Source organism: Bufo bufo, chromosome 4, assembly GCF_905171765.1.
Source record: "Bufo bufo chromosome 4, aBufBuf1.1, whole genome shotgun sequence".
NCBI lineage: Eukaryota > Metazoa > Chordata > Amphibia > Anura > Bufonidae > Bufo > Bufo bufo.
The window spans coordinates 420,424,104-421,383,767 of NC_053392.1; the positions used below are offsets into that span (position 1 = coordinate 420,424,104).

General features: G+C 44.5%; 2 protein-coding genes across 4 annotated transcripts; one reads left to right on the forward strand and one right to left on the reverse strand.

The window, feature by feature from the left end:
• Positions 1-224,810: 224,810 nt before the first annotated feature.
• Positions 224,811-782,467, reverse strand: ARID4B (AT-rich interaction domain 4B). The gene is made up of 24 exons (XM_040429305.1): positions 781,673-782,467; positions 647,859-647,919; positions 597,258-597,368; positions 586,052-586,117; positions 564,457-564,547; positions 553,011-553,090; positions 549,617-549,708; positions 520,666-520,804; positions 506,102-506,181; positions 505,954-506,027; positions 493,442-493,584; positions 487,860-487,932; positions 465,097-465,191; positions 463,924-464,021; positions 445,544-445,763; positions 442,228-442,370; positions 441,877-441,996; positions 433,051-433,135; positions 398,542-398,743; positions 373,232-374,341; positions 313,077-313,178; positions 275,867-276,079; positions 259,653-259,799; positions 224,811-225,606 (listed from the first exon to the last, which is right to left on the reverse strand). The coding sequence occupies exons 2-24, from the start codon at positions 647,862-647,864 to the stop codon at positions 225,479-225,481; spliced, it is 3,618 nt and encodes a 1,205-aa protein (XP_040285239.1). The 5' UTR covers positions 647,865-647,919; positions 781,673-782,467; the 3' UTR covers positions 224,811-225,478.
• A 210-nt stretch (positions 782,468-782,677) lies between these two features.
• Positions 782,678-914,414, forward strand: GGPS1 (geranylgeranyl diphosphate synthase 1). 3 transcript variants are annotated; one of them, XM_040429308.1, is made up of 4 exons: positions 782,678-782,768; positions 884,911-885,055; positions 893,594-893,664; positions 913,617-914,414. In XM_040429308.1, the coding sequence occupies exons 2-4, from the start codon at positions 884,992-884,994 to the stop codon at positions 914,373-914,375; spliced, it is 894 nt and encodes a 297-aa protein (XP_040285242.1). In that variant the 5' UTR covers positions 782,678-782,768; positions 884,911-884,991; the 3' UTR covers positions 914,376-914,414. The 3 variants fall into 3 exon arrangements, with proteins under 3 accessions (XP_040285242.1, XP_040285244.1, XP_040285243.1); XM_040429309.1 differs by lacking the exon at positions 782,678-782,768 and adding an exon at positions 882,603-882,758; XM_040429310.1 differs by lacking the exon at positions 884,911-885,055 and having other exon boundaries at positions 782,710-782,768.
• The last annotated feature ends 45,250 nt before the right edge of the window (positions 914,415-959,664 follow it).

Genomic DNA, 959,664 nt, shown 5'->3' on the forward strand with positions numbered 1-959,664 from the left:
CTTACTCATCCAGACACCTCCAGACCTTTTGTTCTCGAGGTCGATGCCTCAGAGGTCGGTGTAGGGGCAGTTCTCTCACAGTATTCTGGGGACCCTGAGAGGTTACATCCCTGTGCCTTCTTCTCTCGGAAGCTCTCTCCAGCCGAGTGTAATTATGATATCGGCAATAGAGAGCTTCTGGGAGTAAGATTGGCTTTTCAAGAGTGGAGACATTGGCTAGAGGGTGCAGAACATCCCATCACGGTTTACACTGACCACAAAAATTTGGAGTATCTAGAGAGTGCCAAAAGACTCAACTCCCGACAAGCCCGGTGGGCATTGTTTTTCACCCGCTTCAATTTCCGCCTCACTTATAAACCGGGTTCCAAAAACGTGAAGGCAGATGCCCTGTCCCGCTGCTTCCCCGAGGCTGCTTCCGCCCTGGACTCTGAGCCAGAAACCATTCTCCCAACTAAATGTTTTCTTGCTGCCCTGGGGGCCGCAGAAGTAATGGAGGACTTGTCCTCTCTTCTTGAGCCTTCACAGGCAGAGAGTCCACCTGACAAACCCGAGGGTCGATGGTTTGTACCCATTAACCTTCGATTGAAGGTCATCCAACAGCTTCATGACTCAAAGTCTGCTGGGCATTTGGGTGTTAAGAAAACACTTGCCCTTGTTAAACGTCACGTGTGGTGGCCCAACATGTCCGTGGATGTTAAGGCCTATATCCAGGCATGTACTGTTTGTGCCAGATGTAAACCGTCCCGGTCTGCCCCTTCTGGGACTTTACTCCCACTGCCAATTCCCCAGGCTCCATGGACTCACATTTCCATGGATTTCATCACAGATTTGCCAAGTGTCATGGTCTTACCTTCTTGCTGTTCTCCTTCGTTTGACATGTGCTGGCGGCCATCTTGGTTTCTGGGTTTCTTGTAGCCTTCCACCCTGCGGCTCCTCCTTCCCACTGGGAGGAGCTGGATGCCTAGCTCATATATATAGGAGGTCTGTGGCTTCAGTTCCTTGCTTGGTCCCCCTGTGTTCACATGCTTCTTAGACTGCTGCTGCTTCTGGTTCCTGATCCTGGTTTCGTCTGACTACCCTGCTGGTTTCTGATCCTGGCTTCGTCTGACTACCCTGCTGGTTCCTGATCCTGGCTTCGTCTGACTACCCTTCTGGTTCCTGATCTCTGGCCTCTCAAAGACTCTGCTTCGGTTTCACCATTCGTTTGGACTTTTGCTTTACAGCTTTATTTTCAATAAAGCCTTCTTATTTTCACTTATCTCTTGTTGTACGTCTGGTTCATGGTTCCGTGACATTAGGACCAAGCCATGAGTTCTGACGGTACAGGGCCATCCTCGCTACCCATGCTGGTTGCCAGACTTGATCAGCAGGATCACCTGTTGGGTCGGTTCGCTGTGGCGTTGCAAACCCTGCTTGAACGCACGGCTCATTTCGCTCCCGTTGCCGATGGGTCGGTTGTCGCTCCTACTGCCGCTCCGGTTGTTGCGCCAGAGTCTACCCCGACACCTGTTGTTGCGCCTGCGGTGCTTCGGGGTATGACCGGTTCTGCCCCTCTTCCACAGCGCTTTGGGGGAGAGCCAACTCAGTGCCGAGGTTTCCTTAACCAGGTGGGCATTTATTTCGAGTTGCTGCCACATGCCTTTCCTACTGAGAGGTCAAAGGTGGGCTTCTTGATCTCGCTGCTCTCGGACAAGGCCTTGGCCTGGGCCAGCCCTTTATGGGAGAACAACAATCCGGTGGTTGCCGAGTTTTCCGGTTTTGTTGCTTCTCTTCGGAAGGTATTCGATGTGCCGGCTCGTGCTGCCTCTGCTGCGAAGCTCCTTATGTCCATCAGACAGGGTCCACGATCCGTAGCTGAATACGCCATTGAGTTTCGTACCCTGGCAGCAGAGGTGGGCTGGAATAATGAGGCTCTGGTCGCTGCTTTCTCTCATGGTCTCTCGGATGCCTTGAAGGATGAGGTTGCAGCTAAGGACCTACCAGTGGAGCTCGAGTCTCTTATTTCTTTCCTGATTTTGATTGACACCAGACTCAGGGAGAGACCTTCCTTTAAGGAGAGCCTGCGGAGGTCTTCTAACAGATTGGCGCCTACGTTTGCTGTCCCACCCGTGCCTCCCTCTCCTCCCACGCCTCCTGGGGATGACTTGTCTGGGGGTGAACCCATGCAGCTGGGGTTTGCTCGCCTGTCCGAGGGGGAGAGGGTACTCCGGAGACGCGAGGGTCGATGCATGTACTGTGGTCTCGGTGGGCATTTTCGGTTGACATGTCCGAACCGTCCGGGAAACGCTCGTACCTGAGATCCTGTCGGGGGCAGATCTTGGGTGGAGTCTCCTCGTCCCCGGTTTCCCGTGTTGACAAACCACTGATCACTGTTGTCCTTTCCTGGGTCGGGGGCTCGGTGACGACCCAGGCGTTGGTGGACTCTGGTGCTGGTGGTTTGTTCATTGATAGTGTGTTCGCTGCCGCCAATTCCATTCCTCTGCAGGCTCGAGGTTCCCCACTGGCTCTCGAGGCGATAGACGGCAGACCCCTTCTGTCGTCACACATGACTCATGAGACCCTTCCAGTGGGGATAGCCATTGGTGCCGTTCACAGAGAGTCGGTCTGTCTCCAGGTTATTTCGTCTCCACACTACTCGGTGGTCTTGGGGTACCCCTGGCTCCAGAAGCATAATCCGACTTTCGATTGGAGATCGGCCGAGATCCTCTCGTGGTCACCGCAGTGTGGGGCTAGTTGCATCCATGGGTCTGTCAAGTTGCTGTGTACTTCCTCGGACTCTCTGTTGCCTCCTGAATACGAGGAGTACCGGGATGTATTCGATAAGGTGCGCGCGGTTGCCCTACCTCCGCACCGCCCATACGATTGTGCCATAGAGTTACAACCTGGTGCCGTTCCTCCTCGTGGCAAAGTCTATCCACTGTCGGTAGCGGAGAATGAGGCCATGGAGGAGTACGTGAGGGAGGCGCTTTCACGCGGACACATTCGCAAATCCTCGTCCCCGGCAGGGGCTGGATTTTTCTTTGTGAAAAAGAAGGGCGGTGAGTTGAGGCCTTGCATCGATTACAGGGGTCTCAATCGCATCACGATCAAGAACGCTTACCCGATACCCTTGATTTCCGAGCTGTTCGATCGCCTTAAAGGGGCCACGGTCTTTACCAAACTCGACCTGAGGGCGGCATATAACCTGGTAAGGATCAAGGCGGGCGATGAGTGGAAGACCGCGTTTAACACCAGGACCGGTCATTATGAATCCCTGGTTATGCCCTTTGGGTTGTGCAATGCGCCCGCAGTCTTTCAGGAATTCATCAACGATGTTTTCCGTGACCTGTTGCAGCAGTGTGTGGTGGTCTATTTGGATGACATCTTGGTATATTCTGAATCCATGGAGGCCCACATTCTGGATGTCAGATGAGTGTTGCAACGGTTACGAGAGAACAAGCTGTTCGGTAAGCTTGAGAAATGCGAATTTCACCGATCCCAGGTAACCTTCTTAGGTTCCATCATTTCCGCTGAGGGGTTCTCCATGGATCCTGAGAAGGTTTCGGCTGTCTTACAGTGGCCCCAGCCCAGTGGTCTTCGTTCCCTGCAGCGCTTTTTGGGCTTCGCCAATTATTATCGGAAGTTCATCAGGGACTTTTCCATGCTGGCCAAGCCTCTCACGGATCTGAACAGGAAGGGCAGTAATTCCCAGGTCTGGCCGCTCGAGGCCATCCGAGCTTTTGAGGCCCTAAAGTCCGCTTTTGTGTCGGCTCAGATTCTGTCGCATCCCAACACTGGGTTGCCCTTTGTCCTCGAGGTGGACGCGTCTGAGACGGGAGTAGGCGCCCTTCTGTCTCAGCGTAGAACACCAGAGGGTCCTCTGCTTCCTTGTGGGTTTTACTCCCGGAAACTTCTGCGGAGTGCAACTATCAGATTGGTGACAGGGAGTTATTGGCCATCGTGCAGGCCCTTAAAGAATGGAGGCACTTGCTCGAGGGTTCGGTGGTTCCGGTTCTCATCCTGACGGACCATAAGAATCTGACCTACCTTTCGGAGGCCAAGAGATTGACACCACGTCAGGCCAGATGGGCTCTGTTCTTGTCACGTTTTAATTACGTGGTCTCCTACCTACCCGGTTCCAAGAACATCAGGGCGGATGCCCTATCACGGCAGTACTCCGAGCTGTCCAGGGAGGAGTCGATTCCGACTTCGGTCATACCTCCGAATCAGATCCTGGCCGCCATTCGCACCAGCCTGACCTCTCCTCTGGGTGAGCAGATTTTGGCGGCTCAATCTGGTGCTCCCTCTGGGAGACCCAACGGCAGATGTTTTGTGCCTGAGGAGTTGCGCACTCGGTTGTTGCGAACCTACCATAACTCCAAGACCGCGGGGCATCCTGGAAAGAATCAGCTGTCCTGGGCTGTTTCACGTCTGTTCTGGTGGCCTTCCCTACGTTCCGACATCGCCGCATATGTAGCGGCATGCTCCGTTTGTGCCCAGAGTAAATCCCCTCGGCACCTTCCGTTGGGCCTTCTGCAACCCATAGCCACCGGGGAGCGCCCATGGTCACACCTGGGGATGGATTTCATTGTGGACCTCCCTGCATCCCGAGGCCATACGGTCATTCTCATGATTGTGGATCGGTTTTCCAAAATGTGCCACTGTGTTCCTCTCAAGAAGTTACCCTCTGCACAAGAGTTGGCCACGATTTTTGCCAGGGAGGTTTTCCGGTTGCACGGTTTGCCCAAGGAGATTGTGTCGGATCGGGGGAGTCAGTTTGTGTCCAGGTTCTGGCGCGCCTTTTGCTCCCAGTTGGGGATTCATCTCTCCTTCTCCTCGGCCTACCACCCTCAGTCCAATGGGGCCGCAGAACGATCCAATCAGGCCTTGGAGCAATTTCTTCGTTGCTATGTCTCCGATCACCAAGACAATTGGGTTGACCTTCTGCCTTGGGCTGAGTTTGCCAGGAACACGGCGGTGAACTCTTCCTCTGGGACGTCTCCCTTCATGGCCAATTATGGGTTCCAACCTGCCGTGTTACCGGAGGTATTCTCTCCCCAGGATATTCCGGCGGTGGAGGATCACCTTTCCGTCCTACGTGCTTCTTGGGTACAGATCCAGAAGTCCCTTGAGGCCTCTGCGCAGCGCCAGAGACTCCAGGCTGATCGCAGACGAGCGCCTGCTCCTTCCTACCAGGTCGGAGACCGTGTATGGTTGTCCACCCGCAACCTCAACCTTCAAGTGCCCACTCCCAAGCTGGCGCCTCGCTTTGTTGGTCCCTTCCGAGTGCTTCGCAGGGTAAACCCGGTAGCCTATGCCCTTGCGCTTCCTCCTGGCATGCGGATCTCTAACGTGTTTCATGTCTCCCTGTTGAAGCCACTGGTGTGTAATCGTTTCACTTCCTCGGTTCCTCGGCCTCGTCCGGTCCGAGTGGGCAATCATGAGGAGTATGAGGTGAGCAATATCCTGGACTCACGCCTGGTCCGCGGTCGGGTGCAGTTTTTGGTCCATTGGCGTGGTTATGGTCCAGAGGAGCGTTCCTGGGTTTCCTCCGCAGATGTCCATGCTCCTGCCTTGCTCCGAGCCTTCCACGCACGCTTCCCTCAGAAACCGTTTTTTGCTCCGCGGAGGAGGGGCCCTTGAGGGGGAGGTACTGTCATGGTCTTACCTTCTTGCTGTTCTCCTTCGTTTGACATGTGCTGGCGGCCATCTTGGTTTCTGGGTTTCTTGTAGCCTTCCACCCTGCGGCTCCTCCTTCCCACTGGGAGGAGCTGGATGCCTAGCTCATATATATAGGAGGTCTGTGGCTTCAGTTCCTTGCTTGGTCCCCCTGTGTTCACATGCTTCTTAGACTGCTGCTGCTTCTGGTTCCTGATCCTGGTTTCGTCTGACTACCCTGCTGGTTTCTGATCCTGGCTTCGTCTGACTACCCTGCTGGTTCCTGATCCTGGCTTCGTCTGACTACCCTTCTGGTTCCTGATCTCTGGCCTCTCAAAGACTCTGCTTCGGTTTCACCATTCGTTTGGACTTTTGCTTTACAGCTTTATTTTCAATAAAGCCTTCTTATTTTCACTTATCTCTTGTTGTACGTCTGGTTCATGGTTCCGTGACACCAAGGTCCTCTGGAAGTACGGTAATCTGGGTAGTGGTGGACCGTTTTAGTAAGATGGCCCATTTTATCCCACTCCCTGGATTGCCCTCGGCCAGAGAATTGGCAGATCTGTTCTTGAATCATGTCTTTCGATTACACGGAGCGCCGGATGACATTGTTTCAGACAGAGGAGTGCAATTCATCTCTCGCTTCTGGCGTTCTTTCTGCTCCCGATTGGGTATTAATTTGTCTTTTTCTTCTGGTTTTCACCCAGAGACCAACGGTCAGACGGAAAGGACTAACCAGACCCTGGAGCAATATCTCCGGTGCTTCGTGTCAGACTGCCAGGAGGAATGGGCAGCGTATCTACCCTTTGCGGAGGTGGCTTATAACAACTCTGAGCATGCTTCCACTAAGATGTCTCCGTTCAGGTGCGTGGGGGGCAGGGATCCAAGACTCTCTTCTTTGGCCGGACCCTCCACTGACTCACCGGTGGTGGATCAATGGTTCGAGGATAGACATCCCATTTGGTCGTCGGCCCAGCGGAATCTCCGCAGTGCGGTGGCGCAACAGAAGAAGTTTGCTGATCGTCATCGCACCGTAGAGCAAAAATTTAAGGTGGGAGATCAGGTGTGGGTCTCCACCCGGAACATTCCGCTGCGTCAGCCATCTTCCAAGTTGGGTCCTCGATTCATTGGCCCATACCCAGTGACACAAAAGATCAACCGAGTTACGTACAAGGTTGCTCTTCCACCGTCGATCCGAGGAGTGAACACCTTTCATGTTTCACTTCTCAAATCGGCAGCCGACTCCGCTCCCTTCATTCAGACCCCATCCCCGCTGGAGGTCCAAGGGGTACCGGAGTTCGAGGTGAACAGAATTTTGGACTCTCGTTTTGTCCAAAGGTCTCTTCAATACTTGGTGGACTGGAAGGGTTTTGGTCCAGAGGAGAGATGTTGGATACCTGCTCGCCAGGTGCATGCGGATGAGTTGGTGGCAGCCTTTCACCGGGATAATCTGGGGAAAGCTTGCTTGGAGTCTTCAGAGCCGCCTCCTCGAGGGGGGGGTAATGTAAGATCCTCACCTGCTTTGCTCTCCAGGGGAACCAAGAGGGGTCCTCGTGGAGTTGCGGGACAGGTTATGCGTGTCTCTGATGCACCAGCGCTGACCCCTTTGCGAGCCAGTGCGGGGATGCGTTCGCATGGACATCGGAGGGGAGGACCGCCGGAGTCCCAGGGACAGAGTGGCCAGGCGAGTGACAAGACGCCGCGGCCAGGGTTGTCTCCGGTGTCTCCTGCGACTTCCGTTTCCGCATCTGGGTCCACGCGCTCGCATACTCGCGCTGAGTCAATCATGCGTCCGTGCGTACGCACGAGGGCAGGTTCGCAAAGGGATACACGGTCGCGAGTACGCGCTTCTTATGCGCTTCGTCGACCAGTGGCGCATAATATACTGACTCACAAGAGCAAAGTGGATTAGGGAGCCAGCCATGGGTTAATCAACTTGTGATTGCCTTAGGCCATGTACTCAGGTGCAGGGCAATTTGTTCACCTATGGTAGTGGACACTTGGCACCCTGGGATTGGTCAGCAGGCATTTAAAAGGAGGTCTCTCAGGGTGATCAGTGCCCACTGTTATTTTCCCTCAACCAGGTATAGGTCACAACTGCTAGTGACTGAAGACTGCCAGGAACTTTGTCCTTTGCAGCGGACCCAAGATCTGGAGTGACTCGACTGCCAAGTGCACAGCATCATTCAGCACTGGTTGGGACTATTCCTGGAATCTCCTTGCCTGGTTTTTGTTATTATTCCTTGTTACCAGCAAGTGTCCTGGACGTTTATGTTTCTGGTGAATAAACACCTTTTTGCTTTCATCACTGGTCTGTTTGTTGGTGCCTTGCATTACAGAACAGTGGGCCCAACTAACAGTTGCCATGGACAAGATCCAGCAGCAGCTGAGTGAATTAACGGGAGCCGTTAACCTGCTGTTCCAACGACGCCCAAATATACCAGCAGCCGCTGCAGCGCAAATCCAAGAGCAACTGACAACTGTGATGGAGGAGGTTCAACAGCTGATCCAGGGAGCCTCAGCACTACCCGTCACTATCGCAAGGCATCAAACAGAACCTAAGATCCCTCTGCCTGACCCCTTCACAGGAGAGCGACAGGAGTTCTTAAACTTCAGGGACTCCTGTTTCCTTTATTTCCAGTTGCGTCCGATGGCTTCTGGCACTCTCAGGCAGAGAATTGGGATTGTAATGTCACTGCTACAGGGAGACCCCCAACGTTGGGCATTTAATTTGCCTCAAGACCATACAGCTTTTTCGTCAGTGGACGCCTTCTTCGCACCGCAGCGCAGAGACCAATCTTGAGCATATTCAACAAGGCCGCCGCCCAGCTGAAGAATACGCTGCAGAATTCAGGCGATGGGCAGCTTTCACCACCTGGGGAGACGCAGCCCTACGCCATCGCTTCCGTTTGGGACTTTCGGATGCGGTCCGGGATCTTCTTTTGGCCTTGCCTACCCCCTTCTCGTTGGAAATGGCTATCTCTCAGGCAATCGATGCCGACAGGCGAATCCGTGAGAGGCGAGTGGAACGGTCGTCTCGGTTTTCATCCTCTCGACCACATCCAGGGCCTCTTAAATTGGCCGAAGAGCCAATGGAGGTTGGATCCTCCCATATCACACAGGCAGAACGAGCTCGTCGCCAACAGAAAGGCCTGTGCCTATTTTGCGGAAAGTCTGGACACCTCGTTAAAACCTGTCCCCTCCTGCCGGGGGGAAACGAATGAACCTAGGGGGCATAGAGGAGAACCCCCTAGGTGCTATTATCCCTCCTCCAAGCTGGGTGATGGTATCCATATCCTTACGGTGGCAAGACAAGGTCCATGAGTTTTCAGCACTAATCGATTCTGGGGCCGCTGGGAATTTTGTGGACTCAACCTTGGTTCGTCGACTTGGCATCCCGTTGATCCAGCCGAAAACCACCATGTCAGTGACCGCGATTGATGGTTCCCCTCTTCAAGATGGTCGTGCAGTGTGGATGACTCCGGGAATACAGGTAACGGTGGGGGCTGATCATCGGGAGACCTTAAGCCTTTTTGTCCTTGACATGCCATCCACTCCCGTGATTTTGGGTCTCCCTTGGTTAAGGCTCCATAATCCAGTAGTGGACTGGCGCTCGGGTCTTATTTGTCAGTGGAGTACGGAATGCCTTACTAAGTGCATTCGTCCCGACCTGTCACTAGCCTCCATGGAAGTATTAAGTACTTTACCACAGCAGTATCATAATTTCCGAGATGTGTTCAGTCCTCAGGGGGCTGATGTGTTACCTCCCCACAGGTCATATGATTGTCCTATAGACCTGTTGCCAGGTACCATGCCACCACGAGGGCATCTTTATAATCTCACTGGGCCTGAGGTTCAGGCTCAGCGGGAGTATATTAAAGAGAACCTTGAGAAGAATTTCATTCGTCCATCCACTTCCCCTGCTGGAGCTGGATTCTTCTTTGTGGAGAAGAAGGATGGAGGCTTGAGACCTTGCATCGATTATCGTGCCCTTAATCGGATTACGGTGAAGAATCGGTATCCACTGCCTCTGATTGATGATCTGTTTTCTCAGGTGGCAGGGGCCCGAGTCTTCACCAAACTCGATTTAAGGGGTGCTTATAATTTAGTTCGCATTAGAGAGGGTGACGAAGGGAAGACCGCATTTAATACCAGAGACGGGCATTACGAGTATCTCGTGATGCCTTTCGGTCTCTGTAATGCTCCCGCGGTCTTCCAGGAGCTCATCAACGATGTTCTCAGAGATTTCTTGGATAGATGTGTTGTTGTCTATCTAGATGACATACTAATCTACTCTTCGGATCTGGTCTCTCATCGGAGACACGTGTGTCAGGTTTTCCAGAAGCTGAGGGAGAACCGCCTCTATGCCAAACTTGAGAAGTGTCTGTTTGAGGTGAAGGAGTTGCCTTTCCTGGGGTACATTATCTCAGAAAAGGGATTGGCTATGGACCCATCCAAACTTTCTGCTGTCTTGGATTGGCCTCAGCCTAAGGATCTTAAGGGGTTGCAGCGTTTCTTAGGCTTTGCCAACTTCTACCGCAAGTTTATTAAGAATTTTTCTGCGATAGTAGTACCTCTCCCCAACCTCACTAAGAAGGGAGCTAATCCTTCTAAGTGGACGAGAGAGGCAGTCAGAGCCTTTGAGACGCTGAAACAGGCCTTTTGCACGGCACCAATTCTTACTCATCCAGACACCTCCAGACCTTTTGTTCTCGAGGTCGATGCCTCAGAGGTCGGTGTAGGGGCAGTTCTCTCACAGTATTCTGGGGACCCTGAGAGGTTACATCCCTGTGCCTTCTTCTCTCGGAAGCTCTCTCCAGCCGAGTGTAATTATGATATCGGCAATAGAGAGCTTCTGGGAGTAAGATTGGCTTTTCAAGAGTGGAGACATTGGCTAGAGGGTGCAGAACATCCCATCACGGTTTACACTGACCACAAAAATTTGGAGTATCTAGAGAGTGCCAAAAGACTCAACTCCCGACAAGCCCGGTGGGCATTGTTTTTCACCCGCTTCAATTTCCGCCTCACTTATAAACCGGGTTCCAAAAACGTGAAGGCAGATGCCCTGTCCCGCTGCTTCCCCGAGGCTGCTTCCGCCCTGGACTCTGAGCCAGAAACCATTCTCCCAACTAAATGTTTTCTTGCTGCCCTGGGGGCCGCAGAAGTAATGGAGGACTTGTCCTCTCTTCTTGAGCCTTCACAGGCAGAGAGTCCACCTGACAAACCCGAGGGTCGATGGTTTGTACCCATTAACCTTCGATTGAAGGTCATCCAACAGCTTCATGACTCAAAGTCTGCTGGGCATTTGGGTGTTAAGAAAACACTTGCCCTTGTTAAACGTCACGTGTGGTGGCCCAACATGTCCGTGGATGTTAAGGCCTATATCCAGGCATGTACTGTTTGTGCCAGATGTAAACCGTCCCGGTCTGCCCCTTCTGGGACTTTACTCCCACTGCCAATTCCCCAGGCTCCATGGACTCACATTTCCATGGATTTCATCACAGATTTGCCAAGTGTCATGGTCTTACCTTCTTGCTGTTCTCCTTCGTTTGACATGTGCTGGCGGCCATCTTGGTTTCTGGGTTTCTTGTAGCCTTCCACCCTGCGGCTCCTCCTTCCCACTGGGAGGAGCTGGATGCCTAGCTCATATATATAGGAGGTCTGTGGCTTCAGTTCCTTGCTTGGTCCCCCTGTGTTCACATGCTTCTTAGACTGCTGCTGCTTCTGGTTCCTGATCCTGGTTTCGTCTGACTACCCTGCTGGTTTCTGATCCTGGCTTCGTCTGACTACCCTGCTGGTTCCTGATCCTGGCTTCGTCTGACTACCCTTCTGGTTCCTGATCTCTGGCCTCTCAAAGACTCTGCTTCGGTTTCACCATTCGTTTGGACTTTTGCTTTACAGCTTTATTTTCAATAAAGCCTTCTTATTTTCACTTATCTCTTGTTGTACGTCTGGTTCATGGTTCCGTGACATTAGGACCAAGCCATGAGTTCTGACGGTACAGGGCCATCCTCGCTACCCATGCTGGTTGCCAGACTTGATCAGCAGGATCACCTGTTGGGTCGGTTCGCTGTGGCGTTGCAAACCCTGCTTGAACGCACGGCTCATTTCGCTCCCGTTGCCGATGGGTCGGTTGTCGCTCCTACTGCCGCTCCGGTTGTTGCGCCAGAGTCTACCCCGACACCTGTTGTTGCGCCTGCGGTGCTTCGGGGTATGACCGGTTCTGCCCCTCTTCCACAGCGCTTTGGGGGAGAGCCAACTCAGTGCCGAGGTTTCCTTAACCAGGTGGGCATTTATTTCGAGTTGCTGCCACATGCCTTTCCTACTGAGAGGTCAAAGGTGGGCTTCTTGATCTCGCTGCTCTCGGACAAGGCCTTGGCCTGGGCCAGCCCTTTATGGGAGAACAACAATCCGGTGGTTGCCGAGTTTTCCGGTTTTGTTGCTTCTCTTCGGAAGGTATTCGATGTGCCGGCTCGTGCTGCCTCTGCTGCGAAGCTCCTTATGTCCATCAGACAGGGTCCACGATCCGTAGCTGAATACGCCATTGAGTTTCGTACCCTGGCAGCAGAGGTGGGCTGGAATAATGAGGCTCTGGTCGCTGCTTTCTCTCATGGTCTCTCGGATGCCTTGAAGGATGAGGTTGCAGCTAAGGACCTACCAGTGGAGCTCGAGTCTCTTATTTCTTTCCTGATTTTGATTGACACCAGACTCAGGGAGAGACCTTCCTTTAAGGAGAGCCTGCGGAGGTCTTCTAACAGATTGGCGCCTACGTTTGCTGTCCCACCCGTGCCTCCCTCTCCTCCCACGCCTCCTGGGGATGACTTGTCTGGGGGTGAACCCATGCAGCTGGGGTTTGCTCGCCTGTCCGAGGGGGAGAGGGTACTCCGGAGACGCGAGGGTCGATGCATGTACTGTGGTCTCGGTGGGCATTTTCGGTTGACATGTCCGAACCGTCCGGGAAACGCTCGTACCTGAGATCCTGTCGGGGGCAGATCTTGGGTGGAGTCTCCTCGTCCCCGGTTTCCCGTGTTGACAAACCACTGATCACTGTTGTCCTTTCCTGGGTCGGGGGCTCGGTGACGACCCAGGCGTTGGTGGACTCTGGTGCTGGTGGTTTGTTCATTGATAGTGTGTTCGCTGCCGCCAATTCCATTCCTCTGCAGGCTCGAGGTTCCCCACTGGCTCTCGAGGCGATAGACGGCAGACCCCTTCTGTCGTCACACATGACTCATGAGACCCTTCCAGTGGGGATAGCCATTGGTGCCGTTCACAGAGAGTCGGTCTGTCTCCAGGTTATTTCGTCTCCACACTACTCGGTGGTCTTGGGGTACCCCTGGCTCCAGAAGCATAATCCGACTTTCGATTGGAGATCGGCCGAGATCCTCTCGTGGTCACCGCAGTGTGGGGCTAGTTGCATCCATGGGTCTGTCAAGTTGCTGTGTACTTCCTCGGACTCTCTGTTGCCTCCTGAATACGAGGAGTACCGGGATGTATTCGATAAGGTGCGCGCGGTTGCCCTACCTCCGCACCGCCCATACGATTGTGCCATAGAGTTACAACCTGGTGCCGTTCCTCCTCGTGGCAAAGTCTATCCACTGTCGGTAGCGGAGAATGAGGCCATGGAGGAGTACGTGAGGGAGGCGCTTTCACGCGGACACATTCGCAAATCCTCGTCCCCGGCAGGGGCTGGATTTTTCTTTGTGAAAAAGAAGGGCGGTGAGTTGAGGCCTTGCATCGATTACAGGGGTCTCAATCGCATCACGATCAAGAACGCTTACCCGATACCCTTGATTTCCGAGCTGTTCGATCGCCTTAAAGGGGCCACGGTCTTTACCAAACTCGACCTGAGGGCGGCATATAACCTGGTAAGGATCAAGGCGGGCGATGAGTGGAAGACCGCGTTTAACACCAGGACCGGTCATTATGAATCCCTGGTTATGCCCTTTGGGTTGTGCAATGCGCCCGCAGTCTTTCAGGAATTCATCAACGATGTTTTCCGTGACCTGTTGCAGCAGTGTGTGGTGGTCTATTTGGATGACATCTTGGCATATTCTGAATCCATGGAGGCCCACATTCTGGATGTCAGATGAGTGTTGCAACGGTTACGAGAGAACAAGCTGTTCGGTAAGCTTGAGAAATGCGAATTTCACCGATCCCAGGTAACCTTCTTAGGTTCCATCATTTCCGCTGAGGGGTTCTCCATGGATCCTGAGAAGGTTTCGGCTGTCTTACAGTGGCCCCAGCCCAGTGGTCTTCGTTCCCTGCAGCGCTTTTTGGGCTTCGCCAATTATTATCGGAAGTTCATCAGGGACTTTTCCATGCTGGCCAAGCCTCTCACGGATCTGAACAGGAAGGGCAGTAATTCCCAGGTCTGGCCGCTCGAGGCCATCCGAGCTTTTGAGGCCCTAAAGTCCGCTTTTGTGTCGGCTCCGATTCTGTCGCATCCCAACACTGGGTTGCCCTTTGTCCTCGAGGTGGACGCGTCTGAGACGGGAGTAGGCGCCCTTCTGTCTCAGCGTAGAACACCAGAGGGTCCTCTGCTTCCTTGTGGGTTTTACTCCCGGAAACTTCTGCGGAGTGCAACTATCAGATTGGTGACAGGGAGTTATTGGCCATCGTGCAGGCCCTTAAAGAATGGAGGCACTTGCTCGAGGGTTCGGTGGTTCCGGTTCTCATCCTGACGGACCATAAGAATCTGACCTACCTTTCTGAGGCCAAGAGATTGACACCACGTCAGGCCAGATGGGCTCTGTTCTTGTCACGTTTTAATTACGTGGTCTCCTACCTACCCGGTTCCAAGAACATCAGGGCGGATGCCCTATCACGGCAGTACTCCGAGCTGTCCAGGGAGGAGTCGATTCCGACTTCGGTCATACCTACGAATCAGATCCTGGCCGCCATTCGCACCAGCCTGACCTCTCCTCTGGGTGAGCAGATTTTGGCGGCTCAATCTGGTGCTCCCTCTGGGAGACCCAACGGCAGATGTTTTGTGCCTGAGGAGTTGCGCACTCGGTTGTTGCGAACCTACCATAACTCCAAGACCGCGGGGCATCCTGGAAAGAATCAGCTGTCCTGGGCTGTTTCACGTCTGTTCTGGTGGCCTTCCCTACGTTCCGACATCGCCGCATATGTAGCGGCATGCTCCGTTTGTGCCCAGAGTAAATCCCCTCGGCACCTTCCGTTGGGCCTTCTGCAACCCATAGCCACCGGGGAGCGCCCATGGTCACACCTGGGGATGGATTTCATTGTGGACCTCCCTGCATCCCGAGGCCATACGGTCATTCTCATGATTGTGGATCGGTTTTCCAAAATGTGCCACTGTGTTCCTCTCAAGAAGTTACCCTCTGCACAAGAGTTGGCCACGATTTTTGCCAGGGAGGTTTTCCGGTTGCACGGTTTGCCCAAGGAGATTGTGTCGGATCGGGGGAGTCAGTTTGTGTCCAGGTTCTGGCGCGCCTTTTGCTCCCAGTTGGGGATTCATCTCTCCTTCTCCTCGGCCTACCACCCTCAGTCCAATGGGGCCGCAGAACGATCCAATCAGGCCTTGGAGCAATTTCTTCGTTGCTATGTCTCCGATCACCAAGACAATTGGGTTGACCTTCTGCCTTGGGCTGAGTTTGCCAGGAACACGGCGGTGAACTCTTCCTCTGGGACGTCTCCCTTCATGGCCAATTATGGGTTCCAACCTGCCGTGTTACCGGAGGTATTCTCTCCCCAGGATATTCCGGCGGTGGAGGATCACCTTTCCGTCCTACGTGCTTCTTGGGTACAGATCCAGAAGTCCCTTGAGGCCTCTGCGCAGCGCCAGAGACTCCAGGCTGATCGCAGACGAGCGCCTGCTCCTTCCTACCAGGTCGGAGACCGTGTATGGTTGTCCACCCGCAACCTCAACCTTCAAGTGCCCACTCCCAAGCTGGCGCCTCGCTTTGTTGGTCCCTTCCGAGTGCTTCGCAGGGTAAACCCGGTAGCCTATGCCCTTGCGCTTCCTCCTGGCATGCGGATCTCTAACGTGTTTCATGTCTCCCTGTTGAAGCCACTGGTGTGTAATCGTTTCACTTCCTCGGTTCCTCGGCCTCGTCCGGTCCGAGTGGGCAATCATGAGGAGTATGAGGTGAGCAATATCCTGGACTCACGCCTGGTCCGCGGTCGGGTGCAGTTTTTGGTCCATTGGCGTGGTTATGGTCCAGAGGAGCGTTCCTGGGTTTCCTCCGCAGATGTCCATGCTCCTGCCTTGCTCCGAGCCTTCCACGCACGCTTCCCTCAGAAACCGTTTTTTGCTCCGCGGAGGAGGGGCCCTTGAGGGGGAGGTACTGTCATGGTCTTACCTTCTTGCTGTTCTCCTTCGTTTGACATGTGCTGGCGGCCATCTTGGTTTCTGGGTTTCTTGTAGCCTTCCACCCTGCGGCTCCTCCTTCCCACTGGGAGGAGCTGGATGCCTAGCTCATATATATAGGAGGTCTGTGGCTTCAGTTCCTTGCTTGGTCCCCCTGTGTTCACATGCTTCTTAGACTGCTGCTGCTTCTGGTTCCTGATCCTGGTTTCGTCTGACTACCCTGCTGGTTTCTGATCCTGGCTTCGTCTGACTACCCTGCTGGTTCCTGATCCTGGCTTCGTCTGACTACCCTTCTGGTTCCTGATCTCTGGCCTCTCAAAGACTCTGCTTCGGTTTCACCATTCGTTTGGACTTTTGCTTTACAGCTTTATTTTCAATAAAGCCTTCTTATTTTCACTTATCTCTTGTTGTACGTCTGGTTCATGGTTCCGTGACACCAAGGTCCTCTGGAAGTACGGTAATCTGGGTAGTGGTGGACCGTTTTAGTAAGATGGCCCATTTTATCCCACTCCCTGGATTGCCCTCGGCCAGAGAATTGGCAGATCTGTTCTTGAATCATGTCTTTCGATTACACGGAGCGCCGGATGACATTGTTTCAGACAGAGGAGTGCAATTCATCTCTCGCTTCTGGCGTTCTTTCTGCTCCCGATTGGGTATTAATTTGTCTTTTTCTTCTGGTTTTCACCCAGAGACCAACGGTCAGACGGAAAGGACTAACCAGACCCTGGAGCAATATCTCCGGTGCTTCGTGTCAGACTGCCAGGAGGAATGGGCAGCGTATCTACCCTTTGCGGAGGTGGCTTATAACAACTCTGAGCATGCTTCCACTAAGATGTCTCCGTTCAGGTGCGTGGGGGGCAGGGATCCAAGACTCTCTTCTTTGGCCGGACCCTCCACTGACTCACCGGTGGTGGATCAATGGTTCGAGGATAGACATCCCATTTGGTCGTCGGCCCAGCGGAATCTCCGCAGTGCGGTGGCGCAACAGAAGAAGTTTGCTGATCGTCATCGCACCGTAGAGCAAAAATTTAAGGTGGGAGATCAGGTGTGGGTCTCCACCCGGAACATTCCGCTGCGTCAGCCATCTTCCAAGTTGGGTCCTCGATTCATTGGCCCATACCCAGTGACACAAAAGATCAACCGAGTTACGTACAAGGTTGCTCTTCCACCGTCGATCCGAGGAGTGAACACCTTTCATGTTTCACTTCTCAAATCGGCAGCCGACTCCGCTCCCTTCATTCAGACCCCATCCCCGCTGGAGGTCCAAGGGGTACCGGAGTTCGAGGTGAACAGAATTTTGGACTCTCGTTTTGTCCAAAGGTCTCTTCAATACTTGGTGGACTGGAAGGGTTTTGGTCCAGAGGAGAGATGTTGGATACCTGCTCGCCAGGTGCATGCGGATGAGTTGGTGGCAGCCTTTCACCGGGATAATCTGGGGAAAGCTTGCTTGGAGTCTTCAGAGCCGCCTCCTCGAGGGGGGGGTAATGTAAGATCCTCACCTGCTTTGCACTCCAGGGGAACCAAGAGGGGTCCTCGTGGAGTTGCGGGACAGGTTATGCGTGTCTCTGATGCACCAGCGCTGACCCCTTTGCGAGCCAGTGCGGGGATGCGTTCGCGTGGACATCGGAGGGGAGGACCGCCGGAGTCCCAGGGACAGAGTGGCCAGGCGAGTGACAAGACGCCGCGGCCAGGGTTGTCTCCGGTGTCTCCTGCGACTTCCGTTTCCGCATCTGGGTCCACGCGCTCGCATACTCGCGCTGAGTCAATCATGCGTCCGTGCGTACGCACGAGGGCAGGTTCGCAAAGGGATACACGGTCGCGAGTACGCGCTTCTTATGCGCTTCGTCGACCAGTGGCGCATAATATACTGACTCACAAGAGCAAAGTGGATTAGGGAGCCAGCCATGGGTTAATCAACTTGTGATTGCCTTAGGCCATGTACTCAGGTGCAGGGCAATTTGTTCACCTATGGTAGTGGACACTTGGCACCCTGGGATTGGTCAGCAGGCATTTAAAAGGAGGTCTCTCAGGGTGATCAGTGCCCACTGTTATTTTCCCTCAACCAGGTATAGGTCACAACTGCTAGTGACTGAAGACTGCCAGGAACTTTGTTCTTTGCAGCGGACCCAAGATCTGGAGTGACTCGACTGCCAAGTGCACAGCATCATTCAGCACTGGTTGGGACTATTCCTGGAATCTCCTTGCCTGGTTTTTGTTATTATTCCTTGTTACCAGCAAGTGTCCTGGACGTTTATGTTTCTGGTGAATAAACACCTTTTTGCTTTCATCACTGGTCTGTTTGTTGGTGCCTTGCATTACAGATATGTCTCAAGGTTTTGGTTGGTACGCTCAGTCTGTCCATTCGACTGAGGATGGAAAGCTGAGGAAAAGGACAAGTGTACCCCCAAACGGGAACAAAAAGCTTTCCAAAATTTAGAAATAAACTGGTTTCCCCGATCCGAAACAACATCGGAAGGGACCCCGTGAAGCTTCACGATTTCACTGATGAATACCTGAGCAAGAGTCTTAGCATTAGGTAGTGCGGGTAACGCAATGAAGTGTACCATTTTGCTAAACCTGTCCACTACTACCAAGATAACTGTTTTACCCGCAGACAAAGGTAAGTCAGTGATAAAATCCATTGACAGATGTGTCCATGGCCTATTGGGAATGACAAGTGGCAATAAAGACCCTGCAGGACGTGTATGAAAGACTTTCGCGCGCGCACAAGTAGAACAGGAAGACACAAAATCCATTACATCCTGACGCAACCTTGGCCACCAAAAACGACAAGACAATAGCTCCAAGGTTGCTTTACTACCCGGGTGCCCAGCAAGTGCCGAATTAGGATGTTCCTTTAATAATTCGAGACGCAGGTTTAATGGTACAAACAATTTCTCTGGGGGGAAGAGACCGGGGCGTCCCCCTGGGCCTCTAACACCTTCCCCTCCAGAACAGAGTGTACCGCACCGCAGAGACAACCACTCCTCTTTGTAGAATGGGTACTGGATCACTCACATTACCCCCTCCAGGGAAACAACGAGATAGTGCATCTGCCTTGGTATTTTTTGCCCCAGGACGATAGGTAATAACAAAGTTAAACCTGGTAAAAAATAGCGACCACCTAGCTTGTGACGGGGTGGATTGCCCCCTCTAAAAAGTGACGCCATTCTTCAAATGCTAGTTTAATAGCTAATAGTTCCCTATTGCCAATATCATAGTTCTTCTCTGCTGCAGATAGTTTTTTAGAAAAGAACGCACAAGGACGCCATTTGCCAGGAGTCGGACCCTGAGACAGCACAGCCCCCACTCCCACCTCTGACACATCAACTTCAACAATAAAAGGCTGGGAGACATCAGGTTGGATTAGTACAGGTGCCGAGGTAAACCTCTCTTTTAGAGAGGAAAAAGCCATTTTAGCGGCGTCAGACCATTTCGAAAAATCTTTCCCCTTCCTAGTCATGTCAGTAAGGGGTTTTACAATCACCGAATAATTTTTAATGAACTTTCTATAGAAATTTGCGAAGCCCAAGAGCCGTTGCAGTGCTTTGAGGTTCTCAGGAAGATCCCAATCTAAAATTGCCTGGACCTTCCTAGGATCCATATGGAAACCTGAAGCAGATAAATAACCTAGGAACTGTATTTCCTGAACGGCGAAGACACACTTTTCAATTTTCGCATATAATTTATTCGTCCGTAGGACCTGCAATACCTGTCTGACATGCACATAATGTGTTTTCAGATCAGACGAATACATTAATATATCATCTAGGTATATCACCACAAACCTGCCGATAAGATGACTAAAAATGTCATTAACGAAATGTTGGAAGACAGCAGGAGCATTGGTCAGACCGAAAGGCATGACTAGATTTTCATAATGCCCCTTAGGGGTGTTAAAAGCTGTATTCCACTCATCCCCTTCCTTGATACGAATCAGATAGTAGGCCCCCCTAAGATCAAGTTTGGAGAACCACCTAGCACCCGCAATCTGATTAAACAGGTCAGGAATGAGAGGAAGAGGGTATGGGTCTCGGATGGTTATCCGGTTTAATTCGCAAAAATCTAGGCAAGGACGCAGGCCCCCATCTTTCTTTTTAACGAAGAAAAACCCTGCAGCCACGGGTGAAGAAGAGGGTCTGATGTGTCCCTTAGCCAAGCTCTCGGAGATATAATCTTTCATGGCTTGTCTCTCCGTACCCGAAAGATTATATAACCTGGTCTTGGGTAATTTTGCACCGGGAATCAGGTTAACCGGGCAATCATAAGGACGGTGAGGTGGTAACTTCTGGCAACCCTTTTTTTTAGAAAAAACATCCTCAAAGTCTGAAACAAATGTAGGTAGGGTAGCTATGGAGGCGACTAAGCAATTGCTATTTAAGCAATTTTCTCTGCAATGCTCACTCCACTCCAATATCTCCCTGGCCTGCCAATCCACCACTGGATTGTGCGCTACCAACCAGGGAAGACCCAACACCACAGGAGTGGGAAGCCCCTCCAGAACATAACATGAAAGCCACTCGTTATGGTGGTCCCCTACCCGAAGGTGTAAGTTATGGACAATGTGAGTGAGGTTTCTCTGAGACAGAGGAGCAGAATCAATAGCGAATATGGGAATAGGTCTCTGTAGCGTACAGAGAGACAAACCCATAGTGTGGGCAAAATGGGCATCTATCAAATTTACTCCTGCTCCGCTGTCTAGAAAAAAAGAAATAGTCTCCGTCTTAACACCAAAAACAACAACCGCTGGCAACACAAATTGCGATGTTCGTATGGAGGAAACGTATACCCCCCGGCTGACATCCTCCACACAGCCTGGGGTTAGTAGTTTTCCGACGGTCTTTTGTTTTTGAGATGACCCCTCTCCCCACTGAAAAAACAAACCCCACGCCTACGCCGAGCCTCAGGAGGACGGACCTGACGAGTAGTTCCTCCTAGCTGCATAGGCTCGTCTAAGTCCGTACAGACTAACTGCTGCTTGGGAGGGGTTACCAGTTGCTCCGGATTTTTCAATCTGTCCCTAAGACGTCTATCTATTCTGACAGAAAGGGACATAACCGCATCAAGGGGAAAGGGAGTCTCATACAGCGCAAGCGCATCCTTAATCCTTTCGGATAACCCAGAGCAGAACTGACTCCTGGGAGCCGGGTCGTTCCACTGGGTATCCGTAGCCCACCTACGGAACTATGAGCAATACTCCTCTACTGGCCGCTCTCCCTGTAGGAGTCTCCGTAACTTTGATTCAGCTAGTGCGATTCGGTCAGGGTCATCATATATGAGACCCAAGGCCCCAAAAAATTCATCCACTGACCGGAGAGCCTGGGAATCAGTGGGTAAAGAGAACACCCAGGATTGCGGGTCCCCCTGAAGCAGGGAAATAACAGGGAAATAACAACCCCCACCCACTGTTCTTCATTACCAGAGGAGTAAGGGCGCAGTTTAAAATATAATTTACAGGCCTCACAGAACGTCACAAATTTGTCCCTTCCCCCAGAAAATCTGTCAGGAAGAGCAACCTTGGGTTCCGCAACAACCTGGTTACCTGTAGCAACCGCTGGGCTTGTGGTCTGTAGCAATTGCTGCTGTTGCTGGAGGACCGACGCCTTCAATCCTGCCACCTTCAAAGACAGGCCTTGAAGTTGCTTTGACAAAGCAGCAATTGGATCCATACTGGATTCTAAGTAGGTAGAAAGAAAAAGTTTTTTTTTTTTTTACCTACACAAAATAAGGGCCAGATATAATGTAATGACTGGCGTTACACAAAGGGAGGGAAATGGGAAGGCCCTGTCCAAGGGAGAGGCAAAGATGGTGACCCCTGACTCACCTTGCGGCTGGCACCTGACTGCCCTGACGTCCCTAGACAGGTTCCTCACCTCCTCACCCGTACAGGGATCCGGAGGGTAACGTTCTGGAACAACAACCAGGGAACACAGCTACACAGCTCCAGTGGGTCAGTATAGAAGTCCAGGCAGGAAGCTCTATATCTGGCAACCAGAGAAGTGAGAGATGGGAATATAAGGAGGTTGGGATTGCTGGACAAGAAACAGCTGAGGAGGAGAAGCTACGGATCCCTGAGTGAGCCAAAAAGGATTGCAAGGCAAACCCAGAAAGCTACCATTAATAAACAGCACTGTCTTTAGACATAGAGTGCTCAGCCATCCGCTGCGACTTCCTGACCCTGGGTATAACGGAGTCAGGCGTGGCTCTTGACACCCTCGTGACAGTATTTCACATGGTCTGAACCAGTGTAGGTCTGAATTAAAGATTTCTTTGCCCAAAATGGATGTATTTTAAATGCCTGAATCAAACACCTGTATGTAGAGGGTGTATCTCACACGGCCTGAACCAGTGTAGGCCTAAATGACAGATTTATTTACACAAAATGGCTTTATTTCAAATGCCTGAATCAAACCCCTGTATGTAGAGGGTGTATCTCAAACGGCCTGAATCAGTGTAGGCCTAAATTCAAAATTGGTGCACCAAATGGCTGTATTTCAAATGCCTGAATCAAACCCCTGTATGTAGAGGTTGTATCTCACACGGACTGAATCAGTGTAGGCCTGAATTAAAGATTTATTTTCACAAAATGGCTGTATTTCAAATGCCTGAATCAAACCCCTGTATGTAGAGGGTGTATCTTACACGGCCTGAACCAGTGTAGGCCTGAACTAAAGATTTCTTTGCCCAAAATGGCTATATTTAAAATGGCTGTATTTCAAATGCCTGAATCAATCCCCTGTATGTAGAGGGTTTATCTCACACGGCCTGAACCAGTGTAGGCCTGAATTAAAGATTTTTTTGCACAAAATGGCTGTATTTCAATTACCTGAATCAAACCCCTGTATGTAGAGGGTGTATCTCATACGGCCTGAACCAGTGTAGGCCTGAATTAAAGATTTCTTTGCACAAAATGGCTGTATTTCAAATGCCTGAATCAAACCCCTGTATGTAGAAGGTGTATCTCATACGGCCTGAACCAGTATAGGCCTGAATTAAATATTTCTTTGCCCAAAATGGCTGTATTTCAAATGGCTGTATTTCTAATGCCTGAATCAAACCCCTGTATGTAGAGGGTGTATCTCACAGGGCCTGAACCAGTGTAGGCCTGAATTAAAGATTTATTTGCACAAAATGGCTGTATTTCAAATGCCTGAATCAAACCTTTGTATATAAAGGGTGTATCTCACACTGCCTGACCCACTGTAGGCCTGAATTAAAGATTTCTTTCCCCAAAATGGCTGTATTTTAAATGCCTGAATCAAACCCCTTTATGTAGAAGGTGTATCTCACACGGCCTGAACCAGTGTAGGCCTGAATTAAAGATTTCTTTGCGCAAAATAGCTGTATTTCAAATGGCTGTATTTCAGATTCCTGAATCAAACCCCTGTATGTAGAGGATGTATTTCACACGGTCTGAACCAGTGTAGGCCTAAATTAAAGATTTCTATGCCCAAAATGCCTGTATTTCAAATGCCTGAATCAAACACCTGTATGTAGAGGGTGTATCTCACACGGCCTGAACCAGTGTAGGCCTTAATGAAAGATTTATTTTCACAAAATGGCTGTATTTTAAATGCCTGAATCAAACCCCTGTATGTAGAGGGTGTATCTCACACGGCCTGAACCAGTGTAGGCCTAAATTCAATATTGGTGCACCAAATGGCGGTATTTCAAATGCCTGAATCAAACCCCTGTATGTAGAGGGTGTATCTCACATGGCCTGAATCAGTGTAGGCCTGAATTAAAGATTTATTTTCACAAAATGGCTGTATTTCAAATGCCTGAATCAAACCCCTGTATGTAGAGAGTGTATCTCACAGGGCCTGAACCAGTGTAGGCCTGAATTAAAGATTTCTTTGCCCAAAATTGCTATATTTAAAATGGCTGTATTTCAAATGCCTGAATCAATCCCCTGTATGTAGAGGGTGTATCTCACAGGGCCTGAACCAGTGTAGGCCTGAATTAAAGATTTCTTTACACAAAATAGCTGTATTTCAAATGCCTAAATCAAACCCCTGTATGTAGAACGTGTATCTCACACGGCCTGAACCAGTGTAGGCCTGAATTCAAGATTTCTTTGCACAAAATAGCTGTATTTCAAATGCCTAAATCAAACCCCTGTATGTAGAGGGTGTATCTCACACGGCCTGAACAAGTATAGGTGTAACGGGGTGCCGAAGGCGCACTTGGTCTCCCATCAGCCGCAGACCTGCTGCTTAGTTTCGGGAGCGAGGATCTGCGTTTGACCTCGTTCCCAGGGCGGCTTTGCTAGTTGTGAGGCTCCCTGCTCCTAGGTCTGCCTTGAGCACCGGGCTGCTCGACTGGTCGGTCTGTCAGTCATGTGACGCTGGCCACGTCACACGACCCTCACTATCCACTATAAATACAGGCAGCCTGCTGGCCACAGTTTGCCTGTTAATTTAGGTTCCTGGCAGTTGTTGGATACCTGTGTACTTACCTGATCCTGTTCCCTGACGATCCTTTGCCTGCTCCTCCTGTACTGCGCATCCTTCCTGGTATATTGACCTCGGCTTCCACCTGACTATTCTTTGCGGACTCTTTTGGTACTTCTCGACTCTCCTGGTATTTATGACCCCGGCTTCTCCTGACCTTTCTTTGCTTATCCCTCTGTACTGCGTTGTCCTCTTGGTTTTGACCCGGTCCGTTCACTATCCGTTATTTGTCTTGTCTGTCCTTCCCGCTCGTATCCTAAGTTAGGGACTGCCGTCCAGTTGTCCCCTGTCATCAGGACTCGTGAGGCAAGTAGGCAGGGCCAGGGTTGAGGGTGGAGCGCAGTGGTCACTATCCTCCCCCCCTGTGTGTGTGTGTGTACGTGACCGTTACAGATTAACAGGCCCAATAACTACTGTATAATGAATCCTCTGGTGACCCTGACTGACCATGTCTCTCTCTTAAGGTAGATTCTAAAAAGTTTGCTCCTCGTTTTATTGGACCATATAAGATCACGGAGGTGATTAACCCGGTATCATTTAGGTTGGAGCTGCCCGAGTCATTCCACATTCATAATGTGTTCCATAAATCTCTACTTAATTTATTTTTTTAACCGGTAGTACCATCGAAAGCCTTGCCTCTGCCGGTTCTTGTTAATGATGCTGTCGAGTATGTGGTGTCTAAAATAGTGGATGTCAGGAAGGTGCGTAATTCCTTGCAGTACTTGATTCACTGGAAGGGATATGGACCTGAAGAGAGATCTTAGGTACCTGCCAGGGAGGTTCATGCTCCTAGACTTGTTTGAAATTTTTTATTTAGAACACCCTGAAAGGCCATCGCCTGAAGTTTTGGGTCCGGTGGCCCCTCGTAAAAGGGGGGTACTGTAATGGGGTGCCGAAGGCGCACTCCGTCTCCCATCAGCCGCAAACCTGCTGCTTAGCTTCGGGAGCGAGGATCTGCGTTTGACCTCGTTCCCAGGGCGGCTTTGTTAGCTGGGAGGCTCCCTGCTCCTAGGTCTGCCTTGAGCGCCGAGTTGATCACTCGGTGCTCGACTGGTCGGTCTGTCGGTCATGTGACGCTGGACACGTCACATGACCCTCACTCCCTACTATAAATACAGACAGCCTGCTGGCCACAGGTTGCCTGTTAATTTAGGTTCCTGGCAGTTGTTGGATACCTGTGTACTTACCTGATCCTGTTCCCTGACGATCCTTTGCCTGCTCATCCTGTACTGCGCATCCTTCCTGGTATATTGACCTCGGCTTCCAACTGACTATTCTTTGCGGACTCTTTTGATACTTCTCTACTCTCCTGGTATTTATGACCCCGGCTACTCCTGACCTTTCTTTACTTATCCCTCTGTACTGCGTTGTCCTCTTGGTTTTGACCCGGTCCGTTCACTTACGGTTATTTGTCTTGTCTGTCCTTCTCGCACGTATCCTAAGTTAGGGACTGCCGTCCAGTTGTCCCCTGTCATCAGGACAGTGAGGCAAGTAGGCAGGGCCAGGGGTGAGGGTGGAGCACAGTGGTCGCTATCCTTCCCCCTGTGTGTGTGTGTGTGTGTGTACGTGACCATTACAATAGGCCTGAATTAAAGATTTCTTTGCCCAAAATGGCTGTATTTCAAATAGGTATATTTCAAATGCTTGAATCAAACCCCTGTATGTAGAGGATGTATTTCACACGGACTGAATCAGTGTAGGCCTGAATTAAAGATTTCTTTGCCCAAAATGGCTATATTTCAAATGCCTGTCACGACTGTGACTGATCCAGACCTCTTTAATCAGGTTGCTGGTGCTAAATGGTTCTCCAAAATGGATCTCAGAGGAGCCTATAACCTGGTTCGCATCAAAGAGGGGGATGAGTGGAAGACGGCTTTTAATACTCCGGAAGGGCATTATGAAAATCTGGTCATGCCATTTGGTCTTACTAATGCGCCTGCGGTATTCCAACATTTTGTCAACGATATTTTTAGTCACCTTATCGGGAGATTTGTTGTGATATATCTTGATGACATCCTGGTCTATTCCCCGGATCTGGATACACATAAGATCCATGTGAGACAAGTGCTGCAGATATTAAGGGCCAACAAATTGTTTGCTAAGTTAGAAAAATGTGTGTTCGCCGTAAAAGAACTGCCATTTCTGGGGTATGTGTTGTCAGATTCAGGTTTCCGCATGGATCCAGAGAAAGTCCGGGCGATTATAGACTGGGATCTGCCTGAGAACCTGAAGGCATTGCAACGCTTCCTGGGGTTTGCCAATTTTTATAGAAAGTTTATAAAGAACTATTCCTTGGTGGTCAAACCACTGACGGACATGACCCGAAAGGGATCCGATTTTTCCAAATGGTCACATGCAGCCAAAACTGCCTATTCTCGTACAGCCAGATGTCTCGCTTCCTTTTATTGTAGAGGTTGACGCATCAGAGGTGGGGGTGGGAGCGGTACTATCTCAGGGCGCGTCCCCTGGTGAATGGCGTCCGTGTGCTTTCTTTTCGAAGAAATTGTCTACTGCAGAAAGGAACTATGATATTGGCAACAGGGAACTTTTGGCTATTAAGTTGGCTTTTGAGGAGTGGCGTCATTTTTTGGAGGGGGCGGTTCATCCCGTCACGGTGATTACTGATCACAATAACTTATTATATCTGGAGTCTGCTAAACGTCTCACCCCTAGACAGGCTCGGTGGTCGTTATTTTTTACTAGGTTTAATTTTGTAATAACCTATCGCCCGGGGGCAAAAAATACTAAGGCGGATGCATTGTCTCAAAGTTTTCCTGGAGGGGGTGATTTTGAGGTACCAGAGCCCATTTTGCAAAAAGGGGTGGTGGTCTCTGCATTACACTCAGGTTTGGAGGGGAGGGTGTTGGAAGCTCAGGGGGACGCCCCGGCCTCCTGCCCCTCGGGTAAACTGTTTGTGCCAGAAAATTTACGACTGGAGATACTAAAAGAACACCATAACTCCACACTGGCAGGACACCCAGGTAGTAGGGCAACCTCTGAGTTAGTGTCTCGTCGGTTCTGGTGGCCTAAATGGCGCCAGGAGGTGTTGAATTTTGTGTCTGCATGTGCTACCTGTGCTCGTTCTAAGGTAGATCATACTCGTCCGGCAGGGCGTCTTTTACATCTGGCCATCCCCAACAGGCCTTGGACGCACTTGTCAATGGATTTCATTACGGATCTACCAGTATCAGCGGGGAAGACTGTTATTCTTGTAGTTGTTGACAGATTCAGTAAAATGGTGCACTTTATTGCTCTTGCCGCATTGCCTAATGCTAACACACTGGCTCAGGTTTTTATTGACCACATCGTGAAGCTTCACGGGGTCCCTTCCGATATTGCTTCGGATCGTGGTACCCAATTCGTTTCTAAATTTTGGAAAGCTTTTTGTTCTCGTTTAGGGGTTCATCTGTCGTTTTCTTCATCTTTCCATCCACAGTCCAACGGTCAGACTGAACGTACCAATCAAAACCTAGAGACATATTTGAGATGCTTTGTTTCCGAAAATCAGGAGGAATGGTCATCTTATTTACCGTTAGCCGAGTTTGCCATTAATAATGGTCGTCAAGAAGTCACCTTTTTTTGGTGCGTATGGTTTCCATCCTCAGTTTTGTACGTTTAGTGAGGGGGGGCCGTCTGGGATTCCCGAGGAGGAACGATTTGCGTCTTCACTTTCTTCAGTGTGGCAGAGTGTGCAAGAAAGTTTGAAGAGAATTGGTGGTAGATACAAACGTGCGGCTGATAGGAAGCGCTCTGAAGGTCCGGACCTTGGGGTGAATGACTTGGTGTGGTTGTCTACCAGAAATATCAAATTGAAGGTTCCCTCGTGGAAATTAGGTCCGAGATTTATTGGTCCTTATAGGGTAATTAAGATCATTAACCCGGTGGCTTTTCGTCTGGAGCTACCTCAGACTCTAAGGATCCATAATGTCTTCCACAGATCTCTGCTTAAGAGATATGTAGAACCTCCTGTACCATTGCCACTACCGCCTCCACCGGTGGTTGTTGATGGCAGTCTTGAGTTTCAGGTAGAAAAGATTGTTGATTCACGATATGTTCGCCGCTCTCTTCAGTACCTGGTGCACTGGAAAGGTTATGGTTCCAAAGAGAGAATGTGGGTTCTAGCTTCAGAGATAAAAGCAGGCAGACTCATTCGGGCTTTTCATAGCTCCCATCCGGAGAGGCCTGGTCTTGAGAGTCCAGGGGCCCCTCGTAGAAAGGGGGGTACTGTCACGACTGTGACTGATCCAGACAGGTCTGGGAGGAGAAGGTCGCAGCGACTTGCTACTCGCGATAGCTTGTGAGTTTGCTCCGTGGTTCAGGGTATGTCATCTGGGTTTTGCCTTGTGAACCTTTTTGTCCTGACTGGGAGTTTGTAGGCATCCTTCTCAGGTGAGTCCTGTCTGCCACTCCCAGCTACTATATTAGTTTCACTTTCACTTGCAGTCATTGCCAGATATAGTCCTTACTTCCAGTGCTACTCTGACCTTGGAAGGAGATCGTTTGATGGTGTTGCTGTGGAGCTCTTGTCCGGCGTGGACTGTCGTGTTTGGGATCGCCTTCTCTGCTCGTGACTGGATAAGTCTATCTCTGCTGTTGTTTGTTTGTTGCTGTCTTCCCCTGTTGTTTTCCTAGACGTGAGTGATGGTGACTAGCGCTCCCATCGGCCTTTCCCCAGTCCAGTCTTGTTAGGGCGACTAAGGGTTTAGGCATCCTGCTCGCCGCACGGGTTCACACCCCGTCTAGGGTATCAGGGCAGACAGGTGCCAGCTTAGGGTTAGTCAGGGGTGGCCATTCTATTTTCCATCCGTAGATAAGGGTCCCCCTTCCCCTCCGTCTGGTGCGACACGACTGCTGCTGGGTTAGCGGTCGTGACAATGCCTGAATCAAACACCTGTATGTAGAGGGTGTATCTCACACGGCCTGAACCAGTGTAGGCCTGAATGAAAGATTTATTTTCACAAAATGGCTGTATTTCAAATGCCTGAATCAAACCCCTGTATGTAGAGGGTGTATCTCACACGGCCTGAACCAGTGTAGGCCTAAATTCAATATTGGTGTACCAAATGGCAGTATTTCAAATGCCTGAATCAAACCCCTGTATGTAGAGGGTGTATCTCACACGGCCTGAACCAGTGTAGGCCTGAATTAAAGATTTCTTTGCACAAAATGGCTGTATTTCAAATGTCTGAATCAAACCCCTGTTTGGAAAGGGTTTATCTCACACGGCCTGAACCAGTGTAGGCCTGAATTAAAGATTTTTTTGCACAAAATGGCTGTATTTCAAATTGCTATATTTCAAATGCCTGAATCAAAACTCTGTATGTAGACGGTGTATCTCACACGGCCTGAACCAGTGTAGGCCTGAATTAACCACCTCAGCCCCCCTAGCTTAAACACCCTTAATGACCAGGTCACTTTTTACACTTCTGACCTACACTACTTTCATCATTTATTGCTCGGTCATGCAACTTACCACCCACTAATAGAGCTTTTATTTGGTGGTATTTCATTGCTGCTGACATTTTTACTTTTTTTGTTATTAATCGAAATTTAACGATTTTTTTGCAAAAAAATGAAATTTTTCACTTTCAGTTGTAAAATTTTGCAAAAAAAACGACATCCATATATAAATTTTTCTCTAAATTTATTGTTCTACATGTCTTTGATAAAAAAAAAATGTTTGGGTAAAAAAAAATGGTTTGGGTAAAAGTTATAGCGTTTACAAACTATGGTACAAAAATGGGAATTTCCGCTTTTTGAAGCAGCTCTGACTTTCTGAGCACCTGTCATGTTTCCTGAGGTTCTACAATGGCCAGACAGTACAAACACCCCACAAATGACCCCATTTTGGAAAGTAGACACCCTAAGGTATTCGCTGATGGGCATAGTGAGTTCATAGAACTTTTTATTTTTTGTCACAAGTTAGCGGAAAATGATGATTTTTTATTTTTTAATTTTTTTTCTTACAAAGTCTCATATTCCACTAACTTGTGACAAAAAATAAAAACTTCTATGAACTCACTATGCCCATCAGCGAATACCTTGGGGTGTCTTCTTTCCAAAATGGGGTCACTTGTGGGGTAGTTATACTGCCCTGGCATTCTAGGGGCCCAAATGTGTGGTAAGTAGTTTGAAATCAAAATCTGTAAAAAATGGCTGGTGAAATCAGAAAGGTGCTCTTTGGAATGTGGGCCCTTTTGCCCACCTAGGCTGCAAAAAAGTGTCACACATGTGGTATCTCCATACTCAGGAGAAGTTGGGCAATGTGTTTTGGGGTGTCATTTTACATATACCCATGCTGGGTGAGATAAATATCTTGGTCAAATGCCAACTTTGTATAAAAAAAATGGGAAAAGTTGTCTTTTGCCAAGATATTTCTCTCACCCAGCATGGGTATATGTAAAATGACACACCAAAACACATTGCCCAACTTCTCCTGAGTACGGCGATACCACATGTGTGACACTTTTTTGCAGCCTAGGTGGGCAAAGGGGCCCACATTCCAAAGAGCACCTTTCGGATTTCACCGGCCATTTTTTACAGATTTTGATTTCAAACTACTTACCACACATTTGGGCCCCTAGAATGCCAGGGCAGTATAACTACCCCACAAGTGACCCCATTTTGGAAAGAAGACACCCCAAGGTATTCCGTGAGGGGCATGGCGAGTTCCTAGAATTTTTATTTTTTGTCACAAGTTAGCGGAAAATGATGATTTTTTATTTTTTTTTCTTACAAAGTCTCATATTCCACTAACTTGTGACAAAAAATAAAAACTTCCATGAACTCACTATGCCCATCACGAAATACCTGGGGGTGTCTTCTTTCCAAAATGGGGTCACTTGTGGGGTAGTTATACTGCCCTGGCATTCTAGGGGCCCAAATGTGTGGTAAGTAGTTTGAAATCAAAATCTGTAAAAAATGGCCGGTGAAATCCGAAAGGTGCTCTTTGGAATGTGGGCTCCTTTGCCCACCTAGGCTGCAAAAAAGTGTCACACATGTGGTATCGCCGTACTCAGGAGAAGTTGGGCAATGTGTTTTGGGGTGTCATTTTACATATACCCATGCTGGGTGAGAGAAATATCTTGGCAAAAGACAACTTTTCCCATTTTTTTATACAAAGTTGGAATTTGACCAAGATATTTCTCTCACCCAGCATGGGTATATGTAAAATGACACCCCAAAACACATTCCCCAACTTCTCCTGAGTACGGCGATACCACATGTGTGACACTTTTTTGCAGCCTAGATGCGCAAAGGTGCCCAAATTCCTTTTAGGAGGGCATTTTTAGACATTTGGATCCCAGACTTCTTCTCACGCTTTAGGGCCCCTAAAAAGCCAGGGCAGTATAAATACCCCACATGTGACCCCATTTTGGAAAGAAGACACCCCAAGGTATTCAATGAGGGGCATGGCGAGTTCATATAAAAAAAAAATTTTGGGCACAAGTTAGCGGAAATTTCCACTAACTTGAGACAAAAATTTCAATCTTTCATGGACTCAATATGCCCCTCAGCGAATACCTTGGGGTGTCCTCTTTCCAAAATGGTGTTATTTGTGGGGTGTTTGTACTGCCCTGGCATTTGAGGGTCTCCGCAATCATTACATGTATGGCCAGCATTAGGAGTTTCTGCTATTCTCCTTATATTGAGCATACGGGTAATGAGATTTTATTTTTTTTCGTTCAGCCTCAGGGCTGAAAGAAAAAATGAACGGCACAGATTTCTTCATTCGCATCGATCAATGTGGATGAAAAAATCTCTGCCAAAAAAAAAAAAGGAGGGGAAAGGCGTCTGCCAGGACATAGGAGCTCCGCCCAACATCCATACCCACTTGGCCCGTATGCCCTGGCAAACCAGATTTATCCATTCCCATCAATCGATGTGGATGAATAAATCATTGCCGGGATTTTTTTATTTATTTTTATATATACAAAGTGTTTGCCAAAGCATATGAACACCGCCACCTCCTCAGCTCATATGCCTCGGCAAACGTATCTTTTGCTGCAGAGGAGAAATCTCGTCTTGCAGCGCCGCATACACCGACTTGTGTGTAATCTGACAGCAGCGCAATGCTTCTGTCAGAATGCACATCAGTGCTGCAGCTAGTCGATCGGTTGGTCCACCTGGAAGGTAAAAAAAACAAAACAAAAAAGAAAAAACCAGGCCGCAACGCAATAAATTTTATTAACTTTATAATAACTTTTGAACAGAACATATAAACTTTTTTTAACTTTTTTAACTGAGAGTTAACTTTTTTGCTTACTGGTGTTTTTTTTTTTTTACCTTTTATAGGACAAACCTCTCCTTCCCCATGGGACAATGTGCAAAGCGCAAATCGCCCAAAGATGTGGCGAAGTACATTATGCACTTTATCCCAGGTGAAAGGAGAGGTTTGCAGCAGCTGTGAGTAAAAGGGCCCTAATAGCCCTGTGTGCCTGTCCTGTGAGATGCAATCCCTATGCTAAGTGTACCTGTGTGTGGTACTTCCGGAAACACTCTCCAAAGCATAGGGCAGGGTGGTCAGGACAGTCAGGACAGAAATAGCAGGTGTCACGCCTTATTCCACTCCTGCTACAGACACGACATCTTTTTCGGGGTGACGGTTGGGTTGAGGTACCACGACACTGGGGAAATGTCGCTCGTGTAGACGGCTAACTACACTGGTGGTTGGGGCCACGGAACCTCCTGGATACAGGAGGTTCTCGATGATCTCTCCCTGAAATTTGAGGAAGGATCGTGTTCTCCCAGCCTTACTGTAGAGAACAAAACTATTATATGCAGCCAATTGAATAAAATATACAGACACCTTCTTATACCAGCGTCTGGTGCGTCGGGAAACTAAATACGGAGACAACATCTGGTCATTGAAGTCCACCCCTCCCATGAGCAAATTATAGTCGTGGACACAGAGGGGCTTTTCAATGACACGGGTTGCACGCTCAATTTGTATTGTCGTGTCTGCGTGAATGGAGGAGAGCATGTAAACGTCACGCTTGTCTCTCCATTTCACCGCGAGCAGTTCTTCGTTACACAAGGCAGCCCTCTCCCCCCTTGCAAGACGGGTGGTAACGAGCCGTTGAGGGAAGCCCACGCGACTAGTTCGCGCGGTGCCACAGCAGCCAATCTGTTCTAGGAACAAATGCCTGAAGAGGGGCACACTTGTGTAGAAATTGTCCACATAAAGATGGTACCCCTTGCCAAATAAGGGTGACACCAAGTCCCAGACTGTCTTCCCACTGCTCCCCAGGTAGTCAGGGCAACCGACCGGCTCCAGGGTCTGATCTTTTCCCTCATAGATCCGAAATTTGTTGGTATAGCCTGTGGCCCTTTCACAGAGCTTATACAATTTGACCCCATACCGGGCGCGCTTGCTTGGGATGTATTGTTTGAAGCCAAGGCGCCCGGTAAAATGTATTAGGGACTCGTCTACGCAGATGTTTTGCTCTGGGGTATACAAATCTGCAAATTTCTGGTTGAAGTGGTCTATGAGGGGCCGAATTTTGTGGAGCCGGTCAAAAGCTGGGTGGCCTCTGGGACGGGAGGTGGTGTTGTCGCTAAAGTGCAGGAAACGCATGATGGCCTCAAATCGTGCCCTGGACATAGCAGCAGAGAACATGGGCATGTGATGAATCGGGTTCGTGGACCAATATGACCGCAATTCATGCTTTTTGGTTAGACCCATGTTGAGGAGAAGGCCCAGAAAAATTTTAATTTCGGAAACTTGGACTGGTTTCCACCGGAAAGGCTGGGCATAAAAACTTCCCGGGTTGGCGGATATAAATTGAGTGGCATACCGATTTGTTTCTGCCACGACTAAGTCCAAGAGCTCCGCAGTCAAGAACAGCTCAAAAAATCCCAGGGCCAAACCGATCTGAGCTGTCTCAACCCGAACTCCAGACTTGGCGGTGAAAGGGGGAACTACAGGTGCGGCTGAAGTTGGTGACTGCCAATCAGGATTTGCCAGCACCTCAGGGACTCTAGGGGGTCTACGGGCCTGTCTGTGCGGTGGCTGCGACGGGGTAACTACTGCACGTGCCACCGTACCAGCTTTAACTGCCCTTCTGGTGCTCGCCACGTCACCATGTTGTACGGCAGTGCTGGTACTAGGTCCAGGGAGGTGTGTATGCCTCACCACGTGATCCGACAGCGCCAGCCCCACTCTGCTGCTCTTGAAGCGGATCCTGCGCAACCTGTGGTCTAGCGACACGGGCCGGGTATGCCTGGTTCTATCAGGGACCTCAACCTCCTCGTCCGAACTTTGGGTCAGAGTGCCACTGCTTTCTACAGGTTCATATTCTGACCCGCTAGATTCGTCAGATGAGGGTTCCCATTCCTCATCCGACTGGGTCAGAATCCTGTAGGCCTCTTCAGAAGAATACCCCCTGTTTGACATTTGGACTACTAAATTTAGAGGTATTCCCTGAGACTACCCAAGAAAAAAAGCAAGCCTGTCTTACAAAGGGGAGGCTAGCGAAGTACCGGAGACCGCTGCGGTTGATAGAAAATATCAAAACAGATTTTTTTTTTATCGCCGCAGCGCTTGGAAAGTGATTGTGCAGTGATCAAAAAAATATATATTTTTTGTCACTGCGGCGGGGCGGGCGTGGGTGAACGCACCTGTGGGCGACCGATCAGGCCTGATCGGGAAAACACTGCGTTTTGGGTGGAGGGCGAACTAAGGTGACACTAATACTATTATAGATCTGAATATGATCAGTTTTGATCACTTACAGATACTATAAAAGTACAAATGCTGATTAGCGATACGCTAATCAGCGAATCAGTGACTGCAGTGCGGTGGGCTGGGCTCTAACTCAAGCTAAACTACCTAACCAAGGGGCCTAAACTATCCTAAAACCTATCAGTCAATACCAGTGAAAAAAAAAAGTGACAGTTTACACTGATCACTTTTTTCCTTTCACTAGGTGATTGACAGGGGTGATCAAGGGGTTAATTCGGGTGATGGGGGGTGATCTGGGGCTAAGTGTAGTGTTGGTGGGTACTCACAGTGATCTCTGCTCCTCTGCTGGAACCAACCGACGAAAAGGACCAGCAGAGGAGTAGACAAGCCATTTAACACATCATATTTACTAAAATAATGTGTTATCTGGCTTGTGATTTGATTTTTTAAAAATCGCCAGCCTGCCAGCCACGATCATTGGCTGGCAGGCTGGTGACGAAATACTCTTCTAACTTTTGCCGGCCCGCGATGCGCAAGCGCGGGCCGGCTTTGAGCAAAATCTCGCGTCTCGCGAGATGACGCATATATGCGTGACTGTGCGCAGGGCTGCCGCCTCCGGAACGCGATCCTGCGTTAGGCGGTCCGGAGGCGGTCAAAGATTTCTTTGCACAAAATGGCTGTATTTCAATTGCCTGAATCAAACCCCTGTATGTAGAGGATGTATCTCACACGGCCTGAACCAGTGTAGGCCTGAATTCAATATTGCAGCACCAAATGGCGGTATTTCAAATGCCTGAATCAAACCCCTGTATGTAGAGGGTGTATCTCACACGGCCTGAACCAGTGTAGGCCTAAATTCAATATTGGTGCACCAAATAGCGGTATTTCAAAAGCCTGAAACAAACCCCTGTATGTAGAGGGTGTATCTTACACGGCCTGAATCAGTGTAGGCCTGAATTAGACATTTATTTTCACAAAATGGCTGTATTTCAAATCCCTGAATCAAACCCCTGTATGTAGAGGGTGTATCTCATGCGGCCTGAAACAGTGTAGGCCTAAATTAGAGATTTTTTTGCACAAAAAGGCTGTATTTCAAATTGCTGTATTTCAAATGCCTGTATCAAACGCCTGTATGTAGAGGGTGTATCTCACACGGCCTGAACCAGTGTAGGCCTGAATTAAAGATTTCATTGCACAAAATGGCTGTATTTCAAATGCCCGAATCAAACCCCTGTATGTAGAGGGTGTATATTACATGGCCTTAACCAGTGTAGGCCTAAATTCAATATTGGTGCACCAAATGGCTGTATTTCAAATGCCTGAATAAAACCCCTGTATGTAGAGGGTGTATCTCACACGGCCTGAATCAGTGTAGGCCTGAATTAAAGATTTATTTTCACAAAATGGCTGTATTTCAAATCCCTGAATCAAACCCCTGTATGTAGAGGGTGTATCTCACACGGCCTGAACCAGTGTAGGCCTGAATTAAAGATTTCATTGCACAAAATGGCTGTATTTCAAATGCCCGAATCAAACCCCTGTATGTAGTGGGTGTATATTACATGGCCTTAACCAGTGTAGGCCTAAATTCAATATTGGTGCACCAAATGGCGGTACTTCAAATGCCTGAATAAAACCCCTGTATGTAGAGGGTGTATCTCACACTGCCTGAATCAGTGTAGGCCTGAATTAAAAATTTATTTTCACAAAATGGCTGTATTTCAAATCCCTGAATCAAACCCCTGTATGTAGAGGGTGTATCTCACACGGCCTGAACCAGTGTAGGCCTGAATTAAAGATTTCATTGCACAAAATGGCTGTATTTCAAATGCCTGAATCAAACCCCTGTATGTAGAGGGTGTATATTACATGGCCTTAACCAGTGTAGGCCTAAATTCAATATTGGTGCACCAAATGGCTGTATTTCAAATGCCTGAATAAAACCCCTGTATGTAGAGGGTGTATCTCACACGGCCTGAACCAGTGTAGGCCTAAATTCAATATTGGTGCACCAAATAGCGGTATTTCAAAAGCCTGAAACAAACCCCTGTATGTAGAGGGTGTATCTTACACGGCCTGAATCAGTGTAGGCCTGAATTAGACATTTATTTTCACAAAATGGCTGTATTTCAAATCCCTGAATCAAACCCCTGTATGTAGAGGGTGTATCTCATGCGGCCTGAAACAGTGTAGGCCTGAATTAGAGATTTTTTTGCACAAAAAGGCTGTATTTCAAATTGCTGTATTTCAAATGCCTGTATCAAACGCCTGTATGTAGAGGGTGTATCTCACACGGCCTGAACCAGTGTAGGCCTGAATTAAAGATTTCATTGCACAAAATGGCTGTATTTCAAATGCCCGAATCAAACCCCTGTATGTAGAGGGTGTATATTACATGGCCTTAACCAGTGTAGGCCTAAATTCAATATTGGTGCACCAAATGGCTGTATTTCAAATGCCTGAATAAAACCCCTGTATGTAGAGGGTGTATCTCACACGGCCTGAATCAGTGTAGGCCTGAATTAAAGATTTATTTTCACAAAATGGCTGTATTTCAAATCCCTGAATCAAACCCCTGTATGTAGAGGGTGTATCTCACACGGCCTGAACCAGTGTAGGCCTGAATTAAAGATTTCATTGCACAAAATGGCTGTATTTCAAATGCCCGAATCAAACCCCTGTATGTAGAGGGTGTATATTACATGGCCTTAACCAGTGTAGGCCTAAATTCAATATTGGTGCACCAAATGGCTGTATTTCAAATGCCTGAATAAAACCCCTGTATGTAGAGGGTGTATCTCACACGGCCTGAATCAGTGTAGGCCTGAATTAAAGATTTATTTTCACAAAATGGCTGTATTTCAAATCCCTGAATCAAACCCCTGTATGTAGAGGGTGTATCTCATGCGGCCTGAAACAGTGTAGGCCTGAATTAAAGATTTTTTTGCCCAAAATGGCTATATTTAAAATGGCTGTATTTCAAATGCCTGAATCAATCCCCTGTATGTAGAGGGTGTATCTCACAGGGCCTGAACCAGTGTAGGCCTCAATTAAAGATTTCTTTGCCCAAAATGGCTGTATTTCAAATGGCTGTATTTCAAATGCCTGAATCAAACCCCTGTATGTAGAGGGTGTATCTCAAACGGCCAGAACCAGTGAAGGCCTGAATTCAATATTGGTGCACCAAATGGCGGTATTTCAAATGCCTGAATAAAACCCCTGTATGTAGAGGGTGTATCTCACACTGCTTGAATCAGTGTAGGCCTGAATTAAAGATTTATTTTCACAAAATGGCTGTATTTCAAATACCTGAATCAAACCCCTGTATGTAGAGGGTGTATCTCACGCGGCCTGAACGAGTGTAGGCCTGAATTAAAGATTTTTTTGCACAAAATGGCTGTATTTCAAATTGCCGTATTTCAAATGCCTGTATCAAACCCCTGTATGTAGACAGTGTATCTCACACGGCCTGAACCAGTATAGGCCTGAATTAAAGATTTCTTTGAACAAAATGGCTGTATTTCAAATGCCTGAATCAAACCCCTGTATGTAGAGGGTGTATCTCACAGGGCCTGAACCAGTATAGGCCTGGATTAAAGATTTCTTTGCCTAAAATGGCTGTATTTCAAATGGCTGTATTTCAAATCCCTGAATCAAACCCCTGTATGTAGAGGGTGTATCTCATGCGGCCTGAAACAGTGTAGGCCTGAATTAGAGATTTTTTTGCACAAAAAGGCTGTATTTCAAATTGCTGTATTTCAAATGCCTGTTTTAAACGCCTGTATGTAGAGGGTGTATCTCACACGGCCTGAACCAGTGTAGGCCTGAATTAAAGATTTCATTGCACAAAATGGCTGTATTTCAAATGCCCGAATCAAACCCCTGTATGTAGAGGGTGTATATTACATGGCCTTAAACAGTGTAGGCCTAAATTCAATATTGGTGCACCAAATGGCTGTATTTCAAATGCCTGAATAAAACCCCTGTATGTAGAGGGTGTATCTCACACGGCCTGAATCAGTGTAGGCCTGAATTAAAGATTTATTTTCACAAAATGGCTGTATTTCAAATCCCTGAATCAAACCCCTGTATGTAGAGGGTGTATCTCACACGGCCTGAACCAGTGTAGGCCTGAATTAAAGATTTCATTGCACAAAATGGCTGTATTTCAAATGCCCGAATCAAACCCCTGTATGTAGAGGGTGTATATTACATGGCCTTAACCAGTGTAGGCCTAAATTCAATATTGGTGCACCAAATGGCTGTATTTCAAATGCCTGAATAAAACCCCTGTATGTAGAGGGTGTATCTCACACGGCCTGAATCAGTGTAGGCCTGAATTAAAGATTTATTTTCACAAAATGGCTGTATTTCAAATCCCTGAATCAAACCCCTGTATGTAGAGGGTGTATCTCATGCGGCCTGAAACAGTGTAGGCCTGAATTAAAGATTTTTTTGCCCAAAATGGCTATATTTAAAATGGCTGTATTTCAAATGCCTGAATCAATCCCCTGTATGTAGAGGGTGTATCTCACAGGGCCTGAACCAGTGTAGGCCTGAATTAAAGATTTCTTTGCCCGAAATGGCTATATTTAAAATGGCTGTATTTCAAATGCCTGAATCAATCCCCTGTATGTAGAGGGTGTATCTCACAGGGCCTGAACCAGTGTAGGCCTCAATTAAAGATTTCTTTGCCCAAAATGGCTGTATTTCAAATGGCTGTATTTCAAATGCCTGAATCAAACCCCTGTATGTAGAGGGTGTATCTCAAACGGCCATAACCAGTGAAGGCCTGAATTCAATATTGGTGCACCAAATGGCGGTATTTCAAATGCCTGAATAAAACCCCTGTATGTAGAGGGTGTATCTCACACTGCTTGAATCAGTGTAGGCCTGAATTAAAGATTTATTTTCACAAAATGGCTGTATTTCAAATACCTGAATCAAACCTCTGTATGTAGAGGGTGTATCTCACGCGGCCTGAACGAGTGTAGGCCTGAATTAAAGATTTTTTTGCACAAAATGGCTGTATTTCAAATTGCCGTATTTCAAATGCCTGTATCAAACCCCTGTATGTAGACAGTGTATCTCACACGGCCTGAACCAGTATAGGCCTGAATTAAAGATTTCTTTGAACAAAATGGCTGTATTTCAAATGCCTGAATCAAACCCCTGTATGTAGATGGTGTATCTCACAGGGCCTGAACCAGTATAGGCCTGGATTAAAGATTTATTTGCCTAAAATGGCTGTATTTCAAATGGCTGTATTTCAAATGCCTGAATCAAACCCCTGTATGTAGAGGGTGTATCTCAAACGGCCAGAACCAGTGAAGGCCTGAATTCAATATTGGTGCACCAAATGGCGGTATTTCAAATGCCTGAATAAAACCCCTGTATGTAGAGGGTGTATCTCACACTGCTTGAATCAGTGTAGGCCTGAATTAAAGATTTATTTTCACAAAATGGCTGTATTTCAAATACCTGAATCAAACCCCTGTATGTAGAGGGTGTATCTCACGCGGCCTGAACGAGTGTAGGCCTGAATTAAAGATTTTTTTGCACAAAATGGCTGTATTTCAAATTGCCGTATTTCAAATGCCTGTATCAAACCCCTGTATGTAGACAGTGTATCTCACACGGCCTGAACCAGTATAGGCCTGAATTAAAGATTTCTTTGAACAAAATGGCTGTATTTCAAATGCCTGAATCAAACCCCTGTATGTAGATGGTGTATCTCACAGGGCCTGAACCAGTATAGGCCTGGATTAAAGATTTCTTTTCCTAAAATGGCTGTATTTCAAATGGCTGTATTTCAAATACCTGAATCAAACCCCTGTATGTAGAGGGTGTATCTTACACGCCCTGAACCAGTGTAGGCCTGAATTCAATATTGGTGCACCAAATGGCGGTATTTCAAATGCCTGAATCAAACCCCTGTATGTAGAGAGTGTATCTCGAACGGCCTGAATCAGTTTAGGCCCAAATTAAAGATTTCTTTCCACAAAATGGCTATATTTCAAATGGCTGTATTTCAAATGCCTGAATCAAACCCCTGTATGTAGAGGGTCTATCTCACACGGCTTGAATCAGTGTAGGCCTAAATTAGAGATTTATTTTCACAAAATGGCTGAATTTTAAATGCCTGAATCAAACCCCTGTATGTAGAGGGTGTATCTCACGCGGCCTGAACCAGTGTAGGCCTGAATTAAAGATTTCTTTGCCTAAAATGGCTGTATTTCAAATGGCTGTATTTCAAATGCCTGAATCAAACCCCTGTATGTAGAGGGTGTATCTCACACGGCCTGAATCAGTGTAGGCCTGAATTAGAGATTTATTTTCACAAAATGGCTGTATTTTAAATAGCTGTATTTCAAATGCTTGAATCAAACCCCTGTATGTAGAGGGTGTATCTCACACGGCCTGATCCAGTATAGGCCTGAATTAAAGATTCCATTGCAAAAAATTGCTATATTTCAAATGGCTGTATTTCAAATGCCTGAATCAAACCCCTGTATGTAGAGGGTGTATCTCACACGGCCTGAACCAGTGTAGGCCTGAATTAAAAATGTATTTGCCCAAAATGGCTGTATTTCAAATATCTGAATATAACCCAAATATATAAAGGGTGTATCTCACAATGACATCTGCAGCAAAGGCTGCCAACAAACCGTTTTTTGCACAAACGGGTGTTTGTTAAATAGCTGAATATGACAGCAGTATATAACCCTGGAATTTCAAACGTCTTGATGCTTCAAGGGCACAACAATTGTGTATTTTGCCCAAAAAAGGGTGTTTTATTAATAGAAGAAAATAAGCCCTGTGTATACAGGGTGTATCTCACACGCCCTGACCCACACTAGGCTGCAATTAAAGAATTGTTCACTAAATGGCTGTATTTCAAATACCTGAATAGAACCCCTGTATTTACAGGGTGTATCTCACACGCCCTGACCTACACTAGGCCGCAATTAAAGATTTGTGCCCAAAATAGCTGTATTTCTAATATCTGAATATAACCCAAATATATAAAGGGTGTATCTTACAATGACATCTGCAGCAAAGGCTGCCAAATTTTTTTTCTTCCCCCAAACAGATGTTTGTTTAATAACTGAAAATGACAGCAGTATATAACCCTGGAATTTCAAACGTCTTGATGCTGCAAGGTTTCAACAATTGTGTATTTTGCCCAAAAAATTGTGTTTTATTAATGGAATAATATAAGCCCTGTATATACAGGGTGTATATCACACGCCCTGAACCAAACTAGGCCGCAATTAATGATTTGTGCCCAAAATGGTTGTATTTAAAATATCTGAATATAACCCAAATATATAAATTGTGTATCTCACAATGACATCTGCAGCAAAGGCTGCCCAAATTTTTTTTTTTTCCCCAAACGGGTGTTAGTTTAATAACTGAATATGACAATAGTATATAACCCTGGAATTTAAAAACGTCTTGATGCTGCAAGGGTGCAACAATTGTGTATTTTGCCCAAAAAAAGGGTCTTTTATTAATAGAAGCTTTATTTACAAATGCCTCAGTAGGCAATAAACCTATCTTGGCCCAAGTCCAATTAATATGTCACTTTTATTCGATATGCATTAAAAACAAGATAATATGCATAGAACACCAAAGTTCTTGGTTGTACAGACCATTGAAAACAGAAAAGTAGCTAGGACTTAAAAACACAGTCACCCTGCCACTGTTAATAATGGCTCATGGTATAATAGGAGGTGGGGAGGGGAGGAAAAGGAGGGAGAGGAACCTGCACAATCCCTAACCCCCAGAGGGGAACAGGCAATTGTTTGCCGTATCACGTCAGCAAGTGTTGTCTGAAACTGACTCTAGTAGCCTTGCTGATAAGCCTATGAAATGTATTGTGGTGTACGAAACACCAGGCGACTAGAGGTACTAGCTGTCTGCTGACAGATAGTGCCGACGTGAACTAGCCTACACTATCTCCTAAAGATACCAACTATTAACAATATGGAACCTATAGTCCATCCGGACTGATATTCAGGAACTCATAGACAGTGACAGAGTGACCGCTAGTTAAAACCTAACACTGCCCCCCGACATGTTTCGCCAGTAACACTGGCTTCCTCAGGGGTAATGGGCAGCAATGATTGACCTCAAGGAACCGGAAACTGAAATAGTGTATTTACCGATTGACAGGTCTGGCAGCCTATCAATCGGTGGGCTAGTAGTGGTTACAGCCAATACCTATCGTTGGACAGGTAAACATCACGCATCATAGAACTACCGCCGTCGCCATTTACATGCGTCATCTTAGGCGCGCCGTTTCCAAGCATCATCATAGGCGCGCTGTGCCAGCCGCGCATGCGCACATGCCCCGGCTATCTCAAGAGGCCGCACATTCACTGCGCATGATCTGCGCGGCACAAGGCTGCGCACCGACTCCAAATCCTCTTGTGCACTGAGGAGGGATACAAAGGACACTCATCCCATCAGCATCCAGGAGTAAATTGATGACTTAATGTATATTGAGAATATAATTGCAGCATAAAAACAGGTGAACATACTCTAGGCTCCCAAAATATAGTTGCAGTAAGGGAGCACATAAAAATATAAAGATACCTTAAGCTCCAGAGCCCAACACTATGCCACACCTGTATGCTAATTTATTTCTAGGGTGGTGGGAGGACACTATAGTTTTCAATTCAGAATTTTCTGATTTCACTCAACACATATTATTTTGGGGTAGGTACATCGATGATGTACTGATCCTCTGGGAAGGCACTATTGAGGAATTTCACTGTTTTGTTACAGCCCTTAATTCTAATGCCATAGGCATGGCATTCACGTCAGAAATACATCAGAGCACTATTAATTTTTTGGATCTTAAATTGGTCCTGGATCCTGATGGTCACATACGGACAGAAGTGTATCGCAAGCCGACAGCGACAAATAGTCTGCTAGAATGGAGTAGTTTTCATCCTAGGCCCCTTAGGAAGGGTATACCTGTTGGCCAGTACCTTAGGGCCCGCAGGAACTGTTCAGATGAAGCAGCCTTCCATAGAGAAAGTAAAATTCTGTATGACCGATTTCGGGCTAGGGGCTACCCTAAAAAGGTACTACATCAAGCATATGCTAGGGCGAGCAACACCAATAGGATCGAACTTCTGACCACCTTACCCAAAGACCCCAGTAAACAGACAGTCAGGTGCATTGGCACCTATGATGCTCAGAACAACAGAGTATTTGGTATCCTTAAGAAGCACTGGCATGTGCTGTGGGCAGACAACGATCTGAGGTCTGTGATCACACAGAACCCCAGTGTCACTTACCGTCGTGGTAGAAACTTAAAAGACGCACTAGTTCACAGTTTTTTTCGCCCGGTACTATCTAAAACTACCTGGCTGAAATCAAATCTAGTAGGTACTTACCCATGTGGAGACTGTATCTTCTGTCCTCTTGTAAAGAGGTGTCGGTCCTTTGTAAATCCTGTGGATAAAAGAGAATACCAGATTAGGCAATACATAAATTGCAAGACCACAGGTATTGTATATGCCATTCAATGTCCTTGCAGTAAGATCTATGTTGGTAAGACCTCCCAACAGTTCAGGAGAAGGATCTGCCAACATATTAGCAGCATTAACACCTCGGCAGACACCTCTATTTCCAGACATGTGAGAACCCATCATGGAGGTAACTATAGGACGCTCAAATTTTGGGGGATCTGTAAAAAAACCTTGGGTGCAAGAAAGGGAGACCTGGATGTGGTTCTTCTGCAAGAAGAAACCAGGTGGATTTATCGCCTGGACAGTCTTAGTCCGAAGGGACTAAATGAAGGCTTTGCATTTACTGCCTTCCTATAAGTAGGAGGGGGAAAAGGGAATATTAAGTTGTATATCACATACCTATCCACTCTTTCTGAATGGGTGGAATCTAAGGTCATATAGAGGTTGACGTTGAGACAGATCAGTTTTGACCTCACTATCAGATTTAGTTCTTAAGTAAAATTATCATATCTAAGTTCAAATACTGTTATATTAGTAACTGGAATTATGTCATTAGGGTAGGTGGCACAGTTAGCGCCAGTGCATTAATGGCACTCTGTAGCATACAGGTGTGGCATAGTGTTGGGCTCTGGAGCTTAAGGTATCTTTATATTTTTATGTGCTCCCTTACTGCAACTATATTTTGGGAGCCTAGAGTATGTTCACCTGTTTTTATGCTGCAATTATATTCTCAATATACATTAAGTCATCAATTTACTCCTGGATGCTGATGGGATGAGTGTCCTTTGTATCCCTCCTCAGTGCACAAGAGGATTTGGAGTCGGTGCGCAGCCTTGTGCCGCGCAGATCATGCGCAGTGAATGTGCGGCCTCTTGAGATAGCCGGGGCATGTGCGCATGCGCGGCTGGCACAGCGCGCCTATGATGATGCTTGGAAACGGCGCGCCTAAGATGACGCATGTAAATGGCGACGGCGGTAGTTCTATGATGCGTGATGTTTACCTGTCCAACGATAGGTATTGGCTGTAACCACTACTAGCCCACCGATTGATAGGCTGCCAGACCTGTCAATCGGTAAATACACTATTTCAGTTTCCGGTTCCTTGAGGTCAATCATTGCTGCCCATTACCCCTGAGGAAGCCAGTGTTACTGGCGAAACATGTCGGGGGGCAGTGTTAGGTTTTAACTAGCGGTCACTCTGTCACTGTCTATGAGTTCCTGAATATCAGTCCGGATGGACTATAGGTTCCATATTGTTAATAGTTGGTATCTTTAGGAGATAGTGTAGGCTAGTTCACGTCGGCACTATCTGTCAGCAGACAGCTAGTACCTCTAGTCGCCTGGTGTTTCGTACACCACAATACATTTCATAGGCTTATCAGCAAGGCTACTAGAGTCAGTTTCAGACAACACTTGCTGACGTGATACGGCAAACAATTGCCTGTTCCCCTCTGGGGGTTAGGGATTGTGCAGGTTCCTCTCCCTCCTTTTCCTCCCCTCCCCACCTCCTATTATACCATGAGCCATTATTAACAGTGGCAGGGTGACTGTGTTTTTAAGTCCTAGCTACTTTTCTGTTTTCAATGGTCTGTACAACCAAGAACTTTGGTGTTCTATGCATATTATCTTGTTTTTAATGCATATCGAATAAAAGTGACATATTAATTGGACTTGGGCCAAGATAGGTTTATTGCCTACTGAGGCATTTGTAAATAAAGTTAATATTAACCTTGCCCTAGTCTGGTCCTGTAGTTATAGATTATTAATAGAAGAATATAAGCCCTGTATATACAGGGAGTATCTCACACACCCTGAACCAAACTAGGCCGCAATTAAAGATTTGTCCCCAAAATGCTGTATTTCAAATATCTGACTAGAACCCCTGTATTTAAATGGTGTATCTCACACGCCCTGACCCACACTAGGCCGCAATTAAAGATTTGTGCCCAAAATGGCTGAATTTCAAATATCTGAATATAACCCAAATAAATAAAGGGTGTATCTCACGATGACATATGCAGTAAAGGCTGCCTAATATTATTTTTATTGCCCAAATGGGTGTTTGATTAATAACTGAATATGACTGCAGTATATAACGCTGGAATTTCAAATGGCTGATGCTGCAAGGGCGCAACAATTGTGTATTTTGCACAAAAAAGGGTGTTTTATTAATAGAAGATCATAAGCCCTGTATATACAGGGTGTATCTCAAATGCCCTGAACCAAACTAGGCTGCAATAAAGGATTTGTGGTCAAGGCTCCGGGGGGAGTGTTGGGAAGAGGGTGTGCACTGGACACGGTAGGACCTAACTTGGCTAGTGGTGTGGCCTTTAGCCACGTGACGCGGGTAGCCAAAAAAGGGGGCTAACCCAGGGAGTCTGAGCTGAGTGAAGCTGGAAAAGAGGGAGGGTCGGGTGGGGCACTGTGCGATGCCGACACCAGAGGGAGGGCGTGTGCCGGCTAAATACCCTATGCCCCTCCCACAAATGCAGGCTGGGAATCCAGCCTGCTATACTTGTGGTCAAGGCTCCGGGGGGAGTGTTAGGAAGAGGGTGTGCACTGGACACGGTAGGACCTAACTTGGCTAGTGGTGTGCCTTTAGCCACGTGACGCGGGTAGCCAAAAAAGGGGGCAAAACATGAATTTAGGCAGTTTATTATTTGGAGATTACAAAACCAGACTGGAAAACGCTTTGGCAATCTCGACCCGTGGATGAGGGATGTAACGGGAAAAACAGGAAGATTGCCATCGTCCCATCTTCCGTATGATGTGAGCGGGGACGCCATGTTTGGAGGCTGCCGATGCGGCCCCGATTCGGAAGGAGTGTCCGGAAATGGAAGCAGCGTGGAACCCCAGACCCGAAGCTATGGAACGAATGTGCCTGATGAACTGCGCGGATGTCAGTGACAGCACGGGAAATGGCAGTAGGGGGCTATCGGGAGTTCTGTCCTGGAGAGTGGAGAGCAGCTGATTGAACACGGACACTGGGCACCAAGGATTGACTGACTTAAAGTATTCGATCTGTACCGGTGGACCGACTTGGGAGGTTTTGGAGGAAGGAAGAGAGAAGGTTAAGTGGTCTAAACTATGGAGGAGCTGGCTGATAACTGGCCCTGGATTCCGGGCTGAGGTGCAGCAGAATTCCCCCGGCCTGAGAAACCCATAGAAGCTGAGGTAGAGAGCGGCTTTGAGGATCAAACTTCTGAAAGGGCCAAAGGGATTACCATCTAGGGCGGCAGAAATTTTTTGGAATAATTCCCCTGTGACTGGTTGTCTGGTGGGAATGGCAGGGGAAGAGAGCTTCTGAATGCCCCTCAAAACCGCCTTGACCGCCTGGGAGGAAAAGAAGGAGGTATGACTGGGATGACTGATCATGTAGTGGTGCTGGATGCCCGCTAAATAAAGTCTGATGGTGTTGTGGGACAGGTGGAGCTCCTTGTGGCAGTACGCCAGGAAGGCCAGGACGAAGGAGACTCTGTCCCTGTCCCCCCTGGGGTGAAGGTGGGCGAACCGCCTGAAGGTGTTCCACCCTGTTAAATAGTTCCGGGCAGAATTAGCCGAGAGAGACTCGCGGATGAGACCGTGGGCTGCGGAAACGTACTCCTCTAGTCCATGATCAGGGCTTCGAACCCCGGAGGGTTGATCCCAACTCTCCGAGCTCCCGGCATGACCTGGAAAAACAAATTAAAGTTTAAACGGGACAGAGCATCAGCTGCGGTATTTTTCCTGCCCTCTATGTGCCTGCAAATGATGCGGAAGTTGCTTTGAAGGGACAGCCAGGTGAGCCTGCGAACCAGACGCATGACCTTGGGGGAGCTGGACCTACCCCTGGCGAGGATGTCAACAACCGCCTGGTTGTCAGTCATGAAGCACACTGGCCTGTTACTCCATGACTGTCCCCAGACAAGAGCGGCTGCGACGATGGGGTATACCTCGAGCAGGGGGGAGGACCTGGCAGCCTCCTGGTCTGAGGAGACCTGCGCGGGCCAAGGACCCGCAAACCATTGATCCCCGCAGATGGCCCCGAAACCGAGGGAAGCAGCAGCATCGGAGAATACCAAGGGAGAGGCCATTCCAGCTGGACAAAAACAAAGACCACATGGCCAGATCCGCCAGCGCGTCGCGCCCGAGGTGGATGAGGGCATGCTGATCTGAGGCTGCTGGAAGGAGTCTGAGTAGGCCGGCGGTGAAAGACCTGCCCTGGGGCATGATCCTGGCGGCAAAGTTGAAAGACCCCAATAAAGACTGGAGTTCCAACTTTGACACCGTGCGGGTGCCCACGAGCCTGGCCACGGAGTCCTTTAACCTGTTTAATTTGTCCAGGGGGAGGCTGGCCTCCATTCTGATTGTGTCCAGGGTGATGCCCAGAAAGGTGATTACCCTGGAGGGGCCCTCGACCTTGGCTGAAGCCACCGGGACATTCAGGCGGCTGAACAGGCTGAGGAGGCTGTCCAACCTGTCCGGGGCGCGTTCGGCCTGCTCGATGAGCAAGAAGTCATCCAGGTAATGGATGACCCTCGGACAGTGGGCATGATTGACCAAGAGCCAATGCAGTGCTTGGGCGAACTGGTCAAAGAGCCAGGGACTGCTCTTTGACCCGAACGTCAAGCGGGTGGCAAAGTAATATTTTGCCCTCCATTTGATGCCGTAGAACTTCCACAGGTGAGGCAGGATGGGCAGCAACTTGAAGGCATCAGCAATGTCCGCTTTTGACAACCAAGCTCCTGCCCCGACCTGTAAGATGAGCTCCACGGCCTCGTCCAGGGACGAGTACTGCATGGAGAACTCTTCCGACGGGACCAGGGAATTTAGGCTGGGGGTGGTGGATGCATGAGGAGCAGACAAGTCATAGATTAATCTTTTTTTATTGGAAGATTTTTTGGACACCAGACCTATGGGGCTGACCCGGTACAGAGGGAAAGGGGATTCCGCAAAAGGACCGATCATGAAGCCCTTCTGCAACTCCGCCTCCAGCAGAGCGTCCACCGCCCCGGGATCCGCCAGAGAAGAGAGGAGGTTGGGGCACTCATGAGTGACCTGCGGAAGGGTGACTAGCCCGGTATGGAAACCCTCCGAGAAACCCTGTGTGAGAAACTGGACAAAACTGGGGTCGTGATGTTGTTGGAGGAGGGAGAGTAACAGGTCAACGTTGACCCCGCCTAGTCATGAGCGTTTTGCCGTGCGTTGGGAACAGGAGGACTGAGGATGGGCCCTGAAACAGATGGCGCAGATGTGCAAAGCCTTGCATTTATCATAACTGCAAAAACCCAGGTTGAAGTTGTTACAGAGCTGATTCTTCCCTAAGAAGGTGATGGGACGGCCGAGTTTGTCCGTGGCGGGGTTGGGTTTCTGCGCCCCTGAGCTGGACGTTGGCCTGGCAGGAGATGGGTTGGTGACATGGGGGCACCAATCAGAAGAATGGAGGACTGATTGGCAATCGGCACAGGCTGGGGATTTTTGCCCGGCGAAGTGCCTGCAAAAAATCTCCATGTCCAACACTGCCCAGTTGGTGACATGCTGGTGCTGGAGGAAAGCCGCTGCAGCTTTGGCAGAGAAAGACCGGTGGTACTCATAGAAGGCGGTACCGCCATATCTGTAACCCAGCTCGGTGACCTTGTACATGTATGTGTCCAATTCTACCCTGCGGTGGGGATGAATGGAGCACACTATGTCCCGGTACAGGCTGAAGGTCAGCATGAATTCGGGGATGGACAGCTTCTTGTTGAGGCGGACGTCTTTAGACCTCAGCACGACCGACACATCACCGCAGGCGATTGTCCGGTTTTCGACCGTATCATGGGTGGAGATTAGGATGGCGGCCAAAATGATATCCTTTCCCGCCAGGATATCCCGCCTGATGTTCTCTGGTACGAAGAACGCTGGGGCGATGTCGGGAGAGGCCAGACCTGTACCTGGGACGTTGGCCTGGGAAGTAGAAGGCACGGCTTCGGCCTCTGGCGGAGGAGGAGGCGTAGCAATCTTGCTCTCGACGGCCTGGAGCCTGGAGTCGATGTGTGACATCGAAGACGCCATGTTGTTGATGGTCGCATGGAGTTGGGTCAGGGAGAGCTGAATGGTCGACATGGAGACCAGATCTTCGGAGGCTCCGGGTGGTTCGGGAGTCCTGGGAGATTCAGGGAAGAGCAGATGATATAGTTCTGCCTTTCGTGCGGATGCCGAATGGCGGATCCCTTTCTTCTTCAGTTCAGCGAGCATCCTGGGGATGGTCCAATGCCTGTAAGATGCGCGGCTGGCTGCCTCCGAGACCGCTGACTCAGGGATGGACAGTGAGTCCTCAATATCCGAGACGTGAGACATGTTGCACGAAGAAGACCGGACCCTGTGGGAGGATCTGACGTGAATTGACAACCCCAAAAATAATTTTTTTTTTTTATTTTTTTTTTTACTTACCTGGAGCCTCAGAAAGTTTAGGATGGAAAAAGTTAGGAAACCTGGAAACGAACAAAACTCGGAAATGTCCGCGGAGAGAGTGAACTTCACCCTGCGAATCTGGGATTGGTAAGTGAGGAGGAAATTTTTACTGGTACCTGCGGGGAGATGTACCCCAACATATGCTGACAAGACGAAACTTACGTGATGATGAAACAGGACGAAAACGAACCCTGAAGGTGGCAGGCCGAAAACGCAAGAAATCCTGAACGATATCAGGCGATGGGAGGACAACCTGAAAGAAAACACGAAAACCGAGCGGCCTGAGCATGTCAGGTAGTGAGGAAAAGGACCTGACGTGAACAAGTGAATGAAAACGCCGGGCCCTGAACAAACCGAGAGCCGAGACGCGTCTGGAAACGAGGCCCCAACTGGCTGCCAGCATGGAGTTGACCAGTGTGGCAGGCAGTGAGGAGACATGACCCGTGCGTGATGGCAATGGCGAGCAACAGGCCCCAAGCGTGACAGATAAAGAAGCCTGAACTGACCGTGACAGGTACACTGGGGAAGGAGAAAGATGCAACAGGACAGTAAGAGAGAAAAATGACGGAGTGAGAAGGCGAGCCCAAGAAATGACCCTGAAAAAGATGAAAAGTCACAAACAGGACTGACCAGACGGGACATGATCCAAACGTAACAGGAGGGAGGACATGATGAAGGCTTGACCAGCAAGAGGACATGACGAGGGCCTGAACGTATCAGGCAGAAAAACCAGAAGCAGAAAACCCGAACGTATCAGGCAGATGGACACGAAAATGGAAAACCTGAACGTATCAGGCAGACAGTGACGAAGATGGAAACCTGAACGTATCAGGCAGACGGACATGAAAACGGAAAACCTGAACGTATCAGGCAGACAGTGACGAAGATGGAAACCTGAACGTATCAGGTAGACGGACATGAAACGGAAACCTGGACGTAACAGGCAAACAGACATGAAAAATAGAAACCTGAACGTATCAGGCCGAAGGCACAAAGAACATCCTGAACGTATCAGGCAGGGGAACGTGGAGCCAATCCTGGACACATCGGAAAAGACACTAGAACGGATCAGGTGGGAGGACATGATGAAAGCAAAACCCTGGACGTATCAGGCAACCGGACCTGAACGTATCAGGTGATTGGACAGGCAGTGAGCCTGGACGAATCGGGCGAGACCCCGAAAAGGAACCTGAACGTATCAGGCTACAGGACACGGAGAGAACCATAGTAATGCAAGACAGGAAAAGAAGACCACCTGGACATCCTTGGAAGAAAAAACATGGCGGCCAGGTAAAATATAAAACAGGTGAAAGAAAACGGAACATATCTGAGCAGACCTTTTTTTTTTTTTTTTTTTTTTTTTTTCAGGGCGGAACCGCTGCGTGCCTGGCAACCGGCACACGCAGCTGCTCCCGGGACGCCCGGCCGCACCGCAAGACCGAGCCGCCCGGCCACGGCATCCCTGCAACGTGCCTGCCCAAGCTTATTCTGGGCTTTTCATGTGACACTTCCTTGAACACATGTGAGAAATGGAAATGTGGTCAAGGAACCAGGAGTAGGCGTGGTAGCCTTCATATTGGAGCCCAGGATATGGCGGACGGGGTTCCCCCTGGGTGCCCCCACGGTGGAGCGCAGGGAAGGTTGGGAATATGGGAGGCTTTCTCATGACTAAGTGATGCATGAACGCCGATGCGTTCCACCGTGGAACGCACCGGGGTAGTGGTGGAGCTCCGGGAGATGGGCGGAAGTGTGCATGCCGATGCGTTCCACCGTGGAACGCATCGGGGAAGTCGTGGAGTAGCGTCCCCGCCTGCTGCCCCCCCAAGGCCTGAACAAGGAGAAGTAATCAGCCCGGGGGGGGGGGGGGAGACGCGCGGGACCCCCCGCGAGGCGACGCTGGGAGAAATGGCGTGCTGTGGAGACCTGACGCGGGGAACGTGATGCAGCCAGTTTCGGTGTGCCCAGCGAAATCTGCCCCAGCGCTGCCTGAGCGAACCACCAGGCGTCCCGTCTCCTGCTGCACCGCTCCCCCGCCGGCCACGCCAGGAATGCGCGCTCCCCCAGACCGGGCGCGATGGCCGCGGCCGAGCGGAGTTAGATGGCGCGGCCAGAGGAGCGCAGCAGAGGAGACGCGTCGGTGGGGGAAGCGGAGCCGGAGGTGGGCGGCCGGAGATGGAGTGCGGCGGTGAAGCAGCCCGGAGTAACTTACCACGAAGGACCGCCGCCCGGGAGAAGCGTACCGCCGCAGCTTCTGCCTCGTCAGTCTAGCCGGAACCGGAAGTCGCACTCGAATGACGTCACCGAAATACGAGAGGCACTGTGCGATGCCGACACCAGAGGGAGGGCGTGTGCCGGCTAAATACCCTATGCCCCTCCCACAAATGCAGGCTGGGAATCCAGCCTGCTATACTTGTGCCCAAAATGGCTGTATTTAAAATATCTGAATATAACCCAAATATATAAAATGACATCTGCAGCAAATGCTGCCAAATATATATTTTTTGCCCAAACAGGTGTTTGTTTAATAACTGAATATGACAGCAGTATATAACCAGTGTCGGACTGGGGTGCCTAGCGCCCACCAGTGGGAGTCATTCTAGGGGCCCACCCTACAGCTGCCATAAACGGAAATATTACTTGTTAATTTTTTGCGCTTACATACATGAATCTTTGCAGTTTAGTACACAATACAGTTTGCAAAACAGAATGGTATTGTGCACTGCACGATATCAAAGTGTTTATCATTAAGCAACTTATTGTAGTTGATAATTTATCTGTTATTTACAGTCAGTAGTAGTTTGGATAACACTCACACATGGAAATTCCTTATCATGGATGAACCACCCTTTCCCTCATCCTAAACAATATCCAAAGTAAAGTAAATGTTTGTCGGCATCTTCAGATAGAAAAGTGTACTGGAGTGAATAGGCCACCATGTAACCATCCCTATAGGGCCTTTCTCAAGTGTCTTGACCACTTGAGTAAGACCCTATAGGAGTCGATACGTGGTGGCGAACGCCGTATTCACTCCAGTAAACTTTTTCATTTGAAGATGCCGACAAACATTTACTTTACTTTAGGCTGACAGTTATTTTTTTTCTGTCTATGCTATCATGGTGGTATCCATGTATGATACAGATCCAAAATAGGGTCATGTGCATGAACATCCGTACACAAACCATATAATATTCTACAAATATAGCAAAAGAAAAATGTGAGAAACTATTTTATTGCACAAACAAATGCACTGAATAAATAATATTAAATATTAAACTCAAATATTAAATAATATTAAACCACTCAAACCACTTGCTGAACATAGTAATTGCACAGTACCGTACAAATACAGTAACATTAAAATGGTATTAATGCTATAACTTACAAACAGTTAAAGAATACCATATTACACAACCAGTTTACAGCAGCATTTTTTGGAGAACAGAAGACGAGTTTGCAAATCTGTCAACAATGTCATAATCTAAAGTCATGGAAATATCCCTCTCGATGTTCATTATAATGAGGGATTCCAACAGTTCCTGTCCAATCAACGATCTCAGTCTATTCTTTACAATTTTTAGTTTTGAAAACACACGCTCACAAGAAACCTGAGTGCACGCAAGTGTAAGGAGTGCTTTATAAACGGCAAAAAGATTCGTATATGCAGCTGAATGTAAGTTATGATCGTATAAAAGTCTATAACAGCAAGTCAGGCAGTTTTCACAAGCTGCATGTGTCCCCTCACTGATGTCATCCTCACCATCATTATCATCATCCCCATCAAATACATCCCTGGCAGCAGGGAACGTTTTTTTCAAAGCAGCATAGTTCTCTTGGAAACTTAGTAGCTCAAGTTTAAGTTGTACAATATCTACATTGGCCAACTGAGCTACTGTTTTCAAAGACTCAGATGTAATGTCTTTTTGTGTTAATTGGCCAAATCTTCTTGGGTCTAATTGTGATATATCTCGGATAAGGGTTTCATTTTTGGAAAATTTTGCCTCAATACTGCTTATTGCCTGGTCTATGACCACATTAAATATTTGATACTGAAAACCTTTAATGGGGTCAGGAGGAGGCTCATGTTTGGCTAATTCACCAGGCATAGTTTTTTTCTTTGGTTGTCTCTTTTGTGGTAAATTGTGCTCAATCACAGCCTTTACAGATTGCTCATCAAGAACTGTTTCAATCTGTTCAATTAATTGATTTACCAACATAGTTAGATCTGAAAATGAATCCCTAAGGGAAACAATCTGTCTTTTGGCATTCTCGATCATTCGCCATGCCTGTAGAATGTCCAGGCCACGGGTTTGTAGATAGTCAGAAACTGGACTTGCAATTTCAAAAATCTGCATGAATAGAAACAATATCAGCAAGGTTTCATACCTTGTCTAGCCATGAAGTAAACCGTTTGTCTCATTTACAGCCTTACTGTCGAATCTAGGAGAATCTGCAATGTGTTCCAAGCAGTACAACAGAGTGCTATAGAGCTGTTTTGAATAATCATGAGATGAGCCAAAAATTGTGCTCAGTGCCCTTGGCTTACTCCACCAGCGAGTGTCTCCTATTTTTTTTAGCCCAGTTAGTTTTGCTGGGCCCTCAGCATGAGATGATACCTGTTCTGTCCAAACAGATGATCTCTTGTAGGATTCAGAGAAATAAACAGCAGCTTTTTCTAACAGGCTAAAAAATGATTTGACTGAAGTGGCACATTGAGTCACATCAATGATCACTAAATTGAGAACATGTGCGTAACACCAAGTGTATATGGAATTGCACGCTATGGCTTTTATGTGGGCCTGAACTCCATTGTAGCATCCACTCATATTTGCAGCACCATCAAATGAACAGCCAATGATGTTATTGACTCTTAGGGAAAACTTTTCTAACTCCTCTTTCAGCTTTGTAAAAAGCTCTTCTCCTGTTGTGCTGCTGACATTAATTAGAGAAAACAAACGCTCATACACGTTTCTATCCTTGACGTAGCGCAAAATTATGCTACACTGCTCTTTAACTGCAACATCTTGAGTACTATCCATTTCTACACTAAATTGTACAGCTTTTTTCACGTCTTCGGTTATTTTTTGTTTCACCATACTGCCCATTATTAGAATTAGTCGGTTTATAGATGTTTTGCTTAATAAAGTAACAAGACTACCTCTCCCTTTACTTTCTGGATTTTTGCTTTTTCGTTTTTTGCTAATGGCTATTACCTCGTCAACATGTTTTTTGAATGTGGGATCACATTTGCTGCAAAGTATTGCCAACTCCAGAAAATTGCCATGATTTAATTCAGCATTCAGTAAAGTGTGAGCTGCCTCATCCTTCCCTCTGTAGGCAAGAGCCAGTTTTGAAATACAAAGAATAATATCAATTATTCTTTTAAGAACAGTACGATTTTGCTGAACCTTTTCTTTCCGTCTATTAACTAAGTTGACATTGATCAATGTTTCAATATCTCCTTTCTTTTCTGCAGCTAAATAAGCAGATACAGAGGCTTGATGCAAGTTTGACTCCTCATGTTCTTTAATGCGTGCATAAACATGCGCCTTGATAGCCTTCCACCCAGCAATGAAAAAACTTCACCTGTTAGGGCAAAAATCCATACATGTTGAGCAAAAAAGTTCCTGTGTTTCTATACGATAGGACAACCATTTCCTCTGAATTGCACTGCCCCCAGGCACAGACCTTAGATAAGCCTTGTGTGCTTTAAAAGGCAGTGTATAATTAGCGTCTGACAATGGCTGGATTGGGTGCAGTTTCATAAACTTTAGTTTAGTAGTCAAATTACACATAGGGTCTTACTTACTGCAGATGTAGATGGTATTTCTGACATTATGTCAGAGTCTGAACTTTCTGAATCTCCCTCTTTCTCAAGTTCATTTAAATTACCAGTCAAGTCTTCCGTGTAAATGTCTTTTATCGCTTCAGGTAAAGATGATTCACCAGCCTCATCTTCATCAAGTATAGTTGCTTCTACATCTGCCACTGTCTCAGACTGTGCAGGAGCTGTAGAGCAAGATGCCGTTGGTTCCACAGAGTTTTGGCTGGTAGCACCTATTGAGTGCCATAATTTATGCTGCCTGGAGCTGATCCAGCTTTTGCAAGATCTTTTCGGGTAGCCGTTAGTCTCTTTTGTGCACCAGTTTTATATTTTTTTTTGGGTGCTTCTTCAGATTTTTCTTCAGAAGCAGAGGGTCGTTTACAAGACATTGCCCTACAAAATATTATTATTGAAATTAGGACTGCGTGGTTATTCACTTTTTCCTGATTCTGCGTGACCTTTCCTTTACAGAATCATACTAACATAAAGCTGTCACTATGATTCTCTAACGATAAGGTCATACAGAGGCACAAAGCATTATCAGTCATAAGTCCAGAACGCACCATCCCTCTCTAACATGGAGCGTGCAAGTAACACGCTTGTGTGAAAGAGCCCTAATGCTTAGTTTTTATTATCAACGTTGTCTGTCACCAGTTTTATGCTGCTAGGTTATAACCGCTTCAGCACATGCCAAGTCCCCATATTCATGAACTCAAGGCTATTCCACCGATCTGCCTTTAATTGACAGTTCTTTTCCAACTGAATCAGCAGCAGGGGTTGAAAAAAGCCAGGAGCTCATGAATATTCATGACTCATCATAATGCACTGGAGCTGGTCAATTAAACAAAGTGATTATTATGAGCAAAGTTATGGAAAATTTGATTCGGCTGCTTTGCCGAATTTCACAAAGAAACTTGCTTCATGACGAATTACTTTGTCACAAATCGCATTTCTTTGTATGTAGTGGGTGCAATGATGTGGAACCGCGATTGCACTACCCCCTGTCATTGAACCTTTCAGATGCTGCATTCATCGCTGATCGCGGCATCTGAGAATAATAGTGAGGGCTTTCAGGAGTTAATTAGTTAAACCAAAAATACTCACTTTATTCATTTGATCGGCCATCTTGATTGAAGACACCACGCAAAATATTGCACAGTGAAGTGATGATGTGATCACATGGCAGGCGTGGTGACGTCATACGTCACTGTGCATGAGATTTCATGCGGTATCTTCAATCAAGATGGTCGCAGCGGTCTCTTCGGGTGCAAATGGATGAGGCAAGTATGTTGTTTTTTTTTAACTGCCATTTCAGGGAAAATCGATTCAGCTTTGCGGCAAATCAAATTTTTCCTGAATTTCAAATCGAAGTCCACTTCGGATACTTAGGTTCCTTCAGCACTAAAAGTGACCTAGCATTTTGCTAAGGGGTCTGCCACTAGTTTATGTTGCTCTTAGACACCATAAAACTGGTGATAGATGCCCTTTTAAAAAAAACTGAAATACACCTATTTCATTTTCTATTTATGTGTCACGTTTCTATCATAAAAACCAAAAGCTAACTGTCAATACTAGATTACACCTACCCTGTATCACTGTATAACTGGCTATCAACTGATCCGGCTGTCTATGCAGTATTCTCAGGTCTGCGCAGGAAGAACACATGCTCTGGTGAAGTCACTTTGCTGTTCACATTGCACAGCATTCCCGTTAGTCCTAGATATAAGAATGCTTAATACTATCATTTCATTCATTGTAAAGAAGAAACTGTTCTGCATTACTTTATTTTACAACTGTTAAAGATGTGGCCTATATAGGGATTCTCTGGGAAAAAAGATTTTTGGCAAGTGCCCGCAGCCTGCCTCTCTAAACAGATGATTCATGCTTACCTGCTCCCCACCACTTTGGTTCTCCACACTGCCGTCTGCATATCCATGTTCTGTTCTGCGCTATGTTTACATCTGGCACAGTGTGGCCATAGTAGTATGCTCTGCTGCAGCCAATGACTGGCTTCAGCAGTGACATGGCCACAAGCAGCATGTCATTGGCAGAAGCAGAGCACTTGACTATGCCCATGCTGTGGTGCATATAAACATTGCGGGGAACGGAAAATGGACATTTTTTCCAGTAACAAAGCAAGGGTTAACAGCGAAAAAAATGCTATATTTATTGCCCAGATTCTGTAGTTTGCAGAAACACCCCATATGTGGCCGTAAACTACTGTATGGGCACACAGTAGGACGTAGAGGGAAAGGTGCGCCATATGGTTTTTGGAAGGCAGGTATTGCTGGACTGGTTTATTTACACCATGTCCCATTTGAAGCCCCCCTGATGCACCCCTAGAGTAGAAACTCCATAAAAGTGACCCCATCTAAGAAACTACACCCCTCAATGTATTCAAAACTGATTTTACAAACTTTGTTAACCCTTTAGGTGTTCCACAAGAATTTATGGAAAATAAAGATTTCACTTTTTTGGCAGATTTTCCATTTTAATAATTTTTATTTGTGTCCCTGATTCCGTAGTTTACAGAAACACCCCATATGTAGTCGTAAACCCCTGTACGGGCACACGGCAGGGCACAGAAGGAAAGGAATGCCATATGGCTTTTGGAAGGCAGATTTTGCTGGACTGGTTTATTTACACCATGTCCCATTTGAAGTCCCCCTGATGCACCCGTAGAGTAGAAACTCCAAAAAAGTGACCCCATTTTAGAAACTACGGGATAGGGTGGCAGTTTTGTTGGTACTAGTTTAGGGTACATATGATTTTTGGTTGCTCTATATTACACTTTTTGTGAAGCAAGGTAACAAGAAATAGCTGTTTTGGCTTTGTTTTTTGTTGTTGTTATTTACAACATTCATCTGACAGGTTAGATCATGTGGTATTTGTATAGAGCAGGTTGCCACGGACGCGGCGATACCTAATATGTATAATATTTTTTTATTTATGTAAGTTTTAAACAATGATTTCATTTTTGAAACAAAAAAAATCATGTTTTAGTGTCTCCATAGTCTGAGAGCCATAGTTTTTTCAGTTTTTGGGCGATTGTCTTAGGTAAGGTATCATTTTTGTGGAATAAGATGACAGTTAGATTGGCACTTTTTTGGGGGGCATACGACTTTTTGATCGCTTGCTATTACACTTTTTGTGATGTAAGGTGACAAAAAATGGCTTTTTTGACACCGTTTTTTTTCTTCTTTTTTCACGGTCTTCAAATCAGGGTTTAGGTCATGTGGTATTTTTATAGAGCAGCTTCTTACGGACGCGGCGATACCTAATATTTCTACTTTTTTTTTTTTTACGTTTAACATAAAGCATTTTTGAAACAAAAAACATATTTTAGTCTGAGAGTGATAGTTTTTTTATTTTTTGGGCCATTGTCTCATGTAGGGGCTCATTTTTTGTGGGATGAGGTACTATTTTGGCGAACATACGACTTTTTTGATCACTTTTATTACCTTTTTTGGCAAGTAAGGTAGGCAAAATTTCAATTTCATCATAGTTTTTATTTTTTTATGGCATTTACCGTGCGGGGAAAGTAACATGACAGTTTTATAGATCAGGTCATTACGGATGCGGTGATATCAAATATGTGTAAGGAATTTTATTTTTTAATCAGTGATAAATGTGTTTTTTTATATTTACTTTTTTCACATTTTTTTTACCCAGACCCACTTGGTTCCTGAAGATCCAGTGGGTCTGATGTCTGTATAATACAGTACAGTACACTATATAGTGTAATGTACTGTATTTTCACTTTACAAAGTCTGATTAGACGGCCGAGTGTTTTGCAGAGTGTCAGCACCATGGTGCTGATCAGAGGCTGTCCAATCAGCACCATGGACAGCCTCTGATCAGCACCATGGTGCTGACACTCTGCAAAACACTCGGCCGTCCTGAGAGAGGGGGCGGGCGGATGATTACGCACCTGCACGCCCCCAGCACCGCCCCGATGATTGCGCAGCCCCAACCCCGCTGCGCCCGCCGGCACATAACACAGAGGGCTGCAGGGGGGAAGGTTATACATAAAATAAAGGCATTTTGAAGTTTCTGATCCCCGTGGTCACAGGGATCAGAAACCTCCTGAAAGCGCTGCAAACCGCATGTCTGAATTGACCTGCGGTTTGCAGCGATCGCCGATATGGGGGGGTCACAGGACCTCCTGGTCATTGACCCTGGGTGCCTGCTGATTGATTTCAGCAGGCACCGGGTTCCGATCACCGTCCGCCGAGCGGCGGTGATCGGAGATACATAGGACGTACCGGTACGTCCTGTGTCCTTAAGGACCGGGACATCAGGACGTACCGGTACGCCCTATGTCCTAAACAGGTTAAGGGTGGGTTCACACATGCGTTCTGGCATTCTGCTATAGGTTCTGATTATAATGGAACGCACAGACGGAATGCAAAACGGAAACCTTTAAGAGGCATTCTGTTTTGATCCGTCATAGTAGAAGTCTATGGGCAATCATAACGGATCCTGGCGACAGTACTTTGTTTTCCGTCTTGCATAACGGAAACCAGACCAAATGGATCCGTTACACTTGCCCATAGACTTCTATTGTGACGTATCAAAATGGAATGCCTCTTAAATGTTTCCGTTTTTCATTCTGTCTGGGTATTCAGTTATAAATGGAGCCTATAATGGAAAGCGTGCAGCGGGTGAGAAAGCAAGACCTGTGCCAATTTGCAACATAAAATGACAGCAAATTGCAGAAAGGAAAACTACAACTCCCAGCAGGTCCTGAAGGTTTGCATCTGACAAGGCATGCTGGGAGTTGTACTTTCCAAGGGGGGAAGGCAATAAAATGTGAATAATATTTTTTTTATAGTATATTCAGTTATTACTGGAATATGGTATTACCTATCTAGCCTGAGACAGAGAGCGTGATGTGATGTCCACTGCCTCGGCTCTATCTGTCTTGCTCACAGGCAGTCTGGCAGGAGGCAGCTAACTGGGCACCCCGCCACACACTATAAACCCGCCGCTGCGCTCTGCCTTCAGACTCCAGGGCGCGGCGGGAAACCTTACTGGCTTCGTGCCTGCGCTGTGTAGGGATGCTCTGTACGGAGAGTGCAGCGCAGGCACGACACGTATGAGGAGGCGGGGCCCACCGCGAGCAGCGCTGCGGGGAGCGGTCTGGACTCTGGACTCCGGAGAGGAGGCGCTGGGCACTGGCGGGCGACGGCTATGGCAAGTGAAGTGGCGAGGTGAACGATCATAGCCTGGATCAGTCATCTCGCCACTTATGTGAAGTCTGTCTGAGTCTGGAGACGTGACGTCAGCCGTCAGTGCTCATTGAAGTGGCAGGCAGTGGTGCTGGCCAGCGGGAAGCTGGAGAGCTGCCTGCCGCACTCACTAATCATTATGAATAAAAATGCCAGGGGCCCACCGAGGGTTTACCCGGTTCCCTGGTGGGTCAGTCCGAGCCTGTATATAACCCAGGAATTTCAAATGGCTGATGCTGCAAGGGCGCAACAATTGTGTATTTTGCCCAAAAAAGGGTTTTTTTATTAATAGAAGAATATAAGCCCTGTATATACAGGGTGTATCTCACACGCCCTGACCCACATTAGGCCGCAATTAAAGATTTGTGCACAAAATGGCTGTATTTCAAATATCTGAATACAACCCAAATATATAAAAGGTGTATCTCACAATGACATCTGCAGCAAAGGCTGCCAAATATATATTTTTTGCCCAAATGGGTGTTTGTTTAATAACTGAATATGACAGCAGTATATAACCCTGGAATTTCAAACGTCTTGATGCTGCAAGGGCGCAACAATTGTGTATTTTGAACAAAAAAGGGTGTTTTATTAATAGAAGAATATAAGCCCTGTATATACAGGGTGTATCTCACATGCCCTGAACCAAACAAGGCCGCAATTGAATATTTGTGCCCAAAATGGCTGTATTTCAAATATCTGAATATAACCCAAAAATATAAAGGGTGTATCTCACAACGACATCTGCAGCAAAGGCTGCCAAATTTTTATTTTTTTGCCCAAAAGGGTATTTGTTTAATAACTGAATATGACAGCAGTATATAACCCTGGAATTTCTAACGTCTTGATGCTGCAAGGGTGCAACAATTGTGTATTTTGCCAAAAAAAGAATGCTTTATTAATAGAAGAATATAAGCCCTGTATATACAGGGTGTATCTCACATGCCCTGAACCAAACAAGGCCGCAATTAAAGATTTGTGCCCAAAATGGCTGTATTTCAAATATCTGAATATAACCCAAATATATAAAAGGTGTATCTCACAATGACATCAGCAGCAAAGGCTGCCAAATATTCTTTTTTTTGCCCAAACGGGTGTTTGTTTAATAACTGAATATGACAGCAGTATATAACCCTGGAATTTCAAATGGCTGATGCTGCAAGGGTGCAACAATTGTGTATTTTGCACAAAAAAGGGTGTTTGTCACGGCTGAGGATGGGGAAAACCCTCAGCCGTACGATGCCAGAAGATGGATGGTCGATGCAAGGCCAGGACAGGAATCAGGTCACCTCCTATCAATCCCTAATTCTGACCCTGTCTCCAGCCGTATGAGCCGACCCTGATGGTGGGAGGGCTCATACTCCGGAACCTAATATTCCTACTCGCCCTCAGGGTGGCCCTGGACTAGGAGAAGGGTAAGACTACCTGTTCCTCCAGGATACGGACGAACAGGAGTCTCACTGGCCAAGCTATAAAGAAAGGGGAAACATAAACAGACATATGGCAATGGCAGGTAAGTGAAACAAGAACCACACCTACCTGCCACAGACACACAGCCTGGAACCCATGTGCAAGTGCTGCTGTCCACAACAACACAAGGGACACAGCACACACCACACAGGAACCCAGGAAACCATAAGCTGCAATAAATAAAGAGACCAAACACACACCTTCATAACACCATGTAACATAGGCTATGACCACAAGGGTGGCCCCCACTGGCAGATGGTATATCACAGGAGGATGACTCCAGCTAGCCATGGCTGAAGTACCCCTCAGACTACTGATCTAAACTGAGGCTTTATAGCCCATGTAGCCACACCCACACACAGACACACCCAGTGCACACATACTAGTAAGGAAGTTAACCCTTCCAACACAAGGCAAGGGAAGACGGCCACTTAAAGGGGAAGTAGACACATAAACACAGACTTCACCTGTTGCCGCGGGCAACGGCATGCGTGGCAACCAAGTCCTGGGGATCAGCCAGAAGGCCGAGACACTGCCACCACATGCATACAACACCAAACGTAGTCACGGGCAGCCAAGTGAAGGAAAATGTCACTAAGCACACCATAGACCGTGACAGTGTTTTATAAATAGAAGAATATAAGCATTGTATATACAGGGTGTGGCGGAACCCGCCTCGCCACTGGGCATTGGAGAGGCCTGGCTACCCGCCTCCTACCTGCTGACTTTGGCCCCTGGTAAATTTGTACGTTTGAATGCAATATTTGGGCATAGTTATATAAGTTCATGTATTTTTCTGTCTTTGGAATTTTGTTGTATGTTATGTGAGGGTACCCAGATAGCTAATTTTATTGTATTTGTGTATTCTGAGTGCCATTCACCTAATGATATGCACTCAGACTTGAGCTATCTGGGGATATGTTAAATGTCTGTGGTTACTGTAAGGGTTGTGACATTGTATGTTTAAATGGTGATTTCTGTCCTGTTGTCCCCACATGTGTATTGGCGATTTCCCTTTGTCCTGAGAGATAATTGAATTGCTCCTCGGGTGTCTCCAGGGCAGAGAGGAGGAAACCATGATGCATTGTGGGGATGTGTTGTGTCTGTGTATCCTGAGTTGCTACGTATCTGTCCTGTGTCACAGTCTTCCTTCTGGTCCCCTAGGGCCGTGTACACCAGATGGGGACCTGCATAAATACGGGCGGGTAGCCCTCAATAAAGTGTTCCTGTTTTAACCCTCAAAGTGAAGTGTCGTCTCATTCTTGGGAGAGGATTTATGGTATGCTGTTCCAGTTTGACTGCTAGGAGCGTAAACCTATTCGTATGGTTTCCTATTCAACTGTCTACAGCATTCATATGCTTGAGAGGATTTATATGCTTCTTCGGTTCGGTGATTGTGGTGTCTGCCAGAGTGCTTGGAAACCTCAGGAAACGCTAGGAGCACCCATCAACGGAGGCACTCAGTCGGGGTGCCAGGTGATCCGTTACACAGGGTGTATCTCACATGCCCTGAACCAAACTAGGCTGCAATAAAGGGTTTGTGCCCAAAATAGCTGTATTTCTAATATCTAAATATAACCCAAATATATAAAGGGTGTATCTCACAATGACATCTGCAGCAAAGGCTGTAAAGTTATTTTTTTTCGCCCAAACGGGTGGTTGTTTAATAACTGAATATGACATCAGTATATAACCCTGGAATTTGAAAAGTCTTGAAGCTGCAAGGGCGCAACAATTGTGTATTTTGCCCAAAAAAGGGTGTTTTATTAATAGAAGAATATAAGCCCTGTATATACAGGGTGTAACTCACATGCCCTGAACCAAACTAGGCCGCAATTAAAGATTTCTGCCCAAAATGGCTATATTTCATATATCTGAATATAACCCAAATATATAAAGGGTGTATCTCACAATGACATCTGCAGCAAAGTCTGTAAAAAAAAACGTTTTTTGCACAAATGGGTGTTTGTTTAATAACTGAATATGTGTCACGACTGTTACTGATCCAGACAGGTCTGGGAGGAGAAGGTCGCAGCGACTTGCGGTTTTGCCTTGTGAACCTTTTTGTCCTGTAGGCATCCTTCTCAGGTGAGTCCTGTCTGCCACTCCCAGCTACTATATTAGTTTCAGTTTCACTTACAGTCATTGCCAGATATAGTCCTTACTTCCAGTTCTATTCTGACCTTTGAAGGAGATCGTTTGATGGTTTTGCTGTGGAGCTCTTGTCCGGCGTGGACTGTCGTGATTGGGATCGCCTTCTCTGATCGTGACTGGATAAGTCTATCTCTGCTATAGTTTGTTTGTTGCTGTCTTCCCCTGCTGTTCTCCTAGACATGAGTGATGGTGACTAGTGCTCCCATCGGCCTTTCCCCACTCTAGGCTTGTTAGGGTGACTGAGGGTTTAGGCATCCTGCTCGCCGCACGGGTTCACACCCCGTCTAGGGTATCAGGGCAGACAGGTGCCAGCTTAGGGTTAGTCAGGGGTGGCCATACTATTCCCATCCGTAGATAAGGGTCCCCCTTCCCCTCCGTCTGGTGCGACACGACTGCTGCTGGGATAGCGGTCGTGACAGTATATCTGGCCTTTTAAAAAAAATTAAAAAAAAGTGACATTTCTTTTTTTTTTTTGCTTGCTGTTTTGCTTTGTATTTTTCTGTTCCACTATGGATCCGGTTACGGTTTTGGCGAAACAATTACAGGGATTATCCCTTGAAGTGGCAGGATTAAAAGCAACAGTGCTGCAGCAGCAGCAGCAATCCTTGGATTCCACCGTTGCTACGGGAAACCAAGGTACTCCTGAGTAGAGATGGCCCGAACTATCCGACGGCGAACAGTTCCCGGCGAACATAGCTTGTTCGCATTCGCCTCTGCCGGGCGAACACATGCGATGTTCGGTCCGCCCCCTATACATCATCATTGAGCAAACTTTGACCCTGTACCTCACAGTCAGCAGACACATTCCAGCCAATCAGCAGCATACCCTCCCTCCCAGACCCTCCCACCTCCTGCACAGCATCCATTTTAGATTCATTCTGAAGCTGCAGTCTTAGTGAGAGGAGGGAGACTGTAACTGCTGCTGATTTAATTGGGAAATCGATAGCTAGGCTAGTGAATTCAGTGTCCACTCCAGTCCTGAAAGACTCATCTGATCTCTGCTGTAAGGACAGCGTCCTGACAGCACCCCAAAAAGCCCTTTTTAGGGCTGCAACATTAGTCTGCTTTTTTTTTTTCCTTTATATACATATTGCAGTTGCCTGGCCTGCCTGTGTGTGAGGAGCTGCAGGCCCACAGACTGTAGTGTGCCCACTGCCAGTGCTCACCCCTGTCATTCCGTGTGGCACAGGACTTTGCTTAAAAAAAGGCACTTAATTTTTACACTTTAATCTAAGGTTAGTTGCCTGCCAGTGTGTGTCAGGCTGACTTCCACTGACTGTAGTGTGCCCACTGCCAGTGCCCACCACTCATACCGGCTGGCACAGGACTTTGCATAAAAAAGGCATTTAATTTTTACACTTTAGTGTAATTTCAGCTGCTTGCCTGCTGCTAGTGTGTGTCAGGCCGACTTCAACTGACTGTAGTGTGCCCACTGCCAGTGCCCACCCCTGTCATCCCGTGTGGCACAGGACTTTGCTTAAAAAAAAGGCACTTCATTTTTACACTTTAATCTAAGGTTAGTTGCCTGCCAGTGTGTGTCAGGCCGACTTCAACTGACTGTAGTGTGCCCACTGCCAGTGCCCACCCCTGTCATCCCGAGTGGCACAGGACTTTGCTTAAAAAATAGGCACTTAATTTTTACACTTTAATCTAAGGTTAGTTGCCTGCCAGTGTGTGTCAGGCTGACTTCCACTGACTGTAGTGTGCCCACTGCCAGTGCCCACCACTCATACCGGCTGGCACAGGACTTTGCTTAAAAAAGGCATTCAATTTTTACACTTTAATGTAATTTCAGCTGCTTGCCTGCTGCTAGTGTGTGTCAGGCCGACTTCAACTGACTGTAGTGTGCCCACTGCCAGTGCCCACCCCTGTCATCCCGTGTGGCACAGGACTTTGCTTAAAAAAAAGGCACTTCATTTTTACACTTTAATCTAAGGTTAGTTGCCTGCCAGTGTGTGTCAGGCCGACTTCAACTGACTGTAGTGTGCCCACTGCCAGTGCCCACCCCTGTCATACCGAGTGGCACAGGACTTTGCTTAAAAAATAGGCACTTAATTTTTACACTTTAATCTAAGGTTAGTTGCCTGCCAGTGTGTGTCAGGCTGACTTCCACTGACTGTAGTGTGCCCACTGCCAGTGCCCACCACTCATACCGGCTGGCACAGGACTTTGCTTAAAAAAGGCATTTAATTTTTACACTTTAATGTAATTTCAGCTGCTTGCCTGCTGCTAGTGTGTGTCAGGCCGACTTCAACTGACTGTAGTGTGCCCACTGCCAGTGCCCACCCCTGTCATACCGAGTGGCACAGGACTTTGCTTAAAAAATAGGCACTTAATTTTTACACTTTAATCTAAGGTTAGTTGCCTGCCAGTGTGTGTCAGGCTGACTTCCACTGACTGTAGTGTGCCCACTGCCAGTGCCCACCACTCATACCGGCTGGCACAGGACTTTGCATAAAAAAGGCATTTAATTTTTACACTTTAGTGTAATTTCAGCTGCTTGCCTGCTGCTAGTGTGTGTCAGGCCGACTTCAACTGACTGTAGTGTGCCCACTGCCAGTGCCAACCACTGATACCGGGTGGCACAGTAGCTTGCCGATAAATAAGGCATTTAATTTTTAGACAGTAGTCTAAATTCAGTTGCTTGCCTGCTGCCAGTGTGTGTCAGGCCCGCTTCCACTGACTGTAGTGTGCCCACTGCCAGTGCCAACCACTGATACCGGGTGGCACAGTAGCTTGCCGATAAATAAGGCATTTAATTTTTAGACAGTAGTCTAAATTCAGTTGCTTGCCTGCTGCCAGTGTGTGTCAGGCCCTCTTCCACTGACTGTAGTGTGCCCACTGCCAGTGCCAACCACTCATACCGGGTGGCACAGTAGCTTGCCGATAAATAAGGCATTTAATTTTTACACTTTAGTGTAATTTCAGTTGCTTGCCTGCTGCCAGTGTGTGTCAGGCCCGCTTCCACTGACTGTAGTGTGCCCACTGCCAGTGCCAACCACTGATACCGGGTGGCACAGTAGCTTGCCGATAAATAAGGCATTTAATTTTTAGACAGTAGTCTAAATTCAGTTGCTTGCCTGCTGCCAGTCAGTGTGTCAGGCCCTCTTCCACTGACTGTAGTGTGCCCACTGCCAGTGCCAACATCATACCTGATCGTATACACACACTGGATGTTTTAAAGCACGTTATTCCAAACAATTTAGGAATGTTAGTTGATTTATGCCCTTTATGGATTAAAACCCGACTCTGCGTCCACTACGTAATTTTCCATGGGAGTTTTGCCATAGATCCCCCTCCGGCATGCCACAGTCCAGGTGTTAGACCCCTTGAAACAACTTTCTCATCACTATTGTGGCCAGAAAGAGTCCCTGTGGGTTTTAAAATTCGCCTGTCTATTGAAGTCTATGGCGGTTCGCCCGGTTCGCCAGTTCGCGAACATTTGCGGAAGCTCGCGTTCGCTGTTCGCGAACTGAAAATTTTATGTTCGCGACATCACTACTCCTGAGCCAAAAGTGGCTTTACCTGATAGGTTCTCAGGAGGGAGAGACCAATTTGTAACCTTCAGAGAAGCTTGCAAATTGTTCTTCAGGTTACGCCCTAGATCCTCCGGCGGTGAGGAACAACGGGTGGGCATTGTAATTTCTCTCCTGCAAGGAGATCCGCAGGCTTGGGCTTTCTCCCTACCATCAGACTCTCTGGCCTTACGATCAGTGGAGGAGTTTTTTTGAAGCCCTGGGTCTCGTATATGATGACCCGGACAGGGTCTCACTGGCTGAGTCTAAGCTACGTAGACTTCGGCAAGAGAACCGGTCTGCTGAACTATATTGTTCCGAATTCCGTAGGTGGGCTACTGATACGTTATGGAACGACTCGGCCCTTAGGAGTCAGTTCTGCCAGGGGTTGTCTGAAAAATTAAAAGACGCGCTGGCGGTATACGAGGTCCCTGGGTCTCTGGAGGCTGCTATGTCTCTGTCCATAAGAATCGACAGACGACTCAGGGAGAGACTATTAAATTTTACGGAGGCCTCTATAGGGCAGGGATTGGTTTGTTATGATCCAGTCGAACCAATGCAAATAGGGGGTGCCACTAGACGGGTGAATCCTCCTAAGTTCCACCGTAGGTCAGAGGTTTGTTTTTGTTGTGGGGGGAGGGGTCATTTTGTAAAGGTTTGTCCCTCAGAACCCAAGAGACCACAAACAAAGGAGCCGCCGGAAAACTAGAGTCCCCAGATTGTGCGGAGGATAACAGTCTGGGCGTATTCGTTTCCTCCATACGCATGTCTCAGTTTTTGTTGTCCGCTACCGTTGAGGCGGGCAATAAGACTGAGATCTGTTCCGTCTTTTTGGACAGTGGGGCGGGGGTCAACTTGGTGGATTCACGGTTTGCTCAGGCTCTGGGTTTTACTCCGGAACCGATACGCAGAACTATTCCTGTTTTTGCCATCGACTCCTCCCCTCTTACTCAGAGAGAGTTAACTCAGATCATCCATAATATCCATCTGCAGGTAGGGGACCTCCATAAAGAGCATATCTCTTGTTATGTCCTGGACGGTCTTCCGGCTCCTATGGTATTGGGGCTTCCCTGGCTGGTGACTCACAATCCAGTGGTGGATTGGCAGGCCGGGGAGATTGTGGAGTGGAGTGAACATTGTAAGGACAACTGCTTGAGTAGTAGGTGCTCTACACTCTCTGTAACATCTTTACCTGCCTTTCTGTCAGATTTTATGGATGTGTTCTCTGAGAAGGGTTGTCAGGGGTTACCACCTCATCGTCCATATGATTGCCCGATTAATCTATTACCTGGGGCAAAACTACCTAAAACCCGGTTATACAATCTTTCCGGCCCGGAGAGGAAGGCTATGAAAGATTATATTTCGGAGAGTTTGGCTAAGGGACACATCAGACCCTCTTCTTCACCTGTGGCTGCAGGGTTCTTTTTCGTTAAAAAGAAAGATGGGGGTCTACGTCCTTGCCTGGATTTCCGGGAATTAAACCGGATAACTATCCGAGATCCCTATCTTCTTCCTCTCATTCCCGACCTCTTTAATCAGGTTGCTGGTGCTAAATGGTTCTCCAAAATGGATCTCAGAGGAGCCTATAACCTGGTTCGCATCAAAGAGGGGGATGAGTGGAAGACGGCTTTTAATACTCCGGAAGGGCATTATGAAAATCTGGTCATGCCATTTGGTCTTACTAATGCGCCTGCAGTATTCCAACATTTTGTCAACAATATTTTTAGTCACCTTATCGGGAGATTTGTTGTGATATATCTTGATGACATCCTGGTCTATTCCCCGGATCTGGATACACATAAGATCCATGTGAGACAAGTGCTGCAGATATTAAGGGCCAACAAATTGTTTGCTAAGTTAGAAAAATGTGTGTTCGCCGTAAAAGAACTGCCATTTCTGGGGTATGTGTTGTCAGATTCAGGTTTCCGCATGGATCCAGAGAAAGTCCGGGCGATTATAGACTGGGATCTGCCTGAGAACCTGAAGGCATTGCAACGCTTCCTGGGGTTTGCCAATTTTTATAGAAAGTTTATAAAGAACTATTCCTCGGTGGTCAAACCACTGACGGACATGACCCGAAAGGGATCCGATTTTTCCAAATGGTCACATGCAGCCAAAACTGCCTTTGCATCTCTGAAGGAGAGATTCACCTCGGCCCCTATTCTCGTACAGCCAGATGTCTCGCTTCCTTTTATTGTAGAGGTTGACGCATCAGAGGTGGGGGTGGGAGCGGTACTATCTCAGGGCCCGTCCCCTGGTGAATGGCGTCCGTGTGCTTTCTTTTCGAAGAAGTTGTCTACTGCAGAAAGGAACTATGATATTGGCAACAGGGAACTTTTGGCTATTAAGTTGGCTTTTGAGGAGTGGAGTCATTTTTTGGAGGGGGCGGTTCATCCCGTCACGGTGATTACTGATCACAAAAACGTATTATATCTGGAGTCTGCTAAACGTCTCACCCCTAGACAGGCTCGGTGGTCGTTATTTTTTACTAGGATTAATTTTGTAATAACCTATTGCCCGGGGGCAAAAAATACTAAGGCGGATGCATTGTCTCAAAGTTTTCCTGGAGGGGGTGATGTTGAGGTATCAGAGCCCATTTTGCAAAAGGGGGTGGTGGTCTCTGCATTACACTCAGGTTTAGAGGGGAGGGTGTTGGAAGCTCAGGGGGACGCCCCGGCCTCCTGCCCCTCGGGTAAACTGTTTGTGCCAGAAAATTTACGACTGGAGATACTAAAAGAACACCATAACTCCACACTGGCAGGACACCCAAGTAGTAGGGCAACCTCTGAATTAGTGTCTCGTCGGTTCTGGTGGCCTAAGTGGCGCCAGGAGGTGTTTAATTTTGTGTCTGCATGTGCTACCTGTGCTCGTTCTAAGGTAGATCATACTCGTCCGGCAGGGCGTCTTTTACCTCTAGCCATCCCCAACAGGCCTTAGACGCACCTATCAATGGATTTCATTACGGATCTACCAGTATCAGCGGGGAAGACTGTTATTCTTGTAGTTGTTGACAGATTCAGTAAAATGGTGCACTTTATTGCTCTTGCCGCATTGCCTAATGCTAACACACTGGCTCAGGTTTTTATTGACCACATCGTGAAGCTTCACGGGGTCCCTTCCAATATTGTTTCGGATCGTGGTACCCAATTCGTTTCTAAATTTTGGAAAGCTTTTTGTTCTCGTTTAGGGGTTCATCTGTCGTTTTCTTCATCTTTCCATCCACAGTCCAACGGTCAGACTGAACGTACCAATCAAAACCTAGAGACATATTTGAGATGCTTTGTTTCCGAAAATCAGGAGGAATGGTCATCTTATTTACCGTTAGCCGAGTTTGCCATTAATAATCGTCGTCAGGAATCCACCGATAAGTCACCATTTTTTGGTGCGTATAGTTTCCATCCTCAGTTTTGTACGTTTAGTGAGGGGGGGCCGTCTGGGATTCCCGAGGAGGAACGATTTGCGTCTTCACTTTCTTCAGTGTGGCAGAGTGTGCAAGAAAGTTTGAAGAGAATTGGTGGTTGTTGATGGCAGTCTAGAGTTTCAGGTAGAAAAGATTGTTGACTCACGATATGTTCGCCGCTCTCTTCAGTACCTGGTGCACTGGAGAGGTTATGGTTCCGAAGAGAGAATGTGGGTTCCAGCTTCAGAGATAAAAGCGGACAAACTCATTCGGGCTTTTCATAGCTCCCATCCGGAGAGGCCTGGTCTTGAGGGTCCGGGGGCCCCTCGTAGAAGGGGGGGTGCTGTCACGACTGTGACTGATCCAGACAGGTCTGGGAGGAGAAGGTCGCAGCGACTTGCTACTCGCGATTGCTTGTGAGTTTGCTCCATGGTTCAGGGTATGTCATCCGGGTTTTGCCTTGTGAACCTTTTTGTCCTGACTGGGAGTTTGTAGGCATCCTTCTCAGGTGAGTCCTGTCTGCCACTCCCAGCTACTATATTAGTTTCAGTTTCACTTGCAGTCATTGCCAGATATAGTCCTTACTTCCAGTTCTATTCTGACCTTTGAAGGAGATCGTTTGATGGTGTTGCTGTGGAGCTCTTGTCCGGCGTGGACTGTCGTGATCGGGATCGCCTTCTCTGCTCGTGACTGGATAAGTCTATCTCTGCTATAGTTTGTTTGTTGCTGTCTTCCCCTGCTGTTCTCCTAGACATGAGTGATGGTGACTAGTGCTCCCATCGGCCTTTCCCCACTCTAGGCTTGTTAGGGTGACTGAGGGTTTAGGCATCCTGCTCTCCGCACGGGTTCACATCCCGTCTAGGGTATCAGGGCAGACAGGTGCCAGCTTAGGGTTAGTCAGGGGTGACCATACTATTCCCATCCGTAGATAAGGGTCCCCCTTCCCCTCCGTCTGGTGCGACACGATTGCTGCTGGGATAGCGGTCGTGACAATATGACAGCAGTATATAACCCTGGAATTTGAAAAGTCTTAAAGCTGCAAGGGCGCAACAATTGTGTATTTTGCCCAAAAAAGGGTGTTTTATTAATAGAAGAATATAAGCCCTGTATATACAGGGTGTATCTCACCCGCTCTGATCCACACTAGGACGCAATTAAAGATTTGTGCACAAAATGGCTGTATTTCAAATACTTGAATAGAACCCCTGTATTTAAAGGATGTATCTCACATGCCCTGACCCACACTAGGCCGCAATTAAAAATTTGTGCCCAAAATGGCTATATTTCAAATGTCTGAATATAACCCAAATATATAAAGGGTGTATCTCGCAACGACATCTGCAGCAAAGGCTGCCCAATTTTTTTTTTTTTTTGCCCAAACGGGTATTTGTTTAATAACTGAATATGACAGCACTATATAACCCTGGAATTTGTAACGTCTTGATGCTGCAATGGCGCAGCAATTGTGTATTTTGCCAAAAAAAGGATGCTTTATTAATAGAAGAATATAATATACAGGGTGTATCTCACATGTCCTGAACCAATCTAGGCGGCAATTAAAGATTTGTGCCCAAAATGGCTGTATTTCAAATATCTGAATATAACCCAAATATATAAAGGGTGTATATTACAATGACATCTGCAGCAAAGGCTGCCAAATAAACATTTTTTTGCCCAAACGGGTGTTTGTTTAATAACTGAATATGACAGCAGTATATAACCCAGGATTTTCAAATGTCTTGATGCTGCAAGGGCGCAACAATTGTAAATTTTGCACAAAAAAGGGTGTTTTACTAATAGAAGAATATAAGCCCTGTATATACAGGGTGTAACTCACATGCCCTGAACCAAACTAGGCCGCAATTAAAGATTTCTGCCCAAAATGGCTGTATTTCATATATCTGAATATAACCCAAATATATAAAGGGTGTATCTAACAATGACATCTGCAGCAAAGTCTGTAAAAAAAAAAACGTTTTTTGCACAAATGGGTGTTTGTTTAATAACTGAATATGACAGCAGTATATAACCCTGGAATTTCAAACGTCTTGATGCTGCAAGGGCGCAACAATTGTGTATTTTACCAAAAAAAGGGTGTTTTATTAATAGAAGAATATAAGCCCTGTATATACAGGGCGTATCTCACACGCCCTGACCCACACTAGGCCGCAATTAAAGATTTGTGCACAAAATGGCTGATTTTCAAATATCTGAATACAACTCAAATATATAAAAGGTGTATCTCACAATGACATCTGCAGCAAAGGCTGCCAAATATTATTTTTTTGCCCAAACGGGTGTTTGTTTTATAACTGAATATGACAGCAGTATATAACCCTGGAATTTGAAATGTCTTGATGCTGCAAGGGCGCAACAATTGTGTATTTTGCCCAGAAAAGGGTGTTTTATTAATAGAAGAATATAAGCCCTGTATATACAGGGCGTATCTCACACGCCCTGACCCACACTAGGCCGCAATTAAAGATTTGTGCACAAAATGGCTGATTTTCAAATATCTGAATACAACCCAAATATATTAAAGGTGTATCTCACAATGACATCTGCAGCAAAGGCTGCCAAATATTATTTTTTTGCCCAAACGGGTGTTTGTTTAATAACTGAATATGACAGCAGTATATAACCCTGGAATTTGAAATGTCTTGATGCTGCAAGGGCGCAACAATTGTGTATTTTGCCCAAAAAAGCGTGTTTTATTAATAGAAGAATATAAGCATTGTATATACAGGGTGTATCTCACACACCCTGACCCACACTAGGCCGCAATTAAAGATTTTTGCACAAAATGGCTGTATTTCAAATATCTGAATACAACCCAAATATATAAAAGGTGTATCTCACAATGAGATCAGCAGCAAAGGCTGCCAAATATTTTTTTTTTCCCCAAACGGGTGTTTGTTTAATAACTGAATATGACAGCAGTATATAACCCTGGAATTTCAAATGGCTGATGCTGCAAGGGCGCAACAATTGTGTATTTTGCACAAAAAAGGGTGTTTTATTAATAGAAGAATATAAGCCCTGTATATACAGGGTGTAACTCACATGCCCTGAACCAAACTAGGCTGCAATAAAGGATTTGTGCCCAAAATAGCTGTATTTCTAATATCTAAATATAACCCAAATATATAAAGGGTGTATCTCACAATGACATCAGCAGCAAAGGCTGCCAAATGTTTGTTTTTTTGCCCAAACGGGTGTTTGTTTAATAACTGAATATGACAGCAGTATATAACCCTGGAATTTCAAATGTCTTGATGCTGCAAGGGCTCAACAATTGTGTATTTTGCCCAAAAAAGGGTGTTTTATTAATAGAAGAATATAAGCCCTGTATACACAGGGTGTATCTCACATGCCCTGAACCAAACTAGGCTGCAATAAAGGGTTTGTGCCCAAAATAGCTGTATTTCTAATATCTAAATATAACCCAAATATACAAAGGGTGTATCTCACATAGACATCTGCAGCAAAGACTGCCCAAAAAAAAAGTTTTTTGCACAAATGGGTGTTTCTTTAACCACCTCCGGACCGCCTAACGCAGATTCGCGTTCCGGAGGTGGCAGCGCTGCGCACAGTCACGCATATACGCGTCATCTCGCGAGACGCGAGATATCGCTCAAAGCCGGCCCGCGCATGCGCATCGCGGGCCGGCAAAAGTTAAAGAACAAGTTCGTCACCAGCCTGCCAGCAACGATCATTGGCTGGCAGGCTGGCGATTTTCAAAAAATCCAATCACAAGCCATATAACAGATCATATTAGTAAATATGATCTGTTATATGGCTTCTCTGCTCCTCTGCTGGTCCTTTTCGTCGGTTGGATCCAGCAGAGGAGCAGACTGAACTGTGAGTAGCACCAAACACTTCACTGTAGCCCCAGATCACCCCCCTGCACCCCAATTAACCCTTTGATCGCCCCTGTCAATCACTAGTGAAAGGAAAAAAAGTGATCAGTGTAAACTGTCACTTTTTTTTCCCACTGGTATTGACTGTTAGGTTTTAGGGATAGTTTAGGCCCCTTGGTTAGGTAGTTTAGCGTGAGTTAGCACCCAGCCCACCGCACCGCAGTCACTTATTCGCTGTTTAGCGTATCGCTAATCAGCATTTGTACTTTTATAGTATCTGTAAGTGATCAAAACTGATCACGGTCAGATCTATAATTGTATTAGTGTCACCTTCGCTCGCCCTCCACCCAAAACGCAGTGTTTGCCCGATCAGGCCTGATCGGTCGCCCACACGTGCGTTCACCCACGCCCGCCCCACCGCAGTGACAAAAAATATATTTTTTTTTGATCACTGCACATTCATTTTACACGCACTGCGGCGATAAAAAAATCGGTTTTGATATTTTTTATCAACCGCAGCGGCCTCCGGTACTTCGCTAGCCTCCCCTTTGTAAGACAGGCTTGCTTTTTTTCTTGGGTAGTCTCAGGGAATGCCCCTAAATTTAGTAGTCCAAAATGTCAAACAGTGGGTATTCTTCTGAAGAGGCCTACAGGATTCTGACCCAGTCGGATGAGGAGTGGGAACCCTCATCTGACGAATCTAGCGGGTCAGAATATGAACCTGTGGAAAGCAGTGGCTCTCTGACCCAAAGTTCGGACGAGGAGGTGAAAGTCCCTGATAGAACCAGGCGTACCCGGCCCCGTGTCGCTAGACCACAGGTTGCGCAGGATCCTCTTCAAGAGCAGCAGAGTGGGGCTGTCGCTGCCGGATCACGTGGCGAGGCATACACCAGCAGCGCAGCCCTCCCTGGACCTAGTACCAGCACTGCCGTACAACATGGTGACGTGGCGAGCACCAGAAGGGCAGTTGAAGCTGGTACGGTGGCACGTGCAGTAGTTACCCCGTCGCAGCCACCGCACAGACAGGCCCATAGAGCCCCTAGAATCCCTGAGGTGCTGGCAAACCCTGATTGGCAGTCACCAACTTCAGCCGCACCATTAGTTCCCCCTTTCACCGCCCAGTCTGGAGTTCGGGTTGAGACGGCTCAAATCGGTTCGGCCCTGGGATTTTTTGAGCTGTTCTTGACTGCGGAGCTCTTGGACTTAGTCGTGGCAGAGACAAACCGGTATGCCACACAATTTATATCCGCCAACCCGGGAAGCTATTATGCCCAGCCTTTCCGGTGGAAACCAGTCCAAGTTTCCGAACTTAAAATTTTTTTGGGCCTTCTCTTCAACATGGGTCTAACTAAAAAGCATGAATTGCGGTCATATTGGTCCACGAACCCGATTCATCACATGCCCATGTTCTCTGCTGCTATGTCCAGGGCACGATTTGAGGCCATCCTCCGTTTCCAGCATTTTAGCGACAACACCACCTCCCGTCCCAGAGGCCACCCAGCTTTTGACCGGCTCCACAAAATTCGGCCCCTCATAGACTACTTCAACCAGAAATTTGCAGATTTGTATACCCCAGAGCAAAACATCTGCGTAGACGAGTCCCTAATACATTTTACCGGGCGCCTTGGCTTCAAACAATACATCCCAAGCAAGCGTGCCCGGTATAGGGTCAAATTGTATAAGCTCTGTGAAAGGGCCACAGGCTATACCCACAAATTTCAGATCTATGAGGGAAAAGATCAGACCCTGGAGCCGGTCGGTTGCCCTGACTACCTGGGGAGCAGTGGGAAGACAGTCTGGGACTTGGTGTCACCCTTATTCGGCAAGGGGTACCATCTTTATGTGGACAATTTCTACACAAGTGTGGCCCTCTTTAGGCATTTGTTTCTAGAACGGATTTGCGGCTGTGGCACCGCGCGAACTAGTCGCGTAGGCTTCCCCCAACGGCTCGTTACCACCCGTCTTGCAAGGGGGGAGAGGGCTGCCTTGTGTAACGAAGAACTGCTCACGGTGAAATGGAGAGACAAGCGTGACGTTTACATGCTCTCCTCCATTCACGCAGACACGACAATACAAATTGAGCGAGCAACCCGTGTCATTGAAAAGCCCCTCTGTGTCCACGACTATAATCCGCTCATGGGAGGGGTGGACTTCAATGACCAGATGTTGTCTCCGTATTTAGTTTCCCGCAGAACCAGACGCTGGTATAAGAAGGTGTCTGTATATTTAATTCAATTGGCGCTGTATAATAGTTTTGTTCTCTACAGTAAGGCTGGGAGAACAGGATCCTTCCTAAAATTCCAGGAAGAGATCATTGAGAACCTCCTGTATCCAGGAGGTTCCGTGGCCCCATCCACCAGTGTAGTTAGCCGTCTACACGAGCGACATTTCCCCAGTGTCGTTCCTGGTACCTCAACCCAACCGTCACCCCGAAAAAGATGTCGTGTCTGTAGCAGGAGTGGAATAAGGCGTGACACCTGCTATTTCTGTCCTGACTGTCCTGACCACCCTGCCCTATGCTTTGGTGAGTGTTTCCGGAAGTACCACACACAGGTATAGGCGCGGCAGACGCCGCATTTGTGTGAGGGGAGGCGCCAGCAGAACTACAAAAGGTGGGAGCAGCGAGCTCCCGAGTGACGCGGTCTTCAGCACAGCTCGGCTGACGTCACTTCCGGGATTCTCCTGCTCCCATTCTTGCTCCGGCGTCGGCGTGGAACGCGATCCCCCGATAATTCCTCCGGGGGTAAGTATAGGGCCTGCAACCGTAGCGAGGGACCGTACATCGGTACACGCGGAGGGTAAGTGGGGCGGGGGGGCGGCACGGCACAGGCACCGGCAGACATGTGTTCATACTTACCAGCAGCAGCCGGATCACTGGCACGCACGCCCGGTCCTCGCGGCGCATCGGCCCGCCTCCTCACATGTATTCTTCCAACAGGTTGTTGCAAGTGGCAGTTCGGCTTCCCTATCAAAGCAGCGCTTATTGTGGGTGTGTGAAAGGTATGGTCTGGGGATGATAGGGCCGTGGCACCACAGATATGAGACATCATGCACATTTTTCCTTACAGGGCGCCTGCTCAGTGATAATTGAAGGTAAAAGGAAAAAAAAAAAAAAGGTGGTGATTTATCTATGGGAGAGGGGGGGGGGGGGGAGAAATGTTGGCGACAGTGACTTTCCTGCTGCATGATAGTTGGGTAAAGGACAAATTCATGAGGGGCAGCACGGCCTGGGCATAATACACCAATCACCTGCGCCCCCTCATTGCTGGGGCACTAATCTCACTAATCATCAGGCACGTCTGGGTCCTCTCTGAGTACCCGTATACGCCTCACGCACGCGCGCAGATCCGTCACGCCTTCGGATCCGAAGGTCAAGCCCTGTCGCGTCTTCAGGCACCAGTAGTCCTGCACGCACTCAGGACACGATTTAAGTCCTGTCACGGCCGCAGGCAAGCATCAGTTCCACACGGTCTTGGACACTAATTAAGTCCTGTCACGTCTACAGGGAGACTCGGTCCTTCACGTCTAAGGACTCCGCAAAAGTCCTGTCACGAATACAGGCGCGTATGTGCATGTGTGTATATATATATATATGTATATATGGGTGTATGTGTGTATATATATATATATATGTGCGTGTATATATAAAAAATAAAAAAATAAAAAAATAAAACTTTTCGTTCATGCATCTATTTCATGTCACGTCGCATCCATTTCAGCCATACAAGGGTCACTACAGTCACTATGTTCCAGGGCACACATTGCATTCATTTTCACCACCTAGTCTGGGTGCACGTGGTTAGAATCCCACAGGTGAATAGTTCCGGGTACACTAGTGCATGCAGGAGGACATTTCGGGCAACAGGGCCTTCATGTCTTCACAATATCTTAGATGGAACCAGCACAGGACCAGAGGAGCCAAGGCACGGTTGATTCCCAGAGAAGTCTCGACCTGATGTCTGACAGGGAGCACTCCCAGTCCCTCAGATCCTGGACCATTCCAAAACTATCTGCCGAACTCCTGCGTAGAGGCATCCCCTTTCCCGCATCAGCCAGGAAGGCAGAACTGTATCGTCTCCTCCAGGCGGATTCGGGCCCCAGCCAAGATGTGGTTACAATGAATACCATACAAACTTCTATCAGTCAGCTGCACGCTGTCATCAATAACATGGCCTCATCCATGTCCAGCTTTCAGACCAGACTTGAAGTCGTTGAAAGCAGGGCTTCCAATCCCACGGACGACAGCCAGGGTCCGGTGGTCCCATCTACTTCTGCCGGCTTGGGCGTCCACACCCCACCCGTTTTCCCCAGCATATCCCCATCTCACTTTATTCCTGCCACTCTGAGGAAGGACATTCTCGAGGGTAAGGACATTAACTTAGCCTCTTTACTTATAGCCACCCACGAAGTCCCTGACAACAAAACGATCGCATGCGGCGAAGTGTCAGTTATACTGAAATCCAGAGACAACCGTTTGAACAGGAAGCTCAGTGTCATCGAATTCGTGCTGGCATTCAGCTTATACAGAGACGTCATTTGCACAGTATCCCCAACACGCAGAGGAGTTGGATCTGTACCTCTACAAGGTGGCGGAACTAGGTCACAAGTACGGGGGCACTGCCTTCTATGAATATCACCGTTCGTTCTCCGCCAAAGCGGCCGCATTGCTTACCCAGTTCCGGCATACTGTAGATTGGGCTGTCGTGGACACTGAGCTGTTCTGTCGGCACTTCGCCGGGCAGAAGTCACCAGCATGCGTCAATTGCGGGTCTTATTCCCATTCCGAAGAATGGTGCACCAATGCCAGCGCGCGACTCGACGTTCCCATCCCACAAAACGCCCCGGAGGCATTGCCGTCCAAAACAGGCATGGGGGTGGACAAGTTAGGTCGGCCCATCAGATACTTGGGGAAGTCACAGATATGTAACAATTTTAATGCTGGCAGTTGTTTCTACAATCAGTGCCGCCTTTTGCATCTATGCGCAAATTGCTACAGGGCACATCCCCGCATTGCTTGCCCACAGAAAGGTCACAACCCCGCGTGACTAAGCAGGGTAAACATTGATATGCTTGCGTGTCACCTGGCAGGTCATCCTGACCTAGCTTGGGTCAGTTTCGTAATCAATGGTTGTTCATCAGGCTTTCATACAGGGCAGGTCGCCATGCCCCAGACTTCGTTTGAATGTAGGAACCTCCAATCGGCTTTAAACAACCCTGAGGTAGTGTCGCAGCTGATCCAGGCCGAACTAGCCAAGGGATACCTCATCGGTCCATTCACCAAACCCCCGTTTGAAACCTTCAGGATCAACCCCATTGGGGTAGTCACCGGGAAATGTAATAATAAACAAAGATTGATCTATGACTTGTCAGCGCCCCATTCTTTATCCACACCCAGTCTTAACTCACTCATTCCAGCAGAAGAGTTTACCATGAAATATTCTTCCATAGACGAAGCCATTCAGGTTATTCTGTCCTTAGGTGAACAAGCATGGCTATCCAAAGCTGACATCATGGATGCATTCAAACTCCTTCCCATTTCACCGCAGTTATGGCAATGGCACAGAGTCAAATGGGAGGGCTGTTATTATTTCGCCAACAAATTAACATTCGGGTCTAGATCCAGTCCATGGCTTTTTGATCAATTTGCCAGGGGCCTACACTGGATCTTGCAGCACAAATTCCACGCTTTCCACGTCATACATTACTTAGACGATTTCCTGTTGATTGAACCCCCTTCACGACAACCGGTAGACCTCGATACCCTGATGCAAGTTTTCAGGGAACTCCACGTACCAGTGGCTGATAATAAAACAGATGGGCCCAGCACTAGGATCACCTTTTTAGGAATCCAGCTAGACACTGCATCTGGTCAGGCCAGTCTACCAGCAGATAAGCTGTCTAGAATAAAAGCGGCGGTGCGCGACTTGCTTCAAAGGGGGGTCACGTCCAGGGTCAACCTGCAAAGCGTTTTGGGGATGCTCAATTTCGCCATGAGGATCATTCCCCAGGGCAGATCGTTCATCTCCAGACTCCTGCGCTTGTTGCCCGAGGCAGCGGATCAGAATTCGATCATTCATCTCGACCACCAGGCCAAAGCTGATCTGGTCATGTGGGATCGGTTTTTGACACACTGGAACGGAGTCTCTTTGTTCATACCCAAGGTCTCCAACAATTCCCCTGTCGTACACACAGACGCTTCATCGTCAGTTGGGTTTGCGGCTATTTATGGGGAGCACTGGATAGCTAGCGCTTGGCCGGCAGAGGTATCCTGCATACCGGGGTTTTCAGGGTCATCACCTCTATTCGAGATTTACCCCATAGTCGCTGCAGCGCAGACCTGGGGTAGTCAGTGGTCCAATAAGACGGTACTGATTATATCTGATAACATGGTAGTGGTCGATCTGGTTAACAAAGGGAGATCGGCATCCGCGCAGGTCATGGCATTCCTAAGGCGCTTTGTGTGGTTGGCGTTACAACATCATTTTAACTATGAAGTCGCGCACATTGCTGGGAAGGCCAATCTGGCCGCCGACGCACTGTCAAGACTTAACATGCAATCTTTCTTCCAGGTTTCTCCAGACGCAGACCAATGCCCGACTCCAACACCAGCTTACAACCTCCTCCACATGGATTGAGGCAGCACTTGGAAGTGGCTAGGTCGCTCATCAATCAGTCCCTCTCCATAAACACGCAGAGGAATTACAACACGGCCTGGGGACATTTCATCACGTTCAATCGCCTATTTCCACAGGCTCACCTAGATCATGTGTCTTACATCTTAGCATTTATAGCATACTGCCATAAGACCCTTAAATTATCCCACAGCACTATCAAATTATACTTAACTGGCGTCCAGCATTTTTGGTACAGCATGTACCCTGACAGGCCATCGTTATTTTTGGCACACCCCATTAAAGCCATCCTCAAGGGTATTCAATACACTACGGCCAGACCCAAGGCATCACGGGAACCCATCACTGGGGAAATGTTCAAATCCCTGTCGCACATGCTAGATAACGAGCCTTTCGGACACTATACTAGTCTACTCATCAAAACGGCAATGTATCTCAGCTTCTACGGTTTCCTACGCCCAGGCGAGTTCACATGCCCAGGCTCCTCCCCCGGGTACCTCCAGAAGGGACATCTCGTCCAGGTGGGTCCCACCTTCTCACTCACCCTGGCACATTCTAAGACGGCTCGGCCGGGGGAAACCGTAGAGGTGAGATATTTCCCCACTGGCAATGCCTGGTGCCCGGTAGCGGTCCTACGGGAATGGGCTGACACCATCATTCAGGCCCCAGCCCAATCTCCCCTACTAGCGCTTGGCTCTGTGCCACTCAGCATTCAAGTCTTCCTAAAGCACGTCCGGATCCTCCTCTCCAAGGTAAAGGTAAACCCGCGATCCATCACAGGGCATTCCTTTAGGATAGGCGCAGCATCCGCAGCTTCAAAAAACGGCACCCCGGAGCACATCATAAAGAAACTAGGTCGGTGGCAGTCTTCATGCTATACCAGGTACATTCCCAATCCACGCTCCGAAATGTGTTGTGCTTTTCAGAAGATATTATTGTAAATCTGTAACACGAATCCTTTGTACCATCCATGTCTCACGCGTCATTTTTGGCCCCCTTTAGGCTTACCTTACACAAGCAGTTTCGCCACACCCCACTGCAAGGTTAGGTCTCATCATCTGCTAGCCGATCCGATCACAAGTATAGGCGCGGCAGACGCCGCATTTGTGTGAGGGGAGGCGCCAGCAGAACTACAAAAGGTGGGAGCAGCGAGCTCCCGAGTGACGCGGTCTTCAGCACAGCTCACCCTCCCACCCACAGCCCTCAACTCACACATCCTCCTTTCAAGGTGGCCCCCTTTAGGCTTACCTTACACAAGCAGTTCCGCCACACCCCACTGCAAGGTTAGGTCTCATCATCTGCTAGCCGATCCGATCACAAGTACACTTAGCATAGGGATTGCATCTCACAGGACAGGCACACAGGGCTATTAGGGCCCTTTTACTCACAGCTGCTGCAAACCTCTCCTTTCACCTGGGATAAAGTGCATATCGTACTTCGCCACATCTTTGGGCGATTTGCGCTTTGCACATTGTCCCATGGGGAAGGAGAGGTTTGTTCTATAAAGGTAAAAAAAAACTAAACAAAAAAAAAAATACCGGTAAGTAAAAAAGTTAACGTTCAGTTAAAAAAGTTAAAAAAAGTTTATATGTTCTGTTCAAAAGTTAATAAATTTATTGCTTTGCGGCCTGGTTTTTTATTTTTTGTTTTGTTTTTTTTACCTTCCAGGTGGACCAACCGATCGACTAGCTGCAGCACTGATGTGCATTCGGACAGAAGCATTGCGCTGCTGTCAGATTACACGCAAGTCGGTGTATGCGGCGCTGCAAGACGAGATTTCTCCTCTGCAGTAAAAGATACGTTTGCCGAGGCATATGAGCTGAGGAGGTGGCGGTGTTCATATACTTTGGCAAACACTTTGTATATATAAAAAAAAAAATCCCGGCAATGATTTATTCATCCACATCGATTGATGTGAATGGAGAAATCTGGTTTGCCAGGGCATACGAGCTAAGTGGGTATGGATGTTGCTCGGAGCTCCTATGTCCTGGCAGACGCCTTTCCCCTCCTTTTTCTTTTTTTGGCAGAGATTTTATCATCCACATTGATTGATGCGAATGAAGAAATCTGTGCCGTTCATTTTTTTCTTTCAGCCCAGAGGCTGAACGGAAAAAAAAAATCTCATTACCCGTATGCTCAATATAAGGAGAATAGCAGAAACTCCTAATGCTGGCCATACATGTAATGATTGCGGAGACCCTCAAATGCCAGGGCAGTACAAACACCCCACAAATAACACCATTTTGGAAAGAAGACACCCCAAGGTATTCGCTGAGGGGCATATTGAGTCCATGAAAGATTGAAATTTTTGTCCCAAGTTAGTGGAAAGGGAGACTTTGTGAGAAAAAAATCAAAACAATCAATTTCCGCTAACTTGTGCCAAATTTTTTTTTTTTCTATGAACTCGCCATGCCCCTCATTGAATACCTTGGGGTGTCTTCTTTACAAAATGGGGTCACATGTGGGGTATTTATACTGTCCTGGCATTTTAGGGGCCCCAAAGCGTGAGAAAAAGTCTGGTATCCAAATTTCTAAAAATGCCCTCCTAAAAGGAATTTGGGCTACCACATGTGTGACACTTTTTTGCAGCCTAGGTGGGCAAAGGGGCCCACATTCCAAAGAGCACCTTTCGGATTTCACAGGTCATTTACCTACTTACCACACATTAGGGCCCCTGGAAAATGCCAGGGCAGTATAACTACCCCACAAGTGACCACATTTTGGAAAGAAGACACCCCAAGGTATTCAGTGAGGGGCATGGCAAGTTCCTAGAATTTTTTATTTTTTGTCACAAGTTAGTGGAAAATGATGATTTAAAAAAAAAAAAAAATTTTCATACAAAGTCTCATATTCCACTAACTTGTGACAAAAAATAAAAACTTCCATGAACTCACTATGCCCATCAGCGAATACCTTGGGGTGTCTTCTTTCCAAAATGGGGTCACTTGTGGGGTAGTTAGACTGCCCTGGCATTCTAGGGGCCCAAATGTGTGGTAAAGAGTTTGAAATCAAATTCTGTAGAAAATGACCAGTGAAATCCGAAAGGTGCTCTTTGGAATGTGGGCCCCTTTGCCCACCTAGGCTGCAAAAAAGTGTCACACATCTGGTATCTCCGTATTCAGGAGAAGTTGGGCAATGTGTTTTGGGGTGTCATTTTACATATACCCATGCTGGGTGAGAGAAATATCTTGGCAAAAGACAACTTTTCCCATTTTTTCTTACAAAGTTGGCATTTGACCAAGATATTTATCTCACCCAGCATGGGTATATGTAAAATGACACCCCAAAACACATTCCCCAACTTCTCCTAAATACAGAGATACCACATGTGTGACACTTTTTTGCAGCCTAGGTGGGCAAAGGGGCCCACATTCCAACGAGCACCTTTCGGATTTCACTGGCCATTTATTACAGAATTTGATTTCAAACTCCTTACCACACATTTGGGCCCCTAGAATGCCAGGGCAGTATAACTACCCCACAAGTGACCCCATTTTGGAAAGAAGACACCCCAAGGTATTCCGTGAGGGGCATGGCGAGTTCCTAGAATTTTTAATTTTTTGTCACAAGTTAGTGGAAAATGATGATTTATTTTTTTTCTTACAAAGTCTCATATTCCACTAACTTGTGACAAAAAATAAAAACTTCCATGAACTCACTATGCCCATCAGCGAATACCTTGGGGTGTCTTCTTTCCAAAATGGGGTCACTTGTGGGGTAGTTATACTGCCCTGGCATTCTAGGGGCCCAAATGTGTGGTAAGGAGTTTGAAATCAAATTCTGTAAAAAATGACCAGTGAAATCCGAAAGGTGCTCTTTGGAATATGGGCCCCTTTGCCCACCTAGGCTGTAAAAAAGTGTCACACATGTGGTATCTCCGTATTCAGGAGAAGTTGGGGAATGTGTTTTGGGGTGTCATTTTACATATACCCATGCTGGGTGAGAGAAATATCTTGGCAAAAGACAACTTTTCCCATTTTTTTTATACAAAGTTGGCATTTGACCAAGATATTTCTCTCACCCAGCATGGGTATATGTAAAAAGACACGCCAAAACACATTCCCCAACTTCTCCTGAATACGGAGATACCACATGTGTGGCACTTTTTTGCAGCCTAGGTGGGCAAAGGGGCCCACATTCCAAAGAGCACCTTTCGGATTTCACTGGTCATTTTTTACAGAATTTGATTTCAAACTCCTTACCACACATTTGGGCCCCTAGAATGCCAGGGCAGTATAACTACCCCACAAGTGACCCCATTTGGAAAGAAGACACCCCAAGGTATTCCGTGAGGGGCATGGCAAGTTCCTAGAATTTTTTATTTTTTGTCACAAGTTAGTGGAAAATGATGATTTTTTATTTTTTTTATACAAAGTCTCATATTCCACTAACTTGTGACAAAAAATAAAAACTTCCATGAACTCACTATGCCCATCAGTGAATACCTTGGGGTGTCTTCTTTCCAAAATGGGGTCACTTGTGGGGTAGTTAGACTGCCCTGGCATTCAAGGGGCCCAAATGTGTGGTAAGGAGTTTGAAATCAAATTCTGTAAAAAATGACCAGTGAAATCCGAAAGGTGCTCTTTGGAATATGGGCCCCTTTGCCCACCTAGGCTGCAAAAAAGTGTCACACATCTGGTATCTCCGTATTCAGGAGAAGTTGGGCAATGTGTTTTGGGGTGTCATTTTACATATACCCATGCTGGGTGAGAGAAATATCTTGGCAAAAGACAACTTTTCCCATTTTTTTATACAAAGTTGGCATTTGACCAAGATATTTATCTCACCCAACATGGGTATATGTAAAATGACACCCCAAAACACATTCCCCAACTTCTCCTGAATACGGAGATACCAGATGTGTGACACTTTTTTGCAGCCTAGGTGGGCAAAGGGGCCCACATTCCAAAGAGCACCTTTCGGATTTCACCGGCCATTTATTACAGAATTTGATTTCAAACTCCTTACCACACATTTGGGCCCCTAGAATGCCAGGGCAGTCTAACTACCCCACAAGTGACCCCATTTTGGAAAGAAGAGACCCCAAGGTATTCACTGATGGGCATAGTGAGTTCATAGAAGTTTTTATTTTTTGTCACGAGTTAGTGGAATATGAGACTTTGTAAGAAAAAATAAATAAAAAATCATCATTTTCCGCTAACTTGTGACAAAAAATAAAAAGTTCTATGAACTCACTATGCCCATCAGCGAATACCTTAGGGTGTCTACTTTCCAAAATGGGGTCATTTGTGGGGTGTTTGTACTGTCTGGGCATTGTAGAACCTCAGGAAACATGACAGGTGCTCAGAAACTTATAGTAAGAAGACCAGCACTCCGTAATTCCAATAATGAAAAGGATTTTCTTTATTCGTCACCCATATGTGACTCGCGTTTCGACACTACTCTGTGTCTTTGTCAAAGTACAGGTGATAACAGCTCAATTCCACACATTTCAGTGCATCTGAACGATATATTACGAAAAATGTTTAGTCTAATATATAATCTATTATGGATTGCTCAGATGTCCAATGGTTTATGGATTCAGATGCATGATCTACCGCGTTCCAATTCTAGAAGATTCAACTTGATTTGGACAGGTTGTGTAGCAATGTGATGTTATGGTCGCGTGACTTGTCACATGGCTGGGCGCCGTTTAGTCCGGTCCCGGTCATGTGATGACTTACGTGACTGGGAGGCGGGCTATTTGAATTGTTTTTAAGTGGTGTTTTACATATGTGGAATTGAGCTGTTATCACCTGTACTTTGACAAAGACACAGAGTAGTGTCGAAACGCGCGTCACATATGGGTGACGAATAAAGAAAATCCTTTTCATTATTGTAATTACGGAGTGCTGGTCTTCTTACTATAAGTATCTGGAGAATCAACCTACTGACCGTGCACCTGGACCCCTACCGAAGCACAGTGCCGCCCATTTGCCTTTGATCCAGGTGCTCAGAAAGTCAGAGCTGCTTCAAAAAGCGGAAATTCACATTTTTGTACCATAGTTTGTAAACGCTATAACTTTTACCCAAACCATTTTTTTTACCCAAACATTTTTTTTTTTATCAAAGACATGTAGAACAATAAATTTAGAGCAAAATTTATATATGGATCTAGTTTTTTTTGCAAAATTTTACAACTGAAAGTGAAAAATGTCATTTTTTTGCAAAAAAATCGTTAAATTTCGATTAATAACAAAAAAAGTAAAAATGTCAGCAGCAATGAAATACCACCAAATGAAAGCTCTATTAGTGAGAAGAAAAGGAGGTAAAATTCATTTGGGTGGTAAGTTGCATGACCGAGCAATAAACGGTGAAAGTAGTGTAGGTCAGAAGTGTAAAAAGTGGCCTGGTCTTTCAGGGTGTTTAAGCCATGGGGGCTGAGGTGGTTAATAACTAAATATGACAGCAGTATATAACCCTGGAATTTCAAACATCTTGATGCTGCAAGGGCGCAACAATTGTGTATTTTGCCAAAAAAAGGGTGTTTTATTAATAGAAGAATATAAGCCCTGTATATACAGGGTGTATCTCACCCGCCCTGACCCACACTAGGCCGCAATTAAAGATTTGTGCCCAAAATGGCTGTATTCCAAATATCTGAATATAACCCAAATATATAAAGGGTGTATCTCACAACGACATCTGCAGCAAATGCTGCCAAATATATTTTTTTTTTGCCCAAACGGGTATTTGTTTAATAACTGAATATGACAGCAGTATATAACCCTGGAATTTCTAACGTCTTGATGCTGCAAGGGGCGCAACAATTGTGTATTTTGCCAAAAAAAGGGTGTTTTATTAATAGAAGAATATAAGCCCTGTATATACAGGGTGTATCTCACCCGCCCTGACCCACACTAGGCCGCAATTAAAGATTTGTGCCCAAAATGGCTGTATTCCAAATATCTGAATATAACCCAAATATATAAAGGGTGTATCTCACAACGACATCTGCAGCAAATGCTGCCAAATAAACTTTTTTTTGCCCAAACGGGTGTTTGTTTAATTACTGAATATGACAACAGTATATAACCCGGGAATTTCAAATGTCTTGATGCTGCAAGGGCGCAACAATTGTGTATTTTGCACAAAAAAGGGTTTTTATTAATAGAAGAATATAAGCATTGTATATACAGGTATATACAGGGTGTATCTCACATGCCCTGAACCAAACTAGGCTACAATAAATAAAATAGCTGTATTTCTAATATCTGAATACAACTGTCACGGCCTATGGTGTGCTTAGTGACATTTTCCTTCACTTGGTTGCCCGTGACTACGTTTGGTGTTGTATGCATGTGGTGGCAGTGTCTTGGCCTTCTGGCTGAACCCCAGGACATGGTTGCCACGCATGCCGTTGCCCGCGGCAACAGGTGAAGTGTGTGTTTATGTGTGTACTTCCCCTTTAAGTGTCCGTCTTCCCTTGCCTTGTGTTGGAAGGGTTAACTTCCTTCCTAGTGTGTGTGCACTGGGTGTGTCTGTGTGTGGGTGTGACTACATGGACTATAAAGCCTCAGTTAAGATCAGTAGTCTGAGGGGTACTTCAGCCATGGCTAGCTGGAGGCATCCTCCCGTGATATACCATCTGCCTGTGGGGGCCACCCTTGTGGTCATAGCTTTATGTTACAAGATGTTATGAAGATGGTTGTTTGGTCTTTATTCTTTGCAGCTTATGGTCCTGGGTTCCTGTGTGATGTGTGGTGTGTGCTGTGTCCGTTTGTGTTGTTGTGGACAGCAGCACTTGCACATGGGTTCCAGGCTTTGTGTCTGTGGCAGGTGAATGTTGTGTTTGTGGCATGTACCTGCCATTGCCATAAGTTGTATATGTTCCCCCTTCCATGCAGCTTGGCCAGTGAGACTCCTGTTCCTCCATATCCAGAAGGAACAGGTCGTCTTACCCTGCTCTTAGTTTAGGGCCACCCTGAGGGATAGCAGGGACTTCAAGGTTCCGGAGCATGAGCCCTCCTACCATCAAGGTCGGCTCATGCAGCTAGGAGTCAGGGTCAGATTAGGGATGCGATAGGAGGTGACCTGCTCCCTAATTCTGTGGTCCTGGCCAAGTAGTGACCTACCATCTCCTGGCATCGCACGGCTGATGGTTTTCCCCATCCTCAGCCGTGACAGTATGACCACAACGGCTCCTCACGTGTCATCACCTTCGGAAGAGGGTGCAGCATGCATCGGCATCTTGTTATAGGGTGCATGCGCGTTCTCCGGAGGGAGAGCGTTAGGGGGTTGCACCGTTTACGGCGCGGTGTGTGGCTTTTCTCGGCCATTCCTTTCTCACCGTTCTCCGTGTTGGTGTCCCCTTGTTTGTCATTCCCCTCCCCCCTTCCATTGTTTTTTGTGCCTCACCAACTTTCCCCTTTTGTTGTTGGGAGGGGCTTTGAGGGGTGGGAGTATTTGGCCTTCGGAAGAGGGCGCAGCATGTGGCGCCTGCCGCTTTCTGGCACACATGCTTATCCTCCGGAGGGAGGGTGAAAGGGAAACCCTGATACTGTGCAGTTCTCTGTGGCTGTTGCTGCAGTGTCTGTGAACTGACACTAGTGGTTGGGTTTCTCCTCGTCCACGTCTCAGTGGTTCTCTACTCTTTGTCGGTGTGGCTGGCTGCAGTCCTCGTAGGACTGGCTTTAGTGTGTGCTGGGAGAGGATGCATGCTGGCAGCGACTTTGTGGGAACCGTCTGCTGAGAGTGGACGCAGTGTTCAGGTGCGGTCTCTTCGGGCTGTTTCTTTGCTGGTCTCCGGTTCCTGTGTGTTGCTCCGGAGCCTGGCAGTCGGCTCCTGGATCCTGTGTGTTGTTCCAGGGGTCGGCAGCGGTCCTGGGGAGACACGCATGCTGACACTGATTCTGCTATTTTTTCCCTTCTCCATTCCTTGTTTGGGGTCCCACACTTGTTTTCCCTTTTGTGTTGGTGAGGGGGCTTTGAGGGGTGAGAGTGTCACGGCCTATGGTGTGCTTAGTGACATTTTCTTTCACTTCTTTGCCCGTGACTACGTTTGGTGTTGTATGCATGTGGTGGCAGTGTCTCGGCCTTCTGGCTGATCCCCGGGACATGGTTGCCACGCATGCCGTTGCCCGCGGCAACAGGTGAAGTGTGTGTTTATGTGTGTACTTCCCCTTTAAGTGGCCGTCTTCCCTTGCCTTGTGTTGGAAGGGTTAACTTCCTTCCTAGTGTGTGTGCACTGGGTGTGTCTGTGTGTGGGTGTGGCTACATGGACTATAAAGCCTCAGTTAAGATCAGTAGTCTGAGGGGTACTTCAGCCATGGCTAGCTGGAGGCATCCTCCTGTGATATACCATCTGCCTGTGGGGGCCACCCTTGTGGTCATAGCATTATGTTACAAGATGTTATGAAGATGTTTGTTTGGTCTTTATTCTTTGCAGCTTATGGTCCTGGGTTCCTGTGTGATGTGTGGTGTGTGCTGTGTCCATTTGTGTTGTTGTGGACAGCAGCACTTGCACATGGGTTCCAGGCTTTGTGTCTGTGGCAGGTGAATGTTGTGTTTGTGGCATGTACCTGCCATTGCCATAAGTTGTATATGTTCCCCCTTCCATGCAGCTTGGCCAGTGAGACTCCTGTTCCTCCATATCCAGAAGGAACAGATCGTCTTACCCTGCTCTTAGTTTAGGGCCACCCTGAGGGCTAGCAGGGACTTCAAGGTTCCGGAGCATGAGCCCTCCTACCATCAAGGTCGGCTCATGCAGCTAGGAGTCAGGATCAGATTAGGGATGCAATAGGAGGTGACCTGCTCCCTAATTCTGTGGTCCTGGCCAAGTAGCGACCTACCATCTCCTGGCATCGCACGGCTGAGGGTTTTCCCCATCCTCAGCCGTGACAACAACCCAAATATATAAAGGGTGTATCTCACAATAACATCTGCAGCAAAGGGTGCCAATTTTTATTTTTTAACCCAAAAAATAACTGAATTTGACAGCAGTATATAACCCTGGAATTTCAAATGTCTTGATGCTGAAAGGGCGCAACAATTGTGTATTTTGCCCAAAAAAGGGTGTTTTATTAATAGAAAAATATAAGCCCTGTATATACAGGGTGTAACTCACATGCCCTGAACCAAACTAGGCCGCAATTAAAGATTTCTGCCAAAAATGGCTGTATTTCATATATCTGAATATAACCCAAATATATAAAGGGTGTATCTCACAACGACATCTAAAGAAAAGGCTGTCAAATATAATTTTTTTGCCCAAACGGGTGTTTGTTTAATAACTGAATATGACAGCAGTATATAACCCTGGAATTTGAAATGTCTTGATACTGCAAGGGTGCAACAATTGTGTATTTTTCCCAAAAAAGGGTGTTTTATTAATAGAAGAATATAAGCCCTGTATATACAGGGTGTATCTCACCCGCCCTGATCCACACTAGGCCGCAATTAAAGATTTGTGCACAGAATGGCTGTATTTCAAATACTTGAAGAGAACCCCTGTATTTAAAGAATGTATCTCACATGCCCTGACCCACACTAGGCCGCAATTAAAGATTTGTGCCCAAAATGGCTATATTTCAAATATCTGAATATAACCCAAATATATAAAGGGTGTATCTCACAACGACATCTGCAGCAAAGGCTGCCAAATTTTTTATTTTTTTTGCCCAAACGGGTATTTGTTTTATAACTGAATATGACAGCATTATATAACCCTGGAATTTCTAACGTCTTGATGCTGTAAGTGCGCAACAATTGTGTATTTAGCCCAAAAAAGGGTGTTTTATTAATAGAAGAATATAAGCCCTGTATATACAGGATATATCTCACACGCCCTCACCCACACTAGGCCGCAATTAAAGATTTGTGCCCAAAATGGCTGTATTTCAAATATCTGAATATAACCCAAATATATAAAGGGTGTATCTCACATAGACATCTGCAGCAAAGGCTGCCAAATATATTTTTTTTCCAAACGGGTGTTTGTTTAATAACTGAATATGACAGCAGTATATAACCCTGGAATTTCAAATGTCTTGATGCTGCAAGGGCACAACAATTGTGTATTTTGCCCAAAAAAGGGTGTTTTATTAATAGAAGAATATAAGCTCTGTATATACAGGGTGTAACTCACATGCCCTGAACCAAACTAGGCCGCAATTAAAGATTTCTGCCCAAAATTGCTGTATTTCATATATCTTAATACAACCCAAATATATAAAAGGTGTATCTCACAATGATATCTGCAGCAAAGGCTGCCAAATAAGTTTTTTTTTGCCCAAACGGTTGTTTGTTTAATAACTGAATATGACAGCAGTATTTAACCCTGGAATTTCAAACTTCTTGATGCTGCAAGGGCGCGACAATTGTGAATTTTGCCCAAAAAAGGTTGTTTTATTAATAGAAGAAAATAAGCCCTGTATATACAGAGTGTATCTCACACGCCCTGAACCAAACTAGGCCACAATTAAAGATTTGTGCACTAAATGGCTGTATTTCAAATACCTGAATAGAACCCCTGTACTTAAAGGGTGTATCTCACACACCCTGATCCACGCTAGTCCGCAATTAAAGATTTCTGCCCAAAATGGCGCTATTTCAAATATCTGAATATAACCCAAATATATAAAGGGTGTATCTCACAATGACATCTGCAGCAAAGGCTGCCAAATAAACTTTTTTTGCCCAAACGGGTGTTTGTTTAATAACATAATATGACAGCAGTATATAACCCTGGAACTTCAAACGTCTTGATGCTGCAAGGGCGCGACAATTGTGTATTTAGCCCAAAAAAGGGTGTTTTATTAATAGAAGAAGATAAGCCTTGTATATACAGGGTGTATCTCACACGCCCTGATCAACATTAGGCTGCAATTAAAGATTTGTGCCCATAATGGCTGTATTTCAATTATCTGAATATAACCTTAATATATAAAGGGTGTATCTCACAATGACATCTGCAGCAAAGGCTGCCAAATAAACTTTGGTGTATCTCACACGCCCTGAACCAAACTAGGCCGCAATTAAAGATTTGTGCACTAAATGGCTGTATTTCAAATACCTGAATTGAACCCCTGTATTTGAAGGGTGTATCTCACACACCCTGACCCACGCTAGTCCGCAATTAAAGATTTGTGCACAAAATGGCGGTATTTCAAATATCTGAATATAACCCAAATTTGGATTAAATATAGGCCTTACACACTGTTTAGAAATAAGTGTAGATTTGCTTCTCACTGGTCACAGCAAGCAGCGTTTGAACAATACAGAAACTGACTGTAACTGCTATTTGGATTAAATATAAGCCTCACACATTGTCTAGAAATAAGTGTATATTTGCTTCTCACTGTTTACAGCAAGCAGAGTTTGAACAATACAGAAACTGACTGTAACTGCTATTTGGATTAAATATAGGCCTCACACACTGTCTAGAAATAAGTGTAGATTTGCTTCTCACTGGTCACAGCAAGCAGAGTTTGAACAATACAGAAACTGACTGTAACTGCAATTTGGATTCAATATAGGCGTCACTAGAGATGGCCCGAAAAGTTCGCCGGCGAATAGTTCCCGGCGAACATAGCTTGTTCGCGTTCGCCGCGGCGGGTGAACATATGCGATGTTCGGTCCGCCCCCTATACATCATCATTGAGTAAACTTTGACCCTGTACCTCACAGTCAGCAGACACATTCCAGCCAATCAGCAGCAGACCCTCCCTCCCAGACCCTCCCACCTCCTGGACAGCATCCATTTTAGATTCATTCGGAATCTGCTTTCTCGGTGAGAGGAGAGAGAGCTGCTGCTGCTGATTCAATAGGGAAAGCGTTAGCTAGGGCATTGTTCTGTGTCCACAGACTCATCTGCTGTAAGGACAGCGTCCTGACAGCACCCCAAAAAGCCCTTTTCAGGGCTGGTACATCAGTCTGCTTTTTTATTTTATTTTTATATATACATATATTGCAGTTGCCTGCCCGTGTGTGAGAGGAGGGACAGTGCTGCTGCTGATTCAATAGGCAAAGCGTTAGCTAGGGCAGTGTTCTGTATCCACAGACTCATCTGCTGTAAGGACAGCATCCTGACAGCACCCCAAAAAGCACTTTTCAGGGCTGGTACATCAGTCTGCTTTTTATATTTTATTTTATATATACATATATTGCAGTTGCCTGCCCGTGTGTGAGAGGCTGCAGGCTCAGTCACAGACAGTACTGTGTGCACAACATTCATACAGGGTGTGACAGAAAATACCTTGCAGATAAAAAAAATTCTATTTAATATTTTTCTGTGATCTAATCCCATTTGCAAGCCCGTGTGTGTCAGGCCCACACAGACTGTATTGTGGCCACTGGCTAGTGGCTAGACCTCCACTTATACCGTTACAGGGTGTCACTCACTCACAAATACCTTGCAGATAAATAAAAATTCTATTTAATATTTTTCTGTGATCTAATCCCATTTGCAAGCCCATGTGTGTCAGGCCCACACAGACTGTATTGTGGCCACTGGCTAGTGGCTAGACCTCCACTTATACCGTTACAGGGTGTCACTCACTCACAACTACCTTGCAGATAAATAAAAATTCTATTTAATATTTTTCTGTGATATAATCACAGTTGCAAGCCCGTGTGTGTCAGGCCCACACAGACTGTATTGTGGCCACTGGCTAGTGGCTAGACCTCCACTTATACCGTTACAGGGTGTCACTCACTCACAACTACCTTGCAGATAAATAAAAATTCTATTTAATATTTTTCTGTGATATAATCACAGTTGCAAGCCCGTGTGTGTCAGGCCCACACAGACTGTATTGTGTCCACTGGCTAGTGGCTAGACTTCCACTTATACTGTTACAGGGTGTCATTCACTCACAAATACCTCGCAGATTAATAAAAATTCTATTTAATATTTTTCTGTGATCTAATCCCATTTGCAAGCCCGTGTGTGTCAGGCCCACACAGACTGTATTGTGGCCACTGGCTAGACCTCCACTTATACCGTTACAGGGTGTCACTCACTCACAAATACCTCGCAGATAAATAAAAATTAGATTTAATATTTTTCTGTGATATAATCACAGTTGCAAGCCCGTGTGTGTCAGGCCCACACAGACTGTATTGTGGCCACTGGCTAGTGGCTAGACCTCCACTTATACCGTTACAGGGTGTCACTCACTCACAAATACCTTGCAGATAAATAAAAATTCTATTTAATATTTTTCTGTGATATAATCACAGTTGCAAGCCCGTGTGAGTCAGGCCCACACAGACTGTATTGTGTCCACTGACTGGCTAGTGGCTACACTTCCACTTATACTGTTACAGGGTGTCATTCACTCACAAATACCTCGCAGATAAAAAAAAATTCTATTTAATATTTTTCTGTGATATAATCACAGTTGCAAGCCCGTGTGTGTCAGGCCCACACAGACTGTATTGTGTCCACTGGCTAGTGGCTAGACTTCCACTTATACTGTTACAGGGTGTCATTCACTCACAAATACCTCGCAGATAAATACAAATTCTATTTAATATTTTTCTGTGATCTAATCCCATTTGCAAGCCCGTGTGTGTCAGGCCCACACAGACTGTATTGTGCCCACTGCCCACCACTTATATAGGGTGGCACAGTACCTTGCACGCATAGTGCAACACTTATCTAATAAAAAATGACAGGCAGAGGCAGGCCACGCCACAGGGGCCGTCGTGTTCGTGGTGCTTTGATTTCCACTGGCCCTGGAATAATACCCAGTGTTCAGAGGCCATGTACCCTGAACCCAAAAAATTCTGAGAAAATAGTTGACTGGCTTACACAGGACACCCAATCTTCAACAGCTTCCGCTAAGAACCTTGACGCACCATCCTCCTCCAGCTCAGCTTTGGTCACCTGCTCTCAAGTTACCACTCTCCCGCCCGCCGCCACCACCACCACCACTACCGCCACAGCCACCACAGCCGCTTCACTTGATCCCTCAGAGGAGTTATTTACACATCATTTGGATGAAATTAGTGATGCGCAAGCATTATTGCCACAGGATGGAGATAACAGGGATATGTCTCAGTCAGGCAGCATTACACACATGGACGTACAGTGTGATGATGATGATGAAGTTCTACCCGCTGCTGCTTCCTTTGCTGAGGTGTCAGATACAAGTGAAGTGGTTGATGATGACGATGTGTCCGTGGATGCCACGTGGGTGCCTGCTCGAAGAGAAGAAGAAGAAGAGGGGGAAAGTTCAGAAGGGGAGACAGAGAGAAGGAGGAGACGAGTTGGAAGCAGGGAGAGGTCGTCGCAAGAAGCTAGTGGCACAGTCAGATAGCATGTATCGGCACCCGGGGTCAGCTAGACAGCACTCCAATCAACACACGCTGCTGCCACCACCAGAATGCCGTCATTGCAAAGCTCAGCAGTGTGACATTTTTTTTGTGTGTCTGCCTCTGACAACAGCGATGCCATTTGCAACCTGTGCCAAAAGAAACTGAGTCGTGGGAAATCCAACACCCACCTAGGTACAACTGCTTTGCGAAGGCACATGATCGCACATCACAAACGCCTATGGGATCAACACATGATGACGAGTAGAAGCAGCATACAAGCTCAAAGCCACCATCCTCCTCCTGGTCCAGCATCTTCAGCCACGTCAACCACTGCTCTCCTCCTTGCCCCCTCTCAACCACCCGCCACTCCGCCTCTCACCTTCAGCAGTTCCATCTCATCTGCCCACAGTCAGGTGTCTGTAAAGGAAATGTTTGAGCGTAGGAAGCCAATGTCACAGAGTCACCCCCTTGCCCGGCGTCTGACAGCTGGCTTGACGGAATTCTTAGCCCGCCAGCTTTTACCATACCAGCTGGTGGAGTCTAAGGCCTTCAAAAAATTTGTCGCTATTGGGACACCACAGTGGAAGGTACCCGGACGAATTTTTTTTTCACAAAAGGCAATCCCAAACCTCTACTCAGTGATTGAAAAGGAAGTCATGGCATCTCTGGCATACAGTGTTGGGGCAAGGGTCCATCTGACCACTGATACCTGGTCTGCAAAGCACGGTCAGGGCAGGTATATCACCTACACTGTGCATTGGGTCAACCTGCTGACGGCTGACAAGCATGGAATGCGTGGCTCTGCAGCGGAGTTGGTGACACCGCCACGACTTGCAGGCAGGCCTACTGCCACCTCCTCTACTCCTCCTACTTCATCCTCTTCCATAACCTCCTCGGCTGAGTCTTCTTCTGCTGCGGTGTCTGGCTGCACATCAACTGAATCCCCCCAGCTCCCCAGGGGCTATTCTACATCCCGGATACGACAGTGTCACGCTGTTTTGGGGTTGACTTGCCTGAAAGCAGAGAGCCACACCGGACCAGCACTCCTGTCCGCCCTGAACGCACAGGTGGATCAGTGGCTGACCCCGCACCAACTGGAGATCGGCAAAGTGGTGTGTGACAATGGAAGCAATTTGTTGGCGGCATTGAATTTGGGCAAGTTGTCACATGTGCCATGCATGGCACATGTATTGTATCTCATCGTACAACGCTTTGTGTCAAAGTACCCAGGCTTACAGGACGTCCTCAAGCAGGCCAGGAAGGTGTGTGGCCATTTCAGGCGTTCCTACAACATGCCAGTGAGGCGCTTGATTTGCGACAGGCCGACACGTTGGAATTCAACACTCCTAATGTTCGACCGCCTGCTCCAACAAGAAAAAGCCATCAACGAGTATTTGTATGACCGGGGTGCTAGGACAGCCTCTGCGGAGCTGGGAATTTTTTTGCCACGTTACTGGACGCTCATGCGCAATGCCTGTAGGCACCGAAGGCACCATCAGCGACCTCATCCCATTTGTTTTCTTCCTGGAGCGTGCCCTGCGAAGAGTGCTGGATCAGGCTGTAGATGAGCGTGAAGAGGAAGAGTTGTGGTCACCATCACCACCAGAAATAGCCTTGTCATCATCGCTTGCTGCGGCAACGCTGGAAGAGGAGTATGAGGAAGAGGAATCAGAGGAGGAATGTGGCTTTGAGGAGGAGGAAGACCAACCACAGCAGGCATCCCAGGGTGCTCGTTGTTATCACCCGTGGTGTTGTACGTGGCTGGGGTGAAGAACAGACCGTCAATGACATCAGTGAGGACGAGGAACGGGAAATGAGTAGCTCGGCATCCAACCTTGTGCAAATGGGGTCTTTCATGCTGTCATGTCTGTTGAGGGACCCTCGTATAAAAAGGATGAAGGAGAACGACCTGTACTGGGTGGCCACGCTACTGGACCCCCGGTATAAGCAGAAAGTGGCGGAAATGTTACCAACTTACCGAAAGTCAGAAAGGATGCAGCAGTTCAAAACAAAACTAAATAATATGCTTTACACAGCTTATAAGGGGGATGTCACAGCACAACGGGAATCTAACAGGGGAAGAGGTGAAAGTAATCCTCCTCCTACCACGACCACGGCGGCAAGGACAGGACGCTTTACAGATGTGTTGTTGATGGAGGACATGCAGAGCTTTTTCAGTCCTACACATCGCCACAGCCCTTCGAGATCCAGCCGTAGAGAACGACTCGACCGACAGGTAGCAGACTACCTCGCCTTAACTGCAGATATCGACACTCTGAGGAGCGATGAACCCCTTGACTACTAGGTGTGCAGGCTTGACCTGTGGCCTGAGCTATCCCAGTTTGCGATAGAACTTCTGGCCTGCCCTGCTTCAAGTGTCCTGTCAGAAAGGACCTTCAGTGCAGCAGGAGGCATTGTCACTGACATAAGAAGTTGCCTCGGTCAAAAAAGTGTTGATTACCTCACCTTCATTAAGATTAATGAGGCATGGATCCCGAAGGGACTGACAGTGGGGGATACGTTTGACTAACAAAGGGCCTGATGACATGCCTTGGCCTCAAAATGGTCCCCACGCTGCTGTATTTAATGTCTGCATACCGGATGACTTTCGTGAATTCTACGCCACCAACTAGGGTTCAAGCCGCAATGTTTTAGTCACCTTTCTGCCTTGAAAACATCAATTTTTCCGGCCGCTGCTACAACAGCGGCTGCAACAATAACATTATTTTTCAAGCATGTGTACATGCCTAATTTTTCTGGCCTCTGGTGCTGCACTGTGGCTGCAAAAACAAAAAAAAAAAAAGGCACATACAAGTGTCAATTCCCCTTCGTGATCGTTACCTTGTTGTGGTGAAGGGGCTTGCGTATCACAATGAAGCGATCATCACCTCTATGAGTGTGTTGGCAATGTTGCCACACCCCAGATGATAAGGCCGTTGCTTCATTATGATCAGACCAAAAGCGATCTGCTGGATAATTTTTTAAGTTGTATCGGTGGGTTTTTAATACATAAAATAAAAAAATCATAATAAAGTCTCTTAATAGTTTATTAGAAATAATGCAGACAATTTTAAAAATCCCCATCAATTCCAATACAAAGCAAGTACAAAGCTCAGAACTAAATTATTCCAGGATGTCGTAATGGTTCGTTAATTCGACAATGGTTAATCAATTCGACACACGTACCCGGATAGGGGATGTAACAGGGATTAAACTGATAGGAATAGTACTGGTTAAAACATCACTCATATAGCGTGTCACAGCACATTGCTCCGTGCATGCGCAGTGCCCCAACTTGGGAGTAAGAGGACCGACCAAGCTGCTTTTTCCATATCCCGGTTCCTAAAATCAATTCAGTTTGGTGTATCAGAGTTTGGTCTGTCACTGTGAAGGCAGTCGAAGGTACCCGGCCTAAATTTTTTTTCACAAAAGGCAATCCCACCCTGATATGGGACGTAACAGGGATTAAACTGATGAGAATAGTACTACAGAAAATAGCACTCATATCGGGTGTGACAGTAAATTGCACGGCGCAGACGCTGTGACCGTGGCATGGATTCAAACAAAGGGGAGGGAGCCAGCATTTTTATAACCATCTCCCCGTTCGAAAAATCTATTTAATAAATGGACCCCAGATTGGGGACATAACAGGGATTAAACTGATGAGAAGAGAGAACTACAGAAAATACCACTCATATCGGGTGGGGCAGTAAATTGCACGGCACAGACGCAGTGACCGTGGATTCAAACAAAGGGGAGGGAGCCAGCGTTTTTTTAACCATCTCCCCGTTCGAAAAATCAATTCAATTCACCTTTCCGGGACCCTTGGTGTTGTACGTGGCTGGGTGGAGGAAGAAACCTTCAATGACATCAACGGGACATGGCTAGCTTGGTATCCAACCTTGAACAAATGGGGAGTTTGCGGTTGGGCAAATGGACTGTTTGCGGTTGTTTGCGGTCCATTAAAAGGGGAGTTTGGTCTGTCAATGTCTGTGAAGCGGGCGTAACCCTTACACTACCTGATCGATACAACATCATACCTGATCGTATTCACACACTGGATGTTTTAAACCACGTTGTTCAAAAGAATTCAGGATTGTTAGGTGATTTATTCCCTTTATGGATTAAAATCCAACTCTGCGTCAACTATATAATTTTCCATGGGAGTTTTGCCATGGATCCCCCTCCGGCATGCCACAGTCCAGGTGTTAGTCCCCTTGAAACAACTTTTCCATCACTACTGTGGCTAGAAAGAGTCCCTGTGGGTTTTAAAATTCGCCTGCCTATTGAAGTCTATGGCGGATCGCCCGTTCGCGAACATTTGCAGAAATTCGCGTTCGGCGTTCGCGAACTGAGAATTTTATGTTCGCGACATCACTAGGCGTCACACACGGCCTAGATATCAGGGCTGATTTGCTTCTCACTGGTCACAGCAAGCAGCGTTTGTTTAATACAGAAACTGACTGTAACTGCAATTTGGATTAAATATAGGCGTCACACACTGCTTAGATATAAGTGCTGATTTGCTTCTCACTGGTCACAGCAAGCAGAGTTTGAACAATACAGAAACTGACTGTAACTGCTATTTGGATTAAATATAGGCCTCACACACTGTTTAGAAATAAGTGTATATTTGCTTCTCAGTGTTCACAGCAAGCAGAGTTTGAACAATACAGAAACTGACTAACTGCTATTTGGATTAAATATAGGCCTCACACACTGTTTAGAAATACGTGTAGATTTGCTTCTCACTGGTCACAGCAAGCAGCGTTTGTTTAATACAGAAACTGACTGTAACTGCAATTTGGATTAAATATAGGCGTCACACACGGCCTAGATATCAGTGCTGATTTGCTTCTCACTCGTCACAGCAAGCAGAGTTTGTTTAATACAGAAACTGACTGTAATTGCAATTTGGATTAAATATAGGCGTCACACACGGCCTAGATATCAGTGCCGATTTGCTTCTCACTGGTCACAGCAAGCAGCGTTTGTTTAATACAGAAACTGACTGTAACTGCAATTTGGATTAAATATAGGCGTCACACACGGCCTAGATATCAGTGCTGATTTGCTTCTCACTGGTCACAGCAAGCAGCGTTTGTAGAATACAGAAAATTAATGTCACTAACGGTCGCCCTGACACAAAAAAATAATTCCCCCAAAATAAATTTTGCTACCACCGCTAACAATAGTCCTTAAAAGGACTTTTGGGTCTCTGAAAGGTTTGAGATCAAATTCGCTCTACACTCGCTCTGTCCCTTCCTAACAGCAGCTCTCCCTGACTCGCAATGAGCCGAACCCGCGTGAACGGGTGTATATAGCACCCGATGACGTGTTCCGGCAAGCCAATCACTGTAATGCCAGTAGAAAACATGTCTAATGGCATTACAGTGATGGCAATACTTACCAGCATGTTTATTGGCTGCTTAGAAGGCGCCAAATGTCCGGGGAGGAGACATGAGCATGGCGCTCGAGCACATGTGGTACACGGCCAAGCGCTTGGATCTGCCGAGCATAGCAATGCTCGAGCAGAACTGGTACTCGGCTGAGCATGCTCAATCATCACTATTTATGAGTCTATCATTGCTTTCAAGGGGAGACTCATTTTCCGCCAGTATGTTCTCTCTAAGCGGGCGAGGTATGGAGTAAAGCTGTACAAACTTTGTGAGAGTACCTCAGGGTACACTTTTAATTTTCGTGTGTACGAAGGGCAAGATTCCCGTATTTAACACCCAGAATGTCCCCCCACTCTGGGTGTTAGCGGTAAACGTGTGTGGGACCTTATGCACCCACTGCTAGATAAAGGTTACCACCTGTACGTGGATAACTTTTATACTAGGCTCCCCTTGTTCCAGTCCCTCTCCGCCAGATCCACATCCACTTCTGGGACCATGCGCAAAAATCAATGCAGCCTCCCTACCCACCCCCTCCAGGTACCTATCCCCAGGGGTGAGACCCGTTCCATTACCTGTGGAAACCTGTTGCTGGTCAGATATAAGGACAAGAGGGATGTCGTACTGTCCACAATTCACTGTAACGGCATCACCCCTGTGCGAGGTACCGTGTCAACGGTCCTCGAGCCCGATTGTATCGTTGACTACAATCGGTATATGGGAGGAGTTGATCTCTCTGATAAAGTCCTCAAGCCATATAATGCCTTGCGCAAAACCCGGGCATGGTACAAAAAGTTGCGGTCTACTTGGTACAGTTTGCCTTGTGCAACAAATTTTTCTTGCTGTCCAAGAGCGCTGGCAACACAGGGAAATTCCTTCAGTTCTATTAAGCAGTCCTCAAGGCCCTGATCTTTTCTGACCAGGAAAGAGCAGGCCGGAGTACCTCGGGAACTGGAGGCGCCCTGATCGTCCCTGTCCAACACTTTCAAGGTGTAGTCCTCCCCCAAGAGCCCTCCCCCAATGTGCCTGTAACAAGAGGCCCCCCTAATGTGCCAGTAACAAGAGGCCCCATAATGTGTCATTAACAAGAGGTCCCATAATGTGCCAGTAACAAGAGACCCCCTAATGTGCCAGTAACAAGAGGCCCCACTAATGTGCCATTAACAAGAGCCCCCCCAATCATGTGCCACTAAAAAGAGCCCCCCCAATCATGTGCCACTAACAAGAGCCCCCCCAATCATGTGCCACTAACAAGAGCCCCCACAATCATGTGCCACTAACAAGAGCCCCCCTAATGTGCCACTAACAAGAGCCCCCCCAATCATGTGCCACTAACAAGAGCCCCCCTAATGTGCCAGTAACAAGAGCCCCCCCTAATGTGCCAGTAACAAGAGCCCCCCTAATGTGCCATTAACAAGAGCCCACCCAATCATGTGCCAGTAACAAGAAACCCCCTAATGTGCCATTAACAAGAGCCCACCCAATCATGTGCCAGTAACAAGAGACCCCCTAATGTGCCAGTAACAAGAGACCCCCCTAATCATGTACCAATTACAAGAGCCCCACTAATGTGCCAGTAACAAGAGCCCCCCCTAATGTGTCATTAACAAGAGGCCCACAATTTTTGGGATGTAAGGTGACCAAAAAATACCTTTTTGTGCACCATTTTTTTATACATTTTTTTGAACGTGTTCATCTGAGGGGTTAGGTCATGTTTTTTTTTTTAGAAAGCAGGATCTTACATACGTGTCGATACCTAATATGTATACTTTTTTTAATATAGTTTTACAAAATAATATTTTTAAAAACAACATTTTTTTGTTTTAGTGTCTCAAATGTGAGCAATGGCGGATCCAGGGGGGGGGGGGTCAACGGGGCAATTGAACCCTACCGAGATGCTCAGAAGTGGGGGCAGAGGACGCAGGGTACAGGTAGATTGAGCGCTTCCATTGTGGAAGCACTTATCTCCAAAGTCATCTGTATCGCCGTCCTCCGGACAGAGATACAGGTGGCAGTGCGGCGATAGCGAACGGGCAGGTGAGGTAGAGGAGTGTCCCTTCCCCTTCCTCTGATAGGCTGCAGGCACTAGGCCGGCAGCCTATCAGAGGCTGGCGCAGGCTGCGCGTTAACGTCATCGCGCCGTCTGAGCCGTACAGCGCGGCAAAAAAGGCCGGAAGAGGCTGCCATCGCATCACTGACATGGAGGTAAGTATAAGTGTTTTTTATTTTATATTTACAATAGTTTTACAGGCACATTAGTGGGGGGGCCTCTTGTTACAGGCACATTGTAATAGCAAGCAATCAAAAAGTCAGATGCCCCCAAAAATAGTGGCAATAAAACCGTCCTCTCATCCTGCCAAAAATGAACCCCTACCTAAGATAATTAGCTAAAAACCTAAAAAAAAATGAATCTAAGACTATGGAGATACTAAATTTTGTTTTATTTGTTTATAAAAGGTTAATATAGTGTAAAACTAAAAAATATTATAGACATAATAGGTATCGCCGCATACGTAAGAATCTGCTCTATAAAAATACACCATGACCTAACCTCTCAGATGAACATGGTCAAAAGAATTAAATAAAAACGGTGTAAAAAAAAGGTATTTCTTTGTCACATTACATCACAAAAAGTGTAATAGCAAGCGATCATAAAGTCATATGCCCCCCATAATATATGTTATTAACATAATATAAAACAGACTTTAAATATTTAAAATTGAAACTTTATTGTCAACGTTTTGCATATCATTCCTGTTTTTTTTAAAGTTCAACATAATTTATAATAAAAAATAATTTTATTTATAAATAAATATATATATATATATATATATATATATACAGTACAGACCAAAAGTTTGGACACACCTTCTCATTCAAAGAGTTTTCTTTATTTTCAGGACTATGAAAATTGTAAATTCACACTGAAGGCATCAAAACTATGAATTAACACATGTGGAATTATATACATAACAAACAAGTGTGAAACAACTGAAAATATGTCATGTTCTAGGTTCTTCAAAGTAGCCACCTTTTGCTTTGATTACTGCTTTGCACACTCTTGGCATTCTCTTGATGAGCTTCAAGAGGTAGTCCCCTGAAATGGTTTTCACTTCACAGGTGTGCCCTGACAGGTTTGATAAGTGGGATTTATTTTCTTATAAATGGGGTTGGGACCATCAGTTGCGTTGAGGAGAAGTCAGGTGGATACACAGCTGATAGTCCTACTGAATAGACTGTTAGAATTGGTATTATGGCAAGAAAAAAGCAGTAAAGTAAAGTAAGGAAAAACGAGTGGCCATCATTACTTTAAGAAATGAAGAAATGAAGGTCAGTCAGCCAGAAAATTGGGAAAACTTTGAAAGTAAGGGCTATTTGACCATGAAGGAGAGTGATGGGGTGCTGCGCCAGATGACCTGGCCTCCACAGTCACCGGACCTGAACCCAATCGAGATGGTTTGGAGTGAGCTGGACCGCAGAGTGAAGGCAAAAGGGCCAACAAGTGCTAAGCATCTCTGGGAACTCCTTCAAGACTGTTGGAAGACCATTTCAGGGGACTACCTCTTGAAGCTCATCAAGAGAATGCCAAGAGTGTGCAAAGCAGTAATCAAAGCAAAAGGTGGCTACTTTGAAGAACCTAGAATATGACATATTTTCAGTTGTTTCACACTTGTTTGTTATGTATATAATTCCACATGTGTTAATTCATAGTTTTGATGCCTTCAAAGTCATGAAAATAAAGAAAACTCTTTGAATGAGAAGGTGTGTCCAAACTTTTAGTCTGTACTGTATATATATATATATATATATATACAGGGTGGGCCATTTATATGGATACACCTTAATAAAATGAGAATGGTTGATGATATTAACTTCCTGTTTGTGGCACATTAGTATATGTGAGGGGGGAAACTTTTCAAGATGGGTGGTGACCATGGCGGCCATTTTGAAGTCAGACATTTTGAATCCAACTTTTGTTTTTTCAATAGGTAGAGGGTCATGTGACACATCAAACCTATTGGGAATTTAACAAGAAAAACAATGGTGTGCTTGGTTTTAACGTAACTTTATTCTTTCATGAGTTATTTACAAGTTTCTGACCACTTATAAAATGTGTTCAATGTGCTGCCCATTGTGTTGGATTGTCAATGCAAACCTCTTCTCCCACTCTTCACACACTGATAGCAACACCGCAGGGGAAATGCTAGCACAGGCTTCCAGTATCCGTAGTTTCAGGTGCTGCACATCTCGTATCTTCACAGCATAGACAATTGCCTTCAGATGACCCCAAAGATAAAAGTCTAAGGGGGTCAGATTGGGAGACCTTGGGGACCATTCAACTGGCCCACAATGACCAATCCACTTTCCAGGAAACTGTTCATCTAGGAATGCTCGGACCTGACACCCATAATGTGGTGGTGCACCATCTTGCTGGAAAAACTCAGGGAACGTGCCAGCTTCAGTGCATAAAGAGGGAAACACATCATCATGTAGCAATTTCACATATCCAGTGGCCTTGAGGTTTCCATTGATGAAGAATGGCCCCACTATCTTTGTACCCCATATACCACACCATACCATCAATTTTTTTGTTCCAACAGTCTTGGAGGTATCTATCCAATGTGGGTTAGTGTCAGAGCAATAGCGGTGGTTTTGTATGTTAACTTCACCATTTACATAAAAGTTTGCCTCATCACTGAACAAAATCTTCTGCGTAAACTGAGAAAATCTTCTGCGTAAACTGAGGGTCCTGTTCCAATTTTTGTTTTGCCCATTCTGCAAATTCAGTGCGCCGATCTGGGTCATCCTCGTTGAGATGCTGCAGTACAGGGAGTGCAGAATTATTAGGCAAATGAGTATTTTGACCACATCATCCTCTTTATGCATGTTGTCTTACTCCAAGCTGTATAGGCTCGAAAACCTACTACCAATTAAGCATATTAGGTGATGTGCATCTCTGTAATGAGAAGGGGTGTGGTCTAATGACATCAACACCCTATATTAGGTGTGCATAATTATTAGGCAACTTCCTTTCCTTTGGCAAAATGGGTCAAAAGAAGGACTTGACAGGCTCAGAAAAGTCTAAAATAGTGAGATATCTTGCAGAGGGATGCAGCACTCTTAAAATTGCAAAGCTTCTGAAGCGTGATCATCGAACAATCAAGCGTTTCATTCAAAATAGTCAACAGGGTCGCAAGAAGCGTGTGGAAAAACCAAGGCGCAAAATAACTGCCCATGAACTGAGAAAAGTCAAGCGTGCAGCTGCCAAGATGCCACTTGCCAACAGTTTGGCCATATTTCAGAGCTGCAACATCACTGGAGTGCCCAAAAGCACAAGATGTGCAATACTCAGAGACATGGCCAAGGTAAGAAAGGCTGAAAGACGACCACCACTGAACAAGACACACAAGCTGAAACGTCAAGACTGGGCCAAGAAATATCTCAAGACTGATTTTTCTAAGGTTTTATGGACTGATGAAATGAGAGTGAGTCTTGATGGGCCAGATGGATGGGCCCGTGGCTGGATTGGTAAAGGGCAGAGAGCTCCAGTCCGACTCAGACGCCAGCAAGGTGGAGGTGGAGTACTGGTTTGGGCTGGTATCATTAAAGATGAGCTTGTGGGGCCTTTTCGGGTTGAGGATGGAGTCAAGCTCAACTCCCAGTCCTACTGCCAGTTTCTGGAAGACACCTTCTTTAAGCAGTGGTACAGGAAGAAGTCTGCATCCTTCAAGAAAAACATGATTTTCATGCAGGACAATGCTCCATCACACGCGTCCAAGTACTCCACAGTGTGGCTGGCAAGAAAGGGTATAAAAGAAGAAAATCTAATGACATGGCCTCCTTGTTCACCTGATCTGAACCCCATTGAGAACCTGTGGTCCATCATCAAATGTGAGATTTACAAGGAGGGAAAACAGTACACCTCTCTGAACAGTGTCTGGGAGGCTGTGGTTGCTGCTGCACGCAATGTTGATGGTGAACAGATCAAAACACTGACAGAATCCATGGATGGCAGGCTTTTGAGTGTCCTTGCAAAGAAAGGTGGCTATATTGGTCACTGATTTGTTTTTGTTTTGTTTTTGAATGTCAGAAATGTATATTTGTGAATGTTGAGATGTTATATTGGTTTCACTGGTAAAACTAAAAATTCTTTAGGTGAGTGTATATATAACTTATTAACTTAACAACTTTTTAAATGAAATCTAGAAAAAAATATTTTTATTTACTCAAAAGTAGAGTTGAGCGAACACCTGAATGTTCGGGTTCAAGAAGTTTGGCCGAACTTCCCGGAAATGTTCGGGTTCGGGAACTTCGTCCCGAACCTGAACCCCATTGAAGTCAATGGGGACCCAAACTTTTCGGCACTAAAAAGGCTGTAAAACAGCCCAGGAAAGAGCTAGAGGGCTGAAAAAGGCAGCAACATGTAGGTAAATCCCCTGCAAACAAATGTGGATAGGGAAATGAATTTAAAAAAAAAAAAAAAAAAAAAAAATTAACCAATATCAATTGGACAGAGGTCCCATAGCAGAGATTCTGGCTTCACATCAGCAGAGAATCAGTCTCTTCATGCCATAGCAGAGAATCTGGCTTCATGTCAACAAAGAATCAGTCTCTTCATGCCATAGCAGAGAATCTGGCTTCATGTCAGCAGAGAATCAGTCTTCATGTCATAGCAGAGAATCAGGCTTCACGTCACCCACCACTGGAACAGGCCACTGTCACATATTTAGGCCCCGGCACCCAGACAGAGGAGAGAGGTCCCGTAACAGAGAATCTGGCTTCATGTCAGCACAGAATCAGTCTTCATGTCATAGCAGAGAATCAGGTTTCACGTCACCCACCACTGGAAGAGGCCACTGTCACACATTTAGGCCCTGGCACCCAGACAGAGGAGAGAGGTCCCGTAACAGAGAATCTGGCTTCATGTCAGCACAGAATCAGTCTTCATGTCATAGCAGAGAATCAGGCTTCACGTCACCCACCACTGGAAGAGGCCACTGTCACACATTTAGGCCCTGGCACCCAAACAGAGGAGAGAGGTCCCATAACAGAGAATCTGGCTTCATGTCAGCACAGAATCAGTCTGCATGTCATAGCAGAGAATCAGGCTTCACGTCACCCACCACTGGAACAGGCCACTGTCACATATTTAGGCCCCGGACCCAGACAGAGGAGGGAGGTCCCGTAACAGAGAATCTGGCTTCATGTCAGCACAGAATCAGTCTTCATGTCATAGCAGAGAATCAGGTTTCACGTCACCCACCACTGGAAGAGGCCACTGTCACACATTTAGGCCCTGGCACCCAGACAGAGGAGAGAGGTCCCGTAACAGAGAATCTGGCTTCATGTCAGCACAGAATCAGTCTTCATGTCATAGCAGAGAATCAGGCTTCACGTCACCCACCACTGGAAGAGGCCACTGTCACACATTTGGCCCTGGCACCCAGACAGAGGAGAGAGGTCCCGTAACAGAGAATCTGGCTTCATGTCAGCACAGAATCAGTCTTCATGTCATAGCAGAGAATCAGGCTTCACGTCACCCACCACTGGAAGAGGCCACTGTCACACATTTAGGCCCTGGCACCCAGACAGAGGAGAGAGGTCCCGTAACAGAGAATCTGGCTTCATGTCAGCACAGAATCAGTCTTCATGTCATAGCAGAGAATCAGGCTTCACGTCACCCACCACTGGAAGAGGCCACTGTCACACATTTAGGCCCTGGCACCCAGACAGAGGAGAGAGGTCCCGTAACAGAGAATCTGGCTTCATGTCAGCACAGAATCAGTCTTCATGTCATAGCAGAGAATCAGGCTTCACGTCACCCACCACTGGAACAGGCCACTGTCACATATTTAGGCCCCGCCACCCAGACAGAGGAGAGAGGTCCCGTAACAGAGAATCTGGCTTCATGTCAGCACAGAATCAGTCTTCATGTCATAGCAGAGAATCAGGCTTCACGTCGCCCACCACTGGAAGAGGCCACTGTCACACATTTAGGCCCTGGCACCCAGACAGAGGAGAGCGGTCCCGTAACAAAGAATCTGGCTTCATGTCAGCACAGAATCAGTCTTCATGTCATAGCAGAGAATCAGGCTTCACGTCACCCACCACTGGAAGAGGCCACTGTCACACATTTAGGCCCTGGCACCCAGACAGAGGAGAGAGGTCCCGTAACAGAGAATCTGGCTTCATGTCAGCACAGAATCAGTATTCATGTCATAGCAGAGAATCAGGCTTCACGTCACCCACCACTGGAACAGGCCACTGTCACATATATAGGCCCCGGCACCCAGACAGAGGAGAGAGGTCCCGTAACAGAGAATCTGGCTTCATGTCAGCACAGAATCAGTCTTCATGTCATAGCAGAGAATCAGGCTTCACGTCACCCACCACTGGAAGAGGCCACTGTCACACATTTAGGCCCTGGCACCCAGACAGAGGAGAGAGGTCCCGTAACAGAGAATCTGGCTTCATGTCAGCACAGAATCAGTCTTTATGTCATAGCAGAGAATCAGGCTTCACGTCACCCACCACTGGAAGAGGCCACTGTCACACATTTAGGCCCTGGCACCCAGACAGAGGAGAGAGGTCCCGTAACAGAGAATCTGGCTTCATGTTAGCACAGAATCAGTCTTCATGTCATAGCAGAGAATCAGGCTTCTCGTCACCCACCACTGGAAGAGGCCACTGTCACACATTTAGGCCCTGGCACCCAGACAGAGGAGAGAGGTCCCGTAACAGAGAATCTGGCTTCATGTCAGCACAGAATCAGTCTTCATGTCATAGCAGAGAATCAGGCTTCACGTCACCCACCACTGGAAGAGGCCACTGTCACACATTTAGGCCCTGGCACCCAGACAGAGGAGAGAGGTCCCGTAACAGAGAATCTGGCTTCATGTCAGCACAGAATCAGTCTTCATGTCATAGCAGAGAATCAGGCTTCACGTCACACACCACTGGAAGAGGCCACTGTCACACATTTAGGCCCTGGCACCCAGACAGAGGAGAGAGGTCCCGTAACAGAGAATCTGGCTTCATGTCAGCACAGAATCAGTCTTCATGTCATAGCAGAGAATGAGGCTTCACGTCACCCACCACTGGAAGAGGCCACTGTCACATATTTAGGCCCCGGCATCCAGACAGAGGAGAGAGGTCCCGTAACAGAGAATCTGGCTTCATGTCAGCACAGAATCAGTCTTCACGTCACCCACCACTGGAACAGGCCACTGTCACATATTTAGGCCCCGGCACCCAGACAGAGGAGAGAGGTCCCGTAACAGAGAATCTGGCTTCATGTCAGCACAGAATCAGTCTTCATGTCATAGCAGAGAATCAGGCTTCACGTCACCCACCACTGGAACAGGCCACTGTCACACATTTAGGCCCTGGCACCCAGACAGAGGAGAGAGGTCCTGTAACAGAGAATCTGGCTTCATGTCAGCACAGAATCAGTCTTCATGTCATAGCAGAGAATCAGGCTTCACGTCACCCACCACTGGAACAGGCCAGTGTCACATATTTAGGCCCAGGCACCCAGACAGAGGAGAGAGGTCCCGTAACAGAGAATCTGGCTTCATGTCAGCACAGAATCAGTCTTCATGTCATAGCAGAGAATCAGGCTTCACGTCACCCACCACTGGAAGAGGCCACTGTCACACATTTAGGCCCTGGCACCCAGACAGAGGAGAGAGGTCCCGTAACAGAGAATCTGGCTTCATGTCAGCACAGAATCAGTCTTCATGTCATAGCAGAGAATCAGGCTTCACGTCACCCACCACTGGAAGAGGCCACTGTCACACATTTAGGCCCTGGCACCCAGACAGAGGAGAGAGGTCCCGTAACAGAGAATCTGGCTTCATGTCAGCACAGAATCAGTCTTCATGTCATAGCAGAGAATCAGGCTTCACGTCACCCACCACTGGAAGAGGCCACTGTCACACATTTAGGCCCTGGCACCCAGACAGAGGAGAGGGGTCCCGTAACAGAGAATCTAGCTTCATGTCAGCACAGAATCAGTCTTCATGTCATAGCAGAGAATCAGGCTTCACGTCACCCACCACTGGAAGAGGCCACTGTCACACATTTAGGCCCTGGCACCCAGACAGAGGAGAGAGGTCCCGTAACAGAGAATCTGGCTTCATGTCAGCACAGAATCTGGCTTCATGTCATAGCAGAGAATAAGGCTTCACGTCACCCACCACTGGAAGAGGCCACTGTCACACATTTAGGCCCTGGCACCCAGACAGAGGAGAGAGGTCCCGTAACAGAGAATCTGGCTTCATGTCAGCACAGAATCAGTCTTCACGTCACCCACCACTGGAACAGGCCACTGTCACATATTTAGGCCCCGGCACCCAGACAGAGGAGAGAGGTCCCGTAACAGAGAATCTGGCTTCATGTCAGCACAGAATCAGTCTTCATGTCATAGCAGAGAATCAGGCTTCACGTCACCCACCACTGGAAGAGGCCACTGTCACACATTTAGGCCCTGGCACCCAGACAGAGGAGAGAGGTCCCGTAACAGAGAATCTGGCTTCATGTCAGCACAGAATCAGTCTTTATGTCATAGCAGAGAATCAGGCTTCACGTCACCCACCACTGGAAGAGGCCACTGTCACACATTTAGGCCCTGGCACCCAGACAGAGGAGAGAGGTCCCGTAACAGAGAATCTGGCTTCATGTCAGCACAGAATCAGTCTTCATGTCATAGCAGAGAATCAGGCTTCACGTCACCCACCACTGGAAGAGGCCACTGTCACACATTTAGGCCCTGGCACCCAGACAGAGGAGAGAGGTCCCGTAACAGAGAATCTGGCTTCATGTCAGCACAGAATCAGTCTTCATGTCATAGCAGAAAATCAGGCTTCACGTCACCCACCACTGGAAGAGGCCACTGTCACACATTTAGGCCCTGGCACCCAGACAGAGGAGAGAGGTCCCGTAACAGAGAATCTGGCTTCATGTCAGCACAGAATCAGTCTTCATGTCATAGCAGAGAATCAGGCTTCACGTCACCCACCACTGGAACAGGCCACTGTCACATATTTAGGCCCCGGCACCCAGACAGAGGAGAGAGGTCCCGTAACAGAGAATCTGGCTTCATGTCAGCACAGAATCAGTTTTCATGTCATAGCAGCTTTATTTAGAAATGCCTAAGTAGGCAATAAACCTATCTTGGCCCAAGTCAAATTAATATATCACTTTTATTCGATATGCATTAAAAACAGAATAGTGTGCATAGAACACCAAAGTTCTTGGTTGTACAGACCATTGAAAACAAAAAAGTAGCTAGGACATTAAAAACACAGTCACCCTGCCACTGTTAATAATGCTGGCTCGTGGTACTATAGGAGGTAGGGAGGGGAGAGAAGAGAGGGAGAGGAACATGCACAATCCCTAGCCCCAAGAGGGGAATGGGCAATTGTTTGCCCTATCACGTCAGCAAGTATTAACTGAATCTAACTCTAGTAACCTTGCTAATAAGCCTGTAAAATGTATTGTGGTGTACGAGACACCAGGCGACTAGAGGTACTAGCTGTCTTCTGACAGATAGTGCCGACGTGAACTAAACAACACTATCTCCTAAGGATGCCAACTATTAGCAATGTGGAACCTATAGTCCATCCGGACTGATATTCAAGGACTAATACACAGTGGCGGAGTGACCGCTAATTAAAACCTAACACTGCCCCCCGACATGTTTCGCCAGTTACACTGGCTTCCTCAGGGGTAATGGGCAGCAATGATTGACCTCAAAGAACCGGAGCCTGAAATAGTATAGTTTCCGATTGACAGGTCTGGCAGCCTATCAATCGGAGGGCTGGTAGTGGCTACAGCCAATGGCCATCGTGGGTCAGGTAAACATCACGTATCGTGGAGCTGCCGCCGTCGCCGTTTACAAGCGTCATCATAGGCGTCCCAGCCGCGCATGCGCACATGCCCCGGCTGTCGCAAGAGGCCGCACATTCACTGCGCATGAACTGCGCGGCACAGGGCTGCGCACCAACTCCAAATCCTCTAGTGCAAGGAAGAGGGATACAGGGGACACACATCCCATCAGCACCCAGGAGTAAGTTATTGACTTAATGTATATACAGGAGCCTGTTGATTGGCTACCTGGAGCCTAATAATACTATCCAACATCAGCAGGACGGACCTGCTAAATAATGGCATAAATAGATGTAAAAAGAAGTGACTATAGAAAGTAATGGTTATAGAAAATGAGACCAGTTATTATTAATAAATAACAGAAACAAAAAATGTATATATACATAAGCAATTATTGATATTTTGTTGGTGATGCAGTGGTGGTTTTTAAGACGGCTGGCAAAGATATAATTGCATAAGAGCAAGTAAACATACTATAGGCTCTCAAGATATAATTGCAGTAAGGGAGCATAAAAACATACTGTAGGCTCCAGAACCCAACACAGTGCCTCACCTGTATACTACAGAGTGCCATTTATGCACTGACGCTAACTGTACCACCTGCCCTAATGACATAATTCCAGTTACTAGTGTTACAGTATTTGAACTTGGATATGATAATTTTTGCTTAAGGACTAAATCTGATAATGAGGTCAAAACTAATCTGTCTCAACGTCAGCCTCTATATGACCTTAGATTCCACCCACTCAGAAGGGGTGGATAAGTATATGATATACAACTTGATATTACCTTTTTCCTTTTTTCCTCCTACTTATAGGAAGGCAGTAAATGCAAAGCCTTCATTTAGTCCCTTCGGACTAAGACTGTCCAGGCGATAAATCCACCTGGTTTCTTCTTGCAGAAGAACCGCATCCAGGTCTCCTTTTCTTGCACCCAAGGTTTTTTTACAGATCCCCCAAAATTTAAGTGTCCTATAGTTACCTCCATGATGGGTTCTCACATGTCTGGAGATAGAGGTGTCTGCCGAGGTGTTAATGCTGCTAATATGTTGGCAGATCCTTCTCCTGAACTGTTGGGAGGTCTTACCAACATAGATCTTACTGCAAGGACATTGAATGGCATATACAATACCTGTGGTCTTGCAATTTATGTATTGCCTAATCTGGTATTCTCTTTTATCCACAGGATTAACAAAGGACCGACACCTCTTAACAAGAGGACAGAAGATACAGTCTCCACATGGGTAAGTGCCTACTAGATTTGATTTCAGCCAGGTAGTTTTAGGTGGTACCGGGCGAAAAAAACTGTGAACTAGTGCGTCTTTTAAGTTTCTGCCACGGCGGTAAGTGACACTGGGATTCTGTGTGACCACAGCCCTCAAATCGTTGTCTGCCCACAGCACATGCCAGTGCTTCCTAAGGATACCAAATACCCTGTTGTTCTGAGCATCATAGGTGCCAATGCACCTAACTGTCTGTTTACTGGAGTCCTTGGGTGAAGTGGTCAGAAGTTCAGTCCTATTGGTGTTGCTCGCCCTAGCATAAGCTTGATGTAGTACCTTTTTAGGATAGCCCCTAGCCCGAAAACGGTCGTACAGAATTTTACTTTCTCTATGGAAGGCTGCTTCGTCTGAACAGTTCCTGCGGGCCCTAAGGTACTGGCCAACAGGTATACCCTTCCTAAGGGGCCTAGGATGAAAACTACTCCATTCTAGTAGACTATTTGTCGCTGTCGGCTTGCGATACACTTCTGACCGTATGTGGCCATCAGGATCCAGGACCAATTTCAGATCCAAAAAATTATTAGTGCTCTCATGTATTTCTGACGTGAATGCCATACCTATGGCATTAGAATTCAGTGCTGTAACAAAACAGTGAAATTCCTCTATAGTGCCTTCCCAGAGGATCAGTACATCATCGATGTACCTACCCCAAAATAATATGTGTTGAGTGAAATCAGAAAAATCAGAATTGAAAACTATAGTGTCCTCCCACCACCCTAGAAATAAATTAGCATAATTAGGTGCACATTTACTTCCCATTGCGGTCCCAACAGATTGTAAATAATAGTGACCGTTAAACAGAAAGTAATTGTGTGTGAGTAAGAATCGTAAGAGAGTTAAAATAAACTCATTATGTGCACAGAACTGAATACTTTTGGTTGAAAGGAAAGTGGACACTGCCTTTATCCCCAGATCATGCCTAATGTTAGAATATAAGGCCTCCACATCGAGGCTGGCCAATTTCGTTTCTGGGGTGACCTGAATGTCCTGGATCCTGGTGGCCACATCCTTCGTATCCCTAATATATGAGGGCAGACTAGACACAAACGGAGCAATGAATGCATCCACATATTGGCTGATGTTCTCTGTTAGACTGTTATTGCCGGACACTATTGGTCTGCCCGGCACTGGTCGCCTCTGTTTGTGCACCTTTGGGGTCGCATAGATGGTGGCAGTCGTTGGATGTTTTTTAAAGAGGTATTGGTATTCCTCTTTCGAAATCAGTTTGTCTGCCTTTGCTGTAGTAAGAATGGCCTTCAATTCTCCCAAGAATCTATCTGTGGGGTTACAGTCCAATTTCTCATACGTGTCATTTTGCTCAACTAGATCTTCCACCATCTTTTGGTAGTACTGTTTGTCCATAAGGACAATATTTCCCCCCTTATCTGAGGGTTTAATTACCAATTCTTCGTTATTGGCTCAGTTCTTCAAGAGCACGTTGTTCCTCCACCCCAAGATTGACATGTGTGGAGGGAATTTTAATACTCAGAGTTTTTAGGTCCCTTGTTACTAGCTGCACAAAGGTATCGATGTTACCATATTGGCTAAACAGGGGGGTGTACTTAGATTGCGGTTTTAAAGTTGACAGAGGTGCTTCAACCAAGTCCTGGACACTTTCATCAAAGGTATCCAGTGACTCTAAAATAGCCAGGGCCTGTCTTTCATTATCCTGCATCCGCTGGCACTCCCTAGACTGCTGGTTAAACATTTTGTGGAGGGCAAGCTTTCTTGCAAAGAGGTTAATATCTTTAACCCAGTTAAAGCAGTGAAAGGAAGGTGTAGGTGTAAAGGACAGTCCCTTATTCAGTACCCTCAAATGCTCGGGTTTTAGGGGGAAACTTGACAGGTTTATCACCCTCAACGGGTCATCTATGTTCTGGCATTGTATGCCCACTTCTCCCTGTCCCTCAGGGCTGGGCCTTGGCCTAAAAAAGATGGTAAATTCATTGGCCCTGCTGTGGATGGCAAGGGCATAGATGGAGGACAATAACCCCCAGAAGATACATGAGACAACAATTGACCCTGTTGTTGGGAACTGGCTACTGTACCCGAGGTGGCTGTCACCATAGGCACATTTAAAGTAGCGGCAGCTTCTGGTACTTCTTGCCATATTTGACCTGATGAAGTCCCCGTACCTATCTGGGGAGTAGGCCCCCTCCTCTGGTACGATTGTCCACGACCACAATATTTACGCCTAGGTTCGGCAGTGTATCTTACTGGACGACCTTCCGATCCTGACCAGTCAGACTCTGAAAGATCTGACTGAGATGTACCTTGTCTATTTGTGTTGTATCTTCTTGATTGGTTGGCAGTATTAGGCCTAATGGGGTATATCTGACCAGTATCAAAATCTCTTTTGTCCCTAATATATTTGTTATGCTTCCTTTCTTTTATCTCAACTTGCCCTAGTCTGGTCCTTTAGTTATAGACATGTCATAGCAGAGAATCCGGCTTCACGTCACCCACCACTGGAAGAGGCCACTGTCACACATTTAGGCCCTGGCACCCAGACAGAGGAGAGAGGTCCCGTAACAGAGAATCTGGCTTCATGTCAGCACAGAATCAGTCTTCATGTCATAGCAGAGAATCAGGCTTCACGTCACCCACCACTGGAAGAGGCAACTGTCACACATTTAGGCCCTGGCATCCAGACAGAGGAAAGAGGTCCCGTAACAGAGAATCTGGCTTCATGTCAGCACAGAATCAGTCTTCATGTCATAGCAGAGAATCAGGCTTCACATCACCCACCACTGGAAGAGGCCACTGTCACACATTTAGGCCCTGGCACCCAGACAGAGGAGAGAGGTCCCGTAACAGAGAATCTGGCTTCATGTCAGCACAGAATCAGTCTTCATGTCATAGCAGAGAATAAGGCTTCACGTCACCCACCACTGGAAGAGGCCACTGTCACACATTTAGGCCCTGGCACCCAGACAGAGGAGAGAGGTCCCGTAACAGAGAATCTGGCTTCATGTCAGCACAGAATCAGTCTTCACGTCACCCACCACTGGAACAGGCCACTGTCACATATTTAGGCCCCGGCACCCAGACAGAGGAGAGAGGTCCCGTAACAGAGAATCTGGCTTCATGTCAGCACAGAATCAGTCTGCATGTCATAGCAGAGAATCAGGCTTCACGTCACCCACCACTGGAAGAGGCCACTGTCACACATTTAGGCCCTGGCACCCAGACAGAGGAGAGAGGTCCCGTAACAGAGAATCTGGCTTCATGTCAGCACAGAATCAGTCTTCATGTCATAGCAGAGAATCAGGCTTCACGTCACCCACCACTGGAAGATGCCACTGTCACACATTTAGGCCCTGGCACCCAGACAGAGGAGAGAGGTCCCGTAACAGAGAATCTGGCTTCATGTCAGCACAGAATCAGTCTTCATGTCATAGCAGAGAATCAGGCTTCACGTCACCCACCACTGGAAGAGGCCACTGTCACACATTTAGGCCCTGGTACCCAGACAGAGGAGAGAGGTCCCGTAACAGAGAATCTGGCTTCATGTCAGCACAGAATCAGTCTTCATGTCATAGCAGAGAATCAGGCTTCACGTCACCCACCACTGGAAGAGGCCACTGTCACACATTTAGGCCCTGGCACCCAGACAGAGGAGAGAGGTCCCGTAACAGAGAATCTGGCTTCATGTCAGCACAGAATCAGTCTTCATGTCATAGCAGAGAATCAGGCTTCACGTCACCCACCACTGGAAGAGGCCACTGTCACACATTTAGGCCCTGGCACCCAGACAGAGGAGAGAGGTCCCGTAACAGAGAATCTGGCTTCATGTCAGCACAGAATCAGTCTTCATGTCATAGCAGAGAATCAGGCTTCACGTCACCCACCACTGGAACAGGCCACTGTCACATATTTAGGCCCCGGCACCCAGACAGAGGAGAGAGGTCCTGTAACAGAGAATCTGGCTTCATGTCAGCACAGAATCAGTCTTCATGTCATAGCAGAGAATCAGGCTTCACGTCACCCACCACTGGAACAGGCCACTGTCACATATTTAGGCCCCGGCACCCAGACAGAGGAGAGAGGTCCCGTAACAGAGAATCTGGCTTCATGTCAGCACAGAATCAGTCTTCATGTCATAGCAGAGAATCAGGCTTCACGTCACCCACCACTGGAAGATGCCACTGTCACACATTTAGGCCCTGGCACCCAGACAGAGGAGAGAGGTTTCGTAACAGAGAATCTGGCTTCATGTCAGCACAGAATCAGTCTTCATGTCATAGCAGAGAATCAGGCTTCACGTCACCCACCACTGGAAGAGGCCACTGTCACACATTTAGGCCCTGGTACCCAGACAGAGGAGAGAGGTCCCGTAATAGAGAATCTGGCTTCATGTCAGCACAGAATCAGTCTTCATGTCATAGCAGAGAATCAGGCTTCACGTCACCCACCACTGGAAGAGGCCACTGTCACACATTTAGGCCCTGGCACCCAGACAGAGGAGAGAGGTCCCGTAACAGAGAATCTGGCTTCATGTCAGCACATAATCAGTCTTCATGTCATAGCAGAGAATCAGGCTTCACGTCACCCACCACTGGAACAGGCCACTGTCACATATTTAGGCCCCGGCACCCAGACAGAGGAGAGAGGTCCTGTAACAGAGAATCTTGCTTCATGTCAGCACAGAATCAGTCTTCATGTCATAGCAGAGAATCAGGCTTCACGTCATCCACCACTGGAACAGGCCACTGTCACATATTTAGGCCCCGGCACCCAGACAGAGGAGAGAGGTCCCGTAACAGAAAATCTGGCTTCATGCCAGCACAGAATCAGTCTTCATGTCATAGCAGAGAATCAGGCTTCACATCACCCACCACTGGAACAGGCCACTGTCACACATTTAGGCCCTGGCACCCAGACAGAGGAGAGAGGTCCTGTAACAGTGAATATGGCTTCATGTTAGCACAGAATCAGTCTTCATGTCATAGCAGAGAATCAGGCTTCACGTCACCCACCACTGGAAGAGGCCACTGTCACACATTTAGGCCCTGGTACCCAGACAGAGGAGAGAGGTCCCGTAACAGAGAATCTGGCTTCATGTCAGCACAGAATCAGTCTTCATGTCATAGCAGAGAATCAGGCTTCACGTCACCCACCACTGGAAGAGGCCACTGTCACACATTTAGGCCCTGGTACCCAGACAGAGGAGAGAGGTCCCGTAACAGAGAATCTGGCTTCATGTCAGCACAGAATCAGTCTTCATGTCATAGCAGAGAATCAGGCTTCACGTCACCCACCACTGGAAGAGGCCACTGTCACACATTTAGGCCCTGGCACCCAGACAGAGGAGAGAGGTCCCGTAACAGAGAATCTGGCTTCATGTCAGCACAGAATCAGTCTGCATGTCATAGCAGAGAATCAGGCTTCCCGTCACCCACCACTGGAACAGGCCACTGTCACATATTTAGGCCCCGGCACCCAGACAGAGGAGAGAGGTCCCGTAACAGAGAATCTGGCTTCATGTCAGCACAGAATCAGTCTTCATGTCATAGCAGAGAATCAGGCTTCACGTCACCCACCACTGGAACAGGCCACTGTCACACATTTAGGCCCTGGCACCCAGACAGAGGAGAGGTTCATTCAACTTTGGGTTGCCCCGCAATATAATGGTAAAATGAAAATAAAAATAGGATTGAATGAGGAAGTGCCCTGGAGTACAATAATATATGGTTAAGGGGAGGTTGTTAATGTCTAATCTGCACAAGGGATGGACAGGTCCTGTGGGATCCATGCCTGGTTCATTTTTATGAACGTCAGCTTGTCCACATTGGCTGTAGACAGGCGGCTGCGTTTGTCTGTAATGACGCCCCCTGCCGTGCTGAATACACGTTCAGACAAAACGCTGGCCGCCGGGCATGCCAGCACCTCCAAGGCATAAAAGGCTGGCTCTGGCCACGTGGACAATTTGGAGACCCAGAAGTTGAATGGGGCCGAACCATCAGTCAGTACGTGGAGGGGTGTGCACAGGTACTGTTCCACCAGGTTAGTGAAATGTTGCCTCCTGCTAACACGTTCCGTATCAGGTGGTGGTGCAGTTAGCTGTGGTGTGGTGGCAAAACTTTTCCACATCTCTGCCATGCTAACCCTGCCCTCAGAGGAGCTGGCCGTGACACAGCTGCGTTGGCGACCTCTTGTTCCTCCTCTGCCTTCGCCTTGGGCTTCCACTGGTTCCCCTGTGACATTTGGGAATGCTCTCAGTAGCGCGTCTACCAACGTGCGCTTGTACTCGCGCATCTTCCTATCACGCTCCAGTGTAGGAAGTAAGGTGGGCACATTGTCTTTGTACCGGGGATCCAGCAGTGTGGCAACCCAGTAGTCCGCACACGTTAAAATGTGGGCAACTCTGCTGTCGTTGCGCAGGCACTGCAGCATGTAGTCGCTCATGTGTGCCAGGCTGCCCAGAGGTAAGGACAAGCTGTCCTCTGTGGGAGGCGTATCGTCATCGTCCTGTGTTTCCCCCCAGCCACGCACCAGTGATGGGCCCGAGCTGCTTTGGGTGCCACCCCGCTGTGAACATGCTTCATCTTCATCCTCCTCCACATCCTCCTCATCCTCGTCCTCCTCGTCCTCCAGTAGTGGGCCCTGTCTGGCCACATTTGTACCTGGCCTCTGCTGTTGCAAAAAACCTCCCTCTGAGTCACTTCGAAGAGACTGGCCTGAAAGTGCTAAAAATGACCCCTCTTCCTCCTGGGCCACCTCCTCTTCCATCATCGCCCTAAGTGTTTTCTCAAGGAGACATAGAAGTGGTATTGTAACGCTGATAACGGCGTCATCGCCACTGGCCATGTTGGTGGAGTACTCGAAACAGCGCAACAGGGCACACAGGTCTCGCATGGAGGCTCAGTCATTGGTGGTGAAGTGGTGCTGTTCCGCAGTGCGACTGACCCGTGCGTGCTGCAGCTGAAACTCCACTATGGCCTGCTGCTGCTCGCACAGTCTGTCCAGCATGTGCAAGGTGGAGTTCCACCTGGTGGGCACGTCGCATATGAGGCGGTGACCGGGAAGGCCGAAGTTACGCTGTAGCGCAGACAGGCGAGCAGCGGCAGGGTGTGAACGCCGGAAGCGCGAACAGATGGCCCGCACTTTATGCAGCAGCTCTGACATGTCGGGTTAGTTGCGAATGAACTTCTGCACCACCAAATTCAGCACATGCGCCAGGCAAGGGATGTGCGTCAAACCGGCTAGTCCCAGAGCTGCAACGAGATTTCGCCCATTATCGAATACCACCAGGCCGGGCTTGAGGCTCACCGGCAGCAACCACTCGTTGGTCTGTTGTTCTATACCCCGCCACAACTCCTGTGCGGTGTGGGGCCTGTCCCCCAAACATATGAGTTTCAGAACGGCCTGCTGACGTTTACCCCGGGCTGTGCTGAAGTTGGTGGTGAAGGTGTGTGGCTGACTGGATGAGCAGGTGGAAGAAGAGGAGGAGGAAGCTGAGTAGGAGGAGGAGGAGACAGGAGGCAAAGAATGTTGCCCTGCGATCCTTGGTGGCGGAAGGACGTGCGCCAAACAGCTCTCCGCCTGGGGCCCAGCCGCCACTACATTTACCCAGTGTGCAGTTAGGGAGATATAGCGTCCCTGGCCGTGCTTACTGGTCCATGTATCTGTTGTTAGGTGGACCTTGCCACAGATGGCGTTGCGCAGTGCACACTTGATTTTATCGGACACTTGGTTGTGCAGGGAAGGCACGGCTCTCTTGGAGAAGTAGTGGCGGCTGGGAACAACATACTGTGGGAAAGCAAGCGACATGAGCTGTTTGAAGCTGTCTGTGTCCACCAGCCTAAATAACAGCATTTCATAGGCCAGTAGTTTAGAAATGCTGGCATTCAGGGCCAGGGATCGAGGGTGGCTAGGTGGGAATTTACGCTTTCTCTCAAATGTTTGTGAGATGGAGAGCTGAACGCTGCCGTGTGACATGGTTGAGATGCTTGGTGACGCAGGTGGTGGTGTTGGTGGTACATCCCATGTTTGCTGGGTGGCAGGTGCCCACGTTCCTCCAGAGGCGGAGGAAGAGGCCGAGGCTGCAGCAGCAGAAGAGGCCGATGCGGCAGCAGCAGAAGAGGTAGCAGGGGGAGCCTGAGTGACTTCCTTGTTTTTAAGGTGTTTACTCCACTGCAGTTCATGCTTTGCATGCAGGTGCTTGGTCATGCAGGTTGTGCTAAGGTTCAGAACGTTAATGCCTCGCTTCAGGCTCTGATGGCACAGCGTGCAAACCACTCGGGTCTTGTCGTCAGCACATTGTTTGAAGAAGTGCCATGCCAGGGAACTCCTTGAAGCTGCCTTTGGGGTGCTCGGTCCCAGATGGCGGCGGTCAGTAGCAGGCGGAGTCTCTTGGCGGCGGGTGTTCTGATTTTGCCCACTGCTCCCTCTTTTGCTACGCTGTTGGCTAGGTCTCACCACTGCCTCTTCCTCCGAACTCTGAAAGTCAGTGGCACGACCTTCATTCCATGTGGGGTCTAGGACCTCATCGTCCCCTGCATCGTCTTCCACCCAGTCTTGATCCCTGACCTCCTGTTCAGTCTGCACACTGCAGAAAGACGCAGCAGTTGACACCTGTGTTTCGTCATCATCAGAGACATGCTGAGGTGGTATTCCCATGTCCTCATCATCAGGAAACATAAGTGGTTGTGCGTTAGTGCATTCTATCTCTTCCACCCCTGGGGAAGGGCTAGGTGGATGCCCTTGGGAAACCGTGGCAGCAGAGTCTTCAAACAGCATAAGAGACTGCTGCATAACTTGAGGCTCACACAGTTTCACTGATATGCATGGGGGTGATGTGACAGACTGATGGGCTTGGTTTTCATGCGCCATCTGTGCGCTTTCTGCAGAAGACTGGGTGGGAGATAATGTGAACGTGCTGGATGCACTGTCGGCCACCCAATTGACTAATGCCTGTACCTGCTCAGGCCTTACCATCCTTAGAACGGCATGGGCCCCACCAAATATCCCTGTAAATTCTGGCGGCTACTGGGACCTGAGGTAGTTGGTACACTAGGACGTGTGGCTGTGGCAGAACGGCCACGTCCTCTCCTAGCACCAGAGGGTCCACTAACACCACCACGACCATGTCCACGTCCGCGTCCCTTACTAGATGTTTTCCTCATTGTTCCCGTTCACCACAATTTTGAAAATGGCAAATTTGGGAATAGTTTTTCAACCCAGAACAAAAACTGTGCTTTTACGGTCACTACAAATAATTTGACCAGCTAAAACAGTACTGATTTAGAGGAATATAAATGTCAGGCCTATTTTTTAGGCGCTGTGTGACAGGTATACCTTTAATCACAGAATTAGACTTGTATCTGCACTGTAGCGTGTGTGTTAAGTTTTTCAGAATGACACTATCAGCACCTTGAATATAATATACCCTTTTTGGGATAGATTTAAAGTAGGCCTGATATAGCAGAAACTACTAATTTTGAAAATGGCAAATTTGGGAATACTTTTTCAACCCAGAACAAAAACTGTGCTTTTACTGTCACTACAAATAATTTGACCAGCTAAAACAGTACTGATTTGGAGGAATATAAATGTCAGGGCTATTTTTTAGGTGCTGTGTGACAGGTATACCTTTAATCACAGAATTAGACTTGTATCTGCACTGTAGCGTGTGTGTTAAGTTTTTCAGAATGACACTATCAGCACCTTGAATCTAATATACCCTTTTTGGGATAGATTTAAAGTAGGCCTGATATAGCAGAAACTACTAATTTTGAGAATGGCAAATTTGGGAATAGTTTTTCAACCCAGAACAAAAACTGTGCTTTTACGGTCACTGTAAAGGGGGAATATTAATCACCAATATTTATGCAAATATCGATAATTAATATTCATAAATGGGAGGAGCCGTCTATTGATAACTCCGCCTATTTATGCCTTTATATAACAACAACAATACCTTCGCTATGCTTTACACTAGTCACTTATGCTAACTGCATGCGCCTTACTAACTAACTATCGCCAATAACTACACGTTACACAGATACAAATATAACGGTATTTATTAACAATACACTACGCAATACACTAACAATACAGCACTAAATATACAGTACTCAACTACACTACACGTTCCCAATTCCACCCATAAACTAACTATACGATACACACATTCAATATTAACAGCCCACCCACCTAGTACTATATACTATCCCTATGGGGTAGACGAAGGTTGACGGTGGTCTTACAAGGGTGTAAGCCAACCACAAAGCATAAATATACCGCGGGAGGTGATTAGAGTAAATCAGGGATCAGGGCAACAAGGGGCGTAAAGGGTTACCAGGGGTGTAGGATTATCAGGGGTAATAGGTAGGGACCAGGGGTATGTAGGGTAGGGTTACCAGGGGTATATAGGGTAGGGTTACCAGGGGTATATAGGGTAGGGTTACCAGGGGTGTGTATATATAGGATCAGGGGGGTATATAGAGGCTCAGGGAGGTATATAAAAGATACTTAGGGTATAATGCTATGCAGCTCGCAGTCCCTCCATTGCCGCCGTGCCTATGCGCACCACCGGCCTGAACTCGTTGGTCGGCGCGGTGATATGACGTCACCGCGCCGGCCCGAGGATCTTAGAGCGCAAGTCTAATTCTGTGATTAAAGGTATACCTGTCACACAGCGCCTAAAAAATAGCCCTGACATTTATATTCCTCCAAATCAGTACTGTTTTAGCTGGTCAAATTATTTGTAGTGACCGTAAAAGCACAGTTTTTGTTCTGGGTTGAAAAAGTATTCCCAAATTTGCCATTTTCAAAATTAGTCGTTTCTGCTATATCAGGCCTACTTTAAATCTATCCCAAAAAGGGTATATTAGATTCAAGGTGCTGATAAAGGGTGTCAGGTATACATAGTGTGGTTATTTGGGAATAGTTTTTCAACCCAGAACAAAAACTGTGCTTTTACGGTCACTACAAATAACTTGACCAGCTAAAACAGTATTGATTTGGAGGAATATAAATGCCAGGGCTATTTTTTAGGCGCTGGGTGACAGGCTCAACTTGCCCCTGATGTAGTATATGGCCAAAAAATAACCACACTATGTATACCTGCCACCCTTTATCAGCACCTTGAATCTAATATATCCTTTTTGGGATAGATTTAAAGTAGGCCTGATATAGCAGAAACGACTAATTTTGAAAATGGCAAATTTGGGAATACTTTTTCAACCCAGAACAAAAACTGTGCTTTTACGGTCACTACAAATAATTTGACCAGCTAAAACAGTACTGATTTGAAGGAATATAAATGTCAGGGCTATTTTTTAGGCGCTGTGTGACAGGTATACCTTTAATCACAGAATTAGACTTGTATCTGCACTGTAGCGTGTGTGTTAAGTTTTTCAGAATGACACTATCAGCACCTTGAATCTAATATACCCTTTTTGGGATAGATTTAAAGTAGGCCTGATATAGCAGAAACTACTAATTTCCAGAATGGCAAATTTGGGAATAGTTTTTCAACCCAGAACAAAAACTGTGCTTTTACGGTCACTACAAATAATTTGACCAGCTAAAACAGTACTGATTTGGAGGAATATAAATGTCAGGGCTATTTTTTAGGCGCTGTGTGACAGGTATACCTTTAATCACAGAATTAGACTTGTATCTGCACTGTAGCGTGTGTGTTGTTTTTCAGAATGACACTATCAGCACCTTGAATCTAATATACCCTTTTTGGGATAGATTTAAAGTAGGCCTGATATAGCAGAAACTACTAATTTTGAGAATGGCAAATTTGGGAATAGTTTTTCAACCCAGAACAAAAACTGTGCTTTTACGGTCACTACAAATAACTTGACCAGCTAAAACAGTACTGATTTGGAGGAATATAAATGCCAGGGCTATTTTTTAGGCGCTGGGTGACAGGCTCAACTTGCCCCTGATGTAGTATATGGCCAAAAAATAACCACACTATTGATGGTTAAATGCACTTGGGTGACACAGGCTCAGCCTGCACCTGATGTAGTATATGGCCAAAAAATAACCACACTATTGATGGTTAAATGCACTTGGGTGACAAAGGCTCAGCCTGCACCTGATGTAGGATATAGCAAAAAATAACCACACTATTGATGGTTAAATGCACTTGGTGGTAGCTTGTGCTGGCGCACCACAAGCCACAAAATGGCCGCCGATCACCCCAGAAAAAAGTGATATAAAAACGCTCTGGGCAGCCTAAAAAAAGTGAGCAATTCAATATCAGCACTTCAATGATCCATAGCTGGAGATCGATCACTGAATTAAGTCTTTTGGAGGAGTTAATCTGCATAATCTCGCCCTAACGTCGCAGCAGCAACCTCTCCCTATGCTTGAATCAGCAGAGTGACGTGCAGCGCTACGTTACCCAAGCTTATATAGAGGCTGGGTCACATGCTGCACTGGCCAATCACAGCCATGCCAATAGTAGGCAAGGCTGTGATGGCCTCTTGGGGCAAGTAGTATGAAGCTTGTTGATTGGCTGCTTTGCAGCCTTTCAAAAAGCGCCAAGAAAGCGCCGAACACCGAACCCGAACCCAGACTTTTACGAAAATGTACTATACAGTTCGGGTTCGCTCATCCCTACTCAAAAGCTATAAATTCAGCAGCATGTTCTCTCCGAATTTTATATCCAAGATAGATTAAGTCAGGATCTGTAAATGAATTTCGAACGTTGACTGCACATGAAGGAATAGGTCGTCGATTTGATGCACCAAGGTATTCATGAATCCAGCCTGTAAAGGATCTATAGGCAGTTTTTCGACGCAATCTAAAAGGTATAGAAAAAATTTATATCCTAATAATAAAATCATAGACAAACTATAATTATCACTTTGATAACCAAACATTTACCTGTTCAAATCCTTTACAGATGGTTCATCTAGTACGATTCCCTCAAGATCTTAAATTTATAGTAACTGTCTCAACTCTTTTACAATATATAAAAAACAATTCATGCTCAGTTATGCAATTAAGGCCTTCCAAGAACGGATCGTCATTTGCAATTTCTTTGCAACACACTGACTCAATATTGGTTGTCATTGGAATGCAGTTCTTACACTCACACCAATACGCATTACCTATTCTGTTTTCCTCTTCAGTTTCGTGAAAAAATATGTAATTAAAATTCTCAGATCTTAATGGATTATCCTGAAAAGATACTTGAATTGGTGTTACAGAACTGTATAGTTGGTTCATTTCAGCTAATAAAGCTTGCAACTGTAAAATAAAAAAAAGAAAGAATAAAAAATATAAGTTATGATGTTGTCATTATCAATAAAAAAACAAATGCGATGTAATATTAAATCAATATTTTTTATGATTAATGTATTTTTTTTACTTTTAATTAATTTTTGACATCATTCAATAAATTTTTTTATTTTTTTTGTATATGTTTTCAATTTTCATAAAAAAAAAAAAAAACAACACATCTTGTTTTTGAAAAAAGACTTTGGACAATTTAAAATATTGGTCTTTTAAATTGGAGCTTTGAAAAACACAGTCGTTGACAATAACCTTATTAATGTAAAGTTTTTCAACATATGATAATGACTGCTGAAGCTTCAACGTTATTTACATTATTTTAATTTTGTAATATTATGTTAAATACAATACTTAAAATTTTATTTGAAAAACCATGTTATCCCAGAATGGGTTTTGTTCCATAGTGATCTAAGCTATGTTGTCTCTCGATTTGATCATACTTTTTTATGTTCTAACAACATTAATTAACTTTTATAAATTGGTATATAGAGTTAAACGTGAGCTTATATTATTTTTAATTATCTTTTTTTGAATGCCTGCTATCTCCATCAAAAAAAATATTTTATAAACTAGAAAATTTTAAATCATAATTATTTTAACCCCTTTAGGACACAGCCTTATTTCACCTTAACCACTTGCCATCTGGGCCATTTGCCCCCTTCCTGACCAGGCCTAATTTTGCAAAACTGACATATCTCACTTTATGTGGTAATAACTTTGGAACGCCTTTACTTATCCAAGTCATTCAGAGATTGTGATCGTGATACATTGTACTTCATGATAGCCATAAATTTGAGTCAATATATTTCACCTTTATTTATGAAAAAATCCCAAATTTACCAAAAATTTAGAAAAATTTACAATTTTCTAAATTTCAATTTCTCTGCTTTTAAAACAGAAAGTGATACCTCATAAAATATTTATTACCTAACATTCCCCATATGTCTACTTCATGTTTGGATCATTTTGGAAATATAATTTTTTTTTTTTTAGGACGTTAGAAGGCTTAGAAGTTTAGAAGCAATTCTTCAAATTTTTAAGAAAATTGCCAAAACCCACTTTTTAAGGACCAGTTCAGGTCTGAAGTCACTTTGTGGGGCCTACATAATGGATACCCCCATAAATGACCCCATTGTAGAAACTACACCCCTCAAGTTACTTAAAACCGATTTACTAACTTTGTTAACCCTTTAGGCGTTCCACAAGAATTAAAGGAAAATGGAGATCAAATTTTTAAATTTAACTTTTTTGGCAAATTTTCCATTTTAATCCAATTTCTTCTTTAACACATCGATGGTTAACCGCCAAACAAAACTCAATATTTATTACCCAGATTCTGCGGTTTACAGAAACACCCCATATGTGGTCATAAACTGCTGTATGGGCACACGGCAGGGCGCAGAAGAAAAGGAACTCCACATGGTTTTTAGATGCCATGTCCCATTTGAAGCCCCCTGATGCACCCTTACAGTAGAAACTCCCAATAAGTGATCCCATTTTGGAAACTAGGGGATAAGGTGCCAGTTTAATTGCTACTATTTTTGGGTACATATGATTTTTTGATAATTTATTATAACACTTTATGGGGCAAGGTGACCGAAAAATGTGTTGTTTTAGCACAGTTTCTATTTATTTATTTTTACAGCGTTCACCTGAGGGGTTCAGTCAAGTGGCATTTTTATAAAGCAGATTGTTACGGACGTGGCGATACCTAATATGTATACTTTTTCTTATTTATTAAATTTTTACACAATAATAGCATTTTTGAAACAAAAAAATTATGTTTTAATGTGTCCATGTTCTGAGAGCTATAGTTTTTTTTTAATTTTTGAGAGATTTTCTTATGTAGGGGCTCATTTTTTGCGGGATGAGGTGACGGTTTTATTGGTACCATTTTGTGGGACATACGCGTTTTTGATCACTTGGTGTTGCACTTTTTGTGTTGTAAGGTGACAAGAATTGCTTGTTTTGACACTTTTATTTTTTTACGGTGTTCACCCGAGGGGTTAGGTCATGTGATATTTTTATAGAGCTGGTTTTTATGGACGCGGTAATACCTAATATGCATACTTTTTTTTATTTGTTTCACTTTAACACAATAATAGCATTTTTGAAAAAAAAAAAATTATGTTTTAGTGTCTCCATGTTCTAAGAGCTATAGTTTCTTTTATTTTTTGAGAGATTTTCTTATGTAGGGGCTAATTTTTTGCGGGATGAGGTGACGGTTTTATTGGTACCTTTTTGTGGGACATACGTGTTTTTGATCACTTGGTGTTGCACTTTTTGTGATGTAAGGTAACAAAAATTGCTAGTTTTGATACAGTTTTTTAGTTTTTTACGGTGTTCACCCGAGGGGTTAGGTCATGTGATATTTTTATAGAGCTGGTTTTTACGGACGCGGCAATACCAAATATGTCTATTTTATTTTATTATTTTTTTAAAAAAAATTTATTCCTTACTTGGGGAATTATTATTTTTTACATGTGAAACCTTTTCTTTATTTTATTTTTTCAACACTTTATTTTTTTTATTTTACACTTTTCGTCCCCAATAAGGTCATACAAGACCTCTGGGGGACATTAACTTCACTTTTTCTTTTTTTTTTCACTGTTGATTTCTCCTGTAACTGGGGCTGACATAGTAGCCCCAGTTACAGGAGAAATACACCCCCCAGAGAGGCTGTACAGCATAATACTGCGCTGTACAGCCTCAGTGCAGGGCTGATCGAGGTCTCTGAAAGACCTCACACAGCTCCTGCACTCTCCGGTCCCGGCGGTCACATGACCGCCGGGCCAGAACAGGAAGCGCATAGCGCTTCCTGCTCTGCATACACAGCGCTCACCGAGCGCTGTGTATGCAGCGATCTAGAAGGCAGGGACACCTGGGCACTGTCCCTGCCTTCTCTCTGGGTTGCCCTGCTGTCACTGACAGCGGGCAACCCGATCAGCAGCTGCATGATTAGCGTGCAGCGGCAGTTTCTGAACGGACGTTCTGGAACGTCCATTCAGAAACAGAGATCCACCTCCCGGACATTTATATCCTATGGGCGGACGGGAGATGGTTAAGGACCAGGCCATTTTTTGCAAATCTGACCAGTGTCACTTTAAGTGGTGATAACTTTAAAACGCTTTGACTTATCCAGGCTATTCTGATATTGTTTTTTCGTCACATATTGTACTTCATGACACTGGTAAAATAAAGTAAAAAAAAAATAAAAATTATTTATAAAAACATACCAAATTACCAAAAACTTAAACAAATTGCAAATTTCCAAGTTTCAATTTCTCTACTCCTATAATACATAGTAATACCTCCAAAAATAGTTATTACTTTACATTCCCCATATGTCTACTTCATGTTTGGATCATTTTGGGAATGATATTTTATTTTTTGGGGATGTTACAAGGCTTAGAAGTTTAGAAGCAAATCTTGACATTTTTCAGAAATTTTCAAAAACCCAATTTTTAGGGACCAGTTCAGGTCTGAAGTCACTTTGCGAGGCTTACATAATAGAAACCACCCATTCTAGAAACTACACCCCTCAAGGTATTTAAAACTGATTTTACAAACTTTGTTAACCCTTTAGGTGTTCTACAAGAATTAATGGAAAATAGAGATACAATTTCAAAATTAAATTTTTTGGGCAGATTTTCCATTTTAATATTTTTTTTACTTTTACAAAGCAAGGGTTAACAGCCAAACAAAACTCAATATTTATGGCCCTGATTCTGTAGTTTACAGAAACTACTGTACGGGCACACGGCAGGGTGCAGAAGGAAAGGAATGCCATATGGTTTTTGGAAGGCAGATTTTGCTGGACTGGTTTTTTTGACACCATGTCCCATTTGAAGCCCCCCTGATGCAACCCTAGAGTAGAAACTCCATAAAAGTGACCACATCTAAGAAACTACACCCCTCAAGGTATTCAAAACTGATTTTACAAACGTCGTTAACCCTTTAGGTGTTCCACAAGTGTTATTGGCAAATGGAGATGAAATTTCAGAATTTAAATTTTTGGGTAAATTTTCAATTTTAATCCATTTTTTCCAGTAACAAAGCAATGGTTAACAGCCCAAAAAAAATCTATATTTATTGCCCGGATTCTGTAGTTTACAGAAACACCTCATATGTGGTCGTGAACTGATGTACGGGCACACGGTAGGGTGCAGAAGGAAAGGAATGCCATATGGTTTTTGGAAGGCAGATTTTGCTGGACTGTTTTTTTTGACACCATGTCCCATTTGAAGCCCCCCTGATGCACCCCTAGGGTAGAAACTCCTTAAAAGTGACCCCATCTAAGAAACTACACCCCTCAAGGTATTTTAAAACTGATTTTACAAACGTTGTTAACCCTTTAGGTGTTCCACAAGAGTTATTGGCAAATGGAGATGAAATCTGAGAATTTAAATTTTTGGGCAAATTTTCAATTTTAATCAATTTTTTCCAGTAACAAAGCAAGGGTTAACAGCCAAACAAACCTCAATATTTATGGCCCTGATTCTGTAGTTTACAGAAACACCCCATATGTGGTCGTAAACTGCTGTATGGGCACACGGCAGGGCGCAGAAGGAAAGGAATGCCATATGGTTTTTGGAAGGCAGATTTTGCTGGACTGGTTTTTTTGACACCATGTCCCATTTGAAGCCCCCCTGATGCACCCCTATAGTAGAAACTCCAAAAAAGTGACCCCATTTTAGAAACTACGGGATAGGGTGGAAGTTTTGTTGGTACTAGTTTAGGATACATATGATTTTTGGTTGCTCTATATTACACTTTTTATGAGGAAAGGTAACAAGAAATAGCTGTTTTGGCACCGTTTTTATTTTTAGTTATTTACAACATTCATCTGACAGGTTAGATCATGTGGTATTTTTATAGACCCGGTTGTCACGGACGCGGCGAAACCTAATATGTATACTTTTTATTTTATTTATGTAAGTTTTACACAATGATTTCATTTTTGAAGCAAATAAAATTATGTTTTAGTGTTTCCATAGTCTGAGAGCCCTAATTTTTTCAGTTTTTGGGCGATTACCTTTTTTCCCCCCTATTTTTTACCAATTTTTTTTTACTTTATTTGGGGAAAATAACGTTTTTGTTTATTTTTACTTGAAACTTTTAATTTTTGGGGGGAAAAACTTTTTCAACTTTATTTTTCACTTAATTTTTTGTCCCACTTTGGGACTTGAACTTTTGGGGGTCTGATCCTTTACAATGCATTCCAATACTTCTGTATTTGAATGCATTGGCTGTATGAGTAATACTGTGTGTATTACTCATACAGCTTCCGGCCTATGAGATCCAGGGGGCTGGATCTCACAGGCTCGTCACCGGAAGTCAGCGCGATGCCTTCCTTAGGCATTGCGCTGCCTTCCATGCCATCAGGTCCCCCCTACAGCCCCATGGCGACCAGATGGCACCGCCGCCACCGCAATAGGTAGAAGCCGCAAACCGCAGGTCTGAATTGACGCGGGATCCCCCCGCGCATTTAGCCGAGGGGCCTGCTCAATGATTTGAGCAGGCACCGGCTTCCCGATCACCACCCGCCGTGCGGCGGTGATCATAAATACACAGGGCGTACAGGTACGCACTGTGTCCTTAAGTACCAGGACATAAGGGCGTACCTGTATGCCCTGTGTCCTGAAGAGGTTAAATCATAATTATTTATTTTATATAATCTGGTTAGAATTTAAAAATAATTTTCAAATAGAATAAAGAGAACACCTTTAATTGTATTGTATATGGTGAAGCTATATAATAGACTAATAATTTTTCATGATATAATAAAAGTGATCACAAATTTAATAAATGCAATAAAATACACAATAAAAATTGAAAGCGTATGTAACGCTATGAACAATATAGCAGCACTGGTAAGTAGTAATTCGATTGTTAGTTCATAATAATAGCAACAAAACTTGATGGGATAGGGTAGTAGTCCTTTCCAATTACGGCGTTATATATAAAGTGCAAAGAGACATATGCAAACGTGAAGTCTGATGGTTATACACCTTGTCCAAACGAATCAGCACACGCATGCCATCTCCCAAGCAGCGGTGAATAGCGGTCAATGTAGTATAATGTTCCAAAATAAGGATAGTATCAAATATTACCTTATGCCGGCTGGATTATAGCAGAGTCACTCACATGTGTAGTGCAAGTAGTCCCGCACTTGGGGTGAACGCCGGGACCGTGCGGTCAGAGTAAGCTGCAGATTCGGCCGTCTGTGTCGCAGTGTGTACTGCGTACCCACGTGATCCGTGACGTATCTCCGATCTGTGGCTTTGACCAAGTGCCGCGAGATCTGGTATGCGGCGGTCAAATTCGCAGAAGCAATGTTCGGCAGATCCTGGATGAAGTTTTTCACTGGAGCGCTCCAGTCATTGATGAGATTATGCACAGATTATTTCCTCATCTGTGTATAGGAAGAAGGCCTTAGTTGTAATGGGAGTGTATCAGCTGGTTACGATGGCCCCTACATTACGATGGCGTAACCAGCTGATACACTCCCATTACAACTAAGGCCTTCTTCCTATACACAGATGAGGAAATAATCTGTGCATAATCTCATCAATGACTGGAGCGCTCCAGTGAAAAACTTCATCCAGGATCTGCTGAACATTGCTTCTGCGAATTTGACCGCCGCATACCAGATCTCGCGGCACTTGGTCAAAGCCACAGATCGGAGATACGTCACGGATCACGTGAGTTTTGTTGCTATTATTATGAACTAACAATCGAATTACTACTTACCAGTGCTGCTATATTGTTCATAGCGTTACATATGCTTTCAATTTTTATTGTGTATTTTATTGCATTTATTAAATTTGTGATCACTTTTATTATATAATTTATTGTATTTATTCCGTATCTACCACACATACAGAGTGCCAGTCCAATACACTTATTTATTTACTTTTGAACTGTCTGTAAGGGTGATACAGTTTCCCTGGCCTAGAGCACCTGGTCCTTATCTGCATAAGAGTGAGCTATTCCTTTAATTATTTTTTCCTCTAATAATTTTTCATATTTGAACATATTTAAATCACTAAAAAATATATGAAATGATGTAGTACACGGGTTATATACATTAACTGTCCTGGTGTTCCCATTGTCAGTTTCTTCAAGAACATTTGAAATTTCTTGACCTGAAATAGCCTAAAAAACTAATTAAAAAAAATATAATTGGAGGAAATCTTATCAAAGTAAGCCAGCAGACAACGAGCATTCCTCCATGTAGGCCAGACAATTTATAATAACCAGGACAATGTCAATCATCTTTAACCCAACTAGTACATTGGTTGGCTAACACTGTTTTAAGTTGCATTAACAACGCCACAACACCTGCATCTATAATGTTAATTACATTTTATAAAATTAATTGTTTAAAATTTTATGCAACACACGGTTTGGTGGCCCTTAGATATTTTTTATTTTTTTTAAGATTACTTTAGCAATTTTAATAGTGTTACCAACGTAAATAATACATTTGATGTTTATCGCAACACAATAAAAAAAAAATTCAATTCATTTTAAATAAATGTCAAAAAAGTTTTCAAAAAAGTCAAATACATTGATTAGATAGTGGCACATCATACCAAAATACTAATCCCAATTCAAGTTTAATTGAAAAAAAAAAAAGACCAGCATGAAAAAAGTAATGAACAAAAAAATGTATAGGAAGGCCTTGAAAAGTACTAAAGCAAAAATAAAGTCAATGAAATAGCATTTCATTTCAAAGTATGGTGTATTACCAATCCAACAATGTTTAGCCGCAATGCACACATGTAACGGATCAGGCTTTGTTATTGCTATATTAACTATGAAATATACCCTTTTTGTTTAGTATAATATCTGATTTTAAATTTGAGATTAAAAGTGTTTAAAAAACAATTATATTGTTCTTACCAATATACTGGTTTCCTTCTTCTTCTACAATGCATTGTATTATTTCATAGTTGCTTGAAATTATAATTTCAGAATTTTGACCACTGCTGATGGAGAGAAACACTTCTTCAGTACTATCGTAAACAGGAGATTCCCTTTGGAAAAAAATAAAACAAATATTCCGCACTGTAATGTTAATTGTATTAAACATATAATCTATTCAGAGATTTTTAACACTCATATGCTCTAACAGATTCATATCATGGATTATGTACTCAGTTGTCAATATTTTATGTGTTAGAGACTCAAATACGAGCACAGCATTTTCCATAAAGATAAAGTTAGATTAATAAGGGATAACGCCTGTAATTTTAAGTTTTTTATAAATAAATAAAAATTTGATTACTAAATATAATGTTACATTTTTGTGTAAAACATCACTGTGAAACAACTAGCGTTCGCAATAATGATAAGGGCATCATTGTACTTCTTCAATTGAAAAAAAAGTTATGAAACTACAAATACAGCTTTATTAAAACAATAGTCGGAATTATTAAAAATGATGCCTTTTTTTGATACTTGCACTATTATGACTATAAAGTATACTACAATATATTTACTTTAGTTTTTAGACAATAAGACACATGTTGACATAAAAAAGAAATAATGTATTATTGTTAAATTACGAAAATTATAAAATTGGAGACTAAATGTTTACACTGAAATTTTTAAAATGAAAGGTGTTGTATGGATGACAATATAATAGGGTATTTTTTGATGATAATATTAGGGTCGTTATGTTTAGATTACACTCTATTAGGACATAGCTAAGACTGACACTATAATGTGGTTCTGAGGTTGAAACTTTTATGGAGAATTGTGGTATTTAATGTTTTAGTGTTGGTCTATGGATGGAATTGTTATTGGTGATATATGTGGAAGCCACTGTACGGGTGATGTGTGGATGGCAATGTTATTGATGGCATCTGTTGAAGGCACTGTAATGGTTGGGATCTGTGGTTTAAAGAATTCAGTACGTGATCTATAGATGAGACATATATCATCTTATGCTATAGTGGCATCCACCGATTGCCCACAAAATAGTGTTACTGTTTAAATAGTGACAACAATAAAGTAGGGGGAGGCTGTCAACTGTTGCTGAAATCACAATGAGGCACAGTGCATTCACTGTACTCTATTACACCGTGACACGCTCAGTATAGTATTATTTAGTAAATTTTTTAATAATCTATTTATTCATTTTTTGTAAACAATATTCAAATTACAGTTAAAGTTACGAAATCAACTCATTAAATAGTAAAATGCTGTATTAGAAGGCATTTCAAGCTGGACGGTCATTCTCTTTATCAAGTGCATGCTCCTACCATATCTGAATGAAGCAAAAGGAGCATGCGCCTTAACAAATTGAGTGATCAGCCATGCTGCATTTGCTGCAAGTAACCGATTTTCATATTGATTATTTGATTTCGCTACTTTGATTACAATTTACATATTGATTCAACATAATTTACGTATTGTTTTTACACAATTTACATATGATTACTGATGAATTAAACCTATTACAATGTTATCATAAAGTGTAAACTCACCAGTGTACTATTTGATATTTTTACCGCAATCTCACCAACCATTTCTTCATTGTTATTATCATCGATGCCTTTGTTTTCCTTGCAAAAAAAAAAATAATTAAAATTATACAGTTGCAAGAAAAAGTATGTGAACCCTTTGGAATGATATGGATTTCTGCATAAAATGTGATCTGATCTTCATCTAAGTCGCAACAATAGACAATCACAGTCTGCTTAAACTAATAACACAATTAAATATTACCATGTTTTTATTGAACACACTATGTAAACATTCACAGTGCAGATGGAAAAAGTATGTGAACCCCTAGACTAATGACATCTCCAAGAGCTAATGTCACGACTGTGACTGATCCAGACAGGTCTGGGAGGAGAAGGTCGCAGCGACTTGCTACTCGCAATAGCTTGTGAGTTTGCTCCGTGGTTCAGGGTATGTCATCTGGGTTTTGCCTTGTGAACCTTTTTGTCCTGACTGGGAGTTTGTAGGCATCCTTCTCAGGTAAGTCCTGTCTGCCACTCCCAACTACTATATTAGTTTCACTTTCACTTGCAGTCATTGCCAGATATAGTCCTTACTTCCAGTTCTATTCTGACCTTTGAAGGAGATCGTTTGATGGTGTTGCTGTGGAGCTCTTGTCCGGCGTGTTTGGGATCGCCTTCTCTGCTCGTGACTGGATAAGTCTATCTCTGATATAGTTTGTTTGTTGCTGTCTTCCCCTGCTGTTCTCCTAGACATGAGTGATGGTGACTAGTGCTCCCATCGGCCTTTCCCCACTCTAGGCTTGTTAGGGTGACTGAGGGTTTAGGCATCCTGCTCGCCGCACGGGTTCACTCCCCGTCTAGGGTATCAGGGCAGACAGGTGCCAGCTTAGGGTTAGTCAGGGGTGGCAATACTATTCCCATCCGTAGATAAGGGTCCCCCTTCCCCTCCGTCTGGTGCGACACGACTGCTGCTGGGGTAGCGGTCGTGACAGTATATCTGGCCTTTTAAAAAAAAAAGTGACATTTATTTTATTTTTTTTGCTTGCTGTTTTGCTTTGTATTTTTCTGTTCCACTATGGATCCGGTTACGGTTTTGGCGAAACAATTACAGGGATTATCCCTTGAAGTGGCAGGATTAAAAGCAACAGTGCTGCAGCAGCCATCCTTGGGTTCCACCGTTGCTACGGGAAACCAAGGTACTCCTGAGCCAAAAGTGGCTTTACCTGATAGGTTCTCAGGAGGGAGAGACCAATTTGTAACCTTCAGAGAAGCTTGCAAATTGTTCTTCAGGTTATGCCCTAGATCCTCCGGCGGTGAGGAACAACGGGTGGGTATTGTAATTTCTCTACTGCAAGGAGATCCGCAGGCTTGGGCTTTCTCCCTACCATCAGACTCTCTGGCCTTACGATCAGTGGAGGAGTTTTTTGAAGCCCTGGGTCTCGTATATGATGACCCAGACAGGGTCTCACTGGCTGAGTCTAAGCTACGTAGACTTCGGCAAGCGAACCGGTCTGCTGAACTATATTGTTCCGAATTCCGTAGGTGGGCTACTGATACGTTATGGAACGACTCGGCCCTTAGGAGTCAGTTCTGCCAGGGGTTGTCTGAAAAATTAAAAGACGCGCTGGCGGTATACGAGGTCCCTGGGTCTCTGGAGGCTGCTATGTCTCTGTCCATAAGAATCGACAGATGACTCAGGGAGAGACTATTAAATTTTACGGAGGCCTCTATAGGGCAGGGATCGGTCTGTTATGGTCCAGTCGAACCAATGCAAATAGGGGGCGCCACTAGACGGGTGAATCCTCCTAAGTTCCGCTGTAGGTCAGAGGTTTGTTTTCGTTGTGGGGGGAGGGGTCATTTTGTAAAGGTTTGTCCCTCGGAACCCAAGAGACCACAAACAAAGGAGCCGCCGGGAAAACTAGAGTCCCCAGATTGTGCGGAGGATAACAGTCTGGGCGTATTCGTTTCCTCCATACGCATGTCTCAGTTTTTGTTGTCCGCTACCGTTGAGGCGGGCAATAAGACTGAGATCTGTTCCGTCTTTTTGGACAGTGGGGCGGGGGTCAACTTGGTGGATTCACGGTTTGCTCAGGCTCTGGGTTTTACTCCAGAACCGATACGCAGAACTATTCCTGTTTTTGCCATCGACTCCTCCCCTCTTACTCAGAAAGAGTTAACTCAGATCATTCATAATATCTATCTGCAGGTTGGGGACCTCCATAAAGAGCATATCTCGTGTTATGTCCTGGACGGTCTTCCGGCTCCTATGGTATTGGGGCTTCCCTGGCTGGTGACTCACAATCCAGTGGTGGATTGGCAGGCCGAGGAGATTGTGGAGTGGAGTGAACATTGTAAGGACACCTGCTTGAGTAGTAGGTGCTCTACACTCTCTGTAACATCTTTACCTGCCTTTCTGTCAGATTTTATGGATGTGTTCTCTGAGAAGGGTTGTCAGGGGTTACCACCTCATCGTCCATATGATTGCCCGATTAATCTATTACCTGGGGCAAAACTACCTAAAACCCGGTTATACAATCTTTCCGGCCCGGAGAGGAAGGCTATGAAAGATTATATTTCGGAGAGTTTGGCTAAGGGACACATCAGACCCTCTTCTTCACCTGTGGCTGCAGGGTTCTTTTTCGTTAAAAAGAAAGATGGGGGTCTACGTCCTTGCCTGGATTTCCGGGAATTAAACCGGATAACTATCCGAGATCCCTATCTTCTTCCTCTCATTCCCGACCTCTTTAATCAGGTTGCTGGTGCTAAATGGTTCTCCAAAATGGATCTCAGAGGAGCCTATAACCGGGTTCGCATCAAAGAGGGGGATGAGTGGAAGACGGCTTTTAATACTCCGGAAGGGCATTATGAAAATCTGGTCATGCCATTTGGTCTTACTAATGCGCCTGCAGTATTCCAACATTTTGTCAACGATATTTTTAGTCACCTTATCGGGAGATTTGTTGTGATATATCTTGATGACATCCTGGTCTATTCCCCGGATCTGGATACACATAAGATCCATGTGAGACAAGTGCTGCAGATATTAAGGGCCAACAAATTGTTTGCTAAGTTAGAAAAATGTGTGTTCGCCGTAAAAGAACTGCCATTTCTGGGGTATGTGTTGTCAGATTCAGGTTTCCGCATGGATCCAGAGAAAGTCCGGGCGATTATAGACTGGGATCTGCCTGAGAACCTGAAGGCATTGCAACGCTTCCTGGGGTTTGCCAATTTTTATAGAAAGTTTATAAAGAACTATTCCTCGGTGGTCAAACCACTGACGGACATGACCCGAAAGGGATCCGATTTTTCCAAATGGTCACATGCAGCCAAAACTGCCTTTGCATCTCTGAAGGAGAGATTCACCTCGGCCCCTATTCTCGTACAGCCAGATGTCTCGCTTCCTTTTATTGTAGAGGTTGACGCATCAGAGGTGGGGGTGGGAGCGGTACTATCTCAGGGCCCGTCCCCTGGTGAATGGCGTCCGTGTGCTTTCTTTTCGAAGAAGTTGTCTACTGCAGAAAGGAACTATGATATTGGCAACAGGGAACTTTTGGCTATTAAGTTGGCTTTTGAGGAGTGGAGTCATTTTTTGGAGGGGGCGGTTCATCCCGTCACGGTGATTACTGATCACAAAAACGTATTATATCTGGAGTCTGCTAAACGTCTCACCCCTAGACAGGCTCGGTGGTCGTTATTTTTTACTAGGTTTAATTTTGTAATAACCTATTGCCCGGGGGCAAAAAATACTAAGGCGGATGCATTGTCTCAAAGTTTTCCTGGAGGGGGTGATGTTGAGGTACCAGAGCCCATTTTGCAAAAGGGGGTGGTGGTCTCTGCATTACACTCAGGTTTAGAGGGGAGGGTGTTGGAAGCTCAGGGGGACGCCCCGGCCTCCTGCCCCTCGGGTAAACTGTTTGTGCCAGAAAATTTACGACTGGAGATACTAAAAGAACACCATAACTCCACACTGGCAGGACACCCAAGTAGTAGGGCAACCTCTGAATTAGTGTCTCGTCGGTTCTGGTGGCCTAAGTGGCGCCAGGAGGTGTTTAATTTTGTGTCTGCATGTGCTACCTGTGCTCGTTCTAAGGTAGATCATACTCGTCCGGCAGGGCGTCTTTTACCTCTAGCCATCCCCAACAGGCCTTAGACGCACCTATCAATGGATTTCATTACGGATCTACCAGTATCAGCGGGGAAGACTGTTATTCTTGTAGTTGTTGACAGATTCAGTAAAATGGTGCACTTTATTGCTCTTGCCGCATTGCCTAATGCTAACACACTGGCTCAGGTTTTTATTGACCACATCGTGAAGCTTCACGGGGTCCCTTCCAATATTGTTTCGGATCGTGGTACCCAATTCGTTTCTAAATTTTGGAAAGCTTTTTGTTCTCGTTTAGGGGTTCATCTGTCGTTTTCTTCATCTTTCCATCCACAGTCCAACGGTCAGACTGAACGTACCAATCAAAACCTAGAGACATATTTGAGATGCTTTGTTTCCGAAAATCAGGAGGAATGGTCATCTTATTTACCATTAGCCGAGTTTGCCATTAATAATCGTCGTCAGGAATCCACCGATAAGTCACCATTTTTTGGTGCGTATAGTTTCCATCCTCAGTTTTGTACGTTTAGTGAGGGGGGGGCCGTCTGGGATTCCCGAGGAGGAACGATTTGCGTCTTCACTTTCTTCAGTGTGGCAGAGTGTGCAAGAAAGTTTGAAGAGAATTTGGTGGTTGTTGATGGGCAGTCTAGAGTTTCAGGTAGAAAAGATTGTTGACTCACGATATGTTCGCCGCTCTCTTCAGTACCTGGTGCACTGGAGAGGTTATGGTTCCGAAGAGAGACTGTGGGTTCCAGCTTCAGAGATAAAAGCGGACAAACTCATTCGGGCTTTTCATAGCTCCCATCCGGAGAGGCCTGGTCTTGAGGGTCCGGGGGCCCCTCGTAGAAGGGGGGGTACTGTCACGACTGTGACTGATCCAGACAGGTCTGGGAGGAGAAGGTCGCAGCGACTTGCTACTCGCGATAGCTTGTGAGTTTGCTCCGTGGTTCAGGGTATGTCATCTGGGTTTTGCCTTGTGAACCTTTTTGTCCTGACTGGGAGTTTGTAGGCATCCTTCTCAGGTGAGTCCTGTCTGCCACTCCCAGCTACTATATTAGTTTCACTTCACTTGCAGTCATTGCCAGATATAGTCCTTACTTCCAGTTCTATTCTGACCTTTGAAGGAGATCGTTTGATGGTGTTGCTGTGGAGCTCTTGTCCGGCGTGGACTGTCGTGATTGGGATCGCCTTCTCTGCTTCGTGACTGGATAAGTCTATCCTGATATAGTTTGTTTGTTGCTGTCTTCCCCTGCTGTTCTCCTAGACATGAGTGATGGTGACTAGTGCTCCCATCGGCCTTTCCCCACTCTAGGCTTGTTAGGGTGACTGAGGTTTAGGCATCCTGCTCACCGCACGGGTTCACACCCTGTCTAGGGTATCAGGGGCAGACAGGTGCCAGCTTAGGGTTAGTCCAGGGGTGGGCCATACTATTCCCATCCGTAGATAAGGGTCCCCCTTCCCCTCCGTCTGGTGCGACACGTCTGCTGCTGGGGTAGCGGTCGTGACAGCTAATTAGAGTGAGGTGTCAGCCAACTGGAGTCCAATCAATGAGATGAGATTGGAGGTGTTGGTTACAGCTGCCCTGCCCTATAAAAAAACACACACCAGTTCTGGGTTTGCTTTTCACAAGAAGCATTGCCTGATGTGAATGATGCCTTGCACAAAAGAGCTCTCAGAAGACCTACGATTAAAAATTGTTGACTTGCATAAAGCTGGAAAGGGTTATAAAAGAATCTCCAAAAGCCTTGCTGTTCATCAGGTCCACGGTAAGACAAATTGTCTATAAATGGAGAAAGTTCAGCACTGCTGCTACTCTCCCTAGGAGTGGCCGTCCTGTAAAGATGACTGCAAGAGCACAGGCAGACTGCTCAATGAAGTGAAGAAGAATCCTAGAGTGTCAGCTAAAGACTTACAAAAGTCTCTGGCATATGCTAACATCCCTGTTAGCGAATCTACGATACGTAAAACACTAAACAAGAATGGATTTCATGGGAGGATACCACAGAGGAAGCCACTGCTGTCCAAAAAAAAACATTGCTGCACGTTTACAGTTTGCACAAGAGCACCTGGATGTTCCACAACAGTACTGGCAAAATATTCTGTGGACAGATGAAACCAAAGCTGAGTTGTTTGGTAGAAACACACAATACTATGTGTGGAGAAAAAGAGGCACAGCACACCAACATCAAAACCTCATCCCAACTGTGAAGTATGGTGGTGGGGGCATCATGGTTTTGGGCTAATTTGCTGCGTCAGGGCCTGGATGGATTGCCATCATCGAAGGAAAAATGAATTCCCAAGTTATCAAGACATTTTGTAGGGGGAACTTAAGGCCATCTGTCCACCAGCTGAAGCTCAACAGAAGATGGGTGTTGCAACAGGACAACGACTCAAAGCATAGAAGTAATCAACAACAGAATGGCTAAAACAGAAGAAAATACGCCTTTCTGGAGTGGCCCAGTCAGAGTCTTGACCTCAAGCCCGATTGAGATGCTGTGGCATGACCTCAAGAAAACGATTCACACCAGACATCCCAAGAATATTGCTGAACTGAAACAGTTCTGTAAGAGGAATGGTGAAGAATTACTCCTGACCGTTGTGCACGTATGATCTGCAACTACAGGAAACGTTTGGTTGAAGTTATTGCTGCCAAAAGAGGTTCAACCAGTTATTAAATCCAAGGGTTCACATACTTTTTCCACCTGCTTGTGAATATTCACATGGTGTGTTCAATAAAAACTTGGTAACATTTAATTCTTTGTGTGTTATTAGTTTAAGCAGACTGTGATTGTCTATGGTGTGACTTAAATGAAGATCAGATCACATTTTATGACCAATTTGTGCAGAAATCCCATATCATTCCAAAGGGTTCACATACTTTTTCTTGCAACTGTATATCAACAATAGTATTAGGGCTACCTGTAATATTCCTTGGACAATTCCCATGAGCCAACCCCCAATACCTTTAAACCAGTTGGTGGGTTAAGAAAGGAGAAGGTATCAGACCACCAGGTATCTTTAGTAGCTTTATGTGCATCCAGCCATTTATCCCTTAGATCCACCATTTTCTCTAGACCCACCTTAACTTGCAAATTACCCTGCGGGTGTGTGTTGGTTGGTAACAATGATCAACTGGTTCTGCACGATGTTCGAGGTATTCATAAGTCCCATCACTTCCCATAGTTGATCATCTAGATAATCAGTTGCTACCACCAAATGATCCTACATCTGCACTATCATGGGATATATGAAAAGGGTACTGAGCACTTTATTGGAATGCTCATTTCTACAACATGTGGCTTGCCATTTGGTCTGGGTGTGTTATCTTTGGCCCTACTGTTCAAGGTGTGTTTATTAAGAAAGACATTTATGTCAATTTAGAGTGTGGTACTATAAATGTGGCAGGAGTAAGCCTGGCAATTGTGCACAGTCCTGTGACATTCTGGATAACCATCTGTACGCTTTGTGTCCACAAACTAAGTATATGTCCTCTGGAACTGCCACTGCTGCACTATTGAATAATGGGTAATTACTTTTGGCAAATTTTATCCCTTTTGCCAGCTCATATCCTTTTAACTGACCTTCGGTGTTGTTAGCTAATATGCCTATCAGATATTCTGTACATTACGGTAGGTTACAGGGTAGGTCTTTTCCGTTCACGACATCTACACCAATACACTGCACATGGCTGTCTGTTTTGAGTCATTGCAATCTGAGTATGTGAGGACTAAATGTCATGCCTTTGGTTTGTACTTTGAGACAATAACAGTGTGTCCAGCTAGGAAAACATGTGGACATAGCCCAGTAACCCTCTTGCCAGGGGTAAGCTATGATCTATCGAGGGTCCTGATCTGTTTACCATGAGCCATGGCCACCTGTCCACCTGTGACCGGCAAAGGGCACTTCCCTGTCCTTGTCTTTACTGGATTTAACTTGATATATGGGTCAAAGTCATGATAAGTAGGTGGATCCTCATGGCTTATTGTTCCGGGTCGTCAGGACGGCCTTTACTCTTTTACAATGTGAGGCGTGGATCAAGGTGGGTCTCACTTTGAGTTTCACGGAAGTTGAGGTAGTCAACAGAACTTTGTAGGGTTCCTCGTATCATGGCTCGAGGGTGCTTCCGGTGTGTTTCTTGACTACCACCCACTCTCCAGGTTTCAGAGTGTGGCTTCCTTCTAGGGAGTCTGGATCTGGAATGGAAGAGAGAACTTGTGCATGTATGTTAGACAGATGTTTGCTCAATGCTATCACATATTTTGCAACAGATTAATAATGCATTTGTAGCTGCTGCGGAAAATACTGTCCCATTCTTGGCCCTGTCCCAAATGGGATCTCGTATGGGGTCAGTTTGTGTAGGGATCTTGGTGTGTGCCAAAGAGTGTTATAGGTGTAAGGGATCACTTATTCGGGGGTCATTCTCACAATGATCTTCATCGACCACAGGGTTAGGGGCCAAACATTGCTTTTATTTGTCACCTCAGCAAAACCAAAACAAACAATACAAATAAAACACCTGCCGCGGCTGGGGCTCTAACTAAAACATGAGGACTCCCTACCTCACTGAAAGCCCCATTCACACACGGAAAGAACATGCGCTTTTCCCAGCCTAACAATCCAGCACTTCCAGGCTGTAACAAAGTCCAGTACCTTTTGGGGGATTGTGGCCCAGAAGTCCTCCTGACTCTGGCCTAGCGACCGTCGATTCCAAGACCTCACGATGTCCCCTCAGCCAGCTCAGCTGAGCCCACTTGTACAGAGCCTTCCCAGGCCTCTGCTGCACACAGACTTTTTCCCCCTCCTAACAGTCTGGACTTTGGCTCTTATCACAGAACTGATTGTTCCATCTGGTGCGACCTTTGACCTGCTGATTGACAGCGAAGAAATGGAAACTCCTGCCATATCTCTCCCCTAGCAGGCCGTGAGGCCTGTCACTCTGCCTCATATAGGGAAGCACTGAACCCAATTAAGCCCTGTCTCCCTGGTCAACTTCAGCATTTTTTATTTCAACACCCCGTTCAGTCTTTCAACTTTGCCCACTGCTTTGGGGTCGGTAAGGGGGTGTGAAACGCTAGGTGTGACCCTACCATCTTCCAGACCTCTTTGGTTAGACTAGCAGGTACCCCCAAACCTACAAACAGTTTCCTGCATTAACTTTCTTAGCAGTGGTGGTTGCTGTCTGGTTTCAAACAGGGTAGGCTTCTGGCCACCCAGAGAACAAGGTCTATCACTACTACACATAATGAAACCATTGGCACATTGGCATCTGGTGTGGTCGATTTGGATCTTTAGAATGGGTACAGAGCTCTGTAATTCACTTGGTGGGGCGTGGGTTAGTCCTGCCTGGGTTGCACTCTGGCACAAATGAGGCAAGACTGGGTATGTCTTTCCAGGACCAGGGTGATTCCTGGGGCCACCCAAATTTTGTCAATTATTCTTTGATGATGGTTTTGGATTGGTGGGTGGGCCCATGGCCACTGAGGCTATTAAGGGATAGAGGGTTCTGGGCAGCCCGTCAATAACAGACAGCAAAAACAAGCAATTGATTGGGGCCCCGAGCTAGGCCCGGGGCCAACTTCCAGCCAGGCCACTGAGTAACTCAGAAGATCCGATGGTATATTCTAACCCCCAGGCATTCCCATGGTGACGGGGATGCTTGCCTGGGGTTAGAATATATCATCGGATCTGAGTTTTACGAGCTCAGTGAGATCGTAAAAACTCAAATCCAATGGTATATTCTAACCCCCCAGGCGTTCCATGGTGACAGGGACGCTTGCCTGGGGGTTAGAATATACAGGGCCCACGCCGCTCACATCAGTATATTTATAAACTAATCAGTAACTACTTTAACTTTAATCATTGCTCATTGCTGAGCTCTTTACTTGGATTATTTGGATATCTTACTTTGTCTTAGCTCCGGTAATAGCAGGCAGTGCGGGGGGGGGGGCGCTCACTCACTGACGTCACGCGCCTGCTCCTCCCACTAGGCGGTGCAGGCGCGTGACGTCAGTGAGTGAGCGCCGCCCCCCGCACTGCATGCTATTACCGGAGCTAAGACAAAAGTAAGATATCCAAATAATCCAAGTAAAGAGCTCAGCAATGAGTAATGATTAAAGTAAAAGTAGTTACTGATTAGTTTATAAATATACTGCTGTGAGCGTCGGGGAGGGGGATCTGTGGAAGGCACTGTAGGGGGATCTGTGGATGGCAGTGCCATCCACCAGATCCCCCTACAGTGCCATCCACAGATCCCCCCTCCCCTAAACAGTGCCATCCACAGATCTCTCCCCTAAACAGTGCCATTTACAGATCCCTCCTAAACAGTGCCATCCACAAGATCCCCCCTCCCCTAAACAGTGCCATCATGGCACTGTTTAGGGGAGGGGGGATCTGTGGATGCACTGTTTAGGGGGGATCTGTGGATGGCACTGTTTAGGGGGGATCTGTGGATGGCACTGTTTAGGGGGGATCTGTGGATGGCACTGTTTAGGGGGGATCTGTGGATGGCACTGTGTAGGGGGGGGATCTGTGGATGGCACTGTTTAGGGGGGATCTGTGGATGGCACTGTTTAGGGGGGGATCTGTGGATGGCACTGTTTAGGGGGGAGATCTGTGGATGGCACTGTTTAGGGGAGGGATATCTGTGGATGGCACTGTTTAGGGGAGGGGGGATCTGTGGATGGCACTGTTTAGGGGGGGATCTGTGGATGGCACTGTTTAGGGGGGATCTGTGGATGGCACTGTTTAGGGGGGGATCTGTGGATGGCACTGTTTAGGGTGATCTGTTGATGGCACTGTTTAGGGGGGGATCTGTGGAAGGCACTGTTTAGGGGGGGAGATCTGTGGAGGGCACTGTTTAGGGGAGGGGGATCTGTGGATGGCTCCGGGGGGGGGGCCATAAATTTTTTTGCTATGGGACCCATGCATTTCTAGCTACGCCCCTGCTCAGGCGGCTGCAGCACTCCTGGTTACCTCCCGAGTTCCTCCTCTGCTGACTGCTGCTCTGTAGCGTGGCCAAGCTCTCCTCCTCTACCTCCTGGCTGTCACTCAGTCCGGCCGGGTACCGCGCGGTACAGGAACAGGGGATTCAGTTTCCTGTTCCCGGCCGGACTGACAGGAAGTGGTACACTGAGTGCTCACTCCTTTTAGTCCGGCCGGGAACAGGAAACTGAATCTCCTGACCTGTACCACGCGGTTCCCGGCCGCACTGAGTGACAGCCAGGACTGGAGGTAGAGAGCAAGGAGCTCGGCCACGCTACAGGGTCCAGGGAAGGAGCCGGAGGACTGAATTAACTTAGGAACTTATCTAAGGTAGGGTAGGGAGTAAAAAAAAAAAAAAAAACAGGGAGGGGAGAGTAAGTAGGACATTTGTTGTAAAATGTTCAAATTTCATGCACATTAAATGCAACAGCAGTATTTGCCAACTGTAAACCTCCTTTTTTATTTATATAAAGTGTGGGTGAACTTAAACTGTATAGCTATACTGTGGTTCCTGTAGGCTTTGCGTGCGTATAGGTGGGGAGGACGTGGAGGGGGGGGCCTCCATGTCTATTTTGCTTGGGGCCCCCCAAATTCCTTCAAACGGCCCTGGTTCTGGGTAGGCACACTCTCTTTCCTTGTGTCCAGAGTCCAGATTCTTCTTCGAGGGCTGACTCTTTCGGCCAGGTTTCCTTTTCCATGGGAGGTTGTCCTGTTTCTGCATTTGTTTCAGTAGGTCCCATGTGATTTTGTTTTGTTCCAGGGTCTTCCTGTGCTACCATAATCTGGTCTGACTGGACTCTTTCCTCTTCCACTGCTGCTTTCTTGGCTGCTTGGTCAGCTAGGGCTTTTCCTCTGGCCTAAGAGGTGTCAGCTGGAGTATGGGCCTTTACTTGATCACTGCCACTTGGGTGGGCAGGCGTACTGCTGCCATTAGAGCCGCTACTGCTAAAAGCATTCTTGATTAGGATTCCTGTGGCTATGATGTAATCCCGGGCTTTCCATATTACTCTAAAGTCATGAACCACTCCAAAGTCATATAGAGTCCTGTGTACAGTATTTGCCATGAGGCAGGCTTCAATAAGGGCAATGAGTTCAGCCTCCTGTACTGACTGGTCTGGCGCAATTGTCTTGCACACAGCACCTCATGCTCACTAGTGACCACCATGCCTGTATGGAACTTCCTTTGTCATCGGCAATACCTTGAGCTGGTCCACAAAGATAGTCCAATGTGGGTTTGTCAGAGGAGTGTCGGACTGATGGTGGTGTCCCTACTTCAGCTTCCATCATTGTGATGCAATCATGATCTTGTTCTTTGTAAAGAGAGTCGGTTAAGGCCCATAGTTCATCTTCCTGAAGATCCTCTTCAGCATGTAGATCAATAAAATCTTCAGAATCTCCAGTAAACTCCCCCTTGGAAGAGGAAGGAGTGCAGCAAGGTTGAGTATGTGCATCTCTGAATGGTGACATTATCTGGGAGTAAACTGGGATAATGTTTAATAAAATATTTTTGTATGAACATCACCGCTGGCGTGCTGTGCATTTATAGGAGTTTGTGATTTTGTGGCCGTGCGGTGCACAATTTGGCGGCCACTTTTTTGAGGTCTATTATCTGGCAAGAGTAGACTACACTGGAGCCGGAGGGTGGCGCTCTGCAGTGAGGTGTTTAGGTTGAGTCTGCTGGAGTATGGCAGAAATGTTATGGGGAGCCAGAACAGTGAGGGGGTGACCAAGCACAACGTCAGATGTGACGTCCAGAAGAGAGCTGGCAGCATGACGGCTCTGACACAGAAAGGGCGGCTCTGGCTACGGGGTCAAGGTGTTTACAATAGTAACCCAGGGGTCTATTGCAGCCACCATGAGTTTGAGTAAGGACTCCAGTCATGTGGCCCTGACTTTCCATGATATACAGTCGGAAAGGAAGATTGTAGTTGGGGATCCCAAGAGAAGGGTCAGATGCAATGGCAGCCTTCAATGACAGAACGGCTTCTCCGGCCTCCATTGTCAACTGGAAAGGAGTAGTAGCATTGCGGGGTATACAGTCATATAGGGGCTGCATTAGGACTGAAGCATCAGGGATCCAGGGTCTGCAGTAGGAGATGAGTCCCAGAAAGGTTTGCAGATGATGAGGGGTGTCGGGGAGTTGGATGTCAGAGATGGCCTTTTTCCTGGCATCAGTGAGGTGCTTGCTACCTGAGAGATCTATGACCTAGGAAGACAACTTTGGGGGACACAGCTGCAATTTAGCTTGTGAGACTCGACAGCCAGCAGAAGCCAGGAACTGGAGAAGGGAAATAGACATGGATAGGCAGACTTGCGGAGAAACGGCACAGAGGAGTAGGTCATCCATATATTGCAGGAGTTCCACTTCCGGGTGGTCGTGTTTGCCAGCATGAGTGAAAGCAAAAAATGAATGACAGTCCTCATGTAAGGGAACAGAAAAGAATGCATTGGCCAGATCAATGACGTGAAAGTAGTGGCGGTGGGTGGGATGCCAGCGAGGAGTGTGTGCGGGTTGGGGACAATAGGTGTCTCGAGGACAGTGGCCTCGTTGACAGTTCGGAGATCCTGAACCATGCGATAAATAGGAGGTTGTCCCTTTTCTCTCTTCTTCTGGACTGGGTAAAGGGTAGAGATGTCCCGAACTATTCGCCGGCGAATAATTCCCGCGAACATAGCTTGTTCGCGTTCGCCTTAGGCGGGTGAACATATGCGATGTTTGGTCCGCCCCCTATTCATCATCATTGTGTAACTTTGACCCTCTACCTCACAGTCAGCAGACACATTCCAGCCAATCAGCAGCAGACCCTCCCACCTCCTGGACAGCATCCATTTTAGATTCATTCGGAAGCTGCATCTTAGTGAGAGGAGGGACAGTGTAGCTGCTGCTGATTTAATAGGGAAATCGATAGCTAGGCTAGTCTATTCAGTGTCCACTACAGTCCTGAAAGACTCATCTGATCTCTGCTGTAGGACAGCACCCCAAAAAGCCCTTTTTAGGGATAGAACATCAGTCTGCTTTTTTTTCCCTGTGTAATCTAATTGCAATTGCCTGCCAGTGTGTGTGTCAGGCTCACAGCGTATACTGTGCCCACTTTCCCAGTGCCACCACTCATATCTGGTGTCACAGTAGCTTGCATTTAAAAAATATATATATTTTTTTGATTGTAATATAATAGCAGTCAGTTGCTGGCACGCGCGTGTGTTTCATGCCCTGCAAGTGCATAGCGGCACCAGCGCAACTCATATCTGTTGTCACATTCGATTAGATTTAAAGAAAAAAAACACAATTTTGACTGTGAATAAATAGCAGTCAGTTGCACACACGTGTTTGTGTGTTTAAGGCCCAGCTGCAGAGTCCATAGTGTCACTTCAGCGTTATTCATATCTGGTGTCACATGTGATTACATTTAAAGAAAAACAACAATTTTGACTGTGAATAAATAGCAGTCAGTTGCACACACGTGTTTGTGTGTTTAATGCCCAGCTGCAAGTCCATAGTGTCACTTCAGCGCCATTCATATCTGGTGTCACATTTGATTACATTTAAAGAAAAACAACAATTTTGACTGTGAATAAATAGCAGTCAGTTGCACACACGTGTTTGTGTGTTTAAGGCCCAGCTGCAAGTCCATAGTGTCACTTCAGCGCAACTAATATCTGGTGTCACATTCGATTACATTTAAAGAAAAACAACAATTTTGACAGTGAATAAATAGCAGTCAGTTGCACACACGTGTTTGTGTGTTTAAGGCCCAGCTGCAAGTCCATAGTGTCACTTCAGCGCCATTCATATCTGGTGTCACATTCGATTATATTTAAAGAAAAACAACAATTTTGACTGTGAATAAATAGCAGTCAGTTGCACACACATGTTTGTGTGTTTAAGGCCCAGCTGCAAGTGCATAGTGTCACTTCAGCGCCATTCATATCTGGTGTCACATGTGATTACATTTAAAGAAAAACAAAAATTTGACTGTGAATAAATAGCAAGTCAGTTGCACACAACTGTTTGTGTGTTTAAGCCCAGCTGCAAGTCCATAGGTGTCACTTCAGCGCCATTCATATCTGGTGTCACATTCGATTATATTTAAATAAAAAACAACAATTTTGACTGTGAATAAATAGCAGTCAGTTGCACACACATGTATGTGTGTTTAAGGTCCGCTGCAAGTGCATAGTGTCACTTCAGCGCCATTCAATCTGGTGTCACATGTGATTACATTTAAAGAAAAACAAAAAATTTGACTGTGAATAAATAGCAGTCAGTTGCACACACGTGTTTGTGTGTTTAACGCCCAGCTGCAAGCCCATAGTGTCACTTCAGCGCCATTCATATCTGGTGTCACATTCGATATATTTAAAGAAAAACAACAATTTTTGACTGTGAATAAATAGCAGTCAGTTGCACACACGTGTTTGTGTGTTTAAGGCCCAGCTGCAAGTCCCATAGTGTCACTTCAGCGCAACTCATATCTGGTGTCACAGTAGCTTGCACGCATAGTACAACTTAACTAATCTAAAAAAAATGACAGGCAGAGGCAGTCCACCCCGCAGGGGCCGTCATGGTCGTGGTGCTGTGATTCCCTTTGGCCCTAGAATAATGCCCAGGTTCAGAGGCCACGTACCCTGAACTCGAAAAGTTCTGAGGACATAGTTGACTGGCTAACACAGGACACCCAATCTTCTACAGCTTCCGCTCGGAACCTTGACGCACCATCCTCCTCCAGCTCAGCTTCGGGCACCTCTCAAGTTACCACTCGCCCGCCGTGCCGCCACCACACCAACACTAGCACCACAGCCGCTTCACTTGATCTGTCAGAGGAGTTATTTACACATCAGTTGGAAGAAATGAGTGATGCGCAACCATTATTGCCAGAGGATGTAGATAACAGGGATATGTCTCAGGCAGGTAGCATTACACACATGGACGTACGGTGTGATGATGTTGTACCGCTGCTGCTACCTTTGCCGAGTTGTCAGATACAAGTGAAGCGGTTGATGAAGACGATGTGTCCGTGGATGTCACGTGGGTGCCCGCTCGAAGAGAAGAAGTACAGGTGGAAAGTTCTGATGGGGAGACAGAGAAGAGAAGGAGACGAGTTGTAAGCAGGGAAAGGTCGTCGCAAGGAGCTAGTGGCACAGTCAGACAGCATGCATCGGCACCCGGGGTCAGCCAGACAGCACGCCAATCAACGCATGCTGTTGTCACCACCAGAATGCCATCATTGCAGTGTGGCTCAGCAGTGTGGCATTTTTTTGTGCGTCTGGCTCTGACAACAGCGATGCCATTTGCAACCTGTGCCAAAAGAAACTGAGTCGTGGGAAGTCCAACACCCACCCTAGGTACAACTGCTTTGCGAAGGCACATGATCGAACATCACAAACGCCTATGGTAACACCACATGAGTCAAAGCAGCACACAAACTCAAAGCCGCCATCCTCCTCCTGGTCCAGCATCTTCAGCCACGTCAACCACTGCTGCCCTCCTTGCCCCCTCTCAACCATCCGCCACTCCGTCTCTCGCCTTGTGCAGTTCCTGCTCATCTGCCCACAGTCAGGTGTCTGTCAAGGACATGTTTGAGCGTAAGAAGCCAATGTCACAAAGTCACCCCCTTGCCTGGTGTCTGACAGCTGGCTTGTCTGAACTCTTAGCCCGCCAGCTTTTACCATACAAGCTGGTGGAGTCTGAGGCCTTAAAACATTTTTTAGCTATTGGGACACCGCAGTGGAAGGTACCCGGCCGAAATTTCTTTGCACAAAAGGCAATCCCAAACCTGTACTTGATTGTACAAAATGAAGTCATGGCATGTCTGGCACACAGTGTTGGGGCAAGGGTCCATCTGACCACTGATACCTGGTCTGCAAAGCAGGGTCAGGGCAGGTATATCACCTAGACTGCGCATTGGGTCAACCTGCTGACGGCTGCCAAGCATGGAATGCGTGGCTCTGCAGAAGAGTTGGTGACACCGCCACGACTTGCAGGCAGGCCTGCTGCTACCTCCTCTACTCCTCCTACTCCATCCTCTTCCATAACCTCCTCGGCTGAGTCCTCTTCTGCTGCTGCGTCTTGCTCCACATCAACGGCACCCCCCCAGCTCCCCAGGGGCTATTCCACATCCTGGATACGACAGTGTCATGTCGTCTTGGGGTTGACTTGCCTGAAAGCAGAGAGTCACACCGGACCAGCACTCCTGTCCGCCCTGAACGCACAGGTGATCAGTGGCTGACTCCGCACCAACTGGAGATCGGCAAAGTGGTGTGTGGACAACGGAAGCAATTTGTTGGCGGCATTGAATTTGGGCAAGTTGACACATGTGCCGTGCATGGCACAAGTGTGTAATCTGATCGTACACGCTTTGTGCATAAGTAGCCCAGGCTTACAGGACGTCCTCAAGCAGGCCAGGAAGGTGTGTGGGCCATTTCAGGCATTCTACACGGCCATGGCGCACTTTTCAGATATCCAGCGGCGAAACAACATGCAGTGAGGCGCTTGATTTGCGACAGCCGACAGGTTGGAATTCAACACTCCTAATGTTTGACCGCCTGCTCCAACAAGAAAAAGACGTCAACGAGTATTTGTATGACCGGGGTGCTAGGACAGCCTCTGCGGAGCTAGGAATATTTTTGCCACGTTACTGGACGCTCATGCGCAATGCCTGTAGGCTCATGCGTCCTTTTGAGGAGGTGACAAACCTAGTCAGTCGCACCAAAGGCACCATCAGCAAACATAATCCCATTTGTTTTCTTCCTGGAGCGTGCCCTGCGAACAGTGCTGGATCAGGGCCGTAGATGAGCGTGAAGAGGAAGAGTTAGAGTTGTGGTCACCATCACCACCAGAAATAGCCTTATCAGCATCGCTTGCTGGACCTGCGGCAACGCTGGAAGAGGAGTGTGAGGAAGAGGAGTCAGAGGAGGAAGGTGGCTTTGAGGAGGAGGAGGAGGAGGAAGACCACCACAACAGGCATCCCAGGGTGCTCGTTGTCACCTATCTGGTACCCGTGGTGTTGTACATGGCTGGGGGGAAGAACATACCTTCAGTGAGATCACTGAGGATGAGGAACGGGACATGAGTAGCTCGGCATCCAACCTTGTGCAAATGGGGTCTTTCATGCTGTCGTGCCTGTTAAGGGACCCTCGTATAAAAAGGCTGAAGGAGAACGACCAGTACTGGGTGGCCAGCGCTACTTAGACCCCCGTATAAGCAGAAAGTGCCTGAAATGTTACCGAATTACCGGAAGTCGGAAAGGATGCAGCAGTTCCGAATAAATTAAAAAAGTATGCTTTACACAGCGTATAAGGGTGATGTCACAGCACAATGGAATCTAACAGGGAAGAGGTGAAAGTAATCCTCCTCCTCCCACGACCACGCCGGCAAGGACAGGACGCTTTACAGACGTGTTGTTGATGTGAGGACATGCAGAGATTTTAAGTCCTACGCATCGACACAGCCCTTCGGGGTCCACCTTCAGAGAACGATTTGACCAACAGGTAGCAGACTACCCGCCCTTAAGTGCAGATATTGACACTCTGAGGAGCGATGAACCCTTGACTACTGGGTGTGCAGGTCTTGACCTGTGGCCTGAGCTATCCCAATTTGCGATAGAACATCTGGCCTTCCTCGCTTCAAGTGTCCTGTCAGAAAGGACCTTCAGTGCAGCAGGAGGTATTGTCACTGAGAAGAGAAGTCGCAGAGGTCAAAAAAGTCTAGATACCCTCACTTTATTAGATAAATGATGGATGGGACTGACAGTGGGCGATACATTCGACTAAAAAAGGCCAGATGAGAGGAGCTGCCTTGGGCTAAAAATGGTCCACACGCTGCTGTATTTTATCTCTGAATGCCGGAGTACTTGCGTGACTTATCCGCCACCAACCTAGGGTTCAAGCCGCAATGTTTTAGGGCACTTTCTGCCTGGGAAACAATCAATTTTCTGGCGGCTGCAACAATACCTAATTTTTCAAGCATGTGTACATGCCTAATTTTTCTGGCCTCTGGTGCTGCACTGTGGCTTCAAAAACCAAACAAAAAAAAGGCACATACATGTGTCAATTCCCCTTCGTGATCGTTACCTTGTTGTGGTGAAGGGGCTTGCGTATCACAATGAAGCGACCACCTCTATGAGTGTGTTGGCAATGGCAATGTTGGCACACCCCAGATGATAAGGCCGTTGCTTCATTGTAAACAGACCAAAAGCGATCGGCTGGATAATTTTGCATAGAAAAAATATACATTTTCTTTGTGATCATCTAAGGTGATCATTAAAGCCACTAGGCCAACAATGGGACCACACTGCAGAATCATTGTTTTCTGGGTCACTTAACTGTCACTGAACTACCTCAGCACGACCATAGGCTTTTAAAAAAAAACATCGCCTGCAATCTCCCAAACGTGCGCACGAGCACAGTCATCACTACACCAAGATTGACGCATAGAGGTATAAAATTTATGTCATGAGTGTGTCAACTATTGACAACTCTTTGCGGTTGTCTAAAATCTAATCCTGATAGGGGACATAACAGGATTAAACTGATAGGAATAGTACTACTTAACACACCTTATAATAATAATAATAATGATAGGGGGAAGTAACAGGGATTAACTGATAGGAATAGTACTACTTAACACACCACTCCTATCTGGTGGCACAGTAGATTGCACGCGCCTGCCCCAAATTGGAATAGGGAGGACCGACCAAGCATCTTTTCCATCTTCCGGTTCCTAAAATCGATTCCATATACACGTCCCCTGATAGGGGACGTAACAGGGATTAAACTGATAGGAATAGTACTACCTAACACACCTTATAATAATAATAATAAATAATAAATAATAATAATAAACTAGTGGACGTAACAGGGATTAAACTGATAGGAATAGTACTACTTAACACACCACTCATATCTGGTGCACAAACAGTACATTGCACGTGCAGTCCCCAAATTGGAATTAAGAGGACCGACCATGCATCTTTTTCCATCTCCCAGTTCCTAAAATCTATTCCATACACGTCCCCTGATAGGGGACGTAACAGGGATTAAACTGATAGGAATAGTACTACTTAACACACTTTATAATAATAATAATACTAGTGAACGTAACAGGGATTAAACTGATAGGAATAGTACTTCTTAACACACCACACATATGGATTGCACAGTACATTACACGCGCACGCGCAGTTCCCCATACTTGAGAGTTAAGAGGACCGCCAAGCATCTTTCCATCTCCCGTTCCTAAAATCGATTCCATATACACGTCCCCTGTATAGGGTACGTAACAGGGATTAAACTGATAGGAATAGTACTACTTAACACACCACTCCAATCTGGTGGCACAGTAGATTGCACGCGCAGTGCCCCAAATTGGAAGTAGGAGGACCGACCAAGCATCTTTTCCATCTCCCGGTTGATCTGTCAGAGGAGTTATTTACACATCAGTTGGAAGAATGAGTGATGCGCAACCATTATTGCCAGAGGATGTAGATAACAGGGATATGTCTCAGTCAGGTAGCATTACACACATGGACGTACGGTGTGATGATGTTGTACCGCTGCTGCTACCTTTGCCGAGTTGTCAGATACAAGTGAAGCGGGTTGATGATGACGATGTGTCCGTGGATGTCACGTGGGTGCCCGCTCGAAGAGAAGAAGTACAGGTGGAAAGTTCTGATGGGGAGACAGAGAAGAGAAGGAGACGAGTTGTAAGCAGGGAAAGGTCGTCGCAAGGAGCTAGTGGCACAGTCAGACAGCATGCATCGCACCCGGGGTCAGCCAGACAGCACGCCAATCAACGCATGCTGTTGTCACCACCAAATGCCATCATTGCAGTGTGGCTCAGCAGTGTGGCATTTTTTTTGTGCGTCTGGCTCTGACAACACGATGCCATTTGCAACCTGTGCCAAAAGAAACTGAGTCGTGGGAAGTCCAACACCCACCTAGGTACAACTGCTGTTGCGAAGGCACATGATTCGAACATCACAAACGCCTATGGTATCAACACATGAGTACAAGCAGCACACAAACTCAAAGCCGCCTGCAATCTGGTGGCACAGTAGATTGCACGCGCAGTGCCCCAAATTGGAAGTAGGAGGACCGACCAAGCATCTTTTTCCATCTCCCGGTTCCCAAAATCTATTCCAATACACTTCCCCTGATAGGGGACGTAACAGGGAATTAAACTGATAGGAATAGTACTACTTAACACACCTTATAATAACGCAGAGAGAGAGCATCTGAAGAAGAGGAGTCAGAGGAGGATGGTGGCTTGTTGAGGAGGTGGAAGACCAAACACAGCAGCTCCCAGGGGGCTTGTTGTTACCTTCTTTCGGGGGACCCTTGGTGTTGTACGTGGCTGGGTGGAGGAAGAGACCTTCAATGACATCAGTGAGGACAAGGAACGGGACATGGCTAGCTTTGTATCCAACCTTGTGCAAATGGGGAGTTTGCGGTTGTTTGCGGTGCGTTAAACAGGGAGTTTGGTCTGTCATAGTTTGGTCTGTCACTGTGAAGCGGGCGTAACCCTTACACTACTTGATCGATACAACATCATACTTGATGTTTTAAAGCACGTTATTCCAAACAATTTAGGAATGTTAGGTGATTTATGCCCTTTATGGGATTAAAAAACCCGACTCTGCGTCAACTACTAATTTTTCATGCGGAGTTTGCCATGATCCCCCTCCGGCATGCCACAGTCCAGGTGTTAGTCCCCCTTGAAACAACCTTTCCATCACTATTGTGGCCAGAAAGAGTCCCTGTGGGTTTTAAATTCGCCTGCCTATTGAAGTCTATGGCGGTTCGGCCCGTTCGGGAACATTTGCGGAAATTCCATTCGCCGTTCGCGAACGGAAAATTTTATGTTTGCGACATCTCTAGTAGGGTCACAGTGACAGGTGTCTGATACCCTGTGGTCCTTTGGCCAGAAGGTATCGGGATGAGGTGCAAAATGGTTTGCAGTGAATCCCCTTGCTCATATGAATCAGTGACCTGAAGAGTTGTTAATGCCTTGAGGAGGCAAGTTTCTTTCAGGTATAGGGCTGTACCGAGGGTGACCATCCCATCCTCTCTGAACTGTTTGTTAGCTTGGATTTTCTGAAGATGATCCGAGCCTAACAGATTAAAGGGGAAGGAAGGTGGAACCGAGGGGATTGGTCCGGGAGAATCCAGGGGAAGTGACTGAGAGTGGCTTGTTAATGGGGTTATGCTGCACGACCCCTTCTAGTCCAGAACAGGGTAATTGAATGTCAGTGAGCCAGGAAGGAGGTACGGCAGTCTCACATAAAACACTGTGGGCTGCACCAGTGTCTTCAAGGAATGAGTGTTCCTTCCCTGCTACCTCGAGGATTGAAGGTCAGAACCATTAGGATAGGGATGGGGATATGATCCATTATTAGTGAAGAATACTCCCCTGTTTTGTTTTCCACAATACTCTGTAGGTTTGACCCTGTTCATCCATACATTTGATGTACCTGTGACAGTTTCCTGAAAAAGGGCATGGGGTGGGTTTCAGGATCTGGCAGCAGGGTTCCCTATGGTGAATTAACTGATGTGGGGTAAATGACACATATTTTGGAGTCCTTGTGTGGGGTAAGAGCTAGGGCTTCCTTTACAGCTTCAAAATTGCCCCTTTCTAAAGCTTGCATATTCCTTTGTAATTCATGAATCTGTTCTGGAGCAAAGTTGGTCTGGCAGGCTCAAGGGTTTGGGTGTTGGAGCCACTATAGTTTTTATTGGGGGTGGTCCCTTAGGAGAATCTGTGTCCTGAGTCTACAGGACCAACAACACTGTCCAGATTCTCTTGTTCAGGTGCTTTCTGACTGTCTCCCTATCATGATTGCGGCAGGAGGTGGATTACTAGGGGCCATAAACGTGCCGTCTGGATTTATCATGGGATATAACGGAGCCACTGGTGAGACCTACAGGGGCGATGGGAGGATCAGGTCCTAAAAAAGTACCTGCATTAGCCAATATAAGCCCCAACTGCATGCACAACGGTCACATGTCCCTTATCAGAAAAAAAAAAAAGCTTGCAGATCTTAGTCTCCACATACACACAGTTTTACTCCAGGTTTTCATAACAACCCAGCCATTTTTCCTCCCTTGTTATAAGTCAGCTTTAGGCTAGGGCTACACAACAACATGCACAGCTCAGTCAGATCAGTATCACACAATAGACTTAGATACACAGCAGACAGTATTACACATGATAGGATTAGATACACAGCTCAAAAGACAGCATCACACATGACAGGATTAGATACACAGCTCAGCAGACCATATTACACAGGATAGGAATATAGATGCACATCTTAGCAGTCAGTATCACACAAGATAGGATTAGATACACAGCTCAGCAGACAGTATCACACAGGATAGGATTAGATACACAGATCAGCAGACAGTGGGGTCAGGGTGCTGTAGAGGTCACTGTTATGGGGGATACTGTCAATATCTTTTAACGACACACAGAAACATTAAATGAAATAGATGAAATATACCCGTGAGTTTCTGTCTGTCTGTCTAAACGTCTGTCTATCTGTCTGGACGTCTGTCTGTTCTTTATGCGCGACCAAACGACTGGACCAACTTCACCAAATTTGGCACACAGGTACATCAGTGTCCGGGGAATGTTTTAGAGCGGTATCAGCTCTCTAGGACGTTACGTTTTAAAATATTCCCAAAGAAGTACCTGCATTAGCCAATACAAGACTGCAAGTGTTTCTCTTCATATGCCAACTGCCATACACAAGGTCACATGTCCCTTATCAGCCAATAGAAGCTCGCAGGTCCTACTCCAGGTTTCCATAACAACTGACCACAGGTTTTAGCAGTTCACAGGTCCGTAAATATTCAGTCATATGATGTGTATCAGCCAATATAAGTTCACATTTAATTTACCAGGTTTTCATATCAACGCAGCCATAAATAGACTGTACCTATACTGGACTGCCATACTGGATGTCAGCATACTTATAAATTGAAACATTTTTAAACTACTCATGCGTCCAGAAAAAGGAAAACTGCAGTTGGACGCAAGACTCCTGCATCAAAACGCATGGCTGCTGCTCACCTGCTAATGAAAACTCTCAGCAGACCTAAGCCCATCTCCAATCTGACAAGGTATGTCACAGAAAACAGCGAGCTGCTGAAACTCCCCAGAAGACCAAGGCCGTCTCCAGGATGACAAGCTACATCATAGTCTACAGCGCGCTGCTGAAACTCCCCAGCAGACCCAAATCCGTCTCCAGGATGACAGGCTACGGTACGTCATAATCTGCAATGAGCTGATGAGACTCCCCAGCAGACTCATGCCTGTCTTCAGGATGACCATGTGAGATATTCTAATCGACAAGCTGCTGCCTGGGCTGATATGCATTATGCTGCTCTCCAATATAATTCCTAATCCCAACATGATCATGCTGGTTGCTTCAGATTGGCCAAAATGAATTAACAATGCAAACAATTACTTCTATTTGTAGTAAAAGGTTTACTTTAAAGAAATGATGTCCTCAAACCAGTAGCAAATTTTTTAACCTCACACACACACAAACGACATACAAAATAAACCATTGCTAAACTGGCAATGAAATATACCTGTAGCAAAGCCGGGTCCTTCTGCTAGTCTCTTATATACAGTTGCAAAAAAAAGTATGTGAACCCTTTGGAATGATATGGATTTCTGCACAAATTGGTCATAAAATGTGATCTGATCTTCATCTAAGTCACAACAATAGAGAATCACAGTCTGCTAAACTAATAACACACAAAGAATTAAATGTTTTATTGGGAACACACCATATAAACATTCACAGTGCAGGTGGATTTAATAACGGGGTTGAACCTCCATTGGCAGCAATAACTTCAACCAAACTTTCCTGTAGTTGCAGATCAGACGTGCATAACGGTCAGGGAGTAATTCTTGACCATTCCTCTTTACAGAACTGTTTCAGTTCAACAATATTCTAGGGGATGTCTGGTGTGAATCGCTTCTTTAGGTCATGCCACAGCATCTCAATCGGTTGAGGTCAGGACTCTGACTGGGACACTCCAGAAGGCGTATATAAAAATGAGTTTCTGTCTGTCTGTCTTTTATGCGCGACCAAACGACTGACCGATCTTCACCAAAATTGGCACACAGGGGGTTACATCAGGTGTCCAGAAGGTTTAAGATAGGATAGGATACTCAACAGACAGTATCACACAGGATAGGATTGGATACACAGCTCAGCAGACAGTATCACACAACATAAGATTAGATACACAACTTAGCAGTGTCACGCCTTGCCCTGTGAATAGTTGCAGAGATCTGTCAGACTAGCTGCACGTGTCTGACTTCTTTGTTTTGATTTGGGTCTGAGCTGGATCCACCTTCCCTCAGGTGTACTGGGTTTCATTGTTAGTGTGGCTATTTATCCCTCCTTCCCCCAGTGGCCTGTGCGGGTTTATAGTTCTTTCCTGGGAGCTCTTGTTTTGTGGTAGATCGTCTGCTCCTGTTCCGCTCAAGATAAGGGTCCATTCATACGTCCGCATTTCCGTTCCTCATTTTGCGAACGGAATTGCGGGATCCATTCATTTCTATGGGGCAGCACGATGTTCTGCCCGATCCGGAATGCGGATCCGCACTTATGGGTCCGCAATTCGATCCCGAAAAAAAATAGAACATGTCCTATTCTTGTCCGCAAAAGTGCCGGCGATGTGCGGTCCGCAAAATGCGAAACGCACATCGCCGATGTCCGTGTTTTACGGATCCACGGATCCATGATCCACAAAACAATCACGGACGTGTGAATGGACCCTAAGTTCTCTCCTTCACTTCCCTTTGTGTTTTTTATCTAGGCCTCTAGGGAGATGCTTGCTTCCTCCTGGTTTGAAGAAGCGAGGTTGCCTCTTTCCTTTTCGCTGCTGCTTAGGGTTTCCCAGGGTTTATAGGTTTAGGCACGAGGGCATGTGCATATCCACCATAAGGGTATGCACATGGGCACAGGCTGTTAAGGGAAAGCTTTTAGGGGATCGCTAGGAGGTGACGCCTTTTCTCCCTAGCTTTTAGGCCTAGTCTTTAGTTCTGTTTGTTTTCCCGTGTTTGGTTATTCCCCCCATACCTACCTATTGTGAAAAGGCAAGACAGTATCACACAGGATAGGATTAGATACACAGCTCATCTGACAAGTATCACACAGGATTGGATTAGATACACAGCTCAGCAGACAGTATGACACAGGATAGGATTAGATACACAGCTCAGCAGACAGTATTCACACATGAAATGATTAGATACACAGATCAGCAGACAGTATCACACAGGATTGGATTAGATACACAGCCCAGCAGACAGTATGACACAGGATAGGATTAGATACACAGCTCAGCAGACAGTATCACACAGAATAGGATATGTGATACACAGCTCAGTATACAGTATCACAAAGGATATGATTAGATACACAGCTCAGCAGACAGTATCACACAACATAAGATTAGAAACACCGCTCAGCAGACAGCATCACACAGGATAGGATTAGATACACAGCTCAGCAGACAGTATCGCACAGGATTGGATTAGATACACAGCTCAGCAGACCAGTATCACACAGGATAGGATTAGATACAAAGCTCAGCAGACAGTATCACACAGGATAGGATTAGATACACAGCTCAGCAGACAGTGGGGCGAGGTGCTGTAGAGGTCACTGTTATGGGGGATACTGTCGATATCTTTTATAACGACACACATAAGCATTAAAATGAAATTGACTAAATATATCCGAGCAAAGCCGGGTCCTTCTGCTAGTCTCTTACAATATAAAAATTTGTTTCTGTCTGGATGTCAGTCGTTCTTTATGCGCGACCAAACGACTGGACCGATCTTCACCAAATTGGCACACAGGTACCCATCAGTGTCCGGGGAAAGTTTTAGACCGGGTCTCGCTCTCTAGGACATACCGTTCCTGAGATATTCCCAAAAAATGACCTGCAATTAGCCAAGAGAAAGGCTGCAAGTCTTTCACTCATATCCCAACTGCCCTACACACGGTCACATGTCCCTTATCAGCCAATAGAAGCTTACAGGTCCTTCGAAGCTCGCAGGGTTCTTTGTCTCCTCATAGACACAGTTTTACACCAGGTTTCCATAACAACCCAATCATTTTTCTGTACTGCTGCAGATCAGCTTTAAAGGGGTAGGGCGCTGTGGATGACACAGTTAAGGGACCAGAGTGCAGTGGAGGTCATAGTTCAGGGGGCAGGTAGGGTGGCCATTTCAGGCCATCCTCAAAAGATCACTTAAGGGGGGGCGAGCCTAGCAGCAGAGGCCCGGATGCACGCACCCATGTGAGCTCTGCAGAGGATCGCCGGTGAGCAGGCAATTTAAGCGACTTTCTAAAGCCCCAACATGGTAAAATTACTAAAGATAAGGGCGAAAGAGACCCCTGGGACCGGTAAATCGCTGCCAGGGCAAGGAGATTTAGACCGCTTTGTGAGAAAAAGCCTGGCCCTCAGAGCGTGAGGCGAAAATGACAAAATGGCGCCGAGAGCTGAGACGCCGGAGGCTTCCGACTCTGACGATGGGGAAGGCAGTGAAGCGGCAGCACCTGTTCTAAAGGAGGAGCTGCCTGTCTCTAGAGCCTTCATGAGACAACTGTTAGCGGAGGCACTGGATCCCTGTTCCTGGAGTTAAAGGAGCTGAAACAGGATCTTAAGCAACAAAGCGACCAGGTGGAAGTGCTGGAAACCGCACAAGTGGCCATAGTTGATTTTAACACTGCGATCTCACACAATATGATAACGCTCGAGGCCACCTGAACTCTCTATTCAGCCAGATTGAGGATCAAGACAATTGGGGCAGGCGAAACAACTTGAGGCTCAGAGGATTCCCGGAGTCCATACAAAGCTGACAACATTATGCCACACGGATTGTATTCTTCAATAGCTTAGTACAAGAGGGAGAAAGCATGAACTTCACCCCTGGAGAGAGCTCACAGAGCCCTGCGGCCCCCGCCAGGCCGACTGGACCCACAGAGGGACATAGTGTAAAATGTACTGCTTCCAAGCGAAAGAGAGTATACTTAAAGCTGCCAGATCACAGCAGCATGTTTCTTTTGCAGGCTCATAATATCCTGATATATCAGGATCTTTCACCGCTGACCCTGAGAAAGAGGAAAGAGCTCAAACCCTTATTGGACATTCTGAGAGAACGCAAAATAATCTACCCGCTGGCTATATCCCTTCGGATTAACTAATAAACTTTCCAGAGGGGAAGATTACGATTAGATCACCTGCAGACCTCAGAAGGGTCTACGAAAAGCTGGACATTGCGGAATCTGCAAATCGAGGACTGAACCCGGTCCAAGAGCTTACTCAACTTCCAGCTTTACCACTGATTACCCCCATGGACACCGGTGGGTCCGGGGCGACCCCAGCGTCAGAGAAGAAGATTAGAGAAACACCGTTCCCGTAGTCCCGCACACGATAAGGACTGAGTATACATTGCATATGCCAAAGGTTTAATAGATATGTTACAAAGAAAAAATGTGGGGGATCGAGTCAGCACATACCTGTATGTAGGTGCACATCACTATGGCGTAAATACATATACAAACGAAAATAAAAATGTGATAGCACTCTGCAACCAGCATTCTGCCCTCCTCCATGCTGGATGAGGCATTGTGTACATTTTGGCCAAAGTGTAATAAGCCACTCACCACGTCAAGGTCGCCTCTATTTGAGTGGTCCCTAACACTAGTTTCCTACCTGGTTTATGGGCCATGACAGCCACACAAAGTCCAGGGAATGCAGGTCAGGCATGCCACGCCAAGCACACTCTGCTTTTAAACCCCGTCCTGTGCCATTACAGGCTTTCATCGGATCCAGGGATGCAAGTACCAACATGCTCGCTGAGCCCACCATATACTTCTCCTGGAGCCAAATGGCTACTGGTAGGTTCTATATAAGCAGACTCAGTTTTATACTGACTTAAAAAACCCAGCCTCCAGGACAGATTGACTGGTCAGGTGTGCATGACTCCAAGGAGATCGCCACGCCTCCATATATACTACAAAGAAAAAAATGTGGGGGATCAGAGTCAGCACAACCTGTATGTAGGTGCACATCACTATGGCGAAATACATATTCAAACGGAAAATACAATTGTGATAGCACTCTGCATCCAGCATTCTGCCCTGCATGCCTCCATGCTGGATGAGGGCATTGGTGTACATTTTGGCCAAAGTGTAATAAAGCCACTCACCACGTCAAGGTCCCTCTATTGAGTGGTCCCTAACACTAGTTCCTACCTGTTTATAGGCCATGACAGCCACACAAAAGTCCAGGGAATGCAGGTCAGCATGCCACACTCTGCTTTTAACCCGTCCGGTGCCATTTCAGCTTTCATCGGATCCAGGGATGCAAGTACCAACATGCACGCTGAGCCTACCATATACTTCTCCTGGAGCCAAATGGCTACTGGTAGGTTCTATATAAGCAGACTCAGTTTTATACTGACTTTAAAACCAGCCTCCAGGACAGAAGTGACTGGTCAAGTGTGCATGACTCCAAGGAGATCGCCACGCCTCCAAAATACAGTCATGTGAAAAAATTAGGACACCCTTTGAAAAGCATGTGGTTTTTTTGTAACATTTTTAATAAAGGTTATTTCATCTCCGTTTCAACAATACAGAGAGATTAAAGTAATCCAACTAAACAAAGAAAACTGAAGAAAAGTCTTTTCAAGATCTTCTGTAAATGTCATTCTACAAAAATGCCTATTCTAACTGAGGAAAAAGATAGGACACCCTTGCCCCTAATAGCGAGTGTTACCTCCTTGGCTGAAATAACTGCAGTTGAGACGGTTCTTGTAGCCATCTACCAGTCTTCGACATCGGTCTGAGGAAATTTTACCCCACTCCTCAATGCAGAACTTTTTCAGCTGTGAGATGTTTGAGGGTTTCTTGCACGTACAGCCCTTTTCAAGTCACCCCCACAGCATCTCAATGGGATTCAAATCTGGACTTTGACTTGGCCATTCCAGGACTCTCCATTTCTTCTTTTCAGCCAATCTTTGGTTGATTTACTAGTATGTTTTGGGTCATTGTCATGTTGCATGGTCCAGTTCCGCTTCAGCTTTAATTTTCTAACTGATGGTCTCACATGTTCTTCAAGCACCTTCTGATACACAGTAGAATTCATCGTGGATTCTATGATGGTGAGCTGACCAGGTCCTGCTGCAGCAAAGCAGCCCCAAACCATGACACTTCCACCTCCATGCTTCACAGTTGGTATGAGGTTCTTTTCTTGGAATGCTGTGTTTGGTTTACGCCAAACATGTCTCTGCTGTTGTGTCCAAATAATTCAATTTTGGACTCATCTGTCCAAAGAACATTATTCCAGAAGTCCTGGTCTTTGTCAACTTATCGCTGGCAAATGTCAGTCTGGCCTCGATGTTTTCTCTTGGAAAGCATAGGTTCCTCCTTGCACACCTCCCATGCAAGTTAAACTTGTACAGTCTCTTTCTGATTGTAGAGGCATGTACTTCTACATCAACAGTAGCCAGAGCCTGCTGTAGTTCTCGAGATGACACTTTAGGGTTTTTGGATACCTCTTTAGCATCTTGCGGTCTGCTCTTGGGTGAACTTGCTGGGGCGACCAGTCCTGGGCATGTTGGCAGTTGTTTTGAAAGCCCTCCACTTGTAGACTATCTTCCGGACAGTGGAATGGCTGATTTCAAAATCTTTTGAGATCTTTTTAAATCCCTTCCAGACTCATAGGCTGCTACAATCTTTTTTCTGAAGTCCTCTGACAGCTCTTTTGCTCTCACCATGGTGCTCACTCTCACTTCAACAGTCAGGAGCACACCAAACTAAATGTCTGAGGTTTAAATAGGGCAAGCCTCATTCAACATGCAGAGTAACGATCTACTAATTATGTGCACCTGGTGTGATATACCTGTGTGAGATCTGAGCCAATTTAAGAGGGAATACATGTGAGGGTGTCCTATCTTTTTCCTCAGTGAGAATAGGCATTTTTGTAGAATGACATTTACAGAAGATCTTGAAAAGGACTTTTCTTCAGTTTTCTTTGTTTAGTTGGATTACTTTAATCTCTCTGTATTGTTGAAACGGAGATGAAATAACCATTTATTAAAAATGTTACAAAAAACCACATGCTTTCAAGGGTGTCCCTAATTTTTTCACATGACTGGTATACTACAAAGAAAAAATGTGGGGGGATCGAGTCAGCACAACCTGTATGTAGGTGCACATCACTATGGCGAAATACATATACAAACGGAAAATACAAATGTGATAGCACTCTGCATCCAGCATTCTGCCCTGCCTCCATGCTGGATGAGGCATTGGTGTACATTTTGGCCAAGCAGAGTGTGCTTGGCGTGCATGCTGACCTGCATTCCCTGGACTTTGTGTGGCTGTCATGGCCCATAAACAGGTAGGAACTAGTGTTTGGGGACCACTCAATAGAGGCGACCTTGACGTGGTGAGTGCTTATTACGCTTTGGCCAAAATGTACACCAATGCCTCATCCAGCATGGAGGCAGGGCAGAATGCTGGATGCAGAGTGCTATCACATTTGTATTTTCCGTTTTTAATTAGATATGTACCTTATGTTATTTCTACCCTCAACACTGGTTAGATATTTGTCATTTAACCCTTCGTAGGCCCTGTGTTGCACTAGCTGCCTGCCCACCCCTCTAGATCCTCTAGGTGGCAGCCTACGCCCATGATTCTCACAACAATTTGTGAGTTCCACCAGTTACTCTTACAGGAGATATGTTAATGCTTGTGTTAGCTCTAGTTTACGTTGAGATAATATCAATCGCACTGATGAAGATTTTGCAGGATATCGAGATTGTTGCAATAGATGGGAGACGTGCGATTTTTCAGATGCCAGCACTGTTTAGTTTTGTTATTTTCGACAGAGATATTTCTGTATTATACTTGCTAGAATTTACCTTCTTACATAGTCAGCAATATCATGTGTGCCCTATACTGTGAATGGCTGTAACCAATGTATGCTCCTTAATGTGCGGGGGATGAATGCACCTTCCAGATCTGTGTCTTAATGAAAAAACAAAAAGTGGATATTTTACTTTTACAAGAGACCCCACTTCAGGGAGAATCATGTGCCCAGCTCAGTCACATGACTTATAACCAATGGTTCCACAGTACTTCATCACCGAAATCTGCTTCTAAAGGGGTCAGCATAGCAGTTTCACAGGAATGTCCCCCTTGAGGTGCGTTCATCCCTTGTAGATACGGATGGAAGGTATATTTTCGTTAAGGGGGTGATAGGACAGCAAATGTATACGTTTGGTAAGTATATATGTACCGAACACAGCACAGGCGGCTTGGTTAGGGGATACTCTGACACTACTCCAGGGGTTCGCTGAGAGCCCCAACAATCTTGGGAGGAGACCTGAACGTGGCTATATTCCCTGACATTGACACTTCCCTCGGGAGGTCGTCAATCTCACATGTAGCACTGAGGTCTATTAGGAGAAACATCATCAATAGTGGACTAGTTGATAGTTGGAGAGCCCTTTTATCCGGACAAAAAGATTATACTTATTATTCGCTGCCACACTGCTGCCTTATTGTACTAAGACGTCAATCGGATCCATACTGCTGTCAGATCTTGCTCCGGTTTTCATGAGTTTTCAAATGCCCAATATTCCAAAAAAAGAAATGATTTGGAGACTCAATGAAACCCTTCTGCAAACTCTGCATCATCTAGAATGTACCTTTTCTCTCAATGAATCACCAGAGATATCCCCCGGGGACGGTATGGGAAGCACATAAGGCAGTGGTGAGGGGACACTTTATATCTCTAGGTTCTTACCTCAAAAAGCGTAGGGAGGCAGACATAATCAAACTACAAAACCAAATACACAAGGCGAATCTCTGCATAAAAATAGGTTGGCACCTGAAGTCCTGACCCAGCTTGATCTTTTTAGATCACAAATGAAAAACTTGATGAATACTAATTCGGCAAAACAATTTTTGTCCGCCAAGTTTAAAATATTATGCCACGGCGACAAGGGCCTCTAAATTAATGTTGTCCCAACTGAAAAAACGGAAAGCCCACTCCTATATTCAGAAAATACAGCCCTCACCGGCGAAAAACGGTTTACCAAACTAAGCAAATTGCGACTTGTTTCACATAATATTACACCCAGCTATATAACTTAAACCAAGAGATATCCCCCCCAGACCACAAAGTTAAACTATCAGACATGACAAGTGTCTCTCAATGCTTGAGCTCCCCAAGCTATCGGGTGACCAGTCACAAGCACTGTCCCGCCCTTTTAAAATGGCAGAACTGAGGAAAGCCCTTAAAAGACTCCCCCCTCCATAAAAGCCCAGGCCCAGACGGGTTGCCGATGAAATACTATGACTCCTTCCAAGAAACCCTCCTGCCTAGATTTCTACTTGTCTGTAATTCATTATGGGAAGGAAAACCCCTGCATCCACATATGCTTGCGGCCCAAATAACAATTATCCCCAAGGAAGGGAAGGACCCCTCATTGTGTGCCAGTTACAGACCAATATCCTTGCTTAATACAGACCTGAAATTGCTGGCTAAAATGTTGGCCTCTCGCCTCCAGTTTCTCCTACCCCAATTGATTCATTTGGAACAAGTGGGCTTTGTGAGTGGACGTGAGGGACATTAAACATAAGTCGCTTGATCAATATTATACACCATGCCCACGCTACTACCACCCCATTACTTCTTCTCGGCACAGATGCCGAGAAGGCTTTTGATAGAGTGGATTGGACTTTTATGTGTGAAGCGCTGAAAACCTTTGGCATACCCGAAGGCTTTATTGAAATGGTAATGGCTATGTACAATAACCTAAGCGCCAAGAGTTCTAGTAAACAATACACTCTCCCCCCCTTTCACAATTAGCAATGGCACCATGCAGGGCTGCCCTCTTTCCCCTGCTCCTCTTCATCCTGTCAGTGGAGCCACTCTTACAAGCTGTACAGCGAGATCAAAAGATCCAGGGGATGACCATAAAAGGGAAGACCCATTCGCTTGCAGCATTCGCAGACGACCTCCTCCTTATCATTACAAGACCCCACTGAAGCCTTCCCAGCAATTCATGTTTTATTGGAGTTTTTTTGGGGTCCCTCTCTAACTTTAAGGTTAATCTCACCAAGTCACAAGTCTTGAACATAACACTTGACTTACAAACGCAAGCCCTTTTAGAACTGAATACCCCATTCAAATGGTCGAATAATAGCATTCCCTTCCTGGGTGTGAATATTACTTCACATTACTCACAGCTGTATACGGAAAATTTTAAAAACATACCACGGGATATTAAAGATCTCATGGCATCATGGGACTTACCATTTGCCTCTTTGGTTCGGCCGCAGAACCTGAATTAAAACAATAGTCCTCCCAAAGGTACTTTACTATCTGCAAGCGCTGCCAATCTGCATACCTAAAGTCTTTTTTATGCAACTAAAGGGGATATTTGACGCGTTTCCTCTGGAGTAGTGCCAGGCCTAGATTGCTGTATAGCCAAGTGATCAAACCCCAGAAATTGGGTGGTTTAGGTGTGCCAGACTTTTTTCTGTACTATAAATCAATTCAGGGCCTAAGAGTCTTAGAGTGGCTACGTAGCCCACCAGAGAGGTTAGATGTAGAGTTGGAACAAGATCTTGTGGGATTACCTCTGCGCTCCTTAGCACAACTCACGAATCATAGACGGGAGATTATGAAACAAATAACCAACGTAACACTCTCAGGGTATGGTTCGCGGGAGTTTCAGAGAAACTGATACCAGGGCAAATCTCACCACTTTTGCAGGTCAGAGATATCTTATGGGACTCCTCCCCACGTTAGGCGATGGACCTAAAGCGATTTCTATTCCAATACTCTATATATTTTGTAACCCTCAAGAGGGTGATGATGTAGCTCTTGGGTACCCCCAAATAGGGAATCTTTTCCACTTCCAATATGCCCATATTTTAAAGGCCACCGCAGGGAGACTGTCACAGACCCAGAAAACTCCCACTCAATTCGAACAAATGTCCTTGGGAAGAGTGAGCCAAGTAAAAAAATCTCCAAAATATATGCCTCCCTCATTGAAGCTTCCCAATCAATAGTACCCCCTTTCATCAAGAGTTGGGAGAAAGACCTAGATATCTCGTTCTCTTCCTGACGAGATAAGAATAATCTTATCACAAACTAACAAAATATCTAGGTGTGTACGCCTGCAAGAGAACTACTTTAAGATGATTACTAGATGGTACTATACTCCGGCAAAGCTGCATAAGATCTTTCCCTCCTCCTCGTCAATGTGCTGGAGATGCCTTAGACACTGAGGGCTCGTTCATGCACATATGGTGGGATTGTCATCTAGTACGACCCTTCTGGAAAGGAGTATGTGATATTATTTCCAAATTGCAGGGTAGTGCTTTCCCGCTTATGCCACAATATTGGCTGATAGGTTTAAAATCACCGAGCTGGCCGATCTCCTCATGCCAACCGCCTGCACCAGCACCTCCTGGCAGTAGCCAGACTCCTCATAGCCTCAAATTGGAAGTCGAGAAATTTGCCTAATATTCCTCAATGGATTGCTCGCTGCGACCAGGTGTACCGGCTGGAACAAATAGCGCATTGGGAGATTAACAATGCCCCTTTGTTTGATAGGGTCTGGGGACCTGGAAAAAACTACGGGAGTTTACTTAAAGAGATTAGCCAAAATGTTTCACTTGAAAGTATCATTAGCTTGCCCGCACTGAATAATGTCTATGATGTATAACAAAGAAGGTGTATAATGCAATGGATAAGTGATGATTCTCTATCAATTGTTAACGTTGATGTTATTTATTGCTTACAAAATCACCAAAATATGTCTGTCTATGTAGATGTCTTAAAATATGTCGCCTTGTGCGTGAGCACAATTTGATGTAATTCATATTTTGAACAGATGACATTCTCAATAATATTTTCAATAAAATATTTTACAAACGAAACTAAAAGATGCACTTAAAACCCCACCTCAGGTCCCGCTAAGCCATGCCTCTGATTCAATTAGGCCACGCCCCCTCCAACTCAGCCGACAGGGATTGAAAAAATGAAGTTAAAAATCCACTTCTAGGTCCCACTAAGCCACGCCCCAGATCCGGTTATGCCACGCCCCCTCCCACTCCTCAGCCAACACGTATTGAAAAAATGAAGTTAATTATCAACTTCTGTCAGCTGCAGAGGTGGGAGGGACGGTGACTTTCTCCCTGCAGCTCACACTCAGACAGCACAGTACTGCTGTCTTAGAATGAACTGTTCAAAAGGACATGCCCCAATCCGGTTAAACCATGCCCCCTCCCATTTCTCAGCTGACAGGTATTGAAAAAATGAAGTTAAAAATCAACCTCTAGTTCCCACTAAGCAACGCTCTAGATATGGTTAGGCCATGCCCCCTCCCACTCCTCAGCCAACAGGGATTGAAAAAATGAAGTTAAAAATCAACTTCTGTCTGTCAGCTGCAGGGGTGGGAGTGAGGATGACTTTCTCCCTGCAGCTCACGTTCAGACAGCACAGTGCCAGACGGAAGACAGGGAGTCTGAAATCCGGACTATCCAGCCTAAAACTGGACCTCTGGCCACCATAGGGGCAGGCTGCTGTGGAAGTCACATTTAAGGGGATGGACCGCTATGGAGGTCAGTGTTAAGGGGCAGATTGCTATTAAGGCCACTGTTAAGGGGGCGGGTCCCTCTGGAGGTCACTGTCAAGAGGGTGTTGTGCTGTGAAACTCACTGTTAAAGGAGAAGGCTGCTCTAAGGGCCAAAGTTAAGAGGATGGGCTGCTGTAGAGGTCCCATTTTAAGAAAGGGGGGCACTTTGGGGTGGGGGGGGTCAGTGTTAAGGGGTGAGGGGCTATGGAGTTCACTGTACTGTACTGTATTGTAGCGGTCACAGTTATGGGGGATACTGTGACCGCAGAAACATTCAATTAAATAGATGAAATATACCCGTACGAAGCCGGTCCTTCTACTAGTCTCATATATATAAAAATGAGTTTCTGTCTGTCTGTCTGTTCTTTATGCGCGACCAAACGACTGGACCGATTTTTACCAAATTTGGCACACAGATACATCAGGTGTCCGGGAAGGTTTTAGATCAGCTCTCTAGGACGTACCGTTTCTGAGATATTCCCAAAAAATGACCTGCATTAGCCAATACAAGCCTGCAAGTCTTTCTCTTCATATCCCAACTGCCATACACACGGTTACATTTCCCTTATCAGCCAATAGAAGCTTGCAGGCGTTTAGTCTCCACATACACACAGTTTTACTCCAGGTTTCCATAACAACCCAGACATTTTTCTTCACTGCTTAGGTCAGCTTTAGGCTAGGGCTACACTGCTACATGCATCCATCTTGGATGGATTTGTTGCGAATGTCGTGTCACAGCATGTCGCAGTGCGACACCATAGGCTGTCATTATAAAAATTGTTGCTTGACATTGGTACGACAAAATGTCTCACGATACATGTCGTCTTGTAGCCTTAGTCTTAAAGGGGCAGGGCGCTGTAGAGGTCACTGTTAAAGGGCACAGGGGCCACTTTCAAAGGGGCAGCTGCTGTGAAGGTCACTGTTAAGGGAACAGGGGGCCCTATTAAAGGGGTAGCTTCTGTGGAGGTCACTGTTAAAGAGGCGGGCACTATGGAGGTCACGGTTAAAGGGGCGTTATTTGTGGATGTTACTGTTAAGGGGGCGGCCCGCTGTAACGGTCACTGTTAAAGGGGTGAGCACTGTGGAGATCACTGTTAAGGGGGCAGGGGCCACTATTAAAGGGGGAAGCTGCTGTGGAGGTCACTGTTAAGTCAGCAGGGTACTGTGAGGTCACTGTTAAGGGAGCGGGGTATTGTGGAGGTCACTGTTATGGGAACGGGGTACTGTGGCAGTCACTGTTAAAGGGACGGGTGCTGTGGAGGTTTCTGTTAAAGGTCAGGGAACAGTGGAGGTCACAGATAAGGGGACGGTCCCCTATGGTGCTCAGTGTTAAGGGGCAGGGTGCTGTATAGGTCACTGTTAAGGGGCGGGCCCCTGGGGAGGTCAATTTCAAAAGAGTGGGGTGCTGTAAAACTCACTGTTAAAGGGGCGGGCTACTGTGAGGGTCAAAGTTAAGGGGATGGGCTGCTGTGGAGGTCCCATTTTAAGGAGGCGGGGCACTGTAGGTGGGGTCAGTGTTAAGGGGGTGAGGGGCTGTGGAGTTCACTGTTAAGGGGGCAGGATACTGTAGAGTTCACTGTTATAGGGGATACTGTCGATATCTTTTAACAACACACACAAACATTAAATGAAATAGATGAAATATACCTATGTGAAGCTGGGTCCTTCTGCTAGTCTCTTATATATATAAAAATGAGTTTCTGTCTGTCTAGACAGTCTTGATGGGCGACCAAACAACTGGACCAATCTTCACCAAAATCAGGTGCCCGTGAAGGTTTTAGACCGGGTCTCATCTCTCTAGGACGTACTGTTCCTGAGATATTCTCAAAAAATGACCTACATTAGCCAATAAAAGCCTGCAAGTCTTTCTCTTCAAATCCCAACTGCCATACACACAGTTTTACTCCAGGTTTCCATAACAACCCAGCTATTTTTCTTCACTGCTGTAGGTCAACTTTAGGCTAGAGCTACAGGATGACAATAAGTTGCACGACACATAGGGCACAACTACGCTGATACATGCATCCATCTTGGATGGATTTTTTGCAACTGTCATTAGAAAAGTTGTTGAGACAAAATGTCGCACGAAACATGTCGTCATGTAGCCCTAGCATTTAACAGGGGGGCGCTGTAGAGGTCACTGATAAAGAGGTGGGAACTCTGGAGGTCACTGTTAAAGGGGTGGGCACTGTGGAGGTCACTGATAAAGAGGCGGGAACTGTGGGTCACTGTTAAAGGGGCGGGTACTGTGCAGGTCACTGTTAAAGGGGCGGACACATCGGCGCAGGCGCACTGAGGGAGTGCTGAGGAGGCGAGCCTCCTTATCTCAGAGCGCATGCGCCGAATCAACACAGGCGCGCGATTTTTGAAATGCTGACAGGGCCAGTCGGAGGAGGAGATCGCGGCTGGCCCTGTCAATCAACAGGAGGAGGGGGCGGTTTTTTGCGGCTGCTACCAGCAAGTAGACGCCCTACCTGCTGGTAGACAGGTAATTAGCATATTATAAAAGTACGTTTTTTGACATATCTACTGAACGAAAATGATTAATAACATAATGTATAGATATATTGCAGGATAGGGATTATAAGTACACAAAAAAATATATAATGAGTTTAGTGGGGTGACAGAAGCCCTTTAACCGCCTCCGGACCGCCTAACGCAGGATCGCGTTCCGGAGGCGGCAGCCCTGCGCAGAGTCACGCATCTACGCGTCATCTCGCGAGACGTGAGATTTCCTGTGAACGCGCGCACATGGGCGCGCGCGTTCACAGGATCGGAAGGTAAGCGAGTGGATCTCCAGCCTGCCAGCGGCGATCGTTCGCTGGCAGGCTGGAGATGCGATTTTTTTAACCCCTAACAGGTATATTAGACGCTGTTTTGATAACAGCTTCTAATATACCTGCTACCTGGTCCTCTGGTGGTCCCTTTTGTTTGGATCGACCACCAGAGGACACAGGTAGCTCAGTAAAGTAGCACCAAACACCACTACACTACACTACACCCCCCACCCGTCACTTATTAACCCCTTATGAACCCCTGATCACCCCATATAGACTCCCTGATCACCCCCCTGTCATTGATCACCCCCCTGTCATTGATCACCCCCCTGTAAGGCTGCATTCAGATGTCCGTATGATTTTTACGGATCCACTGATACATGGGGTGTCATTTTACATATACCCATGCTGGGTGAGATAAATATCTTGGTCAAATGCCAACTTTGTATAAAAAATGGGAAAAGTTGTCTTTTGCCGAGATATTTCTCTCACCCAGCATGAGTATATGTAAAAAGACACCCCAAAACACATTGCCCAACTTCTCCTGAATATGGTGATACCACATGTGTGACACTTATTTGCAGCCTAGGTGGGCAAAGGGGCCCACATTCCAAAGAGCACCTTTAGGATTTCACAGGTCATTTACCTACTTACCACACATTAGGGCCCCTAGAATGCCAGGGCAGTATAACTACCCCACAAGTGACCCCATTTTGGAAAGAAGACACCCCAAGGTATTCCGTGAGGAGCATAGCGAGTTCCTAGAATTTTATATTTTTTGTCACAAGTTAGCGGAAAATTATGATTTTTTTTTTATTTATTTTTTTCCTTACAAAGTCTCATATTCCACTAACTTGTGACAAAAAATAAAAACTTCCATGAACTCACTATGCCCATCACGAAATACCTTGGGGTGTCTTCTTTCCAAAATGGGGTCACTTGTGGGGTAGTTATACTGCCCTGGCATTTTAGGGGCCGAATGCGTGAGAAGTGGTTTGAAATCAAAATCTGTAAAAAATGGCCGGTGAAATCCGAAAGGTACTCTTTGGAATGTGGGCCCCTTTGCCCACCTAGGCTGCAAAAAAGTGTCACACATCTGGTATCCCCGTACTAAGGAGAAGTTAGGCAATGTGTTTTGGGGTGTCTTTTTACATATACCCATGCTGGGTGAGAGAAATATCTTGGCAAAAGACAACTTTTCCCATTTTTTTATACAAAGTTGGCATTTGACCGAGATATTTATCTCACCCAGCATGGGTATATGTAAAATGACACCCCAAAACACATTTCCCAACTTCTCCTGAGTACGGAAATACCAGATGTGTGACACTTTTTTGCAGCCTAGGTGGGAAAAGGGGCCCACATTCCAAAGAGCACCTTTCGGATTTCACCGGCCATTTTTTACAGATTTTGATTTCAAACTACTTACCACACATTTGGGCCCCTAGAATGCCAGGGCAGTATAACTACCCGACAAGTGACCCCATATTTTTTATACAAAGTTGGCATTTGACCAAGATATTTATCTCACCCAGCATGGGTATATGTAAAATGACACCCCAAAACACATTGCCCAACTTCTCCTGAGTACGGAGATACCACATGTGTGACACTTTTTTGCAGCCTAGGTGGGCAAAGGGGCCCACATTCCAAAGAGCACCTTTCAGATTTCACCGGCCATTTTTTACAGATTTTGATTTCAAACTACTTACCACACATTTGGGCCCCTAGAATGCCAGGGCAGTATAATTACCCCACAAGTGACCCCATTTTGGAAAGAAGACACCCCAAGGTATTCGCTGATGGGCATAGTGAGTTCATAGAAGTTTTTATTTTTTGTCACAAGTTAGTGGAATATGAGACTTTGTAAGAAAAAAAAAAAAATCATCATTTTCCGCTAACTTGTGACAAAAAATAAAAAGTTCTATGAACTCACTATGCCCATCAGCGAATACCTTAGGGTATCTACTTTCCAAAATGGGGTCATTTGTGGGGTGTTTGTACTGTCTGGCCATTGTAGAACCTCAGGAAACATGACAGGTGCTCAGAAAGTCAGAGCTGCTTCAAAAAGCGGAAATTCACATTTTTGTACCATAGTTTGTAAACGCTATAACTTTTACCCAAACCATTTTTTTTTTTTACCCAAACATATTTTTTTTATCAAAGACATGTAGAACAATAAATTTAGAGAAAAATTTATATATGGATGTGTCACGAGGGTATCTAGAGCCACGTCTGACTCCGTTATACCCGGGGTCAGGAGGTCGCAGCGGGTGGCTGCGCGCTCTATATCTAAAGATCACGTTTCTTAGTGATTGTTTTCTGTGTTTGCCTTACTATCCTTTTTGTCTCCATCAGGGATCCGTAGCTTCTCCTCCTCAGCTGTTTCTTGTCTGCCACTCCCAACCTCCTTATATTCTCCCCTCACACTTCTCTAGTTGCCAGTTATAGAGCTTCCTGCCTGGACATCTATACTGACCCACTGGAGTTGTGAATCCTGGTTGTCGTTCCAGAGTGCTACCCTCCGGATCCCTGTTGGGCTTCTTGTTGTCTCCTGTTGTCGCCCACCTGGGATTATATGTTGAGTTTGTATTGTCTGTCCTTCCCTTGGTGTTTTCCTTTAGAGCTAGTGGTGCGGACTAGTGTTCCCACCGCCCTGTTCACTATCTAGGGCTCAGCTTAGGGAAAGCCAGGGCTTTAGGCACGTGATCGGCGTACGGGTGAGGAACCCGTCTAGGGACGTCAGGGCAGCCAGGTGCCAGCCGCTAGGTGAGTCAGGGGTCACCACCTTCCCTCTCACTTGGTCAGGGCCTTCCTTGTTCCCTCCCTCTGTGTCACGTATGTGATAGTCACGCCGACCGTGATATTATAACTGGCCGATAAGAAACGGTCGCCAGGTCCGGACCTAGGGGTGAATGACTATGTGTGGTTGTCTACTAGGAATATTAAGTTGAAGGTTCCCTCTTGGAAACTGGGCCCTAGGTTCATTGGTCCTTATAAAATAGTAGCCGTCATTAACCCTGTGGCTTTTCGCCTGGAGCTACCTCAGACTTTTAAGATCCATAACGTCTTCCATAATTCGTTACTCAAGAAGTATGTTCCACCTCTAGAACCATCACCGCTGCCACCTCCTCCTGTTATTGTGGATGGTAATCTGGAGTTTCAAATAGCCAGAATTGTTGATTCTCGTCGGGTCCGCCGCTCTCTTCAGTATCTGGTGCATTGGAGGGGTTACGGTCCCGAGGAAAGAATGTGGGTTCCAGCGTCAGAGGTAAACGCCAACAGGTTAATTCAGGCTTTCCATACCTCTCATCCGGAGAGACCTGGTCCTGAGTGTCCGGAGGCCCCTCGTGAAAGGGGGGGTACTGTCACGAGGGTATCTAGAGCCACGTCTGACTCCGTTATACCCGGGGTCAGGAGGTCGCAGCGGGTGGCTGCGCGCTCTATATCTAAAGATCACGTTGTTTCTTAGTGATTGTTTTCTGTGTTTGCCTTGCTATCCTTTTTGTCTCAATCAGGGATCCGTAGCTTCTCCTCCTCAGCTGTTTCTTGTCTGCCACTCCCAACCTCCTTATTTTCTCCCCTCACACTTCTCTAGTTGCCAGTTATAGAGCTTCCTGCCTGGACATCTATACTGACCCACTGGAGTTGTGAATCCTGGTTGTCGTTCCAGAGTGCTACCCTCCGGATCCCTGTTGGGCTTCTTGTTGTCTCCTGTTGTCGCCCACCTGGGATTATATGTTGAGTTTGTATTGTCTGTCCTTCCCTTGGTGTTTTCCTTTAGAGCTAGTGGTGCGGACTAGTGTTCCCACCGCCCTGTTCACTATCTAGGGCTCAGCTTAGGGAAAGCCAGGGCTTTAGGCACGTGATCGGCGTACGGGTGAGGAACCCGTCTAGGGACGTCAGGGCAGCCAGGTGCCAGCCGCTAGGTGAGTCAGGGGTCACCGCCTTCCCTCTCACTTGGTCAGGGCCTTCCTTGTTCCCTCCCTCTGTGTCACGTATGTGATAGTCACGCCGACCGTGATAGGATGTCTTTTTTTTTGCAAAATTTTACAACTGAAAGTGAAAAATGTCATTTTTTTGCAAAAAAATCGTTACATTTCGATTAATAACAAAAAAAGTAAAAATGTCAGCAGCAATGAAATACCACCAAATGAAAGCTCTATTAGTGAGAACAAAAGGAGGTAAAATTAATTTGGGTGGTAAGTTGCATGACCGAGCAATAAACGGTTAAAGTAGTGTAGGTCAGAAGTGTAAAAAGTGGCCTGGTCATTAAGGGTGTTTAAGCTATGGGAGCTGAGGTGGTTAAAGGGTTTCTGTCACCCCACAAAACTCTTTTTTTTTTTTTTGGATCGTTAGATTCCTCATAGCGCGATATAGGAGAATATAATAGTCTTACTTACTTTCATGCGGCCGATTCTTTATAAAACAAAATTTTAGAATATGTAAATGAGGGCTCTACCAGCAAGTAGTGCGTCTACTTGCTGGTAGCCGCAGCAGAAATCCGCCCCCTCGCCGTGTTGATTGACAGGGCCAGCCGTGATCTCCTCCTCCGGCCGGCCCTGTCAGTAATTCAAAAATCGCGCGCCTCTGGTCATTCGGCGCAGGCGCTCTGAGATGAGGAGGCTCGTCTCCTCAGCACTCCCTCAGTGCGCCTGCGCCGATGACATCACCGAAAGAGAAGACGTCATCGGCGCAGGTGCACTGAGGGAGTGCTGAGGAGACGATCCTCCTCATCTCAGAGCGCCTGCGCCGAATGACCAGAGGCGCGCGATTTTTGAATTACTGACAGGGCCGGCCGGAGGAGGAGATCACGGCTGGCCCTGTCAATCAACAAGAGGAGGGGGCGGATTTCTGCTGCGGCTACCAGCAAGTAGACGCACTACTTGCTGGTAGAGCCCTCATTTACATATTATAAAAAAAAAAATTCTAAAGAATCGGCCGCATGAAAGTAAGTAAGACTATTATATTCTCCTATATCGCGCTATGAGGAATCTAACGATCCAAAAAATAAAAAATGAGTTTTGTGGGGTGACAGAAACCCTTTAAAGGGCTTCTGTCAGCCCACTAAACCGTTTTTTTTTTTTTTTGGGGTTTACTACTAATCCCTATACTGCGAGCTCTGCATACATAAGTTAAATAATCATTTTGGTTCAGTAGAATTTGCTAAAAAGCTATTTTTTAAATATGCAAATTACCTTGCTACCAGCAAGTAGGGCGGCTACTTGCTGGTAGCAGCCGCATCCTCCGATCCTAATGACGCCCCCTCCGCATTGTGATTGACAGGGCCAGGGAACGGAATCGTTCTCTGCTGGCCCTGCCTGTTAGCATTCAAAATCTTGCGCCTGCGCCGCGGCCGTACCTATCTTCAATCTGCGCAGGCGCACTGAGAGGCGGCCGCTCGCTCGGCCGCTCCATCTTCAATGCGCCTGCGCCGATGACGTCACATCTACACCCGGCGCAGGCGCATTGAGGAGCGAGCGGCCGCCTCTCAGTGCGCCTGCGCAGATTGAAGATACATACGGCCGCGGCGCAGGCACCAGATTTTGAATGCTAACAGGCAGGGCCAGCAGAGAACGATTCCGTTCCCTGGCCCTGTCAATCACAATGCGGAGGGGGCGTCATTAGGATCGGGGGACGCGGCTGTAACCAGCAAGTAGCCGCCCTACTTGCTGGTAGCAAGGTAATTTGCATATTTTAAAAATAGCTTTTTATCAAATTCTACTGAACCAAAATGATTATTTAACTTATGTATGCAGAGCTCGCAGTATAGGGATTATTAGTAAAAAAAAAAAACGGTTTAGTGGGCTGACAGAAGCCCTTTAAGGACTCGGCCCTATTTCACCTTCTGGACTTGCCCATTTTTCGCAAATCTGACCAGTGTCACTTTAAGTGCTGATAACTTTAAAACGCTTTGACTTATCCAGGCCATTCTGAGATTGTTTTTTTTTGTCACATATTGTACTTCATGACACTGGTAAAATGAAGTCAAAAAAATTATTTTTTATTTATAAACAAATTACAAAATTTACCAAAAATTTGTAAAAAATTGCAAATGTCCAAGTTTCAATTTCTCTACTTCTATAATATATAGTAATACCTCCAAAAATAGTTATTACTTTACATTCCCTATATGTCTACTTTATGTGTGGATCATTTTGGGAATGATATTTTATTTTTTGGGGATGTTACAAGGCTTAGAAGTTTAGAAGCAAATCTTGAAATTTTGCAGAAATTTTATAAAACCCAATTTTTAGGGACCAGTTCAGGTCTGAAGTCACTTTGCGAGGCTTACATAATGGAAACCAACCAAAAATGACCCCATTCTAGAAACTACACCCCTCAATGTATTCAAAACTGATTTTACAAACTTTGTTAACCCTTTAGGTGTTCCACAAGAATTAATGGAAAATAGAGATACAATTTCAAAATTTCACTTTTTGGGCAGATTTTCCATTTTAAGAATTTTTTTCCAGTTACAAAGCAAGGGTTAACAGCCAAACCAAGCTCAATATTTATGGCTCTGATTCTGTAGTTTACAGAAACACCCCACATGTGGTCGTAAACCGCTGTACGGGCACACGGCAGGGCGCAGAAGGAAAGGAATGCCATACGGTGTTTGGAAGGCAGGTTTTGCTGGACTTTTTTTTTGACATTATGTCCCATTTGAAGCCCCCCTGATGCACCCCTAATGTAGAAACTCCATAAAAGTGACCCCATCTAAGAAACTACACCCCTCAAGGTATTCAAAACTGATTTTACAAACATCGTTAACCCTTTCGGTGTTCCACAAGAATTAATGGAAAATAGAGATCCAATTTCAAAATTTCACTTTTTTGGCAGATTTTCCATTTTAATATTTTTACTTTTACAATGCAAGGGTTAACAGCCAAACAAAACTCAATATTTATGGCCCTGATTCTGTAGTTTACAGAAACACCCCATATGTGGTCGTAAACTACTGTACAGGCACACGGCAGGGCGCAGAAGGAAAGGAATGCCATACGGTTTTTGGAAGGCAGATTTTGCTGGACTGTTTTTTTTGACACCATGTCCCATTTGAAGCCCCCCTGATGCACCCCTAGAGTAGAAACTCCAAAAAAGTGGCCCCATTTTAGAAACTACGGGATAGGGTGGCAGTATTGTTGGTACTAGTTTAGGGTACATATGATTTTTGGTTGCTCTATATTACACTTTTTGTGAAGCAAGATAACAAGAAATAGCTGTTTTGGCACCGTTTTTATTTTTTGTTATTTACAACATTCATCTGACAGGTAAATCATGTGATATTTTTATAGACCAGGTTGTCACGGATGCGGCGATACCTAATATGTATACTTTTTTTTTAATGTAAGTTTTACACAATGATTTCATTTTTGAAGCCAAAAAAAATCATGTTTTAGTGTTTTCATAGTCTGAGAGCCTTAAAGTATAACTGTCAGATATTTTCTTTTGGAGTATTGGATTGTGGTGATTAATATCACCTTGGTGGCCCTATTTAAACTTTTCACTGTGTATTCAATTACCCCTTAATTCCACAGTTTTGTTCCCTGTACTGCCTATTTTTACCTGTGCTTAAAATAGGGTTGCTAGGCATGGTCCGTCTATCTGTTGAAGGATGGAGGATGCAGAAGCAGGCAGCGTGCAAGGTCAGATTACTGACAGCCAGGGACTGTAAGTAAATGATTAAAGCCAGGTCCTCCCCAGCAGCTGATAACAGTGCCTGGGCTGTGTGCACTTCTCCCTGTCCCTGCGCTTGGCAGACGCTCCCTCACTCAGCAGACTGGGAGAATGCAGAGTTGAATCACCGCAGACCAGGGAAGGGAGATCTGCCATCTGCTCAGTGTATAAATGGAAGCAACATGTGGTAACAGGACCCCTTTGTGCTGCAGGAGATTAACCCTTTAGGGGGGAGGGCTCTGGTTACTGACACTTTTGGGGGGCTATTGTTACTGGCTAGTGAGGGCAGGCGGGATTAGCCTCAGGGTGAGGGCAGTGGCGGCCATCTTAACTGAATAGTGAAATTGCAGTTTTATGCATACTGGTTGCTAAGGGCTGAATCTTATTAAATATGGGGTAAGTCAGTCTAATAGTAACTGATTCTGGAATATCATATTATTAGTAACTACATATATGAAAATTGAAATTAGGGTCTAAATGTGACAGTTATCGGGCAGGGTATGATTTTTGCGGGATAAGATGACTGTTTTATTGGCACTATTTTGGGGTGCGTGTGACTTTTTAATCACTTGCTATTACACTTTTTGTGATGTAAGGTGACAAAGAATGGTTTATTTTGCACAGTTTTTATTTTAAATTTTTTACTGTGTTCATCTGAGGGGTTAGGTCATGTGATATTTTTATAGAGCTGGTCGTTACGGATGTGGCGATACCTAATATGTTTAACTTTTTTTTATTTATGTAAGTTTTACACAATAATATTTTTTAAGCAAAAAAAAATCATGTTTTAGTGTCTCCATAGTCTGAGAGTCATAGTTTTTTCAGTTTTTGGGTGATTATCTTAGGTAGGGTCTCACTTTTTGCGGGATGAGATGACTGTTTGATTGGCACAATTTTGGGGTGCATATAACTTTTTGATCGCTTGCTATTACACTTTTTGTGAAGTAAGGTGACAAAAAAATGGTTTATTTAGCACAGTTTTTATTTTTTATTTTTTACGGTGTTCATCTGAGGGGTTAGGTCATGTGATATGTTTAAAGAGCCAATCGATACGGACGCGGCGATATTTAATATGTATAATTTTTTTTCCCCCCTATGCTTTACCAATTTTTTTTTACTTTATTTGGGGAAAATTACGTTTTTGTTTATTTTTACTTGAAACTTTTAATTTTTGGGGGGGAAAACTTCATTTTTTCAACTTTTTTTTTTTCACTTTATTTTTTCAACTTTTTTTTTTCACTTTATTTTTTCACTTTATTTTTTAAACTATTTTTTTCACTTTATTTTTTAAACTTTTTTTCTCACTTTATTTTTTAAACTTTTTTTCACTTTACCTGTGGAGGGCACTGTTAATGGGGCGTGCACTGTGGAAGTCACTGTTAAAGGGGTGGGTGCTGTGGAGGTCACTGTTAAAGGGGCGGGTGCTGTGGAGGTCACTGTTGAAGGGGTATGTGCTGTGGAGGTCACTGTTAAAGAGGCGGGCTCTGTGTCGTGGTCATTGTAAAAGGGGCGGGCACTGTGGATGTCACTGTAAGGCCTCCTGCACACGACCGTTGTGTGCACCCGTGGCCGTTGTTCCGTTTTCCGTTTTTTTTCGCGGACCCATTGACTTTCAATGGGTTCGTGGAAAAATCGGAAAATGCACCGTTTGGCTTCCGCGTCGGTGATCCGTTTTTCCAGTCCGTGAAAAAAATATGACCTGTTCTATTTTTTTCACGGACAACGGTTCACGGACCCATTCAAGTCAATGGGTCCGTGAAAAATCACGGATGCACACAAGATAGTCATCCGCGTCCGTGATCCGTGTCCGTTTTTCCTATCATTTTCAATGGAAACTTGACTTATTTTTTTTTTTTCACTTTTCATGTCCGTGGATCCTCCAAAAATCAAGGAAGACCCACGGAAGAAAAAACGGTCACGGAACAACGGAAATCCGTTTTGCGGACCGCAAAAAAAAACGGTCATGTGCATGAGGCCTAAAAGAGGCGGGCACTGTGGAGGTCACTGTTAAAGGGGCGGGCACTGTGGAGGTCACTGTTAAAGGGGTGGGCACTGTGGAGGTCACTGTTAAAGGGGCAGGTGCTGTGGAGTTCACTGTTAAAGAGGTGGGCTCTGTAATGGTCACTGTTAAAGGGGCGGGCACTGTGGAAGTCACTGTGAAAGGGGCAGGCACTGTGGAGGGCACTGTTAAAGGGACGGGCACTGTGGAAGTCACTGTGAAAGGGGCGGGCACTGTGGAAGTCACTGTGAAAGGGGTGCGCGCTGTGGAGATAACTGTTAAAGAGGTGGGCTCTGTGGTGGTCACTGTTAAAGAGGAGGGTGCTGTGGAGTTCATTGTTAAAGTAGCGGGCGCTGTGGAGGTCATTGTTAAAGAGGTGGGCAATGTGGAGGTCACTTTTAATGGGTCGGGCGCTGTGGAGGTCACCGTTAAGGGATTAGGGTGCTGTGAAACTCACTGTTAAAGGGGCGGGCTGCTGTGAAGGTCAAAGTTAAGGGGATGGGCTGCTGTGAAGGTCAAAATTAAGGGGATGGGCTGTTATGGAGGTCCCATTTTAAAGTGGCGGGGCACTGTGGGGTGGGGGGTCAGTGTTAAGGGGTGGGGGACTGTGGAGTTCCCTATTATAGGGGTGGGATGCTGTACAGTTCACTGTTATGTCGATCTCTTTTAACGACACACAGGAACATTAAATGAAATAGATGAAATATACCTGTGCGAAGCCGGGTCCTTCTGCTAGTCTCATATATATATAAAAATGAGTTTCTGTCTGTCCCAACATCTGTCTGTCTGTTCTTTATGCTTGACCAAACAACTGAACCGATCTTCACCAAATTTGGCGCACAGGTACATCAGGTGTCCGGGAAGGCTTTAGACCGGGTCTCAGCTCTCTAGAATGTACCGTTCCTAAGATATTCTTAAAAAATGACCTGCATTAGCCAATACAAGCCTGCAAGTCTTTCTCTTCAAATCCCAACTGCTATACACACAGTCACATGTCCCTTATCAGCCAATAGAAGCTCGCAGGCTCTTAGTCTACACATACACACACAGTTTTACTCCAGGTTTCCATAACAACCCAGCCATTTTTCTTAACTGCTGGAGGTCAGTTTTAGGCTAGGGCTACACGACGACAATAAGTCGCACGACACATAGGGCACAACTACACTGCTACATGCATCCATCTTGGATGAATTTTTTGTGACTGTCGTGTTGCAGCATGAGGCAATGCGACACCATAGCCTATTATTATAAAAATTGTTGCACGACCTATGTCGTCATGTAGCCCTAGCCTTAACCCCTTCAGGACCCTGCCATTTTGCACCTTAAAGAGGACCTTTCACTTGTATAAACTATGTGAACTGAGTATGCTGCCATATAGAGCGGCGCCCAGGGATCTCACTGCACTTACTATTATCCCCGGGCGCCGCTCCGTTCTCCCGTTATAGGCTCCGGTACCTTTGCTTTTTAAGTTATAGTAGGCGGAGTCTTCCCTTGTCCTGTGGGCGTCTCCTTCTCCTAGGCTGCAGCGCTGGCCAATCTCAGCGCACAGCTCACAGCCTGAGAGGTTTTTTTCTCCCAGGCTGTGAGCTGTGCGCTGCGATTGGCCAGCGCTGCAGCCTAGGAGAAGGAGACGCCCACAGGACAAGGGAAGACCCGCCTACTATAACTTAAAAAGCAAAGGTACCGGAGCCTATAACGGGAGAACGGAGCGGCGCCCGGGGATAATAGTAAGTGCAGTGAGATCCCTGGGCGCCGCTCTATATGGCAGCATACTCAGTTCACATAGTTTATACAGGTGAAAGGTCCTCTTTAAAGATCAGGCTGTTTTCTTGAAATTTGACATGTGTCACTTTATGTGGTAATAACTTTGGAACACTTTTACTTATCAAAGACATTCTGAGATTGTTTTCTCGTGACAAATTGTACTTCATGATAGTGGTACATTTCAGTCAATATTTTCATTTTTATTTAAAAAAAATACAAAATTTACCAAAAAAATTTGAAAAATATGCAACTTTCCAATTTTCAATTTTTCTGTTTTTAAAACAGATAGTGATACCTCATATAATAGTTATTATTTTACATTTCCCATATGTCTACTTTATGTTTGGATCATTTTGTGAATGCCATTTAATTTTTGGGGGACATTAGAAGGCTTAGAAGTTTAGAAGCAAATGAAATTTTTCAGAAAATTTCCAAAACCTACTTTTTAAGGGCCAGTTCAGGTCTGAAGTCACTTTGTGAGGCTTACATAATAGAAATCACCCAAAAATGATCCCATTTTAGAAACTACACCCCAAGGTATTCAAAACTGATTGTACAAACATTGCTAACTCTTGGGCCCCTTTCACACGAGCGAGTTTTCCGCGCAGGTGCAATGTGTGACATGAATGCATAGCACCCACACTGAATCCTGACCCATTTATTTCAATGGGTCAGTGTATATTTTTTTCACGCATCAGTTCTGCGTTGCGTCAAAAAAGCAGCATGTTCCATATTCTGCGTTTTTCACGCAGTCCTGGACCCATAGAAGTGAATGGGTCTTCAGTGAAAAACGCATTGCATCCGCAAGCAGGTGCAGATGCAATGCGTTTTTTGCTGATGGTTGCTAAGAGATTTATAGTAGAAAAGTAGCAGGCACACTCATAGATGGGATTAGATAAAAAAAATTTGTATGGAGTTTTTCTTAAACATATGGTGAGTGAGTGAAAACTCTGGGCACTGATTGTGTGTGCCAGATAAAAAGGATAGGTAGATGGCTGGTACCAGGCTTTTGAAATATTTTGTGAAAAAGTTAGTGAATCGAGTCCATTTAGATAAATGGTAAAGTAAAAATATAATAATAATAATAATAAAAAATTTGAAAAATTTAAAAAATTGAGAAAAAAAAGGGGGTGGTAAAAATTAGTGGCTGGCTGTATAGGCTGTGCAATGTTAGTGCTATCAACCATATATTAGGTCCTTTTTGGTGGGGTCCTGTGGATGTGATATCCTTTCCCAGCGGTTAGTAAATAGTCTATAGTATACCTTTGTTTATAGGTGTATATAGTTGCGCTGCAGAGTGGTAATAGTATGTAGTCATATACAGTACAGACCAAAAGTTTGGACACACCTCATTCAAAGAGTTTTCTTTATTTTCATGACTTTGAAGGCATCAAAACTATGAATTAACAAATGTGGAATTATATACATAACAAACAAGTGTGAAACAACTGAAAATATGTCATGTTCTAGGTTCTTCAAAGTAGCCACCTTTTGCTTTGATTACTGCTTTGCACACTCTTGGCATCTTGATTGGGTTCAGGTCCGGTGACTGTAGAGGCCAGGTCATCTGGCACAGCACCCCATCACTCTCCTTCATGGTCAAATAGCCCTTACTTTCAAAGTTTTCCCAATTTTTCGGCTGACTGACTGACCTTCATTTCTTAAGGTAATGATGGCCACTCGTTTTTCTTTACTTAGCTGCTTTTTTCTTGCCATAATACAAATTCTAACAGTCTATTCAGTAGGGCTATCAGCTGTGTATCCACCTGACTTCTCCTCAATGCAACTGATGGTCCCAACCCCATTTATAAGGCAAGAAATCCCACTTATTAAACCTGACAGGGCACACCTGTGAAGTGAAAACCATTTCAGGGGACTACCTCTTGAAGCTCATCAAGAGAATGCCAAGAGTGTGCAAAGCAGTAATCAAAGCAAAAGGTGGCTACTTTGAAGAACCTAGAATATGACATATTTTCAGTTGTTTCACACTTGTTTGTTATGTATATAATTCCACATGTGTTAATTCATAGTTTTGATGCCTTCAGTGTGAATCTACAATTTTCATAGTCATGAAAATAAAGAAAACTCTTTGAATGAGAAGGTGTGTCCATACTTTTGGTCTGTACTGTATAATATCATGTAGGTCTTTTGCTTGTAAAGAAAAATGCTGTGGGGAAATTGGTGTTCTGAACCTCAGTACGACGTCCCGTACTGTCTTGGGTTCAGAATTCACTTACCCACCACGAGATGATATCCTCCGTCAGTGTTCCAAACTGGTGCTTCTTGCGGCTCGGCTCTCCGGCTCCCGTGTCCCACGTGGTATCCAAGCGCGCGTCTGTTGTATGACGTATAAAGTGCACGTGACCTTATGTCAACCTCGTGATCGGGATCCTCCGGGCTGTTTAAGTGAAGCAATTAAATAAGTGGAGCGCTCCTAAATGGAATTCCTATTTCAGGATTCTTGATTGTACGATGTTGCTGGTGTATTAGCAGTGGTCCTCCGTACTCTTAAACGCGTTTCGGGACTCCACTTGGTCCCTTCATCAGTAAGTGAAGGACTTGCGGCATCTGCATGGTATTTATTGGGTGGACTATTAAAAATCAATCAATTAGAGTTCAATCCATCAATTAAGGTTGATTCAAGAATTGTATTGGTCTGTGACTAATTGTGAAACATGGAAATGTCCCAATATAGAATCAGGAATAAATCCCAATGTAAAGTGGGATAAAAGTAAAAGTAGACTACCTCTTGAAGCCCATCAAGAGAATGCCAAGAGTGTGCAAAGCAGTAATCAAAGCAAAAGGTGGCTACTTTGAAGAACCTAGAATATGACATATTTTCAGTTGTTTCACACTTGTTTGTTATGTATATAATTCCACATGTGTTAATTCATAGTTTTGATGCCTTCATAGTCATGAAAATAAAAAAAACTCTTTGAATGAGAAGGTGTGTCCAAACTTGTACTGTATATACATAGGGGATTGTATAAAACATGAAAATAGTGGCTGTTCCTTGGGAAGGGGTCCTGTATCTATATGGATTTATTAATATCAACTCTGGTCCATGTAGCAAAAAACTCAGTGGTGATAGATATCTCATTTTGTTTGTAGACCATGGTATATAGTGTTAATTACGTATGTTGGAACTTATGTACATTTTCTTTATTACGGAGCTTGGTAGTATGGTTGTTCCATAAAAGAGGGTTTCAAGTCTTAGGAGGGCTGTTGGCCTTATATTTATATGGGCTTATTGTGTATTGATATTGGGCTATATTGTGTATTTATATCTATATGGGCTTATTATGTATAGATGTTGGTCCATATAATAAAGGGCCAAATGCTGATGAGGTAACTAGTTAGTCTGTGGGGCCAAGGTGTATTATACGGAATATTATACTTGGTGTTGTAGCTGTCCCATATTGGAGAAATCCAAATCTTGGAAAAACTGTTGTCCCTATGTCAATATGGGTTTACTGAATATCAACTCTGGTCCGTATAGCAAAAGACCCAGCGATGATTAGACAATAACCAACAGACTATAAGGTAAATGTATCACCAAAATTGGTCCATATAATAAAATAAAGGGCCCGATGTTGATGAGGTAGCTAGTTTGTCTGTGTAACGCACCAAGTTGATTAGTTAGGATCTCAACTGCAGAGTCAATGGACATCAACTATTTACCACACTGCCTAAGTGCTGGCTGTGTGTTTTGCGGCTGCTCAATTTGAACCCCAGGCGGCACTCTCAGTCTTAGGCGGAGAGGTTGGGGTTACCAAAATCATGTACCGCAATAAACAGATTAATTAATGGGGAGGAAGGTCTCCTCTTAGTTGCGAAGGCCAGGAGGTATTTATAGCAATTCCTCAGGTTAATATGTAACTGCAATGTCAACTCTTACCACCGTGTGGCAGCAATTCTACAGGTTAGTACGTAACTGCAATATCAACTCTCACCACCGGGTGGCAACAATTCTTCAGGTTAGTCTGTAACTGCAATATCAACTCTCACCACCGTGTGGCAGCAATTCTTCAAGTTAACTTCCACATAAACAGCGGAGCCTGTTAGCAGGCATGTACTTGCGGTTAAGGAGTCCTCCGAGAGGGATCCAGCAGTGGGGAAGCCGTAGCAGATGGTGGTGAATCCTCCAAGAGGAAGGCAGCAGTGTGAGAGCCCGTAGCAGATGGTGGTGAGTCCTCCGAGAGGTATTGGGTTCCAGACCCGCATCAGCGATTCCGTCCTCTTGCGCAAATGGAGCTGACAGGGTGCGCACTCCATTAGTGGAACACCCTGTACAGCCCCTGACTCCTATTTATCGGCCGGAGCGTGAGTGGGCGGTGCTATTAGACAGCCCAGCGGCCGGTGCGTTCCAGGCTGGAACGCAACCCAGCGATCCATCACAGTACCCTCCCCCCTAAGGGGACCCCTCCGGGGTACCGCAATAGGGGAGGGTCGGTCGGGGAACCTCCGGTGGAACAACTTTTGGAGCCTGGGAGCATGAACGTCTTGCACATCTTCCCAAGAGTCATCCTGGAAGCCATACCCCTTCCATCTAACGAGGTACTGGATCCTCCCCCGTCTTCTCCTGGAATCGAGGAGCTGTTCGACTTCGAATTCCTCTTCACCTTGGACGTCTATCGGGGGTGAGGGTCGAGGATCCCGTGATGGGAACGGGCTAGGTCTAAACGGCTTCAACAGTGACACATGGAATGTGGGATGTACCTGTAGTCGAGGGGGAAGGGTGAGTCTCACTGTGTTGGGGTTGATAACCCTTTCAATCGGAAAGGGACCCAAGAATTGTTTTCCCAATTTCTTGGAAGGTACCCCCAACCGAAGGTTTCTCGTCGACAGCCATACCGAGTCCCCGACCAGGTAGGAAGGATTTCCTCTTCTGCGGCGGTCGTAGTAGGTCTTTTGTTTTTCCTTTGCCCATTGGAGGTTGTCTTTCAGCATCTTGAGAGTAGTTTGCAGAGTAGTAAGATAATCGTCTGTGGCTGGAACATTTGTAGGAAGACTGGTTTGAGGAAGAGACCTGGGGTGAAATCCATAATTAGCAAAAAAATGGACTATGTAAAGTGGAGGAATTCGTGGAATTGTTATAGGCGAATTCGGCGAGGGGAAGTAGGCCTTCCCAGTCATCTTGGAGAAAAGAGCAGTGACATCTGAGGAACTGTTCCAGGCACTGATTCACCCTTTCTGTCTGCCCGTTAGTTTGGGGGTGATAGGCGCTAGACATCCTGTGGTCGATTTGGAGTCTGGAACAGAGCGCTCTCCAGAATTTGGATATAAATTGCGAACCCCTGTCTGATATGACCTGACAAGGAACTCCGTGTAACTTTATGATATTGGACAGGAAGGCCTCGGCTGTTTCCCTGGAGGAGGGTAACTTTTTGAGGGCCACGGAGTGTGCCATCTTCGTCAGCATATCTACTACCACCATGATGGTGTTATTTCCTCTGGAAAGGGGGAGTTCTACGATGAAGTCCATCGAAACCCATTCCCAGGGTCTGTTGGCGATGGGAAGACTCATTAGTAGACCATATGGTCGATTCCTGTCACTTTTGCATGAGGCACAGGTCTCGCAGGTGGAAACGTATACCTCAATCTCTTTGGACATTTTTGGCCACCAGAAGTTCCTGCGTATCAGGTTTATGGTTTTGGCTATGCCAGGGTGCCCCGCGAGGGGTGAGTCATGGCAGAGTTTGATCACCTAGGTGGTGAGGGAGGGTGGTATGTACAGTTGGTTATCCTTGTAGAGGAAACCTTGTTGGTTCTGCAGAAGACCTGGGGGTGTGTTGGCATGGTCCATAATCAAAGCATCCTTGAGCTGGGTTTCCAACCCGACGGTGGCGAGGACGAGTTTCTTTGGTGGTATGATCCATGTGGGGGCCGTGTCCGCGGCGCAAAATTCAGCCAGGCGTGATAGGGCGTCGGCCTTCCCATTTTTTGAGCCTGGTCGGTATGTAATTTGAAAATTGAATCTGTCAAAAAAGAAACTCCACCGTACCTGACGGCCTGACAGTGTCTTACTGGTTTTCAGATACTGTAAGTTACGGTGATCCGTGTATATTGTGATGGGGTGTGTTGAACCTTCAAGTAAATGCCTCCAGTTTTCCAGAGAACATTTTATGGCGAGGAGTTCCTTTTCCCCTATGGGGTAGTTAAGTTCGGCGTTATTTAGTGTCCGGGAGTAGAACCCGATAGGATGTAACGGGGATGAGAAGGAGCTTCGCTGGGACAGGACCGCTCCTATGGCTGCCTGGGAAGCGTCCACTTCCAGTACGTAATGATGGTCCGCATTGGGAAGGGTCAGTATCGGTGCCGTAGTAAATCAGTTCTTTAGTAAATCAAACGCTGATTGTGCCTCGATGGACCAAACAAATTTCGTATTGACACTAGTTAACCGGGTTAACGGTTTAGTGGTAGCGGAGAAATCCTTGATAAATTTCCTATAGAAGTTTGAGAACCCCAGGAATCGCTGAAGGGCTTTCCTGGAGGTCGGGATCGGCCAGTTTTGAATGCAAGTGATCTTTGAGTGATCCATCTGGATCCCCTGAGGAGAAATTATGTATCCGAGGAACGGAAGGGAAGTAGTCTCGAATATGCACTTTTCCGGTTTGACGTATAAGCGATGAGTGCTTAATCGTGCAAGTACCCAACGGACATGTCTCCGGTGGTCGTATAAGGTGTCGGAATACACTAGTATATCATCTAGATAGATGATTACGCATACGTCCAGTAGGTCCCTAAATATGTCGTTTATAAAGTTTTGGAATGTGGCAGGAGCGTTGCACAATCCGAAGGGCATCACAGTATACTCGAAGAGTCCGTACCGGGTGCGGAAAGCTGTTTTCCATTCGTCGCCCTTTCTGATCCTAATCAAGTTGTATGCACCTCTTAGGTCCAACTTGGTGTAGATTGTGGATGTTTGAAGTCTTTCTATGAGTTCGGATATTAGCGGCAGGGGGTACCGATTTTTTATTGTTACTTTGTTCAACGCTCTGTAATCGATGATGGGCCTTAGGCTTGAATCTTTGTTTCTTACGAAGAACATCCCTGCGGCTGCCGGGGAGGTTGAAGGCCGAATGAACCCTTTCCGTAAGTTTTCTTCCAGATACTGTTTGAGGTGAACAAGTTCTGGTTGTGCCAAGGGGTAGATTCTTCCTGTGGGTATCTCACTGCCCGGCAACAAGTCAATGGGGCAATCGTAAGATCTATGGGGCGGAAGGGATTCCGCCTTCTTTGCACAAAATACCTCCGCGAACTCTGCGTATTGGGTGGGGACCTGATTCACTCCCACATGCATGAGGGTCTTGAGAGGGAAGCAGGTCTCCATGCAATAGGGTGAGGTAAACCCAACTCTCCCCTGTTCCCACAGGATGGCCGGCTGATGTAACCGCAGCCATAGCAACCTTAAAATCACGGGGAACAAAGGAGAGTGTATGATATCAAAGGATAAGAATTCTGTGTGGTTATTTTCGCATGTCACCAGGAGGGGTTGAGTCTGACTGTGGACAGGTCTAGAAGTGGTACCGTCAATGAAACTCTCAGATATCGGAACGTTTTTTCTCGTGTGGGGAATTTTATTTCGCTCTATCAGATGCATATCGATAAAATTCCCACAAGCTCCCGTGTCCACCATGGCTTCAACGATAATTCGGTTTTGGTCCCACTGTAAGGTGAGAGACGTATATATGTAACCACCTGTGCTATTATTCCTATTGCCTAAGGTACAAGACGTCATCCTCTTACCTTCGTGTTTCTTTCGTATGAGGGGACATCCATCAACTGTATGGTCGGCAGACGCACAGTATAAACAGAGGTTGAGGTTACGTCTCCTGGCTTTCTCCCTCTCAGTCAGAGGACTCCGAATCGCCCCGATCTCCATCATCTCTGCTGCAGGACCCGGACTGGATTGTCTCGGGATGGGTATGAACCCTGAGAGTCTCTCGGCCCTGCGTTCCCTCAAACGTCTGTCAATGGTGGTGGCCTTACGCATCAAGGCGTCAAGAGTATGTGGTAACTCTCCTCGGGCTAATTGGTCCTTCAGGGCCTCAGAGAGACCGAGACGAAACTGATTCCTAAGAGTGAGATCATTCCATTCAGTCTCTAGGGCCCATCGAGTGTATTCCGCAATGAAGTCTTCTACGGGTCGTCTTCCTTGCTTTAGGCTGCGGATGGCGGTCTCTGCGGTCAGCTGTTTGCTATGGTCCTCGTAGAGGAGGGCCATTGTTTCAAGGAACAGGGGAAAGGAATCCAGGAGCGGGTCTTCCCTTTCTAAATATGTATTGGCCCATGCTCTGGGCTCCCCCCTGAGGTACGAGATTGTTGCAAGTACTTTTGTTCTGTCTGTTGGATAGGTCCGGGGCCGTAATTCAAACATTAGTTTGCACGCATTCAGGAAATCACAGAACTGCTTCCGGTCTCCCGAGAATAGTTCAGGTGGGCTGACCTTGGGTTCGGGTCCATCTCGGGGGTGACCCGTGCCCTGAGTGACGAGTTCCCGTAGGGTCTGATTTTCCAACTGGAGGGTTTGTACGGTCTCATTGAGGGTCCCCACCCTCTTTGTGAGGGCGACCAGGTGTCCAGCGAGCTCTGCTGGATCCATTAGGGTTCCACTAATATGTAACGCACCAAGTTGATTAGTTAGGATCTCAACTGGAAAGAGTCAATGGACATCAACTATTTACCACACTGCCTAAGTGCTGGCTGTGTGTTTTGCGGCTGCTCAATTTGAACCCCAGGCGGCACTCTCAGTCTTAGGCGGAGAGGTTGGGGTTACCAAAATCATGTACCGCAATAAACAGATTAATTAATGGGGAGGAAGGTCTCCTCTTAGTTGCGAAGGCCAGGAGGTATTTATAGCAATTCCTCAGGTTAATATATAACTGCAATGTCAACTCTTACCACCGTGTGGCAGCAATTCTACAGGTTAGTACATAACTGCAATATCAACTCTCACCACCGGGTGGCAACAATTCTTCAGGTTAGTCTGTAACTGCAATATCAACTCTCACCACCGTGTGGCAGCAATTCTTCAAGTTAACTTCCACATAAACAGCGGAACCTGTTAGCAGGCATGTACTTGCGGTTAAGGAGTCCTCCGAGAGGGATCCAGCAGTGGGGAAGCCGTAGCAGATGGTGGTGAATCCTCCAAGAGGAAGGCAGCAGTGTGAGAGCCCGTAGCAGATGGTGGTGAGTCCTCCGAGAGGTATTGGGTTCCAGACCCGCATCAGCGATTCCGTCCTCTTGCGCAAATGGAGCTGACAGGGTGCGCACTCCATTAGTGGAACACCCTGTACAGCCCCTGACTCCTATTTATCGGCCGGAGCATGAGTGGGCGGTGCCATTAGACAGCCCAGCGGCCGGTGCGTTCCAGGCTGGAACGCAACCCAGCGATCCATCACAGCCTGTAGGGCCAACGTGTATTATAGGGAATAAGGTACTTGGCATTGTAGCTGTTCCATAATGGAAGGTTCCAAATCTTGGGGAGGCTGTTGGCCCTATGTTGCTAAGAGATGTTGTTTGTAAATCTTTAGTTTTTTATTACGCGCGTGAAAAAACGCATCAAAACGCATTGCACCCGCACTGAAAAAACTGAACAACTGAATGCAATCGCAGACAAAACTGACTGAACTTGCTTGCAAAATGGTGCGAGTTTCACTGAATGCACCCTGAACGCATCTGGACCTAATCCGTATCGTTCGTGTGAAAGAGGCCTTGGTGTTCCACAAGAATTAAATGTAGATAAATTTCAGTTTTTTGACAGATTTTCCATTTTAATCCATTTTTTCCAGTAACAAAGCAAGGGTTAACAGACAAACAAAACTTAATATTTATTACCCTGATTCTGTAGTTTACAGAAACACCCCATATTTGGTCGTAAACTGCTGTACGGGCACACAGCAGGGCGTAGAAGGAAAGGAACACCATATGGTTTTTGGAAGGCAGATTTCAATGGGATAATTTTAATGTGCCATCTCACATTTGAAGACCCCCTGATGCATCCCTAGAGTAGAAACTCCCCAAAAAATGACCCCATTTTGGAAACTATGGGATAAGGTGGCAGTTTTGTTGGTACCACTTTAGGGTACATATGATTTTTGGTTGTTCCATATTACATCTTTTGTGAGGCAAGGTAACAAAAAATAGCTCCTGCACCCGCCCAATCAGCATGACGTACATGTAAGTCACTGGTCCTTAAGTCACTGCCAGATATGACGTACATGTCCTGTGTTGTGCCATGGATGATGGAAGATTCCCTAAAGAAATGCTAGAGGCGGTTGTAATCACGCTACCAAAGATATAAAGGGCAAAGATCCAATGACCCTCCAAAATTTCCAGGCCATATCTTTACTGAACACTGACCTCAATATCTATGCCAAGCTTTTAGCAAATACCGTAGATTAGACCATATTTTCCATCTTTAGTGGCTGCAGACTAGGTTGGCTTTGTATAGGGCTGACAGATTACTAACAATTGCAGGAGAGCATTAAACTTGATGGATTATATCAATAGGACATCTACCCAGTCGGAATTTGTCACTCTAGACGCCGAGAAGGCATTAGATCGAGTGAATTGGTTGTTTGTCTTATGAGTGCTCCACACCATGGGCTTTCCGTGAACTGATGGTGAGAGCTATTACGGCATTATACATACAATCTTCGGCCCAGGTGCTGGCAAATGTTCTATCTGACCTATTTACATTATCGAATGGTATGAGACAGGGATGCCCCCTCTCGCCCCTTATATTCATTTTAATCAGTAGAACATTTAGCACAGGTGATCCGACAGGCTACTGATATCAAGGGAATTGAGATAAGAGGTAGACAACACCGTCTCTCTTTGCAGATGATATTATTTTGACTTTGGCAAACCCCTCAGAGTCTTTAAGGAAAGCAATGGAGATTATTTGCTATTATGGATCCCTCTCATATTATAAAGTCAATGATGGAAAGTCTAAAGCTTTGCAATTTTTTATTCCCAAGGATGTTCTCTCTAACAAAACATGCTAATTTCCCTTTGGACTGGCAGGACTTTCATGTTCATTATTTAGGGATTCAGGTTACCTCCACACCTCAAAAGCTGTATGCTGCCAATTTCCCCCCTCTCCTCTCCATCTTGCAGGGTGACCTGGAAAACATGGCTGAAATTGAACTTTCTTGGCCAGGCTGTATTGCGGCATTTCAACAACATTCTCTCCTTAAGTTATTATACCTTTTTAGAAAACTCCCTATACCGTTACCCTTTTCCTTTTTTGCTAAAGTCAACAGAATGCTAAATCAGTTTATTTGGCATAAAGGCAAACCTCGAATAGCTTAAAGTATTTTGAATAGATATAAGAAATTTGGAGAGTTAAGCCTACCCAATATTGGTGATTACTATCTGGCTTCTCAAGTCAAGCAACTGAGAGAATGGTGTATAGCTGATATCTCTTAACATTGGGTGCATATCCCCATTGCCCAACGAATTCACTTCAAGGTACTAACAAATACATACAAGGCCATCCACAACCTGTCCCCTCCCTACATCTCTGAGCTACTTTCCGGATACACCCCCACACGCACTCTCCGATCCTCACAAGACCTCCTTCTCTCCTCTCCTCTTATCGCCTCTTCCCACAATCGACTCCAAGATTTCTCCCGTGCATCCCCCATACTCTGGAACTCGCTACCCCAACATATCAGACTCTCTCCTACAGTGGAATCCTGCAAAAGAAACCTGAAAACCCACCTCTTCAGACAAGCCTACAACCAGTGACCCTGCTGCCTCTATACCTCCATGACCAACTTAACCCGCACCTACTGTGTCCTTCTCCCATACCATGTAGATTGTAAGCCCTCACAGGCAGGGCCATCTCTCCTTCTGTACCAGTTTGTAAACTCATCTTGTTTATGATTAGTGCAATCTGTATTATGTATGTGTACCCCTTATCATATGTACAGCACTATGGAATGAATGGTGCTTTAATAATAAATAATATCGAACAATCTCAAGCCCCGACACAGAACCTCAAGGCACTACTTATGGCCTCATTGCAGGAGAACTCCTGTATTCCTGTGCCTTCATATTTCATTTCTACGTCATTATCCCTATGGAAAAACTATCACGCCAGGGGAGACCGACCTCTAGTCTCTGTGGCCATGTTGACCTTGGAAGAAGCGAGGGGTTAATACAGTGGCTGACCTCCTGTCTCAGTCATTGTTAAAGGCTTTTGCAGAATTGCAAGAGACTTTTCAGATTCCATTTCAGTAGTTTTATAAATATTTGAGAGTAAGACACTTCTCAGCAGAGAGGCTTCCTTTTACAACAAAGGCCAATATAGAGTTACTGCGCCTTTGGTGTATATCGACTGCAGCACCAACAGGGATCAAACCGATCTATTGATACTTAGGCTGTAAAGATTCTTTTATCAAGTCAGCTCTTTTTCTCTCCTGGGAATCGGAAATAGGGAAATCTTTCTCCACCACTCAATGGTCCTCGGCCATTCGATACGCTGTTTTACATCTGAAATGTATATCACGTTTGAATCCTATATTAAATCAGTGCTCCGGTGGTACTTTACCCCACTAAAACTTAGCCATGTTTTCCCTGGTATTTCTCATGTTTTTTGGAGGGGATAGGGGGGGGGGGGGATGGTCTCTTTTATATGTTTTGTAGGATTGCCCCAAACTCTTGGGTCTGTGGTCTTCTGTTTTCCAGACTCTTTCAGATGTGGTTGGGTATGGATTGGATCCGGAGCCAGCCTTAGCTCTACTATTGATAGACCTGATGAAATTACCAGTCCTCATAAGAACAGTGGCGATGCATATGTTCCGGGCTACTAAATTGGCCATAACTAGCAATTGGAAAAACTCGACCATTCTTATTGTCAGGAAATATTAAGATCTGTAGAAACCACTCTGAACCACTCCATATGAACGGATGTTGGCTCTAAAACATTTCACTATTAGAAAACATGTAGTGGAGTGTGCTATCTGGCCCTCTTTGTACCCAACCGCCTCCATGTCTCATGAAACTACCAGTAGACTACAAAGTAGTTCATGTCTAATGTCTGATGCTATTATCCTGGATTTTATCTAGCAATTCTAGGGATGCCGATTGTGAACCTCTACCTTGAAGTCTGTTTTAATCTTTATTTTTTATGTTTTTTATTTACCCCACTGAACACTTGCCTATTGACTTTACACATGCTTACTTAATCAGTGGTCTTTTGTTTCTGTGGTTTTCTGTTTTCCAGACTCTTTCAGATGTGGTTGGGTATGGATTGGATCCGGAGCCAGCCTTAGCTCTACTATTGATAGACCTGATGAAATTACCAGTCCTCACAAGAACAGTGGCGATGCATATGTTCCGGGCTACTAAATTGGCCATAACTAGCAATTGGAAAAACTCGACCATTCTTATTGTCAGGAAATATTAAGATCTGTAGAAACCACTCTGAACCACTCCATATGAACGGATGTTGGCTCTAAAACATTTCACTATTAGAAAACATGTAGTGGAGTGTGCTATCTGGCCCTCTTTGTACCCAACCGCCTCCATGTCTCATGAAACTACCAGTAGACTACAAAGTAGTTCATGTCTAATGTCTGATGCTATTATCCTGGATTTTATCTAGCAATTCTAGGGATGCCGATTGTGAACCTCTACCTTGAAGTCTGTTTTAATCTTTATTTTTTATTTACCCCACTGAACACTTGCCTATTGACTTTACACATGCTTACTTAATCAGTGGTCTTTGTTTAATTGTGATATATGTTAACTGTGAAAAAATTCTCAATACAAACATATTGAACGATAAAGTTAAAAAATCCTGTGAGACTTCTGTGAAAACAAATTTGCCTCGCGGAGCCCATACATATATATGCTGTACAGAGACGAATCTCCGTACAGCATTCAAACAAAGTTTTGAACAAATCGACTTTGGGACTAGGATCTGAAGTTTGATTCGCTCAAGACTACTCTCTTTGCCTGGGCTGTCAGTTTAGGTCGGCAGCATTTCTTAGTAGGCATGTAGCAGGTTTGCAGTTGTGTCATACTCCTTCTATTTTCAAATGATGGATTGAACAAGTGCTCTATGAGATGTTCAGAGCTTGGGATATTTTTCATAACCTAACCCTGCTTTATACTTCTCCACAACTTTATCCTTGACCTATCTGTTGTGTTACTTGGTTTTCATTATGCTGTTTGATCACTAAAGCAACCTCTGACGCCTTCACAGAACTGAGAATAAATTACACACAGGTGGACTCTAATTAGGTAACTTCTGAAGGCAATGGGCCACACTGGATTTTATTTAGGGGTATCAGAGTACAGGGGGCTGAATACAAAAGCATGCCACACTTTTCAGATTTTTATTTATTAAAAATTATGGAAAATCATTTATCATTTTCACTTCGTACATACTTGCTCCTTTGTGTTGATCTACCACATAAATTCCCAATAAAATACATTTAAGTTTGTGAGTGTAACATGAAAAAATTTGGAAAAGTTCAAGGGATATGAATACTTTTTTAAGGCACTGTATAACCTTTAAGAAAAAAATCTGTGAAGATCAGTGCTTGATATAATTGTACTATCATGTCCGAGAACTGTAGTTCTCTAGAATGAACCATTGTAAACTACAATCTGGACACCTGTCCATTCAACTTTGCATGAAATAATTTTAATGTGTCATGCTTTCCCACCCAAATCGCAAAGATATTGTCAGCGTATCTCCACCAGGACTAGACTATAGGGATGGACAAATTTGTACTCAAAGGAGAACATGTAGATGTTAGCACCATGAGAAACGCACTGGACCCCCCAGCAAGCCCCTTCCCCCACTATTAGCAGCTAGAAGTAATCATCTTCAAATAGAATATGATTCCTACTGAGGGCTTGTCACAGCCAGACAGCTGAGAAGCGCTCACAGGAGCTTCTCAGATCCTCCTCCTTAAATTTCTTTGTTTTGGTTTAGTTTCTCATCTCGTTAGTCTATCTCAGCTGTCATGCAGTTAGACTGATCGCTACCCTTCAAGTTCCTCCCCATAATGCAGTAGTGTGCGGCTGATACAACTTCCTGGAGTGTGTGTGCATGCTGTTCCCAGTTGTCATTCGTCTGCAAGATAAGTGCTGTTTATGTATTTATGATTTTGTCTTTTCTGGATCCAGGTGACCCTGACTCCCTCCGTGTCAGTGTAGGGAGCCGGTGGTCGTGTCCCTTCACTATTGTAGGGTCTTCAGTTAATAGATAGCCGAGGAACGTGGATATGCGGCCATCCACCTTTGGGGTGTTCGCATAGGCTGAGCAGTGAGGGAGAGCGGCAGGTCTATTGCAGGGGTTTCCCTTTGTTCCTTAGTTGTGGATCCAGAGAGACATTGTTTATATGGTATTGTCTTGTTTCCTGTACACCATCCGTGACATTATCAGCCGCCAAAACCGTCTCAAGCATGGATCCGGTTTCACTTTTGGCTGAACGCTTTCAGGGTCTTTCTTTGGAGGTAGCTGATCTCCGTAAGACTTTTTCTCAGTTTCAAGTGACCGGTTCAGCTTGCGTTCATGGAGTTTGTGCTGAGCCTAAGATCTCGCTCCCGGATACGTTCTCCGGGGGTAGTGAGAATTTTGTGCGTTTTAGAGAGGCTTGCAAACTCCATTTTCGCCTTCTTCCCCATTCTTCTGGTGATGAAGAACGGAGGGTGGGGATCATTATATCGCTGCTCAGGGGTAACGCTCAGTCCTGGGCCTTTTCGCTGCCGGAGGGGGCACGGCCCCTCCGCTCAGTGGATGAATTCTTTTTAGCCCTGGGTCAGATATATGATGATCCGGATCGTATTGCTCTGGCTGAGTCTAGACTACGTCTGTTATGCCACGGTAAACAATCCGCAGAGATATACTGTTCAGAATTTCGGAGATGGGCAGCAGATACGGGTTAGAATGATGCTGCACTCCGAAGTCAATTTTGCTATGGTCTTTCAGAGGGATTGAAAGATGCATTTGCCTTTCATGAAAGACCTACCTCCTTGGATTCTGCTATGTCTCAGGCTGTTCATATTGACAGGCGTCTTAGAGAGAGAGGAGAGATCTCTCCTTCCTGTCATACTCAGTCCCGGGACAGTGCAGCGGTCTCATTCTGTGCACAGGGGTCTCAGTCGCTGTCAGCCCCTTCTGAGCAGGAGTCCATGCAGCTGGGGTTGATTGCCTCTGACAATAGAAGATTCATCCCGCAGGGGAGGGTTTGTTTTTGTTGTGGAGGTATAAATCATCTGGCAAATGTTTGTCCCTCTAGGAGATTCAGGCAGTTTTCTGGGAGTAATAAAGAGACAAAAAGGAAAAAATCTTTTAAAAATGTTCCGTCTGTTACTATTGGCAGGGTTGAGGCGGAAATTAAAGGTTTTCCGTTTGCTTGTAGTTCCCGTTTTGTCCTGCCTGCTAGGGTGGCGCTAGAGAGCAAGAGCATTTTTTGTGAGATTTTTGTGGATAGTGGAGCAGCTGTCAACCTCATTGATAATCAATTTGCAATAACTCATGGTTTCCAGGTATGCACTTTGGGAAAGGATATTCCTGTTTTTGCTATTGATTCAGCTCCACTTTCTCAGAAATCATTAAAGGGCATAGTTCACAATATCCGTTTAATTGTGAGTGATGCTCATGTTGAGGATGTGTCATGTTTCGTCCTTAGCGGTTTGCCTACTCCTCTAGTGTTGGGGCTACCCTGGCTCACTAAACATAACCCCACCATTGATTGGCAAGCGAGGCAAATAAATGGTTGGAGTAACTTTTGTAGAGAGAATTGCCTCATAACATCTGTTTCTGAGGTTTCTACTAAGACTGTACCACCTTTCCTCTCTGAATTTTTGGATGTCTTCTCTGAGAGTGGAGTTCAGGGTTTGCCTCCGCACAGGGAGTATGATTGCCCTATTAATCTCATCCCAGGCGCCAAGCTGCCTAAATCTCGTTTATACAATCTCTCCCAACCTGAGAGGGTCGCTATGCGGGCTTATATCTCTGAGAGTCTGAGAAAAGGACACATACGACCCTCGAAGTCACCTGTTGCCGCTGGTTTTTTCTTTGTTAAGAAAAAAGATGGTTCTTTAAGACCTTGTCTGGATTTCAGGGAGCTGAACAGTATCACTATTCGTGATCCTTATCCGCTTCCTCTGATCCCGGACCTGTTTAACCAGGTTGTTGGGGCTAAAGTCTTTTCCAAATTAGACCTAAGAGGGGCATACAACCTGGTTAGGGTCAGAGAAGGAGACGAATGGAAGACGGCTTTCAATACCCCTGAGGGCCATTTTGAGAATTTGGTTATGCCTTTTGGTTTGATGAATGCCCCAGCCGTTTTTCAGCATTTCGTCAACAGCATTTTTTATCATTTAATGGGAAAATTTGTATTAGTGTATTTGGATGACATTTTGATTTTTTCTCCTGATTTCAAGACTCATAAGGAACACTTACGTCAGGTCTTGCTCATCCTGCGGGAGAATAAATTATATGCGAAACTGGAAAAATGTGTGTTTGCGGTTCCAGAAATCCAATTTCTGGGGTTTCTTGTCTCCGCTTCTGGTTTTCGCATGGACCCCGAGAAGGTCCGCGCTGTGCTTGAGTGGGAGCTTCCCGAGAATCAGAAGGCGCTGATGCGTTTTTTGGGTTTTGCCAATTATTACAGGAAATTTATTTTGAATTATTCCTCTGTTGTTAAACCACTCACTGATATGACCAGAGAGGGGGTAGATTTTTCTTCCTGGTCGGTAGAGGCGCGTAAGGCCTTTTCTAATATCAAGGAGAGTTTTGCTTCCGCTCCCATCCTAGTACAACCTGATATTTCGTTACCCTTCATAGTTGAGGTTGATGCTTCTGAGGTAGGGGTGGGTGCGGTCTTGTCTCAGGGTTCCTCTCCTGCCAAATGGCAACCGTGTGCCTTGTTCTCAAAGAAACTCTCCTCCGCAGAGAGAAATTATGATGTGGGAGATAGGGAATTGTTGGCCATCAAGTTGGCTTTTGAGGAATGGCGCCATTGGCTAGAGGGAGCCAGACACCCTATTACCGTGTTTACTGACCATAAAAATCTGGCCTACTTGGAGTCAGCCAAGCGTCTGAACCCAAGACAGGCCAGATGGTCTTTGTTCTTTTCAAGGTTTCATTTTGTTGTTACGTTCCGCCCTGGGGTTAAGAATGTGAAGGCAGATGCCCTGTCACGTTGTTTTCCGGGAGGTGGGAATTTTGAAGACCCGGGTCCCATTTTGGCTGAAGGTGTGGTGGTCTCTGCTCTTTTTCCTGAGCGCGTCAATCAGAATCTGGAGACATATCTGCGCTGTTTTGTGGCGGAGAATCAGGAGGATTGGTGTTCTTTTTTGTCCCTCGCTGAGTTTGCTTTAAATAACCGTCGTCAGGAGTCCTCTGATAAGTCACCATTTTTTGGTGCATATGGGTTCCATCCGCAGTTTGGGACTTTCTCGGGAGAGGGCTCTTCTGGTTTGCCTGATGAGGACAGATTCTCCTCGTCTTTGTCATCTATTTGGCAAAAGATTCAGGATAATCAGGATAATCTAAAGAGCATGAGTGAGAGATATAAGCGTGTGGCGGATAAGAGACGTGTGCCTGGTCCGGACCTGAATGTTGGTGATCTGGTGTGGTTGTCTACCAAGAATATCAAATTGAAGGTTCCCTCCTGGAAGTTGGGTCCTAGGTTTATTGGGCCTTACAAGATCCTGTCTGTCATCAATCCTGTTGCCTACAGTCTTGATCTTCCTCAGACTTGGAAGATCCATAATGTTTTTCATAAGTCCTTATTGAAACCTTATGTTTAACCTATTGTACCCTCGCCTTTGCCTCCTCCTCCGATTATGGTTGATGGAAATCTTGAATTTCAGGTCTCTAGGATTGTGGATTCTCGTCTTGTCCGCGGTTCCCTCCAGTACCTCGTTCATTCTCCTTTCACCACTATGGGAGTTACAAGCGCTCAGCTATTTCCGGCAGTCCCATAATAGTGAACGGGGAGATGGCCGCGCAAGCGTGGCTAGCTCTCCATTCACTACTTTAGGATTTATCTAATCCCTTTAAACAACAATATGCTCCCTGAAACTAATGGGCATCCCAGAGGATCCTGTAGACACTTATGTATTTTCGGGAGCATGTATTAGGGTCTATTCACACGTCCGTTTTTTCTTTCCTGATCTGTTCCGTTTTTTGCTGAACAGATCTGGACCAGATCTGGACCCATTCATTTTCAAAGGGTCCTGGAAAAAAACGGACAGCTCAATGTCTGATTTTTTTCAGGACCCATTGAAAATGAATGGGTCCAGATCTGGTCCAGATCTGTTCAGCAAAAAACGGAACAGATCAGGAAAGAAACAACGGACGTGTGAATAGACCCTTATAGTGTAATGTGGTCCTACCAAAAAGTATAGAATGGAATAGAATGTGTAGTGTTCCCAATGCATTTGTGTGTATGGAAATAGAAGCTATTATAAGGATTTTGAGTAGAGGTGGGACGAATCTAATTTTTTTCGAATCCGAATCCGAAAAGGTTCTCGAATATATCAAATCTTTCGAATCTCGAATCCTACGAATCCTGTACATAATTGTGTGAACGCACGGTGTAAGAAACAAAGTCAGACCGCGTCAGTTTGTCTGAACCTCCACCTCCCAGTCACGGTCGCACCCTATATGACCGCGATGACCCCTGCTATGACCCCTGCTCCTATCACTACAGAACATACAGGGTAGTACAGCGCCACATACCTCTTACATCCAGTGACGTCTCCTTTGATGTAGATGTTCTCTTTCCTCATCTTCTCCTTTCAGACCAAACACCATTTTTCGGCCATTTTTCGTCTCTGCAGTTTGACAAAAAAAAATCTTAGTTTACTACTTTTCCATCATCCTCCCATCTTCTGGACAAATCATCCTAACACCCCCAATACTGTTCCGCTGTGCTCCCCAATACTATACTGCAGAAACAGATAATACCCCTGATAATAGTAGTACCACACAGAGCCCCCCATATAAAATACCCCTTCTTTGTGGCCTCAGTAGATGCCCCCATAGTGCCCCCCAATAATGTGCCAATAAGAAGTGGCCCCACAGTGCCACCCAATAATGTGCCAGTAAGTGTCCCCATAGATGCCCCCCTAATCATGTGCCAGTATCAAGTGGTGGAGTGCCTCTCTCCTCCCCCCCATGTGCCGGTATCATAGTGCCATCTCCCCCCCAAATGTGCCAGTATTATAGTGCCATCTCCCCCCATAATGTGCCAGTATCATAGTGCCATCTCCCCCCATAATGTGCCAGTATCATAGTGCCATCTCCCCTCATAATGTGCCAGTATCATAGTGCCATCTCCCCTCATAATGTGCCAGTATCATAGTGCCTCCCCCCCCAATGTGCCAGTATCATAGTGCCTCTCACCTCTCCCCCTGGCATCCACAGATCCCTCATCCTATAACAGTGCCATCCACAGACCCCCCATCCTATAACAGTGCCATCCACAGACCCCCCCACCCCATAACAGTGCCATCCACAGACCCCCCCACCCCATAACAGTGCCATCCACAGACCCCCCCACCCCATAACAGTGCCATCCACAGACCCCCCCACCCCATAACAGTGCCATCCACAGACCCCCCCCACCATAACAGTGCCATCCACAGACCCCCCGCACCATAACAGTGCCATCCACAGACCCCCCCCACCCCATAACAGTGCCATCCACAGACCCCCCCCATAACAGTGCCATCCAAAGACCCCCCACCCCATAACAGTGCCATCCACAGACCCCCCCACCCCATAACAGTGCCATCCACTGTTCCCCCCAATACTATACTGCAGAAACAGTCCCCCTGGAAACACTACTACCACACAGATAGTGCCCCCAATACTGTGCCCTCAATACTATACTGCAGAAACAGTCCCCCTGGAAATACTGCTACCACACAGATTGTGCCCACTATGCCCCCAATACTATACTGCAGAAACAGTCCCCCTGGAAATACTACTACCACACAGATAGTGCCCCCTTAAACAATTATTGGCACACAGTGCTCTAAAAAATGACTGTGCCCAGACACTAATAGTGTAAAGATAATGTCCCCCAAAGCTGTCCCCCAAAGATGATACTATGCCAGGGTGCCCCCAAAGTAACAGTGCTCCCCAAAATCCCACCAATAGAAATAATTCTCTGCCAGAGCACACTTAGTAGTAAAAATGCCCCTATAGTGCCCTACTAATCATGTTCCTCATAGCCCCCCAGTAGTAGTAAAGCTCCCCATAATACCCCCTAGTAGTACTAATTCTCCCTATAATATGACAGTACATTAAATACCCCCGCTTAGTGCCCACAGTTGAGCTAATGTCCCCATAATGTATGCCAGTATAAAATACCCCTATATAATGCCCTCATAGTGCTCCTCTCCCCCTTCCCCATAGTGTCCCCATAATATGCCAGTAAAAAAATGCCCTTTTTTAGTGCCCCCAGCAGATTCCCCTATAGTGCTCCTCTCCCCCCACAATGTGCCAGTAAAAAATGCCCCCTTAGTGCCACCAAATGCCATAGTGCCCCCCATAATGTGCCAATACAAAAGGCCCCTTTAGAGCCCCCACTTCCCCATAGTGCCCCCAAATAATGCCCCTATAGTAACACCAGATGCCCCATAGTGCCGCTCTCCCCTATAGTGCCCCCCATAATGTGGCAATAATAAAAATAAAAAAAAGCCCATTTAGAGCCCCCAGATACCCCCATTGTGCTCCTCTCTCCCATGGTGCCCCCCCATAATGTGCCAGTAAGAAATGCCCCCATAGTGCCAGCCCCCCCCAGTGTCAGCCCCCTTATAGTGCCAGCCCCCCATAATGCCAGCTCCCCCTATAGTGCCAGCTCCCCCTATAGTGAAAGCCCCCCCATAGTGCCAGCTTCCCCATAGCCATAGTGCCAGCTCCCTCATAGCCATAGTGCCAGCTCCCCCCATAGTGCCAGCTCCCCCCCCATAGCCATAGTGACAGCTCCCCCTGCAAAAAAAAAAAAAACACTAATACTTACCTCCATCAGCAGTGATGCAGGCCTCTTCCGGCCTGTGTCCCTGCTGTGTGCTGCCCGGCTCAGGCGGCGCGATGATAATGACGTCATCGCGCTGCCTGAGCCGGCCTCTGATAGGCTGCAGGCATTAGTGCCTGCGGCCTATCAGAAGAACAGGGGAGGGACACGCCTCTCCCGCCCCACAGCACAGCCATCTGTATCGCTGTCCTGAGGACGGCGATACAGATGAATACGGAGATAAGCACTTCCACAGTGGAAGCTCTCATCTCCTACTGCCTGCTGCCCACCGCAATTACATCCAGGGCCGCGCCGCCTGTGGTGATCGGCGGTGCAGCCCTGAGGAATAAAAAAATAAATAAAATTTGTTAAACACAAGCGGCCCAGTGGCCGGTTTTTTTAGGGCGGCCTGGGGGGCAATTGCCTCCCTGCTCCCCGGCCCAGCCCGCCCCTGATGTAGATAAATGTAGAGTTATACATCTGGGTAATAATAATAATATATGTGCATCATATGTCCTAGGGGAGGTAACACTGGGGGAGTCACTTGTAGAGTAGTATTTGGGTGTCCTTGTGTATCATAGATTAACCACCTTAGCTCCCCTAGCTTAAACCCCCTTAATGACCAGACTACTTTTTACAATTCTGCACTACACTACTTTCACGGTTTATTGCTGTCATACAACTTACCACCCAAATGAATTTAACCTCCTTTTCTTCTCACTAATAGAGCTTTCATTTGGTGGTATTTCATTGCTGCTGACATTTTTACTTTTTTTTGTTATTAATCGAAATTGACCGAAATGTTTGCAAAAAAATGACATTTTTCACTTTCAGTTGTAAATTTTTTCAAATAAAACTACATTTCTATATACATTTTTCTCTAAATTTATTGTTCTACATGTCTTTGATAAAAAAAAATGCAATAGGTGTATATTTAGTGGTTTGCACAAAAGTTATAGCGTTTACAAACTATGGTACAAAAATGTGAATTTCCGCATTTTGAAGCAGCTCTGACTTTCTGAGCACCTGTCATGTTTCCTGAGGTTCTACAATGCCCAGACAGTACAAACACCCCACAAATGACCCCATTTGGGAAAGTAGACACCCTAAGGTATTCGCTGATGGGCATAGTGAGTTCATGGAAGTTTTTATTTTTTGTCACAAGTTAGCAGAAAATGATTTATTTATTATAATTTTTTTTTTTCAAACAAAGTCTCATATTCCACTAACTTGTGACAAAAAATAAAAACTTCCATGAACTCACTATGCCCATCACGAAATACCTTGGGGTGTCTTCTTTCCAAAATGGAGTCACTTGTGGGGTATTTATTCTGCACTGGCATTTTAGGGGACCTAAAGCGTGAGAAGAAGTCTGGAATCCAAATGCGTAAAAAATGCATGGGTATATGTAAAAAGACACCCAAAAACACATTGCCCAACTTCTCCTGAGTACAGCGATACCACATGTGTGACACTTTTTTGCAGCCTAGGTGCGCAAAGGGGCCCAAATTCTAAAGAGCACCTTTAGGATTTCACAGGGCATTTTTTACGCATTTGGATTCCAAATTACTTTTCACACTTTAGGTCTCCTAAAATGCCAGGGCAGTGTAAATACCCCACAAGTGACCCCATTTTGTGAAGAAGACACCCCAAGGTATTCCGTGAGGGACATGGCAAGTTCCTAGATTTTTAATTTTTTTTGGCACAAGTTAGCGGAAAATGATTTTTTTTATTATTATTTTTTTTTTCTTACAAAGTCTCATATTCCACTAACTTGTGACAAAAAATAAAATTTTACATAAACTCGCCATGCCCCTCACGAAATACCTTGGGGTGTCTTCTTTCCAAAATGGGGTCACTTGTGGGGTATTTATACTGCCCTGGCATTTTAGGGGACCTAAAGCGTGAGAAATAGTTTGGAATCCAAATGCCTAAAAAATGCCCTGTGAAATCCTAAAGGTGCTCTTTAGAATTTGGGCCCCTTTGCGCACCTAGGCTGCAAAAAAGTGTCACACATGTGGTATCGCCGTACTCAGAAGAAGTAGGGCAATGTGTTTTGGGGTGTATTTTTACATATTCCCATACTGGGTGAGAGAAATATCTCTGTAAAAGTTAACTTTTCCCATTTTTTTATACAAAGTTGTCATTTTACAGAGATATTTCTCTCACCCAGCATGGGTATATCTAAAAAGACACCCCAAAACACATTGCCCAACTTCTCCTGAGTACGGCGATACCACATGTGTGACACTTTTTTGCAGCCTAGGTGCGCAAAGGGGCCCAAGTTCCAATGAGTACCTTTTAGGAGGGCATTTTAGACATTTGGATTTCAGACTTCTTCTCACGCTTTAGGGCCCCTAAAATGCCAGGGCATTATAAATACCCCACATGTGACCCCATTTTGGAAAGAAGACACCCCAAGGTATTCCGTGAGGGGCATGGCGAGTTCATAGAAGAGTTTATTTTTTTGGCACAAGTTAGCGGAAATTGATATTTTTTAGTTTTTTCTCACAAAGTCTCCCTTTCCGCTAACTTGGGACAAAATGTTCAATCTTTCATGGACTCAATATGCCCCTCGGCGAATACCTTGGAGTGTCTTCTTTCCAAAATGGGGTCATTTGTGGGGTGTTTGTACTGCCCTGGCATTTGAGGGTCTCCGCAATCATTACATGTATGGCCAGCATTAGGAGTTTCTGCTATTCTCCTTATATTGAGCATACGGGTAATGAGATTTTTTTTTTCCGTTCAGCCTCTGGGCTGAAAGAAAAAATGAACGGCACAGATTTCTTCATTCGCATCGATCAATGTGGATGAAAAAATCTCTGCCAAAAAATGTGCAAAAAAAAAAAAAGGAGGGGAAAGGCGTCTGCCAGGACAGGCCGCAACGCAATAAATTTATTAACATTAACTTTATATAACATTTGAACAGAACATTAACTTTTAGAAACTTTATTGAACTTTTGGAACAGAACATTGTTTTTTGCTTACCTGTGATTTTTTATTTCTTTTTTTACCTTTATAGGACAAAGCTCTCCTTCCCTATGGGACAATGTGCAAAGAGCAAATCGCCCAGAGATGTGGCGAAGTACATTATGCACTTTGTCCCAGGTGAAAGGAGAGGTTTGCAGAACCCCTGTGTGCCTGTCCTGTGTCACGCAATCCCTATTCTAATAGTGTACCTGTGTGTGGTACTTCCGGAAACACTCCCCTAAGCATAGGGCAGGGTGGTCAGGGCAGTCAGGACAGAAATAGCAGGTGTCACGCCTTATTCCACTCCTGCTACAGACACAAATTTTTTTTCGGGGTGGCGCTTGGTTTGAGCAACGACATTGGGGAAATGTCGCTCGTGTAGACGGCTCACTACACTGGTGGTTGGGGCCACGGAACCTCCTGGATACAGGAGGTTCTCGATGATCTCTTCCTGAAATTTAAGGAAGGATCTTGTTCTCCCAGTCTTACTGTAGAGAACAAAACTATTATATACAGCCAATTGAATTAAATATACAGACACCTTATACCAGCGTCTGGTCCTGCGGGAAAGGAAATAAGGAGCCAACATCTGGTCATTGAAGTCAGGCGTGGGTGAACGCACGTGTGGGCGACCGATCAGGCCTGATCAGGCAAACACTGCGTTTTGGGTGGAGGGCGAGCTAAGGTGACACTAATACTATTATAGATCTGACTGTGATCAGTTCTGATCACTTACAGATACTATAAAAGTACCAATGCTGATTAGCGATACGCTAATCAGCGAATCAGTGACTGCGGTGCGGTGGGCTGGGCGCTAACTACCTACCAAAGGGGCCTAAACTAACCTAAAACCTAACAGTCAATACTGGTAGAAAAAAAAAGTGACAGTTTACACTGATCACTTTTTTCCCTTTCACTAGTGATTGACAGGGGTGATTGGGGGGGGGGGGGGTGATCTGGGGCTAAATATGTTGTGTTTTGTGTACTTACAGTGATGTGTGCTCTCTGCTGGGACCAACCGACGAAAAGGAACCAGCAGAGAGCAAGGAAGCCATTTAACACATTATATTTATAAATATAGTGTGTTAAATGGGTTCTGATTTGATTTTTTAAAAGTCACCAACCTGCCAGCGATGATCATTGGCTGGCAGGCTGGTGACGAACTTCTCCTGCGCCTTTTCCCAGGAGGAATAACCCTGCCGCCGCCAGGACGCAATCCTGCGTTCGGCGGTCCTGAGGTGGTTAAATTACAGCATGCAATGTCAATCAGGTGCTTCAAAGGCTAGCAGGATATTTTCATGTATTAAACAAGTCATGGAGTCACAGGACAGGGATAAAATATTACCACTTTACAAAGCTTTGGTATGGCTGAAATATGCAGTTCAGTTCTGGGCACCAGTCCACAGAAAGGATGCTCTGGAGGTCGAAAAAGTACAAAGTAGAGCAACTAAACTGATAAGGGGCATGGAGGGTGTTAATTATGAGGAAAGATTAAAAGAATTAAATGAATTTAGCCTTGAGAAGAGATGTCTAAGGGTGGACATTATTTACCCATACAAAAATATAAATGGGCCAGATAAAAATATGTTGAAAACCTGTTCCAAGTAAAAATCCCCTCAAAAAGACAAGGGGGCACTGCCTCCATCTGGAGAAGAAAAAGTTCAGTCTCCAGAAGTGTCAAAGCTTCTTTACGGTAAGAACTGTGAATCTGTGGAATAATCTACCTCAGGACGTGGTCACAGTAAAAACAGTGGCCAGTTTTTAAAAGAGCTTAGATGAATTCTTAAAATAATGATGTAGAAATCTGGGTCTTACTCCCCTTTTTCTAAAATTCACATCCCCACACAGCAGACGCCTAGGGCTCCTCAGATGCTGTGGTCAAATGTGACCACGGCGTCGGAGCGCTAAAAATCTGGAATTGCTGTGCTACCGTACCTGGAATACTTGGCTCTCACACATAGCAATCAGGGCAGCCAATTGTTTGCTGTGATGTTCTGGGTCTCTGAAGAAACTCTGCATATCAGCTCTGTACTTCTTGTGGAAGGATGCAGGTGTCAGGGCTCCAAAGGATAACAGCAGATGGAGCTTACAGTACTAATTTACTGCACTGTAAGCAAATTGCGATCTGAAGATCATATATTTTAGTCCCCCAAGAGTATTTAAAAATATAAAAATTCAAATCACCCTCCTTTCCCCAGAAGTAAGATTAAAAAACAATAAAAAAAATAATCATCATAGGCATCTACAGATCCCTTAATCCCCAAACTAGTACCATATTTTTGCCCTATAAGACACACTCCCCCCCCCCAATTGTCAGTGCGTCTAATGAGGTGAATACTGATGAGAGCTTCCATTATAAGCGCTCATTAGTACTGGAAGACGCAGGAACAAGATAGCTGGATGGATCCTAGGAGCGGCAGCATCAGGAGGAATAGTCCTGGTCCAGATGGCAGCAGACCCACAGGGGTCAAAGACAGAGGTATGAAGCACCAAGGGATCAGGCAAAAATCATACTCTGAATACAGTCCAAGACAAGGGCAAGCTGAGTATGGGCATAGTTCAAATAGCAATTCCAAGGTTGGAACAGGCTAAGTACATTTGCAATCCAAATAGCAATTTCAATGTTGGGGCAGACGGCAAAGAGCAGAATCCATACTCAGGCAAGGTATGGCACCCAGGTAGTCAGACAACCGAATACACCTTTCTGGTTACAAGACACTGGAAAACCCAAAGCTCAGGCCAGGAAGTGGATCCACAGGCCAGCTGATCAGCACTTAGTCATTGGCTGGACAAGGAGCAAAAAGGGAAGGATTAACTCAATCAGTGCTGTAAAGAAGTTCACTATTCCCAATCCCAATTCACACAGTTTGAGTGGAACGATGTCCTGTATTTATTAAATGAGTTTGGTTCTGGTTCTGTATTTATGGAATGAGCTTGGTCCTGGTGCTATATTTATTTTATGAACTTGGTTCTGGTGCTGTATGTATGTAATGAGCTTGGTTCTGGCGCTGTATTTATGTAATTAACTTGGTTCTGTATGTATGTAATGAGCTTGGTTCTGGTGCTGTATTTATGCAATGAACTTGTTTTTGGCGCTGTATTTACTGTATGCAATAGGCTTGGTCCTGACGCTGCATTTATGTAATGAGCTTGGTTCTGGGGCTGTATTTATGCTATGAACTTGTTTCGGGTGCTGTATGTGTGTAATGGGATTGGTTCTGACGCTGTATTTATGCAATGGACTTGGTTCTGGACATGTATGTAATGAGCTTGGTTGCGGTGCTGTATTTATTGGTTTTGTTGCTGTATTTATGTAATGAGCTGGTTCTGGTGCTGTTTTTATCTTATGAGCTTGGTTCAGGTGCTGTATTTATGTAATATACTTGGCTTTGGTGCTGTATTTATGTAATGAGCTTGGTTGCAGTGCTGTATTTATTGGTTTTGTTGCTGTATTTATGTAATGAGCTTGGTTTTGGTGCTGTATTTATCTAATTTGTTTAGTATGGCACATGTATGGTGTTCTCTCTGTTTACTGCCGTGGGAATTTAGAAGATAGCGGAGCTACGCGTATTTTCAGAAGTTCCATAGCGGTAAATGCATGGAGGGGGGTGCACATGTATGGCTTGTTCTCTATTCACTTTGGGGTCCCGTTCTAGAGGTAGGCGAGGGTCCCAGAGGTGGGACCCGCACCTGTCTGACATTTATGGAATATCATATTGATATGTCATATGTCCCAGATAGGAAAACCCCTTGGCCACTTTCTGGTTACTGCTGACCAGTGTGTTTGTAAGCTGACTATATGGCACTTAATAATATAGCCTTTGTTGAAATTCTGCGCCAATTTCTATATTTCATAAAGATATGCCCTATTGGTTGCCAAGTCTTTTTGCTGTCCACCCAGAGTCCTTTTCCATAAAATGGCTGTTGATGGAGGGTCATGTGACCACGCAAATAACCTCCATGTGATCTCGCCTCAATTCAAATACACTGCACCTGTCCTCTAACCTTGTACTGTTGTCACGGCTGTATGTGAGCAACAAGAGTATACACAGTAAAAAGAGCTACTGACCGGACCCAAACTAGGGAGGAAAAAGGGTGACCCCTGTCAGACCCTCAAAGCTCTCCCTATGCTGCTAAAGCACATGCCCGGATCCAAATGGCGGAACGAGGCATGCCCGCGTACCTAAGACTGATGACCACTGTAACCCCTACAATAGTGGAAGGGGCACGGCCACCGGTGCCCTGCTCAGTATATGGAGGGAACCGTGGCTACCTCAGATCCAGTCAGAAAATAACCAGGTACACAACAATGTCTGCACACTTAGCTGAAGGAGCTGCAGCCGCAGAGAAGACGGATCCAAGGACAGCTGGCAATATCCGGAGTGCTTGCTGCAGCAGAACACAGGTCCAGTGAACTGATAGCTACAAGTGAAGATACTCAAGCAAGAGCTACAACTGAAATGAGAAATATAATCCACGCCCTACAATAGGAGGAGGGGTGATTTAAAGGCAGGGAAATCAACCGCAGGAGGAACAGCTGGGAGGAAGGAAACAGAAAGTAAAGACTTCATCACAGGGGCAGAGAAACAGAGCAGTGAGAACTCCTCCAAGCTCTAGTAGTGACATCATCACAGGGGTGGAGAAACAGAGCTGTGAGAACGTCCCAAAGCTCTGGTAGTGACAACTGTTTGGAGTTTAGTGCAGATGCAGTGTGTTTGAATAGAGGAGACTGCATGATGTGTCTTATCACATGACCCTCCACCAGCGGCCATCTTATGGACAGGACCTGTAAACACAGGAAAAATAGTCGGCACTCACTCAGTTTGCACGTTGCACAGGATAGGAATGGAATCCACGTATATTCAAGGAAAATCCCAGCAGTCGTGTCTTCAATCAATAGGATATTTATTTCATCAAATTAGAAATGTCCACAATCCTGGACGCGTTGCGGCTAGCATGCCTTCATCAGCAGATACAGGTATACAAAATGACCTAGTTTATATAAAGGGATATACTCCTCCCCTCATGACAACATCTCCCACTCCCATTACCTACACAGGTGATGGGAGGGGTGTATAATTAGCAAAGAAAAAACGCCCATTATGAAATCACAAAGAATGGGTCTGTGTCTCAGATTATACTTCACAATCACATGTATGCAAAAAAATTATACTAAATCATATCCACATTTATATATATATATCTCATACATTGCCAGGTATATAAGGCCCCTCACCGAATATTAGAAGTCTGAAAAATAGAACATAAGCATAGTATTAGCTTATTAAATATGCATAATCTCATAGTCCCTATTAAGGCCTCATGAGGGGAGGAGTATATCCCTTTATATAAACTAGGTCATTTTGTATACCTGTATCTGCTGATGAAGGCATGCTAGCCGCAACGCGTCCAGGATTGTGGACATTTCTAATTTGATGAAATAAATATCCTATTGATTGAAGACACGACTGCTGGGATTTTCCTTGAATATACGAGGACCTGTAAACAGACAGCACAGAAGAGTTGTCTACCAGGAGAATAATGAACTATAACAAAAGGTGCTGGAGTATCAACAAAGGCTATATTAGTAAGTCCCATATAATCTTCTTACATACACATTGATCACCAGTAGCCAGAAAGTGGCCAACCCCTTTAAGCATTAGTTATGCATTTATTTCTCCATACAATTGTTAAATTTTAAATCTGATGATACTATTTTTGCGTATTTAATTCCCTATTATAGTTGCAGAAGTGTGAGAGTGTGTGTGAGTGTGTGTGTGTGTGGGGGGGGGGGGTGATGTTATTGCATTATGGATAAGTATCTTCCCATACTTCTCAGCATTGCGGAAACCATGACGAAATCCCCCAACTCCATTTGCTGAAATGCAGCTCCAAACTTGCAAGGAACCTCCACCATGCTTCACTGTTGACTAAAGAAACTCAATATTGTACTGCTCACCAGACCTTTATAACAAACTGCCTTCTGTTACAGCCAGATATTTCAAATTTTAACTCATTATTCCAGAGTACCTGCTGCCATTTTTCTGCACCCCAAATCTTATGTTTTCATTTGTAGTTGAGTCGCTTGACTTTGTTTCGAAAGTTGAAGGTATGGCTTTTTAGCCGCAATTCTTCCAAGAAGACTACTTCTGGCCAGACTTCTGTGAACAGTAGATGGGTATACCTGGGTCCTACTAGCTTCTGCCAGCAGTGAGCTGATGGCATTGCTGGACATCTTCCAATTTTGAAGGGAGGTAGGCATGATGTGAAAAAATAAACTATTAACACTTCTATTTTTAAAAGTATTCTTACTTTGCAGTACTTTTTCCACACCTATATAAAAACTTTTTCACTGTACTGTATATCAATTACAAAGCTGTAAAAATAACTATATTGAGTAAGTGCTCACACAAATATATTCACACTGTTTTTCTTTCTACAGTAATGACCCATGTCAAGCAGAATACAGTGTAGACAAAGTCATGCATTCACAAGCAGAAAGTCACACTAATTGGTGCAGCTGAGCAAAAAAGAAAAAACATTCCACACCCTTCCAACCCCCCCCCCCCCCCTGCAGTTTGAAACTTATACCATTTTCAGGGGCATAACTACAAAATGCTGGGTCCTATGGCACATTTTTGAATGCTCCCCTTCCCTGAGCAACTTCCCTGAACCCCTCCCTCCTGCGGCTTGTCAACCCCCAAGGAGGAGTTAAGAGTTCATGCTATAGTATACTGCCCAGTTCCTGTGTGCCCCACACAGTAAAATGCCACTTTAATGCTCCCTCACAGTATTTATGCCCACACTCAGTAGTTATGCCACCCTTTGTGCCCTTACACAGTAGATTGCTCTCTTAGTGCCCCCACACAGTAGTTATATCCCCTTAGTGCCCTCACTCAGTAGTTATGCCCCTTTGTGCCCACACACAGTAGTTATGCTACCTCAGTGCCCCCACACAGTAGTTATGCTACCTCAGTGACCCCACACAGTAAAATGTCCCTTAGTGCTCCAAACAGTAGTTATGCCCCATTACTGCACAAACACAGTAGAATGTCCCCTTTGTGCCCCCACATAGCAGTTATGCCCCCTTAGTGTGCCTAAACACAGTAGAATGCCCCCTTGTATCCCTACTGAGTAGTTATGACCCATTACTGCACAAACACAGAATTCCCTATTAGTGCCCCCACACAGTAGTTATGCCCCCTTGGTGCCCCCTTACAGTAGTGCTGGCTCTCTGGTGTTAAAAACCCCCCAAAACAAACACTTACCTAGCCATGTATCCCCAATAAACTGAGCATATCATGCTCTCACCAGGAGGCACAATATGGTGACGTTATTGTGCCTACAGGGCTGAGTATAACGCACAAGTGGGGTGAACATCCTTGGCCTATGTGCTCTCCAACTTAGCCCAGCAGGCATGATGGTGTCACTCATCACGCTTGCTGTGGAGAACATAAGCCAGTGGATGAGGCCCAGGCAGTAATAGATGACAGAATTCCATCATGGCCTGGGGCCCCCTGCTACTGCAGGCCCCGTAATAGCTTCTACGTCTGCTACAGGGGTAGTTCCACCAGTGACCGTATTCTACACTTACCGCAAAAATATGGTTGTGATGAGCCCCCTTTCTGGCTGCACCGCCTGTATGTCCACGTTTGCACAAAGTGTAATATTGGCACTGAGATGTCACTTACATTTTGGAATTTATAGAAATTATATTATACTATAAAAGTATAATAAATTATAATTTAGTTCAACTTTTTTTTTAATATGATTTGATTGTTAATTCTCAGTCAGTGTTCATCACTTAAAAATAAAATGTAAAAAGTCTTTAAAAGATTCACAAACTATGGCATTTTATTTAATGGTTTGTTTTCTTACATTTCTTTACAATATAGTACATTGTTCACCACCTACTGGACTCAATAAATATGGTATGCCTTGTTGTAAGCTAAATGGCAATTTTGTAAAGCTCCAAAATACTTATGGTCCAATTAAATAGGTTTATGAAAAAAAAAAGTACCCACTATGTAACAGAGAAAAAAACGTAATCGAAAAAAAAAGACTAATATGAAAAATAAAACCATACACAAACACATTTAGTTAACACATAAAAAGGAACATCACACGTCAGTTGACCAAGGGTTTTCTATAATCAGTTAAAACTATATAACACTCTTGGTTATGTTGAAGCACTTCAGTCAGTTTCATAGCTTTAACTATAATTTCAAGCAACACAAATGTCTGCCAAAGAGAAAATTACATCAGGGAGAGAAATTGATGGTGTTCAGTATTTACTCAAGGATTTTCCACCACAAATAATTCCAATAAAGAAAAAAAAGTTTATTTGGTTCTGCTCTAAACGTTTTGATAGTAATGCATAGGGCTTGTCACTTAGTTATGTTATAGATGTTATTATAGCATGTCTCCCATCACATTATTCTAATTAAAAAGTATTTATAGAGAATATGAATTTCTGTGCAATATGTTATGAATGCCAAATGTAGGAAATGAGGCTTAATGAATGTTTGACATTGATTACTGGACTGAATTACTACTATTAGAACCAATCTGTGCTTTATTTAATGTATGCCGAGTCAAGCAAATGACATCTGCAAAGAGGAAAACCGGTTTGCTTTCATTAACCATAACACATTACACTTTCAATCCAACAGTTTCTGTTGAAGAATATTATTATAAAAAAAATAAAGAAAACAAAGCACAACATATTTAGGGTCATTTATCAAGTGCAGTGCCTATGTACACAAGTGTGTCAAAGCATGCCTTTCAATAATGTACATAATAAAAACTGAATAGTAATTATATGGCAGCCAATGACCTCTATGAAACTAAACTTTGTGGCTTCCCCAGAAACCTATACAACTACTCCTTTCTTCTACCCAATATATCTTGTTATTCAAAGACTGAATTAATAAATTAAAGGGTACTCATAACTAGAACAGCCCACTAGTGATTCTCGTAGCAGGTACTTCCATCAGTGAGTGAAATCTAGAATGTTGCCAAAGAACAGCAGCAGGACATGCTTTACAGCATTCACAGAGCTTGTACACTCTTCCCAACACTTCTGACAAGTCAAGGTTCTGGCACACACTAGATTTTGCCATTTGGCAACTCCCCTAATTTGCCCTTTTTAGCTATTTGATTGCTGCACTAGCTCATTTTTAGTATTATATTTTTAGATCTTTGAATGAGGACCTGCTAAACAACAATTGTCCTTATTTATAAGCCATATTAAATGGTGGCTGATGACATAATGGATGTATTGTATCTAATATAGCAACTGCACCCCTTAAATCACAGTAATGATTTAGCTTCTAAAAATGGCCATGTAAGAGAAAGAAATATACAGTTTAAGAACAAAGCACAAGAATGGTCACTGTTATGACATGTAACAATCGTCACACATCCTAGTTCAGTATGTAAGTGCAGCTCTGCAGTTAAGTTGCCTTTTACATGACAACAAACAAAATGGCATCAAGTAAGCTTAATTACAACTACCGTGTTACAATCTGCACAGCACTTTGTAAAGGACCCTTAATATATTTACTGCATAACCTTCATATGACATACAACAATAGCCGCCTCCTCCCATAGCAGATAACTTCCAGACTAGTTGGAAACAATTATTGCTTGAAGAAAATCAGTTTACTTCTACGTCATAAAAAGTGCACTTAAGTGCATGGACAGCACATCAAAAATGCAATAAAAAATAGTTCCTGTCTGTACTTGTGTTGCTGTGCAGTATAAAAATAAGTCCATGGCCTCAATAAGTTGAGCAGTATTAAGTGCAAAGTGCATGGAAAAGTCCCTCTGTCACCTGCACTCAACAGCCATTGCATTCTGTGTGGATGTTGATAGGGATGGGTCTGCTAAGGTCAACATTACAGCAGCAGTAATTGAACTTGAGGAAGGTGATGATGACATTGTGGACAGAACGGCACCTGTGAACAAGAAAAGATTCTTAAATGACAAAAACATAAATAAAAAAAAGTATAATAAAGTACAATATTCAAAAAGTTTCTGCTTGCAACATGGTATAGCACCATAGATAGCTCCAATGTACACTCTAATACAATTTTCATAAAATACTCTATTTTGAGACCTATCCTAAAGTATAATCCAAGAAAAAAGACCAGGATAAATCATAGGGATGACTATACAGCACAGGGAAGTGATCTACATGCTTGGCATCTATACTTTATAGGGAATTGATTGACATGCTTGGCATAACCAATAAACAGTGACTTAGGATTGGGATCTATACACATTTCAACATATGAGAAATGCATAAACCCAGCTAAGAGAAAGAGTATCAACAACTAGGCAGAATATTGTTGCACAATCACCTATACTGTGCGTCTTATAGCAATAGGCTCCTGAGGAAGTGCCGAGATTATGGCACGGAAACGCGTTGAGCCAATTACACAAAGCTGGACACATTACTGAGCTATGTGTAATAGTTGCCTCATACTATGCGAGGCACGCTGTTAGACAACAACAGTCGCTTGTGAGGGCAGCACTGAGTGACCGGCTGGTCACTTAAAATCATAGACAGCGTGTGGGATAACTGTGTCCTATGATACCTGTCTGGGGGCACACTATTGACCCTGATGAGTCAGCCCTCAGTGACCTCTTATATTAGTGGAGGTGTGTGGTATAGATTAGTGAGCGCAAGTAGAGTACAGTAATTCACATACAGATGTATCATCGCTAGCGCTCCCATCAGAATCGCGTGAGCGCAGAGCGATACCCAATTCCTTTGCAAACCCGAAGCGCGTAAATAGACTATTAAATAGACTATTGAGAAAAATCAGGGTGCAATTTTGGTTTATGAACACCAGATGGCGCATGGAACAGCAGTCAGTATTAGTGATGAAGCCACTTCATCCCATTGCTATACTGAGTGCTATAGTGATTCTTATAGCGATTTGTGTGTGCAGAGCAGTAGTTATGATTGCGATATTATGTCCCAGCTGTATATTCAGATTGTTACACCAGGGCGGAGGGGGGGCGGGGGAGCTTGGACATAATATCGCTATCATAACTACTGCTCTGCACGCAGCCAAATCGGTAGAGTGAGACATGGAGCCGGACACTGCCGTACAGTATGTGCCAGTAATTCCTGGATATATCATTTGGGCAGAACATGCAATGTTGATCCCGCTCCATTCCCAGTGACTGACCAGCTATCAATGGCAAGAAAATACAGAAGGTTTCCTTTCAGCCTGGAAGGGGTTAAATAAATAAAAAATATTTACTAAAGATAGGTATGCACTCCAACATCCATGTGTGAGATTCTGCATTTATTGTATAACACATATTAAAATTAAAGAATAAAAAAAAATATATATATATATATATATATAAAATATATACAGTAGAAGTAGATATATGTACACCAACTAGATGCCGATTAATCAGTTGATATCCTTTTGATCTTGTAAATGAGTAAACAATATTAATTGGTTTGATAACTATAAATTGCTTAAAACAAATAATAAATAAAAATATATATGGAAAACTGTATCAAGATAAAAATAAATAGATATCAATTAATCAATATCCATAAATATACAATCCCAGTGAAGATCGATGGATATGATTCTATTTAGATACCAATAAAATGATAAATGCTGGCAAATGTACAGTATTTCTTCTTATATGGTCCGGACCGACAGTACAGTATTTGCAGAAACTTTTAATGAAACTTTTTTGAATCACTCGTGTTGGCACATTGAAAGGAAAAAGCAGAGCATCGCACTTGAATTTGGACCAGCTACCCCTGCTCTCAGCGACTCTAAACCATATATCGCCCTATAGTAAAAAAAAACTCTTATAGAAAGGGGTCACAATTTAACTACCTCAGCTCCCCTAGCTTAAAGGGAATCTGTCACTAGCATATTAGCAATTTTTTTCTTTATGAATCCATGTGTAATAAAGTACCTTATTTCCGTATGTCTTGTTCTTTTTATTCTGTGTCTTGTAATTTCTTCAAAAAAACGCTTTTTATGATATTCAAATGAAGCTGTAAGGAGCCCAGAGGGGCGTTATTCTTTGTCCACGGTGCCCAGGAACGCCCCTCTGAAGTGCCGTGCCCGCCTAAATTTGAAAACTAATAACTCCTCCAGGATCGCCTAAATCGCCTCCCAGAGGCGAGGCTAAGTGCTCCCCCCCCAGCGCCGCGCTCGGCGGCAAACAACCCCGATCCTCCTCTCGCCTGCATCCGAAATCCCGCCCAGGCGCAGTGCCGGCGATTGCCTGCACGATGATAAGACGAATGAGGGCAACAGCTTCAACAGCGTCACTGGGCATGCGCCGATCCCAGCTGGCTGAGGAAACAGCGAACACGTCACTGGGATCTACGCATGCCCAGTGACGCTGTTGAAGCTGTTGCCCTCAGTCGCCGGCACTGCGCCTGCGCGGGATTTCGGATGCAGGCGAGAGGAGGATCGGGGGTGTTTGCCGCAGAGCGCGGCGCTGGGGGGGGACAGGACACTTAGCCTCGCCTCTGGGAGGCGATTTAGGCGATCTTGGAGGAGTTATTAGTTTTTTTTAGGCGGGCACGGCACTTCAGAGGGGCGTTCCTGGGCACCGTGGACAAAGAATAACGCCCCTCTGGGCTCCTTACAGCTTCATTTGAATATCATAAAAAGCGTTTTTTTGAAGAAATGACAAGACACAGAATAAAAAGAACAAGACATATGGAAATAAGGTACTTTATTACACATGGATTCATTAAAAAATTTTTTTGCTAATATGCTAGTGACAGATTCCCTTTAAACCCCCTTAATGACGAGACCACTTTTTACAATTCTGCACTACACTACTTTCACAGTTTATTGCTCGGTCATACAACTTACCACCCAAATTAATTTTACCTCCTTTTCTTCCCACTAATAGAGCTTTCATTTGGTAGTATTTCATTACTGCTAAAAATATATATATTTTTTTATATTAATTGAAATTGACCGAAATTTTTGCCAAAAAATTACATTTTTCACTTTTGGTTGTAAATTTTTTTTTTTTTAAACTACATTTCTATATAAATTTTTCTCTAAATTTATTGTTCTACATGTCTTTGATAAAAAAAAATGCAATAAGTGTATATTTATTGGTTTGGGTAAAAGTTATAGCGTTTACAAACTATGGTACAAAAATGTGAATTTCCGCATTTTGAAGCAGCTCTGACTTTCTGAGCACCTGTCATGTTTCCTGAGGTTCTACAATGCCCAGACAGTAGAAACACCCCACAAATGACCCCATTTCAGAAAGTAGACACCCTAAGGTATTCGCTGATGGGCATAGTGAGTTCATGGAAGTTTTTATTTTTTGGCACAAGTTTTTTTCTTTTTTTTTCTTACAAAGTCTCATATTGTAACTTGTGACAAAAAATAAAATTTTACATGAACTCGCCATGCCCCTCACAAAATACCTTGGGGTGTCTTCTTTCCAAAATGGGGTCACATGTGGGGTATTTATACTGCCCTGGCATTTTAGGGGCCCTAAAGTGTGAGAAGAAGTCTGGAATATAAATGTCTAAAAAATTTTACGCATTTGGATTCCGTGAGGGGTATGGTGAGTTCATGTGAGATTTTATTTTTTGTCACAAGTTAGTGGAATATGAGACTTTGTAAGAAAAAAATAAATAAATAAATAAATTGCAGCTAACTTGTGGCAAAAAAATAATAATCTTCTATGAACTTGCAATGCTCCTCAAAAGTGATCATTTTAGAGCGCCGCAGCGAATTTACGGTGTTTTTGCAGTAATCAGAAAAAAATAATTTTCTGTCACTGCGGTGGGGCGGACTGAACGCAAGTGTGCGCACAAGATCAGGCCTGATTGGGCGAACACTGCGTTTTTTGTAGAGCCTATAGAACATGTCCTATTCTTGTCTGCAATTGCGGACAAGAAAAGGCATTTTCTATATACAGTGGGGGAAATAATTATTTGACCCCTCACTGATTTTGTAAGTTTGTCCAATGACAAAGAAATGAAAAGTCTCAGAACAGTATCATTTCAATGGTAGGTTTATTGTAACAGTGGCAGATAGCACATCAAAAGGAAAATCGAAAAAATAACTTTAAATAAAAGATAGCAACTGATTTGCATTTCATTGAGTGAAATAAGTATTTGAACCCTCTAACAAAAAAAGACTTAATACTTGGTGGAAAAACCCTTGTTTGCAAGCACAGAGGTCAAACGTTTCTTGTAATTGATGACCAAGTTTGCGCACATTTTAGGAGGAATGTTGGTCCACTCCTCTTTGCAGATCATCTCTAAATCCCTAAGGTTTCGAGGCTGTCTCTGTGCAACTCTGAGCTTGAGCTCCCTCCATAGGTTTTCGATTGGATTAAGGTCTGGAGACTGACTAGGCCACTCCATGACCTTAATGTGCTTCTTCTTGAGCCACTCCTTTGTTGCCTTTGCTGTATGTTTTGGGTCATTGTCGTGCTGGAACACCCATCCACGACCCATTTTCAGTTTCCTGGCAGAGGGAAGGAGGTTGTCGCTCAGGATTTCACGATACATGGCTCCGTCCATTTTCCCGTTTATGCGAATAAGTTGTCCTGTGCCCTTAGCAGAAAAACACCCCCAAAGCAAAATGTTTCCACCCCCATGCTTGACGGTGGGGACGGTGTTTTGGGGGTCATAGGCAGCATTTTTCTTCCTCCAAACACAGCGAGTTGAGTTAATGCCAAAGAGCTCTATTTTGGTCTCATCAGACCACAGCACCTTCTCCCAGTCACTCTCTGAATCATTCAGGTGTTCATTGGCAAACTTCAGACGGGCCTGCACATGTGCCTTCCTGAGCAGGGGGACCTTGCGAGCCCTGCAGGATTTTAATCCATTGCGGTGTAATGTGTTTCCAATGGTTTTCTTGGTGACTGTGGTCCCTGCTAATTTGAGGTCATTAACTAACTCCTGCCGTGTAGTTCTAGGATGCTTTTTCACCTTTCTCAGAACCATTGACACCCCACGAGGTGAGATCTTGCGTGGAGCCCCAGAGCGAGGTCGATTGATGGTCATTTTGTGCTCCTTCCATTTTCGAACAATCGCACCAACAGTTGTCACCTTCTCTCCCAGATTCTTGCTAATGGTTTTGTAGCCCATTCCAGCCTTGTGCAGGTCTACAATTTTGTCTCTGACATCCTTGGACAGCTCTTTGGTCTTTCCCATGTTGGAGAGTTTGGAGTCTGCTTGATTGATTGATTCTGTGGACAGGTGTCTTTTATACAGGTGACTAGTTAAGACAGGTGTCCTTAATGAGGGTGACTAATTGAGTAGAAGTGTCTAACCACTCTGTGGGAGCCAGAACTCTTAATGGTTGGTAGGGGTTCAAATACTTATTTCACTCAATGAAATGCAAATCAGTTGCTATCTTTTATTTAAAGTTTTTTTTTCGATTTTCCTTTTGATGTGCTATCTGCCACTGTTACAATAAACCTACCATTGAAATGATACTGTTCTGAGACTTTTCATTTCTTTGTCATTGGACAAACTTACAAAATCAGTGAGGGGTCAAATAATTATTTCCCCCACTGTAGTTCTGGCAATGTGCGGATCCGCAAAATGCGGAAAGCACATTGCCAGTGTCCTTGTTTTGCGGATCCGCAAAACACATATGGACGTCTGAATGGAGCCTTACAGGGGGGTGATCAATGACAGGGGGGTGATCAGGGAGTCTATATGGGGTGATCACCCCCCTGTAAGGCTCCATTAAGATGTCCGTATGTGTTTTGCGGATCCGTGGATCCGCAAAACACATACGGACATCTGAATGGAGCCTTACAGGGGGGTGATCAATGACAGGGGGGGTTTGGGAGTCTATATGGGGTGATCAGGGGTAATAAGGGGTTAATAAGTGACAGGGGGGTGTAGTGTAGTGGTGTTTGGTGCTACTTAGGCTACTTTCACACTTGCGTTTGGGGTTCCGCTTGTGAGTTCCGTTTGAAGGCTCTCACAAGCGGCCCCGAACGGATCCGTACAGCCCCAATGCATTCTGAGTGGATGCGGATCCGCTCAGAATGCATCAGTTTGGCACCATTTGGCCTCCTTTCCGCTCAGCAGGCGGACACCCGAACGCAGCTTGCAGCGTTTTGGTGTCCGCCTGGCCATGCGGAGCCAAACGGATCCGTCCAGACTTACAATGCAAGTCAATGGGGACGGATCCGTTTGACGTTGACACAATATGGTGCAATTGCAAATGGATCCGTCCCCCATTGACTTTCAATGTAAAGTCAGGAGTCCCTATTAATATACCATCAGATCGGAGTTTTCTCCAATCCGATGGTATATTTTAACTTGAAGCGTCCCCATCACCATGGGAACGCCTCTATGTTAGAATATACCATCGGATTTGAGTTAGATCGTGAAACTTAGATCCAACAGTATATTCTAACACAGAGGCGCTCCCATGGTGATGGGGACGCTTCAAGTTAGACTATACTAAAAGAACTGTGTACATGACTGCCCCCTGCTGCCTGGAAGGTGCTGCCAGGCAGCATGGGGCAGACCCTCCCCCCCTCTCCTGTATTTAACTCATTGGTGGCCAGTCCGGCCTTCCCTCCCCTGTATTTAACTCATTGGTGGCCAGTGCGGCCGCCCCCCCCCCCCATTTTTAACTCATTGGTGGCCAGTGCGGCCGGCCCCCCTCCCCCCCTGTTTTTAACTCATTGGTGGCCAGTGCGGCCGGCCCCCCATTCCCCCCCGTTTTTAAATCATTGGTAGCTAGTGCGGCCGGCCCCCCTTCCCCCCCCCCCTGTTTTTAACTCATTGGTGGCCAGTGCCCCCCCTCCCCCCCCTAATTAAAATGACCGACCCCCCATCATTGGTGGCAGCGGAGAGTTCCGATCGGAAGTCCCAGTTTAATCGCTGGGGCTTCGATCGGTTGCCATGGCAGCCAAGATGCTACTGCAGTCCTGGCTGCCATGGTTACTTATCGATTTTAGAAGTATTATACTTACCTGCGATGTCTGTGACCGGCCGTGCGCTCCTCCTACTGGTAAGTGAAAGGTCTGTGCGGCGCATTGCTTATAGCACAGACCTGTCACTTACCAGTAGGAGGAGCGCCCGGCCGGTCAAAGACAAGTATAATGCTTCTAAAATTGCTAAGTAACCATGGCAGCCAGGAATGTAGTAGCGTCCTGGTTGCCATGGTTACCGATCGGAGTCCCACGATTAAACTGGGACTCCGATCGGAACTCTCCGCTGCCATCAATGATGGGGGAGTCGGTCATTTTAATTAGGGGGGGGAGGGGGGACTGGCCGCACTGAAACATAGAAACATAGAATGTGTCGGCAGATAAGAACCATTTGGCCCATCTAGTCTGCCCAATATATCTGAATCCTATGAATAGTCCCTGGCCCTATCTTATATGAAGGATAGCCTTATGCCTATCCCATGCATGCTTAAACTCCTCCACTGTATTTGCAGCTACCACTTCTGCAGGAAGGCTATTCCATGCATCCACTACTCTCTCAGTAAAGTAATACTTCCTTATATTACTTCTAAACCTTTGCCCCTCTAATTTAAAACTGTGTCCTCTTGTGGTAGTTTTTCTTCTTTTAAATATGCTGGCCACCAATGAGTTAAAAACAGGGGGGGAGGGAGGGGGGGGGGGGCGGCCGCACTGGCCACCAATGAGTTAAATACAGGGGAGGGAGGGAGGGGGGGCCGCACTGGCCACCAATGAGTTAAATACAGGGGAGGGGGGGAGGGTCTGCCCCCTGCTGCCTGGCAGCACCTGCCAGGCAGCAGGGGGCAGTCATGTACACAGTTCTTTTAGTATATTCTAACTTGAAGCATCCCCATCACCATGGGAACGCCTCTGTGTTAGAATATACTGTCGGATCTGAGTTTTCACGATCTGAAAAAAACTGTTATGCAGACGGATCTGTTCTGAACGGATGCAAGCGTTTGCATTATAGGAACGGATCCGTCTGTACAGACACCAGACGGATCTCCTCCTAACGCAAGTGTGAAAGTAGCCTTACAGAGCTGCCTGTGTCCTCTGGTGGTCGATCCAAGCAAAAGGGACCACCAGAGGACCAGGTAGCAGGTGTACCAGACGCTGTTAACAAAACAGCGTCTGATATACCTTTCAAGGGTTAAAAAAATCGCATCTACAGCCTGCCAGCGAATGATCGCCGCTGGCAGGCTGTAGATCCACTCGTTTACCTTCCGATCCTGTTTGCGCGAGTTCACAGGAAATCTGACCTCTCGCGAGATGGCGCGCCGGCGCGTCCAGGAGGAAGCGTTAGGCGGTCGGGTAGTGGTTAACTTTGTGCAGTTAAAACCCCTAGGGATTGAATAATTTGACAATTGTATGCTATTACTATTGTGCCTTAAATGTGTATGTGGGGGAAGGGGGCACAGATGGAGCTGAGCCGAGGAGCGGGCAGAGATGAAGGGATGTGGGGAGACTTAGTAGGTGCATTTGTGAATGGATGATAATTGCTGATAAATAATTAAAATAATTTATAAATTATAACAATTAATAAATTGCCTGCTTGTTTAAAAAAATATATAAAAAAAATGGATTTTATTATTATTTATAATATATATACACTCACCTAAAGAATTATTAGGAACACCATACTAATACGGTGTTGGACCCCCTTTTGCCTTCAGAACTGCCTTAATTCTACGTGGCATTGATTCAATAGGGTGCTGATAGCATTCTTTAGAAATGTTGGCCCATATTGATAGGATAGCATTTTGCAGTTGATGGAGATTTGAGGGATGCACATCCAGGGCACGAAGCTCCCGTTCCACCACATCCTAAAGATGCTCTATTGGGTTGAGATCTGGTGACTGTGGGGGCCATTTTAGTACAGTGAACTCATTGTCATGTTCAAGAAACCAATTTGAAATGATTCGAGCTTTGTGACATGGTGCATTATCCTGCTGGAAGTAGCCATCAGAGGATGGATACATGTTCTCATTCTGTTTACGCCAAATTCGGACTCTATAATTTGAATGTCTCAACAGAAATGGAGACTCATCAGACCAGGCAACATTTTTCCAGTCTTCAACAGTCCAATTTTGGTGAGCTCGTGCAAATTGTAGCCTCTTTTTCCTATTTGTAGTGGAGATGAGTGGTACCCGGTGGGGTCTTCTTCTGTTGTAGCCCATCCGCCTCAAGGTTGTGCGTGTTGTGGCTTCACAAATGCTTTGCTGCATACCTCGGTTGTAACGAGTGGTTATTTCAGTCAACGTTGCTCTTCTATCAGCTTGAATCAGTCGGCCCATTCTCCTCTGACCTCTAGCATCCACAAGGCATTTTTGCCCACAGGACTGCCGCATACTGGATGTTTTTCCCTTTTCACACCATTCTTTGTAAACCCTAGAAATGGTTGTGCGTGAAAATCCCAGTAACTAAGCAGATTGTGAAATACTCAGACCGGCCCGTCTGGCACCAACAACCATGCCACGCTCAAAATTGCTTAAATCACCTTTCTTTCCCATTCTGACATTCAGTTTGGAGTTCAGGAGATTGTCTTGACCAGGACCACACCCCTTAATGCATTGAAGCAACTGCCATGTGATTGGTTGACTAGATAATTGCATTAATGAGAAATAGAACAGGTTTTTCTAATAATTCTTTAGGTGAGTGTATATATATATATATATATATTATTACTATTATATAATTATATATTAGATATATTTTGTTTTATCCTTGGACATAAATATGTTACATAGCTAAGCAAATCAGCTCTTGCATACATGTTATCAACAGTAGTGATGGCCAGTTCGCAGTGTTCGCCGACGAACACATGCGATCTGCCATCTTTATTCCCAAGTCCGGCGATGCAGAGGTAAGTCCTTACCTGTGCCTGCGCCGCGAGCCGCTCTGAAACACATGGGGTCACCGGGAGCAGGCAGTTCCGAGAACAGCCTTTATCGGTGAACTGGCCATCACTGATCAACAGCACTGTTCAACTAAGCAAATCCAAGTAGGCAATTTATTAATTAATTATTTTTTTATCATGAATCAATTATTATTTTAATTATATTATGAAATACCTTCCATCCATACAGTTAATTCACTATCCCTCCCCAATGCATCTACTGTATATATCAACAGGCCATCAATTCACACTCTTCTCCCCTTCACCGCAATATCACTTCTCCATGTCATGCTCTAATACAACCTTACATCAGTAATCTAACAGCACAACAAACTCTCCTCTTATAACCAGGCATCAGCGATCTGACACCTTCCTCTGGAGCGCTGTGAATCCTCCGCTCTCACACTCATTCATCCAGCATAAGGCTGCTTCCCCAGGCTGTCAATCCAACTCATTTCCTCCTCACCCTTCTATCCACAGCAGCTTATCAGTAATTTTTAATCATTGCAATGAGGTATCATCTGTGTATAATGCTTAACATGGTTTGCCTCAAATATTAAAATCTATAAGTGTTAATACAGGTGTGAGTGTCCCTCTATATGTGTGTGCGAGCTACTGTACAACTGTGATGGAAGCAAGGGGATGAAAGGGTTAATGGGCATTAGGAGGTCAGGGGGCGCTCCAGAACATCCAGGATCAATAAAAATAAAAAATAAAAAAAAAGGGACAGTATCTCTGCCTCCCAAAAAATGTAGACTGCCATTTTCTTTTCTGACTGGTCCTTATATACCCGGAGGTGTGTTTTCATTGGTTACAGGAGTCACATGCCCTCCCCTGGCCATTCACATTAAACATATAAAATACAAACACATTAGACATAAAATAAATGTATATATAGTTTTTTATATATTTAAAATGGTTTAATAAATATTGTTTTTTTTAAACCAAACATACAGGGAGTGCAGAATTATTAGGCAAGTTGTATTTTTGAGGATTAATTTTATTATTGAACAACAACCATGTTCTCAATGAACCCAAAAAACTCATTAATATCAAAGCTGAATATTTTTGGAAGTAGTTTTTAGTTTGTTTTTAGTTTTAGCTATTTTAGGGGGATATCTGTGTGTGCAGGTGACTATTACTGTGCATAATTATTAGGCAACTTAACAAAAAACAAATATATACCCATTTCAATTATTTATTTTTACCAGTGAAACCAATATAACATCTCAACATTCACAAATATACATTTCTGACATTCAAAAACAAAACAAAAACAAATCAGTGACCATAATAGCCACCTTTCTTTGCAAGGACACTCAAAAGCCTGCCATCCATGGATTCTGTCAGTGTTTTGATCTGTTCACCATCAACATTGCGTGCAGCAGCAACCACAGCCTCCCAGACACTGTTCAGAGAGGTGTACTGTTTTCCCTCCTTGTAAATCTCACATTTGATGATGGACCACAGGTTCTCAATGGGGTTCAGATCAGGTGAACAAGGAGGCCATGTCATTAGATTTTCTTCTTTTATACCCTTTCTTGCCAGCCACGCTGTGGAGTACTTGGACGCGTGTGATGGAGCATTGTCCTGCATGAAAATCATGTTTTTCTTGAAGGATGCAGACTTCTTCTTGTACCACTGCTTGAAGAAGGTGTCTTCCAGAAACTGGCAGTAGGACTGGGAGTTGAGCTTGACTCCATCCTCAACCCGAAAAGGCCCCACAAGCTCATCTTTAATGATACCAGCCCAAACCAGTACTCCACCTCCACCTTGCTGGCGTCTGAGTCGGACTGGAGCTCTCTGCCCTTTACCAATCCAGCCACGGGCCCATCCATCTGGCCCATCAAGACTCACTCTCATTTCATCAGTCCATAAAACCTTAGAAAAATCAGTCTTGAGATATTTCTTGGCCCAGTCTTGACGTTTCAGCTTGTGTGTCTTGTTCAGTGGTGGTCGTCTTTCAGCCTTTCTTACCTTGGCCATGTCTCTGAGTATTGCACACCTTGTGCTTTTGGGCACTCCAGTGATGTTGCAGCTCTGAAATATGGCCAAACTGGTGGCAAGTGGCATCTTGGCAGCTGCACGCTTGACTTTTCTCAGTTCATGGGCAGTTATTTTGCGCCTTGGTTTTTCCCTGATGACTATTTTGAATGAAACGCTTGATTGTTCGATGATCACGCTTCAGAAGCTCTGCAATTTTAAGAGTGCTGCATCCCTCTGCAAGATATCTCACTATTTTTGACTTTTCTGAGCCTGTCAAGTCCTTCTTTTGACCCATTTTGCCAAAGGAAAGGATAATAATTATGCACACCTAATATAGGGTGTTGATGTCATTAGACCACACCCCTTCTCATTACAGAGATGCACATCTCCTAATATGCTTAATTGGTAGTAGGCTTTCGAGCCTATACAGCTTGGAGTAAGACAACATGCATAAAGAGGATGATGTGGTCAAAATACTCATTTGCCTAATAATTCTGCACGCAGTGTATGTGTGTATGTACAGTATAGAATATGTTGATATATATAAATATCAGTAGAAGCCAGCTACTACTATATAGATCATCTGTCTTCTGCACCTTCTCCATTAACCATTATTGTGCACCTACACCATTAACCAGCGATTCTCTTCCTGTAATATATTATTATATTAATGATTAAATTAATTTAAAAAATATATATATTTGAAGAAGTAGATAACTGATTAGTGTGGGTACCATTTAAGTATACATTTATAAAAAAAATATATACATTGATAAACAAGATCAAAGCAATTGGAATGGACATTATGAAAATATTACCAAAATAGATACGGTATTATTATAACATAAAATAAAATAGTAAATGTACAATATAAAAATGGAAAAAAAAATGACTAGACTTGATAGGATGAGTTTATGAGCTACATTTAATGATCATGTTCTGACAAATTAATAATAAAACTGATAATAGGAACAATCATGATTAGAATACACAACTATGATTATAATATAGAAAGAATATGAAAAAGGAAAATAATGCCTGCACATAGGAGCGCTAGATTTCCATCGATCTATGTCCAGCAGAGGAATAGCAATCAGTATTGTGCCATATTGATATCACTGATGGATAGACAGTTAGCCAGTTTATATATGACTACAGTACATCAAATGTCACAATTGCGATTCCATAGCATTCATGTGTACTCCTGCAATTTCTGTTTGAGTGTGTATGTGGGGGAAGGGGAGCAGAAACAATAGGCTTGTTAATGAACGAATTAAAAAGCCTATTGTTTTCTGTCCTCTTCCCCCAAATACACACTTATGGTAGAGGACATGTGGAATGAAATGGCAGTACTGTATACTAAAAAGTAGCTCTCTCTTTCAGGGTATATAGGGGTATTCAAAACAAGGTCATGTTACCAGTGGGGTTCCACAGGGATCTGTACTGGGACCAATTTTGTTTAATATCTTCATAAGTGATATTGCAAAAGGCCTCGATGGGTATAATTTTAATTTTTTTTATAATAAAAAAACATACAAAATAAAATAAAAAAATTATCAAAAAGTAAAAAAAGATGGATTCAACTACTGTGTTTTGCTCATTTTATCCGTATCCTTATTATTTATTTTTAAATAAAAATATTTTATTTTTACAAATAAATGCATCTGTATACTCTGTGCAACACCAGATAGTATAGTGCCCTCCAACATATATATTCTCATTTTGTGTGTGTATATATGGATGTATGTGTATATATATGTACGTGTGTACTGTACATGTGTGTGCATGAGTGTACGGCTGGCCACGCAGGAACTCCTTCAATTTACAGCAAAGAATAAGAAATATACTTTAAATTCATGCAATCAAGCTTTGTACATTTTCTGGATTAAAAGGATATTTTTAAGATAAGAAAATCAAAAATTGTGCCTGGCATTGTGCAAATACACTGAATGTAGTTAATTTAAAAAGGATGAAAATCAGCTTTTATACTCCAGTCGCTGCCAAAGCTGCTTTTCCAGTTATATACTGTAGGCTGACACTATGAGGGAAACTTATGTAAAGAAAAAAGCCTAAAAACTGTAAACTTGCCCTAATACTCCAGTCCGTTGCAAAACTGCATTTTCAGTTCTATAGTCTGGTTCTATGAAGGAACCTTCGGTAAAGAAAAATAGCATAAAAACATTAAACCTGCGTTTATACTCCAGTCACATCCAGATCTCCATTTTCAGCTCTGTAGGCTGACACTGAACCTACAAATGTGGGTAGCAACAGACCTCACTATTCATTATCTGCAACAATTCTCTATATATGCATTTTCATCGATGTATTAACAGCAGAGCAAGAAATAGATACAATATATTGCTAACTCTCTGTGCAATGTGTGGCAACTAGGAACACTATATCAAAGATACACTTACCAGTAGAAGAAACAGATGAAGTTGTACCAGAATATCAGATAAGCTTCTATTGAGTGGCAAAGATTTACACAGTATTATCTACATCTTGGGATTATCACCAGCTTTTTCAAACCTATACTGGTGAGACACAGTCATATACCCTTCCTTATATATTTTTTTCTTTTTTGCACATTTTTGGAATATATCAATTCCTCCCATCACTTGTTTAAAGGATTCACCTGTTTTTGTTTAACATTTGGTGCACATTTTTTGGCCATCACAAAAGTTGGTATAAGCACCACTCTTACCTGTGGGACACACTCTTCAGCACGCCACTCTAGGAGCTATACGATTCTGGAACGACCTCATTCTAATAGAAGCTATCTTTTCGTACAGTCTACCAGCTGACCTGATATTGTATTGTTACATTTTATTCTTTTATATTATTCTTTTTTTTTTTATTGCATTGCAATTCTGTGGATAATAATCCCATTGATTTTATTGGATGATATTAAATGTTATATTTTATATGAACAAACCGTCACTCCATTTATCAGAGTGCCCAGTCACTTTTCTATTTGCATTTTTCTTGGTGAATAGGGTGCAACACTAGTCTGGAGCACCTAAATCATCAGACAAAAGGAGAGCCTCCCTTAACATTTTTTTGCCTCATCAAACCATGCTGGAAAAAAAATACTGCAAATACTGTACTGTCGGTCTGTCCCATATACTGTACATTTGCCAGCATTTATCATCATTTTATTAGTATCTAAATAGGATCATATCCATCCATCTTCACTGGGATTGAATATATATTTATGGATATTGATTAATTTATATCTATTTATTTTTATCTTGATACAGTTTTCCATATATATTTTTATTTATTATTATTTGTTTTTCTCTATATAAATCAATATATAGTTATAGTAACATAGTAACATAGTACATAAGGCCGAAAAAAGACATTTGTCCATCCAGTTCGGCCTGTCATCCTACAAGTTGATCCAGAGGAAGGCAAAAAAAAAACTGTGAGGTAGAAGCCAATTTTCCTCACTTTAGGGGAATAATAATCAGGTATATTCAGAATATCTCCCTGGATCAACGAGCCCTCTCTAGTAGCTATAGCCTGTAATATTATTACACTCCAGAAATACATCCAGGCCCCTCTTGAATTCCTTTATTGTACTCACCATCACCACCTCCTCAACCAATTAATATTGTTTATTCATTTACAAGATCAAAAGGATATCAATTGATTAATCGGCATCTAGTTGGTGTACATATATCTACTTCTACTGTATATATTTTATTCTTTCTAATTTTAATGTGTTATACATATTATGATTTTGCAATACATTTTTTTTATTTCAAATTTTTATATCCACTCCTATTTTACTTGTATGTGTATTTTTAATTTATAAATGTACAATATATCTATAGCTCTATATGCAAAACCAGAAGGAGGAGTGCATACCTATTTTTATTAAATATTTTTTATTTATTTAACCCCTTCCAGGCTGAAAGGAAACCTTCTGTATTTTCTTGCCATTGATAGCCGGTCAGTCACTGGGAATGGAGCGGGATCAACATTGCATGTTCTGCCCAAATGATATATACAGGAATTACTGGCACATACTGTACGGCAGTGTCTGGCTCCATGTCTCACTCTGACGATTTGGCTGCATACAGAGCAGTAGTTATGATAGCGATATTATGTCCAAGCTCTCCCCCCCCCCCTCCACCCTGGTGTAACAATCTGAATATACAGCTGGGACATAATATCGCAATCATAACTACTGATCTGCACACAGCCGAATCGGCAGAGTGAGACGTGGAGCCGGACACTGCAGTGCAGTATGTGCCGGTAGTATATAAGTCTTTGTCTTTGCTGTGGATAGAAGGGTTAGGAGGGGGAGGTGACTTGGATTGACAGCCTGGGGAAGCAGCCATATGCTGGATGAAGGAGTGTGAGAGCGGAGGATTGTAATTACCTAGTTTAGGTTAACACTGCCATCTACTGGCTTTGTTGTGTATTGCAGGTACAGTGTTTGTTTCGTTCATAGCGAAGGATGAGCACTCGCGCTTCGGTAGTAACAATATGCGAAAAGAGGGAGCGCTAGCGATGACACAACTGTATCTGCACATTGCTCCATCCATTGACATGTGTGCATGGTAGTCTATATGTATTCAGCCATATTACGGCTACGCCTCTTTATTTATTAGTGGGGTTATTCCCTATATTTTTAAATATTCCTCACCAATAAAGATTTAATATTTAGATTTTTAACGTTCCCATCAGGCTAGTTAATTTATTTTTGGAACTCCCATAGAAATGAAGAGAGGGTGGCTGCATGCAGAGCAGCCCTCAGTTCACTTTGGGGGGTCCCGTTATGGAGATAGGAGCAGGTAACAGAGGTGGAACCCGCAATTAGCTGTCACTGATGGCACATCCTAACTATATGTCACCAATGTCTAGGGTGAGACAACCCCTTTGAGATAAGATTACTAGCACGCTTTAAGTTTGCACCAAATTGATGATTTGGATATTTAACCATTTGCATTATAGGGCATAATGTTTGGATACTAAAGATGGCGCCTGCTTAGAAGCTGGATGGGTGCCACAGTCTCCGGGTGCAAGCTGTTTTACACAGCAAACACATGCAGAAGTTTAATCCCTCAGATGCTATAGTCAATTGTGACCACGGCATCTGAGCGTTTATTATCGAGGGGCACTGAGCTCCCGGGGACCGAACAGCTCCCCTGTGCTGAGATTGAGGGAACTGTTCAGTTGCTGTGGCCTTCTAAATGCTCTGAATGCTGGCCTTCTGAATGCTGCCATTAATGAAGTTCCTATCAAGCCCGGCCTGTGGCAGTGCAAGATAGGAATAGACTGATTCTCCCATAAACTGCAATGGTCAATCATTGCAGTCTATGGGAGAAGCGATTAAAGGATTGCATACAGAAGTACCCTGGGAAGGACTAAAAATGAATGTAAAAAGTATTAAAAAAAAGTTTTTAAAGCTCTAAAAAAAATAATAATTTCAAATAACCCCTTTCCTCATTTTAAAAATAAACAATGAAAAAAAAAATAAGAAAATTAGCATTGCTGCATCCCAAAATGCTCAAACTATTAAAATTAAATGAAAATGGCCAATTTGCAGTTTTTTGTTCGCTTCACCACCACCAAAAAAAAAAAAAAGAATAAAAAGTGATCAAAATGTCATACACACCCAACAATGGGGTCAGAATATGTCATAGACACCCCATAATAGGGTCAAAATATAGTGATGCAAAGAAAAAGTAAATTTGGGAATTTTTCCAGCTTGTCCCACAAAAAAACAAGCACATATGGCTATGTGAACAAAAAAAAATAAAAAAATGTATGGCCCCAGGAAGGCTGTATATGCCCCATTGCGTTTGTGGAGCAAGAATAACTAGGCATATTAGAAGTAGAGTTTTAGCTTAAAAGGAGTCATCTACTTTGAGACTGCTCATATCGCAGTCTTAGCACAGTTGCCTGACATAATAATAATAACTTTATTTGGTCTGTCCCACATCCAGAAGCTGAAAAAAACACTTTATAAAAAGGTATGCAAATTAGGTTCTGCAAGTGCCCAGGCTCCTCTCCGATGTGCCCACATAACTGCTCTCCTTGCTGTTCTCTGGCCCGCCCTCCTCTCTTACTTCGTTTCGGACAAACACAATAAAAGGTACCATTTTTATGTTAGGCAACTGTGCTATAACATGATATGAGCAGTAAAATGCTCAAAGTAGGTAACAGACTCCCTTTAAAGCATTATTCACTTTCAGAACCTGCTCCCATCTGACTCCACCATGAGCTGTTTTCTTTGTAGCCCCTGATCAATGAAAGGGGCTTTTCAGGTCAATGATACTGATTACCTAATCTGCAGGATAGGTGATCTCTTGGGGTCCAACACCCAGCACTCCCACTGATCAACTATTCCCTACAGCACTGGACTTCGGAATCTGAACTTAAAGCAGGATCTTTTCTGTCATTAGACAGCCAAGCATTGCTTTACCATGTAACAATTGAGGCTACGTCATCATAAAAAGGCATAGTGACTGTTGTAAAAACATGTATCAGTGGTCACTAAGGGGTTAAAAGACAGTTACAACAAATATTTAGTAATTTTTTATTTTACCTACAAAGATATTGTTTTAACCCCATTTAAGGACGCAGACAATTTTCTAAATTGTTTTAGTTTTATCCTCCTTGCCTTTTTCAATGGCCAAATTTTTTATTTATTTTTCTATTCACATATAGCCATATGAGGAAATGTTTTTTTGTGGAATGAGTTGTGCTTTTCAATGGAACCATTTGTTCCATATAAACTGACGAAAAAAAAATTCAATTCCGCCACTGTTTGGATTTAGATTTTAACTACTTCCAGAGCGGGCCATTTGCCCCCTTCCTGACCAGGCCTAATTTTGCAAATCTGACACGCTTTTACTTATCCAAGCCATTCAGAAACAGTTTTCTCGTGACACATTGTACTTCATGTTAATGGTGAATTTGAGTCAATATGTTTTATCTTTATTTATGAAAAAAATCCAAAAGTTCACAAAAATTTGAAAGAATTCACTGTTTTCTAAATTTGAATCTCTCTGCATTAATTAACATTCCCCATATGTCTACTTTATGTTGGCATCGAATTGGTAATGTAATTTTATTTTCTTAAGACACTAGAAAGTTTAGCACAGTTTTTATTTACTTATTTTTACAGCGTTCACCTGAGGGGTTAGGTCATTTGATATTTTTATAGAGCTGGTTGTTACGGACGCGGCGATACCTAATATGTGTACTTTTTTTATTTATTTCACTTTAACACAATAATAGCATTTTTGAAACAAAAAAAATGTTTTAATGTCCCCCTGAGAGCTATATTTTTTTTTATTTTTTGAGCGATTTTCTTATGTAGGGGCTAATTTTTTGTGGGATGAGGTGCCTTTTTGATCACTTGATGCTGCACTTTTTGTGATGTAAGGTGACAAAAATGGCTTCTTTTTCACCGTTTTTATTTATTTATTTTTTATGGTGTGTATCGGACAGGGTGGATCATGTGATATATTTATAGAGCCGGCTATCAAGGATGCGGCAATACCAGATGTCTATTTTATTTAGTTTTTAAAAAACATTTTTTTTATTACTTAATTTTTTTTTTGTAAAACACTTAATTTTTTTTATATTTTACACTATGCGTCCCGTATAAGGTCATACAAGACCTCTGGGGGTCATTTAACTTCACTTTATTTTTCCCACTATTGATTTCTCCTGTAACTGGGGCTGACATAGTAGCCCCAGGTACAGGGGAAATACACCCCCCAGAGAGGCTGTACAGCAGTATACAATGCTGTACAGCCTCAGCATTGGGGTGCATCAAGGTGTGTGGAGCACGCGTCAGCTTCTGCACTCCCCTGGCGGTCACATGACCACCGGGCCGGGACAGAAAGCGCATATCGCTTCCTGATCTGTATACACAGCTCTCGTTGAGCACTGTGTATACACCTGGGAACTGTCCCTTCCTTATCGCACGATTAGCGTGCAGCTACCATCTGTGAATGAACGTTCCAGAACGTCAATTCAGAAATAAATGACCAGCCCAAGGATGTTTATAGTGAATGGGTGGTCGTGAAGCGGTTAAAATAATAAAAATGCAGTAAATGTTTATTTTATTAATTTTACTCACTTATATAGTGCTGACATAATCCAACACGCTTTACAGACATTATCTGTCACGGTGGGGAGGGGGGAAACCCCCCACCGTACAATGTCAGTGATATAAAGGGGGAAATAGCTAGGCCAGGATACCGGAATAAGGGAGCAGGTCACCTCCTAAAGAGTCCCTAATCCTCACCCTAACTCCTGACCGTAAGAGCGGACCTGGATGGTAGGACGGCTCATACCCAGGATACATAGTACCCCGAGTCGCCCTGATGATCCCTCAAATGGGAACAGGGGAGAGACGACCCGTTCTTCCAAGACTCGGATGAACAGGAGTCTCAATCGGCCTAGTTGCAGAGAAATGCCAAGTGGAACAGCAGGTAAGTATCCAGTGGCGGGGATAACCACTGAACCAAGAACCCAGGAAGGCATGGTAACTTACCTGCCGCAGCTGCTGGACAGCACAACAGAACACCACACCACACCAAGGAAAGCTGGAACCCATTCAAATATACTGCAATCCAAACACCAAGCGGAAGCAGTACGTACTGACACACAGGAACCAGCATTCCAGCAACAGCTCACAGACTTGTCTTCTGGTTCACCCCTCTGGGAAACCATGGAGCCCCCTTCCGGATGCACAACAAACAGGGTGTGACTTGCATACATGCCGGACATAAAACACCAAATGGCCAGACATGTAACAACAACAAGACGAGACACCAAACCCTGAACATAAAATGACACCAAACAACCACACAGGTAAGGTAGGGGAACATTGAGGATAGAATGGGAAGACATCGCTGGAGACATCAATGTCCCACTAGGTGACCCTCACACAGGAAGATGGAACATCCAGACAAGGAGCATAACTCCAGAACACACCAAGGTTGGAGTACAACTGACTCCTGGCCAAAGGCCACAGGTATAAGAAGCACCTAGTGACCACACCCAATCAGGGGGTTAACCCTTACAACACCAGAAAGGGAAAGGCTACAACTTAAAGGGGAAGTGCCCACACCAGCCACCACGTTGCCACCGGCAACAGCATGCGTGGCAACCATGTCACGGCGCACACAGCCAAAGCCGAGACACTGCCACCACATGCCATTCCAGCAACCGCAAGCATGGCACAAGTGTCATGGCGCACACAGCAAAGGCCGTGACATTATCATTGCTGGCTGTTGCCAATTGAGCTCACAATCTAAGGCTACTTTCACACTTGCGTTCGGAGCGGATCCGTCTGGTGTCTGTACAGACGGATCCGCTCCTATAATGCAAACGCTTGCATCCGTTCAGAATGGATCCGTCTGCATTTTTTCAGATCTGATTTTTTACTTTGTGAAAATTCAGATCCGACAGTATATTCTAACACAGAGGCGTTCCCATGGTGATGGGACGCTTTAAGTTAGAATATACTAAAAGAACTGTGTACATGACTGCCCCCTGCTGCCTGGCAGGTGCTGCCAGGCAGCAGGGGGCAGCCCCCCCCCCCTCCCTCCCCTGTATTTAACTCATTGGTGGCCAGTGCAGCCCCCCTCCCCTGTATTTAACTCATTGGTGGCCAGTGTGGCCGGCCCCCCCTCCCCTATATTTAACTAATTGGTGGCCAGCGCGGCCGCCCCCCCCTGCCTCCCCTATATTTAACTCATTGGTGGCCAGTGCGTTTTGTTTGTTTTTTATAATCTCTTTATTGAAATGAGAATTGTCATATGTTATACATATGATCAATAAGTCATGAATAGCATTTCGTTACAGAATATTGTTGTATAATCAGTAAACATCTTTACATTGTTCTCAAATCACCAAAATTTTTATAATTTTCACCCCAATAACTTGCCCCAAATCCCGTTCCCTACCCCTCCAACATCCCTCCCCATGAACACTCCTCTAGGACTATGTTGATTCTTTATCTTTGATCTTATCCTAAATTTGAATCTCAATAAAGTCTGTCTAGGTATCTAACTTCCCTAGTCTATTAGCTAGTTGCGCTTCTAAATACCATTTAGTCATTTTGAAAGGGGCCATAAGTTCCTGAATTTCGCAATTTGATAATCGCTTTTCTATAAAGTCTCTCCATTTCTTGATGAATTTTTCAATCAACCCTTCCTTATCTTGTTCTACCTCCAACCTTTCAAGATACAGAACATTTCTCATAATCCCTAACACCTCCGCCCATGATGGCACTCCCTCTTCCAGCCAACGTCTCAGAAGAGCTTTCTTTACTGACATCAGCAAAATGTGCACTCCCCCTTTAGCGACCACTGTCCCTAAATCTTCTTCTTGATTCTTTGGTATATAATGAAAGATGCATTGTTGCGGCGTTAATCCCACTATCTCTCCCCAGATCTCTTTTATTGTGTCTGTTGCACTTTGCCACAACGGTTGCACCTTTGGGCATTCCCACAAAGCATGGAGGAGTCCAGCTTTCGGGAGGACACATTTGGAGCAATGTCGCAGATAATGGGCAGGAGCATCCTGATAAGATAGATTAAAGGCGTATGTCGCCCTATGTATAATCCGCAGTTGTGTTTCTCTCCATTGCTCGTTGTAAACTGCACGCCTCACTAATTCCAGACCCTCCCTCATTTTTTTCGCTAAGTTCTGGTCATTTAGTTGTCTTACCCAGGGCTTGAAGGCTTCCTTTACCACTCCTATCATCTGTATACTGTGTAACCTTTGGTACAATTCTGAAAGGGACATATGCGTGCCATCTTTGCCCAGTATGGCTGCGAACCATGCAAGTTTGTCCAGGCCACCCAATGAAATTGCATGTGCCCTGCAGTAGCTCTGAATTTGTAAAAAGGGGAGATAATTGGCATCTGTTAGGTCATACTGTCCCTTCACCTGTTCCCATGATAGCAATTGGCGGCCATTGGTTTCTAATAGATCACTAAGTTTCATAATATTCTTAGCCTTCCAAACTTGGAACAAGATATTCCCTGTGGAAACGCAGGTAACGACCACAATGGCATTCTAGGTGATATATAGTAGGGAAGTCCATAGATTTTCCTAATCGACTTCCATGCCATTATGGTATCCTTTAGCAAGATAGACTGTCTGATCGATATGGGAAGATCTCTTAGTTTTGTATGCAACAGAGCATCTAAGCTCCATGAACCAACTAATCCCTGTTCTATCCTGATTGCCGAATAATGCCCAGTCCCCCATACCCAGTCCCTAACATGTCGGAATAAAGCCGCAAGATTATAGTGACGAATATTTGGCATTTGCAGTCCTCCTTCCCATTTCAACATTGTCAGTTTCGCATAAGCAATACGTGGCCTTTTGGTTTTCCACAAGAAGCGATTGAACGCTCTCTGAATCCTTGTGATGTCTGTGTGTTTTAGTAGCAGCGGGATTGTTTGGAGTGGGTAGAGTAACTTTGGGAAGCTCACCATTTTAATTAAGTGCGCTCTGCCACATAAGGACAGGGGTAACTCTTTCCATTTTTCCAATTCGCTCTCAATCTTTAGAAAGAGAGGGGGATAATTTAGTGTATATATTGACTCCGGGGTACGCCCTACTTTGATACCCAAGTAAGTTATATAATCTTTCCTGATTTCCACTCTAGATTGTATTTGGCTTTCTTGGTAAGTCCTCCGTCCCAGAAACAGCATTTGGCTCTTGTCTACGTTGATCTTATAACCCGTCACTCTCCCATATGTAATTAATGTCTCCATAACCCGATCTAACTGACGTTCCGGTGCACCTAGGTATATCAGGATGTCGTTCACAAAGCAACTCACCTTCAACTCCTGATCACCTACTTTAATCCCTTCAAAGGTATCAGATTGTATCATCAATCTAGCTAGGGGTTCCATTGCCAGGTTAAAGAGCAAGGGAGACTAAGTCTAATGTTCTTTGATAAAAAGCCCGGTACATACACTTTCGCTAGAGGATTCTCATATATCGCTTTTAGGTAATTTCTAAAGCTACCCTTAATGTTGACCCTATCTAGCACCATATCTAACCACTGCCAGCTAACGTTATCGAAAGCCTTTTCGGCATCGATTGCTAATAACACTGGTTTATATTCACGTATATTATTCCTGTCATTGCCCAGAACTGCCAAAACCTTCCGGATGTTGGTCACCGCTGATCTACCCTTCATAAACCCCACTTGGTGAGGACCTATCAATTCGGTCACACAAATGGCCAATCTGTTAGCTAAGATTTTAGATAAAATCTTAACATCTTGGTTGATTAACGATATCGGCCTATATGAGCCTGGCTGAGTTAAATCTCTTCCTGGTTTTGGAAGTATTTTTATATAGGCTAATTTGCCTGTGTCTGGTAGACTTCCACCATTCAAGATATTATTGAATAAATTAGTCAAAGTTGGGGACAATTCCTGGCTAATTGCTTTATAAAATTCGGCTGGGAACCCATCGGGGCCCGGAGCCTTACAATTCGCCAGGGATTTAATAGTTGTCATTACTTCTTCCTCACTTATGGCACGATTCAGCGTTTCCAGCACTTCCCTTGAGAGCTGTGGCAGTTCTACCCTAGTCAGGAGATCAATTGCTCCCTGGGCATCAAAGGGATCATTGGTATACAATGTTTGAAAAAATTCGCCCAGTGTTTCCATTATTTCCTTTGGTTGGGTACACAGCCTACCCGATTTATCCTTTAAAGGATGCAACGGTGACTGTTTGGCAAATGGACGAGTTAGATTAGCCAATAACCTCCCTGCCTTGTTACCATGGCGAAAAAACTTCGCCTTTTGGTAGTCCCCAAACCATTTTTCCTGTCTCTCCACGCAATAATCAAAGTTATGTTTAGCAGTTACCCATAATAATTTGTTAGTTTCTGTGGGGGTTTGTAGGAAATTTGTGTATGCCTCCCGTACCTGAATGATAGCTTCTTCATATTTAATCCTTGCTTCCTTCTTCTTCCCTATCGTGTGGGACATTATACGACCCCTCAGTACAGCTCTGGCTGCATCCCAAAAAAGAGCCTGGTTAGTTGCATGTTCCGCATTATCTTGTGCATATTCCCACCACCAACTCTGGTTGTTAATAACCCCAGAAGCCCCTCGTCTCCTATCTTCTTGTTCATTATGCACCCTATTAAAATCTCCTGCTACCATTATCATTTGTGAATCTTCCTTCAGAATATCTACCTCCAATCTCTTATAAAACTCCATCTGAGATGTATTGGGGGCATAGATATTGTGGATGACCATCTGGCCTGCGGAAGAATCTAGACATATGCACATCCACCTCCCTTGGTCGTCCGTCGATGTGGACTTGATAACATATTGTAAGTGTTTATGCAATACACCCTGTACAGAATTATTAGGCAAATGAGTATTTTGACCACATCATCCTCTTTATGCATGTTGTCTTACTCCAAGCTGTATAGGCTCGAAAGCCTACTACCAATTAAGCATATTAGGTGATGTGCATCTCTGTAATGAGAAGGGGTGTGGTCTAATGACATCAACACCCTATATCAGGTGTGCATAATTATTAGGCAACTTCCTTTCCTTTGGCAAAATGGGTCAAAAGAAGGACTTGACAGGCTCAGAAAAGTCAAAAATAGTGGGATATCTTGCAGAGGGATGCAGCACTCTTAAAATTGCAAAGCTTCTGAAGCGTGATCATCGAACAATCAAGCGTTTCATTCAAAATAGTCAACAGGGTCGCAAGAAGCGTGTGGAAAAACCAAGGCGCAAAATAACTGCCCATGAACTGAGAAAAGTCAAGCGTGCAGCTGCCAAGATGCCACTTGCCACCAGTTTGGCCATATTTCAGAGCTGCAACATCACTGGAGTGCCCAAAAGCACAAGGTGTGCAATACTCAGAGACATGGCCAAGGTAAGAAAGGCTGAAAGACGACCACCACTGAACAAGACACACAAGCTGAAACGTCAAGACTGGGCCAAGAAATATCTCAAGACTGATTTTTTTAAGGTTTTATGGACTGATGAAATGAGAGTGAGTCTTGATGGGCCAGATGGATGGGCCCGTGGCTGGATTGGTAAAGGGCAGAGAGCTCCAGTCCGACTCAGACGCCAGCAAGGTGGAGGTGGAGTACTGGTTTGGGCTGGTATCATCAAAGATGAGCTTGTGGGGCCTTTTCGGGTTGAGGATGGAGTGAAGCTCAACTCCCAGTCCTACTGCCAGTTTCTGGAAGACACCTTCTTCAAGCAGTGGTACAGGAAGAAGACTGCATCCTTCAAGAAAAACATGATTTTCATGCAGGACAATGCTCCATCACATGCGTCCAAGTACTCCACAGCGTGGCTGGCAAGAAAGGGTATAAAAGAAGAAAATCTAATGACATGGCCTCCTTGTTCACCTGATCTGAACCCCATTGAGAACCTGTGGTCCATCATCAAATGTGAGATTTACAAGGAGGGAAAACAGTACACCTCTCTGAACAGTGTCTGGGAGGCTGTGGTTGCTGCTGCACGCAATGTTGATGGTGAACAGATCAAAACACTGACAGAATCCATGGATGGCAGGCTTTTGAGTGTCCTTGCAAAGAAAGGTGGCTATATTGGTCACTGATTTGTTTTTGTTTTGTTTTTGAATGTCAGAAATGTATTTTTGTGAATGTTGAGATGTTATATTGGTTTCACTGGTAAAAATAAATAATTGAAATGGGTATATATTTGTTTTTTGTTAAGTTGCCTAATAATTATGCACAGTAATAGTCACCTGCACACACAGATATCCCCCTAAAATAGCTAAAACTAAAAACAAACTAAAAACTACTTCCTAAAAGATTCAGCTTTGATATTAATGAGTTGTTTGGGTTCATTGAGAACATGGTTGTTGTTCAATAATAAAATTAATCCTCAAAAATACAACTTGCCTAATAATTCTGCACTCCCTGTAGAACGATGACACCCGCCTTTTTACCCACAGAGGATGACCCTATCACTTGTCCCACCCACAATCTCTGCATCCTCCAATAATCTGCTTCTTCTAGATGGGTCTCCTGCAGAAATGCAATATCAATCTTAAGTTTTTTAAGATGGCGTAGAACCGCCATACGTTTTGAAGGGGATCTGAGGCCTTTAACGTTCCATGTGGCCACTCTCATAATGGTTTGAAACTATAGATATCCGCAGGAGAGTCAACCCAGAACAGACAGCAACAGTATCTCACATAGCCTCACTTGATCATCCTAGCCCCAACTGGTCCCAGTTTAGTGTTCACCTCCCCCCATCCCTCTCCCCCCCTACCACCCTCTAAACCCACAACATTAACATCATTTCTGCTAACTTCACTTTTTTCGCACATATTATCGTGTAGCTGTCGTTACTACAAGAAAACAGAACCAACTGTCTCTAAGACAATCTCGTACATTTGCCTAGCCCTCCAGCCCTTACTACTTGACATAACAATTACTGGCATATCAGAACATAGTTGAACCATAAGTCCTTTGCCATCTCACGTGTTCTTTCAAAGGTGCCTTGTAGAACCACATCAACGCTTTACGATCTCAGCTCTCCTCCAGAATTAACCGCCTGCTCCTCCGACCCCATAGGCCTGGACGCCATACGTCCTTGCTTCTGTCTGGATCCTCTTCCTCTGGTCGATGTTGCAGATCTCTGGGAAGGTGGGGGAATCATGTCCGAAAACAACGGATCAGACTCCAATGCCTCCATCGCCTCACCTGGGGAGTGAAAGGTGTCAATCGTTCCATCTTGACGAAAGAGTCTTAGCGTCGCTGGGTACAACAAGGCGAATTTGACTTTATTCTGAGCCAGTGAGGAACAAATCTGAGTGAACTCCCTCCTTCGTTTCGCTACTTCAGCAGAGTAGTCGCTGAATAATAAAACTTTTCTGCCCCGAACCAGTAGGGGTTGCGTGTTTCTTCTGAATTTCGCCAATATGGCCTCTTTGGCGGCATAATTTAGGTATTTAACGATCGCCGCTCTAGGACGTATGTTGTCCGAGCGCCCCCCCGCCGACATCAGCGGTCCCAAGCGATGCGCCCTTTCCACTGTAAATGTACCTCTCAGCCCCAGTGCTTGCGGGATCTCGACTTCACAAATGGCTGCCAACTGGTTCGGGGGAATCGATTCTGGCAATCCTATTATTCTTAAGTTGCTCCTCCGGGAGCGATTCTCCAGATCATCGACCTTCTCCTTTAAGTACTGGTTGCTGTGTAGGAGATCGCTGATATTACTTTGCGCTCTTTCCAGCTCCTCCTCGACCAGCATCACCCTCTGTTGTACTTCGACGATCTGGGAGGTATGCTGCGTCACTTCAGTCTGTAACTGCTGTAAGGCCTCCAGTGAAGCCTTGGCCTCCAGTGAAGCCTTGATATCCGGTGCCAGGAGTTTGGCTACTTCTATGGCCATCGTTTCACATGAGGAAGTTAACTCTTCGTTCGGCCCTGGACCGCAGTCCACCTCCTCCTCTTCCGAACAAGAAGCCTCAGCGCTCCTCTGTGTGGACTGAGAAGTCGATCTAGTAAATCTTTGGCGTTTATCCTGCGTCGGCGCCATCTTGCCTCGGATTCTCGGTTCCTCTCCTGGCGGGAGTGATGATAAAAGCTCGTTCTGAGAGCCGCCTCTGACCAAATATTTCTCCATGGGATGACCCCAACACTTCAAGGGGTATGTATGGGCACTTTACAGTCCCGATATGCGGCGGCTCAATGAATTACGGGCCGGTAAAGCGGAGCTCCTGTAACTAGCGGCTATCCATGTGAGCGCCGGAACCGGAAGTCGCCCTGTTTTTAACTCATTGGTGGCCAGTGCAGCTGCCCCCCCCCCCCCGTTTTTAACTCATTGGTGGCCAGTGCGGCCGGCCCCCCTCCCCCCCTTAATTAAAATGACCGACCCCCATCATTGGTGGCAGCGGAGAGTTCCGATCGGAGTCCCAGTTTAATCGCTGGGACTCCGATCGATAACCATGGCAACCAGGACACTACTGCAGTCCTGGCTGCCATGGTTACTTAGCAATTTTAGAAGCATTATACTTACCTGCGATGTCTGTGACCGGCCGGGCGCTCCTCCTACTGGTAAGTGAAAGGTCTGTGCTATAAGCAATGCGGGAGGGAGGAAGGGAGGGAGGGGGGGAGGAGGGGCTCTGCCCCCTGCTGCCTGGCAGCACCTGCCAGGCAGCAGGGGGCAGTCATGTACACATTTTTTTTTTGTATATTCTAACTTGAAGCGTCACCATCACCATGGGAACGCCTCTGTGTTAGAATTTACTGTCGGATCTGAGTTTCACGATCTAACTCAAATCCGATGGTATATTCTAACATAGAGGCGTTCCCATGGTGATGGGGACGCTTCAAGTTAAAATATACCATCCGATTGGAGAAAACTCAGATCTGATGGTATATCTGACTTTACATAGAAAGTCAATGGGGGACGGATCCGTTTGCAATTGCACCATATTGTGTCAACGTCAAACAGATCCGTCCCCATTGACTTGCATTGTAAGTCTGGACGGATCCGTTTGGCTTGAAAACGCTGCAAGCTGCATTCGGGTGTCCGCCTGCTGAGCGGAACGGAGGCCAAACGGTGCCAAACTGATGCATTCTGAGCGGATCCGCATCCACTCAGAATGCATTGGGGCTGTACGGATGCGTTCGGGGCCGCTTGTGAGAGCCTTCAAACGGAACTCACAAGCGGAACCCCGAACGCAAGTGTGAAAGTAGCCTAAGTCCCTATCATTATGTCTTTGGAATGTGGGAGGAAACCCACACAAACACAGGGAGAACATACAGACTCCATGCAGATGTCCTTGGTCGGGTTGCTAATCACTGAGCCATCATGCTGCCCACGTTATTCTGCGGGTCTGTATGATAACAGCAATACCAATTTTACGTAGCTTTTTATTTTATTTATTTTACTACTGTTAAAAAAAAAGTAACACTTTTCTTTTAACTTTTTATTACATTTTATATGAGAATTTATTTTTCATTTTAAATTTTGTTTAACCTGTTACAGACACAGGGTGTACAGGTACGCCCTGATGTCCTGGTGCTTAAGGACACAGGGCGTACCTGTACGCCCTGTGTATTTCCGTTCACCGCCGCTCGCCGCTTGAGCAGGCACCTTGGCTAAATGCGAGGGGGGGTCCCGCGTCAATTCAGACCTGCGGTTTGCAGCTTTTCACTGTTGCGGCGGCTGGCGGCGGTGCCATCGGGTCCCCATGCGGCTGTAGGGGGGACCTGATGGCATGGAAGGCAGCGCGATGCCTTCCTTAGTCATCGGCGCTGCCTTCCGGTGACAAGCCTGTGAGATCCAGCCCCCTGGATCTCACAGGCCGGAAGCTGTATGAGTAATACACACAGTATTACTCATACAGCCAATGCATTCCAATACAGAAGTATTGGAATGCATTGTAAAAGGGATTAGACCCCCAAAAGTTGAAATCCCAAAGTGGGACAAAAGATAAAGTAAAAAAAAAGTTGAAAAATAAAGTTTCCCCCCCCCAAAAAAATTAAGTTTCAAGTAAAAATAAACAAAAACGTCATTTCCCCCAAATAAAGTAAAAAAAAAATTTGGTAAACTATAGGGGGAAAAAAAAAAGTAGACATATTAGGTATCGCCACGTCCGTATCGACCGGCTCTATAAACATATCACATGACCTAACCCCTCAGATGAACACCGTAAAAAATAAAAACTGTGCTAAATAAATCATTTTTTTGTCACCTTAAATCACAAAAAGTACAACAGTAAGCGATCAAAAAGGCGTTTGCCCACCAAAATAGAACCAATCTAACCGTCACCTCATCCCACAAAAAATGAGACCCTACCTAAGACAATGGCCCAAAAAATAAAAAAACTATAGCTCAGAATATGGAGACACTAAAACATAATTTCTTTTGTTTTAAAAAAGCTGTTACTGTGTAAAACTTAAGTAAATTTAAAAAAAGTATACATATTAGGTATCGCCGCATCCGTATCGACCGGCTCTATAAAAATAGAGCATGACTAACCCCTCAGGTGAACACCATTAAAAATAAAAACGGTGTAAAAAAAAAGCCATTTTTGTCACCTTACATCACAAAAAGTGTAATAGCAAGCGATCAAAAAGTCATACGCACCCCAAAATGGTGCCAATCAAACAGTCATCTCATCCCGCAAAAATCATACCCTACCCAAGATAATCGCCCAAAGACTGAAAAATCTATGGCTCTCAGACTATGGAGACACTAAAACATGATTTTTTTTTGTTTCAAAAATGAAATCATTGTGTAAAACTTACATAAATTAAATAAAAAGTATACATATTAGGTATCGCCGCGTCCGTATCGACCGGCTCTATGAAAATATCACATTACCTAACCCCTCAGATGAACACCGTAAAAAAAAAATAATAAATGGTGTAAAAAAAGGCATTATTTGTCACCTTACATCACAAAAAGTGTAATAGCAAGCGATCAAAAAGTCATACGCACCCCAAAATAGTGCCAATCAAACTGTCATCTCATCCCGCAAAAAATGAGACCCTACCTAAGATAATCACCTAAAAACTGAAAAAACTATGGCTCTCAGACTATGGAGACACTAAATCACTGATTTTTTTTGTTTCAAAAATGAAATCATTGTGTAAAACTTACAAAAAGAAAAAAAATTGTATACATATTAGGTATCGTCGCGTCCTTAACAACCTGCTCTACAAAAATACCACATGATCTAACCTGTCAGATGAATGTTGTAAATAACAAAAAAAAAAGGTGCCAAAACAGCTATTTCTTGTTACCTTGCAACCAAAAATCATATGTACCCTAAACTAGTACCAAACTAGTACCAACAAAACTTCCACCCTATCCCGTAGTTTCTAAAATGAGGTCACTTTTTTGGAGTTTCTACTCTAGGGGTGCATCAGGGGGGCTTCAAATGGGACATGGTGTCAAAAAACCAGTCCAGCAAAATGTGCCTTCCAAAAACCGTATGGCATTCCTTTCCTTCTGCGCCCTGCCGTGTGCCCGTACAGCAGTTTACGACCACATATGGAGTGTTTCTGTAAACTACAGAATTAGCGCCATAAATATTGAGTTTTGTTTGGCTGTTAACCCTTGCTTTGTAACTGGAAAAAAAATATTAAAATGGAAAATCTGCCAAAAAAGTGAAATTTTGAAATTGTATCTCTATTCTCCATTCATTCTTGTGGAACACCTAAAGGGTTAACGACGTTTATAAAATCAGTTTTGAATACCTTGAGGGGAGTAGTTTCTTAGATGGGGTCACTTTTATGGAGTTTCTACTCTAGGGGTGCATCAGGGGGGCTTCAAATGGGACATGGTGTAAAAAAAAAAACAGTCCAGCAAAATCTGCCTTCCAAAAACCGTATATGGCATTCCTTTCCTTCTGCGCCCTGCCGCGTGCCCGTACAGCAGTTTACGACCACATATGGGGTGTTTCTGTAAACTACAGGATCAGCGCCATAAATATTGAGTTTGGTTTGGCTGTTAACCCTTGCTTTGTAACTGGAAAAAAAATATTAAAATGGAAAATCTGCCAAAAAAGAGAAGTTTTGAAATTGTATCTCTATTTTCCATTCATTCTTGTGGAACACCTAAAGGGTTAACGACGTTTGTAAAATCAGTTTTGAATACCTTGAGGGGTGTAGTTTCTATAATGAGGTCATTTTTGGGTGGTTTCTATTATGTAAGCCTCAGAAAGTGACTTCAGACCTGAACTGGTCCTTAAAAAGTTGGTTTTTGAAAATTTCTGAGAAACTTCAAGATTTACTTCTAAACTTCTAAGCCTTGTAACGTCCCCCAAAAATAAAATGTCATTCCCAAAATGATCCTAACATGAAGTAGACATATGGGGAATGTAAATTAATAACAATTTTTGTAGGTATTGCTATGTATTATAGAAGTAGAGAAATTGAAACTTGGAAATTTGCTAATTTTTCAAAATTTTTGGCAAATTTGGTATTTTTTTAATAAATAAAAGTGACATTTTACCAGTGTCATGAAGTACAATATGTGACGAAAAAACAATCTCAGAATGGCCTGGATAAGTAAAAGCGTTTTAAAGTTATCACCACTTAAAGTGACACTGGTCAGATTTGCAAAAAAGGTGAAATAAGGCTGTGTCCTTAAGGAGTTAAATATATATATATTTTTTTAATGTTTACTTTTTCTTTAGTCCGCTTAGGAAACTTGAACCTTCTACTATTCACAACAAAACTTCTGTATCACTCTGAATAGCAATTTTGCCGGCATTCTACACCCTGACGGGGACAGGGTGTAATAGTATAGGAAGCATGGCAGGCCAGGGAGCCTTTAGAAGTCTCCAGCTTCCAAAAACAACCCTTCGGCTCTACACAATTGCATTGTGGGTAAGTGCCAGGAGGAAGGCAGAGAGGGCCCCCACCTCTGTTTAACCTTTCACATGCAGTGGTTTCTATTGAACCAGGCATCAGATGGCACCATTTATTGAGATCTTAAAGGGGTTTTCCAGGTTTTTAATATTGATGGACTGCCCTGAGGACAGCCCTTTAATATCTAATTGGCAGGGGTCTGACACCCATGCAGATCAGCTGTTCTGGAGCCTCTTCAGCACCAGAAGCACACATTAAGGCCTCATGCACATAGCCGTGTTCCACGGCAGAGAGCGGTCCGTGGTAACGCGGCCTGGATTCCTGTTGAGTGCAGGAGCGCACGGCGCCATTGGTTGCTATGACGCCGTGCGCTTCATGCCGCCGCTGCACTACAGTAATACACTCGTATAGTGTATTACTGTAGTGCAGCGGCGGCATGAAGCACACGGCGTCATAGCAACCAATGACGCCGTGCGCTCCTGCGCTCAACAGGAATCCAGGCCGCGTTACCACGGACCGCTCTCGGCCGCGGAACACGGCCGTGTGCATGAGGCCTTAGTCTGTTGTTTAGTGGACAGAGCTGGCAGCTTCAGCACTGCGCCCATTCACTTCAATGGGAGCAGCAGTGTAGTAACCATCTTTATCCACTACACAATTGAAGTTGCTGTGAGGTTTCAGCACTGGAGTGACTGCAGAACAGCTGATTGGCGAGGGGTACAGGGTGTCAGACCCCTGCCAATCAGATATTGATGGGCTGTTTTGGCCATATCTGATAATAGTTGCTGATATTAAAGAGAAACATACTTTCCCGTTCTTTCTTCTTTGAGTGCTTTCTTCTTCTATCAATCGAAGCAACTTCAGATTTTAATAACAGATAGTGTTTCCGAAGTTCTTGAAGCTTTTCCTGAAGAAATGCAATGCGTTCTATGGATGTCATGTTTTCCAGGTCAGCTATAAAAATAATATTACATAGTCATAAGAAAGACATTAATTCTTTTACATGTTTAAAAAGGATAAAGGCATGTAAATCACAAACTGAAAAACAGATGTTCCATATTGATTAGGTTTGCAAAGTTGACATATAACACAGAGCTCACAAATTATACCTTGTTATTTTGTCACCCACTGCAAATAGAAGTCTTCACAATTTGGGATACACATCTCTGCTTGAAGATTTATCTTCCCACTTTCCTTTACCCCTTACTTTCTCCATGATTTGCATATTTACAGCATTTCCGAAAACAAAATATAGACCTCTCTGCAGTTGCCCATTCCTCCTAAAAGGTAATGGCAGGTCTTCTTTAAATCAGATTTAAACTGAAATCAGAATGGGACTACAGTACCCAGAAGAAAATAGCAAAATTAGGACTATTTAGTTTATAAAAAAGATGAGTGAGGGGAGATCTAATAACTATGAATAAATATATCAGGGGTCAGTACAGAGATCTCTCCCATCATCTATTTATCCCCAGAATTGTGACTGTGACGAGGGGACATCCTCTGTGTCTGGAGGAAAGAAGGTTTGTACACAAACATAGAAGAGAATTCTTTACGGTAAGAGCAGTGAGACTATGGAACTCTCTGCCTGAGGAGGTGGTGATGGTGAATTCACTAAAAGAGTTCAAGAGGGACCTAGATGTATTTCTGAAGTGTAATAGTATTACAGATTATAGTTACTAGATTTCTGAAAAAGGGTCTTTTATACAGGGAGTTATTCTGATTGTCGGAGTGGAGTCAGAAAGGAATTCTTTCCCCCTAAGAGGAGAAAAATTAGCCTCTACCTCATGGGTGTTTTTTTTTTGCCTTTCTCTGGATTTGCAGGATAATAGGCTGAACTTAATGGATGCATGCCTTTTTTTTTTTTTACCAATCTTATAAACTATGCAATGACCCTGTGCCAGTCATTGCACTGGTTGCCCATACAGTACAGGATTCAATTTAAACAGCTCATTATCACCCACAATGCTATCCACAGTGGGGCATCCCACTTGTGCGGCACACAATCTGGCATCAGGGGCGGCACATAATCTGGCATAACTACTGTGAGGGGGCACATATCTGGCCATAACTACAGTGAGGGGGCAAATATCTGGCCATAAATACTGTGAGGGGGCACATATCTGGCCATAAATACTGTGAGGGGGCACATATCTGGCCATAACTAGTGTGAGGGGGCACATATCTGGCCATAACTAGTGTGAGGGGGCACATATCTGTTCATAACTAGTGTGAGGGGCACATATCTGTTCATAACTAGTGTGAGGGGCACATATCTGGGCATATATCTGGGCATAACTACTGTGAGGGGCACATAATCTGGCATAACCACTGTGAGGGGGCACATATCTGGTCATAACTACTGTGAGGGGGCATATATCTGGTCATAACTACTGTGAGGGGGCACATATCTGGACATAACTACTGTGAGGGGCACATATCGGGGCATAACTACTGTGAGGGGGGCACATATCTGGTCATAACTACTGTGAGGGGGCATATATCTGGGCAAAACTACTGTGAGGTGGCACATAATCTGGCATAACCACTGTGAGGGGGCACATATCTGGGCATAACTACTGTGAGGGGGCACATATCTGGACATAACTACTGTGAGGGGCACATATCTGGACATAACTATAAATTGGGGAGGGGGGGGGGACCCGATCCAAAGTTTGCACTGGGGCCCATAACACTCTAGTTATGCCACTTGCATGCAACTTTATATTTACTCACTTGTTTTAACCCCTTAAGGACTTATGACGTACCGGTACGGCATGTTTCCCGAGTCCTTAAGGACCCATGACGTACCGGTACGTCATAACTTTAAAACTAAATTACGGCGGGGGTTAATAGGAACAGGATGGCTGAAATCATTCAGCGGGCATCCTGTCACAACGCCGGGAAGGGTCCCGTGACCCCCCCCGGCGGCGGTTTGCGGCAGCGTGTGGCGGTGCCATCGGGCCCCTATGCGGCTGTAGGGGGGACCCTATGGCATGGAAGGCAGCGCGATGCCTAAGGAAGGCATCGCGCTGCCTTCCGGTGACGAGCCTGTGAGATCCAGCCCCCTGGATCTCACAGGCCGGAAGCTGTATGAGTAATACACACAGTATTACTCATACAGCCAATGCATTCCAATACAGAAGTATTGGAATGCATTGTAAAGGATTAGACCCCCAAAAGTTCAAGTCCCAAAATGAGACAAAAAATAAAGTGAAAAAAAAAGTTGAAAAAATAAAGTCCCCCCCACCAAAAAAAATTAAAAGTTTCAAGTAAAATTAACAAAAACGTCATTTTCCCCAAATAAAGTATAAATATTAGGTATCGCCGCGTCCGTATTGACCGGCTCTATAAACATATCACATGACCTAACCCCTCAGATGGACACCGTAAAAAAATAAAAATAATAACTGTGCTAAATAAACCTTTTTTTTGTCACTTTACATCACAAAAAGTACAACAGCAAGCGATCAAAAACGCGTTTGCCCACCAAAATAGCACCAATCTAAACGTCACCTCATCCTGTAAAAAATGACCCCCTACCTGAGACAATTGCCCAAAAAATAAAAAAAACTATGGCTCAGAATATGGAGACACTAAAACATCATTTTTTTTTGTTTTAAAAAAGCTGTTATTGTGTAAAACTTACATAAATACAAAAAAGTATACATATTAGGTATCGCCGCATCCGTATCGACCGGCTCTATAAAAATATCACATGACTTAACCCCTCAGATGAACACCGTAAAAAATAAAAAATAAAAACTGTGCTAAATAAACAAGTTTTTGTCATGTTACATGACACAAAGTGTAATAGCAAGCGATCAAAAAGTCATATGCACCCCAAAATAGTGCCAATCAAACCGTCATCTCATCCCGCAAAAAAAGAGACCCTAGCTAAGATATTCGCCCAAAAACTGAAAAAACTATGGCTCTCAGAATAGGGAGACACTAAAACATGATTTTATTTTTGTTTCAAAAATGATATTATTGTGTAAAACTTACATAAATTAAAAAAAAGTATACATATTAGGTATTGCCGCGTCCATATCGACCGGCTCTATAAAAATATCACATCACCTAACCCCTCAGATGAACACCGTAAAAAAAATTAAAATAAAAACTGTGCTAAATAAACCATTTTTTGTCACCTTACATCACAAAAAGTTTAATAGCTAGCGATCAAAAAGTCACACGCACCCCAAAATAGTGCCAATAAAACCGTCATCTCATCCCGCAAAAATAATACCCTACCCAAGGTGATAACCCAAAAACTGAAAAAATTATGGCTCTCAGACTATGGAAACACTAAAACATGATATTATTTGTTTCAAAAAAGAAATCATTGTGTAAAACTTACAAAAATAAAAAAGTATACATATTAGGTATCGCCGCATCCGTGACAACCTGGTCTATATAAATAACACATGATCTAACCTGTCAGATGAATGTTTAAAATAACAAAAAATAAAAACCGTGCCAAAACAGCTATTTCTTGTTACCTTGCCTCACAAAAAGTGTAATATAGAGCAACCAAAAATCATATGTACCCTAAATTAGTACCAACAATACTGCCACCCTATACCGTAGTTTCTAAAATGGGGTCACTTTTATGGAGTTTCTACTCTAGGGGTGCATCAGGGGGGCTTCAAATGGGACATGGTGTCAAAAAACCAGTCCAGCAAAACCTGCCTTCCAAAAACCGTATAGCATTCCTTTCCTTCTGCGCCCTGCCGTGTGCCCGTACAGCGGTTTACGACCACATATGGGGTGTTTCTGTAAACTACAGAATCAGGGCCATAAATATTGAGTTTGGTTTGGCTGTTAACCCTTGCTTTGTAACTGGAAAAAAAATTATTAAAATGGAAAATCTGCCAAAAAAGTGAAATTTTGAAATCTCTATTTTCCATTCATTCTTGTGGAACACCTAAAGGGTTAACAAAGTTTGTAAAATCAGTTTAGAATACCGTGAGGGGTGTAGTTTATAGAATGGGGTCATTTTTGGGTGGTTTCTATTATGTAAGCCTCGCAAAGTGACTTCAGACCTGAACTGGTCCCTAAAAATTGGGTTTTTGAAAATTTCTGAAAAATTTCAAGATTTGCTTCTAAACTTCTAAGCCTTGTAACATCCCCAAAAAATAAAATATCATTCCCAAAATGATCCAAACATGAAGTAGACATATGGGGAATGTAAAGTAATAACTACTTTTGGAGGTATTACTATGTATTATAGAAGTAGAGAAATTGAAACTTGGAAATTTGCAAATTTGCACATCACTACTGACGGTCAATCATTGGGCGCTGCAGTAATGTGTACATCACACTTCCCCATTAATTAGATCAAAACTGGCTTTAAAAATGCCACTTTAGATAAATCTCCATTATTTCCCTTCTCCAGGTTGACATCTATCTAATAAAACAAAAAATAAAGACATTAGACTTTCCTAAATTATTAGCAATTTCTATCCTACTTTTCCATGTGAAAAATGTATTCTGAATGCTGCATTTATATATTCATGTGGATAAGCTGTTCTTTTTTCTCTCCAATATTTGATAAAAGACTGTCAGTTACAACACTGTACTTAAAGAGAACCTGTCACCGGGATTTGGTGTATAGAGCTGAAGACATGGGTTGCAAGATGGTCGCTAGCACATCTGCAATACCCAGTCCCCATAGCTCTGTGTGCTTTTATTGTGTAAAAAAAATGATTTGATACATATGCAAATTAACCTGAGATGTGTCCTGTCCCTGAGATGAGTCCAGCGTGAAGGAGCACCATAATTTCGTGATGAGCGAGCTAGCGCAAGCGCAGTTCCTTCCCGGAGGCTGAAGCCAGCACAGGGAAGAAACACTATGACGACACTGCGCGGCGCTCTAGTTTTCTGACTTCGGGGACAAGGAGGAGATTCTGAGGATGCAGGGCGGTGCTGGGCTCCTTCACGCTGGACTCATCTGATGTACAGGACACATCTCAGGTTAATTTGCATACTATCAAATAGTTTTTTTTAAACAATAAAAGTACACAGAGCTATGGGGACTGGCTATTGCGGATGTGCTAGCGGCTATCTAGCAACCCATGTCCTCAGCTCTATACACAAAATCCCGGTGACAGGTTCCCTTTAAAACTGGATGTAACAGAATCTTCCATAAACAAGGAAGTATGGTTTTAGTGCTATAGGCATTATACATGTAGTACTATAGGCATTATATCAATTGTCTGTTATGGTTATACCAGTGATAACCAGCATGAATATTGCCATCCCTTACTTCACCTTATTTCTTTCACCACTTTTCTTTACTTACATCGTCCCCTTTCTCCTGTCTTTGTGCATGTTCTCCATTCCAATAGTCCATTGTCTGTTTTTATTATCCTGTGCTTGGCTGTCATAGAATTGTCATGTATATACCGTAACGGCTCATGCACATTATATACATGATGTACCTCTGTATAACCATATAGAGACATCCTGCACTGCACGCTGATTCATGGCCTGTATTCTATCCTAAAAGTGTAGGGGGTCATTTATTAAGCTGAAATATGCCTATATTAGGCGCATTTAAAGAGGACCTTTCACTAGATTAAAAAATCTAAACTAAGTATGCTGACATGGAGAGCGGCGCCCAGGGATCCCCCTGCACTTACTATTATCCCTGGGCGCCGCTCCGTTCGCCCGGTATAGCCTCCGGTATCTTCACATGTTAGGCTCCACCCAGTGGAACCTGCCGGCGTCTCCTTCTCCCATGCTGTAGCGATGGCCAATCGCAGCGCTCAGCTCAACCCTGAGAGGTTTTTTTTCTCTCAGGCTATGAGCTGAGCGCTGCGATTGGTCAGCGCTACAGCATGGGAGAAAGAGACGCAGGCAGGTTCCACTGGGTGGAGCCTAACATGTGAAGATACTGGAGGCTATACCGGGCGATCGGAGCGGCGCCCAGGGATAATAGTAAGTGCAGGGGGATCCCTGGGCGCCGCTCTCCATGTCTGTATATATAGTTTCGATTTCTTAATCTAGTGAAAGGTCCTCTTTAAGGTGCAAATTGCGGTCTAGGTCTAAAAGAAAGCAGGCGTGGCATGGGAGGGGTCGACAGGACCATCTCATTAATCATTTTCTACGCCTGTATCAGGCGTAAGGCCCCTTAGTGACCGCTGTAAAAAGGCGTATGGGTGGTCACTAAGGGATTAAATAAGTGCCACATAGTTCCGTATGACTAAAGTATATCGGGGCAACCCTGGAGGACAGGCTGAGCTAAATACAAACTTAAGCGCTTCTCCTTCCACTCCAGCCCAGAAAGAAGGCTCCTTATATAACACACATATACACAACAGCGCCTACACACACACATATATATATATATATATATATAAATGGCGCCTGCGGCATTGGCAACCGTAGTCAGAGGGATTCTGCTGTTTTAAACAGCAGAGACCCAGCGCTAATGTCTGTGACTGACCATACTGCCGATCACAGATATTAATCCTCAGGTGCCATTGTGACACGGACAAAAAAAAAAAGAAAAAAAAATGATGATTACACTTACCGGTAATCGGATTTTCCTGACCCCACGACAGCACCTTAGAGAGATGGCTCCTCCCCCAGGACAGGAAACCTGCAGCATAAAAAGGTGGAGCCACTCTCCCACCTCAGTGAGTTTCCAGAGCATGAGAGGGACTCCCCTTTACGTTAGTTTAAATACATATATACAATTTTTTTTTTTTTTGCGACACTCGTGAACACACAGCCCCACAGCAAGAGGGAGGGAATAAAGAGGTGCTGTCGTGGGGTCAGAAAAATCCGATTACCGGTAAGTGTAATCATAATTTTTCCCCTCCCCACGACAGCACCTTAGAGAGAGATTTCAGAGATCATCCTCAGGGTGGGTGACAGAACTCAAGACCCTTGTGCCAAAGAGTAGGTCAGAAATAGAATCAAGCTGAAGCCTATAGTGCTTATAGAAAGTGGACGGAGAAGACCAGGTGGCTGCCCGACAAATCTGTTCAATGGATACGCTGGCCCTCTCCGCCCAGGAAGTGGACACCGCCCTCGTGGAGTGAGCCCTCACAGAAACAGGAGGAGAAACACCACATACTAAATACGCCAGGGATATAGCTTCTCTGATCCAGCGGGCGATAAGACGCCTTAGAGGCCGTATTACCTTTCCTAACCCCACCGAATAGTACAAATAAGGCAGAAGATTTTCTCCAATCTTTAGTTACTTTCAGATACTGCAAAATACACCTCTTGACATCAAGGGAATGCAGCTCCTTCTCTCTGTCATCTTTCGGTTCTGAAAAGAAAGCTGGAAGAACTACCTGCTGAGCCCTATTTGACCTAGAAGGGACTTTTGGCATAAAACCGGGATCTGGTCTCAGTACTACGCTATCCTCTCTGACAGACATAAAAGGGGGGTTAATGGAGAGGGCTTGAATCTCCCCAACCCTCCTGGCTGATGTTAAGGCTACCAACAAAACCAGCTTAAGGCCTCCTGCACACGACCGTTGTGTGCACCCGTGGCCGTTGTGCCGTTTTCCGTTTTTTTTCGCGGACCCATTGACTTTCAATGGGTCCGTGGAAAAAACGGAAAATGCACCGTTTTGCAGCCGCATCCGTGATCCGTGTTTCCTGGCCGTGAAAAAAATATGACCTGTCCTATTTTTTTTACGGCCAACGGTTCACGGACCCATTCAAGTCAATGGGTCCGTGAAAGAACACGGATGCACACAAGATTGGCATCCGTGTCCGTGATCCGTGGCCGTAGGTTAGTTTTTATACAGACGGATCCGAAGATCCGTCTGCATAAAGCTTTTTCAAAGCTGAGTTTTCACTTCGTGAAAACTCAGAACCGACAGTATATTCTAACACAGAAGCGTTCCCATGGTGATGGGGACGCTTCTAGTTAGAATACACTACAAACTGTGTACAAGACTGCCCCCTGCTGCCTGGCAGCACCCGATCTCTTACAGGGGGCCGTGATCAGCACAATTAACCCCTTCAGGTGCGGCACCTGAAAGGGTTAATTGTTCTATCATATCCCCCTGTAAGAGATCAGGGCTGCCAGGCAGCAGGGGGCAGACCCTCCCCCCCCTCCCCAGTTTGAATATCATTGATGGCCAGTGCGGCCCCCCCCCTCCCTCTATTGTAATAATTCGTTGGTGGCACAGTGTGCGCACCCCCCCCCTCCCTCCCTCTATTGTAATAAATCGTTGGTGGCACAGTGTGCGCCCCCCATCGGCCCCCCCTCCCTCTATAGCATTAACAACATTGGTGGCCAGTGTGCGGCCTCCCATCTTCCCCCCCCCCCATCATTGGTGGCAGCGGAGTTCCGATCGGAGTCTCAGTTTAATCGCTGGGGCTCCGATCGGTAACCATGGCAACCAGGACGCTACTACAGTCCTGGTTGCCATGGTTACTTAGCAATAGTACAATAGTAGAAGATTCATACTTACCTGCTGCTGCGATGTTCGTGTCCGGCCGGGAGCTCCACCTACTGGTAAGTGACAGCCTCAGGTCTGTGCGGCGCATTGCTAAATGAACTGTCACTTACCAGTAGGAGGAGCTCCCGGCCGGACACAGACATCGCAGCTCCCAGGTAAGTATGAATCTTTTACTATTGTACTATTGCTAGTAACCCGCTGCCACCAATGATCGGGAAGGGGGGGGGGGAGAGATGGGAGGCCGCACACTGGCCACCAATGTTATTAATGCTATAGAGGGAGGGGGGGGCGATGGGGGGCGCACACTGTGCCACCAACGATTTATTACAATAGAGGGAGGAAGGGGGGGGGGGCGCACACTGTGCCACCAACGATTTATTACAATAGAGGGAGGAAGGGGGGGGCGGGGGGGCGCACACTGTGCCACCAACGAATTATTACAATAGAGGGAGGAAGGGGGGGGGGGGCGCACTGGCCACCAATGATATTCAAACTGGGGAGGGGGGGGGTCTGCCCCCTGCTGCCTGGCAGCCCTGATCTCTTACAGGGGGATATGATAGTACAATTAACCCCTTCAGGTGCGGCACTTGAGGGGTTAATTGTGCTGATCACGGCCCCCTGTAAGAGATCGGATGCTGCTAGGCAGCAGGGGGCAATCATGTACACAGTTTGTAGTATATTCTAACTAGAAGCGTCCCCATCACCATGGGAACGCCTCTGTGTTAGAATATACTGTCGGAAATGAGGTTTCACGATCTAACTCATATCCGACAGTATATTCTAACATAGAGGCGTTCCCATGGTGATGGGGACGCTTCAAGTTAAAATATACCATCGGATTGGAGAAAACTCCGATCCGATGGTATAAAAGGGACTCCAGACTTTACATTGAAAGTCAATGGGGACGGATCCGTTTGAAATGGCACCATATTGTGTCAACGTCAAATGGATCCGTCCCCATTGACTTGCATTGTAATTCAGGACGGATCCGTTTGGCTCCGCACGGCCAGCCGGACACCAAAACGACTTTTTTTTCATGTCCATGGACCCTCCAAAAATCAAGGAAGACCCACGGACGAAAAAACGGTCACGGATCACGGAAAAACGGGACCTGTTTTTGCGGACCGCAAAAAAATACGTTCGTGTGCAGGAGGCCTAAGGGTAAGCAATTTAACTGAGCAAGAATCTAGTGGCTCAAACGGATGTTTGGTTAAGGCATTCAATACCAAGTTAAGATCCCAGGGAGGAAATCTGGAGCCCTTCACTGGCGTAACTCTGTCAACTGCCTTAAAAAACCTAACGACCCATGGGTCCATGGATAAACTCCTTCTCCCTAAGGCTGCATTCACACGGGCGAGATTGCCGCGCGGGTGCAATGCGGTAGGTGAACGCATTGCATCCGGACCCATTCATTTCAATGGGGCTGTTCAGATGAGCGATGATTTTCACGCATCACTTGTGCGTTGCGTGAAAATCGCAGCATGCTCTATATTCTGCGTTTTTCACGCAACGCAGGCCCCATAGAAGTGAATGGGGTTGCGTGAAAATCGCAAGCATCCGCAAGTAAGTGCAGATGCGGTGCGATTTTCATGCATGGTTGCTAGGTGACAGTCTATTCACTGTATTATTTTCCCTTATAACATGGTTATAAGGGAAAATAATAGCATTCTGAATACAGAATGCATACTAAAATAGCGCTGGAGGGGTTAAAAAAAATAAACAAATTAACTCACCTTCTCCTCTTGATCGCGTAGTTCCCGGTCTCTTCTGATGAGCTGTCGGCTAAAGGACCTTTGGTGACGTCAGATCACATGCTCCAATCACATGGTCCATCACCGTGGTGATGGACCATGTGATTGGAGCATGTGATCTGACGTCACCACAGGTCCTAGCCTGTAGTTCATCATTAAAGAAGTAAAGAAGAAACCGGGAACTACGCGGACAAGAGGAGAAGGTGAGTTAATTTTTTTATGTTTTTTTAACCCTCAATTGATCACCTACTAAGCATTCTGTATTCCATGTTATAAGGGAAAATAATACAATCTACACTACAACTAACCCAAACCTGAACTTCTGTGAAGAAGTTCGGGTCTGGGTACCACAGTCGGTTTTTTATCACGTGCGTGCAAAAAACATTGCACCCGCGCGATAAAAACTAAACATCGGAACGCAATCGCAGTCAAAACTGACTGCAATTGCATTCCTACTCGCGCGGGTTTGCCGCAATACACCGGGACGCATCCGGACCTAATCCGGACATGCCCGTGTGAACCCAGCCTAAGACTGACAATGCTGACACCTGCACTTTCAGTGTACTCATTGCTAACCCTCTCTGGAGGAATTCTAAACACCTGAACCACCGAGAATTCTAACGGCCAAGAAACTCTTTCTATGCCTATAAAGGACAGGAACTTTCTCCAGACTCGTGCATAGATAACGTTCGTCACCTCTTTCCTACTTTTCATTAGAGTGGAAATGACTTCCTTCGAAAATCCCTGACTGGCTAAAAATTACCTTTCAAATTCCACGCCGAAAGGTGTAGAGACCTATCACATGCCTGTTCTGGATCATTGGTAGAGCTGCTCTCAAAGCTAGTAAGACCGCTCGTAGCTCTTTTTCAGATTTGAAGAAAAAAGTCTCTGGCCGTGGGACCACTCCCCCTGAAAAATCAGATCCTCCACATGAGCTCCCCATCCCCAGGGGCTGGCGTCTGTAGTTACTACTACTGGTACCGGAAAGGACCAGGGAACTCCCTGAGTCAAATTCTCTGCTTCCTTCCACCAGTTCAGGGATGAAAGCGTTAGATCTGTTACCTTTGTGATCGACTCCAGGGACGTCCCTGACCGTTTTGTGGCAGCCAGGATCTCTCCTTGTAGTTGCCGAGAGTGTCTTTGAGCCCACTGAACTGCTGGCATACAGGATGTCAGAACTCCCAACAGGGACATAGCTTTCCTTATGGACAGGGCCTCTCCTGACTGAACCCTCTGAACTACCTCCTGAACGACGGCAACTTTCTCCACTGTGAGGAATGTTCTCTCCTGTCTGGAATCCAATACCAGGCCCAAGAAAACCTGACTTGTTGATGGCTGCATCCTGGACTTCTGGAAGTTCAATAACCATCCTAGGGACTGAAGAACATCCATCACTCGATTCAGTGCCCTGACACACATCTCCACCAGAAAATCGTCCAGGTAAGGCATGAACGTGATGTTCTCCTTTCTGATGAAGGAAGACATCTCCGCCACTACCTTGGTAAAGATCCAAGGCGCCATAGAGAGGCCAAAGGGAAGTGCCTGGAACTGAAGTCGAAGAACACCGGAATTGGTTTTTACAGCCACCCTGAGGAATCTCTGGTGGTCTGGATGTATCCGGGATATGATGGTAGGCATCCTTTAAATCCAGAACCGCCATATGGCATCCTGGAGATAAAAGATAGATTGCTGACCTGATCGTTTCCATTTTGAATTTTCTGGCCCTCAGAAATTTGTTCAGGTGTTTTAGATTTATAATCGTCCGGTATGACCCATCTGGTTTCTTCACTAGGAACAGAGTAGAATAGAAACCTCTCCCTATCTCTAACTCTGGAACAGGATTCAACACCTTTTTGTTTGTAAATTTTTTTATTTCTTGCAGAATTGCGAGAGAAGATCTTGATATCAAAAATCTTTCTGCGGGATATCTCAAGAATTCAAATTTTAGGCCTTCCTGCAGAAGTCCTACCAGCCATTTTCCCGCAATCTTCTCCCAAGCAGGAAGGAAGAATTTTAATCTTCCTCCTACTGGGATCATGGCGTCATTGCTTTCCTTGTTTTTCTGTACGGGCTGAGGCTGATCTGAACAAAAAACCTTATTCCCAGATCTAGGCCTTGCTCCCTGCTCTCTATCGCCCATCTGTTTTTTACTCTGGAATCTGGACAGGTTCCGAAAGGGCCGTTTATACTGCTTAAACTGGGTGAATGACTCCTGAGGAAATTTCTTCTTTCTATCTGCAGCCTTTTCAAGCAAAGAGTCTAGTTCAGACCCGAAAAGAAATTGGCCGTCACAGGGAATGCTACATAGCCTCAGTTTTCGAAGGCATATCTCCCCCTTTCCAATTTTTAAGCCACAAAGCTCGGCGTGCAGAATTGTAAAGGGATGCGGCTCTGGCCTCCAGTCTCACCGCATCCACCGAGGCATCCGCAATAAAGTCTGCGGCCTTTTGGAAAGTGGGTATGGAAGCTAACAACTGCTCTCTAGGACACCTGTCCCTGATCTGCCCCTCCAGTCTATCCAGCCACAGAGACATTGACCTTGCGGCTACTGTGGCGGCTATACTAGGTCTGAATGCCGCCGCAGAAGACTCCCAGGAACTTTTAAAAGAAGAATCTATTCTCTTATCTAAAGGGTCCCTTAAAAACCCCATATCCTCAAAAGGCAAGGAGGATCTCTTAGACATTTTTGAAATGGTTACATCAAGTCTAGGGGCCTTATCCCAGGATGAAGATGCCTATTCCTCAAAGGGGTACTTCCTTCTAAAGGTTTTTGAAATGAATGGCTTCTTATCTGGCTTTTTCCATTCCTTCTCTATTACCGCTAAAATAGATTTATGAACAGGGAAACATCTACGCTTTCTCTCCCTAAGACCCTCAAATACGGTATCTTCCACTGATCTATCCTCCCTGGTGTCCTCTAACTCCAGGGTAGATCGAATAGCTTTTAGTAATTTGTCTGTATCTTCCGCTGGAAATAGGAACTTCCTTTCTCTTGCCTCATCCTCTGAAGAGGAGGAATCATCAGAGTCCCCATCCACAGAATGAGACTTGCTCTCTTCTGACTCCACATCCGACTCCTTCCTCACCGCTCTTCTTCTCTTCCTACCGGCTTCCAGGGACACTTTAACTTCGGCCATAAGAGATTTCAAATCTTTCAGAATACTCTGAGTCTCTTCCGCCACCGTTTTCTCAATGCACTGCTGACAGAGCTTATTAGAGTATGAAGATGTCAGCGGGCATTTGCAGATAGGGCATTCCTTATTCTTTTTCTTGGTAACCACTTTTTTAGTCACAGTCTAAGAAAAAGAAACATACCCATATCTAAGGAAACAGCCTTAACCCTTTAAGGACCAAACATTAGAACTCACAATACCGGCGGCAGGATCTCAATGTCTGCGCCTTCAGACCTCCTTTCCTCTTCCATAATAGTAGGTAATCCTGCATGTAACCAATATTGCAAATAGTTACCATGTGCCACCGAGTGCCCCTCTCACCTGAGAGATCCACTGTATCCTGCAGACCCACCATGCCACGGACACCACTTTGGACAGTACTTCTGCTGACTATCGTCTCCCTCCGACACCCAGAATGCAGCCGCAAAGAATGCGAACGTCCGGATCTCTGCCATACCTGAAAACTGTTTAAAGATGCCGGGATGCAGAACTTCCGGTCACCTGACCGGAAGCGCACGGCCGTGGAATCCATGTACTTCCTGTATGACGCCATCACATCGCGTCTGCGTCCGGTGGCGTCCTGGCTGGTCTGCGCTGCCACTGGGGCCTTCTGTCCACACTCACCACGATAGTGCGGTCCTCCTCACCTAAGGGACCGGCACCTTCTGCCTACTGCGGACTCCTGGTCCTTGCCGCTTTCTCCTCTTCCTTCAACCCTACACCTGTGGGCGAGAAATCTCTAAGGCAGGTAAACAGGAATTAGTGTCACTGACCCTCCGGTATCTACCAGGGCTTCCAGGTCAGGACAACTGAACTGCAGGCTCCCGCACCAGGACAGGAAACCTCACTGAGGTGGGGGAGTGGCTCCACCTTTTTATGCTGCAGGTTTCCTGTCCTGGGGGAGGAGCCATCTCTCTAAGGTGCTGTCGTGGGGAGGGGAAAAAAGGACATGGAAAGAAAATATGTTCATGTGCATAAGCCCTTAGACTGCAAATACTAATTCACTGCAGTCTACAGGACAATCGATCTGAAGACTGCATGTTCAGATCCTGTAGGAGGGCTTTTAAATAAGGAGGGCTTTAAAAAGTGATCAAAAACCCATGCACACTCAAAAATGGTATAAACAAAAACTAGAGATAGCAACTGAAAAAATGAGTCCTTAATCATTAACGTAGAAACTATTACAAAAAAAGATATAGGGATCAGAATATGGTGATGCAAAGAAGAAAAAATAATTTTATTCTGTTTTTCAGAATTAAAAGAAAAAAAAGTACAAATGTGGTATCACTGTAATCGTACTGTGGCAGAATTTTCTTTTTTCTACATTTCACTGCATCTGAATTTTTTTTAGAGCTTCAAACTACATCATATGCAAAGGAAGATGGTGCTATTAGAAAGTACTATTTGTCCCGCAAAAAAGCACATCATATGGCTATTTGAATGGAAAAATATTAAAGTTATGGTTCTGGCAAAGCAGTGAGTAAAAAACTAATAAAAAACGAAAATCACCTGGTCCTGAAAGGGTTTAAGGGGTTGTCCTGCCGTAGATATTGCTGATAAATCCTCAGGATAGGTCATCAACATCAGATCTGCAGGGGTCCCACACTGGGTACCCCCGATGATCAGCTGCTTGAAGAGGAGACGGTGCTGAATGTGAGCACCGATTCCTGGTCATTACACTACATGTCGTCTCCTTTGGAGCGGCAGCATAGTGTAATTATAAGTACTTGCTCCATTCAAGTGTATGGAGCGAGTACTCGTCATTACACTGTACTATATATATATTTATATATAATACATTAGGAAGTTTACTTTTTCCCTGCCTCCCAGTGGCCAACCCCTAAATGTATTCAAGGAGACCACTGAAGTCTCCATACAGCACCTCACCTTGTGACTTTTCAGGGGGAATACAGTATGCCCTCTTCATTATACATTAATATGCAGTACAACTGTATACCCATATTTGGACACAGCCTTTTATTAATTGCTGTTTGTAGATACTGTCAGCAAGCAGATTACAACTTTTCCTTTATACCAGTTTTTGTGTACAGATGAATTTGAGCATGTTGTGAATCACTCCCCTCTTAATTTCCTGAGTATGACCCCCCCACAGTGTGGAGGGATCTACTTTAGAGACCAGTAATACAGTCGTTTCTTCTAAATCACAGCTGGCCAAATAGTAGATTGCAAGCTATCAGTGGACCATTGGCACCAGTAGATCATGGTGTTAGGTGACCATGGTGTTCCCTTGCTGTCTTTAACACAGAAATGGGAAAACTACCTCCCTGTAGGTTTGTGATTTACTGTGACAGTCACTACACTTTTCTAGTGAATCTCTCATTGTGAATCATATAGAGACTTGTGAGTATGGACCAGTGCTATTATGCATACTTTAGTAAGTAACTGGCAGCTATCAATATGCTGGGGCATCTAAATATAAACCATTCCCACAGCTATTGCCACACAGTAGAGCAGCAATCTCAGCCTCCACAAATAGCACATCCCATACTGAAAAGTTTCGCCACTCCTGGATTCAATTGTATATGGCTTATTTAGAAGTTCCACAAAAAATTTTTGTTTAAATGTTTTCTTCAGGCAGAAAAAACAAACAAACAAAAAAACACACTGTAAAATACAGTAAATTAATACTAGAAAACTATACATACATAACTGGAAACTCCACTTGTACACTTTAGGTAAACGGTCATTATATTCCTTCTGAAAAGATTCCCTCTCTTTGATTTTCACATATTTTCCAGGTGTAGACAATCCAGATGACATTTTAGCATGCTTTGATGTTAGTCCAGAAAAAGACTTTGAAGACTGAAGATTTGAAAGACTTTCACCACCGGAAAGATCTTCACTATCACTGGTGTTAGCTGAAGGAAAGTAAGATAAATGTAACTGTGGATATCACAAAATGCCAGTACTCATAATGCAGAAATAGTGACTATTATAGTAGTCCTTAAAAGGCTTAACCCTTAGGATAGGTGATAAATAATGGATTGCAGGGGGATCCGACCACTGGGATCCCTCGCAAGCCTAAGAACAAGATGCTGCTTAGTGCCTCTGCTGAACAGAGCTCTATTCACCTTTATGGGACTAAAAGAACACAGCCCCATAGAAGTAAATTAAGTGATGGACTGACAAGCACGCTACCGCTCTATTCGTGTCTTTTACGTGTGTCCACTTCATTGCATCAACAACAATATGCACAGTTAGGTGAATATTGTAACATGTACATAGTATTCACATTTTGAACCCATCAATAGGCAATTCTGGCCCACCACTCTCAAATGGAAATAGACTTTCATGGACACCAAACTCAGGTGGAAGTAATACTACTTCACAAAATATAAATACACACATTTCAGCTTAAATTCCACATAGATGTCTGTTAAGTAGTACGCTTTCTCTTCCCTCCTATCGTCTCAGTCCTCCAATTCTTAAATGGGTTGGCCACCATATGCATTAAAAAAAAAAAAGGGTCGCAGATAATAACTAAAGCCACAAGGTATTTGTATCATGAGAGATATACCGTGTACATATCATTTTTCTAATGTGTTCAGCATAGGATGCTCCCATTGATGAGAGGCTGTGTGGGTGGAGCAGCTTCAAAGGAATGATTACATGACATCCCTGAACAAACCCCCAAAAATTTTTTCTGCCAATCATCTTGTGCACAGGGTAATTTTTTGCAGTAAGAGTTGATGTTTTTATTGGTACCATTTTTGGGTACATATGATTTTTGGATCATTCAATATTACTCTTTATAAGTCAAGGTGACCAAAAAAAATTGGTTGTTTTGACACAGTTTTATGCCATTTACCTGAGGGGCTAGACCATGTGATATTTTTATAGAGCAGGTCGTTACAAATGCAGCAATACCTAATATGTCAACTTTTTTTTTAATCAGTTTTACACAATGAAAGCATTTTTGAAAAAAATTTCATGTTTTAGTGTATCATTTTTCTGAAAGACATTTATTTTTTATTTTTTGGTCGAATGTCTTATGTAGGGGGTCATTTTTTGCAGGATGAGATGTTGGTTTAATTGGTACTATTTTGGGGTACATATGACTTTTTAGTCGCTTTATATTACGCTTTTTGTTAGGCAAGGTAACCAAAACAGTGTTCATTTGACAGGTTAGATCATGTGCTATTTTTATAGAGCAGGTTGTTACGGACGCGATGATATCAAATATGTCTACTTTGTTTGTTTCAGTTTTACATAATAAAGCATTTTTGAAAATAAATCATGTTTTTGTGTCTCCATTTTCTGAAAGACATATTTTTTTTTATTTTTCTGCCGATTGTCTTGTGCAGGAGCTCATTTTTTGAGGGAAGAGTTGACATTTCCATTGGTCCCAATTTTGGGTACATAATATTTTTTGATTATTCAATATTAAACTTTATTGGGCAAATAGACCAATAAAATTGGTTGTTTTGGCACACTTTTTATTTTATTTTTTTACAGCATTTACCTTTTGGCGGAAAAAGTGTGGTATTTTTAAAGAGCAAGTCGTTACGGACGCAGCGATACCTAATTTGTCTATTTTTTAAAATTTATTTTGGCTTTACACAATAAAAGCATTTTAGAAAAAAAAAATCATGTTTTTGTGTCTCCATTTTCTGAAGGCCATATTTTTTTCATTTTTTGGGCGATTGTCTCATGTAGGGGCTCATTTTTTTGGGATGAGGTGACTGTTTGGCACTATTTTGGGGTACATACGACATTTTTGATCACTTTTAATACCTTTTTTGGGAAGTAAGGTGGGAAAAATTTCAATTTCATCCATCCATAGTTTTTCTCTTTTTTTATGGCATTCACCATGCAGGGAAAGTAATGTGATCCTTTTATAGATCAGGTCGTTACGGATGCGATGATACCAAACATGTGTAGTGTATTTTATTTTTTTTCAATTTTTAATCAATTATAAATGTGTGGCTATAAGAAGAAATGAGATTTTTCTTTATTTACTTTTTTTTTTACCCAGACCCACTTGGTTCTTGAAGATCCAGTGGGTCTGATGGTTTACAATACACTGCAGTATACTGTATAGTGTACAGCAGTGCATTGTCACACACAGTAAGCCTGATCAGGCTCCTTCCTTTAGCAGGAGCCTGATCAGCTATACCAAGGCAAGCCAGATGCCTGTGAAGGCGTCCGGTTGCCATGGTAACCATCGGGACGCTGCAACAGCAGCACAGCGCCCGATGGGGGAGGGAGCTCCCTCCCCCTGTTAACCCATCAAGCATCGGGCCGCTGCCACAGCAGCAGCCCGATGGGAGAGGGAGGGAGCTCCCTCCATCTCTTAACCCCTTCCATACAGAGGTCCCTATGGACCGAAGCATGGAAGAGGTTAAACGTCTGACATCGGTGCCAACACCGATGTCGGACGTTTCAAGCAGAGTGTGAGCTGTATATTATATCTGGCACTCTGCTAACCGTTCTGCCATTCTGAAACAGACCGGGGCAGGAGGGGGATGAGCAGCGCTTCCGCCAGCCATCCTGAAATTAGGGGGGCACAATGGGGGCTGGAGCCCACAAGGGGGGGGATATTATACATACACACATTTTAGAAGGTTCTGATCCCCACAGTCACAGACTGTGGGGATCAGAACCTTTCAGCCGGCATTAGGATTGTGTGATTGACTAGTCTGTACAGACTAGCAAATCAGAGCGATCGCCGGGGGGCAGATTAGGAAAAAAAACGCATGTGCAGTTACAATAAAAGCATGGATGAGCTTTCTCTAAAGCTCCTCCAAGTCGCATGCAGCCATGGACGAACTGGCTGCACGGCAGAGCGGGGCTCAGGGGGCGTGGCTTACTATAAAAAGATTACCAGACAGATTTTTAAAATAAAGTATATTTGGAATCTCTTTTTAAGGCCTCCGTGGCCGTGCTGCGGCCCGAAATGCACGAACATCCACCGTGGGGCAGCCGCAGCGGATCACGGACCTATTCACTTTAATGGGTCCGCGATCCGGTCGTTCCGCAAAAAGGTAGAACATGTCCTATCTTTTTGTGGAACGGAAGTACGGGATGAAACCCCACAGATGCACTCCGTAGAGATTCAGTAGGGTTCCGTTCCGTGCTTCCGTTCCGCATCTCTGGATTTGCAGCCCCATTGATGTGAATGGATCCACATCCGTGATGCGGAATGCACACAGAACAGTGGCCGTGTATTGCGGATCCGCAAATGCGGTCCGCAATATGGCCACGGAGCGTACTCGTTTGTGTGCAATAAGCCTTACCCTGCCTTCAACAATGTTATGTACTGAATACGGGAGTATGTGAGCGTCTGACGCTGACGCTAGGCTCCGTCCCCCCCTCCCCCTGCTCGCTCGCCTGTCTGCCGCCGGGATGTGTTTGTTGTGGACGCCGATATCCTCGATACCTGGATGGTGACCGCCCCTCCTCTGCTTGTTTGTCCACCTGCTGTTGCTGGACGCTGGATCCTGACACGTTGATGCCTCGAGCGTGAGGGTGAGATTACTTCTGTGTGAGGAGCGGAGGGATCCAGCCTAGCTTTCGTTCCTGTGAGTTGAGTGAGGCTGGGAGCTGGGGGTCTGGACTGGTGCTGGAGAGGGCAAAACGCAAAACGACCTGTGAAGTCGTCTCTTCGTGCTGCCTGAAGTCTGGCTGAGAGTCAAGTCTGCAGAGGGAGGCCATTGCCAGTGAGCGGTTGTTTAGAGGAGAGAAGTGGGTGTTTTTCCGGATAAGTGGGACTCATCTCGCAATAGGGAAGCTGTGATACAGCCGCAGAGGTATGAGAGGGGTTGGAATTCGGAAATTGGAAAATGGAGGCTGTGTGGACACTTGGCAGCTTTTGGTATATTTGTGGGGACTGTTGAAGGAAAGAGAGAGAAGAGGGAAAGGAGGAAGAAAAAGGGGGTGAAGATATACAGACGGCTGTAGAGTATTGTATGTAGTGGACTGATCCATATATACTGATTTCGTACAGTCCTGATTCTGCCCTTAACCCTCTCTGGAATTTTGCTTGTTGGAATAATCCCTTCTAACCCCTTGGACTAACCATTCCTAATCCCCTCCCTCAATGTATTACGCTGGCACCTCTCTTGCTGGTTTAGCTATTGTGAACCTTTGGTTTCCCCGTCCCTCCCTCCTCGACCAAATATATTCAGGTGTCTTATTCGAATATCTGGAAAGATACTAACCATTTGCTAAACTGGACTCTTAGTCGAACATCTGAAAATATACTAACCATTTTTTTTTCCTATTTCCTAACAACAATAATATTAGGACTAAGGCGCAGTTCATGGCCTTGTTTAACTGGACTATTTGGCGATAATACACCAACATATTGCAAATAGTATTTGAGGATATCTGGTTTAATGTTTGTAATTAAGATAATTCCTAATTATAGCTTTGAAATAAGTGTTGGGTAATAGTTGCAATAGCTGAGAGTGGAGAAAGAGGAAGAGAGGGGAAGGAAAGGAGAGAGGGGAGAAGGGGGAAGGAAAAGGAAAGTATAAAAATTCCTCCAAAGAAAAAAGAGGAACAGCGCGGCCTTACAGGTGCTAGCGGTAGGAGATCAGTAACAGGGTTAGAGAGTGTGCAAAAACAGCACAGTCTAAACAAATTTCTGATCCCTAATTCCCCAGTCTCCAGTTCTTTACAGAAAAAAAAACAATAGATACCGAGACACATGTTCTGACACAGAAGAACGGGAGTGCGGGTACCACGGGAGAACACGGAACCCCCGTGGTAGCCGCAGAGATGGATGTAAAAATGATGAAAGACCTATTTTGCACTGTCTCTAGGATGGAAAATGTAATGGGGAGTATAGTGACACAGATTGGGGCAGTGCAAACGGATGTTAGCGTAATACGTGATGAGCTGGAGAAAATAAGACAGCGATTGCATGAGATGGAAAAAAGGATCCCGTCTCTGGAGCATTCTGTTGAAAAATTAGAGAAGGAGGTTGTATCTCTAAAACAGATAAATAATAAGATGGAACAAAAATGAATAAGTCAAGAAGATAGATCGAGAAGAACAAATATAAGATGTGTAGGGATTCCAGAACGGGAAGAAAGGGACAATTGTATAGAATTTATTGAGCGATGGTTAAAGGAGAATTGAAAGGAGGGTACCCTTTCTCCCCTGTTCGCTATTGAAAGAGCACATAGGGTTCCCACAAAAAAAGAGGGTTCCAAGGGACCATCCTAGACATATGCTGGTGAAATGTTTACTTTCTAAGGATCGAGATACAATATTGTCTGATGCTAGAACCTCTGAAAAATATCAGATACAAGGTGTAAAGATAAGACTTTTTCCAGATTATTCAGCAGATATAAATTCACGTAGGAAGGAGTTTATAACTGTAAAAAAGAGATTAAGGGAAGCAGGCCTGAAGTATAGCTTGCTTTTTCCTGCAAAGCTAAGGGTGGAATATAAAGTAAGGGTCAAATTTTTTCTGACTCCAATAGAAGCCAACGAATGTGCGGAGAGGATGTGTTTTTGAGGGGGTGGGGTAGGAGGGGGGAGAGGGATCCTCTATGCAAGTAATGGAGCTGCCTCGACTGCTGATTAGCAGAGGGGGAGCTATTCAGAAGGGAGGGGAGGGAGGTATCATGGAGAAGAGAGAGAGGGGTTGTTTTTTCATTTTTTTTTTTCTATTCCCCCTCTGTTAGATGATTAAGATTCTCTCGTTAAATGTGAGAGGTTTGCGAGAAAGGATAAAGAGACTACTTATTCTAGAGGGGTTTCAATTCTGGTACATGATAAGATTAAATTTGAGTGTGTTGCATATGAGGCGGACGACTGTGGTAGGTACCTCTTCTTACAATGTAATATAGAAGGGGTTAAAATGGTAATCGCAAATATATATATTCCGCCACCATATAAGCCAGATGTGTTGTATGAGCTGCATAGATTTATGTTGAATAGACAAGAATGTATAATGATTGCGGTAGAAGATTATAATGCTGTAATGGATCCACTCAGGGATAGAATGTCTAGCAGAGGGGGAAGAATACAAAATGTGGACTTTTTTAAACTGGCCTTGGAGTTTAACTAGACTGATGTCTGGCGTTATTTGAACCCGGAAGAAACCATGTATTCTTGTTATTCTAAATCACATCAAACGTCGTCAAGAATAGATATGGTTTTGGGAAATAAAAACTTAATGACCCAAAATAGGATTAAGATAAAGTATTTGCCTATGGCCTTATCCGATCATAGTGCTGTGGTAATGGAATTGGACTTGAACAGAAAGCAAAATTTGCCAATGTTTAAGTTTAATCCTCATTGGTTATCTTTAATCCCAGATAAAGAAAGTATATTGGTGGAGTTAAAAAATTTCTTTCAGGAGAATAATAACTCTGCTAATAGATTGATAGTTTGGGATACCGCCAAGGCATATTTAAGAGGATCTTTGTTTAAAAAGGTGAATTATTGGAAAAAAATTACTAAAGAAAAAGGGAATTTATTGGAAAAAAATTTAGAAGAAGAAAGATTAGTATGTATAATGAACCCCACTGGAAATAATAAGCAGAAATGGGAGGAGGAACATGAAAAGTTAAAAAAATATCATATGGAGAGAACTAGGAAAGAATTGTTCTTCCAAGGGTTTCGGTTAGCCTCAGAGGGAGAAAAGGTGGGGAAAATCTTAGCAGGTATAGTAAAAAATCTGAGAGGGAAATAATGGATTGGGGCGATTAGAGATAATAGGGATGAAATAGTCAGTTCACCTGAAGGAATCAAAAAAGTTTTTGTGGACTACTTTCAGGAACTTTATAAGTCGAAGGTACAATATACAAAAAAAGACCTAGGCCAATATCTAGATCAGATTGTCCTGACAGACATCTAAAGCCCAAAAGGAATACCTGGAAAAAGAAATATCTATTTTAGAAATAGAAGAGGTTTTGGGTATGGTGAAATCAGTAAAAGCACCAAGGTGTGATGGACTTCCTTTCGAAATATACAAGACCTTCGCGCAGGTGCTAATACCAGAATTAAGAGCGACATTGTGTGAGGCCCAAAAAATAGGCGATCTACCAGACTCAATGAAAGAAGCAATTATTACACTGATTCCAAAAAAGGGTAAAGAACAACTAGACCCCGGTTCATATAGACCAATATCTCTGTTAAACACGGATGTCAAAATTCTGGCAAAGGTTTTGGCAGGTAGGCTTTCTAAGGTGATTAATGGTATAATTCATGAAGATCAAACAGGTTTTATACCCGGAAGAACGATATAGTTGCAAGAAAAAGTATGTGAACCCTTTGGAATGATATGGATTTAGCCACAAATTGGTAAAAAAAATGTGATCTGATCTTCATCTAAGTCACAACAATAGACAATCACAGTCTGCTTAAACTAATAACACACAAATAATGAAATGTTACCTTTTTTTCATTGAACACACCATGTAAACATTCACAGTGCAGCTGGAAAAAGTATGTGAACCCCTAGACTAATGAAGTCTCCAAGAGCTAATTGGAGTGAGGTGTCAGCCAACTAGAGTCCAATCAATGAGATGAGATTGGAGGTGTTGGTTACAGCTGCCCTGCCCTATAAAAAACACACACCAGTTCTGGGTTTGCTTTTCAAAAGAAGCATTACCTGATGTGAATGATGCCTCGCACAAAAGAGCTCTCAGAAGACCTACGGTTAAGAATTGTTGACTTGCATAAAGCTGGAAAGGGTTATAAAAGTATCTCCAAAAGCCTTGCTGTTCATCAGTTCACGGTAAGACAAATTGTCTATAAATGGAGAAAGTTCAGCACTGCTGCTACTCTCCCTAGGAGTGGCCGTCCTGTAAAGATGACTGCAAGAGCACAGCGCAGACTGCTCAATGAGGTGAAGAAGAATCCTAGAGTGTCAGCTAAAGACTTACAAAAGTCTCTGGCATATGCTAACATCCCTGTTAGCGAATCTACGATACGTAAAACACTAAACAAGAATGGATTTCATGGGAGAATACCAAAGAGGAAGCCACTGCTGTCCAAAAAAAACATTGCTGCACGTTTACAGTTTGCACAAGAGCACCTGGATGTTCCACAGCAGTACTGGCAAAATATTCTGTGGACAGATGAAACCAAAGTTGAGTTGTTTGGAAGAAACACACAACACTATGTGTGGAGAAAAAAAGTCACAGCACACCAACATCAAAACCTCATCCCAACTGTGAAGTATGGTGGTGGGGGCATCATGGTTTGGGGCTGCTTTGCTGCATCAGGGTCTGGACGGATTGCTATCATCGAAGGAAAAATGAAGTCCCAAGTTTATTAAGACATTTTGCATGAGAACTTAAGGCCATCTGTCCACCAGCTGAAGCTCAACAGAAGATGGGTGTTGCAACAGGACAATGATCCAAAGCATAGAAGTAAATCAACAACAGAATGGCTTAAAGAGAAGAAAATACGCCTTCTGGAGTGGCCCAGTTAGAGTCCTGACCTCAACCCGATTGAGATGCTGTGGCATGACCTCAAGAAAGCGATTCACACCAGACATCCCAAGAATATTGCTGAACTGAAACAGTTCTGTAAAGAGGAATGGTCAAGAATTACTCCTGACCGTTGTGCACGTCTAATCTGCAACCACATGAAATGTTTGGTGGAAGTTATTGCTGCCAAAGGAGGTTCAACCAGTTATTAAATCCAAGGGTTCACATACTTTTTCCACCTGCACTGTGAATGTTTACATGGTGTTTTCAATAAAAATATGGTAACATTTAATTATTTGTGTGTTATTATTTTAAGCAGACTGTGATTGTCTATTGTTATGACCAATTTGTGCAGAAATCCATATCATTCTAAAGGGTTCACATACTTTTTCTTGCAACTGTATATTCAAATATAAGAAGGCTGTACCTTAACATCGAAGCTAATAAAACAGAAATCGGTGAGAAAGCCATACTTTCATTGGATGCCCAAAAGGCATTTGATTGTATCGAGTGGGAGTATTTATGGGCAGTTTTGAAAAGGGTTGGTATAGGGGAGGGATTTATAAGATGGATTCAACATATATTCCAACCCGAGGTCTAGGGTGATGGTGGATGGGAGCTTGTCCCTTCCTTTTGCCCTCTATAGGGGCACTAGGCAGGGATGCCCTCTCTCCCCATTATTATTTGCTATCGCAATAGAACCCTTGGCATGTATGATAAGAAATGATAGGGAGTTCAAAGGTTTTGAATATGGGGAAGGAAATGAAAAATTATTAATGTACGCTGAGGATATTTTATTATTTATGCACAAGACTGGGGATGAGTTTAATAGAGTAATAGATATAATAGATAACTTTGTTTTTTTTCTGGCTTAAACATTAATTGGGGGAAATCCCATATGATGTTATTAGGGAAGGGGCAATTATAGAATGGCTCAAGGGTGCATGTGCTTGAGCAACACGAGAGTTTCAAATATTTAGGGATACAAATTTCTAGAAATATAGAAGAATATGAAAAATTGAATGTACTCCCCTTAATAAAAGAACTTAGAACTAAAATACATATCTGGAAAAGATTACCGTTGTCAATTCAGGGTTGGGTGAATTTAATAAAAATGATTTTTCTCCCAAAAATACTGTATGTTTTACAAAATGCCCCAATGAGGTTGCCGAAGAAAATGTTTAGGTTATTAGATAGTTATATGGGGGATTTTATTTGGAAAGGTGCCATTCCTAGGTTAAAGAGAGAAGTGCTTCAGCTCCCAGTAAGAGAGGGTGGATTAGCAGTTCCTAACTGTTTTTTTATAACATAGAATGGTATGTGTTATTAAAAGTCCAGATAATGTGTTTCGGGACTTTGGCCCTACTTCAGATACAGGACTGTCAAAGAAAGTGGCATGGCACACATATATACACCTTTAAAGGTAACAGACACAAAAAAGGTTCTAGGACCACCCAAAAGGGTGTGGAGCTACTGTCAAATGCAAATCATTCAAGGGAAAACTTGAGTGTAACATTTGTATGTAAACAATTCAGAGCAAAAGATCTCAATATCAAATGTATCAGAAGGAACCAATGGATCATTTCTTATGTGTGGGTATAGCAGATCCGTGCAGTGCTTGCAACAGGCTGAACAGCTACTGTATGGAAGCACTTAGTGGAGTGGGTAACAGGACGCCAGGCCATATCATAACGCAGCTCTGCGTATTTGCAACGGAACTTAACTTGGAACTAGTGGTTGCTGTGCACGAGAGTTCGTCTGGTGAGTGCTTCGGTGCCGCCTAGGTAACTAGATGTCAGGCTGTACTATGTTCAGGGGCTGGTACTTAAGAGAGTAGTGCTCTAATCGGGAGCGCTTGTCTGCAGGCATGATGGTAATAAAGGAAATTGTCATAGGGGATCCTGAGCAAATGGGGATCACAATGAGAGCAGGGCCAATATGTACAGGCAAAATGATGCCTATTATATGCCTCTGTAAATATAGAAATTAACAAAGTAAATAAAAATGAAATAAAGGGTATAAACAAACCAGAGCCTATTGTGAAATATGTGGGCACAGGGTGTAAAAGTATACGTGCTTATCTGGACTTTTAATACCACATACCATTTTTATGGTCACTTTTTTAACTTGAATACTTATATACGGTATTTATTTTATTTGCTTCCAATAAAATCCATGTGTTTTAAAAAGAGGAAGTGCTAGATACAGGTTGTTTTTTCCACTACCTTGATGTCATTTCCACCTCTGGATAGTGCCACTAACCATCCAGAGGTGGCCAACCAAGTCCAGTCAGCAAGCCTCTCCAATCAGCATACATGAAGTATAGCAGTTGTTACTTCTCACAACTCTCCAAGGTAAGCATAATTGCACTCACAAATTTATTTGGGTTTGTTAATTGTACTAGCTTATTTATACAGATGAAGGTGAGTATTTGTTTTCTTGTGCTTTGTCACCTTGGGGAAACATACTACTGGGGCACTTTAGGGGAACATTATATCTACTAGGGCCCTATAGAGAGTATTATAAGTTCTGGGCGCACTATTTTAACTGTTGGGGGCACTATCGGGACATTATAACTACGTGGAGAACTAAAGTGGACATTATAACTATTGTGAACACTATAGAAAAGCATTTTAAAGGGTTTGGGTTCAGAGCTGAACCAGGACATATCCCCTTCTTCACCCAGGCAGCCCCTCTGAGATGAGCATAGGAGCATTTTATGCTCCAATGCTTTTCCTTGCCCTGCACTGTATCGTACAGGGCAAGGGCGTTTTTCATTAGATTCTGTGACGTACCGGGTCTCTGCTAGGCGGAGTATTATATTAAGGATAAAAGTCCAGGGCCAGCAACACTGCAGCAGCAACCAGGAAGATGACCGCTGCAGGAAGGATTGGAAAAGGAGTGCAGCAAAGGCCAGACAGATGCTGGTGGTAGGGGACTCTATTATTAGGAGGACAGACATCTGTCGCCGAGACCGTGAATACCTAACAGTGTGTTGTCTTCCTCGTGCTCGGATTCTGCATATTGCTGATCGGATTGAAAGATTGCAGGGTGGGGCTGGGGAAGACCCGGCGGCTATGGTACACATTGGCACCAACGACACAGTCAGGGGGGGGTGGAAGGTCCTTAAAAATGATTTTAGGGAACTAGGAGAGAAGCTGAAGTCCAGGACCTCCAAGGTAGTGTTTTTAGAAATACTACTAGTGCCACGAGAATCACCAGAGAGACAAAAGGAACATAGGGAGTTAAATAGGTGGCTCAGAAACTGGTGTAGGAAGAAAGGGTTTGGGTTCATGGAGAACTGGGCTGACTTCTCTTTTGGTTACAGGCTCTACAGTAGTGACGGGCTGCACCTTAATGGGGAGGCTGCAACTGCCCTGGGGGAAAAAATGGTTAGATGGCTGGAGGAGTTTTTAAACTAGGATCTTGGGGGAGGGTGGGGGGATCATACTAATAAGGGGGTCGATAGTGTAGATAGAGAGTGGGATATAGGAAGGGACAGTGGGGATTTAGTGTGGGCTGGGATTAGTGAGGAAAGTAGGGAGAAGTCTGGGCAGAACTGTACACCGATGAAAAATAGAGCTGCTGGTTACAAGAACCTGTTACATACAAACATCAACCAAGGTAACCAAAAAATCCTGGATATTCACTTTACAGGTAATAGTAATTTAAAATGTATTTTCTCAAATGCCAGAAGTCTAGAAAGCAAAATGGGGAACCTGGAGCCTATGGTACTTGAAGAACACATAGATGTAGTTGGTGTGGCTGAGACATGGTTGGACTCTTCACATGACTGGGCTGTCAATATTGAGGGTTTTACACTATTTAGGAAAGACAGGGGCAATAGAAAAGTCAGTGGCGTGTGCCTGTATGTGAGGAGTGATCTGAAGACAAGTGTTAAAGAGGCAATTGTGGGTGCAGGTGGTGAGAATGTAAAAATATTATAGGTGGAAGTTCAAAGGGATATAAACACAAAAAAAATAATACATGGTGTAATCTATAGACCCCCTAACATCACAGAGGAGATAGAAGCTCAACTGTATAACCAAATAGAGCTGGCTGCACGGGCTGGTACAATGGTCATAATGGGAGATTTTAACTTCCCAGACATTGACTGAGGTCATGTTTCTGCCTCAGCCGCAAAGAGGGGAAGATTCCTCAACTTTAGGACAACTTTATGGGCCAATTTGTTGAAGTTCCCACTAGGGGCAATGCTCTGTTGGTTCTGGTAATTTCGAATGATGCAGAGCTGGTTGGAAATGTTACTGTTCGAGAAACACTAGGAAATAGTCACCATAATATAATTCTATTCCCCCTAAATTACAAGAAGCAAACTCTGTCAGGCAGAGCAAAAACACAGAATTTTAAAAAGGATAATTTCCCTGGGTTGAAGGCAGCAATTCAGGGCACAGACTGGGAGCAGATACTGTCACATAATAATACTAAGGAAAAATGGGAGAGCTTTAAATCCACATTCAGTAATTGCACTAAAAAATGTATTCCTTTAGGTAACAAGTATAAATGGATAAAATTAAACCCCCCATGGCTTACAGCTACTGTAAAAAGGACAATAAACGACAAAAAAAAGGCATTTGAAAAATACAAATCTGAGGGGTTAGCTGTAGCCTTTGAAGCTTAATAAAATCTGTAAAAAGGAGATAAAAATAGCAAAAATACAAAATGAACAGCAGGAGGCAGAAGAGAGCAAAACAAATCCCCCAAAAATTATTTAAAGATATAAATGCTAAAAAAAAAACAAGGTCTGAGCAGGTAGGTCTCCTAAATAATGGTAAAGGGGGGGTTAGTCACTGAAGACCAGTGAACCAGTTCGCTGTGTTTGCCAACGAACACATGCGGGCTGCCATCTTGACTCACAAGCCCGGCGATGTGTCGGGAGCTGGTCTGAAACAAATGCAGTCACCCGGAGCAGGCAATTCCGAGAACAGCCTGATGAAGGCCCCTGGCGGCTGTTCTCGGAACTGCCTGCTTCCGGTGACCGCATTTGATTTCAGACCGGCTCGAGGCACAGGTAAGGGCTTACCTGTGCATCGCCGGACTTGTGAGCTAAGATGGCAGCCCGCATGTGTTCGTTGGCGAACACTGCGAACTGGCCATCACTGCTGAAGATAAGGAAAAGGCAGAGTTACTAAATGTTTTTTCTAGCTCTGTATACAAAAGAAGAGAAAGGAGCTGATATTTGTGGTGCTGGGGCTGTTAGTACATACAGTAATATACTCAATTGGCTAACTGTAGATATGGTCCAAGCTAAGTTAAATAAGTGAACAAGGCTCCAGGTACAGATGGAATACACCCAAGAGTTTTTAAAGAGCTCAGTTCAATCATTGATGTGCTCCTGTTTATAATTTTTAAAGATTCTCTAGGTACTGGTACAGTGCAAGGCAAATGTGGTGCCCATATTCAAAAAAGGATCTAGGTCTTCCACAGGTAATTATAGACCAATTAGTTTAACTTCTGTTGTGGGAAAAATGTTTAAAAGACTCTTAAGGGACTATATACAGGAGTATGTAACTGTAAATAATATTATAAGTGATAATCAACATGGGTTTACCAAGGACAGAAGTTGTCAGACTAACCTGATTTGTTTTTATGAGGAAGTGAGTAGTAGCCTGGACAGATGGGCGGCTGTGGATGTAGTGTTTCGGGATTTTGCAAAGGCTTTTGATACTGTCCCTCATAGACGTTAAATAGGTAAAGTAAGGTCTATAGGCTTGGAAAGTATAGTCTGTAATTGGATTGAAAAATGGCTGAAGGACCGTGTCCAGAGAGTTGTGGTCAATGATTCCTATTCAGAATGGTCCGAGTTATAAGTGGTGCACCCCAAGGTTCAGTGCTGGGTCCTCCGTTATATAATTTATGTATTAATGATATCGAAAATGGGATTAATAGCACCATTTCTATTTTTGCAGATGACACTAAACTATGTAGTACTGTGCAGTCTATGGAAGATATCCATAACATACAAGCTGACTTGAACACTCTGAGTGATTGGACATCAACTTGGCAAATTAGGTTCAATGTGGATAAATGTAAAGTTATGCATTTTGGTAGTAACAATCTTTGTGCTTCATATGTCCTAGGGGATGTAACACTGGGAGAGTTACTTATAGAGAAGGATTTGTGTGTCCTTGTAGATGGTAGATTAAATAATAGCATACAATGTCAGCTGCTTCTAAGGCTACCAGGATATTGTCATGCATTAAACAAGGCATGGACTCGCGGGGCAGGGATGTAAAACTACCAAAAAGTACAGAGGAGAGTGAATAAACTGATAAGGGGCATGGATGGTCTTAGGTATAAAGAAAGATTAAAATAATTAAATGTATTTAGTCTTGAGAAGAGACATCTAAGAGAGACATGATTAACCTATACAAATATGTAAATAACTCATGAAAGAATAAAGTTACGTTAAAACCAAGCACACCATTGTTTTTCTTGTGAAATTCCCAATAAGTTTGATGTGTCACATAACCCTCTTCCTATTGAAAAAACTAAAGTTGGATTCAAAATGGCCAACTTCAAAATGGCCACCATGGTCACCACCCATCTTGAAAAGTTTCCCCCCTCACATATACTAATGTGCCACAAACAGGAAGTTAATATCACCAACCATTCCCATTTTATTAAGGTGTACCCATATAAATGGCCCACCCTGTATAAATGGGCCATACAAAAAATATGGTGAAAAACTGTTCAATGTAAAATGCCCTCAAAAGACAAGGGGGCACTACCTCCGACTGGAGAAGAAAAAGTTCAGTCTCCAGAAGCGTCAAAGCTTCTTTACTGTAAGAACTGTGAATCTGTGGAATAGAATTCCTCAGGACATGGTCATAGCAGGAACAGTGGACAGTTTTAAAAAGTGTTGAGATGACATGAATGCTCATGAAAATGTACAGAAATCTGAGTCTCACTTCCTTCTGGAATTCACGCCCCCACCTATCCGTTGGTGGAACTTGATGGACTTATGTATTTTTTCAACCGTATTAACTATGTAACTATGATGTCACTGGCACTAATGGGCGGCTTTAGTGCAGCCCTAGTCTGTAAAAAGGCTAGGGAAGTGCAAAAGTCTGTCCATTAGTGCCAGTGACATCATTGGGAATGCGGCTAGGTGAAAGCCCCGCCTAGCAGTGTAAAGATATAAGCATAAAAACCCTTGAGCAGGGCAAGGGAGAGCATCGGAGCATGAAATTCTCCAATGCTCATCTCAGAAGGGCTGCCTGGGTGAAGATGGGGATACGTCCAGGTTAAGCTCTGAAGCTGGACGACCCCTTTAACTACTGCAGGCACTATAGGGGGCCTTATTACTTCTGTGGCAACTATAGAGGGGCCTTATTACTATTGGGGACACTACGGTAGCTTTAATACTACTAGGGGCACTATGGAGGTTTTATCAGTACTGTGGGCACTATGAAGGCCGTTATTACTACTAGGGCACTATTGAGGGCTTTATTACTACAGGGGGCACTATGGGGGGTTTAATATTACTGGGGGCTCTATGGGGAAAATTATTTTTACTAAGGGAACTGTGGGAGCATTATTACTACTGGGTGAATGATTATTATTATTGGGCACAATATATAGGGCACTACTACTGAATTTCACAGAAGATAATCACTATAGGGTGCACTGTTATTAATGAGGCACACTGGGTGTGAAATATTACTATTGGTGGGGCTTTTGGGAGCATTTTACTGTCTGTAGGGCACTATTTATTCTGAAGTGGACACAGTTTTGGGAAAAGCAGCACGATAAAACTGTCGGGCACCAAGATGGGCAGAATGATGGAAATGTGAAGAACCTAAGATGTCAGTGTGGCATCTGCAGGGATGAGATGTGGCTGAAATGAGTTGTCATTGGGGTCTGGACCGAATGAAGAAGATGAGTAGCTCTGAATTTAATATCCTCTCAGCAATTAAAATATGTCTGTAGCACTAGGGTGTGGGGGTAAGTTGGATCAGGAACTTGGCAAATAGACCCTGGAGCTTTTAAGAAAAGCTGGCTCCCTAAAGCATTGGTCTGCAAATTGTTGAGTGCATTTAACTTATGATGTTTTCATCAGCACACGAGCACAGCTTAGGGTCCATTCACACGTACGTGGTGTATTGCGGATCCGCAATACACCCGGCCGGCGCCCCCATAGAACTGCCTATTCTTGTCTGCAATTGCGGACAAGAATAGGACATGTTCTATTTTCTTGCGGAGCTGCGGACCGGAAGATAGGGGCCGCGCTCCGGAAATGCGGAGAGTACATAGTGTCCCCATAGAGAATGAATGGGTCCGCACCCGTTCCGGACAACATTTGCGGACGTTTAAATGCAGCTTTAATGTGTGTGCTGCTGCTGACATGTATAGTTAATGCCCAGCTTAGGAAGGGGTCATGTGTCCAGAAAATGCATGATCTCTAAAGAATCCTTCTTGATCCAGCTCTCTGCTGCTTGGCATGGTGACAGACGTTACCCACAATCCAGAGAACTAGGCAAATGGGAACTTGAGTGTGTAATGCGTGAAAAGGAGTGGTACAGTATCATTATATATATATATATATATATATATATATAAAATATGTATAAAAAGACTGGGCACACCTGAGGAAATTTGGTCACTACGTTTATTAATTGCGATATAAGTCTAAAAGCACATACAGCTAAAGGGTGGTAAACCCAATTAGCGCTCCAATATATAAGATGTGTAGTAAAATATATCACCTGTGGGTGGATAATAAACAGTATACAGGATATACAATATAATGAATAAAATATCTAAACCTCCTGTGAATAAATAGGATGAGGTTAGAACATCAAACAATAAAATAAAATAAATAATAAAGATAAATATAGCAGCATGTATCATATATTAGCAGCGTTAGTATATTGACAGAAGTCTTGTATAGCAGCGTAGATATAGTGTATCAAATAGTTGTAAGCTTGTTGCAACAACGTGAATCGGATGTGGCCAAATATATCAAAGCGGCTGACAACAGCAGATAGTAGCAAGTTATTTCATTGCTTTGTGTTCATTCCGATAAATCAAAGTCATGCACAAAGTCCAGCAAATAGTCTTCGTTGTTTGCACCATAGACTAATACAATCTGTACGGTAGGTCAATGCCCAAAATCATTAGGACAAGGTGCATCCGAGACAACAGTACCTGGACTGTGTGCAGCGGCATCCCGCTGTCACTAACCTAGCGGCGTCCCGCTAGAGGTAGGTAATAGAATTGGTGGTCACTCAAATCGACTCTAGTGTCAGAACAGTCTTACCAGTTTTTGAAGACCTCTGCCGTCCTGTAGACTTCAATAGGATACTTTCCTTTTTTCTTTCAGGGTGTTGGTTTGCCGCATCGGTGGATTGTTTCACGTGGGCCCGCTGGTTCAGATCCAGGCTCCAACTCACTATCACCACTCCCGCAGAATTTCAAAGTAAGTTTTTCGGCAGTGGTCCTTCACTGGTTCTTTGTGGTGCACTCACATTCAAGTGGGGGGTCTGACCAGGCGCGTTTCGGGGTTGAGATATCCCCTTCCTCAGTGGTAACTTTGTCAGCCGCTTTGATATATTTGGCCACATCCGATTCACGTTGTTGCAACAAGCTTACAACTATTTGATACACTATATCTACGCTGCTATACAAGACTTCTGTCAATATACTAACGCTGCTATATATGATACATGCTGCTATATTTATCTTTATTATTCATTTTATTTTATTGATTGATGTTCTAACCTCATCCTATTTATTCACAGGAGGTTTAGATATTTTATTCATTATATTGTATATCCTGTATATTGTTTATTATCCACCCACAGGTGATATATTTTACTACACATCTTATATATTGGAGCGCTAATTGGATTTACCACCCTTTAGCTATATGTGCTTTTAGAGACTTATATCGCAATTAATAAACGTAGTGACCAAATTTCCTCAGGTGTGCCCAGTCTTTTTATACACATTAATAGCTTTTTTTGAGTAGTGGGGTGATACTACTTGACTGTGAGCACCCTGGTTGGTGAACTAGTAGCCCTGTGCGTCCTACTACCCTATATTCTCAATCGATATATATAAAATAGCTGATGACCCAGTATTTATTTATTGCAATTTTATATTAAATAACAGTGACTTTCACAGTGACCTTCCCTTTAACAATAACTTTCACAATGGCTGCCCCTTTAACAGTGACCACCCCTTTAATAGTGACCACCCCTTTAACATTGACTGCCCGTTCAACAGTGACCGCCCCTTTAACCACCTCAGCCCCTATAGCTTAAACACCCTTAATGACCAGGCCACTTTTTACACTTCTGACCTACACTACTTTAACCGTTTATTGCTCGGTCATGCAACTTACCACCCAAATGAATTTTACCTCCTTTTCTTCTCACTAATAGAGCTTTCATTTGGTGCTATTTCATTGCTGCTGACATTTTTACTTTTTTTGTTATTAATCGAAATTTAACGATTTTTTTGCAAAAAAATTAAATTTTTCACTTTCAGTTGTAAAATTTTGCAAAAAAAACGATATCCATATATAAATTTTTCTCAAAATTTATTGTTCTACATGTCTTTGATAAAAAAAAATGTTTGGGTAAAAAAAATAAAATGGTTTGGGTAAAAGTTATAGCGTTTACAAACTATGGTACAAAAATGTGAATTTCCGCTTATTGAAGCAGAGCTGACTTTCTGAGCACCTGTCATGTTTCCTGAGGTTCTACAATGGCCAGACAGTACAAACACCCCACAAATGACCCCATTTTGGAAAGTAGACACCCTAAGGTATTCGCTGATGGGCATAGTGAGTTCATAGAACTTTTTACTTTTTGTCACAAGTTAGCGGAAAATGATGATTTTAAAAAAAAAAAAAATTTTTCTTACAAAGTCTCATATTCCACTAACTTGTGACAAAAAATAAAAAGTTCTATGAACTCACTATGCCCATCAGCGAATACCTTGGGGTGTCTTCTTTCCAAAATGGGGTCACTTGAGGGGTAGTTATACTGCCCTGGCATTCTAGGGGCCCAAATGTGTGGTAAGGAGTTTGAAATCAAAATCTGTAAAAAATGGCCGGTGAAATCCGAAAGTTGCTCTTTGGAATGTGGGCCCCTTTGCCCACCTAGGCTGCAAAAAAGTGTCACACATGTGGTATCTCTGTACTCAGGAGAAGTTGGGCAATGTGTTTTGGGGTGTCATTTTACATATACCCATGCTGGGTGAGAGAAAAATCTTGGTCAAATGCCAACTTTGTATAAAAAAATGGGAAAAGTTGTCTTTTGCCAAGATATTTCTCTCACCCAGAGAGAAGCATCTCTGGGAACTCCTTCAAGACTGTTGGAAGACCATTTCAGGGGACTACCTCTTGAAGCTCATCAAGAGAATGCCAAGAGTGTGCAAAGCAGTAATCAAAGCAAAAGGTGGCTACTTTGAAGATCCTAGAATATGACATATTTTCAGTTGTTTCAAACTTGTTTGTTATGTATATAATTCCACGTGTTAATTCATAGTTTTGATGCCTTCAGTGTGAATCTACAATTTTAATAGTCATGAAAATAAAGAAAACTCTTTGAATGAGAAGGTGTGTTCAAACTTTTGGTCTGTACTGTATGTCTGGGTGGAATGACTTTGTTGGTGCCTGCACACTGTGGATCTGCGCTTCTGTCACAGCACAGACGCCAGAAGACAGGGCAAGACGAGATGTCTTGCTCTGTCAATCAAAAGGGAGGGGAAGTGTATTGAACACTGGGGCGTAGCTGTAGTGGTGCTCCAGCGCTACAGGCTGCCTTTCGATGCTCCAACAAACTTATTTGCAAAAATATAAAAGTAATGATATCTCTGCAGTGGTACAAACTAAAAACAAAAGAAAGACATTGTTTTAATGAACTCTACCAGGCAATAGGCCTGAATAAATAGGGTTGATCATGCTGACAGGTGCTCTTTAAGAATTATGGAGGCCACTGTTTTCTTAGGAACTTTCAGTATAGCAGTAAACTTTTTGTACCCATCTCCAGATCTGTGCCTCCACACAATCCTGTCTCTGAGCTCTACATGCATTTCTTTCCTCCTCACAGCTTGGTTTTTGCTCTGCTATGGATCGTCCTCTATGACACCTTATACAGACAGGGCTGTGTCTTTCCAAATCATGTCCAGTCAACTGAATTGACCACAGGTGGACTCCAATCAAGATGTAGAAACATCTCAAAGATGATCAAGAGAAATGAGAGGCCCATAATTTTAAGTGTCTTAAAAGTGTAGCAAAGAGTATCAAATTATGTCCATGCAAAATTTTAGTTTTTCCTTTTTAATAAATTAGCAAAAATTTCTAAAATTCTGTTTTCACGTTCTCATAATGGGATATTGAGTGAAGATTGATGGGGAAACTAGGCCTTCTTAAAAAAAAATTAAGCACAATGCCGCAAAATATCAAAATGTGAAAAGAATTTAAGGGCCTGAAGTGTCTTTCCCAAATACTTTGTGTGTATATATATATATATATATATATATATATTGTAAGGAATTGCTCTCTCAAGCAGGGAGGCAGTGACAGATTATCTTGCAGACCAAAGGGTTAAAGTCCAAATGATGCTTTATTTTTTTTGACCCTCCGGCAATACAGGCAAACCCCAGTTATAGCTCACTGGGTAAGGTGTATGTCCCGCACCACAAAACATAAACCAAAATAAACACCTGCCCATCTGGGCTCTGGCTAATACAGTGAAGATCCTAGCTCACCTATTGAACACAGGTCACACAGAGATTTCGGCTTCTCTAGCCAGCAGGGCAGCCAACTTCCCAGACATTCTACAGGCATTACTCTCCCCAGACTGACAGCCTGGACTGTGCTTTCTTTCCCCTTAATGATCCCAGCTGGCTTCAGCTGGGGATCCCTCAGGCTAGGGGAAAACCTGTCCCGAAATGGGGTGGACTGGGGAGGTCCCTCTACCAAGCCTACCTTTCCCAGTCCAATAAAATCCAGCCCATAAACTTAACAAAATTGTCTCAGCAACCTACACATTGCTGAGACCATTGTAACCTTCTGGATTTTATTTTCCTGACCCAGTTGAGGAAGCTGGGCGGGATATACACCCCTTCCAGAACTTTACTATACACTATATACACATATATATATATATATATATATATATATATATATATATATATATATGAATACACACACACACACACTCTTTATGCTCTGTATATATGTATACTGAGCTGTAGTTGGAGCTAGTAAAAGCAGGGCTATATAAATGTATATGACAGAGAGTCATGTACTGTATGTCTATAGAGCATATGTATCAATGTATTAGTTTTCTGACACACATTAAAGTATATGATGTTCAGATGGAGTACCAAACATTATGAAACTCCTGCTCCCCTTTTTTGTCACATACAAAGAAAGGAAAGCAACTGGAGCAAACATGCTGCAGCAGAGGCGAGACTGTCAGATCACCCTGACAGTACACCAGCATTAAAAATCTCCCCTTGTTTTAGTTGCATTTAGTTATGAACAACGGACATAAATAAAAAAAACTATATGTAATGCGTTTTCCCGACTTGTCCTCAGGATGACATGTCCTCAGGATTGGGTGAACAATATCCAATTGGTTGGGACACCCAGCACTAGTTTTTCTCTGCAGCAGCTGATGCTGGAACTAACCCTTTGAATGGAGCACATGAAGCACAGCTGCACTCAAACTTTAGTGGCTGTGCTGAGCTATTGCAGCTGAGCCCCCATTCACTAAAGCGCTGCAGTTACCAGCTCCAACTACAAAGCGGTCAGAGCTGTATAGTTCTGGCACCTATTTCAGGGACCTGCTACTGCAGAACAACTGACTGGAGAGGGCGCCAGGAGTTGGATCCCTGAAAGTTTAATATTGATAACCTATCCTGTTTTAATTAAACAACTGGGAGGGGCTGGAGAAGATCCAGCGGTCATGGTCCATATCAGAACCAATGACAAAGTTAGGGGTAGGTGGAGAGTCCTTAAAAATGATTTAAGGGATTTAGGTCAAAAGCTTAGGCAAGGACCTCAAAGGTAGTATTTTCTGAAATACTACCTGTTCCACGGGCCACACAAGAAAGGCAGCGGGAGATTAGGGAGATTAACAAGTGGCTCAAGAACTGGAGTAGGAAGGAGGGGTTTGGGTTCCTGGAGAACTGGGCTGACCTTTTCTATCGGCTACAGGCTCAATCGTAGGGACGGCTGCACCTCAATGGGGAAGGGTCAGCTGTGTTGCGGAAGAAGATGGCTAGAAGGTTGGAGGAGTGTTTAACCACCTCAGCCCCCCTAGCTTAAACACCCTTAATGACCAGGCCACTTTTTACAATTCGGACCTACACTACTTTCATCATTTATTGCTCGGTCATGCAACTTACCACCCAAATGAATTTTACCTCCTTTTCTTCTCACTAATAGAGCTTTCATTTGGTGGTATTTCATTGCTGCTGACATTTTTACTTTTTTTGTTATTAATCGAAATTTACCGATTTTTTTGCAAAAAAATGTCATTTTTCACTATCAGTTGTAAAATTTTGCAAAAAAAACGACATCCATATATAAATTTTTCAAAAAATTTATTGTTCTACATGTCTTTGATAAAAAAAAAATGTTTGGGTAAAAAAAAAAAATGGTTTGGGTAAAAGTTATAGCGTTTACAAACTATGGTACAAAAATGTGAATTTCCGCTTTTTGAAACAGCTCTGACTTTCTGAGCACCTGTCATGTTTCCTGAGGTTCTACAATGGCCAGACAGTACAAACACCCCACAAATGACCCCATTTCGGAAAGTAGACCCCCTAAGGTATTCGCTGATGGGCATAGTGAGTTCATAGAACTTTTTTTTTTTTGTCACAAGTTAGCGGAAAATGATGATTTTTTTTTTTTTCTTACAAAGTCTCATATTCCACTAACTTGTGACAAAAAATAAAAACTTCTATGAACTCACTATGCCCCTCAGCGAATACCTTGGGGTGTCTTCTTTCCAAAATGGGGTCACTTGTGGGGTAGTTATACTGCCCTGACATTCTAGGGGCCCAAATGTGTGGTAAGTAGTTTGAAATCAAAATCTGTAAAAAATGGCCGGTGAAATCCGAAAGTTGCTCTTTGGAATGTGGGCCCCTTTGCCCACCTAGGCTGCAAAAAAGTGTCACACATATGGTATCTCCGTACTCAGGAGAAGTTGGGCAATGTGTTTTGGGGTGTCATTTTACATATACCCATGCTGGGTGAGATAAATATCTTGGTCAAATGCCAACTTTGTATAAAAAAATGGGAAAAGTTGTCTTTTGCCAAGATATTTCTCTCATCCAGCATGGGTATATGTAAAATGACACCCCAAAACACATCGCCCAACTTCTCCCGAGTACGGAGATACCACATGTGTGACACTTTTTTGCAGCCTAGGTGGGCAAAGGGGCCCACATTCCAAAGAGCACCTTTCGGATTTCACCGGCCATTTTTTACACATTTTGATTCCAAACTACTTACCACGCATTTGGGCCCCTAGAATGCCAGGGCAGTATAACTACCCCACAAGTGACCCCATTTTGGAAAGAACACACCCCAAGGTATTCGCTGATGGGCATAGTGAGTTCATAGAAGATTTTAGTTTTTCAGCTCATATGCCTTGGCAAACGTATCTTTTACTGCAGAGGAGAAATCTCGTCTTGCAGCGCCGCATACACCGACTTGTGTGTAATCTGACAGCAGCGCAATGCTTCTGTCAGAATGCACATCAGTGCTGCAGCTAGTCGATCGGTTGGTCCACCTGGAAGGTAAAAAAAAAAAAAAAAAAAAAAAAAAAAACAGGCCGCAACGCAATAAATTTTATTAACTTTATAATAACTTTTGAACAGAACGTATAAACTTTTTTTAACTTTTTGAACTGAAAGTTAACTTTTTTGCTTACCTGGATTTTTTTTTTTTTTTTTACCTTTATAGGACAAACCTCTCCTTCCCCATTGGACAATGTGCAAAGCGCAAATCGCCCAAAGATGTGGCGAAGTACGTTATGCACTTTATCCCAGGTGAAAGGAGAGGTTTGCAGCAGCTGTGAGTAAAAGGGCCCTAATAGCCCTGTGTGCCTGTCCTGTGAGATGCAATCCCTATGCTAAGTGTACCTGTGTGTGGTACTTCCGGAAACACTCTCCAAAGCATAGGGCAGGGTGGTCAGGACAGTCAGGACAGAAATAGCGGGCGTCACGCCTTATTCCACTCCTGCTACAGACACGACATTTTTTTCGGGGTGGCGGTCGGTTTGAGGTACCAGCAACGACACTGGGGAAATGTCGCTCGTGTAGACGGCTCACTACACTGGTGGATGGGGCCACGGAACCTTCTGGATACAGGAGGTTCGCGATGATCTCTTCCTGAAATTTAAGGAAGGATCCTGTTCTCCCAGCCTTACTGTAGAGAACAAAACTATTATATGCAGCCAATTGAATTAAATATACAGACACCTTCTTATACCAGCGTCTGGTGCGTCGGGAAACTAAATAGGGAGCCAACATCTGGTCATTGAAGTCCACCCCTCCCATGAGCGCATTATAGTCGTGGACACAGAGGGGCTTTTCAATGACACTGGTTGCCCGTTCAATTTGGATTGTCGTGTCTGCGTAAGTGGAGGAGAGCATGTAAACGTCACGCTTGTCTCTCCATTTCACCGCAAGCAGTTCTTCGTTACACAAGGCAGCCCTCTCCCCCCTTGCAAGACGGGTGGTAACGAGCCGTTGGGGGAAGCCCCGGCGACTAGGTACGCATGGTGCCAGAGCAGCCAATCTGTTCTAGGAACAAATGCCTGAAGAGGGGCACACTTGTGTAGAAATTGTCCACATAAAGATGGTACCCCTTGCCAAATAAGGGTGACACCAAGTCCCAGACTGTCTTTCCACTGCTCCCCAGGTAGTCAGGGCAACCGACCGGCTCCAGGGTCTGAGCTTTTCCCTCATAGATCCGAAATTTGTGGGTATAGCCTGTGGCCCTTTCACAGAGCTTATACAATTTGACCCCATACCGGGCACGCTTGCTTGGGATATATTGTTTGAAGCCAAGGCGCCCGGTAAAATGTATTAGGGACTCGTCTACGCAGATGTTTTGCTCAGGGGTATACAAATCTGCAAATTTCTGGTTGAAGTGGTCTATGAGGGGCCGAATTTTGTGGAGCCGGTCAAAAGCTGGGTGGCATCTGGAACGGGAGGTTGTGTTGTCGCTAAAGTGCAGGAAACGCAGGATGGTCTCAAAACGTGTCCTGGACATAGCAGCAGAGAACATGGGCATGTGATGAATCGGGTTCGTGGACCAATATGACCGCAATTCATGCTTTTTGGTTAGACCCATGTTCAGGAGAAGGCCCAGAAAAATTTTAATTTCGGAAACTTGGACTGGTTTCCACCGGAAAGACTGGGCATAAGAGCTTCCTGGGTTGGCGGATATAAATTGAGTGGCATACCGATTTGTTTCTGCCACGACTAAGTCCAAGAGCTCCGCAGTCAAGAAGAGCTCAAAAAATCCCAGGGCCGAACCGATCTGAGCCGTCTCAACCCGAACTCCAGACTGGGCGGTGAAAGGGGAAACTAATGGTGCGGCTGAAGTTGGTGACTGCCAATCAGGGTTTGCCAGCACCTCAGGGATTCTAGGGGCTCTACGGGCCTGTCTGTGCGGTGGCTGCGACGGGGTAACTACTGCACGTGCCACCGTACCAGCTTCAACTGCCCTTCTGGTGCTCGCCACTTCACCAGGTTGTACGGCAGTGCTGGTACTAGGTCCAGGATGGGCTGCGCTGCTGGTGTATGCCTCACCACGTAATCCGACAGCGCCAGCCCCATTCTGCTGCCCTTGAAACGGATCCTGCGCAACCTGTGGTCTAGCGACACGGGGCCAGGTACGCCTGCTGCTATCAGGGACCTCAACCTCCTCGTCCGAACTTTGGGTCAGACTGCCACTGCTCTCTACAGGTTCATATTCTGACCCGCTAGATTCGTCAGATGAGGGTTCCCATTCCTCATCCGACTGGGTCAGAATCCTGTAGGCCTCTTCAGAAGAATACCCCCTGTTTGCCATTTGGACTACTAAATTTAGGGGTATTCCCTGAGACTACCCAAGAAAAAAAGCAAGCCTGTCTTACAAAGGGGAGGCTAGCGAAGTACCGGAGGCCGCTGTGGTTGATAAAAAATATCAAAACTGATTTTTTTATCGCCGCAGCGCTTGTAAAGTGATTGTGCAGTGATCAAAAAACAAAAAGTTTTTTGTCACTGCGGCGGGGCGGGTGTGGGTGAACGCACGTGTGGCCGACCGATCAGGCCTGATCGGGCAAACACTGCGTTTTGGGTGGAGGGCAAGCTAAGGTGACACTAATACAATTATAGATCTGACTGTGATCAGTTTTGATCACTTACAGATACTATAAAAGTACAAAAGCTGATTAGCGATACGCTAATCAGCGAATAAGTGACTGCGGTGCGGTGGGCTGGGCGCTAACCGACGCTAACTACCAAACCAAGGGACCTAAACTATCCTAAAACTATAAATCAATACCAGTGGAAAAAAAAAAATGACAGTTTACACTGATCACTTTTTTCTCTTTCACTAGGTGATTGACAGGGGCGATCAAGGGGTTAATTGGGGTGATGGAGGGTGATCTGGGGGCTAAGTGGGGTGTTGGTGGCTACTCACAGTGATGTGTGCTCCTCTGCTGGAACCAACCGACGAAAAGGACCAGCAGAGGAGCACAGAAGCCATTTAACACATCACATTTACTAATATAATGTGTTAGGTGGCTTCTGATTAGATTTTTTGAAAATCATCAACCTGCCAGCGACGATCATTGGCTGGCAGGTTGATGACGAACTTGTCTTTTAAATTTTGCCGGCCGGCGATGCGCATGCGCGGGCCGGCTGTGGCCGAAATCTCGCGTCTCGCGAGAGGACGCACCGGCGCGTCCACCCAGAGTAACAGGACCGCCGCAAAGACGCAATCCTGCGTACGGCGGTCCTGAGCAGGTTAAACTAGGGACTGGGGGGGAGGGAAATTACATTATAGGAGGGGAAGATAGTGCAGATAGAGACCGGGGGCAAGGTAGTGGGACTGGGGGAGGAATGGAAAGAGGGACTAGAACAGTTCAGAAGGAAAGGTGTAGGGTAAAAAATATACATAAACCTCTCAAATGTATGTATACTAATGCCAGAAGCCTGACTAATAAAACTGGGGGACTGGAATTAGTGATGTGTGAGGAGGACTATGACATAGTGGGAATAACTGAGACAGGGCTGGATGATAGCTATGACTGGGCAGTTAATGTACAAGGTTACAGTCTGTTTAGAAAGGATTGTCAAAACCGGAGAGAGGGAGGGGTCTGCCTTTATGTAAAGTCCTGTATAAAGCCCACACTCCGTGAAGATATAAGTGAGGGATATGGACATGTGGAGTCACGGTGGGTAGAGATACATGGAGCTAAAAACAATAATAAATTACTAATAGGAGTTTACTATAAACCACCTAATATACCAGAGTCCACAGAAATCTACTACTAAATGAGATAGACGAGGCGGCAAATCATAATGAGGTGGTTATTATGGGGGACTTCAACTACCCAGATATAAACTGGGAAACTGAAACCTGTATATCTCATAAGGGAAACAGGTTCTTGGCAATAATCAAAGACAATTACCTCTCCCAACTGGTTCAGGACCCGACTAGAGGGACGGCCATACTGGACTTAGTATTAACCAATAGGCCTGATAGAACAACAGACGTGCAGGTTGGGGGACACCTGGGAAATAGTGACCATTAAGTAATAACTTTTCCAATTATCATTCAAAAGAGCGTTTCTACACGGAGGAACAAAAATACAAAACTTCAAAAAAGCTACATTTAGCCAACTAAGAGAGGCCATAGGCCTAACTAACTGGGACGAAGTCCTCAAAAATAAAAATACAGCCAAAAAATGGTATATCTTTAAAAGCATCCTAAAATCTCATTGTGAGAGGTACATACCGTATGGGAATAAAAGGTTAAGGAACAAAAAGAAACCAATGTGGATAAACAGAACTGTAAAGAAAGCAATAAATGACAAAAAGAAAGCATATAAAACACTAAAACAGGAGGGTAGCACAGAAGCACTGAAAAAATAAGGAAAAAAATAGAACATGTAAAAAACAAATAAAAGCGGCCAAACTAGAGACCGAGAAATTAATTGCCAAAGAGAGTAAAACTAACCCTAAAATGTTCTTCAATTATATAAATGTTAAAAAGTATAAATCTGAAGGTGTCGGCCCTTTAAAGAGTAATGAGGGGGGAGTCGCAGAGAGAGACGAGGAGAAAGCAAAGCTGTTAAATATTTTTTTCTCCAATGTATTCACTGAGGAAAATAAACTGTCAGATGAAATGCTGAATGTAAAAATAAATTCCCCATTAAAAGTGTCCTGTCTGACCCAGGAAGAAGTACAACAGCGACTTAAAAAGATTAAAACAGACAAATCGCCAGGACCGGATGGTATACACCCCCGTATCCTAAGGCAATTAAGTCATGTCATAGCTAGACCCTTATTTCTAATATTTGCAGACTCTATATACTGACAGGGAATGTCCCACAGGATTGGCGCATAGCAAATGTGGTGCCAATATTCAAAAAGGGTCCAAAAACAGAGCCTGGAAACTATAGGCCGGTTAGTTTAACATCTGTTGTGGGGAAACTGTTTGAAGGTTTTCTGAGAGATGCTATGTTAGAACATCTCAACGGAAATAAGCAAATAACGCCATATCAGCATGGCTGCATGAGGGATCGGTCATGTCAAACTAATTTAATCAGTTTCTATGAGGAGGTAAGTTCTAGACTTGACAGCGGCGAATCAATGGATGTCGTATATCTGGACTTCTCCAAAGCATTTGACACTGTACCACATAAAAGGTTAGTATATAAAATTAGACTGCTCGGACTGGGAGAAAACGTCTGTATGTGGGTAAGTAACTGGCTGAGGGATAGAAAACAGAGGGTGGTTATTAGTGGTACACACTCAGATTGGGTCACTGTCACTAGTGGAGTACCTCAGGGGTCAGTATTGGGCCCTATTCTCTTCAATATATTTATTAATGATCTTGTAGAAGGCTTGCATAGTAAAATATCAATTTTCGCAGATGACAATAAACTGTGTAAAGTAATTAACACTAAAGAGGACAGTATACTACTACAGAGCGATCTGGATAGACTGGAGGCTTGGGCAGATAAGTGGCAGATGAGGTTTAACACTGACAAATGTAAAGTTATGCACATGGGAAGGAATAATGCAAGTCACCCGTACATACTAAATGGTAAAACACTCGGTAACACTGACATGGAAAAGGATCAAGGAATTTTAATAAACAGCAAACTAAGGCTACTTTCACACTTGCGTTCGGGGTTCCGCTTGTGAGTTCCGTTTGAAGGCTCTCACAAGCGGCCCCGAACAGATCCGTACAGCCGCAATGCATTCTGAGTGGATGCGGATCCGCTCAGAATGCATCAGTTTGGCACCGTTTGGCCTCCGTTCCGCTCAGCAGGCGGACACCCGAACGCAGCTTGGCCGTGCGGAGCCAAACTGATCCGTCCAGACTTACAATGCAAGTCAATGGGGACAGATCCGTTTGACGTTGACACAATATGGTGCAATTGCAAATGGATCCGTCCCCCATTGACTTTCAATGTAAAGTCAGGAGTCCCTATTAATATACCATCAGATCAGAGTTTTCTCCAATCCGATGGTATATTTTAACTTGAAGCGTCCCCATCACCATGGGAACGCCTCTATGTTAGAATATACCATCGGATTTGAGTTAGATCGTGATACTCAGATCCGACAGTATATTCTAACACAGAGGCGTTCCCATGGTGATGGGGACGCTTCAAGTTAGAATATACTAAAAGAACTGTGTACATGACTGCCCCCTGCTGCCTGGCAGGTGCTGCCAGGCAGCAGGGGGCAGACCCTCCCCCTCCCCTGTATTTAACTCATTGGTGGCCAGCCCCCCCTCCCTCCCCTATATTTAACTCATTGGTGGCCAGTGCGGCCGCCCCCCCCTATATTTAACTCATTGGTGGCCAGTGCGGCCGCCCCCCCTCCCCCCTGTTTTTAACTCATTGGTGGCCAGTGCGGCCGGCCCCCCCTCCCCCCCCCCCCTGTTTTTAACTCATTGGTGGCCAGTGCGGCCGGCCCCCCCTCCCTCCCCCCTCTATTTTTAACTCATTGGTGGCCAGTGCGGCTGGCCCCCACACCCCTTCTCTAATTAAAATGACCGATTCCCCATCATTGGTGGCAGCGGAGAGTTCTGATCGGAGTCCCAGTTTAATCGCTGGGGCTCCGATCCGTAACCATGGCAACCAGGACGCTACTGCATTCCTGGCTGCCATGGTTACTTAGCAATTTTAGAAGCATTATACTTACCTGCGATGTCTGTGACTGGCCGGGTGCTCCTCCTACTGGTAAGTGAAAGGTCTGTGCGGCGCATTGCTTATAGCACAGACCTTTCACTTACCAGTAGGAGGAGCGCCCGTCAGGTCACAGACATCGCAGATAACTATAATATTTTCCCTTCCAAGAGAGTAGACCCTGACAGCCTCCACTGGGTCTGCTGGGCAACAATGGTGCCTGATGTACTGACATTGTATACTGTATGTTTTGCTCTCCTAATTATACCATGTCTTACTTTCCATAATGGATACCCAGTTGTTTTAATAAATATAGCATTATTCTATTTCTACAAAATGTACTGAAATAGGTTTCTTTATTGTTCTTTGTATTACTGCATGTTTTACAATACTATAAAACTTATAAACTAAATGTTAAAAAAAAAAAGTGTTTCTGTGTATAGCATTAGGACTAGAGATGTCCCGAACTATTCGCCAGCGAACAATTCCCTGCAAGTGCATAGTGTCACCAGCGCAACTCATATCTGGTGTCACAGTAGATTACATTTAAAGAAAAACAACAATTTTGACTGTGAATAAATAGCAGTCAGTTGCACACACGTGTTTGTGAGTTTAAGGCCCAGCTGCAAGTCCATAGTGTCACTTCAGCGCCATTCATATCTGGTATCACAGTAGATTACATTTAAAGAAAAACAACAATTTTGACTGTGAATAAATAGCAGTCAGTTGCCTGCACGTGTTTGTGTGGTTAAGGCCCTGCTGCAAGTGCATAGTGTCACCAGCGCAACTCATATCTGGTGTCACAGTAGCTTGCACGCATAGTACAACTTAACAAATCTAAAAAAAAATGACAGGCAGAGGCAGGCCACCCTGCAGGGCCGTCGTGGTCGTGGTGCTGTGATTCCCTTTGGCCCTAGAATAATGCCCAGTGTTCAGAGGCCACGTACCCTGAACTTGAAAAGTTCTGAGGACATAGTTGACTGGCTAACACAGGACACCCAATCTTCTACAGATTCCGCTCGGAACCTTGACGCACCATCCTCCTCCAGCTCAGCTTCGGGCACCTCTCAAGTTACCTCTCGCCCGCCTGCCGCCACCACCACCAACACTAGCACCACAGCCGCTTCACTTGATCTGTCAGAGGAGTTATTTACACATCAGTTGGAAGAAATGAGTGATGAGCAACCATTATTGCCAGAGGATGTAGATAACAGGGATATGTCTCAGTCAGGTAGCATTACACACATGGACGTACGGTGTGATGATGATGATGTTGTACCCGCTGCTGCTTCCTTTGCTGAGTTGTCAGATACAAGAGAAGCGGTTGATGATGACGATGTGTCCGTGGATGTCACGTGGGTGCCCGCTCGAAGAGAAGAAGAAGAGGTGGAAAGTTCTGATGGGGAGACAGAGAGGAGGAGGAGACGAGTTGGAAGCAGGGGGAGGTCATTGCAAGGAGCTAGTGGCACAGTCAGACAGCATGCATCGGCACCCGGGGTCAGCCAGACAGCACGCCAATCAACGCATGCTGTTGCCACCACCAGAATGCCGTCATTGCAGAGCTCAGCAGTGTGGCATTTTTTTTGTGTGTCTGCCTCTGACAACAGCGATGCCATTTGCAACCTGTGCCAAAAGAACCTGAGTAATGGGGAGTCCAACACCCACCTAGGTACAACTGCTTTGCGAAGGCACATGATCGCACATCACAAACGCCTATGGGATCAACACATGAGTACAAGCAGCACACAAACCTCCTCCTGGTCCAGCCATCCTCCTCCTGGTCCAGCATCTTCAGCCATGTCAACCACTGCTGTCCTCCTTGCCCCCTCTCAACCATCCGCCACTCCGTCTCTCGCCTTGAGCAGTTCCTGCTTATCTGCCCATAGTCAGGTGTCTGTCAAGGACATGTTTGAGCGTAAGAAGCCAATGTCACAAAGTCACCCCCTTGCCCGGCGTCTGACAGCTGGCTTGTCTGAACTCTTAGCCCGCCAGCTTTTACCATACAAGCTGGTGGAGTCTGAGGCCTTAAAAACATTTGTAGCTATTGGGACACCACAGTGGAAGGTACCCGGCTGAAATTTCTTTGCACAAAAGGCAATCCCCAACCTGTACTCGATTGTGCAAAAGGAAGTCATGGCATGTCTGGCACACAGTGTTGGAGCAAGGGTCCATCTGACCACTGATACCTGGTCTGCAAAGCACGGTCAGGGCAGGTATATCACCTACACTGCGCATTGGGTAAACCTGCTGACGGCTGCCAAGCATGGAATGCGTGGCTCTGCAGAGGAGTTGGTGACACCGCCACGACTTGCAGGCAGGCCTGCTGCCACCTCCTCTACTCCTCCTACTCCATCTTCTTCCATAACCTCTTAGGCTGAGTCCTCTTCTGCTGCTGCGTCTTGCTCCACATCAATGGCACCCCCCCAGCTCCCCAGGGGCTATTCCACATCCCGGATATGACAGTGTCACGCCGTCTTGGGGTTGACTTGCCTTAAAGCAGAGAGTCACACTGGACCAGCACTCCTGTCCCCCTGAACACACAGGTGGATCAGTGGCTGACTCTGCTCCAACTGGAGATCGGCAAAGTGGTGTGTGACAACGGAAGCAATTTGTTGGCGGCATTGAATTTGGGCAAGTTGACACATGTGCCGTGCATGGCACATGTGCGTAATCTGATCGTACAACGCTTTGTGCATAAGTACCCAGGCTTACAGGACGTCCTCAAGCAGGCCAGGAAGGTGTGTGGCCATTTCAGGCGTTCCTACACGGCCATGGCGCACTTTTCACATATCCAGCGGCGAAACAACATGCCAGTGAGGCGCTTGATTTGCGACAGTCCGACACGTTGGAATTCAACACTCCTAATGTTCGACCGCCTGCTCCAACAAGAAAAAGCCGTCAACGAGAATTTGTATGACCGGGGTGCTAGGACAGCCTCTGCGGAGCTGGGAATTTTTTTGCCACGTTACTGGATGCTCATGCGCAATGCCTGTAGGCTCATGCGTCCTTTTGAGGAGGTGACAAACCTAGTCAGTCGCACCAAAGGCACCATCAACAACATCATACCATTTGTTTTCTTCCTGGAGCGTGCCCTGCGAAGAGTGCTGGATCAGGCCGTAGATGAGCGTGAAGAGGAAGAGTTGTGGTCACCACCACCACCAGAAACAGCCTTATCAGCATCGCTTGCTGGACCTGCGGCAACGCTGGAAGAGGAGTGTGAGGAAGAGGAGTCAGAGGAGGAATGTGGCTTTGAGGAGGAGGAGGAAGACCAACCACAGCAGGCATCCCAGGTTGCTCGTTGTCACCTATCTGGTACCCGTGGTGTTGTACGTGGCTGGGGGGAAGAACATACCTTCAGTGAGATCACTGAGGACGAGGAACGGGACATGAGTAGCTCGGCATCCAACCTTGTGCACATGGGGTCGTTCATGCTGTCGTGCCTGTTGAGGGACCCTCGTATAAAAAGGCTGAAGGAGAACGACCTGTACTGGGTGGCCACGCTACTAGACCCCCGGTATAAGCAGAAAGTGCCTAAAATGTTACCAAATTACCGGAAGTCGGAAAGGATGCAGCAGTTCCAAAATAAATTAAAAAGTATGCTTTGCACAGCGTATAAGGGTGATGTCACAGCACAACGGGAATCTAACAGGGGAAGAGGTGAAAGTAATCCTCCTCCTACCACGACCACGCCGTGGAGGACATGTAGAGCTTTTTAAGTCCTACGCATCGCCACAGCCCTTCGGGGTCCACCCTCAGAGAACGACTCGACCGACAGGTAGCAGACTACCTCGCCTTAACTGCAGATATTGACACTGTGAGGGGCGATGAACCCCTTGACTACTGGGTGTGCAGGCTTGACCTGTGGCCTGAGCTATCCCAATTTGCGATAGAACTTCTGGCCTGCCCCGCTTCAAGTGTCTTGTCAGAAAGGACCTTCAGTGCAGCAGGAGGTATTGTCACTGAGAAGAGAAGTCGCCTAGGTCAAAAAAGTCTAGATTACCTCACCTTTATTAAAATGAATGAGGGATGGATCCCGAAGGGACTGACAGTGGGCGATACATTCAACTAAAAAAGGCCTGATGAGATGAGCTGCCTTGGGCTAAAAATGGTCCACACGCTGCTGTATTTTATCTCTGAATGCTGGATAACTTGCGTGACTTATCCGCCACCAACTAGGGTTCAAGCCCCAATGTTTTAGGGCACTTTCTGCCTGGGAAACATACATTTTTCTGGCCGCTGCTACAGCACCGGCTGCAACAATACCTAGTTTTTCAGGCATGTGTACATGCCTAATTTTTCTGGCCTCTGGTGCTGCACTGTGGCTGTAAAACCAAACAAAAAAAAAGGCATATACATGTGTCAATTCCCCTTCATGATCGTTACCTTGTTGTGGTGAAGGGGCTTGCGTATCACAATGAAGCGACCACCTCTATGAGTGTGTTGGCAATGGCAATGTTGGCACACCCCAGATGATAAGGTTGTTGCTTCATTGTGAACAGACCAAAAGCGATCGGCTGGATAATTTTGCATAGAAAAAACATACATTTTCTTTGTGATCATCAAAGCCTACTAGGCCAACAATGGGCCCACACTGCAGAATCATTGTTTTCTGGGTCACTTAACTCTCACTGAACTACCTCAGCATGACCATAGGCTTTGAAAAACCCCCATCGCCTGCAATCTCCCAAACGTGCGCACGAGCACAGTCATCACTACACCAAGATTAACGCATAGAGGAATAAAATTTATGTCATGAGTGTGTCAACTATTGACAACTCTTTGCGGTTTTCTAAAATCTATTCCATACACGTCCCCTGATAGAGGACGTAACAGGGATTAAACTGATAGGAATAGTACTACTTAACACACCTTATAATAATAATAATACTAGTGGACATAACAGGGATTAAACTGATAGGAATAGTACTACTTAACACACCTAATTATAATAATAATAATAGGGGACGTAACAGGGATTAAACTGATAGGAATAGTACTACTTAACACACCACTCATATCTGGTGGCACAGTACATTACACGGCGCATGCGCAGTGCCCCGAATTGGAAGTAAGAGGACCGACCAAGCATCTTTTTCCATCTCCCGGTTCCTAAAATCTATTCCATACACGTCCCCTGATAGGGGACGTAACAGGGATTAAACTGATAGGAATAGTACTACTTAACACACCTTATAATAACGCAGAGAGAGGCAACGCAGAGAGAGGAGTCTGAAGAAGAGGAGTCAGAGGAGGAAGGTGGCTTTGAGGAGGTGGAAGACCAAACACAGCAGGAATCCCAGGAGGCTTGTTGTCACCTTTCGGGGACCCTTGGTGTTGTACGTGGCTGGGTGGAGGAAGAGACCTTCAATAACATCAGTGAGGACAAGGAACGGGCCATGGCTAGCTTGGTATCCAACCTTGTGCAAATGGGGTGTTTGCGGTTGTGCAAATGGACTGTTTGCGGATGTTTGCGGTGCGTTAAACAGGGAGTTTGGTCTGTCACTGTGAAGCGTGCGTAACACTTACACTACCTGATCGATACAACATCATACCTGATGTTTTAAAGCAGGTTATTCCAAACAATTTAGGAATGTTAGGTGATTTATGCCCTTTATGGATTAAAACCCGACTCTGCGTCAACTACGTAATTTTCCATGGGAGTTTTGCCATGGATCCCCCTCCGGCATGCCACAGTCCAGGTGTTAGTCCCCTTGAAACAACTTTTCGATCACTATTGTGGCCAGAAAGAGTCCCTTTGGGTTTTAAAATTCGCCTGCGTATTGAAGTCTATGGCGGTTCGCCCGTTCGAGAACATTTGCGGAAATTCGCGTTCGCTGTTCGCGAACGAAAAATTTTATGTTCGCGACATCTCTAATTAGGACATCTGTTAATATGTTTGTTTACACTTTTATTTGAAAAGTATACAGCAAAACTAGAGTTAAAATGACATACAAATGCATTTTAAAAACACTGGAAGTTTAATTTCTAGGTGTGACATATTTCCAAAATGTAAACAATTTTTGTCATATACATTTAGCAAAGTATAAACTTACTAATTTTCTTCTTATGAGTCACAGACTTGTAGTTTCTTTTTAGCTTTTTTACAGTGCAATTTTCCATATGGTCACCACTGTCTTCTGCAAGTCTTTTTTGGCCTAGTTGAAACAGAATAAGCAAAAATAAATATTGTTAAACAGCGGAATAAAATATAAATAGAACACTGTGGAACTTTTAGGCCTCCTTTACACAATTTTTTTGTAATTTTTTTATTTTAGTATAAAAAAAAATGGTAGTCAGTTTTACAGTTTTTTTTATATTTTTCAACTATAAAAATTCCTGGGTGTAAAATGCTCTAAAAACCATAACTAGTGCATGTTGCAATTTAACAAAATGTCAAAAAAGGTAAAAATGTACAAATGCAATGCAAAAATGCTTTGGATGCGATGGATTTCATAATTCACTTCAGACTTTAAAGTAATATTTGGCTGCATAAAAAAAGATAAAATAAGCATAATATTAAGCAGCTAAAAGAAAACACAAAAACTTAAAATAAAGGCCTCAAGCATTTGTGGTCCCCAATGCACGGGCACTGTCCATGTGGCTGCAGCGACGGATCCAGACCCATTCAACTTGAATGGGTCTGTGATCCGTCTGCACCGTAAAAAATAGTACAAGTTCTATTTTTTTCCGGTGCGGAATCACGGAGAGGAACCCCATGGAAGCTTCCGTGCCTCCGTTCTGCACCACACCTCCAGATTGCGGACCCATTCAAGTAAATAGGTCCACATTCATGATGCGGTGAGCACACGGCTGGTGCCCGCATATTGCCATAGCATATAGACAAAATGTCAAATAGTGAAAAGGAGGCGTGCAGTCCTCAGTAACATAGGACATAGGCAAAATGCCAAACAACAAAAAGCAAGCGAGCATTAACATGTCTATACAGATAATCATGATGAGGAACATACATTTTCAACAAGGTAGATGAATAATAACAAAAATGAAAAATGGAACAATACTTCTTTCACACCTGTGGCTGGGTGTTTGGGCTGGCAAGTCCGGCAGACAGTGCCGGGAATCGGCCGGACAAAAAAATTATGCGTGCAGCGGAATTTGTTTGGCCGAATCTTAGCATATTTGCCAGGTAGCGCCAGACTCCATTAAAGTCAGTGGGACAGAGGGGCATTCTGGTACCATCTGGCAATGCCTGAACTCCTGGCAATGCGAAAGTAACCTAAGCCGTCTTTGTGCACAATGAACCCACAGGTCAAAATCTGAGGAATTAAGAGAGATGTGAATGTTATAGAGTGGGTCACAGTGGAAATGCAACAAAAAGAAGAGGGGAAGAGTCCCTATGTTGAGCTCATGGAGCCCAGCGATATGAAAATTTGTTACAAGATCTGTTCTCCCAACTAGCTAGTTCTTTTAATAGGTGCATGCAGTTGACTTTGTCAATCCACTTAGTGAACAAAGGCCACAACAGAGAAATAAGTAATTTAGCTACTGTAAGGAAGAAAGTGCTAATATAACTTTTTACTGGGAGGAAAGACAGCAGGGGAGACTCGATATGTCGCCAAAAAGTAGAAATCTTAGGGCAGTGTGACTAGATATAGAGGTAGTTTCCTAGGTGTGCCAACGCCAACACACATTATTTGGGAAAAAGTTAATCTTAAAAAGGAATTATAGCATCCTATACCATCTTTTCAGAAGTTTAAAAGAGTTATCCTGTGTCCGGACACATCTACAAAATCCATATTACTGCTTGAGAATATTTGCAGTATTAAATTCTGAAAAAAAAGTGTTCAGATCTTTTTCCCACACCAGTGAATAGCTAGGTTTGTTTGGAGACCCCAAAGCAAGCAGATTGTTATATAATTTAAGAGGGTGGCAAGGTAGTTTAGGGAGTAGGAGGAAGGCTTCTAAGCAAAACAGCTCTTTAACAGCTGATGGCCAAGATAAAAACCTGGAGCATAGTGACTTGAAGTTCTCAATGTGTAGAAAAGAGATTGAGCGTTAATAAGAATCGAGGAATATGGATAATATATATGGATATGGATAGTATATCAGCTAATTTGGAAGTGGACCTGGGACACTAAGCAGTTCAGGGAGATAAGATAGAAGCACCATTGAAGTAAAATCCGTCGAAGGTCAGATTTGCTTAACAACCAAGAGAAATGAACCAATACTCCCTTAATAAGGGGATTAAGGGGGCATAATTAAGGGACAGAACTTTAGGGGAGAACCATATCCATGCTTTTTAAAAGGGGTCACTAATGTGTAATTTAAAAGGAGTCTTTCACCTAAAATGACCATTATACACCACAAACATCATGATATCCATTACATTCCCCATATTATAATCTTACCTTTCATATTTCTGTCCATCTCCTATTTTCTCTTAAAAACGCTTTTATTCCATATGCTAATAAGCTTCTGAAGGTGCACAGGGGCGGCATTTATGCGGCCGGTGCCCAGGCCCCACGGCGCTGTTCAAATCAAACCCCTCCCCTTTCAACCCTCTGGCCCGCCCTAGGTTCTTCAGATTCCATCCTCCCGTCATTGACAGATCTGGCGCCTGCGCCATTTAACATGATCCTTGCGCCTGCGCACTCCATTACCCACTATGGGCAGAGGCAGCAGAGCGTTTAATGCGCATGCGCCAGCCCGTACATCCTGATCTTGTGGCAATTTACTTTTGCCGGCTAGATCGGGAGGTACGGGTCGGCGCATAAAAATGTGTCGGCAGATAAGAACCATTTGGCCCATCTAGTCTGCCCAATATACTGAATACTATGAATAGCCCCTGGCCCTATCTTATATGAAGAATGGCCTTATGCCTATCCCATGCATGCTTAAACTCCTTCACTGTATTTGCAGCTACCACTTCTGCAGAAAGGCTATTCCATGCATCCACTACTCTCTCAGTAAAGTAATACTTCCTGATATTACTTTTAAACCTTTGCCCCTCTCATTTAAAACTATGTCCTCTTGTAGCAGTTTTTCTTCTTTTAAATATTCTCTCTCTTTTACCTTGTTGATTCCCTTTATGTATTTAAAAGTTTCTATAATATCCCCTCTGTCTCGTCTTTCTTCCAAGCTATACATGTTAAGGTCCTTTAACCTTTCCTGGTAAGTTTTATCCTGCAATCCATGTACTAGTTTAGTAGCTCTTCTCTTAACTCTCTTTGAAGTATCAATATCCTTCGGGAGATATGGTCTCCAGTACTGCGCTCAATACTCCAAATAAGGTCTCAATAGTGCTCTGTAGAGCCGCATGAGCACTCCCTCTTTCTACTGGTAATGCAACGCTCTGCTGCCTCTGCCCATAGTGGGTAATGGAGTGCACAGGCGTGAGGATTATGTTGAACGGCGCAGGCGCCGGATTTGTCAATGACGGAAGGATGGAATCTGAAGAACCTAGGGCGGGCCAGAGGGGTGACAGGGGAGGGGTCTGATTTGAACAGCGATGTGGGGCCTGGGCATCAGCCGCATAAACGACACCCCTGGGCAACTTCAGAAGCGAATTAGCATATGGAATAAAAGCGTTTTTAAGAGAAAATAGGCGATGGACAGCAATATGAAAGGTAAGATTATAATATGGGGAATGTAATGTATATCATGATGTTTGTGGTGTATAATGGTCATTTTAGGTGAAAGACTCCCTTTAACCTCTTCCGGACACAGGGCGTACCGATACGGCATGTTGTCCAGGTACTTAAGGACACAGGACGCACTGGTACGTCCTGTGTATTTAGGATCACCGCCGCGCGGCGGATGGTGATCAGAACAAGTTGCCTGCTCAAATAATTGAGCAGGCACCTTGGCTAAATGCGCGGGGGGGTCCCGTGACCCCCCCGTGTTGGCGATCATCGCAAACCGCAGGTCAATTCAGACCTGCGGTTTGCGGCTTTTACCTGGTGCGGCGGCGGCGGTGCCATCGAGTCCCCATGCGGCTGTTGGGGGGACCTGATGGCATGGAAGGCAGCGGCGCTGCCTTCCTGTGACTTGCCTGTGAGATCCAGCCCCCTGGATCTCACAGGCCGGAAGCTGTATGAGTAATACTCACTGTTTTACTCATACAGCCAATGCATTCCAATACAGAAGTATTGGAATGCATTTTTAAAGGGATTAGACCTCCAAAAGTCCCAAAGTGGGACAAAAAATAAAGTGAAAAAAGAAAGTTGAAAAAGTAAAGTTTCCACCCCAAAAAATTAAGTTTCAAGTAAAAATAAACAAAAATGTCATTTTCCCCAAATAAAGTTAAGAAAAATTGGTAAAAAATAGGGACATATTAGGTATCGCCGCATCCGTATCGACCGGCTCTATAAACATATCACATGACTTAACCCCTCAGATGAACACCATACAAAATAAAAAACTGTGCTAAATAAACTATTTTTTTGTCACCTTACATCACAAAAAGTACAACAGCAAGCGATCAAAAAGTCATTTGCCCACCAAAATACTACCAATCTAACCGTCACCTCATCGCTCAAAAAATGAGCCCCTACCTAAGATAATCGCCCAAAAATTGAAAAAACTATGGCTCTCAGAATATGGAGACACTAAAACATGATTATTTTTTTTTTAATCATATTATTGTATAAAACTTACATAAATAAAAAAAAGTATGCATATTAGGTATCGCCGCGTCCGTATCGACCGGCTCTATAAAAATATCACATGACCTAACCCCTCAGGTGAATACCGTAAAAAAATAAAAACGGACATTTTTTTGTCACCTTACATCACAAAAAGTGTAATAGCAATCGATCAAAGTCATACGCACCCCAAAATAGTGCCAATCAAACAGTCATCTCATCCCACAAAAATCATACCCTACCCAAGGTAATCGCCCAAAAACTGAAAAAAACTATGGCTCTCAGACTATGGAAACACTAAAACATTATTTTATTTGTTTCAAAAATTAAATCATTAGGTAAAACTTACATAAATAAATAAAAAAGTATACATATTAGGTATCGCCACGTCCGTGACACGCTGGTCTATACAAATACCACATGATCTAACCTGTCAGATGAATGTTGTAAATAACAAAAAAAAAAAACTGTGCCAAAACAGCAATTTCTTGTTACCTTGCCTCACAAAAAGTGTAATACAGAGCAACCAAAAATCATATGTACCCTAAAATAGTACCAACAAAACTGCCACCCTATCCCATAGTTTCTAAAATGGGGTCACTTTTTTGGTGTTTCTACTCTAGGAGTGCATCAGGGGGGCTTCAAATGGGACATGGTGTCAAAAAACCAGTCCAGCAAAATCTGCCTTCCAAAAACCATATGGCATTCCTTTCCTTCTGCGCACTGCCGTGTGCCCGTACAGCGGTTTACGACCACATATGGGGTGTTTCTGTAAACTACAGAATCAGAGCCATAAATATTACGTTTTGTTTGGCTGTTAACCCTTGCTTTGTAACGAAAAAAAAATATTAAAATGGAAAATCTGCCAAAAAAGTTAAATTTTGAAATTGTATCTCTATTTTCCATTAATTCTTGTGGAACACCTAAAGGGTTAACAAAGTTTGTAAAATCAGTTTTGAATTCCTTGAGGGGTGTAGTTTCTAGAATGGGGTCACTTTTTTGGAGTTTCTACTTTAGGGGTGCATCAGGGGGGCTTCAAATGGGACATGGTGTCAAAAAACCAGTCCAGCAAAATCTGCCTTCCAAAAACCGTATGGCATTCCTTTCCTTCTGCGCCCTGCCGTGTGCCCATACAGCGGTTTACGACCACATATGGGGTGTTTCTGTTAACTACAGAATCAGAGCCATAAATATTGAGTTTTGTTTGGCTGTTAACCCTTGCTTTGTAACTGGAAAAATAATTATTAAAATGGAAAATCTGGCAAAAAACTGAAATTTTGAAATTGTATCTCTATTTTCCATTAATTCTAGTAGAACACCTAAAGGGTTAGCAAAGTTTATAAAATCAGTTTTGAATACCTTGAGGGTGTAGTTTCTAGAATGGGTCATTTTTGGGCGGTTTCTATTATGTAAGCCTCACAGTGACTGCAGATCTAAACTGGTCCTTGAAAAGTGGGTCTTTGAAAATTTCAGAAAAATTTCAAGATTTGCTTCTAAACTTCTAAGCCTTGTAACATCCCCAAAAAATAAAATGTCATTCCCAAAATGATCCAAACATGAAGCAGACATATGGAGAATGTAAAGTAATAACTATTTTTGTAGGTATTACTATGTACACTGCTCAAAAAAATAAAGGGAACACTTAAACAACACAATGTAACGCCAAGTCAATCACACTTCTGTGAAATCAAACTGTCCACTTAGGAAGCAACACTGAGTGACAATCAATTTCACATGCTGTTGTGCAAATGGGATAGACAACAGGTGGAAATTATAGGCAATTAGCAAGACACCCCCAATAAAGGAGTGGTTCTGCAGGTGGTGACCTGACCACTTCTCAGTTCCTATGCTTCCTGGCTGATGTTTTGGTCACTTTTGAATGTTGCTGGTGCTTTCACTCTAGTGGTAGCATGAGATGGAGTCTACAACCCACACAAGTGGCTCAGGTAGTGCAGCTTATCCAGGATGGCACATCAATGCGAGCTGTGGCAAGAAGGTTTGCTGTGTCTGTCAGCATAGTGTCCAGAGCATGGAGGCGCTACCAGGAGACAGGCCAGTACATCAGGAGACGTGGAGGAGGCCGTAGGAGGGCAACAACCCAGCAGCAGGACCGCTACCTCCGCCTTTGTGCAAGGAGGAACAGGGGGAGCACTGCCAGAGCCCTGCAAAATGACCTCCAGCAGGCCACAAATGTGCATGTGTCTGCTCAAACGGTCAGAAACAGACTCCATGAGGGTGATATGAGGGCCCGATGTCCACAGGTGGGGGTTGTGCTTACAGCCCAACACCGTGCAGGACGTTTGGCATTTGCCAGAAAACACCAAGATTGGCAAATTCGCCACTGGCGCCCTGTGCTCTTCACAGATGAAAGCAGGGTCACACTGAGCACATGTGACAGACGTGACAGAGTCTGGAGACACCGTGGAGAACGTTCTGCTGCCTGCAACATCCTCCTGCATGACCGGTTTGGCATTGGGTCAGTAATGGTGTGGGGTGGCATTTCTTTGGAGGGCCGCACAGCCCTCCATGTGCTCGCCAGAGGTAGCCTGACTGCCATTAGGTACCGAGATGAGATCCTCAGACCCCTTGTGAGACCATATGCTGGTGCGGTTGGCCCTGGGTTCCTCCTAATGCAAGACAATGCTAGACCTCATGTGGCTGGAGTGTGTCAGCAGTTCCTGCAAGACGAAGGCATTGATGCTATGGACTGGCCCGCCCGTTCCCCAGACCTGAATCCAATTGAGCACATCTGGGACATCACGTCTCGCTCTATCCACCAACGTCACGTTGCACCACAGACTGTCCAGGAGTTGGCAGATGCTTTAGTCCAGGTCTGGGAGGAGATCCCTCAGGAGACCGTCCGCCACCTCATCAGGAGCATGTACAGGCGTTGTAGGGAGGTCATACAGGCACGTGGAGGCCACACACACTACTGAGCCTCATTTTGACTTGTTTTAAGGACATTACATCAAAGTAGGATCAGCCTGTAGTGTGTTTTTCCACTTTAATTTTGAGGGTGACTTCAAATCCAGACCTCCATGGGTTAAAAAATTTGATTTCCATTTTTTTTTTTGTGTGATTTTTGTTGTCAGCACATTCAACTATGTAAAGAACAAAGTATTTCAGAAGAATATTTAATTAATTCAGATCTAGGATGTGTTATTTTTGTGTTCCCTTTATTTTTTTGAGCAGTGTATTATAGAAGTAGAGAAATTTAAACTTGGAAATTTGCTAATTTTTCCAAATTTTTGGCAAATTTCTTTTTTTTTTTATAAATAAAAATTAATTTTTTTTACTCCATTTTACCAGTGTCATGAAGTACAATATGTGACAAAAAAACTATCTCAGAATGGCCTGGATAAGTCAAAGCGTTTTAAAGCTATCACCACATAAAGTGACACTGGTCAGATTAGCAAAAAATGGCCTGGTCCTGAAGGTGAAAATGAGCCCGTTCCTTAAAGGGACACTGACAGGCCTTTAGAGCATATGAAGTGACATATATTCTTCTGTTAGTCTTAATATGCTTAATTAAACTCTACCATTATCACCCCTCGCTGCCTTTCCGTTACTTATAAAAAGTGTTTTTATCAATATGCAAATTACCTTACTTTGTGCCCATGGGGCTGTCCCTCATTCAGTTCTGTGCCCAGCCGTGCCCCAACTGCCGTCTCCTAGTGCCGCCCAGCTCATTAGTATTCACTGCACTGGGCGGCTTTTTTTTCTCCCGACTTGGCGAAATCCCGCGCATGCCCAGTACTATATTCTACTGGAGCTGGTGCTAAGGCGCAGGCACGGAGCGACAAGATGAGGCTGATGCCAGGAAGATAGTACTGGGCATGAGCTGGATTTCGCCGAGTCGGGAGAAAAAAAAGCCGCCCAGTGCAGTGAATACTAATGAGCTGGGCGGCACTAGGAGACGGCAGTTGGGGCACGGCTGGGCACAGAACTGAATGAGGGACAGCCCCTTGGGCACAAAGTAAGGTGATTTGCATATTGATAAAAACACTTTTTATAAGTAACGGAAAGGCAGCGAGGGGTGATAATGGTATAGTTTAATTAAGCATATTAAGACCAACAGAAGAATATATGTCACTTTATATGCTCTAACGGCCTGTCAGTGTCCCTTTAAGGAGTTAATATTTATATGTGGTGCAGAGGGGTCACTGTTCGTAAGAGACACCTGGCCTGCTGGATGGCCTATTATTAAGTAAGGGAATCTAGTAAGCTAAAACCACCCCTACTTGGTTTTGGAATAGGGAGACAGTGAGGCAATCTCAGTCAAATCCTTTTCCATAAAAAACAAAGGGAAGAGAGATATGATAGGGGGAGGAGGATTGCAACATTTGTAAGGTGTACAGGAGAAAAGGTAAAATAGATAGTTCTTTCTGCACATCCACGACATGAAGGAGAGGTTAAAGGCCTTTAATTGACTTTGGATTTTAGACAAGAGGGTTTCATAATTAGGCCTCTTTCACATGAATGTATTGGTTCCATTCCATGCATTGGGAACCGCAATTTGCGGTCTGTGATCCATCCGTTCCACAAAAAGATAGAACAAGTTTTATTTTTGGGCGGAACGGTAGCACTCCGTAGTGGTTCCGTTGGGTTCCATTTCGTGCTTCCGTTCTGCACTTCCGGATGGGACCCATTCACTTGATTGATGCAGAATGCAAATTGCTGGTGCCCCGTGTATTGCGGAACCGCCGTATGCGGCCCGCAATAAGGCGACGGGAGTACTACGGCCATATGAAAGAGGTCTTAAGGGAATAAAGAGAAGCTGGGTCTGCTGGCAAAAGAATGCCCAGATTTTATCGCTTTGCTTTGCCATAAAAAGGAGACAAGCCAGAAAGACAAAGTTCTAGTCAATGTCCCTTTATAAATAAAACTATTACAGGAGACTGTTAGGCCTCTTTCACACGAGAATGACGGATTGGCTCAGGATGCGTTCAGTGAAACTCGCACCATTTTGCAAGCAAGTTCAGTCAGTTTTGTCTGCGATTGCGTTCAGTTGTTCAGTTTTTCAGCGCGGGTGAAATGCATTTTGATGCGTTTTTTCACACGCGTGATAACAAATGGAAGGTTTACAAACAATATCTCTTAGCAACCATCAGTGAAAAACTCATTGGGCCAGATTTATCATTACTGTGACAGCTCACTCCACTTTCACATATGGCTAAAGTCAGTTTTAGCCAAGTCAGATTTATGATCGGCCCTTTAAGACTGTAATAAATGTGGTTTGACGGTAGCAGTTTATCCGTCAGTAAGCAGCTTTACAAAAGTCACACGTTTTTACGAAAAAGTCGCATGTTCTATTAAAAAGTCACATAAGATAAACATGGTCCTCACTGGAGTGAAATTGCGCATTTTTTGGTGACTTTTTTGTGACTTTTTAAATAGTCCCAATAGTAAATCTGTCTAGAGATTCATTTACATAAGATAACACGCCCACTTTCAGAAAACTGGCGAGCATAGTGCAGAGCAGAAAAAAGTCCCAAATTTGTGCGCAGTTTTAGCGTTTGCGCATTTTTTTGCGACTTTTTCACTCCATTATTCTGACTTGAGCTAATGATAAATCTGGCCCATTGCAACCGCACTTGCTTGCGGATGCAATGCCTTTTTCACTGAAGCCCCATTCACTTCTAAGGGGCCAGGGCTGCGTGAAAAACGCTGAATATAAAACATGCTGCGTTTTTCACGCAAAGCAGAACTGATGCGTGAAAGAAACGCTCAGACCCATTGAAATGAATGGATCAGGATTCAGTGCAGGTGCTATACAATCATGTCACGCATTTTACCCATGTGTAAAACTCGCTCGTGTGTACAATAATATTATGGCAGACTATTCCAAGAGGTAGCAGCCTGGTGGCTCCCCTGCAGCAAAGGCCAGATCCCTGTATATGGGTTGAAGGTTGAAAACCAGGGGACTTGCCAGGATAACACCCTTAGAACTAGACCTAAGTCAAACAAGTTACTTAGCACAGTGGTTCTACACTGCGTGCAGAATTATTAGGCAAATGAGTATTTTGACCACATCATCCTCTTTATGCATGTTGTCTTACTCCAAGCTGTATAGGCTCGAAAGCCTACTACCAATTAAGCATATTAGGTGATGTGCATCTCTGTAATGAGAAGGGGTGTGGTCTAATGACATCAACACCCTATATTAGGTGTGCATAATTATTAGGCAACTTCCTTTCCTTTGGCAAAATGGGTCAAAAGAAGGACTTGACAGGTTCAGAAAAGTCAAAAATAGTGAGATATCTTGCAGAGGGATGCAGCACTCTTAAAATTGCAAAGCTTCTGAAGCGTGATCATCGAACAATCAAGCGTTTCATTCAAAATAGTCAACAGGGTCGCAAGAAGCGTGTGGAAAAACCAAGGCGCAAAATAACTGCCCATGAACTGAGAAAAGTCAAGCGTGCAGCTGCCAAGATGCCACTTGCCACCAGTTTGGCCATATTTCAGAGCTGCAACATCACTGGAGTGCCCAAAAGCACAAGGTGTGCAATACTCAGAGACATGGCCAAGGTAAGAAAGGCTGAAAGACGACCACCACTGAACAAGACACACAAGCTGAAACGTCAAGACTGGGCCAAGAAATATCTCAAGACTGATTTTTCTAAGGTTTTATGGACTGATGAAATGAGAGTGAGTCTTGATGGGCCAGATGGATGGGCCTGTGGCTGGATTGGTAAAGGGCAGAGAGCTCCAGTCAGACTCAGACGCCAGCAAGGTGGAGGTGGAGTACTGGTTTGGGCTGGTATCATCAAAGATGAGCTTGTGGGGCCTTTTCGGGTTGAGGATGGAGTCAAGCTCAACTCCCAGTCCTACTGCCAGTTTCTGGAAGACACCTTCTTCAAGCAGTGGTACAGGAAGAAGTCTGCATCCTTCAAGAAAAACATGATTTTCATGCAGGACAATGCTCCATCACACGCGTCCAAGTACTCCACAGCGTGGCTGGCAAGAAAGGGTATAAAAGAAGAAAATCTAATGACATGGCCTCCTTGTTCACCTGATCTGAACCCCATTGAGAACCTGTGGTCCATCATCAAATGTGAGATTTACAAGGAGGGAAAACAGTACACCTCTCTGAACAGTGTCTGGGAGGCTGTGGTTGCTGCTGCACGCAATGTTGATGGTGAACAGATCAAAACACTGACAGAATCCATGGATGGCAGGCTTTTGAGTGTCCTTGCAAAGAAAGGTGGCTATATTGGTCACTGATTTGTTTTTGTTTTGTTTTTGAATGTCAGAAATGTATATTTGTGAATGTTGAGATGTTATATTGGTTTCACTGGTAAAAATAAATAATTGAAATGGGTATATATTTGTTTTTTGTTAAGTTGCCTAATAATTATGCACAGTAATAGTCACCTGCACACACAGATATCCCCCTAAAATAGCTAAAACTAAAAACAAACTAAAAACTACTTCCAAAAATATTCAGCTTTGATATTAATGAGTTTTTTGGGTTCATTGAGAACATGGTTGTTGTTCAATAATAAAATTAATCCTCAAAAATACAACTTGCCTAATAATTCTGTACTCCCTGTATACTCACTGCCTGTAACACTTATCTTTGTTTTCTGAAAAGGATGTGCAACTTAAAGATATCAATAAATTACAGTTGACTATTGCAGACAATAAACTTTCAAAATATATCTGAGGTCTGAAGGACTATAAAACTGATTATGTCTATAATTGGTCGAAATGTGATAAACGGCCATCTACTACATTATACATTCTCAAGAAAAATAGACGTAAGTAACAACTCTATCAAACAAGGGTTCATTTTACCTCTACCGAGTTGGACTCACCTGATATGGCTTTTGAAATCACCATGACTTCTGAGAGCAATAGAAAGCAACTTAGGTATGTCTATAACATCCATGGCAATCACGACCAGGAAATCAATAAACTGGAGTGAGGGACGAAGACAGGAGGCACTGGGCAATATCCAAGCCAACAAAAGAAACAGGTAAATCTTTCTGCCAAGAACCTTTTAGAGACTCCGATATAGGTCTTGCCCAGGGAATTTTCCTATGATCCTACTCTCATTTTGACCAATATAAAACTATGTTTTACTGTATGCAAACATTTTCTTGATAACTTATTGCATAAATCCAAATCTGACAGTCAAACTAAAAGTGGCTTCATTTTGTTGGCAGGTCCAAATAAACAGTAGGCCGAGTCCACAATACCATAGTGCAAAATAGCACTCCAGGCTCCAGCAGAACCAAATAACACAGTGTAGCACAATATACTGCCCCAAAAGCTGGCCTTCTGTTGAGGCCATCAATAGCTACCATCTTCTGTCCTCCTCCTCCAGTTGTCTATGGAGCAAGGGGCTTTGGAGGTGAAGTGCGGGCCACAGCAGTTGAATTCAGGAGGGCATGTGCGGTCGCTGGCTGGGTATACAAGTACTGTACCTGATTCTCACAGCGTTAATTACTGTTGAGAGCTCATTATGTACCCGATCAGCGGCAGAGAGGAGGACTTGGGTGGCCTCCTGGGGCATCGGCCTACCAGGAAATTTCCCTGTAGGGTTTATGGCCAATCTGCCCCTGCTGACAGTATAATAACAACTAATAATTCTAATGATCATTCAAAACAACTTGTGCCCTGTACTGTTTCCCATACAGTATATCTGACAAACATCCTTTCTTGGAACAAACTCGTTTTGGAGCTACAACATCTGCGGCTTTTTGTGTCAGTAATCATTAATTTTACCCTGCTCAGTCATGTTCCCTGTATTAGACCACTTTTAAGAGCTTATGGAACATAAATTAAAATGAGCCTCCGGTTCAAGAAAAAAAATAATCACATTAACTGGGGAACGAACAGAACACTTGCCTGGTGCTCTCCTTTTCATTTTTTTAGCTGTAGATCCGCCAATTTAAGGGCTCCTCTCCTGCCATCCAAGATCGCCATACCAATTCTCAGACTGTTTGATCCACACTATGTATTTGATAGCCCAATAGACTTCCTGCTACCCTTGGATTGGTCAGCACTGCTTACGTGAGCAGTGCTGGCAAACTCAAGAGCAGGGCTGGACAAGTAGGCTAACAAGGCACAGTGTGCATCAGAGCCGAGGAATTAGCAGATCTGCAACTAAAAACATGAAATGCAAGTCATCATGTAAGTGTTTTGATTGACTGAAGCAATGGCGGTCTGTACATCCGCATGTCACTTTGCACATTACTGTGACAGTTAGTGCCAATAGTGTAAGGCTACTTTCAAACTAGCGTTAAAGTTTTCCGGTATTGAGTTCCGTCATAGCGGCTCAATACCCGAAAAAATGCATCAGTTTTGTCCTAATGCATTCTGAATGGAAAGCAATCCGTTCAGTATGCATCAGGATGTCTTCCGTTCCGTCCCTTTTACGGGATTTGTCCGGAGAAAATACAGCAGCATGCTGCAATATTTTCTCCTGCCAAAATTCAGGAACACTTGACGGAATGCTGGATCCGGCATTTATTTCCATTGAAATGTATTAATGCCGGATCCGGTACCAAGTATTCAGGAAATTGCTGCATTGACGGATCCGGTTTTCCAGATGACACCGGAGAGTCGGATCCGGTATTTCAATGCATTTATCAGACGGATACGCATCCGGATACAAATTATCTCCGTTTGCATAAGGATTTCCGGATCTGGCAGGCAGTTCCGACAACGGAACTAACTGCGGGATTCTTCTAACGCTAATGTGAAAGTACCCTTAGACGGTGATTTGCTGAAGTAGTCATGTGCTATATACCAGCATGTACCCGCTGCAGCTAGTAAACAAGCAGTGGCAGGAGAACAGGGACAGTTATGCAGAGAACCACATTAGAGAAAGGAGTGAGTATAAGATCTTTTTTTTATTTTTATCTATTGCAGTGCTTGTCTGAGATTGTTAATTATCTCAGGCAACCTTTTTCATTAAAGAGTGCTCTGATTTGATCATGCACTAAGTGGACAAACACAGTTCTGTTATTCTTGACAGTGCAGTCTAAATGCAACAAAAGACATGTTTGCTGAGGCCTCTTTCACATCAGCATTTAGGAGAACATTTTTAGTGGAGAAAAAGTCCTACATGCGGGACTTTTTTTCTTCACTATTTTTTAAGAATTTTGTGATGGAGGCCCAGACAGAGCCGCCAACGCAGATGTGAGCATTGCCAAAGACTTACTGCACTTAGCGACTTGCTTAATAATTGGATTTTGAATAAATAGTGCTTAAAAAAATAAAATAAAAGACAGTTGATAGTGCTGATGTTCTGTGGACTGATGGAGTGGCTGCATATGGAGTATACTATGGTTCTTTCAATTAATTATCACATATGCTTTAAATTAAACTGCAGGACTCACTCAGAGCTTGCACCCACTGAGTTTAGTGTACAAAGTGGCCTGCTATACTAAGAGGCTACTGAATAAAAGCAGTTTTCTATTCACTTTTCCCTATTTTTGTAACTGGAACTAGTAGAAATGGTAGCCCTAGCGGAGTCTGCCCTCCATAAACAGCAGAGAGGACAGCCCAGCTAGTAGTCAGGAAGATGGTAATGCAGGTAGGCCTAGACAGTTAACAGTTATATAGGATTCCATAATCAGAAAGACAAATAGAATAATTTGCTACCAAGGCCAACTCTAGAGGTGAGTGAATTTCCAAAAAAATTGATTTGGTTGGTTCGCCGAACTTTCCGAAAAGATTTGATTTCATCCGGATTTATTTGTGGCGAATCATGTTAAAAAACACCTATTTCCTAGCTGCAGAGAGCCTGTATAGCGGTGTAGAATACTGTGCATTGCAGTAACACGCATAGGGAGTCTGCTGTGGTAGTGAAACAATACTGTGAGTCAGTATGACACGCACATGACAGGCCTCACGCTCAGAATCACTCCACACTTGAACTCAGCCTTAGTACAGGTTGATGTTCGCGTCAAGAAAAAGCGCACTCCTTTTACACCGTCGCCAGCTGATTCCACATAGATGTCTACAGAACCTGTTCTATTAAACGCTTATACAAGTAGAGCCCCCCTGACAGAGTGGAGAGGGTGTCAGCAGTAAGTTTGTGTTGAAGTCACTGATTATTTTGACCATCCTCTGATCTGTCAGAACAATAACCCCAAAAAAACGGATCCTGTCTGTTGAGCATCCGCCTTCACTTGGTCAGTATTTTGTCAGTAATCCATCAGTATTGCTAAATCCCCCAAAAAACAGGAGTGGATCCAAAACAGAGATGACAGGTGAATAGAATATTTCCATGTCTTCTGTGTTTTGTACCCACTCCTGCTTTTAGCTACCAAATCACAAGCCAATTCTGATGGGACCATACAGGCCTTACAGCTGCTACATAGACAGGATCCATTGTGCGTCTCATTTCTCCTTCATTCTGACAGATCAAAAGAAGGGTAAAATAAATGATGATGTCAACCAGGCCAAAATGACAAAATAGTGTCCCAGTCATGAAGTGGGGAGGGTGGGAACAGCATGAGAAGTCCACAGAGTGGCCCAATGACATAGTGGTGAGGTGGTGGCAGCAGCATGAGGAGACCACAGAGTGGCCCAGTGACATAGTGGCAGTAAGAGGAGTCCACAGAGTGGTGATGTGGCAGCAGCATGAAGAGACCACAGATTGGTGATGTGGCAGCAGCATGAGGAGACCACGGAGTGGCTCAGAGACATAGTGTTGGTGGGAGCAGCATGAGGAGACCACAGAGAAGTGATGTGGTAGCAGCATGAGGAGACCACAGTGTGGTAAGGTGGCAGCAGCACGAGGAGAACACAGAGTGGCCCAGTGACATAGTGGTGATGTGGCAGCAGCATGAGGAGACCACCGAGTGGTGAAGTGGCATCAGCATGGGGAGAGCACAGAGTGGCTCAGAGACATAGTGTTGAGGTGGCAGCAGCATGAGGAGACCATAGAGTGGTGATGTGGCAGCAGCATGAGGAAACCACACAGTGCTCCATGGAGATAGTGTTGAGATGGCAGCAGCATGGAGAAACCACAGAGTGGTGAGGTGGCAGCAGCATGAGAAGACCACAGAGTGGCCCAGTGGCAGAGTGGGAAGGTGGGGGCAATACCATTATCAGCTGAAGATGCTGGGTGGCAGAAGGAGCACCTGGCAGCAGGTGTGGCATCAGGCGGGTGGCAGCATCAGAATAGTAGCTGAAGCAGGTATCCAGAAGAAACAGGTCTCTTTTTTCAAAGTGTGGCACCATGGATTATCTAGTCTATTGCATCAGGCACTGGTGTTTGAAAATCCTGGCTGATCCACGCCTGATTCATCTTCACAAAGGTTAGTTTCTCCACATTTTGAGTGGACAGGCGAGTTCTCCTTGGGGAACTATGGCCCTCGCCGCACAAAACACCTGCTCTGATGCCACACTACTGGCCGGGCAGGAAAGGTTGTCCAGGGCAAACTCGGCCAGTTGCGGCCACAAATCGAGTTTGGCTGCCCAGTAGTCCAGGGGATCTTCGATGTGGGGTGGCAAGGTGCACTCCAAGTATGCCACAACCTGCTGGTTCAGGTTCTGCTTTGTGTCTACCTGCTGATGCTGGTGAGTAGTTTCTTTAGTAGGCGGGTGAAGAAAACTGCTCATCGGCGACTCTAGACTTAAGTTGCTGCTGATGGAGCTGGTACTGCTCCTGCCCCCCCCCCCCCCCCCCCCCAGCAGCCATGGCAGTGGAACGTGAGTGCAGAGGGCCCACATAGGCATCAGCCAACTGACTACATAGGATATCTCGGTAGTTCAGTTTGCCCTCCCTCTCCCTCATTTTGGACCGGTAGTGAGGGTCTAACATGGTGGAGAGCCAGTAGTCATCCCTCTGGTGAATGGTGACAATTCGGCTGTCACCATGCAAGCAAGTGAGCATGCATTAGGCCATTTGCGCAAGTGAATGGCCTCCCTTCCTCAATCTCCACTGCAAACTGCCACTCTGTTTCTGGGTCCTCTGCCTTGTCTTCCTCATCGCCCTGTAGCTCCTTTGGCTGCTCCTGCCCCTCCTCTCCTGTCGCCTGTGTAGAAAAAACTGCCATTTCTCTACGTATTGCTTGTGTTCAAATGTCCTCCTCCTCCTTTAGTTCAGCCTCAACAGAGCTCATGTGGCCGTGTCCCCTGGCCAGCCAGATTTAGCAACATCTGTTCCAGGACATAAATCAGTGGAATTACGTTGTTCATCTCGTAGTCCTGGCAACTGACAAGTAAAGTAGCCGCCTCAAAGGGCCCAAGCAAACAGCAGGTGTCATGCATGAGCTGCCACTGGCTAACATTGAAGTTACACAGGGGAGTACCTCTGTCCGCCTGTATCATAAAGAAATTGTTTATGGCCTTTCTCTGTTCCTATAGTCGGTCCAATATATGGAGGGTGGAATTCCAAAGGGTGTAAACATCGCATATCAGCCTATGTTAGGGGATGCCGTTCAGCCGCTGCAGCTCAAGGAGGGTGTGTTTTGCGGTGTACGGGTGGCTGAAGTGAATGCAAATTTTCCTAGCCATTTTCCGGATGTCTTGCAGATAGGCAGAAGACTTCAGGAGCCGCTTTACAACCAGATTGAACACGTGCGCCATGCAGGGTGCATGGCTCAGCACTCCTTGACGCAGCACCCACACCATGTTCTTCCCGTTGTCGGTCACCATGGTTCCGATTTTGAGTTGTCAAGGAGAAAGCCAAGATTTGATTTCTTGATAAAGGACGCAGAGCAGTTCCTCCCCTGTGTGACTCCATTTGCCCAGACAAACTAGGTGCATAACAGCATGACACCACCATGCCCTGCACATGCGGTATGCTGGTGAGGCACTTTGAATTGTCCCTGCAGTGGGGGATGAGGAGTCAGAGCGGACATTGTTGCAGGACCAACGGCATGAGAACGTTGAGGTGGAAGCGGCGTCACCTGGCAAAGTTGCTGGTGTGACTGGGCAGGAATCACATTTACCCAGTGGGCCGTAAAGGACATATAATGGCAGACACTGACAGGCTCAAGGACTGTCCACAAGTCATCAGTTCTCTGAAAGGTGCAGAGTCCACCACTTGGAAAGGGAGGGACTGCAACACCAACAACTTTGCCAGGAGCACGTTCAGCTTCTGTGCTGTTGGATGAGTGCACGCATACTGTTGTCTCTTGGCAATCACTTCGGTGATCGATTGCTAACGGAATGACTGACAAGGAGAAGGAGGAGCAGAAGAATCAGGATCAGCAGATCATGGGAAGGACAGACAGCTCCCTTTCGGCTGAGGTGGTGGAGCCTTGACCGCGTGTCACTGGGTGATGCAGCGGTTGCTGCGACAGGCTGGACAACCACATTGGAACCACGGTTCTCCCAGGCCAATTTATGGCGACGCTGCATGTGTTGACGCAGGGCTGTGGTGCCAACATTGGCACCCTGGCCAAGCTTCACCTTCTGCCCACAAATCTGGCAAATAGCCATGTTCACCTCCTCCGGAGGCCTAACAAAAAATTGACAAACCACCGATGGCATTTTCCCACCAACACTCCGCGTTGACTGCCTGCTACTGCCTCTATGAACCCCTGCAAAGCTACTTTCCGGGCCGGTAGGCTCCTGCAAAGAGGGTGGTCTACCCCGGGCACGTTTAGCTCTTGACCTTCCACTGATGCCACCCTGCTGACTCACAGCCCTGCTTCCACCCTGCTGGCTCAGCAGCTGCCTCCCGCGCAAGCTGCAACCCTCTTCTCCTGATGATGAAGCCCCTTCTTCACCCGGCTCCCAAGTGCTATCGGCTAAATCATCATCATCATCATCAGCTACTGTCTGCACGTCACTGATGTCTTCAACGGTCTCAGGGCCAGGAGCCTGACGGCTTGCAACACGTGCTTCCACGCGACTCTCCTCATTACTACTTGCCCGCCTATCGGAGGAAGCGGCGAATGTCTCCTCCAGATCTTAGCTGGGCAGTAGCTTCTAACTGTCCTCTAGTAGCTCGTCCTTGCTGAAAAGTGGAGCTGAGCCTAAGGCAAATAATACTTCTCACGCTGAGGGAACGGAAAATGAAGGAGGAAGGTTCAGGAAAAGTGGGGGCACAGGGCCTGCTCCCAGGCCATGCCAACTAAGTGTTGTGTCAGAGGAACCCACAGAATCTTGCCTGGGGGTGTCTGATGTCACTTGCTGCGAACTCGAAAACCGAGTCAACCATTCAAGCACCGCTGGGTTGCTGGTCAAGACACGACCGCTAGATGACACTGGGAGCTCAGGCCTCTCGCTGAGACTCCTGCTGCCACCCGCCCCCCTTCTTCTGCTGCCGGTGACAAACATTTTGGCCACTGCCCATTCCCTTTGAAGGGCCTGTCACCTGTCTCACATACTTTATGATAAAAGACTTAAATTTTAATTAAAATAATACCCACCAAAAAAGGCTGTAGTACAATGTTACTTCACCACTGAACCGCAATTAAGACATATATTTTTTTTTCTGATTAATAAACTCCCCCCATAAAAAAAATTAAAAAACAATTCACCGCAGAACGGCTAATGGGACGTACGTATCTTTACTATTAATACACCACGTAAATGGCTGTAGTACAATGTACAGTAACTTCACTACTGATTGGCAATTATGACATATATTTTCTCCTTTTTTTTTGATGGGACGTACATATTTTTTCTTTTTCTACACCACGTAAATGGCTGTAGTACAATGTCTTAATCGCTGAACGGCAATTAAGACATATACATAAAGTCTACACACCCCTGTTAAAATGTCAGGTTTCTGTGATGTAAAAAAATTAGACAAAGATAAATCATTTCAGAACTTTTTCCACCTTTAATGTGACCTATAAACTGTACAACTCAATTTAAAAACAAAATGAAATCTTTTAGGTAGAGGGAAGAAAAAATATAAAAATAAAATAATATGGTTGCATAAGTGTGCACACCCTTAAACTAATACTTTGTTGAAGCACCTTTTGATTTTATTACAGCACTCAGTCATTTTGGGTATGAGTCTATCAGCATGCCACATTTTGACTTGGCAAAATTTGCCTACTCTTCTTTGCAAAAACATTACAAATCTGTCAGATTGCGAGGGCATCTCCTGTGCACAGCCCTCTTCAGATCCCCCCACAGATTTTCAATTGGATTCAGGTCTGGGCTCTGGCTGGGCAATTCCAAAACTTTAATCTTCTTCTGGTGAAGCCATTCCTTTGTTGATTTGGATGTATGCTTTGGGTCGTTGTCATGCTGAAAGATGAAGTTCCTCTTCATGTTCAGCTTTCTAGCAGAAGCCTGAAGGTTTTGTGCCAATATTGACTGGTATTTGGAACTGTTCATAATTACCTCTAGCTTAACTAAGGCCCCAGTTCCAGCTGAAGAAAAACAGCCCCAAAGCATGATGCTGACACCACCATGCTTCACTGTGGGTATGGTGTTCTTTTGGTGATGTGCAGTGTTGTTTTTGCGCCAAACATATCTTTGGGAATTATGGCCAAAAAGGTCAACCTTGGTTTCATTAGACCATAACACCTTTTCCCACATGCTTTTGGAAGACTTCAGATGTGTTTTTGCAAAATGTAGCCTGGCTTGGATGTTTTTCTTCGTAAGAAAAGGATTTGTCTTGCCACTCTACCCCATAGCCCAGACATATGGAGAATACGGGAGATTGTTGTCACATGTACCACACAGCCAGTACTTGCCAGATATTCCTGCAGCTCCTTTATTAATCTTGATGTAGGCCTCTTGGTAGCCTCCCAGACCAGTTTTCTTCTCGTCTTTTCATCAATTTTGGAGGGACATCCAGTTCTTGGTAATGTCACTGTTGTGCCATATTTTCTCCACTTGATGAGGACTGTCTTCACTGTGTTCCATGGTATATTTAATGCCTTGGAAATTCTTTTGTACCCTTCTCCTGACTGATACCTTTTAACAATGAGATCCCTCTGATGCTTTGGATGCTCTCTGTGGACCATGGCTTTTGCTGTGGGATGTGACTAAGAAAATTTCAGGAAAGACCAACTAGAGCAGCTGAACTTTATTTGGCGTTAATCAGAGGCACTTTAAATGATGGCAGGTGCATGCTGACTCCTATTTAACATGATTTTGGATGTGATTGCTTAATTCTGAAAACAGCTACATCCCCAGTTATAAGAGGGTGTGCACACTTATGCAACCACATTATTTTAGTTTTTTTTTGTTTTCTTCCCTCCACCTAAAACATTTCAGTTTGTTTTTCAATTGAGTGGTACAGTTTAACCTCTTCAGGACACATGACGTATCGGTACGTCATGATGTCCTGGTACTTAAGGACACATGACGTACCGGTACGTCATGTGTTGTTTCGATCACTGCCGCCCGGCCGGCTGTGATCGGGACAAGGTGCCTGCTCAAATCATTGAGCAGGCACCTCTGCTAAATGCGTGGGGGGCGATCGCAACAAACCGCAGGCCAATTTGCTGCGCTTTCAGCAGTTTCTGATCAGAAACTTTATATGCCTAAAATATAGTTTTTTTAAACCCACCCTGCACCCCTGAATGATTTTATGGCGGCGGGAGGTGCAGGAGGGGGGTTTGCGGGCGGTGCGGCAGGCGATCGCGATCCGATCGCGATCCCCCGCCCGTCTCCCATTGAATAATCGTTGGTGGCCAGTGGGTATACCAGGGTGTGAGCACATTGCTGACACCCTGGTATAAACGGCTGACATCTGTGATGCGATGTCAGCCGTTTAACTCTTTCCATACCGCGGTATGGAAAAGCAGAGGTTAACAGTCGGGAGCTCCCTCCCTCTCCCATCGGGGGGCTGCTGTGCCTTTGCAGCCCCCAGACAGGATGGGGTGACAGAGGGAGGGAGCTGCCCTCCTTACCCTTCCCCGTCTGCGCAGTTGTGGCCACAACTGAGCAGACGGGGAAGGTTCCCATGGCAACAGGACGCCTTCTCAGGCATCCTGCTGTCCATGGTGCTGAACAGATCTGTGCTAAAGGCATAGATCTGTTCATACAAAGTGTAAGTAAAATACAGTACAAAACACTATATAGTGTACTGTACTGTATCATACAGAAATCAGACCCACTGGATCTTCAAGAACCAAGTGGGTCTGGGTAAAAAAAAAGTAAAAATCCAAAAACACATTTATCACTGATTAAAAATGAAAAAAATAAAATTCCATACACATGTTTGGTATCGCCGCGTCCATAACGACCTCAACTATAAAACGTTCATGTTACTTTACCCGAACGGTGAACGCCATAAAAATAAAAAATAAAAAACTATGATGAAATTGAAATTTTGCCCACCTTACTTCCCAAAAAAGGTAATAAAAATGATAAAAAAAGTTGCATGTACGCCAAAATTGTAACAATCAAACAGTCATCTCATCCTGCAAAAATCATACCCTACCCAAGATAATCGCCCAAAAACTGAAAAAACTATGGCTCTTAGACTATAGAAACACTAAAACATGATTTTTTTTTTTGTTTCAAAAATGAAATCATTGTGTAAAACTTACATAACTAAAAAAAAAGTATACATATTAGGTATCGCCGCATCCGTATCGACCAGCTCTATAAAAATATCACATGACCTAACCCCTCAGGTGACCACTGTAAAAATATATAAATAAAAACGGTGTAAAAAAAGCTATTTTTGTCATCTTACGTCACAAAAAGTGTAATAGCAAGCGATCAAAAAGTCATATGCACCCCAAAATAGTGCCAATCAAACCGTCATCTCATCCCGCAAGAAATCAGACCCTACTTAAGATAATCGCCCAAAAACTGAAAAAACTATGGCTCTTAGACTATGGAGACACTAAAACTTTTTTTTGTTTTAAAAATGAAATCATTGTGTAAAACTTACATAAATAAAAAAAATTGTATACATATTAGGTATCGCCGCGTCCGTGACAACCTGCTCTATAAAATTACCACATGATCTAACCTGTCAGATGAATGTTGTAAATAACAAAAAAAAAAAAAAACGGGGCCAAAAAAGCTATTTCTTGTTACCTTGCCTCACAAAAAGTGTAATCTAGAGCAATCAAAAATCATATGTACCCTAAACTAGTACCAACAAAACTGCCACCCTATCCCGTAGTTTCTAAAATGGGGTCACTTTTTTGGAGTTTCTACTCTAGGGGTGCATCAAATGGGACATGGTGTAAAAAAAAACAGTCCAGCAAAATCTGCCTTCCAAAAACTGTATGGCATTCCTTTCCTTCTGCGCCCTGCCGTGTGCCCGTACAGTAGTTTACGACCACATATGGGGTGTTTCTGTAAACTACAGAATCAGGGCCATAAATAATGAGTTTTGTTTGGCTGTTAACCCTTGCTTTGTAAAAAAATATTAAAATGGAAAATCTGCCAAAAAAGTGAAATTTTGAAACTGTATCTCTATTTTCCATTAAATCTTGTGCAACACCTAAAGGGCTAACGAAGTTTGTAAAATCAGTTTTGAATACCTTGAGGGGTGTAGTTTATAGAATGGGGTCATTTTTGGGCGGTTTCTATTATGTAAGCCTCGCAAAGTGACTTCAGAGCTGTAGTGGTCCCTAAATATTGGGTTTTTGTAAATTTCAGAAAAATTTCAAGATTTGCTTCTAAACTTCTAAGCCTTGTAACATCCACCCAAAAAAAAATATCATTCCCAAAATAATTCAAACATGAAGTAGACATATGGGGAATGTAAAGTCATCACAAATTTTGGGGGTATTACTATGTATTACAGAAGTAGAGAAACTGAAACTTTGAAATTTGCTAATTTTTCAAAATTTTTGGTAAATAGGGTATTTTTTTATGCAAAAAAAAATTAAAAAAATTTACTTCATTTTGCCAGTGTCATGAAGTACAATATGTGACGAAAAAACAATCTCAGAATGGCCTGGATAAGTCAAAGCGTTTTAAAGTCATCACCACTTAAAGTGACACTGGTCAGATTTGCAAAAAATGGCCTGGTCCTTAACCGCCTCACGTCCGCCCATAGGATATAAACGTCCTATGGGTGGACGTCTATTTCTGACAGCACGTTTTAAAACGTCCTGTCAGAAATAGCAGCTGCACGCTAATCGTGCAGCTGCTGATCGGGTTGCCCGCTGTCAGTGACAGCAGGGCAACCCTAAGACAAGGCAGGGACAGTTCCCAGGTGTCCCTGCCTTCACGATCGCTGCAGACACAGCGCTCACCGAGCGCTGTGTCTGCAGAGAAGGAAGCGCTGTGCGCTTCCTGTTCCGGCCCGGCGGTCATGTGACCGCCGTGACCGGAGAGTGCAGGGGCTGTGTGAGGTCTCTCAGAGACCTCGATCAGCCCTGCTGTGAGGCTGTACAGCGCAGGATTGCTGCTGTACAGCCTCTATAGGGGTGCATTTGTCCTGTAACTGGGGCTACTATCTCAGCCCCAGTTACAGGAGAAATCAACTGTGAAAAAAAAAAGAAAAAGTGAAGCAAATGTCCCCCAGAGGTCTTGTATGACCTTATGGGGGACGAAAAGTGTAAAAAAAAATAAAAAAAATAAAGGGTTGAAAAAATAAAATAAAATAAAGTTTCACATGTAAAAAAAAAAAAAGTTCCCAAGTTAGGAATAAAAAAAAAAAAATTAAAATAGAAAAAATAAAGTAAAATAGACATATTTAGTATTGCCGCGTCCGTAAAAACCAGCTCTATAAAAATATCACATGACCTAACCCCTCGGGTGAACACCGTAAAAAAAAAAAAAAAAAACGGTGTCAAAACAAGCAATTTTTGTCACCTTGCATCACAAAAGGTGCAACACCAAGTGATCAAAAACGCGTATGTCCCACAAAATGGTACCAATAAAACCGTCACCTCATCCCGCAAAAAATGAGCGCCTACATAAGAAAATCTCTCAAAAAATAAAAAAACTATAGCTCTTAGAACATGGAGACACTAAAACATAATTTTTTTGGTTTCAAAAATGCTATTATTGTGTTAAAGTGAAACAAATAAAAAAAAGTATACATATTAGGTATTGCCGCGTCCGTAAAAACCAGCTCTATAAAAATATCACATGACCTAACCCCTCGGGTGAACACCGTAAAAAAAAAAAAAAAAAAACTGTGTCAAAACAAGCAATTTTTGTCACGTTGCATCACAAAAGGTGCAACACCAAGTGATCAAAAACGCGTATGTCCCACAAAATGGTACCAATAAAACCGTCACCTCATCCCGCAAAAAATGAGCCCCTACATAAGAAAATCTCTCAAAAAATAAAAAAACTATAGCTCTCAGAACATGGACACATTAAAACATAATTTTTTGGTTTCAAAAATGCTATTATTGTGTAAAACTTTAATAAATGAGAAAAAGTATACATATTAGGTATCGCCACGTCCGTAACAATCTGCTCTATAAAAATGTCACTTGACTGAACCCCTAAGGTGAACGCTGTAAAAATAAATAAATAGAAACTGTGCTAAAACAACCAATTTTTTGGTCACCTTGCCCCATAAAGTGTTATATTGAATGATCAAAAAATCATATGTACCCAAAAATAGTACTAATAAAACTGGCACCTTATCCCCTAGTTTCCAAAATGGGGTCACTTCTTGGGAGTTTCTACTGTAAGGGTGCATCAGGGGGCTTCAAATGGGACATGGCATCTAAAAACCATGTGGAGTTCCTTTCCTTCTGCGCCCTGCCGTGTGCCCATACAGCAGTTTACGACCACATGTGGGGTGTTTCTGTAAACCGCAGAATCTGGGTAATAAATATTGAGTTTTGTTTGGCTGTTAACCATCGATGTGTTAGAGAAAAAAATTGATTAAAATGGAAAATCTGCCAAAAAAGTGAAATTTAAAAATTTGATCTCCATTTTCCTTTAATTCTTGTGGAACGCCTAAAGGGTTAACAAAGTTTGTAAAATCGGTTTTGAATACCTTGAGGGGTGTAGTTTCTACAATGGGGTCATTTATGGGGGTATCCACTATGTAGGCCCCACAAAGTGACTTCAGACCTGAACTGGTCCTTATAAAGTGGGTTTTGGCAATTTTCTTAAAAATTTGAAGAATTGCTTCTAAACTTCTAAGCCTTCTAACGTCCTAAAAAAATAAAATGACATTTCCAAAATGATGCCAACATAAAGTAGACATATGGGGAATGTTAAATAATATATATTTTATGAGGTATCACTTTCTGTTTTAAAAGCAGAGAAATTGAAATTTAGAAAATTGCGATTTTTTTTAAATTTTTGGGTAAATTTGGGATTTTTTCATAAATAAAGGTGAAATATTTTGACTCAAATTTATGACTATCATGAAGTACAATGTGTCACGAGAAAACAATCTCTGAATGACTTGGATAAATAAAGGCGTTCCAAAGTTATTACCACATAAAGTGAGATATGTCCGTTTTGCAAAATTTGGCCTGGTCAGGAAGGGGGCAAAGGGCCCAGATGGGAAGTGGTTAAGGTGAAATAAGGCTGTGTCCTTAAGGGGTTAAAGGGGTTAAAGGTCACATTAAAGGTGAAAAAAGTTCTGAAATGATTTATCTTTGTCTCATGTTTTTTACATCACAGAAACCTGACATTTTAATATCCACTGTGTATGTGTATGTGACTCGGGGGGTTAATTTTCGCTGCCAGGAGCGGTAACCCTGAGTCACGCTAAGGGTAACATTGCAGAGCTGTCAGCAGAGTCCCTTCACCTTCTCCTGGCGTCCAGCGATGTCCTCCGCTGTGATCGCCGGCGAGAGCGCCGGCCGGCATTTGACTTTCTGGTTCCGTTCCCTGCGAGCAGCAGCGGCGCATGGGAGCGGAACTGGGGGGGAAATTCAAAAGTGATATAAACATAAAAGTGACACACTCACATAAAAGGGGTTATACATTGTAATCTGAGAGGATTACACTGTATCTCCTCAGATCGGACACTTGATCACTGTACAGTGCCCCTTGCCCGCCACTTTACCGTCATTTGTGCCCATAAAATATTTATAACATGGCGCAATTTTACTACAAAAGCGCTTTTGGACCAGTTGAGTGACAGCGACAGTGACACGGAGGTGCTCGCAGAACTGAGCGATAGTGAGTTGTGGGGAGATTTGTCGTCTGACACTGACACTGATCTGGCAAGTGACAACGGCGATGATCCTGCACCTGACCTCAGCCATGTGCGCACTTGGTGCCCTATTGACTGCGATACGGACAAGGTAGCACCCCCAAGATTCCCGTTCACTGGATCACCTGGGATGAAGGTAGATGTTGAGCGTGACAACCCTCTGGCATACCTACAATTATTCCTCACTGAGGAGGTAATTGAAAAAATTATCACTGAGACAGATTGCTACCAAGAGCAGCAATCCGCTGCATGCCACGTTTTCCAGAAGCAGAAAGTGGGAACTAGTGACCAAAGAGGACATGTGGCAGTTTCTGGGACTCATCATTCTTCAGGGGGTGATGGGGAAACCTCTCCAGAAATGGTACTGGACCACCAATAAGTTACTGGAAACTCCATTTTTCTGGCACCATGATGTCAGAATACTGGTTTTCCCTCATCATGAAGTATTTCCACTTCACGAACAATTAAGAATTTGATGAGACCACGCATCCTGCGCCCAAAAATAAATAAATCTGGGAGGTATGGCAAATTACTGTGACCAATTTCCAGCGGACCTACGTGCCAGAAAGGCATCCAAAAGAGCGCGGTTTGGCATCAAATCCTACATGCTCTGCGAGTTATCCACTGGGTACATCTGGAATTCGGTCATTTACACCGGTAAAGGCACGAAGTTCAACCCCAGGTACAGCGGCTATGGGATGGCCACATCATCTGTCCTTACACTGCTTGAGCCATTGCTGAACCAGGGATATTGTGTGACCACGGACAATTTCTACACGTCTCCGGAACTGTATGAGGTTTTGCTAAAAAACAAGACTGATGCATATGGTACCGTTAGGCCTAACCGACGTGACATGCCATCTATGTTTGCCAAGAAAAAACTCAAAACCGGAGAAATGGTTGCCTGGCAGAAGGATAAGATGATGGCGAGACAAGAAGGACGTGTGTCTCATGAGTACTGTGCACAATACCTCTACTGCCATGGTCCACACAAAAGGTGGGAAATATGTGATGAAGCCGCAAGTCGTGATAGACTATAATAACACCATGGGAGGTGTCGACAGAGCCAATGTAACGGTCGCGTACACACACACACAGGGGGGAGGGAAGTGACCACTGCGCTCCACCCTTACCCCTGGCCCTGCCTACTTGCCTCGCGAGTCCTAATGACAGGGGACAACTGGACGGCAATCCCTAACTTGGAGTAAGTGCAGGGATGACAGACAGACAAACAACAGGACGTGAACGGACCGAGTCAATACCAGGAAAGCTGCAAAGTACAAATGGAGCAAGCAGAGAATTGTCAGGAGAAGCCGGGGTCATAAATACCAGGAGAGCAGAGAAGTACAAGAGGAGTCCTAAGAGAGTAGTCAGGTGGGAGCCGAGGTCACAATACCAGGACGGATGCGCAGTACAGGAGGATCAGGCAAAAGGATGGTCAAGGAACAGGATCAGGTAAGTATTCAGCAGTCCAACATATACCAGGAACCTAGAAATTAACAGGCAACCTGTAGCCAGCAGGCTGCCTGTATTTATAGTGGGGAGTGAGGGTCATGTGACGTGGCCAGCGTCACATGACCGACAGACCAACCAGTCGAGCACCGAGTGATCAGCTCGGCGCTCAAGGCAGACTTAGGAGCAAGGAGCCACCCAGCTAGTAAAGCCGCCCTGGGAATGAGGTCAAACACAGAACCTCATTCCAAAAGCTAAGCAACAGTTCTGTGGGCAATGGGGGACCGAGTGCACCTTCGGAACCCCGTGACAGCCGATCAAGCAATGACATTTTATATAAGAAGATCTTCAGGCATCTTCTGGAACAATGCCTTTGGAATGCATAGATCCTGCACAGAGCAAAGAGTGACAAGCCTCTTGTTCATTCTGAGTTTATATGGAAGGTGGTTGAGTGGATTTTTGTCAACCACCAGACTCCATCAGTAGCTGTGAACAGACCTGGACGTTGTCAACCCAGAACGCCTGACTGGTCATCACTTTATGGACTACATCCCGCCAACCGCAAAAAAGGCCGCACCTACCAGGATGTGCGTGGTTTGCTGCTTAACCGCCTCCGGGCCGCTTAACGCAGGATCGCGTTCCGGAGGCGGCAGCTGCAGGCAGAGTCACACATATACGCGTCATCTCGCGAGACGCGAGATTTCCTGTGAACGCGCGCACACAGGCGCGCGCGTTCACAGGATCTGAAGGTAAGCGAGTGGATCTCCAGACTGCCAGCGGCGATCGTTCGCTGGCAGGCTGTAGATGCGATTTTTTTAACCCCTAACAGGTATATTAGACGCTGTTTTGATAACAGCGTCTAATATACCTGCTACCTGGTCCTCTGGTGGTCCCTTTTGCTTGGATCGACTACCAGAGGACACAGGCAGCTCAGTAATAAGTAGCACCAAACACCACTACACTACACCCCCCCCTGTCACTTATTAATCCCTTATTAACACCTGATCACCCCCCTGTCATTGATCACCCCCTTGTAAGGCTCCATTCAGACGTCCGTATGTTTTTTACGGATCCACGGATCGGATCCGCAAAACACATTCGGACATCTGAATGGAGCCTTACAGGGGGGTGATCACACCATATAGACTCCCTGATCACCCCCCTGTCATTGATCACCCCCCTGTCATTGATCACCCCCCTGTAAGGCTCCATTCAGACGTCCGTAGGTTTTTTACAGATCCACGGATACATGGATCGGATCCGCAAAGCACATACGGACATCTGAATGGAGCCTTACAGGGGGGTGATCAATGACAGGGGGGTGATCACCCCATATAGACTCCCTGATCACCCCCCTGTCATTGATCACCCTCCTTTAAGGCTCCATTCAGACGTCCGTATGTTTTTTACGGATCCACGGATACATGGATCGGATCCGCAAAACACATACGGACGTCTGAATGGAGCCTTACAGGGGGGTGATCAATGACAGGATGTGCGTGGTTTGCTGCTTAACCGCCTCCGGGCCGCCTAACGCAGGATCGCGTTCCGGAGGCGGCAGCTGCAGGCAGAGTCACACATATACGCGTCATCTCGCGAGACGCGAGATTTCCTGTGAACGCGCGCACACAGGCGCGCGCGTTCACAGGATCGGACGGTAAGCGAGTGGATCTCCAGCCTGCCAGCGGCGATCGTTCACTGGCAGGCTGTAGATGCGATTTTTTTAACCCCTAACAGGTATATTAGACGCTGTTTTGATAACAGCGTCTAATATACCTGCTACCTGGTCCTCTGGTGGTCCCTTTTGCTTGGATCGACCACCAGAGGACACAGGCAGCTCAGTAATAAGTGGCACCAAACACCACTACACTACACCCCCCCCTGTCACTTATTAACCCCTTATTAACACCTGATCACCCCCCTGTCATTGATCACCCCCTTGTAAGGCTCCATTCAGACGTCCGTATGTTTTTTACGGATCCACGGATATATGGATCGGATCCGCAAAACACATTCGGACATCTGAATGGAGCCTTACAGGGGGGTGATCACCCCATATAGACTCCCTGATCACCCCCCTGTCATTGATCACCCCCCTGTCATTGATCACCCCCCTGTAAGGCTCCATTCAGAAGTCCGTATGTTTTTTTTACAGATCCACGGATACATGGATCGGATCCACAAAACACATACGGACATCTCAATGGAGCCTTACAGGGGGGTGATCAATGACAGGGGGGTGATCACCCCATATAGACTCCCTGATCACCCCCCTGTCATTGATCACCCCCCTGTCATTGATCACCCCCCCGTAAGGCTCCATTCAGACATTTTTTTGTCCCGTTAGCGGAAATAGTTTTTTTTTCTTACAAAGTCTCATATTCCACTAATTTGTGTCAAAAAATAAAATCTCACATGAACTCACCATACCCCTCACAGAATCCAAATGCGTAAAATTTTTTAGACATTTATATTCCAGACTTCTTCTCACGCTTTAGGGCCGCTAAAATGCCAGGGCAGTATAAATACCCCACATGTGACCCCATTTTGGAAAGAAGACACCCCAAGGTATTCCGTGAGGGGCATATTGAGTCCATGAAAGATTGAAATTTTTGTTCAAAGTTAGCGGAAAGGGAGACTTTGTGAGAAAAAAAAAAAAATTTATAAATTTCCGCTAACTTGTGCCAAAAAAAAAAAACATTTCTATAAACTCGCCATGCCCCTCATTGAATACCTTGGGGTGTCTTCTTTCCAAAATGGGGTCACATGTGGGGTATTTAAACTGCCCTGGCATTTTAGGGGCCCTAAAGCGTGAGAAGAAGTCTGGGATCCAAATGTCTAAAAATCCCCTCATAAAAGGAATTTGGGCCCCTTTGCGCATCTAGGCTGCAAAAACGTGTCACACATGTGGTATCTCCGTACTCAGGAGAAGTTGGGCAATGTGTTTTGGGGTGTCATTTTACATATACCCATGCTGGGTGAGAGAAATATCTTGGTCAAATGCTAACTTTGTATAAAAAAATGGGAAAAGTTGTCTTTTGCCGAGATATTTATCTCACCCAGCATGGGTATATGTAAAATGACACCCCAAAACACATTGCCCAACTTCTCCTGAGTACGGCAATACCAGATGTGTGACACTTTTTTGCAGCCTAGGTGGGCAAAGGGGCCCACATTCCAAAGAGCACCTTTAGGATTTCACAGGTCATTCTTTACACATTTTGATTTCAAACTACTTACCACACATTAGGGCCCCTAGAATGCCAGGGCAGTATAACTACCCCACAAGTGACCCCATTTTGGAAAGAAGACACCCCAAGGTCTTTCGTGATGGGCATAGTGAGTTCATGGAAGTTTTTATTTTTTGTCACAAGTTAGTGGAATATGAGACTTTGAAAGGGAAAAAAATAAATAAAAAAATCATCATTTTCCGCTAACTTTTGACAAAAAATAAAAAGTTCTATGAACTCACTATGCCCATCAGCGAATACCTTAGGGTGTCTACTTTCCGAAATGGGGTCATTTGTGGGGTCTTTTTACTGTCTGGGCATTGTAGAACCTCAGGAAACATGAGGTGCTCAGAAAGTCAGAGCTGCTTCAAAAAGCGGAAATTCACATTTTTGTACCATAGTTTGTAAACGCTATAACTTTTACCCAAACCATTTTTTTTTTACCCAAACATTTTTTTTTATCAAAGACATGTAGAACAATACATTTTGAGAAAAATTTATATATGGATGTAGTTTTTTTAACAAAAAATGACAACTGAAAGTGAAAAATTTCATTTTTTTTGCAAAAAGTTAGTTAAATTTCAATTAATAACAAAAAAAGTAAAAATGTCAGCAGCAATGAAATACCACCAAATAAAAGCTCTATTAGTGAGAAGAAAAGGAGGTAAAATTCATTTGGGTGGTGAAAGTAGTGTAGTGCAGAAGTGTAAAAAGTGGCCTGGTCATTAAGGGTGTTTAAGCTAGGGGGGCTGAGGTGGTTAAAGAGAGATGGCAATGGAAAGAAAGTCCGAAAAGAAACCAGGTTCCATTGTCCTGATTGTGATGTCGGACTTTGTGCATTCCCACGTTTCAAAATTTATCACACATGTTTATTGAATTTTCTTTGTTTGACAAATTTCATTATATTTTATTACATTATTGAATAAAAATATATTATTTATTAGATTATAATTCATGATTTTGTGTTTAAAACTTTATCACATCTGGGATGTCTACTAGAGTCTTGTTTGGTCAGGTTTAAGTAAGTAATTACTAAGAATTGCAGGCCTACAATACATAACACCAAATTTCCATGCAAATTTTTTTTACCACTTTTGGTACAAAATTCCTGACAATCATACCGCCAGGGAGGTTAATAAACTACCCCCCGCCCCGCCCCCAAAAAAATAAAAAAATAGCACAATTCACAGCAGAACAGCAATTAAGTCGTATTCTTTTTACTATTTCTACATCCAAAAATAAGAAATATGACAATCACAATTTACTGCAGAACTGGTGGGGGAACGTACGTACGTATACTTTCTTTTTCTACACCACGTAAATGGCTTTAGTACAATGTATCTTCACAGTTGAATGCCAATTCAAGACATATTTTCTTCATTTTTTTCCTATTTCTACACCACAAAAAAATAAAATATAACAATCACAATTCACCGCAGAACGGGTGATGGGACGTACGGATATTTTCTTTTTCTACACCACCTAAATGGCTGTAGTACAATGTAACTTCACCGCTGAATGCCAATTATGACATATTTTCTTCATTTTTTTCCTATTTCTACACCACAAAAAAATAAAATATAACAATCACAATTCATCGCAGAACGGATGATGGGACGTACAGTACAGACCAAAAGTTTGGACACACCTTCTCATTCAAAGAGTTTTCTTTATCTTCATGACTATGAAAATTGTAGATTCACACTGAAGGCATCAAAACTATGAATTAACATGTGGAATTATATACATAACAAACAAGTGTGAAACAACTGAAAATATGTCATATTCTAAGTTCTTCAAAGTAGCCACCTTTTGCTTTGATTACTGCTTTGCACACTCTTGGCATTCTCTTGATGAGCTTCAAGAGGTAGTCCCCTGAAATGGTTTTCACTTCACAGGTGTGCCCTGTCAGGTTTAATAAGTGTGATTTCTTGCCTTATAAATGGGGTTGGGACCATCAGTTGCGTTGAGGAGAAGTCAGGAGGATACACAGCTGATAGTCCTACTGAATAGTCTGTTAGAATTTGTATTGTGGCAAGAAAAAAGCAGCTAAGTAAAGAAAAACGAGTGGCCATCATTACTTTAAGAAATGAAGGTCAGTCAGTCAGCCGAAAAATTGGGAAAACTTTGAAAGTAAGGGCTATTTGACCACGAAGGAGAGTGATGGGGTGCTGCGCCAGATGATCTGGCCTCCACAGTCACCGGACCTGAACCCAATCAAGGTGGTTTGGGGTGAGCTGGACCGCAGAGTGAAGGCAAAAGGGCCAACAAGTGCTAAGCATCTCTGGGAACTCCTTCAAGACTGTTGGAAGACCATTTCAGGGGACTACCTCTTGAAGCTCATCAAGAGTGTGCAAAGCAGTAATCAAAGCAAAAGGTGGCTACTTTGAAGAACCTAGAATATGACATATTTTCAGTTGTTTCACACTTGTTTGTTATGTATATAATTCAACATGTGTTAGGCCTCTTTCACACTTGCGTTGTCCGGATTCGTCGTGCACTCCATTTGCCGGAGGTGCCCGCTGGATCCGTAACAACGCAAGTGAACTGAAAGCATTTGAAGACGGATCCGTCTTCAAAATGCGTTCAGTGTTACTATGGCACCCAGGACGCTATTAAAGTCCTGGCTGCCATAGTAGTAGTGGGGAGCAGTATACTTACAGTCCGTGCGGCTCCCGGGGCGCTCCAGAATGACGTCAGAGCGCCCCATGCGCATGGATGACGTGATCCATGCGACACGTCATCCATGCACGTGGGGCGCCCTGACGTCACTCTGAAGCGCCCCGGGAGCCGCACGGACGGTAAGTATACTGCTCCCCCGCTCCCCACTACACTTTACCATGGCAAACAGGACTTTAGCGTCCTGGAAGCCATGGTAACCATTCAGAAAAAGCCAAACGTCGGATCCGGTAATGCGCCAAAACAACGTTTAGCTTAAGGCCGGATTCGGCCTTGCAGCAAGTGTTCAGGATTTTTGGCAGGAGCAAAAAGCGCAGCATGCTGCGGTATTTTCTCCGGCCAAAAAACTTTCCGTTCCGGAACTGAAGGCATCCTGATGCATCCTGAACGGATTTCTCTCCATTCAGAATGCATTGGGATAATCCTGATCAGGATTCTTCCGGCATAGAGCCCCGACGACGGAACTCTATACCAGAACCCAACAGCGCAAGTGTGAAAGAGCCCTTAATTCATAGTTTTGATGCCTTCATAGTCATGAAAATAAAGAAAACTCTTTGAATGAGAAGGTGTGTCCAAACTTTTGGTCTGTACTGTACATATATTTTCTTTTTCTACACCATGTAAATGGCTGTAGTACAATGTAACTTCACAGCTGAACAGCAATTAAGACATATTCTTTTTTTCTATTTCTACACCCCAAAATAAGAAATATGACAATCACAATTCACCACAGAACGGCTAATGGGACGTAAGTATCTTTCCTATTAATACGCCACGTAAATGGCTGTAGTACAATGTAACTTCACCGCTGAATGCCAATTATGACATATTTTCTCCTTTTTTTCCCATTTCTACACCCCAAAAAAGAAATATAACAATCTCAATTCACCACAGAACGGGTGATGGGACGTACATATACAGTATTTTCTTTTTCTACACCACGTAAATGGCTGTAGTACGTACAATGTAACTTCACCGCTGAATAGCACTTATGACAAATATATACACTCACCTAAAGAATTATTAGGAACACCTGTTCTATTTCTCATTAATGCAATTATCTAGTCAATCAATCACATGGCAGTTGCTTCAATGCATTTAGGGGGGTGGTCCTGGTCAAGACAATCTCCTGAACTCCAAACTGAATGTCAGAATGGGAAAGATAGGTGATTTAAGCAATTTTGAGCGTGGCATGGTTGTTGGTGCCAGACGGGCCGGTCTGAGTATTTCACAATCTGCTCAGTTACTGGGATTTTCACGCACAACCATTTCTAGGGTTTACAAAGAATGGTGTGAAAAGGGAAAAACATCCAGTATGCGGCAGTCCTGTGGGCAAAAATGCCTTGTGGATGCTAGAGGTCAGAGGAGAATGGGCCGACTGATTCAAGCTGATAGAAGAGCAACGTTGACTGAAATAACCACTCGTTACAACCGAGGTATGCAGCAAAGCATTTGTGAAGCCACAACATGCACAACCTTGAGGCGGATGGGCTACAACAGCAGAAGACCCCACCGGGTACCACTCATCTCCACCACAAATAGGAAAAAGAGGCTACAATTTGCACGAGCTCACCAAAATTGGACTGTTGAAGACTGGAAAAATGTTGCCTGGTCTGATGAGTCTCGATTACTGTTGAGACATTCAAATGGTAGAGTCCGAATTTGGCGTAAACAGATTGAGAACATGTATCCATCCTCTGATGGCTACTTCCAGCAGGATAATGCACCATGTCACAAAGCTCGAATCATTTCAAATTGGTTTCTTGAACATGACAATGAGTTCACTGCACTAAAATGGCCCCCACAGTCACCAGATCTCAACCCAATAGAGCATCTTTGGGATGTGGTGGAACGGGAGCTTCGTGCCCTGGATGTGCATCCCTCAAATCTCCATCAACTGCAAGATGCTATCCTATCAATATGGGCCATCATTTCTAAAGAATGCTATCAGCACCTTGTTGAATCAATGCCACGCAGAATTAAGGCAGTTCTGAAGGCAAAAGGGGGTCCAACACCGTATTAGTATGGTGTTCCTAATAATTCTTTAGGTGAGTGTATATTTTCCTATTAATACACCAAAAAAGTTAAACAATGTAAAATCAAAGCGGCTAATAGGATGTAAGTATCTTTCCTATTAATGCACCCCGTAAATGGCTGTAGTACAATTTAACTTCACCGCTGAATGGCAATTATGACATAGTTTTCCTTTTTTCCCCCCTATTAATACACCCCCCCAAAAAATTGTAAACAATGTAAAGTCAACGCAAGACTGCTAATGGGACGTACGTTTCTATCCTATTAATACACCCCGTAAATGGCTGTAGTACAATTTAACTTCACCGCTGAACAGCAATTATGACATATATTTTTCCCTTTTTTTTGCTAATAATAAGCCCTCCCCCCAAAAAAGTAAAACAATGTAAAATCAACGGAGAAAGGCTAATGGGACGTAAGTATCTTTCCTATTAATAAATGGCTGTAGTACAATGTAACTTCACCGTTGAACGGCACTTATGACGTATATTTTTTTATTTTATTTTTTCTATTAATACACCCCCCAAAAAAAGTTAAACAATGTAAAATCAACGCAGGGCGGCTAATAGGACATACATTTCTATCCTATTAATACACCCTGTGAATGGCTGTAGTACAATGTAATTTCACCGCTGAACAGCAATTATGACATATTTTTCCCCTTTTTTTTCCTAATAATAAACCCCACCCCAAATTTTTTTAAAACAATGTAAAATCAACGGAGAAAGGCTAATAGGACATACGTATCTTTCCTATAAATACACCCCGTAAATGGGTGTATAACAGAACTTGCACTCCAATCACAAGCAAGGTTTGCTGGAATTAGTGATGTATCATATAGTGCAAACAACCTAAAAGCAATTTGGATCCCCAAGTGCAGCAAGGTGTAACAGAATTGCTCCTATTGCACCCTGTTCTCCTTTTATAGCATAGATCATGCCTCCCTATCCTTTCCCTACACCTTGACTAATCTTTCCCTGAACCTGTTTTTTTAACACAATGAAGTCTTTCCTAGCACTGTCCCTAGCACCTGCTGACATCTCTCCCTGCACTTAGCACACTGGAAAATGGCAGAATCCAAAATGGCTGAGGCTATTTATAGGGCTGTGACATCACAGGGGCTGGCTGGCTGCCTATTGGCTGCATGCATGGCATTGTGGGTGATCCCTCGTTCCCAGAGTTCCTTGCTCCATGTCCTAACATGTGCAGCAGCCATTTTAGGAAAAAATGCGATTCGTTACCACTAAGTGTGAGGAAATTCGGCTTCGGTGCGAATCAAATTTTTCCTGAAATTCGGATCGAATTCCACTTCGTCAACTTTAATTTGCTTATCTCTAGCCACCTCAACTTAAAGGTGTATTCTCAGGAATTCTGCCTGTGCTATGCACAACACAGGAAAGACAGCGGTAGCTCAATGAGCTAAATAAATGGCTCAAGTCTTGGTGTAGGGCAGAAGGGCTTGGGTTCCTAGAGCACTAGGCTGACGATTCATTGTGGTACCAACTGTATTCTACAGATAATTTGCACCTGTATGGAGGGGGGAGGATGAGGCAGAAAATGAAGTTTTAGATAGTTCAGAGATGGGCCAGAACATATTGGCGGGTGTAGAAATGGATTATGAGGAACTTATTAAGGCAGCGGATAAGGAGATCCACATGTTTAAAATTAACATTCAAGACTAATTCGCTCTTGAAAATGAATGTGGAAAATAAACAGCAACTTAAAATGTACAGCTGCATCTCAATAAATTAGAATATTGTTGAAAAGTTTATTTGTGGTCAAGGCTACGGCCGAGCTCGTGTCTGAACGTGCCGAACCTGACAGAGGAAAACCACCATGCCTACCTGATATGGCTGGAGATGTGCCCTTAGCCATGCCGCGGGTAAGCCTAAAAGGGGGCATACCCTGATGAGTATGAATAGAAAAGGGGAGGGTGGGTGGGGCACCAGAAACGCACGCAAATGGGGAGAGGGCATGCCTCCTTTTAAGGGCGCCTACGCCCCTCCCACAAATGCAGGCTGACATGTCAGCCTTAACCTACTTGTGGTCAAGGCTACGGCCGAGCTCGTGTCTGAACGTGCCGAACCTGACAGAGGAAAACCACCATGCCTACCTGATATGGCTGGAGATGTGCCCTTAGCCATGCCGCGGGTAAGCCTAAAAGGGGGCAAAAAGACAAACAGGTAGGGAGGAAAAAACCTTTATTGGGCAGTGAACCGATTTACAAAACCAACTTGTGGAAAGCCTGAGATATCTCGACCTGGGGGTTAGGTATGTATCGTGTGAAGCATGAGGAGCGCCAGCGACCCATTTTTCGGATGATGTGGCCGGGGACGTTGTGTTTTGACGCTGCGGATGCGGCACCAATGCGGAATGAGTGCCCTGAAATGGCCTTGGGGTCGAAACCCCAACCCATAGCCAGAGTGCGGACGTGTGAAATGAATTGCGAAGCGGTGAGGGCTGTGGCCTGAAACGGGAGCAATGGTTGGTCAGGGGCGGAGTCCCCCAGAGCCGATAGCAGACTCTTGAGTACCTGGACCGGGCACCATGTGTTGGCAGAAGGGAAGAAATCCACCTCCACTGGTGGACCTACCTGCGAGGTTTTGGAAGTAAGGAGGTGCAGGGAGAAATGGTCGTGGTGCCAGACTAGTTGACCCCTGGTGAGACCCTTGGACCTAGCTGAAGTGCGGGTGACTTCGCCGGGTCTTAAGAACCCGTAGAAACTAAGGTACATGGCAGCCTTTATGACTATGCTGGGAAGGAGCCCAAAAGGAAGACTATCTAGGGAGGTTGAAAGTTTCCTAAATAGTTCCCCCGATACGGGCTGCCTGCTCGGGGTGGCTGTGATACTACTTTTCTGAACCCCCCTAAGGGTTGCCCTGACTGCTTGGGATAGAAAGACCGACCTGCTTTCGGGGTCTTCCAACATGAAAAAATGTTGGACTCCGGCCAAATACACTTTGATGGTGCTGAAGGACAGCTTGAGATTGAAATGACAGAAGGCTATGAAAGCTGTGATGTACGTGGTTTTGTTGGTGTCTCGACTAGGGTGTAGGCCCCTGAACCTGTTGAAGGTGTTCCAGGCGGTCCTGTAGTTCCTGGCGGTGTTGTGAGACAAAGACTTCTGCATCAATGTTCTTGCTGAATTAATAAAAAGGTTTAATCCAACACTAGCAATTGGTACATCGGAGGAGGAAGCCCCACCCGGTCTGCCGCTGGCATGACCTGGAAGAAAGTTTCATAATTAAAACGAGATAGGGCATCTGCGGCCACATTGTGAACCCCCTGGATGTGCTTGCATGTTACGTGGAAATTGTGCACCAGCGAGAGCCAGACCAGCCTGCGGACGAATGACATGATCTGGGGCGACTGAGACCTGCCCCTGGTAATGATGTCCACCACTGTTTGATTATCAGTGATGAACGCCACCGAAGAGTTGGCCCATTGGCTGCCCCAGACCTGGGCAGCCGCCACCACTGGGTAGAATTCCAGCAAAGGGGATGACTGCAAAGCGTCTCTAGCTGTTGATACCTTGGGTGGCCAAGGGCCCGCGAACCATTGGTTCCCACAGATCGCCGCGAACCCCCCGGAGGCGGCGGCGTCTGAGAAAATCAAGGTGGACTCTGGCCCTAGCCGAGGAACGAACAATGAGACACCGTTCCAAGAGGCCAGGAAGTTCTCCCACATGGACAAGTCGGCCATGGCTTGTGCGTCTAAGGTGACGAGACTGTCCTGCTCTGGGGCTGAGGGGAGCAATTGGAGAAGCCTGGACATGAAGGCCCTGCCCTGGGGCATGACTTTGGTGGCAAAGTTGAGCATGCCTAAAAGGGACTGCAACTCGACCTTGGTGCAGGTCCTGCAGCCCGCCGCGGTTGAAATGGCTGTCTTGATCTTTGCCAATTTCTCTGCTGGAAGCCTGGCCTCCATCTTCCCTGTATCTAGCGTTATGCCTAGGAAGGTGATTACCGTGGCGGGTCCTTCGGTTTTTGCAGCTGCCACCGGAACATTAAGTCGGCCGAACATGTGCAGCAGAGCCTGGAGTTTGCAAGGCTGGCGGTCTGGGCTTTCAATGATGAGAAAATCATCCAAGTAGTGGATGGTCATAGGGCAACCACAGTGGTTGACCAGGATCCAATGCAATGCCTGCGCGAACTGGTCGAACAGCCAGGGACTGCTCTTGGACCCGAACGTCAGGCGATTGGCAAAGAAGTACTGATCTTGCCACTTGATGCCGTAGAACCCCCAGAGCCGTGGATGAATGGGCAGCAGCTTGAAGGCGTCGGCGATATCTGCCTTTGCCAACCACGCCCCCCGACCTACCTGGAGGATCAGCTGTATGGCTTCGTCTATGGTGGCGTAGCTCATGGAGAACTCCTCAGAAGGCACTAAGGAGTTGAGACTGGGTACACTGGAGCCATGAGGCGCCGACAAGTCATAGATTAAACGTGCTTTATTGGTGAACTGCTTGGTCACAATACCGATAGGGTTGATCCTCCAGAGGTCGAATGGAATGAAGGGGAAGGGGCCGATGAGAAACCCCTTCTCCAACTCTGATTTGATCAGAGTCCCCACCGGCTCAGGGTCCCTGCTCGCTGACAGTAGATTGGGCCCTTCCCAGGAAGTTTGTGGGAGAGCTACTAGCCCCGTGTGGAACCCTGTAGTGAACCCGGAGACCAGGAACTGCACCCAATGCGGCCTATGGTGCTCGCGCAAAAGGGACTCTAACAAGACCACGTTGACCCCGCTTAGTCAGGATGGCCTTGTTCTTTGAGGACACGCCGTCTGCGGGTGAGCCCTGAAACAGCCTGTGCAGACGTGGAGAGCCCTGCACTTGTTGTAATAACAAGCCTCCTGATTAAAATTATTACAAACCTGGCTGTTGCCCAGAAAAACTATTGGCCGGCCTAATTTATCCGTGGTGGCGCCAGGACGTGGGAGGGGCCTGGAGCTACTACGGAGGGATCTGCCCTGGGATGTGGAGGGACCTGAGTTGGGGCACCAGTCCGACGAGTGAGTAATGGACTGGCATGACGTACATGCCGGTGCCCTGAGGCACGCGAAATGTCGGCAAAAGAGTTCCATGTCCATTACCGCCCAGTTCGTAAGGTGCTGGAATTGGACCAGCGAGGCGGCGGCTTTAGCTGAGAACGAACGATGGTAATCGTAAAAAGCCTGCCCACCGTACTTGTGGCCCAACTCCGTGACCCTGTATAAGTAAGTGTCCAACTCTTCCCGCCTCTCAGGGTGGACGGAGCAGATGACATCTCTGTATAAGCTAAATGCCAGGACAAACTCCATGGGGGTTAGCTTCCTGTTGAGGCGGGGGTCCCTCGCTTTGAGGACGATAGACATGTCGCCGCAAGCAATGGTCTTGCTCTCCACTGTGTCATGGGTTGCTATCAAAATAGACGCCAGGTTGACGTCCTTGCCCTCTAAAATGTCCTTCTTGATGTTGCTGGGGATGAAATGGGCCGGAGCTACCTCGGGTGCGCAAAGAACTCTACCTGGGGGAACCAACCCTGCCACGGGGGCCGCCGGCAGTGGAGAGGCGACCCGCTCGGATGACAGTCCCTGGTGAGACTCCACTGCCTGGAGTCTGGACTGCACGTCTGAGACTGAGGAGGCGATAGTGTTCATCATAGCGTGCAGTTGTGTCAGAGACACTTGCATGGTGGACATGGAGACTTGCTCCAAGTCCTGGGCTGCTGGCTCCGCCGTGAGTAGCCTGAATAGTTCGGCTTTCCGGGCGGAAGCGGGGTGTTGGATCCCTCTTCTATTAAGCTCCGCAATTAACTTGGCGATCGTCCAACTCCTCAGTGATGAGGAGCAGGGCCGTTCGGATGCGGGTGTCTCCGGGACGGACAGAGCTTCCTCGATATTGGAAATCTGCGACATTTCGTGGCTGTGAGGTGATAAACAAAAAAAATTAACATCTGAGCTGGAGACCCCAAGTGATAGAACGACGACACCCGAGCCGTGAATGGTGATGAAGAGCGAACTTGGGGCGGGCGAGTGACTAGAGCTATGAAGGGGGTACTACTGTGGAAGACCTTACCAACCTGAAAGTGAAAACGAGACGTAAGCGCTACGAGGACGTGGCCATTGACAGAGGAGTGAACACATGGAAAAAACCAAACCTTGGGTCGTACCGTAGAAAATAATATCGCTCGACCCTGAAAAACAATGATAGCGACAAAATAGTGATTAACCGTATGAACCTGACCTGTAACCGGTAATGGACAACGTAAAACCGGCATCGTGATGGGAAATAAAAACATGGGAGAAACGTACGCCTGACGACGTGACAGGCAACAGACGGGGTACAGTAGATACGTAAGCCTGAAGCGTAACAGGCAACAATTGGAAAAACGTAAGCCTGAATCGTGACAGGCAGCAGGACATGTATTGAAAAGTGAACCGGAGAGAAACCGGCAAAAGAAAAAAGGAAAAACGTAAGCCCGCAGACGTGGCGGGCAACAGACATGAAATAACGGGAAATGTGAGCCAGGAAAGTGACTGATGCTAGACAGAGAAAAACGTAAGCCTGAATCGTGACAGGCAGCAGGACATGTATTGAAAAATGAACCGGAGAGAAACCGGCAAAAGAAAAAAGGAAAAACGTAAGCCCGCAGACGTGGCGGGCCACAGACATGAAATGACGGGAAATGTGAGCCAGGAAAGTGACTGACGCTAGACAGAGAAAAACGTAAGCCTGGAACGTAACAGGCAGCAGACATGTTATGACAGAAACGTGAGCCAGAAACGTAACTGACGACAGAAGCACCCAACCAGTGAGCCTGCAAACGGAAATACAGACAGCAAACATGAGAATAAGGCCCTTTTTTTTTTTTTTTTGTTCCTGACCCCGGCTCTGACGAAACTGAAACGTGAGCCTGAACCGCGACCGGGAACCGGTATGGTATGAGAGAAAAACGTAAGCCCGTAGCGCCAAGGCAATGAGATGACAAGAAATACGTAAACTTTACACAAAATAGGTCCCAAACATGGCGGAGCATGTTATGACATAGAATCAAGAAGTAATTACCGAACAATGTCCGTAGATGCGGCAGAGCAGAATGGCGGTGTTCGCAGCGGGTGGAATTCGTAGAGAACTTTTGGCAGACGATGGATGTCAAGCACGGCAGAGTAACCAGAGTCTGCAACAATAACCAGTAGCGTGAGGGGGGCGGGGGGGGGGGGGAGGTGGCCCCTGATGCCATGGTACGACCCTGGACCAGGGAAAAGCGTGTCCCTGTGACTGACAAGACTGTCTGTAGGAGCTGAGGTGCGAGGCAGCGGGACCGCTGCCGTGGGGTGTGGAGGGTTGACTGGTCTGTAGTTTAGCCAGACAGAGGGGGGGGGGGCCCGTGGGAGCCAGCGGAGTGCCAACCCCTGGCAAGCAGCTATGATGTGTGTGAGCTGGCGAGGGCCTATGATGGGGTTTATGGAGTGGAATCAGTGTGTATAACATTTTTTTTTTTTTTTTTTTTAAACTTTATTGCTGGCGAACAGCAGCCGGCGCCGGCCAGTGGCTGCGTGTGAAAGAAGCGGTACCCCTGGGTCTCGACGGACCTGCCCGTGGGGAGAGCGCCAGGACCAGCCAGACTGGGGGGTTTGAGCTGCTGTGGCGGCCGGAGCCAGGACGGGAACCCGACAGCAGAGACCGGCCGGGACGCAGATACGTAGCCATGGCAACGGAGTGCTGCCGGCGTCCCGCGAGATCTGTTTTCGGGGTGGCACCTGAGTAAGGCCGGGCCTGGCGTGCGAACCGGGATGCGAGGTGAGTGGTGAGTGGAGCGGAGGGGAGCGGAGCGGACCGGGGGAGGGGGGGGAAGATGGACACGCCGGAGGGGGGTGCGGTGGAGCCCGAAACTTACCCCAACAGCCGCCTGGAAAGCGATGGAGGGGAACCCTCAGCAAACTTACCTACCCAGCAGAGCTGCAGGACGGGGCGTGACGTCAGGCGGGAAAAGGCACCAGAAACGCACGCAAATGGGGAGAGGGCATGCCTCCTTTTAAGGGCGCCTACGCCCCTCCCACAAATGCAGGCTGACATGTCAGCCTTAACCTACTTATTTCAGCAATTAAATTCAAAAAGTGAAACTCATATTATATAGATTCATTACACACAGAGTGATCTATTTAAAGCATTTATTTCTTTAAATGTTGACAAATATGGCTTATAGCTAATGAGTCAGTAACCATAGATCCAAAGTCAATTCGTTAAAAAACTTTGTTTGTAATGCTGTTTCCATACATCATTAAAATGTATGCACTCCGTGTAGTTGCGCGAGACTTCCGTGAATGCCTTCAGTATTCCTATCTGCATATTTAAAACCATTTAAAAATAGGAATACGAAGTTGGTTTAGTACCGAGGTACCAACCAGTACCAAAGGCGACTTCATATTCCTATTTTAATAGGAATACTGTAGTAATTCACTGAAGTCTTGTGCCACTTCGCCCAAGATGAAGTTATGCTTCATGGAGTTCATACATTTTAATGATGTACGGAAACAGCATTATAAACAAAGTTTTTTTTAACAAATCAACTTCAGATCTATGATCCAAAGCTCGATACGCTCAAGCCTAATAACGGCCTTCAGCTCATCTGCATTGTTGGGTCTAGTATCTCTCATCTACCTCTTGACAATATCCCATACGTATATCAGTAGAGTTTGCTGGCCAATCAATCACAGTGCTACCATGATGATTAAATCAGGTATTGGTACTTTTGGCTTGTCAGCAGAGGGTAGCATGAAGTGCTCTAAAATGTCCTGGTAGACGACTGTGCTGACTTTAGGCTTGATATCATACAGAATCTACCAACACCAGCAGATGACTTAGGAAACCTTTGCAAGTGTTTTTGTGTTGATTAGCTGATTAAAGTGTGACACCATGATAAAGATTTATCAAGACTGGTAGTCCTCGCTGAGCAGAGACATGGACCAAAATCTGACGGAAGAGCTCCATAGTGCTTCCATTCCGTATCTTGTAGATTGCGGACCCATTCAAGTGAGCGTACATGGCCGGTGCCCGTATATTGCTGTTTGCCCTTAGGCCTACTTCACAGTTCAGTCAAAAACAAAGACCGTGCGCAAAGCTTTCCATTAGGGCTCATGCATACGAATGTCTGCAACCCGTCCTTGTGGCTGGCGCTGACGGATGCAGACCTATTCAACTTGAATGGATCCGTGATCCATCTGCACCTCAAAAAAACAGAACAAGTTCTATTTTTTTGCGGTGCGGAGGCACAGACAGAAAACCCACCGAAGCACTCCATAGTGCTTCCGTGCCTCCGTTTTACACCGCTCCTTCCAGATTGCAGACCTATTTAAAGTGAATGGGTCCGCATCCGTTATGTGGTGCACAAATGGCTGGAGCGGGTATTTTGCGGATCAGTTATTTGCATACCTTATATCCGTGTAGGCTCCAATTCTGGTTTTGGCTCACAATCACTGATGGAAATCACCGACCAAGTCCCTGGTGTGAACTGAGCCTTAGGGCTCATGCACACGACAGTATTTTCTTTCCGTGTCAGTCCAGTTTTTTTTTTTTTTTGCAGCCCATATGCGGTACCATTCACTTCAACGGGTCCGCAAAGAAAACGGAAATTACTCCGTGCATTCTGTTTCTGCAAGTCAGTTCCGCAAAAAAATAGACCATGTCCTATTCTTGTCCATTTTGCGGACAAGGATAGGCATTGTTTTTTTGCTGTGGATCAGTGTTTTCCGGACCGAAAAATACATACGGTCATGTGCATGAGCCCTTAGGGTATGTTCACACACTGTGGAAATGCTGCAGATTTTCTGTAGTAGAAAATATGCAATGTTTCTTATCAAAATCTACAGCAATAAAAAAAAACACACTAAATTGTGTTTTTTGATGTTGCAGAAATTATACAGATTTTGAACAGATTTCACGCTTTGCATTGCAGAGGGTAAAATCCTCAAAGAAAATACGCAGCATAAATTGACATGCTGCAAATTTCAAATCTACCACAGGTCAATTTTTTCCTCAGCAGATGGATGAGAATTGCTAAAAACACAGTCATTTTACTGGTACTGTAAAATGCTGTGGATTTTCTGCAAGCGATTTTGTGACAGAGAATTTGCAGAATTTCTCCAATGTAAACATACTAAGGCTCCATTCACACGTCCGCAAGTGTGGTCCCATTCATTCTCTATGGGGACGGAATGGAAGCGGACAGCACACAGTGTGCTGTCCGTATCCGCATTTCAGAAGCGAGGCCCCGATCTTTCGGTCCGCGGCTCTGGAAAAAAATAGAACATGTCCTATTCGGACAAGAATAGGCAGTTCTATGGCGGTGCCGGTCGGATGTATTGCGGATCCGTGTAAATGGACCTTTAATCTTTAGGGTTTTACACTCCTAGGCTCGCCCACATTTCCGTGTCAGTTTTACGTCCGTTAAATAAAGCATCCGTATTAAATCTGTGAAGATGTCCGTGAAGGATCAGTGTTTGGTCCTTGTTTCCTTTTTACCCTCCGTGTGTCATTCTTAATTCACGGACGTTGCTCAGCTGAAAATTGATTTTCAAGCATCTCCTATCAGTCTTTAGTGAAAAACGGATGCAACACGGATGCCATCTGTGCTGTGTCTGTGATTTTCACGGACTCAGAGTTCAATAGGCGGGTTTGGTCCATATCACGGACCAAAGTAGTGTATGTCTGACACTTTTTTTGTGAACACCTTCAAATCAATTGGGAAAATGTGCTCTCCATGGAAAATGAGGACAGCACACGTCGGTGAAAACAGAAAAGTGGACGAGGCCTCAAGAAAGGCAGGGCAAGCAAGTGTTTCTGTCATGGAAAAAATGGTTATGTAGCTGACTGACATTAGCGATGTGCTAATGTCAGCAGTACATAACAGTATGTTTGCTAACTCCCTGCCTGCCGCTGTTCTCAGGGCCGGCCTTTGGGGTGTGCGAGCTGTGCGGCCGCACAGGGCGCCATGGCAACAGGGGCGCCCGGCGGCCGACACAGCTCGCAGTTGGTCTCTACAGGCTACAGCAGCCAGCCCGACCTGAGCCGAGATTGGGCGCAAAATTGCAGGGGGCGCCAGGCAGCAAACACTAAAATGAGGATCATGGGAGCCTATGGCTCCAGTCCCCTCCGTTCTTCCTCATAGGCTTCAGCGGCTGAAGCCTATGAGGCAGTAGAGCGAGCGTAGTGTCTAGAATGTAGTTGATCCTAAAAGGTATGTCAGGGAAAGAGGCGGAGTCTCATCCTCCAGGGGGCGGGGCCTAACGATGTGCAGGAGATTCTACAGAGTAGGAGCAAAGTCTGCAGGTAAGTATGTGGGGAGAATAGTGATTTTTACTTGGGGGGCTTTTTGCAGGGGCTGAAGGGAGAAGGAATCATCTTTGTACTGGAGACTGTATGTTAGAGGGGTCTGAAGAGAGGGTAGTTGGGGTGATATTATTTACATGGGACTGTATGCTGGAGAGGCTGAAGGCAAGGGGGTGATATTATTTTACATAGGGCTGTATGCTGGAGGGGCTAAGGCAGGGAAGTGATGTGTCTTACATGGGACTGTATGCTGGAGGGGCGTTGTATCTTACATGGGACTGTATGCTGGAGGAGCTGAAGGCAGGGGGAGTGATGTATTTTACATAGGACTGTATGCTGGAGGGGCTGAAGGCAGGATGAGTGATGCATTTTACATGGGACTGTGCAAGAAGGCAGGGGTGTGATGTATCTTACATGGGACTGTATGCTGGAGGGGCTGAAGGCAGGCGGCAAAGAGAGGGCGTGTGATATTATTTACATAGGACTGTATGTTGGAGGGGCTGAAGGCGGGGAGTGATGTATTTTACATGAGACTGTATGCTGGAGGGGCTGAAGGCAGGAGAGTGATGTACCTTACTTGGGACTGTATGCTGAAGGGGCTGAAGGCAGGAGAGTGATCTACCTTACATGGGACTGTACGCTGGAGGAGCTGAAGGCAGGAGGAAGGTTGTATCTTACATGGGACTGTATGCTGGAGGGGCTGAGGGGGGGGCATAATTATTACTATAATACTACAGAGGGGGCCATTATAATATTGATAATAATAATAATAATAATACAGAGGAGGAAATAATAATAATAATAATAATAATAATAATATAGAGGGGCCAGTATATATTATAATTATACAGAGGGCCTTATAGTTATGGGCACTATGGGGGAGGGGAGGTCTGTTATCTGAGGATGATAGTAAAGTGAGAAATCCCCCAAATTTTCTGTGAAACTCTACAGAGATGAGACGCGGCTGAAAGAAGTTATCATGACGGTCCTATCTCCGAATGAAGATGCTGAGGAAAGTCTACATCACAGGAGATGTCACTGGATGTAACAGGTATGGTGCGGTACTCTTTTTTTTTTTTTTTTAACAAATATCTTTCTTTAAATGGGGCCTGGGGACTGGATAAGGATAAGGGTGACAGACACTGGGTATGATTAAGGGGGCAGAGGACTGGATAAGGTGGGTGACACCGTGACAGTCACTGGGTATGATTAGGGGGGGCAGCGGACTGGGTAAGGGTGACACTGGGTATGATTAAGAAGGGCAGGGGACTGGGTAAAGGTGACAGGGTATGATTAAGGGGGGCAGGGGACTGGCTATGGGTGACACTGGGTATGATTAAGGCCCTTAATCATACCCAGTGTCACCCAGAGCCAGTCCACTAAACAAGAACTGAATATAATCTGCAACAACATGCAAATCATGGAGGAGAGGGTCGATGCTGTAGTTTCTCATCAAGAAGAAATGTCGGCCAGAATAGACGACATAGAGGGCAAAGGAGACATCAGAGATCAACATATCAGTCAGCTATATCGGCTCCAAGAAGATACTGAAAACAGGAGCAGAAGAAACAACATAAGGATCAGAGGGCTCCCAGAGTCTATCCCTACAGCAGATTTGATTCACACTTTACAGGACTTTTTCAAAAAATCCTTGACAGGTCCGTTACTGATGACCTGGAAATAGATAGGGCGCACAGGGCATGACAGGTTCCCTTTAAGGAGTTCGATAGATTTAGCCATCTTAGCAACTTTAAGATAAACATGGATAAGACTGAAATGTTAAATATTTCTCTCTATCAAGAGATGACTGAATTTCTCAAACATAATTTCCCATTTAAATGGAAAGCTGATAGCTTATCATATCTAGGTATCCAGGTTCCAGCTCAGCTACACCAGTTATTCCCCTTAAACGACATACCTCTACATAAAAGAACCCTTGAGGAACTTCAGACATACAAACTTAAACATCTCTCATGGTTCGGCCGTATGAATACAGTCAAAATGGACATCTTGCCGAGGTTTTTATACCTATTTCAAACTATACCTACAGTATTCATGTACCTAAAAAATACTTCCTAGAAATCCAAAAGGCCCTTAACATGTTCATTTGGCGCACCAGTAAACCTAGATTAAATAAAAAGGTCCCGATCAAACATAAATCCCTAGGGGCGGTTTGGTTTACCAGATGTTCGCCTATATCATGAAGCGGCGGTACTTGCTAGACTTTTAGATTGGAGACATAAAGGCTTAAAGAAGCTTTGGGTCACTCTGGAACAATCTTTATCTCCTCTCTCCCTTCAACCATACCCTGGCTAAATATAAAGGATAGACCCACTCAGGAAGAATGTCCATTTCTTGTCCATACATGTTCTAGCAGTCTGGGAGGAATGGATCAATAAATCCCAAATTACCTTCAGACCAGGTCCTATGACTCCACTTCATGGAAATCCAGCATTTATCCCGGGCATGACTCCGTCATCCTTTCTCATCAAAACCACACATAATGATCTAATGAGAATTAGAGATGTTCTGTCAGAGGGGACACTATCCTCTTTTGAGAATCTACGCCATAGTGTAGCAATTAGCACGACTTCCTGGCTGGGATACGCTCAATTAAGTTCCTTTTTTGGAACCACATTTTCCAGAAAAACGGTGAACCCAATGACAGGTTTTGATAGGTTATATCTGCAACAGGGCAAAATTGAAGGTACTTTGTCCACACTTTACCGAGTGCTCCTTGATATACATAGTGGAGAAAGGGCACCATTTTTCGATAGATGGGAATCTGATTTGCAGATTTGGTTCACAGACGTAGAGGTGGAGAAGATGTGTACGTTCTCCCATGGAATCTCACTGGCGTCACAGGTCAAAGAAAAGAATTACAAAATTCTCTCGAGATGGTACAAACCGGATTCCAAAAAAGTTGGAACACTAAACAAATTGTGAATAAAAACTGAATGCAATGATGTGGAGATGGCAAATGTCAATATTATATTATATTACAAATATTTTATTTGTAATAGAACGTAGATGACAGATCAAACGAGTAAATGTATAATTTTAAAGGAAAAATACGTTAATTCCAATTTTCACGGTGTCAACAAATCCCAAAAAAGTTGGGACAAGTAGCAATAAGAGGCTGGAAAAAGTAAATTTGAGCATAACGAAGAGCTGGAAGACGAATTAACACTAATTAGGTCAATTGGCAACATGATTGGGTATAAAAAGAGCTTCTCAGAGTGGCAGTGTCTCTCAGAAGCCAAGATGGGTAGAGGATCACCAATTCCCACAATGTTGCGCAGAAAGATAGTGGAGCAATATCAGAAAGGTGTTACCCAGCGAAAAATTGCAAAGACTTTGCATCTATCATCATCAACTGTGCATAACATCATCCGAAGATTCAGAGAATCTGGAACAATCTCTGTGCGTAAAGGTCAAGGCCGTAAAACCATACTGGATGCCCGTGATCTCCGGGCCCTTAAACGACACTGCACCACAAACAGGAATGCTACTGTAAAGGAAATCACAGAATGGGCTCAGGAATACTTCCAGAAACCATTGTCAGTGAACACAGTCCACCGTGCCACCCGCCGTTGCCAGCTGAAACTCTACAGTGCAAAGAAGAAGCCATTTCTAAGCAAGATCCACAAGCTCAGGCGTTTTCACTGGGCCAGGGATCATTTAAAATGGAGTGTGGCAAAATGGAAGACTGTTCTGTGGTCAGACGAGTCACGATTCGAAGTTCTTTTTGGAAATCTGGGAAGCCATGTCATCCGGACCAAAGAGGACAAGGACAACCCAAGTTGTTATCAACGCTCAGTTCAGAAGCCTGCATCTCTGATGGTATGGGGTTGCATGAGTGCGTGTGGCATGGGCAGCTTGCATGTCTGGAAAGGCACCATCAATGCAGAAAAATATATTCAGGTTCTAGAACAACATATGCTCCCATCCAGACGTCATCTCTTTCAGGGAAGACCCTGCATTTTTCAACAAGATAATGCCAGACCACATTCTGCATCAATCACAACATCATGGCTGCGTAGGAGAAGGATCCGGGTACTGAAATGGCCAGTCTGCCGTCCAGATCTTTCACCTATAGAGAACATTTGGCGCATCATAAAGAGGAAGGTGCAACAAAGATGGCCCAAGACGATTGAACAGTTAGAGGCCTGTATTAGACAAGAATGGGAGAGCATTCCTATTTCTAAACTTGACAAACTGGTCTCCTCGGTCCCCAGACGTCTGTTGAGTGTTGGAAGAAGAAGGGGAGATGCCACACAGTGGTGAAAATGGCCTTGTCCCAACTTTTTGGGGATTTGTTGACACCATGAAATTCTGATTCAACATATTTTTCCCTTAAAATGGTACATTTTCTCAATTTAAACTTTTGTTCCGTGATTTATGTTCTATTCTGAATAAAATATTAGAAGTTGGCACCTCCACATCATTGCATTCAGTTTTTATTCACGATTTGTATAGTGTCCCAACTTTTTTGGAATCCGGTTTGTACTACTGTCCTACTAAATTACATCAGATGTTCCCTACGGTGTCAGAAAAGTGCTGGAGATGCGTGAATGATAGGGGTTCCTTGTTACATATTTGGTGGAGCTGTCCGAAAATCCACTCGTTCTGGGAGCGAATCTTGCAGATCTATGCCAAATACTCAAACAGAACGATCCCTAACACTCCACAACTTACCCAACTATCCCTGATTCCTGGCTCTCTTGCCCAGGTCAAGAAAGGGGTTCTGTGACATTTCCTGTCCGCTGCGAGGATGGTTATCCCCTAGACATTGGAAGTGCAGCTCTCCACCCACATTGCTTGAATGGTCAAGAGAGCTAAGATTTATATTACGTATGGAAGAGTTGATAGCAAACGAGCAAGAAAGAGCTGAATCTTTTGCACGTAGCTGTGACCCCTTACTCCAGTTTCTGGACTCACCGGAATTTAATGACTTACTAGGAGCGTAATAAGTTTTAGAACTTATAAGATCTCTCACAGTATCTTTAGGTCAGGTCCATTTGTTTTAACATCTCTCAATGTTGTCTTCCCCTCCATCCCCCTCCTTCCTTATGTCTCCTTTGTTCCTCCCCATGTTATTGTCTTACTAAATGGTGATAATTTCCAGTGAGATAAACATATAGCCACAAGGAATATACTGAGATTGACAATTGGCTGCATAGGCCACAATGCTTTATGAGTAGTGTTTAACCACCTCAGCCCCCCTAGCTTAAACCCCCTTAATGACCAGACCACTTTTTACAATTCTGCACTACACTACTTTCACAGTTTATTGCTCGGTCATACAACTTACCACCCAAATTAATTTTACCTCCTTTTCTTCTCACTAATAGAGCTTTCATTTGGTGGTATTTCATTGCTGCTGAGATTTTTACTTTTTTTTTTGTTATTAATCGAAATTGACCAAAATATTTGCAAAAAAATAAATTTTTCACTTTCTGTTGTAAAATTTTTCAAACAAAACTACATTTCTATATAAATTTTTCTCTAAATTTATTGTTCTACATGTCTTTGATTAAAAAAAAATGCAATAAGTGTATATTTATTGGTTTGCGCAAAAGTTATAGCGTTTACAAACTATGGTACAAAAATTTGAATTTCCGCATTTTGAAGCAGCTCTGACTTTCTGAGCACCTGTCATGTTTCCTGAGGTTCTACAATGCCCAGACAGTAGAAACACCCCACAAATGACCCCATTTCGGAAAGTAGACACCCTAAGGTAGTCGCTTATGGGCATAGTGAGTTCATGGAAGTTTTTTTTTTTTGTCACAAGTTAGCAGAAAATTATTTTTTATTAAATTTTTTTCTTACAAAGACTCATATTCCACTAACTTGTGACAAAAAATAAAAGTTTACATGAACCCCATTTTGGAAAGAAGACACCCCAAGGTATTCCGTGAGGGGCATGGCGAGTTCCTAGAATATTTTGTTTTTTGGCACAAGTTAGCGGAAAATGATTATTTTTTTCATTTTTTTTTCTTAGAAAGTCTCATATTCCACTAACTTGTGACAAAAAATAAAATTTTACATGAACTCGCCATGAACCTCACGAAATACGTTGGGGTGTCTTCTTTCCAAAATGGGGTCACATGTGGGGTATTTATACTGCCCTGGCATTTTAGGGGCCCTAAAGCGTGAGAAGAAGTCTGGAATATAAATGTAAAAAAATTTTTACGCATTTGGATTCCGTGAGGGGTATGGTGAGTTCATGTGAGAGTTTATTTTTTGTCACAAGTTAGTGGAATATGAGACTTTGTAAGAAAAAAAAAAAAAAAAAAATCAATTTCCGCTAACTTGTGCCAAAAAAAATAAAAAATCTTCTATAAACTCGCCATGCCCCTCAAAAGTGATCTTTATAGCGCAGCTGCGATTTTACAGTGTTTTTGCAGTGATCAGAAAAAAAAACATTTCTGTCACTGCGGTGGGGCGGACTGAACGCAAGTGTGCGCACAAGATCAGGCCTGATCGGGCAAACACTGCGTTTTTCGTAGACCCTATAGAACATGTCCTATTCTTGTCCGCAATTGCGGACAAGAAAAGGCATTTTCTATATAGTTCTGGCAATGTGCGGATCCGCAAAATGCGGAAAGCACATTGCCGGTGTCCGTGTTTTGCGGATGCTCGAAACACATACGAACGTCTGAATGGAGCCTCACAGGGGGGTGATCAGGGAGTCTACAGTTGCAAGAAAAAGTATGTGAACCCTTTGGAATGATATGGATATCTGCACAAATTGGTCATAAAATGTGATCTGATCTTCATCTAAGTCACAAAAATTGACAACCACAGTCTGCTTAAACTAATAACACACAAAGAATTAAATGTTACCATATTTTTATTGAACACACCATGTAAACATTCACAGTGCAGGTGGAAAAAGTATGTGAACCCCTAGACTAATGACATCTCCAAGAGCTAATTGGACTGAGGCGTCAGCCAACTGGAGTCCAATCAATGAGATGAGATTGGAGGAGTTGGTTAAAGCTGCCCTGCCCTATAAAAAACACACACCAGTTCTGGGTTTGCGTTTCACAAGAAGCATTGCTTGATGTGAATGATGCCTCGCACAAAAGAGCTCTCAGAAGACCTACGATTAAGAATTGTTGACTTGCATAAAGCTGGAAAGGGTTATAAAAGTATCTCCAAAAGCCTTGCTGTTTATCAGTCCACCGTAAGACAAATTGTCTATAAATGGAGAAAGTTCAGCACTGCTGCTACTCTCCCTAGGAGTGGCTGTCCTGTAAAGATGACTGCAAGAGCACAGCGCAGACTGGTCAATGAGGTGAAGAAGAATCCTAGAGTGTCAGCTAAAGACTTACAAAAGTCTCTGGCATATGCTAACATCCCTGTTAGCGAATCTACGATACGTAAAACACTAAAATGGGAGGATACCACAGAGGAAGCCACTGCTGTCCAAAAAAAACATTGCTGCACGTTTACAGTTTGCGCAAGAGCACCTGGATGGTCCACAGCAGTACTGGCAAAATATTCTGTGGACAGATGAAACCAAAGTTGAGTTGTTTGGAAGAAACACACAACACTATGTGTGGAGAAAAAGAGGCACAGCACACCAACATCAAAACCTCATACCAACTGTGAAGTATAGTGGTGGGGGCATCATGGTTTGGGGCTGCTGTGCTGCGTCAGGGACTGGACGGATTGCTTTTATCGAAGGAAAAATGAATTCCCAAGTTTATCAAGACATTTTGCAGGAGAACTTAAGGCCATCTGTCCACCAGCTGAAGCTCAACAGAAGATGGGTGTTGCAACAGGACAACGACCCAAAGCATAGAAGTAAATCAACAACAGAATGGCTTAAACAGAAGAAAATACACCTTCTGGAGTGGCCCATTCAGAGTCCTGACCTCAACTCGATTGAGATGCTGTGGCATGACCTCAAGAAAGCGATTCACACCAGACATCCCAAGAATATTGCTGAACTGAATCAGTTCTGTAAAGAGGAATGGTCAAGAATTACTCCTGACCGTTGTGCACGTCTGATCTGCAACTACAGGAAACAATTGGTTGAAGTTATTGCTGCAAAAGGAGGTTCAACCAGTTATTAAATCCAAGGGTTCACATACTTTTTCCACCTGCACTGTGAATGTTTACATGGTGTGTTCAATAAAAACATGGTAACATTTAATTCTTTGTGTGTTATTAGTTTAAGCAGACTGTGATTGTCTATTGTTGTGACTTAGATTAAGATCAGATCACATTTTATGACCAATTTGTGCAGAAATCCATATCATTCCAAAGGGTTCACATACTTTTTCTTGCAACTGTATATGGGGTGATCCCCCCCTGTCATTGATCAACCCCCTGTAAGGCTCCATTCAGATGTCCGTATGTGTTTTGCGGATCCGCAAAACACATACGGACGTCTGAATGGAGCCTTACAGGGGGGTGATCAATGACAGGGGGGTGATCAGGGAGTCTATAAGGGGTGATCACCCCCCTGTCATTGATCACCCCCCTGTAAGGCTCCATTCAGACGTCCGTATGTGTTTTGCGGATCCGCAAAACACATACGGACGTCTGAATGGAGCCTTAACGGGGGGTGATCAATGACAGGGGGTGATCAGGGAGTCTATATGGGGTGATCAGGGGTTAATAAGGGGTTAATAAGTGACAGGGGGGGTGTAGTGTGGTGATTGGGCTACTTACAGAGCTGCCTGTGTCCTCTGGTGGTCGATCCAAGCAAAAGGGACCACCAGAGGACCAGGTAGCAGGTATATCAGACGCTGTTAACAAAACAGCGTCTTATATACCTTTCAGGGGATAAAAAAAAATCGCATCTACAGCCTGCCAGCGAATGATCGCCGCTGGCAGGCTGTAGATCCACTCGTTTACCTCCCGATCCTGTGAACGCGCGTTCAAAATCTCGCCGATGCGTCCAAGAGGAATAACCCGACCGCCCGCAGGACGCATCCCTGCGTTAGGCAGTTGGGAAGCGGTTAACATGGATACAATGATGCAAGAGAGTCTATATCTGCATTCACTATTCACTTTTTGATGATTGTATACATTCTTTATATTTGTTGTATTAATAACAACTTTCTCATTTTTACTTTATGCTCTGGATCCTAAATGGTTCCAATGTAATATTCTTGTACCTCAATTGTCACTATTCATTATTGAAATTGGAAAAGGGTTTTCTGCCATTTTTAGGGCTCATTCAAATGGCAATTTGCAGTCCCCAATGCACGGGCAACATCCGTGCGGCTGCCGTGATGGATCCAGACCCATTCAACTTAAGTGATCCGTTCGCCCGTGCCAGTGTATTGCAGACCCGCTGTTTGCCAGCTGCTATACGGGCAACGGCCGTTGGCATGAGCCCTTATACTGATGACCTATTCTGACCTTGATCAGGGGGGGTCCGACACCTGGGACCCCCGCTGATCAACAGTTTTGAGAAGGCACCGACCGGTGCTCCTGATAGATCTTGAACTATTTGGTATTATTCATACACAAAAAATTGAAACAAAAACATACCGAAATAATACGGCCAGTAACACAATTTTAAGTGACATAGTGTCATCCCACTCATGCATTAAAAGGTATCTAAGTTGGTTGGGTTACCAGGGTAAAACAGAATTGCTTGACTAAGACCAATTAGGACACACAGACTGAGAGGATTTGTGACAAACTGCGAGATCGTAATTACCTATGCTGGATGTTACATAGGGTCATGAGTACTGTCCACAGAAAGAGTACATCAGATTTCATTTATATCAAATCGGGAAAAAAAAAGAACAGTGCAAAGAATCTAATAGGGCTCCATTAATGTTTTGTACTCCAGTTTGGAATTTCAATCTGTTTGCAATTTGATACATAAGTATTTCCCCACTTTGCATCATGATCTTCAATTTTTAATTTGTATTGACTCAGGGATACAAGTGTGTCTCAAAATGTAACCTACATTAGGGCAGATTTTTCCCTAACCTCTTTTGTGATAGTAAAGGCTCATTCACACGACCGTAGGATGTCCGTGCCTGTATTTGACTTGAATGGGTCCGCAATCCGCAACATACAACACAGTGCAAAGCGGATTCCCACTTATTTACTACAAAGAGCCTCCATTGGTTTTTGTGTCCATGCCTCCATATCACAAAACATAGGACATGTCCTATCTTTTGCCGTATATTGCGGATCGCGGACCCATTCAAGTCAATGTATCTGCGCCGCAATACAGGATTCACACAGCCGATGTCGTGCATTGTGGACAGCATGGGCACAGACGGCCTACGTTCGTGTGAATAAGCCTTAATACTATCTCTTCCCCTTGGTTAAAACACATCAGTACTTACAAATGAGGTCATAAAAATGCATCTGCTGTAATGTTACTGAAACACCTCAAATTTTCAATCAAGAACTACATTTATTTACTCATACTGTTTGCTAGACCAGTTTGTTGACTGTACCTCAAAGCCAGGATTAGACGTTATGTTTTCAATAAAAATAAATCTGAAACCTCTAAAGAGAATATCTCGGCAGTATCTGCTTATTTTGCCCTGGTACACGCAAGAAATTTTTCTAACTTGAAGGTCCAAGTAATTGAAATGGTGATTTCCAGCAAAAATTATTCAACAGTGACACATATTGACTTAACTAAAAACATATACCTCCTTCTGGTCTCAACCGTAAATGAGAGATAATATTATACTATTAGCTATTTTAGTATAATTTCCATTTGTCTGGATTTTACACAGAACAACACAATATAGAGACAAGGGGGTCATTTATTATTATATATACACCAATCCCCTTTGCATCCAAATCTGCGACTTTTCCCCGCTTACGCCAGGTCTAAAGAAGGGGGCATGGTGTGGGCAGGGAAGAGGGCGGGCCAGCTGGCCAGTCTCATTTATTATTTTCTACGCCTGTTTTAGTAATAGAAAATGATCTAAATCTACACCAGCAAGGGGGCTGGCGTAGATTTAGGCCGATGGTGGATGCCAATGCCTCTACATAACTTGTGCATCATGCACAAGCGCAAGGGGTATTAGGACCGGCGTCTAAAATGCTGGTCTTAATAAATTACCTCAAAAATCTTTACGGTATACTATATCAATGGCTATTTCTGTAAATGTCTATGGCTATGCTGTAAATGTCTGAGATTAGAATAACCCTTTAATGTCTGATCAACCAGGGCACAACTGCTTTAACCACATATGATTACTAGATCAAAGCAGCAGCAGCACTAGAAAAGCACCACGCTACTTTGTCTTTACTTGGTTTTCTACTCAGTCTGCATGGTAGGCTGAGTATAATCAGAATCCCATTGTGTCTGTCCCGAGACAACTCATACAAATATTTTCAAATACTGTCCATAAATAATAAGCCAAAGGACATGGAAATATCTACTACAATATACCCAGTTAATTCTATGCAAAGTCATCAACTGCAGCGCTCACCTGTGAGCTTTCTCTTGGAAGCACGTTAAAAGGTCCCGGGACAACGACCATGTAGCCTTCCACAAGAAAAATAAAGTCCAGCTTCCCATAAAAAAGCTAAAAAACATTATTTGGTTCTCCAATACAGATAACTGAGTTTTTTTCTGTTTTGGAGAAGGAGTTTTTCTTTCCCTCGTTGTAGGTGTGCAGGTGGGAAGGGGAATTCAATTAGTTGTTACCCAGCCCCTTACTATAAGAGGGATATCATTTTTAACTTATGTATGTCATGATGAAGGACCGCTATGTCTAAGGTCTGAAATGCGTAGACTAAGTTTTGTATTTGATGTCTGGAGATTTTAACACAAGGAAATAAAGCTTTTTTTTATGGGAAGCTGGACTCTATTTTTCTTGTGGAATCCAGTTAATTTCTAATATTCACGTTCTGCATTCGCAGTAATTGGCTAATTGTACATATTATTAATTCTGTAATTACTTACCCTTTTCTTTGCTCTCATTTTCCAAGTGGTTACTACTATTAGAATTGATGCTGGCATCAAATACTGTTGGTGAAAGATTTTCTTCAGACTGGAGATCTTGTAGTTCACAAGAAACACTGTCCACTTCAATTGTGCTATTTGTGTCGCTCTTCATGCTTTCAATTTCCTCCTGGTTTGTTTCCACATTTTCTAAGCTTTCGATTGTTGATTGTGTTCTTCGGTACTCACTTGAAGATGAGGTGGACTCTGGTGTTGTAGGGGGTGTATTTAGCACTGAATTACTACCACTACTGGGAAAGTTGACTTTTTTATCACCAAAATCAACTGATTTTTCATCCGCTGGTTTCAATTCAATGGCATCAGTTATAGGTTTCAGAAATTCTGCAGAAAAATCTCTACTTTCATCTTTGACTGGTTGAACAACTGAATTAAGAGAAGCATCATCTTGGTTCCCATGAGGAGGAGATGTTGCTCCTTCAGTATCAGAGTCTGAGAAAAGTTCTTTCAAAGTTTTTTTAGGCCACTGTCCCTGAATGCTAGACCAAACATCTTTGCGTTCTTTAGCCCTAAGCCTTTCCTCAGAATAGTTTAATAATTTTGTTCTTTTATCCTGCATATCTGATAGGTTTGTGTAGAAGCTCGGTGATCGCAAAGTTTTCTTTTTGTCATCCAAACTTCTACTTTTTTTAACAAGCGAACCCTTTGGTTTGGGTGTTTCTTCATCAGAGGAAGAAGTTACAATGTCAACTTCAAACTGATCACTTGAATCTTTGGATTTGTTACTTTCATCCTTTAAGTTAGAAGTTAACGATTTTCCACAAGCTATAAATTTTTTCTTGCCACATTTAGATTGTGATTTTGTTACCTTATCTACAAAGTCTTTTAAGAACTTCTTCTGTCTTGGAGTCTCCAATTCCGAGTCTGTCTCATCTGAAGATTCTTTGTCTTCTTTCACAGTGGAGTGTTTTGAATCATTATTTTTATTGTTAACTCTAAAATAGTTTTCTTCAATCCGTGTAATACACTTGCCTTGTGTTTGTGTAGTCATGTCGCTCTTAGTAATGCTTGGTTTTTGATCAGTTTCACTGTCATCTGCAGAATTTTCAGTAGCTGCAAGAAGTGATGCATCATATATTTAAAACATATAGTACCATTGCTATAAAAAGTTTAAACTGTGTAGGGCAGAGACAGTAAAAAAATAAATATATATCAACAATACAAAGCATACAGTATATTAATTCAGCAATAATTCAGTGGTAAATCAGGCCTTTTGGACCTTTTTGAAAATGTTTGCAAAGGAGGTAATTCTGATAAAATAACAAAAAAACTATACTCACCAGTTAAATCCATTGCCAATATCATCGCTGTGCTCCAGACCTTCCCTCCAGTCTCTGTTTACATGGCTGCAGAAGTTATGTGCCCTTGTACCCCAGGTGACCACTGCAGCCAATCAGTAACCTCAGAGGAACGACATGAGACCTATGAGGCCATGACTGGCTGCAGTGATTACATGTGGTATACAGCATTTCACATTGGGGAGTATAACTACTTTGGTTATTTTATTCATTGCACTCGTAAAATTTGTAAATAGGTTAGAAATCCCATTAAATAATGTTTAGTATTCAAGGGTATGGACATTGTAAAATGGTAAAAATGATCATAAACATTATCTGATTTAGCTTATTCACCAAGCGATTTTCTAGATACTTATTGGTGTGCTAACTAAAGCACACAAACTCCATACCTTCACTAGCTGTTGGCCAGCAACTATTTCTCTCTACTCTCCTATACACATATAGGCTAGACTTGGCCAAGTGTGCAGGCGTGTTCAATGTAGAGAGAGGAGAAACCAATGCCAGACCCCTCTGGCAGCTACTTATTTCCTTACAGAACAAGAGTATGGGAAGCAGGAGCAGACCCATTGTGCAAGCCCTGAGTCAGCTCAGTGACTTGGCGCCAGAACAGTGAATCTGATGAGCTCGGAAAGCAGCATCTGGTGCCCTGAGCAAATGCCAAGTCACTGAGCCAACTTGGTGCTGGAGTGAAAACATAGGGCTAGATGAGATTTTTAGCCCTGTCAATCAAAGGGGAGCAGGGAGTGCACAGAGCACAGGGGCGTTGTATTCCAAGTGCTATAGCCAAACCATTAGTACATTAAATAGGTAATTTGAATAAATATAGAATGTAATATACAGTGGAGAAAATAAGTATTTGATTTTGCAAGTTTTGCCACCTACAAAGAATGGAGAGGTCTGTAATTTTTATCGTAGGTACACTTCAACTGTGAGAGACAGAATCTAAAAGTAAAATCCAGAAAATGACATTGTATGATTTGTAAATAATTCATTTGCATTTTACTGCATGAAATAAGTATTTGATACAATAGAAAAACAGGACTTAATATTTGGTACAGGAACTTTTGTTTGCAATTACAGAGGTCAGACATTTCCTATAGTTCTTGACCAAGTTTGCACATGTTATGGAATATAATGGACACTTGCTTGTCACTTACAAAATCGTGTCTGTCCGAGAGACAACCCCCCAGTATGCATTCTATGATTGAAACTATTTGCAGCAAAGACTTGAAACGGTCAGGAATTCCTCTGTGTCTATCATACATATGCCTTAAACTTATTTCCTGTTTACACTCCTTCTTGCTAAAAGACCAATCATGTGAGCCCACTCCTCCCACAAATATGGAGGGTATATAATGTGAAGCTCCCACATAATAAATTAGAGTTATGCTTTGACCTTATCTAGAGTGTCAGTGTTATTTCTCTCACTGTGCATGCACGTATCTATCTATCTAATTTGGAGGAGTGTATCAACCTACCTGACCATTGATCAGAACCAGAACACACACACTACAACAGGGATTTTGACCCACTCCTTCATATAGATCTTCTCCACATCTTTCAGGTTTCGGGGCTGTTGCTGGGTTACATTGAGTTTCAGCAACCTCCAAAGACTTTCGATTGGGTTTAGGTCTGGTGGACCTTGAAATGCTTCTTACGGAGCAACTCCTTAGGTTACTTTCACACTAGCGTTTTTTGCGGATCCATCATGGATCTGCAAAAACGCTTCTGTTACATTAATACAACCGCATGCATCCGTCATGAACACCATTGAAAGTCAATGGAGGACGGATCAGTTTTCTATTATGCCAGAGAAAACGGATCCGTCCCCATTTGGCTCCGCTTCGTCAGGTGGACAGCAAAACGCTGCAGGCAGCGTTTTTGTGTCCTCCTCCAAAACGGAATGGAGATGGAACGGAGGCAAACTGATGCATTCTAAGCGGACCCTTTTCCATTCAGAATGCATTAGAGCAAAACTGATCAGTTTTGGACCGCTTGTGAAAGCCCAAGACGGATCTCACAAACGGAAAGCCAAAACGCGGGTCTAGACGTAGCCTTAGTTGGCCTGGCTGTGTGTTTTGGGTCATTGTTATGCTGGAATACCCAGCCATGACCCATCTTCAATGCTCTTACTGAGGGAAGGAGGCTGTTGGCCAAAATCTTGCGATACATGGCCCCATAGTAGTAAGAGGGTATATGTTTCGTCAAAGTGACAGGTACCACGCCCCCTTTTATATCGCTTGATATTAATTTTAGATCGCTTGATATTAGGTTTATATCACTTGATATTAGTTTTATATTGCTTATCACTTCTCAGATTCCTGCTAATATCAGTCGTTTACAAATGCCTGCAAAAGCACATCTGTGTAAATCAAGATTTTCTCAGACCCATCACAGGATGTGTTATACAAGGTCATGACATCTGTCATGTACATCAAAAGCACAGTTTTTAAAGCCGAACTTTAGCAAATGGCTTTGTTTAAGTGTTTAAAAGTATGACAGATTACTAATAGCCTTCAGTTTACAAATGATGGCAAAAGCACATCTGCTTTAATCAAGACTTTTCTAATGCAAAGGTCATGACATCTTACTACACAGGCTGTGTTCTACAAGGTCATGACATCTGTCAGGGACATCAAAAGCACATCTGTTTAGACTTTCCACTGCCATGCTCATGAACGCTGGCTGGACATGACACAGGCTGTATTCTTGTCATTGATTTTATCCCCTTATAAAATCTTATTTTATATAAAACTTCATAAAGTCGCCAGGAAATATTTCATTGCGGCTTTATAAATAAATTTTGTAATTTTATAACATTTGATAAGTCATTTATAACATTTTAGTTTTTGATATAAAAGCTACCCATTTTGATATGAATTTATATCAATTTATACAGTTGATAAGTTTCATTTAAATAAAAGTAAAAGCCCTTGATAAGCCCATTTATAACAGTTGATAAGCTTTTGATATAAAATTAAGATTCATGCATAAAAAGACCTATAATAAACGTATAAATTCTTATAAAATATAATTTAACTATTTGAGCTACATCAACTAATTAATATGCTAATCATTACCACATGGTCTAGTTTACAACATGAACAACCTATATAAACAGGGCCCAGGCTGTGCATTGATAGCACAGAGATACTTATGCAAGGAGAGGCATAGGACACCAAGACATAAAAACACTTAAAAAGGTAAGTACCATTTGTCTGTTATGCTTTTAAATCTTTCACTATTTTTTGAATATGACTCATGTTATCGGTATCTATGTAACTGTGCTTATTTATAGTTCGTAATGCTTCACTAACTAAATGTCTTTTCTTTTACCGCATAGAAATGTTGCTATATTTTAAACTAACAATATCTTTCACTATTTATTGAATATGACTTATGTTATCTGTATCTATGTAACTGTGCTTATTTATAGGGCGTAATGCGGCCCTAACTAAATGTCTTTTTCTTTTACCGCATACAAATGTTGCTATATTTTAACTAACAATATACATTTCGTTTAGATGGATTCTTACCAACATTTATGGGGAGATGACATTATACCCGATGCGCAGCTGCTTATCGAGGCCGATGATTTCTATGAGTCGTACATCATTAGCGGCGGTGGGGCACAATTGCTTTCAGACGAGTCGCCCAGTATGGCGCTAGCTCATACTGGCATTTCAAGCGAACCCGATTACAATCCGACGTCTCCTTGCCTGGTCGGTAAGTATAACCATCTTATTCTTTTATTACGTATATAGTTTTAGAGCTAGTTATATTTCATGCACGTTTATTACAGACGAGAAAATCCGAGACATTTTAAGAATTGTGAACAGAGACGTTGATACTGAAAATACAGAACATTCAAACATTGAAGTTACTAGCAACAACAATTCTGACGAGCTAAAGGAGAACGATCCGTCGCGAGTTATCGATCTCACAACCCCAGGGCGACCTGAAATGAAACAGATGACCCGGCTAGCCAGAACACGTAAGGCTCGATCGACTTCTTTGATGTTGTCTGTTTTAAACATTATCTATATTTCTAATACACTTTTTTTAAAACGCAGCGCTGAAAAATAAAGTGTATACAATTGATGAAATTGCGACACTCGCCGATGATGCCCTACAAAAGCGTCGCAGCGGGGCAAAGAGCGTAAGGACCAAAAAGCATTGTTGCTGTAATATATTTTAAACAATGTCTATAAGTCTAATACTTTTTTTTTTAAATGCAGCGCTGAAAAGAAAAGCGGTATCAAAGAAATCTAACACAACGGGTAAGGCTCCCTCTACAGTCGCTCAAACAACAATGTCTATAACTTTTAAGCCCGTAAGTTAATATTACACGGCACTCTGTTTTAATTAGACCCGCTTGAAGTTCTTAATACTTAAATCTTGCTGCTTGTCTTTAAATTTTTTAGAAAAGTCATAATGACATATCTATCTATCAATTTATCTACCCATCTATCCAGCTATCTATTAATCTATCTATCTATCTATCTATCCATCTATCTATGTATTCATACAGCCAAATACCCCAACTATCTAAATTCTATCAATTTATCTATCTATCTATCTATCTATCTATCTATCTATCTATCTATCTATCTATCCATCTATCTGTTAGCTATCTATCTATGTCTCTATACATCCAAATACCCCAACTATCTAAATTCTATCATTTTATCTATCTATTTATCTATCTATATTTCTATCTACATATCTATGTATCAATTACCTATCGATCTTTCGCGGTGAGCTGTTTTAATTAGCGAGCTTGGAATTCTTAATACGTATATCTTAATGTTTGTCTTTAAACTTCAGCCAAAAGAAAAGAAAGCAACAAAGCCCGAATCGTTAAAGAGAGACGACGATCGAGCACAAAACAGCATCAGGAACAGTTTACACCGATAGCTGGAGTTCTAACAACGCCGCGGCCGGTTCTGCAGAGTGGTGAGCCAACTAGCGTAATAAATGATATTACAGCTTTATGCGACATAACACCAACACCCAATACGCAAGATGTAATACCTTGTAAAAAGCGCATCACATTTGATACGCCAGACACATGCAGCAACGTACAACAGATAAGCGAACCCCAACAGCGATACTCGCCTCTTGTCCATTCCTGTTATTGCCGGGGTGGAGAGACGTACGACGCATTGAGGGATATCGCGAAATGTAATAACAAAATGGCACGCGTGGCGTTGCATTTAAAATGTTACGTTAAAGACTCTACGTCTCTAGCGTTTAACAGTCCCAACAAAAATACTGAGGGACAAATACACGCTACACGTAACAAATGCATACGACTGATTACGCATCTTGACGCTCTTGAAAAAGAGCTGCTAGGCAGAGACTGACTAGTGATGACTGGTGGAGGTGGACGACCTTTTAAAAGCGCAAAAAACAACTAAAGTGCTAGGGTTAGAAAGTTAAAAGAGGCTATAAAAATCTGTTTTTCAGTTAAACGTTCTAAAATAGCTAGAGAAAAAAGGCGTCGCTGGCGTAACAATGCGCCGCCGGCGCGTCCGAGCAAAATAGCTAGCAAAAAAAGACAGGAATGTCGTAACAAGACTGGTGCGTTGGCTCGTCTGAATGCTGGACAAACACATCAGCAATCGCAGACCGCGCAAGCGGGGCACAGTCGTCCAAACAGCTCGCACACTAACAGACCTTCAAATACGCAATCAAAGCGTATTCAGTCAGGCGACCCACAAAATGACGACATGACCTATAACACGGCTATTACAGACGAACCCCCTGAACCACAAAATGTTAGATCCGTTTATCTAGAACGTGTATATCATTAACAGCGTGACTTAGCGAATTTTAATAGTACCATGTACATGGAACACTTCAGATTCGCTAACCTCGAAGCCATTCGCTCATTTGTTGACGCTCTTGATGCAATACACGCTTCCATACAGACATTGTTAGATAGGGTTTTACGGGACGCCGATCTGGGTAATTTCATACAATTGCGTTTAGATGGCGGCGAAACGTTTGATTCGATTTTTTCTAATAGGTATTCTAGAGATGGATTTAGAGCCGAAACATTTTTGGACAATATCGCTAACACTTTACAGAGTAACGCGGAGTGCATAGCCGGTAATACACTTAAACTAGTTGTCATCATTGTCAGGTGTCGACGTGGTGGGGCCAGAAGACGTTTGGGCGGTGTCGCGTATAGTCGGATTATTGATCGTAAAAAAACAACATTTATACGATTTTAATAATTACGATAGTAACGTCTGTCTGGCCGCTAGTGTTTATGCTATTTTGGAGGGTGCTGCTTTGAGCGATGTCGCATTGCTAGAGAAAGCTCGACAACTGCATAGAGACTTACAAATAACTGATGGGTATTTGGTGTCTTTTACTGACGTTGCTGAATTTGAAAAAAAAATTTACATCACAATTTAAATTTTGTACCACAATAGGGGGCAGTGGCGTTATTATCACACAGCCCACACAGCTAAAGAAAAGACCGTCTATATATTGCACCATGAAAAGCATTATTATGGCATAAAAAATCTAAAAGCCTTTATCGGTTTCGATTATTTTTGCGACGTTTGTTGCACTGTATACAAACATAAATATCGACACGGGTGTATGCAGTTTTGTAAAGCGTGCCAGAGCCCGAATTGTGTTGAGCAGTCTAATAATACACGGTGCCCGATATGTAGGACGTATATTGCCGTTCAGAGGATTGTTTTGAAACACATAGAAACCTGGCACTTAGTGATAAAGCTCTTTGTAAGAAAAAAACTTTTTGCGGATTTTGTTACAAATATATAGACTGCGGCGATGAGCACAAATGTAAAGGTTTAAAATGCACCATCTGCAGCGGGCAGGTTTACAAATTTGACGACCATGTTTGTTACATGCAGCCATACAACCCCAAAAAAATGACTGACAAGTATATCTTTTACGATTTTGAATGCATGCAAGAAACAGGCTTGCATATACCCAATTTCATTTACGCAACCACACTATACGGCCCCAACTCCTGGCATTTTAGCGGAAAATCCTGTATGCTTGACTTTGTGCGATTTTTTGCCGACGGTAAGTTTTCAGGTTACACGTTTATAGCTCACAATGCAGGACGCTACGACGCTTATTTTGTTTTACAGGAGTTGATTAATGAAAAATTTAAAATGAATGAAGCTCAGCAAGATGCCCGAGGCTATGGGTTTTTCAGGCGCCAAGGGTCACTTCCCGCATTTTTTCAACACGGCAGAAAATCAAAACTACATAGGCGGCCTACTGGCCGCTAGGTATTACGGCGTCGAATACATGATGCCTGATGAGAAAAAAGAATTCACAGATTGGTACGAGAAACATAAAAATTACACCTTTAATTTTCAGAAAGAGTTAAAAGCTTACTGTAAGCAGGATGTTGAGGTTTTGAGAAGGGCTTGTGAGTGTTACAGGGACACGATTATGGCCATGACGGAACAAAAAGTTCTGCAATACATTAAACGTGAAAAGAAATACAGAACGGTCACTAAATGTATTGATCCACTCCAACTTATCACATTGGCATCCGTGTGCATGGCTATGTATCGGTTAAAATTTCTACCCAAAAATACCATAGCGATTGTCCCTGCAGATAATTACCACAAGACCCAGAAACGCTTTTCAACACCCGCTATACAGTGGCTCATGTACCTTGAACATCCTGAAGGCATTTCTATACAACACGCGTTAAAGGGCGGTGAAAAAAAGGTTGGTAAATATTTTTTGGACGGGTATGCTTTTAACGGTAAACACACCGCTTTTGAATTTCAGGGCTGTTTTTATCACAGGTGTCCTGTGTGCTATAACAAGCAGGACAGCAACGAGCTTACTAAATCGTCCTACGGGCTGCTATACCAATCTTTCCTAGTCAGGAAAAGCCGACTACAGAGACAAGGCTTTACGGTCCGTGTCCTGTGGGAACACGAGTGGCGGGAAATGATTGCAAACGATTCGGGGGTCAAAGACTTTCTGATTAAAATGAAATTCCTGACTCCTTTGGATCCTCGTGACGCGCTTTACGGCGGGCGCACTAACGCCATTAAACTTTATCACAAGGTGCAGTCCGATGAAACAGTGCATTATTACGATTTGTAATAATGTCTGTACCCTTTTGTTAATAAAACTAAGACTTACCCTGTAGGACACCCAAAAATCATTTATGATCATTTTGGCTACATCAAAAAATACTTTGGCATTGCCAGATTTAAGGTGTACCCTCCCAGAGATTTATTTTTTCCGGTCCTGCCTGTAAAGCTAAATAAAAAACTAATGTTTCCGCTATGTTACATATGCGCCTTGAACTGTCAGAAAGACATTTGCAGCCACACAGACGATGAGCGTTCCCTAACCGATACATGGTGCACCATAGAAATAGTTTTAGCTGTTGAGAAAGGTTACAGGATTGCCGAGATCTACGAGATCTGGCATTTTCCGAACACAACAGACGATCTGTTCGCCCCGTACATCAAATTACACCTCAGAGATAAACAGGAGGCTTCCGGTTATCCCAGTTGGTGTAAAACGGATTCTGAAAAAACAGCTTACATAGCGGCATTTTAAAAAAAAAAAGATGTCTGCTTGCGATCTGATAAGATAGCTGTAAACCCAGCAAAAAGACAAATTTCAAAACTGTTCCTAAACTCTTTGTGGGGTAAGTTTGGCCAGCGTTCTAACTTGTCACGTACCAGCATAGTCACGGACCCTGACGAACTTTTCAAATTAGCTTTTGTGCCATACTACGACCTCTCCGAGGTTAATTTCATCGATGACGATACGGCAGTAGTCAATTGGCGCTATGTAAAAGAGCGCTACACCCACAACAAAAACACAAACATTTTTATAGCCTGTTTTACAACCGCCTATGCCAGACTCGAATTATACAAGCTCCTAGACAGGCTACAGGAACGTTGCCTTTATCACGACACAGACTCCGTCATATTCGTGAGTAAGGGGTCTGAATGGACTCCACCCTTGGGTGATTTTCTCGGTGAACTAACTAGTGAAATACCCGACGACGCCCACATTACCGAGTTTGTATCCGCTGGCCCAAAGACTTACGGCTACAAACTTAACAACGGGAAAACCGTATTGAAGGTTAAGGGTATAACACTCAATGTCGCTAACACACGGCTTGTTAATTTTGACAGTTTAAAAGACCTTGTGTTGGATTACTCACACAACACCGACCCCGAGACGCAGAAAACAATAGGTATCGCGCAAGATGGCATTTTCAAAAATAGGAAGCGCTTGACCATAGAGACAAGACCGTTACGTAAAACGCAAAAGTGCGTCTACACAAAGAGACAGCTGACGGCTGACTTTACAACGTTGCCTTTTGGCTATTAAACATGACTGCGCAATTTCAACACCCTTTTTCGTGTATTCTAGCAGGACCCTCAAATTCCGGAAAGAGTTTTTTTGTTAAAAATGTATTAATGCACAAGGATATGTTAATGTCGCACAAACCTTATAATGTCATTTGGTTTTACACATGTTGGCAGAAATTGTATGATGAACTAACCCGTTTGTTTACAAGTATAAGGTTTATCGAGGGGGTCCCACAAAATTTTACAGACGCTGATCTATTTCCAACAGACAAGGTAAATTTGGCTGTTGTTGATGATCTTATGGAGGCGGCTTGTGAAAATCTTGAAATACAAAACGCATTCACCAAATACGTACACTACTGAAATTTGAGCATTATGTATCTCGTTCAAAACGTTTTTTGTCAGGGTAAGAAAAGCCGAACCATAAATTTAAACACTAAATACATGGTCCTTTTTAAGAACCCTCGTGATAAATTACAGGTTATTACGTTGGCTCGGCAGATGTACCCCGGTGTGGCGAAACCAACCTCGCCACTGGGTTTTGGAGGGGCCTGGCTGCTGGCCTCTTGCCCCAGGATTATGGGCCCTCTCATCAGCCAGGCCTCATTTGTTCACAAAGGACTTGAACTCACTTGAACTCCTGGTCTAATTTGTGCCATGTTGGGATGTTAAATGTCTGTGTATTGAAAAGGGTTGTGACATTGTATGTTTAAATGGTGATTTCTGTTCTGTTGTCCCCACATGTGTATTGGTGATTTCTCTTTGTCTTGAGAGATAATTGGATTACTCCTCGGGTGTCTCCAGGGCAGAGAGGAGGAAACCATGATGCATTGTGGGGATGTATTGTCTTTGTGTATCCTGCAGTGCTGCATATCTGTCCTGTGTCCCAGTCTTCCTTCTGGTCCCCTAGGGGCGTGTACACCAGATGGGCTTGGTTGTTTTATACCTCCCTGTGGGCGGACCTGTATTTGCAACAACTGTAATAAAAACCAGGCTGGGTGTTACAGCACCTCAGACCACTGCTTGACCCTCAACACGGAGCCTTGTCTCGTTATTGGGGGGATCCACTGTATGCTGTTAAGAGACTGATTTCCAGGAGTGTAAGCTGATTCCTGTTCGTCTGCTAGCAGCTATTCGTGAGGTTCCAGTTTGGAGTGCTATTTTGTATCCAGTTCGGGAGTTTGGTGTTCTGCAGTAGCTGTGCCTGTCTCTCAGAAAGGGGCCTATCGCCTAAACGGATTTTAACCCCTTGTCTGCTGAAACGGTCCGTTACATTGGTGGCAAGCAGCGGGATCGTTCCTACAGCCAGAAGGACAGCTACAGGAGACACCATTTCTTTGGATTAAACAACTTAAGGGCAACGCATGTCTCAGTACAGCGACCCTAAAAGCACCAGGATGGAACCAGCAGTGGAGTACAGATACTCTATTGAGGAATTCGACCGTATAATGTGGTTGTGGCTGAACTTCTTCGGACCCAATCCAGCTGAGAAATCCGTGAAGTTCGTGAGGAGTCTAGTGTTCAAGACCCTACGATACCGGGCAGAAGGTGACGGTCAGCTGCCACGTTGGGTGGACCTCCATCGGAAGTTACAGTTGCGGGACAGAGAGAGCTCAGTCTCCTCTCCCCAGCGGCAGAGTATCCAGCAGGGAATTATGAGCCTAGTCTCCATTCCCCAGCGGCAGTGTGAATTGCAGGGAATTGGGAGCCCAGTCTCCATTCCCCAGCGGCAGTGTAAATTGCAGGGAATTGGGAGCCCAGTCTCCATTCCCCAGCGGCAGGCTGAGTTACAGGGGGCAGAGGTAGTTGTTCCTGCCCCCCAGCAGCAGAGTGATATGCCGGGAAGGCAGTGTGAAATGCAGGGAGAGGAGAGCAGCGTCCTCCCTCCCCAGCGGCAGGCTGAGTTACAGGGGGCAGAGGTAGTTGTTCCTGCCCCCCAGCAGCAGCATGATTTTTTGGGAATTGGGAGCCCAGTCTCCATTCCCCAGCGGCCGAGTGATGTACAGGGAATTGGGAGCCCAGTCTCCATTCCCCAGGGGCTGTGTGATTTATTGGGAATTGGGAGCCCAGTCTCCATTCCCCAGCGGCAGGCGGAGTTACAGGGGGCAGAGACAGTCGGTCCTGTCCCCCAGCGGCAGAGTGTCCAGCAGGGAATAGAGAGCCCAGTCTCCTTTCCCCAGCAGCAGGACACTGTATTGGGAGCGGAGACGGTCGGTCGCCCTCCCCAGTGGCTGGAAGTATGTATGGGAGAGGAGCTTGTTACCCCCTCTCCCCAGCGGCAGCTTAACGCACCAGGGGGAGACAGTAAGCCCCACAACAGTGCAGATGGGACCGTGGTCTCTGCACTTACAGCACAGGGGGTAGAGACAGTCGGTCTCCCCCTCCAACAACCAGGCTCCAACCAGGCTTCTTCCATGGTAACGCTGGCACCAGGGCAGAGTACCGCTGATCCCTGCCCACAAAGCAACCTCCACTCCAAGCCAGGGAGCAACACAGAGACCGGGAGTACCAGCTACCAACATAACCTTGGTGGACTCACTGGACAGAGACAGGCTACCAAATCCAACAGGTCCAGTATTGGGTTGTGGGTGGACTGCCAGACTAACTCAGGTACTGACCGTGAGGTCAGGTACCTGGTTAGTCTTCCCTGGGAGGGGGAGATGTGTGGCGAAACCAACCTCGCCACTGGGTTTTGGAGGGGCCTGGCTGCTGGCCTCTTGCCCCAGGATTATGGGCCCTCTCATCAGCCAGGCCTCATTTGTTCACAAAGGACTTGAACTCACTTGAACTCCTGGTCTAATTCGTGCCATGTTGGGATGTTAAATGTCTGTGTATTGAAAAGGGTTGTGACATTGTATGTTTAAATGGTGATTTTTGTTCTGTTGTCCCCACATGTGTATTGGTGATTTCTCTTTGTCTTGAGAGATAATTGGATTACTCCTCGGGTGTCTCCAGGGCAGAGAGGAGGAAACCATGATGCATTGTGGGGATGTATTGTCTTTGTGTATCCTGCAGTGCTGCATATCTGTCCTGTGTCCCAGTCTTCCTTTTGGTCCCCGAGGGGCGTGTACACCAGATGGGCTTGGTTGTTTTATACCTCCCTGTGGGCGGACCTGTATTTGCAACAACTGTAATAAAAACCAGGCTGGGTGTTACAGCACCTCAGACCACTGCTTGACCCTCAACACGGAGCCTTGTCTCGTTCTTGGGGGGATTTACTGTATGCTGTTAGAGACTGATTGTCAGGAGTGTAAGCTGATTGTCTGCTTTTCCTGTTCGTCTGCTAGCAGCTATTCGTGAGGTTCCAGTTTGGAGTGCTATTTTGTATCCAGTTCGGGAGTTTGGTGTTCTGGAGTAGCTGTGCCTGTCTCTCAGAAAGGAGCATATCGCCTAAACGGATTTTAACCCCTTGTCTGCTGAAACGGTCCGTTACACCCGGTAAAACACGTTTCTTTTTAGAAGCTTTTGAAGATGCTACACACAAGCCTTACGGCTAATTACTTGTAGATTTAAGATCTGACACGCCTGAGGACCTACGACTCAGAACCGGTCTGTTCCCACCAGATCTGCCGGTGGCTTATGTGTGCAAAAAGAAGCTCTAAAATGAGGTATCTCACATCTTTACGGTTATTTTTGTTAGCGGCGCTGGTGCTGTAAGGCTGTCGAACAGGATCCGGCGTAATTGGGATCTTTTAAAAGCATTAGTCAAAACAAATCTGAAGGCCCGAAAATCAATATTACGTAACGCCAGTAATAATTTGATATCGGCTATTGGCGAGATCGCGCTTAATATCCTTAAAGGAAAGATGCCTCTTAAAGAGCGCCCAAAAAATATATTGAAAAAATGACGAAGGGCTATAAAGAAATTAAGCGATAAAAAGTACTCCATTAAAGGAAAGAAGCGTATTGTGAACCAGAGCGGCGGTTTTATAGGAGCTTTGCTCGGCTTTGCAATACCTTTAATCACTAGCCTGATAGCTAATACAGCCGGTGATTCATAATGCAGTATGCACAGAAAATGTTCCTGGTTTCCAAAAATGAAATGGACAGGCTTAAAAAAACATCCGCAGATGCAACAGATATACGCCAAACCGCCATACGGCGATTAGATGATGAGATTAGCGAAATACTACACAGAAATTACCTTTCAGATGATGAAAAAATTAAGAGATACACAGCCGTGTTACAGAGGTACTTAATGCTCAACAAACAGTCCGGTAAAGAAATGTTGGGTATAACCCTGATTACACAGCCGCAAACCGATCAACAACAATTGTCAAATGCAACCTCAATCAGCACAGATACTAACGAGATACTTGACAGTATTAATACACGCTATAGAAAAAACTATTGTTAAGTAAACTGTACCGCTCGGTTAATAAGCCGTACTGGAACGCTATGAGTGAATTCATTTACAAAGAACAAACTGTACCCGGTTCCAACATTATTGACCTGATTCGAACAGCTACTCAGAGTCATGGGTTGCCTAAGATTTAGGGTCCATTCACACGTCCGTTGTTTCTTTCCTGATCTGTTCCGTTTTTTGCTGAACAGATCTGGACCAGTTCTGTACACATTCATTTTCAATGGGTCCTGAAAAAAATCGGACAGCTCAATGTCTGATTTTTTTTCAGGACCCATTGAAAATGAATGAGTACAGAATTGGTCCAGATCTGTTCCGCAAAAAACGGAACAGATCAGGAAAGAAATAACGGACGTGTGAATGGACCCTAAACCTCACGGTTGGGACTATTTTATGGAGACTATCGCACAGCTGAACGCCCCGTCAACGGTTATCGGTAATACAAGAACAAGAGAACTTTTCGATAATTTGAAAAAGCGGTCGCTGAGCGAGCCCTTTGACGAGGCTTGAAGCCCTTTTACACCGCAGGTGTTATTAACATCGCCTACTGTGTCGACGCGTGGCTCATTACTACCTCAAAAGAGGCTCCCGCCTTTGTTGCAAGCTGCTTGGTTAACGTTGTAAATTTTCTTACTTTGGCGATTGTATATAAACTTTCTTTGTATTAAACATCTTATAATGTTTTTATTTGTTTTACATACATTTTTACTTTGCATGTATATAAAATTTCTTTGTGTGCAATGTCTTATGTTTTATTTACTATACATAAACTGTTTTAAATAAAGTGTATTCTGTTTTTTCTTTTTACAATAAATATAATAGCTTGATTATTTAAAATTGTATAAACAGTTAGGACGCATTGTTGAGTAGACGCTGTTTAAAACACTGCTAAAATGCCTGCAAATAGCAAAATATTGCGAAAACAGTACTACACGCCTGTCGGCTCTTATGGGGGCGTTGAATCCTTATTTAGAGAAGTCCGGAAATTTGGAATAAGAAAAGACTCTGTAAAAAACGAGGATACTTACACATTGTACAAAACTGTTAAAAAAAATCCTTTACAAGAAACAAGGTTATGGTGTCTGATATAGATGCTCAATGGCAGGCAGATCTTGTGTCGATGATGGATTTTTCTAAAGAAAATAATGGTGTAAAATACCTGCTGACGGTCGTTGATATTCTATCTAAATATGCTTAGGTGTCGGGCCTTTCAAATAAGTCCGGCGCTACAGTGGCTTCCGCTTTTGAGCAGATATTTAGGTTAAGCGGTCGAACCCACAGAAAGCTTCAGACTGATCGGGGCCGTGAGTTTATAAACAAACCTATGAGGCGTCTTTGTGAAACCTATAAAATACATCATTTTTTAACTACAAATGCTGTTAAGGCAGCGTTGGTCATACGTTTTAATAGAACGCTGAAAACTAAAATGTGGCGCTATCTTAGAGAACAAAACACGTACAGGTACATCGACAAGTTACAAGACCTGGTGTATAGTTATAACCGTACATACCACAGAACTATAAGGCGGCGCCCCGTCGATGTGACAAAAGAGAACTCTTTAGCCGTTTGGAAAAATATCTACGGGTATTACTATACTATTAAAAAAGTTAAACCGGTATTAAATATAGGTGATCACGTCAGAATTGTGCGTTATATACAGGGAGTGCAGAATTATTAGGCAAGTTGTATTTTTGAGGACTAATTTTATTATTGAACAACAACCATGTTCTCAATGAACCCAAAAAACTCATTAATATCAAAGCTGAATATTTTTGGAAGTAGTTTTTAGTTTGTTTTTAGTTTTAGCTATTTTAGGGGGATATCTGTGTGTGCAGGTGACTATTACTGTGCATAATTATTAGGCAACTTAACAAAAAACAAATATATACCCATTTCAATTATTTATTTTTACCAGTGAAACCAATATAACATCTCAACATTCACAAATATACATTTCTGACATTCAAAAACAAAACAAAAACAAATCAGTGACCAATATAGCCACCTTTCTTTGCAAGGACACTCAAAAGCCTGCCATCCATGGATTCTGTCAGTGTTTTGATCTGTTCACCATCAACATTGCGTGCAGCAGCAACCACAGCCTCCCAGACACTGTTCAGAGAGGTGTACTGTTTTCCCTCCTTGTAAATCTCACATTAGATGATGGACCACAGGTTCTCAATGGGGTTCAGATCAGGTGAACAAGGAGGCCATGTCATTAGATTTTCTTCTTTTATACCCTTTCTTGCCAGCCACGCTGTGGAGTACTTGGACGCGTGTGATGGAGCATTGTCCTGCATGAAAATCATGTTTTTCTTGAAGGATGCAGACTTCTTCCTGTACCACTGCTTGAAGAAGGCTTAAGAGTGCTGCATCCCTCTGCAAGATATCTCACTATTTTTGACTTTTCTGAGCCTGTCAAGTCCTTCTTTTGACCCATTTTGCCAAAGGAAAGGAAGTTGCCTAATAATTATGCACACCTAATATAGGGTGTTGATGTCATTAGACAACACCCCTTCTCATTACAGAGATGCACATCACCTAATATGCTTAATTGGTAGTAGGCTTTCGAGCCTATACAGCTTGGAGTAAGACAACATGCATAAAGAGGATGATGTGGTCAAAATACTCATTTGCCTAATAATTCTGCACGCAGTGTATAAGGGGGTTTTTACAAAGGGGTATGAACAAACCTATACGGACGAGATATTTTAAATTCACTCTGTAAACACTAGGGGCCTCAGACCCCTTTATAAGTTGAAAGACCTGTCCGATGAGTTCATTGAAGGCTCGTTCTACCCAGAGGAAGTCCAAAAAGTAACTCTCGACAAGCTACGAGTTTACAGGATAGAAAAAATACTGAAAAAGGAGAAAGTTCGGGGTAAAATGTTGTGTTTTGTAAAGTGGATAGGATGCCCTGACAATTATAACTCTTGGGTGCCTGAAAAACAGTTGATGTATCTGTAAACTATGGAGGACGGATCGTTTTTTATCACGCTGCCCTGCAACGCATCCGCCAAACTTTATCCCGAAAACAGCATCGCCGATTACACCACTAAGTTAGCAAAAGCGGTCCATCTTCACGGCCCTTACGAAGTGGCTTTAGTGGAGATTCAGTATCCACATACGTGGGAGACCTTTGGCCCCGGAGATGGTGTATTCTACGTCGCGCAGCGCGACGAGCCGATCAGCGAGCTTTTTGTTAAATCGGGTTATTACTCCAATATGCACGATCTCATCAAAGCCATTAATAGCAAACTTGAATCTATAAAAATACCTCCCGATCAACTGCATCTAAGATACGACGATATTGACAGAACCGTTTATGTAATGAATTCACCAGTATACAAGTTTATGCCTTGTGTGAAGTTGGGGAATATTTTGGGGCTGCCGGGGTATTCCCAAGCTCCGTCGCTCAAGAATGTAGACACCGAACACATCACTCTCCGCTACAAAGGACCCGGCTTACCTGTTTTAGAACATCATGCTGGTGGTATAAAGGGGCATGCTCTAGTTTCATCAAAAGAGAAAGAAAGTTTATCCCGATATTAAAGCCGGTTTTTATACAATGTTTGTTTGTACAGATATAGTCCAACATCAACTTGTTGGCGATAGTTACGTACAACTTTTAAGAACTGTCGAGTTAGGCGGTAAAAATGGTGAGATAGTTACGCAAAAGTATCACCGGCCGGACTATATACCTGTTTGTAAACATCATTTTGACACGGTTACAATAAACCTATTAAATTCAAATACGGCAAGACTATTGTGCGATTACACTTTAGACCGCGGGCTGTGACGACGCACTAAAATGTTGTCCCAGAGAGTGTACGGTGACCCGTACGCATAAACGCATTATTACATAAGCCGGTCATGGTTTGGACGGATTTCACGGTACCGAATTCATGCATGGTTCTAACCTTGCCGGGTTATTTCGGGGTCTGTTCCGTCGTGTCGTTCCCCTATTTAAGAAAGGTGTGGAGCTTGTAAAACCGCACGTGAAAACAGCCGCCCGTAACATCGCTAAAGACGTTGTCACTACGGCTTCGACCGCCTTTATGGATCGTATAAATAGGTCGAGGCAGGGCCAGGAGGGCTCTGGTGTCGAACAAATACGTAAAAAAACGCGTAAAAGAAAACATGAACGCGCTACCGTTGTCTTACCAACTTTTATGAATAAAGTAGCACAACCTAAGAGACGTCGCCGCCAGAAAACAAGCTATGGCTTTCGTGCATGACGCCTCCGCCGAGTACGCCAAATCAGAGTTGGATATCTTTCAAATACCGCCTACACAAACAAGCATTGAAAAATTGCTTTATGTAGAGGTGCAGCCAATCGCCGCAATGACTGACAATGCCCCTTTGGAATTCTACATCACGGGCAGCGGTGAATATTATTACGACCTTAATAACACATTGTTACACGTCGTTACAAAATCAATAGTCCTGATAACACACCTATACCAGAAGGATCCCGCGTTGCACTTATTAACTACCCTATAGCGAGTCTTTTTAATCAACTGGATATAACGCTCGGCGAGACGTTGATTTCAAGAAGTGACAACCTTTATACGTATAGAGCGTATATAGAGTCCCTAATAAATTATAATTCACAAACTTTAGCGTCCCAATTTACAGCCGGTTTATTCTATAAAGACACAGCGGGACATCATGATGAAAGGGTTCTCGACGGGCGTAATGAAGGCTTCAGCAAGAGAGCAAAGTATTCCGGCCGATTTAGAAGTGTGGAATTAATGGGCCCCATTTACGCCGATATATTTAATCAACCGAAGTTAATACTGAACGGTTTAGATCTAAAGATAAAATTGACCAGAAACAAAGACACTTTCTGCCTTATGTCGGCCGAGGCGGCCCATTTTCAAGTCCAAATACAGCACGCTTCCCTGTTTGTCAAAAGAGTACAAGTATCGCCCGCTGTAAGAATCGGTCACAGTCGCGCTCTGTTAACAGCTAACGCAAAGTACTCGATCGATCGGGCGTCGCTTAAAGTGTATAGGTTACCCGCTGGTACGCGCATATCTAACCACGAGAATCTTTTCCTCGGAAGCCTACCAAAAACAGTAATACTAGCGTTTGTGGATAACGAATCATATTCCGGGAGTTACCAAAGAAATCCTTTGTGCTTCAACCACTATAATGTGAATTATGCAGCCTTATATTTGGATGGTCAACAGATCCCGGCAAAACCTTTTCAACCTAACTTCCAAGACGAATCAGCTGTTCGTGAATATATGTCCCCAGTACATATTTCGGGGAAACACAAGGCCGACAACGCTTTATCCGTCAATCGGCACAAGTTTTTGAACGGTTATACTTTGTTCGCTTTTGATTTATCACCGGATCAAGAGCCCGGCGGTCATTTCTCTCTAGTAAAAACTGGCAATTTGCGAGCTGAAATTAGATTTGCTGAACCGATTGCGAACACAATTAACATGATTGTATATTCAGTTCATGAAAATATTATTGAAATAAATAATCGGCGGGAGGTATTATATGATTTTCAATAAACATGAATAATTATGAAATTGCCTGTGTTATTAAAGCTGATATTAACGCCAGGCGCATATTTAAAAGGTGTATTCCCGCGGCATACATTGTAAATACGGATAATTCGTATCAGCGGGGGAAGCATTGGATTTTAATTATATTATACCCGAATTATATATCTATTTTTTTTTATAGTTATGGTTTATCACCCGCAAATGAAATATTTCCTGGCGACTTTATGCAGTTTTTATATAAAAATTCTAAGACTATAATGTATCAAAACAGACAAATACAAGATGCCGTTAGTACAGTCTGCGGCCATTACTGTATCTATATCTTACAATGTCTCTCTAAAGGAATATCTTTTGAAAATGTGTTAAAAATGTTCACTAACGATTTTCGAAAACATGACTGTATTGTGCGATCATTTGTAACAAAACGCATGAAACGCTTATGTATACGATGCTGTAATTACAATCAAACGTGTCTGTCCATACGGGACTGTTGCAAATAAGGAAAATTAATAAAGCTTTTTAAACTAATTATATTTGTCATCGTTTGATTTTTAATGCGATTATATTAAATTAATATCAGGCAATATAAATTTTAATATCAAATAGCACGCACTATAAATTTTATATCAAGCGATATAAATTTTAATAGCCAGCACTATAAATTTAATATCAAGCGATATAAAATTAATATCAAGCGATATAAAAGGGGGCGTGGTACCTGTCACTTTGACAAAACATATACCCTCTTACTACTCCCCATCCATCCTCCCTTCAATACGGTGTAGTTGTCCTTTACCCTTTGCAGAAAAGCAAGTATGATCTTCTTGGGGTTGTACTCATCCTTCTTCCTCCAAACACGGCGAGTGTAGTTGATACTAAAAAGTTATATTTTGGTCTCATCTGACCACATGACCTTCTCCCATGCCTCCTTTAAATCATCCAGATGGTCACTGGTGAATTTCAAATGGGCCTGAACATGTGCTGGTGTGAGCAAGGGGACCTTGGGTGCCCTGCAGGATTTTAATCTATGACGGCGTAGTGTGTTACTAACAGTAATCTTTGAGACTGTGGTCCCAGCTCTCTTCAGGTCATTGACCGGTCCTCCCTAGTACAAACCGGATTCCAAAAAAGTTGGGACACTAAACAAATTGTGAATAAAAACTGAATGCAATGATGTGGAGATGGCAAATGTTAATATTTTATTTGTAATAGAACGTAGATGACAGATCAAACGTTTAATCCGAGTAAATGTATAATTTTAAAGGAAAAATACGTTGATTCAAAATTTCACGGTGTCAACAAATCCCCAAAAAGTTGGGACAAATAGCAATAAGAGGCTGGAAAAAGTAAATTTGAGCATAACGAAGAGCTGGAAGACGAATTAACACTAATTAGGTCAATTGGCAACATGATTGGGTATAAAAAGAGCTTCTCAGAGTGGCAGTGTCTCTCAGAAGCCAAGATGGGTAGAGGATCACCAATTCCCACAATGTTGCGCAGAAAGATAGTGGAGCAATATCAGAAAGGTGTTACCCAGCGAAAAATTGCAAAGACTTTGCATCTATCATCATCAACTGTGCATAACATCATCCAAAGATTCAGAGAATCTGGAACAATCTCTGTGCGTAAGGGTCAAGGCCGTAAAACCATACTGGATGCCCGTGATCTCCGGGCCCTTAAACGACACTGCACCACAAACAGGAATGCTACTGTAAAGGAAATCACAGAATGGGCTCAGGAATACTTCCAGAAACCATTGTCAGTGAACACAATCCACCGAGCCATCCGCCGTTGCCAGCTGAAACTCTACAGTGCAAAGAAGAAGCCATTTCTAAGCAAGATCCACAAGCCCAGGTGTTTCACTGGGTCAGGGATCATTTAAAATGGAGTGTGGCAAAATGGAAGACTGTTCTGTGGTCAGACGAGTCACGATTCGAAGTTCTTTTTGGAAATTTGGGACGCCATGTCATCCGGACCAAAGAGGACAAGGACAACCCAAGTTGTTATCAACGCTCAGTTCAGAAGCCTGCATCTCTGATGGTATGGGGTTGCATGAGTGCGTGTGGCATGGGCAGCTTGCATGTCTGGAAAGGCACCATCAATGCAGAAAAATATATTCAGGTTCTAGAACAACATATGCTCCCATCCAGACGTCATCTCTTTCAGGGAAGACCCTGCATTTTTCAACAAGCTAATACCAGACCTCATTCTGCATCAATCACAACATCATGGCTGCGTAGGAGAAGGATCCGGGTACTGAAATGGCCAGTCTGCAGTCCAGATCTTTCACCTATAGAGAACATTTGGCGCATCATAAAGAGGAAGGTGCAACAAAGAAGGCCCAAGACGATTGAACAGTTAGAGGCCTGTATTAGACTGGGAGAGCATTCCTATTTCTAAACTTGAGAAACTGGTCTCCTCGGTCCCCAGACGTCTGTTGAGTGTTGGAAGAAGAAGGGGAGATGCCACACAGTGGTGAAAATGGCCTTGTCCCAACTTTTTGGGGATTTGTTGACACCATGAAATTCTGATTCAACATATTTTTCCCTTAAAATGGACCATTTTCTCAGTTTAAGCTTTTGTTCCGTGATTTATGTTCTATTCTGAATAAAATATTAGAAGTTGGCACCTCCACATCATTGCATTCAGTTTTTATTCACGATTTGTATAGTGTCCCAACTTTTTTGGAATCCGGTTTGTAGTTCTGGGCTGATTCCTGACCTTTCTCAGAATCATCCTTACCCCACGAGGCGAGATCTTGCATGGAGCAACAGACTGAGGAAGATTGACAGTCATCTTGTGTTTCTTCCATTTTCTAATAATTGCGCCAATAGTTGTTGCCTTCTCACCAAGCTGCTTGCCTATTGTCCTGAAGCTCATCCCAGCCTTGTGCAGGCCTACAATTTTGTTCCCAGTGTCCTTAGACAGCTCTTTGGTCTTGGCCATGGTGGAGAGGTTGGAGTGTGATTGATTATGTGATCGGGTGTCTTTTATATACAGTAGGTAATGAGTTCAAACAGGTGCAATTAATATAGGTAATGAATGCAGAGTAGGAGGGCTTCTTTCGAGAAAAACTAACAGGTCTGTGAGAGCCAGAATTCTTGCTGGTTGGTAGGTGATCAAATACTTATTTCATGCAATAAAATGCAAATTAATTATTTAAAAATCATACAATGTGATTTCCTGGATTTATTTTTAGATTCTGTCTCTCACAGTTGAAGTGTACATACAATAAAAATTACAGACCACTCCATTCTTTGTAGGTGGGAAAACTTGCAAAATCGCCAGTGTATCAAATACTTATTTTCCCCACTTTATCTCTGCAACAATTCACCATAGAGACAAAAGACTCAGGTTGCCTGGTTTAACAGGGTTGATCATGGTGACAGACGCACTTTAAAGAGAACCTTTCACCCGAAGAAAGTATGTAAACTCACCAACTACAAACATACCGGAGGCTATAACCGGAGAATGGAGCGGCGCCCGGGGATAACAGTAAGTGCAGGGGGATCCCTGGGCGCCGCTCTACACGTCTTTATGGTGAGTTTACATACTTTCTTCGGGTGAAAGGTCCTCTTTAAGTCAATTTAGAGCTTGTCTAAGATTTTTCATTATCTCAGACAACCCCTTTAATATAGAAAGTAACTGGCTATCTTTATGTCAAACATACCAGTGCTTGTCATGCTTTTTAATTTATATATGCTCTGTGTTCTCCATGACATGTACTGCACAATTACTGCTTTCTACTTTGTAGCCATTTCTTTTTTTTTTTACATTTCAAACTAAATAAAACCTACGAAATTTCATATGATCTACAAGAAGAAATTTCCATTTTCAGCTTTTACCAGAAGGTAATTTCAAAGAAATATCCTTCTTTCTCTACTTATCAGGCACCTCTTCTACCATATACCTGATTTTAATAGTGTCTGTATCTGGCACTCTGGTATGCGGCACTCAATGAAAAACAATGTAGAGTATTTATCAACAGTTATGGGAGTTTTCTGGGGATTTTAAAATAATTTCATTTTCAACTTTAGAATGGTCAAATAAGCGTTCATCTTTTTTTTTTTTGACTGACCTATGAAACACCAGTCTTAATAAACCTACTCTAATGATTTTTAGGTGTTTGATTTTTCAGTTTCAATGAGGAATATTATACAGACAAAAGCTGCGAAGAGACAGAGTTAGAAGGAGGGGGGATGGCATACACTCATACGCAGATTTGTTCTGGAAAGAGCTATTTTACCTACTGTACATATTCTCTAATAAGCAGGTATTGAACTCACATACATATGCTTGATTGATTCCAAGATGCTTAGTCTTTTTGGAGTAAAATCTTATTTATAATATCCTAAACACTGTTCTGCTGTGTTTACAGGACAGTGGGTTAATTCTGCAGACTGACTGCTTGTTTTCATGTCTCACTGAGGTGTAGGTGAATGTACACAGGGAAAAAATAGGGAACTCAGCCAGAACATCATAGCAACTAGCTGATTGAGATAGAGCTTGCAAAGGGGTAAACTGATGGTTTAGAAAAGCACCATACAAGTGACAATATACTGTAGCTAGAAATACTGATATTACTCAAATACACATACAATAGGTTTTTTGCATTGCATTGCAATAAGTAATGAACCCGAGGCATCGTCGATTGCCGTTCTGTTCATATTTATGCAGTGATATTTTTTTTTCACTTTTTATGATTATTTTATGTCTGTACCTTGAAGACCATTCAAAATAGAAGTAATTTCTAATGGCTTCAAAGGACCTGAGCCAGAATTTTTACTTTCTGAAGAATCAAAAGGTGACTCGTTGTCCAGGTCACATGGTTGGAATAATGGTCTTGAAAACAGTCTGCACTGTTTAGGACAATTTTCATCTTTTTCTGACTTGGATTTGCTGTGATCTGTTTCCATCTTACTCTGTTAAAAAAAAAAAAAGATTAGGAGAAAGCTATAAATCTGTTTTAGATGCAATATTTTTCAAAATGCAAAGATATAAGAAATAAAAAGTAGCACTAATATGCATACATATCAACACATGTATAAATAAAAAATCAAAGCATAATGAAATAAATAAATACAATAATAATGGTGTGCACAACTATTTTGGCCTTGAGCTCCAAGCACTAAAAGATGCAATTGAACGATCGCCATCACACAGCATCCTGATGCAATGTAATCTCACAAGAACTGAGATTTCTCATGAGGTCACGCTGTACCATAGCTTCTGACGCAATAGTGTCTCACTCAAACCGGAGTGAGACGCTACCGCAAAGAAGAGCCCAACCGCTTTAGAGAAAAAAAAGAAACCAGTGACATGTATTAGCTTTCTAAGCATAGTAAAATCCCTATTCTAAACATGGCAGGGATATAGCCTGAAAGTAAGTGTTCTGCCTTCCATATAGAGCAGTGTTGCTCAACTCCAGTCCTCAGGGCCCATCTGGTCATGATTTGAGAATATCCCAATGAATGAATAGCTATGGTAAGTCCTGAGGTGTGTGCTGCCTTGGATTTTCTTTATACATATTTGAATTGGATCCAGTCCGTGGTCTACTCCAAGGAATTGCACCTCCATAGTGTGTGCTGCTCATCTACTTTTTTGCTTTCCAATGAATGAATAGCTATGGTAAGTCCTGATGCATTGACACTTATCACCTGCTTAATATTAAGGAAATCCTGAAAACATGACTGTCATGTGGTCCGTAAGGACTGGAGTTAAGCAACACACATATTTAGAGGGTCTCAAGTTCAAATACCAAGAGAGACTTTTTCTTTAGTTAATTTTTCTCCCTAATTTAAACCATAATAAAACTTGACAGACATTAAAATCTTATGTTTATGGCAAAATGGCCTGATGCAAGTAATGCTATAATGCAAAATTTTGTATACGATATCAAGCTATGACACAGCTCTAGGATGAATTTTACTTCTTACCTTATACTCATACATAATATGCCCTATCTACAAGATCTGTTTCACAGTGTAAAGGCAAAGTTTGAGCCACAGCAGAGTGTCACAGATATGGGAAGCATGACTGAATCTGCTGCTTCTGCCCTCACCATGCATGATGTTTAGCCCTGTCAATCAAGGGGGGGGGGGCAGCACAGGAGAGTCACAAAAGCAGTGCTTCAAGGGCTTAGTCTGGCCTTCTGGTCCTCAAACTTGCTCATTAGCATAGGAATAAAAACAGAGATATCTCTGCAGCTGTTTAAAGAAAGGTATCATTGTAATCGGCATTTTCAACCCTATCAAGAACTATGCCTGGTTTAATCCGTCTGATAATGCTGACAGAGACTCTTTAAAGGTGTTGTCCAGCGCAAAATATTCAACATTTTTAAACCAGCACCTGGATCTCAATACTTTGAAAATTGCATGTAATTAAAAAATTTTGTAGAGCCACTAAGTTATTCAATAAAATATATTTGTATAGTGCCACCTGCTATTTTTTAATATTTCTCTGCCCAACTTACTGAGGTGGTTACTCATGCTCAGTTCCGTCAATTAACTTCCACCAGCCATATATATTGTTAGGGCTACACAGTGACATGTGTCGCACGACTGAGAACAACTACACTGTGACGTGTCATCGCACCGATGTCACACTTGGATGGAATTTTCATGTCGCAGTAGCATGACACCGGCATAGACTATCATTACAATAAATGTCGCTGTGTAGCCGTAGCCTTAGGCTACATGCACATGACAGTGAAAAAAAAGTCTGTTAAAAACAGACACAATGTCAGTTTTTCATGGTAATTTTTCAACCATTTGTGCATCTATTTTCTGGTCGTCTGTCCATTTTTAATAGACGTTTTTCATCCGTTTTCCATTAGCTTTTTTTATTTTATAAAGATCCCAACCCCTGCAGTTCCCTCAGTACACATGTCCCCCATCTGTAATAATGTCTCCTATAGTGGCCTCAGCAGTAATAATGTCCCCCATAGAGGCCCCTGCATTAATAATGCCCCCATAGTGGCCCGAGCTGTAATGTTTTGTTTTTGCAAAAAAAAAAAAAAAAAATACATTTTAAAATACTCATCTCTGCAGGCAGCATGTTTTAGAGCAGAAAAAACTAACATGCCTTATAATTTATACATTTAAATCTCTGCTATTTCACGGGGGAGATGTTATGAGTAACTGACAGCTATCTCCGTAAACACACTTACACAGAGAATGCTATCAATCACTGATATCCCACGTGAACAGTGAAGTCAGAAAGAGGAGAAATTTAAACGTATAAATGATAAACTTTAATAAATCTTTTCCCACAAAAATATAAATCAATCTACTCAACATACCATCAACAGTGGTGGATTATAATATGGGCATTTTGGGTGGCTGTCGGGGGCCCAAGTCTCTCAGGGGTTCCATGACCACCCAAACTGCCCACTATCTTAAAACAATTTACAGGAATGAGAAGTGGCCTGTGGCATTAGTGAGGCAGCCACACTCACTGACCACGCACAGCAAAGACAGCCCTAAAATCCGGCACACTTTAACTATTTGTGCTCTATGAAGCAGTGAAGTGGATCATGATCATGGTCTGATCCATGCAGTCTCCATATGCTTAACATAGTAACATAGTTTATAAGGCTGAAAAAAGACATCTGTCCATCTAGTTCAGCCTGTTATCCTGCAAGTGACCATCACAAACTTCTGACCTCACTCCCATATAAAAAATTTATTGGCAGAACTGAGAAAATGTGTGCCTTCAAGGAAGCCTACAAACCAGACTCAGTTACACCAGTTCTTTCAGAACAAATGAACCAAGCATCGAATGGAATCATGTAAAGCACGCCACCACTGAACTCTGGAGAAGTGGAAACATGTTCTGTGGAGTGACAAATCACTCTTCTCTATCTGCCAGTCTGATGGATAAGTTTGGGTTCATGAATGCCGGGGAAAGTTAACTGCCTCGTGCAAACCGTAAATTCTGGTGAAGGAGGGTTAATACTATGGAGGTGTTTCTCAGGCGTTGGCCCAGGACGCTTAATTTCACTGAAGGGAAATCTTAATGCTTTCAGCTTTGTGTGGGAACAGTTTGGAGAAGGCCCTATTTTGTTTGTACAAAGCAATTCCATAAAGGCATGGTTTGGGTGCCATTATGGTGTTAGAACTTGTCTGGACCACACACAGTCCTGAGCTAAAACCCATCAACCACCTTTGGGATAAACTAAAATGGAGATTGCAAGCCAGGTCCTCTCAACAATATAAATATCTGAGCTTAAAAATGCTCTCGACGAATGGAAACACTCCAAATTCTTTTAGAAAGCCTTCACCAAAGAGCAAAGGGGGACCAACTCATTATTAATGCTGTCATGGTATATATGTAGTAAGCATGATTCTGTTTAGATGTCTGTGTGTTAAACTGGGGGGCCCTATATTCTTCATTCATCCCAGGGCCCATGGTAGCCTTAATCTGCCCCTGATCATCAATACTTATAAAAGAGCGTAGAATTCTTGTTCTGAATGTTAATTCAATCAGACCGCCACTTGGGATCAGAAGGATCAATAATAATAATAATAATAATCTTTATTTATATAGCGCCACCATATTCTGCAGCGCTTCACAATTCAGAGGGTTCATGTACAAATCAAAAGACATCACAAAATTACAGGGTAATAAACAAATAAAACATTAGGCGTGCGGGCCATGCTCGAAAGATTGGGAATAGGGGTGCCACAAAAGGTGGGAATGGGAGGCTCGAATTATGGAGGATGTCTTAGATAGTTTGCAAAACGGAGAGCAAGTAAGGTGATAGACAGAGATGAGGGAGGATATGTACAGAGGTGCAGCACTGTGGAGAGCTTTGTGGGTAAGGGTGAGAAGTTTGATCTGTATTTTGTGGTGGATGGGCAACCAGTTAAGTGACTGGCACAGGCAAGAGGCATTGGTGTAGTGGTGGACAAATAGATGAGCCTGGCTGCTGCATTTAGGACAGACTGATGGGGAGAGAGTTTAGTGAGTGGAAGACCAACTACAAACGAGTTAGAGTAGTCAAGATGAGAATGAATCAAAACAACAATCGTTTTGGCTGTTTCCACAGTGAGACAAGGGCAGATTCTGGAGATGTTCTTGAGACGCAGATGACAAGAGAGTGAAAGTCAGTATGGGGAACCAAGTCAAAAATAACCTCAAAACAACAGGCATGCTACCCAGGAGTTATGATAGTACCACAGACGGAAAATGAAATATCAAGTTTGGGTTAGTAGATGGAAAAATAAGAAGTTCCGTTTTTGAGAGGTTAAGTTGTTAAGACAGCTAACAGACAATTACTGTTGTTTTGTAGTAAACCAAGGATGATGTCAGGGGGTTAGGTGTATAGTTCAGTACCATCTCAGCAAAGAGATGGTACTGAAAACCAAATCTACTGATTGTTTGTCCGATAGGTCCTCCAAAAAAATATAACCTGTCCTATTCTTGTCCGTTTTGCGGACAAGAATAGGCAGTTATATCAATGGCCGTCCGTGCCGTTCCACAAATTGCGGAACGCACACGGATGCCATCTGTGTTTTGAGGATCCGCAGTTTGCGGACCGCAAAACACACAAAGGTTGTGTGCATGAGGCCTTAGACTTCAGACTTAGTTCTGTTAATACAGAGACCTGAAATAATAGAGAATTGTTCAGAAACACAAAACAGATTTGGCAGGGAAATTAGAAGCCTAAGTGTCACCAAAAGGTCATCAGCAAATAAAGTAGTCTTATATGTAGAGGATACAACATAAAGAAAAACCGTATCAGAGTAATTGTGAATAAAAATAGCCAGAGGTGTCTTTGCTAATGCAAGAAATGCTGGGGATAAGAGACAACCCTGCCTAGCGCTACAGTGAATGGGGACAAAACACAGAGAAGAAGAGGGAACTTTTAGGTAGGCAGAAGACAGATGTGGATTGGCAATGCACCTCAGTGGGAAAATTCCCAGTGGGCCAATTGCCTTCTACTAGGAAGTGGGCCAGCAGAGCCCAGCCTTACTTTTCCCACATTGTATCTTGCATGTGCATGATATTGACAGTACGACCAGCAATGTGTGAGAGTCTCAGACACTCAAAATCCTCTCTGTCTTGTCCGAGGGATCCGCCTCATGGTGGCACATCCTCCTCCTGCCAGCCGCTGTGTGTTGACAGAGCCACAGCTTCTACCAAGAAGCTGACTGCTAACTAGAATGCTATCTGAAAGCCCCAAAGTTGTCACATGATGCCCGCCAGCCAATGACAGCCCTTCACTACAAGTCCTGGCTCAATTTCCTGCTCTCAACATAGGGAGACTCCGGCCTTCCCACTCTTACCAGGTACACTGACATCACCGCCTGCTACATCATCAGTTCCACAGCCCGGTCCCTGCTCTGTGTGCCATGTCCTCACATACCATACTGGAGGACTACCCCTAGTAATATATACATACTGCAGTATGTATATCTATTGCTAGGGGTTGCCCTGCAGTATAAATATATTACTAGGGGTAGTCCTACAGTATAAATGTATTAGTAGGAGTAGTCCTGCAGTTGACTACCACTAGTAATACATTTAAATTGCAAAACTACCCCTAGTTTTATATATATATATATAAAACTAGGGGTAGTTCTGCAATTTAAATGTATTACTAGTGGTAGTCAACTGCAGGACTACCCCTACTAATACATTTATACTGTAGGATTACCCCTAGTAATATATATATATATATATATATATACTGCAGGACTGCCCCTACTAATAGATATACACTGCAGGATTCATGGTACATATAGGTGTGCTTGCTTCTCCTCCCATTGGTGCACATGGAGGTGACTAGAAGCAGCACACCATATGTGCGGAGTCTGCGCTCCTGAACATAGAAGCCCAATGGCTTAGGTAGGTTTAGCGTAGGACCCAGCTGACCTGAGAGCACCTTAGCGCTTGGTAGGCGGGCACAGATGTGTTTTGATCAAAATATATTGGCTAAGTGTCTCAGATTTTATCATATCAGAGTGAGGACTTTGTCCATATATAATGCTTGCATCTACTTTATTAAGTGCATTATTATCTTATTTCTGCATTTTCTACACTGCAGGATACCCTTAGTAATAGATATATAGAACATGGTCTACCCCTAGTAATGGATATATATTACAGGACTAACCTTAGTAATAGAGTTGTTGGAAGCCAACATTGACAACATTCATGATAATATAAGAAATTGAAAACTTTAAACAGCAGCCTGTTCCAGGTGTCATTTGGTTATCAACAAGTTGGTTTTGCTTGCCTTGTAAAAGCCATAGAAACTGTCCTTTTGTTTTCAAAAGCTATAAATGATACCTACTGTTATGGAGAGCATAGCTGTGAGTGCAATGGACAGCTATTGTTTTGAAACTGCCTCTGTAGTATCAGCAAATATTTGGGGAGTATGTACAATAGCCCTGGGGTAGTGGAGACTACCTAAAAGTAGGGATGAGTGAACCCGAACTGTATAGTTCGGGTTCGTACCGTATTTTGGGATGTTCGTGACATGGACCCGAACTCGAACATTTACGTAAAAATTCGGGTTCGGGTTCGTTTTTCGGCGATTTCTATGGCGCATTTTGAAAGCCTGCAAAGCAGCCAATCAACAGGCGTCATACTACTTGCCCCAAGAGGCCATCACAGCCATGCCTACTATTGGCATGGATGTGATTGGCCAGTGCAGCATGTGACCCAGCCTCTATTTAAGCTGGAGTCACGTAGCGCCGCATGTCACTCTGCTCCGATTAGTGTAGGGAGAGGATGCAGCTGCTGTTAGGGCGAGATTAGGCAGGGATTAACTCAGCAAAAACACTTAATGAAGTGATCGATCTACAGCTGTGAATCATTCAACTTCTGCTAGTTAATTGCTCACTGTTTTTAGGCTGCCCAGAGTGTTTTTCTGTCACTTTTTTCTGGTGTGATCGGCGGCCATTTTGTGTCTTGTGGTGCGCCAGCACAAGCTGCCACCAAGTCCATTTAACCGCTTGCCGCCACGCTAATGCCGAAAGGCGTCATTGCGGCGGCTCCCCCAGGCTACGCTAACGCCAATAGGCGTCATCTCGCGTGAGCCGAGATTTCCTGTGAGCGCGCGCGCTCACAGGAACGGAAGGTAAGAGAGTGGATCTCCAGCCTGCCAGCGGCGATCGTTCGCTGGCAGGCTGGAGATGTGTTTTTTTTAACCCCTAACAGGTATATTAGACGCTGTTTTGATAACAGTGTCTAATATACCTGCTACCTGGTCCTCTGGTGGTCCCCTTTGTTTGGATCGACCACCAGAGGACACAGGTAGCTCAGTAAAGTAGCACCAAGCACCACTACACTACACTACACCCCCCCGTCACTTATTAACCCCTTATTAGCCCCTGATCACCCCATATAGACTCCCTGATCACCCCCCTGTCATTGATTACCCCCCTGTCATTGATCACACCGCTGTAAAGCTCCATTCAGACATCCGCATGATTTTTACGGATCCACTGATAGATGGATCGGATCCGCAAAACGCACACGGACATCTGAATGGAGCCTTACAGGGGCGTGATCAATGACTGTGGTGATCACCCCATATAGACTCCCTCATCACCCCCCCTGTCATTGATCACACCCCTGTAAAGTTCCATTCAGACGTCCGCATAATTTTTACGGATCCACTGATAGATGGATCGGATCCGCAAAACGCACACGGACGTCTGAATGGAGCCTTACAGGGGCGTGATCAATGACTGTGGTGATCACCCCATATAGACTCCCTGATCACCCCCCTGTCATTGATTACCCCCCTGTCATTGATCACACCCCTGTAAAGCTCCATTCAGACGTCCGCATGATTTTTACGGATCCACTGATAGATGGATCGGATCCGCAAAACGCATACGGACGTCTGAATGGAGCCTTACAGGGGCGTGATCAATGACTGTGGTGATCACCCCATATAGACTCCCTCATCACCCCCCTGTCATTGATCACACCCCTGTAAAGCTCCATTCAGACGTCCGCATGATTTTTACGGATCCACTGATAGATGGATCGGATCCGCAAAACGCACACGGACGTCTGAATGGAGCCTTACAGGGGCATGATCAATGACTATGGTGATCACCCCATATAGACTCCCTGATCACCCCCCTGTCATTGATTACCCCCCTGTCATTGATCACCCCCCCTGTCAGGCTGCATTCAGATGTCCGTATGATTTTTACGGATCCACGGATACATGGATCGGATCCGCAAAACACATACGGACATCTGAATGGAGCCTTATAGGGGGGTGATCAATGACAGGGGGGTGATTACCCCATATAGACTCCCTGATCACCCCCCCTGTCATTGATCACCACCCCTGTCATTGATCACCCCCCCTGTCATTGATCACCCCCCCTGTCATTGATCACCCCCCCTGTCATTGATCACCCCCCTGTCATTGATCACCCCTCTGTAAGGCTCCATTCAGACATTTTTTTGGCCCAAGTTAGCGGAAATTATTATTTTTTTCTTACAAAGTCTCATATTCCACTAACTTGTGTCAAAAAATTAAATCTCACATGAACTCACCATACCCCTCACGGAATCCAAATGCGTAAGATTTTTTAGACATTTATATTCCAGACTTCTTCTCACGCTTTAGGGCCCCTAGAATGCCAGGGCAGTATAAATACCCCACATGTGACCCCATTTCGGAAAGAAGACACCCCCAGGTATTCCGTGAGGGGCATATTGAGTCCATGAAAGATTGAAATTTTTGTCCCAAGTTAGCGGAAAGGGAGACTTTGTGAGAAAAAAATAAAAAATATCAATTTCCGCTAACTTGTGCCAAAATAAAAAAATTTCTATGAACTCGCCATGCCCCTCATTGAATACCTTGGGGTGTCTTCTTTCCAAAATGGGGTCACATGTGGGGTATTTATACTGCCCTGGCATTCTAGGGGCCCCAAAGCGTGAGAAGAAGTCTGGTATCCAAATGTCTAAAAATGCCCTCCTAAAAGGAATTTGGGCACCTTTGCGCATCTAGGCTGCAAAAAAAGTGTCACACATCTGGTATCGCCGTACTCAGGAGAAGTTGGGGAATGTGTTTTGGGGTGTCATTTTACATATACCCATGCTGGGTGAGAGAAATATCTTGGTCAAATGCCAACTTTGTATAAAAAAATGGGAAAAGTTGTCTTTTGCCAAGATATTTCTCTCACCCAGCATGGGTATATGTAAAATGACCCCCCAAAACACATTCCCCAACTTCTCCTGAATACGGCGATACCACATGTGTGACACTTTTTTGCAGCCTAGGTGGGCAAAGGGGCCCATATTCCAAAGAGCAACTTTAGGATTTCACCGGCCATTTACCTACTTACCACACATTAGGGCCCCTGGAAAATGCCAGGGCAGTATAACTACCCCACAAGTGACCCCATTTTGGAAAGAAGACACCCCAAGGTATTCCGTGAGGGGCATGGCGAGTTCCTAGAATATTTAATTTTTTGTCACAAGTTAGTGGAAAATGATGATTTTATTTTATTTTTTTTTTCTTACAAAGTCTCATATTCCACTAACTTGTGACAAAAAATAAAAATTTCCACGAACTCACTATGCCCATCAGCGAATACTTTGGGGTGTCTTCTTTCCAAAATGGGGTCACTTGTGGGGTAGTTATACTGCCCTGGCATTCTAGGGGCCCCAAAGCGTGAGAAGAAGTCTGGTATCCAAATGTCTAAAAATGCCCTCCTAAAAGGAATTTGGGCACCTTTGCGCATCTAGGCTGCAAAAAAAGTGTCACACATCTGGTATCGCCGTACTCAGGAGAAGTTGGGGAATGTGTTTTGGGGTGTCATTTTACATATACCCATGCTGGGTGAGAGAAATATCTTGGTCAAATGCCAACTTTGTATAAAAAAATGGGAAAAGTTGTCTTTTGCCAAGATATTTCTCTCACCCAGCATGGGTATATGTAAAATGACCCCCCAAAACACATTCCCCAACTTCTCCTGAATATGGCGATACCACATGTGTGACACTTTTTTGCAGCCTAGGTGGGCAAAGGGGCCCATATTCCAAAGAGCAACTTTAGGATTTCACCGGCCATTTACCTACTTACCACACATTAGGGCCCCTGGAAAATGCCAGGGCAGTATAACTACCCCACAAGTGACCCCATTTTGGAAAGAAGACACCCCAAGGTATTCCGTGAGGGGCATGGAGAGTTCCTAGAATTTTAAATTTTTTGTCACAAGTTAGTGGAAAATGATGATTTTTTTTATTTTATTTTTTCTTACAAAGTCTCATATTCCACTAACTTGTGACAAAAAATAAAAACTTCCACGAACTCACTATGCCCATCAGCGAATACTTTGGGGTGTCTTCTTTCCAAAATGGGGTCACTTGTGGGGTAGTTATACTGCCCTGGCATTCTAGGGGGCCCAAATGTGTGGTAAGGAGTTTGAAATCAAATTCTGTAAAAAATGACCAGTGAAATCCGAAAGGTGCTCTTTGGAATATGGGCCCCTTTGCCCACCTAGGCTGCAAAAAAGTGTCACACATCTGGTATCTCCGTATTCAGGAGAAGTTGGGGAATGTGTTTTGGGGTGTCATTTTACATATACCCATGCTGGGTGAGAGAAATATCTTGGCAAAAGACAACTTTTACCATTTTTTTTATACAAAGTTGTCTTTTGCCAAGATATTTCTCTCACCCAGCATGGGTATATGTAAAATGACACCCCAAAACACATTCCCCAACTTCTCCTGAATACGGAGATACCACATGTGTGACACTTTTTTGCAGCCTAGGTGGGCAAAGGGGCCCACATTCCAAAGAGCACCTTTTGGATTTCACCAGCCATTTTCTACAGAATTTGATTTCAAACTCCTTACCACACATTTGGGCCCCTAGAATGCCAGGGCAGTATAACTACCCCACAAGTGACCCCATTTTGGAAAGAAGACATCCCAAGGTATTCGCTGATGGGCATAGTGAGTTCATGGAAGCTTTTATTTTTTGTCAGAAGTTAGTGGAATATGAGACTTTGTAAGAAAATAAAAAAAAATCATCATTTTCCGCTAACTTGTGACAAAAAATAAAAAGTTCTATGAACTCACTATGCCCATCAGTGAATACCTTAGGGTGTCTACTTTCCGAAATGGGGTCATTTGTGGGGTGTTTGTACTGTCTGGGCATTGTAGAACCTCAGGAAACATGACAGGTGCTCAGAAAGTCAGAGCTGCTTCAAAAAGCGGAAATTCACATTTTTGTACCATAGTTTGTAAACGCTATAACTTTTACCCAAACCATTTTTTTTTTACCCAAACATTTTTTTTTTATCAAAGACATGTAGAACAATAAATTTAGAGCAAAATTTATATATGGATCTCGTTTTTTTTTGCAAAATTTTACAACTGAAAGTGAAAAATGTCATTTTTTTGCAAAAAAATCGTTAAATTTCGATTAATAACAAAAAAAGTAAAAATGTCAGCAGCAATGAAATACCACCAAATGAAAGCTCTATTAGTGAGAAGAAAAGGAGGTAAAATTCATTTGGGTGGTAAGTTGCATGACCGAGCAATAAACGGTGAAAGTAGTGTAGTGCCGATTTGTAAAAAAGGGCCTGGTCTTTAGGGGGGTATAAACCTGTGGTCCTTAAGTGGTTAACCATCAATAGTATTATTATTATTTTTTTGCTATATCCTACATCAGGGGCTTGGCTGTGCTTATTGTCACCCCTAGAAACTCAGGATAGAATTTTCTATATTTAATCGAGGGGTGAAATTCACTTGCAAAAATAGCAATCCCCTAAATCTAGTGTTCCAGCTGTGGCTAGCCAAGTGTAATACTGTCTGCTGTCTGGCAAAGGATATATTTTATTCTGGGGTGAAATTCAATTGCCAAAATAGCAATACCCAAAATCTGGTGTTCCAGCTGTGGCAGGCCAAGTTTTATAGTGTCCGTCAAAGCATAGTTTTTGTTCTAGGTTGAAATTCAATTGCCAAAATAGCAATACCCTAAATCAGTGGTTTCTGCTGTTGAAGGCCAAGTGTAAATCTGTCCGTAAAAGGGTATATTACACTCAGTGTGCATCTCCAAGTGTATTTTTATCCGTAAAAGGGTATATTACACAAAGTGTTAAATTACAATTGCTGAAAGCATAATCCTTTAAATTTGCACGCACTATTGTGCATCTCATAGTGTATTTCTGTCCGTAAAAGGGTATATTACACTCAAGGTGTAAATTCAAGTGCTGATAGGGTCATCCTCAATAACTTCACACGCTACTGTGCATCTACAAATGTATTTCTTTCCGTTAAAGTGTATATTACAATAAGTGTTAAAATACAAGTGCTCAAAGTATAATCCTATATATGTTTTCACACGCTACCCTGCATCTCCAAGTGTAATTCTGTCCGTAAAAGGATACCTTTTATCCAGGACCTAAATACTAGGCCTACAATTTATATTCAGCTAAATCTGTGGTTACTGCTGTGGCTGGATTAGTGTAATACGGTACATAAATAGATAGCCAGATAGTGTTAGGTGCCTGTAAAAAAAGGCCTGAATCTGAATTCATTACATTGGGCCAAATAATTTTATTCTTATTGTGGTGAACGGTAACAATGAGGAAAACATCTAGTAAGGGACGCAGACATGGTCGTGGTGGTGTTAGTGGACCCTTTGGTGCTGGGAGAGGACGTGGCCATTCTGCCACAGCCACACGTCCTAGTGAACCAATTACCTCAGGTCCCAGTACCCACCAGAATTTACAGCGAGATTTGGTGGGGCCCAATGCCGTTCTAAGGATGGTAAGGCCTGAGCAGGTACAGGCATTAGTCAATTGGGTGGCCGACAGTGGATCCAGCACGTTCACATTATCTCCCACCCAGTCTTCTGCAGAAAGCGCACAGATGGCGCCTGAAAACCAAGCCCATCAGTCTGTCACATCACCCCCATGCATATCAGGGAAACTGTCTGAGCCTCAAGTTATGCAGCAGTCCCTTATGCTGTTTGAAAACTCTGCTGGCAGGGTTTCCCAAGGGCATCCACCTAGCCCTTCCCCAGCGGTGGAAGACATAGAATGCACTGACACACAACCACTTATGTTTCCTGATGATGAGGACATGGGAATACCAGCTCAGCACGTCTATGATGATGACGAAACACAGGTGCCAACTGCTGCGTCTTTCTGCAGTGTGCAGACTGAACAGGATGTCATGAAGGAAGACTGGGTGGAAGACGATGCAGGGGACGATGAGGTCATAGACCCCACATGGAATGAAGGTCGTGCCACTGACTTTCAGAGTTCAGAAAAGGAGGAAGTGGAAAGACCGAGCCAACAGCGTAGCAAAAGAGGGAGCAGGGGGCAAAAGCAGAACACCCGCCGCCAAGAGAGTTCGCCTGCTACTGGCCACCGCCACCTGGGACCGAGCACCCCAAAGGCAGCTTCAAGGAGTTTTCTGGCGTGGCAGTTCTTCAAACAATGTGCTGACGACAAGACTCGAGTGGTTTGCACGCTGTGCCATCAGAGCCTGAAGCGAGGCATTAACGTTCTGAACCTTAGCACAACCTGCATGACCAGGCATCTGCATGCAAAGCATGAACTGCAGTGGAGTAAACACCTTAAAAACAAGGAACTCACTCAGGCTCCCCCTGCTACCTCTTCTGCTGCTGCTTCGGCCTCGGGAGGAACATTGGCACCTGCCGCCCAGCAAACAGAGGATGTACCACCAACACCTCCGTCACCAAGCATTTCCACCATGTCACACGGCAGCGTTCAGCTCTCCATCTCACAAACATTTGAGAGAAAGCGTAAATTCCCACCTAGCCACCCTCGATCCCTGGCCCTGAATGCCAGCATTTCTAAACTACTGGCCTATGAAATGCTGTCATTCAGGCTGGTGGACACAGACAGCTTCAAACAGCTCATGTCGCTTGCTGTCCCACAGTATGTTGTTCCCAGCCGCCACTACTTCTCCAAGAGAGCTGTGCCTTCCCTGCACAACCAAGTATCCGATAAAATCCGAAAAGTGTGCACTGCGCAACGCCATCTGTGGCAAGATCCACCTAACCACAGATACGTGGACCAGTAAGCACGGCCAGGGACGCTATATCTCCCTAACTGCACACTGGGTAAATGTAGTGGCGGCTGGGCCCCAGGCGGAGAGTTCTTTGGTGCACGTCCTTCCGCCGCCAAGGATCGCAGGGCAACATTCTTTGCCTCCTGTAGCCTCCTCCTCCTACTCGGCTTCCTCCTCCTCTTCTTCCACCTGCTCACCCAGTCCGCCACACACCTTCACCACCAACCTCAGCACAGCCCGGGGTAAACGTCAGCAGGCCATTCTGAAACTCATATGTTTGGGGGACAGGCCCCACACTGCGCAGGAGTTGTGGCGGGGTATTGAACAACAGACCGACGAGTGGTTGCTGCCGGTGAGCCTCAAGCCCGGCCTGGTGGTGTGCGATAATGGGCGACATCTCGTCGCAGCTCTGGGACTAGCCGGTTTGACGCACATCCCTTGCCTGGCGCATGTGCTGAATTTGGTGGTGCAGAAGCTCATTCACAACTACCCCGACATGTCAGAGCTGCTGCATAAAGTGCGGGCCGTCTGTGCGCTTCCGGCGTTCACATCCTGCCGCTTCTTGCCTGTCTGCGCTACAGCGTAACTTCGGCCTTCTCGCTCACCGCCTCATATGCGAAGTGCCCACCAGATGGAACTCCACCTTGCACATGCTGGACAGACTGTGCGAGCAGCAGCAGGCCATAGTGGAGTTTCAGCTGCAGCACGCACGGGTCAGTCGCACTGCGGAACAGCACCACTTCACCACCAATGGCTGGGCATCCATACGAGACCTGTGTGCCCTGTAAATGTAGTGGCGGCTGGGCCCCAGGCGGAGAGTTCTTTGGTGCACGTCCTTCCGCCGCCAAGGATCGCAGGGCAACATTCTTTGCCTCCTGTAGCCTCCTCCTCCTACTCGGCTTCCTCCTCCTCTTCTTCCACCTGCTCACCCAGTCCGCCACACACCTTCACCACCAACCTCAGCACAGCCCGGGGTAAACGTCAGCAGGCCATTCTGAAACTCATATGTTTGGGGGACAGGCCCCACACTGCGCAGGAGTTGTGGCGGGGTATTGAACAACAGACCGACGAGTGGTTGCTGCCGGTGAGCCTCAAGCCCGGCCTGGTGGTGTGCGATAATGGGCGACATCTCGTCGCAGCTCTGGGACTAGCCGGTTTGACGCACATCCCTTGCCTGGCGCATGTGCTGAATTTGGTGGTGCAGAAGCTCATTCACAACTACCCCGACATGTCAGAGCTGCTGCATAAAGTGCGGGCCGTCTGTGCGCTTCCGGCGTTCACATCCTGCCGCTTCTTGCCTGTCTGCGCTACAGCGTAACTTCGGCCTTCTCGCTCACCGCCTCATATGCGAAGTGCCCACCAGATGGAACTCCACCTTGCACATGCTGGACAGACTGTGCGAGCAGCAGCAGGCCATAGTGGAGTTTCAGCTGCAGCACGCACGGGTCAGTCGCACTGCGGAACAGCACCACTTCACCACCAATGGCTGGGCCTCCATACGAGACCTGTGTGCCCTGTTGCGCTGTTTCGAGTACTCCACCAACATGGCCAGTGGCGATGACGCCGTTATCAGCGTTACAATACCACTTCTATGTCTCCTTGAGAAAACACTTAGGGCGATGATGGAAGAGGAGGTGGCCCTGGAGGAGGAGGAGGAGGTGGAGGAAGAGGGGTCATTTTTAGCAATTTCAGGCCAGTCTCTTAGAAGTGACTCAGAGGGAGTTTTTTTGCAACAGCAGAGGCCAGGTACAAATGTGGCCAGCCAGGGCCCACTACTGGAGGACGAGGAGGACGAGGATGAGGAGAAGGTGGATGAGGATGAAGCATGTTCACAGCGGGGTGGCACCCAACGCAGCTCTGACCCATCACTGGTGCGTGGCTGGGGGGAAACGGAGGACGATGACGATACGCCTCCCACAGAGGAAAGCTTGTTCTTACCTCTGGGCAGCCTGGCACACATGAGCGACTACATGCTGCAGTGCCTGCGTAACGACAGCAGAGTTGCCCACATTTTAACGTGTGCGGACTACTGGGTTGCCACCCTGCTGGATCCCCGGTACAAAGACAATGTGCCCACCTTACTTCCTGCACTGGAGCGTGATAGGAAGATGCGCGAGTACAAGCGCAAGTTGGTAGACGCGCTACTGAGAGCATTCCCAAATGTCACAGGGGAACAAGTGGAAGCCCAAGACAAAGGCAGAGGAGGAGCAAAAGGTCGCCAACGCAGCTATGTCACGGCCAGCTCCTCTGAGGGCAGGGTTAGCATGGCAGAGATGTGGAAAAGTTTTGTCACCACGCCACAGCTAACTGCACCACCACCTGATACGGAACGTGTTAGCAGGAGGCAACATTTCACTAACATGGTGGAACAGTACGCGTGCACACCCCTCCACGTACTGACTGATGGTTCGCCCCATTCAAATTCTGGGTCTCAAAATTGTCCACGTGGCCAGAGCTAGCCTTTTATGCCTTGGAGGTGCTGGCCTGCCCGGCGGCCAGCGTTTTGTCTGAACATGTATTCTGCACGGCAGGAGGTGTCATTACAGACAAACGCAGCCGCCTGTCCACAGCCAATGTGGGCAAGCTGACGTTCATAAAAATGAACCAGGCATGGATCCCACAGGACCTGTCTATCCCTTGTGCAGATTAGACATTTATAACTACCTCCCCTTAAAGAGGACCTTTATCCAGAATAAAACATCTAAACTAACTATACAGACATGTAGAGCGGCGCCCAGGGATCCACCTGCACTTACTGTTATACCTTTGCGCCGCTCCGTTCTCCCGGTATAGCCTCTGGTATCTTCATAGTTAGGCTCCACCCAGGGGAACCTGACGGCATCTCTTTCTCCTATGCTGTAGCGCAGGCCAATCGCAGCGCTCAGCTCATAGCCTGAGAGAAAAAAAAAAACTCTCAGGCTATGAGCTGAGCGCTGCGATTGGCCAGCGCTACAGCATAGGAGAAAGAGACGCCGTCAGGTTCCCCTGGGTGGAGCCTAACTATGAAGATACCGGAGGCTATACCGGGAGAACGGAGCGGCGCCCAGGGATAACAGTAAGTGGGGCGCCTGGTGCGCCGCTCTACATGTCTGTAAAGTTAGTTTAGATGTTTTATTCTGGTGAAAGGTCCTCTTTAACCATATATTCTTGTACTCCAGGGCACTTCTTCATTCAATCCTCTTTTTTTAATTTTACCATTATATTGCGGGGCAACCAAAAGTTGAATGAACCTCTGCTCCGTCTGGGTGCCAGAAGCCTAAATATCGTAAACTGGCCTGTTCCAAAGGTGTGTGACATGAAGCCTGATTCTCTGCTATAGGACCTCTCTCCTCTGTCTGGGTGCCGGGGCCTAAATATCTTACAGTGGCCTGTTCCAGTGGTGGGTGACATGAAGCCTGTTTCTCTGCTATGACATGAAGCCTGATTCTCTGCTATGGGACCTCTCTCCTCTGTCTGGGTGCCGGGGCCTAAATATCTCACAGTGGCCTGTTCCAGTGGTGGGTGACATGAAGCCTGATTCTCTGCTATGGGACCTCTCTCCTCTGTCTGGGTGCCGGGGCCTAAATATCTGAAAGTGGCCTGTTCCAGTGGTGGGTGACATGAAGCCTGATTCTCTGCTATGACACCTCTCTCCTCTGTCTGGGTGCCAGGGCCTAAATATCTAACAGTGGCCTGTTCCAGTGGTGGGTGACATGAAGCCTGATTCTCTGCTATGAAATGAAGCCTGATTCTCTGCTATGGGACCTCTCTCCTCTGTCTGGGTGCCGGGGCCTAAATATCTCACAGTGGCCTGTTCCAGTGGTGGGTGACATGAAGCCTGATTCTCTGCTATGGGACCTCTCTCCTCTGTCTGGGTGCCGGGGCCTAAATATCTGAAAGTGGCCTGTTCCAGTGGTGGGTGACATGAAGTCAGATTCTCTGCTATGAGACCTCTCTCCTCTGTCTGGGTGCTGGGGCCTAAATATCTCACAGTGGCCTGTTCCAGTGGTGGGTGACATGAAGCCTGATTCTCTGCTATGGGACCTCTCTCCTCTGTCTGGGTGGCGGGGCCTAAATATCTCACAGTGGCCTGTTCCAGTGGTGGGTGACATGAAGCCTGATTCTCTGCTATGGGACCTCTCTCCTCTGTCTGGGTGCCGGGGCCTAAATATCTCACAGTGGCCTGTTCCAGTGGTGGGTGACATGAAGCCTGATTCTCTGCTATGGGACCTCTCTCCTCTGTCTGGGTGCCGGGGCCTAAATATCTGAAAGTGGCCTGTTCCAGTGGTGGGTGACATAAAGCCTGATTCTCTGCTATGGGACCTCTCTCCTCTGTCTGGGTGCCGGGGCCTAAATATCTCACAGTGGCCTGTTCCAATGGTGGGTGACATGAAGCCTGATTCTCTGCTATGACATGAAGCCTGATTCTCTGCAATGGGACCTCTCTCCTCTGTCTGGGTGCCGGGGCCTAAATATCTCACAGTGGCCTGTTCCAGTGGTGGGTGACATGAAACCTGATTCTCTGCTATGACATGAAGCCTGATTCTCTGCTATGGGACCTCTCTCCTCTGTCTGGGTGCCGGGGCCTAAATATTTCACAGTGGCCTGTTCCAGTGGTGGGTGACATGAAGCCTGATTCTCTGCTATGGGACCTCTCTCCTCTGTCTGGGTGCCGGGGCCTAAATATCTCACAGTGGCCTGTTCCAGTGGTGGGTGACATGAAGCCTGATTCTCTGCTATGGGACCTCTCTCCTCTGTCTGGGTGCCGGGGCTTAAATAACTCACAGTGGCCTGTTCCAGTGGTGGGTGACATGAAGCCTGATTCTCTGCTATGGGACCTCTCTCCTCTGTCTGGGTGCCGGGGCCTAAATATCTGAAAGTGGCCTGTTCCAGTGGTGGGTGACATGAAGCCTGATTCTCTGCTATGGGACCTCTCTCCTCTGTCTGGGTGCCGGGGCCTAAATATCTCACAGTGGCCTGTTCCAGTGGTGGGTGACATGAAGCCTGATTCTCTGCTATGACATGAAGCCTGATTCTCTGCTATGGGACCTCTCTCCTCTGTCTGGGTGCCGGGGCCTAAATATCTCACAGTGGCCTGTTCAAGTGGTGGGTGACATGAAGCCTGATTCTCTGCTATGGGACCTCTCTCCTCTGTCTGGGTGCCGGGGCCTAAATATCTCACAGTGGCCTGTTCCAGTGGTGGGTGACATGAAGCCTGATTCTCTGCTATGACATGAAGCCTGATTCTCCGCTATGGGACCTCTCTCCTCTGTCTGGGTGCCGGGGCCTAAATATCTCACAGTGGCCTGTTCCAGTGGTGGGTGACATGAAGCCTGATTCTCTGCTATGGGACCTCTCTCCTCTGTCTGGGTGCCGGGGCCTAAATATCTCACAGTGGCCTGTTCCAGTGGTGGGTGACATGAAGCCTGATTCTCTGCTATGGGACCTCTCTCCTCTGTCTGGGTGCCGGGGCCTAAATATCTCACAGTGGCCTGTTCCAGTGGTGGGTGACATGAAGCCTGATTCTCTGCTATGGGACCTCTCTCCTCTGTCTGGGTGCCGGGGCTTAAATAACTCACAGTGGCCTGTTCCAGTGGTGGGTGACATGAAGCCTGATTCTCTGCTATGGGACCTCTCTCCTCTGTCTGGGTGCCGGGGCCTAAATATCTGAAAGTGGCCTGTTCCAGTGGTGGGTGACATGAAGCCTGATTCTCTGCTATGGGACCTCTCTCCTCTGTCTGGGTGACGGGGCCTAAATATCTCACAGTGGCCTGTTCCAGTGGTGGGTGACATGAAGCCTGATTCTCTGCTATGACATGAAGCCTGATTCTCTGCTATGAGACCTCTCTCCTCTGTCTGGGTGCCGGGGCCTAAATATCTCACAGTGGCCTGTTCCAGTGGTGGGTGACATGAAGCCTGATTCTCTGCTATGACATGAAGCCTTATTCTCTGCTATGGGACCTCTCTCCTCTGTCTGGGTGCCGGGGCCTAAATATCTCACAGTGGCCTGTTCCAGTGGTGAATGACATGAAGCCCGATTCTCTGCTATGGGACCTCTCTCCTCTGTCTGGGTGCTGGGGCCTAAATATCTCACAGTGGCCTGTTCCAGTGGTGGGTGACATGAAGCCTGATTCTATGCTATGACATGAAGCCTGATTCTCTGCTATGGGACCTCTCTCCTCTGTGTGGGTGTCGGGGCCTAAATATCTCACAGTGGCCTGTTCCAGTGGTAAGTGACATGAAGCCTGATTCTCTGCTATGGGACCTCTCTCCTCTGTCTGGGTACCAGGGCCTAAATATCTCACAGTGGCCTGTTCCAGTGGTGGGTGACATGAAGCCTGATTCTCTGCTATGGGACCTCTCTCCTCTGTCTGGGTGCCGGGGCCTAAATATCTCACAGTGGCCTGTTCCAGTGGTGGGTGACATGAAGCCTGATTCTCTGCTATCGGACCTCTCTCCTCTGTCTGGGTGCCGGGGCCTAAATATCTCACAGTGGCCTGTTCCAATGGTGGGTGACATGAAGCCTGATTCTCTGCTATGGGACCTCTCACCTCTGTCTGGGTGCCGGGGCCTAAATATCTCACAGTGACCTGTTCCAGTGGTGGGTGACATGAAGCCTGATTCTCTGCTAAGACATGAAGCCTGATTCTCTGCTATGGGACCTCTCTCCTCTGTCTGGGTGCCGGGGCCTAAATATCTCACAGTGACCTGTTTCAGTGGTGGGTGACATGAAGCCTGATTCTCTGCTATGACATGAAGCCTGATTCTCTGCTATGGGACCTCTCTCCTCTGTCTGGGTGCCGGGGCCTAAATATCTCACAGTGGCCTGTTCCAGTGGTGGGTGACATGAAGCCTGATTCTCTGCTATGACATGAAGCCTGATTCTCTGCTATGGGACCTCTCTCCTCTGTCTGGGTGCTGGGGCCTAAATATCTCACAGTGGCCTGTTCCAGTGGTGGGTGACATGAAGCCTGATTCTCTGCTATGACATGAAGCCTGATTCTCTGCTATGGGACCTCTCTCCTCTGTCTGGGTGCTGGGGCCTAAATATCTCACAGTGGCCTGTTCCAGTGGTGGGTGACATGAAGCCTGATTCTCTGCTATGGGACCTCTCTCCTCTGTCTGGGTGCCGGGGCCTAAATATCTCACAGTGGCCTGTTCCAGTGGTGGGTGACATGAAGCCTGATTCTCTGCTATGGGACCTCTCTCCTCTGTCTGGGTGCCGGGGCCTAAATATCTCACAGTGGCCTGTTCCAGTGGTGGGTGACATGAAGCCTGATTCTCTGCTATGACATGAAGCCTGATTCTCTGCTATGGGACCTCTCTCCTCTGTCTGGGTGCCGGGGCCTAAATATTTCACAGTGGCCTGTTCCAGTGGTGGGTGACATGAAGCCTGATTCTCTGCTATGGGACCTCTCTCCTCTGTCTGGGTGCTGGGGCCTAAATATCTCACAGTGGCCTGTTCCAGTGGTGGGTGACATGAAGCCTGATTCTCTGCTATGACATGAAGCCTGATTCTCTGCTATGGGACCTCTCTCCTCTGTGTGGGAGTCGGGGCCTAAATATCTCACAGCGGCCTGTTTCAGTGGTAAGTGACATGAAGCCTGATTCTCTGCTATGGGACCTCTCTCCTCTGTCTGGGTGCCGGGGCCTAAATATCTCACAGTGGCCTGTTCCAGTGGTGGGTGACATGAAGCCTGATTCTCTGCTATGGGACCTCTCTCCTCTGTCTGGGTGCCGGGGCCTAAATATCTCACAGTGGCCTGTTCCAGTGGTGGGTGACATGAAGCCTGATTCTCTGCTATCGGACCTCTCTCCTCTGTCTGTGTGCCGGGGCCTAAATATCTCACAGTGGCCTGTTCCAATGGTGGGTGACATGAAGCCTGATTCTCTGCTATGGGACCTCTCACCTCTGTCTGGGTGCCGGGGCCTAAATATCTCACAGTGACCTGTTCCAGTGGTGGGTGACATGAAGCCTGATTCTCTGCTAAGACATGAAGCCTGATTCTCTGCTATGGGACCTCTCTCCTCTGTCTGGGTGCCGGGGCCTAAATATCTCACAGTGACCTGTTCCAGTGGTGGGTGACATGAAGCCTGATTCTCTGCTATGACATGAAGCCTGATTCTCTGCTATGGGACCTCTCTCCTCTGTCTGGGTGCCGGGGCCTAAATATCTCACAGTGGCCTGTTCCAGTGGTGGGTGACATGAAGCCTGATTCTCTGCTATGACATGAAGCCTGATTCTCTGCTATGACATGAAGCCTGATTCTCTGCTATGGGACCTCTCTCCTCTGTCTGGGTGCTGGGGCCTAAATATCTCACAGTGGCCTGTTCCAGTGGTGGGTGACATGAAGCCTGATTCTCTGCTATGGGACCTCTCTCCTCTGTCTGGGTGCCGGGGCCTAAATATCTCACAGTGGCCTGTTCCAGTGGTGGGTGACATGAAGCCTGATTCTCTGCTATGGGACCTCTCTCCTCTGTCTGGGTGCCGGGGCCTAAATATTTCACAGTGGCCTGTTCCAGTGGTGGGTGACATGAAGCCTGATTCTCTGCTATGGGACCTCTCTCCTCTGTCTGGGTGCCGGGGCCTAAATATCTCACAGTGGCCTGTTCCAGTGGTGGGTGACATGAAGCCTGATTCTCTGCTATGACATGAAGCCTGATTCTCTGCTATGGGACCTCTCTCCTCTGTCTGGTTGCCGGGGCCTAAATATCTCACAGTGGCCTGTTCAAGTGGTGGGTGACATGAAGCCTGATTCTCTGCTATGACATGAAGCCTGATTCTCTGCTATGGGACCTCTCTCCTCTGTCTGGGTGCCAGGGCCTAAATATCTGAAAGTGGCCTGTTCCAGTGGTGGGTGACATGAAGCCTGATTCTCTGCTATGGGACCTCTCTCCTCTGTCTGGGTGCCGGGGCCTAAATATCTCACAGTGGCCTGTTCCAGTGGTGGGTGACATGAAGCCTGATTCTCTGCTATGACATGAAGCCTGATTCTCTGCTATGGGACCTCTCTCCTCTGTCTGGGTGCCGGGGCCTAAATATCTCACAGTGGCCTGTTCCAGTGGTGGGTGACATGAAGCCTGATTCGCTGCTATGACATGAAGCCTGATTCTCTGCTATGGGACCTCTCTCCCCTGTCTGGGTGCCGGGGCCTAAATAGCTCACAGTGGCCTGTTCCAGTGGTGGGTGACATGAAGCCTGATTCTCTGCTATGGGACCTCTCTCCTCTGTCTGGGTGCCGGGGCCTAAATATCTCACAGTGGCTTGTTCCAGTGGTGGGTGACATGAAGCCTGATTCTCTGCTATGACATGAAGCCTGATTCTCTGCTATGGGACCTCTCTCCTCTGTCTGGGTGCCGGGGCCTAAATATCTCACAGTGGCCTGTTCCAGTGGTGGGTGACATGAAGCCTGATTCTCTGCTATGGGACCTCTCTCCTCTGTCTGGGTGCCGGGGCCTAAATATCTCACAGTGGCCTGTTCCAGTGGTGGGTGACATGAAGCCTGATTCTCTGCTATGGGACCTCTCTCCTCTGTCTGGGTGCCAGGGCCTAAATATCTGAAAGTGGCCTGTTCCAGTGGTGGGTGACATGAAGCCTGATTCTCTGCTATGGGACCTCTCTCCTCTGTCTGGGTGCCGGGGCCTAAATATCTCACAGTGGCCTGTTCCAGTGGTGGGTGACATGAAGCCTGATTCTCTGCTATGACATGAAGCCTGATTCTCTGCTATGGGACCTCTCTCCTCTGTCTGGGTGCCGGGGCCTAAATATCTCACAGTGGCCTGTTCCAGTGGTGGGTGACATGAAGCCTGATTCGCTGCTATGACATGAAGCCTGATTCTCTGCTATGGGACCTCTCTCCCCTGTCTGGGTGCCGGGGCCTAAATAGCTCACAGTGGCCTGTTCCAGTGGTGGGTGACATGAAGCCTGATTCTCTGCTATGGGACCTCTCTCCTCTGTCTGGGTGCCGGGGCCTAAATATCTCACAGTGGCCTGTTCCAGTGGTGGGTGACATGAAGCCTGATTCTCTGCTATGGGACCTCTCTCCTCTGTCTGGGTGCCGGGGCCTAAATATCTCACAGTGGCCTGTTCCAGTGGTGGGTGACATGAAGCCTGATTCTCTGCTATGGGACCTCTCTCCTCTGTCTGGGTGCCGGGGCCTAAATATCTGAAAGTGGCCTGTTCCAGTGGTGGGTGACATGAAGCCTGATTCTCTGCTATGGGACCTCTCTCCTCTGTCTGGGTGCCGGGGCCTAAATATCTCACAGTGGCCTGTTCCAGTGGTGGGTGACATGAAGCCTGATTCTCTGCTATGACATGAAGCCTGATTCTCTGCTATGGGACCTCTCTCCTCTGTCTGGGTGCCGGGGCCTAAATATCTCACAGTGGCCTGTTCAAGTGGTGGGTGACATGAAGCCTGATTCTCTGCTATGACATGAAGCCTGATTCTCTGCTATGGGACCTCTCTCCTCTGTCTGGGTGCCAGGGCCTAAATATCTGAAAGTGGCCTGTTCCAGTGGTGGGTGACATGAAGCCTGATTCTCTGCTATGGGACCTCTCTCCTCTGTCTGGGTGCCGGGGCCTAAATATCTCACAGTGGCCTGTTCCAGTGGTGGGTGACATGAAGCCTGATTCTCTGCTATGACATGAAGCCTGATTCTCTGCTATGGGACCTCTCTCCTCTGTCTGGGTGCCGGGGCCTAAATATCTCACAGTGGCCTGTTCCAGTGGTGGGTGACATGAAGCCTGATTCGCTGCTATGACATGAAGCCTGATTCTCTGCTATGGGACCTCTCTCCCCTGTCTGGGTGCCGGGGCCTAAATAGCTCACAGTGGCCTGTTCCAGTGGTGGGTGACATGAAGCCTGATTCTCTGCTATGGGACCTCTCTCCTCTATCTGGGTGCCGGGGCCTAAATATCTCACAGTGGCTTGTTCCAGTGGTGGGTGACATGAAGCCTGATTCTCTGCTATGACATGAAGCCTGATTCTCTGCTATGGGACCTCTCTCCTCTGTCTGGGTGCCGGGGCCTAAATATCTCACAGTGGCCTGTTCCAGTGGTGGGTGACATGAAGCCTGATTCTCTGCTATGACATGAAGCCTGATTCTCCGCTATGGGACCTCTCTCCTCTGTCTGGGTGCCGGGGCCTAAATATCTCACAGTGGCCTGTTCCAGTGGTGGGTGACATGAAGCCTGATTCTCTGCTATGGGACCTCTCTCCTCTGTCTGGGTGCCGGGGCCTAAATATCTCACAGTGGCCTGTTCCAGTGGTGGGTGACATGAAGCCTGATTCTCTGCTATGGGACCTCTCTCCTCTGTCTGGGTGCCGGGGCCTAAATATCTCACAGTGGCCTGTTCCAGTGGTGGGTGACATGAAGCCTGATTCTCTGCTATGGGACCTCTCTCCTCTGTCTGGGTGCCGGGGCCTAAATAACTCACAGTGGCCTGTTCCAGTGGTGGGTGACATGAAGCCTGATTCTCTGCTATGGGACCTCTCTCCTCTGTCTGGGTGCCGGGGCCTAAATATCTGAAAGTGGCCTGTTCCAGTGGTGGGTGACATGAAGCCTGATTCTCTGCTATGGGACCTCTCTCCTCTGTCTGGGTGCCGGGGCCTAAATATCTCATAGTGGCCTGTTCCAGTGGTGGGTGACATGAAGCCTGATTCTCTGCTATGACATGAAGCCTGATTCTCTGCTATGGGACCTCTCTCCTCTGTCTGGGTGCCGGGGCCTAAATATCTCACAGTGGCCTGTTCCAGTGGTGAATGACATGAAGCCCGATTCTCTGCTATGGGACCTCTCTCCTCTGTCTGGGTGCTGGGGCCTAAATATCTCACAGTGGCCTGTTCCAGTGGTGGGTGACATGAAGCCTGATTCTCTGCTATGACATGAAGCCTGATTCTCTGCTATGGGACCTCTCTCCTCTGTGTGGGTGTCGGGGCCTAAATATCTCACAGTGGCCTGTTCCAGTGGTAAGTGACATGAAGCCTGATTCTCTGCTATGGGACCTCTCTCCTCTGTCTGGGTGCCAGGGCCTAAATATCTCACAGTGGCCTGTTCCAGTGGTGGGTGACATGAAGCCTGATTCTCTGCTATGGGACCTCTCTCCTCTGTCTGGGTGCCGGGGCCTAAATATCTCACAGTGGCCTGTTCCAGTGGTGGGTGACATGAAGCCTGATTCTCTGCTATCGGACCTCTCTCCTCTGTCTGGGTGCCGGGGCCTAAATATCTCACAGTGGCCTGTTCCAATGGTGGGTGACATGAAGCCTGATTCTCTGCTATGGGACCTCTCACCTCTGTCTGGGTGCCGGGGCCTAAATATCTCACAGTGACCTGTTCCAGTGGTGGGTGACATGAAGCCTGATTCTCTGCTAAGACATGAAGCCTGATTCTCTGCTATGGGACCTCTCTCCTCTGTCTGGGTGCCGGGGCCTAAATATCTCACAGTGACCTGTTTCAGTGGTGGGTGACATGAAGCCTGATTCTCTGCTATGACATGAAGCCTGATTCTCTGCTATGGGACCTCTCTCCTCTGTCTGGGTGCCGGGGCCTAAATATCTCACAGTGGCCTGTTCCAGTGGTGAATGACATGAAGCCCGATTCTCTGCTATGGGACCTCTCTCCTCTGTCTGGGTGCTGGGGCCTAAATATCTCACAGTGGCCTGTTCCAGTGTTGGGTGACATGAAGCCTGATTCTCTGCTATGACATGAAGCCTGATTCTCTGCTATGGGACCTCTCTCCTCTGCGTGGGTGTCGGGGCCTAAATATCTCACAGTGGCCTGTTCCAGTGGTAAGTGACATGAAGCCTGATTCTCTGCTATGGGACCTCTCTCCTCTGTCTGGGTGCCAGGGCCTAAATATCTCACAGTGGCCTGTTCCAGTGGTGGGTGACATGAAGCCTGATTCTCTGCTATGGGACCTCTCTCCTCTGTCTGGGTGCCGGGGCCTAAATATCTCACAGTGGCCTGTTCCAGTGGTGAGTGACATGAAGCCTGATTCTCTGCTATCGGACCTCTCTCCTCTGTCTGGGTGCCGGGGCCTAAATATCTCACAGTGGCCTGTTCCAATGGTGGGTGACATGAAGCCTGATTCTCTGCTATGGGACCTCTCACCTCTGTCTGGGTGCCGGGGCCTAAATATCTCACAGTGACCTGTTCCAGTGGTGGGTGACATGAAGCCTGATTCTCTGCTAAGACATGAAGCCTGATTCTCTGCTATGGGACCTCTCTCCTCTGTCTGGGTGCCGGGGCCTAAATATCTCACAGTGACCTGTTTCAGTGGTGGGTGACATGAAGCCTGATTCTCTGCTATGACATGAAGCCTGATTCTCTGCTATGGGACCTCTCTCCTCTGTCTGGGTGCCGGGGCCTAAATATCTCACAGTGGCCTGTTCCAGTGGTGGGTGACATGAAGCCTGATTCTCTGCTATGACATGAAGCCTGATTCTCTGCTATAGGACCTCTCTCCTCTGTCTGGGTGCTGGGGCCTAAATATCTCACAGTGGCCTGTTCCAGTGGTGGGTGACATGAAGCCTGATTCTCTGCTATGGGACCTCTCTCCTCTGTCTGGGTGTCGGGGCCTAAATATCTCACAGTGGCCTGTTCCAGTGGTGGGTGACATGAAGCCTGATTCTCTGCTATGACATGAAGCCTGATTCTCTGCTATGGGACCTCTCTCCTCTGTCTGGGTGCCGGGGCCTAAATATCTCACAGTGGCCTGTTCCAGTGGTGGGTGACATGAAGCCTGATTCTCTGCTATGACATGAAGCCTGATTCTCTGCTATGGGACCTCTCTCCTCTGTCTGGGTGCCGGGGCCTAAATATCTCACAGTGGCCTGTTCCAGTGGTGGGTGACATGAAGCCTGATTCTCTGCTATGACATGAAGCCTTATTCTCTGCTATGGGACCTCTCTCCTCTGTCTGGGTGCCGGGGCCTAAATATCTCACAGTGGCCTATTCCAGTGGTGGGTGACATGAAGCCCGATTCTCTGCTATGGGACCTCTCTCCTCTGTCTGGGTGCTGGGGCCTAAATATCTCACAGTGGCCTGTTCCAGTGGTGGGTGACATGAAGCCTGATTCTCTGCTATGACATGAAGCCTGATTCTCTGCTATGGGACCTCTCTCCTCTGTGTGGGTGTCGGGGCCTAAATATCTCACAGTGGCCTGTTTCAGTGGTAAGTGACATGAAGCCTGATTCTCTGCTATGGGACCTCTCTCCTCTGTCTGGGTGCCGGGGCCTAAATATCTCACAGTGGCCTGTTCCAGTGGTGGGTGACATGAAGCCTGATTCTCTGCTATGGGACCTCTCTCCTCTGTCTGGGTGCCGGGGCCTAAATATCTCACAGTGGCCTGTTCCAATGGTGGGTGACATGAAGCCTGATTCTCTGCTATGGGACCTCTCACCTCTGTCTGGGTGCCGGGGCCTAAATATCTCACAGTGACCTGTTCCAGTGGTGGGTGACATGAAGCCTGATTCTCTGCTAAGACATGAAGCCTGATTCTCTGCTATGGGACCTCTCTCCTCTGTCTGGGTGCCGGGGCCTAAATATCTCACAGTGACCTGTTCCAGTGGTGGGTGACATGAAGCCTGATTCTCTGCTATGACATGAAGCCTGATTCTCTGCTATGGGACCTCTCTCCTCTGTCTGGGTGCCGGGGCCTAAATATCTCACAGTGGCCTGTTCCAGTGGTGGGTGACATGAAGCCTGATTCTCTGCTATGACATGAAGCCTGATTCTCTGCTATGGGACCTCTCTCCTCTGTCTGGGTGCTGGGGCCTAAATATCTCACAGTGGCCTGTTCCAGTGGTGGGTGACATGAAGCCTGATTCTCTGCTATGGGACCTCTCTCCTCTGTCTGGGTGCCGGGGCCTAAATATCTCACAGTGGCCTGTTCCAGTGGTGGGTGACATGAAGCCTGATTCTCTGCTATGGGACCTCTCTCCTCTGTCTGGGTGCCGGGGCCTAAATATCTCACAGTGGCCTGTTCCAGTGGTGGGTGACATGAAGCCTGATTCTCTGCTATGGGACCTCTCTCCTCTGTCTGGGTGCCGGGGCCTAAATATCTCACAGTGACCTGTTCCAGTGGTGGGTGACATGAAGCCTGATTCTCTGCTATGACATGAAGCCTGATTCTCTGCTATGGGACCTCTCTCCTCTGTCTGGGTGCCGGGGCCTAAATATCTCACAGTGGCCTGTTCCAGTGGTGGGTGACATGAAGCCTGATTCTCTGCTATGACATGAAGCCTGATTCTCTGCTATGGGACCTCTCTCCTCTGTCTGGGTGCTGGGGCCTAAATATCTCACAGTGGCCTGTTCCAGTGGTGGGTGACATGAAGCCTGATTCTCTGCTATGGGACCTCTCTCCTCTGTCTGGGTGCCGGGGCCTAAATATCTCACAGTGGCCTGTTCCAGTGGTGGGTGACATGAAGCCTGATTCTCTGCTATGGGACCTCTCACCTCTGTCTGGGTGCCGGGGCCTAAATATCTCACAGTGGCCTGTTCCAGTGGTGGGTGACATGAAGCCTGATTCTCTGCTATGGGACCTCTCTCCTCTGTCTGGGTGCCGGGGCCTAAATATCTCACAGTGGCCTTTTCCAGTGGTGGGTGACATGAAGCCTGATTCTCTGCTATGGGACCTCTCTCCTCTGTCTGGGTGCCGGGGCCTAAATATCTCACAGTGGCCTGTTCCAGTGGTGGGTGACATGAAGCCTGATTCTCTGCTATGACATGAAGCCTGATTCTCTGCTATGGGACCTCTCTCCTCTGTCTGGGTGCCGGGGCCTAAATATCTCACAGTGGCCTGTTCCAGTGGTGGGTGACATGAAGCCCGATTCTCTGCTATGGGACCTCTCTCCTCTGTCTGGGTGCCGGGGCCTAAATATCTCACAGTGGCCTGTTCCAGTGGTGGGTGACATGAAGCCTGATTCTCTGCTATGACATGAAGCCTGATTCTCTGCTATGGGACCTCTCTCCTCTGTCTGGGTGCCGAGGCCTAAATATCTCACAGTGGCCTGTTCCAGTGGTGGGTGACATGAAGCCTGATTCTCTGCTATGACATGAAGCCTGATTCTCTGCTATGGGACCTCTCTCCTCTGTCTGGGTGCCGCGGCCTAAATATCTCACAGTGGCCTGTTCCAGTGGTGGGTGACATGAAGCCCGATTCTCTGCTATGGGACCTCTCTCCTCTGTCTGGGTGCTGGGGCCTAAATATCTCACAGTGGCCTGTTCCAGTGGTGGGTGACATGAAGCCTGATTCTCTGCTATGGGACCTCTCTCCAATTGATATTGGTTAATTTCTTTTATTTTTTATTTTTTTAATTCATTTCCCTATCCACATTTGTTTGCAGGGGATTTACCTAAATTTTGCTGCCTTTTGCAGCCCTCTAGCCCTTACCTGGGCTATTTTACAGCCTTTTTAGTGCCGAAAAGTTCGGGTCCCCATTTACTTCAATGGGGTTCGGGTTCGGGGCGAAGTTCGGATCCCGAACCCGAACATTTTCGGGAACTTCGGCCGAACTTCTCGAACCCGAACATCCAGGTGTTCGCTCAACTCTACCTAAAAGGACTTATTTTAAGGCCGAATGCACACGGCCGTGTTATGCCAGCCTGGATTCCTGCTGACAGCAGGAGCGCACGGTGTCATTGGTTGCTATGACGCCGTGCGCTTCATGCCGCCGCTGCACTACAGTAATACACTCGTATGATCTATACGAGTGTATTACTGTAGTGCAGCGGTGGTATGAAGCGCACGGCGTCATAGCAACCAATGACGCTGTGCGCTCCTGCTGTCAGCAGGAATCCAGGTCAGCATACCACGGACTGCTCACGCCCGCGGAACACGGCCATGTGCATTCGGCCTAAGTGCAAGAACGCCATCCAAAAGTAGATAGGTTCATGACAACCATGACACAGTCATTGTACTACTGGACGCTGATTGGCAAGAAGTCAGCAAGAAGGCCGGAAAATACCTGAGTAATGGTTGGAGTTGTGGGTGTAATTGTGAACTCACGTTTAATATATATACGGTATGTCTGTACATACTTTAGATAGCTAGTTAGGCACTTCCTTCCCTACACATTAGTATGTACCCTTTGTTCCTGTCCTTTAGTTAGATCGTTAACCTCCTTTTATATTTCCCTGTACCATTAATAAATCCCCCTTTTAAGATCTAGTAGCTATTTTTGCTAATTTACTATTAACTGGCACCCCAAAACTCTGCAGATCCAACATAGCATGTGTATAAGAATTTAGCTTGAAAGTCTGCTACTCAATAACATAACAAAACATATGCTTTTCTAGACAACCCTTGTCTTCAAAGAAAAGGTACAGAGAACATTTGCAGGCAGGATGGAAACTCTTCTCCGGGTCGGGGTGGCATACAAAAAGTACAAAACAACATGCTTCCTTATATTATTGAGTAACAGACTTTATGCTGAATTTGTACATAGATTCTTTGTTGGATTATGTTCATTTGCATTGCATTCTATTTTTCTGATGTGCTTCCCACAGAACTGATGCATGTGCACCATCCAGTAATGTGCTGACCTACTGGCGTGTTTGCATCACCTATAGTTCTACTGCTTTGGCGCTGTTAGTGCAATGTCTTGCTTACTTGTACACTAGAACTGCCTAGTGAAAAGGCTCATTGTTTGTATTGGCCTCTCTAGCCAGCAGTATGACCATGCCTACTTGGTTTCACTATGCCTTCTATGAGTTTGGCTCCACCTACAACATGAAGTTCCCAATCCGCCCCTGACAGAAGTTACAATAATTTGGTCCCTTGTCATCATGTAACTCAAATATTTATAATGAAGTAGTAGCCTCTGAAAAATTCTGAAGAAAGGTCCTGCCTGGACAGAGATTCACTTGAGGAGAAACCACGCCCCCAATCAGAACTTCTCCTGAAGAAGTGATTATACTCACAGTAATGCATTCAATCACAATTTTCAGACACCATTTAGGAAGAATTCACCTGTAGTCAACAGGTGTAGTTACGTGGCAGCCCTACAGAATATGTAGTTTACAGATAATATATTCATGCAAACTCAGCTTTTTTTAAACTGTATCAACTATGTAACTCAAATTCTTTTTAATTTCACATTTTCTGTTGAACTGTTTTTGTGAAAACAACAAGGACCCCTCCACACACACACAAAGGACACTTCCCCCCAAAAAAACATGCAAGTTCATGTGCCAAATAAAATTGTTGCATTGCCAATATGTAGAGTAAATCAAGGAGTTAAATCCACTTGGATGATAATGCAGTTTTAACAGATGGCAATCTATACTTAAGTATGCAGGGTGGGCCATTTATATGGATACACCTTAATAAAATGGGAATGGTTGGTGATATTAACTTCCTGTTTGTGGCACATTAGTATATGTGAGGGGGGAAACTTTTCAAGATGGGTGGTGACCATGGCGGCCATTTTAAAGTTGGCCATTTTGAATCCAACTTTTGTTTTTTCAATAGGAAGAGGGTCATGTGACACATCAAACATATTGGGAATTTCACAAGAAAAACAATGGTGTGCTTGGTTTTAACCTAACTTTATTCTTTCATGAGTTATTTACAAGTTTCTGACCACTTATAAAATGTGTTCAATGTGCTGACCATTGTGTTGGATTGTCAATGCAACCCTCTTCTCCCACTCTTCACACACTGATAGCAACACCGCAGGAGAAATGCTAGCACAGGCTTCCAGTATCCGTAGTTTCAGGTGCTGCACATCTCGTATCATCTGAAGGCAATTGTCTATGCTGTGAAGATACGAGATGTGCAGCACCTGAAACTACGGATACTGGAAGCCTGTGCTAGCATTTCTCCTGCGGTGTTGCTATCAGTGTGTGAAGAGTGGGAGAAGAGGTTTGCATTGACAATCCAACACAATGGGCAGCACATTGAACACATTTTATAAGTGGTCAGAAACTTGTAAATAACTCATGAAAGAATAAAGTTATGTTAAAACCAAGCACACCATTGTTTTTCTTGTGAAATTCCCAATAAGTTTAATGTGTCACATGACCCTCTTCCTATTGAAAAAACAAAAGTTGGATTCAAAATGTCCGACTTCAAAATGGCCGCCATGGTCACCACCCATCTTGAATAGTTTCCCCCCTCACATATACTAATGTGCCACAAACAGGAAGTTAATATCACCAACCATTCCCATTTTATTAAGGTGTATCCATATAAATGGCCCACCCTGTAGATATTTAAGTGTATTAGGATCCACATTGTAGCATCCGTAGCTGGACAGCCAGACTACAGAGCCCACTTTTCCAATGCTCTCCACTTCTCCAAAGCTCTTAATACAATTCCCCTTCAAATCAGACCAAGGTGATACCTCAATAATTCTGTAGATACTAAACCAGGGGTATCAATCCACAATGCCCATAGTTTTTCAAATTTGGCAATAGCTCCTCTTTTCCTATAAATTATGTAACTATAATTAACAAGAACACTTTTAATTTCATTCTTTGTAGTAGGGATCGACCGATTATCTGATTTACAGATATTATTGGCCGATATTCATGATTTTCAAAGTTATCGGCATCTAACCTTGCCGATATTCCGATAATGCGTCCAGCGTTGCTCGCTCACGAGAAAACATGGCGCTTGGCGCGCCCCGCCATGTTCAGTGGCCAGAGTCAGTGGACGTGGCCGCCGCAGAGCCCAATAAATTGATTGCGCCCCCCCTCCCAGGATTAAAGTCATTGGTGGCAGTGGCCACAGGGTCCCTCCCCAACCTAAGTAATTTCATTGGTGGCAGTGGCAGTTCTGGTCGGAGCTCCAGGAGTGTAATCGCGAGGCTCCGATTAGTAACCATGGCAGCCAGGACGCTACTGAAGCCCTGGCTGCCATGGTGAGCTCCCTGCTACTATGCACAGGGCAGCAGGAACAGTGTAAGATCCTATTCACCCTAATACAGCTCTATTAGGGTCAATAGGGAATATCGGTATAAGTTATTGGCTATCGGCCTGAAAGTTCACAGGGTATCGGCTCTAAAAAAATCGATATCGGTCGATCCCTACTTTGTAGGGTCGGAAAGCAATTTTTTTCAATTGAAGTACAGTAGCTATGTAACTATTGTAGTCAGAGACTGTGGGTACAGCAGGGGAAGTTATCTCAGTAGAACTAATTGTGATCCTGAATTCAAGAAGATATGTTGCACTGTAAATGTTAATATTCTGTCTATGTCAAAGAGATTAAAAATACCTTAATTCTTCTCCTATGTTTTATTTTTTGTACACTTTTATCTGCGGGTCTGATCGTCTTATCAGCTTTTAAAAATTCTTCATATCTAAAAGAGAAACAGAGTGAACAATTGACCTTTAATTTTAGTATGAAGTTAGAGGAGTAGTTATTAATCACAGCCAAACGCTATATGGTGATGACATGTGAAATCATTTAAGTTGGTACACAACAGAAAATGTGTCTATGTTTACTACAGTTACAGTTGAAGCAAATGTTCACGGACATTTTACAGCATAGATTAAAGGGTTTGTCCAGCCTTAAAAAAGAACCCCCACAAAAAATATTATTCTCTGACCTGCTAGAAAGGTACATGACAATCTGTAGTGAATGTAATCTTCTCATCAGTGACTGTATTTGTGAGCTATCCCCTCCCATGTAATTTTTAGCTGTGTCGTGACCAACTCTCGGATCTCCAACTGACACAAGGCAGGAAGTGAGTTACTTCTCTATTCATTCCTACAGGACTGACATTGAGGCTCCCATAGGAATACATAGAGAAACTGACTTCCTCTGCACACATAAGATGCTGTCTAAGTCTATTTTCACACTCGTATTTTGGCTTTCTGTTTGTGAGATCCATTCAGGGCTCTCACAAGCAGTCCAAAACAGATCAGTTTGCATTCTGATGCATTCTGAATGGAGAAGGATCCGCTCAGAATGCATCAGTTCAGTCTCCATTCCGCCTTGGAGACGAACACCAAAACGCTGCTTGCAGTGTTTTTGGTGTCCGTCTGATGAAACTGAGCCAAATGGATCTGTCCTGGCACAGAATGTAAGTCAACGGGGACGGATCAGTTTTCACTGACACAGTCTGGCACAATAGAAAACTGATCCGTCTTGGCTATGTTAAAGATAATACAAACGGATAAGTTCTGAATGGATGCAGACAGTTGTATTATCTGAACGGATCTGTCCATGACGAATCCGCACAAAATGCGAGTGTGAAAGTAGCCTTATTTGGAAACTTTGATTGCTGATCACAGGACACAGCTGAGAAGCAGAAGGGAGGGGATAACTAACAAATACAGTCACTGGTAAGAAGATCACATTCACTACAGATTACATCACTGAAGATAAGGAAAAGGCAGAGTTACTAAATAGCTTTGTTTATACAAAAAAAGAGAAAGGAGCTGATATCTGTGTTGCCGGGGCTGTTAGTACATCCAGTAATATACTCAATTGGCTAACTGTAGATATGGTCCAAGATAAGTTAAATAAGGTAAATGTGAACAAGGCTCCGGGTCCAGATGGATTACACTAAAGAGTGCTTAAAAAGCTAAGTCATAGTCATAGCTGTGCCTGTTTATAATTTTTAAAGATTCTCTAGGTACTGGTTCAATGCCAAGTGATTGGCGCAAGGCAAATGTGATGCCCATATTCAAAAAAGGATCTAGGTCCTTCACAGGTAATTATAGGCCAGTTAGTTAAACTTCTGTTATGGGAAAAATGTTTGAAGGACTATATACAGGAGTATGTCAGTGTAAATAATATTATAAGTGATAACCAACATGGATTTACCAAAGACAGAAGTTGTCAGACTAACCTGATTTGTTTTTATGAGGAGCTGAGCAGTAGCCTGGACAGAAGGGGGCTGTAGATGTAGTGTTTCTGAATTTTGCAAAGGCTTTTGATACTGTCCTTCATAGACATTTAATAGGTAAAGTAAGGTCTATAGGCTTGGAAAGTATAGTTTGTAATTGGATTGGAAACTGGCTGAAGGACCGTGTCCACAGAGTTGTGGTCAATGATTCCTATGCAGATTGGTCCCGAGGTTATAAGTGGTGGACACACACGAATGAGGTGGGGGGCGGCACAGCCACACAGACAATTAGCGCTGACAGTCAACACGACTCCCACGGCTGACGAGGACACACACTGTCGGTGGTGCACAGCTGGACGTAGCAGGTAAAGTGCATATGGTACCAGTGTAGAAGAGAAAAATAGACATCGGCACTCACAAGTGTGTTGAAATAGTAGCGGTTTATTCCATAATCAAGTGTGGCAGGGGGCGGACAATTCTGAAGCACGCATCAAACAGCGACGGCCGTTTCGCGCTACACGCGCTTCCTCGGGCTGTGCGTCACTGCGTGCTTGCGCATTGCTCCTTTTAAATCCCGGCGCAGACCGTTGTCATGGGAATAGACAACAAGACTGCGTCCGCATAAAAGCGTAAATCAAAATACAAAAAACTGTATACATGTAACAAAACGGTTATAAGCAATAAGCAAAATATTTACAGTAGGTGAACCCGATTTTGTGTCAATCTCGCTGTATTTCTCGGCGAGATTGAGCACATACGAGCCCCATCGCGGGAGCCAGCGCCGAGCTGGCTTGCCGCGATGGAGACAGAGCCGTCATAGAAGCGACGGGAGATCCGACTTGGATTCCCGCCAATTCTACACGTGTGCGGCGTTTGTTATGAATCCTGAGGGGGAAGTCCCCGCCGGATTTTAAATAAAAATCCGGCCTGGGTCCCGCCCTCAGGAGCATACCGGGCCCTTAGGTCTGTTATGGGTTGTAAGGAGAGCCCCCCCTACGCCGAAAAAAACGGCGTAGGGGGTCCCCCTACAATCCATACCAGACCCGTATCCAAAGCACGCTACCCGGCCAGCCAGGAAGGGAGTGGGGACGAGCGAGCGCCCCCCCCCCCCTCCTGAGCCGTACCAGGCTGCATGCCCTCAACATGGGGGGTTGGGTGCTCTGGGGCAGGGGGCGCACTGCGGCCCCCCCACCTCAGAGCACCCTGTCCCCATGTTGATGAGGACAGGGCCCCTTCCCGACAACCCTGGCCGTTGGTTGTCGGGGTATGCGGGCGGGAGGCTTATCGGAATCTGGGAGCCCCCTTTAATAAGGGGGCCCCCAGATACCGGCCCCCCACCCTAAGTGAATGAGTATGGGGTACATCGTACCCCTACCCATTCACCTGCAAGAAAAGTGGTAAAAACACAAATAAACCACACAGTGTATTAAAATATTTTATTTTTCTGCTCCGGAGGCCGCCCCCTGTCTTCTTTATTAGCTCTTTTACCAGGGGGGGGCTCTTCTTCTTCCGATATCCCGACGGGTCTTCTCCGCTATCCGGGGGGGTCTTCTCAACTCTCCGGGGTTCTCCTTCTGTCTTCTCCTTCTGTCTTGTTGTCTCCTTCTGTCTTCTGTCTCCGGGGTTCTCCTTCTGTCTTCTCCGCTATCCGGGGGGGTCTTCTCAACTCTCCGGGGTTCTCCTTCTGTCTTCTCCTTCTGTCTTGTTGTCTCCTTCTGTCTTCTCCTTCTGTCTTGTTGTCTCCTTCTGTCTTCTGTCTCCGGGGTTCTCCTTCTGTTTTCACCTCTCTCTGTTGTTGACTCGGCGCACCCCGGTTCTTCGTCTCGCGAGACTCGGCGCACCCCGATTCTTCGTCTCGCGAGACGAAGAACCGGGGTGCGCCGAGTCAACAACAGAGAGAGGCGAAAACAGAAGGAGAACCCCGGAGACAGAAGACAGAAGGAGACAACAAGACAGAAGGAGACAACAAGACAGAAGGAGAAGACAGAAGGAGAACCCCGGAGAGTTGAGAAGACCCCCCCGGATAGCGGAGAAGACAGAAGGAGAACCCCGGAGAGTTGAGAAGACCCCCCGGATAGCGGAGAAGACCCGTCGGGATATCGGAAGAAGAAGAGCCCCCCCCTGGTAAAAGAGCTAATAAAGAAGACAGGGGGCGGCCTCCGGAGCAGAAAAATAAAATATTTTAATACACTGTGTGGTTTATTTGTGTTTTTACCACTTTTCTTGCAGGTGAATGGGTAGGGGTACGATGTACCCCATACTCATTCACTTAGGGTGGGGGGCCGGTATCTGGGGGCCCCCTTATTAAAGGGGGCTCCCAGATTCCGATAAGCCTCCCGCCCGCATACCCCGACAACCAACGGCCAGGGTTGTCGGGAAGGGGCCCTGTCCTCATCAACATGGGGACAGGGTGCTCTGAGGTGGGGGGGCCGCAGTGCGCCCCCTGCCCCAGAGCACCCAACCCCCCATGTTGAGGGCATGCAGCCTGGTACGGCTCAGGAGGGGGGGGGGGGGGGGGGCGCTCGCTCGTCCCCACTCCCTTCCTGGCTGGCCGGGTAGCGTGCTTTGGATACGGGTCTGGTATGGATTGTAGGGGGACCCCCTACGCCGTTTTTTTCGGCGTAGGGGGGGCTCTCCTTACAACCCATAACAGACCTAAGGGCCCGGTATGCTCCTGAGGGCGGGACCCAGGCCGGATTTTTATTTAAAATCCGGCGGGGACTTCCCCCTCAGGATTCATAACAAACGCCGCACACGTGTAGAATTGGCGGGAATCCAAGTCGGATCTCCCGTCGCTTCTATGACGCGCTTGCTGGGATGTGCTGTCACTATCCCAGTGAGTGCGAGATCTCGGCACCATGTTGCCGAGTATCAGCGCGACGCTGTCGTGCTAAAAACACAATGTCAGAAACACCTACTATATGCATGACCGTGAACAAGTGCCTATACAAAGGGGCTAAGATCGTTCCTGTCATTCAATCCAAGCTCACCCAGGGCTTGTGTCCACAGGATCCACCTTGCTTCCCTCTGCAGGAGGAGGCGGTGTCTATCCCCTCCCTGCAGGGGGGTGGATACAGTCTCCAGTCCGGAGAAGGAGATACAATCAATGTTACCCCATGGGCATCTCTCACATGGTCTATAAATCTAGGGCAGCCCTTTCCTGTTTTAATAGAGTTAAAGTGCTCCCTCACTCTTTCAAACAGACAACTGATGGTCTTCCCAATATAGAATCGCCCGCAGGTGCACAGCAGTAAATATACCACATACGTGCTCCGGCAGTTGATGAAGCTGTTGATTCTATGTTGGGTCCCTGCAAACTCAATGTACTTCTTTTGGGAGTTGTGGGGGCATAGGTAACAGCTGCCACATCTAAAATTGCCTTTAAGTAGGCTGCTCCTAAGCCAGTTATTACTTTTAGTAGGTTGAAACCTACTTCTTACGAGTCTATCTTTGATAGTATGGCTCCTTCTAAAAGAAATAAGTGGCTTCTGTTCTGTGAGTTCATTCAGGGTAGCATCTCTCCTTAGAATGTCCCAATTTTTAAATATTACTGAGCGGATACGCTCTGCCATGGGACTGTATTTAAAGGAGAATGCAAAACTGGTGCCCCTAGTGTCTATCTTCATCTGATCACCTTTGCGACTACCACTTTTCAGTAGATTATCCTGGGAGAATCCCTCTTCTACTCTTTTCATATCTTTATTGAGTGATTCTTCTGGGTACCCCCTCTTCAATAATCGCTGTTTTAAATCATCTGCCTGTCTGCGGTATCCACTATCCCTACTATTAATACGTCTCAATCTGATGAACTGTCCGTAGGGTACGGCTTTTTTGACATTCCGTGGATCGAAGCGGTCATGGTGGAGCAAGGAGTTGGTCGCCGTGGGCTTACGTAAGCCCTCCGTGACCAGCTCGTCGCCCTCCACCAGGACAGCCACATCCAGGAATTCTAATCTAGTGCCTCCAAAATTGAGGGTGAAGGTCATTCCCATGTCATTCCTATTGAGAAATTCAACAAACTCACTGCACTCATTCTCTGTACCTTCCCATACTATGAACACGTCATCCACAAAATCCTCTAATATGGCAAGGTACATATTCGCGAATGTGCAGGAGACGGGGGTCCCCATAGCTGTACCCAGCCTTTGCCTAAACCACTCGTTTCCAAACTGAAACACATTTTGGTTAAGATGAATTCAAGTGCCTCACCAATGAAGTCACAAAAAATTGGGCTCTTTCCTAGATTGGTTACGATGTCAAGGACCGCCTCAACACCCGCATCATGAGGGATGCGGGTGTAGAGGCTTTCCACATCGAGGGATACCAACTGGTACCCTTTTTGCCAATGCAGTTCCTTTAGAGCCAGTAGAAAATCATTGGTGTCCCTGAGATAAGCAGGGGCACTTGTAAGAGCCGGTCTCAGGAGCCAGTCTACATATTCAGACAAGGGCTCTGTCACTGAGCCAATCCCCGCGACGATGGGACGTCCCAGGGGGTTGCTCAATGAATTATGGACCTTTGGAAGAAAGTACCACGATGGTTTATCCGGAGATGAGGGGACAAGTTTGTCCAACATATTCCTAGGGAGGAAACCAGCCTCCACATATTTAATGACAAGGGACCTAAGCAAATGCTGGGTACTAGCCACGGGATCCCCCCGTATCCTCTCATACACGCGAGTGTCCCCCAGCTGTCTGAGGGCTTCGCTTAAATAATACTCTTTTGACATGAGAACTACGTTCCCCCCCTTGTCCGCCGGCTTCACCACCACATCATCCTGAGAGCGGAGCCAATGCAGGGCTTTCTGCTCTTCTAGGCTGATGTTAGGTTGGGCAGTGGAGTAAATGACCGCCCGGATATCTCTCATTACCTGATGTTGAAATATGTCAATGCTACTGCCGGTGGGCATGGGGGGGCAAAAGGTGGATTTGACTCCACCCCTAAATGGATCCACAGAGGCATCGCTTGAGGGTTCCTCAGTGCTATCCATCCCAGTGAGGAATTCAAGACAAGCTAGCTCGTCTTTGTTGAATTTCGTGGATATCTGAAAAGCTGCAGGGTCAGGACACAGTGGTAGCTCTCCCTGTGTACGGACCACTTTCTGTGGGGCATCTCTGAACAACTTATGTAAGTAGAGCTTGCGAGTAGATTTAAATAGATCCACTTCTAATGTGACAGGATCGAATTGCTCTGTTAGACTATAACCAAGTCCTTTACTAAGGATCCTTGTACAGCCAGGTGGTAACACATGGTCCGTGAGATTGATCACCAAATTATCGTTAGGAAATGGGGAAGTCATTATTTCCTCCAGGACACCTGCTTCTTCTCTCTTTCCGATTTCCTGACTCCTGTTCTTCTTGGTCTTCCTCCGACCCCTTCTGATCTTTTTCCTAAAGGGTCATTCGGCTCTCCTACAGTGTCGGTCAATACTTGATTGGTGTACCCCAAGGTTCAGTGCTGGGCCCTTTATTATTTTATTTATTTATTAATGATATTGAGGACGAGATTAATAGCACCATTTCTATTTTTGCAGATGACACCAAGCTATGTAGTACTGTACAGTCTATGGAAGATATCCATAAACTACAAGCTGACTTGAACACTCTGAGTGATTGCGCATCAACTTGGCAAATGAGGTTCAATGTGGATAAATGTAAAGTTATGCATTTTGGTAGTAATAATCTCCATGCTTCATATGTCCTAGGTGATGTAACACTGGGAGAGTCACTTATAGAAAAGGATTTGGGAGTCCTTGTGGATGGTAGATTAAATAACAGCATACAATGTCAATCAGCTGCTTCTAAGGCCACAAGGAAATTTAAACTAGGCATGGACTCGCGGGGCAGGGATGTAATATTACCACTTTATAAAGCGTTGGTGCGGCCTCATCTGGAACATGCAGTTCAGTTCTGGGCACCAGTCCATAGAAAGGACGCACTGCAGCTGGAAAAAGTACAGAGGAGAGCAACTAAACTGATAAGGGGCATGGAGGTCTTAGTTATGAAGAAAGATTAAAAGAATTGTATTTATTTAGTCTTGAGAAGAGATGTCTAAGGGGGGGCATGATTAACCTATACAAATATATAAATGGGCCATACAAAAAATACAGTGAAAAACTATTCCATGTAAAATGCCCTCAAAAGACAAGGGGGCACTGCCTCCGACTGGAGAAGAAAAAGTTCAGTCTCCGGAAGCGTCAAAGCTTCTTTACTGTAAGAAATGTGAATCTGTGGAATAGACTTCCTCAGGACGTGGTCACAGCAGGAACAGTGGACAGTTTTAAAAAGGGTTTAGATTAATTCTTAAAAGTAAACACGCTTATAAAAACGTGTCACTTCCTTCTGGGATTTGTGCCCCTACCTATCCCTTGGTTGAACTTGATGGACTTATGTCTTTTTTCAACCGTATCAACTATGTAACTTCATGTACCTTTCTAACAGGTCAGAGAATAACATTTTTGGTGGGAGTTCTTCTTTAAGTTCGAATCTGACCAAGGAAACCATCTACATGGAGTTTTTATGTTCTGCCCGTGTTTGCGTGGGTTTCCTCCAGGTACTCCAGTTTCCACCCACACTCCAAAGACATTCGAATAGGAAACTTGACTGTGATCCCCATTAGGGACAGCATGATGCTAATGTCTGTAAAGCGCTGTGGAATATGTCAGTGCTATATAAGTGAGTAAATTAAAGAGGACCTTTTATCGGTCCAAACATTGTGAACTAAGTATAATGACATATACAGCGGCGCCCAGGGATCTCACTGCACTTACGGCGCCGCTCCGTTCTCCCGTTATGCCCTCCGGTATGTTTGGGGACTTGGTTATAGTAGGAGGAGACTGCCCTTGTTCTGCTGGGCGTCTCCTTCTCCTAGGCTGTAGCGCTGGCCAATCGCATCGCAGAGCTCACAGCCTGGGAGAAAAAACCTCCCAGGCTGTGAGCTCTGCGCTGCGATTGGCCAGCGCTACAGCCTAGGAGAAGGAGACGCCCAGCAGAACAAGGGCAGACTCCGCCTACTATAACCAAGTCCCCTAAGTGCTTGTCAGTGCGGCAGAGTCCTCAATGGGAGCAGCACCGGAGCTACAAAGCACTGTCCACTATAATGTTGATGGTGCAGTGTAGCTCCAGCTCCAACTTCCAACCAAGAAGCTACCCTGAATGGCTGATCAGCTAGTTTAATAGAATAAACATTCCCTTTTACATCATATGTCAAAACATTAAATATTCTTCTATTATTCTCCTGAATCATACCGCATGTGTCCTTTGAGGTCAGCTGAATAAATGTCAAGCCCTTCTTTCTTTTCATTATCTTCTACTTTGATCTCAATATTACTCTCCTTTATTTCATCCTTCTTCTTAAGCAAAGCAGTTCTAATGTTTGAAAAAAATTATTTAAGCATGTTGTTAGATATTTTCAGGACAAATTTTCAAATGTATTTAATACACTGGGGAGACTAACAGGATTACCTAGTTACCTAGGGACTTTTCACATACTATAAATGACAATAGCATACTTATGTTTCATATTATTCTAATGATGACATAAAGTGTGTATAAATTAGTAACTTGGGGCCATTTAGTTTTACAAAAGAAAGGTCTTACTCTTCTATTTTCTTAGCACTGTAGTCCATCTCTTTATCTTGATGCATTTCACCTTCTGGTATACTGATTTGTTCATCTGCAGTTTTCTCATCTTTTCCCTTTTCATCTATCTCTTTGTAACATGGATCATCTATGTTTTTAACCTAGAGCAAAAACATAAAAATAGTTAAGAACGCTGAATGTCCCTGATTTTATTATAAAGTGTATTTTATGTTAATAGTATAAAGAGATAATGCATCAATCATCACAAAAAAGGCCACAAGTTTGAGACACAATGTAAGTAAGCAATATATGCAGCTGAAAAAAAATGAAAAGCAGGCCAATATAGTGAATCAATATAAAACATAGGATACATGACCCGCAAGGCAAACACTGTGCATGAAAAAATTAACTAGAACTAAGGGAAAATAAAAAGTACCCTAAATAAATGAGAACAGAGAGAAGAAAAGAAAATGAAGAATTAAAGGGCAGGTTAATGCAGAACTTAGAATTTCCTTAGAACTCAGATCTTCCTTAGATCCACTTCAAAAGTTCACCGTAAAACAAAAATAATAATCTAGTAGATATTGAGGCGTCATTGCTGAAAGGCAGACCATCTTCTCTTACACCAAGGGTACATAACCTTTTCTGGTTAGGGCCACTTTGTCAGATTTAACCTAGCCTGAGAGCTGAAAATAAAACTTAAAGGGGTATTCCTATGTCATTGATCCGATTTTAATTTGTTCTAGAAGTGCCTACCTATCTTGGAAAAAAATCTTTTAATCCTACCCCACTGATGTGTTCTGGTATCCACTAGATATGGCCACCGCTTGTGTGCCGCATCAGTGGGCCACGCCTGCGTAGAACACTTTTTTTTCCCCTGGCTGGGCCGCACATCGCTGTCTTGAACGCGCATATCGATGTCTTGAACGTGCACGCCGCCGCGCATGCACCATGGTGACTTCTTCCTGGCCAGTATAGTACAGAGCCGCGCAATGGTGACTTCTTCCTGGCCGAGTATAATACAGAGACGCGCATGCTCTGTATGTAGCGCAGCTCTGTACTATACTCAGCCAGGAAGAACTCACCATTGGGCATGTGCGTACTATACTGGCCAGGAAGAAGTCACCTTGGCACATGCGCGGCGGCATGCACGTTCAAGACAGCGAAGCGCTGCCCGGCCGGGGCAAGCCTTCAATCAAGCTCACTAAGGCCGCCCAGCCTCACAAGCCGGAAACCAGGAAGTGAACAGCGCAGCTCGCAGCAGGCGAGTATGAAATTGCTAGATGGGACAACCCCTTTAAAGGGCTATTACCAACTGAAATACTGTATTTATGGCATTTCAGACATACAATATATATCACATACAGTATGTCTGGTTACATTTCCAGGACTCCCATCCAATGAGAAAATACATGAAAAATACAGTATTTTTCGCTTCATAAGACACACTTTTTCTTCCAAAAGAGGGGGAAAAATGTTAGTGCATCTTATAAAGTGACTACTAGTGAGCACTTCCATTATGGAAGTGCTCACTAGTATGCAGTAGGTGGCGGGATCCAGGAGTTAGGCGCTGCAGTATACTAACCCATCCACTGTTCTGATGTTTACAGCATCAGAATGTAGTACGTGCACTATGACATGACGTTGCACAAGTCAAATTACAGTGCAGTATCGGCCCAGAGAAGATGGGGTAGCGCGACTGAAGAAGAGACGGGTGGACCTGTAGAGTAAGGGCGGGGCAGGAGAGGTAAGATCATTTATTTTAAACTCTGATACAGAAGTCTGATGGGGGTCTGACATGGAGATCTGATACAGCAGTCTGACATGGAGGTCTGATCTGTGGTCTGATATGGGGGTCTGAAATGGAGGTTTGATCTGAGGTCTGATACAGGGGACTGACAAGGAGGTCTAATGGGAGTCTGGTCTGGATTCCTGATATGGTGGTCTCATCTGAGGTCCTGATATGGGGGTCTAATCGGATGGGGGGTTTGGATTGCATGTCCTGATATGGGGGGAGGGGGTTGATCTGAGGTCCTGATATGGGAGTCTGATATCAGGATCTAATATGGGGGTCTGATGTGAGAACCTGAAATGGGGGTTTGATGAAAAATCAATTTTTTTCTTATTTTCCTCCTCTAAAACCTGAGGTGCATCTTATCAGGTGCATCTTGTGAAAAGGAAATTTGGTACATGTGAGCAGCCACAAGACAAACCTGTGTTTTACCAAATGGTTGGTGGCCACAGGGTGCGCACCCTTGTCTTACACAGTGCACTACACTTGACAGGAAGTATTGAAGGCGTTTCTCATTACATGCCACCAGTGACACATCCAGATCTCCATAAGAGTATGAAGATCTCCTCCTCACTCTCTCTAAATGTCCAATGATTTTCTTTGTTCATTGTTACTTGCATTTTATTAACGTTGTTGTTGTTATCATTTGCATGTGTCACCCATGGATGAAAGCCTCTGATGCTATGCATCAGCTCAAAACAGAAAAAAGTCTGGTTACGTGTTAGCCAGTGGGAAAAAATTTATCACTCATTAAACACCTAATAGTTACATTAAAACTGGAAAAACCCTTGTGAAAAAGTTGCTTTTTTATTGTTGACTTTGAATTTATGTAAACAAATTTAGTCGGTGCACAGCTCAGTTGACTTAAAGGGGTTATCCAGTATCTACAACAGCCTCCCCCCATGTGCCGGGCCCCTCCATGGGAAAAAACTTATCCAGCTCCTGGTCCCTGCACCTCCGCGGCTGCTTCTCCCTGTATACGGATGAAAACATCCAGTGTCTGGAGGGAGCAGCCAATGGTCCTATTCTTGTTCGTTTTTCCCCTTTTAGACCCGAAAACCTACCCCAATCCCAATTTAAACTACCAATCTATATACTTGTAGCTTAAAAAACAACTATAGCACAGGCTTGGATATCGACCATTTTACCTTTCATTGTCATCAAAGTCAAAATTGATAACTGTATGGTAAACAGCAGCTGGTGATCTCTTATACTCACCCTAGTCTGAGATAAACATCCATTTTCTATCTATAGAGGTCAAATCAGAGGTACACCCCAGGAAAGGTTCACCTAGTTCCCTTCATTACCCCCTTTTTACTCCTTTTCTTTTTCCTTCCTTTTTTTTTATTCCAGAAACAATTTTGTTCAATAAATATTAAATGTAACCCTGATCTAAATCCTTAATATGCAACGTTCTGTCTTTGGATTAGATTACAATTATCTAACTCTAACCTTGTCTTTCACATTGGCCCCTAAAATGCTATACCAAATGCATTCCCAAATGATAAAAGGAATGAAACAAGTTATTATTATATGACTTACAATTTCCTTTTCTTCTGATGGCACTTTATCAATATTATTACAAACATCATTCTTTTCATCAGGCTCTTCTTTGAGATTTACCACACTTTCGGAATCCTGTTTCAGGGGAATCTTGCTTTCAATGACAGTGTCTTTATTTGATTTTGCTACTTTTTTGGGCAGATCCATGTGGAAAAAAATATTAGTGGAAGTACAGTACTCTTCAAAACCATAGAGGTATCTGTAAAAGAAATCACAACACATATGAATGAGGAGATTTCAAAGTGGTTGTTTCATTTAGAAAACCCATTTTCAACAATGTTACAGTGTAAGACACAAATAAAAACATTCAGTCACCCCACTGCTAATTTCGATACAGACAAGGGGAACACATGGGTTTTTGCATGGCATTCATGAAAAGTTTGCAATTACAAGCAGTAGAAATCTATATATATAGATTAGTAAGTAATAAGAAACAAACAAGGAATGGCGATTTTTTAAATGATGACTTTGTAGAATATGCCGCCGTGTGTATGTGTACAGGATGAATAAAACTATATGACCATTATTTCACTTGTATATGGCATTTTTAGAAATGTTCCACTTTGCAGGCTATATTTCTAATTTTCGGTTCTCCCTAAGCTGGTAGGTAAAGACTAGCTGCTCATTATGTCTACCCACATAGATAAGGGAGATTTTGTTACCTAGTTCTCGCTCACTCTGACATTCTATCAGCATCACTTAGAAGCACCATCGTTGTATATAAGTACTGTGCAACAGTGATGTAAACAAAGCATATGCCTGAGATGTAACACTGTTAGTTGCTCTAGCTTCTTTGTGTCTCTCTGCTTTGTTTTGTCATGGTTCCTCTGGCCGGCGCTGCCTCTATGAGGCAGCAGTATCCCATTGCTGGGGAACCAGATAAGCTGTGCGGCCTGCTCGGAGATTGAAGTCCCAGGCCAATGATGAGGCGCGTCAGGGCTTCAGAGAATCAGGGCACTCAGCTTGCAACTCTACCCGACTTGTAAGGACACCAGTGTGAGCTGTGACTGGCACACTATAGAAGGTCGGCTCATGCATGTGCAGATGCTGGTGAATTTCTTGTCCTGTGGCTCCCCCTGCTGTTCCCTTGTTGTATTTGAAGTCTCCTCTGGTTTGTGGATTTCTTGAATGGTATTATGACTATGTTTTGGCTTCTGGCGATTTGGCATTGTATTGATCTTGACTCGTTTTTTGTACTTCTTTGTTTAACATTTGATCCTTTACCATACAACTTTTCTCCGATTGTTTTTCTGTTTGTTGTTCCTTCTTTGTGTATTGTCCTCTCACATATTTCAACAGAGGCACTGCCGCACCCAGTTGTAGGGTCACTGCCTAGCGTGACCGTGCAAGTAGGTAGGGATAGCGGGTCCGGGAGGTTTTAGGGCTTCGCTATCCCTGTTTGTGTGTGACGGTAGTCGCGTTGTCCCGACATATTCACCAGTCCATCCTAAATCTGCCTTTTGTTTCACATCATGAATCCTGTATATGAATTAGTGGAACAAATGAAGAGTCTATTCCTGACGGTCCAGGATTTGGCCCAGAGGGTACATAAACGGGAGACTATTCAAGGGTTGTTGGGCAGTACCTAAGCTTCCCTGTCTAAGCTAAAATTAGAAGTGACAGAAAATTATTTTCTGCCTTTAAGGAAGGCTGTAAACGTAACTTCAGAATCAGACCTTTTTCTTCTGGTTATGAGCAACAGTGGGTAGGAATTTTAATTTCATTAACGGTACACACTCAGATTGGGTCACTGTCACTCTATTGATGATCTTGTAGAAGGCTTGCACAGTAAATTTTAATTTTTGCAGATGACACTAAACTGTGTAAAGTAATTAACAAGTAAGAGGACAGTATACTGCTACAGATGGATCTGTATAGATTGGAGGCTTAGGCAGAGAAGTGGCAGATGAGATGTAGAGGATAACTGTCGTATATATTTTTTTTGGAGTATTGGATTGTGGTGATTAATATCACCTTGGTGGCCCTATTTCAACTTTTCACTGTGTATTCAATTACCCCTTAATTCCACATTTTTGTTCCCCTTACTGCCTATTTTTACCTGTGCTTAAAATAGGGTTGCTAGGCATGGTCCGTCTATCTGTTGAAGGACGGAGCACGCAGAAGCAAGGCTGCGTGCAGGCTCACATTACTGACAGCCAGGGACTGTAAGTAAATGATTAAAGCCAGGTCCTCCCCAGCAGCTGATAACAGTGCCTGGGCTGTGTGCACTTCTCCCTGTCCCTGCGCTTGGCAGATGCTCCCTCACTCAGCAGAGCTGGAGAATGCAGAGTTGGAGCAGCGCACAACAGGGAAGGGAGATCGGCCATCTGCTCAGTCTATAAATGGAAGCAACGTGTGGTAAGAGGACCCCTTTGTGCTGCAGGAGATTAACCCTTTAGGGGTGAGAGCTCTGGTTACTGACACTTTTGGGGGGCTATTGTTACTGGCTAGTGCATGTGAGGAGCTCAATGCATTGTGGGTAGTTAGGGCAAACGGGATTAGCCTTAGGGTGAGGGCAGTGGCGGCCATCTTAACTGAATAGTGAAATTGCAGTTTTATGCAGACTGGTTGCTAAGGGCTGAATCTTATTAAATATGGGGTAAGTCAGTCTAATAGTAACTGATTCTGGAATATCATGTTATTAGTAACTACATATATGAAAATTTAAATTAGGATCTAAATGTGACAGTTATCATTTAACACTGACCAATCTAAGGTTAAGCACATGGGAAGGAATAATGCAAGTCACCAGTACATACTAAATGGTAAAACACTGGGTAACACTGACATGGAAAAGGACCTAGGAATTTTAGTGAACAGCAAACTAAGCAAAAGGGGCACAGATGCCCATGATGAGAACATAGTCCTGCCACTTTACAAATCACTAGTCAGCCCCCACATAAGGTACAGACATAGCAGAGCTGGAGAGGGTTCCCAGGAGGTCAACTAAAGTAATAACTGGAATGGGTGGACTACAGTACCCAGAAAGATTATCAAAATTAGGGTTATTCACTTTAGGAAAAAGATGACTGAGCGGAGATCTAATAACTATGTATAAATATATCAGGGGTCAGTACAGAGATCTCTCCCATCACCTATTTATCCCCAGGACTGTGTCTGTGATGAGGGGACATCCTCTGCGTCTGGAGGAAAGAAGGTTTGTACACAAACATAGAAGAGGGTTCTGTAAGAGCAGTTAGACTATGGAACTCTCTGCCTGAGGAGGTGGTGATGGTGAGTTCACTAAAAGAGTTCAAGAGGGGCCTGGATGCATTTCTGGAGTGTAATTATATTACAGGTCATAGTTACTAGAGATGGGTAATTGATCCAGGGAGTTATTCGGATTGCCTGAATGGAGTCGGCAAGGGATTTGTTTTTCCCCCTAAAGTGGGGAAAATTGGCTTCTACCTCACAGTTTTTTTTTTGCCTTCCTCTGGATCAACTTGCAGGATAACAGGCTGAACTAGATGGACAGATGTCTATTTTCAGCCTTATAGACTATGTTACTATGTTACATTGTTACAGGGAGACCCCCAGGAGTGGATATTCTCTCTTCCCTCTGATTCCCCTGTTTTTCCTCTGTTGACAATTTATTTTCCGCTCCGGCTTGTATGATCAACTGGACAAAGCATCATATGCTTAAAGTAAGCTGGTCAGTTTAAAACAGTCGGCCTGTGGGGGAATATTGTGCAGAGTTTAGGAAGTAGTGTATTGCTTCTGGATGGATTGACCCTACGTAAAGGTGTCAATTTCACCCTGTGTCCTTCTGAGGCCTTAAAATATTTACTTGTTACTATCCTACCCCCGACTCTTTAGATTAGACTGTTATGCTTGTAGTATGTTTGAATCTTCGGCTTAAAGAACGAAATAGGGAACACGTGGTTTTGCAGGGTCCAAGTTATCTTCCAGATCGGGTCCCTACTCCCCCTGTACTGACATACAGTCAGCTCCATAAATATTGGGACATTGACACCATTTTAAATTTTTTGGCTTTATACACCACCACAATGGATTTCAAATGAAACAAACAAGATGTGCTTTAACTGCAGAGTGTCAGCTTTAATTTGAGGGTATTTACATCCAAATCAGGTGAACGGTGTAGGAATTACAATAGTTTGCATATGTGCCTCCCACTTGTTAAGGAACCAAAAGTAATGGGACAGAATAATAATCATAAATCAAACTTTCCCTTTTTAATACTTGGTTGCAAATCCTTTGCAGTCTATTACAGCCTGAAGTCTGGAACGCATAGACATCACCAGACACTGGGTTTCATCCGTGGTGATGCTCTGCCAGGCCTCTACTGCAACTGTCTTCAGTTCCTGCTTGTTCTTGGGGCATTTTCCCTTCAGTTTTGTCTTCAGCAAGTGAAATGCATGCTCAATCGGATTCAGGTCAGGTGATTAACTTGGCCATTGCATAACATTCCACTTCTTTCCCTTAAAAAACTCTTTGGTTGCTTTTGCAGTATGCTTTGGGTCATTGTCCATCTGCACTGTGAAGCGCCATCCAATGAGTTCTGAAGAATTTGGCTGAATATGAGCATATAATATTGCTCGAAACACTTCAGAATTCATCCTGCTGCTTTTGTCAGCAGTCACATCATCAATAAATACAAGAGAACCAGTTCCATTGGCAGCCATACATGCCCACGCGATGACACTACCACCACCATGCTTCACTGATGAGGTGGTATGCTTAGGATCATGAGCAGTTCCTTTCCTTCTCAATACTCTTCTCTTCCCATCACTCTGGTACAAGTTGATCTTGGTCTCATCTGTCCATAGGATGTTGTTCCAGAACTGGGAAGGCTTTTTTAGATGTCGTTTGGCAAACTCTAATCTGGCCTTCCTGTTTTTGATGCTCACCAATGGTTTACATCTTGTGGTGAACCCTCTGTATTCACTCTGGTGAAGTCTTCTCTTGATTGTTGACTTTGACACACATACACCTACCTCCTGGAGAGTGTTCTTGATCTGGCCAACTGTTGTGAAGGGTGTTTTCCTCATCAGGGAAAGAATTCTTCGGTCATCCACCACAGTTGTTTTCCGTGGTCTTCCGGGTCTTTTGGTGTTGCTGAGCTCACCGATGCATTCCTTCTTTTTAAGAATGTTCCAAACAGTTGTCTTGGCCACGCCTAATGTTTTTAATATCTCTCTGATAGGTTTGTTTTTTCAGCCTAATGATGGCTTGCTTCACTGATAGTGACAGCTCTTTGGATCTCATCTTGAGAGTTGACAGCAACAGATTCCAAATGCAAATAGCACACTTGAAATGAACTCTGGACCTTTTATCTGCTCATTGTAATTGGGATAATGAGGGAACAACACACACCTGGCCATGGAACAGCTGAGGAGGCAATTGTCCCATTACTTTTGGTTCCTTAACAAGTGGGAGGCACATATGCAAACTGTTGTAATTCCTACACCGTTCACCTGATTTGGATGTAAATACCCTCAAATTAAAGCTGACAGTCTGCAGTTAAAGCACATTTGTTTGTTTCATTTGAAATCCATTTTGGTGGTGTATAAAGCCAAAAAATGTAGAATTGTGTCAATGTCCCAATATTTATGGACCTGACCGTATGACCTGGAACAATCTATGCAGCTTGGTGCCACCTGTCTGTCTGTGGAGCAAAGAACACTCAGAATACGCCAGGGACTTTGTTTCTATTGTGGTGCTACCGATTCCGGTTCTACGGGAAAAATGTATTTAGTGATGTCTCTAAGAGAATTATGTTGCCTATTTGCATTTAGTTTGGGAATAAAAAACCTGACAGAAGGCCTTTGTAGACTGTGGGGTTGCCGCAAATTTAATTTGTCAGAAATTTGTGTTGTCCCTAGATCTTCTTTTATCTTCGTTCCTTTCTCCTGTTCAGGTGATCGCAATTGATTCTACCATCCTGGAGAAGGATGGTATTAAATTCTGTACTCTTTAGACAACTATGTCAGTGGGGATCCTTCATTCTGAAATCTGTTAATTTCTTGTTACGGGAGAACTCTCTGTTGATGTCTTGTTAGGAATACGTTGGTTACAGGTTCATTATCCTGTTATTAACTGGGAAACAGGGGAATTAGAGAGCTGGGGTAGAGATTTTACGGATTATCTCTCTACTATATACATGGCTTTGTTGCAAATGATTCCTCACCAATTGTCTTACCTCATTAATAAGTTTCAGGATGTGTTTGTTGAACCTAGCTCTAATTCTCTCCCTCCCCACAGACTATACGACTGAGTTGATTGTCGACTCCAAATTTCCTAAAGGGCACATTTTTACCTTTGGGTCCAGAACATCAGGCTATGAGAGACTGCATTAAAGAAAGTCTGGTAAAGAGTTATATCCGACTGTCTGTTTCTGCTATGGGGATAGGATTCTTTCTGGTTAAAAAAGAAGGATGGCGGTCTTAGACCGTGTACTGACTACAGGGAGCTTAATAAGATCACAGTCAAGAACCATTATCCTTTGCCTTTGATTCCAGACCTCTTTAAATCAGATCCAGGGAGCTAAATGGTTCACCAAGTTATACCTTCAGGGGGGTTATAACCTCATTTGCATTAAGGAATGGCGACAAGTGGAAAAGAGCCTTTAATACCCTGGAGGGACACTTTGAGTATTTGTTGATGGCATTTGGTTTAAGCAATGCTCCTGCGCTCTTTGCACATTTGGTAAATGACTGGCTTTGGGAATTTGTAGGAATTTTTTTTGGTATTGTGGTTTCTGCTAATTCTTCTGATCTGGCCTTTGAGATCTCCGCTAATCAGATTCAGGTACCCGATGGCACTCCAACATGTACATTTTTGTCTGAGTGGTATGACTGTTGAGCGGGCATCTGAGTACTGATGGCACTAGTAGGTTGGTGTCTAGGCATTATTGGTGGCCAACTAAGGATATTCAGACAAACGTTACAGCCTGTGAAATGTTTGCCAGATGCAAGATTCCCAGAACTTAGCCTGCTGGAGAGCTGTGTCCTTGCCTGTGCCTATCCCCAAGAGGCTTTGGTCACACATCTCCATAGACTTCATCACAGATCATCCACACGAGAAGACTGTGATCTAGGTGGTTGTGAACACATTTTCCAAAATGTCTTATTTCATTCCATTAAGCAAGCTTCCTACTGCAAAGGAATTATCTACAATATTCTTGGATCGTATGGTTAAACTCCATGGTATTCCTAAATATTGTGTCAGACAGAGGAGTTAAATTTGTAATAACATTTTGGAGATATTTTTGTAGGAGTTTAGGTGTCACTCTCGTTCTCATAAACCTTTAACCTGGAAACTAACAGGCAGACTGAAAGGCTGAATCAAGTTTTATAACAATATCTGATGTTATGTTGCTGACAATCAAAGTGAGTGGGTATCGTGTATGTCATTGGCCGAACTGGCCCTTAATAATCATCTTAACAGTTCTACCAATACTTCGCCGCTCTTCTATAATTATGGCTTTCACCCTCACATGTGCGTGTTTAGGTAATTGGTTTCTGATAATCCGGAGGTGGAGGTTGTATCTGATAAACTGTGCACAGTCTAGGACCAGGTTCATATGAACCTGATGAGTTTGCAGGAGGTTAAAAAAAAGAACTGCTAACAGAAGGAGATCTCAAGGGGCTAATTTGGTGCTGGGTGAGAAAGTGTGGTTATCTACCAAAAATATTTGTCTAAAGGTACCATACAAACAATTTGCACCAAATGTCATTGGTCCATATGAAATTGTAGAGATAATTAATCCTGCATCCTTTCATCTAAAATATCCCAATTCTTTTAAAAGTCACAATGTTTTTCACAAACTCTTGTTAAAAAAAAATAATAATGTAACTCCTCTGGTTCCTCAGAAACCTCTTGGTCCGGTGGAGGGGAACTAAATTTGAAGTAGGAAGAATTCTGGATTCTATAAGGATCCATATTAAGTTGCAATATCTGATTCACTGGAAAGGTTATGGTCCTGAGGAGAGGTTAGTGGTGTTGGCCGAGAAAGTCTATGTGGATCGGTTGATTAAGAGATTCCATGAGTTACATCCTGACAAACCCGCTCTTATTGAGGGTCCAGTGTTCTCTCCTAAAGGTTTTTACAGCTTTGTGCACTTTTTTAACCTCTTAAGAACTGGCTAATTATTATTTTTTTTTTGGCGTTTTCGTTTCCGTTCTTCCTGCCTTCAAAGAATTTTCTTACATTTTTCATTCACATAGCCACATGATGGCTTAGGCTACTTTCACATTTGCATTTGGTGCGGATCAGTCTTGTATCTGCACAGACTGATCCGCACCGATAATGCAAACGCTTGTATCCATTCATAACGTATCCGTTTGCATTATTCATAAAAAAAAAGTCTAAGCCAAAACGGATCCGTCTTGACTTACATTGAAAGTCAATGGGGGACGGATCCGTTTTCAATTGCACCATATTGTGTCAGTGAAAAACGTGTCTGTCCCCATTGACTTATGATGTAAGTCAGGACGGATCCGTTTGGCTCCGCACTAGTCACACGGTCACCAAAATGCTGTAAGCTGCGTTTTAGTGACCATCTAAAAAACGCAACAGAGACCAAACGCAGCAAAATTGATGCATTCTGAACGGATCCTTATCCATTCAGAATGCATTGGGGCTGAACTGATCCGTTTTGGGCCGCTTGTGAGAGCCCTGAAACGTCAATGTTAGACCTCTGTGGGGACACAATACTGTGTGATCCTCTGATTGCCTAAAGCATTAACTGCAAATCACTCCTGGGTCACATGCTGCATGTGGACACGTCACTGCTGAGGCCAGTTGTTGGCTGTAGCGGCGCACATGACTGGAAGTTTACTGAACAGGGAGACAGAAAGCAGATGAGTACAGTCGTGGCCAAAAGTTTTGAGAATGACACAAATATTAGTTTTCACAAAGTTTGCTGCTAAACTGCTTTTAGATCTTTGTTTCAGTTGTTTCTGTGATGTAGTGAAATATAATTACACGCACTTCATACGTTCCAAAGGCTTTTATCGACAATTACATGACATTTATGCAAAGAGTGAGTATTTGCAGTGTTGGCCCTTCTTTTTCAGGACCTCTGCAATTCGACTGCGCATGCTCTCAATCAACTTCTGGGCCAATCCCTGACTGATAGCAACCCATTCTTTCATAATCACTTCTTGGAGTTTGTCAGAATTAGTGGGTTTTTGTTTGTCCACCCGCCTCTTGAGGATTGACCACAAGTTCTCAATGGGATTAAGATCTGGGGAGTTTCCAGGCCATGGACCCAAAATGTCAATGTTTTGGTCTCTGAGCCACTTAGTTATCACTTTTGCCTTATGGCACGGTGCTCCATCGTGCTGAAAAATGCATTGTTCTTCACCAAACTGTTGTTGGATTGTTGGAAGAAGTTGCTGTTGGAGGGTGTTTTGGTACCATTCTTTATTCATGGCTGTGTTTTTGGGCAAAATTGTGAGTGAGCCCACTCCCTTGGATGAGAAGCAACCCCACACATGAATGGTCTCAGGATGCTTTACTGTTGACATGACACAGGACTGATGGTAGCGCTCACCTTTTCTTCTCCGGACAAGCCTTTTTCCAGATGCCCCAAACAATCGGAAAGAGGCTTCATCAGAGAATATGTATTGACCCAGTCCTCAGCAGTCCATTCACCAAACTTTCTGCAGAAGATCAATCTGTCCCTGATGTTTTTTTTGGAGAGAAGTGGCTTCTTTGCTGCCCTTCTTGACACCAGGCCATCTTCCAAAAGTCTTCGCCTCACTGTGTGTGCAGATGCGCTCACACCTGCCTGCTGCCATTCCTGAGCAAGCTCTGCACTGGTGGCACTCCGATCCCGCAGCTGAATCATCTTTAGGAGACGATCCTGGCGCTTGCTGGACTTTCTTGGACGCCCTGAAGCCTTCTTAACAAGAATTGAACCTCTTTCCTTGAAGTTCTTGATGATTCTATAAATGGTTGATTGAGGTGCAATCTTAGTAGCCACAATATCCTTGCCTGTGAAGCCATTTTTATGCAACGCAATGATGGCTGCACGCGTTTCTTTGCAGGTCACCATGGTTAACAATGGAAGAAAAATGATTTTAAGCATCACCCTCCTTTTAACATGTCAAGTCTGCCATTTTAACCCAATCAGCCTGACATAATGATCTCCAGCCTTGTGCTCGTCAACATTCTCACCTGAGTTAACAAGACGATTACTGAAATGATCTCAGCAGGTCCTTTAATGACAGCAATGAAATGCAGTGGAAAGTTTTTTTGGGGATTAAGTTAATTTTCATGGCAAAGAAGAACTATGCAATTCATCTGATCACACTTCATAACATTCTGGAGTATATGCAAATTGCTATTATAAAAACTTAAGCAGCAACTTTTCCAATTTCCCATATTTATGTAATTCTCAAAACTTTTGGCCACGACTGTATGTTTTTTTTTCCAACAGGTATAGCAGGCTGGGGATTTAAATTTAAATAAGTGCACAAAGCTGTATAACCTCTTTAAAGGTATTTTTCTGCCTTTTTTTTTTAAGGGATCACCTATCCTCAGTATATGGCATCACTAGCTGATCAGCAAGGGTCCAACACACCGCCCCCCCAGGTGATGGAGCTACACCAAACAGCTCGTTGGCAAACAAAACACAACAGATTCCAATGTTTAATTATTTATTCAACAAAAATAAAGCCAAAAATTAATTAAAAGTTTGTAGAACTACCTTTAAAAAAAATAACGAAGTGAAGTAAACATTTTCTGTATGAATCGTTCTAGAGGAATAACTTTGCTTCAGTTCATTGAGGTTTGTGGGCATTCGTTTATGTATCACTCTCTTAAGGTCCTGACCACAGCATTTCAAACGGGCTTAGGTCTGGATTTTGACAAAGTAATTTCAACACCTTAATTCTTTTCTTTTGAAGCCATTTTGACCTAGATTTGCTGATCTGCTTGGGATCATTGTTCTGTTACATGACCCAGTTGCAGCCAAGCTTTAGCCATTGGATAGATTGCCTCACATTTGACTCTAGAATACTTTGGTATAAAGAGGAGTTCATGGTCGACTCAATGAATGCAAGGTACCTAGTTCCTGTTGCTGCAAAATAAGCCCAAATCATCACTCCTCCACCACAGTGCTTGACAGCTGGTATGAGGTGTTTGTGCTGTTATGCTGTGTTTGATTTTAGCCAAACATGGAGGTGTGCATTATTGCCAAACATCTTCACTTTGGTGCAGAAGTCTTGTGGTTTGTTCAGATGCACCAGAGGCTTTCTCCTGATGGCCCTTCTAAACAACTCATACTTGTTCAGTCTTTTTCTAACTGTAATATCTGTGGGGATTCACTCTGGTAGTTAGGATAAGCGGGCGCAGTACAGAGGCAAAATACAAGTTTGTGATTCAAACTTCAGTGTTTATTCACACATGGTGCCAAAAACAAAACGTCACTTTTGCAGTGTTGGTGTTACTTCACACCCAATGGCAAGTTAATATAACAAAAAGTCACCTTTGTAGCAGTTCTGCCTCAGAAAGTCCAAATACAGGCTTTAAGCGGCCTGTTCCCCTGACACACAGATCTCAGCTCTCCAGCACAGGCCTCGATCTTAGCACACACACATGGCTTCTGAGCCCAGATGCCTATTTAAGGACAGCCAGGTGCTGCCAAAACCCGGACCGGCACTTAAAATCCAGTTCGGTATTTGACCTCACCTTGCTGTAAATCAGCCCAGCAGCACATACTGGGAGGAAAATACCTGTTTTCCCAGACCAAACATCTCACTGTGTCATATACCCCCCCTTTGTTCAACCCTGAGGGGGTAAACACATGCCAAACAGTGTACACGGGACAGGGCATCCGTGTTTCCCTGTAACCGGCCTGCCCTGTGTTCCACTGAAAACTTAAAGTTTTGTAGGGAGAGAAACCACCGGGTGACCAGGGCATTTCTGTTCTTGGGCTGGCTCATCCACTTGAGAAGGGAGTGGTCAGTCACCAGGCAGAATTTTCTCCCCAATAAATAATAGCGGAGAGACTCGAGAGCCCACTTGATAGCCAGGCACTCTCTCTCCACTATACTATACCGGGTCTCGGCTGGGGTGAGATTATGGCTGAGGAAGACAACGGGATACTCCTCCCCGTTGATTTCCTAAGACAGTACAGCACCGAGGCCTACTTCGGCGGCATCGGTCTGTACTATAAACTCCCTTTTGGCGTCTCCAAAACTGGGGACTCGCACAGGGCCGACTTCAAAGCGGGGAAAGCCTCTTCCACCCGATCTTCCCAGCGAACCATCATTGACTTGTGTCACTTCAAGAGCAATGTCAATGGCTCGGCCACCGTTGCAAAGTGGGGGATCAAACCTCATGTAATAGCCCACTATTTCCAGGAATGACTTTACTTGCCTAGTGGTGACAGGTCGGGCAAATTTCGCAATGCCTCTATTTTGTTCACTTAGGGTTTGATGACTCTGCTCCCAATGACATACCCCAAGTACTTAGTCTCCTCCAACCCTATTGCACATTTTTTTAGGTTAACAGTTAGTCCCACCTTCCGAAGGGAGTCCACTACAGCCTGGACTTTGGATAGGTGACTTTCCCAGTCGGTGTTGTGGATGACAATACCGTCCAGGTAAGCCGAAGCGTACTGACAATGTGGACGCAGCACAATGTCCATAAGCAGTTGAAAAGTGGCAGGGGCCCCATGCAGACCAAAGGGTAGCACCTTTTACTGATACAGCTCCTCAGGTGTGATGAAGGCAGTTTTCTCTTTGGCAGCCTCCGTTATAAGGGCACCTGCCAGAACCCTTTTGTGAGGTCCAAAACAGAAAAATATCGGGCTTGTCCTAACCACTCGATAAGCTCATCCACCCGGGGCATGGGATAAGCATCGAATTTGGAAATCTCGTTCAGTTAAGAAAATCATTACAGAACCGTAACTTCTTATCTGGCTTGGGTATTAGGACTATAGGACTGGCCAACTGACTTTTAGACTCCTCGATGACATCTAGTTGCAGCATTAACTGCACTTCCTCTGAGATGGCTTGTTGCCGAGCCTCGGGTACCCAGTATGGTTTTAACTGGACTTCGGTACTTCGACAAATCGGTACTTTAACTGGACAAACGGTACTTCGATAATCGGGAGAGGAACTAGGGGACTACGGAAATTGGCTGGGGGCTAGTTATCTTGCAGATCGGGCAAGACATACAAAACTCTTCTACCTCTCTGAATATGCTAGGCCAGTAAAACCGCTGTACTATACGACTCTGTTTTCTGCAACCCCAGGTGACCCCCGAGAACGTGGTGGTGGGCATATCTAAGACGAGTTTGTGATAAGCCTTGGGGATCACCAACTGTTCAATATGCTCACCCCGTAGTTGATTTAAACAATACAGCATACCCTGATGAACCACAAAACGGGGAAACACCGACTCGGCCCCAGGTTGTTGTGGTTCACCATCTACTATTAACACATTCTCCCAGGCTCGGGATAGGGTTGGATCCCAGTGTTGTGTGGTACCAAAATTATCCCCGGAGACACTGAGGTCTGCCAATTCAGGACTCAGCGGCAAGTCATTCACGTCTCCCACCATCACACTCAGCAGGGTTGTCTCCCCGTCATTCATCGAAGTGGCGGTCACCCCCACCGCTGGCCTTCGGCCTCGGGTCCCCGTGTTGTGGTCTCCCCCCTGAGCAAGGCCACTCTGCTGGGGTTACCCCTGTCTCATGGGTATAGGCAATTCTCATAGCAGGCCACAGTGCCGGGAAGCCCGGGAAGTTTCTCCCTATTATGAGTTCATAAAGCAGATTTGTGGCGACAGCCACCTCGTTGGTCCATCTTCCGGCCACTGTGGTTAGAGACACCAGTGCGGTGGGATAGTCTTAAGTCTCCGTGGATGCACATTACCCCGACTTTCCGGCCAGTACACTCAGTGGACCGCACCAAGCTAGCCCATACTAGGGTCACCAGACTCCCTGAGTCCAGCAGAGCCTCCGGCGGAGTGTGGCGGAGGGTCTCCCACTTCCACCTGGCACAAGTGATCTAGAGACTCTGGGGTACCTGTTGCACAGCCTCCTGGCATATAGCGACTGACGGTAGCCATAGTTAGTGTCCATGGGCTCAACCCGATGGGGACAGTCAGTCCTTACATGGCCAGGCTCCTGACACCGCCAGCAGACTATCGGAGCCAGGTCCACCGTGGGTACATCGGGTTTTATCGTACCAAATCTCCGGGCCTGATAGATTCCTGATAGCTTCATAGCATTCCACCAGGTTCACCATCTCAAGGGCATTGCCAGGAGACACCTGACAGATCCAGTGCTGGAGAGGGTATGGCAAAGCCCTCCAGAACTTATCGGCTAACAGATGATCCAGCATAGCAGTGGGACTCAGCACGTCAGGCTGTAGCCATTTTTGAAAGAAGTGAAGTTATAATACTGGTGTCTTGCAGGCTCAGCCGGATTGAACCCCCAATGATGCACCCGCTGGGCCCGGACCAACACATTCACCCCCAGTCTTGCCAGAATCTTACCCTTGACTTTCTGGTAGTCTGCCGCTTGATCGTCCGGCAAGTCGAAATAGACCCGCTGGGAATCGGATGGCAGAAACAAAGCGACTACCTCAGCCCACTGGTCTCGGGGTAGCTTCTCCCTTGTGGCCACCTTCTCGTACATCGCCAGGTAGGTTCTGACGTCATCTGCGGGTGTCATCTTGGGGATCGCCGCACGGACCGTTTTCTGGGCATCACGGGCGCGCAGGGTTGCTCCTGCTGTCTGCAAAGCCATCACGTGTTGTAGCAGCTGCTGGTTTGTTTCTTGCTGCTGCCTGTTAGCCTCCACAAGTGCCTTCATTACTGCCTCAATTTTGTCAAGGGTCATGGGTTGAAATTTAACGGGTTTAATGCAATAAATACAACCATAGCAGGCAGAAAAAAAAAAAATATATATATATATATTTCGCCGCTTAAGCCTGCCTCTCAGCGCTTGCCTGCATTCTCCACCAATTGTGGGGATTCGCTCTGGTAGTTAGGATAAGCGGGTGCAGTACAGAGGCAAAATTCTAACTTCAGTGTTTATTTACACATGGTGCCCAAATAAAACGTCACTTTTGCAGTGTTCATGTTACTTCACACCCAATGGCAAGTTAATATAACAAAAAGTCCCCTTGGTGGCAGTTCTGCCTCAGAAAGTCCAAATACAGGCTTTAGGCGCCTGTTCCCCTGACACATAGGTCTCAGCTCTCCAGCCCAGCACAAGCCTCAGATCCCAGCACACACACATGGCTTCTGAGCCCAGATGCATATTTAAGGTCAGCCAGGTGCTGCCAAAACCCGGATCAGCACTTAAAATCCGGTCCGGTATTTGACCTCACCTGGCTGTAAATCAGCCCAGCAGCACATACTGGGACGAAAATACCTGTTTTCCCAGACCAAACCTCTCACTGTGTCACATATCATACACCTGAACATTTTACATGCTAACCAAGTCTTGTAGAACCTTAGATTTTGCAATTTCTCTGACCATTGCGTGATCTGACCTTGGAGTGAATTTGCTGGGAGGTCCACTCCCGTAAAGACTGTCATGAATGTTTTCCACATGTGAATATTCTTGCTCATTGTAGACTCGTGGACTTCAAATTGTTTGGAAATGTCTTTTTAACACTTCCCAGACTGATGGGAGGGGTTAGCGGATATCTTTCCTCCTTGGCTCTGAGTTAACACATGCCTAAATGCTCCAAATGAGCAAAACTTATAGAGGTGGTCTGGTCACACTTGCTGATGATCAGTTAATCAAGGGCATTTGAATAGCAGCATCTGCTTACCCTCTTAATTCCTATGGAAGCGTGTACTTATTTTTTCAGACAACTTCTGCATTCTGACTTTTTGGTAAATACTGTAAATAATGACATGGTGTAGTTTGTCATGTCTTGTTGTTCACCTGAGGTTGTATTTACCTAAATTTTAAGACCTTCTAAGGACCAGATTTTTTTATTTATTATGTCCTGATTTGTAAAACCATAGAATTCAAAGAGTATGTACTGTTTTTTCTCTCTGTACATGGGAAAGTTCCGATTTGAAGGGCTTGGCAGAAAGAGGCCAGGGTAAAGATGAGAAAATTGATTCTAACAAATCGATTCATCTTCCTAGCAGGACTTCTTCACCTGTGATTGGCTCCCCGCGCAGATGAAGTACCTCTGGAAGCAGCGATGGCAGCTCTAAAGCTAAAGCTGAGTCTCTTCCCTTGAACTGCTAATCGGAGCAGAGGTGAAGACGGAAAATTGTCAGTGCTGTGGTAAATATCGGGCCTTGTCAATCTAGAGGCAGTTGGGCGCTTCACCTGTGGGGACGGTCATTCACAAGTAAAGAGGTACTGCTAATGAGAGAAATCGATTCAACAGAATCGATTCGCCATCTCTATGTCAGGGGTATAACTTAATCTTCACAAATGTATTTTAATAAAAACTTACAAAAAATATGTACAATGATATTTTCAGAAAGGGGCTTCTGTGAGGAAAACCTCTTTGCAAGCGGTCTAAGCCATTACCCAGTTCAATAAAATCTAGCTGACAGCTTGGAACCGGCGATTTATAAGGAATTATGAATCGCCCAGTCATCACAGGAGCAAACCGGATACATATTTGTGTCCCGATGGCCACGATGAACATGCCCATAGTCTTAGTTTGGTGGTGGGATGCCAGGGAAAGGATATATACATATCTCCCCACAGAATCCAAATAACGGTACCATGTTTGGACTCTAATAGTAGCCGGAACCCAGGTGGATCTGTTAGTCCCAGAACCATTCACCTGTGAAGTTCTGGTCTGAAACTATGAACCCTAAAGGGTTTTGTGGGTCGTTTAATGCCCGCCCAGAAGAGGGGGAGTGGACCCTTCCCAGAGGAGGGTCCGGCTACAGTTTAAAGGGCTTGTGCCAGCAAGTGGGCGTGTCTTTTCTCTGAAGGAGAGGCGTCGTGCCATGTGTTTAGAGGGACCTGCAACCAGCTGACATCACTGCCCTCCATGTGAATACAGCAAAGGACTAATCATAACCCAAAGGAACATTCATCTACCCGGTAACTGACTTGTGCTCTGTGTAATCCTGTTTGTACCATATTACCTGTATTTGTAACCTCAGACCACTGTATATATTCTTTGTGTATATTGTGTTATCTAGTGTGCCCTTAAGGCGATTAAATATATAATTTAATCTTGTGATGTCTTGTATCTCGATCACGAATCCCCACGTCCATTTTTCGGCCAAGTTATAAGCTACTGCGGGTTGGTTTCTCACCCTATATAATCCCGTTAGTGGACCAGACTTATATCAAACGAGAATCTGGTGGCAGTGTACCAGGGCTGAGAAAGCGCTGTTTCACTGTGGCAGTGAAAAGGCTCTCTCAGCTTGTTGCCTCTCTATGCCCCGCGTGGACAGGAGGTGTCTGTGTAAACTGTACCAAGCTCACCTTACATGCTCCTCCGGGAGGGCGTAACGTCATGTCTTGGTAACCAGTGACCATACCGCGTCAACGTAGCTGACGTCAAGCGGGCAAGAGGGGTGGTATCCCTCACATATGGCTTCTATATTTATTTTAGCATTTTGTGTATTATCCTTAGTGTAATAATAGAATAACGCTGTATAATTGGGAGCTATCTGTATAAAATTCCCTTTAGATGAGCCTAGGCAGTTTGTCAGTGGAGGAGGCCACTGCATTTCCATACAGCAATCTTCCCAATAGTATGGGAGGGGGAATCCTTAATGCCATCGCTTGTTCCCATACAGACTCATTGTTTACCAGCTTTAGAGCATGTTTACACAGCACGATCTGCTGCTGGCACAATCTATTAGTAATTAGCAGCACCTTTACACCGCCAGATAAACGCCAGATAAACGCTAATGAACAATTATCTGGTGGATTCTCGACCCGTGTAAGGGGCCCTTTACTCTGCAGACCTGTGGGGAATTTAGATACTTTGCCAATGCCCTACAGGCACCATTAAGGCTGAATTCACACTTCAGTGACGTGGTCACTTATTTCCATCAGCTATTGTGAGCCAAAACCAGTAGTAAAGCCGACTGAGAAATAAGATATAATGTAAAGATTTTCTCTTCTGTGCTTTTGACCTGTGACTAGTTTTGGCTCACAATAACTGATGAAAATAACTGAACTTACCTATTAATACTGTAACTAAATTTATGACTGCAGCAATTACAATGTAAATGTTTGTTTTTCTTCTGATAATAATGTGGCTTCTGCCATGATTTGGCATCATCTGTCATACCCGTATAATTTTCAATCATAGTACAGTACTATGAACAAAGAAAATTCATAGAGGATTATTACATAAAGTATATAAAACACACAACAATGAATAGTCAATGTTGAGTACTATAAAAATATCCTATCCATTATACTTACTTTTTGTAAGCACATTTAACATTATAGCCAGCAGCTGTATTTAGAACAGGAATCCCAAGGTCTTGAAAAACCTGTTTCCAAACTGCTCCACTTTCAATCTGGGAATTCAAAGCAGAATATACAAAAATACATCATGATGGAATAATATGATTTATTCAGATATACACATTTTAATAGACAGTAATGAACTGAAAAATTATTATACTAATTTAACATTAACGTTCACATAAATAATATACACTCCTCAATATTGAAACTGCAACAACAAAAACAAAGACAAAGTCATAAGGTTATACAAATTGAGGAAGTAGCAGGTGTCCTAAGATCTGCATATTTTCAAACACTTAGCTCTAATCAGTGGCATGTGGGAGGAGCATAAAAGCTACACTAAATGTAAAGTTTATTAGCATCACAAAACCTCAAATATCGGATCAAGTTGTGTGGGATGATTGTGAGATTCCTCTTGTTCAGCTATCGGTCTGGAGACCATGCAACAATGCTATGAAAGCCTTCAAAAGGGAATGTCACATGGGTCCTACTTCCAGGATTATGATGTGGGGTGGCATAACATACAGTAGCCAGACCCCTCTAGTCTTCATTTCAGGTACAACAACCGCTAAATGTTACATTGATTTGGTCATGGAACCAGTATTATGGTCATTTCTCCAAGGTGTCCCAGGAGCCATCTTTCAACAGGACGCCATGCTACACTCTGCTCGTGTTACTGTGTGCAGCCTGCATGGCCTAAACGTGCCTTCATGGGCTGCAGAGTCTTCGTACTTGTCTCCCATCGTGCGCATCTGGGACGTTACTGGTCGGCAATTGTAAAGGGAGCTGCCAGCAGCGGATCTTGATCATTTGCGTGCCCGAGTGCATTCAGTGTGGCAGAACATTTCTAACTTTGTTGAAGCAATGCCAAGGTGTGCAAGTGTGTGTGTATTTCTGCAAGTGGTGCTCATACTCAACACTGAATAAATCGACACGTTTTTAATATTTTGTTTCCATTTTTTATCTTTTGCATATCATTAACATGTCTATCGAACCTGTGATTTCAATAATAAATAAAAAAATTTGCAACTAAACAATAAAATAATTCCACCACTTTTCTTTCTTGGTTTTGTCATTTTAATGTTGAAGAGTATATATAGCAAAATGAGAGGGAAAGATACTTACATTACTAAATCCTCCAAGTTTATGTACAAGGCGGAACAATTTAAAAAGATTCAAGTTTCGGTACCCTAACACAGGTCTCTTGTTAATAGGTGTTCCTGGAAAAAACAGAGGAGAACTTAGATTCTTTGTTTTATACTCCTTACCTTCCAAAGGCCAGTACCTTTTATTTTTACATTCACATGAGACAAGCTGTACTTTCTAATGGTACAATTTAATATTCTACAGTCAATGACAAAAAAAATTAAAAATAACTCACCCAAGTCTCAGACTGCTGCAAAACTCTGTATACAATTAAGTCCTCATCCCCACAACTGTATTTTATATCCATTTCCAATTATCATTTTTTGGGGATTGCACATGGAACCATTCATTTCTATGGGTTGGCAAACAAAAACGGACAGAACCCAGATGTCACACATGTGCTGTCCGCATCTGTGTGTCCGTTCCACAAATAATAAACCATCTTCTATTTTTGTCCTTATTGCGGACAAAAATTCTAGTAATGGGAGTGCGAATTGCGTGCGGAAGGTGTATGTATTTTGCAGATGCAAAATCTCTTGTGCATGAGGCCTAAGTGTCAGACAGATATGTAAATGATTACAGGTGTGGTCTTGCCACAAGACAGCATAAAAGTGCTACCTCCTCTGGCCTATAAATAGGCTCTCACAGGGTACTTTTGGGTAGCGTACCTCTTAGGGTACTTTCACACTAGCGTTATTCTTTTCCAGTATTGAAATCCGGTAAAGGAACTCAATACCGGAAAAAAAACGCTTCCGTTTTGTCCCAATGCATTCTGAATGGAAAGCAATGCGTTCAGTATGCATCAGGATGTCTTCCGTTCAGTCCCTTGGTTACATGCAGTGAATGAGAAACAATTAACACGCTCGAACATTACTCATAACTCCAGCAAAAGTGGATCGCCTTATTGTATATCACTCCAGCTGGACCAAGTACGTCCAACACCAGGACATCTTTTTTCCCTAAACTCATCTGTACCAGCGCAGCAACTCCCGACCACGTGGGATGCCACGGAGTGAGCCGGTGAGCGCGCAACAGAGGAATCGCGATCCTGACAACATTGCAATCATCCGGTCACTTCCTCTCTTCCCATCCATAGTCCAGACAACAGTCAATTCCGTTAAGTACATACAAAAAGGTTGAGATAAGTTGAGAAATGCGCTGTATAATGATACGCTACATGCTTGCCCTGCACAGACATCTTGCAGAGCATGCTATTTATTATCTATTTATATACGAGTTCTTATATATATTTATTTACTTTTATCTAGAATTTTATTAGAATTTTTCATTATTTTATGAAATACCTATGTTTTATACATATCTTACAACCATGTTTCTTGCTTATTTATCATACTGTTTTATATTGGTTAAACACTCAAATACACTAGCGATCGCTTGGACAAAGTATATACTAACTCTGTACTGAATCCCATGGGCTGTGTCTCAAAAAATTATAGCATCGGCGCTGCCAGGGCAATGGGTCACGTGACCGCACAGATGCGATCACGTGATATCCTACGTCACCCATTGCAGCCGTCGGCCCGGAATAGTCATCTGAGCATGCGCCCCACACACGCCAAGTACCGCGGTGCCAGGCCTCTCCCCCTGTCTTTGCATAAGAGGACGGCGATCACTAGAGGATGCTCTTGCTTCCGGCTTCCCGAGTCATGTGACCGCTTGTATTTGCGATCACATGATCGGGAGTTTCTAATACAATTTAAACGATCCTACCAGTAATAATGTTAGTTTCTGTATAAATGTGGAAGCGGTTTTATGTCTAGACTATAAAAATAGCTACACACTCATAATACTGTTTGTTTTTTAATACTTAGACTGCACTCTGGATGACACCTAGGGGTGGCCCCTCCCCTTAGGGGGCGTCACTTAGGTGCATCCTTTTGGCGTTTTTTTTTTACATGCTTTACCTTTAAATATTCATTTATTTGATATATTCATTGTATCATTATGAAACCTGATGAAGGAGAGATTGTGATCCCTGAAACGGGTTGTTTCTATTAAACAAGAAGAATTCTTTCATTAAGACCGTCTTCACCAGTGATTTCGCGCCGAAGAAGAATCTCTCTCTTTCTCTACTATAAATTCCTTTTGGGGACTGGACATCCCATCCAAAAGAATATATAATCTGCGGCTGCAGTCCTGGCAAAAAGGCCTTATCTCTACTAAGTCTAGGGTAGAGTTGTGCCTACATGAGCACAACTCCACAAGGTGAGTTTGGATATTTCTCACTGTATTAATCTATCTGGTTGAACATACTACCCTATTGTGCGCTCCCTTTTCTCTTCTTTTCCCTCAAACTGGAGGGAAATCTAGATTTGTCCTTGGCACAAGACTTCCTCTCATAGGACTGGTAAGGTACTGGCAACAAAATTACAAACCATACACCAAAGTCTTTGTCTAATAACTAGAATTATGTGAGATTGCCAGACATATATAAAGAAATCTTTCTTTACCAAGTGACTTTGCGTCCAGAATATGGTCAAAAGGATATCAGTCTGGTCTATACACCACCAATATATATCTGCACTAACCTAACAATATCAGGAGCAATATTATTTGAACTATTACCCCGATATATTCCTCCTATATACTGGTCTACCAAGCTGGCAACCGCATCAGTGACTTTTTGATTTTTAACTTTTTATAAAAAAAAAAATTTTTTTACGTTTCTACTTCTAATTTTTTTATTTCTTATTATCATATTCTATTTTTGAAGTTGATCAACTGCAATGTACAATGTTTATGTGACATAAGATCTTGATGAATGGTGGATGTCTGATAGTATTAACCTTAACGTTTCAGGGTGACTAGTCATGCATCCACATACTTGTATGTGTATTTTATGTTACCGGGACTGCTGCAGAATGGAAACATATCGACTTTAGCAACAAATCCAGGTTCTGTTTGGGATCCTATGATGGTTAGGTTTGAGTATGGAGGCATCATGGTGAGCACTTCAATCCTGCCTTTGCTGTGGAGCAACACAATTCCCCAAATGTTGGTAAGAACATCTGGGAAGCTATCACATTGACAGTTGGTCACCCCTACTAGTGATATGAGGGACGCTAACAGCTCAGAGATATGTGAATTACATCCTGTGGGCACATCTGTTACCTCTCATGGCAGGGCTTCTAACTGGCATTTTTAAGAAGGATAATTGCCCACACACAGCAAGGACCCGGTATGTCGCTGCATTATTGCAACACTTCCTTGGCCTGCCCGGCCTCCAGCTTTATCGACAATTGAGCATCCACAGTATATGGGACCAGCTTGGATGCCAGCTTCAGCAACCTATGAATGTGCAGGATCTACAGCCCAGCTGCAATATCTGTGGGGCAAATGCCCTGTATGCCTCCATGCCCAACCGTATCTCATTTTGTATCCAGGCTACAGGTGGACCAACAGGGTACTAGAGCCTCCTTTCAATTGTACAGTTTCCCAGCAAATACACTGCTCAAAAAAATAAAGGGAACACAAAAATAACACATCCTAGATCTGAATTAATTAAATATTCTTCTGAAATACTTAATTGTTCTTTACATAGTTGAATGTGCTGACAACAAAATCACACACAAAAGAAATGGAAGTCAAATTTTTCAACCCATGGAGGTCTGGATTTGGAGTCACACTCAAAATTAAAGTGGAAAAACACACTACGGGCTGATCCAACTTTGATGTAATGTCCTTAAAACAAGTCAAAATGAGGCTCAGTAGTGTGTGTGGCCTCCACGTGCCTGTATGACCTCCCTACAATGCCTGTGCATGCTCCTGATGAGGTGGCGGACGGTCTCCTGAGGGATCTACTCCCAGACCTGGACTAAAGCATCTGCCAACTCCTGGACAGTCTGTGGTGCAACGTGACGTTGGTGGATAGAGCGAGACATGATGTCCCAGATGTGCTCAATTGGATTCAGGTCTGGTAAACGGGCGGGCCAGTCCATAGCATCAATGCCTTCGTCTTGCAGGAACTGCTGACACACTCCAGCCACATGAGGTCTAGCATTGTCTTGCATTAGGAGGAACCCAGGGCCAACCGCACCAGCATATGGTCTCACAAGGGGTCTGAGGATCTCATCTCGGTACCTAATGGCAGTCAGGCTACCTCTGGCGAGCACATGGAGGGCTGTGCGGCCCTCCAAAGAAATGCCACCCCACACCATTAATGACCCAATGCCAAACAGGTCATGCTGGAGGATGTTGTAGGCAGCAGAACGTTCTCCACGGCGTCTACAGACTCTGTCACGTCTGTCACATGTGCTCAGTGTGAACCTGCTTTCATCTGTGAAGAGCAGAGGGCGCCAGTGGCGAATTTGCCAATCTTGGTGTTCTCTGGCAAATGCCAAACGTCCTGCACGGTGTTGGGCTGTAAGCACAACCCCCACCTGTGGACGTCGGGCCCTCATATCACCCTCATGGAGTCTGTTTGTGGCCTGCTGGAGGTCATTTTGCAGGGCTCTGGCAGTGCTCCTTCTGTTCCTCCTTGCACAAAGGCGGAGGTAGCGGTCCTGCTGCTGGGTTGTTGCCCTCCTACGGCCTCCTCCACGTCTCCTGATGTACTAGCCTGTCTCCTGGTAGCGCCTCAATGCTCTGGACACTACGCTGACAGACACAGCAAACCTTCTTGCCACAGCTCGCATTGATGTGCCATCCTGGATAAGCTGCACTACCTGAGCCACTTGTGTGGGTTGTAGACTCCGTCTCATGCTACCACTAGAGTGAAAGCACCGCCAGCATTCAAAAGTGACTAAAACATCAGCCAGGAACTGAGAAGTGGTCAGGTCACCACCTGCAGAACCACGCCTTTATTGGGGGTGTCTTGCTAATTGCCCATAATTTCCACCTGTTGTCTATCCCATTTGCACAACAGCATGTGAAATTGATTGTCACTCAGTGTTGCTTCCTAAGTGGACAGTTTGATTTCACCGAAGTGTGATTGACTTGGAGTTACATTGTTTAAGTGTTCCCTTTATTTTTTTGAGCAGTGTACTTACCGTACATATATCATCTTCACATTAAAACATATAAAGTTTCATTCAATTAAATTTTTTCAATGAGTGTACTGTATATGATGTATTGGGGAGCTGTGAAAAATATTAATATTAATAGGGTGGAATTGGAAAAAAACATAATTGTGTCATAGTTTCACGGGTTTCGTTTTTACTGTGTTCACTGTGCAGTAAAAATGACACATTGGGCAGATTTACCAATGTTTTATGCCACAATAGTGATTATGACACACAAAATATTTGCACTTTAATTTGTAATTTTTAAAAGTGGCTGGAAAATTTGGAGGGGATAAGTGGGAGGGGGTGTGGACTCCCACAGCCAGCCTGATTTACTAGAAACCAGCTGGCACAGATTTCAATTTCCAGTGCATGCAAAGCCAGAACATGGCATCTTACTCCAGTGCACTTATTACTAACACCAAGCTGAATGTGTATGTGTATGGGGAAGCCGGGAGGGAGCTGTCAAAGGAACAATTGTTCATCTAAGAGCTATTAAATGTGTATGGTCAGCTTAACTATCTCTCTAACATGAGTCTCTAGCTGTTATACAGCCCAAGATATGCCTGCAGAAAGCAGCCCTTTCCCTTCAGTCGGCTGGGACGTCAGCCAGCATGGAGAAGGAAGGGGAGCCAGTGGGGCAGTGCTGAAAGGCTCCAAAGAGAAGACAGAACCAGAGAGCTTCTGTCTCTGCTGTGTTACTGTCCTCTATCTTCATTCAGCAGGACCACGTGGTGAGCGAGATTACGTAATCAAAGGTCCTTTTGCAGGTCCTGAAAGAAGAAAGAAAGAAGACGATGCCGGCTGCTCGCTCAAGTGGATAAGGCGAGTTAATATTTTTTTATTTTGTAACCCCCTCAATCGACATTTTAGTAAGCATTCTGTATTAAGAGTGAATTTACTTTAATGGGGTCCGGGGTTGCTCATACCTATTATCTCCTAGCAACCATGCGTGAAAATCGCACTGCATCCGCACTTGCATTCATTTCTATGGGGCTGGCGTTGCGTGAAAAATGCTGAATATAGAACATGCTGCGATTTTCACGCAACGCACAAGTGATGCGTGAAAATCACTGCTCATTTGCACAGCCCCATTGAAGTGAATGGGTCCGGATTCAGTGAGGGTGCAATGCGTTCACCTCACGCATTGCAGCCGCGCGGAAAACTCGCCCGTGTGAAAGCGGCCTAAGTTAAAAACAGAACATGAAAAAGAGAGATAAAAGCAGCCAGGCTTTAGACAGAGAAATTCATAACCAAAGAGAGTAAAACTAACCCTAAAATGTTCTTCAATTATATAAGTACTAAAAAGTTTAAACCTGAAAGCCCTTTACAGAGTGATGAGGGAGGAGTTGTAGAGAGCAATGAATAAGTAAAAAAAAGTAAACTCCCTATTAAAAGTGGCCAGTCTGACTCAGAAGTGGAGAAGCATCTTAATAATATTAAAAAAGACAAATCACCGGGTCCAGATGGCATACACCCTTGTATTCTAAGGGAATTAAAGGGGTATTGCCATCTGAGACAATGAAGGTATATCGCTAGGATATGCCCCCATTGTCTGATAGGCGCAGGTTCCACCTCTGGGACCCACACCTACACTGAGAACGGAGCGGGGAAGGTGGTGGCCGGAGAACCCCTGGTTTTTCGGGGTCTGGCCACCGCCAAGCGCTTTCCCCATAGGAGTGAATGGGAGCGCACCTCGCTTGTGCTTCTGCTCCTATTCATTTCTATGGGGCTGCCGGAAATAGCTGAGCCAGCTCTCGGCTATTATCGGCGGCCCCATAGAAATGAATGGAGGGCGGTTGCGCATGCGCTGTGTGCCCACCACAATCTTCAGGAGTCCATTCTCGATGTAGGTGCAGAACCCAGAGGTCAATTTTTTAATCCAGAGTCAATGTATCTCATATATCTTGACTTCTCCGAAGCATTTGATACTGTGCCACATAAAAGGTTAGTACATAAAATTGCAATACTTGGACTGGAAAAAAATGTCTGTATGTGGGTAAGGGCTCGTTCATACGAACGTGTGATGCCCGTTGAAGTATTGCGGACCGCATTTGCGGATCCGCAATACACAGGCACCGTTCCGTGGCCATTCCGCATCACAGATGCGGACCCATTCATTTCAATAGGTCCACAAATCCGGAGATGCGGAACGGAAGAACGGAACACTACGGGAGCACTACAGAGTGCTTTCTGGGGTTCCGTTCAGTGCTTCTGCACCGCAAAAAGATAGAACTTGCTCTATATTTTTGCGGAACGGAAGGATCGCGGACCCGTTCAAGTGAATGGGTCTGCGATCCCCATGCGCCTGCCCCACGGATGGCGCCCGTGCACTGCGGACCGCAATTTGCGGTCCACAACACGGGCTTCACACATTCATGTGAACAAGCACTGAGTAACTGGCTCAGTGATAGAAAACAGAGGGTGGTTATTCATGGTACACACTCAAATTGGGTTATTGTCACTAGTGGGGTACCACAGGGGTCAGTATTTGGCCCTATTTTCTTCAATATATTTATTAACCCCTTTCTGCAAAATCTCATACATGTACGAGGGGGAATGTGGTGCCTTACTGCATTCCAAGTGCATGTATGTGATGTGATTGAGAGGGTCCAAGAGCTGCACCCACCTGATCCGTAGCAAGGGCCCAGCTGTTACTGATAGCCGGGCCCCTGCTGCATCCGCCGGAATTGCTGTATGCGGTGATGCCGGCGGATTAACCATTTCACATGCTGCGGTCACCGCTGACTGCGGCACGTGCAGGGTTTACAGTGGGAGGTGGCGCCCTCTGACTCCATCGCCCCTCCGCGCTAGCAGGCGGCCGATTGTTACCATGGAAGCCCTGATGCCTTACACAGGCATCGGAGCCTGCCAGCTACGGAAGCCCAGGCAGACAGTTAAATTCAGTACAATGTATTGTACAGAATTGAGTCATGGATAAAACACTGAAAACGTGAAGTCCCACAACGGGACAAATATAAATAGTAAAAAAAAATGTAAAAAGTGTTATAATAAAAAAAATTTAAAGTTTCAAGTACAAATAAAGTGTCCTTTTCCCAAAATGAAGTTAAAAAAAAATTGTCAAAAGTAGGGAAAATAAGAAAAGTAGACATATTAGGTATCGCCGTGTCTGTATCGACTGGCTCTATAAAAATATAACGTAACCCCTCAGATGAACACCGTCAAAAAATAAAATAAAAAGCCTTGCATCCCTAAAAGTGCAACACCAAGCGATCAAAAAGGCATATGCCCCCCACAGAATAGTACCAATCTAACCGTTACCTCATCCTGCAAAAAATTAGCCTCTACCTAAGACAATCGCCCAAAACAAAAAAAGAAATATGGCTATCAGACTATGGAGACACTAAAACATGATTTTTCTTGTTTCAAAAACACTTTTATTGTGTTAAATGTAAAAAAAGACGTATTAGGTATCGCCGTGTCCATAATAACCTGCTCTATAAAAATACCACATGACCTAACCCCTCAGGTAAACACCGTAAAAAATATTAAATTAAAATATTTCAAAAATGGTATTATTGTGTAAAACTTAGGTATACATATTAGGTATTGCCACGTCCGTGAAGACGTGCTCTATTAAAATGTCACATGACCTAACCCTTCAGGTGAACACCGTAAAAATTAATAAATAAGAATGGTGTCAAAAAAGCAATTTTTTTGTCACCTTACATGACAAAAAGTGTAATACCAAGGGATCAAAAAGTCATACACATCCCAAAATCATACCAAACAGTCATCTCATCCAGCAAAAAATGAGACCCTACCCCTAATTTTTTTTTTGGTTCAAAAATGCTGTTATTGTGTAAAACTTAAATAAATAAAAAGTATACATATTAGGTGTCATCACGTCCGTAAGAACCTGCTGTATAAAAATATCACATGATCTAACCCCTCAGGTGAACACCATAAAAAGAATAAAATAAAAAAAGTGTGTCAAAAAAGCCATTTTTTGTCACCTTACATTACAAAAAGTCTAATACCAAGCGTTTAAAAAGTCATATGCACCCTAAAATAGTACCCATCAAACTGTCATCTCATATTTAAAAAAATGAGCTCCTACATAAGACAGTCGCCCAAAAAAAAAAAAAAATGGCTTTCAGAATATGGAGACACTAAAAAAAAAACTTTTTTTTTTTTGTTCATGGTAATGCAAACGGATCCGTTCTGAACGGATCTAAGTGTTTGCATTATAGGTGCGGATCCGTGCGGATCCGCACCTAAGCGCAGGTGTGAAAGTAGCCTTAACTGTAGAAACCAGGGTCAGGCAGCTGCTGCCAAGGCAAAAAAGGTAATGGGTTGCATCAAATGGGGCATAGATGCCTGGGATAAGAACATAGTCCTGACATTTTACAAATCACTAGTCAGACCATACATGAAGTACTGTGTACAGTTCTGGGCTCCTGTGAACAAAAAAGAGTTGGAAAGGGTTCTGAGAAGGGCAACTGAAGTAATAACTGGAATGGGTGGACTACAGTACCCAGAAATATTATCAAAAAACGTAATTAGTCTTACCAGTAATTCTGTTTCCTTGAATCCACCATGACGGCCACAATGATAGATGACCCATGACCTCTTGTCACGACTGAGGATGGGGAAAACCCTCAGCCGTGCGATGCCATAAGATGTTAGTGGCTGCTCGGCCAGGACGACAGAAATAGGGAGCAGGTCACCTCCTATAGCTTCCCTAATCTGACCCTGACTCCTAGCTGCATGAGCCGACCTTGAAGGTAGGAGGGCTCATGCTTAGGAACCTCGGATCCCTACTGACCCTCCGCCGATCCCTAAGCTAGGAAGTGGGTAGACAACCCGTTCCTCCTGGACACGGAGGAACAGGAGTCTCACTGGCCAAGCTGCAAGGAGATGGGGTACATAAACAGACCTATGGATATGGCAGGAGAACAACTCTAGTTCAAACCTACCTGCCACAGCCTTGCTGACTGGATCCCGTGCTCACAAGCTGATGTCCAGACCATACATAAACGGACACAGCAAACACACATACACACACAGGAACCCAGATCCATAGCTGCATTAAACATGAAAGGAAAGCCACATCAACTTAACATCACATAAAAACATTTGCTATGACCACAAGGGTGGCCCTCACTGGCAGATGGTATTAGGTAGGAGGATGACTCCAGCAGACCATGGCTGAAGTACCCCGCTGACTACTGCTCTCAGAAGAGGCTATATAGTCCCAAGTAGCCACACCCACACAGACACACCCAGTGCTCACATACTAGGAAGGGAATTAACCCTTCTCACACCAGGGAAGGGAAGACAGCCACTTAAAGGGGACGTGCACCCATAAATAAACCTCGTGCACAAACAACAATCACACATACAAAACCTTGTGCACACATATAAACACACCAAGACAGGTGCAACCGCATGCACTTGACAGCAAGCTGCCTAGCAACCGCTCAGGCCGCTATACTGCCAAAACATCACAAGAACATGTTGCCAACAGCAACCACAAGTGAGGCAACAAACAAGCGGCCCTCACCTGTGGTTGAAACAACCACACGAGACCGCAGGCAACAGCATGCGGTTAAGGAGTCACGACCATGACCATGGTCGTACACCTCTGTAGGGGTAGGAATACACACCTCTGTAGGTGAGCAATTTTGTGTGTGTCCCCTTTCGAGTATTACTTCATACTCAAATAAAGACCTATATTAGTTTAATATATAAGAAAAAAATTATATATATATATATATATATTTTTATTTTTTATTTTTTTATAAGGGAAGGGAAATATATGGGCCGTCATGGTGGATTCAAGGAAACAGAATTACTGGTAAGACTAATTACGATTTTCCATTCCATCCACCATGAAGGCCACAATGAGAACTAACAAATATTTAAATAGGGTGGGAATCCGCCTGCAGAATCTTTTGGCCAAAAGCTAAATCTGCGGAGGTGGAAAGATTAAGGAGATTAAAGAGATTAAAGTGTTTTACAAAAGTGTTGAGACTTGACCAGGTAGCAGCTTTGCAAATTTGGTCTAATGAAACACCAGCTCTTTCTGCCTAAGAAGATGCAGTAGCCTTGGTAGAATGAGCTTTTATACCCTCCGGACAAGGTTTGTTCTGAAGGGAGTAGCAGCATTCTATAGTGGATCTGATCCACCTAGCTATCGAAGTTTTTGAACGCTTTTTTCCCTTATTTCGGCCGCCAAACTGAATTAGGAGGTTGTCGTCTTTCCTGAAATTTTTTGCTTCATCTAGATACTGTAGTATGGTGTTTCTAACATCCAGGAGTTGCATCTTCTCTTTTTTAACTTCTTTTCTGGGTAGCTGGTGACAGAAGGTAATACTATCTCTTGTTCACAATAAAAATTTGAAACCACTTTGGGGAGAAACCCAGGATCTAGTCTTAGCACAATTCGATCCTCAAAATCCCTAAGATACGGTTCTCTACAGGAGAGGGCCTGGATCTCACTCAGTCATCTAGCGGAAGTGATGGCTATCAGAAAAGCAGACTTGAAGGACAAATCTTTAATAGAGATCTCAGATAAGGGAGAAAAGGGGGGTCTAGTTAGCCCCTCTAATACTGCATTAAGGTCCAACTGTGGATCCTAGATCTTAAGGTAGGTCTTAACCTAGAGGCCGCCCTAATAAATCTCCTTATCCATCTGTGTTCTGCGAGACTAGTATCGTAAAAGGTGCTTAAGGACGATATTTGGACCTTAAGGGTACTAGGCCTCAGGCACAATTCTAGTCCATTTTGCAGGAAGTCTAGTATTTTATTAACCGGCGGAGTGTTCGGCTGATCTACTCCCTGCCAACTGCAAAATCTTTTCCAGACTTTTAGATAAATGGCTGATGTGATTCTCTTCCTGCTTGCCTTAAGAGAAAGGATTACTCTGTCTGAAAGACCTTGTCTTCTGAGTGATTCACTCTCAGGATCCAGACTGCCAAATTGTAGACCTGGGGGTTTGGATGGTTTATTGGGCCCTGAGAGAGCACGTTTTCCCAGAAGGGTATTTTCCAAGGCTCTTCTAGTGCCAACTGTCTCAGGATTGAGAACCAGCTTCTCTTTGGCCAGTGGGGAGCTACTAAGATTTCTGTTGCTGTTTCCTTCTGTAATTTCTGTAGTAAGCGAGGAATCAGTGGAAAGGGTGGAAAAGCATAGACTAGGTCCCACTCCCATCTTATTAATAGGGCATCTATTGCCCATGGTCTGTCTCTTGGATTTATTGAACAGAACTGTCGGACTTTGTTTGCATTTTCCTTGGAGGCAAACAGGTCTATCTCTGGTAGTCCCCACCTGGAGGTGATCTCGTGAAATATGTCGCGGTTTAATGTCCATTCTCCTGGATCTATTTTTCTTCGGCTTAGGAAGTCCACCTCTAGGTTCTCTGACCCCTTTAGGTGGACCGCTGTTAGGAGAGAATGTTTGCTTCTGCACAGAAAAATATTCTTTTTGCTACTTCCACCAGCGAATCGGAGTTCGTGCCCCTCTGGTGTTTCAGGTACGCCACTGTCGTGATATTGTCCGAGAGGACCTTCAGATGCCTGTTTTTTAATAGGTCTACTGCCTCTGTGAGCATCATAAGGACTGCATTCAGTTCTTTGAAATTTGAGCATCTTTATTTTATGCCGTTTGTCCAGTCTCCCTGGAAAAACTTGTTGCCTACATTTGCACCCCAACCTGAAGTGCTGGCATCAGTTATGACCTGGGCTTCTGAGCAATTCTATACCCTGGAGCAGATTTTCCTCTTCCTTCCACCAGTCTAGGTCTATTTTGACTGTTGAAGGCACCTGTATCGTCCTGTCTAAGGATGACTGTTTCCTGTCCCATTTCTTCAAGATCCATGACTGCATGATTCTTGTGTGGGTCTGACTCCATGGAACTGAGTTTATGCATGTGTTTAAGTTCCCTAACAGGCTCATTGCCCTCCGAATGGAACACCTGTGTGATTTTTGAAAGCGACTTATCTTGTCTCTGAGAGTTCTTACTTTGTCCTGGGGTAGATAGGTTCTCTGGGACACATAATCTAACTCTACGCCAAGGACCCTTATTTTTGTAGATGGGGCGAGTACTGATTCTTTTAGATTTATCACCCATCATAAACCTGAAAGGGTACTTATAACTTCTTCTGTAGTCCTGGAGGTTTCTTCTTTTGAATTGCCGATTATTAGGAAATCGTCTAGGTAAGGGATGATATTGGATCCTTTCCTGCGTAGAAAGGAAATCATTTCCACCACCAGCTTGGTGAATGTTCTTGGGGCCGATGAGATACCAAACGGGGAGGGCTATGTACTGGAAATGATGGAGGAGTCCCCAGGATCTATTATTGCAAGCCTTAGATATTTCTGGGAGGCCTGATGAATTGGTATGTGATAGTAGGCGTCCTTTAGATCCACTGGCGTCATAAAGGCACCTTTTGGAATCAACGGAATCGTAGATGATGCAATTAACTCCATCTTGAACATCCTGTATACTATAGATCTGTTCAAAGGTTTTAGATTTAGTATTGTGTGGAATGTGTTGTCTGTTTTTTTGACTAGAAAGAGGCCTGAGTAGAACCCCCTTCCCCTTTTCGGAGTCTGGTACCTCTATAACTACCCCCGATCTGATTAAGTCCTGAATTCCCTGCCAATTTTATACCTCTGTTGTGGGTGGTAACAGAGAGTTTTTCTGAAGGCGTTGAAGAAAATAATATTCTGTATCCCTGGGCTATCATGTTTAGTGCCATGGATTTGACGTAACCAGATTCCACTGGTTCAGAAAATTCTTCAACCTGCCTCCCACTCTCATTGTTTGTTGCTCTGTTTATTTTGGGGATTAAGGATAAATCCTCTACCCCTTCCACCTTTTGAGTAGCTCCAGCGGCCTGTTTTGCCCTTACCTCTGTAGGGCTTAGATTGTGAAGGGAACTGACGAAAAGGGCATCTTTTTTGTTTCTTTCTCCTCCGGAAACCCTTTCTTTCTGGCAGCCGCTTTCTCCACTATCTTATCTAACACTGGGCCAAAAACAAACTCCCCCGAGAAGGCAATAGAGCATAGTTTAGACTTGGAGATTTTTATCCCTGACCATGCTTTCATCCATAAAGCTCTTCTGGCTGCATTGGAAAGGGCTGCATCTTTCGCAGCAAAACGTACCGACTCTGCTGAGGCATCTTCTAAAAAAGCAGTTGTGGATTTTAATAAGCAGTATGGAATTTATGATATCCTCCCTGGGAGTTTTGTTCTTTAGGTGATCCTCTAACTCTGACAAACAGAAGTACATAACTCTTGCCACGGATGTAGCTGCAATGTTGGTTTTTACACCAAACATAGATGCCTCTCATGCTTTCCTTAATAAAGAATATGCTTTGCGTTCCGTCAGATCGCTTAATTGTGACGAATCCTCAAAAGGTAAGGCCTTATTTTGACTACCTTTGCCACCTGAATATCAATTTTGGGTATCTCATTGAATATTTTACATTCAGCCTGATCAAATACTAATCTGTTCCTGAACTGTTTGGACACCCCTAGTCTTTTTTCAGGTTCAATCCACTCCTCCAATATCATATCTTTGATATTCTCATTAATGGGGAATACTTTTGTTCTTTTAGTATGCAAACCCCCGAACATCTCATCCTGTACTGTAGGAGGTTTGGGAGTATCCTCTATGCCCATGGTAGATCTAACTGCTTTCAGTAACTCTTCCATTTCATCCGAGGAAAAAAAAATCATCCTCTACAATTTCACCCTCTGAGAAAAGTTCTTCCTCAAGCACTCGAGGTATCCTCATCAATGTCCTCAGCATCAGAGGAATATTGAATGGATAGTCTCTGTTTTTTGGCAGGCGGGAAAGGCGTATTAATAGTCAGAGATGCTAGAGAAGATGCTAGAGAAGACAATCTCATCCAGGATAAAAGACTTCATTTCAGACAGGATATATGGTTGCTCCTCTTTTAAGATGTCAGAAATGCATTGCTTGCCCAACTTCTTTTTATAGTTATCAGGTAGTCTCTTGGCACAGGTAGTGCACTTTAGAGATCTTGACTTAGACTTAGTATCCCTAGCTTCCTAAGGAACAGAGGAGAGCAACCAAATATCAGGTTTTAAGCATTATATCTAAACAAAAAGATAACCATACTCCCCTTAGGGGAACTCACGGTAGGTGCAGCCAGAGAGGGGTCAGAACCCTTCTGACGGGATGCAGGAGCCTCAGGAGTAGACATAGTCACGGTGATGCACAGCTGCATGATGCATGAGCGCCACTTTTTAAACACTTCCTGGCGTCTGAGGTCATCCAGGAGCGCCTCCCAGTACTATGCGCCCTGGTTCGGCCTCCTCCCGCCTGCCGACCATAAGATCAAAGGGGCGCCACGCTCCTAGCGCGCGCGTGCCACGTGGATCTGGAATCAGCGGTCTGCTTCGGACCCGCAGTGGAAGGGAGACCGTGATATAAGAGGGAGAGCAGGTCCCAGCATGAGCCAGGGCGAGCGTCCACGTTGCCCACTGCTGCCCAGTGCCCAGCCTTAGCCCCTGCCGCGGGAAGGCAGCAGGGGATGAAGGTAACTTTGTTGCTGATCTTCACCTCCCCATAGAGAGGACTCTCTCTGCGTGCTAACCCCGTAGGGGCAGGAAAACACTGAGGGGCAGGAGGGGTGGGGGAAATTTAATCTCTCGCTGTGTATTCCTGCCCCTACAGAGGTCAAGGGTCATCTCTCATTGTGGCCATCATGGTGGATGTAATGGAAATTAAGGTTATTCACTTTAGAAAAAAGATGACTAAGGGGAGATCTAATAACTATGTATAAATATATCAGGGGTTAGTACAGATATCTCTCCCATAATCTGTTTATCCCCAGGACTGTGACGAGGGGACATCCTCTGTGTCTGGAGGAAAGAAGGATTCTACACAAACATAGAAGAGGATTATTTAAGGTGCTATTCTGATTGCCTGTTTGGAGTCAGGAAGGATTATTTTTTTCTCTAAAATTAGTAAAATTGTCTTCTACCTCACAGGGGTTTTTGCCTTTCTCTGGTTCAACTAGCAGAATGACAGGTTGAACTGGTTGGACGTATGTCTTTTTTCAGTCTTACAAACAATTTTACTATGTTGAATTCACTTCTAGTACATGTGAAATTTGCACACCTTACTTTATTACATTTAGGTTTACGTCAGAATTGTGCTGTGTGCCAGCACCTTTAGCGACCTGCCTCAGTCAGTGATTGGCTAAGCGGTAAAGTTGATCGAGAACCAAAGTGCTCGGGCCGAACACCTTGGGATGCTCAGGTGCTCTACCGAGCACCCGAACACATGGAAGTCAATGGCAGAACCTGAGCATTAAACCAGGCACCCCCCCTGCTCTGAAGAGGGGAGGGTGTCTGGTTCATAGGAAAAGGTCAGAAATTGATGGAAACACCACCGAAATGATTCGGGAACAGCACGGGGAGGATGTCTGGATGCATATTGGACTCCAAGGTCGCTGCTGGGAACGATGTTGTCCGAGAAGTACGCCACTTTTACAGACTGACAATAATACGCACAAAACCGAAGATAAAATCGATTTTAGAGGAAAAATTGTTAGGAAACATTCTTTCCTGTATATTTACTTGTATATAAAGTGCAAGTGCTGACAAAAATTACAAGAAGAGGCACTCCGATACAACCTGTATATAACATAAAGGAGGGCCTTATTCACATTGTGGTACAATTGTTCTGGTAGTGGGACTCCTACAATGGCCTGCTGGTGACCCTCTAAAACATTAGGGACGAGGGCCTGCTGCTGATCTGACCATCTAAAATATTAGGGGTGAGGGTCTGCTGCTGAGCTGACCATCAAAAAAATTAGGGGTGAGGATCTGCTTGTGATCTGACCTTCTAAAAAATTAGGGGTGAGGGTCTGCTGCTGAGCTAACCATCTAAAAAATTAGGGGTGAGGGTCTGCTGCTGAGCTAACCATCTACAAAATTAGGGGTGAGGGTCTGCTGCTGATCTGACCTTCTAAAACATTAGGTGTGAGGGTCTGCTGCTGAGCTGACCTTCTAAAACATTATATGTGGGGGCCTGCAGGTGAGCTGACCCTGTAAAACATTATATGCAAGGGCCTGCTGGTGAACTGACCCTCTTAAAAATTATATGCGAGGGCCTGCTGGTAAGCTGACCCTGTAAAGCATTATTTGCAAGGGCCTGCAGGTGAGCTGACCCTGTAAAACATGATATGCGAGGGCCTGCAGATGAGCTGAACCTGTAAAACATGATATGCGAAGGACTGCAGGTGAGCTGACCCTGTAAAACATTGTAGGTGAGGGCCTGCAGATGAGCTGACCCTGCAAAACATTTTATGCAAGGGCCTGCAGGTGAGCTGACCCTGTAAAAGATTGTAGGTGAGGGCCTGCTGGTGAGCTAACCCTGTAAAACATTATATGCAAGGGCCTGCAGGTGAGCTGACCCTGTAAAACATATGCGAGGGCCTGCAGATGAGATGACCCTGTAAAACATTATATGTGAGGGCCTGCAGGTGAGCTGACCATGTAAAAGATTGTAGGTGAGGGCCTGCAGGTGAGCTGACCCAGTAAAAGATTGTAGGTGAGGGCCTGCAGGTGAGCTGACCCTGTAAAAGATTGTAGGTGAGGGCCTGCAGGTGAGCTGACCCTGTAAAAGATTGTAGGTGAGGGCCTGCAGGTGAGCTGACCCTCTAAAACCTGATATGCGACAGCCTGCTGGTGAGCTGACCCTGTAAAAGATTGTAGGTGAGGGCCTGCAGGTGAGCTGACCCTGTAAAACATTATATGAGAGGGCCTGCTGGTGAGCTGACCCTCAAAAACATTATATGCGAGGGCCTGCAGGTGAGCTGACCCTGTAAAAGATTGTAGGTGAGGGCTTGCTGGTGAGCTGAGCCTGTAAAACATTATATGCGAGGGCATTATATGCGATGAATAAGAGGAGGAGGAAGAGGAGGAGGATGAGAAACGGAAGATTCAACCATATACCCATTTTTGTGATGGAAGGGGTGCATGGGAATACAGTGTATTCAGTACATTATAAACAACACATTTAAATTGCCTTTATGTTCATCAGCTTTCCTCTGGTGGAGTCGAGAAGTCTGGGGCAATCCAGGCCTTGTTAATTTTTATAAGAGTCAACCTGTCAGCATTTTCAGTTGACAGGCGGATACGCTTATCTGTTATAATGCCACCAGCAGCACTAAATACCCGCTCAGACAAAAGGCTGCTGGCAGGGCAGGCCAGCACCTCCAAGGCGTAGTTCGTGCCACGTGGCCAGCTTGGACACCCAGGAGTTGTAAGGTACAGAGGGATCACTGAGAACGCTGACACGGTCTGCTATGCAGTGATGGCCAGTTCGCATTGTTCGCCCGCGAACATATGCGGGCTGCCATCTTTTTTCACAAGTACGGCGAGGCACAGGTAAGCCCTTACCCTGTGTCTGTGCCGCGAGCCGGTCTGAAAACAAATGCGAACTGGCCATCACTGCTGCTATGTAGTCCTTCACCATCTTCCCAAATTTTTCACTCCTTGTGACAGTAGGCCGCGCATCAGGGTGAGGGTGCTGGTGGGGTGTCATGAAACTGCCCCAGGCTTTGGAGAGTGTTACCCTGCTTCTGGTGGAACTGCTGTGTGTTCCCCTTGTCTCCCCTCCTTGGTTGCCCAAGGAACTACGTACTCTGCCGCCAGGGTTGTCTGATGGAAATTTTTGGAGCAATTTTTCAACAAGGACCTTCTGGTATTGCACCGTTTTGCTCTTCCTCTCCACCAGAGGAATGAGAGATAAAAAGTTCTCTTTGTAGCAGGGGTCGAGAAGGGTGAACAACCAGTAATCCGTGTTGTCTAAAATGCATATATCGCACGGGTCGTGGGAAAGGAAGCCTAACATGAAGTCAGCCATGTGTGCCAGAGTACCAACAGTCAAGACTTCGCTGTCGTCATCAGGAGGATGACTCGCAATCTCCTCATCCTCCTCCTCCCCTTCTGCCCACCCACGCAGAACAGAAGGAATTAAACTTCCATGGGTACTACCCTCTGTAGCAGAGGCAACCATCTCCTGCTCCTCCTCCTCCTCATCATCATCATCCAATTTGTGCTGAGAAGACAAATTGAGGGTGGTCTGGCTATCACCCTGTGTAATGTCTTCCCCCATTTCTACATGCAAAGCGTTGTACTGAATTGTGAGCAGCAAGTGTTTGAGTAGATACAGAAGTGGGATGGTTACGCTGTATAATAGCGTTTATCGCCGCTCACCATCTGTGTTGATTCCTCAAAGTTTCTTAAAACCTCACAGAGGTCAGACATCCATGCCCACTCCTCGCTTGTGAATAGCGGAGGCTGACTAGAAAGGCGACGACCATGTTGCAGCTGGTAATCCACTACTGCCCTCTGCTGCTCACAAAGCATGGCCCACATGTGGAACATCGAGTTCCAGCGCATGCTCACGTCACACAACAGTTGGTGAGCTGGCAATTTCCAGCGCTGCTGCAGCGTTCACAGACCAGCTGAAGGTGTCGATGACTTGCGGAAATGTGCACACACGCGGCGCACCTTCACCAGTAGCTCAGGCAAATTGGGGTAGGTTATGAGAAACGCTGAACCACTAAATTTAAGACGTGGGCTAGGCATGGTATGAGTGTGAGCTTGCAGAGTTCCAAAGTCGCCACCAAGTTACGGCCATTATCAGACACAACCATGCCTGGTTCTAGGTTGAGTGGCAAGATCCACAGCTCAGTCTGGTCTCTTATCCCCTGCCACAGCTCTGTCGCGGTGTGCTGCTAGTCCCCTAAGCATATCATCTTTAGCACGGCCTGTTGCCGCTTCCCCACTGCAGTGCTACACTGCTTCCGGCTACCAACTGATGACCTACTGGTGCTGCACGCTTATAATTTGGAGGTGGAGGAGGAGGCGGAGAAGTGGGGTTTGGAGCCACTAACGTAGGTGTTGGTGGAAACCATGATCGACATAAGGCCCGCAATCCTTGGCGTCGGTAGCACCTGTGCTATCCCAGGCTACAACATGCTCCCGGCCTCCACAACGTTCACCCAGTGTGCAATCAGGGAAATGTAGCATCCCTGGCCGAATGCATTTGTCCATGTGTCCGTGGTCAAGTGGACCTTGCCAGTAACTGCGTTGGTCAGGGCACGTGTGTTACGGGACACATGTTGGTGTAAGGCGGGCACGGCACACCTTGAAAAATAGTGGCGGTTGGGGACTGCGTAACGTAGGACGGCCGCCAACATCAGGCTGCGGAAGGCCTCAGTGTCCACAAGCCTAAATGGCCAAATTTTCAGGGCCAGTAATTTGGAAAGCTGCACATTTAGTGCTATGGCTTGTGGGTGGGTGGCTGGGTATTTGCGCTTGCGTTCAAAGGCCTGTGGTAAGGACATTTGGACGCTGTGCTGGGACACGGAAGTGGATGTGGTCGCTGATGGTGCTTGCGAAGGTCCAGGTGCTGGTTGGGAGGCATCCGGGCCTGCGCCTTTGACAGGGGATTGGCCAGCACGTAACACGAGGGAAGAGGAGGCAGTGGTGTGACCCGCAGACCCAGATTGTGTACCCAGGCGTTCGTCCTACTTATTACGGTGCTTGGATGCCTTGTGGTGGATCATGCTGGTGGTAGTGAGGTTGCTAGTGTTCACGCCCCGGCTCATTTTGGTACGGCACAGGTTGAAAACTACTATTCTTTTGTCGTCCACACTTTCCTCCAAAAAGCGCCATACTACGTAACACCTACCCCTTGGCAAGGGAGATTAACGTAAGGGGAAGCTCCGTGGAACAGTTGTGGGCCTGTTTGGTGTGGCCCGCCTTCTCCCTTTTGCCACCCCACTGCCTCTTCCAGCCTGTTGCGGTGCTGCAGATCCCCCCCCTCCGTACTGCTGTCCTCACTCGGCCCTCCACCTTACCAGGTTGGGTCAGTGACCTCATCGTCCACCACCTCCTCTTCCACTTCCTCACTCTGATCATCCTCCTGACTTGTTGACCTAACCACAACCTCAGTGATTGACAACTGTGTCTCATCCTCTTCATCAACCTCTTGAGACAGTAATTGCCGTTGACTTATTGGCAACTGTGTCTCATTATTATCCACCTCATTAAACAGTAATTGCCGTTTCCCACCGTCATCTTCTTGTGACTGTGGATGCTCAAGAGTTTGGGAATCAGGGCACAAGATCTGTCCCTCTTTAAGCGTGCTTGGCGAGAGGGCCAAATCAAGGAATGGCGCTGAAAAGAGCTCCTCGGAATATCCGAGTGTGGGATCACTTGTTTGCCCAGACTCTCCATGGTGGGAGGAAGGAAGATCAGGGTGAGCATTGTGTTGAGCAGACTCTTGGCTACTGAGACTGGACTTGGTGGAAGCATTATCTGCTGCAATCCAACCGACCACCTGGTCGCACTGGTCTGACTTCGAGAGTGGTGTCCTGCGGCACCCTGCAAACTGGGATATGAAGCTGTGGATGATTGTTTTTCTTGTGCTCTGGCAGAAGGCACAGTTTCAACGTGCCCATGGCCAAGGCCTCTGCATGCACCATCAGCATCACGGCCACTTCTCCATCCCTTACTGCCCGCCTTCTTCATATTAAATGTTATATATGCTTTAAGTATGTCACACGTACAGGAGCGTAGGATTTGAAATGTATGCACAGACAAATTTAGAAAGGTATTTGGGATGTGGAAACGTCACACAGGAGATAGCCTGCAGATAATGTCAATGCTATCACCAGCGGCTAATAAAAAATTACAGGGAATGTCACAGGTATTTGGGATGAGGAAACAGTATACAGGAGAGGTACCATCGGTAATGTACAGACAAAGTACACTGTCACAGATAAAAATCAGAAGCGGACACCGTCTATTGAAAAAGTACACTGTATGTCACAGATAAATTTTTTAAGAGCACACGTTACACTGCAGATGTGGCACTGGTAATGTCACTGTCAGAAGCGGACACCGTTTATTGTAAAAGTGAACTATGTCACAGATAAATTTTTTAAGCGCACACGTTACACTGGAGATGTGCCACTGGTAATGTCACTGTCAGAAGCGGACACTGTCTATTGAAAAAGTACACTGTATGTCACAGATACATTTTTTAAGCGCAGACGTTATACTGCAGATGTGGCACTGGTAATGTTACTGTCCGCAGCACACACCGTCTACGGAAAAAGTACACTGGCTGTCACAGATATTTTTTGGATGCGCACACTTTACACTGGAGATGTGGAGCAGCAAATTTCACATGTGGAGGAGATTCGAGTTTTGCGCTCGAGCACATGCGGTATTCGGCCGAATACCGCCATGTGCCGAGCATCGAGATGCTTGAGCCGAACACCAGGTCGGCCGAGCATGCTCAATCAGCACTACTAAGCGGTCATTTTCTGCATGACAATAGGGACCAGGACTGCAAGGGGACCAGGAAATGTTGAAAGGGAGCAACAGAGTGTAGGTAATGTAGGCCTGATTGTTTATTATTTTACACTATAAAATTAATGGCCAGGCAACCCTTTAACTCTGGCTTAGTATCACTTACTGGATGAATGCTGCTGATATTTGCTCAATATTTGGAAAGACAAAGATTTTACAAATACAAAGTCAGTGCTAATAGGATAAAGACATTTCTTAATGATGAGATTGCTGGACAATAGAGTTAACATTATTTTTCAACCAATTTATGTATTTCTTTTGGAAGTTCCCATCGTCCAATCAGAGCTTGGACTGCTGAAACACCTAAGCCTACATAAGTCTCACCTCTGTCTTCCATAAACTTGTAAAGTTGTTGTAAAAAATTATCATTTTCATCAGGAAATGGTTCCACTTCATCCTATTGCAAAAAAGGAAATTAATTTTATATATAAACATATTAAAATAAGTGAAATTCTCCAGTAGTCAGGGTGACAAAGCTGAAACAAAACAACATGAAATACGATTAATTTACCAGAAGTTAAGTGAATATGCAACTTTACCCGATCAATTCCAATATAAAATGCATGACATCCATTATCTTATTATAATATGGCTCTCCAGTAACATACTGAATGTCCTTTTCCCCAAAAGTATTTACTAGATGTATTTTACTTCTTGCTTACATAGTGCCAAAACAGATGATCACCACATATGGTAATTTACATTATAATTAATGACCACTAATGAATGTGGATTGTATTACTCACTCTTTGCAGATGCATTTAATTTCGAGTCAAACTAGCCTAAACTTTCCCAAACCTAGATCCATTATCTGCCATTCAGTCATACAGTTACATGCAATCAGAACTGGCCAGGAGTGACAGTGGTAAAAACGGCTATATCTGAGAACTGCAGAAATAATAGAAGAAAATCTGTAAACTGTTTTCATTTTGTTGTGAAGCATATAGCTTATTAGTCACTACAGGATTGTGGCATCTATTTTAATTCCCATTAGAATTAATGAGAGTTCCAAAATTTAATGTAAAAAAGGTCCAATGCTCTATTTTCTTTCCCTGCCATATAGGCCCAAACCCTGAGGATAATTAAAATGCATGTACTTTTAAAGAAGGGAGTTATTCCAAGGTGATCCAAGTTGTGCAGTCATTTCATTGAACAAAAACTCATGTAGATTTGACCTAAACGTTGTTTTCATTTACTAAAGAAATTATTGTACTAACCATGTTGTTTTGATGTTTGCCTATTGCACTGCAGCTACAGCAATGCAATAGAATTTGTACCTGCTCATTTATTTCACGTTGTTAGAAAGTGCTGAATACTTTTGCCTTTTGGGCAGTTTTTACGTAGCATAAAATAAATAAAGCTGGCTCCTACCTAAGGCTTTTTTCACACTGGCGTTTCTGGGTCAGCTTGTGAGATCCGTTTCAGGGCTCTCACAAGCGGCCCAAAAACGGATCAGTTTAGCCCCAATGCATTCTGAATTGATAAGGATCCGTTCAGAATGCATCAGTTCGCCTCCATTCAGCCTCCATTCCGCTCTGGAGGCGGACACCAAAACGCTGCTTGCAGCGTTTTGATGTCCGCCTGACGATGCGGAGCCAAACGGATCCGTCCTGACTTACAATGTAAGTCAATGGGGACGGATCCGTTTTCACTGACACAATATGGTCCAATTGAAAACGGATCCGCCTCCCATTGACTTTCAGTGTAAGTCAAAACGGATCCGTTTGCATTATCATGATCATGGTAATGAAAACGGATCCGTTCTGAACGGATACAAGCGTTTGCATTATAGGTGCGGATCCGTCTGTGCAGATACAAGACGGATCCGCACCTAACGCAGGTGTGAAAGTAGCCTAACCTGAGTTTCTTTTGTAGACCAAGGACTTAGGCCTCCTGCACACGACCGTTGTGTGCACCCGTGGCCGTTGTGCCGTTTTCCGTTTTTTTTCGCGGACCCATTGACTTTCAATGGGTCCGTGGAAAAAACGGAAAATGCACCGTTTTGCAGCCGCATCCGTGATCCGTGTTTCCTGGCCGTGAAAAAAATATGACCTGTCCTATTTTTTTCACGGCCAACGGTTCACGGACCCATTCAAGTCAATGGGTCCGTGAAAGAACACGGATGCACACAAGATTGGCATCCGTGTCCGTGATCCGTGGCCGTAGGTTAGTTTTTATACAGACGGATCCGAAGATCCGTCTGCATAAAGCTTTTTCAAAGCTGAGTTTTCACTTCGTGAAAACTCAGAACCGACAGTATATTCTAACACAGAAGCGTTCCCATGGTGATGGGGACGCTTCTAGTTAGAATACACTACAAACTGTGTACAAGACTGCCCCCTGCTGCCTGGCAGCACCCGATCTCTTACAGGGGGCCGTGATCAGCACAATTAACCCCTTCAGGTGCGGCCCCTGAAAGGGTTAATTGTACTATCATATCCCCCTGTAAGAGATCAGGGCTGCCAGGCAGCAGACCCCCCCCCCCCTCCCCAGTTTGAATATCATTGATGGCCAGTGCGGCCTCCCCCCCCCCCTCTATTGTAATAATAGGTTGGTGGCACAGTGTGCGCCCCCCCCCTCCCTCCCTCTATTGTAATAATTCGTTGGTGGCACAGTGTGCGCCCCCCATCGGCCCCCCCTCCCTCTATAGCATTAACAACATTGGTGGCCAGTGTGCGGCCTCCCATCTTCCCCCCCCCCCCCCATCATTGGTGGCAGCGGAGTTCCGATCGGAGTCCCAGTTTAATCGCTGGGGCTCCGATCGGTAACCATGGCAACCAGGACGCTACTACAGTCCTGGTTGCCATGGTTACTTAGCAATAGTACAATAGTAGAAGATTCATACTTACCTGCTGCTGCGATTTTCGTGTCCGGCCGGGAGCTCCTCCTACTGGTAAGTGACAGCCTCAGGTCTGTGCGGCGCATTGCTAAATGAACTGTCACTTACCAGTAGGAGGAGCTCCCGGCCGGACACGAACATCGCAGCTCCCAGGTAAGTATGAATCTCTTACTATTGTACTATTGCTAGTAACCCGCTGCCACCAATGATCGGGGGGGGAGATGGGAGGCCGCACACTGGCCACCAATGTTGTTAATGCTATAGAGGGAGGGGGGGCCGATGGGGGGCGCACACTGTGCCACCAACGATTTATTACAATAGAGGGAGGAAGGGGGGGGGGGGGCGCACACTGTGCCACCAACGATTTATTACAATAGAGGGAGGAAGGGGGGGGGGCGCACACTGTGCCACCAACGATTTATTACAATAGAGGGAGGAAGGGGGGGGCGCACCCTGTGCCACCAACGATTTATTACAATAGAGGGAGGAAGGGGGGGGGCCCACACTGGCCACCAATGATATTCAAACTGGGGAGGGGGGGGGGGGGGTCTGCCCCCTGCTGCCTGGCAGCCCTGATCTCTTACAGGGGGATATGATAGTACAATTAACCCCTTCAGGTGCGGCACTTGAGGGGTTAATTGTGCTGATCACGGCCCCCTGTAAGAGATCGGATGCTGCTAGGCAGCAGGGGGCAGTCTTGTACACAGTTTGTAGTATATTCTAACTAGAAGCGTCCCCATCACCATGGGAACGCCTCTGTGTTAGAATATACTGTCGGAAATGAGGTTTCACGATCTAACTCATATCCGACAGTATATTCTAACATAGAGGCGTTCCCATGGTGATGGGGACGCTTCAAGTTAAAATATACCATCGGATTGGAGAAAACTCCCATCCTATGGTATATTAACTCCTGACTTTACATTGAAAGTCAATGGGGACGGATCCGTTTGAAATGGCACCATATTGTGTCAACGTCAAACGGATCCGTCCCCATTGACTTGCATTGTAATTCAGGACGGATCCGTTTGGCTCCGCACGGCCAGGCGGACACCAAAACTACTTTTTTTTTCATGTCCGTGGATCCTCCAAAAATCAAGGAAGACCCACGGACGAAAAAACGGTCACGGATCACGGAAAAACGGGACCCGTTTTTGCAGACCGCAAAAAAATACGTTCGTGTGCAGGAGGCCTAAGACAGAGAGAGGTCAGTTTTCTGTTACAGAGGTTAGAATAACACTATACTGTGTAGTGTTCAGACGCATCTGAGTGAGGTTGCCTCATGACAGGTCCGCTCACATAAATTCATTAAAATATACAGCAAGAACCTCGAAATTAGAAGCACATTAAGTATTGCAATTTTAATGGATTTTAAAATAATAACAATATCATGCCTGCAGAGATCTTAGTGCCTGCAGCTGCTACTGCACCTTTGTGTTTGTTTGCTTTTTTGTCTAAGGCTACTTTCACACTTGCGGCAGAGTTATCCAGCAAAACGTATGCCAACTGATGGCATTTGTAAGACTGATCAGGATCCTGATCAGTCTGAAAAATTCCTGATCAGTCTGAAAAATGCCTAATCAGTCAGAAAAATGCATTGAAATGCCGGATCCGTCTTTCCGCTGCATCCGGAAAAACGGATCAAGCATTTCTTTTTTCCACCTTTTTTTCGGTCTATGCCGGATCCAGGCACTAATACATTCCTATGGAAAAAAATGCCGGATCCAGCATTCAGGCAAGTCTTCCGTTTTTTTTGGCCGGAGATAAAACCGTAGCATGCAGCGGTTTTATCTTTCTCCTGATCAGTCAAAATGACTGAACTGAAGACATCCTGATGCATCCTGAACGGATTGCTCTCCATTCAGAATACATGGGGATAAAACTGATTAGTTATTTTCCCGTATAGAGCCCCTAGGACGGAACTCTATGCCGGAAAAGAAAACCTCAACTGGGAAAGTACCCTAACTGGCAGAGATGCAAAATTCGATTTCCAACATGCATTAACACCTTCCTGACCACTCCACGTAAATATACATCAGCGGTACACTACATACATGGTGATCGCCTGCTGTGTAATACAGCTAACACCCAGCCACAATGACCAGAATCGAAAATAAATTTGAGCCCATTTTTCTAACCCCTTTGATTCTACTGTCAAGGAGCTCCCTCAAATCAGTAAAATTGTCGGGTGCCAATAGATTGGTATATCACCCTGAGGCCTTGTGAAGGATCCCATGACTGCCATAGTAAGAACAGCCTATTAAGCCCTGCATGCTGCAGAAATTATTAGAAAGCCTGAGAAAATCTGTCAGATTGCAACAGTATACTATAGCAGGCTGTTGTATAAGTGATCAAATGACCGTATCATACTAAACTAAAGAATTACATCTTCATGTAACTTTTAGCGCACAGTGAATGCTGTAAATACAAAACCCAAAAAACAATGGCAGAACTGCATTTTTTTTTTCATTTAACTCCACAGCAAATAATTTTTCACAATGTTTAATACAAGATATGGTCAATTAAATGGTGCTGTCAAAAATATATCTTATCTCTAAAAAAACAAGTACTAGTACGGCTATGTGAACAGAAAAGTAAAAATGTTATGGCTCTTAGAAGGCAAAAACAATATTTATTTTGACAGGCTTCACAAGGCTGCCATAGCAACTAATCAGAATCCTGCAATTTCGCCATGAGGGCTCGAATCAGGGGACAGTTCCCCCCCTTCCATTTAACTCAGATGCCACAGTCGATGCTGACGCCGGCATCTGAGGGGATAAATGGCATCAGTGTCTTCTACAATTCTGATCACTGCCAGTGGGTGTCTGCTCATCTTGTAGTTACAGCCTAATGCCCAAATCTTCACGCTTTAGAATTAAGATTTCCCAATATCTTCATTAGTTCAATATCTGCACAGGGCTTGCTCTGGTAATTTGCATTTTAGGATGTATGGTCTTTACAGAAAGAGATGAAACAGGTAAATTCAAGATTGGTTATGTTACCAATAAGCCCATTCTAATTCAGTTACATATTTTAGCAAAGACAACAAATTTTTACAAACACTTGCCTCATCGTCACTACTGCTGTCATCTGGATCATCTTTGGTCTCCTCATCTTCTGTCTCGCTACCTGAGCTTTCTTCTTTTATCTCAGCCTTCCAATTATGGGGTATAGTTTTATTTCTTAGAAATTCCTTGGCATAGTCTAGAGCTAAACAATATAAACATCAATCAACAGAAAAGGTAACACACAGATAAATTGCGAAAAACAATTGTCTGACGGGATATCATAAACCTTTTCTGACCTTTTTTAAAATGTAAATAGAGATGTTAAGGGAACCACAACTGAATTCTGTTAACCTATTATGGACCATGCTATATTTGGCCTTAACGGAAACCTGTCTCAACATGAAAATGCAATGTAAGCTACAGACACCATACTATAGAGCAGGAGATGCTGAGCACGTTGATACAGTATATAGTTTTATGGGAAGAGATTCAGCATGACTTGTAGTGGATTCATTTCAATTCCTGCTCCTTCTGATCTATGAAGTCATGGAGGCTGTCCTATCAGTGGATTGACAGTTATCTCTGTATACACTGTCATACAGGGAAGGCTGTCAATCACGGAAAGGATCACCTCCTTCAAAGGCCAGAATAAGCAGGAATTTAAACGTATAAAATATAATATCTGCCCAGCTCTTACTGCTCTGCAACATGCTCAAACACCATGTTCAACGTGACAGGTTCCCTTTAAAGGGGTATTTCAGCCTCAGAATATTGATAGTTTATCCTCAGGATTGGTCATCAGTTCAGATTGGTGGGGGTCTGACTCCTGGAACCGCCCAGATCAACTGTTTGAAAGGGCTGCGATTCTTGTGCAAGCACTGCAGCCTCTTCAAATGGGACCAAACTGTAAGTAGCCAGCATTGCTACTGCTATATAGATGGCATGCAGGTAAACACTGAAGAGGCTGAAATGTTCACAAGTGACGCAGCCCCTTCATACAGCTGATAAGAAGGGTGGCCAGGAATCCAACTTCACAGATCTGACACTCAGAGGTCCCACAAATCTTTTCCCGGAAAAGTAAAAATACTCCTCTTACCATTTTGGAGGAGTATTATTAGCCAAAATGGAGTACGAAAGTTGCAGTTGGAGGAGCAGATGTGAACAATTTCATCCAGTCAAAAAGACCTGCATGTGGAACTTTTTTGCCTGTTAAAAAGATAAGATCCTGAACGGAAACTGAATGGACTGTATTATAGTTAATGGAATCTGCTCAGCTCCGTTCCTGTCAGCTAGGTGCCCGATCGAGCACTCAGTTATTTTTGTTCTTCTGCTGAACAACAAAAATAAATAGTGGCTGTGTGAACGTGCCCTCCCATCAGCTTCTCCAACATACAGTTCCATGTAAATAACATTGCTCCCCTTCCTCCAGGATATGGTCAATAAGCCCCTGGGAGGATCTGGAGCAAATGCACAGCAGTATATTATAGCCAAGTGGTAAAGTACAGGGAAGACCCACTATACTGGATTGTACTTTATCTCCAGATCGCACTGCGTAGTTGGTCTTCATTGTTAATGGCCATGCGGGCATTAACAATGGAAACTGATAATGTAGTACGGTCTTCATTAGTTTACTGTAAGGAAGCTGGAGGCTAATTGGCCGCACGTTATTTGAACGCAGAACAACCATATCATGGCCGCTCCATATAACCATACCCTAATACCATGCTGTACACCTGGAGGGTTGCATGGTGCTGTAATAAGCCACCTATATATATTTTTTTTGTACTCTGCTGCCACAGAATGTGTCCCCTGCTGATCTCTATAACCAGGAGTCTGAAACACTCAACCATTTCACTACTGCACTCAGCAGTGAGGAGAAGACCATAGACTTTCTATTCAGGCCATCTGCAGTATCGCGCTCAGCAGTGAGGAGAAGAAGAGCCCGGACCCCCACTAAATTTCACAGCACAGCCAGGCCGCTTACCAGGCCAGTGAAGATTGAATGCCTCCCACCTCACTTCAGAGCGGTGTGCCATACGCTCCGGCAGCCTGCTCAAACCGACCAATAACAAAGCTCCTTACTGTAAGGAACTTTGTTATTGGTTGTTTCAGGCAGCAGCAGCATCGCTGCGCTGCCTGTGCAGTTCACAGCGCTCACTGCGATGATGAATGACCGGAAAAGTCTAGGGCGCATTGGTACACCTTAGACTTTTTTCCGGGAGTAAATTGGCCTGAACAGGCGTCTATGACACTTGTACAGGCGTTACTGCGACCTCTGCTGACACCGATGACCTATCAATGCGGGTTAGCATTTAATTTTTGGGACTTTTTCTGTAGTGTGGGGGAATGAATAAAAGTCAACCTTTGTTTTTTATTTCATTTTTTTTCATGGGGTTCAGCCTTAACCCCATTCTGACAAAATGATCTTCCATTTTTGCATTTTCGTTTTTTTACTCCCTGCCTTCATAACTTTTTTATTTTACCATTTTTTTCCGAATGAGGTTTTTTTTTTCTGGGAAAAGTTGTGTTTTCTAATGGCACCATTTACTATTGGATACAATGAAGTAGGGTTGCACCAGGTATGGAACTATCAATACTTTGTTTTTGATACTTTGATTCCCGATTCAATACAAATATTGTCCCGATCAGGGAACATGGCGCACGCACAACACGGCACACGCCATGTTCTCATCAGTAGCCGCACATCTCTGACTGTGGAGCTGAGGGAAATATAGTAGTGGAAAAGGCTGCTGGGATGAGAATAAGGTGACAGCACTGGGAGGACGGAGCTGTCCCATGTCTGCAGAGCATCCTCTCTCTTGCTTGCTCCGGGGAGTTGTTTCATGTCCTGCCTTGTAACAAGTTTCATGGCTAACAAGATGCTATGGAGGGAGGAGTAGGAGTGAAGCAGAGGACGGGCCTGCACCTTCATCTCTTCCAACTGCAATGCTGCCAGCCATTGCTAACAATGAAACTGTGAAGCTGGGTGGAAGGGAAGTGTCAGGGAGGGGAAGGAAGGTGGGAATAGTTTCCACATGCTGATAGTGCTGGGGATCATTATAATATGATATGAGAACTGGGGGGGGCCTTTATAATCTGCTGTGAGTGGCTGATAATGAGTGCTGTGGTCATTGCAATCTGATATGAGAGGATGATAGTGCTAGATGTTATTATAGTCTGATGTGAGAGGCTGGGTGGTATTAAAATCTGTTATGAAGGGCTGATAGGGCTGGGGGTTATTATAATCTGAGGGGCTGTGGGTCATTATAATCTGCTATGAGGAGCTGATAGGGCTGGGAGGTCAATATTATTTGCTATGGGTGGCTTATAGTGCTGGGAGGTCATTATAATAAGCTATGAGTGACTGATAGTGCTGGGGGGGGGGTTATAATCTGACTAGACATTAAGCCATTTACAATAACGGGCGCTAGAACAGTAGTGCATAAACATGAGTAGGAACAGTCTATATTAAATGGCAAGGGAACTTGAACACACTGACTGGTGGCTGTGGCTGGTGGCCGAGACTGGCAGCTGTGGCTGAGACTGCAGGCACTGACTGATGGCTGTGGCTGAAAATGCTTTCACTGAATGGTGGCTGAGACTGGTGGCTGTGGCTGAGACTGGTGGCTGTGGCTTGTGGCCGAGATTGCTGGCACTGACTGGTGGCTGCGGCTAAGACTGCTGGCAATGACTGCTGGCTGAGACTGGTGGCTGGTGGTCGACACTGGTGGCTGTGGCTGAGATTTCTGGCTGTGGCTTGTGGCCGAGACTGCTGGCACTGACTGGTGGCTGACACTACTGGCACTGTGACTGGTGGCTGTAGGAATGGCACTGACAGCTGGTGCTGAGACTGCTGGTAGCGACTGGTAGGTCAGACTGCTGACAGGGGCTCCTCTCTATATGTGCTATGACTGACGAACAGAAATGGCAGCTGGGACTAACGAACAGAAATGGTGGCGCTCCGACCTGCTTGCCGGCGTGCAGGTGCGGGCGGTGAAGGCGGTATGTGGAGCGCCCTGTCCTGATTGGTTGGCGCGCTGGTGTGAGCGGTGCGGGAGGCGTGTTATTATTAGGGTTATTCCTGCAGTATAGAAATCTTTTGGTAGAGGTAGTGTGTGTATGTATATACAGTCGTGGCCAAAAGTTTTGAGAATGACAAAAATATTAGTTTTCACAAAGTTTGCTGCTAAACTGCTTTTAGATCTTTGTTTCAGTTGTTTCTGTGATGTAGTGAAATATAATTACACGCACTTCATACGTTTCAAAGGCTTTTATCGACAATTACATGACATTTATGCAAAGAGTCAGTATTTGCAGTGTTGGCCCTTCTTTTTCAGGACCTCTGCAATTCAACTGGGCATGCTCTTAATCAACTTCTGGGCCAATTCCTGACTGAGAGCAACCCATTCTTTTATAATCACTTCTTGGAGTTTGTCAGAATTAGTGGGTTTTTGTTTGTCCACCCGCCTCTTGAGGATTGACCACAAGTTCTCAATGGGATTAAGATCTGTGGAGTTTCCAAGCCATGGACCCAAAATGTCAATGTTTTGGTATCTGAGCCACTTAGTTATCACTTTTGCCTTATGGCACGGTGCTCCATCGTGCTGGAAAATGCATTGTTCTTCACCAAACTGTTGTTAGATTGTTGGAAGAAGTTGCTGTTTGAGGGTGTTTTAGTACCAATCTTTATTCATGGCTGTGTTTTTGGGCAAAATTGTGAGTGAGCCCACTCCCTTGGATGAGAAGCAACCCCACACATGAATGGTCTCAGGATGCTTTACTGTTGGCATGACACAGGACTGATGGTAGCGCTCACCTTTTCTTCTCCGGAGAGGCCTTTTTCCAGATGCCCCAAACAATCGGAAAGAGGCTTAATCGGAGAAAATGACTTTGCCCCAGTCCTCAGCAGTCCATTCACCATACTTTCTGCAGAAGATCAATCTGTCCCTGATGTTTTTTTTGGAGAGAAGTGGCTTCTTTGCTGGCCTTCTTGACACCAGGCCATCTTCCAAAAGTCTTCGCCTCACTGTGCGTGCAGATGCGCTCACACCTGCCTGCTGCCATTCCTGAGCAAGCTCTGCACTGGTGGCACTCCGATCCCGCAGCTGAATCCTCTTTAGGAGACGATCCTGGCGCTTGCTGGACTTTCTTGGACGCCCTGAAGCCTTCTTAACAAGACTTGAACCTCTTTCCTTGAAGTTCTTGATGATCCTATAAATTGTTGATTGAGGTGCAATCTTAGTAACCACAATATCCTTGCCTGTGAAGGCATTTTTATGCAACGCAATGATGGCTGCACGTGTTTCTTTGCAGGTCACCATGGTTAACAATGGAAGAACAATGATTTCAAGCATCACCCTCCTTTTAACATGTCAAGTCTGCCATTTTAACCCAATCAGACTGACATAATGATCTCCAGCCTTGTGCTCGTCAACATTCTCACCTGAGTTAACAAGACGATTACTGAAATGATCTCAGCAGGTCCTTTAATGACAGCAATGAAATGCAGTGGAAAGGTTTTTTGGGGATTAAGTTAATTTTCATGTCAAAGAAGGACTATGCAATTCATCTGATCACTCTTCATAACATTCTGGAGTATATGCAAATTGCTATTATAAAAACTTAAGCAGCAACTTTTCCAATTTCCAATATTTATGTAATTCTCAAAACTTTTGGCCACGACTGTATATATTAATCTTTTTATGGGGCAAGGTAACCCAAAAAATGGCTGTTCTGATTGTTATTATTTGTTTTTTTACAATGTTCACCTGACAGAGTAGATAATGTGAGCAGGTCATAACGATGCGGCGATACCTAATAAGTCATTTTTTTTATTTTTATTTACACAATTATTATTTTTTTTCAAACATGTTTTTAGGTTTCCATTTTCTGAAAGCCACATTTTTTTTTTTTTGGGCGATTGTCTTAGGTAGGGTCTCAATTTTTTGCTGGAAGAGATGATGGTTTGGCTGGTAGCATTTTGGGGCGCATATGAATTTTTGATTGCTTGGTATTACACTTTTTGTGATGTAAGGTTATAAAAAACATTTTTAATTTTTTTTACGGCGTTCACCAGACAGGTTGGATCACATACTATTTTTATAGAGCATGTTGTTACGGACACAGTGATGCCTAATATGTGCATTTTTAATTTTACACAATAAAAGCATTTTTGAAAAAAAACAAACATATTTTTATGTTTCCATTTTCTGAAAGCCATATTTTTTTTATTTTTTGAGCGATTGTCTTAGGTAGGATCTCAATTTTTGTGGGATGAGATGACAGTTTGATTGGTACAATTATGGGGCACATATGACTTTTTGATTGCTTGGTATTACACTTTTTGTGATGTAAGGTGATAAAAAATAGATTTTTTTGGCAAATTATTATTATTATTTTTTTTTATGGCGCTCACCAGATCACATGATGTTTTTATAGAGTAGGTCGTTAGGGACATGATGATATCTAATATGTGCATTTTTTTTTCCCTATAAAAGCATATTTGAAGAAAAAAATCATGTTTTTGTGTCTCCATTTTCTGAAAGCCATATATATTTTTAATTTTTTGGGCCGATTGGCAGATGTAGGGGCTCACCTTTTGTGGGATGAGGTCACGGTTTGATTGGTGCTAATTTTGGATACATATGACTTTTTTTTATCACTTTTTATAATTTTTTGGGAAGTGTGGTGGGAAAAAATTGCAATTCCATCATAGCTTTTCTTTTTTTTTTTATGGTGTTCACCATGCGGTAAAAGTAACATGATTTTTATAGATCAGGTCCTTATGGACATGGCGATACCAAACATGTTTAATGTTTTTTATTTTTAAAATTTTTAACCAATTATGTGTGGATAAACGTAGTTTTTTTTTAATTATTTTACTTTTTTCACTTTGTTTTTACATTTTTTGGACCCAGACGCACTTGGCTCTTGATGATCCAGTGGGTCTGATGGCTTACAATACACTGCAGTACACTATATAGTGTACTGCAGTGTATTAAACTCACACTAAGCCTGATCAGGCTTCTGCCTTTAGCAAGATCCTTATCAGGCTTAGATATACCACAGATATACCACAGCAAGCCGGAAGCCTATGAAGGCGTCGGGTTGCCATGGTAACCATAGGGACGCTGCCACAGCGCAGCGGCCCGATGGGGGAATGAGGGAGCTCCCTTCCTTAGTTTACCCTTCAAGCATCGGCCGCTGCCACAGCAGAGCAGCGGCCCGATGGTTAGCCCCTCCATACAGAGATCCCTAAGGACCACGGCACGGAAGGGTATAAACGGCCGACATCTGTGCCAGCACTGATGTTGGCCGCTTCAAGCAGAGTGTTAGCTGTACGTTACAGCTAACACTCTACCCCGCTGCAGCTCTGCCATCCTGAAGGGGGGATGCTGCACGCTCTGCCATTTTGAAGGGGGGAGGGAGGGTGCTACGCGCTATGCATCTTGAAAGGGGGGCATTAACCCTTCAAGCATCCGGCCGCTGCCAGGGTGGTTAGCCCCTTTCAGACAACGGTCCCTAAGGACTGCGGCATGGAAGGGGTTAAACAGTTAGTTGAAGCAGTGTCAGCTGATTGGTCGGCGCGATGCTGTGGGTTGTGCTGCTGCATGTGGAGAGCTGTGTCCTGATTGGTTGCCCCGCCGCGCATGCTCAGTGCAAAACTAGTGACACACACACACAGGGACACAGTGCACTCACACTTCGCTTTTATTATGATCTGATATGAGAGGTTGATAGTGCTGGGAGGTCATTATGATCTGATATGAGAGGCTGATAGTGCTAGGAGGTCATTATAAACTGATATAAGAGGCTGATAGTGCTGTAGGGTCATTATGTAGTGTCCCACTAGGTAAATGTGGGCACTACACAAGGGTCAATTGGGCCACGTTTGTTCTCCACCTCCTGTGGAACAGTGGCATTGTATTTTACATTACATTTTAATGTATATTGCTATGTTTTTATGTGTATTTTCCTGTTATCTGTGTATCAGGCCTGTTAGGGTGTAGTTCCTCCTCCTAGACAGTAGAGGGAGCTAGGTAACCCCTAATATATATAGTCAGGTCCTGTTCAAGGAAAGTAGTGTAGAGTGAGTGTGTAGAGTCAGAAGCAAGAATACACTTTAGCCAGAGAGGAGCTGAGGTGCAGGCTCTAGTTGTCACCAGGAGAAGGATTTGCCTTCTGAGAGAAACCAAGTTCCCATAGCAGAGCAGAGCAGAGCCTTTATTCCAGCCAGACAAGAGAGCTGAAGGGCAGAAGGATACATGAAAAGCAAGGATATATATATATATATACCTGAGGAAGTTTTCCCTAACCAAGGATAAAGCCAGCAATAGGGCATACGGGCCTTGGGATAAAGATAAGGATTCTGAGGAAAAGTGCAGCCTGATCTGTAAGTGTTTAACCCTCTGAGTATCTTGCAAGAACATTGTGCCTGCCATTTGTATAAGCCTGCTTGTGACTGCTGCTGACATATGGAACTTTAACCAAAAGACTGTAAATAGTTGATTGTTCAGTAAAAGGAAGTTTTGGTTCACTGCAACTTGTGTTCCTTAATTATTCCTGCAATAAATCGGTGTGCCACCGTTACCGGCACTGGCGTCACGAACTTAAAGGGATCTTGCCACCGGCACATTAAACCTGTAACACCCAGGGCACCTCACCTACCACTGGCCTGGTCCCTATACACAGAGAGTGCCCCAGAGGATTCATGTGCCAGCCTCTCCATCACTGCTGTACGCCTGCCCAGGTTCTTTCAATAAACTGTGAGTAACCAAGAGCAACCCTCGTTTGCCTATTAACCGTGACCTCACCATCGAAATACCCTGCAGGGCTGCGTACTGCAATTATAATCCGCTATGAGAAGCTGATAGTGCTGGGGGGTCATTATAATCTGCTATGAGAAGCTGATAGTGCTGGGAGGTCATTATAATCTGATATGAGTGGCTGATAGTGCTGGGGGGGGTCATTATATTCTGCTATGAGAGGCTGATAGTGCTGGGGAGTCATTGCAATCTGCTATGAGAGGCTGATAGTGCTGGGAGGTCATTACAATCTGCTATGAGAGGCTGATAGTGGTGGGAGATCATTATAATCTGCTATGAGAGGCTGATAGTTGTGGGAGGTCATTATAATTTGATATGAGAAGCTGATAGTGGTGGGAGATCATTATAATCTGCTATAAAATGCTGATAGTGCTGGAAGGTCATTATAATTTGATATGAGCGGCTGATAGTGGTGGGAGGTCATTATAATTTGATATGAGAAGCTGATAGTGGTTGGAGATCATTATAATCTGCTATAACATGCTGATAGTGCTGGAAGGTCATTATAATTTGATATGAGCGGCTGATAGTGGTGGGAGATCATTATAATTTGATATGAGAGGCTGATAGTGGTGGGAGATCATTATAATCTGCTATGAGAGGCTGATAGTGGTGGGAGATCATTATAATCTGCTACGAGAGGCTGATAGTGGTGGGAGATCATTATAATCTGCTATGAGATGCCGATAGTGCTGGAGGGTCATTATAATTTGATACGAGAGGCTGTTAGTGGTGGGAGATCATTATAATTTGATATGAGAGGCTGATAGTGGTGGGTGATCATTATAATCTGCTATGAGATGCTGATAGTGCTGGAGGGTCATTATAATTTGATAAGAGAGGCTGATAGTGGTGGGAGATCATTATAATTTGATATGAGAGGCTGATAGTGGTGGGAGATCATTATAATCTGCTATGAGAAGCTGATAGTGCTGGGGTCACCTGAAAAGCAAGCACTACATTGAAATTCCTCATGTTTTTAGATTTTATTTATTTCTTCTTCTCCAGTCCTCTGCATCTAAAACAGCCTGAACCGCTTAATGTACAGACTCTTTTCAAACTGGGTTTCGAAGCTCTCCTCGCTGTATGTATGTATTTTTGGAGTGCTCAGATTTGTAATTTTTAATACATTTATATTTAAAAATAAAAATCCCCCATAAAAATGTCAGAATGTTCAGAGATTCAAATTTTAACTGCCACGGAATACGTAACAGTCACCGTCTAACTACCACCCAGTATCACAGACACAGCTCGCATGGTGGCTATTCGGCAGGCTGTTCTGGCAGCTTGTAATTCTCTGTCCGGCACTATTCACTATAATGGGGACCATCCGAGATCTGGCCACATTCTGGCAAGTATGCTGCTGTTTTCTTCCGGCCGATTCTTGGCATATTTGCCGGAACAACCTACTGGATCTCTGCTGCTATTGTGCAACTAGCCTTACACACATGCATTCATGCCCACAGGCGCACAAACTCTTTTCAAGCAACAGGTATTTTCTACCGAAAATCCAAATCTAGTTATTAATGTGAGGAACATGGCGTTATTATCCATGTGCCTCACGTTAATAGTAAAAGACCCCATCCAGTACCTCCTCACAAAATGAATGACATGCGGTTAATGTGTTGTTTTTTCTAAGTATCAATTTGGTATTAAGTACTTGGTAATGATATCAAAGTCCAAGTTCTGGCATTGTGACAACCCTAGTAGGAAGCTGGAAAAAAATCCAAATCAAGTGGAATTGGAAAAGAAAAATTAAAAATTCCGCCACAGTTTATGAGTTTTGTTTTTATGGCATCCCCTATGCAGTAAAATTGTAATTCAATGAAAAAAGATACATGGTGCCACACAGCACATAACCTGTAGCAGAAGAAAATGGAAAGGGGGGCTATATTATGCTCACCTTGAACATGTAGTTGTGTAAGGAGAATCAGCTGCAGCAAGGTATGGAGTGGGAAACCAATGATGATCGCTAGTGCAGAAAAAGAAGCAGCGCTGCTGATATTTAAAAATTGCAAATTCATTGAATAAAGGACACATGGCAATGTGTTTCGATTTGGACATCATGACCTCTAGAATTCTGGCGTCAAAAAGCCAGAATTTATGCACTTGCTTGTGCAGAATTTTGCGACTTTGGTTCTGATTGGTACATCGGAACCGAAGCAGAGTTTGGTTTCATGTTTTAAAGTGTTTTTTCCACTTTAAAAATCAATTACAGAAGTTATTAATAATATTTATTTATATAGCGCCACAATATTCCGCAGCGCTTTACAAATTCATAAGGTTTATGTACAAAACAAAAGTAACTGGCTAATATGCAACAGAAACACTAGGAGTCAGGGCCCTGCTCGCAAGAGCTTACAATCTATAAGGAATTGGGGGTGACACATAAGGTAGTTGATTGTGATAAGTAGGATTTGAGCCATTATTAAACTGACAGGAGTGGTGCCGGCCGATCTGCTTCGGGTTGGGGACTGTTAGAGGATCGAGTTTAGGCCAGAGGAGTTGGTGGGGGAGAGGTTTAGTCGTGGAAAAGTCAGTTATTCAACAAAATTACACGCGGCTTCGCGAATCATTAACTTTGGCTCATCAGAGCCCATATATTTTAATACTGTACAGAGACGGATCTCTGTACAGTATTATTCCGAAGTTATGAACAAAGCGACTTCGGATGTAACATCTGAAGCTCGCTTCACTAATCTCTACTTACAACATGTGCCGGTGTCCTAATAATTAAAACACTAGAAAGGACGGGGCAAGTTCCCCAGTGAATACTTTGCTTTACAGGTGATGTATAAGGGATATTCAATAGAATTTTGAGGGTGTTTTCCCAGTTTCTATTAACCTTTCCCCATCTCATTTAATCTCATGTGTGCCCACCTTTCACTTTGTATTGTATTGTAAATACCAGAATGCAAGCTATTATCCAACTCAAAATGCAGTCACATCACCTACAGTAGTTGGCTTTTCTCCTGCAACTTTCTGTGATGTCACGTCCATTTGTTTCCAGCCTGGTCTTCTGCACTCTGCTGTGTCCTGTATTATGGTCAGCCATCTATTTAAAATGAATCTGTCACCCTGATTTTGGGGTATCATCTACAGTAATACATGAGTAGTATTGCAGATATAGAGTCCAGATCACTATCTTTTTGTTTCCTATTGCTCCCCATTCCGTGCGGTCAGCACTCAAAGCTGCATTGAAATACATTGTCAGGACTGCCGTGGATGCAAACACGAGTTCTCTCTTATGTTAGAACAGCACAGCAGACCGCACTGTGTATTTAAGTGCAGTTTTGATTGCTGACAAAGGAGGAATGGAAGACAGTAGGGAGATAAAAAATTGTGATCTGGACTACTTATCTGCAGTACTACTCATGTATTACTGTAGATAATAGTCCAAAATCGGGGTGACAAATTCACTTTAACATGAATGGGGAACAAGTAGGTCCTATATTCCCATGCACTGACACTGTTGGTGCTGACAGGTAAACAGGGCAGGCACTGAGAATGCAGAGGATCACAGGGTCCTGCCTTCTCCTTTCCCATGCTAATTAGATGAATGTCCACGCTACAGGACACAGCATAGGGCAGAAGACCAGGCAGTAAACAAATGGACGTGATGTCACAGGGAGTTGTAGAAAAAAAGAGGAAGGCATGTGACTAAATTCTGGATCGGGAGATTACATTACATTACAAAGAGAAAGACAGGCAAATGTTGGAAATGGAAACTGAAAAAAAAAACTTACCTGGCTTTAATATACAGTCATTTTTAAAGGAAACATCACTAATGTCTCGAATATCAGTCTTCATGACAGAAAAGCTGTTAAAATAAGAAAAGTTGTTATCATCTGTATACGATCCATTAGCTACAAAGAAAATAATAGAGAGACTTACAATTTACCATCCTTAAAGGAACGCACTAGAATAAAGTCCTTCTTAACTGCCACATCATCACTACAGTCTGGTGATACTACCTGTTAGAAAAGACACATTTATTTCCCTTAGTTCCAGAAGAAGCAGGACATTTCATTTATATAAATATATTCTGAGTGCAAGTGGACAAGCCTGTTTTTATCTTCAAATAAAAGGTTATGCCTCAATCAACTCCATCAACAGGTTTAACCCCTTCCTGATGCAGCGATTTATTATTTTAGTTTTTCACTCCCTACCTTCTAGTGGCTATAAAAAAAAATTCTATTCATATAGCCAAATCAAGGTTAGTTTTTTTTTCAGGTTGTACTTGCCAATTGCACCACTTAATAATCCATATGATGTAGTTGGAAGTTGCCATATTCTGACATCTGTACATTTTTTATATTATAGAGCTATGTAAGGGCTCATTTTTCTGCTGGGCGAACTGTAGTTTTTATTGATACCATTTTGGGATATGTATGAATATTTAATTACTTTTCATTTCATTTTCTTGGAATGTGAAGCAACAACAAAAAAAAAGGTTATTCAGCCATTTTGATTATTTCTTTTGTTATGCCATACACCAGAATAAATACTTTTCATTATTGACTATTTATGCATTTTTAGATGCAGCAAGACACTCATGACCCCCGCCGATTAACTGTTTGAGAAGGCACTAGTGCTCCTGTGAGTGCAGCTGCCTTCTCGCAGCTTACCAAGCACAGTGTCGTACATTATACTGTATAGCGGCTGTGCTTGGTATCACAGCTCAGGCCCATTGACTTCAATGATACTGAGCTGCTCCTAGGCTGATCGATGAACGTGTCATCACTGGCCTTGGAAAAGCTGAGAGAAGGCCGTGGTGCTCACAGGAGCACTAGTGCCTTCTTAAACAGCTGATCAGCTGGCGTCCTGGGTGTCGGAACCCCATCGATCAGATACTGATGGCCTATCCTGAAGATAAGTCATCAGTATTTAAAACTCTGAAAACCCATTTAACCGCTTCAGGACCCTGCCATTGTTCACCTTTGGGACCAGGCCATTTTTAGCATATCTGACATGTGTCACTTTATGTGGTGATAACTTTAAAACACTTTTACTTATCCAGGCCATTCTGAGATTGTTTTCTCGTCACATATTGTACTTCATGACAGTGGTAAATCTGAGTCAAAATATTTCATTTTTATTTATAAAAAAAATACCAAATTCACAATTTTGTTTGAAAAATTAGCAAATTTCAATTTCTCTAATATCAAAATAGATAGTAATACCTCCAAAAATATTTATTACTTTACATTCCCCATATGTCTACATGTTTGGATCATTTTGAAAATGACATTTTATTGTTTTGGGACGTTAGAAGGCTTAGAAGTTTAGAAGCAAATCTTAAAATTTTTAAGAACATTTCCAAAACCCAATATTTTAAGGACCAGTTAGTTTATGAAGTCACTTTGTGGCGCTTACATATTAGAAACTACGCATAAAATCATGCCATTTTAGAAACTACACCCCTCAAGCCATTTATAACTGATTTTACAAACTTTATTAAGCCTTTAGATGTCCCACGAGAATTAAAGGAAAATGGAAAAGAAATTTCACTTTTTGTAGCAGATTTTAAATTTTGATCTATTTTTTTCTGCAACACATAAAAGGTTAACAGTCAAACGAAAATGCCAAAATCTATAATACTGAATCTGTAGTTTACAGAAACACCACATATGTTATCAAAAAATGATGTATGGGCTCACAGCAGGCTTCAGAGTGGAAGGAGCACAATATGGCTTTTGGAGAGTGGATTTAGCTGGAATGGTAATTGGGAACTATGTCGCATATAAAGACACCCTGAGGTGGCCCTACAGTGGAAACCCACAAAAAGTGACCCTATTTTGGAAACTACACACCTCACAGAATCTTTCAAGGTGTGTAGTGAGCACTTTGACCTCAAAGGTGTTTCCTAGAATTAGGAAACACTTGTCAGTGAAAATGAAAAATTGCAGTTTTCTCACTAAAAAGTTGCTTTACACCCACATTTTTCACTTTCAAAAAGGGTAACAGGACAAAATGCACGCCACAATTTGTTCCCCATTTCCCCCCGAATACAGCAACACCCCATATGTGCTCAAAAAATTATGCATGGGCGCACAGCAGGGCACTAGAGTCAAACAGCAAAATATGGATTTTGCTGACCTGAATTGGCAGACATTTATTTTAGGTGCCATGTCGCATAAAAAAAAATCCTGGGGGCCCCAGAAATTAAAAATCCCAAGAAGTGACCCCATTTTGGAAATAGCACCCCGTACGAACATTTTAAGTGGTGGGAAGGGTACTTTTCAGCAAACAGATGTCTCACAGAAGGCAGAAACGTTTATTAAAGGATTTCAAAGCACACATTTGTGAAAATGAAAGATTACTAGCAGACCCCAAATTTTCACTTTCACAAGGGGTAAAGGAGAAAATCCACCCCAGTATGTGTTCCCCATTTTCTCCCCATTCAGGAAACACCCCATATGTGCTTGTAGCCTGCTGTATGGACGCACAGCAGGCAAACAGCAAAATATGGATTTTGCTGGCAGGCCTGAATTGGCAGACATGGATATTAGGTGCCATGTCGAATGTTAAAAAATTCCTGAGGATCCCAGAAATTATAAACCACAAGAAGTCACCCCATTTTGGAAAGAGCACCCCCATGCGAACATTTTAAGTGGTGGAAAGGGTACTTTGGACCTAACAGGTGTTTCACAGAAATATGTAGTGGTTGGTGAAAAGTGGATCTGTAAACTATGCGGACTAAATCAGAGATATAAGGTGGTAAAACTACAGGGTACATCATGGATGAAATTAAATTAATACTCCATGGATGAGTGGTAGATTTTAAAACACTCCTGCATGCACAGGCCAGGTTTTGCAGTGGTAAATGGTGTCTTTCCTTATCCCCCTTTTGGAACACACCCTGCATCTTTTTTGGGTCCTTCCCTTTCTTGTTGTCTGGGGGACTTGACCTGGAAAATGTTGCCCTGGTACAACACGGGCACCATGACTTCCAGAAGTACTGGGACCCTTCCTGGCCTGGCTTTGAAAAATAAGGACCCTGATAACCACCTTTTGGAACTGAAGGAAACTTCCTGTGTGGCCTGCAGATTGAAATAGCACGTACGCATTGCACATTGCATTATATTACACATTATATTGAACATTGCATTACAATGTGTACGGCCAGCTTTTGGTACCACACTTTTGTTTTTCGTGTGGCACTTGAGGGCTTCAGAAGTTGATCTGAAAGATGCACCCCTCCAATGTGCCTGTTGTAGTCCAGGATACAAACTGGTTTGGGGGTAGTGGTATCTCGTATAGGAGCAGGGGAGTTGGTGTTAGTGTGAATGGTGGTCAGTACAAGGACGTCCCTCTTGTCCTTGTACTTAACCACCAGCATGATCTCATGGAGAAGAGCCCTACTTTCACCCATTCTCAGTGGTTGCCCTACGAGGCATCTAGGGAGGCCTCTTTGATTGTTGCACACTGTGCCGCAAGCCACAGTACCTCTGGTAGTTAGGGACATGAATAGGGGTATGCTGGCATAATAGTTATCCACTTATCCACATTAGAGTTGTTGCGATACCACATTTTTTATTTCGATACCATAAAAAAGTATTGCGATACTCGATACCATTAAAAAAAAAATAAACCCAAAAAGCCACGTGCATTCTGCATTTTTTTTAAATGGCGAATCACGCATTTATTCTTTTTTTTTTTTTTTTTTTCTGTTCCGGCGTTCACCGCATAGATTTTTTCTATTTTAATAGTTTGGACTTTTCGGACGGGGCGATATGTTTATCTATTAGATATGTTAGGAGGACTTCTCGGAACGCCCAGGAGAGAAGCTGATGTCTCCTCCGCATCGCTCCGATAGTAGTAATTAGCATACGGAGCAGGAGACTGTAACTGGGGCACAGCGGGCGAACGGAGCGACGCCCAGGAATAATAGTAGGTGCAGGGAGATCCCTAGGCGCCGCTCTATGTAGCCTGGTAACTTAACTAAGTCTCACATTGCCGGCACCTGCCTCTGACAGGGAGCTGCGATCAGCGGCAGTTAGCCCCTCAGGTGCGGCACCTGAGAGGTTAACTGCCGCTGATTTGCTGCCAGTACCCGCCTCCTGTATTAAAAGTTAATTATCATTGGTGGCGCAGTGCGCCCCCCCCCCCCAGTATTAGAATCATTGGTGGCGCAGTGCGCCAGCCCCCCTTCAACCCCCCCAGAATTAAAATCATTGGTGGCTCAGTGCCCCCTCAACCCCCACAGTATTAAAATCATTGGTGGCTCAGTGCCCCCTCCCCCCTCAACCCCCCAGTATTAAAATCATTGGTGGCTCAGTGCCCCCTCAACCCCCCAGTATTAAAATCATTGGTGGCAGTGGCCACAGGGTCCCTTCCTCTTCACTGGTGGTAGTGGCAGCTTCTGATTGGAGCCCCAGCACTGTAAGCCCTTGCTGCCATAGTCGGCTATTTGCTGCTGTGTGAACAGAGCACAGAGCAGCAGGGAGAGTGTAAAGTCCTATTCACCCTGATAGAGATCTATCAGGGTAAATAGGACAAGGGATGAAAAAATACCAGGTTCTAGCCCCTACGGGGGGGGGGAAATAGTTATTAAATAAAAAGTAAAAAAATAAAATAAAATATATTAAGTACACTGCTCAAAAAAATAAAGGGAACACTTAAACAACACAATGTAACTCCAAGTCAATCACACTTCTGTGAAATCAAACTGTCCACTTAGGAAGCAACACTGAGTGACAATCAATTTCACATGCTGTTGTGCAAATGGGATAGACAACAGGTGGAAATTATAGGCAATTAGCAAGACACCCCCAATAAAGGAGTGGTTCTGCAGGTGGTGACCACAGACCACTTCTCAGTTCCTATGCTTCCTGGCTGATGTTTTGGTCACTTTTGAATGCTGGCGGTGCTTTCACTCTAGTGGTAGCATGAGACGGAGTCTACAACCCACACAAGTGGCTCAGGTAGTGCAGCTTATCCAGGATGGCACATCAATGCGAGCTGTGGCAAGAAGGTTTGCTGTGTCTGTCAGCGTAGTGTCCAGAGTATGGAGGCGCTACCAGGAGACAGGCCAGTACATCAGGAGACGTGGAGGAGGCCGTAGGAGGGCAACAACCCAGAAGCAGGACCGCTACCTCCGCCTTTGTGCAAGGAGGAACAGGAGGAGCACTGCCAGAGCCCTGCAAAATGACCTCCAGCAGGCCACAAATGTGCATGTGTCTGCTCAAACGGTCAGAAACAGACTCCATGAGCGTGATATGAGGGCCCGACGTCCACAGGTGGGGGTTGTGCTTACAGCCCAACACCGTGCAGGACGTTTGGCATTTGCCAGAGAACACCAAGATTGCCAAATTCGCCACTGGCGCCCTGTGCTCTTCACAGATGAAAGCAGGTTCACACTGAGCACATGTGACAGACGTGACAGAGTCTGGAGACGCCGTGGAGAACGTTCTGCTGCCTGCAACATCCTCCAGCATGACCGGTTTGGCATTGGGTCAGTAATGGTGTGGGGTGGCATTTCTTTGGAGGGCCGCACAGCCCTCCATGTGCTCGCCAGAGGTAGCCTGACTGCCATTAGGTACGGAAATGAGATCCTCAGACCCATTGTGAGACCATATGCTGGTGCGGTTGGCCCTGGGTTCCTCCTAATGCAAGACAATGCTAGACCTCATGTGGCTGGAGTGTGTCAGCAGTTCCTGCAAGACGAAGGCATTGATGCTATGGACTGGCCCGCCCGTTCCCCAGACCTGAATCCAATTGAGTACATCTGGGACATCACGTCTCGCTCTATCCACCAACGTCACGTTGCACCACAGACTGTCCAGGAGTTGGCAGAAGTTTTAGTCCAGGTTTGGGAGGAGATCCCTCAGGATCGCACAGGCGTTGTAGGGAGGTCATACAGGCACGTGGAGGCCACACACACTACTGAGCCTCATTTTGACTTGTTTTAAGGACATTACATCAAAGTTGGATCAGCCTGTAGTGTGTTTTTCCACTTTAATTTTGAGTGTGAATCCAAATCCAGACCTCCATGGGTTAAAAAATTAGATTTCCATTTTTTTTTTTGGTGTGATTTTGTTGTCAGCACATTCAACTATGTAAAGAACAAAGTATTTCAGAAGAATATTTAATTAATTCAGATCTAGGATGTGTTATTTTTGTGTTCCCTTTATTTTTTTGAGCAGTGTATATATATATATATATACAGGGAGTGCAGAATTATTAGGCAAGTTGTATTTTTGAGGATTAATTTTATTATTGAACAACAACCATGTTCTCAATGAACCCAAAAAACTCATTAATATCAAAGCTGAATATTTTTGGAAGTAGTTTTTAGTTTGTTTTTAGTTTTAGCTATTTTAGGGGGATATCTGTGTGTGCAGGTGACTATTACTGTGCATAATTATTAGGCAACTTAACAAAAAACAAATATATACCCATTTCAATTATTTATTTTTACCAGTGAAACCAACATAACATCTCAACATTCACAAATATACATTTCTGACATTCAAAAACAAAACAAAAACAAATCAGTGACCAATATAGCCACCTTTCTTTGCAAGGACACTCAAAAGCCTGCCATCCATGGATTCTGTCAGTGTTTTGATCTGTTCACCATCAACATTGCGTGCAGCAGCAACCACAGCCTCCCAGACACTGTTCAGAGAGGTGTACTGTTTTCCTTCCTTGTAAATCTCACATTTGATGATGGACCACAGCTTCTCAATGGGGTTCAGATCAGGTGAACAAGGAGGCCATGTCATTAGATTTTCTTCTTTTATACCCTTTCTTGCCAGCCACGCTGTGGAGTACTTGGACGCGTGTGATGGAGCATTGTCCTGCATGAAAATCATGTTTTTCTTGAAGGATGCAGACTTCTTCCTGTACCACTGCTTGAAGAAGGTGTCTTCCAGAAACTGGCAGTAGGACTGGGAGTTGAGCTTGACTCCATCCTCAACCCGAAAAGGCCCCACAAGCTCATCTTTGATGATACCAGCCCAAACCAGTACTCCACCTCCACCTTGCTGGCGTCTGAGTCGGACTGGAGCTCTCTGCCCTTTACCAATCCAGCCACGGGCCCATCCATCTGGCCCATCAAGACTCACTCATTTCATCAGTCCATAAAACCTTAGAAAAATCAGTCTTGAGATATTTCTTGGCCCAGTCTTGACGTTTCAGCTTGTGTGTCTTGTTCAGTGGTGGTCGTCTTTCAGCCTTTCTTACCTTGGCCATGTCTCTGAATATTGCACACCTTGTGCTTTTGGGAACTCCAGTGATGTTGCAGCTCTGAAATATGGCCAAACTGGTGGCAAGTGGCATCTTGGCAGCTGCACGCTTGACTTTTCTCAGTTCATGGGCAGTTATTTTGCGCCTTGGTTTTTCCACACACTTCTTGCGACCCTGTTGACTATTTTGAATGAAACGCTTGATTGTTCGATGATCACGCTTCAGAAGCTTTGCAATTTTAAGAGTGCTGCATCCCTCTGCAAGATATCTCACTATTTTTGACTTTTCTGAGCCTGTCAAGTCCTTCTTTTGACCCATTTTGCCAAAGGAAAGAAAGTTGCCTAATAATTATGCACACCTAATATAGGGTGTTGATGTCATTAGACTACACCCCTTCTCATTACAGAGATGCACATCACCTAATATGCTTAATTGGTAGTAGGCTTTCGAGCCTATACAGCTTGGAGTAAGACAACATGCATAAAGAGGATGATGTGGTCAAAATACTCATTTGCCTAATAATTCTGCACGCAGTTTATATAATTCTAACTTTCTAACTATTACTTAAAAAAATAAAATAAAATAAAAAAGCACAATGAAAAAAAAATGAATAGTGGATTACAAACTGATCAGTGCTTGGCGGTCACAGTTTGCACGCAGAAAAAGTGGTGCAGAGCTGGTAAACCTTAAAAAAGAAATGACCAAAAAAGGGCACGGGCAAAATGGCGTCTGTAAAAAAAGGACTGCCCCTGCGATCCTGCCCCAGCACCCGTCCTCAAGTCATGTCCAGCTGCGCCGTACATGTACGGCGCGGGTCCTTAAGGGGTTAAAGATCCAACATCTGCCATAAATTACTGCGTCCTGAAGTGCAAAATAGGTCACAATTCACACGTCCGCAACTGTTTTGCGGTCCGCAAATTTTGTATCCGCAACACACGGACACCGTCCATCTGCTTTTCGTATTTTGCAGAATAGGACATGTTCTATTTTTTTGTGGGGCCGTGGAATGGAAGTGCGGATGCGGCCTTATTGAAAATGAATGGGTTCTTATCCATTCCGCAAAATTTTGCCATTTTGCGGAAGTGTGAATGCACCCTGAAGGGAATCTGACTGTCACCAGTTTTCTGCTGCTAGGTTCTAACAGCTTCAGCACATGCCGATGAGTCCCCATATTCATGAGCTCACAGCTCTCCCTGCCCACCTGCCTCTGATTGACAGGTATAAGCAGGTAGGCGGGGAAAGCCAGGAGCTCATGAATATGGGCCTAGAGTGGTTTAGCACAACATTTTGAAGATGGTTGGGTCAGTTAAACAAAGTGACCCAGCATGTTGCTAAGGGGATCTGTCACTAGTTTATGTTACCCTTAGTTAGGACATAATAAGACTGGTGACAGATTCCCTTTAACCACTTCACATCTGGGCCATTTACCCCCTTCCTGACAAAGCCTAATTTTGCAAATCTGATGTGTCAATTTATGTGGTAATAACGTTGGAATTCTTTTACTTATCCAAGCCATTCTGAGATTGTTTTCTTGTGACACATTGTACTTCATGACAGTGGTAAATTTGAGTTGATATATTTCAACTTTATTTATAAAATAATCCAAAATGTACCAAAAATTTGGAAAAATTCGCAATTTTTGAAATTTCTATTTCTCTGCTTTTAAAACAAAGTGATACCTCAAAATATTTACTTAACATTCCCCAAATATCTACTTTATGTTGGCATCATTTTGTAAATGTCATTTAATTTTTTTAGGATGTTAGAAGGCTTAGAATTTTAGAAGCAATTCTTCAAATTTTTAAGAAAATTTCCAAAACACACTTTTTAAGGACCAGTTCAGGTCTGAAGTCACTTTGTGGGGCTTACATAGTGGAAACCATCTAGGGGTGGGCGATATGGCCTAAAATCTATATTGCGATATAATTTTAGGCATGTGCGATATGCGATATATATCGCGATATATTGTTTTCTATATTTGGGGGGGGTGTTTAAACTTTTTTTTTTTTTTACTTTTTATTTAATAACTATTAGCCTCCTTAAGGGCTAGAACCCTTGTCATATTCACCCTAATAGAGCTCTATTAGGGTGAATAGGACTTTACACTCTCCCTGCTGCCCTGTGCACACAACAGCAGGGAGCTGACCATGGCAGCCAGCCTCTCATGTGCCCCCGCAGCCTCTGATCCGCCCCCCAGCCTCTGATCTGCCCCCCAGCCTCTCATGTGCCCCCCAGCCCCTGATCAGCCCCCCAGCCTCTCACTCTTATCAGCCACCTCTGGTAACTCAAACCCACCCCCCCCTCCCTCCCTCCCCAGTATTAATCATTGGTGGCAGTGGCCACAGGGTCCCCCTCCTCCCCCCATCATTGGTGGCAGTGCGCAGTTCCGTTCGGAGTCCCAGCAGTGTAATGCTGGGGCTCCGATCAGTTACCATGGCAGCCAGGACGCTACTGAAGTCCTGGCTGCCATGGTATGTTAGTGAGCAGCATGATACTCACGTGCGCCGTGGCCGCCGGACGCTCCTCCTTCTCATAGGTCTGTGCGACGCATTGCTAATGCTATAAGCATTAGCAATGCGCCGCACAGACAGAAGAAGGAGCGACCGGCGCACGTGAGTATAATGCTGCTCACTAACATACCATGGCAGCCAGGACTTCAGGAGCGTGACTCCTGGCTGCCATGGTAACCGATCGGAGCCCCAGCATTACACTGCTGGGACTCCGATCGGAACTGCCCACTGCCACCAATGCAGAGACTGAAGAATATTCCCGGCACCCGACCTCTGACAGGACGCTGTGATCCGCGCGATTAACCCCTCAACTGAGGGGTTAATTGCGGCGGATCGCAGCGTGCAGTCATAGGGGCAGGGATATGGCCGGCACATGAAGTTGGTATTCAGGCATTCATTGGTGGCGCAGTGGCCACAGTCCCTCCCCTCCTCCTCAGCTCTCATTGGTGGTCAGCGGCAGCCGCGCACAGTGGGGAGGGAGGGACTGCCTCCTTCTCCACTGTGCCAGCTCAGGAGAACATGGTGCGCGCCGAGAGCGCGATCATATCGCGGTCCGGCGATATAGGCGATATGCACAAAATCCATATCGTGGCACAAATTTATATCGCGTAATTTATATTACCCCATTGTAGAAACTATACCCCTCAAGTTACTCAAAACTGATTTTACAAACTTTGTTAACCCTTTAGGTGTTCCACAAGAATTAAAGGAAAATGGAGATGACATTTCAAAATTTCACTTTTTTGGCAGATTTTCCATTTTAATCAATTTTTTTCTTTAACACGTCGAGGGTTAACAGCCAAACAAAACTCAATATTTATTACTCTGATTCTGCGGTTTACAGAAACACCCCACATGTGGTCGTAAACAGAAGAAAAGGAGTGCCAGGTTTTTGGAAGGCAGATTTTGCTGAACTGGTTTTTAGATGCCATGTCCCATTTGAAGCCCCCCTTACAGTAGAAACTCCCAAAAAGTGACCCCATTTTGGAAACTAGTGGATAAGGTGCCAGTTTTATTGGTACTATTTCTGGGTACATGATTTTTTATTGCTATATATAAAAAATTTTGTGAGGCAAGGTAACCAAAAAATGGCAGTTTCGGCACTGTTTTTATTTTTACAACATTCATCTGACAGGGTAGATAATGTGCTATTTTTAAAGAGCAGGTTGTTACGGACGCAATGATATCAAATATGTCTACTTTCTTTGTTTATTTGTTTCAGTTTTACATAATAAAGCATTTCTGAAAAAAAAATTATGTTTTTGTGTCTCCATTTTCTGAAAGCCATATTTTTTTATTTTTCTGCCGTCAGTCTTGCGCAGGGGCTTGTTTTTTGCAGGAAGACTTGACGTTTTTTTTGTACCATTTTAGGATACATATGATTTTTTGATCATTCATTATTACACTTTATGGGCAAGGTGACCAAAAAATTGGTTGTTTTAGCACAGATTTTATTTATTTATTTTTACAGCGTTCACCTGAGGGGTTAGGTCATGTGACATTTTTATAGAGCAGATCATTACGGACGTTGCAATACCTAATATGTATACTTTTTCTCATTTATTAAAGTTTTACACAATAGCATTTTTGAAACAAAAAAATTATGCTTTAGTCTCTCCATAGTCTGAGAGCCATAGCTTTTTTATTTTTTGACTGATTGTCTTAGTTGAGGTCTAATTTTTTGCAGGATGAGGTGACTGTTTGATTGGTACTATTTTGGGGGGCATATACCTTTTTGATCGCTTGGTGTTGCACTTTATGTGATGTTAGGTGACCAAAAAATTGCTTTTTTGGCACTTTTTTTATTAAATTTTTTACGTGTTCATCTGAGGGGCTAGGTCATGTGATATTTTTATAGAGTTGGTTGTTACGGTTGCGATGATACCTAATATGTCTACTTTTTATTTATTTCACTTTAACACAATAATAGCTGTTTTGAATTTTAAAAAAATGCATATTTTAGTGTCTCAGTTGTATGAGAGTCATAGTTTTTTTTATTTTTTGACCAATTGACTTAGGTAGGGATCTCATTTTTTGTGGGCTGAGGTGACTGTTTGATTGGCACTATTTTGAGGTGCATATGACTTTTTGATTGCTTGCTATTACACTTTTTGTGATGCAAGGTGCCAAAAAATGGCTTTTTTGACAACGCTTTTATTTTATCATTTTTTACAGTGTTCATCTGAGGGGTTAGTTCATGCAGTATTTTTACAGAGCAAGTTGTTACGGACGTGGAGATACCCAATATGTTTACTTTTTTATTTATTTCTTTTTAACAGAATAATAGCCGTTTTGTCTTCATTGTCTATTAGTCATTTTAGTCATTAGTCATTAGTATTTTTTAATCTTTTGACCAATTGTCTTAGGTAGAGTCTCATTTTTGGCGTAATAAGGTGGGACATACGCCTTTTGATCACTTGGGGTTGCACTTTTTGTGATGTAAGGTGACAAAAATTGCTTTTTTTGACACTGTTTTTTATTTATTTTTTATACGCGCCAATACCAAATATATCTATTTTATTTATTTTTTTCTATCTTTATTTTACACTTTGCCTCCCCCATAAGGTCAATTCACTATATATTTTTTTCTCTATTGATTTCTCCTGTAACTGGGACTGACATAGTAGCCCCAGGTACAGTGGAAATACACCCCCAGAGAGGCTCTACAGCAGTATACTGTGCTGTATAGCCTCAGTGCAGGGCTGATCGAGGTCTATGGAAGACCAGACAGCTCCTGTACTCTCCCGGCCCCAGCGGTCACATGACTACCGGGCCGGCCCAGGAAGCGGCATAGCACTTCCTGATCTGTATACAGAGGGCTCGTTGAGCGCTGTGTATACAGAGATCTAGAAGGCAGGGACACCTGGGAACTGTCTCTGCCTTCTCTTTGGGTTGCCCCCCACTCGGCAGCTGCAAGATTAGTATGCAGCTGCCATCTCTGAATGGACGTTCCAGAACAAACATCCACCCATAGGTAGTTTATATCCTATGGGCGGATGTGAAGTGATTAAAGGAGTTGTCCACGTTCTGGCTACTACTGACCAATGAATTTGTAAGGTGACTATATGGCACTTACTAATACAGCCTTTGTTGAAATTCTGTGCCATTTTCTATATTTCAGAAGGTATGCTTCCTTGTTTGCCAAGTCTTTTTTGTTGTCCACACAGAGGTCTTGTTCATTAAATGCTGCTGATAGAGGGTCATGTGACCTGGAAAATCACCTCCATGTGATGTCTCCTCCATTCAAATACACTGCACCTGCCCGTTCACTGTTGGGAGTTTAGTGCAGTTACAGTGTGTTTGAATTGAGAAGACTGAATTATGTGTCTGGTCACATGACCCTCCATCAGCAGCCATCTTATGAACAGAACCTCTATGAGGACAGCACAGAAGATTTGCCTAACAAGGGGATTTGCCTAACAGAATACAACAAAGGATATATTGGTAAGTGCTGAATATTCATTTTACCTATACATTGGTCACAAGTAGCCAAAAAGTGGCCAACCACTTTAAAGGGGTTGTCCCATCTTGGACATTTAGCGCATTCTGCCAGGATATACTCCTAATGTCTCATAGGTGCGGATCCCACCTCTGGGACCCGCAACTATCCTTAGAACAGAGTATGCAAAGCACAGGGGGGGGGGGCGCAAATGCGGCCGCCCTCCATTCATGTCTATGGAACTGCTGAAAATATCCGAGCACTGTTCAGCCCCATAGAAGTCAATGGAGAAGTGGCCGTGCTTGCGCGGTGTGCCCTCCAGCACTTTGCAGGCTCCATCATTAGGATAGGTGTAGGTCCCAGAGGTCCCACCCCTATAAGACACTGGAGTATTATCCTAGCAATACGCCCCTAATGCCCTTGATGGGATTTAAAGAGGACTTTTCAGCGATTTTTTTTAATACCTTTCTTTGCCTGGTACCCAGCAACCCCCCCCCCCCCCCCCCCCCGATGCTGCCACCCTGCCTGTTTTTTTTATTTTTATATCGCTTATATGCCCCGCTGTGCCCCCCTGCTGTTTTCCCGCCCAGTATGTCAATACTGAGCATCGGTACAGGGAGGAGGAGACGCCAGGGTTTCTCAATCACAGCAGAAAGCGCCACAGCCAGGGAGAAAAAAAAAGCTCACCTTCTCACTGGCTGTGACGCTCTCCGCTGTGATTGGATCGCGGCACAGCCAGGGAGAAGGAAACGCCCATTAAGGTACCCTGGCTTCTCCTCCTCCCAGTACCGATGCTCAGTATTAACATACTGGCCGGGAAAACAGCAAGGGGGCACAGCGGGGTGTACAAGCGATATTTAAAAAAAAACAGGCAGGGTGACAGGGTGGTACAGAATGGTATTTAAACTGAACAAAAAAAATAAAATAATCAATGGAAAGGTCCTCTTCAAAGACTGGCCTATTTTGGGGCGTGGCAAGTGTCTGATCAGTGGGGGTTCAACAGGCAGGACTTCTACTGATCTTGAGAATAGGGATCTCATGTCCTCCATCTGAATGAGCAGAGGTCAAATATACACATGCCACTCTATTTAAAACTTATGAGACTGTCAAGAACTGAATTCATGTATGTTAAGGGGTTAACAGATCTAAAATAAATTATAAATTAGGTCGACATTCCTTGATTTCTTTTCCTCCATGTTGCAAATGCTGCTACAGTACCTAGGCCCCTATTACATCTCAATCACAAGACTTAAATTAAGTAATTTCAGCAAATAAAAGTTCTTATACATCGGACTACGTTAAAAATCAGTTCTTACCAGCGCTGGAACCCAGGTGACTTTCTTTTTGTCCCCAAAATTTAAGGAAACACAGACAACCTTCCCTAGTAACTCATCTCCAGGTTTGTACTCTTCCTCATCTTCATCGCTCGATGATGTGGATGACTCGTCCTCTGGACTATAAAATACAAAAATAGTAGTGTAAATGTACATTATGAAATGGTTTATCTCATTAAGACAACCCTATTTCATATTTCCTGTCGGGGAATATACAGTAGATGTCATAGTTATTTTTTTATTATTAAAAACCTCATGACCAAGCTATAGTCCAGAATCACATGACCCAGTTGTACAAGAAAGCAGTAGCACATCTATAGAGCTGACTGCTGGATTTAACCGAAAGCTGTATTGAGTGAATGGAGAGGTGGTCACACATGCACACTACCTCCAGTCACAACTGTACTCGGGGAGCCCTGTTCTCGTGACTGCTGGGGGGGACCCCAGTAATCATACACATACCACCCTACTTTTTGGATAGTCAAGGAGGGACACTTACGGCTCATTGTGTGAAAGATCCAATCACTGGCTGAGGCGGGTCAAGGATACGGCCAGTGATTGGCTGAGCAGAATTTCACAGCCATTTCCTTGTTGAGACATTAAAATGACGTGCGTGCAGAGGGGACCTTGCACAGTCTGAACTGTAGCGGCAGGGGATCAGTAAGATGGTTATAAGTTGTTATTTTTTATTTTTATCTTTTTACAGCATGTGTAGAACCTTGTACAGATTTATTCTTGAACTGAAGTACTCCATATCACAAAAATCTTATGATTATAAACAAGCTCCAGGGTGCACAAAGTAAGGGCTCATGCACACAGCCCTTGGATGTTTTGCAGTCCACAAATTGCGAATCCGCAAAACACGGATATCGACCATGTGCATTCCTTATTTTGCGGCACGGAAAGCTGGCCCCTAATAGAACAGTCCTATCCTTGTCCATAACCTGGACAATCATAGAATACATTCTATTTTTTTGCAGAACGGCCATGCTGACATATGGAAACGGAATGCACACAGAGTCATTTAAAAAAAATTGCGGGCCCATTGAAGTTCAGCGTATAGCTTATATATAAAAAAAAGGACACAGAGAAAAAAACTCTCCTATAAATCTATTAACCCATTACCAACCACCTAACGTCGGTCGGGTATTTAAAGATGGCGCCTGCTTACGAACGCAGTGGGCATTATAGCTGGTGTGTGCCTGCTGTTTTAAACACCCAGGGCTAATGTATCCAATTGTGGAAAATGTTGATTGCACACATTTAAAGCCTCAGATGCCATGGTCAAATATGACTACGGCATCTGTGAGATAAAAAAAAAACAGGAATGCAAGTTTTTTTTTTTTTTTTTTGGATTAACCCTTTCTGTTACCGCAGTACGGCGCTGGAGCAATAGTTAAACATGGCGCCCGCTCGCACCATGCTGGCCCCACATTGCCACAAAGGGAATGTTTTAGGGACGAAACCCGTAAAACGGTGGAGGAATTTTCAAATTCCACCCCATTTGGAATTTTTTCCCTGCTTCCCACTACATTGTATGCCATATTAAATGGTGGTATTAGAAAGTACAACTTGTCCCGCAAAAAATAAGCCCTCATATGGATATGTGAACAGAAAAATAAAGAATGTACGGCTCAAGGAAGATAGGGAAGAAAAATGAAAAGGAAAAAAAAACTAAAAAACTCAGGTATCCAAGGGATTAAAACACAAGAAAACCTATACATATTATGTATTGTCATAATTGCATGGACCAGGAGAATGTCAATAACAGGTCAGTTTTACTGCATATGAAACGTTGTAAAAACAAAACCCATAAAACCGTGGTGGAATGCTGTTTATTTTTATTCCACCCCATTTCAAGCCCTCATACAGCGATAAATGTAAAAATAAAAAAGTTATGGCTCTGGGAAGGCAGGGAGTGAAAAATATAAACACAGAAAATGGCCTGATCCTAAAAGGGTTAAATAATATCATATTAAAGGGGTTGTCCGAGTAATGGAAAAAAAAAGATATAGCACTGTAAATCTGATGGTCAGCGATATATAACTAAGCTAAGCAAGTTTTAGGCAAAAAAATAACTATTTACTCATTTCCCTGGTTCTCTTCTGGCCCTTTGTTTACTTGCAGAAACAACAATCAATGCCCCTCCCCCTGTACTGCTAAGGGAGCGTATACAAGTACTGCAGTGAGTGACATGCCTGCCTACTGGAAGACTCAGCAGCATGTTGGATGTGTAGGACTACAAGTCCTAGCTGTACAATGACACTGCTAATACACACAGGATCTTCCCCCTACCTGCAATGCTCTGCAGAACTTCTTTTTCAGCTCCTGTGCCCAGCATTTGTCTCCTCACTGCCTGCAGCTACACAGTAAACACTTCAGCCCTGAGTCTGTGCAGCTGAAGGGGTTAAGAATCCTGGGAGAGAGCAATAAGCAGCAGACGGCAGTGCAGGGGGGCGTGGCCAGCACAGTGACATCTAGTGTACAGATCTCTCAGCCTTGTGCACCAACATTATCAGAGCAGGGAGAGAAGCTGATATCACAGGTCATGTGACCCTCAGTAAAATGTGAGAAACCAGCCACTGGAGATAAAGGGAGTTAGGCTACTTTCACACTTGCGGCAGAGTGAACTCTATCGCCAGGAACTGCTTGCCGGATCCGTCAAAACGTATGCCAACTGTAGGCATTTTTAAGACTGATCAGGATCCTGATCCGTCTTACAAAGGAATTGAAATGCCGGATACGTATTTCTGGTGTCATCCGGAAAATCGGATCTGGCATCTATTTTTTTTTTACCTTTTTTTCAGTCTGCGCATGTGCAGACCAGGAGGGCGGATCCGGCATTCCGGTATTTTGAATGCCGGATCCGGCACAAATGCATTCCTATGGAAAAAAATGCCGGATCCGGCATTCAGGCAAGTCCTCAGTTTTTTGGGCCGGAGATAAATTTGTAGCATGCTGCGGTATTAGCTCTGTCCTGATCAGTCAAAAAGACTGACCTGAAGACATCCTGAACGGATTGCTCTCCATTCAAAATGCATGGGAATAAAACTGATTAGTTATTTTCCGATATGGACGCCCCTAGTACAGAACTCTATGCCGGAAAAGAAAACCGCTAGTGTGAAAGTACCCTTAATTGGAAAGCGGCTACATTTGCCTAGTTAGAAACATCAGTTCTATTCCTAAACGATTTTATTAATACACTGGTGTAACCACACAGCTAAAAAATAGAAGAAATGAAAGAAAGTCAACACAAAATAATAGTCCACTGCTTATAAAGTGGACAGGGCTCCAGATGGCAACCAAAATGGTCGCCAATGCGACTTAGAATTGAATTAGAATTGCAAAATGGCGACAAGACTTTGTAGTCTTCTTACTATTTGCGCCTAGACCTCCGCTGTTCTGCCTCTTTAAGAAGAAAGAGCTTTCATCCAGCAGACACGCTGCGGATCCGATGAAAGCTGTCACGGCACCGGACGGGGTTAAAAGCAGAGTGTGCCTGGCGTGCATGCTGTGCCTGCGCTCCCTGGACTTTGTGTGGCTATCATGGCCCATAAACAGGTAGGAACTAGTGTTAGGGACCACTCATAAAGGCCACCTTGACGTGGCGAGTGGCTTATTATGCTTTGGCCAAAATGTACACCAATGCCTCATCCAGCATAGAGGCAGGGCAGAGTGCTGGTTGCAGAGTGCTATTGCATTTGTGTTTTTGAGTTTGTATATGTATTTCGCCATAGCGATGTGCACCTGCATACAGGGTTGTGCTGACTGAATCCCCCACATTTTTTCTTTGTAGTATATATTGGAGGCGTGGCGATCTCCATGCAGTCATGCACACCTGACCAGTTAGTCTGCCCTGGAGGCTGGTTTTAAAGTCAGTATGAAACTGAGTCTACTTTTATAGTGCCTACCAGTAGCCATTTGGCTCCAGGAGAAGTATATAGTGGGCTCAGCATGCATGTTGGTACTTGCATCCCTGGATCCGATGAAAGCTGTCACGGCACCGGACGGGGTTAAAAGCAGAGTGTGCCTGGCGTGCATGCTGTGCCTGCGCTCCCTGGAATTTGTGTGGCTATCATGGCCCATAAACAGGTAGGAACTAGTGTTAGGGACCACTCATAGAGGTGACCTTGACGTGGTGAGTGGCTTATTACGCTTTGGCCAAAATGTACACCAATGCCTCATCCAGCATAGAGGCAGGGCAGAGTGCTGGTTGCAGAGTGCTATTGCATTTGTGTTTTTGAGTTAGACACGCTGCAGATGTCTGCTGGGTGAACATACGCCCCTCACACTACCCGGCATAGAGGATAGGCGTGGCTTGGGTTCCCTCGTCTTGGGCTCCTGTCTGCAAGGATTCTGCTTCCTGCCAGTTTAATTTACATAGGTATTGCACTAAGGAAAACGGTCTTTTTATTATACCCTCCCCTCGGCCCCATCAGCTAACTTTATGGCTGTCACCTCCAGCGCTATTCCCCCATGTTTTACATCCTTATCTCAGCTGCCTCTGAGCAGCAGCGCGATGTAGTGTCAGACATGGCGCTGCTGGTCTGTGTAGCAGGAGGAGGGGTAGGCTGGGAATCAGCTGTGAGCTCGTCCTCCTACACAGCAGCCCAATGTGTACCTGTACACCGCGCTGCTGCTGGGGAGGACTGTGCTGGAGCTGAGATCCTGAGGAACTAGGTGAGGATTTAGAGTTATTTTGTTTAACTTCCTTTGAGAGGACACATAGCTGCATATATAGTATATAGGGGGGCACATGGCTGCATAAATAGTATATAGGGGGGCACATGGCTGCATAAATAGTCTATAGGGGGGCACATGGCTGCATAAATAGTATATAGGGGGCACATGGCTGCATAAATAGTATATAGGGGGCACATGGCTGCATAAATAGTATATAGGGGGCACATGGCTGCATAAATAGTATATAGGGGGCACATGGCTGCATAAATAGTATATAGGGGGCACATGGCTGCATATATAGTATATAGGGGGGAGGGGGCACATGGCTGCATATATAGTATATAGGGGGGAGGGGGCACATGGCTGCATATATAGTATATAGGGGGGCATCTGGCTGCATAAATAGTATATAGGGGGGGCATCTGGCTGCATAAATAGTATATAGGGGGGGCATCTGGCTGCATAAATAGTATATAGGGGGGGCATCTGGCTGCATAAATAGTATATAGGGGGGGGTCTGGCTGCATAAATAGTATATGGGGGGGGGGGGCACATGTCTGCATAAATAGTATATAGGGGGGGCACCTGGCTGCATAACTAGTATGTAGTTATGCAGCCATATGCCCCTCTACATACTAGATATGCAGCCAGGTGCCCCACCTATTTACTATTTATGCAGCCATGTGCCCCCCCCCCTATATACTATTTATGAAGCCATGTGCCCCCCTAGTACAGTGAGGAATAGAAGTATTCGAACACCCTGCGATTTTGAAAGTTCTCCCACTTAGAAATCGTGGAGTGTCTAAAATTCACAATGTAGGTGCATTCCCACTCTGAGAAACAGAATTTAAAAAAAATTCAGGAAATTGCATTGTATGATTTTTAAAGAATTTATTTATCATAACATAAGTATTTGAACACCTGAGAAACAGCAAGAATTCTGGCTCTCAAAGACCTGTTACTGTGCCTTTAAAAAGTCCACCTCTACTCCACTCATAATCTAACTTAGTAACACCTGTCTGAGCTCTTTAAGGACACCCACAGTCAGTCAGACGCCAACTACTACCATGGACAAGACCAAAGACTTCCACAAGGCTGGAAAGGGCTATAGGGCAATTGCCAAGCAGCTTGGTGAAAATAGATCAACTGTTGGAGCAATTGTTAGAAAATGGAAGAGGCTAAAGACGACTGTCAGTCTCCCTCGGACTGGGGCTCCATGCAAGATCTCACCTCGTGGGGTATCACTGATGATAAGAAAGGTGAGGAAGAGAGCTGGGACCACAGTTTCAAAGGTCACTGTCGGTGGAACAGCCGTCACGGAAGGTTCCCCTGCTCAAGTCATCACATGTTCAGGCCCGTCTGAAGTTTGCCAATGACCATCTGGATGATCCAGAGGAGGCATGGGAGAAAGTCATGTGGTCAGATGAGATCAAAGTAGAACTTGTTGGTCTAAACTTCACTCATTGTGTTTGGAGGAAAAAGAAGGATGAGTTAGGCTACTTTCACACTAGCGTTCGGGTGTCCGCTCGTGCGCACCGTTTGAAGGGGCTCACGAGCGGCCCCGAACGCATCCGTCTGGCCCCAATGCATTCTCAGTGGAGGCGGATCCACTGAGAATGCATCCGCCTGCCAGCGTTCAGCCTCCGCTCCGCTCAGTGAGCGGACACCTGAACGCTGCTTGCAGCGTTCGGATGTCCGCCTGGCCGTGCGGAGGCGAGCGGATCCGTCCAGACTTACAATGTAAGTCAATGGGGGCGGATCCGCTTGAAGATGACACAATATGGCTCAATCTTCAAGCGGATCCGTTCCCCATTGACTTTCAATGTAAAGTCTGAACGGATCCGCTCAGACTACTTTCATACAGTTTTAATGCAGACGCATCCGTTCTGAACGGATGCGAACGCCTGCATTATCGGAGCGGATCCGTCTGATGAAACATCAGACGGATCCGCTCCGAACGCTAGTGTGAAAGTAGCCTTACATCCCAAGAACACGATCCCTACTGTGAAGCATGGGGGTGGTAAAATCATACTTTGGGGGTGCTTTTCTGTGAAGGGGACAGGACGACTGCACTGTACTAAGTAGAGGATGAATGGGGCCATTTATTGTGAGATTCTGAGCAACAACCTCCTTCCCTCAGTCAGAGCATTGAAGATGGGTCGTGGCTGGGTCTTCCAACATGACAACGACCCGAAGCACACAGCCAGGATAACCAAGGAGTGGCTACGTAAGAAGTATATCAAGGTTCTGGAGTGGCCTAGCCAGTCTCCAGACCTAAATCCAATAGAACATCTTTGGAGGGAGCTGAAACTCTGTGTTACTCAGCGACAGCCCCGAAACCTGACAGATCTAGAGGAGATCTGTGTGGAGGAGTGGGCCAAAATCCCTCTTCCAGTGTGTGCAAACCTGGTCAAGAACTAAAGGAAACATTTGACCTCTGTAATTGCAAACAAAGCTTCTGTACCAAATATTGACAATGATTTTCTCAGGTGTTCAAATACTTATGTTCAGCAGTGCAAGACAAATTCTTTAAAAATCATACAGTGATTTAGTGATTTTTTTCTTTTTTATTCTGTCTCTCAGAGTGGGAATGCACCTACAATGTGAATTTCAGACCCCCTCCATGATTTCTAAGTGGGAGAACTTGCAAAATCGCAGGGTGTTCAAATACTTACTATGCTGTATTAACTAGTATATAGGGGGCACCTGGCTGCATAACTATTATATATAGGGGGCATAACTAACATATAGGGGGGCACCTGGCTGCATAACTATTATATATAGGGGGCATAACTAACATATAGGGGGGCACCTGGCTGCATAACTATTTTCGCCGGCCCCATAGAAAAACTCCTTGACGTGGAATAATAAAAATGACAAAAAAAAGAAAACGTAAAAAATGTATTTTGAACAAAAACATAAGGTCAACACAATTCATGTGTTGACAACATTTCCTTTAACTTACTAAGAATGTACATTATGGCAACTTTGCTAATATTAGTGTATTGTATTTTGGAAAACAGTGCACACCTACTGTATTAACTTTTTCACTACCGGAGTTTTTTTTTCGTTTTTGCGGTCTCATTTTTCTTCCCTATCTTCCTTGAGCCATAACTTTTTTTTATATTTCCGTTCACATACTGTAGCTGTATGAGGGCTTATTTTTTGCGGGACAAGTTGAACTTTCTAATGCCACCATTAATTATGGCATACAATGTAGTGGGAAGCGGTATATAAAACAAAATAAAAAAAAATCACCATATTCTGACCCCCATAACTTTTTTATACTTATGTTTGCTTAGTTGTATAGGGGCAAATTTTTTGCGGGACAATCTTTTATTGATACAATTTAGGAGTGTGTGTGACTTTTTGATCACATTTTGATACATTATTTTTTTAGGTAAGAGAAGCAATAAAAAAAATGGCAAATCGGCTTTTGACCCTTTTTTCCGTTACGCTAATCGCCGTATTGGAAATGTAAAAAAAGATTTTAATAGTATGGGCATTTTCGGCCATGGTGATGATGGCCCATGATGTTTATATTTAGGCATGAGCAAAGCGACTTCGGATGAAACATCCGAAGTCTTTTCGCATAAAAATTTGTTTCAATACTATACGGAGCCAACGCTCTGTACTGTATTAGAATGTAGGTCCCATTGGCGTGCATGAGAAATACGGAAACATAGCACAGCAAGCTATGCTCTCTCCCTAGCTCAGAAACAGCATAGCTTGCTGTGCTACAGTAAGCTGTTTCTGTATTTCTCATGCACAGCAAAGGGAGTTACTGAAACAGCGAGCGCCCCCGGTGTTTCCCGGCTGGCTAGTGTTTGGGACTCTCTCATCTCGCCTTGGTAATGGCGAGATGAGACAACTCCTTTAACCTCCTAACAGATATTAAAATTGGAAAAACCCTCCAAAAAATGCAACTTTTTTAATGTAGATTTTTAATATGTGTCTGCAATAAATCTTGTTGGCACACAACTGAGGGGACACAATTTAATTTTTAACCCCTTAATGACAATGAATTTTAGCCTTAAGGACCGATAATATTTTCCCCCCCCAAAAGTCATAACTTTAATTTTTTTATTTTTCTTCCAAATTCTGGGGGGGATTAGTTGTAGGTTTTTTAGAAATCATATTGGGGTATATATAGTGTAGTAAATAACTTTTATTATTTTATTTTTAGGGAAAAAGTTTAAAAACAAAATTTTTTGCATTATTTTGTAGAATTTATTTACGGCGCTCACTGTGCGGCATGACTAACATTTCTATAACATTTCTACCTCCTAGGCCTAGGTAACCTGTTATTCCTTGTAGGAGGGACCAAGAAGTAGGCTGGCAGGGATTTGGAAGTGGTGGAAAGGGAGTGGTAGGAGATCGGTAAAGTATCACGTATTTTATATCCTGGATTCAAAGATAGTGGATCACCTATTTGGCCGAGTGGTGAAAACATGCTCTGAGTGCACACAGAGCTGAAAAAGTCAAGGAAGTATAAATATGCATAGTCACCACTCTAGGCAGTTTATTACAAGCAGAATAAAGGCAAACAAAAAAAGATTTTATATACAGTACAGACCAAAAGTTTGGACACACCTTCTCATTCAAAGAGTTTTCTTTATTTTCATGACTATGAAGGCATCAAAACTATGAATTAACACATGTGGAATTATATACATAACAAACAAGTGTGAAACAACTGAAAATATGTCATATTCTAGGTTCTTCAAAGTAGCCACCTTTTGCTTTGATTACTGCTTTGCACACTCTTGGCATTCTCTTGATGAGCTTCAAGAGGTAGTCCCCTGAAATGGTCTTCCAACAGTCTTGAAGGAGTTCCCAGAGATGCTTAGCACTTGTTGGCCCTTTTGCCTTCACTCTGCGGTCCAACTCACCCCAAACCATCTCGATTGGGTTCAGGTCCGGTGACTGTGGAGGCCAGGTCATCTGGCGCAGCACCCCATCACTCTCCTTCATGGTCAAATAGCCCTTACTTTCAAAGTTTTCCCAATTTTTCGGCTGACTGACTGACCTTCATTTCTTAAAGTAATGATGGCCACTCGTTTTTCTTTACTTAGCTGCTTTTTTCTTGCCATAATACAAATTCTAACAGTCTATTCAGTAGGGCTATCAGCTGTGTATCCACCTGACTTCTCCTCAACGCAACTGATGGTCCCAACCCCATTTATAAGGCAAGAAATCCCACTTATTAAACCTGACAGGGCACACCTGTGAAGTAAAAACCATTTCAGGGGAGTACCTCTTGAAGCTCATCAAGAGAATGCCAAGAGTGTGCAAAGCAGTAATCAAAGCAAAAGGTGGCTAATTTGAAGAACCTAGAATATGACATATTTTCAGTTGTTTCACACTTGTTTGTTATGTATATAATTCAACATGTGTTAATTCATAGTTTTGATGCCTTCAGTGTGAATCTACAATTTTCAAAGTCATGAAAATGAAAAAAAAAAAAAACTCTTTGAATGAGAAGGTGTGTCCAAACTTTTGGTCTGTACTGTATATATATATATATATATATATATATATACATATACAGTGGATATAAAAAGTCTACACACCCCTGTTAAAATGTCAGGTTTCTGTGATTTAAAAAAAAATTAGACAAAGATAAATCATTTCAGAACTTTTTTCCATCTTTAATGTGACCTATAAACTGTACCACTCAATTGAAAAACAAACTGAAATCTTTTAGGTAGAGGGAAGAAAAAATATAAAAATAAAATAATATGGTTGCATAAGTGTGCACACCCTTAAACTAATACTTTGTTGAAGCACCTTTTGATTTTATTACAGCACTTAGTCTTTTTGGGTATGAGTCTATCAGCATGGCACATTTTGACTTGGCAAGATTTGCCCACTCTTCTTTGCAAAAACACTCCAAATCTGTCAGATTGCGAGGGCTTCTCCTGTGCACAGCCCTCCACCACCATGCTGCCACCACCATGCTTCACTGTGGGTATGGTGCTCTTTTGGTGATGTGCAGTGTTGTTTTTGCGGCAAACATATTTTTGGAATTATGGCCAAAAAGTTCAACCTTGGTTTCATCATACCATAACACCTTTTCCCACATGCTTTTGGGAGACTTCAGATGTGTTTTTGCAAAATGTAGCCTGGCTTGGATGTTTTTCTTCGTAAGAAAAGGCTTTCGTCTTGCCACTCTACTCCCATAGCCCAGACATATGAAGAATACGGGAGATTGTTATCACATGTACCACACAGCCAGTACTTGCCAGATATTCCTGCAGCTCCTTTAACCACCTCCGGACCGCTGTACGCACAGACGCGTCCTGGAGGTGGTTGTTTCATTCCGAGTGGACGCGCCGGCGCGTCCTCTCGCGAGACGCGAGATTTCGGTCACAGCCGGCCCGCGCATGCGCATCGCGGGCCGGCAAAAGTTCGAGGAGAATTGCATCAGCAACCTGCCAGCCAATGATCGGCGCTGGCAGGTTGCTGATTTTTAAAAAATCGAATCACAAGCCAGATAACAGATCATATTAGTAAATATGATCTGTTATATGGCTTCTCTGCTCCTGTGCTGGTCCTTTTCGTCGGTTGGATCCAGCACAGGAGCAGACTGAACTGTGAGTACACCAAACACTACACCTTAGCCCCAGATCACCCCCCTGCACCCCAATTAACCCTTTGATCACCCCTTTGATCGCCCCTGTCAATCACTAGTGAAAGGAAAAAAAGTGATCAGTGTAAACTGTCACTTTTTTTTTTTCACTGGTATTGACTGATAGGTTTTAGGGATAGTTTAGGCCCCTTGGTTAGGTAGTTAGCGTCAGTTAGTGCCCACCCCACCGCACCGCACCGCAGTCACTTTTATTCGCTGATTAGCGTATCGCTAATCAGCATTTGTACTTTTATAGTATCTGTAAGTGATCAAAACTGATCACGGTCAGATCTATAATAGTATTAGTGTCACTTTAGTTCGCCCTCCACCCAAAACGCAGTGTTTGCCCGATCAGGCTTGATCGGTCGCCCACACGTGCGTTCACCCACACCCGCCCCACCGCAGTGACAAAAAATTATTATTTTTTGATCACTGCACATTCACTTTACACGCACTGCGGCGATAAAAAAATCAGTTTTGATATTTTTTATCAACCGCAGCGGCCTCCGGTACTTCGCTAGCCTCCCCTTTGTAAGACAGGTTTGCTTTTTTTCTTGGGTAGTCTCAGGGAATACCCCTAAATTTAGTAGTCCAAAATGTCAAACAGGGGGTATTCTTCTGAAGAGGCCTACAGGATTCTGACCCAGTCGGATGACGAGTGGGAACCCTCATCTGACGAATCTAGCGGGTCAGAATATGAACCTGTGGAAAGCAGTGGCTCTCTGACCCAAAGTCAGAGACCCGGACGAGGAGGTGGAGGTCCCTGGCAGCACCAGGCGTACCCGGCCCCGTGTCGCTAGACCACAGGTTACGCAGGATCCGCTTCAAGAGCAGCAGAGTGGGGCTGTCGCTGCCGGATCACGTGGTGAGGCATACACCAGCAGCGCAGCCCTTCCTGGACCTAGTACCAGCACTGCCGTACAACATGGTGAAGTAGCGAGCACCAGAAGGGCAGTTGAAGCTGGTACGGTGGCACGTGCAGTAGTTACCCCGTAGCAGCCACCGCGCAGACAGGCCCGTAGACCCCCTAGAGTCCCTGAGGTGCTGGCAAACCCTGATTGGCAGTCACCAACTTCAGCCGCACCTGTAGTTCCCCCTTTCACCGCCCAGTCTGGAGTTCGGGTTGAGACGGCTCAAATCGGTTCGGCCCTGGGATTTTTTGAGCTGTTCTTGACTGCGGAGCTCTTGGACTTAGTCGTGGCAGAGACCAACCAGTATGCCACACAATTTATAACCGCAAACCCGGAAAGCTATTATGCCCAGCCTTTCCGGTGGAAACCAGTCCAAGTTTCCGAACTTAAAATTTTTCTGGGCCTTCTCCTCAACATGGGCCTGACAAAAAAACATGAATTGCGGTCATATTGGTCCACGAACCCAATTCATCACATGCCCATGTTCTCTGCTGCTATGTCCAGGACACGATTTGAGACCATCCTGCGTTTTCTGCATTTTAGCGACAACACCACCTTCCGTCCCAGAGGCCACCCAGCTTTTGACCGGCTCCACAAAATTCGGCCCCTCATAGACCATTTCAACCAGAAATTTGCAGATTTGTATACCCCTGAGCAAAACATCTGCGTAGACGAGTCCCTAATACATTTTACCGGGCGCCTTGGCTTCAAACAATACATCCCAAGCAAGCGTGCCCGGTATGGGGTCAAATTGTATAAGCTCTGTGAAAGGGCCACAGGCTATACCCACAAATTTCGGATCTATGAGGGAAAAGATCAGACCCTGGAGCCGGTCGGTTGCCCTGACTACCTGGGGAGCAGTGGGAAGACAGTCTGGGACTTGGTGTCACCCTTATTCGGCAAGGGGTACCATCTTTATGTGGACAATTTTTACACAAGTGTGGCCCTCTTTAGGCATTTGTTTCTAGAACGGATTTGCGCCTGTGGCACCGCGCGAACTAGTCGCGTGGGCTTCCCCCAACGGCTTGTAACCACCCGTCTTGCAAGGGGGGAGAGGGCTGCCTTGTGTAACGAAGAACTGCTCGCGGTGAAATGGAGAGACAAGCGTGACGTTTACATGCTCTCCTCCATTCACGCAGACACGACAATCCAAATTGAAAGGGCAACCCGTGTCATTGAAAAGCCCCTCTCAGTCCACGACTATAATGCGCTCATGGGAGGGGTGGACTTCAATGACCAGATGTTGGCTCCCTATTTAGTTTCCCGCAGAACCAGACGCTGGTATAAGAAGGTGTCTGTATATTTAATTCAATTGGCGCTGTACAATAGTTTTGTTCTCTACAGTAAGGCTGGGAGAACAGGATCCTTCCTCAAATTCCAGGAAGAGATCATCGCGAACCTCCTTTACCCAGGAGGTTCCGTGGCCCCATCCACCAGTGTAGTTAGCCGTCTACACGAGCGACATTTCCCCAGTGTCGTTGCTGGTACCTCAACCCAACCGCCACCCCGAAAAAAATGTCGTGTCTGTAGCAGGAGTGGAATAAGGCGTGACACCCGCTATTTCTGTCCTGACTGCCCTGACCACCCTGCCCTATGCTTAGGTGAGTGTTTCCGTACACCTAGCATAGGGATTGCATCTCACAGGACAGGCACACAGGGCTATTAGGGCCCTTTTACTCACAGCTGCTGCAAACCTCTCCTTTCACCTGGGATAAAGTGCATAACGTACTTCGCCACATCTTTGGGCGATTTGCGCTTTGCACATTGTCCCATGGGGAAGGAGAGGTTTGTTCTATAAAGGTAAAAAAAACTAAACAAAAAAAAAATTACCGGTAAGTAAAAAAGTTTAAAAAGTTTAAAAAAAGTTAATATGTTCTGTTCTAAAGTTAATAAAGTTATTGCTTTGCGGCCTGGTTTTTTCTTTTTTGTTTTGTTTTTTTTACCTTCCAGGTGGACCAACCGATCGACTAGCTGCAGCACTGATGTGCATTCGGACAGAAGCATTGCGCTGCTGTCAGATTACACGCAAGTCGGTGTATGCGGCGCTGCAAGACGAGATTTCTCCTCTTCAGTAAAAGATATGTTTGCCGAGGCATATGAGCTGAGGAGGTGGCGGTGTTCATATACTTTGGCAAACACTTTGTATATATAAAAAAAAAAAATCCCGGCAATGATTTATTCATCCACATCGATTGATGTGAATGGAGAAATCGGGTTTGCCAGGGCATACGAGCTGAAGTGGGTATGGATGTTGGGCGGAGCTCCTATGTCCTGGCAGACGCCTTTCCCCTCCTTTTTCTTTTTTTGGCAGAGATTTTTTCATCCACATTGATCGATGCGAATGAAGAAATCTGTGCCGTTCATTTTTTTCTTTCAGCCCAGAGGCTGAACGGAAAAAAAAAATCTCATTACCTGTATGCTCAATATAAGGAGAATAGCAGAAACTCCTAATGCTGGGCATACATGTAATGATTGCGGAGACCCTCAAATGCCAGGGCAGTACAAACACCCCACAAATGACCCCATTTTGGAAAGAAGACACCCCAAGGTATTCGCTGAGGGGCATATTGAGTCCATGAAAGATTGAAATTTTTGTCCCAAGTTAGCGGAAAGGGAGACTTTGTGAGAACAATATCAAAAAAATCAATTTCCGCTAACTTGTGCCAAAATTTTTTTTTTTCTATGAACTCGCCATGCCCCTCATTGAATACCTTGGGGTTTTTTTTTTCAAAAACGGGGTCACATGTGGGGTATTTATACTGCCCTGGCATTTTAGGGGCCCCAAAGTGTGAGAAGAAGTCTGGTATCCAAATGTCTAAAAATGCCCTCCTAAAAGGAATTTGGGCACCTTTGCCCACCTAGGCTGCAAAAAAGTGTCACACATCTGGTATCTCTGTATTCAGGAGAAGTTGAGGAATGTGTTTTGGGGTGTCTTTTTACATATACCCATGCTGGGTGAGATAAATATCTTGGTCAAATGCCAACTTTGTATAAAAAAATGGGAAAAGTTGTCTTTTGCCAAGATATTTCTCTCACCCAGCATGGGTATATGTAAAATGACACCACAAAACACATTCCCAACCTTCTCCTGAGTACGGAGATACCAGATGTGTGACACTTTTTTGCAGCCTAGGTGGGCAAAGGGGCCCACATTCCAAAGAGCACCTTTCGGATTTCACAGGTCATTTAAGTACTTACCACACATTAGGGCCCATGGAAAATGCCAGGGCAGTATAACTACCCCACAAGTGACCCCATTTTGGAAAGAAGACACCCCAAGGTATTCCGTGAGGGGCATGGCAAGTTCCTAGAATTTTTTATTTTTTGTCACAAGTTAGTGGAAAATGATGATTTTTTTTTTTTTTTCATACAAAGTCTCATATTCCACTAACTTGTGACAAAAAATAAAAACTTCCATGAACTCACTATGCCCATCAGCGAATACCTTGGGGTCTCTTTTTTCCAAAATGGGGTCACTTGTGGGGTAGTTATACTGCCCTGGCATTCTAGGGGCCCAAATGTGTGGTAAGGAGTTTGAAATCAAATTCTGTAAAAAATGACCTGTGAAATCCGAAAGGTGCTCTTTGGAATATGGGCCCCTTTGCCCACCTAGGCTGCAAAAAAGTGTCACACATCTGGTATCTCCGTACTCAGGAGAAGGTGGGGAATGTGTTTTGGGGTGTCATTTTACATATACCCATGCTGGGTGAGAGAAATATCTTGGCAAAAGACAACTTTTCCCATTTTTTTATACAAAGTTGGCATTTGACCAAGATATTTCTCTCACCCAGCATGGGTATATGTAAAAAGACACCCCAAAACACATTCCTCAACTTCTCCTGAATACAGAGATACCAGATGTGTGACACTTTTTTGCAGCCTAGGTGGGCAAAGGGGCCCACATTCCAAAGAGCACCTTTCGGATTTCACAGGTCATTTTTTACAGAATTTGATTTCAAACTCCTTACCACACATTTGGGCCCCTAGAATGCCAGGGCAGTATAACTACCCTACAAGTGACCCCATTTTGGAAAGAAGACACCCCAAGGTATTCCGTGAGGGGCATGGCGAGTTCCTAGAATTTTTTATTTTTTGTCACAAGTTAGTGGAAAATGATGATTTTTTATTTTTTTTTCATACAAAGTCTCATATTCCACTAACTTGTGACAAAAAATAAAAACTTCCATGAACTCACTATGCCCATCAGCGAATACCTTGGGGTCTCTTCTTTCCAAAATGGGGTCACTTGTGGGGTAGTTATACTGCCCTGGCATTCTAGGGGCCCAAATGTGTGGTAAGGAGTTTGAAATCAAATTCAGTAAAAAATGACCTGTGAAATCCGAAAGGATGCTCTTTGGAATATGGGCCCCTTTGCCCACCTAGGCTGCAAAAAAGTGTCACACATCTGGTATCTCTGTATTCAGGAGAAGTTGAGGAATGTTTTTTGGGGTGTCTTTTTACATATACCCATGCTGGGTGAGATAAATATCTTGGTCAAATGCCAACTTTGTATAAAAAAATGGGAAAAGTTGTCTTTTGCCAAGATATTTATCTCACCCAGCATGGGTATATGTAAAAAGACACCCCAAAAAACATTCCTCAACTTCTCCTGAATACAGAGATACCAGATGTGTGACACTTTTTTGCAGCCTAGGTGGGCAAAGGGGCCCATATTCCAAAGAGCACCTTTCGGATTTCACAGGTCATTTTTTACAGAATTTGATTTCAAACTCCGTACCACACATTTGGGCCCCTAGAATGCCAGGGCAGTATAACTACCCCACAAGTGACCCCATTTTGGAAAGAAGAGACCCCAAGGTATTTCGTGATGGGCATAGTGAGTTCGTAGAACTTTTTATTTTTTGTCACAAGTTAGTGGAATATGAGACTTTGTAAGAAAAAAAAAAAAATCATCATTTTCCGCTAACTTGTGACAAAAAATAAAAAGTTCTATGAACTCACTATACCCATCAACGAATACCTTAGGGTGTGTACTTTCCGAAATGGGGTCATTTGTGGGGTGTTTGTACTGTCTGGGCATTGTAGAACCTCAGGAAACATGACAGGTGCTCAGAAAGTCAGAGCTGCTTCAAAAAGCGGAAATTCACATTTTTGTACCATAGTTTGTAAACGCTATAACTTTTACCCAAACCATTTTTTTTTTTTACCCAAACATTTTTTTTTTATCAAAGACATGTAGAACAATAGATTTAGAGCAAAATTTATATATGGATGTCGTTTTTTTTGCAAAATTTTACAACTGAAAGTGTAAAATGTCATTTCTTTGCAAAAAAATCGTTAAATTTCGATTAATAACAAAAAAAGTAAAAATGTCAGCAGCAATGAAATACCACCAAATGAAAGCTCTATTAGTGAGAAGAAAAGGAGGTAAAATTCATTTGGGTGGTAAGTTGCATGACCGAGCAATAAACGGTGAAAGTAGTGTAGGTCAGAAGTGTAAAAAGTGGCCTGGTCTTTCAGGGTGTTTAAGCACTGGGGGCTGAGGTGGTTAATCTTGCTGTAGGCCTCTTGGTAGCCTCCCAGTCCAGTTTTCTTCTCGTCTTTTTAGCAATTTTGGAGGGACGTCCAGTTCTTGTTGTGCCATATTTTCTCCACTTGATGATGACTGTCTTCACTGTATTCCATGGTTCTCCTGACTGATACCTTTTAACAATGAGATCCCTCTGATGCTTTGGAAGCTCTCCGTGGACCATGGCTTTTGCTGTGGGATGCGACTAAGAGAATTTCAGGAAAGACCAACTAGAGCAGCTGAACTTTATTTGGGGTTAATCAGAGGCACTTTAAAGAGGACCTTTCACCTGTATAAACAATGTTAACTGAGTATGCTGCCATATAGAGCGGCACCCGGGGATCTCACTGCACTTACTATTATCCCCGGGCGCCGCTCCGTTCTCCCGTTATAGGCTCCGGTACCTTTGCTTCTTAAGTTATAGTAGGCGGGTCTTCTCTTGTCCTGTGGGCGTCTCCTTCTCCTAGGCTGCTGCGCTGGCCAATCGCAGCGCACAGCTCACAGCCTGGGAGGTTTTTTTCTCCCAGGCTGTGAGCTGCGATTGGCCAGCGCTGCAGCCTAGGAGAAGGAGACGCCCACAGGACAAGAGAAGACCCGCCTACTATAACTTAAGAAGCAAAGGTACCGGAGCCTATAACGGGAGAACGGAGCGGCGCCCGGGGATAATAGTAAGTGCAGTGAGATCCCCGGGTGCCGCTCTATATGGCAGCAAACTCAGTTAACATAGTTTATACAGGTGAAAGGTCCTCTTTAAATGATGGCAGGTGACTCCTATTTAACATGATTTTGAATGTGATTGCCTAATTCTGAACACAGCTACATCCCCAGTTATAAGAGGGTGTGCACACTTATGCAACCACATTATTTTAGTTTTTTTGGTTTTCTTCCCTCCACCTAAAAAATTTCAGTTTGTTCTTCAATTGAGTGGTACAGTTTATAGGTCACATTAAAGGTGTAAAAAGTTCTGAAATGATTTATCTTTGTCTCCTTTTTTTACAGCACAGAAACCTGACCTTTTAACAGGGGTGTGTAGACTTTTTATATCCTATGTATATAGTGCCATTTATCATGTAGAGAAAGTTAATACAAGCCACTTACTAATGTACTGTGATTTAATTTTTCCATCACATTATACATTGCTCGTTTTCCATGGTTATAACCACCCTGCAATCATCAGTGGTGGCTGTGCTTGTACACTACAGCATCTCTGGTGGCTGGGACCGTGGGAGAGCACCTAGGCAAGTGCTTTTTTCTATAGTGTGCAAGCACTGTCACCATGTCACACCGGTGACAGGTTTGAGAAGGTCTGAAAGATTATCTGCCCATTAGTGATCTGACAGCATCTTTTGGTTTCACTTTGTCTGTGTGTTGCTTGTATGTCCATGCCTCCTGTTCAGGTGTGGATCATGTGACCTTTACCTCCCCCTATTTAGTTTGACTTCACCCATCACTCCTTGCTCTGGATAGCTTCATTTGGTGTTGGAAGAGCTGAAGTGTGGTTCTAGTTGAAGTCCTGATCATCCATCATCCTTAGAAGTTAAGTGTTCCGCTTGTTGTGTTTTGTATTTCCCCCCCCCCCCCCTCAGTGAGACGCTGATTCCTTCACCAGGGAAGGAGCGGGTTGTCTCTGCCCTGTCATTAAGTCTAGGGCATCTGAGGGCCACCAGGGTTTTCTAGGTTCCTGTGTATGGGCATCTCTACCATCGAGAGGTGCCCATACGGATAGGAGTTATGGTCAGGAGCAGGGTTTCATAGGTGGTGACCCTTTTCCTTCCCTAGCGGTGAGGCCTAGTGTCTTTTCCCTTCCGTCTTGTTGTCTTTTGGTGTTCTTCCCTACTACATCCGTGACACACCACTTCTGGACTGCAGGGTGGTCGTAACCATGGAAACAAGCAGTATATAATGTGATGGAAAAATGAATCAAGCAAGTAAAAGAGGCAATATGGGTAATAACAATACATTTGTAAGTGCCTTGTTTTAACTTTCTCTACATAATAAATGCTATTTGCTGAAGTGACACAACACCTTTAAGTACTTTTCCCACAGCCCAAGCTGAGCTCAGGCAAAACAGTTAGGTGGTTAAGTGGGCTGCCTGCTACTGAACTACACTAGGTTCTACCTGGTATTATTTACACCTACTTTTCTGAAATGAAAAGTGGCCGAACAAGTTAAAGACTTAGGGCTTTTTCACACGAACGGATGCCGTGCGCATCATCCACAGCGTGATTGAAAGCCAAGCCCCGCTCCGGACAGCAGAGACACAGAACATTAACATGATTGATAATGCTCCGTGCCTCTCCGGAATCTTTTTACTACAAAACCACAATGGCAACTTTATCTCACTGTGATTTTGTAGTAAAAAGGTCACAGAGAGGCACAGAGCATTATCAATCATGTTAATGCTCCGTGTCTCTGCTGTACAGAGCGGGGCTTGTCTGTCTTTCACACAACCGATTACTCGCACGGCATCCACTCGTGTGAAAGAGCCCTTAAAGCGGATGTCTCTCATCAGCAACTGGCAATTATCATGTAGAGGAAGTTAATACAAGATACTTACTAATGTATTGCGATTGTCCATATTGCTTCCTTTACTGGCTTGAGTCAGTTTTCCATCACATTATACACTGCTTCCTTGTAATCCAGCAGTAGTGGCATGCTTGCACAATATAGGAAAAGGTGCTAGCCTCTCTGATAGCTGGGACCATGGGTCTGCTCATAGGCCGACACTTTTTCCTATAGTGTGCAAGTATGGGCACCGCTGCTGAATTGCAGGATAACCATGGAAATTAGCAGTGTATAATGATATGGAAAAATGATCAAGCCAGCAAAGCAGGCAATATGGACAATCGCTATACATTAGTAAATGCCTTGTATTAACTTTCTCTACATGATAAATGCCATTTGCTGAAGTGAGAAAACCCCTTTAACCTCTTACAGACACAGGGTGTCTAGGAACGTCCTGATGTCCTGGTACTTATCGTAATTGGATGCTTGCTGAAATCAATCAGCAGGCACCCTGGGTCAATGCTGAGGATCCGTATCGGCGATCGCTGCGGATTAACCCCTTTTATGCCGCTACTGGGTTTTTGTTTGAGGGAGCCCATCTAGTCCCGCGCTGCTGTGGCGGGGACTCGATGTCTCAGAAGGCAGCCTGATGCATGGGGACTCGATGCCTTGCACGGCATCAGGAACTGCTTTCTACGGGAGCCGAGGAGATCCAGCCTCAGGCTGGATCTCCTAGGCAACCTGTTTGTGTACTACTCACTGTAGTACACGAACAGGCAATGCATTACAATACAAATGTATTGTAATGCATTGAACAGGAGATCAGACCCCCAAAAGTGAACTTCAGATATAAAGTAAAGAAAAAAAAAGTTTTGTTTTAATAAAATTAATATAGTAATAATATTAATAAAGTAAAAAAATAAAAATAAAAAAAATGAACCTTTCCCCTTATTATAGAATAAAAAATAAATAAAAAAATAAACACACATATTAGGTATCGCCGCGTCCGTAATGACCGGCTCTATAAATATATCCCATAATCCACACTGTCCGATAAATACCATAAAAATATATTTTTTAAAACGGTGTAAAAAAAGTGCAACACCAGATGGTCAAAAAGGCGTATGCCACCCAAAATAGTACCAATCTAACCGGCAACTCATCCCGCAAAAATTTAGCCTCTACCTAAGCCAATCGCCCAAAAAATAAAACTCTCTCTCAGAATATGGAGCCACTAAAACATAATTTTTTTTGTTTAAAAAATGCTGGTATTGTGTAAAATGTAAGTAAATTAAAAAAAGTATACAAATTATGTATGACCCGTCAGGTGAACACCGTAAATAAATAAAAATGGTGTAAAAAAAAGCATTTTTTTTGTCACCTTACATCACAAAAAGTGTGTAATAGCAAGCGATCTAAAAGTCATACACACCCCAAAATTGTGCCAATCAAATCGTCATCTCATCCCGCAAAAAATCATACCCTACCCAGGATAATCACCCAAAAACTGAAAAAACTATGGCTCTCAGACTATGGAGACACTAAAACATTATTTTTTTTTGTTTCAAAAATGAAATCATTGTGTAAAACTTACATGAAAAAAAAGTAGACATATTAGGTATCGCCACGTCTGTAATAATCTGCTCTATAAAAATATCACATGACCTAACCCCTCAGGTAAATACCGTAAAAATAAAGAAAATAAAAACGGTGTAAAAAAAGCCATTTTTTGTCACCTTACAACATCACAAAAATTGTAAAAGCAAGCGATCATCTCATCCCGAAAAAAATGAGCCCCTAAACAAGACAGTCGCCCAAAAAATAAATAAAACTATGGCTTTCAGAATGTGGAGACACTAAAGAAAAAATATATTTTTTTTAAATGCTTTGTTATGTAAAACTGAAACAAATAACCAAAAAAAGTAGTCACATTAGGTATTGTCGCGTCCGTGACAACCTGCTCTATAAAAATACCACATGATCTAACCCGTCAGATGAATGTTGTAAATAACAAAAAATAAAAACTGTGCCAAAACAGCTATTTCTTGTTACCTTGCCTCACAAAAAGTGTAATATAGAGCAACCAAAAATCATATGTACCCTAAAATAGTACCAACAAAACTGCCACCCTATCCCGTAGTTTCCAAAATGGGGTCACTTTTTTGGAGTTTCTACTCTAGGGGTGCATCCAGGGGGGCTTCAAATGGGACATGGTGTCAAAAAACCAGTCCAGCAAAATCGGCCTTCCAAAAACCGTATGGAATTCCCTTCCTTCTGCGCCCTGCCGTGTGCCCGTACAGCAGTTTACGACCACATATGGGGTGCTTCTGTAAACTACAGAATCAGGGCCATGAATATTGAGTTTTGTTTGGCTGTTAACCCTTGCTTTGTAACTGGAAAAAATGGATTCAAATGAAAAATCTGCCAAAAAAGTGAAATTTTATCTCTATTTTCCATTAATTCTTGTGGAACACCTAAAGGGTTAACAAAGTTTGTAAAATCAGTTTTGAATACCTTGAGGGGTGTAGTTTGTAAAAAGAGTTTTTGGGTGGTTTCTATTATGTAAGCCTCACAAAGTGACTACAGACCTGAACTGCTCCTGAAAAAGTGGGTTTTAGAAATTTTCAGAAAAATTTCAAGATTTGCTTCTAAACTTCTAAGCCTTGTAACGTCCGTCCGTCCACAAAAAAAATGGCATTCCCACATTTTTCCCCATACAATCCACCTTTTTGTGCAAGTCGGATCCAGATCCATTCTTTTCAGTGGGGCCGCAAAACATACAGACAGAACACAGTGTGCTGGCCGCATCCATATGTCTGTTTCGTGGCACCTCCAAAAATATGGAACATATCCCGTTCTTGTCCGTTTTATGGACAAGGATAAGACTTAGGTGTGAGTGTATCGAGCTTCAGATCCAAGATCCAAAGTCGATTTGATCCCCAACTTAGTTTTAATGCTGTATGGAAACCTGTTTCCATACAGCATTAGGCCTATTGCACACGACCGTATGGCTTTTTCAGTGTTTTGCGATCCATTTTTCATGGATCCGTTGTTCCGTTTTTTGTTTCCGTTGTGTTTCCGTTTCTGTTCCGTTTTTCCGTTCCGTTTTTCCGTATGGCATATACAGTATACAGTAATTACATAGATAAAATTGGGCTGGGCATAACATTTTCAATAGATGGTTCAGCAAAAAACGGAACGGAAACGGAAGACATACGGATGCATTTCCGTATGTGTTCCGTTTTTTTGCGGACCCATTGACTTGAATAGAGCCACGGACTGTGATTTGCGGGCAATAATAGGACATGTTCTATGTTAAAACGGAACGGAAAAACGGAAATACGGAAACGGAATGCATACGGAGTACATTCCGTTTTTTTTGCGGACCCATTGAAATGAATGGTTCCGTATACGGACCGTATACGGAACGCAAAAAACGTCCAGTAAACGGGAAAAAAAAACGTCCGTGTGCAATAGGCCTTAAAATGTATGTGCCTCGCGTAGACAAAATTCATTAAGTCTAAAGTCGCGTGAGATTTCAGTGAATAACTTCAGCCTTTGACACGACTTTAAAGGGGTTCTGCACTTTGTTTTAACTGATGATCTATCCTCTGGATAGATCATCAGCTTCTGATCGGCGGGGGGGCGACACCCGGGAACCCCGCCGATCAGCTGTTTGAGAAGGCAGCGGCGCTCCAGTAGCGCCGCGGCCTGCTCACTGTTTACCGCTGGCCCAGTGACGTCACGACTAGTATCAACTAGCGTGGGCGGGGCTAAGCTCTGTTCACTTGAATGGAGCTTAGCCCCGCCCACGCTAGTTGATATTAGTCGTGACGTCAGTGGGCCGGCGGTAAACCGTGAGAATGCTGCGGCGCTGCTGGAGCACCGCTGCCTTCTCAAACAGCTGATCGGCGGGGGTCCCTGGTGTCGGAACCCCGCCGATCAGAAGCTGATGATCTATCCAGAGGATAGAAAACTGGAAAACTAAACCGTTAGTGTGAAAGTAGCCTAAAACTAAGTTGGGGAATTAATCGACTTCAGATTTTGGACTGTTCTATAGAGGCCAGGACATTCTGTTCTGCAAAATGCAGAACCAATGAGGCCGTTATTCGTGTTTTGCAGATCCATAATTTGTGGATCACAAAACATGCTAGGGTCATGTGCATGAGCCCTTATTCACATGTCACTGTTTTGTTTAGTGATTTCCATCAGTGATTTTGAGCCAAAACCAGGTGCGGCTCTAAACACAGAACAGGTGCAGATCTTTCCCTTCTATCTTATCTCTGAGGAGGCTCCAATCCTGGTTTTGGCTCACAATCACCGATAGATATTACTCTGCATTGGTAGAAGGGATCAGACCCTCAAAAGTCCCCTATTAAACTGCAGAATCAGTTATTTTTATTTTTTTGCTGTTAACCCTTGCTGTGTTACAGGAAAAATTTATTAAAATGGAAAAATCAGCAAAAATTTTTCACCACCATTTTCTTTTAGTTTATGTAGAATATTTTGTAAAAATCAGTTTTGAATAATTAGAGGGATGTAGTTTTTAAAATTGGTCCTAAACCTTTTGAGCCCCAGAAGATTTTTCATTTTTGTGTTTTCATTTTTTCCCTCCCTGACTATGAGTCATAACACCAGGGTGGATAAAAATCAATGATTTTTAAAATAAAAAAAAATCCGATTTTTTTGATTGAAATCAGATATTTTTTTTATATATATAAAATGCTTTTTGAGGAAAATATTACCATCCAAAGGTTATTCCATCATGAAATAAAGATTAGTTTTTTTTAATTATGTAGAATAAGGCTGTATATGTTTAATTTTTTTGGTAAATAAATTCCATTAATCCATTCACAATGGGAGGGAAGAAATGCAAATGAGCTCTTAACAAGCTTTGCCTCTAATGCCACCAGATGTAAGGCAGCTATCGTATAAGTCTATATTCAGCTCTTAAAATAAGCCTTGAGACATGACTTGGATATTAAATAAGCCAGCACCTCATCTGCAGACAGCTGTTTCGGGGTGATTGCCCTTCATCAGTGCAGAGCAGAGAGTACTGGCTTAACTGGGTAGGAGGCCTGTGTCTGAAACAGCTGTCTGCAGATGAGGTGCTGGCTTATTTGATATCCAAGTCATGTCTCAAGGCTTATTTTAAGAGCTGAATATTGACTTATAAGATAAGCTGCCTTACATCTGGTGGCATTAGAGTCAAAGCTTGTTAAGAGCTCATTTGCATTTCTTCCCTCCCAGAATTCCAGAGGAGCATGTATGGCCTAAAAGTCTCCTCACACTGATTAAGGTGCTCTCTCCCTAAGGAGAGTTAGTTTCCCCCTTTGTCCATTCACAATGTCATGCTCTTCCATGTAAGATTATTGGGCAGTTTCTCTGCCTACAAGATATTATCACAGATGCTTGCTTTACTTTTGCAGTTCTCAAAACTGAATTAGACTCAGCAGAGATCACATGCCTCTTCTTCACAGCAAAAATGTTATAACATGAACAGAGTTGAGAAAAATACCTTAATCCTAACTGTGCTGTTCTACAAACCTATGAATACAGAATCAATCTAATCAAACTAATATGAAAAGTTGTTGTTCTAAAAATCTTCATCTACTTGCATATTATAAGTTATACCAGCAAGAATTAGTCTTTATGTAGAAAACTATGATTTAAATCAAGCCTTGATGACTAGTGATTTAAATCGTGATTTAAATCAAATCCACCCTGCATAACACTTTTTATTTTTCCAGTTGACATAGCTGTATGCGGGCTTGCTTTTTGTGGACCATTTGTACTTTCTAATGGCACCAATTGTTGCATACAATGTAGTCGGAAGCTGGAAAAAAAATTTCCAAATAGGGTGAAATTGGAAAAAATGCTATTTCACCAGTTTTTATGGGTTTTGTTTTTACAGCGTTCCCTATGCAGTAAAACTGACCTGCCCCCTTCATTCCCTGGGTCAGTACAATTACACAGTTATCACTAGAGATGAGCAAATTGACTTTAGATGAAACATCCAAAGTCGATTGGCAGAAAACTTCGCTAGAATACTGTACGGAGTGAGTGCTCCGTACAGTATTAGAATGTATTGGCTCCTAACAGCTGAAGTTATTACTTCGCAAAGTCTCACGAGACTTAGGGTAATAACTTCAAAAATGAATTTCTACTATTAGAAACCTTTTCCCAAACCCCCTCCTTATTTGGTGTCAACTGTAATCGTATTGACCCCCAGAATAAGGACATCATGTCATTTTTAGTGCACACTGGACACCGTTTTATCAAAACACAAAAAACTTTGCATTGTGGGATTTTTCAGTTTCACCCAACAAATAATTTTTTTCTGTTTTCCAATATAAGACATGGTAAATTAAATGATGCCATTAAAAATCTCAATAAGTAAGCCCTCATATGACTATATGAATGGAAAATTTAAAAAGCTATGGCTATTGGAATGTATGGAAGAAAAAACAAAAATGCAAAAATGAAAATGGGCCTGGTTCTTTAAGGGGTTAATATCTATTTTATGAGGGATGGCTATATGTCTTAAAAGCAGAGAATTAAAAAAATGTGAAATTGAAACTTTTGAAATTTAGAAAATAGTTCTTGCACATTTCTCTAAATTTGGGATTTTTTTTGTTGTAAATGAAGGTAAAGCAAATCAAATTTACCATTAACAAGTGTCACGAGAAGACAATCTCTATAATAGCTTGGATAAGTAGAAGCATTCCAAAGTTATTACCACATAAAGAGACATGTCATATTTACAGAATTATCCTGTATCATCAGATTCTGGGTATGGTAATAGGAACACCTGTGGCTCCAGCGTTCACCACCCTATTTTTGTCTCTTTCGAAAGGGAAGATGAATTACTTTGTCAGTAACCCTTATGTGCAATATTTGAGATTAGAGGCCCTAAACCCCATGGATCCCCAGGAAATGAACTGTGTGGGTGGTCGGAAATGTGCACAGCCGCTCCATTCATTTCTATGGAAGTTCTGGAAATAGCAGAGTACAGAACTCAGCTATATCCGGAGCTCCCATACGAATGAACGGAATTGCCGTGCATTTCCGACCACTCGCTCAGTTCATTTCAGGAAGGGGTTCCACAGGGTTTGGGGCCCTTGTAATCGGTGGAGGTCCCAGCGGGAGGACCCCATCCGATCTAATAATTAACAAATATCCTGTGGATAGGGGATAACTTGATATACCCAGAATATCAAGACTGTGGCTACAGTGTTCACCACCCTATATTTTTTGTCAGTAACCGTTATGTGCAATATTTGAGATTGGGGGCCCTAAACCCTGTGGATACGATCTGGCTGTGCAGCACTAAGATACAGACTTTGTTGCTGAAGGGTTCCTTTGTAGATGAGCCAACACAGAACTTGTTAGAGATGGAATACTCCTTTAAGGATATGTACCAGTGAGAAAACCTATATTATCTTTTAAGCGCAGCACTAAGATACAGAATTTGTTGGCAGAGTGTTCCTTTGTGGATCGGCCAACACAGAATTGGTTAGAGGGTCTGATGCCTAGAGGAAACCACCGTTGTGGACAGAGGCTATAGACACAAGATATTGGTTCAGAGTATTGTAGCCAAGTTGATTATGTGTACAGAGGCACTGGGACTGCTCAATCTTAATTAACAGAACAATCTCAGGTTCTTCTTGGTGTTGTTGTTATCCAACTATGAATTCAATGTAGTTCTTATACTGTAAGTGCTCTTTGTTTATTGTGTCTTCTTTGTATTTAAAACAAAGTGTAGAAACACTCCAAGAAAATTCCACTTCAAATAAAGTATTTGTCACGATCTGGATTTATATGATCTGGTCTGATGTAGAGGTCTTAACAAAGCGCAGCCTCAATAACGATGATATTTTTGGATTGTTCAGCGATGCAGTTCTTTTATTCATACTGAGTACACAAAGCAAAGTGTTGGCTCATAGATGGACTTTCTCAATCTATGAGCTGCAATGTTACCATTGATACCATTGATTGATGCTGTCAACTTTCGAATAAATAATAGATACATCTCACCAGACCAAATTCAGCTTTATGCTTTATTGTTCTTCCTATTGTATCTCTTCTGATACTGTTCACTTCTTTATGAATGTATCACAGCCACTACACACTTTACAGAGCTCTGTGGTTCCGATGCCAGGCTTCAGCACCGTAGCTTATTGGCCAGAGTGAAAGGAGTCACACACTGACAGATCTTATAGTGATAAACTAGGTCCTGGAAAACCCCTTTAAAGGGTTTGTCTCGTTTCAGGAGGAACCCAGGCAACACAAGAGGTCTACCAGCAATAAAGAAGTGATCATTATTTACTTGACAGATTCTGTGTTGCTGCTCTGGTTCTCCCAGCCGGGATCTGTTTATCCGGCTGTAGCGGTGACATCATGTTACCGCTGCAGCCAATCATGGCTCTCTTTACAAACCACTGAGGCTGGTGATTGGCTGCAGTGTTCACATTGTTGTTGATATGACATCACAGCTACAGCCGGAAGAAGCAGAGTGGTGGTGCAGGATCCGTCAGATAAGTAATGAATTACAGGAGCATCCCGTGTTGTCTGACTTCAGGAGGAAACTGAGAAAATATTTAATATTAGTCTGTTAAATCAAAATACTAAATTGGTGAATAAATGTTACAATTCAGTGTAGAAGACACTCACATGTGATTAGATCTCCTTCCCCGATTTGTTTTCTTTCCTATTACAGGAGTTCCAAAATGTTCTGGATTGGTCAGTGGAAGTTGGTCTAGTGTCTGTTGAAACAAAAGATACTAACATCAGTCTTATCAGCAGTTTTAGGGAATTTAAAGGGGTTTTCCAGACTCCTGATATTGATGAACTATCCTCAGGCTCTGATCATTATAAAATATGTGATTATAAATATGTAAAGTCACCCCTCTAGGTCTAGGTAATATAATTAAAACAAGTTTATTAGAAGCAGAATAAAAGCAGACAAAAAAAGAGATAAAACCCATACAAAAATAAATAAATATATAGTGCACATATATAGCTACTATCACACTAGCGTTTTTGCTGGATCCGGTTGTATTATCTTTAAGATAGCCAAGATGGATCCGCCATGAACTCCATTGAAAGTCATGACAGATTGTGGGTCATGACAGATCCGTCTTGCTCCGCATCCTATGACAGAAAGAAAACTGCAGCATGCTGCAGTTTGCTCTCTGGTATGAGAACACAACCAATCGGAATGGAATGCATTTTGTAGCATTCAGTTTTGTTCAATTACGTTTTGTCCCCATTGACAATGAATGAGGACAAAACAGAAGCGTTTTTTCCCGGTACTGAGACCCTATGATGGATCTCAATACCGGAAAATAGAAAGCTAGTGTGAAAGTAGCCTTAACGAAGTATAAAAACAGACAACAGTTTGTGGACCATATATAGTTTTTTCAGATAACAGATTGATCTTCACAGCATGGTGATTTTGGTAAAAATTATTGGATGTTGATATTATCAACCATGTTCATTTGTGGTTATATATGTATCAAAAGTTATTTTGTTGTTCCCTAACCATGTTCCTTTGTTGCTATATATAAGTTTGATATTCTTTTTGTAACTTTGCATTTAGCGTTGTAGAAGTTAAACATATTTCATATATATAATGCTGGCCTTGGATGCTGATACTTGTAATATAAACAATTGCTTGATTCTTGTATACTTTATAGTTTTTACTCACTGCATCCCCACTGTGGTGTTTTGACTAGAGTTATCTGAAAAAAAATATATGGTCCGGTAGTCAGCATACTTTTAGATTTAAAGGTCATCATAATCACTTCTGTTTCAGGTAGCCGCTGAGCTCACCTAAGCTCTGGTGAATGATGCAGGCTCCCAGCAGCTTTCTAAGGACAGCGCCGTACATCATATAGTGGCAGTGCTTGGTATTGCAGCTTAGCCCCACTGACTCGAATGGGGCTGAGCTGCAACTAGGCAATGTGACCGATGTACAGTGATATCACTAGGAAGAGGATGTGGAGCTCAAGGCCTCATCTAACAGCTGATCAGCAGGGGTCTGGGGTGTCGCAACACTGCAGATCTGATACTGATGACCTGTCCTCGGGATAAGTCATAAATATCTTTTCCTGGATAACCCTTGAATTGTCTGTTTTTAGACTTATACACACAGTGGATATAAAAAGTCTACACACCCCTATTAAAATGTCAGATTTCTGTGATGTAAAAAAATGAGACAAAGATAAATCATTTCAGAACCTTTAGGCCTCTTTCACACTACCGTATGGCTATTTTAGTGTTTTGCGGTCCGTTTTTCACGGATCCGTTGTTCCGTTTTTTTGTTTCCGTTTCGGTTCCGTTTTTCTGTATGGCATATACAGTATAAAGTAATTACATAGAACAAATTGGGCTGGGCATAACATTTTCAATAGATGGTTCTGCAAAAAAAAACGGAACTGATACGAAAGACATACGGATGCATTTCCGTATGTATTCCGTTTTTTTTGCAGACCCATTGACTTTAATGGAGCCATGGAACGTGATTTGCGGCCAAATACAGGACATGTTCTATCTTTGCACGGAACGGAGATACGGAAACAGAATGCATACGGAGTACATTACATTTTATTGCGGACCCATTGAAATGAAAAGTTCCGTATACGGACCGGACTTTTAGGTAGAGGGAAGAAAAAATATAAAAATAAAATAATATGGTTGCATAAGTGTGCACACCCTTTGGCCGAATGCACACGGCCGTGTTCCGCGGCCGAGAGCGGTCAGTGGTATGCCAGGCTGAATTCCTGTTCAGAGCAGGAGCTCACGGCGTCATTGGTTGCTATGACGCCGTGCGCTTCATGTCGCCGCTGCACTACAGTAATACACTATACGAGTGACACCCGCCCGGCACCCCTATAGAAATGCCTATTCTTGTCCGCAAGCTGCGGACAAGAATAGGACATGTTCTATCTTTTGCGGAGATGCGGACCTGAAGATCGGGGCCGCTCTCCGCAAATGCGGATGCTGACAGCACACTGTGTACTGTCCACATCCATTCCGTCCCCATAGAAAATGAGATTTTGAAAGGACGAAGTCAAGACAAAGAGTTTCAGAAAGCATAGAATAGAAAGAGCAGACGGTTGAACGATTTGCGAGCATGTTTCTTGTGTTTTACTATGGGAAAAGATGGGTCAGGGTGAAGGAAGTAAAAAGCGTATGCAAACTGTAAGAAAGGAGAGACTGATGTGAAAAGAAAGAATAAGAGGTGGAAGTTATGGAGAAATTTGAAGGTAAAACACAGCAATGAAAAAAGAAGCAGGAAGCAAGGCGAAACAATACTGCAACATACCTGCGCTGTGAACAACTTTGTCTGTGTAAATCACATAGCATCCCTAGTATTTCCTGCCCTAACTGCTAGGCACTTAAACAAGATGGCACTTAGACAAATATGGCATTTTAAATCAAATAATACCTATCCCTACACGAGTGCCTCCCCTTAGACTGTGTCTAGATTTATTGGGTGTGAGCTTAGATCTAGGGGTAATTTAGCTTATTAACGTATTACTCAATCAAACATAACACATGAGGAGAAATGCTATGTAGAGGTAAAGAAACGAAGCTAAAGACCTGGATGTGCCATAAAGTTCATTATGTATCATAGACATACACAGAACTAAGTACCATAAGATAACACTTGCAGGGAAGAGAGTGGGATCACCAGAGATGGGTATTATGTAGCAACTCACCATCCCCACCTCCTCAGGCAGAGAGTTCCATAGTCTCACTGCTCTTACCGTAAAGAATCCTTTTCTATGTTTGTGTACAAACCTTCTTTCCTCCAGACGCAGAGGATGTCCCCTTGTCACCGTCCTGGGGATAAATAGATGATGGGATAGATCTCTGTACTGACCCCTGATATATTTATACATAGTAATTAAATCTCCCCTCAGTCGTCTTTTTTCTAAAGTGAATAACCCTAATTTTGATACTTGAAATTTTAAACGTGATGTTGTGACACAGCAGGAGAAATTATTGATCCCAAATCAGCCACACAGTAAAAACTTGGGATACATAACTTTATACTTACTTCACTCTCTGCAAAATGTCTCTCTCCCTTTAAGCAAAGTGAGGATCTTCTTAAAGTTTTTTCATCACCATCATCAAACACTATTGGTCAAAAATAATACTGTAATGTTAGTTGTGGCTTACTGATCAAGTTGATCAAAACAGACAATTTCAACCAAAACAAAACAAAACAAAGGATCATTTTGGCCAACCAATGACAGACCATTATCACTTGAAAACAAGTCAGCCGTGTTTAATATTTTCATACGATAGTTGGACAAAAGATCTTTATTTCAAAGAAACTTCCCAGAAAGATCTGTATTACCCTATATGTTCTAAAATGTGTATGGTCTTGTCTGTGAAATGAACGTTTAGCAGATCTGTATTTGTTCAACCATCAACCAACTTCTATCTAAAGGTCCCTTTACACGGGACAATGTACCGGTAGATTGTAGGGAGGGAAGCATTCCTTCCCGACAATCTGCTGGTCGCTAGTGGAGGAGACCACTGCATTTACATGCAGCGATCTCCTCCAGAGTATGGGGAGGAGTGATCGCTAATGCCATTGATCTTCCCCATAACGACTCTGATTCCTGGCAGAAGATAATGTTTACACAGCACGATCTGCCACCAGGAAACGACAATTTTAGTGTTCGCACAAATGATCCAATTACCCGATGAACGAGGTGATTCTGGGCCAGTGTAAAAGGTCCGCAATGTGTATGGCCAGCATTAGAAACAAACAATTCCCTAACTTTTAATATCAGAATACTTAACCCCTTAAGGAGCTTGCCATTTTTCACCTTGAGGACCAGGCGATTTTTTGCAAATCTGACATGTGTCCCTTTATGTGGTGATAACTTTAAAACGCTTTTACTTATCCAAGCCATTCTAAAAATGTTTTCTCGTCACATATTGTACTTCATGACAGTGGTAAATTTGAGTCAAAATATTTCATTTTTATTTATAAAAAAAATACAAAATTTACCAATAATTTGGAAAAATTTGCAATTTTCGAAATGTCTATTTCTCTGCTTTTAAAACAGATAAAACAGATACTGATACCTCCTAAAATAGTTACGGCATTACTTTACATTTCCCATATGTCTACTTCATGTTTGGATCACTTTGTAGAATGACATTTCTTTTTTCTTGGGGGGACGGGACGTTAGAAGGCTTAGAAGTTTAGAAGCAAAACCCACTTTTTAAAAACCAGTTCAGGTCTGAAGTCACTTTGTGAGGTTTACATAATAGAAACCACCCATAAATGGCCCCATTTTAGAAAATACACCCCTCAAGGTATTCAAAACTGATTTTACAAACTTTGTTCATCCTTTAGGTGTTCCACAAAAATTAAAGGAAAATGGAGATGAAATTTCAAAAATTCACTTTTTGGGCAGATTTTCAATTTTTTCCAGTAATCAAGCAAGGGTTAACAGCGAAACAAAACTCAATATTTATTATCCTGATACTGTAGTTTACAGAAACACCCCATATGTAGTCGTAAACTGCTGAACGGGCACACGGCAGGGAGCAGAAGGAAAGGAACGCCATATGGTTTTTGGAGGGCAGATTTCACTGGGATAATTGTAAGTTGCCATTTCACATTTGAAGATCCCCTGATGCACTCCTAGAGTAGAAACTCCCAAAAAAATGACCCCATTTTGGAAACTACGGGATAAGGTGGCAGTTTTTGTTGGTACCATTTTAGGGTACATATGATTTTTGGTTGCTCTATATTACACTTTTTTGTGAGGAAAGGTAACAAAAAATAACAGTTTGGGGACCATTTTTATTATTTGTTATTTACAATGTTCATCTGACAGGTTAGATCATGTGGTATTTTTTATAGAGCAGGTTGTTACAATACCAAAAAAAAAATTTTTTTTTGTGTCTCCATATTCTGAAAACCATAGTTATTTTATATATTTTTTTAATATTTTTTATTTTTTAGGCGTCTTATGTAGGGGCTCAATTTTTTCAGTATGAGATGACAGTTTGATTGGTACAATTTTAGGGTGCTCATGACTTTTTGATCGCTTGGTATTACACTTTTTGTGATGTAAGGTGACAAAAAATTGCTTTTTTGACATGGTTTTTATTTTTATTTTTTTACGGTGCTCACCTGAGGGGTTAGGTCATGTAGGCGGTGATACCTAATATGTAAACTTTTTTTGTTTATTTAAGTTTTACACAATAACAGCGTTTTGTTTTAGTATCTCCATATTCTCCATTATTTTGTGGGTGATTGTCTTAGGTAGGGTCTCATTTTTTGACCAGACGGAGTAAATCATGTGATATTTGTTACACACGCATACCGAATATATGTATTTTTTTTCTATTTTTTACAATTTTATAAATGTCTCTTTTTATGGGAAAGGGGCTTTTTTTTCTTAATTGAAACTTAAATTTTTTTTTCATTGTTAAACACACTGGGCCAGATTTATCATTAGCTCAAGTCAGAATAATGGAGTGAAAAAGTCGAAAATTTTTGCGCAATCACTAAAACTGCGCAAAAATTTGCGACTTTTTTCTGCTCTGCACTATGCTCGCCAGTTTTCTGAAAGTGGGCGTGTTTTCTTATGTAAATGAATCTCTAGACAGATTTACTATTGCGACTATTTAAAAAGTCCCAAAAAAATACGCAATTTCACTCCAGTGAGGACCATGCTTATCTTTTGAGACTTTTTAATAGAACATGCGACTTTTTGGTAAAGACGTGCGACTTTTTCGTAAAGATGTGCGACTTTTGTAAAGCTGCTTACTGACAAACTGCTACCGTCAAACCACATTTATTACAGTCTTAAAGGGCCGATCATAAATCTGACTTGGCTAAAACTGACTTTAGCCATATGTGAAAGTGGAGTGAGCTGTCATAGTAATGATAAATCTGGCCCACAGTTTTTTCACTTTTATTATTTTTTATTTTTGTCCTACTATAGTACTTCAACATTACAGGGTCTGATCCCTGTTTCAAGGCAGCACATTACATCTGTGTAAGGCCTCATGCACATGACCGTTTTTTTTTGCGGTCCGCAAAAACGGGTTCCGTAGTTCCGTGATCCGTTTTTCCTTCCGTGGGTCTTCCTTGATTTTTGGAGGATCCACGGACATGAAGAAAAAAGTCGTTTTGGTGTCTGCCTGGCCGTGCAGAGGCAAACGGATCCGTCCTGACTTACAATGCAAGTCAAGGGGGACGGATCCGTTTGACGTTGACACAATATGGTGCAATTGCAAACGGATCCATCCCCCATTGACTTTCAATGTAAAGTCAGGAGTCCCTATTATACCATCGGATCTGAGTTTTCTCCAATCTAATATTTTAACTTGAAGCGTCCCCATCACCATGGGAACGCCTCTATGTTAGAATATACCATCGGATTTGAGTTACATCGTGAAAACTCATATCAGACAGTATATTCTAACACAGAGGCGTTCCCATGGTGATGGGGACGCTTCTAGTTAGAATATACTACGAACTGTGTACATGACTGCCCCCTGCTGCCTGGCAGCACCCGATCTCTTACAGGGGGCTGTGATCAGCACAATTAACCCCTCAGGTGCCACACCTGAAGGGGTTAACTGTGCGTATCATAGCCCCCTGTAAGAGATCAGGGGCTGCCAGGCAGCAGGGGGCAGACCCCCATCCCTCCCCAGTTTGAATATCATTGGTGGCCAGTGTGCGCCCCCCCCCTCCCCCGGCCCCCTCTCCCTCCCTCTATTGTATTATCATTGGTGGCCAGTGTGCGGCCCCCCCTCCCTCCCTCTATTGTATTATCATTAGGGGCAGTGTGCGGCCCCCTCGGCCCCCCTCCCTCCCTCCATTGTATTATCATTGGTGGCCAGTGTGCGCCCCGCCCCCGGCCCCCCCTCTATTGTATTTACCACCTCAGCCCCCCTAGCTTAAACACCCTTAATGACCAGGCCACTTTTTACACTTCTGACCTACACTACTTTCACCGTTTATTGCTCGGTCATGCAACTTACCACCCAAATGAATTTTACCTCCTTTTCTTCTCACTAATAGAGCTTTCATTTTGTGGTATTTCATTGCTGCTGACATTTTTACTTTTTTTGTTATTAATCGAAATTTAACGATTTATTTGCAAAAAAAAACGATATTTTTCACTTTCAGTTGTAAAATTTTGCAAAAAAAAACGACATCCATATATACATTTTTCTCTAAATTTATTGTTCTACATGTCTTTGATAAAAAAAAAATGTTTGGGTAAAAAAAAAAAATATGGTTTCAGTAAAAGTTATAGCGTTTACAAACTATGGTACAAAAATTTGAATTTCCGCTTTTTGAAGCAGCTCTGACTTTCTGAGCACCTGTCATGTTTCCTGAGGTTCTACAATGCCCAGACAGTACAAACACCCCACAAATGACCCCATTTCGGAAAGTACACACCCTAAGGTATTCGCTGATGGGCATAGTGAGTTCATAGAACTTTTTATTTTTAGTCACAAGTTAGTTGAAAATGCTGATTTTTTTTTTTTTTTCTTACAAAGTCTCATATTCCACTAACTTGTGACAAAAAATAAAAACTTCCATGAACTCACTATGCCCATCACGAAATACCTTGGGGTGCCTTCTTTCCAAAATGGGGTCACTTGTGGGGTAGTTATACTGCCCTGGCATTTTAGGGACCCAAATGCGTGCAAAGTAGTTTGAAATCAAAATCTGTAAAAAATGACCTGTAATATCCTAAAGGTGCTCTTTGGAATTTGGGCCCCTTTGCCCACCTAGGCTGCAAAAAAGTGTCACACATGTGGTATTGCCGTACTCAGGAGAAGTTGGGAAATGTGTTTTGGGTTGTCATTTTACATATACCCATGCTGGGTGAGAGAAATATCTTGGCAAAAGACAACATTTCCCATTTTTTTATACAAAGTTGGCATTTGACCAAGATATTTATCTCACCCAGCATGGGTATATGTAAAATGACACCCCAAAACACATTGCCCAACTTCTCCTGAGTACGGCGATACCACATGTGTGACACTTTTTTGCAGCCTAGATGCGCAAAGGGGCCCACATTCCTTTTAGGAGGGCATTTTTAGACATTTGGATCCCAGACTTCTTCTCACGCTTTAGAGCCCCTAAAATGCCAGGGCAGTATAAATACCCCACATGTGACCCCATTTTGGAAAGAAGACACCCCAAGGTATTCAATGAGGGGCATGGCGAGTTCATAGAATTTTTTTTTTTTTTTGCACAAGTTAGCGGAAATTGATTTTTCTTTTGTTTTTTCTCACAAAGTCTCCCTTTCCACTAACTTGGGACAAAAATTTCAATCTTTCATGGACTCAATATGCCCCTCAGTGAATACCTTGGGGTGTCTTCTTTCCAAAATGGGGTAATTTGTGGGGTGTTTGTACTGCCCTGGCATTTGAGGGTCTCCGCAATCATTACATGTATGGCCAGCATTAGGAGTTTCTGCTATTCTCCTTATATTGAGCATACGGGTAATGAGATTTTTTTTTTCCGTTCAGCCTCTGGGCTGAAAGAAAAAATGAACGGCACAGATTTCTTCATTCGCATCGATCAATGTGGATGAAAAAATCTCTGCCAAAAAAAAAAAAAGGAGAGGAAAGGCGTCTGCCAGGACATAGGAGCTCCGCCTAACATCCATACCCACTTAGCCCGTATGCCCTGGCAAACCAGATTTCTCCATTCACATCAATCGATGTGGATGAATAAATCATTGCCGTGATTTTTTTTAATTTTTATATATATATATATATATACACACACAAAGTGTTTGCCAAAGCATATGAACACCGCCGCCTCCTCAGCTCATATGCCTCGGCAAACGTATCTTTTACTGCAGAGGAGAAATCTCGTCTTGCAGCGCCGCATACACTGACTTGTGTGTAATCTGACAGCAGCGCAATGCTTCTGTCAGAATGCACATCAGTGCTGCAGCTAGTCGATCGGTTGGTCCACCTGGAAGGTAAAAAAAACAAAACAAAAAAGAAAAAAAACAGGCCGCAACGCAATAAATTTTATAAACTTTATAATAACTTTTGAACAGAACATATAAACTTTTTTTTTAACTTTTTTAACTGAAAGTTAACTTTTTTGCTTACTGGTGTTTTTTTTTTTTACCTTTTATAGGACAAACCTCTCCTTCCCCATGGGACAATGTGCAAAGCGCAAATCGCCCAAAGATGTGGCGAAGTACATTATGCACTTTATCCCAGGTGAAAGGAGAGGTTTGCAGCAGCTGTGAGAGAAAGGGCCCTAATAGCCCTGTGTGCCTGTCCTGTGAGATGCAATCCCTATGCTAAGTGTACCTGTGTGTGGTACTTCCGGAAACACTCTCCAAAGCATAGGGCAGGGTGGTCAGGGCAGTCAGGACAGAAATAGCGGGTGTCACGCCTTATTCCACTCCTGCTACAGACACAACATTTTTTTCGGGGTGGCGGTCGGTTTGAGGTACCAGCAACGACACTGGGGAAATGTCGCTCGTGTAGACGGCTCACTACACTGGTGGTTGGGGCCACGGAACCTCCTGGATACAGGAGGGTCGCGATGATCTCTTCCTGAAATTTGAGGAAGGATCGTGTTCTCCCAGCCTTACTGTAGAGAACAAAACTATTATATGCAGCCAATTGAATTAAATATACAGACACCTTCTTATACCAGCGTCTGGTGCGTCGGGAAACTAAATAGGGAGCCAACATCTGGTCATTGAAGTCCACCCCTCCCATGAGCGCATTATAGTCGTGGACACAGAGGGGCTTTTCAATGACACTGGTTGCCCGTTCAATTTGGATTGTCGTGTCTGTGTGAATGGAGGAGAGTATGTAAACGTCACGCTTGTCTCTCCATTTCACCGCGAGCAGTTCTTCGTTACACAAGGCAGCCCTCTCATCCTTGCAAGACGGGTGGTAACGAGCCGTTGGGGGAAGCCCCGGCGACTAGGTCGCACGGTGCCACAGCAGCCAATCTGTTCAAGGAACAAATGCCCGAAGAGGGGCACACTTGTGTAAAAATTGTCCACATAAAGATGGTACCCCTTGACAAATAAGGGTGACACCAAGTCCCAGACTGTCTTCCCACTGCTCCCCAGGTAGTCAGGGCAACCGACCGGCTCCAGGGTCTGATCTTTTCCCTCATAGATCCGAAATTTGTGGGTATAGCCTGTGGCCCTTTCACAGAGCTTATACAATTTGACCCCATACCGGGCGCGCTTGCTTGGGATGTATTGTTTGAAGCCAAGGCGCCCGGTAAAATGTATTAGGGACTCGTCTACGCAGATGTTTTGCTCAGGGGTATACAAATCTGCAAATTACTGGTTGAAGTGGTCTATGAGGGGCCGAATTTTGAGGAGCCGGTCAAAAGCTGGGTGGCATCTGGGACGGGAGGTTGTGGTGTCGCTAAAGTGCAGGAAACGCAGGTTGGTCTCAAAAACGTGTCCTGGACATAGCAGCAGAGAACATGGGCATGTGATGAATCGGGTTCGTGGACCAATATGACCGCAATTCATGCTTTTTGGTTAGACCCATGTTCAGGAGAAGGCCCAGAAAATTTTTTCATTCGGAAACTTGGACTGGTTTCCACCGGAAAGACTGGGCATAAGAGCTTCCTGGGTTGGCGGCTATAAATTGAGTGGAATACCGATTTGTTTCTGCCACGACTAAGTCCAAGAGCTCCGCAGTCAAGAACAGCTCAAAAAATCCCAGGGCAGAACCGATCTGAGCTGTCTCAACCTGAACTCCAGACTGGGCGGTGAAAGGGGGAACTAATGGTGCGGCTGAAGTTGGGGACTGCCAATCGGGGTTTGCCAGAACCTCAGGGATTCTAGGGGCTCTACGGGCCTGTCTGTGCGGTGGCTGCGACGGGGTAACTATTGCACGTGCCAGGCACGTGCCACCGTACCAGCTTCAACTGCCCTTCTGGTGCTCGCCACTTCACCATGTTGTACGGCAGTGCTGGTCCTAGGTCCAGGATGGGCTGCGCTGCTGTTGTATGCCTCACCACATAATCCGACAGCGCCAGCCCCACTCTGCTGCCCTTGAAACGGATCCTGCGCAACCTGTGGTCTAGCAACAAGGGGCCGGGTACGCCTGGTGCTATCAGGGACCTCAACCTCCTCGTCCGAACTTTGGGTCAGACTGCCACTGCTTTCTACAGGTTCATATTCTGACCCGCTAGATTCGTCAGATGAGGGTTCCCATTCCTCATCCAACTGGGTCAGAATCCTGTAGGCCTCTTCAGAAGAATACCCCCTGTTTGACATTTGGACTACTAAATTTAGGGGTATTCCCTGAGTCTACCCAAGAAAAAAAAGCAAGCCTGTCTTACAAATGGGAGGCTAGCGAAGTACCGGAGGCCGCCGCGATTGATAAAAAATATCAAAACTGATTTTTTTATCGCCGCAGCGCTTGTAAAGTGATTGCGCAGTGATCAAAAAACAAAAAAAATTTGGTCACTGCGGCGGGGCAGGCGTAGGTGAACGCACGTGTGGGCGACCGATCAGGCCTGATCGGGCAAACACTGCGTTTTGGGTGGAGGGCGAGCTAAGGTGACACTAATACAATTATAAATCTGACTGTGATCAGTTTTGATCACTTACAGATACTATAAAAGTACAAATGCTGATTAGCGATCCGCACTGGCCACCAATGATATTAATACAATAGAGGGAGGGGGGGCCGGGGGGGCCGCACTGGCCACCAATGAAATTAAAACTGGGGAGGGAGGGGGGTGTGCCCCCTGCTGCCTGGCAGCCCCTGATCTCTTACAGGGGGCTATAATACGCACAATTAACCCCTTCAGGTGCAGCACCTGAGGGGTTAATTGTGCGGATCACAGCCCCCTGTAAGAGATCGGGTGCTGCCAAGCAGCAGGGGGCAGTCATGTACACAGTTTGTAGTATATTCTAACTAGAAGCGTCCCCATCACTATGGGGACGCCTCTGTGTTAGAATATACTGTAGGATTTGAGTTTTCACGAAGTGAAAACTCAGCTCTGAAAAAGCTTTTATGCAGACGGATCTTCGGATCCGTCTGTATGAAAGTAGCCTACGGACACGGATGCCAATCTTGTGTGAATCCGTGTTTTTTCACGGACCCATTGACTTGAACGGGTCCGTGAACCGTTGTCCGTCAAAAAAATAGGACAGGTCATATTTTTTTGACGGACAGGATACACGGATCACGGAGGCGGATGACAAACGGTGCATTCTCCAAGTTTTCAACGGACCCATTGAAAGTCAATGGGTCCGCAGAAAATCACGGAAAACGGAACAACGGTCGTGTGCATGAGGCCTAATACACTGATAGTTTGCCTATGAGACCCAGCCTGAGAATGCTCGTCCTGGGGCACAAAGTACTGGCATTCTCATCCTGGGTCCTTAAGGTGTTAAGCAGATCATGATAACTTGCATATTGTTAAAAGTCCGCTGACTGATAAACCGGTAAATGTATTCTGCTGATCAAGCCTGGAAAGCTATACCTGGGCAATAAAATCCCTAGCAACATCACAAGGATTATTATTAAAGAGGCCCTGTCACCACTCCTGACCTGCTTGTTTTAATAGCTACATGCATTCCAAATGTAATAACAATTCTGGAGCATCTATTCTTATGGCTCTATGTTGTGCCATTCCTCTATTATTTCTACTAGAAGTTATGAATGAATTGCTAGCAGTCTACAGTAAGGGTACAGAGGGGAAAGCGGGGTAACCAGTTGGGGGAGTGTCCCTGCAAAGTCTGAAAATGGAAGCACTGACTGGATAGAGCGAGTTCTGTGCAACACCCCCCCAACTTGTTACCACCGCTCTGTACCCTAACTGCAGACAGTTAGCAAATATTTCTAACTTATATAAATATTAAAATAATAGAGCAATGGCACAACATAGAGCCATAAGAGTAGATGCTCCAGAATTGTTATTACACGGAGAATGCATGAAGCTATTAAAACAGACTTGTCAGGAGTGGTGACAGATCCTCTTTAAGTAGTCCTCACTTTTAAAACAGCATTCTTATTTTTAAGTCTATTTTAACATTGTATTGGAAAGTTATCTACACTCCTCAACATTAAAATTGCAGTACTGAGAAGAAAATGTTGTGAAATTATGAAAGTTAAAGGATTGATAGACATGTTAATAATATGCAAATGGCAAATGATAAAAAAAAATTGGAAACATAATATTCAAAACACCTAGATTTATTCAATGTGGAGTATAAGTACCATGCACAGAAATACAAGCAATTACATGTCTTGGCACACTGTCAATGACGTTATTAATGGTTGTGTGAGGAATATTCTTCTACCATGCTGAATGCACTAAGGCATGCAAGGCATCAAGATCGGCTGCCGGCGGCTCCCTTTGCGATTGCCGACCAATGATATCCAAGATGTGCTCGATGGGAGACAAGTCTGGATACACTGCAGACCACAGTGGCATTTTTATGCCATGTAAGCTGCTCACAGTATCACGTGTAACATGTAGCCTGGCACTGTCCTGTTGAAAATCAGCTCCTTTGAGCAGTTTGAAAAATTGTCTGTACCACTGGTTTCACAACCAAATTAATGTAACGCTGAAATGTTAGTGTACCTGAAATGAAGATTAGAGGGGTCTGGCTACTGTACATTATTCCACCCCACATCATAATAATAGGAGTAGAACAGGAGTGATGTTCCCTTGCAAAGGCCTCTTCATGACGTTGCCCATGTGGCCTCTAGACCAATCTCTGGTTATCTATGCATCTAAGACAAAAAAGGGACTCATCGCTTCCAAACAAATTTCGATTGCATGCTTGCTTTACGTCAAGCTAACCTTTGAGCCATGGTGCGAGGTCAATAGTGCAAACGTCTTCTGATTATTTGTATAGACTGTGTTTGCCATCCTAGACTTGGGATGAAACATCCAATTTCACTTGCAGTACAGAATGGATCACTACAAGCCATTCTACTAATCCAAAAATCTGTCCGTTGCAGTGGTTCTCCTCTGCGCATCTCTTGCAGTCATGCCAGTTTGTCGTTCGCCCAACCACCGGGACAAGCCACGTTGAACAGTACTGTCATCTTGTCCTAGGTGCATAGCTGCCGGAATTATAAACCAAGGTCTCTCAGTTTAAGGATTCTGTCCCTCTCAGTTTGTGGAAAGTGGCGATAACTGGCATATTGATGAACATCCCACATAACTTGATCTGATTTTTTAGCTTTCATGTAGCTTTGCTTCAATTTGGCTTTTATGCCCCTCCCACATACCACAGATTGGAGCTAGGTGCTTAAAAATGTGAACATCTGCAGATGTTAGCGACAACTGCTACTTCCTTGATTTGCATAACCTTATGGCTTGTCCTTGATGCTGCAATTTCAATGTTAAAGAAAGTGTATTTATGCAATAGCCTAATAAACTGGTTCACAACTGGTGTTTTACAAACAAATACTTAAATTGCTTGGATTATATACATATCATTATAACTCACAATTGAATCTACTAAACTCACCGACTGTATACCAGCTTGCGTCAGTTAACTTATTGATAACAGCTTCCTGATAAGTTCCATCTGGACTTTTGATTTCTACCACAGCTCCAATCTGATAAAAAAAAAAGTTACACTTTTAAATTAAAGCTGGACAAAATTAACCCTTTCAAGCCCTTTTTTTTTTCTTTTACGTTTTCGTTTTGCGCTCCCTGCCTTTCCAGAGCCATAACTTTTTTATTTTTCTATTTACATAGCCATATGAGGACTTGTTTTTTTGTGGGACAAGTTGTACTTTCCAATGCCATCATTTAATATTGCATATGATGTAGTGGGAGGCAGGAAAAATTCCAAATGGGGTGAAATTGCAAAAAAAAAAAAAAAAAAGCTATTCCACCACAGTTTTTTACGTTTTTTTTTTTTATTCCGACGATCAATGTGCAATAAAACTGACCGGTTACTTCTACAGGTCAATACGAATCCTGCGATACCTTATATGTATAGTCTTTCTTGTGTTTTGAAAAATTAAAAAGTGGGGGAAAAAATCTAGTTTTATTTTTTTGTCGCCATATTTTGACCCATTTAACTTTTTAGTAATTATGTGTACGGAGCTGTATGGGGGCTCATTTTTTGCGGGACGATCTGAACTTTTCAATGATACCATTTTGGGGTGTGTATGACTTTTTGATCACTTTTTATTAAATTTTTTGTAGAAAATGAAACAACCAAAAGCTGTGAATCGGCCATTTTGACGCTTTTTTCCATTTTTACTGTTTGCCGTATAGAGAATATATTTTTATAGTATGGGCGTTTTCACACATCGCGACACCCATGATGTGTATTTATTTTATTTGTTTATTTTTATTTTGGGAAAAGGGGGGTGATTAGAATTTTAATGTTTTTTATTTATTTATTTTTTTACTTTTTTTTTTTTTTACACTTTTTTATAGTTCCCATAAGAACTATAAATCATCTGAATCATCTGATTGCTATTAACATAGATTCCAATGCAATTGCATTGGAATCTATGATGATTTTACTACTTTCCTATGGAGCCCTATTACAGGCATAGGGTTCCATAGGAAATACTATGCAGCAGCCTCCTGTCATTCATAAAGAAAGGGGCTGCTGCATACATGCTCCTGCTCCTCTGATCGCCACATGGGGGAGCCGGAGCACCACCGAAAGTGAGCACTTTCGGTTTCAGTGCGTTCAGATGCTGTGGTCAGGGTTCAGCATCTGAGGGGTTAAATGTCCGCGATCGGCATTACTGCCGATAGTGAACATGAGCCGCAGGTGTCTGCTAAAAGAAGCAGGTGGCCACCCGCGGCTATGTTGCCCGCATCGGGCAGGAGCGGGCGCCATCTTTAAACACCAGCCCAGCGCCGTACATGTACTGCACTGTGCGTGAAGGAGTTAAATAAAAAAAGTCATCATTAACCCCTTCCTGACTGCCCACTGACTATATACGTCCTAACTGCACCTGCCCCATGCAGATAGCACGTATACAAACGGTAAGGCAGTGCTTTAATCCCGGCGCTGGGATTAAAGCTCCTGCAATCTAGCAGGAGCAGGTCGGGTCCTGGCTGTGAGACACAGCTGGGACCCTGAGGAGAAGATAGGAGTGGTTTATCACCGCTCTTGCCCTCTCCTGTGCCGGAAGGAGAGGACTGCACAAGCGCAGGTGGGAGAGCAGGAAGCGGACGAGCCGGGTGTCTGGGTGTAAGAGCAAAGCTGCAGGGTCTAAGGAGACCTTTTAATGACCTCCTGGGGGACATATTATGTGCCAAAAATAAATTTAAATATGAGCAAAAATCTAAATCTAAAATACAAATAGAAAAATATTTTAAAAATGCCGTCGCTAGCGGAAACTGTCACCATAGTCGCCCCGTTCACGCAAACCTATACATGTTGTATATAAAAACAATCGTCACAAAACAGGGAACCCACTGCAATAATGAATTTTTTAGTCAGTTTTAATATTTAAGAAATAAAAAGCTGTAATTAAAAATCGCAAAAATTATATTGGTAGTCAAACAAATAAAAAATTTTAGGGTCACTAAACCACCACGTGCACAAAATCACTAAAAATAGTGATATTCAGGCCTTTTTTAGGCCCAGTCATGAAAGGGGGTAAGTAATATGTAGCCCAAAAAAGGTACCAATAAAATATACAGCTACACCCACAAAAAGCAAACCGTCACACAGCTCTCAGACAGAAATATAAAAAAGTTATGTATTGACTAGCAGAATAAGGTTGTCATGTCATTTTGGTGCACAGAGAACATCATAAAAATGAAACCCCAAAAACCTTGGTGGAATTGCCATTGTTTCAATTTCACCCCACAAAGAATTTTTTCACATTACCAATGCAAGATATAAAAAAATTAAAAAGTAAAAATACAACTTATTAAATTAAATACAACATAAAAAAACAAGCCTTATACGGCTGTATGAACGGAAAACTTTATTACTACTGGTGTTAAGGAAAACTGGCTTAGTTGCCTATAGCAACCAATCCGATCACACCTTTCAGAGCTCCTTTGAAAAATGGAAGGATCAAACTGATTGGTTGCAATGGGCACCTAAGCCAGTTTTCCTTTACACCAGTTTTGATAAATCTCTCCATATTACTCTTGGATGGCTGGGAAGAAGAAACAATGAAAAAATTATATATAAATAGACTTTAAGAGGGTTAAGAGTTAGATATGTATTAGGGAAGACAAGGAAATTGTAATCCAAATCATTACTATAGCATCAGAGATCAGATCTTATTTTTGGAGAAAGTTGCTAATAAAGACAGATTTACACTGACCAGCTAAGCAGGCAATTATTGGGAAGGGACTGTTTATTCCTAAAAATTGTTTGCTCGTCAATACAAGTAAAGAGCTGCATTTGTCATGAAGACGTCACCTCTATTGTTTAGAGTTGAGTAATGGTTACTAAAATACACATTCATTGTTTCTGGGCAGCAGATGAATGTTCATAAGGCATTATCTGCGACACACAAACAATGATTTAATGTACTGCATGAAAGGTTATTTTGTCTGTTCAATGAACATTTTGTGTGTTCAGCAGGCGATTGTCAGCATATTTTCATGGGCCTATCATCAGGAATGAAAGTTTGTAGTAACAGTCGTTCCCAATAATCAGCCTGACAATTATGTGGTGTAAATCCGCCTTAACCTCTTTGGGACACAGCATTATTTCTCCTTAAGGACCAGGCCATTCTTTGCAAATCTGACCAGTGTCACTTTAAGTGGTGATAACTTTAAAAACGCTTTGACTTATCCAGCCCATTCTGAGATTGTTTTTTCGTCACATATTGTACTTCATGACACTGGTAAAATGAAGTAAAAAAATTCATTTTTATTTATAAAAAAAATACCAAATTTACCAAAAATTTGTAAAAAATTGCAAATTTCCAAGTTTCAATTTCTCTACTTCTATAATACATAGTAATACCTCCAAAAATATTTATTACTTTACATTCCCCATATGTCTACTTCATGTTTGGATTATTTTGGGAATGATATTTTATTTTTTGGGGATGTTACAAGGCTTAGAAGTTTAGAAGCAAATCTTGTAATTTTTCAGAAATTTTCAAAAACCCAATTTTTAGGGACCAGTTCAGGTCTGAAGTCACTTTGCGAGACTAACATAATAGAAACCACCCAAAAATGACCCCATTCTATAAACTACACCCTTCAAGGTATTCAAAACTGATTTTACACCTTTAGGTGTTCCACAATAATTAATGGAAAATAGAGATACAATTTCAAAATTTCACTTTTTTGGCAGATTTTCCATTACAATTTTTTTTTTCCAGTTACAAAGCAAGGGTTAACAGCCAAACCAAACTGAATATTTATGGCCCTGATTCTGTCGTTTACAGAAACACCCCATATGTGGTCGTAAACCGCTGAACAGGCACACAGCAGGGCGCAGAAGGAAAAAAATGCCATACGGTTTTTGGAAGGCAGGTTTTGCTGGACTGGTTTGTTTGACACCATATCCCATTTGAAGCCCCCCCTGATTCACCCCTAGAGTAGAAACTCCATAAAAGTGACACCATTTTAGAATCTACACCCTCAAGGTATTAAAAAATGATTTAACAAACGTTGTTAACCCTTTAGGTGTTCCACAAGAATTAATGGAAAATAGAGATACAATTTCAAAATTTCACTTTCTTGGCAGATTTTCCATTTTAATATTTTTTTTCCAGTTAAAAAGCAAGGGTTAACAGCCAAACAAAACTCAATATTTATGGCCCTGATTCTGTAGTTTACAGAAACACCCCATATGTGGTCGTAAACTGCTGTACGGGCACACGGCAGGGCGCAGAAGGAAAGGAATGCCATACGGTTTTTGGAAGGCAGATTTTGCTGGACTGTTTTTTTTGACACCATGTCCCATTTGAAGCCCCCTGATGCACCCCTAGAGTAGAAACTCCAAAAAAGTGACCACATTTTAGTAACTACGGGATAGGGTGGCAGTATTGTTGGTACTAGTTTAGAGTACATATGATTTTTGGTGGCTCTATATTACACTTTTTGTGAGGCGAGGCAAGGTAACAAGAAATAGCTGTTTTGGCACCGTTTTTATTTTTTGTTTTTTACAACATTCATCTGACAGGTTAGATCATGTGATATTTATATAGACCAGGTTGTCACGGATGCGGCGATACCTAATATATAAACATTTTTTTTATTTATGTAAGTTTTACACAATGATTTCTTATTTTAAATGAAAAAAAAATCATGTTTTAGTGCTTCCATAGTCTGAGAGCCATAATTTTTTCAGTTTTTGGGCGATTATCTTGGGTAGGGTATGATTTTTGTGGGATGAGATGACGGTTTAATTGGCACTATTTTGGGGTGCGTGTGACTTTTTGATCGCTTGCTATTACACTTTTTGTGATGTAAGGTGACAAAAAATTGCATTTTTTACACCGTTTTTATTTAAAAAAAATTTACGGTATTCACCTGAGGGGATAGGTCATGTGATATTTTTATAGAGAAAATTATTACGGACGCTACAATACCAAATATGTATACTTTTTTTTATTTATGTATGTTTTACACAATGATTTCATTTTTGAAGCAAAAAAAATAATGTTTTAGTGTTTCTATAGTGTGAGAGCCCAAATTTTTTCAGTTTTTGGGTGATTACCTTGGGTAGGGTATGATTTTTGCGGGATGAGATAATGGTTTTATTGGCACTATTTTGGGGTGCATATGACTTTTTGATCGCTTGCTATTACACTTTTTGTGATTTAAGGTGGCAAAAGACTGTTTAGCACAGTTTTTATTTTTTATTTTTTACGGTGTTCATCTGAGGGGTTAGGTCATGTGATATTTTTATAGAGCCTGTCGATACGGACGCGGCGATACCTAATATGTATTACTTATTACTATATTTCCCTTCACCCATGATGGCACCCCATGCGACCAGGGACCTCCCATCCGGGACAGGAAACCTGAGAAGATAAAAGGTTCACACCCCCACCAAGCACCAGTTCAGGTGTCCTGTCCTCCGGATAGGAAGTTCCTGGGAAGTTCTTAAGGAATGGTTCTCACCTGCAGCTGGGGGGAGGCCCAGGTTCTTATCCGGTAGGTGGCCTCCCCCAGGCGGCTGAAGGCTCTCTGGGGCTGCTGCCTATAGTCTGTTTTTTCCCCCGCATTCCGGCACCGATTCCGAGGGAGCCGCTGTGGCCGTGTTCAGGCGGCTTCCCTCTTGCTCGGCGTCTTTGCCCGGCTTCCTGTTGGTGTCGGGGAGGCTTCTACGCATGCGTGCGCCTCCGACGCAGCGGGGCGGGGCTTAACTCGGAAGGAGGAAGAAAGCGCCGGAATAGCCTAGGCGCGTCTTTTAAAATATAAACGTGGCGGCGGGGGGAATCCAGCCAGCTGATGTAGCACACAGTGCTGTGCTGAAGAGGCTCTTTTTCCAGTGAAAATGTCTGAGCCAGCAGATGGACTCGCCGAACCCCTGGAACCCTCGAGGCCTGCCAGTCCGGTACCAGTCCTGAGGAGTGGGGATAAACATCAGCGGTGAGGTGGATCTTTTTATTAATGGGGTGTTGTTTGTTTGGTTGTTGTAGGTTGCAAAGACCCCCAAAAAAGCGGCTTCAAAGACGAAACATAAGGAGTGTGCGGGATGCAGAGTGGCCCTGGCATCCTCCTATTCTAAACCATTATGCAAGCCGTGCATTGATAAATTGGTGGCGGAGGAATCTCAGAGTCTCTCCAAGAATATGAGGTCCTTAATAAGATTTGAGGTCACGGCCTCCTTAAAGTCTTTGAATAAAGGCCGCCATAGGTCACCAGAAAAATCCCCGGAGGTTAGGGATTCTGATTTAGACCTCTCCGACATGGAGGAAAGAGAAGCGGGTCAGTTATTTTCTGACGACGCTACATCGTCAGAAAATGGGGCAGGGAGTTCCTATTTTTCACCTGAGGACACCCCAAACCTTCTTAAAGCAGTCAGAGCGACAATGCAACTAGAGGATGTGAAACATGTTAAGTCAACAGCAGATCTAGCTTTTCAGGGTTTAGGCCCCAGGAAGCATAGGGTTTTTACCATTCATGAAAACGTACAAGCATTAATTAGAAGGGAATGGAAAAATCCTGACAGAATTTTTTTTATCCCAAATTCAGTTAAAAGGAAATATCCCTTTGATGAGAAAGTAGCAGCTATTTGGGACAAGGCCCCTACAGTAGACGCCCCGGTAGCAAAGATCGCCAAGAAGTCTGCTCTACCGTTTGATGACTTGGGTAGCCTATCTGACCCTTTAGACAAAAAGGCAGATTTTTATTTAAAGAAGGCGTGGGAATCGTCCTCTGCTTGCCTGAGACCTGCTGTTGCTGCATATCTGGCTGGAACAGTTAGAACAGCATCTCAGTTAAAAAAGCCAAGAGAAGAAGTTTTGGCCTCCCTTCGTACCTTTTTTAAGGCCGCCGACTTTCTAGCAGATGCCTCCACGGATATGATTAGGTTTTCAGCTGAAATCCTGGAAAGCAGATCAGGGCTCGAAGGCCAGACTGTGCTCCATCCCTTGTGAGGGTGACAGGCTTTTTGGGTCGTCTCTTGACGACATACTTGAAAAAGCCTCAGACAAAAAGAAGGGCTTTCCGGTTTCTCAACGCCCCCCCTTTTTTCGTAGATACCAGAATAAAAACAAAGGGGTAGACAGTATGACAGAAGGGAAAAAGATAGATTCCCTAAAAAATCCGGCGGCTTCCTTTTTAAGCCCCAGGACCAAAGGCCAAAGGATAAACAATGACGCCGAATCCCAGGTAGGGGGAAGATTTTCTCTTTTTCTCCCAGCCTGGAAGACGGTAACCAAAAACGGATGGATCCTCGGAGGGATCGAAGAAGGGTTCCGGTTGGAGTTTCTGACCCGTCCCCGGGATTCATTCGTTCAGACAGACTGCCCCAAGGACCAAATCAAGAGGCAGGCCTTAGAGTCAGAGGTGTTGCTTCTTCTACAAAAGGGTATAGTAGTCCCGGGTTCCACAGACAGAGAGAGGCAAGGAATTTTACTCCCTTCTTTTTTTAGTAAAAAAACCCAATGGCTCCTTCCGAGTGATCCTAAAGCTAAACAGGTTCCTCAGATACAAGAAGTTTCGCATGGAGACCATAAGATCAACCATAGATCTCCTAGCAAGAGACTGCTGGATGGCGACTCTGGACTTAGAGGACGCATATTACCATGGAGTAACCATGGGTTCAGGGAGAGTGTCTACACCTGCAGTACAAAGCCCTACCCTTTGGGGTTTCACAAGCCCCCAGAATCTTTACAAAAGTGATTGCGGAGGTGGCTTCCTTTCTAAGATTGTCAGGGGTTCCGTTGCTGCCATATCTAGACGACTTCCTGTTTATTTCCCAGACCAAAGAAAAGTTAATCCAGAACATCGGTGTTTCCTGCTCCCTGTTGAAAAACCTGGGCTGGAAAATAAATTGGAAAAAGTCTTGCCTGTCACCATCTCAGACTTGTGTGTTTTTTTTTTTTTTAAACCAAATTTTATTCATTTAGTTTGATGAACATCAGTTGTGGATACAATATACATACATCCAATGTTTACAATATCATTTTGCATAGGTACATTGACAGATGGCACAATGAAATATCAATCGGAGGATGTCGCATCACAGTGACAATCTAAAATTAATGTAACTGACATAGTAGCTGTAACATATTCAAAATCCCTCCCCTCCCCCCTCCCCTAGCCTCAAGAAGATCAAATTATTATCCATCACAAACGCTCTTCTGATTCCCCAAGATTCCTCAGCAACTGACACTGAACTAGGGTCATTAGAGGTCATACTGTTCCAGCTTACCCAAAGAACCCTTCATCTGTTCCAGTAAATACCAGGGCGTTTGCTTTAAAGGGTCCATAAGCAATTTGATTTCAACGGGTTCTAAAACGTTAATGATAAATCCCTTCCATCTGGTCATTAACTTTTGCAGTGCTGTCACGAGGGTGTCAAGAACCACGCCTGACTCCGTTATACCCGGGGTCAGGAAGTCGCAGCGGTTGGCTGCGCGCGCTATGTAAGATAGGGCTGTTTCCTTATGGTAGCTTTCTGGGTTTGCTTTGCAACCCTTTTGGCTCACTCAGGGATCCGTAGCTCTTTCTCCTCAGCTGTTCCTTGTCCAGCACTCCCAACCTCCTTATATTCCCCTCTCACACTTCTCTGGTTGCCAGATATAGAGCTTCCTGCCTGGACATCTATTCTGACCCTCTGGAGCTGTGTTGCTGCGTTCTCTGGTTGTTGGTCCAGAACGCTACCCTCCGGATCCCTGTTGGACCTTTGTGGTCTGCTGTGGTCGCCCACCTAGGTGTATGTGTTTGTCTGTGTTGTCTGTCCTCTCCCTGGTGTTTCCCTCTTAGTGTCAGTAGTGCGGACTAGCGATCCCACCGGCCCGTTCACTATCTAGGGCTCATTTTAGGGAAAGCCAGGGTTTAGGCACGTGATCGCCGCACGGGTGAGGAACCCGTCTAGGGACGTCAGGGCAGTCAGGTGCCAGCCGTAAGGTGAGTCAGGGGTCACCACCTTTCCCTCTCCCTTGGGCAGGGCTTTCCCTTTTCCCTCCCTGTGCGTGACGCCGGTCATTAAAAGTGCCTTTTCTGTACCCTGCTCTGCCAAATAAAGCTCTCTGTGCAAGCACCATTTTACTTGTATGATAATCTCCCCAAGAGAGGGGGTTGTCTGGAGTAGCCAGTTCTTGAGTATACACCTGTTTGCCGCTAGGATACATATATGTGTAATCTGCGTTATCTTCGTACCTTTGGGACAAAAGTGAAATAAAATTAACCCTGTAGTTAATGTGCATTACGTTTTTTAGCCACTCTTTGAAGGTCACCCAAAACTCCATTATTTTAGGACAATTCCACAATCCGTGGAATAAGTTGGAATTCTGCAGTTTACATTTTGGGCAATGTGTTATTTTGTTTGCCTGAACAGTCGATTGTGTCTTATAAAACCCATATATGGCCCTATGCGCTATTTTAAATTGAGTTTCTCGCCAGACTTCGTTGGGGGTCATTTTTCTCAGACATAACCATCCCTTCAAGATGTCATCATGTACTCCTTGCTCATCCAACTCCTTATCCCATGCCCTGAATGGCTGAAGAGGAAAATTCTCCTGTCGGGCTCCATGTAATCTGCCTTGTAAGTCTGATAAGGACAATGGGGTAGTCGTTGTGCCTCTAAGGAGATCAAATCTATTTGTGGGGAATTCCTTTCTAAGGTCAATTATCCTGTGTTTTAAAAAATTGTATACCTGAAGATATGCCAAATAGTGGCTAGAGCTTAAGTTATATTTGGTACACAATTCCTCAAAGCTAAGATAACGGAGGCTTGTACTATGCCATACATCAATTACCGAGCGTATTCCCTTCTCTCTCCATTAGCGAAATTGTTTGTTAAGTCTGCCTTCCAAAAATTTGGGATGTCCCCAAATAGTCATATATTTCGACAAGGAAAATGGTAACCCATATTCTTTGCGTACCGCTTTCCACGTTGCCACCGTGTCTTTTACGATAAGGCTTTTTTTCAGAGGTTGAGGTAGATTAGCAAACTTAGTATGGAGCAGCGCTATTAAAGACCAGGGGGCGGCTAAGTGCGATTCCAAATTATAATTCGAGTAACTACTTCTTCCTGACAACCAATCCAGGGCATGTCTAAGATTACTGGCAAGGTTATATCTCCTAATGTCAGGGAAATTCACCCCTCCCTTCTCTCTTGGAAGCTGCAGTTTCCGTAGTGAAATCCTCGGACGCTTGCCCTTCCAAATAAAGTAACGGAACGCTGATTCTAAAGATTGTATATCTGCATGTTTAATTAATAATGGTATCGTTTGCATAGGGTATAATAACCGTGCGAAACTGATCATTTTTAATAAATAACATCTGCCCAGTAAGGAGAGGGGGAGATGAATCCACCTATCTATGTCCCCCTGAATTTTCCGGATCAAAGGAGGATAGTTCAATGAGTATATTGATTCCGGGGTTTTTCCAAGATTGATGCCCAGATAGCGAACCGTATGTTTGGCTATTTTCACCGGGAAATTTTGGTATTCATAATCTTTAGCCTGGTGTGTCTGGGAGAGAAGCAGGAGTTCACTTTTGTCCGCGTTAATTTTGATGGGTCAAAAGGGCTATTTCCGAAGCCTACCTAGCACAGGGTCTCTCGCCCCCTTCAGGGTTTGGAGCTCACTCCACCCGAGCGGTGGCTACGTCCTGGGCCGAGAAGGTGGATGCCTCTCTGGCTCAAATTTGTAGAGCAGCAACGTGGAGTTCTCCACACACGTTCTTAAAGCATTAGGCTGGGTTCACACGAGCGTGTCCGGATTAGGTCCGGATGCGTCCCGGTGTTGCGGCAAACCCGCGCGACTTTTGACTGCGATTGCGTTCCGATGTTCAGTTTTTATCGCGCGGGTGCAATGTTTTTTGCACGCGCGTGATAAAAAACCGACTGTGGTACCCAGACCCGAACTTCTTCACAGAAGTTCTGGTTTGGGTTAGTTGTAGTGTAGATTGTATTATTTTCCCTTATAACATGGTTATAAGGGAAAATAATAGCATTCTGAATACAGAATGCATAGTAGGTGATCAATTGAGGGTTAAAAAAAAAATAAAAAAATTAACTCACCTCCTCCGCGTAGTTCCCGGTCTCTTCTTTACCTCTTTAATGATGAACTACAGGCTAGGACCTGTGGTGACGTCAGATCACATGCTCCAATCACACGGTGATGGACCATGTGATTGGAGCATGTGATCTGACGTCACCAAAGGTCCTTTAGCCGACAGCTCATCAGAAGAGACTGGGAACTACGCGATCAAGAGGAGAAGGTGAGTTAATTTGTTTATTTTTTTTAACCCCTCCAGCGCTATTTTACTAAGCATTCTGTATTCAGAATGCTTTTATTTTCCCTTATAACCATGTTATAAGGGAAAATAATACAGTGAATAGACTGTCACCTAGCAACCATGCGTGAAAATCGCACCGCATCCGCACTTGCTTGCGGATGCTTGCGATTTTCACGCAACCTCATTCACTTCTATGGGGCCTGCGTTGCGTGAAAAACGCAGAATATAGAGCATGCTGCGATTTTCACGCAATGCACAAGTGATGCGTGAAAATCATCGCTCATCTGAACAGCCCCATTGAAATGAATGGGTCCGGATTCAGTGCGGGTGCAATGCGTTCACCTACCGCATTGCACCCGCGCGGAAATCTCGCCCGTGTGAACGCATCCTTACAGGTTCCAACTTCACGCAGATACCGCCTTTGGTAGGAAGGTGCTTCAGGCGGTGGTCGCTCCCTAATTTCCTTATTAATAGTCTATCTCGCATGGGGTGCCATCATGGGTGAAGGGAAAACAATATTGCTTACCGGTAATTGGTTTTCTTGATACCCATGACGGCACCCCCAAAATTTTCCCTTCCCCCAAAAAAATAAATAAAATAAAAGATTTATAGGTATTATAGTTACCCTAATAGGTTTATTATGGAGTAGCCTGCTACTCCTCTCCCTTCTAATGAGCAGTATCGTTCAGAAGAGATATAATGTACCGTATTGGATCTCTCTCGCTCTCTTTTCTTATGTGTGTTCACCTCCGGAGTACTGTTTATTACTGTCACTGGTGCTTGGTGGGGGGTGTGAACCTTTTATCTTCTCAGGTTTCCTGTCCTGGATGGGAGGTGCCTGGTCGCATGGGGTGCCGTCATGGGTATCAAGAAAACCAATTACCGGTAAGCAATATTGTTTTTTCACCTATTTTTTTAACAATTTTGTTTAACTTTATTTGGGAAAAATGATGCTTTTGTTTATTTTTACTTAAAACTTTTAATTGGGGGGGGGGGGACTTTATTTTTTAAACTTTATTTTTTTCCCTTTGATTTTTGTCCCACTTTGGGACTTGAACTTTTGGTGATGCATTGGCTGTATGAGTAATACAGTGAGTATTACTCATACAGCTTTTCGGCCTGTGAGATCCAGGGGGCTGGTTCTCACAGGCTCGTCACCGGAAGGCAGCGCGATGCCTTTCTTAGGCATCGCGCTGCCTTCCATGCCATCGGGTTCCCTCTACAGCCGCATGGAGACCCGATGATACCGCCGATCGCCGCCGCAAACAGCAGGTATAGCCGCAAACCGTAATTTTTTCCTTCCCTAACCGCTGGTGAAGCTCCCGGCGCATGCGCAGTGTCGGCCGGTGTCCAGCTGAGAACATCCATCCGATCACCGCGCCTGCGCACTGGCCCTTAATTTTTCTCTACCCTAATCACTGGCGAGGCTCCCGGCGCATGCGCCCTCTGCTGTGAAATTTCCCTACCCCGTCGTTGTGCACCTGCGCGGCGTGGCACACCTCCTTACGTCATGTCCGGTGCGACCGGAAGTGACGAGGGTAGGGAAATCTCACGAGGTAGGAAAATATAACGTTATACCTGCAGCAGGTACTCCACCTATAACTCCTGTGTCCATATTTCTACACCCAGACATGAATCTGCTTCTCACTCAGTGTCTAAATCCCATCACTGACAGCCCACGGGCTCTTCCCTCACCATCTCCAGAGTGTAATAAACACATCATATCCAAACACATCTGTATCTAATCCTAACATGTGTGTGTGCCTAATACATAGCCTGTTGCATGCGATACTGCCTGCTGAAGTGTGTATCTAATCCCATCTTCTATGATACAGCCTGCTGAGCTGTGTATCTAATTCCATTTTGTATGATCCTACCTGCTGAGCTGTGTATCTAATCCTATCTTGTATGATCCTGCCTGCTGAGCTGTGTATCTAAACCCTTATGCACACGACTGTATCCATTTTTCGGGTCTGCGAGTCGCAGATTCGCTAAATAAGGATACTGTCCGTGTGCAACATCATTTTTTTTTTTTTTTGCAGTCCCATTGATTTCTATGGATTTCAGGTCTGCATTATGAGGACCAGAATAGGACATGTTTTTTTTTTTTTTTGGAAGAACTGACACTGCTTTCAACATCCATATATCAGTACAGCAAAGGATAGAACATGTCTTATTCTGGTCCTCATAATGCAGATCTAAAACCCATAGAATTCAATGGCTCTGGAAAAAAGGCACATCTCACACAGGCAGTATCCTTATTTAGCAGATCTGCTACTTGGAGAAAGCAGAACCGATATGGTCCTGTGCATGTGGCCTAATCCTATCTTTTTTGGTCCTGACTGCTGAAGGGTTTATCTTGGGTCATCATGTGTGATACACATGAGATAAGACCATGATCAGCCTGGGAAACATGGTCCGTGTGTCGCCGCATCTCCCAGGCCGACCGCACTCTCCTGACCGAACTGACGATATGACAGTAATGTATGATACAGCCAGTCTCTTATCTGGTTGGGGGAGCCGAGGTTGGCCTGGAAATTGTGGCTAAAACATGGACTGAGCCATGGATTCCTGGGCCGATCACAGTAGTTTGTATGATCCCTATTACTCATACTGAGCCCCCATAACAGAGACATCCACAGTGCCCCCATAACAGAGACATCCACAGTGCCCCCATAACGGAGACATCTACAGTGCCCCCATAACGGAGACATCCACAGTGCCCCCATAACGGAGACATCCACAGTGCCCCCATAACTGTAATACCCACAGTGCCCCATAACAGTAATACCCACTGTGCCCCATAACAGTGACATCTAGAGAAACCTCATAACAGTGACATCCACAGCACCCCCATAACAGGGTCACTGTTAAGGGAGCACTGTGGATATCACTGTTATAGGGTCACTCTAGATGTTATCTACAGTGCCCCCATGTGCTATCCACAGTGTCAGCCACAGTGCCCCCATGTGCCAACCACAGTGCCCCCATGTGCCAGCCACAGTGCCCCCATGTGCCAGCCACAGTGACCACAAGGGCACCTATGTGCCATCCACAGTTTCCACAAGGGCAACCATGTGCCATCCACAGTGCCCACAAGGGCACCAATGTGCCATCCAAAGTGTCCCCTATCTGCCAAGCACAGCTCCCCCAATGACCTCCACAGCATAGCGATCAGCCTCTGTGGCTGATCGCTACACTGTCACTCCTGTACAGCGCTTACATCGCGCTGTACATGAGTCAACACAGGCTTCACATAGAAGCCTGTACACTCAGAAGACGGCCGGAGGTCCCGGCGCATGCGCAGTAGTGTGCAAGTGACGGGACCGAAGAAGGCTGGCAGGAGGCGGTGACTTCAGTGATGATGTACCATCTCCTACCTCAGTAAGGAAACAAAGGGGACTGAGCTGGAAAGGAAGACTTCAAAACGCTTCAGGAAGAGTATAATAGGAAGGGCTGCGCTGTGGAGGGTAAGTATTGGTGTAATAATCTTCCCTCCACAGGTTATGAAGATGAACAATTTTCAAGTAGTGGCCGGAGAAACCCTTTAAAGGCGGTTTCCCAGGTTCAGAATATTGATCACCTACTCTCAGGTTCGACCATTTATATCAGATCAGTGGGGATCCAACTCTCCTCATTCCCACAGATCAACTGATTGAAGGGGCTACAATGCTTGTGCAAGCATCTACAGGGAGGTCTTGTACAGGGTTGCTGAAAGTTAGGCCCCCACGATGTGATATTTGTGGCCTGTCCTGTGACTAGGCCATCAATATCCTGAATACAGAAAACTTTAAGAAATCAATCTAATTTATATATATTCCAACTTGATTTTGCTTGAAGCATACAGTACAATATTTAAGACAACGTTATAGATGAAATTCTAGCAACAAGGCTACATTAAACAAGCACTTCCACAAAAATTCTTAGTCTCTGGCCCTTTAGAAAGGTACATGTTGTAAGAGTTGAGCGAACACCTGGATGTTCGGGTTCGAGAAGTTCGGCCGAACTTCCCGGAAATGTTCGGGTTCGGGATCCGAACCCAACCCGATCTTCGTCCCGAACCCGAACCCGAACCCCATTGAAGTCAATGGGGACCCAAACTTTTCGGCACTAAAAAGGCTGTAAAACAGCCCAGGAAAGGGCTAGAGGGCTGCAAAAGGCAGCAAAATGTAGTTAAATCCCCTGCAAACAAAATGTGGATAGGGAAATGAATTAAAAAAAATAAAAATAAAATAAAATTAACCAATATCAATTGGAGAGAGGTCCCATAGCAGAGAATCAGGCTTCATGTCAGCAGAGAATCAGTCTTCATGTCATAGCAGAGAATCAGGCTTCATGTCATAGCAGAGAATCAGGCTTCACGTCAGCCAAAACTGGAACAGTCCATTGTCATAAATTTAGGCCCCGGCACCCAGACAGAGGAGAGAGGTCCCATAGCAGAGATTCAGGCTTCATGTCATAGCAGAGAATCAGGCTTCATGTCACCCAACACTGGAACAGGCCACTGTCAGATATTTTTAGGCCCCGGCACCCAGAGGAGAGAGGTCCCATAGCAGAGATTCAGGCTTCATGTCATAGCAGAGAATCAGGCTTCACGTCACCCAACACTGGAACAGGCCACTGTCAGATATTTTTAGGCCCTGGCATTCATTCAACTTTGGGTTGCCCCGCAATATAATGGTAAAATGAAAATAAAAATAGGATTGAATAAGGAAGTGCCCTGGAGTACAAGAATAAATGGTTAAGGGGAGGTAGTTAATGTCTAATCTGCACAAGGGATGGACAGGTCCTGTGGGATCCAAGCCTGGTTCATTTTTATGAACGTCAGCTTGTCCACATTGGCTGTAGACAGGCGGCTGCGTTTGTCTGTAATGACGCCCCCTGCCGTGCTGAATACACGTTCAGACAAAACGCTGGCCGCCGGGCAGGCCAGCACCTCCAAGGCATAAAAGGCTAGCTCTGGCCACGTGGACAATTTGGAGAGCCAGAAGTTGAATGGGGTCGAACCATCAGTCAGTACGTGGAGGGGTGTGCACACGTACTGTTCCACCATGTTAGTGAAATGTTGCCTCCTGCTAACACGTTCCGTATCAGGTGGTAGTACAGTTAGCTGTGGCGTGTTGATAAAACTTTTCCACATCTCTGCCATGCTAACCCTGCCCTCAGAGGAGCTGGCCGTGACACAGCTGCTTTGGCGACCTCTTGCTCCTCCTCTGCCTTCGCCTTGGGCTTCCACTTGTTCCCCTGTGACATTTGGGAATGCTCTCAGTAGCGCCTCTACCAATGTGCGCTTGTACTCGCGCATCTTCCTATCACGCTCCAGTGCAGGAAGTAAGGTGGGCACATTGTCTTTGTACCGGGGATCCAGCAGGGTGGCAACCCAGTAGCCCACACACGTTAAAATGTGGGCAACTCTGCTGTCGTTGCGCAGGTACTGCAGAATGTAGTCGCTCATGTGTGCCAGGCTGCCCAGAGGTAAGGACAAGCTGTCCTCTGTGGGAGGCGTATCGTCATCGTCCTGCGTTTCCCCCCAGCAACGCACCAGTGATGGGCCCGAGCTGCGTTGGGTGCCACCCCGCTGTGAACATGCTTCATCCTCATCCTCCTCCACCTCGTCCTCATCCTCGTCCTCCTCCAGTAGTGGGCCCTGGCTGGCCACATTTGTACCTGGCCTCTGCTGTTGCAAAAAACCTCCCTCTGAGTCACTTCGAAGAGACTGGCCTGAAAGTGCTAAAAATGACCCCTCTTCCTCCTCCTCCTCCTGGGCCACCTTCTCTTCCATCATCGCCCTAAGTGTTTTCTCAAGGAGACATAGAAGTGGTATTGTAACGCTGATAACGGCGTCATCGCCACTGGCCATGTTGGTGGAGTACTCAAAACAGCGCAACAGGGCACACAGGTCTCGCATGCAGGCGCAGTCATTGGTGGTGAAGTGGTGCTGTTCCGCAGTGCGACTGACCCGTGTGTGCTGCAGCTAAAACTCCACTTTGGCCTGCTGCTGCTCGCACAGTCTGTCCAGCATGTGCAAGGTGGAGTTCCACCTGGTGGGCACGTCGCATATGAGGCGGTGAGCGGGAAGGCCGAAGTTACACTGTAGCGCAGACAGGCGAGCAGCGGCAGGATGTGAATGCCGGAAGCGCGCACAGACGGCCCGCACTTTATGCATCAGCTCTGACATGTCGGGGTAGTTGTGAATGAACTTCTGCACCACCAAATTCAGCACATGCGCCAGGCAAGGGATGTGCGTCAAACCGGCTAGTCCCAGAGCTGCAACGAGATTTCGCCCATTATCGCACACCACCAGGCCGGGCTTGAGGGCTCACCGGCAGCAACCACTCGTCGGTCTGTTGTTCTATACCCCGCCACAACTCCTGTGCGGTGTGGAGCCTGTCCCCCAAACATATGAGTTTCAGAATGGCCTGCTGACGTTTACCCCGGGCTGTGCTGAAGTTGGTGGTGAAGGTGTGTGGCTGACTGGATGAGCAGGTGGAAGAAGAGGAGGAGGAAGCAGAGTAGGAGGAGGAGGCAACAGGAGGCAAATAATGTTGCCCTGCGATCCTTGGCGGCGGAAGGACGTGCGCCAAACAGCTCTTCGCCTGGGGCCCAGCCGCCACTACATTTACCCAGTGTGCAGTTAGGGAGATATAGCGTCCCTGGCCGTGCTTACTGGTCCACGTATCTGTGGTTAGGTGGACCTTGTCACAGATGGCGTTGCGCAGTGCACACTTGATTTTATCGGATACTTGGTTGTGCAGGGAAGGCACGGCTCTCTTGGAGAAGCAGAGGTGGCTGGGAACAACATAATGTGGGACAGCAAGCGACATGAGCTTTTTGAAGCTGTCTGTGTCCACCAGCCTGAATGACAGCATTTCATAGGCCAGTAGTTTAGAAATGCTGGCATTCAGGGCCAGGGATCGAGGGTGGCTAGGTGGGAATTTACGCTTTCTCTCAAATGTTTGTGAGATGGAGAGCTGAACACTCTGTTTGCTGGGCGGCAGGTGCCAACGTTCCTCCAGAGGCGGAGTAAGAGGCCGAGGCGGCAGCAGCAGAAGAGGTAGCAGGGGGAGCCTGAGTGAGTTCCTTGTTTTTAAGGTGTTTACTCCACTGCAGTTCATGCTTTGCATGCAGGTGCCTGGTCATGCAGGTTGTGCTAAGGTTCAGAACGTTAATGCCTCGCTTCAGGCTCTGATGGCACAGCGTGCAAACCACTCGGGTCTTGTCGTCAGCACATTGTTTGAAGAACTGCCACGCCAGGGAACTCCTTGAAGCTGCCTTTGGGGGACTCTCTTGGCGGCGGGTGTTCTGCTTTTGCCCACTGCTCCCTCTTTTGCTACGCTGTTGGCTCGGTCTCATCACTGCCTCTTCCTCCGAATTCTGAAAGTCAGTGGCACGACCTTCATTCCATGTGGTGTCTAGGACCTCATCGTCCCCTGCATCGTCTTCCACCCAGTCTTCCTCCCTGACCTCCTGTTCAGTCTGCACACTGCAGAAAGACGCAGCAGTTGGCACCTGTGTTTCGTCATCATCAGAGACGTGCTGAGGTGGTATTCCCATGTCCTCATCATTAGGAAACATAAGTGGTTGTGCGTTAGTGCATTCTATCTCTTCCACCCCTGGGGAAGGGCTAGGTGGATGCCCTTGGGAAACCCTGCCAGCAGAGTCTTCAAACAGCATAAGAGACTGCTGCATAACTTGAGGCTCAGACAGTTTCCCTGATATGCATGGGGGTGATGTGACAGACTGATGGGTTTGGTTTTCATGCGCCATCTGTGCGCTTTCTGTAGAATACTGGGTGGGAGATAATGTGAACGTGCTGGATCCACTGTCAGCCACCCAATTGACTAATGCCTGTACCTGCTCAGGCCTTACCATCCTTAGAACGGCATTGGGCCCCACCAAATATCGCTGTAAATTCTGGCTGCTACTGGGACCTGAGGTAGTTGGTTCACTAGGACGTGTGGCTGTGGCAGAACGGCCAAGTCCTCTCCCAGCACCAGAGGGTCCACTAACACCACCACGACCAAGTCCGCGTCCCTTACTAGATGTTTTCCTCATTGTTACCGTTCACCACAATAAGAAAAAAATTATTTGGCCCAATGTATTGAATTCAAATTCAGGCCTTTTTTTTTTTAAAGGCACCTAACACTATCTGGCCATCTATTTAGGTACCGTATTACACTAATACAGGCACAGCAGTAACGACAGATTTAGCTGAATATAAATTGTAGGCCTAGTATTTAGGCGCTGGATGACAGGTATCCCTTTTACGGACAGAATTAGACTTGGAGATGCACGGTAGCGTGTGAAGTTATTGAGGATGACCCTATCCGCACCTTCAATCTAATATACCCTTTGTATGGATAGATTTAAAGTTGGCCTGATACAGCAGAAACCACTGATTTAGGGAATTGCTAAGTTGGGAATTGTATTCAACCCAGAACAAGAACTGTGCTTTGGCGGACACTAAATGAATTGACCAGCCTCAGCAATAAACACAGATTTAGCTGAATATAAATTTTAGGCCTATTATTTAGGCGCTGGGTGACAGGTATACGTTTACGGACAGAATTAAACTTGGAAATGCACGGTAGCGTGTGAAGTTATTGAGGATGACACTATCCGCACCTTAAATCTAATATACCCTTTTATGGATCGATTTAAACTTGGCCTGATACAGCAGCAAAAAATTATTTAGGGAATTGCTAAGTTGGGAATTGTATTCAACCCAGAACAAGAACTGTGCTTTGGCGGACACTAAATGAATTGACCAGCCTCAGCAATAAACACAGATTTAGCTGAATATAAATTTTAGGCCTATTATTTAGGCGCTGGGTGACAGGTATACGTTTACGGACAGAATTAAACTTGGAAATGCACGGTAGCGTGTGAAGTTATTGAGGATGACACTATCCGCACCTTAAATCTAATATACCCTTTTATGGATCGATTTAAACTTGGCCTGATACAGCAGAAAAACATTATTTAGGGAATTGCTAAGTTGGGAATTGCATTCAACCCAGAACAAAAAATGTGCTTCGGCAGACAGCAGACAGTATTACAATTGGCTAGCCACAGCTGAAACACCAGATTTAGTGTACTGCTATTTTGGCAATTGTATTTTACCCCTCAATAAAATAGCAAGCACAGCCAAGCCCCTGATGTAGGATATAGCAAAAAAATAACCACACTATTGATGGTTAAATGGACTTGGTGGCAGCTTGTGCTGGCGCACCACAAGACACAAAATGGCCGCCGATCACGCAAGAAAAAAGTGACATAAAAACGCTCTGGGCAGCCTAAAAACAGTGAGCAATGAAATAGCAGCAGTTCAATGATCCACAGCTGTTGATCGATCACTGAATTAAGTGTTTTTGCAGAGTTAATCACTGTCTAATCTGGCCCTAACAGCAGCTGCAACCTCTCCCTACACTGATCAGAGCAGAGTGACGTGCGGCGCTACATGACTCCAGCTTAAATAGAGGCTGGGTCACATGCTGCACTGGCCAATCACAGCCATGCCAATAGTAGGCATGGCTGTGATGGCCTCTTGGGGCAAGTAGTATGACGCTTGTTGATTGGCTGCTTTGCAGCCTTTCAAAAAGCGCCAAGAAAGCGCCGAACACCGAACCCAAACTTTTACGAAAATGTTCGGGTTCGGGTCCGTGTCACGGACACCCCAAAATTCGGTACGAACCCGAACTATACAGTTCGGGTTCGCTCATCCCTAGTTGTAAGCTTTTTACCATAGGCTTTAGTTGTGAGTTGTCCACTTTATTGGTTCTCAGCTGTGTCATGTGATTGACACTGATTCTCGGACTCAACAGTCGACATTTACTAAAAGTTATGGCGTTTATTGTGCAATAGATTGTGACTTTTTAAGGTTCTCTGCACTTTTCTGAATTCCCAATAGAAGGGGTGGGGCTTAGCAGGAAAGACAGGGCTTTGTGCTGCCCGCCAATTTACTATAACTTTAGCCAGAAAGTGGAGTAAATTATAGCTAAAGTCTAAGCAAGCCTGTAGCTGGCACAGACTTCAGCATCTGGCGCAGAGCAGTGCGCCTAATTTACTAAGAAGCTTCGGTCTTTTAATAAATTAGGCGCATCTCACACCAGTACAGGGGGATCAACACTGGTATGATACAGTTTTGATAAACATTCCTTAATTACGTGTGGACACCAAGTCAATTTTTGTCATAACAAACAATATTGTGTATTTATAAAGAGAAAAATTGTAAAGATAGTTACCTTCAGCGGACCTTTAACATGATCATCCTGAACCTCTCCAATTGTGGCATCCCTTCGAAATGTTACCTATGGGATACAATAGGAAATAGATTAATAATTTACATATAGTAACTGTAAACAGGTACACTGACGAGTAGGGATAAGCGAATCAACTTCTGAGGAAAAATCCGAAGTCGGTTCGCATAAAAAGTTGTTCTAATACTGTATGAAGCAGGAGCTCCGTACAGTATTACAATGTATTGGCTCCGATGAGCCTTAGTTATTGCTTTGAACTTTTGAATTTCAGGCTCCATATCTCACCATCCACTATAGCTTCGAACAGGAGACTACCATAATTTTATAGTAACCATCTTGGCTATCTTATACATAAATTGGACTTGCAAATATTTAGCATCCGATTAGTTATGCAGATTCTTGTCATGCAACTGCATTGTTACTGTTTTGCTCCTGGTGGTAGAACAATCTTTCTTCTCGTATATTACAAATTACAACATGTTCTCACATTCCCTAAAAGCTCAGTGTGTTATTAGGTTGATTCCCAAGTGAAGGGCCACTGGTTCGAATCCAGGAGTAGTTGGAGAAGATTTCCCAAGAAAAGAGAAACCGCATCATCCAGCTCATCAATAGCGGTATCTCGACCAAGAAAATCTACATAACGAAACTCAGCAAGAATCTACATAACTAATCATATGCTAAACAGTTGCAAGTCCAATTTATGTATGAGATATCAAAGATGATTGTCTATAAAATGATGGTAGTCTCCCATTCGAAGGTGTAGTGGATTGTGAGATATAGAGACTGAAAGTCAAAAGTTCAAAACATTGGTACCCTTTTGCTCGTCAGTGTAAGAATGTCTTCCCCAAAGTCATATCTGAAATAACATATAAGACCCATTCTGTAGCAAAAAGGGGAAATATTTTTCCTAGCTTACTTTTAAGCCAGCCTTTCAGTGGTTGATGTTACAGGTCTGAAGACTATACAATCAATAGAAACATAGAATGTGTCGGCAGATAAGAACCATTTGGCCCATCTAGTCTGCCCAATATACTGAATACTATGAATAGCCCTTGGCCCTATCTTATATGAAGGAAGGCCTTATGCCTATCCCATGCATGCTTAAACTCCTTCACTGTATTTGCAGCTACCACTTCTGCAGGAAGGCTATTCCATGCATCCATTACTCTCTCAGTAAAGTAATACTTCGGCCTCATGCACACGACCGTTGTGTGTATCCGTGGCCGTTGTCCCGTTTTCCGTGATTTTCTGCGGACCCATTGACTTTCAATGGGTCAGTTGAAAACTCGGAAAATGCACCGTTGTTCATCCGCGGCCGTGATCCGTGTTTCCTGTCCGTCAAAAAAATAATACCTGTCCTATTTTTTTGACGGACAACGGTTCACGGACCCCATTCAAGGCAATGGGTCCGTGAAAAAACACGGATGCACACAAGATTGGCGTCCGTGGCCGTAGGCTACTTTCACGCAGACGGATCCGCAGATCCGTCTGCATAAAAGCTTTTTCAGAGCTGAGTTTTCACTTCGTGAAAACTCAGATCCGACAGTATATTCTAACACAGAGGCGTTCCCATAGTGATGGGGACGCTTCAAGTTAGAATATACTACGAACTGTGTACATGACTGTTCCCTGCTGCCTGGCAGCACCTGATCTCTTACAGGGGGCTGTGATTCGCACAATTAACCCCTCAGGTGCCGTACCTGAGGGGTTAATTGTGCGTATCATAGCCCCCTGTAAGAGATCAGGTGCTGCCAGGCAGGAGGGGGCACCCCCCCTCCCTCCCCAGTTTTAAATTCATTGGTGGCCAGTGCGGCCCCCCTCCCTCCCCTGTATTACTGTACATTCATTGGTGGTACGGCACCTGAGGGGTTAATTGTGCGAATCACAGCCCCCTGTAAGAGATCGGGTGCTGCCAGGCAGCAGGGGGCAGTCATGTACACAGTTCTTTTAGTATATTCTAACTTGAACGCCTCTGTGTTAGAATATACCATGGTCATGGTCGTGACTCAGGATCCGCATGCAGTTGCCTGTGGTTTGGTTTTATTGTCAACCACATGGTGAGGGCTGCTGGTATGTTGCCTCATGTGTGGTTGCCGCTGGTAACATGGTTGTACTTGGCAGTATAGCAGCCTGAGCTGTTGCTGGGCAGCTTGCTGTCAAGTGCATGCGGTAACTCCTGGTTGTGCGTGTGTGTGTATGTTATGCACTTTGTATGTCTGGTGTGCACAAGGTTTATGTAGGTGTGCACTCTGACACTTCCCTTCACTGTGGCTGCCCGTGGCAACGTTTGGTATAGTGTACATGTGGTGGCAGTCTCCCGGCCTTCAGGCTGACTCCCAGGACATGGTTGCCACGCATGTCGTTGCCTGCGGTAACAGCTGCAGTGTGATGTTCATTTGGACACTTTCTCCTTTAAGTGGTTGTCTTCCCTTCCCTGGTGTGAGAAGGGTTAATTCCCTTCTGTGTGTGTGAAAACTGGCACTGAGAGCCACCCTTGTGGTCATAAATCTTGTTTGATGTGATGAAGATGTGTCTGTTGTATGTTTCTTATTGCAGCTTATGGTCCTGGGTTCCTGTGTGATGTGTGTTGTGTGCTGTGTCCGTTTCTGTGTTAGGACAGCAGCACTTGCGCATGGGTTCCAGGCTTTGTGTCTGTGGCAGGTGGGTGTTGTGCTTATGGCATTTACCTGCCACTGCCATGAGTTGTATATGTTCCCCTTTATTGTAGCCTGGCCTGTGAGACTCCTGTTCCTCCATGTCTAGGAGGAACAGGTCGTCTTACCCTGCTCCTAGCTTTAGGGATCTGCGGAGGGTTACTAGGGATCCGAGGTTCCGGAGCATGAGCCCTCCTACCTTCAAGGTCGGCTCATGCAGCTAGGAGTCAGGGTCAGATTAGGAATGCGTTAGGAGGTGACCTGCTCCCTAATTCTGTGCTCCTGCCCAAGCAGCGACCACCAGCTTCCGACATTGCACGGTTGAGGGTTTTCCCCATCCTCAGCTGTGACAATACTGTCGGATATGAGTTTTCACGATCTAACTCAAATCCGATGGTATATTCTAACAGAGGCGTTCCCATGGTGATGGGGACACTTCAAGTTAAAATATACCATCGGATTGGAGAAAACTCTGATCTGATGGTATATTAATAGGGACTCCTGACTTTACATTGAAAGTCAATGGGGGACGGATCCGTTTGCAATTGCACCATATTGTGTCAACGTCAAACAGATCCGTCCCCATTGACTTGCATTGTAAGTCAGGACGGATCCGTTTGGCTCCGCACGGCCAGGCGGACACCAAAACGTGGATCCTCCAAAAATCAAGGAAGACCCACGGATAAAAAAACGGTCACGGATCACGGAACAACGGAAATCCGTTTTGCGGACCGCAAAAAAAAAACGTCCGTGTGCATGAGGCCTTCCTGATATTACTTTGAAACCTTTGCCCCTCTAATTTAAAACTATGTCCTCTTGTAGCAGTTTTTCTTCTTTTAAATATCCTCTCCTCTTTTACCTGATTCCCTTTATGTATTTAAAAGTTTCTATCATATTCCCTCTGTCTTGTCTTTCTTCCAAGCTATACATGGTAAGGTCCTTTAATCTTTCCTGGTAAGTTTTATCCTGCAATCCATGTACTAGTTTAGTAGCTCTTCTCTGAACTCTCTCCAAAGTATCAATATCCTTCTGGAGATATGGTCTCCAGTACTGAGCACAATACTCCAAATGAGGTCTCACTAGTGCTCTGTAGAGCGGCATGAGCACCTCCCTCTTTCTACTGGTAATGCCTCTACCCATACACCCAAGCATTCTGGTAGCATTTCCTGCTGCTCTATGACATTGTCTGCCTACCTTTAAGTCTTCTGAAATAATGATCCCTAAATCCCTTTCCTCAGATACTGAGGTTAGGACTGTATCACTGATTTTATATTCTGCTCTTGGGTTTTTACGCCCCAGGTGCATTATTTTGCACTTATCAACATTCAATTTTAGTTGCCAGATTTTTGACCATTCCTCTAGTTTTCCTAAATCATTTTCCATTTGGTGTATCCCTCCAGGAACATCAACCCTGTTACAAATCTTTGTGTCATCAGCAAAAAGACACACCTTACCATCGAGGCCTTCTGCAATTTCGCTGATAAAGATATTAAACAATATGGGTCCCAGAACAGATCCCTGAGGTACCCCACTGGTAACAAGATCATGGTCTGAATATACTCCATTGACTACAACCCTCTGTTGTCTGTCCCTCAGCCACTGCCTAATCCATTCAACAATATGGGAGTTCAAGCCCAAAGACTGCAATTTACTAATAAGCCTTCTATGTGGGACAGTATCAAAAGTCTTACTAAAGTCTAGATAAGCGATGTCTACTGCACCCCCGCCATCTATAATTTTAGACACCCAATCAAAAAAATCAATAAGATTAGTTTGACATAATCTCCCTGAAGTAAACCCATGCTGTTTTTCATCTTTCAATCCATGGGATTTTAGATGTTCCACAATCCTCTCCTTAAGTATGGTTTCCATTAATTTCCCCACTATTGATGTCAGGCTTACTGGCCTATAGTTGCCGGATTCCTCCCTACTACCTTTCTTGTGAATGGGCACAACATTTGCTAATTTCCAATCTTTCGGGACGACTCCTATTGCCAGTGATTGGTTAAATAAATCTGTTAATGGTTTTGCTAGTTCGCCGCTGAGCTCTTTTAATAGCTTTGGGTGTATCCCATCAGGTCCCTGTGACTTATTTGTATTAATTTTAGACAGCTGACTTAGAACCTCTTCTTCTGTAAAGACACATGCATCAAAAGATTCATTAGTCTTCTTTCCTAATTGAGGTCCTTTTCCTTCATTTTCCTTGAACTGAACAGAAGTATTCATTGAGGCAGTCAGTATTCATTGAGGCAGTCAGCTAGTTCTTTATCTTCCTTCTTTTGTTTTTAATTTTGTAATTCCTTGTTTTAGTTTCCTTTTTTCATTTATGTATCTGAAGAATGACTTATTCCCTTTTTTCCCTGACTGAGCTAATTTCTCTTCTGCCTGTGCTTTAGAAGCTCTTATAACTTGTTTGGCCTCTCTCTCTGCCTAATCTTATAAATTTGCCTGTCATCCTCGTTTTTTGTTTGTTTTTTATAATTCCTAAATGCTATCTTTTTGTTTTTAATGATTTTGGCCCCTTCTGCTGAGTACCACAGTGGTCTCTTCCTTTTTTTGCTTTTAGATCATCTAATTCTTTGACTTGGCTAGGTGGTCTATATATCACACCTACACAAGTTACCTTATGATTATCAAGCTGCAAGGTAACCTAAACTGACTCTAAATTGTTCTCGCTAACTTGTATCAAATTAGATTTCATGCTATCTTTCACATATAGGGCCACCCCTCCCCCTTCTTGCCTTCTCTGTCTTTCCTGTATAGAGATAACCCTGGTATTGTTATATCCCAGTCATTACTCCCATTGAACCACGTCTCAGTAACAGCCACTACATCTATATTCTCAGATGCCATTATAGCCTCAAGTTCATTGATCTTATTCCCTAAACTGCGAGCATTTGTAGACAAGAATCTGAGCTTGTCATTTCTTAACCTTTGTGCTACTGGCATCTTCTGGCATTGTTCCGGGGGGCAGTTGGACTGCTGGATTATCACTCTTTTGCCCCCCTTTCCTAGTTTAAATGCTCCTTAGCAAATACTTGGAACTGTTCACCGAGGACATTTGTTCCCTTGAGAGAAAGATGCAAACCATCTTTCTTGTACAGTTCTTTTCCATTCCAACAAGAGCTAACATGAGACACAAAGCCAAACCCTTGGTTCAGACACCATTCACCAAGCCATACATTGAATTCCTTAATGCGCATCTTCCTGTCATGCTGAAGGGTATGCAAAGGCAAAACTGCAGAGAATGAAACAGTTGATGCAACCTCCCGTATATCCTTTCCAAGTGTGTGAAAAGCTTATTTCACCTTTGAAACCTCATTGCAAGCCAGATCATTTGTCCCAAGATGGACAATAACATCTACCTCCCTTTCCTGCTTTGCTTGCCTAACAATATTAAGGTTCCGTCGTCTATCCCTGCTAGCGGTAGCACCAGGGAGACATCTCACAACACTGTTTTCCTCATACTTCACACCTCTTATGATGGAATCGCCCACCAACAGCTGCTTACTATAAGTCCTCACCTTCTCCTTTTTGTATTTGGCTGCAGTCTTGCATACTTTAGGCATGGGAGATGATTGTTCCTCACCCACTGTGCTTGAGCCATCCTCCCTGTTGCTCTTGCACTCTGAAAGTGCTGCAAATGAATTATGGAGAGCCACAGACTGTGGGACATGTCTTCTATCCACAACTCTCAGTCTACCAGAACCTGCAGTAACCCATCTTCCATTTCTAGGGGGCCTCTGTGGCAGTGGCAGTGGCATTGCAACGTTCTCAGCCTGAGTTTGTTTAACGATTAATTTACAAATCTCATATTTCAAAAAGGCGTTTTCCTGCTGCATTATGGAGAGCTGTGTACAGATCAGACAGTATCCAAACCTCTGAAGAGTGGAACCTGAAATAAAAGCACAACAATTTCTGCACAGAACCAGGTCTGCTATTGTAAAGAGGGGAAAGATTTTAAACAAACAAATCTTAATTGTTTAGATTGTATCCACCTCCAGATTACCTCCTGAGTATCTCCAATGCACTTATAAAAATCAGCACTTGGAAAACGCAGCAAGTTATAATTAGGCAAGCTAATACTATGTTGCTATATATACACACACTCCCACAAAAGCTCCTCCCCCCAACAGCAATTTAACACCTTACTCGCCTATGCTCATTTGCAATCAGACAATAGTGATAACCTGTCTGACAAATTCCTTACCTGTTTTGAAACACAGTGTCTGAGTATCCACCAGAAACACCACTGAAGTTCTGCTACAGTGGAAAAGCTCCGAGTTAGATGTCCCACCCGTGCCGTCTACTTGTTCAGTTTAGCCCCTCAGTACCCAGCCATTTTTGCAAAACTTTATGTGCTAATAACTATGAAAGCCATTCTGAGACTGTTTTTTTTTTTGTGACACATGGTACTTCATAGTAATATAGTTTGTAAGGCAAAAAAAAAGACACACAGTACATCCATCCAGTTTAGCCCGTTATCCTGCAAGTTGATCCAGAGGAAGTTAGTGGTACATTTGAGGCGACATGTTTTACCTTTATTTATTTATTTAAAAAAATAATAATAATTTAGAGAAAATTTTGAGAAATTTGCTATTTTCTAAAAATAGTAATACCTTATAAAATAGTTAAGAATTAACATTCACCATATGCCTATGTTGGCATTATTTTGTAACTTTAATTTTATTTTCAAGAAATGCATGAAAATGAATCTAACCCCTTCCCGCATTATCACGTACATGTACGTGAGTGAATGCGGCTCCTTGCTGGATCCTAACATGCATGTACATGATGGGATCGGGCCCCTGCTGTTACTGATAGCCGGGCCCCTGCTGCATCCGCCGGCATCGGTGTGTGAGGTGATGCCAGAGGATTAACCCTTTCACGTGTGGCAGTCAGGGGGTCGATGGGTGCCATAGAAGCCCCTATGCCTTACACAGGCATCGGAGCTGCCAGTCTACGGAAGCCCAGGAGATCCAGCCTGAGCGCTGGGTCTCCTAGGCAACTGCCAGCATCTTACTGTGTGAGACGCTGACAGTTCAATTCAGTACAATACTGAATTGAAACAGGGATCAAACCCTGAAAAGATGAAGTCCCACAGTGGGACAAATACAAAAAGTAAAATTGAGTGACATAAAAGTGTTTTTTTTTATAATAAAAAAATAAAAGTTTCATTTAAAAAAAAAAAGCGTCCTTTTTCCAAAATAAAGTAAAAAAATGTTTTTTAAAAAATAGGGAAAAAAAGAAAAGTAGAAATATTAGGCATCGCCGCATCCGTATAGACCGACTCTATAAAAACATCACATGACCTAACCCCCCAAGTGAACACTGTCAAAAAAGTGAAATAAAAACTGTGCTAAAGAAAAAATAAAAAAATTTGCCTTACATCACTAAAAGTGCAACACCAAGTGATCAAAAAGCTATGGCTCTCAGACTATGGAGACACTAAAACATAATTTATTTATTTTTGGTTTCAAAAATATTAGTGTATAAAACTTGAATAAATAAAAAAAGTAGACATTAGGTATCGCCGCGTCAGTAATCATGTGCTGTGTAAAAACATCACATGACCTAGCCTCTCAGGTAAACACCGTAATTTAAAAAAAAATAAAAACTGTGTCAAAAAAGCCATTTTCGGTCACCTTACATCAAAAAGTGTAATATCAAGCGATCAAAAAGTCATATGCACCCCAAAATCATATCAATCAAACCATCATCTCATCCCACAAAAAATGAGACCCTAGCTAAGAAAATCGCCCAAAAAATAAAAAAAAATATGGCTCTCAGAATATGGAGACACTAAAACATGATTTTCTTTGTTTAAAAAATGCTGTTATCGTGTAAAACTTTAATAAATAAAAAAAGTATACATATTCGGTATTGCCGCGTCCGTATACCTGCTGTATAAAAATATCACATGACCTAACTGCTAAGGTGAACATCAAAAAATTAAATAAAAATATGGTACGCTGCACCCTAAAGGTATGGGAGTGGTTCTCTACCATTCATAAATCCTTTGCTGTACCATCCCCTCTTCTCCAAATTAAAGATGTGATCTCTCTCGCCCCTAAAGCACTTAGAGAAACCTGTCCTCTCGCGGCCAGATCATCCTCTACTTTGTTAACGGATCTATTGGACACAGAAGGCTGCACGCCCTCAGAATTGGTGCTGGGGTTGACATTGGGTATTCCTCCTTCACATAGTTTTCTCCTCTACTCCCTCAGAAAGGAAATCAATTACTGGGCTAAATCTTTTAATACTCGGAAACCCCTTGATTGGTTTGAGAGTCTATTGACTTCCTCTAGATACCCCACTAAACTGGGTCTCCCTTCCCCGGATGTCAAACCGGCTGTAATAGGCCTGTGGGAGAAAGAGATTAATAAACTCTTCAGAATTCCCCACAAACTTTCACAATGTGTCCGTGTGCAATAAAATGGATACAAAGTTTTGTCCAGGTGGCACAGAACCCTGGATAGGATTTCTCCTTATTTTCAAACCATACCAGGCCTATGCTGGAGATATCGAACTGATAGAGGCACGTTCATCCATATATGGTGGAAGTGCCCTCTTATAGCTGCTTGGTGGAAAGAGATCTTTCTTCTGAGTAACAAAATTTGCCACTGAAATTTCCCTGGCTCTCCTGAAATAGCCCTCTTATCCTTTGGCATCCGGGGAGGTGACACTCATAAAGCATCCCTTTTCTCCTTCTTAATCTAAGCCGCCCGCCTATCAATACCTACACTCTGGCGCTCTTCTGATATACCAAGCGTTGACCATTGGATCAACAAAGTAGACAAATTTTATCATCTGGAAGAGATCTCACATTGGTAACTTCATTCTAGAAATACTTTCCTCTTAATCTGGACTCCGTGGAAGTCTTATAGGCATTTTACTTAAAATAATGTGGCTAACAGTATGATATGAACCTATGCATCTCCCTTGACACGTTTGTCAGTTTGTTATCTCGTTATATCCTTTGTATGACAACCATCACTCCAGACTATTACTTACTTCCCCAATATCAAAAAATAATTATTTGATGCTACAATTCCTTGTATTTAATTTCCTGATCTTATGTCATGTATGTCTTCTGAAATTCAATAAAAACTGTTAAATAAAAAAAATGTAAAATAAAAATTGTGTCAAAAAAGCCATTTTTTGTCACCTTACACCACAAAAAGTGTAATACCAATGATCGAAAAGTCATACACACGCCAAAATTGTACTAATAAAACAGTCGTCTCATCCTGCAAAAAATCAGACCCTATATAAGACAGTTGCCCAAAAATAAAAAATAAACTATGGCTTTCAGAATATGGAGACACAAAAAAAATTATTTTTTCAAAAATGCTTTATTATGTAAAACTGAAACAAACAACCAAAAAAGTAGTCATATTTGGTATCGTCGCATCCGTAATAACCTGCTCTATAAAAATATTACATAATCTATCCTGTCAGATGAACATTGTAAATAACAAAAAATAAAAATGGTGCCAAAACAGCAATTTTTTGTTACCTTGCCTGACAAAAAGTGTAATATAGAGCAGCCAAAAATCATATGCATTTTTTCCTTATGTGTAGGGAATGTGTCATTTTATTTTGTTGGTAACATCCTTTTGTGTTCTGTGTCACATGGTCTGTTGTAGGTGCGGATCACAGCTTTATCCTACCTCACAGTGCATTGGTGATACCACTATGGAGGCATGTGAGAGTCTGGCTGTGAGTTGGTTCAGACCCTGTTCACACACCACGGGCAGTTGAGTGGCAGGACCCCATGCGTGCTGAGACACCGTGACGTGGTGCATGAGGGGCTCCGATGTGTTCCTGAGGAATTGGCTAGTGTTGTCAGTTGCGTATCATTTTGGTGCATTTTTTGCAGTGAATTGTGTATGTATATTTTTTCATCTGCACAATGTATCATTTTGTGTAAGATGTTCTTGTGGTGCATGCGGTCTGCCCCGGCATCCTCCATTGTATTAATTTTTTGCTGGGGATTGCCGTTGTCTTCGGACCGCATACGGAGGAATTGCTCCCCCGGTTATAGACACGCTACGGTGTCTCGGTTTGGAGCATTTTCACCAGTTTAGGCCAGTTTTTCAGTGAGTTTTTTTCTAAAATCATATGTACCCTAAAATAGTAACAACAAAACTGCCACCTTATGCTGTAGTTTCCAAAATGACTATGGTGGAAATGCTGTTTTTCTACTATCATTCCCCACAAAAAAAGTTACTAAAATATAATCAATAGGTTATATGTATGTTACAATAGTGCCACTGAAAGATATAACTCATCCCACCAAAAAACAAGCCCTCATACAACTACATTAACAGAAAAAAAAAAAAAAGGTATGGCTTTTAGAATGTGACAAAAATACAGCAATTATGACCATATAATGGTTGCAGCAACTTTGTGGTTCTGTAAACTTCTATTTCTACTATTGAGAGATTTTTCTTTTACAGCATACAAGAAGGTAAATATAAGATAAGAAATCAAATAGCATATTGTCCATTGACACAATTTAGTGAGCCTCCTACCTTAACCTTCACAAGCCTTTTTGTTGCCTTTATTTTGGCTTCACAGAATGCACCTCTGTATTTAGCACTGACATCTGTGCCAACCGAAAGGAAAGGAGGTTCATCTAGAGACTGTAAGGAGAGATTATTATAAAATTTAATACAGTTGACTTTTTACACTTAACAATACAAATATTTAATAATAATAATAATAATACATATCACAGGTTGCAAGGCAACACAAGTATCTTCTAGTGGAATCAGTTATGGGGGTATAGCACCGATTTCCCCCACCCCCTCAAAACCTATTTGTTGCCAATACTTAGCAACATGGAAGGAGAAAACTCTCCAAGTTATACATCTGGAAAATGAAAGATTCTTGACTGTATATTTTCCTGGCTTATAGGAGTTAGTCACATTGATAATGCAGTCTGATCTGCAGGCAACAGGTTATAGAGCAGGAGGAGCTAAGCAGATTGATATATACGGTAGCTTTGTTAGAAAAGTTCCAGTAAAAATTTAAATTTTTTCCATTTAACTCTCTGCTCTTTCTGGGCTTAGGAGTCAATTAGGCAGTCATATTAATGATTGACAGCCTTCAACTTTCTGCACATCAGTGTTAGGAGTCTATGTTGCAGGTCCAATAAAAATGGAGGAAAAAACAGAGCCACGAGCTGTGCTATTTTGTTTGGTAAAATGATGGACACCACGACATTAATGAGGTCCGCTGGGCACCACTGGTTTCCTGTCATATAAAGGGCAGTCTTTGGTTTGCATTCCCTTTTTTTTTCTATAACTTGGTTACGAGAACAAGCCACTCTCTGTCAGGCATTGTGAGACCACAAACAAGTATTTTTTATGGGGCATAAATACACTGCGTGCAGAATTATTAGGCAAATGAGTATTTTGACCACATCATCCTCTTTATGCATGTTGTCTTACTCCAAGCTGTATAGGCTCGAAAGCCTACTACCAATTAAGCATATTACGTGATGTGCATCTCTGTAATGAGAAGGGGTGTGGTCTAATGACATCAACACCCTATATTAGGTGTGCATAATTATTAGGCAACTTCCTTTCCTTTGGCAAAATGGGTCAAAAGAAGGACTTGACAGGCTCAGAAAAGTAAAAAATAGTGAGATATCTTGCAGAGGGATGCAGCACTCTTAAAATTGCAAAGCTTCTGAAGCGTGATCATCGAACAATCAAGCGTTTCATTCAAAATAGTCAACAGGGTCGCAAGAAGCGCGTGGAAAAACCAAGGCGCAAAATAACTGCCCATGAACTGAGAAAAGTCAAGCGTGCAGCTGCCAAGATGCCACTTGCCATCAGTTTGGCCATATTTCAGAGCTGCAACATCACTGGAGTGGCCAAAAGCACAAGGTGTGCAATACTCAGAGACATGGCCAAGGTAAGAAAGGCTGAAAGACGACCACCACTAAACAAGACACACAAGCTGAAACGTCAAGACTGGGCCAAGAAATATCTCAAGACTGATTTTTCTAAGGTTTTATGGACTGATGAAATGAGAGTGAGTCTTGATGGGCCAAACGGATGGGCCCGTGGCTGGATTGGTAAAGGGCAGAGAGCTCCAGTCCGACTCAGACGCCAGCAAGGTGGAGGTGGAGTACTGGTTTGGGCTGGTATCATCAAAGATGAGCTTGTGGGGCCTTTTCGGGTTGAGGATGGAGTCAAGCTCAACTCCCAGTCCTACTGCCAGTTTCTGGAAGACACCTTCTTCAAGCTGTGGTACAGGAAGAAGTCTGCATCCTTCAAGAAAAACATGATTTTCATGCAGGACAATGCTCCATCACACGCGTCCAAGTACTCCACAGCGTGGCTGGCAAGAAAGGGTATAAAAGAAGAAAATCTAATGACATGGCCTCCTTGTTCACCTGATCTGAACCCCATTGAGAACCTGTGGTCCATCATCAAATGTGAGATTTACAAGGAGGGAAAACAGTACACCTCTCTGAACAGTGTCTGGGAGGCTGTGGTTGCTGCTGCACGCAATGTTGATGGTGAACAGATCAAAACACTGACAGAATCCATGGATGGCAGGCTTTTGAGTGTCCTTGCAAAGAAAGGTGGCTATATTGGTCACTGATTTGTTTTTGTTTTGTTTTTGAATGTCAGAAATGTATATTTGTGAATGTTGAGATGTTATATTGGTTTCACTGGTAAAAATAAATAATTTAAATCGGTATATATTTGTTTTTTGTTAAGTTGCCTAATAATTATGCACAGTAATAGTCACCTGCACACACAGATATCCCCCTAAAATAGCTAAAACTGAAAACAAACTAAAAACTACTTCCAAAAATATTCAGCTTTGATATTAATGAGTTTTTTGGGTTCATTGAGAACATGGTTGTTGTTCAATAATAAAATTAATCCTCAAAAATACAACTTGCCTAATAATTCTGCACTCCCTGTAAAGCTGTTCGTAAGATCATCAATAACATGAAACCGGACAACCCCTTAAAAGGGAATCTGTCACCAGTTTTATGGTGTCCTAACTAAGGGCAACATAAAACTAGTGACAGATCCCCATAGCAACATGCTGGGTCACTTTGTTTAATTGACCCAACTATCTTCATAAAATCTTGTGCTAAACAGCTGTAGCACCTGCCGCTCCAGGACCATATTCATGAGCTCCTGGCTTTCCCCGCCCTCCTGCTGAAACCTGTCAGAGGCAGGTGGGCGTGGAGAGCCGTGAGCTCATGAATATGGAGACTCATCAGCATGTGCTGAAGCTGAGAGATGCCCTTTAAGGGTAGATTTACACATCGGCGTAATTTTACACCACAAATAAATCTGCTGTAAAACCTTTATACGAGCTGTGCCCACATACATATATAATGGCCCCCGCCTCCCCCACATCCCTGCTAGTGCCGACATTAATACGAAAAAAATAAAATAAAATACTTCATTCACTTAACCCGTAGAGGACCCGCGCTGTACATGTACGGCGCAGATGTTCGTGACTAAAGGACCAGCGCCGTACATGTATAGTGCTGTGATCGGGTGGGTGCAGGAGATGCGCCCACCCGATCCGTGGCAGGGGTCCGGCATTCGCTGATAGCCGGATCCCTGCTGCATGCGTCGGCATCGGTGGATCATTGTAAAGGGGATCAAACCCCCAAAAGTTAAAGTCCCACAGTGGGACAAAAAAAGTGAAAAAAAATAATGTTTTCCCCAAAAATGTAAAGTTTCAATGAAAATAAAATTCTAAATATCCTTTTGCCAAAATAAAGGGAAAATTTTTTTAAAAAATAGGGGAAAAAAAAGAAAATTACACATATTAGGTATCGCCGCGCCCGTATCGACCGGCTCTATAGAACTAACACATAACCCCTCAGATGAACAACGTCAAAAAAATAAAATAAAAACTGTGCTAAATATACAATTTTTTGGTCACCTTACATCACTAAAAGTGCAACACCAAGCGATCAAAAAGGCGTATACCCCCCAACAGAGTACCAATCTAACAGTTACCTCATCCCACAAAAAATATGCCCCTACCTAGGACAATCGACCAAAAAATAGAAAAAACTATGGCTCAGAAAATGGAGACACTAAAATATTGTTTTATTTAAAAAATTCTGTTATTGTGTAAAACTTAAGTACCGTATTTTTCGCTTTATAAGACGCACCTGATGATAAGACGCACCTAGGTTTTTGAGGAGGAAAATAAGAAAAAAATATTTTGAACCAAAAGGTGTGCTTTTGGTAGGTTTTGAACTAATGGTAGTCTGTGGATGACGCACTGTTATGGGGATCTGTGGATGACGCACTGTTATGGGGATCTGTGGATGAGACACTGATGGGGGGCTCTGTGGATGACACTGAGGGGGGCTCTGTGGATGACACTGAGGGGGGCTCTGTGGATGACACTGAGGGGGGCTCTGTGGATGACACTGAGGGGGGCTCTGTGGATGACACTGAGGGGGGCTCTGTGGATGACACTGAGGGGGGCTCTGTGGATGACACTGAGGGGGGCTCTGTGGATGACACTGAGGGGGGCTCTGTGGATGACACTGAGGGGGGCTCTGTGGATGACACTGAGGGGGGCTCTGTGGATGACACTGAGGGGGGCTCTGTGGATGACACTGAGGGGGGCTCTGTGGATGACACTGAGGGGGGCTCTGTGGATGACACTGAGGGGGGATCTGTGGATGACACTGAGGGGGGATCTGTGGATGACACTGAGGGGGGATCTGTGCATGACACTGAGGGGGGATCTGTGCATTACACTGATGGGGGCTCTGTGGATGACACTTATGGGGCTCTGTGGATGACACTTATGTCATCCACAGATCCCCATAAGTGTCATCTACAGATCCCCCATCAGATGCATCAGTGTGCAGGGAGGAGGCGGAGACACTCATGGCGGGGCCCGGTGCAGTGACTCTACTCTAATACACCGGGCCCCGCAACTGTTAAACATTCAATCTGATTTATATCTAATTGTATACGCGCTGTACGGTACTTACTGTAGTACCGGAAGTATAACATTAAGATGGCGCAGACCGGCATCTCCCTCGGTCATGCGCCGCCTGCCACAGCTCCCTCCTCATGCGCCGCCTGCCCCAGCTCCCTCAGTCATGCGCCACCTGCCCCAGCTCCCTCCTCATGCGCCGCCTGCCTGCTTATCTCACTTTATGAATGAACAGGCAGGCGGCGCATGACAGAGGGAGCTGGGGCAGGCGGCGCATGACAGAGGGAGCTGGGGCAGGCGGCGCATGAGGAGGGAGCTGCGCCGTCTTAATGCTATACTTCCAGTACTACAGTAAGAACCGTACAGCGCGTATACAATTATGTAGATCAGATTGAATGTTTAACAGTTGCGGGGCCCGGTGTATTAGAGTAGAGTCACTGCACCAGGCACCCGCCATGAGTGTCCCCGCCTCCTCCCTTCACACATGCTGCACAGCGCGGCCAGCGAAGTATTCGCTTTATAAGACGCACGGCCATTTTCCCCCCACTTTTGGGGGAAAAAAGTGGGTCTTATAAAGTGAAAAATACGGTAAATAAAAAAAAGTATACATATTAGGTATTGCCGCGTCCGTAACAACCTGCTCTATAAAAATACCACATGACCGAACCCCTCAGGTGATCACCGTAAAAAAAAAAGATAAAAACATTTTATCGTCACCTTACATCACAAAAAGTGTAATAGCAAGCGATCAAAAAGTCATATGCATCCCAAAATAGTGCCAATCAAACCATCATCTCATCCCGCAAAAATCACACCCTACCTAAGATAATCGCCCAAAAACTGAAAAAACTATGGCTCTCAAAATTTGGAGACACTAAAACAGGTTTTATTTTTTGTTTCAAAAATGATATTATTGTGTAAAACTTAGCTCCTACACAAGACAGAGGCCCAAAAAAAAAAAAAAAGACGGCTTTCAGAATGTGGAGACACTAAAAAATATTTTTTCAAAAATGTTTTGTTATGTAAAACTGAAACAAACAATCGTCATATTTGGTATTGTCGCATCCGTAACAACCTGCTCTATAAAAATACTGTACCACATGTTCTAACCTTTCAGATGAATGTTGTAAATAACAAAAAGTAAAAACTGTGCCAAAACAACTATTTCTTGTTACCTTACCTCACAAAAAGTGTAATATAGAGCAACCAAAAATCATATGTACCCTAATATAGTACCAACAAAACTGCCACCTTATCCCGTAGTTTCCAAAATAGGGTCACTTTTTTTGAGTTTCTACTGTAGGGGTGCATCAGAGGGGCTTCAAATGGGACATGGTGTCAAAAAAACAGTCCAGCAAAATCTGCCTTCCAAAAACCGTATAGCGTTCCTTTCCTTCTGCGCAATGCCGTGTGCCCATTCAGCAGTTTACGACCACATATGGGATGTTTCTGTAAACTACAGAATCAGGGCGATAAATATTGAGATTTGTTTGGCTGTTAATCCTTGCTTTGTTAGTGGATTTTTTTTTTATTAAAATGGAAACTCCGCATTTCAGAATGAAATTCTGAAATTTCATCACTATTTTCCATCAATTTTTGTGGAACACCTAAAGGGTTTACAAAGTTTGTAAAATGAGTTTTGTATACCTTGACCCCGTAGTTTCTAAAATGAGGTCACTTTTTTGAGTTTCTACTCTAGGGGTGCAAATGTGACATGGCAGCTTAAAATTATCCCAATGAAACCAGCTTTCCAAAAACCATATGGTGTTCCTTTCCTTCTGCGCAATACCGTGTGCCCATACAGCCGATTATGACCACAAATGGGGTGTTTCTGTACGAAATCAGGGACATAAATATTGAGTTTTGTTTGGCTGTTAACCCTTGCTTTGTAACTGGAAAAAATAGATTCAAATGGAAAATCTGCCAAAAAAGTGAAATTTTGAAATGTTCTTTCTATTTTCCATTAATTCTTGTGGAACACCTAAAGGGTTAACAAAGTTTGTAAAATCAGTTTTGAATACTTAGAGGGGTGTAGTTTCTAAAATGGGGTCATTTTTAGTTGTTTTCTATTATGTAAGCCTCACAAAGCGACTACAGACCTGAACTGGTCTTTATAAAGTGGGTTTTCTAACCTCCCAAAAAAATTAAATGGCATTCACAAAATGATCCAAACAAGAAGTAGACATATGGGTAATATAAAGTAATAACAATGTTTGGAGGTATTACTATTATAAAAGTTGTGAAATATAAATTTCGAAATTTGCTAATTTTTCAAAATTTTGGGTAAATTTGGCTTTTTTTTAAAATAAAAATTAATTTTTTTACTCTATTTTACCACTGTCATGAAGTACAATATGTGACAAGAAAACAATCTCAGAATGTCCTGGATAAGTAAAAGTTTTTTAAGGTTGTCACCACATAAAGTGAAACATGTCAGATTTGCAAAAAATTGCCTGGTCCTTAAGGTGAAGAATGGCAGGGTCCTGAAGGGGTTAAACATGCACGGACACTCACTCTTTGAACCCTCGCTATTCATTAGCTGCAGCAGGACCTGACATTACCAGCCCTGTGATGTCACTGGGAGCGCAGTTCCTCCAGCATACAGTGAATGGCAATAAATGTGATGTGATTAATGGCATTATCTGTTTTGTACTAGGGTAGTTAAAGGTTAATAACTAATATTCCTCAGGGTTTACAGTAAATGAATCAGTGTCACCCATGACCTCTTTCACTAACTGATTTGGTCTGGAGTGGATGCATAAGGCCCCATTCACATGGTGGATTTCACAATGGCAAAATCCGCAGCAAAAATCACCATTGTTTATGTCAGTTTTTCAGTTTCAATGTTGCAGACCTGCTCATGGATCCCCATTGAATGTAGCTAAGCGGTGAATTAATGGAGTTGCAGCTTTAAGGCACTAGCCATGCTAATGGCAGCATGGCTAATCTTCGAAAACATTGAAATGCATATTCCATGTAGTAGCTTTTTTGAGTGGAATTTGTGCCGAAAGACACCGTGTTAACGGGGCCTAAAAAAGTTTAAGGCTGTTTTCCATGTTTTGTTTTTCTGATGCAGTTTTTGAAGCCAAAACCAGGATAAAGAAACATGAGGTGAGGTAGTATTTGTCCTTTAGGGCTCATGCACATGGCCATAGTTTTCATCCGCATCTGATCTGCATTTTTGGTGGATCAAATTTGGACCCATTCATTTCAATGGGGCCCCAGCATACTGTGAACATGTCCTATTCTTGTCCGTTTTGTGGACAAGGATAGAACATTTCTACAGAAGTTGAAAATAAATGACATCAGGATCTAAGATTTGTAGACCACTAAACACTAACGGCAGTGCGCATGAGCCCTTATTCTTACTCAGGCTTTATGATCCACACCAGGTTTTTTTATGCAGTTTTTGAAGCTAAAAGCAGAATGTGTAAACCCAGCCTGCATGTTCCTATTACACTGCCGAGAAAAAGGGTAACAATGTTTGAACTTTTGACTTTCAGGCTCCATATCGCACCATCCACTACAGTTTCAACCTTGAGACTACCATCATTTTATAGAGAATCATCTTGGTTATCTCATACATAAATTGGACTAGCAACTATTTAGCATATGATTAGTTATGCAGATTCTTGTCATGGTCCATACTGGTTGGCTCACCTAGGTATGAATACAACTTTTTATTCAACTCTACCTACAACTGTTCGATTGGGTTGCGGTCTGGGGACTCTGGGGAGCAATCCAGCACCTCTATTTCATTGTCATTGAAACATTTCTTCGCCAATCTCGACGTATGCTTTGGGTCCTTTTCATACCCACAGTGCTCGACTGTATGAAGTAACTCATCTTGTAGGATACTCATATATACAATCATGGCCAAGAGTTTTGAGAATGACACAAATATTAGTTTTCACAAAGTCTGCTGCTAAACTGCTTTGAGATCTTTGTTTCAGCTGTTTCTGTGATGTAGTGAAATATAATTACACGCACTTCATATGTTTCAAAGGCTTTTATCGACAATTACATGACATTTATGCAAAGAGTCAGTATTTGCAGTGTTGGCCCTTCTTTTTCAGGACCTCTGCAATTCGACTGGGTATGCTCTCAATCAACTTCTGGACCAATCCCTGACTGATAGCAACCCATTCTTTCATAATCACTTCTTGGAGTTTGTCAGAATTAGTGGGTTTTTGTTTGTCCACCCGCCTCTTGAGGATTGACCACAAGTCCCGCTCTTTAGGAGACGATCCTGGCGCTTGCTGGACTTTCTTGGACGCCCTGAAGCCTTCTTAACAAGAATTGAACCTCTTTCCTTGAAGTTCTTGATGATCCTATAAATTGTTGATTGAGGTGCAATCTTAGTAGCCACAATATCCTTGCCTGTGAAGCCATTTTTATGCAACGCAATGATGGCTGCACGCGTTTCTTTGCAGGTCACCATGGTTAACAATGGAAGAACAATGATTTCAAGCATCACCCTCCTTGTCAAGTCTGCCATTTTAACCCAATCAGCCTGACATAATGATCTCCAGCCTTGTGCTCGTCAACATTCTCACCTGAGTTAACAAGACGATTACTGAAATGATCTCATTAGGTCCTTTAATGACAGCAATGAAATGCAGTGGAAAGTTTTTTTTGGGATTAAGTTAATTTTCATGGCAAAGAAGGACTATGCAATTCATCTGATCACTCTTCATAACTTTCTGGAGTATATGCAAATTGCTATTATAAAAACTTAAGCAGCAACTTTTCCAATTTCCAATATTTATGTAATTCTCAAAACTTTTGGCCACGATTGTAGTTCACCATTAGGACCAACATCAATCCTAGTCAAGTATCCAATGCCTTTGGCTGTGAAACAAGTCCATATCATCAGGCTTCCTCCACTGAACTTCACAGTTCCTTCAATTTCTTGATCCATTAACCCTTTTCCTTTGTTTCTTCCAGACCTATCTAAACCCATCAGAGCCCAGTCTATTGACATTCATCTCAACGCTCCAAATCATCCGTTTATTGAATTCAAGGCTTCTTCACCTTTTTTCTGGCCACCATTCCATGTAATGCGCATCACACGGTGCTTGCATGGTTGTCTGTGATCTCACTATTCCGAAGCATATGAGCCAACTCCTCTGCCGTGTTTGTCATGACAGAACTGATAGACCTTGTCATGAGCCGACTTGTTGACTAATATTTTGCCTGGACGTCCACCTATTGGCTTTGGAATACATGGACGGACTACATTTCGTATTCTTTCGTATATGTAACTAAGATGATTTTCTATAAAATGATGGGAGTCCCACATTCGAAGCTGTAGTGGATGGTGAGATATGGAGCCTGAAAGTCAAAAGTTCTAAACATTGTTACCCTTTTGCTCATCAGTGTATACTTTGTTTGTGGTTTAGGTCAGGGATGCTCAACCTGCGGCCCTCAAGCTGTTGTAAAACTACAACTCCCACCATGACCCTGCTGTAGGCTGATAGCTGTAGGCTGTTCAGGCACGCTGGCAGTTGCAGTTTTACAACAGCTGGAGGGCTGCAGGTTGATAATGCCTGGTTTAGGTTTAACTCTTGATTTGGTCTGTCTTAAAGGAATTAGTTGCTGTAATGTAAATGAGACCTAAGGCCAGGTTAAGAGAAGTCATAATTTAGACACAGGCACATTTTAGCATACCTGGACCCCAATACTAGGGCGATTATCCGAATTAGGCTTGGAGCACTGGAACGATGAGGAAACATGGTGCCTGCGGGCACCATGGCCGGCAGATCCCTGCTATTTCAAACAGCAGAGACCTGCGCCTAATTACCGTGACCGGCAATAATGCCGATCGCGGTAATTAAAGGCTTTTGATGCCATGATCAAGTGAGATCACAGATGGCAGGCCAGGATAAGAAATTAGCAATATCTAGTGTAAATCTCCTTTTAAAAATCCATCATAGAACAAAATCAAAAATTAAAAAACATTATTTATAGGTTTATACACTCACCTAAAGAATTATTAGGAACACTTGTTCTATTTCTCATTAATGCAATTATCTAGTCAACCAATCACATGGCAGTTGCTTCAATGCATTTAGGGGTGTGGTCCTGGTCAAGACAATCTCCTGAACTCCAAACTGAATGTCAGAATGGGAAAGAAAGGTGATTTAAGCAATTTTGAGCGTGGCATGGTTGTTGGTGCCAGACGGGCCGGTCTGAGTATTTCACAATCTGCTTAGTTACTGGGATTTTCACGCACAACCATTTCTAGGGTTTACAAAGAATGGTGTGAAAAGATAAAAACATCCAGTATGCGGCAGTCCTGTGGGCAAAAATGCCTTGTGGATGCTAGAGGTCAGAGGAGAATGGGCCGATTGATTCAAGCTGATAGAAGAGCAACGTTGACTGAAATAACCACTCGTTACAACCGAGGTATGCAGCAAAGCATTTGTGAAGCAACAACACGCACAACCTTGAGGCGGATGGGCTACAGCAGCAGAAGACCCCACCGGGTACCACTCATCTCCACTACAAATAGGAAAAAGAGGCTACAATTTGCACAAGCTCACCAAAATTGGACTGTTGAAGACTGGAAAAATGTTGCCTGGTCTGATGAGTCTCGATTTCTGTTGAGACATTCAAATGGTAGAGTCCGAATTTGGCGTAAACAGAATGAGAACATGTATCCATCCTCTGATGGCTACTTCCAGCAGGATAATGCACCATGTCACAAAGCTCGAATCATTTCAAATTGGTTTCTTGAACATGACAATGAGTTCACTGTACTAAAATGGCCCCCACAGTCACCAGATCTCAACCCAATAGAGCATCTTTGGCATGTGGTGGAACGGGAGCTTCGTGCCCTGGATGTGCATCCCTCAAATCTCCATCAACTGCAAGATGCTATCCTATCAATATGGGCCAACATTTCTAAAGAATGCTATCAGCACCTTGTTGAATCAGTGCCACGTAGAATTAAGGCAGTTCTGAAGGCAAAAGTGGGTCCAACACCGTATTAGTATGGTGTTCCTAATAATTCTTTAGGTGAGTGTATATGAGCTTCAAAATCATCACAAAAAATGTAAAAATGTTAAATAAAATATATTAAAAAATCTATATATAAAAAAAAAATTTTAGCACCCCACTTTCTGTATAATTAAAAAATGTATATCTAAATAACAATAAATATAAACATCATGGGTATCATCGCGCCCGAAAACGCCCATACTATTAAAATATTAAAAAAATTCCAATAAGGCGAATGGCGTAACGGAAAAAAGGGTCAAAATGGCCAATCTGCCATTTTTCATTGCTTCTCTTACCCCCCAAAAAATAAAGTGATCAAAAAGTCACGCACACTCCAAAATGGTATCAATAAAAATTGCAGATTGTCCCGCAAAAAATTAGCCCCTAAACAGCTCAGTAGACAAAAGTATCAAAAAGTTATGGGGGTCAGAAAATGGTGATGTAAAAATTTTTTTTAATCAAAGTTGACATTTATTTTTACACTATTTAGACATAAAAAACCTATACATATGGGGAATCGTTGTAATCGTACTGACCCAGAAAATGAAAAGCATGGGTCGGTTTCGCCACAAACGAAAACGCCGTGGGAACAAAACATGTAAAACGGTGGAGGAATTGCGTTTTGTTTTTTAAAATTCCACCCTATTTGGAATTTTTTACCTCTTCCCACTATATTTTATGCCATAATTATAACATTAGAAAGTACAACTTGTCCCGCCAAAAATAAGCCCTCATACAGCTACAGTGCGATGCGAAAGTTTGGGCAACCTTGCTAATCGTCATGATTTTCCTGTATAAATCGTTGGTTGTTACGATAAAAAATGTCAGTTAAATATATCATATAGGAGACACACACAGTGATATTTGAGAAGTGAAATCAAGTTTATTGGATTTACAGAAAGTGTGCTATAATTGTTTAAACAAAATTAGGCAGGTGCATAAATTTGGGCACCACAAAAAAGAAATGAAATCAATATTTAGTAGATCCTCCTTTTGCAGAAATTACAGCCTCTAAACGCTTCCTGTAGGTTCCAATGAGAGTCTGGATTCTGGTTGAAGGTATTTTGGACCATTCCTCTTTACAAAACATCTTTAGTTCATTCAGGTTTGATGGCTTCCGAGCATGGACAGCTCTCTTTAAGTCACACCACAGATTTTCAATTATATTCAGGTCTGGGGACTGAGATGGCCATTCCATAACGTTGTACTTGTTCCTCTGCATAAATGCCTTAGTGGATTTTGAACAGTGTTTAGGGTCGTTGTCTTGTTGAAAGATCCAGCCCCGGCGCAGCTTCAGCTTTGTCACTGATTCCTGGACATTGGTCTCCAGAATCTGCTGATACTGAGTGGAATCCATGCGTCCCTCAACTTTGACAAGATTCCCAGTCCCTGCACTGGCCACACAGTCCCTCAGCATGATGGAACCACCACCATATATTACTGTAGGTAGCAGGTGTTTTTCTTGAAATGCTGTGTTCTTTTTCCTCCATGCATAACGCCCCTTGTTCTGGCCAAATAACTCAATTTTAGTTTCACCAGTCCACAGCATCTTATTCCAAAATGAAGATGGCTTGTCCAAATGTGCCTTAGCCCACCTCAAGCGGCACTTTTTGTGCTGTGGGCGGAGAAAAGGCTTCCTCTGCATCACTCTCGCATACAGCATCTCCTTGTGTAAAGTGCGCCGAATGGTTGAACGATGCACAGTGACTCCATCTGCAGCAAGATGAAGTTGTAGGTCTTTGGTGCTGGTCTGTGGGTTGACTCTGACTGTTCTCACCAATCGTCACTTCTGTCTATCCGAGATTTTTCTTGGTCTGCCACTTCGAGCCTTAACTTGAACTGAGCCTGTGGTCTTCCATTTCCTCAATATGTTCCTAACTGTGGAAACAGACAGCTGAAATCTCTGAGACAGCTTTCTGTATCCTTCCCCTAAACCATGATGGTGAACAATCTTTGTCTTCAGGTCATTTGAGAGTTGTTTTGAGACCCCCATGTTGCTACTCTTCAGAGAAAATTAAAAGAGGAGGGAAACTTACAATTGACCCCCTTAATTACTCTTTCTCATAATTGGATTCACCTGTGTATGTAGGTCAGGGGTCACTGAGCTTACCAAGCCAATTTGAGTTCGAATAATTAGTTCTAAAGGTTTTGGAATCAATAAAATGACAACAGTGCCCAAATCTATGCACTTGCCTAATTTTGTTTAAACAATTATAGCACACTTTCTGTAAATCCAATAAACTTCATTTCACTTCTCAAATATCACTGTGTGTCTCCTATATGATATATTTAACTGAAATTTTTTATCGTAACAACCAACGATTTATACAGGAAAATCATGATGATTAACAAGGTTGCCCAAACTTTTGCATCCCACTGTATGTGACTGGAAATATAAAAAAAAGTTATGGCTCAAGGAAAATAGGGAAGAAAAATGAAAACACAAAAACCTCAGGTATCCTAAGGGTTAATTAATAGGTACCACGTACCCCACAATGGTACCAATGAAAACTACATCTTATCCTGCGAAAAAAACACAAATACAGCTACATTTTTGGAAAAATGAATAAATATGGCTTGAACTGCAGCAACATAAAAACTATCGTTTCTGCATATATGCTCAAGTATTAAAAATATTCATATTTGGTACAGTATTACAGTGATCATATTCACTTGCAGAATACAAATAACAACTGCTAGTCCTGCAGCCTTATTAACATCATAAAATGAAAGTGCAAAAAAAAAAAACTATGGCAGAATTGGCTGCAGTTCTCACCAGCGTGCCGCAGCATCTTCAAACAGCTAACTGGTGGGGGTGCTGGGTGTTCACCTGTCATGAAAAACCCATTTTTTATTTTTTTTTGTCAAATCTTTATTTTCATTTTGACTGAATATTTTTAGCAAATGTCATTTCGTATTCAAATAGTAACAAATAACAATAAACTACTCCAAGTACATTAAAGGTCACAGTTGAGTAAGTGTCCATTTTCATAAGCAAGCGTACATATACAATTTTGTTTTAAGCAAGCACGTGGCCAGCCTCATGTCTGACTTAACTTATTGTGAGGTCCATTGTTGTGTACATGGTTAGATATAGCAACAGTGGATGTAAAGCATTCGTATCCCACCCATTCTTCCTGTTATATCAGGTAACATAGAATGTGAATTTATCTATAGATAAGAAGAATATGGAAAGTACATATAGAAACTGCTAGCTAGTGAATTTTTTATACCATTCAAACCATTTTCCCCATGCAATTAAATATTTATCATGTGACAGCGATTCCCAGCTCGTTAATTCTTCTAATTGGCATATGTCTTGGACCTTATATACCCATTCTTTAAGACTCGGGATCTCCTTAGATAGCCAATATTTTGGAGAGGTTATTGTACATATTTTTTGTACCTCTTTGGAGATCATATCCCAGTATTTGGTAATTAATGGACACGACCACCAAATATGGTACATAGTACCTTTTTCCTTTCCGCACCTCCAGCAATCTGCAGAGTAAGGCTACTTTCACACCTGCGTTCAGGTGTCCGCTCGTAAGCTCCGTTTGAAGGGGCTCACGAGCGGTCCTGAACGCAGCCGTCCGGCCCCAATGCATTCTCAGTGGAGGCGGATCCACTGAGAATGCATCCGCCTGCCAGCGCTCAGCCTCCACTCCGCTCAGTGAGCGGACACCTGAACGCTGCTTGCAGCGTTCGGGTGTCCGCCTGGCCGTGCGGAGGCGAGCGGATCCGTCCAGACTTATAATGGAAGTCAATGGGGACGGATCCGCTTGAAGATGACACAATATGGCTCAATCTTCAAGCGGATCCGTTCCCCATTGACTTTCAATGTAAAGTCTGAACGGATCCGCTCAGGCTACTTTCAGACTTAGAAAATTTTCTAAGTTATAATGCAGACGGATCCGTTCTGAACGGATGCAAACGTCTGCATTATCGGAGCGGATCCGTCTGATGAAACATCAGACGGATCCGCTCCGAACGCTAGTGTGAAAGTAGCCTAAGAAGGGCTAATAGCATGAAGTTTGTCAGGTGTTTTGTACCATCTGGTGACTTGTTTAAAGGAGTTTTCCTGGATTTTTATACACCGCGAGTACCCATGGGAATGGGTAAATATTCTTCCTACAGTCTCATCGTCTAAGGAGTGGCCTAACTCTTTTCCCTATTGTTCAATAAACAATGGTTTAGCATCTGAATCCATTTCCAGTATTTTGTTATACAGCAGCGAGATAGTTCCTTTTTTGCTTATTGGCTGATTCCACACTGCATCATACCATGTGGGGGTATAATCGCTGGGAGTGTTTGTCAAATATTGTGTACAAATCTTGTTCATTTGGGAATAGTGGGTTAAGGACCATGGGATACACTTGAACCGTGCTTTCAGAGTTTGTAGGGTGGGGACTAGTCGATTTTCTAAAAAATCTCCTACTGCTATATTACCTAATGCTGCCCAAAGTCCTAGATCATCTTTGAAGTCTGCATTAAATATGTAAGGTAAGTGCTTGATAGGCGTAAAAGGTGAAAGGCAATGAGAGAGATTTAAAGATCCTGTTATTTTGTACCAAGAGTCCAAGATACCTTTTAATGAGCTAGGTGCCTCTAGTCTATGTTGGGGTTTTGTGCGGAAATCCCACAGCATAGCTAGGCCTCTCGGCCCTAAAACTTTTCTTGCTATTTGGCAACCTAGTTTATTTATCCCAGGGTTGACTAGCTCTGAATGTAATCTTATCTGTATTGCCCTATAATAGCCGGTCACATCTGGAAGTCCAAACCCTCCTTTGTGTCTGGGCAAAATTAATCTTTTGTAGGCGAGTCTAGGCTTAGTATGGTTCCAAACAAATGTGGAGAACACCTTACGGAGCTGCGCGAGGTAGTGGTGAGGTGGGAATATTGGCAACGTCTGCATCAAATATAACAGTTTAGGAAGGATATATGTTTTTAAGACGTTTTTCCTCCCTAGCCAAGTTAAGTAGGGGATTTTTAGTTCTTTAAGCTGAAGTTTGATGTCAGTTAGCAGTTTGAGGTAGTTCTGGGGGAAAAGCTGCTCGGGATCTTTTGTCATTTGAACTCCTAAATAGCTGATATTGTCCGCCTTCCATTGAAAGGGGTAGTCCTTTTTGAGTTGTGCTATAGCTGACTGAGGGGTATTAATCCCTAATGCTACACACTTGGCAAGATTTATAAAAAAAATTGGATAGGGTCCCAAATTTATCTAGCTGCTTTAGGAGTGCTGGGAACGCTGCTATTGGATCGGATAAAAATAATAGCATATCGTACACAAATGCGGCTATTGTGTGTGTTTGAGGGCCTATTCGTATCCCTTGTATTTCCCGGTCTTGCCTGATAGCTTGGAGGAATGTTTCTAGGCAAAGGATAAATAGAGTTGCCGTGTCCCATTGCGTATAGCAAAGGAAGGTGAGAGGATACCATTAATACGTATTTTTGCAGTGGGTGAGGAGTACAGTGACAGCACAGCGGCCACGAATTGAGGAGGAAAGCCAAATCTATATAGGGTGGCTTCCATGAACTGCCAATCCACTCTGTCAAATGCCTTTTCGGGATCGGTGCTGAGAAATGTGATTCTCTGACCGTGTGACAAGGCATATTGCTGTGCTTGAATGACTCGAAATGTGCTATCCCTGCACTCCCTGCCCCTTACAAAGCCAGATTGTTTGTAGATATCAAATTAAGTAAGGGTGCAATTCTAAAAGCTAGAATTTTCGCCCATAGTTTGATATCTGCATTCAGAAGTGAGATTGGTCTGTAACTGGCTGGGAGGTTTGGGTCTTTGCCCGGCTTGGGCAGTACAGTGATGTGTGCCTCTAGCGCTTGCCTAACTAAAGGTGTACCCTTCAATAAGGAATTAAAAAGAGTTACTAGCTGGGGGCCTAGTGTGGGAAGAAACCGTTTATAGCAAGCAACCGTCAGACCATCAGGTCCCGGACTCTTGCCTTTGGGGGTCGATTTTAGGGATTTTCCTACCTCTTCTAATGTTATAGGAGCCAATAAAATCTCTTTGTCCATTTCTGAAACTACCAGTAAGACAAGTTCCTGCAAGAAGGTTGATGTCTCTTCCTGCCGGGTTTTCACAACTTCACTGGGTTCATCTTTCCTTATATTGTATAGTTCATGGTAGTATGTAGTGAAAACTTTGGAGATACTATCAGTATCTGTAGTAAGGGCCCCATCTTGCGTTTTCATTTGTTTGATGTAGGATTGCTCTACTCGCTTTTTTATAAGTGCCGCCATAATTTTACTACCTCTATTCCCGTGTATATAATGCTTGTGCTTAACCCTTAGATACGCCTTTGCTACTTTAATGTTTAGCAATGTCTTAAGCTCTTGTCTGAGCGACACCAGTTTCTCTAAGTCTTTCAAGGCTAATGACCTTTTGTGGGATCTTTCAAGCTGGGAGATGCGGGTTAAAAGCTCCGTCAGACGCTTTGTACGTTCTTTTTTAATGTGTGAGCCCAGTGCTATGAATTCCCCACGTATTACTGCCTTGTGCGCCTCCCATATTATAGCAGGTGTCGTCACAGTATTTTCGTTGAGGGCAAAGTACTCCTGTAATTTCCTTGAAATAGCATCTACATGTGCCTGTGTGTCTAGCAATGTGTGGTTTAGTCTCCACGTCCACTCTCTCCCTTTTAAATTTGGGAGCTGAATGGCGCAGGATACCAAAGCATGATCTGATACTGTAATGTTATCAATTGTTGAGGACTGAACTAAGGGTAAAAAAAATTCTGATATAAAAAGGTAGTCCAATCTCTGGTAAGACCTATGCGGGTTTGAATAATATGTATAGTCTCTCCTTTCACCATGGACTGACCTCCAAATATCACTAATATGTAAATCCCTCAAGCACGTCTGTAGGGATTTAAGTGCTTTAAATGTTTAGCTGATTTCTGGGATGGAGTCTAGTAATGGATTTAAGGTCAGGTTAAAATCCCCCCCTATTATGAGCATGCCGGAAGCAAAGGTAGCGATTTTGCCAGTGAACTGTCTTAACATTCGGGGCATAAAGATTACATAGGGTGACCATTGTATGGCTTATTTCACAATTTAACAGGAGGTATCTACCTTCCAAATCTGATAGCTGAGAATGTAAGGTGAAGGGTACACTCTTTTTTAGCCCAATACTGACCCCCTTCGAGGCCGAATTGTCTGAACATGAATGGTACCAATAATGAAATGCAGGAGTTGCCTAAATTAGGTACATGAAGTGCTGTAAAATGTGTTTCTTGCAGCATAATTATATCAATTGTTGCTTTCTTGATGGTTTGAAATACTCGGCTCCTCTTAACAGGGCCTTTGCAGCCATGTACATTGAAAGTTGTTACATTAAGCACTAATGGAGCCATTCATGTGCCACATAGAGACTGACTTGCATGATATATATGTGACCAAGAGTTGGAGTATATAACAATAGATACAATAGAAAAATCAACACGGAACCATACAGTAACAGTGCAATTGTGTGAATATATCTGAATTCCAGGTGGAATTCTCCTATGGGGGAGGAGGTAATCAAACATCACCAGTATATCCTGATCGGCCTAGACCCCTCCGTTAGCCCATTTGGATGGACTTTACTCTGCAAAATAACTACCCATTTTAATCCAACATATATGCTCCACTTAAAGTATAATGATAATAAGAGAGCCCTTAATTATGTAAACCTACAGTAACAATTTAACATAGGGTTAATAAGGATTAATAAGTATTGCCCTTAAAGGGCTAGCTTCACTACTTATAATACTCTAGGGGTAACTTTCCCTGATGTACACAGAACTGTGATCAGCATCACCGTCAGTAAGAAGTTCAGGTGTCCATCTCTTTCCATGCGGCTTTCCTGTTTCGCCCATTCGGCTGGGGTCTTGGCTTCATCCACGGTGATATCGCTGGTAGCGGAGGTAATTCTTCCTCAGAAGGAATAGGGAGCCAGGAGGGGATCTCCACTGGTGGTAGGTTCAGCATGTCCCAGATGGGTGGCAGGTCTGCAGGTGATCTTACAGTGAATCGGCGGTTCCCTGCAGTGATGAGTATGCCGAAAGGGAATAGCCACCTATAGGGGATTTTCGAGGTGCGCAGGAGGTCTGTAAGTGGCTTAAGCATTCTCCTTTTATAAAGGGTTGAGGCTGCTAGATCTTGAAATATTTGGATGCATACTCCCTGTAGTTTCACCTCCCCTCTCTCTCTCGCATTTTGCAGAATTTCCTAAGTGTCCCTGTAGCTTAGTATGCCACATATGATATCTCTAGGGTTTTCGGAGGTTCCTGGCTTGGGTCGGAGGGACCGGTGTACCCTCTCAACTGTGACGCTACCGGCTCTACCTGGGCCAAGCAGGATGGCGAAAAGCGACTCCATTACATGCAATAGATCTTCCCTGTCTTCTGCCTCCGGGAGGCCTCGGATCCTTATATTGCGTCGCTGACTCCTATTCTCTTGATCTTACATCTGAAGCAAGAGAGTATTCATGGCTCTGGTGTGGGAGCTTAGTGCGCCTTTAACAGCTGTATTGAAGGTGAGCATGGCGTCTTGCACCTGTTCTAGGGACTCAACCCTGTCCCCAATATGGCGGACGTCAGCCTTTATGGTGGCTAGGTCTGCTGCTATTGGGGCTAAAGCCTTCTCTTTCTAGAAAATCACGGGTGAGAGCCGCCGGTTCATCGCCAAACTGCGATCCGCTCACCTCTCTCAGCTCACCGCACGGGATTCCGCAAGCCGCATCCCCAGATGCTTCCTCCTCGCCATGCCGCCATCTTATTTGTACGCGCGGGTAGCTGGGGAGCTGTCTTTTGGAGGAACTTCTCCATGTCGGAGCGCTGCGATGAGTGCCTTTTCAGGTCAGTAGTGTCTCTAGCCGAATCTTTAGGCTGGATCTTCATCCCTTCTGTTGGGTAGTGCTCAGAAATGGGCTAAAACGGGGTCTAGTAGCGGGAGCTCCGCTCTCAAGCAGCCGCCATCAAGCTCAGTCAGGCCCCCCCCTGAAAACCCCTTTTAATTGGCAACCTATACACACAGGCAGTGGTGCTTTGTGATTGGCTGACTGTAGTTGTTGGAGTGCTGTGAGAACAACTTTCCCAGCAGGAACACGCTTGAAGCTTAGTAGGTGGCACAGAATAAGGATAGTTGAAGCTCTAGTGCTGAGGTTAGAGCAGGGGTGCAGAACCTTTTTTTGGTCTGAGGGCCGCATTGTCACATCACTCTATTTCAAGGGGCCGCAAATAATAAAAAAATGTTGATCGGTGCTCATTTGCATCAGCCTATTACACAAGCCAGTGTAAAGTGACTGTGGAGGAATGATCGCTATCACAGTCATTCCGCCTTCATTTAGTTATATTGGTTATTGGTTGCCCATCTCTGATTACACAGGGAGATGTGCTGCAGATGATTGTAAACCTTTCATCCTGATAAAATATGCAAATCAGCCAACAAACGATTGATTCCTTGTTTATCGACTGATTAGCAGCACGATTTTACTGGCCAGATATAATATATGAGCACTTAATTGCCTCGAATATCATTCTGCAGCATGGCCCCTGAAACCGAAGAGTTATACTTATCTCCCTGTGCTGTATTTACTTGGCAGTGCATGGCTATGGTCACATGCACCTCTCCAGCCAATCACTGGCATCAGTGGTGATGTGGCCACACGCAGCATGTCACTGCTGAAGCCAGCCATTGGCTGATAAAACCATGTGAGGAAAAAACCTTTACCTATAATTACCCTGGTTGATCCTGAGCCCGGAGGCATCACCTAGTGGTGGTGATCCTCCGTCCTCGTGCCTGCTCTGGATTGCCCTAAATGCGCCCCTAGCAAACCAATTAGTACCCTATAAACCCGACGCATTTCCCCCAGTATTTGGGTTCATCAGGGGGAACACATATATGGTGGTTAAAAAGGGCTAACCACCAGCTACAATTCTCCCCCCCCCCCCCCCCATCACCTACAAAGAAGGAGGAGATAAAAAGTGAAGCCAAGAGGTGGGGCTGGTTGATACCACGATACCTGAAGTGGATATGTGATATGCGACCAAACGACTGGACCGATCTTCACCAAATTCGGCACACAGGTACATTAGGTGTCCGCGAATGTTTTAGACTGGGTCTCAGTTCTCTAGTACTTACCGTTCCTGAGAGATTCCCCCCCAAAAATTACCTGCATTAGCCAATAGAAGCCTGCAAGTTTTTTACTCATATCCCAACTGCCATACACACGGTCACATGTCCCTTATCAGCCAATAGAAGCTCGCAGGTCCTACTCCAGGTTGCCATAACTGATCACAGGTCCTTAAATATTCAGTCGTATGACAGCACAACTACACTGCTACATGCATAGGGGCAGGGGCCACAATTAAACTGATGGGCACAGTGGAGTACATTGTTGAAGGGGAGGGCATTGAGAAGGTCAAAGTTAAAGGGGCGGGCACTGTGGAGGTCACTGTTAAAATACAAATGCACATTCTCTGACTCCCCACTCACAACTCAGATAGTCAGATGGGATTTAGACGCCCCTTTTTGCTTCTCTTTTTGCCGCTGAATGCTTGGACATATATTAACAAAATGTCCCCTTTGACCGCAGAAAAAACATACTCCCAGCTTGCGACTCCTACTTTTGCAAGCAGATCCCCCTAATTGCATGGGTTCATCCCCAGGTATAAGCTCAAACGTCTCTTCACCCAAAGAGTCAAAGAAATATGGTACGATATGTAATAGAACGTCCTGAGAGAGTGGGCCCTTAGCTCTCTCTCTCTCAGGCATCTATCAATACATACAGCCAAAGACATTGCGGCTTCCAAAGGGTCCCTCAGCCTCTCAGATAATCCCTGACAAAACTGTCTATGGAGAGCTGGATCGTTCCACTCAGTATCCGGAGCCAACCTCCTAAATTAGGAACAATAGATCTCCGCCGAACACTCTCCCTGACGCAGGACGCGTAATTTAGTCTCGGCCGGGGAGATTCGGTTCGGGTCATCCTAGAGGAGACCTAAAGCTCTGAAAAATGCATCTGTGGAGGTTATTGTTAAAGGGACGGGTACTGTAGAGGTCACTGTTATGGGGGAAACTGTTGATATCTTTTTACGACACAAGGAAACATAAAATGAAATGGATGAAATATACCGTATTTTTCGCCCTTTAAGACGCACCGGCCCATGAGACGCACCTAGGTTTTTGGGGAGGAAAATAAGAAAAAATATATTTTTAACCAAAAGGTGTGCTTTTGGTGGGTTTGGAACTAATGGTCTGTGGATGGCACTATTACTGGGGATCTGTGGATGACGGATACTGTTATAGGGGGGATCTGTGGATGACGGACACTGTTATGGGGGATCTGTGGATGACAGACACTGTTATGGGGGGGATCTCTGGATGACGGACACTGTTATGGGGGGATCTGTGGATGACGGACACTGTTATGGGGGGATCTGTGGATGACGGACACTGTTACAGGGGGGATCTGTGGATGACGGACACTGTTGTGGGGGGATCTGTGGATGACAGACACTGTTACGGGGGGATCTGTGGATGACGGACACGGTTATGGGGGGGATCTGTGAATGACGGGCACTGTTACAGGGGGGATCTGTGGCTGGCACTGTTACAGGGGGGATCTGTGGCTAGCACTGTTACAGGGGGGATCTGTGGCTGGCACTGTTACAGGGGGGATCTGTGGCTGGCACTGTTACAGGGGGGATCTGTGGATGGCACTGTTATATATGTGCCATCCACAGACCCCCCCACCCCATAACAGTGCCATCCACAGCCCCCCCAGCCCATAACAGTGCCATCCACAGACCCCCACCCCTTAACTGTGCCATCCACAGACCCCCCCCAGCCCATAACAGTGCCATCCACAGACCCCCACCCCTTATCTGTGCCATCCACGGATGTTATCCACAGATGCCCCCGCCCCCACCCCCCCCAGTATACAAATATAAAATGTCTTATTAAATTAAAAATGATTACACATGCCCCCCAACTCCTAATAGTACCGTACATCCTAATAGCTTCTGTACAATGCCGGAAGGCAGGGCGGCCGGCGCGTCACTCACTGACGTCACTTGCCTGCGCCGCCTGCTTCATTCATAAAGTAGGCGGCACAGGCTGTGACATCAGGGAGTTTATATTTGTGCAGCACTGGAGCGGAGGGGCGGGGCTATAGTACAGTGACTGCACCGCGGCGCGGCAATTGCCGGCCCCCAGCTCCTCCTCCCAGTCTCTCCCCCGGACCCCCGCTCGCTCGTACATCGCAGACTGCGATGTTAAACTTTCAGCATTCGCCCCATAAGACGCAGGGGCATTTCCCCCCCATTTTTTGGGGGGAAAAAGTGCATCTTATGGGGCGAAAAAATATGGTACCTGTGTGAAGCCGGGTCCTTCTGCTAATATATAATCTCAGGGTGGATAAAAATCAATGATTTTTTATTTATTTATTTTTATTTTAAAAATCAGATTTTTTTAAATTTAAATCTGATTTTTTTTATATTAAATCTTTTTTGAGGAAAATATATTACCATCCAAAGGTTATTCCATCATGAAATAAAGATTCATTTTTTAATTATGTAGAATAAGGCTGTGCTTGGACTCCCATATTGTTGAATGGATTAGGCAGTGGCTGAGGGACAGACAACAGAGGGTTGTAGTCAATGGAGTATATTCAGACCATGGTCATGTTACCAGTGGGGTACCTCAGGGATCTGTTCTGGGACCCATATTGTTTAATATCTTTATCAGCGAAATTGCAGAAGGCCTCGATGGTAAGGTGTGTCTTTTTGCTGATGACACAAAGATTTGTAACAGAGTTGATGTTCCTGGAGGGATACACCAAACGGAAAAGGATTTAGGAAAACTAGAGGAATGGTCAAAAATCTGGCAACTAAAATTTAAGGTTGATAAGTGCAGTCCTAACCTCAGTATCTGAGGAAATAGATTTAGGGGTCATTATTTCAGAAGACTTAAAAGGCAGACAATGTCATAGAGCAGCAGGAAATGCTAGCAGAATGCTTGGGTGTATGGGTAGAGGCATTACCAGTAGAAAGAGGGAGGTGCTCATGCCGCTCTACAGAGCACTAGTGAGACCTCATTTGGAGTATTATGCTCAGTACTGGAGACCATATCTCCAGAAGGATATTGATACTTTGGAGAGAGTTCAGAGAAGAGCTACTAAACTGGTACGTGGATTGCAGGATAAAACTTACCAGGAAAGATTAAAGGACCTTAACATGTATAGCTTGGAAGAAAGACGAGACAGAGGGGATATGATAGAAACTTTTAAATACATAAAGGGAATCAACAAGGTAAAAGAGGAGAGAATATTTAAAAGAAGAAAACTGCTACAAGAGGACATAGTTTTAAATTAGAGGGGCAAAGGTTTAAAAGTAATATCAGGAAGTAGAAGTGGCAGCTGCAAATACAGTGAAGGAGTTTAAGCATGCATGGGATAGGCATAAGGCCATCCTTCATATAAGATAGGGCCAAGGGCTATTCATAGTATTCAGTATATTGGGCAGACTAGATGGGCCAAATGGTTCTTATCTGCCGACACATTCTATGTTTCTATATGTGTAATTTATTTGGTAAATAAATTCCATTAATCCATTCACAATGTCATGCTCTTCCAGAGGTTTTTGTAAGATTATTGGGCAGTTTCTCTGCCTACAAGATATTATCACAGATGCTTGGTTTACTTTTGCAGTTCTCCAAACTGAATTTGACTCAGCAGAGATCACATGCCTCTTCTTCACAGCAAAAATGTTATAACATGAACAGAGTTGAGAAAAATATCTTAATCCTAACTTCTACAAACCTATGAATGCAGAATCAACCTAATCAAACTAATATGAAAAGTTGTTATTCTAAAAATCTTCATCTACTTGCATATTATGTTATACCAGCAAGAATTAGTCTTTATGTAGAAAACTATGATTTAAATCAAGCCTTACTGACTAGTGATTTAAATCATTTTGATTTAAATCAAATCCACCCTGATATATATATATATATATATATATCACTTAAATTGGTGTAAAGTAGAACTGGCATAGTTGCAATCAATCAGATTCCACCTTTTATTTTTCACAGCTTCATTGGAAAATGAAATGAGGAATTTGATTGGTTGCTAAGGGCAACTAAGCCAGTTCTACTTTACACCAGATTTGATAAATCTCCCCCACTGTGTACTTATATGTGTACACATCATTGTGTATCGTCACACTGTACTAATCTGTGTGGGAAAAGTGACAGTTCACTGTGCGGACTGCACACAAATACTGTATTCACAAGAGACTGCACACAATACTGTATTCAGAACAGAGTGCATGTTGTGACCATGTGAGAGCTAACAGTAATGATATCTATATCCTGCTTATAACTCCATGGTTCTGACTGTAGATCGCTGCACTAACGTTACCAGCAGAAATATCTATTGCGTCCACAAATAATGGACTTTCTACAGAATGGAAAATGAGAAAAAGATCTGCTGATTACAGGTTTGAGCAAACTGTAAGACTCACCATGTTGTGGAGTGGAATGAAATCTTACTACCAAGTTACTTGCAAGTTCCAGCAGCCTATATGTAAGTGGCTGCTAGCTCTGCTGTGTAACAGGATGTGGGGGCGGGACAGAAGAGCTTGTGCTGGTGCATGTGAAATCAACAGGAACACCCACAGATTCTCACAGGAGATGACAACAGTGAGCAAAACTCATATCAGAGCATTTCTGAGAGCATGTGAAGCAAAGCTGATGCCAGTAAACAAACAAGTGCAATTTTATTATGTGCTGCATTACAGTAAGATATGGGATAATAGATTTTTAGTGCATCCATAGCCTTTAATATTGATTACCTATCTTCAAAACAGGTCATCAATATCAGATCAGCAGGGGTCAGACACCCAGCACACCCGCTGATCAAATGTTTGAGGGCTGCGCTCCCTTCATTGTTTACCTGGTGTAATTACAAGAAGCCGGCCCATTCACTTCTATGGGATGGCTCCTTCCTATTCAAGTGCGGAATATGTCAGCATTAGCACATAAAATAAATAAATCTGCTTTTACCCATTATTTCTTTTAATGCAAATAAACTAGTCCCTTAATGAACGGGTCTATAACCCCAGGTCTTTAATAGTACGGAGCAGCGGAACTTGACTTGCCGCCCAGCGCCGTGCTATAACAGCCCGTTGATCGGGCGGGTGCAGGAGCTGCGCCTGCCCGATCAGCTGCAGGGGACTGCCTGTTCCCGTTAGCCGGACCCCTGCAGCGGTGAAAACACAGATGCCGCCGCATTAACTCCTTCTATGCCGCCACGATGACCGCGACATAGAAGGGGTTTGCTGCGGTTGAGGGAGCCCATCGGGTCCCCACGCTGCTGTGGCAGGGACCAGATGGGTGCGAAGGCAGCCGGATGCCGTGCAGAGGCTGCCCAATGCCTTGCACGGCATCAGGACCTTCCTTCTATGGGTGCCCAGGAGATCCAGCCCCAGGCTGGGTCTCCTAGGCAACCTGTTAGTGTATTACTATGTGTAATACACTAACAGGCAATGCATTACAATACAGATGTATTGTAATGCATGGCAGAGGATCAGACCCCCAAAAGTTAAAGTCAGAAATAAAGTAAAAAAAAAAAAAAAGTTAAAAACACACATATTAGGTATCGGCGCATCTGTAACGACCGCCACTATAAAAATATCAAATGATCCACCCCGTCTGATAAACACCATAAAAAAATAATAATATAAAAACTGTGTCAAAAAGCCATTTTTGTCACCTTACAACACAAAAAGTGCAACACCAAGCGATCATAACAGCATATGTCCCACAAAATGATACCAATAAAACCGTCACCTCATCCCACAAAACACGGGCCCCTACATAAGAAAATCGCTCAAAAAAGAAAACTATAGCTCTCAGAACATGAGACACTAAAACATTTTTTTTCAAAAATGCTGTTATTGTGTTAAAGTGAAGTAAATGCATACATATTAGGTATCGCCACGTCCGTAAAAATCAGCTCTATAAAAAATATCACATGACCTAACCCCTTAGGTGAACACCATAAAAAATAAAAACTGTATAAAAAAAAGCCATCATTGTCACCTTACATCACAAAAATTGCAACACCAAGAGAACAAAGGCGTATGCTCCCCAAAATTGCACCAATTAAACTGTCACCTCATCCCCCCAAAAATGAGAGCCTACCTAAGACAATCGGTCAAAAAATAAAAAAGCTATGGCTCTCAGCAAATGGAGACACTAAAATATGTTTTTTTTTGCTTCAAAACTGCTATTATTGTGCTAAAGTGAAATAAATAAAAAATAGTAGACATATTAGGTATTGCCGCGTCCGAAGCAACCTCCTCTATAAAAATACCACATGACCTAACCCCTCAGATGAACACCGTAAAATAAAATAAAACAGTGCCAAAAAAAGCAATTTTTTGACACCTTACATCACAAAAATTGCAACACCAATTGATTAAAAAGGCGTATGGCCCCAAAATAGTACCAAACCGTCACCTCATTCTGCAAAAAAGGAGACCCTACCTCTCAGACTATGGAGACACGAAAACCTAATTTTTTTTCAAAAATGCTATTAGGGTGTAAAACTTAAATAAGAAAAAGTATACATATTAGGTATTGCCACGTCCGTAACGATCTGCACTATAAAAAAAAAAAAAACATGACCTAACCCCTCAGGTGAACGCTGGATAAATGAATAAAAACTGTGCCAAAATTACCAATTTTTTGGTCACCTTGCCCCATAAAGTGTAATAATGAATGATCAAAAAATAATATGTACCCAAAAATGGTACCAATGAAAACGTCAACTCTTTCTGCAAAAAACGAGCCACTGCACAAGACGATTAGCAGAAAAAATAAATAAAATAAGGCGTTCAGAAAATAGAGACACAAAAACATACTGTATTTTTCGCCCTTTAAGACGCACCGGCCTATAAGATGCACCTAGCTTTTTGGGGAGGAAAATAAGAAAAAATATATTTTTAACCAAAAGGTGTGCTTTTGGTGGGTTGTGAACTAATGTTGGTCTGTGCATGACACTATTATGGGGGATCTGTGGATGACGCACTGTCATGTGGGGGATCTGTGGATGGCACTATTATGGGGGATCTGTGGGTGGCACTGTCATGGGGGATCTGTGGGTGGCACTGTCATGGGGGATCTGTGGGTGGCACTGTCATGGGGGATCTGTGGGTGGCACTGTCATGGGGGATCTGTGGGTGGCACTGTCATGGGGGATCTGTGGGTGGCACTGTCATGGGGGATCTGTGGGTGGCACTGTCATGGGGGATCTGTGGGTGGCACTGTCATGGGGGATCTGTGGGTGGCACTGTCATGGGGGATCTGTGGGTGGCACTGTCATGGGGGATCTGTGGGTGGCACTGTCATGGGGGATCTGTGGGTGGCACTGTCATGGGGGATCTGTGGGTGGCACTGTCATGGGGGATCTGTGGGTGGCACTGTCATGGGGGATCTGTGGGTGGCACAGTCATGGGGGATCTGTGGGTGGCACAGTCATGGGGATCTGTGGGTGGCACAGTCATGGGGATCTGTGGGTGGCACTGTCATGGGGGATCTGTGGGTGGCACTGTCATGGGGAATCTGTGGGTGGCACTGTCATGGGGTGGGGGATCTGTGGAAGGCACTGTCATGGGGGAATCTGTGGATGGAACTGTTATGGGGGGATCTGTGGATGAAACTGTTATGGGGAGGGGCATCTGTAAATAGCACTGTTATGGGGAGGGGCATCTGTGGATGGCGCTGCTATGGGGTGAGGGATCTGTGGGTGGAATCTGTGGATGGCACTGCTATGGGGTGGGGGATCTGTGGATGGCACTGTTATGGGGGGTGGAATCTGTGGATGACACTGCTATATATGTGTCATCCACAGATCCCCCTCATAACAGTGTCCCTCAATACACCGGCCAGCCGCTCACCGCTGTATTTATAAATATTAATCCTTAACCTCTTAAGTTTAACTAAAGCTGCTCTCTCCCCTGTATCAGTACTGTACTTACTAACAAGCTTCCATAGCAGGCAGAGCGGACGGCAGCAGTAACGTCACTCACTGACGTCACGCGCCTACACCGCCTACAAAGTGGGAGGAGCAGGCACGCAACATCAGTGTGTGACGTTACTACTGCCGTCCGCTCTGCCTGCTATGGAAGCTTGTTAGTAAGTACAGTTCGGATACAGGGGAGAGCGCAGCTTTAGTTAAACTTATTAAATTAATGTTTAGAAATACTGCGGTGAGGGGCTGGGCCCGGTGTAAGAGTACAGTGACTCCACCGGGCCCCGCCCCAAGTCCCGGACTCCAGCCCCTCCTCTCTCCCCACTCATACATCACAGGCTGCGATGCTGCAGCATCGCAGACTGTGATGTAAAATGGAAGCATTCGCACCATAAGACACAGGGGATTTCACTTTGGGGGGGGGCGTCTTATGGGGCGAAAAATACGGTAATAATTTTTTTCCCAAAAATGCTTTATTATGTAAAACTGAAACAAAGTAGACATATTTGACAACATTGCGTCCGTAACAACCTGCTCTATAAAAAGAGCACATGATCTACCCTGTCAGATAAATGTTGCAAAAAATAAAAACGGTGCCAAAACAAATATGTACCCCAAAATAGTACCAATAAAACTGGCGCCTTATCCCCTGGTTTCCAATTTGGGGTCACTTATTGAGAGTTTCTACTGTAAGGGTGCATCAGGGGGGCTTAAAATGGAAAATGGCATCTAAAAAGCAGTCCAGCAAAATCTGTCTTTCAAAAACCATATGGCGTTCCTTTCCTTCTGCGCCCTGCCGTGTGCTCTTACATCAGTTTACGACCACATGTGGGGTGTTTCTGTAAACTGCAGAATCAGGGTAATAAATATTGAGTTTTGTTTGGCTGTTAACCCTCGATGTGTTAAAGAAAAAAATGAATTAAAATGGAAAATCTGCCAAAAAAGTGACATTTTGAAATTTAACCTCCATTTTCCTTAAATTTTTGTGGAACACTTAAAGTTTAACAAAGGATAACAAAGTTTGTAAAATCTGTTTTGAGTAGCTTGAGGGGTATAGTTACTACAACTGGGTGATTTATGGGTGGTTTCAACTATGTAAGCCCCACAAAATGACTTTAGACCTAAACTGGTCCTAAAAAAGTGGGTTTTAGAAATTTTCTTAAAGATTTTAAGAATGGCTTCTAAAATTCTAAGCCTTCTAACACCCTAAAAAAATAAAATGACATTTACAAAATGATGCCAACATAAAGTAGACTTATGGGGAATGTTAAGTACCGTAATAAATATTTTATTTGGTATCACTTTGTTTCACAAGCAGAGAAATTGACATTTTGAAAATTGGACATTTTTCAACATTTTTAGCAAGTTTGGGATTTTTTCATAAATAAAGGTGAAATATATTGACTCAAATTCATGACTATTATGAAGTACAATGTGTCACGAGAAAACAATCTCAGAATGGCTTGGATAAATACGTTTTCCAAAGTTATTACCACATAAAGTGACACGTCGGATTTTCAAAAAATGGCCTGGACAGGAAGGTGAAAACTGGCCGGGGTTAGAAAGGGTTAATAAAGGGAAAACATTAGTGATGATCGAGCACCAAAGTATTCGGGTGTTCGGCCCGAACACTTTGCTATATTCGTGTGCTCGGCCGAGCACCCGAGTATAATGGAAGTCAATGGGAGACAACCAGGCACCCCCTGCTCTGAAGAGGGGAGGGTGCCTGGTCCATTGGAAAAAGTCAAAGTGACAGAAACACCACATAAATGGATCGGGAACAGCATGGGGACGATGTCTGGATGCATCTTTGACTCCCAGGTCGCTGTTGGGAACCATGTTGTCCGAGTTGTACGCCACTTTACAAAAATATGCACAAAACCCCTCAAAAAATCAATTTATCAGGACAAATTGTTAGGAAACATTCTTTCCAGTATATTCAATTGTATATAAAGTGCAAGTGCTGCAAAAAATTACAAGCAAGAGGCACTCCAAAACAGCCTGTATATCACATAAAGAAGGGCCTCATTCACATTTTGGTACAATTGTTCAGGTAGTGGGACTCCTACACTCATAAATCCTATGCACTAAGTGAAAGGGCTACCAAGAATTACAAGGAACCGGCACTCCAAAACACCCTTTGTTACACATAAAGGAGGGCATCATACACACCCTTGAAAAATTATGATTGATGGCCTGCTGGTGACCCACAAAAACATTTGGAGCGGGGGGGGCGGGGCTTGCTCATGGCGGAGTAGGACGCACGTTAGTGAAGCTCTCCCGCCATCTCCGCTTATTAAGCTATTTCTACCTACATTCCTGCTCGTTCACGATCCCTGATGGGCCGCAAGACTGCCAAGGGGGTACAGGAGCCTGCTCAGCAGCCGGAGGGGTCTGGGATCGAGAAGTTTTTTGGATCCCAGCCGAGTGGCACAGGGCCGGCAGAGACGCCCAAGATGGCGACCGGGAAAAAGGCGCCTACGACCGCTGTTAATCTGAGCCCGCCACATGAAGAAAAAGAACCAGAAAGCCCGGCGGACGGCACTGCAGAGGGTGAATGGGATATCCGCACGTTTCTGCAGGCTCTCCCTACCAAGGACGACCTAGCCCAATCGGTGCAGAGGCTGGAGCAGACATACCGCTCGGAGATGGAAACCCTGAAGGGGGAAATCAAGCACCTGGGCACCAGGGTCGAGGCTGCTGAAAAGACACAGGAGACCTTTCAAGACCAATTAGATGATCAGCACAAGGTACTGTCAGCGCACTCACAACAGATCAGCCACCTGTTATCACATGTGGATGACTTGGAGAACCGCCATCGCAGGAATAACCTGCGGATCCGAGGGGTGGCGGAATCAATAACCACGTCTGAACTTGAGGCAACGATCCAGACCTTTTTCAGCACACTGCTGGGCGAAACAGCACAATTGCCGGTGGAGTTAGACCGTCTGCATAGGGCCTTAGGGCCTAAACCTACGGACGTCTCCAGACCAAGGGACATTGTGTGCCGAGTGCACTTTTTTAGAGTGAAAGAAGAAATACTAAGGGCGGCGAGGCAAGCGGACACTCTGGAATTAGGAGGTTCTGTGGTACAGATTCTGCCGGACCTCTCTAGACGTACCCTCCAACTTAGAAGGGCGGTAAAGCCTCTACTCACCTTGCTTAAAGAGAGAGAGATACCATATAGATGGGGCTTCCCCTTTCAGCTGCATGTAAGGAAAGATGGCAGATCGGCGGTCTTCAGAGATCCGGAGGACCTCCCCAAGTTTCTGGAGACTTTGTCGCTTCCACGCGTATCACTACCGGAGTGGCCGTTGGTTATGGAGCCTGCACCTGGACCACAAAGAGAAAGGTGGTCTGAGGTCTCCCCAAGGGCTTCTAGGCAAAGGAAGTCGCCATGAAGCTGGTCTTTCTAAACGTGGGACAAATTGCCTCTTTGCAGTGGTCGTATAATAGACCACTAATATAAATCATAGCCTGCCTCATGCTAATGTGGTAATGGTCGACAGGCCTTTCTGTTATGTTCACACATATAATGTGTGCTATGCTCAGGGCAGCATGAGAGTTGAAGGTTATCATATCATGGGTCATGTTGTTGTTGTTGTTGGTTTCAATAAGTTTCAGTCAGTAAATGGGTGGGCCATAAGGGCCTATACAGTTTGCTTAATGCAGGATTTTTGTTAACACTATTTCTGTGTAGCTTTTTTTTTTCTAAATATCAGATGATAATATCATATGGAGATGGGGGGGGGGGGGACCTGCTTTGTCATCTAGGGCTTCCTCTTCTCCCTTAAATGGGTGGGTGGTGGAGGGTTGTCTTATTCCACTGCCTATTGACAATTGGAAGTATTGTTATTTTCGATGCCCCATACCATGGGGATTTATCTGTTATATATGTTGTTTGTATGTCCTCCCTTTTGTGTCTTGTCTTCCCTAGGGCAGTGGTTCTGTCCTTATATGTTTGGTATCTAATAACTTACAGAAACACATCTTCTATCCGATATGGGGCCCATTAAAGTATGCTCATATAATGTTAATGGTTTGAATGAGCCGGCCAAGAGGAATCAAATACTATATAGCCTTCACAAACAGAAAGTCGATATAGCCCTCCTGCAAGAGACCCATTTTAAGGAAGGTCACGCCCCTTCATGCAAAAATAGGTACTTCACCACATGGGCTCATAGTAATTATGCTGAATCTAAATCAAGGGGGGTTGCCATAGCTATTCATAAAAATGTACCCTGTAGTGTGCTGGATACCCGCCGAGATGGCCAAGGTCGTTACTTATTTCTGAAAGTTAATATTGCCTCCAGATTATTGATTCTTGCTAATATATATTGTCCCAACACAGGTCAGAGTGGCTTTGCGAATTTAGCCTTCGCCGCATTGGAGGACTTTGCGGACGGCGCAAAGATTATCCTAGGTGGTGATATCAACCTCCCCCTAGAAGCTAAACTAGACACGTCCTCAGGTGAGTCCTCCACTTCTCCTGGGGTAGCCCGTGGTTTTCAGAGACACCTACAGGCGCTGCGGTTGGTGGATGTGTGGAGAATACTGCACCCAACAGGAAAGGATTTTACATTCTTTTCTATGACACATAAATCATACCACCGCCTGGACTATGTGTTTGTCTCACATGACTTATTAGACCTACACCCGACTGCAGCAATAGAACCTATCCTATTTTCTGACCACTCAATGACTTGGGTAGCCTTAGACCTGGGAGATCCCACTCATTCAAGGAGCTCCTGGAAATTGAATGATAATGTACTGAAGGACAGTGTGTGTGTGGCTGACATTAAGAAGGTAATTGAGGAATTTGTGGAGGTTCATACAGGGGACTCCTCCAGATCCACTATTAAATGGGAGGCGCTTAAGTGTGTGATCAGAGGTCGTCTGATTTCTCACGCGTCCCGACTCAAGAGAATGAGGGCCGCTAAGATTGTCGAACTTTTGAGGAAGGTAGCGGATCTGGAGAAGTCTCATAAGAACAATTTGGATCCTGCGGTGTTTCAGGAGCTCTGCGACACTAGAAGTGAGTTGCGGAAGCTCATTGACCAGAAATATTTGGGAGCCAGAGACAAATTGAAAAGTTTGTTCTATGGACTAGGCGATAAGAGCGGCAGACTCCTGGCGAGGGCATTAAGACCACGCACGGCATCCGGTTATATCTCCTCACTAAATTGTAGAGTGGGGGGGAAGGTCCATGCTACAGAAGACATTTTGAGGGAGTTTCGGGCCTACTATGAGGAGCTATACAGCTTGAAAGGTAAATATGCAGATTTGGCTCCTGATATTAAAGCCCATAAAATAAAACAGTATCTAGCTGAGTTGAAGGGACCTAAACTTTCGTCTACAGACAGCTTGGATTTGGAAAGAGAGGTGACCGATCAAGAGATCAGAGGGGTGGTAAAGGCGTTGGAGGTTGGTAAATGCCCTGGCCCCGACGGATTTACACCCCGTTTTTATAAAAAGTTTTTGGCAGAGATACTGGGTCCTCTGAAGGCTATGTGTAATTCCCTAGATCATGGAGATGTGTTCCCGGCGCAGGCAGTTACGGCACATATCTGTGTCATTCCTAAGCCGGGAAAGGATCCTATGGCATGTTGTAATTACCGACCAATTTCTTTAATTAACGTGGACGTGAAAATTTACGCGAAAATATTGGCAAATAGGCTAAGGGGACATATTCCTTCCCTGGTGTCAGCAGACCAAGTGGGGTTTGTCCCCGGTAGGGAAGCTAGGGATAACACCATCAGATCTTTGGCTCATATTGCAAAGGCTAGAACTAGTGGGTCGCCTCTGTGTCTCCTCTCAGTCGACGCGGAAAAAGCGTTTGACCGCGTCGACTGGGATTTTCTTAGGGAGACCTTGCTGGCGTTTGGGTTGGGACCTAACATGCTACTCAGAATAATGGCGCTCTACAATAAGCCGCGAGCTCAGGTGAGAGTAAATGGCGCTTTGTCTTCCTCTTTTGAGATCCACAATGGGACTCGCCAGGGGTGTCCGCTGTCGCCATTGCTATATATTCTGGTCATGGAGTTTCTGGCAAGGGCACTGAGAGCCAATGCATCAATTAAAGGTCTTTATTTTGGTACATTGGAATCCAAAATTGCAATATATGCAGACGATTTACTGGTTTACTGTACGGATCCAGTTGTTAGCTTACCAAATATTACGAAAGAGTTCTCTGTATTTGGGGACCTGAGCAATTTTAAGGTGAACTTTCACAAATCTGAGATACTAAATGTCACGGTACCACACACCACAGTGCAAGCCTTGAAGCTAGCTTTTCCGTTCCAGTGGAAGACGGATTACATCTCATACCTGGGGGTGGCCATCCCTGCCCAGTTAGAGGATCTTTATCGGCTGAACTTCTCTATGATAATAGAAGAAATTAAGAGGGATTTGGAGGTTTGGAAGCACTTACCCCTGTCGTGGTTTGGTAGAATACACGCGTTAAAAATGAATGTGCTTCCTAGGATTCTTTATGTTCTAAGGACCATTCCCATTCCATTGCCAGGCGTGTTCTTTAAAACCATAAGATCCTTGTTTATAAAATTCATATGGGCTGGATCTACCCCTAGGCTGGGGATCAAGTTCCTCTTTAGAACTAAGGATAGGGGAGGAGTAGGAGTCCCTGATATTAAACTGTATCATAGAGCGGCAATTCTTGCATACATATTAGACTGGTTTCACAATAGCTCTAGTAAAAGATGGGTTCGGTTTGAGAGAAGTGAGATAGAGGTTCCCCCCCAAAATCTTCTATGGATCCCAAAAAATTTGCGTGGTAATACACTCCCGAGTATTACAGCTGGAGTACTACAGGTGTGGGACAGGTGTGCAGCTGCGCTTGGCTGTTCATCCTTCCCAAGCCCTATGACACCAATTTTTGATAATCCAGCTTTCCCGCTGGGAAAGGGTAAGAGAGAAATATTGGGTTTTCAGAAGAAGGAGGGACTAAGGGTGAGTCAACTGATCTCGGGAACCTCTGTCCGTACTTTAGATGACCTGCCGGGATGTAACAATAGTGGGGCGTGGATCCTATATAGAGGTTTGAGGAATTATGTGTTATCCCTAGGCCCGTTAGAGGCCCTGGCTAGGGATTTGACCCCCTTTGAAGCAGTTTGTTCACAGTCATCTCCCCCTACGCATCTGGTGTCTCTGGTGTATGGGCTGCTACAGGAGAGTGCTGGACCTGCCTCTGCCTTGCCTTATGTGAGGGCTTGGGAGAGTGAACTGGGTAAAGTGTTCTCTAAGGATCAATGGGAAAAATCATTTGTGCTGTCTCACAGGTCCTCCATATGCTGTGGGATACAGGAGAAGAATTTTAAAATACTTTCTAGGTGGTACAGGACCCCTGCTGTTCTACATTCCTTTTTCCCGGAGTGCTCTGATCTGTGTTGGAGATGTTTGGAGGAGGTGGGTACAATGTCCCATATCTAGTGGCGGTGTAGGAAAATTGCTCCCTTTTGGTCGGCCTTGAATGAGCTGTACAATAGTATGTTGGGTGTGACATCTGATTGGTCGCTGGAGGAAGCTCTGTTATCAATGTTCGATGGATCCGTTCTGGTAGCCAAGAGGGGCCTCCTGAGATTTTTTATGCAGGCGGCTCGTCTGGTGTTGCCTAGGCATTGGAAATCACAGGACACTCCAAAAATGACAGAATGGTTGGAGACGTTTGAGAACTTACGTAGAATGGAGGAATTGATTGCTGAGGATGCGGGACTGGATCAGAAATATCTGAAAGTGTGGAGGCCATGGATTCTGTTTAAAGAGTCCCAGAGGTTTATGGATTGGCTAGATCGGTACAGGTAGATTGTAGATGCTTGCTTGCATTGAAGATACTTACAGTATGTCTTTACCCCTTTGTGTTTGTTTGTGTTGTCTAAGTTCGTCTCCCCCCGTTTGTCCTGTTTCATGTTCGTCCATAGGCTTTAAGAAACACTCTTTGCCATGGGTTCTATGTAAGTAAGAGCTTCTTGCTTAAATTAATGCAACCCTATTGATATCACTTTTAATTATGTTGTGTTTCGCACTTTATAATGGTACATGTTGTTACTTTTTTTATGCCTGAATAAAATAATTGAACAACAAAAACATTTGGAGCAAGGGCCTGCTGATCTGACCATCTAAAACCTTAGGGGCAAGGGCCTGCTGCTGCATTGGTGACTCTAGATTACCTCTGGGCGATTGCACTCCCCATGACGGCGACGATCCATTTGGATGTCTGCCCTAACAACTTTCGATGTTCTTTTCTGCGCCTACCATGGCGATCACAAGTAAGGGGGAATCCGGGTTCGATGCCGGAGAGGGAGCTTGAGAAAGGGATACCACATCCAAGGGAGGTCAATGGCTGAAATCTGATTGGCTGTTTGTCACGGCCATGGCTAGGACCGTGACTCCTTAACCGCATGCGGTTGCCTGCGGTTTGTTTTTGGTAGTTCAACCACAGGTGAGGGCTACTTGTGTGTTGCCTCACTTGTGGTTGCCGCGGGCAACATGTGGTTGGAGATTGTCGCAGATAGCAGCCTGAGCTGGTGTTAGGCAGCTTGCGGCATCTTCATGCGGTTACACCTAGCAACCTTTATGTTAGGTGTGTGTGTGTATGTTATGCACGTTGTATGTATTGTGTGCACTTCCCGTTTAAGTGGTGTTTTTCCCTTCTGTGGTGTTGGAAGGGTTAACTCCCTTCCCAGTGTGCGTGTGTGTCACTGGGTGTGTCTGACTGTGGGTGTGGCTACTTGGCCAATAAAGCCTCTCACTTTTACATGGCTCAGGAGGTTGCTTCAGTCATGCTGGCTGGAGCAGCCTCCTGTGTTTCTTCCTGCCTGTGAGAGCCACCCCTGTGGTCATAAAAATATTGTCGTTATGTTTGTCTTCTTGTATGTCATGTTGTATGTGATGTTCTGTTGGGACCTTCCTTGTTACTTTGTGCAGTTTACGGTTCTGGATTCCTGTTGCACAGGGATCCAGTCAGCAAGGCTGTGGCAGGTTGGTGGAACTTCTAGTTCGCCTGCCATACCCGTAAAGCTGTTTGTGTTCCCCTTTTTCCCAACAGCTTGGCCAGTGAGACTCCTGCTCCTCCGCGTCTAGGAGGAGTAGGTCGTCTTACCCTGACTCCTAGCGCAGGGACCGGACGGAGGGTGAGTTAGGGATCCGAGGTTCCTGCGCATGGGTCCTCCTACCTTTAAGGTCGGCCCATGCAGTTAGGAGTTAGGGTCAGGGTAGGGACGCTGTTAGGAGGTGACCTGCTCCCTATCCTGTTCTCCTGGCCGAGTAGGCCAACAGCATCTGGCATCGCACGGCTGAGGATTTCCCCTATCCTCAGCCGTGACATTGTTGTTGCCTTGCCCCCTTTTTTTTTTCCTAATTGTGAACCACCCAAAGAGGGTGGGTCAAGTTATTAAAGCAGAAGAATCCAAGGAAGGCAGCAGGCGCGTGGCAATTTCTCACTCCCGACTTAGGGAAGTAGTGACAATAAATAACAATACAGCACTCCTAAGTGTCCCTGTTATTGGAATGAGTACACTTTCCGTTAACGAGGATCTATTGGAGGGGAAGTCTGGTGCCAGCAGCCAACTTGCTCCCGGCCTCCACAACGTTCACCCAGTGTGCCATCATGGTGAGGATTGTGTTGACCAGACTCTTGGCTACTGAGACTGGACTTGTAGGTGAGGGCCTGCTGCAGATTTGTTGACTCTAGATAACTTTTAGGCAATTGCACGTCCCTGGGACGGCGACGATGCATTTGGATGTTTGCCCTATCAACTTTGGAGCAATTTTTCAACAAGGTCCTTTTGGTATAGCACCGTTTTGCTTGTCCTCTCCACCAGAGGAATGAAAGATAAAAAGTTCTCTTTGTAGCGGGAGTCGAGAAGGGTGAAAAACCATTAATCTGTGTTATCTAAAATGCGTATAACGCGAGGGTCGTGGGAAAGGCAGCCTAACATGAAGTCAGCCATGTGTGCCAGAGTACCAACAGGCAAGACTTCGCTGTCGTCATCAGAAGGTGAGCTGACCCTGTAAAAGGTTGTAGGTGAGGACCTGCAGGTGAGCTGACCCTGTAAAACATATGCGAGGGCCTGCAGTTGAGCCGACCCTGTAAAAGAATTTAGGTGAGGGCCTGTAGGTGACCTGACCCTGTAAAACATTATTTGTGAGGGCCTGCAGTTGAGCTGACCCTGTAAAACATTATATGCGAGGGCCTGCAGTTGAGCTGACCCTGTAAAACATTATATGCAAGGGCCTGCAGTTGAGCTGACCCTGTAAAACATTATATGCGAGTGTCTGCAGGTGAGCTGACGCTCTAAAAGATTATATGCAAGCGCATGCTGTTCAAATGACGCTCTAAAACATTATATGCGAGGGCATGCTGTACAGCTGACGCTCTAAAACATTATATGCGAGTGGTTCAGATGAACCTATAAAAATTTTTTTAGTTGAGGGCCTGCAGTTGAGCTGACCCTATTAAAAAAAATTAGAGTGGAGTGAATATATACAATCTGGATGAGGAGGAGAAAACAAGATTCAACCATATACTCTTTGTGGTGGAAAAGGTGCATGGGAATACACTACAGTAGATTGAGTACATTATAAGTGATTAAAATATCCCTTATGTTCATCATCTGCTCAGCTCTCCTCTGGTGGAGATGAGAAGTCAGGGGCAATCCAGGCCTTGTTCATTTTTATGCCACCAGCAGCACTATATACCCGCTGAAACAAAACGCTGGCGGCAGGGCAGGCCAGCACCTCCAAGGCGTAGAGCGCAAGTTCGTGCCATGTGTCCAGCTTGAACACCCAGTAGTTGTAAGGCACTGAGGGATCATTTAGGATGCGCTTCAGGGTGAGATTGCTGGCGGGGTGTCATGAAAGTGTCCCATGCCTTGGAGAGTGTTTCCCTGCCTTTATTGGAACTGCTGTGTGCTCCCCTCATCTCCCTTCCTCGGTTACCTAAAGAAGTACGGACTCTGCCGGCCACGTTGTCAGATGGAAAATTTTAGCGCAATCTTTCCACAAGTACCTTCTGGTATAGCACTGTTTTACTCGTCCTGTCCACCACAGGAATGAGAGATGAGAAGTTCTCTTTGTAGTGTGGGTCGTGAAGGGTGAACACCCAATAATCCGTGTTATCCAAAATGCGGATAACGCAAGGGTAGCGGGAAAGGCAGCCTAACATGAAGTCAGCCATGTGTGATAGAGTACCAACAGGCAAGCCGTCGATGTCAACATCAGGATGACTCTCCATCTCCTTATCCTCCTCCTTCTCTTCTGCCCATCCACGCTGAACAGATGGAATTAAAGTTCCATGGGTACTACCCTCTGTAGCAGAGGCAACTGTCTCCAGCTCCTCCTCCTCCTCTTCATGGTCCAATTCGCAAACTGTGGGTGGTCTGGCTATCACTCTGTGTAATTTCCTCCCCCATTTCCTAGTCTGCCACATTCAGAGGGTCGTCCTTAATTGTGAGCAGCCATCGTTTGAGTAGACACAGCAGTGGGATGGTTACGCTGATAATAGTGTTATTGCCACTAACCATCTGTGTGGATTCACCAAAGTTTTTTAAAACCTCACAGAGGTCTGACATCAATGTCCAATCCTCGCTTGTGAATAGTGGCAGTTGACTCGAAAGGCGACGACCATGTTGCAGCTGGTATTCCACAACTGCACTCTGCTGCTCACAAAGCCTGGCCAACATGTGGAACGTAGTGTTCCAGAACGTGCTCACGTCGCACAACAGTCGGTGAGCTGGAAGCCGCAAGCACTGCTGCAGCGTTGACAGACCGGCTGAAGCTGTGGACGACTTGCGGAAATGGGCACACACGCGGCGCACCTTCACTAGTAGCTCTGGCAAATTGGGGTAGGTTTGGATAAACTGCTGAATCACTAAGTTTAAGACGTAGGCTAGGCAGGGGATGTGTGTCAGGTTGCCGAGCTCCAAAGCCGCCACCAAGTTACGGCCATTGTCAGACACAACCATGCCTGGTTGTAGGTTGAGTGGTGAGAGCCAACTCTGTCTGATCCCTTATGCCCTGCCACGGCTCTGCGGCGGTGTGCCGTTTGTCCCCTAAGCAGATCAACTTCAGCACGGCCTGTTGACGCTTACCCACAGCAGTGCTACACTGCTTGCAGCTAGTGACTGATGGCTGACTGCTGCTGGAGGTGGAAGTGGAGGAGGAGGCGGCGGCGAAGTGGGGGTTGGAGCCAGTAACATAGCTGCTGGCGGAGACCCTGATGGACGTAGGGCCCGCAATCCTGAGTGTGGGTAGCACCTGTACCTCCACAACATTCACCCAGTGTGCGGTCAGAGAAATGTAGTGTCCCTGGCCACCAGCACTTGTCCATGTGTCCTTGGTTAAGTGGACCTTCCCAGTAACTGCGTTGGTCAGGGCATGGGTGATGTTCTGGGACACATGCTGGTGTAAGGCAGGCATGGCGCACCGAGACAAATAGTGGCGGCTGGGGACTGCGTACTGAGGGATGGCCGCTGACATCAGGCTGTGGAAGGCCTCAGTGTCCACAAGCCTAAATGGCAACATTTCAAGGGCCAGTCAATTCGAAAGTTGCGCATTTACTGCTATGGTCTGTGGGTTGGTGGGTATTTGTGTTCAAATGACTGTGTTATGGACATTTTGATGCTGCGCTGGGACAGGGAAGTGGATCTTGTTGCTGATGGTTCATGCGAAGGTCCAGGTGCAGGGCGAGGGGCATCTAGGCCTGCGCCTTAGACAGGGGATTGGCCAGCAGTGTGTAACACAGGGGAAGAGGAGGCAGTGGTGAGACCCGCAGACCCAGATTGTGGACCCAGGCGTTCGGGCCACTTATTAGGGTGCTTGGATGCCATGTAGCGGATCATGTTGGTGGTGGTGAGGTTGCTAGTGTTCACACCCGGGCTCATTTTGGTATGGCACAGGTTGTAAACTACCACACTTTCCTCAAAAAATCGCCATACTGCGAAACGCCTACCCCTTGGCAAGGTAGATTTACGAATAGGGGTGCTCGGTGTAACGGTTGCCGGCCTGTTTGGTATAGTACAGAGCAGGCGTGCGCGTTCGCGGCTCTGTACTATACTGGCCAGGAAGAAGTAATCATGTCGCATGCGCGGCGGCGTGCGCGTTCAGGACATTGTGTGGCCCGGCCGGGGGAAAATCTTCAGTCTTCTGCAGTGACAAAAGATGGTTTATTTTGCACAGTTTTTATTTTTTATGGTGTTCATCTGAGGGGTTAGGTCATGTGATTTTTTTATAAAGCCGGTCGATACGGATGCGGCGATACCTAATATGTATACTTTTTTTTTATGTCTTCCGTATCCGTTCCGTTTTTGCTGAAGTATCTATTGAAATTGTTATGCCCAGCCCAATTTTTTCTATGTAATTACTGTATATGCCATACGGAAAAACGGAACGGAAAAACGGAACAGAAACGGAAACACAACGGAACTGAAAAACGGAACAACGGATCCGTGAAAAACGGACTGCAAAAAACTATAAAAGCCATACGTTCGTGTGAACTAGGCCTGAGACTGATCAATTTAGCGCAGGTAAAAATATTGCTGCGCTAAAACACACACAGTAGTCCTTAATAGGACTTTTGGGTCTTTCAAAAGCTTTCTTTGAATAACTGTGAATTTCGCTCCCTACACTGCCTTTCCCTTCTTACCCTCTGCTCTCTCCGACTATGACTGATCTGAGCACGTGTCATCGGGTGCTATATAGCACCCGATGACGCGTTCCGGCCAGCCAATCACTGTAATGCCAGCAGCCAACATGGCTACTGGAATTACAGTGATGGCAGTACTTACTTGCACATTTATTGGCTGCTTAGCAGCCGCAAAATGTGCGGGAAGGAAACTTGAGCATGGCGCTCGAGCACATGCGGTACTCGGCCAAGTACCGCCATGTGGCGAGCATAGCGATGCTCAAGCTGAACAGGTATTCGGCCGAGCGTGCTCGCTCATCACTAGAAAACATATAAGAAGTCTGCATCATTTGTGTCTGCTACTTTGTATAGGGCGAGTTAGGGCTGTTTGGATTCTTATGGATCTCTCTGCATCATTTGAATTGTAGACCACCAACTCAGAGACTCAGTATGCTCAAATCTATTAGACTTAGGGCTCATTCACATGGCCGTTGTTTGGCCGTGCAAATATTGCGGTCCGCAAACACCAATTTTTTTGCAGTGCGGACGGATCACGGACCCATTCAAGTTGAATGGGTCTGGATCCGTCGCGGCAGCCATATGGACGATGCCCGTACATTGGGGACCGCAATTGCACAATACGGCCGAGCAACAGCCGTGTGAATGAGCCCTTAAAGGGAATCAGTCACCAGTTTTATGCTGCTAGGTTCTAACAGCTCCAGCACATGCCGATCAGTCCCCATATTCATGAGCTCAGGGCTTATGGGCTTAGCTTGAACCCCTTTAACCGTTTAAAGACCTCTGCCGTACATGTACGGCGGAAGTCCGGTCCCCAAACATGGCGCCCTCTCGCACTTGCAGGGGGCGCCATAGCCGCCGGGTTTCTGATATTTTAAATAGCAGAGACCCACAGCACATGTATGCATTCAGCAATAAGGCTGATCGCATACATTTTCCCTTTCAGATGCTGTGGTCAAATGTGACCAATGCATCTGCACAGTCTGGAAGCGGAAGTCGTACACTTCGGCTCCAGTAACAGCATTTCCCCCGGCTGATATCGAGGAACCTGTTACATTGATCTAATAGGCTGAAGCCTCAAGCAGGCCACTAGGTGGCAGCATTGAATTGGTATAGTGCAAATGAAGTGTTCAATGGTGTCTATATAGACATCAATGAACACAATAGGCAATCTAATGATTGCCAGTTATTGTCACCCAAGGTGACTTAAAAAAAAGTAAGAAAAAAAAGTTAAAAAAAGTTTTTACAAAAATAAAAAAATAAAAAAGTTCAAATCACCTTCCTTTCCTTAAAATAAAAATAAAATTACTTAAACAATAAAAAAAAATATAAACATCATGGGCATCGCCGCATGCGAAAATGTCCATACTATTAAAATATAACAATATTAATGTCATACGGAAAATGGCTTAACGGGAAAAAAATATAAAAAACAGCCAATTTTTGTCACTTCAACTACCCAATAATTTTTTTTATAAAAAGTGATCAAAAAGTCGCACACACAGATAGTCCCACAAAAAATGAGCCTGCACACAGCCCCGTATACATAACTACAAAAAACTTATAGGGGTCAGAATATGGTTATAAAAAAACATTTATTATTCCTCAAAGTTTTTTTTTTTTTCAGTATTAAAACGCAAGAAAAATTATACAAGTGTGGTATCGTTGTAATCATACTGACCTGGAGAATGAAGAATAAAAGGTCAATTTTACCGCAAAGTGTACAGTGTAAAAAAATAAAAAGAATTGCGTTTTTTCCCAATTCTACCCCATTTGCAATTTTTTTCCCCGCTTCCTACTACATAGTATGCAACCATAAATGGTGCCATTAGAAAGTACAACTTGTCTCGCAAAAAATAAGCCCTCATAACGCTAAGTGAATGAAAAAATTAAAAAGTTAGGAGTAAAAAACGAAAACGTAAAAAATGGAAAATCCCAGGGTCCTTAAAGGGATTTTCCAAGTTATATTTATTGATGACCTATCCTCAGGATAGGTCATCAATATCAGATCGGCGGGAGTCCGACACCCCTGCCGATCAGCTGTTTGAAGAGTGCTGCCTCCTCTGTTTACCTACTAGCCGTTGCATCCCCCATATGCCCGAGCCCCTCACACTGAATATACTTACCTGGCTCCCCACTCCCTGCGCCGCTCCTGGTCCCAGCACGCCACTGCAGCTTCTCTCCGTGCGCGGATGAAAACATCCGGTCTCGGGGGGGAGCAGCCAATGGCAGGTGGTGCCGGGGACGAGCCTCCCTAGCATTACCTGGGATGCTAGGGAGGCTTATCCCCATCTGCCATTTGCTACTCTTGTAACGCCCCCGTGCTCTGCACACTCGCCCTCCCCTTGATGGACTGACAAGAAGTCCAGCCCTATCAATCAAGGGGATATCTCTACAGCTGTTCAACATACTGACAAAAGAATTGTATTGTTTTAAAGGGGTTCTGCAGTTTTAAACTGATGATCTATCATCTGGATAGATCATCAGCATCTGATCGGCGGGGGTCCGACACCCAGGACGCCTGCCGATCAGCTGTTTGAGAAGTCAGCGGTGCTGGCAGCAGCGACGCGGCCTTCTCGCTGTTTACCGCAGGCTTAGTGACATCACGACTAGTATCAATGGCCTGGGCGGGGCTAAACTGTTCACTTGAATGGAGCTTAGCTCCGCCCAGGCCATTGCATACTAGTCGTGCTGTCACTGGGCCTGCAGTAAACAGCGAGAAGGCCACGGCGCTACTGCCAGCGCCGCTGCCTTCTCAAACAGCTGATCGGCAGGGGTCCCGGGTGTCGGACCCCCGCCGATCAGAGGATAGATCATCAGTTTAAAAAAACTGCAGATCCCCTTTAATTAGCAGGAGATACACTACCAGACAGTATGCCTGGTTTAAAGGGTTTCTGTCCCTAGAATTTTCACTATTAAACTGGCTGACATTAGTGATGTACTAATGTCAGCTGCACCTAACTATGCTATTCTTGTGATTATTCATGCCCCCGTTACTGCAGAATGCTTACTTTTATAGTATGCGTATTAGCCTCTAGGAGGAGGGTGGGGCGTTTCTCCTGCACCTAGAGGCTCCGTTCTCCCACCTCATTACACACCCTCCAAGTCTTGATTGACAGGGCCAGGCAGCCTCCGCATCCTCCTGCCACCCCTGTACACTGGGGAAATCTTGCGCCGTTCAGTATTCGGCACAGGCGCGGTAGGGAAGCTGGCAGCTGGCGAGCGTCCTTCCCTCAATGTCCCTCCTGCTCCTAGAGGCTAATACGCATACTATAAAAGTAAGCATTCTGCAGTAACGGGGGGTATGAATAATCACAAGAATAGCATAGTTAGGTGCAGCTGACATTAGCACATCGCTAATGTCAGCCAGTTTAACCCCTTAAGGACTCAGCCCTATTTCACCTTAAGGACTTGGCCATTTTTTGCAAATCTGACCAGTGTCACTTTAAGTGCTGATAACTTTAAAACGCTTTGACTTATCCAGGCCGTTCTGAGATTGTTTTTTCGTCACATATTGTACTTCATGACACTGCTAAAATTGGGTCAAAAAAGTAAATTTTTTTGCATAAAAAAATACCATATTTACCAAAAAATTTGAAAAATTTGCAAATTTCAAAGTTTCAGTTTCTCTACTTCTGTAATACATAGTAATACCCCCCAAAATTTTGATGACTTTACATTCCCCATATGTCTACTTCATGTTTGTAGCATTTTGGGATTGATATTTTATTTTTTGGGGATGTTATAAGGCTTAGAAGTTTAGAAGCAAATCTTGAAATTTTTCAGAAATTTACAAAAAACAAATTTTTAGGGACCAGTTCAGGTCTGAAGTCACTTTGCGAGGCTTACATAATAGAAACCACCCAAAAATGACCCCATTCTATAAACTACACTCCTCAAGGTATTCAAAACTGATTTTACAAGCTTTGTTAACCCTTTAGGTATTGCACAAGAGTTATTGGCAAATGGGGATGAAATTTGAGAATTTCATTTTTTTGCCTAATTTTCCATTTTAACCCATTTTTTCCACTAACAAAGCAAGGGTTAACAGCTAAACAAGACTGTATCTTTATTGCCCTGACTCTGCCGTTTACAGAAACACCCCATATGTGGTCGTAAACTACTGTACGGGCACACAGTAGGGCGTAGAGGGAAAGGTGTGCCGTTTGGTTTCTGGAAGGCTGATTTTGCTGGACAGTTTTTTTGACACCATGTCCCATTTGAAGCCCCCTGATGCACCCCTAGAGTAGAAACTCCATAAAAGTGACCCCATCTAAGAAACTACACCCCTCAAGGTATTCAAAACTGATTTTACAAACTTTGTTAACCCTTTAGGTGTTGCACAAGAGTTATTGGCAAATGGGGATGAAATTTGAGAATTTCATTTTTTCGCCTAATTTTCCATTTTAACCCATTTTTTCCACTAACAAAGCAAGGGTTAACAGCCAAACAAGACTGTATCTTTATTGCCCTGACTCTGCCGTTTACAGAAACACCCCATATGTGGCCGTAAACTACTGTATGGCCACACAGCGGGGCGTAGAGTGAAAGGTGCGCCGTATGGTTTTTGGAAGCCAGATTTTGCTGGACTGTTTTTTTGACACCATGTCCCATTTGAAGCCCCCCTGATGCACCCCTAGAGTAGAAACTCCATAAAAGTGACCCCATCTAAGAAACTACACCCCTCAAGGTATTCAAAACTGATTTTACAAACTTTGTTAACCCTTTAGGTGTTGCACAAGATTTAATGGAAAATAGAGATACAATTTCAAAATTTCACTTTTTTGGCAGATTTTCCATTTTAATATTTTTTTTCCAGTAACCAAGCAAGGGTTAACAGTCAAACAAAACTCAGTATTTATTGCCCTGATTCTGTAGTTTACAGAAACACCCCATATGTGGTCGTAAACCGCTGTACGGGCACGCGGCAGGGCGCAGAAGGAAAGGAACGCCATACGGTTTTTGGAAGGCAGGTTTTGCTGGACTGGTTTTTTTGACACCATGTCCCATTTGAAGCCCCCCTGATGCACCCCTAGAGTAGAAACTCCAAAAAAGTGACCCCATTTTAGAAAGTACGGAATAAGGTGGCAGCTTTGTTGGTACTAGTTTAGGGTACATATGATTTTTGGTTGCTCTATATTACACTTTTTGTGCGGCAAGGTAACAAGAAATAGCTTTTTTGGCACGTTTTTTTTTTTTTTGTTATTTACAACATTCATCTGACAGGTTAGATCATGTGGTAATTTTATAGAGCAGGTTGTCACGGACGCGGCGATACCTAATATGTATACCTTTTTTTTATTTATGTAAGTTTTATACAATAACTTCATTTTTAAAACCAAAAAAAGTTTTAGTGTCTCCATAGTCTAAGAGCCATAGTTTTTTCAGTTTTTGGGCGATTATCTTGAGTAGGGTCTCATTTTTTGCGGGATGAGATGACTGTTTAATTGGCACTATTTTGGGGTGCATATGACTTTTTGATCGCTTGTTATTACACTTTTTGTGACGTAAGATGACAAAAAATGGCTTTTTTTACACCGTTTTTATTTTTTATTTTTTACGGTGGTCACCTGAGGGGTTAGATCATGTGATATTCTTATAGAGCCAGTCGATACGGACGCGGCGATACCTAATATGTATACTTTATTTTTATTTATGTAAGTTTTATACAATAACTTCATTTTTAAAACCAAAAAAAGTTTTAGTGTCTCCATAGTCTAAGAGCCATAGTTTTTTCAGTTTTTGGGCGATTATCTTGAGTAGGGTCTCATTTTTTGCGGGATGAGATGACTGTTTAATTGGCACTATTTTGGGGTGCATATGACTTTTTGATCGCTTGTTATTACACTTTTTGTGACGTAAGATGACAAAAAATGGCTTTTTTTACACCGTTTTTATTTTTTATTTTTTACGGTGGTCACCTGAGGGGTTAGATCATGTGATATTCTTATAGAGCCGGTCGATACGGACGCGGTGATACCTAATATGTATACTTTATTTTTATTTATGTAAGTTTTACACAATGATTTCATTTTTGAAACAAAAAAAATCATGTTTTAGTGTTTCTTTAGTCTGAGAGCCATAGTTTTTTCAGTTTTTGGGCGATTATCTTGGGTAAGGTATGATTTTTGCGGGATGAGATGACGGTTTTATTGGTACTATTTTGGCGTACATGTGACTTTTTTGATCACTTTTATTACCTTTTTTGGGAAGTAAGGTGGGCAAAATTTCAATTTTCTCATAGTTTTTATTTTTTTATTTTTATGGTGTTCACCGTGCGGGGAAAGTAACATGACCGTTTTATAGATCAGGTCGTTACGGACGCGGCGATACCTAATATGTGTAGTGTATTTTATTTTTTTAATTTTTATTCAGTGATGAATGTTTTTTTTTTTATCTTAACTTTTTTCACTTTTTTTAACTTTTTTTTTGACCCAGACCCACTTGGTTCTGGAAGATCCAGTGGGTCTGATGTCTGTATAATACAGTACAGTACAATATATATTGTTCTGTACTGTATTTTACTTACACTGAACAGATCTATGCTTTCAGCATAGATCTGTTCAGCACCATGGACAGCAGGACGCCTGAGCAGGCGTCCTGTTGCCATGGGAACCTTCCCCGTCTGCTCAGAACTTCGCAGACGGGGAAGGGTAAGCACAGGGCTGAGGGGGGCTCTCTCCGTCTCCATCGGGGGGCTGCAAAGGCACAGCAGCCCCCCGATGGAGAGGGAGGGAGCTCCCTGACCGACGACAGTTAACTTTTTCCATACAGCGGTCCGTACGGACCGCGGTATGGAAAGGGTTAAACGGCTGACATCTGCACAGATGTCAGCCGTTTATACCAGGGTGCCAGCAATGTGCTGGCACCCTGGTATAACCACTAGAAGCCAACGATCGTTCATGGGGAGGCGGGCGGGGGATCGCGATCCCGCCTGCCGCACCGCCCGCCTCCCGCACCGCCCCCACCGCATGCGACACCCCCCCCGCACCACCCGCCGGCATAAAATCGTGCAGGGGGGGGTGAAAAATATTGATTATAGGCACTCAAAAGTTTCTGATCCCCGCGGTCAGGGACCGCGGGCATCAGAAACTGCAAAAAGTGCAGCAAACCGCAGGTCTGAATTGACCTGCGGTTTGCTGCGATCGCCGACACGGGGGGGTCACATGACCCCCCCTGGCGTTGTCACAGGATGCCGGCTGAAGGATTTCAGCCGAAATCCCGTTCCGTTTAACCCCTCGGGCGCCGGAATACTGATTTCAAGTTAGGACGTACCGGTACGCCCTGAGTCCTTAAGGACTCGGGAAATAGGGCGTACCGATACGCCCTGCGTCCTTAAGGGGTTAATAGTGAAAATTCTAGTGACAGAAACCCTTTAATAGCATTGATCATGCTGACAAATGCTCTTTATAGCTAATATTAAAATCACATAAAATCACTGAACACACACAACAGGTTATTGTCAGAAGGAAAGGATTGGATACTTGCCTTCATAATTACTGCACGCTGACAAAACGATTGTGGGATTTTCAAGGTACCAATATTAGACCTGTCATGCAAGAAACAAAAAGTTCAGAAAGAAAACTACAAACAGTGAAATAACATTTATGTAAAATAGTTAATAATTAAAAGGATTAATCACACAAAAAGTTTTACTATGCAGTCCAGTCCTGCATAACGGAAAACAGGACGGATCCGTTATGCTGCCCATAATGTCAAAACGGAAGCCTTTAAAAGGCATTCCGTTTTCCTTTCCATCATAATAGATGTCAATGGGAATTATAACGGATCCGTCTGGTTTCCGTTATGCAGGACTTTGTTTTCCGTCTTGCATAACGGGAACCAGACAGATCCATTATGATGGATCAAAATGGAATGCCTCTTAAAGGCTTCCGTTTTGACTTCCGTCTTATGGATTCCGTTATAACGGAAAACAAAAACTGAATCCATAACGGTGATGTGAACCCGCTCTTACAAAAATATTTAAAGTTTTTTAATGTACATTACATTTTTCTCTTTGGTAGCGAACTCTGGTGTTTTTCCTGCAGCCAAAATTTTGGTCCACCTTATCCTGCCTTCAGTGGTAAAACAAACATGATCAGCAGCTTCCCTACTCCCTTCCCTTCAGTGCCTATGTAGGGATCTTATACAGAAGCACAGATGAATAACCCAAGACTTCACAGCTGAAGTCAGTTATTGGGTGCAGCGAAGCATGTGACAGTGACCATTCCCATGCATGGCTAGATGTAAACAGTCTGGGGACCGGAACATGGACATGCAGAAAAAAGTGTGGAGAAACAAAGCCACGGACATCTTTATTCCCAGAGAACCCCTTTAAGAAAACTTGCCACTTATAAAGTTATTAATATAAAAACAATGGCCCACATTTACTAATCCTCACTCCCATTAAGGCGCTATCTCCCCAAGGAGATATAGTACCCCCCAAATCCTGACAAGCCTCTCACCAAGTGCTCTGCACTGAGGAGGGGCAATCACTCCAATACAGCTGTCTGCAGATGAGGTGCTGGCTTATTTAATATCCGAGTCATGACTTAAGGCCCCCTGCACACGAACGTGTGCTTCCCGTTTCCGTATTGAGGACCGCATTTACGGATCCGCAATACACAGGTGCCGTTCCGTGGGCATTCCGCATCACGGATGCGGACCTATTCAGTTCAATGGGTCCGCAAATCCGGTGATGTGGAATGGTACGGAACGGAACCCTACGGAAGCACTGCGGAGTGCTTCCGTGGGGTTTCGTCCAGTACTTCTGTTCCGCAAAAAGATAGAACATGTCCTATCTTTTTGTGATCCGCTGCGGCTGCCCCACGGACTTTGCTCGTGCATTGCGGCCAACATTTTGCGGGCCGCAGCACGACCACGGGGTGCACACGTTCGTGTGCAGGGGGCCTAAGGCCTATTTAAAGGGGCGAAAATTTACTTATTGCCTTACATCTGGTGGCTTTAGAGGCCGAGCTTGTTAACAGCTCAATTGCATCCCTTTCTTTCCATACACCCCATAGAAACACCCTAGCTGCATTTATTACATTTTTGGGTCATATGACTGGAGCTGCAATCCTCCTCACCTCTGACCACTGGCGAGTACACCCATTCTGGTTTTCCCTATTCAAGGATTCCGATCGTATGCCTGTTCTACTTCAACTACTTTTTTGATGCACAAATTTCCTATCCTGATATATTAACACTATGTGAAACATTTAAAAGGAAAAAGGTACAGCGTCATCTTTTCTTTTCTAAGCATTCCTATTTTGAATTAGGCAATCAATCTGGCAGGCTACTCGCACATATAGTCCATCAACAGTCCTCTTCTTCACCGATTCTCAAAAGCAGACCTTTGGACAACACTCTTAACAGAAACCCTCTGATATATTGACCCGATTTCACCAATTTTATAGTGATTTAGAATATAAATCCGGGTAGCCTACACTATAGAGGCTCTCCATACTTAAAGGGTTTCTACCACCAGAAATACTGTTATGTAGCTGACTGACATTAGCGATGCGCTAATGTCAGCACTACATAACAGTATGTTTCTAACGTTAGTCCCTGCAGCCGTTTTGGTAAAATAAGCACTTTTATAATATGCTAATGAGCCTCTAGGTGCTATGTGGGCGTAAAATCAGCACCTAGAGGCTCTGTCCACTCACCCTTTATCACGCTCAGGTACCCTGTTCTGCCCGCCCCGCTCCTCTTGATTGATGCCACGGTCCGCCGCATCGCTGCCGAAATCCCACGCCTGCGCCGTTCACTTCTGTATTCGGCGCAGGCGCAGTGAGTGAGGGCCGCTCTCCTGACGCCGGCTTCCTCACTGTGACGTAGTCGGCGCAGGCGCAGTGAGGAATCCGGCACCAGGAGCGCATCATTCACTCACTGCGCCTGCGCCAAATACAGAAGTGAACGGCGCAGCGTGGGATTTCGGCAGCGATGTGGCGGACCGTGCCATCAATCAAGAGGAGCGGGGCGGGCAGAACAGGGGACCTGGGCGGGATAAAGGGTGAGTAGACGGAGCCTCTAGGTGCTGATTTTACGCCCACATAGCACCTAGAGGCTCATTAGCATATTATAAAAGTGCTTATTTTACCAAAACGGCTGCAGGGAGAAAGGTAAAAAACTTACTGTTATGTAGTGCTGACATTAGCGCATCGCTAGTGTCAGTCAGCTACATAACAGTATTTCTGGTGGTAGAAACCCTTTAAACCCTATTCAATTTCCTACTCATAGATTGTAAGCTCTTGCGAGCAGTGTCCTCATTCCTTTAGTTGTAATTATTGACTTGTCTGCTATGTTATTTATGAGTGTTTATATATAAACCCCTGCAGAATATGTTGGCGCTATATAAAATAAAGATTATTATTACTACTACTCTTACTAATAAATATATTACTCTCCTAGATTCCCAGTTTTCACAGGATGAAATAACTGAAGCCATATCCTTTATAGCCAAGGGCAAAACACAGGCCCCAGTGGCTTGCATAATTAGCATTTGCATAATATATCAGGATATTATAGCTCCACAATTGCTTCCCCTCTACCAAGTATTCGAAACTGGAAGCTTTCCTGATTTTCTAAACAATGCCACTATATTAGTTCTCTATATAACCCCGAAGACTGTTTATCATACAGGCCCATATCAATATGTAATATAGATTATAAAATCATCAAAGTGTAACGGTCGCGTACACACACACACAGGGGGGATGGAAGTGACCACTGCGCTCCACCCTTACCCCTGGCCCTGCCTACTTGCCTCGCGAGTCCTAATGACAGGGGACAACCGGACGGCAATCTCTAACTTGGAATAAATGCAGGGATGACAGACGGACAAACAACAGGACGTGAACGGACCGAGTCAATACCAGGAAAGCTACAAAGTACAAATGGAGCAAGCAGAGAATTGTCAGGAGAAGCCGGGGTCATAAATACCAGGAGAGACGTGAAGTACCAAAGGAGTCAGCAGAGGATCGTCAGGAGGAGGCTGGGGTCAGAATACCAGGAGAGCAGCAAAAGTACACAAGGAGCAGGCAGAGGATCGTCAGGAATTCAGAAGGAGGTAAGTACGCCAGGAAAGACCAAATCACAGGTGGAACCTAAATTAACAGGCAACCTGTGGCCAGCAGGCTGCCTGTATTTATAGTGGGGAGTGAGGGTCATGTGACGTGGCCAGCGTCACATGACCGACAGACCAACCAGTCGAGCACCGAGTGATCAGCTCGGCGCTCAAGGCAGACTTAGGAGCAGGGGGCCTCCCAGCTAGCAAAGCCGCCCTGGGAACGAGGTCAAACACAGATCCTCGTTCCCGAAGCTAAGCAGCAGGTTTGCGGCTAATGGGGGACCGAGTGTACCTTCGGAACCCCGTTACACAAAGATTCTTTCAAACAGACTTGACTTAGCTATAACAGATATTATTCAAATTGATCAATTGGGTTTCTTGTCTGGCAAATCCACCACTGACAATATTAGGAGGGTAGAAGTTGTCTCTCAGATAGGAAGGAAACAACAAGACGATTGGACACTGGTATCTATAGATGCTGCCTAGGAATTTGATTCAGTCAAGTGGCCATATGTTATGGAAGTACTCAAAGGCTATGGACACCTTGGGGCAATTTATTTACGATTGCATTTGACTCATTTTAGGCTAAATTTTTTTTTTCCAATTGGTCTTTATTAAAAATTTTGTCCCAGTCATCTAATAAACCTCATCTCTAAATTATATTATATTTTTACAAGGAAAAGTCGCTTAAAGAGAGTCTGTGACCAACCTGACCGGTTTTAAACCGATCACATAGTTCAGTGGGACACAAAGACATGACACAGATGTTACCTTTGTTTCGTTTTTCAGATCATCCAAATCGCCCAAAAAGTCATTTTTATGATATGCTAATGAGCCGTCGCAAGTGCCCAGGGGCAGAGAGTTTGCTGAAAGTGCCCAAGTTCCCCCGCCTCACTCGCGCCTAACTCCGCCCCTCAGTAAACTCCGGCCAGCCCTGTGGCTCTGTGACTTTAAATATCCCTATAGGCCGTTTGCGCATCGCTGCCGGGCACGGGCATGCACAGTGTTCTGCCCACAGTGGGAAGAGGCACAGAGATATGCAGTGCGCATGCGCCAGTTACTAGCGTAAAATCGGCGCATGCACACTGCATATCTCTGTGCCTCTGCGATGCACAAACGGCCTATAGGGATATATGATGTCACAGAGGCACAGGGCTGGCCTGAGCTTACTGAGGGGCGGAGTTAGTCGCGAGTGAGGCGGGGGAACTTGTGCACTTTCAGCAAACTCTCCGCCCCTGGGCACTTGCGAAGTCTCATTAGCATATCATAAAAACGACTTTTTGGGCGATTTGGATGATCTGAAATACGAAACAAAGGTAACATCTGTGTCATGTCTTTGTGTCCCACTGAACAGACTCTCTTTAAGCCCAAATTTTTCACTTTAACAAGGGATAACAGGAGAAAATGCACCCCATAAATTGTTACCCATTTTCTCCTGAATACGGCAACACCTCATATGTGGTCGTAAACTACTGTTTGAGCAGACGGCAGAATTCAAATGGAAAGGAGCAGCATCTGCATTTTCGAACATAGAATTTGCTGAAGTAGATTTTAACCCGTTCATGACCGGGCCCAAAAAGGCCTGCATGTCCAGGCAACTTTTTGTGATTTTGTGCACATGGTGGTTTAGTAACCATAGCTCTTTTATTTGCTTGACTACCAAAATCATTTTTGTGATTTTATTTTTTACTTGACACTTAGGACTTTTTATTAGAATGTTTTTTTAGAGGTTTATTTTTTCTTTTTTTAGGTTTAATTTGGAAGAAAACTGCCAATTAGGGCTGCACGATATGGGAATTTTGTGCGATTGCGATTAGGGCCCTAAAAATTGCGATAACAATATGCGATGCGATATTTTAAGGGAATTGTGCTAGAGGTCTATTTGCTTGGATTTTCCCATATGAGCCGCTGACGCGGCTGGGTATGACATAGTTATAGGGGATCTGTGGATGGCACTGTTATGGGGGATCTGTGGATGGCACTGTTATGGGGGATCTGTGGATGGCACTGTTATGGGGGATCTGTGGATGATGCACTGTTATGGGGGATCTGTGGATGATGCACTGTTATGGGGGATCTGTGGATGGCACTGTTGTGGGGGATCTGTGGATGGCACTGTTGTGGGGGATCTGTGGATGGCACTGTTGTGGGGGATCTGTGGGTGGCACTGTTGTGGGGGATCTGTGGATGACGCTGTGTTGTGGGGGATCTGTGGATGACGCTGTGTTGTGGGGGATCTGTGGATGACGCTGTGTTGTGGGGGATCTGTGGATGACGCTGTGTTGTGGGGTGGATCTGTGGAGGACGCTGTTATGGGGTGGATCTGTGGAGGACGCTGTTATGGGGTGGATCTGTGGAGGACGCTGTTATGGGGTGGATCTGTGGAGGACGCTGTTATGGGGTGGATCTGTGGAGGACGCTGTTATGGGGTGGATCTGTGGAGGACGCTGTTATGTGGGGGATCTGTGGAGGACGCTGTTATGGGGTGGATCTGTGGAGGACGCTGTTATGTGGGGGATCTGTGGAGGACGCTGTTATGTGGGGGATCTGTGGAGAACGCTGTTATGTGGGGGATCTGTGGAGGACGCTGTTATATGGGGGATCTGTGGAGGACGCTGCTATAGGGGATGTGTGCTATGACACATAGGGCCATGAGGGGGGGCAGCATAAGACATATAGCACCTTATGCTGGTCCCCCTCATGGCCCTATGTGTCCCCTCATGTGTCCTAAACTATGCACATAACTGGCTTTGTGTGTAAAGTATTTTACTAGTGTATAAAACAATCTCTCTCCTATTGATAACATGGCCAGCCTCTGTACTCACTGTCACTATGAATGCGGGAGCGAGCTGGCCGGCCGGCGCGTGACTGGCGTCACTTAGTAACGCTCCTCCCACTTCAGGAAGCAGGAGCGTTACTAAGTGACGTCAGTCACGCGCCGGCCGGCCAGCTCGCTGCCGTTCGCTGCAGTGCATTTATCGTATAAGTGAGTACAGAGGCTGGACCTGTTATCAATAGGAGAGAGATTGTTTCACACACTAGTAAAATACTTTACACAAAAAGCCAGTTATGTGCGCGGGGCCCCTTCATATATAATCGCAGCATTTTCGTGTCGGCCAAATCGCCATATCGCATTTGCCGATTATCGCGATTCGATTATTTTTTCGATTTATCGTGCAGCCCTACCTGCCAATTATTATAAAAAAAAAAAAATTATTATAGCTTTTTATTTTTAAAATATTAAAACGGACACAAAAATGTATTATTGCAATGGGTTCCCTATTTTGTGACGATCGTTTCCAGATATAACATGTATAGGTTTGAGAAAACGGGGCGACTATGGTGACGGTTTCTGTTAGCATTTTTTTTTTATTTGTATTTTAATTTTTTTTTGCTAATATTTTAATTTCTTTTTGGAACATAATATGTCCCATAGAGGGTCATTAAAAGACCTCTCGAGGACACTGACTTTTTTTTTTCAGTTATCACTGTAGCTGAGGCATCCACAGGAGCCCCAGTTACAGGGGAAAACAGCCCCCTGCGGGGGCATTACACACAGGCAGAGCTGATCAGGGTCTAAGGAGACCCTGCAGCTCTGCCCCTGCTCCAGACACCCCCGGCGGTCACATGACCTCCAGGACTAAAAGTAGAAGCGGCTCTGCCGCTTCCTGCTCCCTGCAACATGCGCTCGTTCAGCTCTCTCCTGATGGCACAGGAGAAGGCAGAAGCGGTAATAAACCGCTCCTTTCTTCTCAGGGTCCCTGCTGTGTCTGTCAGCCGGGACCTGACCTGCTCCTGCTATATGGCAGGAGCAGGAGATTTAATCCCATGTGCAGATAGGACGTATATACACAGTGGGCAGTCAGGATGGGGTTAAAGAGGCCCTGTCACCACTCCTGACATGTCTGTTTTACTAGCTTCATGCATTCCCCATGTAATAACAATTCTGGAGCATCTATTCTTATGGCTCTATGTTGTGCCATTCCTCTATTATTTGCACTAGAAGTTATGAATGAATTGCTATTAGCCTATAGTAAAGGTACAGATAGGAGGTAACAAGTTGGGGGGTGTCCCTGCAAAGTCTGAAAATGGCAGCACTGATTGGATAGAGTGAGTCTGTGCAGGTACATTCCCCCCCCCCCCCCCCCCCCAACTTGTTATCACCCCTCTGTACCCTTACTGAAGGCTAATAGCAAGTCATATATAACTTCTAGTAGAAATAATACAGGAATGGCACAACATACAGACATAAGAATAGATGCTCCAGAATTGTTATTACATGGGGAATGCATGTAGCTATTAAAACTGACATGTCAAGAGAGGTAAAAGGTCCTCTTTACGGGCCATAATCTTTTTATTTTTTTATTGACCGAGCTGTGTGGGGGCTAATTTTTTTGCAGCATGGGCTGCAGTTTTTTTTTTAAACATCTATTTTATTCATCAGGATGCATGTTACAGAAAGAAAGTCACTTCCATTTCCGACATGGTATAAACAAGGATATTATGCAGGGAAGTGATACATCACATCATGCATTACAGCTGTACATTGTGATATCCTGATCTTTTACTTTTTCTATTCAGGTTTGTAATTACAACTTCAAGCAAATCCCTCCCCCCTAGAGAACATCCCCAAATTCCCTCTAACTTTATTAACTCAGTGGTGATTCTGTCTGTGTAAAAGCGGATCCAATTTCCTCCTTCTTGCGTCACTGGGTCCTATGAGACGATCTCCCCATCCATCTTTTTTTTTTTTATGTAGACATCATAACCCCAGGGTTCCCTTCAGCTGAGACATTAGATACCATTTTGTCTGTCTGAACGGCTTAATTAATTCTTGGATTTCATTGTCAGAAAAGACGTCTGAAATAAATTTTCCCCATTTTTTAATAAACTTGCCTATGGTCTTTTCTTTGTGCCTTTCAATCTCCAGTCGCTCCATAAATAGTACGTGTTTCATTGTTCCCATGACTTCTTCCCATTCTGGTATCGACGGTTGTAACCATTTCCTCAGAATGGATTTTTTGACAGACATGAGTAACACATGTATCCCACTTTCTGCTACTGTCCGACCTTGTGGGTCTGATTGATCGTTTGGGATATAATGAAAAATACATTGCATCGGGTTAAGTTTCACTTCTATCTCCCATACCTCCCGTATATATTGTACCGTTCGTGACCATAATGGCTGTAAATCTGGACAGGTTAGCAGGCCATGGAGGAGATTCGCTTTGGGCAGTGAGCATTTTGGACATTGCCTTAGGTAGTGGGCTGGGGCCTCTTTGAATTTTAAATCAAAGGCATATGTTGCTTTGTGCATGATATGCAATTGCGTCTCTCTCCACTGTTCATTGGAAAGCGACTTCCTAACATATTCAAAACCTTCTCTCATTTTTGTGGGTACCTCTAGATCTTCTAATTCCCCTTCCCATGATTTGAAAGTGCTATTCACTAGACCTAGTGTCTGAGTGCTATGAATCCTGCGATATAGTTCAGAAAGAGAGCTAAGTGAAGTTTTTGTGCCCAAAAGAGCATCAAACTACACCAATCTCTCAGCCTCTCCCATTCTCTCCGCTTGCCCCTTGCATTAGGCTTTCACTTGTTGGTAGGGAAGGAAATGTGCCTCTGTGAGTTGGTATTTGCCTCTAAGCTCTTCCCATGTCAGGAGGGCCTGGCCAGGACCGTCGAGCAAGTGGTGTAACCTGTTAATACCTTTCTCTCTCCATGTCTGGAACATCTTGTTTTCCCTTCCCTGAGAAAAGGAAGGCAAAGACCACAATGGCAACTGGGGCGACATATAAAACGGCAATCTATATATTTTTCTGATGGCTTTCCAAGACATGATAGTATCTTGCATCACCACATTTTGTTTAATGTGAGAAGGGAGATCCCTAAGCTTGGTGTGTAATAACGTCCCCAGTTGCCATGGACGTACCAGTTCCCGTTCCAGGGATGTGGCCGAGAAAAAAGAGGTTCCCCATGTCCAGTCTCTCACATGGCGAAACAATGCTGCCAAATTATAGTGGTGGACATTTGGCAGCTGGAGGCCCCCCCCACACTTAAGCAAGGTTCGTTTCTCATAAGATATACGTGGTTGTTTATTCCTCCACAGGAAAGCTATGAACGCTGAGTGAATCTTCCTGACATCTTCATGTCCCAGAAGCAAAGGGATTGTCTGGAGAGGATATAGTAATTTAGAGAAACACGCCATCTTAATCAGGTGTGCCCTTCCACTTAAAGAAAGTGGCAGATCTTTCCACTTATTTAGGTCAAGAAATATTTTCTGGAAGATGGGAGGGTAATTTAGCTTGTATAGAGCTGCTGCAGAACGTCTGATCTTAATCCCCAAGTATTTCAAATAATCTTTCCTCACCTCTATTGCGTCGTACCGTTGTTGGTCCCCCTGGCAAGGATTTAGGAAGAGAATTTGGCTTTTGGCCACATTTATTTTATATCCCGTTGTTGAACCATAATAAAGCAAGGCATCTAACACCTTTGGGAGATGAGAGTCAGGCGAGCCTAGATAGAGCAACAGATCGTCTGCGAAACATGTTACTCTGACTTCCTCTCTCCCCACCACAATGCCCCTATATAGGTCCGAAAGCTTCAGGCACAAGACAAGGGGCTCCAGGGCTAAATTGAAAAGCAGAGGAGATAAGGGGCACCCCTGCCTTGTGCCTTTCTCCAAAATTATTGTACCAGATAAGTAGCCAGGTATATAGATTTTTGCTTGGGGCCTAAAATAAAGGGCCTTTAAACAATTCCGAAATTCTCCTGTAAAGCCTATAGCATCTAGGACCATTTCAAGCCACTCCCAACTGACATTATCGAAGGCCTTTTCTGCGTCTAGCGCCAGAAGAGCCGGATTGTCTTCTGGACGCCTCCCTCGTATTCCGTCTTGTACCGCAAGGACCTTACGTATATTCGTTATTCCAGACCTCCCCTTCATAAAACCTACTTGGTGATCTCCTATGATGTCTGGTAATATAGAGGCTAGCCTGTTAGCAATTATTTTCGAGAGGAGTTTGATGTCTTGATTTATAAGTGATATGGGTCTGTAAGACCCCGGCTGGGTCAAATCCCTATCAGGTTTGGGAATTAATGTTATGTACGCCAGATGCCCCGATGACTGCAACCCATTGCCTTTCAGAATATCATTGTATAATGAGGTTAAGTTGGGGGCTCTCTCTCCAACCAGAGCTTTGTAAAACTCGGCTGGAAAGCCGTCAGGTCCTGGGGCCTTACCATTCGTGAGAGATTTAATTGTCGTTTTCAGCTCTTCTTCAGTTATTTTTGAATTCAGAGCCGCTCGGGTTTCTTCTGACACCAATGGTAAGGATACTTTATTCAAAAGCTCGTCTGCCCTGTCTTTCACAAAGAGGTCTCGGGTATAAAGGGATTGGTAATACCTTCCCATTATTTTCACTATGTCCTCCGGCTTGTTAAAGAGGCCGCCACTCATCTTTTAGGGGATGAGTAGGCGGTCGTGCAGCATAAGGCTTAGTGAGGTTGGAGAGTAGCCTCCCCGCCTTGTTGCCATGTTGAAAAAGGTCAGCTTTTTTGCGATCTCCAAAGCACTTTGTTATCTGTTCTAGTTCATAATCATATGCATGTTTGGCCGTTACCCACTGCAGTTTATTGGACTCCGTCGGGCAATTTAGAAAAGTAGTGTACAAGTTTTTTAGTGGCCTTATCAAATTTTTTCCTAGACTCTCTTTTTTTCCGCGCCGTATACGCCATGACCTGCCCCCGTAATACCACCTTTTGGGCTGTAGTTTTTAATGGTACACATTTTTGGGTACATATGACTATCTTTTTTTATAAAAAAAAAAAATGATGAGGTGAAGTAGGCTAATATTGCAATTCTGACAGTGTTTTTTTTTAATCTTATATGGAGTTCTCCATGTGGTATATTTAATAAGATAATTTTATTCTGTGGCTTGATACACTTATAGCAACACCAAATTTGTAGTGTGTTTTTTTCACGTTCTACCACTTTTATATCATAAAATCACTTTTTATTAAATTTCATTTTTTTTGCATCACCAAAATCTAAGACCCATAATTTTTTTATTTTTCCATCAACATAGCTGTATGAGGGGCTTGTTTTTTGTGGGATGGGCTGTAGTTTTTATTGGTATAGTTTTTGGGATGCATGACTTTTTATTCAATTTTTTGGGGGAGGTGAGGCAAAAAAAAAACTGCAATTCAGCCAACATTCACTATGCGGGATTAGTACCATGATCATTTTATAGATCAGGTCTTTACGGACGCAGAGATACCAATTATGTGTAGTTTATTTTATTTTTTAATCTCTTATAAATGAGCGGATATGGAAAAAGGCTATTTATTTTTCTACATTTATTTTTTTAACTTTTTCTAATTTCACACTTTTTCCAGTGTGGCTGATGGCTGTACTATACGTTGCAATGCTTTTGCATTGCAAAGTATAATACTATCAGTTTTAGGCTACATGCACATGACCGTATGTGTTTTGCTGTCCGCAAATTGCGAATCCGCAAAAAAAAAAAAAAAAAACAGATGACATCCATATACCGTTTTTACTTTTTTTTGCGGATCCATTGTAACAATGCCTAAAACGGACAAGAATAGGACATGTTCTATTTTTTTTTTTTGCGGGGCAACGGAACGGACATAGTGATGCGGACAGCACATTTTTTGCGGACCCATTGAAATGAATGGGTCGGCATCCTATCCACAAAAAAATAAAATAATGGAACGGACACAGAAACAAACAACGTTCGTGTGCATGTATCCTTATACTGATAGATGGCAACACAGGACGCCTTTGCAAGGCGTACGCTTGCCATGGCAACCATCAGCCCGCTGCCAACAGATACAGCAAGGGGACACACAGGCATGCACAGTTAGGCTGGGTTCACACGGGCGTTGTGGGAAAATGTGCGGGTGCGTTGCGGGAACACCCGCGATTTTTCCGCGCGAGTGCAAAACATTGTAATGCGTTTTGCACTCGCGTGAGAAAAATTGCGCATGTTTGGTACCCAAACCCGAACTTCTTCACAGAAGTTCGGGCTTGGGATCGGTGTTCTGTAGATTGTATTATTTCCCCTTATAACATAGTTATAAGGGAAAATAATAGCATTCTGAACATAGAATGCATAGTAAACTAGCGCTGGAGGGGTTAAAAAAAAATATATAATTTAACTCACTTTAGTCCACTTGATCGCGTAGCCCGGCATCTCCTTCTGTCTCCTTTGCTGAACAGGACCTGTGGTGAGCATTAATTACAGGTAAAGGACCTTTGGTGACGTCACTCCGGTCATCACATGATCCATCACCATGGTAAAAGATCATGTGATGGATCATGTGATGACCGGAGTGACGTCACCAAAGGTCCTTTACCTGTAATTAATGCTCACCACAGGTCCTGTTCAGCAAAGGAGACAGAAGGAGATGCCGGGCCGCGATCAAGTGGACTAAGGTGAGTTAAATTATTATTATAATTTTTTTAACCCCTCCAGCGCTGTTTTACTATGCATTCTGTATTCAGAATGCTATTATTTTCCCTTATAACATTGTTATAAGAGAAAATAATAATGATCGGGTCTCCATCCCGATCATCTCCTAGCAACCGTGCGTGAAAATCGCACCGCATCTGCACTTGCTTGCGGATGCTTGCGATTTTCATGCAGCCCCATTCACTTCTATGGGGCCTGCGTTGCGTGAGAATATAGAGCATGCAGCGATTTTCACGCAACGCACAAGTGATGCGTGAAAATCACCGCTCATGTAAACAGCCCCATAGAAATGAATGGGTCGGTATTCAGTGCGGGTGCAATGCGTTCACCTCACGCATCGCATCTGCGCGGAATACTCGCCCGTGTAAAAGGGGCCTTAGGCGCACATGTGAGCCTACGGACCTGATAGACTATAATGGGGTCCGTTAGGTTTTTGCTCAGAAGATGATTTTGGAGCGGAGACAAAAGTTGTGCATGCAGGACTTTTTTCTCCGCTCCAAAATCATCTTCTGAGCGGAAACCTAACGGACCCCATTATAGTCTATCAGGTCCGTAGGCTCCGTTTGGCTCAGTTATGTGCAGAATCCGTCCTTTCCGTTCTCCTGCTCCTATAACAGAGCAGGAGAACGGAAAGGCTGAACGCTGATGTGAACTAAGCCTTATAGCTCAGTTCTTATCTTAGGGATAAGGATGTGACTTAACTACTTCATGACAGCTATACGACTATCTATGCCCCATGCAGATTGCACATATATAAACGTTATAACAGTGCTTTACAGCGCTTAGATTATAGCTTCTGTCCCTGCACTGCAGTTGCCACAAACAGAGTAGAGTCTGGTAATGCCGGCAAAGGACCAATTAGAATGGTTCCTTGCCGGCGCTTGCTCCAATTGGTTAGTCTCTGCAGATTAACCAATCGAAGCGTGGCAGATCAGAGCTTGAAATCCGGCATTAGCTGATCCGTGCCCCCAATCTGCCCGCTGCTCACCTGTGCGCCTAAGGCCCCTTTCACACGGGCAAGTATTCCGCGCGGATGCGATGCGTGAGGTGAACGCATTGCACCCGCACTGAATACAGACCCATTCATTTCTATGGGGCTGTTCACATGAGCGGTGATTTTCACGCATCACTTGTGCGTTGCGTGAAAATCGCAGCATGCTCTATATTCTGCGTTTTTCACGCAACGCAGGCCCCATAGAAGTGAATGGGGCTGCGTGAAAATCGCAAGCATCCGCAAGCAAGTGCGGATGCGGTGCGATTTTCACGCACGGTTGCTAGGAGACGATCGGGATTGAGACCCGATCATTATTATTTTCTCCTATAACATTGTTCATCTTCTGAGCGGAAACCCATTATAGTCTATGAGGTCTGTAGGCTCCGTTCGGCTCAGTTATGTGCCGAATCCGTCCTTTCCGTTCTCCTGCTCCTATAACGGAGCAGGAGAACGGAAAGGCTGAACGCTGATGTGAACTCAGCCTAAGTGTTTAGGAGGTCAGAGATAAGCAGCTGTCAGCTAAGCTGCCTGACTGAACACAGTAAGGGCTGTTTCACACGAGCGGATGCCGTGCGTGACATCCGCTCCGTGAATGACAGCCAAGACCCGATGCGGACAGCAGAAGCACGGAGCATTAACATGACTGATAATTAGGGGTGAACCGAAATTCCGGCAGCCGAAAATATCGGCCGAAAAAGGACCTAATCCATTTGGGCCGATATTGTTACATATCGGCCGAAAATATGGGGTGTAGGATTTGTCACCCACCATCTGCGGGCGGGCGCCGGGCGGGCGGTTTACTGCATCTTTATTTTACCTTACAATCGTGACGCTCCAGTAAGAACTCTGCAGGCAGAGCGGAGGGCGGCGTAACGTCACTTACTCACGTGACGCGCCTGCTCCGCCTCCTTCATTCATAAAGTGGGCGGAGCAGGTGCGTCACGTGAGTAAGTGACGTTACTCCGCCCTCCGCTCTGCCTGCAGAGTTCTTACTGGAGCGTCACGATTGTAAGGTAAAATAAAGATGCAGTGAGTGATGCTGTGAGCAGCAGGGCCGGGGCTGTTATGGGTAGGGGGATCGGTCTATGGCACTGCTATGGGGAGGGGGGATCTGTGCACTGCTATGGGGAGGGGGGATCTGTGCACTGTTATGGGGAAAGGGATCTGTGCACTGTTATGCCCATAACAGTGCACATATACCCCCCCCTCCATAACAGCGCCACCCACAGATCCCCCTCTCCATAACAGAGCCACCCACAGATCCCCCTCTCCATAACAGCGCCACCCACAGATCCCCCTCTCTATAACAGCGCCACCCACAGATCCCCCTCTCCATAACAGCGCCACCCACAGATCCCCCTCTCCATAACAGCGCCACCCACAGATACCCCTCTCCATAACAGCGCCACCCACAGATACCCCTCTCCATAACAGTGCCACCCACAGATCCCCCTCTCCATAACAGCGCCACCCACAGATCCCCCTCTCCATAACTGCGCCACCCACAGATCCCCCTCTCCATAACAGCGCCACCCACAGATCCCCCTCTCTATAACAGAGCCACCCACAGATCCCCCTCTCCATAACAGCGCCACCCACAGATCCCTCTCTCCATAACTGCGCCACCCACAGATCCCCCTCTCCATAACAGCGCCAATCATTAAAAAAAAAGTATTTTAAAAGTATTTGGGCAAAAAGGCAGTTTCGGTTTCGGTTTTCGGTCAAGGGCATCCTGAATTTTCGGTTTCGGTTTCGGACCAGAATTTTCATTTCGGTGCACCCCTACTGATAATGCTCCGTGCCTCTCTGTGATCTCTTTACTACGAAATCACAGTGAGATAAAGTTGTCACTGTGATTTCGTAGTAAAGAGATCACAGAGAGGCACGGAGCATTATCAATCATGTTAATGCTCCGTGCTTCTGCAGTCTGCATCGGGTCTTGGCTGTCATTCACGGAGCGGATGTCACGCACGGCATCCGCTCGTGTGAAACAGCCCTAAGGCTACTTTCACAGCTGCGTTTTCAACTCTGGTTTTGGGATCCAGCAGAGGATTCAGCAATGGTTCAGTTTGGCCCCCATTCATTGTCAATGTAGACAAAACTGATCAGGATGCATCTGTTTCTTTTTGTTGCATTTCGGAACCAGATATAAAACCGCTGCAAGCAGCGGTTTTGTGTGCAGTTTGTGAAAAGGAAAAAACCGGATCCGGCATGAAAATCAATGTAAGTTAGTGGTGCCAAATAAGTTTTTTTTTTGGTAATGATCTAGCGCCCATTAACTTACAATTAGGGATGAGCGAACCCGAACTGTATAGTTCGGGTTCGTACCGAATTTTGGGGTGTCCGTGACACGGACCCGAACCCGAACCTTTTCGGAAAAGTCCGGGTTCGGGTTCGGTGCTTTTTGAAAGGCTGCAAAGCAGCCAATCAACAAGCATCATACTACTTGCCCTAAGAGGCCATCACAGCCATGCCTACTATTGGCATGGCTGTGATTGGCCAGTGCAGCATGTGACCCAGCCTCTTTATAAGCTTGGGTCACGTAGCGCTGCACGTCACTCTGCTGATACAAGCGTAGGGAGAGGTTGCAGCTGCGACGTTAGGGCGAGATTAGGCAGATTAACTCCTCCAAAAGACTTCATTCAGTGATCGATCTACAGCTGTGGATCATTGAAGTGCTGATATTCAATTGCTCACTGTTTTTAGGCTGCCCAGAGCGTTTTTATATCACTTTTTTCTGGGGTGATCGGCGGCCATTTTGTGGCTTGTGGTGCGCCAGCACAAGCTACCACCAAGTACATTTAACCTTCAATAGTGTGGTTATTTTTTGCTATATCCTACATCAGGGTCAAGCTTTCATCAAGTGCATTTAACCATCAATAGTGTGGTTATTTTTTGGCCATATACTACATCAGGGGCAAGCTGAGCCTGTGTCACCCAAGTGCATTTAACCATCAATAGTGTGGTTATTTTTTGGCCATATACTACATCAGGGGCAAGCTGAGCTTGTGTCACCCAAGTGCATTTAACCATCAATAGTGTGGTTATTTTTTGCTATATCCTACATCAGGGTCAAGCTTTCATCAAGTGCATTTAACCATCAATAGTGTGGTTATTTTTTGGCCATATACTACATCAGGGGCAAGCTGAGCCTGTGTCACCCAAGTGCATTTAACCATCAATAGTGTGGTTATTTTTTGGCCATATACTACATCAGGGGCAAGCTGAGCTTGTGTCACCCAAGTGCATTTAACCATCAATAGTGTGGTTATTTTTTGCTATATCCTACATCAGGGTCAAGCTTTCATCAAGTGCATTTAACCATCAATAGTGTGGTTATTTTTTGGCCATATACTACATCAGGGGCAAGCTGAGCCTGTGTCACCCAAGTGCATTTAACCATCAATAGTGTGGTTATTTTTTGGCCATATACTACATCAGGGTCAAGCTTTCATCAAGTGCATTTAACCATCAATAGTGTGGTTATTTTTTGGCCATATACTACATCAGGGGCAAGCTGAGCCTGTGTCACCCAAGTGCATTTAACCATCAATAGTGTGGTTATTTTTTGCTATATCCTACATCAGGGTCAAGCTTTCATCAAGTGCATTTAACCATCAATAGTGTGGTTATTTTTTGGACATATACTACATCAGGGGCAAGTTGAGCCTGTCACCCAGCGCCTAAAAAATAGGCCTCACATTTATATTCAACCAAATCTGTACTGTTTTAGCTGGTCAAGTTATTGTTTGTGACCATCAAAGCACAGTTTTTGTTCTGGGTTGAAAAACAATTCCCAAATTTGCAATTCTCAAAATTAGTGGTTTCTGCTGTATCAGGCCTACTTTAAATCTATCCCTAAAAGGGTATATTAGATTCAAGGTGCTGATAGGGTCATTCTCAAAAACTTAACACACACGCTACAGTGCAGATCCAAGTCTAATTCTGTGATTAAACGTATACCTGTCACCCAGCACCTAAAAAATAGGCCTCACATTTATATTCAGCTAAATCTGTCATTACTGGTGTGCCTGTATTAGTGTAATACGGTACCTAAATAGATAGCCAGATAGTGTTAGGTGTCTGTAAAAAAAAGGCCTGAATTTTAATTCAATACATTGGCCCGAATAATATTTTTCTTATTGTGGTGAACGGTAACAATGAGGAAAACATCTAGTAAGGGACGCGGACATGGTCGTGGTGGTGTTAGTGGACCCTCTGGTGCTGGGAGAGGACGTGGCCGTTCTGCCACAGCCACACGTCCTAGTGTACCAACTACCTCAGGTCCCAGTAGCCGCCAGAATTTACAGGGATATTTGGTGGGGCCCAATGCCGTTCTAAGGATGGTAAGGCCTGAGCAGGTACAGGCATTAGTCAATTGGGTGGCCGACAGTGCATCCAGCACGTTCACATTATCTCCCACCCAGTCTTCTGCAGAAAGCGCACAGATGGCGCATGAAAACCAAGCCCATCAGTCTGTCACATCACCCCCATGCATATCAGGGAAACTGTCTGAGCCTCAAGTTATGCAGCAGTCTCTTATGCTGTTTGAAGACTCTGCTGGCAGGGTTTCCCAAGGGCATCCACGTAGCCCTTCCCCAGGGGTGGAAGACATAGAATGCACTAACGCACAACCACCTATGTTTCCTGATGATGAGGACATGGGAATACCACCTCAGCACGTCTCTGATGATGACGAAACACAGGTGCCAACTGCTGCGTCTTTCTGCAGTGTGCAGACTGAACAGGAGGTCAGGGATCAAGACTGGGTGGAAGACGATGCAGGGGACGATGAGGTCCTAGACCCCACATGGAATGAAGGTCGTGCCACTGACTTTCACAGTTCAGAGGAAGAGGCAGTGGTGAGACCGAGCCAACAGCGTAGCAAAAGAGGGAGCAGTGGGCAAAATCAGAACACCCGCCGCCAAGAGACTCCGCCTGCTACTGACCGCTGCCATCTGGGACCGAGCACCCCAAAGGCAGCTTCAAGGAGTTCCCTGGCATGGCACTTCTTCAAACAATGTGCTGACGACAAGACCCGAGTGGTTTGCACGCTGTGCCATCAGAGCCTGAAGCGAGGCATTAACGTTCTGAACCTTAGCACAAACTGCATGACCAGGCACCTGCATGCAAAGCATGAACTGCAGTGGAGTAAACACCTTAAAAACAAGGAAGTCACTCGGGCTCCCCCTGCTACCTCTTCTGCTGCTGCCGCCTCGGCCTGTTCTGCTGCTGCTGCTGCCGCCGCCACCTCGGCCTCTTCCTCCGCCTCTGGAGGAACGTTGGCACTTGCCGCCCAGCAAACATGGGATGTACCACCAACACCACCACCTGCGTCACCAAGCATCTCAACCATGTCACACGGCAGCGTTCAGCTCTCCATCTCACAAACATTTGAGAGAAAGTGTAAATTCCCACCTAGCCACCCTCGATCCCTGGCCCTGAATGCCAGCATTTCTAAACTACTGGCCTATGAAATGCTGTCATTTAGGCTGGTGGACACAGACAGCTTCAAACAGCTCATGTCGCTTGCTGTCCCACAGTATGTTGTTCCCAGCCGGCACTACTTCTCCAAGAGAGCCGTGCCTTCCCTGCACAACCAAGTATCCGATAAAATCAAGTGTGCACTGCGCAACGCCATCTGTGGCAAGGCCCACCTAAACACAGATACGTGGACCAGTAAGCACGGCCAGTGACGCTATATCTCCCTAACTGCACACTGGGTAAATGTAGTGGTGGCTGTGCCCCAGGCGGAGAGCTGTTTGGCGCACGTCCTTCCGCCGCCAAGGATCGCAGTGCAACATTCTTTGCCTCCTGTCTCCTCCTCCTCCTACTCAGCTTCCTCCTCCTCTTCTTCCACCTGCTCATCCAGTCAGCCACACATCTTCACCACCAACTTCAGCACAGCCCGGGGTAAACGTCAGCAGGCCGTTCTGAAACTCATATGTTTGGGGGACAGGCCCCACACCGCACAGGAGTTGTGGCGGGGTATAGAACAACAGACCTGGTGGTGTGCGATAATGGGCGAAATCTCGTTGCAGCTCTGGGACTAGCCGGTTTGACGCACATCCCTTGCCTGGCGCATGTGCTGAATTTGGTGGTGCAGAAGTTCATTCACAACTACCCCGACATGTCAGAGCTGCTGCATAAAGTGCGGGCCGTCTGTTCGCGCTTCCGGCGTTCACACCGTGCCGCTGCTCGCCTGTCTGCGCTACAGCGTAACTTCGGCCTTCCCGCTCACCGCCTCATATGCGACGTTCCCACCAGGTGGAACTCCACCTTGCACATGCTGGACAGACTGTGCGAGCAGCAGCGGGCCATAGTGGAGTTTCAGCTGCAGCACGCACGGGTCAGTCACACTGCGGATAAGCCCCACTTCACCACCAATGACTGGGCCTCCATGCGAGACCTGTGTGCGCTGTTTCGAGTACTCCACCAACATGGCCAGTGGCGATGACGCCGTTATCAGCGTTACAATACCACTTCTATGTCTCCTTGAGAAAACACTTAGGGCGTTGATAGAAGAGGAGGTGACCCAGGAGGAAGAGGGGTCATTTTTAGCACTTTCAGGCCAGTCTCTTCGAAGTGACTCAGAGGGAGGTTTTTTGCAACAGCAGAGGCCAGGTACAAATGTGGCCAGACAGGGCCCACTACTGGAGGACGAGGAGGAGGTGGAGGAGGATGAGGATGAAGCAGGTTCACAGTGGGCTGGCACCCAACGCAGCTCGGGCCCATCACTGGTGCGTGGCTGGGGGAAACACAGGACGATGACGATACGCCTCCCACAGAGGACAGCTTGTCCTTACCTCTGGGCAGCCTGGCACACATGAGCGACTATATGCTGCAGTGCCTGCGCAACGACAGCAGAGTTGCCCACATTTTAACGTGTGCGGACTACTGGGTTGCCACCCTGCTGGATCCCCGGTACAAAGACAATGTGCCCACCTTACTTTCTACACTGGAGCGTGATAGGAAGATGCGCGAGTACAAGCGCACGTTGGTAGACGCGCTACTGAGAGCATTCCCAAATGTCACAGGGAAACCAGTGGAAGCCCAAGGCGAAGGCAGAGGAGGAGCAAGAGGTCGCCAACGCAGCTGTGTCACGCCCAGCTCCTCTGAGGGCAGGGTTAGCATGGCAGAGATGTGGAAAAGTTTTGTCACCACGCCACAGCTAACTGCACCACCACCTGATACGGAACGTGTTAGCAGGAGGCAACATTTCAATAAGATGGTGGAACAGTACCTGTGCACACCCCTCCACGTACTGACTGATGGTTCGGCCCCATTCAACTTCTGGGTCTCCAAATTGTCCACGTGGCCAGAGCTAGCCTTTTATGCCTTGGAGGTGCTGGCCTGCCCGGCGGCCAGCGTTTTGTCTGAACGTGTATTCAGCACGGCAGGGGGCGTCATTACAGACAAACGCAGCCGCCTGTCTACAGCCAATGTGGACAAGCTGACGTTCATAAAAATGAACCAGGCATGGATCCCACAGGACCTGTCCATCCCTTGTGCAGATTAGACATTAACTACCTCCCCTTAACAATATATTATTGTACTCCAGGGCACTTCCTCATTCAATACTATTTTTATTTTCATTTTACCATTATATTGCGGGGCAACCCAAAGTTGAATGAACCTCTCCTCTGTCTGGGTGCCGGGGCCTAAATATGTGACAGTGGCCTGTTCCAGTGGTGGGTGACGTGAAGCCTGATTCTCTGCTATGACATGAAGACTGATTCTGTGCTTACATGAAGCCAGAATCTCTGTTACGGGACCTCTCTCCTCTGTCTGGGTGCCGGGGCCTAAATATGTGACAGTGGCCTGTTTCAGTGGGGGGTGACGTGAAGCCTGATTCTCTGCTATGACATGAAGACTGATTCTGTGCTGACATGAAGCCAGATTCTCTGTTACGGGACCTCTCTCCTCTGTCTGGGTGCCGGGGCCTAAATATGTGACAGTGGCCTGTTCCAGTGGTGGGTGACGTAAAGCCTGATTCTCTGCTATGACATGAAGACTGATTCTCTGCTGACATGAAGCCAGATTCTCTGCTATGGCATGAAGAGACTGATTCTCTGCTGATGTGAAGCCAGATTCTCTGCTACGGGACCTCTGTCCAATTGATATTGGTTAATTTTTATTTTTTTTATTTTTATTTTAATTCATTTCCCTATCCACATTTGTTTGCAGGGGATTTACCTACATGTTGCTGCCTTTTGCAGCCCTCTAGCTCTTTCCTGGGCTGTTTTACAGCCTTTTTAGTGCCGAAAAGTTCGGTTCCCCATTGACTTCAATGGGGTTCGGGTTCGGGACGAAGTTTGGGTCGGGTTCGGATCCCGAACCCGAACATTTCCGGGAAGTTCGGCCGAACTTCTCGAACCCGAACATCTAGGTGTTCGCTCAACTCTACTTACAATGTTTTTCATACAGTTTGTTCAGTTTTGATTTAATACAATAGGATCCGGCCAAAAACGGATGCATCCGGATGCATTAACCCCTTACACAGCCTTATTTCACCTTAGGACCAGGCCATTTTTTGCAAATCTGACCAGTGTCACTTTAAGTGGTGATAACTTTAAAACGCTTTGACTTATCCAGGCCATTCTGAGACTGTTTTTTCGTCACATATTGTACTTCATGACACTGGTAAAATGAAGTAAAAAAAATTTTTTTTTTTTTGCATAAAAAAATACCTAATTTACCCAAAATTTGGAAATATTTGAAAATTTCAAAGTTTCAGTTTCTCTACTTCTGTAATACATAGTAATACCCCCAACAATTGTGATGACTTTACATTCCCCATATGTCTACTTCATGTTTGAATTATTTTGGGAATGATATTTTATTTTTTGGGGATGTTACAAGGCTTAGAAGCAAATCTTGAAATTTTTCAGAAATTTCCAAAAACCCAATTTTTAGGGACCACCCAAAAATGACCCCATTATATAAACTACACCCCTCAAGGTATTCAAAACTGATTTTACAAACTTTGTTAACACTTTAGGTGTTGCACAAGAGTTATTGGCAAATGGGGATGAAATTTGAGAATTTCATTTTTTTGTCTAATTTTCCATTTTAACCCATTTTTTCCACTAACAAAGCAAGGGTTAACAGCCAAACAAGACTGTATCTTTATTGCTTTGACTCTGCCGTTTACAGAAACACCGCATATGTGGCTGTAAACTACTGCACGGCCACACAGAGGGGCGTAGAGTGAAAGGTGCGCCGTTTGGTTTTTGGAAGGCAGATTTTGCTGGACTGGTCTATTTACACCATGTCCCATTTGAAGCCCCCCTAATGCACCCCTAGAGTAGAAACTCCCTAAAAGTGACCCCATCTAAGAAACTACACCCCTCAAGGTATTCAAAACTGATTTTACATACGTCGTTAACCCTTTAGGTGTTGCACAAGAGTTATTGGCAAATGGGAATGAAATTTGAGAATTGTATTTTTTTGCCAAATTTTCCATTTTAACCCATTTTTTCCACTAACAAAGCAAGGGTTAACAGCCAAACAAGACTTTATCTTTATTGCCCTGACTCTGCAGTTTACAGAAACACCCAATATGTGGCCGTACACTACTGCCGTTTGTGGCCGTAAGGTGCGCCGTTTGGTTTTTGGAGGGCTGATTTTTATGGACCGGTTTATTAACACCGTGTCCTGTTTCAACCCCCCTGATGCACCCCTGGAGTAGAAAAGTGACCCCATTTTGGAAACTACGGGATAAGGTGCCATTTTTTTGGGACTATTTTTAGGGTACATATGATTTTTGGTTGCTCTATATTACATTTTTGTGAGGCAAGGTTACCAAAAATTGAAATTCTGAAATTTCATCTCCATTTGCCATTAACTGTTGAGGAACACCTAAAGGGTTAATAAAGTTTGTATAATCAGTGTTGAATACCTTGAGGGGTGTAGTTTCTTAGATGGGGTCACTTTTAGGGAGTTTTTACTCTAGGGGGGCATCAGGGGGGCTTCAAAAGGGACATGGTGTCAATAAAAAAGGCCATCAAAATCGGCCTTCGAGAAACCATGTCGGTCCTTTCCTGTGTTAATCTGGGGGTTTGGGCCATGGGGTATTTTTATAAAGGAGATTCTTACGGACGCGGCGATACCTAATAAGTCAACTTTTTTTACATTTATTTTGGTTTTAGACTATACTATCCTTTTTGATACAAAAAAAAAATTTTTGTATCTCTAAGGTCTAAGAGTCATTTTTTTTTTTTTTTCCGATTATCTTATGTGGGGGCTCATTTTTTGCGGGATGAGAGGATGGTTTTATTGGCACTATTTTGGGGGCTATATGACTTTTTGATCGCTTGCTATTAAACTTTTTATTATGTAAGGTGACAAAAAATAATCGTTTTTTGCACCTTTTTAATATTTTTTCTGGACAGTGTTAATCTGTGGGGTTAGGTCATGGGGTATTTTTATAGCGGAGATTATTACCGACGCGGCGATACCTAATATGTCTACTTTTAATACATTATTTTAGTTTTTTTGGGTGTCTCAAGTCTGAGAACCAGTTTTTTTATCCGATGTCAGTGCTAAATTGGGATATAAATTTAGTACTCCATGGAAGTGTGATACTCCCTGAAGCAACCGTCAATGCAGAGGTCCGGATGATCGGGGCACGTGTCGCACTCAGTGGTGGTGTCCTTCCGTATCCCCCTCCTGCGACACACTCTGCACTTTTTTTGGGTTCGTCCCTTCTTTCCAGAATAGGGGACCACACCTGGAAAGTGTTGGCCAGGGACGATCCGGGCGCCTACAGTTCCCGAGGTACTCCGGCCTGCTCTTTCCCGGTCAGAAAAGATCAGGGCCTTGAGGACTGCATCATAGAACTGAAGGAATGTCCCTGTGTTGCCAGCGCTCCAGGACAGCACAAAAGAGTTGTACATGGCAACCTGTACCAAGTAGACCGCAACTTTTTTGTATCATGCCCGGGTTTTGCGCATGGCGTTATATGGCTTGAGGACTTGATTATAGAGATCAACTCCTCCCATATACCGATTGTAGTCGACGATACAATCGGGCTTGAGGACCGTTGCCGCGGTACCTCGCACAGGGATAGGGGTGATGCCGTTACCATGAATTGTGGACAGCATAAGGACATCCCTCTTGTCCTTATACCTGACCAGCAACAGGCTTCCAGTGGTAAGGGCACGGGTCTCACCCCTGGGGATAGTTACCTGGAGGGGATGGGCAGGGAGGCCACGTTGATTTTTCCACACGGTCCCAAAAGCAGACGTGGATCTGGCGGCAAGGGACTGGAACAAGGGGATACTGGTATAAAAGTTATCCACGTAAAGGTGTTAACCCTTATCCAGCAGTGGGTACATAAGGTCCCACACAAGTTTCCCGGTAACACCCAGAGTGGGGGGACATTCTGGGGGTTGAATCCGGGAATCTCGCCCCTCGTATACACCAAATTTGTAAGTGTACCCTGAGGTACTCTCACAAATTTTGTATAGCTTCACGCCATACCTCGCCCGCTTGGAGGGCACATACTGGCGGAAAATGAGTCTCCCCTTGAACGCAATGAGAGACCTCCGTTCCAGGTACATAGGCCTCCATGAATTTGGCCCCAAAGTGATCGATGACTGGCCGTATCTTATACAGACGGTCATGGGCAGGATCACCTCGGGGGGGGGGGGGGGGGACATGCTGCATTATCTGAATAATGCAGACATTTCCGGATGGCCTCAAACCGGGAGCATGTCATGGCCGTACTGTAAAGTGGGGTCTGGTATAGGACGTCGCCACTCCAGTAATGCCTTACACTGGGTTTCTTGACTAGGCCCATATGCAGCACGAGGCCCCAAAATGTCCTTATTTCGGCTGCACTGACCGGCGTCCAGCCACCGGGCCTGGCAAAAAAGGAGCCCGGGTGTTGAGCAACGAACTGTTGGGTGTACAGGTTTGTCTGCTCCACCATCATATTTACCAGTGGGTCACTGAAAAAATGACAAAAAAAAGTCATATTCAGTGTAGCCCACCGTGGAAATCTGGATTCCTGATTGGCCTACAAAATTAGGAATCACGGGCTCGTATCGCTCTGGGCTACACCAGACTAGTTCACCGGCAGGGTGCTCCGGTGGATTTAACTGGTGGGCCGGGAAACCAGTACGAGCCCCATAGCTGCTCGTACTAGTGTGGGCCACAGGGTCCCTAGCATGGGGGTCCCCTTGCTCCGCCTGGCGGCGTCTCATCATCATCGCTAGATGATGAGAACGCGGATGACAACAGGAAAGTGGGGTCATCCTCGTCCTCACTGGGACTCTCGGAGTCGGAGGCAAGCTGGGCGTATACATCCTCGGCCGAGAACGTCCGGCGGGCCATAGGGGAGTGTGTGTCTGCGTGTGTATGTGCGTGTGTGTAACTCTTTATTTGGTATGCGTGTGTGTGGGGGCACGGGTGTTAACGAACTCACGCTAAAACTAACAGGAAAAAAAATAAAAATTAACAAAAAAAAAAAAAGAGCAAAAAATTTGGAAACAAAAATTCAAAACCGCTGATCGACCGTCCGAAGTTGATCAGCGGTGGGGTGTGCGATGCGCTAACAGTGGCCGGACGCTAAGAGTGACGGCCACAGTCAGCGTACACAAAAAAATATATATATATAGATCCTGCACCCCAAAAAAGTTGGGGGGGGGGCAGGCGTTAGCTTTCCTGGGGGGTCTAGGGTCACACAGCTGTCCTGTGGACCCCAGACACCCTAACTTAGGGGGATGCAATAAAAGTATATCAAACTAACTTTCCCTTTATTTTCCCTGCCTAACCCAAACTTTCCCTATGCTTTCCCTATGTACCTGCTGGATAGATGGGGGGTGCTGGGGCACACATCGGGTCCTGGGGGGCACAGATGGGGTGATGCTGGCACCGATGGACGACGACGTGCAGGCAGCTCCTCTCTCCTCCGGCTCCGGAACACAAAAGGAGGAGGAGAGGAGGAGCGCTTGCATCTTTTGAATCTCCCGCCGGCCCGCCCACCAACCAATCAGAGGCGATCCTGAGAGGTGATGTCACCATCACAACTCAGGATCGCAGGATGGTGATTGCTGGGGTAAAATCACACCACCATCACCATCACCATCCTGTTCCGGGTCTTCAGAGACCCGAATAACCCGGAAACGCAGAAAACCGCAGGTCTGAATTGATCTGCGGTTTTCTGCGATCGCATACATGGGGGGGTCACATTTGCCCCAGGTGCCTGCTCAATGATTTGAGCAGGCACGGGGTTCCGATCACCGCCCGCCGTGCGGCGGTGATCGAAAATACACAGGGCATACAGGTACGCCCTGTGTCCTTAAGTACCAGGAAGAGTCCCTGTGTCCGGAAGAGGTTAAAGCAACTGGCGCTTAATTAAAAAAATTATTTTTGCTAATGTGTAGGGGCAGTGACAGGGAACATTTTTGTAATATACTTTATTTAGGGAAAACTTTTATTTATAGTAGAAATGTCCCTTAGCAGCGCTCTTTCAAATGAGCATTGCAAAGGGACATCTGTCTTTTGTCAGCATAGTAATGTGCTGACTAGAGAGACTGGCTGTGCTGGGAGCTGCGGGCCTCTGCATGTCCTGCTCCCTCACAGCCTGGTGGGGACAGGAGCCTGGTAGATTTAAATTAAATATACATTACCCCTTTCAGCAAGCTTTCCCCCTGCACCCTCTTAGTGCTGACTAAATGAACCAGCCGCCGGGAGCAATTCCTAACTAAGGCCTCTTTCACACGGGCGAGATTTCCGCGCGGGTGCAATGTGTTAGGTGAACGCATTGCACCCGCACTGAATCCGGACCCATTCACTCCAATGGGGCTGTGCACATGAGCGGAGATTTTCACACATCACTTGTGCGTTGCGTGAAAATCGCAGCATGCTTTATTTTGTGCGTTTTTCACGCAACGCAGGTCCCATAGAAGTGAATGGGGCTGTGCGAAAATCGCAAGCATCCCCAAGCAAGTGCGGATGCGGTGCAATTTTCACACACGGTTGCTAGGAGACTATCGGGATGGGGACCCAATCATTATTATTTTTCCTTATAACATGGTTATAAGGGAAAATAATAGCATTCCTAATACAGAATGCATAGTAAAATAGGGCTGGAGCGGTTAAAATAAAAATAATTTTACTCACCTTAATCCACTTGTTCGTCAGGCTTCTCTTCTTTCTTCTTCTTTGCTGTGCAGGAGGAAAAGGACCTGTGGTAACGTCACTGCACTGCACGCTCGTGTGAAAGAGGCCTAAGTGGTAAGTGGTAATAACTGTCCCTATATACTGTATAAGAGCTTCCCCTCCCTCCCTGCACTGGTTGCATTGAGCGTTTACCGCTCGGTCAGGCATCGCTCCCGGAGGCTGGTTCTTTCCTCTAGACGTATAGGATGTCCACTCGTCACAGTCAGTTATTACTTTAGTTGCCCTCCTCTGAACCCCTTTCCAGCTCTGCTATGTCTGCCTTCCTCACAGGAGCCCATACCTGTACACAGTACTCCATGTGTGGCCTGACTAGTGATTTATAAGGCCCCTTTCACATGGGCGAGAATTCTGCGCGGGTGCAATGCGTGAGGCATTTTCCTGCAACGCACCCGCATCTTGTCCGGCCCTCACACGCGACGCCCGTGTGAAAAAGGCCTAAAGTGGCAGGACTATGTTCTCATCACACACTCATCTCATCTATGCCCCTTTTAATGCAACCAATTATCTTATTGGCCTTGGCAGCAGCTGCCTGACACTGGTTTCTACAGCTTAGTTTACGGTTCACTAAAATTCCTAGGTCCTTTTCCATATTAGTGTTACACCATTTAGTATATACTGGTGACTTGCATTATTCCTTCCCATTTGCATAACCTTACATTTGTCAGTGTTAAACCTCATCTGCCACTTATCTGCCCAAGCCTCCAGTCTATCCAGATCCATCTGTAGCAGTATACTGTCCTCTTAAGTGTTAATTACTTTACACATTTTAGTGTCATCTGCAGAAAATGATATTTTACTATGCAAGCCTTCTACAAGATCATTAATAAATATATTGAAGAGAATAGGGCCCAATACTGACCCCTGAGGTACCCCACTAGTGACGGTGACCCAATCTGAATGTGTACCATTAATAACCACCCTCTGTTTTCTATCCCTCAGCCAGTTACTTACCCACATACAGACGTTTTCTCCCAGTCCGAGCATTCTCTTTTTCTATACTAACCTTTTATGTGGTACAGTATCAAATGCTTTGGAGAAGTCAAGATATATGCTCATCCACTGAACTTACTGACTCATAGAAACTGATTAAATTAGTTTGAAATTACCGATCCCTCATGAAGCCATGCTGATATGGCGTTATTTGCTTATTTTCATTGAGGTACTCCAAGATAGCATCTCTTAGAAAAACCTTCAAACAGTTTACCCACGGCAGACGTTAAACTTACCGAGTAGAGAGTTATAGAGTCCTTAAATATAAGTAATAAGGGTCTGTCTTACTTAATTCTCTTAGAATTGGACCCAGTGATTTGTCTATTTTAATATTTTTTAAAACGCCATTGTACTTCTTCCTGGGTCAGACAAGGCATTTTTAATGGAGAGTTTACTTTTACATTCCGCATTTCACCTGCATTCATTTTCCTCAATGAATACAATGGACTAGGACTGAAACGATTACTCGATTTAATCGAGTAATTAGACACAAAAAAATCCTGGATGCAAATTTTTTACATCAAGGATTTGTTTGTGTCATGTGACCACAGAGTGGGAGTGAAGCGCTTGCTATTACTTACCACTCCTTAGATACCCGCCGGCCCGCACCGCGCTGCACTTTCTTCCTGACACATCGTCAGGTCATAGTGCACGTAAGCACGCACTATGACCAGACGCTGTGTGACGTCAGGACGACAGTGCAGCACGCAGAGAAGAAGATGGAGGAGCTATGGAGTGGCGCCCCTACAGGAAAGGTAAGTACTGTCGATGGGGACTTGGCTAGGAGGGGAGATGGTGGCATTAGGGGGGCAAGCTGGTAGCACTGGGGGGGGGCAGCCTGATGGCACTGGGGGGGGGGGGGGAAGCTAAAGGCACTGGGGGAACGGAGCTGATGCACTTGGGCTGATCGCACGGGGGGAAGGGTGTTGGGGACTGCTGGCAGGGGGTCTGATGAGTTTTTATAAAGGAAAACAGTCTATTAATTCATTTTTTCTTATTAGATTACTCGGTTAATCGTAAAAAAATAATCAATAGAATACTCGATTTCTAAAATAATCATTTACTGCAGCCCTACAGTGGACAAAATGATACCTAATAGATTTGCTTTCTCTTTGTCGCTCTCTGCAGCTCCTCTCTCTTCACTTTGTAAAAGGCCAACACTTTTAATATTTATATGACTGGAGAACATTTTAGGGTTAGTTTTACTCTCTTTGGTAATAAATCTGTCTCAGTTTGGCTGCTCTAAGGCTACTTTCACACTTCCTGTAGCAGGGTCCGGCAGTCTGTCCCGGCGGGGGAACAGCCTGCCGTATCCGTGCTAATGCTAGACCACCGGAAGTCCTGCACTGCAAACAAGCCGTGATGCGGGCAGACCTCCGTCCCGAACCTATTATAGTGAATGGGGCCGGAGCAGACTTCGGGCGGCACAGTGAGCTAGCATTAGCACAGATTCGGCAGGCTGTTCCCCCACCGGAACAGCCTGCCAGATCCTGCTACTGCAAGTGTAAAAGTAGCCTACTTTGTCTTTTACACATTCTATTTTTTTCCTCATAATTTTTAAATGCTTCTTCAGTAACTTCCTTTTATTAGTGATTAAATGCTATATTTGAGTCATTTATTGCTTCCTTGACATTTCTATTTATGCACATTGGTTTATTTCTTGTTCCTCACCCTTTTAGTCCCATAAGGTATGTACCTCTCACAATGAGAGTATAGGATGCTTTTAAAAATATCCCATTTCGTGGCAGCATTTTTATCTTTGAGGACATTTTCCCAGTTAATGAGGCAAATGGCCTATCTTAGCTGGTTAAATTTTGCTTTTAGGAAGTTTAGTTTTTTTGTGCCTCCCTGAAGAAACACTCTTTGGAAGGACAATTGGAATGTTATCATTTTATGGTCACCATTTCCCATGTGTCCCCCAAACCTGCACGTCTGTTAATCTGTCAGGTCTATTGGTTAATACGAAGTCCAGTATGGCTGTCCTTGTAGTCAGGTACTGAACCAGTTGGGAAAGGTAATTGTCCTTGGTTACTGCCAAGAACCTGTTTCCTTTACAATATCTACAGATTTCAGTTTCCCAGTCTATATGTGGGTAGTTGAAGTCCCCCATAATAACCACCTCATTATGATTTGCCACCTCATCTATTTATTTTAGGCTCTATTCACACGTCCCTAATTCCATTCCGCATTTTGTGGAACGGAATTGCAAACCAATTCATTTCTATGGGGCCGCGCGATGTGCTGTCCGAATCCAGAAATGCGGACCCACACTTCCGGGTCCGCAATTCCGATCCCGAAAGAAAATAGAACATGTCCTATTCTTGTCCGCAATTGCGGACAAGAATAGGCATTTTCTATTACGTGCCGGCGATGTGTGGTCCGCAAAATGCACACATTGCCGGTGTCCGTGTTTTGCGGATCCGCAAAACACACACGGATGTGTGAATGGACCCGTAGTAGCAGATTTTCTGTGGACTCTGGTATATTAGGTGGCTTACAACAAACTCCTAGTATTTTATTATTGTTTTTGCCTCCATGTATTTCTACCCACAGTGACTCCACATGTTCATGTCCCTCACTTACAACTTCCCGGACTGTGGGCTTTAGACAGGACTTTACATAAAAGCAGACTCCTCCCAGTCTCTGGTTTTCATGATCCTTTCTAAACAGACTGTAACCCTGTACATTAACTGCCCAGTCATAGCTATCGTCCAGCCGTGTTCCAGTTATTCCCACTATGTCACACATCACTAATTCCAGTTCACCAGGCTTCTGGCATTAGTGTACATACAATTAAGAGTTCTGGTCCCTCCATCCATTTCACCACCAGTTCCATTACCTCATCACAGTTCTCTATCTGCATTGTCTTCCCCTCCTATAGTGTAATTACCCTTTACCCAATCCCCAGTTTAAATACACCTCTAACCTTCTAGCCATCTTCTCCTCAAAAACAGCACTACCTTTCCTATTGAGGTGCAGCCCATCCCTACGATAGAGCCTGTAGCCAACAGAGAAGTCGGCCCAGTTCTCCAGGAACCCAAACCCCTACTTCCCATATCAGTTCTTGAGCCACTTGTTAACCTCCCTAATCTCCTGCTGCATTTCTGGTAGTATTCAAAAAATACTACCTTACCTTGAGCTTGCAACCTAGGTCCCTAAAATCATTTTTAAGGACCCCCAACCTATCTCTAACTTTGTCACTGGTTCCAATATGGACCATGACCACTGGGTCTTTACCAACCCTTCCCAGCAAACTATCAACCATATCCGCGATATGTCTTAGTCGAGCGCCAGAGAGTCAATATACAGTTCAATGATTCTGGTCTATCTGTACCCCTGATAATCAAGTTTCCACTATCAGCACCTGTCTGGAATGCCCTGCACTTCTGGTCCTCTACTTACTGGAGCTGGCATTCCCTGACTGGAAGAGGAAGTGTCTTTCTGCATTAGTGCCATCCCTGGACTGACACCCCCCTCATCTGCCAACCTTGCAAACTTGTTGGGGTGTGTCAGATCAGGGCTAGCTTCCCTGACACTCTTTCCTCTACCTTGGTTTCTGTTATACAGCTAAGGCTACTTTCACACGAGCGTTCGGAGCGGATCCGTCTGATGTTTCATCAGACGGATCCGCTCCGATAATGCAGACGTTTGCATCCGTTCAGAACGGATCGGTCTGCATTATTACTTCATTATTAAGTCAGAAAGTAGCCTGAGCGGATCCGTTCAGACTTTACATTGAAAGTCAATGGGGAACGGATCCGCTTGAAGATTGAGCCATATGGTGTCATCTTCAAGCGGATCCGTCCCCATTAACTTCCATTATAAGTCTGGACGGATCCGCTCGCCTCCGCACGGCCAGGCGGACACCCGAACGCTGCAAGCAGCGTTCAGGTGTCCGCTCGCTGAGCGGAGCGGAGGCTGAGCACTGGCAGGCGGATGCATTCTCAGTGGATCCGCCTCCACTGAGAATGCATTAGGGCCAGAAGGATGCGTTCGGGGCCGCTCGTGAGCCCCTTCAAACGGAGCGCACGAGCGGACACCGAACGCTCGTGTGAAAGTAGCCTAACTACCTAACTTTCCTGATCCTGCTTGCTACCACCCTCCCCTGCATCTACCCCATAGAGTGCCTGCTCAGAGAGCACTAAACTCTTTACAATATTGCAAAATTATCTCAATGTTGAAAATCTGCAATTCCAAACAGGTAATTTGCTCATATTTTGAACAAAAATATGCACCCTCAAATTGCTGTTCCAGGACTGCATATATTAGACAAGATGTGCACTGGACTGCGCTGCTAATAATGGAACAGATACTTACTAATGGCAATTAAGGCTACTTTCACACGAGCGTTCGGGTGTCCGCTCGTGCGCTCCGTTTGAAGGGGCTCACGAGCGGCCCCGAACGCATCCGTCTGGCCCTAATGCATTCTCAGTGGAGGCGGATCCACTGAGAATGCATCCGCCTGCCAGCGCTCAGCCTCCGCTCAGCGAGCGGACACCTGAACGCTGCTTGCAGCGTTCGGGTGTCCGCCTGGCCGTGCGGAGGCGAGCGGATCCGTCCAGACTTATAATGGAAGTCAATGGGGACGGATCCGCTTGAAGATGACACCATATGGCTCAATCTTCAAGCGGATCCGTTCCCCATTGACTTTTAATGTAAAGTCTGAACGGATCCGCTCAGGCTACTTTCTGACTTAGAAAATTTTCTAAGTAATAATGCAGACGGATCCGTTCTGAACGGATGCAAACGTCTGCATTATCGGAGCGGATCTGTCTGATGAAACATCAGACGGATCCGCTCCGAACGCTCGTGTGAAAGTAGCCTAACAAGAAAAGAGAAAGAAAAAATACAATAATACAGAGCAATGAAAAACAACTGACTTAGGCCTCCTGCACACAACCGTTTTTTCCCCCCGTTTACTGGCCATTTTTTGCGTTCCGTATACGGAACCATTCATTTCAATGGTTCCGCAAAAAAAAACGGAATGTACTCCGTATGCATTCCGTTTCCATATTTCCGTTCAAAGATAGAACATGTCCTATTATTGCCCGCAAATCACATTCCGTGGCTCCATTCAAGTCAATGGGTCCGCAAAAAAAAACTAACACATACGGAAATGCATCCTTATGTCTTCCGTTTTTTGCTGAACCATCTATTGAAAATGTTATGCCAAGCCCAATTTTATCTATGTAATTACTGTATACTGTATATGCCATACGGAAAAACGGAACGGAAAAACGGAACAGAAATGGAAACACAACGGAAACAAAAAACGGAAAAACGGATCTGTGAAAAACGGACCGCAAAACACTGAAAAAGCCATACGGTCGTGTGCAATAGGCCTTAGGCCTAGTGCATACGACCATATGGCTTTTCCAGTGTTTTGCAGTCTGCAAAAAACGGATCCGCAAGAAATACGGGTGACATCTGTGTGCATTCAGTTTTTTGCGGAACGGAACATCTGGCCCCTAATAGAACGGTACTATCCTTGTCCGTTTTGCGGACAATAATAAGACATGTTCTATCTTCGAACGGAAAGGAAATACGGAAACGGAATGCATACAGAGTACATTCCGTTTTTTTTGCGGACCCATTGATATGAATGGTTCCATATACGGAACGCAAATAACGGAACGTAAACAAAAAAAAAAACGTTAGTGTGCATGAGGCCTTAACCACTTCACATCTGGGCCATTTGCCCCCTTGCAGACCGGGCCCAATTTTGCAAATCTGACGTGTCACTTTATGTGGTAATAACTTTGGAACGCTTTTACTTATCCAAACCACTCTGAGACTGTTTATCCGTGACACATTGTCCTTCATGACAGTGGTAAATTGGAGTCGATATATTTCACCTTTATTTATAAAATAATCCAACATTTAACAAAAATTTAGAAAAATTCAAAATTTTCAAAATTCTCTGCTTTTAAAACAGAAAGTGATACCTCATAAAATATTTATTACTTAACATTCCCCATATGTCTACTTTATTTTGGCATCATTTTGTAAATGTCATTTTCTTCTTTTAGGACGTTAGAAGGCTTAGAATTTTAGAAGAAATTCTTAAAATTTTTAAGAAAATAACAAAAAAAAAAACTTTTTAAGGACCGGTTCAGGTCTGAAGTCACTTTGTGGGGCTTACATAGTGGAAACCCCCATAAATGACCCCATTGTAGAAACTACACCCCTCAAGTTACTCACAACTGATTTTACAAACTTTGTTAACTCTTTAGGTGTTCCACAAGAATTAAAGGAAAATGGAGATGACATTTCAAAATTTCACTTTTTTGGCAGATTTTCCATTTTTATAAAAAAAATCTTTAACATATAGAGTGTTAACAGCCAAACTCAATATTTATTACCCCGATTCTGCGGTTTACAGAAAAACCCCATATGTGGTCGTAAAGTGATGTAAGGGCACATGGCAGGGCACAGAAGAACAGAAAAAGAAAATGTTTTTTGGAAGGCAGATTTTGCTGAACTGGTTTTTAGATGCCATGTCCCATTTGAAGCCCCCCTTACAATAGAAACTCCCAAAAAGTGAGCCCATTTTGGAAACTAGGGGATAAGGTGCCAATTTTATTGGTACTATTTTGGGGTACATATGATTTTTAATTGCTCTATATTACGTTTTTTTGTGAGGCAAGGTAACAAAAAATGGCTGTTTTGGCACTGTTTACAACATTCATCTGACAGGGTAAATCATGTGCTATTTTTATAGAACAGGTTGTTACGGATGCAAGGATATCAAAATATGTCCACTTTTTTTTTGTTTGTTTGTTTCAGTTTTACATAATAAAGCATTTTTGAAAAAAAAAAATATGTTTCCATTTTCTGAACGCCATGTTTTTTTTATTTTTCTGTCAATCCTCTTATGCAGTGGCTTGTTTTTTGCAGGAAGAGTTGACGTTTTTATTGGTACCATTTTAGGACACATGATTTTTTGATTATTCATTATTACACTTTATGGGGAAAGGTGATCAAAAAATTGGTTGTTTTAGCACAGTTTTTATTTATTTATTTTTACAGCGTTCATCTGAGGGGTTAGGTCATGTGACATTTTTATAGAGCACATCGTTACGGACATGGCAATACCTAATACTTTTTTTTAGTATACTTTTTCTTATATATTTAAGTTTTACAAACATGATAACATTTTTGAAACAAAAAAATTATGTTTTAGTGTCTCCATAATCTGAGAGCCATAGCTTTTTAATTTTTTGACCGATTGTCTTACTTAGGCTTCTTTCAGACGGGCGTTGCGGGAAAATGTGCGGGTGCGTCGAGGGAACATGCACAATTTTTCCGCGCGAGTGCAAAACATTGTAATGCGTTTTGCACTCGCGTGAGAAAAATTGCGCATGTTTGGTACCCAAACCCGAACTTCTTCACAGAAGTTCGGGCTTGGGATCGGGGTTATGTAGATTGTATTATTTTCCCTTATAACATGGTTATAAGGGAAAATAATAGCATTCTGAATACAGAATGCATAGTAAAATAGCGCTGGAGGGGTTAAAAAAAATAAAAAAATTTTTTATCTCACCTTAGTCCACTTGATCGCGCAGCCCGGCATCTCCTTCTGTCTCCTTTGCTGAACAGGAGCTGTGGTGAGCATTCATTGCAGGAATAGGACCTGTGGTGATGTCACTCCGGTCATCACATGATCCATCACCATGGTAAAAGATCATTTGATGGATCATGTGATGACTGGAGTGACGTCACCACAGGTCCTGTTCAGCAAAGAAGAAGACAGACGAGATGCCGGCAGCGCGAGCAAGTGGATTAAGGTGAGCTTAATTTATTTTAATTTTTTTTAACCGCTCCAGCGCTATTTTACTATGCATTCTGTATTCAGAATGCTATTATTTTCCCTTATAACCATGTTATAAGGGAAAATAATAATGATCGGGTCTCCATCCCGATCGTCTCCTAGCAACCGTGCGTGAAAATCGCACCGCATCCGCACTTGCTTGCGGATGCTTGCGATTTTCACGCAACCCCATTTACTTCTATGGGGCCTGCGTTGCGTGAAAAACGCAGAATATAGAGTATGCTGCGATTTTCACGCAACGCACAAGTGATGCGTGAAAATCACCACTCATGTGAACAGCCCCATAGAAATGAATGGGTCCTGATTCAGTGCGGGTGCAATGCGTTCAACTCACGCATCGCATCCGCGCGGAATACTCGCACGTGTGAAAGGGGCCTTAGGGTCTAATTTTTTGCAGTATGAGGTGACGGTTTGATTAGTACTATATTGGGGGGAATATGCCTTTTTGATCGCTTGGTGTTTCACTTTATGTTAGGTGACAAAAAATGGCACTGTTTTAATTTTTATTTTATTTTTTACGGTGTTCACCTGAGGGGTTAAATCATGTGATATTTTTATAGAGCTGGTTGTTACGGATGCAGCGATACCTAATATTTATTTCACTTTAACACAATTATAGCATTTTAGAAACAAAAAAAAAGATTTTTAATGTCTCCATGTTCTGAGAGCTATATTTTTTTTATTTTTTAAGCGATTTTTTTTATATAGGGGCTTATTTTTTGCGGGATGAGATCACGGTTTTATTGGTACCATATTGTGGGACATGAGCTTTTTTGACCGCTTTGTCTTGCACTTTTTGTGATGTAAGGTGACAAAAATGGCCTTTTTTCACAGTTTTTTATTTATTTTTATGGCGTTTATTGGACAGGGTGGATCATGCGATATATTTATAGAGCCGGTCGTTACGGATGCGGCAATACCAAATATATCTATTTTATTTATTTTTTTCTATTTTTTCTATTTTAAAATTATTTAACGGGAGAATTTTTTTTTTACATGTGAAACTTTTATTTTTTTAAACACTTTTTTTATTTTACACTTTGCGACCCCCATAAGGTCATACAAGACCTCTGGGGGACATTTAACTTCACTTTTTTTTTTTTTTTCACTATTGATTTCTCCTGTAACTGAGGCTGACATAGTAGCCCCAGTTACAGGGGAAATACAGCCCCCAGAGAGGCTGTACAGCAGAATACAACAGCCTCAGTGCAGGTCTGATCGAGGTCTGTGGAAGACCCGACATAGCGCTTCATGATCTTGTTAAGCGCTGTGTATACAGCGATCTAGAAGGCAGGGACACCTGGGAACTGTCCCTGCCTTCTCCTTGGGGTGCCCTTCTGTCACTGGCAGTGGGCCCCCCGCTCGGCAGCTGCACGATTAGCGTGCAGCTGCCATCTCTGAATGGACGTTCCAGAACGTCCATTCAGAGATAAACATCCACCAGTAGGACGTTTATATCCTATGGGCGGATGTGAGGTGGGTAATAAAGTCTCTTCCTAAAGTCTTTGAATCTAAAGTTACTCAATCTTAAATCACACACTTAACACAAAAACACACTTGTAATCAATCTTGCGAACGCTCGTGAACTCACATATTTTTTGTCTGCTTATATACAGGTGCTTCTCCCAGACAACTTCAAACCAGATTTCCGTATTTTCCCCCTCTGAATTATTACGTGAAACCTTTTTCTTGCATGCACATTTAGGTCAGGTGAACGCATTGCACACGCACTGAATCCAGACCCATTCACTTCAATAGGGCTGTTCAGATGAGCGGTGATTTTCACGCAGCATGTTCTTTCTATATTCTGCGTTTTTCACGCAACACAGGCCCTATAGAAATGAATAGGGATGCATGAAAATTGCAAGCATCCGCAAGCAAGTGCGGATGCAATGCGATTTTCACGCATGGTTGCTAAGGAGAAGAGAGTTACCCGGGACCCCATTTACCTTATCATTTTCCATTAGAACATGGTTACGATGGAAAATAATAGCATTCTTTAATTCTGAATGCCAAGTAAAAGGTCCATTGTGGGGTTAAAAAAATATTTGACTCACCTCATCCACTTGATCTCACAGCCGGGCTGGTCTTCTTTCTTCTTCTTCTTCTTCTTCTTGCAGGACCTGACTGGAAAGGGACCTTCGGTGATGTAATCGCGCTCACCACGTGGTGAGCACGATGACGTCACCGAAGGTCCTTTTCCAGCCAGGTCCTGCAAGAAGAAGAAGAAGAAGAAAGAAGACCAGCCCGACTATGAGATCAAGTGGATGAGGTGAGTTACATTTTTTTTTATTTTTAACCCCACCTTTTACTTAGCATTCTGAATTAAAGAATGCTATTATTTTCCATTATAACCATGTTATAATGGAAAATAATAAAATATACAGAACACCGATCCCAAACACGAACTTCAGTGAAGAAGTCCAGGTTCGGGTCTGGGTACCAGAGTCAGTTTTTTATCACGTGCGATAAAAACTGAACATCGGAAAGCAATCGCAGTCAAAACTGACTACAATTGCCTACCTACTCGCATGATTTTCCCTGATCGCAGACGCAACGCACAATGTAAGTCAATAGGGACGGATCTGTTTTCAATGACACAATCTGGCACAATAGAAAACTGATCCGTCTTCCATTGCCTTTCAATGGTGTTCAAGACGGATCTGTCTTGGCTATGTTAAAGATAATACAAACGGATCCGTTCTGAATGGATGCAGAAGTTTGTCTTATCTGATATGATCCTTTAAATGAGGTTTTTGAATTTTTCATTTTGATTTTTTAGCGAATTAAAAAATGACAATTTATTAGCATTTTGCTCATTTCTTATGTTTGGCCTGCCATCTGGTGGCCAAAATTAAAATTGCACCTTTAATGCTCTTAATTTCATAGAGATTCGGAGCATTCAACGCAGGTTTTTGCACATTCAGGCATCTAAAGCATTTAATTACCGCGATCTGCATTATTGCCGGTTGCAGTAGTTAGCTGCAGGTCTTGCTGGCCATGATGCCCACTGCATGCGCGAGCGGGCGTCATGCTTGCACAGCCCTACATGTACGGCGCTGGTAGCGAAAAAGTTGAAGGACAATGGAGGTGAAGTTTTTTTTTTTTGCATATTTTCCAATTTTTTTTACCCACCTTTTCTGGGTTTACAGCCCAAAAAAACCGAATTATTTATTAGCCTGATTCTGCAGTTTACAGAAACATCCCATATGTGGTCGTAAACTTCTGAATGGGCATGCTGAAGGGCGCAGAATGGAAGGTGCGCCATATGGATTTTGGACAGATTTCACTGGAATAATTTTAAGTTGTCATGTCGCCTTTGAAGACCCCCTAATGCACCCCTACAGTAGAAACTCTCACAATGTGACTCCATTTTGGAAACTACGGGATAAGGGTACTTTCACACTAGCGTAGCGTTCCGTCACAGGGGCTCTAAACCAGAAAAAAACTGATCAGGCATATCCCCATGCATTCTGAATGGAGAGTAATCCGTTCAGGATGCATCAGGATGTCTTCAGTAAAGTCGTTTTGACTGATCCGGCGAAAAAAACAGAAGACATGCCTGAATGCCGGATCCGTCCTTCCGGCCTGCGCATGCGCAGAACGGTAAAAATTTGAAAAAAAAATACTAGACGGATCCGACTGTCCGCATGACAAGCGGAGAGACGGATCAGTTCTTGCAATGCATTTGTGAGACGGATCCGCATCCGGATCCGTCTCACAAATGCTTTCAGTCACATCCAAATCGGCGGATCCGTCGGAACTGCCCGCCGGATCACACTGCCGCAGATTTGAAAGTAGCCTAAGGTAACAATCTTATTGGTATTATTTTGGGGTACACATGATTTAGAATCACACGATATTACGCTTTTTGTGAGGTAAGGTATATATAAAAAAAACATTAAAAAAATTAAAAAGTAAGGCACCGTTTGTTTTTGTTTTTCCGGAGTTCTCCTGACAGAATAGATTATTTTCTAAAAGCTACATTTATTTTATTTTTCTGCTGATCATCTTGTGCAGTGGCTCTGTTTTTGGAAGAAGAGCTGACGTTTTTATTGGTACTATTTTTGGGTACATATGATTTTTTGATCATTCAATATCACACTTTTTTGGGGCAAGGTGACCCAAAAAATTGCTAGTTTGGCACAGTTTTTATTTATTTATTTTTAACAGTGTTCACCTTAGGGGGTAGATCATATGATACACTGTGTTACACAATAAAAGCATTGTCTCCATTTTCTAAAAGCCATGTCTTTAATTTTTTGGGGTGGTTGTCTTATCTATTGTCAAATTTTTTCCGGGATGAGGTGACTGTTCGATATTACTAGTAGTAATAGTACTATTTCAGGGTACAAATATTTTTTTGATCGCTTGGTATTTTTGTGAGGCAAGGTGACCAAAAATAGCATTTTAGATTTTTTCGGGGTTCACCTGAGTGGGTAGATTATATGAAATTTTTATAGAGACGGTCTTTAAGGATGCAGCGATACCAAATACTCCCGCTGGCGTGCCTGCAGTGTAAAGGTAACGCCATTCAGTATTCGGCGCAGTGAGGAAGCCAGCAGCCGCCGAGCATCCCTCCCTCACTGCGCCTGTGCTGAATACTGAACGGCGCGACATTTACACTGCAGACACGGCCGGCGGGAGGAGAGCAGCGCTGCCTTGGCCCTGTCAATCAAGAGAAGAAGGGCGAGCAAAAGGGTGAGCAAACGGAGCCTCTAGGAGCAGGTTCAACGCCCCCCCTGCTCCTAGAGGCTAATTAGCATAATCTATTTGTTTTACTATACGAGTGTATTACTGTAGAGCAGCGGCGGCGGCATGAAGCGCACGGCGTCATAGCAACCAATGACGCCGTGCGCTCCTGCTCTGAACAGGAATCTAGCCCGGCATACCACGGACCGCTCTCGGCCGCGGAACACGGCCCTGTGCATTCAGCCGTGGGCAGTGAGATGGCACTACGATAGTTATGTTCAGCTGACATTAGCACATCGCTAAGGTTAAGATTGCTCATTTAACTGTACAGTATCTCATGATCTATCCAAGAATAATGACAATGCTATCGGACAAACTGAGTGCTCAAACACAAAAACCCTGGATACTATTTGCCTTTGGGATTCATTTTTCATTTTTGTCATATGATATTAAGATTTCTCTCACCCCTGACAATTAATATTAACATTAAACCCAGATCATTGTTAACTGGTGGACAACGATGAGCAATGTTCTGTATGCCAAGAGTCGGCTTATCAATATAATCTGTGAATTAGTCAAGTCCCGATCAGAAATTTATATTTCTTTAGGTTATTTTCACCGAATGCATTTACCTGTGTTTTCTGTAGAATTTTTTGCAAAAAATAAAATAAAAATTTAGTCAGATACTACTTTAAAAGCCTATGATAAAATATTGTCTACATAAACAGCATGTTGATTTGTTGTATTTTGCGGTGAAGAATACAACATGCACAAAATATGGAGACTTATTTCTGCCGTTTTTCTCCAAAGGCTTTCTACGTAAGGCCCCATGCACACAACTGTATTTTTGGTTCGTATGCGATCAACATGTTTTGCGGATCGTATGTGGTACCCGCTCATTTTAATGGGGCAGTGTGTTGTCCACATCCATATGTCTGTTGCGTGGCTCCACAAAAAAAGATACATGTCCTATTCTTGTCTGTTTTGCGGACAGGAATAGAACATTTCTACAGGAGCCTGAATAAAATGGTGGCATGCACACGACCGAGATCTGCGTTTTGCAGATTTGCAGACGACAAAACACATACAGTCGTGGGCATGAATCCTAACCTTTAAAATGCCAGGAAAATAAAAACCTACCGAAAATGTACAATAGCCATACAAAAAAAAATATATATATATATACAGGGAGTGCAGAATTATTAGGCAAATGAGTATTTTGACCACATCATCCTCTTTATGCATGTTGTCTTACTCCAAGCTGTATAGGCTCGAAAGCCTACTACCAATTAAGCATATTAGGTGATGTGCATCTCTGTAATGAGAAGGGGTGTGGTCTAATGACATCAACACCCTATATTAGGTGTGCATAATTATTAGGCAACTTCCTTTCCTTTGGCAAAATGGGTCAAAAGAAGGACTTGACAGGCTCAGAAAAGTCAAAAATAGTGAGATATCTTGCAGAGGGATGCAGCACTCTTAAAATTACCAAGCTTCTGAAGCGTGATCATCGAACAATCAAGCGTTTCATTCAAAATAGTCAACAGGGTCGCAAGAAGCGTGTGAAAAAACTAAGGCGCAAAATAACTGCCCATGAACTGAGAAAAGTCAAGCGTGCAGCTGCCAAGATGCCACTTGCCACCAGTTTGGCCATATTTCAGAGCTGCAACATCACTGGAGTGCCCAAAAGCACAAGGTGTGCAATACTCAGAGACATGGCCAAGGTAAGAAAGGCTGAAAGACGACCACCACTGAACAAGACACACAAGCTGAAACGTCAAGACTGGGCCAAGAAATATCTCAAGACTGATTTTTCTAAGGTTTTATGGACTGATGAAATGAGAGTGAGTCTTGATGGGCCAGATGGATGGGTCCGTGGCTGGATTGGTAAAGGGCAGAGAGCTCCAGTCCGACTCAGACGCCAGCAAGGTGGAGGTGAAGTACTGGTTTGGGCTGGTATCATCAAAGATGAGCTTGTGGGGCCTTTTCGGTTTGAGGATGGAGTCAAGCTCAACTCCCAGTCCTACTGCCAGTTTCTGGAAGACACCTTCTTCAAGCAGTGGTACAGGAAGAAGTCTGCATCCTTCAAGAAAAACATGATTTTCATGCAGGACAATGCTCCATCACACGCGTCCAAGTACTCCACAGCGTGGCTGGCAAGAAAGGGTATAAAAGAAGAAAATCTAATGACATGGCCTCCTTGTTCACCTGATCTGAACCCCATTGAGAACCTGTGGTCCATCATCAAATGTGAGATTTACAAGGAGGGAAAACAGTACACCTCTCTGAACAGTGTCTGGGAGGCTGTGGTTGCTGCTGCACGCAATGTTGATGGTGAACAGATCAAAACACTGACAGAATCCATGGATGGCAGGCTTTTGAGTGTCCTTGCAAAGAAAGGTGGCTATATTGGTCACTGATTTGTTTTTGTTTTGTTTTTGAATGTCAGAAATGTATATTTGTAAATGTTGAGATGTTATATTGGTTTCACTGGTAAAAATAAATAATTGAAATGGGTATATATTTGTTTTTTGTTAAGTTGCCTAATAATTATGCACAGTAATAGTCACCTGCACACACAACTATCCCCCTAAAATAGCTAAAACTAAAAACAAACTAAAAACTACTTCAAAAAATATTCAGCTTTGATATTAATGAGTTTTTTGGGTTCATTGAGAACATGGTTGTTGTTCAATAATAAAATTAATCCTCAAAAATATAACTTGCCTAATAATTCTGCACTCCCTGTATATTCAAGCACACCGTATTTACATGTTTCAAAAGTGCTGTATAAAGCTGGGATATTGTCACGACGAGGTGTGGGAGGGAACACCACCCCAAACACAAGAGGGGGGGGGGGGGGGTATCTGGCCTAGAAGCTAAGGAGAGGAAAAGGTCACCACCTAACAAATCCTAACCCTAGCTGCTAACTGAATGAAAGGACCTCAGTGGTAGGACCGTTCATTCACTGGAACCTAAAGCCTGACTTACCCTGTAAAGCCCTGAAGTAGTGATAGGGCCCAAAGACGACCCATTCCTTAAGCAGAAGGAACAGGGGTCTTGACTCAGACCAGATACCAGAAGGCAGGGGAAACAACAAAAAACAAATAAAAAGGAATGAGACACTTAACTCCTGAAGTAGAAGAAAGAGCAGGAACATTAGAGGAGACAACACACACCAGCTCTTCCACTTGCAAATGAAACTATACACTGCAAGGAGTGAAGGGAGTAGCCAGACTTAAATAGTAATGACCACTATGCTGCACCTGACTAGAGGTATGGTCATTACCATCAACAACAAAGTAAAATTAAAAGAGGCTGTCAGATGACATCACGTGCAAACAGCCTCTCTGACCTTCTAACACCTAGCCTGGGAGTGACCGTCCCAGTACCCCCCCTTTTACGGGTGGCCTCCAGACACCCAGGACCGACTTTCTCCGGATGAGCTCTGCGATAGCCCCTCACCAGACGATTAGCATTAATGTCGGTCACTGGGACCCACATCCTCTCCTCAGGTCCGTAACCCCTCCAGTGCACGAGATACTGGAGGGATCTACGGAAAACTCGGGAGTCAATTATCTTAGCGATTTCTAATTCCAAATTACCGTCCACCATGACAGGAGCGGGGGGCAAGGAGGATGGCACAACAGGTTCAACATATCTCTTCAACAACGACCTATGGAACACGTTATGAATCTTCAAAGCTTGAGGAAGCTCAAGACGAAAGGCTACAGGGTTAATAACGGCATTGATCTTATATGGACCAATAAACCTTGGACCCAACTTCCAAGAAGGTATTTTCAACGTAATGTTTGTGGACAGCCACACAGAATCACCCACTCTCAGGTCCGGACCACTCATACGTCTCTTGTCAGCCATATGTTTATACTTCTTACTCATCTTTTTCAGATTATTTTGAATTTTCCGCCAGATAAATGACAAAGAAGAGGAAAATCTTTCCTCTTCAGGTACACTAGAAGTCTCAGTACCAGAAAAAGTGCCAAATTGCAGGTGGAACCCATATTCCCCAAAGAACGGCGACTTATCAGTGGACTCCTGTCTACGGTTATTTATAGCAAACTCGGCCAAAGCCAAGAACGAAGACCACTCCTCCTGGTTGTCAGAGACAAAACATCTCAAATAAGTCTCCAGATTCTGATTTGTGCATTCGGTCTGTCCGTTCGACTGAGGATGAAAGGTGGAAGAGAAGGACAATTGTACCCCCAGACGAGTACAGAACTGAGTCCCTCTATCAGACACCACATCAGAGGGAATACAATGTAGTTTCACAATGTTGTCGACAAACACCTGTCGAAGAGTTTTAGCATTGGGAAGACCTGGTAATGCTATAAAGGGCGCCATCTTACTAAATCGAACAACAACTAGAATCACAGTTTTCCCTGAAGAATTAAGTAAATCTGTGATAAAATCCATGGATAAATGAGTCCATGGTCTGGATGGGATGGCCAGCGGATATAACTACCAAACAACGACCATCTGGCCTGTCTTGGGTTCAGTCATTTAGCCGACTCCAAGAAATCCAGATTTCTGTGATCAGTAAGCACAGTAATAGGATAGATTGCTCCTTCCAACCAATGACGCGATTCTTTAAAAGCCAACTTAATGACCAGCAATTCCCTATTACCCACGTCATAATTTCTTCCAGCAGTTGAGAGTTCCTTAGAGAAAAATGCACATGGGCGCCATTTACTGGGTAAAGGACCCTGCGACAAGACCGCTCCTACCCCAACCTCAGATCTGTCAACCTCACATCCGGTTGCACCAGAAAAGGGGAAGAAGTGAAACACTCCTTCACAGATGAAAAGGCTTGTAATGTTACATCAGACCAAACAGAGAAATCAGCACCCTTCCTAGTCATGTCTGTTAAATGTTTAACCAGTTGAAAATTTCTGGATAAATTTACGGTAGTAGTTGGTAAACCCCAAAAACCGCATAAGCACCTTCAGATTTTAGGGCCGATCCCAGTCAAACACGGCACGGACTTTCTCGGGATCCATACGTAAACCTGAGGATGAGAGCAGGTAACCCAGGAATTACACTTCCTGAACTGCAAATACACACTTTTTCATCTTAGCATATAGCTTATTCTCTCTTAGGATCTGTAACACCTGTCGCACATGATCCTAATGAGTCTCTATATCGGGAGAAAAAAATTAATATGTCATCCAGATATACAACAACAAACCTCCCCACCAGATGATGAAAGATGTCATTGATAAAGTGTTGAAAAACCGCTGGAGCATTGGTTAACCCAAAAGGCTTGACCAGATTGTCAAAATGGCCCTCAGGGGTATTAAATGCGGTCTTCCACTCATTCCCCTCCTTGATCCTTACCAGATTATAAGCCTCCCCTCAGATCCAACTTAGAGAACAGCATGGCAACGACAATCTGATTAAACAAATCCAGGATTAAAGGAAGAGGGTAAGGATCACGGACAGTAATACGGTTGAGCTCACGGAAATCCAGACATGGCCTCAGGGTACCAGCCTACTTTTTTACAAAGAAAAAGTCAGCAGCTACAGGGGATTTGGATGGTCTGATATGTCCCTTTGCCAAACTCTCAGATATATATTCTCACATAACCTTTCTTTGGGTTACGAAAGATTATACAACCGAGATTTGGGCAGTCTATCGCCGGGGATAAGATTGATGGAACAATCACATTCCCGATGCGGAGGTAACTCCTGGTTGCCACTCTCAGAAAATACATCAGAAAATTTGAAAATGAACGAGGGTACAGCTTTACTGGTGACCACAGAGAACGATGTATTAAGACAGTTGTTTATGCTAAATTCTGTAACGGTCGCGTACACACACACACACAGGGGGAAGGGAAGTGACCACTGCGCTCCACCCTTACCCCTGGCCCTGCCTACTTGCCTCGCGAGTCCTAATGACAGGGGACAACTGGACGGCAATCCCTAACTTGGAATAAGTGCAGGGATGACAGACAGACAAACAACAGGACGTGAACGGACCGAGTCAATACCAGGAAAGCTACAAAGTACAAATGGAGCAAGCAGAGAATTGTCAGGAGAAGCCAGGGTCATAAATACCAGGAGAGCAGAGAAGTACAAGAGGAGTCCTAAGAGAGTAGTCAGGTGGGAGCCGAGGTCACAATACCAGGACGGATGCGCAGTACAGGAGGAGCAGGCAAAAGGATGGTCAGGGAACAGGATCAGGTAAGTATTCAGCAGTCCAACAAATAGCCAGGAACCTAGAAATTAACAGGCAACCTGTAGCCAGCAGGCTGCCTGTATTTATAGTGGGGAGTGAGGGTCATGTGACGTGGCCAGCGTCACATGACCGACAGACCAACCAGTCGAGCACCGAGTGATCAGCTCGGCGCTCAAGGCAGACTAGGAGCAGGGAGCCACCCAGCTAGTAAAGCCGCCCTGGGAATGAGGTCAAACACAGATCCTCATTCCCAAAGCTAAGCAACAGTTCTGCGGGCAATGGGGGACCGAGTGCACCTTCGGAACCCCGTTACAGTACCCCCCCTTTTACGAGGGGCCACCGGACCCAAGACTTCAGGAGATGGCTTTTCAGGGTGTTCTAAATGAAATTTTCGAACAAGTCTAGGAGCATGAACCTCCCTGGCAGGTACCCAAGATCTCTCTTCAGGTCCATACCCCTTCCAGTGAATCAGGTACTGCAAGGAATTACGCACCTTCCTGACATCCACTATTTTAGACACCACATACTCGACAGCATCATTAACAAGAATCGGCGGAGGCGAGGCTTTTGATGGTACTACCGGTTCAAAATATTTTTTAAGTAGAGACTTATGGAACACATTATGAATGTGGAATGACTCGGGCAGCTCCAACCTAAAAGATACCGGGTTAATCACCTCCGTGATCTTATATGGTCCAATAAAACGAGGAGCAAACTTTTTAGAATCTACCTTAAGAGAGAGATTCTTGGAGGACAACCATACCTTATCCCCAACCTGAAAATTCACCCCCCTTGAACGTCTCCTATCGGCCTTGAGTTTCTGAGAACTTTGAGCCTTTTCTAAGTTCGATTGAACCCAGGCCCAAACTGTGCACAGTTCAGAGGAGAGCCTATCCACCTCAGGGTTAGAGGAGGAGACGGATGACCCAGAATGAAAACGGGGATGGAAACCATGGTTACAAAAGAAAGGTGAAACCCCAGCAGAAGAATTGACACGGTTATTCAAAGCAAATTCAGCCAATGGAAGAAATTTCACCCATAATTGCTGGTCATCAGCAACATACGACCTCAAGAATTGTTCGACAGACTGATTAAGGCGTTCAGTCTGCCCATTACTCTCAGGGTGGTAGGCAGAGGAAAAAGACAATGAAATTTTACATTTTTGACAAAAGGCCCTCCAGAATTTGGACACAAACTGCACACCCCTGTCAGAAACAATATTTTCCGGGATACCATGCAATCTAACAATTTCTTTCACAAAAATAGACGCCAGGGTTTTGGCATTCGGGAGTTTAGACAGGGGAATGAAATGGACCATCTTGCTAAACCTATCGACCACTACCCAAACTACAGTCTTACCCTCCGCCGGCGGTAGGTCAGTTACAAAGTCCATCGAGATATGGGACCAGGGTCTACTGGGAATGGGTAGGGGTCGTAGGTTACCAGCAGGGCGAGTCCTAGGTGTCTTGGACCTGGCACAAACCTCATAGGCTGACACGTAGGACTTGACATCCCTAGTTAGAGTGGGCCACCAATAAGATCTAGAAACCAGATCCTTAGTGCCCTCAACACCCGGATGTCCACAAAAGGCAGAATCGTGACACTCACCCAACAGCTGGAGACGAAATTGTACGGGAACAAACAACTTATCTGTTGGGGTGGATACCGGTGCCAGATGTTGTTCAGACCTAATGCGAGCCGAGATATCCTGGGTAAGAGCTGCTAAGAAGATTTTTGCTGGTAGGATGGATTCAGGTGGTACCTCAGTAGGTTGAAAAGCCTGGAAGCTCCGAGATAATGCGTCCGCCTTCACATTTTTACTTCCCGGCCTGAACGTGATGGAAAAATCAAAACGAGTAAAAAACAGAGTACATCTGGCTTGACGGGGATTCAACCTCTTAGCAAACTCGAGAAACATAAGGTTTTTATGGTCAGTGACAACAGTTACACAATGCCTTGCCCCCTCCAGAAAATGCCTCCACTCCTCAAATGCCCATTTAATGGCCAGCAGCTCCCTATTCCCTATGTCGTAGTTTCTCTCCGTGGGAGAGAATTTCCTGGAGAAGAAGGCACATGGTCTCAGATTAGTGAGGCTAGCAGGACCTTGTGAAAGGACTGCTCCTGCGCCGTCCTCGGACGCATCCACCTCCACAATAAAAGGTTTCTCCTGATCAGGCTGGATCAGAATGGGAGCACTACTGAATGCCTTTTTTAATTTTTAAAATGAAGAAATGGCCTCAGTAGACCAATTCTCCAAATCCGCCCCTTTCTTAGTAAGGTCGGTCAACGGTTTAGCAATTACGGAAAAATTCTTAATAAATTTACGATAGTAATTGGAGAAACCTAAGAACCGTTGTAAGGCCTTTAAGGATGAAGGTCTTACCCATTCCTTAATTGCTAGTACCTTACCAGGATCCATCTTGAAGGCGTGAGGAGTCAGAACATGCCCTAGAAACAGAATCTCCTGTACACCAAAGACACATTTCTCTTGTTTAGCGGATAGCTGATTCTCCCTCAACACCTCTAATACTTGTTTAACATGAGATAGATGGGATTCGAAGTCAGGAGAGAATATCAAAATGTCGTCAAGATAGACAATAACAAATTTACCTAAGAACTCCCTAAGAATGTCATTCATGAAGTTTTGGAACACAGCTGGGGCATTGCTGAGTCCAAAAGGCATCACCTGATATTCAAAGTGTCCTACCGGAGTATGGAAAGCCGTCTTCCATTCGTCTCCCTCCTTGATTCGGATTAGATTGTATGCCCCTTTCAGGTCAATTTTGGAAAACCAGGTTGCCCCCAGAACCTGGTTAAATAAATCCGGAATCAATGGGAGGGAGTATCTATTCTGGACAGTGATCTTATTTAATCTCCGGTAATCGATACATGGCCTAAGACCACCATCTTTTTTTCTTAACGAAGAAAAACCCTGCCCCCATAGGAGAGACAAAAGGTCTAATATGCCCTTTACCAAGGCTCTCCTTAATATAATCTTCCATGGCCTTGCGTTCGGGCATAGAAAGATTATAAATTCGTCCTTTAGGAAACTTGGCCCCCTCTACTAGCTCTATGGTACAATCATAAGGTCTATGGGGGGGGGTAGAACCTCCGGGGTTGGTGATGAGAATACATCAGAATATTCTCTAACAACAGAGGGTAAAGTATCAGACTTTACTGAGACCCCAGCCTGTACCACGGACAAGCACGAGTCACACTTAGGCCCCCATCTCACCAACTCCCCATTGGACCAATCTATAGTGGGGTTATGTAGTCGGAGCCAAGGCAACCCTAGTACCACCTCAGCAGGTAGGTTCTCCAGGACTAGAAGCGAACATCTCTCTGAGTGGCACACACCCACGGTTAGAGAAATCTCCGAGGTACATAAGCTCACCGTACCACCAATAAGAGGAGTAGCATCAATAGCCATGACATGGATAGGAGTTGGTAAGGCAAACATAGGAATACCCAATCTTACAGCATACTCAGAGTCAATAAAGCTAGCCGCTGAGCCAGAATCAATAAAGGCCTTACCCGGCCATTTATTGACTCCCAGAGAAATCGTAATGGGTACTGAAAGCTTACATTTAGAAAATTCAGGGTGTACCTGGTCTTTAGGTTGCCTTGCCTTAGGAGACTTGACAGAGAGGACCTTCTTAGGACACTGGTTGATCCAATGGTCAGGATCTCCACAGTAAAAGCATTCTCCACGTCTGCGGCGAAGATTCCCTTGGGTCATGCCAACCTGCATGGGTTCCTCGGTGGAGACCTCAGCATTGTCTCTGGGATAGGCCTCTGGCTGGACCACCATCTGGGAAGAGAACTGTTGTTCCTGTCGTCTCTCTCTAACCCGTCGGTCAAGTCGGACAACAAGGGTCATCATCTCCTCCAAGGTCTCTGGAAGTTGATAACTGACCAGAAGATCCTTTAATTTATCAGACAGACCTGACCTGAACTGACTCTTCAGGGCTGGTTCATTCCATCCTGAGGGGACACACCACCTTCTGAATTGGGTGCAATAATCCTCCGCTGGTAAATTGCCCTGAACCAGTGCCTTTAGAGCCATCTCGGCTACTAGAGCCCTGTCTGGTTCATCATAGAGGGTACCCAGGGCCTGAAAGAACCCCTCCACAGAATATAAACAACTGGCGCCAGCAGGTAAAGAGAACGCCCAGTCCTGGGGATCACCCTGTAATCGGGAAATGATAATGCCCACGCGTTGACTCTCGGGGCCAGAGGACACGGGGCGCTAAAGTTTGCAACTCTCCTTAAAAGAGAGAAACTTCTTCCGGTCTCCAGAAAAGGGTTCTGGGAGCTTAATCTGGGAGCTTAAATGCGGACTGGAGGCCTGAGGAGTGGAAGAACCTTGCCCTAACTCAAAAGAACTGAGTTTTTCCCCTAACTCCTGCACCCTCTGCATCAGATTAGAGACATGGTCAGTCAGGGTCACCAGAGGATTCATAATACAGTGGTTATTTGGCCTGTTAATCTGTAACGGTCGCGTACACACACACACACACAGGGGGAAGGGAAGTGACCACTGCGCTCCACCCTTACCCCTGGCCCTGCCTACTTGCCTCGCGAGTCCTAATGACAGGGGACAACTGGACGGCAATCCCTAATTTGGAATAAGTGCAGGGATGACAGACAGACAAACAACAGGACGTGAACGGACCGAGTCAATACCAGGAAAGCTACAAAGTACAAATGGAGCAAGCAGAGAATTGTCAGGAGAAGCCAGGGTCATAAATACCAGGAGAGCAGAGAAGTACAAGAGGAGTCCTAAGGGAGTAGTCAGGTGGGAGCCGAGGTCACAATACCAGGACGGATGCGCAGTACAGGAGAAGCAGGCAAAAGGATGGTCAGGGAACAGGATCAGGTAAGTATTCAGCAGTCCAACAAATAGCCAGGAACCTAGAAATTAACAGGCAACCTGTAGCCAGCAGGCTGCCTGTATTTATAGTGGGGAGTGAGGGTCATGTGACGTGGCCAGCGTCACATGACAGACAGACCAACCAGTCTAGCACCGAGTGATCAGCTCGGCGCTCAAGGCAGACTAGGAGCAGGGAGCCAACCAGCTAGTAAAGCCGCCCTGGGAATGAGGTCAAACACAGATCCTCATTCCCAAAGCTAAGCAACAGTTCTGCGGGCAATGGGGGACCGAGTGCACCTTCGGAACCCCGTTACAAATTCACTCCAATCAAGAATTTGTCTCGCTTGCCAACCGATGGTAGGGTTATGTTTGCTTAACCACAGTAGACCTAACACCAACGGAGCAGGCAGACCCTCCAACACATAACATGAGAGATTCCTAATGAAAATCACCCACTCTTAAATGAATGTCATTCACCACCTGCGAGAGGCATTTTTGGGTAAGAGGTGCTGAATCAATTGCAAAGACAGAAATACTTTTCTTTAGTGCACTAGTAGTCAAACCATGCACACGAACGAACTGTCCATCAATCAGGTTAACCCCTGCCCCACTGTCGATAAATACTTTGATTTCCACAGTTTTGGACTCTAGCGCCACCTTGGCAGACAGGAGAAATCTGGTACTACCAGTAAAAGACAAAAGTAAGTTTTCTTTCTCCCCACCCACACTTCTAATAGTAACTTGGGGATTAAACTTATTTTTTTAGTTTTTACCTTGACGCTGCAAGAACGGACAACTATTCACAAAATGTCCCTTCTTTCCACAACAAAACAGACCGGCTTCATATGACCAAAGCTCTTACCAGCAGTCCCAGGAGTAGCTCCCCCTAGCTGCATAGGTTCATTACAAGGCGTAAACTCGAGAGTCTCTCCACCCAAAGTATCAGAGGGAGCCACCATCTCATATGATAGTACCTCCTGAGAATGAGGGACTCTAGATCTCTCTCAGACATCTATCTATACGTACAGCAAGTGACATGGCTGCCTCCAAAGACTCAGGATTCTCGTGAAAGGCAAACGAGCCTTTCAGCCTCTCAGATAATCCCTGAAAGAATGGACTATGCAGAGCTGGATCATTCCACTCCGTATCCATAGCCCATCTATTAAATTCAGAGCAGTAGATGAGTGGTCTCCGCAGAACGCTTTCCCTGCCGCAAGCCACGCAACCTAGTTTCGGCCAGGGAAATCCGATCCGGGTCGCCGTAAATCAAACCAAGAGCTCTGAAAAACTCGTCCGCAGACTGTAGGGACTGTGATCCAGTCGGCAAAGAAAAGGCCCAAGCCTCATGCACACGACCGTTGTTCTGGTCCGCATCCGAGCCGCAGTTTTTGCGGCTCGGGTGCGGACCCATTCAGTTCAGTGGGGCCGCAAAAGTTGCGGACAGCACTCAGTGTGCTGTCCGCATCCGTTGCTCCATTACGTAGCTCCGCAAAAAAAATATAACATGTCCTATTCTTGTCCGTTTTGCGGAAGGCACACGGGCGGCTTCCATGTTTTGCGGATAAACAATTTGCGGACCGCAAAAAACGGAACGGTCATGTGCATGAAGCCTTAAAGGGAGTCTTTCACCAAATATGACCATTACAGACCACGCAGATCAGGTTCTCCATTACTTTCCCCAGATTACTATGGTACCTTTCATATTGCAGTCCATCGCCGATTTGCTCCCCAAAAACTTTTATACCATATGGTAATTAGGTTCTGAAGGTGCCCAGGGGCAGCGTTCATGCGGCCGGTGCCCAGGCGCCTCTGCGCTTTGCTTACCAAATCCCTACTCTTTCACCCCTTTGGCCCGCCCTTGTTTAATCTGTTACCTCCTCCGCTTCGTCTGAAATCCTGTGCCTCTGCCGACTGGATTGGGTTGTGCAGGCTGGCGCATGTGCATTGAAAGTCCCTGTTTCTCTGCCCATAATGGGCAATGCGCACGTGCCGGGAATGTGTGGAGCGACGAGGACGCTGGATTTCAGACAGAGAGGAGGTAATCAGATTAAACAAGGGCGGGCCAGAGGGGTGAAAGAGAAGGGGTTTGGTAAGCAAAGCGCAAAGGGGCCTGGGCAATGGCCGCATGAACGCCGCCCCTGGGCACCTTCAGAACATAAATAACCATATGGTATAAAAGTGTTTTTTGGAGCAAATTGGCGATGGACTGCAATATGAAAAGTACCATAGTAATCTGGGGAAAGCAATGGAGAACCTGAACTGAGTGGTCTGTAATGGTCATATTTAGTGAAAGACTCCCTTTAAGCAGTGACAAGATGATAGCCACTCTTTGACTCTCATCGCCAGAAGAGCGAGGACGCAGCTTAAAATATAATTTACATGACTCCCTAGGGTGAAATTATCACTGCCCCCGGAAAACCTGTCTGGGAGAGCAACCTTAGGTTCAGGGCAGGTCTGATTCCCACAGTCGGAACCAGCTGCCAGAGGTCTCTGGATCTGTGCGACGGTATTCTGGAGGTCAGCTATCTCCAAAGACAACCCCTGTAGTTGTCCGACCAGTGCAGGGATTGGATCCATTGCCACACTGATACAAACAAAATGGCAGTTTCGGCGGTGTATAAGTCACGACGAGGTGTGGGAGGAAACACCACACCAGACACAAGAGGGGTGGTATCTGGGAGAGGAAAAGGTCACCACCTAATGAATCCTAACCCTAGCTGCTAACCGAATGAACGGACCTCAGTGGTAGGACCGTTCATTCACTGGAACCTAAAGCCTGACTTACCCTGTAAAGCCCTGAGGTAGTGATAGGGCCCAAAGACGACCCGTGCATGGTCTTCAAAAATGCTATTTGATGAATTTTTCAATATCTATACACCAGTATTCTGACATACTGTGAGAATAATTTTATATTAAGAATAGCCTACTACAGATATATATATATACACACACACACACTAGGGCTGAATTAATGAATTAATAAACTGTTTTCCTTTATAAAAGCTCATCAGACCCACTGCCATCAGTCCCCAACACCCTTTGTTCCCCCCTGTGCGATCTGCCCAAGTGCATCAGTTCCCCCATTGCCATCAGCTCCCACCCGTGCCATCAGCCCCCCACCCCAGTGCCATCCGCTCTTCCCCCACCCCAGAGCCATCCACTCTTCCCCCTCCCAGAGCCATCAGCTCCGCTCCCCCTTGTGCCATAGTCTCTGCTCCCCCTTGTGCCCTCCTCCTGACTCCCGGATTGCACAGAGTCATTGGTTGCTATTACGCTGCACACTCCGGGCGCCCGACCATAGTCGCACCCCCACCCCCTTGGTGTCAAAAACTTACGTTACCAGCAGGGGCGCCGCCGACATTCCATCGTTCCGCGCTACTCTGGGCCTGACGTCACACAGCGCGTCAGGTCACGGAGTGCGTACGTCAGTGCAGGTGCAGGACCATGGATGTGCTGTGGAGTGCCCGGAGGCCCCCTGCTGGAAAGGTGAGTATTCCAAGTGCAATGTGGGCCAGCGGGAGTAATAGCAATAGCACTCCCGCTCCGTGACCAAAAAATTTGCATAGAGGATTTTTTTGTGTCGAATTACTCGATTTAATCGAGTACTCGTTGCAGCCCTAATATACACATACACACACAATGTTTTATACTAGGAAGAATAATTAAAGGGAGTCCTTCACCAAATATGACCATTACAGAACACTCAGATCAGGTTCTCCATTACTTTCCCCAGATTACTATGGTACCTTTCATATTGCAGTCCATCGCCAATTTGCTCCAAAAAACTTTCATACCATATGGTAATTAGGTTCTAAAGGTGCCCAGGGGCGGCGTTCATGCAGCCCTTGCCCAGGCCCCTCTGCGCTTTGCTTACCAAACTCTTTCACCCCTCTGGCCCGCCCTTGTTTAATCTGGATTACCTCCTCCTCTCCGTCTGAAATCCTGCGCCTCTGCCGGCTGGATCGGGTTGCGCAGGCTGGCGCATGCGCATTGAAAGTCCCTGTTTCTCTGCCCATAATGGGCAATGCCATGCGCACACACCGGGAATGTGTGGAGTGGCGAGGACGCAGGATTTCAGGCTAGTAGGTTTGTGGATTTCTATCTGAGGAGCTGCGGGGAGACTCTGCCATCCTATGTTAAAGATACATCTGATATCCTCAGGAGATTCAATGGGGCCCATTTAGAGGATGACATGCATTTTGTCACTTGTGATGTAGAGGCCCTCTACACATCGATATGCAATGACCACGTGATCCGAGCTGCCAGGTACTTTTTGGAAATGACTGATCTTGAACAAGATCGGATAGTTTGTCATCAAAATTCTGGACTTTGTACTCAGACAAAATTACTTCACGTTCAAGGACCGCCTCTTCCTACCGTTCCAGGGCACGGCAATGGGGGCGACTTGTGCGCCCTCGTATGCCAACTTATTCCTGGTGCTGTAGGAAAGAGAGATTGTCCAGAATATGCCTGGTTTTGGCTCAGTGGTCTCGTGGTCTAGGTATATTGATGACATTCTTTTCATATGGCAGGGTCCTCTGGTGGAGATTGAGGGCTTTTTTGCACAGCTTAATGTTAATGACCTAAATATCAAACTTACATGGAAACACAGCCAAGAGTGTATTGAGTTCTTGGATATTCTGCTACACATAGAATTGGATGGCAGGGTCTCCACGGACCTCTTCAGGAAACCCACAGCAACAAATGCTTTACTACATGCTAATTCCTCTCACTATCCGCAGACGATTAAGGCTATACCTACTGGCCAATTTTTAAGACTACGCCGGATCTGCTCCAGTGACAAACGCTTTGAGACCCAGTCTAAAGATCTCTCTACCAGATTTCGTAATAGGGGCTATAACCAACAGGATATTAGGAAAGGCTATTTAAGAGCCAAAACCTACTCTAGAGACTCCCTATTGGTAAGTAATAAAAAGAAGAACAGTGAAATGAAACCACAATTTATTACACCTTTTAACACACATTGGGGGAAGATACGTGACATTATGTCCCACTATTGGCCCATCTTATTATCGGACAGTGACCTTAGGGGGTCACTCTCTGATTACCCTCTTATTACATGGAAGAGGTCTAAGAATTTGGGAGATTTACTTACAAGAAGCCACTATGTTCCATCTGGTGCACGTAACCCCTTTGGTAGCAGGGGCCCCACCTGGGGGTCATTTCCGTGTGGCAATTGTCAGGCATGTGGGCACATGTCAAGACTGACCTCCTTCACAGACTCCAATGGGAGTAAGGAATATCGGATAGTACACAATATTAATTGCAAATCAACAGCAGTTATCTATCTCCTAGAATGCCCCTGCAACCTCCTACATGTGGGCATGACCACTAGGGAGCTCAGAGTGAGAATTCTAGAACATGCGAGTAAAATCCGAAGGGCAGGCACAATGAGGACGGAGGAGTTGAATAAATCCCAACCCATAGTCCTGCACTTCAAGGAGAAGCATAATTGTGACCCTAGGGGTTTGCGAGCCAGGGGTATTGATAAGGTGTCTGGGCTGTCGAGGTGGGGATTACAAAAAAGCACTGTTACAGAGGGAGACTAAATGGATAGTCATGTTAAAGACTGAGATCCCCTTGGGATTAAATGAAGCAGTTAGTTTCAGGTCCTTTTTATGATTGCGTTTTTTTTATTTCATTATCAAGATCGAGTGTGGGTATGCTTTATTTGTAATTTTAACTTATCAGTTTTCCTCTTGATCTTTTTCTTCTTGATCTCTCTTACTTTTAGCACCTTTGACGTTATATCTTTCTCCAGCAAGATGCAGTACGCCCCCTCAACATGCGGCCGCATCGGAAAATCTGCTCCTCTATTTGCACTTGTCACTTTATTTTCATGCATAACCTGGTCTTGGGACGTCTTTTTGCATCACTTGTTGCACTTTATATTTGATAAATAAGATTAATCTCTTAAAAAATATATTCTTTTATCAATATATTTTTCAGATTTTTTATTAATAATTAATATAAATATTTTTTTACATATTGGTATGATATATGAATTTACTGGATTAGGCACTTGGCACTTTATTTCTTGTAATTTCTGGGAATAGAAAATATGTACCGTAATAATAGTGTTATGATAAGATTTTGTATTGGGTAAATCATGTTATACACATTTGTATTATAATTGCACGTGCACTTTCATATAGAACATATTCATTACAGTAATGAACTGTTCGCTATATCACTATTATATTCTGCACTTTTAGCAGTATACTGTGGACCAATACTTTGCCTCCGATGCTATGCCTTTCCTTTTCATGTTTATACCTGGGGTGTACGCATTCCACGCATGCGCTGGCGTGGGCACATCATGTGGTGCTCCGCATTGCTCCTCTCCCCGACGGCAGAAGTGGGTGTTGGTTTACACCTCGCGTCACCCAGCACAGGATGACGCGGGAGGTCACGGGGCGCGCCGCTCTGGCTGCGGAGAGATTGGTGGCGCGCTATGATGACGCGTCCCAAATAATCATGCTGGATTTGCGTCATTCATCTACTTCAGGTGCGATTTTTAAGTTAAATACCCGCTTTTAATATCACTTCTCTAAGCCTCCTGACGAAGCCAGAGGGTTGGCGAAACGCGAGTTGGGGCAGTAGCACACTGAGAACCTCAGTTAACCAGTCCATTATTGGTAATTAATCTTTGTTATTTCTAGTTACACGTTGTAGTGCTGTGCAGCTCTGACATACAAACTTTGGGGTGCGGACCCACCATCACGCAATTCTGTGATACTGGTGACCGGACCTTCTTTTGGGGTTATCTGGCCCTTACACATTGTATGTATGCAGCACATCTTTGTTTTTGTATTTTAAATTGTTTCATCATGATCTAAGTGTGTGTAATTTGGGCTGCATGCACTATTATTACCTGTGGATATTATACCATCATCCTTGTGGGCTGAAAACCTCAGTTGTTCGAGTGTGGTCTCCACTACCAGGAGTTTGGGGTGAGGGGGTCTTGTGGCCACCTTCACCCTTTTGTTTTCACCTTGTCTAAAACTTTTACTATTAATAAAGATTTTCGCTTGACAATATATGCGAGTACCTTTTCATTATTATTAGGGGTTATTTGTTCGGTGTAGGAGTTGTACTATATATATATCTAGGCCCCTCCATGATTTGTTGCTGTTATATCTGAGGTATGTGTCAGTTCTAGTATTGTTGTAATCCTACTGATCCAGAGAATGAAGGGTATGGGTCAGTTCTGCCGCAAACAAAATGCTGTGGGAACAACACCATAAAACTGTGGAAGAATTGTGTTTTTTTCCAATTCTACCCCATTTGGAATTTTTTTTACCGCTTTTCACTACATTGTATGCCATAATTAATGGTGGCATTGGAAAGTACAACTTGCCCCGCAAAAAATAAGCCCTCATGTAGCTATGTGAACAGAAATATAAAAAAGTTATGGCTCAAGGAAGATAAGGAATAAAAATGCAAAAACCTCTGGTAGTGAAAGGGTTAACACTAATCATGAAACAAAAAAACCTACATAAGCTATGTATTCATGCTATGCTTCAGACAACTCTTGAGCAACTACTACTATAACGACTCTGTACAAGAAAATAAACAACCTTGACTTCAATGAAACTGCACCTCGAGTGAGAATTTTCTTAACAGATTGGTCCTTTGAGCCGGACCCAGATACTTTCCACCACCCAGGGTCAAAGCTGAAACTGTGCACAGGGAAGTCTGGAACTGCTGAACAGAAAGTCCTCCAGCTGAATTGCCGTTTAACAGAGGCCGGTATCGTTGGGTGGGAGGAAAGGTGACAGATCCTAGACGGGGAGGCCAGTCTTGTCGGACTCAAGGGTAGAAAGATATTTAGTCACCAGTCCGCAAAAATGTTCCGCTGCAGGTCCGAGGAGTGTTGTGGGGTCAATCACACTTTCATGAAGTATACATATAGGGTTCGGACCGCGCGTGTCATAAATAGATGGTATACAAACAGTTTTTTTCTCCTTCTCCTTTTAGAAAAGTACCGAGGTCTGCAGATGTCCTATTTGTAGATATCCTGCAACTTATAAAAATTATAATAGTGTAAATCCGTACGGTTGTGCTGCCCTGCAGTGCACAGATTGTACTTACACAGCACTCCACCAACAACAGGCGTGTCTAAGATATCCTCCGCGGCTTGTTAGGTTTTTCGCGGGGAAGTTCCACGTTCATACACCACCACACAGGGCTCAACCACGGACTTAATTCCAGCACACACCAGATGGGTCTGCTAGTATTCCCGACTTCCTTTACTTAAAAATTCCTGTGGATACAAGTGGCTCCTACCATAGTGAAGCTCCGGTAACTATTTTAAAAGGTTTATTAGTACATACTTACAAACTTACTTACGGACTCAAGGTTAGACCTGAATGTATTTAAAGGGAACCTGTCACCTGGATTTTGGGTATAGAGCTGAGGACATGGGTTGCTAGATATCCACTAGCACAGGGGTGTCAAACTCAAATTCATGGGGGGCCGCATCAGCAGTTTGGTCACCCTCAAAGGGCCGGTTGTATCTGTAGGACTATGTGTCCACTCTTTATTATCATAAATTATTGTCACTTGTAAGAGAATGTCTGGAGTGGTAGTGGATGGAAGATATGTACCACCGGGGGTCGTGGCCCTGGTGGAGTAAGAGCAGGGTGGACAGGTTTCAGTTGTTGGTGTCAGTCTACACTGATCCTGGCAGGATGGTTATCTTTGGCCTTAGTTGGGTAGGGAAGGAGTTAATCCTTCACTATGCTTGCTGGGTGTGGTCTTCCTGCTACACCCAGGGCTGTGGATATAGGTTTGAGGCTCACTGACTGTGGTGCTGCTGATGAAGTGTGGTCTCCTGTCTCACTGCAGGAAGCTGTATGGGAGGCTGATCGCTCGGTCGGGCTGAGCGCTGTAGTCCGCTCGTCTAACAAGAACTGCCCAATTGCTGCAGGCTCAGCGAAGGACCAAAAGAAGGGATCCTGTGGCCGGAGCCAATCCCTTGTCCAGGCCGACACGTGGCCTGTCTAACTTGCACGAACTTGGACAAACCCGCCCCATGACAAGGTGTAGTACTGACCACTGATGTGAGAGACTGTGTGAACAGGCACCAAGACGCCTGCAGCGTTTGGGGATCCGTTGTGGGAGGTGGGGTTTATGGACATTGCTGTTGTGTGAATTGCACAGTTTTGATGTGATGCACTGAAGTGAATAAAAGAGCACGGTTTGGACACAAAGCCTCTCCTGAGCCTCTATACTGCCACCGCTACCATCTGCCTACCAGAGCAAACCCCCACAATTGGTGGCTTCAGCGGGCAAACGGCAGTGAGGCTGAAAATTGTGCTGTTTGGACTGTATGTCATATATTAAGCCGGCAAGCTTTGTGGCTCCAGATAAGATGGAGGATGCCATTAGACACTTGGTGCAAAGTAATGAGGAGGCTACTCGGAGACATGAGGAAGGCCTGAGAGACCAGGGGCAGTTGAATAGTCTACTGGCCCAGCAACTGGCGACTATGCAGGAGTCCATGCGTGTGTTACAACAACAAGCCGTCTCGGGGGGAACCGCAATCCTACCTGCTGCCCGGGATAAGGTGCGCTCAGCGTTAAGGAAGATGGGCCCCGAGGATGATATCGAGGCGTTCCTGATGGTCTTCGAACGCACTGCGGAACAGGAAAGGTTACCGGCAGAACAGTGGGCCGAAGTAGTGGCGCCATTTTTAGTGGGTGACGCACAAAAGGCCTACTTCGACCTCAGTCAGGAGGAAGCCAAGAGCTATGAGAGGCTGAAGGGGGAGGTGTTGGCTCGTCTTGGGGTTAATACCTATGTGCGTGCACATCGAGTCTACCAGTGGGCTTTCTCAAAGTCCAAGCCTGCTCGGTCCCAGGCCTATGACCTGTTACACCTCGTAAAAAAATGGCTGCAGCCTGAGACATTGAGCCCCTCGCAGATGGTGGAACGTGTGGTGGTGGATCGTTTGGTGCGTACCCTCCCAAGAGCAATACAGCGCTGGGTGGGACAAGGTGATCCAGGCACCCTGGATCAAGTTGTTGGCCTAGTCGAGAGATACATGGCAACCCAGGACTTGGTCCGAGAGTCCGCCTTCCTGCAAAAGCCGCGTTCACTCTCCCTGCCACAAGGGGGACCTGAGAAGGGGGCTCAATGGCTTAAGGGGGGGGGGAGGTGATTTCCACTCCTGGGAGGCCAAACCTGGGGAGACGAGAGGCCCCGGGGATTAGATGTTGGCACTGTCAGGGCCTGGGACACATTGCTGCCAACTGCCCGAGGGCGGCAGAGCCCATGGACTGCGGGTTCGCACGACGGTCCTCCTTTTTCGGCCAGCCGGTGTATGTTGCTGCTTCGCTGCTATCCACTGATACACCCCCGTTGTGTGCCATCTCTATTAATGGACACCCAGTTAAGGCATTGCTAGACTCGGGGAGCTTAGTGACCCTCGTGCACGAGTCCCTGGTGGCCAGTCGCGGCCCAGGCAAGCAAACCATCAGGATTGTGTGCATTCATGGGGACCAGCGAGAATATCCTACAACCTGTGTGACCTTGTCTACCCTCGGAAGGGAGATACAGCAGGTGGTTGGGGTGGGGCGAAAAATCCCTTACGCTGCCATCCTAGGTAGGGATTGTCCCCTGTTCTGGTCTCTCTGGGAGGGACGGGGTGCAGAGCCGGTGCCCGTTGATCCTGAAGAGGAGCTACCAGCTGTAGGGGTCACCAATAAGGAGGAAGAGTGTCAACCCGATAGCTTGTACCTAGAGGGGTTGGCTGGTGAGCCGGTGGCAGCCCCATCTGTTCCAGAACTAGAAGTATCCCGAGACACATTCGGGACCGCCCAGCTCCAGGATCCTACATTGTCACGGGCCAGAGAAGGGGTGACTGTCATCAATGGAGTGGCTCAGCACCCGGGAGCCGACTCGGAATTTCCCCACCTGGCCTGTAACCAGGACCTACTGTACCGGGTCGACAAAGTCCGGCAAGAGGTAATAGAACAGTTGGTGGTACCCCAGCCATACCGCCGCATGGTATTAGACCTAGCGCATACTCATGTGTTAGGAGGACATCTGGGGGTCCAGAAAACTCAGGAACGTATACTGCAGCGTTTCTATTGGCCGGGGATATATGAGGAAGTCAGGAGGTTTTGCCAGTCCTGTCCAGAGTGTCAGAGGACCAGCCCCCAGCCTCATTATCGTAGTCCCCTGGTGCCCATGCCCATTATTGAAGTACCTTTCGAAAGGGTTGCAATGGACCTGGTAGGCCCCATTAACAAGTCAGCCAGAGGCCACCAACATATCCTGGTCATAGTAGACTACACTACTCGCTACCCTGAGGCGATACCCCTGCGCCACACGTCAGCCAAGCTGATAGCCAAGGAGCTGATGGGTATGTTCTCCCGGGTGGGGATCCCAAAGGAGATATTGACGGACCAAGGGACCCATTTCATGTCCAAAGTGATGAGGGAGCTCTGCAAAATATTAAATATTAAGCACTTGCGTACTTCCGTCTATCATCCCCAAACTGACGGGCTGGTGGAACGCTTTAATAAGACCCTAAAGTCAATGCTCAAGAGAGCGGTGGCAAAAGATGGAAAGGACTGGGACCTCTTGCTGCCCTATGTGTTATTTGCGGTGCGAGAAGTGCCCCAGGCGTCCACGGGGTTCTCACCCTTTGAGCTGTTATATGGTAGGCATCCCCGAGGGCTGTTGGATATCGCTAAAGAGGCATGGGAGCAACAGCCTACCCCTCACAAAAGCATAGTCTAGCACATCGAGAAGATGCAGGACCGGATAGGAACAGTTCTGCCCATAGTCCGTGAACATATGGAAGCGGCACAGCTGGCCCAGAGCCGCGTGTACAACCGGGCCGCCCAGGTAAGGACGTTTAACCCGGGCGACCGAGTGTTAGTACTAGTGCCCACCCTAGACAGCAAATTCCTGGCCAAGTGGCAAGGGCCATATGAGATAAGAGAGAAGTTAGGCCCTGTGAATTACAGGGTATACCAGCCAGGAAGGCGGAAGCCCGAGCAGGTGTACCACGTTAATTTACTGAAAGCCTGGAAAGATAGAGAAAGTCTCCTTGGGGATGACCCGCGCTTTGTCTTGGCTGCAGAGAACGTCCCCGGCCCTACAGTGGTACCAGAGGACACCCCTGCAGTAAAGATAGGTAGCGGTTTGTCGACTAAGCAGACTCAAGAAGTGAAGGCGTTCATTAGCAGGAATAAAGACGTGTTCTCTGACCTTCCGGGACGTACCAATCTCGTCCAACATGACATTGTCACCGAGCCCCAGGAAAAGGTCCGTTTACGACCGTACCGGGTACCGGAGGCTCGGCGACAAGCCATTTCAGAGGAAGTAAAGTTTATGCTGAAGTTAGGGGTCATTGAGGAGTCTAGAAGCGAGTGGGCTAGCCCGATCGTTCTTATCCCAAAGCCCGACGGATCATTACGTTTTTGTAATGATTTCCGGAAACTAAACGAGATTTCAAAGTTTGACGCCTATCCCATGCCGCGAGTAGATGAGTTAATAGAGCGAATGGGTAAAGCCAGGTATTTCTCGGTGATAGATCTCACAAAAGGGTACTGGCAGGTACCTTTAACAGAGACAGCAAAAAAGAAGACCGCCTTTGTCACGCCGGAGGGGCTGTTCCATTATAGAGTGTTGCCCTTCGGGTTGCATGGTGCTCCAGCCACGTTTCAACGGCTGATGGATATCGTCCTCAGACCACATCTCCGGTATGCCTCAGCATATTTAGATGATATAATCATATTTAGCCAGGACTGGGAAAGTCACTTGTCGAAGGTTCAAGCAGTGATAGACTTGCTCAGGAAGGCAGGATTGACCGCCAACCCAAAAAAGTGCTCAGTGGGCCTGGAGGAAGCGAGGTATTTGGGTTATGTCATTGGACGGGGAGTCGTTAAGCCCCAAATAAATAAGATCGAGGCGATCCGAAATTGGCCTACACCCCTTACGACCAGGCAACTGCGGTCATTTTTAGGGATGGTAGGGTATTATATGCGGCTCATCCCACATTTCGCCACTATAGCTGCCCCGTTGACAGGACTCCTGAAAGGTAGGAAGTCGGTAATGGTTCGCTGGGATGAGCAGGCGGAAGAGGCGTTCTCCCGTTTGAAGTCGGCCCTATGCGGGTCCCCAGTTCTGGTGACGCCCGACTTCGGACGGGAGTTTATAGTCCAGACGGACGCCTCTGGAGTAGGCCTCGGGGCGGTACTCTCCCAGGAAATCAATGGTGAAGAACACCCCGTTGGTTTCCTGAGCCGCAAGCTCACCCCAGCGGAAACCCGGTACAGCGTGGTAGAAAGAGAATGCCTCGCCATCAAGTGGGCACTTGAATCTCTCAGGTATTACCTGTTGGGGAGAAGGTTCCGTCTGGTGACTGACCACTCCCCTCTCCGGTGGATGAGCCAGGCTAAGGAGGGGAGCGCTCGGGTCACCAGATGGTTCTTATCCCTCCAGAATTTTAAATTCAGGGTTGAGCACAGGGCAGGTCGCCTGCAAGGGAATGCTGATGCCCTGTCCCGGGTACACTGCTATATGTGTGTTCACCCCGGTAGGTTTGAACAGGGTCGTCAAGCCTTCAGGGGTGAACAAAGGGGGGGGATATGTAAGAGAATGTCTGGAGTGGTAGTGGATGGAAGATATGTACCACCGGGGGTCGTGGCCCTGGTGGAGTAAGAGCAGGGTGGACAGGTTTCAGTTGTTGGCGTCAGTCTACACTGATCCTGGCAGGTTGGTTATCTCTGGCCTTAGTTGGGTAGGGAAGGAGTTAATCCTTCACTATGCTTGCTGGGTGTGGTCTTCCTGCTACACCCAGGGCTGTGGATATAGGTTTGAGGCTCACTGACTGTGGTGCTGCTGATGAAGTGTGGTCTCCTGTCTCACTGCAGGAAGCTGTATGGGAGGCTGATCGCTCGGTCGGGCTGAGCGCTGTAGTCCGCTCGTCTAACAAGAACTGCCCAATTGCTGCAGGCTCAGCGAAGGACCAAAAGAAGGGATCCTGTGGCCGGAGCCAATCCCTTGTCCAGGCCGACACGTGGCCTGTCTAACTTGCATGAACTTGGACAAACCCGCCCCATGACAAGGTGTAGTACTGACCACTGATGTGAGAGACTGTGTGAGCAGGCTCAGCGAAGGACCAAAAGAAGGGATCCTGTGGCCGGAGCCAATCCCTTGTCCAGGCCGACACGTGGCCTGTCTAACTTGCACGAACTTGGACAAACCCGCCCCATGACAAGGTGTAGTACTGACCACTGATGTGAGAGACTGTGTGAACAGGCACCAAGACGCCTGCAGCGTTTGGGGATCCGTTGTGGGAGGTGGGGTTTATGGACATTGCTGTTGTGTGAATTGCACAGTTTTGATGTGATGCACTGAAGTGAATAAAAGAGCACGGTTTGGACACAAAGCCTGTCTCCTGAGCCTCTATACTGCCACCGCTACCATCTGCCTACCAGAGCAAACCCCCACACACTGCATTCAATTATTACTGTTTTTTGTAATAATGTAAGTAATAACTAGCTCTGAAAGCAGAAACATAGTCAGAATAATGGCAAGTAGATATACAAATGTACAATTATTGTACAATTTATTGAAAAATGATTTTTGGTAACAGACAGTAATTTATTTATTTTTTTAAACATACAAATATTGCCAAACACTGTTTATTACACATATGGCAAACACAAGGCATTAACTTTTTTTTAAACTTTTCTGACTAGATGGCTGACATCGTTTTCCTGAGGTCAGTCCATCGATGTCTGGCGTTAGGTCCTAACGCCAGACATCGATGGACTGACCTCAGGAAAACGCGGTTAGGTTTTGTGCTGTAGCAATCCGCAAAACAGCATGGAGGTTATCATCAGTGATGCGTGATCGGAGCTTGGTTTTATGGTCCCTATACCACTGTAAAGTGACATGGAAGTGGTCAGTATATCCAAAGTTTACCGCTCCACCTGCCATGGTATGTAACCATTGCAGTGCTGTGAAGGGCAGGTGCAGACCAACGCAGAGCCCACTCACATTTCAGTAGCAGATGATGCAAGTCAGAAAAGGAGGGTCACACATCGCTGATATTGTCCACAAGACACTTTATTGGAGACTGTCTGAGCAGTCTCCAAAAAAGTTTTCTTGCGGATGATACCAGCAGTGTGCAACCTTCCTACTGGAATTATATTCTCAAATTAATTATAATCAGACTTTTAAGCAGAATAATAAGCAGACCCCCCCCCCCCCCCACCCCCACATACATCATATGTACTTACAGTACAGGAGAGAAGGGTTCAGGCAGCCGTTGGATCTGTCACATACAGGATGGCATGCGCTCAATATAAAAACAAGTGGAGGTTTCCTGAATGCATGTAAAGTGGAGGTTTCCTGTGTAGAACGGCCGGCGCCGCTACAGGGCAGACGTTATCTGGCTTGTAGGCTGCCGCGCATGCGCTGAAGAGGCGGCTTTCTTGTGTCAAAAAAAAGCGAGAATAAAAGGTGAAGGCTGGCGGCCGGCGGCGGCTGCGCGGGCCACATGACGAGGTCTGGCGGGCCGGATTCGGCCCGCGGGCCTTGTGTTTGACACCCGTGCACTAGCACATCCGCAATACCCAGTCCCCATAGCTCTGTGTGCTTTTATTGTGTAAAAAAAACCCGATTTGATACATATGCAAATTAACCTGAGATGAGTCGGAGCTTGAAAATATGACTCTTCTCTGGTCACACAAGTAAGATATGACTCTTTTATGTTAATTTGCATATGTATCAAATCGTTTTTTTTACACAATAAAAGCACAGAGAGCTATGGGGACTGGGTATTGCGGATGTGCTAGCGGCCATCTAGCAACCCATGTCCTCAGCTCTATACCCAAAATTCCGGTGACAGGTTCCCTTTAATTATCAATGAGAATATCCTAGTTCAGGGAACTAGAATTAAGAAATAGTCCATAGTTTATGTGAGAAGACTACAGGAACAAATAACTCAGTGTGCACGTTAACTGGAAACCCTACTTCGGGGAAATTGATATATATATATATACACAGTCAGGTCCATAAATATTAGGACATTGACACAATTCTAACATTTTCGGCTCTATACGCCTCTCCAATGGAATTGAAATGAAACAAACAAGATGTGCTTTAACTGCAGACTGTCAGCTTTAATTTGAGGGTATATACATCCAAATCAGGTGAACGGTGAAGGAATTACAACAGTTTGCATATGTGCCTCTCACTTGTTAAGGGACCAAAAGTAATGGGACAGAAAAATAATCATAAATCAAACTTTCACTTTTTAATACTTGGTTGCAAATCCTTTGCAGTCAATTACAGCCTGAAGTCTGGAACGCATAGACATCACCAGACGCTGGGTTTCATCCCTGGTGATGCTCTGCCAGGCCTCTACTTCAACTGTCTTCAGTTCCTGCTTCTTCTTGGGGCATTTTCCCTTCAGTTTTGTCTTCAGTAAGTGACATGCATGCTCAATCGGATTCAGGTCAGGTGATTGACTTGGCCATTGTATAATATTCCACTTCTTTCCCTTAAAAAACTCTTTGGTTGCTTTTGCAGTATGCTTTGGGTCATTGTCCATCTGCACTGTGTAGCGCCGACCAATGAGTTCTGAAGCAATTGGCTGAATAGGAGCAGATAATATTGCCTGAAACACTTCAGAATTCATCCTGCTGCTTTTGTCAGCAGTCACATCATCAATAAATACAAGAGAACCAGTTAAATTGGCAGCCATACATGCCCACGCCATGACACTACCACCACCATGCTTCACTGATGAGGTGGTATGCTTAGGATCATGAGCAGTTCCTTTCCTTCTCAATACTCTTCTCTTCCCATCACTCTGGTACAAGTTGATCTTGGTCTCATCTGTCCATAGGATGTTGTTCCAGAACTGGGAAGGCTTTTTTAGATGTCATTTGGCAAACTCTAATCTGGCCTTCCTGTTTTTGAGGCTCACCAATGGTTTACATCTTGTGGTAAACCCTCTCTATTAACTCTGGTGAAGTCTTCTCTTGATTGTTGACTTTGACACACATACACCTACCCCCTGGAGAGTGTTCTTGATCTGGCCAACTGTTGTAAAGGCTGTTTTCTTCACCAGGGAAAGAATTATTCGGTCATCCACCACAGTTGTTTTCCGTGGTCTTCCGGGACTTTTGGTGTTGCTGAGCTCACCGATGCGTTCCTTCTTTTTAAGAATGTTCCAAACAGTTGTTTTGGCCACGCCTAATGTTTTTGCTATCTCTCTGATGGGTTTGCTTTGTTTTTTCACCCTAATGATGGCTTGCTTCACTGATAGTGACAGCTCTTTGGATCTTATCTTGAGAGTTGACAGCAACAGATTCCAAGTGCAAATAGCACACTTGAAATGCACTTTGGACCGTTTATCTGCTCATTGTAATTGGGATAATGAGGGAATAACACACACCTGGCCATGGAACAGCTGAGAAGCCAATTGTCCCATTACATTTGGCCCCTTAACAAGTGGGAGGCACATATGCAAACTGTTGTAATTCCTACACCATTCACCTGATTTGGATGTAAATACCCTCAAATTACAGCTGACAGTCTGCACTTAAAGCACATCCTATTTGTTTCATTTCAAATCCATTGTGGTGGTGTATAGAGCCAAAATTTTTAGAATTATGTTGATGTCCCAATATTTATGGACCTGACTGTTATATATATATATATATATATATATATATATATTTATTAGAGATGAGCAAATTTCATGTTATGAAATTCGTTCAAGCTTCGTTTGGTGGTTAAAGCAGAATTGCGTTATGGATTCCATTACCACGGACCATAACGCAATTCTATGATGGAATGCATAACGGAATGCCTTTACAGGCATTCACTTATTCATTCCATCATAATAGAAGTCTATGGCATGCATAACGATTCCGTCGAGATTAATTTTTTTCTCCGAGATACCCTTTTGTTTTCCGTTTTCCTATAAGGCTGGTTTCACACGGGCGTTGTGGGAAAAGATGCGGGTGCGTTGCGGGAACATGCACAATTTTTCCGCGCGAGTGCAAAACATTGTAATGCGCTTTGCACACGCGTGAGAAAAATCGGCATGTTTGGTACCCAAACCCGAACTTCTTCACAGAAGTTCGGGTTTGGGTTAGGTGTTGTGTAGATTGTATTATTTTCCCTTATAACATGGTTATAAGGGAAAATAATAGCATTCTTAATAAAGAATCCATAGTACAATAGGGCTGGAGGGGTTAAAAAAAATTATAATAATTTAACTCATCTTAATCCACTTGTTCGCGCAGCCCGGCTTCTCTTCTGTCTTCTTCTTTGAGGAGTAGGACCTTTGATTACGTCACTGCGCTCATCACATGGTCCATCACATGATCTTTTACCGTGGCGATGGATCATGTGACGGACCATGTGATGAGCGCAGTGATGTCACCACAGGTCCTTTTCCTGTGCACAGCAAAGATGAAGACAGATAAGAAGCCGGGCTGCGCAAACAAGTGGATTAAGGCGAGTTAAATATTATTATTTATTTTTTTAACCCCTCCAGCCCTATTGTACAGTACTATGCATTCTGTATTAAGAATTCTATTATCTTCCCTTATAACCATGTTATAAGGGAAAATAATAAAGATCAGGTCCCCATCCCGATAGTCTCCTAGCAACCGTGCGTGAAAATCGCACTGCATCCGCACTTGCTTGCGGATGATTGTGATTTTCACGCAGCCCCATTCACTTCTATGGGGCCTGCGTTGCGTGGAAAATGCAGAATATAGAACATGAACGATTTTCACTCAACGCACAAGTGATGCGTGAAAATCACCGCTTGTGTGCACAGCCCCATAGGAATGAATGGGTCTGGATTCAGTGCGGGTGCAATGCGTTCACCTCACGCATCGCACCAGCGCGAAAATCTCGCCCGTCTGAAAGAGGCCTAACAGTAAGAAACATTTCAGTGTCTCAATATTTCTACTGATTGGGCCAGTTGCTCGGGTAAATGCCATACAAACTGTCTGGCCGTGAATTGAGACTTATTGATTGGGTTACGTTGCACGGGTGAATTCCATACAAACTAACTGGCTGTTGATACACCTTAATACATCTTCCTACCTTTTGAAGTAATATAACCTAACTTTGAAAAATAGATACACAAATTTGGCTTTAATGTAAACTGTAGACGCGTGTGAAGAACTGACTGATTGATTGATTAATAACCCATTTATGTCAACACCTGTTATAAGTTGTCTGAAAGGAATATAACCAATTGGAAATTTTCAAGAAGTATGATTGGGAACGTGATCTATTTGTGAATTAAGTTGATAATGGGACCTTCAATGAAGAAGTGTGATCAAAAAGGACTTTTGCCCTGAAAACACCACAAACTAATTACGTGGCGACTGTATTGTGAAAAAGAGTGATTGCCGATAATGTTTAAAGAGAGATTGAGATAAGTCGATATACCGTGAAACTCCTACAAGGTGTTTCTTGATCTGGTTGATGAGAAGGATTGTTATAGGTAGACTTACAACTACCCTTGACTATGCCAGACATGCAAAACAGCATTTTAAAAAAACTTGTCATAGATGAGTATTCGAATGTGTATTTTGAAGATGCAGCAGGAAGAGGTAGCAGCCGAGGCTGTGGAAGAGGTAGAGGAGGTCTGGGTAGAGGTGGACAAGCATGTGTATGGAAAACTGACACTAGGTGAGAGATTGCCGCTACAGAAAAGACATAGAAGTACGGTAGATGGAGCTGTGGAGAATGAGACAGCATGAGTAGGAGAAAGTAGGCAGAGGGTAGATTAGGTGGAGGTGTTAAATTTTGGTGAAATTTAAGTAATGCTGCAAGGTGATATTCTGCACAATCAACAGAATTTGTAGATTGGGGCAAGGGAAAATTGTGACCATCCATACAGATAGTCAGTATGCATTTTCAACAGTACACAACAATGGAAAAATAGAGGTTCGGTCACTTCCTCTGGGAAGGACATGAATCATAAAGATCTAATTTTGGATTTACTGGATGCCATACAGCTTCTCAAAAAGGTGTCAATCTTTAAGTGTGCAGCTCATACTAAGGGCTCATGCACACGACCGTATGTATTATGCGGTCGGCAAAAAAGAGATCCGCAAAAAATACAGATGAGTGTGAATTCCATATTTTGCGGAATGGAACAGCTAGCCCCTATCCGTAATACCGACAATAATAGGACATGTTCTATTTTTTGGCGAAACGGACATACGCAAACAGAATGCACACGGAATAACTTCCGCTTTTTTGTGGACCCATTGAAATGAATGGTTCCGCATATGGTCAGCAAAAAAATAAAAAAGGGAACGGACACAGAAAGAAAATACATTTGTGTGCATGAGCTTTAAAAAGGATGACCCAGTATCCTTAGGGAATGAGAAGGCAGCTGCAAATATTTCAGCAGCCAGTGACATACTAAATTTGAGTGAAACTCCCAACCTTATAGATTGAGGATCTCCCAAAGACATGCAGAGTGTCTCCCCAGAAACAGAAAAACATAAGTGGGTCAACAAAGGGGCTATTAAACAAGATGACCAGAAGGTAAACCTATCTTGCCTGGTAACCTCTTTATATATGCTGCAGTATTGAGCCATAGGACCAACCATGTCTCAACAGGAGGGATGGTGGGGATAATATCTAATGTATTTACAACATACAGATTATATATTTTTTTTTATCCTGGCACGTCTGTGCCAAACACAACACACGTTAATTTAACCCGTAGGATACCAGCGCTGTACATGTACGGCGCTGGTATCAGTGTCACAAATCCCAGCGACGTACAGCTACGGTGCTCTTATCAGACGCGCGCAGGAGCTGCACCCGCATGATCAGCTGCAAGGGACCGACAGTCACAAGTAGCTGCTGTGACGGGGACCCGATGGCAAGGAAGGCAGCCCGATGGCAAGGAAGGCAGCCCAATGCCTTCCTTAGGCATCGTGGCTGCCTTCTGTGAGAGCCTGTGAGATCCAGTCAGATCGAGCCTGTCAGATCGAAAAAAAAATTAAAATAGGGCTCTCAGAAAATGGCAACACAAAAACAACATTTTATTCTGTTGAAAAATGATTTCACTGTGTAAAACGTACCAAAAATAAAAATGAAATACATATTAGGGTATCGCCAGGTAACAACCTGCTCTATAAAAATATCACATTATATACCCCCTCTGGTGAATGCTCTAAAAAAATTATTTTTTTAAACGATGCCAAAACAAAAAGTTTAATACCAAGCGATCAAAAAGTCTTATGAACTCCAAAATGATACCAATCGGTCACCTCATCCAAGAAAAAATGAGTCCCCACATAAGACAATCACTTAAAAAATAAAAACCAATGGCACCCATAAACCAATCCATCAAAATCTTAACATATGGACTAAGCCCTCACTATAATGTTAAAATCTGAGACTCTTAGCCAATACATTTTGATCAAAACACATCTGTGCCCACCTACCCAGTGCCAAGGTGGTCTCAGTTCAGGCAGGTCCTACGCTAAACCTACCTATGCCGTTATGCAATTATGTTCAGGAGCGCAGACCCTGCACATATAGTGTGTTGCTCCTAGTTACCTCTATGTGCATCAGCAACCAATGAGAGGAGGAGCACATACAGTCGTGGCCAAAAGTTTTGCGAATAACACAAATATTAGTTTTCACAAAGTTTGCTGCTAAACTGCTTTTAGATCTTTGTTTCAGTGATGTAGTGAAATATAATTACACGCACTTCATACGTTTCAAAGGCTTTTATCGACAATTACATGACATTTATGCAAAGATCAGTATTTGCAGTGTTGGCCCTTCTTTTTCAGGACCTCTGCAATTCGACTGGGCATGCTCTCAATCAACTTCTGGGCCAATTCCTGACTGATAGCAACCCATTCTTTCATAATCACTTCTTGGAGTTTGTCAGAATTACTGGGTTTTTGTTTGTCCACCCGCCTTTTTAGGATTGACCACAAGTTCTCAATGGGATTAAGATCTGGGGAGTTTCCAGGCCATGGACCCAAAATGTCAACGTTTTTGTCTCCAAGCCACTTAGTTATCACTTTTGCCTTATGGCACGGTGCTCCACCGTGCTGGAAAATGCATTGTTCTTCACCAAACTGTTGTTGGATTGTTGGAAGAAGTTGCTGTTGGAGGGTGTTTTGGTACCATTCTTTATTCATGGCTGTGTTTTTGGGCAAATTTGTGAGTGAGCCCACTCCCTTGGATGAGAAGCAACCCCACACATGAATGGTCTCAGGATGCTTTACTGTTGACATGACACAGGACTGATGGTAGCGCTCACCTTTTCTTCTCTGGACAAGCCTTTTTCCAGATGCCCCAAACAATCGGAAAGAGGCTTCATCGGAGAATATGACTTTGTCCCAGTCCTCAGCAGTCCATTCACCAAACTTTCTGCAGAAGATCAAGCTGTCCCTGATGTTTTTTTTGGAGAGAAGTGGCTTCTTTGCTGCCCTTCTTGACACCAGGCCATCTTCCAAAAGTCTTCGCCTCACTGTGCGTGCAGATGCGCTCACACCTGCCTGCTGCCATTCCTGAGCAAGCGCTGCACTGGTGGCACCCCAATCCCGCAGCTGAATTCTCTTTAGGAGACGATCCTGGCGCTTGCTGGACTTTCTTGGACGCCCTGAAGCCTTCTTAACAAGAATTGAACCTCTTTCCTTGAAGTTCTTGATGATCCTATAAATTGTTGATTGAGGTGCAATCTTAGTAGCCACAATATCCTTGCCTGTGAAGCCATTTTTATGCAACGCAATGATGGCTGCACGCGTTTCTTTGCAGGTCACCATGGTTAACAATGGAAGAACAATGATTTCAAGCATCACTCTCCTTTTAACATGTCAAGTCTGCCATTTTAACCCAATCAGCCTGACATAATGATCTCCAGCCTTGTGCTCGTCAACATTCTCACCTGAGTTAACAAGACGATTACTGAAATGATCTCAGCAGGTCCTTTAATGACAGCAATGAAATGCAGTGGAAAGTTTTTTTTGGGATTAAGTTAATTTTCATGGCAAAGAAGGACTATGCAATTCATCTGATCACTCTTCATAACATTCTGGAGTATATGCAAATTGCTATTATAAAAACGTAAGCAGCAACTTTTCCAATTTCCAATATTTATGTAATTCACAAAACTTTTGGCCACGACTGTACACCTATATGTACCACCTTAATCAAGGTCACCTCTTAGATAGGTTGGGCAAAAGTGTATATACAGTGGGGGAAATAATTATTTGACCCCTCACTGATTTTGTAAGTTTGTCCAATGACAAAGAAATGAAAAGTCTCAGAACAGTATCATTTCAATGGTAGGTTTATTGTAACAGTGGCAGATAGCACATCAAAAGGAAAATCGAAAAAATAACTTTAAATAAAAGATAGCAACTGATTTGCATTTCATTGAGTGAAATAAGTATTTGAACCCCTACCAACCATTAAGAGTTCTGGCTCCCACAGAGTGGTTAGACACTTCTACTCAATTAGTCACCCTCATTAAGGACACCTGTCTTAACTAGTCACCTGTATAAAAGACACCTGTCCACAGAATCAATCAATCAAGCAGACTCCAAACTCTCCAACATGGGAAAGACCAAAGAGCTGTCCAAGGATGTCAGAGACAAAATTGTAGACCTGCACAAGGCTGGAATGGGCTACAAAACCATTAGCAAGAAGCTGGGAGAGAAGGTGACAACTGTTGGTGCGATTGTTCGAAAATGGAAGGAGCACAAAATGACCATCAATCGACCTCGCTCTGGGGCTCCACGCAAGATCTCACCTCGTGGGGTGTCAATGGTTCTGAGAAAGGTGAAAAAGCATCCTAGAACTACACGGGAGGAGTTAGTTAATGACCTCAAATTAGCAGGGACCACAGTCACCAAGAAAACCATCGGAAACACATTACACCGCAATGGATTAAAATCCTGCAGGGCTCGCAAGGTCCCCCTGCTCAGGAAGGCACATGTGCAGGCCCGTCTGAAGTTTGCCAATGAACACCTGAATGATTCAGAGAGTGACTGGGAGAAGGTGCTGTGGTCTGATGAGACCAAAATAGAGCTCTTTGGCATTAACTCAACTCGCTGTGTTTGGAGGAAGAAAAATGCTGCCTATGACCCCCAAAACACCGTCCCCACCGTCAAGCATGGGGGTGGAAACATTTTGCTTTGGGGGTGTTTTTCTGCTAAGGGCACAGGACAACTTATTCGCATAAACGGGAAAATGGACGGAGCCATGTATCGTGAAATCCTGAGCGACAACCTCCTTCCCTCTGCCAGGAAACTGAAAATGGGTCGTGGATGGGTGTTCCAGCACGACAATGACCCAAAACATACAGCAAAGGCAACAAAGGAGTGGCTCAAGAAGAAGCACATTAAGGTCATGGAGTGGCCTAGTCAGTCTCCGGACCTTAATCCAATCGAAAACCTATGGAGGGAGCTCAAGCTCAGAGTTGCACAGAGACAGCCTCGAAACCTTAGGGATTTAGAGATGATCTGCAAAGAGGAGTGGACCAACATTCCTCCTAAAATGTGCGCAAACTTGGTCATCAATTACAAGAAACGTTTGACCTCTGTGCTTGCAAACAAGGGTTTTTCCACCAAGTATTAAGTCTTTTTTTGTTAGAGGGTTCAAATACTTATTTCACTCAATGAAATGCAAATCAGTTGCTATCTTTTATTTAAAGTTATTTTTTCGATTTTCCTTTTGATGTGCTATCTGCCACTGTTACAATAAACCTACCATTGAAATGATACTGTTCTGAGACTTTTCATTTCTTTGTCATTGGACAAACTTACAAAATCAGTGAGGGGTCAAATAATTATTTCCCCCACTGTAGCCTTTAAGCCAATTTATAGGTAAACTTAGGTGTAAACTTAGACTAGGTGGTCTAAATATGCGACAGATTTATCATCCAGCATCAGCCACTGTGATAAATCTGATGCAGTTTAACAGCTTCACGACCGCCCATTGACTATAAACGTCCTTGGGCTGGTCGTTTATCTCTGAGACACTAAAACATAATTTTTTTGGCTTCAAAAATGCTATTATTGTGTAAAACTTAAATAAATAAGAAAAAGTATACATATTAGGTATTGCCACGTCCATAACGATCTGCTCTATAAAAATGTTACATAACCTAACCCCTCAGATGAACACTGTAAAAATAAATAAAAACTGTGCTAAACCAACCCATTTTTTGGTCACTTTGCCCCATAAATTGTAATAATGAATTATCAAAAAATCATATGTACCCAAAAATGGTAACAATAAAAACGTCAACTCTTCATGCAAAAAACGAGCCCCTGCACAAGATGATCGGAAGAAAAATTTTAAAAAAATATGGCTTTCAGAAAATGGAGACACAAAAACATAATTTTCTTTCAAAAATGCTTTATTATGTAAAACTGAAACAAAGAAAGTAGACATATTTGATATAATTGCGTCCGTAACAACCTGCTCTATGAAAATATCCATGATCTAACCTGTCAGATGAATGTTGCAAAAAATAAAAACTGTGCCAAAACATCCATTTATTGGTTAACTTGACTCCCAAAAAACGTAATGTAAAGCAATTAAAAATCATATGTATCCCAAAATAGTACCAATAAAACTGGCACCTTATCTCCTAATTTTCAAAATGGGGTCACTTTTTGGAAGTTTCTACTGTAAGACCTCTTGCACACGACCGTATGGCTTTTTCAGTATTTTGCGGTCCGCAAAAAACGTCCGTGTACATTCGTTTTTTTGCGGAACGGAACAGCTAGCCCCTGATAGAACAGTACTATCCTTGTCCGTTATGCGGATAATAATAGGACATGTTCTATCTTTGAACGGAACAGAAATACAGAAAAATAAGGCATACGGAGTACCTTCCGTTTTTTTTGTGGATCTATTGAAATGAATGGTTCCGTATACGGAACGCAAAAAACGTAATGTAAACGGAAAAAAAAATGTTTATGTGCAAGAGGCCAAAGGGTGCATCAGAGGGGCTTCAAATGGGACATGGCATCTCAAAACCAGTTCAACAAAATTCTGCCTTCCAAAAACCATATGGCGCTTATTTTCTTCTGCGCCCTGCCGTGTGCCCTTACATCAGTTTACGACCACATGTGGGGCGTTTATGTAAACCGCAGAATCAGGGTAATAAATATAAAGTTTGGTTTGGCTGTTAACCCTCAATGTGTTAATGAAAAAATTGATTAAAATTGAAAATCTGCCAAAATAGTGAAATTTAGAAATGTCATCTCCATTTTCCTTTCATTCTTAATTCTTCTTATATATATTTGGGATGTTTTGTCAACTATATTTTATATGAATGGAATGTGTTAACCTGGGTAGCTAGCTCAAAATGGGGTCCCATGCAGGGATCTATCTGAATGAAATACATTATAGGCTCTAAAAAGGTTTAAAGGGGGTGTCCGGGTTCAAAGCTGAACCCGAACATACCCATATTTTCACCCAGCCAGTCCCACTGATGCTAGCATCAGAGCATCTCATGCTTCGATGCGCTCCCTTGCTCTGCGCTAGATCGAGCAGGGCAAGGGCCCCTTTGTTTACAACAACACACTGCCGAACTGTGTTTGGTGACATCACCGGCTCTGATGGGCATGCTTTAGCACTGCCCTAGCCATTTTACTGGCTAGGGCAGCGCTAAAGCCCGCCCATCAGTGCCAGTTCTGTCACCGGGCTTAATGGCAGCCCCATGGAGAGCCCGGTTCATCACCGGAACTCTTGAAAATGCCTTTGTCCTGCGCAATTTAGCGCAGGGCAACGGAGAGCATCGGAGCATGAACTGCTCCGATGCTCAAGTCAGGGGTCCTGCCTGGGTGAAAATGGAGGTATGTCCGGGTTCAGCTCTGAACCCAGACAACCCCTTTAAAGAAGGGGGCTGCCTTTACAGAGGTTGTACCATAATAAAATAGTAATTTAACCTTTTAGATTATGTTTCCAGAGAGAATCAAAAGAACATCAGTGAGTTTCACAACAAGCGTGTAACAGCAATATCTAGACACGGGAGGACACAGAATTCCAACTGAAAACTTTTGTGGTCAAACAGAGTAAATTAATATCAGATTAAAAGAGCAAACTATTATTTAAAGAGGTATTCTAGTTATTAATCCCCTATTCTGTCAGTAGATGATAATATACAGTAAAAGGAATGCTGCTTTAATTTTAGGACATGAGAGAAAATGTCTTGTACTGTATTTAGTGAAAAGCAAGTTAACCAACAGATGGTGTAATGTTAGACTAAAGAGTCTTAACATGCACCAAAGTTTGCACTGTTTAAAAATATTAGACCGGATTAGTGATACAGGTAGTGATCTAGGTGTTAAGGTTGCTATACACATTAGTGTATTGTCAGCTGAACCTGACGAGAACAGTGTATATGTCTGACAATATAATGTCTATGAGGAGTTCCCGGCGCTTCCCCGACAGATCAAGTGGGGAGAGAGGATCAGGCAAAGTGAATATTTTCACCCAATATTTTGTCTGGAAGATAAGTCACAGCCAGAAATTGTGGCAGTGCCTTTCTCCCCTCCCCTCATTAAATATACAGTTGCAAGAAAAAGTATGTGAACCCTTTGGAATGATATGGATTTTTGCACAAATTGGTCATAAAATGTGATCTGATCTTTATCTAAGTCACAACAATAGACAATCACAGTCGGCTTAAACTAATAACACACAAAGAATTAAATGTTACCATGTTTTTATTGAATACACCATGTAAACATCCACAGTGCAGGTGGAAAAAGTATGTGAACCCTTTGATTTAATAACTGGTTGAACCTCCTTTGGCAGCAATAACTTCAACCAAACGTTTCCTGTAGTTGCAGATCAGACGTGCACAACGGTCAGGAGTAATTCTTGACCATTCCTCTTTACAGAATCGTTTCAGTTGAGCAATATTCTTGGGATGTCTGGTGTGAATCGCTTTCTTGAGGTCATGTCACAGTATATCAATCGGGTTGAGGTCAGACTCAGGACTCTTACTGGGCCACTCCTGAAAGCGTATTTTCTTCTGTTTAAGCCATTCTCTTGTTGATTTACTTCTATACTTTGGGTCGTTGTCCTGTTGCAACACCCATCTTCTGTTGAGCTTCAGCTGGTGGACAGATGGCCTTAAGTTCTCCTGCTAAATGTTTTGATAAACTTGGGAATTCATTTTTCCTTCGATGACAGCAATCCATCCAGGCCCTGATGCAGCAAAGCAGCCCCAAACCATGATGCCCCCACCACAATACTTCACAGTTGGGATGAGGTTTTGATGTTGGTGTGCTGTGCCTCTTTTTATCCACACATAGTGTTGTGTGTTTCTTCCAAACAACTCAACTTTGGTTTCATCTGTCCACAGAATATTTTGCCAGTACTGCTGTGGAACATCCAGGTGCTCTTGTGCAAACTGTAAACGTGCAGCAATGTTTTTTTTGGACAGCAGTGGCTTCCTCTGTGGTATCCTCCCATGAAATCCATTCTTGTTTGGTGTGTTATGTATCGTAGATTCGCTAACAGGGATGTTAGCATATGCCAGAGACTTTTGTAAGTCTTTAGCTGACACTCTAGGATTCTTCTTCACCTCATTGAGCAGTCTGCGCTGTGCTCTTGCAGTCATCTTTACAGGATGGCCACTCCTAGGGAGAGTAGCAGCAGTGCTGAACTTTCTCCATTTATAGACAATTTGTCTTACTGTGGACTGATGAACAGCAATGCTTTTGGAGATACTTTTATAACCCTTTCCAGCTTTATGCAAATAAACAATTCTTAATCGGTCTTCTGAGAGCTCTTTTGATGCGAGGCATCATTCACATCAGGCAATGCTTCTTGTGAAAAGAAAACCCAGAACTGGTGTGTTTTTTTTTTTTATAGGGTAGGGCAGCTGTAACCAACACCTCCAATTTCATTGATTGGACTCCAGTTGGCTGACACCTCACGCCAATTAGCTCTTGGAGATGTCATTAGTCTAGGGGTTCACATACTTTTTCCACCTGCACTGTGAATGTTTACATTGTGTGTTCAATAAAAACATGGTAACATTTAATTCTTTGTGTGTTATTAGTTTAAGCAGACTGTGACTGTCTATTGTTGTGACTAAGGCTACTTTCACACTTGCGGCAGGACGGATCAGACAGGCTGTTCACCCTGTCGGATCCGTCCTTCCGCTATTTCGCCGTGCCGCCGGACTGCCGCTCCGTCCCCATTGACTATAATGGGGACGGGGGCGGAGCTCCGGCGCAGCACGGCAGTGCACGGCGAGAGGCCGCCGGACTAAAAGTCCTGCATATCCGTCTTTAGTCCGGCGGAGCTCTGCCTCTGTCCCCATTATAGTCAATGGGGACAGAGCGGCGGTCCGGCGGCACGGCGAAATAGCGGAAGGACGGATCCGACAGGGTGAACAGCCTGTCGGATCAGTCCTGCCGCAAGTGTGAAAGTAGCCTTAGATGAAGATCAGATCACATTTTATGACCAATTTGTGCATAAATCCATATCATTCCAAAGGGTTCACATACTTTCAGCAAAACCAAATGTGGACATGTATGGGAGAGTCGGGAATGATAGCTGACAGCTATTGAATGTGTATGGTATTCATACACATGGTCAGTTCACACGGAGTTCACAATGAGTTTTTTGGCGCAGATTTTGAAATCAGCTCCAAAAACGCCTCAAAGGAGCCTCCCAATTCAATAGGAAGCAGCACTTGCTTCTTTTTTTTTTATACATGTAAAAAAGATGTAGCATATCCTATCTTGGGGCAGATTCTGCGCAGAAAAAAAAACTGCACCTCTGCATGCACGTGTGTTTTTCGCGCGTAAACGCGCCAAAAAACACACCAAAGTCACTTGTGGGAAAAGTGCTATAGAATTTAATAAAGTAAAAAATCTGCCTGAAAAACTGTTTACAAAATCACGCATACTTTTGAGGTGCAAAAATCTGCTTGGATTGAGAGCTGAATTTTTAGGCTACTTTCACACTCGCATTTTGGGCGGATCCGTCATGGATCTGCAAAAACTGATCTGTTACAATAATACAACCGCATGCATCCGTCATGAATGCATCCGTTTGTATTATCTGTAACATAGCCAAGACGGATCAGTCATGAACTACATTGAAAGTCAATGGGAGACGGATCAGTTTTCTATTGTGCCAGAGAAAACGGATCCGTCCCCATCGACTTACATTGTGTGTCAGAACGGATGGCTCAGTTTCGTCAGACGGACACCAAAACGATGCAAGCAATGGTGTATGTCTCCAAAGCGGAATGGAGACGGAACAGAGGCAAACTGATGCATTCTGAGCGGATCCTTTTCCATTCAGAATACACTAGGGCAAAACTGATCCGTTTTGGACCGCTTGTGAGAGTCCTGAACGGATCTCACAAATGGAAAGCCAAAAAGCCTGTTTGAATGTAGCCTTAGGCCTCCTGCACACGACAGTATTTTTTCACGGTCTGCAAAACGGGGTTCCGTTGGTCCTTGATTCGTGACCGTTTTTTTCGTCCGTGGGTCTTCCTTGATTTTTGGAGGATCCACGGACATGAAAAAAAAAGTCGTTTTGGTGTCCGCCTGGCCGTGCGGAGCCAAACGGATCCGTCCTGACTTACAATGCAAGTCAATGGGGACGGATCCGTTTGACGTTGACACAATATGGTGCAATTGCAAACGGATCCGTCCCCCATTGACTTTCAATGTAAAGTCAGGAGTTAATATACCATAGGATCGGAGTTTTCTCCAATCCGATGGTATATTTTAACTTGAAGCGTCCCCATCACCATGGGAACGCCTCTATGTTAGAATATACCATCGGATTTGAGTTAGAATATACCATCGGATTTTAACACAGAGGCGTTCCCATGGTGATGGGGACGCTTCAAGTTAGAATATCCTACGAACTGTGTACATGACTGCCCCCTGCTGCCTGGCAGCACCTGATCTCTTACAGGGGGCTGTGATCAGCACAATTAACCCCTCAGGTGCCGCAGTGAAGTGAAAACTCAGCTATGAAAAAGCTTTTATGCAGACGGATCTTCGGCTCCGTGTGCATCCGTGTTCTTTCACGGACCCATTGACTTGAAACTGCGCATTTTCCGATTTTTCCACGGACCCATTGAAAGTCAATGGGTCCGCGGAAAAAAATGGAAAACGGCACAACGGCCACGGATGCACACAACGGTCGTGTGCAGGAGGCCTTACATTGTGAGCCAGGACGGATCCGTTTGGCTCAGTTTCGTCAGGCGGAATGGAGACTGATCGGAGGCAAACTGGTGCATTCTGAGTGGATCCTTTTCCATTCAGAATGCATTAGGGCAAAACTGACCTGTTTTGGACCGCTTGTGAGAGACCTAGACGGATCTCACAAACGGAAAGTCAAAACGTGAGTGTGAAAGTAGCCTTACATGTGTATTTTGAAAATCAGCTGTGTGAACTGACCCTTATAGTGAAAAAACTTATATACACACACACACACTGCTCAAAAAAATAAAGGGAACACTTAAACAACATAATGTAACTCCAAGTCAATCACACTTCTGTGAAATCAAACTGTGCACTTAGGAAGCAACACTGAGTGACAATCAATTTCACATGCTGTTGTGCAAATGGGATAGACAACAGGTGGAAATTATAGGCAATTAGCAAGACACCCCCAATAAAGGAGTGGTTCTGCAGGTGGTAACCACAGACCACTTCTCAGTTCCTATGCTTCCTGGCTGATTATTTGGTCACTTTTGAATGCTGGCGGGGCTTTCACTCTAGTGGTAGCATGAGACGGAGTCTACAACCCACACAAGTGGCTCAGGTAGTGCAGCTTATCCAGGATGGCACATCAATGTGAGCTGTGGCAAGAAGGTTTGCTGTGTCTGTCAGCGTAGTGTCCAGAGAATGGAGGCGCTGCCAGGAGACAGGCCAGTACATCAGGAGACGTGGAGGAGGCCGTAGGAGGGCAACAACCCAGCAGCAGGACCGATACCTCCGCCTTTGTGCAAGGAGGAACAGGAGGAGCACTGCCAGAGCCCTGCAAAATGATCTCCAGCAGGCCACAAATGTACATGTGTCTGCTCAAACGGTCAGAAACAGACTCCATGAGGGTGATATGAGGGCCCGACGTCCACAGGTGGGGGTTGTGCTTACAACCCAACACCGTGCAGGACGTTTGGCATTTGCCAGAGAACACCAAGATTGCAAATTCGCCACTGGCGCCCTGTGCTCTTCGGAAGCAGGTTCACACTGAGCAGATGTGACAGAGTCTGGAGACGCCGTGGAGAACGTTCTGCTGCCTGCAACATCCTCCAGCATGACCGGTTTGGCATTGGGTCAGTAATGGTGTGGGGTGGCATTTCTTTGGAGGGCCGCACCTCGCCAGAGGTAGCCTGACTTCCATTAGGTACCGAGATGGGATCCTCAGACCCCTTGTGAGACCGAATGCTGGTGCGGTTGGCCCTGGGTTCCTCCTAATGCAAGACAATGCTAGACCTCATGTGGCTGGAGTGTGTCAGCAGTTCCTGCAAGACGAAGGCATTGATGCTATGGACTGGCCCGCCCGTTCACCAGACCTGAATCCAATTGAGCACATCTGGGACATCATGTCTTGCTCTATCCACCAACGTCACGTTGCACCACAGACTGTCCAGGAGTTGGCAGATGCTTTAGTCCAGGTCTGGGAGGAGATCCCTCAAGAGACCGTCCGCCACCTCATCAGGAGAATGCACAGGCGTTGTAGGGAGGTCATACAGGCACGTGGAGGCCACACACACTACTGAGCCTCATTTTGACTTGTTTTAAGGACATTACATCAAAGTTGGATCAGCCTGTAGTGTGGTTTTCCTCTTTAATTTTGAGTGTGACTCCAAATCCAGACCTCCATGGGTTAAAAAACTTGACTTCATTTTTTAATTTTTGTGTGATTTTGTTGTCAGCACATTCAACTATGTAAAGAACAAAGTATTTCAGAAAAATATTTAATTAATTCAGATCTAGGATGTGTTATTTTTGTGTTCCCTTTATTTTTTTGAGCAGTGTATATATATATAAAAAAACTAATAATCAGCAGCACTCTATAGGATGCCGCGTGCAACTCCACAAATGCTCCTGGACAAGGAACAGTGCAATAGAAATGGCGAAAAGATGGGAAGCACTCCGGTCTTGTGAAAATTCGGTGATGTTTATTCACACTCAAACACAATGCAGCATTTCAGCTCTCTCAATGGAGCCTTTGTCAAGCTAGTGAACACAGTGCTCTCAACATATTTAAATAGGTGGATCTCATTAGGGTAACATGATTGCTCATTAAAATATATTTAGCAAATACCAATATAAAACATGATTATACAAGTCATTACAGTGTATCTGTATACATATACCATCATGGTGTTAACATAGTGTATAAATAATGTGAACACAACTTTAGATCACATATCAAAATCAGTATTACATACATAAATACTACTGATTATCATATAAAGTGCAGCTGTGCTAAAGTGTATATCAATTGAAAAATTAAAAGAGGGACAAACCCACATCACGAAAATCCATTTGCGATCCAGTGTTGGCGTCCCCTGCCAATTACTGCGCAGGTGCCAGTGTATGCCGATAGATCGCGAGATCCTGCCGCGTCCCGCGCATGCGCACAAAGCGCCTAATGTTAGCGCTCATACGTGAATGTCGGGACACCCCAGGACTCGCGAGTTATCTCCATTTCTCGCGCATGCGCACTGCGCTGTCATAAATCGACACAGCGGCATTAAGCCACTGCGCATGTCTGCAGGTTCGAAACCAATGTTGTTGTAACTATGTGACCATGGTAACCATATTAATGCGCGGTCTAAAGGGAACAGTAGCCGCCTGGAGACGGGTGATGTCTATGGAGATATGTACACAAGGAAATTAATCCAGTGCTCAAACCCCATCGTCACAGGAAACCCAAAAGTTATAACCAGGGTTCCAGTCACTACATCCCCGCTTCCTGCGGTCATAGATGCGGACAGTGTGGAGGCGGGTGTTTAACACTGGCCCATGCAACCATCTCTGGGTGCATGCTCCTGTGTGGGACGAAGGACCGGGCACTCTCGTGTCACATGTCCCTCGCTCCTGCACTCACCACCCACAACTGGCCTCCTCTGCCCCATTCAAATAAATACCGCAAACTTCCTAAAGTGGATATCATTAGTTCCATTGGTCTCGAATCCTCAGTCATAAATATGGACTTATGGAGAGATCTACAGAAAAGGAAAATATATACAAAAAACATGTTATGATCGCATGGAGGTTTCATGTCGGGCGATGTCCTCTCAGTTAAAACAAAAGTCTCCATCAAGATAATCTATAAGAGACAGAAGAGAAAAAAAAGGAATCAATGGAGAGCACAATCTTGACTTATACACTCAGACAGATATCAAATATCCTACTGGTACATGACTATATCACCCTAAAATCAACATTAAGTCCACAGGGTTTTAGGGTTTGTAGTTGAAAAATCCAGTACAGTTCTCGCTGCTTCAGTACCCCCCCCCCCCCCGCCGTGGCATGGCGACCTGGTCAATGACCCTGAAGCGCAGGTCCTTCTCAGTGTGTCGTGCTTCTGTGATGTGTTTAGACACTGGTAGATCTAACCTATTTTTCCTAATGGTGTACCTATGATGATTTAATCTTGTTTTGACGTCCCATGTAGTCTCCCCTACATAGAGGAGACGACAGGGACATTCAAGCAAGTACACTACATAGGAAGAGTCACAAGTTAAATGATGTTTAATCATATATTCCACGCCCCCCTTAACATAAGAGGGCAATTCACACATCCATGGCAGGGGAAACAGCCTTTCCTGGATGCTCCAAAATACGTGCTAAATGAGATCTTACTGGTGCCAATATCAGCCCGCACAAGTTGATCTTTAATATTGCGTGTGCGTCTGTATGACATCATGGGAGGATTGGCAAACTCAGGAATATTTTTGAAGTTGCTGCCCAAAATGGGCCAGTGTCCCTTCAAAATACCTCTGATTTTGTCACTCAGGGGTGAGAACCGCGTGATGAAGGGAATGCATTTTGCATCCCTTACCTCATTTGTTCCTTTTTCCAAGAGGGTTTTCCTAGGTTGTTGCATGGCCCTCACCTTATATATATATACACTCGCCTAAAGAATTATTAGGAACACCATACTAATACGGTGTTGGACCCCCTTTTGCCTTCAGAACTGCCTTAATTCTACGTGGCATTGATTCAACAAGGTGCGGATAGCATTCTTTAGAAATGTTGGCCCTTATTGATAGGAGAGCATCTTGCAGTTGATGGAGATTTGAGGGATGCACATCCAGGGCACGAAGCTCCCGTTCCACCACATCCCAAAGATGCTCTATTGGGTTGAGATCTGGTGACTGTGGGGGCCATTTTAGTACAGTAAACTCATTGTCATGTTCAAGAAACCAATTTGAAATGATTCGAGCTTTGTGACATGGTGCATTATCCTGCTGGAAGTAGCCATCAGAGGATGGATACATGTTCTCATTCTGTTTACGCCAAATTCGGACTCTACCATTTGAATGTCTCAACAGAAATCGAGACTCATCAGACCAGGCAACATTTTTCCAGTCTTCAACAGTCCAATTTTGGTGAGCTCGTGCAAATTGTACCCTCTTTTTCCTATTTAGTAACATAGTAACATAGTACATAAGGCCGAAAAAAGACATTTGTCCATCCAGTTCGGCCTGTCATCCTGCAAGTTGATCCAGAGGAAGGCAAAAAAAAAAACTGTGGTAGAAGCCAATTTTCCTTACTTTAGGGAAATAAAAAATTCCTTCCCGACTTTAATCAGGCAATCAGAATATCTCCCTGGATCAACGACCCCTCTCTAGTAGCTATATCCTGTAATATTATTACACTCCAGAAATACATCCAGGCCCCTCTTGAATTCCTTTATTGTACTTATTTGTAGTGGAGATGAGTGGTACCCGGTGGGGTCTTTTGCTGTTGTAGCCCATCCGCCTCAAGGTTGTGCGTGTTGTGGCTTCACAAATGCTTTGCTGCATACCTCGGTTGTAACGAGTGGGTATTTCAGTCAACGTTGCTCTTCTATCAGCTTGAATCAGTCGGCCCATTCTCCTCTGACCTCTAGCATCCACAAGGCATTTTTGCCCACAGGACTGCCGCATACTGGATGTTTTTCCCTTTTCACACCATTCTTTGTAAACCCTAGAAATGGTTGTACGTGAAAATCCCAGTAACTGAGCAGATCGTGAAATACTCAGACCGGCCCGTCTGGCACCAACAACCATGCCACGCTCAAAATTGCTTAAATCACCTTTCTTTCCCATTCTGACATTCAGTTTGGAGTTCAGGAGATTGTCTTGACCAGGACCACACCCCTAAATGCATTGAAGCAACTGCCATGTGATTGGTTGACTAGATAATTGCATTAATGAGAAATAGAACAGGTGTTCCTAATAATTCTTTAGGTGAGTGTATATTGCAAATATATATTATATATATATATATATATATATATATATATATATATATATATATATATATATATATATATATTGCAAAAATCCATGGCACTCCTTAAAAGTGAAAAGATTTGCTATTTATTCACACGTCATACAGCAACGTTTCAGTTCTCTCTCAGAACATATATATATAAGAATAAACACACCGCAGCACATCCGTATGGTTAAAAATGGTGGGATCCTTTATTCACCCAAGCAGCGACGTTTCGGTCCGCTTGCTGGGACCATTTTCAAGCAATGCATCAAATACAACTGTGAGTATTTATATAGTCATGTCAAATTAGCATACATAAGTGGAAAATAAAGTACAAAACATTTCATGTGAATACATCCGGACATCATATCAGAGGGACAATGCAATCAAATACATGGATGCATATGACTCAAATATACGAGACCATCGGTACATAAAGTATATACTTATTACACTCAAGTGATAATCAACAGTGAATAATTGTCACCTGTGTATGTGACACCGTAGGAGGGCCAGGCATGGAGTCAGGCAAGCTCAAATTGCAGGTGGATGCAGGTTTCCGTGCTGTGTCTCGTGGATACGGCGTCCCGGAACTAGGCTTGCGCATGTCCGTGATGTCACTGGAGGAGCGGTCACGTGTTCACACATAGTGCATCACATGACCCTCGCGTCATAGACAACATGAATGGAGCGCTTCAATGTCAATACAGAGTAGTGTATAAGGCCAAACATGATTCAGGATGATCTACCCAGGGTGCACTGCCGGGTGATGTGCTATCTTGCGATGCACTATCATCCGGAATGTGCGAACGGGGGAGGAGGGGACAGCGGCAGCTGTTACCCTAACATCCCCTGTATTAACCCTTAGCGGGCAGAGAACATCCAAAGTTAGCCATATTAAATATAAAAAACGCATACAGAAGCGCATCAATGTGAATACAAAGGTAAGTACAATATAGTCAGGGATAAACCGCACGTGTCCAAAGCATCTAACCTCCTACTGAGCTAGGCCCTTCCATCCACAGGTCCTATATGTGAAATAAAATAGTGAATTAAAAAATATATTATCCAAATATATTTAAAATAAAAACATAACAAATTTCTCATCACTGATGCTGACAAGGACACAAGAATATATGCAATCATATGAATAGCCATGGTTTATATTCCACATTTAAGCCACCCGGTTTGATGGTTTGTAATTTGAAGATCCACTCGGATTCACGTTTTTTGAGCATCTTTATGCGATTGCCTCCTGTACGTGGCAATGGGACATGGTCTACGATCATGAACTTTAGATCACTTTCACCATGGCCCATGTTCGCAAAGTGGTGTGAGACTGGCAAATCCTTTCGTTTTTTCCGTATTGAAAAGCGGTGTTGATTAAAACGGGATTTGAAATCGCATGTAGTCTCACCCACATACAAGAGCTTACAAGGACACCATAAAACATATATAACATAACAGGAGTCGCAAGTTAAATAAAATTTAAGAGGGTATGAGACCCCAGTTTTTGGATGAGTAAAATCACGTCCCTTCACCATGTACTTACAATTTACACAGTGAAGGCACGGATAACTGCCACACTTTTTAGGGGCTAGAAATGACTGGTGTACACCCTTTTGTGAGCCAATGTCATTTTTTACTAGTTTATCTTTAAGATTGCTAGCTCTCTTGTATGACATTATAGGTCTGTTGCAAAGTTCAGGAATATTCTTGTGTTCAGTGCCTAAAATTGGCCAGTATTTATTAATAATTTTACCTACTTGAGTACTGGCTTCACAAAAGGTAGATACGAAGGGTATTTTTTGAGATTGATCCCTCTTAGTGCCATGAAATAAATCCCTTCAATCTCTCTGGTTGATACGGCTCAATTGTTGTTTTAAGACGGATGTTGGGTAACGTCTCTGTTTGAAAGATTGTGCCATTCTTTCTAAAGTACCGTCTAGTGTGGATGTGTCACTCACTACCCTCTTGACTCGAGTAAATTGGCTATACGGCAATGACCGCACCATCGTCCCGGGATGAGCACTGTCATACCTCAGGACGGTGTTGCGGTCAGTGGGCTTCGTATAAACCTCAGTTTTTAACAATGTACCAATACGTTGAACACTAACATCCAGAAAATGCAACTCACTAGTGGAAAATTCCAGAGTGAATTGTATATCTGGAATCAAGCTGTTCAAGTATGTGTGAAACATATGCAACTCGGCAACTGTGCCCATCCAGATAACAAAAATATCGTCTATGTATCTCCACCACCTCAGCACATGGCTGAAGTGGTGGGACACATAGACATATTGTTCCTCCAAATGAGAGACGACCATGTTGGCGTACGTGGGAGCCACATTCGTCCCCATGGCCGTCCCCCTAATTTGCATATAATAATCATCACCGAAAAGGAAATAATTATTATACAAAATTAATCGTAGTAAAGCTAGAAAAAAGGTTTGGGCCTCAGTGGAGTAATTTGAATTCGCCAAAGCCGATTCTACAACTGTTAAGCCAATGGTATGCTGTATTGAGGTATACAGACTGACGATGTCGAAGGAGGCCAAAATGGCGTCCTCCGGCATCGTCACGTCTGCTAACCTTCTAAGAAAATCCGTAGTGTCTTTTATGTAAGATTTAGATTTAACTACATAATCCTGTAGAATTTTGTCTAAAAAGATGGATGCATTACTTAAAAGGGAACCGCGGCCAGAAACAATAGGTCTGCCGGGTGGACACTGTAAATTTTTATGGATCTTAGGTAGCAAATAAAATAAAGGAGTAACTGGAAATTCTATCAGCAAAAACTCATTGAGCTGTTCGTCTATCAGACCTATTTGTGTGTATGTGTTTATTAATAGCTTTAATTCCCGTTGAATGTCAAATTTGGGGTCCCTTTGGAGTTGGACATATACTGCAGAGTCAGACAATTGACGGGCCGCTTCTGCCATATACATAGAAGTATCCATGACCACTACCGCACCACCCTTATCAGCTGATTTGATGGTGAGGGAGTGGTCATGGATTAACTGGTTCAGTGCCTGCATTTCTTGTTTAGTCATGTTCGGATGCTGGATGCGGTCAAAGAGCCCTGATTGTTTAAGCTCCTGTATATCTCGCATCACTGCATCCGAAAATACGTCAAAAGCTTTAGAAGATATTTGGGGGGAAAAATCCTTTTTTAATCTTAGCCCCCAATCAGATAAACGTAACTCATGCATGGGTTTAACAACAGAACTATGTGCATCCTGAAAATGAATTTTAAGTTTTATCAACCTAAAAAAGTATAGTAAGTCGGCCTCCAACTCAAACCAGTTGATGGCACTAGCAGGACAAAAACTCAAACCCTTCTCTAACAGTTGTATTTGTACAGGTGTCAGAATGTGTGAAGATATATTTACCACAGTCTGTTCAGTCAGGCATTGATTTTTCGCAAGGATTTCTGACTCCTTGTTTTTACGGTGTCGGTGTCTGTTCCGACCGCCCCTTCTTGTGGCTTTCTTGCAGTAGTTGTTGGAAGTCCTAAAAAAGTAGCAGCATTGCTGGTATTAGAATCATCCTTTTTCTTTGGTCTTTTAGCACCTTGGTTTTGATTAAATCGATTGCCGTCAGTCCAGTTATATACATGTCCCGTGGAATAATCCAATGTGTCACGTTGCCATTTTGCTCTTTTTGTTTCTTGGATCTCATTATTTTATTTATTCAGGTGGGGCTGGAAATTTTTGATGTAATCATCAAAGTCCTGTGTGGACAAAATGGCCTTCAATGTGGCCTCCTCCTCCGTTTTGTTAATTATTGTAGAGAGCAGATCTTTGCGCATAAATTCTATGTTAAGTAACATAAAATTCAACGCATATTTGTTGGAAATGTGCTCATATTTAGCGCGGAACTCCAAGTCATGTGAATGTATAGATAATCTGGGCTGTGTGCGCATCCCTCTGGGTATGCGGTTAGTTTTAATGTATTCTACCAGAGTTGTGGAATGTAATTCTAAAGTTAGACATTTTTTTGCATCGCGTTCATACCTCTTTTTAATGTCCAATATTGAAGGGACCAAGAGGAAGTCCACATTGCCCCCACATGATTCCACAATTCTGTCCTTGTCGGCCTCAGTATACGAAAAAGTGGAAGGTAAAAACTGGTTTAACAGCGGATCCATTTTGCTTGACAGCGTAAGACAATTAGAAACACTGTAGTAGTCAAATGGGTGCCAGCTCCTGTGGTATACTGACTCCATGCCTGGCCCTCCTACGGTGTCACATACACAGGTGACAATTATTCACTGTTGATTATCACTTGAGTGTAATAAGTATATACCTTATGTACCGATGGTCTCGTATATTTGAGTCATATGCATCCATGTATTTGATTGCATTGTCCCTCTGATATGATGTCCGGATGTATTCACATGAAATGTTTTGTACTTTATTTTCCACTATTTTGTTTAAGTATCACTTATGTATGTTAATTTGACATGACTATATAAATACTCACAGTTGTATTTGATGCATTGCTTGAAAATGGTCCCAGCAAGCGGACCGAAACGTCGCTGCTTGGGTGAATAAAGGATCCCACCATTTTTTCACCATACGGATGTGCTGCGGTGTGTTTATTCTTCTGGTTATTTGACACTTTGGTCGAGTGTCGACACCGCTGGCACCCAATACTTGCTACAAGGAGTGCAGCCCTGAACTCCCATTATATATATATATATATATATATATATATATATATATATAAATATAAATAATAATAATAATAATTATTATTATTTCAGACGAGGGGAGAAATGTCCACTGGATGGAAACCAACCATCTTGCCATGCAGCTAGATTGACAGGTGTGTCTGTATCTGGTTTTAATCAGTATGAAAAAATGCAAGGGCTCACCCTTAAAGACAATATTTCCTTCCTCCCTATGGCGCCCACCGGCCTAAGCACTAGTGCATGTAAATCTCATTCTCTGTGCAATGTACTGTATATATGATACTATTGCATATGTCATGCCTTTAGCAGTTTCCATTATGTGTGTATTCATGCTGGTATAACTCCATCTAGTGGCAGTTAGTGCAAATAGTTTCTAGCTAGCCAACTTCTAATCCTTGTTACGTCTCAAGAAGCAGAATGAGAGATGCAGAAGAATCACATAAAAGTGAAACAAGAGATGCAGTTGAAAAAAAGAAGAATTGCAGTTGAAAATGGAAAGGGCACATCTAGAAGCAGTACTTGAGAGACTGGCAGCAGAAAAGGAGACTGCAGCTGCTGTGGCTGCAACTCAGGCTTTAGAGTAAGCAATGAATCCTACAAGGGAAAACTCATGAACATACTTGGGCCTGAACTTGGCAGTACATAGCCTTCGTAGCTCAGGCTATGTACTACAACATACTAAGGGTACTTTAACACTAGCAATTTTCTTTTCCGGTACTGAGTTCCGTCACAGGGGTTCAATAATTAGTTTTATCCTAATGCATTCTGAATGAAGAGCAATCCGTTCAGTACGTATTCGGCATTAATTTCAATTGAAATGCATTAATGCCAGCTCCGGCTCAAAGTGTTCCGGCAAAACGGATACAGTTTTGCGTTCTGTGCATGCGCAGACCTTCACAAATTAGAAGAAAATAAAAATACCGGATCCGTTTTTCCGGATGACAGACGGATCCGGTATTGCAATGCATTTGTGAGACGGATCCGCATCCGGATCCCTCTCACAAATACATTTGTTTGCGTACGGATTTCTGGATCCGGCAGGCAGTTCCGGCGACTGCCTGCCGGATTCCTCCACCGCAAGTGTGAAAGTACCCTAAGGCCGAATGCACGCGAGTGTATTACTGTAGTGCAGCGGCGGCATGAAGCGCACGGCGTCATAGCAACCAATGACGCCGTGCGCTCCTGCTGTCAGCAGGATTCCAGGCCGGGATACCACGGACCGCCCACGTCCGTGTTCCACGGCCGTGTGCATTCGGCCTAAGTCAGATGACAGCATGCATTCAAGTCCAGGAGTCAACGCCTACTAATGAGCTTCAGCAGAATCCTGTCACACAGCAAGCAACCTCACCTGACCAAGCAGCCTACCTCAAACAAGACAGCAGTTGTACCATCTAATCTCTGTGCAAACTACACCTAAACCAACAAACCCCCTGTAGGAACCAGTAGATGGTGGCTATTATAGCAATGAATGATCAATTTCCTCATATTCTTGGCAGAATGTGAGATTAATAATATTATGGCCTCTTAAAGTTCAATAACTGATTTGAAAGCTACATAGCATGGTGATCTTCATTTGTGAATACAATCAAAGATTTAGATCCGTCTGAAAGTGAAGCAGTTCATCTTCTAGTGACTAGTCGAACGGCTAGGGAACGAGTCAGCAAAGTGGATTAGATTAGCTACCCAAGCAAAAGGGGTAAACATGACGTGGGATTGACTCGACGAGTGTTAAGGCTCACATAAAGCAATAGGAAATTTACTCTTTAGAACAGAGATGCCCAACCTGCGGCCCTCCAGCTGTTGTAAAACTACAACTCCCATCATGCCCTGCTGTAGGCTGATAGCTGTAGGCTGTCCAGGCATGCTGGGAGTTGTAGTTTGGTAACAGCTGGAGGGCCGCAGGTTGAGCATCACTGCTTTAGAAGAACTGAGGACTTTAGAAGCTAGAATTATCGTATTTTTTGAACTATAAGAAAAGTGGAAAGTGTATCTTATAGTTCAAATGTTAATGATTGTAACGGACCGTTTCAGCAGACAAGGGGTTAAAATCCGTTTAGGCGATAAGCCCCTTTCTGAGAGACAGGCACAGCTACTGCAGAACACCAATGTCCCGAACTGGATACAAAATAGCACTCCAAACTGGAACCTCACGAATAGCTGCTAGCAGACGAACAGGAATCAGCTTACCCTCCTGGCAATCAGTCTGTAACAGCATACAGCGGATCCCCCCAATAACGAGACAAGGCTCCGTGTTGAGGGTCAAGCAGTGGTCTGACTGTACTTCACGTACAGCCTCTTTTATTCATAAACCACAAACATAGTACTGCCCACAGGGGTTTGAAATACAACCAATCAGTAATTTACAACACATACAATGTAACTACAGCAACCAATCGTTCACACCCCCAGAGGACCAGAATGAAGACTGTGACATAGGACAAATACAACATATCCCCACAATGCATCATGGTCTCCTCCTCTCTGTCCCGGAGACAACCTGAGGAGCAATCCAATTATCTCTGAGGACAAAGAGAGATCGCCAATACACATGTGGATACAACAGGGCAGACATCACCATTTAAACACACAATGGGACAATGGCACAATAGAAACACACCCAGCATTTTCCTCCCAAGCTGACAAGTTACACTTATTATAAATTGTTACAACTTTGTGAGTTTACATTGGCCATACATATAACTTACATCAATTTAAACAGTATAACTTGGGGACAAACCTATCCAAAATTCACTTGAATATGTTCAGGGGTTTAAAAGTTAGTATATGGCCCATAAACCTGAGGCAAGAGGCGGATAAACAGGCCTCTCCAAAACACTGTGGCGAGGTTGGTTTCGCCACAATGATCACTTCTATTATGGAATCAGCGATCATTAGCATGCAGGAGGCATGAGGAGGTAAGGTCAGTGCTGCGCTGGCAGTACTCACCCTCCTTGGTCTTCTTCTGGGACCCACTGTGCACTGTGTCCTGACCGCACACAGCATCAGGACGTGGGCACGCACAATGACCTGATGGGGAGGGTCCGATCTGATCTGAGGCTGACTAAGGGCTCTTTCACACTTGCGTTCTTTTCTTCCGGCATAGAGTTCCGTCGTCGGGGCTCTATGCCGGAAGAATCCTGATCAGTTTTATCCTAATGCATTCTGAATGGAGAGAAATCCGTTCAGGATGCATCAGGATGTCTTCAGTTCCGGACCGGAACGTTTTTTGGCCGGAGAAAATACCGCAGCATGCTGCACTTTTTGCTCCGGCCAAAAATCCTGAACACTTGCCGCAAGGCCGGATCCGGAATTAATGCCCATTGAAAGGCATTAATCCGGATCCGGCCTTAAGCTAAACGTCGTTTCGGCGCATTGCCGGATCCGACGTTTAGCTTTTTCAGAATGGTTACCATGGCTGCCAAGACGCTAAAGTCCTGGCAGCCATGGTAAAGTGTAGTGGGGAGCGGGGGAGCAGTATACTTACCGTCCGTGCGGCTCCCCGGGCGCTCCAGAGTGACGTCAGGGCGCCCCACGCTCATGGATGACGTGTCGCATGGATCACGTCATCCATGCGCATGGGGCGCCCTGACGTCATTCTGGAGCGCCCCGGGAGCCGCACGGACTGTAAGTATACTGCTCCCCCGCTCCTACTATTGCAGCCAGGACTTTAATAGCGTCCTGGGTGCCATAGTAACACTGAACGCATTTTGAAGACTGATCCGTCTTCAAATGCTTTCAGTTCACTTGCGTTTTTCCGGATCCGGCGTGTAATTCCGGCAAATGGTACACGCCGGATCCGGACAACGCAAGTGTGAAACTAGCCTAAGGGACTGATCTGAGTGTGATGGGGCTCAAGGGTCTGAGCTGAGGATAATGGAGGTTGGGGATCTGATCGGAGGCTGATGGAGCTTGTGGGTGTGATCTGATGAATAGGGGTCTGATGAGGATGAGGATTGGGGTCTACTGAGGGTCTCCGTTCTCCCTTTTTGTGGCCTTTTGCCAACAAACCAAAACCAGAAATTAACTCCTCTCACAAAACTGTACTCAAGAAACCTCACCCACTGTTGAAATGCAGAACTTCAGAGAAAAACCTCTTAAGCAAACCTTTCTCAAGGAAAGCCATATTTGCTACAGATGTTATACATCAACTTCTCATCTTGCAAGGACTGTACAGCAGACATCAAATGCTCAGAATGAGACAGTAAAAGAGTTAAAGGGAACCTGTCACCAGGATTTTGTGCATAGAGCTGAGGACATGGGTTGCTAGATGGCCACTAGCACATCCACAATACCCAGTCCCCATAGCTCTGTGTGCTTTTATTGTGTAAAAAAACCGATTTGATACATATGCAAATTAACCTGAGATGTGTCCTGTCCCTGAGAACGAAGAGTCCAGCGTGAAGGAGCCCAGCACCGCCCCGCATCCTGAGAATCTCCCCCTTGCTCCCCGACGTCAGAAAGCTAGAGCGCCGTAATCTCGCGATGCGCGAGCTAGCGCATGCACAGTTCGTTCCCAGAGGCTGATGCCAGCACAGGGAAGGAACACTATGACGACACTGTGCATGCGCTAGGTCGCGCATCGTGAGATTACGGCGCTCTAGCTATCTGACGTCGGGGAGCAAGGAGGAGATTCTGAGGATGCGGGGCGGTGCTGGGCTCCTTCACGCTGGACTCATCTCGGAGACAGGACACATCTCAGGTTAATTTGCATATGGATCAAATCGGTTAGGTTTTTTTACATAATAAAAGCACACAGAGTTATGGGGATTGGGTATTGCGGATGTGCTAGCGGCCATCTAGCAACCCATGTCCTCAGCTCTATACATCAAATCCCGGTGACAGGTTCCCTTTAAGCTAGAAATACAGCCAGGGCCCGCTCTATGAACTCTTGCACCAACGAACCAGACCACAGAGCATGTTAGGGAGGATAAAGACAAAAGGAGTAATTTACGATCAGAAACACGCCTATATTAGATTGCACTGTAAAGGTTATTTGCACCGCAATCTGCAAATTTTCCTCCTGGCTCACGCCAGGCCTAAAAAAGTGGGCGTGGTGTGGGCGGGCTGGCGGGCTGGCAGGCACGTCTCATCATTTTCTAAGCCAGTTTTAGGCGTAGATAATGGTCTAAATTTAAGCCAACAAGGAAGCCAGCGCTGGATACGCCAAAGTTATGTAGAGGCCGATGCGTCTAAAACACCGGGATTAATAAATGACATCCATAGTACCTCCTAAAGTTACACTGAAGTGCAACTAAGGTCTCATGCACACGACCGTTGTTTGATTCCGTGTCCGTTGTTCCGTTTTTCTTGATTTTCTGCGGACCCATTGACTTTCAATGGGTCCGTTGAAAAGTCGGCTAATGCACCGTTTGCCATCTGCGTCCGTTATCCGTGGTTCCAGTCCGTCAAAAAAATATAACTTGTCCTATTTTTTTCACGGAAAACGGTTCGCGGACCCATTCAAGTCAATGGGACCGTGAAAAAACGCAGAGGCGGAACCCCATTTTGCGGAACGGAACACAACACAACAACGGTCGTGTGCATGAGGCCCAAGTCTGTGGAAGGATCTTAGCATCAAGTCCTGCTCAAAGATTTGCCTTGTTAGGGTACTTTCACACTTGCGGCAGAGGATTCCGGCAGGCATTTCGATTGCCGGAACCGCATGCCGGATCCAGCAATCCGGACGCAAACTGATGCATTTGTCAGACGGATCTGGATGCGTTTAAGTCTGACAAATGCATTGAAATACCAGCTCCGTCTCTCCGGTCTCATCCGGAAAAACGGATCCGGTATTTATTTTTTTCACAGATTTAAAAAAGGTCTGTGCATGCGCGGACCGGAAGAACGTATCTGTCAATGCAGCATTTTAATGCCAGCACTAATATGTTAAATGGAAATGAATGCCGAATCCAGCATTCCGGCAAGTGTTCAGGATTTTTGGTCGGAGAGAAAACTGCAGCATGCTGCGGTATTTTCTCCGGCCAAAAAACGTAAGAGGGACTGAACTGATGCATCCTGAACGGAATGCTCTCTATTCAGAATGCATTAGGATAAAACTGATCAGTTTTTTTCCGGTATTGAGCTCCTGTGACGGAACTCAATACCGGAAAAGAAAAACGCTAGTGTGAAAGTACCCTTACAGTTTACCCCATTAGTCATAAAAGCAAAGGTGGTAAGGTTGTATGCCATACATAATTATCAGGGCAACATGTCCATTGCTAGCTTATATTTCTTTGATATTTTTTGGATTTAAGGACATAGGGCTTCATACTGTAAGACTTGTACAGGTGTCAGCAAGAAACAGGGAAAAGGTACTGGTTATCAAATGCAATCCATAAATGTTAATTTATCCCTACTTACCTTGATCAAATGTGAGCAGATTCCAAACAATGGAGAGGAGATCCCTACACTTGAGGCAGCTTTAAAGAGCATCTTCCACTAGAATGAAAAATCTAAACTAAGCATACAAACATGGAGAGAGCGGCGCCCAGGGATCTCCCTGCACTTACTATTATCCCTGGGTGCCGCTCCGTTCTCCCGGTATAGGCTCCGATATATTCATATGTTCGGCTCAACTGGGTGGAGCCTGCCGGCGTCTCCTTCTCCCAGACTGTAGCGCTGGCCAATCGCAGTGCTCAGCTCATAGCCCGAGAGAAAAAAAAAAAAAAAACTCTCAGGCTATGAGCTGAGCGCTGCGATTGGCCAGCGCTACAGCCTGGGAGAAGGAGACGCCTGCAGGCTTCACCCAGTTGAGCCAAACATATGAAGATACCCGAGCCTATACCGGGCGAACGGAGCGGCGCCCAGGGACAATAGTAAGTGCAGGGAGATCCCTGGGCGCCGCTCTCCATGTCTGTATGCTTAGTTTAGATTTTTTATTCTAGTGAAAGGTCCTCTTTAAGTCATATACGTCTGAAAACCAAGGCGCATCTCATCCCTGCACATGACCCAAAGGCTTAGATAATACTTTTGCTAGGAAGAGACACTGTAAGGCCCATTTTCACACGGGTGAGTATTCCGCGCGGATGCGATGCGTGAGTTGAACGCATTGCACCCGCACTGAATACCGAGCCATTCATTCCTTTAGGGCTGTTCAGATGAGTGGTGATTTTCACTTATGCGTTGCGTGAAAATCGCAGCATGCTCTATATTCTGCGTTTTTCACGCAACGCAGGCCCCATAGAAGTGAATGGGGTTGCGTGAAAATCGCAAGCATCCGCGAGCAAGTGCAGATGCGGTGCGATTTTCACGCACGGTTGCTAGGAGACGATCGGGATGGAGACCCGATCATTATTATTTTCCATTATAACATGGTTATAAGGGAAAATAATAGCATTCTGAATACAGAATGCAAAGTAAAATAGGGCTGGAGGGGTTAAAAAAAATAATAAAAAAAAATAAATTTAACTCACCTTAGTCCACTTGATCGCGTAGCCGGCATCTCCTTTGTTGAATAGGACCTGTGGTGAGCATTCATTCCAGGACCTTTGATGACGTCACTCCGGTCATCACATGGTACGTCACATGATCTTTTCGATGGTTATGGATCATGTGATGACCGGAGTGACGTCATCAAAGGTCCTGGAATGAATGCTCACCACAGGTCCTATTCAGCACAGAAGGAAACAGACGAGATGCCGGTAGCGCCAGCAAGTGGATTAACCACCTCAGCCCCCATGGCTTAAACACCCTGAAAGACCAGGCCACTTTTTACACTTCTGACCTACACTACTTTCACCGTTTATTGCTCGGTCATGCAACTTACCACCCAAATGAATTTTACCTCCTTTTCTTCTCACTAATAGAGCTTTCATTTGGTGGTATTTCATTGCTGCTGACATTTTTACTTTTTTTGTTATTAATCGAAATTTAACGATTTTTTTGCAAAAAAATGACATTTTTCACTTTCAGTTGTAAAATTTTGCAAAAAAAACGAGATCCATATATAAATTTTGCTCTAAATTTATTGTTCTACATGTCTTTGATAAAAAAAAAATGTTTGGGTAAAAAAAAAATGGTTTGGGTAAAAGTTATAGCGTTTACAAACTATGGTACAAAAATGTGAATTTCTGCTTTTTGAAGCAGCTCTGACTTTCTGAGCACCTGTCATGTTTCCTGAGGTTCTACAATGCCCAGACAGTACAAACACCCCACAAATGACCCCATTTCAGAAAGTAGACACCCTAAGGTATTCGCTGATGGGCATAGTGAGTTCATAGTACTTTTTATTTTTTGTCACAAGTTAGCGGAAAATGATGATTTTTTTTTTTTTTTCTTACAAAGTCTCATATTCCACTAACTTGTGACAAAAATAAAAACTTCTATGAACTCACTATGCCGATCAGCGAATACCTTGGGGTCTCTTCTTTCCAAAATGGGGTCACTTGTGGGGTAGTTATACTGCCCTGGCATTCTAGGGGCCCAAATGTGTGGTAAGGAGTTTGAAATCAAATTCTGTAAAAAATGACCAGTGAAATCCGAAAGGTGCTCTTTGGAATGTGGGCCCCTTCGCCCACCTAGGCTGCAAAAAAGTGCCACACATGTGGTATCTCTGTATTCAGGAGAAGTTGGGGAATGTGTTTTGGGGTGTCTTTTTACATATACCCATGCTGGGTGAGAGAAATATCTTGGTCAAATGCCAACTTTGTATAAAAAAAATGGGAAAAGTTGTCTTTTGCCAAGATATTTCTCTCACCCAGCATGGGTATATGTAAAATGACACCCCAAAACACATTCGCCAACTTCTCCTGAATACGGAGATATCACATGTGTGACACTTTTTTGCAGCCTAGGTGGGCAAAGGGGCCCACATTCCAAAAAGCACCTTTCGGATTTCACCGGTCATTTTTTACAGAATTTGATTTCAAACTCCTTACCACACATTTGGGCCCCTAGAATGCCAGGGCAGTATAACTACCCCACAAGTGACCCCATTTTGGAAAGAAGACACCCCAAGGTATTTGCTGATGGGCATAGTGAGTTCATGGAAGTTTTTATTTTTTGTCACAAGCTAGTGGAATATGAGACTTTGTAAGAAAAAAAAAAAAAAAATCATCATTTTCCACTAACTTGTGACAAAAAAAATAATAATTCTAGGAACTCGCCATGCCCCTCACGGAATACCTTGGGGTGTCTTCTTTCCAAAATGGGGTCACTTGTGGGGTAGTTATACTGCCCTGGCATTTTCCAGGGGCCCTAATGTGTGGTAAGTAGGTTAATGACCTGTGAAATCCGAAAGGTGCTCTTTGGAATGTGGGCCCCTTTGCCCACCTAGGCTGCAAAAAAGTGCCACACGTGGTATCGCCGTACTCGGGAGAAGATGGGGAATGTGTTTTGGGGTGTCATTTTACATATACCCATGCTGGGTGAGATAAATATCTTGGTCAAATGCCAACTTTGTATAAAAAAATGGGAAAAGTTGTCTTTTGCCAAGATATTTCTTTCACCCAGCATGGGTATATGTAAAATGACACCCCAAAACACATTGCCCAACTTCTCCTGAGTACGGCGATACCACATGTGTGACACTTTTTTGCAGCCTAGATGCGCAAAGGGGCCCACATTCCTTTTAGGAGGGCATTTTTAGACATTTGTCCCAGACTTCTTCTCACGCTTTAGGGCCCCTAGAATGCCAGGGCAGTATAAATACCCCACATGTGACCCCATTTTGGAAAGAAGACACCCCAAGGTATTTAATGAGCGGCATGGCGAGTTCATAGAAATTTTTTTTTTTGGCACAAGTTAGCGGAAATTGATTTTATTTTATTTTTTCTCACAAAGTCTCCCTTTCCGCTAACTTGGGACAAAAATTTAAATCTTTCATGGACTCAATATGCCCCTCACGGAATACCTGGGGGTGTCTTCTTTCCGAAATGGGGTCACATGTGGGGTATTTATACTGCCCTGGCATTCTAGGGGCCCTAAAGCGTGAGAATAAGTCTGGAATATAAAGGTCTAAAAATTTTTTGGATTCCGTGAGGGGTATGGTGAGTTCATGTGAGATTTAATTTTTTGACACAAGTTAGTGGAATATGAGACTTTGTAAGAAAAAAAAAATAATTTCCGCTAACTTGGGCCAAAAAAATGTCTGAATGGAGCCTTACAGAGGGGTGATCAATGACAGGGGGGTGATCAATGACAGGGGGGTGATCAGGGAGTCTATATGGGGTGATCACCATAGTCATTGATCACGCCCCTGTAAGGCTCCATTCAGACGTCCGTATGCGTTTTGCGGATCCGATCCATCTATCAGTGGATCCGTAAAAATCATGCGGACGTCTGAATGGAGCTTTACAGGGGGGTGATCAATGACAGGGGGGTAATCAATGACAGGGGGGTGATCAGGGAGTCTATATGGGGTGATCACCACAGTCATTGATCACGCCCCTGTAAGGCTCCATTCAGACGTCCGTATGCGTTTTGCGGATCCGATCCATCTATTAGTGGATCCGTAAAAATCATGCGGACGTCTGAATGGAGCTTTACAGGGGGGTGATCAATGACAGGGGGGTAATCAATGACAGGGGGGTGATCAGGGAGTCTATATGGGGTGATCACCACAGTCATTGATCACGCCCCTGTAAGGCTCCATTCAGACGTCCGTATGCGTTTTGCGGATCCGATCCATCTATCAGTGGATCCGTAAAAATCATGCGGACATCTGAATGGAGCTTTACAGGAGGGTGATCAATGACAGGGGGGTAATCAATGACAGGGGGGTGATCAGGGAGTCTATATGGGGTGATCAGGGGTGATCAAGGGTGAATAAGGGGTTAATAAGTGACAGGGGGGGGGGGGTGTAGTGTAGTGGTGCTTGGTGCAACATATTACTGAGCTGCCTGTGTCCTCTGGTGGTCGATCCAAACAAAGGGGACCACCAGAGGACCAGGTAGCAGGTATATTAGACGCTGTTATCAAAACAGCGTCTAATATACCTGTTACGGGTTAAAAAAAAATCACATCTCCAGCCTGCCAGCGAACGATCGCCGCTGGCAGGCTGGAGATCCACTCGCTTACCTTCCGATCCTGTGAACGCGCGCGCCTGTGTGCGCGCGTTCACAGGAAATCTCGCGTCTCGCGAGATGACGCGTAGATGCGTGACTGTGCGCAGCGCTGCCACCTCCGGAACGCGAATCTGCGTTAGGCGGTCCGGAGGTGGTTAAGGTGAGATTAATTATTTTTATTTATTTTTTAACCCCTCCTGCGCTGTTTTACTTTGGATTCTGTATTCAGAATGCTATTATTTTTCCTTATAACCATGTTATAAGGGAAAATAATTCAAATCTACAGAACACCGATCCCAAGCCCGAACTTCTGTGAAGAAGTTCGGGTTTGGGTACCAAACATGAGCGATTTTTCTCACGCGAGTGCAAAACGCATTACAATGTTTTGCACTCGCGCGGAAAAATCGCGGGTGTTCCCGTAACGCACCCGCACATTTTCCCGCAACGCCCGTGTGAAAGAGGCCTTAGAGTTCACAAGGTGATAAAACAGATAAACGTCCCTCACAATTCTCCATACGCTCAGAAGCTTGACCTAGGATGGTTCATTAGAGGTGGTCTACCTAGGAAATGTTTACAAACCAACCACTGTAAATTTGCCAAATAAGTTACACAATTGACATTCAACTATTTTCCAGCCTTTTCCTAACGGATTCCTCATAAGAGAGAAACGTACTAGCATTGTACAGCCTACCGCCAGAAACCACAAACTGTTCCTATGATGAAAACAGAGTGTGGTGCTCGATCTTCTACAGAAGACAAAAAGACCGCAAAATAGCCCACCCTTTATTGAAGGTGAGGCTTTCTTAAAGATAATGGACCATGGATTTTTCAAGGATGAAACTGATAGGTCACGTGACTTCCTTTCAAAACTCAGAGATACCGTATTTTTCGCCCCACAAGATGTCCCGTATTTGTCCCTGCGTTTTATGGGGTGAATACTAATGAGCTCTTCTATTATGGAAGCGCTCATTAGTACCGGAGGACCGGGAAGCGGTGAAGGCTCTGTAATGGAGGAGAGGAGCGGCGGAGACCGGGAGCAGGAGAGGTAAGTGTTTTTTTTGTTTTGTGTTCTGGGACTGATGAGAGGCATGAGGGCTGAAATATGGCAATGGAGGCTAATATGGGGCCTGATGAGAGGCATGTGGGGCATGATGAGAGGCATGTGGGGCCTGATGAGAGGCATGTGGGGACTGATGAGAGGCATGTGGGGACTGATGAGAGGCATGTGGGTGTAACAATCCTACAGGCTCACCTGAGTCAGAGGACCGCTGGCTGGAGGTAGGAGTGGAGCCCAGTGGCAAGGACCGCAGGCAGGTAGTAGGTAGGGACAAGCAGAAGAGTAGTCGGTAGGCAGGCGGTGGGTCAGGGCAGGCGGCAGTAAGCGTGGTCAGACAATCCGGATGGCAATGGTGGTAGCAGTTCAGTAGGTAGGGACAAGCAGAAGAGTAGTCGGTAGGCAATTCCTGGTCAGCAGTGGATTTTAGTAGTAGCAGGAGCAGCAGATGAGGAGAAGCTTGATCAAGGCTCAGGAGCTCAATAATCAGCAAGTGCAAGGGGCTGGACTTATATAGGGAAGTACCAGCTGTGGGGAATCAAGGGTGATGAGCAAGGCTTGGCAAGACTGAGGTTACATAATAGGTTTCAGGGAGTAATGTCCAGAGAGGACGGTAGCCTAGTAAGCAGGGCTACCGCTTGGGATGTGGCTGGTCACGGGTTCGAATCCTGACAGTACTCTCCCCCTTCCAAGGTGACCTCCGGGCACCGCAGGGGCAGGCTTACCGGGGTGCCGTTGGTGGAACTCTTTTACCAGTCTGGGGGCGTGGACATTTTCTTCTGGCTCCCAGGAGTTATCCTCGGGAGGGTAACCCTCCCACCCAATTAGGTATTGTAGTCTTCCCCGGTGGATCCTGGAGTCGAGGATCTTTGCGACAACGTATTCTTCTTCAACCTGTAGCCTCACGGGTGGTGGAGGGGGCGAGTAGCGGCCTGTGAAGGTGTTCTCCATGTATGGCTTGAGGAGTGAGCAATGGAAGACAGGGTGCACCCTAATGGAGTCCGGAAGGTCGAGCCGGAACGTGACCTCGTTGATTTGTGCGGTGATCCGAAACGGACCCATGTATCTTTGGGCCAACTTTTTGGAGGGGTACCTCAATCTGAGGTTCCTGGTGGACAGCCACACCTTGTCTCCCACATGGAAGCCCGGGGTGGGTTTGCGACGTCTGTCTGCTCCCTGTTTAAAACGCCTCTGGGCGAGCTGGAGGTTATCTATAATGTTCTTTTGTGCCTCCTGTAGGGTTGTTAGGCGTTCGGCCACTGCTGGGAGGGTGGAGGCGACGGGCAGGTGGGGAATGAACACCGGGTGCGAGCCTGTGTTAGCAAAGAAGGGGCTGTGCTTAGTTGAGCTATGCTCAGCATTGTTGTAGGCGAACTCAGCCGTGGGGAGATGGTCAAGCCAGTCATCCTGCAGGTGGGAGCTGAAACAGCGTAGGTACTGCTCTAGGGTCTGATTAGTTCTCTCAGTCTGCCCGTTTGACTGAGGGTGGAAAGCGGAGGATAGGTTCACTTTAACCCCGAGCGCCAGGCAGAAGTTCTTCCAGAACTTTGAGGCAAATTGTACGCCTCGGTCGGAGACCACGTCGTCCGGGATCCCATGCAGCCTGAAGACCTCTCTGAGAATTAGATCGGCCGTCTGTTTGGCGGTGGGTATGCCTTTGTAGGGGATGAAATGGGCCATCTTGGTGAGACGGTCGACCACGACCAGGATAGTGTTCATCCCTCTTGAAGGAGAAAGGTCTACCACAAAGTCCATGGAGATCGAGCCCCAGGGGCGGGAGGGAATAGAGAGGGGTTGTAACAGACCCACGGGGGAGGAACGAGGAGTCTTATTGCGGGCACAGACCGCGCACGAGGAGATGTACCTCTTGATGTCCTCCTTGTATGTTGGCCACCAGAAGGAGCGGGAGAGAAGCTCCTGGGTCTTTCTTGTGCCAAAATGGCCGGCCAGCTTGGAGTCATGGTTGAGTTTGAGCACTTCGAGCCGTGCGATTTCTGGTACATATAGTTGTAGGTCCTGATGAAACCAATGACCGTTGAAACGTAAGGCTGACATTCCCTGTGGGGTGGGCGAGGAAGGGGTCATTTTCGTATCCTTCTTTGATTGTGCCCAGGAGTTCTTTAGAAAAGGTGGCCCCTACGACCCTTCTCTCGGGTAAGATGTTATTTTGGCCCTTGTTACTCTGTGAGGGCTCGGAAAACATTCTGGAGAGGGCGTCAGCCTTGCCGTTTTTTGATCCAGGGCGATAGGTGATGAGATAGTTGAAGCGGGAAAAGAATAGGCTCCATCTGGCCTGTCTGGCTGAGAGTCTCTTAGCGCTGCGGATGAACTCGAGGTTCTTGTGGTCAGTTAGTACGATTATGGGGTTGGTGGCTCCCTCCAGCAGGTGTCTCCACTCGGAGAAGGCATCCTTGATCGCCAGTAGTTCTTTGTTCCCGATGTCATAGTTCTTCTCGGAGGGGGACATCTGGCGGGAGAAATATGCGCACGGGTGTAATAGCATCCTCTCCCCTGTCCGTTGTGACAAAACTGCCCCCACCGCAGAGTCTGATGCATCCACTTCGACTGTAAATGGGAGCTCGGGGTTCGGGTGGATTAGGATTGGGGCAGAAGTGAAAAGGAGTTTCAACTTGGTGAAGGCCTCCTGGGCCTCGGGTGTCCAGGAGAAGGGGACTGCCTTCTTGGTAAGTTGGGTGATTGGTGCTATGACCTTGGAGAAGTTCCGGATAAACTTCCGATAGAAGTTGGCGAAACCAATGAATCTTTGTATCTCCTTCTCGTTTTTCGGAACGGGCCAGTTCATCACAGCTTGGACCTTCCCCGGGTCCATACTTAGGCCCTCTGGGGAGATGATGTATCCGAGGAACTGAGTGGTGGTTCGCTCAAACTCGCATTTCTCTAGCTTGATATAGAGAGAGTTCTGTCTGAGTCTCTGCAGTACCCTGCGGACGTGTTCGCGGTGCTGCTCGAGGTCTTCAGAGAAGATCAAGATGTCGTCCAGGTAAACGACTACAAACAGATCCAGCATGTCCCTGAGGACGTCGTTAATGAAGTGCTGGAAGGTGGCGGGAGCATTGCAGAGTCCGAAAGGCATGACCAGGTACTCGAAATGACCATAACGTGTCCGGAAGGCGGTCTTCCATTCGTCCCCAGGGCGGATTCGGACGAGGTTGTAGGCCCCTCGAAGGTCGAGTTTGGTGAAGATCTTCGCTTCCCGGAGTCTCTCAAGGAGTTCGGAAATCAGTGGGAGTGGGTACCGTTTTTTTACGGTTATGTCATTAAGCTTTCTGTAGTCTATGCAGGGACGCAGGGAGGAGTCTTTTTTCTCTACGAAGAAAAAGGGGGCTCCCGCAGGGGAGGTGGAGGGCCGGATGAACCCCTTCCTCAGGTCTTCGTCCAGGTACTCTTTCAGAGCCTTGAGTTCAGGCTCTGAGAGGGAGTAGATACTGCCAAAGGGTATTTCGGCCCCGGGCAACAGTTCTATAGGGCAGTCGTAGGGTCGGTGTGGTGGCGGCTTGTCTGCGTTTTTCTTGTCGCAGACATCCTGGAACTTGCGGTATTGAGGGGGTAGCAGATCCTTGACGGATAGTTTTGAGATGGTGGTGTCTTCGGGTGGAAGGACGGGTTTGTGGGAGCAATTTAGCGTGCAGAACTCGGATGGGAATCGTATGCAGCGGGTTTCCCAGTCCACCGAGGGGTTGTGGGTGGCCAACCATGGGATGCCCAAGATCACTGGGAACTTCGGGGAGGCGATCAGAGAGAAGTGGATCTTTTCACGGTGATCTGGTTCTATGAGGAGTTGTAGTTCGTGGTCTCGTGAGTGGCCGGCCCCGAGGAGAGTGGGGATCCGTCGACGGTTTCCAGGTCAACGGGGGCTGCCTTGATTGTCAGTGGAATGTTCTTTTCGCGGGCGAAGGTTAGGTCCATGAAGTTGCCTCCCGCCCCGGAGTCTAACATCGCTGAACAGGGGAGTTGTCGCCCCTCAATGTCGATGAGGATGGGGACGATAAAGAGGGATCCATGAGCCGCCGTGTTGTTATTTGCAGGGGCTGCTGGCGGGGTTGGAGTCTGTGGTTGCTCCTTTAGCTCCGTGACGGCAATAGTCTTTCGGATCTTATGAGGACATTTGATGGCAAAATGACCCGGCTCCCCACAGTAGAGGCAGAGGTTTTCGGCCAGCCTTCTCTCCTTCTCAGCTGTGGATAGAGACCTACGTAGAGCGTCGACCTGCATAGGTTCAGTTACTGACTGGGGGTCGCGCTGGGCGGTGGAAGAGAAGGAGTAAGTGGGTCTGTGGTCCGAGGACCAGAGTCTTTCTTTCTTCCTCTCGGAGAGTCTTTGATCTATCCGGATGCATAACTGAATGAAGTCATCCAGATCGTCCGGGGCCTCAACTCTGGCGAGTTCGTCCTTTATTAATTCTGACAGGCCTCGGCGGAATTGGCTTCTCTGTGCCGCTGGGTTCCAGGTGGTGTCCGTGACCCAACGGCGAAACTCGGCGGTGTATTCGGCGACAGAGCGTCTCCCTTGCCGCAGACCATGTAGTCGCGCCTCGGCTGTCGCACAGCGGTTGGGGTCATCGAAGACTTGGCTCATGGCGGTGATGAAGTTGTTTAGGTTGTCCAGGAGCTGACTGTTAGTCTCCACGTATGGTGATGCCCATGCTACTGCTTCATCCGTCAGGAGATTGACCACGAATAGCACCTTCTTTTTCTCGGTGGTGAAGGGGGCCGGGTACATCTGAAAATAGATGCGGCATTGGTTTAGAAACCCCCGATACTGGCGTCTGTCGCCGCTGAATCTTGATGGGAGTGGCATGCGGGTGTCTGCGGGTGCGCCGCGGACGTCCAGGAGTTGCCTCTGTAGTTCAATAATCTCCCTCTGTTGGCTTTGGACTACGCCTTGGAGCTGGGCAAATTTCTCCTGATATGTAGTACCAAATTCTTGAAGTTCGGAGACCTGCTTACGCAGAGTGGCCATTGCGGACTCCATAGTGGGGCTGATTATTCTGTAACAATCCTACAGGCTCACCTGAGTCAGAGGACCGCTGGCTGGAGGTAGGAGTGGAGCCCAGTGGCAAGGACCGCAGGCAGGTAGTAGGTAGGGACAAGCAGAAGAGTAGTCGGTAGGCAGGCGGTGGGTCAGGGCAGGCGGCAGTAAGCGTGGTCAGACAATCCGGATGGCAACGGTGGTAGCAGTTCAGTAGGTAGGGACAAGCAGAAGAGTAGTCGGTAGGCAATTCCTGGTCAGCAGTGGATTTCAGTAGTAGCAGGAGCAGCAGATGAGGAGAAGCTTGATCAAGGCTCAGGAGCTCAATAATCAGCAAGCTAGAGTGCAAGGGGCTGGACTTATATAGGGAAGTACCAGGTGTGGGGAATCAAGGGTGATGAGCAAGGCTTGGCAAGACTGAGGTTACATAATAGGTTTCAGGGAGTAATGTCCAGAGAGGACGGTAGCCTAGTAAGCAGGGCTACCGCCTGGGATGTGGCTGGTCACGGGTTTGAATCCTGACAGTGGGGTCGTTATCTTAGGTCTGATTGGGGGGGTCATTCACATTGGGGTCTAATCTGAGGTCTTATTGGGGTTTTACTAACATTGGGGGATCGACTGGGGCTGTCATCTGACATTGGTCTTATAGGGAAAAAAATACGGTACCTTCTTCCCAAAAGGGAGCAGGCTTTAAAATTATTTTCTTCACCTCAGAAGCAGCTTTCAAATAAGACCAGATATGAAGGAACATTTCTTTGCATTCTAGAATAAAATATTTGAATATGGCCATGCAAAAGTTGCTCCACTCCTAAATGAAATGGGAGAACACTGACGCCTCCCAGTTTTCAATGTCTATCACCCTAAGAAGCCAGGAGAAATCTGGGTAGTGTTCAATTCCAGTTTCAGGTAGTGTTCAACTCTCTTAGGCCCCCTGCACACGAACGTGTGCACCCCGTGGTCGTGCTGCGGCCCGCAGAATGCGGGCTGCAATGCACGAACACAGTCTGTGGGGCAGCCGCAGCGGATCACGGACCCATTCAGTTGAATGGGTCCGCAATCCGGCCGTTCCGCAAAAAGATAGGACATGTTCTATCTTTTTGCGGAACGGAAGTACTGGACGAAACCCCACTGAAGCACTCCGTAGTGCTTCCGTAGGGTTCCGTTCCGTGCTACCGTTCCGCATCTCCGGATTTGCTGACCCATTAAAGTAAATGGGTCCACATCCGTGATGCAAAATCCCCACGGAACTGCACCCATGTATTGCAGATCCGCAAATGCGGTCCGCAATACGGCAACGGGAAGCACACGTTCGTGTGCAGGGGGCCTTAAGGAGATTCTTCTGACAGGACCACATCTCAATAGCACTTCTTGGTGATATATGTCAAATTTCCAATGTTTCTTAGTCAAAGAAAATCATAGTAACTTCTGGAGGTTTTTGTGGTTCAAACATAACAACCCTGCCAAGGACATCACAGAACAGGATCAGCAACCTCCAGAAATCCAGGAGTTCTGAAACTACAACTCCTAGAGTGCTCAATTCACTTCTATGGGAGTTTGGAGAACATCTGTGTATGTTTGCATGCAGGGAGTTGTAGTTTCAAAGCAGCAGAAGTTCCGAAGGTTGCTGGTCCCTGTCAAAATATTGTATAATGAAACAGGTTTTTGTCAACAGTGGCTATCTATGGACTCAAAAGATCTACCTAGGAAGGTGAAAAAGACTATTGGCAAGACATCAAGTAGTTTTTTGAAAGACTTATGTAGATGATGGCCTGAAGTCACTTCCTTTACCAGAGGCTTCAATCACTCAAAAGGATTCAGAGCATGTACAGTACAGACCAAAAGTTTGGACACACCTTCTCATTCAAAGAGTTTTCTTTATTTTCATGACTATGAAGGCATCAAAACTATGAATTACCACATACAAACAAGTGTGAAACAACTGAAAATATGTTTTATTCTAGGTTCTTCAAAGTAGCCACCTTTTGCTTTGATTACTGCTTTGCACACTCTTGGCATTCTCTTGATGAGCTTCAAGAGGTAGTCCCCTGAAATGGTCTTCCAACAGTCTTGAAGGTGTTCCCAGAGATGCTTAGCACTTGTTGGCCCTTTTGCCTTCACTCTGCGGGTCCAGCTTACCCCAAACCATCTCGATTGGGTTCAGGTCCAGTGACTGTGGAGGCCAGGTCATCTGGCGCAGCACCCCATCACTCTCCTTCATGGTCAAATAGCCCTTACTTTCAAAGTTTTCCCAATTTTTCAGCTGACTGACTGACCTTCATTTCTTAAAGTAAAGTAATGATGGCCACTCGTTTTTCTTTACTTAGGCCTCTTTCACACTTGCGTTGTTGGGATCCGGCATGCACTTCCGTTGCCGGAGGTGCCTGCCGGATCCGTAACAACGCAAGTGTACTGAAAGCATTTGAAGACGGAACCGTCTTCCAAATGCGTTCAGTGTTACTATGGCACCCAGGACACTATTAAAGTCCTGGTTGCCATAGTAGGAGCGGGGAGCGGGGGAGCGGTATACTTACAGTCCGTGCGGCTCCCCGGGCGCTCCAGAATGACGTCAGAGCGCCCCATGCGCATGGATGACGTGATCCATGTGATCACGTGATCCATGCGCTTGGGGCGCCCTGACGTCACTCTGGAGCGCCCGGGGAGCCGCACGGACGGTAAGTATGCTGCTCCCCTGCTCCCCGCTACACTTACCATGGCTGTCAGGACTTTAGCGTCCCGGCAGCCATGGTAACTATTCAGAAAAAGCTAAACGTCGGGTCCGGCAATGCGCCGAAACGACGTTTAGCTTAAGGCCGGATCCGGATCAATGCCTTTCAATGGGCATTGATCCCGGATCCGGCCTTGCGGCAAGTCTTCAGGATTTTTGGCCGGAGCAAAAAGCGCAGCATGCTGCGGTATTTTCTCCGGCCAAAAAACGTTCCGTACCGGAACTGAAGACATCCTGATGCATCCTGAACGGATTACTCTCCATTCAGAATGCATTAGGATAATCCTGATCAGTATTCTTCCGGCATAGAGTCCCGACGACGGAACTCTATGCCGGAAGACAATAACGCAAGTGTGAAAGAGCCCTTAGCTGCTTTTTTCTTGCCATAATACAAATTCTAACAGTCTATTCAGTAGGACTATCAGCTGTGTATCCACCTGACTTCTCAACACAACTGACGGTCCCAACCCCATTTATAAGGCAAGAAATCGCACTTATTAAACCTGACAGGGCACACCTGTGAAGTGAAAACTATTTCAGGGGACTACCTCTTGAAGCTCATCAAGAGAATGCCAAGAGTGTGCAAAGCAGTAATCAAAGCAAAAGGTGGCTACTTTGAAGAACCTAGAATATGACATATTTTCAGTTGTTTCACACTTGTTTGTTATGTATATAATTCCACATGTGTTAATTCATAGTTTTGATGCCTTCAGTGTGAATCTACAATTTTCATAGTCATGAAAATAAAGAAAACTCTTTGAATGAGAAGGTGTGTCCAAACTTTTGGTCTGTACTGTATGCCTGTTCAAACATCAGACTGCATAAGATTGCTTAAAACAGATGAGGCAAACCAAAAATTTCATTTCATGTTCTGCGGCAGCCTAAACTAGATGGAGGGCTCAATTTCCCCAATATACAATGTTATAGCCTAGTTTCTCTGGCCATATATACACTGCTCAAAAAAATAAAGGGAACACAAAAATAACACATCCTAGATCTGAGTTAATTAAATATTCTTCTGAAATACTTTATTCTTTACATAGTTGAATGTGCTGACAACAAAATCACACAAAAATAAAAAAATGGAAATCAAATTTTTCAACCCATGGAGGTCTGGATTTGGAGTCACACTCAAAATTTAAGTGGAAAAACACACTACAGGCTGATCCAACTTTGATGTAATGTCCTTAAAACAAGTCAAAATGAGGCTCAGTAGTGTGTGTGGCCTCCACGTGCCTGTATGACCTCCCTACAACCCCTGTGCATGCTCCTGATGAGGTGGAGGACGGTCTCCTGAGGGATCTCCTCCCAGACCTGGACTAAAGCATCTGCCAACTCCTGGACAGTCTATGGTGCAACGTGACGTTGGTGGATAGAGCGAGACATGATGTCCCAGATGTGCTCTATTGGGTTCAGGTCTGGGGAACGGGCGGGCCAGTCCATAGCATCAATGCCTTCGTCTTGCAGGAACTGCTGACACACTCCAGCCACATGAGGTCTAGCATTGTCTTGCATTAGGAGGAACCCAGGGCCAACCGCACCAGTATATGGTCTCACAAGGGGTCTGAGGATCTCATCTCGGTATATGGTCTCACAAGGGGTCTGAGGATCTCATCTCGGTACCTAATGGCAGTCAGGCTACCTCTGGCGAGCACATGGAGGGCTGTGCGGCCCTCCAAAGAAATGCCACCCCACACCATTACTGACCCAATGCCAAACCGGTCATGCTGGAGGATGTTGCAGGCAGCAGAACGTTCTCCACTGCGTCTCCAGACTCTGTCACGTCTGTCACATGTGCTCAGTGTGAACCTGCTTTCATCTGTGAAGAGCACAGGGCGCCAGTGGCGAATTTGCCAATCTTGGTGTCCTCCTGCAAATGCCAAACGTCCTGCACGGTGTTGGGCTGTAAGCACAACCCCCACCTGTGGACGTCGGGCCCTCATATCACCCTCATGGAGTCTGTTTCTGACCGTTTGAGCAGACACATGCACATTTGTGGCCTGCTGGAGGTCATTTTGCAGGGCTCTGGCAGTGCTCCTCCTGTTCCTCCTTGCACAAAGGCGGAGGTAGCGGTCCTGCTGCTGGGTTGTTGCCCTCCTACGGCCTCCTCCACGTCTCCTGATGTACTGGCCTGTCTCCTGGTAGCGCATCCATGCTCCGGACACTACGCTGACAGACACAGCAAACCTTCTTGCCACAGCTCGCATTGATGTGCCATCCTGCATAAGCTGCACTACCTGAGCCACTTGTGTGGGTTGTAGACTCCGTCTCATGCTACCACTAGAGTGAAAGCACCGCCAGCATTCAAAAGTGACCAAAACATCAGCCAGGAAGCATAGGAACTGAGAAGTGGTCTGGGGTCACCACCTGCAGAACCACTCCTTTATTGGGGGTGTCTTGCTAATTGCCTATCATTTCCACCTGTTGTCTATCCCATTTGCACAACAGCATGTGAAATTGATTGTCACTCAGTGTTGCTTCCTAAGTGGACAGTTTGATTTCACAGAAGTGTGATTGACTTGGAGTTACATTGTGTTGTTTAAGTGTTCCCTTTATTTTTTTGAGCAGTGTATAACAGATTGGCTTCAGTGCACAGGTTATCACTCTGACGAGGCCCTAGAGCAATAATTACTCTCCAATGTTTCTTTGCCTAATCTGCTGCACATGCCATATACCTCCATGCCAGAAGAAGCTAGATATAACCTTCTACTACTGACAACCTGGCAGCCTTGGCACAAGATACTCACCTTCAAATCACTCCACCATCTGTACTCTACCTCCCTTATGCTACTTTCACACTAGCGTTCGGAGCGGATCCGTCTGATGTTTCATCAGACGGATCCGCTCCTTTAATGCAGACGTTCGCATCCGTTCAGAACGGATCCGTCTGCATTAAAACTTAGAAAATTTTCTAAGTATGAAAGTAGCCTGAGCGGATCCGTTCAGACTTTACATTGTAAGTCAATGGGGAACGGATCCGCTTGAAGATTGAGCCATATGGTGTCATCTTCAAGCGGATCCGTCCCCATTGACTTACATTGTAAGTCTGGACGGATCCGCTCGCCTCCGCACGGCCAGGCGGACACCCGAACGCTGCAAGCAGCGTTCAGGTGTCCGCTCACTGAGCGGAGCGGAGGCTGAGCGCTGGCAGGTGGATGCATTCTCAGTGGATCCGCCTCCATTGAGAATGCATTGCGGCCAGATGGCTGCGTTCAGGACCGCTCGTGAGCCCCTTCAAACGGAGCTCACGAGCGGACACCTGAACGCAGGTGTGAAAGTAGCCTAACTCAGACACTGAACCCCCAATTCCAAAAAGGAACTCCACAACAAATATTTTGAGATTGGAAAAGAAAAGGTATAGCCTCCATAGCATCCTTGTTATATTTTACACAAAACTGCTTCCATCTCCCCATATCCTACTGGTTTTAGCTTTCCTTTTTTTTTTTCTTCTTTTTTTAATCTCTAGTCTTCTAGCTATGCCAGGGAAATATTACACCACCCAACGCCGCAAAAATGGACATCCCAAATTAAAACTTTTTATAGCACAGCCTAGCTCCTACAGAGCCATTATTACACGCAGTACAAATTCCTTCATACCCCCATTATTTATGACAAGTCCAACCTCTCCATCCCTAAATGGCACTTGGATTACCCTAGTCTCACATGCTCTCCGATAGGCCAATCAGTTAATCCCTTCATTTTATCCTGGCCGCTAGATGTGTAGAAATGCTTTTTAATTTAATCCATAGGACATACATCATACATACATAAGAGGTTATAAAATGGGTATCTTCCCCACTTCCGCTTTTTTAAAATGTGGTATTCTTGAGGCAAACATACATGGCAATGCTCACACATACAACAATTCTGGGTTGAAGTTCACAAATTTACCACCCTAACAAATATTACCTAAACCCTAACACCCCATTGGATTTCATGTGGGCAATTATAGCTAAAACGCAACACAATGGGGCACGTTTACTAAAGTGTCACTGCCAGTTTTCTTGGTTAAAAAGCCCGTTTACGATTATTTTACATTTTTTTTACGTCTCATTTTCCAACTTGGTTTGCGTCTGTTTTGTAGGAATTGTTTTGCGTCTGTTGCTCCTATTTAGAGTTTTATGACAAATTTAGAATTTTTTTAACTTTTGCGCCAACTTTCTGTCCTATTTATGTAGGTGCGCCTTATTTTGCGCCAGATTTTGTTGTAAAACAGTCTAATTTCTACACCACCCCAGGGCTGTCATACTTTTTAGTCTCTACTTCGAGTGGTTAGTTGTGCCACACAATTTGCCTACTTTCACAAAGAGTGCACCAAAATTCAGCTCACTTAGGCCACATTTTCATGCGCATGCTATTTAGACCAGTTTAGTGAATTTGAATCTGTCCTACAAGAAAACGACTACTAGATGTCAGACTTAAACCAAAAAAGACAAACCAGATTTATGAAAGGATAATAAATGAGGAGCAAATTGAAGTCAGACTTTGCCAATATGCATTTTTTTTTTTTTTTTTGTTTTTTTACATCAAAAAAAGTGAGCTTGGGCTAGTTTCACACTAGGGGCAGGGGACTCTGGCAGGCTATTCCGGCGGGTGAACAGCCTGTCGGATCCGTCCTGCCGCTAGTTCACGTATGCCCCCAGAATGCAGCTCCGTCTCCATCGACTATAATGGGGGCGGGGGCGGAGTTTCGGTGGCGGCACAGCAGCGCACGGCGAGAGGCAGCCGGACTAAAAGTACTGCATGCAGTACTTTTAGTCCGGCTGCCTCTCGTCGTGCCGTCGCCGGAACTCCGCCCCCATTATAGTCAACGGGAACGGAGCAGCAGTCCTGGGGCACACGTGAACTAGCGGCAGGACGGATCCGACAGGCTGTTCACCCACCGGAACAGCCTGCTGGAGTCCCCTGCCGCTAATGTGAAAGTGCCCTTAGTAAATGTGCCCCAATATACCCAAAAAGGACCTGAAATCATTACACATGGTTTCAGCCACAGCAAGGTCTGGAAGCAACCTCTCCCACCCTCATTTAGCCCTTTCTCTGAGAAGCTATACTTTATTTTGAAGATGGACTGGATAGAGGTGGCCCAAAATAAAGAAAGGAAGGTAAAGTCTTTATTTATAGTATAGGGTAAATACATTGCCTGGCTTCCTCTAGAAACTCACTCTAAACTGCATTCATGCTTTTCTTTGACTACATGGTACCAGACTTAGAAATAGGGGGCATTACTCAATATACATCTCTTAACCCCTTAGTGACCACCCAAACACCTTTTTACGGCGATCACTAAGGGGCCTTAGGCTGGGCCGCCGCTTTTTTATGGCGGCCCAGTCTAAGCGCTGCATGGAAAACTGCGTCTTATGGGGCGAATACTAATTAAGCACTTCCATTATGGAAGCGCTTCATTAGTACCGGAGGACCAGGAAGCGATTAAGGTTTTGTACTCACCGCTTCCTGGTCCTTGGCAGTCGGCTGTGCAGGGCTGCGCACAGCGTGAGTCGCTCTGTGACATCACGCTGTGCGCGCCGGTTCACATAGCACAGCCGGATGAAGAGGATCGCAGGCAGTGAGGAGCGGCAGCGTCCAGGAGAAGGAGAGGCAAGTGTTTTTTTATTTTAGAAAACATGAGGCTGCTGGGGGCATAATGGGGGCTCAAAAGCTGATAATGGGGGAATAAAAGCCGATAATGGGGAGGCATAATGAGTGCATAAAAGCTGGTAATGGGGGCATAAAAGCTGAAAATGGGGGCTAAGAGGCATAAGGGCTGATTAGAGGCATTGGGCTCTTATCAGAGGTCTGATTGGGGGTAATTTACATTGGGGTCTAATTTAAGGTCTTATTGGGGTCTTATTAACATTGGGGCTGTCAGCTGAGGTCTGATTAACATCGGGGGTCTGATTGGTGGTCTGACCTGAGGTGTAATGAGAATTTTTTTATTTTTTTATTGTCCACCTCTAAAACCTAGGTGCGTCTTATATGTTTTTCAATAAAAAAAAGAAGCTTTTCAATAAAATAAAAAAATAGCCAAAAAATAAATAAATCTCCCCCATAGGTTTAGTATTGCCGTGTCCGTAACGACCTGGACTACATAAATATCACGTAAATTATCGTCAAAAAAAACAAAAAAACACAGAATTGCTAATTATTAGTTGTCACCGAAAAAGCAATCAAAAAGCGCCATTAACTCTAAAATGATACAAATAATAGATACAAGTCGTCCCGCAAAAATCAAGCCCTCACACAACTCCATAGAAAGAAAAATAAAGTTATGCAAAAACATTTTTTCTTTTTTTTTTATAAAGGGGTTTTATTGCAAAAAAGTAGTAACTCGGAGAAAAAAAAAAACTATATGTATTTGGTATCACTGTAACAATAGTGACCCAGAGAATAAAGATATTATGTTATTTATACCGAAAAATTAACGCCATAGAATTTAACGTAAAAACGCAGTGGCAGTATTGCTATTTTTCCCATCTCCCTCCCAGAAAGAGTTAATAAAAGTTAATCAGAAAGTTATGTGTATCCCAAAATGGCACCATTAAAAACTACAATGTGGAAAAACAAGCCCTCATAAAGCTATATAGACGGAAAAATAAAAAAGTGATAGCTCTTGGAACGCGAAAAAAGGAAGAAAAATGCTTGGTCAATAAGGCCCAAAAGAGGCTGGTCACAAAGGGGTTAAGCTTTTACTTCACAGTCCTAACATTCCTGATGCCTTCTTATTCTTCTTCCGTTGGCCAAAAGCGGGGGTTCGTACATCACACCCGTGCCTGCAGATAGTCAGCGTGCTGAGATCAGACTGGACTGCAGAATTTTTAAGCCCTCTGGATCACCTACTGATTGGATGGAGGAGGACTGATGGAGACACTATTCAGTTCGTTGGTTTTATTGGTTGGAACATTCATTTTTTATGCTGAGGTGTCTACTTATATGCTCATGCAGGAACTGAACCCTCAGATTTCTGTACTTGCTACTACAGTCTGGCTTGGGTCCAAATGTTTTAACAGGTTTTCAACTTGGAAGTCATTAACCAGAGCTATAGCTTGCCTAATGCACATAGCTAGATCTTTTAGAACCACACTAACAGAATGAGAACATTGAACAGGCTGGCACTACCGTTTCAAGGCTAATAAGTGGAAGAGACAGCACATCTCTGTATTAAAGACATGTAACTAATGGTAAGCCAGTAAACCCATCATGGAAGTTGGTAATGTTGTTCTTGTAAGACACTCAGTCAAAAAAGAATGAATGGACTTTAGGACCAATAGCCAAAGTGTTTCCAAGTGAAGACGTAAAAGTCAGAGGAGTGGAAGTCAAAGTTTTCAGGCAAAAAAGCCTAATCTGTTCCTCAGAACTGCCAATGCCTGAGTTGCTAGGAGTGAGTTTAGCTGCCTGTCAACTTATGCCTCACTAACCCATAGGAAGGAGAGAACAGAATCCAATATTGCATCTTGTATAGAAAGGGTGTTCTCGAAGCGGGGTCACATACTAACAAGTGTACAAGTAGCCACAGCATGTACACACCTCAATGAGAACTGTAGTGGTGAAAAATAAAAATAAAAACAGAAAACATCTTCTATGGTGTAGCAATGGAATTCTTGTAGATTTTCCAGATCTGACACATTCTATACTGGGAACCACACATACAATGTGAAGCTGTGCTTTGCTTCTGGCTCTGTTCAAATTGCTTGTTCCAGGGGCAGATTAGTGGGAGTGCAAGACCCCCAGCTATACTAAAGATAGGTCATTAATATCAGAAGCCTGGAAAACCCATTCTGGTGTAGAAAATGGTTTATACATTAATATAACGTTAGATAAAAGAAAGCTGGGCCATTCAGAGCTTGTTGTGTATAAAGCTCTTTATACATTATCTACAGTGAGAATACCGCCATAGTGGTGATGGATAGTCCTACTGTCATTTACCATCATTCTTTTGAAGTCAAGATAAGGTGGCCATACATAAATAAATGTAGACCAGTTTCAAAAGGACTGGCCAACCTTCTTGGGTATGGTGGTGTCCTAATTTTCCTCCAAAGGCAGACATTGGGGAAAGACGGATTGGTCTGTTGGATTTCAACAAGTCTGATCCCTCATTCTCAAGGGAGATAAGCCGCTGACAGAAAGAGGTGTCTGGCAGTGGTTTAAAGCTGGTCATGTAGCTCTGTTTGACTCTGTCTAGTAGAGGCTGGCAGTGAATGGCTGGACCACTTTATAAAACAACCAATTTTACCTTTTGTGTCATCCCAATTTCCTCATAGATTGTAAGCTCTTGAGAGCAGGGTCCACGGTTCTAGTGTTTCAATTGTATGTTAGCCTGTAATTCTGTGATGTCTATTTTAATTTGTACATATACCCTCTGAATTGTAAAAATCGCGCAGGGCACGGGCTCTTCTGTTTTCAATAACACACTACCGGGCGCTTTCCGTCCAGCAGTGTGTTCGGTGAAGTCACCAGCTCTGATGGGCGTGCCGTTTTACTGGCTAGGGCAGCGCTAAACCCGCCCATCAGTGCCAGTGACATCACCGGGCTTCCTGGCAGCCCCATGGAGAGCCCGGTTCGTCACCGCAACTCCTGAAAATGCCTTTGCCCTGCGCGATTTAGCGCAGGGCAAAGGAGAGTATCGGAGCATAAACTGCTCCGATGCTCTTGTCAGGGGGGCTGCCTGAGTGAAAATAAGGATATGTCCAGGTTCAGCTCTGAACCCGGACAACCCCTTTAAATGTAGCTCTGCCATTATAAAGAACAAATGGTTCAGCTTGTGTAAAAGGCCTTTTACTCTCCTCTCTCCATAGGGGGCACATGCACTCTCAGCCGAGCCAAATGTGCATATTTGTGGGGGGAGGAATAGCGCTCAGCCACATGAGTTTTTGGCCAATAGCTATATAAAGTCACCTTTAAAAAGAAATCTGACTGCTAAAGTAACTATATCTAACCCAATTCAGGGCTACATAGTGCTGCCTAAGGCGAGATGCACACGACAGTGAAAAATGGACATGTGATGGACTTCTTTTTATTAATGGCCATCACACGTCCGTTTTAAGACCAATGGTAGTCTATGTGGTTATTCACACAGCAGTTTTTTATTTATTTTTTTACGCCCAGTGAATAATGGATGTCAAAAAACAGAACATGTTCTATCTTGTCCGTTTTTCACTGACCAACTGCCCCCACACAATTGGATGGGTCCGTTTTTAAGGCATCAGTAAAAAAAAAAAAAAACGTCCATCAGTTTTTCCGTTTTTCAACTGACTTTTTTTCCACTGTATCGTGTGCATGTAGCCTAACACAATGAAAAAAACAGACCTTTCTTAGTATTATGTGCATTTCCAAAGTGCAAAAAATTATGGTAACTTTGCTTCATAAGCCAATGCGGTCTCAATATGCGTATATGTGAGTATAAGGCCTCTTGTACACGACCATATGGCTTTTTCAGTGTTTTGCGTTTTCTTTGTTTCAGTACTGTTTCCGTTTCGCTTTGCAATTCTGTTTTTCCATTTGGTTTCCGTTTTTTGCGGATCGCAAACGGAAACGGAAGCATGGTATATACAGTAATTACATTTTCAAAAGATGTTCCGCAAAAATGGAACAGATACGAAAGACATACGGATGCATTCTGTAACCGTTCCGTTTTTTTTTTTTTTTTTTTTACAGCCCCATTGATTTCAATGGAGCCACGGAATGTGATTTGCAGGCAATAACAGGAATGTTCTATCTTTGAACGGAACAGAAAAACGGAAATACGGAATGCATACGGAGTACATTACGTTCTGACCCATTGAAATGAATGGCTCCGTATACGGAACGCAAAAAAACGGAACGTAAACGGAAAAAAAAAACGTTTGTGTGCAAGAGGCCTTAGGGTCCGCAAATTACGGATCCGCAATACACCCGGCCGGCACCCCCGTAGAACTGCCTATTCTTGTCCGCACTTGAGGATAAGAATAGGACATGTTCTATTTTTTTCCGGAGCCGCGGATATGCAAAACACTGCGGACGTGTGAATTGATCCCAAGTATTGTGGGGCCAATGCTGCTGTCTATGGTACAGCAGCAGCGGACAGGAAGAGAGATGGCACATGAGCACTGCATGCACAACCTCCTCGTACAGCTGATCGGTCCCCCGCCGATCTGACATTGATGACCTATAATGAGGATAGGTCATCAATAAGAAAAAGCACAGATAACCCCTTTAAGCAGCTTTGAAAATACTTAGTATAACTGATCTTGTACAAATCCATGTATAATAGCCCAGAAACTGTTGAGCTAAAATCTTCAGGCATTCCTTGCTGTCTCAAGTCTGCACAGCACTTCCTCTGGGTAATCTTGACAATTGGTACTGTACAGTAATCTGACTTCCGTCTCCAGAATGTAGTGCTGCAGCATCAGGTAGTGCATTACAGTAGTTCATCTAAGGGTACTTTCACACTAGTGGCAGGACGAATCCGATCCGTCCTGCCGCTATTTCACCGTGCCACCGGACTGCCACTCCGTCCCCATTGACTATAATGGGGACGGGGGCGGAGCTCCGGCGCAGCACGGCAGTGAGAGGCCGTCGGACTAAAAAGTCGGACATGCAGGACGGATCCGACAGAGTGAACAGCCTGTCAGATCCGTCCTGCCGCTAGTGTGAAAGTAGCCTAAGCTGTTATAAAGAAACCATCTAGAAGCAAATAGCCATAAGATGAATTAAAGGGGTAAGCCCATCTCAGACACTGGATATGCCAGCAATGTCAGATAGGAGCGGGTCCCAGAGCTGGGAACCATACCTATCTCCAGAATGGGGCCACCAAAGTGAAGAAGAGCACACTGCGCATGTGCAGCCTGTCCTCCATTCATTCCTACGCGAGTTCCAAAAATAACCAAACGAGCGTGCTCGGACATTTTTTCAGAAGTCCTATAGCAGTGAATGAAGAGAGCACTGCGCAAGCATGGCTGCCTCACCATTCACCACTATGCGAATGTCAGAAATAGCGATGAATGAAGATGGCTGTCCATCTGGTGTTGGCTGCATGGTCATGGCACCAGGAGTCTCCTGCAGGAGGCCACCTGTTATAAATGTTATTTAGCTAGTTTGCTATGTGATCTACTGGCTCAGTCTTTGAGAATGTCTCCTTTTGTTACCAAGTGATAACTAAATTACAGAATTGCATTCTAACTTCTTTATAACCATTTATTTCTATCTTAAAGGGGTTTTCCAGTCTGCACATACTGATGACCTATCCTGATAGGCCATCAATACCAGATATGTGGGGGGCCAACACCCAGTATCACCATCAGTTGGCTGTTTTTAACAGCTGCCAACGCCAGAAACAAAGCAGTGGTTGGAGCTGAACGCAAAAAAGCTAAGACCATTGTGGCCATTAGGGATGAGCGAATTTCATATTTTGTTCGCGTTCGGGTATATGCTGAATTGCGTTATGGATTCCGTTGCCATGGACCATAACGGAATGCCTTTAGAGGCATTCCGTTATAATAGAAGTTTATAGCCAGCATAACGGATCCGTCCGGTTTTCGTTATGCTGGAGTCCTCTTAGTCATGATCACTGAGAAGGAATGCAACTGCCAGCATCAGCCGATTCAGGGTGTTCATGCAGTCCATGGGAATAACCGGTTCTCGAGTTCTTGGAGCACAGACGTTCTATGGGAACCTTGATGAAAATTCAATGCAGGAATAAAAGATGGCATATTTACATGTATTTCAGCTTCCATTACCAAACACATAATAATCAAGGATTTGGCAGTTGGTCACCAATAAGTAGGTTGGCGGCAATTTTTAGATATTGGGATAATTGTTGAAAGTGACACATTCTTACACAAGTGCCCGTCTGTGTATTATTATTTACGAGTGAAGAAGGCTATTTTTTGTCAACCATATTGTGAAATGTAATAGTCTCTATCTAATAGCAAATACGGTAGGTTGTATATATATCATTTAAGGCGGTATGCACTCATCTGTACTGTAATAACTGGTCTTAAATGCCCTGCAGTTTCCAGATCTTTCTTCACAAAGAAGGGCACATATGCGCAACTCAATATTATTTGGTCACTTTAAAGGGAATCTGTCACCTATTTTGACCATATAAAACCGTTAACATAGCAATGTGCAATAAAGTACCTTCATTCCTGCATGTGTCCTTAAATTTTATTCAACTTTTTATTCAGATGAAAAAGCGATTTTTCTGATATGCAAATTAAGTCTCAAGGTGCCCAGAGGGGTGTTATTCCTCTGCTCTAGTGCCCAGTAACGCCCCCCTGCAGTGCCCAGCCCTCCTCCTAAGAAATAAATGTACTCCCACATCCTTGCCGAACGGCGCCGCCCCCTTCACTACGTCATTTAATTTATTCACTGCACCGTCCTTGCTTCCTCCTCTCTTGGCCTCCGAAATCCCATGCAGGCGCAGTATCGCTGAGTGCCTGTACGATACTCCTGCTCCAGAGGGCAACAGTGATCTGATTACGTCACTGGGCTCGGCGCATGCCCAGTGACACTATTGAGGCTGTTGCCCTCAGGAGCAGGAGTATCGCGCAGGCACTCAGCGATACTGCGCCTGCATGGGATTTCGGAGGCCAAGAGAGGAGGAAGCCAGGACGGTGCAGTCAATAAATTAAATGACGTAGTGAAGGGGGCGGTGCCGTTCGGCAAGGATGTGGGAGTACATTTATTTCTTAGGAGGCGTGCTGGGCTTGGAAGAAAGGCGGGCTGGGCACTGCAGGGGGGGGGGCGTTACTGGGCACTAGAGCAGAGGAATAACACCCCTCTGGGCACCTTGAGACTTAATTTGCATATCAGAAAAATCGCTTTTTCATCTGAATGAAAAGTTGAATAAAAGAAAGAGGACACATGCAGGAATGAAGGTACTTTATTGCACATTGCTATGTTAACAGCATTATAGGCTCAAAATAGGTGACAGATTCCCTTTAAAGAGGCTCTGTTACCAGGATCAACCCTATTAAACCAGAATACAGCCTGGTAGGGCTCACCATGCTGATTAAAACCATACCTTTGTATTCATATGCAAATAACCAATTTGAGCACTAGGAGGTGGGGTAAATCATCTGAGCACTGCTTTGTCATATCCCCTGCACACTCTCCTTCCTCCTCTTGGTTGACAGGGCTAGACATGCTAGACATGAGGCTGAGGACGGATCTATGTCCTGGCCAAATTTGCCAACCAGAATTTTTCTTTCTTCTGGACAACTTATCCCAAAATCACGGGCAGCCAATATTTCTTACGGACAATTTGGCTTATACATATCTACTGTATATATGTGTATTCTACGTACTACATAATACTGCTTTATTCACAGGCACAGTATATGATTATACAGATACCAGTGATATGTGATAGATTAGGCTACTTTCACACTTGCGGCAGAGTGATCTGGCAGGCAGTTCCGTCGCCGGAACTGCCTGCCGGATCCGGCAATCTGCATGCAAACTGACAGCATTTTTAGACGGATCCGGATGCGGATCCGTCTTACAAATGCATTGCATTTTTAATGCCGGATCCAGCACTAATACATTTCAAAGTAAATTAATGCCGAATCCGGCATTCCAGATACTGATCCGGCATTATGGACGGAGATAATGCCACAGCATGCTGTGGTATTTCCTCCATCCAAAACGCCGTTCAGTGATTGAACTGATGACATCCTGATGCATTCTGAATGGAGAGAAATCCGTTCAGGATGCATGGGGATAAAACTGATCAGTTATTTTCCGGTATTGAGCCCCCAATGACTGAACTCATGTCGCAAAAGAAAAACGCTAGTGTGAAAGTATTCTTATAAGTATAGAAACAACATACATCTCTATGTGGTAATACTATAGCTTAGTGGTACAGTGAGCTGTGTTATGTTTTTTTCTTTCTATTATTCTTTTTTTAAACCATATTAAAAGGCTATACTTACTATAATAAATAATAATAATAATAATAATAATAACTGACACTGTTATGGGGATCTCTGGATGACACTGTCATGGGGATCTCTGGATGGCTCTTATTGGGGTCTCTGGAGGACACTTATGTATTACTTACAACAAGCGCTCGGTAGCAGAGAGGAGGGAGGAGGCAGGCTGGAAGGATGGGCGCTGGCAGCGTGAGTCACTACGTCATGCGCCCACGCCGCCTGCTTCATTCATAAAGTACGTCATGTGCCCACGCCGCCTGCTTCATTCATAAAAACTTAGTGACTCACGCTGCCAGCGGCCGTCCTCCCAGCCTGCCTCCTCTCTGCTACCGAGCGCTTGTTGTAAGTAATACAGGCGCTGATTAACCTGAATTTGAATATATTAACAATGCCACAATTATAGATAAGATTACGGTATATACAGTGAGCGGGGCCCGTGTAGTAGAATACAGTCACTGCACGGGCCCCGCTGTCATTATAAAAGCAGATGCCGGCCCCCAGCCCCTCCTCCCTCTCAGCTGATACATTGACAGTTCGGCAAAATGCAGCATTCGCCCCATAAGACGCACTGCTATTTTCCCCCTACTTTTGGGGGGGGGGGGGGAGTGCGTCTTATAGGGCGAAAAATACGTTATATAAACAGTAAACTCATACAAAAGGGGAAGTCACCACAAGACAAAGGGGGAGAAGGAAGGAGGGATAGGAGACTGGTACCATTAATGTTTAAGAGTGCGAGTCAAAAAACTCATCCCATAATTGCCATACTTTCTTAAATCGATCAGTCTGATTAGCCAGTATGGCTGCTAGAGGTTCCATTTTTCTAACCTCAGCAATACTAGCAATAAGATTAAGCTGTACAGGTGGGACAGATCTCTTCCAAAAGCTCGCAATCCGACGTCTGGCGGCTGTCAAAATTTGCAAAGTTAGGCCGAATGCACACGGCCGTGTTCCTGTACTGCTCTGAACAGGAATCCAGCCAGGCATACCACGGACTGCTCTCGGCCGCGGAACACGGCCGTGTGCATTCGGCCTTAGTCTTAGGAAATGCCTTTTCAATGGGATATGATGAGGCATGTTCAATTGGGAAAAAAAAGGGGCCCAATGGAAATCTAATATTGAGAAGTTGGAAGAGAATGTCTTGTACTATAGACCAGAAGGGGCGTATCAGGGAGCATTCCCAAAAAATTTGAATATGAGATCCAAATCCCGATCCACATCGCCAGCATCCGTCTTAAACATTGGAGTTAAGATGTCTCAACAGCTGCGGAGTGTGGTACCAAAACATTAACACCTTGTAAGAGTTCTGTCACTACCAGAGCTTTGGGACGTTCTCACAGCTCTGTTTCTCCACCCCTGTGATGATGTCACTACTAGAGCTGGGAGGAGTTCTCACTGCTCTGTTTACTTTTGGTTTCCTTCCTCCCAGCTGTTCCTCATGCGTTTGATTTCCCTCTCTTTATATCACCCCTCCTCCTATTGTAGGGCGTGGATTATAGTTCTCATTTCAGTTGTAGCTCTTGCTTTAGTATCTTCACTTGTAGCTATCAGTTCACTGGACCTGTGTTCTGCTGCAGCAAGCACTCCGGATATTGCCAGCTGTCCTTGGATCCGTCTTCTCTGCGGCTGCAACACCTTCAGCTAAGTGTACAGACATTGTTGTGTACCTGATTATTTTCTGACTGGATCTGAGCTGGCCACGGTTCCCTCCATATACTGAGTAGGGCACCGGTGGCCGTGCCCCTTCCACTATTGTAGGGGTTACAGTGGTCATCAGTCTTAGGCACGTGGGCATGCCTCGTTCCGCCATTTGGATCCGGGCATGTGCTTTAGCAGAATAGGGAGAGCTTTGAGGGTCTGACAGGGGTCACCCTTTATCCTCCCTAGTTTGGGTCCGGTCAGTAGCTCTTTTACTGTGTATACTATTGTTGCTCACATACAGCCGTGACAAGTTCTCCCTGTGAGTAATGCAGGAGGAAGTCATTGCCGTCCTATTCCAGATCATTCCCCATTCACCAGCCGAGATAGTACGATTCAGAATCTATTCCCATTTAGTCATATACGGGTGTCTAACAAGTGTAGGAGAAGGGGGAGAAGATATGAGAACATAGATGTCTGATATCAGCCCCTTTAGTGTCCGATAGTTTACACAGTTTTTCAAATGCAGTAGGTTTAGACACCTGGCAAGAACCGTATAAGCTATGGAGAAAATGTTGTAATTGGGTATGATGAAAATTGGTGGAATCCGGCAACTTGAATGAGGATTTAAGACTTTCCCATGGTAATATTCGCAGGGTTCTATAGTCGACAATATCTGCAAACCTGAATAATTTATTAGTAAACCAAGGATTTAAAAAAAAAAATGGCTCCACACTCATTGGGAACTGTGGGTTAAATAGGAAAGAAGTCATGGATGATTTTTCAGAGACCAACGAAAAGCGTTGTTTGCAATTTCTTCAAACGTTCTATGTGAGAGCCATAGGACCTAGTAATTTCGGTATAAGTGCTGCTGGTAGGGGTGACCATAACAGAGAGTTGGGGTGTATGGGGGCTATCCATAATTTTTCTATCTCAACCCATCTAGAATATGCGGTCCAGGCCGGAAGTCTCCTAAGGTGTGTAGCCCAATAATACTTTGCAATATCAGGTACCGCTAATCCGCCCTGCGATCTAAGTGCGGTAAGGGTAGAGCACGCTATGCGGTGTCTCTTCCCGTTCCAAATAAATCTAAGTATCAGGGATTGGAAACCCCTCAGTTCTTTACTGGGTACAGCAACCGGCAGGGCTTCAAAGAGGTACAATAACTTGGATATATGGACATTTTGACAGCAGCTATGCAGCCAAGAAAAGATATCGGTAGTGACATCCACTTGTTCATAAGGGCTTTAAGATCCTTGAAGACAACTGAGAAATTGTTGGCATATAGGGAGGAGTACATATTGGTAAGATTAACACCCAGATAACGTATGGAGTTCTCACTTCATTCAAAGTGAAAGTTAGTTTTTAAGATCGTTAGTCTATCAGAGGGAAGGTTGAGCAGCAGGGCCTCAGTCTTAGTCGTATTCAATTCACCTTATACCCTGAGAGCCTACCATATGACTCTAGCAATTTAAAAAGATTCGGGAGTGTGACATGAGGGTCCGTTAAAGTCAGTAGGATGTCATCTGCAAACAGGGAAAGCTTGTATTCAATTTTATTAACCGTGACCCCATGTATATCTGGGTGGGACCTAATGGCTGCTGCGAGAGGTTCAATACAGAGGACAAATAAAAGAGGGGACAGTGGGCACCCCTGACGTGTGCCATTGTGGATAGAAAATACCTCCGATGGGGCATGTGGAAATTTGATAATTGCTGTTGGCTGGGCATACAGTGTACGTAAGGCATTTAGAAATGCTCCCTTAAAGCCAAAGGCCCTCAAGGTGGAGAACATGAACGACCAATTCAAGCGGTCAAATGCTTTCTCCGCATCAAGACCCAATATCAACGCGGAGGAGTTATATTTATCGATAATTTCAATTAGGTCAATGGATCTTTGAGTATTGTCTCCACCTTGTCGGCCCCTAACAAAGCCCACTTGATCTTTATGGATTAATTGTGGGAGCCAAAATGCAAGCCTATTGGCCAGAGTTTTAGTAAATATTTTCAAATCTGAATTTAAAAGAGCTTTGGTTGCTCTGGAAACAAACAACACGGCGTTAATTTATTTTAGTGCTCTTAAAAAATGAAAGCTGCACTGATTGGTTGTTATGGACAAAGACCGTTTTTCTTTCAGACTGTTTTCAGAAACCTGCGCCACTGTGCCATATTTACCAACGAAACTGTGCCACTATTCCAGCATATTTGCATTGAAAAGAATTGGGATTTAGGCAAAACACCATATTTACCAAGCATCCTGTGCCACTTTGACACAAAGAAAGTAAAGGAGTGTGTACGGTAACTTGAAAGTCCAGTTATAAGTCAGATTTCGGTTACATGCACATGGCCATTTTTTAGCACTCGTCTAACGGCCGTTAAAAACTGGTACACTGGCACAAGGTGGCGGCAGTCACTCCTCTCTTGATTGAAAAGGAGTTGCCGATGGTCCTGCGCTCAGCGTGATGATCTCACCGTGCCCTCATGCTGGGAGGGCGCAGGTCCTTTTCAATGAAGAGAGGAGCGACTGACTCTGTGCGTGCAAGTGGGTAAGGTTTTTTTTTTTGCGCTAAAACAAAAACATTACATCTGAGGGCCACAGACAGAAAATGAACACACTTTATTTTTGTGGTGTGCATGTAGCCTAAATAGAAACGCCCATGTTGTATCTTCTAGATGAATAGTATAATAGCTGCTACCATTTGTATCAGGGCAGGCTGCATGGCGAGTAGTTAGGGTTGTAGAGATCTATCCGTGCAGAGGATTCCACAATACAAGCTGTGGATGACTTGGTGGCACCGGCAGCGTATACATTGATTCTATATATATTTCTATGTGGGGACATCTTTCACCTGCAGCACAATGGCTTCAGATATAATCCGCCATACAGTGAACATACTGGTCTGTTGTTCATGACAATGATGGGACAGTCGATTTCACTTGCTTCACACACAAAACACAGGAAATAATAAGTAGCTGGAAGCCAAAGCAAATCAAATTTCATTTTCTATAGCAGACGACTCCCATTGTAGAAAACACTAGGAGCAATTGTGGAGATCCTAAAAATAGCGGATTCCAGCTTTAGTCATTTATATGGAAAATACTTCATTTCTAATGTCCACAGAAATAAATGCCTTCAGAGGCCCAGCAACAACATGCCAGCAGGAAAGCGAAGTCACTGGGTGCTGGTCAGTTTAGGGGTACATGCACACGTTCCGGATTTATGTGCGGAGAATCTGAACTGAAATGTGCAGGTGTTCGCAGGGAAATCCGTGCGGACAATCCACATCAATTGAAGTCAATGGAGAAAATCTGCTCAGGAAAAAGAAAAGAAAATTGACATGCTGCAGATTTTAAATTCTGCATCGTGCACACGACAATTTCAAATTCTCAGAATACAATGTGCATGACCTACGATGCGGATTCTCCGCACACAATCCTGATCGTGTGCATTTAGCCTTAGTGTCAACTTCAGTCAGATTTGCACTGGCACGCGGCCTGGTTATGGCTCATATATTAATTGTATAAGGGCTTTGTGGACATGGAGCAGGGATAACAGGAGCAGACGGCAAAATCTATAACTTCAGAGGCATCTATGAGGATACATATATGACACATACTCATATCTCCTCTTAGGACATGCAGAGTGGCTCCTGGGACCAGAATTGGAACAAATATACTTCATAGAATCAGGATTTTCTGACAATAGTCTGAACAGTAACCGATGGTATTTTCACTTCTGTACAGAAACACAAGAACTCTGACATCACCCACTCTAAGAAGACAATGACAATTCAGAAAGATGAATGCCATCCTTAGATACATAGCACCGTGTGCCCTGTCATTGATGGCAGCCAGAGCCAGCAGGGCATCTATTCTGAAGGGTGATTTTAGCGCTGCTGCTTGCTGCAGTAACATATCTGGACCCCCTCCCATCTCTGCAATCTGCTCATCCATCCACTACCTGAGGATCATCTACAGACAATATCACCAGCACTAGATCCCCTTGGTGCCATTAACGGATCCTGATCTACAGACACATCCCCAGCACTAGATCTACTTTGTGCCTGTCATTAATGGATCCTGATCTACAGACACATCTCCAGCACTAGATCCCCTTGGTGGATCTGATCTACAGACACATCCCCTTGGTGGATCTGATCTACAGACACATCCCCTTGGTGGATCTGATCTACAGACACATCCCCATGGTGGATCTGATCTACAGACACATCCCCATGGTGGATCTGATCTACAGACACATCACCAGCACTAGATCCCCTTGGTGGATCTGATCTACAGACACATCCCCAGCACTAGATCCCCTTGGTGCCTGTCATTAATAGATCGGATCTACAGACAACGTCACCAGCACTAGATCCCCTTGGTGGATGCTTTCTGCATCGAGCACAGTTCAGAACATGACTTGATAGTAAACAATGGAAACTCACCTCCATGGAGAAGGAGATGCCGGCTCTGATCCGTGAACAATGGGCAGAGTTCTGTACCAGGATCCAGCTCGGATTACAGATCAGAAACTTCCCAGCCTCATCACCCTCCGCACAGGCTCTAGGTGGCGGCTCTGGTGGACCTTTCAATAATCGATAGTGATGAAAGTAAAAGCTAACAAGAACGGAAAGAGGTTCTGCAGCAGCAGCAACTGTGGGAGGGCTTTCTAGTGGCAGGAGTGCCCAAAGGCACGAGAACAGACGGTGCACCAGGCCTCGGATGGGGGGGGATAGAGCTGGTGTGATCAGGGGGAGACCATCAACAAGCAGCAGCACACACTGATTTCACCTGTGCTCTTCACAGCGGGGCAGATAACGTTCTGTAGATGACACAACGCCACCCTGTGCCAGCACAGCTGAGGGGCCGCCGCTCCCGGGCACAAAGCTCGGCTGGGGTGACACTGGCACGGATCGAGGCTTACATGTGTTGGGGCGCTGAGCTGGGACGCGGAGGATCGCTGCTTCTTCCCCTTTGTTCATCCACCGTGTAGAGCGCCGAGCACAGCGGAGCGCCAGTGACCATTACATCGCACTGGATTATCCGCCGAGACTTCAAGGTCCACAGCCCAGCAACAAGGACTCCCGCACCTGCTCCACCGCAGGCCCCTAACGGTTAATCCATCGGCTGCTCCTACCCGAAGCGCAAGGTTACAGCGCAGAAGATGCGCGATCATCAAGCTCGTCTTCCGAGCACTACTCCACCTCCCTCCCTCACACACCGAGCCGTGCCGTCATCCCAAGCCCCTTAGCCCTGCCCACCGACTGCTCTGTCAGCTCCTCCAGGGCGCTCATTGGCTGGCGACCAGGCTCTTCCTATGTTTGCCAGCTTCTAGAGAGAAGACCTCGTGGGATCATGGGAAACGTAGTCCACCAGGGCTAGACAGGCACCGTGCCTCCGGCGTGTCTCTGCCTAGCAGAAACTACAAGTCCCAGGTCCAAACACAAGCAGCCAGTGCGGTAAAGCTTTCACGCCCTCCCTCGCACTGTCCGTAACCAGTGCTGCCTCAGCAGATGTAGGCGAGCCCAGCGGAGGTCTGAGGTGAGTTACAGGGTGAGGCTCCCTACATTATGCACGGTGTTGTACTAGCAGCACGCCATTTCTGGGCGAATCTCTCGCTTCACAAGCTTTACCAGGTCGGGTGCCAGTCACCGTACATGATGGGTCAGTGGTAGTGTGGCGGTGCCAGGGCTAAGCCGTTCACATGGGTACAGTCCTAGAAACTTCTGGATCTTGCAGGAGGCTGAAGTGATTTTTATTATTCCTCAGTTTCTTATTTGGGGCTGAAGTTGGTTTCTTCACATCATTTCTATTTTTCGTTTTTTATTTTGAGGAGAACTTATCACCAGCAATAAAATAAGTTGCACTGAACTCTCTTAAAGCAGATTTAGTTGAAAGTGGCATGAAGACAAGCATGACTGGCACAAAAATGGGCATCAAATTGAGAACAAGAGTTTGATTTAAAGGGTTAAATAAATTGGGCCACTGATCTCACACCGACAACCTACAGAGGGTTATGCCCTGCATCATATGCAATAAAGTTCAGTCTGGCCCAAACACTTTCTTGGCATAGAACTGGCATCAAAGCGGGCAGATAGACACTTCACTGATTTGAATAAGTGCTGTTTTTAAGGGGTTAAATAAATTTGGGTCACTGACCTGACACTGTCAAAACACAGAGGGTGCTACCCCACATCCTATGCAGTTGAGTTCAGCCTCACCTGAACAGGTCCAGGGCATAAGAACTGGCATCAAAGTGGGGAGAGGGACACTTTTTCATTGATTTGAATATGTAACTGGTGTTTTTATAGAGTTAAATGAATTTGGGCCACTGATCTTGTACTGCCAACATACAGTGGGTGATGCTCCATATAGTATGCAGCTGAATTCCACCTGACCCAAACAGGTTGTTCGCTAAAGAACTGGCATCCAAGCGGGCAGACGGCCACTTGTTACTGATTTGTTTGCGTTCCTGTCAGTGTTTTGATTTACGTCCTTTCCCAGCAGAACCGTGTGATGGTGTTTTCTGGCCAGAGCTGTGGGTTTATTGTTCTTATATACACATTAGTACCACCCACAGGGTTTTGTAAAACAACCAGTAACCCCGTACAATACACTCAGACACTCCCACACAATATCCTCCCCTCTGCCTGTGATACAATTACCTTACACAATGGGTTAATGTAATTATCACAGGCAGGAGAATACACAGTTTTACACAATGTCTTCTGTCCTGGAGACAATTGGGAAGTAATCCATTTATCTCCAAGGGCAGAGGCAGAACTCCATTAGCCACATGGTAGCAAAAGACAATAAAAGACATAAGAATATTTAACTGTGCAGCTATTGCATAAAACATAGACATTTAACATATCCCCAGATGGCTGAGGTCTGAGTGCATTCAATTATTAGGTGAATGGCACTCAGACTACACAAATACAGTAGAATCGCCTTGGAGCCAAAGTCTTTAACATAATCTTTCGCTATCCGAATGGCCTCCATGGCATAGCTATCTGGGGTATCACTGTGCAAATATGGCAAGTACCAAATGACACAGTTTTCATGTCTTTGCAGGGGAAAATCAAGCGTTTCAACACGGGGCCATAGTGTAAAGGAAGCAGGCGGGCAACCAGGCTTCTCCAATGCAATGTGGCGAGATTGGTCTCGTCACACCATCTCAAGACTCGCAGGGGCTGTCTGTATTATCAGGTCTTTGCTCCTCCTTCCCCTCCCAGCTGGAACATCACAGATCTAAGCAGGATACTAATGAAGGTGTGTTGGAGAGGGCCCTCTTCCAGCACATAGACTTTTAGGCTAGGTCTACACAACGACATTTGTCGCACAACAATATTTATAATGATAGTCTATGGTGTCACACTGTGACGCGACAGTCGCAAAAAATCCATTTAAAATGGATTTTTCTGCGACTCTCACGTTGCAGTCGCAAAATGTCACACTGCGACACCATAGACTATCATTATAAAAATTGTAGTGCGACAAATATTGCAGTGTAGTTGTGCCCTATCTGTCGCTCGACTAATGTCGTCGTGTAGATCTAGCCGTACTAAAGAAATTATTTAACAGGTCTTCATCAGGATTTGAACGCTAGACCTCCTGTATGTCAGGCATAAGAGTTACCATTACACTACATACCTGCCTTGTTGGAAGGGCTGACGTTTCTGTGCCTAACATCTCCCTGACATGTGACTGCTGGAATTGACATAAGTGTGTCTTGCTAATCAGGGGGCACTTGAGCTGTGCACACTCGGTCAGTGCAGGGGCCTAGCTGTGACTGACAGCCAGGCCCTTGTTATATCAGCCGGCTTTGCTGAAAATGTAGATGCTGACTGCGGTGTATAGGAGGCTCACAGAGAGAGAGCGCGCTCCCTCTGTCTTCCCATTGGCCCTTGTGCTGCGATGACAAGGGCCAATGGCTGCCATGGCAACCCCAGGCCTTGCAAAGGCTTTGGGGCCTGCCAGCTACAGAGGCCATGCGGTCCAGTTTCAATGCAGTACAATACAGCATGTATTGAAAAGAAGGGAAAAAATGGTGCCATTTACTTATCACTATATTGGACAGTTCGTTATGATTATAGGTAGGGTTGAGCGAAGCGAGCATTGAATCAAAGATCGAAAGTCTCTTTGATGAGAACATTGAATACTGTGTGGAGATTCGTCTGCGTACAGCATTCAAATGTATGGGCTCCCCCGAGGTGAAATTCGTTATCTACGAAGTTTTGTGAGTCTTCGATTTTTCAACTTGAAAATTTTTTAAAACTGGGATCCAAAGTTGGCTTCTGTACCTACTGGTACCTTGGGTACCGAGGCCAACTTCGGATCCCAGTTTTAAAATTAAGTTGAATAATCAGTATGACCTTTTTAGCTAGGTCAGCGCAAAAGCCCGCACATTAGTGCAGGTGATTTCACCAAACACACTGCTTGCCAGAAGCATCTGCCCGGCAGTGTGTAGCCCTTTCCATGTGCGATCAAGCAAATATGGGGGGGCTGCCTGGGTGAAAATATGGTCATTTCCAGTTTCAGCTCTGAATCTAAAACTGGAAGGGTACATAATAGGGCTGCACGATATGTGAATTTTGTGCGATTGCGATTAGGGCCCTAAAAATTGCGATAACGATATGCGATGCAATATTTTAAGGGAATTGTGCTAGAGGTCTATTTGCTTTGACTTTCAAGGCAAAAGCACACAAATTACTGATAATGCTGAAATGTAGTTATGCTTAACTCAAGAACTGAAATGCACAGTGTTTTTCAAAATAAAACATCTTTTACTAAATAACATATTTGCATTACTGCAAAAGTACAAAATACAAAACTTGCCATTTTCTTAATAGCACTGCACAGAACAGATAAATAGAAGAACATTTGTTCATTAAAATAACGACTTGCCTCCAGCCCCTCCTCCCTCCCCGCACTGTAACTGATGTATCGCCGGCCGCGCGATACATCAGTGTGAGCCACGTAAAAAGTCAACCATCACTTTTGGGGGGGGGAAAAGTTCGTCTTATAAAGCGAAAAATATGGTAATACAATTGCAGCATTTTTGGGTCGGCCAATTGGCGATTGCGATATGGCGATTTATTGCGATTGCTTTGGCGATATATTGTGCAGGCCTAGTACATAATAACTTCTATTGTTTACTCAAGCTCAATGCTGCTCAAGGATTGGTGTGATTAAACAAAATAGAAGTCATTATGTACCGTATCATCAAAAAGATGATTCTCCGTTGTGCGGTTGTTCCGTGTTTTGAGGACCACAATTTGCTGTCCCCAATGCACGGGCAATGTCCATGCAGCGACTGGAACGGATCAAAAGCCATTACACTTCAATGGTTCTGTGATCCGTCTGCACCGCAAATAAATAGAACATTTTATATATTTTTTGCGGTGTCGAGGCACAGACAGTTACTCCGTAGTGCTTACGTGGGCTTCTGAACTGTGCTTCCATTCCGCACAGCACCACATCTTCAGGATGTTGACCCATTGTAAAGAATGGGTCTGCATCTGTGATACGGGGTGCACACGGCCGGTGACTGCATATTGTGGACCCGCTGTTTTCAGCCACGGGCATGTGCATGTGGTCTTATAGTAATGAAAAAATATGTATTGAAAAAAAATAATTTAATAATAATGACCTAAATATATTATAGATCATATATTATAAAAAAAAATGTAATATAACATTTTTGAATAAATAAGACACACTCAATAGTAACAGTATAACAAGGTTTTATTATTACAAAAAATTAAATAATTAATTCAAATAATTCCCTTGAAAAAGGGCCAGGGGTATGCATTATTGGAGGGTCAGGTCTATTGAGATGGGAAGGAGGGGTGATGAAGTTAAGTCTCTTATCTCTCCAATTTTCCAAAAAGTGAAGGACTTCTTGTGGCTCCTGAGGCCCAGCAAATTCGTCTATCACCATGGCCAACGCAGTACAGCATCGTGTTTGCCGTTCATCTGGCACACGACGCATGGATGGAGCTAGCCCTTTTTAGAGCTATCTCTTCCTTCGCGTCTGTTCGGTTCTGATTTAGATATTCGAGCACCATTGAATTAACATGTGCTCGAAGATCTACATTAGAAGCGATTAGTGGACGTTGGCGTCGTCTGCCAGATGAAGGGCAAACAGGAGCAGGTACAACTGGGGTCCTTTCTGCGGTGGCCACAGTGACATTTTCTATTACAGGACCTTGTTCTCTCAGCTCTAAAGGCAGGAGCGGTTCTGTGGTTGAAGATCCTCCAGCCGTATTCTCCTGAGTTTCTTCCTCCTGTGTTTCACTCATTGGAGGTCTTGATCCGGACTGCTCAATCGCCAGATTATCAAAAGTTCTGTAAAATAAAGTTCTAATTAAATTATAATAATTTAAAATATATAAAAAATAAATTCTATTACCTCTAAAAAATGTACTTCCGGTCCTAGTTCCATAATCGGTTTCAAAAAGTTCAGATACTTGGTATACATGTTTTTTTTTTTTTTTTTGTGATCCATCACCACTTTTTTCTGTTTGGCATTTACTACTTGACGACAATGGGGGCATATCGCTAGGGTATGCCCCCATAGTCTTATAGGTGCGGGTCCCACCTCTGGGACCCGCACCTACAAGGAGAACGGAGTGGAGAAAGTTTAGGAGGGCGCACTGCGCATGCGTGGCCGCCCTCCATTGATTTCTATAGAGCCTCAGAAAATAGCCGAGCGCTGACTCGGCCATTTCCGTCGGCCCCATAGAAATGAATGGTAGCGGTGGCCGCGCATGTGTGGTGAGCTCCCATTCACAACTCTCCCCGGCTCCGTTCTCCTTGTGTGTGCAGGTGGGACCCGCACCTATCAGACAATGGGGGCATATCCTAGCGATATGCCCCAATTGTCTAAGATGGGATAAGTGTTAAGGCTGGCCGCAGGCTAGCCTGGATTTGTGGGAGGGGCCGGTACCTGTCTTAAGCAGTCTGGCTCTCCCAGGCAGCCTGGATTTGTGGGAGGGGCCGGTACCTGTCTTAAGCAGTCTGGCTCTCCCAGGCAGCACGTCGGCATTCGGACGTCTGCTACTTCCGGGTGTGATGTCATCAGCAAGCGTCCTGCACGAGTCGGATCTCAGAGAAGCGGGTGTACCTTTCACTTCAGTCTGCAAGCTGTTCAGGTCGTTTTCCATGATAACTGCTTTGTTTGGGGAGCGTGGCAACGTGGAGGAGGGTAGGAGGGTGTGTAGAGAGGGGGAAGTGTGCCGGAGGATCGCTTCTCCTCACTGCGTTCAGGCACATGCAATTCAAGTTTTGGCACCAATGGGCAGCATTGTCACATAGTCTCAGCATAACCTGTATCTAAGTTCATACAGGGGCTGCGAGTCATCTGGGCTCAGCAGGTTAAACTCTGGCAGCTGGGCTGGTGCCATTACTGAGTTGATTACTTACAAGGTTGCTGCTTGTGCACATGTTTGACACTCATCACATACACTACATACATACCTTAGACACATAGTTCGCACATCAGGCAGTTTGACGAAAAAAAAAAAAAAAAAGGGTACAAGTGGATTGTTAAATAAAGTAAAAAAAAAAAAAAAAAAAAAAAAAAGTGGGTTGTTCAAATAAAGAAAAAAAAAAAAAAAATAAAACTTTATCCACCAAGCTGCATCCATACACCTCTAGCACAGGTTCATCCACCAATACAGCTACACGCTCGCACGACATACACACCCCGTTTCATCTCGTAGACTAGTGTCATACGTCATACGGTCTGTTTTCCACAAATCCTATACTTACATACATCACCTACCACGTCTGTAGGTTCTTTAGCCCGCAGTATTCGTTTTTAATTAATCTGCCACGTCACAGATTCACACAAACTCGGGCTCGCTTCATACGTCAGTGGAAACGACTATCATACTCCCTGTCAGCCTCGAAGGCTTTTCGTTCAATCGTTTCACGCTGCTGGGGGGGGGAAGGGGAGGGGCTTAGATTCCGTCATCTTGTTTGTCAGCTTACGGGCAGCAGGTCGTAGGGTTAACAGGTTGTTTTTTTTTTTTTTCTTTTTTCTTTCCCCTCTTCTTTCTTTCCACGTTTTTTTTATTTTATTTGTTGTTTGTTTGTTTGGTGTTTTCTTTCTTTTGTTGTGTCTTTAGTCATGGGCACACATTGACTTCACGTACATATACCACCTACTTACCCCATACAGGTAGTCTGCACATATGACAGCGGCGTAAAAAAAAAAAAAAAAAATGAAATGAAGGTTCTTCCTTTAGGGGGCGTGGTTACTATTAATTAAAGAAAAAAAAAAAAAAAAAGGGGGCTTTCTAAAGGAAGGATTTTCATGTTGTCCTGGTGGTAATCTTTCCACTAGCCTTTTGCATACACCACTAGCATAGATACATTCACCAACCACTGTCACACTCTCGCACGACAGTCAGAGACACTTCGTTTCATCTCGTAGTATAGTGTCATACGTCATACGGTCTGTTTTCCACGACTCCTATTCTTACATACATTCACCTACCACGTCTGTAGGTTCGTTAGCCCGCAGTATTCGTTTTTAATCAGTCTGCCACGCCACAGATTCAGTTAAACTCGGGCTCGCTTCATCCGTCAGTGGAAACGACTATCATACTTCACGTGAGCCTCATCGACCGCTCCTCATACGTTCATACTGTCGGGGGAGGGGGGTTGGCTTCTGTCAGTTGTCTGTCGGCTTAAACGGGCTGCCCTGTCACGGTCTGCACCGTGAAGCCGGCATGACTGAGCCGGGTGAATGTCGAGGTCCTTGACCGCCTGCTGCGGCTTCATCCCGTTCAGCCGTTCCGCGCTTTTCTGGTGGAAGGTTTCCTACGGGGATTCCACACTGGGCTCATAGCCTTGCCTCAGCAGACACACGAGTGCCCCAATCAAATCAGGTGTCCGTTCCTTGCTCATGTCTCAGGTTTGCACCAAGAGAGAATTGCAGTCTCTGTTGGGCATGTTATACTTTGCCATGAGGATCATTCCTCAGGGTAGATCATTCATTTCAAGATTGCTAGTCTTATTACAACAGACCAGTGATTTGGACGCATCAGTGCATCTTAATGCTAACGCCCGAGAAGATCTGTTCATGTGGGACAGATTTCTCAGTGGGTGGAACGGCATTTCCATGTTTATTCCGAGGGCCACTTCTGATTCTCCACACGTATTTTCAGACGCAGCTGCCTCGGTAGGTTTCGCGGCCATATCTGCTCACATTGGTTCGCCGGCTCATGGCCCACACACGTGCTACAGTTGCCAGGGTTTTCTCAGATGTCGGCATTGTTCGAGATCTATCCTATCGTGGCAGCTGCTATAGTCTGGGGGCATAGGTGGTCGGGTCACACGGTGGTTTCCACACTGACAACATGGCGACCGCAGAGACCATTAACAAGGGCAGATCTAAATCGTTACTTATCATGTCTTTCATGCGTAGATTGACCTGGATAGCTCTGGAACAGGGGTTTCATTTTCATGCCCGGTTTTTGGACGGGGTCAGCAACGTTGCAGCTGATGCTTTATCTCGTTTTGATTTTTCTCGCTTTTCTTACAGAACCCAGAAGCAGACTCAGTGGGCACCCCGGTACCGGACTGGCGGCTGCTGGTCTTGGATTAGACTCTCTGATGGTGGTCGCCAGTTCACTCATTACCAAGTCTTTGTCGGCCAGTACGTTGCGGTCGTACCGCCGAGCGTGGGTGTTTTTTTTTTTCGAACTTTAAGTTGGCATATCCTAGAGGTGACACAGGTCAGGTCAAGTATATGGTGGCTTTCGTGCCTTATTGTCATTCGGTATTGGCTTTATCCTACAACACCATTAGGCTATATTTGGCTGGGGTGCTGCATTTTTTGGCACTTCAAGAGCCAGACAGACCCTCTATATTTTCAGCTCACCCGATCAAGGCCATCCTCAGAGGCATTCAAAAGAGCCAGGTCACGGTCAAGTCGGTCCGTCGACCTATTAAGGGGGACACGTTTCTTAGCCTGTCGGAAGTTCTCACATTCTCACCATTCAGAGTCCTTCCCAGCCTGGTGATCAAGGCGGCGATGTACTTGGCGTTTTACGGGTTTTAAGACCAGGTGAAGTGACACAGGCCAGACAAGGGGCGGTGGCTCTCCGCAAGGGAGATTTAGTCAGGATGGGCAGTAACTCATTGCAGTTGCCTCACAACAAAACAAGGCAGGTAGGTCCCGGCCATGTAGTTAAGTTCTTCCAGACCACAAACGCATGGTGTCCAGTGACAGTCTTGGACAACCTCTTGCTGGCCCTTAGTCTTCACAGCCCCACCGACCCATTACTTCCATTCCCTGTTGGTCCACTGACGTCCAGCCAGTTCATCAAACATATTCGCATCCTGTTGACCAGTGTAGGATTGAATCTGGCTCAATTCTCGGGGCATTCTTTCCGCATCGGTGCGGCATCCACAACGTCCAAGCATGGAGTCCCTGTGCATATCATTAAACACTTGGGGCGCTGGCGCTCGGGGTGCTTTGTACGGTATATCCCGGAGCCACAAGCGGAGCTGGTCCAAGCATTCAGCACCTAGCACCTCAGGCCTATCCTTCCCTCACTGGTGGGTTTTGCCCCCTTTTTCAGGCATACCGACCTAGTGAGGCCAAGGCACACCTCAGGCCAATTAGGTAGGGGGGTGGTGGTTGGGCATCTTCCACTCGTTTAGGTCCTGACCACAAGTGTTAAGGCTGGCCGCAGGCTAGCCTGGATTTGTGGGAGGGGCCGGTACCTGTCTTAAGCAGTCTGGCTCTCCCAGGCAGCCTGGATTTGTGGGAGGGGCCGGTACCTGTCTTAAGCAGTCTGGCTCTCCCAGGCAGCACGTCGGCATTCGGACGTCCCCTGCCCACCCATTCCCATTCTTCATTCAGTCATTCAACCATCACATTCAGGGTATGCCCCCTTTTTCAGGCATACCGACCTAGTGAGGCCAAGGCACACCTCAGGCCAATTAGGTAGGGGGGTGGTGGTTGGGCATCTTCCACTCGTTTAGGTCCTGACCACAACCCCTTTAAATAGGACTTTTCATCTGTTTAGCCCTATTCTAATTAATTAGGGTCTCAACTTATAGGGCGGCCCCCACTGATGTCATTGCACTTATTTTATTTTTTTTTCTAAGACTCCCCTGTTTGTCCGCTGTTGATTTTGGCACCTTACATTCTCCCTGGTTATGAGCGGTGCGCTCTAATTGGAGGCGCTCACAGCCAGGGAGAAGAGAACCGCTCCAGTCTCCGCCTAGTATAACCAAGTCGTCTAATTAGAATATAAGGCGCCGAAATCGACAGGGGACAACAGAGGACGAACGGGGGTGGTTGTCTTTTACAAAAATAAAAATAAATGCAATGACATCAGTGGAGGCCGCCCTATAAGGCAAGACCCTAATTAGACTAGGGTTAAATAGATGAAAGGTCCTCTTTTAAATAAAAACTACAAGACATATTTTGAATTATAGCACAAACGTGTGTCGGCCGTTCCGTGCATTGGGGACCGCAATTGCAGCTGCCACAGATGGATCCAGACCCATTCAACTTGAATGGGTCCATGATCCGTCCGTTCCGCGGAGGCACGGCCACAGACACCACGGAGGCACTCTGTAGTGCTTCTGTGGGTTTCTGCTTGGTGCTTCCACACCACATCTCCCAGATCTCAGGACCCATTGAAGTGAGTGGGTCCGCGATCCATGATGCGGGCTGCTCACAGCAGGTGCCCGTGTATGCGGGCCACAATATGACTACGTCCGGGGCACAGTCGTGTGAATAAGCGTTTATACTATAATAAATATATTTAAATACTCACAAATTTTTTTTCTTTCTCCTGGCTTGATGCTGAAGACCACGATGACGGGACTAGCTCTTTTGCTATATCTTCCCACGCACGGTCCTTTTTCAGACGGTCAAGATATTCTTCACAGCGGTTGTCCCATATACTACGGTGGTCCTGGATCAATATAATCAATTTCTCAACGTCATAGGAAGCCATCTTTTCACTAGTGTAGTCTTGTCTCCTCTTTCTTCACTGCTTTCCCAAGTTCTGAAGTTCTCAGGGGCAGGCCTATTTATTTTTTTTACTTCCTGCGGATCCGCAATTGCGGATAACATGCGGATGACATTTGGCACCTATCCGCATGTCATCCGCATGTCATCCGCATTTTTGCGGACCCATTGAGTACAATAGGGCTACGGACCGCAATTTGCGGGCAGAAGGACATGCTCTACTTTTTTTGCGGTTCCGCATAACGGAACGGAACTGCGGATGCGGACAGCATACTGAATGCTGTCTGCATATTTTGCGGCCCCATTGAAATGAATGCGTCCGCATCTGTTCCGCAATTTTGCGGAACGGATGCAGATAAAAATTTACGGACGTGTGAATGGAGCCTTAAAGGGTTTCTACCACTTCGTTTTCACAAAATTTGCTTTCAGACACTAGCGATCCGCTAGTGTCTGCTCTACCAAACAATCCTAATATAATAGCTTTTTGTGCAGCCGTTTCGCAAAAAAAAGAACTTTTATCGATATGCTAATGAGCCTCTAGGTGCTATGCGGGCGTCATTAGCACCTAGAGGCTCGGTCTACCTTCACAAAATGCCGCCGCCCAGCGCGTCCCTCCAGCCCGCCCATCTCCTCCGGAATGCGATCCTCCCTGTGAGTCAGCGGACGAATTCTTGCGCATGCGCCGTGCTCGTCTGTATTCGGCGCAGTGAATGTCTGACCGCTTTCTGCACAGACATCTCCACTGCGCCTGTTCCTCGGAGCACTATGACGTCATCGGCGCAGGCGCAGTGGAGATGTCTGAGCAGGGAAGCGGTCAGACATTCACTGCGCATGCGCCGAATACAGGCGCGCGAGAATTCGTCCGCTGGCTCACAGGGAGGATCGCATTCCGGAGGAGATGGGCGTGCTGGAGGGACGTGCTGGGCGGCGGCATTTTGTGAAGGTAGACCGAGCCTCTAGGTGCTAATGATGCCCCCATAGCACCTAGAGGCTCATTAGCATATCAATATGTTCTTTTTTTAGCGAAACGGCTGCACAAAAAGCTATTATATTAGGATTGTTTGGTAGAGCAGACACTAGCGGATCGCTAGTGTCTGAAAGCTAATTTTGTGAAAACTAAGTGGTAGAAACCCTTTAAGCAGGACACTGTTACAGACTCCCCCGTCCAGGGTCATGTAAGTGTTCTTTTTTTCTCTCTTTTTCTCTTTTTCTTTTTTCTTTTTTTCTCCTGTGATTTTTGTCCTATAGGCTGTGTACTTTATTCTTATTAAGCTACCTCTGGAACTGAACCTCGAACCGCCTCTTGACACCTCTTCTGCATGCTCCTTGTACATTGACGCTACCTCTCGGATTCTGACCTCGGCTTGTTTACGGATTTGTCTTTGCCTCTTCCCTTGTTCTGACGTGACCTCGGCTAGTTGACCCGCCTCGCCTTCCGTTTTTTTTCTACCTCTTGTCCGCTTATTGTAACTTCTCAGTGGCTGTCCTCTTCCCTGCTGTCTCTTTCTCTCTGCTTGCACTTAGTAGGTTAGGGACTGTCGCCCAGTTGCACTCTGTCACCTAGGGCGGGTGGTGCAAGTAGGCAGGGCCAGGGGAACGGGTGGCAGCTCAGGGGGTGCACCTCCACTCTATTTTGATTCCTGTGACAACAAGCTTCCTTTTTTCCTTTTTATCGGATTTAAGAGCCATAGTAAGGTAAGATGTCCAGGCGGCGGGCCTAAGCCACATCCCCCCCCCCCCCCCCCCCCCTCCCCTGCAAAACAGTCTAGACTCCGATTCGGAGGAAGAGGGGTTATACTATTCCGAAGAAATGGAGGACGATACTTCCCCTTCTCTTTCAGACGAACAGAGGAAGTACCTATTCTCCAGGGAGGATCTACAGTACTAACCGCCATAAGACAGACAATGTCAGTCGAAGAGGAAGAACAGGCTCGCACCATACAGGATGAAATATTTGCGGGCCTGAGAGCAAAAAGAAGCTGAAGGATGTGTACTACCACATCCAAATACATCCTCAGCACCAACAATATCGAAGATTCGCAGTCAAAAAACCAAACAGAAATTTTCCACTACCAGTTTTAGTGCCTGCTGTTTGGAATATCCTAAGCTCCACGCATATTCACAAAGGTGATCTCAGAAGTTATGGCCTACCTAAGTCAGTACCAAATAAAGATAATACCATACCTAGATGATTTTCTGCTCATTGCAGAATCAAGACGGAGTCTGGAAGACCATATTCAACAGACCTTAGCCTTGTTCAAAGACCTAGGTTGGATTATCAACTACAAAAAGTCGGACCTGGATCCGGACACCAAGAAGAAATTCTTGGGGACGATTCTAGATACAGTAGATCAGCATTCTTTCCTTCCAAAAGAAAAAAAGGTGAGGATAATAGAATAAAATCCTTCAAAAAGAAGGGAAAGCATTCCTTACGGGAGACTATGCCGATCCTAGGCCTGATGACTTCTTGCATATCAATCGTGCCTTGGGGTCAGTACCACTCAAGAGCCTCACAGGACGCAGTGCTCTCATCCTGGGACAGAGACCACCACTCCCCCAACTCAAAAAGACTCCTGCCAAAGGAAGTGTTAAACTCCCTGTCCTGGTGGACGAACCCGGAAAACCTAGGGAAAGGGACCCCCTGTAACATGTCACCGGCGATAGTGATCACCACAGATGTGAGCCAGAGGGGCTGGGGAGCCCACCTGGAAGGTCACTTCTTTCAAGGAGAATGGTCCCTTCTAGACAGTCGGAGATCCTCGAACTTCAGAGAATTGAAGGCAGTTCTGAAAGCAGTAAAGACAGCAGAACATCTACTCCGGGGCAATCGTATAAAAATTCTGTCCGACAATATGACCACTATTTGCTACTTAAAGCGCCAAGGAGGAACAAGGAATCCTCTTCTCCAAAAGCTGACAGACCACATATTTACATGGGCCGAAAAGAAAATTCTTTCCATCTCGGCCATTCATCTAAAAGGAGCAGTCAACTCCACAGCAGACTTCCTAAGTCGACACAAACTCAACCCAGGAGAATTGAGGCTCAACAGAGAGGTGTTTCATCTGATTTGTCACCAATGGGGCCGCCCACAGATAGACCTTTTTTGGATCGAAAGAAAATTCCCAGCTGGATTGTTTCTACTCTCTCAATCCAAGAGTCCATTCATTGGGAGTAGGTGCTCTAGCTCAGGAGTGGAACATGGAGCTAGCATATGCCGTTCCTCAATTTCCCCTAATTCCAGCAGTTTTGAGAAAATTGAAGAAGAGTTCAACAATGCTAATACTAATTGCACCAAACTGGCAATCGGAAGCCCGATTCTCCTTCCAAAGAGACAAGACCTTCTTCTTCAAGGTCCTTTGGAACACCCGAACCTCGGGAAACTGAAGTTAACAGCCTGGATCCTGAGAGGGTGGACACTGAGGGGGAAAGGGCCTATCAGGCAAGGTAATTTCTACACTACAAAAGAGACGCAAACCAGTTCCCTTGGCCATAAGTAGTAAGAGGGTATATGTTTCGTCAAAGTGACAGGTACCACGCCCCTTTTACACGCCCCCTTTTTATATCACTTGATATAAAGTTTATATCGCATGATATTAATTTTATATCGCAGGCTATTAAGATTTATATTGTTTGCTATTAAAATTTATATTGTTTGCTATTAAAATTTATAGTGTTAGCTATTAAAATTTATAGTGTTAGCTATTAAAATTTATAGTGTTTGCTATTAAAATTTATAGTGTTAGCTATTAAAATTTATAGTGTTTGCTATTAAAATTTATAGTGTTTGATATTAAAATGTATAGTGCCTGATATTAATTTAATATAATAGTATTAAAATAAAACGATGACAAATATAATTCGGTTAAAAATCTTTATTCATTTCGTTATTTGCAACATTTCCCGTAGGGACAGACACGTTTGCTTGTAATTACAGCTTCGTATACACAAGCGTTTCATGCGTTTTGTTACAAATGATCGCACAATACGGTCATTTTTTCTAAAATCGTTAGTGAACATTTTTAAAACATTTTCAAAAGATATTCCTTTAGCGAGACATTGTAAGATATAGATACAGTAATGGCCGCAGTCGGAACTAACGGCGTCTTGTATTTGTCTGTTTTGATACCTTATAGTTTTAGAATTTTTATATAAAAACTGCATAAAGTCGCCAGGAAATATTTCATTTGCGGGGGATAAACCATAACTATCAAAAAAAATAGATATATCATTCGGGTATAATATAATTAAAATCCAATGCTTCCCCCGCTGATGTGAATTATCCGTATTTACAATGTATGCCGCTGGCCTGTCGATGATTTTACCCCCCGGTAATAAATCACACAGGAATACACCTTTAAATATGCGCCTGGCGTTAATATCAGCTTTAATAACACAGGCAATTTCATAATTATTCATGTCTATTGAAAATCATATAATACCTCCCTACGATTATTTATTTCAATAATATTTTCATGAACTGAATATACAATCATATTAATTGTGTTCGCAATCGGTTCGGCAAATCTAATTTCAGCTCGCAGATTGCCAGTTTTTTTACTAGAGAGAAATGACCGCCGGGCTCTTGATCCGGCGATAAATCAAAAGCGAACAAAGTGTAACCGTTCAAAAACTCGTGTCGATCGACGGATAAAGCGTTGTCGGCCTTGTGTTTCCCTGAAATATGTACTAGGGACATATATTCACGAACAGCTGATTCGTCTTGGAAGTTAGGTTGAAAAGGTTTTGCCGGTATCTGTTGACCATCCAAATATAAGGCTGCATAATTCACATTATAGTGGTTGAAGCACAAAGGATTTCTTTGGTAACTCCCGGAAAATGATTCGTTATCCACAACCGCTAGTATTACTGTTTTTGGTAGGTTTCTGAGGAAAAGATTCTCGTGGTTACATATGCGGGTACCGGCGGGCACGCTATACACTTTAAGTGACGCCTGATCGATCGAGTACTTTGCGTTAGCTGTTGACAGAGCGCGACTGTGACCGATTCTTACAGCGGGCAATACTTGTACTCTTTTGAGAAACAGGGAAGCGTGCTGTATTTGTACTTTAAAATGGGCCGCCTCGGCCGACATAAGGCAGAAAGTGTCTTTGTTTCTTGTCAATTTTATCTTTAGATCTAAACCGTTCAGTATTAACTTCGGTTGATTAAATATATCGGCGTAAATGGGGCCCATTAATTCAACACTCCTAGATCGGGCTGAATACTTTGCTCTCTTGCTGAAGCCTTCATTACGCCCGTCGAGAACCCGGTCATCATGATGTCCCGCTGTGTCTTTATAGAATAAACCGGCTGTAAATTGGGACGCTAAAGTTTGTGAATTATAATTTATTAGGGACTCTATATACGCTCTATACGTATAAAGGTTGTCGCTTCTTGAAATCAGCGTGTCGCCGAGCGTTATATCCAGTTGATTAAAAAGACTCGCTATAGGGTAGTTAATAAGTGCAACGCGGGATCCTTCTGGTATGGGTGTGTTATCAGGACTAACGATTTTGCAAACGACGTGTAACAATGTGTTATTAAGGTCGTAATAATATTCACCGCTGCCCGTGATGTAGAATTCCAAAGGGGCATTGTCAGTGATTGCTGCGATTGGCTGCACCTCTACATAAAGCGATTTTTCAATGCTTGTTTGGGTAGGAGGTATTTGAAAGATATCCAACTCTGATTTGGCGTACTCGGCGGATGCGTCATGCACGAAAGCCATAGCGTCTGTCTAGAAGATGTCACTCGGTGAGCGACTTCTTGTTTTCTGGCGGCGACGTCTCTTAGGTTGTGATACTTTATTCATAAAAGTTGGTAAGACAACGGCAGCGCGTTCACGTTTCCTTTTACACGTTTTTTTACGTATTTGTACGACACCGGAGCCAGCCTGGCTCTGCGACGACCTATTTATACGATCCATAAAGGAGGTCGAAGCCGTAGTGACAACGTCTTTAGCGATGTTACGGGCGGCTGTTTTCACGTGCGGTTTTGCAAGCTCCACACCTTTCTTAAATAGGGGAACTACACGGCGGAACAGACCCCGAAATAACCCGGCGAGTCCAGAACCATGCATGAATTTAGTACCGTGAAAGCCGTCCAAGCCATGACCGGCTTGCGTTATGTAATAATGCGTATATGCGTCAGGGTCACCGTACACTCTCTGGGACAACATTTTAGTGCGTCGTCACCGCGCGCGGTCTAAAGTGTAATCGCACAATAGTCTTACCGTATTTGAATTTAACAGGTTTAGCCTGATCCGTCAGTATTGACATTGTAACCGTGTCAAAATGATGCTTACAAACAGGTATATAGTCCGGACGGTGATACTTTTGCGTGACTATATCACCATTTTTACCGCCTAGCTCGACAGTTCTTAAAAGTTGTACGTAACTATCGCCAACAAGTTGATGTTGGACGATATCGGTACATACAAACAATGTATAAAAACCGGCTTTAATATCGGCATTAATTTTTTTTTTCTCTTTTGATGAAACTAGAGCAAGCCCCATTATACCGCCAACATGATGTTCTAAAACAGGTAAGCCGGGTCCTTTGTAGCGGATAGTGATGTGCTCGGTGTCGGCATTCTTGAGCGACGGCGCTTTCGAATATCCCGTCAGACCCAAAATATTCCCCAACTTCAACCAAGGCATGAACTTGTATGCTGGTGAATTCAGTACATAAACGGTTCTGTCAATATCGTCGTATCTTAGACGCAATTGATCGGGAGGTATTTTTATAGATTCAAGTTTGCTATTAATGGCTTTGATGAGATCTTGCATATTGGAGTAATAACCCGATTTAACAAAAAGCTCGCTGAACGGCTCGTCGCGCTGTGCGACGTAGAATACACCATCTCCGGGGCCAAAGGTTTCCCACGTATGTGGATACTGAATCTCCACTAAAGCCACTTCGTAAGGGCCACGAAGATGAACCGCTTTTGCTAACTTAGTGGTGTAATCGGCGATGCTGTTTTCGGGATAAAGTTTGGCGGATGCGTTGCAGGGCAACGTGATAAAAAACGATCCGTCCTCCATAGTTTACAGACGCATCAACTGTTTTTCAGGCACCCAAGAGTTAAACTTGTCAGGGTAACCTATCCACTTTACAAAACACAAAGTTTTACCCCGAACTTTCTTCTTTTTCAGTATTTTTTCTATCCTGTAAACTCGTAGCTTGTCGAGAGTTACTTTTTGGACTTCTTCCGGGTAGAACGAGCCTTCAATGAACTCATCGGACAGGTCTTTCAGCTTATAAAGGGGTCTGAGGCCCCTAGTGCTTACAGCGTGAATTTTAAATATCTCGTCCGTATAGGTTTGTTCATACCCCTTTGTAAAAACACCCTTATAACGCACAATTCTGACGTGCTCACCTATTTTTAATAACGGTTTAACTTTTTTAATAGTCTCGTAACACCCTTAGATATTTTTCCAAACGGTTAAAGAGTTCTCTTTTGTCACATCGACGGGGCGCCGCCTTATAGTTCTGTGGTATGTGTGGTTATAACTATACACCAAGTCTTGTAACTTGTCGATGTACCTGTACGTGTTTTGTTCTCTAAGATAGCGCCACATCTTAGTTTTCAGCGTTCTATTAAAACGCTCGACCAACGCTGCCTTAACAGCGTTTGTAGTTAAAAAATGATGTATTTTATAGGTTTCACAAAGACGCCTCATAGGTTTGTTTATAAACTCACGGCCCCGATCAGTCTGGAGCTTTCGGGGGGTTCGGCCGCTTAACTTAAATATCTGCTCAAAAGCGGTAGCCACGGTAGCGCCGGACTTATTTGAAAGGCACGACACCCAGGCATATTTAGATAGAATATCAACGACCGTCAGCAGGTATTTTACACCATTATTTTCTTTAGAAAAATCCATCATCGACACAAGATCTGCCTGCCATTGAGCATCGATATCAGACACCATGACCTTGTTTCTTGTAAAGGATTTTTTAACAGGTTTTTACAATGTGTAAGTATCCTCATTGCTCAACCAGTTTTTTACAGAGTCTTTTCTTATTCCAAATTTACGTACTTCTCTGAATAAGGATTCAACGCCCCCGTAAGAGCCGACGGCTTTTGGCGTGTAGTACTGTTTTCGCAATATTTTGCTTTTTGCAGTCATTTTAGCTATATGTTTTAAACAGCGTCTACTCAACAACACGTCCTAACTGTTTATACAATTTTAAATAATCAAGCTATTATATTTATTGTAAAAAGAAAAACAGAATACATTTTTATTTAAAACAGTTTATGTATAGTAAATAAAACATTATAAGACATTATACACAAAGCAATTTATATACATGCAAAGTAAAAATGTATGTAAAACAAATAAAAACATTATAAGATGTTTAACCACTTAAGGACCACAGGTTTATACCCCCCTAAAGACCAGGCCCTTTTTTACAAATCGGCACTACACTACTTTCACCGTTTATTGCTCGGTCATGCAACTTACCACCCAAATGAATTTTACCTCCTTTTCTTCTCACTAATAGAGCTTTCATTTGGTGGTATTTCATTGCTGCTGACATTTTTACTTTTTTTGTTATTAATCGAAATTTAACGATTTTTTTGCAAAAAAATGACATTTTTCACTTTCAGTTGTAAAATTTTGCAAAAAAAAACGAGATCCATATAGAAATTTTGCTCTAAATTTATAGTTCTACATGTCTTTGATAAAAAAAAAATGTTTGGGTAAAAAAAAAATGGTTTGGGTAAAAGTTATAGCGTTTACAAACTATGGTACAAAAATGTGAATTTCCGCTTTTTGAAGCAGCTCTGACTTTCTGAGCACCTGTCATGTTTCCTGAGGTTCTACAATGGCCAGACAGTACAAACACCCCACAAATGACCCCATTTCGGAAAGTACACACCCTAAGGTATTCGCTGATGGGCATAGTGAGTTCATAGAACTTTTTATTTTTTGTCACAAGTTAGCGGAAAAATGATTTTTTTTTTTTTTTTTTTTTTTCTTACAAAGTCTCATATTCCACTAACTTGTGACAAAAAATAAAAACTTCTATGAACTCACTATGCCCATCACGAAATACCTTGGGGTCTCTTCTTTCCAAAATGGGGTCACTTGTGGGGTAGTTATACTGCCCTGGCATTCTAGGGGCCCAAATGTGTGGTAAGGAGTTTGAAATCAAATTCTGTAAAAAATGACCTGTGAAATCCGAAAGGTGCTCTTTGGAATATGGGCCCCTTTGCCCACCTAGGCTGCAAAAAAGTGTCACACATCTGGTATCTCTGTATTCAGGAGAAGTTGAGGAATGTGTTTTGGGGTGTCTTTTTACATATACCCATGCTGGGTGGGATAAATATCTTGGTCAAATGCCAACTTTGTATAAAAAAATGGGAAAAGTTGTCTTTTGCCAAGATATTTCTCTCACCCAGCATGGGTATATGTAAAATGACACCCCAAAACACATTCCCCACCTTCTCCTGAGTACGGCAATACCAGATGTGTGACACTTTTTTGCAGCCTAGGTGGGCAAAGGGGCCCATATTCCAAAGAGCACCTTTCGGATTTCACAGGTCATTTGTTACAGAATTTGATTTCAAACTCCTTACCACACATTTGGGCCCCTAGAATGCCAGGGCAGTATAACTACCCCACAAGTGACCCCATTTTGGAAAGAAGAGACCCCAAGGTATTCGCTGATGGGCATAGTGAGTTCATGGAAGTTTTTATTTTTTGTCACAAGTTAGTGGAATATGAGACTTTGTATGAAAAAAAAAAAAAAAAAAAAAATCATCATTTTCCACTAACTTGTGACAAAAAATAAAAAATTCTAGGAACTCGCCATGCCCCTCACGGAATACCTTGGGGTGTCTTCTTTCCAAAATGGGGTCACTTGTTGGGTAGTTATACTGCCCTGGCATTTTCCAGGGGCCCTAATGTGTGGTAAGTAGGTAAATGACCTGTGAAATCCTAAAGGTGCTCTTTGGAATGTGGGCCCCTTTGCCCACCTAGGCTGCAAAAAAGTGTCACACATGTGGTATCGCCGTATTCAGGAGAAGTTGGGGAATGTGTTTTGGGGTGTCATTTTACATATACCCTTGCTGGGTGAGAGAAATATCTTGGCAAAAGACAACTTTTCCCATTTTTTTATACAAAGTTGGCATTTGACCAAGATATTTCTCTCACCCAGCATGGGTATATGTAAAATGACACCCCAAAACACATTCCCCAACTTCTCCTGAGTACGGCGATACCAGATGTGTGACACTTTTTTGCAGCCTAGATGCGCAAAGGTGCCCAAATTCCTTTTAGGAGGGCATTTTTAGACATTTGGATACCAGACTTCTTCTCACGCTTTGGGGCCCCTAGAATGCCAGGGCAGTATAAATACCCCACATGTGACCCCATTTTGGAAAGAAGACACCCCAAGGTATTCAATGAGGGGCATGGCGAGTTCATAGAAATTTTTTTTTTTTGGCACAAGTTAGCGGAAATTGATATTTTTAATTTTTTTCTCACAAAGTCTCCCGTTCCGCTAACTTGGGACAAAAAAAAAAAAATTCTATGAACTCGCCATGCCCCTCATTGAATACCTTGGGGTGTCTTCTTTCCAAAATGGGGTCACATGTGGGGTATTTATACTGCCCTGGCATTCTAGGGGCCCAAATGTGTGGTAAGGAGTTTGAAATCAAATTCTGTAAAAAATGACCTGTGAAATCCGAAAGGTGCTCTTTGGAATATGGGCCCCTTTGCCCACCTAGGCTGCAAAAAAGTGTCACACATCTGGTATCTCTGTATTCAGGAGAAGTTGAGGAATGTGTTTTGGGGTGTCTTTTTACATATACCCATGCTGGGTGGGATAAATATCTTGGTCAAATGCCAACTTTGTATAAAAAAATGGGAAAAGTTGTCTTTTGCCAAGATATTTCTCTCACCCAGCATGGGTATATGTAAAATGACACCCCAAAACACATTCCCCACCTTCTCCTGAGTACGGGCAATACCAGATGTGTGACACTTTTTTGCAGCCTAGGTGGGCAAAGGGGCCCATATTCCAAAGAGCACCTTTCGGATTTCACAGGTCATTTTTTACAGAATTTGATTTCAAACTCCTTACCACACATTTGGGCCCCTAGAATGCCAGGGCAGTATAACTACCCCACAAGTGACCCCATTTTGGAAAGAAGAGACCCCAAGGTATTCGCTGATGGGCATAGTGAGTTCATGGAAGTTTTTATTTTTTGTCACAAGTTAGTGGAATATGAGACTTTGTATAAAAAAAAAAAAAAAAAAAAAAATCATCATTTTCCACTAACTTGTGACAAAAAATAAAAAATTCTAGGAACTCGCCATGCCCCTCACGGAATACCTTGGGGTGTCTTCTTTCCAAAATGGGGTCACTTGTGGGGTAGTTATACTGCCCTGGCATTTTCCAGGGGCCCTAATGTGTGGTAAGTAGGTAAATGACCTGTGAAATCCTAAAGGTGCTCTTTGGAATGTGGGCCCCTTTGCCCACCTAGGCTGCAAAAAAGTGTCACACATGTGGTATCGCCGTATTCAGGAGAAGTTGGGGAATGTGTTTTGGGGTGTCATTTTACATATACCCATGCTGGGTGAGAGAAATATCTTGGCAAAAGACAACTTTTCCCATTTTTTTATACAAAGTTGGCATTTGACCAAGATATTTCTCTCACCCAGCATGGGTATATGTAAAATGACACCCCAAAACACATTCCCCAACTTCTCCTGAGTACGGCGATACCAGATGTGTGACACTTTTTTGCAGCCTAGATGCGCAAAGGTGCCCAAATTCCTTTTAGGAGGGCATTTTTAGACATTTGGATACCAGACTTCTTCTCACGCTTTGGGGCCCCTAGAATGCCAGGGCAGTATAAATACCCCACATGTGACCCCATTTTGGAAAGAAGACACCCCAAGGTATTTAATGAGGGGCATGGCGAGTTCATAGAAATTTTTTTTTTTTGGCACAAGTTAGCGGAAATTGATATTTTTAATTTTTTTCTCACAAAGTCTCCCGTTCCGCTAACTTGGGACAAAAATTTCAATCTTTCATGGACTCAATATGCCCCTCACGGAATACCTGGGGGTGTCTTCTTTCCGAAATGGGGTCACATGTGGGGTATTTATACTGCCCTGGCATTCTAGGGGCCCTAAAGCGTGAGAAGAAGTCTGGAATATAAATGTCTAAAAAAATTTACGCATTTGGTTTCCGTGAGGGGTATGGTGAGTTCATGTGAGATTTTATTTTTTGACACAAGTTAGTGGAATATGAGACTTTGTAAGAAAAAAATAATAATAATTCCGCTAACTTGGGCCAAAAAAATGTCTGAATGGAGCCTTACAGGGGGGTGATCAATGACAGGGGGGGTGATCAATGACAGGGGGGTGATCAATGACAGGGGGGGTGATCAATGACAGGGGTGGTGATCAATGACAGGGGGGTGATCAATGACAGGGGGGTGATCAATGACAGGGGGGGTGATCAATGACAGGGGGGTGATCAGGGAGTCTATATGGGGTGATCACCACAGTCATTGATCACGCCCCTGTAAGGCTTCATTCAGACGTCCGGATGCGTTTTGCGGATCCGATCCATCTATCAGTGCATCCGTAAAAATCATGCGGACATCTGAATGGAGCTTTACAGGGGGGTAATCAATGACAGGGGGGTGATCAGGGAGTCTATATGGGGTGATAACCACAGTCATTGATCATGCCCCTGTAAGGCTTCATTCAGACGTCCGGATGCGTTTTGCGGATCCGATCCATCTATCAGTGGATCCGTAAAAATCATGCGGACATCTGAATGGAGCCTTACAGGGGGGTAATCAATGACAGGGGGGTAATCAATGACAGGGGGGTGATCAGGGAGTCTATATGGGGTGATCACCACAGTCATTGATCACGCCCCTGTAAGGCTTCATTCAGACGTCCGGATGCGTTTTGCGGATCCGATCCATCTATCAGTGCATCCGTAAAAATCATGCGGACATCTGAATGGAGCTTTACAGGGGGGTAATCAATGACAGGGGGGTGATCAGGGAGTCTATATGGTGTGATCACCACAGTCATTGATCATGCCCCTGTAAGGCTTCATTCAGACGTCCGGATGCGTTTTGCGGATCCGATCCATCTATCAGTGGATCCGTAAAAATCATGCGGACGTCTGAATGGAGCTTTACAGGGGGGTAATCAATGACAGGGGGGTAATCAATGACAGGGGGGTGATCAGGGAGTCTATATGGGGTGATCACCACAGTCATTGATCACGCCCCTGTAAGGCTTCATTCAGACGTCCGGATGCGTTTTGCGGATCCGATCCATCTATCAGTGCATCCGTAAAAATCATGCGGACATCTGAATGGAGCTTTACAGGGGGGTAATCACCACAGTCATTGATCATGCCCCTGTAAGGCTTCATTCAGACGTCCGGATGCGTTTTGCGGATCCGATCCATCTATCAGTGCATCCGTAAAAATCATGCGGACATCTGAATGGAGCTTTACAGGGGGGTGATCAGGGAGTCTATATGGGGTGATCACCACAGTCATTGATCATGCCCCTGTAAGGCTTCATTCAGACGTCCGGATGCGTTTTGCGGATCGGATCCATCTATCAGTGCATCCGTAAAAATCATGCGGACGTCTGAATGGAGCTTTACAGGGGGGTGATCAATGACAGGGGTGTAATCAATGACAGGGGGGTGATCAGGGAGTCTATATGGGGTGATCACCACAGTCATTGATCACGCCCCTGTAAGGCTTCATTCAGACGTCCGGATGCGTTTTGCGGATCCGATCCATCTATCAGTGGATCCGTAAAAATCATGCGGACGTCTGAATGGAGCTTTACAGGGGGGTAATCAATGACAGGGGGGTAATCAATGACAGGGGGGTAATCAGGGAGTCTATATGGGGTGATCAGGGGCTAATAAGGGGTTAATAAGTGACGGGGGGGGGGTGTAGTGTAGTGTAGTGGTGCTTGGTGCTACTTTACTGAGCTACCTGTGTCCTCTGGTGGTCGATCCAAACAAATGGGACCACCAGAGGACCAGGTAGCAGGTATATTAGACGCTGTTATCAAAACAGCGTCTAATATACCTGTTAGGGGTTAAAAAAAACACATCTCCAGCCTGCCAGCGAACGATCGCCGCTGGCAGGCTGGAGATCAACTCTCTTACCTTCCGTTCCTGTGAACGCGCGCGCCTGTGTGCGCGCGTTCACAGGAAATCTCGGCTCACGCGAGATGACGCCTATTGGCGTTAGTGTGACCTGGGAGCGCCGCAGAAATGACGCCTTTCGGCGTTAGCGTGGCGGGAAGTGGTTAATACAAACAAAGTTTATATACAATCGCCAAAGTAAGAAAATTTACAACGTTAACCAAGCAGCTTGCAACAAGGGCGGGAGCTTCTTTTTAGGTAATAATGAGCCACGCGGCGACACAGTAGGCGATCTTAATAACCCCGGGGGTGTAAAAGGGCTTCGAGCCTCGTCATAGGGCTCACTCAGCGACCGCTTTTTCAAATTATCGAAAAGTTCTCTTGTTCTTGTATTACCGATAACCGTTGACGGGGCGTTCAGCTGTGCGATAGTCTCCATAAAATAGTCCCAACCGCGAGGTTTAATATTAGGCAAGCCGTGACTCTGGGTAGCTGTTCGAATCAGGTCAATAATGTTGGATCCGGGTACAGTTTGTTCTTTGTAAATGAACTCACCCATAGCGTTCCAGGACGGCTTATTACCAGCGCGGTACAGTTTACTTAACAATAGTTCGGCATTTTTTCTATAACGTGTATTAATACTGTCAAGTATCTCGTTAGTAGCTGGGCTGATTGAGGTTGCATTTGACAATTGTTGTTGATCGGTTTGTGGCTGTGTAATCAGGGTTATACCAGGCATTTCTTTACCGGTGTGTTTGTTGAGCATTAAGTACCTCTGTAACACGACTGTGTAGCTCTTAATTTTTTCATCATCTGAAAGGTCATTTCTGTGTAGTATTTCGCTAATCTCATCATCTAAGCGCCGTAGGGCTGTTTGGCGTATATCTGTTGCATCTACGGAGGTATTTTTAAGCCTGTCCATTTCATTTTTGGAAACCAGGAACATTTTCTCGGCATACTGCATTATGAACCACCGGCTGTATTAGCTATCAGACTAGTGATTAAAGGTATAGCAAAACCGAGCAAAGCTCCTATAAAACCGCCGCTCTGGTTCACAATGCGCTTCTTGCCTTTAATGGAGTACTTTTTATCACTTAATTTCTTTATAGCCCGACGCCATTTTTTCAATATATTTTTTTGGCGCTCTTTAAGAGGGATCTTTCCTTTAATGATATTGAGCGCTATCTCGCCAATAGCCGATATCAAATCATTACTGGCGTTACGTAATATTGATTTTCGGGCCTTCAGATTTGTTTTGACTAATGCTTTTAAAAGATCCCAATTACGCCGGATCCTGTTCGACATCCTTACAGCACCAGCGCCGCTATCAAATATAACCATAAAGATGTGAGATACCTCATTTTAGAGCTTCTTTTTGCACACATAAGCAACCGGCAGATCTGGCGGGAACAGACTGGTTCTTAGTCGTAGGTCCTCAAGCGTGTCAGATCTTAAATCTACAAGTAAATAGCCGTAAGGCTTGTGTGTAGCATCTTCAAAAGCTTCTAAAAAGAAACGTGTTTTACCGGGGTACATCTGCCGAGCCAACGTAATAACCTGTAATTTATCACGAGGGTTCTTAAAAAGGACCATGTATTTAGTGTTTAAATTTATGGTTCGGCTTTTCTTACCCTGACAAAAAACGTTTTGAACGAGGTACATAATGCTCAAATTTCTGTGGTGTACGTATTTGGTGAATGCGTTTTGTATTTCAAGATTTTCACAAGCCGCCTCCATAAGATCATCAACAACCGCCAAACTTACCTTATCCGTTGGAAATAGATCAGCGTCTGTAAAATTTTGCGGGACCCCCTCGATAAACCTGATATTTGTAAACAAACGGGTTAGTTCATCATACAATTTCTGCCAACATGCGTAAAACGAAATGACATTATCAGGTTTGTGCGACATTAAAGCATCCTTGTGCATTAATAAATTTTTAACAAAAAAACTCTTTCCAGAATTTGAGGGCCCTGCTAGGATACACGAAAAAGGGTGTTGAAAATGCGCAGTCATGTTTAATAGCCAAAAGGCACCGTTGTAAAGTCAGCCGTCAGCTGTCTCTTTGTATAGACGCACTTTTGCGTTTTACGTAATGGTCTTGTCTCTATGGTCAAGCGCTTCCTATTTCTGTAAATGCCGTCTTACTCGATACCTATTGTTTTCTGCGTCTCGGGGTCGTTGTTGTGGGAGTAGTCCAGCACAAGGTCTTTTAAACTGTCAAAATTAACAAGTCGTGTGTTAGCGACATTGAGTGTTATACCCTTAACCTTCAATACGGTTTCCCCGTTGTTAAGTTTGTAGCCGTAAGTCTTTGGACCAGCGGATACAAACTCGGTAATGTGGGCGTCGTCGGGTATTTCACTAGTTAGTTCACCGAGAAAATCACTCAAGGGTGGCGTCCATTCAGACCCCTTACTCACTAATATGACGGAGTCTGTGTCGTGATAAAGGCAACGTTCCTGTAGCCTGTCTAGGAGCTTGTATAATTCGAGTCTGGCATAGGCGGTTGTAAAACAGGCTATAAAAATGTTTGTGTTTTTGTTGTGGGTGTAGCGCTCTTTTACATAGCGCCAATCGACTACTGCCGTATCGTCATCGATGAAATTAACCTCGGAGAGGTCGTAATACGGCACAAAAGCTAATTTGAAAAGCTCGTCAGGGTCCATGACTATGCTGGTACGTGACAAGTTAGAACGCTGGCCAAACTTACCCCACAGAGAGTTTAGGAACAGTTTTGAAATTTGTCTTTTTGCTGGGTTTACAGATATCTTATCAGATCGCAAGCAGACATCTTCTTTTTTTTTAAATGCCGCTATGTAAGCCGTTTTTTCAGAATCTGTTTTACACCAATTGGGATAACCGGAAGCCTCCTGTTTATCTCTGAGGTGTAATTTGATGTACGGGGCGAACAAATCGTCTGTTGTATTCGGAAAATGCCAGATCTCGTAGATCTCGGCAATCCTGTAACCTTTTTAACAGCTAAAACTATCTCTATGGTGCACCATGTACCGGTTAGGGACCGCTCGTCGTCTGTGTGGCTGCAAATGTCTTTATGACAGCTCAAGGCGCATGTGTAACATAGCGGAAACATTAGTTTTTTATTTAGCTTTACAGGCAGGACCGGAAAAAATAAATCTCTGGGCGGGTACACTTTAACTCGGGCAATACCAAAGTATTTTTTGATGTAGCCAAAATGATCATAAATGATTTTTGGGTGTCCTACAGGGTAAGTCTTAGTTTTATTAACAAAAGGGTACAGACTGGTGAAATCGTAATAATGCACTGTTTCATCGGCCTGCACCTTGTGATAAAGTTTAATGGCGTTAGTGCGCCCACCGTAAAGCGCGTCACGAGGATCCAAAGGAGTCGGGAATTTCATTTTAATCAGAAAGTCTTTGACCCCCGAAATCATTTGCAATCATTTCCCTCCACTCGTGTTCCCACAGGACGCGGACCGTAAAGCCTTGTCTCTGTAGTCGGCTTTTCCTGACTAGGAAAGATTGGTATAGCTGTCCGTAGTACGATTTAGTAAGCTCGTTGCTGTCCTGTTCGTTATAGCACACAGGACACCCGTGATAAAAACAGCCCTGAAATTCAAAAGCGATGTGTTTACCGTTAACAAAAGAATACCCGTCCAAAAAATATTTACCGATCTTTTTTTCACCGCCCTTTAACGCGTGTTGTATAGAAATGCCTTCAGCATGTTCAAGGTACATGAGCCACTGTATAGCGGGTGTTGAAAAGCGTTTCTGGGTCTTGTGGTAATTATCTGCAGGGACAATCGCTATGGTATTTTTGGGTAGAAATTTAAACCTATACATGGCCATGCACACGGATGCCAATGTGATAAGTTGGAGTGGATCAATACATTTAGTGACCGTTCTGTATTTCTTTTCACGTTTAATGTATTGCAGCACTTTTTGTTCCGTCATGGCCATAATCGTGTCCCTGTAACATTCACAAGCCCTTCTCAAAACTTCAACATCCTGCTTACAGTAAGCTTTTAACTCTTTCTGAAAATTAAAGGTGTCATTTTTATGTTTCTCGTACCAATCTGAATTCTTTTTTCTCACCGGGCATCATGTAATCGACTCCGTAATACCTAGCGGCCGGTAGGGCGCCTATGTAGTTTTGATTTTCTGCCGTGTTGAAAAAATGCAGGAAGTGACCCTTGGCGCCTGAAAAACCCATAGCCTCGGGCATCTTGCTGAGCTTCATAGGCATGAAATGGTAGTCCTTCAGGGTAACGCACATTAACCGACCGCCTTGATTTATAATATCAATTTTAAATTTTTCATTAATCAACTCCTGTAAAACAAAATAAGCGTCGTAGCGTCCGGCATTGTGAGCTATAAACGTGTAACCCGAAAACTTACCGTCGGCAAAAAATCGCACAAAGTCAAGCGTACAGGATTTTCCGCTAAAATGCCAGTTGGGGCCGTATAGTGTGGTTGCGTAAATGAAATTGGGTATATGCAAGCCTGTTTCTTGCATGCATTCAAAATCGTAAAAGATATACTTGTCAGTCATTTTTTTGGGGTTGTATGGCTGCATGTAACAAACATCGCCGCAGTCTATATATTTGTAACAAAATCCGCAAAAAGTTTTTTTCTTACAAAGAGCTTTATCACTAAGTGACAGGTTTCTATGTGTTTCAAAACATGCCGCTGAACGGCAATAAGTCCTACATATTGGGCAACGTGTATTATTAGACTGCTCAGCACAATTCGGGCTCTGGCACGCTTTACAAAACTGCATACACCCGTGTCGGTATTTATGTTTGTATACAGTGCAACAAACGTCGCAAAAAAAATTCGAAACCGATAAAGGCTTTTAGATTTTTTATGCCATAATAATGCTTTTCATGGTGCAATATATGGATGGTCTTTTCTTTAGCTGTGCGGGCTGTGTGATAATAACGCCACTGTCCTCTATTGTGGTACAAAATTTTAATTGTGATGTTTAATTTTTTTTCAAATTCAGCAATGTCCGTAAAAGACACCAAATACCCCTCGGGTATTTGTAAGTCTCTATGCAGTTGTTGAGCTTTCTCTAACAAGGCAACGTCGCTCAAATAGCGTATACACTAGCGGCCAGACAGACGTTATTATCGTAATTATTAAAATCGTATAAATGTTGTTTTTTACGATCAATAATCCGACTATACGCGACACCACCCAAACATCTTCTGGCCCCACCACGGCGGCCCCTAACAATGATGACAACTAGTTTAAGTGTATTACCGGCTATACACTCCGCGTTACTCTGTAAAGCGTTAGCTATATTGTCCAAAAATGTTTCGGCTCTAAACCCATCTCTAGAATACCTATTAGAAAAAATCGAATCAAACGTTTCGCCGCCGTCTAAACGCAATTGTATGAAATCACCCGGCTCGGCGTCCCGTAAAACCCTATCTAACAATGTCTGTATAGAAGCGTGTATTGCATCAAGAGCGTCAACAAATGAGCGAATGGCTTCGAGGTTAGCGAATCTGAAGTGTTCCGTGTACATGGTACTGTTAAAATTCGCTAAGTCACGCTCTTGATGATGTACACGTTCTAGATAAACGGATCTAACATTTTGTGGTTCAGGGGGTTCATCTGTAATAGCCGTGTTGTAGGGCCGGTCGCCATTTTGTGGGTCACCTGAATGAGTACGCTTTGATTGCGTTTCTGAAGGTCTATTAGTGCGCGAGCTGTTTGGACGACTGTGCCCCGCTTGCGCGGGCTGCGGTTGCTGATGTGTTTGTCCAGCGTTCAGACGAGCCGACGCCCCAGTCTTGTTACGACAATCCTGTCTTTTTTTGCTAACTATTTTGTTCGGACGTGCAGGCGGCCCATTGTTACGCCGGTGACGCCTTTTTTCTCTATCTATTTTAGAACGTTTAACTGAAAAACAGATTTTTATAGCCTTTTTTAACTTTCTAACCCTAGCACTTACAGTTGTTTTTGCGCTTTTAAAAGGTTGTGCACCTCCACCAGTCATCACTAGTCAGTCTCTGCATAGCAGCTCTTTTTCAAGAGCGTCAAGATGCGTAATCAGGCGTATGCATTTGTTACGCGTAGCGTGTATTTGTCCCTCAGTATTTTTGTTGGGACTGTTAAACGCTAGAGACGTAGAGTCTTTAACGTAACATTTTAAATGCAACGCCACGCGTGCCATTTTGTCATTACATTTCGCGATATCCCTCAACGCGTCGTACGTCTCTCCACCCCGACAATAACAGGAATGGACAAGAGGCGCGTATCGCTGCTGGGGTTCGCTTATCTGTTGTACGTTGCTGCATGTGTCTGGCGTGTCAAATGTGATGCGCTTTTTACAAGGTATTACATCCTGTGTATTGGGTACCGGTGTTATGTCGCATAAAGCTGTAATATCATTTATTACGCTAGCTGGCTCACCACTCTGCAGAACCGGTCGCGGTGTGGTTAGAACTCCAGCTATCGGTGTGAACTGTTCCTGATGCTGTTTTGTGGTCGAGCGTCGTCTCTCTTTAACGGTTCGGGCTTTGTTGCTTTCTTTTCTTTTGGCTGAAATTTAAAGACAAACATTAAGATATAAGTATTAAGAATTTTCAAGCTCGCTAATTAAAACAGCTATTGTAAATATATAGATAAATTGCTCGAATTTATATAGTTGGGTTATTTGGCTGTGTGGATACATAGATAGATAAGTGGATAGATAGATAAATTGATAGCTTGATATCTAGGTAGATAAATTGATAGATATGTCATTATGTCTTTTATTAAAAATTTAAAGACAAGCATCCCGCTGTAAGTATTAAGAACATCAAGCGGTTCTAATTAAAACAGAGCAACGTGTAATAACTTACGGGCATCAGGACAGCGGATAATCGGTATTGCGGGATTTTCAGACAGCCAACTGTCGCGGGCGTTGGTGACCGACTCTGGTGGTTCAGGGAATGAAACATTTCTGTTGCCCCTTGCGCTACTACCCGGCAGCTGAAAAACTTTAAATTACAAGGTTTGATTAAACACCATTGTTTATACCCGCTTAAAAGTTATAGACATTGTTTTTTGAGCTGCTGTATAGGGAGCCTTACCCGTTGTTAGATTTCTTTGATACCTCTTTGGAGACACCGGTCGGGGCTATTTTTCTTTTCAGCGCTGCATTAAAAAATTAAGTATTAGACTTATAGACATTGTTTAAAATATATTACAGCAGCAATGCGTTTTGGTCCTTACGCGCTTTCCCCCGCTTGCGACGCTTTTGTAGGGCATCATCGGAGAGTGTCGCGATGTCATCAATTGTATGCACTTTAATTTCAAGCGCTGTGTTTTAAAAAGTGTATTAGAAATATAGATAATGTTTAAAACAGACAACATCAAAGAAGTCGAGCGATCCTACAGAGGCCAATGAGGACATCCTCCAGTGGGTGCTGTCATGTCGGACTCCTGGAAAACCTTTTTACCGGTAAGACAAAATTTTAGTTTCCACGGCATCCCCCTTCATGATGGCACCAAAATGGAGGTTGCTCCCCTTGTCGCTCTAGGGACAGGAAACAGAGAGGGTTAAAAGGGCCCCTCCCCTTACACACCCCAGTGTTTTCCTGTCTCTACAGGACAAAAGGATGCATGGATGAAGGGGGCCGTCTCCTGTGGTCTTCTTCCTCCTGGCGTTTTACCCCCCCCCCCAGGCCAGTACTCTCACCGTTTGGGAGTCCCCTCTCCTAGGTCCAGTTCGGCTGCTCGGGGGGGCTCTGAGAAGGCTGCGGGCTCTTTGCTTATGCAGCTGTGTCCCGCGCTGTTTTCATGTGGTGTCCCGTTGGCGGCAGGGCTTGGGGCACCGGTTGCGGCCTGCTGCAGCAGCCGGCCTGAATAAAGCTAATTGCCAGGCAGGTGGGTGAAATTACAGCGGAGAGCAGTGCTGTGATAGATCCCTTTCTACACGTGGAACGCCTCTCCAGTCTGTGTTTGCTCCACGCTCGCTCAGACTACAGGCACCATGGAAGCTGATCGTGCCGACCCTGCAGAAGCCCGGAAGACGTCTGTAACGGTGAGTAAGATGGTATATCCACCCATTCCCCTTCTCATCACTGTTTTCTTATAAGGTTCTCTCTTACAAGGTTCTTCTTTCTTACAAGGAGCCTTCAGGGGGGAGGAAGGAGAGAGAACAAAACCTGGGCTGCCTCCTATGTGCTGTATTCCCTTACCTAACTCCTATAGGCGCCCTATCTGTAACACCTGTATAGGGACTGTAGGATAGGAACGGTCAGCTATGATGCAGGACATGAAGTCCATGATTAGGGAAGATATTTGCTCTTCTATGGCCAAAAAAACATTCCCTTGCTGAACCGTGCCCTAGCGCTGCTCCCGCTAAGCGCCCTAGAATTTCCGCTGAATCCTCCTCCGATGCTGATGACACCCCTATGGCTGTCGGTGGTTCCTCAGACATAGTATGTGAGAATGGGGAAAGGGAGGACTCTGACTCAGAATCAGTAGTGAAATACTATTTGGATTCTGTTAATATAGACTCCCTTTTGTCCGCCGTCCGTAATACCATGGACACTGAAGAGGAGGTACAACCTCACTCAATTCAGGACCAAATGTTTTGGGGTTTGAGAGCCAGGAAGTGTAAAGTTTTGGGAGTTTCCCAAAAGGGGGTAAAGGGGAAAATTTTATTTTCTTAACTCCAACTTTAGTTCAAACCCTGACCCTGCAAAAAAATTACAACGATCAGGTTGGGGTAAGACTCTTCAAATTTGGGGACCAATGGGCCAGTGTGACCTCAAACCCTTGGGCTCTGCAAATAGTACGGCAAGGGTTAGAAATAAAGTTTCTAAGTCTCAACCCCCCCCTTCCCCATCAGTTTTCAGGTTACAACCTTCTCCTACCCAGCAGTCAGCCCAGTTAGAGCTCTCCCACTGGGTCCAAAGTCAATCGTCCCTAGACAAAAAGATTACAATTTCCTCAGTCACCAAAAGATCCCTGAATTGGTGACAGCACAAGAGGAATCTCTCTGTAGGAATCTTTTGATCCCATTCTCCTGTAGTGACAGTAACTACAGATGCAAGCAGGACAGGTTGGGGAGCAGTGTCCCAATGGGGCTCAGTTCAGGGGGCATCTGGACATCAGAGATAGGTCGGAGGTCCTCCAATTACAGGGAACTCTGGGCTGTTTGGCAAGGGTCAGCTAGTCGGGAAACATCTCAGGATTTACTCCGACAATACAACAGCAGTCTCCTTCATAAGGCATCAGGGTGGAACGTGTTGCCCTCATCTTCAGAATCTCTCCAAGGAGATACTGTCAGGTCCATAAATATTGGGACATCGACACAATTCTAACATTTTTGGCTCTGTACACCACCACAATGGAATTGAAATGAAACAAACAAAATGTGCTTTAACTGCAGACTGTCAGCTTTAATTTGAGGGTATTTACATCCAAATCAGGTGAACGGTGTAAGAATTACAACAGTTTGCATATGTGCCTCACACTTTTGTTAAGGGAACCAAAAGTAATGGGACAGAATAATAATCATAAATCAAACTTTCACTTTTTAATACTTGATTGCAAATCCTTTGCAGTCAATAACAGCCTGAAGTCTGGAACGCATAGACCTCACCAGACGCTGGGTTTCATCCCTGGTGATGCTCTGCCAGGTCTCTACTGCAACTGTCTTCAGTTCCTGCTTGTTCTTGGGGCATTTTCCTTTCAGTTTTGTCTTCAGCAAGTGAAATGCATGCTCAATCGGATTCAGGTCAGGTGATTGACTTGGCCATTGCATAACATTCCACTTCTTTCCCTTTAAAAATCTCTTTGGTTGCTTTTGCAGTATGCTTTGGGTCATTGTCCATCTGCACTGTGAAGCGCTGTCCAATGAGATCTGAAGCATTTGGCTGAATATGAACAGATAATATTGCCCGAAACACTTCAGAATTCATCCTGCTGCTTTTGTCAGCAGTCACATCATCAATAAATACAAGAGAACCAGTTCCATTGGCAGCCATACAGGCCCACGCCATGACACTACCACCACCATGCTTCACTGATGAGGTGGTATGCTTAGGATCATGAGCTGTTCCTTTCCTTCTCCATACTCTTCTCTGCCCATCACTCTGGTACAAGTTGATCTTGGTCTCATCTGTCCATAGGATGTTGTTCCAGAACTGGGAAGGCTTTTTTAGATGTCGTTTGGCAAACTCTGGCCTTCCTGTTTTTGAGGCTCACTAATGGTTTACATCTTGTGGTGAACCCTCTGTATTCACTCTGGTGAAGTCTTCTCTTGATTGTTGACTTTGACACACCTACACCTACCGTATTTTTCGCCCTAGAAGACGCACCGGCCCATAAGACGCACCTAGGTTTTTGAGGAGGAAAATAAGAAAAAAAGGTGTTCTTTTGGTGGGCTTCAACTAATGGTAGCCTGTGAATGACACTATTATGGGGGATCTGTGGATAACTCACTGTTATGGGGGTGTCTGTGGTTGGCACTGTTATGGGGGTGTCTGTGGCTGGCACTGTTATGGGGGCGTCTGTGGATGGCATGACACTGTTATGGGGGGATCTGTGGATGACAGATAAATAGCATCTTATGTTATGTGTCATCCACAGATTCCCACCTTCCCCCTCCCCATAACAGTGTCCCTGTGAATGACCCCCAATACAGGGGGTGGGGGCTGGCATCTACAGTAGTTTTGTAATGGCAGCGGGGCCCAGTGCAGTCATTGTATTCTATTGCAGCGGGCCCCGCTCACTGTACTAATCGTATCTAACTGCAGGCAATGTTTAACTATAGAAAATCTTCAATCCAGCTGCCTGTACGTACGACCATAGCAGGCAGGAGGCTAGGCGGGCACTGGCAGCGTAACTCACTACGTCACGTGCCCTCGCCGCCTGCTTCATTCATAAAGTGGGCGGAGCAGGAGCGTGACGTAGTGAGTTACGCTGCCAGTGCCCGCCCAGCCTCCTGCCTGTTATGGTCGTAAGTACAGGCTGCTGGATTGAAAATTTTCTATAATTAAACATTGCCTGCAGCTAGATACGATTAGTACAATGAGCAGGGCCCGGTGCAATAGAATACAGTGACTGCACCGGTCCCCGCTGCCATTACAAAGCAAGATGCTGGCCCCCAGCCCCTCCTCCCTCCTCGCTGATACACTTCCGACCGTGCTGTGCAGCATGCGGTCGGCGGTGTATCAGTGTAAACGGCAGCATTCGTCCCATAAGACGCACTGCCATTTCCCCCCCACTTTGGGGGGGGGGGGTGCGTCTTATAGGGCGAAAAATACAGTACCTCCTGGAGAGTGTTCTTGATCTGGCCAACTGTTGTGAAGGGTGTTCTCTTCAGCAGGGAAAGAATTCTCCGGTCATCCCCCACAGTTGTTTTTCTGGGTCTTTTGGTGTTGCTTCCTTCTTTTTAAGAATGTTCCAAACAGTTGTTTTGGCCACGCCTAATGTTTTTAATCAGCCTAATGATGGCTTGCTTCACTGATAGTGACAGCTCTTCGGATCTCATCTTGAGAGTTGACAGCAACAGATTCCAAATGCAAATAGCACACTTGAAATGAACTCTTGACCTTTTATCTGCTCATTGTAATTGGGATAATAACACACACCTGGCCAATGGAACAGCTGAAACAAGCTAATTGTCCCATTACTTGTGGTCCTTTAACAAGTGGCAGGCACATATGCAAACTGTTGTAATTCCTACACCATTCACCTGATTTGGATGTAAATACCCTCAAATTAAAGCTGACAGTCTGCAGTTAAAGCACATCTTGTTCAGTTCATTTCAAATCCATTGTGGTGGTGTATAGAGCCAAAAACGTTAGAATTGTGTCCCTATCCCAATATTCATGGACCTGACTGTATTTTCCAGGCAGAAAAGACAGTCCTTTCCATCACCGCTGTATACCTGAGAGGACTGGACAATGTCCAGGCAGATTTCTTGAGCAGAAGGAGAGTTGACCCAGGGGAGTGGGAGCTCTACAAGGCTGCGTTCAAGATGATAGCCCAGAACTGGGGTCATCCTCAGGTGGACCTGTTCGCTACCAGGGAAAACAGAAAGGTCCCCTTGTTCTTTTCCCTGAACAGGGGAGATTTTCCCACACGTCTGGATGCCCTAGGGCAGGACTGGCATTGGAACCTGGCTTATGCCTTCCCCCTTTTCCTCTTATCCCAGCAGTTCTCAAGAAGATAAGAGACGGGAAAGTGATTCTGGTAGCTCCAGCTTGGTCCAAGAGGAACTGGTACCCTCTGCTAGAGTCCCTAGCGATAGCTCCCCCTCTTCCACTTCCGTCCAGACCAGATCTGCTTCAGCAGGGTCTCCTTTGGTTTCCCGAGGTAGGGAGACTCCATCTCACAGCATGGATCCTGAGTGGTGGATCCTAAAGCAGAGGGGTCTGTCAGACCCAGTCATCTCGACTATCCAGTCAGGGAGAACACCTTCTACTGTTTCCGTCTATTCTAGGACCTGGCGTAGGTTTAATTCCTGGCTGCTGGATAGACCCTTTGACATAGACAACCCTAGTATCCCCTAATCTTGGACTTCTTGCAGGAAGGTCTGCAGAAGGGCCTTAGTTATAACACCATCAAGGTACAGGTGTCGGCTCTGTCAAGCTTCCTTGGGGTGTCTCTAGCTGAGGATAAGCTAGTGAAGAGGTTCGTCAAAGGTGTCAGTGTTATTAAACCTAGGTCTAGGTCCTCTGTTCCCAGTTGGAATCTTAACTTAGTGCTTTCAGAACTAACAAGAAGTCCCTTCGAGCGTTTTTTTTTTTTTTTTTTTGCAGTTTCTACAGCCTGCAGAATAAGGGAAATCCAAGCCCTTTCTATTTGAGAACCTTTTTTTAGGGTCTCAGATGATAAGATTATTCTCAGACACCGTCCAGTTTTTCTCCCTAAGGTGTCTTCTTATTTTCATAAAAGCCAAGATATTATTTTACCTTCTTTTTGTCAGAACCCCAAAAATGAGAGAGAGCAGGTGTTTCACACGCTCGATGTTAGGAGAACAGTTCTCAGGTACCTAGAAGCTACGACAGAGTGAAGGTTAGATGAGAACCTATTTGTTTAAGTATGGGGGTAAGAATAGGGGCAAGAAGAGCCTCAAAGGACACGGTTGGTAGGTGGATCAAGTCAGCCATCATACAGGCTTACAAGGCAGAAGGGAAGAATTATCCTCTTGCAATAAAAGCCCACTCCACAAGAGCAGTCTCTTCCTGGGCCGAGAGAGCAGACTCATCTCCAGATCGGATCTGCAGGGCAGCTATATGGTCAAGCCTTCACACATTCACCCGTTGTTAGACTGGACGTGTTGGCCAACACGGACTGTTCCTTTGGACGCAAGGTCCTTCAGGCCGTGGTCCCTCCCTAGAGCTACTTATCTGCTATGGCTCCTTTTTTGGTGCCGTCATGAAGGGGGATGCAGTGGAAAAAGGAATTATTCCTACCGTTAATTCGGTTTACACTAATCCTTCATGACGGCACCACCGTTACTCCCACCCTATAATTTTGGTGTTGGGTTTGTTATCTCACATCCTGGTATTAATTTGAGAAAGCACTGGGGTGTGTAAGGGGAGGGGCCCTTACCCTCTGTTTCCTGTCCGTAGAGCGACAAGGGGAGCAACTTCCATTTTGGTGCCGTCATGAAGGATTAGTGGAAACCGAATTAACTGTAGGAATAATTCCTTTATCCATGTGCGACCCTTTTATTTATTTTTTTGCACTCCCCCATTGATTTCTATGGATTTCAGGTCTGCATTATAAGGACCAGAATAGGACATGTTCTCTCTTTTTTTTTTTTTTTTTTTTTTTTTTTTTTTTGCAGAACTGACATATGGATGCGGAAAACACATGGACTTCATCAGTGTGCTTTACACATCCATATATCAGTACAGGAAAAGATAGAACATGTCTTATTCTGGTCCTCATAATGCAGATCTAAAACCAATAGAACTCAATGGCTCTGGAAAAAAAAAAGGCACATCTCACACAGGCAGTATCCTTATTTAGCAGATCTGCTACTTGGAGAAAGCAGAACGGATACGGTCCTGTGCATAAGGCCTAATCCTGACTGCTGAAGGGTTTATCTTGGGCCTACATGTTTGATACACGTGAAATAAGACCGTGATCAGCCTGGGAAACACGGTCCGCGTGTCGCGACATCTCCCAGGCCGACCGCACTCTCCTGACCGAACTGACGATATGACAGTAATGTATGATACAGCCAGTCTCTTATATGGTCAGGGGAGCCGAGGTTGGCCTGGAAATTGTGGCTGACACACGGACTGAGACATGGATTCCTGTGCCGATCACAGTGATTTGCATTATCCCTATCACTCATACTGAGCTGCCATAACAGTGTCATCCACAGTGCCCCCATAAGTTACATCCACAGTGTCCCCATAACCGTAACATTTAGAGCAGCCCCCATAAGTGACAGCCACAGATCCCCCCCCCCATAACAGTGACATCCACAGATTTCTTCCCCCCCCCCCCCCCCAATAACTGTGACATCCACAGATTCCCCATAACGGTGATATCCACAGATTCCCCATAACGGTGACATCCACAGCGCCCACAGGTGCAGCTCTGTCCCATCTGAGTGATTGGGTCTGAGCTGTAATACCAAGCGCAGTGCTATCAAATGGACAGCGCTGTGCTTGGTAACGAGCAAAGACGCTGCGGCGCTCACTTTAACATCGCGGTCTCCTCAAACAGCTGATTGGTGGGGGTGCCAGGAGTCGGACCCCCACCATCTCATAACTCTGAGTACAGATTTCATAGATGTTACCTGCAGTCCTATGTAACACCCCACATAACACAGTGAACTATTGTGTTATCTGGGCTGTTACATGGGACTGCAGGTGACAAATAAAAATTTTAGTTCTCAAAATTAAAATTCATGTGATTATGATAAAAAAAAGACATGGAGGAGAAGATGAGACACAGGTCACAGTAGTGAGCCAGCTCTACATAAAGGGGAATACAGCACCACATACCTCTTACTTCCAGTGACATCTCCTGTCATGTAGATCTTCTCTTTCCTCTTCTCCTCCTTTTGACCCAGACCGCCATGACTAATTCTTTCAGCCGCATCTCGTCTCTACAGAGTTTGTTACACAGACACATTAGAGTTCTCATAATTGGGGTCATTTATCAAACTGGTGTAAAGTACAACTGGCTTAGGTGCCCATAGCAACCAATCAGATTCCACCTTTTATTTTCCAAAGGAGCTGTGAAAAATGAAAGGTGAAATCTGTTGCAATGGGTAACTAACCCAGTTCTACTTTACACCAGTTTGATAAATTACCCCAAAGGTCCCTATAGTGTCTACAACAATTATAATGTCCCCTAGAGTGCCCCAGTAATAACACCCTATATTGTGCTCCAGGTAATAATGCCTGTATAGTGTCCCCAAAAATAATGTCCCCTAATAGTAATTTCTCCCACACTGCCCCGTATAGTAATTTCCCTCCACACTTCCCCCCATTAGATAATTTGCCCCGACACTGCCCCCCATTAGATAATTTGCCGCGACACTGCCATCCATTAAGTAATTTTCCCCCCACACTGCCCCCACAGTATTAATTTCTCCACACTGCCATCACAGTATTAATTCCCCCCCATGGTAGTAATTTGTCCCTACAGTATTTTCCCCCACACTGCCCCCAAAGTATTAATTGCCCCCACGTAGTAGTTTGCCCCCCCACTGTCCCTTCAGTAATATCCCCCAAAGTTGCCACACAAATTACCTGTGTCCCAGTCTGCTCTCACTCGTAGATGGTGCAGATGCGCTGGTCGCACACGTCAGTGTGCTGCGTCTGGGCACAGGTGCGGCGCGATGACGTCATCACACCCGCCTGCACTGGGACTTTACTACTGCATAGGCTTCAGGCCTACTAGGCCTGAAGCCTATGGCGGCGGGGCAGGGAACTATGCGCTCCCGTGCCCCGCCGTAGTTTGGGTCGGCTTTGGGCCCCCAGCAATGCCGGGCCTGGGGCTACAGACCCAAACACCCCAATTATAATCCCCCACTGATTATTAATTAAGTGAGTAGGCACCAGATTTATCAAATGCTACTTTTTTTAAATGTGCAAAACAGGATACAGTCTGACTTCAGGAGGAGTATCAAAAACTAAAGTAACATCTCTACAAATGTTATTTTTAATGCAGCCTAGTTTGGTACTTAACCCCTTAAGGACCTGTATTGTACGTGTACGGCGCTGGTGGATGTGACTTAAGGACCAAGCGCCATACATGTACAGCGAGCTGATCAGGCGGGTGCAGGAGCTGCACCCACCCGATCAGCGGCAGGGGTCCGGCAATCACTGATAGTCGGACCCCTGCTGTATGCGCCGGCATCGGTGGCGCATTAACCCTTGCACTGCTGCGGTCAGCGCTGACCGCGGCACGTGCAGAATCCTGCGGGGTGGCCATCCGGTCCCTGCGCTGCTGTGATGGGGAACCAATGGCAGGGAAGGCAGCCCGATTCCTTCCTTAGTCATCGTGGTTGCCTTCCATGAGATCCAACCCCCTGGATCTCACAGGCAGGAAGCTGTAAGTATATTACAGTGTGTAATACACTTACAGCCAATGCATCACAATACAGAAGTATTGTAATGCATTGTAAAGGGGATCAGACCCCCAAAAGTTGAAGTCCCAGAGTGGGACAAAAAATAAAGTGAAAAAGAAGTTAAAAAAAAAATGTAAGTTTCAAGTAAAAAAAAAAAAAAGCATTCTTTTCCTAAAATAAAGTTAAAAAAATTGTAAAAAAAATAGGGAAAAAAGAAAAGTAGACACATTGTGTATCGAGAGTCCGTATTGACTGGCTCTATAAAATATATCACATGACCTAACACCCCAGGTGAACACCGTCAAAAAAATAAATAAAAACTATATATTTTTTTTGTAACCTTACAACGCTAAAAGTGCAACACGAAGCGATCAAAAAGGCGTATGCCCCCCAAAATAGTACCAATCTAACCGTCACCTCATCCCGCAGAAAATGAGTCCCTACCTAAGACAATCGCCCCAAAAAAATGTCTCTCGGACTATTAAAACATTAAAACATTATTTATTTATTATTTATTTTTTTTATTTTTTTTAAATGCTGTTATTGTGTAAAACTTAAATAAATAAAAGAAAGTATACATATTAGGTATTGCTGCGTCGGTAAGAACCTGCTGTATTCAATTTCACATGACCTAACCCCTCAAGTAAACACCCTAAAAAATTAAATAAAGTGTCAAAAGCCAATTTGTTACATCACAAAAAGTGTAATACCAAGCGATCAAAAAGGCATATGCACCCTAAAATAGTACCAATCAAACCGTCATCTCATACTGAAAAAAATGAGCCGCTACATAAGACAATCGCCCTAAAAAAATAAAAAACTGTGGCTTTCAGAATATGGATTCTTTAAATGCTTTATTATGTAAAACTGAAACAAACAACCAAGTCATATTTGGTATTGTCGCATCCGTAACAACCTGCTCTATAAAAATAGCACATGATCTAACCTGTCAGATGAGCATTGTAAATAACAAAAAATAAAAATCGTGGCAAAACAGCTTATTATTTTTTATTTGATTTTTATTTTTTATTTTTTTTTATACCTTGCCTCACAAAGTGTAATATAGAGCAACCAAAAATCATATGTACGATAAAGTAGTACCAACAAAACTGCCACCTTATCATGTAGTTTCCAAAATGGGGTCATTTTTGGGGGTTTTTCTACTCTCGGGGTGCATCAGGGGGTCTTCACATGTGACATAGCAACTTAAAATTATCCTAGTGAAATCTGCCTTTCAAAATCCATATGGCGTTCCTTTCATTCTGCGCCCTGCCATGTGCCCGTACAGCAGTTTACGACCACATATGAGGTGTTTCTGTAAACTATAGAATCAGGTTAATAAATATCAACACTTGCTTTGTTAGCGGAAAAAGTGGATTAAAATCGAAAATTTGCCAAAGTGAAATTTTGAAATTCCATCTCCATTTTCCTTAAAGTCTTGTGGAACATCTAAAGGGTTAACAAAGTTTGTAAAATCCGTTTTGAATACCTTGAGGGGTGTAGTTTTTAAAATAGGGGCAATTATGGTTGGTTTCTATTATGTAAGCCTCACAAAGTGATTTCAGACCTCAACTGGTCCTTAAAAAGTGGGTTTTGGAAATTTTTTGAAAAATTTCAAGATTTGCTTCTAAACTTCTAAGCCTTCTAACGTTCCAAAAAAAAGAAAATGTAACTTTCAAAATTATCCAAACATGAAGTGGACATATGGGAAATGTAAAGTAACAACTATTTTAGGAGGACATTTTTGGTAAATTTCAGATTTTTTATAAATAAAAATGAAATATTTTGACTCATTTACCACTGTCATGAAGTACAATATGCGACAAGAAAACGGTCTCTGAATGGCTTTAAAGTTATCACCACATAAAGTGACACATGTCAGATTTGCAAAAAATGGCCTGGTCCTCTGGTATAACCACTGTACACCAACGAATTTTGAAGAGGAGGCGGGCGGGGGATCGCGATCTTTGTTAACACTTCAGGCGTTTCACAAGAATTAACCACCTTCTTGTGAAACGCCTGAAGTGTTAACAAAGATCGTGATCCCCCGCCCGCCTCCTCTTCAAAATTTGTTGGTGTACAGTGGTTATACCAGAGTGTCAACACATTGCTGACACTCTGGTATAAACGGCTGACATCTGTGCAGATGTCAGCCGTTTAACCCCTTTGCATACCGCGGTCCGTACGGACCGCTCTATGGAAAAAGTTAACAGTAAGAGGGAGCTCTTATAGTGTACTGTACTGTATTATGCAGTCATCAGACCCACTGGATCTTCAAGAACCAAGTGGGTCTGGGTAAAAAAAAAAGTAAAAAAAAGTGGAAAAAAAGTAAAAATAAAAAAACTGATTAAAAATGAAAAAAATTAAATTCTCTACACATGTTTGGTATCGCCGCGTCCGTAAACAACCTGATCTATAAAACGGTCATGTTACTTTCCCCGCACGGTGAACGCCATAAAAATAAAACTATGAGGAAATTGAAAATTTGCCCACCTTACTTCCCAAAAAATGTAATAAAAGTGATCAAAAAAGTCGCATGTACGCCAAAATAGTACCAATCAAGCCATCATCTCATCCCGCAAAAATCATACCCTACCCAAGATAATCGCCCAAAAACTGAAAAAACTATGACTCTTAGACTATGGAAACACTAAAGTATGATTTTTTTTTTTTTTCAAAAATGAAATAATTGTGTAAAACTTAAATAAATAAATAAAAAGTATACATATTGGGTATCGCCGCGTCCGTATCGACCGGCTCTATAAAAATATCACATGACCTAACCCCTCAGGTGACCACCGTCAAAAAATAAAATTAAAGACCGTGTAAAAAAAGCCATTTTTTGTCATCTTACGTCACAAAAAGTGTAATAGCAAGCGATAAAGTCATATGCACCCCAAAATAGTGCCAATCAAAAATTATCATCTCATCCTGCAAAAAATGAGACCCTACTTAAGATAATCGCCCAAAAACTGAAAAAACTATGGCTCTTAGACTATGGAGACAATGAAACTTTTTTTGTTTTAAAAATGAAATCATTGTGTAAAACTTAAATAAAAAAAATTGTATGCATATTAGGTATCGCCGCGTCCGTGACAACCTGCTCTATAAAATTACCACATGATCTAATCTGTCAGATAATGTTGTAAATAACAAAAAGTGTCAAAAAAGCTATTTCTTATCTTGCCGTACAAAAAAGTGTAATATAGAGCAACCAAAAATCATATGTATCCTAAACTAGTACCAACAAAACTGCCACCCTATCCCGTAGTTTCTAAAATGGGGTCACTTTTTTGGAGTTTCTACTCTAACTGCCTTATAACATCGACAAAAAATAAAATATCATTCCCAAAATAATTCAAACATGAAGTAGACATATGGGGAATGTAAAGTCATCACAATTTTTGGGGGTATTACTATGTATTACAGAAGTAGAGAAACTGAAACTTTCAAATTTGCTAATTTTTCCAAATTTTTGGTAAATTAGGTATTTCTTTTATGCAATTTTTATTTTATTTTTTTTACTTCATTTTACCAGTGTCATGAAGTACAATATGTGACGAAAAAAACAATCTCAGAATGGCCTGGATAAGTCAAAGCGTTTTAAAGTTATCAGCACTTAGTGACACTGGTCAGATTTGCAAAAAATGGCCAATTCTTTAAGGTGAAATAGGGCTGAGTCCTTAAGGGGTTAAAAAGTGGATTTTTTAAAAATATTCTCTTAAAATTTTATGAATTTCTTCTAAAATTCAAAGCCTTCTAACGTCCTAAAAAATAAAATGACATTTCCAAAATGATCCCAACATAAAGTAGACATATGGGGAATGTTAAGTAATACATTTTTTTATGAGGTATCACTTTCTGTTTTAAAAGCAGAGAAATTGAAATTTTGAAAATTGCTAATTTTTCTAAATTTTTGATATATTTGGGATTTTTTCATAAATAAAGGTGAAATATATTGACTCAAATTTATGATTATCATGAAGTACAATGTGTCACGAGAAAACAGTCTCTGAATGACTTGGATAAGTAAAAGCGTTCCAAAGTTATTACCACATAAAGTGAGATATGTCAGATTTGCAAAATTAGGCCTGGTCAGGAAGGGGGCAAATGGCCCGGATGTGAAGTGGTTAAGGTGAAAAATGGCAGGGTCCTGAAGGGGTTAGAGAGGACCTGTCGCCACAAGATGCAATGCTGCCTGAAAGCACCATGTTATAGAGCAGGAGAAGCCGAGCAGAGTTATATATCGTTTTGTGGGAAAAGAGTCAGTAAAACCTGTGAAGTATACATATCTTTGCTTTTTCTAACAGATATGGATACAGAGAGGAGGTGTTATCAGTGACTGACAGCTTTATCCTATGCAGGCATATACACAATGATGTCAGTCACTGATAACCCCTCCTCCCTGTACTGATAGTTGTTCACAGGAGGTGGACAAAGCATAGATATAATAATCATTTTAATGCCGTGCTATCCTGTCAGAGGAGCAGAGGTCAGAACGGGAAATGGCGCTTACACTTGGAGCGTGTTTCTTGCATAGAACTCACCTGAGTCTGTCCTAAAAGCTTTGAATTCTGCAGTGGCTATTGACCATGGCTTATAAAAGATTATACTGCCATGATCTGAATTAGCTCAGATCCCAGCATTGAGAGCCTAGGTGCCTGCTAGATAATACAGCCTGCATCTGCAAGCAATGCCATGGGCCCAGATCTTGAGCCTCACGGTGATATACCTTTATGGCGCAGAGCGTTAATTAAGTACCAGCACTCTGTGACGTTATAGTATTTCACAGTGTTGTTAACGGGTTGTCTGAGTGTGTAATATTAATGACCTATTCTCAGGATTGGTCATCAATAGCAGATTGGTGGAGAAACACCTGGTTCTCTTGCCAAGCTGCAAGTCCAGAGTTTTTGATAATTCTTGCTGAAAACAATTGTTAGATTAACTGCAAATTAATGGAAGCAGAAAACTGAGCAGTGATAATTGAGTCTACTGATTATACTGCTTCTATTTCGGGTCAGGACAAAAAGTGGTCACCATAGTGATTAGAAAATCCACAGGGAAACAAAGCATTGAATGATGTCAATTGAAATAAATGGACTGTTCTTGTAATGCATGGCTAGCAGTGTCCTCCAGAGAGCCATTGCTTCAGCTAATAGAAGAGTTTCTGGCATGAAGAACCTTCCTTTTTAACTGAAAATGCCATAAGGTATTTGAAAATAGATTTTCTAAACCAAAAAGCACCTAAGTTCGGTGTCAAATGATTGTGTACGGCCTTGGGTAAAAAAAAAGGTTTGTGTGTCTGCTGCATCTCCTGGACCAACTTCGTCTGACTTGATTTGAACTCACAGTATCATAGTGCTTTAAGATGCTGTCAGTTCCTGTCTGACCATGGATCTTCTGTATTGCAATCACATGCTGGATACTGATGTTCAGTAAACCCATGATCAGACAGGAATTGGCAGCATCAGAAGTCACTGTGCTGCTGTGAGATTGTGTCACATGAGCCACAGTTGGTCCGGGATATACCAACCAATGGCTGCGATCTCCCCCATAAAACTTAATGCACACGACCACATGTATTTTGCGGTCCTTGGATCCACAAAATACAGGTATCGTTCGTGTGCTGTCCACATTTTTTGCGGACCCATTGAAGGCATTGGGTCCTCAAAAATGCAGACTGCAAACACGGTATCCTTTTTTTGCGGATCGCAAAATACGTGGTCATGTGCCTGTAGTCAGAATAGTTTTAGTCCTAGTGAAGGGCTCAGTGCAGTTAAACCTGGCATGGTCACAGAATACCATCTTTTCCAAAAGTCCGTAAACAATTTTTAATTTGCAAGATATTTCCTGATCAGAGGTCACAATAACTCTGATATGGCCAATTTTATGCTTTGAAAAAGGTCTAATGCATATTTCCAGGATGTCCTCCATGACTTCACCACATGGAGGAGGTCCTCATTGGTATCTGCAGAGACAGGAACAAAGAGCTTAAAAAGCCCCTCCCACCCTCTTCGGCTAGCACCCCTCCTGTTGGACTACCCTTGCCTTACCAGATGCCAGTTTTGTGGTCTTCTCTGGGGGTCTGAATGCCTCTTCACCTCTGATGAGGGACTCTGAGCTCCATTGGCTTCCTCCTCCATGGCAGCAGAGCTCTTGAAGTGTACACACTGCAATGAGCCATTGCCTTCTGGCGTAAGTTCCTGATGTTTGATGTTGCTTCTAAGGGGCCACATTCGGAAATTGAAAGTGTTTGTGCACAGCATCGGAGGTATGCAGCAACAATGTATTAATCCCCAGGAGGGTATAAACCCATTGCAATGATCAGGTATCCTCTCCAGGAGCATCAAGTCCCTGAAAATGATGAGGAGCATGGCTGCAGCAGTGAGATTAAACCGGTAAGGCAGACATGTCTCTGTCTTTGCCTGGCAACATGGAGGGTACCACGTCTGGTAGAGCTCAGCCCGTCCCGGATTCCCCCGCTCAGGGTCCTGTAAGTCATACACTGATAAGCAAAAGGGTAACAATGTTTTGAACTTTTAAATTTCAGGCTCTGTATCTCCTCATTCACTGTAGTTTCAAACGTGAGACTACTATCATTTTATAGACAACCGTCTTGGCTATCTCATACATAAATTGGACTTGCAACTACAGTCGGGTCCATAAATATTGGGACATTGACACAATTGTTAAATTTTTGGCTCTATACACCACCACAATGGTTTTGAAATGAAGCGAACAAGATGTGCTTTAACTGCAGACTGTCAGCTTTAATTTGAGGGTATTTACTTCCAAATCAGGTGAACGCTGTAGGAATTACAACAGTTTGCATATGTGCCTCCCACTTGTTAAGGAACCAAAAGTAATGGGACAGAATAATAATCATAAATCAAACTTTCACTTTTTAATACTTGGTTGCAAATCCTTTGTAGTCAATTACAGCCTAAAGTCTGGAGCACATAGACATCACCAGACACTGGGTTTCATCTGTAGTGATGCTCTGCCAGGTCTCTACTGCAACTGTCTTCAGTTCCTGCTTGTTCTTTGGGCATTTTCCCTTCAGTTTTGTTTTCAGCAAGTGAAATGCATGCTCAATCGGATTCAGGTCAGGTGATTGACTTGGCCATTGCATAACATTCCTCTTCTTTCTCTTAAAAAAACTCTTTGGTTGCTTTTGCAGTATGCTTTGGGTCATTGCCCATCTGCACTGTAAAGCGACGTCCAATGAGTTCTGAAGCATTTGGCTTCATATGAGCAGATAATATTGCCAGAAACACTTCAGAATTCATCCTGCTGCTTTTGTCAGCAGTCACATCAATCAATAAATACAAGGGAACCAGTTCCATTGGCAGCCATACATGCCCACGCCATGACGATACCACCATGCTTCATTGATGAGGTGGTATGCTTAGGATCATGAGTAGTTCCTTTCCTTCTCCATACTCTTCTCATCACTCTGGTACAAGTTGATCTTGGTCTCATCTATCCATAGGATGTTGTTCCAGAACTGTGAAGGCTTTTTTAGCTGTCGTTTGGCAAACTCTAATCTGGCCTTCCTGTTTTTAAGGCTCGCCAATGGTTTACATCTTGTGGGGAACCCTCTTTATTCACTCTGGTGAAGTCTTCTCTTGATTGTTGACTTTGACACACATACGCCTACCTCCTGGAGAGTGTTCTTGATCTGGCCAACTGTTGTGAAGGGTGTTTTCTTCACCAGGAAAATATAATTATTCGGTCATCCACCACAGTTGTTTTCCGTGGTCTTCCTGTCTTTTGGTGTTGCTGAGCTCACTGGTGCGTTCCTTCTTTTTAAGAATGTTTCAAACTGTTGTTTTGGCCACACCTAATGTTTTTGCTATTTCTCTGATGGCAGTGCTCCAGACTAAAAAAAAAATACCTAGAAGCCATTGGCTCCTGAACTGAAAAATTTAGGAGCCAAATTAAATTTTTAGTCGCCAAATCAAAACTGATAAAAAATGTTGGTATCGTGACAACGCTACGCCGATCAGATCGGCGTAGGGTTGTTTCGATACCAAAATTTTGATTCGCTTTAGTCACCATAAAAAAGTATTGCAATACTCAATACCACGCAAAAAAAATAAAAAAACGCCAAAAAAAGCCGCGTGCAGTCCTATCATATTTTTTGGGGTGACAAGGTGACAAAAAAATGGCGAATCGCATGGTTTTTATTATTTATTTACGGCGCTCAGAAATATTTTTTAATAATTTAATAGTTTGGACTTTTCGGACACAGTGCTATGTAATATGTTTATTTATTTATTGTTTATATAGTTTATATGTAAAATTGGGAAAGGGGGATTTTAATATTTTAGGGTACTTTCACACTAGCGTTTTTCTTTTCCGACATAGAGTTCCATCCTAGGGGCTCTATACTGGAAAAGAACTGATCCGGCATATCCCCATGCATTCTGAATGGAGAGCAATCTGTTCAGGATGCATCAGGATGTCTTCAGTGCAGTCATTTTGACTGATCAGGCAAAAGATAAAACCGCAGCATGCTACGGTTTTATCTCCGGCGAAAAAAACTGAAGACTTGCCGGATCCAGCATTTTTCCCCATAGGAATGTATTAGTGCCGGATCCGGCATTTAAAATACCGGAATGCCGCATGCGCAGACCGGTAAAAATGTGTAAAAAGATACAAGACGGATCCGTCTGTCCGCATGACAAGCGGAGAGACGTATCCGTTCTTGCAATGCATTTGTGAGATTGATCCGGATCCGGATGCGTCTCACAAATGCTTTCAGTCACATCCAGATCGGCTAATCCGGCAGGCAGTTCAGACAACGGAACTGCTTACCGGATCACACTGCCGCAAGTGTGAAAGTAGCCTTAGGCCTCTTTCAGACGGGCGTCACGTTTTGGCTCCGGATGCGTCCAGGGTGCATTGCGGCAAACCCGCAATGTGTTTTGCACCCCCATGATAAAAACACTGACTGTGGTACCTAGACCCGAACTTCTTCACTGAAGTTCAGGTTTGGGTTTAAAGTTGTATAGATGTAATTCTTTTCTCTTATAACATGGTTATAATGGAAAATAATTGCATTCTTAAAACAGAATGCTAAGTAAAATAGGGCTAGAGGGGTTAAATTATTTTTTTTAAATAATTTAACTCATCTTAATCCACTTGTTTGCGCAGCCTGGCTTCTCTTCTGTCTTCATCTGTGAGGAAATGGACCTGCGGTGACGTCACTGCGCTCATCACACGGTCCATCACCATGGTAATGGACCATGTGATGAGCTCAGTGACATCAATTGGAGGAGGTGAGTTAATAATTTTTTTATTTATTTTTTAACCCTCATTGGCACTGCACCACCAATGTTTATTATACTGGGGTGATGGAGGGGGGCGCACTGCGCCACCAATGAAGATAGCTGACCTTTTAATACAAATACAGGAGGCGGGTGCCGGAATCAAATAGCCGTCACCCGACCTATATGACAGGGAGCTGTGATCCGCTGCAGTTAACCCCTCAGGTACCGCACCTGAGAGGTTAACTGCAGCGGATCGCAGCTCCCTGTCATAGAGGTTGGGTGACGGCTATTTGATTCTGGCACCCACCTCCTGTATTTGTATTAACAGGTCAGTTATCTTCATTTGTGGTTCAGTGGCCACAGCCCCTCCCCTCCTCCTCCCGTCTCTCTTCTTATTGGCGGCAGCAGCACAGGGGGGAGGGAGAGACTTCATCTCCACTGCGCTGCTGAGAAGAACATCGGCGGAGGGGCAGAGAACTATAATCTACTGTGCCCCGCCGCTGTATTCAACTGCAGAGCTGCAGTGGCGGGTCTAGTCGCAAATGATGACAAGACTAAAAAGTCTTGTCGCCATTTGTAAATTTTAAGTCGCATTGGCGACCATTTTGGTCGCCATCTGGAGCCCTGTGATGTGTTTGTTTTTTCAGCCTAATGATGGCTTGCTACACTGATAGTGACAGCTCTTTGGACCTCATCTTGAGTGGACAGCAACAGATTCCAAATGCAAATGGCACACTTGAAATGACCTCTGGACCTTTTATCTGCTCATTGTAATTGGGATAATGAGGGAATAACACACACCTGGCCATGGAACAGCTGAGAAGCCAATTGTCCCATTACTTTTGGGACCTTAACCACCTCAGCCCCCAGTGCTTAAACACCCTGAAAGACCAGGCCACTTTTTACACTTCTGACCTACACTACTTTCACCGTTTATTGCTCGGTCATGCAACTTACCACCCAAATGAATTTTACCTCCTTTTCTTCTCACTAATAGAGCTTTCATTTGGTGGTATTTCATTGCTGCCTTTTTTTTACTTTTTTTGTTATTAATCGAAATTTAACGATTTTTTTGCAAAAAAATGACATTTTTCAGTTGTAAAATTTTGCAAAAAAAACGAGATCCATATAGAAATTTTGCTCTAAATTTATTGTTCTACATGTCTTTGATAAAAAAAAAATGTTTGGGTAAAAAAAAAAAATGGTTTGGGTAAAAGTTATAGCGTTTACAAACTATGGTACAAAAATGTGAATTTCCGCTTTTTGAAGCAGCTCTGACTTTCTGAGCACCTGTCATGTTTCCTGAGGTTCTACAATGCCCAGACAGTACAAACACCCCACAAATGACCCCATTTCGGAAAGTACACACCCTAAGGTATTTGCTGATGGGCATAGTGAGTTCATAGAACTTTTTATTTTTTGTCACAAGTTAGCGGAAAATGATGATTTTTTTTTTTTATGATTTTTTTTTTCTTACAAAGTCTCATATTCCACTAACTTGTGACAAAAAATAAAAAGTTCTATGAACTCACTATGCCCATCACGAAATACCTTGGGGTCTCTTCTTTCCAAAATGGGGTCACTTGTGGGGTAGTTATACTGCCCTGGCATTCTAGGGGCCCAAATGTGTGGTAAGGAGTTTGAAATCAAATTCTGTAAAAAATGACCAGTGAAATCCGAAAGGTGCTCTTTGGAATATGGGCCCCTTTGCCCACCTAGGCTGCAAAAAAGTGTTACACATCTGGTATCTCTGTATTCAGGAGAAGTTGAGGAATGTGTTTTGGGGTGTCTTTCTACATATACCCATGCTGGGTGAGATAAATATCTTGGTCAAATGCCAACTTTGTATAAAAAAATGGGAAAAGTTGTCTTTTGCCCAGATATTTTTCTCACCCAGCATGGGTATATGTAAAATGACACCCCAAAACACATTCCCCACCTTCTCCTGAGTACGGAGATACCAGATGTGTGACACTTTTTTCCAGCCTAGGTGGGCAAAGGGGCCCATATTCCAAAGAGCACCTTTCGGATTTCACAGGTCATTTTTTACAGAATTTGATTTCAAACTCCTTACCACACATTTGGGCCCCTAGAATGCCAGGGCAGTATAACTACCCCACAAGTGACCCCATTTTGGAAAGAAGAGACCCCAAGGTATTCGCTGATGGGCATAGTGAGTTCATGTAAGTTTTTATTTTTTGTCACAAGTTAGTGGAATATGAGACTTTGTATGAAAATAAAAATAAAAAAAATCATCATTTTCCACTAACTTGTGACAAAAAATAAAAAATTCTAGGAACTCGCCATGCCCCTCACGGAATACCTTGGGGTGTCTTCTTTCCAAAATGGGGTCACTTGTGGGGTAGTTATACTGCCCTGGCATTTTCCAGGGGCCCTAATGTGTGGTAAGTAGGTAAATGACCTGTGAAATCCTAAAGGTGCTCTTTGGAATGTAGGCCCCTTTGCCCACCTAGGCTGCAAAAAAGTGTCACACATGTGGTATCGCCGTACTCGGGAGAAGTTGGGCAATGTGTTTTGGGGTGTCTTTTTACATATACCCATGCTGGGTGAAAGAAATATCTCGGCAAAAGACAACTTTTCCCATTTTTTTTATACAAAGTTGGCATTTGACCAAGATATTTATCTCACCCAGCATGGGTATATGTAAAATGACACCCCAAAACACATTCCCCAACTTCTCCTGAGTACGGCGATACCACATGTGTGACACTTTTTTTGCAGCCTAGATGCGCAAAGGGGCCCACATTCATTTTATGAGGGCATTTTTAGACATTTGGATCCCAGACTTCTTCTCACGCTTTAGGACCCCTAGAATGCCAGGGCAGTATAAATACCCCACATGTGACCCCATTTTGGAAAGAAGACACCCCAAGGTATTCAATGAGGAGCATGACGAGTTCATAGAATTTTTTTTTTTTTGGCACAAGTTAGCAGAAATTGATATATATATTTTTTTTTTTTCTCACAAAGTCTCCCTTTCCGCTAACTTGGGACAAAAATTTCAATCTTTCATGGACTCAATATGCCCCTCACGGAATACCTTGGGGTGTCTTCTTTCCGAAATGGGGTCACATGTGGGGTATTTATACTGCCCTGGCATTCTAGGGGCCCTAAAGCGTGAGAAGAAGTCTGGAATATAAATGTCTAAAAATTTTTACGCATTTAGATTCCGTGAGGGGTATGGTGAGTTCATGTGAGATTTTATTTTTTGACACAAGTTAGTGGAATATGAGACTTTGTAAGAAAAAAATAAATAATTTCCGCTAACTTGGGCCAAAAAAATGTCTGAATGGAGCCTTACAGAGGGGTGATCAATGACCGGGGGGGTGATCAATGACCGGGGGGGTGATCAATGACCGGGGGGGTGATCAATGACAGGGGGGGGTGATCAATGACAGGGGGGTGATCAGAGAGTCTTTATGGGGTGATCACCCCCCTGTGATTGATCACCCCCCTGTAAGGCTCCATTCAGATGTCCGTATGTGTTTTGCGGATCCGATCCATGTATCCGTGGATCCGTAAAAATCATACGGACATCTGAATGCAGCTTGACAGGGGGGGGTGATCAATGACAGGGGGGTGATCAGGGAGTCTATATGGGGTGATCACCCCCCCTGGAAGGCTCCAGGGAGACGCCTGTATGTGTTTTGCGGATCCGATCCATCTATCAGTGGATCCGTAAAAATCATGCAGACATCTGAATGGAGCTTTACAGGGGGTTGATCAATGACAGGGGTGTAATCAATGACAGGGGGGTGATCAGGGAGTCTATATGGGGTGATCACCACAGTCATTGATCACGCCCCTGTAAGGCTTCATTCAGACGCCCGTATGCGTTTTGCGGATCCGATCCATCTATCAGTAGATCCGTAAAAATCATGCGGACATCTGAATGGAGCTTTACAGGGGGTTGATCAATGACAGGGGTGTAATCAATGACAGGGGGGTGATCAGGGAGTCTTTATGGGGTGATCACCACAGTCATTGATCACGCCCCTGTAAGGCTTCATTCAGACGCCCGTATGCGTTTTGCGGATCCGATCCATTTATCAGTGGATCCGTAAAAATCATGCGGACATCTGAATGGAGCTTTACAGGGGGTTGATCAATGACAGGGGTGTAATCAATGACAGGGGGGTGATCAGGGAGTCTACAGTATATGGGGTGATCACCACAGTCATTGATCACGCCCCTGTAAGGCTTCATTCAGACGCCCGTATGCGTTTTGCGGATCCGATCCATTTATCAGTGGATCCGTAAAAATCATGCGGACATCTGAATGGAGCTTTACAGGGGGTTGATCAATGACAGGGGTGTAATCAATGACAGGGGGGTGATCAGGGAGTCTATATGGGGTGATCAAGGGTGAATAAGGGGTTAATAAGTGACAGGGGGGTGTAGTGTAGTGTAGTGTAGTGTAGTGGTGCTTGGTGCAACATATTTACTGAGCTACCTGTGTCCTCTGGTGGTCGATCCAAACAAAGGGGACCACCAGAGGACCAGGTAGCAGGTATATTAGACGCTGTTATCAAAACAGCGTCTAATATACCTGTTAGGGGTTAAAAAAAACACATCTCCAGCCTGCCAGCGAACGATCGCCGCTGGCAGGCTGGAGATCCACTCTCTTACCTTCCGTTCCTGTGAACGCGCGCGCCTGTGTGCGCGCGTTCACAGGAAATCTCGCGTCTCGCGAGAGGACGCGCCGGCGCGTCCACCCAGAAGAGCAGGGCCGCCGCAAAGACTCAATCCTGCGTACGGCGGTCCTGAGGAGGTTAACAAGTGGGAGGCACATATGCAAACTGTTGTAATTCCCACACCGTTCACCTGATTTGGATGTAAATAGCCTCGAATTAAAGCTGACAGTCTGCAGTTAAAGCAAATCTTGTTTCATTTCAAATCCATTGTGGTGGTGTATAGAGCCAAAAATGTTACAATTGTGTTGATGTCCCAATATTTATGGACCTGACTGTATTAGGCATACGAATAGTTATGCAGATTCTTGTCATATAACTGCATTGTTTGCTCCTGGTGGTAGAACGATCTTTTTCTTCTTGTATACTAAAAATTACAACCTGTTCTCACATTCCCTACAAGCTCAGTGTGTTATTAGGTTGATTCCCATGCGAAGAGGCTTCTTCACCTTTCAGGCCACCATTCCAGACTTGTGTAATACACGTTGCATGGATGTCTGTGATCTCACTATTGCAAAGCATACGAGCCACCTCCGCTGCCATGTTTGTTGCACCAGCACCGATAGACCTTCTGATGAGCCGACTTGTTGACTCTCTGATATTTTGCCTGGACGTCCACCTCTTGGCTTTGGAGTAGATGAACGGACTTCATTTCGTATTCTTCCAACTGTCATGGCATTCGCATGATGCAGTTTGGCAATTTTCTTGGTCGAGATATCGCTATCAATTAGTTGGATGATGCGGTTTCTCGTTTTTTGGGAAATCTTCTTTATGGCTGCTCCTGGTTTCGAACCAGTGACTTTTCGCATGGGAATCAACCTAATAACGCACTGAGTTTTTAGGAAGCAAAACATTAACAATAGAGTTACATGACAAGAATCTGCAGAACTATTCGTATGTTAAATAGTTGCAAGTCCAATTTATGTATAAGATAGCCAAGATGGTTGTCTATAAAATGATGGTAGTCTCCTGTTCGAAGCTGTAGTGGATGGTGAGATAGCCTGAAAGTCAAAAGTTTAAAACATTGTTACCCTTTTGCTAGTGAGTGTATTTCTTACTGATCCTGTTTAACCCTTTCAGTACCACTTTTCACCTTAAATCCCAGGCCGATTATTTAATTTAATTTTTATCTGACATGCATCACTTTTATGTGCTAATAACTTTGGAACACTTTTACTTATCCAAGCCATTCTGAGACTGTTTTCTCGTGACACATTGTACTTCATGACAGTGGTAAATTTGAGTTTATATATTTTCACCTCTATTTATAAAATAATCCAAAATTTACCAAAAAATTGGAAATATTCACAATTTTCTAAATTTGAATTTCTCAACTTTTAAGACGGATAGTAATGCCTCATAAAATGGTTAGCACCTATTCAGTTATAAAGTGATTTTGAGGGGCTTACATAATGGAAATCACCCATAAATGACCCCATTTTAGAAACTGCACCCCTCAAATTATTCAAAACTGATGTTACAAACTTTAACACTTGAGGTGTTCCACAAGAATGAAAGGAAAATGGTGTTAAAATTTCATTTGTCTTTTGTAGATAAATTTTATTTATTTTTTTGTGATTTTTTTATTTATAGTTTTTCTTGCAACACAGCAAGGGTTAACACCAAAATTAACCTCAATATCCATTACTCTGATTCTGCAGTTTACAGAAATACCCCATATACCCCCACATACCCGTATTTTTCGCCCTATAAGATGCACCTAGGTTTTTGAGGAGGAAAATAAGAAAAAAAATATATATTTTGAACCAAAAGGCGTGCTTTTGGTTGGTTTTGAACTAATGGTGGTCTGTGGATGACACACTGTTATGGGGGGGCATCTGTGGATGGCACTGTTATGGGGAGGGGCATCTGTGGATGGCACTGTTATGGGGAGGGGCATCTGTGGATGGCACTGTTATGGGGAGGGGCATCTGTGGATGGCAATGTTATGGGGGGGCATCTGTGGATGGCACTGTTATGGGGAGGGGCATCTGTGGATGGCACTGTTATGGGGGGGCATCTGTGGATGGCACTGTTATGGGGGGGCATCTGTGGATGGCACTGTTATGGGGGGGCATCTGTGGATGGCACTGTTATGGGGGGGCATCTGTGGATGGCACTGTTATGGGGGGGCATCTGTGGATGGCACTGTTATGGGGGGGGCATCTGTGGATGGCACTGTTATGGGGGGGGCATCTGTGGATGGCACTGTTATGGGGGGGGCATCTGTGGATGGCACTGTTATGGGGGGGCATCTGTGGGTGGCACTGTTATGGCGGGGGCATCTGTGGGTGGCACTGTTATGGCGGGGGCATCTGTGGGTGGCACTGTTATGGGGAAGGGCATCTGTGGGTGGCACTGTTATGGGGAAGGGCATCTGTGGGTGGCACTGTTATGGGGAAGGGCATCTGTGGGTGGCACTGTTATGGGGAAGGGCAGCTGTGGGTGGCACTGTTATGGGGAAGGGCATCTGTGGGTGGCACTGTTATGGGGAAGGGCATCTGTGGGTGGCACTGTTATGGGGAAGGGCATCTGTGGGTGGCACTGTTATGGGGAAGGGCATCTGTGGGTGGCACTGTTATGGGGAAGGGCATCTGTGGGTGGCACTGATATGGGGAAGGGCATCTGTGGGTGGCACTGTTATTGGGGGGGGGCATCTGTGGGTGGCACTGTTATTGGGGGGGGGGCATCTGTGGGTGGCACTGTTATTGGGGGGGGGGCATCTGTGGGTGGCACTGTTATGGGGGGGGGGGCATCTGTGGGTGGCACTGTTATGGGGGGGGGGGCATCTGTGGGTGGCACTGTTATTGGGGGGGGGCATCTGTGGGTGGCACTGTTATGGGGGGGTCAAAGTCTTATCTTGTGGTGGTGCCAGCCGTGTTGGGAGCCAGTCAGAAGTTCCCCCTTGGATGCGTCATATAGAAGAAACCGCAGCACTCTCCTGTCTTCAATTCAGTGGAATTTATTTCACCAGCAAAAAAATGCGACGTTTCGACCGTAAAGGTCTTTCTCAAGCAACATACAGAGTGAATAGTAACAGACATATATACCCATTCAATCCCTCCCAGTAAGTCACATGTCCCAATTAAACATGTAAATGAAGTGAAAATTACACCAATATAGTGGATCCTCTTTTCATCCACCCACCTGTGATTAAAACCAATAATATATTCCTCCTCTCTATCCACACAGTGACAAAATCATATACCATTAACATGGTGTTCACTCACAAAGATCATTGCAAAGTCTGGCTGGCACATCATGGAGGGGACTTGCCTCTTCTTCCTGTGTAGTGTGAAAAGGCGCGCTTCCCAGCGTCTCCATGTCAGAGCTGCGCATGTGTCATGAACACGTGCAGATTCATGGAAGACGTGAGCTGTCTAGCGCTCCTGCAGAGTCAGTGCGCCTGCGCATCCAGTACAGAGCCGGCTCTCTCTGCTGTTGTGTTCCACCTGCTGCTATGGTGACGCCTGTATTCAAATCAGGCAGGGTGTCACAGCGAGACTCCGGGGCTGAGATTCAGCACTTCTAAGTGTATTCAGTGCTGTCCATATGAAGCGATTGTCTCTGCCATGTAAACAGTATTTCAGTATTCAATATTAACCCTGTCAGGTCTACCTATTAGAGTTTTAACCCCTACTGATTGTCTATTTTGTACTCGGCTATCCTTAGCCTCAATTACTACCATAGAGAGTGTCCATTTATATGGCCAAGTCAGTAGGCTTCAAAAATGCCATTCTACTGCAAATATGCAAAATCACTCTGATTGGGGTTTATTGACAAAAGGGGGCTCCACAGTGGTAAAAATGAAGACAGAGTTCAGCAGCATGTATTCCACCGCTATTTCTGTATCCATATTGCCAGGGTTACGCAACAGTCCTCTCTCATTCAACGGCAGGAATATAGGTCCAGTCATAATGCCACTTTTGAGGGCTCAGTCAGCCATTTGGGAGTCCCCATACCCCCAATCTTTTTTAAGAAAGAGGGTTGGGGTCGTCCCAAAAAAAACATTTGCGCTCAAGGTCTCTGAGCAAGGTACGCTCCCCCAGATACCATGCGGGGGAGGTCTCCACCCTTTCAGGGCCCTCGATGTTCAATGGGGCCGGGGGTGCATCCCCCATTAATGTGGAAGCGTCGCCACCACCCACAACACAGTCTCTTGATTCACTCAATAGGACTAGGGGGTCATCCGTTCCCAAATTCACCCCTTTTAATACCGGTGTAACGTCTCTGTTGAGGTCATCCCATTCATACCAGCCCATTGTTCAACTGTGGATAACATGGACTCTACAGTATTATGTTAACAAGGGCCATTTATCAAGAGAAGGCTATCCATCACATGGCAGAGGTACGAAAGAGGTAGTGGAAAAACGCACTGTGGAAATCATCTAGGCCACTATAGGCTCCCCCCTGACCCTGAACCGTGAAAACATGTTGGCATATAAACACACACACTGTGAGGCTTGATGCTTTCAACGTGGTAGTCCCGCTGTCTGTACTCTCCTGGAGCAGAGGTCCCCTTGTTGATAGTGCCCCCAGACTTTACCAATTGTGCAAATATCTGTGGAAATAAAGCTGAAGTTAAAAGAATGTATAAATCAGAAATTCATACATACATCTCAACCAACGGTGGTTGGGTACATCACTTTAATAAAACAAATACTAGGATTATGTATAATAGTCCTATCACAGTGTGGAGGAAAAACAAGTCTCTGTTCAGTCAGTATAGTGTGCCTCTCTGTTAAGGCCTTTGGGTTCAAGTGTTTGCAGTTCAAATATCCACCTTAGTTCTAACTTTTTCAATAGTCTTTCTCTATCACCTCCTCTTCTTTGTGGTAATATCCCATCAATCACCCGGAACCGAAGTTGGGAAACATTGTGTCTATGTTTCAAGAAATGTTCTGGTACCGGTTGTTCATTTTTCGGGGTGTCCTCCTGTCTCTCTCCTGAGAGTAGTTTACGTATAAGGTAGCGATGTTGGTTAACCCTATTCCTGAGTTCCTGCGTAGTCTCTCCTACATAGAGCAGCCCACAGGGACACTGTAGTGCAGGGGTACTCAACTGGCGGACCGCGGTCCAAATACGGGCCGCGGCCGCCAGTTGTCCGGACCCCGGCCATCCTTCAGAGCGCTGCTCCTCTCCTGCACACTGTGCCGTGCAGGAGGAGGAGCTTACCGGCGCACTTCCACCTGTCCCACAGCGCAGTGAGAGACGGCTTCCTCCACATGTAGCGCTCCTCCCCCTGCACACTCTGGCAGCTCTGCTCAATACAGCGGCGGGGCACAGGAGCTGATAGTTCTCAGCAGCGCAGGAGGAGTCTCTCCCTCCCCCCTGTGCTGCTGCTGTCCCCGCCACTGCCAATAAGAAGAGGCAGGAGGAGGAGGGGAGGGGCTGTGGCCACTGCGCCACCAATGAAGAAAACTGACCTGTATTACAAATACAGGAGGCGGGTGCCGGAATCAAATAGCCGGCACCCGACCTTTGTGACAGGGAGCTGCGATCAGCTGCAGTTGAGTTAACCCTTCAGGTGCGGTATCTGAGAGGTTAATTGTAGCTGATCACAGCCCCCTGTCACAAAGGTCGGGTGCCGGCTATTTGATTCCAGCACCCGCCTCCTGTATTTGTATAAGAAACGTTGGTGGCACAGTGCGCCCCCCCCCCCCCCCTAGTATAAGAAACATTGGTGGCGCAGTCCGCCCCCCCCCCCCCCCCCTTCCCGATTATAATAAACATTGGTGGCTCAGTGGGAAGTGCCAATGAGGGTTAAAAATAATAAAAGAAAATTAACTCACCTCCTCCAGTTGATCGCGTAACTGCCGGTCTCCAGTTCTTACTTCTTTCTTCAGGACTTGTGGTGACGTCACTGAGCTCATCACATGGCCCATTAGCATGGTGATGGATCATGTGATGAGCTCAGTGATGTCACCACAGGTCCTGAAGAAAGAAGTAAGAACTGGAGACCGGCAGTTACGCGATCAACTGGAGGAGGTGAGTAAATTATTTTTTAACCCTCATTGGCACTGCCCACTGCACCACCAATGTTTATTATATTGGGGGGGGGCGCACTGCGCCACCAATGTTTATTATACTGGGGTGATGGGGGGGCACACTGCGCCACCAATGTTTATTATATTGGGGGGCACACTGCGCCACCAATGTTTATTATATTGAGGGGGGGGGCGCACTGCGCCACCAATGTTTATTATACTGGGGTGATGGGGGGGCGCACTGCACCACCAATGTTTATTGTGATGGGGGGGCACACTGCGCCACCAATGTTTATTATTTTGAGGGGGGGCTCACTGCGCCACCAATGTTTATTATATTGGGGGGCACACTGCGCCACCAATGTTTATTATATTGAGGGGGGGCGCACTGCGCCACCAATGTTTATTATACTGGGGTGATGGGGGGGCACACTGCGCCACCAATGTTTATTATACTGGGGTGATGGGGGGGCACACTGCGCCACCAATGTTTATTATACTGGGGTGATGGGGGGGCGCACTGCGCCACCAATGTTTATTATATTGAGGGGGGCGCACTGCGCCACCAATGTTTATTGTGATGGGGGGTGCACTGCGCCACCAATGTTTATTATTTTGAGGGGGGGCGCACTGCGCCACCAATGTTTATTATATTTAGGGGGCCGCCAGACGAAAAAGTCGGACATGTAGTACTTTTAGTCTGGCGGCCTCTCACCGTGCTGCGCCGTAACTCTGCCCCCATCCCCATTATAGTCGATGGGCACAGAGCAGCGGCACGGCGAAGTAGTGGCAAGATGGATCTGACAGGGTGAGCAGCCTGTCGGATCCATCCTGCTGCAAGTGTGAAAGTACCCTTACTAATGAGCGCTTCCATCATGGAACGCCCATTAGTACAGCCTTTACCTCCACCGCTACTTGTGCTAGTAAAAAAATATATATATTACAATTACGGTACCTCCACCTCCATTTGCTCACGTTGTGGAGAACACTCCCTGCTGACTAGAAGCTCAGGACAGGACCTACAAGACGTCATCACGTTAGAGCACCGGTCCTGAGCTTGCAGTCAGCAGCGAATGTTCACCGCAGCCAGGTGAATGCAAATTATTTTTTTTTTTTTGCAAAAGCAGAGAAGGGGGGCAATACTCTTACTGGGGGCACTAATGGGGACATTATTCTTACTGGGGCACTAATGTGGCCATTACTAATTCTGGGACTTACCCGGGGCGCTCCACTATAACGTCAGAGCGCCCCACGCGCATGTATCACATGATCGCATGGCATCTTTACTGTTGGCGTTCAGCTCGGACCTTCACCTGACTGCAGACCCTGGTATGTGGACCTTTAATAAAACTAGTTGAGTACCCCTGCTGTAGTGTATAGATTACGTATTCTGACCTGCATGTGTAATAGCCCTTTATCTGGTATACCTTGCCTGTTCTAGGGTGTGTAAAGCTGCTACCTTTAAGCATATTATTGCAGTTGCAGCAGCTCAAACAGGGGAAACAGCCTCTCCTCTTTACTTTGGGTAATACTGAGGGTTTTGTGACGGCATGTATCAGCCTGTCCCCTAGATTATGCGACCTTCTGTACGAAAGGAGGGGGGAGTGTTGCGGAACTCTTCAATTCCAGGGAATGTCCGTGCCAATTCTTTTTGAGGACCTGTGCTATTTGTGTACTTTGTGCCGTGTATGTGGAGACGAAGGGAATCCTTCTGTTTTCTTTTTTAGGTTTATTCTCATTCAGTAGTTCTTCACGTTTAGAGTTGTTCACCCTTTATGCCTCTGTACCATTGCTTTTGGGTAACCTCTCTGTTCGAATTTGTTGCACATCTCTTCCAATCTGGTTTCCAGTCTATCTTCCTCTGATACTATTCGTTTTACCCTCAGTAGTTGACTGTAGGGCAATATGACTCCTTCATAAACTTAGGGTGGTCACTTTTAAATAGGAGCATGTTGTTCCTGTCCGTGGGCTTTACAAAAAGGTCAGTCCGTAATGTACCTTCGCTACCGTATACCGTAGTATCCAGGAATAGTAATCCTGTCTGTGTATGTACAGATGTAAATTGTAGCTCATCATATATGGAGTTAATATAGTGTCTGAACTCAAGGAGTCCCTCCAGTGTACCGGTCCATATGAAGAAAATGTCATCTATATACCTCATCCAGCCCTTCACTGAGGTGAAGTGGCTGGATGGGTATATGAAAGTCTCCTCAAACTTGCTCATATAGACATTAGCGTAAGTTGGGGCCACATTAGATCCCATTGCAGTCCCCCGCTGCTGGACATAGAATGTATCCTCAAACAAGAAATAGTTGCAGGTGAGTACTATTTCCAGAAGGGAGAGGATGAATAGTGCTTGTTCTTTTTCAACTTTGTCCTGATGTAGGGCCTACTCCACCGCTTCTAAGCCCTTTGTATGGTCAATGCTTGTATATAGACCTACAACATCAAATGAGACCAGGAACTGGCCTTCTTCATATTGTAGTGTTTGTAGTCTCTTGAGGAAGTCGGTGGTGTCCCTCACGTATGACTTAGCTGACAAGGCATACTTCCTGAGGTATTTATCCAAGAAGGTTGCCGGTGGAGAGAATACTGAGTTGATCCCTGATACTATTGGGCGTCCAGGAGGGTTTTCTAGGCTTTTGTGTATTTTGGGTAACACGTATAGTATAGGGGTGACCGGTCGTTCCACTAGTAGAAATCTGTGTAGTTTCTCATCGATCAGGTCTGTGGCAAAGGCATCATCAACAAGCAGTTTTATTTTGCGCATAATGGCAAATTTAGGGTCAGAGTCTACGGGTCTGTATACTTCTACATCGTTTAGTTGTCTCTGTATTTCTGCTATGTATTTTGCAGTATCCATTATGACAATAGCCCCTCCCTTGTCAGCTTTTTTAATTGTAATGTCCTTCCTCCTGCAAATCTTTGTAAGTGCCATCGTCTCACCCTTACCCATATTCTTTTTAATGTTGTGTGTGCCTGTTTGTAGTCTAATTTCCTCCACCCCTTTTCTCACTAGATCAATATAAGTGTTGATAGAATCTTTGACTATTGGGGGTTGAAAATCACTCTGTAAGTACAGTCCCATGTCTGTTAATTTCACCAGTCTCCTGAGTACTGTTAGGTACGGTTGTCGCAGGTCTATCACCAAAGAAAACTTTCAGTTTGATACATCTGAAAAATTTGTGAAGGTCAATTTCACAGTTAAACCAATCTGTATCAGCAGTTGGACAAAAAGAGAGTCCCTTCTCTAGCAGAGATAATTCATCATTGGACAAATCTATAGAGGATATATTTACCACCAGTGTAGAATCTTTTCTCTCTAGTTCCGTTGTCTTTGTCTCTCCTGTTGTCTGGAGGTCCCCTGTATATCCCTGTTGTCCATTGGCGGTTTAATAGAGTACAGTACTGCGCCTGCGTGAGATTTCTGGCCGCCAACAGGAAGGACGGGGCATTTCTAGAGGGTAGACGATGACGTGAGGAGGGGGCGGAACAGTTTGCCGGGGCTGTGGGAGGTTATTTGAGGATCAGGAGGCGTTCTTGGGATTCAAATTATTGCGGACTGGGCACTGCAGGGGGGCGTCACTGGGCACCAGAGAGGAAAAAAACACCCCTCTGGGCACCTTGGAGCTTCATTAGCATATCATCATAAAAAGGGCTTTTTTATCAAAAGGACAAAACAAAATAAAGTAAGAATAAGACTTCAGGAAATAAGGTACTTTAGTGAACATGGCGATGGTAAAAGCAGGTGACAGATTCCATTTAAGGACCATGAGATTTTCCTTTTTTGCGTTTTTAAATTTTTCACTCCCCCTCCTTCCCATATTCTTAACTTTTTTATATTTTTCCATTTTGCGGGACAAGTTGTACTTTCTAATGTCACCATTTACAGTTGCATACAATGTAGTAGGAAGCGGAATCTTCTTTCCAAATGGGGTAGAATTGGGGGGAAAACCGCAATCTCTATCTATTTTTTTTTTGTTTGTTTGTTTTTTACATTGTACACTACGCGATAAAATTGACCTGTTATCTTCATTCTCCAGATCAGTATGGTTACAACGATACCACAGTTGTATAATTTTTCTTTTCTTGCGTTTTAATACTGAAAGAAAATTAAAACCTTTTGAGGGGAAAAGAAGTTATAACCATATTCTGACCCCTATAACCTTTTTGTAGTTATGTGTACGTGGCTGTGTGAGGGCTCATTTTTTTGCGGGATGACCTGTACTTTTTAGTGATACCAATTTGAAGTGTGTGCAACTTTTTGATCACTTTTTATTAAAAAAAATTATTGGGTATTTGAAGTGGCAAAAAATGGCAAATTGGCAATTTTTTTTTCTCGTTACGCTATTTGCCGTATGTCCTTAATATTGCTAAATTTTAATTGTATGGGCACTTTTTTAAGTCACCTTAGGTGAGAATAACTGGCGACCATTAGATTGCCTAATGTGTTCATTGATGGCTGTATATCCATCATTGAACACTGTATTTGCAATATAAAATACAAAGCTGCCACCTAGTGGCCTGTATTGATATATTCCTGAAATAGACTCTGAAGCCTGCTTGAGGCTTCGGGCAATTTCAGCAATGTAACAGGTTCCCCGATCTCTGCCGGGGAACGCTGTTACCGGAGCGGAAGCGTACGGCTTCCGCTTCCGGACTGCTCAAATGCAGTGGTCACATTTGACCACGGCATCTGAAGGGGAAAATGTATGCGATCAGCCTTATGGCTGATCGCATACATGTGCTGTGGGGGGTCTGCCAGCGGGTGCCATGTCTAAAGACCGGTCCTCAAGGGGTGTACTCGGCACTTTGACTCCCCCCCCCCCCCAAGCGTTTTACGTAATTTGGAAACACTTGGCTGTGAAAATGAAAAGTTTAATTTCTTCCAATAAAATGTTGCTTTAGCCCCAAATTTTTCATTTTCACAAGAAAAAGCACCCCGTAATTTATTACCTATTTTTTCCTGATTACGGCAACACTCCATATGTAGTGGTAAACTGCTGTGGGGGCACATGGCAGGACTCAGAAGAGAAGGAGCACCATATGGCTTTTGCATCGCAGATTTTGATGGATTGGTTTACGGGTGCCATTGTTTTTTTTGTTTTTTTGTGATTGTCTTATGTGGGAGTTAATTTTTAGCAGGATGATGTGACTTTTTCATTGGTACCATTTTGGGGTATATATGATGTATTTTGTAAGCCGAGGTGACATCTAATGACTGTTCTGGCATCGTTTTTATTTATTTTATTAGATTTTTACAGCGTTCACCTGACAGAGTATATCATGTGATATTTTTATAGAGCAGGTTGTTACAGACGTGGCAATACGTAATAGGTCTATCATTTTTATTTAATTTTTTTCGTTTTACACAGTGAAAACATTTTTGAATAGCATAAAAAAAATTTTTTTGTGTTGCCATATTATTTTTTTTATTATTTTCTGGCGATTTGTCTTGGGTAGAGTCTCTTATTTTGCGGGATGAGAAGACTCTTTGGTACTATTTTGAAGTACATACGACTGATCACTTTTGTGAGGCAAGGTGACCAGAAAATGACTGTTTATTTTTATTTTTTTACGGCGTTCACCTGATGGGATGGATCATGTGATATTTTTATAGAGCCGGTCGATACAGACGCAGCGATATCTAACATGTCTACTCAATATGGGAAAAGGACGCTTTTTTAAAATTTTATTTTTAACTTGTGTGTGTGTGTGTGTGTGTGTGTGTATGTGTATATATATATATATATATATATATATATATATATATATATAATATTTTTTCTTTTTTTTTCTTTTTTCCCACTCTGGGACTTGTGATGGTTAATGCATACAGCAGGGATACGGCTATCAGTGACTGCAGCTCCTGCGCCCGCCCGTTCAGAGCGCTGTGGCTGTACGGCGCTGGGATTTGAGAGACAGTTCGCAGCGCTGTACAGCTACTGTGCTGGTATCCTACGGGTTAAGGGTGGTGTTGTTTTGTATATGGCTCCCCTATTTTGTTTTTGAGGTGGACAAATATTCAGCCGATAATCCGATTATGTTTCATACTTCAGCAGAGGATTTCAAAACCAGAATTAAACAGATCTGTTTTGATTTTGCACATCAGTACGCATCCTTTCCGTTGGGTGATGGATCTGTTTGTATTTTTGGGGTTCCTAACAGATCTCTTTCCATTCAGAAGGCATTAGGACTAAACGGAACCGTTTTTTTTCACGGCTTTAAGATTTTCTGACTGATCTTAATACTAGAAAACAACAACACAAGTGTGAAATGGGCCTCGGTCCACCAGTTTGTACAGCCAAGAGAAGAGACCAAGGCTAGACGTGGACTTGGATTCAAAACTAGCAGCTAGTATCCATTTGGAAGGAGAACTTGATGCGGAATAAAGCCTCATGCACACGTCCATGAAACACGGACCGTGTGATACCGGCCTGGATTACTTCTGAGTGCAGGAGCGTACGGCGTCATTGGTTATGACGCCGTGCTCTTCCTGCTGCCACCGCAGTACAGTAATACACTGGTATAGATCATACCAGTGTATTACTGTACTGCGGCGGCAGCAGGAAGTGCACTGCGTCACAGCAACCAATGACGCGTGCGCTCCTGCACTCAGAAGAAATCCAGGCCGGTATCACATGGTCCTTGTTTCACGGACGTGTGCATGCGGCTTAAGTGTTTCCTTCTATGCCTGCTAATGATGAAAAAAAATAATTATTTACAGTGTTGCCCATAATTTATTCATACCCCTGGCAAATTTTGACTTAAAGTTACTTTTATTCAACCAGCAAGTATTTTTATGACGGGAAATGACATTTTGTGTCTCCCAAAAGATAATAAGACGATGTACAAGAGGCATTATTGTGGGGGAAAAAAAACATTTCGCAGCTTTTATTTACATTTGAGCAAAAAATACAAGATGTTCCGCACTGTGGAAAATCTCAGAGGACGTGGTCGGAAGCCAAAAGTGACACCTGTGCTGGCCAGGAGGATATTTACAGAGGTGAAAAAGAATCCAAGGATCACCACCAAGGCCATCCTGGTGAATCTGGGCTCTGCTGGTGGCAATGTCTCAAGGCAGACAATCCAACGGACTGTCACGAAGGTGTCAAGAGCCACGCCTGACTCCGTTATACCCGGGGTCAGGAAGTCGCAGCGGGTGGCTGCGCGCTCTATGTCTAAAGACAGTGCTGTTTATTAATGGTAGCTTTCTGGGTTTGCCTTGCAATCCTTTTTGGCTCACCCAGGGATCCGTAGCTTCTCCTTCTCAGCTGTTTCTTGTCCAGCAATCCCAACCTCCTTATATTCCCATCTCTCATTTCTCTGGTTGCCAGATATAGAGCTTCCTGCCTGGACTTCTATACTGACCCCACTGGAGCTGTGTGGCTGTGTTCCCTGGTTGTTGTTCCAGAACGTTACCCTCCGGATCCCTGTTGGGCCTTGGTGGTCTGCTGTTGTCGCCCACCTGGGATTATATGTTTGTATTGTCTATCCTCTCCTTGGTGTTTTCCTCTTAGTGTCAGTGGTGTGGACTAGTGATCCCACCGCCCCGTTCACTACATAGGGAAAGCCAGGGTTTAGGCACGTGATCGGCGTACGGGTGAGGAACTCGTCTAGGGACGTCAGGGCAGTCAGGTGCCAGCCGCAAGGTGAGTCAGGGGTCACCATCTTTCCCTCTCCCTTGGACAGAGCCTTCCCATTTCCCTCCCTTTGCGTGACGCCGGTCATTACACGGACACTGCACACTGCAGACCATGGAGGACACCACTTCTCCAGATAAGGCACACAGAAGCTCGCTTGGCCTTTGCAAAAGCTCATCTGGACAAAGAAGAAGACTTCTGGTCTTCTGTGTTATGGTCAGATGAATTTTTTTTTTAATTGTTTGGACACAATGATGTTTCCTTCATTTGGCATAAAAAAGGAGAAGCCTTCAACCCAAAGAACACCATCCCCACTGTCAAACATGGTGGTGGGAACCTAATGCTTTGGGGGTGTTTTTCAGCCAATGGACCAGGTAACCTAATCACAGTAAACGGCACCATAAAAAAAGAGCAATACATGAGGATTCTCAACGACAACATCAGGCAGTCTGCAGAGAAACTTGGCCTTGGGCACCAGTGGACATTTCAGCATGACAATGACCCAAAACACATGGCAAAAGTGGTGAAGAAATGGTTAGCAGACAGCAACATTAACATTTTGGAGTGGCCCAGCCAGAGTCCAGACTTGAATCCAATTGAGAATCTGTGGAGAGAGCTAAAGATCAGGGTGATGGCCAGAAGACCCTCCAACCTGAAAGATTTGGAGCTCATTGCTAAAGATGAATGGGCAAAAATTCCTGTGGAGACATGCAAAAAGCTGGTCTGCAATTATAGAAAGCGTTTGATTGCTGTAATAACCAATAAAGGCTTTTCTATAGATTATTGAGAAGGGTATGAATAATTTTGGACTGGACACTTTTTGCTCAAATGTAAATAAAAGCTGAGAAATTGTTTTTTTTTTCCCACAATAATGGCTCTTGTACATTGTCTTATCATCTTTTGGGAGACACCTACAGATGTAGCAACGTTACCACTCCAATCGCAAAAGCGAAAAACGATAACGAAAGTAAAAACAGAAACCAAAAAAATCAGAACGCAATTTACCTTTATAATCAGCAGATGGCGCATAGAACTATTACATTCTAAGATTTGAACATACCTACAGACAATTTACAATGACCACACTAGCACTTCAACTATTTTTAATTCTATCATTAATTTAATAAACTATTAATCAAATTTTATAGTTTATATTTATCCTACTATTTATAATTATTTTATTAAAGTTACTTTTATTTAAATACCTATTTATAACACAACACAAAAAAACACACAGGCTACGTGCCAAAAGCCGGGTATAATGCAAACCAGCACCTATTCATAAAACAGGTAACCGGGATACCTTACAATGGTAGCCTGGTGCACTATGAGACATTTAAAACCATCTCTCATCTAACCGAGAGAGATCTTGGATAGCTTGGGGGACCATGCACCTAAATCTTTATCATTAGGGTGACATGCATCCCCACGTGACACCAGAGTCCATGTGACAGGCCAAAACGTGGGGATGCATGTCCGCGTGACACCAGAGTCCATGTGACAAGGGCTCTATGCTGGAAAATAACTGATCAGGCATATCCCAATGTATTCTGAATGGAAAGAAATCTGTTCAGTTTGCATCAGAATGTCATCTGTTCCGCAAAATGAGAGTATGAAAGCTTACATTGGCAAAAAAATACAAATGTTGTGGAATTTAAACCCTCCCCCCACCTAATCATTCTCCATCTACTGTATTGTTCTAAAAGAGAAAAAAACCTCCCAGGCTGTGAGCTGTGCGCTGCGATTGGCCAGCGCTGCAGCCTAGGAGAAGGAGACGCCCACAGGACAAGAGAAGACCCGCCTACTATAACTTAAGAAGCAAAGGTACCAGAGCCTATGACTGGAGAACGGAGCGGCACCCGGGGATAATAGTAAGTGCAGTGAAATCCCCGGGCGCCGCTCTATATGGCAGCATACTCAGTTAACATCGTTTATACAGGTGAAAGGTCCTCTTTAACCACCTCAGCCCCTATAGCTTAAACACCCTTAAAGACCAGGCCACTTTTTACACTTCTGACCTACCCTACTTTCACCGTTTATTGCTCGGTCATGCAACTTACCACCCAAATGAATTTTGGTGGTATTTCATTGCTGCTGACATTTTTACTTTTTTTGTTATTAATCGAAATTTAACGATTTTTTTGCAAAAAAATGACATTTTTCACATTCAGTTGTAAAATTTTGCAAAAAAAAACGACATCCATATATAAATTTTGCTCTAAATTTATTGTTCTACATGTCTTTGATAAAAAAAAATGTTTGGGTAAAAAAAAAATGGTCTGGGTAAAAGTTATAGCGTTTACAAACTATGGTACAAAAATGTGAATTTCCGCTTTTTGAAGCAGCTCTGACTTTCTGAGCACCTGTCATGTTTCCTGAGGTTCTACAATGGCCAGACAGTACAAACACCCCACAAATGACCCCATTTCGGAAAGTAGACACCCTAAGGTATCCTCTGGGCATAGTGAGTTCATAGAACTTTTTATTTTTTGTCACAAGTTAGCGGAAAATGATGATTTTTTTTTATTTTTTTTTTCCTTACAAAGTCTCATATTCCACTAACTTGTGACAAAAAATAAAAAGTTCTATGAACTCACTATGCCCATCAGCGAATAGCTTTGGGTGTCTTCTTTCCAAAATGGGGTCACTTGTGGGGTAGTTATACTGCCCTGGCATTCTAGGGGCCCAAATGTGTGGTAAGGAGTTTGAAATCAAATTCTGTAAAAAATGGCCGGTGAAATCCGAAAGGTGCTCTTTGGAATGTGGGCCCCTTTGCCCACCTAGGCTGTAAAAAAGTGTCACACATGTGGTATCTCCGTACTCAGGAGAAGTTGGGGAATGTGTTTTGGGGTGTCATTTTACATATAGCCATGCTGGGTGAGATAAATATCTTAGTCAAATGCCAACTTTGTATAAAAAAATGGGAAAAGTTGTCTTTTGCCAAGATATTTCTCACCCAGCATGGGTATATGTAAAATGACACCCCAAAACACATTCCCCAACTTCTCCTGAATACGGAGATACCACATGTGTGACACTTTCCAAAATGGGGTCACTTGTGGGGTAGTTATACTGCCCTGGCATTCTAGGGGCCCAAATGTGTGGTAAGGAGTTTGAAATCAAATTCTGTAAAAAATGACCAGTGAAATCCAAAAGGTGCTCTTTGGAATGTGGGCCCCTTTGCCCACCTAGGCTGCAAAAAAGTGTCACACATGTGGTATCTCCGTATTCAGGAGAAGTTGGGTAATGTGTTTTGGGGTGTCATTTTACATATACCCATGCTGGGTGAGAGAAATATCTTGGCAAAAGGCAACTTTTCCCATTTTTTTTTTTTATACAAAGTTGGCATTTGACCAAGATATTTCTCTCACCCAGCATGGGTATATGTAAAATGACACCCCAAAACACATTCCCCAACTTCTCCTGAGTACGGCGATACCACATGTGTGACACTTTTTTGCAGCCTAGATGCGCAAAGGTGCCCAAATTCCTTTTAGGAGGGCATTTTTAGACATTTGGATACCAGACTTCTTCTCACGCTTTGGGGCCCCTAAAATGCCAGGGCAGTATAAATACCCCACATGTGACCCCATTTTGGAAAGAAGACACCCCAAGGTATTCAATGAGGGGCATGGCGAGTTCATGGAAGAAAAAAAAAAATTTGGCACAAGTTAGCGGAAATTTATTTTTTGGATTTTTTTTCTCACAAAGTCTCCCTTTCCGCTAACTTGGGACAAAAATTTAAATCTTTCATGGACTCAATATGCCCCTCAGCGAATACCTTGGGGTGTCTTCTTTCCAAAATGGTGTTATTTGTGGGGTGTTTGTACTGCCCTGGCATTTGAGGGTCTCCGCAATCATTACATGCATGCCCAGCATTAGGAGTTTCTGCTATTCTCCTTATATTGAGCATACGGGTAATGAGATTTATTTTTTCCGTTCAGCCTCTGGGCTGAAAGAAAAAAATGAACAGCACAAATTTCTTCATTCGCATCGATCGATGTGGATGAAAAAATCTCTGCCAAAAAAAGAAAAAGGAGGGGAAAGGCGTCTGCCAGGACATAGGAGCTCCGCCCAACATCCATACCCACTTAGCTCGTATGCCCTGGCAAACCAGATTTCTCCATTCACATCAATCGATGTGGATGAATAAATCCTTGCCGGGATTTTTTTTTTTATATATACAAAGTGTTTGCCAAAGTATATGAACACCGCCACCTCCTCAGCTCATATGCCTCGGCAAACGTATCTTTTACTGCTGAGGAGAAATCTCGTCTTGCAGCGCCGCATACACCGACTTGCGTGTAATCTGACAGCAGCGCAATGCTTCTGTCAGAATGCACATCAGTGCTGCAGCTAGTCGATCGGTTGGTCCACCTGGAAGGTAAAAAAAACAAAACAAAAAAGAAAAAAACAGGCCGCAACGCAATAAATTTATTAACTTTTGAACAGAACATATAAACTTTTTAACTTTTTAAATGAACGTTAACTTTTTTTACTTACCGGTAATTTTTTTTTTTTTTTCGTTTTTTTTACCTTTATAGAACAAACCTCTCCTTCCCCATGGGACAATGTGCAAAGCGCAAATCGCCCAAAGATGTGGCAAAGTACGTTATGCACTTTATCCCAGGTGAAAGGAGAGGTTTGCAGCAGCTGTGAGTAAAAGGGCCCTAATAGCCCTGTGTGCCTGTCCTGTGAGATGCAATCCCTAAGCTAAGTGTACCTGGGTGTGGTACTTCCGGAAACACTCTCCAAAGCATAGGGCAGGGTAGTCAGGACAGAAAATAGCGGGTGTCACGCCTTATTCCACTCCTGCTACAGACACTACATCTTTTTCGGGGTGACGGTTGGGTTGAGGTACCAGGAACGACACTGGGGAAATATTGCTCGTGTAGACGGCTAACTACACTGGTGGATGGGGCCACGGAACCTTCTGGATACAGGAGGTTCTCGATGATCTCTTCCTGGAATTTGAGGAAGGATCCTGTTCTCCCAGCCTTACTGTAGAGAACAAAACTATTGTACAGAGCCAATTGAATTAAATATACAGACACCTTTTTATACCAGCGTCCTGTGCGTCGGGAAACTAAATACGGAGACAACAACTGGTCATTGAAGTCCACCCCTCCCATGAGCAAATTATAGTCGTGGACTGAGAGGGGCTTTTCAATGACACGGGTTGCTCGCTCAATTTGTATTGTCGTGTCTGCGTGAATGGAGGAGAGCATGTAAACGTCACGCTTGTCTCTCCATTTCACCGCGAGCAGTTCTTCGTTACGCAAGGCAGCCCTCTCCCCCCTCGCAAGACGGGTGGTAACGAGCCGTTGGGGGAAGCCCACGCGACTAGTTCGCGCGGTGCCACAGGCGCAAATCTGTTCTAGAAACAAATGCCTAAAGAGGGCCACACTTGTGTAGAAATTGTCCACATAAAGATGGTACCCCTTGCCAAATAAGGGTGACACCAAGTCCCAGACTGTCTTCCCACTGCTCCCCAGGTAGTCAGGGCAACCGACCGGCTCCAGGGTCTGATCTTTTCCCTCATAGATCCGAAATTTGTGGGTATAGCCTGTGGCCCTTTCACAGAGCTTATACAATTTGACCCCATACCGGGCACGCTTGCTTGGGATGTATTGTTTGAAGCCAAGGCGCCCGGTAAAATGTATTAGGGACTCGTCCACGCAGATGTTTTGCTCGGGGGTATACAAATCTGCAAATTTCTGGTTGAAGTGGTCTATGAGGGGCCGAATTTTGTGGAGCCGGTCAAAAGCTGGGTGGCCTCTGGGACGGGAGGTGGTGTTGTCGCTAAAATGCAGGAAACGGAGGATGGCCTCAAATCGTGCCCTGGACATAGCAGCAGAGAACATGGGCATGTGATGAATCGGGTTCGTGGACCAATATGACCGCAATTCATGCTTTTTAGTTAGACCCATGTTGAGGAGAAGGCCCAGAAAAATTTTTATTTCGGAAACTTGGACTGGTTTCCACCGGAAAGGCTGGGCATAATAGCTTCCCGGGTTGGCGGATATAAATTGTGTGGCATACCGGTTTGTCTCTGCCACGACTAAGTCCAAGAGCTCCGCAGTCAAGAACAGCTCAAAAAATCCCAGGGCCGAACCGATATGAGCCGTCTCAACCCGAACTCCAGACTGGGCGGTGAAAGGGGGAACTAATGGTGCGGCTGAAGTTGGTGACTGCCAATCAGGGTTTGCCAGCACCTCAGGGATTCTAGGGGCTCTACGGGCCTGTCTGTGCGGTGGCTGCGACGGGGTAACTACTGCACGTGCCACCGTACCAGCTTCAACTGCCCTTCTGGTGCTCGCCACTTCACCAGGTTGTACGGCAGTGCTGGTACTAGGTCCAGGGAGGGCTGCGCTGCTGGTGTATGCCTCACCACGTGATCCGACAGCGCCAGCCCCACTCTGCTGCTCTTGAAGCGGATCCTGCGCAACCTGTGGTCTAGCGACACGGGGCCGGGTACGCCTGGTTCTATCAGGGACCTCCACCTCCTCGTCCGAACTTTGGGTCAGAGAGCCACTGCTTTCTACAGGTTCATATTCTGACCCGCTAGCTTGTCTTACAAAGGGGAGGCTAGCGAAGTACCGGAGGCCGCTGCGGTTGATAAAAAATATCAAAACTGATTTTTTTTATCGCCACAGAGCGTGTAAAGTGAATGTGCAGTGATCAAAAAAATTATTTTTTTGTCACTGCGTTGGGGCGGGCGTGGGTGAACGCACGTGTGGGCGACCGATCAGGCCTGATCGGGCAAACACTGCGTTTTGGGTGGAGGGCAAACTAAAGTGACACTAATACTATTATAGATCTGACCGTGATCAGTTTTGATCACTTACAGATACTATAAAAGTACAAATGCTGATTAGCAATACGCTAATCAGTGACTGCGGTGCGGTGGGCTGGGCGCTAACCGATCGCTAACTACCTAACCAAGGGGCCTAAACTATCCTAAAACCTAACAGTTTAGGCCCCTTGGCAGTTTACACTGATCACTTTTTGTCTTTCACTAAGTGATTTACAGGGGCGATCAAAGGGTTAATTGGGGTGCAGGGGGTGATCTGGGGCTAAAGTGTGGTGTTGGTGCTACTCACTGTGAAGTCTGCTCCTCTGCTGGATCCAACCGACGAAAAGGACCAGCAGAGGAGCAGACAAGCCATATAACAGATTATATTTACTAATATGATCTGTTATATGGCTTGTGATTCGTTTTTTTGAAAATCGCCAGCCTGCCAGCCAATGATCGTTGCTGGCAGGCTGGTGACGAAATTGTTCTTTAACTTTTGCCGGCCCGCGATGCGCATGCGCGGGCCGGCTTTGAGCGAAATCTCGCGTCTTGCGAGATGACGCGTATATGCGTGACTCTGCGCAGCGCTGCCGCCTCCGGAACGCGATCCTGCGTTAGGCGGTCCGGAGGCGGTTTAACAAGATAAGTGCAAGCAAATGTCCTATCTGTGAGACAGGTACCATCAGCATACCTCACAGTGGCAGCCTGAGACATTTTAAACTAGCTCTCTATCCAAAAGGAGAGTGCCAGTAAGTCTCAATATTGGTTTACTTCGGATTTCTAGGGGGTGTTTTTCAGGTAACGACAGGTGTTTTTTTGTGCACCTGTCGTTACCATTAGGGTGAAAACAATTTGTAAATTTTTTATTTTATTTTTTTACGCTAGATAACTCCTCTTTCACTGCTTAAGAGGGCTGCATAAAAATTTTCTGTTTTCTAATTGTCCGAACTACAAGTCAATTCAAATAACCTTTCTATAATGTTTTGTCAAGTAAGCTAATTTGCATAAATATGGCCAAGATATTGCAAACAGTGTTTCAGCTGTCCAATAGAGGGAGCTGTCCATAAGGAAAATGATAATACTCTGCAGACTGTAGGACATAAGACTATGTATCCAATAGATGGCGCTATCCATGGTGGAAAGTAGGCTGATCACATGTGCTATGTCTTTCATATTTATGCAAATTAGTTGACATAACAAAACAGTATAGATGGGTTATTAAATATATATTAGAACAATTAGAAAGCCGTAAAAAAAAATTTTTTTTTTTAATAGTATCTTTTTATTTATTAATTTAGCAAAAAGCATAACAAACACATCAAATACAGACAATCATCAATTGAGTCCAGTACAAATCAAATACATGGGATCAATCATAACTGTTCCTCATGACCCAAGTTCGGGACAGAAGAAAAAGATATCACTTTCAGGATGAACAGTACCCAACATATCAATCCTAAGGAAGACTAAAAGTACTGCACACACACACACACGCCTTCATTGGTCAGAACAGTCTTTCAGTCATCTATGGTACTAGAGTCTGGGCTCCAATCCAGGGGTCCCATATCTTCATGAAGCGATCAGGGGTCCCTCTTCACTCATACACAAACTTGTATAATTCAAGATCAGCATTAACTAGATGTACCCATTGTTGCACAGTAGGATTCTTAGGAGGTTTCCAGTTGAGAAGGATAGTTTTCCTAGCCTAGTATAAGAGTATTCTATACAGCTTCCTGCCAAATTTGGTTGGAACAATCTCGTTGGCTACTCCCAACAGACTAGTGAGCTCAGTACAGACGTTAGGAAAGCCTAGTTTGTCATTAAAATATTTATGGATCTCTTCCCAGAAGCCATGAATAATCGGACACTGCCAAACCATGTGTATAAGACAACCGTTTTCATGTCCACATCTTGTACAATGAGGGTTCGGCAATTTACCCATTTTAAATAGCCTCACAGGAGTATAATAAATCCTATGAAGCCATTTAACTTGAATCAACTGATCCCTAGCACTTACCACTGTAGATCTCCATGTACAGCTAGATTCTTTAACATGAACATCTTCCAAACCTTCAATGTCCCTTTTCCACCTAACAAATGCCCTGTCTAGGGGGGAGTCCTGCAACGCCATCAACGACGCATACAGGGTCGACACTGGTTTGACCAACGGAACCCTCCTAATCACTGCCTCAACTGTACCACACTACAGTTTTAAAGGTTCTCTACCAAACTGAGCCTGACAGGCATGCCTGAGTTGAAGATATCTATACAAACAACGCTGGGGCAAATTAAATTCCTGTTTCAAACTATTAAAGGTTCTAAATAGGCCCTTATCATATAGTTGGGTAAGGTAGCGCACCCACCTCTGAGGCCAAAATTCAAACTCCAGTAATGAGAACAGCTCCGGAAGCACTCTTTCTCCACAAAGGCAAATATGGCGACCAAGTAATATCATTCTCATCAGGGTTACATTTCTGACCCCATTTGACCCACATCTGTACTGCAGCAGCCATCGATTGGGTGTCGTGTACTGTAGACCTAGCCCCCCTCCTACAGTGGGGGAAATAATTATTTGACCCCTCACTGATTTTGTAAGTTTGTCCAATGACAAAGAAATGAAAAGTCTCAGAACAGTATCATTTCAATGGTAGGTTTATTGTAACAGTGGCAGATAGCACATCAAAAGGAAAATCGAAAAAATAACTTTAAATAAAAGATAGCAACTGATTTGCATTTCATTGAGTGAAATAAGTATTTGAACCCTCTAACAAAAAAAGACTTAATACTTGGTGGAAAAACCCTTGTTTGCAAGCACAGAGGTCAAACGTTTCTTGTAATTGATGACCAAGTTTGCGCACATTTTAGGAGGAATGTTGGTCCACTCCTCTTTGCAGATCATCTCTAAATCCCTAAGGTTTCGAGGCTGTCTCTGTGCAACTCTGAGCTTGAGCTCCCTCCATAGGTTTTCGATTGGATTAAGGTCCGGAGACTGACTAGGCCACTCCATGACCTTAATGTGCTTCTTCTTGAGCCACTCCTTTGTTGCCTTTGCTGTATGTTTTGGGTCATTGTCGTGCTGGAACACCCATCCACGACCCATTTTCAGTTTCCTGGCAGAGGGAAGGAGGTTGTCGCTCAGGATTTCACGATACATGGCTCCGTCCATTTTCCCGTTTATGCGAATAAGTTGTCCTGTGCCCTTAGCAGAAAAACACCCCCAAAGCAAAATGTTTCCACCCCCATGCTTGACGGTGGGGACGGTGTTTTGGGGGTCATAGGCAGCATTTTTCTTCCTCCAAACACAGCGAGTTGAGTTAATGCCAAAGAGCTCTATTTTGGTCTCATCAGACCACAGCACCTTCTCCCAGTCACTCTCTGAATCATTCAGGTGTTCATTGGCAAACTTCAGACGGGCCTGCACATGTGCCTTCCTGAGCAGGGGGACCTTGCGAGCCCTGCAGGATTTTAATCCATTGCGGTGTAATGTGTTTCCGATGGTTTTCTTGGTGACTGTGGTCCCTGCTAATTTGAGGTCATTAACTAACTCCTCCCGTGTAGTTCTAGGATGCTTTTTCACCTTTCTCAGAACCATTGACACCCCACGAGGTGAGATCTTGCGTGGAGCCCCAGAGCGAGGTCGATTGATGGTCATTTTGTGCTCCTTCCATTTTCGAACAATCGCACCAACAGTTGTCACCTTCTCTCCCAGCTTCTTGCTAATGGTTTTGTAGCCCATTCCAGCCTTGTGCAGGTCTACAATTTTGTCTCTGACATCCTTGGACAGCTCTTTGGTCTTTCCCATGTTGGAGAGTTTGGAGTCTGCTTGATTGATTGATTCTGTGGACAGGTGTCTTTTATACAGGTGACTAGTTAAGACAGGTGTCCTTAATGAGGGTGACTAATTGAGTAGAAGTGTCTAACCACTCTGTGGGAGCCAGAACTCTTAATGGTTGGTAGGGGTTCAAATACTTATTTCACTCAATGAAATGCAAATCAGTTGCTATCTTTTATTTAAAGTTATTTTTTCGGTTTTCCTTTTGATGTGCTATCTGCCACTGTTACAATAAACCTACCATTGAAATGATACTGTTCTGAGACTTTTCATTTCTTTGTCATTGGACAAACTTACAAAATCAGTGAGGGGTCAAATAATTATTTCCCCCACTGTATATGCCAAGTTCGTAAGTGCCTCATAGGACCCCAATAAAGCTGCCTCCAACACTACCGCCGGGTTACCTGAGTCAGCCCGTACCCACCACGCCACATAGCTCAGCTGCACCGCTACATAGTACATGTACAGGTTTGGCAAGGCAAGGCCCCCCCGCAGGTAAGACGCCTGGAGGGTGGATCTCGCTATTCTGGGAGAAGACTTATTTCATAGAAAGGGAGCGATTATTCTATCCAAAGTAGCAAAATGTCTCTTGGGGAGTAATACTGGGGCAGCCCTATATAAGTATAGCAATTTTGGGAGAAGAATCATTTTTACCACATTGATACGCCCAATCAGAGTTAAAGGAAGGTTTTCCCAAGCCTCTAGCTTTCGAGTAATAGATTGCATTGTAGGAGCAACATTCAAATCATAAAATTTTGCCACTTCTTTATGAACAATAATCCCCAAATATGTAAATTGCTCCACAATCTGAAGCTTATTGTTCACCGAAATGCGAGCTGCGTCAACATCATCAACCAGACAGAGACTAGACTTAGCCCAGTTCACACGGAGACCCGAGAAACCCCCAAATTGATCAACAACACCTAAAAGGGTATCCAAAGATTTCCCTGAATCTGCTAGGTAAACCAGCATGTCATCAGCATATAATGAAAGCTTTTCTGATATTCCAGCTATTTCCCAGCCTTCTATACCTGAGTTAGAGGATATGAGTATCGACAAAAGTTCCATGATTAATGCAAATAACAGAGGGGAGAGAGGGCAGCCCTGTCTAGTGCCTCTACCCAAGGGGAAGGAGTCCGATGTGTACCCATTCACCCTGACTCTCGCCGAAGGGGATCTATAAAGCATTTGTAACCAGCACAAAAATTTCTCCGGAAAGCCCATTTGAGTCAGCACTGCCCACATAAATTCCCATTCTACTGAATCAAATGCTTTTTCATTGTCTAAGGACGCAAGAGCCCTCATACCTCTGTTATCATGTTTCACCTGAAGATTAGTGAACAATCGCCTTAAATTAATATCTGTGGTTTTCCCTGGCATAAAACCCGATTGATCTACCCCAACCAAGGAGAGCATTACCCCCCGCAATCTTAACGCCAGTACCTTCGCAAAGATTTTGATGTCAAGATTCAGAAGTGAGATAGGTCGATAAGAGCTACACTGGTCAGATGGTTTCCCCGACTTGTGAATCACTACTATCGTTGCCTCCAGAAAGGACGGTGGCAACGAACCACTTTCCAGTGCATACCTCAACAGCTTCCCAAATCTACTAACCAGGTCTTTAGAAAATCGCTTATACCATTCAGCAGGAAATCCATCGGGTCCCGGGGTTTTCTTGGTTGCTAAGGAACTAATGGCCTTTTCAATCTCCAGGTCAGATATGTCTGCCGCCAGGGCTCCCCTGTCATCCCTGTCCAAAGAAGGAATATTAATACCTGCTAAGAAATTGACAATTTCCTCCGAAGTACACGTGATCTTGGGGGCATACAATGTCTCATAATAGGAGGCAAACTGTCGGCAGAAATCTCTGGGCTCCCTTAATAAGAGCCCCTGATCATTCAGAATTCCCGCCGCCACCGTTTGTTGAGTCTCAGATCTAGTCAAGTACGCCAAGGCCCTGCCACACTTATCATCATCTGAAAAAATAGTTTGCCTCTGATTTAAAAGTTTCTTCTCAGTATATTCAGTTAAATGCAAAGTAAACCTACGCTGCGCCTCAAGCCACAAAGTCTTTTTCTCAGGGCACGGATCTAGTATATATAACCTCTCCTTATCAGCTAGTTCCATCTCTAGTTTTATCCGTTTGATATTCAGTTCCTTTATGAGTTGCAATAGCAGCAATCAATGCCCCTCTCATTACTGACTTGAAAGCATCCCATTCTACCAGAGGATTCGTAGACCCTTCATTTTCTGCCCAGTAATTCCCCATTGCATCTAGACTCTCGCTCACCACAGGTAATACCTCGAGCCACATAGGGATTAACCGCCAATTGCTTATCAGTCAAAGCCAGCGGCTGTGACAGTATCAGAAGGAGGGGGGCATGGTCTGAAACTCCTCTCGGTAGATAATCACTAGACTTGATATAGGGGGATAAATCTCTGCTGACAAAGGCCAGATCTATACGAGAGAGTGAGCCAGTAGAAGCTGAATAGCAAGAGAATTGTGCATCTGTGGGGTGGAAATAGCGCCACGTCTCTACTAAGTCATAAGTATTAGCCCAATGTGATAGGACATTGTTGTGTGAGGCCTGGGGAACCCTTCTGTCCCGTATAGGATCTAAAGTGGCATTGTAGTCACCCATAATAATATAAGGCATTGCTGGAAATCCTGCTATTTTAGCTGTAATTAAGTCTAGGACCTCTCTGCGGAATGGCGGAGGAATATATAGTCCCACAAATAGATACTGCAGGCCTCTGACACAAGCATGTAAAAATCACATACCTACCATAAGGGTCTAGCTGCACAGATAGTATTTGAAACGGAAGACTTTTAGCAATTAAAATAGACACGCCTCTAGCGTGGTTTGAGTAAACCGCATGATATGTGGGGCCTATCCATGGGCGCCGCAAAGCTAGTACTTTCAGGCCCTGCAGGTGCGTTTCCTGCAATAACATTATGTCAGGGTTATACCTCTTCAGATAATTGAACACTAAAGACCGTTTAATCTTATCATTCAGACCCCAAACATTCCACGAAAGTAGCTTAATTACCGCCATTTATTCTTCCAAAGATAACATCTCCATAATTTCCGACCAATGAAGGCACATTCACGCACACATACAATCCACATCAAAGAACCCCTCAACAGAGAAACCCTCTCCAACCCACCCATTCCCAACCTCCCTAACCCACCCTGCCCAAACCTTCCTAACATGGTTGAGCCTGACACCCCAAACTAGCAACTCCTGGGTACGATAACCTACCCTAACTCATTAGAACATATATACCATATAGGTACGTTGGTGATAGGAAGCAAGTATATACGTCTACCCACAACAGTGCATAGTCATACAGGGTGATGCCACTCAGCATACCAATATGGGGTTAAACATCTGATCAATAGACAAAGTCAAAGAACAGGGATTCTAACAGGAGTAATAATGGTGCATTTAAACCAGATACTCCCCCAACCATCTTGTCAGCAAAACAATTTAACATTTAATCAAGTATTATTTGCTCCAGCTGCCAACACTATATAGTATAAACCATCAGCGGTGAGGCCTTGCATTTAGATTTCTCACAATCCATTCAGTAGCCTCTTCAGGAGTACTTAAAAAAAAAAACTGACTGTTTCACCATCCTGCACCCTCAAGCGAGAAGGGTAGATCATGGCATATTTCACATTTTTGTCCCTCAGCCGCGCTCGGACCTCAGTAAACTGCTTCCTTTTCTTCTGGACCTCTGCAGTAAAGTCCGGGTAAAAGGACAAACGGACATTCTCATAGCTGACATTCCCCTTCTGTCGAGCAGCTAGCAAAATAGCGTCTCTGTCCCTGTAGTTCAGGATCTTCATGATGAAAGGTCTAGCAAGGGATCCCGGCGGTAAGGGCCTGGTTGGAATCCGATGTGCCCTTTCTATAACAAAGCAACTGGAAAGTGAGATGGGATGTAACACTTCTTTTATGAGCTGTTCCGCAAAAATTTCTGGGGTAGACCCTTCTGCTCGCTCCGGTAAGCCCAGGATACGGACGTTGTTACGTCTATTGCGGTTCTCAGCGTCCTCCGCCCTGGCTTGCAGCATCTGTACCTGTTGCAGCAGCTGCCTGGTGTCATTTCCAGCTGCTCTGGACGCATCTTCCACATCACTCACTCTTTGCTCCACTGCAGATGTTCTTTCACGTATTTTGTCAAAATCGTGTCGCAAACAGCTAAGGTCAGACTGTAAATGGTCTATCTTTGATGTAAGAGCAGCTTGACAGGCAGCTATAGCTTTCATAATTTGAGAGGCTTCAGCAGAGGAACCAGGGACAGGAGACCCCTCACTTTCCTGTTCAGTTTGACTCGTGGCATCCATGAATCGTTTAACAGATGATGGAGCCACAGAAGAAGTTTTGCGGCCCATAGAAATAGTCCACAGACACTTTAAAGACCTGCTGGGGTTTGTCACTCATGCAGCAAATCAAGATGAGGCTTTATTAAATTCAGCAAGTCCTGCCACTCAGCCAAGTAGACTGCCAGATATCTTTACATTCCTCAGGGGGGAGGGGGATAAGTACACCAGCACCACCATTAAACGTTCATATAAACTGCGGTGAACTCTGCAACTTTCATATATAAGGGCTCCTAACAGGATTACCGCTGCAGGACTTCAGGATAATAGTGGAAGTAGGGAGATACAGAGCATTTCGCCGATCCACTCCGTTTGCTGGGGCAGAGAGGAGCACCGCTGCACATACACTTAATGGCAAGATGGCGCCCACCGCGCGGCTTCTTCCCGCCTCGGCCTTGGGCTCAAGACTCCAGCAGGTATCGGCAGCAGTCCAAGGTAAGTTGTTAGCAACTTTCAGCAAGCCGTACCTGCGCTGTGTACCTTGCGGCGGATCGTGCCCCGGCCTCACTCCACACTCTCCTCAGTTTGCGTCCCTCCGCTCCTCTCCCTCAATCCGTCGGCATCCACAGCGCCACAGCCAAAACTCAGCAATCCAGCATCGGGCAGAGTGTCCCCAAGTATGAAGGGATCCAACATATAATGAATGGGCTCAAGAAACCCCGATTATGCCAGGTGTATAAAGGATATTTCACAGGATTTTGTAGGAGCACTGCAATCCTGCTTCCTCACTCCATGCTGGCTCGGCCACGCCCCCCAAAGCCGTAAATTTTTATGCAGCCTTCCTAAGCAGTTAGAGAAGAATTAGCTAGCAATAAAAAAAAATATATATATTATAATTTTGTCACCCTAATGATAAAGATTTAGGTGCATGGGTCCCCCAAGCTATCCAAGAGTTCTCAGACAACTTTGAGACTTACTGACTCTCAGTTAGATGAGAGATGGTTTGAAATGTCTCATAGTGCACCAGGCTACCATTGTAAGGTATCCCGGTTATCTGTTTTATGAATAGGTGCTGGCTTGCATTATACCTGGCTTTTGGCACATAGCCTGTGTGTTTGTTTGTGTTGTGTTATAAATAGGTATTTAAATAAAAATAACTTTAATAAAATAATTATAAATGGTAGGATAAATAAAAACTATAAATTTGATTAATAGTTTATAAAATAAATTAATGATAGAATTAAAAATAGTTGAAGTGCTAGTGTGGTTATTGTAAAATGTCTGTAGGTATGTTCAAATCTTAGAATGTAATAGTTCTATGCGCCATCTGCTGGTTACAGAGGTAAATTGTGTTCTGATTATTTAGTTTCTATTTTTACTTGCATTATCGTTCTTCGCTTTTGCGATTGTGATAGGAGCGGTAGGACCCACAATGAGAAACTCCCATGGGGGGAGGAGGAGGAGGTGCTGCCACTTGAGGAAGTGGAGTTGCAATTGGAAGAGCAAGAGGATGATGGCGGTGATGGCTCCTCGAGCCTGGGCAGAATGTCGACCTGTAGACTTACTTTCTTATGCAGTAACAGGCGGATCTATGACGTGAAGCAGTCTGATGATTACTGGAGACTCACCATCAAAGCAAAATGGGGGAAATTTTTCCTCCCTCCAACAAGGTGGCCAAATTACATTACCAGGAAACACTGTGTACGCAGCTTGCAAGTACCCCTTCTATGATTATCAGGGTCCAAATCCAGTGAGGTTTTATGTGCCCATAGAGAAAACTGACAGTCAAAATGGCTGAATCAAGTAGTCTCTTTATTGTTTCAAAACGCACACTTCTTATAGCCAGATTATTGGCTGTCATCCAAAGGCACAAGACAGCTTGCGTGCATTGTCGGCAAAACCAAAACGCAAGAAAAGTTATTATACATGGTCATGAAACTGAAACAAAATTTTATTTTTGGTGAACAGGACACATATAGTGGGGACATGAGTGCCATGTCAGCATTCTGTATTTTTCCAGCAAGACCCTCTCTCACAATTCCCCCATTTTGAGATAAGTGGGCATTCCACTAGCTAAAGTAATTGAAGGACCTCTGTCAGCAGATTTGTAGCTATGAAACTGGCTGACATGTTGCATGTTGCCATGTTGCTGAGAAAAATTGTTTTAATATATGCAAATGTGCCTCTAGGAGCAATGGGGACGTTGCCATTACTCCTAGAGGCTCAGCTCTCTCTGTAGCTGCCCCGTCCCTGTGCACTCTGACAGGGCCAGGCAGTGTAAATGTGTTCACACCTGCCTTGCCCTGTCAGTAAAGTGCAGAGGGTGCGGCAGTTGCAGACATGGCAGAGTATCTAGGTGTAATGGCAACATCTCTATTGTGCCCCCATGTTTGTTGAAGGAGAAAAAATGAGTTATCATATTTTCTTCTGAAGGCTCTGTCAGTCAGTGTCCTACAGGACATCTCAATGTCACCTTTGACTTAGGCTACTTTCACACTAGTGTCAGGACGGATCCGACAGTCTGTTCACCCTTTCTGATCCGTCCTGCCGCTATTTCGCCGTGTTGCTGGACTGTCGTTCCGTACCCATTGACTATAATGGGGACGGGGGCACTGCATGTCCGACATTTTAGTCCGGCGGCCTCTCACCGTACACTGCCGTGCTGCGCCGGAGCTCCGCCCCCGTCCCCATTATAGTCAATGGGGACAGAGCCGCAGTCCGGCGGCACGGCGAAATAGCGGCAAGACAGATCCGACAGGGTGAACAGCCTGTCGGATCCGTCCTGATGCTAGTGTGAAAGTACCCTTAGGGTCATAGTTGGGGTGGATAATCAATATGGAGAGATCTCTTACCAAAAACCAGGAAGATCTTCCTAAGGACTCACTTAGGCTACTTTCACGCTAGTGTTTTTTGCGGATCCGTTACAACAATACAATTTTGAGATCTCTGGGGACCGCAAGCCTCACCTCAGGTACTTCAGATTGGCTAATCCCACTTGCCAGTGTAAATCCTGGATTCCCTGAAGGTGACGCGGTCATCCAGATTGTCTCAATAATCTCGATACTGTCCCTTTCTTGTGCACATTTTATTGACACATATTAAAACAACTTTAAATATATATATTACTAAAACTATTATAACTACTTGTACTATTGCTTGTAGAATTCCCATGAACTGACCTCCAAGACCTTTAAACCAATTTGCAGGATTTAGGAATAAAAATGTCACCCCACCAATTATCTTTCTTGATACTGTGTGCTTATAGCCACTTCTCAAGCATTTCCTTCATTTTTTTCTATTCCTACTTTTACCCGGAGATTATCTTGGGTGTCTATATAATGGCAACAGGTGGGACCTATTACATGACACATTCCTCCTTCCTTGGCAGTAAGATAATCCTAGACTAGGGTGTGTTGGTTGGTTACCACAATCTGCATAATCATTGGATAGATAAACAGAGTACTAAGGAACTTGTTTGAAATACTCATCTTCACTACATGAGATCTTCCATTAGGTTTTGGATAGTGTATGTTTAGGCACAGCTGTGACAGCATAAATGTGGCCTGAGTAAACCGGACAAGAGTAGAGGCTCCAGGTGGAATCCAATGCTACCACTCCACAAGCAAAATCAAGATAACCAGGAAGAGTATAGTTATAAGTTAAATGATAGAGGAGAATATTGGCAGCTGCAGTGACTGCTATACTTTCATTATACGAACACAATTTTTTGACCTCCATCATTGCTGCTACCTAACTCTCCTCCCAGGTCACAAGAGTAGCTATTTTTGGTCTTAGGGATAGCTACAGCCCCAGTATTATTTTTATAATCTTCACTATCCTTTATTGCTTGTTTACACTTATGTCCCCATCATGCGTTATGAAGGGTCCTCTGTACCCCTGTTATAACTTTAGTTTGGTCATATCCTGTAGCGAGTGCAAAAGAGACTAACACTGGGAAGTCAAAGTCTCCCAAATGAACCTTTAGCACTTTCTTTCTGGCCCATTTTCGCCCATCAAAGTCCCATACTCGAATAGTTTGGTCTTTCAGGGCGGTAACTTTGGCTTGCCACCAAGGGGCCTCTACCCACCCTGCAATAGGGAGTGGGACTGCTGTAGAATTAAAGTTGAGGCTATCACTTTCTGGCCTCCTAATTGATAGGACGTTTTTGCAGTTCATATCGGCTAGCTCTGACCACGGTACAGGAATGGCCAGATAAGGCATAGTCATTGAGCTCACAGGACTGTTAGTGCAGATCCAACAGTTTTTAAATTTATCCGCACCTGTCATGTTCTTCAACATGACCTGATGATGCTTGATAAGGGCATTGTCCCAGTCATTTTTCAGGTTCACATGCAGAGCTTGGATGCTCAGAGACAGGACTACCAGTTGGGTTTTCCCTCTACTTTCACCGCTGTGTGTGTGTGTAGCCAGCAGAACTTGGAAAGGGCCATCAAATCTGGGATCCAGGCCTTTTCTCACGTGCCTATTTATCACCACCCAGTCACCTGGTTGCAGACTGTGAGTTCCTTCTACTGAGTTAGGATCTGGAAGTGAAGCAAACACTTGTTTATGCGTGTGTTCCAACCTTTTTGTGAGAGCATATTATTATTCATCTGCAACTGCTGTGGAAAGTACAGCCCTAGCCTATGGGCACTTCCAAACAGGATTTCAAATGGGGATAGCCCTGTCTTCCCGTTTGGGGTAGTCCTTACTGAGTATAGAACCAACAGCAAACACTCTATCCAGGGTCTCTGGGTCTCCTGCATGGCGTTCAACTCTGCCGCTGCTTTGGGGATGGTAAGCCGTATGGAAAGCTTGGGTCACCCCTAATGATTGCAAAACTTACCTCATCACTTCACCCGTGAAATGAGAACCTCAATAACCTCAGGAACACAATACCTGCGTATCAGTTAACTGACCAGTTTCTTTGTAGTGTTCTTGGCATTGGCGTTGGCTATTGGGAAGGCTTCCAGCCAACCTGAAAAGAGATCAACACACACGAGAAGAAATTCATACACCCCTACCTTTTGGTAGTTGTATATAGTCTATCAGCAGTCTCTGAAATGGGTAAAGTGACCTAGGGGTGTGCTTGCTTGGAATCTTCACCACTTGGCCGGGGTTGTTCAATGCACAGACCATACAACCTTGTACAAATCGAGCAGCTACTGTAGAAAATCCCGGTGCAATTCACCCTGCATTAACCACACTTACCATGGCACCTTTCAACAGATGTGCAGGCCCATGGGCCTCCTGAGCCATAGCAAGGTATAGAGGGCGTGGTAGACAAATTCTGTCTTTCTTTCTCCATATTCCCTGGACATCTGGCCTAGCCCCTTGTTTAGTCCATAGTTCTTTTTCTTCAGATGGGGCTTGTTCAAACAATTTAATCAGAGTTTCTCTGGATATATCTACAGGTTTTAAGGCTCTTACCTGGGGGGCATCAGCACTCAGTGGCCGGAGCGTAGCTTACTTGGCTGCCTTGTCAGCTCTGTCATTGCCTTTTGCCTCTGCCGTGGTACACCTTGTGTGAGCCTTGACTTCCACAATAGCAACCTTTTCTGGCAACAGTAAAGAGTTCATCAGTTCAAGCACAGAGTCTCTGTTTTTATTAGGCTGACCTGCAGAAGTTAGTCTCTAGCCCGCCATATGGGTCCATAGTCATGTGCAATACCAAAAGCATACCTGGAGTCCGTGTAGATGTTCACCTTCTTTCCCTCAGCCATTTTACACGCCTCAGTGAATGCCTTCAGCTCTGCCTCCTGCGCAGACGTGCAGAGGGAGTGGTTCATCAACGGCTACCTCATGCTGTGTGACCACTGCATATCCAGTGTGGAACCGGCCATCCTCTCCCATAAACCTGCTTCCATCTACAAAATACTCAAAATCGTGGTTATCAAGAGGTTTCTCATGCACATGAGAAAATCCAGAAGTTAGATAAAAGGCTACCTGTGCTACCCTCCCCCATTTTTGAATCCGTGATTGGTAACAAAGTAGCAGGATACAGAGTGGTAAATTTTTTGAAAGAAATATTGTCTGGCATGAGGAGTGTACATTGGCATCTGAGTTGTCTAGCCATAGAAATATGTTTTGGTTGCACCTGTGTGAGAATGACCTGTATGTCATGGGGGGTTTGCACAATCACTGGGTAGTCCAACACTATCTCTGAGGCTTTTTCAATCATTGCCTGCACTGCCGCGACTGCCCTAACGCATGAGGGTGCGCCTCGGGCAACAGGATCCAGTCTGGCTGAAAAGTATGCCACTGGCCGTTGACTGTCTCCATGTTTCTGAGTAAGCACAGCAGTACTGTGACGCTGCATTTCAGAACAGAACAAGTTAAATTCCTCATCATACTTTGGAATGCCTAATGCAGGGGCTGACGGGATACAGAGTTTGAGTGTATGAAAAGTCTTCACAGCTTCTTCATAAGATGGAATGGTTCAGATGACAAGCAATCATACAAAGGTTGCATTAACATAAAGGCATGTCTGATCCATGGTTGTCAATATGACACAAGACCCAAAAAGACACGCAAAGACAGTGCTCCATTGGGTACCTGTATCCTTTCTACTGCCTCCTTTATTTCTGGTGTTAAAACACCCGGGCACCATGTGAGAGGCAGTGCCCTAAAAAGACAACCTTGTCTTTGCAAAATTGTAGTTTTGTCTTTTGAGGCTTTGCAACCATTCTGATAAAGTAAAAATCAATAGTGACAGTGAAGTCTCCTTACAGATATTTAGATTCTCTGCACATAAAAGCAGATCATCTACATACTGAATAAGTACTACCGATCCAGGAGGTGTCCAGTTAGTGAGAACAGATTGCAAAGCCTGCGTATACATGGTAGGTGATTTCTGTGCACCTTATGGTAAAACAATCCAGGTATATTGATTGCTTTATATGTGGACTGGATATGTTGTAACATCCTAGCGGTAGGCATGGGTCTCATTAATGTGTCGGGTAATCTGGTCAAAAGTCCTAGTTGGTCTTTAGGGCTCCAGTTATGATATTCTGAGGCAGAGGCTAAACTATAAGGCGGTCCTCCTAACCCTGAAGCGCTTGGCTCAGCTGCTGCCCCATCAGAACTGTCAGCGGACCCGGGCGTCACACTCGGAGGGTTAGGAATGATCTGGGTCCTGGTTAACACAGGGTATATTCCAGCGGGTGGTCTGTGTCTGGGTGCTTTGCAAACTCTACAACATTCTGACCAAAGTCTTTGCTGTCTTGTAACTTTCTGGGACACTAAGGTTGTTCCCCATTGTTACTTTATGTCAAAATAATAACAACAATGCCAGAAAATTCATTCAGACGTCTTTTCTCTTCAGTTTCCCTAGAGTTTCCTCACTATATCTACCTAGTGTACTCTAAACTGAAATTAATTTTATAATCAAGATTCAACACCCTAACATGGAGTTCCAAGGTTCTTGATTACCCTTCTTGGCATTAACAGTAATTCTCCATAAGACATAAAGAACAAAACAGTACTCCAAGAGTTAAACCAACAACATTCCAATCGTCTTGAACGTCCATATTGTCCTTACCCAATAATCCTAGTAATTATATAATGGACCTTTTGGACTTCAAGGATGTACCGATTCAGACAGGCACAGAGTGAAAGTAAGATAAAAGCTCTTACCTTGCAGCGCGGTCTTTGAAAGTCTGTATGTCCTCTTAGTGTTTGTCCCGGTTTATCGGGACATGGATGAAGGGTCCATTAGTTGAGCCCCACGTTGGGCAGCAAGTTTTGTTTTGGCAATTACCCCTTCCTCTATGATTATTGGGGTCCAAATCCAGTGAGGTTTTATGTGCGCACAGAGAAAACTGAAGCAATCAAAATGGCTGAATCAAGTAGTCTCTTTATTGTTTCAAAACACACTTCTTATAGCAAGTTTATTGGCTGTCATCCAAAGGCACAAGACAGCTTTCGTACATTGTCAGCAAAACCAAACTCAAGCAGAGTTATACAAGGTCATGAAACTGAAACAAAATGTTATTTTCAGGGAACAGGACACAGATAGTGGGGGCATGTGAGTGCCATGTACTCAGAGACTAAATGGATTCCCATCTCTCACAAAAGTAGCCTTAGACTCAGAAGTCAAGCTTTCCTTTTTCACGCAACAGAAACAGGTTCTGGTTCAACAAGAAAGAGAGCAATTTTTCAGAAGAAAAAAAATCCTTTTTCCTGAGACAAGCAATGCTAATTTTAGGCCTGGATGACATCACTTATTCAGGTATTAGTCTCAGGAGGTCAGCAACAGATCCTCGAATTACAGATAACTGAGAGTTGTACTCTAGACACTCTTGCAGGCAGAACATCTCTTGATAGGCCATCATTTGTGCATTTTATCAGACAACATAACAGTATCCTTTTTAAAGTGTTAAGGTGACGTGAAATGTCATCCACTTCAGTCTCTCGCAGAACAGACAGTGCTGTCCATTTCTGCTGATCACCTCAAAGCCCAGGGCTCACAAAATAGCATACTTTCTCAGCAGGATTCCCATCAATCCAGGAGAAGGGTTTCTCAATAAAGAGATCATTCTGCTGCTATGCCACAAATAAAGAACCATCAGCATGTTTTTACTCTCTAAATCCCTGGGACAAGCCAAAGGCAATGGATGAATATGGATTTGGCCTATGCATTCCCTCCTTTTCCTCTACTATCAGCGGTGTTTGAAAAAGTTCAGATACAATCCGTAACACTAATTCTTTATAGTTCAGTTTTGGCCAAAGAACAGGTGGTTCCTGGTTCTAAAATGTCTGGCTCTCGAGGATCCGGTATTTCCACCTCTCAAACAACCAGAAGTACACGGGTTGAAACGGTCAGCCTGGGAAATCATGGTTTGATCACTACTTTGATGCACAGTCATAGAAAAGTCCCCTCGGCAATGTATAATAAAATTTTAAAGAAGTTTGGCTCTTGGTATGAGAACATCGGGGCTCTTTCTCTCTTGCTATTTCAAATATATAGATTTTCTGCAGACCAAGCACCTTTAACTGTTCAAGTGTCAGCCTTAAAGGGGTTGTCTCACTTCAGTAAGTAGCATTTATCATGTAGAGCAAGTTGATACAAGCCACTTACTAATGTATTGTTGTTATCCATATTGCCTCCTTTGCTGGCTGGATTAATTTTTCCATCACATTATACACTGCTCGTTTCCATGGTTACAGACCACCCTGCAATAGCACTGGCCTATGAGCACTCCCATGGTCCCAGCCACCAGAGAGTCTGACGCTTTTTCCTATAGTGTGTAAGCACGACCACCACTGATGGATTGCAGGGTGGTCTGCAACCATGGAAACAAGCAGCGCATAATGTGATGAAAAATGAATCCAGCCAGCAAAGGAAGCAATATGGATAATAATACATTAGTACATACATTGTATTAACTTCCTCTACATCAGGGGTGTCAAACTCAAATTCATCGGGGGCCGCATCAGCAGTTTGGTCACCCTCAAAGGGCCGGAAAACGTAGTTACTTGGCTTGGCCCTTGGGGATCTCGGACGCCACTTCCACACTTTGGCCGGGGGCTCGGTGGAGCTCATGAGGTGTTTTATCCTAATGAGAAAGATTTCATAATAAGTATTTGGAGATAATAGCAGCCCCTCTGTGCCAGTAATAACAGCCCCTCTGTGCCAGTAATAACAGCCCCTCTGTGCCAGTAATAACAGCCCCCCCTTTGCCAGTAATAACAGCCCCCCCTTTGCCAGTAATAGCAGCCCCCAGTAATAACAGCCCCCAGTAATAACAACCCCTCTGTGCCAGTAATAACAGCCCCCCCTTTGCCAGTAATAACAGCCCCCAGTAATAACAGCCCCCAGTAATAACAACCCCTCTGTGCCAGTAATAACAGCCCCCCCTTTGCCAGTAATAACAGCCCCCCCTTTGCCAGTAATAACAGCCCCCCCTTTGCCAGTAATAACAGCCCCCCCCTTTGCCAGTAATAACAGCCCCCCCCTTTGCCAGTAATAACAGCCCCCCCCTTTGCCAGTAATAACAAACAGCCCCCCCTTTGCCAGTAAAAGTATTGTACATAATAAAAATAATAAAAAAAAACACATACTTACCTCCATGTCAGTGATGCGATGCAGGCCTCTTCTGGCCTGTGTCCCACGCTGTATGGCTCAGGCAGCGCGATGACGTCATCGCACCGCCTGCGCCGGCCTCTGATAGGCTGCAGGCACTAGGCCGGCAGCCTATCAGAGGAAGGGAAAGGGACACGCCTCTCCCTCCCCTACCGCAGCACAGGCAGGCATCTGTATCGCTGTCTGAGGACGGCGATACAGATTACTGGAGATGAGCGCTTCCACAATGGAAGTGCTCATCTCCCTGTGCCCAGCCGCCGCCGCCAGCTCGCTCGCCTGCCGCATATCGGCGGCGGCTGCGCGGGCCACATGACTAGGTCTGGCGGGCCGGATTCGGCCCGCGGGCCTTGTGTTTGACACCCGTGCTCTACATGATAAATGCTATTTGCTGAAGTGACACAACCCTGGTTTTTAGATTTCCCATTAGCAGATCATAGACAGGTCAGGGTTTTCACTTGTGCGGTATCCCGTATTCACCCACCGTCGATGCAGTCTGTCAGTCCTTGGGATATAACAATAGTGTTGAAAGGGTTTCTACCACCAGAAATACTGTTATGTAGCTGACTGACATTAGCGATGCGCTAATGTCAGCACTACATAACAGTATGTTTCTAACATTTGTCCCTGCAGCCGTTTTTGTAAAATAAGCACTTGTATAATATGCTAATGAGCCTCTAGGTGCTATGTGGGCGTAAAATCAGCACCTAGAGGCTCCGTCCACTCACGCTTTATCCCGCCCAGGTCCAGTGTTGTTCCCGCCCAGCTCCTCTTGATTGATGCCACTGTTCCCTGCATCGTTGGCGAAATCCCGCACCTGTGCCGTTCACTTCTGTCTTCGGCACAGTTAGTGAATGATGCGATCCTGGTGCCGGATTTCTCACTGCGCCTGCGCCGACTACGTCACAGTGAGGAAGCCGGCATCAGGAGAGTGGCCTTCACTCACTGCGCCGAAGACAGAAGTGAACGGCGCAGGCGCGGGATTTCGCCAACGATGCAGGGAACAGTGGCATCAATCAAGAGGAGCTGGGCGGGCACAACACTGGACCTGGGCGGGATAAAGCATGAGTGGACGGAGCCTCTAGGTGCTGATTTTATGCCCACATAGCACCTAGAGGCTCATTAGCATACAATAAAACGGCTGCAGAGACTAACGTTAGAAACATACTGTTATGTAGTGCTGACATTAGCGCATCACTATATCAGTCAGCTACATAACAGTATTTCTGGTGGTAGAAGCCCTTGAATGGTGTCTTTAGACCTGCTTTTGAGCCGTTAAACTGTACCCTAAAACTCCTTTCATTGAAAACTGCTTTCTAGTGGCCATTACTTGGGCCCAGAGGACAGGATAATTGCAGGCCATTTCTATTTCAGAACCATATCTGAGAATTCTGGAAGACAGGATAGTCCTTAAGTTGGACCCAGGCTTCTTGTCAAAGGTGTCTTACACTTTTCATCGAGACTAAGAAATATTCCTGCCTTTCCCAGGGATCAAAAAGAACTCTTCTACACTTTGAATGTCAGATGAGCAGAGGTAAAATATCTGGAATCAACAGAATCATTGAGAACCACCCAGGGTCCTAGTAACTTTTAAGTGAACTTCTTTCTTGTTAGGAACAACACCAGGTGTCTGCACACATCTCTAAGGGCTCTTTCACACCTGCGTTCTTGTCTTCCGGCATAGAGTTCCGTCGTCGGGGCTCTATGCCGGAAGAATCCTGATCAGGATTATCCTAATGCATTCTGAATGGAGAGAAATCCGTTCAGGATGCATCAGGATGTCTTCAGTTCCGGAACGGAACGTTTTTTGGCCGGAGAAAATACCGCAGCATGCTGCGCTTTTTGCTCCGGCCAAAAATCCGGAACACTTGCCGCAAGGCCGGATCTGGAATTAATGCCCATTGAAAGGCATTGATACGGATCCGGCCTTAAGCTAAACGTCGTTTCGGCGCATTGCCGGAGCCGACATTTAGCTTTTTCAGAGTGGTTACCATGGCTGCCGGGACGCTAAAGTCCTGGCAGCCATGGTAAAGTGTAGCGGGGAGCGGGGGAGCAGCATACTTACCGTCCGTGCGGCTCCCCGGCGCTCCAGAGTGACGTCAGGGCGCCCCAAGCGCATGGATCATGTGATCACATGGATCACGTCATCCATGCGCATGGGGCGCTCTGACGTCATTCTGGAGCGCCCCGGGAGCCGCACAGACTGTAAGTATACCGCTCCCCCAATCCCCGCTCCTACTATGGCAACCAGGACTTTAATAGCGTCCTGGGTGCCATAGTAACACTGAAAGCATTTGGAAGACGGTTCCGTCTTCAAATGCTTTCAGTACACTTGCGTTTTTCCGGATCCGGAGTGTAATTCCGGCAAGTGGAGTACACGCCGGATCCGGACAACGCAAGTGTGAAAGAGGCCTTAGGCTATTTTCACATCTGCGTTGTGTCTAATTTTGAGATCCGGCATTGATCTCAAAACTGAACAAACTGAGTGCACCAGAATGCATTCTGTTCTGCAAGCAGCGTTTTTTTGTGCAGCATGGGAAATTTAAGAAGCCAGAGCAGGCTCTAAAAAAACATGTAAGTCAATGATGCCAGATCCAGGTTTTTTCAGACATGCCCATTGACTTACAATGGTTTTAGTGCCAGATCTGGTTTCTTCATTTTCAATATAATACATCCGGATCCGTTCTGAACGGATGCAGCCGGTTGCATTGTTCAAACAGATGCGTTTTGCTGTGGTTTTGAGATCCCAAGCCGGATCTCAAAACTGGACAGCAAAAACGCAGATGTGAAAGTAGCCTTGGGGACAGGTACATTCAAACGGTGCTGTGAAGTTGTGGTTTTTAGTTACTACTGGCAGTGTTTAAAACCACACCACTTTGACTTGTATTTTTGGCAGCCACAGTAAAAATGGCAACTTGACCGCACTGTCTAAATATACTTTGAAGGGGTTTTTCCATGACTTTATAACTGATGACCTATCCTCAGTATAGGTCATCAGTATCTGATCACTACTGGTCTGACACCTGGGACCCCCTTCGGTCAACTGTTTGAGAAGGCTGCTGCATTCGCAGTAGCACCGCGGCCGTCTCTCTTTTTTTCTAGGCCAGTGATGACACGTTCATCAGTCAAGTGGCTGGGGTTGAGCATGATCCCAAGTACAGATATTTATGGCCTACTGTAAGGATAGATCATCAGAGCAAAAATGCTGGAGTACATCTAGAAGATAGAAAGTGGACTCGCACATCCGCATCTCGGAGATGCTGCATTGAGCATTGTGGTGCTGTTGCATTTCTCTTGGGAAAATACAAGCCTTTTCTGGGCAGAAGTTTTATTTGTTGTATTTTGGGATTGGTATGAGAACTATCATCAGATGTAATATGTCTTTGAATATGGCTATTGTCAGGGATTGCTCTCTGAAGCAGGGCGGCGGTGACAGATTCTGGTGCAGACAACAGGAAATAGTTCAAATCAGGTTCCACTTTATTGTGGCACAAACAGCAGAAATAAATAGCCTTTACACTTTCGGCAACAAAAACGCAAAACAAATCCTGCTCGTCTGAGCACTAAGGGCTCTTTCACACTTGCGTTTTTTTCTTCCGGCATAGAGTTCCGTCGTCGGGGCTCTATGCCGGAAGAATCCTGATCAGTTTTATCCTAATGCATTCTGAATGGAGAGAAATCCGTTCAGGATGCATCAGGATGTCTTCAGTTCCGGACCGGAACGTTTTTTGGCCGGAGAAAATACCGCAGCATGCTGCGCTTTTTGCTCCGGCCAAAAATCCTGAACACTTGCCGCAAGGCCGGATCCGGAATGAATGCCCATTGAAAGGCATTGATCCGGATCCGGCCTTAAGCTAAAAGTCGTTTCGGCGCATTGCCGGATCCGACGTTTAGCTTTTTCTGAATGGTTACCATGGCTGCCGGGACGCTAAAGTCCTGGCAGCCATGGTAAAGTGTAGTGGGGAGCAGGGGAGCAGTATACTTACCGTCCGTGAGGCTCCCCGGGCGCTCCAGAGTGACGTCAGGGCGCCCCAGGCGCATGGATGACGTGATCGCATGGCACGTCATCCATGCGCATGGGGCGCTCTGACGTCATTCAGGAGTGCCCCGGAAGCCGCATGGACTGTAAGTATACCGCTCCCCCGCTCCCCACTACTACTATGGCAACCAGGACTTTAATAGCGTCCTGGGTGCCATAGTAACACTGAACGCATTTTGAAGACGGATCCGTCTTCAAATGCTTTCAGTTCACTTGCGTTTTTCCGGATCCGGCGTGTAATTCCGGCAAGTGGAGTACACGCCGGATCCGGACAACGCAAGTGTGAAAGAGCCCTAAGTAATACAGATAGTATCTCCCTCACCTATAAAGCACAGGTCACACAGGGCATCAGGTTTTTCTTTAGTCAGGATAGCAGTCAGCCTCCTGGACTTCTCTCCAGACATTACTTCCCCCAGACTGACAGCCTGGGACAGATTTTTATTTCCCCTTATTGATCGCAGATCGCTACACCTGGAGATCCCTCCGGCTAGGGGAAAACATGCCCCGGAATAGGGTGGACTGGGGAGGTCCCTCTACCAAGCCTACCTTCCCCAGTCCGATAAAATCCAGCCCATAAAGTACTAAGGCCTCATGCACACGACCGTTTAGCAAAAACTGCGGCTCGGATGCGGACCCATTCACTTCAATAGGGCTGCAAAAGATGCGGACTGCACTCTGTGTGCTGTCCGCATCCGTTACTCCGTTCCGTGGTACCTTTCCTATTGTCCGTTTTGCAGACAAGAATAGCCAGTTATATCAATGGCTGTCCATGCCGTTTCGGCAAATGGTGGAACGCACACGGACGCCATCCGTGTTTTGCGGATTCGCAATTTGCGGACCGCAAAACGCACAACGGTTGTGTGCATGTAGCCTAAAGAAAATAGCTTCAGCAACTATATATGCTAAAGCCAGCACCATTCTGGATCTTACTTACCTCACCCAGTTGAGGAACCTGGGTGAGATATACACCCCTTCCAGGACTTTACCATATACTTTCCTGTTGACATTACCACATTACACAGAAAACCTTATTTATCACTTATCTGCACAATAGTCATAAAAATAAATGGAGCGGTGGACAGAAGTGCACTACCGCCCCATACAGAGAACGGACTTGGGTATACTTCTTTCCCCGAATCTCAGAGGTCTCGGTGGTTTCCTTTAGGCTGGGTTCACACCGGAGCGTTCTGAAAGGAGCGCTCTGTATGCGCGATTGTACGGGCGTTTACAATCGCGCATACAGAGACAAGCAAACACACATTGTCGCGTGTTCCCGAAAGTCTATGTACGGGAACGCGCGACAAACGCCCGAAAAAACGCTCATGTACTTGTTTGAGCGTCGGGCGTTTTACAGCGCGACCGTACGCGCTGTAAAACGCCCAGGTGAGAACCATTCCCATAGGGAAGCATTGGTTTCTCCTTGTTGAGCGTTTTACAGCGCGTAGGAACGCGCTGTAAAACGCTCAGGTCTGAACTGGCTCTTAGGGGTTGACTTGTGTATATTAAATAAACGAATGTGCCTGTTGACTGTACAATAGACTCGTAATACTAGCCATGGGACCAATATAAGGTAAAAGGCAACCATATACACTACTCGCAAAAAGTTAGGGATATTTGGCTTGTGGGTGACATTTCAGGATGAATCTAAAATGCACTGTAACCTTTACAGGAGAACTTAATGTGACCTTCTCTAAACCTTTGAATGCACATGTCCAACTGTTCATTGTTTCAGTACTTTTTGCACAACTTGCTGTTCTCTAACAAGGAGCTTAACGGCAAAATTCACAACCGGTGTTTGATCCATAAATCTCCCAATAAATTTCCTGGTTTAATTAGAATTGGTATTTAAACAGTCCTCCTCATCATGCTGTTCAAATTTTGACATCTTGAGACCAAGGCGACACCTAACAATTGATCGACAGTACCTCGCTATTGCGAGGCTTCAAGCAGGATGTTCTCAAACAGAAGTGGCCACTGAGCTTAGAGTGTCATCAGCAGGTTGCAACAAAGATACAGAGAGACTGGAAGAGTCAAAGAAAGGCATAGAAGTGGATGTCCTTTGGCCACATCCCACACTGATGACCCCTTCATTGTGGAACCGGATGATGATTGACGCACAACTCTAGGCACATTTAAATGAGGTGAGAGGCACCCAATTCAAGACCATTCAAAATTTTTACATCAGCGTGGTCTGTGTGCTAGACAACCTGCAAGGCTACCTGACCACAGGCCTCATCGTCTTGCATGGACGAAGGACCAGTGGGCCTCAGTGCTGTTCACTTTGCACTGAGCAGAAATGATGGCTGCCAACAATGTAGGAGACGTCAAGGAGACCACTATGCATCAGCCACTGTTTGCCTTTGGTGGTGGTGTTATAGTGTGAAAAAGTGTCTGGTCAATACAGAACTGCCCAACACTTTGTGAATGGTACAGTGACAAGCCCATACTACTTGATTTACATCATTAATCCAGTCATTGTGCGTCTTAATGAACATAACAGGCCTAATTTCATCTTCATGGACAGCAATGCTCCAGCTCATCGAGGTTGCATCATTAGGGAACAGCTGCTGGAGACTGAGGTACCTTAATTCCAGACCTAAATCCCATTGAAAACCTATGGGATCACCTGTAAAGGCTTGTAACTCTGTACCCCAGAACCTCAATGACCTTGAGTGGGATGCCGTGCCTCAGCAGACAATAAGTGGACTTGTAAACAGCATGAAACATAGTTGTCAAACTGTAATTGATGCTGAAGGCCACACAAGTTTTTGAGACATTGACATTTTTTGTGGGGGTATACCCACCAATGTTGTTGGCTTTTGTTTTCAATAAATAGTTTGAGAAAAGCAAATCACCATTGCATGCTTCTACATAAATGCCCTATTTTCATGATATAATTTCACTGTAGTGTGAACTTTTTTACGTTTTCCATAAATTTCACCCGGGAGCCAAATATCCCTAACTTTTTGTGACTAGTGTAAAAACCAGCCATTTTATTCATAACAAGAAGTCACAACAGTGCCATGCTACTGCCCTCTTCCACTGACCCTTCCTTTGAGCAGCCACCCAGTCCTGTTCACGTGTGCTTTCTTCTTTGTGCTATGCTGGTAAATTAATAACTAAACTTGACAAACCCCCTTTTTAGAGAGGACCTGTCACCAAAAAATGCAATGAAATCTGACTGTACCTTGTTGTTATAGAGCAGAACCCGAGCAGACTGATATAGTTTTGTAGATAAAAATGTAATAAAACCTTTAATTTATATATTTTATATCTTTGCTTTTTCCACTTCCTATGAAGAACTATCGGTACAGAAGGAGGTGTTATCAGTGACTGATAGCATTTTCTTTGTGTCTATATACTGTAAGTATGCATAGAGAGATAGCTGTCAGTCTTCAATAACACCTCCTCCTGTACTGATAGGTATTCACAGGGCTTAAGATATAAATGTAAAAATGACAAGTTTTACTGAGTCTTTTCCCACAAAACCTATATATCAATCTGCTCAGCTTCTCCTGCTCAATAATATGCTGCCCGCAGATTGCACGGTATATTTTGGGGACAGGTTCTCTTTAAGACTTATTTTCTCTATTAGGCCTCTTGCACACGACCATATGGCTTTTTCAGTATTTTGCGGGCCGCAAAAAATAAGGATGACATCCACGTGCATTACGTTTTTTTTGCTGAACAGAACAGCTGGCTCCTGATAGAACAGTACTATCTTTGTCCGTTATGCGGACAATAAGGTTCCATTCACACATCCGCAATATCCGGAACAGGTGCGGACCCATCCATTCTCAATGCGGCAGGAATGGATGCGGAGAGCACACTATGTGCTCTCTGCTTCTGCATTTCCGGAGCGCGACCCCGATCTTCCGGTCCGCAGCTCCGGAAAAAAAATGGAACATGTCCTATTCTTGTCTGCAATTGCAGACAAGAATAGGCAGTTCTATGGGGGTGCCAGCCGGGTGTATTGCGGATCCGCAATACACTACGGACGTGTGAATGGACCCTAATAGAACATGTTCTATCTTTGAACGGAAATACAGAAACGGAAGGCATAAGGAGTTCCTTCCGGGTTTTTTTTTGTTTTTTTGCGGATCCATTGAAATGAATGGTTCCGTGTACGGAACGCAAAAAAAGTTTGTGTGCAAGAGCCTTATTGTGGGCATTTGATGGGATCAGAGTTGGGTGTGATTCATTCATAATATGTCAACTCCAAATGTTAACTACAAAAAAATATATTGTAAAATATATCACATATTAAACTATAACTGTACTTTTTCCTTTTAGGAAAAGGTTTAACAATACAGTAGATATATATTTTTTTATACTGTAGTGTTTCCGTTTGCTTCACACCTCTGAGGACAAAACATGATGGCCAACTCCTCGGAAAGAATCTTACTGGAGCCTTACAAATACTTGCTTCAATTGCCAGGTACATTACTATGTACTTATGTTTATTGCCAGAATATTGCTTATCATTTTTGAGAAGCAACAATTTTTGTTTCTTAAATAAACATGTTAGCCATCAACATAAAATGCCTACATTCATGTGATTTTCAGGTGAAGTAAATGTGCAACTTGAGTGTATTGGCTCAAGCTTAAAGCATTTAATGGCGGAAACCCAGGGCTCATGTACATATGCTCATTACAGTATTATACCAGCTCTGCTTTGTTTGTAACAGTAGTATAGCACACATAAACATGTATGGGTCATGCTGTACCTCTGTTTGCTTCTTCTGTTCGATGCTGTGTTGCTTTAGAAGCATTAGTACCATGTAATACAATTCCATATGGTGGTAGATGGAGTGCATAAGGCTCTACTGTGTGCTAGTAAATTCCCTGTATCACATCAGTGATAGTGGGTGGAATTGCCCAAATGCCAAATCTAGCAACAACAATGCTGGTGTAGAATCTGATCCAAAATCTGGCTATACATATGAGATCACTGTCGGGCAAACCCTTGTTTTGTCCTCCCTAAATGCTCTGCTTGGCTGATACATTGTGAATGGAGAAGGTAAGCTGCTGCCAGGAATGTCTTATTTTATCCAGTTGGAATTTAGCATGCCCCATTCTTATCTCATCAGACATCGGCATTTAGGGGAGAGTTGGGAGGATGCCACACATGTTAGATGGTCAGGCAAACCCCCTGAAATTGATTTGTTTGGCTGACCTAGATCTAATATGCCAGATTAAAGGTACACTGCTCAAAAAAATAAAGGGAACACAAAAATAACACATCCTAGATCTGAATTAATTAAATATTCTTCTGAAATACTTTGTTCTTTACATAGTTGAATGTGCTGACAACAAAATCACACAAAAATAAAAAAATGGAAATCAAATTTTTCAACCCATGGAGGTCTGGATTTGGAGTCACACTCAAAATTAAAATGGAAAAACACACTACAGGCTGATCCAACTTTGATGTAATGTCCTTAAAACAAGTCAAAATGAGGCTCAGTAGTGTGTGTGGCCTCTGCGTGCCTGTATGACCTCCCTACAATGCCTGTGCATGCTCCTGATGAGGTGGCGGACGGTCTCCAGAGGGATCTCCTCCCAGACCTGGACTAAAGCATCTGCCAACTCCTGGACAGCCTGTGGTGCAACGTGACGTTGGTGGATAGAGCGAGACATGATGTCTCAGATGTGCTCAATTGGATTCAGGTCTGGGAAACGGGCAGCCCAGTCCATAGCATCAATGCCTTCGTCTTGCAGGAACTGCTGACACACTCCAGCCACATGAGGTCTAGCATTGTCTTGCATTAGGAGGAACCCAGGGCCAACCGCACCAGCATATGGTGTCACAAGGGGTCTGAGGATCTCATCTCGGTACCTAATGGCAGTCAGGCTACCTCTGGCGAGCACATGGAGGGCTGTGCGGCCCTCCAAAGAAATGCCACCCCACACCATTACTGACCCAATGCCAAACCGGTCATGCTGGAGGATGTTGCAGGCAGCAGAACGTTCTCCACGGCGTCTCAAGACTCTGTCACGTCTGTCACATGTGCTCAGTGTGAACCTGCTTTCATCTGTGAAGAGCACAGGGCATCAGTGGCGAATTTGCCAATCTTGGTGTTCTCTGGCAAATGCCAAACGTCCTGCACGGTGTTGGGCTGTAAGCACAACCCCCACCTGTGGACGTCGGGCCCTCATATCACCCTCATGGAGTCTGTTGCTGACCGTTTGAGCAGACACATGCACATTTGTGGCCTGCTGGAGGTCATTTTGCAGGGCTCTGGCAGTGCTCCTCCTTGCACAAAGGCAGAGGTAGCGGTCCTGCTGCTGGGTTGTTGGCCTCCTCCACGTCTCCTGATGTACTGGCCTGTCTCCTGGTAGCGCCTCCATGCTCTGGACACTAGGCTCACAGACACAGCAAACCTTCTTGCCACAGCTTGCTTTGATGTGCCATCCTGGATAAGCTGCACTACCTGAGCCACTTGTGTGGGTTGTAGACTCCGTCTCATGCTACCACTAGAGTGAAAGCACCGCCAGCATTCAAAAGTGACCAAAACATCAGCCAGGAAGCAGAGGAACTGAGAAGTGGTCTGTGGTCACCACCTGCACTACCACTCCTTTATTGGGGGTGTCTTGCTAATTGCCTATAATTTCCACCTGTTGTCTATCCCATTTGCACAACAGCATGTGAAATTGATTGTCACTCAGTGTTGCTTCCTAAGTGGACAGTTTGATTTCACAGAAGTGTGATTGACTTGGAGTTACATTGTGTTGTTTAAGTGTTCCCTTTATTTTTTTGAGCAGTGTAGTCTATCAGCAGATTTGTACCTATGACACTGTTACATGTGCACTTGGCATCTGAACACATCTATGTTGGTCCCATGTTCAAATGTTTCTGCATTGCTGAGAAAAATTATGCTTTAATATATGCAAATAAGCCTCTAGGAGCAACGGGAGCATTGCTGTTACACCTCGAGGCTCTGCTCTCTCTGCAATGTCCCCATTGCTCCTAGAGGCTCATTTGCAGATATTAAAACATCATTTTTTTCAGCACATAAGGGCGCGTGCAACAGGCCAGCCAGTTTCATAGGTACTAATCTGCTGTGTTTATTTATTTAATTTATTTTTTAGATATGCTTAAAGAGGACCTGTCACCACTACTGACATGCTTGTTTTAATGGCTTTGTGTATTCCCCCTGTAACAACAATTCTGGAGCATCTATTTTTATGTCTCAATGTTGTACCATTCCTTTATTATATCTGCAGTAAGGGTACAGAGGGGTGGTGACTAGTGATGGTCGAGCACCAAAGTATTTGGGTGTTCAGCCCGAACACATTGCTATATTCGTGTGCTCGGCCGAGCACCCAAGTATAATGGAAGTCAATGGGAGACACCCAGGCACCCCCTGCTCTGAAGAGGGGAGGGTGCCTGGTCCATTGTAAAAAGTCAGAAAGTGACAGAAACACCACAGAAATGGATAGGGAACAGCATAGGGACGATGTCTGGCTGCATCTTGGACTCCCAGGTCGCTGCTGGGAACCATGTTGTCCGACTTGTACGCCACTTTTACAGACTGACAAAAATACGCACAAAACACCCCAAAAATCTATTTTACTGGAAGAATTGTTAGGAAACATTCTTTCCTGTATATTCAATTGTATATAAAGTGCAAGTGCTGCAAAAAATTACAAGCAAGAGGCACTCCGAAACAGCCTGTATATCACATAAGGGAGGGCCTCATTCACATTGTGGTACAATTGTTCAGGTAGTGGGACTCCTACACTCATAAAGCCTATGCACTAAGTGAGGTATGCCCAACCTGCGGCCCTCCAGCTGTTGCAAAACTACAACTCCCAGCATTCCTGGACAGCCTACTGCTATCAGCCTGCAGCAGGGCATGGTGGGAGTTGTAGTTTTACAACAGCTGGAGGGCCGCAGGTTGAGCATCCCTGCACTAAGTGAAAGGGCTGCCAAAAATTACAAGGAACCGGCACTCCAAAACACCCTTTGTTACACATAAAGGAGGGCATCATACACACCCTTGAAAAATTATGATTGATGGCCTGCTGGTGACCCTCAAAAACATTTGGTGCAAGGGCCATCTAAAACCTTAGGGGCGAGGGCCTGCTGCCCTAGATAACCTCTGGGCGATTGCACGTCCCCGTGACGGCGACTATCCATTTGGATGTCTGCCCTATCAACTTTCGATGTTCTTTTCTGCGCCTACCATGGTGATTACGGGTAACGGGGAATCAGGGTTCAATGCCGGAGAGGGAGCTTGAGAAAGAGATACCACATCCATTGGAGGTCAATGGCTGAAATCTGATTGGCTGTTGTTGCCTTGCCCCTTTTTTTTTTTTTTCCTAATTGTGAACCACCCAAAGAGGGTGGGTCAAGTTATTAAAGCACAAGCCTCTAAGGAAGGCAGCAGGCGCGCAGCAATTACCCACTCCCGACTCGGGGAGGTAGTGACGATACAGCACTCCTAAGCGACCCTGTTTTTGGAACAAGTACACTTTCTGTTAACAAGGATCTATTGGAGGGCAAGTCTGGTGCCAGCAGCCAACTTGCTTCCGGCCTCCACAACGTTCACCCAGTGTGCCATCATGGTGAGGATTGTGTTGACCAGACTCTTGGCTACTGAGACTGGACTTGTAGGTGAGGGCCTGCTGCCCCTTTGTTGACTCTAGATAACTTCTAGGCGATCGCGCATCCCTGTCACGGCGACGATCCATTTCGATGTCTGCCCTATCAACTTTTGGAGCAATTTTTCAACAAGCATCTTCTGGTATAGCACCGTTTTGCTTGTCCTCTCCACCAGAGGAATGAAAGATAAGAAGTTCTCTTTGTAGCGGAGGTCGAGAAGGGTGAACAACCAGTAATCCGTGTTATCTAAAATGCGTATAACGCGAGGGTCGTGGGATAGTCAGCCATGTGTGCCAGAGTACCAACAGGCAAGACTTTGCTGTCGTCATCAGAAGGTGAGCTGACCCTGTGAAAGTTTAAGACGTAGGCTAGGCATGGGATGTGTGTCAGGTTGCCGAGCTCCAAAGTGGTGTGACCCGCAGACCCAGATTGTGGACCCAGGCGTTCGGCCCACTTATTAGGGTATTTCCTCTTCCACTTCCTCACTCTGCTCATCCTCCTGACTTGACCTAACCACAACCTCAGTGATTGCCAACTGTCTCATCCTCATCCACCTCGTGAACGAATGATTGCCGTTCACCACAGTCATCTTCTTGAGACTGAAGGCTCAAGAGGTATGGAATCGGGGCACAATATCTCACGTCCCTCTTCAAGCGTGCTGGGCGCGAGGGCCAAATATAATAGTGGCACTGGAAAGAGCTCCTTGGAATATCCAAGTGTGGGATCACTCGTTTGGCAATCGTCTCCATGGTGGGAGGAAGGATGATCAGAGTGAGGATTCGGTTGACCAGACTCTTGGCTACAGAGACTGGACTTAGTGGAAGAGAGCGTGGTACTTTACCGACTGGAAGCATTATTTTCCGCAATCCAACCGACCAACTGTTCGCACTGGTCCGACTTGGACAGTGTTGTCCTGCGCCGCCCAGCTAAGTTGGACATGAAGCTGGGTACGATGGATGTTTTTATATAATTTTATTTTTCTGGTGCACTGGCAGCAGGTACAGTTTCGTTGTGCCCAGGGCCACGGCCTCTGCGTGCACCATCAGCATCACGCCCACTTCCCCGTCCTTTAGTGCTCGCCGCCTTCATATTAATGGTTTTGTCACTAGATGTGGCGCAGATTGTTTTACAGTCCGGTAAACACACCGTTTTCTGATGCAGGACAGTATATGTCACACAAACCCACAGAATATGGACACTAGACTAGGCCCAGATTATTTAAATTTACGCTAAAGAAACAGTTTTCGGATGGAGTACTGTATATGTCACAGATGTGTATTACACGCACACACTACAGAGACAGTAGTTGAGGACTGGCCCCTGATTATTTAAATTTACGCTAAAGAAACAGTTTTCGGATGGCGTACTGTATATGTCTCGGATGTGTATTAAACGCACACTATAGACAATAAATGTGGCGCTGATTATTTGAATTTACGCAAAAAGACAGTCTGAGGTTGATGTACATATGTCACTAATAGGTATTAAAGAAAAATATCTTGCTGCTGTCAAACATACACACACAGTAGTCCTTAAAAGGACTTTGGGGTCTTTGAAAAGTTTTTGGTAGTAAAAACAGCAAATTTCTCTCCCTGCACTATCTGTGCCTTCCTCAGCACAGATGTCCCTGAGACTGATCAATTTAGCACAGGTAAAAATATATTGATGCTCTAAAACACACACACACACACACACACACACACACTAGTCCTTAAAAGGACTTTTTGGTCTTTGAAAAGCTTTCTGCGAATAATAACTGAGAATTTCGCTCCCTACACTGCTTTTGCCTTCCTACCCTCTGCTCTCCCTGACTATGACTGATCCGAGCATGTGTAATCGGGTGCTATATAGCACCCGATGACGCGTTCCGGCCAGCCAATCATTGTAATGCCAGCAGCCAACATGGCTACTGGCATTACAGTGATGGCAGTGCTTACCTGCATGTTTATTGGCTACTTAGCAGCCGTGAAACATGCGGGGAGGAGACTAGAGTATGGCGCTCGAGCACATGCGGTACTCGGCCGAGTACTGCCATGTGCCGAGCATATCGATGCTCGAGCCAAACCAGTATTCAACCGAGCATGCTCGCTCATCACTAGTGGTGACCAGTTGGGGGGGGGGGGGGTGTGTGTCCCTGCACAGTCTGAAAATGGCAGTACTGAGCATTAAGCTATTAAAACAGGCATGTCAGGAGAGGTGACCGGTCCTCTTTAAGGGCTATTTCACATGAGCGAGCCCATAGCAGGAATCATGCTCTGTATGTGAGCGTGATCCTTCATTCTGGACCTCAAGGAGCACAAGGCATTATCATGATTTATATGGGTATGTGCCTATGCTTGACCTTACTGATACAGGATTATACTGACAGCTTTATGTCACTATGATTCTGGATCTGTCAAGCAGAGGCACATAGCCATATAAATCAGGATAATGCCTTGTGCTCCTTCAAGTCCAGAATGCAGGATCACGCTCACATACAGAGCATGTTTCCCGCTATGGACTTGCTCGTGTGAAACAGCCCTTAGGCCCCTTTCACACAGGCGAGTATTCCGCGCGGATGCGATGCGTGAGTTGAACGCATTGCACCCGCACTGAATACCGACCCATTCATTTCTATGGGGCTGTTCACATGAGCGGTGATTTTCACGCATCACTTGTGCGTCGTGTGAAAATCGCAGCATGCTCTATATACTGCGTTTTTCACGCAACGCAGGCCCCATAGAAGTGAATGGGGTTGCGTGAAAATCGCAAGCAAGTGCGGATGTGGTGCGATTTTCACGCACGGTTGCTAGGAGACGATCGGGATGGAGACCCGATCATTATTATGAATGCAGAATGCATAGTAAAATAGCGCTGGAGGGGTTAAAAAAATAATAATAATAATTTAACTCACCTTAATCCACTTGCTCGCGCAACCCGGCATCTCCTATCTCCTTTGCTGAACAGGACCTGTGGTGACGTCACTGCGCTCATCACATAATCAATCACATGATCTTTTACCATGGTGATGGATCATGTGATGACCGGAGTGACGTCACCACAGGTCCTGTTCAGCAAAGGAGATAGGAGATGCCGGGTTGCGCGAGCAAGTGGATTAAGGTGAGTTAAATAAATTTTTTATATTTTTTTTTAACCCCTCCAGCACCATTTTACTATGCATTCTGTATTCAGAATGCTATTATTTTCCCTTATAATCTACAGAACACCGATCCCAAGCCCGAACTTCTGTGAAGAAGTTCGGGTTTAGGTACCAAACATGCGTGATTTTTCTCACGCGAGTGCAAAACGCATTACAATGTTTTGCACTCGCGCGGAAAAATCGCTGGTGTTCCTGTAACGCACCCGCACATTTTCCTGCAACGCCCGTGTGAAAGAGGCCTTAGAGTTGTCCATAAAAAGAAAGGGAGTTTAACAATGTATTTTGGAAAATCATCTTTATCAATTAAACAAAAACTTACTAAATATGTTGCTCTATTAGCTTATTGGCCCAACCAATTTTCTTTTCCATGTGCTGTCTGTTTAAAAAAAATTAAAATAAATAACACAGCACAAAGACCCATATTAGTCAATAGGACAATTCACAATTTTTTTTCTTTAACGAATATTTGTACCCAATTCAAGAAACTATGGGTATCATTTATCAAACTGGTGTAAAGTAGAACTGGCCCATAGCAACCTATCAGAATCCACATTTCATTTTTAACAGCTCCTTTAGAAAATGAAAGGTGGAATCTGATTGGTTGCTATGGGCAACTAAGCTGGTTCTACTGTACACCAGTTTGATAAATCTCCCCCTCTGTGTATGTACTTTTCCGATTCATTTTTGCTTTGAGAGAAAAATGAAAAGCACACAAACAATTCACGTTTTTCGCTGATCCACAATTTTATTTTTTTTGTGAATGGAAAATTGTACATGGTCATGTGACTGAACTATTAAAGGGGTTGTCTCGCTTCAGCAGATGACATTTATGTAGACATTCCAATTATTATACACTGCTCATATGGGGTTACAACCACCCTGCAATCCAGCAGCGGTGGCCGTGCTTGCACATTACAGGAAAAATCTGCTGGCATCTCTGTTGGCCAAGACTGTGGGAGCGCACATAAGTACGCATGCACAGCAGCTCCCTTCCCGGCCGCCTTGTATCTGCTCTGCAGTGGTGGTCGTAACCCCTGGAAATGAGCAGTGTATATTGTGATGGAAAAATCAATAAAGTCAGCAAAGGAAGCAATATGGACAGTCATAATACATTAGTAAGTGCCTTGCATTAACTTTCTCTGAATTATAAGTGTCTTTTGCTGAAGTGAGACAACCCCTTTAAGGAGATCCTTTCAAAGCTCTAATAAAACAAGTTTTTTTTCTCCCAGGTAAGCAGATCAGGACAAAGTTGTCTCAGGCTTTCAACCACTGGCTAAATGTCCCAGAAGATAAAGCACAGGTATGGATTTTCAGTTATCAAAATTTATTTTCACATCAATTATTAACTTAAAACATGCCACCAGTGATCCACTTTTTAAAAGGTTGTGCAGAGGCCTAACGTTGATGACCTATCCTCAGATTGGTGGGTCTAGGCAGCTCTATGCCAATTACCCGTTTGAAGGAGTTACAGCACTTGTGAGAGCACTACATCCTCTTCAATACTTATACTGCTCTTCCCATTCACTTGAATAAGATGAGCAGTTGTAATTATGCTGTACTGCCGCTGCAGTATTATGCCACTGCACAACCCCTTTAAAGGGTCACTTTCACCAGAAAGGGGTATTTTTTTTATTTTATTTTTTTTTTATATATATATATATTCATAGAAAAAAGTTTTTATTATTTTTGTCTGCTTGATAATTTCAGCAGTACTATGCCTTAGAAAATTAAATTCCAAATATTGGCCTTTCTGTAGCAGTCCACACATAAGGCAAGACTTCTATAATTAGGTAATCCATTAGTAATTTAACCTCTTCCGGACACATGATGTACCGGTACGGCATGTTGTCCCGGTACTTAAGGACACATGACGTACTGGTACGTCATGTGTCTGTCCGATCACCGCCGGCATTGTAAAGGATTAGATAAATAAATAAAAAAGTATACATATGAGGTATCGCCGTGTCTGTGACAACCTGCTCTATAAAAATATCACATGATCTAACCTGTCAGATGAATGTTGTAAATAACAAAAAATAAAAACGGTGCCAAAACAGCTATTAATTGTTACCTTGCCTCACAAAAAGTGTAATATAGAACAACCAAAAATCATATGTAACCTAAACTAGTACCAACAAAACTGCCACCCTATCCTGTAGTTTCTAAAATGGGGTCACTTTTTTGGAGTTTCTACTCTAGGGGTGCATCAGGGGGGCTTCAAATGGGACATGGTGTCAAAAAACCAGTCCAGCAAAATCTGCCTTCCAAAAACCATATGGCATTCCTTTCTTTCTGCGCCCTGCCGTGTGCCTGTACAGTGGTTTATGGCCACATATGGGATGTTTCTGTAAACTACAGAATCAGAGCCATAAATATTGAGTTTTGTTTGGCTGTTAACCCTTGCTTTGTAACTGGAAAAATATTATTAAAATGGAAAATCTGCCAAAAAAGTTAAATTTTTAAATTGTATCTCTATTTTCCATTAATTCTTGTGGAACACCTAAAGGGTTAACAAAGTTTTTGCAAAAACAGTTTTGAATACCTTGAGGGGTGTAGTTTCTAAAATGAGGTCATTTTAGGGTGGTTTCTATTATGTAAGCCTTACAAAGTGACTTCAGACCTGAACTGGTCCTTGAAAAGTGAGTTTTTGAAAATTTCTGAAAAATTTCAAGATTTGCTTCTAAACTTGTCTTGTAACATCCCCAAAAAATAAAATGTCATTCCCAAATGATTCAAACATGAAGTAGACATATGGGGAATGTAAAGTAATAACTATTTTTGGAGGTATTACTATGTATTATAGAAGTAGAGAAATTGAAACTTGGAAACTTGCTAATTTTTCCAAATTTTTGGTAAATTTGGTATTTTTTTATAATTAAAAATTATAATTTTTTTTTTACTCCATTTTACCAGTGTCATGAAGTACAATATGTGACAAAAAAATGGCTTGGATAAGTCAAGCATTTTAAAGTTATCACCACATAAAGTGACACTGGTCAGATTTGCAAAAAATGGCCTGGTCCTTAAGGTGAAAATGAGCCCGGTCCATAAGGGGTTAATAACTTTTTTACAGTTGTTTTTGCAGTCTGATTCTTCATGGGGTAGGCTTCAGGCCATCCAGAGAACATGTCTATGTCCTCTAATGCGTATCGAAATCCCTGAGCAGGGGACATTTGTATGTGGTCAATCAGAATCCTTTAGAAAGGATACAAGGGTTTTGGTAGGCACTTCATGGGGACCTTTTCTAGTTTTCCTGGGCTACACTAGGCACACACCATGCAGCTGTTGACATACCGGGTGGTGAACGTGGAGATGGCTGGGGCCAACCATATCAAAGAGATAAGATCATTAATGGCTGATTTTCCTAGGCGAGTGGGTCCATGAGCCCAACAAACTACAGTAGGGTACAGACTTCTGGGCAGACATAGCAGATGATCTTTCCTCCAGATTATATCTTCATCTGGTCCAGCCCCTCTTTGGGCCCATATTTCAATTTCCTCGTCAGATGCTGCGATCTGTCTGTCTTCAATGATTTTTTTTGTGAGAAAAAGGCTTTTGGGTATACCCGCTCTTCCTCTTTCCACCCTTGGGGTGCTGATGTCATGATTGCCGTCTCCTTTCTTTCTCTCAACGCTGCTTCCTTGGCTGCCTTATCCGCTTTAGCATTTACTTGGGTCTCTGCGGTATCCATTTTGGAATGCGCCTTAACTTTAAGTATTGCAGCCCTAGTTGGAAGGGCAAGAGCTTCAATCAGTCTTTGTAAGGCTTCCGCATTTTTTATTCCATTTGCTGTAATGAAGTTTCTACTTTTCCATATGGGTCCAAAATCATGGCCAACTCCAAAAGCATACCGGGAGTCTGTGTAGATGTTGGCCGTCTTCCCCTCTGCAATCTTACATGCCTCAGTTAGTGCAATGAGTTAAGCTTTTTGTGCTGATTTGTCAGGTGAGTGGTTGGGCCTGTAGCACAGCACTTGGAGAGGTTACAGCATAGCCAGTATGGTATCTGCCTTGTTCATCATCATACCTGGAACCATCCACAAAAAGAGTAACATCTGGGGAGGCGTTTCTTCAATGTTTGGTAGGGGCTCAGTCTCCTGCTTGATTAGTTCCAAACAGTCGTGTGTGTCCCCAGAGTAAAATTCATCATCGGAGTAGACTTCGTTAGTGAACACCTGTGTGTCTATCCCCCCCTTGAGGGAAAAGGAGGGAGGCGGGGTTCAACACATGACATCTAGAGATTGTGACAGAATCAGGTAGAAGTAATGAACACTGCACTGTAAGGTGTCGGTCAGCTAAGAGGTGTTTTGGCTATGTTTGTTGTAGAATGGCTGAAATATATCATGCGGGGCCAGGATTTGTAGGGGGCGTCCCTCTCGCGACCGCATCCAGCCGGGCAGAGTAATACCCTAATGGGCGATTTCGGCCTCCATATTGTTGAGGGTACTCCTGTGGCATGGCCCTGTCTTTCCATGACGTATAATCGAAAGGGGATGTCATAATTGGGTAGGGCCAATGCAGGAGAGGAGGCTGCTGCAAGTTTAAGCTGTTCGAAACATCCCTGTGCCTCTTCTGGAAGGTAGAATGGTGAGTGTGAGATGCAGTCATAGAAAGGTTGCATTAATATTGAGGCATCCAATATCCATGGTCTGCAGTACGAGATAAGACCCAGAAAGTCCTGAAGTTGTTTAGGGGTTGTAGGCTGAGGAATGTCTAAAATAGCCTTTTTCCTTTCTTCAGTAAGGTGTTTTGCCCTTGGCTGAGGCAATGTCAGAGAAAAACAACTTTGTTTCTGCACCACTGTCCAGGCTAACTTTGCACCCTTGTTGTGCTAGGAAGAAAATTAGAGACAATGATGCTTCAGAGCAAAGGTAAGGGGTGCAAAGGTGAGGTCATCCACATATTGGAGGAGGACTACAGATCCATGGCCTTGCCGCCACTCGTCCAGTATGAAAGACATGGCTTTGCTAAACTGGGAGGGGCTATTTGGGGCTCCCTGGGGCATCACAGTCCAGGTGTACTGGGATCGTGCATGTGTGAAGGCAAACAGATACTCAGGATGCAGTGGGACAGAGAAAAAGGCATTTGCAAGATCTATGACTGTGAAACTGGTAGCCTCAGGAGATACGGCTGACAATAGGGTGTAAGGGTTTGGGCAGAGGTCGCAATAACGCCTGTACAAGCGTCATAGACGCCTGTTCAGGCCATTTTACTCCCTGGAAAAAGTCTAAGGCGTACCGATACGCCTTAGACTTTTCCCTGCCATTCATCAGTGCAGTGAACGGCAAAGGCAGCGCAGCGATGCTGCTGCTGCCTCAAAACAACCAATAACAAGGCTCCTTACAGTGGGGAGCTTTATTGGTCAGTTTGAGTGGGCTGCCGGAGCTTATGGCACACCGCTCTGAAGGGAGGAAGGAGACGCGCGATCCTCACTGGCGGGGTAAGTGGCTTTGCTGTGAAATTTTTAGTGGGGGTCCCGGATCTGATCGCCTTGTTTTTCCCTATAGTGATGATGAGTCTGCAGCGCTCAGCTGAGCGGCGTCTCTCCTCCCTGCTGAGTGCGGTACTGAAGACAGCCTCAATAGAAGGTCTAGGGGACCGTCTTCACTACCGCGCTTAGCAGTAAGGAAAAGTGGCTGAGCGCTTCAGACTCCTGCTTATAGAAGTCAGCGAGGATCTCAGCGCTGGACACTCCAACAGGAGACCAGCAGCAAGCAACACCAACCTCAGACTTGGGTCTGACCGCCAGCTGCAAGACAGAGAGGACACGGGAAGGAGACCCTCAGGGCAGGTCATTCTATTGTCCCATAGCCATTAAAATCAAGGAGGAGCAGCTTATAGGTGCAGCAGACTGTGATGTGCCTGTGTACCCGGTGCGGGGCCCAGCACATGCCTCCTGGCTGATACATAGATGTCACAGCATGACTGACTTACAGATACCCCTACTCTCATTGCCAATGCAAGTCCTGGAGATAACAGGGGAGAAGAGAGGAGGCTGCAAGCACCATGGAACAGGAGGCTGCATGAGCTTTAGGGTCGGGTTCACACACAGACAGTAGTGACCAAGGAAAAGCATCACTGTCCCACTATATACCGTACACTATTAAACAATGTGCACTATAGTCCATGACACTATCACACTATATACCGTATACTGTATCACTATGTACACTATAACAGTATATACAGTACATTATCACACTATGTACACTATAATAGTATAACAGTACACAATCACACTACATCCCACTATGTGCACTACATACAGTACATTATCACACTGTGCTACCCTAAGCCTACCACCCTGACCCTGCAGAGCCCTGTGCTAACCTAAGCCTACATAGCCTCATACTGTGCCAACCTGACCCTACAGAGCTCTCTGTGCCACCCTTAGCCAACATAGCCTCATACTGTGCCAACCTGCCTCTGCAGAGCTCTCTGTGCCACCCTAAGCCTACATAGCCTCATACTGTGCCAACCTGACTCTGCAGAGCTCTCTGTGCCACCCTAAGACTACGTAGCATTAGCATCCAATCTGAGACCACTATTAACTGCCTGAATAAGGTACGTTAAAAATAACTTTATTGTGTTCTTTTATAAAAAAAAAAAATCGGTTCTCCACCAAATCTGGCGATCAGGCTAGTAGTGTGAACTGGTGTATAAAGGATATTTATAAATACTTCCTCCTCAACTCACTCTGGTGTGAGTTGAGCAAGAAGTATTTATAAATATCCTTTATACACTACACTAACAATAAAGTTATTTTTAACGTACCTTATTCAGGCAGTTAATAGTTTTCAATAGCAGTACGTCCATTTTCTATCAAAATGCAGTTAACTACAATCTGAGACCACTGCAGAGGGGGAAGCTCTCATGTAACAGTGTCCCCAGCTTTAGGCGTTGGAGGAATGACTGTAATAAGGAGTCTACTGTTCGCGTCTATACAAGCAAAAACTGGTGGCAGTGGTCTTATGTTTAGTATATGATGTCAGCTAAATTTAAAATGGTCTAAATTTGCTATTTATGCATGGACGACAGTTCTAGAATACTAGTAATGGTTTCCCTGCATAAATAGAAAACCCTTAATGTTACGTAGGCCTTCGTATTAACTATTTGAATTACTGTAACTTTCGTACTCCTCATCGGCTAAAAATACTCCTCAAAAATGGTAAGAGGAGTATTTTTACTCTTCCAGAAAAAATGTAGCGCGACCTCTGGGTTTGGGACAATTGGTGTTTCCAAGACAGTGGCCTCATTGACAGCCCATAAATCATGTACCATCCTGTAGGTGTCAGGCTGACCTTTCTTGCCCTTCTTCTTCAGTGGGAAAAGGGGTGTATTGCACGGGCTGGTGGTAGGAACTATGGCTCCCACCTTTAGGAAGACTTGAATCTGTTACTGCATCCATTTGAGCCATGGACAGAGAGTATCTTGGGAGAATTGCCCCAGGCTTGAGGACTACCGTCACAGGCTGGACCCTTAGGCTTATTGCACACGACAGTATATTTTCACGGTCCGCAAAACGGGGTCCCGTTTTTCCGTGATCCGTGACCGTTTTTTCGTCCGTGGGTCTTCCTTGATTTTTGGAGGATCCACGGACATGGTGTCCGCCTGGCCGTGCGGAGCCAAACGGATCCGTCCTGAATTACAATGCAAGTCAATGGGGACGGATCCGTTTGACGTTGACACAATATGGTGCCATTTCAAACGGATCCGTCCCTATTGACTTTCAATGTAAAGTCTGGAGTCCCTTTTATACCATCGGATCGGAGTTTTCTCCAATCCGATGGTATATTTTAACTTGAAGCGTCCCCATCACCATGGGAACGCCCCTATGTTAGAATATACTGTCGGATATGAGTTAGATCGTGAAACCTCATTTCCGACAGTATATTCTAACACAGAGGCGTTCCCATGGTGATGGGGACGCTTCTAGTTAGAATATACTACAAACTGTGTACATGATTGCCCCCTGCTGCCTAGCAGCATCCGATCTCTTACAGGGGGCCGTGATCAGCACAATTAACCCCTCAAGTGCCGCACCTGAAGGGGTTAATTGTACTATCATATCCCCCTGTAAGAGATCAGGGCTGCCAGGCAGCAGGGGGCAGACCCCCCCCCTCCCCAGTTTGAATATCATTGGTGGCCAGTGCGCCCCCCCTTCCTCCCTCTATTGTAATAAATCGTTGGTGGCACAGAGTGCGCCCCCCCGCCCCCCCCCTTCCTCCCTCTATTGTAATAAATCGTTGGTGGCACAGTGTGCGCCCCCCATCGGCCCCCCCTCCCTCTATAGCATTAACAACATTGGTGGCCAGTGTGCGGCCTCCCCCCTCCCCGATCATTGGTGGCAGCGGGTTACTAGCAATAGTACAATGATTCATACTTACCTGGGAGCTGCGATGTTCGTGTCCGGCCGGGAGCTCCTCCTACTGGTAAGTGACAGTTCATTTAGCAATGCGCCGCACAGACCTGAGGCTGTCACTTACCAGTAGGTGGAGCTCCCGGCCGGACACGAACATCCCAGCAGCCGGTAAGTATGAATCTTCTACTATTGTACTATTGCTATGTAACCATGGCAACCAGGACTGTAGTAGCGTCCTGGTTGCCATGGTTACCGATCGGAGCCCCAGCGATTAAACTGGGACTCCGATCGGAACTCCGCTGCCACCAATGATGATGGGGGGGGGGGGGGAGATGGGAGGCCGCACACTGGCCACCAATGTTGTTAATGCTATAGAGGGAGGGGGGGCCGATGGGGGGCGCACACTGTGCCACCAAGGAATTATTACAATAGAGGGAGGGAGGGGGGGGGGCGCACACTGTGCCACCAACGAATAATTACAATAGAGGGGGGGGGGGGCCGCACTGCCCATCAATGATATTCAAACTGGGGAGGGGGGGGGGGGGGGTCTGCCCCCTGCTGCCTGGCAGCCCTGATCTCTTACAGGGGGATATGATAGTACAATTAACCCTTTCAGGTGCCGCACCTGAAGGGGTTAATTGTGCTGATCACGGCCCCCTGTAAGAGATCGGGTGCTGCCAGGCAGCAGGGGGCAGTCTTGTACACAGTTTGTAGTGTATTCTAACTAGAAGCGTCCCCATCACCATGGGAACGCTTCTGTGTTAGAATATACTGTCGGTTCTGAGTTTTCACGAAGTGAAAACTCAGCTTTGAAAAAGCTTTATGCAGACGGATCTTCGGATCCGTCTGTATAAAAACTAACCTACGGCCACGGATCACGGACACGGATGCCAATCTTGTGTGCATCCGTGTTCTTTCACGGACCCATTGACTTGAATGGGTCCGTGAACCGTTGGCCGTGAAAAAAATAGGACAGGTCATATTTTTTTCACGGCCATGAAACACGGATCACTGATGCGGCTGCAAAACGGTGCATTTTCCGTTTTTTCCACGGACCCATTGAAAGTCAATGGGTCCGCGAAAAAAAACGGAAAACGGCACAACGGCCACGGGTGCACACAACGGTCGTGTGCAGGAGGCCTTAGTCTCCCTATATCTTGCGGACCAGAGGACCAAAGGGTATCCGTGATTGCCTTCAATATTTCAAGAGGGATGGATGACTGATGGTGTCGGTGGTATCTGCATTGTGTACCATCTGCAGGGCTGCTAGCATTATAGTCTCTTCAGGCTAGAGGGGGGAGGTTAATACCTCTGTGCCGTCGGGTTGGAATTGTATGTTGGCTTGCATCTTCTGTAATAAATCCGTCCAAAGTAAGTTAAGGGGGCAGGTGTTGGACACCACAACCTGGGACAAAACCCCTGCATGATCATCACAGCAGAAAGAAACATCCAGGACAGAGGACCGGGGTTTGCCATCAATACCGACATATTGTACTGTTAAAGATCAAGGAACGAAGGATCAGTAATCTCATCACGTCAGAGCACACTTTTGGCTGCACCAGTATCCACAAGAAACGTATCGGTGTTGCCTTCTACTTGGAGCTGCACAGTAGGTGCAGCTCCACATTGAGGTGGTAACAGGGCCATGGTGTTATCTGCCCTGCCGACGTGTGGATCTGTCTTGCCTATGTCCTATGCTGACTGCACCCCGTGCGGCGCAGGCATTCTCTTTTGAAGTATCCATTTTGACCGCACCCATAACAAACAAGTGGGGGTCTGGGGTCCCTTCCCAGTTGATGGTCCTTCTCCGCCTGAGTACATTATGTGGGATCTGGGGGCTGCTTCGATTTCCTTTTGCTGCTAGCACGAGAGTTTCCAGATCCACTGCTCTAAATTCTGGTCGGGCAATTTTCTGATTATGTGATTTCAGACCGTCAGCAAAAGCATTTGACAACATTTTTTTTCATTACTGCGTCTTCTTTACTGAACCCCAGGTCTCTGAACATTTGTTCCACTCTGCAAATTTCTCTACTGACTCCCCCTTGTCTTGTTTCATGTCTTGGATTTAAATTGTCTTAAATTGCCAGTCTAGCCCGAGTATAGTCAATGGGGACGGAGCGGCAGTATGGGGGCACACGTGAACTAGCCGCAGGACGGATCCGACAGGCTGTTCACCCGCCAGAATAGCCTGCCTGACTCCACTGCCGCTAGTGTGAAACTAGCTTTAGCCCTGGTTGGCCAAAAGGAATCCCCTCTAATCCCCTCTAATTTTGAGTAAGTCCAGACAGGTCTCTCCATGTGTTTTTCTGATTTGTTCTAATGCCCTATAGAAGGTTATGGGATGTTGCTCAGGGTCGGGGAGTGAGTTCACCAGATTAGTGGCTTACGTAGAGTTAAGTCACATATCTCCCCTGCTGGTTCATTTTAGGAGGAGGCTTGGGAGGCTGGACTTGTCTAGCCAGGAGATCTAGTTGTCTGGCTAACCTGTTCATCATTTTCTCTTTTTCTCTCTCTCTCTCTCTCTCTCTCTCTCTCTCTCTCTTTCTTTCTCTTCTTTCTTTCTTTCTCTTCTTTCTTTCTTTCTTTCTCTCTTTCTCTTTCTTTCTTTCTTTCTCTTCTTTCTTTCTTTCTCTTCTTTCTTTCTTTCTCTTCTTTCTTTCTTTCTTTCTTTCTCTCTTTCTCTTTCTTTCTTTCTTTCTTTCTTTCTCTTTCTTTCTTTCTTTCTTTCTTTCTCTCTTTCTCTTTCTTTCTTTCTTTCTTTCTTTCTTTCTCTCTTTCTCTTTCTTTCTTTCTTTCTTTCTTTCTCTCTTTCTCTTTCTTTCTTTCTTTCTTTCTCTCTTTCTCTTTCTTTCTTTCTTTCTTTCTTTCTTTCTTTCTTTCTCTCTTTCTCTTTCTTTCTTTCTTTCTTTCTTTCTTTCTTTCTTTCTTTCTCTCTTTCTCTTTCTTTCTTTCTCTCTTTCTCTTTCTTTCTTTCTTTCTTTCTTTCTCTTTCTTTCTTTCTTTCTTTCTTTCTCTCTTTCTCTTTCTTTCTTTCTTTCTTTCTTTCTTTCTTTCTTTCTCTCTCTCTCTCTCTCTCTCTCTCTCTCTCTCTCTCTCTCTCTCTCTCTCTCTCTCTCTCTCTCTCTCTCTCTTTCTTTCTCTTTCCAGAGTAGGGTCGGGGCTACTCGGAGTGGTCTGTTCGCCACTTTGTGATGGGAGCTGGGCATGGCAGAGGACCGTTTGTACTGGGGTGTGAGTATCTACGGGTCGGGGCTTCATCGTCACAGAGAGATCCTCTCACTTCTGAGGGTGTGGGGCCTAGGGGCACCACAAGCAAGAAAAGTATCACGGGAATCAGGGTTTTATTGTCCACAGACCTTACAGGTCCATCCCCTGGACCCCTCCCCTTACATTTCCATGGTGGGCGGTGGCCTAAGAGGGCATTGTAGGGTGGAGTCTCATACACTTCCCCCCCCCACCGTGTACAGATACTTTCTGATCTTTATCCCATCTTTCTGCCCCCTCTGTAGCCCTTAATCGATTTGCAGTCCGCTGCCAAGCCTGTGCAGCACTCAATAATTCTCCTTCAATCAACTTTCCTTTACAATGTCTCAAAACACGTTTCCACAGTTCAACATTTAATTCTCCATTTGCATTACATCCTGCAATTTTCATTTACTTCTTGTAATTCTTCACATACTTGTTTCCTTCTTCACGGGCTACTAATTGGGGGGCGGTTTATTCACTGCCTTGCAAAGACTGAGACTTTCCCTTCTCACTATTGTTCATACAAACCAAACAAAACAGACAAACAAAACAAACTCGCAGACTCACGTGACGTCCCCCTCCCTCTGACTTAGAAACGAGTCTACCTTTCTCTGATGAGACCGTGTTTAAGACTGGCTCTCCGCTTCTGGTCTGCCAAGTCCCAGATCCACTATACTCCGCACCACCCAATACCAAATCAGGCGTTTCCTCCGCAGCTCTCTCTGATATCGGATCAGCCGGTCTTTCTTAGTGATCCTATCTCTCAGTGCCTGACTGGCTCTCCACGTCTGGTCTGCCAGGTCAGCACTCCCCGTTCTCAGGAAGGTATGTTATCGTTTTCTCAAGTCAGGAGGAGTACATTACACAGACTATAAAATGTTACATATAATTTCACAACGGAGCAATCCTCTCCTCACTTCTCATACCGAGGTTATAGAAGTCAGAAATTTCAACACCAGCTGAGTCAACCAAGATGTAACATCGTCCAGCAGACTTAACCCCAGCCACGTGACGAAAACAATGCAACTTAGAGGCAGGCAAGATAAACAAACAAGTTTTCTTACCTTCTTTTTGGCTCATCTAGTGCGTTCGTCAAATTCCTGGGCTTGTTTTAGGTCAGCTACCGGTGTTACGGGAGACTAACATTACATTCTTTCTGGCCCCACGTTGGGCGCCAAAATTGTAAGTCACCCCTAAATAGGGTAATTAGGGTTTGCTCTGTTGCTCCTAATTAGAATGGTGTTTCCGGTATATGTGCATGCACAGAAGTAATTACTGTGACTCAGGTATGGTCAAAGTAACTTCTCAACTTTATTGCGGAACAGCTGACATTATATAGGGTAGCAAATATAGAACAGGAAGAAGTGGGGGGAATGTAGGGTGGCGTATATCTCCACTATTGGCCAAAAGCACTGCATAGATACATATACGGTGCCTTGCAAAAGTATTCACCCCCCCTTGACTTTTTTCGTATTTTGGTACATTGCAACCTTAAGTTCAATGTTTTGTTAATCAGAATTTTATGTGATGGATCAGAACACAATAGTCTAAGTTAGTGAAGTGACATGAGAAAAATATATAAATAAAACTATTGTTTAGAAGTAGAAAACAGAAAATTGGCATGTGTGCAATTGAAGTGTCACATGATCTGTCATTACATATACACACCTTTTTTGAAAGGCCCCAGAGGCTGCAACACCTAAGCAAGAGGCATCACTAACCAAACACTGCCATGAAGTAATAGAGTAATGAGCGAGCACTCATACACTTGGCAACCAAATTGACATGTGCAGAAAATATTTATTATATCCCCATAAAATACAAGTAATAAAATTTATAAGAACAATGTAGCAATAATATACAACATTACAATCACATATATTGTGGTAGATATGATCAACACTATATTCATATGACTCAATAGTGTCGATAAATTCAATAATATATATCACACCAAGAAACTTCAAGTATATGCTGTTATTTGGGAAAGAGGGGGTATTATCTTCTAGCGCTCTATCCCAATTTGGGAAACTGAATGTCACTGAAAATGTTGTAGGTGTATTCACTGGGAGCGCAACATGTTCATAAAGTGTCCACAGGAATCCTGATAATGTGAAAAGTCTCTTATAGATAATCCTTTTATGGTCGATATGAGCTTTGGATTGAAGAAAACTTTAAATCGATATTTGGCTTACCGTCTAGCGTCTGCTGTCTTCCTATTGCTTCAATGGAGCTTTAAATATTTGCCGGCTTATTCAGTCGCTCCATACAGCAAGCTGGTTTAAATTTCGCGGGAGTTCCAAAGATCGCGGGAGTTGCCACTCTGTTCCGCAATTTCCTTTGGTGCAGCTTTCGACGATAAGAATAGTTAATCCTTTACTGTAGAGATTTTCTTCTGTATGGCCAGTGGTCTGACCACTGAGGAAGGGAGAGTGAATCTACCCGTAACGCGTATGGTGAAACAAGTGATGTACCTGCATTGAAAAGCCTCCGATAATACTGTATGGCCATACAGAAGAAAATCTCTACAGTAAAGGATTAACTATTCTTATCGTCGAAAGCTGCACCAAAGGAAATTGCGGAACAGAGTGGCAACTCCCGCGATCTTTGGAACTCCCGCGAAATTTAAACCAGCTTGCTGTATGGAGCGACTGAATAAGCCGGCAAATATTTAAAGCTCCATTGAAGCAATAGGAAGACAGCAGACGCTAGACGGTAAGCCAAATATCGATTTAAAGTTTTCTTCAATCCAAAGCTCATATCGACCATAAAAGGATTATCTATAAGAGACTTTTCACATTATCAGGATTCCTGTGGACACTTTATGAACATGTTGCGCTCCCAGTGAATACACCTACAACATTTTCAGTGACATTCAGTTTCCCAAATTGGGATAGAGCGCTAGAAGATAATACCCCCTCTTTCCCAAATAACAGCATATACTTGAAGTTTCTTGGTGTGATATATATTATTGAATTTATCGACACTATTGAGTCATATGAATATAGTGTTGATCATATCTACCACAATATATGTGATTGTAATGTTGTATATTATTGCTACATTGTTCTTATAAATTTTATTACTTGTATTTTATGGGGATATAATAAATATTTTCTGCACATGTCAATTTGGTTGCCAAGTGTATGAGTGCTCGCTCATTACTCTATTACTACATTTGCCTTTAAGAGAGGGTGGGGTGATTCCCTCTATATGAGCTTGCAGCACCATACCTTAACTACTTGCTAGTGAGCCACCACAACCTACCACTATTTTTTGTACTGCCATGAAGACCAGGGAACTCTCCAAACAAGTAAAGGACAATGTTGTTGAGAAGTACAAGTCAGGGTTAGGTTCCAAAAAAAAAATATCCAAATCTTTGATGATCCCCAAGAGCACCATCAAATCTATCATAACCAAATGGAAAGAACATGGCACAACAGCAAACCTGCAAAGAGACGACCGCCCACCAAAACTCACGGATCTGTTAAGGAGTTACGTTAGGTCTCTCTGGTAAGCAGCACAGAGACCTAATGTAACCCTGGAGGAGCTGCAGAGTTCCACAGCAGACACTGGAGTATCTGTACATAGGACGACAATAATAAGCCGTACGCTCCATAGAGTTGGGCTTTATGGCAGAGTGGCCAGAAGAAAGCCATTACTTTCAGCTAAAAACAAAAAGGCACGTTGTGAGTTTGCGAAAATGCATGTGGGAGACTCCCAAAATGTATGGAGGAAGGTGCTCTAAGACTAAAATTGAACTTTTCGGCCATCAAAGAAAACACTATGTCTGGCGCAAACCCAACACATCACATCACCCAAAGAACACCATCCCCACAGTGAAACGTAATGGCAGAATCATGCTGTGGTGATGTTTTTCAGCAGCCAGGACTGGGAAACTGGTCAGAGTTGAGGGAAAGATGGATGGTGCTAAATACAGGGATATTCTTGAGCAAAACCTGTACCACTCTGAGTGATTTGAGGCTAGGATGGGGGTTCACCTTCCAGCAGGACAATGATCGCCAAACACACTGCTAAAGCAACACTTCAGTGGTTTAAGGAGAAAGATGTAAATGTGTTGGAATGGCCTACTCAAAGCCCAGATCTCAATCCAATAGAAAATCTGTGCTCAAACTTAAAGATTGCTTTTTACAAGCACAAACCATCCAACTTGAAGGAGCTGGAGCAGTTTTGCAAGGAGGAATGGGCAAAAATCCCAGTGGTAAGATGTGGCAAGCTCATTGAGACTTATCCGAAGCGACTTGGAGCTGTGATTGCCGCAAAAGGTGGCTCTACAAAGTATTGACTTAAGGGGGTGAATAGTTATGCACATTGACTTTCAGTTATTTTGTCCTATTTGTTGTTTGCTTAACAATAAATAATAAAAAAAAACATCTTCAAAGTTGTGGGCATGTTCCGTAAATTAAATTATGCAAATCCTCAAACAATCCATGTTAGGGTACTTTCACACTAGCGGCAGGACCGATCGGACAAGCTGTTCACCCTGTCGGATCCATCCTGCTGCTATTTCGCCGGACTGCCGCTCCGTCCCCATTGACTATAATGGGGATGGGTGGAGCTCCGGCGCAGCACGGCAGTGCGCGTTAAGAGGCCGCCGGACTAAAAAGTCGGACATGCAGTACTTTTAGTCCGGCGTCCTCTCCCCATGCTGCTCCGGAGCTACACCCCCATCCTCATTATAGTCAATGGGGACGGAGCGGCAGTCCGGCGGCACAGCGAAATAGCGGCAGGACAGATCCGACAGGGTAAACAGCCTGTCGGATCCGTTCTGCCTTAATTTCAGGTTGTGAAGCACCAAAATACGAAAAAAGTCAATGGGGATGAATACATTTGCAAGGCACTGTATCTATTTTCTGCCACATCCATGTGCAGAGAGGAATTCCCCCTCACCCCCCCTTGCCAGATGGGTGAAGCTGTTAATCTTTGTTTCTTTGTTTGCTTCGTTTGCTTGAAGCTGCTTGCTTGAGGTGAACAGATGCTGTAGAGCCATTTTGGGAGCCATTGTAGAGCCATATGGGAGCCATTTTGTCTGTGGAAGCCATTTCTTCTGTTCTTTTGAGCAGAAGCTGTGTAAGGGAAACTGAATGATATTCACTTCTCTATCACCGTTCTCTGAAATGTCTTAGGGACCATTTAGATGGCCGTAGGAATGGGTCCGCACCCATCCGGCAATTTTGCGAAACGGGTGCAGACCCATTCATTTCAATGGGGCTGCAAAAGAAGCGGACAGTGTGCTCTCCACATCCTTGGTTCCATTCCGTGGCTCAGTGAAAAGGATAAAGCATGTCCTATTCTTGCCCGCAATAGCGGACAAGAATAGGCATTTTCTATAATGGTTGTGGCCATGTGTGGTCTGCAAATCGCGAACAGCACACGGCCAGTATCCGTGTTTTTTACAGATTCGCAAAACTTTACGGTTGTGTGAATGCGTCCTTAGAATTGTTTTTATTTTTCTGTCAACTGCTATTCCTTAGCGGCAGTAATGTCACCGTTTAGGGTCCATTCAGACGTCCGTGGTGTGTTGCGGACCCGCAAATTGCGGATCTGCAACACACCCGGCCGGCACCCCCTATAGAAATGCCTATTCTTGTCCACAGCTGCGGACAAGAATAGGACATATTCTATCTTTTGCGGAGCTGCGGACCGGAAGTTCGGAGCCAAAACCCGGAAGTTCGGGGCCACACTTCGCAAATGCGGAAGCGGAGAGCACATAGTGTGCTCTTCGCTTCACGTCCGGGCCCATAGAGAATGAATGGATCCGCACCTGTTCCGTAAAATTGCAGAACGGGTGCGGACCTTTTTGCGGACGTGTGAATGGGGCCTTACGTACGAACACATACAAAACTTTTTTTTTCCCCTAGCTGAATCACAGAACTCAGTGGCTTGCTCCACATTTGGACATAAAACACACCCGCCACATGGATAGGAATCCCATTTCCCAGCCTCAAAAATTCTTGGCTGGGATTCAGATTCAACATATGACCTCACTAGAGCTTCCAAATTTCTGGACTGCCAAAGATTGTGTAGCCAAACCATTGTGATGCTACTATACTGTGCATATCATTATAATAAGTGAATAAGGTCTAGTTCACAGAATGCAATGACTTGTAAGTCACCAGAAATACAAACCTGCTGGAGTCTGGGGACTTGCATGTTGCAGTTGTAACCACTTGCAGGTCACAAAATGTCCCTATCATTATGCTGCAGTGGATAGTACACAGCATTGTGATGATGCTGTCTTTGACCATGCAACGCATGTAGCCCTAGTGAAAAGGTAATAATCAGTATTCAATTTATTCATAAATACTCCAGGAGAATAATCAAACATTCACTTAGGATGGAAAAATCAGCTGAAAATCCCTGTTCCATTGAAAGTGGTTCCACCATCCAATATGAAATTCCACTGCAGAAATTGACATGCTGCAGATTTATAAATTACATGTGAAAAAAATTCAACAGCATTCTGATGGGATTTGTATGAATTCCATCCATATGGTTTTTACTGTAATATATAGTAGTATAGGAGGAGCACTCAGATATCAAGGAGCCTCGGGCAGCAAATGCATAAATAGTGTAATGTTTAATAAACACTATTAGAACAGAATCGGAATAGGTATCATAAAAATGACATAAAAATTCGTTAATAGCTAAGACAATAGCAGATAGCTGGTGTATAGGATCAAAAATATATTAGCACATTCATGTAGTCATATGCAATAATGTATCAAATCTGTAGCGTCGTGTGTAGCCGGATAGGACCTTGATGGAAAAATTGTTGCCCAATCAACAAACACTGTGGACTAATGTCCCATATGAAGATGGAAAAACATAAACATAGACGTGTCGCTGCGGAGCATATCTCCTATTGGTATATAACCTTGTGGGGTAGATGAATATGGGGGTATGTCCGTATCTGACGTGTCAATTATACATGCGGATTGACAATATACTTTACCACCGGATCTTAGGTCCGTTGACAAATCCCTTTGCACACTACCGGTATGATCCGGTGGTAAAGTATATTGTCATTCCACATGTATACTTGACATGTCAGATACAGACATACCCCCCATATTCATCTACCCCACAAGGTTATATACCAATAGGAGATACGCTCCTCAGCGACACATCTCTGTTTATGTTTTTCCATCTTCATATGGGACATTAGTCCACAGTGTTTGTTGATTGGGCAACAATTTTTCCATCAAGGTCCTATCCGGCTACACACGACGCTACAGATTTGATACATTATTGCATATGACTACATAAATGTGCTAATATATTTTTGATCCTATACACCAGCTATCTGCTATTGTCTTAGGGTACTTTCACACTTGCGGCAGGACGGATCCGACAGGCTGTTCACCATGTCTGATCCGTCCTGCGGCTATTTCGCCGGACCGCCGCTCCGTCCCCATTGACTATAATGGGGACGGGGGCGGAGCTCCGGCGCAGCGCGGCGGTGCACAGCGAAAGCCGCCGGACTAAAAAGCCTGACATGCAGTAATTTTAGTCCGGCGGCCTTTCGCCGTGCTGCGCCGAAGCTCCGCCCCCGTCCCTATTATAGTCAATGGGGACGGAGCAGCGGCACGGTGAAATAGCCGCAGAACAGATCCGACATGGTGAACAGCCTGTCGGATCCGTCCTGCCGCAAGTGTGAAAGTACCCTTAGCTATTTTAACACATTTTTATGTCATTTTTATGATACCTATTCTGATTCTGTTCTAATAGTGTTTATTAAACATTACACTATTTATGTATTTGCTGTCCGAGGCTCCTTGATATTTGAGTGCCCCTCCTATACTACTATATATTTATATCACGGTTTTGGGTAATCCTTGAGGAGACCACCTTCCCATACAGATCTCCCAGGTGAGCCGCCATTTTTTCTAGCCTTCATTTGTACTGTAATATGTCATGTTCCTAAGGCCTATTGCACACGACCGTATGGCTTTTTCAGTGTTTTGCGATCCGTTTTTCACGGATCCGTTGTTCCGTTTTTGGTTTCCGTTGTGTTTCCGTTTCTGTTCCGTTTTTCCGTATGGCATATACAGTATACAGTAATTACATAGATAAAATTGGGCTGGGCATAACATTTTCAATAGATGGTTCAGCAAAAAACGGAACGGAAACGGAAGACATACGGATGCATTTCCGTATGTGTTCCGTTTTTTTGCGGACCCATTGACTTGAATGGAGCCACGGACTGTGATTTGCGGGCAATAATAGGACATGTTCCATGTTAAAACGGAACGGAAAAACGGAAATACGGAAACGGAATGCATACGGAGTACATTCCGTTTTTTTTGCGGAACCATTGAAATGAATGGTTCCGTATACGGAACGCAAAAAACGGCCAATAAAAGGGAAAAAAAAACGTCCGTGTGCAGGAGGCCTAAGCATTTCTGTTTCATGTACAAACCCGAACACAATGGCAGAATGTAGAGTTTTAAGAAAAGATGCTGCAGAATTATTTCATAGGGATTACAAGTGTTTACTAAACCAGGTTTTCTTTAATGGCTTGCATTATAGAACAGTTTGGTGTCCTCCTGTGTTGCTCCCAAGCTTACCTAATGTTAGGATACAGACAGATGCAGAGTGGACTTTCTGCAGATTTCCACACCAAATAGTGCAGATTTATATGTGAAAATGCTGTGGATTTGCTGCAGATTTCACCCCTTGGATTGCAAGTATGAAATCTGCAGCATAAATTGACATGGTGTGGATCCACACTGCAGGTCAAGTTATGTGCAGATTTTCTTTTGGAAAATGTCCACAGCGTGTGGATGAGATTTTTTTTTTAAGTATCCTCCACTTCGGTGCTACTGTAAATGCTGCAGAAAATCTGCAGCTTTTCCACTACATGTGGCCATACCCTTACAGAATATAAAAACGTGCCTCAAAGTGTAAAACTGTAAGGCCACTTTCACACGAGTGAGTATTCCGCGCGGTTGCAATGCGTGATGGGAACGCATTGCGCCAAAACTGAATCCGGACCCATTCATTTCAATGGTTCTGTGTACATGAGCTTTCGGTTTTCAGGCATCACTTGTGCGTTGCGTGAAAATCACAGCATGTTATATATTCTGCGATTTTTCACGCAGTGCTGGCCCCAAAGAAGTGAATGCATTTTTCACAGATGGTTGTTAAGAGATGTTGTTTGTAAACCTTCAGTTTTTTTATCACGCGTGTGCAAAGCGCATTAAATCGCATTGCACCCGCGCGATAAAAACTGACCGCAATCGCAGGCAAAACTGAATGAACTTGCTTGCAATATCGCGCATTATTCACTGAATGCATCCGCAACGCATCCAGATCTATTCCTCTCACGCTCGTCTGCAAGGGGCCTAAGGAGAGAAAGTAAAGTTGTAAAAAAAAATAAAAAAAATTCACTGCTAAATTTATTAGCTTTTCTTTTTTATTTCTTATTTTGCTTAACTCCCAGTTTACAAACAGTTTATGCAAAAATAGGTTTGCCAGACAGATTATTGTGAGGTTGTTACCCGTTTCCCTTTCTAAAATATTCTTCTACTTATTTTGTTGACACCCATATATTTATCTACTTAGCCATACTATATTATATGATGAATTTTATAGTTTGGGTTTTTTGTATTTCAATACCAGGTGATCATAGAAGTTACAGAGATGTTACACAATGCCAGTCTACTTATTGATGACATTGAGGACAATTCCAAGCTTCGTCGAGGATTTCCCGTTGCTCATAGCATCTATGGTGTTCCATCTGTTATTAATTCTGCAAATTATGTGTACTTTCTGGGTTTAGAGAAAGTTTTAACTCTTAATCATCCAAAAGCAGTTCATGTTTTTACCCAGCAGTTACTTGAGCTCCATCGTGGCCAAGGCTTAGACATATACTGGAGAGATACATATGCATGTCCTACAGAAGCAGAATATAAAGCTATGGTATTGCAGAAGACAGGTGGTCTCTTTGGATTAGCTATTGGCTTAATGCAATTGTTTTCTTCATATGACAAAGATTTAAAGCCATTGTTAAATACTCTTGGGCTTTTCTTTCAAATAAGAGATGATTATGCAAATTTACACTCCAAAGAATATAGTGAAAACAAAAGCTTTTGTGAAGATTTGACAGAAGGCAAGTTTTCATTTCCTACAATACATGCTATTTGGTCAAGACCTGAAAGTACTCAGGTTCAAAATATATTGCGACAGAGGACAGAAAACGTAGATATCAAGAAATACTGTGTCCACTATCTTGAGAAGGTGGGCTCTTTTGAGTATACGAGGCAAGTTTTAAGAGAATTAGAAAATGAAGCCTATGGGCACATTGAGTCTCTAGGAGGAAATCCTGAGTTAGTTTCAATAATAAAGCATCTGAGCAATATGTATAAAAATCCATCGTAGTGTTTTCAAAATTCTCTACATGTCAATAAAGGTCTATAATTTTAATTTATATTGTGTTTTATTACTTTGCTTAGCTGCTTGTACCATATGTACACAATGTTTCACACGTTTACCTACATTTTCTCTATTGTACAATTTAGTATCAGGTCCCTTTCACACGAGCTCCAGACATTGGATTTGCAATGTGTGTCAGTGAGAGAACCACTCCTGACCTTCCAGCACTGACAGGGTTGCATATGATGATATGTAACCCTTACAGTTCTGGAGTGTATTGTATAACACTGACATAATGCTGTCAGTATTTTACAATACATTCCAGAATATATTCTTTATTGAATAAAAGGTGCATGCGACAACAACAACCCGTTTTGGGGAATCTTAAGTCCCCCTTCATCAGGTTGAAAGAGTACAACTGTGTCACAAAAGCACTTTTGTGACACAGTTGTACTCTTTCAACCTGATGAAGGGGACTTAAGATTCCCCGAAACGCGTTGTTGTCGCATGCACCTTTTATTCATTAAAGAAGAATATCTTTTTTAAAAGATCGGCTCAAAGTGGTTTTGGAGCACCGAAGCAGGACTCTTTTTTTCTTTCTCCTCAAACGATCCTCCGGAGGGACTGGACATCTCTTCTGAGTAACCCTATACCCTGCAGAAGCACACCCTAGAACCGGATCTTATTTATTAAGCCCTCAATAGTGTTACGCCTGTTCTAGCATAACCATACAAGGTGAGCCTTACATTCGCTCTTTTTTGATCTACCAGTGTGAACATACTACCCTATTGTGCGCCATCTCTATTAAGCTTTAGGCACGTCCAAAACCTCTAGATATTCTGTAGGGCAACCAATACCTTTTCCTCAGAATTCTCCAAGTTGCTATAGTGTCTTTGAAAAGTACAGATTTTTTTATCCATTCAGGAATGCACAGCAATCTCGCATGCTGCAATGCCACCAGAGACCAGGGAGCGCAGAATCCACTTTCTAAAGACAGAGCAGAACAGAAGCTAGTGCCATTAATCCAATCCGCAATGTGCCTGGCCATACACGCCAAATATCCTCTAACATCTGGGAAAGCTATGCCACATTGCTCCTTGGGTGCCCTTAATTTACGTAGACTTATTCTAGGGAGTTTACCATGCCAAAGAAATAGCGTGAAGGCTTTTGTCAATTTATTTACATCTTCATACTTTAGTAGCAGAGGAATTGTCTGCAATGGGTATAACAGTTTGGACATGGACATCATTTTTATAAGATGATTACGTCCTATTAAAGACAATGGGAGATTATACCAATGCTGTAATTCTCTCGTAATCTTATCTATCAGTGGGATATACGTAGTTCAGTGTATAAATTGACTCCAGAGTTTTACCTATTTTAATACCTAGATAAGTTATAAATGATTTAGCAACTGATAAGCCCTCCACTGTTGCTCTGTGACCCCCCCCTGAAGCATCATTTATCATGAAAAGAATATCACTCTTCGAGTAATTTACTCTAAGTCCAGAGAAAGAAGCAAAGGTCGTCAGCACTCTCATAACTTTGGCCATATCAGTGACTGGGTCAGCCATGAAGAACACTGTCATCCGCGAATAACGCCAATTGCATGTTATGAGGGCCACCGCCAAGCCTTCGAATATTGTGGGCGAATCCAAGTATCTGGCCAATGGTTCTATCGTCATATCAAAAAGCAGAGGGAACAGAGGGCACCCCTGTCTAGTACCTCTCTGTAAGGTAAAGCAGGTAGACATGAAACCTGTAGCATATACCCTAGCTTTCGGATTAAAGTAGATCCCTTTTAAGAGCTGTTTGAAAAAGACCAGTAAAACCAATACCATCTAAAACCTGATCAAGCCACCTCCATCCAATACTGTCAAACGCTTTCTTTGTATTAAGCATGACAATAGAAGGGTTCCTTCCCTCATATTTCGGCGATCCTGCTACAGACAAAGTCAGAAATACCTTACGTATACAGGGAGTGCAGAATTATTAGGCAAGTTGTATTTTTGAGGATTAATTTTATTATTGAACAACAACCATGTTCTCAATAAACCCAAAAAACTCATTAATATCAAAGCTGAATATTTTTGGAAGTAGTTTTTAGTTTGTTTTTAGTTTTAGCTATTTTAGGGGGATATCTGTGTGTGCAGGTGACTATTACTGTGCATAATTATTAGGCAACTTAACAAAAAACAAATATATACCCATTTCAATTTTTTTTTTTTAACAGTGAAACCAATATAACATCTCAACATTCACAAATATACATTTCTGACATTCAAAAACAAAACAAAAACAAATCAGTGACCAATATAGCCACCTTTCTTTGCAAGGCCACTCAAAAGCCTGCCATCCATGGATTCTGTCAGTGTTTTGATCTGTTCACCATCAACATTGCGTGCAGCAGCAACCACAGCCTCCCAGACACTGTTCAGAGAGGTGTACTGTTTTCCCTCCTTGTAAATCTCACATTTGATGATGGACCACAGGTTCTCAATGGGGTTCAGATCAGGTGAACAAGGAGGCCATGTCATTAGATTTTCTTCTTTTATACCCTTTCTTGCCAGCCACGCTGTGGAGTACTTGGACGCGTGTGATGGAGCATTGTCCTGCATGAAAATCATGTTTTTCTTGAAGGATGCAGACTTCTTCCTGTACCACTGCTTGAAGAAGGTGTCTTCCAGAAACTGGCAGTAGGACTGGGAGTTGAGCTTGACTCCATCCTCAACCCGAAAAGGCCCCACAAGCTCATCTTTGATGATACCAGCCCAAACCAGTACTTCACCTCCACCTTGCTGGCGTCTGGGTCGGACTGGAGCTCTCTGCCCTTTACCAATCCAGCCACGGGCCCATCCATCTGGCCTATCAAGACTCACTCTCATTTCATCAGTCCATAAAACCTTAGAAAAATCAGTCTTGAGATATTTCTTGGCCCAGTCTTGACGTTTCAGCTTGTGTGTCTTGTTCAGTGGTGGTCGTCTTTCAGCCTTTCTTACCTTGGCCATGTCTCTGAGTATTGCACACCTTGTGCTTTTGGGCACTCCAGTGATGTTGCAGCTCTGAAATATGGCCAAACTGGTGGCAAGTGGCATCTTGGCAGCTGCACGCTTGACTTTTCTCAGTTCATGGGCAGTTATTTTGCACCTTGGTTTTTCCACACGCTTCTTGCGACCCTGTTGACTATTTTGAATGAAACGCTTGATTGTTCGATGATCACGCTTCAGAAGCTTTGCAATTTTAAGAGTGCTGCATCCCTCTGCAAGATATCTCACTATTTTTGACTTTTCTGAGCCTGTCAAGTCCTTCTTTTGACCCATTTTGCCAAAGGAAAGGAAGTTGCCTAATAATTATGCACACCTAATATAGGGTGTTGATGTCATTAGACCACACCCCTTCTCATTACAGAGATGCACATCACCTAATATGCTTAATTGGTAGTAGGCTTTCGAGCCTATACAGCTTGGAGTAAGACAACATGCATAAAGAGGATGATGTGGTCAAAATACTCATTTGCCTAATAATTCTGCACTCCCTGTATTAGTGACCGCTGATCTCCCTTTAATAAAGCCAACTTGCCGGGGTGAAATCAACGAGGGGAGGATTTCCGCTAACCTATTGGCTAAAATCTTAGACAGCAATTTAATGTCTTGATTGATCAATGAAATTGGCCTGTAAGAGGATGGGTCCTCCGGATCCTTCTCCTTTTTATGTATTAGGGTAATGAGAGCTGTGTTCATGTGATCAGGTATTATATTTCCTTTGACTATAGAGGAATAAACAGTAGTCAGCACTGGGGTGATCTGTGTACACATGGCTTTATAAAAATCAGAAAAATATCCATCCGGACCCGGGGCCTTACCTGAAGGAAATTATTTCATAGTAGATTGTATCTCTACAGCCGTTATAGGGGCAGTCAATGAAACAAGTTGTTCCTCAGTTATTTATTTTATTTTATAGCCTCTAAAAATGCCTTGCCTTCCTTTTATCTCTTCCCCCCTCCCTTGATAAAATCTGGCAAAATAGTCACCAAGAAGTTCTGTTATTTGCTTAGGTCTGCGCTCCCTAGCCCCATCCTCCCTTTTTATACTGTGTATATGGATCCGTGGGCGTCTACCCTTCGCCAAAGAGGCCAGCATCCGACCTGATTTGTGCCCAAGTTTGTGTAGCTCTATGTCAAGTCTAGTGTTTTTTTTTTTTAAAGCTTTCCTGCTTATCCGCCATGTAAAATTATCTCTGTGCCAAGACCCACCTCTCTTTAGCAGCCTGGGTCTGAGCCAAGAGAAAACCAGCATATGACTGCCTCAATGCCTCACTCGCTTCTTGAAAATGTTTTCTTGCTAACCATTTAATAGATGACACATACGCCAGCAAGTGTCCCCTCAGCAATTCTTTTCCTGTTTCCCAGAATAACATCGGTGAATGTATATGATCCTTGCTATCATCTACAAACTCCATCCACCACCCCTGTAGTAACTTCGTGAAATTTTCATCATGCAATAAAAAGTTAGGGAATCTCCAAACAAAGTCCCCACCTCCTGGATGTTGATCAACTAAATCCAAGAGTACAGGACAGTGATCGGATATTACCATGTCGGCGATGCTGACATCAGAGATTCTCTGAAGAACCCCCTGTGACAAAAAGATATCTATTCTAGACCAATTGTTTGCGTGCGAGTAGTGTGTATGCTCCCTTCCCTGTGGGTGGTGCAGTCTCCAGCTATCTCTGAGATTGTATGTCAGCGCAATTCATGCGCTTCTCATCTTGTTTCTGTGGTGCCAAATCAATTAGAAGTATAAGTATGTACGTATCATACTGCTTTCATAATGAGACCAGACACACTAGGTGGTTTCATGAAAGCATCTTCTCCTCCCCCCTGAGCCATGGTAGAGAAGAGAGCTTTATTCACATTACATTGACTTAAAGGGAACCTGTCACCGGGATTTTGGGTATAGAGCTGAGGACATGGGCTGGCTGCTAGATGGCCACTAGCACATCCACAATACCCAGTCCCCATAGCTCTGTGTTTTTATTGTGTAAAAAAAACGATTTGATACATATGCAAATTAACATAAAAGATATCTTACTTGTGTGACCAGAGAAGAGTCATATTTTCAAGCTCTGACTCATCTCAGGTTACTTTGCATATGTATCAAATCGGTTTTTACGGTTCAATCATTATTTTATTAAAGCATATAAATGAGTAACGTATAAATATATCCAATATGTATACATAAACATGAAAATTACAAAGGTCGAAAAACTGGTCATACAAATAAGTCTGAGGTAGTAGTACATTCTATGATTAGCATTACAGAACATTATTTTCAAGTAACAAGCCCGTGGGGACTTCTGGAAATAAATCCAAGAGCACCCATGGTATATATTCTCCAAATTCCAGACCAGCAACCACATAGGACAAGGAGAGACATCACAAGACATGACAGACCAAGACAAGACATAAACAGAAGGAAGGAAGGGGGGAAGGAGGTGTATAGGATAGAAGATTCTGTTTGGTGTAGTATTTAGGAGCTATTACCCGGGATTCAAATCGGTTTTTATACACAATAAAAGCACACAGAGCTATGGGGACTGGGTATTGCGGATGTGCTAGCGGCCATCTATCAACCCATGTCCTCAGCTCTATACCCAAAATCCCAGTGACAGGTTCCCTTTAACCACCTCAGCCCCCAGTGCTTAAACACCCTGAAAGACCAGGCCACTTTTTACACTTCTGACCTACACTACTTTCACCGTTTATTGCTCGGTCATGCAACTTACCACCCAAATGAATTTTACCTCCTTTTCTTCTCACTAATAGAGCTTTCATTTGGTGGTATTTCATTGCTGCTGACATTTTTACTTTTTTTGTTATTAATTGAAATTTAACGATTTTTTTTGCAAAAAAATGACATTTTTCACTTTCAGTTGTAAAATTTTGCAAAAAAAACGAGATCCATATATAAATTTTGCTCTAAATTTATTGTTCTACATGTCTTTGATAAAAAAAAAATGTTTGGGTAAAAAAAAAATGGTTTGGGTAAAAGTTATAGCGTTTACAAACTATGGTACAAAAATGTGAATTTCCGCTTTTTGAAGCAGCTCTGACTTTCTGAGCACCTGTCATGTTTCCTGAGGTTCTACAATGGCCAGACAGTACAAACACCCCACAAATGACCCCATTTCGGAAAGTACACACCCTAAGGTATTCGCTGATGGGCATAGTGAGTTCATAGAACTTTTAATTTTTTGTCACAAGTTAGTGGAAAATGATGATTTTTTCTTTTTTTTTTTTCTTTTCTTACAAAGTCTCATATTCCACTAACTTGTGACAAAAAATAAAAACTTCTATGAACTTACTATGCCCATCACGAAATACCTTGGGGTCTCTTCTTTCCAAAATGGGGTCACTTGTGGGGTGGTTATACTGCCCTGGCATTCTAGGGGCCCAAATATGTGGTAAGGAGTTTGAAATCAAATTCTGTAAAAAATGACCTGTGAAATCCGAAAGGTGCTCTTTGGAATATGGGCCCCTTTGCCCACCTAGGCTGCAAAAAAGTGTCACACATCTGGTATCTCCGTACTCAGGAGAAGGTGGGGAATGTGTTTTGGGGTGTCATTTTATATATACCCATGCTGGGTGAGAGAAATATCTTGGTCAAATGCCAACTTTGTATAAAAAAATGGGAAAAGTTGTCTTTTGCCAAGATATTTCTCTCACCCAGCATGGGTATATGTAAAATGACACCCCAAAACACATTCCCCAACTTCTCCTGAGTACGGAGATACCAGATTTGTGACACTTTTTTGCAGCCTAGGTGGGCAAAGGGGCCCATATTCCAAAGAGCACCTTTCGGATTTCACAGGTCATTTTTTACAGAATTTGATTTCAAACTCCTTACCACACATTTGGGCCCCTAGAATGCCAGGGCAGTATAACTACCCCACAAGTGACCCCATTTTGGAAAGAAGAGACCCCAAGGTATTCGCTGATGGGCATAGTGAGTTCATGGAAGTTTTTATTTTTTGTCACAAGTTAGTGGAATATGAGACTTTGTATGAAAAAAAAAAAAAAAAAAAAAAAAAAATCAGCTTGTGACAAAAAATAAAAAATTCTAGGAACTCGCCATGCCCCTCACGGAATACCTTGGGGTGTCTTCTTTCCAAAATGGGGTCAGTTGTGGGGTAGTTATACTGCCCTGGCATTTTCCAGGGGCCCTAATGTGTGGTAAGTAGGTAAATGACCTGTGAAATCCTAAAGGTGCTCTTTGGAATATGGGCCCCTTTGCCCACCTAGCCTGCAAAAAAGTGTCACACATGTGGTATCGCCGTATTCAGGAGAAGTTGGGGAATGTGTTTTGGGGTGTCATTTTACATATACCCTTGCTGGGTGAGAGAAATATCTTGACAAAAGACAACTTTTCCCATTTTTTTATGGGAGAACATGTCAAGTATGTCGATGGTGTATATCAGGGTGATTCCACATGAAGTAGCACTAATGATGCTGCTATCGTAAAGTAGAAAGCATATGGTCATCACCCTGGTACATAACCACTAAGATAAGCTCAACTTAAAATGCAGTTAAGGAAAAATAAATCAGACGCTAGAATCTAGCAATGGAGGGAGAGGTTGGACCCTCAGAAGATAATAATCCACAAAACCTTATAATAAAGGATATGGAGGAGCCCAGCCAATGACTACAGATAGAAATTAAAGCATACCACAAGACATGATGGGGGGTGAAAAACAGCAGGCACAGGACAGGATAGGAACCTCGACGCACGTTTCGCCTCAGCTTCGTCGGGAGGTGAGTGAAAGTGTAGCCATATCCCCCTATTTATATCTCCCATAGAACCCAAGGCACATGTGGTCTCAATAGAAAATCACAACAGCTGATGCCTAATATCGAGCGCTCCATACCTGATTATGCACGCCGAGCCCACAATGATGACGCCGCACACGTCAGGAGGAGGGGTGGAACGCACGTTATGCGTTCCAGCCCGCCTCCCAAGGAGACGTAGCGGCGTCCCCATGTCCCTGCAGCATCGCAGACTGCGATGTATTAGTGAGGAGGGGTTGTAGTAGGCGGGGAGAGCGGCGGGGCAGTGCAGGCACTGTACTTTGGCCCCACCGCTCAGTATGTACTGTATTATACCTAGTGTTAATCATAATATCTAAAATGAGCTCCCCCTGCTCCCCATCTGTACCGTACTTACCGGTACAAATGTCACACTCCGTCTCCTGTAGTAAGCGCTAGCAGCCAGGCCGGCTATGAATAAAGCAGGCGGAGCAGGCACGTGACCTCAGTGAGTTACGGCCGCCCGGCCTGCCTGCTAGCGGTTACTACAGGAGACGGAGTGTGACATGTGTACCGGTAAGTATGATACAGATGGGGAGCAGGGGGAGCGCAGTTTAGATATTATGATTAACACTAGGTATAATACAGTACATACTGAGCGGCGGGCCAGAGTACAGTGCCTGCACTGCCCGCCGCTCTCCCCGCCTACTACAGCCCCTCCTTAGGGATCTATGGATGGGATAATGATGGTGGTGGGGGGGGGGGGGTGATCTGTGGATGGCATTATGATGGGGGGGATCTGTGGATGGCATTATGATGGGGGGGGTGTCTGTGGAGTGCATTATGATGAGGGGGGTCTGTGGATGGCATTATGATGGGGGGGATCTGTGGATGACACATATAGCAGTGTCATCCACAGATCCCCCCCACCATCATAATGCCATCCACAGATCCCCCCCACCATCATAATGCCATCCACAGATCCCCCCCACCATCATAATGCCATCCACAGATCCCCCCCACCATCATAATGCTATCCACAGATCCCCCCCACCATCATAATGCCATCCACAGACCCCCCACCATCATAATGCCATCCACAGCTCCCCCTCCATAACAGTGCCATCCACAGATCCCCCACATAACAGTCTCATCCACAAATCCCCCACCCCATAACAGTGCATCATCCACAGATCCCCCATAATAGTGTCATGCACAGACCGCCATTAGTTCAAACCCACCAAAAGCACACCTTTTGGTTAAAAATACGGTAATTTATACACATTTTGCGTCTTTTCAGACTCATTCTTTACAAAAAAGGATATATATATCCCTTTCACATTTATTCTATTATATCTTTACACAAAAAATCTCAATTATAAACCATGAGAGAATATTTTAAACTATAAACTCCAATTTCATTATATATAATAATTAAAAAACCTTTTTCCTACGGTAATCTTCTCCATATTTATCATAAAATTCATAAAAACTTAACCCCAAAAATTCTATCTAATATATCTTTGCCACGTTTAAGCGCTGGAACTTCCATTATTTTTCAGTACTGTACACAGAAGCAACTATCATCATATCCATGGTCCACATTAAAAACATACTGATATATTAGACACATAGATATCATTTTGCTATAATGTTATTTATCTCTGTTTGGAGTGGTTACAAAAGGCGCCGTATATTCCCTAATAGTGCTGCATCGTAACCAACTGCTAGTAGATACGTCTCTAATCCTATCTCCACATGACTCCGTTCAGACTAGCATAATACAAAGTCGCTGCTTTTCACCCACTTTCTGGTAAATGTGTTTTTTTATGGTTTCTTTTCTACAGACCCACTATCGTGCTTTCTAATACTGTTAGTCAACATAATTCTCCCCTATATCACGCAAAAAAAAAGTTTTTCTAAAAAAAAAATTATCTAAATATTTTTTGCTTTCTGTAAATTTATCTCATATCATCTATTCTAGTATCTCAAAGGGAGAAGGTATCGATTCTTCTGATTCGAATGTTAATATTTTTACACCATACACACGGATTTTACATCCCATTCTATGTTTAACCCTGTTGGCTGTAGAGTTCCCATATTACCGTATGTGATTTTATGATGCGGCTATAAAACCCAACCTAAGGCCCCTTTCACACGAGCGAGTTTTCCGCGCGGGTGCAATGCGTGACGTGAACGCATAGCACCCGCACTGAATCCTGACCCATTCATTTCAATGGATCTGTGTACATGAGCGTTGTTTTTCACGCATCAGTTCTGCGTTTGCGTGAAAATCGCAGCATATTCTATTTTCTGCGTTTTTCACGCAGCCCTGGCTCCATAGAAGTGAATGGGGTTGCGTCAAAAACGCATTGCATCCGCAAGCAAGTGCGGGTGCGATGCGTTTTTCACTGATGGTTGCTAAGAGATGTTGTTTGTAAACCTTCAGTTTTTTATCACGCGAGTTTCACTGAACGCACCCTGAGCGCATCCGGACCTAATACGTCACGCTCGTGTGAAAGGGGCCTAAATTAATAAAATTAAGATGCTAAGGCCCCTTTCACACAGGCGTTGCGGATTGGGGCCGGATGCGTTCAGGGTGCGTTCAGTGAAACTCGCACCACTTTGCAAGTAAGTTCAGTCAGTTTTGTCTGCGATTATAAATATTTATTGTCTGCGATTATAAATATTTTTTGCTTCAGTTTTTTCCGCGCGGGTGCAATGCGTTTTGATGCGTTTTTCACGCGCGTGATAAAAAACTGAAGGTTTACAAACAACATCTCTCGGCAACCATCAGTGAAAAACGCATCGCACCCGCACTTGCTTGCGGATGCAATGCGTTTTTCACTGAAGCCCTATTCACTTCTATGGGGCCAGGGCTGCGTGAAAAACGCAGAATATAGAACATGCTGCGTTTTTCACGCAACGCAGAACTGATGCGTGAAAAAAAACGCTCATGTACACAGACTCATTGACATGAATAGGTCAGGATTCAGTGCGGGTGCTATGCGTTCACGTCACGCATTGCACCCGCGCGGAAATCTCGCCCATGTGAAAGGGGCCTAAATGTGTGTAAGTCATGTGTCTTTACGATGTGGCTATAAAACCCGCCCTAAATAACTGAAACCGAGACGCCCCAGATGAAGCAGGAGAGAAACCTGGGTCAGGCAGCTTTTTTATTGTATATGCTTTAGAGTATGGCCACATGCACATGACCATCTTTTCATTGTTCACCCGATCCATGTATTTTGCGGATTGGATGTGGACCTATTAATTTCAATAGGGCTGCAAAAGATGTGGAGAGTACACCCTTTGCTGTCTGCATCCATATGTTCATTCCCTTCAAAAAAGATGGAATGTGTCCTATTCTTGCCTGTTTTGCATCTTTCAAACCACAAAACAGATACGGTCATGCACATAAGGCCCTTAATTGATATATGCAGGCAGCATCACAAAGTGAATCGTCCCGGATCCGGCTGCACAGTCTCGGATTCCGCAGCTGTCCCGCTGTCCTGGGACGGCTAATGTATGGCCTATTTCAAGTTTCTCTGTTTCCTGAGGATGCAGAGATGGTTGAATGCAATATTGAAGCAGGGAGGGAAAGGGCATCCGCCTGCTGAGCAGAGTAAGAGAGTGCACAGGCCGGGGAATGATAATCATGCACTCTTGTGCTCAGCTGATCAGGAGCAATGACGCCACTTCATTGTGCCAGCTACTGGGGATAGCAGGATGTGTTTCATAGTCTCCACGGTAAGGGGGTCACTAACTATGGGGGCTGTACCATTGTAAGGTGGGATCTAAGGGGATATTCTATTGTGTGTTGGGCACTAATGGGAAATAACTACTGTGTGTGAGGTACTAAGAAGACTGAGTGGGATTTGGTATGTATAGACAGGCACTGGGAAAAGTTAGGCATGTCTTAGTGTAAAAAATAATTAGCCTGATAGTCTCCCTCTTCAGGTCTTTTAGAAGTTGGGAGGTATGGGTATAATAGTATATGCAGCAGTGTACTTGTATGTGAGGTACAAGGTATAAATTACACCTTGTACTTCACATATCAGTACACTGCTGTATATACTTTATATCTGTATACACTCCATCTATTATACCATATAATATATGCAGTGTGTACAGGTATAATAGTATATACAGCAGTGTACTGATATGTTACATACATTTTTTTATTTATACGTCATAATAAGATAATGGGTTGCATCAAAAGGGGCATAGATGCCAGTGATGAGAACATAGTCCTGTCACTTTACAAATCACTAGTCAGACCACACTTGGAGTATTGTGTACAATGCTGGGCTCCTGTGAACAAGGCAGATATAGTAGAGCTGGAGAGGGTTCAGAGAAGGACAACTAAAGTAATAACTGGAATGGGTGGACTACAGTACCCAGAAAGATTATCAGAATTAGGGTTATTCACTTTAGAGAAAAGACATCTATCTATAAATATATCGGGCTCAGTACAAAGATCTCTCCCATCATCTATTTATCCCCGGGACTATGATTGACGAGGACATCCTCTGCGACTAGAGGAAAGAAGGTTTCTACACAAACATAGAAGAGGATTCTTTACTGTAAGAGCAGTGAGACTATGGAACTATCTGCCAGAGGAGGTGGTGATGGGGAGTTCAAGAGGGGCCTGCATACATTTCTTATAGTTCATCCAGGGAGTTATTCAGATTGCCTGATTGGAGTCAGGAATTCATTTTTCCATTAAAATAAGGAAAATTGGCTTCTACTTTTTTTTTTTTTTTGCCTTCTTCTGGATCAACTTTGCAGGATAACAGGCTGAACTGGGTGGACGGATAGATTTTTTTCAGCCTTAGAAACTATGATACTATGTTACTATATCAGTACATTGATACCAAAAGCAAAGAAGGGGCACACTCAAAAGGGCACACTTGAAAGAACAATGATGCACAATTTATTCAACCTAAAAACATATCCCCTAAAATCAAATGTACATAAAAATGCAGGCTATAAATAAATGTATGACCTCTATATAGATAGGAATGAGTCCCAGATATCAATGCACCCGTCCCAGGGTAATTCCTATAGCATGTATGTCGGCAGTGTGCCGTGCTAATCAATAGACAAGATGGTCCATATACGCCAATTATATAACACTGGGAATATGGCACGTATATCAATATGCTGCAGCCAGATTCATGCAGATGTAATGGTCAAAGCTGTGTAGGACTTAATGCCAATGAGTTCTGATCGTTCACAGTCCAATTGGTATATGCGGCACTATTAACAGTTGGTAGCACAGCCAAAAGTCACCTGGTACATTCAAAATGCCATAATGGATGCTCCCCAGGAGCTGGGTCTTACCCGTCTTCACTGCCTCTTTTGCAGCGCTGATTCCAGGTGGCCACACACCAGCGGCGTCCCACGTGGTGTGCTAGACCTCAGCGTGGCGTCCCACGTGACCTGGTTACTTAGGAGACCTGGTAAAGCTGAGATAACGTCACGGATAGGCGACTGCTTACTCAGAATCCGGACAAAGATGATTCTCCTTTATTTTCTTATTGCAGATATTCAATGCAACGCTCACTCCTCACGCCAGACGCGTTTCGAGGTGCTGTACCTCTTCCTCAGTGGCCAACTGAGTGAGCGTATCCTCACTCATATATGGGACAACTACTCCCATAATGCTTCACAATATCATGCATTTACTAATCTCCGGAGTGGACCAGGGTCATATTTCTTCTTCCTATCATACTCCCTAACCGCTTGGTATAGCCATCATCTTATACAAAAAGTCACAATGCCTACATTGGTAAAACATATATATATAAAACATAAATAATCACACATATATAAAATCATGTATAAAATTACATATAAGACATGCGATGCTATTTGCATCGACTAAAATAGGATCTGGAGAAATACGCAAGGTCACACAGTAACCTACCAAAAAAACGCATCAAAAACGCATAGGTATGAACCTGCGTTTCCTGTGCGATTTATTCCTTTATCAAACGGGGTGCCATGTGTGAATAGATTCATGTTTCCCCATAAAGGTGGATATCCTGTAGATACTCAAAGGACACCTCAATATTTAGCCAGCATGTCAGTATAGGGACCCCAAAATGAACTAGGATCCCAACTATATGTTTTTTGCCTGGGACCCTCTGAACATGGAGATCCCCGGTCCCCAGAGGGTGAGGGTGATGTGAAAGGTATGATGTAAAAGGGAGAGCTGTCTGACAGGGAGGGGAGATCGAAGTGTCGACAGACGACCAGAGTCCGATGTCCCATCACCATCGGGCAACCCCCCACTCCTCACAAGAAACCAGAGACCTCCATTTCAGCGTTCAAGCCCCTCGGAACGATCGTATCATATTCAAAGATCCTTCGCGATTCCTGTCTAAACATGTGCGCTATATGGTTCCCCCCTCTCCAAAGCTTTTTAACCTTCTCAATCGCCGCAAATCTTAGACCGGTGGGGTCACAATTATGTATTAACTTAAAGTGTCTCAATAGTGAATGTGTTTCAAGCCCTTTCTTGATGTTTGAAATGTGTTCCGCTACCCTCTTTTTGAGGGTTCTTTTTGTTCTCCCTATATACTGCTTTCTGAAGCTGCATTCCAGCAAGTGGATAACATCCGTGGAATCACATGTCAAACAATCTTGTATGTCCAGACTAAAGGAATTGACCGTTGACTCCACCTTAATGGTTTTCTTAGGGAAAGTAGTGATTCTACAATTAGCACATCTACCACATCTAAATAAAACATTAACCGCCAACCAATTTTCTTTACTCTGAAAATCCCTTTTTCTTTTCATAGTTGGGGCTACTTTTACCGCCAAGTTTCCTGCTCTTGTATAAGAGATCTTTGGAGTCTCACTCAAAAGAGGACCTATCAGTTTGTCATTTAGTAGGTGACCCCAATGTCTCCGTATACTTCTTTCCATTATCTTGTATTGGGAATTAAATGGAAGAACAATTCTCAAGGTTTCATCCTGTTGTTGGGGGGGGGGGGGGTACTCACAGAGAAAAAATCCTTCCTTTCCATTTTCTTCACCTTTTCTAAAGACCTGTCTATTATCTGCACTGGATAATCCCTTTCTAATAATTGTTGTCTCAAACCAGCAGCTTCATCCTCAAATTTGCTCTCTTCAGTACAATTCAGTTTCAATCTCCGAAATTGACTGGTGGGGACATCTAATGGGAAGACAAGTGGATTTTGGGGACGTTGGACGTCGGATCACTGTACACAGTGATTGATCACACTCAGGGTGTACAGGCGCTCTATGAACAACTGTCGGGAGACACCAATCTGCCGAATGAGCAGTTTGAATTTTAATTAGGTGGAGTGAAATACATATTTGCTCACAATTATTTTTTGTTTGAACATGAATTTTATGTTCAGCGAACCGGTACCGCCATGGGCACCGGATTTGCCCCCAGCTATGCCAATTTATTTTTGGTCCAGTGAGAAGTGGAAGTCATCATGCCCAAGCTGGGGGCGAGTCTGGTGCTATGGCGGAGATATATCGATGACATTTTGTTCATATGGCGAGACACACCTGAATCTTTGGATCTGTTTCTAAAGAATATCAACATCAATGAGAGGAACCTAGTGTTCAGCCCAAATATAACTAAAGAAAAAGTAGAGTTTCTTGATTTGGAGATATGTGTACATGGGGATAAACTATGTTGTAACACATACTTCAAACCAGTAACAAAAAACTGTTTTATTAGGTTTGCAAGCTGTCATCTTCCACGCTGGCTCATCAATGTCCCTACCAGTCAATTTCGGAGATTGAAACTGAATTGTACTGAAGAGAGCAAATTTGAGGATGAAGCTGCTGGGTTGAGACAACAATTAATAGAAAGGGATTATCAAGTGCAGATAATAGACAGGTCTTTAGAAAAGGTGAAGAAAATGGAAAGGAAGGATTTTTTCTCTGTGAGTACCCCCCCCCCCCCAACAACAGGATGAAACCTTGAGAATTGTTCTTCCATTTAATTCCCAATACAAGATAATGGAAAAGTATACGGAGACATTGGGGTCACCTACTAAATGACAAACTGATAGGTCCCCTTTTGAGTGAGACTCCAAAGATCTCTTATACAAGAGCAGGAAACTTGGCGGGAAAAGTAGCCCCAACTGTGAAAAGAAAAAGGGATTTTCAGAGTAAAGAAAATTGGTTGGCGGTTAATGTTTTTTTTAGATGTGGTAGATGTGCTAATTGTAGAATCACTATTTTCCCTAAGAAAACCATTAAGGTGGAGTCAACGGTCAATTCCTTTAGTCTGGACATACAAGAATGTTTGACATGTGATTCCACGGATGTTATCCACTTGCTGGAATGCAGCTGCAGAAAGCAGTATATAGGGAGAACAAAAAGAACCCTCAAAAAGTGGGTAGCGGAACACATCTCAAACATCAAGAAAGGGCTTGACACACATTCTCTATCGAGACACTTTAAAGGGATTCTGTCACCAGGTTTCACCCCTGTCAGCTAAACATATGCTGATGTTCAGGGCCTCATCAGGATTCCTAATGTGGGCTTCTAAATGTGATCCGTAGCCTTATTTTGCTTAGTAAAACCTGTCACTCAAAGAAATAAGGTGCCCAAGGGGATGTCAAGGGATGCAAGGTGCCGGCCGCACCCACCGCCGTTCGTGCCTAGCGCCGCCTTTCCAGACTTCTGCACCGCCTCCTAAAGCGAAGTGCGCATGCACCGGCACTTCGCTCAACCCAGGTATGACCTGCACTCTGGCACCAGCCTCTCAGAGCCCTGTGCGCACGCGCGATATCTTACAGCAGGAGGAGGAGGGAGGGAGAGCGAGAGGCGGCACAGAGGATTAGGAGGCGGTGCAGAAGTCTGGAAAGGCTGCGCTGGGCACGAATGGCGGTGGGTGCGGCCGGCACCTTGCATCCCTTGACATCCCCTTGGGCACCTTATTTCTTTGAGTGACAGGTTAGTAAAACCTGTTTTTTAGCAAAATAAGGCTACGGATCACATTTAGAAGCCCACATTAGGAATCCTGATGAGGCCCTGAACATCAGCATATGCTTAGCTGACAGGGGTGAAACCTGGTGACAGAATCCCTTTAAGTTAATACATAATTGTGGCCCCACCGGTCTAAGATTTGCGGCGATTGAGAAGGCTAAAAAGCTTTGGAGAGGGGGGAACCTGTCGGGTATTTATTTCATATAAGATATGAAATCATAAAAATTATGATTTCATATTTTTATGAAATATGAAAAATTTAAAATTTTAAAATTAATTGGCGGACATATAAACGCCAGTTCTTTTATTGATAAGATCTAAAGTTAATTTGTGCAGATAATGAAACAGGGTGCAATTAAAAATATAATTTATTACAAATAAATACATGTAGTAAAAATGGCATACAAATGAATACAAGGATAATATCAAAATTGACCACAAGATGATGCTCCGCCGTATACGCCGGGCTCACTTAATTTAGTACACCAAGTACAATATAATGTTATTCAAATTATTACCAATTAGTATACTGATTATCAAAATATTATAATGTAACAACAACAACAAAACAATAGAAATGAATCTGTGGAAAATCCCTTATGCTCAATCAAAGAATATGGCAGTAAGAGACACCTTATAAATATGCCCGTTGGCCTAACTACGGATAATAAAATCCGATCAGAGATTCCACTCTGATAGCAATATTACAGGAATTCTAATGATGTGCACGTTCATTAAAATTTCCCATAAAATTATTGTTTTAATACTATTGACCCACTAATAATGGGATCTCAACTATATGCCAATTGGAGCGATTTATAATTACTGCAAATGAAATAGATCATACATTACCCCTGGCTTTGGGATAAAGAGCTTTTAGAATGGACCCAGCTTTCCAAGATTTAGATATGTCCCGTCCTGTGGTACGTTCCTGACGTGTGAAGTGATGCTGATGAATGAACCCTTGTGAAGTGTTTGTGAAGTCCTTGTGAAGTTTTTCTTTTGTGAAGTTTGTGAAGTGTCCTGATCTCCCCAAAACTGGCTCAGATATCCCAATCCTTATCTATGCCCATCCCCTCTTGGATTAGGGATTACCAATTAGATAAGGTGGGTGTGACGTATGTTAAACATGGGGATGATGTCATTTAATTGACATTCCTTAGAAACTTCTGCCCATCTACCACTTGATGGCACTGTTGTATCATATAACAATTTTAAATATTTTAAGAATTAACACATTATATATTGTTTTATTACCACTTAAACTCTGATCTCTTTCACCTTAAATCAATTAGGAGGGACTCTTTCTGACACTTTGCTCAGACTGACTGGCGGTATCAGAAGTATTCCTAATCCCTGAATTTATGGGGCAGATAGGAGTATAATGGTTTTTCCTGGATTGTGTATCTTAACTGTCTCAGCGATTGAGTAATGATGTTTGAAAAAACATAAGCGCCTCTAAAATAGACCCTATTTAAGAAGATTCAACTTAAACATTCTCTATATCCACTAGAATATATCCTCTCAGTGAGATACAGACATATAAAGATACATTAATAATATTTGGTTATAATACATCAATATTGTATAGTATATATGAATCATTAACAAGTTCAAACGCTAAATGAATGCACATAGGAATATATATATGTATGTGAATATATGAATAGATATCTGTTCCACACCAGATGTGTTTTATGGACGTCTCTTATCAGATCATGGTTTAGCCATGAAACACCCATTGTTCCTCAGACAGACAAGTTTAGAGAAACCAGTGTAGATAAATCCATGTCTCTAAACAATAATAAAAGTATAGTCTTCTCTATATATTCACTTTTAACACATTGAACTTGCTATGAACCCATCTTGGTTTTTTCCAGGTTCATGCTGATCACATGCTGTTAAAGGCAATGATCATCCATATTGAATGTAGTATCATCAGATACATTGTACACTTATGAAAATGCACAACAAACCATATAGCGCACATGTCTAGACAGGAATCGCGAAGGATCTTTGAATATGATACGATCGTTCCGAGGGGCTTGAACGCTGAAATGGAGGTCTCTGGTTTCTTGTGAGGAGTGGGGGGTTGCCCGATGGTGATGGGACATCGGACTCTGGTCGTCTGTCGACACTTCGATCTCCCCTCCCTGTCAGACAGCTCTCCCTTTTACATCATACCTTTCACATCACCCTCACCCTCTGGGGACCGGGGATCTCCATGTTCAGAGGGTCCCAGGCAAAAAACATATAGTTGGGATCCTAGTTCATTTTGGGGTCCCTATACTGACATGCTGGCTAAATATTGAGGTGTCCTTTGAGTATCTACAGGATATCCACCTTTATGGGGAAACATGAATCTATTCACACATGGCACCCCGTTTGATAAAGGAATAAATCGCACAGGAAACGCAGGTTCATACCTATGCGTTTTTGATGCGTTTTTTTGGTAGGTTACTGTGTGACCTTGCGTATTTCTCCAGATCCTATTTTAGTCGATGCAAATAGCATCGCATGTCTTATATGTAATTTTATACATGATTTTATATATGTGTGATTATTTATGTTTTATATATATATGTTTTACCAATGTAGGCATTGTGACTTTTTGTATAAGATGATGGCTATACCAAGCGGTTAGGGAGTATGATAGGAAGAAGAAATATGACCCTGGTCCACTCCGGAGATTAGTAAATGCATGATATTGTGAAGCATCATGGGAGTAGTTGTCCCATATATGAGTGAGGATACGCTCACTCAGTTGGCCACTGAGGAAGAGGTACAGCACCTCGAAACGCGTCTGGCGTGAGGAGTGAGCGTTGCATTGAATATCTGCAATAAGAAAATAAAGGAGAATCATCTTTGTCCGGATTCTGAGTAAGCAGTCGCCTATCCGTGACGTTATCTCAGCTTTACCAGGTCTCCTAAGTAACCAGGTCACGTGGGACGCCACGCTGAGGTCTAGCACACCACGTGGGACGCCGCTGGTGTGTGGCCACCTGGAATCAGCGCTGCAAAAGAGGCAGTGAAGACGGGTAAGACCCAGCTCCTGGGGAGCATCCATTATGGCATTTTGAATGTACCAGGTGACTTTTGGCTGTGCTACCAACTGTTAATAGTGCCGCATATACCAATTGGACTGTGAACGATCAGAAGTCATTGGCATTAAGTCCTACACAGCTTTGACCATTACATCTGCATGAATCTGGCTGCAGCATATTGATATACGTGCCATATTCCCAGTGTTATATAATTGGCGTATATGGACCATCTTGTCTATTGATTAGCACGGCACACTGCCGACATACATGCTATAGGAATTACCCTGGGACGGGTGCATTGATATCTGGGACTCATTCCTATCTATATAGAGGTCATACATATATTTATAGCCTGCATTTTTATGTACATTTGATTTTAGGGGATATGTTTTTAGGTTGAATAAATTGTGCATCATTGTTCTTTCAAGTGTGCCCTTTTGAGTGTGCCCCTTCTTTGCTTTTGGTATCTACGTATTCACTTTGGTCCTTAGGGTGGGACTTGTAGGTGAGCACCTTTTTCATACGGTGAGAGGTTGTGCCGCTGAGTTTTCTGGTTATATATTTATATCAGTACTCTGCTGTACATACTATTATAACCATACCTTACAACCTTTAAAAGACCCAAGGAGGGAGATTATCATACTATATTTTTTTTTTTACGCCACTATACACATAGGCCCAATGCCTGTCTATACACGCCCAGTCCTCTAAGTGCTCCACACACAGTAGTTATTTCACATTAGTGCCCCACACACTGTAGTTATGCATTATTAGTGTCCCCACACACAATAGAATAGTCCCTTAGAGCCCACATTACAACGGTAGAGCCACCGTAGTTAGTGCCTCCTTACAGTGAAGAGGTATAATAGATGCAGTTGCTACTGATATACAGCAGGGTACTGATATGTAATGTACTTAGAATAACAGATGCAGTGTATACATATATATAGTGTATACAGTACAGCAGTGTACTGATATGTGACTTACAAGTTGTAATTTATAACTTATACCTTACATATCAGTACACTGCTGTATATACTATATATCTTTACACACTGCATCTATTATACCTTGTACCTCACATATCAGTATGGTGTATTTACTATAGATCTGTACTCATCTATTATACCTGTACATACCATATCTATTATACCGTATCAGTTATCATGTATAATGTGGCACTTCTGAAGTATGAGAATCAATAAGGTACTACTTCTGAACAGAAAAAGGGACTGGGGACACATGAAGAGAAAAGGTGATGAACTCCTTTTGCCAAGTTTATTCTGCAGTTCTTTTTCACACTCTAAGGGAGTGAAGGACCTGTGATGATGTTATAACAGGTCCTGGCAGCTGCATCTTTCTAACCAGGGAATTACACAATTCTCTGTGCAGTACCTTTACTAGATGATGCAAACCCTGTGATGATGTCATCACAGGTCCTTTAGCTTTCTGAGCCTCCAGACTGCACTGATGATGCAGGGTTATAATTATCAGTGCAGTTAGGCCCCTTTGACACGGGCGAGATTTCCGCGCGGGTGCAATGCGTGAGGTGAACACATTGCACCCGCACTGAATCCGGACCCATTAATTTCTATGGGGCTGTTCACATGAGCGGTGATTTTCACGCATCACTTGTGGTTTGCGTGAAAATCGCAGCATGCTCCTCTTTGTGCATTTTTCACGTAATGTAGGCCCCATAGAAATGAATGGGGTTGCGTGAAAATTGCAAGCATCCGCAAGCAAGTGCGGATGCGGTGCGATTTTCACGCACGGTTGCTAGGTGACGATCGGGATGGGGACATAACATGGTTACAAGGGAAACATGGGGACATAACATGGTTACAAGGGAAAATAATAGCATTCTGAATACAAAATGCATAGTAAAATAGGGCTGGAGGGGTTAAAAAATAATAAAAAAAATTTAACTCACCTTAATCCACTTGTTCGCGCAGCCGGCATCTCTTCTGTCTTCATCTGTGAGGAAAAGGACCTTTGATGATGTCACTACGCTCATCACATGGTCCATCACCATGGTGATGGATCATGTGACGGACCATGTGATGACCGCAGTGACGTCACCACAGGTCCTTTTCCTGTGCACAGCAAAGAAGAAGACAGAAGAGAAGCCGGGCTGCGCGAGTAAGTGGATTAAGGTGAGTTAAATTATTTTCTATTTTTTTTTAACCCCTCCAGCCCTATTTTACTATGCATTCTGTATTCAGAATGCTATTATTTTCCCTTATAACCATGTTATAAGGGAAAATAATACAATCTGCACAACCTTAAACCCAAACCTGTACTTCTGTGAAGAAGTTTGGGTCTGGGTACCACAGTCGGTTTTTTATCACGCGCGTGCAAAACACATTGCACCCGCGCGATAAAAACTGAACAACGGATCGCAATCGCAGTCAAAACTGACTGCAATTGCGTACCTACTCGCGCGGGTTTGCCGCAATGCATCGGGACGCATCCGGACCTAATCCGGACACCCTCGTGTGAAAGAGGCCTTACTGTTTAATCTTGTCAAGCAGCCCCCTGACAGACCAGGGTGCCTCCTGACAGGGTTTCTGGTTGTGTTACACGTAATTAGGTGGTAGGACCTTTTGTCCACAGTTGGACCCCTTTCCCATGGACCCCACAGTAGCTGCATGGCCTGCCTCCATTGGAGGTATGCTACTGCCCAGGGGAGTAAATCAGTTCAATCATCGTGAAGTGGAGAAGTAAATTGTCATAGGTAGTTGACCAGGATTTGATCAATATGCTCAACCTGACCATTGCACTGTGGATGTAGGCTGAGGAAAAGTCTAGTTTGCAGATGGCACTCTGAAACTTAGAGGTAAACTATATTATTCAATTAGTCACAATGTGTAAGGGCAATACATGAAGCCAGAATGTGTGTTCCAAGAACAACTTGGCTAGTTGACTGGCAGATGGGAGATGGGGCAACGGTACAAAGTGAGCCCTCTTTGAGAATTGATCAAACAATATTGTGCACCTTGAGGACAATAGCAGGTTGGTGATAAAATCCATGGTGATATGCTGCTATCATAAAAAGGTAACTGGCAAGGGGTGTAGCAGTCTAGTGGGTTTCTGTTTTAGAAATGAGGACTTGGCACAGGTAAGACAGGCAGCAACAAAGTCTTGAACTTCTTTACAAGTAGTAGGCCACCAATATTGATGAGAAATCAGATTAACTGTCTTGTGGAGCACAGGGTGACTGGCGAGTTTGGAACAATGCCCCCATACCAGGACTTGCTTTCTCTTGGCTACAGGTAAAAAAAATAAAAAAGCCGGGTGGAACGTCCTTCAGATGGACAGGGATGATGTGGGCAGGATTGATGATGTGAAGTTTTGCTTTGAGACCCTATGAGATCCCCCTTTTGGTTGAGGTGCGATTGGTGGTATGATTTTTAGGTGCAGGGATGGCAGGGTCCCTGAGGTTCGTGACGCCAGCACCCTTGGGTGAAAATGAGGTGAGGAAATAAAGAGTAGTCAGTTCGTATAAGTAATAGGAACATTTACTGGTAATCAGTTGCCATGAGGTAGTTGTAACATAGTTTATAAGGCTGAAAAAAGACATCTGTCCATCCAGTTCAGCCTGTTATCCTGCAAATTGATTCAGAGGAAGGCAAAAAGCCCCCTATGAGGTAGTGTACGGAAGTGGGGCAATGGACCTTAACCCCTTAAGGACCCATGTACGTCATTTCTTTCCCGGACTTAAAGACCCGTGACGTACATGTACTTTATGGGGACCGGGCGGGTGCAGGAGCTGTGCCCGCCCAATCCGCAGCAGGGGTCCGGCAGTCACTGATAGCCGGACCCCTGCTGCATGCGCCCCCAATTTTTTTTTTAAGTTTTATGAAAAAAAAAAAAACACACGTAATTTTCCGAAAATAAAGTAAAAAAAATAAAATAGGGAAAAAAAGAAAAGTAGACGTATTAGGTATCGCCGCATCCGTATCAACCAGCTCTGTAAACATATCACATGACCTAACCCCTCTCAGGTGAATATCGTAAAAAAAAATAAAAAATAAAAAAATGTGCTAAATAAACCATTTTTTTGTCACCTTACATCACTGAAAGTACAACACCAAGCGATCAAAAAGACGTATGCCCACCAAAATAGTACCAATCTAACCGTCAACCCATCCCGCAGAAAATGAGTCCCTACCTAAGACAATCGCCCAAAAAAAAAAATAACTATGGCTCAAAATATGGAGACACTAAAACATATTTTTTTTTGTTTTAAAAATGCTGTTATTGTGTAAAATTTAAGTAAATAAAAAAAGTTGACATATTAGGTATCACCGCGTCCGTAATAACCTGCTCTATAAAAATATCACATGACCTAACCCCTCAGGTGAATACCGTAAAAAAATAAAACAGTGTGAAAGAAGCCATTTTTTGTCTCCTTACATCACAAAAAGTGTAATAGCAAGCAATCAAAAAGTCATATGCACCCTATAATAGTATCAATCAAACTGTCATCTCATCCCGAAAAAAAATTAGCCCCTACACAAGACAGTCGCCCAATAAATAAATAAAACTACGGCTTTCAGAATGTGGAGACACTAAAAACTAATTTTTTTCAAAAATGCTTTGTTATGTAAAACTGAAACAAACAACCCAAAAATTTGGTATTGTCACGTCCGTAACAACCTGCTCTTTAAAAATACCACATGATCTAACCTGTCAGATGAATGTTGTAAATGACAAAAAATAAAAACGGTGCCAAAACAGCTATTTCTTGTTACCTTGCCTCACAAAAAGTGTAATATAGAGCAACCAAAAATCATATGTACCAGAAGTGTAACTATAGGGGAAGCAGGTAAAGCAGCTGCTTTGGGGCCCTGACCCAGAAGGGGCCCATCCAAGTGGAGGAGGACTAAAAGATTTTGTCAGGGCCCCCTCAACAGTATTAACATAATTATATACAGTGACAGTATAGACAGTGTAAGAAACGGATGGAACAGCTGCCGGCCCTGGTCTGAGAGAGCGATCTTTACTAGTCACAGTAATGGGGGCCGCATGAAAGGAAGGGTTTGCGAAAAAAATTACTGGGGGAGGGGGGCTCCATTCAAAAATTTCCTGTGCGGCCCAGTCATTTCTAGCTACGCCACCGATATGTATCCTATAAAAGTACCAACAAAACTGCCACCTTATCCCGTAGTTTCCAAAATGGGGTAACTTTTTTGGAGTTTTTACTCTAGGGGTGCATCAGGGGGGCTTCAAATGGGACTAGGTGTCAAAAAAACAGTCCAGCAAAGTCTGCATTCAAAAAACCGTATGGCGTTCCTTTCCTTCTGTGCAATGCCGTGTGCCCGTACAGCAGTTTCCGACCACATACTATACTATATACTACAGAATCAGGGCCATAGATATTGAGTTTTGTTTGGCTGTTAACCCTTTCTTTGTAACTGGAGAAAATGGTTTCAAATGGAAAATCTGCCAAAAAAGTGAAATTTTGAAATTTTATCTCTATTTTCCATTAATTCTTGTGGAACACCTAAAGGGTTAACAAAGTTTTTAAATCAGTTTTGAATAACTTGAGGGGTGTAGTTTGTAAAATGGGGTCATTTTTGGGTGGTTTCTATTATGTAAGACTCACAAAGTGACTTCAGATGAACTGGTCCTGAAAAGTGGGTTTTAGAAATTTTCTGAAAAATTGCAAGATTTGCTTCTAAACTTCTAAGCCTTCTAACGTCTAAAAATAAAATGGCATTCACAAATTGATCCAAACATGAAGTAGACATATGGGGAATGTAAAGTAATAACTATTTTTGGAGGTAATACTATCTATTATAAAAGTAGAGAAATTGAAATTTGCAAATTTTTCCAAACTTTGGGTAAATGTGGAAATTTTTTATAAATAAAAATTTATTTTATTGACTCAATTTTACCACTGTCATGAAGTACAATACGTGACGAGAAAACAGTCTCAGAATGGCCTGGATAAGTAAAAGCGTTTTAAAGTTATCACCACATAAAGTGCCACATGTCAGATTTGCAAAAAATGGGCTGGTCCTTAAGGTGAAAAATAGCAGGGTTCTGAAGGGGTTAAATGTATTATTCTGTTATGTTGTTAATTGCATAATTACTGCAAAATCTTACCTTGATCAATAGATGGAAGCAAAGCATAAGGAAAGTCTATATTGGAGCTGGGTATTAGGGCTCATTCAGACGGTCATATGCTGTCCGCAGGATCAGTTTTTTTGAGGATTAGATGCTGACCCCCACTTCTATGGGGCCCTTTTCTTCCATTCCACAGCTCTGCAAAACAAATGAAACATGTCCTATACTTGTCAGTGAAAATAAGGACATGACCCCATTGTAATCTATGGGTTCTCAAAAATACAGAATGCAATCCGATTTTTTGCAGACATGGTGAACTGTCCTTAAAAAAACTGATCTGCATTTTTGCGGACAGCATACGGTTGTCTGAGTCCTCCGAGAAATACAATAAACCCATTTAGTTTGCAAAGTTGGAAGATAGCTAATTTCTGGGCTGTCTTGGACTACACTGCTCAAAAAAATAAAGGGAAAACAAAAATAACACATTCTAGATCTGAATTATTTAAATATTCTTCTGAAATACTTTGTTCTTTACATAGTTGAATGTGCTGACAACAAAATCACACAAAAAAAAAAATATGGAAATCAAATTTTTCAACCCGTGGAGGTCTGGATTTGGAGTCACACTCCAAATTAAAGTGGAAAAACACACTACAGGCTGATCCAACTTTGATGTAATGTCCTTAAAACAAGTCGAAATGAGGCTCAGTAGTGTGTGTGTGGCCTCCACGTGCCTGTATGACCTCCCTACAACGCCTGTGCATGCTCCTGATGAGGTGGCGGACAGTCTCTTGAGGGATCTCCTCCCAGACCTGGACTAAAGCATCTGCCAACTCATCTCATCTCGATACCTAATGGCAGTCAGGCTACCTCTGGCAAGCTGTCACGGCTGTTTGTGAGCAACAAGAGCATACACAGTAAATAGAGCTACTGACCGGACCCAAACTAGGGAGGATAAAGGGTGACCCCTGTCAGACCCTCAAAGCTCTCCCTATGCTGCTAAAGCACATGCCCGGATCCAAATGGTGGAACGAGGCATGCCCGCGTACCTAAGACTGATGACCACTGTAACCCCTACAATAGTGGAAGGGGCACGGCCACCGGTGCCCTGCTCAGTATATGGAGGGAACCGTGGTCGCCTCAGATCCAGTCAGAAAATAAACAGATACACTACAATGTCTGCACACTTAGCTGAAGGAGCAGCAGAGAAGACGGATCTAAAGACAGCTGGCAATATCCGGAGTACTTGCTGCAGCAGAACACAGATCCAGTGAAATGATAGCTTACAAGTGAAGATACTCAAGCAAGAGCTACAACTCAAATGAGAAATATAATCCACACCCTACAAAAGGAGGAGGGGTGATTTAAAGGCAGGGAAATCAAATGCAGGAGGAACAGCTGGGAGGAAGGAAACAGAAAGTAAAAACCTCATCACAGGGGCGGAGAAACAGAGCAGTGAGAACTCCTCCAAGCTCTAGTAGTGACATCATCACAGGGGTGGAGAAACAGAGCTGTGAGAACGTCTCAAAGCTCTGGTAGTGACAGTACCCCCCCCTCTACGGGTGGACTCCGGACACCCAGGACCCACCATCTCAGGATGAGCCCTATGAAATGGTCTGATGAGGCGAGTGGCTTTAATGTCCGACAACGGAACCCACATCCTCTCCTCAGGACCATAACCCTTCCAATGAACGAGGTACTGAAGAGAACTGCGGACAATGCGAGAGTCCACAATTCTGGAAACCTCAAACTCCAGATTGCCATCAACCAAAATCGGAGGAGGAGGCAAAGAGGAGGGTACCGTGGGCTGGACATATGGTTTTAAGAGAGATCTGTGAAATACATTATGTATCTTCCAAACCCGTGGAAGATCAAGACGGAAGGCAACAGGATTGATGACTGACAAGATTTTATAAGGCCCAATAAACGTAGGACCCAATTTCCAGGAGGGAACCTTCAGTTTAATATTTCTTGTAGACAACCACACCAGATCACCCACATTCAGGTCCGGACCAGGCACACGTCTCTTATCAGCCACACGCTTATACTTCTCACTCATCTTTCTACGATTACTCTGAATCTTTTGCCAAATGGTAGACAAAGACGAGGAAAATCTCTCCTCCTCAGGTAAACCAGAAAGAGCCCCTCCCGAGAATGTCCCAAACTGCGGATGGAACCCATATGCACCAAAGAATGGTGACTTATCAGAAGATTCCTGACGACGGTTGTTCAGAGCAAACTCAGCAAGAGGGAGAAATGAACACCAATCCTCCTGGTTCTCTGCCACAAAACAGCGCAAATATGTCTCCAGATTCTGATTGAGGCGCTCAGTCTGACCATTCGACTGCGGGTGAAAAGCAGAAGAGAAGGACAGCCGAACCCCCAGGCGAGAACAGAAAGCCTTCCAGAACCTGGACACAAACTGCGTGCCTCTATCGGAAGCAATATCAGAGGGAATGCCATGCAATTTAACAATATGGTCGACAAAAGCTTGCGCCAACGTTTTAGCATTGGGTAAACCAGGGAAAGGTACGAAATGAGCCATCTTGCTAAAACGGTCCACCACCACCAGGATCACCGACTTCCCTGAGGAACGAGGAAGATCCGTTATAAAGTCCATGGACAGGTGTGTCCAAGGACGGGAAGGTATGGGTAACGGGAGAAGGGAACCTGAAGGCCGTGAACGAGGGACCTTAGCGCGAGCGCACGTCTCACAAGCAGCCACAAAACCCTCCACCGACTTACGAAGAACCGGCCACCAAAATCTCCGAGCAATGAGATCTACCGTGGCTCAACTCCCCGGGTGACCAGCAAGAACAGTATTATGATGCTCCTTGAAGAGTTTGTGACATAGCTCAGGAGGCACAAACAACTTCCCAGAAGGACAACGGGCAGGTGCCTCAGTCTGGGCAGCCTGGACCTCGGCCTCCAAATCAGAATATAGAGCAGAAACAACTACCCCCTCCGCCAAAATGGGACCCGGGTCCTCTAAGTTTCCTCCTCCCGGAAAACAGCGAGAGAGAGCATCAGCCTTCACATTTTTGATCAGAGGGCGGAATGTAACAACAAAATTGAATCTGGAGAAGAACAGAGACCATCTGGCCTGTCTTGGATTCATACGCCTGGCCGACTCCAAGTTTGCCAGATTCTTATGGTCGGTAAAAACGGTGATAGGGTGCCTGGCCCCCTCCAACCAATGGCGCCATTCCTCGAAAGCCAACTTGATGGCCAACAACTCCCTATCTCCCACATCATAGTTTTTCTCTGCCGGGGAGAGTTTTTTAGAGAAAAAGGCACAGGGTCGCCATTTGGCAGGAGAAGGGCCCTGGGACAAAACCGCACCCACACCCACCTCGGAAGCATCCACCTCAACAATAAAAGGTAAGGAAACATCGGGATGCACCAAGACGGGAGCAGACGCAAAACTCTCTTTAATCTTAGAAAAAGCTGCAAGCGCCTCCTCCGACCAAGAGGAAAAATCCGCCCCCTTTTTTGTCATGTCAGTGAGGGGTTTGACAACAGAGGAATAATTCAAAATGAACTTTCTGTAATAGTTCGCAAAACCCAGAAAGCGCATCAATGCCTTCTGATTCTCAGGAAGCTCCCACTCAAGTACAGCACGGACCTTCTCCGGATCCATGCGAAAACCAGAAGCAGAGAGGAGAAAACCCAGAAATTGAATCTCCGATACCATAAAAAGACATTTCTCCAGCTTGGCGTACAATTTATTTTCCCGCAGAATCTGCAGAACCTGAAAAAGATGATCCTGATGGGTCTGAACATCAGGGGAAAAAATCAAAATATCATCAAGATACACCAATACAAATTTCCCCATTAAATGGTAGAAAATACTATTAACAAAATGCTGAAAGACGGCCGGAGCATTCATCAGGCCGAAAGGCATAACGAGATTCTCGAAATGCCCGTTAGGGGTATTAAAGGCCGTTTTCCATTCATCCCCCTCTCTGACCCTGACCAGGTTGTACGCGCCTCTCAAATCCAATTTGGAAAAAACCTTGGCCCCAACAATTTGGTTGAAGAGGTCCGGGATGAGAGGAAGGGGATAGGGATCGCGAATCGTGATACGGTTCAGCTCCCTAAAATCTAGGCAAGGTCTCAGAGAGCCATCTTTTTTTTTAACAAAAAAAAAACCTGCGGCAACAGGTGATTTTGAGGGACGAATATGCCCCTTATCGAGACTCTCGGAGATATAGGTTCGCATTGCGATTCTTTCCGGTTGTGAGAGATTGTAGAGGCGTGCTTTTGGCAGCTTGGCGCCGGGAATGAGGTTAATGGGACAGTCAAACTCCCGGTGAGGAGGTAGCTCCTGAACACCGCTCTCGGAAAACATTTCCGAGAAATCAGAGAGAAATGATGGCACAGTTTTAGTAGACACCTCTGCAAAAGTCGCTGTGAGACAATTCTCTCTACAAAAGTCACTCCACTCATTTATTTGCCTTCCTTGCCAATCAATAGTGGGGTTATGTCTAGTGAGCCAGGGTAACCCCAAAACTAGAGGAGAAGGCAATCCGTTAAGGACAAAACAAGATATATCCTCCACATGAGTGTCACCTACAGCTAGCCGGATATTGTGAACAATGCCCTTCAGAGATCTCTGTGAGAGTGGAGCAGAGTCAATAGCAAAAACAGGTATATCCTTTTCTAATGTGCAAACCTGAAAACCATGCATGGCTACAAATTGAGTGTCAAGAAGATTGACGGCTGCTCCATTATCGACAAAAATCTCACAAGAAATTACTTTGCTCTCTAGCGCCACCCTGGCAGACAGGAGAAAACGGGAACTGCAGGTCAGAGGAAAAGCATCAATTCCTACATCAACTTTGCCCAAAGTAGCAGATGAAGCAGAATTTGATGATTTACCTTTTGAGGTTTTTCTCTTATTATCGCTCTTAGTACAGTTCAATAATCTCCTAGACAGACAAACATTTGCCAAATGACCTATGCCCCCACAACAAAAACACACCATACTCTGAGGACTAAATCCTCTTTTATCAGGGGCAAGTCGACCTAGCTGCATGGGCTCCTCCTCAGAGGGGAGCGAGACAGGATGAGGCCCCTGCACACTGAATGAGTCTGCACCACTGCCCCTAGACTGACAATGGCTGGACAGAGAGGTCTCGTTTCTTTCTCTTAGACGCCTGTCAAGGCGTACCGCCAATGACATGGCAGACTCTAAGGACGTTGGTCTCTCATGGAAAGCAAACGCATCTTTCAATCTCTCTGAGAGACCATGACAGAACTGACTCCGGAGTGCAGCATCATTCCAACCTGAATCAGCTGCCCATCTCCGAAATTCAGAACAATAAAGCTCCGCAGACAGTTTGTTCTGGCATAAAAAACGTAAGTTAGATTCGGCCAGAGCAACACGATCCGGGTCATCATATATCTGCCCCAGGGCCACAAAAAATCTTTCCACGGATCGAAGGGAGGGATCCCCTGATGGCAGCGAAAAAGCCCAAGTCTGAGCATTACCCCTGAGCAGGAAGATGACAATCCTCACCCTCTGCTCCTCATTGCCAGAGGAGTGGGGACACAAGCAAAAATTGAGTTTGCAGGCCTCTCTGAAGCGAACAAAATTCTCACTGCCCCCGGAGAACGTTTCCGGAAGTGAGACCTTTGGCTCGCAACAGACTCCATGGGCCGGAGCAGAGCCCAATGCTTGAAGCTGAGTCATAGATTGACGGAGATCCGCTACCTCCAAAGAAAGGCCCTGCATGCGGTCAACCAGGCCAGAAAGCGGATCCATGTCAAAAAGGACGGTTTTGGTGGATTATAATGTCACGGCTGTTTGTGAGCAACAAGAGCATACACAGTAAATAGAGCTACTGACCGGACCCAAACTAGGGAGGATAAAGGGTGACCCCTGTCAGACCCTCAAAGCTCTCCCTATGCTGCTAAAGCACATGCCCGGATCCAAATGGTGGAACGAGGCATGCCCGCGTACCTAAGACTGATGACCACTGTAACCCCTACAATAGTGGAAGGGGCACGGCCACCGGTGCCCTGCTCAGTATATGGAGGGAACCGTGGTCGCCTCAGATCCAGTCAGAAAATAAACAGATACACTACAATGTCTGCACACTTAGCTGAAGGAGCAGCAGAGAAGACGGATCCAAAGACAGCTGGCAATATCCGGAGTACTTGCTGCAGCAGAACACAGGTCCAGTGAAATGATAGCTTACAAGTGAAGATACTCAAGCAAGAGCTACAACTCAAATGAGAAATATAATCCACACCCTACAAAAGGAGGAGGGGTGATTTAAAGGCAGGGAAATCAAACGCAGGAGGAACAGCTGGGAGGAAGGAAACAGAAAGTAAAAACCTCATCACAGGGGCGGAGAAACAGAGCAGTGAGAACTCCTCCAAGCTCTAGTAGTGACATCATCACAGGGGTGGAGAAACAGAGCTGTGAGAACGTCTCAAAGCTCTGGTAGTTACACAAGCACATGGAGGGCTGTGCGGCCCTCCAAAGAAATGCCACCCCACACCATTACTGACCCAATGCCAAACCGGTCATGCTGGAGGATGTTGCAGGCAGCAGAACGTTTTCCACGGCGTCTCCAGACTCTGTCACGTCTCTCACATGTGCACAGTGTGAACCTGATTTCATCTGTGAAGAGCACAGGGCGCCAGTGGCGAATTTGCCAATCTTGGTGTTCTCTGGCAAATGCCAAACATCCTGCACGGTGTTGGGCTGTAAGCCCAACCCCCACCTGTGGACGTCGTGCCCTCATATCACCCTCATGGAGTCTGTTTCTGACCGTTTGAGCAGACACATGCACATTTGTGGCCTGCTGGAGGTAATTTTGAAAGGGCTCTGGCAGTGCTCCTCCTGTTCCTCCTTGCACAAAGGCGGAGGTAGCGGTCCTGCTGCTGGGTTGTTGTCCTCCTACGGCCTCCTCCACATCTCCTGATGTACTGGCCTGTCTCCTGGTAGCGCCTCCATGCTCTGGACACTACGCTGACAGACACAGCAAACCTTCTTGCCACAGCTCGCATTGATGTGCCATCCTGGATAAGCTGCACTACCTGAGCCACTTGTGTGGGTTGTAGACTCCATCTCATGCTACCACTAGAGTGAAAGCACCGCCAGCATTCAAAAGTGACCAAAACATCAGCCAGGAAGCATAGGAACTGCGAAATGGTCTGTGGTCACCACCTGCAGAACCACTCCTTTATTGGGGTTGTCTTGCTAATTGCCTATAATTTCCACCTGTTGTCTATCCCATTTGCACAACAGCATGTGAAATTGATTGTCACTCAGTGTTGCTTCCTAAGTGGACAGTTTGATTTCACAGAAGTGTGATTGACTTGGAGTTACATTGTGTTGTTTAAGTGTTCCCTTTATTTTTTTGAGCAGTGTATTACCATTGTGATAGCAAACTGCAAATGCAGGTTTGACACTGCACTAAGCAAATCACTTATTGCATCCCACTCTCCCTGTGTAAGGGGAGGAGGTTCCTAGAGGAGCAGGAAGTGCCAAGACGGAGGTTGTGTTTGGTGGTGCTGGTAAACAGAAGGGAGCAGCTATGCAGATTCTAAAAGTGAATGGACTGGCTCACGGTGGAGACTGGCGAAAGCACGAATAGGAGGTTTTCTGCCACAACCTCAGGAATATCATGTCTTTAGGGTCCAGTTCTGGAGGGGACCAGGAAATAAGAAAAAGCACCAAGAACCTGTTCAAGGAACTGTAAGTGTGTCACATTGCACCACACGGTTAAGGTGGCACTTGGGCATACAGTTATCGCACCAAGTAGAGTTACATTGCGGTGGACAGGCCCCAAGCTACAGCATAGCCTAAGGGACTGATACGCTGACACCTTCCTATCACCCTGGCTGCTCGTAGGGTGTTATATACTGTGAGCTGGAGTAAAGATTACAGCTGCAATCAATGGGACATACATCATTTACTTATAGATTACAAATAGGGAAGTCTTATTTAAAGAGGCCCTGTCACCACTCCTGACATGTCCGTTTTAATAGCCGTATGCATTCCCCATGCAATAACAATTCTGAAGCATCTATTCTTATGGCTCTATGTTGTGCCATTCTTTTATTATTTCTAATAGAAGATATGAATGAAATGCTATTAGCCTTCAGTAAGGGTACAGAGGGGTGTTAATTAGGGTTGAGCGAACTTTAGGATTTTTTGACCCCGAACATTTCAGTAAAAGTTCTGGTTTGAGTTCAGTGTTCGGCGATTTAATGGCGCTTTTTGAAAGGCTGCAGGGCAGCCAATCAACAAGCGTTTAACTCGTGTGCCCTTAGAAGCCATCACAGCCATGCCTACTAATGGCATGGCTGTGATTGGCCAGTGCAGCATGTGACCCAGCCACCATATAAGCTGGAGTCACGTAGCGCCACACGTCACTCTGCTGTTACTAGTGTAGGGATAGGATGCTGCTGCTTTAAGGGAGAAAATAGGAAAGAATCTATCTGATATCAGAACTTGTTAACTCTGCGATCTACAGCGATTTTTTATTTTTTTGTGTGGGTGCAATGCAACATTTTTGTACCCTGCCCTGGGCCCAGTGACACAGAAAAATAAGTTTTATCCGTCTGTTAGTTAGGTGGGCGTTGGCGGTCATTTTGTGCAAGTTCAGTGTACCAGCACTGCATATGTGCCAGGGACAATAATTTAATCCTGTTCTTTTAGTTCAGTGGGCAACATATACCTATTTTTTAAGTGCACCTGCACTGCATATGTGCCAGGGGAAGGGAAAATAATATAGGTAATCCGTCTGTGAGTTCAGGGACCCAGGGGGTGACATATTTAAAAAAAATTCTGTAAAGTACAATACAAGTAAATCCATCTGTTAGATTCTGTGGGGACAAATTATTTATTTTTTTCCTAAAATGTCCACTTGTGATAGTGAAAGAAAATCTGTTAAATCCATCTGTTTAATTGTGGGTGAAAAAAAGAATCATTTTTTTCCATAATGTACCTTTGCGGCCTGCACTGCATATATGATAGTGAAATAGAATCAGTAAATCCATCTCTTTCACTGTGGGTGAAAATTTTTTTTTTGCCTGACAGTACCTTTGCGGCCTGCACTGCAAATCTAATAGTGAAATAGAATCAGTGAATATAACTGGGACATTGTGGGTAAAGAAAACACTTTTTTGGGGCCATAAAGTACCTTTGCTGCCTGCACTGCAAATCTGATAGTGAAATAAAATCAGTAAATCCATCTGTTTAACTGTGAGTGAAAAAAATCTTTTTTTTTTTTTTCATAAAGTACCTTTGCGGCCTTTGCTTCATTTCTGACAGTCCAATACAAGCGTTAAATACTGCTGTTATATTGTGGTTTTTAAAAAAACACCCATTTTGTGCTAGATACTACATTTAGGGCCTTTGCTGCATTTGTGACAGTCCAATACAAGCGTTAAATACCGCTGTTATATTCTGGTTTAAAAAAAAACACCTATTCTGTGCTATATACTACATTTGCGGCATTGCTGCATTTCCGACAGTCCAATACAAGCGTTAAATACTGCTGTTATAGTGTGGTTTTAAAAAAACCCACCCATTTTGTGCTAGATACTATAATTGCGGCTTTTGCTGCATTTCCGACAGTCCAATACAAGCGTTAAATACTGCTGTTATATTGTTGTTTTAAAAAAACACCCATTTTGTGCAAGATACTACATTTGCGGCCTTTGCTGCATTTCTGACAGTCCAATACAAGCGCTAAATACTGCTATAAAATTCGCCTGATTCGCCTGTCACACTGTTGTGTGACCTCAAGAAATTTTTCTTCTTTATGACACCGGCACTGCCTTACTGTCAGTGAACTTAATTGTTGACAATTGGCGGTTACATTGTCGCCTGACATAAACCATCTGTTAGTTTGGTGGGTGAACGCAAAGAATGAGGAGAGGGTCAAATAGGGACATGGCCCTGGTCGTGGTGCTGCTGGTGTTGGTGGAGCTCCTGTTGCAGGGAGAGGACGTAGTCGCTCTGTGCCAGCTACGCACACAAGTGAAACACCTTCCTGAGGTGCGAGTAGGCGACAGAACCTTCAGCGTTATTTGGTAGGGCCGAATGCGGCTCTACGAAGTATGAGGCCAGAACAAGTACAGGCGATAGTAGATGGGTGGCTGACAGTGCCTCCAGTTCCTTCATATTATCTCCCACCCAGTCCCCTGCTGAAAAATCAGAGTTGGCACCTACAGCCCATGGCCATCTGTCTTTCAACTCACCCCCTTGCAAATCAGGCAGACAGTCTGAGCCCCAAGTCATGCAGCAGTCTCTTATGCTTTTTGATGACTCTGCTGGCAGGGTTTCCGTGGGCCATCCACATAGCCCTGCCCCAGAAGTGGAATAGATTGAGTGCACTGATGCCTAACCACTTATGTTTCAGGATGAGGACATGGGAAGACCACCGCAGCACGTCTTTGATGATGACAAAACATAGGTGCCAACTGCTGCAGACCGACAAGGAGGGCAGGGGTAAAGATTGGGTGGAAGATGTGGAGGATGATGAGGTACTAGACCCCACATAGAATTAAGCTTATGCGAGTGACGTGTGAAGTTTGGAGAAAGAGGCGGTGGTCACACAGAGGCACCAGCACAGCAAAAGAGGGAGCAGGGTGCAAAAGCGTCTGTTACATTCTTGAGTGACATTTTAACATTTTTGCCGTGAATAAACCCCTGCTTAGGTGACAGGGACCTAAATTTCAAAAAAATTGTCTGTTACATTCTCAGGTGACATTTTACCATTTTTGCCATATACAAAACTCTGCTCGGCATAGGAGACAGGGACCTCATTTTTGTAAAATCGTCTGTTCAATTGGTGGGTGACATGAACCCAGTTTTGCCTTGAATAAACCCCTGCTCTGCATAGTTGACAGGGACCAAAATTTTTTAAAAAATCGTCTGTTCCATGGGTGGGTGACATTAACCTATTTTTGCCGTTGAAAAATCCCTGCTCTGCATAGGTGACAGTGACTTAAATGTCAAAAATTGGTCTTAAATTGACGCGCGCCCCCTCCTTTCATTCGATCCTTCCGCTTTAATAATTTGTCCCACATTTCCGCTCGATCACATTTCATGCATTGACCTCCCTTGGATGTGGTATCCCTTTCTCACACTCCCTCTCCGGCATGGAACCCTGATTCCCCGTTACCCGTGATCACCATGGCAGGTGCATAAAAGAACATTGAAAGTTGATAGGGAAGATCTCCAATTGGATCAAGGCCGTCACGGGGACGTGCGATCAGGCAGAAGTTATCTAGAGTCAACAAAGCGGCAGCAGGATCTCTCCTGTCTAACATTTCCTAATCCAAAATACCCCAGTGACATTCCTTATCATTTTTTATTAATCATTCCAATAACAGGGCATCTTAAGAGTCCTATATTGTTATTTATCGTCTCTACCTCCCCGAGTCGGGAGCGGGTAATTGCTGCGCGCCCCCTCCTTTACTTGGATGCTTCTGCTTCAATAACTTGTCCCACATTTCCGCTCGATCACATTTCAGCCATTGACTGGAATCAGGAAAGATATCCAATTGGATTGTGGGAATCACGGGGACGTGCAAAATGGTGGAGCAGAATGTGTGCACACACCTACACGTACTGACTGATGGGTCTGCCCCCTACAACTTCTGGGTCTCCAAATTGAGCACATGGCCTGAGCTTGCCCTTTACGCCTTGGAGGTGCTTGCCTGCCCTGCAGCCAGTGTATTGTCTGAACGTTTGTTTAGCACGGCAGGAGGGGGTTATCAAAGAGAAGCGCAGCCGCCTGTCCACAGCCAATGTGGACAAGCTCACGTTCATTAAAATGAACCAGGCAGGGATCCCACAGGACTGGTTCGTACCTTGTGCAGAATAGACATGTATACCAGCCTCACCCAGCCATTGTTGTACTCCAGCGCACTTTCTCTTTGTTTTCTTTTTTATATATCCCAATGTTTTGGGGTCTACCCAAATTTGAACAAAAATAAAAAAATAAAATACAAAACAAAAAACAGTGTTGGCTTCCTCCTCCTCTTCCATTGCCGCTTCCACCTACACTGCCACATTTACCGCTTCCTCAACCTCCTACTCCATATGGACCTCCTCTTCCTAGATCAAGATTATAATTTTTTATTTTTACGTATTTTATGTTATTTTAAGTCATTTCCCTATCCACATTTGTTTGCAGAGCACTTGCCATGCTCTTAACCAGATTGTGCTGTCTTTTGCAGCCCTCTAGCCCTTTCCATGACTATTTTAGAGCCATTTTAGTGCTCCAAAGTTCGGGTCCCCATTGACTTCAATGGGGTTCGGGTCCCGAACTCGAACTTTTTTGTGAAGTTCAGCCGAACCTGAACATCCAGGTGTCCACTCAACTATAGTGTTAATAAGTTGGGGGGGTGTCCCTGCACAGTCTGAAAATGGCAGCACTGATTGGATAGAGTGAGTCTGAGCAGGTACACCCCTCCAACTTGTTACCTCCCCTCTGTACCCTTAGGGAAGGCTAATAGCAATTCATCCATAACTTCTAGTAGAAATAATAAAGTAATGACACAACATACAGACCTAGGCTACTTTCACACTAGCGTTCGGGGTTCCCCTTATGAGCTCTGTTTGAAGGCTCTCACAAGCGTCCCCGAACGGATCTGTAGAGCCCCAATGCATTCTGAGTGGATGCGGATCCGCTCAGAATGCATCAGGATGGCTCCGCTTGGCCTCCGTTCCGCTCAGCAGGCGGACATCCGAACGCAGCTTGCAGCGTTCGGGTGTCCGCCTGGCCGTGCGGAGGCAAACGGATCTGTCCAGACTTACAATGTAAGTCAATGGGGACGGATCCGTTTGAAGTTGACACAATATGGTGCAATTTTCAAACGGATCCGTCCCCCATTGACTTTCAATGTAAAGTCTGGACGGATCCGTCTGACTAACTTTCACACTTAGAATTTTTTCTGAACTATAATGCAGACGGATCCGTTCTGAACGGATACCAACGTTTGCATTATAGGAGCGGATCCGTCTGTGCAGACACCAGACGGATCCGCTCTGAACGCAAGTGTGAAAGTAGCCATAAGAATAGATGCTCCAGAAATGTTATTGCATGGGGAATGCATGAAACTATTAAAACATGTCAGGAGTGGTGAAAGGTCCTCTTTAACCCCTTAAGGACTTAGGACGTACGGTACGCCATGTTTGCCGAGTCCTTAAGGACCCAGGACGTACCGGTATGTCCTGTGTAGTTTTGATCATGGCCGGCAGTGATTGGAACGGGGTGCCTGTTGAAATCATTCAGCAGGCACCCTGTGACAATGCCTAGGGGAGTCCTGTGACCCCCCCCGCATTGCCGATCACTACAAACCGCAGGTCAATTCAGACCTGCGGTTTGTAGCGCTTATGCAAGTTTCTGATCCCTGCGGTCCGTGACCTCAGGGATCAGAAACATCAAAGTGCCTATATTTCGATGTTAACCCCCCCCCCCCCTGCATTCTCTGTGTTTTTTTGCCTGCGGGGGGGAGGATTGCGGACGGTTCGGGAGTCGGGCGGCAGTGTGGGGGGCGGGTGCGCGATCTTCCGCCCGCCCCCCCTTATTCTCACAATGACCGAGCGGTTGAATCAGAGTGTCAGCTCATTGCTGACACTCTGATTCAAATGGCGGACATCTGTGCAGATGTCAGCCGTTTTAACCCCTTCCATGCCGCAGTCCGTAGGGACCGCTGTATGGAAGAGGTGAAGAGGGAGAGAGCTCCCTCCCTCTCCCATCGGGGGACTGCTGTGCCTTTGCAGCCCCCGGACAGGATGGGGTCACAGAGGGAGCCCCCGTCCCTCCCCTTCCCCGTCTGCTCAGTTGTGGCAGACGGGGAAGGTTCCAATGGCAACAGGACGCCTTCTCAGGCATCCTGCTGTCCATGGTGCTGAACAGATCTGTGCTAAAGGCAGAGATCTGTTCAGACAAAGTGTGAGTGAAATACAGTGCAGTACACTATATAGTGTACTGTACTGTATTATACAGACATTATACCCACTGGATCTTCAAGAACCAAGTGGGTCTGGGTAAAAAAAAATGTTAAAAAAGTGAAAAAACAAAACAAAACACATTTATCCCTGATTAAAAATTTTAAAAAAATGAATTCCCTACACATGTTATATATCACCGCGTCCGTAACGACCCGATCTATAAAACGGTCATGTTACATTCCCTGCATGGTGAACGCCATAAAAAATAAAAACTAAGATGAAATTGAAATTTTGCCCACCTTACTTCCCAAAAAAGGTAGTAAAAGTGATCAAAAAAGTCGTATGTACTCCAAAATAGTACTATTCAAATTGTCGTCTCATCACGCAAAAAATGAGCCCCTACATGAGACAATGGCCCAAAAACTAAAAAAAACTATGGCTCTCAGACTATGGAGAGACTAAAAAAAGTTTTTGGGGTTTCAAAAATGATATTATTGTGTAAAACTTAAATAAATTTAAAAAAGTAAACATATTAGGTATACCTGCGTCCGTAACAACCTGCTCTATAAAAATAGCACATGATGTAATCTGTCAGATGAACGTTGTAAATAATAAAAAATAAAAACGGTGCCAAAACAGGTATTTTTGGGCAAATTTTCCATTTTAATCCATTTTTTCCCGTAACAAAGCAAGGTTTAACAGCCAAACAAAACTCAATATTTATCGCCCTGATTCTTTCGTTTACAGAAACACCCCATATGTGGTCGTAAACCTCTGTACGGGCACACGGCAGGGCGCAGAAGGAATAGAATGCCATTTGGATTTTGGAAGGCAGTTTTTGCTGGACTTGTTTTTTGACACCATGTCCCATTTGAAGCCCCCCCTGATGCACCCCTAGAGTAGAATCTCCAAAAAGTGACCCCATTTAAGAAACTACACCCCTCAAGGTATTCAAAACTGATTTTACAAACTTTGTTAACCCTTTAAGTGTTCCACAAGAGTCTATGGCAAATGGAGATGAAATTTCAGCATTTCTATTTTTTGTTACTTTGCTTCACAAATAGTGTAATATAGAGCAACCAAAAATCATATGTACCCTAAAATAGTACCAAAAAAACTGCCACCTTATCCCGTAGTTTCCGAAATGGGGTCATGTTTTTGGAGTTTCTACTCTAGGGGTGCATCAGGGGGCTTCAAATGGGTATATTGGTGTAAATAAACCAGTCCAGCGAAATCTGCCTTCCAAAAACCACACAGCGTTCCTTTCTCTCTACGCCCTGATGTGGGGCCGTACAGTGGTGTACGACCACATATCTGGTGTTTCTGTAAACCGCAGAGTCAGGGCAATAAATATAGAGTTTTGTTTGGCTGTTGTAAAATCAGTTTTGAATACCTTGAGGGGTTTAGTTTCTAGAATGGGGTCACTTTTGGGTGGTTTCTATTATGTAAGCCTCACAAAGTGACTTCAGACCTGAACTGGTCCCTAAAAAGTGGGTTTTTGAAAATTTTCAAGATTTGCATCTAAACTTCTAAGTCTTGTAACGTCCCCAAAAAATAAAATGGCATTCCCAAAATGATCCAAACATGAAATAGACATATGGGGAATGTAAACTAATAGCTATTTTTGGAGGTATTACTATGTATTATAGAAGTAGAGAAATTGAAACTTGGAAATTTGCTAATTTTTCCGAAAGTTTGGTAAATTTTGTATTTTTTTTATAAATAAAAATGATTTTTTTTTTACTCCATTTTACCAGTGTTATGAAGTACAATATGTGACAAAAAAAACTATCTCAGAATGGCCTGGATAAGTAAAAGCGTTTTAAAGTTATCACCACATAAAGTGACACTGGTCAGATTTGCAAAAAATGGCCTGGTCCTTAAAGGGCTTCTGTCAGCCCACTAAACCGTTTTTTTTTTTTGCTTAATAATAACCCCTACACTGCGATTTATCCATACATAAGTAAAATAATAATTTTGGTTCAGTAGAATTTGCTAAAACCCTATTTTTATAATATGTAAATTACCTTGCTACCAGCAAGTAGGGCGGCTACTTGCTGGTCGCAGCCGCATCCTCCGATGGTAATGACGCCCCCTCTGCTTGTTGATTGACAGGGCCAGCGGACGGGATCTTTCTCCGCTGGCCCTGCCTGTTTTCATTCAATATCTGGCGCCTGCGCCGCGGCCGTACCTATCTTCAATCGGCGCAGGCGCACTGAGAGGCGGCCACTCACTCGGCCGCTTCATCCTCAATGCGCCTGCGCCGATGACGTCACATCTACACCCGGCGCAGGCGCATTGAGGATGAAGCGGCCGAGTGAGTGGCCGCTTCTCAGTGCGCCTGCGCCGATTGAAGATAGGTACGGCCGCGGCGCAGGCGCCAGATATTGAATGAAAACAGGCAGGGCCAACGGAGAAAGATCCCGTCCGCTGGCCCTGTCAATCAACAAGCAGAGGGGGCGTCATTACCATCGGAGGATGCGGCTGCTACCAGCAAGTAGCCGCCCTACTTGCTGGTAGCAAGGTAATTTACATATTATAAAAATAGGGTTTTAGCAAATTCTACTGAACCAAAATTATTATTTTACTTATGTATGGATAAATCGCAGTGTACGGGTTATTATTAAGCAAAAAAAAAAAAACGGTTTAGTGGGCTGACAGAAGCCCTTTAAGGTGAAATAAGGCTGTGTCCTTAAGGGGTTAAAGAGATATTTACCTATTAATTACAAATAGTATTGCGCAATACTTAGAGTGCACCCCAATGAGGAACTTGTCCAGGTACATACAAGTGTAGCTACGCTGCTTAACGGACTTTGGGGAAAACATCAAATTTACTGGTTTACTGTTAGGGCTCATGCACACGACCGTGCCGTTTTTTGCGGTCCGCAAATTGCAGATCCGCAAAAAACGGATGCCGCCCGTGTGCCTTCCGCAATTTCCGGAACGGAACAGGAGGCCCATTATAGAAATGCCTATTCTTGTCCGCAAAACGGACAAGAATTGGACATGTCTCATAATTTTTGCGGGGCCACGGAATAGAGCAACGGATTCGGACAGCACACAGAGTACTCTGTATGCCTTCCGTTTCTGTATTTCCATTCCGTTCAAAGATAGAACATGTCCTATTATTGTCCGCATAACTGACAAGGATAGTACAGTTCTATTAGGGGCCAGCTGTTCCGTTCCGCAAAAAACGAAATGCACACGGACGTTATCCGTATTTTTTGCAGATATGTTTTTTGCGGACCGCAAAATACTGAAAAAGCCATACGGTCGTGTGCAAGAGGCCTAAGATATGTAAATCATCACATTGAGCCTCAAATGTGCATGGTACTCTTTTACTCCTGAGCCCTGTGGTATGTCCAGGTAAAAGATTAGAGCCACATGTAGGGTGTTTATAAAACCAGGAAGCAACGCAAAATAATAATAATAAGAGGACTTGCTTCTTACACTGGTACACAATGGGTACAACATATTGGGCACTAAAACTGTAATTTTCATTTTGCACCATCTGCTGTGCATCAATTTTGCCAAACACCTGTGAAGTCAAAATTCTCCCTACACCCCTCGGTAAATTCTGTGAGAGGTTTGGTTTCTAAAATGGGGTCATTTCTTGGGGTGTCTTTTTTTAATTAATTAATTTATTTATTTATCCTCAGAGCCTCTGCAGTTGTCAGCCAGTGCTGTAGAAATCACCAAACTAGGTCTCAAATGCACATGGTGCTCTTTCTGTTATGAGCCCTGCTGTGTGCACATGCAGCAACTTACAACCACATATGGGGAATTGCAGTATTCAGGAGAAAATGTATTACAAATTGGGGGGGGGGGGGGGGTCCTTTTTTCTGCTGTTATGCCTTAGAAAAATGAAAAATGTGGAACCAAATCAACATTTTATTGGTAGAAATGATTTTTTTCTTTTTTACATCTAATTCTGTGGAGTTAAAATGCTCAGTACACCCCTTAATAATTTCTTTGAGGGGTGTAGTTTCCAAAATGGGATCACTTTTGGGGGGTTTCCACTGTAGGAGTATCTCAGAGTCTTTTCAAATGTCACATGGTACCCAAAATCCATTCCAGCAAAATCTGCCCTCCAAAAACCATATGGTGCTCTTTCCTTTCTGACCCCTGCCATGGAGCAGTTTACAAAAACATACAGTACAGACCAAAAGTTTGGACACACCTTCTCATTCAAAGAGTTTTCTTTATTTTCATGACTATGAAGGCATCAAAACTATGAATTAACACATGTGGAATTATATACATAACAAACAAGTGTAAATATGTCATATTCTAGGTTCTTCAAAGTAGCCACCTTTTGCTTTGATTACTGCTTTGCACACTCTTGGCATTCTCTTGATGAGCTTCAAGAGGTAGTCCCCTGAAATGGTCTTCCAACAGTCTTGAAGGAGTTCCCAGAGATGCTTAGCACTTGGCCCTTTTGCCTTCACTCTGCGGTCCAGCTCACCCCGAACCATCTCGATTGGGTTCAGGTCTGGTGACTGTGGAGGCCAGGTCATCTGGCGCAGCACCCCATCACTCTCCTTCATGGTCAAATAGCCCTTACTTTCAAAGTTTTCCCAATTTCTCGGCTGACTGACTGACTGACCTTCATTTCTTAAAGTAATGATGGCCACTCGTTTTTCTTTACTTAGCTGCTTTTTTCTTGCCATAATACCAATTGTAACAGTCTATTCAGTAGGACTATAAGCTGTGTATCCACCTGACTTCTCCTCAATGCAACTGATGGTCCCAACCCCATTTATAAGGCAAGAAATCCCAATTATTAAACCTGACAGGGCACACCTGTGAAGTGAAAACCATTTCAGGGGACTACCTCTTGAAGCTCATCAAGAGAATGCCAAGAGTGTGCAAAGCAGTAATCAAAGCAAAAGGTGGCTACTTTGAAGAACCTAGAATATGACATATTTTCAGTTGTTTCACACTTGTTTGTTATGTATATAATTCCACATGTGTTAATTCATAGTTTTGATGCCTTCAGTGTGAATCTACAATTTTCATAGTCATGAAAATAAAGAAAACTCTTTGAATGAGAAGGTGTGTCCAAACTTTTGGTCTGTACTGTATGTGGTGTTACTGTAAACTGCAGAATCAGGGCAATAAATACTAAGGTTATTTTGTTGCTAACCCTTGCTGTGTTAAATAAAAAAATTTATTCAAGTCACAGTTGTTGTTGGGATGCTAAAATAAAAATAACAAACCAACTTTAGGCTACTTTCACACTCGTGTTTGTTGCGGATCCGTCATGCATCTGCAAAAACGCTTCAGTTTAGATAATACAACCGCATGCATCTGTTCAGAACGGATCCGTTTGTATTATCTGTAACATAAAAACCGACCAGAAGGAGTGGGTCAATAGAGTACAAAAAACACTTATAGTACCGAGGTAATCCAAAAATAACATAATTTTATTAGAAAATCACAACAAGACATGATTGACACAAGTC

Excerpts from the sequence above, each read along its gene's own strand:
- ARID4B (XM_040429305.1), bottom strand. Across the intron at positions 506,028-506,101 it reads TCCTTTAAGGATGGTAAATT|CTTTTCTGTCATGAAGACTG; the intron begins GTAAGTCTCTCT and ends TTATTTTAACAG. Across the intron at positions 487,933-493,441 it reads ACAGCAGTAGTGACGATGAG|GATGAAGTGGAACCATTTCC; the intron begins GCAAGTGTTTGT and ends TTTTTGCAATAG.
- GGPS1 (XM_040429308.1), top strand. The coding sequence starts at position 884,992 with ATGATGGCCAACTCCTCGGAAAGAATCTTACTGGAGCCTTACAAATAC. Across the intron at positions 885,056-893,593 it reads ATACTTGCTTCAATTGCCAG|GTAAGCAGATCAGGACAAAG; the intron begins GTACATTACTAT and ends TTTTTCTCCCAG. Across the intron at positions 893,665-913,616 it reads TCCCAGAAGATAAAGCACAG|GTGATCATAGAAGTTACAGA; the intron begins GTATGGATTTTC and ends TTTCAATACCAG.